Source organism: Monodelphis domestica, chromosome 1, assembly GCF_027887165.1.
Source record: "Monodelphis domestica isolate mMonDom1 chromosome 1, mMonDom1.pri, whole genome shotgun sequence".
NCBI classification, from domain to species: Eukaryota; Metazoa; Chordata; class Mammalia; order Didelphimorphia; family Didelphidae; genus Monodelphis; species Monodelphis domestica.
Window position 1 is genome coordinate 584,451,442 of NC_077227.1, and position 1,153,433 is coordinate 585,604,874.

The following is a 1,153,433-nucleotide window of genomic DNA, read 5'->3' on the forward strand; positions in this document are numbered from 1 at the left end:
ACTTGTTTTCTTATACATTTGACTCATTTTTCTAGGTATGTGAGAAATTAAGTCTTTATTAAAGAAACTTGGAATTTTTTTCACAGTTATAATATTTTGGTATTTCTCTCCATCCTTTTTATTCCTGTCTCTTTATCCAAATCCTTCTCTTCCTTCACCCTGTCTATCCTCAAAAGTGTTTTGCTTCTAACCATCCTTTTAGCCCCTTTCATTAGTTTAATCTTATTGAACCCCTTGAGTTTTGTCCTTCCTCTTTACCTTTTTATTCTTCTCTTGAGTTTGTATTTGAGATTTTATTTTCTATAGAGCTCTGATGTTTCCATTAGTAATGCTTAAAAGTCCTCTATTTCATTGAATATCCATTTCTTCCCTGAAGGGTTATACTCAGTTTTGCCCGATAGGTGATTCTCTATTGTAATATAGTTCCTTTTACATTCAGAATATCCTATTTCATGCCCTCTGATACTTTAATGTAGATACTGCTAAATCTTGTGGTATCCTGACTGTGACTCCATGAAATAGGAATTTTCCCCCCTGACTCATTATAGTATTTTCTCCTTGGCCTAGGAACTCAGGAATTTGGCTATATTATTCCTTGGAGTTTTTGTATGGAGATCTCTTTCTTTAGGTGATTGGAGGATTCTTTCAATTTCTATTTAACCTCTGGTTCTAGAATATCAGGGCAGTTTTCCTTGATAATTTCTTGAAAGGTGTTGTCTACACTCTTTTTTTTTTCATGACTTTTAGGTAATCCAATAATTTTCATATTCTCTTTCCTAAATCTATTTTCCAGTTCAGTTGTTTTTCCACTGAAATATTTTACATTTTCTTCTATTTTTTCATACTTTTGATTTTGTTTAATTATTTCTTGATGTCTCATGGACTCATTAGCTTTCCCCTCCACAATTTTAGTTTTTAAAGCATTATTTTTTTGAGTGAGTTGTTGAAACTCCTTTTGCATTTGGCCAATTCAATTCTGTTTTTTTATTTAAATTTCTCTGCAGTGGATTTTTGTCCTTCTTTTACCATTTAATCTATTTTGTTTTTGTAAGATATTTTTTTTAGTTTATTTTTGTGTCTTCTTTAATAAGCTGCAAACTTTTTAATGATATTTCGGCATTCCTCTAATTCCCCCCCCAAAAAAATTTTTTTTCCTCTACTCTCTTATATGATTTTAAAAATTCCAGTTGAGCTCTTTCAGAGATTTGTTTTTTTGGTCCTGAGACCAAATCATATTTTCTTTGGGGCTTTGGATTTTGCAGCTTTGACTTTGTTATATTCTTTTGAGATTGTGTTTTGTCCCCTAATAACTTTCTATGATGTTTCTTTTTTGTTCATTTCCCTAGTCCTTTTCTTGATTTTAATTTAAAAAAAAACTATTAAAGTTGGACTTTGTTCCTATAGCGGAGAGAACAGTGTACCAAGTTTCAGGGTTTTTATGCAGCTGCTTTTGAAACTAATTCTGGAGATCTATAAATTTTTGGTTCTTCCTTGATGGTATGATCTATGGAGAAGTATGATTACTACTCTCCTGTCATGTGCTCTGATCTGTGAGTGAGAACAAGCTCTATTTTCTACACTAGAATTTTAACCAGGAATGCAAACACATGTATGGTAACATTCCTCCTCATCCTAGGGGACTATAACCTAGGACTGAAACCAAGATCTGCTTATGAGAAATGTAACAGAATACTGTGCCAGGAAAGGGACTGTGTAATAATCTTCTGACCAGTTCTCTGACTCCATTAACTTAAGTGAGCTGAGAGCTCTGGAAATCTTACTGCCTATTTAGCTGTCCCCAAGATCTGCTCTGACTTGCCAAGTGAGGGACTTTTCCTGGCACATTGATTTGCACTCCATTTCCAGTTTTTTGTAACAGATCTTTCCACCTGACATTCTAAGTTATCTTGGAATAAAAAATTGTTTCATGACATCTTTTTGGGAGTTTTGCCACTCCAGAATTTGTTTTTCAGCATTATTTTAAAGTTTTTTTGGAGGGGAAATTGGTAGATATCAGATTTTCCCTGACATCTTGACTCCGCTCTTCATCTCCAATTTCTATTTGCAGAGCAGTTGATATTCCCGGTGAACTAGGGGCTATTATTCCCAGAATACATGAAGAACCAAAGGCTGAGAAAGGTAAAGTTAGTGACTTGTTCAGAATCACATAGTTGGGATTTGAACTCTGTTATTCCCGACTTTAAATTCAGCACTCTTTCTACAATTCTCTCTCTCATTAAAAAAAAAATCGGTGTAGTATATCAAATCAGGAATATGCTGGACAGCATGAATTAACTCATGAGAGCCAAGTGTCATATTTTTCAAGTGTGAAACCTTTATACTTAAGAAAAATGGTTATTACTAAAAAGCAGGGATAGATTTATTGTTTTGTCAATTTCAGACCTAAGAAAGTGATGGAGAAAATATTAATAATACAGCTTGAGCTTAGAAGTACATATATAATTCCCTCACCCCACAGAGAGCTGGTTGTTAAACATGTAATAGTGTACAGTTGTGTATCTTTCTTCTCATTCTAAAACTAACCTTTTTATGACTATATCATGAAAGAAAGGCATCCCTGTTTTCTCTATGACTAGGCTGAATAGCAAAGCAGAAACTGTAGGAGACCCCACTAAACTGTAGAGCTTTTGAATATAGAACAGAATGCATTCTTATTGCCCAAGAACTATCTAGTTAGTTAAATTTAGTCTTTCAGAAAAAGGATTGGCCCCCCAAGTAACCAATTTTTCTCCTGAAAGTAAACACAAATGTATAAGATGATCACGTATTAAGTCATGGAGGCATCATAGCTTTGGAATTGGAAAAGACCTTAGAAATAATCTAGTCCAAACATTGCTTCCCTTTATTTTATTTTTAATTAGATCAGTGATTTCATGGACAGCAATGGATAGAGTGTCCAGTCTAGAGTCAGAAAGACTCATCTTTCTGAGTTCAAATCTGGCATCAGACACTTACAGGCTGTATGATCCTGGCCAAGGCACTTAATCCTGTTTGTCTCAATTTCCTCACCTGTTGTGAATCTTGAAATTTCTCAGACTTGTGAATGTTAAAAAATTCCCCATTGGGGAATTCTCCATTGGGGAATTCTCCATTGGGATAACTCCCTATTAGGGACCATTCCCCACCTAAAATGTGAGAACTCTACTTGGATCAGAAATGGGAGGACCTCTACTCCACCTGTACTTAGGACTGCTTTAGGGGAGAGAACTCCTTGCTAAACAATGAAAGTACTTAAACCCATATTTATAATGTGGCAAAAAGTTCTTTAAGCCATGCCTATTTTTAGAATTAATACAATAGGGTGCTAAGTACCTATTAAAGGTCAGGCAACTTGTAAACATGCTAGGACAAAAAGGTCAAAAACTTACTAAAAGGATTAGTCAACTCAGCTGTGTTTTTTCTGGTTCAAACTTACTAAAGTTGACTCAGCTGTGAATTCAGAATGGGCTGTCCTTTGGAAAACGTCTACTGTGATTGGTAGATGGAAGAACTTAGGGGAGGTGACATAGGAGAAAACCCCCTATATAAGAAAAAGAATCTCTTGAGAAGGGGCTCTGGAGAGACAGGCTCTAAGGAGAGGCTCTTGAGAAAGAATCTCTTGGAAGAAATCTCTAAGGAGGTCTCTCAAGGGAGGCTGACTCTGGCTGGAACTCCCTCTGGGGAGACTCTGTCCCTCTGAATCCCTTGCTTGGACAAATCTTATGGTGAGTGACTGGTTTCTCTCTTAAGGCTTAGGCCTGGGTTGGCCAGGGCTGCCCTGGGCCGGCCTATTCTTTTCTCATTTATTTCCTTCTCTCTCTCTCTCTCTCTTTCTTTGATTCCTCATTGTATTATTAATTAAAATCTCTATAAAACCCAGTTGACTTGGGTATATTCATAATTGGGAATATTTCCCTGGCGACCACCTTATATTTGATTTAAAACAAGACACTGTAGTGAAAACATATTTCTGTGGTCACAATTTACTCACCCACTCTTATATCTATCTACAATTTATATCTTCAACTTTTTAAACTCACTACAGTTTATGACCTCAACCATTTTAACTCTTACAGTTTATGGCAGACAACTCTTTTAAATGCCACACTGTAAAATGAACTGGAGAAGGAAATGACACACCATGTAGTAACTTTGCTAAGAAAATCCCAAATGGAGAAATATAGTCAAGCATAACTGAAAAACTATGGAACAACACAGTGATTTCATTGGTAAAGGGAGCTCCTCTTGAGGAATTTTCTCATCCAATTCAAATAAGCATTTGCTTTGTTGTGCAACCAAAAGTCTTGGAGAACTTATAGATAAAAAGCTTACCCAGGGTCACATATCCAGGACATATTAGGAGTCAAGTCTGTGATTCCAAGGCCACATATCTTTTCAGTATGCCAAGTTGCTGCTTTCTCCATCTTTTACAAATAGGGAAACGAAAAGTCAGGGGTAAGGTGACTTGCCTAAGGCCATTTGGGTGGTAAGTAAGGGGGATGATGTTTGAACTGGGCTTATCTGAATTCTTATCCCAATGCTTTTCTCCTTGGACTGGGATTTGCCTTTGCCAAGGAAGTGCTATGCTAATGAAACCAGGGCTCTTTGAAGTAAGTTAGGTCCTTCTTTCAAATGGAACTTCTGTGCCTTTCTTCTTGGTTAATTTGCTAGTTTGATTTGCATAAACCACTTCACCAATTTATAAGCAAAACCTCATCCTCTAAATTATTCTCTTTAAGAGCTGATTTTGCCCCTATTTCTGGCATTCATTCAGTTGGGTCTCTTCTGCCTCTTTGAGCATTTCTCTGCTTTACCTCCTCCCTCTAGCCTAACCCGAATCCCCTTTGTTCTCTCAACTCGGGACCATTTTTTAAAAATCCATTCGAGGAGCTTTTCTGCTAGATTATCCCTTAAAAAATAATGAAGGTCGGAGGACTTCCGGTTAAGATGGCGGCTTAGAGAAAGCTGAAGTTCAGATCTCCGGAAAACCCTTCCCGACTGATCTCAAACTAGAAGCTCCTAAGGCGCCGAAATTCAAAACGATCAACAGCACAGACCCTGGGAACCCTCCTCCTGGACCTGGACCCGGTTCAAAAGGTACGGCTCCCCTTAAAAGCCAGAACCCGAGATCCCTCGGACCTCAGGGGTAGGAGCGCAGAGTCCAAGGCTCCCGGAAACGGCAGCCGCGCCGGGCTCAGAGAGCAGGGTCTGAGGAACAACAACCCTCAGGGTCTTCTACCCAAGTCCCAGTCCGGGTGAAAGTTACTGCCTGGGGCCTCCACTGCAAAGAGCCTTCGGTCCGGGTGAAAGTTACTGCCTGGGGCCTCCGCTGCAGAGAGCTGGTCGAAACAACAGCAACCCTCAGGGCGGGCAAGACAGCCTCACGGGCTGGATCCTGCTATCCAAGTCTCAGTGAAAGTCTGTGCTCTCGGAGCTTGGGGAAGCGGCAGCCCATCCCCCCGCAGGCCGACGAAACAGCCTCACGGCCAGCGATTCTGAAGGCAACTTCCGGAAAGCGAGCCGGGGGGAGAGTGTGGCCTCGTGGTCCGACCCTTCCATTCCAGTTCCAGTGAGGCATATTCAGTTTAACCCAGGGAAAGCCCATAGAACTATCTGCCCAGGACTGCCTCTGAACACCAGAAAGAGACAAGAAAAACTAACCCTCCACATTCAGAGATGACAAACTCCACAGAACCACAGAAGCCCCAAAATACCAAGAAAAATAAGAAGAAAGGGGCGACTTTGGACACATTCTATGGAGCCAAAATACAAAATACAGAGCAGACAGAAGATAATATAAAAGAAAATGCTCCAAAACCTTCCAAAGGAAATGGAAACTCTCCACAAACCTATGAAGAATTTGAATCAGAAATGACCAAAAAGATGGAAGCCTTCTGGGAGGAAAAGTTGGAAATAATGCAAAAGAAATTCACGCATCTACAAAACCAGTTTGACCAAACAGTAAAAGAAAACCAGGCTTTAAAGGCCAGAATCAGGCAGCTGGAAGACAACGATCGTGTAAAAGAGCAAGAATCAATAAAGCAAAGCCAAAATACCAAGAAATTAGAAGAGAACATAAAATATCTCACCGACAAGGTGATAGATCTGGAAAATAGGGGGAGAAGGGATAATTTAAGAATAATTGGACTCCCAGATAAGCCAGAAATAAACACCAAACTGGACATGGTGATACAAGATATAATCAAAGAAAATTGCCCAGAGATTCTAGAACAAGGGGGCAATACATCCACTGACAGAGCTCGCAGAACACCTTCTACACTAAACCCCCAAAAGACAACTCCCAGGAATGTAATTGCCAAATTCCAAAGCTATCAAACAAAAGAAAAAATCCTACAGGAAGCCAGAAAAAGACAATTTAGATATAAAGGAATGCCAATCAGGGTCACCCAAGACCTTGCAAGTTCTACTCTGAATGATCGTAAGGCATGGAACATGATCTTCAGAAAGGCAAGAGAGCTGGGTCTCCAACCAAGAATCAGCTACCCAGCAAAACTGACTATATACTTCCAAGGGAAAGTATGGGCATTCAACAAAATAGAAGACTTCCAACTTTTTGCAAAGAAAAGACCAGAGCTCTGTGGAAAGTTTGATACCGAAAATCAAAGAGCAAGGAACACCTGAAAAGGTAAATATTAAGGAAAGGGGAAAATGTTATCTTCTTCTTTTACTCAAACTCTCTTCTATAAGGACTACATTTATATCAACCTATGTATACTAACATGTGGGGAAAATGTAATGTATAAATAGGGGGTAAAGAAAGACCAAATAGAATAATCATTCTCACACAAAGATTCACATGGGAAGGGGAGGGGAAGAAAACTCCTATAAGAAGGAGAGGAAGAGAGGGGGGGGGGTTACTTAAACCTCAATCTCAGGGAAATCAGCTCTGAGAGGGAAAAACCTCCAGATCCATTGGGATCTTGAATTCTATCTTACCCAACAAGGGTAAGGAGAAGGGAAAACCAAGGGGGGGAGGGGGAGAGGGAGAACAAAAAGGGAGGGTAAGAGAGGGGGGAGGGGGAGGGAACAAAAAGGGAGGGACTAAAAAGGGAAACATCAAGGGAGGGGACAAGGGGGATTGTTTCAAAGTAAATCACTGGACTAAAAGGTAGAGCCGAAGAAGAAAAGGTTAGAATTAGGGAAGGCAATCAAAATGCCAGGGAGTCCACAAATGACAATCATAACTTTGAACGTGAATGGGATGAACTCACCCATAAAACGTAGACGAATAGCTGAATGGATTAGAATCCAAAACCCTACCATATGTTGTCTTCAAGAAACACACATGAGGCGGGTTGACACCCACAAGGTCAGAATTAAAGGATGGAGTAAGACCTTCTGGGCCTCAACTGATAGAAAGAAGGCAGGAGTGGTAATCATGATATCTGATAAAGCCAATGCAAAAATAGACCTGATCAAAAGGGATAGGGAAGGTAATTATATTTTGTTAAAAGGGACTCTAGACAATGAGGAAATATCATTAATCAACATGTATGCACCAAATAATATAGCACCCAAATTTCTAATGGAGAAACTAGGAGAATTGAAGGAAGAAATAGACAATAAAACCATACTAGTGGGAGACTTAAACCAACCATTATCAAATTTAGATAAATCAAATCAAAAAATAAATAAGAAAGAGGTAAAAGAAGTGAATGAAATCTTAGAAAAATTAGAATTAATAGACATATGGAGAAAAGTAAATAGGGATAAAAAGGAATACACCTTCTTCTCAGCACCACATGGCACATTCACAAAAATTGACCATACATTAGGTCACAGAAACATAGCACACAAATGCAAAAAAGCAGAAATAATGAATGCAGCCTTCTCAGATCACAAGGCAATAAAAATAATGATTAGTAATGGTACATGGAAAACCAAATCTAAAACCAATTGGAAATTAAACAATATGATACTCCAAAACCGTTTAGCTAAAGAAGAAATCATAGAAACAATTAATAATTTCATCAAGGAAAATGACAATGGCGAAACATCCTTTCAAACCTTTTGGGATGCAGCCAAAGCGGTAATCAGAGGCAAATTCATATCCCTGAAAGCTCATATTAACAAACAAGGGAGAGCAGAGATCAATCAATTGGAAATGCAATTGAAAAAACTCGAAAGCGATCAAATTAAAAACCCCCAGCAGAAAACCAAATTAGAAATCCTAAAAATTAAGGGAGAAATTAATAAAATCGAAAGTGATAGAACTATTGATTTAATAAATAAGACAAGAAGCTGGTACTTTGAAAAAACAAACAAAATAGACAAAGTACTGGTCAATCTAATTAAAAAAAGGAAGGAAGAAAAGCAAATTCACAGCATTAAAGATGAAAAGGGGGACAGCACCTCCAATGAGGAGGAAATTAAGGCAATCATTAGAAATTACTTTGCCCAATTATATGGCAATAAATACACCAATTTAGGAGAAATGGATGAATATATACAAAAATACAAACTGCCTAGACTAACAGAAGAGGAAATAGAATTCTTAAATAATCCCATATCAGAAATTGAAATCCATCAAGCCATCAAAGAACTTCCTAAGAAAAAATCCCCAGGGCCTGATGGATTCACCTGTGAATTCTATCAAACATTCAGAGAACAGTTAACCCCAATACTATACAAACTATTTGACATAATAAGCAAAGAGGGAGTTCTACCAAACTCCTTTTACGACACAAACATGGTACTGATTCCAAAACCAGGCAGGTCAAAAACAGAGAAAGAAAACTATAGACCAATCTCCCTAATGAATATAGATGCAAAAATTTTAAATAGGATACTAGCAAAAAGACTCCAGCAAGTGATCAGAAGGATCATTCACCATGATCAAGTAGGATTCATACCAGGGATGCAGGGCTGGTTCAACATTAGGAAAACCATCCACATAATTGACCACATCAACAAGCAAACTAGCAAGAACCACATGATTATCTCAATAGATGCAGAAAAAGCCTTTGATAAAATACAACACCCATTCCTATTAAAAACACTAGAAAGCATAGGAATAGAAGGGTCATTCCTAAAAATAATAAACAGTATATATCTAAAACCAACAGCTAATATCATCTGCAATGGGGATAAACTAGATGCATTCCCAATAAGATCAGGAGTGAAACAAGGATGCCCATTATCACCTCTACTATTTGACATTGTACTAGAAACACTAGCAGTAGCAATTAGAGAAGATAAAGAAATTGAAGGCATCAGAATAGGCAAGGAGGAGACCAAGTTATCACTCTTTGCGGATGACATGATGGTCTACTTAAAGAATCCTAGAGATTCAACCAAAAAGCTAATTGAAATAATCAACAACTTTAGCAAAGTTGCAGGATACAAAATAAACCCACATAAGTCATCAGCTTTTCTATATATCTCCAACACAGCTCAGCAGCAAGAACTAGAAAGAGAAATCCCATTCAAAATCACCTTAGACAAAATAAAATACCTAGGAATCTATCTCCCAAGACAAACACAGGAACTATATGAACACAACTACAAAACACTCGCCACACAACTAAAACTAGACTTGAACAATTGGAAAAACATTAACTGCTCATGGATAGGACGAGCCAATATAATAAAAATGACCATCCTACCCAAACTTATTTATCTATTTAGTGCCATACCCATTGAACTACCAAAATACTTCTTCACTGATTTAGAAAAAACCATAACAAAGTTCATTTGGAAGAACAAAAGATCAAGGATATCCAGGGAAATAATGAAAAAAAACACATATGATGGGGGCCTTGCAGTCCCAGACCTCAAACTATATTACAAAGCAGCAGTCATCAAAACAATTTGGTACTGGCTAAGAAACAGAAAGGAAGATCAGTGGAATAGACTGGGGGAAAACGACCTCAGCAAGACAGTATACGATAAACCCAAAGATCCCAGCTTTTGGGACAAAAATCCACTATTCGATAAAAACTGCTGGGAAAATTGGAAGACAGTGTGGGAGAGACTAGGAATAGATCAACACCTCACACCCTACACCAAGATAAATTCAAAATGGGTGAGTGACTTAAACATAAAGAAGGAAACCATAAGTAAATTGGGTAAACACAGAATAGTATACATGTCAGACCTTTGGGAGGGGAAAGGCTTTAAAACCAAGCAAGATATAGAAAGAATCACAAAATGTAAAATAAATAATTTTGACTACATCAAACTAAAAAGCTTTTGTACAAACAAAACCAATATAACTAAAATCAGAAGGGAAACAACAAATTGGGAAAAAATCTTCATAGAAACCTCTGACAAAGGTTTAATTACTCATATTTATAATGAGCTTAATCAACTGTATAAAAAATCAAGCCATTCTCCAATTGATAAATGGGCAAGGGAAATGGATAGGCAGTTCTCAGATAAAGAAATCAAAACTATTAACAAGCACATGAAGAAGTGTTCTACATCTCTTATAATCAGAGAGATGCAAATCAAAACAACTCTGAGGTATCACCTCACACCTAGCAGATTGGCTAACATAACAGCAAAGGAAAGTAATGAATGCTGGAGGGGATGTGGCAAAGTAGGGACATTAATTCATTGCTGGTGGAGTTGTGAACTGATCCAACCATTCTGGAGGGCAATTTGGAACTATGCCCAAAGGGCGACAAAAGAATATCTACCCTTTGACCCAGCCATAGCACTGCTGGGTCTGTACCCCAAAGAGATAATGGACACAAAGACTTGTACAAAAATATTCATAGCTGCGCTCTTTGTGGTGGCCCAAAACTGGAAAACGAGGGGATGCCCATCAATTGGGGAATGGCTGAACAAACTGTGGTATATGTTGGTGATGGAATACTATTGTGCTCAAAGGAATAATAAAGTGGAGAAGTTCCATGGAGACTGGAACAACCTCCAGGAAGTGATGCAGAGCGAGAGGAGCAGAACCAGGAGAACATTGTACACAGAGACTAATACACTGTGGTATAATCGAACGTAATGGACTTCTCCATTAGGGGAGGTGTAATGTCCCTGAACAACTTTCAGGGATCCAGGAGAAAAAAAAAACACCATTCATAAGCAAAGGATAAACTATGGGAGTGGAAACACCGAGAAAAAGCAACTGCCTGAATACAGAGGTTGAGGGGACATGACAGAGGATAGACTTTAAATGAACACTCTAATGCAAATACTATCAACGAAGCAATGGGTTCAAATCAAGAAAACATCTAATGCCCAGTGGACTTACGCGTCGGCTATGGGGGGTGGGGGGGAGGAAAAGAAAATGATCTATGTCTTTAACGAATAATGCTTGGAAATGATCAAATAAAATATATTTAAAAAAAAAAATAATGAAGGTCAGACTTTCTCCTCTACAGAGCACATTCTAAAGCTTCCTGAAAAATTTGACAAAGTGTATTTGTGCTTTTGCTGCTAATTTGAGAAGTGTATGCAAGGAAGTGTCAAGAAAAATTTTCACAAAGATTGTTCTTCATAAATCCAGAGAACATTTTTACAAAATGAGACTGTCTCAGATCTGGACCTCCGCTTTCTCATCTCCCATGATTCCTTTAACTCGAAGGGGGTTGACCAAACCCAGGAATTGTTTTGGGGTCTGTACTACTTATATATCGGCTATGGGATAGGTGGGGGGGGGGAGAAAAATGATCTTTGTCTCCAATGAATAATGCTCGGAAATGACCAAAAAAAATAATGTTATATAAAAAAATAGCTTACCAAGAGGAACAATCAGGGTAAAAACACAAAAAGCTTTATATTGTATTGCATTATGAAAGCACTTTTAAAAATTAATCTTTGTCTTTTTAAATATCCCAGCAATTTTCTTATGCTCCACCCCAATTCTTGCCACTGAACAGAGAAGAAAACAGTTAAGTAAATGAATAAACTTGGGTTGTCAGTTTTTGTGGCATTCTGTACTTGTAACCTCTATCAAGGTAGGTAGGTGACAGAATAGATAATATGCTGGAACTGGAGTCAGGAAGAACTGAGTTCCAAAATGACCTCAGATACCAGCTGTGTGACTGGGGGTAAGTAATTTAACTTCTGTCTGTCTCAGTTTCTTTAGCTCTAAAATGGGAATGATAATAGTAGCTATCTTACAGAGTTATCACAAAGAGAAATTCAAACTGTATTTGTAAAATTCTTAGCAGAATGTATGGCAAGTAGTAAATACTTAGCAAATATTTTGTTTCCTTCCTTCCTTCCTATCAAGAAAAATGGGATGTTTCCTTATCAATTCTCCCATGAGAACAAAAGTGTTTATTACTACCAATAGGACTTTGGTTACCTCTTAAGTGTTGGTTTTGTTTTTAGTACTGAAGTCATATTCTTTTTCATGTTCCAGTGACTTCACTCGGCCTTGATTCTTAAATAAAAGACAGCTTGATGTAATAGATAGGGTGATGGACTTGTAGTCAAGAAGACATGGGTTTGAATCCTGCCCAAAATACTCATTAGTTTGTATCCTTGGGGAAATGACTTAAACAACTCTGTACTTCACTTTCCCAAATTATAAAATGAGGAGAGAGACACACACAGAGAGACAGAGACAGAGAGATTTTTTTTTTAAACTGGCCAAAATGTAGCATCAAAAGAACAACTGGGACTCTGTTAGGGAGAGATTCTCTCTCCATAATGAAGACAGGATAGATAAGTGATCCTCAGCATTTTGATTTTACTCGAATGTATTTACATGCCAAGTCACAGAGGTTTGGGGAGTGATTAGTCCTAAGTGAGATAGCTGTCTGAGATGTCTGGGACAGAGAGCTGTGATAGAATTTAATCTTAGCTTTTAGGCACCGCGTGTGACTTTTCTTAGTGGGCACTAACTATGACTAAAGAGCTGTCAGTTGACTGTTCTCAGGGAGAGCTTCTAGTATACAGGAGCTGAGATGGCAGACTCGGGTCACACAGAGAGGAAGCCTAGAAACCAGGAGCAATTCCCCAGGACAGTCTATTCTCCAAGAAGATCATTTGAGACCAGAAGAAAAGTGCCCAGAGGAAACTGCAAGCCCAATAGTTGCTGTGAGACGATAAGAGTAAAGGAAAGAAATGAGCATTTATAGAACATCTACTATACACCAGGCTCTGTGCTTAGTTAGCACTTTACAAATATTATTTGATCTGACCTTCCCAACCACTGTGAGAGGAACCCATTTTATTGATGAGGAAACTAAGCAGGCTTGCTCCCCCAGCTCGAAAGTATCTGAGACCAGAGGTGAATGCAGGCATTCCTGACTCCTGGCCCCCTGCACTCTCTATTGAATCATAGGTGATCAGCAGAGGAATTTGCCCAGGGTAGATGCTGCACCTAGCAAGGAGGAGGCCCAGGAAAAACAGTATTACGGTAACACAAGATCCCAGAGGTCTTGCAGTGTTAAAGGCATGGATTGACTCTCCCTAAATATGTCCCCTGTGTGTGGACCTCTGATGCATAATGCCTATGTCTGCTCATATTCCCCCCTGAAGGTATGTGTATTTGTGGTAGAAATGTGCCTCTGGTTTGCCACAAGAATATTCTTATTATTGTATTTATTCAATGTTTGTCTTTAAACTAATTTTGTCTTCTGCTGGTTTGAGATTAAAATAAATCCATCCTGAAGGAGAGAAGGAATCAGGATTTTTGATTTGAAGTGGATTTAGTTCTATAGAATATCATGAACCTAGAATCCACTCTTCTAGTGGCCCCAGGTGTAGGTGCTATTTTAATTTCCTATTTTCTCACAATAGGATTCCATTGTCATTGAATACCACATTTAGCATAGTCATTCCCTAACTGATAATAATAGCCAACATTTTATAGAGCACTTACTATGTGCCAGGCACTAGACTACAATGTCTACTATTATAAGTTCCTGCTCTCTTGGGGCTTATTTAATGGGATCTGAGTCTGGGGAGCAGGATCTCATGGCTGTATTTTCTAGGAGATTAGGGATACCTAGAATGGCACCTGATTGTCTTGTCTTTCCATGGGTAATAGAATGACACTGGGGAGTGCGGTTAGCTCTGTAAGATGTAACAGTTAAATTAGTTTCTCTACTAAAAGTATTATATTTTATGAAGCTTATTAATATTATTAGAAATCAAGGAAATAAGAAAAGCACATGCCTAGGACTGAATAGCCCATTCACAGCCACTTACTCCATATCTTGCATGCTAGGTATAGAGATGCATGTGCTTAGAAGCTGAAGAAGGGCCTCTTGGGAGGTAGAGAGCCCTTTAAATAAAAATTGTGTTCTTGCACTCAGGTGAGTACTCAGGTGAGATTATAGGGAATTCTGGGAAGTACCAAGGACTTCTGGGGATTGAAGTCTGGGGTAAAAATCTTCATTTTTACAAGATTAGGAGAGGGAATTAGTGACGAGATGAGAAATGGCCCATTCTGGACTAATTCTCACCCAACAGCTCCAAACCATGCTGCCATCTCTCTCTACCTCCTAATCACCTTTCACTTGGACTGTCTTGTTGCAACCCCTCAGTGCTCTGATAGGTGAGCTTTAATGGGATCTTGCCCTGAAATGAGCTGTCCCCTTACTTCTTGCTTATTAGTTCCATAACCTACCCTCCATCACCTGTAACCTGACCCATTTCCAGATAGCTTTTATTAGACCCATAACATAATTTGGTATAATTAGACCCATTTATAGAACCCATTATAATGTAATCTCTTTGACAGAAGAGACCATCTTGTTTCATTGCATTTGTGAAATGAAGGCAACTATCTCTTAGATATCTCTCTATCTTTTAGAAATGAGCAAATGCTATATACAAGGGACTGAATTATTGTTTTTTTGATTATCTGGACTTAAGAAAGTCATGGAGAAAATTTAATCATGGAGATCAGATTCTGAAGTGTCTTCCATATATTTTCCTGGAGAGATAGCTATGTAATATTTGCACACCTCTGCTAACAATTTATCTTATGATGTTTTATGGTTCCATAAGTACTTTCTTCCAAAGAAACCCAAATGAGGTGTGGAACATCAGCATTATTATCCCCCATTTACAGAGTAGTATTAGGTATGTTCTTTATCCTCAAAGAGCTTATAGTCTTGGGATCTGGGGTGAGAGTTGACAGTCCAAAGCAAGCTGGAAAGGTGTTGACAAGCTGTGACATATAGGAAGGCAGAAGAATCATTTAATCTCTTGAATGTCAGAGGTGGTTCTATTTCTTCTAGGGCATACAACAAGACTAGACAGTACGGTCTTTTGATAGTAAACAGATAAATTGACCCTCCTATACCATCCTCTCCAAAAAGAGGTGATTTTCTTTTCTTATAGAAGCAGTACTTATTGAATTTGACAGATTATGGCTTCAGAAGAGGCCTAATAAAGGGAACCACCTTCAGAAATGGTCCCAACTAATAGAGTTTCTAAGTCTACAATAGCTATGGGTTGGTTCCACAGAGCCAAAAATAGCAGAGTAATAAAGCCTCCCAGTGCTTTTAGTTTCAGGTAGTAGGTTGATTGAATGTTCAACCTAAACCCCAGTAGATAACTTTCTAATCTAAGCACTTGCAGTTCCCAATCCACAGAAGGTTAATAATAAAACACAGAGGAAACAAATGTACCTCTCTACCTAACCTATAAATACAGAGTAAAAAGGGAAAAGAAAACAACATCCCAAACATCTATTCAGGATTTTGCCAGTTTTTAATCAGGAACCTGTCACTGCCCCTGGAAAAGAAGCTGCCCTATGGTCTCCTGTCTCTCTAAACCATCACAAATCTGCCTGCCCATGTCTCCTTTATTTCCCTGATGACCCTGCCTTTCCTAAGCAGAGTATTCACTCATCTGCAATAGGACTGAGTCATCTCTTAAAGCAGGAATCCTAATTGCAAAGGACTTTGGTCCATACTGGTCATACTGTCTGTAGTAAGCAGATTTCCTCCCCTGGAAGGAGTGATTCGTTCTGTCTCTTGACACCAGGACATGACCTTCAGCCAGGTACTCATTCATGACTTTAGTAATATCACACTCATCCTTTTTTGAGTTTACACTCTTGTTTTTTAATGGCCTCTGTGACTTCTTGCTACCTCCATACCAAAAGAATTTCCCTGGTGTCATCTGTTTTTAGTGCTGCTTTATTTCATTGGTTTCCTTAGCCTAATCATTTTTGAGAACTCCTTCCATTTGTGTTTCTATCTCTTTTCATCATCTCCTTTTCCTGATATTTTATTTTTCCAATAAACTTAAGTAATTTAATGGCCCTAATCCCAAGGCTCCTGTTAAAAGCTCAGAGGTAGAGGTTGGTTTAAAAAAATAGGCTCAATTTAAACCTGTCAGTCAAACACAATTTAATCTACTTTTCACTGCATGCTTGAAATAGTTTTATGAGGGACAAAGTCTCCCACTAGCAATTGGGTTAGAGTTTCTTACTTGAAAATAACCAGAAATCTTCTAAACCTTTCATGAATGAACTTTACCTACCAGACACAGACATTACCAGACTCTCTAGATTTTGCTTCTCTGCATTCATAGGACTGTAGGATCTAAACTTGGAAAGAGTCTTCCAGATCATTTCCTCCAACCAATTACTTTTATAGATAAAGAATCAGACTCGGAGAGCTTAAGTGAATTATCTAAGATCATACAGGTTTTATGTAACTGAGCCAGGATTTTAACCAGGATCCTATGAACTTCAAATCCAATGCCATGTCACATTCAAGGAAAGTCAATAAAATTTAAAGTCCCCAAGATGGGCCCAGAGCTATATTCAGCAGTGTGGAGGAGAACTATAGAAGCTAAAAGTTTGGTTATTTTTTGCTTTTAAAAAAATAAATTTGGATGTACATGAAACAACTAGGAAATAACTTATTGTTAGTACTATATGTTCAGCATTTAACTATCTCAGGTCCCTAATTATTGTATCAGTCCATCAATCAATCAGTGACCAGCTGTATATGTATCTGATTTCTTTTAGCAACTGGGCTTTCTCACTTTAGAACTTTCTTCCACTCCTCTGGTACATTTCTTCCTTAGGGGAGTTGCGCCATTTTAGGGAGAAGCCAAAGCTGGCCATGTTTTACTCTTTTCCTGGCTCTTACTCTCTAGACTTTACTTATGAGGTCTCACTGAAGGTACTGCATAATACTTATAAGGCAGGTGCTATTTTACAGCATAGAGGAATTGAGGTTTAGAGGGTAAATTGCTTGCCCAGGGCCACATAGCCAATGGCTGTAGCTACGTTGCAGAGATATTGTAGGTTCAGTTTCAGATCACTTTATTAAAGTGAATATTGCCATAAAGCAAATTACATGATTTTTTTTGGTTTCTAAGTACATATAAACATTATCTTAAAATAGAACTTAAAAATAATTTATAGTGTTTAAGGAGGACTGGCATCTCTGGTGTAAAGGCTTGCTAAGTCCTTTTCAGGGTTTCTCATTCACTTTTGGTGTCCACCTGTCCCCCAACTCTCACCTCTGACTACAAGAAGCTATAGCAAGTATAGCAGGCCCACATTGATGAAATTGTCTAGGCAGATGAGCTAACCAGATTGGGGGGAACCAACAAGCTTCAAACCTCTCATAGAGTTAGGGGATGTCAACTTCAAGGATGTGAAGACTTCCTCAAGCAGAATAGGTGGATGAGAACAATTTGTTCCAATGGCCAAGAAGGTGGCTGAAACAAATAAAGTGGAGCACTTATAGCTTGGTCAGCCATCAAAGACACCAAGGCAATTCAATGCATCCTGGACCATTGCCAGCCATCCTGATTTTTGCCTTGCCACTGGATTTTGAGACTCTAGAGAGAGTAAGACTGATGGCTTTGTGTAAGTCTGCTTTGCAGAATTGAATTCATTCACAAGTTGCAATATCACCTATAATGTAATTGGATCTTTTCAAAAACAGAGGATAAATAAATACATACCATAATAAAAATATTTCATTTCTAAAAGAGTTTTAATCATCATCTGAACCTTCAGCAAGTCATAATCTGTTTTGTTGGTGGAGGGGCTTGTCTGGGTATTAACAGCTGCTAACTGCTCAGGTTGTGATTGTTGTAGGTTGGAGTAGCTGTAGCAATTCATAAAATAAGACAACAATGAAATTTTCTGCATTTATTTATTCTTCCTCTTACTTCAATATTTTAGAGGTTATAAAATTATTAATTTACTTAATTTCAATATTGTTGTGTCTCAGGGAATAGGGAGGCCCATGGAGAGGGAGAGAAATAGGGAACAGCCAATTGATAGAGCAGTTAGAAAAAATGAAACATTTCCTGAGTAAGTTCACCATCTTATATGGGCATGGCTTGTGGCACTCCAAAGCGATAATTATGGTAACAACAAAGATCACTGATCACAGATCATTACAACAGATATAATAATGAAAAAGTTTAGAGTATTGTGAGAATTACCAAGATGTAACAGAGATATATAAACATGTACTGTTGGGGAAAATGGCTCTAAATAGACTTGTTCAATGCAGAGTAGATATCAACTTTCAACTTGTTAAAAAATGCAGTATTTGTAAAGTGCAATAAAATAAAGTGAAATAAAACAAAGATCCAGGTATCAATGTCAGCATTTGAATTCAGGTCATCCTGATTCAAAGGTCAGTACTATCTACTAATCTACCTGGAGGTTTCTGAAACTTATAATCTATGTGACCAAGCAAGTATATCATCTTTCTGATACTCATATTCCTCAGCTATACAGTTGAGACATTATATCTGTGGTACCTGTCTCACTGAGTTGTTATAAAGCTCAAATGGGAAAAAAAATCTGTTTTCAACACTTTGTAAATTCTATGTGCTATATGTGTCAGTGATTATTAGTCATTCACATATGAAAAATTAGGGAAAGAAGATCTACAGTTGGAAGGGGCTTTTAAGCCATCTATGCTTCATTTAATAAATGAGAAATTGAGTCCCTAAATCTTAAGTGGCACATCCAAGGTCACATAGGTAATAAGTGGTAGAATCAGGATTTGAAACTGAGATTTCTAACTCCAGAGTCAGTTTTCATTCCATTGCACCAACCTACCTCTTTTTTTTTTTTGAGAGTCCCTAGAACAATGCTTTGTACATAGATGTTTAATAATTTGCTCATTGGGTTGTAGTAGTGATAGTAGACTTTTTAAATACCTGTTTTTTAAAAATTTTATATTCTCTTTATTCCTTGATTTCTTTTTCTTTTTTTTAAATTTTAAACATTATTTTATTTGGTCATTTCCAAACATTATTCACTGGAAACAAAGATCATTTTCTTTTCCTCCCCTCCCCCCAACCCCCAACCTTTCCCTCTCCCATAGCCGACTCACGATTCCACTGGTTATCACATGTGTTCTTGACTCGAACCCATTTCCCTGTTGTTGGTATTTGCATTAGAGTGTTCATTTAGAGTCTCTCCTCAGTCATATCCCCTCCACCCCTGTAGTCAAGCAGTTGCTTTTCATTGGTGTTTTTGCTCCCACAGTTTATCCTCTGCTTGTGGATAGTATTTTTTAGATCCCTGCAGATTGTTCAGGGACATTGCATTGCCACTAATGGAGAAGTCCATCACCTTCGATTGTACCACAGTGTATCAGTCTCTGTGTACAATGTTTTCCTGGTTCTGTTCCTTTCGCTCTGCATCACTTCCTGGAGGTTATTCCAGTCTCCATGGAATTCCTCTACTTTATTATTCCTTTTAGCACAATAGTATTCCATCACCAACATATACCACAATTTGTTCAGCCATTCCCCAATTGATGGGCATCCCCTCGTTTTCCAATTTTTGGCCACCACAAAGAGTGCATCTATGAATATTCTTGTACAAGTCTTTTTCCTTATTATCTCTTTGGGGTACAAACCCAGCAGTGCTATGGCTGGATCAAAGGGCAGACAGTCTTTTATCACCCTTTGGGCATAGTTTCAAATTGCCCTCCAGAGCGGCTGGATCAATTCACAACTCCACCAGCAATGAATTAGTGTCCCCACTTTGCCACATCCCCTCCAGCATTCATTACTTTCCATAACTATCTTGTTAGCCAATCTGCTAGGTGTGAGGTGATACCTCAGAGTTGTTTTGATTTGCATCTCTCTGATTATAAGAGATGTAGAGCACTTTTTCATGTGCTTATTAATAGTTTTGATTTCTTTGGCTGAGAACTGCCTGTTCATGTCCCTTGCCCATTTGTCAATTGGAGAATGGCTTAATTTTTTGTACAATTGATTTAGTTCTTTGCAAATTTGAGTAATTAAACCTTTGTCAGAGGTTTTTATGAAGATCGTTTCCCAATTTGTTGCTACCCTTGATTTTGGTTACATTGGTTTTGTTTGTACAAAACCTTTTTAATTTGATGTATTCCAGATTATTTATTTTGCATTTTGTAACTCTTTCTAATTCTTGCTTGGTTTTGAAGTCTTTCCCTTCCCACAAAGGTCTGACATGTATACTATTCTGTGTTCTCCTAATTTTCTTATAGTTTCCTTCTTTTTGTTCAAGTCATTCACCCATTTTGAATTTATCATGGTGTAGAGTGTGAGGTATTGATCTAAACCTAATCTTTCCCACACTGTCCTCCAATTTTCCCAGCAGTTTTTTTTCGAAATAGTGGATTTTTGTCCCAAAAGCTGGGATCTTTGGGTTTGTCATATACTGTCTTGCTGAGGTTGCTTGCCCCCAGTCTATTCCACTGATCTTCCTTTCTGTCTCTTAGCCAGTACCAAATTGTTTTGATGACTGCTGCTTTGTAATATAGTCTGAGATCTGGGACTGCAAGACCCCCTTCCTTTGTATTTTTTTTTTCATTATTTCCCTGGATATCCTTGATCCTTTGTTCTTCCAAATGAACTTTGTTATGTTTTTTTCTAAATCAGTAAAAAATTTTTTTGGAAGTTCCATGGGTATGGCACTAAATAGATAGATGAGTTTGGGTAGGATGGTCATTTTTATTATATTGGCTCGTCCTACCCATGAGCAGTTAATGTTCTTCCAATTGTTCAAGTCTAGTTTTAGTTGTGTGGAAAGTGTTTTGTAGTTGTGTTCATCTACCTCTTTCTTAACTGAGAACTTTTATATTGTCTAGTACAGAATATCAGTTGTATAGAAACTGAATAAAGAGAGGAAAAAAATTTTTATGGACTAAGATATTCAGAGATGATTTCATGAATAAGAGTGCTAATTTGTAACTGACTTTATAGAAAACAAGATATATTTAAAGAGCTTATGAGTAAGGGAGGGCATTTTTCATAAGTGTAAGCAGAAGGAGTATTATACATTGAAAAGCATAATAGTTTTGTCATTGGAATCCTTAGTTTGATTCCAAGTCTTGCTAATTATGGCCTTGGCCAACTATTCTGGACTTTAGCTTTCTCAATGAAATAAAGAGCCTGTATATTACAACATCTCAAAGAGATTTAAGTCCCAATGTCCTCTGAAGACAAGAAAGTGAGAAGGATCATGTTACACTCAGGGCTTAAGTGGAAAAGCAATAGTAGCTAATATTAGATAAGTAAGAAGGGGCTGAAGTGTCTGAGAGCTATGAATGTCACGCCATTGATTGATCTTGAAGCAATAAACATCTATTAAAAGTTCTGCATCAAACAAGATAAAGGCAAAAGTATATTTTTGAGACTAATACAGTAACAAGGAATAAAGTGAATTAGAAAAACAGACTGTAGTCAGGAAATTGTAATAATAATCTGGGTATGAGGAGACAAGTTACTGTATTGACTATAGTAGTGGCAGGGGGAATGAACCAGAAGTTTAATTTTTGAGAAATAGCAGGAAGATTTAAAAGAGCTTAATGAGCAGAATAAGAGATTCAAATCAAAGATAACTTCTATCTAGCCTTCAAAAAATTCTGAAGCTGAGATGATGGTAGAGTCAGATGTTTGTGACATATTAAATTTGGAGCAATGTTTCAGAATCTAAATAGAGCTCAATTAATTTAATCAGCCTCAAAAATCATATTTAAACACATAAGGCATTATATTAGACACTATGAATACAAAGACAACAAATAGCAAATCAGTTTCTGCCTTCTGTTATGAATAAACATCAATCCTGGAGACTTTATGCTAAATTCATAAGTATTGATTAGTAAAGAGAAAGAAAGAGAGAAATCAGGTTTCCAAGCCTTTCTACTTTAAAGTAAGATCAGGTCCTGGATTCACTCTTGCCAGAGAGGACTAGAGAGATAAATGGGCACTAGGACGGCTCAGAGCATGGCTGAGAGAGTGAGAGAGTGTTTGAGAGCTTCCCAGGCTGGCTTTTCAAGCCTCCCTCTAAGCCCTTCCTCTGGATCTTTCATTATCCTTTAGTTAGCCCACAGCTTCCATAAGGTTATATTTCCTTGTCCTGAACAGGTCAGACACCTCACCAGTCAGTCACACTGGCAGACCCAGACACATGACTCTGTGACTCCTATAGCTACTCACTAAGGTGAGTCTTCCAGGATTAGACTGGGGTGTAGATATTTAATTCACACACTTCAAGGAGCTTACATTTTCCTAAGGATTCTACTGAGCTCAGATATAAAACAGAGGTGAAGATACAGACTTGGCTGTCCATTGCAAGGACATGGAAGGTGAGGCTACAGTGATTAATAACATTATGAAGGGAGAAACTCTGGAAGGAAGAGGAGGCAAGGGGACTGAAGTCAGGCCCCTGGAAAACATCCATATTAGGAGGTCAGGAGCAAATAGGAACAATTCAGGAAAAAAAAAACTTGTATGAATTGCTACATAGTGAAGGAAGCTGAATCAGGAAAACAATATACAATAAACAAATAATATAAAATGAAACATTGAAAGATAACTGTTTTTGATCCATGCAGTGACCAATAATGACATCAAAAGATTGATGAAAGAGCATTATCACACGGTATCATTAGCAAAGAGTAGACTTAAGTACCAATTCAGTCCTGTGATGTTAGACCAGATCACAGGTTAGCTTGTTTTGCTTAACTATATTTTGTTTCAGGGAAGGACTTTTTGGAGGACAAAAGGAAGTAAAAATGATGTAAAAATCAATAAAATATTTATTTTAAGGCATTAATAAAACATTCACTTTTTTAGAAAAGGTACTGAAGATGATTCAATAAGTGAGATGGAGGAGGAACCATTAGAGATACAGGAAAAGAATTAAAGAGGAATGGTCTCTCTGAAACCAAAGAATAAGTAAACAGTACCTCACTGACATAAGCAGAATGTAGATCAAAAAGGATAATGACTAGAGTTGGGGACGCCATTATATTCTGAATTAATGTGTTCAACTGATGATTTTTTTATAGGGATTTAAGAGAGTGAAGATAATGAAAAGCAACATGGTATAGTGGAGAAAATAGTAACTTTGGAGTTAGAGAAGTAACAGTTTGAAACCCACTTTATGACACACAACAGTGTCTGGCTACTGGCAAGTCTCTGAGCCTCTTAAAGCTTAAGTTTCATCACCTGTAAAATGGGAACAATAGTACTTGTAGTACTTATCCTCTGATACTGTAAGGATCAAATGAAACAGTGTGTGAACTGAAACATGAATTTAAATTTTTATTATTAATCACAGAAGTCAGGTTGACATGAGTTGAGGGGATAGTATACACTGAGGAAGTGGGTAATATCAAATAATATGACTAATTCAAGAAGTTTAGAGGAAGGAAGATGAGAAAGATAAGATTGTAGCTAGATAAAGTAGAATGGTCTAAGGAAGGCTTTTTTTTTTCTTTTTTGATTGCTGTTCAGTTGTTTCAGATGTATCTGACTCTTTGTGACTACATTTGGGGTTTTCTTGGTGGAGATACTGGAGTGTTTTATTATTATTTCCTTCTCCAGACCAATTTTTTAAAAAGACGAGGAATTGAATTCTATAAAACATTTAAAGAACAATTAATCCCAGTAATATATAAATATTTGGCAAAATAAGCAAAGAAAGAGACCTATCAAATTATTTTTAAGCCATAAATATGGTACAGATACCTAAGTCAGAAAGACCAGAAAAAGAAAAAGAAAATTACAGACCAATTTCCTAAATGAATATTGATGGAAAAATCTTAAATAAAACACTAGTAAAGAGACTACAGAATTATATCACAGGTATTATTCACTATAACCAGGTGGTTATAAGAATAAGGCTGTTTAAATATTAGGGAAACTATTAGCATAACTGACTTATCAATAATCAAAGTAACAGAAATCACATTATCTCAATAGATGCAGAAAAAGCCTTTGACAAAATACAACACCCATTCCTATTAAAAACACTAGGAAGCATAGGAATAAATGGGACTCTCCTTAAAATAATAAAGAATATCTATCTAAAATGCATCATCAAGTATCATCTGCAATGGGTACAAATAAGAAACCTTCCCAATAAAATAAAGGGTGAAGCAATGATGCTCATTATCACCACTACTGATTAATATTGTAGTAGAAATGTTAGCTTTAGCAGTAACAGAAGAAAAAGAAATTAAAGAAGTTAAAATAGGCAACGAGGTAACTAAACTATCACTGTTTGAATATGATATGATGGTCTACTTAAAGAATCCTAGAGAATCAACTAAAAAACTAGTTGAAATAATTAATAACTTTAGCAGTTTCAGAATACAATATAAAATCACATAAGTCATCAGTATTTCTATGTATTTCCAACCAAAAAAGTCCATCAGCAAGAGTTAGAAACTTAAAAAAGAGAAACTAAAGTTTTCTAAAATAACTTTAGATAATATAAAATACTTGGGAATTTATTTGACAAGATAAGCCCAGAAATTTTATGAACATGATTATAAAACACTTTTCATACAAATAAAGTTAGATATAAAAAATTGGAAAACATTGATTGCTCATGGGTAGGATGAGCTAATATAATAAAAATGGCAATTCTACCCAAATTAATTTATTTGTTAAGCTCCACACAATCAAAATGCCAAAGAATTATTTTATAGAACTAGAAAAAAATTTAAAAATTCATCTGTAAGAACAAAAGATCAAGAATATCAAGGGAATTAATGAAAAAAATGTGAAAGATGGTGGACTAGCAATATCAGATCTTAAACTGCTATAAAGTGGTGATCATCAAAACAGTTTGCTACTGGCTAAGAAATAGAATGGTAGGTTAATGGAATAGATTAGGAGTAAATGACTTTAGCAATCCAGTAGTGTTTGATAAACTCAAAAATCCCAGCTTTTTGGATAAGAACTCACTTCTTCCAAAACAGAAACTACTGGGAAAACTGGAAAACAGTATGGCAAAAAATAGTATAGACTAATATCTCACACCCTATACTAAGGTAAGGGCAAAATGGGTAGATGATTTAGACATAAAAGGTGATATTATAAGTAAATTAGGGAAACAGAAAATATTTTACTTGTCACATCTATTAAGAAAAGAAGAATTTATGATCAAACAATAAATAGAGAACATTACAAGATGTAAATGAATAATTTTGACTCCATTAAATTAAAAAGCTTTTGTACAAACAAAACCAATATAACAAAGGGAAACAACAAACTAGGGAAAATGTAAAAACAAATTTCTCTGATAAAGATCTAGTTTCTAAAATTTTTAGAGAACTAAGACAAATTTATAAGAATACAAGTCATTCCCCTATTGACAAATGGTCAAAAAAGAGATGAATAAGCAAATTTTACATGAAGAAATCAGTTAGTTATCAGTAATCATATAAAAATGTTCTAAATTGCTCTTGATTAGAAAATGCAAATTAAAACAATTCTTAGGAACTACCTCACACCTATCAGATTGGCCAATATGACAGTAAAGGAAAGTGATCAGTGTTGGAGGGGATGTGGCAAAATTGAGACACTAATACATTGCTGATAGAATTGTGAACTGATCCAATCATTCTAGAGGACAATTTGAAACTATGCCCAAAGGGATCTAAAACAATTCATACCCTTTCATCCAATAATAATACCACTATTACCACACTCCCCCAGTCCCCAAAGGGGAAAAACAGATACAGAAAATACAGATCAAAGCATGTGGTTTTTCACTTAAGTTTATTTGGGATTTTGTTTGGGGGGTTTTGTTTTTAGATGATTATTCTCTTATAAAGATGAACAATATGAAATACGTTTTGCATAATAATACATGTATAACTGAGATTGAATTGCTTGGCAACTCTGGGAGGAGAGAGGAAAGGGAGGAAGGGAGACAATTTGGAACATATAACGTTGGGAAACTTAAGTGGAAATTTATTACATGTAATTGGGTAAAATAAAATATCTTCATAAAAACAAATAAATAAAAGATCACAAGAAATAAATAAAATCTTTTCTATATAAGTATATGATCCATGTAAATTCTATATCGCTATTTGTTGAAAATATTGAAATTACTCAGTGGGAAATTGGGAAAACATTGAAAATTGAATTCATAAACAATTCTATTTTATTACCTATTCTTTGCATTCAGCTTAAATCCATGGTTGTATACAATTCAGTTTAATTTAATTCAAGAAACATTTATTAGAAGTACTCATACAACAGGAAAGTTAAAGATGAAGATCTGAGGCAAACAGAGTTAAATGATTTGCCCAGGGTTACACAGCTAGTAAGTGTCTGAATCTGGATTTGAACTCAGGAAAATGAATCTTCCTGAATCTAAGCCCAGTGCTCTAACCACTGCACTACTGAGCTGCACTATTTAGTTGTCCCTGACTCTCTGGGACTCTGGGGTTTTCTTGGTGAAGATACTGGAATGGTTTGCTATTATTTCCTTTTCCAGGTCACTTTACAGATGAAGAAACTGAAGTAAATAAGGTTAAATGACTTGTCCACAGTTATACAACTAAACGTCTGAGGTCACATTTAAACTTAGATCCTCCTGACTAGGGATGGCACTAGTAAGCTACCTAGATGTCCTTATATTGAGCCTAAATCTGCTCCTGTAGAAAAGTCAGCATTTATTTTTACCTATTTTATCCTTAGGTGCTAAGTAAAACAACTCATTTCTTTTCTATATGGTAGTTAAAATACTTGAAAGTAGCCAGCAGTTCCCCCTGCCCCCCACTAATTTTACCTTCTCTAAACATCCATAAGTGTATTGACTTTTTTTTTTTTTAATTTTTGTTATTCCAGTCCAGTATCAGTCCTTTGGAAATGCGGCAAGTTGTTCATGTTCTCCTAAAATGTGGCACTCGGAACTGAATATAGCATTTGGTTGTCCTTTGATGAGCAGAATAAAGTGATTATATCTTCTGCCTCTTCCTGGATACTATACATACCTCTTTGAATATAGCTTAAGATAAGGCAAACACTTTCTCTCTCTCTCTCTCTCTCTCTCTCTCTCTCTCTCTCTCTCTCTCTCTCTCAAGGGCACAGATGAGGGTTATGTAACATAAATTTGTAATGGGTGAAGTCAGCTCAGTTTCATGATTTTCTCCATCAATGCTCAGCAGCCCTGGAGCAAGGCTAGAGAAATTGGATGTTGAGAATTTCCTAAGGATGATAATTTGAAGGTTTGGGATAATGAAAATGAAGGGCTGGGGGCCAATGGATGCTAGGTGAGTGAGTGAGCATTGAGGAAGGGAAGGTAAAATCTTGGACCTTTGATTTCATCTATGTAAAGAACTCTTGGTGTGGAAGGTGCTTTCAACAATACATGTCAACACGTCTGTAGCTAATTCTTAAAGATTGCCTGTGATAGTGAGGAGTTATTAGACTTTTCCATGGTAACACAGCTATTATGTGGTAGCAACAGACTAAACAGAGGTCTGTTTGACTCTAAGGTCAGCCCACTATCCTCCAGATTAAGCTGTTTAACACAATTCCTTCCTACCTAGGGTAATTTATAGCACATAGTAGGAGTTTAATAAATGATTGAGTGGCAAAACATGTGTTCAAAGCTGGGTATAGATAGGGTCAGTGAAACCAGACCGAAGAGGTTCAAAGGATGAAATATGGAGGATGCATGTGCATATGTGTATTTGTGTGTGTGTGTGTGCATGCGTGTATGTTGGGGAATGGGAAGGAGGGAGAGAGGGGGGGAAGAGATTAGGAGATTGTGCCTAGAGAGTAGAAATTCAAAGTTCTAGCTGAAGAGAGTTATGTAATTTCAGGTGTTGGTGAGCTGGTGAGCACATGACATGATGTGGAGTCATGTTGGAGAGTGCCTGAAATAGGGGGCAAATAGTTTTCCAAGTTGAGTTTAATCATTGAGTAAAATTACTATATATGTCATAAACATGAATATAAACTCTTCAAAAGTAATTTAATGGCAGGAATCTTGAGCCAAATACCTAAATCATTGAGAAAGTGTAGAGATTGACTTGTAGGTCAAGGTTAAACAGGGACTAAGTGACAGACTCTGAATTTGAACTCAAATCCTTTGATCTAGAGTCACTGTAGATCCAGTGTTCGGTCTACTGTAACACGCCTGAAGTAAATTCAAGAAATATTAAAATATGCTAATCATCAGTTATGTGAAGACAAAAATAATCCTTGCTTTTGAAGAACTTATATTTCACTCTTCATTGATTTAACTTTAGCAAAACTTTAAATGTAGTAAAATAAAGAGGGAAACAATTTCTTTCTCAAGGTTGTCTTGTTTAACCTGATAAAGAAGTAGCTATCAATTTTATTTACTTTTAATTACAGGCAATTGGGGAGGGTTTTTCATGAATCAAAAATTTCTGAAAGTAACAAGTAAAAGGATCATAGGATTATAAACCTAGAACTAAAAGTGACTTTGGAGGCCATCTTGTCCAATTTTCTCATTTTACAAATGTGAAAACTAAGACCCAAGAAGGCTATTCATTAGCATGTGCCAGAGGTAGGATTTGTATCTAGGTTCTTTGAGTTCAGAGTCATGACCTTTTCTACGATATTATGCTTCCCCTTTCTAATGTTCACGTGGTATTTTTTATGCTTAATAAATGCTTGTTGAATCTAACTTAATGTTGAAAGAATAGTATACACAGAATGAATAGACCTTAAAGCTGAAAGGTCATAGGATCATAGATTTAGAGCAGGAAGAGATCTTAGAGGCTATTGATAAGTCCAGCTCCTCATTTTGTATATCAGGAAACTGAGGCATACAGGTTAAGTGACTTGTCCAGGGTCATATAGCTTGGTAGTAAGGGTTTGAGGAAAGATTCATACTTATTATTTGAACTCTAAGGCTAGTACTCTATTAATCAGAAGAACCGACTTCCCCTGCCCCCAATTGTGGATAAGAAGGAGAGTAAAAAATGATCAGTGGGAAATAAACGCTGAGCCTGCTACTATCCTTGACACTCTAAATAGGGGTAAGTGGGAAGCATGGCTTCCAGTGGAGATTGTTGCAAGAGATACAGTGCCTTTAGAGGAAAGCCAGATTTTTATTAACAAGAAAATAGAAAGAATATTCATAAAGAACATGTTCAAAGTTATCTTGCATATTTGTTGATCAAACAATGGGGATTCCAGAGAACATAATAGAACATACTAAGACAATGAAAATGATAGACAAACTGGGTAGGATTAGTTTAGAGTTAGAAAAAGGAAGTATCATTAAAGTAGGGATACGTATTCAAAATGAGACAATACTGATGCTTCACTTATGCATAAGGTGAGGGGACTGTATGATAGGAACCAGGGAGACTGTACAAGAGGAAGTAGGTTGGTGTGAAATGTTCCATATAAAGATCTTGACCAATAGAGCCTTTGCAGAATTAGTCTGCTCTAAAATTCACAATTAAATCAGTAAGGTGCTGTGACAGCTAAAAGATAAATTTGGCTAGAAGGTCCAGACTAAATAGGAAGTTATGGATAAGAAATGGCTCAGGTCCAAATAACTTCTCCTTGATTGACCTCCATTGTTATCTTTGAGATACTATTACTAGAATAAAATCGGAAGAAGAAAAGATAGGTCTGGCTAGGTCTCTCTCCTCCTCCAAATGAACCTAAAACAAAGCATAACAAAACAAAACATCTCTAATGAAAAGACACCTAAAATGCTAGCTCATTATGGTTTACCCACAGAAGGGTTGAAGTATACTCCCAAATCATCTCACACTCTACTCAGGTTTTACATATGGGTCACAAAGAGCAATTCAGGAATGAATCAGAAGAAAACAATTTGATTAATACTTTGTAATTTGTATTGATGAATCTCTCTTCTTGGAATGAGGCTGGTGGAGGAAAGTAGCCAGCTTTGAGTGTGTATTTCTATTCCTTACTTAAAATCCTTTCCATTTGCTCTTAAATAGGTTCATTCCCCCCTCTGACAATGTTTCTTGATAGTGAATTAGGAGGACGTTATTGATAGAGATGATAGATAGATTTCTTTGTATTGGAATTCTTCCTAGAAGTAGTAAGATTCATGTTCATGAGATGACAAATATTACAAGATATTAGAGCTTGAAGGGACCTTAAAGCTTGTCTAATATAAACCTCTCATTTTAGAGATGAGGAAACAGAGGTTTGGAAAAGGGAAATGACTTACCCAATTCATGATGTTGGCAATTGGTGATTGGGAGAGTCCCCCTTCAGGGCCACCCCATAATCTTATAGCCTCAGTGTTCTGATAGACAGTATTAGACTAGGAGGACAGGGTTGAGATGAGGTGATTCGTAACTAGATACATCATGGCAATACCTTAGTTCTCCAATCAATTTGCAGAAGACAAAGTAGTTAACTACTTAATACAGTTGCTTTTAGGCTTTTTAATCCACACTTAATAAATCCCTCATGATTATTGATGGGATTGACTCTTACATCAGATAGATATTTCAACAGGCTGATGACTCTTGTATAATTAAGAAAATCTATTCTAGGATACAAAAAGTCAGAAGTAGAAGCAGCAGCAGCCAAATCCTATGTATAAAAACAGATATGGCTATGAATGAACCCTGGTTATCCTTCTCCTTTTTTCCCCTTCTCCTACTGCTTCTAATTTTTAAACCACAGTGGGAGAGGTAGTGAGAGCCACTATAATGTAGCAGATAGAATGTTGGAAGATCTAGGTTCAAGTGGAAACTTTGCTACTTACTGTATGCAGTAGCTATATCAGAACACACAACAACCAGTCCTGGACTAGAGAGCCCCCTCCTACTCCCTACCTACCTAGAACATAAATGTATTCACTATTCAGTTAAGACCTAACCTAACTGGAGATTAGAGGCTGAGTAATAATTGTACCTAGTTTTTATATAACACAAGATTTATTATTTTACTTGATCCTCACCACAACTCTATGAGGTAGCCACACTTATCACCTCCATTTTGTAGATGAAGAAACTGATGTTGAGAGAAGCTAAATGATTTGTCCAGGGTTACCCTGATAGGATGTGTCTGGGATCACATTTGAATTCAATTCTTCCTGCTTCCAATTCAATTCTCTCTCCAAAAATAACTTTAGTTTCTCAACTAATTCCAGTCATGACCATAGGGCAAGACCAGGAATTTGCCATTTGTCATGTTGCCACTGTCAAGAATGTCATGTCAATCCTTGGAAAACTCTGGGCCCTTATCTTGTTCTGGCTAGCAGTTTCTAATCAGTTTTCTACCCTTCAAGGTAAATTCTTAGGGATTCTGCTGAGATCAGTTTCTAAATGTCCCCAAGATTCCTCCATACCTCAGCAATTTCTAATTGTTCCTTTTCCTGGACAGCAGTAATTTCAAGGTGGTTGGTTATTCTGTTTATCCTAAAGGTTATTGCCTTGGGGCCAAGTCAGCAGCCTACCTCTGCTGGCTAGAAAAGGCTTATACCTATCCTGTTTTTTCTAGGAAAGTTCTATCATCTTGTAATGATTAATTTATGATTCCTGGCTTTTCTCTCCTCTCCTCCTGAGGGTATAAAAGCCCTTGCTGTAAGTTTCCTCTTAGATACTCATTTTTATACCATTGTGCAATTTATTATTCCAGACTTATGACCCTTTCAATTTAGATTTAAGATTTTTTAATGAGTTTGATTTATTCCAGGATTGACACCCTTCTCCCCCTATATTTGGTCCATGACTACATATTGTTAAAACATGTTCCATCACCCATAATCTAAGTAACATTGGAAGGAACCCTAGGAGAGGTAATCTGATGGGACCCAGGTAGTGACTAGAGGAAACTCTTCATTCAAGAGCAACTGGCCCATTTAAGATTCATTGTATATACTAAAACCTTTCCCTTCTCTGATTCTGCACACAAACTTTTCTTCCTACCTGGAGTGCATTCCTTTCTATACTTCTGAGATTCCTAGATTTGTTTGAAGCTCAAGATCATGTGCTATATCACACAGAGAGCCTATCTTTATCCTTGCTGTTGCTAGTCTCTTCCCTCCTGAAATTATTCTGTATCTCTTTTGTATAGATTTTAATGCGTTGTATACATATTACCTCTCTCTATTACAATAGAATGTAAGCTCCATGAGGTCAGGGCCTGTTTCATTTTGTTTTGTCTTTGTATCCCTAACTGGGAGCACAGCGACTAGTACTTGGGAGCCTCTTAAGAAATGTTTCCTGAATGCATGAAGTTACTCCATTATGATAACTGACTTCCACTTTTGTCATTGTCTTCCAACAACTACCACAATCCCTAGTACATATTAGGGGCTTAAAATTATTTGTTGATTAAGTCAGACATGTTAAAATGGGGGCATTAGTCTAAAAGATCTCTATTAGTCTATGACTCTGTTAGCATATATAACTTCAAATTATTAGTAGCAATTTCATGAGATGTCAGATTTATAGCTGGAAAGTACTTTAGATGGTATCTTGCCCAACCCCTTCATTTTGCAAATTATGGGCATGAAAGGCCTAGAGAGACTGAGACTTGCCCAGAGTTAAATAGCAAGTAAGGGATAAAGTCATGATTTGAATCCAGGTTTATTGACTCCAGAACCAGTACTCTGTCTATTGTACCACATTTCAAGTCAATTCAGGTAAAATTTAGGTACTGAGGATACAAAGTCCAAAAATAAAAGATCTCTACCCTCAGGGAGCTAATATATTATTGGATTTATTCGGCTTTTCATTTTACTCTAAAATAAGTTATTGCAAAATAAAATAAGGAATACTTTTTTCTCAAGGTTGCATAATCTATTAAAAGCATAGCAATCGACTCCATTTATTTTTAGTTATAGGCAAATAGAGTTTTTCCCCTTCTTCTACGATTCAAAAAGTTCCCAGGTAGCAAAAGTCAAGAAATTGGTTTTCTTTATAGAGAAGCAAAGTGTTCTACATTCATCTACAGCCAGTTAGGCTGAATGCAGGGTAGGACTGTACCTTTATATTACCAAATGATGCATAATGTGTGAAAAATGATAAATATGTGAAATTACTACAAATTTATTATTAAATTATTGTGCCTCCACCTAGAAATAAATGATGTAAGTAATCTGTCACTCATACATAATTAAGCTACTTTTCATAAAAAATTCACATAGAGTTGAATAGAGGGGGGGAAAGACTAGAACATGATCACCATCAGTAATACTGACACTGAGAAAAGAATGTTTAGCATGGATACCAAAGAAACAGAGAGCAAAAGGTCTTGATTCGCAGGAAAGACATTTTGGTAACCTGACTATTTAGTATCCAATTCTCCATACCAACTGCTTTAGTCTTTTCACAACTGAGTGCCCTACATGCATTGTTGCTTCTTATGGATTTATTTATAGATGCATTACAACCTTGCTGTCATCTCAGTTAAGTAGTTTCTATAAAAACTAAGGTTGCTTTGAATTGCTCCAGTAAACCTCAGTTATCTTGGAATGTGAAGAACTTTTGAGCATCATTGGTTGGCCAAATTAGTTGCTTTCATAAAACCACTATTTGAGGATGCCTAATATCCCCAAATGTTCTATCTCCTAAATCATCATCTCTAGGATGGTGAGCTGAGAAAAAAAAATGGATTTAGATTAAGCAGTGATAAATAACAGTTGAAGTTTTATCAGGAAAGCATTTAATTTGAACCAGTATATTTTCATTTCACGGCAAATATCACTAAAAATAGAGTGCATACATTTAAATATTAACTTATGTTTGCTATTTTAATAGTTTGACAGAACTATGTGTTTATCTATGCCCTAAGCCATCGAGCCCTTTCATTATGTCATGTTTCCCCTTTCCCCTGATTTTCAGCTTCTTCTGGCGTATTGCCTTTTGGCATTAAAAGGTAATCTCCTTGAAGTCAGGATTTTACTTATTTTCTTCCTTCCTTTCTACACCTGGGTAGAGCCCAAGAGGCTTATCCATGTAACCACAAAGGTACCACTATTAACTCTCCAACAACTGCATGAATAACAGGCATATTGTCTAAGGGGAAAATAACTTCTAAAATGTCACCTTTGCAAAAATCAAACCCAGCAACATAATATTTCCCCAAAACCGTTTTAATTCACCAAAATTCAACACTACTGATGTAAAAAATCTGCATACCTGCTGCTAGATATGAATCCATTTGAATGGGTGACCAAATACTTAGAAGGTTTCTGGCCTCTGTGTAATACTGTCTCCCCATTTCCAATACTAATATAATAGCTTTCCCTAGCATAGTCTGTGATTCATTTCTATTTGTGTACATGTTTATGTCATAATCTTTTGTGTACATCTCCCCTCCCTGGTTTTAAGCTCTTGGACCTTGAATTATGTCTTTGTCTCCTTTGCATACATAATAATTTCCAACAGAAGGTAAATATTTAATAAATATCTAAGGAATGGGTGAGAAAGAATTTTTAAGAGATAACAACTTAAATTCACCTTATAACACAGAGTCAAATACAGCATGTGCTTGTATAGTGTCGGGGCGGGGAGTGAAGCCAAGAATCCTCAAGATGCAGAAAAGAGTGTCTAACCTTGACCAGGACAAACTATACTTGGTTTAAAGAAACCTTTCTTGGGCCAATGGACATTGCTGCTTCAAAGTAGAAAACACGATATATGTGGAGGGGAGTTATGTAGGAAAATATTTTCTTTCTAAAACTGTTTTAATAGTAGACTAAAAGCAAGGTCACATGAGTAGAAACAGAATGCAATGAATCTCAAATGAACCTCACATTTGACCTATAGAAATGGTCCATTGAATATTTGTTTTTAGAGCTGAAAGAGTATTTTGTTGCTCTTCAGTTGTATCTGACTCTTCATGAACCCATTTGCGATTTTCTTGGCAAAGATACTGGAGAAGTTTGCCATTTCCTTCTCCAGATTATTTTACAGATGAGGAAACTGAGGCAAACAGGGAGAAGTGACTTACCCAGAGTCACACGATTAGTGAGTGTCTGAGGCCAGATTTGAACTCAGATGATGACCTTTCCTTATTCCAAATCCAGTGCCCCATCCACTACACCACCTAGCTGCCTTAAGGGGGAATTAGGCATTATGAATGCTAAACATATTTTTTTTATAGATGAAGAAACTGAGGTCAAGAGGAATGAAGTTACTTGTCTGAGGTCACAACTGATTAATAAGAAGAATTATTATTAATAATATGGCAGGAATCAAAACTTGGGCTTCCTAGCTTAAATCTCCATGCATTTTAAGGTGCTACAATGTCTGTCTATTTTTCCCTTGAGTCAGGATCAATATTAGGGGTGAACAATCAAATGTTACTGCTATACTGAATCTAGAGTGGTACTAAAAATAAACTACCCAACATACTGATTTTGCCTGCTGGAAGAATCAGAGTAAGAAGAACACAGCCTTTTTCATTTGTGACCTTGAGTTATGATTAATTTTAGATAAGTAGTGGATAATCCATTTAAAGGAAATCACCTTTGCTCCACCTTGAAAGAAAAACATAAATTTAACTTGTGTTCCAGTTCCTTGTAAGAACAGTTTTCCCATAAAATGTCTCCTAAATAGCCCCACGTTAGGAAGGATGGCTAATAAAAGCACTTTGTGTGCTTATTAGAGAACAGGGGAATGCCACAGTACTGAACAATTACCTGCAAACAACCTCCCCAGACTGGCTACAAGTCAAAAAGGGCCTCTTCCCCAGGTAGAAATCCATAACAGGGTGGGCAGTTGTAATCCTTTTCACTCATGATGTGCTTATGAGAGTTGTCAGGGAGATCAAAAAAGTAGATATAGCCAGGAGAGCATCCAAAAGCCAAGCAAAGGCTGAAGGCAGCAGGTCAACAGTGGATGAGAACAGTCAATCATTTTAATTCATCATAGTTGTGAAATATGGACAGACCAAGGACCTCTCCTGAGCTCCAGGAATTCACTTTATACTGGTTGATACAACAGCATTAGCTGAATTAAATGTCTCCCTTTTGCACGTTATGCTGTTCAAAGAACTGATATTTCTTGGACATTTTAAGGTCTTCAAAGCTCCTTCCTGAAAACAACCTGGAAGAAAGTAGCATGTCCTAGTCTCCATTTTAAAGAATAAGTTAGTGGAAATTCATTGAAGTCAGATGATTGGACCATGGGCAAACATTTAGTTGGAGACAGATCAAAGCCCTCTCGTCTCCTGACTCCAAATTAATTGCATTATCTACTTTCCAGGTCAGAATTTCAGGACTTGGGGGCTGTAAAGGACCAGAGAAGTCATCTAATTTAACTTTTTTTTTTTTTATATATAGAAGGAAACTGAAGTTCAGAGAGGGCAAATGTCTTGCTCAAATTTACATGGCCAGTAAGGAGAGCTGGGACTCCCATACAGATCCTTGGATTCTTTGACTCCTTTTCCAGGTCATGTTTTTAGTTATCTTGGGCTTGGATTCAGAAAAACCTTGGTTCAAGCCCTTCTTCCAACACTAACCAACCACTTAACAAGTCACTTAACATCCCTTACTCTCAGTTTTCTCATCTGGTTTCTCCCTGTTTGTGTTGTTCTGAGGACCAAATGAGATAATGTTACTAAAACACTTTGTGCAATTAAGAATACCATACAAACGTCACTTATTGTTAATGTTCTTCCTACCCCATCAGTCAATCAATAAATATTCATTAAGCATTTACTATGTTCTAAGCACTGAGAATACAAGGAAAGGCAAAAGACAGTTCTTGCTCTTAAGGAGGTATACAGGAGGAAGCAACATGCAAATAACTACATACAAAAAAGCTAAGAACAGGATAAATTGGACACAGTAAAAGGGAAGGTTAATTAATTAAGGCATTAATGAGGATGAGGAAAGGTTTCCTGTAGAAGGTAGGATATTAAACAGGACTTGAAAGAAGCCAGTAAAGTCAGGACAAGGGATGAGGAGGAAAGGGAGGGAGGAGAGCCAACAAAAATTCCCTGAATTTAGGAGGTAGAATGTCATTTTTCCAGGAAAAGCAAGGAAGACAGCAAGTGCAGATAATGGTGGGGAGGCAGGGAGGTTGAATGTGTAGAAAAACTGGAAATGTAGGGGTGGGGCCAGGTTTGGACAGGCTTTGGGTTTTATCTTAAACTTGGTAGGGAACTACATGTCTATGTCTTGCTGAAATGCCACTTCTTTCATGAAGTCTTTCTTTCTCTCCATCATCTACACTTGATGTGTCTTTAACTGATACCCTTGTACTTTGTGATTGTCTTCTATGCTTAGTATCTGAATCACATCCCTCTGCACTTGGTATTTGTATCCCATTTATCTATGTACATATTCTATCACCTTATTAAGCTCTTAAGATAGCTGACTGAATCTTAGTGATGTCTGAATCTCTACCAGAACCTAGCTCAGGGGCTTATTTGTACTTATTAGATGTTTATTGAACGAATGGACCTGCACCAAAGCAAATACCCTGGTTATTCATAATATCCTCCCACTGTGCCGCCCCCTTTCTCTCTGTAGTCACTCATTTTACCATTTTTCTTTGAACATAGTGAACACTTAACATATTTTTCACTCTTTAATTCCTTCATTCAGTTATTTACTCATTCAAGGAGGGACAGAGAAGCAGATGAAGGGAATTCCTTCCTCTTTAGATGTTAATTGGAGTCAGGATGTAGACCAGAATCAATAATACCAAACCAAAGCACCAAGGGGCCATGGACTTGAGCTGTTCTTGAATTTGAAAGATTTGAGTAAAGTGCTCCAACTATTGCTGTACAGCTAATATGAGATACTCCCAAGAACTAATGTATCAATTTAATCTCTCTCTGTCTCTGTCTCTCCATTTTTCTGTCTTTTCATCTCTTTCTCCTCTTTTCACTTTTAGGTGCTTAATAATTTAACCAAATAAAATTGTATATGGAAAATTAGGAACAAAAATGTCTAGAAGTAGATTGGCAACTGGATATTAACCTGAATCTATTGCCACACTCTTTTAGTCTTATTTTTTTCTTGCTTATTTTCATTCATTCACATTCTGCAGTCACGACAAGTATTTGTATGTATGTATAACACTAACGTATAGAATCAATTTGTTACCCTTTTGGGATTTTTGCCTTGGAAATGAGAATCTCCTTGAAAGAGAAATGCCTCATGTAAAGGCTTGAATCTCTACTGTTTGACTCTCTGGTTGATTAGAGGAAATTGGAATTGAGTGCCAAGGCTAAGGACAAATATACCAGGCAAGAGGTGAAGGAATTATTTTTTCTTTAGGATAAATGCTTTTAAGAAGTGAAAAATCAGTAGTTACCTGTCAGAAGGATTTTACAAACATTTAAGGAAAAAAATGTGTAATGGAAAGACTACTGTAGATGGATGCAGTTGAATCTTGGTCCTCTCATAAAGCTGTATAACCTTAGTCAAGTCAATTAACTTATCTGAGTCTCAGTTGCCCCATCTAAAACTGAAGGTATGAGACATAACATCAGTCCTATAAGTTATTTTTATAAGGATAAAATGAAATAATCTGTATAAGCATTTAGTAGTCACTAGGTACTAAATTAACATTATGAAGTCTATACATAAAAAAATCCAGGTAACTTGTTGAAGACTATAACATACTCTTAGCTAAGAAAATTAAAATAGAAACACATCAAGGGCTGTTTTAAAATTAATAGGATAAGATTCAGAACATATAAATATGTTCTATTATAATGAATGAAATGGGATACTGGTGGCCCTGAAGCTAGGAACTAGGGGTAGGTTTGGTAAGGCAGGCTGAGCCTAAGTCAATTTTAGAACTGAGTGGTTACCATAGAGATCTTTCTAAAGAGATCCAAGGGGAGGTAAGGCAGGTTAGCCAACTGATGACTTCCAGAAATCATTGCTGTTTTAGGTCATATGAACAACAAGATGACAAACTAGACATTTTCTCCAAACCCCATGATCTCCCAGACCTCTCCCCAACAAAAATTATGTGCCCAAAATAAAGCAACTTCAGCTGTTGCCATGGTTCAGGACATTAAGAATACAAAAGAAGGTTAGAACACACACACACACACACACACACACACACACACACACACACACACACCCCAATCCCAAACCCCCAAAACTGATAACTGATGCTCATTGAATCTGTCCTCACTCAGCCCCCACTCTCACTTCCCTTGCAACTGACAGTATAGCTACACCAGCAGACTCAAGGATGAAATATCGATTTTCATCAAACATACCACTACATCCTACTCTTCCCTTCCTCTTTCCAGTTCCATAGAGACTCTGCCTCCAGGCTTCAGAAGTTTTCTTGGTCCTCAACAACCAGTTTGGCCACAGCCCTTTAGGAGCAAATGCATGCTGGGAGCTGCAATTTGGAAGCATCAATGCTACAAAATTCAGAACTGCTGATTCCAGGGAAAGCCAGCTCTTCTGGTGCTAGGAAAAGTGGGCTCTTAACTGCTGATGTGGGGCCAGAGAACAAAATAACCAAGTGGGTAAGACAAGTCACCAGCCCAGGACACTATATATGTGGGGAACAGTGTGGCACTCCACCTCTTCCAGCTCAGGGAAGAGCATGGAATTCATCTGGGGCCAGTTCTGACCACTCAAAAGTCAGCTGGGGTAGAGATCTAGGTGAATGAACTATTAATTACCAATATGGGAGGAGGTTAAGATGCTTTGAGATCTCATCTCAATATTCTCTTCTCAATCTATCTTCTCAATCAATCTCAATCTAATCTTCAAGGAATTTACAACCAGAGTTGGAGGAAGTCAGGAGTATGCTATAAGGAAAATAAGGAGGAGGAAAAGACTGCTGGGTACCAAATATTTTAGGGAAGAAGAAATCTCAAAAACTCTGAACATAAACAGAAATTATCAATAGGAAAAATGTTAGAAAATGATCTAGAGATGAGACAGAAGTTCCTGTGGAATTTGAGGAGAACATGGTAACACAGCACACTGTTGCTGAGTGGTTTAAAAAAACCCACACATAAAAACCAAATGAGAAAATACCTCCAAGAATTTCAAGTCAAGTAAGGAGGAATCGGCAGAAACAGGAGAAAGGGAGGAATTTAAAACAGGTGGCTTGTAAGAATTCTTTACTTGCTTGGTGGGCTGTTTTCAGCATACCTTAGATATGTCTAACTGTGCTTCTGAAAAGCTTGGCTGCTTTGGTAGCAACAGAGCCTGTATGTCCTGCCCCATCTTGGTGAGCCTCTTGATCCTCAATACCAGAGCTTTGGGGATTGTTGCATATGGAAGGCATGGTCCTAATGGGAACCTGTATGTTCCCATTATTGGACCACCATTTTCCCAATCCACAAGATGCTGAAGGTAGCCCCTAGGCATTAGGCAATGTATACTTCACTGAAGGCACATTCCTCTTGATCGTTGATCAGAGTTGGAAGTGGTAATAAGACTAATGAATGGCAGTTTGAATCCATACTGCTATTTTGAAACAATAAACCAGTAGAAAATCACTCAGACTTAAATGGAATCAAGGACTTTTAGCTAGGTTTTTAGAGGTCTCACTATGTGCTAGGTACTTACAAACATCTCATTTGATCTTCACAACAACTCTGTGAGGTAGATGCTATTATTATACCCATTTTACAGTTGAGGAAATTGAGGCAGATAGAGGTTAATTGACTTGCCCATGTTCACACAGCTTAATTGTATCTGAGGCTTGATTTCATCTCAAGTCTTCCTGACTTCAGGCCCAGAACCCTATCCATTATGCCTCCTCACTGCCTTTAAAAAGGTCTAATGGTCTTGTTGTCTTCTAGTCACTGAAACTGGAAGACTGATAGACTTTAGAAGCAATTTCCCAATTCCCAAGAGTGTTCACTTGTTGCATCTATTGGGGTTCCAGGATGAGAGGCATCTTGGCAGTTCAGTAGAGAGTAACAGACTTAGAGATGAGACCTGAGTTAGAATTCTGCTTCAGATGCTTACTAGCTACATTTCAGATACTATATGACCTTGAGAAGTTAAGTCTCTTAAGCTCTCTCAGCTTCAGGTTTGACATATGTTAAATGAAGGATAATAATAACACCTACTCACAGGGCTGTTGTGAGGATCAAATGAAATAACATATGTAAAGTACTTGGCAAACCAGAAAGTGCTATGTAAATTCAAGTTGTTATATTTTGGGCTTTATCACATACCAACACAATTAAACTCACAAAATAATTCCAGTTTTGCTTTAGAAAATAAGGAATAAAGTAATTTCTCAGAATATAGACTATTTTTTTCTGTCTTAGAATTGATATTGGTTTCAAAACTGAAGAGTATTAAGGGCTAGGCAATTGGGGTTAAGTGACTTGTCCAGGGTCACACAGCTAGGAAGTATCTGAGGTCAGATTTGAATACAGGACCACTTCTATCTGTTTACAAATATTTTATTTTTCCAATTACAATTAATAACAATTTTCAGCATGTTTTCAAAATTATAAGATCTTAATTGTCTCCCTTCTTCTCTTCTCTTCCCCCTTCTCAGTGATGGTAACTTACTTGATCTGGTTTATACATGTATATAAAACATACCTCCATGTTATGTTGGTCACTGTTTTAAGAGAATACTCAAGTAAAACCAACCCCCAAATAAAATGTAAATAGACTAATGTGAAAGATAGTATGCTTTGATCTACATTCTGACTCCAACAGCCATGGCCTCCTATGCCTGGCTTTCTAGCCACTGAACCACTTAGCTGCCCTAGAATATAAACTATTTTTTTAAACCCTCACCTTCCATCTTGGAATCAATACTGTGTATTGGCTCCAAGGCAGAAGAGTGGTAAAGGTTAGGCAATGGGGGTTAAGTGACTTGCCCAGGGTCACACAGCTAGGAAGTGTCTGAGGCTGGATTTGAGCCCAGGACCTCCCATCTCTAGGCCTGACTCTCAATCCACTGAGCTACCCAGCTGCCCCCTAGAATATACACTATTAGAAGAATCTTTAGCTCAGTAATGAACATGACCATCTAATTATCAATTGAACTACCCAGGTCATGGTCCATGAACCATCAGGGGAATTTAGTCCAACAACATGCACGTCTTTCCTTCTAGTTCTATATAATAAAACAAGGGCATTAAGGACTATCCTAGAAATATTATATTCAATTATTTCTATAGAAAAAAATTATAGAGGAGACAACAATAGCTTGGGATGGCCTCCCAACACTGGGAAGAAAGGAAGAGAGAGAGAGAAGGAGACTAGGTAAGGAGAAGGACCATAACTGCCCCTCTTACTTAGCTAACCTCCAGTAAGAGGTATTTGGGGCAGCTGGTGGCTCCATGGATGGAGTGCTGAGCTTAGAGTCAGGACGACATCTTTCTGATTCGAAATCTGGCCTCTGTTACTTAGTAGCTTTGAGACTCTGGGAAAGACACTTAACCCTGTTTGCCTTAATATCCTCATCTATAAAATAAGCTGGAGAAGGAAATGGCAAACAAGGGCAGCCAGCATCTTTGCCAAGAAAACTCCAAATAGGGTCACAAAAAGTCAGATATGACAAATAACTGAACAACAACATATTTGGCTCACCTCCAGTAAAAGCAGACCAGACTACCAAAACAGAAAACTAGGCTACAAGGGGGATGAGTGTTTCTGGGCCATGAGAAGAAGGAAAATAAGTAGAAATGAAATTGTCAGGAGCTTGCTCTCTTCACCTCTCCCTCCTACCTCACAAATTGGCGGGTAAGAAAATGACAGGATGGAATGTCAAAGGCTAAGAAGTAAAGAGCCCTATGTCCTTCTTGTCGAACTAGATCATTCCTCTTCTCTCAGTTCTACCTCCTTAGAGGTGATGGACGCAGTGCCTATCCTTGTAGAAATCTTTGTCAGTAGAAGTCATTTTAAAAGAAAATCTGATCCTCATTGAATGAAAAGAATATCATCTCCCTTCTAAGGTCTAAAGCATCAAACCAAGAAGCTAATTTGTAAAATCCCCAATAGGATAGCTGAATGATCTATAGGAGAGGGAATTACTACCTTCTACATATGTCTTTATTAGGAAGTTATCCCTTCTATTTTTGACCCATTGGTTAATATTATACTGTCTGGAATGAGGACAGGGAGAAGCAGATCATTCTATTATCCTCATCCCCACTCAAATAGCCAGAAAATTTCATTTATTAACTTCAAACAACCAGAATGTGTCAGCTATTAATTATGAGATTGAAAGGAAAGCTAACACCACTGCGAACATCAAACCTGTCTTGACCAGAATACTTGCTACTTTGATGGATGGATGATATCCATAATCATGTCCACTATAGTTCCAAAAAGAAGAAAAGCTATGATGATGACAATAAGGTATGAATAATTATAATATTCTCAAGGAAGACACTGCATTCAAAAAGGGTTGACTAGAACAGAGGTTAGAAACATCCAGTCTTTGACCTGAAGGGACATGATGGAAGTAAGTGACCAAATGTACCTCAGCACTTTACAAAATATTTACAGATAATTGCCAAATAATATGAAGCCCTAAATGTGGGATACAAAGCCTACTGATTAGAAATGCAGATGAAGATGCATATTTTTGGATATGGGCAATGTGGGAATTTCTTTTGCTTGACTATGCATATTTGTTACATATTTGTCTCTTTCCCCCCAAGAGGAAGGTGGGAAGTGGAAGAAAAAATAAATGCTTATTAATTTAAAGAAAGAAAAAAATTTAAAGAAGGTCAGCATTCCTTTTCAGTGTGGCAGATTTCAGATTGATGTTTTTGTGAATTTGCTGCTGTTTTCAGTTGAAGCTTTTGCCTACATATGATCTTCAAAATTTTTTTTGAGTTCTAAGATAACATTGATTTGGGAAGTCACAAACCCAGCTTTTACCTGGTAAAGCCATGAGGCTGGAGTTTGAGAACCAGTTGCATCTGAATTCTCCTTTCTACTGCCCCTGAGATCTGGCAACTCCTCTACTCAGCTGGAAACTCTGGCAGGTATATAAAGCTGGTTGGGGGCTAGGAAGCACATCCTAGCCACTGCTGAAGTCAGTGCCTTTCATTTTTCAGTATGATCACCTGGCCCTGCAAGCTAGAAGTCTGAATTTGGAGGCATTCCAGCTGGATAGGGAGAGTGGTACCTGGTGGTAGGGCTACTCTTTCTGCCTACAGCATCATGCTGTGAAGGGAAGGGTAGGAGGGGGGTTGAGTCTTGTCCAGCACTTAGCACAGTCACTGACATGTTTTAGGTGCTTAATAAATGCTTGCTGCCTGATTGCCTTGTACACTGAGCAGAGTTATACGTATTATAGTGAGGAGGACAAACAAGATGTTTTATGCCAGCCCCCATAGGCAGGAAACATAGCTAGAGTTTACAGGATGTGCTGTGGGTTTCAACATGAGCTAAGTGGTTGCCATGGAGATTCATCTAAGGGGAGCAAGGAGGCAACTGGGGGCAGGTTAACAAGGGACATTTTGTCACCAGAGAACTCCAACTGGAGTCAGAGTCATGGAGGACATAGAGACACATGGGGAGAGAAGATGAGGGGTTCTTACCAAGGTAGAAATTCATTCATTGTTTGCTTACTCTCTGGAATGCATGGAGTACATGTAATACAGCTTGTAATTGGGAAAACATCCCAATCTGTGGTAGTTTGAAACACAAAGCATAGACATTCATATTTAAAATACTGCATACCCTAAGCCAGTGAATATCCACCTGAGTGATGCAGAAGTATTTTAAAGGTCACTCGCTCATTCAATTTAAGCTGTATGTCCATTTTTATCCCTGACACTCCCATTCTAAATGGATTGCCATGGCACATTGCTAGATCTCACCAAAATGTTCTCTGCTGCAAAGAAACTTGGCTATAGAGCATAAAGAATAGGTCCAGGTAACTGTTATACATTCTTCTTTCCCAAAACACATTTAGAGATTGCATTTACGGGTATGGGGGCAAAACCACAGTATTTATTTGATATTTGGGCAAGAGCTAGCTAGAATTTTTTTTGAAGGAAAATAAGATCAAAGGACTCTAGGGTTGTAATTGGTCAGTGAACTTAGATTTAGAGTTTGAAGAGATTTTAGACATTATCTAGTCCATTTGTCACCTCTATTACTTTTTCTCAAACTATATTTTATGTGTGTGAAGGTTTTCTAGTATGGAAGATCCCTCTACTGATTCAGATTGGCAACTCCCTTGTATCTTATTGGAACAGATGGAAAGGATTATATATTTAGAGCTGAAGAGGACTCTAAAGACCATTTACGATGTTAGAATACATTTGTCCAACTATTTCATTTTAGAGATGAGAACCCTGAGGCATAGAAAAGTCAAGAGAATTGTCCAAGTTGACACAGGTAGTGACAGAAGCAGGATTTAAATATTCAGATCCTTAGACTCCAAGGCCAATGTTCTTTCCACTGTACACACAGTCCTTAGAGAATTACGTGGGAAATTTAAAGATTAAGTGATTGTCTCAGGGTCACACTGCTAATACATATCAGAGGTAGGACCTGAACTCAGTCTTCCTGAGACAGAGGCCAACTCTTTATATACTACTCCATCTTTCCTCTTTTCACAGCTTTCTTGCAAAAGATCATCAAGGTATTTCATACAAATTGAATATCAAGAATCTACTGATTATTGCAGATTATTGCCTATTATTGAAATTATCTTCTTTCTCCTGCTCAAATCGGTCCCAGTCAGATTATATATGTTGTTGTTGAGTTGTTTCTGTCATGTCCAACTCTTTGTAACTCTTATTTGGGGTTCTCTTGGAACAAGTACTAGGGTGGTTTGCTCTTTTCTTCTCCAGTTCATTTTACAGTTGAAGAAATTGAGGTAAACAAGGTGAAGTGACTTGCTCAGGGTCATATAGCTAGTAAATGTTTTAGGCCAGATTTGAACTCATGAAGATGAATCTTCCTGATTATTCCAAATGCAGAGCTCTATCCACTGAGTCAAGTGGTTCAGTCTCTCTCCCCACCCCAACCCTTCTCTCTCCATACATACACACATACACATATCCATATGTGTGTGTGTGTGTGTGTGTGCATGTCTCTGTGTGTGTATGTCAAAAGCTGGTGGTTAGAATAAAAGCACATTTTAGTTCAAATAGCATGAAAAGAATGTTGAATGTTGAATTTGAATACTTGTTTTTGATTTTTACTTAGTTGTAAGTCTGACCTTGTGTATATATTACTTAATTTTTCCAGGTCTCAGTTTTTTTATTTGTAAAACATGGGGAGGAAGTTGGTATAAATGGTGTCTCAGTTCTCTTTCAACTCTATATCTATGATCCTACAGAAAGAAAGTGCATTTGTAAAAAATGATTCTCCAAGGAGCTTTCCTTGAAGGTCTCCTGGAATTTATGAAATGATTTTGCTGATGATCTTCATTTTCTGCTATTCCCCACAGCAGTCTCCTTGAGGACGAAATGGGAATTCTGTTGATGCTAGAGAAACTGAAGTTCTGCACAGCGGTCAATAGAAAATAATGGATATCAATTACACAGCTGGGAACTGCTGACTTGATCAGATTTTATAACTTTTTACTCTAGGGGTCTTTTTAATAAATCCATGGAGAAAAGTGTCATATGTTTTATAGGAATGTTCTAAAGTGAGCCAAGGCAGAGTCAAGTAATAGAAAAGCAATAGATTTTGGAGTTGGAAAACTTAGTTTCAGGTCTTAGCTATGGCACTAAATGCTCATGTGGACTTTAATTACTTAGCCTCTGAACCTGTCACCTCATCTAAAATGGGGATATTGGATTAGTTGCTCTTTAAGGTCTTTTCTAGTCCTAAAATTATGTCATTTTCAGTCCAAGTAATTTTACTTCATTCCTTTCCAGGCTCTGCTCCTGACTCTCTGAACTACTTTGACCACATTGCTCAATAAGTCTTCTCTCTCCTGTCCCAATGCTCCTTCCTCTGATTGATTAAATCCTCCCAGCACTCCCATTTTAAGGAAGTGTGCCCACCCACATGGGTACCTTCCCCATTGTACCTCCTTACTCCCTAGCCCCCAGCTGCCTTTTAGCTTTTTTGTGTATGTGATATCCTTCCACCAGAATGTAATCTCCTTGGGATAGAGCCAGATAGATGGTGGATAGCAGGAAGAAATAATCATGTTCTATCATGCAACTCTTCCAAAGAGATCTATCCAATGCAACAAACTGAGACCCGATGAAGAAATCCAAGAAAAAAAAATCATAGTTAATTTTTTAGCCCAGGTTGGTAAAGAGATATAGATAAGGAAGTCTGTAGATACTGGAGATAGGATCTAGCTGGAAATAATCACTTTGAATATTCCAGCAAAGAAAAGAAATTGTGGTGTACCAAGACAAGAAGAGAATCCAAATCTGGCCTAAATTTGTCCAAGGTAAAGGAATAGGTCCCAACTGGCATCTCTGTTTTCTTACTACCTAGTTTGAAGTAACAGATCCAGGGATAACTGAGGAAGAAACCTGTATATAAGGGTGATATTTAGGGTGAGGGTTGTATAGATCAAATAACAAGTCCACAGTTTTGTGGCTCTGACCCTAGGATCTGAATGAGATCCCAGTTCCACTTCCAGCCTTGTCTGAATCCTATAGAGCAATATCTAGGCCAGGAATAACAGAACAAAGGGGAGGTAATGATTATATTTCCCTGAATCTTCAATTAATTGTTATTAAGTGAACATAGAAGCAGTCTACTGGACTCCTCCATGGAGCAGGTCCAAGGATTGGGTGGATCAGTCTAAAGCCCAGGTTAGGTATTTGCAGAGTTTATACCAGGATGACTGTAATCAGACGTTGTCCTGGATCATTTTGGAAGCATTGAAAAGTTGCAGGTCCATAGCTTGAATTGTCCTAAGAATATTGGAATAGCACAGTGCTCAATACCCCAAAGGAAGCACTGTAGGAATCTAGGATACACAAAATCAGCTAGACCAGTGATGGCAAATCTTTTAGACACTGAATGCCCAAACTGCACCCTCATGCTATATATGTGCTGGGACTCCAGACAGAGGATGGGTCATATGAGAAATGTCCTCAGGCAAACCTGGAGAGGGGAAGGGGAGCAGCCCCCTCCTGCACATGTGCCAGAGGTTTGCCAACATGGGCCTAGATACTTCCTCCAGAAGTACAGAGTTCAGACCTTATCTAAAATATAAAGCCAAGAGAATGAGCAAATAAAAAAAAATTTTATGGTGACACAAACCTAGAAGAAGAGAATGACTCCAAAATATTTATGAGCAAAGCCTCAAAGAAAAGCATAGGTTCAGCAAAGATCAAATAGAATTTCCGGAAGAGATGAAGCAGGAGTTTAAATTTTTTAAAGATTTTTTTTTTAAATTAATGAAATGAGAGTTTTAGAGGAAAGAACTAGAAAACAAATGAGAATCTTGGAACAAAGAATTGGAAAGGTAATTAGAAATTTGCCACAGAAGTATAAAACTTTGCCTAAGCAACAAATGCCCTGAAATTCAGAATAGACCAAGTAGAAGATGACTCCAGGCAACCATAAACAATATTGAGACAATTAAAAGACTAAGAAAAAGGAAAAATAAAGTAAAGTATCTTAAAGTCAAAACAACTGGTCTGGAAAACAAATTGAGGAGAGATGATTTAAGAATCTCTAGACTACCTGAAAATCATGACCAAAAAAAAAGCCTAGAGATCATATTTCAGGAAAACATGAAAGATCCCTTAGCTATTGTTGTTGAGTACTTGCAGTCATGTCCAACTCTTCATGACTTCATTTGTAATTTTCATGGCATAGAGACTGGAATGATTGCCTATTTCCCTCTCTAGCTCATTTTATAGATAAGGAAACTGAGGCAAACAGAATTCAGTGACTTGTCCAGGGTAACACAGCTAATAAGAGTCTAAAGCTATATTTTAACTCAGGAATGACTTCATGGCCTGACTTCAGGTCTGGTACTCTATTTGCTGCATCACTCAGCTACACTGATCAACACAGTGATCAACCACAAGTCTTAAGGACTCATAATAAAACATTGGTACCCACCTCTAGATAGAAAGGGACATGATCAATGTAAGAATTTATTTTCACTATACATTTTTGGGACAGGGTTTTACTTTTGTTTCTTTCTTAATGGGGTGGGGTGGAAGGGAGGAAGAAAAGTTGAATTTTTGTTGCAAAAAAACCCCAACTATAACAAAATAAGTTCCTTGAGGTAAGGGATTGTCTTTCTTTGGATGAATGAATGGCACTTAATAAACACTTCAGATATGATTACTTACTTGGCTTGACTTACAATCCTCAGGATATAGTATGATATCCTGAACAAAGGCATTGAATTGAGAGTCCCAAAATCTTGAGATCAAATTCTATCCTTGATATTACCTGAATGACTTAGGGGAATAATGATGATGATGATGATGATGATGATGATAAGGGTTTGGAGGAGAAAGAGGAGGATAATGGCTAATATTTAGATAGTACTTTAAGCTTAGCAAAATACTATATAAATATTTTCTTATCTGATTCTTACAATTCAAAGGGATATGTATTATTTTTATTCCCATTTTACAGATGAGAGACAGAAGTAAATTGCTCAGGGTCATACAGATAATAAATGTCTAAAGTTGATTTAAACTCAGGGCTTTCTTTTTTAATTCTTTTACATTTTTAAAGTTTAATTAATTTATAATATTTTTCCATGGTTACATGATTCATGTTCTTTCCCTCCCCTCCTCCCACTCCTCCTCCTATAATCAATGAGCAATTCCACTGGGTTTTACATGTGTCATTGATTCAGACTTATTTTCCTATTATTAATATTTTCACTAGGGTGATTGTTTAGAGTCTACATCCCCAATCATATCCCCATCTAACCATGTGATTGAGCAGTTGTTTTTCTTCTGTGTTTCTGCTCCCACAGTTCTTTCTCTGGATGTGAATAGTATTCTTTCTCATAAGTCCCTCAGAATTGTCCTCAACTTAACATTTTCTGACACCTAATCCAACACTCTATTCACTGTGTTACTTACTAGTTACCCTAATGACTTCCATTCTCCCAGCCTCAGTTTCCTCATATATGGGAGATTAGACTAGATGATCTTTTTTTTCCTACTCCTTCATTTTTTTCTATATGCTGAAGCTTACCTCTGTTCTGTGGGTGGAGGAAGATACTTTTCTTCCCTTGTACTGTGCCTGGGATTGGCTTAGCTTTCTGGGTTTCATACTGATCACTCTGTAGAGGTAGCCTGGTTGGCCTGATATGTGGAGGTTTACAGCTGTTCAGTTCAACTAGGTAGAGCTGGGTTCTGCCTGATCCTGCCAAGGCTCGACCTTATTGGATTGAGTTCCTCCCATTGCTACCTGTGATGATTGTCCAGCCTCTATTCTGGCTAGATTATGCAGAGCCACTTTCCTTCCCCTGCTACGTGTAAGGTATAGCTTTGATTCCTGTTCTCACTTTGCTGAGACTGGCCTGAGCCAGCTATTCTATCTTTTCTTCTGTTTGGACCTTATCTGTTAAGGCTTGCTCTGCACTCCCTCCTCATACATACTCCAGTGAGATGAATTGTCCTTGCTATCTCTTGACATTGTTCTGGGCTGGAACACTGCTTTATCCTTTCTTCCCTTGGTTCTGTCACTCCAATATTCGTTTGGGGGCATTCTTGTTCTTCTGTGGCCATTTGGTTGATGGGTTTTGAGTGTTTCTTACTTTGCCATTTTGTCCTGATCTACTGCTGCCATGGTGACTGTTATGGTGGTTGCTTCTAGTTCACAATATTGCTTCATGTCTTGCAAAACTGCAAAATTGATGGGGAGATAAATAGAACTACTGACTCTTGGATGAGTAGTTGCAGTGGTGTTGTGAAGCTCAAATGAAATAATGGGTAAAAAGTATTTGACAAACCTTTAATCACTGAATAAAAGTATATAATTATTATTATTATTATTATTAACACACAGTTACCATACTTAGAGTCTAGTGATTACTTCATTTTCTAACTCTTCTATGTACTACTGCTGAGCTTAAGCAATAACTGCAGAGTAATATGGGAGTCAGTTAATAATGTTTATCAAGTAGTCTCGGGCAGAGGCTGAACTATATTTACACTTTTAGATTTAATTTACCTTATTAATAAATTATTTGGTCTAAACAATCAACAAAATAATAAATAAATCTCTGACAATGAAACATTTCCAATTGGCTAATAAACTGGTTAGAGCTGGCTCCAGCATATCCCTGTATATTTTTAAAAGAATGTAAGATTTATTTGTTTCATATATTTTAAAAATGAACTTGAAAATATCAAAGCCTCCCCCTTTCTTGTAAATTCCCCGAGGGGATATCTTTGAGCTAAGGGCAAGTCTTAGGCAAATTGCTGTCTTTAACTTGTGCTCTCTTTATGATGGGGATCTCTTTTAAATTAAATTAAACTTAATTTAATCCTGCCTTTGCATTTGGATTTTCTTCCCATTACACTTTGCTGAAAATAAAAAATTTATGTAATTAAATAAACACCCCATTATTTGAGAATCAAGAAATTGCTGATAACTAGGGGGAATCTGAAAAGATTTTCTATAAATGATAGCACATTAACAGAGTATTGAATGAAGATAGGGACTACAAAGAGGAAATCATCAACCCTGCAGAAGAAAGAAGATGAGATATGGAGTACTGAGATTGGTAGAAGCTAGAGCAGGCTTGTTAAGGACTTAAAATAATAAACTGAGAAGTTTATAGGCTATGCATGAAGCAAAAGAGAGCTATTAAGAGTTCTTGAACAGGAGAGTGAAAGTATGAGCAATATTTTAGGAAGGTTTTTTGTCATCTGAGTAGAGGATAGAGTAGAGAAGAGAGAATGGAAATTAGTAATCCAATTAAAAATCTATTACAATAGTTTATGTAAAATTCACATATACAATCATTATCATATTACCTGCTATCTTGGGGAGGCAAGAGGGGCAGGAGGCAGGGAGAGAATATGGTTTACAGCATGTCAGAAAAAGATTATTGAAAATTGTATCGACATGTAATCTAGAAAAAAGAAAAATTTTTATGTTTTTGAAAATCTAGGTAAAATTAATGTCTCTACTGGAGTGGAGGCCATAGGAATGAAGGAATCCAATATCAAGATAAGATTTTTCCTGTTGGGGGAACCCATTCAATCCACAACATGTTTACTTTTTTTTCACAGAATCTCTGAAATTACTGTCATTTGAGAAAACAATTTCATCAAAAGAAAGTATTGTGCACAGCCTACCAAATCCAAAACTATCTGTGATCTCCACAATTAAGTCCAAGCTTTTTAAGGTATTACTTTTTCATAGCATAGTCTATCTATATTATAGAGCTCTATCAAGAACTCTATAATTTATATAATATATAGATAATATTATATATATATATATAATAAATTCATACTAGCAATGTTTGTAAAGAACCCTATTTGATGAGAGGAAATTTATGTCCAGATCATCCATATTCTTTAAAAATTGTCAGGAGGAATCAGCAATTCTTTTTTTCCCCCTTTTTATTTAGAATATTTTTCCATGGTTACATGATTCATGTCCCCCCCTCCCCCTCCTTTCCTCCTCTCTCCATGAGATAACAAGCAGTTCCACTGGGTTATACATATATCATTGTTCAAAACCTATTTCTATGTTATTCATATTTGCAAGAGTGATCTTTTAACACCAAAAACCCTAATCATATCCATATCAAACTATGTGATAGATCATATATTTTTCTTTTGCATTTCTGCTCCCATGGTTCTTTCTCTGGATGTGGATAGCATCTTTCTTATAAGTTCCCCTGGATTGTCCTGAATCATTGCATTGCTTCTAGTAGAGAAGTCCATTACATTCTATTGTACCACAGTGTATCAGTTTCTGTGTACAATGTTCTCCTGGTTCTGCTCCTCTCACTCTGCCTCAATTTCTGGAGGTCATTCTAGTTCACATGAATTCCTCCAGTCCGAAATATGTGTTTTTTACACTCTTAACTGCATGGTGCTGTAGAAGTTTTCAATGAAGACCCATAATTTGGATCTAACTCACTGCTAAAACAACTCTAGAAGACATTCCTGTCTTAGCATCACAGAACTGTCAAAGATTTGAGAATCTATCTATGCTGACTCCTATTTGATAAGGGAATTCTTCAACATTTCTCACCAGAAGTCTTGTGGGCTTTTGAGTTCACCAGTGATGAGGAACTTCTACCCTTCCTTCTAAGGCATTCCCTATCTAGAAATCTAGTCATTTGGAGTTTTCTTGTGTTGGACTGAATCTGCCTCAATAATTTCCAGCCACTTGTTCTAGTTGTTTCCTTAAAAGCCAAATGGAGTAAGTCTAACCCCCCCACGTGACAAATGTCAGAAGACAAATATTCCATTTCCTTAATATCTTTTCTTCATCAAACACATCCTTAGTTAGTTCAAATTGCCATCATGTGGCAGGGTTATAATTCCCTCATCAAGCTCCAACTCATCAACAGCCATAATAATGATGAGGATGACTAATATTTATATAGCTCTTACCATGTAAATGCTGTGCTAAGTGCTTTATAAATATTATTTCATTTGATCTTTACAGTAACCTTGGAAGTTGGATCCTATAAAATTTCCATTTTATAGATGAGTAAATTTGGGCAAAAAGAGGTTAAAATGACACGCCCAGGGGCACATACCTAGTAAGTGTCTCAGTTAGATTTGAATTAAGATCTTTCTGACTCCAGGCCCAGAGCTCTATTCACTATATTACCTGGTAATGATAACAAAAAAACCCCTAATATTCATGTAATACATGAAACAGGTTTACAAAGAACTTTACAAATGTCTAATTGGGTTTTCATAACAATCTTGGGAAGTAGGTTCCATTATTATCCTAGTTTTGCAGATCAAATGAGTTAGACAGAGATCAAATGACTTGCACAGGGTCCCACAACTAATAAATGTCAAATGTCAAATTTGAATTCAGGTCTTCCTAATTCTAGACCCCATGTTCTATCCACTGGACCACCTAGTCTAGTGCACAGAACATGGGTAGGGAATCTTCTGTGTGGGGTCTAACGAGTGGGTTTATTCCACCTCCTGCCTGCTCTGCACCCTATTTCCCCTCTGTTTTTATAAACCTTTTCCTTCTATCTTAGAATCAATACTGTGTATTGGTTCCAAAGCAGAATAGTGGGAAGGACTAGGTAATGGAGGTTAAGTGACTTGCCCAAGGTTACATAGATAGGAAATGTCTGAGGACAAATTTGAACCCAGGACTTCCTATCTCAGGGCCTGGTTCTCAATCCATTGAACCACTTAGTTGCCCCCATGTTCCTTCTTTTTGAAGGAAGTTCTTATCCTTACTTTATTCCAACAAACCAGAAATAGACCCATTTACACTTAGAGTTTCCAGTCTCACAATGTGTCAGAGCACTGGACCTGGAGTTGGGATAAACTTGGTTAAAATCCCTCCTCAGACACATTAAATATATGACCCTGAACAAATCATTTAACTTTTTTGTGTCTTAGTTTCCTCACCTATAAAATGAGTATGGTAATAGCATCTCCCTCTGAGGCTTAATGTCAGTCTCAAACTCGATAAGGTATAGAAAGGGCTTTGCAAACAGAAAGGAGATGTTATGTTATTTCAGGGGACAGCTAAGTGACCCTAGTGGATAGAGCACCCAGACTTTGTGAGTTTATATTTGGCCTTAGGCACAAACTAGGTATTGTGATGCTGGGCCCAGCACTTAACTTTATTTGCCTCAGTTTCCTCATCTGTAAAATGATCTGGGAAAGGAAAAGGCAAACCACTCCAGTGTCTTTGCCAAGAAAACCCCAAAAGGTCCATGAAGAGAAGGACACAACTGAACAACGACCTGCAAATTATAGCTCGGGTACCCATTCTTCCTTGACACAATTCACAACCTGCCTGGCTGCCTGAACAATCGTGTATTCTATCTCTGTCTAAGCCTGAATCCTTTACTTCCCTAGATTTCTGGGCAACTTTCTCAACCTCGCCCCTGACAACAGAGACAAAGCTCCCTTTTATTCCCATTTGACAGACTAGAGGCAATTAAAAAATGATTCTTGGAGGTAAGCTGCCTACTCATAAAATATAAAACAAGGCACATAACCCTCCTCTCCATATGCACAATCAAGTCCCATAAGGACCCATGGCACTTAGACGCTTGCGCTGCAGGAGAACAATGCCATATGTATTTAAACAGTGAGGAGGAAAGGAAGACAAATAACCAGTGGGGCCTCCACAGAGTGTTTGCAGTACTTTATTTTGGGGCATTTTTATTTATTCATGTCATCATCCAGACTTCTAAAAACAGACATGCGGCATCTCCGGCGTGACATCTCCCCCATGGTAAATCTAATTAAATTGCCATTAAAGCGTATGTTAGCACAATTGTGGCAAGGTGACCGCAGCAGCTACTAAATGTTCACAACCCTATCTTTCTTTTCTCAGTGGCAGACATTCAGTGAAGGGCACGCAACTGAAGTTTTTATAGAAACAGCTGGAACACGAGGATGCTTACCCAGAGTCTAGAGTTTGATGGCCACGCCAAATAAATTAGTGCCTATTTCTTTCCAAGAACTCTTCTTCTTACAAGTCTTCCATGGTTCCTATGGTTCCCAAACTCTTTTGTCTGACATTGAAGGCCCCCTGCAATCTTGACCTCATTTTCCTTTTGTGCTATTGTGAACCCTTCATTTCCACCTGTCTAATGTACCATTCCTGCCTCCCCCACCAAATATATCCAGTCCATTCTCTTTTTTTTCTCAGTGCCTTTGCTCATAGTCTCTCTTTTTATCCAGATCCTTCCCTTCCTCCTCGATCAAGTTCAACCAGCATCTCATTGTAGAATGTGATTTCCTGTTGGAAGACATCTTAAAGATCATTTAGTCAATTTTCCTTATTTTTTATATAGGAAAAACAAAGTTTAGAGAAGTTAAAATGATGTTTTCAGGGTCATTCAGGTAGTAAGTAGAAGAGAGAGGATTGAATTTAGGTTCTTTGATACCAACTCTAATGCTCCTTCTGTTGTAGTATTTAAGGAGCATTAATGAACCTCCGATGTGAGGGCTAGCTGAACCCTTTTCAGGGTTGTTCAACCACCTTTGCTGTCCACCTGTCACCCAAGTCTCTCACTTGTGGTTCCAGGAAGCTTTAGTCTGCAGTGATAGCATGCCTCACCTTAGTAAAACCAGCTTTGCAGATGGGCTAAAGCAGTGTGAGGCCTCAAATCCATCCATGAATTAGGGGGATGCCCACCCCAAGCATGTGAAGACTTCCCCCAGTGGAATAGGCAGATGAGAATAATTTGTTCCAATGGCAATGAAAGCAGCGGAAGGAGACATAGTAGAGTGCTTAGAAGCTGGTTAGACATTGAAGATGCCAAGGTCATCAACCTTATCTCTGGCCATCATCAATCATCTTGACTTTTGAATTGCTACTGGACTTTAATGACACTGGAAGAAAGAATGAGGTTGATGACTTTGTGCAACTGCCTCACTTAAATGCAATTCCCATGCAAATCAAGACATCACCCTGTGTGGTTATTGGTCCTCCTTAAAAATGAATGATGAGGGCTCAGTGTATTGAGAGTCAGGCCTAAAGATGGGAAGTCTTGGATTCAAATCTGGCCTCAGAAAATTTTTAGTTGTGTAGACCCGGACAAGTTATTAAAACCACATTGCCTAGTCCTCACCTCTCTTCTGCCTTAGAACCAATGCACGTTATCAACCTCAAGATTGAAGGTAAAGTTTTTAAAAAAATAAAGGATGAAAATCAGCTTCTAGATCTAGTCAATTCAATTCAACAAAGACTTATTAAGTTCATTTTCTGTGCTAGGTTTTTGCTATATCTCCTGAATTTGTTCAACTTGGGTGCATGCTGTAGAGTTAGATGTGTATTGTGGCTCCTAAATGAGTGCTATCCGCAAATGACTTGAGGATAAAACTCTTGATTTGTTCCCAAGGACTGGAGGGTTGTGTCAAAGATGATTGGTAATTGTTAAGAAGGATTGTATTCCTGTGGAGTAACTTCTTTGCTTCTCTTCTTCCTTCTTCCTCACACCATGCACTAACACAATGTCTGACCTATAGAAAGAACATAATAAATGTTTATTGACTGACTCAAGAAGACCTTGGGAAATGATGACTTTGTCACCATTTTTTTTTTGAGTCTTTACCTTTTGGCAATTTTCAGCACATTTTTTTTCCCTGGATTTCCATCAAGGTGAAGAGGGGATTTTTTCTTCATACCCCTCTAGTTTTGATGGTGACCTGTAGGACAAGCACATGGAATAAGGAATGTGTATTTGCCTGGTAACTCCTAAAATAGCTGCCATCTTCCATCTTTCTGTTTCATTATTTTATGTGTAGGTCAACAACTAGTCATTTCTTTGGAGATGTTCCAGTTTCAGTCCCAGAACCATTACAGAAAGGTCCTTCCTCTTCAAGGCCAAATCCTTAACATAAGAACCCTCTAAATAAGGGGCAGCTGGGTAGCACAGTGGGTAAAACACCAGGCCTGAAGTCAGGAGAAACTGTGTTCAAATCTGGTCTCAGATACTTCCTAGATTTGTGACTCTCAGCAACTCACTTAATCCATAATTTTCAAATTCTTACCACTCTTCTGCTTTGGAGCCAATGCTTAGTATTGGGTCTAAGAAAGAAGGCAAGGTTTTTTTTAAAGAACCCTCTTAATACAAGACCTGAAAACATTTATTTCTCAAGGTAACTAGTGGTTGAACCATAAAGACTGTTAGAAGTCTTGTTTTAGACTTACATAGACTAGGACAAGTTTCTGCTCTTGTGGGATTGTGCTGGAAGCCACCATTGGCAATAGAGAAGAGGAAGAGAGTAACTCCTCCCCTCTTACCAGAACTCCAAGAGAGAGAAAGTACTAGCAGAAACCACAAAGAGATAGTGGAACCATTTTCTATAGCTGTGTTCATCTCAACATTCAATCACCAATAGTTTTCAATTCCATCCTGCTATCACTGGGAACTCATCAAGAGTTGCTTTGTCATCTCTTGTTCAGCTATTTTCAATCATACCAGACTCCTTATGACTTCATTTGAGGTTTTCTTGGCAAGGATACTGGAATGGTTTGCCATTTTTTTCCTACAGCTCATTTTACAGATGAGGAGATTGAGGAAAACAGGATAAAGTGACTTGTCCAGAGTCACACAGCTATCTTCTGAGGTCAGATTTGAACTCAAGAAGATTAGTCTTTCACATTCCAGGTCTAGAACCACATCCATTGTACTATCTAGCTCTATATGTTATCTCAGGAAGATATATTTTCCTATATAAGGAGCCAGAGCAGAAGACCGGTTTTATGAGATGTGTTGTTCAGTCATTTCAGTTGTGTCCAATTTGGTGATCCTATTTTGGTTTTCTTAGAAGAGATACTAGAGTATCCTTGTCATTTCCTTCTCCAGCTAATTTTTCAGATAGGGAGATTGAGGCAAATAGGATTAAGTGACTTGTCTAGGGTCAACTAGTTAAGTTTTTGAGGCTAGATTTCAACTCACTAGGATCAATCTTCCTGATTCTAAGCCCAGTGCTCTATATCATCCTTTCTTCTCTAGGAATTAGGGCTGCAAAAATAAAGTAGTATACAGTCCTTCCCTTCAAGGAACTGATAATTTGAAAAACATTTTTCCCTCTCCTGAACTCCTGAAATTTATTATCTATGACATTCATCTGGCATTTAACGTAGGGGCAGGAATATGAGTGGATTGGTGATTTTATTGGTATAGGGAATTCCTAGGTGAAGAAACGCTCTACTAATGCAGTTTGGCAACTTCCCTGGAATTTATTGTCTTAGAGTTTTGCTAAGGACAAAAGATATTTCTTTTGGTCACATATTGCCTTATGCTATGTTGTTAGTTATCTTTTCTTATCTAATTGCCTTCTCCTCTGAGGTTACCTTTTATGTGTTCTCTATGTATCATTTATATGATCATTTATTCACGTCTCCCTATTGGAATGTGTGCCTCTTGAGATAAAGAACAATTTTTGGCCCTTGCCTCAGGACTTAGAAGATTATCTACCATAAATAGCACTTCAAAAATACTTGTTGATTCATTGTTTGGTTTAGGTAAACATTACAGCAAGATTGCAAGCTTCTTGAGGCCATGGGCTCATACCTGATACTTCTTGCCTCTTCTTAGAGCTTTTAGTATAGCATGTTACAGAGTGGGCATTCAGAAGATGCCCGTGAATTTATTTGATGTCCCTTTTTACTAGAAATCCCATTCTCTAATGATGTTCTTATTGAACTAGATCTGGGAGGATGGTAAAGATGTGAATGAAAAGAGCAAATATGAAAAAAAGGAACTAAGAAATTAGGGAAGGTACTGGATGTATTTTGGGGTGGGAAAAATAGACTAGGCAACTTGAAGCTTCTCTCAAAGACTTCATTATCTAGTCAAATCAATAAATATTGACAATCCTTAGACCAAAAATATTTCTGACCAGAGCTTACAATATTATTCTCAATTCGATTTTAAATATAATTAACTGCCTACTAAGTGATGCACTGACTATGGGGAATAACAAGGTGAAAAACAAGACATTCTCTGTCTCTAAAGACTTTGTAGTCAACAAGAAAAATAACAACAACAATAATAGTTTATATAGTATTTTAAGGTTGGCAAAGTGCTTTATTTATAATAACCCAGGACAAATATTATCTCCATTTTGCAGATGAAAAATATTATCCTAACTTTATAGTTGAGAAAGCTGAATAGATTACTTCCCATGGTGTGACATATGCTCTGAACTCTTGCTGCGCAAAAAATTGGGTTTTGAGCAGTTTAGCAACTTGCTTATGATGACACAGGAAGTAAGTTTCACATCTAAGTCTCCTATCTCCAAGGACAACATTCTTTCCACTAAACTATGAACATTGGTAGGTACTATCCAAGGTAGAATATTCTTGGAGCCAAGTGAGAAAAAGGCAAAATATTTTAGGAAGATGTAAAGAATATGATATGGTAGAAAGACCACTAGATTAAAGTCAGAGCACCTGGATCCATACATTCATACTTAGATGCATAAGTAAGTAAATGAATGAATGAATAATTGTTCAAATGTATTTGTTCCAGATTTTAGCTCTAGAACTCACCATCTATATAAACTTGGATGTATTTCTTCCCCAATATGAACCTCAATTTTCTCTTCTGTAAAATGAGGGGCTTAGACAAGATGATGATTAACTTTATAATTCTTTGAAGTTCTTTCTTTTGATTAGTCCATTTGATGAAATGGATCTCACTTGAGCATTTTAAGGAATCAATGCTAGACTGATGTCTATCTCTCTCCTCCTCTTTCCCCACACAGCTCCTCTTCTAACCTCTTCTTTCTCTACACCCTCCTCCTTTTTCTCCTCTTCCTTTTCTTCAGAATTCCAGGTCTTATATAGATTGCATGGATGAATTAGTCCATGAACCTCAGTCCTCAAAATATGCTCCAATATTCTCTTCCTGGATCAATTTCAAGAAACCATTTGTAAACTATGGGAGAGCTTGTTTCAGTTAAGGGTGACCAAAAGGCTAATACTTTGGCATGCTGAATATTTTTCTAATTGAACTGAGGGCACTGGGATCACAAACAAGGACTATACGTGATCATCCTTTTCTTTCTTTTTATGAGTCAGGTAGGAGAGGGATACCTTGAGTATCTCGTCTCCCAACTGGCTATGGAAATTGTTAGACCACAGATGCCTCTATTTCACTGTGTTTATTCTTTTCTGAACTTAGGGGACTGAGTACTCTAAGATAAATAAATGTATCAAGGTGACTTTTTAAGGTTGAAAGAGCCAGGGGTCCCATCAGAAATGCCATCAGGGATGAATGATAGAAGCAATAGCCATAAGAGTGATATTCACTGGCAGCAATGGAAATTGTTCATCAAGAAGAGAAAGATGATAACCTAAGGGAAGATAATTTCAGGGAGCATGACCTTGTATTGGGTAAAAAGGCTGTCTAAGGATTTCTAGAAGCAGAGACCTTCAAAGCCCAGCAAGGCCTCCCACTCACTGGGGAGCTATATCCAAAGCATAATTGGAAGAGGACTCCATGAATGGAGAACAGGACACTCTGTAGCAGGACATCTGTACTTTACATGGATTCTACTTTCCCCAGTACCTGGGCATGTACAATGGGAGTGTGTATGTCTTCTATTTTTCTTGGTGTTGAGGAGTGGGGTTATATTGCTAAATATTCTTGCTATGATTTCTCAGCAAATCCTAACTTGTTTATTGTTAATGGAAAGTATACTAGTAGGAACTCATAAGCAGTATTAGAAACTAAATCCCTCAGGGTTATCCCTAGAACCTTGGAAGTAAATAGTAGTAAATTGCCCTCTAAAGACCCCAACCTATGAGAATTAGTGTCTAGTTGGGATAGTGGCCCCAGAGAGGCTGCTATATTTATAAGCAAAAGGATTTGACCCTATCTCATATAACTTTCGCATCCTCCCCTTCCCAACAGAGTTAAATAGGAAACCTTTTTTTAAATAAGTAGATAATGTCCTCATCAAAGGGTTAATGATAGCAAAATGCTGATGATCATATCACAACTATATTCAGCAACCATTTAGTATGTTTTTAAATCAAACTGCCTTAAGAAGTATTAGACTGTAATTATATGCCAGAAATCTGGCAACCCGTACTATATCAAAGTCAGGAAAATCTTCCTTCTTAGCAAGGAATTTTTGGCCCACACTCTGTTTTTCTCTATTTGATTTCGCAGGTTTCATAAATCATTTGGTAGCTTTAATTCTTGCCAAACTGTTATTATTTCAAATGTAAATATTTACAACCATTGTCTTATTTGCTAAGGAAAGGAATGGCCTTTTTGAGAAAAGCCAATTGGTACCTGGGGAAATTTTGAACTTGGCCAGAGATCAGAAGATGTTATAGAAAGGGAAACCAAAAAGCACTGGTGAGACCTTTATAAAATCGACTTGTGAGCTTACCAGAACTATCCACCTTCTCAGAGTTCAGAGCCAGACCCTCACAATGACTCACTTCTTAGATAAAAATGTGTAGTGTCTTTCAGGGCACAATGTCAGCTAAGCCAGTGGGTCATCGTGCTCAGTTTGGCAACAGGGATTTCTTACCTAGGATAAAGCCAGGTCTAAAGAATTTTGTGCTGAATTGTTTCCAACTCAAAGTGAAAATTCAGCTCTTTTAAAGTCATTTGAGTTTCAAAAGCCCCAAGGACATTTTATTCACTCTTTGCTTTTTTAGAGAGGACATAATTCATCTGCGAAAGATTTTTTTAATAGCAGGGATTTCTCATGTTTGATTCATCTGTCCCATTATCCTCATCATTCTCCCCAAACTAAGGATTGTAAGGTCAGTTATGGAATCAGAAGGGGCCTTAGAGGTCATTTAGTCTAGCCACTTCATTTTTCAGTTTCTTCATGAAGAAATTGGGTCCTGGATTGCATCCCCCATTAACCTATGAACTCCTTAGCATCTGGGACTGTCTCTTACCTTTCTCTGTATCCACAGAACTTATTAGAGTACATGGCACATAGTAAGGGCTTAAGAAATGCTTATTGACTGACTGACTCATACACGAAGCAATAAATAGCAGGGCTAGGATTTGAATCTAGGTCTTTGATGACTAATCTTGAACTCTTTCCACTGTATCATTCAATTTGTCCATGTGTCTAAGAAAATGTTTTTTCATCAACCAGGCACTGAAGAAAGGAATTTTTCCCCCTTAAAGAGAGGGCTATAATACAAAACAATGAAGAAAAAAAAACCCAGAGGATGAACAGTTATATTCAATCAAGACGTATCTCTTACCATCTCTGTAAAGACTGCATCTTCCAATAGGCAGATGCAATAATAGCTTTTTTTTTTACCCTCCTTCAATTTTCTACTTATCAGCTTTGTAGATGAAAAGCTTCCTTACTAAACAAAATTTTGAATAAAAGCCTTAACTTAATATTAACCTGTTTGCTGTGTTTATATACCATGCTTTAATGTTTAGAGATTGACTCAAGGAACCTAAAGAATTGTAATTTACCTAAGCCCCGGAAAAAGTGATGACTTTTCCCTTTCTATTTCCCATATTTGCATGGGATCATAAAATCCTTTTTCCAAACTCCCAAGAAGCAATACCTGTGTAGATAATAACCTTCTGTGGCAGAATATTGTCCCTTAGCTATGATAATGTAAAGATAGGAAAGGATATCTTTTTTCCACAGCCCCAGGTATTGAGTAAAATAGTAATCAATCATTCCAGTTCTGAAGTCAGCATCTTACCTAACTTCTGCCTCAAGATTACTAGTTTGTAGACTTAGAAATATGGGCAGTAAATAGATAACACCTAGACTACCCACCAATTAATATACTGTATGGTCCAAAGTGAACTTGAGAATCTGGAAAAAACTATTTGGAAAATATAGCTATGTTGGGAGATGACATATATTTGATATATAAAGAACTTTCAGAGGTTTCATCTTGGTGCTGCTGCTTTCTTTCACATGCAGAAAACTAAGACTAAGAAGCATATGACTTGCCCAAGGTCACACATTTAGTAAGTGGTAGAACAAAGATTTCCTTTTTAGAATCAGAGAATTTTAGATTTGAAAGGACCTCAATGGCCATCCAGTCCAATTCATACACCTGACAAAGAATCCCCTCTACCATATATGAAACTAGCCTTCAAGTGTACACTTGGAGAAATACCCAGATAGGGCAAGAAGACTCTGAAGCTTAGTGAGGCAGATGACACAGTACAGGAAAGATAACAAAGGAAAACTTGGGGCATTGTAAAAAGCAAACAAAAACAACATATTTGAGCATTTGAGCTTTAATAAGGCATCTCATGGGGATCCAGAATGATGGATTAGAGCAGTGGTTCTCAACCTTTCTAATGCCCTGACTCCGCAATACAGTTCCTCATGTTGCAGTGATCCCAAACCAAAAAAATTATTTTGGTGGCTACTTCAAAACTGTAATTTTGCTACAGTTGTGATTCGGAATGTAAATACCTGATATGCATTATGTGTTCTCATTGCTACAAATTGAGAGGTTGAGAACTGCTGGATCAGAGGAATCATCTCAGCTGAACTCTCACCATTCCTCTCCAAATAACACCTCAAATCAAATTTTGGAGTAGCAGAGCTGACAAAAGATCAGGATGAGACATTTTCTGGTCAATTAAAAAACATAAGAACTATGCCCAAAGCACCATAAAACTACGTGTATCCTTTGACCCAGCAATACCACTATAAGGTTTATATCCCAGAGATCAAAGAAAAAAGAAAAGGTTTTGTATATACAAAGATATTCATATCAGCTCTTTTTGTGGTGACAAAGAATTGAGAATTGAGGGAAGGCTCATTACTTGGGTAATGAATGGATAAGTTGTGGCATATGGTTATGATATGATGTCCTATTGTGTCAAAAGAAATGTTGAGAGGGTGATTTCAGAATGCAGATGCAAAGTAAAGTAAGAAAACTTGGGAAATCATCGTGCATAGTAACAGCAGTGTTGTAATGATGCTTAACTGTGAAAGACTTGGCTACTCTGATCAATATGATGACTCATTATACTTCCACAGGATTCACAATGAAAAATGCTCTCTACCTCTTGAGAGAACTGATGAACTCTGAGTGCATAATGAAGTTTATTTTTCTCATTTTTTTTGCATTTTTTTGTGATATGACTAAATAATATGACAAAATATTGCATGATTTTGCATGTATAATTGATATCATATTGCTTGACCTCACAATAGGTGGGGTAGTGGGTGGGTAGGCAGGAGAAAACTTGAAAATCAAAATTAACTTATTTATTTTTTGACCCTATTTAAATTTTCTTTTCTTTTAACATTTATTTTTTTAGAATATCTTTTCATGTTTACATGATTCATGATTTTTCCCACCCCCTTTGCCTCTCCCCTCCTAGAGCTGATGAGCAATTCCACTGGGTTATACAAAAATCAAAATTGAAAAAGAAAAGAATATTTTAAAAAATTAAGTAAAAATAAACAAAAAACTCAACAAACAACTCACATTTGTGTAGCTCTGAAATTTGCAAAATATCTTTCCTCACATCGGCTATGTGAGGTAATCCTCCATAATCTTAGCTCCTCTACATTATCATATTACAACTACAAAGTACTTTATTGTCCTTCCTTTCAAAGAGTGTGACAATTACACTATGTCATCAGCCTCACTCTCTCTGCCAGAGCCATTGAAATCCAGTGGCAAAACAAGTCAGGAAAAGTCTATGGCCTGGGTTGCATGGGATGACCTTGGCATCTTCATTGTCTGACTAAGCTCTGAGTTCTGCACAGTGCCTACTTTAGCCACCTTCATGGCCACTGGAACAAATTGTTTTCATGCTGCCATTCCATAGGAGGAAGTCTTAAGATGCTTGGGGGCAGACATTCTCCTAATTGATCAGTGGGTCTGAGGCCTGTCAGTTACTCTTTTTTTTAATTATTTTTTTTTCTATCAGAAAAATTTCTTTTTTTCCCTTTCTATTTTCTCTTTTTAATAGATGCAGAAATTGAGGCTTGACCTCTGATCCCCTTCTCTCTCTGATTTTATACAATAAAATTCTACTCATCTTAGTATAATTGTAGAACAAGAATGGAACCTTATGTTATGTCCAATCTCTCTTTTTTTTAAACATTATTTTATTTGGTCATTTCCAAACATTATTCATTGGAAATAAAAATAATTTTCTTTTCCCCTCCCCCACCCACCTCTCCCATAGCTGGCCCATGATTTCACTGGGTATCACATGTGTTCTTGACTCCTACCCATTTCCGTGTTGTTGGTATTTGCTCTAGAGTGTTCATTTAGAGTCTCTCCTCAGTCATATCCCCTCCACCCCTGTAGTCAAGCATCTGCTTTTCTTCGGTGTTTTTACTCCCATAGTTTATCCTGTGCTTGTGGATAGTGTTTTTTAGATCCCTGCAGATTGTTCAGGGAAATTGCATTGCCACTAATGGAGAAGTCCATTACCTTCGATTGTACCACAGTGTATCAGTCTCTGTGTACAATGTTTTCCTGGTTCTGCTCCTTTCGCTCTGCATCACTTCCTGGAGGTTGTTCCAGTCGCCATGGAATTCCTCCACTTTATTATCCCTTTGAGCACAATAGTATTCCATCACCAACATATACCACAATTTGTTCAGTCATTCCCCAATTGAAGGGCATCCCCACATTTTCCAATTTTTGGCCACCACAAAGAGCGCAGCTATGAATATTCCTGTACAAGTATTTTTCCTTATTATCTCTTTGGGGTACAAGCCCAGCAGTGCTATGGCTGGATTAAAGGGCAGACAGTATTTTATTGCCCTTTAGGCATAGTTCCAAATTGCCCTCCAGAATGTTTGGATCAATTCACAACTCCACCAGCAATGCATTAATGTCCCAACTTTGCCACATCCCCTCCAGCATTCATTACTTTCCTTTGCTGTCATATTAGCCAATCTGCTAGGTGTGAGGTGATACCTCAGAGTTGCTTTGATTTGCAACTCTCTGATTATAAGAGATGTAGAGCACTTTTTCATGTGTTTATTAATAGTTTTGATTTCTTTGGCTGAGAACTGCCTGTTCATGTCCCTTGCCCATTTATCAATTGGAGAATGGTTTGATTTTTTGTACAATTGATTTAGTTCTTTGTAAATTTGAGTAATAAAATCTTTGTCAGAGGTTTTTATGAAGATCACTTCCCAATTTGTTGCTTTCATTCTGATTTTAGTTACATTGGTTTTGTTTGTACAAAAACTTTTTAATTCGATGTATTCCAAATTATTTATTTTACATTTTATGACTCTTTCTAAGTCTTGCTTGGTCTTGCTTGGTTTTAAAGTCTTTCCCTTCCCAAAAGTCTGACATGTATATTATTCTGTGTGCACCTAATTTTCTTATAGTTTCCTTCTTTATGTTCACCCATTTTGAATTTATCTTGGTGTAGGGTATGAGGTGTTGATCTAAACCTAATCTTTCCCACACTGTCCTCCAATTTTCTCAGCAGTTTTTATGAAATAGTGTATTTTTATCCTAAAAGCTGGGTTCTCATGGGTTTGTTCTGCTGAGGTCACTTACCCTGAGTCTATTCCACTGATCCTCCTTTCTGTCTCTTAGCCAGTACCAAATTGTTTTGATGACCACTGCTTTATAATATAGTCTGAGATCTGGGACTACAAGGCCCCCTTTTTTTGTATTTTTTTTTCTTTGTTTCCCTGGATATCCTTGATCCTTTGTTCTTCCAAATGAACTTTGTTATGGTTTTTTTCTAAATCAGTAAAAAAATAAATTTGGAAGTTCAGTGGGTATGGCACTAAATAGATAAATGTGTTTGGGTAGGATGGTCATTTTTATTATATTGGCTTGTCCTACCCATGAGCAGTTAATGTTTTTCCAATTGTTCAAGTCTAGTTTTAGTTGTGTGGAGAGTGTTTTGTAGTTGTGTTCATATAGTTCCTGTGTTTGTTTCAGGATTTTGAATGGGATTTCTCTATCTAGTTCTTGCTGCTGAGCTATGTTGGAAATATATAGAAATGCTGATGACTTATGTGGGTTTATTTTGTATCCTGCAACTTTCCTAAAGTTTTTGATTATTTCAATTAGCTTTTTGGTTGAATCTCTAGGATTCTTTAAGTAGACCATCATGTCATCTGCAAAGAGCGATAGCTTGGTCTCCTCCTTGCCTATTTTAATGCCTTCAATTTCTTTTTCTCCTCTAATTGCTACTCCTAGTGTTTCTAGTACAATGTTAAATAATAGAGGTGATAATGGGCATCCTTGTTTCACTCCTGATCTTATTGGGAATGCATCTAGTTTATCCCCATTACAGATGATGTTAGTTGATGGTTTTAGATATATACTGTTTATTATATTTAGGAACGACCCTTCTATTCCTATGCTTTATGGTGTTTTTAATAGGAATGTGTGTTGTATTTTATCAAAGGCTTTTTCTGCATCTATTGAGATAATCATGTGATTTTTGTTGGTTTGCTTGTTGATGGGGTCAATTATGTGTATTGTTTTCCTAATATTGAAGCAGCCCTCCATCCCTGGTATAAATCCTATTTGATCATGGTGAATGACTCTACTGATCACTTGCTGGAGTCTTTTTGCTAGTATCCTATTTAAGATATTTGCATCTATATTCATTAGGGAGATTGGTCTATAATTTTCTTTCTCTGTTTTTGGCCTGCCTGGCTTTGGGATCAGAACCATGTTTGTGTCATAAAAGGAATTTGGTAGAGCTCCCTCTTTGCTTATTATGTCAAACATTTTGTATAGTATTGGGGTTAGCTGTTCTTTGAATGTTTGATAGAATTCACTGGTGAATCCATCAGGCCCTGGGGATTTTTTATTAGGAAGTTCTTTAATGGCCTGTTGGATTTCTTTTTCTGATATGGGATTATTTAAGAAATCTATTTCTTCTTCTGTTAGTCTAGGCAATTTATATTTTTGTAAATATTCATCCATATCACCTAGGTTGGTATATTTCTTGCCATATAGTTGGGCAAAGTAGTTTTTAATGATTGCCTTAATTTCCTCTTCATTGGAGGTGAGATCCCCCTTTTCATCCTTGATGCTGTTAATTTGCCTTTTTTCATTCCTTTTTTAAATTAGATTGACCATTACTTTGTCTATTTTATCTGTTTTTTCAAAGTACCAGCTTCTAGTCTTGTTTATTAGAGCAATAGTTCTATCACTTTTGATTTTTATTAATTCTCCCTTAATTTTTAGGATCTCTAGTCTGGTTTTCTCATGGGGGTTTATAATTTGTTTGTTTTCAAATTTTTTGATTTGCATTTCCAATTCATTGATCTCTGCCCTCCCTAATTTGTTAATATATGCACTCAGGGATATGAATTTTCCTCTAAGTACTGCCTTGGCTGCATCCCATAAGGTTTGAAAGAATGTCTCACCATTGTCATTTTCCTCAATGAAATTATTAATTGTTTCTATGATTTCTTCTCTAACTGTCTGATTTTGGAGTATCATATTATTAATTTCCAATTAATTTTTGATTTGGCTCTCCATGTACCCATACTGATCAATATTTTTATTACTTTATGATCTGAAAAGGTTGCATTTATTATTTCTGCTTTTTTTGCATTTGAGTGCCATATTTCTGTGACCTAGTGTATGATCTATCTTTGTGAATGTGCCATATGGTGCTGAGAAGAAGGTGTATTCCTTTTTGTCCCTATTTATTTTTCTCCATATGTCTATTAACTCTAATTTTTCTAAGATTTCATTCACCTCTTTTACCTCTTTCTTATTTATTTTTTGGTTTGATTTATCTAAATTTGATAGTGGTTGGTTCAAGTTTCCCACTAATATGGTTTTACTGTCTATTTCCTCCTTCAATTAGTTTCTCCATTAGAAATTTGGATGCTATTCCGTTTGGTGCATACATGTTGATTAGTGATATTTCCCCATTGTCTATATTCCCTTTTAACAGAATATATTTACCTTCCCTATCCCTTTTGATCAGGTATATTTTTGCTTTGGCTTTATCAGATATCATGATTGCCAATCCTGCCTTCTTTCTATCAGTTGAGGCCCAAAAGGTTTTACTCCATCCTTTAGTTCTAACCTTGTGAGTATCAACATGCCTCATATGTGTTTCTTGAAGACAACATATGGTAGGGTTTTGGGTTCTAATCCAATCTACTATTTGTCTACATTTTATGGGTGAGTTCATCCCATTCCCGTTCAAAGTTATGATTGTCATTTGTGGATTCCCTGGCATTTTGATATATTCTCCTAGTTCTGACCTTTCTTCCCTACCTATATCCTTTTGAACCAGTGATTTGCTTTAGGTCAGTCCCCCTAGTCCCCTCCCTTGGTATGCCTCCCTTTCTAGCCCTTCCTTTTTTATGCTCCCTTCCCCTCCCCCCTCTCCTTCCCTCCCTTTTTATACCCCCTCCCCTAAGCCCCTTCTTATTTTCCCTTTCTTACCCTGTTGGATAAGATAGAATTCAGGATCCCACTGGATCTAGATGTTCTTCCCTCTCAGAGTTGATTTCACTGAGAGTAAGGTTTAAGTAATACCACTTCACACTCTTCCTCTCTTTCGCATATGAGAGATTTTCCCCTCCCCTTCCCATGTGTATCTTTGTATGGGAAAGGTTATTCTATTTAGTCCCCTCGCCCATTTCTTGAAGTAAGTCTTAGTATTGTTAACGTCCCCCCTTTTCCTTTCTTTGCCCCCCCCCTTTCACCAAATCTTCTTGATGCCCCAATCTTTCCCTATGCATGATTCTTCTAACTACTCTTATGGTGCATATAATTTTTGAGAGTTACACAATACATTTTCCCCACATATTAATATATATAATTTGATGTAAATGTAGTCCTTATAGAAGAGAGTTTGACTTAAAGAAAAAGATAAGATTTATCTCCTTTTCCCATTCTTTCATATTTACCTTTTCATGTTTCTCTTACTTTCTGTGATTGGATATAAAATTTTCCACTAATTTCTGGTCTTTTCTTAGCAAATGCTTGGAAATCTTCTATTTTGTTGAATGCCCATACTTTCCCCTGGAAGTATATAGTCAGTTTTGCTGGGTAGTTGATTCTTGGTTGGAGACCCAGCTCTCTTGCCTTTCTAAATATCGTGTTCCATGCTTTGCGGTCTCTTAGTGGGTTAGCCGCTAAGTCATGTGTGATCCTTATGGGAGCCTCCCTATATCTGAAGCTACTCTTCTTGGCTTCTTGTAGGATTTTCTCCTTTTCTTGGAAGCTCTTGAATTTGGCAATTAGATTCCTGGGGGTTGTCTTTTGGGGATTTAGTATTGAGGGTGTTCTATGAACCCTTTCTATTTCTATTTTGCCCCCTTGCTCCAAAACATGTGGACAATTTTCTTCTATAAACTCCTGTAGTATAGCATTGAGGTTTTTGTTTATCTTTTTTTTTCGGGCAGACCAATAATTCTCACATTGTCTCTTCTTCCTCTGTTTTCCAGGTCTGTGACCTTTTCAGTGAGATATTTTGTGTTTTCTTCTAATTCATTAATTTTTTTGCTTTGCTTTATTGGTTCTTGCTGTTTTGTAAACTCGTTGTCTTCCATTTGCTCAATTCTGGTCGTTAGGTACTGGTTTTGCTTTTCAGCTTTGTCTGCCCTTCTCTTAGATGCTTCCAGTTCTTTCTCCAATTGTGAAGTCTTGTCTATCAGACTGCTAATCTCTTTCTCCCATTTTTCTTTACAAAAGGTTTCCATCTTTTGGGTAAGCTCCAATTTGAGTTCTTCCAGAGCTTGTGGATAATTTCCATTTTGGGAGGCATATTTTGATTTTGTTTGGGTTTCTTCCTCTTTCTCTTCTTTTCCTTGGGTACTCTTTCCATAAAAGTTTTCAATAGTCCTCTTTTTCCCCTTCTTCCTGGAGGCTTGATTTGGGGACAGGTGAGCCATCCCTTTGGTGGTTTTATTCCCCTTTCCTTTTTGGTCTGGGGTCTGGGTGATATGGGCGGGTTTTCTGTGAATTTAGGTTGCCTCAGACTAGTTCTTTCCAGCCTCTGAGGTTTCTTAGAGCTCAGGCCCCTGTGCTCTGCGTGGCCTCCCCTTTGCTCAGCACAGCCTCTCAGCAAGGCTGCCCCTTTGCTCAGCGCAGGATTTTCCCATGAAATCGCCCTGAGAGGTTGTTTCCTGGAAGTCTTTAGATCCCAAGAACCCTGGTGTGCACCCCCAGACAGAGACACTCCTCACTCACTCGCTGTCCCAGTGAGCGCTCTGAAACCTTTCTCTGGTTTGGTGGGGGATTTGGGGGGAGGAAGGGGAGGCTCAGTTCACATTTTTGTGCAGGTTTTTCTTCCTCTTTATAGTGTGGAAATGTTCAAGCCCCACGTACCTTCATTTCTGTGGGGTACTGGAGAGTCCCTCTGTTCTTTCAAAGGTGATTTTTATGCTCTTTTGAGGTAGTCTATTTCGTTCGGTGCTGGGGAGAGGAAGTGATTAGTGTCTAGATTGCAGCCATGTTAACCCGGAAGTCCCCTGTCAGTTACTCTTAACTAACTAGTTATTGTTGATACAGGGAGTCCCAAAAGTCTTAGTGCTATTTTAAGTCACTAAGGCTTAATTAGCTTTTTATCTAGGATGCTTTTGGAACTTGCACTCTTTCAGATAATAATAATAAGCTTTAGTAACTGAAAATTATGCAAGGATTTTTGGGACCCCATATAGTGCTTTAAGGTTTGCAAAGCATTTTAGACAATCCAGCTCATTTTGATCCTCAGAACGACCCTATTAGGGAGGTCCTATTATTGTGCTTGTTTTACGGACAGGAAATCTGAGAGTTAGAAGGGTTAAACAGATTTTCCAGGGTCACCAAGTTACTGAATGTCTGAGCCTCTGATTCAGATCTAGCCCTCTGACTCTAAACTTGGTGTCCTTTCTACTTTCTGTCGGAAATTAGGTGAGAGTAGAAAATGTTAGCCACAGAAGAAAGAACTCATAAATTTTCTTTATTTCATCTACTATTTCTTTGAAAGGCAATTGTACTCTCAATAAGAAAGTACTAAAAATACTTTTGTTTCTTTTTTTTAAATCCGAAGTAACTGGTTAAGGTTGCTGCCTTCGTAATGCTTTTCATAGTCTTTTCCATTTTTCACCAAATGGACTGGTAAATGCAGCCTTAATTGAGAATGCTTTGTGATAACTCATTAGAGGATTACAAAAAAAGAAGCTCTACCCAACAGTCTCACTCTTTGTAACCATAAAAGGTTAAAAAGGCATTTGTCTTAAATTATTATAGAGAGAATTCTTTATTTTGGTAGCAGAGAGGAAGGCCCTTTTAGCCAAATGGACAAAAGAACATGAAGATGTCAGTAAACCCAGCTGAACCTCAGCAATGTCATATTAAAATAAGAACACCCTACGAAATTTTGGGGCAAGTTATTCTCCTGCCTCGATCTAGGTTTCCTGAACTTTAAAAACAGAATAATATCACCATAGAATTTATAGCTAAAAGATACCCTAGAAATAATTTAAACATACCTGGATTTTGAATTCAGAGGACATGATTTCAAATCTCCAGCTCTGCTATTTAAGCATTATGAACTTGGACCAGTGACTTTACTTGTCCAGTCTTTAGCTGCTCCCTCTGTCCAATGATGCCATTTGAATGATCTTTAAATTCTGCTTCCCCCCTAAAGCCTATAGTGCTACGATACAAGTAATAAAGCATTCCATAGCTATAAATTGTTATATATAGCTCAATGGTACCATCATTAATAAAGGAATACTCTGTTTCTTTGTTGACTTAGTTTTTCATTCCAAGCAACAAATAGCCTCTGCCTAGGGTGGGACTTCTGAAGGAAGTACTAAGACCCTTAGATTAAATGTTGCCTGGCAGTGGCAATAAAGGGGATTGTCTTTTGTTACTGTTTCTGTTTTAAAAGAGGAAAAGATTATTTGCATAATGAGGCCAACCATCATCCATGCTGACAGCTTCTGAGACAGGGAAATCAGTTAGAGTGGTGTGAGAACCATGGGAATCATGTTAATGAAAGTGCCAGTTTGGAGACCTTACATTGTTTAACTACAGAGCATATAAATGGAGAGAAAGGAAGCCCTAGGAGATGTCCAGCCTGCTTCCCTGCCTCTATATTGATGGATAGGGTGGGGAAACTTTGCTGTAGGAAAATGAAGGACAATCTACAATGGCCTTATGTGTACTAGTGCTTTCTTGGAATAAGAATGCCATTTCTAAGCATTAAGTGACTTCCTGGCTGGGTTTATTTTTATTACCTTCTTCGCTTCCTCAGGAGGTATGCCACTTTTCATTGATGTTTTATATCATGAGAAACTATTTAAAAACAAGCCAGCTTTTGTTCTATCCAGCCTACCAGTCTCACCTTAGTCTCTTCTCTACGTGATCAGTGTTGCTCTTGTTTCACAGAGACCTTGGACTCTTGGGGAAGGGCTCTTTCCTGTTGGTATGCTCTCTTCTTTTTTTCCCATCCTGTGCTTTTTGTCCCATCCCAGTCCCCAACTTTTCCTTAAGAGATGAACACAGAAATCTATCTATAGGTTGAGCCCCTTATTCCTCATAGTTAAAATTCTTCCTCTCTATGGTACATTTTGGGGCTCTGGACTCCTTTTGCAGTCTGATATAGAGCCCTTCCCAGAATTCTCAGAATCATGTTTGTTAGCTGCCTTCATAATTGAATGAAATGTTAAATTTCAAATAGAAGTTAATGAAAAAAACATTCATATGCAATCTCACCCAAGTTCATAGAGCTATCCCTGTACTTCTTGAGGGTCCAGGGACCACAGGCTATAAACTCTGTCTAGCAGTACCTGCCTCAGGCAGTGCTACCAACACAGAATCACAAAATTAGTAGTTGGAAAGGATTTGGAAAGGTCATTTTGCGTGAGCCATACTGGATAGGAGAATCTGCTTCAACCAGTCTAATAAGCCAAAAGAAAGACGGATTGAAATGTCTATTCGAGTTAAAAAGGCACTGACTTTGTGAAATCTAGTCTTCCCCTCAGACAGAGGCATAACTAGGGTGGGGGGTAATCAGAATTTGGTTTGTTTTTTCAGGGCTCTGAAATTTCTTGGATGTTCACAGAACTTGTTCTCCAACAGTAAAGAAACAATTGCTCTTAACATCTTAGTCAGTGAGGATAACTATTTCAAATAGGAAGCTAGAATAAGGCTATTTCTGTTCCTCAGAGGTTGTATCCCACCTAAGCTTCTCCTTCCCTTGTTTGCAGCAGCTACACAGTTTCCCTTAACTTTGGTCCCCACTCCTACAGGGTAGTGTGCTGATAAATGCTTAACAACTAGCTCTTCAGGAGGGAAGGGAAATAAGCATTTATATAACACCTACTATGGATCAGATATTGTAGTCACAATAACCCTAGAAGGTAGGTGCTATTATTAATCATTTTGCAGTTGAGAAAACTGGAACAATCAGATATTAAGTGATTTGCCCGGGTCACCTAGCAATTAATTTTCTGAGGTCTGATTTTAACTCAGGTCTTCCTTACTTCAGACCTAGTGTTCAATGTACCATACCACTACTCTTTCTGTATCTGCAGATTTTTACAGTTTAAAATACTCACTGGAAATTTGACAATCATCTCTCCTGAGCTAGTACACCTGACTCCAGAAACAACCTTTGGGCATCACCATTAACAGACTGTTGCATCTTTGGTATCCTTTGTCCCAGCACCAAAATGGCTAGTGAGGGCTAACCACCATTCTAACTGTGGGATGGATTGTGCTTCTCCTGGATGCTGAGGAGGCTTCAGGAGCATATTTCCATTTCCTCATCCTTTAGGTGCCTCTCTAGTTTCAGTTTTGGTGCTTGGAAATAGGGCTTAGCCATGTGATGTCAACCCCAACCCATACACCTTTCCTGGGAGGAATGCTGCAGCAGCTGCCTTCTTTCTCATCTACATTCCAGGCATGCCCCAGGGCTCTGGAACCTGCTCTCTTCTCTGCTCCCATTCCTGGTTGGATGGTGTTGGCATATGCACAGCCTCTAAGCACCTTAATGAGGAGAGTGCTTTTGCAGGGCTGCTGTTATTGTGAACATCTGTGAACTGTAGAGTTTAATTGAGCTGCGGCTAATGTTTATTGTGTGTGGAAAGAGTAGGGGATTAATGGTTGTTTGATTGTCATTAGATTGTTTTTGATTATCTTTCCTTTCCAGTTCTCATGCTCCCCAAGAGATAATAAAAAGGACCTCATCAATTCAATTCAATTCATTTCAATCCAATCCAATATAATTCAGTGCAATTCAATTAAAAATAGTTTATTAAAACTCTAGTTTATATTACACCTTTAGCTGTTGACAAGGGATGCAAAGATGACATCCAGTATAAGCTCCCTCAAGGAGCTTCTTGTCTAAGACAGAAAAAAATAGATATGAGTAAACTTTGACATCAGGGAGAGCCAAAATAAAAGATGGCACGAAATAGATGAGTGAAAAAGAAGATGAGCCAGCTCCATGGCATCACTCCATGGTGTGGCTAGTCCATGGATCATCCATATGGCTCACTGGCATCTTTGCCATGTCAAGAGAAAGCAAAGAAGCTTCTCCTGCCCAACTTCTCACCTCACGTGAACCCCCTGTTATGAATTTATGGGAAGACATGAATTAGAATTCACAAAATAGGAAGGCATAGATGGATTGTGAGTTGTGTTGTTTTAATGAATTCTGGAATAGATGAAATTGCCATTTATTCAAATATCTAATTTTGCTAGGTTATAAGGACAAAGAAAAGAACCAGATAAAGTACTAGGAGAAATTTGGAGGGAGAAAGTTTGCATTCACCCCGACAGGAGGAGGTTTTCACAAGTTGTTGGGACCTACATTAGTCCTTGAATGAAGGGAGAAACTGAAATAGATAAAACTGACTTGGGAGATGAAGAGAGGACAGGAGAAATTAAAAAAAAAAGCCCCAATGATATATAGAGCAAAGACCAAAATGGGATATGTATATATGTACCTGTTATATCCTCCAAAGGAATGTAAATTCCTGCAGAAAAGGGACTGAAGAATTGCTTATTTTTCTTATCTCTATCCCTAGCATCTAAGAAGCAGATAGATACACTGGTTAGAGCATTAGGCATGGAATCAGAAATACTTGAATTGAATTCTGACCTCAGTTACTTGTGCGAATCTCTTGAACTCTCTTTGCTTAGGAGGCAGCTGGGTATCTCAATGGATAGAACACTTGGCAGAGTCAGGAAGACCCAAATTTAAATCCAACCTCTGACATTTACTATCTGTGTGACCCTGGACAAGTCACTTAACCTCTTTTGGCTTCATCCACTGAATAAGGAAATGGTAAACCACTTCATTATCTTTACCAAGAAAACTAAATGTACACTATGGTACACACATTCATGAAGAGACAGATACAACTGAACAAAAACAAGTCCCCAGCTCTTAGTACAGTATTTGACACTTACTATATCTTTATTGGTTGGTTGATTGATTGGATGGGATGGCAGAAGGAGATAAGAATGCAAATACCTGTTGGAACTATATTGAATTCCGGGCTCAGAAGAAATAGAATTGAGTAGAGGAAGATGAGAGGTAGCATTGTGTGCAGGATAGAGCCCTGAACCTGGAACCAGAAGTTGTTGCTGCTGCTGTTATTCAGTCATTTCAGTCATGTCCCACTTTTAATAATCCCATTTGGGATTTTCTTGGCAAGAATACTGGAGTGGTTTTCCATCTCCTTCTTCAGCTTTCACAGTTGAGGAAACTAAGGCAAACAGATTAAGTGACTTGCCCAGGGTCACACAGCACTCAGGAAGATGAACCTTTCTGACTCCAGGGTTTATACTAGTCTCTGCACCAACTAGTTACCCCTGGACTCTAATGAGGTCTTAGAAATATACCTTCTATGCAACCTCATGACTTAATTTCTCAGAGAGCATCATAGTATCAAATTTTCAGAATATTGGGAAGAAATATTTACTGCTATTCTAAAAATAAGAATTGTTACTATTGATAGAGCAATATCGATTCCACCAGGCAGGGATATGCATACTGTAGCACATTCTACTTTATTAAAAACCCTTCAGGGGGTAAAGGAGAATGTAAAAGCAGGTGGTACACAGTAGAATTTAACCAGGGAGAAAACATAGACCCATTAATTGAGGTAGAGTCTAGAAGAAATGCATGGTTATTTCCCAAGTAGCAAGACTTTACACTGTCATTTGGAAATTCATTTACCAGAAATAAATGAGCAAGCATTTCAGCAAGGTAAATTCATGCAAGTCAAACCTTCTTTTTGCTGCACTAGTAGGGTTCAGTTCTGGGAGGAAGGAATGTCAGAAAGAGAGTAGATTAAAAGGGAAAAAGTCTATTTCTTATAAACTCTGTTTCCTCTTACTTTGGGGGGGGTGGCCTCTGGCCTAGCTGTTCAGCTGTCTTCTTTGTCAATCCTTTAAAGGCTTAAATCAATAATAGAATTTTTCCCAGTCTTGAACCAGTCTGTTGGCCTATGAAGATAATTTTGATGTTTCTGTTCAGAAAGAGCATTCTATGTGTCCAGAATTATAATTTTATCCATGATACTTTCAAAAGAACTTTGGGGTTTTGATATAAATGAATCTTCAGTTTTAGCATTCCACCTATCAACAGACAGCACAATGTCATGAAAACATTAATGGGAGTGGAGTCTTAGGAATCATAGTGTGTTAGACTGGGAAAGCACCTTCAAGGTCATCACATCAGAAGAACTGATTTTTTCTTCAAGCTGAAATTTGCTGTGGGTCTTTAGGGAAGCCTCTTCAAATCTCTCTGAGGTTCAGTTTCCTAAATATGAAAGAGGAGTAAGGATATTTGCATAACCTACCTCATAGGGATATTATGAACAAAAGTGCTCTGCAAAATACTGTATAAAAATGAGTTGTTATGACTATTTTTGTGTTAGTCCTGAGAGTTATAAGACATATCTATGCATATTGCTTTCAATTACAGAGGAAAAAATCACTCAAAACACTTGCTATTTATTAGACTTTTATTTTTTAAAAATATAAAGAATTTTTGAGGAAGTGGGAGCTAGGTGAAACAGTGGAAACAGCACCTCACTGTCCAGAGTTCAAATGTAGCTTCAAACACATGGTAGTTTTTGACCCTAGGTAAGTCACTTAACTCCTGCTTGCCTCACTTACTTCACTTTTAAAAAATGGAATAATAACGCTTAACTCCCAAGTTGTTACTAAGATCAAATGAGATAATATTTATAAAGTACTTTGTAAATTTTCAAGTATTATATAAATGCCATAATGATGGTGGTGGTGGTGGTGGTGGTGGTGGTGGTGGTGGTGGTGGTGGTGGTGGTGGTAGGGGTCATGATGATAATGATAGTGATGTGTACAAAGATATAGAACACATATTTTTATTTTTTATATGTGAGATCTGTCAGGAAATCTGCCAATGCAAACAGATTTACAGAGGGTACGAACAGTTTAAGTAGCTTCAGTTTCTATCTCTCATCAGTGGTCATGAGTCACATTTCCCCATCCACATGTGACTCACAGCAGCTGGAACAGTTCTTTCAAAGCCATAATTGGAAAGTTCTTCCTCCGCTGTTGCTGAAATAAGTGAATGTATTTGAACAGGCAAGTGTTCTCTATAGAGGGTTATAGGACTATCTCTGTCTTTGCTGTCTCTCTATGCAATCAACAATGCTATGTTTTTAGCCAACATAAATAACTTGAGTTTAAGAAATCTTGTTTGCTCTCATTTCTTTAGAAAATTATATCTGGAAGAGATCATAGAATCATACCATAAAATGTCAGTCTAAACAGGAACCTGGGTCATAGAACAGCAAAGAAGGTTAGAGTTCAAAGAAACCTTAGGACATAAAATGACAGAACAAAGAAATCTAGCATAGAACATCGGAGGTGAAAGAGACTGATTTGAACATTGAATATCAGACCTGGGAACACAGTAGAACAATACCAGTACCTTACAACCTAGAGCATAGTAAATGAAAGTTGGAAGAGGGCTTAAAACTTAGAATGTCAGAACTTGAAGACATTAGGATATAAAATCAAAATTAGACAGGAAAATTGAATCTAAATAGTAAGAACTAGGAGATGTTAGGATATAAAATTTTGAAGATCAGAGCTGTGATGGAACTGAGAAGATAGAATATGATCAATAAAAAAAACCTTACATACAATACACAACATGGACTGTTATTGGTGGAACAGACCTTAGAACACAGACTCAGAATAATAAAGGTCTTAGAACATAGAATCAGTGTACCAGGTCTGAAAGGGACTTTACATGTCATATAGTTCAGCTCTATCATTTTTGATATAAGGGAAATAAGGTCCTCAAGGTTATATAGTGTTAATGGTAGAGTAGGATTAGAACCTGTAAGGATAATTTTAGGATTGTGACTTAAAATCTAAATTAATTGGTCACCAGGGGAAAATCCCAAAAAAAATACCCAAGTCAGTCTGGAAATTCGTGGTAATTTTATTTAATATAGAGGTAAGGATTTAAGGAGAAAGAGGGAAGAGGGTATAGGATTTCTCCCCCCTGGCCTATACCAGGGGGAGTTCAAGATCTCCGCCACTAGGTCTCTGAAGGAGATTAGAGGCTTCTTAGAGGATAAAGTCTGGAAAGTAAAGGAGGCAAAACTCGGCCAGAAATTCACCACTGAACTGGACAATAGCTGTAGCCACTCCAAGATGCTGAAAGGCCCAGCACACTACCACCAGCCACCTCTCCACTGCCAAGGGTCCTGGAGAGAGGAAATGATGGGAAATATATAGACCTTTTATTTTTGTGTCCCTTCCTCTAAATTTTCACATCACAAATCTTCACATCACATCAGAGGCTTTTCTCCAGGACTGTCCATTCTTTAGTTATCATCTTCTTTGATTAGATTATATCCTTTGAGTTACTTAACACTTCTTTGTTAAGTTCACCTTTTGTTAGTTGTGATTAATTTAACCTTTATAGTTACTAAACACCTTTTTGTATTAAGATATTAAAATAGCCTAAGCTTAAAGTTCTAGCTTCACTATAAAGTAAAAACTAAGTACCTTCATTGATCAATCAGGAGATTACAATTTCATCTTCTCCATAAAGTAAGATCTAAGTAGGGTGGAGTAATTTAAAGTTCACAAACCCATGTCTCGAGACTCTCAGTTAATCAATCAAGCATTCTCTGAGTGTCAATTATGTGTTAAACATTGTGCTAGGGATTGCAGTGTCCATGTGAATATGTATAAACATACTCATATACATAAAAGCACACAGGGGTACATACACACACATGCAAAAACACAAGAATATGAAGACACATATAGATCCAACAATATTCAGGAGAGCACCTGGAGACCTTTTAAAAAGTAAATATATATTCGGCAAATCATTGGCTTGTTTCTTGAGACCTCCAGTGAAACTATTCAATATAAAGACTACTAGAAGAGCTACGTACCAATGGCTACCAGAAGCGAAAGACCATAATAGCCTCAGGGTACTCAGCACAGTGTTCTTGGGAAATCCAGTAGGAGAAGTTGTCCAAAATGGCATATGTGACTGAAATTAACCATTACCTTCAGGATGCCACTGGATGTCACATGGGATAATGAATGAAATGAAGTAGAAACCATGGCACGGACTGGAAATGTGCTTTGTGCTTAATGTAATTAATCTCTATTGAATCTAGCTAAGCCTTTTAATTTGTGCTGCTTGAATGACGAAATGAAAGCAGGCACGTATGAATTAACTTTCTAACCAACAGAGAAGATGCAACCCTTCAGGGCTTGAAATTGCCTGGGCCTTGCCTGAGAATTCTCCAGGTCAATGTTTACTCAGCTTGCCCTGCTCTTCTCATTTTCTTTCTATCCAGATTTTTTTATTTTGGAAAATTTTGCTGAGGGGGAATTTTTTTTCCCAATTTAAACATTATTTTATTTGGTTATTTTCAAACAATATTCCTTGGAAACAAAGATCCTTTTCTTATCTCCGCCCCCCTCCCACAAGCCCTCTCCTAGCCAATGCACGATTCCACTGGGTATCACATGTGTCCTTGCTTAGAACCCATTTCCATGTTGTTGGTATTTGTATTAGGGTGTTCATTTAGAGTCTCTCCTCATTTCTGTCCCTTCCACCCCTATAGTCAAGCAGTTGCTTATCTTCCGTGTTTTTACTCCTGCCATTTGTCCTTTGCTTGTGGATAGTGTTTTTTTCCTCCTGGATCCCTGCAGAATGTTCAGGGATGTTGTATTGACACTAATGGAGAAGTCCATTATGTTCTCTTGTACCACAGTGTGTCAGTCTCTGTGTACAATGTTTTCCTGGTTCTGCTCCTCTCACTCTGCATCACTTCCTGGAGGTTGTTCCAGTCTCCATGGAATTCCTCCACTTTATTATTCCTTTTAGAACAAAAGTATTCCATCACCAAAATATACCACAATTTGTTCAATCATCCCTCAATTGAAGGGCATCCCCTCATTTTCCAATTTTTGGCCACCACAAAGAGCACAGCTATGAATATTCTTGTACAAGTCTTTTTCCTTATCTCTTTGGGGTACAAGCCCAGCAGTGCTATGCCTGGATCATAGGGCAGACATTCTTTTATCACCCTTTGGGCTTAGTTCCAAATTGCCCTCCAGAATGGTTGGATCAATTTACAACTCCACCAGCAATGCATTAATGTCCCAACTTTGCCACATCCCCTCCAGCATTCATTACTTTCCTTTGCTGTCATATTAGCCAATCTGCTAGGTGTGAGGTGATACCTCAGAGTTGTTTTGATTTGCATCTCTCTGATTATCAGAGATGTAGAGCACTTTTTCATGTGCTTATTAATAGTATTGATTTCTTTGGCTGAAAACTGCCTATTCATGTCCCTTGCCCATTTATCAATTGGAGAATGGCTTGATTTTTGGTACAATTGATTTAGCTCTTTATAAATTTGACTAATTAGACCTTTGTCAGAGGATTTTGTTATGAAAATCTTTTCCCAATTTGTTGCTTCCCTTCTCAATTTGGTTGCATTGGTTTTGTTAGTACAAAACCTTTTTAATTCGATGTAATCAAAATTGTTTATTTTACATTTTGTGACTTTTTCTATGTCTTGCTTGGTTTTAAAGTCTTTCCCTTCCCACAGGTCTGACATGTACATTATTCTGTGATCACCTAATTTACTTATGGTTTCCTTCTTTATGTTCAAGTCATTCCCCCATTCTGAATTTATCTTGGTGAAGGGTGTGAGGTGTTGATGCAAACCTAATCTCTCCTACACTGTCTTCCAGTTTTCCTAGCAGTTTTTGTCAAATAGTGGGTTTTTGTCCCAGAAGCTGGGCTCTTTGGGTTTGTCATATACTGTCTTACTGGGGTCACCTACCCTAAGTCTATTCCACTGATCCTCCTTTTTGTCTCTTAGCTAGTACCAAATTGTTTTGATGACCACTGCTTTATAATAGAGTTTGAGATCTGGGACTGAAAGGCCCCATTCTTTTTTTTTCATTATTTCCCTGAATTATTTCCCTTTGTTCTTCCAAATGAACTTTGTTATGTTTTTTTTTTCTAAGTCAGTAATTTTGGGGGGGGGGATTTCAATGGGTATAGCACTAAATAGACAAATAAGCTTGGGTAGGATGGTCATTTTTATTACATTGGCTCGTCCTACCCATGAACAGTTAATATTTTACCAATTGTTGAAGTCTATTTCATTTGCATGGAGAGTGTTTTGTAGTTGTGTTCATATAGTTCCTGTGTCTCGGGAGATAGATTCCTAAGTATTTTATTTTGTCTAAGGTGATTTTGAATGGGATTTCTCTTTCTAATTCTTGCCGCTGCTCTGTGTTGGAAATATATAGAAATGCTGATGACTTATGTGGGTTTATTTTGTAACTTGCAACATTGCTAAAGTTGTTGATTATTTTGACTAGATTTTTGGTTGATTCTCTAGGATTCCTTAAGTAGACCATCATATCATCTGCAAAGAGCGATAGCTTGGTCTCCTCCTTGCCTATTTTGATGCCTTCAATTTCTTTTTCTCCTCTAATTGCTACTCCTAGTGTTTCTAGTACAATGTTAAATAATAGAAGTGATAATGGGCATCCTTGTTTCACTCCTGATCTTATTGGGAATGCATCTAGTTTATCCCCATTGCAGATGATGTTAGTTGATGGTTTTGGATATATACTGTTTATTATATTTAGGAATGACCCTTCTATTCCTATGCTTTCTGGTATTTTTAATAGGAAGGGGTGTTGTATTTTATCAAAGGCTTTATTGAGATAATCATGTGATTTTTGTCTGTTTGTTTGTTGATGTTGTCAATTATGTGGATTGTTTTCCTAATATTGAACCAGCCCTTCATTCCTGGTATAAATCCTATTTGATCATAATGAATGATCCTCCTGATCACTTGCTGGAGTCTTTTTGCTAGTATCCTATTTAGCATTTTTACATCTATATTCATTAGGGAGATTGGTCTATAGTTTTCTTTCTCTGTTTTTGACCTGCTTGGCTTTGGAATCAGTACCATGTTTGTGTCATAAAAGGAGTTTGGTAGAACTCCCTCTTTGCTTATTATGTCAAATAGTTGTAAAGTATTGGGATTAGCTCTTTTGTGAAAGTTTGATAGAATTCACTTGTGAATCCATCAGGCTCTGGGGATTTTTTCTTAGGGAGTTCTTTGATGGCCTGTTGGATTTCTTTTTCTGATATGGGATTATTTAAGAAATCTATTTCTTCTTCTGTTAGTCTAGGCAATTTATATTTTTGTAAATATTCATCCATATCACCTAGGTTGGTATATTTATTGCCATATAGTTGGGCAAAGTAGTTTTAATGATTGCTTAATTTCCCCTTCATTGGAGGTGAAGTCTCCCTTTTCATCTTTGATGCTGTTAATTTGCCCTTCTTCTTTCCTTTTTTTAATTAGATTGACCAGTACTTTGTCTATTTTATCTGTTTTTTCAAAGTACCAGCTTCTCGTCTTGTTTATTAGTTTAATAGTTCCATCACTTTTGATTTTATTAATTTCTCCCTTAATTTTTAGGATCTCTAGTCTGGTTTTCTCATGGGGGTTTATAATTTGTTCGTTTTCAAATTTTTTGATTTGTATTTCCAATTCATTGATCTCTGCCCTCCCTAGTTTGTTAATATATGCACTCAGGGATATGAATTTTCCTCTGAGTACTGCTTTGGCTACATCCCATAAGGTTGGAAAGTATGTCTCACCATTGTCATTTTCCTCAATGAAATTATTAATTGTTTCTATGATTTCTTTTCTAACTAACCAATTTTGGAGTATCATATTATTTAATTTCCAATTAATTTTTGAATTGGGTTTCCATGTACCCTTACTGATCATTATTTTTATTGCCTTATGATCTGAAAAGGTTGCATTTATTATTTCTTCTTTTATGCATTTGTATGCCATGTTTCTGTGACCTAGTGTATGATCTATCTTTGTGAATGTGCCATGTGGTGCTGAGAAGGTGTATTCCTTTTTGTCCCTATTTATTTTTCTCCATATGTCTATTAACTCTAATTTTTCTAAGATTTCATTCACAGCTTTTACCTCTTTCTTATTTATTGAGGGGGAATTTTTGATTGATGCCTAATATTGATCTTTGAAATTGTTTCCATTTTTCTGCATGTACATATAGTGAGTATACATGAATTTATACACATAAAATATAAATATGCATACAGAGACACACATACCCAGTACATGGGCATACATAGGGAACTCCTATAATGGAAAGTCTATTGGAACTTGAATTAGATTACCTAGTTTTATACCTTGGCCTTTGTGACCTTGAGCAAATCATCTGACAAATCTGGGTCACAGTTTCCTTATCTGTAAAATGAAAGAGTTTGGACCAAATGGCTTCTAAAATCCCTTCTAGTTCTGAGTCTGTGATCCTATGATAGTCTATCTGTCAATCGATCAATCAATCTATCTATCTATCTATCTATGCAGAGAAACACATCAGTATGCAAACACATGCAAAAATACGGATCCATGCATATATATTTATATATATCCAGCACACAAAGAAGGGCATTTGGAGGCCTTTAAAAAAAACAAACAAGTATTTATGTTGGTAGATCACTTGAGGACTTCTTGGGACCTCCAGTGAAATTATTCAGTGCGATATCTATTAGAATTGTATAAGTTAAGGAATATAATAACCACAGGGTACAAGAAAGAAAGTTACACTAAGTAGAAGAGTCTAGGGTTTCAGTCCCAACTCTATCACCATCTTAAGGAATAAAATTGAGACATTCAATTTAATTCATTTAATTCTAATTCAGTCCAGTTAATCAAATTCAACAAATGCTTGTAAAGAGTCTACTATGTGCCAGGCACCGTGATAGGTGCTAGAGACAGAAAGACTAAAATGAAACTGTGCTTGCTCTCAAACAACTTACATTCGACTGCAAGGTCTTACTAAGAGCATATAAAGTAATAACAATTAACCCATGCAATAAAGAGAAATAACAACTAGGAGTTGGGGAAATGGGGGAAAAATCCATGTAGGAGATAGGACTTAAGCTGTTTTGGAGGGACTAAGGGGTCAAATTTAGATCCTAATGGTGTGGATCTACCAGGTTATATGCCTCTGACTCTCCCTTTTCAATGAGTTCAGAGTGTCTTGCTCACAATCTACCTTCCCAGCCCCAATTCTTCCCATATATTCAGGGACTTCAAAATACAGGTTGATGTTGCCTCAAAGACTCTAGCCTATAGGTTGTTGTGTCTACTCATCTCCCATGACCTATTCCTCCATCTTTGCTACACACTCACTTGATTATATCACTACTCATTGTTGTAATTCCATGATCAAAAACTCCTGAATTGCCTTAGATCATTATCTATCCTGTATCTCCCCATGCCTTACTCCTTCTCAATGTATTTTTGTTCTTCCTATGAATTTCCAGTGTCTCTAACCCTGAGTAGTTTCCAGGGCCATAATCTCTGTTGTAGTTCCAATATCTTGCTTCCCCAATGTCATCCTCTTAGGGAACCAATTCAGCTCTGTACTACATTCTCGAATCACTTCTTCCCTTGCCCTGTTTCCACTCACATTAATAAACTTCAATCCAGTAGAGATTAGAACCATCTGATTCCACAGATCAAATTTATATAATGCTGAATAAGGTTAGCAGAATTTAACAAGCTATGATGACTAGATCCTTTATGCAAATTTGTTATTTATTCTCAAATGGAGTCCCATTACAATAAAGCAATTGTTTTATTCTTTTTAATTTCTTATCCAATTCCTCACAAAGTCTGTTCCAAACATTCTCTTCTTTCCTCACCTCAAACTCTATCTTCTCTCTTCAATTCTTTTATACTTTCTAATCCTGCTGTCAACTGAGGTCTTAGACTCATACCTTTATAAAGGAAAATCAAGACCATTTGCTATGAACTCCATTTTCTCTTCTTTTCTCATAAGTTTTTGCCTTAATCCTCACTATTTCCTCTGTTCCTCTTTCTGAAGAATATTGACCCTTTTCCTTACCAAGGCTAACCGTTCTCCATGTAACCTTAATCCCTCCCCCTCAAATCTTTTCCATCATATTGGCAATATCATGAACTCTATCTTATCTCTAATCTTTAATCTTTCCTTTATCTGCCAGTTAACACTTTGCTATCTATAAATACCCCAAAGTCTTCTCCAATCCCCCGAACTCTCAATATCTATCATCTCCAGCTATAATCTTATATAATTCTTCCATTATTGACAAGACAATTAAAAAGACTATCTATACTCAGTGTCTCTACCACCTCTCTTTTCACTTTTTCTATATTTTCTTTGGTCTAGCATCTAACTCTCAACTTGTAACTGAAACTATTCTTTCCATGGTTACCAATGATCTCTTAATTGCCAGTACCCATAGATTTCCCACCCCCCTGAGTCCTTATTCTTTTTAATTTTTCTGCATAATCTCACATTACTAACTTTCCTCTCTTACTGGATATTGGCCTCAGGTCTAGCACTCTACTGTATAATTTAGCTGCATTCTATTTTAGGCCCTCATCAGATTTTATCTATAGTATTGCTATTGCCTCCTAATTGATATTCCCTTTACAATCTATTCTCTGCCAAGGTATTGTTCATGAGGAAGAGGTCTAACCATATCATTTGCCTCCTCAGTCACCTTCACATGTCACAATTTGTTCAGTCACTCCCCAGTTTAGAGACATTTCTTTAGAATCCAATTCTTTGCCACCACAAAAAAGAGCAGCCATAAGTATTTTTGTACAAACAAGTCCTTTTCCATTTTTTATCTCTTTTTGATGAAGACCTAGAAGTGCCATTACTGAATCAAAAGGTATATATTCTTTTATAGTCATTTGGGCATAATTCCAAATTGCCTTCCAGAATGGTTGGATCAGTTCACAACTCCAATAATAAAATCCCAATTTTGCCACATTCTCTCTAAATTTCACCATTTTCCATTGCTGTCATATTGGTCAATATGATAGGTGTCACGTTGTACCTTAGAGTTGTTTTGATTTGCATTTCTCTAATCAAGGGAGATTTATAACATTTTTTCATATTATTGATAGCTTTGATTTCTTCATCTAAAAACTACCTATTTATATCTTTTGACTATTTATCAATTGGAGAATGACTTGGATTCTTATAAATTTCACTTGGTTCCTTATATATTTGAGACTATTATAAGAGAAATTGGTTATTTTTTCCATTTGTTGCTTCCTTTCTAATATTGGCTACATTGGTTTTGTTTGTACAAACCATTTTAAATTTCATATAATCAAAATTATTCATTTGACATCTTATAATATTCTCCATCTCTTGTTTGGTCATAAATTCTTCCCCTTCCCATACATCTGACAGGTAAGCTAGTCTACGTTCCCCTAAATTACTTATAGCATCACCTATCTCATACCCTAAATCAAGATAAATTCAGAATGGGTAAATGGCTTAAATATAAACAAGTAATCTATAAGTAAATTAAGTGAACATAGAATAGTATACCTGCCAGATCTTTGGGGAAAAAATGGTTTTAAGACCAAACAAGAGGTGGAGATTAATTTGCATTTTGTAAAATGAATAACTTTGATTCCATTAAATAAAAAGTTTCTGTACAAATAAAACCAATGCAACCAAAATTAGAAGGGAAGTAACAAATTGGGAAACATCTTTATAATAAAAACCTCTCACAAAGGTCTAATTACTCAAATTTATAAGGATCTAAATCAATTGAACAAAAAATCAAGCCATTCCCTAATTGATAAATGGGCAAGGGACATGAATAGGCAATTTTCAGATAAAGAATCAAAACTATCAATAAGCACATGAAAAAGTGTTCTAAATCTTTCATAATTAGAGAAATACAAATCAAAATAACTTTGAGATACCACCTCACACCTAGCAGACTGGCCAATATGGCAGCAAGGGAAAGTAATAAATGTTGGAGGGGATGTGGCAAAACTGGGATACTAATGCATTGCTGGTGGAGTTGTGAATTGATCCAACCATTCTAGAAGGCAATTTGGAACTATTCCCAAAGGTCTTTAAAAGATTTCCTGCCCTTTGATTCAGCCATACTACTGCTGGGTTTGAACCTGAAAGACATAATAAGTAAAAAGACTTGTATGAAAATATTTATAGCTGTGCTCTCTATGGTGGCCAAAAAATGGAAAATGAGGGGATGCTCTTAGATTAGGGAATGGCTGAACAAATTGTCATATCTAATAGGAATGGAATACTACTGTCCTGAAAAGAATAATGAACTGGAATGTTCGTGTGAACTGTAACGACCTCCAGCAATTGATGCAGAATGAAAGGAGCAGAATCAGGAGAACTTCATACACAGAAATGGATACACTGTGGCACAATTGAACACAATAGACTTCTCTACTAGAAGCAATGCAATGATCTAGGACATTCCCAAGGGACTTAAGAGAAAGAATACTATCCAAATCCAAAGAAAGAAGTGTGGGAGTAGAAACACAGAAGAAAAACACATGACTGATCACATTGGTTGATGACAATATGATTGGGGATGTTGACTTCAAAACTCTATTTTAAATAGTAATAATATGGAAATAGGTTTTGAACAATGTTACTTGTTACTTGTAGTGATCATTAATAAATCTTATAAAATATAATATTTTAAGTTGTATTTTAATTTTAATTTTTACAAGTATTTAATTGGGGATTTTTGATTCTTTTTCTGTTTTTTTTAGTTGCATGCACAAATTATTGTTCTGTTTTTTCTCAATTTTATTTTCTGAAATTCTTTAAAATTTAGGTCTTCTTAAAATTTTTATTCATTTATTTAGAATATTTTCCATGGTTACATGATTCATGTTCTTTCCTTCATCTAGTCCCTGACCCCTCCTGGAGCTGAAAACAATTCCACTTGGTTATACGTGTATCATTGTTCAAAGCCTATTTGCATATTATTTATGTTTGCAGTGGAATAATGTTTTCATGCCAGACTCCCAATTTTGTCCCCATCAAACCATGTGATCGATCATATGTTTTTCTTCTTTTGCTCCTATGAGAAAACTCTATTACATTTGACTGTGCCACATTGTTCAGTTCCTGAGTACAATGCTTGCACCCTGAAAGAATGCAGTCAGTTTTGATTAGTAGGTGATTCTTGACTATAAATCTAGTTCCCTTGACTTTCATAATATCATATTCCAAGCCTTCCAGTCCTCCAATATGAAAGATTCAAAATCCCATATAATCCAGAGTGGGGCTTCATGATATTTGAATTGTTTCTTTCTGAATATTTGTAGTATTTTCTTCTTGGCTAGAGAGCTCTTGAACTTAGCTATAACATTCCTGGAAGTTGTTGTTATTTGAGAATTTATGGCAGGAGGTGATCTGTGAATTCTTACAATTTCTATTTTACCCACTTATTTAAAAATATAAGGGATGCATGGGTAGGATGAGCTAATATAATAAAACTGACCATCCTACCCAAACTTATCTATCTATTTAGTGCCATATTCATTGAACTTCCAAAAAATGTTTTTACTGAATTAGAAAAATAATAGCAAAGTTCATTGGGAAGAACAAAGGATCAAGGATATCCAGGGAAATAATGGAAAAACAAACAAACAAAGTAAGGGGGCCTTGCAGTCCCAGATCTCAAACTCTATTATAAAGCAGTGGTCATCAAACAATTTGATACTGACTAATAGACAGAAAGGAGGGTCAGTGGTATAGACTTGGGGTAAGTGACCTTAGCAAGACAGTCCATGACAAACCCAAAGACCCCAGCTTCTGGGACAAAAATCCACTATTTGATAAAACCTGCTGGGAAAATTGGAAGACAGTGTGGGAGAGATTAGGTTTGGATCAACACCTCACACCCTACACCAAGATAAACTCAGAATGGGTGAATGATTTGAACATAAAGAAGGAAACTATAAGCAGATTAGGTGAACACAGAAGAGTATACATGTCAGACCCTTGGGAAGGGAAAGATTTTAAAACCAAGCAAGACTTAGAAAGAGTCACAAAATGTAAAATAAATTATTTTGATTACATCAAATTAAAAAGGTTTTGTACAAACAAAACCAATGTAACCAAAATTAGAAGGGAAGCAACAAATTGGGAAATAATCTTCATAACAAAAACCTTTGACAAAGATCTAATTAGTCAAATTTATAAAGAGCTAAATCAATTGTACAAAAAATCACGCCATTCTCCAATTGATAAATGGGCAAGGGACATGAATAGGCAGTTTTCAGCCAAAGAAATCAATACTATTAATAAGCACATGAAAAAGTGCTCTACATCTCTGATAATCAGAGAGATGCAAATTAAAACAACTCTGAGGTATCACCTCACACCTAGCAGATTGGCTAACATGACAGCAAAGGAAAGTAATGAATGCTGGAGGGGATGTGGCAAAGTTGGGACATTAATGCATTGCTGGTGGAGTTGTGAATTGATCCAACCATTCTGGAGGGCATTTTGGAACTATGCCCAAAGGGTGATAAAAGAATGTCTGCCCTTTGACCCAGCCATAGCACTGCTGGGCTTGTACCCCAAAGAGATAATAAGGAAAAAGACTTGTACAAGAATATCCATAGCTGTGCTCTTTGTGGTGGCCAAAAATTGGAAAATGGGGGGATGCCCTTCAATTGGGGAATGGCTGAACAAATTGTGGTGTATGTTAGTGATGGCATACTATTGTGCTAAAAGGAATAATAAAGTGGAGGAATTCTATGGAGATTGGAACAACCTCCAGGAAGTGATGCAGAGTGAAAGGAGCAGAGCCAGGAGAACATTGTAAATAGAGACTGATACACTGTGGTACAATTGAATGTAATGGACTTTTCCATTAGTGTCAATGCAATGTCCCTGAACAATCTGCAGGGATCTAGGAGAAAAAACACTACCCACAAGCAGAGGATAAATGGTGGGAGTAAAAACACTGAGGAAAGGCAACAGTTTGACTACAGGGGCAGAGGCGATATGATTGAGGAGAGACTCTAAATGATCACCCTAATGCAAATACCAATAACATGGAAATGAGTTTGGATCGAGGTCACATGTGATACCTAGAGGAGTCATGCATTGCCAATGGAAGGGGTGGGGGTGGGGGGAGGAAAAGAAAATGATCTTTGTTTCTAATGAATAATGTTTGAAAATAACCAAATAAAATGTTTAAAAGGGGAAAATATATAAGGGATGTTTTCTTGAATAATTTCTAGTAATATGATGTCTAGGCTTTTTTTTTAATTATCCTTATTCTCAGGTCATCCAATAATCTTTAATTGTCTCTCCTATGTCCATTTTCCAAGTTAGTTTTTTTAAATGAAATATTTTATATTTTATTCTATTTTTTTTCATTCTTTTGATTTTGTTTTATTGTTTCTTGAAGTTTTGTGAAGTCATTAGCTTCTGTTTGCCTAATTATAATTTTTAAAGATTGAATTTCTTCCAGGACATTTTCATCCTCCTTTTCTATTTGGTTCATTCTACTTTTTGTGGTACTTTTTTCCTTATTGGAGTTTTTTGGCCTCTTTTTCCAGTAGGTCAATTCTGTTTTTTTGAAAATTGTTTTCTTCATTGGATTTTTGTGCATCTTTTTCCTATTGACCAATTTTGCTTTTTAAATTGTTATTTTTTTCATTACTTCTGTTTCTTTTCCCCCTTTTTCTTCAATCTGTATTGTTTCATTTTAAAATTACTTTTAGAGCTTTTTCCAGAGCTTGAGACCAGTTTCCATTTTTCTTTGAAGTTTTCCATGTGGTTGCTTGGATCTCATTATCCCCTGTTTGTTCTGTGATTTATTCTTTTTTCCTCATAGGAATTTCTGAGGGTAAAGTGTTTTGTTTTTTTTTTTCTATTTGCTCATTTTCCTGGGTATTTATTTTCTTTTTTGTCTTTGGACTGAGAATTCTGAAAGCTAAGGATTTTGTCTCCTCTACTGCTGGCTTTTGGTGTTCAGTACTATAAGCTATTTTGCCCTGCTTCTAGGTCTTCCCCACAGCATGGCAGGCTTGAAGGGTCCCAGCACTATGGACTTCTAGGCCTCAGTGTAGGTTGGTAAAAGTGCCTGAGACTTCAAAGGGTAGATCTGAGGTGCTCTTTTGTGTGTATAGCAGTATCCCAGGATCCTGAAATTAGCCTATTCCTAGTTGTAGAAGGTGGCACAGCAAGTTGGCCAGTACTCTTCTATGTGCTGTTTTGTTACAGTTCCTCCTTATCCCATGAAAATCAACTCTTGCTGCATACCTTTCAAATTGTGTTCAGTGGGAGAGCTCTTTCACTCCATCTTGCTATTGCTTTTTGACTTCTGTTGTTTTGAGGTACTTTTAAAAATTGGTTTGGAAGGACAGCCAGAGCAGTTTCTGTTTTTGCTTCTAATAAGCTGCCATCTTGGCTCTTCCCCCTCACATCTCATTGTTATGCCCTCATAAAATCTGTTTGCTTTCTGGGCCTCAAGTACTTTTCCCTTCTCAGCTCTGCCTCTTAGAAACCTGGATTCCTTGAAGGCTTAAGTCAGGTTTTACATTCTGCATTCAGCTTTTCCTAGATCTCCTTGATCCTAGTACCTGCCTGTCCCTATCCTACTTTGCTCTCCTGCCAATTGTGCTCTTGGCAGGAACTCACTCAGGCTGCTTCTCTCATATTCCATGTTTAATATCATCATGAAATGAGATACTCATAAGTTTATTCAACAGTTGACTAAATGATTTTTTATTTAGCTATTGCAGTGAAAGGATATTATAAGGATATGAAACAAGGACACCATCAAGTGATTCAGCTGAACAAAATTTCCTTTCCTTTAAGTTGCCCATGACCATCTTTCAGCCACATATCCAAATGTGCCTGAAACTCCTATATGCAGGTGACTAGGAAGTGATGCTTATAACCTGAGCCTTTAATCTAGTGAGCCAATCAAATGTCAATGACAGGTTCAATATGTCTTAAGATAAATAAAAACTAGCCTAATTTGGAAGGTATGGTGCAGAAATTATATAATGTTGCTCTTGCCACTACTTGTATGTACTTGGCATGTGTTTTGTGTATTTCTAGTCAACTCTCTAAGAATATCTATTACAGAGAGACTTCCAATCTACACTGGGAGAGGGAAAGTAATTATTCAGGAGTTCTCTGTTCCAATAAAATCACCTATTCTGCTCTCATCCCTATTTGATGTATATATCTTATCTTCCCTCCAACTTCCTTAGACTGTAAGCTTCTGGAAAAAAAATACTTTTGTCTTTCCATCCTGAGTACCCAACACAGTGCCTAATATATATATATATATATATATATATATATATATATATATATGAGGCTTAATAAATGCTGATTTATTGATCTGAGAAGGTAAATAGAGAAGACATTCAATATATGTGTGGGGAGGGGGCTCTTTTATAAAGAAATGGAGGCAGGAAATAGGATGTCACATGCAGAAAACAGTTAAATTACTTCATTTCATTCATCATGAAATCCTGGATCTTGAGCTGGAAGCTACCTTTGATGGAATCTAGTACAACTTTCTCATGTTATAGAAAATAAAATGGGGACTAGGGAAAGTTAAGGCATGTATCAAAAATCAGAGAAATAGTAAGAGGCAGAGCTAGAATTTGAACCTAACTTCCTTGACTCCAAATCCAGCATCTTTTCTACTTTCCTACCAGTTTACATTTCAGTAAAATGTTGGGACTTTACCAGATAATTCCTGAACTTGGATTATAGTATTCTAATTAAGGTAGAGTGCTTATTGTCTCTTTCAGGGTAAAGAAGTTAGCTTTGTAAAGGAAATACCATGTCCCTTACTATTTGGCTTCCATCTATGTACTCTGTCTTTCCTGATCTTCCTCTTCTCATAGGATTTCCTTCATTTTTCAGTCCTATCTGCCCAGATCACATTAATAGGACATTCTTTTTTATAATATCCTATTGGATAAAGAGATATGGGGTACAAAAAATAAGGGCAGAGGCAAAAGACAAAGAAAGAGATAGAGAGAGGAGAGAGAAAAAAGAAAGGAAGGAAGGAAGGAAGGAAGGAAGGAAGGAAGGAAGGAAGGAAGGAAGGAAGGAAGGAAGGAAGGAAGGAAGGAAGGAAGGAAGGAAGAAGGGAAATGTAATATTTATTGGGAAAGGAAATAGGATTGGAAAAATGGGGATTTGGGAGGTTTGTAGCAGGGGTATGGAGGAGGTGAGGGAGAGAGGGTATATTGCTTGGTGAGGCAAGGGAGGGAGAGATGTCGCCTGCTGAGAGGAAGCAGCAGGGGTCCAATAAGGTCTGTTTTGTCTTGAATAACTGAACTGAAGTTCAGCTCCCTTTTTAACCAAAAAGATAGTCCACTTATCTGACTGTGAATTCAAATGATATAAAGTTTATTAACCAGTTGGGATTGGAGTTTTTCTCAGTTTCAGAGCTGAGGCCAGGCCCAGTGACTGGCAGAGGGTTCTCCCACTCCCGTCTACTCTATATCAGCCCAGTTTTGTATAATTCAGAATCTTAGCAATAAACTGAAAGCAAACAAGAATAGTTCTAATCTTCAGAAGAGATTGGGCTTGAATCTTCAGGCTGAACCAAGAAGCGGAACACCACACCAGACTGGGCTGAACAAGCTCCTCTCTCCTCTAACATCAGGAAGCAAGTCCCACAGGGCAGGAAGGAAGTGCTAGTCACAAGACCCAACTGCCACTCCCAGTTGCCCCTTCTCCCACAAACTGTCAGTCTTGTTTCCTTTCCACGATCATCCCCTTTTTTGTTGTGACCTTCCCAATCTACTCTAAGGAAATCTTGGCAGGAAAGTTTGGGCAAGGGTAGTTTTGGGGTTTTACAATAAATTCAGTACAATAAATGTTTAAACAAAACTATTACAAGAAATTTTAATCTTAGGGCTACTACTACTTACTCTACATTAACTAAAACTAACATATTATATATAGAAATTATTTACATATAATACAACAATATACATTGTTCAACATCATGATGTCAAATAGAAATATCTATTGATCTTTCTATTTGCCTAAGACCTAATGGAACTAACTATATACATATCTACATTTTGCTTAAATACAATTTCAGAAACTTGTTTATATAAACAACGTCTCTCAATATGTCAGTTTGTGATTTTGTGTTTTGTGTCTAATAATGTTGTGTTGAATTAATACTTATCAAGTTTCTTCAGATTTCCACTTCTCATGTTGACTGATGGATCTCTTCTTTCTTCCATGTTATGGAGTGATGCATTCTATTTTCCTAATATGTGAAATTACTTTTGTTTTATTATTTCAACAAACTCAGTCTTACACGTCTCATTTTTGATCTGTCCTCTTCTTATATAAACAAATTTACAAAGTTCAAAGTCTTATCTGTCCATTTCAGCTTTTTCTCTTAGTTTCTTGTCTTTAGCATCTTTTCTTGATGCTTTTCCTCTGGGCTGGTTTAAAATCTTTTCCTCTGGGTTGCTTTTCCTCTGGGTTGCTTTTCCTCTGGGCTGGAAAATTGTCTTGAACATTATGTTTCACTATTATTTCTTTGTGGTGTACTTTTTATGTTAATCAGTTTTTGTTTCCATTTCTCAGCACTATCTATTGTCTTATTATCTTCGATGTCTGCTACAGTGATGCTGAACTTTTTCTGGTTTCACATGGGAACAGTGAAACCATGAGTCTTTCCCTGCAACTTTTATAGCTGTTGGGGTAGTACGCAATACTTAATGTGGTCCAGTCCATTTTATGTCTGTAGCCAATTTTCTATTGAAATTCTTTAAGTATACTATGTCTCCTGGTTTGATGTTGTGCAAATTGTAATCCAGGGGTACTGTTTGTTGTATCAAGCCCATTTCATGCAATTCTGCTATTCTTGTTTGTAAAGCTTGTATGCATTTTGTTAATTGACAGTCTCCACCTATCATGGCAATGTAAGCTGGTTTACAAGTCCATCCTTGCCAAATTGTGTGTCCATATAGCATCTCAAATGGAGAGATGTGCAAATCTCCACTGGGTCGTGTTCTAAGATGGAACAGAACTAATGGCAGAATGTTTGTCCATTTTTGGTGTGTTTCTGCACAAAATTTTCCTATCAATGTTTTAATGTATTTATTTAATCTTTCCACTTGCCCTGAACTTTGAGGATGATATGGTGTGTGGTATGTTGCTTGTATTCCTAGATTTTTATAAATTTCATTTAATATTGACTGAGTAAAGTGACTTCCACAGTCTGAGTTCAATTTTGAGGGAATCCCAAATCTAGATATGATTTCTTTTAATAGGATTTTGACCACAAATGCCACATTGTTCTTTCTGGCAGGAAAAACTTCTGGCCATCTAGTCAGTCTGTCTATGATGACAAGACAATACTTAAACCCTTTGTCTTTTGGCATATTGATAAAATCTATCTGTATGCATTCAAATGGAGTATATGCTAAGGGACGACCTCCTAACCCTTTGGTCTTATAAACTCCCTGATTGAATTGCATACAAATTTTACATTTTTGACAAACTCTTATGGCATATGAGGATATTCCTGGTGCAGTCCAAAATCATCTCACTGAATCAATCACAGCTTGGGTTCCACAGTGTCCTTGTGCATGTATTGCATTTTACACGTGATGAAATAAATTTTTAGGCAGGATGGACTTGCCTAGTTGCAAAAACCATATTCCTTTTATTTGTTTTTCTCCTAAGTTCTTTATCCATGATTTAATTTCCTGCTCATTATAGGCATCAGTTAGATTGTCCTGTTCAACTATTGAGAAATTCAATACATGAAAAGGTCCTTCTCTAGCTCCAAATTTTGCTGTAATGTTAGCTCTATGGTTTCCTAAAGACACATGATCATTAGCCCCTGTGTGTGATCTACAGTGGATTATTGCCACTTCCTTGGGAATTTGTACAGCCTCAAGAAGTTGCATTATTACTTTGGCATATGTGATCTCTTTACCTGCACTTGTCAAAAATCCTCTATGTTTCCAAATTTCTGCAGTGTCATGAATTAATGAAAATGCATACTGGGAATCTGTGTAATTTCTTGTGGGTTTGTATGATTGCAGAGTGGCTAAATTTTTATTTATTCAATTCTTTATATTTACTTGAGCTATTTGCCTCCTTGAGCTTGGCTTTAAGGTCTTTTATTATTTCATCCTTTTCCTCTAGCATTTCTTTATGACCTGAAAATATGTAAGTTGCAATTTTTCTTAAATCTTCCAGACTTAATGTCTCCCAATCTGGGCATTGAAGTTTAAAATATGATCTAATAGGTGTGTTACTGCCTTTCACAAATTGTCTCCTTATGTGTTGGAGATTTTGTTCAGTTAAATTTTCAAATCCAAGCACATCCTCTGCTACTTCAATCACTCTATCGAGAAACTTTGATGGATATTCCCCACTTTCCTGTCTCAATTTCTCAAATTTTCCTCAAGTATCTGGTCCTTTTGAAAAATTTTTCATTGCCTCTAATAAGTCTTCTCTGGCCTTTCTTAGGTAACATAGATTTTCATTATTCGATAACTCTAAGTCTGTTCCTTCCTCTGGCCATGATGTTAAATTTGGATTGTTCCTTGTTTCATCAATGAATTGTTGTTTTTCCCTTTTTGAAAATTATTCTGAGAGAAGAATTTCAGTGTCCTGGAAATCTGGATCATAAAGCCTAATTGCTCTTTTAAATTCTTTTAAACATCTCATCGGTTCTGAAAACCAGGAAGGCATTTGTTTTTTTCAGACTTTCAAGGTCAGCTATTTTAAATGGTTTATATGTTTTAATATGAATTATGCTGCTATCTGGTTGTAGGCTTGTTTGATCTCTTAGTGGCAATATTGGTATTCTCCCTTCAGCCCCATCTGTATTTTCTTGCTGAACTACATTGTTATTTTTAGGTATGTCTTGTTGTGTGTTAATACTTTTGCCACATTGTTTCTCTTCAGTCAGTTGCTTCATCATTTCCTTTATTTGCATTATTTCTTCCTTCATGGCTAAAATCGTCACAGCCATTTCATTATCTTTTGCTTTTTTTCCAAAAATTAGATGCACACCTTTTTTTAAGGGCATATTATAATTTGGTTACGAAGAATAATGCTCCAGCATATGTGGGAATGAATGAAATCAAGCGATACATACTTATATTCAGCTATTGCAACCTTTCATAGATGCTAAGCAGAAAATAAATATAATCTGGAATCGTGACAAAAAATAAGTTGTAAAACATATACAAGAAATATGCAATCCAGGCTAGATAACCCATGGCAAGTAACAGTTTTTTTGCCGTCTTGTATCTTGAAAAGCTTTTTGCAACAGAAAAAAATGTTTTTAAGTCTGGCCCTTTAAGAGTCGCCTCCTCCCTTCAGGAGGAGTGGTTTCTTTTGGGTGTGGTATCACTAGGCAGATTAGTTGCACTCATCACTGCTCTCAAAATGGTTACTTTTCACAGTCACACAGGCTTTTGAAATATATGCAGGCCTGATTTTTTCAAATTCTTGACAAAATAGGTTGGAAAACATGGCTGGCTTTGCCAAAAACTGTAATATTTTATTGGGAAAGGAAATGGGTATTGGTAAAATGGGTATTTGGGAGGTTTGTAGCAGGGGTATGGAGGAGGTGAGGGAGAGAGGGTATATTACTTGGTGTAAATCTTGAAATTTCTTAGACTTGTGAATGTTAAAAATTTCCACATTGAGGAATCCTCCATTGGAACAAATTCCCAACTGGAAACATTCCCCATTTTGACGTGAGAACTCGCCAGGATCAGAAATGGGAGGACCTCTACTTCACCCGTACTTAAGACTGCTTTAGGGGAGAAAACTCCTTGCTAAACAATGAAAGTACTTGGACCCATGCTTATAATAAGGCAAGGAGTTCTTTGAGCCATGCCTGTTTTTTAGAATTGATACAATGGGATGCTAGGTACCTAAAAGGGTCGGGCAAGTTTTCTCTTAATGAAATTAGTCAACTCAGCTGTGTTTTCTCTGGTTCAGACTTACTGAGGGAATTAGTTGACACAGCAGCATTTTCTCTGGTTCAGACTTCCTGAGGAGGTTAGTTGACTTAGCAGGAATTCAGATGGACTGTCTTTTAGAAAACATCTATGGTGATTGGTAGATGGAAGAACTTAGGGGAGGTGACATAGGAAAAAAACCTCCTATATAAGAAAAGGAATCTCTTGAGCAAGGGATCCTTGGAGGCTTGGAGAGGCTTGGAGATCCTTGGATCCTTGGACATAGATCCTTGGAGATAGATCCTTTTGGAGGAGGCCCTTTGAAGATCTCTTGAGAAGAAGTCCCTTGGGAGGCTGACCCTGGCTGGACCTCCCTCTGGGGAGATTCTGTTCCCCAGACATCCTTGCTTAAGACAAATCTTATGGTGAGTGATAACTGACTGGTTTCTCTCTTAAGGCTTAGGCCTGGGTTGGCCAGGCCTGCCCTGGCCAACCTATTTTTTCTCAGTAATTCCTTTTCTCTCTCCTTCTCCTTTTCTTTAATTCCTCATTGTATTATTAATTAAATTCTCTAAAAAACCCAGTTGACTTGGGCATATTCATAATTTGGGAATATATTCCCTGGCGACCACCTTATATTTGATTTAAAAACCAAGATACTGTCGTGAAACATATTTTCTGCAGTCAAATTTACTCACCTTCTCTTATATCTATCACAATTTATATCTTCCACCATTTTAACTCACTACAGTTTTCAACTTCAACCATTTTAATTATAACATTGGTGAGGCAAGGGAGGGAGAGATGTCCCCTGCTGAGAGGAAGCAGCAGGGGTCCAATAAGGTCTGTTTTGTCTTGAATGACTGAACTGAAGTTCAGCTCCCTTTATAACCAGAAAAGATAGTCCACTTGTGAATTCAAATAATATAAAGTTTATTAACCAGTTGGGATTGGAGTTTTTCTCAGTTTCAGAGCTGAGGCCAGGCCCAGAGGCTGGCAGAGGGTTCTCCCACTCCCGTCTACTCTATATCAGTCCAGTTTTGTATAATTCAGAATCTTAGCAGTAAACTGAAAGCAAATAAGAATAGTTCTAATCTTCAGAAGAGATTGGGCTTGAATCTTCAGGCTGAACCAAGAAGAGGAATACCACACCAGACTGAGCTGAACAAGCTCCTCTCTCCTCCAACATCAGGAAGCAAGTCCCACAGGGCAGGAAGGAAGTGCTAGTCACAAGACCCAACTGCCACTCCCAGTTGCCCCTTCCCCCACAAACTGTCAGTCTTATTTCCTTTCCACAGAAGATAGGAAGGAAGGAAAGAAATAAAAGGCTGGACCAGGAGAGGGGTGGAGGTAGGGACTTTATCAATCCACATAAATGTTCTATCAATTAAAGTTTAACCGTAGGGACCCCTGAGCTGGATTTATGAAATTGGGGGGGAAATAGCTTTGAAATTTTAGGTAGTCACCATCAGAATCAGGAATGTGCACTTAAGTTGAGCAATGCATTCAGGCTAATGGATGAAAATATGGTTTATTTGAATATAGCAGTCTCTCTAATTGTCACAGAAGCTTTGTAAAGATCTTGCCCTCCTTTCTTTCACCTGAATTCCATATAACATTCTCAAGGACAAAGACTCAAGATTTCATTAGCCCTTTAATGTGTTTAAAAAACCAAAACCAAAACCAAAATCTGTTGCTCACAATATCCTTAGGGCTAACAATATCCATCATGGCTAACCTGAAGTCAAATTGTGAAACAGTACTGAAAACCCTTTTACCAACTCTTTCAGCTTCTTTCAATATCATTCATGTGCCTACTACTCTACTGCCTGAGGCCCAACTACTGTATAGGACTGTCTAGTGCTCCACATGATAGTTTGTTACCAAAGTGCCATTCACTTTCTTAGTTCTATTCTCAAATCTCATCTGGTTGTTAGGTTGGAAAGGATACAAATAAACTCAATTGATAATAGTGAATGACTAATTCATTTATAAAATAACTGTGTTCAAAGGTCCTGTGCTAGGCAGTTATTAGAGGAGAAACACAATTTAGATAAGAAATACCCTCACAGAATGGGTTGGGGATAAGACATTAACAAATAATTTTAACAGACAATATTAACATAATGATTGTAGAAAAGAGATGAAAAAAGTGCTAAATAAAGTCTGAGGTTGAGAATTGTAGTCAATTAGGGACAAGGAAAAGGTACCAGTAAGAAGAGACATTTTAGTAGAACTTTAAAGGAGTAGTAGGGAATTCATCAGGTTTTTACACCATGCTTACTAAATCATTTTAATGCTCATCTTTGAGATTAATGGATTTTATGTAGCAATTTAAATGCTAATGCATCTTGTATAAAATTATCCTACTGAAAACAGACCCAAGACAAAGCAGAGTATTCCAATTCAGTTAGAAGTCAGAGCTAGATCTATATATGTGAAAAATCTGCATTGGAACAATAGTTGAAGACCTGGGATTCAATGAGATTTCTAAGGAAGAGATTTTAGAGAGGGAAGAAAAGAAAGATAAGAAGTATCTCAAGGATCACATCTTTAAGTGCTGTTAATAGTACCAATGAAAGCCAATGAAAGAGAGTGAAAAAAGAGACCCCAAACCAAGAGAATGGGCAGTCTATAACACAAATAAAAGAAAGAGTATTTAATATGATAGAATACCAAAATGTGTCCAAAACAGTGGAGAAATCCAAGAGGAGAAGAACTAAAAAAAATGCGTGCAGCAATATGAGGTCATTGACACTGGGGAGAGTTAAATATACTATGAAGTTTTTTTGAGGAAAAGATCCGAGGGAAGACATGTTAGATGGTCTCAGTTTTCTCTTTGAAGTAGGAGACCAAATTGCCTTCTTTAAATTGGATGCTGGAGGAACATCTCAAGGTTTGAAGATATCATAGTTTAGCTTAATTGCTGTCACATCAAGATTGTTGAATAGTTATAAAGGCTCATGAATTTGCACTGAATGAAATCATCTCAATTTCATCAATTTCTTCAGGGGAGTTTAGGAATCTGGAGCCATAATCTGGGAAATGGGACTATAGGGGTTACCTAGGTGTAGGTATTAGCTATGTTCAAGAATGGCAATAATCTTGGATCAATAGAGGAGGGTGGCAAGTGATTTGAATGGGTAATTCAAATGAAATATCAAAGTGATAGTTCATACTTTTAAGGTTAGGTATAGAGGCAATTGAAACTAGAATGGGGAAAAGAGCCAGAGAAAATTGGCATAAGCCAAAGAATTAGAAGTCATATTAAGGATGAAGAGTATAATTATTGTCAGCAGGAGAGTGGCAGTGTTTAGGGAGGGGACATTGGGTTCAGAGAAGACTATTTCTGTGTCATAATTATAAGAATTGATGAGGTTCAAGATGTGAAAATACTGGTGTGTGGTTGAAGCAGAACTGAGAAGGATATTACTGAACCTGAGGTATACGAGGAAACAAAAACTCAATATCTCACTCAACATTAATTAAGTGCCTACTTTACATAAGGTTTTATGGTTGGATTCCATGGTCAGACTGTTTGGTATGATCAGCATGGATTTATGTAGATATTTGCAGTATCATTTAGGCTTAAGATAGAAAGAAAGATGATGATCCAGACATTGAAATAATTAAGAAAGTTAGGAGAGTGAACTGGAGATCAGTCTGTGACAATGTTAAGAATTGGAAGAGAGTGGTATATTTAGGTTGTACATACTTCAGAAGAAGAAAGATCTTTGAAGGATGATGGGAAAGGAATCGAATGGAAATGACAGTGGAAACAAATAGTATGCCACTCCTTTCCTTCCAGTCCCTGCTACATGGAGGTAACTGAAAGAGGGCCAGTAGTGGAAAGGAATATCATGGATTAGCTGTCCTAGAAGAATAGACAGATTTTGCCAAAGAATCAATTCCAAAACCTGTCCTTCCATCTCTCTCAATGCCACATTCACCTTAAACCTATTCTACATCTGTATAGCATCTTTTGTTCCTTTGTTCCCTTTTTGTTCTCTCAATATATTATGACTACCTTGTTTGAATCTCTTCATTTTTCAGAATCTTTACCATAGAGTTAATCCATTCAGGAAAACATTGTCCTCTCCCCTAAAATCCTTTGCTTCTTGTCTTCCATTTTCATAATGTTAATCCTTAATCCTGGGTAACTGCTATCATCTTCCTTTTTCATCTTTATTACTAATGAACACTTTTCAAGGTAGTCATGAAGTTACTACCTGAGTCCACTACAAAATCATATTATCTAACATTATAGACAACTTTGCTGTTGAAAGGATGATCAGTCTGAAATTAGGGATCCTGAGTTCTACTCACAGCTCTGACACTTTCTACTTATGGGATATTAGTCAAAACATTTAACCTCTCAGTCTCAGTTTTTTCATATATTAAATGAGAAGGTTGGATTACATAACATCTAATCTCCCTTCACATTCTAAATCTTTGATTCTTCTATGAAGTACCATTGCTTCACAGTTGTCCTTTTTAAAAAAATTTATATATTTATTTTTTTTAAAGATATATTTTCATGTTTCATTTTCTTTCCCTCCCCTCTTCCGTCCCCCCTTCCAGAGTTGACAAGCAATTCTTCTGGATTGTACAAATGTTGTCACTTGATATTCCTTTTTCCTTATTATTCCTTTTTGCTATAAAGCTATTTTTAAGGCCTAACCCCTAAATCACATACCCATACATACATGTGATAAGTTATGCTATATGTTTTGCTTTTGCATTTCTATTCCCATAATTCTTTCTCTCGTTGTGGATAGCATTCTTTTACATAAGTTCTTTAGGAGTGTCCTGGCTTGTTGCATTGCTGCTAGTAGCAAAGTCCATTACATTAGATTGTTCCACAATGTTTTACTTTCTGTGTACAATGTTCTTTTGGTTCTCCTCATTTCACTCTGTATCAGTTTATTGAGATTCTTCCAGTTCATATGGAAAGCCTCCAGATCATTAATTCTTACAGCACAATAGTATTCCATCACCATCATTTACCACAATTTGTTCAGTCATTACCCAATCAAGGGACACCGCCTCATTTTCCAATTTTTTTTTTTTTTTTGCCACCACAAGGAGTATGGCTATGAATATTTTTGTACAATATTTTTCCTTATTATCTCTTTGGGGTACAAACCTATCAGTGGCATGGCTGAATCAAAGGGTATGCATTCTTTTAAATCCCTTTGCACATAATTCCAAATTGCTCTCCAGAATGACTGGATTAATTTACAACTCTACCAGCAATGCATTAGTGTCCCAATTTTACCACATCCCCTCCAACATGGATTATTTGCCTTTACTGTTATATTGGCTAGTCTGCTCGGTGTGAGGTGGTACCTCAGCATTGTTTTGATTTGCATTTTTCTAATTATGAGAGATTTAGAAAACTTTTCATGTGCTTATTGATAGTTTTGATTTCTTTATCTGAAAACTATCTATTCATGTCCCTTGACCATTTGTCAACTGGAGAATGGCTTGATTTTTTTGTACAATTGATTTAGCTCTTTATAAATTTGACTAATTAGACCTTTGTCAGAGGTTTTTGTTATGAAGGTTTTCCCCCAATTTGTTGCTTTCCTTCTAATTTTGGTTGTGTTGGGTTTGTCTGCACATAAACTTTTTAATTTAATATAAGAAAAATTATTCATTTTATATTTTGTAGTGTTCTCTACCTCCTGCTTGGTCTTAAATTCCTTTCTTGTCCATAGAAGTCATTTACCCACTCTGAGTTAATCTTGGAATAGGGTGTAAGATGTCCATCTAAGCTCAATTTGTCCCATACTGTTTTCCAATTTTCCCAGCAGTTTTTGTTAAATAGTGGGGTTCTTGTTCCAAAACCTGGGATCTTTGGGTTTATCAAATGCCATCTTGCTACTGTCATTTAATCCAAGTCTATTCCATTGATCTACCCTTCTATCTCTAAGCCAGTACTGTAGAGTTTTAATGATCATTGCTTTATAGTATAGTTTGAGATTTAGTAAAGTTAGGTCTCCATCCTTCACATTTTTTCATTATTTCCTTTGATATTCTTGATTTTTTGTTATTTCAGATGAACTTTGTAATAATTTTTTCTAATTCTATAAAAAGTGTTTGGTAATTTGATAGGTATGGTGCTGAAAAAAGTAAATTAATTTAGGTAGGAATGTCATTTTTATTATATTAGCTTATCCTACCCATGAGCAATTGATGTTTTTTCAGTTGTTTAGATCTAGTTTTATTTGTATGAAGAGTGTTTTGTAGTTATGTTCATATCATTTCTGAATTTGTCTTGGCAAATAGATTCCCAGATATTTTATCTTGTCTAGAGTAATATTAAATGGAATTCCTCTTCTCTTTCTAACTCTTGCTGCTGGCTTTTGTTGGAAACATAGAGGAATGTTGATGATTTATGTGAGTTTGTTTGGTACCCTGCAACTTTGCTAAATTTCTTACTTGTTTCTATTAGTTTTTTAGTTGATTTTCTTGGATTCTCTATATATACCATCATGTTATTTGCAAAGAGTGATAATTTAGTTTTCTCATTGCCTACTCTGATCCCTTCAATTTCTTTTTCTTCTCTAATTGCTACAGCTAGCATTTCTAGTACAATATTAAGTAATGGTGGTGATAATGGACACCCTAGCTTCTCTCCTGATCTTATTGTGAAGGCTTCTAACTTATCCACATTGCAGATGATACTTGTTAGTGGTTTTAAATAAATACTGTTTATTATTTTGAGAAATGACCCTTCTATTCCTATACTTTCTAGTGTTTTCAATAGGAATGGTTGGTGTATTCTGTCAAAGGTTTTTTTCTGCATCTATTGAGATAATTGTGTGATTTCTATTAGTTTAGTTATTGTTAGGGTCAATTATGTGGATGGTTTCCCTAATATAAAACCATCCTTGTATTCCTGTTATAAATCCCACCTGGTCATAGTGAATAACCCTTATGATAACTTGTAGTCTTTTAGCTAGTATTCTATTTAATATTTTTTCATCTATGTTCATTAAGGATATTGTTTTATAGTTTTCCTTCTCTGTTTTTGGTCTTCCTTGCTTGGGAATCAGTACCATATCTCAGTTGTCCTTTTAAAATTTTATTTCTTTTTTATTATTGAAAGATTTTCTATAACATTTCCCATAATGACTCTTCAAAACTTCCAACTCAAACCCTCAGTGCCTCCTTCAACCCTTCCCAATTACCTACTTTTAAAAACCTGTCATTTTTTTTTTACTTTTTCTTCTACATTACTTCCCATAGTCCTCAAGCCTTGTTAATTAATTTCTACATCCTTGGAATCTTTCACATCTATTTCCTTCTCTCCACTCACACTTTTACCACCTTAATTTAAATCTTTGTTAACCTCTCACCTCAAACTTTGCATTGGTCTTGTAACTGGACTCCCTTCTTTGATTTTTGTGTTCTTTTACTCTCTCTTCTTTAAATTCTGTTTGCTTCAGTTTCTGTGACTGTAAGATGAGGATATTCATAGCATCTACCATACAGGGATGTAAGAATCAAACAAGATAATATTTGAGGAATGCTTCATATAGTGCCTGCCACATAGTAAGTACTGTATAAATGCTTATTCCTACCTCTCCCCTTTCTTCCTTTCATAATATCACATTGATTTGCATAAATTATCACATCACTTTCAGCTAATTATGAATATCTTGAGTATAAAGAAGCTGTCATTTAATTTTTTTATATTACCAGCACATTACTTAATGTCTTATATATAATAGGCACATAATAATTAGCTGTTGAATTAATGAATGAATGTTGGTTGAAATAGTCAAAGATGTAATGGAATTCATTGTTATCCATGCAAGGATACCAAAGGGCACAAGGGCATGTAGGTAGTAGGAGATGGGCAAATTGGCTTGAAAGGAACCTTGGAGGATTAGGGTAGTTAAACTATGAATACAGATTTAGGAGAACTAATATGAACATGGAACTATTATCTAATATGATGAACCTGGTTGACTGGAAAAGGAAACTCAATATAATAGGAAGGAGATTGGTACAGGATGCTCTGTAAGAATTTTAAAAAGAAAGAATTTTTAAGAGTTTGCCTATCTTAAGGCTCAAGATTTAATTTGGAATTCTGCTTTTTGATATGAACCTGCTTGAAATTCTATCTTAAGAGGTTATCTGATCTTTGATAAGGTGTCATTCTTCCCAGAAGTAGATTCCTGGGATAAAATGCTTAAGTCAGGACTTGAGAAAATGGAAATAGAATTGACCTTAAAGTCAAAAGACTTGGGAAATTCAGTTCTTCTTCTTCTTCTCATAAGCTGAGGAAATTAAAAGAGCGAGTGGTAGTTGGAATTGAGTGAACCACACTGACTACCTTGTGACTCATCCATCACAGCCCTGTGATCGTGAGCATGTCATTTAACATATCTGTTTTTCCGTTTTCATTTCAATAAAGCGGGATTCATAATAATGACTAAAATTCCTAAGTAACCAGTACTTCCCAGGGTTGTTGTAAGGATCAAGTAATTTGATGCATATAAAGTCCTTTGTCAGCTTTACAATACTGATTACAAGTGATTCCAAATGATCCCATTTTGGTCAAATTTAAGACCCTTAGACTATCTAGTAGAAAAGATGCTTTTGGGGGCAGCCGGGTAGCTCAGTGGATTGAGAGTCAGGCCTAGAGACAGGAGGTCCTAGGTTCAAATCTGACCTCAGACACTTCCCAGCTGTGTGACCCTGGGCAAGTCATTTGACTCCCATTGCCTAGCCCTTACCATTCTTCTGCCTTGGAGCCAGTATAGAGTATTGACTCCAAGAAGGAAGAGAACGTTTTTTTTTTTTTTAAAGAAAAGGTACTTAAAATTTTTTTATTTTCAAATGATAATATTCCTTTTATTTTTACATCATCACTTTCTAACATGTTCCCCCCCCCAATGTAGACTTTAAAGCACAACAAATATAATTTTAGTAACTGCATCTAACAGTGTATGAAACATATACCCATATCCTCCCCATCCCATCAAAGAAATCCTGAGGAAGTTAAAAATCTCTAGAGAGAAAATCAATCCTTCAGAGTAAGACTTGCAATAATGGCCCAATTCCCTCTGGAGAGTTTGAATATCAATTAACCATCAACTTCCTTTCATTCTCCTGGAGTTCTGTTGCTTACTTTCTCGACTTCTAACTTTGCCTTCCCTATAATTTCATCCTGTCATTTACCTTAGTACCTGGGTTTGCCTCCGGGGAGCATCCAACTATCCCTGCAGCCTTCTCATCCAGGAATATCCGCTTCACAGGACCAGATCCCTCTCCCATTTGTGAGCTGCTCCTAATACTTCTATTATTTTAAAGGGGCTGGTAAGCCGTCCTTTATTTCCCTCACAGGTTTATGTCTGACTTTCCATACTTCAAAACCATGCCTGAAGTTTGGGTACATTCAAACCCTGTCAAGGGCATCACTTGAAAGTCAGTATTCTCTCACTTCAGGTTTCATGTTAGAGCAAAATGAGTTCCTTGCCCATTGCTGAATAATAAACAAATGAGGAAGTTTACTTTGCCCCATCACAGCAAGAATTTATAATAAATATGCAGTACACACAGCCCCCATTGTTTCTCTCTCTAAACTGTGTCTGGTCTGGTTAGTAAGTCTGGTCACTTTCATGGTCTTAAGCACCCACCAAGTCTGAGAGGTTGCATCACAGAAACTGGAGACAATGAAATTGTACATGGAGAGGAAGTTATTTCAGGGAAGCCAAGGAAGCTTCATCAAGGACCCCCTGCTACTGCTGCTACCTCTGTATTCCCCTCAAGCTTCCCACTTCCTTTTATATGTTTTCTTTGCCTATTAGAAAGTAAGCTTCTTGAAGGCAGGGACTATCTTTCTTTTTGCTTTTATTTTGATTCATAGTGTTTATCAGAGTCCTTAACATAGAGTAAGTGCTTTTTAGATGTTTCTTGCCTTGTCTTGTCTGGCCTTGGTGTGTCTCTGACACCAAGAAACTAAGATTGGTATTGACTTGCATTCACTCTGGATATTTGTCCTACCTGTCCCAACTCAGTTTGTTTTCCTGGTTTGTGAATCTGCTCTAATTACTGCCATGATCTCCACCATTTCCCATGAGATACTATTATTGCACATATACTTTCGTACTCTGTTCTATATCATTCTTTCTTTAGAACATTGGCTGATTTTACTGTTTCCTTCTTTGGAAAATGACACGTATCACTCAGCGACCCATCATATTGTTCTTCAGTTTTTTTCACTTGTGTCTTACTCTTTGTTTGTGACCCTTTCTGTTTTGTTTTTTTTTTAAAGATACTAGAATGGGGGGCAGCTGGGTAGCTCAGTGGATTGAGGGCCAGGCCTAGAGATGGGAGGTCCTAGGTTCAAATCTGGCCTCAGACACTTCCCAGCTGTGTGACCCTGGGCAAGTCACTTGACCCTCATTGCCTAGCCCTTACCACTCTTCTGCCTTGGAGCCAAGACGGAAGGTAAGGGTTTAAAAAAAAAAGATACTAGAATGAGTTGTCATTTCTTTCTTGAGCTTAATTTATGGGTGAGAATAATGAGGCAAATAGGATTAAGTGATTTTTCAAGGGTCACAGTTCATAACTGTCTGAGGGCACATTTCAACTCAGAAAGAAGAGTCTTCCTGATTCTAGACTCCACATTCCATCCTACCTCCAGTATGCTGACTTTTTGCGATGACCTGTAGCTCCTCATTGAGAAAAAGAAAATTATGAAATCAGTTCCTATATCAGCTTTCCCTCCTACTCTTCTTAAGTTCTTTAAACATATGCATTTGGATTTTAAATTTTCATTCATGAATATAAGCACTTAAACATATAGATGAATCATTATGGGATTGGAAAAGTCAGTTTCTATGATTTAATTAGTCTAGAGCAGGTTTGTTTTTTTTTTTTTCTGATGATAGAGATGATCCCTGATTCTGGCTATTGATCTAACCCCTTTGGACAAATAATTGAATACAATTATAGCTCTGGAGATTCTTCAGGCCTCTCATCCTTGTTAGCCCCTGTTTCGACTGAGGATAGCAAAAAGATACTATCTTAGTATCTTAGACTAGAAAAGGACTTTAGAGGTTATCTGATGTAGCCTCTCACATTTTGGAGATGAGAAAATGGAGTATCAGAGTGGCCATGCAAGTTATAATTGGAAACGCTGATGAACCCAGTTCTTTTGATTCTAAACCACTGCTTTTTCACTAAAATGCACATTTTAAGACGTCCTTATTCGAAGTCCTAGATGAGATCCCCATGGGTATGAATCTGTCAAAGACAGACTTCTTGCTCTTTATTTAAAATATCTTTTATGGGGGCATCTGAATGGCTCAGTAGATTGAGAGCCAGGCACAGAGATGTGTGTAGATAGAATTTGCTCTCCAGGACTCTCTTACCCAGCATCCCATTTGCGTACTCACGCTGAGTGCAAACACTGCGTGTGTATGTACAGAGGATAAACTTTTGGTGTGACCCTGCCTCTCTCTCTCTCTCTCTCTCTTTCCCTGAATGTGGCTGCTGAAGCTGGCTTTCAGTCAGGCAGGAGAATTTACACATGTGGTCATACTTTAGTTAGAAATTAGGCTTTGCCCTTCTATTTTTTTTCTTTTTATTATTTCTTCTACTTCAAGAGATTGTTAATAAACTTTATAATATTAATACTTGGAGCTATTGATATTAATTTAAATCTTACAGAAGGATGGTCCTAGGTTTCAATCTGGCCTCAGATACTTCCCATCTGTGTGACCCTGGGCAAGTCACTTAACCCCCATTGACTAACCCTTACTGCTCTTCTGCCTTGGAACCAATAACAGTATTGATTCTAAAATGGAAGATAAGGGTTTAAAAAAATAAAACAACTTTCACTTTACATTCTTTTTGTGCTTCTAAATGGAAATTGACTTAGATTCTCAGTAAACTGTAAAGAAAATTTCTGACTTAAATGCAAAGTAGTGACTGCTGTAGGTAGTCTAATGTAACTGTCTCCCTGTTGTTTACTGTTTAGGAACAATTTGAAGGGAAAAATAAACCCTATGGCTCATCAACGCAAGCTGAGCAAGAATTCCATGCCTTTTTGGAGGGGGGGTAGGATGATAATTCATAGAGATCACTTAATAATGCTTTGTTTAAGTGAAGAAATCAACCAACAATGAAATTACAGCGATTTTGTAGTACTGCTATAAGAAACAATAGATCAAAATAGAAATGGGTATCTCTCTGTTTATATGGAGATAGCTCTTTCTGTGAAATAAACACTATTTCTGTATGTTAAAAAAAAAGGTCAATATGGATTGTAAATTTTTTGACTGTCATTTTGTCTGTATCCTCAGAACTTCACACAATGCCTGACACATAGTAGACACTTATTAAATACTTTCTGAAATGAATTGAATAATGGATAAAAACTTGTGCTTGGAGCCAGGAAGACCTAGGTTCAAATCTTCCCTGTGCTATCTAATAAATTATGTGACTAAAGACAAATCACTTACCTTTGTCTGAGCCTCTGTTATCTTATTTTATTTGAGGATAATTAAATCCCACATGGTTGTGGTGAGGCATGTGACATTTTATATATATATGTGTGTGTGTGTGTGTGCATATATACACATACACACATATATATTTAATGAGTGCTATTGACATACCATTTGAAAGCTTACAAAATACTTTTATATGTATACACATGTGCATATGTATGCATGTACATATGTGTATATATAAAATATTAAAGTATTTTGTAAGCTTTCAAATGGTATGTCAACAACACTCATTAAATATTACTATTATAATGAAAGATAGAAATGGAAGGGGAGAGGGCAAAGGCCTGAGGACAGAAACAGACTTGTTTCTTTTTTGAATTCACCCTGAGTATTTTCAAGGTTAGCTTCCACATTATGGGATGCTGCTCCTGTTGTGCTAATGGGACTCATTCATAACCCGATAATCACTTTTGTTGCCAATGGCATAAAGAGGCCTTTAAATTCATATAAAGGCTGGGTGCGAGTTATTATTTATTGTGTCATTATCAGTCATGGGATACTCTACCCTTACTAGAAATTTAATTATGACTACATTGCTCCTGCAGGTGATTAGAGACCATACTATTAGTCTTACATTGAGGACAATATGCATTCCATGTTCTGTCGTCTTTATTTTAACTGTTTGGAAAGAATAAATTAAATTTACAATAGGATCCTTATCAAGATATTCACTGGCTGTGACAAGCCAGGACAAAATTCAATGAAGAACAGAGGAGGGAGATTTAGAGTTCACAGGTTTGTTAGACTAGACTTTGCAGGGTGTTTAATTCAGCCCTTTCCCTTTACTGAAGAGAAGCCTGGAGCTTAGAACACGGTAGGACTACCAAAGATCCCCTGGCCAGTGAGTGCTGATGCTGGCCATAGGACCATCCTGCCTCCTACTGTGCTGATTCTGCATTCACCTGTAGTGCCTCAAAAATGAAAAGAAAAAATATGAAAGCAGTTTCTCTCAGCTTTTCCTCCTACTCTCCTTAATTTCTTTAAATAAAGGCAGGTGTAATTTTAATTTTCATTCTTGAATACAGTCATTGAAATAAACAAATGAACATTTATAGGGTTAGAAAAGTCAATTACTATTATTTAACTGGTCTAGAGTAGGGGTTCTTTGTCTTTTTTTTATGACTTGGGCTCCTTAGGAAGTCTGATGAGTCCTATGAACCTCTTCTTAAAATAATAGCTTTTTTTGTTAACTTGATTACCATGTCCTTGTTTAATGCATAAAATAAAATACATGATTACCAAGGAAACCAAATGCATTTCATTGAAATAATTATCAATATTTTTTTCCCAAATTCACAGATGCTATGCTAATTTCCCTTAGAAACTGCTGGTATGAAAAGTCTCTCCATTTGTGCCTTGTCTGTGGATATTGTTAGTATGTGGTAGGAATAGGACTTGAGCTCAGGTTTTGAGATCATTAGAAAGGAGAACATCTGAAAAGTGAATAATATAGACAAACAAAATGATAACAAAAATTATCTAAATGATTATACAAATACTTTTAGAGAATCCTATCTACTTATGGCTATCAGATGCTTGTAGTTCAGTCATTTAAGACATGCCTGACTCTGTGTGATCCCATTTGGGGTTTTCTTGACAAAGATAGTGGAGTGGTTTGCCATGTCTTCTCCATCTTAATTTATAGATGAGGAAACTGAGGCAATCAGGGTAAAATGACTTGCCCAGGGCCACACAACTAGTAAATGTCTGAGATTAAATTTGAATTCAGGTCCTCTTGCCTCCAGTCCCAGGGCTCTATCTACTGCCCACATATTACTAACTCCAACTCAGTAGATAGGTATATTGGCTTTAATGTAGGGGTAGTCATATCATTACCTTTCTTCTTTTTTATTTCTAACTGTCTTTACTGTGCTCCAGTCTAGATTAGATTGTTATTGTCTTTAAAAAGGTAAATCTAGGGAGTGGGTATAATGAATGCCCTTTGGGTTCTGCTTTTTATGCTCTTCTCCATTACTTCATAAAATTTTCATTTTTTCCTACCTGCTATTTCTTATTATAAAATAATATATTATTACAGTATATCAATGTGCCATAAGTTATTCAGTCACTCCTCAATTGTTACATTATTCAGTTTTTTTCTTTGCTTTTTTCTATTGTAAATTGGGCTACTAAGAGTATTTTTATTTTGATAGGGTTTTTTTTCTCCTGTCAATAATGTCTTTGGAGTATAGAAGCAATAGTGGACTACTGAGTCAAAGTACATGCACATTTTGGGGATTCATTATATGATGCTATATTGCAGTCAGAAAATGTGCATCAATTTCAGTGCATCCTAGTAAGAGTGTAACAAATAATAGGTTGACTTCAAATAAGACTTTGAGATTTGCAAATACTTTGCATCTATTATCTCATTTCATTCTCACAACACTACTGGAAAATAGGAACTATTATTATCCACACTTTAAAGATGGGAAAAATTGAGACTGAGGGAAGTTATGTAACTTGCCCAGGAACACGCACCTATTACGTATCTGAGGTAGGACTTAAAGTCAGGACTTTCTGACTCCAAATCCAGCACTGCCTCCACTCCATCTAAAAGAGCTACCTGCAACAGCTCTAAATTGTGTTGTCTTTTATGATTTTGGACAATATGATGGTTTTCTGTTGGAATAACAGAGTCATTTGAATGTATTTTTCTTTGATTACTAGAATTAATTCATCTCTGTGTATGTGGCCGTTGATAACGTGTTTCTTCTTTAATGAACCATCTGCTCAAATGCTTTAATTAATTATTTATTAGAACATTACTCAAATTTTTCTGTCAATTATGTATGTAGATTCTGTATGTCAGACTTTTATCAAAAATATTTTGACACAAAATTATAAGGAACAAACATGGCTCTAGAGAAGAGATTTGAGAGTCACCCCCAGTCAGCTGTTGGCAGAGCTCGGGGATCCATGAGTTTTGTATATTGCCATCTTATTAGGATTTTTCAATGCATTAAACAGTTATGCTTATTTTCCCTATCTTTGTCTTTATTGTCTGTAAAAATATTAATTGTTAAATAAGATAGTTCTCTGAGAGAATGGAGATGAATATAGAGGGAAATTATAGTGATGTAAAAAAGACATCCATAAGAGTTTGTCAAAAATATCAATTTTTTGATAAAAATTTATTAAAAGTATTTTATTTGTTATTAGTTTACTATAATAATAATTTATTGATATTTAATAGTCATTAAATATTTATCAAAATATAAAAAATTGATAAAAGTTTACAAAAATACATATTTGATATAATTGGTCCAACAATGGTTGAAATGCAAATTTTGAACTATTTTTTAAAAATAACCAAAATTTCCAAAATAACCAAAATAACCAGAGATTCATCCAATTGTTAGAATTATATCACAAGGAAGTCAGAGACATAAAGTTCCCTTATACACCAAAATATTTGTGATAGCATTTTTGATTGGCAGAGGTATATTCAGAAATTAACATAATATTAAAACAAAAGGAATAAATAATGCAAAATAATAAAGAAAAATTTTGATATGAAGATATTCCATTTCTTTCCTTTTTTTCTTCTTCTTGGTATGTTGTTTTTTGTTGAAGAAATTTTAATGGTGTTGTTAAATATTTAATTTTTTTAAACTTTCAAGCAATAAGAACTAATTATCCTTCAATAAACAATTCAAAAAGCATATTCATAGATCTGAGGAATATTTAATTTCCTCATTTTTAAAAGGCTAAGCCTGATGTACTTGAAATTTATTGTGGGTATAGTGTGGCTGAGGGCCAGAGCAGTGCTTATTCCAATACAACATGCTGTCTTTGTGTTAAGTTTTTGGTGAGCACCCTAGTTTTGATATACAGCAGACATCTGTGGAGGTCAAGCTGTTTCTTCCTCAATTGGGCAACCCACTCACCTGAATGTGCCCTGGCAGATATAACAGTAGGGAGAGAAGCCAATGCTCAGGAGCATCTGTCAAACCAGCTGTTTGGGGATCATGAACAACATGGGTGAAGACCTCATCAGACTGAGCTTCACAGGCATCACCATTAGATGCCTTTGCTGTTCAACAAGACTATTATATGTTGTTCTGCTCTACTTAACAGTTGCTTCAATTTCTCCTAACCAGCTGCTATGTGGTTTGGTAGTAGGTAAGTGTTGCTGAGTGAATGGCTGGGCAGCCTTCTGGCGGAGTTAGAGAGCTCAGAGCCTGACAATGTCCTCAGCTGGACAGCTCTCCTCAGAGAGCTGTACTCCAGGGATCAGCCATTTTCTTCCCCCTCAGAACTATGGGACAGAGCCTTGGGATGCCAGTGGGTAGGATAAAGGGAAAAGACAAAGAATAAAAAGGGACGGAGGGGGAAAAGGAGGAGAAAGGAAATGTAGAGAAAGGAAAAAAAGAGGTATGTGTAATGGAGGGAGAGAAAAAATGGAGTCCTCTAACACTGAATTCAAGATTGGAGTGTAGTAGAGATGGAATGGAACCAAAGGGTGGAGAGAGAGAATAGATTGTTTTCCCTCTCTCTTTCCCTGGTAAACTCCACACTGGCTGCGTTCAGAATCACAGATTACTGTTCCCTCAGAGACTTGGTTGAAATAAAGTACAGGATAGATAGCTTCTCCCTCTCTGAGGAGATAAGTATAACTTTCCAACCCCCCCACCCCCTCCACTCCAAGTCTCCCTTTTTGGATACTATGAAGCAGGGACTTGATCTAGTAAACAACTATTTATTCTAAAGGAACACATGAAAGGTAGGGCAAGTGAATTTGTGGGATAAGGTAGTGGGAAGGTGGGAAACAGGAAGTCCCTAAAGATAACAATTGAACCCCTTCTCCCCAAGTCCTACAGTGTCAGGCTTTGCCTGCCTGACCCTTTGGGGTCAATTGTGAGAGTTGTCTTGATTCCTATCTGTCCTAGCTATGATATTGAGTTTAAGGACTATTTAGAGGGATAAAGAGGAAATCTTCCTGTGGTGGATAACTTTCTGGCAAAGTCCTATCCACTCTTGTTTTTCTTCCACTGGATACTGGGGTCTGGCTTCACAGGAGGATGCTCCAGGCTCAGAGGTTATCTCAAATCAACCTCCCTGGTGGGCTTCCCAAAGAGAAGTGAGTTCAACTGTTTGGATCTTCTTAGTTCCTCTGTTCCTTCTCCAGAATTCTCTCTCCTTCCTATCCTTCCCCTGCTCAAGTTGGTCTTCCAGCATGATGAGTCTACTTTCCTCTCATGATGAGTCTGATTTCCTCTCTTACATATGGATATGGTGGGTAAAGCATCTGTACATTTTGATGGTATTAGATAATAATAATGTTTCATCTCTTTATAGCTCCTTAACTTTTTTTATTTCTTCTTTTTTAAAATTAAGTTTATTTATTTAATTAATGAATATAGAATATTTTTCCCTGGTAACATGATTCATGTTCTTTCCCTCCCCTCCTCCTCCACCCCTGTAGCCAATAAGCAATTACACTAGGTTTTACATGAGTCATTGATCAAGACCTATTTCCATATTATTAATATTTGCACTAGGGTGATCGCTTAGAGTCTACATCCTCAATCATATCCACATCAAGCCATGTCATCAAACAGTTGATTTACTTCTGTGTTTCTACTCCCACAGTTCTTTCTCTGTGTATGGATAGCATTCTTTCTCATAAGTTCCTCAGAATTGTCCTGGATTGTTGCATTGCTGCTAGTAGAGAAGTCCAATATATTCCTTTGTGCCATAGTGTATCCATCTCTGTGTACAATGTTCTCCTGGTTCTTCCCCCTTTCAGTTCCTTTCAGTTCCTGGAGGTTGTTCCAGTTCACATGAAATTTCTCCAGTTCATTATTCCTTTTAGCACAATAGTATTCCATTATCAACTGATACCACAATTTAGAGTTTGTTCAGTCATTCCCCAATTGAAGGGCATTCCCTCATTTTCCAATTTTTTTGCCATCACAGAGTGTAGCTATAATAACAATTGTATGGCTGGATCAAAGGGCAGGCAGTCTTTTAAAGCCCTTTGAACATAATTCCAAATTGCCTTCCAGAATGTTTGGATCAATTCACACCTCCACCTGCAAAGCATTGGTGTCCCAATTTTGCCACATCCCTTCCAACATTTATCTGTCAGGTGTGAGGTTGCACCTCAGAGTTGTATTGATTTGCATTTCTCTGATTATAAGAGATTTAGAACACTTTTTCATGCTGATTGATAGTTTTGATTTCTTTTTCTGAAAATTGCCTATTCATGTCCCTTGCCCAGTTTTCAATTGGGGAATGGCCTGCTTTTTTGTACAGTTGATTTAGCTCCTTATGAATGTGAGTAATTAGACCTTTGTCAGAGGTTTTGTTATAAAGATTTTTTTTCCAAAATGTGTTGCTTCCCTTCTAATTTTGGTTGCATTGTTTTTGTTTGTACAAAACCTTTTTAATCTAATGTAATCAAAATTATTCATTTTGCATTTTGTAATATTTTCTATCTCTTACTTGGTCTGAAAATCTTTCCTTTCCCATAGATCTGACAGGTAAACTATTCTATGTTCATCTAATTTACTTATAGTTTCCTTCTTTATGTTTAAGTCATTCACCCATTCTGAATTTATCTTGGTGTAGAGTGTAAGATGTTGATCTTAACCTGATCTCTCCCATATTGTTTTCCAATTTTCCTGGAAGTTTTTGTCAAATAATGGATTTTTATCCCCCAAATTGGGATCAGCTCCTTAACTTTTACATAATCTTTTCTTCTCAATAACCCTGAGAAGTGGATAGTGGGAAAACTATTATCCATTTTATAGAGTTACATCCCTTAAATGGAGAGATTTGAGTTAAATTCACATTCATATCTCATTGTTTGGACCTCACCTTTGATACTTTCTAATGATGTGATCTTGGACAAGTTATTAAAACACTTTGAACCTCAGTTTTCTCATCTATAAAATAGGCACTCTAAAACTTAAAAGAGTTCTGGAGAGGAGTACATTAATGTGCTTTAAAAATAAAACTTAGTACCTGCAAAGCCCTGGGCAAGTCATATACCATCTCTAAGCCTCAGTATTTAAATCTGTATATAGGGGGGGTGATTTGGGAGTTTTTCCTCTGTTTTTTAGGATCAGCATATCCTTTACTCTGTGAATATTAAAATTAAGTCCCCCCTAATTGTGAAGATTGAAATTGTAACCCCTGCCTATTTTTAGATTTTAATCACAAAAAGTGTAAACACCCTACTTAAAAGTTGAGTATGGAGATCTGCCCTTTTTTAGATCTAGTCACCATAAGTATAAACATCCCACTTAATCATTGAGTGAGAGGTCTATGACTCATGTGTGCCATAGTGGGTGAAGAATCAAAATTGACTGACTGTCTTCTGGGCAGTCCTAGAGTAGAGCATCAGCTGTGATTGGTAGATGTAAAATTAGGGAAAGACACAGGAAGTGATGTAAGATAAAATGTCTTTAAAAGTGAGTGACACCTTCCTGAAGGAGTTAAATTCTTCACACTTTTGAGTTGAGACTATTGAAGAGGGGCAGAAGGATCTGCTGCCTGGACCTGAGACCCTGTTCCTTTAGACTGACACATGGTTAGTGAAAAGCTGATTCTTAACTGCTGGATATTCAGAAGAGACTAAACTCAGGAGAGACCTATCCTTTTGAGAGAGATTCCCTGCATCCCCAGGGCCTTAACTACAAGGGCGGAGGCCCCTCTGGTTAAGAATTAACTCTCCCAGTCCTGGGGCCAGGAGTACATTACTTAGTATTTTAGGCTAGATAGCTTACCTTATCCTCTCTCTGATTTCTTACTTCACTCTTTCTACATTTTGTAAATAAATTGTAAATAAAATCTCTTTGGAATTATTTAAATTCCTATTGACCACACTCTTAAATAATCAAGTCCAACCCTTTTAAAATTAACCCCATTTCCCCCCTCACACTTCCTATAGAATAGTGACAACTCTTCCCCTTTTAGATGTGAGCATGTCTAGTAGCACCTTGTTAAAAGGTGTGTTTGTTTGTGTGTGTATGCTATTTTTCAGTTACTAGGATAGTTAGATGACATTCAGGAGTATTGCATCTTGTTCGGGGTGAAGGAATTTGCTCTTTTTGAAGACATCTAAAGAGATAGATTGAGGTCACTTTTTGCCCCTTTCATCTTTCTAATGTGTATCTTGAGTCTATCTTCTTGAGTCCTAGGGCAGGGGTAGGATGGTTCTTCCTCCATCCCACCTGAGAGCAATTGATGGTGTCTTAAAGCTGAATAAAATTGAAGAGATGTATAAGAGTTTATACATATTGCCTGAGAGGAAAAGTCCTGGGTTTGAAGTTTCCCAGTCAATGAAATGTCAGGTGCCAGTGCTCTGAAAGTTGTTTTTTTTTTTTTTTAAGAAGCATATGCATGTTCCTTCAAAAACATGACAGGAGCAGACAGGGACTTGCTTTCATGAGCAAGGGGCTCAAGAGTAAAACTTCAAAAGTGTTCTTAACTCTCATTTCCTGTGTTGTAGAAGCAGAAATGTACATTGTCTAGGCATCATGATCCCATAAATCAACTTTCTATCCAGAAAAGGGAGATTTCCTGGGCAGTACTGGTCATGGGGTTGACTCATAGATAATCTCAAGTTTGAGAGTGCTGGGATTCAACATTCTAGTATAAAAAGGAGATCAATTTCCTATCTCTTAGCCAAAGACAGGGATTGTCCCTCTACCTCTTTCAATTGCAGAACAAAGCCATGGTGAGGAAGAGATTAGAACCTTCCCACTTCCTGAATTATTACTAGGGGAAATGTTATTTTTGTTCAGACATTTTTTCAAGCATGCTGAGTGTGTGACTCCATTTGAGGTTTTCTTGGCAAAGACACTGGAGTGGTTTATTATTTACTTCTCAAGCTCATTCTATAGATGAGGAAACTGAGGCACACAGTAGGTATCTGGGGTTAGATTTTAACTTAGGTCCTCCTGACTCCAGGCCCTCTTTCACTGGGTATTTATGTACTAGAGGAAATATGAACAAAAGGAGGAAAATGGAGAGTCAGTTAAGTGCTTACTTGGTTCTGTTTTCTCCCTTTGATCATTTTCTCACAATTTAGAAACTGATTGATGATATTACATATCATGCCCAGAATCAACCCAATCATAAAATATGACAAGGGCAGAGAAAAGGATAATCTTACCTACCTCATTCTGGACATGATAAACATGTTACACAATGGGAAAAGCACCATATTTAGGAGATCTTGGTTTGGATCTCAGCTTTGACTCTTTCTAGCTACATCATCTTAGACACATCACTAAACAATTCTGAGCCTCAGTTTCTGTTTCTACAAAATAGATATTATAATACTTCACAAATTCCTTGAAAGGAATTTCATAAGGGACTTATAAAACTTAATCTGCTATAGAAATGTGACAAATACCTATGTGACCTTGGACAAGTCATTTCACTTGTCTGGGTGTCTGTTGGCTCATTTATAATAGAAGGAGTTAGATTAAATTAACTCCAAATTCTCTTCCGTGGCTAGCTCATTTTGCACACTCTGGACTTTGTCCAGTCTATCACCCAAATCTACAAGGTATTTATTTCATTTGTGACTATTGTAATCCTTTTCCTTCAATGTTCAGTTTTTTTTTTTTTAACCTTACCTTCTGTCTTGGAGCCAATACATAGTATTGGCTCCAAGACAGAACAGCACTAAGGGCTAGGCAATGGGGGTCAAGTGACTTGCCCAGGGTCACATAGCTGGGAAGTGTTTGAGGTCAGATTTGAACCTAGGATCTCCCAACTCTAGGCCTGACTCTCAATCCACTGAATTACCCAGCTGCCCCCCAAGTTCAGTTTTGATGTCAGCTCTTCCATGTAACCTTTGATCAGGTTTTAATTTTTTAATTGGGGTTAAGTGACTTATAGAACTATAAGTCTATGATACTGTGATAAGGAACTTGAGAATATATGGAATTCTCATTGTGCTGTCTGTGCATCTGCCTTGACTCTTCTTCCTGCTGCCAGTCTGGGGGAGGCACATCTTGATTGGCAGCAGGTGGATTCATAATTGAATTAGTCAGTGTGGTGTCACTGTGCAAATGTAAAATACTGACAATAACAACTATGGCACACCAAAACCGGAAGGATATGAACACTTTTTGAAAGACAGTCTTCTTTATCTTACCAGTTTGACATTTGACAAGGAAAATGAACAAGGAAAATTAGGGTACAGCTCTGGAGAGATGTGAAGAGTTCATATGGCCGAGGTCCATGGATTGGAAAACATTCAAATGGAGGAATAGTTAATATGTGAATGGTAAAATTCCTTCTTTTGAAAGATTGCCACAGGCTGAAAACATGAGTTGACACTATTATGGTTAAATATAAGAAGGATAAATGTCAATGTCTGTACTTGGGTCCCCAAATCAGTTGCCTTAGTATAGAATGGGGGAGATATACTGTCTATCCATATAAAAATAAACACCCAAATACTTGAGTGTCTACAGGTTCCATAGAAGTGAGTAGAGTGATAGAGCTCTCCCCAAAATCTAATGTATTCTTATTCTGAATTGATCAAAGTATCATACATGGTATAAGATTGGCAAGATTGTTCTCTGCCCTTGTCATAATACAGTTGTAGGATTGAGATTTTAGGAAGCATAATAATGATTTGGCATAAACTCAGGAGATGACAACTAAGAAGATGATAGGAATTGAAAGCAATTCAACTCAAGAACATATTGTTTTTTACTTACAAATTTCTTTAGGGGCAGAAATAAGAGAGCCAATGTGGACCCTCTTAGACACATTATCTAATAGAAGCAGATATGATATACACTGATGATGTCAAACTCAAATAGAAAAGAGGTTCACTAAATCATACACAAGCATTTTTGCAGATGCATATACACTTAGAAAAGCACATATTAACATTATTTGTGTTCTGTTGTATTTTATTTACTTTATTAAATATTTTCCAGTTACATTTTAATCTTGTTTGTCCAAGGGGGTGTTTGGCGCTGTGTGGCCTACTGGCTACGTGTTTGACATCTCTATCTAACAAACAGACAGCATTTAAAAAGGACTTTGATCAGAAAAAGGAATGATTCAGTTAAAAATGTTTTAGGAAAATATGAAAAAGTAAAGATGAATTTTAATATTAAGGGAATGATGGAAAGCTAGGTGCTTCATGAATAGAGAGTCATGCTTGAAGACAGAAAGCCTTGGTTTCAAATCTGACCTCAAAACACTTCCTAGGAAAGTCACTTAGACTCAAATACCTAGCCCATACTGTCTATTCTAACATGGAAGGTAATGTTTAAAATAATTAAGAGAGAGAGCAAAGATCACATGGAAAGGGTGACATCAAAGTTTAAGCATTATCTGTCACCACGCTCATCCTCCCCTCCCCATAATAATTTTTCGTGCCTCTTTATATTATATAATTTACTCCATTCTTTCTCTCCTTTCCCCTTCCAGTGCAATCATCTTTTTTGCCCCTTGATTTTTTTACATATCATATCATCTTAATCAACTTACTTCCCCACCCTCTTTCTAAGTATATTCCTTCTATCTACTCTACTACTAAGAATAACATTTAAGAATTGTAGATATCCTCTTTCCATGTAGAAATACAACATTTTACCTTAAATTTTCTTTTTATTTGCCTTTTTAGGCTTCTTTTGTGTCTCATGTTTAGATGTCAATTTTTTTTTTTAGTTAAGTCTGGCTCATTCCCCAGGAATGCTTGGAAATTTTTTATCTTAATGAAAGTCCATTTGCCCCCTGAAAGAATAAAATCAATTTTGCTGGATACGTGACTCTGGGTTGCAAACCTAGGTCTTTCCCCTTCCTGAATATCATATCCCATGTCTTCTGATCCTTTACTGTGGGAGCCACTAAGTCCTGCATGATCCTGATTATAGCTCCATGGTATTTGAATTGTTACTTTCTGACTACATGCAGTATTTTCTTTTTGGTTTGGGGGCTCTTGAATTTAGCTATTTTATTACTGGAAGTTGTCATTTAAGGATTTCTTTCTGGAGGTGATCTGTGAATTCTTTCAGTTTTTTTTTCTTTTTCAAGAATATCTAGGCAGTTTGATAAAATACAACACTCATTCCCATTGAAAACACTAGAAAGCATAGGAATAGAAGAGTAATTTCCTAAAAAATAATAAACAGTATATATCTAAAACCATCAGCAAGCATCATGTGGAATGAGAATAAGTTAGAAGCCTTCCCAATAAGATCAGGAATGAAACAAGGATGCCCACTATCACCTCTATTATTTAACATTGTACTAGAAACACTAGCTGGAGTGATTAGAGAAGAAAAAAAATTGAAGGTATTAAAATTGGCAATGAGGAGACCAAGCTATCCCTCTTTGCAGATGTTATGATGATCTACTTGAAGAATCCCAGAGAATCAACCAAAAAGCTAGTAGAAATAATCAACAACTTTAGAAAAGTTGCAGGATACAAAATAAACCCACATAAGTCATCAGCATTTCTATATATCTGCCACAGATCTCAGCAGCAAGAATTAGAAAGAGAAATTTCATTCAAAATCACCCTAGACCATATAAAATACTTAGGAATCTATTGACCGAGACACACAGGAACTATATGAACACAACTACAAAACACTCTCCACACAATTAAAACTAGATCTAAACAATTGGAAAAACATCAACTGCTCATGGGTAGGATGAGCTAACAATAAAGATGACAATCCTATCCAAACTAATTTACTTATTTAGAGCCATATCCATCAAACTACCAAGAAACTTGTTTTACTGAATTAGAAAAAAAAGCATAACAAAGTTCATTTGAAAGAACAAAATATCAAGGGAAATAATAAAAAAATGTGAAGGAAGGTTACCTAGCAGTACCAGATATTAAACTGTACTATAAAACAATGTTCATCAAAATAATATAGTACTGGCTAAGAGACAGGAGGGAGAATCAGTGGAATAGACTTGGGGTAAGTGACCTCAGCAAGACAGTCTATGATAAATCCAAAGATTCCAGCTTTGGGGACAAAAATCCACTATTTGACAAAAACTGCTGGGAAAATTGGAAAATAGTATGGTAGAAATTAGGTTTAGATCAACATGTCGCATCCTACACCAAGATGAACTCAGAATCGGTGAATGACTTGAATATAAAGAAGAAAACTAAAAGTAAATTAGGTGAGCACAGAATAGTATACTTGTCAGATCTTTGGTAAAGGAAAGATTTTAAGATCAAGCAAGAGTTAGAAAAATTTAAAAATGTAAATTTTCTTTTTTCATTCTTTGCATTTTGTTTTATTGTTTCTTGATTTCTTGTGAAATCATTAGTTTCTATTTGCTAAATTCTAATTTTTAAGGCCTGATTTTCCTGTGTCAACTTTTGGGTCTCCTTTTTCACTTCTTGCATTGCTTTAATTTCTCTTCCACACTTTCCCCCTGTCTCTCTTAACTGGTTTTTAAATTCCTTTTTGAGCTCTTCCCGAACTTGTATTCAATCCCCATGTGTTTGCTTTGCTTTCACTGTCCCCTTTGGTGTCAGTACCTTGCTCTTTGTCTCTATAAAAATTCTTTATAGTTTGGGTTTTTTTTCATTGTTGTTGTAGTTGTTCCCTGTTCATTTTTCCTACCTTTTCATAGTTAGTCTCTGTTCTCTGTGAAGTTAGAGTACTGTCTTAATCTTCAGTCCTTCCTTGATGCTACCCTTAGTTTCATTTCTGGGTTTCTGCTAGTTTCAGTACTTCCAAGATGGGCTGATGGCCTGAGGTGGGGAGCTTTGAGGGCCACCTCCCACTGCTAATTCAATTAACTCTTCAGATGCTGATAGCTGAAATTCTTGCCTCAGACTTGGGTATAAGCTTTTGGTCTCACTCTGCTTGATCAGGTCAGTGATTACTCAAATTCTAACCTCAGGATTAGGTGTAAGCATTTGATCTCTCTGTGGGATTGATCTTGTTGGGCACACTGTAGATTGCAGTGTCCTAGGGCTCCACCTTGAGCTTTTGGCAAGAGGATCAGGAACCCCCCTGCCCCACTTTGGGTCTACCAACTATCCCAATCTGGGGTCTATGTCCTTCCCATAGGCCCAAACTGGGACTCTTGGTCTCACTCTGGGCCCACAGTGCTTTAGCATTGCCTGAGCTGGAATTCTGGACTTCACTGCAGGTTTGGAATTTCAAGGGGAATGGGTTGGTTGGGTCTCTATTTGCCCATGCAGATCCTCAGGCTCTGAATGTTGACTTAAGCTTAGTCTCCTGAACCTAGGACAGCAGATGTCAGGTGGGGTTGTATGGCTTGCTCTTTACTGCTTGCTGTAAGCCTCCTGCTGTCGGTGTTCCCTAGTGCTCTGAATTTTCTCTGTCTACCTTTTAGGTATTTTTTTTACCTCTGGCTCCTTGTTCTTTCTCCCAGTTCTTTCATTCCTGTATTCATTTTGTGGTGTTATTCTAAGATTGATTGGAGAGGATACTCATGGTGACTTTGAGCTTCTCTGTTTCTACTCAAAGTTGAACTTTGATTTGATAAATCAAATAGACACAGATGAAGAAGTACCTTCTAGATGGGATATAAACTCAATATTGTCCAATGAGCAAAATGAGCTAGATAAACAGATAAGTCTGAATGAATTAAAACATTGCAATGGGAATATGGAATGGGATTACTCTGAGATAAGGCTGTGAATAAAAGTAGGTTGAAGCCAATTAGGATTGGACCTTAAAGGCCAGCATAAAGAGAATCCAAGAGGTCATAGGGAGAAATTGGCAATCTTTTGAACAAAGTAATGTAAAAATCAAACCTGTATAGTAGGAAACCTATTTTGGAAATGGTCTAGGTGACAGATTAAAAAGAGGAAAGACTGGTGATGGGGAAAGTGGTTAGGAGGCTACTGCAATAATTCACACAAGAGATGGTGAGGGCCTCAACCATGGTCATGGCTGTTGAGAGTGGAGAGAAGGTGAAAATTATAAAAGAGTATAAAAGAGGTATGGAGATAGAATTGGTAATCTGTTGTATAGGGGAAGGGTAGGCTTAGGGACCCAGAAGTGTAAAAAACTCAAAGCAAATGCCATATATGATAGTGGCACTATTGTTATGTTATAATGATAGCCATTTTATGTGATATATGAATAACAAGGAAGGTAGTTGAGGGATTTTTAGATTCATTTGGATAAAAGAGTCATCAAGACACAGTACAATAGAGTTATAATGAATCTTGGATCTGTTCTAATGCAACATTCTCATTAATACCTAAGGAAACAAGGGCTCAGAGAAAAGTACTTGCCCTGTATCACATAACAAGTGGTCAAGAGGGGTTGAGAATTCCCAGCTGAGTGTTCATTTGATGACACTAATTGTATTATTCCCACATTTTCAGAATATTCAGGAAGGTGCCTCTATAGCACATGACTCTAGATCATTAGCCCTAGTATTTACTGAATTTTGATACTATCTTAAATGTGTGAGACTAGTAGCATGCACTTATTTCATTTGGGAATTTCTGACCTCAAAATCTTCTGGTTAAAACAATAATGACCCCCCCCCACCAAATCCCACTAAAACAACAGGATATTGAGAAGATCAAAATGGCACGTTCAGCTACTATTATCTCAAAGTTCTCCTGTGTATTATTTTCATTAATGATTTTAAGCAGCCAACCATCTCTTGAAGTCTATTTGAGAAAAAATGTAAGAGGCCCTATGAGTTATTTTAGATGGAAAGCCATTTCATGTGTATAGGAAAATGGATGTTTTAATATACTGACTGGTGATAAGCAAACTGGCAGAGTGAGAGGGAGCACTTTAAGTCAGGATATAAAGGTAAAAGGAGGTAAAACTAAGAGAAGTTAACCACGTCAGGATCAATGAAGTCATCAACAAGCATTTATTGAGCACTTGCCATAAACCAAGAATTGTGCTAATTATTGGAGATACAAAGAAAGAACAGAGTACAGAGACATTTCAACTTTATTGCACTGTGTCTCGATATACATATACATTCATATAGATATAGATAAAAACAAATATATACTAGTTACATACAGAGTAGAGGGACAATAGTAACCTTAGAGGTAAAGGCTCAAGAAGCTAGATTATGAATGCAACCAGGGTTGGCTTCCTGCAGCATTTGAATTCAGTTTTCAATGAAGCCACAGATTCTAAGAAGCAGAGACTAGAAAGGGTATTATTCCCAGCAAAGGTACAAGCTGAAGCAAAGGCACAAGAGATGTGAGAGGAGCAGGAGATGGTCAGTTTACCTGTACCAGAGAATGTATGGAGGGGAGAATGATTGCTATAAGAAGAATGAAAAGGAAGAAAGAGACCAAGTTGTAAGAAACTTTAAGTGACAGAGGAGTTTACATTTGACAATGAAATAAAAAAGGACTTCTGGAATTTACTAAATAGGGGCATTAGATGTTCAAAGTTGTTTTTGGTGGCAGTCATCATTTTGGCAGATTTATAGAGGATGGATTGTAGTAAAGGAGAGATCTGAGGCAGAGAGATGAATTAGGAGACCATTGAGATCATTCATATGAAGAGGACTCGAACTCAGGTGGTAGCTATATAACTTGAGAGAAGAGCATGTATACAAGAGATATTGGGGAAATAGAAAGGACATGATTTGTTACTTGACAGAAGACTTGAGGTAAGAGTATAGAATTGAGGATGACACTTAAGTTGCAAATCTGATTGACTGGAAGAATGATAGTGTCCCCGAAGATAAAAGGGGAGTTTTGAAGAGGGCTACATTTGGCAGAGCAATCCAATCGTAATGGCATACTGGACATATTGTGTTAGAGATACTTAGAGCATATACAATTTGAAATGACTACCAGGCAAATTTTAGTGACATGGAACTGGAATGTAGGAGGCAGACCAATGCTGAACATATAGATCTGAGAATCATCAACATAAATATGACAATTAAATCCATGGGAACTGATGTGATTCCCCAAGTGAAGAAATAGAGAGAGAAAAAAGAGTGTTCAAGACTCAGCTTTGAGGGACACTCAGGGTTAGTAGATATATATGAAGCTTCAATAAAAGAGACAAAAGAGAGGTCAGATTAGTAAGTAGGAAAAGAATCATGAGAGAACAGTGTCAGAAATATACAGAAGGTGACGATGAACAGTGTCAAAGTGTCAAGAGTTGCAGAAAGGTAAAAAAAAATGAATATTGAGATGAGGCCATTAGAATTAACTATTAAGAGAACAATGGTAAACTTGTAGAAAGAATAGTCAGGTGAATGATGATTCAAAAGCCAGATTGCAGAGAGTGTAGAAGAAAGGAAGTTAGAGTAGGCACTAAAGATAAATTTTTTATTTTCAAGATTAGCTGAGAAAGGGAAGAGAAATATAAAGTGATTACTAGCAGTGATGATAGATTCTATTGTTGATGGGACTTTTTTGTTAGGAGGGAAGATCTGAAGATTTTTTAAGAGAATGGGGAAGTAACCAGTGTGTGTATGAAAGTGAGAGAGAGAGAGAGAGACAGAGAGACAGAGAGAGACAGAGAGAGACAGAGACAGAGAGAGAAAGACAGACAGAGACAGAGAGACAGAGAGAAAGACAGACAGAGAGAGAGAGAAAGAGAGAGAGAGAGAGAGAGAGAGAGAGAGAGAGAGAGAGAGAGAGAGAGAGAGAGAGAGAGAGAGAATGAGAGAGAGAATGAGAGAGAGAGAGAGGGAGAGTTGGGGAGGAATGGGACTTAGTGGTTCAAGTAGTAGGGATGGTCATGGCAAGTATATCAACCTATTTATCAGAAACTGAAGTGAAACAGGAGATAACTGGGGAATTGAGACAGAGGAATTTGAAATGAAGGGAAGAGGAGTGGGGGAGAGCTCTAAGCAATCATTACTTTATTTGGAGGTGGAAGTTTTTGGTTCAAATTCTAACCTTAATTTTCTGCATTGACATACAAAGCAAAATCTTCAGCTTAGAAGAAGAAGAAAGGGAATAATGGGGAAGGACTACAAAGAAAAAAAAAAGTTTGAAATAGAATCTCATAGTATTTAGAACAAGAAGGGAGCAGAGATCACCTAATCCAAAATGCTCATTTTGCAGATGAAGAACCCTACTACAAAGCAGTCACATAAGTCCCAGACATGAAACAGGATTTAGACACAGAATTTCTGACACCAAACATAGTGTTCTTTCCCTACCCCTTTGGTTTCCAAACTATTGGAGTTTGAAACCCCTTGTAATATCAAATTAATTCGGAGTTTTTATCCCAGATGATTGTAATTGTGCCATTACCATATAATTGAAAAAGCATATTATAAAAAGCTGCTATGCATGTATTAACACTTTTAAATGAATTTTTTATTCATCACAATATTACCTACATATATTTGAAAAATAGCTCTTTCTATATGTTTGCAATACACTTTAAATTTAGTCTATATAAGATACATTTGCTTATTTATATTAGTAAGCATATTTTGTTGTAGCTAAATAAAGATAGAAAATGATGTTAGGTCCACATATGGATGGATTCATAGGCCCCTGCTTTAACTATGTGCCCCACCCAGGGGCCATATTTTTTTTTCAGCCAATGCATTTGGAACCACTGCACCAAATCATGCTAGAAGGGTCCAGAAGATTCCACAGGCTAGTCAGCAGGCAAAAGGACAGGTCCAGAGATGTCATCCAAAACAGGAAAGGGCAGGCAAATACCATAGCTCTGGCAGGCAAGGTTGAGAATCTAGGAGATCAGAGATAGTGATAATAGTGAAGAAGATAATAACAACACAAGCTTTGATCTTAGAGCAAACACTTTTTGATCTCTTCCTGTTTGATACTCCCACAGGGGCTTAGGTCCTAGTTTAAGGGTTAACCTTCCTCTGAATGGGGAAAAGCCAGAAATAACAAGAAAAAGCACAGTGCCTCAAATTTTAGAAGAAATACAGTTCACTTTCCTTTCAAGGAGAGAATTTCCTATTGTTCAGGATAAACTTTTAGAGGCCTATAGGATTAGGTAATGTCAATACCCTGGAGTTTGTATCTGAAAATTCCATAGGCTTTAAGACTGAAATTATAGAAAGACAAAAGGAACAAATCAAACTTCTCAATCCATGGAGAGTCAGGCAATCAAAAAAGAAATTGTTTATTAGTCTTTCAACATATTTTAGCCCATTAGGTTTTCTGGACTATAACTTTTTTACTTACTTCAAGCACCATAATTTCTTCAATGTAGGTCATCCCTCCAGTAATATCGACTGTATCCTCTCCATGACTTATGTAGTCTTCCACTAAATTTAATAAAATGGAAAATAAACAATAATGCTCTTAATCATCAATCTCTTTTCACAGTGTAATTCACCTGGCAATTAATACTAACAGTGAACTGAAAAATAAACTTTTGCCTTTTGATTTTAGACTTTGATAAGAAAATTAAATTCTTTTTCCTCCTGGTATGGAAGAGATTTTGGAAATAAACAAAGTGCCCCATAGATATCCAAGTATGAATGAAGCTTTCCAGTCAATAAGGTATTCATGTATTTCTAATACAAGTTAATAAAATTTGGAGTAAGGAAGGCAATTGATTTTTTTTGGAGTCAATTCAATTAACAAGAATCCATCAGCACCAGAATTATGTAAGCACCTGTCTGGGCACATCTTTTTATTTAATCCTGTTAGGGACAGGTTCATCAATTATTGTTTGTCAAAGAACGCTCTTCTTTAGACACACTCAGTCATCCTGTTTAGTTTGAAGGAGGGTATACTAGAGCCCATTCTAAAAGGCTTGAGAGAATCCACTGTTAAATTTTCAGTGTACAAATCAGGACTTGATCTATTGTTTTGTTTAATATCTAGATTTAAGAAAGTGTTAATAATGCAGATTAAATTTAAAAGTACATGCATATATTTGTTTTCTTGTATAACTTTGCTTATTAAACATTTACTTTATAAACATAATTTTGGAAGCAGCTAAGTGGCTCAGTAAATAGAAAGCCAAAGCTAGAGAAGGGAGGTCCTAGGTTCAAATTTGACCTCAGACATTTCCTAGCTGGGACACAGGGAAAGTCACTTAATTCCAGATATTGTAATAGGTGCTCCTCACTAGGATATTTAAGGTAGCAGAGAAGTGCTGGAGCAATGACACCAGGAAATAGGTTAGAGGGAAAGATAGGATTCTCACTCCTTCCCCCCACCCCACTTCCTGTCTCTCTCAGTTGGTCCTAACAGCTCTTCTCAATGTGGTGAGTTATCAGGAATTTCAGACTACTCTCACACTATGGCTCTTTCTGAAAGGGGTTTATTCTTAAAGAAGGGAAGATAGGGTGATGGGAGATGGAAAGAGGGAAGTTAGGCTCTCCCTATTCTTCTATGAGATTCAATAAGGGAAGTAAAGTTAATTTGTCTCTGAGAGGATATTGTTGATAACTGAAAAGGTTCTTCAGAGCTATACTCCAATCCTTTTGATGTTAAGTCACTAGCCAGGAATCCAGAGCAGTTTGTCTGCTGGCTCCTTTTCCAGAGTCCAAGAGAAGAAGTGGCCAGTTTCAGATGCTGACTTTTCTTAACTGTCTCCCTGACCAGGCTCTTCTTGATTGACAGTCCTTCAAGCTTCCATTTCCTTGCCTTTGTTTGCCAATCTCACTGGTGTTATAATCTCTTCCTCCTAGTATGTGCCCCTCACTATTCTTCTGCCTTGAAACCAATACACGGTATTGATTCTAAGACAGAAGGTAAAGGTTATAAAATTTTAAAATACAACATAATTTGGGCTTAGCAGAAGTACAGTAGAAGGCTCAGGGGATAAAGCCACCACCAGACTGGAGGCCTGGTAGCTGTAGGTTAATAATAATAATAAGTGGTTAATACCATTATAGGCTAATAATAAAAATAGCTGTGATAATAAAGAGTTTTAAAATGTGCAAAGTGCTTTACATCCATCATTTCATGTGAGCTTTATAATATCCCAGATCTGAGCAAAACTCCTTTATTCCAATGTTAATTCCATTCTATCCCAAGCAATTCAACATCATCGCCTTCCACTAAATTCAACAAGCATTATTAAGCCACTTTTGTACTAGGCATTGGGGATGACAAAATTTAGATAGTGTCCTGTCACCCTTGTGGGATTAAATGCATATGACATGTCTACAGTTAACTTTAGCATATAATACTTAATAATACATTACATGAAAAGTGCACCAAGTTACAAACGAGATACTTTGTGAGGGTTATTTTTATATATAGTGCAGATCAGAGAAGTGGATGACGTTTGAGTTGGACTGGGCATTTGCTCATGGCATTCACCCTCACTAGAAAGTTCTTTACCATCCTCTTTGTCTAACTAACTCCCATCCTTCATTCAGGGCTGAGGAAAAGCATCATTCCTTCCCATGAATTCTTCTTTCGAATAGTATAAACTGCAAGGATCTGATCTTTCCCTTCTCTCATCTCCTACACTACTTTTTATTTACACGATTTGCTTGGGTTTTATGATACTGATGTGGGAATGTCATGTTATTAAAGCGTTCATTCAATAAGGTTGCTACCTGACTGGGTGGATAGAATTCTATATTTGGGATGTGGAATAGCGGGTTTCAAAAACTGCCTTTAAGATGCTAGCTCTGTGATTCAGGTCAGTCATTTAATCTCCATGTTCTTCAGGCAATTGTCTGAGCCCTCTCTGGCTGGTCATATACTTAGAATTCCCTACCCTGACCAAATAAAAAAATTATTCTATATTCTTGCATTGTAATTTTAGTTTTATATTGATATTTAAAGGATTTTGCTGTCAAAGTTATATATTTTACTTACCTAGCTCCTGGGACTGGGTTCTGTACACATTAGGCAGTTTTAATCTCATCCAAAAGGAATTTATTAATAGCTTATTGTATGCAAGGCACTATGCTAGGTTCCAGGGATACACAGATGAAATGGAAAATTGTCCTTGCCCTCAAAAAAACCTAGAATCTACTGAAAACACAATATATTTATGAATATATCCATTTCTGTCACCCTCTGTCTAACGATGATGAACTCTTTTATGACTTTGGTAAAGGAGATATAATTTAACTCTTCTATATATAACTTGACGTCAGGGATGCCCACTCACTGTAGCAAATTAAGTTGCTCAAATGCTTTAAACACCTTCACTGTATATACTATACTGTAGAGAATGGATTCGGTGTAGGAGGGAATGCTGGAGAAGAAAGAAAATGACTCAAGAAACTCCCATTTATGTAGGATTTTATGGTTGACAAAGCACATATCGTATCTTATCTCATTTGATTCTCTCAACAACCATGTGGTAGACAGTACAATAATACTATCCCCAATCTATGAGCAAAGAAATTGTTGCTCAGAAAGATGATTTGGTTTGCCTAAGCGATAAATAGAGATATATGACTTGAATTCAAACTTTCTGAATTTAAGTTCAGGGGAAAGGTCATAAATTCCAAAATTTATCTTTAGAAAATCTCCAAATCCTTCCTTAGTTACTCATTTATAGTCAGCCATATCACCCCACTCCCCTTTAAATTCAAAGATGATATTGCCTTATGTGGTCAAATGAGATAATATTTTTAAATTACTTATTTAGCATAGTGTCTGATACATAGTAGGTGCATTTGCCTGTCCCCTTCTGTTCTCAAAAATATTCTATTTTTCATCCCTTTAATCTATTAGTCCCTAACACTGGTTAATTTTAACTTATTCCCTAGGTAATGACTAGTGTATGGCTCTAATTAGGGTTTGGTTCAAAGAAGCCTAACCATGGTATATATCCTATAGAGAGAGTAGCTAAAGCTCATTCCCACTTGGTTCCATGTTCTAGCCACTGGTAACTACCTGTTAATCATCCCCAAAAATGTATGATATCCAAAAAAAAAAAGACAAAATACTGTCGTACTTTTGTAGGTAGCATTCTTTCAATTCTAGAGACAGTGTTCAGAGAATTTATTCAAGTCAGAAATTTAGGATATGAACATATGTTATGGGAAATTTTTTCTTATCTTGCATCTTTTGAGCAAATTAAAAAATAGAGATATCTGTAGAAGAATGAACCCCTAAACTCTTGAATTCTGGGAAATGAGCAAATCAAGTTTTTCAGTACTCAGCAAAGAAACCAAGCCTGACAAAATTTCAGTCAGCCATGAGGTGAGTCCAACTCTTTCCTTTTCTCCTTCCTTCACTCTTCAGTCAAATATAATATTCAAAAATGCCAATGTCTAGGCTCTTGTCAATATGTAAAAAGCCATCCCTGAATTCTTTTTATAAAGTTCTATACCATCAAGCTGGAAACATTAACAGACAATACCCTGAAGTTCCTATCAATCTCTTCTTTAGACTGTGGAAATTAAGGTACATTTAAGAAATACCTTTGACAATATGTCAGAGATAAAAATCTGTCATGTAAGAAAGGGAAAAGTAGATCGCCATTTTTGGTGTTTCCAAGCCCATCAACTTGATTTTGTTGAGACATATGCTTCCTAGATACTTATTGGAGACACAACTCCAGAATGATACTGAATGCTCTCTTTTTCTGTCAGTCAATACTTTCTTTGACTACGGAAAAAATAAACCCCAATAAGATGTCTAGGTTCTGTGAATGAGTTATATTTTCCCTCTCTGTGATGGTTGCTGGCTTACTACAATAAAACTCATTAGAGAATATTTCCTGATAAATGGTAGAGATCATGAGAGTCTGATTAGTATTCAATTTCATTTAAAAGCCTACAGGACCAAGAGATAAGTGAAAACAATAACAATAATGAATTCAGCATAGTGAGACCTACTCTCCAAACCCTGTACAAAATAGGGCCAATACAACCAGGGACTGCTAAGTTCAGTTTCCCAACCTTGTTCCCTACCAGTGTTCACTAGTCACGTTTTTATAGGCTTGATGACTTTTAGGGTACCGATACTTGTCTCCCTCCCATGTGTCTTTGTTTTACCTTACTTGTCTCAACCTCATACTTTTCTTGCCCACAGCTCTGGTGCTATATTCTTTTTCATGTCTTGGCCTTTTCTTGGCAGTTTCTTTTCTTTCCAATCCACCAGTTTATAAGCAAAACTTAACTAAATAGTGACAAAATCCTTTAAGGAAAATTACTGTTTGCCATTTTATGGGACATGGAAAGGCATCCCTGAATTCTTGTTATAAAATTCTATACTGTCAGGCTGGGAATGACTTTTAAATGTCTTTGCCATAAGGGATCTTACAACACATAATTGGAAGGATAGAAGGGAGCTTTCGTGATTTAAATGTATGAAGGATCTTGCAGCATGGGTATGTAGTAGGCACCTTGGATCCTATCTCGAAAGCCAGTTATTAAATTTTCAGTAGGAACATTTATACCTTCAAAATCAGTAAATACTATAAGGCAGAACTTGATTTATTGTTTTGTGGATTGTAGAGATTTAAGAAAGTGATGGGAAATGTTAGTGATGCAGATTAAATTTAAAAATGCATTTTGCACACTTTTTCCTTTGAGAGGCAGTCAGTAAACTTTTCCATCACAACTTTACCTTAGAGGTCATATATTATGATTTTCTCATTTTAGAGAAGAGGAAATTGAGTTCTAGAAAAGCTAAATGATGTGGCCAAGTTCACAAAGTATATGAACACTATATTTTGGCAGGAGAGGAAACAGGGTTTGAATTTCAGCCTTCTGATTTTGAGCACAGTGATCTTTCTGTTGCACCACACTGACTCCTCTATTCCAATGTGTAGAATGGAAGAGCATAAAGTCTCTTAAAAAAAGTTACCCTCTTTATTTCAAAGAAGAAATCACCTCCTCCCAACCCTCAATTCTCTAATTTTAAGGACACTGAGAATCCAAAGGTTGAAGGATAGAAGACTATTTCTTTGGTCATAAATTATTTCCTTCTCAAGATCTGATAGATTAACTACTTTATTCTCCCCTATTTTTTTTATGCTATCACCTTTTATTTCTAATGCATGTACCCATTTTGACATTATGTTGACATATAGTATGACATGTTGACATAATTATTTTCTGTCAAAGTGCTTTCCAGTTTTCCCAAAAATATTTTGTCAAAATTTTCTTCCAAATATTGGATCTTTGTGTTTATCAAACCCTAAATTATTATGGTCATTAACTACAATGTTTTGTGTACCTAATCTATTCCACTGATCTATCCCTCTATTTCTCAGCCAGTACCAGATTGTTTTGATGATTACCAATTTTATAATACAGTTTGATATCTGGTACTGCTAGATTATCTTCATTCACATTTTTCCATATTGGTTCCCTTGATATTCTTGACCTTTTGTTATTCCAGATAAAAATTGTTATTTGGGGTGGGGGGAGAATTAGCTGTATAAAATAAGTTTTGGTATTTTGATTAATATGTACTTGAGTAATTAAATTAATTTAGATAGACTTACAATTTTTATTATATTGACTGAGCCTACCCATTGTAATGTTGTGGAAGAGAGGAAATGGGAAAAGTCTGCAACAGAGATGCAATAGCTGAGACTGCTGAGCTGTCACTCATGGAGAATGTTCTAATTGGAATGGTGACCAGATAAGATTGTTGAGAAGGATCTGACAAACTGAAAATCTGGACGTTTTTGCTTTGGAGACAGAAAGGAGAAGGGGTGTCTTGGTTTGGGGACAGAAAGGAAGAAGGGCAAAAGTCCTGAGCTCCCTGATTTCCTCTGCTATACTACAGTGACTGAATTTCAAGACCTGTTAACCAATTTTCCCAACCCTCTTTCCCTCCATTTTCTTATCTTTTCCTTTTTCCAATAAACCCCTTACTTAATCTTAAAGAAGAGAGAGAAATGATTTATTTCATACAATGTAATAATCACTCTGAGTTGATTTAGAAAGACCAACAGAAGAAGTAACTGGAAGGGGAGGAAGGAAGGGAGGATGAGGAACAAACAGGGAGGGTAAAGGGAGGTAGGAGTGAGAAAGGGAGGAGATTGGCAGCTCTGGTCTTTAGTTATCATTTATCACTCAAATAATCCCTGTTATACCATGAACAATTAATATTTCTCCAGTTATTTAGATCTAACTATATGAAAGTGTTTTGTAATTGTGTTCATATAGTTCTGGGTTTTTCCTCTTGGAAGGTAGATTCCCAAATATTTTATATTGTTGGAAGTTATATTAAATGGATTTTTTTCATCTCTTAATATTGAGTTTTTTGTAAATGCTAATAAATTACATAGGTTTATTTTATATTCTACATCTTTGCTGAAGTTGTTAATTATTTCAACTAGTTATTTAGTTGATTCTATATAGGATTCTCCAAGAATACCACTATATCTCTTGTAAAGACTGACAATTTTGTTTTCTCATTGCTTATTCCAATACCTTCATTTTTCTGTTTCTATTGAGATAGTCATATGAATTTAGTTATTTTTGTTATTAATATGCTTAATTATGCTGATAATTTTCCTAATATTGAACCATATGGAAGTATGTTCCTGGTACAAATCTCATGGGGTCATAGTATATGTATGTATATAGTATATATTCATGAAATATTGTCATAATCTTCTTGCTAGCATTGTATTAAATTTTTTTCTATCAATATTCACAATAAAAATTAATCTATAGTTTTCATTCTCTGTTTTTGCTCTTCTGATTTTAGATATCAATGCCATATTTGTAATGTAAAATGAATTTGGTATGACACATTTGCCTATTTTTCCAAATAGCTCATATAGTGTTGAAATTAGTTATTCCTTAAAGATTTTGTAGAATTTCTTTGTGAAGACATCTGGTCCTATTGATTTTTTTCTTAAAGAGCTCATTAATGGCTTTTTTTTAAAGATAGAGTTAAATGTTCTATTTCTTTTTCTTCCAATCTAGGAATTTTACTATGTACCTCCTCAAAAGTTTCTTTTGCTTCTGACCACTGTCTATCTTAATTCATCCTCCTTTTATCAGTCTTACTCCATTTTCTCATATTTTCCCACCCCACTTTCCTGTATCTCTTACCCAGAGAAATTCTATACCCAACTGGGTATGTATGTTATTCCTTCTTTTGGCCAATTCTTATGAGCCTAAGGTTCAATTGTTGCCCACCATCCTCCATTTTTTGCTTTTCTTTAAACTTCAAATTTCTTCTATGTAAGATAATTTTCCTCTTTCTTCTACTTCCTTCCATTTTCTACCACTTCATCCCTCTTTATCACCCTTTGATTTTCTTTTTTGAAGTCATACCATCATAAATTAACATGCCCTCTGTTTATGTATACTCCTTCTAACTGACCCAATGATAATAAAGTTCTTAGGAATTACAAACACCATCTTATAAGAATATAAACAATTAAATTCTTTTGAGTCCCATGTGACTTCTCTTTCATGGTTACCTTTTTATGATTCCTTTGAGTCTATTATTTGAAAGACAAATTTTCTATTCAGTTCTGACCTTTTATTCAGGAAAGCCTAAAAGTCTTCTATTTCATCATACATCCATTTTTTCTCTTCAAGGATTATGCTCACTTTTCTAGGTAAGTTATTGTTGGTTTTATTCTACCTCCTTTACCTTCTAGAATATCATATTCCAAACCTGCCAATCCTTTAAAATAGAAATTTCTAGATCTTGTGTTGTTCTGACTATAGCTCCATAATATGCAATTTCTTTTCCTTTCTGAATACTTATAATACTTTTGATCTGGCACTTCTGAAATTTGCCTAAAGTATTCTTTGGAGTTTGCATCATTTAATCTCTTTCAGGAAGTGATTGATGGATTATTGTAATTTCTATTTTACTTTCTGGTTCTCAAATACCAGGGCAATTTTTTTTGATAATTTCTTAAAATATGATGTCTAGATTGTTTTCTTTTCTTCTTTTCTTTATTTCCCACCTTTTTTTTGGATCATTGCTTTCAGGTAGTTCAATGCTTCTTAAATTATTTTTTCTTAATCTATTTTCCAGATCAGTTGTTTTTCCCTTGATATATTTCACATTTTATTCTATTATTTCATTCTTTTTTATTTTGTCTTTATTGTTTCTTGATGTTTCATGGAGTCATTTGATTCCACTTGCCCAATTCTAATTTTTAATGGATTATTTCTATCAGTAGGTTTTTTTTTTTGCCACTTTTTCTTTTGGGCCAATTCTGCTTTTTAAGAAGTTCTTCACTTCAATGGATTTTTGTGCCTTTTTTACCAAGCTATTGACTCTTTTTTTCATTTTTTTTCTTGAATCACTTTTATTTCTTTTCTAAATTTCTCCTCTATGCTCTCTTATTAGATTAAACTAAACCCCTTCTTGAGCTCTTCCAGAAATTCTTTTTGGGTCTGAGACCAATTCACAATTTAATTCTCTTTAGAGAATTCTTCCTGATTGACCTTCTATCCTTAAATTTCTCCTCTCTCCTCTCCAAATTCCACATAGCTACAAAAGTAACTTTCTTAAAGTACTGTTTTGAACATAACACTTGCCTACCCAATAAACTTCAGTACTTTACTTTAGCCTCAAGGATCAAATACAAACTCCCTTATTTGGCATTTGAAGCCCTGTACAGTCTAGTTCAAATTTATCATTGAACCTAGGACCTTCTGTCTCTAGGCCTGGCTCTCAATCCACTGAGCAACCAGCTGTCCCTTAAGATTAAAGGGAAGAAAAAGAAAAACTTCTGATTTCAATTTAACTTAAGGAGAAAAGAGAAGAGAGAAAAAGTTTTTTATACTCATGTGTTCTAGTAGCTGTGTCTTTAAGCCAAGTTTGCTTTTCAAAGGGACTAAGTGGTGAGAAGGGAGAGTTAAAAGGCAAGGAAATTCAGAAGTTTATTGAGAGAATTCTTTAGACTCCCGTGTGGTCAGCCACACTGTGATATGGAAATCACTTTAAAAGACTGATATATATTAATTTAAGGTCGCCAAGGAATTCAGCTATGTAATTCCTAAATGAAAACTCAAGTCAGTAGTCAACCTTTTATGGAGTTTTTAATTACAAACAGGAGGAAGAAAGGTATTAGAGAGAGAGAGAGAGAGAGAGAGAGAGAGAGAGAGAGAGAGAGAGAGAGAGGGAGAGAGAGAGAGAGAGAGAGAGAGAGAGAGAGAGAGAGAGAGAGAGAGAGAGAGAGAGAGAGAGAGAGAGAGAGAGAGAGAGAGAGAGAGAGAGAGAGAGAAAGTTTGAGAGAAGGGAATAGGGCTTAAATACCCCCTCTGCTTAGGCTGGGCCAAAGGCCCAAGCCCTTAGATAGCTGAGACAAAGAAAAATCACTCACATGACCAAAATGGAGAAACAGTCTCAGGGGCCTCTACCTCCAGCCTCCTTCAGAGCAAGCCTTCCTCTCAGATCTCTCCAGGAGCTCTCCCTCCAGGACCTGTCTCCTCTCAGACTCCTTCAGAGCAAAACCTCTCAGAGCAAAACCTCCTCCCCCTGTCCTCAGACCCCACTATCTTTAAGCAAACCATCTAAGTCCCCTCCCCTCAGTTCTCACATCTACCAATCACTGTCGATGTCTCCCCTGTGCCAATGGTGGCTCTAGCTTGACCCAGGACTGCCCAGAGGTCTGTTTCCTTTGCACATGTCTGTTGAAGGTCATATTCTCAAATAATTAAATCTTGATCTTTGCTGCAGCCCTTCCTAAATCATGTTACTCTGAGTAGGTGGAGATTGTAAGTTCCAAGACCTGGTTCTGTCATTCCACGTATCTCTATTGTATCGATTCTAAAATCAATCATGACTCAAAGAACTTCCTGTTCTATGCTTAAGCATAGCTCAAAGCCCTTTCCATTGTTTAGCAAAAGGTTTCTGTCCTAAAGTAGTCTTAAGTAGGGAGGAAAGGATATTCCCATGCCAAGGAGTTTCACATTCCAATAGAGTTCTTACTATCAGTAGAAAATTTTTTCAAGTATGAAATTTCCCAATGGGGAATTTTCCAACATTCATAAGTCTAAGAAATTTTAAGGTTTACACTAATAAGCATCTAATAAAATCTGAGTGTTCTTATTTATTTGTTTAATAATAAGAAAAAGCTTATAAGTAGAATAAAATAGCAAATAAAAATTATAGATGCCTGAAAGGTAGAAAGGTTTGGATCTTCTTAAATCAAGTCTTCTTAAGAAGAAATACTCTTGTACAATTCAAATGATCCTCACATGGCATGGACTAAATGTTTTTCTTTTTCTTTTTTTGTTCCATCAAAAAAAATTTATGTTTTTTTTTCCCCTTGTGCACATTTGGTTTATTCTTTGATTTAATTGATTAACTTAATGCAGAGTCTAGGTCAGCTTCACTTATACATAAATGAGGAAACTGAGGCTTTCTTTTTACCCCCAAAGGACACAGTGGCATTCTAGCCTAGAGTTTAGGTCATTTGGCATTCATTCAGTATTAGATTAGGCCACCCAGCAAAAATCTTTCCTGAGCCAGGAAGAGTTAGATGTTGATGTCAATGTTGATGACCTCGATGAGGTTGTTGATGTGTTATTGATGAAGATGTTGCTGATGTTGTCACTGAGGTTGTTGATGTTGATATTGTGGTTGATGATGTTGATGTTGATGTTGATGTTGTTGATAATGATGTTGATGATGTTGATGTTGATGATGATTGAATTTGGAGTTGGATATTTTCCTTCCATTTCAACCTTTCTGACCATTCCCACTGTAATGATTACAATTTTCTTGAATATGAAATAAAAAATTACCCCATTTTATTTCTTTTCCCATTTCATTTAGTATCATCCTCTTTTTTATCCCTAGTTATATATATATATATATATATATATATATATACACACACACATATATGACATTTCATCCTATACAGTTTGTCACTGCTCCCTCTAAAATATATTTCTTCTAGCTATCCTGATGAAAATAACAATTTCTAAGAGTTACCAATATCACTTTTTTTTTTCTTATAGGAATACAAGTAATTTGAATTTAGTGGGTCCCTTAAAAGTTTTTTTAGGGGGTCAAGATGGCCACTTAGAATCAGGAAAAGTCCAGACATTTTTGAAAACCCTTCCACATTAATCAAAAACAGAGTGCTTTGAAGAGACAGAAAACCAAATCTAACTACAGGACAGAGCTGGGGGATACTCCTGCTGTATTAAACTGAAAAGGTATACATAAAAGTTTAATGTTCCTGTTTATGGAAAAGAAAGGAAGGTCCCAGGGCCCCTCCCCCACCTAGTATGCTGAGTCTCTGGAGGTCCCTAGAATCTTGGGACCTGGAGGGAGTGCCTTATCAGCATAGCTGTGCCAGGCTCAGGGTGCTGACCAAAATCAGCAAGGAGGGAACTGGGGGAGAAGGGCATAGAGGGCAGACTAGTTATAGCCAGACTCTCCATCTTGACCCTCCCCCCTAGGATTTGGCCTCAGGGCATATCCAACTCCACAAATAAGCTCTGCCCTGGTTTAATCTTATCAGTAGGGCAGATAAAAAGCCTTCAGAGGGCAGGGAAGATCAATCTCCAACACCCACCTCCCAATGACTGTGCTAGGAACCTTGCTGAGTAAGTTCCCAAAGAGGAGTCAGCAACTAATACAGAATACCTTGTAAAAGGGCCAGGAAGCACAGCTCCCTTCAGCCTCCACAATTCAGCTTCTGCTGCCAACTGGAAAAGATCTAATATCAGGGCTCATTGATACTCCAACAGCCTAATCTAGTCAATCAGCAGAGTAGGGAAGAAGCCCCTAGAAGACAAAATAGCCCAAACCCACAGATCCAACAAATAAATAGAGGAATGATATTACAGCCAATGATGGGGGAAAGAAGGAAAAATATGTGTAAACAACAGAAAAAAAGGAAATTACAATAGACAACCTCTATCCAGGTAACAAATAGCAAAAGGAACAGAGAAGGACCAATGAACACCAAGCAAAAATGCAGAAATTCCAGCAAGTTGGACACAGGTTTTGGAAGAACTCAAAACAATTCAAAAAAACAATTAAGAGAGGCTGAAGATAGATGTGAAAAGAACTTAAAAGCAAAATAAGCCATCTGGAAAAAGAGGCACATGAACTATAACAAGAAAATACTGTCTTGAAAGCCAAAATTGACCAGCTTGAAAACAAGGCAAAGAAAGTGAAAGATGGCCTACAATGAAAAGCAGACCAGAAGGTAAAAGGACAACCAAAAAGTCAGGGATGAAATTCAGTCTTTAAAAATTAAAATCCAACAACTAGAAGCAAATTACTTCACAAGGCAGCAAGAGTCTATAAAACAAAATCAAAAGAATGAAAAAATTGAAGAAAATATGAAGCACCTCATTGATTAAACAACAAACTTGGGAAGTAGATCCAGAAGAGACAATTTAAGAATTATTGTACTACTGGAAGAACATGACCAAAGAAAAAATCTGGACATTATATTATAGGAAATTATCCAAGAACACTGCCCCATCAGTCTTTAAGAAGAGGCAAAACTGGAGATTGAAAGAATCCACAGATCACCTGCTCCATTTAATTCCCAATTGACAATGGCCATGAATGTTATAGAGAAATTCAAGAATGGCCAAATAAAAGAAAAGATACTATAAGCTGAGATGAAGAAGCCATTCAGATATCATGGAACCACAGTTAGGATAACATGGGACCTGGCTGCATCCACACTGAAGGACCAGAAGTCATAGAATATCATGTTCTGGAAAGCAAGGGAACTGGGTCTACAACCAAACTGTGAATCTTGAAATTTCTCAGATTCTACCTTAGAATATTTGGTTAAGACAATTCCCCATTTTAAACAGTGAAGCTACTTAGATCTAAAATGTGAGAACACTACTTAGATCAGAAATGGGAAGACTTCTACTCCACCCATACTTAAGACTGCTTTAGGGGAGAAAACTCCTTGCTAAACAATGAAAGTACTTAAACCCATACTTATAATGAGGCAAAAAGTTCTTTAAGCCATGCCTATTTTTAGAATTAATACAATGGGGTGCTAAGTACCTATTAAAGGTCAGGCAACTTGTAAACTTGTCAGGACAAAAAGATGAAAAACTTACTAAAAGGATTAGTCAACTCAGCTGTGTTTTTTCTGGTTCAAACTTACTAAAGGGATTAGTCGACTCAGCTGTGAATTCAGAATGGGCTGTCCTTTGGAAAATGTCTACTGTGATTGATAGATGGAAGAACTTAGGGGAGGTGACATAGGAGAAAACCCCCTATATAAGAAAAAGGAATCTCTTGAGAAGGAGCTCTTGAGAGACAGGCTCTAAGGAGATCTCTTGAGAAAAGCTCTTGAGAGACAGTCAGAAGAATCTCTCTCTGGAGAAGGATGGCTGGATAAACTGGTGTCTATATTCTTGCTTGGACAGATCTTGTGGTGAGTGATTAAGGTCTGACTGATTTTTCTCTTAGGGCTTAGGCCTGGGTTGGCCAGGACTGGCCAGGGCCGGCTTATCCCTTTCTCATTATTCCCCTTTTTCTCTCTTTCTCTCTTTCTTTAATTCCTCATTGTATTATTAATTAAAATCTCTATAAAACCCAGTTGACTTGGGTATATTCATAATTGGGAATATTTCCCTGGCGACCACCTTATATATTGATTTAAAACAAGACATTGTAGTGGAAACATATTTTCTGTGGTCACAATTTACTCACCCACTCTTATATCTATCACAATTTATATCTTCCACTATTTTACTCACTATAGTTTATACCCTCAACCATTTTAACTCTTACAAAACTGCTTGATCACATGTGTCAATGGGGATATAATTGGGGTTATAAACCCTAAATGATCACCCTAGTGCAAATATCAATAATATGGAAACAAGCCTTGACCAAAGACACATGAAAAACCCAGTGGAATTGTGTGTCGGATATGGGAGGGGGTTGGGAGGAGGGGAAGAAAAGAACATGACTTTTGTAATGTTGGAAAAATGCACTAAATTAATCAATAAAATAAAATAAAAAATATTTGCAATAGAGTGATCATTTAGAGTCTACATCCCCAATCATATACCCATCAAATCATGTGATCAAGCAGTTGCTTTTATTCTGTTTCTACTCCAACAATTCTTTCACTGGATATGGATAGTGTTTTTTCTCAGAATTGTCCTGGATTATTGCATTGCTGCTAGTAGAGAAATCCATTTTATTGGATTGTGCCACAGTGTATCAGCCTCTGTGTATAATGTTCTCCTGGCTCTTCTCCTTTCACTCTGCATCAATTCCTGGAGGTTGTTTTAGTTCACATGGAATTCCTCCAGTTCATTATTTCTTTAAGCACAATAGTATTCCATCACCAACATATACCACAATTTGTTCAGCCATTCCCCAATTGAAGGACATACACTCATTTGCCAATTTTTTGTCTCCACAAAGAGCATGACTATAAATATTTTTGTACAAGTCTTTTTCCTTATGATCTCTTTGGGGCATAAACCCAGCAGTAGTACAACTGGATCAAAGGGCAGGCAGTGTTTTAAAGCCCTTTAGGCATAATTCCAAATTGCATTCCACAATGGTTGGATCAATTCACAACTCCACCAGCAATACATTAGTGCCGCAATTTTGCCACATCCTCTTCAACATTTATTACTTTCCTTTGTTGTTATATTAGCCAATCTTCTAGGTGTGAGGTGGTACCTCAGAATTATTTTGCTTTGCTTTTTTTTAATTATAAAATATTTAGAACATTTTTAGTGTGCTTATTGATAATTTTGATTTCTTTCTCTGAAAGTTGCCTATTCATGTCCCTTGCCCAGTTATCTACTGAGTAATGGCTTGATTTTTTTTTGTACAATTGATTTAGCTCCTTATAAATTTTAGTAATTAGACCTTTGTTAGAGGTTTTTATTATAAAGCTTTTTTTCCCCAATTTGTTACTTCCTTTCTAATTTTGGTTGCTTTGGTTATGTTTGTTCAAAAAAACTTTTTATTTAATGTAATCAAAGTTATTCATTTTGCATTTTGTAATATTCTCTACCTCTTGCTTGCTCTTAAAAATCTTTTTTTTCCCCCAAAGATCTGACAGGTATACTATTCTATGTTCACTTAATTTACTTATGGTTTCCTTGTTTATATTTAAGTTGTTTAACCTTTCTGAATTTATCTTGGTGTAGGGTATGAGATATTGATCTGAATCTGATCTCTCCCATACTGTTTTCCAATTTTCCCAGAAGTTTTTGTCAAATAGTGGGCTTTTTCCCCTCCAAAACTGAGATCTTTGGGTTTATTGTATACTATTTTGCTGATGCCAGTTAACCCAAGTCTATTCCATTGATCCTCCCTTCTGTCTCTTAGCTAGTACCATATTGTTTTGATGACCAATGCTTTATAGTACAGTTTAAGATCTGGTACTGCTAGGCCTCCCTCCATTTTTTCATTATTTCCCTTGATATTCTTTGTCTTTTCTTCTTCTAAACGAACTTTGTTGGAATTGTTTCTAATTCCATAAAAAAGTTTTGGTAGTTTGATAGGTATGACACTGAATAAGTAAATTAATTGTGTAGGATTGCCTTTTTTATTATATTCGCTCATCCTACCCATGAGTAATTAATGTTTTTTCCCCAATTATTTAGATCTAATTTAAATTGTGTGGAAAGTGTTTTATAGTTGTGTTCATATAATTCTTGTGTTTGTCTTGGTAAATAGATGAATAAATATTTTATATTATCTAGGGTGATTTAAGTGGAATTTCTCTTTCTGCTGAATTGTTTTGGAAATATATAAAAGTGCTGATGTTTATGTGGGTTTATTTTGTATTCTGCAACTTTGCTAAACTTGTTATTTCCCTTAGCTTTTTAGTTAATTCTCTAGGATTCTTTAAGTAGACCATCATATCATCTGCAAAGAATGATAGTTTAGTCTCATTGCCTATCTTAATCCCTTGAATTCCTTTTTCTTCTCTAATTGCTACTGTTATTGTTTCTAGTACAATATTAAATAATGGAGGTGATAATGGGCATCCTTGTTTCACTCCTGATCTTATTAGGAAGACTTCTAATTTATCCCCATTGCAGGTGACACTTGCTGATGGTTTTAAATATATAATGTTTATTATTTTTAGGAAAGGCCTTTCTATTCCTATACTTTCTAGTATTTTCAATAGGAATTAATGTATTTTTCCAGAGGCTTTTTTTGCATCTGTTGAGATCATCGTGATTTCTGTTGGTTTGGTTATTGATATGGTCATTTATGTGCATAGTTTTATTAATAGTAAACCATCCTTGCATTCCTGGTATAAATCCCACCTGATCATAATGAATAATCCTCATGATCACTTGCTGGAATCTTTTTATTAGCATTCTATTTAAAATTTTTGCATCTATTTTCATTAAGGAGATTGGTCTTTGGTTTTCTTTCTCCATTTTTGGTCTGCCTGGCTTTGGAATCAGTATCATATTTGTGTCATAAAAGGAATATCTATGGGATGCAGTCAAAGAAGTACTCATATAATTGAGCAAAATAGTTCTTAATAATTACTTTGATTTCCTCTTCATTACAAGTGAGGTTGCCTTTTTCATCTTTGATACTATTAATTTGGTTTTCTCCTTTCTTTTTTTATTAGATTAAACAGTACTTTATTCTATTTATTTTTTCAAAGTACTAGCTTCTAGTTTTATTAGTTGAATAGTTCTTTTGCTTTCAATGTTATTAATTTCTCCTTTGAAATTTTTATGATTTCCAACTAAAGTGTTTGTTTGGGGATTTTTAATTTGTTCTCTTTCTAGGAATTTGCATGCCCAATTCATTGACCTCTTCCCCCTCTAATTTGTTGATATACTGTGGAAAGGAAATTAGACTGATAGTTTGTGGGGGAAGGGGCCAACTGGGAGTGACAGTTGGGTCTTGTGACTAGCACTTCCTTCCTTCCGGGTGTGGCAGTTGGGTCTTGTGACTAGCACTTCCTTCCTGCCAGGTGGGACTTGCTGCCTGGTGTTGGAGGAGAGAGGAGCTTGTTCAGCCTGTCTGGAGAGGCCTGCTCTTCTTGGTTCAGCCCGAAGATTCAGGCCCATTCATCTCTGAAGGTCAGACCTTGTTGCTTTCTGTGTACTGCTAAGATTCTGAATTAGAACAACGAGAGTAGAAGGGAGTGGGACAAACCCTCCGCCAGCCTCTGGGGCCTGGCCTCAGGTCTGAAGCTGAGAAAAAACTCCAATTCCAACTGCTTATTAAACTTGATATTATTTGAATTCACAGTCAGATAAGTGGACTATCATTTCTGGTCATAGAGGGAGCTGAACTTTAGTTCAGTCATCAAGGCAAAACAGACCTTATCAAACCCCTGCTGTTTCCTCTCAGCAAGGGGCATCTCCCTCCCTTGCCTCACCAAGCAATATACCCTCTCTCCCCAATCTCCTCCCTACCCCATACACACTTCCCTTTATCCCCCTTTTTTCCAATCCTATTTCCTTTCCCAATAAATATTACAATACTCAGGGATATAAATTTTGAGTAATTTCAATGCATGTAACAATTAAGTATTATGTATCGCCAACCTCTTTCACCTTTCCATTGTATTGGTCTTATCCCTCTCCCCCATATGGTTCTTTATGAAATATAAATTTATCCCATTTCTCTCAGAATTATCCTCTTTTTAAATCCTAGTTATACATATATATTTATAAATTTATTTGACTTTTTATCCTCTATAATTTGTCACTGTTCCCTCTAAGTATACTTCTTCTAGTATTAAAGGGAGTTTCTTAATCTCTCCCTCTGTCTCTTTAAGAAGCAGAAGAGAAGCAGGGTCAGAATCATTTCTAAGTAAAAGCAGTAGAGAGCTGAAGATTATGTCACCTAGGAGACAAGGAAAGTATATAAATTAAGGGTTTCTTTATCACTGGATTCTCAGAGAGCAGGAGGTCAGTCTGTTTTTGTCTCAGTCAGATTGGCAGATTAAACCTATTGATGGTTAGAATATAGGAAACCAGATTTAAGGAGGTAGTAGGAGATTAATGTTTATTAATTAGCTGAGGTATTTAGTTAGTGAATAAAATTTTAGGTAGACAGGGTAGTTAAGTTAGGCCTGACCTGGCTCAGGCAGAAGACTGTCCTTGAAGACAGTTAGATTTAGGTAATTTTTAGAAATTTTAGTTAGGATTGGGATTTTAGGTATAGCTATAAAATATTAGAGTAATATTCATACTTTCTTCCTTCCTGTTTACTATCTGAACTTCTTCCCAAATAAACTAAGTGTTTTGTGTTTTACCAAACTGTTCTCCTATCATTTGTCAAACTCCTACCCAAAATTTAACCCCTCACACTAGCTACCTTGATGATAATAACAATTTTTAAGCGTTATCAATATCATCTTTTCTTAAAGGAAAACAAATCATTTGAACTTATTGGATCCCTTAAACAAAAGTGGGTTTCCCTCCCCCTTTCTTAATTACCTTTTAATGAATCTCTTGAGTTCTGTGTTAGGGGTTCAAATTTAGTGTTTAAGTCAGGTCTTTTCTTTAGGAATTCTTGGAAGTCTTCTATTTTGTTAAATGACCATACCTTCCCCTGTAAGAATATGGTCAGTTTTGCTGGGTAGTTGATTCTTGGTTGTAGATCCAGTTCTTTTGCTTTCCAGAACATGAATTCCATGTCTTATGGTCCTTCAGTGTGGATGCAGCCAGGTCCTGTGTTATCCTAACTGTGGTTCCATGATATCTGAATAGCTTCTTCTTCTTCTCAACTTATATTATCTTTTCCTTGATCTGGTCATTCTTGAACTTGGCTATAACATTCATGGCCATTGTCAATTGGGAATTAAATGCAGCAGGTGATCTATGGATTCTTTCAATCTCCAGTTTTACCTTCTGGTCTGCTTTTCTTTGTAGGTCATCTTTCACTTTCTTGGCCTTGTTTTCAAGCTGGTCAATTTTGGTTTTCAAGACACTATTTTCTTGTTTTAGTTCATGTGCCTCTTTTTCCAGATGACTTACTTTGCTTTTTAAGTTCTTTTCCCATCTGTCTTCAGTCTCTCTTAATTGTTTTTTGAATTGTGTTTTGAGTTCTTCCAAAGCCTGTGTCAACTCACTATTTTCTTGATTTAGTTCATGTGCCTCTGTTTCAGTAGCTGAATATGAAGATAAAAGTGTCAAGGCTGAAGGGAATTGGGCTTCCTGCCCTTTTATAAAGGTATTCTGTCTCAGTTGCAGCCTTTGCCCTGGAATCTAAGTCAGCTGGATTCTTAGTGAGGCTCTCAGTGCAATATGTAGAGGAAATGTGTTGGAGATTGAACTTCCCTGTCCTCTGAAGGCTTCTTTCCTGCCCAATTGATAGACTAGATTGAGCTGGGGAGTAGCTGATCTGCAGAGCTAGATGTGCCCTGAGGTCAAAACTTTGAGAACTGGAAGCCAAGATGGAGAGTAGTGGCTCTGACTAGGTTGCCCTCCCCTCTGCTCCTCTCCCACAACTACCTCCCTGTCAGTTGTAGTTGAGCTTGCCGCAGGTGTCCCGGCAAGGTGCTCCATCCACACTGGAGTTTTTGCCCCAAGATTCCAGTGACCTCTGGAGGATCAGCACAGTAAATGATGCCTGCAGGGATCCTGTAACCTTTATTTTTCCTTTTCCTTAAACTAAGAATTCAGCCTTCTCTGCATCCCTTTTAAGTTGAATTCAGCAAGAGGGTCTCCAGGCTCTGTCCTGTTGTTAGATTTGTTTTTCTGTCCCTTCAAAGCACTTTGTTTTTGATTGATGTGGAAGGGTTTTCAAAGTGGTCTTGACTTTTGCTGCTTCTAAGTGGTTATCTTGACTCCATCCCCCTATAAGGTTTTTGAAGGATGAAATTGCTTCATTTTTGTTTTTACATTCCCAATAAGTAGCAGGATACCTAGTATAAGAGCAGGAGGTTTGGAATGTTGAGACAGTTTCAACTGACAGAAGTGGATCGTAGGAGTTGGGAGCAAAAGAGCCTGGGAAAGAACCAATGGGGCCTGGGGGAGATCCCCAGAAGAAGAGTGGCTTTTGGACCTGAGATCTCCGGGTGGCAATAGATATTGTTACCTTGCTTGAGATCATTCAAAAGTCAGTTCAGAGATTAGCCCAGAGGACCAGCTGTGGAGCTTCTCAGCAAAAGATTCATTGTTTCTTGACATCTTCACCAATTTCAGAAGAGAGTTTCAGGTCCTATTGGACCTGAGGGAGCAGTACTCAAAGGCCTTTGATCAGGTACCCCTCAAAAACCTTCACCACCTACCTTATTCCTGTCCTGATTTCCTTAATACCCTAATTTAGGTTAAGTTAGCTTGGGAAGGGAAGGAGAATTCATGGTTTGACCTTTGTGGTCTACCAGAAAGAAGGACCTTGAGATTAGGAAATTAGGGATACCTCTCATCCTCTACTAACCCCAGCCTTTGAAGCCTTGAATTATTAAAGTCTTACTTTCAAATCTCAGTCAGATAATAGGGAAAGACTTTGTTCTGGGGAACACTGAGGAAGTAGATATCTAGTGGCAGATGATCAACCATTCCCTGTGCCCTTCAGCCCCTCTGCTGTATGGTGAAGCAAAGGGGGAGGCCTGTGTCTTCCGGTGATCTGTGCTCTCCTACCCCAAATTATCCTTGACATCAACCAATAGAGAAGACCACCCTTCAGTATACCAGCATTGGCCCATCACCCAGGAACACCATCTTCCCAATCTCAGCCCTAGTGTGGTGAGATAGGGAGAGCTCTTGGCAGTCACAGACACAGGTCTGCCAGCCATTCCATCTTGACTCTTCCCCTTTACTCACTAGGGCAGGATTGTTAGTTGATCATAATAGCTTCCTCAGAACCAACTATTGCATTCACCTAGTACATAGTAGGTATTTTATAAATGCTTGCTTCGTAATTTATTAAAATATATTTCTTTTTCAATTGCTTCTTGTAGAAATATTGGTTTCCTTTAAAACTCAACTCAATCCCTGGTTCCATAAAATCCCACATGACTGTAGTGTCTCATCTAATTACTTTGGATTTGTTTTGTACATATTTTATATTTCTCCCTTCTTCCTTCTCTCCCTCCACTCCACCTCTCTCTCTCTCTCTCTCTCTCTCTCTCTCTCTCTCTCTCTCTCTCTCTCTCTCTCTCTCTCTCTCTCTCTCTCTCTCTCTCTCTCTCTCTTTCTGTCTCTCTGTCTCTCTCTGTCTCTCTGTCTCTCTCTTCTAACTCATTGAATGCTCTCATATTAAATTAATTTACTTTCATAATACTATTCTCTCTCTCCATACTAATCCTCTCCAATTGCATCAACTCACAAACTATGAAGCCTATAATAGAATTAATGTCCATCCATGCTATTTCCTTCAGTAAAATCAAAGTCAGTTTCAGATCTCCAAAATGTCCCATACCAGCCCTGAGACCACTTCCTGGCAACCTTATAAGTCCTAATTATTACTGGCAGTTGTGTTCTCCTATGCCAGTGATGGTGAATGTTTTAGAGGGGTAAGTGATATGAAAAATGTTCTCAGGCATGCGTGGAGAGGAGTAGGGGAGCAGCCTGGACCCCGTTGTTCTGGCTTTCTAGTGACAAACTCTGTCGAACTCTGTGCTAGGGTGACAGCATACATACCCACAGAGAGAGCTCTGAGTGCCCTCTGGCACATGTGCCATAGGTTCACCACCTTGGTCCTCTACTCTCAGGCTCACATCTACTCCTTTGTTCCCAAATGGCCACATAACATTTTGCTCCTCTTACACTATGATTCCCTGCTGAAGTTCCTATCTCCCACTTCTTGAGGACTGAACTCCTAATAAACTCTGAGAATCTATAAGGTTATTGTGCAAAGAAGCCTATGTGATAGGGACAGCTAGCTGTCCATAGAAGTATCCCCACCTAGGAAGTGGAAGAGGACCTAGTTGAAAGTATAGCAAATATTTCATTCAAATCCTATAACACCAACCCAACTGGACAAATATTCATTAAGCACCCAGTATGTTTGGACACTGTTGAATATTATAAACACACAGATGAAAAGTAACATAGTTCTTATCCTTGAGGAGCTTACTGTTATTAGTAGGGGCAAGAGAGGAAGTCTTTAAAGAAAAAAAATATTTAAAGCACTATCATAAAGTTTACATTATCACAAAATACAGAAAACAAGTAAAAACAACCTTAATTCTTGGAGAAAAGCATCACAAAAGTTGGTGAAACAAACCAATGAGTGGTTCATAGAAGAAATGGCAAATACCAACAACAACAAAACAATACCTAGCATTTATATAGGACCTACTTTGTGATAGGAACTATGCTAAGCACTTTTCAAGTAGTATCACAATTGATCTTTATAGCAACCGTGGGAAATAGACAATATTATTATTCTCATTTTTTAGATGAGAAATATCTGAACCTCAAAGCAAAAGAATTTCTTTTTTTAATATGTCAATACATTTAAAAATATTTGTTTTCTGATATTTTGCAATATGTTCTTCCTCTGCCTTTCCATCCTCCCCTTCACCCTTAGAAGGCAGGTAATATTATATAGGTTGTTAATATATTTTCATATAATACATATTTCTATGTTTATCTTATTATGAAAGACATATTACTTACACCAGAGAAAATTAATGGAGGAAATAAAGAATTATATATTTTAAATTGCACGTAGACAGTATCTCTTCCTTTATAGTCATGGATATCCTTCTCTTGTCATGAGTCATTTGGAGTTGTCCTAGATCCTTGCCTTTTTAACAATAGTAAAATTATTCACAGTAGATCATTATGCGTTATTAATATTACTTCTTAAAATGTCCTTGTTTTACTCACTTCACTTTGCATCACTTCATATAAGTCTTTTCAAATTTTTTTAGTGATTATCTTAATTGTCATTTCTTATGACATTTCTTACAAACATATACCATAAGGTATTTAGCTATTCTCCAATTGATGGATATACCTTCTGTTTCCAGTTCCTTGCCACCACAAAAGGAACCGCTAAAATATTTTTGTACATATAGTTTCTTTTCCCCATCTTTAATTAATACATACCTAATAGTGGTTTAGCTTCATGAAAGAGGGTATACACAGTTTGATAGCCCTTTTGACATAGTTCCATATTACTCTCCAGAATGATTATATAAGTTTATAGCTCCATTAGCAGCATACCAGTATCTGAATTTTTCTATATCCCCCTATAATATTCTGTTATATTAGCCAGTCATATGGGTGTAAAGTCATACCTCAAAATTGTTTTAATTTGCATTTCTCTAATCAATAATGATTTGGAGCATCTATTTTTTTTATATATGACCAGAGATAGTTTTAATTTCTTCATCTGAGAATTGCCTATTTACATCCTTTGACCACATGTCAATTGGGAAATGGTTTCTATTCTTTTAAATTTGACTGATCTTTCTCTCCTGATCTTATTGGGAAGGCTGCTAGTTAATGTCTATTGATGGTTTTAAATAGAATCTGTCTATAATTTTGAGGAATGTTCCATTTATCTCAATGATCTCTAGTGTTTCTTAATTAGAATGGGTTTTGTGGCAGAGTCAAGATGGCTGAATAGAAGGAGCAGAAGTTCAGACCTCTGAAAACCCTTCCTTATTGATCACAAACTGAATGCTCTTAGAGGACTGAAAATCAAACCCAACAACAAGACAGAGCCAAGGAATCCTCCTGCTGGACTCAATTCAAAAGGTACACCCCCGAAAAGCTGGAATCCAAGAACACTTGGGTTTAAGGGGAAGGCAGAAGGAAGGTTCCAGGATCCATCCACCCCTCACCTAGAGCACTGGGCCTCCAGTGGCAGCAGGAACCTCTGGGCAGGCAAAGGTGCTTGTCTGGAGGGTGTAACTTGTGGACAGGGCAGTACCAAGCTCAGAGAGTCAAGCATAGACAGCAGGGAAGGAGCTGGAGAAGGAGATGGCAGCCTGGTCAGAGCCTCGGAGATCTTCCATACTGCTCCAGCCTTCCAGGAGGTTTTTGGTCTCAGAGCATACCTAGCCCAATCCAGCTGAACTTAATCCCATCAAAAGTCTTCAGAACTCAGGGAACCCTAGGATGCAACACTGACTGCTGGTCTTTAATCCAATCAAAAACCTTCAGAGGACAGGGAATGGCAAACTCCAACACTCCTCCCTAAGAGACTGTACTGAGAGATCTGACGAAGCTCCAAGAGGGGAGACTGACAGAAATCCCCAAAACCAAAAATATGAGAGGATCAAGAGCACAAACAAATATGGGGAGCAAAGAAAGGGTAAATATGAGCAAACAGCAGAAAAAGAAGAAAGAAATTAAAATTGACAACTTCTGCACAGGCAATGAATCAAGAACACACAATACACAAGAGGATGAAAGTAATGAAACAGAAATTCCAGCAAATTGGACACAGGCTTTGGAAGAATTTAAAATGCAATTCAAAACACAATTAAGAGAGGCTGAAGACACTTGGGACAAGAATTTAAAAACTAAGGTAAGGGGGGCAGCTGGGTAGCTCAGTGGATTGAGAGCCAGGCTTAGAGATGGGAGGTCCTAGGTTAAAATATGGCCTCAGACACTTCCCAGATGTGTGACCCTGGGCAAGTCACTTAACCCCCATTGCCTAGCCCTTACCACTCTTCTGCCTTGGAGCTGTGAGATTTAAAATGGTTTAGGTCTTAAACTGTAGTGATTAAAATAATGGAAAATATAAATTGTGATAGATATAAAAGAGAGTGAGTAAATTTGACTGCAGAAATATGTTTCACTACAGTGTCTTGGGTTTTAAAATCAAATATAAGGTGGTCGCCAGGGAAATATTCCCAATTATTCAAATACCCAAGTCAATTTGGTTTTATAGAGATTTTAATTAAAAATACAATGAGTAATCAAAGAAAGAGAGAGAGAGTAAGAAAGGAATAAGTATGAAGGGCCTCAAGCCAATATGGCCTAGACCTGAGTCTTAAAAGAGAAATCAGTCAGTTTTTTAACACTCACCACAAGGTCTGACTAAACAAGGATACTAGTGACACCAGGCCAGCATCCTTCCTCAAAGAGTCTTCCAGCCAGAGATTGTTTCAAAGGGCCTTTCTCAAGAGCCTCCAGAGCTCCTACCCGAGAGGGACAGAGCCCCTCAGAGGAGCTCCTCAAGGAGCTCTCCTTCAGAATGAGATCCTCCAGAATGAGAATCAGAAATCGAGATCCCTGAGTGAGATCCAAGCTCTTATTTTTAAGGGAAAAATCTCCTCTGTCACCTCCCCTAAGTCCTTACATCTACCAATCACCATAGATGTTTCTAAAGGACCGCCCATTTTGAATTCACAGCTGAGTAGTTTTAATCTCTTTAGTAATTCAGGAAAAAATGCTGCTGTGTCGACAAATTTCATTAGAAAAAACCTCTATGCCCAAAGGGCGATAAAAGAATGTCTGCCCTTTGATCCAGCCATAGCACTGCTGGGTCTGTATCCCAAAGAGATAATGGACAAAAAGACTTGTACAAAAATATTCATAGCTGCGTTCTTTGTGGTGGCCAAAAATTGGAAAATGAGGGGATGCCTTTCAATTGGAGAATGGCTGAACAAATTGTGGTATATGTTGGTGATAGAATACTATTGTGCCAAAAGGAATAATAAAGTGGAGGAATTCCATGGAGACTGGAACAACCTCCAGGAAGTGATGCAGAGTGAAAGGAGCAGAACCAGGAAAACATTGTACACAGAGACTGATACATTGTGGTACAATCGAAGGTGATGGACGTCTCCATTAGTATCAATGCAATGTCCCTGAACAATCTGCAGGGATCTAAAAAATACTACCCACAAGCAGAGGATAAACTGTGGGAGTAAAAACACCGATGAAAATCAAATGCTTGACTACAGGGTTGGAGGAGATAAGACTGAGGAGAGATTCTAAATGAACACTATAATGCAAATTCCAACAACAAGGGAATGGGTTCGAGTGAAGAACACATGTGATAACCAGTGGAATCATGCGTTGGCTATGGGAGAGGGAAAGGCGGGGGGGGGGGAGGGGAGGAAAAGAAAATGATCTTTGTTTCCAGTGAATAATGTATGAAAACGACCAAATAAAATAATGTTTAAAAAGAAAAAAAAAGAAAAAAAGAAAAAACCTCTAAATAAGTTATCACCCTTTTAGGTTTAAGTAGTTTACAAGTTTCCCCACCTTTATAGGCACTTAGCATCCCATTGTATCAATTCTAAAACATTCATGACTCAAAGAACTTCCTGTCCCTTCCATAAGCATGGATTAAAGTACTTTCATTGTTTAGCAAGCCATTTTCTGTCCTAAAGCAGTCTTAAGTAGGGTGGAGCAGGGACACTCCCATAGCTAGGAGCCCCCACACTCAAGTAGAGTTCTAACCATCTGCTAGGGAATTTTTTTAAGTAGAAGATTCCCCAATGGGGGAAACCCCCAACATTCATAAATCTGAGAAATTTTGAGGTTTACAGAGCCAATACACAGTATTGACTCCAAGATGAAAGGTAAGGGTTTTAATAAAAAAAGCTAAGGTAAGTCATCTGGAAACAGAAAATAGTGTTTTGAAAGCCAAAATCAACCAGCTGGAAAATGAGCCAAAGGAGATGAATGATGAGTCAAAGTAGCTGAAAGATGAGGCAAAGAAGATGAAAGATGAGGCAAAGGAGATGATAGATGAGGTAAAGAGAATGAAAGATGACCTCCAAAAAAAATCAGACCAGAACCAAAAAGCCAGGGATGAAATTCAGTCTTTAAAAATCAGAATACAACAACTAGAATCAAGTGACCTCACAAGGCAGCAGGATACTATAAAACAAAATCAAAAGAATTTTTAAAATGAGGAAAATATGAAGCAACTTATTCACAAAACAGATGATTTAGAAAGTTGTTCAAGGAGAGAAAATTTAAGAAGCATTGGTCTACCAGAAGACCATGACAAAAGAAAAAGTCTCGACATAATATTACAGGAAATTATTCAGGGAAACTGCCTTGATATTCTGGACCAAGAGGGAAAAGTGGAGATTGATAGAATCCACAGATCACCTCCTGTTCTTAATCCCCAACTGACAGCACCCAGAAATGTTATAGCCAAACTCAAGAACTATCAGACCAAAGAAAAGATATTACAAGCTGCCAAGAAGAAGTCATTCAGATACCATGGAACCACAGTGAGGATAACACAGGATCTGCCTGCATCCACACTGAAGGACCAAAAGGCATAGAATATGATATTCTGGAAAGCAAGGGAACTAGGTCTACAACCAAGAATCAACTACCCAGTAAAACTAAATATATTCTTACAGGGGAAAGTATGGCCATTCAACAAAATAGAAGAATTCCAAGAATTTGTAAAGAAAAGGCCAGACCTGAATAGAAATTTCCATGCCCAAGAACAGAACTCAAGAGAATCATCAAAAGGTTATTAAAAAAGAGGGGGAAAAGAAAAACAAAACAAAACAAACAAAAAACACCCTTTTTAAAAAGAGATTCAATAATTTAAAATGATATGTATCCCTATAAGAAAAGAGGTCATTGGTAACTCTTAAAAACTGTTGTTAGCACCTAGGCAGCTAGAAGAATTACACTTAGAGGGAACAGTGACAAACTGTATAGGATGAAAGGACAAGACATAAATATATATATAGATATATGCATGCATAAATACATACATACATACATATATATAAACAACTAGAGCTAAAATAAAAAGGTTAATACTAAAAGAAATGGGAAATGAAACAAATGGGGTAAATTTATATGTCATAAAGAAGCTCATGGCAGGAGGGGGGAGAACATAAATACATTGGAAGTGTAAAGAGGTTGGAAATAGGAAATGATCAACTCTTACATGCTTTGAAATTGACCCAAAGAAGGAAGAACAATCCAATCCATTGGGGAAGAGAATAGATTTGTGCCTTATAGGGGAGTAGAAGCATAACAAACAGACTGGTGGGGAGAGAAGCAGTATAAAGGAGGGAGAGGGTGGGGGAGTAGTTTTAGAAAGACTACAGGGAAAATAAGGGGAGAAAAAGGAGGGGTGTTGAAAGGGAAGTGAAATAAGGGTGGGAACTTGGGGGACTGATTAAGAACAAACATTGGTGTAGAAGGATATAGTGAAAGAAGAAAAGGCAGGACCAGGAGTAGAAATCAAAATGCTGGGTAATACACAGCTAATAATCATAACTCTGAATGTGAATGGAATGAACTCACCCATAAAATGCAAGCGAATAGCAGAGTGGATTAGAATCCAAAACCCTACCATATGCTGTCTACAAGAAACACACATGAGGAAGGTAGATATGCATAGGGTGAAAGAAAGAGGGTGGAACCAAATATATTGTGCATCAACTCATAAAAAGAAGGCAGGAGTCGCAATCATGATATCTGACCAAGCCAAAGTAAAAATAAATCTAGTTAAAAGAGATAGGGAAGGTAATTACATCCCGATAAAAGGCAGTATAGACAATGACAAAATATTAGTACTCAACATGTATGCACCAAATGGCATAGCATCCAAATTTCTAAAGGAGAAACTAGTGGAGCTCAAGGATGAAATAGATAGAAAAATGATACTAGTGGGAGACCTGAACCTTCCTCTAAATGAAAACAAAAAATAAATAAGAAAGAGGTAATAGAAGTAAATGAAATCTTAGAAAAATTAAAGTTAGTAGACACATGGAGAAAAATAGTGACCAAAAGGAATACACCTTTTCAGTGGCACATGGTACATTCACAAAAATTGACCATGTATTAAAGCATAATAACATTGCAAACAAGTGCAAAAGAGCAGAAATAATAAATGTAACCTCCTCAGATCACAATGCAATAAAAATAATAATTAGTAAGGGTACATGGAGAGATAAATAAAAAATTAATTGGAAATTAAACAATATGATTCTCCAAAACTAGTTAAAGAACAAATTGTAGAAACAATAACTTCATTGAAGAAAGTGACAATGATGAGACATCCTTTCAAAACCTATGGGGTGCAGCCAAAGCAGTACTCAAGGGGAAATTTATATCCTTGAGTTCATATATTAACAAATTATGAAGGTCAGAGGTCAATGAATTGGGCATGCAAATTAAAAAACTATAAAGTATAAAGGGTGAATATTATGGTTGAGACTGAAAAAATCTAAATGTAAATGGTCGCCAAGGGAAATCTCAAATAATATAATACCCAAATCAGCTGCCAAATTTTTATGGTGATTTAATTACAACATGAGGAAGAAAATATTAGAGGGAGAGAAAGAGAGGGAGAGAAGGAAAGAGGGAGAGAAGGAAAGGTGTTTAACTCAGAATCACTCTGACTCAGGCTGAGCCAAAGTGGGTGTTAAGGCATTGGAAAGCTAAGGCAAAGAAAAGGGTCAGTCCTTATCACTCACGTGACAGGTCTGAAAGAAAGCTGTCTGTGTGACTCCTCCAAACTCAAGCTCCAGGATCGAACTGAACTCTAGCCCTCTCTACAGGAAGTCACGAGAATTGCAGAGGCTGTTCTCTACCTCTATTCCTGCATCTCACATATGCCAATGGTGGCTCAAGCTTGACTTAAGACCACCCAAACGTATTTCCTTTTTTTTGCACATGTCTGTTGAAGGCCATCTCATCAGATAATTAAATCTTGAGTTTGATGCAGACCTTCCTAATCTTGTTAAACTAAGAAGGGAGGGGAAATGTAGTTTCCAAGACCTGATTCTGTTATTCGAAGTATCTCTATTGTTATTGATCAGGAAATAGCTAAATCAGATCTTCTAAAGAATGGTATGATTAGGGTGGAATAGTTTTGAAATTCACAATCCCCCTGAGGAAGACTAGTCTCTTCAATGGGTCTTGTAAACACAAAAGTTATGAAATTACAATAGTTAAAGATAAGGAGAAAATAGGAGAGATATAGAGAGAGACAACAAAACCAATGTTTTGCTGGGCACATTGACAAAAGCCAATTGGGGGCAGTTCCCTTTGGCAGAAGAGTGTACATTCAAAATAAATTCAATCAACCTTCAATTCAATCAACCATACCCCAAAGTTCATTCTTGATCTTGATGTAATGTAGGTTTTCTGGCACTTTTCTGCAACAGTTCATTCTCTGGATTTAGGAGTTAGCAAGCTTATTCCTTGAGGATCTTTCTTGAACAAAAAAAAATTCAAAATCTTGGATTTTTATTAAATTACAATCCCCCCCCTTCCTGAGGTGAGTGTTAAAAAAAAACATCCAATTCAGCTCAGGATGCATTGTTGAGTTATGGGGGTGTATGAGTTAGTTATTAAAAGATTTCAAAAACAATAAAAACAAAACAAACAAAAAACAAAACAAAAACTGTATAAAGGGAAAAATATGGAAGAAAGTTAAACTTTTGAGAGAAAGAAAAAATAAAATTCAAAATCAGAATCAAAATACCAAAATCTACTTATATAAAATGTTGAGTAATCAGGAATAAATTCATAATGGGCCCTTGTACAGGTCCAATTTAAAGTAATTTCTATCCCACAAGTCTATAGGACAGAATGCAGCAATATTTCACTTACCCATTTGCAGCCAAGACTACATCTTTCAATATGAAGTGCAGGTGTATTTTTTGATTCTCTCTCATGGATCTGTTTCCAGGTCAATTGTTTTTCTGGTGATAGATTTCACATTTTCTTCTATTTTCTCATTCTTTTGAATTTGTTCTATTGTTTCCTGTTGTCTCACAAAATTTTTAGCTTACTTTTGTCCAATTTTAATTTTTAGGGAGACATTCAGGCTTTATATTTCCATTGTAATTTCCTGTTGAGATATTGTATTTCTATTTTTAGGAAACTGTTTTCAGTAAGTTTTTGTTCTATGCAGTTTATTTTTCTATCATTTTCTTTTCCAATTTTTATGCTAAATTTCTCATTTGTTTTTCTATTCCTTTTTGGAGCTCTTTCATAGGTTTATTTTGGATTTGACATAATTTCACATTTTCCTTTGAGGCTTCCTTTATTTTCATTTTTTGTATTGCTCTCATCTCCTGAGCTTGTATTTTGGTAATCTCTTTTGTTGAAATATTTTTCTAGCTTCAGACTTATTCTCTGACTTTTTCTCATGTTCAGGTTATTTTCCCCTGGATTTTTCCTATTTGCTGAAACTTAGTTTCATTCTTGGAGTGGAAGGAATATTGTTCTGCCCTTGTACTGTGCTTGGGATTGGCATAGTTGTCTTGTTCTCAGATTGAACAATCTGTAGAAGTAGTTTGGTTAGCCTGCTGTGTTGAGATTTCCTATATAGGTCAGCTAATTTGAGTGGCATACTGCCTAATATTGCTGAAGCTAGACTATATTTGACTGAGTTTCTCCCACTAACACTGGTACTGGGTTGCACCCAGATTCTTATTAGGGTTGGAATATACAGGATTGCTTTCTTCCCATTTCTTCTTTTTCTGCATTGTGTTTATTTCCACTCTTTCCCTGCTGAATCTCAGCTGAGATGGCTGTTCTCTTTCCTCTGCTTCTTTCCTGTTTTTCATTGAGTTCTGTGGAGGCTCATTCAGCAATCTCTCATAGTATCCCACTGAGATGAATCCTTCTTGCCATCTCTCCATGTTGTTCTAGGCCAGAGCATGGATTCACCTTGTCTTTGTTTTGTTTTTCCTCTCAAGTGTTCATTTGGAGGTATTTTTGTTCTCCTCTGTTTGTCTAGGGGTAGTTTGTGGGTTTTGAGCATTTATCTTGCCATCTTGGCCTGATCTCTTCAGTATTTCCCTACTCTTTCAATGGGCTCTGAAGCTGTTACTGCTGCCACCTCCACCACTACCTCTACTACATCATGAATTACATAAATTTTTTTCAGTCCTTATTCAGACCTTGACCTACCTGCCACCTTTAATGTTATAGACCTTTACCTCTTTCTGTGTGCCTCTCCTCTCTTGTCCTTATCTTGAACAGTAATGGTTCTTTATGACTTTTTTGTGTATCTTTTGGAGGGTTCTCACTTTATTCATACCCCTTACAAAGGTGTATTTCTAATATTCTGTCCTTGACTCTCAGTTGGTGATATCATTTATTTTAGTTATTATGCTATAGGTTGGGTTTTTTCCTCAGATATCTCCATCTAGGTGGTCAACATAAACCCGTCAAACTTATACAGTCATCCCTTGCTATATGACAATTCACTTATCAGGTCTTCACTGTATCCTGGGTTTTTTTTTCTAAAAATATATATCTAATTCTGTATCTTGGCATTACACTTATTGCAGCACACTATTGGCTGATGGAATGAAAGGTGACCAACCACAGTGCTGTGTTCTGTATCCTGGACACTGATTGGATCAGTGACTGTAGTTTAATATAAGAGTGTGGCAAAGGTTTATAAAGCCTTAAAATACATAAAATAATAAAATAAGTATAATGCTGCTACTTTGCCAATTTTCAACTCTCTCGGTGATTTCTGGAATGTAACTCCCACAATAGGTGAGGGATCACTGTATTTGAAATTGAATTAATCATCTTTTCTACAAAGCTTTACCTTTTCAATTTGTAACTCTGACCACTCAGTCACTAAACTTGCACATCATTTGACTCAATGATACTATTACTAGATCTATACACCAAAGAAATCAAAGAAAGAGAGGAAGGACTCATATATAATATAATATTAATGGCAATACTTTTTGTTATAGCAACAAACTGGAAAGAAGTGCAGAATGTCTTTCAATTGGTCAATGAGTAGACAAATTATGGTATATAAATTCATTGGAATATTATGAAACTTTAAAAACCAATAAAATGGACATTTTCACAGAAGCCTAGAAAGACTTGTTTGAATTGATGTGGAATTAAGGGAGGGTCAGGAGAACAATTTACATAGTAATAGCAACAGTATTAAGAAAAAAAAATCTACTTTGAAAGATGACTGATTCAATGACTGACCATGACTAAAGGATTAATGATGAAACACATAGTATCCAAATTCTGAAAGAGAAATGATTGATTTAAGGTACATCATGAGAGATGGATTTTTACATATGTCTAAAGTATGGATTTGGTTTGCTTGACCATTTATCAAAAATAATTTTTTTTAAATTTGTGTCAAGGACAATTTTTTAAATTAATTTTTATTTTGAGAGTATTTGTTGGAGGCAAGGAGATAAGGAAGCTAGTAATAGAGTTGTCCAAAAAGGGGGAAAAAAAGAAAAAAAGAGGGTTATTAAAAATTTTAATGCATAAAAGAGAATAGAAAGGTCAGAGACAAAATGACAGACAAAAACCAGTTTGTTACCTATTATATTTATCAAATATCAAAAAAGGAGAGCAAGATATAAACAATAGAGGTTTTTAGTTTCATGTACAGTCTTCTTTTTATGTTCTATTATAGACAAAAGATCATTTTATTTGGTATTCATTTCATTCCAAATAAAGCAGTTAGGTGGCTTAGTAGATTGAGAAGATGAGAGGACTTTTGGTTCAACTCTGGTCTTAGATATTTACTAGCTTTGTGACCCTGGGCAAGTCAATTAACTCTCATTTCCTGGTCCTTACCTTCTCTTCTACCTTGGAACCAATAGACAATTTTGATTCTAAGCTAGAAGGTAAGGGTACTTTTAAAATTTAAAAAGTAATGAATATGACCCTATAAAAAACTTGACCTTCCTTTCATTTTTCTATATCTGTTAATGATATTAACATACTCTTCAGGGGGCAACTAGATGTTTCAGTGGATATTGAGCTAGGCCTGAAATGAGAGGTCATGGATTCAAATCTAGCCTCAGATACTTCCTAGCTATGTGATGCTTGGCAAGTCATTTAATCTCCATTGTCTAGCTTTTACCATTCTCCTACCTTAGAACCAACACTTAAGGTTAATTCTAAGACAGAAGGTAAAGTTAAAAAAAGTCCTGCTCTTCATCATCTACATTCATAACTTTGGAGATACTGACTGATTCTTCCCCTTATCTTATCTATAATTCAACTAGCTGGCATATTCTTTTGATTCCATTTCAAGTGTATTTCTCATTTCTATTTACTCCTTTCATTTCCTACTTAAACAATTCTAGGTCAGGCACTAATCCATTAACACTTAGGTTATTGTATAATAGCCTACATAATAATAATCTGATAATCTAATGAAAAAAAAATCCCAGCATTCAAGGCCCCTCACAATCTGGACACAATTTATCTTTTGAGCCATATTTCTTCAGCCTCACTTTACTTACTCCATATTCTGGATAACTAGGGTCACTCTCTATACTTTGTACTATTCTTTCCTCTATGCCCAACTTAACACTAGTACCAGTTCCTGAAATTAACTTCCTCCTGAACAGGTGTCTATGCCTGTTGATGACTCCCTTCAATCAGGTGAAAACTAGCTCTTATCTTCTCCATGATACCTTCTCTGAACATCCTTTTTCTAAAGGAAAGAAATTTCCTAACTCAACTCTCCTTGCACACATTACAAGCCTCTCCCTACATCAATCTCTCCTCTACTCCTCCACTAAAGTGATTTTCCTTCTTTCACCTTATAGCCTCCCCTCACCCTAAATCCTCTCCTATCTAGTCACACTGGCCTCATGAACAAGATATTCTACTCTCTCCCATTATTTCACTGGATTTCTTTCTTGTCCCTCATTTTCAGAATGCTCTCCCTCTTTATCTTGACATTTTGCCTTCCCTGATTTCTTTCAAGTTCTAGTTAATTTTTTTCTTCTACAGAAAGCTTTTAATTCTAATGACATTTCTCTGTTGGTTATTTGCTATTTATCATTTTATAGCTTGTCTGTACATAGTTTTTCGAGCATCTTTCCCCCCTTAAAGTGTGAATTCCTAGAGGGCAGGACCTTTCATTGTATCCTCAATGCTTTTACTTTAGTATATTCCTAATAAATGTTTATTGACTGGCTGACATTATTAAACCTTTCAGAAGAAGTAGTAGTAGTAGTACTGTAGACTAAATTTCTATAGGGAAGTGAGTTTGAGAGGGACAGAAATCTGCAGAAAAGAAATTTATGACAGAGGAAAAACAATCAGAGGAGGAGGAGGAGGGAAAGAGAATTATCTGAAAAGATTGATGGAGATGCTTAAGAAAACTTAACAAAAAGTTTTTTGAAGGGCAGAGATAGAAGTCAGGGTATATAAGAGAGAATAAATATAAAAGCATTGTGAGGTACCATAATAATTGTGTCAGAAATACAACATTTCAGAGCAAATTGAGATTGGCAAGCAAAACTTTCCAAAGGAAATGATTTTTTTATACCCTTACCTTCCATTTTAGAATCAATACTGGTTATTGGTTCTAAGGCAGAAGAGTGGTAAGGGCTAGGCAATGGAGGTTAAGTGACTTGCCTAGGGTCACATAGCTAGGAAGTGTCTGAGTCCAGATTTGAACTTAGGATCTCCTACCTCTGGGTCTGACTCTAAATCCACTGAGTCACCCAGCTGCACCCCCACCCCCAAAGGAAATTATTAAAAAATATTTTGGGTAAAGAGGAGGAAAAAAGGATAAGATTGTTGTTCAGGGTGGATGGGATTGCTGACCCTAAGGAGAAGGTAGAGCTGACCACTTTTTACTTAGCTTTTGCTTTCCTGCCAACGAGAAAAATGTTTGTAGTTTTATAAATAAAGTGGTGAGAAAATAAAGTCTACAAACTATTGGACAATGAACGTAATTTTAATTGATGGTATATTTCTAGTCTATTTTATTAAAGAAGTGAATGACTCAAAGAGGAAGCAGGGATCACAAAACATAAGCATGGCTTTATTAAAGAAAGGTCATGTCAAACTAATTTCCTTCTTTAACAAAGTTCCTATGCTAGTACATCATGGAAATACAAAGATCTTATCCAAAATTCGATATAGTCACTCAAGCTTTTTTGTTAAGAAAAAATAGAGAGTAGAAAGGCAATAGGTTAGCAATGTAGAATGAGAAAGATATTTTCAGATACATCAGTATGTGATTTTTTTCCCATTTGGACTGACTTTATTTGTTATAAGGGAGAACTATCTGATGGAGAAAAAAGCTTATTGGCAGAGTGTGGATGGGTAGTGAAAGTAATACAAAAATAGAAGAAAAGAGTATTAATAAAATATTTTTCAAATACATAACACCATTTAGGTAAACAAGTTGAATAGTTAAGCTAAAAAAGAAAGTATTAGTGGTTGTATATTAAAAATGTAATTTTCTAGTGCAGTAGCCCAAAAATCTATGCTAGACACTTTACTATTGATCATTCTTATGTGATAGATGGAATGCTTTTCAGTTTTCTGATGACAAAAATCTATAGATTTGGCTCATATACTGGATGACAGAATTAGAACTTTAAAAAAAATCATGATAGGCTAAATCATGGAGATGAATCTCAGAAGACACACTAGGTCAAAGTTGTCTCCAGGACCTCTCTTCTAGGTCACCTAGGACTATAAAATTTCCCAGCCACAAGGAATCTGTGCCTCTCTAACTTGGGAGGTGTCAAAGACCACACAATCTGCCAAACCCTGATAACTGACATAATGACCACATAGATGGAGATGAGGAAGTCCACATTCAAAGAAGCTAAGTGGCACTATATATTTGTTTTATGTTCTTGCTGTGTTAAGGCAAAAGTAAAACCTACTTTGTTAAATGTTCAATGATTTGTAAGGGCTTCTTTTCACCTTATATTAAACCAGAACTAAAATAATACTGGCATTAGAGCTTTGCCAACAACAAGGGAAGAACATTTGGGTTCAAAAAATTAATTTCCAAAGTATGACGTAGAGAGGTGTGGCTAAATAATATTTCACCTGCAAAAAAAGATATAAGGGTATTAATGGACTAAAAGATCAATAGTGTAATATAGTGGCAAAAAAAGTTAATATAATTTTACATAAAGAGAACCTGAGCATCCAGGAAAGAGGTGATAATTTTTCTGAACTTTATCATGGTTGAAACATATATGGATTTTTATGTTCATTTCTGGGCACCACATTTTAGGATGGACTTTGATAAATCAGATAAGGTTCAGAGGAAGGAGGCTAAGAAAGGAAGGGGCTTCGGACCATGTTGTGAGGAGTAATTAAAATAAATAGGAATGTTTACTTTGGTAAAAAGGCTTTATAAGAATGGGAGTACCAAAGCATGATAGCTGTTCTCAAGTAATTGGAAAGCTATTATATCGATTAGACAGTGGACTTGAGATATTTGTTTATTTTATTTTGGTTTCTTTCTTTCTTTTTTCCATTTCCTGCCAGGCTGTACTCCTCCAGACTTCTCCATCATGTTTCAGATATTTCTTTTTTCTAGAAGATCAATTCAATCCTAGTACTGTAAGTGCCCTCTATCTACACCAGAAGGTCTTTTTTCTGAGAGGAGAGAGCAATTCTCAGAATCTTCATTTAAGAAGGGGGCAGGTAGGTGAATTTAGAGTCAGGCCTAGAGAGGGGGGTGCTAAGTTCAAATATGGCCTCAGATACTTCCTAGCTGTGTGACCCTGGGCAAGTCACTTGACCCCCATTGCCTAGCCCTTACTGCTCTTCTGTTTTAGAACCAATACCTTCTCTTCCTCTACTCCCATCCTTTCAGCTTCTTTTTTATGTTTTGACTTCCCCATTAAAATATAATGTCCTTTGTCCCCCCCCCCCTTGTATATGTATTCCCTGCAATTAGCACAGTGCCTGGAACATCATTAATTCTTGTTGACTGTTTTCCTGCTTTTTGTTTGCTTGTTTTTAATCTTGACAGTAGAACTAAAAGCAAGGAACAAAAGATATACAGAGGCAAATTTGTTCTTGATCAAGGAAACATTCTAATAATTAAGGCTATCTAAATGTAGAAGGGTATTCCTTAGATGATGGTAGTTTAACTTTAATAATAGAAAGCCATTAAGTGAAGACTGGGTGACCATTGTTGGGCATATGGAGTACTTTCTAAAGTATGGATTGCTATATGAAGTGATGTCAAGTAAAGAGAGGAGAACCAGTAGAGAACTGTATACATTTAACAGTAATTAAGAATGATGATCAATTATGCAAGGATTTAGGACAATGCCAAGGGGCTCAAGATGAAAAAGGCTATCCACTGCTACAGAAGGAACTGACAGAGCTTGAATGTAGACTGAAATATACCATTCTTCACTTTATTTCCTCCATAAATTTTTCTATGGTGTAAGTGATATGTGTCTTCTTTCACAATATGACAAACATAGAAATATGTATTATATAATAACTCATGTAAGACCTCTATCATACTACCTGTCATATAGGGGGATGGAAGGGATGGTAGGGAGAAAACATGGACTGCAAAATGTTGGAAACTGAGTATTAAAAATTGTATCAACATGTAATTCAGAAAAAAATCTTTAAAAATATAAATATGAATTGTATACAATATTTCTGTATTAGAAAAGATGCTCATGTAAGATCCCCCCTCCCAATTCCATGATGTTGGGATTTTCCATTGTGTCATAATTAAGGCTGAATGTCACAGTGGACAGGTCACTGGAACTGCAGTAAAGATATGAGTTCAAATTTGGCTTTAGACACTTACTAGTTGGGGAGCCTTGAGCAAATCACTTAGCCTCTGTTTGCCTCAGTTTCCTTATCTGCAAAATGAGCCCAATAGTAGCACCTACATTTCAGGGTTATTGTGAGAAAATATTTGTAAAGTGCTTTGCCTATCTTAAAGTGCTTCTTAAATGCTATTTATTATTGTTATTATGAATAATAACATGAAAATATTGCTTTCCTGTAAGCTATTTTACCTCAGAACTTATGCTTTATCTTTTTTTGTTCATCTGATATAGCAGAGCACAGCGTAGTAAGTGCTTATTAAATGTGGCATTTAATTAAAGAATAAATGATGTGGAAGGTATCCCTGGATGTGCATATGCACAGAGGTATAGTGTACAAATTCATAGAGGCAATAAAAAGAATAGTCAAGCTATAGTATAGAGTGAATAAAAGAAAGTACTGTGAAAAATAGATTGTAGATTAGACCAAAGACAATTTAGAGAGCCTTGAATGTCCAAAAAAAAGAGGTAATGAGGAGGTGACTAGGTGATTCAATGAATTGAGAGCCACGTCTAGTGATAGGAGGTCCTGGGTTCAAATGTGACCTCAGACACTTCCTAGCTGTGTTTCTCTGGGCAAGTTGCTTCACCCCCATTGCTTAGCCTTTTCCATTCTTCTGCTTTGGAACCAGTAAATAATAGTGATTCTAAGAGGATGGTAAAGATTTAAACAAACAAACAAAAAGAGTTAATGAAACATTTTGAGTAGAGCAATAGTGTGATCAGAGCTCTAATATAACTAACTGAAATTACAGGGGCAGTGGTGGGAAGAATGAATTTAAGTAGGAAAAGACACTTAGCAGCTTATTAAAGTAGCCTGGGTAAAAGGGAATGAGAGTCATGGCACAGGGATTTGGGAGGAAGTACAGTCAGCAACACTTGAGAGCAGTGAACACCCTCTTCTGCTACACATACAATCACAGGTATATTTCATGCACAACACTGGGTCAGAGCTATGCAGGTATTTAGGAATTAAGGAAATATAAGAGTTTATAATGTATCTGGCAGGAAAATCCAACACAGAAGGAAGAAAGAGAAAAGTAGGGCAAATTACAGATAGCAAAGAGCAGATAGGTGGTGCAGTGGATTGAGTACCAGACCTGGCCTCAAGAAGACCTAAATTAAAACCAGCCTTATGCCTTTAGTGGCTGTGTGATCCTGAGCAAGTCACTTAACTCTGATTGCCTCAGTTTCCTCATATACAAAAATGAGCTGGAGAAGAAAATGACAAAACACTCCGGTATATTTGCCAGAAAAAATCCCAAATGGCGTCATGAAAAGTAAGACCCCACTGAAAAATAACTGAACAACAACAGAGTAAGTAAGTAGTCTAAATGAGTAGTCTAGAAAAAATAATATAGTTCCTTTCTCCCTTAAGATATTCCTAGCTCTTAGGCACCATTTCTGTGCAGGCCTTTTGGAAATCTTTTTAGCCAAATCAAATTCTAGTTAGCTTCCTTTGAAGCTCCTCCCCTAAACTGAAAATGTTCTCTTCAAAAAGGAAGAAGAAAGTTAAGTATACTGGTCTGAATAGAGAGGACTCTGCAAGTGGCTTGTCTGAATCTAGGTCATTTGGCTTCCCATTAGGTCACATCTATTCATTATTCAGACCCTCAGGTATTACTTGAAGTGCTCCATTTACCTCTCAATACAAAATACAATATTTTCCCCCTTAAAACCCTTATCTTTTGTTTTAGAATTGAAACTAAATATGGTTCCTAAGGCAGAAGAGCAGTAAGGGTTAATCAATTGAGATTCATACAGCTAGGAAGTGTCTGAGATCAAATTTGAATCCAGGATTTATATAATCTCCAGGTCTAGCATTCTATCCACTGAGCCACCAGTCTATCCCCAGTATAATTTTCTCAGTTTTATAATCTCTGATTTCTCTGTAGGCTTAGATTTGCAAGCCCTTTAAGGTCTACTCTGTGAAATCCAAAATCCCTCTGCCTGGCTTTCTTTCAAGCTTCCCTCCTGAGAATCCTGTAATATTGTCCCACACTCTTTATTTTATCTTAATCTATTGTCAGACACCTTTGTGACTTTCAAAAAGTCACTTCAGATATCTGGATCTTCTGTTCTTTGTCCCTGAAATGGGCTACATAATTTTAAGGACCCATTTCTTATTTTTAGTACCATTTTAAAATATATAGCAATATAATATGTAGCACAGCAATAATGTAACAGTACATATGATTTGTTATAAATGTGTAATAAGGTACAATAAATATATATGCTTTCAGAGAGAAACAAATTCTCACATTAGCTATATCTAAAAATTTTTGCCTCTTTCTTTTTTTTTCCTTCCTTTCTACTCCTCTCTCCTCCCCAGGAAGGCAGATAATATGATACAGGTTGTACACATATTGTCATATAAATTCATATTTCTCTGTTCATCGTGTTGCAAAACAAGACACATATTCCTTACACTAGAAATAAATTCATGGAGGAACTAAAGTGAAGAACAGTATGATTTATTCTAAATTTGGGCTCCTTTCTATGGTGGTAGATATCCTTTTTCATCATGAATTCCTTTGAGTTGTCTTAGATCCTTGCCTTGTTGATAACAGTTAAATAATTCACAATTCGTTATCATCAATTATTGCTTTTACTGTGTCCAATGTTCTCTTAGTTTTGCTCAGTTCACTTTGTTTTATATGAGTCTTTGTAGGTTTTCTGTGATCATCTTATTTATCATTTCTTATGGCATAATAATATTCCATTACAATCATATGCCACAACTTCTTTAGCCATTTTCCAATTGATGGACAGCCCTTTAGTTTCCAGTTCTTTGTCACCACAAAAAAGCATGTATAATATATTTTTGTTATGCATATTTTAGAATATTTAAATATTTTAGAATATATTGTTTCTTCTCCTTTTTGCTTGATCATTTTAGGAAATAATCCTAATAATGATATTACTGGGTCACAAGTTTTATAACTCTTTGAGTAGAATTCCAGATTGCTCTCCAGAATGGTGGGATCAGTACACAGTTCCATCAACAGTATATTAGTGTACTAAAGGCCAGTTCCCATGCTTTCTTAGGAATCCTTTTGTAAAATAAGAAACCACACTCCATGCTATCTTCTGTCAAAATGATGCTTTTTTCTTAAAGGGAAATCTCATTAGTTTATTTTTATTTTTTCAATGATAGAGAACAAACAGAATTTCATGCTGTAAATAAGATATTTTTTTAAGTATACATTTTGTGACTGGAGATCTCCCACCTTCTCAATCCCCTCTCATTTTCTCTCTTCTTTTTCTTTCCTCCTTCTCCCTTTGACTTGCTGTTTCTCCCCTCTTTAATCCCCTCCCCCTGTCCTTTCTTTCTTTACAATCCATGGGAAGGAAATATTTCAGCTAGAAGGAAAAAGGAGTTAAAATAACCTCTTGTCAACATCTGGATGAGTCACAAGAAAGCTTCTAGATGCTGGCAAGTGGAAACCGCTTCTTACCATTCAGCACAGTACAGAAGTCAACAAGCAATTACAAAGCTGAACAAGACAGGGGCAGTCTAAGGTAGAAGAAGGTAGTTGAGAATTCAAACCCAGGTTCCTGGAGGCTTATCCTTATTCAAAATAGTAATTACTTTCCATCTAAATGAATTTGGAGATTTGGCCTCCAGGATCCTGTGGAGCATTTTTGTCTTTGGTCTTCCAGAAGAGAAATGCTTCCCAAGCTCATAGAAATGTTTTCCTCAGTTTATACTCCAAATGATCCACCATTTCATCACATTTTGAGATCTTTCCTCTCTCCTCCTCCATTTTCAAGATTGCACAAAATAGGAGGCTACCCCTCTTGCCATAGATAGCAACTTCATTTATGCATTTCCTTTCTTAAATCCTCCTGTAATTTGAGTATTTTTTCATTTCTATTCTTTTCTTATACTTTTAATCTCAGCCTAATGATATCTCACCATGCTTAGATCTATCTGAGCCCTCAAAAACACCATCCCTCAAACTCTAAATTTATCATTCCTTAAATATTCTTTCTTTTTCTGCTAAATTTCTTAAAATACACTTTTATATTGACTCCCACCTCTTCACCACACATTCACATCTCAATTCTCTGTAATACCATTTAATTTAATTCAATTCCAGATAAAAAGTATTGTCATTTGGCTCCTAGGGAGAAGTGTGATAAAGACCTTCAGGTTGAGCAGTCTCTCCGAACCTTGTCTTTTTCTTCCTTAAAACTTTTGCCTTCTATCCTAGAAGCAACACTATATTGGTTCCAAAGCAGAAGAGTTGTAAGGACCAGGAAGTGGGGATTAAGCATCTTGCCCAGGGTCACACAGCTAGGAAGTATCTGAGGCCAAATTTGGCTATCAATCCACTGAGCCACCTAGCTGCTTCCCTCTCTGGCCTTTTACATTTGTACCCCCAAGTTGATATGTATTAATCCAGGGACTGATGACCTGGAACAAATATCCTGCCATTGTTCTACCAAGTTCCTTCAGAGTTTTCTTTTCTTTAAATTCAAAGATGTCTTACTTTCCCAATTACATATAATAATACATGTAATTCTTTTCAAAATCATAAGATCCATATTCATAGCTTCAGTGTTTGTGGTGGCAAAAAATTGGAAAATGAGGCGATGCCCTCTGATTGGGGAATGACTGAACAAATTGTGGTATATGCTGGTGATGGAATACTATTGTGCTCAAAGGAATAATGAACTGGAGGAGTTCTATGGGAACTGGAACAAACTCCAGGAATTGATGTAGAGTGAAAGGAGCAGAACCAGGAGAACGTTATACACAGAGACTGATACACTGTGGCACAGTCGAATGTAAAGGACTTTTCTACTAGCAGCAATGCAATGATCCAGGACAATCCTGAGGGACTTATGAGAATGAACACTATCCACATCCAGAGAAAAAACTTTGGGAAAAGAAAATCAGAAAAAAAACTGCCTGATCACATGGGTCGATGGGGATATGCCTGGGTATGTAGACTCTAAAAGATCACCCTAGTGCAAATATTAATACTATGGAAATAGGTTTTGATCAATGACATATGTTAAACCCAGTGGAATTGCACGTCAGATAGCGGAGGAGGGTAGGGGGAGAGGAGGGAAAGAATATGAGTCTTGTAACCATGGGAAAATATTCTAAATCATCTAATTAAATAAAATTTAAAAAATCATAAGATCTAAGCCATCTCCCTCTCTCTTTTTCCTCCCCCCACTTGGAGATGGTAAGCAATTTGATCTGGGTCTTACATGTATTATCATGCAGAATACATTTCCATATTGGTCATTGCTGTAAGAGCACACTCATGAAAAACCAAAACACCAAAATAAAACTGGAAATAAACTAATGTGAAAGATAGTATGCTTTGATCTGATCCAACTCCAACACTTTTTTTCTCTCGGGAGGTAGATAGCATTTCTTTTATAAGTCCTTCAGAATTGTCCCAAATCATTACATTGCTGAGAGTAGCCAAGTTTTCACAACTGATTATCATAATATGACTGTTTCTATGTATAATGTTCTTCTGGTTCTGCTTATATCTCTCCTCATCAGTTCATGTTGATCTTGACATGTTTTTCTGAAATTATCCTGCTTATCATTTCTTAAAACTGTAGTTTTCTGAAACAAAATCCTTCATATGATTTGAGGATAACCATCTTTGTACCCAGAGAAAAGATATATTTAAAAATAATGTTTCATTGTTTAGATTAGAGTTTAGACTGAAAGTCCAAGTTGCCCAAGGACAGGAGGATTTAAAAATGTAAATGCCAAAAGAATTCTCTGGGAAACTAGTTGCTTATACAGGATGGAGTCTACCCCACAATAGAGTTAAAGTAGACACTTTGTCTATAATCTAAAAGAGTGTATAGATCTCTAGTATCATGGGACAAGAAACAATTATAGCCAAGGGTTAGCATATGGCAACAATGGAGGGCTCAGGAGAGGCCCTCATCTCAGTGGAGAGAACAGTTTATTGGAGAATCCTAGCTTAGAGAAGAGTAATTTCAGTGTGTAAGCAGAGACATCTAAAACTCTGTTAGGAACAGGCCGCAACATCAGAGGCAGAGACAGTATGGATATGACTTTGGGGACATGAGATCTTTCCTCTGGCCATAAGTATTCCCTGGACTTGTATGTTCCCTACTATTTGCCCTTTGATACTTGTTCCTTGTACATATACACAAATTCTCAGGATTATTCCTAGTATTCACTTGTGGCACAGTAATCTGGGATAAAGTATATGCCTGAATGTATGGCATGTAGGAGATGTCATTTATTTTGCTAAACATTTTAATGAAATGATTTTCCTTTTAACTAATGTACCCAAGGTTTGACTGGGAAAAGAAATAAATCAGTGGGAGCTCATGAAGTAAAATTTTGAGGTACTGACCCACAATGTGCCCAAAATGTAGAATAACATTCTGGATACCTAATTTTAGGCTAGGCTAGGATGTTACCTCAATGAATATTTATTAATCTCCTACTACATGCAAAGTTATATTCTAGGTGCCAGTGATACACAAAGAATCCCAGAACATTAGAATCAGAAGGGTCCTCAGAACCCTTGAAATCCAAGCCATATTCAGAAAGATATCCTGTCTGTATTCCACTAAAAATGTCACAAAGTCTTTGCAGGAAAAAAAAAAAAGCCTTTTGTGGAGCTACTTTATACCCCCTCAATTGATACACTATCTCACTTACTACAGTGGATTTTTCTCAAACTTTTCATCCCTTAATCTCAGATCACCTCCTTGATCCTCCTCAAACCCTTTTTTTTATATTTCAATGAAAAAAATTGAGGTCATTTTCAGAATTCTCCCTCTTTTGTCTTCCTTTTCATCTCCTATTACTGATACCTTCTATTAATATTTCCTACTTTTCTCAACTCACATAAAGAAGTAAACCCCTATTTCTGCCAAGACAAACTACTCCATGTACAAAAAATATTTCATTTTATATAATATTTTCCAGAATATTGTTCTCTGTGTCATGCCTACTCTCATTATTCTTCAATTACTCCCTGCTTGCTTCCTTATTGCCTACAAACATGCCCATATCTCTGCCATCTTTAAAAATGTTATCATCCTATATCTTTACTTAATTTTGCAGCTAAAAACTTGAGAAGGCCATCTACAATAGGTGTTTCCATTTCCTTTCATCGCACTTCCTTTTTTAACTCTTTATTTTCCTAAAGCTCAAGTCCAACCATGTTACCCTATTACTTTAAAAAGTCTAATAGTTTCCCATCACCTCCAGGATAAAAGAAACACTCATCTACTTAGTATAAAACCAAAATCCTAAAATCTTCCCATTTACAGGAAGTATTTCCTAATGCCTTTTAATTTTTGAGTGCCTTTCCCCTGTTATTTTATATTTTTCTTGTATATAACTTATTTGTACATATTTGTCTGATTTCTGTCTCCTTTCAAGGGAGTGTGAGCCTCTTGAGGGCAGGGTCTATTTTTGGACTGTTTGTATCTCCAGGACTCAGCACAGTGCCTGGCACATAGTAGACACAATAAATATTTATTGATAGCTACAGTCTAGTTCACAACTTCATCATTTAATTGAAACTATTCTCACCAATTGCTAATGATATTTTAATAGACACAATTAATGCTTTCCCCCATTATTTATCCTTCTTGACATATCTGCTGCTTTTAAAACTGTCCATCAGATTTTTCTTCTCAATCCAATCTCTTTTAGGTTTTCATAATACTGCTGTCTTCTGTTTTTCCTCCTGTCTGTTTGAATTCACATCTTCTAGCTCCTTTGCTAGCTTTTCATAAGCCTGCTAACTACTGGGGATTCCTCAAAGCTTTTTTCTAGACTTTCTTCTCTTCTAACTTATGCTATTCCACTTTATGATCTCATCAGTGCCCATGATTTCAATGGTCCTATCTATGCAAATAACTCTCTATTCTTCTTGTCAAGCCCTAATCTCTCTCCTAACCTTTTTTTTTTAATTATATCTCTCTAATAGACTATCAGATATCTCAAGCTAGAAGTATTGTTCACATCTTAAATTCATAATGTCCAAAACTTCTTCCTAACTTCCTGATTATTGTTCATGGTACTACCAGCCACCTAATCACCCAAACTTACAACATAACTAGGTATCATTCTTAACACCGCATTCTCTTCTCCCCACCCCAAATCAAATCAGTGATTAAATTTTGTCACTTCTACCTTTGTAGCATCTCAGATAGGTCCTATTCTCCCCTCTGCCATTGTATCTACTCTGGTGTAGGCCTTCATCACCATATACCTGGTATCTGGACTATTTTAATAGCCTGTTGGTTAGCCTCTCTTACTCAGACCTCCCTAAATATTGTGCCTTCCATCTGAGACTACCAACAATTTATACTGTATATACATACATATATATATATATATATAATCTATCTATCTTACATAATTGTTAGTATTCTTCTTTCCCATCAGACTTTAAGCTCCTTGAAAATAGAGAATATGTTTTGTAGTTTGTTTGCTTTTTTTGTCATTCTTTGTATCCCCAGACCTTAGCACAGTGCCTGGTACATAGCAGGCACTTAATAAAAACTAGTTGACTGCCTGCAGACTCGCATGAGATAGAACCTAGTGCCTCCCTAGGTATATAATTCCTCTCTGGTTAGCTCTAATTATTAGTACATTTTTCTTCCTGAATTAAACATAAATTTACTTCTTTACAACATTAATGAATTGCCCTCTATAGAGCAAGTTTAATCCATCTTTCATATTATGACCTTTCAAATACTTGAGAATGACCATCACATTCCCCATCCTCATTCCCATTAGTCTTGTCTTTTCTAAGCTAAATTTTCCCAGTTCTGTCAGGTGATTCCTATATGCTTTGACCTTGAGTCCTTTCACCATCCTGGCTGCTCTCTTTTGGATCTCTTCCATCTTATCAATATTCTTCCTAATATATGACATCCAGATACGTCTCCACTGAACTCTAGTAAAACATTTCTAAATGACCACTAGGAATTTCCATTTATATTCCCTTTAGAACTTTAAACTTAACTTATCTAATACTGAATACATCATCTTCCTCCAACAAACCTTATCCTCTTTCCAACTTTCCTATTTCTTTTCATGACCTTACCATTCTTCCTTGAAGCTTGAACTCACAAGGTCATTTTTAATTCTTCCTTCTCCCTCATCTCTCAAATCAAATTAGTTGCTAGGGTCTATCAGTTGTACTACTCAAGATATCTCTTTTGACCATATTCTCCTTATTATTTCCCTAAATAATTCAAAGCCTTGCCACCTCTCACCTGAAAGATTATACTCCTTTTTCCATTAAGATACTTTATTACTCCAGTTATATATTAAATTTTGACCTTTGTTTTTTTTTAAATTTTGAGCTAGAAATTCTCTTCCTTTCTCCCTTCTTTCCTCCTCACTTGTTAAGAAGGCATTAAGTTTGATATAGGTTTTACATGTGTAGTCAGTCATGCCAAACATGTTTCCACACTGGTTACATGAAAGGAAACAGACCAAAAATTTTGAAGAAAAATAAGTTTTAAAAAGTTTGTTTTAATCTGCATTCAGAACCACAATTCCTTTCTCTGGAGTTAGACCTGAGATTTTTAATAACCTTGTAGATGACCTTAGAAATGTTATTAGAAAATTTTGTGTCTGGGACAAAAACCAGAAACCATACTTAGGCCAAGTGGTATGAAGTGATCCTTCAACTTTGAGGGAAGAATACTGACTTCTCATAGTGGTTAGAGACAAAGACCACTGCATGACTGGAAAGGTAATAGGGCTAGGAATGGAAAAACAGTACAAGGTAGCATAGGAGCTCATGTTGGCACCCTCACTCATACTTGGCACATGTATTTTTGGACATGGCCAATAGTTCCCGATTGTATCAAATATTATTTATAATCGTATGGTATGCTTTATTTTTTTTTATTTGCTGAACACTCTCTAATTTCAGAACCCTTTTAATTTATTTTACTGAAGAAAATCCAAGTTAAGATACCTGGAAAACTGGTATAGCTCTAACTTGAATTCTTGTTTCCTGCCCATTTATTCCAAGTCTAATCTATACTTTATATATACACCAAATTTAATGGAAACTTTATCTACTTGATCACAAACTTTTCCTGAAAGTTTCAAAAATCTTCAGTGGCTCTGTATTACTTAAAGGCAAAACACAAACTTCCAAGGGTTTTATATGATATAATCTATAATTAAATGCCAGCATTTCTTTCTAGGCTTATTTCACTCTACTCTTCTTCATATGGTAGATGTCACTCAAATTGGATTACTGAGTCTTTCCTAATTTCATGTTGCCTCCTTCCAGACACTTGTAAATGCTGTCTCCCATGAGACCATACACGAGGTCCAGAGACCACACTCTCATTACTTCTCTACTTGCTGATAACTCATCTCAGGTGCTACATATTCCATAAAGTCTCCATGATACTTTCTAGTTAAAAGTTATCATCATTCTCACCTCAAGTATTTTTGTATTCTACTTTTTCTTCTCTATTCTTTCTTTTGTTGATATCACATTCCCCTTGTATCACAATTATTGATGCATATGTCATATAACCCTTTTGGATTATAAGCTCCATGAAGGAAGGAATAGTGACTTTTTTTCTCTTGGTATCCTTAATATATAGCATAATAGAGGAGATATGTACTAATATGCAAAATGTAACACATATTTATGGAAATGGCCAATATAGTAATTGATTCTGCTTGATGATCTATATTTATTACAAGATTTTTGCTTCTTTCAGGGTGATAGGAGGGAATGAAAAACTTAATATTTGAAAAAATAAAAGCAATTAAAATACATAAGAGAATGCCTTTCAAATATATGGGTGCAAAAAAAAACGTTTGTTGAATTAAATTGAAATGATTTGTCTGGAATTTTTTTTGCCATTTCCATGTTTTAATTTACCATAAAAACAGCCATTTTCTTTTGTCAAATAATTGGTGATGAGACTTTGTGAACTCATCTTGGCTTGTCTCTGGAGAAGAGAAACATGGCTCTTACTGGAAGTCTTTCAATGTGGAGATTCCCTGTTTAAATTTGTGTTCTCCTGGTAGGGTCTTTGAGAAGTTAAGCATCAGATGAAAACTTTTATATGGTGTTCTTTGTATGGAACATCTAAAACCTTTGGGATATTATAGGATATCTATAAGAATCAAAAAGCTGGTTGGAGAAATGGTGAGAAAATACACCTCCCTCCCTTCTTTTGCCAAGGGGGCTATGAATGTAGAATATTGCATAAACTGTCAGATTTGGCTGATACATTAGTTTGGCTTAATTGCTTTTCCCCTCTCTCCTTTAAATTCTTTATTACAAAGGATTATTGGCATGGTAGAAGGAGAAAGATATATTTAGAAATGAAAGTGATGTAAAACCAAAATACATCAATATGTTTAAAACATTAAAGAACTAGAATGAAGCTCAAAAGTCACTTAGTCTTGGATAAGTTGGGTAGAATAGACATATACAGTGAGTTTTCACACATAAACTTTCAAGCATAGCCAGGGTATTCTTAGCAGTTCACAAATATGCAGAACTTCAGAGCAGAGAATTATCTTATTGGTCACTTAGAACTGTAGATATTTCATCCAGAATTTCCTCTTCATCACTGAGGGCAGGTTATCATCTGCTTTTTTTTTTATGTGAAGGCCTATAATAAAGGGGAACCTACTACTTTCTGAAGCAACTGATTCTATTTTAGAAAGTGCTGATTATTAGGAAGTATGTAAGTCAAAATCTGCCTCTTTGCTACTAATTCAAACCTCTGAGGTTTAACTATATAGGTTTGTTTATTCTTTCTGTGTATACTTCAAGTACTTGAAAACAGCTATCATGTTTACCTACCAATTTTCTAGTCTAAATAGTACTGATACCTTTAAATGATCCTGTTATATTATGGAATGGAAGACCTTCACCATTTTTGTTTTCCTCCCCTAAACATTCTCCACTTTATTATTTAATTTCCTAACATGAAGGTTCAATCTCAATATGGTGTAGTAGATGTGATCTGATCAGGGAAAAGGACAGTGATATCATTCCTTCCCTAAAAGCCTATGATTTCATTAGCTCAGATTTTTTTTTCACATCAACTTTTATATCGTTATACTTGTCATCCTTATCTTTGTCATCATTATTTCCATCATCATGATTGCCTGGTAGGCCAGTCAAAATAATTATGTGCCAATGTGAACAAATAATTGCAACTCTCTACTTTTATAGACATTAGTTGGCAAATTCTTCAATGGCAAAACATTACCCTGTTCTGGCAGAAGTGGTATGGATGATATAATTTCAGGGGAGAGTTCAAGTATGATGCCAGGTTTGCTATCAGAGCTTCATCTGTCACACAAACCAAGGTTCAACAGAAAAACCCTGAATGCCTCAATTTAGAAAGTCTAGATGATCAAAACCACAGCTGTACATTTAATTAAATTAGAAAAATGGATCATTTGTCGATTTATTCACTTTCTAAGTACTTGGGCAATCATGCTGGGAAATGTAATTAATGCAAATAAGTAGGATTAAATAAAATATTTTTGATATAAAGAATTGCAATGTCATTAAAGTCTCTTAAATAAAACTTTTAGCAGAACTCTTTTTTTTTTTTTGAGAAGATAGAAATCACTATTTAGGTCATAAAACTTAGTTCATCCCATTACAACTCCTGAGAATTTGAGTCTCGAATGGCTTATCCAGTTCATTGAAGAATAGATTTCAAATTGGGAGAGTCCATTATTCATCATCTAGTCTAACTTGTTAATTATTAATAAATAACATTGGGAGTTGGTTTAAAAAATTAAACCCTTACATTCCATTTTAGAATCAAAATTGTTTATTGGATCCAAGGCAGAAGAGTGGCTAGGACTAGGCAATAGGAGTTAAGTGATTTGCCTAGGATCACATAGGTAAGAAGTGTCTGAGGACAAATTTGAACCCAGGACCTTCTTTCTCTAGATGTGTAGGAGTTGGTTTTATGAAAAAATAATGAAAATAGATAGGGCATTGTTTAATTTGATTCTAAAAAGGAAGAAGAAAATAAAATTACCAGTATCAAAAATGAAAAGGATGGATTTGTCCCAATGAAGAGGAATTAAAGCAATCTTTAGGAGCTTTTTTTGTCCAATTATATGCCAATAAATATGATAATCTAAGTGAAATGGATGAATATTTACAAAAATATAAATTGCCCAGATTAATAAAGGATCCAATAGAATGCTTAAATAATCCTATCTCAGAAACAGAAATGGATATTCATTTTCATACCAAATAATCTTACCAAAAAACTATTTTATAGAACTAGAAGAATATTAACAAAATTCATTTGGAAGAACAAGAGATCAAGAATATTAAGGGAATTGGAAAAAATGTGAAAGATGGTGGTATAGCAATAACAGATCTTAAATTATACTATAAAGTAGTAATCATTAAAACAATCTTGTACTGGCTAAGAAATGGATTGGTGAATCAATGGAATAGATTAAGCATAAATGACTTTAGCAATCTAACATTTGATAAACTCAAAGATCCAGGTTTTTGGAATAAGAATTCATTATTTGACAAATACCTTTTTTTGACAGTTTTTTTGTCATTTGACATTATTTGACAAAAACTGCTGAGAACATTGGAAAACAGTATGACAAAAATTAGGTGTAGATCAATATCTCACATCCTATGCCAACGTAATTTTGGAGGACTCTCACTCCTTATATGGAGAAATGAGGGTTGAAGGCATTGAGGAAAAGATTGATAAAAATGGCTTCCATCACTATTCCCTACCAGAGTCCCTGGATTACTTAAGGGAGACAAAATGGAGATCTCCCCTTAGTGAAGACTTGCCCCTTGGTGGCTGTGCTGTCCCTCAAGGGCAGTGGGGAAGTCTTCTCTACAAGGAGAGGAATGTGGGAGCTCAATATGGATATATCTGCTTTGGGGTGCTCATGAAACTCCCCCTCATGTCTTCTTAAAACTGGCAACAGAATGTTGTCTGCTAATGGACTTACTCTCTAGTTGTAAACAAACATGATTGAATTTGCTGACTGCTTATTTGACTTAATTGTTGATTGGGGCAAAGGGTAGAGGTTAGAGGGGTTGTGGGTTACCCTAAATTTCTTTCTAAATAAAATTAATTACCGAAGTGCCATCTTTTCTTATGAGCAGGGGAGAGGTGGAAAATGGGAAGAGAGCACTGCTCACTTTTTTTAAGTCCCGTATCTCAATAGTTCATGAAATGAAAGTCTTTGAGGAAATTAGGTTTCTTGACATGAACCAGCAATGCTTTAAACAGGAACCCACAAAGTTAAGATTTTTGTCCGTGTCAGAAATCCCCAAAGGTGTCTTGAATGGCCCCAAGAAATAGCGTCTCCTTCCACTCCCTTCTGTGTCTCAGCACCCAAGACACCCTCCTCAGGAGAATTTCCCAGAAGTCCTTGTTCAGTTTCCAACTGCCATTCTTGCTTTATGCAACTGTTGAGCTCTCAACATTCCATTTCAACCCAATGGTTCTTTTTTCATACTCTCCATCACTACACCAAGATAAAGTCAAAATGGATATGCCATTTAGACATAAAGAGTGATATTATAAGTAAATTCGGAGAACAAAGAATAGTTTTCTTGTCAGATCTATGGAGAAGGGAAGAATTTATGATTAAACAAGAGGCAGAGATCAAGATGTAAAATATATAACCTTGACTATATACAATTAAAAAGTTATTGCACAAATAAAACCAACAAAGCCAAGATTAGAAGGGAAACAAAAAACAAGAAAAAATGTTTTTAATAAATTTCTCTATTAAAAGTCTCATTTCTCGAATGTATAAAGAACTAAGTCAAATTTATAAGAATTCAAGTCATTCCCCAATTCATAAATGATCAAAGGATAAGAATTGGCAGTTTTCTGATGATAAAATTAGAGCTATCAATAATCATATAAAACATGTTAAAATTCCTCTTAATTAGAGAAATGCAAAATAAAACAATTCCAAGGTACCACTTTATATCCATCAGATTGGCCAATATGGCAGTAAAGAAAAATGATAAATTTTGGAGGACATGTGGAAAAATTAGGACACTAATGTGTTGGTGGAGTTGTGAACTAATCCAACCATTGTGGTTTAGAATCAGAAAGATCTTTACTTGATTCGGAATTCCCACCAATCATAGGGAAGAGTGAGGGACGTGTGCACCAGCTAGAAACTAGAATTCTACCTCTAGCTAAAATAATTACAGACCTCCATAGCCATCCCAGTTTGTTTCTATGTTGCTCATTTGTAAGCTTGATTACAGAGGAACTTGTTCATCCCTCTGTTTATGTCAGGTCATATTTTCTTGGAACAAATGTGTACTTAAATGACCACTCTCTAATGTTCCCCTACTCTAGGGGAAACTGTGCCCATATTGGTTATCATCTGTTCCATTTCTCTTAGTATTTTTAATGTTTAGATACAACTTCATCACAAAGTGGATTGCATGCTGGGAGTGAAATCCAAAACACCTAAGTTCAAACCTGGCTTCAGACACTTGCTAGCTGTCTCACCCAGACCAAATCTATTAACATCTGACTGCCTCAGTTTCCTCAACTGTAAAATGGGGATAATTATAGCACCTACCGCTCAGGATTGCTGTGAGGATAAAAGCGAGATAATATTTATAATAAGCTTATCACAATGTCTGGCATATAGTAGGTGTTTAATAAATGTATGTCCTTTTCCTTCCTCTTCAAAAACACATCTAGTCACACCCCTGTATCTGCTTGAATGAATTGTTGAGAAATTGTTTTCAGTATTTCTATTCTTTGACTTCAATCATTTGGGATCTATATCAATAGGCAAAACAATCAAGTCTTCAGGAACAAGTCTCCAACATTTCCACTGATGTAGCATAATATCACATTAGTATCTTTGGCCTTTATGTTAAAATTTTTAAGTTGTATTGGGTTTATAGTTCACTAAAATTTCTGTTTAAATTACTATTTAATGGCCACTCTCTCCTCAAATATTGGTCCAAGTTTAAAATGATTTTGGGGGGCTCTAAACTACAATTTCTTTTCACTTCACACATATATGATGAGATGAATATATGCATGTATCTCTGTTCACACAAAATATAAATGTGTTATATATGTGTATGTGTGTATGTAGATATGTATTTATATTTCAACATTTAATGGTGGAAAGAGAGCCAGTCTCAGAGACCAAGGTTCAGTTTCTGCCTCTGCTACATATTGTCTAGTGCTGGGACTGAAATCCACTTTTTCAGGCATATCTCTAAAACAGTGTTTTCAGAGAAGTTACTGACCTACATTGGTAATGCCAACTTGTTTCCCTGGGAATTCTTTAAAACAATCAAATCATGGGCGTTAGTCCCTTACTAAAATCTAACTACATACATATGTGCATGCCTAAGCACATATATGTATATATACTGTACATGTATGTACATGTATTTGTGCCTATATAGATACATATAATTCAAACACATATATACATGTATGTATATACACACAGTCTCATCTTATATAATAATATTGAATATATCATGTGTATATATAAATATATATTATTTATAATTTGTATTTAATTATTTATATGTATTATATAATATTTTCTCTATATATATTTCCGGTGCTCTTTTATGATCTTCCAGCCTTTCCTCAAACTTTTTAAGCTTTATGTATCCTCCCTTTTTCAAGGTGGGAAAGGAGAGAGTTTAACACTGAGAGATAGTCCCCCGGCTTACGATAGAAAGTGTTAAAGTGATAGTAGAACCAAGATGGGGGTGGCCTAGACGACTGTCATGTCTCTTCCTTTAAGTATTTTCAATAGAAGAAGAAAACTGTTGTTTCTTTCTTAGCAGTGATTTCATATACACAAAAATCAGTGTCATTTTCTTTCTCCTGTAAAAATTGTGAAATTCAATCTTGGAAGGAAAACCCAGGGGAGAAACAGTCAAACCAATCGCATAATCAATCCTGCTGCATTCCTCTTCATTGACTGACTGAAATATGGATTGCAAGGGCCTATCTGAGAAACTCAGAGGGGGTTGGGGGAGACAGCATGATTTGTCTAAATTAAATTCTCTTTTCTAGGAGAGATTCAATTTCTCTGCACTGTGCATATAGCTATAAACACACACAACTTTCTGTCCAACAATCTCACTGTGCCAGTTTCTTCTGACCTAAGTGCTTGATGAGGTTAACCATTATTGTGTAATGGAAAGAATATTTGTATTCTTAGTAGGAGATCTAGATTTCACCCCCAGAACTGATAGTCTTAACCTGGACTAGGAAAGATGAGTCACCTATCCTCTTCAAGTGTCTCTTTCCTCACCCCCATCATTTTTGGTTCAGACTAGTTATTTTATTTTTATTTTTAATTGTTTAAATCTTGTATTTTTTCTAATTACATGTAAATTTTTAACAATCATTAACATTTTTGATTCATAAATTTTCTTTCTCCCTAAATTCCCTCCCCACTTCTTGAAAAGGCAATTTGATATAGGTTATATATGTGCAATCATGAAAAATATATTTCCACATTAATCATATTGTGAAAGAAAACATATAGTAAAAATACAAGAAAGACAGAGAAATGAAGTTAAAAAATATGCTTCAATATGATTCAATATGATGAGGTGGATAGCATTTTTCATCATGAGTCCTTAGGAATTGTCTTAGATCATTGAATTGATGAGAATAGCTAAGTCATTCACTGTTGATTACTGTATAATATATATAATATATAATATATTAATACATAGATAATATATATTATATATAATATATAATAGTGTGTATAATGTACTCTTGTTCTGATAATTTTCATTTGTGTCAGTTCATGTAAGTCTTCTCAGGTTTTTCTGAAAACATCCTGCTCTTTCTGAAATCTTTCTAATAGTACAATAGTATTCAATCTCAATTACACACAACTTGTTCAGCCATTCCCCAGTTGATGGGCATCTCCTTATTTTCCAGTTCTTTGCCAACACAAAAAGAAAAACTATAAATATTTTTTACACATAGACACTTTTCCTTTTTATGTCTTTGGGATACAGACCTAGTAGTGATATTGCTGGGTCAAAGGGTATACACAGTTTTATAGTCTTTGGGGCATAGTTTTAAATTGTTCTTCAAAATGGTAGAATCAGTTCACAACTCCACAAATAGTGTATTCATTTCCTAACTTTGCATATTCCCTCCAACATTTGTGATTTAATTTTTCTTTCATATTAGACAATCTGATAAGTGTGAGGTAGTATCTTGGGGTTGTTTTAATTTGAATTTCTCTAATCAATAGTTATTTAGAACTTTTTTTTTCAGATAACTATAGATAGCTTTATTTTCTTCATCTGAAAACTGCCTATTCATATCCTTTGAACACTTATCAATTGGGAAATGACTTCTATTCTGATTAATTTGACTTAGTTCTCCAAATATTTGAGAAATGATGCCTTTGTCATAGTATATGATTATTATAATATATTTATATAATTTGTTTGCTAGTATTTTTAATGCATCAATATTCATTAGGGAAATTGGTCTATAGTTTTGTTGGTTTCTGCTCTTCCTGATTTAAGTATCAGTATCATATTTGTGTCATAAAAGGGATTTAGTAGGACTCCTTTACCTATTCTTCCAAATAGTTTATATACTAATACAATTAATTTCTCTTTTAACATTTGGTAGAATTTACTTTTGAATCTTAGACCTGTGATTTTGTTATTATTATTATTAATTCCAATTGAAGAAACTCCTTTTACCCAGGAAGAATGGCACTAGCTCTGCATCATATAGCCTTGGAAAGTTGCCTGGAGCACTGGAAGGTTGCACAACTTGCCCAGGACCATACAATCCATACATATACAAAGTGAAATTTTAGCTGGGATCTACCTGATTTTGAGGTAATCTAACCATCCTCTTCATATAACAATTCCATTTGTATTATTACAGAGATAATAATACTTTCATAAAGCAGCAGAGCAGAAGGGATGCAGTGCTGATCTTAGAGTTCCAAACATATAAATTCAAATGACTTTTCTGACACATACAAAACAATGTGAAGGAGTAATTTCAATTCTCAATGCCCAGGATAATTCTCTTCAAAAATACTTGAGATAAATTGGATGGGGGCAGCTGGGTGCCTCAGTGCATTGAAAGCCAGACTAGAAGTGGGAGGTCCTGGGTTCAAATCTGGTCTCAGACACTTCCCAGCTGTGTAACCCTGGGCAAGTCACTTAACCCCCATTGCCTAGCCCTTACCACTTCTCTGCCTTGGAACCAGTATGCAGTATTGATTCTAAGATGTAAGGTAAGGGTTTAAAAAAAATTGGAGGTCCTCATTGATGAGAAAAGGTTCTTAAACTGGAAGTTTCCATTTCCTGATAAAGTCAGAGGTCCTGCATCTATTCACATAATAATACCTGAATGATTGACCTCATAGAGTTTTTTGAGGAAATTATTTTTTGAAACTCAAGGCACTACAGAATACTGTTATTTTTATTAATTCAATACTTCATCCTTAAATATTTATTCAATATTTGTTTTTGTTCCTTGATATAGATTAAATCCTCATCAAACATTTAGCAATGAGTTCTTTAGGTCTTATTGCTAGAACTGAAAAAAAAATTGTCCTCTAGTGACTAATGTCCATGTCATGTGTCTTGGTGGACTTTTCTAGACAGGCCTTATGGGCCATCCCATCTCTGAGAGGGTTCGATGTTCAGTCAGCTTGTGGCATGTCTCCAGGCTTTGGGAAATTATGGACCTCCTCTTTGCCATTCTGAACCTTTTGAGGATGGCTTCTGTCGAGGCTGCTTTAAAAAAAAACAATATAATTATTTTAAAGTTTCAGTGATTCTTTTTCCTGCTTATGACATAGGGAAGGAGAGGGAAGGCTATCTTGAAGATTCCTCCTCCAGGGAACCTATAGAGATCAGAGGAGGCAAAGATACTGGAATTATTTGAAATTTCCTTCTCCAGCTCATTTTATAGAAGAGGGTGAAGGGACTCAACCAGGATCATGTAGACAAAGTAGGTGTCCAAAGTCTGATCTGACCTCAGGTCTTCCTGACTCAAGGCCAGGCATTCTATCCACTGAACTACCTAGCTGCCCCTTCATAGACATGGACATAGATAAAAACATAGACATGCATGTATACACACATATACACACATTTAGGCAAAATTACAAGTTCCAGAGATTAGGGCTCTCCATTTTAGAATAAGTACCTTCTTAAAAACCAATTCCTGTCTTCTCCTGCTCTTCCACCCATGCATATGTTCTCTGGACACTAAATAAACTTGCTTCCACCTGTACAAAAATGTAAATAAATTTTTGATGCACTGCCTTTTAGAATAGGCAATGCTCACTTTGGCCCAGGCAGGACACATGTCTTTGAGGATGGAATTTTCCCTAGATTTGGGTCTTGCTGCACTGTTGAAAACATTAAAAAAATATTTTCGTTGTCATTTTTTGGTAACTTTAAGTTTAAAATGCAGTTTTAAATTAAGTTTGGACTTGTCTGTAAAAAAGAAAGGAACTGTGGCAAAATGAGAGAAGATTGAGCATTGGGTATGGATTAAATTCATATCTTATAGCTCCTAGTACAATACAGATCAATGCAAGTCACTTAATTTTTCTGAACCTCAATTGTAATACCTGTAAGATGGGAATAAAAATACTTTAAAGTGGTATCTACCTCGCAGGGTCCCCGTGCCTTGAGGCTCAATGAGTCTAAAACACACAAGGTATGTAAACAAAGTACTATATTAATCCTGGCAATTACGATCACCTGAAATAGCAAAGAGAATTAGCCCACTTGGAACGCACATGTTCATACTTGCCAATAGTGGTTCATAATTGTTTTAACACTTTAAATTTTACAAATACTCTAATACCCGTCAGCAGAGCAACTCAGTTTGAAGTAAGAAATAAAGTAGTACAATCTCTTTTTTTAGAGATGAAAAAGATGAGGCTCATGTGAGGTTACATGGTTCACCAGTGATCACTGCGCTGAGCAGTAGAACTCCAATTTTACTCCAGATCCAATGACTTCACATGAAAAATTCTTTTCCATTATACTACATGTTTGGACATGGTCACAAACTTAGGAGTGTATGTGAATGTTTCTCTAGTTCTCTATGTCTATTCACATAAATGTAAAAGTTTTCATTATATATACACCTAGGACCTACTTTTCCATTCTGAGTCAGATAAATGGTGCAATGAATAGAATATCAGGCCTGGAGTCAGGAAGATTTTGGCATTTACCTCTGGAATTTACTAGCTGTGTGACTCTGGTCAAGTCATTTCACCTTTTCTTATCTCAGTTTCCTTCTCTGTAAAATGGGGATAATAATAGCAACTACCTCCTGAGGTCATTGTGGGGATCACATGAGGTAACATTTATAAAGCACTTAGAACAGTGCTTGGCACATAGTAAGAACTACATACATGTTATCTATTTATATTATTGTACTCACATGTATTCATATACCCAGCATAAGTTATGATGGCTGCAAAAAATGCTTCCTCACAGAATATGGGTGTCAGAATAGAAAGTAGGACCTACCTAACAATTGGGAGGCAGAATTTTGCCTTGCCACTTTGCCACTAATGTGGGATCGATAGGCAAGTCATTTCTCCTTTGGGTGCCTCAGTTTCCTCAAGTGTACCAAAAGTCATCAGGCTAGATGATATCTAGATAAAGTTCTTTTGTACTTTTAACTTTTTTTTTTATTTTAAGAGGAAGATAGTGGAAGCCTGATTGGCAGTATCTATAGAACAGACTCAGCATCTCCTTTTAGGGGGTTATGAAAAGGCGAGAAGTGATTTCTGTTATCTATGAATCAGCTTTCCAGAATTTGGTATTTATTCAGTGACATAACATCAGTAGATTTGATGTCTTAGTAGATATACAAAGACAGATAGAAACAAGTCCCTCTTTCCTTAGCTATTCTCCATCATTATCATCTCCATACTACTTGGTGAACAGTATATGTTCCCCATTCTCTCTCTCTCTCTCTCTCTCTCTCTCTCTCTCTCTCTCTCTCTCTCTCTCTCTCTCTCTCTCTCTCTCTCTCTCTCTCTCTCTCTTTCTCTCTCTCTCTCTCTCTCTCTCCTACCCTTCCTCCCTCCCTTCCCCCCCTCTCCTCTCTTTCTGTGTGTCTCTCTGTTTCTGTCTTTCTGTCTCTGTATCTGATGGTCTCCCTTGCTTTTGCTCTCTTGCTCTCTCTCCACTCTCTCTCCATGCAAGTATGCATTTGCATTGTGGCATATTTCAGAATGGAGATGGTGAGAACTTTGAACTATAGACTAATGAAATTACTATCAATTCCTAGAAAAATCTTCAGAGTCATAATTATGAATTCTTATGCTTTTGGGGAATTAATTTAGTTGAGTAGTTATGGGTAGCATGCAAAGGAAGGTGATAGAGGTAGAAATATATAGGATTGTCTAACCATGAATTCAATTGTAGAGAGAAAAGGTGGCAGCCCCCCCACCCCACCCCACCCGCTCCAGAAAGTCCTCATTATTCCCTCTCAGTAAAAGAATGGGGAACGCAGGACTTGGGGATGGGAATTCAAGATGACAAAACCCTGGTGATGACCCAGAGTCCGGCTTTGCCACTGAACAGCATGAAACATTAAAAGACATGAGAATACTAGGTATTAAGGGAAGGAAGCACACTCTTCCAGGCAGAAATGATATGCTATTGGCTAGGAAGTAAGATTATCCTGTAAAATGTCAGCACCTGGGGCAAAGTCTCTAGTATGCTGTGCTAGATACAATCCAGTGAATTCTAGAAAAGTTTATTAAAAGAACATAAACATATAGATAGAGATGATAAGAATACTAAGAAGTTACATGAGTTTATTACCAACAAATCATGGCAGGTTAACCACTTTTCATTTGGTGGCAAGATAAATAGATGAGGAAATATTTAAAAAGTTGTTTAACTGATTTTCAGCAAAATATCAAATTCTCTCAGTATCTCTACTTTATTTCCTATCACTCTGCATCCCTTTGCTTCCAAATTCACCTAAAATTGCTTTCCTCAAGTTCAGTGACCTTTTCCTCACCCTTTCATTCTTGAATTTTCTGTGACATTTCATATTTTTGACCACTCTAACACCCCCCCAACTTTCTCTTCTCTGTATATTTATGACACTCTTCTCCTTAGGTCATTCTTCTCCCTGTTGATTCCTTAATTGATTACTTTCCTTGATCATCATCTATATCCTACCTACTAAATGTGTTTGTACCTCAAGATTGTGCCTTGAGCACTATATTCTCTAGATAACCCCTCTCTTTCTAAACACATTGATTCCCATGGATTTAGTTATCATCTCTAGACAGTTTCTTCTCATATATATGTATTCAAACATCCCAAGGCTCTTCTAGGCTCTTACTACTATTATCCCTTTAGACATTTTGACCTATATGGCCCATTGTCAACTCAAACTCAACAAACTCCTCCACCAAACTTCCGTTTTTCTTTCCCTCTTAAAAACATTCAGCCACTCATGATTGACATCTTGGTTCCTCAGTCTCCCTCAGCCTACATATGCAAGCAGAATCCAAATTATGTTTCTATCTCCACAACATAATTTATATCCATTCCCTTTTAAAAATCCTTACCTTAAGTCTTAGAATCAGTATTAAATAATAGTTCCAAGGAAGAAGACTGATAAGTGTTAGCAACTGGCATTGTGATTTGACCAGAGTCATATAGTCAGGAAATGTCTGATGTCAGATTTGAACCCAGGGTCTCTCATCTCTGAGCCTGGCTCGCTATCCACTTAGCCACCTAGCTACCCTTTACATCTATTCTTTTTCTCTATAATCACACATTGACTCCTGTAGATCAAGTTCTCATCATTTCTTTACAGGACTACTGTAATTATTCTGTCCTCTTCAATGTCTACTCACATAACTGCCAAAGCGACTTTCCTAAATCAAAAATCTGATCTTGTCACCTTCACCCCTTAATAAACTCTACTGATTCAACCACAGCATATGAGATGATAAAAGAAGCAACTGAGAAGCAAATCACCTAGGATACTGCAGAAGGTCTGCTACTAGCACAAACAATACCATTGTAGTAGTCAAGAAGAGAAGACAGCTGGATTTGGGGAGGTGAATGTGTGAGTACAGAGAACAAGAATATATGTAAGCACACAGGAAAACTGGGGATTTGATGGACTAGAAGATCAACATCAATATGGCAGCCAAAAGAGTCGATGTGATCTTAGTTTGCTTCCATAGAATTGTAGCATCCAAGATAAAGGAGACTCCATTAAAGTCTTCTGCAGTTAGATCATGTTTGAAATTTTATGTTTAGCTCTCAGAATCACATTTTGAAGAGGGATATTAACATTTCTGGTGAAACTTGTTTGCAAATAGCCTGTAGAAACCAGAACAATGGAGAAATTTGACATGAGATCATATTTGTAGTCCCAGTGGGGCAGCTAGGGGGTGTAATGAATAGAGTATACAAGGTAGTAAGTAGAATCAGGAAGACTTCCTCAAGAATTCAAATCTGGCCTCAGACACTTACTAGCTCTGTGACCCTGGATAAATTGTTTAATTCTGTTTGCTGTAAACGAGTTAAAAAAGGAATTGGTAACCCACTCCAGTTCTTTGCTAAGAAAACCCCAAGTTGGATCATAAATAGCCAGACAAGACACAAGTGAATAAACAACAAAATGATTTTGGAATAGGAATGTGTCTTAGGGGCTATTGAATTCACTCTCCCTCATGGTACAGATGAAAAATCTGAGGCTAGGAGATGGTAAGTTATTTGCCCAGGGTCACACAGCTAATAAGTGTCTGAAGCAGCATTTGAATTCAGTGTTTCCTGATTCCAAGTTCAGCACTCTATCCACTGCAACCCCTGGCTGCATCATATTGGACATAAGTAGACCACAAGTAGACCACAATCTACTTCCAACAAGGATATATGTACAAGTGCTATAATTAGAATCATTGAGGAAATGCATTATCAGAAAAGAAGATGGGCAATCATGTAGTGAGAATGAGTAGTAACAGATGAGTATATCTCTGATACGCACAAAATAAAGAAAGATCTAAAGACTGGTCTTGAGCATATTGGGTCGATCCTTTGTAGAAGATCTATGTGCAAATGTGGACAAATTCTCATAGGATCAGGTGGCATGGACAGGTCACACCCTGTTTTGATGATATCATAGATTGATTAAGTCTGAAAGTATAACCTATGCTGGGAGTAGATATAGATTTACCAACATGGTGGATATACAAGTGCTTTGAGGAATGAAATAAATGTTAGACAAATAGAATTTATTATTCCTTATACCTTCTTCAAAGCCTACATTGAATGTCTATTTAAATTCATCTCTATTTTTCTACCCACATCCGTCTCCCTGTATCCTTCTCCATATGATTCTGTGACTCTGTGTGTGTGTGTGTGTGTGTGTGTGTGTGTGTGTGTCTAAATGGGGATACAGACTGATACAGGGATGTGGATGTGACTATAGATAGAAATTTATTTTTTAGCTCAGCTTTTTCCCTTTGGAAATGGTTGTTTGTACTGTTGCAAATGTTGGCAATTCTGAAAAGAGGTCTGGATTGAATCATCCAACTCTTCTGTAAGGTATAATTATATGTTCATATATCCCATCCTCAAAGAGCTGAGTGTTGAGAGGGACTTTTTGACTGAAAATGAGAACTATTAACATTGTACCTTGGAATCAAGACCAATGATCTCTAATATTTTTGGAAAACAGCTCAAAATTTCACATCTGAGATCCTTATAACAATCCTGTTAGATTAAATTGGCATGAACAATTAAAGTTTTGGAGGAAAACAGAGGAAATTGAAGGAAGGAAGGAAGGAAGGAAGGAAGGAAGGAAGGAAGGAAGGAAGGAAGGAAGGAAGGAAGGAAGGAAGGAAGGAAGGAAGGAAGGAAGGAAGGAAGGGAGGGAGGGAGGGAGGGAGGGAGGGAGGGAGGAAGGGAGGGAGAAGGAGGGAGGGAGGGAAAGTATTTATTGTATATGCTAGGACCTTTGGTAAATGGTACCTAAAGCATAAACCCTCTTGCTTATCCTAAAGAACAAGGAAGGTTTTTAAATGGAATGGACTGAGAACAGGTACCACACCTACTAGGTTAGTTTGAAAGCATATTTTTATGGCATATGATTAGTTCCTGTCAGCCAACAGGTACCTTTATAGCCATTGCCCTAAGCACATTTGAGTAATGTCTCCTTCTTCTAGTATGATGGGGTGCAGAATAGCAACTTCATTCTTTGCATTTTTATTGTTCTGTAGACATTTTTTTTTATGGCAGTGTATGGATCTCAATAAAAGACATAGAACACATGAATTTCCAAGCTGCTCCACCAGAGGGAACAATGTCCTAAAACAATACCTGTTTTGGAAACTGAGAATCAGGCAGGACTAATGTCTGAGGTAGCCATTGATAATGCCTAATAATACCAGGTTAGGTAAAATTGTGATCTTCAAGTATATCTTGAGCACTTTTTCATCTATCTATTCATTTAACAAACACCTAAGAAGTACTCACTTTATTTTAGGTGTTGGGAAAGATATTAACACAGATAACTATATTGTACAATAATTCATGAGGAATGCATTAGAGAGAAGTAAAACAAAATGCTTTTTGAGATCCAAAAGGGAAGATTGCTACTAAGTAGTAGAATCCGAGAAAGCTTTCTAATTATACCCTATTCTAATGTTGTGTAAAAGTCTTGTGTCATGGACTAGCTTATTCCATCTTACAATGATCATCCAGTAGAATTTTCAAAAAGCAAGTTGAAAATGATCCCTCCTCACAACAACTACCATTCATCATCATAAGGATATCCTAGGAAGGAAAAATGAATTTCTGAAAGATCTCAGGAAAAGAGGCATCCATTTAGCAATGGGTTCATCATTTACATAAAGCTTTTCCCCTCCCTCCCTCCTTCCTTCCTTCCTTCCCTCCCTCCCTCCTTCCTTCCTTCCTTCCTTCCTTCCTTCCTTCCTTCCTTCCTTCCTTCCTTCCTTCCTTCCTTCCTTCCTTCCTTCCTTTCCTTATTTTCTTTCCTTTCCTTCCTTGCCTCTTTCCTTCCATCTTTCTTATATTTCACAAACATTCGAATAAAAGGTGATCCTGTTTTCTTGAAGCCTGTGGCCTAATATGAAGATAAAACATCAACACATTTGACTACAATATATAATAACAATTGAGGATGCATTTGAGAGGCTCAGAAATAAAATCTTTTGTGAGGATCAAGGGGGAAGCTTTTTATTAACTCAGAAAATAATGGAAAGCTTTATTAAAGACATGGCATTTGTACTTAAGAGGAATAGGATGGTTACTTTATTTGTTCTAGATCAGCGGTATCAAATTTAGATAGAAATGGTGGCCACCAAACCATATATAAAGATCGCTACTTATTGTGTATTAACTTTTAAAGTCATCCATTAACATTTTTCTACTCTACTGTATTTGTATTTATGTGTAGGGCTTCAATACATGAAGAGAAAAAGGAACAACATTTTACTAAAATTAAAGTATCATAGATATAGATATAGATGAGGCCTTAGAGCTCATCTAGTCCAATGTGTTCCTTTCAAAGATGAGTAAACTGAAGACCCCAGAAGTTAAATATTATCCATTTATTATTATCTGTTCCCCATTTGCCATTCTATCTGCTTTTCCTAGTCATAGAGACAAAAGCTGACTAAGGAAAGCTGAACCCTTTAAGTTACTGGAAAGAAGAAAAGAAAGCTACAGAATTAAATTCTCTTCCAGGAGGAAATACACAGTTTAGCGGAGTTTCCAGTTTTTATAACTTCTTTTGAATATATGACCTTGTTACTTGAACAAAAAAGTAAATATATTTGATCATCAACAAGCACCAAATGTCTACCTCCTTTTTTTAATAGCTAATGCTAGGCTATTGATAAACTACAAAGAGAAGTGATCAGATTTCCTGTAGATTTGGAACTAGAGGTACCAGATGCTAGACAAATTGCTTCTGTTCTGAAATGCCTATTTTGGACTATGAGAGGATGTGTATAGAGGGAGGGGACAAGATTGAATAAATTTAAGCACTTTTAAATTAAAAAAAAAACTTTAAAAAATATGTATGTAGTACACATATGCACCACACAAGTAAGTTGTGTTAATATCATCGTTTTGAAGGGATGGAGGAGGATCTGGCCTTAGATTCAGTCTCTCGCTCAGCTATTTCACCAAGAATCCTATTATAAGAGACATACAGGACCAAGCTAGGGTGGTCTAATGAGACTTGAGAGGGATGGGTGGTGACAAAAACAATTTTCCAAAGAGGAATCAACTGGACTTGTAGCATCAGTGATATTGAAGAGTTAATGCTATGTTGTAGAGCCGGAATGATACTAGCTCTACCCTTATAAGCAGCTAGAATAGGCAATTAATTATACCCTATTCTAATGATATGAAAGCTTTGTATTATGAACCAACTTATTCCTAAGACAATTTATAATGATCACACAGCAGATTTTTCAAAATGCTATGTCAGAAATGACCCTTTCTGAGAACAGCTACCATTCATCATAATACGGGTATTGGGGCTTGTGGTGGTGATGCTTGTTGTTCGGTCATTTTTCAGTCATGTCCTACTCTTTGTGATCTCATTCAGGATATTCTTGGCAAAGACACTCAGATTGTTTGCCATTTTCTTCTCTAATTTATTTTGAAGATGAGGAAACTGAAGCAAATAGCGTTCAGTGACTTATCCAGGATTACACAACTAGTATCTGAGGCAAGATTTGAACTCAGAAAAATAAAACTTTTAGACTCCAGGATTGGCACTCAATCCACTGTACCACCTAACTGCCAGTGGTAATGGGGCAAACAGATATTTTGAAGATCTCCAGGATTGGGGTATTCATAATGTTAGCCCAGGTCAGTTATCTAGAAGGACTAGAATTTGAGAAAACCTTGAAAGACCAAGCTGCATCAACTGATTCAAGGACATTTTTTTTAAATCAAAAAGGAAAAGAAAATAGATAAGGTGAAATTTTCTATTTTAAAATAAAATTATATATTTTTGCATCAATTGACATCTCATTCTAATGCTACTCTACTGTTGGACAATTCTAATTCAGAGGCATAATTTATTAATCCCTCTTTCCAATGACAATCCTTCACATATTTAAAGACTATGTGTTCCCTAAGTCTTCTCTTCTTCAAATAAAACATTCCTGGACCTTTCAAGTGACTCTAACATGGTTGGATTTCAAACCCTTACCCATAATCCTGTGTAGCAGACTCTAATATGTAATATCTTTTATCAAATAGGCAGCCCTAGTAGAACACGGTTCCAGATATAATCTGACTAGGAAGGGAATAACAGGATTCTTATTTTATTTGTTCTAGATCAGTGGTATCAAATTCACATAGAAAATAGGGCCATTAGTCCACATATAAGAATCCTGGCCCACTCTATATTGACTTAGAAAATCACATATTGACATTATCTCTTCTTCATCATATTTGTATTTATTTTGTTAAATATTTCCCAATTACATTTTAATCTGGCTTAGTGCACTGTGAGTATTGTTCCCAAGTACATGTGTTTGATATCATGTGTTTGATCTCTCTGTTCTATGGAATTTCTATTGCCACGGTTTAAGATGATTTTCTTTGTTGCTATGGGATTATCGATATTTAACTTTCAGTAAACTCAAAAGTAGGTTGTACATGATCAGATATGGAAACTTTGGATCATAGAAATGAAGGAATTTAAAGGATCATAAGATTTAGAAGGGAACATTAGAAATCATCTCATCCAGGAGCATTACATATCTGTGTGTGAGTGTGAGTGTGTGTGTGTGTGAGTGTGTGTGTGTGTGTGTGTGTGTGTGTGTGATGGACCCATTTAGCAGTCTTGTGGAGTTTATGGACTTCCTCCTCAGAATAAGGTTTCTAAATTAATAACATAAAATACATGTGATTACAAAGAACACCAATTATATTATTGATTTGCCTTGTCTCTGTCTCTCTTCAGGGGCCCCAGTCTAAGAATCTCTCATTATACACATCCAGCAAGTGGTAGAACTGGGAGTAGAATGTAGGTATTTTCCCCCCCTCATATTAAATCCTATCATTGAATAGCCTTTCTGGCCAATGACAATAGGGAGTCAAGTCAAGATTGGCATCTCTCCATTGGATCTGACTTTTACTGCTTCCTCTAGTTATTGTGTGCAGGGGTTCTGAAAGAGAAGAAGTCACAACTTTAGATTCACTGAGACCCTCTTGAATGGTCTCAATTACCAACATGGTTGCACCAAATCCAGATGTGCCCTTAAGCATCACTTTCTAACATCACCAGGTCCTTCTCCTGCATTCATTTTCACCATGTGTTCTTTCTTGCCACTCTGTGTGGACATGCTTAATAGGATATCCTAAACCTCTTTCTAAAATATCCTTCAATAAATACTTAGCCATAAGTGCCCATGAAACTGGATGTCCATCAACTGTACATGGCAATCACTTGGTCAATACGCATATAGTGAACTCCTACTATGAGCCAGACAATGTGCTTAGCTGAATAAGTGAACATTCTTGGAGATGCTCTCTTGCAGTCCTTGCACTAAACTATTGCCGAGGGTCTTTTGTAGCTCCAAGTACACCAGTGTCCTAGTTTCCCCAGGCTGCTGATGTTCACAATCCAATACACTTTTTAATCAACCCTTTTCTCATGTCTGAGCCATGGATGATCACCTGAAATGCCCTTCCTGAGTCCACTAAGTGGTGCAGTTGGTAGAGTTCTGGGTCTGGAGTCATGAAAACTCAAATCCAAATCAGGACTTACTGACTTTGTGACTAGACAAGTCATTTATCTTCCATCTGCCTCAGTTTTTTTCATCTGTGAAATGGAGGTAACAATAGCACCTTGGCATTATTGTGGTTTTGTGTTATTATGAGGATGAAATAATAGCACCTTCCTCCTAGGAGTGTTATGGGGAATTAAAAGAGATATTCTTATTTAGTTTAGCACAGTTCTTGGCACATGTTGTCCCAGTCGTTGTGGTCATGCCCAACTCTTCATGGCCCCATTTGGTGTTTTCCTGGTAGAGATGCTGGCCTGGTTTGTCATTTCCTTCTCTAGCTCATTTTGCAGCATCTGGTAAGTAGGCGCTTAATAAATGCTTGTTTCTTTCCTGAGAGAGGACAAAGGAGGGAGAGGAAAGGAGAAAGCCCTATGCCTTTGGAACAAATCCTGCTTGAAAATCAATTAAAGCTGTACAAGAAGTGAGAAGGGATGGGAGCCCTGGCTTCCTGCTTCAATGCCTACAATTATCCAGACAATTTATAAACAATTTCATGCATTTCACCTCGTAGTTCAGATCAATGTCTGTTTTCTATGGCTTTCCCAGTGGTTGTAAATTTACCCATCAGCTCCCTGCAGACTTGGGGGTCCCTTTGGTTTGGTGTTATTGATTCCATGACACTCAGAGTCTCCGATGAGATGTGGGATAGTTCCCTTCACGCCTCCTGGGGCTGAAGCTAGAGGTAGCCCTGGACAGAGGATGCAGCTAGGAGTCTTCTCTACTCTGGATTGTGATGTTGGCAGGATGATCGGGCCTGGATGGCATGGCTCACCATGGCAGTCTCTTAGTTGATGCAGAGATTGGAGCAAGAGGTTGGAAGAAAACAGCAGAGCTATGAATGATAGCTCCCGTTTATGAAGCACTCTGAGGACTGTGCCACAGTGGACATAAACTTGGGCCTGGAACCATGGAAGACCCAAGTTCAAATATGGCCTCAGCCACTTACTAACTATATGACCTTGGGCAACTCACTTAACCTTGTTTGCCTCAATTTCCTCACCTGTAAAATGAACTGGAGAAGGAAATGGCAAACCACTCTAGGACTTTAAGGTTTGCAGAATGCCTTACAACAATCCCATGAGGTAGCTGCTAAAATCATTCTCATTACATAGGGGTAAAAAAAATACAAGACAAAACAAAGAATTCTGAGACTCAGGGAGATTAAATGATTTGTCCAGGGTCAGACAGCTAGTCAATATCTTAGACAAAGTTGTCATTCAGACAGAACTTGAACTCAGGTCTTCTTGACCCCAAGTCCAAGTCTGCCTATTGGCAGCCATGATGCTTCTCTGACTAGTACATGAGCTCAAGCAAATTATGGTTAAGTTGGTGATTTGACTGGTGGTTCACTAAGGATCGAGAAGAACTGGATGGCATTTCAATGGTCAGTAAGAGGAGGCAATTGAAAGATGTGGTCTAAAATCAGGCAAATGTCCAAAAACCAAATGTTTATACAGAGAATCCATGAGCAATTTTAATCAGTAACTTCTCAATGTCTTTTTGGACTTTGTCTGAAGTCTTAATCCCATTCAGCCTCACCTGTGAACACTTCCTACCTGCCCTTTCCCATATAGGAACCAACAGGGTTTGAATGGTGACAAGTATAGCAAAGATATCTTTTTCACTTGTAGCTTTTCAGTTTAATCAAACCTGTTGTTATATTTAGATCCGAAAATGTCAAGGATGTCTTAAACACCAATGAGTTTCTAGAAACATTAATATAATAACAATTGTAAAATATATTTATATAACTTTTACATTTAAAGATGGCATTATGTGCCTAATATAACTTGATTGTTGTAACATATATAAAATAAAATCCAAGTAGAAAGACAAGAAATTAGTGTTAAAAGGATGATGTTCAAGTAAATTCAGGCAGAATTTCCATTTAGACGATGATTTGTCAGAGGCAGGGGCAGTTATCTAGTACAGTTGGTGGAATACCAGGCCTGCAGTTAGGAAAATTCTTCTTACTGAGCTTAAATATGCCTTTAGACACTAACTGTATATCCCTGTGCAAGGCACTTCACACTGTTTGCCTCTGTTTCTTCAACTATAAAAAGAGCTGGAGAAGGAAAAGGCAAACTCCACTCCAATATTTTTACAAAAGAAATCCTAAATGAGGGCACAAAGGGTTGAACACAGTTTCATCTAAAAATGACAGGCATTGATGGCACTGAACCTAATTATTATATCCTCATTAACTAAATCAACATGTGACTTTCTAAGGTGAAGAAAAAAAAATCATCATTTTCTCTTCCACAGGGTAAAACCTGAATTCTTTGTTGCTGTGTAAAATCGTAGCAAATACAATTCTTGCTGTACAATTCTCTTTATATACTTTGAGAGTTCAGATGCGTGGGAAGAGAGTTTCTAGAAAGATGCATATTACTGGGTTGGCTAATTATCATCTGCCATCCAGAACCATCTCTTTCTTTACTCTGGCAACAACTATATAAGATCCAGGAACAAACTAATGTTAAAGCTTTTTGCAGTATCTACAAGTGGTGAATCCATTGTCATTGGAAATACATAGAAGCTTATAAAACAAAAATGTCCTGTATTTCTGAAACCACTTATTACAAAGTCCAATATACTCAAACATAGGTTCAAACATAGGGTTCTTGACCCTGAAGTTTTCCTTTCCTGAGATTTTTAACAATTAAAAAAATTTAATTGATTAATAGACACAAATTAAGAGACAAGTAGGGCCTATTAACTTGAAATTTCTAGCTATATCTTCCATGAAAATGGATCCATAAAATGGCAACTAAGAACTACATCCAGGATTTAAATCTAGAGTCATATATGTCCTAACTCAATAAACCACAGAGTTCTTTGAGAATAGTTCAGCCTGTTCAATTGTAGACTTCCAGATGACTCAGTCAGAGTCAATAGCTATTTAGACAAGGCCTTTAACTATGCATTTTTGTACAAAATAACACTGATTAAATAGTTTTTCAGTCTCTATTATTATGGGGAAAAATCCATATTTTTTAACAGTTAGCAGGGAATAGTTCCCCATTCTTATCAACAAAAATTAATGCAACACACAAACATATGTATTTCTGATCATGTGGCCCATTGTTCATAAAAATGGCTAATTTATATTATTCTATTTAGACCATAGCACTGAATATACAATTCTCTTTAAAGACCATTCTGCCTTTCTCTCTTCCTTCCTTCCTTCCTTCCTCCCCCTCTTTCTTTCTTTCTTTCTTTCTTTCTTTCTTTCTTTCTTTCTTTCTTTCTTTCTTTCTTTCTTTCTTTCTTTCTTTCTTTCTTTCTTCCTTCCTTCCTTTCATCCTTCCTTCCTTCCTTCCTTCCTTCCTTCCTTCCTTCCTTCCTTCCTTCCTTCCTTCCTTCCTTCCTTCCTTCCTTCCTTCCTTCCTTCCTTCCTTCCTTCCTTCCTTCCTTCCTTCCTTCTTTCCTTCTTTTCTTCCATTTAGGGACTGTGAAGCTTTACTTCATACATCTCATGTTATATGTCATGAGAATCCTTTATCTGAATCTCTGTGAGTCATATCAAGCCAAGGGAATAGCCTTATGCCTGCAGATCGATATCTTTTATCAGATGGGATAAGTCTAAATTGAATGTTGTGGTTAGTGGTGCATGAAAACAAGATGCCTCCGATGGCTTAGCAGCCCTAGGAAGCCTAGGGAATCATTCATATCATCCATCCCCACTCTTGGAGCTGTCAGGAGATCAGTCTGCAACAGGACAGGTATAGAAGAACAAGTGTGGGAATGCCATGTATAACACTAAGTAAGCTTTTTTCATCATTTTCTCTGTTGGGAGAGCAGTTGATGGGGGAATAGGTGAATGAAATGGCATGTATGCCAGGGCTCTTAAGCATAGTAGCAGTAAAAAAAAGAAGCTGACATGAGTATTTGGTAGAGGACAGTAGTTGCTGAATATTAGAGATGGTGTTAGAGGGGGAAAATTAGAGTTTTGGACACATGGGGCAGCGATAATCCTGGTATTTGACTTTGGATCTTCTCTCTTTGGATTTACAATGCAGTGTGTGTGTGTGTATGTGTGTGTGTGTGTGTGTGTGTGTGTGTGTGTGTGTGTGTGTGAGTTTAGTGACACCTTCACAACTATTTTGTTTTATGATTTATTCTATTCCAGCTGATATCTATCAAATTCAGTTTGATATGGACCATCTGAAGTCCATCAGTTGAACTTGTTACTAGTTTTCTTCACAGAAGACAGAAAATTGGGAGACACTGGACTTATGTAGTTAACTAAGTGATGATCAAACTGACAATAAACATCAGACCTCATCATCTAGGCAATAATTTGAGGATGTTTTCAACTAGTTGGAACAGAGAACAGAGACTCAAGGGGAAATGGCATAATTTAGTGATAGTATTGTCTAAGTACATGTATTATTTAGTGATAGTATCAGCTTAAATGCAGAATATTTTTGAATGCATTTCATATTCTTAGAAGTTAAATCTTTTTGAATAAAAATGTATAGTTACATCCTAAAAAATAAACAAAATTGCCATAAAATATTTAGTGACAGGAGAAAAGAAATTATTTTATACTTTTTTCTTACATTCTTTTTAATTCAAGTGGATATCACAAAACCACGAACTCTCATAGTTTCAAGACCATTAAAAAGCCATCCAGTTCATATAGGAACAAAAATCTCTACAATATGTCTGACAAGTAATCATTCAGCTTGTTCTTGAAGACCTTCAGGGAGGAGGAAAATACTACAAACCAAGGTAACTTATTCCACTTTTAGATAATTCATTGTTAGGAAGTTTATCCTTGCATTATCCTTAAATATAGTGCCGTGAAGAACAAAATATCTTATCCCTCTGAAATCAGAAGACTTGTGTTCAAAATTCACTTCTGACACTTACTACCTATGTGACCTTGGGCAAGTCTCTTAGCGTTTTGGGGAGAGACAGATAGGTAGCACAATGGATAGAATCCCAGGTTTTAAGACAGGAACACCTGAGTTCAAATCTGACCTCAGACACTTCCTAGCTTTGCGATCCTTGGCAAGTCACTTAACCACAATTGCTTGGTCTTTGCCACTCTCCTACCTTAAAAATGATACTAAGATAGAAGGAAAGAATATAAAAATAAATAAAACAATTTTTTCCATCTCAGTTTTCTAATCTGCAAAATGAGGGGTTTGGATTGAATAGACTCTGAGGTAGGTCACTTCTAGCTTTAATATCCCCCTAAATATTTGAAAATAGTTGTCTTTCCTAAATCTTTCTCTTCTCTAGACCTGTATTTTTTGTCTGTTTTTGTCTTTTCTCAATTGATTTTATATGGTATAGATAGATTTAAAATCTTTTGCCATCCCAGTTGCTCTTCTCTGATCACTCTCCAGCTTATCAATATCCTCTCTAAAATGTGACACCTAGAACTGGTCACAATAAGCAGTGATGACAAAAAATAAATAATAATCAGAATGCAGTTATAAAATATCTTTGATGTATTCTATCAACAGACTTGGCAAGGGAAATGAGAGTTTTTTGGACTTAGCTGGTAGCTACAAAACCCAAGCATGATTAAAAACATATTGGCAATGTCATGCTGAGTTTAAATGAATGAAGCATTATTAACTATAATGTAATTTATAATCCAAGATAGAAAGCTCTCAATATAGGGGCATTTGAGTAACCATTCTTTTTGGCCTGAAGCTAATCCATTTCGGGCATATATGGTCTAAATTTTTCAAGACATCCCTGATGTTAAGAACAGAAAGTCTTTTTTAATAAGACTTTGTAAAATTAATGTTTTATCAGACCATGGGTCCTGATTTGGGATTCAGAAAGTATAATCAGTATCAGGATGTAAAATGTAAAGGACATTAAGCTATGGTCCACTTAAGGCAAAAATGAGAAAGGAATAAGAAGCCAAGACTTGTGGGAATGAATCTCAGCTCTGTCACTAACTAGCTGCATGACAGGCACTATTTCCCTTCCCTGAGTTTTGTTTTTTCATCTGTGAAATAAAGCTTCTAACTTTCTACGAATTTTGCCTTTGGTAATACTTCATTCTTTCCCTCAACCTGTAGGTACCCATGATTCCCTACTTAAATGGGTAGGAGACTAGCAAATCATGTCTGGGTCTGGAGTCAAGAAGAACAGAGATCAAATACAATTAGCTTTGTGACCCTGGTCAATCATTTAACCTCTCCCTGCCTCAGTCATAAAATGCAGATGATAATAGCATCTAATTCCTAGAGTGGTGGTGAAGATCAAATGAGATGAATTTGTAAAATGATTCCCACAGTGTCTGGCACATGGTAAATACCATATAAATTCTAGTTATTATTATTATTTATATTATTATCATCACCTGTGTCCTTCATGAAGTTTGTTGGCCTCCAAAATTATGGACCCACTTACTCCTGGTCTCATATCCCAGGTTTTCCTGACTGTTCCAGTAAAATGGGCCTGTTCTACCCGTTAGGTGACTGAATCCAAATAAGTTAAACTCATCTGTGAGAATATGTTAATGGATCCTAATGGCTTAATGTTTCCTCTTTAGTATTTTCCTCTTCTCAGTTATCTCTCATCAATATCATGCAATATTTTCAATGTCTTAGCCCAAAGGAATGATAACCAGTGGAATTTCTGGTCCTGGTGTAAATCCAGAGTATATTTGTAGGTTAGAGTGTGGGATCTGCCCATCCCACTTATGCTTTCTTATTTATTTTTTGGTTTGATTTATCTAGTTCGGCTAGAAGAAGGTTCAGGTCTCCCACTAGTATAGTTTTTCTATATATTTTATCCGTGAGCTCCACTAGTTTCTCATTTAAAAATGTGGATGCTATGCCATTTGGTGCATACATGTTGAGTACTGATATTTCCTCATTGTCTATACTGCCTTTTATCAGGATGTAATTACTTTACCTATCTCTTTTAACTAGATTTATTTTTACTTTGGCTTTGTCAGATATCATGATTGCGACTCCTGTCTTCTTTTTATCAGTTGATGCACAATAGATTTGGCTCCATCCTCTTACTTTGACCCTATGTGTATCTACCTTCCTCATGTGCGTTTCTTGTAGACAGCATATGGTAGGGTTTTGGATTCTAATTCTAATCCACCCTGCTATTTGCTTGCATTTTATGGGTGAGTTCATTCCATTCACATTCAGAGTTATGATTACCAGCTGTGTACTTCCCAGAATTTTGATTTCTACTCCTGGTCCTACCTTTCCTTCTTTCACTATTTCCTTCTATACCAATGTTTGTTTTTAATCAGTCCCCCTAGTTCCCACCCTTATTTTACTTCCCTTTCTACCCCCTCCCTTCTTATCTCCCCCCTTTATTTTCCCTGCAGTCTTTTTAAAACTACCCCACCCTCTCCCTCCCTTGTACTGCTTTCCTCCCCACCAGTCCATTTTTTACCCTTCTACTCCCCTATAGGGCACAAATCTATTCTCTGACCCAATGGATTTCATTGTTCTTCCCTCTTTGGGTCAATTTCAATGCATGTAAGAGTTGAGTATTTCCTATCTCCAAACTCTTTACCCTTCCAGGGTATCAATTTTCTCCCCCCTCCCACCATGCGCTTCATTGTGACATATAAATTTACCCCTTTTTTCCCCATTTCTTTTAGTAGTAACCTCTTTTTTAGCTTTTGTTGTATATATATATATATATATATATATTTATATATATATATATACACATACATGTATATGTATTTATGCACACATATATCTATATACATATTTATGTCTTGTCATTTCATCCTATATAGTTGGTCACTGTTCCCTCTAAGTATAATTCACTGTTCCCTCTAAGTATAATTCTTCTAATAACAATTTTTAAGAGTTACCAATGACCTCTTTTCTCATATGGATACATATCATTTTAACTTATTGGGTCTCTTATAAAAAAGGGTTTTGTTTTGTTTTGTTTTGTTTTGTTTTGTTTTGTTTTGTTTTGTTTTTTCTTTTTTCCCTCTTTTTAATTACCTTTTGATGATTCTCTTGAGTTCTGTGCTTGGACATCAAATTTTCTGTTCAGGTCTTATCTTTTCTTTATGAATGCTTGGGATTCTTCTATTGTGTTGAATGACCATACTTCCTCTGTAAGAATATAGTCAGTTTTGATGGGTAGTTGATTCTTGTTTGTAGACCTAGTTCCCTTGCTTTCCAGAATGTCATATTACATATCTTTCAGTCCTTCAGAGTAGATGCAACCAGATCCTGTATTATCCTCACTGTGGTTCCATGGTATCTGAATGACTTCTTCTTGGCAGCTTGTAACATTTTTTCCTTGATCTGATAGTTCTTGAATTTGGCTATAATATTATTGGGTGTTGTCAGTTGGGGATTGAGTACAGTAGGCGATCTGTGGATTCTTTCAATCTCCAATTTTCCCTCTTGTTCTAGAATATCAGGACAGTTTTCTTGGATAATTTCCTGTAGTATGATGTCCAGGCTTTTTCTTTTGTTATGGTCTTCTGGTAGACCAAAGATTCTTAAGTTGTCCCTCCTGGAATGATTTTCTAAAATTTCTTTTTTGTGAATGAGATGCTTTATATTTTTCTCAATTTTTTCATTTTTTTAAATTTTGTTTTATAGTTTCCTGCTGCCTTGTGAGGTCACTTGATTCTAGTTGTATTCTGGTTCCTAAAGACTGGATTTCATCCCTGGCTTTTTGGTCATCCTTTTCCTTCTGCTCTGATTTTCTTTGGAGGTCATCTTTCATCTGCTTTGCCTCATCTTTCATCTCCTTTGCCTCATCTAGTTTTCTTTGTCTCATATTTCATATCCTTTGCCTCATTTTCAAGCTGGTTGATTTTGGCTTTTAAGACACTATTTTCTGTTTCCAGATAACTTATCTTAGTTTTTAAAGTTCTTTTCCCAATTGTCTTCAACCTCCATTAATTGTGTTTTGAATTGTAGTTTGAATTCTTCCAAATCCTCTATCCAATTTGCTGGGATTTCTGTTTTATTGTTTGATGTTCCTTGATCCTCCTCTGTTCATTGCCTGTATAGAAGCTGTAAATTATAATTTCTTTTTTTCTTTTTCTATTGTTTGCTCATATTTACCCCTTCTTTGCTCCCTATAGTTGTCTGTGCTCTTGCTCCTCTCATTTTTTTTTTTGGTTTTGGGGTTTTCTGTCAGTCTCCCCTCTTGGAGCTTTGTCAGGAAATCTCCCAGTGCAGTCTGTGGGGGAGGAGTGGAGCTTGAGCTTCCCTGTCCTCTGGAGGCTCTGATTGGATTAAAGTCCAGCAATCTATGAGGGAGGGGTGTTGGAGCTTGATCTTCCCTGACCTCTGAAGACTTTTGATGGGATTAAGTTCAGCTGGGTTGGGCTGGATGTGCCCTGAGGCTAAAACCTCCTGGAAAGCTGGAGCAATATGGAGAGTCTCTGCCCCTGTGACCAGGCTGCATGCTCAGGGCTCCCTCTCCAGCTCCTTCCCCACCACCTGTGTTTGACACTCTGAGCATGGAACAGCCCTATTCACAAGGTACTCCCTCCAGACCAGTGCCTTTGGTCACCCAGAGGTTTCCTCTGCCCCTGGAGGGGTCCTTGGACCTTCCTTCCTTCCCCTTCAACCCGAGTGTTCTTGAATTCTGGCTTGGGGGTGGTGGGTGTGCCTTTTGAATTGAGTCCATTAGGAGGGTTCCTTGGCTCTGTCTTGTTGTTAGGTTTGATTTTCAGTCCCCTAGGAGCATTTAGTTTGTAATTGGTAAGGAAGGATTTTCAGAGGTCTGAACTTTTGCTGCCTCTAAGCCTCCATCTTGGCTCTGGCCCTATTCTTTTCATTTAACTTTCTGTAATCAATGTGTATATTGTTTTGTAGGTGTCTCACTAGAGACTGATCAAGGTGGAGGAACATAAAGAGTAAAAAGCTGAATTAAAGCAATGTCCTTGAGATACCTGAATGGGAGCCATGATACCTGGAAAAATAGCTGAGAACTGGGTCAAACAGAACCACAAAAGATAAACTAAAACTGGAAAAACAAGAGATTTGAGTCCAGCTCCAACAAAGAATGAATGGTGGGCAGGGATAATTTTCATATTGCCATAGTATGCCTAGAAATTGAAAATAGTAGGTGCTTAATAAATTCTCATTGAATTAGATTAAGGTCAGAGTGAACAATAATTGCTAGCGTGCACTTTTATCATGTTTGAAGATTTACAAAGTACTTATAATATATGATCTCGTGTTCTTCACTTTGCCTGTTCTATCCACCATAAAATGGAGATGATAATAGCCCTTGCCTCATAGTGTTGTCAGAAAGATCAGCTGAGATAACATCTGTATATCACTTAGCACAATGTCTGTACTTGGTAGACACTTAAGAAATACTCATTCCCTTATTGGATTCTCAAAACAACCCTGTCAGGGAAGCCTATTCATACTATTTTCATTTTACAATTGGAGAAACTGAGAGAGATTCATTAATTTGCCTAGGACAACACATTAAATATATAAGCCTCAAGTCTTCCTCCCTCCAAGTTCAGCATTTTATCCACTGTACCATGTAGGTGCCTAATTTTCCTGGGATAATTTGCTCCTATAATGCCAAACCAGAGGCAGCTGGTATCACAGTGCTAGGCCTGTAATCAGAAAGATTTGAGTTCAAATCCAACTTCAGACATTCATTAGCTTTTTGTGGCCATGGGCAACTTATCTAAACTCTGTCTACCTCAGTTTCCTCAACTATAAGATTGGGATAAAAATAGCACCTACTTTGCAAGGTTATGATGAGGATCAAAATGAGATAATATTTGGGGAGAAACAGAGTTAGCATTGTGCCTAGAGTAGGTGTTAGTACAGAAATGTTTATTCCTTTCACTTTCCTTCCCCACGGGGCCTCTGTGAATGCCTAATCCTTTTGACCAAATATGAAAGATCTATCCACTTTCAGTTCCTTAAACAACAACAACAATAACAGCATCTGAAGGTCTTGGGTGCTGGAGTGAGGAGTAGCTAAGGAGACTTTATTCTGGAGGTTGCAGGGAGCCACTTTAGGTGGCTTCTGTTTATCCTTCTCCTAAAGTTGCCATTTCCTGCCCTTCCCACTTAGGTGCAAGTATGGAGAATGATTTATCCTGATGTACAATGTCCATCATAGCCTCTCCTTTTTCATTCCAAGGGCACTAAGGTGTGCAATCCCAAGCAGAGAGAGAAAGAGTCATAATGAAAAGGGCTCCACCTCTGAGGAAGGCTCTGGGGCAAGGCATTGCTATCGATTCCCACATGATGAGAAAATGAAGAAGGATGTAGCACATTTCACTCTATTGATCCAACCTATTAGCAACAGTGGCAGGTCACTTCATCCTCCCCAAATAATTCCCAAGAGCTACAGGAAGAACGTGAAGATGCCTCTGAATAGGAGTCAGGTGGAGAGGGAGTGAGATGCAAAAAAAAGGGATATAAATGGAGAGATACTCACATACAAGGAACAGGGCACTCCTTTCTTGGCTGTTTGTTTGCTGGAGTGTTCTCTCTCCTGTGATGCATGTTGAGCTGACCTACATATGTAGGGTTCTTCTTCTTTTTAAACACTTTACCTTCCATATTAGAATTAATATTATGTATTAGTTCCAGGGCAGAAGAGCAACAAGGGCTAGGTAATGGGGGTTAAGTGACTAGGCCAGGGTCACCCAGCCAAGAAGTGTCTGAGGCCAGATTTGAACCTAGGACCCCCTGTTTGTAGGAGGAAAGGCTATTCTTACTATGCTAGGCTCTTTTTGGTTGATCAACCCAAGGAAATAGTGAAAAGAGATAGAATTGAGAGATAGAAACTTCCTTAAATTCTATGGAAAATAAAGTTCTTTGGTTTTCCCCCAAAAGCTGGTTATGTGATATTTGGGATTAAAGGAATTCACATGCCTCCCCTACTCCTCCCTCCCCAAATTGTTAAGAATTATGGAGCCTTTGTTTAATATGAAAAAATAAAAATGTCCAGTTTCAGAGTCTGTCTTCTGTGGGTCAAGTTGGAAAACCCGTCTCCTGGGAAAGGAGGTAAATGTCATTTGTTGCAGAAGCAAATAGCTAAAGACACGTGAATGATGCATGCCCTCTGCTGGAAGAGAGCTCAACTACTGAGAGCCCTGAAGTAGATGCAGAATTAAATGGGAGGCAGCTGAAGCCCTTAAGGATAGAACTGAAGGTGATGAAAACCTGGGGCTGCAAAACTGTTGTTGACAGTGCTTGCTGAAAGCAGGAGAGAGAACCTGCTTGTGGCAAGCAATGAGGCAATGGAATCTGGAAAATTTGCCTATTTCTAACTGTACCCCTAACCCGGATAGTACTGTAAATCATAGTATAGGTCTTTGGGGAAGAATGACTCACTATGGAGTTTTATTATAATTTTTTTTTAGCAGGGAATCATTTCAGATGAGAAACCTCATCTTTTTCTCATTAACGTTTTCTTTTAAACCTTTACCTTTCATTTTAGAATCAATAATGTATATTGGTTGTAAGGCAGGAAAGCAATAAGAGCTAGGTATTGGGGGATAAGTGACTTACCCAGGATCACACAGGTATTAAGTGATTGGTGTCATATTTGAACTCAGAACCTCCCAACTCTAGACCTGGCTCTCAATCCACTGAACTATCTAGCTTCCCATCTCATTTGCTTTTTATTTTTTTTATATAACAAGAATTATTTTTATTTTTTTTACATTTACTTATACATATTTATTTTTATGTTCTTTCTTTTTATATAATAATTTTTATTTGATAATTTCCAAGCATTATTCGAGACAAAAATCATTTTCTTCCCCCCCCCCCAATAGCCGATACTTGATTCCAATGGGTTTCGCATGTGTTCTTGATTCGAACCCATTTCCATGTTATTGGTATTTGCACTAGAGGGTTCATTTAGAGTCTATCCTCAGTCATTTCCCCTCAGCCCTTGTAGTCAAGCAGTTGCTTTTCCTCTGTGTTTTTACTCCCACAGTTTATCCTCTGCTTGTGGATAGTGTTTTTTAAAACCCTGCAAGTTGTTCTGGGACATTGCATTGACCCTAATGGAGAAGTCCATTACCTTTGATTGTACCACAGTGTATTAGTCTCTGTGTACAATGTTCTCCTGGTTCTCCTCCTCTCACTTTGCATCACTTCCTGGAGGTCGTTCCAGTCTCCATGGAATTCCTCCACTTTATTATTCCTTTTAGCACAATAATATTCCATCAACAACATATACCACAATTTGTTCAGCCATTCCCCAATTGAAGGGCATCCCCTCATTTTCCAATTTTTGGCCACCACAAAGAGTGCAGCTATGAATATTCTTGTACAAGTCTTTTCCCCTATTATTTCTTTGGGGTACAAACCCAGCAGTGCTATGGCTGGATCAAAGGGAAGACAGTCTTTTATCGCCCTTTGGGCATAGTTCCAAATTGCCCTCCAGAATGGTTGGATCAATTCACAACTCCACCAGAAATGAATTAGTGTCCCTACTTGTCCGCATCCCCTCCAGCATTCATTACTTTCCATAGCTGTCATGTTAGCCAATCTATTAGGTGTGAGGTGATACCTCAGAGTTGTTTTGATTTGCATCTCGCTTTGATTTGCATCTCTCTAATTATAAGAGATGTAGAGCACTTTTTCATGTGCTTATTAATAGTTTTGATTTCTTTGGCTGAAAAATGCCTGTTCATGTTCCTTGCCCATTTATCAATTGGAGAATGGCTTGATTTTTTGTACAATTGATTTAATTCTTTGTAAATTTGGGTAATTAAACCTTTGTCAGAGGTTTTTATGAAGATTGCTTCCCAATTTGTTGCTTTCCTTCTGATTTTAGTTACATTGCCTTTGTACAAAAGCTTTTTAATTTGATGTAGTCAAAATTATTTATTTTATATTTTGTGACTCTTTCTAAGTCTTGCTTGGTTTTAACGTCTTTTCCTTCCCAGAGGTCTGACAAGTATACTAGTCTGTGTTTGCCTAATTTACTTTTAGTTTCCTTCTTTATGTTCAAGTCATTCACCCATTTTGAATTTATCTTGGTGTAGGGTGTGAGGTGTTGATCCTTCAAACCTAATCTCTCCCACACTGTCTTCCAATTTTCCCAGCAGTTTTTATAGAATAGTGGATTTTTGTCCCAAAAGCTGGGATCTTTGGGTTTGTCATATATTGTCTTGCTGAGGTCACTTGCCCCAAGTCTATTCCACTGATCCTCCTTTCTGTTTCTGAGCAAGTACCAAATTGTTTTGATGACTGCTTCTTTGTAATATAGTTTGAGATCTGGGACTGCAAGGCCCCCTTCCTTTGTATTTTTTTTTCATTATTTCCCGGGATATCCTTGATCCTTTGTTCTTCCAAATGAACTTTGTTATGTTTTTTTCTAAATCAGAAAAGAAATTTTTTGGAAGTTCCATGGGTATGGGACTAAATAGATAGATAAGTTTGGGTAGCCTGTTCATTTTTACTATATTGGCTCATCCTACCCATGAGCAGTTAGTGTTTTTCCAATTGTTCATGTCTAGTTTTAGTTGTGTGGAGACAGTTTTGTAGTTGTGTTCATATAGTTCTTTTGCTTGTCTCAGGAGATAGATTCCTAGGTATTTTATTTTGTCTAAGGTGATTTTGAATGAGATTTCTCTTTCTAGTTTTTGCTGCTGAGCTGTGTTGGAGATGTATAGAAATGCTGATGACTTATGAGGGTTTATTTTGTATCCTGCAACTTTGCTAAAGTTGTTGATTATTTCAATTAGCTTTTTGGTTGAATCTCTAGTATTCTTTAAGTAGACCATCATGTCATCTGCAAAGAGTGATAACTTGGTCTCCTCCTTGGCTATTTTGATGCCTTCAATTTCTTTTTCTTCTCTAATTGTGACTGCTAGTGTCTCTAGTACAATGTCAAATAATAGAGGTGATAATGGGCATCCTTGTTTCATTCCTGATCTTATTGGGAATGCATCTAGTTTATCCCCATTGCAGATGATATTAGCTGATGGTTTTAGATATATACCGTTTATTATTTTTTGGAAAGATCCTCCTATTCCTATGGTTTCTAATGTTTTTAATAGGAATGGATTTGTTGTATTTTATCAAAGGCTTTTCCTGCATCTATTGAAATAATCATGTGATTTTTGTTGGTTTGCTTGTTGATATGGTCGATTATGTGGATGGTTTTCCTAATATTGAACCAGCCCTGCATCCCTGGTATAAATCCTACTTGATCATGGTGGATGACCCTTCTGATCACTTGCTGGAGTCTTTTTGCTAGTATCCTATTTAAGATCTTTGCATCTATATTCATTAGGGAGATTGGTCTATAGTTTTCTTTCTCTGTTTTTGACCTGCCTGGTTTTGGAATCAATACCATGTTTGTGTCATAAAAGGAGTTTGGTAGAACTCCCTCTTTGCTTATTATGTCAAATAGTTTGTATAGTATTGGGATTAACTGTTCTCTGAATGTTTGATAGAATTCACTTGTGAGTCCATCGGGCCCTGGGGATTTTTTCTTTGTGAGTTCTTTGATGGCCTGTTGGATTTCATTTTCTGATATGGGATTATTTAAGAATTCTATTTCTTCCTCTGTTAGTCTAGGCAGTTTGTATTTTTGTATGTATTCATCCATGTCACCTTGATTGGTGTATTTATTGCCATATAATTGGACAAAGTAATTTTTAATGATTGCCTTAATTTCCTCCTCATTGGAGGTGATGTCCCCCTTTTCGTCTTTGATGCTATTAATTTGCTTTTCTTCTTTCCTTTTTTTAATTAGATTGACCAGTACTTTGTCTATTTTATCTGTTTTTTCAAAGTACCAGCTTCTAGTCTTATTTGTTAAATCAATAGTTCTATCACTTTTGATTTTATTAATTTCTCCCTTAATTTTTAAGATTTCTAGTTTGGTTTTCTTCTGGGGGTTTTTAATTTGGTCACTTTTGAGTTTTTTATTTGCATTTCTAATTCATTGATCTCTGCTCTCCCTAATTTGTTAATATATGCACTCAGGGATATGAATTTACCTCTGATTACTGCTTTGGCTGCATCCCAAAAGGTTTGAAAGGATGTCTCGCCATTGTCATTTTCCTCGATGAAATTATTAATTGTTTCTATGATTTCTTCTCTAACTAAACGATTTTGGAGTATCATATTGTTTAATTTCCAATTAATTTTTGATTTGGTTTTCCAAGTACCATTACTGATCATTATTTTTATTGCCTTGTGATCTGAAAAGGTTGCATTTATTATTTCTGCTTTTCTCCATTTGTATGCCATATTTCTGTGACCTAGAGTATGGTCAATCTTTGTGAATGTGCCATGTGGTGCTGAGAAGAAGGTGTATTCCTTTATGTCCCTATTTATTTTTCTCCATATGTCTATTAATTCTAATTTTTCTAAGATTTCATTCACTTCTTTTACCTCTTTATTATTTTTTTTATTTATCTAAATTTGATAATGGTTGGTTCAAGTCTCCCACTAATATAGTTTTACTGTCTATTTCTTCCTTCAATTATCCTAGTTTCTCCATTAGAAATTTGGGCGCTATATTATTTGGTGCATACATGTTGATTAGTGATATTTCCTCATTATCTAAAGTCCCTTTTAACAAAATATAATTACCTTCCCTTTCCCTTTTAATCAGGTCTATTTTTGCTTTGGCTTTATCAGATACCATGATTGCCACTCCTACCTTCTTTCTGTCAGTTGAGGCCCAGAAGGTCTTACTCCATCCTTTAATTCTGACCTTGTGGGTGTCTATCCACCTCATGTGTGTTTCTTGAAGACAACATATGGTAGGGTTTTGGATTCTAATCCATTCCGTTATTCGTCTACGTTTTATGGGTGAGTGCATCCCATTCACATTCAAAATTATGATTGTCACTTGTGGACTCCCTGGCATTTTGATATCCTTCCCTAATTCTAAACTTTCTTCTTCAGCTCTACCTTTTAATCCAGTGATTTACTTAAAATCAGTCCCCCTTTTCCCCTCCCTTCATATGTTTCCCTTTCTAGCCCCTCCCTTTTTGTTCCCTCCCCCTCCCGCCTCTTCTTCCCTCCCTTTTTTGTGTTCCCTCCCCTTTACCCCCTTTGGTTTTCCCTTCTCCCTACTCTTGTTGGGTAAGATAGAATTCAAGATCCCAATGGATCTGGATGTTCTTCTCTCTCAGAGTTGATTTCCCTGAGAGTAAGGTTTAAGTGAAAACTCTCTTCCTCTCCTTCTTATAGGAGTTTTCTTCCTCTCCCCTTCCCATGTGAATCTTTGTATGAGAAATATTATTCTATTTGTTTTTTCTTTTCCCCCTATTTACACATTACGTTTTCCCCACATGTTAATATACATAGATTGATATAAATGTAGTCCTTGTAGAAGAGAGTTTGAATAAAAGAAAAAGATATCATTTTTCTCCTTTTCCCTTTCCTTCATATTTACCTTTTCAGGTATTCGATGCTCTTTGTTTTTTGATATCGAACTTTCCACAGAGCTCTGGTCTTTTCTTTGCAAAAACTTGGAAATATTCTATTTTGTTGAATGCCCATACTTTCCCTTTGAAGTATATAGTCAATTTTGATGGATAGCTGATTCTTGGTTGAAGGTCCAGCTCTCTTGCCTTTCTGAAAATCATGTTGCATGCCTTACGATCATTCAGAGTGGAACTTGCAAGGTCTTGTGTGACCCTGATTGGCATTCCTTTATATCTAAATTGTATTTTTCTTGCTTCTTGTAAGATTTTTTCTTTTGCTTGAAAGCTTTGGAATTTGGCAATTACATTCCTGGGAGTTGTCTTTTGGGGATTTAGTGTAGAGGGTGTTCTGTGAACTCTTTCAGTGCCTGTATTTCCCCCTTGTTCTAGGATCTCTGGGCAATTTTCTTTGATTATATCTTATATTATGATGTCGAGTTTGCGGTTTATTTCTGGCTTTTCTGGCAGTACAATTATTCTTAAATTGTCTCTTCTCCCTTTATTTTCCAAGTCTATGACCTTGTCTGTGAGATATTTTATGTTCTCTTCTAATTTCTTGGTCTTTTGGCTTTGATTTATTAATTCTTGCTCTTTTACATGCTCATTGTCTTTCAGTTGCCTGATTCTGACCTTTAAAGCCTGGTTTTTCTTTTCAGTTTGGTCAAACCGGTTTTGTAGATGCATGAATTTCTTTTGCATTATTTCCCAATTTTCCTCCCAGAAGGCTTCCATATTTTTGATCATTTCTGATTCAAATTCTTCATGGGTTTGTAGAGAGTTTCCATTTCCTTTGGAAGGTTTCAGAGCATTTGCTTGTGTTTCCTCTTCTATCTCCTTTGCATTTTGTATTTTTGCTCCATAAAATGTGTCCAATGTTGCCCCCTTCTTCTTGTTTTTCTTGGTGTTTTTAGGCTTTTCTGTGCTGTTTTCTATCTCTATCTGAGTGGGGAAGACTAGCTTTTCTTATCTCTGTCTGGTGTTTAGAAGCTTTAGCCCTAGGCAAATTGTCCATTCTATGCAGTTGTTCTGTCTTCCCGGGGAAGCCAGGAATTGCTGGTGCTTCGGTGTTACTGCCCTCCTCAGTTCCCTCCTGATGCTTCTCCATTGCCTTACTTCCATGCTCTGAGCTTGGCTTGGCACTCTCTGCAAGGTATCTCAGTGCCTTTGCTGTCCAGAAGCGGGCCAGAAGAGCCTGCACTCTGAGGGGGGAGGGGCTGCGGCTTCCTGGAGCTCCAAATGCTCCTGATAGGATTAACTTCAGCTGGGTTGAGCTGAGTATGCCCTGAAGCAGGGACCTTCCATGAGACTCAGATGGAAGTATACAGCCAGGGGGATACAAGCTCCCCTCTGTCTCTCTCTGTTTCCCTGCTGTCTGGGTGCCCCCGTGACTGGGTCAGGTTGTTTTCAGGATGCAGCCTTCAGTACAGCTGGCCCTGAGGTCATTTTGCCAGCCCTGAGGGTTACTGTTGTTTCAGAAGAGCCTGCACTCTGAGGGGGGAGGGGCCATGGCTTCCCAGAGCTCTGAGGGCTCCTGATAGTATTAACCTCAGCTGGGTTGGATTGAGTATGCCCTGAAGCAGGGACCTTCCATGAGACTCATATGGAAGGATCCAGCCAGGGGGCTACAGGCTCCCCCCATCTCTGTTTCCCTGCTGTCTGTGTTGGGTGCCCTCATGACTGAGTCAGGTTCTTTTCAGGATGCAACCTTCAGAATAGCCGGCCCTGAGGTCCTTTTGCAGGCTCTGAGGTTCCCACTGCTGGCTCAGACTCAGCACTCTGGGTTGGGGGGGATGAGTCCTGAGAACTTCCTTCTGCCTACCCCTTAGGTCCGAGTGATCTTGGGTTCTGGCTTTTGGGGGAATGTACCTTTTGATCCAGGTCCAGGAGGAGTGTTCCCAGGGTCTATGCTGTTGTTCGTTTTGAATTTCGGTGCCCTAGGAGCATATAGTTTGAGATCAGTAAGGAAGGATTTCCTGAGATCTGAACTTTAGCTTTCTCTAAACCGCCATCTTGACTGGAAGTCCCTCAAGAATTATCTTTATTATCTTTATTTTATTCCAGCAACACATTTACATATAAGTTTTCCAAGGTTACATGATTCGTGTTATCTCCCTACCCTCTTTCTTTCCCCCTCCCAGAACTGACAATCAGTTCCACTGGGTTATACTTGTATTATCTCTTAAAATATATTTCCATATCATTCACTTCTGTAAGAGAGTAATCTCATAAAACCCAACCCCCAAATCATATACCCATATAAAGGATAAAACAACCTATAGCTTTAACTTTGTGTGCTCATAGGGAGAGTAAATGAAATTCTTGACGAGTTTCCATTGCTAAAGTTCTAAAATCCCTTGTGTGGGAATAAAGAATCAGAGAAAAAATGGGTCCCTAAAACGTATCTAAGTCCCTTGGATTAGCAGGAAGTCCTTTATATAAGACTTATAAATTGGTGGGTTGGTTGTTGTCCTTTTTACTTGAACACCAAATGACATTGCTGTGTTGGGGTCAATGTACAATGTGTTGGACTGTGACTGATCAGACCTCAAAAACCTCTTTTTACAAAGCAAATATATATATGTATATACATAATTTTTGGAACACATAACCTGCTATATAAGAATAAGCTACAATGATTACTCCTCTATTCACACTATTCTCTGTTGTCTCATCATGGCATGAAGGCGATCTCGAGAATGTGAAGTCTCTGCCTATAGAACTCAAATTCCAAACCAGCTGGAAAGGATTGGAATGGGTCCAATGATAGGCTCCACATTTACTATCCCAGAACATCCATCCTAGCTAATTTTGAAGAGACTTTTATAGTGTTGATGTACAGGATTTGGCCACAATTGCTCCCTAAAACTATCTACTATCTATGAAGTTATAGTGGGATTACAGTCTGCAGCGATGGAAGGGGTATACATATCATAGAATTATGACTCCTTGCTGGACTGAAATACTATAGGATAGACAGAGATTTCACTGGTGTTGAGAACTCCTGGCTTAGGAAATTCCTTCTACCTACTGCTGGCCAGGACCTTCTCTGAAACTCTAATGTTAGAAAGTTGCCAAAGATGCTAAGAAGATCTGTGATTTGCCCAGGCTCACATAGTATGTGTGAACATACTAATAGGACTTTTCAGGCTTCTTGGCTCCACAGACATCTCTTTCTCCACTTTTTTCTTATGTTTTGTTGTTTGTTGTTGTTGTTTATTTGTGTCTGACTCTTTGGGACCCCATTTGGGGTTTTCTTTGCAAAGCTACTGAAGTGGTTTGCCATTTTCTTCTCCAGCTCATTTTACAGATGAGGAAACTGAGGCAAGGAGGGTTAAGTCATTTGCCTAGTGTCACAGAGCTAGTTAGTATCTGAGACCAGATTCAAACTCAGGAAGATGAGTCTTCCTGACTCCAGACCTAATGCTATCTCACTATCCCTTCCTCTGATATAGCTGATGTATCTACTGGTCTAAATGGAAATTCTGCTTGAAGTTACTAGAAGGATCATCTTTTTAACACACTAATTTCTTATTTTCCCTACTTGGATTCTTTACATTAGGAATAAAACTGGACAAATGAAAACACAGTTATTGGACTGGAGCAGAGGGAGTCCCCATCAGTTGGCAAGCCCACACAGAAGCCCCCATCTTAATCAATAATTAAATACTTAATTGATAGAATTAATAGAAAGAAAAGAGCTTTGATCCAAAGAAAGGATTTTATATGACTTTTTAAGACCTAATAGGAATTCTTAACCTTATTTTGAAAACAAACCTTCTTGAAAGGTCTGAGAAATGAGTTTATAGTGATAAAAAGGAGACTTAGGCAGCTTTAGCCTCAGGCCATTGAGTGTTCCCTGAATGAGCCAATATTTATGAAATATTACTAATACCCATGGATCTAGACACTGGTTAAATGAATTGTGGTAAATTCCCTGCTGATGAGCTTTGAAGTTCAGAAGAGTCTCTTCTTCTTAGAGGGAGGACATTCCCTGTTTTGTTCTAGGGCATTTGAGACATGTAAGACTCCATAGCAGAGCTTCTCCTTATGGGAATCACCTGAATACTAAAACAGCACCTTTCGTCTAGAAAAGAATACTTCTCAGAGACTTATTGCTTATGGGTTTAGAAATGACCTCCAGCAAAAAGAGTCAAGTAGCAAGATGCATTAGGGAAGACAGAAGACTCCTTTTACCCTCAGGCTTCCTCACCCACTGAGCCATTAAAGGTGCCATTCTTTCTACAATTGGATTGCTGAGATGTTTGTACAGAAAGCCACAATCAGTAAAGCCTGTACTCTGCCACCCCACCCCCCTTTTCTTACCCTGTGATATTTTGCATTTATGATTTTAATTTATATATCCCTTTCATGTGTGCAAAATGCTTTACAAACATTAGCATCATAGAATCATAGATTTAGAGCTCAAATGGAACTTAAAAGGCCTTCTGGTCATATCCTCTTCTTTCCTCAGCTGTATATATATAATAGCAGTCTTGTCAGGAAGGTACTATAGAGTATCAATCCTATATTTTGTAGATGAGGAAACTGAGGCTTAGAGACAAGGCAGCATGCTCAAAAAAATGCATTAGATTTAGAATGAGTGGACCTGGGTTTCAATCGCATCTTTGCTGTTATTTCTTGATATTTAGAACAACTATCACCTATTCTAGGTCACAATTTCTTCTGTAAAACTAAGGAGTTAAATAAATGGCTTCTAAGATCCTTTCAACTTTATATTCTATGGACATATACCTTATATGACTTCTACTACTATCACCCTCTTCACCCCTGTCTTCCATGATAAGGTAGATTACTCTTTACCAAGGCTAACCCCCTTCCCATTCAAGCAATCTCATTCCATCTTATCTCCTCCAACTGGTTGACCATTCTGCCATTCCTACTTGATCTCTTATTTTAAATCTATAGCTAGTTCCTTATTCCCTACTGCCTATAAAGATAACTATGTTTCTTCCATCCTGAAAAAAAAAAAAAAACAACAAACTCCTCATTTGATCCTTCCATCACTTCTCTAGCTACCCAGGTGACAATAACAATTTTAGGAGTTATTAATATCCTCTTTCCTTGTAGGGATACATATCATTTTAACTTATTGGGTCCCTTAAGAAAAGTTTGTTTTTGTTTTTCCCCCCTTTCTTAATTACCTTTTGATGATTCTTTTGAGTTCTGTGTTTGGGCTTCAAATTTTCTGTTCAGGTTTGGTCTTTAAAAATGCTTAGAATTCTTCTATTTTATTAAATGACCATACTTTCCCCTATAAGAATATAGTCAGTTTTGCTGGGTAGTTGATTTGTGGTTGTAGACCTAGTTCCCTTGCTTTCCAGAATATCATATTCCATGCCTTTAGGTCCTTCAGTGTAGATGCAGCCAGATCCTATATTTCCTCACTGTGGTTCCATGGTATCTGAATGACTTCTTCTTAGCAGCTTGTAATATTTTTTCCTTGGTCTGGTAGTTCTTTAATTTGGCTATAACATTCACGAGTATTGTCAATTGGGAATTAAATGCAGCAGGTGATCTGTGGATTATTTCAATCTCCACTTTTCCCTCTTGTTCTAGAATGTCGGGGCAGTTTTTTTGGATAATTTCCTGTAGGGTGATGTCCAGGCTTTTTCTTTTGTCATGGTCTTCTGGTAGACCAATGATTCTTAAGTTGTCCCTCCTGGAATGATTTTCTAAATCTTCTGTTTTGTGAATAAGATATTTCACATTTTCCTCATTATTTTTGTTCTTTTGATTTTGTTTTATAGTTTCCTGCTGCCTTGTGAAGTTGCTTGGTTCTAATTATTTTATTCTGATTTTTAAGACTGAATTTCATCCCTGGATTTTTGGTCATCCTTCTCCTTCTGGTCTGATTTTCTTTGGAGTTCATCTTTCATCTTCTTTGCCTCATCTTTCATCTTTTCCTCATTTTCAAGCTGATTAATTTTGGCTTTCAAGATACTATTTTCTCATTTTAGTTCAAGTGCCTCTGTTTCCAGGTGACATCTTGCTTTTTAAGTTCTTTTTTCAGTTGTCTTCAGCCTCTCTTACTTGTTTTTTGAATTGTTTTGAGTTCTTCCAAAGCTTGTGTCCAATTTGCTGGTGTTCCTGTGTTTTTGCTTGGTGTTCCTCGATTCTCCTCTGTTACATTTGCTCTTTATTGCCTGAATAGAAGCTGTCAATTGTAATTTCTTTTTTCTTTTTCTGTTGATTGCTAATATGTGCCCCTTCTTTTCCCCCTGTAGTTGCCTGCACTCTTGATCCTCTCACTATCTGCTGGATCTGTGGATTTGGGCTTTTCTGTCAGCCTTCACCCTTGGTGCTTAGCAAGGCACTTAGAGCAGTCTATGTGGGTGTTGGAGTTTGAGCTTCCCTGCCTTCTGAAAGCTTGCTGAGATTAAGCCTGACTGAGTTGAACTTGCAGTGCTGGATGTGCCCTGAGGTCAAAACCTCAGAAAAGGTGGGGGAAATATGGAGTATTTCTGCTGCTGTGCCTAGGTTGCCTCCTCTCTGCTTCTCCAATAGCTGACTCCCAGCCACCTGTATTCTGAGCCCTGAGCTTGGCATAGCTTTGCCCACAAGATACTCCCTTCAGACTAGCACCCTTGCCTGTCCACAGATTCAAGCCACTGCTGGAGGCTCCGTACTGTGAGTGGGGGAGGGGTTCTGGGAACTTCCTTCTTCCTTCCCTTTAAACATGAGTGTTCTCAAATTCAGGTTTTTTTGGGGAGGGGTGTACCTTTTAAATTGAGTCCAGAAGGAGGGTTCCTTAGCTCTGTCCTGTTCTTTTCAGCACCCTAGGAGCATTTGATTTTTAATTGGTGAGGAAGGATTTTCAGAGGTCTGAAATTTCACTGCCTCTATGCCCCCATCTTGACTCTGCCCTCTCCTTCCATCACTCCTAATTATTTCCCATATCAATTCTACCCTTTGATGCTAAACTCCTTGAAAAAAATAATTTACAATAGCTGCCTCTACTTTCTCTCCTCCCATTCTCTTCCTACCCTTATAATTTGACTTCCAACCTTATCATTCCACTGGAACTGCTCTCTCTAAAGATAGAAATGATCACTCAGTTGCCAAAACTAACAGCCCCTTCTCAAACTTGGTGATCACATCAGCAACCATGATCTACCTATCTTAACCCAAACACACCAGTGACTTTTAATTTCATTGAACATCTGAAATTGAATGCCCATTAAGCATTTTAACGCAAAATGTTCAAAACTAAACTCATAGAAGATGGCAGCCTAGAAGGAGCAAAAGTTCAGACCTCTGAATACCCTTCCTAACCGATCACAAACTGAATGCTCCCAGGGGACTGAAAATCAAACTTAACAACAAGACAGAGCCAAGGAACCCTTCTGCTGGACTTAATTCAAAAGGTACGCCCCCAAAAAATCCAGAATCTGAGAACATTCAGGTTTAAGGGGAAGACAGAAGGAAGGTGCCAGGATCCATCCCCCCTCCCACCTAAAGAGCTGAGATTCCAGCAGCAGTGGAAACTTCTGGGTGGGCAAAGGTGCTGGTCTAAAGGGCATGCCTTGCAAGCAGGGCTGTGCCAAGTTCAGAGCATCCAACACAGATGGCAGGGAAGTAGCTAGAGAGGGAGCATAGACCTGGAAGCCTGGCCAGAGCTGTGGAAATCCTCCATATTTGCTCCAACCTTCCAGGAAGTTTTGGACTCAGAGCACACCCAGCCCAAATAAGCTGATCTTAATCCCATCAAAAGTCTCCAGAACTCAGGGAAGCCCAGGCTCTACACCCATCCTCATTGAGTGCTGGACTTTAATCCAATCAACAACCTCCAGAGAACAGGGAAGCTCAAACCCCAACAACCCCCCATCAGAGACTACACTTGGAGGTCTCCTGTTAAAGCTCCAAAAGGGGAGACTGACAGAAGCCCCCAAACCAAAAAAATGAGAGGAGCAAGAGCACAGACAAATACAGGGAGTAAAGAAGGGGTGAATTTGAGCAAAAAACAGAAAAAGAAGAAAGAAACTACAATAGACAGCTACTACACAGCAAACGGATCAGAGGGGGAGAGATCAGCAAATGACAAATCAAAAATCTCAGCGAAATGGATGCAGGCTGTGGAAGAACTCAAAACATAATTTAGAAAGGCTGAAGACAATTGGGAAAAGAACTTAAAAACTTAGATAAGTCATCTGGAAACAGAGGCACTTGAACTAAAACAAGAAAATAATATCTTGAAAGCCAAAATCAACCAGCTGGAAAATGAGGCAAAGGAGATGAAAGATGAGGCAAAGCAGATGAAAGATGAGGCAAAGGAAATGAAAGACCTAGGTAAAGAGGATGAAAGATAAACTTCAAGAAAAATCAGACCAAAAATAAAATAATGACCAAAAAGCAAGGGATGAAATCTAGTCTTTAAGAACCAGAATACAATAATTGGAATTAAGTGACCTCACAAGGCAGCAGGACACTATAAAACAAAACCAAAAGAATGAAAAAATTGAGGAAAATATGAAGCATCTCATTCACAAAACAGATGATTTGGAAAATTGTTTGAGAAGAGACAATTTAAGAATCATTGGTCTACCAGAAGACCATGACAAAAGAAAAAGCCTGGACATCATACTACAGGAAATTATTCAGGAAAACTGTCCAGAACAAGAGGGGAAAGTGGAGATTGAAAGAATCCACAGATCACCTCCTGTATTTAATCCCCAACTGACAACACCCAGGAATGTTATAGCCAAATTTAAAAACTATCAGACCACAGAAAAGATATAACAAGCTACCAAGAAGAAGCCATTCTGATACCATGGAAACACAGTGAGGATAACACAGGATCTGGCTGCATCCACACTGAAAGACTGAAAGTCATGGAATATGATATACTGGAAAGCAAGGAGGGAACTAGGTCTATAACCAAGAATCAACTACCCATCAAAACTGACTATATTCTTACAGGGGAAAGTATGGTCATTCAACACAATAGAAGAATTCCAAGCATTCATAAAAAAAGACCAGACCTGAACAGACAATTTGATGTCCAAGCACAGAACTCAAGAGAATCATCAAATGATAATTTTAAAAGAGGGTAAAAAGAAAAACAACAAAAAAACATTTTAAGAGACTCAATAAGTTAAAATGATATGTATCCCTATAAGAAAAGAGGTCATTGGTAACTCTTAAAAACTGTTGTTATCACCTGGGCAGCTAGAAGAATTACACTTAGAGGGAACAGTGACAAACTGTATAGGATGAAAGGACAAGACATAAATATGTATATAGATATATGCATGGATAAATATATATACATCTGTGTGTGTGTATATATATTTATATATATATACAACAACCAGAGCTAAAAAATGATGTTAATACTAAAAGAAATGGAAAAGAAACAAATGGGGATAAATTTATATGTCACAAAGAAGCTCATGGCGGGAGGGGGGAGAACATCGATACACTGGAAGGGAAAAGAGGTTGGAGATAGGAAATACTCAACTCTTACCTGCTTTGAAACTGACCCAAAGAGGGAAGAACAATGAAATCCACTGGGGCAGAGAATAGATTTGTGCCCTATAGGGGAGTAGAAGGGTAAAAAATGGACTGGTGGGGAGGGAAGAAGTACAAGGGAGGGAGAGGGTAGGGGGCAATTTTAAAAAGATTACAGGGGAAAATAAGGGGGGAATAAGAAGGGAGGTGGGTAGAAAGGGAAGTGAAATAAGGGTGGGAAATAGGGGGACTGATTAAAAACAAACATTGATATAGAAGGAAATAGTGAAGAAAAGGCAGCACCAGGAGTAGAAATCAAAATGCTGAGAAATACACAGCTAGTAATCATAACTCTGAATGTGAATGGAATGAACTCACCCATAAAATGCAAGTGAATAGCAGTGGATTAGAATCCCAAACCCTACCATATGCTGTCTACAAGAAACACACATGAGGAAGATAGATACTCATAGGGTGAAAGTAAGAGAATGGAGCCAAATCTATTGGGCATCAACTGATAAAAGAAGGCAGGAGTCGCAATCCTGATATCTGACCAAGCCAAAGTAAAAAATAAACCTAGTTAAAAGAGATAGGGAAGGTAATTACATCCTGATAAAAGGCAATATCTGTACTCAACATGTATGCACCAAATGGCATAGCATCCAAATTTCTAAAGGAGAAACTAGATAAGTTCAAGTATGAAATAGATAGAACAATTATACTAGTGGGAGATTTGAACCTTCCTCTATCTGAACTAGATAAACCAAAAAATAAATAAGAAAGAGGTGAGAGAAGCAAATGAAATCTTAGAAAAATTAAAGTTAGTAGATATGTGGAAAAAAAACAAATAGGGACAAAAAGGAATATACCTTCTTTTCAGCAGCACATGGTACATTCACAAAAACTGACCATGTATTAGGGCACAAAAACATTGCAAACAAGTGCAAAAGAGCAGAAATAATAAATGCAACCTCCTCAGATCACAACACAATGAAAATAATAATTAGTAAGGGTACATGGAGAGGTAAGTCAAAAATTTATTTGAAATTGAACAATACGATTCCCCAAAACCAGTTAGTTAAAGAACAAATCGTAGAAACAATTAATAATTTCATGGAAGAAAATGACAATGATGAGCCATCCTTTCAAAACCTATGGGATGCAGCCAAAACAGTACTCGGGAGGAAATTTATATCCTTGAGTTCATATATTAACAAATTAAGAAGGACAGTGGCCAATGAATTGGTCATGCAAATTAAAAAACTCAAAAGTGAATAAATTAAATGTTCTAAATCTTCAGATGAAGACTAAATTACATATCCTAAAAATCAAAGGAGAAATGAATAAAATTGAAAGTTAAAGAACTGTTGATTTCATAAAGAAGACTAGAAGCTGGTAATTTGAAAAAAACTTTTAAAATAGACAAAGTACTAGACAGTCTAATTAAAAAAAGGAAAGAAAAACACCAAATTGACAGTATCCAATATGAAAATGGAGACCTCACCTCTAATGAAGAAGAAATTAAGGCAATCATTAAAAACTACTATGCCCAATTATATGGCAACAAATATGGCAATCTAGGTGATATAGATGAATACTTACAAAAATATAAATTGCTTAGACTAAAAGAAGCAGACTAAGCAGCAAGAATTAGAAAGAGAAATTTCATTTAAAGTCACTCAAGACAATATAAAATACTTAGAAATCTATCTGCCAAGACAAACACAGGAACTATATGAACACAACTACAAAACACTTTCCACACAGCTAAAACTAGATCTAAACAATTGGAAAAACATTGATTGCTCATGGGTGGGATGAGCTAACATAATAAAAATGATCATCCTACCCAAACTTATCTATCTATTTAGTGCTATACCCATTGAACTTCCAAAAAACTTTTTTACTGAATTAGAGAAAAGCATAACATTGTTCATTTGGAAGAACAAAAGATCAAGGATATCCAGGGAAATCATGAAAAAAAAAATACAAATGAAGGTGGCCTTGCAGTCCCAGATCTCAAACTATCTTACAAAGCAGAGGTCATCAAAACAATTTGTTACTGGCTAAGAGACAGAAAGGAGGATCAGTGGAATAAACTTGGCGTAAATGATCTCAGCAAGACAGTTTATGACAAACCCAAAGACCCCAGCTTTTGGGACAAAAATCCATTATTTGATAAAAACTGCTGGGAAAATTGGAAGACAGTGTGGGAGAGATTAGGTTTGGACCAACACCTCACACCCCACACCAAGATAAATTCAGAATGAGTGAATGACTTGAACATAAAGAAGGAAACCATAAGTAAATTAGGTGAACACAGAATAGTATACATGTCAGACCTTTGGGAAGGGAAAGACTTCAAAACCAAGCAAGACTTGGAAAGAGTCACAAAATGTAAAATAAATAATTTTGACTACATCAAATTAAAAGTTGTTGTACAAACAAAGCCAATGTAACTAAAGTCAGAAGGGTAGCAACAAATTGGGAAACAATCTCCATAACAAAAACCTCTGACAAAGGTCTAATTACTCAAATTTATAAAGAGCTAAACCAGTTGTACAAAAAAATCAAGCCATTCTCCAATTGAAAAATAGGCAAGGGACATGAATAGGCAATATTCAGTTAAAGAAATCAAAACTATTAAAAAGCACATGAAAAAGTGTTCTAAATTTTTTATAATTAGAGAGATGCAAATCAAAACAACTCTGAGGTATCACCTCACACCTAGCAGATTGCCAACATGACATCAAAGGAAAGTAATAAATGCTGGAGGGGATATGGCAAAGTTGGGACATTAATTCATTGCTGGTGAAGTTGTGAACTGATCCAACCATTCTGGAGGGCAATTTGGAACTATGCTCAAAGGGTGATAAAAGACTGTCTGCCCTTTGATCCAGCTAAAGCACTGCTGGGTTTCTACCCCAAAGAGATAATAAGGGAAAAGACTTGTACAAGAATATTCATAGCTGCACTCTTTGTGGTGTCCAAAAATTGGAAAATGAGGGGATGCCCTTCAATTGGGGAATGGCTGAACAAATTGTGGTATATGTTGTTGATGGAATACTATTGTCCTAAACGGAATTATAAAGTGGAGGATTTCCATAGGAACTGAAACAACCTCCAGGAAGTGATACAGAGTGAAAGGAGCAGAACCAGGAGAACCCTGTACACGGAGACTGATACACTGTGGTACAATGGAATGTAAAGGACTTCTCTGTTAATGGCAATGCAATGTGCCTGAACAATCTGCAGGGATCTATGATGAAAAACACTATCCTTAAGCAGAGGACAAACTGTGGGAGTAAAAACACTGAGGAAAAGCAACTGCTTGACTACAGGGGTTGAGGGGATATCTTTGAGGAGAGATGCTAAATGAGTACCCTAATTAAAATACCAACAACAAGGAAATGTGTTGGAAGTAAGGACACATGTGATACCCAGTGGAATCAGGTGTGGCTAGAGGAGGGGTGGTGGGAGGGTTGGGGGAGGAAAAGAAAATAATCTCTGTTTCCAATGAATAATGTATGAAAATGTCCAAATTAAATAATGTTTAAAAACTAAAACAAACAAACAAACAAACAAAAAGTAAACATAATCTTTTTCCCTAAATCCTCCCCATCTCTTTACTTGAGGGCAACATCATCCTCTTAGTCCCCTAGGTTTATAATTGTAGGTATCTTCTTTGATTCCTGTATCTCACCACTTCCAATCCATATCTCATCTACTGCCCAGACCTCTTGATTTCACCTTTGCAAAATTTCTTGAATGAATACTTTCACTTCTGTGCTCTGACACTGTTACCACTCTGGTACTCTCATCACTTCCTATGTGGACTATTGTAATAGCCTAGACTCTGATTTATATCCTTCATTCAACCACCAGAGAGATTTTCCTAAAGCATAGGAATAATCCTGTTATCCTACCCCAATCCCTACTCATTAAATTCCAGTGGCTCCCTATCACCTCCTGGATCAAATGTGAAATCCTTTAGTATTCAAAGCCCTTTATAACCCATTCTCCTCCTCCCTTTCCAGGTTTCTTAAACCTTACTTATTACCATCTACTCATACTCTTTGATCCAGTAACACTGGCCTACTGGCTTTTCTACAAAGAAAGTACCCCATCTCTCTATTCTGAGAATTTTCTCTGCCTGCTCCCATTCCTGGAATGCTCTTCCTCCTTATCTTTGCCTACTGGCTTCCCCAGCTTCCTTTAAGGATCATCTAAAATCTCATCTTCAGGAAGCCTTTCTCAACCCCTCTTAATTCAATGCCTTCCTTCTTTTAATTATTTCTCATTTATTCTGGATATATATATATATATATATATATATATATTTGTGTGTGTGTGTGTGTGTGTATGTGTGTGTGTATACACACACAGACACAGAGTCTTTGTGAGGAGGCAGCTCCAAATATGGCTGGTTGGAAAGAGAAAAGATGCGGAATAAAATCTATAATCCATTTAGTAGAAAGCATGGAAAGGATGCATCAAAAGTGATAAGGTTCTGATGCATTTACCCTACTTCCATGGTCATTAGAGTACAATGAACTCTGAATGGACAGTCTAGCACCTCAGTGGGTCCATGTTAGTCATCTGAATGTGAGTCACAAAATACAAAGGTAGTATATTATATGAGGGAAAGACCACTGTACCAGCCACCATGAATTATAAGTTCTAGCCAGTTAATCAGTCAGTCCATAAACATTTTTAAGCCCTATCTATTTGTTAAGTACGAGGGAATACAAATATTAGGGGGGGGGGGAGTCCTTACTTTAAGAAAGGCCTGATGAAACCACCAAGTTCCTTAGTGCCCTTGGGCAATGATAATATTTGACACATCCAGCAATTTATGTACATCACTTCATTGGATACCAGTAACCATATGAGTTATGTGGAAGAGAGAAATTGGGAAGCATGTAAAAGAGAGAAGCAGTGGAGGCTGAGTGGTGACTTGTCAGTCAAACAAAGGCTCTTATTTGGAATATTGCCAGGAAAACAGTTGGAGGCAAAACCAACTGCTGACTGAACTCTGTTGACCTTGTTGTCTTGTATCAAGGAAGACAGAGAGGAGGTGGTTTTGTGACTGAAGGCAGAAGAAAGGAGGACAAAAGTCCAGATATTTCTCTTACTTGCTCTGTTGATGATAGTGACTGAACCTCCAGACTTATCAGACATTTCTCTCAATTTGAATTCTATTCCAATATACTCCAACATAAGGCTCACTATAATGGTAGGAAAATCCTGAACCCTCTTACCTCCATCCTCTATCTTTTCCTGTCTTCCCCAATAAATCCCAAACTTAATATAAAGAAAAGAAAGAGTATTTCATTTGAAACATCATAAACACTCCTTGAGTGATTTAGAAAGAAGAAGAAGAAAGGGGGAGGGAAGCTGAAGAGACTGAAGAGAGGGAGGAAGGGAGGGTAGACAAAAGAAAGAAGATAACTGCCTAATCTTTACTTATCAATTACTAGTCAACTATAGTCCCTTATTATTATTTACTACAGGTAGGTAATTCATCTATTTTTCCTACCATTTTATAAATGGGGAAACTTCATATTATCAAGCAAATGACCCAAAGGAAGGGGAAGAGTTGGGATTTGAATTTAGGCTTTTTGGGTTCAAATACATATATATGTAAAAAAGAGGGAGAGATTTTATACACACACACACACACACAGCTACTTCTCTAAGTGTACAGTAATTTTTTAAAGGTAAATAACTCCCTTTCCATGAGCCTCAGTTTCCTCATTTGTTAAATGAGGGAAATGAACTTCTTTGGGTCCATATATGTATATATAAACATTCAGAACCAAAGAATGTAGAATAGAAAGAACCTTAAATGGGTCATGAGACTCAACTTCCTTATTATTATTATTTTGAAAAACCCTTACCCTCCTTCTTAGAATCAATATTATGTATTGGTTCCAAGGCATAAGATTAGTTAGGGCTAGGCAATGGGGGTTAAGTGATTTGCCCAGGGTCACACAGCTAGGAAGTGTCTGAGGCCACATTTGAACCCAGGACCACTTCTCTCTGGGCTTGGCTCTCAATCCACTGAGCCACCTAGATGCCCCTTTCCTTATTTTTTTAAAATTTTGATAGCATTTATTTTTTTGCCATCTCTGCTTCCCAGTATATCCTCTATGAGAAAGCAAACTCTTCTAACAAAAAAGGAAAAAGAAAAATAACAATGTAGTATAGCAAAACTAGTAAAAAATTTAAGGAAATTCAGAAAAAAATGTCTATATATACATAATAGGCACTGCTCCATACACGTAGTCTCTCATTGCTGGCAAGAAGTAAGGATATTGAATTCTTATATCTCTTCTTGAAGCCAGAATTAGCCATTATAATTTCATAGCATTCAGTTTTGATTGTTTCAGTTTTATTTTTCTTTCTGCTTACATTGCCATAGTCAGTGTGTGTATTATTTTCTTAATTCCCTTTTTTTCACTTTACATCAGTTCATACATCTTCCTGTGTTTTTCTATCCTCATCTTATTCATTACTTTGAAGTGGTATTACATTATATTTATGTACCTGATTTGAGGAGAACCTATAAATATTTTAATAAATAAACAAAGAAAGAAAACATTTATCAGAGCTGGGCATAGAGTATTAATCAGGAGGTTCAGCACACTTTGAGGTGAAAGAAAAGTAGAAATGCTCCCTCAGAGGGTGCTGGTGAACTCAGTTCATGCTTATATAGTCCTATGCTAAGATAGGTGTTAAAAAACACAATAAAACTCTTTTGGACTTCCATTTTGAAGCAGAGGTGTCTCTTCCATGATCTTAAGGGAGTCAAGATGGCAGCTTAGCAAGCAGCAAACGTTCAGACCTTGTGGAAGACCCTTCCTTACCGATACAGACTGAATGCTCCTAGGGCACCGAAATTCAATCTGAACAACAGGACAGAAGCGGGGAACCCTCCTTCTGGACTCAAATCAAAAGGTACGCCACCCAAAAGCCGGAATCCGAGAATACTCAGGGCTAAGGGGAAGGCAGAGGGTAGATCCCAGGACCCCTCCCCCACAACCCAGAGGGCTGAGCCCCCAGCAGCAGGGGGAACCTCTGAGCGGGCAAAGGTGCTGGTTTGCAGGGTCTACCTTGTGAGCAGCGGGGCTCTGGGCACCGAGCATCCAGAGTGGACAGCGGGGAGGAAGCCAGGGAGAAAAGGGCTTTGGCTGGGTCCCTCCACTGGGCTCCAGTCTCATCCTTGCCTCGGGCACATCCAGACCAATCCAGTTAAATCTAATCCCATCAGAACTCCTCAGAGTTTAGGGAGGTGGGCAAAGGCACTTGCAGACAATGGAGAAGGAGCTGGAGAGAACTGGAGAGAGCCTGGGCTGCCCAGCCTTCCAGGAGTCTTCAGAGCCTCAGTGCTTCATACCACAGACAGCCCAATCCAATTGAACTCAATCCAATCAAAAGCCTCCAGAGGACAGGGAAGCTAACATTCCTCCCTTAGAGACTGTACCAAGAGATCTGACAAAGCTCCAAGAGGGGAGACTGACAGCCCCAAAACCAAAGCAAAATGAGAGGAGAAAGAGCACAGCCAAATATGGGGAGCAAAGAAAGGAAACAACAGAAAAAGAAGAAAGAAATTACAATAGACAACTTCTGCACAGGTAATGAGCAAAGAGTGAATGAAACGGGGGCTGGGGGGGACCCAGCAAAGGAAAAATCAGAAATCCCAGCGAATTGGATACAGGCTTTGGAAGAACTCAAATGCAATTTAAAACACAATTAAGAGAGGCGGAAGACAATTGGGAAAAGAACTTAAAAACTAAGATAAGTCATCTGGAAACAGAAAATAGTGTCTTGAAAGCCAAAATCAGCCAGCTGGAAAATGAGGCAAAGGAGATGAAAGATGAGGCAAAGCAGATGAAAGATGAAGTGAAGACGATGAAAGATGACCTCCAAAGAAAATCCGACCAAAAGGAAAAGGACGACCAAATAACTAAGGATGAAATCCAATCTTTAAGAACCAGAATATAACAACTTGAATCGAGCGACCTCACAAGGCAGCAAGACACTATAAAACAAAACCAAAAGAATGAAAAAAATTGAGGAAAATATGAAGCATCTCATTCACAAAACAGAGGATTTAGAAAATCATTCAAGGAGAGACAATTTAAGAATTATTGGCCTACCAGAAGACCATGACAAAAGAAAAAGCCTGGACATTATATTACAGGAAATTATTAAAGAAAACTGCCCCGAAATCCTTGAACAAGAGGGAAAAGTGGAGATTGATAGAATCCACAGATCACCTCCTGTACTTAATCCCCAACTGACAACACCCAGGAATGTTATAGCCAAATTCAAGAACTATCAGACCAAAGAAAAGATATTACAAACTGCCAAGAAGAAGTCATTCAGATACCAAGGAACCACAGTGATGATAACTCACGATCTGGCTGCATCCACACTGAAAAAAAGAAAGGCATGGAATACGATATTCCGGAAAGCAAGGGAACTAGGTCTACAACCAAGAATCAACTACCCAGCAAAACTGACTATATTCTTATAGGGGAAAGTATGGTCATTCAACAAAATAGAAGAATTTCAAGAATTCGTAAAGGAAAGACCAGACCTGAACAGAAAATTTGATGTCCAAGCACAGAACTCAAGAGAATCATCAAAAAGTAATTAAAAAAGAGGGGAAAAAAGAAAAACAAAAAGAAATTTTTTAAAGAGACTCAAAAAGTTAAAATGATATGTATCCCTATAAGAAAAGAGGTCATTGGTAACCCTTAAAAACTGTTGTTATTAGCTGGGCAGCTAGAAGAATTACACTTAGAGGGAACAGCAACAAACTGTATAGGATGAAAGGACAAGACATAAATAGGTATATAGATATATGCATGCAAAAATACATACCCATGAGTATGCATATATATATGTATATATATATAACTAGACCTTAAAGTAGGTTAATATTAAAAGAAATGGGGAAAGAAACAAATGGGGGTAAATTTATGTCATAAAGAAGGTCATGGTGGGAGGGGGGAGAACATCAATGCACTGGAAGAGTAAAGAGGTCAGAGACAGGAAATACATACTTTTACATGCTTTGAAAGTGACTCAAAAGAGGGAAAAACAATCCAATCCATTGGGGGCAGAGAATAGATTTGCACCCTATAGGGGAGTAGAAGGGTAACAAATGGTCTGGTGGGGAGGGAAGCAGTACAAGAGAGGGAGGGAGAGAGGGGTTAATTTTAGAAAGACTACAGGGAAAATAAGGGGGGGGATAAATATGGAGGGGGGGTAGAAAGGGAAGTAAAATAAGGGTGGGAACAAGGGGGACTGTTCAAAAGCAAACATAGGTGTAGAAGGAAATAGTGAAAGAAGAAAAGGCAGGTAAAGGAGCAGAAAGAAAAATGCTGGGAAATACACAGCTAGTAATCATAACTCTGAATGTGAATGGAATGAACTCACCCATAAAATGCAAGCGAATAGCAGAGTGGATTAGAGTCCAAAACCCTACCATATTCTGTCTACAAGAAACACATATGAGAAAGGTAGATACACATAGGGTGAAAGTAAGAGGATGGAGCCAAATCTATTGGGCATCAACTGACAAAGAGAAGGCAGGAGTCCCAATCATGATATCTGACCAAGCCAAAGTAAAAATAAATCTAGTTAAAAGAGATAGGGAAGGTAATTACATCCTGATAAAAGGCAGTATAGACAGTGAGGAAATATCTGTACTCAACATGTATGCACCAAATGGCATAGCATCCAACTTTCTAAAGGAGAAACTAGAGGAACTCAAGGACAAAATAGATAGAAAAACTCTACTAGTGGGAGATCTGAACCTTCCTCTATCCGAAATAGATAAATTAAACCAAAAAATAAATAAGTAAGAGGTAAGAGAAGTGAATGAAACCTTAGAAAAATTAGAGTTAGTAGACATGTGGAGAAAAAGAAATAGGGACAAAAAGGAATATACCTTCTTTTCTGCAGCACATGGTACATTTACAAAAATTGACTATGTATTAGGGCATAAAAACATTGCAAACAAGTGCAAAAGAGCAGAAATAATAAATGCAACGTTCTCAGATCACAATGCAATGAAAATAATAATTAGTAAGGGAACATGGAGAGGTAAATCAAACATTAATTGGAAATTAAACAATATGATTCTCCAAAACTAGTTAGTTAAAGAACAAATCATAGAAACAATTAATAACTTCCTTGAAGAAAATGACAATGATGAGACATCCTTTCAAAACCTATGGGATGCAGCCAAAGCAATACTCATGGGGAAATTTATATCCTTGAGCTCATATATTAACAAATTAAGAAGGGCAGAGGTCAATGAATTGGGCATGCAAATTAAAAAATTAGAAAGTGAACAAATTAAAAATCCTCAGATGAAAACTAAATTAGAGATCCTAAAACTCATAGGAGAAATTAATAAAATTGAAAGTCAAAGAACTATTGATTTAATAAATAAGACTAGAAGCTGCTTTGAAAAAACAAATGAAATAGCAAAGTACTAGTCAGTCTAATTAAAAAAGGAAAGAAATAAATCAAATTGACAGTATCCAAGATGAAAAAGGAGACCTCACCTCTAATGAAGAGGAAATTAAGGCAATCATTAAAAACTACTATGCCCAATTATATGGCAACAAATATGGCAATATAGGTGATATGGATGAATACTTACAAAAATATAAATTTCCTAGACTAAAAGAGGAAGAAATAAATTATCTTAACAACCCCATTTCAGAAAAAGAAATTGAACAAGCCATCAAAGAACTCCCTAAGAAAAAATCCCCAGGTCCAGATGGATTCACAAATGAATTCTATCAAACATTCAAAGAACAACTAATCCCAATATTAAACCAACTATTTGACAGAATAGGCCAAGAAGGAGTTCTACCAAATTCATTTTACAACACAAACATGGTACTGATCCCAAAGCCAGGCAGGTCAAAAACAGAGAAAGAAAACTATAGACCAATCTCCCTAATGAATATAGACACAAAAATCCTAAATAGGACACTAGCAAAAAGACTCCAGCAAGTCATCACAAGGGTCATCCATTATGACCAGGCAGGATTCATACCAGGAATGCAAGGATGGTTCAATATTAGTAAAACCATCCACATAATTGACCATATTGACAAGCAAACCAACAAAAATCACATGATTATCTCAATAGATGCAGAAAAAGCCTTTGATAAAATATAACACCCATTCCTATTGAAAACACTAGAAAGTATAGGAATAGAAGGGCCTTTCCTAAAAATAATAAACAGTATATATCTAAAACCATCAGCAAGCATCATGTGGAATGAGAATAAGTTAGAAGCCTTCCCAATAAGATCAGTAGTGAAACAAGGATGCCCACTATCACCTCTATTATTTAACATTGTACTAGAAACACTAGCTGTAGCAATTAGAGAAGAAAAAGAAATTGAAGGTATTAAAATTGGCAATAAGGAGACCAAGTTATCACTCTTTGCAGATGATATGATGGTTTACTTAAGGAATCCTAGAGAATCAACCAAAAAGTTACTCGAAATAATCAACAACTTTAGCAAAGTTGCAGGATATAAAATAAACCCGCATAAGTCATCAGCATTTCTATATATCTCCAACCCATTTCAGCAGCAAGAATTAGAAAGCGAAATACCATTCAAAATCACCCTAGACAATATAAAATACTTAGGAATCTATCTGCCGAGACAAACACAGGAACTATATGAACACAACTACAAAACAGTTTCCACACAGCTAAAACTAGATGTAAACAATTGGAAAAACATTGATTGCTCATGGGTGGGATGAGCTAACATAATAAAAATTACAATCCTACACAAATTAATTTACTTATTTAGTGCCATACCCATTGAACTACCAAATAACTTCTTTACTGAATTAGAAAAAAACCATAACTAAGTTCATTTGAAAGAACAAAAGATCAAGGATATCCAGGGAAATCATGAAAAAAATGCAAAGGAAGGAGGACTTGCAGTCCCAGATCTCAAACTCTACTATAAAGCAGTGGTTATCAAAACAATTTGGTACTGGCTAAGAGACAGAAAGGAGGATTAGTGGAATAAACTTGGCGTAAATGATCTCAGCAAGACAGTTTATGACAAACCCAAAGACCCCAGCTTTTGGGACAAAAATCCATTATTTGATAAAAACTGCTGGGAAAATTGGAAGACAGTGTGGGAGAGATTAGGTTTGGACCAACATCTCACACCCCACACCAAGATAAATTCAGAATGAGTGAATGACTTGAACATAAAGAAGTAAACTATAAGTAAATTAGGTGAACACAGAATAGTATACATGTCAGACCTTTGGGAAGGGAAAGATTTTAAAACTAAGCAAGACTTGGAAAGAGTCACAAAATGTAAAATAAATAATTTTGACTACATCAAATTAAAAGTTGTTGTACAAACAAAACCAATGTAACTAAAATCAGAATGGTAGCAACAAATTGGGAAACAATCTTCATAAAAACCTCTGACAAAGGTTTAATCACTCAAATTTACAAAGAGGTAAACCAGTTGTACAAAAAATCAAGCCATTCTCCAATTGAAAAATAGGCAAGGGACATGAATAGGCAATATTCAGTTAAATAAATCAAAACTATTAAAAAGCACATGAAAAAGTGTTCTAAATTTCTTATAATCAGAGAGATGCAAATAAAAACAACTCTGAGGTATCACCTCACACCTAGCAGATTGGCTAACATAACAGCTATGGAAAGTAATGAATTCTGGAGGGGATTTGGCAAAGTAGGGACACTAACTCATTGCTGGTTGAGTTGTGAGTTAATCCAACTATTCTGGAGGGCAATTTGGAACTATGCTCAAAGGGTGATTAAAGACTGTCTGCCCTTTGATCCAGCCATAGCACTTCTGGGCTTGTACCCCAAAGAGATAATAAGGAAAAAGACTTGTACAAGAATATTCATAGCTGCACTCTTTGTGGTGGCCAAAAATTTGAAAATGAGGGGATGCCCTTCAATTGGGGAATGGCTGAACAAATTGTGGTATATGTTGGTGATGGAATACTATTGTGCTAAAAGGAATAATAAAGTAGAGGAATTCCATGGAGACTGGAACAACCTCCAGGAAATGATGCAGAGTGAAAGGAGCAGAACCAGGAAAACATTGTACACTGAGACTGATACATTATGGTACAATCAAAGGTAATGGACTTCTCCATTAGTGGCATGCAGTGTCCCTGAACAATCTGCAGGGATCTAACTAAAAAACACTATCCACAAGCAGAAGAGTGTGGGAGTAAAAATACCGATGAAAAGTAACTGCTTGACTACAGGGGTGGAGGGGATATGACTGAGGAGAGACTCTAAATGAACACTCTAATGCAAATACCAACAACATGGAAATGGGTTTGAATCAAGAACACATGTGATATGCAGTGGAATTGCGTGTCGGCTGTGGAAGAGGTGGTGGGAGGGAGGGAGGAGGGAAGAAAAGAAAATGATCTTTGTTTCCAATGAATAATGTTTGGAAATGACGAAATAAAAATTAAAATTAAAAAAACACACAATAAAGAAGATAAAAATAAAATAACTTGGGTAAAATCATAGCTTTTCAAATACTGGCAGTGGGATCATCTAGTGAGAGGACATTGTACTCTGGCAGAACCACAGACATAAAGCTGGAAGAGTCCTTAGTGGCCATTTTATCCAATCCCATCATTTCACATAGAAAAAACATGTTGATAGGCCTCAACATTTTTTTGTTCTTTCCTTGTACATGCTTACATTTTGAGAGCAGGAATTTATAATGATGATAGAAATCAAATTTAAAATCAAGTAATTGGTCAACTGTGTTGTAAAATTACTTTTTTGTATTGCATTACAGTTCATGCACCACAATTTAATTGCATTTGCCCTGAAGCCTTCCAATTACAATAGTGCAGAAATAAGCATTTTTGAAGTAGACACAGCACTGATACCAAATTCACACACAAAGGCAGAATTTGATAGCATTTTTCTAGCCAGAGTATTTATGGCTCCAGAGAAGACATTTTTTTTTATTATTGGATTTAAGACAGTCTGGTGCCCATGTTCTACCCACAAGAGCTACCTAATTCTAGAAAAGTCTCCCTGAGGAATACAAGCAACTCAGCTGAGAAATGATCATGTTTCAGTCTGCAGATGAAAACTATTGCCAGTGTGTTGTGATCACATGGAACCAAGACCCTGAACAGACAATCTCTTTTTTAGACTTGTTGGAATTACCTAGGTATTCAGCTTTACTATCCTTATTTAATCCTGTATTGTGGTGTGGAGGTACTTGTAGGTTCTTGAAAACAATGCTGGGAGAACACAGGCTCCATTAGCTCCTACCAATATGGAAAATGGGCCCCAGAGTTTTGAGTATAAGTATTATCCAATGACCAACCTCATTTAAATTATTTTGGAAAAAGTGTTTCCAATCCTCAGAACTGCTTTACCTGGTGGCTCTGCCCAGTGGCTTGAAATCTTTGAAACTTTCCTAACCTGGATTAAGATTGTCCAATACAGGGAAGTCAGGTGGTACAATGGAAAAATGCCAGGTGTGGAGTTAGGAAGACCTGAGTTCAAATTTGACCTAAATCACTTACTGGCTTGATGACCCTGGACAAGTCACTTAATGATATTTGGCTCCATTTCCTTGTCTGCAAAATAAACTGGAAAAGGAAATAGCAAGCCAATCTAGTATCTTTGCCAAGAAAACTCCAAATGGGGTCATGAAAATTGGACATGACTGAAATAACCAAATATGAATAATGGATTGAGAGCTAGGCACAGGGATGAGAGGTCCTGAGTTCAAATGTGACTTTAGACATTTCCTACCTGTGTGAACATAGGTAAGTAAATTAAATTGCCTACCCCTTGCTTCTCTTGTGCCTTGGAACTAATACTTAGTAATTATTTCAAGATGAAAGGTAAAGATTTTTAGAATAAAAGAAAGATCGTCTAACCCAGGCTGGTCTTATTCATGACTCATTCAAAGTCTAATATTAGAGTTTGAGTTTCTTAGGATCACAGTTTTAGAATTGAAAGTTGATTTTAGAGGCCATTTTAGAAGAGAAGGAACCAAACTCTGAAGAAGGTAAATACCTGGCCCAAATCACACAAATATTTAGGCTAAAACTCAGATTCGTATCAATGTAATTTATTGCCAGAACAGTGGGGTCTTAGTGGTAGATGTTTAAAAATAGGAAAGTACATAAAATCTAATGTGAATTATTAACATTTTCTCCATCACTTTAAGTCTACACAATCAATAAAATAAGGAACTAAGCCTGCTTTGTAATGTTGGCTGATTACTGAAGTGTAAATGCTGATACTGAAAATTTAACAAATGACTGTCCTCAGACAGTATAATCTGGCTCCAGCACAGGCTTTCTCTAAAGAATAGCTCTCTTTCTTTGGTACCAGAATATTGCTGGAATTCACAATGAATGAAAATACATGAACACTGCTCTAAAATCTGCTAGCTGGGGCTAGTCACTTGACAGAGATATAAAAGTATAAGCAAAAGCGTAAATGATAGGTACATACTTCATTGTAAATGTATGTCATTTATAGTTATTTGTTCTAATCCTCTCCTATTCTATCCTATCCCTACTGACCTCTGGCTATAACCCTGGGCAAATTTTTAATGATTTTTAAAATTTTTTCAATAAAATCAGAATAAGTTGCTGGCCACTAGAGGTATTCAGTGGAGGCTAGTTGACCAAAAGAGTAGAATCTCTGTTTTTGATGAAACCTAAGTGGTCAAGGATTATAAACCATATCTGAGAAAGAATCCACAGCCTTGACAAGTGCTTCAAGCTATCCAGTGAAGGTGGGATAGCTCAAGTTGATAGATAAGATTTCCTAGTTTCCAAATTTCCATTCATTCCTGCTTCTATAATTTTCTTGACAACTATTTTCACCCGGTTCTCTTTCTGTCTGACCACTCTTTCTTACACTTCCTTGCTATATATTTATCAATATCGTTCATGTCCAATAATTAAGGGTGTCCCTCAAAGCTCTGTTTTGGATTCTTTTCTTTTCTACATGGCCTTATTAACTCCCATGAATTCAATTATCATTATTATGCAGATAACTCCCATACATATATACATACACATCTATATCTATGTCCCTAATCTCTAGTCTCTCTAGCTCAGCTCTTTTTTAGACATTTTCAACTATATGTTCTATAGACATCTCAAACTCAAAATATCCAAAACAGAATTCATATTTCCACGAAAACAATTTCGTCTTCCAAATTTTCCTTATCTCAGAGACACTCTCATTCTCCCAGTCACTCAGTTTCAGATTTTTAGCATCCTTCTATAATTCTTACACTCCCTTACCAATCTTTTGCCAAGTCTTGTTTATATTTTAATATCTTAATATACATATTACATTGTCTCTATCTATGTATCTATGTATATATCTATGTATCTATGTATGTATCTGTCTATCTGTCTGTCTGTCTGTCTGTCTGTCTACCTATCTATCCATTCATTCATCTATCCACTCACATAACCCATTCCAGTTCAGGGCCTCAACACTTCTTGCCTAGACTATTAAAGTACCCTTCTAATATTGCTCCAAGCCCCAGATCTCTTCCCAATCTGATATACACTCCACTTAGTGACCAAAACAATTTTCCTAAAGCATAGATCTGACCATTTTGCATCCTATTCAAAAAATTCCACTGGTTATTATCTCTAGAGAAGGTATTCAATCATCTGTTTAGTATTTAAAGAACTTCATGACAATTCTCCTTATTTTTCAAATATATTACCTTACATCTCTATTGATTCTTTAATCAAGATATCTAGTCTACTTGCTGCTAGATCTGTTCTCTGCTTTTATACTTGTTATTCCTTGTACCTGGAGTGCTCTTCCTCCTCAGTTCTACCTCTTTAAGTTTACAGGACTTCCATCAAAAACTCTATTCAAGTTCACCGTTCTACAAGTGGGTCACTCCTGATCTACTCAATTGCTTTTACCTTCCCTTCATAGATTTCTTTCCAACTATCCTGTATATAGTTATTTGCACATTGTCTCTCCATTAGAATGTGAAGTCTTTGAGGATAGACTGTTTTTCTTTTATGTTGGATTGCTACCTTAATAGTATTTAATAAATGTTTGTTAATTGACTGTTTCTACTTCTTTTTTTGAGTCTAAGTGAAAGAAGACAGTCTGCTTTCACATGATCTAATTAAATATTTGAAGACAGCTATTACTATCTAACAATTTCCTTCTCCAAACAAAATAACCCTTATAAAATAATCTTCTCATCTCTGGTTCCTTCCAGTTGTTGGTATTTATCATGGTTTCTAGTCTCTTTCTGTTTGTATTGATTTTCCTCCTTTGGTCTTAACTCCTTTTTCTCATAAGAGCCTATCTTATATCCTCAATGGTCTTTAATGCTTGGATAGTAGAAGTTTGGGTTGGTTCCTTGGGCTATTTCAGCTGCATTGGTCATAGCCCATCTTTTGCCTCTCTGTTTGGCTTAACACTACCTAGGGCTTTGTGAGTCTGCTTCTTTGAATTATGAAAGGATTGGCCTGGGGCAAACAAGGGATCAGAAATGCTTTCCACAGCTTGAAAGGCTTGCTTCTTCCAGGACACAGCTGAGAGGAAGTTATGGGTTTTTTTTTTATCCTTCTTTATTCTTGTATCATGTGTTTTAAAATTTCCAATATGAAAGTAATTTTAGTTAGATGTTTATAGTTGACAAGTACCTTTGCATTTTAAACAAAACAGAACAAAAACCAAACAAAAAAAAAACCCTCAAATCTGTTGGACTAAGCCAAATTGGACATATTTGTGAATGTCTCCATCTGGAAGTCCCTTAGGCAACTCAAATTTAATATGTCTAAGATATATTTTCCCCTAAATCCCTCTATCTTTTTAACTTTGCTAATTTTTTGAGGGAAGCAACATACCCAGTCTCTCAGGGTCATAACCTAAGAGACATGTTGTACCCTTCAAACTTAATAGCTCATATCCTATCAATTATCAAAGTTTTAAGCATCTCCTATATTTATTTCCTCTTTGCTTAGACCCAAAACATCCTAGTTTCGGTTCTCATTGCCATTCACCTAGAGTCTAGACTGTGAAAGTAACTTCTTGATTGTTCTCCCTTTGTCTAATTTCTCCCTTGTCCAATTCATCTTCCAAACAGTTACCAAATGGATCGAAATTCCTAAAGCACATGTCTGACCATGTTACTTTTCTGCTCAAAAAGCTTTAGTATCTTTCTATTGTCTCTAGAATAAAATACAACTCTTCTGTTTTGAATTTAAAGCCCTTTGCCATCTGCTTTCAGTCTGTCTTTTCAGTCAAATTATGCATGACTCCTCTGCACATTGTCTACGTTATACTGATCTACACAACATTCCATCTCCTAAGTTTGGGCATAGGTTGTCCTCCATGATCTGAATGATGTCTTGTCTAATCTCTGCCCCTTGGAATCAACTTCTTTCAAGGCTCAGATCAAGTGTCCCTTCTTGTGGGAAATGATTTTGACCTCCACCCCAATTCCAATCAGTCTTATTCAGTCTGATGTGATCTATACATATTGCTGTAAGTAGGTTCAAAAGATTATTTCTTATATCAGACTTTTTAGGCTATAAAACACAGGCTTAAGACTGTATGCTAAGATCAATGAGTACACTTAAATAACCACAAGAATGTCCTAGGTAGAGGAGCTTCATCCATGTGGCCTGAGGAGTAAGTGGCAGCATGAGGAAGGGGATCATCTTGACCTCTGGACCCCCACTCTCTAATATTTTACCCTTAACCACCTCAGGGAGCTAATCATTGTCTTGCCCATCTCATGACCCCCTTAGTCAGTGATGAGTATACATCTTATACACCCTCTTAGCAGATATGACTCTTATCTTGCCCTTCCTGTGACCACTCATAGAAAGACCCCTGGTTATTTTAGGAACTCCATTGATCCTGTGTCATTTCCCTCTACTTCCCAACTTTAGGGTGAGATTCTGCTCTCTCTACGTTTGACCAACTTCTATGGGTTGCAAGGGCTTCGATAGAGATCTATCTGCTTGTTGCCTCAAGACCACCAATGTGACTATATAACCATCAATATAATTGTGTATCTTGTTCTGTGCCACCTCTGGAATTTGGTTTATAAGAATCTGTGCTGTGGAGTTAGAGGTGCCTTCAACTTGTCAACAAATGCCTGGATCGTATTTGTCGTAGGGGACCAGTTCCCTTTAATAAATAGCTATTGGCTCAGAGCTCAGTCTCAGTTGTTTTCTTGCAGATTGAACAAATTTCTGGCTTTATACTTCTTTTTGATTTCCCCAAGTTTCCCCACTTACTCTGTATATATCTTGGGAATCACATTCTGTCTCCCTAATAGATAACAGTCTTTTTGAGGGCAGAGATTATCCCCTTTTTCCAATCATCTGATATGTAGTAATTATTTAATAATGCTTATTGATTGATAGGATTTTAGAGGTATAAAGGACCTAAAATATCACCTCACACATTTTACAGATAAGTAAAATGAAGCTAGAATATGAAATTATTTCTCCAAGATTACAAAGAAAGAATGAGAGCTAGAACTTTGGATCTGAATCTAAATACAGTGTCCTTTCTACTACATTATGTTTTCTTGACAGTTTCAAAGACCTGTAATTGTTTCCAAGGGATAGTCTTCCACCAATGTAGATCACAATCCCTCCTCTCTAAGAATTGCTATGATGGGGGCAGCTAGATAGCTCCATAGTTAGAGTACCAAGCCTGGAGTCAGGAGGACCTGGGTTCAAATCTGACCTCAGACACTTCCTAGCTTTGTGACCCTAGGTAAGTCATTTAACTCCAATTGCTTAGTCCTTCCTGTTCTCTTGACTTAGAATTGACTTAGTATCAATGTTAAGACTTGAGGTAAAGGTTGAACAATAAATTTCCAGGGGTGAAGAAGCTGTAGACCTATATCTATACCATCTACGAGATCTCCCAGGTTAGCTAAAATGGTCCTTGAACCACAGATCCATCCCTGGGCCAGCTCTTAAAGTCTTTCCATCTTGGTAGCATGTGTTAGGCTTTGATGTTGTTGGTATTAACTTTCAAGAATCCAGAGATCACAACCATGTCGTAATGAGGCTATGATGTGCAACGTTAATGGAGAAGATGAGGGTGGTGATGATGCTGAATTACCATATTCAGTTGTACAAAGTACAACTTTGTTACTCGTAATCCTCCAGTAGAAAGCAGCAAATATTTTTATTCTTATTATTTGCCCAAGACCTGTGATTCAAAGGTGTTTCTAGTGGAGAAGTCGATTTGCTCTTCTAAGGCAGACTGACAATTTCTTAGCAACTTAAAAAAGTCTGATAAATTTGCTTGGGGAATTGTAAGTTTAGATGACTTATGGGAGGATTGCATGGTCAAGGCTGGGATATTAGACGTGAACCCCTGCTATTTCTGACTCACAGGCCTGCCTGTTATCTAATAGGTCAGGTTTCTTCCCATGTCTAAGTTATAAAAGAAAGTAGTATTAAAAGAAAAGTAGACAAAGGAAAAAAAGGGATGGGACAGGTAGGTGGCCCAGTGGATTAAGTGCCAGACGTGGAGTCCAGAAGAACAAAGCTGAAATCTGGCTGCAGACACTGTCTAGCTGTGTGCCTTTGGGTAAATCACTTAACCTCGTTTGTCCAGCCCTTGCCTTTCTCTCTTAGAGTTATTACTAAGACAGAGACAGAAATTAAAGGTTTAACAAAAACAACAACAACTATGGATGGAGTTCAGGAGCAAAGGTGTCAAACTTTGACCTGGCCATCTGGAACCAGATTAAAATATTTAAAAGAAAGATGAGAAAAGGTATCCAGTTACTCAGCAGGGCCAGGATCCAAACCTCAGTTTCAATAGTTTTTTTTTTTTTTAAGTCTTGTACTTGTTACTGCACCACACCATCTTCTGCGCTATGAGACTACATCTGTTGAAAGAACTCTGACTCCAAATTGGCCTCCCCAGTACTGTTTTCTAGCTCTTCAGGGTGCCAGACACCAGACCCACTATGGGACCTGCCCCTGTAATGCATGTACTGTCTGGGCTCTGGACCTTTGAGAAAGGGGTTCTGTTAGAAAGATGATCCCAAAAGACAGAACTTGCTCTCAGCTTATGTGGCACTGTAGGAGAAGTGCCATTCCTCAAGGATGGGGCCATTGGAAAGACTCCAACCCTCATTTTGTGGTAGGGATCCCATCAAAAGGGCTATGACCCAAGGATGCCACATGGACGCAAGCCTCTCCTCCTCAGAACCTGGAAAGGGACTGCCAGGCTTGCTGATGTCCTGTCTGAAAGGGGACCCATTATCAGTGACACTGTAGGTGTGAGTCCTGCTTATGTATGGATGGACTAGTGGTCACTGGGGCTCTTTACAGATCTAAGATGCCCTGATAAAGCTATTTAATTTTCTTCACATCTTTTGAGGACACTCTGCTTTTTTAAATAGTCAAGCAATTCTGAGTTTTAGCTCTTCATGTTGATTCACCAATAAGTGGAAGTAGTTAGGGAAAGAAGAAAGGACACTGGGCAGGAAGCCGGGAGACTGGGGTTCAAATTGAGTTGATGGCTAGAATGCTGGTTTGTTATCTGAGACCTCTCCATCCTCCCTCTAAATGATTGAGTTTTTAGCATTTTTTCTTTTGTAAAATGGGAAGGGCATACCAGATAATGTCTTTGTCTCTTTCAACTTGGCAAATATCTGAAGTTAAATTTTTTTATGTGAATTCCAGTTGTCCTATTTTATGGGCAAAGTTGGGGTGGGACTGGGGGTTGGCTTACAATACTGTGCAGTGAATTATGATGCCTAAGGAGCTATATTTTGCAGCATAGTCCATCAGAAGACTAAAGAAAAACATGGTCTTTTCTAGTACAACCAGGAGGGAAGCTTTATTTGGGTCAGAAACCTTTAGGAGGGATATCAGAGGACAACCAGTCCAAGTCACTCATTTTACATATGAAAAAACTGAGGTCTAGAGAGGTTAGATAATTCGTCCAAGGTCATACAGGTAATAAATATCAGAGATAGAATTTGACCCCAGGTTTTCTTTTTTTGTTGTTTTGTTTGTTTTTTAAAACATTTTTAAAAATTTTATTTAACTGATTAATTTAGAGTATTTTTCCAGGATCACAAAAATCATGTTCTTTCTCTCCCTTCCCCCCAACCCCCTCCCATAGCCGATGCACAATTCCACTGGGTTTTACGTGTGTCATTTGACTCCAGGTTTTCTGACTCCAAAATTACTTTTTTCCTTTCATTTGTTCCATGCTGCCTCCTGTATCAGATGGCTCTCCATTGTCTGAAGTGATTGAGTAAGTTTGCCAAGCAACTGTTGCTATGGTTTGATAATTTTATATGATTATGGTAAAGAGTCATTTAATCAGTCATGAAGCCTTTTGTAGCCTTGGGTAAGTCGCTTCAAATCTGTGACACACCTAGCAAAGGGACTAGACTACACCAGTTCTAATAAATGCTTCTTCATTGATTTCCTCATCTGGGAAAGCTGTATGATAATCCTTTCCCTCTTTGGATCATAGACTTGTTGTGAGGAATTGAATGTGAAAACATGTTGTAATTATAAAAGCATATAAATTTTAGAAATTATTTATGTGCTTAAAGGCGGGATGATGGGCAGTTAGGTGCCATAGTGGTTAGGGTTGGCCTTGGAGTCAGGAAGACCTGAGTTCAAATCTGAATTCAGTTACCTCCCAGCTATGTAATCTTGGGCAAATCACTTAACTTCTCTTTGCCTCAGTTTCCTCAACTGTAAAGTGTGGATAGTAATAGCACTTACCTCTGAGTTGTGAGAATCAAATGAGATAATATCTGTAAAGTGCTTAGTACAGTGTCTATATCACATAGTAGGTACTATAAAAATATTAGCTATTATCATGGCAGCTCTCTCATCAATAAACAGCCTCGATAAGCTTTTTTCTCTTTTTTGTATCTTAGCATAAAGGAAAGTCAACTTGATTTGGGGCTAGAAATACCATGTTCTAACACTGGCTCTATCCTTTACTAGCTAGATTACCAGTAATGAATAATTCCACCTTCCTTTAACTTCAGTTTTTTCTATCACTGCAGGATCATTATATCACACAGAACTAAAATAAAGGTGAAATAAAACAATGGTTGGAAACACTTTTGAATATTAAAGTGCTAAACAAATATAAATTATTGGGGGCAGCTGGGTGGCTCAGTGGATTAAGAGCCTGGCCTAGAGATGGAAGATCCTGGGTTCAAATCTGGCCTTAGACACTTGCTAGCTGTGTGACCCTGATCAAGTCACTTAACCCCCATTGCCTAGCTCTTACCGCTTTTTTGCCTTAGAACCAATACCCAGTATTGATTCTAAGACAGAAGGTAAGGGTTTAAATTAATATATATATATATAAATTATTATTGTTACTTTGAAACCACTGTAGTATAATAATATATAATATATAATATAATATATTATATTATATAGATAATATATAATATAATAATAATAACAATAACAATAATTTGGCTTTTATTCCCCAATATTGAAAAAGTTTGCAAGGCTCATAACGTATAGTATCTCATATGATCCTTATGACAACTCTGAAGAAAAAAGCTCTATTATTTTTTTATTTTACAGATACAGAAAAAGCCTCACACATTTACGATGGAGAAGAGAGTGAGAAGAATTGAACATCCCCCAAACTGCAGCCATGCACCTGGCCATGAGACTAGACACAGATGCTAAAGCAGACAGACAGTGGCTCTATCAATACCTTTCTTCAACACAATCCTCTCAGCTTTCCCCAAGAATCTGTCCTTCCCCAGCACCTCTAGATAAGGACAGATTATTTGGCCACGAGCCCTTTATGAGTCAGGCTTCCACAGTGATTATTAATCAATTACTGTCAACGTCAGGACCTGTTTCTGTCAACAGAACCAGGCTCCTTCTGTACTTGCTACTTCCTTATCCCTTTAATCAAGGAGCTATTGTGAACTAAATATCAGGCCTTGAGTGGAAACTTCAGTGGGAAAGAAAGAAAATAGAGCCTAATTCTGGTTTTAATTTGATTGACTTTTGTAGTCAGAAGGAAACTTAAAGAAAATTCGACTATGTAAGTAAACTGAGATTCAAAAAGATTGGTGACTCACTAAGGGCAGGGTCAGCCAAAATTTTTTTCCTTCTCTTTTGTTACCCATCAATAAACTTGAAATATTTAGATGTTTACCTCTTGTCTCTTCCCCTTAAACATCCCACAATAACAGCCAGGAAGGCAGAAGTCCATAAAAGTACAGAAATGTCATCAGGTTCCACAATTTATTGGAGATAATATTCATTATGGATAAGGAAGATGGTAATAGGGAAGGGTGACCTGAGGCACAGGGAAGGGCTGAGGGACATGTAACTTTACCTGAGCATGAAAAATGGGTCATCTAAAGATGGCCAAAAGATTTCCTAAAGGTTTTGAAAGGCTATATTTCAACTTGGGTCTTCTGGACTCTCTCCACTGGCCCTCCTACCTGTCCCATCCCTATCCCTTATGATGATTATCTAGATGTAACTCACCACACGATGGATGAATCCATGGATTACTGAAGGTGAGTTCAGTGGGAAAAATGCCACGGCAGACCCCAGAAAAGGGAAGAGGGCTACAAGCAGGGAATTGGCAAAGAGCTATCTTTCAGGAACTATGAATTCATTGGACAAAAGACAGATCTCCAAATAATGACTAACAAAGAAATAAAAAAAAATGGATCAGTGAGCCATTTCTTGAAATATGTAGAAGAGAGCAGAAAGATTTTCTGAATAGGATCCAGCCAAAAAGAGTGATATGGATACTAGTAGGTTAATTTAATATCTATTTAAGAAAATATACCTTGGGGCAGCTAAGTAGCTCAGTGGACTGAGAGCTACAGCTCGATATGGAAGGTCTTGGGTTCAAATGTGACTTTAGTCACTTCCTAGCAATGTGACCTGGGGCAAGTTAGTAAACCTCCAATCCTTACCCCTTACCACTTTTCTTCCTTAGAACCAATACCTCCTATTATTTCTAAGACAGAAGGTAGATATTTTTAAAAGAAAAACGTACTTATCAGAGAAATTTAGTTGCATATATAATCCTTCCCCCCCCTTGTATGTAGAAATGTTCACATTTGTAAAGTTAAATAAAAAAATTTAAAACTTTTCCTTTTGGAAACAAAGGTTTTCCTCTGGAGACTCATAACAGGATAATCTCAAAATCTCCTTCAGGAGTCTTCAGCTCTTCCATCAGAGACTCCTGCTACTGCTTCTGAGAAATGTCAGAACCATGTGAGGTCAATCTTTCATCAATGCATTTCCCTGTGGCTCTAACCCAATAAAATTAAGTGTACTTCTAGGCAGCAGCGACACATCAGGAGAATTCTTCTGAACTCCCAGATTGACACATTTCATAATGAATGTATCATCAGTAAGCCTTGAACACAACCAAACAGCATCATGTGCTTCTTCCTCTTATCCCAAGTCAAGCTTGCACAAAACCTGACAGAAATCTGTACTCAAGCATTTAAGAGGATGATGAAAACAAAATGAGGAAGAGGAAGATGTCTATGGTGATATAAATGAATAAAGAATCTTTAATAGAATTGAAAGTCAAGTGAAAAACCGTTTAGTAATTTATTTGGGGTGGTAATCACATATAATTCTTTTCAATGACTACATCTATTTTTCCCATCAAAAAAATAAGCAAATCTCACCTAGAATGTATTTACTCTACCTCCACCTACCTTGTATTACTCCCTATGAGAGGCCTTCATATCTCTTCTCCCATTAATTTCCCATCTCCCTTAATCTTCTCTCCCTCTTGAAATTAGTTTATATTATATTCTGTATGCCTTGTGTTTGCTTATTTGTGCGGTATGTGTTTCCATAGTGGAAGGCAAGTTCTCTGAGTGAAGGTGTTGTTTTCCTTCTGTATTTTGTATTCCCATCCCTTGGTAAACAGATAATAAATATTGAATGGAATTGTAACTTATTTTGGGGATGAAGTCTACATTTGGGCATAGTCTATATTGAGACTCAAACAGTTTGTTCTCAGCCCCATAAAGAAGACTCATTACTAGACCTGAGGTGATTAGAGATTAACCCTGAATATTAACCTCCATTCAATAACATCTCTTGTCAATGGGTCTTACCTTTTTTAAACAAATTATGTTATAACCTCTGACTGAATTATATGACCTCTTCTGTGAGTGCTGAGATTAACTGTGGTTTAAAAATATAATTGCTGGAAATTTTTAAATCCATGCAAAAATAGCTTGAATTCACAAACTTAGACCTTGCCAGGAAGGAAATAATATGGAGCTTGTATTCAACTAAATAAACAGCTATAAAATGTCTGAGATATAAATATATATGTAGATATATTTATACACACAAAGCATTGTGCTCACTACTGGAAAGATAATGATGAAAAACAACACACCTCCTGCCTTCAAGATGCTTACAATCTAACATCACACAGGATGGGATGATACTAGTACAGGGAAGAAGACAATATTCTTCAACTTTTACTTTATTTCTCTTTTCTGGGCTAATCTCATAATCTCATTAAGAAAATCATCATTAATTAATTAAAAAATAAGAAATAAAACTATCAAATGGTGGGACAATTATTATATTAAGTAAGAAAACATTTTCTAATAGCCATTTAATCATGTGAATGACCAGGTCCAGGTAAGCATTCCAGGAAACTGAAAAAGCTGGCAGATGTGACAGCTAAGTCATCGTCAATGGGTTTTTAGACTGTGAGGAGTAAAAGAGGTCTCAGAGATATTTGTTCAGACATTTTCAGTCATACTCTTGGTGACTCCATTTGAAATTTCTTGGCAAAGGTATTGGAATGGTCTAGCATTTCCTTCTTAGCTTATTTTAGAGATGAGGAAACTGAGACAAATAGTATTAAGTGCCTTGACAAGGGTCACTTAAAGGAACAGAAAGGGGCAAAAGTTATCCTGGTTCTAAAAATGGATAGAAAAGGAAGTCTAGAAGCTATGGACCAAATGAACTTAACTTGTTTCCTGACGAAATTCTGGAATGCATCAGTAAGAAGATAGTGAACCTTCTTGTTGGCCACTTTACTTCAAGTGTCTTCTCATTTTACTCTATTCTCCACTAAGCAGTCAATATAGTTTCCCTAAAGTGTAGGGCTCATCATGTCACCACCCTTCTCAGCAGAGGTTCTACAAGATCAAACAAATTTCCTTGGCACTTAAAATCCCCTCACAACCAAGACCTTCCTACAGTCTTCTTTCCATCCTTCTTACACTTTATTCTCCTCTACATACTCTATGACCCAATGACACTGGCCTTCTTATTATTACTCCAACCTGACACTGTTATCTCCTGACTTTGTATCTTTCCACTGGCTGTCCCCCATGGCTGGAACACCTTTCCTCACCACATCTACCTTCTTCCTTCTCTGGTTCTTTCCAAGACTCATATCAAATTTTATCTTTCACATGAGTTGTTGCCTTCCCCCACCCCAGCATCTTGCTGGGATTACCTCACATTTACACAGTATATTTCTTATTTGGAATTAATTGTTTGCATGTTGTCTCCCCCATAGAATGTGAGTTCCTTGAGGTTAGGGATCATTTTTTTATTCTTTGCTTTTGGCTTTTCTTAGTAACTCTAGAATTTAGGACAGTTCCTAAAACACAGGAAAGGCTTTAAAAAATGCTTGTTGACTTGGTCTGACTTGTTGACATCAAGATGAGCAATAAATGATCCCAAAGAACAAGAATGACTTCACTGAAAACAAATAATTTTTTTTTCTTAAGACAGTGATCTGAACTCTTTAAATCACTGCAATAATCTTCCTGGGTTTTTGTGGGGATCAAGTGAAATTTTATACACACACACACACATGTAATTTGCATACTCATACACAAGATTTATGGTAACAGAAGAGTTCCTGCTGGTATTATTAGTAGTTCTAATAATGGTATTACTATAACTAAAGCTATTTCTTTTAGCTAATGTCCTTAGTAGGGTATCAAAAATGGTTAAAGGCAATCAGAGCTTCCCTTAAAAGTAATGCCTAGAAATTGAGGGTAGTTAGCTGAGAAAAGAGTGTGGGGTAGGGGTCATGAGTAAGGCATTCTAGTAGTTTTAAATATATCTACTTGAAGGACTGTCATGCAGAAGAGAAATTAAACTCATCCTATTTGGCTCTAGAGAGCAGGTCTAAGAACACTGACTGTCAGCTGCAAAGAAACAAATTTGGCAAGATATAAGGGAAAATGTCCTAACAATTAGAGCTTTCCAAAAATAGGAAGGAGAGGTTGCCTTGGGCAATACTGAGTTTAAACAATGGAAGGAGGAAACAAACATTTAATAAGGGTCTACTATGCCAACTACCATGCTAAGAGCTTTACAAATATTATCTCATTTGATCTTCCCAAGAATCCTGGGAGACAGGTACCATTAATATCCCCATTTTACAGTTAAAGAAACTGTGGCAGACAGAGATTAAATGACTTGCCCAAGGTCACATAACTAATGAGTTTCTAAGACTGAGATCTTTCTGACTCTTAGCCCAGTGCTCTATCCACTTCATTATCTAGATCACCACTGCATTACAGCTGTCAAAGGGACTGACCTTAAAGGCTTAGTCCAACCCCAAAGCCCTTTTTACTGTACCACCTTCTCCTGTTATTGTTTTATTTTTTTGCCTATTTGAAAGATAAGAAGGTTGAACCAAATGTCCTCTAGAGTCACTTATGACTCTATGCCTAGAATGCCATAATTCTCCAAAGGAGAAAAGCGCAAAGGTTGATGCTTCTTTATTGGAATTGGGGGGATGGAATAATGGAGGAGAAGAAAAACCGAAGTCAGTAAGAAATTTCTTTCTGCCCCTGGTTCATAGCTAATATTTTTCTTCATTCTGACTCCATCAGAGAAAGCAAAATACTACAATGAAAATAACACTAGATTTGGAGTCAGATGCTGCAGTGGAAATAATGAATTTGGCTTCAATTTAATGCAGTTCCCCAGCTCTATGACCCTGGACTGGTTACCTAACCTCTCTAGGCAGGGGTTTGCTGGAGTCAGCTCTCACTGGCTCTGAGCTTGATTGCTAAATTTTCAGTGTGAGCACTTACACCTTGGAAATCTGTAAATGCTACATATCGGGTTTGATTTATTTTTTCAAATTGTCTAGACTTAATAAAGTGCTAATAATGCAAATTAAACTTAAAAGTGTACCATGACTACATCTCTCCCCACTTCTAATAGTTGTTAAAATTTATCATTACACCCCTGCCTCTGGGCTTCAGTTTCCTTCTCTGTCTAATGAGGGGGTTAGACCACATAATCTCAGAGTTCTCTTTCAACCTTAAGCCATCTACAATTTTAAAATTTCTTATGGTTTTCTTACTCTTAACATCTTCCTCTAAAATTGATGTTAAACATATATCTTCTCAGGCTTTTAGGCACTGCCCTAAGTTTGACATTATTCTAGCTGTCTTTCAATCCTCTGAGATATGTTTAGCACCTTTTCTCAGAATCAGGTTGAATATTTGGATCCTTTTCTCCTTGTGTCTATTTTAAGAGTTTCCTGGGGAGTCGAATTTGATCTGTCTCCCTTTCTTTTTTTAACACATCGTTCAAAAGCACACCTCTCCAGTTTGTCTAAAAAAAAAAAGTCAATATGGAAGACTGTCACTATTGGACAGGAAGTCCCATGGATTAAAATATCATTTACCACCTCCATTTCTTCCTTATTACTTTCTTCTCACTTCATAGCTACTGTGCACTTTCCCTGTTAGTCTGAGGGGAAAACATTTTCTCTCTCATTTTCCTTCTGTGAAGCAGCAAGGTATAAGCTGTCACTTCATTCCACTTTCTACAATTGAGGCCCTGGAACAATAACAGCAAAAGTACTTCTATCTCTTCAGCTCTCATTCTAGCCAAGGGCTTCTATCTCTTTAACTGCCATGTCAACCAAGGCCTCATTTTCCTTCCCATATCCAAACAAAGAAGGTTTCATAAAAAAGGGATCCCTTGAAGTCCTTCCATATGTACTTTCTCTTTTTGGTTTATTTATTTCGTACTGTTCCCCTACTCCATCCCCCAAAACACACATGCATACATACACACATAAACATGCATGCATACAAATACTCTGCACACATATTTTCCCACATTATATTATGCAGGCTACTTTAGATTTTCAATGTCCATGTCCTAATAGTGCAAGTCCTCTCAAGTCCAACAATTTTAGTATAATGGGAGTCTGGTGTCTATGCAGTCCCTCTCAGACTGTTGAGTTTGTATTTTCTATGTGGTAGATGTTAGAGAGCTGCCACCAGGAAAATTATGATGACTGGGGCATGGGGTAGAACTCATACACCTGATTCCTATTGGTCTCTCAAGGGGTTGGAAGCAATTCCATCTGGATTGTAAAAGAACAAATGAAATGGCAAAGGATCCAGGAGGGTTTCTTGAAGGTGGGCATATGGCCTGAGGGAATGGGGAGAGGGCAACATCCTACCTTACTAAGTTCAATCACTACCCATGAATGAAGGAGTCATCTTGATCTCCCAAATGAGAATGCAGAAAAATATTGCTGGAGCTGACTCAGGTCCTTTTGAAGACATTGACTATTCTGGCTACTCAGCCAATGGGAAAAGGTTTGCAGGTATCAGTTAAAGGATGTCTGCATATATTTCAGTCCTAATGATTCACCTGGAAGCAGCTTCTGTTAGATTAAAATTACTGTCTCTAAGTTCTTATTTTCCATGAATTTTATTAATAATCACCTGAAATACAGAAAGCAGATAAGCATAGATTTAACGTCTGACCATGTGTAGCTCATCCTGCAAGATTCTCAGTCCACACTCTCCTGAGGTGCTAAGGGAAGTAGAGACAGGTGGGCTCCACCCAACCCTTTTATTTTCATTCATGGACACAGCTCTGGCATGCTAAAATTGGGATTAACCAGTTTGGCAGTCCATGGGGGGGAGGCGGGGAATGAAACTCCTACACACTTCCTAATATTCTTTGTATGCATAATTCCTTTTTAGCAAATTGATGAGGTCTACACATTCAGCAGATGTCCATGACAATTGAAAGACATTTCTCTCTACTGACCAGATTCTCTAAATATGGTGAGGCTCTTCCCCAGACTTTGGCCACTGGGTGATAAATCTTTGACCATAGAAACTCAAAGCACAAAACACAATATACCTCAGTATCACACAGCCTTCTTTCATATCAGTAGTGATGGTGTTGGGATGGTGGCGAAATGAACAGTGTTAAGACTAAGAATGCATTTAGAACCATTTACAAACATTAACTGTTGTTACTCTATAATGTGAGACTTGGGGCCAATGACTAATGCCTGGAACTACTAAAGGAACTCAACTATATCAATATTAATATTTTAGCTGTAGCTTAAATCTGAAGACATAAAGAAATTACAACCAAATGGAAATAGTCTCCTGGAGTTCATTTCACTATGCCAAAACATAAAACAAAGTCATTTTCTTGATGTACTTAATCATCTTGTCACTGACTGGTTACCACTATTTCTTAGAAGAGGTTAACAACTAATAATACATAATTGCCACAACAAGAAGACCAAAACAATTCAGAAACTACCTCAGACCAAAAACACTTATTCTTGACAAGCAGTGAGACATGATATCCAAGAGTAAAACTAATGCAAGATCATTGTTAAATCGTTACAGAAGTGGAGGGGTATAATAGAGGAGAGAATGATCTAGTAGAATGTTTTGCATGAAACTCAACTAAGTCACAACATTTCTAGAGATTTTGTAAAAGAAACCTGAGTATGCAATAAAAAAATGCAAAACTGAATAGATTTACCAGTGTTTATAAGCCTAGAACATCATTGATGACAGTGAAAACTAGTCCTGTATCACCAGCTGCCTGTTAGGCATCTCCACTTGAATATCTCACGAGTAGCTCAAATTCAACCTGTTCCCCAAGAAAACTCATTATTTTATTCCTTAAACCTTCCACATACATACTAGAAGTTCCTTGTTTCTGTCCAGGGTATCAACATCTTTTCAGTAACCCATATCAACAATATTGCAGGGAGTCATCAACTTTTTCTTCCTTTTTCATCCTATATATACAGTCAATTGCCATGTTTTGTTTAGTCTACCAATTAATCTCTTTCTTTTCTCTTTTCCCTCTCTATTCACATGGCTACTATAATAGTTTCAGACTTTGTTCACTTTTCTTTTGGACTACCAAAATAGGTTCTTATTTGCTTTTCCTTTTTCCAATCTTTTCTTTTCTTTTTCTAAACTCTTACCTTCCATCTTAGAATAGATATTATATATTGGTTCCAAAGCAGAAGGTAGTAAGAGGTAGACAGTGAGGGTTAAGTGATTTGCCTAGGATCACATAACTAGGAAGTGTATGAGGTCAGATTTGTACCCATGTTTTCCAGTTTCTAAGCCTGGTTTTCCTTTTTTTCTTCTTTTTTTCCATTTGAATAAGTTTATTTAGTCAATTGAGAACATTATTCCATCTCTGGAAAATGCAGATGACAATAATCTTAACACCTCTCCAGTCTTCAATACAACCCACAGTTATTAGTCATTAATAATTAGTTATTAATAAGTTGTCTTTACTTGCATCAAGATAAATATAGTATCTTATGTTTTTTTATCCACATCCATAACTTAAATTAGCCACAGAAACCTAGGATATTAAATTTTAGTAGTTTCCAAGTTATCTAAAACAAAGAATTTTGGATCATTAAAATTATCTTATAGGAATTGTCACCTTTATCATTAGATCAGGCAGTGAATAGTCTTATGTGGAAATTTGTGATAGGCTGTGGTGGTTGACAAGACTGACAAACTAGCATAGTGTTTTAGCAGCTCCAGGCAAGGTTGAAAAAGACAACTGGGTCTTCTGGCCATTGGGTAAGTGGGATGCAGGGAAGAGAGAAATTAATGAAGGCTAAGTGAATTAGTCAGCAAAGTTGGACCAAATCCAAACCTTTTGTGAAGGAGAAAAGCAAAACAGAAAAAGTTGATTGCTCACTAAAAATCTACTTCTTTCAAACAACAAGATATTAGAGCCAGCCCCTTTGCCAGTTTAGAGTTTCCCCTACTATATACCACGGGTTTTAATGCATTTGGAGAATTCATAGAAATGGGACAGTTGAAAGACTATTACCACATGGAATTTGTGAGTAATGATAAAGAAAGGGTGATGTAGGCCCTTGTATTCAGCCTAGTGCAGGAAGTTCCTGGTTGAAGAAGTACTCCAACATCTTAAGAGGTCTGATTGAAACAAAATTTCCTGATAGATAATGTTAATGTTTCATCTAGCAGCAGATCCAAAAGAGACCGGAGGTCTAATAAAATGAAAGGAAAAGAAATTTATTAGTGCTCTAATGAACTGCCAACTGATAGTAGTGCTCAGGGAGGGGTAGTATCTCTGGTATGGAGGGCTTGCTGTGCCCTTTTAGGGCATCTCTCCAGCCTCTGACCCTCACCTGACACCCAGCTCTCACTTGTGGCTCTCAGTAGCTGCTAGCATGCAGCAGCAGCCACACCCCGGGCAATGGCTTTGACAGGCTGGCTAAACCTTGTGAGGGTAGCCATCAGGTCGTTGACCCCTGGTGAACCAGGGCTTTGCTCACCCAGCATGTGAAGACTGAACAGACGGAAGAAACCAATAAGAAGGTTCAACGGCTGAGATGGCGACACAGCAAAGCACTCTGGAGTGCTTAGGGCGTGTTGGAGCACAAAAGACAACACAGCCATCCAATGCAGCTGAGGAAGTCTCCAGGTGTAACGACTTTTCATACCACTGGACCCAGGCTTCCAACACCGAGAGAGTGGGACTGTCTCTGTGTATCGACTTTTCCACTTAAATCTCCTTCACGCACAAGTGTCTTTGTGCACACTCATCTATACATCATAGATGAAAAGCACAAAGACAATCGTCATCCTCGGTTACCGAGAGACTACTACCACCACCACAATAATCACATTATTTCCCTACCTCCCCTCCACCCACTCTTCCCGCAGCCAACATGCAATTTCTTTGGGTATTACATGTGTCGTTGATCAGAACCCATTTCCATGTTGTTGTTTACACTAGGATGTTCATTTAGAATCTACATCCCCACAATATCCTGACTCATGTATTCAAGCAATTGTTTTTCTTCAGTGTTTTTACTACTGCAGTGTTTCCTCTGGATGTGGATAGTGGTTTTTCTTGTAGATTCTTCCAAGTTGTTCAGGATCATTGCATTGCCACTAATGGAGAGGTCCATTACATTCGATTGTAGTATAAGTCTCTGTGTACAATGTTTTCCTGGTTCTGCTCCTCTCACTCTGCATCAATTCCGAGAGGTTGTTCCAGTCCTCATGTAATTCCTCCACTTTATTATTCCTTTGAGCACAATAGTATTCCATCACCAACATATACCACAATTTCTTTAGCCATTCCCCAATTGAAGGGCATCCCTTCATTTTCCAATTTTTGGCCACCACAAAGAATGCAGCTATGAATATTTTTGTACATGTCTTTTTCCTTATTATCTCTTTGGGAGACAGTCTTTTATCGCCCTTTGGGCATAGTTCCAAATTGCCCTCCAGAATGGTTGGATCAATTCACAGCTCCACCAGCAATGAATTAATGTACCAACTTTGCCACATCCCCTCCAGCATTCATTACATTCCTTTGCTGTCATGTTAGCCAATCTGTTAGGTGTGAAGTGATACCTCAGAGTTGCTTTGATTTGCATTTCTCTGATTATAAGAGATTTTTCATGTGCTTAATAATAGTCTTGATTTCTTTAACTGAAAATTGCCTATTCATGTCCCTTGCCCATTTATCAATTGGAGAATGGCTTGATTTTTTGTACAACTGGCTTAGCTCTTTATAAATTTGAGTAATTAGACCTTTGTCAGGGGTTTTTGTAATGAAGATTGTTTCCCAATTTGTTGCTTCCCTTCTAATTTTGGATGCATTAGTTTTGTTTGTACAAAAACTTTTTAATTTGATGTAATTAAAATTATTTATTTTACATTTTGTGATTTTTTTTCCCTAGCTCTTGCTTGGTTTTAGAGCCTTTCCTTTCCCAAAGATCTGACAAGTATACTATTCTCTGTTCACCTAATTTGCTTATAGTTTCCTTCTTTATATTTAGGTCATTCACTCATTCTGAATTTATCTTGGTGTAGGGTGTGAGATGTTGATCCAAACCTAATCTCTCCCATACTGTCTTCCAATTTTCCCAGCAGTTTTTATCAAAAAGTGGATTTTGGTCCCCAAAACTGGGATCTTTGGGTTTATCATAGACTGTCCTGCTGAAGTCATTTATCCCAAGATTATTCCACTGATCCTCCTTTCTGTCTCTTAGCCAGTACCAAATTGTTTTGATAACCACTGCTTTATAATATAGTTTGAGATCTGGGACTGCAAGTCCTACATACTTTGCATCTTTTTCATGATTTCCCTGGATATCCTTGATCTTTTCTTCTTCCAAATGAACTTTGTGATGTTTTTTTTTTTCCAATTCTGTAAAGAAGGTTTTGGTAGTTCAATGGGTATGGCACTAAATAAGTAAATTAATTTGGGTAGGATTGTCATTTTTATTGCACTATTCAGCTCTAGGGGAGAAATCTAGAGCTAAAAGAATTAACTCCCTCTGGAGGAATGAGAGTGGTCTATAGGATTGAGATATGAAGGATTCTCTTTTGGAGGGAGCGAGCTTGGTGGAGGAAGAGGCAGGGCAGAATTCAAGGTCTCAAGGCTGAAGGGGTCAGTGGGATTTGAAGCAAAGTCTATCAATGAAATACACAAAACAAGCAGATAAGATGAAATGTGGAAAAATAACTTGACTGCACAGAAGAAGCAAGGTAGCAGTTTTAACAACACTGAATAATTAGTTTTATGAGGTATCTTAAAGAAGGGATAATACAAAAAATATAGAAATAATCTGTGATATTACTACCCCAATAGGGGGCCCAATAAGACTTCAACAATGACTGATTCAGATACCTCCTTTCTCATCTTTATAAAATCTTTATGAGAACAGTCTATACGGGTATCAAGGGAAAACCTCAAAGAAAGGAGGAGGATGAAACAGACAAGATATTTTTCCACAAATCACATCTTCACAGTGATATGATTGACTGAAAGGTGTAAAGAATGAAAAATCCAGCTGTGTTTATTATTTTTGATTACCATAAAAAAGGATATTTGACTCATTAAATCAGAATGCTTCCTTAAAGTCTCTTCTCTGACAAGGTATCTCTTTTGAATATGTTAAGATCATAGAGCCCTTCTTAATGAATTCAATCACTTGGATAATTTTGTTCAATGAGCCTCTATCACTCTCAAGTGAGGCATAATAATGGGAGACCTCTGCTCACCAAACATCTTTGGCACCATCATGCATTATGTCCTTAGCAGAGTCTGAATAGAAGAAGGATTGCTTAGAGATGGTGTGGTACTCCAGCTGCTCCTCTTTGTAGATGCCATTTGGTTTATTTCATCAACTTCTAGAATGCTATAAGGAAATTCAATGAGATTCATGGTTACTCAAAAGAAATTGGCCCATCAATCCACATTGGGGGAAAAAATAAGTGGATGAAGAATGCCTTATACATATTAGGTACTTAATAACTGGTTGTCAAATCAAATTGAATTGAATGCATACTATCCAAATTATGACATGCATTTATCTAGGCAGTGTATTGTGGTTCATCTTTCTTATATAAATATTACAGATTAGACAAACAAGTATAGCTCAAAGTGAATAAGAGAACAAGAGAAGGCCAGAATGCATTTAAGAAGTTATAAATTGCTTTCAATGATCCCAAATTGCCTGCTCCGTGACACATAAACTCATTTAAAATACTACCAACACCAATATTCTTGTGATCATGATGTAAGAATTAAATTTATGGGTAATTCTAAAGGAAATGGAGAGGCACATTGGGTGGGGGGAGTGTTTAGTATGATGGTTTATACATGAGAAGTGGCATCATTCATTCAATCTCACCTCAACTACTTTCTAGGTTTGTAACCCTGCATGAGCCACTTAACCGCTTCCTGACTCGGTTTCCTCATTTGTAAAATAGAGATCATATCGTAAAACTACCTCTCTCCCAGGGTTGTTGTGAAGATAAAATAAGATAATACTTATAAAGTGCTTGCAAACTTTAAGGTACTATATAAATATTCTAGTCATAGTAAGGAGCTTGTGAGTATTATCAGTGGGGAAAACAATATGTATATTCACAAGTCTATTTAGTATAATTATGAAGTGAATCAATACAAGTAAATGCAAAGGAGTTAACTACACATTAGTTTAGGAGAAAAGATATAAAAATGAATTAAAATACATAGTCAGAAAAGGAGTGGGGTCAGTCACCAAGGGAACACAAAAGATAACAAATTGATATGTCAACCAAGACCTACACTAATATCCATCAAATGTTAAAAGACTCAGAGGAAGGCATCAGGCACAGTGGGCAGATAGATTCTATAGGAAGGATTCATGGGATGAAAGGGCCAAGAATTATAGAAGGTGGAAATGTGTGGATGGAATTGGTGTCATTGGTAGGAGTACTTATAATGATGTTAGCACAGATCCTTAAAAGTAATGAAATACATGCCAATGGGACACATGTTCTAACAGCACACACTACCAAGTGGCAAAGACTTTCAGACTTCTCCATTCAATCAATGCTCAGTATAAAACTGGATTTCTCTCTTACCCAAATAAAAATAATAATAACTAATATTTACAAAGTGTTTTAAGATTTGCAAACCACTTTACAAGTATTATCTTATTTTATCTTTACAACAACTTTGGGTGATACGTGCTATTATCCTCATTTTACAAATGAGGAAAATGAAGCTGAGAGGGCTTAAATAATTTGCCTAACACACTGTTAATAAGTGTCCGAGTCCAGATTTGAACTTGGGTTTTCTTGAGTCTGGATCCAGCATTCTGTCCACTTAAAAACTCCAACCCTCAAAACCAAACTTTACCCTTACACTTCAGAGCTTTTCCTCAAAAATTTCCCTCTAATCCTGGAATAAGCTACCCTTCTCTCTTTACCTTTAAATTCCAACCCAACCTTTAAAGTCTCAATGTGTAATCAGGAAGTCTTTCCCAATTCCCTGTTAGTTCTCAACTAGTTATTAATTTTTTTACCCTTTCTAATGAAATTAACTCACAATTTCATTAGCATCATAATTGGTCTGTCTGTCTCAAGTATTTGTCCTTTCTAATCCATCCTCCACACAGCTGCCAAAGAGATTTCCTAAGAATATTGCTTGACCATGTTATTCCTCTGCCCAAGAAACTTTTGTGTCTTCCTATTATCTCTAGGATCAATAAACCAATTAGCATTTAAGTACTTACTTTATGCCAGCTAGGAGAGAGAAACAACAAATTTTGGCAATTAATTAGATATATGTGGGGTAAATGAAAGAGAGGAGTAAGGGATGAGGCTAAAGTTGCAAACTTTAATGACTAGAAAGACGATGGTAAACAATAATAAAATAATAAGTTCTGTTTTGGACATGCTAAGTTTGAGATTCCTTTAGGATATCAAGTTTGAAATTTCCAATATATAATTGATGATAAGAAACTAGAGCTCAGAAGAAATATTAGGAATGGATATAGAGACCTGAGAATTATCTGAAATTGAAATAATAATTAAGACTAAGTGGGCTGATGGGGTTCCAAAGAGAGAGAGTACAGAGACAAAAGTGAAGACAGATCAGGGCAGAGTCTTGAAAGAAATTAATGATTGGTGAGTGAAACATTTGTGATGAATCAGCAAAGGAAAAATCAGAATGATAGGAAGAAAACCAGAAGAATAGATTAGTGAAGAGTGAGACACAGGGAGGTGTAGAATGATGGGAGACTGCATTCTAATCACAGAAACAGTGCTCTCGTGGCTATGACCACCACTCTGGAAGATGAAATAGAAACTTCTCTGTTTGACCTTTAAAACCTCCCCAATATTTCCAGCCTTATTAAATATTTTTTTCTTTTATGCTCTATAGTTTATTCAAAGCATCTTTCTTGCTGTTCTTTACATAGGGAAGTCCACCTCCTATCTCAGTTCATGCTCTGACTTTCTCTCATACCTGGAATATATTCTTTCTTACTTCTGTATCTTAAATTCATTAGTCCCATCAAAACTCTGCTTAAGGGTCACATACTCTATGAAACCATTGCTAATTCTCATAGTGTCTGATATCACATACACACACCCCACAGAGAGCTATCTATTCTATTAGAGGAGATGGCATCTAGACATAACGGTTTATTTTTTTATATTTATACATTATGTCTATACACACACACACACACACACACACACATATATATAAATATATATATATATATATATATAATTACATTTCCATCTCCTCATAAAATGTAAGCTCCCTGATGGAAGAGTTTTTCATTTGTGACTGTATCAAAGCACATAGCAAAGTGTCTATAATATATTAGCATTTAATTAATGTTTGCTGGTGGATTGATTAATTATAATTGTTTGTATATGTTTTATTACATAGAAGTATGGTAACTGAGGGCAAGAGTTTTGTCTTATTTTTACATCTTTTGTTTTTATAACACCCACATTTTCGACAGCATGCCTCCCTCTCCCAGAAACATCCCCTGTAACAAAGAATAAAAAAAAATAATAAAAATACAGCACAGCTAACCAACACATTAAAGAAGTCTGATAGTATCTTCAATGTCCTACATCAACGTCCTCCATGTCTTTAAAAACCAATGAGAAAATGTCAGAGGATTATCATTTATTTAGAGCAGCAAGGATCATGAAAACTATGGGTCCAGTGCCTTCATTTCAGACAGCCTGTAACTAGAGGATGTCTGAAGCAGGAATTGAACCCATGTCATGTTGACTCCACATCCACGGCTGTAGCCAATATTCCAAGCCACCTTTCATACGTCTTCTTTTGACCCAAGCCTGATCATTATAATTCAATAGAGATTAATTTTGATTTATTATTGTATGAGGTACTCGAAAGTTTTGGAACTTGTTGAATTTGGTATTCAAAGCATTTTGACAAGAAAAAATTGTCGCAGTTTTCGATATTTGCTTGGCTTTCAGTGCACTTGCTAGAACTTGGCATCCAGATATGTGGAAACATATGCCTGGTTCAGCCAAAACGAAGGATCACTAGTAAGTGCAGGAGCAAAGAGCCCAACGCTGAGGAGCTGCAGGAATTTCAAAAGGAGTGGTAACAGCTAGTGGTGGGGGACTTTTCTTAAGGTAAGGAGGATGTTCCAACTTAATTATTCAAGGAAATATGTGCAAAATGGGTGGATGTGCAAACTTTGCTGAAAAAGTTCATCCTGATAAAGCTTTAACAAGCAGAACTATAATTTTTTAAATGATCAGACCATTTCCCACTTTAGTGGACTGTTGAAACAGACAAAACAAACATCTTTGGATCATTTTCTTGTGAAGTTTATACATGATCAGTCTCAAGCAGGGTTCAGTGGCAATAAGGGACAAAAAAAGAGAAAGAGAAAGAACTCTAGTATGGCAATTGCCCTCAGATATTATGGAAGGGAACTCAACGCCTATTCCAGAAATATCATTTCTCTTCCTCCCCATTCCCTTAGGCCATGAACTCCTCTCAATATGGGTAAAGTTAAATTAAAATTATTTTATTTAATCTACTTATTATTTTTATTTATGCATATGTATTATTCATTTTCATTTATCAAAATAAAACTCAAATAATGTATATGATGCCTTATAAAAATCTGGGTTTTCAGTTGTCAAAACAGATTAATTCAATTTGCATTATTCCTTATGGGAAAAATTCATTTGGTACTCAACCTTTATGGTACTCAACCTGCATTCTGGAAAGAATGAATGATGATAATCAAGGACAAGGCTTATATTGTTTTGATTCTGTTTATCCCACTGTCCAAAGACATACATATGTCTGCATACTTCTTTGTATTTAGTCACATTATTCATTTTTATAGAACACTAATAATATTCCATTACATGAATGTGCCACAATTTATTTAGCTATCCCTCAATTGTTTAGCTTTTTTTTTTTTGGTTTCTTTGTTACCATAAAAAGTGCTGCTCTAAATACTTTGGTTTATATGGATTTTTCTTTTTGTCATTTATCTCATTAGTGTGTATAGATATATAAATATATATTTATAAAACATATATATGGCTAACCTTGGAATCTCTGGGTGACTTTTTATAACATAACAAATTTCTTTATAGGATGGTTGGATCAATGTTGATTATTCCTATCTTTTGTCATATTATCCCTACCTCCCCACCTTAACATGGCTAGATCCAGTCATTATCCTATATCTTTTAGCCTTTGGGAAAAAGGCATGTTGGAAATAAGATGTGAGAGCAAAACCTCCCCAGGGTGGAAAGAATACAAATATGGATCCCTGGAATACTCAGGTGAAGTTTGCACATCACTTCGAGGAATGTGGGGGATAATGAGGGAGGCATGATCAGGGAGTACTTTAATGATTAGCTTTCTCTGATGTTAATTCATACCTGACCCAGGTTCTCTATTTTGTCCTGTATACTCAACTCTAACTTTGGCACATAATTCTTCTTTTGGATTTTTTGTTGAAAATCAGTGAGGACTGCGGCAAATGTCCATTACCATTTTGTTGGTCCTATAGGGTCTGCCTTATCAAAACTTTGCATCTTCTTCATCTAGAAAAGTGTTCTGCTCCTAGTCAGTGGCTAATAAATGCATACAAATTATGAATTATGTTCCCCAGGGGTCTGAGGGAGCATGGTCTCCCAAAGGACAGAAACTCTAGTGATACAAAATCTGTTAGGTGATGTATAGGTCTGTTGTCCTCCTGAGATTCAAATTTCCTGTTTGCCACCTGGGGAATTGGATTGACTAGTAGTTACTGGTGAAGCCAGACTTGCTGTTTGCTTTTCCTCTCAGGCTTCTGAGCTTCCTTGAGCTAGAAAAGAGCAACTGAGATAGCCTGAGACTCGACAGTCCTAAAGTTCCTACGGCTATAGTCTGACCAGTCAGTGGAGGTGACTCGTGATCCTGGAGCAAATAGATGAAAGACAAGGATAAATAGAGCCTTGAGCCCTCAGATTCAAAGTTGTCCAGTATGTTGTCAGTTGGTGAATGAGACTGTGTTTTTCCACATTTCTCTCTCTGCTTCCTTTTGCTACTCTCAGTGGTCTGGGTCTGGATTGTGAGTCTTTTCCCTCCTTCTTTTCCCACAATTGGGAATTCAGGAATGTTATCCCTGAACATCTGGAAGGCAATTGGCAGTTTGGGGGAGATGGTTGGAGGTAGATGGCTCCATTTATGAATTCTTAAATGTTTCTCCTTCCAATTTTTGATATATCTAAGGAACTACATGGTCATAGTACTCTGAATATCTGAATGAAGATGATATTATCCTAATTGTGTAGACAAAGAAACAGGCATAGCACAATCCAACTCTATCTACTACCCCACCTAGCTGCCTCTGTAGCCCCAGGATTCTGATTTCTGTAATGGTCCATAGTCTCTTCCAAAGCAGAGGTTCCAGATATTTTTTGTCAAATGAAATGCAGAATTGACCTAGATTATCTCTAAAACCTCTACCAAATTTCCACCCCCAAATGAGCTACAAAACTTACATCTACCATGCATCCTCCTACCAGCTCTGGAACAAAGGTTTCAAGAATGACTATGTCTTTAATTTCCCTCGTTCTAATAATACATCCTCTGCTCCAGACTCAGTGGGTTTGTCACCTGCACTCTAATTAAATCTGCCACAGGTCCCAACAGGGTGGTGATGTAACTGATGGCTGTGCTCTCATCTTGTTCCACTGAAAGTTTGGCTACCTATCAACATGCGGCTGCCCACTTCCTTTTCTTTCGGATTCCTTTCTTCTGCTCCTTGCTATCCTTTCTCTCTATTTGGCTTCCAGGACCTGAACTCCTATTGTTGAATTCTGCTTTATTCACAACCCTCGCTTTTTCCATTGTCTCCTTTCCTTTCTGATTGTTCCTTTGTCAACTGCTCCTCTCTGCCTTCTCCCTCCAGGGCTGGAGGTTTTGTTATTTTATATTCTATAGGCTAGGTCCCAGCATTTGGAGCAGAAGAAAATTGCTTTCATAAGGTTCTTTGTGAGTTCATTGTGGTGCTTTGGAAGGAGGGAGGTGTCTCTGCAACTTACTGTGCTTATAAATCCCTGACATGTACTCTTCAGCCTCTCAGGCTTGTGTGTGGTAGGGTTTGTAGGTTCAACGCTAATGTGCTCTTTCTTCTTGCTACCCCATGTGGCAAATTCACCCCCTGCTACATTTGCAAACTGGACTGCAGCATCTTCAGCAAGCAGCAGACAGATGGATAGTCCTTTTCAACGCTATCGGAGTGGTGCAGCTAGCAGATGAAATGCCTTCCCACATGTTTGGGGAGAGAGAAGAAATACAGGGCAGTGCTCTGCACAGAGTAGAGGATAAATACATGTTTATCGATGAACTAAATGGATCTAGGAATGAGACTTGAACTTATCGTTCAGGAGGTCTGAGGTCGAAAGGTCTAAATTTATGATGGCATAGTTGTGGGATATTAAGCAAATCACATACTCTCTAATACTTGGCTTTATCATCTGTAAAATGAAGAAATTTATCAAGTCAGTGCTTTCCAATACCTGGAAGACCTTGGAGTTATTGTCTGGGCTTTGCAAATTCAAGCATTTTCATTTTATCATTGAGTATTTTTTTCAATCAATGAGTACTGAGAGTGTTTGAAAATAAAAATAGATGGAAGCCACTGGACTGAATGATCCCTAAGGTGTTCCCAGCTCTAATATTCTGTGCTCTACATTCCAAAGTCCTTTTCAGTTCTAACATTCAGTTTTTTAATATCACATACATCTTTAATATTCAATATTCTGACTTTCAAGGTCCCACCTAGATCTGAGAGTCTCACAGAAGCGGATTGATGAAGTAGGAAGCTGTATTTTTTCTATAACCTTCACAAGAACATGAGTTTCAAACTAATACCATGAAGTAGGGCCACCAAAGGTTGAGGAAAGCTATGAAAAGCCCCTAAGGACCAACATCTATCTATCTGGTGCCATATAATGTCACATAGTTCATTGTCAAAAAATATCAATAAGCAATTAATTACTGAATTCCTATGTTTAAGGGCAGATGGCACAGTGGATAGAGTGTCAGGCTAGGAGTCAGTAAGTCTTATCTTCCTGAGTTTAAATTTGGTCTCAAATACTTATTAGCTGTGTAACCCTGGACAAGCCATTTAACCCCATTTGCCTCCGTTTCCTCATCCATAAAATGAACTAGAAAAGGAAATGGTAAGCCCCTCCAATATTTTTACCAAGAAAACCCCAAATGGGGTCATGAAGAGTCAGACATGATTGAAATGACTAAACAACTATAAAAACACCAGATATAGTAGAGCATAAAAGAAAAGCTTAAGACACAACCCATGGCCTCAAGTTGGAACACAAGATTTCAACATATTAACAAACAGAACACAAAGCAGTATAATCAGGTGCTAAAATGTGGAGTTAATTTTATGTGCTCTTAGAGTTCAGAAAAGTTTCTAGAGGTACAAAGGCCATTAGGAAGTACCAACCAATCTGTCTCACAGTGGAAGTTAATTATAGATAACGAAATATGGTAGAATGGAAAGAAACAGGAAATCTTATCCCAGATTATAATGCTGGATCTGCCACTAACATACTCATGGCCATCTGTGTGACCTAAAGCAAAACACTCAACCTCTAGGCTTTGCTTTTCTTCATTTGTACAAGAGAGCATTGAATTATGAATTAGGGAATGTATGGATATATGGTAAGGTCCTCTCCCCTGATTTCAAATCTCTAACTGTTAGAAAATATAAAGGGAATTCTGTGAGTTTCAGCAAAACACATTAAAGCTAAAAACTTATTTCTTCCTTGTATTTTAATTTAAAATCCAAGATGTTTTATTTTGTTTGAGATTGTATTTTAATTTAAAATCGAAGAGTTTGATTTTTTTCGTGGAAAGATCTTCAGGGAAGAAGCTTGCTAACTCCTAAATCTAGAGAATGAATTGTTGCAGAAAGATGCTGGAAAACCTACACTACATCAAGAAGATCAAGAATGAACTTTTGATATGTTTGATTGAACTGAAGTGTGATTGAACATTTATTGTAAATATACACATTTATGCCAAAAGGGACTGCCCCTAATTTGGCTTTCTGTCAATGTATCTAGCAAAAAAATGGTTTTGCTTTCTTTCTTTCTTTTCTATTCCTCCCTCACTACTCTAGTTTCTTCTTTGAAAACTGAATATTGTATATATCTATAGTTAGAAGTGTGTATAGGACTACAAGATGATTATGTTAAATGATCAATGGGGAGACTAGTCTCCCAATGATCACCAGGAGGATTGTGAATCTTAAAACAGCTCAAACTCTACCTTAAAGCATTTGGTTAAGGTTATTCCCATTTAAACAATGGAGGTACTTGATCAGGAATGTATTAAGAACTTAACCTTACTCCACCCATATTTAGGCATACCTTAAGGGGAAGAGAAAGTTGTAAAACTCCTTACTGAACAATGAAAAAGTCCCCAACTCATACTTATAATGAGGCAAAAACCTTAAGCTAGGTCTATTTTTAGATCTAATACAAAAGGGTGTTAAGTAGTTCAAATTAATCACTAAAAGGTCAGACAACTTGCAAGGGGCAGTTTAGCAAAGAAGTGTGAAGTTTTAGTCTACTCAGGTGTGAATTAAGAATGGTCAGTCCTGTGGAAAGTTTCTACTGTGATTGGTAGATGTGAAAATTTAGGGGAGGTGACATAGGCAAAAATTCTCTTTAAAAGGAAGTCAGGAGCTGAGAGAGGGGGTCTCTCTTGAGCTCTCTGGGTCTCTTGGGGCTCTCTCAGTGTCTCTCGGTGGCTGAACTTAGTTGAGCTCAGGAACTGAACTGGAGAGTCTCTCTGAACACTAGAGTTTTGCCTGGGACAATCTTATAGTTAGTGATTAAAGACTGACTTAGTTTTCTCTCTTAAAAGAAAGGCCTAGGCCATTGGCCTAGGCCCTAGCCTTCCTATTATTTCCTCTTACTCTCTCTCTCTCCCTTTCTTTAATTCCTTCATTTGTATTAATTAAAATCTCGATTAAACCCAGCTGACTTGGGTATTTCATATTTGGGAGTTTTTCCCATGGTGACCACTTATTTTTTATTTAAATCAAGACACTAAAAATTATCTTTATGCTTTTGGCAGTTCAAAGTCTTGAACCCATATTTTCTCTGTCAAAGTTTATGGCAACCACTCTTTTGTCTGTAACATCCTCTACAACTGAAAAGAGACTGGGAGGGTTGGGGGAAGATTCCCATTAAATGTTCTGCGGTGAGAAAGTAGTGGACTTGAGAGTCAGAAATCCTGAGTTCTCACTCTGGTTCTGATTGTGTGATTTGGGAGCACAATTTTACTTTCTTGGCCTCAGTTTCTTCATCTGTAAAAGAGTAGATTTTGCTAACAGTGCCTAAAGTTTCTTCCACTTTGAAAAGCTGAGTTAAGGAAAGCAGCCAGCCTTCCTCTTTTAGTAGATGAGATTTCTTAGACACATTTTCTTGAACTCCATCAATGTGTACTTAAACCCTGGGGAAGTTTTCCAGACAAACTGACTGGCTTTCTCTGGGTGACACAAAACATTACTTAAGTGCACACATTTCCCTTACCCCCAGTTTGCTGCTCAGCAGGGGCAGCTGCACTATTAGCAGCCCAGATGGCATTAGTTTCAGACCACTTATCTGTAAAAGATGCACCAGACCCGATAAGAGTCTGACAAAAGGTACCATCTTTCCTCTCAGTGGGATCAACCCATTTGGAAGCCAAAGTAGGGGATCAGAATCCTTAGTGTTAATGGGATCCAGGCAAGCTTCACCCAACCTCAACTGCATAAACAATGAATGTGGGGTGCCCATAAAAGCTTTCTGGTATCTCCTTGTCTAACGTTGGTGCCTGAGAACCTCTAACCAGATTCTTTGTAATCTCCCTTCAAGCAGAATCACATAACCAACATCCTTTGTCGTCTGCCAGGAAAGCATCAGGGCATTTGTCAGCAAATTCAGTCAATCGGTCAACAAAGATTTATTAAGTTCCAGCATCTGATAGTGATAGCAAAGAAATACAAAAACACGGTAAGTTTTTGAGTGCAGGGCCTCTGTCTTTTACCTCTTTTTGTATCTCTAGGACTTAGCAAAGTACCTGGCACTTAATACATTTTGACCCTTTAGCTGCTTGGCCTTGCCTTCAAGAAGCTCAACTCCTATTGTGAGAAAAAGAGATAAAGAAATATGTACATGCAAGATAACATAGATAATAGATGGAAGGTGGTCTCAGAGACCAAGTGTATGTATCAGGGAAGAAAAGCGAGAAAAGGGGGGAGTGTCCAGGAAAGCTCTTCTGCAGAAGTTGGGATTTCATAGGAGTGCCAAAAGGAGCCAAAGAAGCTAAAATTTAGCTGTTAGGAGGAAGAGCATTGCCATTCCACATTCTAAGTATGACCACTTACTAACCACTTACTATCATTTATCCATTAAATATGTTATTTACCAGTAAGGTAGTTATGTGGCTCACTAGATAGAGAGCCAGATCTAGTGATGGGAGGTCCTGGGTTCAAATTTGACCCCCCTCATACACTTGCTAGCTGGGCAACCATGGACAAGTCATTTAATCCCAATTGCCTAACTCTTCTGCCTTGACACTGACAATTCTAAGACAGAAGGTAAGGATTTAAAAAACAATAAGTTACTAATCACTTATTAGAAGTGATGAGGGGGAGCTTTTCACATTTTAGGAATGACCACTTAATAAATGCTGGCTTTTTTCAGAGAACTATGAGTCAAGGGCAGATACAACACTTAGCTAAAACATAGGTCTTTTCTTCAATCTGTTAACTCACAGTCTAGTAGGGGGATATAGTACAGACACTTCTATACATATATTTCACACACCATTGTATCTGTATTACATATAACTCACATGACAAGAGCACAAGAAAGTGACAAATAAATTAAGGATGGAGTCCATATCTCTAGAGCTGGGCAGGACCTCAAAGATCATGTAGACTAAGTTCCTCAGTTTACGGGAGAGGAAAATGAATATAAGAGACTAATGGCTGTCACCAGGATCACAGAAATCCTGGGAATGAGAGGTAGTGTTTTTATCTAGGTCTTCTGATTCCTGAGTCAGGTATAGTGCTCTTCTCCCTACATCATTAAACTTCCTAAATGGGGTGGTATAGGAATGACTCTAAAAAAGATGGCCAGAAACACAACAAATGGGAACAAGAGAGCAATGGCAGAGTTTGAGAAGCATCAGCAAGTGTCCTAAAGACTCAAGGTCTAATAGATCCTGTTTGACAAGAAGAGTAAATGGGATGGAAATATATAATTTATGATGGAAAACACAGCTATGATTAAGATGAGACAGCAAGGTGGCATATCAGATAGAGTGGCAGGTATAGAGTAAGGAATATGAATTTTCCTGAGTTCAAATCCAGCCTCAGACACTTATGTGACCCTGGCCAAGTCACTTAAGCCTGTTTGCTTCAGTTCCTCATCTATAAAACAAGCAGAAGAAGGAAATGGCAAAATACTACAGTATCTTTGCCAAGAAAACCCCAAATGGAGTCATGAAATATCTGAAATGATTGAACACCAACAATGAAAAACTATAGATTTTTTCCCTCAGGGTACCGAATTTTAAATGTGTTGAATTTTAAGAACTCATGGCATAGTCTCTCACTGGGAAAGAAACAAAAGAAGTACATAGCCAGTAAGATTAATTAGTAAAAATAGAAAGGAGCTAGAAAGAAGACTGTGGTGAGGTTTTCCCCCAGCTTAAGTAGTTCTCCTCTCAATATAGTCCTGGGGTCTCTGTCTCAGCCCCCTTCTTAACTGAGTATATTTGCCTCAAGTACAATTTATGGTACTTGCCCTGAGCAAAAATTTTGATAAAAAAGGAAAAGAAAAATCTTAGTTTGACTGACTACAAAGCCAACATGGCTGAGAGAGTTCTAGCTAAAGAAAAGAAGTTTTCCTGATACTTTGGAGTTGCTATTGAAAAATATAGCACACACATTCATCAAGGCACCCACTCCCCAAAACCCTTGTGGTTGCTAAAATTTATTTAATATACTTTTCATATACTTAGTCTTCAGAAAGACAAAAGGATGAAATTTTCAACATTTTGGAAAAGAACCAAAACTAAATAAAAACCAAACAAATTCAGTTAAAACCAAAATGGTAATGCTCCCATGTGGCCAAGAGTATCAGTCATTGATATTCTAAAGCAGGGGCCTTGGCAAACAATGTGGTTTTAGAGGCTACAATGTGAAGGGGTAGAGAAAATACTAGAAATATTCAAGTAAAAGTCCTTTGGTTCAACAAAGATTCAGTCAGAAAGAGGGATCAAGGCAAGAAGCAGATTGCTGGCAAAAACTGGAAATCAAGAAACAGAATATTGTCTATCTTTGTATGCTTAATCCATGGCTCCTTCTACACTTGTTGCTCAATCCTTTCAGTTGTCTCCAACTCTTCATGACCCCATTTAAGGTTTTCTTAGCAAAGATGTTGCAGAGGTTTGCTATTTCCTTCTCCAGCTCATTTTTCAGATGAGGAAATTAAAGCAAATGGTGACTTTCTAAGATCACAGGGCTACTTAATATTTGAGGCTGGATATGAACTCGTGAAGTGAATATTCCTGAATCTGAACCCAGTGCTCTTATTCATTGTGCCACCTAGCTGCCATTCAAAGCAAGTAATTCAGAAAGTTTGTTAAACTGAATTGAGTCAATTTTCTATACTAGCAGAGAAGAATAAAAGGCTGGAAGATTGGGGGCAATCTCATGAACATAATATAGGGCATTCTCCAGCTGGTGGAGTCAACTCACTCTACTCACAATTTTATTTTAATCAGCTGGGCTATCATTCTGCACAATGATAATAAAGTATATTATGGATCTCAGGATTAAGCTAGACTTAAAATTTTATTTGTAAATTTTCTCTGTAAATGTACTTTCCAATCACTACCACATTCCACCCTTTGTTCCTTCCCTCCTCCACATTCCCAAACACAGTTTCTCCTCCTCCACCTGCCCATCAGAAAGCTGCTGGTGGAAATACGACAACCACAAGTTATTCCAAAAGCATTTGTGTTGGCAGATAACTGGATAAATATGGCAAAGGCAACATTTCTCAGTTTGCTCCAAACCACATGCAGAAGACAATCCATATTGGGGAGAGGGTTGGAGAGATATTAGGAAGAGGGGAAAGTGGGGCAGCTTGTCATAAGGGTCTCCTTTTCCAAAAAAGGGAAAATGAAAAGGTGGGGAAGGCAGGATGAGAGGGAAGAAGAGGGTTTGGTAGAGAGGGGGGCTATTTTTCATTCCTGCTCCATCCCTACATAATGGAAATAAAACTAGAATTTTAACTTTGTCTCTGGCAATATTTTCACCTGATTATGGTCCTGGGCTCTGCTGTGACTATTTCATGGCCTGTAAACAACCTAAATAATTTGTGAAATATTCATACTGATGCCACTGTACCAACAGTAGCCTGTTGTTGGAAAATTAATCTATTGGTTGGTCTGTAAGGAGTTTTAATCTTCTCCCCCTCCTCCTCCAGAGGAGACATACAGAGAACTGCTAAGCACAGAGTGGGAAAAAAAAGGGCAGAATTCATTGCCAGAAAAGATGGCTCTGCCATTTATTATTTTCAGGATTTGGGACAAGCTGCTTCCCCTTTCTGGGCCCCACTTTCCCACCTTTAAAATGAGGACATTGTACTTGATAGGATGCCTAACCTGATGCTCATGAACTTTAAAATGTATTTCGTGGTGACCATATTTCAGTATGATGTTTTCCTTGGTCATTCTATAGTTTATACACTTAATAAAAACATTATTTTGATAAGGGGTCTATAGGCTTTACCAGACTCCCAAAGGAGTACTTAACAAACAAAGGTTAATCCCCAGAATAAATGTTTTCTTAGGAATGTGACCTAGAATGGTAGAAAACATGTTGGATGGTCAGTCAGGAGACGCTGGTGCAAATCTGCCTGTACCACTTCTTAGCTGTGTGGGACTAGCCTCGTTGCATCATCTGACTGAGCCTCAGTATTCTCATCTGTAAAAAAGGTGGAATAATACTTTATAGTACTTATAGGATAGATATGAAGTTCAAATTAGATACTGTATATACAGCTCCTTAAAAATCTTAAAACGTAAAAATATCAGCTATTATTCTTATGAAGTTCCTGTCAGTGCTTCTATTTTGTGATTCCAGGATATGTGGGGCCTTATCAAACCACTTAATTTTCTTTGTGTCTCAGTTTCTTTAATTTTACAACTAAAGAGACTGTTGACTGCCTGGGCCTGGAGTCACAAAGACCTGAGTTCAAATTTGTCTGCATATTCTTACTAGCTCTTTTTTTTAAAGCCCTAATATTCTGTCTGGGAATCAACACTGTGCATTGGTTACAAGGAAGAGTGGAAAGGGCTAGGCAATGGAGATTAAGTGACTTACCCAAGGTTGCCCAGCTAGGAAGTGTCTGAGGTCAGATTTTAACCCAGGAGCTCCTGTTTCTAAGCCTGGTTCTCTATCTGCTGAGCCATTTAGCTGTCCCCTCTTACTAGCTCTTAATTGGCCTTTCTATCCCTCAGTTTCCTTAACTGTAAAATTGGGGATAATAATAGCACCTACCTCACAGTGTCCTTGTGAGGAGAGTGGAGAGATAACATTTGTAAAAATGCTTAGTGCAGTACTGGTACATAGTTGGTGCTGTATAAATGTTTATTCTTTTCCCTTTCAGATAGGGGACTTCTAGGGCCCTTCTTAATCCTACAGCTATGATCTTATTGATGCTGGATTCTGCCTCAGTTTGTGGCTGGCTTAGTGGTTAGAGGGTTGGACTTAGAGTCAGGAAGACTTGAGTTCAAATCTAGTTTCAGGTACTTACTTAACTTCTTTCTGCTTTGGTCTTTTCAACTATAAAATGGGAATAAATGGAGAGTTAACAGAGAGCCTAGAGGTGTATCCTACATCTATAAGTGTGAAAAAAAAATTGCTGATTTCACTCTTCCTTGCTCTGTCCACAAGGAGAAGTCTATTATAAAGAACATGGGGCCAGAGGGTATAAGTTTGGCATCTTATTGGGAATTGGAATGTCATTCAAGAAATATTTACTTCCTATTTTCCAGGCACTGTGCTAAGTTCTGGGGATAGAATTAGAACCCCCCCCCAAAAAAGCTTATCCCTGAATAAGGGAGCTTATATTCTAATGGGGGACAATAACATGTACAAGGAAACTAAAAACATGAAGGGAGATTTAATGATAAAGTCTGAAGAGTTAGACGGTGAACTGAGAAAGGAACAAAAGATGGCTGGCCTAGAACCCTTTGTTAAAATAGAACTTTCAGGAGGTTGGATGGATGTTCTAGAGTGAGAGAGCTTTAGGCACTGAAGAATCTTCCAGGATGGGAAGGCAGCTTAAGTGTCTTACATATAAAGAACTGGGTCTTTAGAACTTTTCTGGATCCTTAGGCCAATGAATTCTTAAAAAAAACATATTATTGACCCCAAAGGATATTTCACCTGTGCAGAGTAGGAGGGAAATCAGACTGAAGCAAGAAAGCCAAGCTTCCTCACTACAAAAGGGAGCAAGTCAACCATTCATTCCCTTCCATCTTGCCATCTGGCAAAGTCACCAAAAAAAACATTAATTTTGGAGTCAGAAGATCAGAATTTAAATCCTGCCTACCTTACTTACTTAAATCTCTTCTCAGGGTTTCCATAAAATAGGTGGGTTGAACTTGATGACCTTTAATGTTTCTTCCAATCCTAAGATCCAATGATTGTCTCCATTTTGTTTCTTTCTGTTTCTTCCTCCTGGCTCCCGTTATTTTCCTCCATTGATCTCCTTATACACACACCTTGACCTTGACTTTTAGAACACCTCCCTTCATATCCTTCAAAGCTCAGAGTTTAGGTTCTGGTCTGATCTGACTAAGGAGGAATGGAATTGGTTAATTGGATGTATCAGTGGATTGAAAAATCAGACCCAAAGACAGGAGGTCCTGGGTTCAGACACTTCCTAGTTGTGTGATCCTGGGCAAGTCACTTAACCCCCATTACCTGTCCCTTACCACTCTTCTGCCTTGGAACCAATACACAATATTGATTCCAAGATGGAAGATAGGAGTTATTGTGTGTTTCTTAAAAGGATGAATCATATCATTTTCATATCCAAATGGTATTGGAGGCTCAATTACGAGTGTATTTAAATTGCATTACCCAGAATCGGCCCTGAGAACTTCTAGTTAGAAACTGTAGAGATGATCATTACCAAAATAGAAATGAACTTCCTCTTACTAAGAATCAGAGTCACTGAATATTAGAGGTAGAATGTGTTGCAAGACATTGAGGTATAAGGGATATTAGGACTCACCTAATCAAACACATTTTGCAGTTGATGAAAATGAGAGGCAAAGGTTACCAAGGTTACTTATTTAGTGAGGGATATCTCTGGGATTGTATTCCATGTCTTTTCCCTTCAAATACAAGACCCTTTTTACTCTACCATTTTGTTTTTCAGTCATTTCAGGCATATTCTACTTTTCATGACCTCATTTGAAGTTTTCTTGGCAAAGACACTAGAGTGATTTTCCATGTCCTTCTTTAGCTCAATTTACAGATGAAAAAAACTAAGGCAAACTAGTTTAAGTGACTTGCTCAGGGTCACACAGCTAGTAAGTGCCCTAATGTGAACTTAGGTCTTTCTGACTCCAGTCCTGCCCTTCCATCTGGTGCCCAATTTAGTTATCTTTACTATACCATAGCTGACCCCAATGTTTCACCCTCCAGTTCATGACTTTATGTGACTGTAAAGAAGCCAATCCTTATCAAGGATGTTGTGCTGGAATGAAGACTCCTGATATCTTTCAATTTATGTAGATCCTAGAATTTCAGGATGTCATAACTAAAATCTAAAACTCCTTAAAAGTACTGTAAGGGCTCCCTTATCCAGTCCTGTTCCCCTTCTTGCCCATTTATTTGGTAAATAACAATCAATCATAATCAATCACATACATACATATACATATATCACTTCAGACTTACAAAATGGTTTTAAAATAGTATCTCATTTGATTTTTATTGGTTCTTATTATTTTTACAGAAGAGGAAACTGAGACTGAGAAAAGTAACTTGCCCAGTTACACAGATAAGTATATGAGGCAGAATTTGAATTTGGTACTTTCTGATTCTAGGTCCAGAACTCTATCCCCTAGACCCCCCAGATGCCTCTGAGACAGAATAATATTCCCGTAAATGCTTAGGACTCACCCTAGGTAAAACTGTGAAGGATACCAAGATTTTCAGCATCTCCTGCTTCTTTCTGCATTATTATCTCCCTCTTTTTGGCATTGTCCTGAGTAACTGGGGACCAGTCATGATAGGGAAAGAAATCCCCCTGATTAACTAATCCACATTTAATAGTCCATGGTTTAATGAAAAGTATAAAGTACTCTCCAAAAGCAAGCAAAGGAGTTGTATAATCATTAATAACCACTGGCATTTATAGAAGCCTTAAGGTTTGCAAAGCCCTTTATAAGCAGTAGTGTCTCTGAGCCTCACAATATTGAGAAATAATGAGTGCAGGCATTTTCCTTTACTTTAACAAATGAAAAAAGGGGAGGGCAAGGAAAAATGGCATTGTACTTTTGAAGACTATTTCTGTGGAGCCAAACTCTCTGAGTAAGGAAGATCTGGGAGCACCAGAGAAATCTCTCTAGTTCTCAGCTTTTCCCAAAACTCCCCATTTACCCACTCTTCCATCCCTTTGGTACCTGTCATAGGAGCATGAGATTTAGAGCACAGAGAGACCCCAAAATGAAACTATTCAAATTGCATCATTTTCAAAGGAAGAATTGGAACTGAGACCCAAAGAGAGAAAATGACTTGCCCAGAGCTTTTGCCCCCAAATCCAATGTCCTTTCTTCTACTCTGTTCTGTCTTTCCTCATGCTGAATTTCGGAAAAGCATATGGGAACTGTAGCTATTGCCAGGTTAGTGCAATGAAGAAACACAGCAAGAGAATAATAATAAGCATAATATCAATATATTATAATATTATATCATTATTAACTAGATGGCATAGTGGATAGAGAACCAGGATTGGAGTCAGGAAGACCCGAGCTCAAATCCAACCTCAGACACTTACTAGCTGGGTGACCCTGGGAAAGTCACTTAACCCTGTTTGTCTCAGTTTCCTCATCTATAAAATGTGCTGGCGAAGGACAGGGCAAACCACTCTAGAACCTTTGCCAGGAAAACCCTGAATAATGTCTAATAAAGAGCTGGTTAAGACCAAAATGTCTGAACACAATTATTATGAAAGTAAAAGGACTGAGAATGCATTCAGGAGGATCAAAATATAATTAGCGTTTTTATAAAGGAGATCAGTAGAGAACTGAATTCCAATGTAAGAAGATGCTTTAAACCCCATGACTTCACCCAATCAAAGGAATATTGCCAAGTTCAAGCTCAGAGAGAACTTTTCCTCTGATATCCCTATTGCTATCACTTAAGACCTTGGTTTAATCTGTTTTCCCCTCTTCCTCTAATTTATATGACTATGACTATTTTGGCAGCATACCAATGAGCAGAGATGATTCAACAATTCAATTCAGTTGTTGTTTAGTCATTTTTCAGTCGTGTCTGACTCCTTATGACCCCATTTGGGGTTTTCTTGGCAATGATACTGGAGTGGAATGCCATTTCCTCCTCCAGCTCATTTTAAAGGGGGGAAACCAAAACAAATAGGGTTAAGTGACTTGGACAAAGTCTCTGAGGATGGCTTTGAACTCATGCAGATGGTTCTTTGTGAATTCAAGCTCAGTACTCAATCCACCAAGCTCTCTTGCTTCCCTTTCAACTCAGTAAGTCTACTTATTAAGTGCCTAATATATGCTAAGTTCTGATGATATAAAGCACAGAAATAACTAGTCCCTTACCGCAAAGACCTTTTATACTCACACATACATATAGACATATGTCTATATTTATATGCATACATGTGCATAATTCTATGTTTCTATATATGCCTATATTATATATTAAAAGCATTTTTAGAGGGCTAGTATCAGTAAAGACCTGGACAGGATTGGCTTTAGTTTGCAAAGCTCAGTTTGAATTCTGCCTCTAACATCATAAGTTATGTGACCCTGGAAAAGTAATTTACTATCTTTGGATCTCAGTTATATTTTCTGAATAAAACAAGGGAGGCAAAGTAGGTAATCTCTAACACTCTTTCTAGCTCTAAGCCTGGGAGATATTTTTGGGTAAAGGAAGGAATGCCTCAGAAGAGGGGAAGTTATTCTATGTAGCTAGGTAATCATTTTTACAAAGCAGTGTGGGACAGTGGAAAAGGTCTTGGACTCTGGGATCAGTTTTGATTCTACCTCTGATTCTGAACATGAATAATATTGCACTTATTTTCACTTGGGCCTCACTTTACTCTTTTGTAAAATGAGGGAGTGGCATAATATGCTTTTTGGAATTTCCTATAATACAATCATGCAGACTGGAAAAAGCATGTACATAGACTACTAAATTAAATTCAGTGGAAAGAGTCCTGGCTCTAGAGTCAGAGGACCTGAATCAAAATCCCATCCTTGTTTCTTAGTCCTGTGACCATTGGCAAGTCATTTAATTTCCTGGGTCTTAATTTCTACATCTATAAAATGAGAACTAATGAAAAAGGGATAGAACTAGATGACCTCTGATGCCCCTTCTAATTCTACAACTATGATTCTATGAGTCAGGAGACCTGAGTTTGAATCCTGATTCTCACACTTTATGGCTTTATCACCCTAAGTCAAATTTATTTAGCTTTTGGGAGCATAAGTCATAACACTCACATTATTGTTTTTCAGATTTCTTGTGAGGAAAGTATTTTGGAAACCTAGAAGCCCCAATTCTTATAGAAATGTGAATTATCATTACTTAACTCATAGCATTATTAGGAGAAAAGCACTTTGTAAGCTATAAAATGTGACAGAAAGACAAATTATTCTTGCTCCATATCAGGCTAACTCTGCAGACGGAACCAGGCTTCTCTGAATTTAGGAACAATCTGAATGTTCTGTGTTTCCCAGTGCTGCAGAAATCAACTCTCCTTTCACTCTTATAACCATCTAAATCATCCCATAATGCTTTCTTTGTAGCAGGATTTCCAAAAGGAATATTTTTTTTGGCTTTGATAGAAGTCTGGGCTATGTCAGGAGATTGAGGGATAGATAGATGTATAAATGTAGAGATATAGGTAAATGTAGACATATAGATGTAGCTATAGAGATGGCTCTGTATCTATATCTAGTTAAATCTATCTATCTATCTATCTATCTATCTATCTATCTATCTATCTATCTATCCATCTATTGATCTATCTATCCACCCAACCTCACATGGAAGGAAAGAGGATTCTACCAATGAATTTGGGTCCCTAAATCTAAGAAGTATAAGAGGTCGTTTCAGTTTTTCCATTTTTATGTTTATATTGCTAAGGAAGGCTTCCCCTATGTACTTTATTACACATTATCCTTTTGAAATCCTGGACTACTATTCACTTCATAGAAAAGGAGTGATAAAGAGGGTTTTTTGAAAGTCCTGGGACTTTGTTAATCACTGATATCTTTAAACTCTCCCAGGACTTTTGGAGTACCTTTCATAATTGGTGAATTGTGAAAATCACATGACTCACCTTTGAGATTGACTGAAGGTGATTTCTAGGAATCACTTAGTTAAAAGGAATTTGGGGGTTCCTTAGTCAGTTGGTCAAAAAGAATTTATGAAAGTGCTTCCTATGTGAAGAACTGGGGATACAAAGAATTATAAAACACAGTCCTTGCCCTCAAAGAATATATATCCTATTAAGAGGGACAACAACCAAACAACTTTGTTCATGCAGGACATATACTGAGTTGGGAACATTTTTCAAATGATTTGTTAAAATATAGATATCTGTCATTTACATTCTCCTGATATCTCAGGCTAATAATCCTATTTTAAGAGGAAATTAATTTGCTCTCACATAGCCTGTTCTTAATGAAACCACATTCCCTCTTTGTGTTCTTTTCTTCTTTATCTAGATTCCAACCATTGAAATGCCACACATCTATCAAACATGTATTCTGTGCAATGTATTGTGTTGGAGATGTAGCAAGAGAATGAGTTGCAAAAGACTTACAAAGACAAAAGGAGGCCCAGGAGTTAACAAGGACCCACTGGAGCTTATAGAAGAGGGTTTGCAAATGAAAAAGGCAGAACTGAGCATTCCCAAGATTACATTGGCAGTCATATGAAGAATGGACTGGAGTAGTGGGAGGATTGAGGCAGGGAGCCAAAGGAGAAAGTTTACTCTAACAGTCTAGCCATGAGTTGATGAGGGACAGGGTAGGGTAGTATCAGATGAGAAAGGTAGGATGCATAGGAGGAATTTTGCAAAGGTGGAAATAAGAATTAGCAACAAATTGGATGGGACTAGAGAGGTGAGTGAGAGTGAGGAGTCAAGAATGCCCCTAGTTTGTGAACCTGAGGGATTGGGAAGATGGTGATTCTCTCATCATTAATAGAGACATTCAGAAGAGGAGTGAGATAGAGATTGAAGGGTATTATGGGGGAATAATGAGTCCAAATATATAATGGGCAATAGGAGACCTGAGACTCACAGTAAAGGGAGAGTTAGGGTAAGTGACGTGCCCAGGGTCATACAAATGACCTGAATTCAATACTTCTTTACTCCAAAACTCCATCTGTAGGCCCTATTTCACTCTGACCTACGTGCTAATGATTGGGGGTGGAGTAATAGATGAGGTATACAGAAGCAGTCAAAGGAGTTTATGAAAAAGTTCTTTTTTCTTTTAGTGATATTTTATTTTTCCCAATCACACATAGAAACAATTTTTAACATTTGTTTTCTGATATTATGAGTTACAAACTCTCCAACTCCCTTCCTTCCTCCATCCCTTCTCTCCTATCTGAGATAGGAAGCAATGTGATATGTTATACATGTGCTATCATACAATCCCTGTTTCCATATCCATCATGTTGTGGGAAAAGATATAGTGGTAGTCTCTCAGAAGCCGAGAATGACTATTGTCTTTGTGCATTATCATCTATTGATGTACCCTCATGTGGCTTTGGAGTCCAAAGGCTGAGGCGCAGAGTTTGTGGCACACGGGGCCTGGGACGCCAGTTGTTACGGGAGGTGCGGCTGTGGCCTGGTGTCGGCGTTCACGTGCAGCGGCAAGACGTCGACGTTGCTCATCTTCAAAGGTGATGGCAGCATGGTTAATGTGGGTTCTCCAGCTGCTTCTGTCAGAGGCAGCGAGTTCTAGTTGCTTTGGTGTGATGCCAGCCCACTTCAAGTTGGACTTTAGCTGATCCTTGAATCGTTTCTTTGGTCGGCCTTGTTTCCTGAGTCCAGCTGACAGTTCACCATAGAATACCTGTCTTGGTATTTGCTGTGGGTCCATGCGGATGACGTGTCCAGACCATCGTAGCTGGGTTTTGAGGACCAGGACTTCGATGCTGGTGGAGTTGGCTCTGTCGAGGACTTCCTGGTTGGTGATTCGGTCCTGCCATCGGATCCTCATGATTGACCAGAGGGAGCATTGGTGGAATTGCTCCAGCTGTTTCATGTGCTTCCGGCACAGTGTCCATGTCTCACAACCATACAGGAGCGAGCTGAGGACCACTGCGTTGTACACTTTGAGCTTCGTCACAGTGCTTATACCGCTGTGTTGGAGGACTTTGGAGTGCAGCCGCCCGAGTGCCTGGCTGGCCTTTTGGATCTTAGCATTGATCTTGTGGTCTAGGGACCCGTCGTTGGTGATGGTGCTGCCCAGGTACTTCAAAGCTGCGTGCCGTCGATTGTAATGCACGGCTGGTTCGTTGGCCTCCCTGGTGCAGGTTGGAACAGCACCTCTGTTTTGCTGAGGCTGATAGTCAGGCCAAACAGTTTTGTTGCGGTAGAGAACCTGTCCACAATGGTTTGAAGATGATTTTCTTGGTGGGCCATGAGAGCACAGTCATCTGCAAAGAGAGCTTCCAGGATGAGTCTCTCTGTTGTCTTTGTTTTTGCGGTCAGGCGGCGAAGGTCGAATAGTGAGCCATCCAGTCAGTATTTGATGTAGATGCCCAGGTCTAGATCCATCACAGCATGTCGTAATACTTGAGTGAAGTATAGGTTGAATAGTACCAGAGTGAGGACACAGCCTTGTTTCATGCCATTGGAGATGTTGAAGCGATCAGAAGTCTCTCCACCAGATAGGACTTCCCCTGTCATGTCGACATGAAAGAGATGGATCAGTTTGACGAATTTTGCTGGGCAACCGAGCTTGCTGAGGATCACCCACAATGCGTCAGGTCTATGAAGACAATGTAGAGACTCAGGTTTTGCTCAAGGGAAAAGATACATACCATTAAAAAAATTCTTCAAGAAAATAAAGTGAAAATGATATGTTTCCATTTGTATTCAGATTTCATCAGGTCTTTCTCTGTGATAGAATTTTTTATTATTAGTCATATGAAGTTGTCTTGATTCATTGTATTTTTGATAATAGTTAAGTCAGTCATAGTTTTTCATCATAAAATATTGCTGTTCCTGTGTACAATGCTCTGGTTCTCTTCACCTCACTTTGCATCAGTTCATGTAAGGTCTTCCTGGTTTTTCTGAAGGAATTCTGTTCATCATTTCTTCTAGCACAATAGTATTCTATTACAGTCATATCCCTCAATTTGTTCTGCTGTTCCTTAGTTGATGGATATCCTCTTAATTTCCAATTCTTTGCCACCACAAAAAGAGTTGCAAGAAACATTCTTGTATAAATAGTTCCTTTTCGGTTTTGAAAAATCTCTTTGTGATACACATCTAGTAGTGTTGTTACTGGATCAAAGGGTATGTCCAATTTTATAGCTCTTTCAGCATGGTTTCATCTTGCTCTCTAGAATAGTTTTATCAGTTCACAGTTCCACCAACAGTGTATTAGTGTTCCAGTGTTCTCACATTCCCTCCAATATTTATCATTTTCCTTTTGACCATGTTAGCCAATCTGGGAAATATGAAGTGGTATTTCAGAGTTGTTCTAATGTGCATTTCTCTAACCAATAGTAATTTGGAGCATTTTTTCATAGGACAACAGATAGTTTATTTTTCTTATGAGAACTGCCTCTTTATAGCCTTTGATCATTTTTCAATAGGGTAATGTTTTATATACTTATACATTTGACTCAATTTTCTATGTATTTGAAAAATGATGGCTTTGTTATATATACTTGCTATAATATTTTTCCAAATTTTTTTGTTTCCTTTCTAATCTTGGTTGCATTGGTTTTGTTTGTACAAAACTTGTTTAATTTAATGTATTTTTGTTATGTTCTCTATGTCTTGTTTGGTCACAAGCTTTTCTTTTAAGTCTTAACAGGTAAACTTTTCTATTGTTCCCATAATTTGTTTATGTTGTCACCCTTTATTTCTAGATCAAGTATTCATTTTGACTTTAATTTGGGGTATAGTGTGAGGTGTTTTTCTATTCCTAGTTTCTGCCATATCATTTTCCAGTTATCCCAGCAGCTTATGTCAAATAGTGAGTTTCTTCCCCCAAAGCTTGGATATTTGGATTTATCAAACACTAATTTACTATGAATATTAACCATTATGTATTGAGTACTTAACCCATTTCATTGATGCATTACTCAATTTCTTAGGCAATATCTGGTTGTTTTTATGATTAACCCTTTATGGCATAGTATAAAATATGATATGGCTAGGCCTCCCTCCTTAGTATTTCTTTTGCACTGATTTCCTTGATATTTTTGACTTTTGTTCTTTCAGATGAATTTTGTTATTATTTTCTTAGGTCTCTGAAATATTTTTGGAAAATTTGATTTCAAGTGCCAGATTTTTTTTTGATGATTGCCATTTTAAAATAAATTTTGTTATTAGATCCAACTGGACTACCTTCCTTCACATTTTGTTTTCATTAATTCTGAAAAAAATAGTTATTTCTGAAACAATAACAAGAGTATTGTTACTTGTTATGTTTTCCCTTTATCTTCTTAATCGGTGTTTTTTGGTTTGTTTGTTTAATCACATTTCCCTTCAAATATATCTTACTTCTTCCCTTAAGTTATCCCTTAAAACAAAAAAATGAAGAAAAAAGAAAAAAGATGTCAAGCTTGCAAAACTAAGTAAAATATATGACTGTATCTGCACTGATTCACTCCTAGTTGATCCTCTCCTTGTGTAAAGAGAGGGCCCTCCCTTCTAGTCATGGGAAGAAGGCATATTTTTTCCTTCAAGGTCAAGCTTGTTCATACAATGACCCAGAGGTATTGTCCACAGTGGTCACTACCCTATTCTGGTCAGGGAAGCTAAGCAGAGACCAACTCTCCCCAGTTTCAGTTTCTTGTCATTTATTTTATATCTGGCATTTATGGAACACTAAGGTTTGCAAGAGACTTTTACTTATTATTTTATCATTACAACAACTCTGAAAGACATCCTATTGTTTAACCCTCATTTTACAATAGAGAAAACTTAAACAAACTGTGGTTAAAGGACTTGCCTCAAGTCATACACAGCTATTAAGTGTTGAAGGCAAGATTCAAATTCAGGTCTTCCTGCCTCCTAGACCAACTTTATCCCCTGCATCAGTTAGATGCCTTTAAATTGTCTTGTCAGAGATAACAGGAGCCATGAAAAATTGCCTTAGCTGCATGTTTCCATGGCCAGAAGAACAGGTTTCGCTTCCAAAAAAACTTTGGCAGCACACAGGAAACTTATTATGCCTGAATCCTTCAGTATGGGCAGGAAGATATGGGATCCCTTCTGCTGGCTGCACCCAAAGTAGCCTAGAGATTAGGAGACAAATTATAACAATAATGACAAGAATAATAACCATAGCTAGTATTTATATAAAGCTTTGACATAGCACTTAAGGTTTAGAAAACATTTTACAAATTTAATTTCATGTTATCTTCACAACTACACTGAGAGGCAGGCACTATTACTGTCTTCATTTTACAGATAAAGAAACTGAGATTTAACTAACTGAGATTAAGTGATTGGCCCAGAGTCATCCAGCTAGTAGGTACCTGAATCTGGATTTGAATCCAAGTCTTTCTGACTCCCAACTCATTATTTAATGACACAGAGAGGCAAATAAACCCTAGACTCTTGCTAGAACCATGGACCACAAATTCATGGATTCCACCCCTTCCTAAGGGAAATAATGGTCTAAGCAGAAGTATTTCCATTAGGATATTTCCCATACCTGTGCCACCCAAACTGGGCTATAATTTTATCCTCTCTTGTATTGTTTGCTAATGCTTCACTCCTGTATTCACTATGACTCCTTGACCAGACTGGGAGCTCTGTAAAGATCAAGGACCATATCTAATACTTCTGGGCATCCCTCACATCATCTTGAATACAGGTTTTTGCTTTATGGAACCTTCTGCCTAGAAGGTTGACCAGATAATTCATGCTCTCTGAATGTGTATGCTGCATTTGTCTTGCCTTTTCCTACAGAAATCTTACATGTTTTCTTTAGTGAATGGCAGCGAAGGTAGAGGGAAATCTTTTTTCTAACCTTTGAGAAGGCAGTCCATGAGACTAGAGCACACCCAGTCATAAGCCCAAGACACTGGAAGCCATGGAAGAAATTTGATTAGAGTCTCCCTCTAACATTTTCCCCTGGCCATTCTGAAACTCATTTCCTCTCCAGTTCACTCAGGCCTAGAAGCATCTGCCTCCTTCCTATTTTACCGGTTCAAGGCAGGACAGAAACAAAACTGTCAGGGAATGATTGGCATTAGACAGAGCTCATTATGGCTGTTCCCCTTCGTCCTTGTTATCACATTCACATCAAAAATGTGCTCTAATGAATGCCACAGGAAAAACTTGGCACCTCATGCAATTGCTCTGTGAACTCTTGAAGGATGGCTTGGTCTTAGCTGCCAGTCATGCCATGCTGATGTCTCCATTATCCCATCTTGGCCCGTCTTGTGGTTTGGGGGCTGGAGAGGGGGAGCTTAATGTCTCATCCCACAGAGGCTGTGTCTGATTAGACAGCCTAGGGTTTCATAGGAAACCTCAGTAATGTTGCTTGGACGAAGAAACAAAATTCAAAGCCAGCTGAATTCCTTCCCCACATCATTTCTCCTAGTTCCATGCTCACTGCACTGTGGGACAAATGCCCCTATGACAGGTTTTCAGGATTCTTGGAGGCCTTCCTTGCATAATAGCTTGTGTTTATTTAAAGTGTAGAAAGAAACATAGGATTGCTGAGGAAAAAGTAAGGACATTTTGCTAAGTATTAATCATTTAAAATTCTTATTATTAGATTGCAAGTACAATGAGGGCAGAAATTCCATCTTTCTTGTCTTTGGAGGGCTCCTAGTACCTAGGTTCAGTGATCTACACAAAGTAGGCAGTCAATAAATGTTTGCTGAATAAATTGAATATTGACTACATATGCCCATCTTAGTGCTATGGACGTAGAGGTATAATAAGTGATTCACCCCAGAAAGATTGTAAACTTGAAGGCAGGGGCGCTCTTTAATGGATCTAGGATCTCACTTATAAAAGCATCCCCTCCAGATCACAAGTCAAATATACCTTTATATCCTGTGTGGCTCCTTTCTATGCCACCTCATCAGTTCTCCATGGCTCCAAGATATTGTGTGCCTTCTTCTAGATATCCTGATGTTATGTGGAGACCAATCTAGAAGTTGTCTGTCCATCCAGTTTCTCCTTGCTCTCACTACCTTGATTAAGCACCTAATAAACGCCAACTAGAGTGGAGTAGACAAATGATAGGTGCTGGAGATATAAAGACAATAGAAAAATAGTCCTTGCCTTGAGGAGCTTACATTCTAAGTTGGGGAGATGTACATATATAAGAATATACAAAATATATGTTAAAAATATAAGTTTTTTAGAGGAGAGAATCACAGCTGTGGGGGATCCAAAAAGATTTTTGCATAGAAAATGGTACTTAAGCTGGGCTTAAAAGGAATTAGAGAATCTCAGAGGTGAAAGTGAGGAAGGAATTACATGCAGGCCTGAGAGATGTTCAATGCAAAGGCACAGGGATGAGAGGTGGAGAGTAATATATTAGGAATGGTAGATTGTAGTGCACATTAGTGAGTGTTGTATACAATAAGAATAGAAAGAATGGGAGTAGATGACAAAGAACTTTATTTTTTTCCAGTACTTTTTTTTTCATTTTTTCATTTGTTATTTAATTAATTAATTTAGAATATTTTGCCATGGCTACATGATTCATGTTCTTTAACTCCCCTCCTCCCTCCTGGAGTCAATGAGCAATTCCACTGGGTTTTATATGTGTCATTGATCAAGACCTATTTCCATATTATTAATATTTGCACTAGGGTGATCACATAGAGTCTACATCCCCAATCATATTCCCATCAACCCATGTGATCGATGATATGTTTTTTCTTGTTTCTACTTCCAAAATTCTTTCTCTAGATGTGGATAGTATTCTTTCTCATAAGTCCCTCAGATATATGACAAAGGTCTTTAGAAGCAAAACAGTTGAGTTTATATTTGATCCCTGTGTAATTGAAAATCTTGTTCCTTTGAATTACATTTCCCAGGAGCCCATTGACTTCCTGTAGTTAAATGCTGATGTAGGCAGGGGATAAATAGGGTAGTGTCCCATGTTTAGCTCTCTTTCCTTCCTGGGTCAGGGCATGGTGGAGTGGGCTGTTTGAACAGGTAGATTAGTATTCATGTGGTGTCACCCTGGCCCATGCCAGTTACTTACCTTCTACATCTATTCTAATCTATGTATGTTACTTTTTCAGTTTGATCTCTATTATATCATATTGAATTCAGTATCACTGTCCCCTAAGTCATATTTCTTACAAAATTATTCATAACTATTGACTCTTGCAATATTCAGTATTTCCTCTACTGAAAAAGAGTTTCCTACATTTTCAATTGCTTCATCAGAATCAGAATCAGAAAAGTTTGTTTGTTTTGAATTCAGGTGTTCACTATGCCAATTTGTGTCCTCCTCATCTAAATGTTTGTGAACTTTATCATAAAGCTTAATGTACTCATAGGGTTCCTGTTCTTCATCACTGTTTTGTTCAACTATTATTGTACCATTTGGTACTGTATCATCTGGGTCTGAGTCTGACTCTTGGTCATTGATTTCTGGACCCTTCAAGTCTTTAATTAGCTTTTGTTCAGTGACCTGTTGTAATTCTGTATCAGGTGTTGTTAATCCAGGTTTTGTGTCTTGGTCTGACACTATTTCGGTGATTTCTATTTTTCCCAATTCTTTTTCTAGCTGTTGCCCAGTAATATGCTCTAATTCTGTGTTCTGTGGTGAAAATTTTGATTCTTGTGGGTATACTGCTTCCTGTGGATCTGCTATTATGTTACTGGAGTGCACAGATTCTACTATATCTTTTGGATCAGGTTCTTGTTTATCTACTCCCTCTTGTGAATCTGTTGACATAGAAACCATTCCCTCTATTGTGGTTTCTTCTGGGAATGACTTTAATACAGATCCACTCTCCCCTGTATCACTGAGAAGTTTGTACTTTTGCCCTCCTACTTCTGTCCCAAGATATTGTTCAGGAGCCTCTTGTAAATTAGCTATTGTGGTATTTACATACACAGATTTCTTATTATTGTCTTTATTTTCTTGCCCCAGGGTTTGTAATGCACTTGTATAACTAGTAGGTGTTTCAGGATTTGTAGATGTTATAGTGTAATCTACTACCCCCTCTTTCGTTATTCCATTCCCACTCAATGCATTATTATTAACTAGCTCTGTATCACTTTGGACCACTGCTGTCTGTGAGCTAGCAGCTTGCTCGGAGGGAGGAAAGGTTTGTGTTTGTGTTAATTTCAGTTTGAGAACTGCTTGAATGATGTTTTATCAAAGACTTTTCTGTTCCCTCCCCCTTAGATTGTTTTGCAGTCTCTGATTCAGGGAATAGACAGTCACTGGAATTTTTGTATTGATCCTTGCTAAACCCATCCCCAGAACTGGTGTCTTTGAGTGTTATAGAATTTTGTGGGTAAAAGTCTTTAGCTTTTGGATTTCAGTTAGCTCTCCTATCATTTCTCTTTCTTTCCCCCCTTAAATGTTTAAATGTATCAGCTTCAAAGTCTTGCAACAATGTCTCATTTGGCTATCTTGTCAGAATGGTGTGGATACATAATTTGCTGTTTTAAAAATTTGCTAGCCCCATTTGATTTTCCACTCCTTAGACCCATTCTGCAAGCTAAGAAATTTTCCAAAAAGGTTTTAATTTGTTCCTTGCCTTTCTCCATGGAGCTTTGTGTGCCCATGTACTGTAAACCATAAATGTCATGTTTCATGTCTGCTATTATGTGTGTAATTTCTCTCTCCCTCTCAATGATAGTTTTCTGTTTTGTACTTAAGTTGTTTCCCTCGGCATCTTGCCCAACTATCTGTTTCTCCACCACCAAAATTTTCAAGTTTTCTTTTTCCTTTTTGCCATCTCCCTTTTTGCCCTTTATGGTTATGCTCTCATGTTTCCTCCCAAATTTGTCTCTTTTTTACAAGATAATGCTAGAGCCTGGCATCAAGAAGTATAATAATTATTTCTTGCTACAACTTCTAAATAATGGGGTTTTGCTTCAGAATCTATTGCTGTTTCCATGAATTTCAGGTCTGGGGTCTCCTGTTCTCTCAATCTGCAGTGAGAGCAACACTGCTTGCTATTATAGGCCTGTCTCCCATAGTTTTTGTTATCATATACTATTCCCTGATAATATGCATTTTGAACTTTCCCATCTCTCTTATTTTGGCCCAGTTCATAGTGATGTTTCATTGAACAGTTTCTTACTATGTGTCCTTGACGAGAACACAAAAAACAAGTCCTGGTATCTCTTTGCAGCCTCTGCTGTCTTTGAGGTGTCTGTCTATACTGTGAGGTTTGTCTGTTAAATGTTTTAATTGTAGCAAGGTTCTTAAACTCCTCTAATTCTTTCTGCCTTAATATTTCAAAAGTCTCTTGGAGCTTTTTCTTTAGAGCATCCTTTTCTTTATCTACTTTGTTATCATGAAGACAGGTGAAAGTGTTTCTAAGTTCATTAAGTGAGATGCGTCAAATTTAGGGCAATAGTTCCTGAAGAAATCCCTCAAGTGCTTATCAAAGCCCTTGAGAAATAGTCTCTTCACACATGCTTTTGCTTCTTTTGAATCAGGGTTAAAACCTAACAGTCCCTCAGATTTTTTGATAAGGTGATCAATAAATGTGCTTGGGTGTTTGGTTTTCTTTTGGGGGGGGAATAATCTGTCAAATTTTCCCAATGAATTGGGTCTTTCTGACAATTCCTTCATTCCCTGAAATAAATCCTCATGGCATTTTCTTAGATGAGCCATTGATCTTGGATTAGAAAAATCTCGATCTTCAAAAACTTCTGGCCAGCTTGTGAGTGAAGAATCTTTTCTAGTTTGCTCAATAAAGTTTTTATGTTCCTGGAGTGTAAAAAGTTCAGATAAAAGAATTTCTACATCCTCAAAATCAGGTTCATAGAAGCAAAATGCTCTCTTTAGTTCTTTAATTGTGAAATGAGCCTCTAATAAAAATTTAGGCATGCGTTTACATAAAGACTCTAAGTCATGGGTGGTGAATGACTTATGAACCTTTGCATGTAAACTGCCAGAGTTATCAGTGACCTTAGCTACATCATGCAAAGTCATAATTTTTTGAGCCTTTGATGCATCTGCAAAATTGTTAGCAGATGCATTCTTTGGTGTCTTGCTGTTTTGTGCCCATTTGTTATTGGCAAGGTCATTTCCCCCTATTGCCTCTAATGGTGTCCCAGTATTAGTATTAGTAACTACATCATCCTTATTAGTCTGTCTTGTCACGTCCCCAGTTTCCACGCCGGTTCCCTTCCCCATGCCTTGTTTTCTCTGCATGTAATCCTGGCACATCTCAGTTATAATAGGGATCTCACCAAACAATGTCTCTGATCTATTATCAATGACTAGAGCATGTACAGTTTTCTTTTGGAAGATCAGGTTGGCACCAGCTTTGATATTCTTTTAGATGTTAGTCACTTCCACAAACACAACATAGACTTGGGGTATGATTTGCCAGAGGTAATTCACATCTAGATAATTCATTGTTAACTGTGTCCATCTCATAGTCATGTTGGTTCATGTCCCAGAACATTGACTATCATCCCTGCCATTGTATTATAAATGATACAGTAGCTCTAATAAAATGGCAATTATTCCTAGCCCAGCAGACCACAGTATTAGTTGTAGCATGTTTCCCATTAGATCTTTTCTAGGATCTAACTGCCAGGAGTTAACAGTTAGAAAATGGTTATTATCCCCACACACTTTGCTTCTAGCTAGATAGGATCCAAGATGGCTAGATCCTATCGCTAATAGCCCTACTATAGCTTCCCTTTTACAATAGCCTCTCTTCCTCAGTTTTGTAACTGACCAGAGTGGCAGTTGGTAACTGACTTTTACTCCCCCCACACCAGGAATCAAGATCTTTTTGATCTTGTGTGGAAACTGCTAGGCAGAGTCAGTGACAAAGGCTGCTCACCTCAGGAGTAGTAATTGACAGCAACTTCACAACTGACAGTTGATGACAATCGGTGACAGTCACTAAAGCTTTTTTTTTTATAAATGGGGTTCTTTTAAATGCAGGGTGCCATCTGTATTTTAAAAGGGGGGTTAATTTGTAACTGAGGGGATTAAGACTTTCAGTACTGAGAGGGGGGAAAGAGGAGAACCTACCTTCTCAAAGTGGGGTTCAGAGGAGGCAGCAGATGTAATGGGTTGGCTCAGAGAGAGGAGAAGGGGTTTGACGATTTCCCCCCTTCTGCCTTCCCTCCTTAGCTAAAGCTGATCTCCCCAATTCATTCTTGTCCCTCTTGTTCCCCCTCCACTACTAGAGACCAAAAGGTCTCCCCTTGATCTGTTCAGTCACCCTCAGCTTGGGGAACAGAAAACTTTTAATGTCAACTCAATCAGGTAATACAAAAGGAATAATGGGCAGAGAAGAATGGGAAAGGGATGTGGGGAAAAGGGGTACCTTTCTCTATCTAAAATCCTTTTCCTTCCTCCTTGAGTTTGCAGGGAATTCAGGCCTAGGCAGACTGATCCCCCTGAGAGAAAGTCAGATTTACTCACCCCTGGGCAACAGGAGCTGAGGTAAATCCTGCTCAAGTTTCTCTTCAGAAAGTCTCTTCAATTGGGAAGTGTTGAGGGGAAAGATTTTCCAATCACCAGTAGGAAAAGTAGGTAACCCCCAGGAGAAAGTCTTTATCCACCTCTCCCAAATGAGAGCCTCACTGCTCACTCCCCAGCCCATCTTCTCCTCCTCAAGATTCAAAACTCCTCAGGCCCCTCCCTCATTGAGGTAATAAATTTCACACACTCTTCAGCCCAGCAATTTTCTTTAGTGCCCGCCTCTGTCACATTAGACATGGGCACGTGGTTTTATTTTGTTACTTCTATTGATTATTAATAAATCTTATGAAATATAATATTTGAAATAATTGTATATTAATTTAAATTTTTACATCCTACATGTGACAGAGAACTGCCAAAGTTCACTGAGAAAGAAGGGAAACATGGTAGAAGTCAGATCCATGCTTTAAAAAGTTTCTTTAGCATCTATGTAGAGGATAAATTAGAAACAAGGTAGAAATCTGAGGTGGGCAGACCATCAAGGAGGCTATTATAATAGACTAGACAGAATAGAAGTGATGATAACTTGAACTAAGGCTATTAAAATAATACTACAGAAAAGGAGATAAATGTAAGAGATATTTGGGAATTGTTTTTTCTAGTTATGTATATCTCTGATTGCATCACTTAAGTTCTTTCAAGTTCATAATTCTTTGCTGGTAACATGTTTCAGTCTGCTCTATCTACCATTCTTTTCTCCATTGTCCTTTAGGCACCTCATGCATTTAATTTTTTAGCAATTTCTAGGATTCACAGCAACACATCAATGGAAGAATGATGACTTAAATCGAGCCCTTTGTTTTAGGCAGCAGATCAACATCTTTAAAATCTTAAAACATTTTCCCAAAGAAAATCCAATCTACCTTCCACTTCTACTTAAGTTTTGTCCTCATTTCATTATCTTGTCCAAATGAACAAGTGCATTTTCCATTCAATTTTATATCATAGCCAAGAAGATAATAGGCATTCTCCAACCATTGTTTTTCTTATGTTGCTAGACAGATCTCTTTTTAAAGACTCAATAACATTTGGGGACTTGAGATAAACAAAATATCACATGAAAACAGGAGCATCCAGATAACTTCATCATGTATGGTGAATATCTCTTCTATTTGAATTCATGATGGTAGAAAACACTTGTGGAAAGAATACATTTTCCTGTTTTTACCCCCATTAATATTGATAATCATTAAGGCATTGAACAAATATATTTCTGTTGTTGTATCTTACAATGGATCTTGTTTGATTTTGACATGTACATGGGAGACACTTATTGTAAGAGCACTTTCAATTAATTCATTTCAAATAAATTGTAGTATTAAATAAATAATATGTACACCAGATACTTGAATGCTTTGCATCTGTGTGACTCTTTAAGTATGGTTTACCCTTAAATATCATTAGTAAATCCTACATATTCCCTTCTCAAATCAAGTATGCTCTCAGTGTCTAATTATGATTATTTTCATGGATATTTTGTAGAGATGGGAAAGTAAGCAGCATGCAGGTTAATAATTTCATATTTTCTTTTTAAAAAATAAAGTCCTTATTTCTCTTCCTAAAATTTTATTGCCTTCTTCTCTTTTAGATATCTTGAGATCTGTCAGTGCTTTCAAAATCATGTCATCTTCACCTCTATGACTACCTCTGCATTTTTACTAGTTAAACTTTTCTTTCCATCTTTGTTTTCTTTAGTCAGTCAGCAACTATTTAAGTGCCTACTATGTGCTAGGTCATCTGTTCTATTCTATTTCATCATGCTCTCTTACTCATCTGGGGCCTTAAAGTTACCATCTAAATGTGGTAGCCCCAGTGTCATTGATGAGGAAAGAAGTTTATTACAGACATCTCAACAGAACTTTTCTACCTCTGTCTGCTTATTGTCCTCTTTTCAGCTCCATTCTTAATTGCTCTAAATATTATATGACTTAGTTGGATCTTTCACAAAGATTTCTGTAATTTAAGGTTTCATAGCTTTAGATCTTTAAGGGTTATTAGTGATTAATTAGTCAAACTCACTCATATTGTATATGAGAAAACAGGTGCTTAGAAAGGTTGAGAGACTTATCCAAGGTCACATAGGTAAAACGTAACAAATCTAGCATCTGATCCTAGTCCTTTTGAATCCAAATTTAGCTCTGTTTATAATGTATATTGCTTTCTCTTTCTTGTTTTTTTTTCTTTATCTGTTATCTTTTTTATATATAAGATAACACAATCACAATTTTCTGTCATTGCCCTCTGTAAAACTTTACAACTAAATTTCTTTTCTAAAATGTTGTTGGCTTTGACTGTCATGTTTCCTTTCCTGGCAAGGGAAACTATATACAGAATGAATTTATCTAGCTGTTTTGGGCCTCTTCATTGTTATTATTAACATTTTAAAGAAAATTTTGATATTTTTGTCAATGTCTGCTTACTAATTTCCCTTTTTTCTTCATAGTATCAATATATTATTTGCATATATCAGATTGTAGTTAGAGCATTTGGGTGCCATTTCTTCTTATTTAATTCTTCTAATAGGATACAATTTTGATCTTTAATGACCAGTGCTCTCATTACACAGAGAACAAATCATGAAAATAAGTAATTTTATTTTTAAAAAATAATAAATTCATTTTTACAATGTTACTTGATGATCATTATGTCTAGTCCATCTCAACTATCTTCTTCTTTTTTTTAAACCCTTAACTTCTGGATTGGAATCAATACTGTGTATTGGCTCCAAGGCAGAAGAGTGGTAAGGGCTAGGCAATGGGGGTTAAGTGACTTGCCCAGGGCCACACAGCTAGGAAGTGTCTTGAGGTCAGATTTGAACCCAGGACCTCCCGTCTCTAGGCCTGGATCTCAATCCATTGAGCTACCCAGATGCCCTCAATTAAATGATATATTGATTTAGGGTATGACTCTTATCCAAATATGACTTGATACAGGTAACAAATACAAAATAAAGGTAGAAATTTTAAACAAAGAATTGAGATAACAAGTGGTATTTGAAATGGCCACACCTTTTTTTTTTCCCCTCTGCACCTTTCCCTCCATTATCTGTGTATGGGAGATTACAAAAGGTGATGGGGTTAAGAAAATTGGTGATCCTCAGACTAGAATAGCAAGTTTAATGGAAAGAGAGCTGCTAAAATGGTTTTGAATTTGTGCCATATGGCAATGGGTCTTTAAGTGGGAATTATAAAGAGTTTCTAAAACTAAGTGGACAGAAGCTTTGAGCAGAGAGACTACCCTTGATGAACAGGAAGTTGAGATTAAAAATAGACTTACTGCACATTTTTCTGGATAGATGAATGGTGTTCAAAAAAGGCATAGCCTAAGGGAAAAAAAAGATCACTTTACAAAGGGATAAAGTCTATTACAAACATGGTTCTAAGAACTAATTGATCTTTTCAGGAAGAAAAAGCAGCTAAGGATTTCTTTTTCTGAAGGTATGATAATCTAGATATAGGCTCTCTTTTTCTTTTTTTTTTTTAGTTTAATTTTCTTTATTTTATTCCAGTCACAAATCTACATGTAAGTTTTCTAAGCTTACATGATTCATGTTGTCTTCCTTCCCTCTTCACTCCCCTCTCCCATAGTTGACAAGCAATTCTACTGGGTTTTACATGCATTATCACTCAAAACCTATTTTCATAGTGTCCATTTCTATAATAATCTTTAAAAATAAAACCCCCCAAATCATACATCTAAATAAACAAGTGATAAATGATGTTTTCTTCTACATTTCTACTCCAATAGTTCTTTCTCTAGATGTGGATAGCATTTTTTTTTCATAAGATCCTCAAAATTGTCCTAGATGATTGTATTGTTGTTAGTAGCAAAGTCTATCACATTTGACCATCCCAAAATATTTCAGCTACTGTGTGTAATGTTCTCCTGGTTCTGTTCATTTCACTCTGCAAGAGTTCACATAGTTCCTTCCAGTTCTTATAGACATCAACTGTTTCCTCATTTCTTATAGCACAATAGTATTCCATCACCATCATATATCACAATTTGTTCATCCATTCCCCAATCGAAGGACATCCCCTCAGTTTCCAATTTTTTGCCACCACAAAAAGTGCAGCTATAAATATTTTTATACAAACTAGTACTTTCCCATTTTTTTTCATTTCTTTGCAATACAGTTCTAGTATTGGTATTGATGACTCAAAAGGCATGCATTCTTTTTAAACCTTTTGGACACAATTTCAAATTAGCCTCTCATTTTTGAAAGAGCTTAAACTTAAATTTCTGAGGTTTAAGGTAAAAAAGACTTGGAAGATTCCACTCTTCCTTTCATAGGTAAGAGTTCGCATTTCAGTTGAACCTAGAAGCAGGGAGCAAAAAGAAGTTGTACAATCTTTCTCCAAGTAAAGGCACTATTTATTATGACCATCAAAGACAACAGAATAACTGGGTCATAATCAAACAGCAGCTACATCAGACTCTAGGAACAATTTCAGTTAATGACTACCACATCCACAATTTTGAGAAGACTAGATGTCATTAAAGACCAGCAATGAGCATGATCTATAAAAGCAGCTCAAATGAACAATGGCTCTGAAACATTAGAGATACACAGCATCTGTGTTTTACGGTCAGAGATTGGCAGAGTATGTGCCCTTGATGTTTCTACCTTTCTGGGAGAAGAGTGGACAAGTGATGTCTGAAAGGTGTGCAAAAGTGTTTATGAGGAAAGTAACATCTTTTTACTTATCTTCTGTGATTTCATTGTATACCTTAGCTTTGAATTAATTTTGTCCTTGAATTTGCTAATTTAAACAAATATGTCAGTAGGGCTTCATAATCTATGTTTCTATGAGTGGATATAGGTCCATAGAAAACCTTGAATCTGAGGTAGCTTGTGGGAAGACCCATGTGAAAGTTGGGTTGTCACTCCAGGAGCTACATTAATTTAATTTGGAGTTCACTGAGCTGTCTGTAGAAACACTCTCGCTTCTCATTTTCTTTCACAATTGTTGGATATAGATTTCAGTTATTTTCCTAGGAATCTTTTTGAAAATGATAATTTTGATAATTTGAAAATGGTACCAGAAAACCTAGCCTCAGAGTAGCTTTGCCCTCCCCTTACTCTTTCTGCAGTCTCTTTAAAGGGAGTGTTCTCCTTCATATTGGCCATTTCAATTTGTTCCCTAAACTGTTCAAGAAAAGCTATGAAATCATCTTCCTTTCTTTTGCCTTTCAAACTAGAATCACAGAAGGCAAAATTATTTAGGAGTTTTGAGTATTCTAAGAGCTTGGTACAGAGAGGTATACTTTCAATGACATCTGTGCAGTTGCTGCTGTGTGCTCAATGTCTCTAGCCCCTATTAATAGGTATTCAATGAACACCCAGAGCAGAAAAGGAGAAGTTGGGAGCATGCACAATTACAGGTATTCCAGAAGTGGGAAGAAGAATGGTGGAGAGTATTGGACAAAACTCTTCATGGTGGTATGATTGTATGGGAAACTTATATAAGAAGTCTGTAGGGGAAGATGAAGTGCAACCAATGAAGTCATCCTCCAATCAGTTTGATGATATCTCTTATTGTCTGACCCTCCATTAGTTTAGGGAACAAATTGAAATGGCCAATATGAAGGAGAACACTCCCTTTAAAGAGACTGCAGAAAGAGTAAGGGGAGGGCAAAGCTACTCTGAAGCTAGGTTTTCTGGTACCATTTTCAGTCACTCTAGAAAAGGAAAGAGAACCTGGGGCCAAATTTTTTTTAGCTTCTTCACTTCTGCTGTTGGCCATGAGTGGTATATTAGTGGCAGAATTAGTGGAAACTAAAACCCTTTGATTTCTAGTGGGCAGAGAATGAGCAAATGGGCACAGATGAGGTGGATATAGAATAGTGTCATCCACTGGAGTTCCCCTTCCAATGACACATATTCTCGGAGCAGCCAGAACAAAGAAGGATTGCATGACATGGACAGTACAGAATTAGAAGAAAGAGACGTTGTGATGAAGGTCTTGAAGCCTTTTTCTTTGGGAACTTCCCTAAGTTCTAGGACCCCCATTACTTTTGTCTCTTTAACTGGAATTCCCATGGATGTTGTACCCCATTCCCAGTTCCTTCTTGGAACTTCCTTCAACTCCTAAATCTAAGAAGCTCTTATACTCTATGAACCAGATCAAAGTCTATCCTCAGGATGGGGCAGCAGCTTATAAACTCAATGAGAATATAGGAGGGTGTCTCCCAGAGCATCTCTGTGGGGTGACTGCTCATACAGATAAAGAATCATATATTTCTGGATAACTTGTATTCAGCTAGTGCTACTATGGCCATCTCTGGAGACCACTGAGTTAGCTGTTCATGCCCTCTACTTCTAGTACACTTACTTGAGCTGTTGCAACTAATGTCATTAACCTTTGCCTCATCCTCTGAATCCTAGATTCTGGCTCCTCTCAAGTATGCTAAGCTGAATTTGGCTCTGAAAAGAGGCAAGTGCTAAGGGGGCAGGACCCAAATTTGCTAGTGAGGCAGAGTCTCTTTTTAGAGATAAGATTCATTTTAGGGGAATAAATGGGAGAGAGGTTGTTTGGTTTGATCATTTTTGCATTTTGAAGGTTTCTTAAGGGTTGTGAATTTTTAGTGTGGGGTTCTTTGTTAGGGGAGTTCATGGGGATGTCTCAAGGGTGATCTGGACCTTATGCAATGTTTCACCTAAATAATTTTGCCTTCTGTGATTCTAGTTTGAAAGGCAAAAGAAAGGAAGATGATTTCATAGCTTTTCTTGAACAGAACTTTGCATATTACTTCCCAATCCAAGAAACTTCTGAATGGCTCAAAGAAAAAATATTTACAGTACTTCGTAATCTGACTCCAAGTCTTCTTTCTGGATATATGCCACATTTTTCTTCTTCAGGGACTTTTCCTTCGATCATAAGTTATCTGTTTGCTGTCTCCCCCGAATAAATGACATGCTGTCTCTTTCCTCTGCCTTCTGCCAGGGTTTTGCCACATCCCTGGAATATTCTTCTTTCACCTCTTTAAGTTCCTAATTCGAATAAGATGACTCTGTTGTCATCTTCTACATAAGACATTTCCTAATCCCCCCTAGTTTTTAGACCTTTCCCTCATCTGACTACAGACACATACACACATATACATATTTAGACACACACACACACACACACACACATATATATGCACATATATACCCATTGATAATATATTTAAATATGTTGATTATTCATAGAATATAAATTCCTTGAGGGAAGAAGATTTTTTTTCTGTCCCCTACCCCCACTTTATAATCATTGTATTGTCAGTGCTTGGTACACTGTTTGACATCTAATAGGTACTTAAGTGCTTATTAATAAAAATAATTTGAGGATGTAGTCAAAGATCTGTCTTGGGAGGTGGTATCTGAGCTGAGCTTTGAAAGAAGTCAGGAATTTCAGGATGTGGAGGTAAAAAGGAAGGGCTTTTCAAGCATAGGAGACACCCTGTAAAGAGGTACAGAGAAGGAAAATGTGGAAATGCCTCTTATTAGACCAAATTAACTAGACTAAGGGATCCATGATAGGGAAATTGTTCAGATAGGAAGATGGGTACCAGATTAGCCTCAAATGCCAAGCAGGGGAATTTTTACTTTATTGAAGATTTTTGAGTAGGAAAATATATAGTTAGACCCAGGGGTGTCTTGGAACCAGCTGTAACTGTCTCTGATGGTTAAATTTTCAGTGTGAGCATTTATACCTCAGAAATCAGCACATGCTCCCCATTAGATCTTGATTTATTGTTTTTTGAATGTCTAGATTTAAAGGTAGAGTAAATATTAATATTGAAGAATAAACATAAAATTATGTTTGCATAAAATGTTTTCCTCCAGAGAGTCAGTCATTAAGCATTTATTAGTGCACCCCCTAGTTAGACCTATTTCTTTGAGAATATTAATTTGGCAGCCATATGAAAAGATCTAGCCTAAAGTCAGGAAGACCTAAATTGACATTCTACATCATCCATGTGACTCTCAGCAAGTCACAAAATTTCCCAATGCTCTAGGAAATTCTCTAAGACTAGGTTTCAGAAAAGATACTGACTTAACATTGACATGTAACATTTCTTTATCCATAAGTTCCTCATTTTAGTGAAGTCACAGGACTGTGTTCTGTCCCCTAAAAATGATAGATTAGAACTGCAAGAAAGAAGAGCAATAAAAAGACTGTTATAAACATCCTGGCACTGAACAAGGGTTATTAAAATATCAATATATTGTATATATCAGAATGAATGTATATAAGAGGTAAGATTCGAGAGATGTTGCAGACATAGAATTAAGACTTTGAAAGTGATAAGAACTTGGTTTAGGCCCTGGAAAGAGCCAGAGATGACTCCAAAATTGTGAACCTAAAAAACTTGAATAAGTGAGAAATTTTAAATAAGTAGAGGTCTCTGTGTGCGAGTTGGGCCATGAGTTGGACTCTGAGAGATCCAAGGAATTGTAAAAAATGTGTATATGATTACACGCACACAGGCCTGCAAGCAGAAGGAAAATCTTTTTCTGGGCTACAAGAAATTGATTGTACTTTTTTACTTTCAGAAAATTACATTCATATTGATATCAACTATCGTAACCTGCTTGCAGAAAAGAAAAACCCTTTCAGGGAGTTATCTTGCATTAATGTTAGCTTTTCCAAAGAGGGTTTTTTTAAAAGAAGAAAAACAGGAAAACACATATCTTACAAGCAGAACAATTCCCTGAACATGCAGTGTTTTTCAAAGATAAATCATGAACACAAATTTATCCCAAGTATCTAGTATTGGAGGAGAAAAACCACACTGTTCACTGTCTATTTCCCCAGCATTTATTACTTACCCAACATGAAAGGATAATACCCTAGTGATGAGAAAATGGTGCCCAAGGCCATTGAGCATCTTTGAATTAAGCATTATAAATATCCCCAAATACATGTTTAATTAACTAGGATACTTGGTTTATATTAAATCTACATCAACTAATATTAAAAACATACATATTGAGGCTAAACAGCTTAAGAAGTCCTCAGTATCTGATTGTGGAATTGTTCATTTTCAATGCACAGGTTCATTGAATCTTTCCAAATTGAGCTTTGGGGACTAGAGCATTACAGTTGTTTTGGAAAGAAAACTGGGGCAAATTATATTCTTATGCTTCGTTATAAACCCTGCCATTGTTTTAAACCCTGCCATTGTAAACATAAACATCTCACCATAAGAGTAAACTAACAAGACATAGAAAGAAAGAAAAAGAGAAGAAAGAAAAGGAAAGGAGAATAGAAGAATGTGGAAGGAGAGCCAAGGAGAAGAGAAGGAGAGGAAGGAGAGAAAAGAAAGCAAAGGAAAGGGAAGGAGAGGGCCTAAATTATGGATCAATCAGTAAATATTTATCAACCATCTATAAGAGACAGAGGGTTGAAGAAGGGGAACTCCCAGAATTGAGCTGGAATGAATCAGTGGCCTAGAGGCTATCAGCAAAAGGAAAAAGAGAAAGTGGGGTTGAGATGAAGCAGAGAAAGGAGAGATCACAGAGTGTCATTATCCCTGTGGTTATCTCTGAGTAGAACACTTGAGATAAAGCTCCAGGACTGAGGAACTACCAAACAAAAGGCTGCTCTTCCTTCAGTTTCCCCTGTAGGGGAGTGTCCATTAATGATTATTGTAATAGGGGAGTTAGTTGGCTCATGGTTTAGGGGATAGAAAGTCAGGCCTGGAGACTGGAGGTCTCAGGTTCAAATCTGACCTCAGAAACTTCCTAGTTGTGTAACTCTGGATAAGTCACTTAACCCCAACTGTCTAACCTTTACTGTCCTTTTGCCTTGGAACCAATCCTAAGTATTGATTCTAAGAGAGAAGGTAAGTGCTTATTTTTTAAAACAATTGCTCTAAAATTATACTCATTTTTTACCACCATCTATGTATGCAGTAATCTGAATTTTTGCCTGAACAATAAAAAGGTAAGGTTTTTCCTTAGAGATGAACATAAATTCAAATTAGGACAGAAAGTCAAACCTTGTCTAAATGGTAGGAATTTTGCAAAATGGGGTCTCTGAGCCATTGTGATTTTACTCCCAATTTTCTACTAAGGACATTAGGCAATAAAACACATAGAATGTTATACCTGAGGGCCGGAAGACAAGAGTTCAAATCCAGCTTCAGACCCCTACTAGCTATATGACCCTGGACAAGCCACTTAACCTCTGTTTGCTTCAGTTTCATCAACTGTAAAAATGGAGATAACAACATTAGTCTCTCAGAGTTTTTGTGAGAATAAAAGGAGATATAATATTTGTAAGGCATTTAGCACAATGCCTGGCATATAGTAATTCCTGTTGCTTTTGAGTTGTTTTCAGTCATATTGAACTCTATTCAACCCCATTTGGAGTTTTCTTGGCAAAGGTTCTGGAATGGTTTGCCATTTCCTTCTCCAGCTTATTTTACAGATGAGGGAATGGAGGCAAACAAGGTTAAATGACTTGCCCATAATCACACAGCTATGAAGTATCTGAGGCCAAATTTCAACTCAGGAAAATGAGTCTTCAGTGCCTGGTACTCTCTTCTCCATGCCATTTAGTTGCCCATAATAGGTACTTTATATGTATTTATTCTCTTCTTCCCCTCTGCCTACATTCCTCTCCATCCTATTTAAAAGAGCATGGGAAGGACCAGTGGACATGAGGGGTCATCATCTTGCTTCAAGACTAAAAGAAACAGAAAGCTAATTGTTTCATGGTGTAGAGATTAAAATCATAGAGATAAAGGAAGAAAAGAGAAGAGAATATACTGAGATGGCCACTTTACCTAGCATAGAAATGCCCACAATCGCTAGTGTTATTTTTATAAGAGAGCAGCAAAATGGCAAAGTGTACCAGCCTTGGAATCAGGAAAGCTCATCTAGCTGAATTGGAGTCTAGCCTCAGATACTTACTAGCTGTATGACTTTGTGCAAGTCACTTATTCCTATTTGACTCAGTTTCCCGATTTGTAAAATGAGCTGGGGAAGGAAATGGAAAGCTACTCCACTATTTGTGCAAGACAACTCCAAACTGGATCACAAAAAGTCCAGCACAACTGAAAATAATCAAAGAACAACAAAAATTGTGGAAATAATCATAAATTTATACTGTAAATTAGGTTTCAAGTCTTACTCTAACACTTATCAGTTGTGTGACCTTATGAGCCCCTCAACTCTTTGAACTTCAGCTTTTTAATCTTTTAATTGAGAATAATGATACTTTCACTATCTACCTCAAAGGATTATGAGGAAAATGTTTTATAAATCATAAAACATTATGGCAATGTAATCTGTTATATGCAGGGTTATCCTGAGGATCAAATGGGATAATTAATGCAAAGTCCCTTGTGGGCCATATAAATGTGGCATTGATGTCATGTCATCCAGTATAGTTCAAGTTTCTAAGAGGAAAGGTGATCCGTAGTAGAAAAGTATTTGTTTTCTTGAAGCTGAATGGGATTCTGGTAGAGAAGGAACCCCAAAATTTGGTTCAAAGAGCTACAGTCCAAAAAGAATTTGTTAAAGGTAACTAACTCCCAATGGCTATAGTTAGATAAATTTCTGGTAGTCAGAGATCAATCAATTTATTCATGACCTACCATATGCTAAGTACTGTGCTAAGTGCTAGAAGTGCTACAGAAAAAGACAAAAACAGGCCCTTCACTCAAGGAATTTACAGTCTAATGTGGGAGACAATGAGCAAATATACAGGATATCTATGGGCTATATATAAGCAGGATAAAATATAATATACATTTAATAAAATATATACAGAATAATAAGGGGGAAATTAACAGAGGGAATGGGAAAGGCTTCCTTTATGAGGGGGTGGTGGTTATTTGGGACTTAAAGAAGGCAGAGAGGTCAATAATTTCATGAACAAAATCCCCCTCCCAGATTAAACTCGTCCCCACTAATCTTCTCATCCCTCTGTTGCTAACTCAAACCTTGACTGACACACTTTCTTCAACATTCCTCTCCTCCCTGTTGGAAGGGCAGGAGGGTAGAATACTAAATCTCTCTCTTCATTGAAGGCAGAAACTGGAGTTTTGTGCACTCCACTATGCACCTGCTGCTCTCCCTGGTTTCAGCTCCAAGAAACAAGATATCCACTGGTACACTTACCCCTTGGCTGCCTCCTTTTATATGTTGTTTCTCCCCACTTTCCCAGTTTCACTATGAGCTCCTTGAGGGCAAAAACTCTTTTTTCCTTTATTAATTGTATCCCCACTGCATAACACAGTGCCTGGCATGATGTAATAGGTACCAATGTTGGAACTACCAAGTTAAACTTGAAATGTATATGTTTTAAAAACTGTATGTAATGGAGATTCACAGTCTCATATATGGTGCTTCTTTTCCTATTCTTTGAATGTGAACATGTTCATTAATGATTATCAAGATCATAATTATAAAAGGACATTTAAAAAATAGATTCACTGAATTTGAAAAAAAGTAGTTAGTCATAGGGGAGAAAGAAGAGCTTTACATACATAGGTAATGGTCAAAGAGAATACCTGGAGCCAAGAGACAGTGTTTTGTTTGTAGAACCACCAAGAGGCCAGTGTCAATTAAGGAAGAGCAGTGGTGGGGAGTAAGGTATAAGAAGACTAGAAATGTAGTGCCAAACAGAGCATTTTGTATTTGCTCCTGGAGGTGGTAGGGAGCCATGAGAGTTTATTGAGGAGGGATAAGGAGTGACATGGTCAGATTCGTGTTTTATGAAAATTACCTTAGTGGATGAATGGAGGGTGGATTGGAGTGGGGAAAAGACTGGAGGCAAGCAGACCCCTCAGCTTATTCAGTTGTTTCAGTTATGTGTGACTCTGTGATTCCATTTGGGCTTTTGGGCAAGGATAGGTGGTTTGTTATTTATTTCTCCAGCTCATTTTACAGATGAGGAAACTGAAGCCAACTGAGTTAAATGACTTGCCTATGGTCACATAGCTAGTAAGTATCTGAAGTCAAATTTCCCCTTAGGTCTTCTTGACTCCAAGCCCCCTGTTTTTTCCACTGTACCAGCTAGCTGCCCCAGACCCCTGGCAGGCCCTTACAATAATACCCAGGAGATCAGGTGCCTAGTCAAGCAAGGAGTCTAGAAATAATCTACAGTTAAGGGATAAAGGACCAGAAGCATGGGCTACAGCAAGAAGGCAGATACCCTAAAATTTGTTCAGGAAAAGTGCATCCTTATGGCATTATTCAAAAACAATCTGCTATTAGTTAATTCAGGTATGAACTCTCTGACAGGCAGAACCCCTTCACAGGGTCAGGATTGCCTCTGCAAAAAATGGAAAGAGGGTCAAGTTTATCTTTACTATTTTATTCTCTTTTTTGTCCTCTTACCATTTCTTTAAAGCATGCAGTATAAATTAGTTTTGTCAGCTGGCTTTCCAGAGACCTGGAAGGATGAAAGGAATAAGTATGTAGTGACTAAATACTTTGTCTTTCCAAAAAGATTTTATGTTTGAAAAGCAGATTGTGTGGAGAGGATGATGATTAACATTAAGAATGAAGTGCCAATAGCAGAAAGTCAGGCATAAATGGAAAATAATTTAGGACACGGAAGTCTTTAATCCTGAAATACCTTGAAATTCTCCTACATGATGACTGTCCTGACCATTTGAAGTAGCAAGGGGGTGACCACTGGCATTTCCTGATGAGCTTGCTGGGAGGTGAGCCTTTGTTTGGGGCTATTGAAAACTTCCCCAATGGAGGTTATAGGTGGCTGTGCCTATGGGCTCCTCCTTAAGAGGTCTAATAACATCTTGTTAAGTGTCAGAAACAGCAACCAAGATGGATGACTCCTCTAAGTGAGAGCCTACATTCTAGAATCAAAGCATCCCAGGCAATCTTTACCCAGGAAGCTGGGGTTCAAGAACACTCACCATTTGGCCCCATGCCTCCCTTCTCTCAGGCTAAGGTGAGTCTACTCCCTCATGAGGCTGAAGCCAACAACTTAGGGTCCAAGAACTCTCCCCTTAATCTGAGAGTATCTTAGTGCTTGTTGGCTTTGCTACTGATATGTGCCTTAAGACCACCATCATTAAATTGCTTCTTTGGTAACAGGATTACTAGGACCCAGGTACATTCTTTCTTTTTTTTTTAATAATCTCTTACCTTCTATCTTTGAAGCAATATTATGTATCAGTTCTAAGGTACAATAGGGATGAGGGGAAAGCATTGGGGTTTGAGTGACTTGCCGAGGGTCACACAGCGAGGAAATATCTTAGGATCAACCCAGGAATTCCCATTTCTGGGCTTATCTATTTAATCACTGAGTGATCTAGTTGCTCCTAACCCAGGTTCATTCTTAATTCTTCTTCTTTTTCGTAATCTCTCCTGAATACAAGAAAAAATCAAAAAGCACAAAACATCCTCCAGATCTTTTTATAGGCCAGTGTAAAGGAGTAGCTCTTTTCATATAGTCTATCCCACATAAATGAGAGTTATTCAATCAATTCATCTCAAGGGAAGTCCCGATTACTGAGAATTAATCAGGAGATTATCATCAATGAAGTGCCAACAAGTCTGTCCATAACCTTCTTAGGGAAATGCTGTCAAAAGTACCAAATAAAAGCTCATCTTCCCGTAACATCTATTAGTTGATCAAAGAATACCCTTGACCAACCCTAGAATATATAATTAGAAGAAACTGGAACAATTATATAGTGGGCACCATTATTCTTATAGCTATTTAGGTTTACAACTTCTAACTTATCCTTGATTTAGCAATCTCCCTTACACTCTACACAGACAGGTTGTCAAGTTTTGTTGATCCTATTTCCTTAATAACTCTCACATCACTCTTCTCTCCAATCACATGACTTCCACCCTAGTTCACGACCCTTCTCACTTCAATCTCTGATTATTACAAGTCTCATAACTGAATCCCTCCCCCTATTTCTTGTTTTTTTTTTCCTATTCAATCCATCCCACAGGCAACTGATATATTAGTATTACCAAAACACAAATTTCTACCATGTTACTCTTCTGTGCCAAAAAAATTCAATAGCTCCCTGTTGCTTTAAATTAAAAAAAAAAACCCGGCAGCTTATAATTTAAGATTCTCTACAATTTTCCTTTTACATTTACTGGCTTTATCCACATTACTTCTATTCTACTCTTTTGTTCCTAACAAACTCATCTTGCTATTCCATAAACTCAATATTCTATTTTATACCTGCTTCTCTGTCACATCAGACATGCTTTCCCACCTAAACTCTGACTCTTAGCATCCCTAGATTTATTTTTTTGTTAAGGATCAGATTCAGTAGCTTAGTTTCTAATTGTCTCAATGGTTACTGACCACTCCCTCCTCAAATTTTCTTTTTTTTCCCTTTTTTTTCTTTTCAGAATATTTTTCCATAGTTACATGATTCATGTTCTCTCCCTCCCCTTTTCTCTACCCTCTCCCAGTGTTGCGAAGCAATTCCACTGCTTTATACATGTCTTATTACTCAAATCTATTTTGTATTATTCATATTTGTAATAGAATAATCTTTTAAAAACCACAACCCCAAATCATATACCCATATAACAAAGTGATGAATCATATATTTTTCTTTTGTCTTTCTACTCCCACAGGTCTTCCTCTAGATGTGGATAGCATTCTTTTAAATAAGTTCCATGGGATTGTTCTTTATCATTGCATTGCTATTAGTAGCAAAGTCAATTATATTTGATTGTACCACAGTGTTTCACTTTCTGTGTACAATGTTCTTTTGGTCCCACTCATTTCACTCCGCATCAGTTCACAGAAGTCTTATAGGTTCATATAGAAATCAAGCAGTTCATCATTCCTTACAGCAAAATAGTATTCCATCACCATCATATGTCATAATTTGTTCATCCATTCCCCAATTGAGTGACATCCCATTATTTTCCAATTTTTTGCCACCACAAAAAGCACAGCTATAAATATTTTTGAACAAAATTTTTTTATCTCTTTTGGGTACAAATCTCAAAGGGCAGGCAGTATTTTAAAGCTCTTTGGGCATAATTCCAAAGTCTTCCAGAATGGTTGGATCAATTCATAATTCTACCAGAAATGCATAAGTGTTCCAATTTTGCCACATCTCTAACATTTATTATTTTATATTGGTCAATCTGAAAGGTGTGAGGTGGTACCTCAGAGTTATTTTGATTTGCATTTCTCTAATTACTTCCTCAAATTTCTTGTATTTATTGATCTTTATATATCTTGTAGCCCTTATTAAATTGTAAGCTCCTTTAGGACAGGAGCAGATTCATTCTTTGTCCTTATAGCTCTAGACTGTAGGATACTGACATGCACCAGGAAAGTATTTAATAAATGCTAGAAGAGGGGTGGGGCAGGAAAAATAGATAGAAAATCCCTTGGGTGAGGAACCATTGATAAAAATCAGCATCTTTTCTATAAGTGATAGTTTTAGACACTGGCCTAAGTCAATTAAAGAGTAAGTGACTTCTATTGGGTCACACAGTAAATATTAGTCAGAATCAGGAGCTGAATCCCTATATTCCTGGCTCTTAAGTCAGTTCATTTTCCATTATACAATATTATCAATAAATGATTAACAAATGTAAAAATTATTTTTAAAATAGGTGCCTCCTACATAGGATTTCAAGCTCGTGTCCCTTCAAACATACTTTGATTTTAAAATTAAGAATGGCATCAAGAAGTTGATGACTAAAGTGCTCTTCCTAGTTAAGGAAGCAAACAGTCAAAATCACACATGTTTTCAAAGTCTTCAGTCCTACATTAATTCTGGTCTTCTGCATTCTCAACTTTATCATCCTTAATGCCAGAAGACATCTTTTAAGTGTCTGTAAGGTGCTAACTCTGTGGTCAGCACAGAGAGCAGATACATGCCAAAAAGATATATTTCCTACCCCTGTGGAGCTTATATTTTGGTGGAGACATGACACATGTGCAGATTACCTATAATACAAACTGTTATATTCTAAGAACATAACAGTGAGATGTATTATTTAGGGTCCAAGGAAAAAAGGTCTAATCAACTTGGGGAGGTCAGAGGCCATTTAGAAAATAGAGAAGAAATGGAATTTAATCAGGGCATGAAAAGATAAGTCAGACTTTAAAAGGCAGAGGCTGAAGAAGGGAGGGAATTACAGACCTAGAGAATGGCATGACTGAGGAAATGGGAAAGGGTCAACACTGGGAATGTAGAAAGTAATTGTTCTTGTTTGGCTATAGCATAACTTTACATACAATAATGATAATAGCTAACACTTGTATCATGCTGGTAGGTTTACAAAGCACTTTATATACTGAATCTCACTTGATAATAATAGCTAACATTTCAATAATGTTTTAAGGTTTGCAAAAGATTTTACATATATTATCTCCTTCAACCTTCATAGCTTGAGAGGGAGATGGTTTTATTATCTCCATCTTACAGACAAAGAGCAGGAAGCTGCAGAGCTTAGGTGACTTTCCAGAATCACAAAGCTAGTCTGAGGCAAGGAGTTCCTGACTTCAAAACTAGCACTATACCAAGCTCCCCTATAACATAACAATGGAGGGTCATAAAAGATAGGCAAAGAAATTTAAACTAATTTCTTGGGGAGGTATTAGAATATGAGTAGATGATCTTGAAGGTTTCTTTCCCTCTAAATCTAATAATACTATGAATTGAGCTTAAAAATATCAACTATCAACTTGAGGGGGATAGATTTTAGTTCAGAAAGAGTTATTCATTTTTCATTTTCAAAGAGGACCAATGATATCATGGGGTAATATATTGACTTACTAATGCATTGGATTTAAGTGAGGAGGAGTTACACAAAGTTGTCAGCCTCAGTATCTCTTCCAGCCATCAAAGTGGCAAGACAAAAGTCAAGATGATGGGTGATTTCCAGGGATTCAGTGGATGGCTTTGGGGTTGCAAAGAATAGTCATAGAGTCATCAACTCAACAATCCTTTGGCAGCAGCTATGCCCTCAGTCTGTGCCTGGAAGAGTTTCAGGGCCCTTGGCAGAGAATTGAACTTAAATACTAATGGTGAGACCTAGTCCCCTTTCCCTGAATGCAGGAGAAAAACCCCCCATGTATTATTGATTCTCTGCTCAGAGGGGACCCTGAGTCTACCCATTGCTTTTTTGAATTGTATGCATTTTTTACATTTTGAAAAGAGGAACCAGGTAGTCACCATCATTAAGGTTTCTTGAGCTGGGATGTAGACTTGGTAGATATTGTTACTTGAAGTAAATTTCAGTTAAAAAGTTAAGTTCTCAATGTTTGTCCAGTAAAGCCTGATTGTTTTTTTTTCATTGCTCTGGGGCTATGTTGCTTAGTATAACCCAAGGCAGTGCTTGAAGGGAACATGTGACCAAAAAAAAAGGAAAAAAAAAAAGAAAAATGAGTACTGGAAGTCAGGAGCTGGGGTTACCTCCAGGATTTTGAAGAAAAGGTAAGTAGGCCAAGTGCTGGCTCTCTCTTCTTTTGAGCCTCCATCTCAAACTGATGGGAATAGACATTTCCTTTGGGATTGGTCAATGGTCAGAAAATGAAATCTCTCCAGGGCAGCATGTTCTGCTCATATAGGCAAGGTTTGTTGCTGAAGGAGCAGACACTTACCAATTGGTTCCCAGATGATAATCAAATTGCTGAGGACCCTGGCAGAGCACTTCTCCCAGATATGAGGAGGGGAAGTAGGGGTCATGGACAGTCCCTAAAATGGAGTCAGTGGAATGCAGTTATAAATGTCATTGAATGCAACCTGCTTGGAATGGGAAGAAAGGAGATAATCTTAAAAATCCAAAAAGGATAGAATCCAAAAGGTAGTGGTTAAATTCTGGATAGTCCTAGGTCTTTTTAGCAGGGGAGGGAAGAGATGGTGATAACAAAAGAAAATGGGGAGAATGGGCTCTAAGAATTGCTATTTAATGATATTGATTCTGGATTCCCAGATTGCTAGAATCAGAAGCAGATTCTCAGTTATTTTTCCTTTTTAACACTTTGTTGGAATATTTATTAAAGAAATGTGTCTTCCTTTCATTGTCAGCATAATGTATAACTCACTAACAGTACAGTGTAGTGGAACTGGGAACACTCTAGAATTTGAGAAGTGAAGTGAGTTTGAACCCTAGCTGTCATATACTAATGGAATCTTGGGCAAGTTACCTGATCATGGGAGTAGGGGGTTGTCTTCAGTTTTTCATCTCTTATAGAGGTGGGGTTAGACTGGCTGATCTCTGAAATCTCTTAAATCCTTTGAGGTCTAAATCTATAATCTGATGATCAGACAAGATTGCATGGGAAAATGCTTTGCAAACCTTAAAGGGATCTCTGTAAGTGCTATGAAATTATATTATTGTTGCTGTGGTTACTGTTATTCTATGATCTTAGAGACTATTAGTGCAAGATGAACCTGAACATGAATCTCTTTTTCACCATACCTGTCTATTGTTCATCCACTTGCAGATGTCCAGTGAGGGGGAACACACTACCACCTAAAGCAATCCATCCCACTATGAGATTCAATTTAATTCAACAAATATTCATAGGAAGACCCAGAAAGGAAAGTTCTTGCTTCCAAAGTTCTTGAAATTGCCAAATGATTCAACATCAGAAACTGGTATGATTTCTTCAGTGATGGTGATGACATTAAAGAGATATTACATCTGCTTTTACTTTGCACCCTAATGACCATGTGATTTACAGCTGAAACTTTCCATGTGTTGTCTCTCTGTTGAATGGGATTCTTTGAGGACAGTGTCTACCTTATTTTTCTATTTGTATCTATAGTGACTAGCATATTACTTTGCACTTAGTAAGTGCATAATAAATGCTTTAAAAAAATTCATTCATTATAAAGCTTATACTATGTGGAAGTCATAGGTCCAAAGGATAGAGATAAAAACTAAAATTATTCCTGCCTTCAAGGAACTTCCTTTCTATGCAAGAGGTATAACATGTATACTAGTAATGAAATATAAAACACATAGGAAATAATGCAAAATGTTTTCTAGAAGGAAAGAGCATTGATATCAGTGGGGATCCAGAAAGACTGAAGGTAGTACCTGAGCTATGTTTTAAAGAAAGCTACAGATTCCTTCTGCAAATGGTGAGTGAGTATATTCTAGGAAGAGGTGTCATGGCTTAACAACCTGTTCTCTAAAAGTGCTGGACAGATTTTAAATGTAATCTGCGTTAGTAACATTTTCTCTATCATTTGATTAAACCTAGACCAATGGTATCCAGGTCAGACAGAAATGGAGGTCATTAAACTTTGAGTCTCATATTGACTTAGAAAACCACACATTGATATTATTTATGTTCTATTGTATTTTATTTTGTTAAGTATTTTCTAATTTCATTTTAATACAGTTCAGGGCCCATTCAGGAGTGTTTCTGCATTCATTGATGCCCTAAAGGCCGAGCATATGACACTTATGGTTTGGAAAATAAACAAAATAGTAAAACAAACCTCAATTTGTAGCATTTGCTCATTTCTATAAATGCCACACTAAAAATTTAGCAAGAGTTTCTAGAGCTGGTTTGAATTGTCTCTAAGTACACCCCTAATTCCAGGCATAAGGGACCATTCAGGGAATGATATAGGGGAAGGAGAGATAATAATGTCTTATACTACCAATGGCTAGCAGATACATATTTGAAATGGAGAATATGAGAAGGGGAAGAATATGAAATAAACTTGGAAAGGAAGGTGGGAACCAGATTGTGGAGAAATTTAAATATCTGGCTAAGGATTTTGTAATTTATCTCAGGAAGTTTTCCCTTACTTCCTTAAGATTATTTTTTTGCAAATAATACTCAGGGCTCCTAATTTTAAGTATGAATCTCTCTTACAAATGACAGTTGTTCACAGACTTGAAGCTAACTCTTATGTCTTCCCTGAGTCTTCTCTCTCAGGATGATTCTTTTACAGGCACAGAAGCCAGCCATGTATTCTAAGTCACTCTAGAGAATAGAGAGGTGAAGCTGCAAATGTGTTCCTAATGCTCAACAATATTCAGAATGATTTGTACCTCAACTTCCAGGGAAAAGAGATTTATTACTTTAAAAGGACAGTCAAAAAAGGATCGCTAAAGCCCAATAAGAATAAAATAATAACAGGCAAAGCTTACTTTCTTTTTTGAAGGATTAGTATACTTATAGAACCAGGCATGGATATGTATATACCCCAGTTGTGGAACACTCAAATAGAAATTGGGGCCTCTAAATTGCACATAAGAATCCTATGATGACTTGGAAAACTATATGACATCATCATTGTTCTATTTTGTAGGATAGCTAGGTGGAAGAGTGGATAGAATGCTGGAGTCAGGAGGAATCTTCTTCTTGTGTTCAAATCTGGCCTTGGAGACTTACTCTCTGTGTGATTGGGAAAATCTTTTAACCCCATTTGCCTTGATTTCTTCATCTGTAATGAGAAGGAATGGAGAAGCAAATGGCTATTCTAGTATCTTTGCTATGAAAACCAAAAATAGGTCACCAAAAGTCAGACATGATTGAAATGACTTGACAACAAAAATATTCTTTCGTGTTTTTATTCATTTTGTTAAACATTTTAAAATTGCATTTAATCTGGTTCCCTTCACTCTTGGGAGCATTGTGGCCACTGAGGTATTCCAATAGCTTCAATTTCTTCTGTAAAATATATGATATCTAAATTTTGGCTCCATGAATAAGATGGAAAGGGTTGTCTGGATGATATCAACTAGACCAAGTCAGATCCAGTCAAATAGTTAGACAAAGATTATAAGATTCAGAGATGTAAAGGATCTTAGACATCATCTATTGTCCCTTCCTTATTTTACAAATGAAGACTTCGAAGTCTAAAGAGTTTAAGTGACTCAGAAGGGAAATGAAATGGCATATCTGGAAAGGACCCTAGAAAACATAAAAGACAGAAGAAATAGCTTTCCTGATAGCAAGAACACTATATTTGGGATCAGAAAAAACTGGGTTAGAATCCTTGCTTTGAAACTTATGACCTTACATAAAGATGTGTAGGTCTTTCTCTGTCCTCCACTTCCAATGGCTTCATATCACCTCTGGAAACAAAAGGAATTCCTTTCTTTGTCATTTCAGAAGCCCTTCACAATTTTGTCCCAATCCACCTTATCTGTTTTATTATAGATGATTCTCCTTCAAGCATTCTGTTATCCAGTCGCACTGGCTTTTTTGTTGGACCTTTCCACATAGTACTCCATCTCCAGTCTTTATGCCTTTGTTCTTAACTAGCCACCATCCTTGGAATGCTCTTGCCACCCTTCCCTTCCGTGGAATCCCTGGTTTTCATTAAGACCCAGTTGAAGCACTTGTTTTGCATGCAGCCTTTAATAACATTTCCTTCCTGGTTATCTTTTATCTGCCCTTTTTGTGTTTTGTATGACCATATGCAAGTTGTCTCTCCCACTCAGATATGCCTTTACTATATTCTTTGTCCAGTGCTCTAACCTCTATATCCCCCAGCTATTTTAGCCAGTGGATAGAGTGCTGAAAGTCAAGACAAGAAGACCTAAATTTAAATCTTACCTCAGCCACATAATAGTTTTGTAACCTTGGATAAGTCATTTAACTTCCTAACCTCACTCAGTCTCTTCATGTCTAATATGGAGATAATAATAGCATCTAATTTATTGTTTTATTATGAGAAGCAAATGAATTACTAAACCAGCTATGGACTCCATGCCCTTTCTGGGCACCTTCCATATTGATTCATAGCCTTGACACTGAATGTAATCAGAAATGTAGAAATCTCTCTATAATGCTTTGATCTTCTGGAAAATATCTCTTGGGTTCTACCTGAGGCTTTATCCTTCCCTTGGGAGGGTAGCGTCCTCTTCTACTAAAAAGGAGGCCTTTCTACATCTGGCAAAGCAGTATGTACCTTATGCCACTTGTGTTTTCAAACCACATGGTTCCAACAAATTAACAATGAGATTAAGGTGTGTGGAGAATGGTTAGCTTTCCTCTTTTCTGACAGTATGACCTGAACCCTTTGTCTGGATCAAGCATCTCATAGATATGTTCTGTTGGTCAGCAGAGAATCAACATAAAACTCCCAGGAAAAATCCAAATGTGGTTGTCCTGATGGCAGGTCAGGGGGTATCCACTTTGGATCAGAAGCCGGCCTGTTACGGCTATCTCTGCTGCTCATGCTAACATTTTCCACAAATTTGGATGGGCCTCATCTTGGCAGCTTCCGGTCAGAAATAACATCTGGCAGTTATGCCTGGAAGCAGATAGGAAGCTGCAATAGCTATGGCCACAGTGGAGCTGGCTGCTATAAGCACAGCTTGTTTCTACTCCTGCTCCAGGGAGACCAGGAGGGGAATGGGAACAGGGTCCCAGCTGCAAGTTTAATAGCCCTGGGTCAATTCATTCCCTCTTAATCTGTATAGAATTTTGGATCTTTCTGGGACTGCCCCCAAATGGGCTTTGTGCAGAGCTGCATATTAAAAGACAGATAAAGTAATGATGGGAAAACAGAATCCACTAGAAAGAAGAATACCTGAGTTTGAGATGCAGTTTCAATGCCTACTAGTTGAGTGACCAAAGACAAATAATTTCAACTGCCTAAGCTTCTAAATTGTAATATGGAGGACATAGTATTTTCTCTCACTATTTCATACTTTGTGTACCTTAAAGGATAATAGGGCTGGGAGATAATAAAGAATAAGCTGAGAAAATGGATTGTTTTTTTCCTGAAGTCAAACAGTTTGTATATTCTAAATTATTTGTGGAAGGGAAAGAAAAGAAAGCTGTATGGCTTTGGGTTAGGGATAAATGGTATCATAGATTTAGAAATGGAAGGAACCTAAGAGAAAGAAACTGAAGCCCAAATTCACACAAATAGTAAAGGACTGAGTTGGTATTTGAATTCAGGTGAACTGACCCCAAGCTAACCAATTTTCCCTGAATGATGCTTCCTTACTGTATGGCTTTCTTATTATATTTCAGATCTTGGATTACTCCTGGTAGGAAAATGTTGGGTAGTCTTGTTAGCAGCCAGTTAGCAAGCATTTATTGGGTTCTTATTATGTGCCAGTCCTTGTGCTAAGATCTGAGAATATAAAGAAAAGGGACAGAAGGGAAGCTCCTGAGGAAAGGAGGATGCAGGTGTAAAACATCTTGTTAGTGAGCTAGAAGGGAACTGGCTCCAAACAGTGTTCTAAGCATTCTAACTGGCCAAACTCCATTCTGCTGGAGTTCCTGGGGATAAATTCCAAAAAACGTTGAACAGAGTCAGCTAGAAAGGGTTGAAACTCTTACCTTCTTGATGTACTGATGTGATTGGTCTCCTTTCCTTTGCTCTCAGAGTATAGAATTATTTTCCCATATAGCCTTTTCTTTACACATATTAAAGGGTGAGGATCAAAGGTGAAAGGCTAGAGTAATTTCTTTAGTGGAAAGGAATAGACGGTGGGGAAGGGGGATGATAATGGCAGTTAACTCATCTTGGAAACCACTTCTGTGTAGTGTAGCAGATTTAATTAAATGTAGCCAATATTTGTTTATCAGCTCCTATGCATGAGCTGGGCACTCTGCTAGACATTGGGGATGCAAGATAAAAAGTGACACCATCACTAAACTCAAAGGCATTGAAGTCCTACAAAAGTGGAGAGAAGAGGAATGAAGATATAAGCACTAATATTGATGTTTAAAGTTCAAATGGGTAAGGATATGGAAGGTAGTCTAAAGGCTATGAGAAATTTGGAGAAAGGAGAGAGAGATTTGAACTGGGAAGTACAGAGGTAGCAATCAAGAAAAGCTTGTAAGAGCTGCACTGGAGCTAGAACTTCAAATAAGAAAAGAAAGCCAACAGATGGATATATTGAGGGAGGACAAGAGTAAAGCAATACAAGAAACCTTAAGTGCCTTCTCCAGGTACAAGATACTATACTAAGAAAGAGTGATATAAAATTTTATAGTCTCTCCCTTCAAGAAGCTTACATTCTGCTAGATGTAAGACGAAGGTAGGGGAACTCATAAGGTTTACAAATAAATAAATGCAAAGGATTTCAAGAAGGGAGATAGTATAAACAATTGTGAGGGATCAGGAAATGCTTCACAAAGGTGATAACTAAATTGGTTAATGATGAAGATAGATATTCTGAAAAGTAGAGATGAAGAGAAATTAAACTATAGGCATGAGGAAGGGGTTGCATACAGGATTGCCATGCATTGATCAGGGAAGAGCCATGAAATAGTTTGAGAATCAGCTGCTATTCTAGTTTTATCTGGAATGAACAATGGATTAAAGGGATATGGAATCAGACTTAAAAAGCAAATTTAACCAAAATTGTGGAAAATTCAATTGCCAAGCTAAGAAGTGTATTTTATTTTATAGGCAGCAGGGAGCTCCTGAAGGTTTACTGAGCTGGGAAGTGAATTGGTTAGACATATATCATGAGAAAAAAAATGGACCCACAAAAGGACAATTAATTTGGCACACATAGAAAGGATAGATTGGGAAGGGGAGAGACTTGACATGGGGAGACCTTTAAGAAGCATCTACCAATAGTTCAGGTAAGAGGAAAGGAGGAACTGAACTGTGGTGATTGTATTTTTTAATGAAGAAAAAAAAAGGGAGTCTCAAGAAATAACATGGAGGTAGAAATATCAATATTTGACAACTAAGGGACAAAGAAATCAAAGATGATTATAATGCTTCTAATTCAGCTAATTGGGAGATTGCCAGTGTCTTCAACAGAAATAAAAAAGTTAAGAGCTTGAGAGAAGGGGCATATTCAAAAGGAGAATGACATATAGCTGAGCTTCTATTGAGAATCCATCCCTTCTATCCACCACATGTTCATGCATTATGAAAGGAACATATCTATTGGAAGAGCAATTGAACTACTCTGTTTGAAGGCTATTGAAATAATCTACCTAAAAGTGTCTCTCCCCTTCTTCCATCTTGGAATTAGTGCATTGTAGCTGTAGAAAAACTTAGGGGAAAGGTAAATTATTCAAGCTTTGTGAGACTTTTAGAGGTTATCAGGCATTAAATTTTTAGCTTATAATGATTATTTGGCATATTTTGGTCTAGCCTCCTAGTACATAGGAAGTGTTTAATAAATATTTTTTCATTCATTCATTCATTCATTCATTCACTTAGTAAATCCTTGAGTACATAAAGGAAAAGGAGTAGGAATCAAGAAAAGGAAAGATCTAGAACTTGAGAATTACCAGCATGAAAAACTACAATAGGAAAATCATGAAGCATATAGAAGGAAAGAAGGAAAAGATTAAGGGTATACCAGGAAAAGAGGAAAACCACAAAGACAAATTGAGTTCAATGTAAAACTTTTTTCCCCTTGGGTTATGCCTACATCATCATTTATTTGCCTGGAAATCACTTGTAGGTATTGTCAGGTTTAGCCTTTCCACTAGAAAATGTTGTTTGTTTGTTTTTCTATCAGCCAAGACAATCACTTCCAGACAGAAAATAATAACATAGAGGGGATGATTTTTTTTAATTTAAAGAATTCTATTGGCCTAGGATAATTATACTGACAATACATTCTGAGAAAATCTCAAGATGGTCTTAAAATCAAAATCGACTGGGTAAAATGATCTCATTCACTAACATGAAGAGGGAAGAGAGCTATTTTCATTTATAAGATGAAATTGATATTAAAAAACATGATATTAAACTCAAAAATATTTCCTCCCAAGATTTTGCTATTGTGTGACTAACTTTCTAACTGGGTTACAAACTCTTTGGGGGTAGGAACCAAGCTTCATTTTTATTTTCTCTTCTTAGTCTCTTCCATTGTCTAGCAAAGTTGTCTTACAAGTGGTGGGTGTATGATATGTGTTTATGGTATTGAATTTCACAGACAGAATGACATAGTAAAAGTCTTCTGGACTTGGCATGAGAAACCTGAGTTGGAAATCTGCCTCTGCTGTCTTCTAGTTGCCTGACCTTTGAGAAGTCTTTTTCTGTCTTTGGGCCTGAGTTTCCTTAACTTTCAACTGAGTGGATTTCATCAGATGCCCTGTAAGGTGCCTTCCACCTAAAAATCCTTTGAAATGATGGGATCCCAATTTTGAGTGGGCATTGTGGCCACCTGGGCATTTCTAATTCTGGTGTCACTTCCCCCTCTCTGCCTCTTGGGGATGAGGGTGAAGACTGCTCATGTGGAAACATGAAGTGGGATTGATTTGCCTTCCCTCCCTCTTAGTGGTAGTCTGCATGTTCCTGATGGGTTGGGAGGTACAGTAACAGGAACCAAGCTGTATTACCAAGAAGGAGGTTGATCCTGCACATTGGCAGGGAAACAGAAGGGCTCTAGTCTGCCAAATTCTGAGTGTTATTGAAAGGTGTAAAACACTCCATGACTTTGATGATGTGAAGAAATTGCTTGTTGGAAACTCACACTGCCAGCCAAGCAGAGGGAGGGAGAGTGGGAGAGGTAGTTCCATTAGGCATTCTCAGTTTCCAGACATGTGGGTTCTGGTTGGTCCCCCGTGGCTTATCCTCATTTCAGCCCAAAGTGCTAATTTGCAGTCTGTGAAGGGCTTTGTGAACTTTGATAAATGCAACTCAACTTATTTTTTTTTCTCCAAATGCCCTGCTCCCTGATGATTTAAGTTTTATTTTTTATTAAATATGACAAATATGGTACATTTTCTAAGAGCTCTGCAGTCATTTCCTCTAGCTACTCCTACAGCAAGATGGCATAGAAAGAAACAGTATTAGATTTGGAAACAGGACTGGGATTAAATCCTGGATTTGCTGCTTACTAGGTATGTGGCCCACAGTAAATCCTTTCTCTTCTTTGATACTCAGTTTCATCATCTCTAAAATGAGGTGATTAGACTGAATGAATTTCTCAGGGCTCTTAAGTGGTGCAGTAGACAGAGTATTCTGAGCCTGAAATGAAGAAGACTTGAGTTCAAATTTAACCTGTGACTCTGAGAAAGTCAATTGATCTGTTTTCCCTCAGTTTCCTCTCCTATATAATTGGGATAATAAAAGCACCTATTATTCAGGAGTTGTGAAGATCAAATGAGATAATAATTGTAAAGCAGTTAGAATAGTGCTTGGCATAGAGTAAGTGCTATACATATATTTATTGTTATTATCTACCCCTGATGCTATCATCATAACAACATTCAAAAGGTACCAATGGAACTGTGGTATGACATGCAGGAATGGATTATTTTAGAATAGACATTTCTAGGAAGTCCAAGAATACAACTTAAGGTATTTTGAGAAGCTGTGAACATTTTATTACTAGAGTTGATCCAAGAAGAGGTTGAATGTCATAATATCCCTAAGATTCTATGGCTCTACCTTAAGGGTGATTAGTCAACATTTAGATGGGTAACCTAGAAGTGTATTGAAATTTTTGTTGAGCCCATTTTTTTTTTTAGAAAAGGACACTTTGACAATACTTTGATAGATCCTTGGTCCTATTAATGTGGCGGTATTCTATGCCCTGAGGGCATACTTTCCAAATTGCCCTGCGGTATATTTGGATCATTTCATAACTCCATGGTGTCACAAGTTCGCCAAACTTTATCACTTCGATTTACTGTCATATTGACCAATCTGGTAGGTATGTGGTGGTACCTCAGAGTTGTTATGATTTGCATTTCTCTCATCAAGAGGGATTTAAAACATTTTCATATGATTATTTTCATATGATTATTTCATATGATTCATAGCTTTGATTTTTTCATCTGAAAAAAAGCCTATTCATATCCCTTGACCATTTATTAATTGGGAAATGACTTAGATTCTTATTAATTTGACTTATTTCTTTATATATTTGAGAAATGAGACTTTTATCACAAAAATTTGTTGTAAACATTTTTTCCATTTGCTGTTTCCCTTCTAATCTTGGTTACATTGGTTTTGTTTCTTCAACCCCTTTTTAATTTAATATAATCAACATCTTTCATTTTATATCTTGTAATGTTCTCTATTTCTTATTTGGTTATAAATTCTGCCCTTTTCCATAGATCTGATAGGTAAACTATTCTATGTTCCCCTAATTTACTTAAAATATCACTTTTTATGTTTAAGTCATATACTCCTTATGACCTTATTTTGGTATAGGGCATGAGATACTGATCTAAACCTAATTTTTCCCATACTGTTTTCCAGTTTTCCCAGCAATTTTTGTCAAATACTGAGTTTTTATCCCTATAACAAGGAACTTTGGATTTATCAGATACTAGATTGCTGAGGTAATTTACCCCTAATCTATTCCATTTATCCTCCCTTCTATTTCTTACTTAGAACCAGATTGTTTTGATGATTACTACTTTACAAGTGTAGTTTAAGATCTGATACTGCTGGGGCACAATCCTCCACATTTTTTTTTATTAGTTCCCTTGATATTCCTGACCTTTTGCTCTTCCAGGTGAATTTTTTATTATTATTTTTAGTTCTACAAATAGTTTTTTGATAGTTTGATACATATGGTTCTGAATACGTAAATTAATTTAGGTAGGATTGTCATTTCTATAATATTAGCTCTGCCTATCCATTAGCATTTAATGTTTTTTACATTTGTTTGGATCCAATTCTACTTGTGTGAAAAGTGTTTTGTAATTGTGTCCATATAATTCCTGTGTTTGTCCTGGCAAATAGATTCCCAAATATTTTATATTGTCTAGTGATTTTATTTTTTAATTTTTATTTATTTAATCAATTAATTTAGAATATTTTTCCATGGCTACATGATTCATGATTTTTCACTCCTGAGGTCAACAAACAATTCCACTGGGTTTTATCTAGAGTGATTTTAAATGGAATTTCTCTTTCTAATTCTTGTTGCTGAGTTTTCTTTAGTCAGTATATTCTTGATCAATACTGGAAAATATTGTAGGTTTCTTTATCCCATGCCAGGCTGAACTCATAAAAAATTCCATAAGGATAGGAGAAAATAATTGAAAATAGAAAGTATAATAATAGTTATAATAGTAATTGCTAGTTTCCCATTTATTATGTAGTATATATTTAAGACAAATAAAAGGAAGGGTAATCCATTAAATTAACACATTAGTTTACATATGTTGTAAAGGTATTACTAACAGACAATATGACATCTAAAACTGAATAGAAGGATGAGATAAGTTTGGATTTCATTCAGCAAATTGAGAGATTACAAATATCCCACGTCACACATGGACAAAAAAGGGGGTGTATCCCTCCTTTATACTTCCAATTTCTGTTGCTAGCACAGCTATCCTTAGAGCTACCCAGAGCCACAATCTGAGAGTCTTCCAGGGTTTTTCCCATGCCCACAATCCTTATATATAGGCATTTTCCAGTTCCTATAATTTCTTCTTCCTGATATCTCTTATTTCTATCCCATTTTCTCCACCCTCTACTTTAGTTCAGAACCTCTAATTTTTAACCCGCTAATTTGCAACATGTAAAGGTTTTTTGAGCTTCGATAAAAGCTTAACTTTTTTTAATTGTCCCACTTCCTTATGTATTATATTTTTTATTAAGAATAACAAATATGATACATTTTCTAAGAGCTCTGCAGTCACTTCCTCTAGCTACTCCTATGGTAACAAGACTTAATGAGAAACAGTTTTAGATTTGCAATCAGCATAGCTGGGAATGAATCCTGGATCTGCTCTTTTCTAGCTCTGTGACCCCTTACAAAAATATTTTAGCAGTTTCTTTTGAGATGGTAAAAATAAATAAATAAATAACTGGAAACTGAAAGGATATGAAACAATTGAGGAATTGCTGAATAAGTTATGGTATATGATTGTGAATATTATTATTATCTAAGAAGTGAGCAAATAGATGATTTCAAGGAGACACAAAGACAGATAAACTGATGCTAAGTGAAATGAGGCCATAACAATTAATAGCAAAGACAAAGAACTTTGAAATATCTAAGACTTAGAATCAATATAATTATTATCCACAGTTCCAGAGAACTGATGATGAAACAAATCTGCCTCTCTGTTTCTGTCCTTCTCTCCCCCTTTCCCTCCCTCCATCTATCTATCTGTCCATCTATCTATAAAACCATCTGTTTATATATATTTTACATATAGAAAAAGACAGAATTTGTTTTGCTTGCATATCTATATTTGTTACAAGGAATTTTTTTCCAGTGGGATAAGAGATAGGAGGGAGAAAGTATAGATTTCTGTTCATTAAAAAACAATTAAAAAGAGAAAGGCAGGGGATATAGATGAGGAATATTGCAAGCTATTTTGCATGAAGTCATTAAATTATTATTTTTACTTGTTTTGTTTCAGGAAACCTCTCATAGTGTGGGAGTAATGCATAAAAATGAAACATATTAATAAAATTTTAAATTAAAAATCACCACCAAAAAGAAGTAAACAAAAATAATCTTACCACTTCTTGTCTGGATTAGTACAATTGTCTCATAATTAGTCTCCTTGTCTTAATTCTCTTTCCTATAAAATACTTATTCCACACATTTGCCAAATTTATATCTCTATATAAGAACATACATCTGACCATGTCACTACCCATCTTCTCTCTATAAAAGTCTATGTTTTGTTTCTAGAACAAGATAAACTAAAAAATCTCAACCTCTGGCTCCAACCTAAATTAATATTTTTCTCATTTATGCATTCTCTCTGTCCAAAGGCACATCTCATCTATTCACTCTAGCAAAAGTTGTTACCTACATCTAGAATGTTCTTCCTCCGTATTTTAGAAACCTAGTTTTCTTCAGCATAAATCTATGCTACCACCTCCTCCCCTATAAGACCTTTCATGATTCCCCCACATTATTGGTATTCTCTCCTTCTTCAAATGACTTTGTGTATACATACTCCCCATCCTGTAGATATAAGTCCCTGTTGGTCAGTGTTTAATTGATTTTCATAGTCATATCCTCAGCATTGATCCTTGTGGGTAAGAGGTTCTTTATATGTGATTAACCACATCTATTTAAAATTCTAATTTTTTTACCAGATTACATCTCAAGTACAATTTTTATTAATCACTTTCTTAAATTTTACAATTCATACTCTCTCCCTTCCTCCTGACCAAGATAGCAATAATATGTTATAGATTGTGCACATGTTATCATAAACTATATATGTCCATGTTTATCATATGGTGAAAGATGATACATGTCATTTACACCAGAGAAAATTCATGGAGAAAATAAAGTGGGAAATGGTATTTAATTTGCAGTCAGATTCTTTCAGCTCCTTCAATGATGGTAGATAGTCTTTTTTTGTGTGTCCTAATTCATTAAATTTTAATACTAATTTCCTCTCATTCTTTTATTAAGTAGAGACTGGACTTGTGATTTCATTCATATAGATAACTTCCTAGTGAGAAAACTTCCTTTTACCAATATAGGTAATATACTTCCTTCAATTTCTTTTCAATTTAGGAAGGAAGTATTGATTGAGCCACTATTAGGTGCCATGCTCTTTGCTTATAAAACTGATGTCATCTTATCTTCACAAACAACCCTTTAAAGGAAGTGCTATTCATATCATCCTATTACAGTCGAGTAAACTGAGACAGACAGAGGTTAAGTGACTTTTCCAGAGTCATACAGCTGGTATGTTTCTGAACCTGGATTTGAAATCAGATCTTCCTGATTTCAGACCCAGCTCTCTACCCACTGTGCCCTTAGTAGCCTCAGCTTAGAGAGTTTTCCAGGCATTGAAAGATTAAATGTCAATGTGTATCAGAGGCAGGATTTTGATCAGGTCACTATATCCTCAAAGTTGGCTCTCTAGCCAATACACCATGTTGCCTCTATTTCTAAATGGCTCTGAGTCTTGGGACATGATGAGATCTGAAAAATGATTGCAGTTGGTGACTGAAAGGATAGTGGAAAAATGCATTGTCTCTTTCTTTACTATTTTCCTTTTTTAGTCATTTTCAGTTGTGTCTGACACTTGTAGATCCTATTTGGGGTTTTCTTGGCAAAGATACTAGAGTGGTTTGTCATTTCCTTTTCCAGTTATTTTACAGACAAGGAAACTGAGGCAAACAGAAATAAGTATCTTGACCAACACCACATGGCTAGTAGTCTGAGACTGGATGTTCTTGTTCTATCCACTATGCCACCCAGCTACTGTCATTTGCCTGCCACACGTCCCCAGTGCAGTCCTGCCTTTGAGATGTGTTGACAATGACATATATGACCATAGATACAGAGCACATTAATCTTTTGAGGTTGACACCATAGAAGATAACCTTTGCCACCACCATCACCCAGAAATCTTTCATGGAAGTGAATATGGCTTTGGATGGAGTATGAATGCTCATGGGGCCCTTTTTTTTTTTAATATTCTGAAGCTAAAAATGGAAGAAAAACCCATTTCAAAATGTTCACAGAAGTTGGAATTATTGTGCCCACCTTAGAATTCATGAACCTACTTGGGTACAAAGGCTCCTTTCCCCCTTCTGATAATGAACAATTTCTTCCACATCCCATTGTTTTTGGATTTCACACCTTGCCTGCATCTCTGCGGAGTTTTTTACTGCTCTGCTAGACTTTATCCCTTGCTATGGCTAGTTTGATTATGATCTTGTTGACTCATTTTTTGGGTATTTTATCCTTAGTATCACATACCTCGGATTTCTAGAGATAAACTGCTTTTCTTCTTGGCTCTTAGAAGCCAAATAGGGTATTGAAAAGCAACCAGCAAAGGAACTACTTTTAAAGGATTTCATCCAAAAGTAAGCATGGGATTACTTGACCAGCACCCAAGCCAAGAATGAATTTGTCTTATCCATCGGGATGGGGGCTCAGATTCGTTTCTATGGGTGTCACCTCTCTCTCTCTCTCTCTCTCTCTCTCTCTCTCTCTCTCTCTCTCTCTCTCAGTTATTTCCTGAACTTCTTTCCTGCCTCTGTTCCCTAGAGTGTCATGCACTCTACCAGGAAAGTGACAGCCATTTACTCATGCATATTCACTTCTCTGGGCTCTTGAACTGTGCATGGCAACCACAGGTCAAATTTCAATCCCTTCCTCGCCTGTTTTGATGAGATAGAGGGAAGGAGCAAAGGAAAATAGAAAAAGAGAAAGTATATTGACCTGAGAAGTAGGGTAAAGCTATGGGGAAATGATGTGGGAACTAGAAAGTCTTTCAATAGTCTAGCCTCCATTTTTTTTTTTGCCTAGAGGGAAAGAAAGAGAAAACAACTGCAAATAACTCCTTCACTCTTTTTGGTCCCATTTCTTACTCCAAGCAGAGTAAAGATGATAATGTCCCATGTTTCTTTCTTTTCTTTTTTTTTAAACCCTCACATTTGTCTTGGAATCAATACTATGTATTGGTTGCAGGGAAGTAGAGTAGAAAGTGCCGGGAAATGGGAGCCAAATGACTTGCCCAGGGTCACACAGCTGGGAAGCTTCTGAGATCATATTTGAACCCAGGACCTCCTGTCTCTAGGCCTGGCTTTCAATTCACTGAGCCACCCAGCTGCTCCCAATGTCTCAGGTTTCTAAATATTTGTATATTAAATAAAAATAATAACTTTTGGCTTCCATCTTAGAATCAATATTCTGAATTGTTTCCAAGGCAGAAGAGCAGTGAGGGTTAGGCAATGGAGTTTGAGTGACTTGCCCAGGATCACACAACTAGGAAGTGTCTGAGGCCAGATCTGAACCATGGACCTCCCATCTCAGGGTCTGACTCACCATCCACTGAGCAACCTTGTTTCTTTTTTTTAATAATATTTTATTTGATCATTTCCAAGCATTATTCATTAAAGATAAAGATCATTTTCTTTTCCTCCCTCCCACCCCCCATAGCCGGCGCGTGATTCCACTGGGTGTCACATGTGTTCTTGATTTGAACCCATTTCCATGTGTAAACCTTAAAATTTCTTAGACTTATAAATGTTGGAAATTTCACCATTGGGAAATTTCATACTTGAAAAATTTCCTATTGAGAGTGGGAACTCTATTGGAATGTGAACCCCATTGGCATGGGAGGTTCCTCCTCCTCCCTTCTTAAGATTACTTTAGGACAGAAACCTTTTGCTGAACAATGGAAAGGGCTTTGACCTATGCTTAAGCATAGAACAGGAATTTCTTTGAGTCATGATTGATTTTAGAATTGATACAATGGAGACACTTGGAATGACAGAACCAGGACTTGGAAATTGCAATCTCCACCCTACTCAGTCCTAACAGGATTTAGGAAGGGCTGCAGCATAGATCAAAATTTAATTATTCCAATCTCTACCCTACTCAGGGTAACAGGATTTGGGAAGGGCTGTAGCAAAGGATCAGGATTTAATTGTTTGAGAATATGACCTTCAACAGACATGTGCAAGGCTGCAGACCTCTGGGCGGTCTTGGGTTAAGCTGGAGCCACCATTGGCACAGGGAAAATGATGGACAGTGATTGGTAGATGTGAGGGCTGAGGGGAGGGAACTTGGATGGTTTCCTTGAGGATAGAGGGGTCTGAGGACTGAGGGGGGTGGTTGGAGAGTTTTGGCTCTGGATGGTTGGAGAGTTTTGGCTCGGTGTGGTTGGAGAGGTGCTCTGAGAAGCTTGCTCTGAAAGAAGCTGGAGGGGAGGCCCTTGAGACTGTTTCTCCATTTTGGTCACGTGAGTAATAGGGACTGATCTCCTTTCTTTGCCCCAGCTATCTAAGGGCGTGGGCCTTTTGGCCCAGCCTAAACAGAAGGGGTATTTAAGCCCTATTCCCTTCTGTCCCCTTTCTCTCTCCCTCTCTCTCTCTATCTCTAATTCCTTTCTTCCTCCTGTTTGTAATTAAACTCTATAAAAGGTTGACGGCTGACTTGAGTTTTCATTTAGGAATTACATAGCTGAATTCCTTGGCGACCTTAAATTAATATATATCAGTCTTTTAAAGTGATTTCCTTGTCACACTTGCAAGGTTTTGTGTGACCCTGATTGGCATTCCTTTATATCTAAATTGTCTTTTTCTGGCTTCTTGTAGGATTTTTTATTTTGTTTGAGAGTTTTGGAATTTGGCAATTACATTCCTGGGAGTTGTCTTTTGGGGGTTTAGTGTAGAAGGTGTTCTGTGAGCTCTGTCAGTGGCTGTTTTGCTCCCTTGTTCTAGAATCTCTGGGCAATTTTCTTTAATTTTCTCTTGTATTACAATGTCGAGTTTAGTGTTTATTTCTGGCTTTTCTGGAAGTCAAATTATTCTTAAATTATCTCTTCTCCCTCTATTTTCTAAATCTGTCACTTTGTCAGTGACATATTTTATGTTCTCTTCTAAATTCTTGGTCTTTTGGCTTTGCTTTATTAGTTCTTGCTTTAAAGCCTGGTTTTCTTTAACAGTTTGGTCAAACTGGTTTTGTAGATGCGTGAATTTCTTTTGCATTATTTTCCACTTTTCCTCCCAGAAGGCTTCCATCTTTTTGCTCATTTCAGATTCAAATTCTTCATGGGTTTGTGGAGAGTTTCCATTTCCTTTGGAAGGTATCAGAGCATTTGCTTGTGTTTCCTCTTCTATCTCCTCTGTGTTTTGTATTTTTGCTCCATAAAATGTATCCAAAGTCACCCCCTTCTTCTTGTTTCTTTTGGAATTTTGGGGCTTTTGTGCTTCTGAGTAGTTTGCCATCTCTATCTGAGTGGGGAGGATTAGCTTTTCTTATCTCTGTCTGGCGTTCAGTGGTTTCAGCCCTAGGTAGATTGTCTGTTCTATGTAGTTGTTGTTCTGTCTTCCCAGGGAGCCAGGAATTGCTGGTGTGTCCCTGTTACTGCCCTCCTCTCCTCGGCACCCTCCTGATGCTTCTCCATTGCCTTACTTCCACGCTCTGAGCCTAGCTTGGCCCTTGTTCCTGTGCCTTAGCCGGTTAGTGGCAGCACTCTGAGGGGGGAGGGGCCGCGGCTTCCTGGAGGTCTGAGGGCTCCTAGTGAGATTAGCTTTCCCTGGGTTGAATTTAGTAAGCCTTGAGGCAGGGACTTTTTTCGTGAGACTCCAATGGAAGGATCCAGCCAGGGGGTTACAAGCTCCCCCAGTCTCTCTGTTTCCCTGCTGTCTGGGTGCCCCCTCGACTGGGTTAGGTTGTTTTCAGGATGTGGCCTTCAGAATAGCCGGCTCCGGAGGCCCTTTTGCCAGCCATGAGGGTTGCTGTTGTTCCAGATGACCCTGCTCTATGAGGGGGAGGGGCTGCAGCTTCCCGGAGCTCCAAGGGCTCCTCCCAGGGGGTTACAAGCTCCCCCATCTCTCTCTGTTTCCCTGCTGTCTGGGTGCCCCCTCGACTGGGTCAGATTGTTTTCAGGAAGCAGCCTTCAGAATAGCAGACCTTGGGGCTCTGAGGTTGCCTCTGCTTCCTCGGACTCGGACTCGGCACTCTGGGTTGAGGGGGGGATAGATCCTAGGACCTTCCTTCTGCCTACCCCTTAGGTCCGAGTGGTCTTGGGTTCTGGCTTTTAGGGGGGGGGCGTACCTTTTGATACAGGTCCAGGTTCAGGAGGAGGACTCCCGGGGTCTATGCTGTTGATCGTTTTGAACTTCGGTGCCCTAGGAGCATTCGGTTTGAGATCGGTAAGGAAGGGTTTCAGGAGATCTGGACTTTAGCTTTCTCTAAGCCGCCATCTTGACCGGAAGTTGAGCCACCTTGTTTCTAAAGGATGCTATTATTTATTTTTTTCTAAAAGATTTTAAATGCTTCTAAGTACTTCACATATATTTATACCCTTGATCTTCAAAGCTATCCTATTGCATAACAAAGAATTACTGAATCAAAGAACTTTACATTGTAAGTTTATAAAGCCAGGGATTATAATAATTATAAAACTGCAATAGCTAATGTTTAAACAGTGCTTAAAGATTTGTAAAGCTCTTTACAAGTAATATCTCACTTTATACATCTTATTTACATTTGTATCTGCCCCTGGTACCTAGCTCTGTTCTCTCTAACCAGTAGGTATTTAATAAATTTTTGTTGAATTGAATTGGATGGGGCCTTAGAGTCATTTAGTCCAACCCCCTACCTGATAGATGAATTCCCTCTACAATATCTTGTTATGAGTCTGCCTGCTCAGCCATCCTTGGCGATATTGTAGTTAACAACTGACAACAAATTACCTTCTAGCAGTTTGGAATGAAAGAAGGACAGGATAATATGCCACCCCAGCTCCCATCCCCCTTTCATGGAGTTCCTCTTTGGAGAGTGGCTCTTAGGACTCCTGTGTCCAGGGGACCATGGACTGACCATTTGGAGTGGTTTTCTGTTTATTAGTATGGCAGGACCCCCTTGATTCAAAACTGTGGTCCCCAGTCAGTTGGTCAGTACAGATAGGAGAGACGTCTTTCTGTTTGTTGTTGGGGATGGGTTTTTGGATTCAAAACCGACTCCTTCCTTGGAAAATGTATGCCAGCCTTAACTGACTTCCAGGGATGGCAGAGCTGAGAATGTCTAAAGTATTGCCTCACATTCAGGGGAGGAGCTGAGAATCTAGTCTGGATCCTAGCAAGAGGAAACATGAACAGCAGTATGCAGACTAATGAGAGTGAGAGCAGTAGATAGAGCTTTGGCTCTTAGCTTTGCCCCCTTTCCCTTCTTCCAGCTGAGCCTGAAAGCAGTTTGACTTTGACTTTGGCGGTCTCTGTCTTGAATGGGTTTCTTCCTTTCTATCTCCCTCTTTCTCTTCCGCCCTCCCTTCAGGAAGAACTCAATTAGGCTAGTCACTTAACCTCTGTTTGCCTCAGTTCCCCCATTGTAAAATGAGGACAATAACAGTGCCAACTTAAAAAGGTTGTTGTAAAGATCAAATGAAATATTTGTAAAATTGCTTAACCCAGTACCTGGTGTATAAAGGCTTACTCTCTGTCTGTCTCTTTATCTCTATCTCTCTCTGTCTCTGTATCTTTCTTTGTCTCTGTCTGTCTCTCTTCTCTCTCTCTTTGTCTCTGTATATCTCTCTGTATCTTTCTCTGTGTCTCTCTCTCATCTCTCTCTTTTTGTCTGTCTGTCTCTTTCTATCTGTCCATCTATCTCTCTGTATCTCTTTCTGTCTCTCAGTCTCTTTCTGTGTCTCTGTATCTCTCTGACTCTGTTCTCTGTATCTTTGTCTCTCAGACACTATCTGTCTCTGTCCATCTCTATCTCCATCTCTCTGTATCTCTTTCTGCCTCTCAGTCTCTGTCTCTATCTCTGTATCTCTCTGTCTCTGACTCTCTGTATCTCTCTCTGCCTCAGTCTCTCTGTCTCTGTCTTGGTCTCTCCGTATCTTTCTCTGTCTGTCTCTGTCTCTTTTTGTCTCTGTCTCTCTCTCTTCCCTCTTCTTCTTTTCCCTCTTCCCTCCCCTCCCTCCTCTCTCCTTTTCTCTTTTCCTAGAGAGGCATGTAGCATCCCTTGTTTTCTCCATTCTTCTCAGGTGACTGCCTGCCATGTCCTGCTAGGCATAACACCAGTATCGGTTGGTGATGCATTGTCATCCTCTTTTCAAGAATAATCATGTGTCTTATATTTGAGGATTAATGTTAAGAATTCTGTTTTCATTATACAGGAGTCATTTTTGATAGATTTCTCTGTTTGTTCTGAGTGGGGGATTTCCCCTGATAGTCCATGTGATGGATAAGTCTCAATTGCTGCTGGATCTGTACGCTCATTGTTAGAGCAAGAATTTCTATGTTCTTTTTGCCTGAAAAATGACACCAGATATATCTCTCTGTGTCTGGAGAAAAGTGAGAACTTTAATTAGTGGGATAAGTTTTCAGGTACTTTGGTGACCATCCCTAGAGTACTGACCTCATCAGGTTTGGATTGCTGTAGACTTGACAGGAAATAGCATTCAATATAGGCATAGAGTTTATGAAACATAAACTCTCTATAAATATAAATATATCCCTCTTCTGTGGATCACAATTTCAGACAAATTTCTACCCTGCCTTTGTGGGAAGACCTGCAGTGGCAAGGAGTTCTTTCCCTTTTGGGGTTTCATTTTCAGACAGCTCTGATTCAGGGAAATTTTGTAGAGCCAGTGAAAAACCCTATCCCCCTGCAACTTAAATTGAATTGTTCTAGTTCTGTCCTCTGAGAACAAGTCTAATCCCTCTTCTACAGGTCACACAGTCTGTTCCAATATTTGAATATAGATAGATTTCCTGCTCTTCTGACATAGCTTCTTCCCTCAGGCTAAATATACACAGTTACTTCAAACATCTCTCATAGCACATGTTGGACCAAACAAGGTCAAAGGCAGTACCCTGAATCACATATCTAGATTGCTATGGGATGTATTTCATTAATCAACAATCTCTGGGTGAGACCTCTTGCTAGTTAAGAATACATACACAGATAGATAGATAGATAGATAGATAGATAGATAGATAGATAGATAGATGGATGGATAGATGATAGATAGATAGATAGATAGATAGATGATAGATAGATAGACAGATAGATAGATAGATAGATAGATAGATAGATAGATAGATAGATAGACACAGATACAGATGGACAGACAGATAGATAGATAGATAGATAGATAGATAGATAGATAGATAGATAGATAGATAGATAGAGAATCATATTGTACATGAGGGCATACTTCTTGATCTTATCCATGTGGTTAGTGGGGATATAGGAGGCCAAATACCTTGCTAATTTTCCTGGTATGCTCTGTCTATAGTCTATAGCATTCCTCTGATCTACCAGCCTCCTTGTAATCACTCTTGAAAATGAAATGTAGTTAATCTAGAATGATTTATTCTTAGTGCATCCATGTTGGCTTATAGTTACACTCATATCTATGTACTCATCAACTATTCTTATAATAATCCATTAAAATATGGGTGATAATTATTATTATTGTAATAATTAATAAAAAATAATAATGAATATGTATGTAGCTCTTCAAAGACTGAAAAATGTTTTATATATTATTTCATTTTGCCCTCAGAACTATCCTGTGAATTGGAGTTATTTATTATCCCCCTTTTGCAGACAAATTACCTGAAGTTCAATGAAGTTAAATGACTTGTTCAGGGTAACATGGCTAATAAGCATCCCAGACAAGATTCAAAATCACAGCTTTCTGGCTCCAAATCCAGCACTATGTACACTATGCCACTACACCACCTCTAATCTTCAGGTCTAAATCTAAATGGCGTGTTTAAGTAACTCAGTCCAAGGATATCACAAATCTATGTTTGTCATCTAGCTACACAATACTTTCATGTGTCACCCTTAACCTGAATAAAAGAGGGAACACAGAAACAGAGATTTTGACTGGAAAGGAAAAAAAGGAGGTATCTAACCCCAATTTTCTTAATTTATAGATGTTAAGACTGAAACTCAGGCAGGTAAGTGCTTGTTCAATTGTTTATTGTATGTCTGTTCTACTTCACTGATCTACTTGTATATTTTTTAGCCAGTAACAGATTTTGATCATTATTGTTTTATAATATACTTCAAAATCTGGTACAATTAGATCATCATCCTTTATATTTTTTCATTAATTCTTTTGATATTCTTGATATTATTTTTGAAATGAATTTATTATTATATTTTCTAATTCATTAAAATACTTTTGGTAATTTAATTGGGCTGATATTGAATAAGTAGATTAGGTAGGATTGTTATTTGAATTCTTTTAGCTTTGCCCACCCATGCACAATTCATGTTTCTCCAATTATTTAGATCTTTATTTGCATAAAATGTTCCATAAGTATGCTCACATAGTTTGGGGGTTTATATTGTACATATAATTCCAATATTAATTATTAATAATTGATTAATACATTCTGATATTAAAGAAACTATTTAGAACAATTGGTAAAGAAGTCCTGCCAAACTCCTTTTATGAAACAAATATCATGTTGTTACCTAAACCAGGAAGAGCAAAAGCATAAGAATATTTTAGACCAAATTATTTAATGAATATAGATTCAAAAATCCAAAATAAAATATTATCAAGGAGGATACAACAATATATCATGATGATTACATATTATGACCAAATAGAATTCATACCAGGAATGCAGGGATGGTTTAGTATGAGAAAAGGCATTAACATAATTGATTACATCCACAAAAAGTAATAAGAATCATATAATTATATCTATAAATGCAGAAAAAGCTCTTGACAAAATACACCATTCTTTCCTATTAAAAACACTTGAAACCATAGGTATAAAAGGATTTTTCTCTTATAATAAGAAGTATATCCTTAAAACCAGCCACAAACACATACATAGGAAGTATAAAACTTACTTATAAAATACTTTTCATGCAAATATAGGTCTAAATTACTGAAAGTGTTTTAGTTGCTCATGAGTAGGCCAACCCAACATAATAAAAATAACATTATTACCTAAATTAATTAACTTTTTTATTGGCATCAAACTACCAAAGAATTATGTTATAGAACTAGAAAGAATAAAAGCAAAATTAATCTGAAAGAACAAAAGGTCAAGAATATGAAGGCAATTAATGGGGGAAAGAACAAAGGATGGCTGACTAGCAGTATTAGATCTCAAACTAACTACACAGAGGTTATTTTCAGAACAATTTATTACTGATAAGAAATAGAGTGGTTGATCAATAGAATAGATTAAGTATACATTATATAGAAGCAAACTAGCATAGTAACTTAGTGTTTGATGAATCCAAAGATCTCAGCTATTAGGAAAAGCAGTCACAAGTTGACAAAAACTGGAAAAATTGAGAAAATTTTAAAGTAGTCTGATAGAAACTAGGCATTAACCAATATCTCACACCTTATACCATAATAAGCTCAAGATAGGTATATGATTTTGACATAACGGTTGATAGCATAAGTAATAGGGAAAGAATTTTTGACCAAAAAAATACAAAGAAGGTCACTCATGGAAAAGTGCATGATTTTATTTACATTAAATTAAGAAGATTTTGAAAAAACAAAAAAGTACAATCAAAATTAGAAGGAAAGCATGAAACTGAGTTGGGGGAATATTTTACAGCAATTTTTTTCTGATATAGGCTTCATTTCTTAAATATATAGGAAACTGAGCCAAATCAGTTCAAAATGAGAACCATTCTCTAATTAACAAATGGTCAAAGGATATTAACACAGCTTTCAAAAGAAATCAAAGATATCAATAGCCATAAGGAAAATGTTCTAATTAGAGAAATCAAAATTAAATAAACTCTGAGGGTACCACCTCATATCCTTCAGATAGGCTAATGTGACAAAAAAAGAGAAGTGACAAATGTTGAAGGGAATGTGGGAAAAAAGAAACATTAATGCATTATTGGTGGGCCTATGAATAGTTTAACTATTCTGGAGAACAATTTGGTATTATGCTCAAAGGTTTATAAAATTAGGACTACCTGTGACATAACAATACTCCTACTAGGTCTATACTCACAAAGAGTTTAGAGAAAAAGAAAAAAAATACCTTTATGTATAAAAATATTTATAGCACGTGTATTGGAGTGCAAAGAATCAGAAATTGAAGAAATGCCCATCAATTGGATAATGAATGAACTATGATATATTATTTTGATGGAATAGCAATTACTATAAGAAATGATGAAAGGTATGATTTCTGAAAAACCAGGGAAGACTTACATGAACTGATACAAAGTAAAATAAGCAGAATCAGGAGAACAAAGTACACAGTAAAAGCAAACTATTAATTTTTTTCCTTCTGTCTTAGAATCAATATTAAGTATCAGTTCCAAAGCTTAAAGACTATGCATTTCAGTTTAAGTAACTTGCCTAGGGTCACATAGCTAGAAATATCTGAGGTTAGATTTGAACCCAAGCTCTCCCATCTCCAGATCTTCTACTCTATTCACTGACTATTAGCTGCCCCTATTGCAAACAATTTTTAACAACTATCAACTGTGAAAGGCTTAACTACTATAATCAATAAAATGATACAACTCAATCTAAAGAATTCACGAAGAAAATTGCCATCTGCTTTCAGAGAGAAAACTAATGGACTCTGAGTGCAGATTGAAGATATTATTTTCTCTATTATTTTTCTTATTTTTATTGTGATATGGGTAATGTAGAAATATGTTTTGCATGGCTTCATATGTATAATGGATATCAAATTTCTTGATTTCTCAATGAGTCAGTAGGGATAATGGAAGAGGGAAAGTTTGTAACATAATAAAAATTCAAAAATCAATTTAAAACATTAATAAATGCTTATTGAATAATTTTAAAAATAACAAGAAGCATGAAGTAGTAGAAAGACCCCTGGACTTGGAGCCAAGAGCCTTGACTCTGCCAACTTTATTTATTGTGCCCTTTACTCTGCTCTTTACTTATTATAAGACCTTGGGGAAGTCACTTCATTTGTAGACTAAAATGTAATCAAGCATTGGTGAGAGATTGGTAATGAAAGCTCAATCCATCATCACAGACAACAACCTAATATATGTCTTCAAGAATTGCCTGGATGATCAAAGACATTATGTGACTATTCATGATCCAATCATCAATTAATGTCCAAGGCAGAATTTGAATGAAGCTCCAAATCCAACACTTGGTTGCTCCATACAGTTTTATCTGTAAAGCAGAGATAATTGTATTTGTACTAACTACCTCACCTGGTTATTTCTAGAAAATTCTTTGGAAAAAGTTGAAGTGCTATCGAAATTACTTTTATTATTATTATTATTATTATTATTATTATTATCTCATTTCAGGTACTAGCAGCAAAAGGTAGAGAGGTTAGATATTCATTCAAGAACATTACTGAACATCTACTATGTAAAGGTCACTTTCATAGGTGCTATCAGGAATGGAAAGAAAAATAGGACTTGGTCACCATCTTTACGATTACTGACTGACTTCAGTTTCCTCTTCTGTAAGATGATTGTCTATTTGATAAACTCTCTGATGATCATTTAACAATTTTGTAGAGGGAAGCTGCTTCAAGTTCTAGTTCAAAATTGCTCCCAAAATGTGTGTTTGCTGTGATGGTTATATGATTCCACTTACTACCTCCCAATCATCATGCATCTTAGGCATATCAGATATGAAGAAATAACTGATCTTAGTTATTAATTAAAATGAGAAGCAATTAGATCTTCCTCCTGGAAATATCTTCCTTCCATAGCAGTAACTTCCTATTTTCTCATGTCTCTAATGATAACTGACAATACTCACATCTTCATAAACACACACACACACAATAATAATTGCTCTGAGCACCATTCAGGTACAAACATCCATAATTAAAGCCCTGAGCCTGATTGGGAGAATGGCATAAAGGAAGAACTATTAAAAAGGATGGAAGAGGAGCAATTGGATTGGTTGGAGAACTAGGAGAGAGCAGAACCCTGAAAATCTAGATAAGGGAGAATATCCCATAGGAAAAGGTAATTGTTAGTGGCAAGACTACAGAGAGGCATGAGAAAAACACATAATATTTGGCATTTAAGGAACAATTAGAAACATTGGAGAGAACATTTTAAATTGAATGATAAGGTCAGGAGCCTACTTACCGAGTGAAAATAGAGGAAGTGAAGACAATTAGAAAGTGTTTTTTCACATTTAGGTGAGAAGGGAAGGATGAATTTTGGATAATTATTAATGAGGATGGTAAATCATTTGAAAAAAATTTAAGGATAAAAGTCATAGATATGTATACAGGTAGAAGGGAAAGAACTAGTAGATAGGAAGACAGTGAAATTAAGGGACTTGGGTTATCATTGAAGTTGTAAATCTCTGCCCCTGTAGCCTCCTTCTGCCCACATTCCTCTTGGGAACTTTTACTTTAGTGTAAAGATCTGCTTCAGTCTCCAGACTTTGCCACTGTTCTTCATCTGCTTTCTCCATAAATATGGTCCTCTTTTCCTACAGGTGAGTTCTTCTTTGAAACTATACTTTGAGGGAGAGTCCAGACCAGTCCTTCTTTATTCTCTAGACTTGGTGGCCATTCTACCTTACCTCTGAATGGATACCTCTCCCTACTTCCCACAACTATTCATGCGTTTCAACTTTCTCTCATGAGTTCTTTTATTAGGATTGCTCTTCAGGGGCAGGAATTATCTTTCTTTTTGCATACATCTCTACTATCACAGTACTTTCACTGTGCTTAATAATTGCTTAAATAACCTAACTTAGAAAGGTGATGATAGTAAGGTTAATATACTATATAAAGACTTGAAGAAATGGTGTTATTGTGGTACAAGTTAAGGACATGATTTTGGGTAAGCTTATCTCTTCATCTGAGACCAGAGTGAAAGAGAAAATAGTAGGGGAAGATGTCTGTCTGCATTGTAAGAAAAGAAGATGAGGGATAGAGAGGGGATTCTTATCAGATGGTCACAATTTTTCTGGTGAAGTAGGAGGTGAAATCCATAGGAAAAAAGGTAACATTTGGGGAGAGATAAGATAGTTTAGAAAAGTCATTATGGAAACTGGGAAAAAATTAGTTTCAGGGATATTAGAATGGTTGGCTTCCTGCAGTGAGTGCCCCACTAATATTAGATGACATAAATTTGTACTGGGTGAAGGCAAGTCTTCAAAGAAGACAGAAAATGAATAGTCATAATAATAATGACATTTTGCAGACACCAACAGGTGGATTTCAAGAAGAAAGTGATTGTCAACATAATCAATTGTCAGAGAAGACAACAATATGGAAAAATATTGACCATTGATTGGATTTGCTAATAAGGAAGTTACTGATGACTTCTGGGCTGTCATTTAAGTTTGAGCAGGGCTGATCTAGGACTGAGCAGGACTTTAGGGCTTGTCTATAGATTAGAAAAAAGAATTTGGAATATATCTTTCAGCCTCTGATTAGAATCTTTTTAGCTTTTAAATGAAGTAAAGTGGTAGAAAAGGAATTCCCTTTTCCCCAGTCTGTTCTGCAAAGGACCACAGTGCCAAGAAAAGGAAGAGCTCAAGTGGGCAGGGGAAATAGACCATAGTTACAGATTAAAAAATAAGGCTTCAGCTGTTCTTGCATATTAATGCACAAGTAGTGCATTTGATAGAGAAGACTATCTAGAATTACAATGAAATTCAAGGACATAATTGAGTGAAGTAAGAAGACTGATTGACTGAAGTAAGAATGGCATCCATTCCTAAGACCATCAATATTTGGTTTTTCTGTCTTCAAAGAACCTTATTTTATAAGGCAAAAGCAGAGAGTGAGGAAACCACATAATTTAATATCTAATATAAATATATCAGAGTCAAGAACCAACAAGTATTCTGTGCCTGGCCTGTTTTTAAATTCCCCTCACCCCATCCCTAAACCTCTAAATTTAACCAGCTGGAATTCTTTTTAAGGTTCCATCCTATTCAACCTTTGAGATGAAAGATTTGCCTTTTAATGAGAAAGCTGCTTTTTTAACATAACCATGGAACAGCATGTCCTTAGCTCTGTTATTTTTTCAGAGAAGCTGGTTCCTTTCTGATACCACAAAATGCTCCCCAAAGAATTAAAATGACACAAAACACAAAGTGTGATAGACCGACACACCTGGTGAGCATAAAAAGGTCAAAGCAAGTTACCAATGAGGATCTGAGAACAAGGAGTGAGAAAGTCATTATTAAGAATGTAATGACCAGAAAGGGAGGGAGGTCAGTCACATAATGAACATGTGAGACAAAAATTTTTCACCTGTCTGGTTCATCCTTCACTCAAATGAAAAAGATAATCTTTCTAGAGTACAGGTTTGGCCACGTCATTTCTTTGCTCAAAAGCCTTCAGAGGCTCTTCATTGCCTCTAGCATGAAGCATAGGGTATGTTCACTCTGTGTAAACACCACAAGCTCACCTTTAAGGCCCTTCTCTGTCTGGTACCTACCTAACTTTCTGGTTTATATCTTATTCTGTCCTTCTCATTTTTATATCCAACCAACCTACCAGCTATTCTCCCAGTGTCAGCATGTTATATTACTTTTTCATTCATTGATAATAAAGGCTTTCCCCCATACCTTGAAGTTATTCTCTTTTCATCTTCACTACTCATACTTTAGGGTTCAGGTTCTCCAGGTAGCCTTCTCTGAGCTCTCTCAGCTAAAGGTATTTTCTTGTTCCTCTAGTTTTCCAAGAGCACCTTGGCTCTGTCCTTTGCTTCTATCACACCCTATATTTAGTATAATTATTTGTGTTGATATTGTATTATCTCCCCAAAAATGAGAAAGTGGGACTAGATCAATTAATCTTCTTCCTTCCTTCGTCTTCGTTCTCCGGAAGATGAGGAGGGAAGGAAGGCCTTCCTTCCTTCCTTCTCTTCCTCCTTCCTTCCTTCCTTCTCCTTCCTTCCTTCCTTCCTTCCTTCCTTCTCTCCCTCCCTCCCTTGTTTGTCTTCTTCTTCTTCTTCTTCTTTCTTCTTCTTTTCTGTTGTTCTTTCTCTCGTCTTCCTATCTCCCCTAATGTGCCTCTCTGCCTCTCCTCTCGCCTCGCCCACTCCCTCTCCCTCCCTCTCCCCCTCTCCTCGTCTCTCCCTCCTCCTCTCTCTCTCTCTCATCTCTCTTCCTCTCTCCTCTCTCTCTCTCTCTTCTCTTCTCTCTCGTCTCTCTCTCTTCCCAAAGCTAGAATTAGAAAGGGCACTGATAGTTCTAATCACAATATTGATTAGCACAGAAGCTTTGAATTTCTTTATTTCTCCTTTCCTTGAGTAATTTGGAGGGTCTTTTCTCCCAGGGGATTATCACATCGATTCCAAATTAGTACTACCCCCATTCAACTTAATCCCACTACAGTGCCGAACTCCAGAGCTCAAGAGATCCACATATGCCACCAAACCTGACTTAGTTAATCTTTCTCTTGCTGGCATCCAAGAACAGTAACATAAAACACTCATAATAAATGTCTTTTAAATCAAACTAAAAAATGGAAAGTACAAGTTGTATATTTGGGACCCTAGAGATACTGAGGGAACAAGCAAGTGTATCAGTAGACTTTCTACACAGGATTATGGGGGAAACATGGACAAGAAATTATATGAGGATGAAAGATCGGCTTGAATGGTTGTGATTTACCTCTGTGATATGATGAGTAGCCACAATAATGAAATTGTGTCTCTACCAAAGGCTGAACAAGACCATAAGGAATATGATTATCATAACTTCTGCTCCCAAGGTACTGAACACCATTCAAAGAAGACTCATTAGGGATGACATCAGGAACAGCCTGCTTTACAACTAGTTTCAATGTAGCTTTCCAAAAATAACACAATTCAAGAGCAAAGAACAGTCTTAGAAAAAGCTCTTTGCAGTAATCAAAGGCCCAGCTGTCCAGGAGCAAAAAAAAATGTAATAGAAACCCTTAGCAATACAGCTGTGACCTGGGGTTGTAAAGGGTCTTTCTGATATAGGATGAGTTAGAATAATTGAGCTCTGAAGTTCTTTCTAACTCTGGTATTCCAGGCTCCTATCAGAGAGAGAACTAGTACAGAGGTGTTGGGGCTATGGCAGATGCCAATAACATGGGGTGGATCTAAGCCTCCCAGGGGTGCACTTTTCACCCCCACTCTCAATTGACTCTCTGTCCTGAAGCCTACCTCAGGGCCCCAAGAGGTTCCTACCTGAGGCAGCTCTGTCACTAGGATGGATAAGACTGCCCTCCCACTCTACTCTCCACTGCTTTACTGCTTGATCTGGGCACTATTGATATACAGGACATCTAGCACAATATTGGCTCATGGCTGGTGTACAGGGAGTGGCAGCCCTCCATATGGAAGGTTATGAGCTCTGGACATGCCAGCTAATGCTCCTATCACATTCCCTACATCGTACTCAACACTCCCTTCATACTTCTTATTCATCTCTGACCTCCATTTCCACTGTACACATTGAATGTGCCTTTTTATGTGGTATAGGAGAAAAATGACTGGATTTAAAGACAAAGGACTTGAGTTTGGATTACATCAAAGCTCTTTTATTTTCCATTTGTTTGATTTTAGATGAGCCATTCACCTCTCTGTGTCTCAATTTCCTCATCTAGAAAGTAAATGAGTATCACTGTACCTCCCTTTCCCTTCTTGACCCTGGCCTTCACTTTTAACCAGTTCCTTCCTTCTACCCCAGAGAAACTTTAGACTTCTTCTCTGGGATCCTGGTGTCCTAATCAATGATTTTCCCTCCTCAGCCACTATTTGTGAAATTTTAGCTGCATTTAATTTTGATCTTAACTCTCTGCCCTTTTTCTTCCTTGTCAACTAATTTCCCCCATCATCTCCTGATCATTACCCTTTCCTGACAGCTCTACTTCTGGAACGATGGATCTTATCAAATCAACTCTCTCATTCTTCCTTTTTTTAAACTATTTGAATTTTATTTTTAAAATATTTTCCCATGTTTCCATGATTCATTTTCTTTCCTTCCCCCTCCCAGAGCCAACAAGCAATTCCACAAGGTTATACAATTGTTATTACTTGATACCCATTTCCATATTCTTCATTTTTTGCAATAGAGCAATCTTTTAAAACCCAAACCCCACATCCTAGACCCATATAAACAAGTGATAAGTCATATGTTTTTCTTCTGCATTTCTGCTCCCACAGTTCTTCCTCTGAATGTGAATAGCATTCTTTCTCATAAGTCCCACAGAATTGTCCTGGATCATTGCATTGCTGCTAGTAGAGAAGTCCATTACATTGGATCATTTCACAATGTCTTGCATTCTATGTACAATGTTCTCTTGGTTATGCTCATTTCACTCTGCATCAGTTTATGGAGGTTCTTCCAGTTCATATAGATCTCTCATTCTTTCTGAATGGATTATGACAAACTTGGAGCAGGAACTTTCTTGACTGAAGAGCCCCAACTTGGTCCCCAAACTCCTTGGAGCATTGTCTCCTCCATTAGAATGTAGGTTCACTGAAGACAGGGACTATCATTGCTTTTTATAATTGAAATCCCAAAGACTAGCATAGTCCTGAGCACTTAGTAAAAATTTCTTTAAAATATTTTTCTATAATAATCTCATTCTAAATGTGTTCTCCATTTGGCTCAAAATCTCGATCCAAATTCTTGGCACTTTCAAATACCCTATACTCTAATTTCTTAACCTCCTTAAGTATAGTTAATATTTATTTATAAGGTACTCTTAAGGATTGCAGTGTACTTTACCTGTGTTAGGCATTTAGGTGGCCCAGGGGATATAGTACTGGACCTTGAGGGGAAAAAAAGAACTGAGTTGAAATTCATCGTTAGTTACTAGTTGTGTGACCTTGGTCAAGTCATATAATTCATCATCTATAAAATAAAGGTTAAAAGTAACATCTAACTTCCAGGATTGTTGTAAAGATCAAATGAGACAATATTTGTGAAACACTTTGAAAACTTTCAAGTTCTATACTATTGAAAGTTATTACCTCATTTAATTTTAAAACAATTCTGGGAGGTAGGTGACATTACTGTTCCCATTTTAAAGATAAGGAAACTGAGGCCAATGGAGGTTAAGTGATTTGACCAATATCACACAGCTAAGGCAAGGTTCAAACTCAAGTCTTCCTGACTCCAAGTGTATCATTCTAACCACTTCAGTAATATCTTCCAGTAACTCTTTAACTCTGTTCTTCCCCAAAATTGAATTTTTCCCATGTGCCAGAATGCCTAGTCATTACATAGTATTTGGTACTAGGCAGAATGAAGTGATGCTGCTATTACCCAAACAACCTCTTCAATGTTAGAGGGACAATGAAAAGATGTCAAATCAGGGTCACCAATAATGAAGGGAGAGAGAGGAAGAGAGAGTCCTAGAAGAAGATGGGCTCAACCAACTCTCATTGCTAAAACAACAGGGATTTCCATTATTGACTTTATTGTCAGGTTAATTAAGAACTCAGGTAGTAGAGATGCTAAGAAAGCTGGCACGTTTTTAATTCACATTGACATTACTCAGGATACAGGCATAACTGATATTTGCTCAATAACTCTAAAGCACTTCCCCAAATCAGAGATAAAAACCCCAAACAGCTGATCTCTAAGAAACAAAAAAGTTAAGTTCTGGGAAGAAGCTCAATTAAGCTTAAATAATTTTTTTTTGGAAAAACATCTAGGATGCTCAACTGATACTGGAACATCCAAAGTAAAAGGACAGCTCAACAGCATTGTACCCTTTCTACAGAACAATCAAATGCAAGTTTTAATTCTAGCTATCTTATCAATATTTAGGGGGCTGCTCTGCCTGAATCAACCATACATATCAAAATCAAGCCAAAATTCTCTTTGCAAAATCTTGATGAAACCATCAAAACAAGGCTCATTGACAGAGGCTTCTTTATTGGCATTTAGGGCAATAGATTTCCATTCTCTCATCTCCTTTTTTCTTTTAATTTAATTATTTTCAATGAACAAACATCTATGCCCTCACCCTTTCACCCCATACCTATTGAAACACACAAGAAAGAAAAAGAAAATTCTCATAATAAGTATGTATAGTCAAACAAAAAAAATTTCAGTATTGCCCCACATATGTTTTTGAAATAAAAAAAAAAATCCAAAAGATTCTGAGGAGGATAGTATGGGTCATTTTGACCTCATAGCCACTAGTAAGACCAGGTTTTAATGCCAAATTCTATCTTACTTAATATTTTAATAGATAAATTGAGTGAATCCAAGTTCAGAACTTTATATATTCATAACTATTAATTTGCTTATCAGATATGATGCATAATTCCAGGTTCTGTAACCCATGCTGTTAGCAATCTCTCCCAACTATCACCTCCGGATTTCATGAGACTCATAAAAAATGTTAATAAAATGTTGAAAACCACAGATGGAGCCCTTTGATACTTCACCGGAGATCTCCTTTCAGGTTGACATGGATCATTAATTAACCCTGGGCAATCTGCTTTATTGTGGCTAGGGATGGAAGGTAAGGGCTTGAAAGGAAAAAATGGGGGTTCTCTTTAGGTAAAGTGAAGGGCTTTCTGGGCAATATTAATAAGAGCATATATAGAGCACTTCCTCTTATCTCATTTGATTTTTATGATAATCCCATGATACAGGTGCTATTTGATTATCTTTGCCTTAGAGTTAAAGAAATTGAAATAAATAGATATTAACTGATTTGTCTAAGGTCTCCTTGTCGTTTAGTCATTTTCAGTTATGTCTGGCTCTTTGGAATTCCTGGGATTTTTTTGGCAAAGATAGTGGAGTGGTTTGCCATGTCCTTCTCCAGCTCTTATTACAGAGAAGGAAACTGAGGCATATAGGTTTAAGTGACTTGCTTAGAGTCATACAACTAGCAAATGTCTGAGGCTAGATTTGAACCCAGGTCTTCCTGACCTCTAATTTTAAATTAAAACCAAAACAGTCAAGCTTTTGTATGTACAAAGTCATTTTATATTTTAAACAGGAATTTCAATAAACAAATAACTCTAATAACATGTGTGACCTCCTCTCTGTGCTCTATGTCTGCCCAGTCATTTCAGACTTATTTGCTTTTATTATCATAGTTTTTTAGATCTATAGATATTTTGGTTTTCTTTTCTTGGCTTGTGCAATTCCATAGGAATGCTGCACACTGCCTTCTATTCCTTATATTTGTCATTCCCCAATGAAAGAATAAAGGCAATTGTATTTAGAAGTTTCTTACGTGTTAAGCACTGTATTCAGCATTGTTTTGCATTGGTATATGGCAAGGTAGAAAGAACACTGATCTAAGAATGAGGAGATGTAGGTTCAAGTCCAAATTCTGCCACTATCTAAATGTGTGACCCAAACCAAATGATTTCATCTCAGAGGGTTGTGGTTTCCTCATTGTCTGACTTGATAATCAATCTCTAAGGCTCTTTTCTACTCCAGTACATGTTCTGTAGCCTCAGGTCTCTTCTAGCTCTGAGAGCCATTGTTAGAGGCACTATGGATAAAACAAAACAGTTCGAAAGTACTTCGTAAGCTTTAAAGTGTTCTATAAATACTACATCATCATCATCATCATCATCATCACCATCATCATCAATCAATATGTTCTAGGGGAAAGTACACTGAAATTGGAGTCAGAGGACCTGGGATCAAATCTTGACTCTGCCCCTAACTTTTGGTATGATGCTAGATAAGTCATTATACCTCTAGACCTCAATTGCCTTATAAATATAATGAGAAGGTTAGATTAGATGATCTGTAAGGCTTTGGTCCAGATTGGACATTTATGTTCCATTTTATAGGGTTTCTTCTAGTCCTGATATTCTATACTATAAACAAATTCCATATATTTAAATATACACATACATATATATACATATTCATATATATAATAGAGCATATACATATATACATATTACAATATATAAACATATGTAGAGCAACCATAGTTATATGTAAATATATACACACACACACTTGATATTCTGCGGTTTCTCTTACCTCTAGATTTCTTGATTCTATACAGATTGATGAAAAAGAATGACTTTACCTAGAAGACAGGATCTCTGCAGAAGTAAGTGCCTCTTTTCTCTGATTCTTATTAAGTAGAGTCTAATTTGGCTGAGGAAGCTATTCAAGACTCATTAAATCACATTACACTCTGAAAGTTTTGCTAGTTTGTCCCCACTCATTTATCATGGGCGTTCCCTGCATGGTGGACATGATCGATTTCTTTTTTAAAAAGATCCCAAACCAACCTTGGCTGTAACTAAGCAACCCTCTTCCTACTTTGGAACCCTTACTAGAACCACCTCCACCCCTTACTTAAAAGGAACTTAACCTTATCCATTCTCTTTTGTGCTACCAAATTTATTGAACTACCCTATTTAACAGGTGCACACTCAACTGGGGAAAGTTCGGCATGCTCTCAGGTAGGACAGATATTGACTTTTGCCTGCTGGATCAGAACTTTGGGCCAAAGGCAAAAGAGGGAATGTGTATTATAATTAGAGACAAACATGAAGGTTTCTAGATACAAGAGTTGAATTGGAACAATCTTGTCCTATGGTGATAGATTGTTTTCGTAACTAAACTGGCCTCAGAAAATTACTCAGATGTAGAGAGATGCATGGTGTGAAGGTAATTTGGATGACTGGCAGGATGTTGTTGGTCCCAGTGTCAAAAAGGGGTCTCTAAAAGCTTCTTGCACAAATATTCTGTGAAGTGTTTAGAATGTTTCCCTCTTATTCCTACATTATAGCAGCACAGTTACCATACACTTCCACAATTATGGAGTCACATGTCAACTGTGTGATTAGTAAAGGTGCTTCAATTTACATAATGGGATCTCTAAGCTTATAATGGTCACAAACCTTAATCCACTGATTCCCTTTGGCTATGAATAAGTATAAAATCTGCTAACTTTCCACCCAACTCAATGCCATTTCTATCTGCTCCAGTGCCACATTTAGCTGATGATTCTTGCTTTATATAACACTACTCAGTGCAGAGAGAAGTCAGAGCCAATCAAGGTGAAGTGATTTGCCCAAGAGCATACAGGAGATAATCATCAGGTACAAATTTTGAAAACAGATCCTGTGGCTTTCAAAGCCATGCTCTTGGAGATAAATTCCTTCTTCCCCATTCTTCAATTAGGGAATAGATAACATTTTGTAGGCAATGATAGAATAACAATTCTTGCTTAGGTAAGCAGAAGATAATCAACATGACCCTTGAAGCCCCTTCCAGTTTCAAGATTCTATGTCCTATGCAAGTTGGTGCAATGGAGTGAGTGCTAGATTTGGAGAGAGGAAGATATGAGTTTGATCCCTGCCTCAAACATATTTTAGCTATATGTGATTGGCTGAATTAGACATACATATGGATCTATATATAAATAAGCAAGCCAGTTTCCAATGACTTGGTACAGCAATTAAGCCATCTGGTGATGGAGGAGCACTAGCCAAGCCATGAAAAGGGATAATTTCTGTGGGAAGAGAAAAAAAAATCTCTATTTCTTTCTCCCCTCCCCACCACTGACAACTCTTTAAATTCAAGAGAGGAGATCCTGAGGTCCTATAAAATGTCTCACCAGTGTCCAGAGTAGATAGCAAGGCCAACCAGAATCAGTGGCTCCTGTAGTGACTGTTGAGAGAAGAAAGCACCTGGAGAGGGAGGTCAAAAGTCATTTGCCCCAAAATTGTGGCAACTGAAGAAAATGTACCCACTCATAAGAGAGAAAAGTACCAGTTATGGATTCTGCAGAAACAATGACTGTCAAAGCTTCATTCATGAGGACTCTACAAAGCCAAAGAAAATGATTTTTAATAATCAGAAGCAGTGAGTTGTTCCTTTTCTGTGTGTTCCCTACATTTGTGCCTCATTATCATTTTTATTACAAGTGTGAATTCTCTATTGACTTTGTAGGGGAGGAGTATGCCCTTGTTTGAGGGGAGTGCCTTTTGCCAAATATTCTTACCTTACTTTCTGCCATATACTACGTTATAATTGAGGCTACTGGATGATTAATCAAGGTATACTGGTGGGAACTCATTACAGGTAGTACTAAAGTTACCAGACTTTCAGATTGATCCTGAGTAGGAGTACCAATTGCCCTCTTGTAGGATCCACTAATGTAAATGATAATTAGGGAAGTAGCCTCATAGGGTGATACTTCATTATGATGATCAGTAAAGAAAAAAAAAAAGATCCCATGATTCAAGCAGTTTCCACTCTAGTGGCAGGAAGAATGGTGAAGAAGTGCTCCCTACAGTGAATATAATATGAGTGAGAATATGATTAATTACCCATGAGAGTTCATAGTTATCAGAGGGATAAGGGGAGGGAAGGACACCTTTAGATAGGAAAATCAGGAAAGAATTTGTGGAAGAGATGGTACCTGAACTCGCCTTGAAGAAAATGAAGTTAAATGAAGATATAGAGCATGTGTACTGGGGCATGGTATGTAGCATGAACAAATATCAAGAGATTGGAGAAGGCCAGGTAAGATTTGGGAATGGTGATTACTGTGGTTTTCCTGGAACAGAGAGGGAGTGAAGGGGAACATAGTAATGTCAAGTTGGTAAGGCAGATTGTAAAGGGCACCAAAAGTGCTTCACTTCGCTTCCTTCAGGGTTCAGTGAAAGAAGAAACAAACAAACAACAACAACAACAAACTGTACTCCCTTTATTTTTAAATTTTTTTTTATCACATACAGGGGACTCAAGTTGGCCTGTGTTTCCATTGACCAAGAATCAGGAAGCTTCTCACAGCTCAGCCATCAAACGTGCAGTCACTGAAGGTTAGCTCTAATGTGGATCTCCCTCCCTCAGCCTGAGAGAACAGAATGCAGCTCTGTTATTTCCTCTGGAACATTCATGCCTTCAGATAAGCCAGTGCCATCATGAGCAGTTTGCCAAAGTTGTCATTTTGGAGAAAAATTGGCTCAAGTAATCACCTAAAACATCATTTCCCAATGTTTTTATCTTTTTGCTTTTATTTTGGGGGAGGAAGTGTTTTCTTTCTTTTCCTTCCTTCCTTCCTTCCTTCCTTCCTTCCTTCCTTCCTTCCTTCCTTCCTTCCTTCCTTCCTTCCTTCCTTCCTTCCTTCCTTCCTTCCTTCCTTCCTTCCTTCCTTCCTTCTTTCTAGATTACTAGATTAATAGATCTATTATTTCCAGCTATAAGGAAGAGAGAAAATACTTTCCCAACACTTGATTCAGGGGATTATTGGAAGTGTTTTCCCATCTCCTGACAAAAGAAAGCCCCCCACCCTTCCCCCTGTCTTTTTTTTTGTTCAAAAATTCAAGGCACGCTTTCCAGGTTTCAGTGTTGTCAAATATTCAATTTAAACTCTCTCTGTTATTTACATTCCCAATCGGAACAGCTATTATTATATAAATGCATTTTACTCTTGGAGTGAGACATTCATCCTCTGTGGGGCTCTGTGTTCCTCCCTTCCTGCTCAATCTTGATGCAGTGCTCATAGCCTTGCTTTTCCATTGTCTCCTTTGTCCTGTACAGGAGTGCGGGGGCGTTTTCCAGAACAGCACACTGTGATTTCATATAGTCAATCGTCAGTCAGAGTCGAATAGGATTGATTCAATGGAATGAAAAGCTATAATCTGCTGGGGGTTCTGGGCTCATGGAGTTGCGATGTCACCCTTCTTTCCCTATTAATTGTTGCTTTTGCTATTTACACATATACAAAACCAATGTGATGCCCAGCTGCTTTGGGTTGCTGCTTTCTTCTTCTCTCTCTCTCTCTCTCTCTCTCTCTCTCTCTCTCTCTCTCTCTCTCTCTCTCTCTCTCTCTCTCTCTCTCTCTCTTCTGAGCATCATTTCCCCCAGGGTAAAGAACACTGCTCTGTGTCTTTTAAAGTGATGCTTGGTGTGTACTGTTTATAATGCCTTTGGAGATGGGGTGGAATGTGAAGTGGGAACTCACTGATTTGTTTGGGCTGCAAATACAGTAGTTTGGCATCATGGAGTGTGCCATGGAGATGACTGATATCCTCTCTCATACTGTGTGCTTTTTGGCTGTGGTCTATACGTGAGCTAAGAACTGGGGTAAACGTGGCCCTGGGAGATTTATGAGCTCATAGAGTTAGGAAGTTTTTGTTCCACATGGGCTTTATCTGCTGGCTAATTTGAACCTGGATTAATTGCATGTTCAAAATTGTGTCACCCTTGTTGGAAGCATTTGGGTTAGAGAATGAAAATCTTTCCTCTCCCCTTACTTTATCCATCGGCATCAAAGATGCTACCTCCTGGTGTTTGAAACCTTGAGTTTACTCCTAATTCTGCCCTTTCATTCACTTCTCATATTCAATTAGTTACAAACCAATTCCTGTGGAGTCTATGTAGTTTACCACTGTAGCATGGAACAGCCCCTTTCCACCCCACTCCCCTCCAATGTGTCTTTGTCATCCTTTCAATTACTATTTCATCCATTCATTTATTTAGCATTTATTAAGTGTATACTAAATGAAAGGTCCTAAGCTAGGGGCTGGGGATACAGAGGGGAAAAAACCAGCTCATCTTAAGGGAGCTTACACTACATTACACTGGGTATCTTCACTGGCTTCCCCATGCCTGGAATGCTTTGCTTCCTCACCTTCCCCTCCTGGAAGCTTCCCTAGCTTCCTTCAGATCTCAGCCAAAGTTCCACCCACAGTCCTCTTTAGTCTTAGTCCTTTTTCTCCAAATCAACTCCAATTTATCTTGTATATATCTTGTTTAGACACAGTTGTTAGAATGTTGTTTCCCCCCATTAGAATGGGAGCACATTGAGGGCTGGGACTCGTTTTTGTTTCTCTTTTGCCTTTCTCTGTATCCTCAATGCTTTGCCCAAATCTTGGATCACTGTAGACACTTAAATAAATGCTTGTTGACTTGAGATTCTATTAAAATATGACAACATCTCATGGATAGTTATGTCAGAAATGATTTCAGGAGAGAGACAACACTATGGATGAAGATAATCAGAAAAACCATTTGGTAGAAAGTAAGTCAAATCTCTCTACTTTGAAGGAAGCCAAGACTCTTGGTAGGGGAGGGAAGGAGAGAAGGTGATCTATGTGGGGAAGCCTATACAAAGACCCCGAGGTGGAAGATTGAACGTGAATTTCAGTGAATAGTCAGTCTAATAGTTTTGTCTGGAATGTAGAGTGGGTGAAGGGAAATTATGTGAAATGTCTGGTAAAGTAAAACTACAATCAAATTATTAATGATTTAAATTCCAAAGTGAGGGTTTTGTCTTCTATCCAAGAGGCTACAGGAAACCCAACAAAGAACTGCTGGGTAGTGGCATAGTCAGAACTTTGCTGTAGGGAGATGGTTTTGTCAGTCTGTGGAGAATGGATTAGAGAAGGGAGAAACAGGAAACAGAGTGAACAATTTAGAGGCTATTGCAATTGTATGTGTAAGAAGTGATGGTAGCTATGTGCAGAGAATGTGATGAGGCAAAAGAAACTGAGGAGGTAGAATTTTCAAGAAGTGGCAATTAATTGAATATATGTGGTGAGGAGTGGAGTTGAGGATAATCTGTGGCTGTGAACCTTTATGATTAGAAGGATGGAGGTGTCTCCACAGAAGTAGGGAAATTAGGAAGAGGGGTGACTTGGGCTGAACAGAAAATGAGTTCTTTATGAGATATTTTAAGTCTGAAAGGTAAGACATCCAGGGCTATGGACATTTTGAACATTTCCCTTTAAAGCTATGATGGAAAATGAGTACAGATTCTACCACCACAATAATACTAAGACCCTCATTTTTGTTGATGTTCAGTTATTTCAGTCATGTCTGAGTCTTTGTGACCACATTTGGGGTTTTCTTGGCAAAGATTTTACAGCTGTTTATTATTTCCTTCTCCAGCTCATTTTGCAGATGAGAAAACAGAGGCAGAGTTAGGTGACTTGGCCAGGGTCACATAGCTAATAAAGTCTGAGTTGTGATTTCAACTCAGGTCTTCCAGAGTTCTATTCATTGTACCACTTAGCTGCCCCAAAATTACATATTATAAACTGCCTCTGCAGTACAGAGGTTACCTCCTAAAGGACCCTACTCCAGTCCCTGCCTTCTCTATTCAAGAAGCAATTGAAAACTACTAAAGATTTTTCCACAGTTAAAACTCCTATCACTAATATATGAGACTTCTTCCTCCCCCCAGTATGACCTCATTCTACCTTTCTAACCCTAACATATTATTCTTCTCCATTTCCACTAAATTGCAGCTATACTAGCCTCCTTCCTTTCCCCTGAAAATGCTCTATATTTTTCTGTCATTTTTACTGTTTGCTAAGACTGGGATGACCTTCATCTTTCCCTCTTTTAACTTGATGAACTCATGCCCAAATTTGAAAACTTAAGTTAAATTCCACCTTTACAATGAAGCTTTTCCTGATCCCCAAGTCCATAATGACCTTCCAGCCTAGACTTAACATGGCATTTTGCAATTAGCGTGTATCTCCATAGTGTGTCAGTCTGGGTTAGTGTTTTTAAACAACTGCCAGGCCTAAAGCTCCATGAAGTCAGAGACTGGGTGTGCATAGAGTCCAGTACAGAATATGCCTATAAAATGTAAATATCTTAATCCAAGTCCTCTGCCCTACTCTCCAGGCTTATTTTCCTTTAAATAAATAAATATGTATAGAAAATGCATTTATTTATCAAGTGCTAACTATGTGCAAACTCCAGGTGCTACACATAGAAAAGTCAGTTAGTTCTTGCTCTGGAAGAGCTCCCTTTCCAGTAGAGAGACAGGTTAGAAGAGAAACCTCAGCTTCAAGTCAGATGGAAAGACCCATTGTCCCTTAGGGCACAAGAGGGAGTCAGGTGGGAATATATTTTCTTCAATAGAATTTCATTCCTGACTATACTTTGCACTCTCTGGACTTCTCCAACTCCTTGCTAGTAGCCTTCCTACCTTGGTGCTACCTCCTCTGGCCTTCTTTTCTAATCATTGAATCTGTGGTCCAGACCACCAATTCATGAGGTGTCTAGAATATACTCTCTCTATACCCCCTCTCTGCTCACTACTTACACTATTCCACTTCTTCCCCAGGAACATTGTCCCCCTCCAGAGCTCTCCTTCTCTCTCTCTCTCTCTCTCTCTCTCTCTCTCTCTCTCTCTCTCTCTCTCTCTCTCTCTCTCTCTCTCTCTCTCTCTCTCTCTCTCTCTCTTTCTTCCCCCCTCTCTCTTCAGCTCTCTCTCTCTCCTCTCTCTTTAGCTCTCTCTCTCTTTCTTTCTCTCTCTCTCTCACTTTACCTTATGTCTTAGAATCAAGACTAAGTATCAGTACTAAGACAGAAGAGAAAATGAGGATTGGCAGTTGCAGTTAAGTGACTTACCCAGGATCACATAGCTAGGAAGTATGTCAGACTACATTTGAACCCAGGACCTTCTGACTCCTACCTTGCTTTCTCTCCATTGAGCCACCTAGCTGCCCCACTAAAACTAAATACATACTCTAGTTTCTATCCAAAAATGAAATCCTATTTTAATTTGTTTGCTTGTTTTTGTTTTATAAACCTTTACTTTCTACCTTTGTATCAATTTATCAATTCTATATTTTAGCATCAATTCTAAGACAGAAGAGCAGCAAGGCCTTACAAATCAATTGGAATTAAGTGACTTGCCAAGGGTCCTATATATAGGAAATGTCTGAGGTCAGATTTGAACCCAGTCCTTCTCAACTCCAGGCCTGGCACTTTATCTACTCTCTAGCTGCCCCCAAAGCTGTTTCTGATGTTAAATCATTTGATTATTACAGTGAATTTGGTTGTGAGAGCTTTTGCTTCCAGGTCTTTAGTAATTGTGGCTATAGAATGCCTATAGTGGCGATTGCTATTTTAACATCATGGCTTTCTCTTCCTTGAACTTCCCTCTCTGGAGCCTTCTTGCCCCAAGGACTCCCCTTTACTATGTTGGTCTCTTCCTTCCATTAGCAAGTCATTTCCAGGACCTCCATTTTGGGCAATTGGCCTCTAATCTTTCATTACCTTCCTAGCTCTACCTCTGATTCTCCAAACTTTGCCCCAGCACCTCAGCCACGCTTGCCCCCTTTCAGCTCCATTTTGTTGTCGTCTTTCTCCATTAGAATGTAAATGTAGATAATAAAATAAAAAATAAATAAATAAATAAATAAAATAAAATAAAATAATGTAGAATGTTGAGGGTAGATGCCGTCATTACTTCTGCCTGTATATGTATGTCTAGCACATAACACAGTACATGGCACTTAACATATGCTCTTTGGCTTTCCATGCCTTACCAAGTTGCATCTTTGAAAGAATTGCTTCCCTGTAGGATGGGTTCAGTGTAGACCCTGGAAGCAAGACTGGTGGTCTGATGGTGGTGACCCTTCATGGACTCCATTCCTCTAGTTACACCAGGTTCCTCTTTCATCCAATATGACACGTTAGTCTCCCATGTGTTTTTTTTGCTTATTTTATTCCTTGCCAATAGAATAGCCTTCTCCTTCCTTCACCTCTATCTGCTGAATTCCTGAAAGATAGTTCAAATTCTTCATCCAGCAAGAAACCTGTCCTTATTCTAAAATAGTTGTTTCTTTCTTTTTTAGACTATGTGGAATTGTGTCCATTTTTCTTCACATTTTCTTATCTTAGTAAACCTAGAGATGGTTTCAGAGGCTTTTTAGTCCAACATTTTCATTTAAAAGTAAATGACTGTGATCCTGGGCAAGTCACTTAACTCCCTTTGCCTAGCCCTTACTTCTCTTCTGCCTTAGAACCAATATATAGTATTGATTCTAAGACAGAAGGTATGAGTTTTAAAATTTTAAATAAAATTAATTTTTTCCCTCACATCTCATTTCCAAGTATATTTACCCCTGCCTATCGAGCTATTCCTTCTTGCAAAGATAAAAATCAAAAAAGGAAAAAAAAACAGTTCAGCAAAACTAATTTGTCAGCTGAGTATGACAATAGATGCAATGTTACTTATAAACTGTTTGCCACCTCAATAAAAAGGAGAGGGAGGGAGGTACATTTTTTCACCTTTTCTTTAGGGATATACCTGCCCTGGCATCCAATGAAGGTTAAATGACTTGCCTAAGGTCACAAAGAAAATAAATGTCAGAGATGAGATTTGAATCCAAGACTCTGACTCTGGAGTGTAAGGAGGAAAAATTATGATTGGACTGAATATTTTAGAGTTTTGTCATCAGAGATTTAATTACTAAATCCCAATGAATTACTCAAGTCAGAATGACTTTTATGGTAGTTTAGTTACAAATAGAGAAAGGAAATTAAGGAAATGAGAGAGGGGAGAGAGAGAGAAAGAGAGAGAGAGAGAGAGAGAGAGAGAGAGAGAGAGAGAGAGAGAGAGAGAGAGAGAGAGAGAGAGAGAGAGAGAGAGAGAGAGAGAGAGAGAGAGAGAGAGAGAGAGAGAGAGAGAGAGAGAGAGAGAGAATGGTATCCACAAGAAAAAAAATAGTACACTGACCTGGTCAGGCCACAGAACATTTGTGGGAGTTCTATGGGTCACACATTCACACATTTTAGGAAGAATATTGACAAACTGGAAAGCGTCCAGAAGAAGGCATTAAAGACAATAGGAAGCCTTGTTGGTTGAAGGGAGCAAAGAGCCTCTTTGTGGGGGTGGGATGAGAACGGGAAGGAATCAGGGAGAGGGAGAATAAGGATTATTTTCAAATATTTGAAAGATGATCCCATAGAGGTAAAATTAAACTGTATCTATTCTCCATGGACCCCAAAGAGCAGATGCTGAATCAAGAGTGGCAGATTTAGATTTGCTTTAAGGAAAACCTTCTCAATATTGCTATCTATTCTCAGCAACAACTTCCCCTATCAATGTAAATCTTTAGTTGGAAGCAGGACAACCAATTATCAGAGATCAGAGATCTATTGCTGGAGTAGCCCCTTCAGAGATAACTCAGGGTGGAGCTGAGGTGATCCATTGGAAGTTGGTGCTAGATGAGATGACATCAGATATTCTTTTCAGCTCTAAGTTCCTAATTGTGTGATTCTAGCACAGCACATCTCCTTGCACATAATAAAAGCTCAGTAAATGTTTGTTGATTGGATTGAATTCAGAAAGTTAAATGAGACCAGATCATGAGACCATCAGCTCTCAGATATTAAATATATGATACCAGTGGTATTGCTAGTGCTCTTTCCTTTTATAGTACTCAGTGGTTTTAGCTCAGTCAAGAGCATCTGGATATCTCTATGTTTATTACATGCTTCTGCATCTGTGTGTGTCTGTGTGTGTGTATACATGTGCATGCTAAAAGTACATGTACTTTTTACTCTCTATTTTAATGATATTTGGCATCAAGCATATTATCTCAGGCTTATTTGCTCTTCTCAGTGGCTTGTCTTTGCACTCCCATAACACAAAATGGAGCTAAAAGTAGGCAATAGGATCTTTGATGCTTTTATGTAAATAAAATATAAGAAGAAAAATCCATTTATAACTTCTTGTATATTCCATATTTTCTCATTTCATAATTGATGATTTTAAAACTAGGAGGGACTTTTGGGTTCACCTTTGGGGCAACACAGTATGGATAGAAGAGCACTGGACTTAGAATTGGGCAGTTGGGTGGTGATGTGGACAGAGAACTGGTCCTAACATCAAATCTGGCCTCAGACACTTGGTAGCTGTTGTGACCCTAGGTAAGTCATGTAACTCTATTTGACTTAGTTTCCTCATCTGTAAAATGAATTGGAGAATGAAGAGGCAGATTATTCCAACATCTTTGCCAAGAAAGAATCAGACACTACTGAAACAACTTGACAACACAGGACCTGGAATCTCTGAATTCTTGCCCATCCACTTCATAGGGGTATGAGCTTTATCAGATCACCAATAGCTCTCTCAGCCTCAGTTTCCTCCTCTATAAAAGAGAGGTGAACACTCTTATTCTAAACTTCCTCCATGACTAATGCATGTTCAAAAAGAGGCCCTCGATATAATTCCTTGCAGTTACTGTTCTAAATCTTTTCCTTTCTCAAACTCCAACCATACTCTCAGCTGCCACATTAATATAAAATAAGTCAGCCTCTGGTATTATTGAGAAAACTGGAGTTATCCAACTTGAGTTCCTTCAGAGTCCCTGAAAGGCATCATTGGATGATGGATAGGGCACTGGACTTGAAGTCAGGGGAGCTTGAATTCACATCATGCCTCAAATACTGGCTAACTATGTGACCTTGACTTCTATGACTCTAAATCTGTGATCTCATCATCTTATGATCCATAGCCACAAAGTTCTATTTATCATTTCTCACCCTCTCCTCTATTCATCTGGTCACAAAAGAAAAGCTCTCTCTTAGTCATGGGCTAAGTCTTGTTTCTCATATCCCATTCTTTCCCGTCTCATTCTGGATTACTCTAAGGCAGCCATCTCATCTCTCTCATTCATTTTCAATATTCTGACACCTCTCACATCCCATTCTGTCTACAAGCTTGCTCAATTTGGCTCAATCTTTAACAATAGTAACCACAATATCTTATAGCATTTAACCCTTCCAGTATCTTTATATCAATTTCTTCATTTCATAGGAAAAAAAAATGATACCATTGAGCACCTTTGCTTCCTTACTATCCATTCTCCCCTTGATCCCATGTAATCTGGCTTCTGCTCCATCACTCTACTGAAGTCACTCTCCCTAAGTTTGTCATGGATGTTTAGTCATTTCCAGTCATGTCCAACTCTCTGTGACCTCTTTCAGGGAGTGTTCTTGGAAAAGATATTGAAGTGGTTTGCCATTTCTTTCTCAAGCTCTTTTTTTTTTTCCAGATAAAGAAACTGAAGCAAACGGGGTTACGTGACTTGCCCAGGATCACATAGCTAGTAAGAGTATGAGTGGGTCTTCGTGACTCTAAACTTGGTACTTAATCCACTTTTCTAAGTACAAATGTATAAAATGAGGGGATTGAGAAAATTTTTTCTAAGGCTCTTTCTGTCTTTGATAGTCTCTGTTTCAGCAAACATTCAGGCTCTAAAGGATGAAGTCAGGGTTCATTGCATGGATGTTAAACTAATCAATAAACATACCAAATTTAGTGAAAAGGAGAGCGCGGCAGCAATAGTGTTGCAGGGGTATGAGCACTCAGTTTTGAATCAGGACATCAGGGTTTGAGTCACAACTCTACCATTTACTTGGTGGCCTTTGGTGCACTATAGTTTTTTCAGCCTTACCTTTATCATCTGTAAAATGGGTTTTTTTTAACAGAATGTTTTCAAAGCTCCTTGTAGATTTAGATTTAGGAATCTTTCATTCTACTTTTTTGTAGGCACTTGGCGCATAGACTCCATGCCTGGAGTCGGGAAGATTTATCATCATAAGTTCAAATCTGGACTGATACACTCACTAGCTATGTGATCCTAGGCAAGTCACTTAGTCCTAATTGCCTTAGTTTCCTCTTCTATAAAATGAGCTGGAGAAGGAAATAGCAAAACTCTGTAGTATGTTGGCCAAGGAAACTCCAAATGGGATCACAGAGTCATAAAGTACTGAAATGAGTAAACAACACAGAAACTCAGGCCAGGAATCACTACAGTTCTTACTGTATAAATACTAACCTTTTTATTCTCCTGATTTTGCAGAAGAGAAAACTAAAACTCAGATGAATTAAATGATTAATTACCCCCTACATGATTGGGGATGGAGACTCAAAGAGATCACCCTAATGTAAATGTTAATAATATGGAAATAGGTCTTGATCAAGGACACATGTAAAACCCAGTGGAACTGCTCTTTGGATGGTTGGGAGGGAAAGAACATGAATCATATAACCATGGAAAAATATTCTAAATCAATTAATTAAATAAAAATTTTCAGTTCTAAAAAAATAACTAATTACTCCTGTTTTATAGCACACAGTAAGAAAACAAAGATAAGTTGCCTGAAATGGAAGGGGAACTATAGAAAAGTATATCATAGGGAATTTGAGTATCTTTTGTAAAATGGAATGAATATTGAACTGGGAGGCTGGAGACCCAAAATCTAGATGCAGCTCTTTTCCTATGTGACCTTGGGCAAAGTAATTTTTTTTCCTTCTTTGGGCATTCGGATCCCAATCAACAGGATGAGATGCGAAAAAATGATTAAATCATTTGGCCATTGATGCCCTTCCCATCTCTACCATCCTTTAATTCTTCAGGTTGTTATTTTTAACTCTTTCTCATTTGGAAATAGTTTTTTGGTCTGGTTATATTTGTTGGTTTGTTTGGGTTATTTTTTAACTGGGGAATTTTTCAACTTCAGAAAAGCATTTGCCAAAGAAAATAATACCCTTTTATTCCATGTACACAAATATTTTGATCTCCATTGGCATTGGCATTAAATGAGCAAACGTCAAATCCTTACTAAAACCAGGTGAAGGACCTATTATCAACATTTACTGGGCTCTGCATGATACAAGAAAGTCTTAAAAGATGTCAACTAATTTACTACTGCATATAAAATAAACCAAATTAAAATATGATGAAGTAGGCAAAGTATCATGTTGACATAGACCAGGCACTGGCCTTAGCATCAGAACTTCTTTCTTAAAGACATTAGAGAGTGAACTCACTTAATTTAACCCATTCCATTTTTGATAATTTTAGTGGTTAGAAAAATTATTTTTTCTCCCTAACATTAAGCCTAATGTTACTTCCATGTAACTCCCATCCATTCCTCCAAGTTCTCCTCTTTGGAGACAAGCATGCGACAGGATCATGGGATCATCAAGCCTAATCATTTTCCCATATAACCATCCTTTCAAAAATCATGGAGATATATAATGCCTCTCTCCTTCCCAAGTATTTTCTTTCTAGCACAAATATCTATAAAACTCAATCTTTTGACCCGTCTTGAAACAATATCATCACAATAAATATGACTGTCTCATTCACTTAACTTTGGAGTCTAATAGAGTCCTTCCTAAAATGTGCCATCTAGGACTAAATACAGCCTTTCCTAAAATGTGTTAACCAGAACTGAACATGGCCATTCCTAGATTTTTTTCATCTCGAACTGAAGACAGTTCTTCCTAAAATGTGTCATCTAAAACTGAATATAATACTACAAATATGGAATCATTGGCATAGAGGTTCCAGAAGCCAATAATACTCTTTACAGTGAAGTGAAACATCTAAATCATGGAAAAAAGGATGAGTGACCTAGAGTTGGAAGATACCTCAGAAACCATCTAGTTCAACTCCATTGTTTTATAGATGAGAAAATGTCAAAAGTAGAATCTGAACCCTCATAAACAGACATCTTTAGAATATTCCAGAGCCAAAGAACTTTCAGGAATATGAAAGATATGCCTTCAGGGTCCTTATAGAATAACATAGGACCCAAGGGAGGCTGCTTTAGGAAGCATAGGGACTAGGAAGTTAAGAAGTATAGTCTTTAAACTAGAAAGATAAGACCCTCATGGGCATTATTACTATATTTAAAAAAATTGAGTCATCTTGTGGAAGAGAGATTATGTTTGTTCTCCTTTGCTCCAGAGAGTAGAATTAAGAGTAATGGGTGGAATTTGCAAAATGGCCAATGTTAGCTCAGCATAAAGAATGATTTACTAACAAATAGAGCTGTCCAGAAGTGAAATGGGATACTTCAGGGGATAATGAGTTTCTCATCACTGTAGAGCTCCAAGCAAAGGTTTTATGACCAGATGTCAAGAACTTCATAGAAGACATTCATGCTCAAATACAAATTGAACAGGGTGACCCCAGAGGTATCTTCCAACTCTCCTATTCTATGAAACAGGGAAACAATGTGGCACTATAGAAAGATGAATGGATTAAGAACCTTGAGACCTAAGTTTTAATCTGTGCTTTTCTACTAACTTGTATGATTCTCAATCTCTTGGTTTTCTTATATGTAAAATGAGGTAGTTGGACTAAACAATAATTATTATTGTTATTATTATTATATAGCTGAATCCCGCACAGCTAAAGATCACTGATTGTCTGTATAGGTATATATGTGAGACTCTGAGGTCAAGACCAACAACAGGGTTTTGGAATACATATAATCCTTCATGCCCATCAGAAAGAAATAGTCAGGTACCTTCCCTCTGAGATTACCTACAGATTATCCTGTATATATTTTGCATTATATAGTTGTTTACATGCTGTCTCATCCATTAGAATGTGAACTCCTTGAGAGCAAGGATCGACTTTTATCTTTCTTTGAATTGTCGGTTTTTACTTAACACAGTGCCTGGCACAGAATAAACACTAAATAAATTAATTAATGATTTTTCTTGACTTGGATTAATCAGGAAGGTGATCTAGCTTCATAAGAGACCATTGTTTCCTTAAAACAAATACATTTTAAAATGTTTTTAGAGAACGCTACATGGATGGCTTCTGTCTTTATATCAATCTTTTATAGATATGTTCTCTCCTACTCACTCCCAGGCCAGTTAGGTGATGAGTAGAAAGAGGGCTGGGTATGGAATCAGGGAGATTCCACTTCCTTAGTTCAAATCTTGCCCAGACACTCACTGGGTGTGTGAACCTTGCCTCTGTTTGCCTCAGTTTCTTTATCTGTAAAATGAGTTGGAGAAGGAAATGGCAAACCATTCCAGTATCTTTGCCAAGAAAACCTCAAAGGCGGGGGGGGGGGGCAATCTGGGTAGCTCAGTGGATTGAGAGCTAGACCTAGAGATGGGAGGTCCTCGGTTCAAGTCTGGCCTCAGACACTTCCCAGCTGTGTGACCCTGGGTAAGTCACTTAACCCCTATTGCCTAGCCCTTACCACTCTTCTGACTTGAAACCAATACACAATATTGATTCCAAAACAGAAGGTAAGGGTTTAAAAAAAAAAAAGAAAACCTCAAAAGGGGTGACAAAGAGACAGACATGACTGAACAATGATGACAACAACAACAGGAACAACAACAAGCAAACACCCACACATATATACATTCACACAGACATATACACAAAGATAGTGTGTATATGTGGTTTCTCTACATATGCGTTTATATCTATCTATATGTGTATTATATCTCAATCCTTCTATTATCTATCCATCTGATAGTGACCAAGTCTGACAGTGTCTGCAGCGTTCCATCCTCTCCTCTCTAAGGAAAAGCTAGTAGGTCGATCTAGGATGACAGTTCTTTGGCCCACTTTTAACATTTTCCAGTCATTTGTTGTCTAAGTCATTGTCAACATCAAAGCCATTAACACTGAAGCCACACAGCCCCTGATGACCGCCTTTCTGTCTCATATACAATTTCAAGAAGCTGGAGACACAGGACTTACAATATGCATCTTGTAAATTAAAAGCAAAATCTCTGCCTAATGGGACAATTAAAGCAAAGTAAAAGTGAGCTAGGTCAGCCTAGATAACTTAGTGTTCAAGACATCACCTCATCTGAAGGGTGAAAATAATAGGAGAGGACGGGTTCAGAAGTCTTGAGTTAGTACAGATGTGTGGTAGAGTGGAGATTGTCCTAGTTTGGGCATTAAAGCATCCCACTTCACATCCCAGTTTTGTTAAGTCATATCTGTACAATACTGGGTAAGTCACTATAGCTCTATGGGCATTGTTTTATTATCTATACAATGAGAAAGAGGGGAATAGTATTAGAAATTTCCAAAATCTCTTTAGTTTTTAAATGAATAATTCTGAGTTCTTAAAATTTATGTCAATTCCTCTTGAGCTGGAAGGACTTTGGGACATGCAACCGTCCGCTGATGGCTATTTTGACCTCTATTAACCTAGGAAGTCATTTTCTAAGACACGAATGGGCTAAGATTTATATGAAAGAATAACAGATCTTCTGAAATATTTAAGTACAATGAAAAAGAAGGCAATGTTTACCAACAAATTAAGATATTTGGGGTGTTACCTTATCTCTCCACAAATAGCAAAGGCCTTGCTAGAGATGGTGACCTCCTGTTTAGTGCCATTAATAATTGGAGGGGAGGTCTGAATTGGCACAGGAAATCTGTTTAGGTAAAATCCTCGGAAACAATGAAAACTGCCTGCTGTCGCCAGAAGGAAGGGCAAAATTAGATTTTTTCCCCCTCACCTAATGTGAAGATTATAGAAATAAGAATTGCTAATTAAGCAAAGGCAATATGAAATCAGCAAATAAAAGTGCTATGCAGAGGAGTGACTAAAGAGCAATTAATCATCGGAAGGAATGGCAGCAAAGGAGAGCTAAAAGTAAAATGCCTTTTAATCCAGTTGCCATAGAGCCTCTTGTCTTAGCAGTGAGAGGCCAATTGTTAGAAACATTTTTTTTGTTTACTTTGTGTTATAAACTTGAAAATTATTGCTGAAAAACAGAGAAGCACCATAACCCAGAAGAAAGATTTGATGTAAGAGAACCTGGGAATCTGAGCACCTAGATTTAAAATTAAGCTCAACTCTCTTCCCTTTTCTGGGACTTAGTTTCTTCATCTGTAAAATGAGAGCTTTAGACTAGGTAACCTCTAAATTTGAGGCTTTATCCTCTCAAATCACAGTTCATAAGATCAAGGGGAAGGCCGGATTACTAGGGATCAACTAATCCAATATCATCATTTTACACATATGGCAAAAGAGAGCAAATTACTTGCACAATGTCACGCAATTAATAAGATGGAGAGTTAGAATTTGGATCCATTTATTCTGGGTTCTAAATCTAGATCTTTCAATGGCACTATGCTGCTTCCAAAGAAGTTCCTTGATCAAGAGCATTTAATTTCCTATTAAAAGTTAGTTGATTGCATTATAACATCTGCCCTTCTGTAATACATCCCTACATCTTTTGAAAGTCCTTATTGTTCAGTCCTATCTGACTCTTTGTGACCCCTTTTGGAGTTTTCCTGACAAATATACTGAAATGGTTTGTCATAGTCCTCTCCAGCTCATTTTACAGATGAGGAAACTGAGGCAAATAGAGTTAAGTGACTTGCCCAGGGTCACATGGCTAGTAAATGTCTGAGGCTGTATTTGAACTCAGGTAGATGAAGTTGGCACTCTATCCACTGCACCACCTAGCCGCCCTTGAGGGTCCCATCATTCTTCTATTCACCCAGGTTCTTAAGCTTGGAATCCTCATTCTAGTTCAGGTAGTCACCTTTTCATCTGTCCCTATTTGAAGAGTTTCCTATAAGTTCTCTGCTGTTTCCCCTCACCAATCCATCCTGATTTGAGACCCTTGTAAGATTACTCCAATCCATCTTTACAGTCTCATTTCACATTTCCTCTTCATTGTCAATGTCCCTTCTACACTAAATAACTAATTATATGTGGAACAGAACATGTGATTCCTTCTTCAGTCAGTCTTCCTTGCATTCATATAAGTTACCTGACATGCCTGTAGCATGCTCTACTCATTTGTCCTCATCAAAATCAATGTTTTCCTTCAAGGCTCACCTTAGGTGGCACCTTCTGTATAAAGCCTTCCTTAATCCTACTAGTTAATTTTCTTTTTTCAAATTACTGTATATTTGCTTCTTTGGACATCCTCCCTCCCCCAATAGCATATAGCTTCTCTGAAGGCAAAGGCAGCTTTATTTGGGTCTTTTTATCCCCAGGATCTGGCATAGGACCTTGTATATAAATGTTTATGGAATTGTAAGTTATGATTAGGATTATGACAAAGTCATATAGAGATCATTGATTTATCTTGTAATTCTATTCGAGAAAAGGAGGTTCAGGGAGTATTCCTATGAAGCTGTATATTTTCAAAGCATTTGGCTTTTATTAATTAGCTTACCCATAGCACCTTCCTGTGAAGGGGCTCTGTATGACCAGAAGGAACAACTAAGAAAGACCAAGAAGAAATGGCTTTTTTCAATTATGTACCAACACCAAAGCTACAAATACATGGCCAACCTCCATTCCCCCATCAATGTGACCACTAAAGATCAAACATAAAGGTAGACATTTTTTTTAATGGTGAAGGACATACCAGATGCTTAATTTGGCTGAAATCTAGGAACCTATGGTTATATGATTGCTATATAATTTAATAGTACTCTACTTATGTCTTCCTCTGATGCTCCATTCCAACATGAAGGCAGGGATGTGTTGGTAAATGTTCAACAAGAAGCTCTCCAAAAAAGCAGGACATATTTTACCTTTAATCTGTATTATTAACATTTTCTCCAACACTTTTTTATATCTAGACTAGTGGTATCAAATTCTATAAGCCATATATCCCCACAGCTACATATTGACTTAGAAAACTACATGTTGACATTATAAATGTTCAATTGTATTTTTAATTATTTTATTAAATATTTCCTAATATATTTTAATCTGGTTAGAGCTGCAGGTCGTATTCCATGACTGACCTTGCTGGCGAAGACAATTAACAAAACAATAAATCAAACTCTGATTTGTTTGCTAATGAGATGTTAAAGCCTAATCCTGAAAATGTAACATTGACTGATTTCTGTATAAATGTTAATAACATTGAAAATTTAAAGTAACTCACACAGCATAAATGGGTTCCAGCACATCTCTGCATGAAGGTGACCCTGAGTTCTTCGAGCCTGCACTAGCAGTGCACAAGTTGAGGCTTCATGTAAGGGCCAGGTGTTGGGATATACGCCATCTATAATATTTCACATTTATTTAGTGTTTAAAGTTTATGATCTCATTTGAGCTTTGAAGCAACCCGGTGAATACTACCGATGCCCTAAAACCAAGGCTCAGAAATTTTAAGTGACCTGTCAATTGTTAGACAACTAGTAAATAGCAGAGGTGACATTTAGACCTTCATCTTCCTGATCGTAATTCATCCTGCTGCCTCAACTTGGCCATATGACCTCTCCAGCAATGAGTGTGACTATAGACCTTATTCTTTGCTGATTAATTGATGACTATGCTTGTTAGTGAGCTGAGTATCTAAGGCAGTACATAGTAAAACATCATTCATTTATTGGGCATTTGCTGTTATTGGACAGGGCCATTTTGGATTTACCAGACAGGACTTCAGATGACCTAAAACAATCCTCTTATTTCAGAAATCAGCAAATCTCAGCTTAGAGAGATTAAGTGATTTGCCTAAGGTCAAACACATAATAAATACTTGAGTCCAGGGCTTCAGACTCCAAATCCAGGGTTCTTTCCACTCTATAACTATCAAAGAAAAGTGATCTGCGAAGGGAATACATGCTGTTTAGAAGATTATAGGAAGTTATTTACCCACTTAAGATAAGAAGCTTTTTTTTTTTTTGGGTAACTACTTTAGAGGCACCCATTTGCATACAGAGTGAGTATAATGTAGCTAGAAGCCACCATTGCTTAGAACAGTTTGGATAAATTGATTGCAAATCATTCTTATATAATCACTAAGGATGCAGTGTTTTCCTCACCAATTGTGACTGGCCCATGTCTTCTGCCATTCATGACTTCTCCTTCCTTGGGCTCAGTGGTGGCTCTCAGGAGTTCAGTGGGTCAGAACCAGAATCAGTGGGTATAGGAGAGAGCTTGCCTAGATTTTGAGAGTAGGGTATATAGAGAAGGCAAGGAAAAGGAGGAGTTATTGGAATTAAGGTAAGTACACTGCTTTGCTGCAGGCCCTCATCACCTCTTCCCTCAACTATTTTGATTGTTCTTCCTTTTTCAGTATCTCCATATTCCAGGCTATACACCATTCAGCTGACAAATTGAGTTTCTTAAAGTGCACATAACACTATGTTACCATTCATTCAAAAATTCCCATTGGTTCCCTCTTGCCTCCAGGATCAAATATAAAATCTTTCATTTGGCTGTTAACATATAACCTGGTTCTCTCCTACCTTTCTAGTATTTATACATTACTGCACCCAATATGCTCTGCAGCTAGATGTTGGCATCTGCTTTTTCTTATACAAGATACTCCATTTCCTGACTTTATGTCTGCTTGTATCCCATGCCTAGATTTTTCCTCTTTCTTCAGATTTATTTCCTGGTTTACCTGCCTGCAGCTTTGGAATATTAGCTAAAAGCCTACTTTCTGTAAGAAGCCATTCCCCAATGTTTTAAAACTAGTCTCCCCTCCTTTGATTGGCTATGTATGTTTATATATATGTGTGTGTGTGTGTGTGTGTGTACTTTGTACATATCTTCTTTGTACATAAACTTCTTCATTATTAGTCTTTCATTCTTTTATTATCTAAACTATGTATAATATCTGTATACATATTCTATGTACATAATTATTTGCATTTTGTTTCCCCTATTAGATTGCAAATTACTTGAAGGTAGAGCTGTGTTTTGAGTTTTAGTTTGTGTTTTTTTTTGCATTTCTTTTTATCCCTGGAGCTTAGAATAATTTCTGGCACATAGTAAACACTTATTGTATACTTCTTGACTTCATTTGGCTTTTAAAAATATGTTTTAATAAGAGAGGTAAAGGCCTTTGATAACTCAAGTTTTACATACCAAGTAAAATTTTACTGTGGGCTCATGGTTGGGAAACAACATTTCTTCTGTGTAATATTCCACTGACCTGGTTATAGTTGCTGTGTGAATTTGAAAGTAATTAAGTTTCTTTAAATGTTACAGAATTCATATTTTTTGTTTGCTCCTTAAGATATGATCTTTCCCCAATTAGGCCAGAGTAAATGTGATTTTCCTCTAAATGCTTTTTTTCCACTCGTTCTCTCTTGTCCATTGTTCTCTTTTGGAATTAAATGGTGCTGAACAAAAATTGCTTCTGATTTCTTTCTTTTTTTTTTAAAAAAAAAAACCCTTACCTTCTGTCTTAGAATAGATTTTGTGTATCAGCTCCATGGAAGAAGAACAGTAAGGTCTAGACAACAGGGGTTAAGTGACTTGCCCAGGGTCCCACAGCTAGGAATTGTCTGAGGCCAGATTTAAACCCAGGACTTCCAATCTCTAGGTCAGGTTCTCTATTCACTGAGCCTGCTTCACCTGCCTCTGCTTTTTAAGGCAAATGTGTCAAATTCCCACAGCAAAGCTTCTGAGCACAGCTGATCCAGATTAAATTATAATTGGGAAATATTCAACAAAATAAATAAAAATACAACATAATGTAAATTTGTGTATGTTTCTAATCAATATTTTGTCTCTGGAATCTGTTTCTATTTGAATTTGACATTATTACTGTATGTTATTATGTAGAAAATGGTAAATGAGTATCTCCCCAACTTGGTTCTCTCCTGTAGTAAGATTCCTAATTCATCCTGTAGATTAACAGGAATCCTTTTTGTTTTAACATCTCCAGTGCCTAGCATAGCATTTGCATGTTTTAATTTAATTTTATTTCTTTCTTTTCTGGTGGGGAGGAAGGGAGAAAAATCCAAATCTGTGATTTCATCTGTATATAGGATTACCAGTGTACAGACTTTCTTTATCAATGAAGATCTATAATTTAATATCTTATGGTTTACCTGAGAGCACAGAGGGGTTAATCAGTGGCTCAGGGTCACATAGACAGTATTTGAGAGGTTTAATAAATACTTGTTGGATTGGACTGATTTATAGATTATCAAACAAAAATAGTAAGTTTTTGTTTCCTTTTTGTCAAATATGTTCTGGCTATAACTTTGAAGTAAACACCCCTTGGTAACAAAATGGATGTTGAAGGGCTTAAATGGTACTGGGATGCAAGCTAATGGGGAATACAAGTAGTAGAGGGCAAAACAAAGCCAGTGAAGGTTCAAGTCTTGGCCTAGAGAAGAGATTCCTTCAATCTCTGAGGATATCCTGGATTCCACTCTGAAGGAGTGAATCAGAATGTGCTTATTACAGAGGTAAATATTAAAAAGCACACAACACCATGTGTTGTTATTGTTCATACTTTTCAGACTCTTCTTGCCCTGATTTGGGGTTTTCTTAGCACAGATACCATATTGGTTTGCCATTTCTTTCTCTAGTTCATTTTACAATTGAGGGAATTGAGGTAAATAGGATTAAATTACTTATCTAGGGCCTCATAGCTAGTAAGTATCTGAGGTCACATTTGAACTCAGGATAGAACCTTCCTGACTCCAGCCTGGCGCTCTATCCACTATGCCACCAACATTCCATTCAGCATCATCCCTCTCCTACATTCAAACACCCAGATGGTGTGCCTTGATTCCCCCCATGAAATGATAACCTGAATGGGAGTGGGGAGGGAAAGGACAACCCCCCACACCCATGGCCTTGACATATTTTTCCGGAGACCCCTGGAAAATAAACTGAAACTGATTAGTTCTTCCTTAGGCAAAGCTGAGTATTTCATCCCATATGCAGGTGTCTGTGAATGTTAAAGCCCACCTCCCACCATGACCCAATCATTGATGAAAAAACTACTCCTTAATTTGATAGTTGGACAGATGAGATATGGTGATATGCCTGGTCAAGAGCATTCTGAAATAAATATGCCAAGGTACTAATTGGGAGACTTATCAGCAAAATGCTTAATACAGTCTTAACATGAAACAGGAGAATTTCATATTGAGAATTAATAAAATCATATGTTATAATAGCTTCTTTAAAAAAATAAAATCCTTCAGGGTTATAGCTCACCCACTGCACACATAAAGAACAAACACTATTTTATATATGTGTATATATATATATATATATATATATATACACATACATATACGAACTTTGCTTATTTTATGGCAAAATTGACAAAGAAAGTATATTTTACACAACCAAAGAGAACCACCTTTGGTGGGATGAGAGGCTCTTGGGGGTTCTGAAGCATTTACAACAGCCTTTTTATAGCTGGAACATGGTTCTCTCTGTTCACATTGGACAGTTCTTGCTTGGCTTTTGCTGTTTCTAAGCTTTGTGTCCCCTTTGGCTTTCCTTGGTCAGTCGGTGGACAGCGGTGGCTTCTCTTCAAAAGAAAGATATCATGTCTGAGTCAGAAATGGTGTTATTAAAGTGATTGTTATCCTTCTTTTGAAATATATTTCCTCTTTCTCACCGAGTTTCAGGCACCTTCATTCTCTATAAAAATAGCAATCATGATCCAGAAAATCCAGATTCTCTTTGGAAGTAGGAAAAAGGACTCCCTGCTTTCACCATGTCCTTTGTGAACTCTACTAGAGCACCAGCTGTAGCATGATGCATAATTAATACTAGTTAAGTGTTCGTGTTGTGGGAGCCTTCAGGAAACCCAGGACTGTGACATTAGAAAGAAATAATGAATCATACAGAAAGATCTCCACACCAGTTCTATGGCCAAACTGAAATTCCTTATCTTACTTTTCATTTAAATTCGCTTTTATTGGTATAACCAGATCCACCCCCTCAAATTGAAAGGTCATAAGTCAAGTTTATTTCACAGGAAACACCCGTTTACTTCCAATAAATTTAAAGGACTTTTTCCTTTATATGGTGCCTTGGGGAAAGAAAATAAATCAGAGCCAACTGTTACTGGGGGGATCCTCACATGAGTATGCTTTCCCCCTCTTGGTTTAGAGTTAATATTCTTTTGGTCTCTTAAGGGAAAACCCTTACTTCAACCTGGAGAAGCTGTATTTGAAAGACAGAAAACATAGTTGGTGATTTCACTCTTTATCTCCAAGCTCTCCTTGTTCAGTTGGCATAGTCCATTCACATTTCTAAAGGCAGCATGAGGAGGCATAGGGTTCATCCATTATACATCTCCTATTGATTGAGCTTCAGTCTGGTTCTCTGCCCGTTGACACCAATCATGCTGAACATGGTGGAGGAATAATGTTTGTTTCTGGTGGAAGATGGTTTTACATCACAATCATCAATAATTTAACAGAATAATTATACTCTGAAGAAATCTAGAATAAATACCCCAAAAGTTGTGTTTTTGAGGGGTTTCTTTTGTTCTTAATTTCTGCTGTCTTTGAGGCTGAATGATATTCCTCCTCAGCCATTTGCTACAGTATTATACTTGAGAATGTGTGTGGAATCTGTTTTCTGAGAATTTTTTAATCCATCCAATATTTTAACTTACCACAATTTTTTGAAACAAAGAAAATCCAGTTGCTGTCCCACAATAAAATTACTAAATTAATCTGTGAATCCACTTAAGAAATGTTCATTGTCCAAGAAAGATTCCTCCTCCACTGGTTGGGTTGGTAAGTGATTCTCCTTGGCAGAAGCAATTCTGATTTTTGTCCTCATCCCAGATGTTTTCTCATCCCAGATGTTTTCACTATTGATTCTTCAGGCTGTAATATAGAAGGGGGAAAAAAAGGCTTACCCTCCTCACCAAAGTTATCTATTCCAACATCTCTCTTGACATTCAACTATGATAAAGAATTTTTCAACTACTGTGAAAAGAAACCTAAACCGGGTACCATAGGACCTTACTTTAATTTTTAACTCTACTGTGTATTCCCTTATAGCCAAAAACACTGCACCTAGATTGGAAATACCTTAGTTTGGATCCTGCCTCTGATATTAACTGGCTGTCTGACCTTAGGCAAATCATTTTTTACCTCTGAGCTTCAGCAGTCAGTTGTAAAAAGAGGAGGCTGGCCTGGATGTTCTCTAAAATCCTAACTTCTATCTTCCTATTTCAAACAACCCATGTTTTCCAGGTGAAGAATTAGGGAAAAGAACTATAGGACACCAAAGTGGAATAATGCCAACTCGATCCATGTATTATAGAGAATTTCAGTTTGCTAAGCTATGAATCTGAGCACTAAATTAATTTAAGTGTCCTTAGAAGAAAACAAGAATAAATGAAATTGAATTTCTTTTGTCAGGGATGTAAAGTTAATAGCAAGCCAGTGACACTGCTCAGAGAAATGAGCATATATGGTGTAAATACCCATCTTCTAAGAGGTAACCTTGATGACATACAATGAACATACCCTGTTGTTAGGGTACGAATGATGTTAGAAGATTCAGGCTACAGTTAATAATAAATCTTACAATCCATGCAACCAGATTTTTCTAAGCTAGTCATAAGGGAAGAATTGTTTTCAGTTTACCTTTCACAGGGCATTAGTTTATGTCAAACAGGGACCTAGAAAAAATACCTACTTGGTTAAAACAATGGCCCTTCTCAAGCTACCATTTGTTCTGATCTTTGAGGGTAGTGGGGGTAGACTATGGCTGCCTCATTGGAAGCCTCTCATTTAATTTCAGAATGAGAAGCAAAACTCAGGGAGAGTTTCTAATAGGAAGATGATGAATACTTTGGCTGTCTTGATTCCTCAGTGCTGAGCCTACTTATCAAGACTGGTGATAATTCATCACTTGGCAATCAGAATCACCAGTCTCCTGAGCAAGCATACATCTTCTTTCTAGGTGATACCTGTAACTTGATCAAAAATGATTACCTCCCTACAATTAGGAACTACTTTCAGGTAGCTTGAGGATTTGATTTGAGAAATAGCTGAAATTAAGAAAGTTATCTTTTACTCAAGTGAAAAAGACTCTTTGAACCTTGCAATACTTGGGTAATTTTACCTAGAATCCACTTTGTATTAATGACATGAAAGAAAAAAAGAGAGAGATGCACTTGTTCTGGTAGATAGAATTGGGAAGGCTTCAAAACTAACTCTTTTATATATTATATGACCATGGGAAAAGTGGCTTAAGTCTCCCTCACCCCCCACCCCACCACCCAGGCAATACTCTAATAAATTGCAGAGAGGTTACTAAACTGCATTAGGGAAGGGAATTTCCACATTGGGAGTTGCTTACACTGATGGAATCACACTAAAAGAAAGGAAGTAAATAAAAAATGATATTTTAAAACTTTTTTTGCTTAAAAAGAGGTCTTAATATGACTATTTAATTACCTATAGTCAAGTACTTTGAGCTGTTCTTTTAAATAGTGGAATGCCATTAGAGAAGATGAATGGGGATAGAGAAGATGGGATGGGGATTGGGAAAGGGAATATGTAATGTTATGAAAATAGCATTAGATTTGGAATCAAGAGACTTGGGATTGAGTACCAGATTTGCCACCATATTTCCTCGATCAGGTAGGTGGATAGAGTACCAAGCCTAGATTTAAGAAGATTCCTCTTTTTGAGTTCTAATTTGAACCTTAGACACGTAATGCCTATGCGACCCCAGGCATGTCATATAAGCATGTTTGCCTCAGTTTCCTTATCTATAAAATGAAATGGAGAAGGAAATGACAAACCACTCCAATATCTTTGACAAGAAAATCCCAAATGGGGTGATGAAGAGTTGGACACAATTGAAAAGAAAAACAATAACATCCTTGGGTAAGTCACTGATTCTGTGGACTTCAGTTTCTTCTTCTTGGTGGATTTTGGTTCAATGAAAAACTTGGATTAGATACTTATCATCTCTCCAAACTGAAACACAACAAAGCCCCAAGGGCTTCAGGAGGAGCTATGAAAAGAACAGGCTTTATGATGCTGTCCCCCAGCTCAGAGACTTTCTGTAACTCAATCTATGTGGAATAGTCAGTGTCTCTTAGAATGATGGATCTGTTGCCCTTTTTCAAAATTTCTCTATAGGAAGGGAGACACTTAAATGTTTGAATTACAAAGATTTCTCTCTGTAGAATGAAGAGAAAGAGGTCAGAGGCCAACAAATTGCCAATTCCACCAATTATAGGAGAAACACCAAGGAGAGGACAAGCCCAGGCTTCTTCACTATGACCTGAGGAAGCTGAGGAGAATCTGCTGAACTTTGAAGATGAAGACCCTGTCCAAGGTCAGCATGAAAACCCAAAGAAGCAACCACTGCAGATCAGAAAGAAAACGGACTTCTGGGGCAGTCAGAATGTCAGTCACTATCACTATCACAAATATTTAATAAGACCTGCTATGTGCCAGACACTGTGCTAAGCACAGGGGACAAAAAGAAAGAAAAATGTTAAAAATGTGTCCTTGGTCACAAGGAGCTCAAAGTTTAATGGGGGACATAAAAACTCATATTACAATAATCAAGCAAGATGCAGATGGGATAAATGGGAGATAAAATCAATGGAAGAAAGGCACTAAGGGGCCTGCAAAGGGCTTTGGGAGGTTGGACTTAAGTTGAGCCCTGTAGCATGCCAGGAAAGTCTGGAGATACAGAGGAGGAGAGAATTCAGGTCTGGAGAACAGCAAGTAAAAATGCTCCGAGGAGCTGGAGCATTACATGGGAAAAACAACAAGGGGGACATCATAACGGGGTCACAGGGTATGTGAAAATTATTTTTGTTATTGTGTATTTATTCATTTTATTATTTTATTTATGATACTTATTGTATTATTTTCATTATTTTATTTTGCTTTTATTAAATGAATTAACCTATATAAAGCCCTTTGAAATGCTTAAAGTGCTATACAAATGTTAGCTATTACTACTACTATTTCTACTTCTATTACCATCACTACTACCACTATTATCACTACTACTACCACTGCCACCACCACCACCACCACCACCACCACCACCACCACCACCACCACCACCACCACTACTACTACTACTACTACTACTATTCTACTACTGCCACTACCACTATTACTACTACTACCACTACCACTACTACCATTACTACCACTACCACTACTTCTACTATTATTACTACTACCACTACTACCATTACTACTACTGCTACCACTTCTTCCATTATTATTACTACTACCACTATCATTACTATCATTACCACTACCACTACTACCATTACTACTATTACTACTAGCCATCATCAAGCCCAGGAGTTAGGGAGGAACCTAATGTAACTATTAAATTCCCATTCATTCCAATTCCCATCCCTAATTCAAATATGTAGCTGTCAGCAAGGACATGAGGATGATAACGTGTGCTTCTCACCCAAGAACTACCCAGCCTCTCCCCTAAACATACCTAGCTTTCTCCTAGAATTTAGTCTTCTAAAAACAACTGTTGGGAAATATTCTCAACAAACATGCAGACCATATGTATGTAGTCATTGCAGTATGGACAAGAAGGGAATAGAGAATAAATTCATGAAATATATTTTGTTGGAGAAGAGAGCTTTGGAATCTTGCCTCTGTGTGCCCCCTGGGTTCCCCTAGTCTCATTTTTAACAGTTATTATCATAAAGGCTCATTTTAAAAAAATTCTCAACATCCTTCTCTGTTCAATCTTTGACTTAAGGACAATCTTAGAATAGTTCCTGGCTTTGCAAATTAATGCAGCATAAAGGTTGAGAGTTCTCAAAAAAACAAACAAATAAAATCCCATCTGTATAAACTGCTGAGACACACTAACGAATGTTCACTTTCTCCAATTCAAACAAGCTTGCAATGCAGCATTCTCCATGTAAGTGGGAAGACCGAATGTCAGCAGCTGAACAGTTTTCAAGGCATGATTACATCATTAGAGGAAGCCAGAGATATCTTTATTTTAACTTAGAGTAAAAGGGGTGCCTTGAGAATTTAATCTCATAATGAGGGAAAATATCACACACTCCCTTTTTTTAGAGTCAGCGTAATTATCCAGAGCCATTGAAAACATAGAGAAGTAATGACAAATTAAAATGCCTTTCAATTCCATCTCACTTTTATAATTATTCATCTGCTGCTGTTATTATTGCCATAAAAGCATCTTCATACTTTAGTCAGCCTCCCCTTTGATACAAAAGCACATGGAAAATTTTACTGTTATTAATAAGCATTCAGCCTCTCGATCTATAAAAAGAATTCTTTTTATCTGAGATGGATAAGTCACATAATTCATATATTTTAAGAACTTTCCCTAAATAGAAAATGGAAGAGAGGGAGCAATAATCACATTTTCTCAGTAGAAAGAACAGTATGTGGTATGGAGCAGACAGTGCCCTCAGAAAGGCTTTAAGATATTGTGTATGTGTGTGTGTGTGTGTGTGTATGTGTGTAGAAAGGGGTACATTCATCTACATTTTACAAAAAGCACAGACTCACACAGAGAATTTTCTGCCATAATTTTTAGCACATCAAGTAAAGATCAGAAAAAAATTGTGAAAAGCACCAGAATCTTTTTATGACCTTATCTGAATTGATAAAAATATGTGATTGCAATAACAGGTCTGTTTGACCTGCTTGGCAAGGTGAAGTTGACTGGAAAAAAAGAAGAAAAAGAAATCAGATGTGAGCACAAAAATATGCAGATATATAACCAGATGTGTGGAGAGGGAGAAGTTGGGGGTTTGGCCCAGCTCAAACTTGATCATCAAATGAATCAAGGCTATAACACAGGTTTGATACAGACTTTTTGTATACAGTTGTGCTATCTGGCATACATTTCTGAAATCAATATTAGAAATAATTTTCTAGTTCCCTATAAAACTCTTCAACCTCATCAAACACATAGCAAATAAAACCACAAAGAGATATATGAGATCCCAAAACAAGAAAAAAACAGCCTCAACAACAAAGAAAAGTGGATGGTCTTGCTAGTGTCTTAATGATCAAGGTGGATCAATTTTAGAAAATACAAACGCTCCCAAATGTTCTACGTGTCAAAGGGGGTGTTTGTGTGTCATGGGAGTGCTGAGACATTTGATCTCTAAGCTCAATGGGCACAGAAGAAAAGGCACTCAGTTGTATTGATAGTTGGACAGCTCAGATTTGTATTCTGGATATGCTCCATTATATGTGCTTTACCTTGTGTGAGTCATTTAACATCTCTGGGCATCAGTTTCCTATCCATTAAATGAGGGATGTATATTTGATTGTCTTTAAGGATTCTTCTAGCACTAAATTTATAATCTGAGATTCTGTAATTCTTTGGGATCAGTGGTCCATCTCATTGAAATCAATGATTCATCAGTACTGTCCCCTGTCCCTGGGCAGTGAGTGATATTGGGGAATCTTCATAGAATTACAAAGGTAGAGGGAATTTTGGAGCACCTGGTTCAACACCCTCATTTTAAAAGCAAGGGAACAGAGAACTTTTGAGTAGCTTCCTCAATACTTTTGTTGATCAGTTCTTTCAGTCATGTCTGACTCTTTGTCACTCCATTTGGGGATTTTTTGACAATAACATGGGAGAGGTTTGCCATTTTCATCTTTAATTCAATTTACAGATAAGCAAACTGAGGCAAACAGGATAGAGTGACCTGTCCAGTATCACACAGCTGGTAAGGCTATGAGGCTTGATTTGAACTCATGAAGATGAGTCTATCTGACTCCAGGCCTGGTATTCTATTCATTGTGCCACCTAGCTGCCCCAATGGCTCAGTATTACAGAGGACCAATCATGGATATAGTTGGATATAGGACATAAAAGTTGTTCTTTGGGATATTATACTCAGAGATTAGGAGTACATACCAAATGTCCAGATGGTTGGGAAGCCCTCAAAAGCAGACAAGAGCTTGCATACCAATGTTGAATTTGGTTAAACTATCCATAATTGTCCGGACAATAAATATTTGTGGTGATGTTGATATGATTATGATAATATACTTACATTTCTGAAGAATTTGTAACATAATATTAATTGGTCATTTATCTAAATCTGTCTTGAGGTAACAAGTCCTATTATATAAATTTACAGCAAAATTGAATTGAGAATAACAAAAAAAGAATCTCTTCCATAATGTTTGTCAATAAATGGTCGTCTAAATTTTGTGTGAATATCTCTCAAGGCAGCCCATTCCTCATTTGGACATCTCTATCTAAGAGGTATGTTTGTTGTGTTCTTTTATTGTGCTATTTACCTCTCTCCAAAGTCCCCTTGATACAATTTCTGCTTTTAGTACCACACAAAAACACGTCTAGTCTTTCTCCCATGCAATATCCCTTCAGACACAAAAGCTGTTTTGTTATCCTCAAGTCTTCCCCTTCTCCATGGAAGAAAATCCCACTCATTTAAACTGATCTATCTAGGACAAAGTGTTGTCTCCTCTTTATCCTGGTTGCCATCCTCTGACCAGGTCTCACCTATGGTTTGGAAAAGCCCAGTAGAACCAGCACTAAGAAGTCCTGAAGGTGAGATAGGGGGATTACTCTCCAGATAGGTCAAGCAACTTTCACCAAAAGTAAGGAGGTTAGGTCCTAGAGTCTCAAAGCCCTAAGAAGAGCTGTTCTTTGCCCTCCCACTCCTACCACCAACCCTACATCCAGTACAGCCCCAGGAGCCATAAGGAGAAGAGTATTTCTTATAGAACAAGAGTTTACCATCTAAACTGGTACCAATACTGACTGGCAACCAACTGAAGACTAGAAAGAAGGCAAGACAACCTAGCTGAAGCATCAAGGGGTCCTGAGGGTGAGAGAGGAGGCAATGTGGTCAGTAGATTCAAATCACTGTCGCTGCTTTGACCATCACTTCTCAGATCCCAGATGAGACAGCTGATGATTCAGAGTCCACAAATCTCCCAGGAAAGCTTTCAAACGAACACCCTATCAGTCCAGACTCAGAATACAACATCTGGGGTGGGGGGCACTTCTTAGGGAGAAGCAGCCTGGAAATGGCCCCAGCATGGATTGATGCTGGTTTTGTCCCTCTCCCTCTTCCACCCTTCCACTCCCATTCTTAGTAGCCATAATCACTAAAGGTCTGGAATAGAAAAAGTTCACCATAAAAGTCCCTGGCATCGTCAAATAGTTCAACATCCAAAATAACAGTTTCTTCAATGGAAATGACATTAATGAAGAGGCATTGCCATCTACTTGGCCACTACAACCTAATGATCACTAGGGTTTTCCATCTGGCTTGCAAACTTCCCCTGTGTGAGCTCCACAAGAGGAGCGACTATCGCACTTTTCCCCTTGTATTCTCAGCACTGAGTTCAGCTTCTTATATATAAAAAACACTTTCCAAATGCTTTTTTTTTTCATTCATTCATGTCACTTTGCATATTCTCTTTCTTTCTGGTAATCTTAGATCATAGTAGCTTCTCAGTGGCCATGTTATACTGAAGTCATTTTGAGCCTGAAGTCCAGAACACTTAAGAGGGGTGTGTGGGGGGGGGACTCAGGAATTGGGGGGGATTCTCATTCTCTTGCTCCCTGGGTCTCTCCAGTTGGATAACTCTAATCAACCATGAGAAGCCAACCTTCGCGCCACCCCCCCAAAAAATATAATCCTTGCCCTTAAGGGCAAGAAGTGTTTTTCATCTTATTTTTCTCTGCCCTGTGCCTAACACAGTACCTCACACAGAGTAGGTGCTTAATAAATCCTTGTTCTGTTCATTGTGAAAGTTGACTGAAATGCGCAAGGACTTTTAATAAAACCTGTTGTCTAGTCACATCTCTCCCAGCCTGCTTTTGTGCAACTGATTTTTTTAAACTTAAATGCAGGATTTTGCATTGGAGTATTTTAACAAAATTATCATGGAATAAAAAAGGTAAATGAGGTCCTTAAAACATCAGTGACAATGACCATAGCAATAAACTGAGGAATATATATATATATATGAACATATATATATGCACACATGTAAATGTAAATATATAGATATGGAAGATATTTTCCCCATAATTTCCAATTCAGATCCCAAAACACATGTATAAGTAATAAAACAGTAAACAAACACACACACTATAATTGTGTCTGAAAATATCAAGGTATAGTATATGTGTGTATAATAATATATATTGTAGAAATAATAAAATGCTATGTACTTTATAATATGAGTGATATATAAATAATATATTCCACCTATATGGGTAACTAAGTAGCACAGTGGATAGAGTACCAGCTCTAGTCATGAAGACTCATTTTCATGAATTCAAATCTGACTTTGGATCCTTCCTAATGGTGTAACCATGGGCAACTCCCTTAAACCTTTTTGCCTTAGTTTCCTTATGTGTAAAATGGGATGAAGAAGGAAATATCTTTGCCTGGAAAACCCCAAATAAGGTCACAAAGAGTCAGACTAGGTAACAGGGATTCACACAGATATATACATATACACACATAGACACATTCTGTATAGACTGTGAAGAAGGAAATATGCTACACTTTGGTCTTTTTAGACATTATATGCACACACATATCCATCCATACATTATATTTACAAATAGCAATATATTTAATATTTTATTATTTATTCATGTTCTATGACCTGAATTGTAAAATATAGGAAGCAAATATCTTCTACTTATTCATCTCTATCTAGGTAATCACTGCCAATCTGTTCTTCACATCTCTAGTTTCTTTTCTCTTTAAACCTTTCTTCTCATTGCTGCCAGATGACTCTTCTGCTACATAGATCTGGGTATGTCATTCTACTGCTCAAAATTCTTATTCCCTCTTGCCTAGCGAATAAAGTTCAAAGTCCTTTGTCTGCCATAAGTCTCTTCATCTCTCTTCCTCATTTCTCAAAACTTCTCTAATTCTTGTACCTTAGCTTATCCTGGACCCCAATCCTTCATTCTTCTGCCAGGATAAGATAATGTTCTCTACATTAAATCCTTCTCTGGCTCCTTCCTGTCTGCCTACAAATATGTTCTGTTCTCCCAACTTCTAAGTAACTCTTCTCTTGAACCATCTATTCTATCCAGATAATATTGTCCCATCTTTCTTCTCCCTTTCATTACAATTATTTTTGGGGAAATACTCTACAGTAAAGAAGACTTGTTCTTATTATAAGTAGTTGATATTTATAAAGTACCTCACGGTTTGCAAAAATGCTTTATAAAAATAATCTCATTTGAACTTCACAACAAGGCTGTGAGGTAGGCGCTATTATTGGCCCTGCTGTACAGATTTAGTCATATTCACTTAAAATAAGTGTAGAATTGGGACAGTATTGTTTTCAAAAAGATTTCTGGCTTTGATTTTGCCAATTGCAAGACTAAGAAAGACAATTGCCTTCTTCCCCTTCTTCATTTGTGAACTTGCCCAGATCTGGCAAAAGAGCTTCATAATATCTCTACTTCCTCATTATCCACTCTCCTCCTGACTTTTTGAAATGTGGTTCACTCCTCTACCATTCTACTTAAATTCTTATTTCCAAGAGCACACATAACTTTTATTTTTTTTCTTCATTCAGTGATGAATTTACAGGTTACAGAATTCATGTTGTCTCCCTCCCCTTTTCCCTCCCTGCTCCTGGAGTTGACAAGCAATTCTAGTGGGTTATACATTTATTATCACTCAAAACCTGTTTCCATATTATTAATTTTTGTAAGAGAATAATCTACAAATGCCTTTCTAATCACCAAATTTCATGCCATTTTATAATTCTTCTTCAGTTCTGCTACTTTTGACAATGTTAACTGCTTCCAACTAATACCTTCTTTCTTTTCCCTTAGCTTCAGAGATATCACTCACTGCTGTAATGTCTTAAATCTCTGACTGCTCCTACTCTATCTCCTTTACTAGCTACTAATCTCTTCCTGAGTCCGTAAGGGAGTACTCAAAGTTCATCTTTTCCTTGGTCGTCTCTTCTCTACATATTCTCCTCTCTAGCAATATTAACTACCTGTTTATCAAACTTCCAAACTGTATCTTCTGTCCTGGCCTCTTGAGAGATCTACTACATAGAGAATATCTCTGCCTATAAGTCCCACCAGCACCCTCAGATTCAGGAGCATATACAAAACAAAGCTTGATTTCACTCCCTTTAGCTATGATATAATCATTAACCCAAATTTCCATGTTTGCAACACTTGGTTTATAATAGACCCTACAGATAACCTGGTATTAACTCTTTCAGAAGAAATCATTAGAAGAAAATTCTACATATTTCTTTTCCTTTAAAATGAAAGTATAAAATGATTTTATGTTCCATAAAAGGGAACACAGTAATAGCAACTCATTCATCTATTGCTTTAAGATTTGCAAAACACTTGACATATATTACTTATTCTTCATAAAACTCTGTAAATTAGATGTTTATTATTTCCATTCTATGGATGAGGAAACTGAGGTTCATTAACATTAAATTACTTTTCCTGGGTCAAATATCTATTAAGTATCAAAAGAGAGATTCCAAACCTCATTTTCCCTGAAGTCGTCTAACACTCTTTCCCCTCTCCTTCTGATAAGTCTGAATTTTGCCTTCAAAGCTCAAATCAAATCCCATAGAGTCAACACACTATGAAGATAGGAATTAGGAGTGGAAACAAGAAGGCTTGGATCTGAATTTTATCTCTACCAATTACTAACTGTGTACCCTGAGAGTCATTTAACTTTTCTCTGTCTAAGCTTACTCATCTTTAAAATGGATGGAATAATATTAGATTATTAGATTCTTGTGAGGATGTCATGAATAGGAAGTACTTGACAAAGCTTAAGACATCATATGACTGTCAGCTACTGTTATTTGTAAATCCTTGTCCCACCAATTTAATGCATAATGATCACTTCCTTCTCAAAGTATGCCCCTAAAATGTTTATCTAGCATGTATTTTTGATATGTCAAACTTCCCCAACTGCATTGTAGACCCCTTTAAAGAGTTTTAAATACACACTGTTTGTATTACTTCTATTTTTCCTGAAATATTTTATCTTGCTTCTTCCTTTGCCTTTATAATATTCTACTTTGCATCATACATTTTTATGTATACAAGTATATTAAATTGTAAGTTCTATGCAGGAAGAGATAGTATCATTTTTCATATTTTATCCCTAGAACAGAACATAATACTTTTCATAAAGTCATGGTTTTATACAATTTTTTGAAATTAATCTGTTTATATCATAGTTTCTCGAACACATTTGATTGACAGGTTTGACAACTGGGAAATTGAAAGAATTTCAGTAATTCATAGAGAGAGGGTAGAGGAAATGTTAAATAATTTACAATGTGTTCTGGGCCTCATCAACCTTCTGGAGTGCCCTACTATTCCAATCACCTCCCAGCAGGGATCTGGTTGAGAAACAAAGTTCTATATAAGACTATATGTGCATGTATTTAGGTTCATGACCCATTTATTTTTCTAGAAGAAGAAGAAGAGACATTTTAAGAGTCATTCAGATAACACATGCTACTTAAATTGTGTTTTTTAAAAAAACATAACACAAAATTGTTCTTCAGAGAGAAAGGAGTACAGAGTTAAGAGACCATATGGCTATATATTTATAGCTGAAAGGGTCTTCAATGTCTAACTCATACAACTTTCTTATTTTGGGAAATGAGGAAACCACATCTTTAAAAGATTACTCATGACTTGTCCAAGGTCACAAAGATGGCAAGTGTCAGAGCTCCTTTTTAAATCTCTGCTCCACTGTACCAGGGTAAACTGAGTTTGTGCTGGTACTTATAAATATGTGTTCCTGAAAGCCATTTAGAAAATTAATTTTTGCAAATCAAATACTATTTTAAAGAAGCCCAGAGGAGAATCTTTTTATAAAGTAAGCAACTATTTTCTTACCCCAACCCATCGTAATTCATCTATACCTCAATTTATCTTTATTTTTTAAGTTTGAATTTTTACATAGTAAGTTTCTTAAAGTAAAGCACAATTATACTTATGCCTGGGGGTAGGGGGGGAATCCTGAGAATAACTCAAAATATCTTTTCTAGCCCCTGAAGGGAACTGAGAAGGTATAGGGTCAAGTCCTCAGAAACCCAAGATATTTGCTTTCTATTCATGGAGAAAAAGATTGATCCTGGGATTCAGGGTGGAAAACCGACTTGGTGATTGAAACCCAAGCCTACCAGCATCCTTGGCAAGTTCTGGTGCTATAATCCTTTTTTTGCTGACTTGGATAATACTGTAGAAAATTGAGTGAATGCATGACTTGGATTCCAGGGCTCCTCTGAGGAAAACATTTGATTCCTGCCAATCCATAATGACCCACTCCCAACCACTCACCTTTCCTACTTGGTAGCTGACCCAGAAGAAAGAGGGGCAAGGAGAGAATGACCTCCACTGCTCTGTATTCATAGCAAATGCCAAGGAATTGCCCAACTCTCAGTTTCACTCCGTAGCAATGTAGGTTATTTGTGACATAAAAATGCTCCATGAATTATTGCCTAGCTTTGCTGTGGCGGGACCTCCTGAGCACACACTCAGAGAGATACATTTTTTACCAGGAACTCATCAGTGGACTATAATTCTTTAATAGTTTGTTTTTTATTGCTTAAAAGGAAACTAACATTGAAAGAACATAAACATGAAATCTTGGCAAAAAGCAATATTAATCAAGGTATGTTATTTGCAGAATTTTTATTAACTCTCATTTCTCGATAATTCAAATAAAATCATTGCTAGCACCAGACTGATTAACCAGCCAAGTTCATAATTTAAATAAAATCCTTAGTTCTTCTGTATGTGTTATACATTCTCCAGCCCTCTCTGAAGTAACACCGTATGGAGATGTATGCTCATTTTCGTGAGCACCTGGGGCTTTAAACATATAATGAAGGACTCCTGCAATCCATGATTTTCTGGCTTGCACATAAGATATCAGGTCCTATTAAGCACATAAAGGTAAGTCTTCACTGGTTTACAGAATAAATTTGGTTTGTGTTGGTGGCCACTGTTTGATTCCCCTCCAGACCAGACTCCTGGAGAACTATGACTGGGAAGAACAAAGTTAGGGACAAACGTTAAATGAGAAACCTATTTTTCTAAAAATCCTTACCTTCTGTCCTATCAGTTCTAAGATGGAAAAGTGGCAAGGGCTAGACAATTGAGGATAAATGACTACCCAAAGGTCACAAGCTAGGAAGAGTCTGAGGCTAGATTTAAACCCTGTTCCTGACGGCCTGGTGTTCTATTCACTGTACTACCAAGTGTTTGTCATTTTTTAATCAAATATATAAGGATGGAGGTGATGGAAGTAATATAACAGTTTACATAACACTGTGAATTCCTTGTGAGTGGATATTTATTTTTTTAATATCACCAGTGCTTGGCACAATGCCTGGCACATAGTAGGTGCTATGTGCCAATGCTTCACTGAAAAGATCTGAAAGTTTTACTGTGGCACTACTAATTTGGACCTGTATTTTACTTTTTTAATATCACCAGTGCTTGGCACAATGCCTGGCACATAGTAGGTGCTATGTGCCAATGCTTCACTGAAAAGATCTGAAAGTTTTACTGTGGCACTACTAATTTGGACCTGTATTTTACTTTTTTAATATCACCAGTGCTTGGCACAATGCCTGGCACATAGTAGGTGCTATGTGCCAATGCTTCACTGAAAAGATCTGAAAATTTTACTGTGGCACTACTAATTTGGACCGGTATTTTCATTGGTAGAAGGAATTCAAAGTGAGGAAACTATATCAGTGGAAGTCAGTAGCTGTGTTCTAACTTGTAGTTGAAAAGAGGGGCAGTGAGAGGTTGAGTTACTTACTCTCATTCACATGGTCAGTGTATGCCATAGGCAGGGCAAGAGGGAAACTTTTCTTTTCCTGACTATGAGACTGGCTCTCTAGCTACTGCGGTATGTTGTCTGGGCTGTTCTAGATAAAAGTCTAACCTACAAAATAGTATAAAAATTAACATGATGACAGGCACTCTAAATATGAGATCCTGGTCTAGCAACACAACGATGATAAAGATGATGATGAAAGTGACTTGCATTTAGTATCACTTGAAGAGTTCTAAATTTTAATGTATTTTTACCCTGTGAAGTAAATTCTATCAGTATTATTGCCCCCATTTTCTAAAGCAAGAACCTTAGTATCAGAGAGGTTAATGACATGTCCTGAACCATACAGCTAGTCAGTGTCAGTGGTGGGATTTGACCCCAAATTTCATCTGACTCCCAGTTCAGCATTCCTTCTGCCATACTTACACTACCTATTCTTACATGAGAGGACATATTACTAAAGATAAGAGACAGTACCAACATCAGTATTCTCAATATATATGAAACAAGAAGACATAAAGAAGGATCTCAACTAAATGAGTTCATGGGTTTTCCTTGGAGAGGTAAAAAGTGATTTTGGTAGAGTTGATGTCATTATACTCACAAAGGCATACAATCAAATATTTCTTGGGTTTCTCAGGCATTTCACCTTACGTGATAAACATAATAAAAATACTATCTTGAAAATAATTCTACACTAATGTGCCAAGATCTCTTGCCAAGAACAAAGAAGTAGATATATTTCTATGAAGAGCTTGTCAATGTCCTCTGAATAATATGGACTTCTTAATGCTCTGTGACTTTAATACAATGGTGGACAGAAGGAAGGAAAACAAAAAAAATACACTGGAAAACAAAATTTATATTAAGAAATGAAAGTGGCCAAATTTATAGACTATGCTAAAACCACATTGCTGTATAGCCTGATTTTCTTTTTTGAAAAAAAAAAAAGGAGGTGGAAGAAAACATTAAAAGATAACATGAAATTTGAAATCAACCCAATCTTGAAAAAAAGAAAAATCACTCAATACCATTATAGGAGTCATTTCTAAATCAGTTCTCTATACATAGTCAAACAATTAACTAAATTAGAATAAAAGTCAAAGTAAATACCAAGTTAAAAAAAAAAAGGATAGAGGGTTTACTATAGGACGATTCTATTCTAATACATGTATTGAATTTGAAAATTGATAACAAGCAATCACATTAATTCTGAATATCATTAGTTTTAGAGCAACTTCTCTCATATAAAACAATTGCCACAACAAGTAAACCAAAGAGCCCAGAAGTCACCTTGACTAGCAAATACTCATCTTCTTGACATGCAGAGAGACATAGAAGTCAAATGGAATGCTAATTCAAGAGTATGAGCTCATATATAAAATATTACAAAGTAGGGTAGGGATGGGTTATATGTGACAACATTCAACAAAACAAAATAAAAAGGAACAGCAAAAGGAACAGAAATTTATTAAGTACCTAATACGTGTTGGGCATTGTGCTGAATAATTTACAAATACCTCATTTGGAAAAAAAAAGGGGGGAAAAATTAAAAGGCTACCAAAAGACCAGTATACAATATGAATAAGCCAAATCATCCTGATAGTTAATTTATAAATCAAACTGGAAACAGGTTTACTAATGCACACTAAATGTAATGGATTTGCTGGCTTTTTCAGAGATCTAATCTTCTCACCAATGATGCTGAATATCCAACATTTAGAATCTAAGATATTGGGAAAGTAGGTGGCACAGGGGATAGAGTGCTGGGCTTGAAGTCAGGAAGACTGATCTGTTAGATGAAATCTGACTCAGACATTTACTTGCTTTGTGACTGTGGGCAAGTCACTTAACCCTGTTTGTCTCAGTTTCCTCATTTTTAAATGAGCTGGAGAAAGAAATGGTAAGCCATTCCAGTATCTGTGAGAAAACCCCAAATGGGATCATGAATAATCTGACATGAGTTAAACTACTGAACAACAATAATACTTTAGTATCTGAAGAGCTATATAAGGAACCACTAATATACTTACAGAGGTGATGGGGGGAGAATGACTAGGCCAATATATTTGAAGGTGGCATTATTTTGAAAGCACTTGAAGATCAATTTGCAAGTTAATTCAAAGAAGGGAAGATTCTAAGGGATTAGAAAAGATGGACAGAAATTGAGGAGAAGGCATTGGTGGGCTACAATTTATACTAGTGGGTGAAGTATCCCCAAGGGTCTGAGATCTGTTGAAGTAGCTAAATAAATATTTCTAGATCATCATAATAATGTTCTACTGCATTTGAATTGCCTGAGGTGGATTCACAACTCAGAATTTTGAAACATGAAATCCTCTTTTGCAAATACTTCTACTTTACACACTGACTACCATCTGCCCCCATTCCCACTGTGTTTATACACACCTCACCCACCCTCCCAGCACTGTCACTAAATAGATCTGCTCCATCTCATATGTTTGACTGAATCAGCCAGAGAAATTTTCCCCCATATTTTTTCCTGTTCTCTTCTGTCATTCATTCTAATACTTGTTGGAATGCAGTTTTTCAGAGGTCATGAACATTCATTCTGACTTCTAGGCTGGCCTTGGGCAAAATTTTGGAAAACAAAAGCAGTTTGTCTTCATTATTCCAAATTTCTTTTTTCTTTCTTTTTTTTCTTTTTTTTGGGGTGGCTCTCCTCTCTTCCTCTATACTTAATGAACCAAACCTCTTTACTTTATAAGTCATTTTACTCACTCCCTCTCTTTCTCCTATCAGAAAGAATTCATTGTAATAATTGCAAACACCAGTAGTTCACAGTCAGACATGAACTACAACTCTCAGATAAGGCATAGCAGGTTACTTCATGTCACAATTTTAATTTTAATAAAAACAATGTCACATCCTAGTTGAAGTAGAGTCAATACATGTGGAAATTAAACAGAAAGGGAGAGGAAGCAGGAATTGAGATTTGAGTTGGGAGAAAGGCGTAATAAACCAAAAGACTGATTCAAATGGCTAGTAGGGTGTCTAGAGAGCACTAAAATCCATAAGCAGGATTATGGGAGCAAAGATTCAGTCACAGAGATCTCTAAAAGGTTAGGGAGAGAAGGGAGAAGGGAATAAACATTTATATAACACCTAATATGTCAGGCATTGTGCTCAGTGTTTTACAAATACTATTGTATTTGATCCTCACAAAAACCCAGAAAGGTAGGTGTTATCACTATCCCCATTATATAAATGAGGAAACTGAGGCAGACAGATATTAAGTGACCTTCCTAGTGTCATATAGCTAGGGAGTGTCTGAGGCCAGATTTGAAATCAGGTCTTCATGAAGCAAACTACAAAGAATGTCAGGGCATTGAACTCATGTGACCTTTCTCTCATGATCCTTGTATTTTTTTAAAAAATAGTTTTGATATTACACTCCACAAATCCCTGTGTGTATATGTAGGCATCTACAGGGATAAGGTTCATGAATCTTATTCCTAATTTAGTCATGTGTCATACAGTCAACTGGTGAAGTCAAAGGACTGAATCTTTAATGGTGGAATATGAGGCATTGATGAGCTGGGCATATAATTTTGGGAACGGAGGGTCTTCCTAGTAAATCAGCAGTCCTACCATGTTGGCATCCATCCACCTTCCTCTGCCTAACTCCATCTTGCAGAGTTCAACGGCAAATTTTACATAAAAGCAAGGCTTGAACTTTGTATTGACAAGTATCATAGTTTCAGAGCAGGGTGATCAAATCTACTAAAGATGACTGGCATTCCATCATTATGGTGTATGTGACTCTGGGTTTTTAGGGGTTTAGCAAATGAATATCAGCTCTGAAATGTCTGATAAAGTTTCAGTGATGTTTGCCACATAAGGAAGAATAACTGTTCAAAATACTGTACAAAAACAAATTCCAAGCAACAGAGAAAAAGTTTTACCACCTGTATTGATAAAGGAAGGACTTTACTTATATTACCAGGAATCTTATGAGTGAGGTGAAGGAGAATCATGGCTCAATTCTTTTCACAATATAGAATTCAATCATTCTGCTTTTTCTTCCCAAATTATTCTTGTTTAGCATCTCCATAAATCCTCAAACTTGGTCCATTCCACATTTTAGGAATTTCTTTTTTATTATGTTAACATATTCATGTGATACTTTTATAGCATTTTGGTTGTCTTTTATTTTTAATATTTGCAATGATGGCTCTAACTCCTTTGGCATCCAGATATATTCTTTCTTTTAAAATATATTTTTTCAGGAAAGCAACAAACTGTGCAAAAAAAATTATAACAGAACTCTCTGACAAAGGTTTAATTTCCCAAATATATAAGGAACTAAGTAAAATTTATTTAAAAAAATCAAGCCATTCACCAATCAATAAATGGTCAAGGGATATGAATAGGCAGTTTTCAGATGAAGAAATCAAAATTACCAATAAATATAACATGAAAAAGTGTTCTAATACCTCCTGATTAGAGAAATGCATATCAAAACAACTTTGAGGTACCACCTCACTCCTAGCAGATTGGCCAATATGGCAGCAAAAGAAAGTGATCAATGTTGGAGGGGATGTGGCAAAACTGGGACACAAATACACTGTTGGTGGAGTTGTGAATTGGTCCAACTATTCTGGAGGGCAATTTGGAACTATGCCCAAAGGGCTTTAAAAGAATGCTTTCCCTTTGACCCAGCCTTACTACTGCTGGGTTTGTACCCCAAAGAGATAATAAGAAAAAAGACTTGTACAAAAATACTTATATCTGCACTCTTTGTGGTTGCAAAAAATTGGAAAATGAGGGGATGCCCTTCAGTTGGGGAATGGCTGAACAAATTGTGGTATCTGTTGGTGATGGAATACTATTGTGCTCAAAGGAATACTAAAGTGGAGGAATTCAATGGGAACTGTAAAGACATCCTGGAATTGATGCAGAGTAAAAGGAGCAGAACCAGGAGAACATTGTACACAGAGACTGATACATTATGGCACAATTGAAAGTAATAGACTTCTCTACTTGCAGCAATGAAATGACCCAGGACAATCCAGGGGAACTTATGAGAAAGAATGCTATCCACACCCAGAGAAAGAACTATGGAAGCAGAAACACAGAAGAAAACCATATGATTGATCACATAGTTTGGTATAGATATGATTGGGGATTTGGGCATTAAAAGATCACTCTACTGCAAATATGAATAACATGGAAAAAGGATTTAAACAATGATACATGTATAACCCAGTGGAATTGCTTGTCAACTCTCCAGAGAGGGGAAAGAAAGGAGAGGGGGAATCATGAATCGTGCAACCATGGAAAATTCTAAATATATAAACATTTTTAAAAAATATTTCTTCAGTTATATATAGAAATAGACTTTAAAAATTGTTTTCTGAAATTTTAGGATTCAGATTTTTCTCCATCCCTCTCTTTACTCCTGATCCCCATGGTAGTAAATAGTCTGAAACTGGTTGTACCAGTGCTTTAATGTAATACATAAATGCATGTTTTTAATCTTAATTTTTTATTTCACATGTATAAATTATTATTGGTAATATGTCACTTTCTGTCTTAGAATCAATATTGTGTATTAGTTTTGAGGCAGAAAAGTGATTAAGGACTAGGCAATGGGGGTTAAGTGACTTGCCCAGGGTCACACAGCTGGATAGTGTCTAAGACCAAATTTGAACATAGGACCTCCCATCTCTAAGTCTGGTTCTCAATCTATTAAGCCCCTTAGCTGCCCCACCTACCCCAAAAAGCTTTTATATTGACTTTTGGATCATCCAAAATTGGTTGTTATGGAATGATGTGCATTGATTATTTTGCATTGTTCAATCTTGCAGTGTTATCCAATTCTTCATGTTTCCATTTGAAGTTTTCTTGGCAAAGATACTGGAGTAATTTGCCATTTCCTTTCCCAGCTCATTTTACATATGAGAAACTGGGGCAAAGAGGTTAAGCAACTTGTGTGTAGGGTCACACAGCTAGTGAGAATTTAAGGGCAGTTTTGAACTTAGGATTCCTGACTCCAGCCCCAGTACTATAGTCCACATAGCTTCCCTGATCCATTACATATGTGTATAGAGATAATTGGTTTGGAGAGGAGGGGAAAATCGGTTGTTAGTGTAATATATGACTAGAAGGAGGTCACACACACACACACACACACACACACACACACTGGGGAACTGTTATACATTGCTATGTGGCTGATAAATCAGCAACATTTTATTTGACTAACCTTAGTCTATCTACACTTTCAGGGATATCACATGAAAGCCCTTGTCTTGAGGTCTATAAATACCTCCTATCCTTTTACCTTCTGTCTCTGGTGTACAATAAACTCTTAACTAAGGGTAATCCTTTCTATAAAAAGGATCATCTGGGTTGGATTATATTTAGGCTTACTTATGTCATCCATTCATTTTCCTACTATTTCATGGATTAATTTTTTAGTTTAAATGAGGAATATGAAATACCTTCATGGGAGGGGCAACCTGGTGAATATAAATAGTTCAAATAAAGACAACTGATGTTTTGTTTTGTTTTTTTTCCACTTGGGTTGCTATATAAAGGCTCAGTAATAAAGCAAAAGGAAGTCCTTTCTATTGTTTGGCTCCCATATGAATGCCCTAGGCTTTAGACCAGCAGTTCTCAACCTGTGAATCATGACCCCAGCGGGGATTGAATGACCAAAACACAGGGGTCGCCTAAAGCCATCGGAAAATACATATTTCCGATGGCTTTAGCAGCTGAGAAATCAAGCTACTTTACAGCAAGATCTCAGAAAGAATGGGGACCCTGCTGCCTGCACATTGTACTACTATTAGTTACCTATAAGCAGCCCTCCCCCTATAAGGGGCAATGGATTTACCCTGTTACCTGGAGACTGGACTCAAACAGAGACCCAGAGAGAGCACTCGGGTGCTGGCTCCAGAGGGGTTAAGAACGAGTCCTGAAATGGATAACTCCTGGAGCGGATAATGGAGCTGAGTAACCCCAGCAAAGTGAAGCCTCAGCTCGAGCTGGAGGGAGATGAAAGGAAGAAGAAGGCAGAGTCTGTGGACCTTCTCCCCAGGCAGGACTTACCTCGCACCCCAGCGCTCAGGCTGCCTCCTACTGGGTTAATATTTCTCAACATATAATTAAATATTGTTTTTTGTGATTAATCACTATGTTTAAATTATGTTTGATTTGTAGCAATGAGGATATATAACGTATATCAGGTATTTACATTCTGAATCATAACTATAGCAAAATTACAGTTTTGAAGTAGCCATCAAAATAATTTTTTGGTTTGGGGTCACCGCAACATGAGGAACTGTATTGCGGGGTCATGATATTAGAAAGGTTGAGAACCACTGCTTTAGACCTTCTTGTGCTCAACTTGCAGGAGTCCATTTAACCCCACTAGAGGCAATGATAGATAGTTCTACCCCCTAAAAATACTAATTTACATTTAAGGCAGTTTGGACAAAGAAGACTTTTTTTTTTTTTTACTGGCTAGTTGCTAAGAGTAAAGAAGAGAGAGAGAGAGACAGAGAGAGAGACAGAGAGAGAGAGACAGAGACAGAGACAGAGACAGAGATAGAGACAGAGACAGACACAGAGAGATTATGTAGAGTGACCATCAGTATGCCAATTCTATTCTAAGCAGTGAGGAAATAATTATAAGCAATCAAGACAGTGCTTTCCAGAAGGACCGTATGTCCTAAAGGGGGAAGGCAAGATAAAAGAGGGAAAGAGAGTAGGAGATCACGGAAGGGTACCTTTGTGGGAGCAATGTACAGTAGGCAAAGAAAAGGTGGAGAAGCCTGGAGAGAGAGGCCAGATATAAGTGAGGGAAACGACTGGATTCCTTCCTAAAACAGTGGTTCTGGGAGGGAGTCGCTCAGTCAGGATAGAAGGGTCTTTAGGCAACAAGTTCCTTAGCATGGGAGAGAGAGGAGATCTGGAGTTCTACCTTATAGATGAAGCCTGACTCTCTTACACAAGATTAAACAAATGATCTTTAGGTCCAGAAAATAATTTGCCATGAAATCTACTATTAGTGCAGCTCCCCTCCAGCCACCCTTCTATCCACGATGGTCCTTAAAAGATTGAACTCCCACTCTGGTTCAAAGATTTTTTGTCTTTGTTGAACATCCTACAAAGTTCCCATTTATTTCCTAGGGAAGGGGTGCATTTAGTTCTCAGTTTGAAGACAGAATGAATGATTGAGATTCAAGTAACTTACTCCATATACATGACAGCTCATATGATGATGCTTCATCCCTTAGACATCTTCCTTCTTCTTCCTCTTCTCATTCATTCCCAACCCCAGAGAATGTTTTGATGAATATACCATTTATTATAGACTAGTGCTTTACACATATGGAAATAATAATAGACACTTCCCACCACTGAGAAGAGTAGGGTCATTTTCTATCCTGCCCACAACTAAAATCACAGCTCCTAACAACTTAATATAATAATGGGATATAATATTTCATTATAAAAGTGGAAAAAAATTCCAGGCCCAAGGATCATTCAGGTGAAGCTATTTTGGAAGGTAGTCCTGTTTAAAGAAGGGACATAGTTGAGTCAATAGTTTCTACTGAAGCTTGGTTCCCACAATCTTAAATGAAGCAGAAGAATCAGTTTACCAACAATTAGAAGTACTACAAGAAGTAATCAGCCAATAAGAAGAGTGGTCACAGTGAAATTTAATTGTAGATTTTCTTTGGGGGTGAGGGGGAACTGAACCTAAACCTTCCCATAAAGTTTTGCTCAGAAAACCCCAAATGGGGTCACAAAGACTTGGACATGGCTAAAATGAATGAACAACAGTACTATGTGTCAGGCATTTGTGCTAAATACTTTATAAATAGTATTTGATTTAATATCACAACAACCAAGGAAGTGTTATTCTCCCATTTTTACAAGTATGGAAACTGCTGAAGACAGGGTAAAATTACTTGGCCAGGGTCACACTGCTGGTAGGTGTCCAAGGTAAAATTTGAACTCAGATAAGAATCCTTATATTAACCTGTCTTTTGATTTAATAAATCCAATTATCCATGATATCATATTATCCATTCACCATTAAATTTGCTTTCAAAGGTTTCTCCTACTGTCTAGTACTTCCTGGCATTATTTTTTCAGAATGAAAATCAAGTACACATTGGCTATACTTGGGATTATTTCTAACAAGATATCTAGAGTGGAAGGCATTATTAGGTTATCTGTCTTTTAAATAGAGTACCCTAAATATCAGGTGATAATCAATAATTCCAGAGACTCTTAAATAATAATACCTTATATACCCACAATCTACCCATATGAGGTTTTGCATATTCATTAGGAGATTCTAGAGTATATGGGCTTTCCTCCTCTTTTTCCTTATTCAATCTTCAAACTTCTTGAATGTGTTTTTCAGTCTAGTTTTCTCTTGGGCACTGGAATGTTGGGAGTCTTATTCCATCAGTAATGTCTGCCACAATGACACCAGTACTTATCATGGCTAATCCTCTTGCTCCTTATTGCAATTTTCTTTTAAATCTTAGGGTAATAATAATATAACAATTAATAGTAATATAGCACTATGTACAAAGTTTAGTGATAGGTGCTTTATAATTACAATCTCATTTTATCCTTTGACCAATCCATCAAAGTTGGTGCTATTATTATTCCCATTTTACAGGTGAGAAAACTGAGGTCAGTAGAGGTTATAGATGACTATGTCATTCCTCTGCTCAAAAATTTTCATTGGCTTCCTATAGCCTCTAGAATAAAATGCAAACACTTCATTTTGACATTTAACATTCTCCACATCTGTCTCCAACTTCTCTTTCCAGACATACTTTATTTTGCTCCTCTTCATTCTCCAGTTTCTAGCCTAACTGGACTACCTGATTTTTCCCCTTGAACTGGACATTCCTTTATACATCTCTATAATTTTCTCTCCCTTCCCCCATGACCTTGAAATCTGCTTTTTCCTCACTTCTACTTCTACAAATCTGTAGCTTCCTCCAAAGTTTAGCTTAAGCACTATTACTTGTCTGAAACTTTCCGTTGTTCTTGGGTGGTTAGTGCTTTGACTCTTCTTGAATAATCTTGCATTCTAAATGTTGTATCTCCCCTTCCCAGGAGACAACAGAAGCACTTTGAGGACAGGAGCTGTTACATCTTTGTCTTTCTTTCCTTAAAACACTTAGCAAAGAGATAATTCTACATGTACATCGAATTGAATCTTTTTTCTGCTTATGACTCAGCCCTTCAGAATGACATCTTCAATAACCATCTTACTATTCAATTATTATAATATAATTATGTATAACAAAATATAATTAATATTTTAAATAATACCATCTTATTCAGGCATGGAATATAAAACATCCTTTGAATAGGAGGGACTATTGATCTCTTTGATACTTCAGATAGTCTGGACTAACAGTAACCCACTTGCCTCCAGGAAAAGGACCAGGAGTACTGTGCTGAATCTCAGGCCACATGGGTTAGATCTGTTGATCCCTGGTATGAAATAATAGAGCAGCTTAAAGAGACAGGGGGCCCTGATCCCCCAGTGATGATTAGGCATATTTATTTTTTCTTTTGTTCCTAAGAGTGTTTTGAGAAAAAAATTTCCAGTGTCTATTAACCTTTCTCTCAGGCATTACAACCTATTTAGAAGAATTTCCTTTTATTCACACTAATTCAAATACTTGCCAACTAGGCAAATATTGATTAGGCACATACTAAATGAAGGTTGTTAGATAGGAAATATAGTGGATAAAGTGATGGGCCAGGGAGATCTGCGTTCAAATCCAGATGAAGACACTAGCTGTGTGACCCTGGACAGATCACTCAACCCTATTTTGTCTCAGTTTTCTCATCTTTAATATAAGTGGGACAGAAAAGTGGCAAAGCACTACAGTATCTTTGCAAAGAAACCCCCAAGTGGGATCTCAAAGTCAGACATAACTGAAATAACTGGACAACCAATATGAAGACACTGGGATCCATATTGATGTTTAAAAAAGGGTGAAAAGCAACACAATCTCTGTCTTCAAGGAATTTATAATCTAATGGTAGGAAAAGAATATGGCATAGGAAAAAAACCCAAGAAAATTACTGGAAGATAGTAGAATACTATCTCTGAATCCTTCTTTGCCCAAAGAAAATTTAGAAAACAATTTATCTATATCCAAAATTTAACAATAATAATTCAAGTAAATAATAAACATTTCTACAGTATTTTAAGTTTTATAAAGAGTTTTTGTTATTAGATTTTTACAGGGGTTAATGAAAATGATAATGTTTTGCTGATTGTGAGTTATTGATAGTGCTCTCTTAATTATTATTATTATTATTAAAATAAGATTCTTCTCATATTTTTAGAGTTCAGAGGAAAATGATCCTGGAACAAGTTACTATCTGTTTTTATTATCTTATACTTAATACAGTATGGAGAGGTGAATAAAATAACTACTTTGCAATTGAATTAAAATTCTAGCTTGTAAACCCATCTCATTACTTTCACTGTATCCTATTCAATTTCTAGCATACTGTCATCTAGCCAAATTGCACTTGTTTTTGTTCCTTGTTCTCCAAGCCCCATCTCTATGTATTTGTACTTGCATTGCCCCCTGCTTGGAGTACCCTCCTTCCCTCCTCATCTCTGCCTCATAGAATCTCTCTTTTCTTTAAGGGAAGCATTCAGGCACTATCTTTTATGTGAAACCTTTTTCGATCCTTCCAATTGTTAGCAACCCTTCATCCTAGGCTTGGCTTGGTATCTACAGTCTCACCAGGGATGATTCATTTCTTTGGTCAAGCGGTCTCTTTCTAAGCACTCTTCTTTGCATGCAAATTATTCAGGCAGGGTTAAGACATTTGCAAAACGTTTACATCAGGGAATAACACATCATTTCCCACTGGGTCAGAAAGGATGCTAGAGAGGCCACTGAATCAAAGAGAGAAGTAATGCTAAAAGGTGATGGTGATGGGGAAGGTGAAGGTGAAAAAAGGTTGGTTTGCAAACAAACTTAGCCTGACTCATTCTTTGATTAAAGACTATTCCTGGGTAGTAACAAAGCCATGATGGTTTGGCCACCACTACTGAACCCACATCTTTATCTCTAATGCATTAAAGACTTTGATAAGAAAGCAGTTACCTAGGTTCTTGATGACATGAATCAAGTCCAGGTGGCTGGATGTCAAAGGGCAAGGACTAGCAGTTGTACCTGGGTCCTGGGAGGGCAGGGCAAGAGGGAGAGGGAGAAACCACGTTTGATGGCCATGAGTACACACAGACATGCACTTGGTATAGCTCAGCCTACTTGCTCTTCCTTGTATATAACACTTTTGTCTTCATCTTTGCACCAACTGAACTACAGCTGAATGTAGAATTCAGAACTCTATGCTGGGAACACTGTCCAACTGCACCCCCCCCCCCAATCCTCCCAGCCTGGCCCTTTGCCTCAGAGTTTCCTCTGGCTTCCTCTAGCAGACTGTTTGTAATTCACTCCAGTTGCAAGTGTGTGTGTGTGTGTGTGTGTGTGTGTGTGTATTTAATTTTAATTCAATTTTAACTTAATATTAATATATTGTATTTATAAATGTATATATTTTTAAAACATATATTTATTTATATATAATATAGAAATATATTTATAAATATAGAAACATACATGTGTGTATTTGGTGTGTATGAATATACACACATATATATGTATGTATATGTATATCTTCTAAGTATTTAATTATTTACATGTTGTCTCCCCATAAGAATATAATCTTTTTGAATACAGAGTATATTTTTACTTTTCTTGGTGTTCCCAGCACTTTACATTGCCTGGCACGTACTGAACACATAATCAATGATTGTTCCCTGAATTACTGTTCCTTTACCAACTGCTGCATGGAAATCTTGCAGTGTGATTGTGAGGAGCTCCTTGAAGGTTTAAAGGGCTCTAAAGTCTCACCCTCAGAGCTCTTCTCTCACGCTCTATCTCTGTTAACATAGAACTGAAAAGGGGCCACGTGTGAGGGCAGTAAGCATTGGTGGGAGATTCCAAGATTCTGGGCTCACTTAATGATCCCATCCCTCTCGAAGGGAATTCAAATGAAGTCACTCAAGACTTACTAATTTCAACTCTCTTAAAAAAAACCCCAATAAACTCTGTAATAGATTCGATCTGCCCAGTCATTACCATCAGCAATGAATGTTTGTTTCTTTGTTTTCTTTTAATGTTTGGTATGCCCATAATACAAGGTTGTGAACTTCAACGGAAGGCCAACAGCTGTAGAGCTCAAAAGGTCACCATGGTTTGTAATTTCTCCCCAGTTACAAGATTATCATGAAGTTCTAGAAATTAATGTCAGAGCATTTTTGGCAGAGTCATGTGAGATCCAATACTGGAGGACAAAGTCTCTGGATATTGTATAAGTAAAGTAAAAACAGAAGGTATGGATAGAATATAGTATGATTAATATACTGACAACTTGGAAAGAGTACTTTGGAGTAAGGATATGGGAAGAAGAGTTAGTTCTTAGAGCTAATCTTAAGTGGAGTATAAGGTCAGGCTAGCAACAATATTAACAAGAGCTAGTTTTTATGTACTTGTTTAAGATTCACAACATGCTTCACAAATATTATCTCATTTTATCCTCATGGTGCCTCTGTGAGATTGGTGCTATTTTTAGTCCCATTTTACAGTAGAGTAAACTGAGGCAGTAAGACATTAAGGTGACTTTCCCAGCACCACACAGCTAGTAAAATCTCTGAGGTCATATTTGAACTCAGATCTCCCTGATACCAAGTCTAGAGCGCTATCCATCTATGCTACTTAGATGCAAAGGCAGGTACACCATGGCCATAGAGACATAGTAGGACCAGGTTTTCAGGGGCAATTCCATGGATTGGCATCAGCATTTTGGAAGCTGTTACTGAACCCTGGAAGTTTCTGAACAACAAATCATATCTAAATGGGAAAAAGTCCTTAGGGAGCAACTATCAGAGTTTAGTCTAGATATGGACCTAATTACCAATAAGGGCAAGTACTTGTGATAATATGTGGGAATAGATCAATCTATGTCATGTGATATTCCTTCTACACAAAGAAACATAAATGAATAAATCATTATTGGTGCCTAGACAGGTCGTCTCAATTGAATTTACTGCCTTGTGACAATTTATACTTTGGATAGATCTATCTATCCACAAACATCTCACTCATCACTTAAATATAAAACTACCTCAGAGTAAACCTCCTGCCAACAGAATTCCCTGATTCTGTTCTCAGTGGGGGATGATTCTATTAAACTATTCTTACTAACTTTCTACAGACAGTCTCTACTCTGGATGGCCTCAAAGCATAATCCGCAGTACCTTCAAAAAGGGATGCCTTCCATCTCTCCTCAAAAGAAAGACAACAGTTTTCTGCATGTCCTGTCAAGTCCACATCAGGTTTTCTTTGGGGTTTTTTTCCCCCTTACGCTTTTTATTTTTTATTTTTTTTGCCACCAACTTCAGAATGGTCTGTGCGAGGAACAAGCAAGTTTAAGGCACTGTTTTTCCAAAACTGAGCACTGTTAGACCCTGTTTTATCTCATTGACAAAATGGTTAAGAACAATTTAAGTCTTTTCCAGGTATTTATTGATCTTTCAAGAAGCTTTTGACTCCACAGAAAAGTTCCAAATTGAATAGGTTCAAGGTCGATCCTGCGACTGGTGACTTTTTCAAAGCCTGCCTCATAATTCTTGCTTTTAATACTTCAAAGATAGAGAACATTAGGATTTACAAAGTGATTTACAAGTAAATATGTCCTCCTTTGGTTCTCGTGAAGCACTGAGAGGTAGATACTATTATTATCCCATTTCAGAAAAGAAGAAACTGAGGCATCTGGCAGGTTAGTGATTTGCCCAGGGTCACTCAGCTAAGAGACTGGACTTGAACTAGGTTCTTCCCAAATCCAGGTCCATGGTCCCTCCATGTCACATCGCTGCCTCCAGATTTTGTGATTTTCATTAGTGAAGATATGACACACACTGATACAGATCATAGTCCTTCTATACTTTAGCAGAAGGACTTGGCAAATTTCTATGATCGAGGAAAAAACATAATAAAAATAAATTAAATTAAATTAAAATAATAAAATAAAATAAAAATAAACAAAATCAACTGGGATCTTAAAGGCTATGCCAAAACAACACAAGGTCCGAACCAAGCTAGAAAGGGTGATCATCAAACATGCCCTCACCTTCCTTATGTCTTTCCCTTTACTCTAAGATCTGCCCGTAGTTGCTTGCTCTTGACCATTGACTTCCTACTTCTCAAAAGCGATGCAGGACATGAAAAATGGATACTGCTCCCTTTCTGTCTTAGTACTGGTCAGAATGGTTCCCAAAAATAAAAGGGGGAAAGAAAAGAAAAGGATTACCTGGCATCAATGGTGCCATGACAAGAGGACACATGAGGAACATTCACAGTAATGGAATACATTTCCCAAAGCATGCTCCCTAGGCTCTTAAGGAAATCTGCAAACTTATAATAAATTAAATGGGAACTGCAAGTGTACACATTGGTACAAGACTTACTAAAGCTGCCTGGGTCAAAGGAATAAAGAATGCCCTCTGTATTTGCCAAGGAAATGGTGAAGATGAAAAGATAACAAAAAACTGTATGCGGTGATTACTTATGTAGCTATCCCTACATTCAAAAGTTTATAAACAGTAAATGTTATTGTTTATACAGTTACATTATAGTTAACTTCTTTTCAGTGTTATGAAGTGGATGTTAAAAAGGAATACCTGTAGTTATTGCTTTCTGATCAAAGCCTTTAACACACTAGAACCAAAGATGCTATATGTTCATGGGAGAGTGACATAACATAGTAGATAGAATTCTAGGCCCAGAGTAGAGAGGACCTGGGTTCAAATTTGACCTCAGACACTTTCTAACTATTGATCCAATGCAAATCTCTTCATCCCAGTTTCACAGGTAAAGGTTTTAAAAAAAGAAATATATTTGGGTCAACTTACATAGCTCAGTGGATAAAGAGCCAGGACAAGAGACAGGAGGTCCTGTACTGACTTCAGGCACTTCCTAGCTGTGTGACCCTGGAAATCATTTAACCCCAATTGCCTAGCTTTTGCCACTTTTCTGTCTTAGAACTGATACTAAGACAAAATAAGGGTTAAAAAATAATATATTTGGGGCAACTAGTTAGCTCGTTAGAGAGAGAGCCAGGGCAAGAGACAGGAAGTCTAGGATTCAAATCTTGCCTTACACACTTCCTAGCTGTGTGACCCTTGTGGGCAAGTCTTTTAATCCTAATTGCCAAACTGTGTGACTTTGGGCAAGTTACTTTACCTTAATTGCCTAGCCCTTACCATTCTTCCTTGGAAATGATATTTAGTATCAATTCTAAGACAGAAGAAAAGAGCTTTATTTTTTTTTAAATGCTGTATGCTCAGCGGTGGTAGCTAAACTTTTAAGGTTCTCAAATTTCTTTGATGTCATCACTACTACCTAGCAGTAGATTTTTGTAAAATTGAGAGGTTGGCAAAATATGTTTGCAAAGCTCTCTTTCTTTAACTTAACCTCTTTGCACTATCATCACCTTTCAACACTACTCCCTTCTTTCTTTGATTCACTGTTCTCTGTGGAGTTCTTCCAGAGCCATTGGAAAGATGATTTTACATACTCATTAATATAAAAGCTTCATGATATTCTTAGAATACCAAAAAAATTTATATTTGAAAGACAGTGCTTAGAAAAGACTATTTAACTCAAAGGAATCAGTCTCTAATGGAGAAATTAAAGATACCCTAACTCCTGATTGGGCTGGATATTTTAGGGCAGAGGACTTTTCCAGCCACAGTCTAATCACTTCAGATTTTTGACACCTTTTTCAAAGAATAAAACCAGATTACTTTCTTGAAAAAAAATTTAAAGTGGGAAATATGTGTTGAAAATTGAACATTATTTTTATTTTAGACTTTTGCAATACACTCTGCAAAGCAAATTGAAATGTCATAAAATCCTAGCTGTAAATCTCTGTTACATTGCTCTGGTGGGCCAGATGTCTGGACATTGCTCATTTCAGCAATCATAGAGTCCGTGCTCTGAGCGACTGATCAACTATGGAATTGTTAGTGCTATTGAGCCAGTGAGATGGCCATCTGTGTTCCCATGGCACTTTTTAAAAATTGCTCTTATGCGCTTATCATACTTTATTTTAGTTTGTTGCATTTTGATATGGAAGGGGATTCTGAGAGTCTAATCTCATCATTTTATAATCAAGGAAACTGAGGCTGAGAGAGGGGAAGTGATATGCAAAATTATATGATTAAAAAGTGACTGAGTCAGGATGGGAACCCAGGCCTCTGACTTTATACTCAGTGGTTTCTCTTTGTTTTGTTTAGTGTTTGTTCATTACCATAGCACACTGCCTCTAATTTGGACACACCAATCTTTTTGACTAGAATGTTTGACTAGAAATTACCTGAAGATCATGAGATTTTTTTCAATGTAACCCCCCAAATCTCCATTCAGAATCTACCTCTTGGGCCTCTATGATTTTCATTGGTATGGGTGTTTCATGCATTGACAAATCACAGCCCCTTTGAACCTTAAAGAAGGTCTTCATGAATTGTTGTGACCAAGAAAAAATTTAAAATAACTAGGAACTCAAAGTTATACTCATAGAAGTCAAGGTCTAAGAGGGCCTCCCAATTTGGAGAGGATAAGCAGATGGTCCTGGAGACTAATGGCATGTCTTCATGTGCTTGTGACTATCAAGCATGGCCTCAACCTCTTTAATGCCCACTTTTCACCCCAGGAACTATCTTCAGTTGCTCAATCTTGACAATTGGATTCCAACTATCTAGAAATGATGCAGGATATATTAAAAAAAAACAACTCATTCCTTATGGACTGATTCCTTTATAGAATGGAAATTATTTTGGTTCATGAAGGCAATGCAAGTTGGAGCTCAACCTCAAGCTGGAGAAGCTTTGACTATGGACCCTGTGATAGACTATAAATATTCTATCTGAGAACTGGACTAGGTGGTTAGAGAATTCATTGGGTTGGAGAGTCTCACCATCACATTGACTGCGAGATGATGAAAGTTTGGCTCACAACAATTCATCAAGAACATACATTGAGACATCAAAGGGTAGCAATGTGCATCAATAAAAGGACTGACAGACAGAAATTCCAGATATTGAAAGTGTTACAATAAGTCACCTCAGTGACTCAGTGACTAAGGCACCACCTTCAGTAGAATAAGCACCTAGACTATTGGAAGACGGTAACAGTAATGATGATAGCTAGCACTTATACAAGGCTTTAAGACTTATGAGAGTGCTTTATGAATATTAATTCATTTTACTCTCATATCAACCTTGATACATAGGTGCTATTATGATTCCCATTTTGCAGATGAGGAAACTGAGGTAAACAGGTTAAGTAATTTGCAAAGGTTCATACAGCTAGCAAATGTCTGAAGCTGGATTTATATTCAGTTTTCCTGTCTCTGGGTCTAGCCTTGGGCCACATAGCTAGCTGCCCTTGAATGACTGAATGATCAGTTCTTCAGCACTCTGATAACCATCCCCACCCAAAATGACCAGTAAGTGTGGAATATACTGAAGCCATTAATTCAGCAACTTTAGGGGCATTGACTCTATCTTTATTAAACGTAGTCTCAAAATTTTATTGGAAAAACAGCTGAAGGAACTTGCATACTTCTGAGAATATTATTCTAATAAAAGGAAACCTATGAATGGTTAACAGTTATGATGAAATTACATTAAAATGTGGTTAAATTTCAATTAACTGTAAAGATTCTTTTTTTAAGATCTTGCCATGTAAAAGGAACCATGCTAGAAACTATTGAGAACAAAGATGGATAAGGCATTGTCTCTGCCCTTAAGGATATTACATTCTATTTTACTTGGACATTTTGAAAAAAGCTAGATGTAAATAAAATCCCTTTTTATTTAACCGTGTCATAAAGTGGAAAAAAAAGAAAGCAGGAGACTGAAAATACAGTCCTTCAGCAGAACAGAAAAATGAAATTAGCACTAATCTAATATTAGCAATTATCCAAATAGGAAGCCATTAGTTGACATACTTCCATTTCTGGTGGTCATGCCATAGGTGCCATCCCTAATAGTTTGTGATCCATCTCCTATTCAAGTCTCATAAGCCTCCTCAAGAGAATTTGAGAAAGCATTTCCTGTTACTTGCTCTAGGAGAGTTGTATACAACTTGCCCCAGGTCCTAAATTTGCTAGCTATGTCCCTGGCTGCATGTCTATAATTTCTTTAATTTAATTACAAACCCAGATCATAACTCTTTATGAGTTGCTTTCCTTTGCTAGCTTTCTGGGAAAGAAGTAGCCTCTCTCTTATCTCAGTTTGTCTTGGGATAACAGACATAGCTGATGTCTGTGTTTATTCTTAAAGTCTTCCCAACTTGGTTGAACCTACCAAGATTTTTATTCCAAAGGGCATGGCCTTTAAGCAGCCAGGGTCATCTCTACAATGTTATGAAGCTCCAGAGGAGGACTTTAATGGAGGAATTTTCTATTTTGCTTTCTAAAAATAAAATTGAGTCAGCATAGGGACATGAGCTATCTCCTGAATCCATGCAATGGGCTATGCACCTGCTGGGCCTAATTTTGGAAATTAATGTATTAACACAGCATAAAAATACAGCACCCAACAGAGAAAAATAATTGCTGGTTGATGTCCATTCAGGCTTATCCCATCTTCTACACCATTGCCAGGTTCTGGGAACAAGAGATTGCTACATTACTTATTTACATCTATACTTTTAATCATTTAATGTTTTATTTGTCATCCTTCCCCTCTCCCAGGGTTATTGCCATGGAGGTTTGGGATGGGAATGCTAATATGCAGGAACTTCCCAGAGTTCCTTAAATTCCAAGTTCTTTTGACCTTGAGGAAAGTTATTTTCACCATAAAGTCATGCTGAAAAAAGGAATAGAAGGAAGACTACAAGCCTCAGTTATTCCCCACACTTCTTCCTGCCAAGCCAACAAGGAAGAGTAAAGCACCTAGGTGCTTCTCCCATTATGGAAAGTAGGGAAAACAAGTGGAACTAGGGCTTTGAGGTAGTGAGGTAGAGAGTAGAGATCAAGTTGATCTAAACAAAGAGTGATTGGTGAGATGATTGAAAATCAGCCTTTAACTCCTTCCTTATCCTAGTCTCTGCTTCCCTAGAAGCTATTCTGGTGATTTCCCCCAATCTTTTTGAACACTTCATTCAATTTTTCTAACCAGTGGGGAAGGACACTGGTGGAGAGAGGGAAGAATGACAATTCTCATGCCCACTGCCATGTAGGCTTCAACTGGTCTTATTACATGTTCATGTTTGTTTCTATGCTATTTTGAAACTGATTCTAAAGTATATATAGCTATTTATAATTATTTCAGTCCAAGTAAATAGGTACTCATTATTTGAAGTCAAGATTATTAGGTTGGAAATAAAGAAGCTTGGATTCAAGTTCTGGCTCCACCTTAAAATTTCATGTGAATTTTCGTAAGTCCCCTTTTCTCTATAGGTCCAAATTTTGTTGTTGTCTTGTAGGGTTGTTATGTTTGACTCTCTGAGAACCCTCTTTGGGTTTTTCTTGGCAAATATACTAGACTGATTTGCCATTTCTACAGCTGATTTTTCAGATGAGGAAACTTAAGCAAGCTGGACTAAGTGATTTGCCCAGGGTCACACAGCTAACAAGTCTGAGGTCAGATTTGAACTTAGGAAGAGGAGTCTTCTTGACTCTAGTCCCAGTGCTCTCTCCACTGTGCTGTGGAGCTGCCCTTCCAAGTTTGTTCATTTGTAAAATAAGAGGGTGAGACTACAATGTCTGCAAGGTCCCTTCTACTTCTGGCAGTAGACATTTTTACCTTAAAATTCATTTGATTATACAGATGAAATCATGGATTCTAAAGATGACTAAAACTTAGAATTCCTTACATATGCCCTGGGTATATGTCTTTCATAGAGAAGTTATTGTTTTTTTATCATACTTAATATGGCAACTGAACACATCTCTATCTATGAGCAATATGTTCAAGGTGAAAGAAATATCCTTGTATGTACATAAGGTAAAGAGGTTGGGAGAGTCATTCACTAATGGAATTCCTTTTTTGTTGATGAAGTTAAAAAAAATCTCATGCCATAATGCATTTGGATCTATTTAAAAGATGAACTTTTTGGAATGTGAGCTAACTTGGTGGAAGGGGGTGACACTGAATCAACACCATGGCTAGAGCTCTCACCAATTCAGTTATAGACTGTTAACTGTGCCAGTTAAAAATAAATAAATAATAAATAAAATAATGAATCCTGGATTAATTAAATTAGTATAGTAACAATAACTTTTCAAAGTAGTACATATATATTTATCTCAGTTGATCTTCACAATGATCCTAAGAAGTAGCTGCCATTACTTCTCATAGATTTTACAGAGAAAAACACTAAGGTTCAGTGACTTCCCCAGGGACACACAGTTAATAAAATCTGAGATAATATTTGAACTCAAGTCTTCCTGAGTCTAGCACTGTTACCTTCTGAGTCACCACTCTTCAAGATTAAAGCTAGAAGGAAGCTGAGAAATAATGTAGTTCAATCTTCTGATTTTACAGGTGAGATAATTAAGAGGAAACAATTTCCCTAAAATATTTTGGCCCTTTCTACCTTCAATTAAGTTTAAGTCAATATGTGACTTCTCTTTGGGGTATTTATATTTTAACCTCTCTCTGTGGAATTTCAATTAGCTGAAAGGGAGCTCTTACTCTTAAGCCCTTGAGAACACTCTTTACCACTTTTTGTCAATTCAGCCTTAATATAATCCTGGCCTTGATTCATACCAGATCAAGCCCCTTATGGCTATGGAGAAATTTAAATATAGTTAACACTGCAGAGAGAAGAAGGTAGTTCTAGTTTGACTGGTGTTAATAAACTAAACCCTATTCCCCTCAAAACTGGCATCAACACATATTGTCTGCTGCGCTGCTTCTAAGGAACTGTGAAGTACACAATGAACAGAACACATTATTTCCCTAATTTTACAAAGGATATTAAGGGAGTTTTTTGGTGTTTCTACCTCCACAAAATCCCATATGTATCCTCTTCTCTCCAATCCAATAGCCAACACTGGAGTTCAGTCTTTATTACTCAGACATGGACTCCTGCAATCCTAATTTGTTTCTCTGTGTCAGATCTCTCTCCCCTATTCTAATTCATCTTCCACATGCCTATCAAAATGATTTTCCTAAATCACAGGCCTGAACATGTCTCCCTCCACTCTCAATAAACCACAGTGGCCCCTTCTGATATCTAGTTTGAAATATATACCCTTCTATTTGGCATTGAAAAATCTTCAGAGCCTTCCCAATGCATCTTTGCATCTCTTGTTTCTGTGCATTTTCATTTGCTTTCTTCTGTACCTGGGATGTACAATTTCTTCAGTTCAGCCTCTTGGAATCCCTCATTTCCTTCAAGATTCAACTGAGGTACCACTTGCTACACCTTTCTTGATTCCGCCTAGTCCTGGGGACAATCATGTATACATCTATCCAAATATGCACTGTTTCTCCTTTCTAGATTGTAAGCTCCTTGAGGGCAAGGAACTTTTTTTACCTTTGTCTTTGCATTTCTAGACTAACACAGTGTGCACATAAGACATAGTAGGTACTTTAAAATTCTTGCAGATTGATCAGTGAGGTTCCTGTGGCTTGATGCAAATCGCAAAGCTCATACATGGATGAGACAGGGTTCTAACTAAAATCTGATCTTAAACCCAATACATTTCCCTCCATTGCAATAAACCTAAAAGGAAGAATATTGAATTTGGAATCAGAAGGCTTGGTGACCACTGCTTCTTTGTGGAATTTCCATGGAACTTCAAGCATGTTATATAGGATCATGGGAGAACAGATTTGGAGCTCGAAGGGACCTTTCAGATCATGTAGGTCATCCACATCAGAGGAAATCAAAGCCCAGAGGGGCGAAGTTGCTTGCCCTAGACCAAAAAAAGAGTTAATAGCAGAGGTAAGACTTGGTCCTAGGTTCTCTGATTCTCAAGGTGGAATTTTTTTCCACTGAACTGTAATAACTCTTGTCTCTTTGTCTCTGTCTCTGTCTGTCTGTTTCTCTGCACCACCCCTCTTTTCCTCACTTTCCTTATATGTAAGATGAAGGTAATAACACTTTACTATGTACCCTATGGGATGGTGGGAGGAGAATCACATGAATGTAAAACATACTGTAAACATTAATGATGAATATAAATGGGAATTATTATTAGAATGTCAGGCAAGAAAAAAGCTATCCATTGCTGCATATCCATTGTGTACATGGGCAAGATATTTTAATCAAGAGATTAATGCTCTTTCAAGGGTACAATAAAAGTATTCACAAGGAAAATTGAAAGAGCTCTCCAGAACAATTAAGATGTTCATTTTGCAACAATCTGACCTGTTCATCTTATTCTCTTTTGTCTATGAGATTTTCTGTAGGAGTTAATAATTCTTTATCAATCCTCTGAATCACTGACTGAATGAAGGGCTCCAAGAAGAAATGGAGGAAGTAGAAAAACTAAAGTACTTTCTCACAGAAGTCAGTCAGAGACAGGTCATCACTCTTTTATAATACCTGTACAAACTCTGAGGCTCATTTTCATATTACATTTCAGCCTCTAGTTAATGTGTGTGCATAATATCAATATATTATAACTATAAGTATATATGGAATCATATGTAGTTAATTTATACATATATTATCTTTTCTTCATGTATTATGATATATCAAAATTTAAATGAACAAGAATAACTAATGATGAGGCTTACATTTAGAAAACAGCAGAGAAACCATTGTCTTACAGAGACTTCTAAGAGCAGACATCCTTTATTTAAAGCCAATGTAGTCCAGGGAGTCTCGAAGTGCCAGGGTCCTGCAACCACTGGTGATCAGAAGCCCACAACCTCTAACATAAGCGTGACCCAGAAAATAAGGAAGACAGCAGACAGAGCTGTTAAGAGTACGTGTGTTGCTGACTTTGCAAAACAGAGTCACAACTTCCATTTATCTTTATTTGTATTGTGTGTCTTAGGAAACTTGAAACAAAAGACCTTTCCTAAGGACACATGACAGAGGAACTCACCCACAGATAGTTTGGGGAACAGCTTAGACCATGAGTGGCTGCTTGAGAAACCCTATTTTCCATGGTTACACCAAATGAACAACAATGTATCCCTTAACTCTTCTTGCTCACCCTTTTGACATAATCAACTTCATAGCCCTGATATAAGGGCAAGTGTTAAGAGAAAACTATCAATCATCAACAAGCTTAACCGTTTCAATATGCTGAAAGCAACATATAACTAGTTAGCAAGTATGCAGGACATGTGGTATAAGGGATATAGTAAGAGAAATGTTTAACTTGAACAAAATGAGCCTCTGCCTAACCAGTGGAAGGAATAACTTATGAACTGTATGTGTGTCCTCTTGGTATAAACACAATGTGGAATTGTGTGTGTGTGTGTGTGTGTGTGTGTGAGTGTGTGTGAGTGTCTGTGTGTACCTAATTTGGAGTCAGGCTTTGATCTATTGCTTAATTTTTTCTTTAAATTAGAAACATGTTCATCAGCAAATACAAACATTTCAACATATTAGGAAAACAATATTGAATATCGAGTATGAAATTGAACTTCTGACCTGACAAGTTTGTGCATATCCAGGATGAGTGCATAAAAGTCAGATTCTCTGGTCTGGTACAGATGAGAAGCTCATGGTTTCATATATGATCCTGAAATGTTTGCTTTTGATGAATGAGTTTTTAATTTAATTTAACATTTTTAAAATCTTAAAAATTTAATTAAAAAATTTAAAATTTTTAATTAAAAAAATTTAAAAAATAATTTAAAAAATTTTAAATTTAAATTTTAATTTTAAAAATTTAATTTAAAATTTTTAAACATTTAATTTAAAATTTTTTTAATTTTAAAATTTAAATTTAAAATTTTTAAAAATTTAATTTTAAAAATAAAGCAAGAGGTTTAAATTTGACTCCAAATTAGACACACACACACACACACACACACAATCCCTTCCCCCTTACTCTCTGGATATTGTGTTTATACCAAGAAAATACACATACTGTTCATAAGTTATTTCTTCTTCTTGTTATGGACTGGATCATTTTGTTCTATTTAAATATTTCTCTGATTATATTCCTTATACCACATATCCTGCACAATTACCAGTTAGTTATAGGGTACAACTTACTCATATCCACCACATGGCTCTTTCCATTTCTTTGGGGGATTTATAACTTCTCTTTGTTGTTCTCTCTAATGCTGTCTATCTGTCTGTACACATATACACATACATATGTAGATATATACAGAGATAGAAATACACACAGATATAAACATATGTGTGTATATAGACACATGATCCTAGACTCTATCTACTTTTCTACTCTATCCACAAGTAACCCTTGATTGGAGAGAGTCAGAAACCCTAATTAGGACTACTATCAGCAGCTCATCTTCCTCCTCCATGTCTTCATTTTCCACATCTCCTACATTGTGGTAATTCAAGTACATGTGGTACTTGAATTGTTCAGTGAGTCATTCTATGCTGTCTCAAACACTAGTATTCATACTAAGTGATTTTTGAAATATATAAGCAGTGGTGAAAGTGGTGAAAGGAGGGAGGAGATTCATTAGGCACAGCTCTAAGAGGTGAGGGGAGAAGGGTGGTAAAATCAATGCCTTCCACTCCTGCCTTATGTCTTGACTTCTAAAACTGAACCCCACCTCCAACACCTACCATAGAAAAAAAAACAAGCAGACACCACGGTATCATCTGCAGCAGTATTATTTTTTGTATCTGAGATTCTGGAAGATAAATTGGGAAGTTCAAGAGTTCCTTAAGAAATCATCAAGCAAGAAGTTTACTGATATTTCAAATAGATTTTCTAAAACCACTTATTTGACAAATATGTTACATAAACTTAATCTGTCCTTTCCAGCTGTGATGCTTGACGATTACAAGGTTACCATTTGTTAGTAGTTTACAAATGGAAATCATAGACCAATTACACTCTTCATTTTAGCAAAGAGAGGGTAAACAGAGGTTGATTGCATTTATTGTATTCTATATTTGTACATAATTTTATTTACATTCATTGTCCTATTTCATCCTGATTGATTTCATCACTCATGCCCTGTGAGAAAGGTAATTAATGAAAATATTCTTATCTCCATTTTAAAGAGAAAAAAAAAGAAGGTTCACGGAGTGAATAGACTTATCCAAGCTCACACAGCTAAGAGCAAAGTTAGTATTGGCATTTGAATCTTCTAATTGTAATTGAGTGTGTTTTCTTTTCTCCTACTCTCTGTGACTTGAGTATTCTGAACCGAAGGGGAAAAAAATCGAAGAAACTAGGAACTTGAATATCTTCTATTTCTAACAATAATAAAAAATTCTTTTATTAGAATAGAAATAGACAGATTTAGAAATCCACTTACAAGAAATAGAACATGTGATTCTGCTGGTTGTTTTTGCAATGAACAGTATTTAAAGAAGAGAAAGATGGATATATATCCCTAGAGAGTAAGTATACTAGCAGTAGGTGCTACCAAAGGGACTTTGAGCTAATTTGGTCTCTGAGTTTAAAATATCACCAACATTTATGTAAGATGACTTTCTAGATTTAGATTTGTACTTGACCACTCAGCAAGAAAAGGACTGAACTTTTTTGAACCCATAAGCCCTAGAAAATGTTAGATTTCTTCTCCTTCTGGGAAGACTTATTTAGGGCAATTGATATATTTTTGTGTTCACTATTCATTCTACAAAGTATGTTCTAGCCAAAGAGAATTTCAGATGATTTTCTGACTCTTCTTAACATTAGGTCTGGATAAGTTTTAGTCTGGGGGATCATGAATAGTGGGAAAAGCACAGAACATGGAGTCAGGAGATCTGGGTTCAAAGACTGGCTTCAACACCTTGTTTTCACAGGTAAATATCAGTAAATATCAGTTTCCTTATTTGTAATACGGGGATAATAATACTTCATGTAGCTACCTCACAGAGAGGTTGTGAGGAAATCATTTCATATGTATTAAAGTATAGTATAAATGAGTTATTGTTGATCTCTGAAAAGAAAAATGATTGTGAAATTATCCTTCAATTATTATTGTAAAAGAACAGTAATTATTAACTTTGCAGGCACTGACTGTAGGAAAGGTACTTCTAGCCCCATTACTGAGCAAATGCTCTCTTTACTTTGTAAAGTCTAAGATTAGTTAGTCCTTTCAAGCTTAATGTTATATTTAGTCAGCTGGCAGTGAAATTATGAATTCTAGACTTCAGAAGTAACAGGAGATTTATGGGTTAAATGCCTGGGAAAATTCATAAAATAAAAAGAAGAAAATATAAATAAGCACCATATAATCAGACTGCAACAAAAACTCTCCTTTGCTCATAGAATGCAATGTTAGGCGAAATAATTTAGAAAACTGAACTGGAGATGCTGTAGAATTTATCTTTCCAGGACACTTTTTTTTTTCCATTCAGAGGACATGGTGCTACCTGCAGATGATTGACAAAATGCAATCATTCATCTCGAAGCTGAGGAAAGTGGGCATCCTAGGAGGTGAGCTGAAGACGTGAGGGTCATATATAATTGTGAGCATTTAGAATCTCCCCTTTGTGATGCTGCAGAGATTACAAGCTCCTTTCTTCAGGTTCCCCCTATGTACTGCCCAATTTGTTTCAAATTACATCCATGAGGCTGTTCCAGAGAGAAAATGATTTTCTTCTGCTATTAAAAAATAAATTAAGGGAAAAAATTAAGCCTACTGAAAATAGAATTATATTCCCCTTTCTTCAGCATTCTGGAATGGAATGAACCTGCCAATTCTTTGGAAATTCTCAAAGTTGACTTCCTGGGGACCCTTAACCATATTTTTCTCATTAGAGTTTTCAACAGAATGCACAAATTGGCAGAGGAATGGGTCCAGAGCACTGTTTCAGGGAATACATTCTTTCACCAAGGGCAAAGAGGAGGAACCAGCCTCATTCAAGGAGTCAGGGCAGTCATTATTAGTCCTCCCTCTTTCCTGAGCATTTGTGAAGCCCCAATTTAATTCTCACCTCATCCCTGAGACTCATGGGGACCCTAACTCAGAATATTTTTTTCTCTTTTCTAATTTCTTGGGCCTGCATGGGTTAGTAAGCTGCATAATCAAGAACTGGCCATATATTATAAGAAAGTAGTGCATTGGTGTGGAAGAAATAACATAGGGGTCAGGAGTCTTGGATTTCAGTCTCATCTGTCATTGGTACCTAGCTATGCAACCATCAGTAATTCACTCCATTCTGAGCATCAGAGGGTCATAGAGGTAAAATTTAAAAGGGTTCTAGAAGCCCTCTATCCAAACCCTACATTTTACAGTTGAGGAAAATGAAGCTCAGGGAATCTAAGTGACTTGCTCAAGGTCACACAGTTAGTAATGAATAGAATGGGATTTGAACACAATTATTCTGGTTCTAGAACCACTGCTCTTTTCTCTTTTCCTCATCTATGAAAGAAATGTGATAAATGAAATTGTCTGTCATCATGTAACATATTCAGAATTGCTATGGAACACATTGGGAGCTGTAGTCAGTGTGGTAGCTGTCCTGCTGAAGGGAGGGAAGGAAGGGATGAGCATTTCTAAAGCCAGGCACTATGCTAAATGCTTTATAAATGCTATCTCTTTTGATCCTCAACAACCTTGCAAGGTAGGTACTGCTTTGTCCTAATTTTATAGTGGAGGAAACCAAAGGAAACAGGTTGAGTGATTTGCCCAGAGTCACAAAGCTAGCAGGTATCTGAAGTTAGATTTGAACTGAGGTTTTCCTGATTCCAGGTCTAACATTCTATGCACTGTGCTATGCAGCATAATGCAAACTGAAAGGTGGACTCCAAGAACGCATGTCCTCAAAATGGCAGCAGGTTGGAATTCTCTGTGGTTAGTCTAGTCTAATGAGCAATTGCTCACCTGGATATGCATTACGGCTTACCAAGCTCTTTCGCTACAACTCAAGGAGGTGGCCTACTATGTTCAAGGCCTTGTGATAGCAGCTGGGTAAATGCATTAAAAAAATTACAACCACTTCTCCCAGTGAGGTAATAGTCTATTGGGAGAATATATCACGCATACAAATAAAATACAATGTGAGGTAGAAGGTGACAATATAGCTAAAGTTACAAAGGCTCATCAATGGAACATTGGATAATAGACTGATTTTTTTCCCGTTTGATAGCAATTTTAATTGTTAATAAGGCCTAAAAAGGTTGAGCTTTAAGTTGAAAGATATTTGAAGAAATATTTAAAGGTGCAAAGATGAATTGTATTTCAAGTAAGGCTGGCTGCAACTCTTCAGCCTTTCAGAAACATTGGTTTAGCACTAAAAAGAGGGAATGAGCCAAGAACGTCTTTGGCGTGTGGGAAAGGGCACAGCTGCTATTATGTGGATGCCCTTTCCTTCTGCAGGTGAGCTTGGTGATCTGTCAGACCTGCTAGGTCTTCCCTGGGCTCTACCCTTGATGGTGATATTAGGAAGTGTGGTGAGAGAAATGACTAGACCCTGGGAGTGTGGAATTGAAGGAATGAATCTCTGAACAGGAGAGTAAGAGAGAGAAAATGATTTAGTAGAACTACTATATCTGAGAAAGCTCCCAAACCTTTGAACTTCTATGCTATATGTGTGGATATATGAGGCAGGAGGAGAGAAACTGTGTTTTAAAACTTAAAGAATCAGAAGACCTTAGAAGAAGTCCTTAGAGGAGAAATGAGACTTTCCCCAGTACATACTGCAGGGGCTATAAAATGCCTGGGTCTTTGTGCCTCTCCCCATGATCCTGGGTACTATCACTGTTGGGCAGCCATGGAGGCAGGTAAGTGATTCAGTGGATTGAGAGTCAGGCCTAGAGATGGGAGGTCCTGGGCTCAAATCTGGCCTCAGACACTTCCCAGCTGTGTGACCCTGGGCAAGTCACTTGACCCCCATTGCTGCTTTGGACCCACTACAGAGCATTGATTCTAAGGTGAAAGGTAAGGGTTTAAAACAAATAAAGCAAACAAAGGAAAACTATTAGGTTGCCTCAGTGAAAACCCTTATCAGATTCTCTTTCATATAACAAATCTGAAGAAAGAAAATTTCTGAGCTCCCTGTAGTTTCAAAAAATTCAGCTCCATGAAAGTATATTAAGTGCCCACTAAATTCAAGACCCTGTGCCAGGAGACAGGGACACAAAGTCCAGCAACTTTTTTTTCTTTTGACTTTAAGGAGCTCACATTATATTAGGGAGTTAGAACACAAACAGTTAAGCAATCAGTCAGCATGGATTTATGTGTCAGGTACTGGGCTAGATACTGGAAATATAAAGGAAAAAAATCAAATGATTCTTGATTTGAAAGACCTCCCAGTGGCTTAGCAGAGGCAGGGTATACGTACATAAGTATATACCAAAAAAAAAAAAAAACACATAAGAAGAATAAATAAAAGGTGGGTAGTGAAGGATGGCAGTAGCAATTACAGGTTTCAAGAGAAACATCATCAGAAAGGTTATTCTTAAAGAAAGGAAGGGATTCTATGAGGCAACAGTGAGAAGAGAGTTTATTTGTGGTCTGAGGAATGGTCACTGCAAAGATTCAGAGAAAGAAGGAAGTTAGTGGCATGTATGTGAAACAGACAAAAACCAGTTTGACTGGAGCATTGAGTGTGTTTGGGAAAGAGAGTAATGCATTTTGAAGCTGGAAAGATAGGGTGGGTAAGTTACAGAGAGCTTTAAAAGTCAAACAGAGAAGTTTTTATTTTATCAAAGAAGTAATAAGGTGTCTTTGTTTAGTGAAGAAAGGTCAGATCTGCATTTAAGAAAAGAGAAATTCTCTTTGGCAGCAATATGGAGACTGGATTAGAGTAGGGTGAGACTTGAGACAGGGGAACGAATTAGAGGTGACTGTAATTGTACAAGTGAGAGGTATTGAGGGTCAAAGTAATATATACACAACAAAAATTTGTGAAAGATTATAGAAACCTTGTGTTGGACAAAAAGAAAAGATTCAAGTTTTTTGGAATAAGTATTCAACATTTGATAATAAAATTGTTAGGAAAACTTGAAAGAAGTATGGCAGAGACTAGCTATAGACCAATATCTTTTACCAAGATAAGATAAAAAAAGATACATGACCTAACCATAAAGGGAGATATAAACAAAATAGATGACCAATGAATATATTACCTATCAGATTTATGAACAAGAAAAGAATTTATGAATAAGCAAGAGAGAGAAAACCTTGTGAGAAAAAATGGTTAGTTTTGAATACATTAAATTGAAAAGATTTTATACAAATAAAACTAATATAGCAAAGATTAGAGGGAAAGCAGTAAGTTGGGGGAAAATGTACATTTAGTTTCTCAGATAGTTTAGTTTCTCTATTTAAATATAGTGAGAATTTCATCAAATTTATGAGTATGAGCCTTTCCCCAAATGATAAATGGTTAAAAGATACAAATAGACAATTTTTGGAAGAAGAAATCAGAGCTACATATATGAAAAAAATGTTCTAAATCATTACTTATTAGAGAAATACAAATCAAAACAATATGTTATCTCACAACTATCAGACTAACTAAAATGATAGAAGGGTAAAAAGACAAATGTTAGAGGGGATATGGAAAAATGGAGGTACTAATAAACTGTTGGTAGTATAGTGAACTGATCTGACCATTTTGTAAAGCAATCTGGAATTATATTTAGTGCTTTAAACTCTGTATCTTTTGACCTGGCAATACTACTATTTGATTAATTTCTGAAGGTGATCAGGGAAAAGGAAAAGAACCTATGTGAGCCAAAATATTTATAGCATCTCTCTTCCTAGCGACAACGAAGTGGAAATTGAATGAATACCCACCAATTAGGCAATGGCAAAGCAAGTTGCATCATATGATTGTGATGGAATAATACTACCCTGTAAGAATTGATAGGTTAATTTTGGGAAAAGAAATGGAAAGATGTACATGAAATTAAGAAAAGTGAAATGAGCAGAACAAAGTGAACATTATAGACAGCAACAATTTTTTTTTTGAAAAATGACTTGTGTTTGTCAATCTCCAGAGAAAGAAATGATAAATAGAAATAAGTGATATTTGGTGTTATACATACTTATATTTTTGCGTGTCAAATGATGCCTTCCCTAGTGAGGTGTGAAGAATTGATTACTACTACAGAAAGACTTGCAAGCAGATGCAAGGGATGGAAGCTTGAAGATCTGTCCATCAAGAAGATTCCAAAGAAAAATGTGGCCAGGAAGAAGGCAGTTTGAATAAACTAATAGTGGGAAACTGATTTCTCACTTCTCCCTTGGTGAACTCTGAGGAAGGAGCTGGCTGAGAGACTTGCTCTGAATTTCTGGCTTTTGATTTCACTTTGAAATACTGAGGCATAGCTCTGAAGATCTTTTCAAGTTATTAACAATATCCCCTTAAAGACAATCCAACCTTACTTCTTTATATTGAACTTTATAGTAGATTAGGGAAACCGTAAATTCTCTCTACCCTTTCAAACTTTAAAAAAAAAAATAAATACAGTTTTCAGTATTTTAAAGTGAAATTAGTCTGTTAAAAGCTGCTGTTAAAAGCAACTTACCAACCCAAGGCTGAATAACTGTTAAGACCAATAGAGGTACAGGAAGTGAATGGGGGGAGAAAGAGTAAGAATTCAGTCTCTCCTCTAACCTTATTTCTTGGTGTCATGGTTCCAACACTTCCCTTTACCTTAAATAGCCTAGTTAAAGTAGCATCTAATACAGAGGGAAGGAGAAGAGAGGGGGTTAACTGGGTATTTTAATGTAACAAACACACAAACAAATGAATGATTAAAAAAGTTATTATATAAAAGATAATATAACATAGGAGAAAGAAAACGAGAGGCTGTATCATCACTTGCCAGAGATGTTGAGAAGGAATTTCTGTCATGGGATAAGAGGTTAGATTAGGTGACTTTTGAAGTGTCTTTCAATCCTAAAATTCTATTTATATGCGCATGAGGTCAGATCAGCAGAGTCAGCCCAGGGCAAAATGAAGAGGTATAGGGCACTAGATGCTGAGGCACCAGTCTGAAGTTGTAAGCAGATCTGTGAGATTCAGCCTTCTCTTAAAGAGATTCAAGAGGATAGAAACTGCTCATCTGCTTACAGAAATATGCCTATTTAATTATAAGTTGATTATAAATACTTTTCTACATGAGTTTCCCTACATATTTCTACACTGAGCAAAATAGAACAAAATAGGGGGGGAAAGGTACAGAATTAGAGTTTCTGTGATGTTTTTATTTCCTAGCATTCCTAAAGAATTGTCTAAATAGGTATTTATTGTTTTTATTCAGCCTAGGGGCATCTGGGTGGAGCAATGGATAGAGCACTGGGCCTGGACTTAGGAAGACTTGAGTTCAAATCTAACCTTAGAAAAAAACTTAGGAGTTGTGGAACTCTGGACAAGTCACCTGATCACTGTTTGTTTTATATTCCTCATCTATAAAATAGGAGTAATAGATAGCACTTACCTCCCAAGTGTGAATACTGTAAATATTGTGAATACTTGTAAAGTGCCTGGCACATAGTGTTTGATAGATGCTTTCCCCTCACTTTTATTCAGATGGGATAATATTTGCTAATATTTATATTTCATTTTAAGATTTACAAGATATACATATATAACTTATCCCCATAAACATCCAGGGAGCTAAATGCTATTATCTCATTTTATAAATGAGGATCCTGAAAATAGCAGAGGTTATGACTTGCTAAGAGTAGCAGAGCTAATGTCTGAGGTACGATTCCAATTCAGGTCCTCCTGACTCCAAAACCAGTAGTCAATGATATTTCCTAGGTGCCTGCAAGAAACTCCTGATAGAAGATTATATTCCCTACCATTTTCCCCCTTCTGTATAAAACCTTGTAATTTGATTTTATTTCTAGTCCTCAAACCACATGGGCCCATCCAATCAAATCCTTGGGATACTTTGCAAACTTTCCCAGAAGCCCAATGACATCTGTATCCAAATACACCACTCTTCTAATTCCATTGGTCTACCACTTGGGAGTGGTAGGGAAAGAGTTATTTTCACAGAGGCCAACTTAAGGATAGCCAGAGATAAGTTCCTGCACGCCCGAGGAATGCAGACACATAGTTTTTTCCTTTACAATTATGTGTCACGCTCCACATCATTGTCCAGTCCCAGGCAAAAGATGCTGCATTTGTAGAATCTAAGATGGTGATTCAGATATGACTGCTCAAGGACAAAGCTAGTAGTCTCCAAAAGGAAGGAGAATATTCCTAGAGGAAAGACATGAAGAGGATCTAGAAAGTATAATATACATAGGAGCATCATGCTTTTGAAAGAGAAATCTTTCACAGTGACACTATTCTCTACATCTAGGTTTGTATTAGGTTTGACTTTAAGAGCAGATGCTCCTAACCCAGATATTTGCTATGGATTATTGAGGCTGGTAAGTATCTTATGGAAGCTATAACAGGAATTCCAAACACTTAATGCTAAACTCTTACAGCCATAAAACTTCCCAGGTGTAGTCATACTGCCTGGTCATCATTTAATGTAACATTAAAAAGATCAGTCATCATTTCCCAACATATATTCCCAGGGATTAGCCTGCATTTAAAGAGGTCTCACCGATCTTTTATCACGCAGTCCTGTTTCTTTGCAACTGAATAAGATTGGGTAACTATGTCAGAAGCAACTTTGGGTATGTACCAATGGGTTGGATGATACCTTTAATGGGAAAGAAGAGACAAAGGTTGGAAAATTATCAGTGCTTTGAGGTGGAATTTCAGAAAATGGTTTGAAACACTCATTAGATTTAGGGAATGACAATATCATTATTGCACATCATGAAGTATTTGAGGAGCTTACTGGAGTACCAGAAGTTTAATAATTCTAGAACAATTATCTCCTAGGAGCTTTTGTGCTAAATGAATTTCAAGTCTATATTGAAGTGTACCTTTCTCCCTGTGCCCCTCCCTGGTCTGATGAAGGTCTTTTTCCAGCTCTTTGATGGACCAAAATACCAAAGGATGGGGCAAACACATAGTCCAAGGGAGTGGTTTTGGGAGGGACAAAGGACAGGCAACTAAATTCAGAGCCTGTGAAGCTGTCAGTCAAATCTCTGTGCTAGAAATATAGGGCAAGACACAGCTTGTACTTTAAGGCTAAAGCTCCTCATTACTGTTATTTCAGAAATTGTTCTCTAAATGTGAAAAGGAAGACTCTCAAAAGCATTTCAAGGAATTAGACACTTAAAGTCAAATGGAAGCTTCTTGTGGATGTTCTGGGCCTGAGTTTTCATTATGGGACCCTAGGTTCCTTATGCCATTGTGAAAGAAGGAAATATCTCTGCCTCAGTGGGAAATCTTGGCAATGTTGCTCTATAAGACCACACTTTAAGAGTTAGATCCATTAACGAATAATGCTTGGAAATGATCAAATAAAATATATTTAAAAAAAAAAAAAGAGTTAGATCCAAGTTGAATCTTCTATAATGACATGAGCTTGAGTCCAAAATTTTCGCAAGAGGTTATTAGTGACCAATACAAGGTTCTGGAATAAGAAAGATTAAATTATCATCCTTCTACTTCCTTGAGGTAGAGCACAGGTGATGGACAAATTCCCAATCTGGTGGACAGGATCTTTGTATTCAAGCCACTACTTTAAAATAACTAACCAAATGAAGAAAGGATAATAATAATAAAAATAATAACTACCACCACAACAATAATAGCTAACATTTATATACCATTTTCAAAGTGCCAGATATTATTTGAAGTGCTTTATGAATATTATTGCATTTGATCCTAACACAACTGTGAGAGGAAGATGTTATTTATTACCCAGTTTTACAGATGAGCAACCTGAAGCAAACAGAAGTTAAGTGGCTTGCCCAGGTTCAAGTAGTTATTGAGTTCCTGAAGCCAAATTTAAACTCATATTTTCCAGACTTTAGGCTTAGAGCTCTAGCTACTTCTAGCAAGGATTGAGCTATTCCCCAACAGTAAACTTGAGGAAAGAGTAATGTAATATGATACCTTTGTGTTATAATAAATGATAAATGCATCATTTTCAGAAAAACCTGCGAAGACTTATAAGGTAGTTAGGTGGCACAATAGATAGAGCTCCAGGTTTGGAGTTAGAAAAACCTTGAGTTCAAATTTCACTTCAGAAGTGAAGTGAAGTGGAGTGACCTTGGGAAAGTCATATGGCCTCTTTTTGCTTCATTTTTCTCACCTGTTAAATGGGGAAAATACTAGCATGTACCTCACAGGGTGTTTGTGAAAATCAAATAAAATATTCTTTATAAATAACTTAGCAAAGTTTCTGGTATATAGTTGGTAATAAATAAATTTTAGCTATTATTATTAACTATTATTACAAGAAAACATATGTATAGTAGAAGTGAGCAGTACCAGGAGAATGATTTATATAATAACTATAAAACTGTATGATCAAACAGCTAAGTAAGATAAATACTATTTTTGATTCCAGAAAAAATGATTATGCATGCTAACATATCCCGACAAAGAAGTGATGGATTCAAGTTACAAAATATGACATGCATTTTTGGACATGGCCACTAAGGAGAATTTGTTTGCTTGGTTATGCATAATTGCTACAAAATGTTTGTTTTTCTCATTTCTTATTTATAAAGGAGAGAAGTAGAGGGGAGAAAATGTCAGTTCCTTTTAATTAAAAAAAGTAAAAGAAAATAAAAATGAAAGAAAGATTTGAAGGGAGGAATGAAGATAAAGGGAAAAGAGGGGAAATGAGGACAGGAAAGAAGTAAAAGGAAAAAAGAGAGAGAAAGAAGAGAGAAGGAAGTAGGAAGGAAAGGAGGAAGGAAGGAAGGGAGGGAGGGAGGAAGGAAGGAAGGAAGGAAGGAAGGAAGGAAGGAAGGAAGGAAGGAAGGAAGGAAGGCAGGGAGGAAGGGAGGAAGGGAGGGAGGGAGGGAAGAAAGAAAGAAAATGACAGCTCATAAAAACAAGAAGATTCTAGGGCAAAGTGAAATCTGAATGTCGATGGAGATAGCCAAAATTTGTATATAGCATTTTGACAATAATAACAATAGATTCAAGTATGGATCTCCTATGGTAAAAATGAAGTAGACCATGAATTTGAAATGGGGAAATTGTGTTGATTAGGGTTTAGGAAATGACCTGGAAGGGAATATATGTGAATGAAGAAGAAAATAAAAGAGGAATCTATGGTAGAAAATATAGATGGAAATAGGTGAGAACACAAGGGAAGAGTGGGTATCTATCACTTTGGGAAAAAGAGAAGGCCTCTGAATATACTAAATGTGGGAAAACTTTTACTGAGAAAAAAATGCTATTTAGACATCATAAAACTCACTAAGGAAAACTCTGTGAATAGTTGGATGGTCAGTGGGTAAAGTTCTCTCTCTCTAAGGGTCTTGTGGAAGATTCACACATACTTATTTCCCACTCAGGAGAAATGGATAAAGAGGAAACTTAGGGTAGAGAATTTTCTTACTGTCAAATCATAACGCTGGCAAAAAGGGATATATCTGTCTGATTCAGTTCATTCTGGCACAAAGGTATTAGCGGATGCCTTTAATGGCTTATAAGGCATAAAGGTACATCCTTGATGCTATAGAAAATACACATTTTCCATGTTTTAGGGATGAATCAGAGTGTGGATAAAGAAGAATGAAACTAAGTGAATTGAAATGAGAAATTGTGTCTTAAAAAGTGTAGGGAACTTGATGTCCCAGTGGGAAGAGTGTGTATATTTCTAGAATAAGAAAAGAGAGTGTTTTTGTTAATGCTAAAAGAACCAGTGTGTATGTTAAGGATGGAGGTTGCTACCCTATGTAAGTATGCATGACTGGAGATTTGGGGCAAGAGTTTTATTGTCTCCTAGTACAGCTGTCAGTACTTAAGAGCCATGATAAGATAGCTGATCTATTTCACTTTCATTCAGAATATCTGAATGAAGAAGAGTGTGAACAACATTCCTGGGGAAGGAGGGAGATTCAAAGGGGATCTAAAACATAGGACCCTATTGAAAGCAGCATGGTTGCATGTGAGGTGTCCCCATCTTGCCTCTGCCACAGCATGCCCTTGATTCTTAATTTCATTAAAGATAGCACTATTGTCCTTTCAGTTACTAAGACTCAGAGTCATCTTTGACTCTTCCATCTCACTCACTCCTTGAATATAATCAATTACCATGGATTATCAATTCTATCTCTGCAAGCTCACAGAGCCATCCTCTGATTTCCATTCACCCTTTCAGCTTCATATCTCCTTACATCCTTATTACCTCTCCACTGGATTACTGGAACAGCCTTCCAACTGGTTTCCCTTTCTCCAAATTGTTCACATAATGCCAGAGCAATCTTCTCACTGCCTGGGTCACATCACACAAAAACCTTCATTTCTTCTCTGTTGCCTACTGAAGGAAGTTCACATTTCTTTACATGAGATTGAAGACTCTCAACAAGCTGGCTCTAACCTCCTTTGCCAGTCTTTCAAATGATGTTCTCTTTCACATATACTACAATCTATATAAATAAGCTCTCTGAGTACATCCTATGCTTTCTCCTAAAAGGCCATCATCTCCAGCCATTGCCTCTATATGGCATTTCCTTTCTGCCTTGTCTGCCTTCAAAAACATTACCAGTTCAAGTGTCAGTACAAATCTCACTGGCTCCATGATGATGCCTTCCATGATTAGCTTATCCTTCAACCAAAAATGATCCTCTCTTTCCACTGCCCACACTATTTGGTTTGACCTACTATGCCCACACATTCTAACTTGTGTCACTGTTCTCTGAGTACATGCCAGAAGTTTCTTACTGAGTTATAAGCCTCTTAGGCAACAAGCATTTATTTAAGCATTTATAGGCCAGGCATCGTGCTCAGGGCTAAGGACACAAATAGGAGCAAGAACTATACCTATTTAATTTTTATGTCTTAACTGCTAGCATGGTGCCTAGAAACTTGAAAAAGCTCAACTAATGTTTGCTGAATTATTGAAATGAATGAAGCTTACAATTTTTAAATAAAGGATTTATGAAGGTCATGCAGGAATCGAATGGAAAAAAAAAAAAACAGGTCAAAGCATGCAAGAGAACCCTTACTAGTTTCTTCTTCACAAAGTTTTGCTTTCTGTACTTGCAAAAAGGGATAGTGTATTAATTCCGAGTCCTCCCCCTCTTTTTCATATACCCTCATTTCCTAAGTGGAAACCTATTCAAAATAGAATATTCTGAGAGGCCCTTTGACTCTTGGTTTCTGGAACAGGGCAATTTGGCAATAGAATCCTGAAATGGCTTCATTTGCCTGATGGCTTCTTCAAGATTCATATCTCTTGGAAAGTGATTTTTTGTTTGCAATTATGATTGTGCAAGTATTAGAAAACAAAAGAAGAGAGCTGAGAAAAACATAGTGGAGCCCAGAAATCTCCCCTGAGGATGCATGTAGTATTTATAGCAATAATTCTGAGCTAATGGGCATATGCTCTGGAGCATTTCATTTTCTCCCTATTTCAGAGCTGGGTTGAAATGATAGATTCAAGGCCAATGAAACTTTTGATTCCAGGCATCAGAATAACTGAGACCTAGGAAGTGAGGCCCTGCTTACCTGTTCAACCATGTAGTTAGAATCAGAAGAGGCATTGTGGTTTTTATACTAGTTTTCAAACTAGTCATAAGCTAACCATGGGTATGCAGTTTCAGTTTTCCTGGGAACAAGAATGTTTATGAGCAAATGATGATTTCTACTGTCTTCTGACTCCAAACCTTTGGGGAGAGAGCAGATAGGGTTGGGGTTTATGAACACAAACTTGAGATTTGAGTTTGGAGATTAGAGAGGAGATTGAAGCAATGTCTCAATTCCTTCCATGTATGGCTAATGTTTTTACATTAATTTGCTTATGTTTCTTTTATCATTTTTGTTAAATTCCTTCATAAATTAACTAATAGCTAGTAGATTAAGACTCAAGGTAGAGCTCTGATTGATGGATGTATATCTATGTATACACATAGCCACATACCCATATCTAAGCCCCTCTTATCATAGATTTCAAACTCATTACAATAACATCAGGAATGGAGCAAAGGAATTACTGGCACCCAGTTGCTCTAAAATCCTATGGATAGAAATATGCAATTTGACATGGCTAATATATACTGTTCTTTTTAGCGTTAGGTAGTAGTTATTCTGAGAACTTCCACTCTGGGCTGTGAAGTTGTACTTAACTTGAAAATGGTTGTTCTACTTTCAAAATATCTAGCAGCAAATTTGTAAGAATGACTTATTACTTTTCCTCAGGTTATATAGTTAGCCATTTACTTTAGGGAAAGGCAATGGGCAGATCAAAGACTGCTGGGCTACTCTGAATAGTATATATCACATTAGAATGAGTCTCAGAGACTTAGCTCTGCCTTTGACTAGCTTCATGATCTTGAGCAAGTCAGTCCCTTTCCTGGACTTTGGTCTTATCCTTTGTAAAACAAGAATATCAATTTTGAATATCCTCATCCTTTTCTCTGAGTTCCTGTGACACTCTTCAGTTTTATCTAACTACTCCTTGTTGGTTTTTTATCTAGACCATGGCCAGTGAAGATAGATATCCTTCAGGGTTCTTTATTGGGCCTTATTCTCTTCCCTCTCTAGCATTTCACTTGGTGATATTATTAACCACCATAGTTTCAGTTATTTCTATGCTGATGATTCTCCTACTTACTTAGTCTTAACTGCTTGCCTAATATCTAGACTCACAGCTCTAACTAAAAGTCAAAACATGGAATAAGATCTAAAGAGAGAAGTTCCATAAACATCTTAAACCTCAGATGGACAAAACTGATCTCATTATCTGTCCTCTAACCCTTCCCCTTACTGAACTTTACTGTTACTGGTGAGGGTACCATCATCCGCCCAGTCAGCTGGGCTAACGAACTAGGTGTCTCCTTGGAATCCTCACTCTTTCTTACCCTATGTGTAATCTGATGGCACGTACTGTCAATTCTACCTTGGTAATATCTCTCACACAACCCCCTTCCCTCTTTTGACACACAACCTCTCTGTTACAAGCCCTCATCACCTCACACTTGGTGAGACTGCTGGTTAATCTGCCTCAAGTCTCTCCCACCTCCAATCTGCCTCCCACTCAGATGTCAAATTAACCTCTCTAAAGAGCAGATGTGACCAAGTGATCTTCCCCTTTGTCCACCCCACATTCAGTGAGCTGCAGTGGCTCTCTGCCGGATCAAACCTAAAATGCTGTTTGGAATGCAAAGCCTTCACAGTCTGGCTCCCTCCTTTCTTTCCAGTCTTCCACCTTATTTCCTCCCACATGTTTTGGCACCCTGTGATACTGATCACCTTGCTGTTCTTAGCACTAGAAACTGTGCACATTTTTGCTGTTTTTCACAGCTGGAATACTCTCGTTCCCCATTCCCACCCTCCCCAGCTTCCTTTAAGTCCCAACTAAAACTCCTCTTCTATGAGAAATCTTTCCACATTCACCTTAATGCTAGTGCCTTCCCTCTATCGATTAGCTCCAATTTATCCTGTCTATACCTTGTTTGTACACAATTGTCTCCCCTGTTTGACTGTGAATTCTTTGAGAATAGGGCCTGCTATTTGCCTTTCCTTATACCATCAGCACTTAACATAATGCCTGGCATATAGTAGGCACTTAAGAAATGTGTACTAACTTGCTGACTTAATAAAGTGCCTGGTACCGAGAAGGCTTTAATAAATGCTTATAGGACAACTGATAAGGAAGATAATTTCCTCAATTATCAATAAAACCTTCAAGTCATATCATTTCAAATCTGAAAGAGACTTTAAAGATCATGTCTGCTAACTCCCTCATATAGAGAAAAGGAAAAAGAGACAGGAGGAGAGAAGGGACAGAATCTAGACAACAGTGAGTAAGTGGCAAAACTAAAACTAGACGCAGCGTCTTTTCAACCCAGTCACACAGGGTGCCATACTCAAAAAAGAAAGCAAGAGCATCTCAAGAGTATTCACAATTAAATATAACTTATCAGACTTGGAATTGCTTTGGAGACAGAGTAAAATTCTCCCAGAAATTTCAAATGAGGATATGTAATGATTATGGGCTCAAACCTCCCCCTTACAGAGAAAGAAGAAAAGAAGAAAAGAGAAATTACAAAAAGAAAAAGAAAAAAGGCATTAAAGAACACTGTCATCATTAACTCTAGAACTAATAAAGAAAGAAAGGAGATACTCTCAATTTAGATCTTCTCAGAAGCACAAAGGATCTAATATGTTTACATGCAGTAATTACAATGTCTCCTTAAGTGCCCCATGTAAAATATAATACAGTGGTGAGAAGCATGAAAAAGTCTACAACACTCCTGTGTCTCTCTCCCCCCTCCCCCATTCTGCCTTAGTGAAACAGAACAAAACAAAATATAAAATCTCAGAGTAGTATCGGCTCACATAACATCCATGCCTGACCAGGAATCTTCTCTATTCTAAAAAATGATTTATCCCAACAGAGCTAGCAGGACACCTGTGAATGGTAAGGACACCTCCCTGCATGGGCCTTTGAATCTTTGGAAAATCTTAATTACTGGAAAGCATTTCCTATATTAAGCCAGAAACTGTCCCATTTTCAACTTCAACCCACTGTTGCTCCTGGTTCTGCCTTCTAGAACCAATCAGAACAAGACTAATCTCTTTTCTTCATCTTATATTTGGTCAAGTGATTATTTGAAGCCAAGCATAAAACATTTTTTTGTGTTTTTTTCCCAACTTTAATTTCATCTTCTGTCCTTCCCACCAGTTGAGATCTTTTTTGAACCCAATTTTATAATCCTACATGTCCGTCCTTTGACTTTGCAGTTTTGCAATTTCCTCCTGACAAATAAAATCATGCGAATTATGCTTTATATTATTAAAATAGTATTACATAAATTTATATATGTCCCCAAATATAATTTAAGTCAGTCATCTAATATGCATTTATCAAGGGCTTATCATGTTCTAGGCATTATGCTAAGAGCTAAGGATAAAAAGAAAAGTAGCAGATAGCCCCTTCCCCCAAGGAGTTTATAATCTAATGGAATTACAAAATCTCTGGGCAAGTCCTGCATCCTCTACTTATTGTAGGCTGGGTGACCTTAAGTAACTCATTTAACCTCTGAAGAACTCTGTTCCTCATCATATTTAAATATTATATCATAATAATTATACTAGGTCAAGCTGTGAAGGTTGTTGGGAGGAGCAAATAAAATCACTCACGAGATAAATGCACATTATCAGTATTCTTTTTATTTTTAATGTTCTCATCCTTTGAATGGAGTTCAAAGAGAAACGCTAAATGGACAAATTGATATCCCATCACTCATCTTTTATATTTAATGTGCTGTGGACTATTGTAAAGGTGAATAAAATAACTGCTTTTTGTAGTTGAATAAAAGTATAAGGATATACGTTCTCTTTTTGCAGGCTCATTAAAATTGCTCTTAGTACAACTACAGTGGCATGTAGGATGACAGGATATATACCTCTTTCTATTCCCACATGGTTTGAATCCTTTCTGCTAGGCATTTTGAAAGCATTTTTATTCCAGGAAGCCTGGAGATTATGAGTGTTTGGAATGGTGAAGTTTATTGAAAACATTGTTTTTAAGTTTGAATAGACCAATGTTATACCTGGTAATTGTGTGACCAGCCTTTTAGTCTGTTATCATGGTACAGTTTATTTCCTGAATTCTCAAAAACATTTTGAGGGTTGTATATAAAGTATAAAAAACTTGCCTGTCAGTCCATAAAAGATAATGAATTTATGATGTATAATAATTCTAGCCACCAGATAAAAGTCATTATAGGTATTCATTAGGCACTATATTTTTATAGGTTTGGCCCATTCTGTTGCATTAAACAAATCTAAAGGTATATACCTGTTATGAACCTTTACTATTGTTTGATGAAGTGATATCTCCTTGTTCTAAAAGTATTTTATAGGTTTTTTACCTGTTACTCTTGTGCTCTGAGAATGTTTATCAAATCTTCTTCATTTCTAGCAAAGAAATTCAATCTATTTCATTTTAGTATAAAGGGTTCTATGTCCTATTGCATTGAAGTAGAAAGACTACTTTCTAAATTGGTTAGCATTCCATTTTGCAATTCCAGAGTTTTGCATTAAGATGGGTAGTATATGAACGTTAATTATATCAAATGTGCCCTCATTCAGTTTTGATTTTAGGCTGCCAGTAGTTCTCATTATGTAAGTTAATCACAGTCATCTCTTTAATATCTTTGCTCTTGATGTGTTTTGCCTAGAGATTGTGAAGGTATTCATAGTATTTCCTTCATTTACTGGGTTAATGTAACCTCCACATTTAAACTCAGTCTTCCATCTTTATCTTTCCTTGACTTATTTTTAAAAATTTACTCTTATTAAGTATTTATTATACCCTGATATCATTGAAGAAAGACTCCATGAAATGAATGGTTTCATTTGGGTTTTGGTGGAGTCATAGAGCTTTATGACATTTACTAACTCAAATTTACATATATGGTTTCTTTCAAATCCACTCCCTGCTTCACTTCCTTCTTTCCTATTATGTTGAGATTCATTGCAAAATTGTAATGTATCTCTAAGGAGCCTGAAACCAATCAAGTGGTTAATAAGTTGCTTTAGTTGACTCTTTAATTTATAATTAATACTTAATACTATTCAAGACAGAGAATAATGGATTTTAAGACTAAGAAAAAACTTAATGGTCTTCAATTATCTTACTGAAAAAAAAGTTTTATATGGAAAATTTTTATAAGTATTGTGTTGATGGCATGTTTTACCCAGTTTTCTTTTAAAATATTATTTATCTATTTTACCATTAATTTTTAAAAATTAAATTAGAAATCCTTTTCCTCCCACTTATCCCATCACCCATTAGAAGGCAAATTATGCAATATCAATTATACATTGATATAAAACATTTCCATATTGGTCATACTGGAAATAACAAGAAAAAGAAACATAAAAAGAAAAAATAAAAATGTTCAATCTGTATTTAGACTTCTCTTCTTTGAAGTGAACAACATTTTTTCATCATGGGTCCTTTGGAATTCTCTGAGATTGTTTTCTTGACCCCAGTAATTCTTTTATACGTGATCATTGTTACATTATTGCTGTTACTGTGTACATAGTGTTTTACTGTTTCTGCTCACTTCACTTTGCATCAGTTTATATATGTCTTCCCAAGTTTTTCTAAAACTATCTTACTCATAACTTTTTATAGCACAATAGTATTATATCATCAAAATATACTACAATTTATTCAGCCATTCTCCAATCAATGTCTAATTCTTGGCCACCACAAAAGAGCTGCGATAGATCTTTCCCCTTTTGTTTGATCTCTTTTGGATAAAGAAATAATAGTGGTGTTGTGGAGTCAAAGGTATGCACAGTCTTATAGCCCTTTGGGTATAGTGTTGAATTGAATTGAATTGAAAAAATTGAATTGAATTGAAAAAATTGAAAAAAAAAGTGTTCTCCAGAATAGTTGAGTCAGTTCACAACCCTACCAACAATGCAGACCTATACACCTTTTTCCACATCCCCTCCAGCATTCATCATTTACTTTTTCTATCATGTTAGCCAATTTGATAGATGTTTTAATTTGTATTTTTCTAATTTATAATGACTTAGAACTTTAAAAAATGTTGACTATCAATAGCTTCTTCTTCAAATTACCTGGAGAACAGTTTTCCATGTGAAAATGAAATATATTTGATCTGTTTTTTGTATTATATGAATAAATCATTAATACAAAACTGAGTTAGTTATGATAACACAAGATGGCATCTAAAATATCTTGTTCAATAATTATTCAATTGATAATAAAGCACTTTTTATATTCTGGGGATTTTTTGGCATACCATTTTTGCTTTTCAGCTATTACATTGTTAAAGTTTTTGTTTTAACATAGGCTCCAAATGTTTTGCATAAAATACACAAACATATAATTGATGTATACTAGGAACTCTCTCTAGTCTTCTATTTATCCTTTTAATTTTTTAAGAATTGGGAGGAGGGGTTAGGTTTACATCTGGGATGGAGCTGGTAAAGTACCTTAATAATAATTCAAGGGCCACTGTTAAGTGTTTGAGCAAACAATTTTAACTTATCACTTAGCTGTGTAACCCTGGATAAGTCATCTATTTGCCGTTTGTTTCAATTTCCTTAATTGTAATTTGGGCATCATAAGAGCACCAGCATCCCAGGGTTGCTGTGAGGATCCAATGAGATATTTGTAAAGCTCTTAGCACAATACCAAACACACAAAAGACACTGTTAGTGAATGCTTGTTTCTTCCCTGTTTCTCCACACTTAAGAGGCATTCCTTGATGAATTTTTCACTTTCACTGAGAGGCTAGAATTTCATCGTTTGACATAACTCTGTTCAGTTAGGCAGCTCAGGGATATAGTGGTTAGAACGTGTGAGCTGGAGTCAAAGCTGACCACGAACTCTTACTAGTTGTATAGCACTGGGCAAAGCAAATAACCTCTGTCTGTCTCGGGTTCCTCATCTGTAAAATGGAATTGAAAATAGTTACTATTTCCCAAGGTTGTTATAATGATTAAATAAGAATATTTCAAAGTACTTTGCAAGTCTTAAAAGTGCTGCATACATGCTAGCAAGTATTACTCTGCTATTAATTGTATCAATAGTTAAAAGACTTTCTATTTCTTATTTCACCCAATTTGTGGTTATAGGGTGTTGGATTTCTTGAAGCCATAAAAATAACCAGAAATTTTTGACATCTTCCTTTCAGCAAGGATTCTTTCTCTCCTGCTATTTCCTTACTTATATCTTTGTAGTAAAACAATTAATGTTGCCACTTTATTTTATTATTTATACAGCTCTGGATACCTTATATCCCGGTAATCTTTTGACTTTTTGGTATCTTTATTTGGTAAATGTGACTTTGAGTTTCTGTGGTTTCTTTCAGCTACAGAATGGTAAAATCTTCAGTTGTTTTTACTGCAGAACATCAAAAGCTTTCTTTTTTTATAAAACCCTTACTTTTTGTCTTAGAATTAATACTATGTATTGGTTCCAAGGTAGAAGAGCAGTAAGGGCTAGGCAATAGGGGTAATGTGATTTGCCCAGGATCACATAGCTAGGAAGTATCTAAGGTCAAATTTGAACCCAGGACCTCCCATCTCTAGGTCTGGCTCTCAATTCACTGAGCCATCCAGCTGCCCCACATCAATAGCTTTTTAAAGTTGTTTTCTTTCTCCTGCTATGATGAGATTTATTCCTTTCCTAGGAAATTAACTGGTACAAATGATAAAGTACTTGATTTGGAGTCAGGAATATCTGAGTTCAAATCCTGTCTCAAACACCTATTAACTTTGAGAGCTGGGAGAAGTATTTATTCTTTGTTTTAGTTTCGTCAAATTTAACATAGGGCAAGCAATAGCACCTAACCTCTTAGGATTGTTGTGAGGATCAAATTAGATATTTGTAAATCTTTTAGCTTTCAATGCCAGATACATAAAAGGTGATATTAATAAATGATTGTTCCTTCCCTCCCTCCTACTCCCTAGAAATATTTCTTGATGATTCTACCTTTCCTTCTATAATTCTTATCATAACAATGGCCACCATAGTTTCTGCTATGTACAGGTCCCAAGTTATTTTTTATACTTTATGACAAGTACTGTGAGAATTACATTAATTGATTATAGTTATAGCAGTTATTGGTTTTTCTTAGTTATTCTGTTTTTGCATAATTGTCCTGCTATTTGGATTCATGCCAGCAAATTCAAAAAGAGCTTTTCAGTATTCCATTCTAAGTGTGCCCATCTCTCTTTCAATTTTATGAGACTTTGGTACAGTTTTTGTCATCTGTCTCATTGGCTATAATTTATGGAGATTGAATTAACGAAAATGTTCATGGATCTGAGGTTTTTCCTTTTCATTCTTCAGATTTTAATGGCTTCTTGATTTCACATATTATTTTGTCTAGTCAAGGCTAACACATAATCATAATTAACCACTGTCTTGCACTAGCAATAAATATATTGTTGAAAGATCAAAAAATGAGGGTACTATTGACAAAGAACACTTTGAAATCCTTTTTTATACCTAGAGGGAACTGTTTCCATGAATTGCAAAAAGTATTATCTTCATTATTTTTATTGATTCCTGCTTTGTCTAAAATAAAACTAATCTCTGAACCAGTCTTTCACTTTGCAGTTTTTCATTGTTTTATTCAGAAACTCCATCAAAGGAGTTAATCCCTCCATGTGGTGCCTACAATCCTTCTTCAGAAACCAGCATATATCCATAGCCTCTCTCCAAAAATTTATTAATAGCCTGATCCTGAAATCAAAATGGCAGAGACATCCCTCTGCACTGTATTGATATAACTGGACCTCAGCAAAAAACTAATGGGATCAAACAAAATCTGAACTTGAATTCTGCATTATCATATTGCCCCCATTAGGAAGTAAGCTCTTTTGGACAGCTAGTAGACTCAGTGAACTGAGAGTCTATAGATAGGAGGACCTGGATTCAAATCTAACCTCATAGTTATGTGACCTGGTGTAAGTCATTTAACTTTACTGTTCTTGTACCTTAGAACCAATTCACAATACTGATTCTAAGATAGAAGGTAAGGGTTTTTCTTTAAAAAAAGAAAGAATGCAAGTTCTTTGAGGGGAAGAGCTGTTTTTGCCTTTCTTCATACCCTCCTAGATAGCATAGAACAAATCATATAAGTACATAAATTCCTGTTAAATTGAGTGCCCACCATTTCTGATATCTTCTCTTCCCTGGCCAAAGCACATCCTTTGATATCTTGAAAAAATGTTGTCAGAGGTTTAGGATGCCCTGGCCCTGCTCTTATTAGGAACACCCTATTGCAGCTGTCCTGGCCTTCAGTCCATTGGGCTAAACAGGTAGAATGCAAGTCCAAAAACTCAGGGACACATCATGACCCCTTTGATACCTTTCCAAAAGGAAAGGCACGCAGGCAATTAAATGATAAACATTTTAAAGTATTGACCACAGTTGCCAGGCACTGTGCTAAGTACTAGAGTTACAAAAAAGGCGGGGGGGGGGGGGGGGACATTCCTTGTTCTCAAGAAACTCTCACTCTAACGAAGAAGACGACCTGCAAACAAATACATACCCCCTTGTTTATTCATGTATACACGGCCATCCAATGCAACTGAGGAAGTCTCCAGGTGTAACGACTTTTCATGCCACTGGACCCAGGCTTCCAACGCCGAGAGAGTGGGACTGTCTCTGTGCATCGACTTTTCCACTTAAATCTCCTTCATGCACAAGTGTCTTTGTGCACACTCATCTATACACCATAGATGAAAGCGCACAAAGACAATCGTCATCCTCGGTTACCAAGAGACTACTACTACTACTATACATATGTATGTATATATATATATACACATATATATATACACATATATATAAGAATAGAGAGAAAACAGAATTAAGAGATTTGGGAAAGCCACATGAAGTATGACACATAAGAGAAATAATGAGGAAGGTCTTCCAGCTTCTAGATCCCTGATGTCCACATGCTCATGAACCTCACCGACCTCCTGACCCACCCATTTGCAGAAACCATGGCCACTTGCCCACACTAACACCACCAGCTTTCATTCTTATTGCTTATGCCCTGGGTAACTGCAACAACAAAGTGCAGATGCAGTCAGTCCATTCCTTGCTTCATTTGGTGGAATCTACAGCAAAAAGTATCTGAATGTCCACACACGTTATCCTCTTTGTTGTATTTCCTTCTCTCTCACTATGCTGACATACATTACAAATTAATGTTTGACTTCCCCAAGGAACTAACAGTCTAAGAGGATCACAAAATCACATACTTAGAGCTGAAAGAGGGCTTGGGGATTTTGTACTAGATTAACTCACTGATTTCACAGAGGATGAAACTGAGTCCTAAAACACAAAATGTTCAGTATTGGCTCCCTGAGCCTGCAGCACTCTGTTTCCTCACCTCCACTTCTTACCTTGCTGGACATCTTCAAGAGCCAACTAAAATTCTACTTTCTACAAGAAGTTTTCCCCAGGCCTCCTTACTATTAAGCCTTCTCTCTCTTGATTACCTCCAATTTAACCTATATGTATCTTGCTTGTACATAGTTAGCTGTGTGTTGTCTCTCCCATTAGACTGAATTTCTTGACAATAAGGACTGTCATTTGTCTCCCTTTATATTCCCAGCACTTAGCATAGTGACTAGAACTCAGTAGGCACTTATATCCACATTAGGCACTGGTATCCCTTTTTTTGAGTGGTAAGCTTTATACTTCCAAGTGATCAGCTTAGAATGATCCACTAAAAATGGATTCTTTCTGGATTCAAAAAAGAACACATAGAGAAACAAACACACATATCAGAGGAAAAGAGAACAAAAGCCACAAACGTCTCCGGTTGTTAATATTCTTTTGGAACTAAAGAGTATCATGGGGTAGCGGAAAGAATATTCAGCTTGGAATGAGAGGACCTAACTGTGTGACCCTAAACTTCCCCTTGCTAGAATGGGACTCTGGGGAAGAATTGTAATTGATGGCCTTGAAAGCCTCTTCTAGTCCCATCATTCTACAATTGAGGCATTCAGCTCATCTGGATCTCTGATTACTCATCTGTAGAATGGAAAGGGAAAAAATATACCTGATCTGCCAACCTCACAATGGTTATGAGGATTAAATGAGATAAAAGATGTGTAACATGCATTGTAAACTACAAAGCATTATATAAATGCAAAGAGTTATTATTAAGTTGAAAGTTCAAAAGGAGAGATTTATCTCCTTCAGCCTTCAGAGCAGAATTTATCTTCTTTTGAGATAGTATAATTTCTTGTGCCTCCCTAAGTTGCCTTTGCCAGCCAAGAATCAGGGAGGCTCTTTTTCTCTCTGACTTATTGGCATGCCTTGTGAAAGTGCCTTATTTAAGATTTTTCATCCCTTAGATAATTCACAGCTATCTCCAAAGCCTGCATTGTGTTCCAAAGTATCTGGCACGCATTGAGATGAAGCCTAAAACTCATTCTATCTGTGCAGCCATTCAAGTACATAAGAAATAAATGAACACATTTAATGTGAGAATGAATAATATGAGACCTTTTCTGGAGGCTCAGGAAAACGATAGAAAAAAATTAAAAAATAAAAATGGATTCATTTAAGTTTTCAACTCAGGGGCAGAAGCAAATTTGGAAATGACTGCTGGTGGGGTTGTCAGCTTGATTTATCCTCCTGGACACTTGTGAGTCATTTTCAACCACCTGAAGTATCAAAGTAACTAATGACAGCTTTTATACCCACTCTTTCTAGATAATATAAAATACTTAGGCCTAGAAGGATTCCCAAAGCTCAAATTTAAGTATATTAGGGGAGATTCATCCATTAATATATGGGATGGATTCATGTCCCTTTAAATTTCATTTTAATCATTTGTACTAATTGACAGAGTAGATGGCCTGGAAGCCCTGGAAAATGTGCTAATAGGTAATTGCTTTCCATAGCAGTGTGAACATCCAGCAGTGTGAACATTTGCATTTGTAAACTTTTAATGTCATTAGATCTTTAATGTTTCTTCAGTGGGTTAATGCTAGAGAGAAGCTCGGGTGCCATTATGCTGTTGATGACATCTGCTAAAGGACTTAGAGGCAGCCAAAGTCTGTCGGATTCCTGGCATGGCAATAGAGGAGACAAACAAACAAACAAAATACTTGCCACAAGGCCAGAGACTTGAAGCCTAATCTGAATTCTGCCACTGGGCAAGGCAGGTATGGTGTGTGTATATGACCTTGGGTGAGTCTTGTGCCTGGACCTCTTTGGTACAGTAGGAGTCATGCTCTTCAGAAGTAAAAGCCTTTGAAGGTCATCTCTTCTAGTCCCCTCATTTGGAGGACACTAAGGTCCAGGGTGGTATTGGCCAAGGGCCACTGATCCCTTAGTTCTGATCCTGGCACACACGGAGAAAGTCTTCTCCACAGGTGGAGTAGGATCTAGTTTTGATATTATGATCTGAGCGGTGGGTATCCAAGTACTGCTTGCCCCTTCCTCACTCATTCACTGGCTTTCCCAATTTTACAGTACTGCATGGATGTTGAGAGAGGGAACACTGCATCTCGAATTTCACTTTCAGTTCTGAGAAATACATCTCAGGAAGGACCTTGCTAAACCAGAGAGCGTCCAGAGAAGGGAGATCAGCAGAGGTCTGTGTACACCAAATGAGAACAAATGGAAGGCAACAGGGACTTTTAGGTTACAGCAGAAAAGACCTCGGTGCAAAGGGAGGGAATAGAAATATGCCTATCTTCAAGCACGTGTAGGACTGTCACCCAGAAGAGGGATTTGCCTTGTTATTTTCAGCCCTGGATTTTGAAACTAGAGCAATGGGCAAAAAGTAGCCAAGGGGGAGAAAAAGAGAAGGCAAAAGGGAAGACACATGTATGAAGTACGCAGGGTTCCAGGCAATTGTGCTAAGAGCTTTACAAGCATTTTATCAGCTGATCAGGTTAAGAAAAAGGCTTAACCTTTGAGGCAGTTTGGTGGCATGGAAACTAAAAGGCTAGGTCCAGAGACAAGAAGAACATAATTCAAATATAGCTTCAGACACTTACAAACTGTGTGACCTCCAAATGAGTCACTTAAATTCCATATGCCTTACTTTTCCCATCTGTAAAATGGGAATGACAATAGCACCTACTTGGCAGGGTTGTTATGATGATGAAATGAGATAAGATTTGTAAAACATTTGATATAATCCCTGAGACATAGTAAGTGCCATAAAATGCTAGCTATCATCATCATCATCATTAAGTTTGTTTTAATAATTAGACTTATCAAAAATAAAAATGGGCTACTTTAAAAGGTATTATTTTTCTTCACTGGAGCACTTCAAGCAAAAGCTGAATGAACCCTTGCCAAATATAATATCAAATGTACTTTAAAGGTATGGATTTCACTAAATGGTCACTGAGATCCCTGTCTGTGATTCACGGAATCAGTTTTAGAGTTGGGAAAAGATATCCATAACATCTAAAACAGGAACAAAAGCAAGACAGTTTCTGACCATGAGAAACGTATATTCTACAAAAGAGAGAATATGTTTACAGATAAGAAAATGCACTCAAGTTACGAAACGAATACACAGTGTTTGAGGGGAGAAGGTAGAATTTTAAAATGAGACAATATACTAAGGGGGTGGAGCTTGAGTGTCCTTAAAGAAGGAAGGGATTGGGGGCAGTTATGTAGCTCAGTGGAGAAAAGCAGTCCTCGAGACTGGAGTTGTTGGGTTCAAATCTGGCCTTTGGCTTTGTGACTTTGGGCAAGTCATTAAACTCCAACTGCATAGCACTTACTTCTCTTCTTCCTTGGAAATTATACTTAGTATCAATTCTAAGGCAGAAAGTAAAGGGGTTTTTTTAAGTCAGTGATTCTAAAAGGCAGAACAGAAGTCCATCAACAGAAATTTATTAAGCTATGTTACATATCAGACACTGAGATATGTGCTAGGAATTAAAAGGAAGGCAAACTTTGGTTCTTGCCCTTGGGAAGCTCATCTTTTAATGAAAAAGAAGAAAATTCAAGACATAGGGAGCAGAATATGCAAAGTTGCAGAATCAGATAACAAAACTTTGGGAAACATCACGGAAGAGTATTTGGCTAAAGTGCAGGATATGAGAGAATATTGTATGCTCAGCCTATACAGATAGACTGGAGCCAGATAGTAACAGATTGGAAATTCCAAAAAGAAAAGTCATGTCTGCATTTTAGTAATATTACTTTCACAGCTGTAAATAATCGTTCAGAGAGGCAACAGATTAGGTTTAGTGAGGTAGATTAGGAGGTCACTGGACTAGTCTGGGTCAGAGGAGACAAAGACCTGAACTGGAATGAGTTCAGAGAATGGGATAGATCTAAGAGATGGCTAGATAAAAGCAACAATATTTGACAACTGATTGGATATGGAGGCTGAGTGCAATGTTGATCAGTTCTTAGGTTGGGAACCTGGGTGAAAAGATGAATGAATGGTTATGACCTTGAGAGAAATAGTCACTAGGAAGAACCATTGTTTTAGATGTAAGATAATGATTTTTCTTTCAGACACATTGACTTTGAGGTTCCAATGGCACACCAAGCTAAAGATATCCAACAGAAAGATGGAGGATGAGAGAGAGAGAGAGAGAGAGAGAAGGGTTGACTGAATAAATTTGAGAATCATCCACTCAGACTACAGTTAAATCTATGGGAGCTGATAAGGTTATTCGAGTACAGAGAGAATAGAGTTGAGAACAGAACCCAGGGTTAATGCACACATAATATAGGGGTAAGAGGTAAGGGGGAAAATGATTGCATCAGGATATGGAAGTGATCTCAGAACTCATATATTAATCTCATACCTGATTACCCAATTACCAATGAAGAGACCTCTAGTGTGAAAGAGCTCACCACTTCTCAAGATGTGCAGTTGGACTTTTGTGACAAAATTGTAAGTTTTCTCTTAAGTCAATCCAGAATCTAGTTATTTGCTGCTTCCATCTATTGCTCTTAATGATACTTTCTGGAACTAAGTAGCTATTGTGATCCCTCTTCCACATGACAGCCTCTTCAATTCTTATAACTGATAACCATGTCACCTCCAGTTCTTCTTTTCTCTAAGCAAAATAGTCTCAGGTATTTCAATAGGTCTTCAGAGGGCATGAGGTATGGGTGCCTCCCTATCCTTCCCTCCCTTGGACATGCTACATTTTTTCAATGTCCTTCCTATCATCTGTATTCTCAGAATTCAATCCAACCTTCTCTGTCACTCGACCTAGATAGAGGATAGCAAGACAATCACTTTCCCCTTTCCAGATATAAGCTTCCTTTACTACAACTTAAACTCACACTAACTTTTCTTAACTGCAATGCCTTACTACTAATAGATATTGAACTAGCAGACCAATAAGACCCCAGGATCTTTTTCAAAGGAATACTTGTCTTGCCATCCTTCCCTGTTCTCTAGTTCTGAACAAATAACATACTTTCTTAGGTTGTTTTCTCTACTTTGTCTTTATGAGTGCCATAGTGTTCTGCTTAAGACCCTTCATGTTTTCCCTAAGATCTTATCAACTCCTTTATTCAAGGAACCTTAGCTTTTCAATTCAGAACTGTTGGGACATTAATGTATTGTTTAGCTTAGGCCTCTTCTGCATTCTTCACTGGGTTTTTCTTCCCTAGTACTAAGAGTCACCTCTGTCATCTTTCCCCTAAATCTCCTCCCCCCCCTTTTTTTTGTTATCAGCACTATCACTGTCCTGGTCATCCAGGTAAAAACCTCAGTGATATATTTGACTCATCCTTTCACCATTCTCCCATATCCATTTGGCTTCCATGTCCTGTTCTTCTTCTGAAACTCACAATTCTGCCACACTTATTCAAGTTTCCATTACCTCGTCTGGGCAATTGCAATAGACTTCTGACTTATCTTCTCTATTCAGTCCCTTTTGAACAGGCTGTGGTTCCTGTGCACAAGTTTAACCATCACATTAATTAATCAAAAACAATTTATTAAGCACCAACCATAGATGAGACACAATGCTAGGAGGTGGGACTCAAAAGTGAAAGCTTCAGTCCAAAATCTTCAAATGACTTTTCATTGACTAAGACATTAGACTCAAGACTCTTAGCCAGTCATTCAAGGGATGCCAAAATCTTCCTTCTAACTTTTCAACCTATTTCACAATAAATATTAACATGTATTCAATGCTCAAGTCATAGTGGACTAATCACTTACTGAAGTTGTCAGTAGTTTTCTATATTTGCTTATGTTACCCCCACATGTTTCCTTGTTAAAATCATATTTGAATTTAAAGACCCATTTCTAAGATTTCCTACTCCATAAAGACTTATTTTTTCCCTTCTGGTGGGAGAGTCCTCCCTTAAATTCTCAAAGCAACATCAATTACTTGAATTTGTTATTTATTTTCTAATCTTCCTCTTCCAGATTTTTGGGCATCTTACATTCTCATATTCATCTGAGCATCCATCTTCCCACCAAGTACGAATCAGAATGTCTCCCACTCTTGCATGGAGGTGCTTATTTAATTACTATTTGTTGAAAACTGAATTTCAATACTGGTAAATGTCCACCAAAACCACATAAAGAGATGCTGTGTTAAATTGCACTCTTTTGGAAAGTTTGATCCATTCAATCATTTTCATAGATGTATATCACTTCAATAGTTAAAGGATCACTGAATTCATTGATGTGGATGCTCTCTTCAACAACACAGACCTGGACTCCTCCACACTTTTAGAAGACAATTTCATTAGTTGTGGGTAAAGAAAAGCTCACCTACTATCCAACCTTACTGTGAAGGACTTTACTCTCAGATAGCCTAGTACTTAGATGAGATGCATATTCAGACACTGGGCTTGATCTCCAAGCCTACCCAAAATTATATATATATATATATATATATATATATATACATATTTACAGAGAGAGAGAGAGAGAGAGTGTGTCCATTAAGAATTCCAGACCATCTCCATATTATGATGAGGATTTGGGTATAGCATTCCAGGCAGGGCTTTATTTTGATGAATAATAAAGGCCTAGAAAACATTATGTCTAAGCATAGGAAAGTCTCATCTCTTAGATCTGGGGCATTTTTTTTCCAATACATGGACATTGTAAAAGTGGCTTCAGTGACTATTTTATAACAATGACATTAAGTAAGTATCCTTCCCTGCCCCATTCTACACAAAGACCCACATTTTAGTGGAGATTAATATTTTTATTTCAAGATGTAACCTTCCTCTGTTAAAGGGATTCTAGTCAAATGAGATATAAACTCTATTTATCTCTGTATAGACATCCAAATAAATGACAAATCACAAAGAAACTTAAGAGGGGAAAGTACATACTTGGTCTGGTGTTTCGAGCCTTTTAGGTGGGCGTGATACTGTTCTATTGAGTTGAGGGTAACATGACAGATGCTACACGTATAACTGCGCCTCAGACCTGTGAAGACAAAACCAAACTGGTTAGGGGATCATTGTCCCAGCCACTTATCCCCCAGTCATTTTTTTGTTTACAGCTCAGAGAGGTGAGTGTTTAGTTAAAGGGTTCCAAGTAAGTTTAGCAAGGTAGCAATTTCCCACAAGATCTATTCAAGGGATAATAGGAAGCTTCCCAATCTGCTACTCCTCTGCCAAAATCCTTCCCTTCCCGAATAGTATAAGATTTGGAATGTCTTTAATATTATCATATTGATCATATCAAATTAAAATCTATTATTCAATTATTATGCCAATATTACATAATGATAATTCACATTTACATAGCACTTGACACCAGATAAAATGTTTTCCCCACAACAAACTTGTAAGATAGGCTGTCAAGGAGTAACTTCTGTAAGAGCTCTTTCCTGCTATTCCCAGCCACAAGAGATTGCCCTTGAATAATATCTTCCTTCTGACTCTGTATATATCTGACTCTGTATGTACATCCTATATGGATCAATTTATCTCTATGTTGTATCCTTGAGGGCAGAGAATTTTTTTTCTTGTTATGTCCAAAGGTTAGCTGAAGGACTGAAAGAAAACTATCTGACTCTGGTCTTTCAAAAACTTTATTTTAAAGAGAAAAATCAGAGTTTCCCTAGCCTGAAATTGACTAACCCTCCACCTCCCAATATTGAATCTTGTCAGATTCAAAGGTCCCTCCCTAGTACGGGATTGGTCCATTCAAGACCAATTCCACTCCAGGAAGTAGGGGGGAGGGACCTTGGGGCATGCTGGGGGATGCAGTTTCCTCCTGTCACAATATTTTAAAACTCACATTAGCAAAATTCAAGGCACACAGTAATGCTTAATAAATGTTTGCTAATTGACTGGTTAATTGAAATGTCATTATTCCCATTTGATAGTGGAATGAATTTAAGGAGATCAAGAGAGAGAAATGACTTACCCAAGGTCACACCAATAGTAGATCAGAAACACAAACCCATGTTACCTAACTCCAAATCCAGGCTCTTCCCATTACATTATAGTGCCTCAGTCTAGGGCTATTAAATGTCAGTTTGAGCTGAAACCCTTTCACATGGCTTACCATAGGCCATGACACAAGATGCAATATCTTCTCCCTGATGCTTTCAGAGTGGTTTCACAATCCTGAATGTCAGAAACATTTTTTTTTTGTAGTGAACTACAATATTTTAAGAATTAATAATCTTTTTTTAATTTTTTTCTGAAGATCAATCTATATTGCAGGAGAAACACAAAAGAGACCAAAATATGGGGCAAATAAATGGCTTTCTCTTCATTTCAGTGGACCTTGACAACCTCTGTCCAAATGTCAAAGTGAATTGTCTACTTTGATGCCTGAAATACTCATTTCTTTGTTTTCCTTCCCTTCAGATTATTAAAAAGTCTCCCAACTGATCTCCTGGGCTCAAGTTCATGATAACTCTAATACCTAACACCTATATGCCCACATTGTGAAAGAAATATTGACTCTGCCTGGGACTCAAATCTCAGCAGCACCTCCAGTCTCTCTGATTGGACTCTCTTTTGGGGGGGCAAGGCGACAGGCTCCAGGGACTCTACTTAAAGTGGGAGCTCAGTACTGTTTTCTTCTACTTTTCCCAACAGCTATACTGCTTTGGGGGCAGCTAGTTGATACAGTGGATTGTGTTCCAGGCATGGAGTTAAGAAAACTCATCTTTCTGAGTTCAAATATTACCTAAGATGCTTTCTAACTGTATAATCCTGGGCAAGTCACTTAACCCTGTTTGCCTCATTTTTCTCATCTCTAAAATGAGCTGGAGAAATGGAATGGCCAATCACTCTAGTATCTTTGTCAAGAAAACATCAAATGGGGTGCTGAAGAGTCAGACAGGAATGAACAACAACAATAATGCTTTTGGACTTCTTTGGAAATCGCCATCTCACCTTTATATAAGGTACCTTCTTTCCCTTTCCCTTTCCACCAGCTTTTCAGCTTCCCTTTTGTGTGTTGTTTCCCCTTATGGACTGTGTGCTACTTGAGGGTAGGTATTGTCTTCATTTTTATTTTTATTTTAATCTCCAGAACTTAGCATAGTGCCTGGAGCATAGAAGGGACTAATAAATGCTTATTGACTGACTGACTGACATCTATGCACTCCCTGTTGGTGAATCATTCTCCCTAAAGCACAATTCTTATCATTCATCTTGTTGATTCCTTCAACAGACCCCGATTTAATACCTTCTATGTGTAAGACATTGCAAAAGATTAAAGTTACAAAAGAAACACTTTTATTAAAAATCTTTAGTAGCTCCCTCTGCATTACCTACCAGATAAAACACAAACTCTTCCACTTGTCATTCAAGGCCTGCCATTATTTGATCTCAACCTTATCTCAAGCTCTCTCACTTTAACCACCCTAAACTCTAGACACACTGAACAATTTGTTGAACATTCCTCAAAATTTCTGGGCTTATGGATTTTACTCTTGCTGTTATCGATACCAAGGTGTTTGTTCCCAAACTGCCACATCCCCAAGATCTACCTCATTATTTTCTCTACCATTTATTCAAGTTCAGATCAAATGTCAGCTTCTCTATAAGCCTTTCTTGATGCCTCCAGTAAGAAGTAAATTCCTCTTCCTTGAATCAAATAGCACCTTGTACCTTGTTTATTACTTTTTCATCCTTTAACTTGTATTCTATTTATTTGTACAATATCTCAGCTTCCCTGTTTAGACCATAACCCCCATGAGGACATTATTCATCTTTGTTCCTCTCTTAGTACAATTTATTATACAAGATACAGACTAAAAAGTATTTATTGAATTGAATGAGTAAGCATCAGTGTGGTGACTAGAACAATGAAGAGTTAATTAGTCTGTTGGTGAAACTCATGGTAGCCACAGCACTCCTGCTGTAGTGGTATTGTGTAAGATTCCCATTCTTGGGGCAGCTGGGTGGCTCAGTAGATAGAACACTAGGCTTAGAGATTGGATATCCTGGGTTCAGATCTGGCCTTAGACACTTCCTAGCTGGGTGACCCTAGACAAGTCACTTAACCCCCCATTGCCTAGCCCTTACCACTCTGCTGCCTTGGAACCAAAACACATTATTGATCCTAAGAGGGAAGGTAGCGATTTTTTTTTTAAAGAAAGAAATACATGGTGGCTCTCAAACAACTGGATCACACTTACTGTTATGATTTGAGGCATCATAATTTGTTCTTATTGAATAGTTTCATTCTTACTTGGTTCTTTTTAACCCCATTTGGGGTTTTCTTTGTTAAGATTAAATTAGAGTTGTTTGCCATCTCCTTCTTCAGCTTATTGCATATGAGTAAACAGAGACAAACAGGATCAAGTGATATGCCAGGGTCACACAGCTTGTAAGTATGTGAAGCCTGATTTGAACTCAGGACTTTCTGATTACAGACCTGCCACTATATTCACTGTTACCTCTTTAATGAAATTAACTTTTCACTGATTTTTTTGATGACTCTGTTCAACCAAGATGCAGTTTAATCATTGTTCCAACTGGCCCAGTCAGTCAGAGGCCATGTGTTCTGTACCATCTTTATTAGTAATTATTAACATTAATTAATATTAATAATTATTGCTAAAATAAATCCTCCAGATGGTCCTGTTTGACGGCAACATTGTGTTAGTTGCATCAAATCCTGAAATGTCATGGTACTTTTTCTGTTCAATTTATATTCATTCAAAAGATATTTGGCCTACTCATCCTTCTTAGGGAAAAAGGAGAATGAATTTTCATTGCCTAGACTGTGTTAGGGAGTTGGAAGATCAGCTAAGCATCCAACTCTCTAAACATATCTATCTATCTATCTATCTATCTATCTATCTATCTATCTATCTATCTATCTATCTATCTATCTAATCTTGGTCAGGCATTTCGTATGGCTAAAAATCTAGGTCAGAGTACAATAGGAGGCATAGACTGGACCAAATATTATGTAGGAATTTTTTCCATCATACTATATTTCTCCAAATCATAAAACCCCACTGTCTCAAAAGAAGTAAAATTAAAGGTGACCTAAAAGGCAATAAATAAATTTAGTGGGGCTAAGTGGTTGGTAGGATGTTTACAATGATAACTTTCACATGTGAAGGTCTGGAGAAAAACAACATCAATTACATGAATAACTAAAAAAAAAATAAGTAGAAGTACAGCAAAGAAGAGCAAAGGGACTCAAGGACTAAAAAGGATATCCACCATCATAGGACAGACAAGAGTCCCAGTGCAGCTTGAAACATATTGGGTTTCAATTTATTTCCTCCATGAAATTTGTCTAGTGTAAGCAATAATGTATCTTGTTTCATAACATGACAGATAGGAAAATGTGCATTACATGATAATATATGTATAATTTATATAATATTGCTTACCTTCTTGGGGAGATGGAAGGGATGAAAAAGGGTGGGCAGAATGAGACCGATTTGGGGATATAGCTAATGTGAGAATTTGTTTCTCTTGTATAAATATATTTATTATAATTTGTATTATATATTTAAAATCAATTGTATTATATTATTCTGCATATTATGTTATATGTAGAAATAAAAATAAATGTCAATAAATATAAAAAGTATAGTCTAAAGAATAGTAAAAAGTATAACAAATAATATAGCAAAGGGACAACTAGTAGATAGAGCTTTGGGTCAAGAGTCAGGAAAACTTAAATTCAAACCCAGCCTCAGACATTCACCAGCTTTGTGACCCTGGTAATCATTTAACCTTGTTTGCCTCAGTTTCCTCATCTCTAAAAATGAGTTGGAGATGGAAATGGCAAAGCACTCCAATATCTTTTCTAGGAAAATTCCAAATGGGGCCACAAAGAGTAGGACATGACTAAAACAGTTCAACAATAACAAATAGCAAAGAATGAGCCATGAGAGATCAGAAGTCCAAGTATTATATGAATCCATGAAACAATTAAAATGAAACACGTTTGGAAAGGTCTTCAGTATTTTGGCTATATCCTCAGTGGAAAGGCACAAACAAGAATATAGAATGAAAAGTTGAGAATGCATCGTGTTCTGCAAGATTAGAAATAACAACTAAATTGATGAAACCTCAATTTAAAAAACAGAAGTAATTATTTATAATAGTAATGAGGACAATAATTAACAATAAAAACAATAGTGCATCTGACATTTACATAGCACTTTTACCTTTACAAAGTACTTTACATACTTCATGTCATTTTGATGACACAACAAGCAGACAGGAGAGATGCTGCAGATATAATTAACTCCATTTTGCAGATGAAAAAATGAAAGCTCATAAATGTGACACAAGTATCCCTAAAGTCTTAGTGAAGTTTTAAGCTTTAATAGCTTAAACAGCTTTAGGTTTTAACTGCACTAAGACTTTTGGGGTAGCTTGCATAATTTAATCAGAGAACTCCAGTAACTGTCACTGTCAGGATTCATTCAAAACCAGGTGCTTCTCAGTCTTCATCCAGCTTCTATTGTTTACACCATGCCACTTCTCTTTAGTGATTTACAGCTAAAGACACATTTCTTACCTCTTGCAGATGAAGAAACAATTGCAGAGGGATTGAAATGAGTTGTCCAAGACTGTGTAAGTTTTAGAGATGCAAGTTCAAGGCAATAAGCATTTACTAATCACATATAGGTGCAAAGCACTGTGGGGACTCAGACAAAAGGAAAAACAGTATCTACTCTCAAGTAACTCACATTCTACTGAAATGGGATTTGATTCACCCAACCTTATAGAATATCAGATGTAGAAAGTATCTCAAAGGGCATCCAATCCATTCCATCCCCCTGCAACATACCCGACAGAGATTTTCTTGTTCAGATTTTCCTTGAACATTATCTATATCTATATCTATATCTATATCTATATCTATATCTATATCTATCTATCTATCTATCTATCTATCTATCTATCTATCTATCTATCTATCTATCTAATCTTTATTTAAAGCTCTCTAATGAGAAGAATCCCCCAACTTCTAAATCCACCCATTTTTCCTTTGTACATTTTGCAATGTTAGGAAACATTTTTCTCATTTCAAACCTAAGCATATTCTCTTTACAATGTCTATCCAGTGTAAACTTTAAATTACTCCACCCTACTTAAATCTAACTTTGGGGGAAGATAAAGTTGTAATCTCCTGATTGAACAATGAAGGTTCTTAGTTCTCACCTTATAGTGAAGCTAGAACTTTAAGCTAAGTTTATTTTCAGTATCCTAATACAAAAAAGTGTTAAGTAACTATGAAGGTTAAATTAATCACAAAAAGGTCAAGTAACTAACAGAAGGTGAACTTAACAAAGAAGTGTGAAGTAACTCTAAAGATATAATCTAATCAAAAGAAGATGAGAACTAGGAATGGGAATTTAGAGGAGACACAAGGGTGAAAGGTCTATATATTTGGCTCCCTTGCTGTCTCCAGGTGGATCTTGATTGGAAACACTCTCTTTCCCTTATTGGTGGTGGAGAGTTAGCTGAGAGATGTGTGTTGAGCCTTTCAGCATCTTAGCGTGGCTATAATCTATTGTCCAGTTTGGAGGTGAGTTTCTGGCTGAGTTTTCCTCCTTTACTTTCCAACTTTATCTAGGTTCAAATATGACCTCTGCCACTTCTTAGTTTTGATACCCCTGACAAGCCATTTAACCCTTGGAAACAATACACAATATTAATCCTAAAACAGAAGGGAAGAGTTAAAAAAATTCTTATTTAGCGTTCTTGATAATTTCTGTTGGGCTCAAGCAGAACGAGCCTAATAAAATTTCCACATGACAGCCTTTCAAATATTTCAAGACAGCAAAGCCTTCTTTTCTTCAGGGTAGACATCTTTAGAGCCTCCCCTGAAAACTCAAACAATATGAACTCAGGTCCATCACCATCCTTGTTGCCCTCCTTTGGAGACACCCCAGACTGATCTGTGTCCTTCTTAAAATGTGGTACCTAGAAGTAAACATAACAATCTAGGTTTCCACTAGCTATGGTTTAGGACAAGAGTGTTATTACTTCCCAAGCCCCAGACACTACTTCTCTTATTTCAGATTAAGACTGAATTATTTTTTTTTTGGCTGCTATATTACACTGTTAACATATGTTGAGCTTCAATCCTTGAAAACTCTGAGTTCTTTTTAAAGTAAACTGCTATCTAAGCCAAGATTCCCTGTTTTATATGTGTGAGGTTGAAATCAAGGATAAGACTTTAGATTTATCCTTATTAAATCTTGTCCAATTAGATTCAGTCTCACCCTCTAACTCAGGGGTTCTTAATCCTTTGAGTGTCATGGACTCCTTTGGCCATTGGTCCAGCTAAACCTATGGACCCATTCTCAGAATAATGTTCTTAAGCCACATGAAATAAAATATATAGGATTACAAAGGAAATTAATAAAATTGAAATAGCTAGCAAATATTTGAAAAAAAAACCCAAAAGTACATGAAACTCACATTAAAAACTCCCGTCTAGCTTGAAATCAAGTCTTTTGTCTACACGTCTCCATTCTTTGTATTATTTCACAAGCTTCCCCAGATCAGGGTGGTTTTTAATTCTGGTTTATCCCAAAATAATAGTCTATGTCAACTCTGGTTTATAATAGTAGAAATAAATTCTTGTTTATCTCTCTAAAGTTATCCAAATAAATGGAAATTCACAAAGACCCTGAGGAGGGGAAGTATATTCTTGGTCTGCTGTTTGGAGCCTTTTGGGCAGGTATGATATTTATTGAGTTGAAGGTGACATCTTGTAGTCTTTTGACTGCAAATCTAATTTTTTATCATAACATGAGTCCCCCAAAATAATAGTGGATAACACTGCTGAGAAATGCTATTCCATAAGAAAGAACCATGCTTCCATCTTCCTTACTCTTTGAAATATGCATGGTTCAAAATGATTGGGGAGATCAAGCATAGGTGCCATAAGAAATCACAGCCACCATAGCTGGGGTTCTTATGGAATTTTCATGCACAGAATCAGCTTACAACCAAAGTAGCTGTGGGCTCTTCTCTCTGTGAATTCCCAATGGTCTTACAATAATAAATGTCATCTGATAAGGACAGAGCCTCCCTGGTCTGACTACAGACTAAGCAAGGGCCTCTGCATAACCAATGACAGCTGGGCAGGGCAAAAGGCATAAATAGCTGTACTTAAAATGGGCACTTTAAAGAATAGCAACAAATCTAATAGTTTGTTGGCATTGCTACTTTCCATTATATAACTCTTGCTTTGGAAGCCAGAAAGAGGGCAAAGCAATAAATATTAGGCATTTTATTGTGGAGCTATACACCATAAATGGGAAGTACTATACTGTGCACCTGAGAAGCTACTGAAGGGATCAGTAGCTGACCAGCCAAGTAGATAACATGCATTCTCCTCCATGGGGCCAGCTTTGCTTGAGATCTGGCTTCAACATTTATCTGTATGGCTGTGGACAACTCTCTTCACTTGTCAAAATTTCAACTTTCTCATGTATAAAAGGTGATGTTAAATGTCACTGATCTATATTATGGGGTTATTGTAAGGATGATGCTTTGGAAGCCATAAAATATTAAGGGAATGGCAGCTGTTATGATTAATGTCATAATTCTTACACTGAAGTGTAAGTCCTCTGGTGCGTCCCCAATGTCTTGATGGTAACACTGGGATCTCAGAATGGTCAGTTAAGTGGTGGGCCTGGAGTTAGGGAGACATGAGTTCAAATCTAGCCTCAGAAACATGCTCCTTGTGTGACCCTGGGCAGGTCACTTAAGCTCTGTCTTCTAATTATTGTATCTAGTCCACATATTTGTTGCAAAGATGATGAGATAATATTAATAAAGCACTTAGCACAGTGCCTAGCACATAGTAGTGTTTAATAAGTTGATTCCTTCCCTCAAAAGCTATCTCAGCAGATCACAATACCTGGAATGTCTTACCCAAATGAAAAAGCCCTGAGTTCAGACCCAGAAACCATTTGGATCTAATATCTAGAGATCAAACTAGCTAAGTGAGGAGATAGTTGTCAACTTTTTAATGCCCATTCCTGAACACCCATGTATAGAATGATAATGATTTATGTTTGTATAGAGAGTATCAATGGGACAATTAATCTATCGTAAAATTACACTGGGGTTTTCAATACCAATGTAATGATATCCATTTCCTACCCCTATTCTATTGTCAGAAATATAATTTGCACTGGAAAAACATCACTATTAAAATTCTTCTGCAGACTCTATATGGCTGCAAATCTTAGAACACCACAGTTTGCAAAGAACTGAAGTTTAGAATCACACAAAGGTCAAGGGAGAGATAGGTGGTGGGTGGGAACACAGTGAAATCCATTACAAATAAGGATTTATCTAACAGAAACTGCATAAATGATGTTACCAGGGAAATATGTAACTGAGGGAAAAATAAACTTCTCACTTATCAAGAGATGGATGGTCCATGCACTCCATGGTATCCACACAATATCAAGAGAATGGGAAGAAGAACCTCAGCACTTTAACAATTTCATTCTCTAACAGTGGACATATGGGAAATGGAAATGAGGAACAGAATGGCAGGCATGGATCAGTTGCAATTTGCACTGATGAAGAGAATACCCAGGTCCAAAAGTACCAATGTTACAGATATGGCAAAGTATGGGAGAAGTATAATTATGATTTGCGGTGATCAGTACAACTAATTGCCTTGGATTTGAACAGTCCACTTCTTCCTAGACGCTCAAGAACATTTTTATGGTCAGAATACTAAAGGAAAAATTACTTACTTGGTTTCATGCAAGTCCCATTCTCTAATAGAGATCTTAACGTCAAGCCAGGACAGTGAGTTATTTCTGACAAAAGAGTTGTCCATGATACCTCAGAGAACCTTTCAAAGAAAAGTTTCAACCTGTTCCACAAATCCTGAGCAGAATTTTGAAGCAGATTTCTCAGTTTGCTTATATTTCTATTGCCAAAACTTCATTTATCTCATAGGTATTCCCTTCCTTTGAGATACAGGTTCACTTCTAAAATAAGGAAGCAATTTATTTCAAGAAATATTTTTACAACATTAGTGAAAAAGAAAGATTTTCTGTCTGCTTGACCTCCTGTAGAGCTGAAAATTACCACTCCGCTCATCATTCATTTCTCAAGCAAGGTAGTTAACCCAGGGTGCATTGTAAACAGATTTGGGTGAAAAGTCTGCTGTCCTGGTGTTGCTAAAGAATTAGTCTATATTGTCCAGGCCTTACAGGGAAGGAAATGAGTCCCCTCCCCTATCTCAATCTAATGTGTGAAAATTCCATTAGTCTCCTTGCCTACTGTGCCTTAATGAATGGCTCAGCAACTAAAATGAAGACATTCATTATTTTGTGGGCCACATCTCCCCAGAGTAACCAATGAGCTGTAGAGGAAGTTTGGGATGCTCTGAGTTCCCATTCCACAACTCTGCCTCCAAGCACTGACCAGTGGGTACTCAATAGTCAATTAAACACAAGCACATGGGTTTTCTAAAATTGCTCTTTTAACAACTTTTTAAAATGAAAAAAAAAACACAAAAAGGAAGAAAATAGGAAGAAAACAAAATCACTGCATCATCAGAAGATGTTGCCAACCCAACCAGCAAACCCTGAAGCAGAAGAAGAAATGTGCTCTGTTGTTAAACTGCTTTTTAGATGCATTGGATGCCTGACCTGACAAATGAGAAAGAGATAGTCTATACAAGAAAGTTATAGTTTTCTTCTTTTTTAATTACAAAATTGGAATGGGACCTTAGAGATCATCAAATCCAAGAACCCTTTTTAGAAAGGAGAAAACTGAAGCTCTGAGAATAATGACAACAGAAAGAACATGAATAATGATAATAAAAGTAGCAACATGCTGCAAATGGCAAAAGGGTCAGCCTTCAAGTTCAACGACTGGGTAGAAATTAAGCTTCTCATACCTACTGGCTGTGTGAATATGTACAAGTCACTTAACCTCTCTATGCCTCATGCAATTAAGAGTGTAAGTCACAAAAGAGCTGATGATCTGAATTGGGGGAAGGTTTTTCTCATAGCAGGAATTTCACATATAGATGGAATCACCCATTTTAACCAGGAAATAAGAATTGACAGTTAGAGGATAATTTCATCTTTGCAAAGTGCTCTCCTCACAGAAATCCTGTGAGTTTTATTACTAGCATTTTACAGATGGGGAAATTGAGGGTCAGAGCAGTGATGTGTCTGACCGAAAGTGTCAGATGTGATATTAGAATCCAGGTTTCTCCTGAAACGTCAAGTGTACAACATTCTGTACCTTTCTTCCCTTTATTATTCATATCAAAAATTAATTTTAAGTGCTTAGTATGTTTAAAGCAGAGTGCTAAGATGCAAAAGACAAAAAAATCTCTTTTTTCTTTGTTGCAGAGACAACTTTGTTGCTGGACTTTGATTTGAATTATGGCTCTCATATCTGCTGTTGTTTATCCTTTGTTTTCAAAGACAACCAATGACATCATCAGGGGTAATGTATTGACTTGCAGGTGAGTTGGATTTTAGTGAGGCAGAGTTGTGCAAAGTCATTGGCTCTATTCTCTCCCCTTCCAGAGTCACCAAAGCCCAGTGGCAAGACAAAAGTGAGGACAGGATGCTGTGGATGCCCTTGATGTCTTCAATGTCCATCTAATCTCTAGTGACTTCACAGTTCCTTCTCAGGCTACCTTCATGGCCTTTGGGCCTCATTGTTCTTATCTGCTGATTTCATTGGGGGAAGTCTTCACGGGCTTGGGCTATGTCAGCTGTATGACTTTGAGCAAAAATCTTGCCTCTCTGGGCCTTAAATAGATAAGTGGAGCTGAGGGGTAGGGGCATAGGGTACTTTATTTCTGAGATTCTTTCTAGTTCCATATCCTATTATGCTAAATGTAAAAACTGCCAGCAAATCACTCTGAACATTTTCTTTTTCTTTGTATCACACACAAACATGTCAGTTCAGCAGGACCTAGCGAAAATAATAGATCACATTTACATATTGCTTTCAGTTTTATAAAGCACTTTCCTACGAGAAGAATTTTTTCCCTTCCTCCAACACACCCCTCTTCCATGCTTTCCTATTTCTTTCAGGGACGCCATCCTTCTAAGTTTGCAAGACTAGAGCCATCATCCTAGTGCTCCACATATCAAATCAATTGCCAAGTCTTGGGCATTCTGCCTCCTCATCCCATTCTCCCCTTTCCTACAGTAACCACTATAGTTAAGCCCTCCTTCAACTCTCACTGTCACAATGGCTTCCTAACTGACTCCCCTGGATTCATCTCTTCCCACTCTACTCTACCCTCCATGCACTCCGATGTAATTTTTCTAAAGCACAAACTTTAGGGGTTCACGATTACCTGGAGGATCCTATACAAACTCCCTTGATTAGTATTTAAAGTCTTTCAGAGTCTGGCTTCAAGTTACTTTTAAACCTTATTAAAAATTCTGATGCAATGTAGCAAAATTAGTGGTAATGCTTTCCCTCATATGTGTGACATATCCCATCTCTGTGCATTTGTACTGGCTGTCCCCCATGCCACATATTTACCTTTAAAAATCTCTAATTTCCTTCAGTTTCTCAGATCAAGCACCACTTCCTCCATGAAATGTTTCTTTATCTTCTAGTTGCTGATTTCTAGCACTAAAACAGAGCTAGCATTTATAGTGTAGTTATCATGCATCTAATTAACATGAATATATTATTTCCTCCAATAGAAAGCTGCTTCTCAAGAATGGAGACTATTTCTTTTTTGTCTTTAGATCTTCAGGACTAAGCACAGTGCCTAACACATGGAAAATTCCTAACATAACCCCAGTCTCAAAGCTCATTAGCATGGAACTTTCTTCTCAAAGGTTCAGATAAGTGCCATCACCCTGCACGAAGTACAGTATTAGTTGGTGAGAACAAGAGAGATTCGGTCTCTCCAGCTTTCTTTGGATTTTCTTTAGAGCTGAGAGTTTCTTTGGGCTCCATAGTCACTTTAAGTGCTCAGTCTTCCAGCTACAAGAGTATTTGTAGCCCTTGCTATATTGATAAATGCTTATTGATTAAATGCTTAACTGATTGAAAAGCCATTTGAGATGGGCAATACAAGATTATTATACTCATTTAACAAATGGAAAAACTGAGGTCCTGAGATTTACCCAGGTTTAATGATTTATCCAGCATCATACAGCAAACAGATGGCAATATCCAAAATTCAAATGTAATTCTTCTGCCTCTAAGTTTGCTGCCTTATGTTATTTTTCTCAGAATGACAGGAACTGAGTAAAAACTGCTTTGGTTGGTATCTTCCACTTCCCTATAAGCTTTCTACCCCTTCCTTCTGTATCTAAAATATATCTCTGCCCTGGACTTTACCTTACTAGCAGATCCCCATCAAATATTTTTGTGTTATCTGATAAAGACTTAATTTGTTACATTTTCTTAGTGTGTTTGCGTTTTAATACAGAATTCCAGAAGATCAAAAAGCCTTCTGGGACCAAAAGAATAAAAATTCTTATGGTTGTACTTAGATGCTTTGCCAGGCCAGCAGGAGAGATATTTCAGTCAAGGGAGTCTTCATAGTGCCCCTGAAATCACATTGTCTGGGTGGCTGCCTATTCTAGCCCCTCGGGGAGCACTGGTATACACGCATTACCACTATCGCATAACAAGTCTCCATTGCTACTCCTCTATGAACACATTTCTACTCCAGGGGGCACTTTCCTGCATTGCAGTCCTCACATTAAGTAAGGTATTGCTGTATGGTACAGTAATAATAATGGCATTAGCTTTTACAGGAACCAGCCCAGTCTTGTTTGATCAATAATGTGACCAAGGTTAATAGAATTCAATATTTTACAGAGAAAAAGTCTAACTTTCAACATTTTGAAAGTAAATACATTATGTGAAGTCTAGAAAATCATAGTCATTTAGTAATTTCTAGATAAATTAAGTATGAGGGAAAGAAACATAGGCATTGAGAAACTACCATTTTGAGAGGATAAAAGAAGATTGTTTGAAACTTGATATAGATTTGAACAAGAGCTCAGAGATCACCAAGTTATATTTGAATCAACTCAATGAGAGTCTTGAAAAATTGTTGCTAGTTTTGTTTTCTATTGCCAAGTGTGATAATTAAAATAGTGGAAGACATAAATTGTGGCAGATAATCGAGTTGGAGCCTTAAATTGTGACCGCAAAGATATGTTTTTTATATTAAAAATAAAATGGTCGCCAGGGAAATTTTCCCAAATATGAAATTATACCCAAGTCAGCTGGATTTTATAGAGATTTTAATTAATACAAAATTAAGGAATAAATGAGAGAGAGAGAGAGAGAGAGAGAGAGAGAGAGAGAGAGAGAGAGAGAGAGAGAGAGAGAGGGAGAGAGAGAGAGAGAGAGAGGGAGAGAGAGAGAGAGAGAGAGAGAGAGAGAGAGAGAGAGAGAGAGAGAGAGAGAGAGAGAGAGAGAGAGAGAGAGAGAGAGAAGAAGAATAAGAAAAGGATAGGCCGGCCCAGGCCAGCCCTGGCCAACCCAGGCCCAAGCCCTAAGAGAAAGATCAGTCAGTCCTTTATCCACTCACGACAAGATTTGTCCAAGCAAGGATTCTAGTGTTCAGAGACACCAGGCCAGCTCCATCTCAGCTGACTCCACCAGCTCAATGAATCCCCCTCTCTCTCCTGAGGCCTCCTTTTAAAGGGAATTTTCTCCTATGTCACCTCCCCTAAGTTCTCACATCTACCAATCACAGTAGATGTTTTTCAAAGGACAGATCATTCTTAGTTCCACCTAGAAGGCTTAAATTTTTTATTAAGTTTACACCAGAAAACCTCTGAGTTAGTTTCTCACCTCTTTGCTCCTTGTAAATTCACAAGTTGCCTGACCTTTATAGGTAATTAGCACCCTTTTGTATTAGATCTAAAAATAGGTATAGCTTAAGAACTTTTGCCTTACTATAAGTATGGGTTTAAGTACTTTTCATTGTTTAGCAAGGAGTTTACAACTTTATCTTCCCCTAGGGCATGCTCAAGTAGGGGTGGAGTAGAGTTCTCACATTCCTGGTCAAGTACCTTCACTGCCCAATTGGGGGATGGTCTTAAGCAAACCTTATGAAGTAGGGTCTGAGAATTTTTAAGGTTCACACAAGCCCAATCTCTCTTTTAAATGACAATCTTTCAAATAGCAAGAAGGTACTGATTATATGTTGCCTGTAACTTTTTCTCCATCCTAAATGTGCCCCGGTTCTTCAACAAATCTTTCCATAACCTCATTTTAAGCATCTTTCCCATTCTGGATTTTCTCTGGGTGAATTCAAGGTTGTCAATTTCTTTTCTGTAGCGTGGCACCCAGAATTAAATTATAAGACTTCAAATAAGGCCTGACCAAGACAGAGGAAAGTAAGACCCTCGTTTCCCTCATTCTGTATGTTTTTTTTTTACTTAAAAAAAAAAAGATGGTGTTCCAGAGTGACTAGAGAGATTTGATGGCTTCATCTCTCTCTCTCTCTCTCTCTCTCTCTCTCTCTCTCTCTCTCTCTCTCTCTCTCTCTCTCTCTCTCTCTCTCTCTCTCTCTCTCTCTCTCTTCTCTCTCTCTCTCTCTCTCTTCCTCTTTCTTCATGTGTGAATATGTGTATATACACATTATATATATATATATATATATAAGAAATACCCCAGTGAAAGGTTTTTGAATTGATTTGGAAAGATACTTGGATAATAATTCCCCAGTGGAATTTTTTAAAGAAACACAAAACTATGTCCCCTGAACACAAGGATAAGAAAATTTAGAGTAATGTTCATGACATTTTAAACTATTTATCCTACATTTATATATTAAGATGCAAAATATTCTTTAAATACCTGAGATGTTCAAAGAGGATATAATGCTTTCATTTCAAGAGCCCTCTGAGGAAATAAATAGCAAACTCCTATCGGAAGCCATGTGTATTAAAGGAGTGAAAACTTTCTAGCTGGAAGAAACCTTGTTCAGATGTACAACCAAAATGATTATGAGCTTGTCACTCAAGAAACTGTCAACTAAGCAATTGGACTATCATTCAGTGATTTCTGTCACCTTGATAACAAGATTACGTCCACTCTATGCTGATCCCCAAGTGATATATTTCCTTTAGTAAATGGGTCTTAAAGTACAATACATTTTTGGTGATGAATAAACTGAAATCCAAAGAAACTAAGTGATCTTCCTGATGTCCTTAAGGGACAAAGGTAAATTTCAAACCCAAGTTCTCAGACTCCAAATCAACTTTCCATTCATTGTATCACTATGCCTACTTTATGATGTTAGGATAGGGGGAAGAGCGACTGAGAAATTAACAATTAGATCAGAAAGAGCTAACAAGATTACTTGATGTTTCTCAGCCTTGATACTACAACTATGTATATCACAGCTACTCCAACACCTTAGCAAACTCTCTTCCTAAGGTGGTATAGACAAAATTTAAAAATCTATCACCCAATTGCTAACTATAGTGATGATTCTGTCAGCCCTTCATTAAACAGTTTTTGGTTGGTAGAAATACAATCATTTGGGAGGAAGGAAGAAACTGGGGAAAATAACCTTCAATTTACAATTCAAAGACTTTCAGATAAGCTACCAACTTCCCCTTATTTCTCTCCCAGCTGCTCTGTGGAGTTCCTCTATCATACCCTAATTCTTTTTCCTAAAGCCTAACATCAAGTCTAAATTTGAGGTAACTGTGCAGTAGTGTTAATTGCACACTGAACTGGACTTGGAAGCAGAAAGACCCGTGTCCAAATCCTGCTTTAGACATTCACTAGATGCATGATTAAGGGTCAGTTAATTAACTTCTCTTAAATTGTTTCTTCATTTGTAAAATGTATATAATAATAGTAGGTTGTTCTGAAAAACAAATATGATAATATATATAAAATGTGTTGTTAACTCTAATGCTTTATATGTGTGGGCTATTATAAATATTATCATTTTATTATTATTTATATTATTAACCTTTGTTTAATGCAGTTACCACCTGTTGTTCCTATTTCTGCTTTCTGAGATCAAACAGAACATTTATAATCATCTTATTAGAACAATTCCTCAAATAGCTGAAGATAGTTGTCTTTCATTTAGTCTTTGTAATTAATTCTGAGTCTTCTTCACTCTAGATTAAGCATTTATAGATTCTTCAATTGATTCTCTTATGGCAGGAACTTGAAGCCTTTTGCCATCCATTTTGGCTTCCTCTTGATGGTATTTCATTGATTTATTTTATTCCTAAAAGATGGTGCCTACGGTTGAACATAGGAGGTCTGCCAATGCAGGCTGCAACAGGACTCTTTCCTCTTCTTGCAGTCAGTCCTGTTTGGCAACAACCAAAGATTAAGAACTTGTGTTCCAGGCCCTATATTAAGTACTGGGGATGCAAAAACAAAGGAAAAAATACAGGCCCTCACTGGAATTCACATACTCATTCAGATAAAGAAGTAACTAAGTGGATATATTGGGAAAGGTCTCCTGCACAAGAATTCATTCTGAGTCTTAAAGGAAGTCAAGACAGAGTTGAAAGGGAGGACATTGTGAGTAGCCAGTTCCAAGGCTTTGGGAATGGAGATGTGTCCTGTGGAAGGGACAGTAGTCAATTGTCCAGTATTGCTAGATCATAGATTTCAGAGTATAAAATTAAGTATAAGAGAAGTAGAAAAGAATAGTGAATTCAGGGCTGAAAATGCCAAATACAGAAGTTTATATCTGATACTGGAAGAAAGGTAGAGGCACTGAAGTTCAATGGGGGTGTGCGTTAGGAAAACTTCTTTGGCAACTGAGTAGAGGATGGATTAGCTTGAGGAAAAACATGCTGCAGAAAGACAAATTAGAAGGTTAATGCAATAGTCCAAGTGGGAAATAAACTGAGTGAAGCTGAGGGAGTTAAAAGAAGAGGATACATCTAACAATGGGTTATTTGGAAATATATATGGGCTATTTGGGAAGAGGGAGGGTGAGAATATGAGAATACTAGTGAGGTTCCCAGTTTGGATGACTGGGTACACAGCAGTATCATGTAGAGTAATAAGGATTACTGCTGCTACATTTTTCAATAGAACTTTTCTTTTGCTTCTAAATCACACTATTGACTAATATTCAGTTTCCATTCCCTCAAACGCACCAGCCTTTTTTCAGAAAAAAATACATTTATTTTATCATAATTCTCTTAAGCTTTAAAAAATTTTAATTGTAATATTTTATATTTCCTTTTTAAATTTTACTTAATTCCTTTTCAGTAATGCTCTATCTTGGCAAGACCTTTTTAGATAAAATCTAGTAAGTTAACTATCCCTCCCAACTTTGGGTCATCTGCAAATTTTATAAACATGTCATTTATGCCTCTATCAGAGTCACTGATAAGCATATTAAACAGGTCCCTGGAAAACTCTACTAGCAATCTCCTGCAAAAGTGGCCTTAAATCATTAATGATTACTTGCTTGGTCTAGCCTTCAGAACTATTCTGATTATATCTACAATTAGGTCAAGAATAGTGCAAATAATAATTCCCCCTAACTCCTACCCTCCTACCTCCCCATCTCCATTTGAATTCAAACTGCATATTTCCATTGTGCTGGAACAAATTACCATAATTTATATAATTACAACTTCAAATAGTACAAATTCAATACGTGTAATCACTTTGGTAGAGTTCATTATTTGCACTAGTCAGGACCTAGCTGAAATGTGGATTTTGTCTTCCCCATAGATCAACTATTCCACAAACATGAGGCTTTATTAAATGTTTTACTTAGGTTTAGGTAGACTACATATCCAATAACCCCCCCTCAAGGATATACTAGGCACCTAATAAATGCTTTTAATTAATTATCCTGTCATAAGAGAAAAGAAAACTGGTCTGCCATGAGCTATTTTTGATGATACCTGGTTGGCTTTTTTTATTTACCACTTCCTTTTCTAGATTCTTATGAACTATCCCTTTAAAAACTAGATTCCCTCCAAATATAAATTGAAGTTAAGATCACTAATCTATATAATCTAAAGTTTTAAAATCAGGACTACTTTTTTTTATTCTAGTCATGCTATTTGCCACAACCTCCAAATATCACACACAGTGGTTCAATAATAATATCAATAGTTATTTCAGTACCTGAGGTGAGAAGGTTGAGTTTATCAGGTGATTTAAACTCATCAAGATCAATTCAGTTCTTACTTCAACTCACTTATCTTGGGTATCAATTACATATTGGCTATTTGTTCTGTTCTTTCAAATTATTTCCTTTTAATTTAAATTTATTTATATATTTGTTTATTACATTAAAATACCCAAGTAACTCCTTCCTTACCTCCCCTCCTCCATCAAAGAAGGCATAATTTGGCAAAAAGATTTATCTATAGATAAAACTCTATCTTGGTTATTTCTACTTATCAGTTCTTTCTCTGGAAATGGACATAAACAGTTAATTTTCAAAATATTTCTGTTGCTACATGTAATATTGTCTTAGTTCTGCTTATTTCACTCTTTATAATTTTAGGTGGATCTTTCTATGCTATTTAAAAAACAATTAGCAACTATATGAACACAACTACAAAGCACTCTCCACACAATTAAAACTAGATCTAAACAATTGGAAAAACATTAACTGCTCATGACTAGGACAAGCTAAGATAATAAAAATGACCATCCTACCCAAACTTATTTACTTATTTAGTGCTATATCCATCGAACTACCAAAAAACTTTTTCACTGGATTAGGAAAAAAACATAATAAAGTTCATTTGGAAGAACAAAAGATCAAGGATATCCAGGGAAATAATGAAAAAAAATGTTAAGGAAGGTGGCCTTGAAGTACCATATCTCAAACTATACTATAAAGCTGTGGTCATCAAAACAATATGGTACTGGCTAAAAGACATAAGGAGGATCAGTGGAATAGACTTGGGGTAAGCAACCTCAGCAAGACAGTCTATGATAAGCCCAAAGATCCCAGCTTTTGGAACCAAAATCCACTATTTGATAAAAACTGCTGGGAAATTTGGAAGACGAGTGTGGGAGAGATTATGTCTGGATCAACATCTCATATCCTATACCAAGATAAACTCAGAATGAGTGAATGACTTAAACATAAAGAAGGAAACTCTAAGTAAATTAGGTGAACACAGAACAGTATACAAGTCAGACCTTTGGGAAAGGAAAGATTTTAAAACCAAGCAAGACTTAGAAAGAGTCACAAAATGTAAAATAAATAATTTTGATTACATCAAATTAAAAAGGTTTTGTACAAACAAAACCAATGTAACCAAAATTAGAAGGAAAGTAACAAATTGAGAAACAATCTTTATAACAAAAACTTCTGACAAATGTCTAATTACTCAGGTTTACAAAGAGCTATATCAATTGTACAAAAAAATCAAACCATTCTCCAATTGATAAATGGACAATGGACATGAATAGGCAATTTTCAGCTAAAGAAATCAAAACTATTAATAAGCACATGAAAAAGTGTTCTAAATCTCTTATAATCAAAACAAAACAAATGCAAATCAAAACAACTCTGAGGTATCACCTCACACCTAGCAGATTGGCTAACATGACAGCAATGGAAAGTAATGAATGCTGGTGGGGATGTGGCAAAGTCAGGACATTAATGCATTGCTGGTGGAGTTGTGAATTGATCCAACCATTCTGGAAGGCAATTTGGAACTATGTCCAAAGGGCACTAAAAAACTGTCTGCTCTGTGATCCAGCCATCGCACTGTTGGGTTTGTACCCCAAAGAGATAATAAGGAAAAAGACTTGTACAAGAATATTCATAGTTGTGCTCTTTGTGGTGGCCAAAAACTGGAAAACGAGGGGATGCCCTTCAATTGGGGAATGGCTGAACAAATTGTGGTATATGTTGGTGATGGAATACTATTGTGCTCAAAGGAATAATAAAGTGGAGGAATTCCATGGAGACTGGAAGAACCTCCAGGAAGTGATGCAGAGCAAAAGGAGCAGAACCAGGAAAACATTGTACACAGAGACTGATACACTGTGGTACAATCGAGTGTAATGGACTTCTCCATTGGTGGCAATGCTGTGATCCTGAACAACTCTGAGGGATCTATGAGAAACAACACAATGTTTTTTCTTTCATTCACAAATTCTTCTCCCATCTATAAATCTGATAGGTAATATATTGCATATTCTTCTAATTAACCTTTGATATTTTCCTTTATACCTATGTCATGTATTCATTTTTATCTTATCTTGGAAAATGGTATAAAATATTGATCTATATGTAGTTTCTACCATACTTCTTTAGAGTTATCACAAACTTTTTTACCAAGTAGTAAATTCTTATCCCAAAACCTTGGATCTTTTTTTTTTTTAACTCTTACCTTCTTCCTTAGAATCAATACTAAATATTAATTCCAAAGAATAGTTAGACAGTTGGGGTTAAGGGATTTGGCCAGGGTCATGCAGATTGATAATGTATGAGGTCAAATTTGAACCTAGGATCTCCTCTCTTTAGGCCTGTTTTTTAATCCACATAGCTGTACCATTTGGATCCTTACTTTTGAAAAACATGACTTTACTATAATCTTTTCCAAATGTTCGATATATATTCAAAGTTCATATTCTGTTAGAGGAAATCTCAAAAAAATAACTTAACAGGTCTGTTAATAATCATCCTTGTTTTTTTACTCCCAGATAGCAAACCTATCCTTTATTTGATGCTCCTTTCCCACACCTCTCTCCAATATAGTTAAAACATTTATTTTGTTGTCTCTAACATTCTTTTTTGGCCTTGGCCCTTACTGAGCTTTAGGCAGTGAATTGCTTTTACTCTTAAGAGTACCAAAAAAATTATATATATATATATATATGTATATATATGTTTTTTCTAAAAAAAAGTCTGATTTGATGGCTGTGCATTCACATTGCTTTCCTCAGATAAATCTCCTTTTTCCTATTCATTAGAATTCTTTGTCTTTGGAATTTCAAAATTAATAATCTCCCATACCTTAATCAGAATCTTACTATTAAATTTCTGTAATTGAGAATATCTTCTAACCCATAATCTGGTTCCATGACATTGAATTTTATTTAGATTGTGTTCAATTTGGAATTATCTCAAGTCAAAGTCTGGTTTGTATTGTCCCCATGCAGAATTGACCCCAGGCATATCTTAGATTATGGTTAGAATATGGTTGCATTAAGCCCTACACACATGGAGGTTCTCTGGACCCCATACAAGGATTCAAGGTAATAATGCATATTGGGTAGAGGACAGCCTTGAGTCCATTCTAAAGAACTCTTTCCTCTAGCATGAAGAGGATGTTTTCCAGTAGTGAAAGATAAACTGAGTCTTGAAGGAAGACAGAAGAAAAGGATCCCGAGAGATGAAGAAGAAAAAGTACATTTTAGATACCTGATATGGCTTTGTACAAATACACAGAGATTGAAGATAGGATGGTGATTTGGAGAGAATACTAAGGACCAAGTTTGGCCAGAATATTAAGTACATAAAAGTGAATGATGTTAAATAAGGATAGAAAGGTGAGTCGGATCCACTTTATGGGCACCTTAAATCCTTGGCTAAGGAATTTGTATTTTCCTGGATCCTTTTTTGCTGGGAGCCATCAAAGACCACGATGTTTGACACAGTACACGTGGAAACCAAGGACTGCAAAGCAGCAGACAGTCAGAATGGAAACACCCACTGAAACCCCCCTAAGTGACTTTCCTTATTAACATCCCCTTATTATTGGAATTGCTCTGATTATTATTCTTACTTAGCCCCAGGAAAAATAGATGAGAGCAACATGCTTGCAGGGTTAATACAGATGTCCCACTGTGTCCCCCTAGGATATTACCAGGAGAGCCCACTTACAAAATTAAACCTAAGGATTCTTATATGCCCATTTAGATAGGACCCTCTTTTCTAGGCATAAAAACTTCTGGCAAATCTGTGCTCTGAGTTCCCTAATGTATATCTGGGCCATGTTAATTCTACCCTCTGATCCTGCATTTAGCAACAATGTTTCATTGACTATCTCCCTAGGCTTCCTGTCTTTTGTTAGGGTATATGGAAACATGTATGTTGAGAATGAAACTGTGTGCCAAGTAGATATGAGATCATGAGAGTATAAAATAAAGCCAGGCCTCAGCCAAGGTGGAGCAATTTATCCTGTGAAACCTGTACTGCAGGTTGAACGCGAAAGCTGTGTTCCATCCATCATTCCACTGACTCCATCCCACTTCCAAGACCCCATCTCCTGTGGGAGGCTGGCCCACCCCACAGCACTTTTTCCAATGGGTTTTTGTGACTTTGTTCTATCTTGAATCTTCTTCCTCATGTCTCATTTCCTTTTCTCAGTTTCCTTTATAGGTTTATAATCGATATTATACCCACCAACTGTTGCTATACCTACAAGGTCTATACTGGGTCATCTCTTTTCTCTCTAAACTGGAAGATCTTTATGTTTTCTGCATCATGAACTCAGAAAACTGATGAAATCTATGAATCTATTTTCAGAATAATATTAAGCAATTGAAGGGAATGTTCATTTTCCATTTGATGTTAGTGAAAACAAGATGTAATTACTTTCCCATCCTAGTTCAAGGACTAACAGAAAATGAACCATATACTTCCTGGATATCAGTGGATCTAGGGCTAAGAATTCCTATTCTGGATTCTCTAACTTCATCAGCCTCCATGGGTTCAATGATCAGTTCTATGCAAATGACTCCGAGATTGAAATATTCAACTATAGATCCTCTCTTAAACTCCAAATCTATATTACCAATTGACTATTGGATATTTCAACCAGGATACCCCTCTGGCATATTAAATTCAACATGCCCAAAACAGAATTTATGATCTCTTCAATATCTGTTGAACTTTTCTATTCCTTTTAAAGGTACTGTTTTTCTTTGAGAACTCAGTATCCCAATCTTGGTTTCTTGACTCTGAGATTCTTGACTCCTCATTCTAACTCACCTTACATATCCAATCATTTATCAAATCTTGTTATTCTTATCTCTACTTCTCTTACTTATGCTTCCTTCTCTCTACTCTCATAGCCACTATCTTGGTTCAAAAGTCATTTTGTCTGCAAATTCTTAAACTACCTTGATCTAGGACCTATTGCTATAGCAACTCTTAATCTCTCTGACTTGTGTTTCCCCACTCTAATTTATTTTCTACAATGCCAACAAAATGATTTTTCTTGACTTCAGTTATGTCTATGTTATCCCTTCTCCCACGCAATAAGCTCTAGTTCTGAAACACTTTCCTTCCTTGGCATCTCTTCCCCTTTCCACATTGGTGACTATCTCACATGGCCTATACTATTCAAACCAGCTTCCGTTATCCTCATATTTACACTCTGATCATTTTTTGACACTTCTCTTACTTCAAGTCATATTTTCTATCTTTCAGCACTCACACAATAACTTTTCCACTTCCCTCTTCAGTAATCACAATCTAGTAAATACTCCCATTGCTCAGGACAAGATGTGTCAGTCTACTTCCTTCTGACTTTGCTGATCATCCATAAAACTTTCCATTTCAAAATAGCCTGTCTTGGACCATTATACCTAGATGTTATCCCTCCATTAATGTGAAATCTTTTGATTTGCTTTGTTTTTATTTTGTTTGATATTATTTGATATAGATTAATGTTTCTAAAAGAAACAAGGGTCCCATTTTTCCAATCCCCCCATTTCCTTTCAATATAAGTATTACAGTTTTTGGCGAGCCAGCCAGGGGATTTTGTTCAGTTAAATTTTCAAATCCAAGCACATCCTCTGCTACTTCAATCACTCTATCGAGGAACTTTGATGGATGTTCCCCATTTTCCTGTCTCAATTTCTCAAATTTTCCCCAAGTATCTGGTCTTTTTGAAAAACTTTTTATTGCCTCTAATAAGTCTTCTCTGGCCTTTCTTAGGTAACGTAGATTTTCATTATTAGATAACGCTAAGTCTGTTCCTTCCTCTGGCCATGATGTTAAATTTAGATTGTTTCTTGTTTCACCAATGAATTGTTGTTTTTCCCTTTTTGAAAATAATTCTGAGAGAAGAATTTCAGTGTCCTGGAAATCTGGATCATAAAGCCTAATTGCTCTTTTAAATTCTTTTAAACATCTCATCGGTTCTGAAAACTAGGAAGGCATCTGTTTTTTCAGACTTTCAAGGTCAGCTGTTGCAAATGGCTTATGTGTTTTAATATGAATTATGCTGCTATCTGGTTGTAGGCTTGTTTGATCTCTTACTGGCAATATTCGTATTCCACTTTCAGCCCCATCTGTATTTTCTCCCTTAACTACATTGTTATTTTTAGGTATGTCATGTTGTGTGTTGATACCTTTGCAACATTGTTTCTCCTCAGTCAGTTGCTCAATCATTTGCTTTAGTTGCATTATCTCCTCCTTCATGGCTAAAATCATCACAGCCATTTCATTATCTTTTGCTTTTTTTTCCATAAATTAGATGCACACCTTTTGTTAGGGCACAGTATAATTGGGTTAAGAAGAACAATGCTCCAGCTTATGTGGGAATGAATGAAATCAAGTGATATATAATCATATTCAGCCATTGCAAAGTTTCATAGATGCTAAGCAGAAAATAAATATAATCCAGAATCATGACAAAAAATAAGTTGTAAAACATATAAAAGAAATATCCAATCCAGGCTAGATAACCCATGGCAAGTAATAGTTTCTTTGCCGTCTTGTATATTGAAAGGTCTTTTGCAACAGAAAAAAATGTTTTTAAGTCTGGCCCTTTAAGAGTCGCCTCCTCACTTCAGGAGGAGTGGTTTCTTTTGGGTGTGGTATCACTAGGCAGATTAGTTGCACTCAACACTGCTCTCAAAATGGTTACTTTTCACAGTCACACAGGCTTTTGAAATGTATGCAGGCCTGATTTTTTCAAATTCTTGACAAAATAGGTTGGAAAACCTAGCTGGCTCAGCCAAAAACTGTAATATTTATTGGGAAAGGAAATGGGGGAAATTGGAAAAAACCAGGGGATAATGGGAGGTTTGTATGGGGTCTGGAGGAGTTGAGGGGAGAGAGTGAATATTGCTTGGTGAGGCAAAGGAGAGAGATGCCCCCTTCTGAGAGGATGCAGCAAGGATCCAATAAGGTCTGTTTGTCTTTGAATGGCTGAACTGATGCTCAGCTCCCTCTATGCCCAGAAAAGATAGTCCACTTATCTGACTGTGAATTCAAATAATATCAAGTTCATTAACCAGTTGGGATTGGAGTTTTTTCTCAGCTTCAGAGCTGAGGCCAGGCCCCAGAGGCTGGCAGAAGGTTTCTCCCACTCCCGTCTACTCTATATCGGTCCTCTCTTTGTCTAATTCGGAATCTTAGCAGTAGACAGAAAGCAAACAAGAACAGGTCTGACCTTCAGAAGTGATTGGGTCTGAATCTTTGGGCTGAACCAAGAAGAGGCACACAACTCCAGACTGGACTGAATGAGCTCCACCCTCCTCCAACACCAGAGAGGAAGTAAAACCCAGCAGCAAGGAAGTGCTAGTCACAAGACCAAATTGCCACTCCCAGTTGCCCCTTCCCCCACCAACTGTTAGTTTAGTTTCCTTTCCACACTATCTTTCAGCCACTCCCAAAATACCCTTTCCACTTCCCTCTTCAGTAATCACAATCAAGTAAATACTCCCATTGCTCAGGAAAAGATGTGTCAGTCTACTTCCTTCTGACTTTGCTGATCATCCATATAACTTTCCATTTCAAAATAGCCTGTCTTGGACCATTATACCTAGATGTTATCCCTCCATTAATGTGAAATCTTTTGATTTGTTTTGTTTTTATTTTGTTTGATATTATTTAATATAGATTAATGTTTCTAAAGGAAACAAGGGCTCCTGATGAACCTGATCCCACTGTTGATCAGACAGAAGCTTTGAGGTATTCTGTTTCTGATGCACTCCAGTTTTGCCCTTTCTTATGTTTCACGGTAGCCCCCGAAATCTAGGAATTCAATCTATTGGATGGACCCCAGTTAAGTTTTAGGTTCACTGCAGCTCAGAATTCCTAAACTTGTGACCCACCAGCTTCAATACCTTGATACAGCGCCCCTCAAATAAAATTGAAGTTCCTCATGGCACAAAAATTCTTTCATTTCCATGCCTTTGTCAGTTTGTCTCCCATATCCCCAAGAAGCTCTCCTTCCTCACTTCTAACTCTTGGAATCCCAGGTTACCCTCAAGATTTGGCTCAAGTGCTACTTTCTTTAAAGTCCATACTACTTTTCCTCACTGCTAGTGTTCTATCTCCCAAGACAACCTTATTCATTCTGAATAGAGTCTAGATATCATAGTTGTTCAGTCATTCAGTCATATCTAACTCTTCGTGACCCCATGGACATACTGTGCACTGGATTTTCTTGGCAAAGACATTGTATGTTTTACCATTCTCTTTTCCAGTGGATTAAGTAAAAAAAAAAAATCAAATGACATGCCCAGGGTCACACAGCTAATAACGTCTAAGGCTGCATTTGAATTCAGGTCTTCCTGAATCCAGTCCTGGAGATATATCCATTGCACCACCTAACTGCTTCCATTCCATCTATATGTACATATATGTATGTGTGTGTGTGTGCGTGTGCATGTGTATGTGTGGGAGAACTTGAGATAAAACCCTGGCCTGGGAAAGATGCCCCTTCAAGGATGACAGGCTTCAATAATTATCTTTAAAAATAGAGAAATTTATTAGCTTGAATGCAAGTTGAATGGTCAGAGGCATGTGCAGGCAAAGAAACTGCCTCCTCAAGGAGACGGGGCTTAGGATTCTTCCATTCTTTTAACAAAAGGGACTACATGAGCAGAGATGGGGTGATTGACGAGGTGATATGCGTCTCACAGCCAAAGCAGATGAACTGTGCCGTTCAGGAGATACAAAGAAATCTGATATACAAGGGGTGCAATTTGGGAGGTGCATATCTGTGCTTATCAAAAAGCTAAAGGGAGAGGCCAAAGGGGGTGTCTCAGAAACCCTTTCTTATCATAGATTTTATGTTGTTCAAAGTTACCTTCCTTCAGCCCATACTGCAAGAATGCAAGAAAAGGAATTTCTTGCCTACCATGACCTGGGATACCTCTGGGGTTTTGGGGTGTCCAGGGGAAACCCTGAATCCCAGGCTGTATACACACACACATAACATACATGTTGCCTCCCCCATTAAACGGTAAATACCTTGAGAGAAGAGAAAGCTTCCCAAATCCCTTTGTATCCCAGAAGTTAAAATAGTAGTTGCTTAGTCAATAAGCATTTATAAAGCTCTGCTTTGTCTTGGAACCAAAATTTAGTATCAGTTCTAAGACAGAAGATGAGAGGCCAGTTATTATTGTTGTTATAAATATGTAATAAATTATAATAAAAATTCTTATCCTAGAGAAACAAAATTTCACATTAGATATGTACAAAAATCTGTCTCCTTCTTCCTTCTCCTTCTCTCTCACTCCCATTCCCAAAAAGGAAGGCAATATTATATAGGTGATTAATATATTATCACATAATAAATATTTCCTTATTTGTCATGTTGTAAAACATGATACATATGTCTTACACAAGAGAAAAATTAATGGAGGAAATAATCTGAAGAATTGGATGTTTTAATATGCATTTGGACACTGTCAGTTCCTTCTATGGTGATGGATATCTTTTTTTATCACGAATCCCTTGAAGTTGTCCTGCAGCTTTGCCTTGTGGAAAATAGTTGTCATTCCTAGTAGATCATCCTTCTTTATTATTGTTACTGTGTACAATGGCCTCCTGGTTCTGCTCACTTTACTTTGCATCACTTCATATAAGTCTTTAAGGGTTTTTTAAAAGATTATCTTATTTTTCATTTCTTATGGCACAATCAAATTCCATCAAAATCATATACCACAACTTGTTCAGGGTTAAAAAAAAAGGATGAAAGAAGAGCTAATTCTGAGAGATTGGGAAAATATCAGTTTCAGTGTTATTTTCATATAAATAAGAAAGCTTAGAGTAGAGAAAAGTTTTAGGGAGGAAGAGAGTTCAGTTTTGGACTGGAATAATGAAGCCACTAGGAGGAAACTGGGCATGTTGGACTGAAGTACAGGGAGGAAATTAAAGCTTTATAGATTTGAGAATCATCAGCATAGAAATGGTAATTATGTAGTTAAAAGTTTATATTTTGTATCCCTCTCTAGAATGTAGTATCATAGAATGACAATTAGAGTTGGAAAAGGCCTGAGAAATCAGCTAAACACACACACACACACACACACACACACACACACATACACCCTTTTGCACATAAAAGGAACATAAAGCATAAGCTTAGTTTAAGGTAAACAAACAAATAAATAAATAAAACATCTCACTTATCAATATAAATTCCCCCAAACCAAAGGAAAAAATTCAATTAAAAACTGCAATGTCCACTAGCTATTTAATTTTTAATTTTACCATTTCTTTGCTAACTCCAAGAAAATTAGGTATTTTTACCAAAGGCAAAAATGAATTAGAGTAAGATTTTTTTTTAAGACTAATATGGGATAGTGAAAAATGTATTGAACAGAGTCAGAAGGATAAGGATTTTAGTTCCATTTTATTACTTACTCTGTGTTCCTGGGCAATCCACTTTCATTTTCTTAATTTCCTTCTCCCTAAAATAAAGTAGCCGAACTAAATTATTTCAGCAGTTCCTTCCAATCCTCACAGTGTCTGAGTTTATTGCTAAATTTCACCATCCTTACAGATAAAACACCCTAAGAATATCTGATGTCTGTCTTAATTCTAAGTTTTCTCATACCATCATGCTTCAAAGAGATAAAAAAGTTATAAAACACAAATGATTTGCATTATTTAGTCAAGTTGTACTTAAATCTCCTGAGTAAGACATTCAAAAATCCCCTAATCAACTGAAGGATCAACAGAAAAAATTATAAATTGCTATTTACATAGTGTTTTAAATATTGAAAAGCACATTTTACATGCATTATCTCATTAGCACCTCAAAACAACCTGGTAAGGCAAGTACTTCAGGAGTTATTATCCCACCCATTTAATAGATAAATGAAGGCACAGAAAAGGTAAATGATTACTCAAGCAGTAAATGTCTGAGGTGAGATTGGAATTCAGGTCTCTCGTTTCCTAAGCCTGCAATCTACTCAGTGCATCTCACGCATACGCACACAGATATACACACAGAGAGGCCCACATACACACGTATACACACTCACTCAGTAATGTCTGTCTGGGATGTTTGATTGCAATTGATCCACTTAAGAGAAAATGTGTTGTCTGCCTCTTTTGGATGAAAGGAGAAACAGCTTCTCTCATAAATGGCATGAATACACTTTAATTTGGTTATCCTTTCTGACTGGGAAATGTGCCTAGATTTATATAGAAATCAAAGTAGTTGCTTTTACATTACCCATGTTTTTCTTGAGACTGTAAATAGGGACTACACTGTGTCTTGAGTACTCATCTACCTTCAGGTGCCCTTGGAAGAAATTTGTCTTCTAAAAGCTTCATTCTGATTTGTAGACATTAAGAATCACAGTAGGAAAGGATTGTCTCTTTCTTAGTAACTCTTACTCTCTATTAGAAACAAGTTGAAGGGATAGCTGGGTGGCTCAGTGGATTGAGAGCCAGGTCCAGAGATGGGAGGTCCTGGGTTCAAATCTGGCCTCAAACACTTCCTAGCTATGTGATCCTGGGCAAGTCACTTAACCCCAATTGCCTAGCCCTTACCGTTCTTCTGCCTTAGAACAAACACACAGTATTGATTCCAAGAAGGAAGGTAAGGGTTTTTAAAAAATGAAGAAACAAGTAGAATATGTGACCTGTAGAGAAGCTGGGCATACTTATGGGACTGAGTCTATGATACAAAGTGGAATGAATCTAAGACCTGAAAGGAAGAATTGCAAGCTGGGGATACTGATGATCAACTGCTACCAGGGTGTCTTTTTGAAAATTTGTCATATTTTCTTGCTAAAAGAATTGGACACAAAAGGTAAGAATCTTGGGTCCAGCAAAGATTGAGTGCAAGAAAAATTTAGCAATGACCTTCTGAGATTGCTTTATATTCATCTTTCTGTCATGACCAAGTAACTTCTACAGATACTCAAAATACAGGTCATGATCCTTTATTAAAGAGGAATAAAGGAGACTTTTGGTATGAATTGTTCTTGGAAGAAAATAGAAACATTTCTAAGTAAAAAAAAAACAGAAGCAAATGCATCTGTAGAGAGAGGAGAATATTAACCTGCATTAGAAGATTGGAGGATAGAAGAAAATGATGCAGTCCAGTGAGCACTAAGAATTAGCAAAAAGAGAAATGCCTTCCCCTGGGGATCTCCTAAAAAGGAAATAACTCTTTATTGCCTGTTCTCAGAGGAATGAGAATGAAAGATTATTCTGTAAGGGTCAGAGAAGAAGAGGTGAATAGAAGCACTTTATAGCTACTGCTACCCCTTGTGTTTGAGCATAATATTAAAGATTGACTTATTTGTCAATCTGACATCAACAAAAGACATTCTTTGTCCAGGACATGGATTTGGGACATGATGGAGATCCTCTTTAGACATGTCAAATGGAATGAACTTTGCTCATCTGATGAGTCATGTAAGCACAGATTATATTGGCATAAAAAACCCAGACACCATTCCTAAAGATTTTGAAGTCTAGGAAAGAATGTTTTTCATACCTGCTGTCCATTGAAGACAAGGTGAGAGCAGGACTTCAGTAGAGAAAAACAGGTTTTGGAAGTGAACAAGTGGTTCAGAAGATAGTATTTGATAAAAGGAATTAACTTTCTGTAGCATGCTAAGATATGTAGCAATGGTGACATTCTCACCAGAGTTGGAACACATATAATAAGGTGAATAGGAATATATTTAACTGAAGTCTTACAAATCAAAAGAGCTATAAACTGAAAAAGGAGGTTTATGGAACTAATTATTAGTCTACCAAACTATCAGCTTAGATAACAGAAATTAGTTAACATGTTGGAAGAATAGAAGTAAAGACAGTAATTCACAAGAGGCAATAATTTAGAAAAGAAAGCAAAAAGAAAGTGATGACCTCAGATATCTAAGTATGAATATATGAAATATGGTTTGTGAGCATAGCAAGTTAGACTTCATAATACTGGAGGCAAACTGGACCTCAAAGGTATGGAACCTCAAAGGTATGATCTATATATCCAAATACTTCTCTGAAAGTGCATACTTATTGAAAAGGGAATGGAGAGAGAGAGAGAGAGAGAGAGAGAGAGAGAGAGAGAGAGAGAGAGAGAGAGAGAGAGAGAGAGAGAGAGAGAGAGAGAAGGGGGGATTATTCAGGTCATTTGACAGAAGCAGAAAATAGATGAAGTATTTGGGAAATATTACTAGCCTGGCATAGTGATATGATATATTAATGACAGATTACAATCACTTTGACAGCTGCTGGATTCTCTCCTGCCAAAAGCAAATTATCTAGTAATTTCTTGACTTGCACAAATATCAATTACATGATTCAAAAGTAGAAGAAATGGTTGAAACTTTTAATCTAGACCTGGTTCTGACCAACCAGGAGAAACTGGTTCCTCAGATAGAAATGAAGAGAATCATGAGAATGGGTTTTGGTTAGTATGAATGGAGATCTTTAATGGAATGCCAGAGAGATCTGCCTTTGGTCCTGGGCCATTTAGCACTTTTTATCCATTATTTGGATAAAGGCAGAGATGGTATTCTTATTAAATTTGCAGATGACACAAAATTGGAGGATGAAGGATGGGGAAGAGACTATTATGTTAGACAAGAGAGTCGGAATTCAGAAAGAACTAAGCAGGTTAGAATAGCTGATAAGATCTGGTTGATGAGAGAAGAGCTTGAAACTTATATAAGTTGGCCATGCTACTAGTAGAGAGGGGTGGTGGCCAAGGATAAGCACTGCTATTAAAAGTCCACAACTAGACTGGCTTTTGAAAGGGTAATAATGAGAGTAATAATAGAAGCTCAGAGATGGTCCTCAAAAGTCACCTAGTTTAACTTGTATCTGAACATGAGTCCCATCTATAGCATCCTCAACAAATGGTCATCTAGCCTTTGCTAAAATATATCCATTGTAGTGGAACTTATTACTTCTGAGGCCAGGTTCTGTAGCTTTTGGATAGCTCTGGTAGGAGAGATTTTTTTCCCTGATTGGATTTGAAATCTTCCTCTTTCCAAATTTTTCTCCTTATCACTAGTTCTGCCTTCAAGTGCAAAGAGGGAAAAGTAAAATTATTTTTCCACATAGCCCTTCAACTCTACAAAGACAACTATTTTGTATCCTGTAAGTCTTCTTTTCTCCAGGGTAAGCACTTTCAGTTTCTTCAACTGATAATATGATCTCAAAGCCCCTCAACATGCTGGTCATCTTCTTCTGGATATCTCCTACCCCATCAAGATCCTCAAAAGTTATGTTACTCTAGCAATCCAAAGATCCATATCTCCTAAGGTCTAAGATGCCAACACAGAGAGAAACATACTCACACAAAGAGACAGTGTGTAACCAAGCCTTAAATAACACACTATAGGACAAGATGTTCTCAGAATACTATCCAATTTGTGTGCTTTCATAGAAAGGTTATTGGACGTGGGTTCAGGAAAGCCTTCAGGTGAAGTTTCAATATTGCCTGTCACTGCCTTAGTTGTTTTTTTTTTCCTTCTGTAAAATGTGGAATTTGGAACAGAAGACCTCTTAGTCCTGTCCATCTCTAAAAATATGATACTGCCCAAGTTCCTTACTCTATATACAAAGCCACTGCTTTCCAATAACTCCTTTAGGAATTTGAAAGTAAGAGCTGTTCAGAATTATTAGCCCAAATAAATCCCCAATATGGTTTAGATAGCATTAGCCATCCTGCTTTGGATGAGAGGTAACAGCTGATCAAAAAAAGCTGCTAATGGGGTGGGAGAAGAGATTCTTTTCAGCCTGCCATAGCTATGACTCAGAAGCTGAGGGTCTCTGTGGTACAGAGCTGAGGGAAACAGCTATATCTAAAATGCACTCAAGTAATTTATTGACCACATATTCCTATATTTCTAAATTTTCATGAAAAACTCACCCCCTCAATTTCCCCAGAATTATAAATGATTTGTGTTGGCATTGGTCCACCTGACAACCTGCCACTGTGATAATCCCTATTATTCTCCTTATGACACACACACAATTATCATCTTCAAGAAGCCTCCACAGCAACAGCTGCCTTTTTCTCAGAGGTCGGAAACAAGCAGCCTGTGCTTAATTGACAAGCTTCTTCTAGAAATGCTAGAGCTGTGAAATCCTTTGCTACAGAGAGTCACTTAAAAGTTGTTTTAATGGACCATGTAATAGCTTATTTGACTGTGCTGTTTCATTTTAGCATAAATGCAAAATATTCCATCCAAATGTTGAAAATCTATTTGAAACAAAATGATAGGCACAGCATGTCAGTCACAGTAGAACTCGGGTTACCTGGCTCTCTGACCACAGAGTTGTGGTACACACATTTCGACTGCATTAATATGTTTCCATTAATTATCTCTGTCTGGAGCATGGTACCTGCCAACGAGTTACACCTCTGGATTTATACTGTACTAGGTTATCAATTTATGTAAAAATCTGCTCGAACATATACCTAAATAGATAACTTTATCCTAAGTAATAATGTTATAAAAGCTAATATTTATCCAAAACCTTAAAGCATTTTAATACATTACTTGATCCTGGTAGTAAATCTGTGAGGGAGATTAGACAGGTATTACTGTCTTGATTTTACAAATGAGGAAACTAAGGGTCAAAGACAGAGATATCCAAGGTTCCACAGAAAGTAAAGTGGCAAAATTAAGTCTTGAAATAATTTCTTCTGGCTCCATCCCCAGAATATTTTTCACTACACTATAGCATGTATATTCATAGAATGCTCATTGTTCTGAGCAATATCAAATTAGTTTTGTGTTTTACAAATCAGAGTAGCATTGATGGAAAGTAAATTGTTTCTGATGTTAAATGGGGCCGTGCCTTTTTTCTGATAGAATCTGAGTATTAGAACTGAAAGAGCAATGCCTGCTCAGGCTATGAATATTTGAAGACAGTGATCATGTCTTAGCCTAATTAGTTGTCTCTTTTCCAAATTCCAAAATCCCCAAAAAGAGAACATCCAATCTGTGCCTTCAGTTGATTATATTATATTATGTTTCATTATATTATTATATTATTATTATATATTATATATAATTATATACATAATATATATATATATATAATATATATTATATTATGTTTCAATGAAACAATTATATTATGAGGCAAGCCCTTTCAGTTTTTGGTAGTACTTAGGGTTAAAAAAGGTTTCCTTCTATTTTTGTTGCTACTAAATGAATTAAATTGAGGTAAATTTTACCTTCCTATAATTTTATCACATTTTCCCTCCCTCTGCCTTCTAGGATCAAGGATAAGTCTAAGCTTTTTACCATATGACATTAAATATTTGAAGGCATTGATCATATTATTTCCATAGCATTCGCTTTGGGACAATAGGTTAAACATCCCTTGTTCCTTCAAATTAAAACTATTCTGAAGTACTACCTCATACCCATAAGACTGGCTAATGTTACAGGAAAGAAAAATAATAAATGTTTGAGGGGTAAGGGACAATTGGGACACTAATACATAGTTGCTAGAGTTGTAGGTCGATCCATCATACGGCAGAGCAATTTGGAACTATACCCAAAGATCTTTCAAACTGTGTCTTTGATCCAGCAATAATACTTCAAAGTATATATCCCAAAGAAATAAAATGAAAAAGAACCTATTTGTATACAAATATTCACAGCAGTTATTTTACTTGTTGCAAAGAATTGAAAATTGAGGGAATGAGTCCATCAATTGAGGAATTGCTATAAAAATTGTGGCATAGGACTGTACTGGAAAATTATCATGCTATAAGAAATAATGAGGATGACTTCAGAAAAACCTGGGAAGATCTATATGAACTGACACAGCATGAAGTGATGAAAAGCAGGAGGATATTGTACACAGTAACAGCAATATTATATGATAAATAATTGTGAATGACTTGGCTATTTTTAATAATATGGTGATACAAGGCAACCCCCAAAGACTCATGATGAAAAATGCCAGCTGCCTCCAAAGAAAGAAACAATAGAGTCTGGCTATAGAATGAAACATACTATATTTCACTCTCAATTTTTTTTCATATTTTCTTCCACAAAATGACTATATAGAAAAATGTTTTATGTTATTATACATGTAAAATAAAATGTATATCATATTGCTTGCTATCCCAAGGACAAGGGAAGGGATAAGAGGAAAGGATGTATAGATAGCATTTAACTCAATTAAAAAAATGTTTAAATTGTTTTTATGGTGCACCGTGATTGCTTAAAAATAAGTAGAACAGGTAGATTTTGGAAACCAGAGATTAGCAAGCTTAATGTCAATCCCCTCAAGATTCTAGGGTAAATTCTAAGACGGAGTCTGTGCTAATAATTTTGCCAAAAAATAGTTATGCCAAACCTTATTTTTTAAAATAGATTGTCTGGCAGATGAGGGGAATACTACAGATATGCATCACAACTTCAGAGCGGCACTTGATAGTCTCTTAAGAAATCTTTGTGTATAAGATAAAGAAATGTGAATTGTATAATAACAAAATAACAAACAATGTGCATTACATATACATATCACTGCAGGCTTCAAAAATTTAGTACCTAACAAAGTATGACCTGGTGGCTAGATTTAACATTAGACGCTCATTATTTTTCAAGAATTGACGGACAATAAATACCCATATTACAAATACAGACCTCAAAATACTTTTGAGAACTCAATTAATAAATGGTAAAGGAATTGGAGCATAATACCACTCAGACATTGAATGAACCCATAACAACCCAAGAACATTCTTTTTTTTAAAGATGTCACCAAATGCTCATAATCTCCAATGCCTGGGAAATGAATAGGAACAAAAGAATCACTTATTCCAGGACTGTTTCAAACAAGATGAAAAGAATACTTTTTATGTGATAATTACAGCACACATAGTAATAATAACAAGCATGAATAATAACAGGCAGGCTGAGCATACTATGATGGATATAGACTATGCTTCAGAGATAAGGAGAATAAGCTTCAAGTCCGACATGTGACATGTATTAGTTCTGTGATCTTCAGCAAATAGTCTAATCTCTTCATGGCCCAGGAAAATCTCTAAGATTACCAGTTGTAGAGAACGAGCTGTTTTGGATTGGTGTAAAGTTGTCACCTAGATCTGCCTACACTGCTGAGCTTATAGGTCCAGGGAAAGAAATAACAAGAATAGCTGTATACTACCAACACCAATGTCAAAAACAACTGATACATTGTAAAATGTAGCATTTCTCATGGGGATGGTTTAACTCTGTTATGATTTGGGCTACTCCTATCCATCATGATCTCTTATCAATTGAACCTGATACGGCTTTCAATTCAAAAGTGAGTCACATTGACCTACTATGTTAATCAATTGATATACATACATGACATTGAGCCAGATGGCTCCACCTCTCATGGAAATTGTCTTCAGTGATAGCAAAATGTCATTTGAACTTGATAAATACAGAGTGCTTAATGTATGCCAGAAACAAAGGTTTTGAGCCAAAATGTCAAAGTTAACTTGAACCAGCAGACAAAGATCATATTTATAAATTCATGGTTCTTCTCCACACAAGACACATCAAACATAAGGTTATGAAAGAGAAAGCGACGATGATGCTTGCCAAAACTCTTCTGGTATCCTAAGTCTTCCAGAAGAGACAGAGGGCATTTCTAGAGAGAAATCCATGCCTCAAGGGAGGAATGAGTCTCAGGAAAACTCATCAAAAAAAAAAAAAGGTGACAGAGGGTAAAGTGTCTGAAAACTCAGCCTCCTGTTTACCACCCTAGCAATCACTAGAACATTTTGTATCTTCTACAAATTTGGTAATCACGTCTAGCATATCTTTGTTCAAGTCACTAATTAAGACAAAGCCAAGGACCACGATCTTGCATACAACTAAGGAACTTTACTACAATTTGTTCATTAATCAATAATCTTTCAAAATATTTGAGTCATCTAAGAATGTATCTTGAATTCTGCCTTGTACATATACCAAGGGCAAATCATTTATGCTCTTTCAACCATAGTTTCCTCCATTATAAAATGGAGAAAATTATAAGATTCAAAGAATTTTTATGGAGACAAAGAGCAAAGTACAGAAATAGAAGGGGACAGTGAAAGCAAACACATGCAAAGTCCAAAAGAAAAATATGGGTTTGACACAGATTCTGGAAGAACACAAAAAAGACTCCAAAAACCAATTAATGGAGGCAGAGGAAAAGTGGGAAAGAAATTAAAGTGATGTAAGAAGAAAAAGGTCAAGGAGAAGTAAAAACTGATAGAGGAAAATCAGACCTTAAAAATCAAAACTGACCATCTAGAAACTAATGACTCTGAGAAATCAAGAAACAATAAAGCCAAATCAAAGGAATGAAAAAAAAATGGAAAACAGGATAATGCTGAGGTTATGAACCTGGTACACTGAAAATACAGTGGTGTTTTCAAGTAAAAATAGGGAAGTTTGGGAGAGGGGCATATTAGAGAGAGAAAATGGTATAGTGGCTACTATATTGATTACCTTCTCAATGGGTAGGGAAGGGGTAGAGTAAGGGACAGAATTTGGAACTCAAAATTTATTTTTTATGTTATATTTGTATTTATCTTGTTAAATATTTCTCATTATATTTTATTCTAGTTTCCTCTAACCTCTCACCCTGAAAAAGTTGAATCTGATATCTTTGCTGAAGGCAGTTTTCTAAGTAATTTGCATAGGACTTGTTGAACTGTATTAGCACAGAGAGTTTCTTCCCTTCAGAGTTCTTGTGCTAAAGAAACTACAGGTCTAGTTCCCTACCTTCCCTTCCCTTCCATATTCCCTACCACCCCTCCCCTTACCCTGAGATAAGTAATTCGATACAGATTTTACATGTGCAATCATGTAAAACATTTTCCATAGACATTTTGTGGAAGAGATCAAAAAGGAAAAAAAAATGAGGACAGTAAAATATATAGTATGTTTTGATATACATTCAGACTCCATCAGTTCTTTCTCTTAAGGAAGATGACATTTTTTATCACAAATCTCTAGGATTGTCATGGATCATTGTATTGCTGAGAATAATTAGGTCATTACAAATGTTTGTTAAAAAATAAAATTGTTTTTACATGTAATTGAGTAAAAATATTTGAAAATACATAAGGTTATAAATGCATGGTGTTAAATTGAAGTCAGCAATAAAAATATTTTTAAAATCATGAATACAAGACTAAAGAAGCTACTCTGAAGTGATAGAACAGTGCTAAGAATAAAGAAGGTGATAATCCCATTGAATTTTACCACATTTTGGAAGTAAAATATATAATTCTATGTGCTTTGTTTTTGGAAGGCTAATGCTAAACTAAAATGTGTCCAGAGGAAAGTAGCCAGAATGATGAGGTCCTTGCTATATAGATAATGGCTGAAGAAATGTTTAGCCTGGAGAAGAAAGACTCAAGGGAAAAATGATGGCTGTTTTCAAATAATTGAAGGGTTGTCATGAGGAAGAAGGATTTAACTTCTTCTTGGTCCCAGAGGACAAAGTAATTGGAGTTATAGAAAGAAAAAAAATTGACTTGATGTGAGGCAAAAATAAAAAAAAACCAAAACCATCCTAAAGATGGGAACTATGCAAAGTGGAATTGGTTTCCTTGGTATATAGCAGGCTCCCCTCACGAAAGATCTTACAATAGAAGCTGGATGCCAAATTATCATGGATGCTTTAATGGAGATTCTTGTTCACATACATATTCCAACAAATGACCTCTGAAATACATTATTGGCTTGAGACTTGATTTTTGGGAAATACAACAGACACTGGTCTTGACATCAATGGAAATGGTTTCAAAGGATGACTCCAAAACCTACTAGTTGTATAAACATAGGTAAATAAAATATCCTCTCTGAACTTTTTTCCTCATCTGTAAAATGAAGATGTTTATGTTAGCACTGTCTGTTATAGAATTGTGGAAACAATGTTTGAGAAACTTTGGAGTACTTTAGGAACATAAACTATTTGTCTGTTTTGTTGCTGTTTAATCAAATAGGAAAGCAGATGCCCCTGCTGGATTGCTCTATATAAAAGATAAATCAATTAATTTTGGAACTGCCTCAATAATTTTTTGAAATCAGAGGAAGAAAAGCTATAAAATATGAGAAAATATTTTTGCAGGCTATAGTAGTCAGGAAGACACACTGGAGTTTTTTGAAAAATCTATAATGAACATTCAATGATAAGTCATTGGTACTGATACTGAAAGTAAAAACACATTTCCTAAATCATGAATCAGATTCTCCAAATTTTAAGGGAAAAAATCAAGTCCTTAGAACTTAATTCTATTTTTCTTATAAAGGAATCAGGAATTTGGCCCAAAGTAGCTGAGCCCAACATTTTAATCAATCCTGAAGACTCATCTGATTTTTGCAACTTAATTTTTTACTTCAACCATCATGACCAATAGTGAGGGAAATGCTGCTGTCTCCCAAGGAAATTCATTCCATTTTGAATCATGAGAGTTTTCCCTCTCATATTAAGCAAAACTTTTTCACCCTCCAACTTTGTCAGATAATGAATGTCCTGCAAAGTCAATATGATGTGTGGAACCTCAGCACAGATGCAAGATAGCACAATGAATACTAAGTATTTATTTGTTTGATTGATACTAAGTATTAGTTCTAAGTATCTGATATGTAAGTATGGGAATTTGTATTTTGTTTGGGAAATGATGGAGATTTATAGAACTATTTGAGTAGTGGAATAACAATTACTATATTAGGAAGATTTTATCTGGCAGTAGTAGATTGCTTAGCCTGGATTCCAGGAGACCTGAGTCTAAATCCACTCTCAGATACTTAATAGTTGTGTGACCTTGGGAAAGTCACTTCACTTCTGTTTACCTCATCTTCCTTAACTATAAAATGGTGATAAGAATAGTACCTTTTTTCCAGTGTCCTTAGGATCAAATGGGATTATACTTGGGAAGTGCTTAGCACAGTGAAGATGTCTTGTGAGTTATCTCAGAGTAGGTATTGAATAAATACTAGCTATTTTTAATTTAGTAGATGAAATGGATTTGAGGGGAAGAGATGGGGCTAAAAACTAGTAAACCAGTTAGAAAACTATTAATTTCTTTTTAAAAATTATTTTATTTAGGAAGTATCTTTGAAATCCATTGAGTTCACTTGAGCAAACACGCTTCTGTTCTAAATATGATCATATGTCTATGCTTTTGTGGAAACTTCCATTGCCCCCAGGCTTCATCTTTTTGTTTCCAGGTCCCTCTAGGTTTCCTTTGCCAATATCTAGTATCTCTTGATTTGTGCAGTAGAGGTAGGAAATCAATGAATTGCCCCTGAAAATCTACTTCCCTTCTTATATAACCCATGAACTTTACTGCCTGGGGAATAGCAAGAGCCCGCACAACTATCAAGTGATGATGTGAAAGCTTGACAAAACTGGAAATGTGAAGTTGGAAGGTAGTCACTCTGAAGTATTGCTGATCACTGCTACCTCCCCAACATTCCTCCAAATTGGATCTGAAAAGCATTTCATTCAATGGGTGACTTGACTCTTCCAGTAGCTGAGGCTCCATGGCATACTATCTCATATCTTCTTTCCTTGCCAATGCCCAAAGATGTTTTATTTTAGGGCTTGAGTCCTTCCTTATGTGAGGTTTGTTTTTGTTACTTTTAATATGACATAATAAAGTTCTTAATATTTTACGCAACTGTCTCTATGGCTCAAAACAGCTCTCAAGGATAGGAATGAATTTTTTTTTGTTTGTATATATCTTTTCTCCCCAGTAAGACTGTAAGATTCTAAGGAAAAGAGAGCTATGTCTCATTTGTCTTCATAGCTACAAAGCAATTAGTTTTTGCTCAATTCATTTCAACCAAATTAATTTATTAAATGCCTCCTAAATGTAAGGTATTATGCTAGGTATTGAGAATACAATGACAAAAACAAAACATACCCTGCCCTCAAGAAACTAATAATGTACTAAAGGTGGTGGTAGTCATTCTTCATTCTTTATTTTTGAAGCAGACCAAAAAATGAGTGGTCTTGATTTTCTCATGATTTAAATGAGACAGAGTTGTGTAAAATATTTTATTTATTATCCTCTCTTTCAGAGTCATCAAAATTCAGTGGCAAGACAAAAATCAAGATGATCTGGGATGCAGTGGATGACCATAGAGTCTTTGATTCCTAACCAAGCTCTCACCACTTCACAAGACTTACTTCAGCTGCCTTTATGGCCATCACCAGGAGGTCATTACATAATTGGTGTAGACATTCCTCTAGGTTACAAGCAGGTTTAGAGCCTGTCAGCTACTCTCAACCTGTTTTATCCCATAAACCAAGATGATTTTGCTACAGTGTGGCCTTTGCACATGTTATAAATTCTTGGAGTCACTGGAGAGAGTTAACGGGGATGGATAAGCAGATCTGAAAAGGGCTCAGAAACCCCTCCTCCATAGGGGCTAGTCTCTCAGGAACACACATACACTTGTGGGATACTTGCAAGTTGAATGTTCTTCTCATGGCCAGTGTTTTAGGTGGTTGTTGTTTTTTTTTTTCTTCAGGGATACCTCAAATGTCTCCTTTCCTTAAAGTCTATCCTTTATAATTGATGATTAAGCTCAGCTTCATGGCAATAGTGTAGTGTGAATTAACCAAATTAGTGTTCTTTCAAAGCTTAATTTTTTTCCTCGTTTGCAAAATTTATTGCTCAGAATTGAATTTTTAAAATTTAAATTTAACAAGACATGGAGTTTCAAGTACAGGGTACAGGCAACAATGTGTGATCAAGTTGGGCTCTAGGGGACAGGAAATACATAGAGTAGGGAAGTTGCTAACTTTGTGGCATTTACAACCTAGTCAGAGAGACAAAGCATACTTAACCTAAAACTACATGACAGTATAAGTAAGCCCGATGCAAGATAAAGTATGACAAACTCTCTACTTTGATATGGAATAATGTATTTAATGTATCACAAACAAGTGTTTCAAAGAGAGACATATTTTTAAAAGTCCTTGATAAGGGAAAATTATTTTATTGGTTACCCTGGGAAAAATTACAAATAGATCAAATGATTTGATTTCTTAAAAATCTCTTTCCTATTCTGACTTCAAAAGTTTGGTTTTTCAGAGAATTGAATGCTGGAATTAAGATCTGCCATTAACTTTCCTTCTCTCTTTCTGGTAAACATCCACTCTGCATAATTTGTACCAATGTTTTCCAGACATATCTAAAGAGAATTTAATTACCAGACAAGATATTTTAGAAATATTTTAAAATACCAATTGGATTGTAGTAGGGAAAAAAGGAAAGATTTAAGTAAAAATTATTTTAAGATGCAACCCTTTCCTTCCCTAATGGCTATCCTCATCGCCACCCCCCACCCTCCATCCATCTTCATGTGCCATCTGTGTCTGGAACAAAAGAAAAAATGAGGCGTTGATCTGCATCTGTAGCAGAGCACTCCCCTAGGAGCTTTTAGTATCTATCTTCCACATCCATGCTAGAAGAGGCTAAATATCCACAAACAATTCTGTCCCAGGGACTGCCTGAGAACAAGCAAGATGAAATACTTTGCCTTGACACCTAATATATCTCCCCATGTCTTCCCAATATTCCAAGAGTAAAAGATGAAGCTGGGTTTTAAATATCTCTCCAAAGTACTCTGGTTTGTTTTGACAGAATATCCACTCATACTTCATAAAAGGTTTCAATGATCTTTTGTTATTTTAAAATCTGGGTGCCCACCTCATTTGGATAATGTGAAATTTGAAACTGAATTGGAGAGCTTAAGTCCACTGAGGCTTTTTTTGTTTGTTTTTAGAGAAATGCCTGTTTTAGTGGCCATGTGAGATTGTCAATTGTCTCAATGGTCTGGGTCCTTCAGAACAATTATGATTTTGACTGAAAAGAAAAAGCACATTTTCTTTCTCTCCTTTCTTTCTTTCCTTCCTTTTTCCTTCCTTCCTTCCTTCCTTCCTTCCTTCCTTCCTTCCTTCCTTCCTTCCTTCCTTCCTTCCTTCCTTCTTCTTCTTTCTTTCTTTCTTTCTTTCTTTCTTTCTTTCTTTCTTTCTTTCTTTCTTTCTTTCTTTCTTTCTTTCTTTCTTTCTTTCTTTCTTTCTTTCTTTCTTTCTTTCTTTCTTTCTTTCTTTCTTTCTTTCTTTCTTTCTTTCTTTCATTCTTTCTTTCTTTCTTTCCCTTTCTTTCTTTCCTTCCTTCCTTCCTTCCTTCCTTCCTTCCTTCCTTCCTTCCTTCCTTCCTTCCTTCCTTCCTTCCTTCCTTCCTTCCTTCCTTCCTTCCTTCCCTCATATCCACTATGTATATAGCCCTGTGCTAAATGCTATAAAAGAAAACAAATGTACTTATCATATGCTTCCTGCCTTCCTGGAACTTATTCATTAGAATATATTCCTAGTGTAGTCTTGAAACAATATATTCATACAAAATGTGTATTTTTTCCCTTACTCAGTTTCATTCAAGGATATGAAGAAAATTAAAGTTAGACAGTCAACATCAGTCATAGTAGTCTTAGATTTGGAGGACTCAAAGGACTTGATTTCATATCCTGATCCTGTCAATGATGTTTTATGGATCTCTGTTTATCTATAAATTGAGTAATTTAGAGCAGATGATCACTATCAATAACAAGGATTTATTAAGTATCTACTGTGTGTCAAGCACTGAAACTATGCACTGGAAATATGAAGATAAAAACTAAACAATCTTAGTTCTCAAGACTTTTGTAGATAGACATGTATAAATAGGTGTGTGTGTTTGCATATAGAATAGAGTGGACCCCACCTACGTAAAGAGGTCCACATGTGGCAAGGACCATCCTTGAGTGGCTCAAAGGGAGGCAGAATAGGAATCTTTAGGCTCTTCGTCATCACCTTTCTCCAATGGAAACTTTCATTCCTTCCACAAGAAGAGGTAAGATTTGGGTTCAGAGGCCATCACTTCATTCTTCTCAGGGGAAGGGGATACTGGGATAGAATTATATGTCTTTTCCTTACATTGTGTTCATTCAGGGAATATGATTGGGTTCCATTTAAATTTTGATCACTTTTTCATTTTGCAGGGCAAAAGGATCCCAAGTTCTATATCCAAGGCTTGATTGCCTTACCCACCCAATACAATTTGCATAGTAAACACACAGAGAATAGCAAAGAAACCCATCTGTCTAAATCATAGCATAACAGAAATCAGAGAAACTATAAATGGGGGAACATATACCAGACACTACAAAGTGAAGATTCCCCCATTAAGAACTAGAGAGCTCAGTTCAGAAGGCAGCATCCTGGGTCTCACCCAAGGGGAAACTCTCCAGTCTCTGGAGTAGAAAGCTGAGAATATGGACATGGGGAAGATGGCCACTCCCAGAGTCCTTTCCTTGAAGAACCTGAAGTAGGAAGACTCTTGCTTGAAGAATCTTGATGAGGGCTCAAAGGCATTTCCCAGAATGTCCCAAAAGAGGACAGATGGAGAACTCAAGCTCTCACTTCTTGCAAACTCTTCCTTGCCTCTCATGCAGGGTAGGCCCTTCATCTCCACTAGTAAGGAGAGGGTCTCACATCAATGATTTATTGCTTGAGTCTGTGGGAATGATGACCTACTGCTCCAAGTCACATGGTAGCACAGGGATAAAAAGATTTGTGATTAGAACTTAACGGGTCCTTTTGTTCTGCCTCTGACCTGTGACAACAGAAAGGACAGGGTGTTGCATTTGACAAAGACAATTTTGGTTGATAAGCTTCTTTGGCTGCAGTTTCCAGGGTGACAAGATATGGGTTCAGCAAGAGGTGGAATATAACACTCTCTGTACCTTAATATAATAGCCACAGGGGCTCCTCACATGGTAAGGACTTGACTGGATGAATTTTTGAGGGGATTTGGGCTTTCCTTTGCCTCATTTCTGAGTTGCCTTCCTTGAGTATGAATCTTATGAGTATCAACCGGTCCTTAAATGCCTTCACACTAACGAAAACACAGCAGTTTAGATGGGAGTGATTGTGATTGCAGGAACTAGATGGATAAGGTGCCTCTTCTGTATGCATATTCAGCTCAGGGTTGATGTCTTTTGAGTCACTGGTTCTTCCATCTCTGTAGCCAATTAAAAAACTCAACTATGGATGGAAATTTTCTCCTCAAAGTTTTCACATGACTTGATTCAAAGCACACACTATTACACATGCTCTAAGGATTGGTCTTCATGGACCACTCACACCCCTTCACCCCACCATTATATCTGCTTGTACTTAATCATAAAAGGCATTTTCAAAACTAGTAATAGTTTCAGCACCATCATTTTAGGACTTAACATAGTCTGGTAAAGTCAAGATTAAATAATGAAAGAAAAATCTTTCCATTTGTTTTGTTTTTTTCAAATAATTGATGGAACAGTACCAGAATAGGTATTTGTTCGACTGTTGTATATTTATTTTTGTCTATCTATTTATATATTCATTTATCTACCTATTCATTTATTTGTTCACTTCATTCATTGATTAATACATGTAGCTGCTACTCCTTTGATTTTGGAAGGGGAAGTCTTTCTTGACCCCTCCAACTGATATTGCTATCTCCCTCCTCAAAGAATCATGTATCTTCTCACCTGTTTCCATGTTGTATCCCCCATGAAAATCTAGGTTCTCTGAGAGCAGGGCCCATTTGTCATGTTGTGTTTATATCCCTGGGACTTAAAATAGGAGTATTTCTCACAGAATTGGTGTACATAGTGCCTAAAAGAATATTTGTTGATTTGAGTGGAATTGAATTTAATTCCCCAATATGAGAATGGCATGATGCCAGGGAATTGGATCTGGACTCAGAAAGAACCATTCATTCCTAAGTCCCATCTCATACATTTGCCATTTTTAAAACCCTTACCTTCCATCTTGGAATTAATATTCTGTATAGAGTGTATAGAGTGGTAAGGGCCAGGCAATAAGGGGTAAGTGACTTACTCAGGGTCACACAGCTAGGAAGTGTATGAGGCCAGATTTGAACCCAAGTCCTTCTGTCTTCAGACCTGACTCTCAATCCACTGAGCTACCCAATTGCCCCCATACATTTTCCATTTGTGTAACCTTGGGTAAGTCATAATCTCTCTTAGGCTTAGTTCCCTGCTTCAGGGAATCCCATGATTCTTTTCAGCTAAAAATCTAGAGTTCCATGATCATCTCCTCTAATCAGAAGGGTACAGAAGACCACTTTATCTACTGGGAACTGAAGAGATAAGAAAAGAAGATAAAGGCTGTTCATTTTAAAGGGGTTCAGGTACTTTATTTTCTTAAGACAGAAAGATAAGAGAACAAGAGGAAAAACATTTGAAGGGCAAGTGGAGAGTTATTGTTCATAGCCCCATCATATTACCTCACCTCAACACACTATGCCCTCAGCTGTGGCTCACCTTGAATCCAGCATCACAAAGAAATTAGTCTAAATCTTGGGAAAACTGGTCTCTTCAAAATAAGTATCTTTTAGATATTTACACTGGATTACTTTTATTCTTTAAGTCTAACCTTTGGGTAAAGAAAGGCTTTTGCTTGCAAAGGGCAGTTCTTGTTGAGATTCCAAGTTCTCAATGTACAATCCAGCTTTGGCTACCAGAATTCATAAATGATTCCACTACTAGTAACTTCTGCATCTCCATCATTTGTCTTAATGAGCTTTTTATTAAGTTTAGATCTGGTCACTTGATTTTCCCAGAGTGGATCCTGGAGTGAGAAGGGACCTCAAAAATGATCAGCTTGAATCTAGGCCAAAGTACTTTATTAGTGTTTGTTGGATAACTAACTGATTAACAAACTGGTGGTCTGACAGGATAAACTGAGGGCCCAGTGAGATGAGCTAACTGATTAGTGGCTAAATAGAGACTGAAACAAGACAATGTGGCATAATGCAATGAACACTGGCTTTGGAGTTAGAGTTACTTAATAGCTTTATGATCCTGGACAAGTAACAACTTTTCTGAGCCTCATTTTTTTTCTCTGTAAAATAAGGAGGGTTGAACAAAAGGTCTTTTCACCCCTAAGATCCTATGATTCTGTTTTTCCCTTAGCTAGCCCTTAGTCACTGGCCCAAGTACAAGGGAATTCTAGGATTATAAAATCGAATATAGCCCTAATGAATAAAAATATGCCAACCATTAATACAGCAAAGTGCCAAGTACCTCCATTACAGCAGTCTCATGAAGTAGGTGGTACAAGTATTATTATCCCTATCTAACAAATAAGGACAATGAGTACCAAGACTCGGAGAACTGGTAGCTTGTTCAAATTCACACAATTTATAAGTGGCAGAACAGTAGCTCAGATGCCAGGGGTCTTCCTCCACATTCAATGTTCTTCCAACTACATTGTCTTCTCACTGCACCAAGCATTTTCTCAGCTTGGCTTTTTTGCTTGTTATTTGATGCTCAAGCTTCTTTGCTGCCCTGATTATCCACTTATTTTTCCTGCTGAAAAATCTCAGGACATGACCCCTGCTTCTCAGTCATTTCCAATGTATCTCACACCACATTGAGAAATGGTAAGACTTGCCTGGATTTGTACCAAAATCTTCAACAGTATTCTATTCTCCGAGGCTTAGATCTGTTTTATTTTAAGAAGGGAAGCTGTGATTTTTGTTAGTTTTCTCTTGGGTTATATGAGGACCCAGTGAGATAAAAGTTGCCTGGTATATTGAAAAGTGCCCAGGTTTTATTCCAGTATTGTGACTTAGTGCCCTTGGGCAGATTATAGAGACAGAGTTTAGCAAAGGTAAGATTAGCCAGAGTGAAGAAAGTAGGGTCAGGGAATCTAGGAAGACATATAGCATTAGGTAAAATCTAATATTTTCTAGCTATGGGATTTGGACAAGTCACTTATCACAATGAGAATTTCTTTATTTATAAAATGAGAATAATAATGTTTATATTAGCTATCTCATAGGATTATTGGGAGGAACTTCTTTGCAAATCTTTAAAAACTGTGCTAATATGAATGAGTGAACACTGATAACAATATAATGATAATAAGGAAGATAATAAAGGTTCTGTCATTTCTCTTTGTCTCCCTAATACCTCCTGGGTACATTTAAAAGACTTGAGTTGGCATTCAAGGCTTTGCACACATTGGCAACATCCTACCTTTTTGGTCTTGTCTCATATTGCTCCCCTATACATACTCTATGCTTCAGCCAAACTAGATTGCACTACTACCTAACACATACTGACCACCTTCCCCAGCAGTGTCCCTTTGGTCAAACTGTTCCTTATGGATAGACTGTGTTTATTCCTATTGTTCACTTGAAAAATCCCTAACTACTCTTGGAATTGCCTTCAGGAAGATCTTCCTGAGTTTCTATGTTGATAATTATCTCGACCTCCTTGGCTCTCACTGCGTTTAGTAGCTTTATAACAAAGTATCATGTTGTATCCGTCAATCAATCATCAGACAGTGATTAAGCACTCATTACATGTCTGGCATGATTTGAAGTGCTGGGAAGACAAAACTAAAAACCAAATGGTCCCTGCTATCATGGAGTTGATGTTCTAGTGGGTGATATACCATCACACATGAGCCATTGACTATAATAGCTATTCCAGACCTTTTTTCTCCTTCCTCAGCCCCCTCTCTACAACCATGACTTCTCCATTTACATCCACTCAGCAGAGGACCTTGCCTTATTTTACACCCTCCCCTCCAAAAAAATAAAAATAAAAAAGGGGCTGTAAGTTTGATTGCATAAGAATTAGAGATAAATGAAAAGAGAACATCAGAAGTACTTCTTGTCAAGCTTTGTCAAGAAGTATGACAGAGAGAAAAAGGATATTGGACACTAACTAGCAGGAAGGGTTGTATTAAGTGAGTTTTAAAAATATTTTAGGGGTGGAATTATTAGCATATTTCTAGGCAAGCAGGTAAGGAGCAAGTAAATAGGGATAGATTGAAGATTAAAGAAATAAAGTGGGGACAGAGTGGGGACAATCTACTAGAGATGATGAGACAGAATAAAATCAGGAATGTAAGAGGCACTTAGGTGGTACAGTGGATAAGGACTAGGGTTCAAATTTGGCCTCAGACACTTGCTAGCTGTGTGACTAGGCAAGTCATTTAAACTCATTTGCCTAGTTCTTACAACACTTTTGTCTTGGAACAGGTACCTAGTTTAGCTTCTAAAACAGACAGGTAAGGGTTTAAAAAAGAATGAATGTAGAAGACCATGCTTTAGCAAGTAGAAAGTCTACTTCTTCATAAGAGACAAGACTGAAGGAGGAGCTAGTGGGAAAAATGGCTAATGCTATAAGAAGAAGAATGAAGAGAAAAGAGAGTTCTTGGCAGACAGTCTCTTTTTCTAGTAAAGTATTATGTGAGGTCCTTAGGTGACATTATAGGGTTATGGGATATTGTGAGAGAACTGAAGAAAGAAGAGATCATTTGAAGTTGTCTTTGTGGAGAAAGGGATGAAGAATCAATTATAGAGGAATAAAAAGTTTGTCTTTATAGTGAGAGTCCAGTTGAAATTAGGTAACATAAAATTGTATTGACAGTAGCCAGTGTGGTTATGGGACTTTCCTCATATCTTTTCAGTATTGTATTGAATTATAGAAGACAGAAGGTAGAAAATCCATTGTGAAGGTTTGGCAAGGTATAGTATTGATATAATGCAGGAGCAAGGAATTTGGGATTAGAGAAGAATGAAAAAGTGAAGATGAACAAGGGATTCAGGAGAAAGAGAGGATATAAAGAGATCAAACTAGAAGATTGTGACCAGAAAAAGAACTTCCAAGTTGTTGGTTTTTTTTAATCATGGAAATGGAATATTTGTGAGTCGTGGAAAGATCATCTGTGTGTGTGGCTGAGGAAAAGTGAGAAGGCTATGATGAACTGGGAGGTGAGGCTATCTATGGGAACATATTCATTTTGTTGAAGTCTGCTAGATGAGGGCAAGGGTTGGATTGGCAAAGGACATTGAGAACCAGGCCAAGAATTCAATGAAAAAGAGAGAATACCCTGGACATTAGCAGGCAACAGTCACCAGGATCTGACCTAGGTGATAAATTTGGAAAGAGAAAATATCAAAGGAGGAAAAATTGCTGAGTAATGGTGAAAGAATTGAGTCTAGAAGTGGCAATGGGTGCCAAAGCAGTATTCAGATTTTTTTATCCTTAGTATGTATATGTCTTCTCCCTCTACTGTACTATAAAGTCCATGAGGGCAGTGACTGTGCCATTTTAACTAAAGTTTGCACTTCTCCAAATGTCTAGCACAGTAGATGCTTAATAAACATTTGTTGGCTAGTTAAATGAATCAATGAATGACTGCCCTCATTCACTGAGACTATAACAAATAAACTACTTTATAGATTTTGGATAATGGCCACATTGACATAATAACTTGCATTGTGTTTTAGAAAGGAGATATCCCTTACCCTCACGTTCACTCCTCTTAAAGAAATCTGGAATAGGAATTAGCATAATAATAATAATAACTGGCATTTAGTATGTTAAGGTTAAAAAAGTTTTAGATATTATCTTATTTGATCTGGATAAAAACCTTATAAGGTAGGTACTATATCTATTGTTTTCATTTTACAAATGAAGAAATTAAATCTTAAGAGAGTTTTCAATAGCATATCCATGTCTTAAATTATATACCATGTGTATGTCAGAAATTTAATTTGAAACCAAATGCCTCCTGATTTCAAGGTCAGGTTTCTTTCTATGACATTGTATTGAAAGAGATTCCCATAATCATAAAGATAGAAGTGATCACAAATTAAACTAGGTCATTTTAAAGAGGAGAAAGCTGAGGGCAAGAGATCATAGGTAACTTGTGCCCAGAATGCTGTGTGGACAGCACCTGGTTTTGAATCAAGGTCTCTTGACAAGGCAGCCCTCTGACTTGCTTTCCAGCCTTATACAATGAAAGTAGTTTATAATTTTAAAATTGCAGAAGAGAAAGAAGATGCTGCTAGAATGTTTGAGGGTGTTTGGAATTGACAAATGGTCTAGCAGTTCCTTTTCAATGAGCAATTACAATGATTTGTGATTCAGCATGAAGAATTTTTTTTTAAAAAAGCTTAATCTAGAAGTACAGGGGTTAAGCACTTTCTGTGTATATGCCGAATGAACACAGTTTCTAAGACTAAGCTTGCAAAGTGGTAGAATATTTGTATGGGATGATGGAAGGCATGCACAGAAGGACTACTGCTGAAAATATCTCTCCTATCAAAGTCAACAACCCCTGGAAACTTGAGGTTCAGCACTGGGCAATCTCTTCAATCTTCTGAAACTGTAAATACCCCTGAGATAGCAAATGCATGAAATCACTAAAACAAAGTATCCTACATCATGATGCAATGGCAAGACCATTGAACCTAGATCTATCAGGCTGCTATTCCAAAACTGGCTCAGCTGTATGACCCTGGGGAAGTTATTTTATGTCTTTGAAGCTCAGTTTCCACATTTGTAGAATAGGGAAAATGGATTAGAGAATATCTAAGATTCCTTATAGGTCTAAATTGATGATCTTTTGACTCTACCCTAATCCTGGTTTTCTTCTAAGTCTCACTTCCTAATCAAACCATATTCTTTGATACATACTTTACTTTCCTCCCTTAGCACTTTCTTTTATTAAAATGTATTCATTTTTTCATTTGCTACATGAAAATATCCAGTTAATTCCCTCCTGTCCTCCATTAGAGAAGGCATCATTTTACAAAAAGATACATATACAAACATATATTCAGAATTTTATTTCATTTCTTTTTATCAGTTCTTTCTCTAGAGGTGGGCATATGCAAGCCATTCTTCAGGCAATATTTCTGTTGCTGTGTATAATATTCTATTGGTTCTACTAATTTCACTCTTCATAATTTCATATAGATCTTTCCATGCTTTCCCAAAATTAACCTGCACATCATTTCTTACAGCACAGTAGATTCCATCATAATCATATCCCATGACTTGTTTAGCCATTCCAAACTGATGAGCATCCCTTCAACTTCCAGTTCTTTACAACCACAATGAAAAGTGCTATAAATATTTTAGAACATGTGGATTCATTTCTTTTTTCCCTGATAACTATGGAAATAAAGTTAATAATGGTATTGCTGGGTCAAAATATATACCTTAGCAGATTTAAAGACTAGTCTTTCTGCCTACCATACCCCTAGCACTGCAAAGCAAGACTCTGCCTATCCTCCACAGATTGTTTCAAATATCCCTTCTTCTAGAAAGACTTTTTTGATGACCACAAATGGAATAATGACGAAGAGGATGGTGGTGGTGATAAATTCATATAATTCTTGAAAGGCCCCATGGCATAGTATTCAATAATAATAGTAGCTAGATGTAGTGCTTTAAGATTTCTCACAACTCTGAGAGGTAGAAATTATTATTATCCCCATTTATAGAGGAGGAAACTAAAAAACAAGGTCCCATTCTGTGATGTATCATAATATATTTATTTGGGTCTTACCTCCACACTCTACCACATGCAGAAAGAATGTAAGCTCCTTGAAGGCAAGAGACCAATTCATACTTAAGTTCACATCCCCTCTAGTGCCTAGCATTATTCTTTGTACATAATGTGAGGTTTAGTACAATATGCATATGTATATACATATATGTGCACGTAAATTCACATATATAACATGTAGATTATATATGTGTGTTATGTGTAATTATATACATATATATGTTTTCTCCCTTATTAAAATATAAGTTCTTTGAGGTCTAGTGAAGATTTATCTAAGTAAAATGTAAGGAAGGGGCCTATAGAAATGGAGAAGCTGAAATTTCAAGGTGGGGGAAGGATGATAGTAGAGATAAACTTCTGGAGAAAATAGGAGGGGGATTAGAGAGGATCAAGGGTACGTGCAGGAACACTTGGCCAGAGAAGGGCCACCACCTTATTACCAGAAAATGGGGGCAAGGAAGAGAATGACATTCAGTTCTGATACCCTATTTTAAGCAGGATATAAACTACCACGTATCTGGAAGAGGGAAAAGAAGATCATGAAATTGGTTGATGGATCACATTACAATTCACAAAGGGTTTTCATATGGTGAACTTTGTTTTTAATTCTCACAAGAGCTTCATGAGGCAGGTAGGGCAGGGATTCCATATACATCTTTTACAGTTGGGGAAACTGAAAGATGATAAAATGATTTGCCGAGCATCACATGGTTCATAGGTGGTAAAGGTCAGATATTCTGATATTCCACATCCAGGGCTCTTTGGTCAAACTCCTTCTGGAAGAGGAAGGGCCCTTTTTTGCATCTCTAGCCATGACTATGCGGCACGAAGTAGATATGATAACAGAGGACTTCCATCTACTATTGCCCAAGTTAAAAGGGAAAAAAAAATTACTATATAGCATTATTATCCCTAACATTTAAGAGTGTTACAATTCAAATGATAACAAAATGCTTTTCTGCCATCCTGGAATATTTCTATTGCTTCTAAGTAGGGGAAAAATTTTACACCTGTGAATTTTAAGTGCTTTCCAAGTTGTTATTTTATGCCTGAATTGTTTTGACTTCCTTATTCACTTTAAGCACCTGGAAAGAAGACAGGGGATGGTGGGTAATATTTTTTCTTATATAGTAATAAGTGTACTTTTGAGGTTCAACATATAATAAATTATGATAGTAAGACAGGCTAATTTTTTATAGCTGCTACAGAAGAATTTTTCTCCTCCTAAATGAAGAATCTAATTGAATCTGATGAACAAAAAAACAAGAGGAAGAAATAAGTTTATGGAGATTTGCAGAAAATATCTCATATGAAGAGTTTGGAGAATTGCCTTCTTACATTTTTGTGGGGTATGGGATGGCTGAACTAAATGAGTAAGAAATATTGTATTATATCATCAGGCACAGTCAATACTTTTGGCTTTTCTGAACAGCTTGTACTCCACTTTTCCTTTATAAAACATTTGTTATAAGACAAGTCTAACTGAATAAAGAAGCAGAAATATATATATATATATATACATACACATATATATATATAACCAGAATGTAATGTAAAAATTAATAAAAGTGAGAAAGAAAAAAAGAAAGCAGAGTTTAGAGCTGAAAGTAACCACAGGGATCAGCCACTTCATTCTCCTCACTTTACTGATGAAGATCCTGAGATCTCGATGCATGAAGTCATACAAACAAATTCACTCAGCTGTTTTATAACACAGAGAGCACTCAACTCCAGGGCTTCTAACTCCATGGTAGATGACTTCACTTTCTTAATGATTAGGTTCCAGGGTTCCATCCTTAGTTCTTTTTCGGGTGTTTCAGTGATCAGCTGAGCAGGCAGGGTCAGTCATTCTGATTTTCCTTCAGCTTCTCATGAATGTGACTTTCTCGCTAGCTTAGACCATCCATATACTTCCCTTTTGTCATTTTCTCTTGCTGTTTCTCATATGATGCCCCAACCACTGACCTTCCTGGCTTTCTTTATGTCTTAACTAATCTTTCTTAATTCTAGTGCCTTCTCCCTGTTAATTATTTCCTATTTATTTTGTATATAGCTTGCTTTGCATTTATTTGTTTGTTGTTTCCCCTAACCAGATTGTAAGTTCCTTGAAGGCTGGGACTATCTTATGTCTCTATTTGGATATTTAGTACTTAGCCTAGTACCTGGTCCATAGTAGGCACTTAAATGTTTTTTGATTGATAACCATTCCCTTCACTTCTGCTATAGAGAAGTGGATTTCCTTTATCTTTTTTTTAAGTAGGCCTCAATATTAGCTCTTCGAATTCCTAGTCATGACCATTGCTGATTCTTGCCTAGAAAAGTTCTGCAATATGCATCCTTTCACTAAGTCCTCCACCAGAAATTATGCTCTAGGGAAAAATAAAGTCATTTAATATCTATTTCTCTCCCCTCCCTGAAATTCAGATTCACAACTCTCAAGTCTGTATTCAACAGCAACACATGCAGTTTCCATGCAGGTGGTTAAGAATGTTGTCACAATTTCTGGTTTAATCTCATAAATATTAAGTGTAAATGGGAAAACAAACTTAAAAAAGAAAAAGAAAGAAGCCTTCCTGTGTCTCTGAATTGCACACTCAAAACATGGACTGTTCTCCCATTGGAGAAAGAGGAGGAAAATGGAAAATCATTGCTTTCTGTCCATAGTCTGCAATGGATTTCTGTAACAGAAGATTTACTTCGATGGTTCAAAGGTACTGGCTCTCTTGGGTACTCCCATATGCTGTCCTTCAGGTATAGAGGGTTTTCTTTCTTGGCTCTTCCCATGTGACTTCTAGCCCAGGGCTCACTTGCTTCCAAAGACCAATAGACAATAGAATTCCTTTGACCAAGTGACCATTTTCATTGATGTTTTGAAATCAGTGCCCTCCCTACTCTTCTGAACATAAAACACACATACTTATTTCCAGGATTACTGATATAAACTGGAGCAATGCAGATAGCAATCCTTAAATGCCTTTAGAGATATTTTCATGAGCTATTCTAGGGAAAAATTCATTATGTGATGCCAAATCTTCTGGTAATGAGTTTGAACTCAGCTAGACTGGTGTTTAAAAATACTCTATTTGTCACTTAACAATCCATCATGAGCAGGTATTTTCTACCTTTTCACAGACTAATGTCAATCAGCTGAAAATGCTATATCCTTAATTTGATTCCATGAAAGTACATTCTATAATCTAGCTATAACCAGGCTATAACCAGCCAGTCAGCAAGCATTTATAAAGCCCTTGCAGGCCCTTGCTTTCATGGATCCCATATTCTAATTAGCTAGATAACATGTAAATAACTATAACTATAACTATATATATATATATGTAAGCTAGAAAAAGAACTCTATATGTATGCACATGTATATGTACACATAAACACACAAATATGCATACACACATATATACATACATATAGAGTGATGAAGGTAATTTCAGAGGCATGGAACATGCTGTGGGAGAGCAGCTAGAAAGAAGATCTCTGGCAGAAGGTGGGAATCTGGTTGAATCTTGAAGGAATCCTGCTTAGCCAGAAAGCAGAAATGGAAAAGAATTTCAAGTAAAAGGGAAGCCAGGACAAAGACAAGGAAATGAGAGATGAAATATCTCTTTCAAAGAACAACAAGTAAACCAGGGTAGCTGGATTGTAGAATATACATTCAAGAAATCAAATTAAGAAAATTGTATTTTCAGTTGATTGATTTTAGTCAAGGTAGAAAAGATCTACTTGTGACAAATGAGTATTTCATATTTGATTCTGGATGGGACAAATTCTTCTGTTTAATTTTTAATGCCCTTTATAACTTGGCCCCAATCTCTTTCCAAATTAATTGGAATTTTTTCCCACTGCCACACTCTGCAGTCTAGCCAAGCTCTCAATAAACAGTCAATAAACATTTATTAAGCACCTACTATGTGCCAGGCACTGTGCCCAGCCTGGACTTTTATATTTATGCCTCATACATGATAGCTATACTCCATCTCTCATTTCTGCATCTGGCAATCCCTCATGCCTGAAATGCATTGTAATCTCACCTCAATTCAACCTCTCTTCTCTAAGAATTGTACATGAAAAAAGTCCTACTCCCACAACTGCTGGTGCCCTCCCTCCCTAACTAACTAACTAAGAATATATGTGTATGTGTGTACATCTTTGTGTATGTACATATGTGTATTAACAGATATAAATATGTATATATTAGCACTATTCTATATATAGTCACTGCACGTGTGTGTGTGTGTGTGTATATATATATATATATATATACACGTGTCTTTGTAGCCAATATATAGATCCTCTCAATAGTCCATAATATACACATGTATATAGATATATATTTTATAGCACATACATACACACATGTGCATGTATACACACATACATACACATGCATGTGCAGCTAGTTGGCAGGTTCAGTATCCTGGAGTTGGGAAGCTTCATCTTCTTGAGTTCAAATGTGCCTTCAGACATTTATTAGTTGTGTGTCCCTGGGCAAGTCAGTTAACCCTGTTTGCCTCAGTTTCCTCAAGTGTAAAGTGAGCCAAAGCAGGAAATGAAAAACCAGTTCAGTATCTTTGCCAAGAGTCAGAGTCAGACATGACTGAAAAATGACTAAACTGAATGTCTGTCTAGTCTCTCCCGTTAGAATATAAATTCTTAGTGAGTACATGTTGTTTCACTTATTGTATTTGTATTGAGTCACCTGACACATAATAGGAACTTACAAAATCTTGTAGTTTATTTGATTGGTTGGTTCTCAGACAGTAGAAACATTCTTCCCAGCCAGGTATCTACTAGAACATCTTTCAGCAAAGGAGAACTGGCCAGGGTTCGCATTCCACTCTCCTTGACTTTGAGGGCTTAAGATCCCTTTGATGATATGCTGAAGTATCAGAGTAGAGCTTGAATGGAGAACTGGACATATACTCTGTAGAATTTCTGAAGGTCTGCTCAGACATGGCTTTAGGCCACTAGAATTCAGGCAATAAAGGGTACCATGGAAAATAATATTTAATGATACTTGAACCATTACTATCACCAAGGTCCTCTGCAAAACTGAAAAAGGGTATCTTTCATGAGATTCTTGCCTTCTAGTTAGCATTTCTTTTATTACCTCTGAGCAGTCAATTTCCTCCCTCCCCTACATTCCCAGGGCTATAACACTACTAAGCTTCTAAAGCTCGCCTTCCTTTCAAATTCCCCCTTCCCCCATGATCAATCAAACCTACTCCTCCTTCAATAGAGTAACCTCTCTTTAAATGCTTCTTTGAGGTGATAATTGAGTAACTACCTGATTGAACATTAACATTAATTTCTAAAATCTGGTAGTTACTCAATTATCACCTCAAAGAAGCCTTTTCCTGCTTTTTGCCCATTTCTCCCCCTCTTTTTATCTCCCATATGCCAGAACTGGAATTCAAAACTTGTCTAAAAGGTACAAACTTTTTTTCCTTAGCTTATTTTCCTATTCCAGGGAAAAGATGTAGAATTCATAACAAGACTAAATCAGGAGATCTGGGTCACTGACTTGCTGTGGTATCTTCAACAACTCTCTAAATCCATCTATGTCCCAATTTCTCCGACTAGACAATAAAGGGTTTATATTGATATTATTCTAGGGGAACTTTCTGCTACAACAATAATAACTGCTTATACTTGTATAGTACTTTGAAGTTTACAGAATGTTTTGATCACCTTCGCCCTGTAAGATAGGTCTTTGGGATAGTATCATTTCCATTTAATTGCTGTGTATACTGAACTGACCTCAGGCAGCCAAGTGGTAAAATGGAGAGAGTACCAATCTGCAGTCAGGAAGATTCATGTTCCTGAGTTCAAATTTGACCTCAGACACTTACTTGCTATGTGACTCTGGGTAAGTCATTTCACTCTGTTTGTTTCTGTAAAATAATCTAGAGAAGGGAATGGCAAACCACTCCATTATCTTTTCCATGAAAACCCCAAATCGGGTCACAAAGAATTGGGCATGACTGAATATGACTGAACACAAAACTGCTCCACAGAAAATAGTGCCCCGGACCTTGGCAAGGTCAGAATTAAAACCCAGGCTTCCTACCTCCAGATCCTCTAGATCTCTTCCTGCCATACATCCTCCCACTTTCAGTACTTGTCAGTCAATAGCAAACTATTTCATGTTTACTACATGTCAGTTACAGTGCTAAGTCCCAGGCTACAAAAAAGGTGAAAACAAGGTCTCTTATCTTAATTTCTAGTTGGTGCAATGGCTTTTAGCATAGTTGTACATCAATGAAGTCTTGTCATGTGGAATTCCTACTGGCCCCCAGCATGTCGCAGACATCTGCTTGACACATACATAGGTGAGAAAGCTTGCTGTCCAATTATTAGGGATCTCACAAAGAAACTCAACCCTGGTAAGGATTCAAAAGAATCTCAAGGCACATTTGAAGGACATGGAAAGCATGTTTCAGAAAAATAGAAATACCTTTTCCCCCATTTTTCTAACTTCTGAGAAAGAGGCTTGCAATGCAGTGTGTGGTTATGGTAGAGAAAAGCATTCCATGACACAGAGGAAATTACAGTGTACAAGAATGTGAGGTCTGCTAAAAACCCAATGTCTCTGATTTTAATGTCAAACCCATGCCTCCTAAGTACACATAACTCATGCCTTATGCTTGTGTTCAATTGGCCCTAACAAACGCAATCAGAAAGGCTGCATAATTGGTCTTTGGGGCAAATAGCAGGTCAGTCTTCATTGCCTTCCCATTTCTTCAGCTGACTCACATTACTCTGTGGGGGCAATAAACCCCCCAAACTTGGAAGACAGTCACAATGTTTCCAAAAGCTTTAAAACCAATGGAAAAAGGGGAAAAAAGAGAAATCACCCAGAGAAGTCTGTAGTTAAATGGGATGAACCCACAAAAAGAGTTACCAGCTATTTCCTGATGAATCAACAAGATATTCAGATGTTAAGTGTCTCAGGCAATCAAGTCTGTATTAACATGGGCATTTGGGATTTGGGGCTTGAGGAAGCATTCAGAAGGGACTGGCACATTTGGATCAATTTTAATTTCACCGAGTTCATAAATGTCTCTTGCCAGGTGTTTTGTTCAGTTGTTTTAATGGAAATCTTTTATCTTTTCAAAAATACATCCCTTCAGAGGGAGACTTATACCTCTTTGATTTCAATGCTTTTGGATGATGACCTTTTGAGCTCTGAAAAAGGACTCAGTGAGTGTGATTTTGAGAAAGCAAACCACTGACCACTTTGGAAAATATTTTAAAATGATGCTGAGAAAATGACTAAAATGCCTATTCCTTTTGACCAAGAGATTCCCTTATGGCTAGACACATGCCCTAAGAAGGTCAATGATAGGAAGAGCCTAACTGGACAAAAATATTTATAGCAACATGTTTTATGAGACCAAAGAAACATAAATGAAGCAGATGTCCCTTTCTTGGGGAATGCGTGAGTTTCCGTGTATGATATTATTGTGCCATAAGAAAAAATGAATATGATTAATAAAAAGAAGCTTGGGAAGACTTATATAAACTGGTGCAAAGTCAAGTGAGCAGAACCAGTAAAACAGCCCCAGAAATATTAATGGAATGAATAGCAATAAAGCAAACAAAACTGAATACTGTGAAATTGCAATGAATTAGCTTGTTCCCAAAGGAGAGATAGGAGTACCTATCTCCTTTACTCTCTAGAGGGAAAACACGGCAGCTGATGATGTAGTGAAGAGAACAATGCTGGTCCCAGAGCTGTGTCAGTCTGATCCAGTCACTTAATCTCAATTTCCTCAAGTATAAAATGAAGATAATTGTATCACCGAAATACTGAGATTTCTGCAAGGATCAAATGAGTTAATATTTGTAAAGTGATCAACATAGTCTCTGGCACATTGAAGTAATTAATAAATGCTTGTTCTTTTTCCTTTTACAGAAATGGAGAATTATAATTGTGATGCCCTGCATATACTTTTGGATTTCATTCTTAGTTTTGCTGAACTTTTTCTGAATCATTTTTTCTGTATTATTATACTTACTGTCTTTCTGGGTAGAAGAGGAGGGAGAGATCTTTTGGGAAATGAAGGTATTGAAAAAGCAAAAAAAAAGTCTATAAAAAATTTTAAAGACATATCAAGCAGAAAAACTTTGCAGCTCTTTTCAACATAGAGAGAACTTGAGATATATAGAACCTACATTTCTTTCACTCTTGTTTTGAGGTCACATTTGGCTGCCAAAATCTTAAGTATGAGTGTGTTTGAGAGGGGGAAAGAAGAAGGGAACAGGAGAGGGTGGGGTTGGGGGACACTACAGTAATATGACAAAGAGAAATAAAATTAGCTTCAGGTAATTTTCAAAATGGAACCAATTTTAAACAGACAATAAAGGGCAAGAGTCCTCATGGGAAATGCAGTCTACAGGATCAAAGATAATGACATTCTGGCTGACTCAGACTTCCAAAGACTGCCAACCCTGCTAAATGGGCGATTTCATAAAATACAGGCCTTCTAATCTAGCTGAGGTCTGGACAAAGTGACTCAGAACAAAGCATTAACGTGTAATGCTTTATTACCATGCCAAAAGAAAAAACAAAACTTTACATCCATCAGAAGAGTATTGAGAAAAGCATAAACTGCCCCAGGGCTTCATGTAAAGAATACAAATGCCCCCTAGCTTATTGAAGCATCAAAGGGGAAAACCCAAACCATAGCTGACCCATCTTATCTTAATAACTTTGACTTTAGTACCTTCCCATCCTTTCAAGGACTGCTGTGAATGCTTCATTGTCACTTGAAAGGTGGGTAGGAAGTTTTTCCTAGTTTTCAAAAGAGCTCTTTTGCTATCTGATTGGTCAGTCCCTGAGGAGGTTGTGACTTAAAATGGCTACATTTTGAGAATCCCAGGAAAGTTCTTCTGCCCAGAGAATACTCACCAAACAAACCTAAAGGCAGACATACCATATTCCCTGATGCCTGAAATTGTATATATAGCAGGGAGTTAAAATCTTTCGGTCCACAATTATTAGAGATGAAATGTTGAATACAAGTCCTTCTGAGAAGGTTGTCACATTATTTCGATTCATAACAGGATGGTAAATGATTCTGTAGAAATGCCGAAGGCAGACACAGACATTGGGAAAAGTACAATGGTGCCAAGAAGAAACTAGAGTGGTGGGAAAAGTAAACCTCACAGAAGCTAGACGAGGGAGCAAAAGGAGGAAGATGGAGACATCAAGCCCAAACTTCCCATTTTTCAATTTGCCAAGGACAGACTGGAGAAAACTTCAAAAATGCTAAGCTCTTAAAAAAATGTCATTGATGCACATGGGAAAATATAATATTAACAAGTGACCTAGCAATTTTTCTGTTTCATAGAGTTTCCACTAAGCATGGAGCTTTTGATTCAATGCACAATGTTGTGTTAGGAGGAATACATATGGGAAATGGTTTTCAGCAGAATATAAGCTTCTGATTTAGAGTGATAATGTCTTCATGTTTGTCTTTGCTTCCTTAGCACCTAGTATAGTACCTGGCAATTAGGGAAAAAATATAAAAAGTATTTGTTGATTGAAATTCATTTTTATAACTCTTTAAATATTAGCTTAAATGCATATCACACTACTGTAAAATATGTATTCTAAGTGCTAATCTCTAAGAACAATAATTGCTTTTAATTGCTAAATTGTTAAGTAAAGTTGTACTTGAAAAACTGGCAGCACAGCACATCTCTGATCTATGGTGAATAAAAGATGTCATTAGCATCTAGGGTAATATACAAATCAAAGAATATTTACAGACACAAGGCAAAACTCTGACCTCTCCAATGCCACTTTTATGCAGGTGCCAAAATAATCTTACTAGGTCACAGCTCTGATTATATTAATCCTCTGTTCAATTACCTTCAAAGCTCCCTATTGCCTCTAGGATCAAATACAAACTCCTAACTCTACTTTCCATTCTTTTTCCATATTATCTGTCTTCTACTATTACTACCTGACTACTATTCAGTCTGACTACTACATTTCTTTCCATTATTACTTTATATTACCTACTTTCATGAATCTGATGTTTCAGTCAAACATGCAAATTCATGATTTTCTCTTCTATCACTATTCTATCTCATCTACAACACCACCACCTTACTTTCTATCTTAGAATCAATACTATGTAGTGGTTGCAAGGCAGAAGAGTGGTAAGGGCTAAGTAAAGGGGGGGGGGGGTTAAGGACTTGTCCAGGGTCACAAAGCTGGGAAATATCTGAGGCCAGATTTGAACACAGGATCACTCATCTCTAGACCTGGCTCTTAATCCACTGAACCACTTAGCTGCCCCTGCATATTGTCTACTTTCACACAAACCTTTTCCCATATCAGGAATGTCATTCTTTTTCAGCTCTGCCTCTCAGAAAACAGTACTGGTCTCCCAAGGTTCAGCTCAGATGTGCCCACTTTTATATCCTGAGAGATTAGCACAGTGTTTTCTATATTATAGTCCTTAACAAATGTTAATTGGCTAATTGGTTAATTATAGAAAGCCTTTTCTGATCCTAACAGTTGATTGAGCTCTCTCCCTCCTTAATAAATCGTTTTATAAAAATTATTCTGTATCTACAGAGTAGAGTATGAATTCCTTAAAGGTAGGGACTATTGGACAGCTAGGTGGTACAATGGATCAAATGTGGGACATGAAGTAATATCAAGTTTCTTTCCCAAGAAAACCCTAAGTGGAGGCACAAAGAATCAGACATGACTCATAACAAGGTGCTATTACTGTTTTTGTTGATTTCCCATACCTAGCATAGTTTCGTGCATGTATAGGCAATTAATGTTTGTTCAATTGAAAGCTTAGCTCATCATCATTTTTTCATTATTTTTAATAACTAATCTTAACCTCTTCTTTCTGCTTTGTTATTAGGTTTGGGTCTTCCATTTTTCCACTTGTAAGCTATAATTAATTTATATATCATAATAGTTGGATAAAATCATGCATCCAAAGTAGTGAGACTCTAACTCTAGCAAAGGTCTCTATATACTTAGGATAACTAAGAACTTTTGTTTAAGTTTGATAAAGGTACAGGTAAGATGAGTCAAATGCCCCTGAGCTAGCCTAACTTTGTTCTCCTTGAATTCCATTCTGTTATGGGTCTGGCCTTACTGTCTAGGTGTAAAGATTAGAAAGACTGGGAAGAGCCAGCAGTAGGTATTATACACATAAACAGAAAGCAGGGAATACTAGTAGCAATCATGAAAGGACTAAAACATTATGGATTAACACTGAATTGGGTGAATTCTTGGCATTTTTATTATTATTTCTACTACTACTCCTCTAGCTTGGAATTCCCAGAAAAAAATGTCTGCTCTGGAAGCAGGCTCTTCCTCTCATTTTAGCCTCCTAGATTTCACTATTCCATATGTTTCTGGGGTGCCAACTAGTACCAACCTGACCTAGCTTTGTGATTTATGTATATTCTATCTTCCCAACTTAACATCCTGCTTCTTTGCCCAAGGTAGGAAGCACCCTTTGTAAAGTTTCACCCACAAATGTTAGTTAGCTTCTATTTGATTTCACCACATCAGGACAACGCCAAGCATTATTAATTCCCTTAGGTATACCAAACAGAGATGGGGAAAAGACCTTCCTAAAAGTTTTACTCATCTGAAAATTAGATTATATAGAAGGAACATTTGGAGGAAGTATTTTTCTGATTAACTGGACAAATTCTATGAATCAAAACCAATATCCTTTTCCAAGCAAGATTTCTTAAACATTAGTAAAACTGAACACCTGACAAAATAGTCTAAAGAAAAAGAAATTAAGAAAACACATACAAGCAAAATAATAATGAAAACCTATGAGAAACTGATAAGTTTATATAGAAAGCACATATTTTTGTTCAAAGAATCACAGACACTTAATCTCTTCTCACTTGGGAAAGATCAATTAATTAATTAACCCTACTCTCACCACTTAAAGATCATACTCTGTATTTTAAATAGAAGTATTTTCTGAAGCAAGTTAAAAAGTGAATTTTAAAAACCTAAATAATATATTTCATCTTGACAGTAAAATGCTTGAGGAGACACTGAAAGACATTGGAAGTGAAAAGCTGTTATATGGTCTAGCGATAAAGGAAAATTCATCTATGTTTCTCTGATCCCTTTTCATTTTTATTGTGTGTAAATAATTGTAGTAAAAAAAACTCAAAAGAATTGTCAGTAGAATAAGCTATTGTGAATCTTAAAAACTACTTGGACTCTACTTTAGAAGATTTGATTTAGCTATTTCCTTATTGTAACAATGGAGATACTTGTTCTAACAAGAATCAGGAATGTCTTGGGAACTTTACATTACTCCACTCATACTTAGACATACTTTAGGGGAAGATAAAGTTGTAAACTCCTGATCGAACAATGAAGGTACTTAACTCATACCTTATAGTGAAGCTAGAACTTAAACTAAGTCTATTTTTAGATCTAATACAAAAAGGTGTTAAGTATCTGTAAAGGTTAAATTAATCACAAAAAGGTCAAGTAACTCACAAAGGGCAAGCTTAACAAAGAAGTGTGAAGTAACTCAGAAGATATAATCTAACCAGAGAAGGTGAGAACTAAGAATGGGCAGTCCTGGAAGAAAAAGTGTCTACTGTGATTGGTAGATATAAAAATTTAGGGGAAGTGACAAAAGAGAAAATTCTCTTTAAAAGGAGGCTAAAAGTCAGTTTGTGTTTATTCTTAACTCAGTTCAGGAGATTGAGTTCAGTGGAGGACTGGAACCCAGCTTGGAGGTCTCGTGGTGAGTGATAAGACTGACTGCCTTACCCTTAGGCTCAGGGAGGCCACTTTGGCCAAGCCTTTAACTATTACCTGGCTCAGCCTGAGCCAGAGTAGTTTAAATTAATTCTCTCTCTCTCTCTCTCTCTCTCTCTCTCTCTCTCTCTCTCTCTCTCTCTCTCTCTCTCTCTCTCTCTCTTTCTTCCTTAATTTCTTCTCTTTATAGAAATTAAAATCTCCATAATTCCCAGCTGACTTGGGTATTTTATTATTTGGGAATCATCCCTGGTGACCATTAAAATTTAGATTTAAGTCAAAACACTAAATTTATCTTACACTATGATACATATTATCTGACTTGGGCAAGTCATATTTCCTTTCTGGACCTCAGTTTACTCACCTACAAAATGAATTGGCTTAGATTATCTTCAAAGTATTTTTCAGTTCTACCATTTAGTGATGTCATCCTACTAAATCTCTTCTCCCTCCCCCCTCAATGTATTTGGATAGTTTTATGGAGAATTGAAGGGCAGAATCATGCTATGATATCTAATCAGACTACCAAGGGTACAGAATAGGAGCCAAAGAGGGTTACAATGAATTCCTAATATTTGCCTCTAATTTAATTTCATAGTAAATCACCTTTTCTGGTTCTTTTCCTTCAGTCGGATACTCCCTTATCACAATAGGACAAGGGGGAAAACCAAAGCCCTGGTAGTAAGATAATAACAAAAGGCCACTCACTTTTTTGTTAATTTTCTCTCTTAGAAAACATACTATGTCATCTAAACTTTGTGTGTGATTTTAGGTCACGTTATCTTAAGTTACATTAGCTAATTTTCTATGTAGATGACTCATCTTCTAGGTAGTTTAGTGGTATAATGGATAGCCTGCTAGATCTAGAGTGAGGAAGATCCTTAGATACTTATTTAGCTGTGTTGCCTTGAGCAAGTCACTGGACCTCTGTATGCTTTACTTTCTAAATCTAAACTAGAGATAACTGTAGTATTTACCTATTAGAGTTGTTCAGAGGATACTATGAGCATTAGCTCATTGTAAAGTGATTTGCAAAGCTTAACGCATGATATAAGGAATGCTTATATTATTATTATCATTATTATTACAAAGAAGTTCAGGGAAGCTTTGGGTGTAATATTCGCAATAACACAATGATTAAGGTGATAGTCCCTCAGCAAACTGTCCTAGGCAGACAATGTCCACAATGTTGTGTTTAACTCTTGATGCCATGTTTTAGGATAGAAATTGACAAGCTGGAGAATGTCCAGAGGATTCTGACCAGAATAATGAGTAATCTTATGGCAATGCCTTGTGATAGTCAGTTGGGATTGTCTACCCTTTAGGGTAGAAGTGTTGGTAGTTATGCTAGCTGTCTTTCTTTGTTTTTCTTGTGATACTTTCAGTGCCTTTATTCCATTTTTCCTAACTTCACAAAGTTGTGGTATCCAGAACTAACATTTTAGAAATGTTACCCAGCAAGAGATAGAGAGAACATTTCAAAATGTAAAATGAATGCCTTTGATTTTATCAAATAAAAAAGGTTTTGTACAAACAATCAAAATTAGAAGGAAAGCAACGAACTGAGACAATATTTTTATAACAAAACTCTCTGACAAAGATTTAATTTCTCAATTATATAAGGAACTAAGTCAAATTCACAAAACAATCAAGCCATTCCCCAATTAATAAATGGTCAAGGGATGTGAATAACCAGTTTTACATAATGAAATCAAAATTATCAATTAACACATGAAAAAGTGTTCTAAATGTCTCCTGATTAGAGAAATGCAATTTAAAACATCTCTGAGGTTCCACCTCATACCTAGCAGACTGGTCAATATGGCAGCAAAGGAAAGTGATAAATGTTGGCGGGGATGTAGCAAAATTGGAACACTTATACATTGCTGGTAGAGTTGTGAATTGGTCCAATTATTCTGGAGGGTAATTTGGGGCTATGCACAAAGGACTTTAAAAGACTGCCTACCCTTTGACCTAGCCATACCACTGCTGGGTCTATACCCCAAAGAGATATAAGGAAAAAGCTTTGTACAAAAATATTGCACTCTTTGTGGTGGAAAAAAATTGGAAAATGAGGGGGTATCCGTAGATTGGGAAAAGACTGAAAAAATTATGGTATATGATGGTGATGGAATACTATTGTGCTGTAAGGAGTGATGAATTGAAAAAATTCCATGTGTACTAGAAAGACCTCAATGAATTGATGCAGAGTGAAAGGAACAGAACCAGGAGAACCTTATACATAGAAACTGATACATTATGGTACAATCAAATGTAATCGACTTCTCTACTAGTAGCAATGCAATGATCCAGACAATTCTGAGGGTCTTATGAGAAAGAATGCTATCAAAATACAGAGAAAGAACTGTGGAAGCAGAAACACAGAAGAAAACCATATGATCAATCATGTCATTTGATATGGATATGATTGGGGGATTTTGGCGTTAAAAGATCATTCTACTGCAAATATGAATAACATGGAAACAGGCTTTGAACAATGATCCATGTATAACCCAATGGAATTGCTTCTCAGCTGCAGGAGTGAAGAGGAGAAGTGGGATCATGAATCATGGAAAAATATTCTAAATAAAAAGTAAAAAAAAAAGAAATATTAGAAGCTAGATAATATTCTAGGTATATGTTGGATATGAATTTCTCCTTTCATAAGTTTTTATTCATTAGCTGGGATTTTTAAATATTTGAAAGTTAATAGATTTTCGAATGTAATTACAATTCAATTCAATTTAATGAAAAGGGTGGGTATTAAATGGGTTCAAGACTATGCAGTAGGCAATTGGGATCCAAAGAAAAATACAAAACATTGATTATTCTAAACAAATTGTGATGTGTGATTATGATGGAATATAACTGTGCCCAAAGAAATGATGAACAAACAGCAATTTTTTAAAAACCTGGAAAGAACTATAGAGATAATGACTAGTGAAATGAGTAGAACCAGGAGAACATTATACACAGTCACAGAACTAATAATGGAAGAATAAATTGAGAATGTTACCTCCAGAAAAGTGAACAGAAAGATAAAACATGAAAGACAATTTATATGAACATGTTGGCCTTCATGATGATATCCTATATGATATAGGGAAGGTGGGAAGAGCTGGGGACAGTGTGAAAAGGAAGACTAAAGCAAGTTTTTGACTTTCTGCCAATCAGGTGGAACAAATAGCAGCTGGAATGTAAGAGAGAAGATATTGACAAGAATGACAGTTGGGGGGAGGGGCAACTGGGAGTGGCAATTGGTCTTATGACTCATTCACTTCCTGGCCCTCAAACTGGAAGGATCATCTCGCCTTGTCTCTGGATAGAAGTGCCTCTATTTCTGAATTTCACAACTGTGTGATCTACCTGGATTCCTGTGATCCTGTCATCAGACAAAAGGACTTAAGGGAAGCAGTTTGAAGTGTAAGGCTGGTCGTTAGGGGCATCAGCCCGAAGATACAGGCCCAACCATCTCTGAAGATCAGAACTTTCTTCCTCTTGCTGTCTACTGCTAAGACTTTGAACTTAAGAAAACTAGCAGAGATTAGCATACACAGGAATAGGAGAAACCCTCCACCAGCCTGTGAGGCCTGGTCTCAGCTCAAAAGCTGAGAGAGACTCAAACCTCATCTAGGGAAATCTCTCTTCCTTCTTCCGGAATACCTTCCCAATCCAAACTTGTTATTAAAATTTATCTTTATTTAAATAACCTCAGTCAGATAAGAGGACTATGATTTCAGGGGACATAGAGGGAGCTAAACCTCAGGACAACCATTCAACTATAAATGGTCCTTATTGGACCCCTGTTGTGACCTTGGTCTGGGTGGAGGCTTATCCCTCAGGAAGGCCCATGCTTACCTGCTCTGGGGTATCTTCAACATCAATCCCTAGAGGAGACACCCCCTCAGGCTATCATAAGTGACCCATTTCTTGGAAACCCCATTTTTCAAAAATAGCTTGTCAGCAGGTCGTATCTCTCTCCTTTTACCTCACCGGCAGCCATATTCCCACTCTCCCTTCAACTCCTCCATTCCCTGTTACAAAACCTTAAGTATCCCCTATTTTTCAATCCCAAACACATTTCCCTAAAGATATTACATAAGGGATGGGATCTATTATGTAGATAAGAAGAAAAGTAAATTAAACATTTGGAGAACTGTGATTCCAATTATGTAATATCTCCTTTTTCTTTATACATGGAAATGCCTGTTCTGTTTGGATTTGTAAACATATGAAATAAAAAAAAATAAAAAAATTAAAATTGCCCTAGTTAATAAAAAGAAACTGATTATAAAAGAAGTTGTGAGAACTAGGTATAAATGAATAAATTATTAATTCAAGAAATCAACAAACATCTATTAATTGTCTACTATGAAACAGGCACTGTGTTAAGCACTGGGGAACCAAAGACAATAGTCAAAGTTCTTGCCTTCAAGGAACTGACATGTAAGTACTTACAAAATATATACTTTTTAAAAAATTAGAAAATACTTAAGGCCCTAACTAATACCCGATTCTTGAAGAAAACCAAGAGTTAGAGCTCAGGAGGAAGAGCTTCTAGGTAGAAGGAAAGCACAGAGACAGGAGATAGGTCATCAGCAGGTAGGACAGTATACCTGGACTACAGAATGCACAGAAGGAAGAGATGTGTAAGGAGATTAGTTCTAAATTGTGATACATCAATGCACTGGAGTACTATCATGCTATAAGAAGTGAAAATATATGTATATTCAATGCATCATGGAAAGACTTGTGTGAAATGAGTCATGAGCAGGATCAGGGTGAAGTAAAGATCAGAAGAACAATTTATGCTCTACTATCAGTATTATTAAAAAACTTCTATAATTAATGAAGAATTCAAAGAGTAGAAATAGGAGAATGTATACAATAACAAAAAACTTTGAAAGCCGTAAGAATTCTGAAAATGATGATGAAGCAACCATGTTACCTGCCCCCTGAAAGAGAAGTAATGGATTCAAGGTGCAAAAGGGGACATATTTTTAACATGCTAAATGAGGGTATTTATCTGACTTGACTATGTATAGAAGTCATCCTATTTTTAATATCCTATTTACCTCAGTTTTCTCATCTGCAAAATGAGCTATAGAAAGAAATGGCAAAACACACTAGTATCTTTGCCAAGAAAACTCCAAAAGAGATCACAAAGAATCAGACACAACTGAAAATAACTAAAAACAACAAAAGATTATTTAAGGATTATTTTTTCTTTAAGTAGATGAGAGATGGAAGGGAAATAAATAGATTTTTATTCTCTAAAATGTAATTAAAAAAAAAGAAGACTAGAAAGTTAGGGAGAAAGCAAGTGATGAAGAACTTTACCTGAAAAACAGAAGTTTAAATATGATCAGAAAGATAAAGGGGAGTCTGACCCAAACTCCACATACTCTTCAAGTGAATAGGAAAGGCTAATGGTAATGTAAGCTTGGAAACCATTTGAATACACAGTCCATACTCTTCAGCCACATATGTGTGAAAGTCCATCAAAGTAGAACAAAACAGACAGATATTCATCCCATATGATATGCCACAGTCCATCTTTATATCTGTACAGTTTAGTAGAAGCCTAAAAGACTCACTTACACAGTTATAGCTTCATTAGAGGAACTAGAAAAGCCAAATGTTGGGGACTTTCAGCAATGCTTTTTTTATTTTTATTATAATAATGAGGTCATAGATTCAAGAATCATCTGGACCACACAGTTTGTTTTGTCCCAGTGTATAGATTGTACCCCCAAACTTGGCCAGCAATGTCACAGGTGTATTGCCATTACCATGGGGCCTGGGAACAGAATGTGTGGATAGATTAGGACCTACTATTAGCATCAGTGCTAAATCAATCCAATCTCTTATAGGTGGAAAATTGGCATTTTGTCACCTAGGCTATATAGTTCACCTAGTTCACCTAGGCTATATAGACTAAGCCTTAAACTGAGTAGGATGTTACTGGTGGGTCAAATAACGCCCACTGTACAATAAGACTCACATTGACATTTCCTTTAAGAATTCAAATGAGTACATGCTCAAGAAGAATACCTAATACTGCAAGTCTGAGCTTTAGTTTCCCCATCTATAAAATGACTAAGAGCCCTTGCCTTGGCTACTACATATCACTGCTGTTGACTCTATATGTGGTTGTTATTGGATTTGGATTTTCCAGAAAAAGATGAGTTTATATGCATAAATTACAACTCTATGTCACAACACATGAGAAATGAATAATTTTCTCTATGAAATATGATTATTTAAGCTTCACAGTTTGTCACTAGGTAGAAGGTACTGTCAGAAGGCAGGTGGCTTTTAATTTGAGCCAATGAATGAATGAATGAATGCCTGAGTTTGACTTTTCCAAAATGACTGTCTGGGTTAGATGAAGAGTGAGTTTTAGAAGCTGCAGAGCCCTTCCTGAATTACTTATGTCATAATATTGAACTCTAATCCAGAAGATGCAGGTGTGCATTTCAATGGAGTTTTAGAATGACTTTCCTTTTCCACAAGGCAGATGCTCTAAGCTGTTTAACCAGGTATATACATAAATATACACACATCCTACAAAAATGGGACACTAATGCGCTGCTGGTGGAGTTGTGAATTAGTCCAACCATTCTGGAGGGCAATTTGGAACTATGCTCAAAGATCTTTAAAAGACTGTCTATCCTTTGATCCACCATAACACTGCTGGATTTATACCCCAAAAGATAATAAGGAAAAAGACATGTACAAGAATATTCATAGCTGTGCTCTTTGTGGTGGCCAAAAACTGGAAAATGAGGGGATGCCCTTCAATTGGGGAATGGCTGAACAAAGTGTGGTATATGTTGGTGATGGAATATTATTGTGTTCAAAGGAATAATGAACTGGAGGAATCCATGGGGACTGGAATGACCTCCAGGAAGTGATGCAGAGTGAGAGGAGCAGAACCAGGAAAACATTGTACACAGAGACTGATACACTGTAGCACAATCAAATGTAATGGATTTCTCTACTAGCTGCAATGCAATGACTCAGGACAATCCAGAGGAATTTATGGGAAAGGATGCTATCCACATCCAGAAAAAGAACTATGAGAGCAGAAATAGAGAAGAAAAACAGATGATCAATCATGTGGCTTGATGTGGATATGGATATTGAAAATGATACATGTATAACCCAAAAGAATTTCTTGTCAGCTCCGGGAGAGAGGAAGGAAGGGGTGGGATCATGAATTATGTAACCATGGAAAAATAATCTAAATAAAAAATATTAAAAAATAAATATACACGCATCCAAATTAGATACAGAGTACAGATAATATCTTCTCTCATGTTTTCATTCTAGAATAAAATAGTGATCATCTTTTTGTAGGTACAAAACTTAAAACTAGGCAGGTAATATATATATTTCTATGTAGGGTTTCTTTTCCTAGAGTAGGCACCAATAACTAACTACACATGAGACATGCATGTCAGTCTTTCTCAGTTCAGTTTAATTTTACGGGGGGGGGGGAGCAGAAAAACATTTTTTACCATAACTTTAATCAGACAGACATGGTAGTTTGTGTATTGGTCAGGAAGGCAACAAATTGTACATGTAGTACACAGGAAAAAAGATTGTCATTTGACTTCCTTTGTATCTTCAGCACTTACACAGTGTAGGACACATTGTACACAATTAGTAAAGGCTTTCTACTGGGGAAGCTAAGTGGCACAGTGGATAAAAGGCTTAGCCTGGAGTCAGGAAGACTTTTTCTGAGTTCAAATTTTGCCTCAAACACTCACTAGCTGTGTGATCCTAAACAATTCACTTAATCCTGTTTCTCTCTGTTTCCTCAATTGTAAAATGAGCTGAAGAAGGAAACATGATTGTTTAAGCTGCATAGCAAACCACTCCAGTATTTTTGCCAAGAAAACCTCAAATCGGGTCACAAATTGTTGAGCACAACCAAAGCAATTGAACAACACCAACAACAAATTGACTTACTACTATATTAAAGATATTGGGGATACCAGGTTAGAGATAATTGTTAAGTGACACATTAAAATAATGGAAACCAGAAATTCTGGGTTGGTTTTATTATAGACTAGTGATGGTGAACCTTTTGGAGACAGTGCCAGGCCTGCCCCCAGCCCACCCCCAACCCCAGACTGAGTGCCATGCCAGCCCCACCAGAGTTCATGTGCTGGATGTGCCCCATCCCTTTACCCCACACGGGAGGGGGAGAAAGAGCTCCCATTGGGCTGCTGGGTGGAGGTGCAGGTGATGCGATAAAATGTCAGGCATGGTAGAGAAGGGGAGGGGAGTCCCTCTATCTTTCTAATAATTAACTTTGAGGGAGGGGGGAGGGCAGCCACATGCCCACAGAGAACACTCTGCATGCCATCTTTTGCACCCATTCCATAGGTTTGCCATTGCTGTTATAAATTGGCCCATTATAGTAATATTAAAGAGTTCTTTCCAAAGGGACAGTGAGTGAGCAAGTGAGTGAGCAAGAAGAAAGAGAGATAGAGAGACAGAGAGTATGTCAGGTAAGACCAATGTGTAGTAGAGCAGTACATTCAGGGAATCTGGTGTTTCTGGGTGGTTTTTCATTAATCTGTTTCTGTGTCCCACTGCTTACCTTACTAAGGAGACTAATCTAGATGTTAGCTTGTCAAATATGGACATGAATGAATATAGATGAGTATAAGTATAGTCACACACCTAGAATCTACTCAGGCCACAAAGGAAAGTATGGGTCACCTGTGTGTCAGTTTACAGGTCCCCACATTCCCAAGGAGCACTGCTTGATAAATATTGTGTTATCATGAAAAAGAAAAAGTGACCATCTTGTATGACATAGGGACCAATTCATCAACCCACACCTTCTTCTCAATCCTTAGAGATATTTAACCTCTTTTTCCCTTAGGAATATAAGTAGGTATATATCTAGGTTAGTTTTTTTTACAAAGGCAAATCCTATATATGATATCAAATGGATTGACCTGAATATCTACAGATTATTCTGGGGCCAGGGGTGTATGGGGTGCTCAGGGAGGGGTAATATCTCTGGTATGGAGGGCTTGTCGTGCTCTTCTAGGGCAGCTCTCCAGCCACTGACCCTCACCTGACACCCAGACCTCACTTGTGGCTCCTAGTAGCTGCTAGCATGCGGCAGCCCCCACTCTCCAGGCAATACCTTCGACAGGCTGGCTAAACCTTGTGAGGGTAGCCATCGGGTCGTCAAACCCTGGTGAACCAGGGCTTTGCTCACCCAGCATGTGAAGGAAGACTGCTTCGGCGGAACAGGCGGAAGAAACCAACAAGAAGGTTCAACGGTTGAGATGGCGATGCAGCAAGGCACTGTGGAGTGCTTAGGGCGTGATGGAGCACAAAAGACAACACGGCCATCCAATGCAGCTGAGGAAGTCTCCAGGTGTAATGACTTTTCGTGCCAATGGACCCAGGCTTCCAATGCCGAGAGAGTGGGACTGTCTCTGTGCATCGACTTTTCCACTTAAATCTTCATGCACAGGTGTCTTTGTGCACAAAAACGCACAAAGACAAATTTCATCCTCAGTTCGAGAGACAACCAACAACAACATTCTGGGGCCATGAGATCATTAGATCTTTCTTTAAATTTTTGCCAGAAATGGACTCTTTTGTAAATAAAAGTATGACATTGTAAGAAAGCGAGCAAAGGGTTAGGGAAGGAATTCATGGGGCTTGGAATATAAGAAAGCTAGCTGGCCCACATAGGAATTAAGCCTGTGATCTCTGACAATTACCTTCCCTACATAACTACAAATGGAGTAAGAATAAGTCTTTTGCTCCTAAAATATTAAAGTGAGATGATTTAATTAAAAGCATCTAACACATTGGCAGCTGGCATCCCTGAAATCCTTTTGCCACTGAATCATCCATTCTTGCCTACCTGAGCCTAACAATTAGTGCTCCTCAGCCTCTGTAAAAAACACTTGCCAAACTCAAATTTTTCATTTTTTCCTTCTTAATTCAGGTTCAAATTACACCTATAAATTTCCAAAATGAGATGCTATTTTCATAAATAAATTTTAGATAAGGAGAAACTGTGCCAGTCCAAAGATGTTTGGAGATCTGTTCCTACACATTTTCCAATTGAAGTATTTCTTTCAAGGACTGTTTGGCAAGCCTTGAGTTTGGGCATAGTTAGAACAGAAGCTTGAGCTGACTGTGGTAGAGTTTTGTGAGCAATAGATTTGGTGGCAGAGGTTCAACCTTCAAGTCCCAGCTCTGTTCCCTAGTATTGCCACAATCAGAATGATGGGACAGTTGAACTGTAATACTGGAAGGCAATCGCTGACAAAGACAGCAGCCTATCCCCAGGTGTGAGGTCATTCTTAAGTCAGTCTCTGGGTAGAGATAGTCTAGGCTTCTGGGCCTAATGGTAGAGAGGGGAACATATATATAAAATGGAGAGAATGAAAACCAGTTGGGTGCTTCTAAGGAGGATCTTATTCCTCTAGAGTCTCTCCCACCACAGATTCGTGTTCCCTTGTGTTGTTTGTCTCCATATTTTGAAAGTCTCTCATGCAGTGAGGTGTACTAAAATTTTAGAAGTCTCAATACTCAGCATACACACAAAGATAATCTGCCTTTTCCAAAAAATATTCTGAACCCTTCCTGATTTTCTTGATTATGTATGTCTATAGCAAAGGTTATTGGATCCGGATACTACCTAGTATTGAGTAACTCATTTAATCTTTCCAGTCTCCAATAAGCCCCCTCTCCCACCATAAAATATGGACTAGAAGCTGTTTATAGCCTGGCCCCAAAAACATCACACAGGCGAGTAAATTCTGTGGAGGAAAGATAAGCCATCTCCATTCTTTCCAACATCAATGGAAGGAACAGAGAAACTAGCATAGGTGAAGTAGAAGAGAATCTCAAGGAAGAGATAGGAATTGGTATGTAAGCGGAATCAAACCATTGTCACTGTCCCCTCTCCAGCCATGGCGGAGATAACCTAGAATGCAAAGTACTGGGAATAGCCTCAGGAAGAGTAGTGCCTTTTAGGTCACTTAGTCTATTTCCAGTGCAGCTCCTGAAACTTTTATGGAAGGAAGGGTACAACACTGTGGAAATGCCACCTAACGACTGGCTTCTAAAGGGCTGTAACCCCTGCCTCCTAAGTAGCCACAATATCTAAAAACCCAAAAAAGAATGTTTTCACCATTGGTGCCAAAGTCTTGTGGATTGATCTCAGATATGGATCCAGTTGTAGCAATAGTTTTATGAATTTAAATAACATCAAGGAAGACTATTACTATCTGTTTCATCACTATACCTCAAAGTGTCCTCTCCCTTTCCCTCTGAAACAGCTTTTAGTGTTTTTCCTTTGGGTGGTATTCCCTGCCCTGTCCCCTTTCATTTGTCTCCTCCCTATGAGCTCCTTTAAAGTTGGTGTAGCTTCAGCAGTTAGCAGAGTGTTTTATATATTTGTTGCTGTTCAGTCATTTTTTCTATGATGTCTGACTCTACGTGATACCTTTTGGGGCTTTCTTAGCAAAGATAGTGGAGTGGTTTGCCACTTCCTTCCCAAGATCATTTTACAGATGGGGAAACTGAGGCAAGCAGGGTTAAATTATTTGCCCAAGATCATGAAGCTAGCAAGTGTCAAAGCCACATTTTAACTCAAGAAGATGAGTCTCCAGGCCCAGTGCTCTAGCTATTGTACCACCTAGCTGCCCCTCCCTATAGTTAGCCATTAAATGCTTTAAAAAAAGTCATTTCTTCATTAAAAATGATGAGACTAGAAGAGCAATGATTTCCAAGGTTTCTTCTAATTCTACATCCAATGAGTCCATGAAATTCAAAGTTAGACCCTACTCTAACTGGTCATAAACTAGTGAGAAGTCTGCCGGCTGCTAGGTTAGGCTTCATAGGGGCATAGTAAAACAATATGGCCATAAACATTTTGATTCATATCTCCTGTTCCAACACCACACCACTTAAAGGATTTTTTTTCTACTTGTGAATTACTTTTGAAAGTTTAATTGCTACATAGTAGAAAACAATTTTTTAAGATCTAGGAGCAGCAGAGATGCTCCAAATGCTTTGAAAATATTTTCCTTGCACAAATATGTGCAGTTAGATACTCATGTTTACACCTTCCCACAAAACTTCACATGCCAGGACAGACCAAACTGTAAAAACCTGCCGGATGCTGGCTCTGGATTCAGAGAATGTGGGTTCCAATGAGGCATCTGATGCTTACTGTCTGTGTTCTGGGACGAATCACAACTTCACTGGGCCTCAGTTTCCTCGTCTTCATCATCAGGGGTTGGCAAAATGATTCAAAGTTTCCCTTTGATTCTATATGCAAATTTTGCATGAACATCCTGATTATGAAACAGCTTCATTCTAGAAGTTTTTCATGAGAAGATTCATCTCTGTCAGAAACAACATTTTGCTATAAGTATAGTACATTACAGAGGAGTTTGGTTCCTCGGCCAACCCCCTAAAACAAGGGTGGGAAAACTGTGGCCCAAAGACCTAATTAGCAGACTTGCAGTTTTTGTACAGATGGGAGGTAAGAATTATTTGTATATTTTTAAGACAAAGCTTTAATGCATTTAAAATAAAATTTAAAATGTAGAAAATAAGTTCTTAGTTCACAGGCTGTGCATGATAGGTGGCAGTAAAGCCATAGGTACTACTATCTTTTACATAAGCCCTTCAAGTCGCCACTACTCTAGTTCAAATATTTGTGACCTTTCCTCCAAACTTTTACAATAATTTCCTAACTGGTTGCCCTCAAATTTCTCCCCACTCCAAGCCATCTTTCATATAACTGCCAAAGAAATTTTCCTAAAGCACAAGATTAACCACATCACTCCATTTTTCAGCAAACTTCCGTGGCTCTCTATTATCTCTAGGATAAAATATAAACTCCTCTGTTTTATATTTGAAGCCCTTCCCAACCTTGTCCTCCTTCTGGCCTCATTGTACGATACTTCCTTTTATTTACTCTTCGGTACAGATAAACTGGCCTCCTTAATGTTCCTTATATAAGCTGGCTTCATCTCTTTGAACTGGCTGACAACCACACCTGGAAAACTCTCCCTCTTCACCACTGCCATTTAGAATCTCCAATTCAAAAGTCAATTCTAGGTGAACATTTTCTTGTTCTTCCTCCAAAAAGTACTCTGGATATAAGTGCACAAGTAAGTGTTATCGTCCCCCAATAAAAAGCTTGACCCTTGAATACAGGGGATATTTCATTTTCATTTTTTATTCTGTGGTGCTTAGCACAGTGCCTGGAGTTATAATTGTTTAACAAATGCTTATTGAGATATTCAAAACATATAATGATAATAATTCTCATTTCTGTAATGTATTAAGGATTGAAAGCTATTTCATGGACCCAGATGTGGTGTGTGTGTGTCTTTTATCCATTTATAAGCCTATCTAAGTATGAAAAAAATTCATTACCCGAAAGGCCAACTACAGAAGAACACTTAAAAAAAAAAAGAAAGAAACCATAGAACCTTAGAAAGACTACCTCCTAAATCACTAAAGGATTGAATTTGGCTCAGGCAAAGGCATACTCCCACTGATGGAATCACCAATACTTGAATTATTGAAGTAACTGACATGCAGTTCAAATACAATTATAGAACTTTAGCACTATTTATAACAATGTTTCTATGGAGAATTGCATTTAGAGTTCTAGCCTGAGAAACCAGGTGTGGTGAAAAGGGTACAGTGAGTCTGGCTTGGACTCCAGGATGTGATGCTTGCTAGCTGTGTGACCCTGGATACGTTGTTAAAATCTCTCTGGAGCTGGGGTTCATACTTGATAGAATCGGGTAATAATAGTTGTCCTGTTTACCTTACAGGGCTATTTGAAGGAAGATGCTTTATAATTCTTAATGAAGTATAGAAAGAAATTATTATTGTTATTAGATTATTTTGTCAGTGAGAGTACGCAGTACAGAACACTATAGATAGCAAGCCCTTCTGACTCAGTGGACAGTCTTTAGGAGGCTGAAAATTTCATTACTTTGAAGTCAACCTACTGAAGAACTCTCCATAGCCAGGATGGTACTCAGTTGATCATCACCAGTCTCACAAGTCAAACCTTCCCAACATTTATAAATATGGATTTATTTTTATGTCATGATGAGGCATTAGGGTAAGGTTACAAAGAAGATTATTATGATTTTCCTCCCACTTCAATGAGGTCCTAGTAGTTGGAATATCATGATTCTTTCTCCCATCACTTGGGCAGAGGAAATCCCATCTTTCAAAGCTATTGACACCAGATTTTAGTCAGGAGAGGAAAGTCAATTTTGGCTAAACAGAGGGAGAAAAAAGTGCTGAGATGAAAAGTAAGAAAGAAAACTTGGACTGAAAAAAAATATGGGCTCACCAGTGCCAAGTCAAGAAGCTAGAGATAGGGAGCATGGGTAAAGAGCTGAATCTGGGAGAATAGGTCATTGAAAAGGGGAAGGGAGGAAACCTTGGGACAATAATAAATAGCAAAAAGAACCAAGAGCATGTGCCTCCTTTCTAGGCTCCTAGAAGAGATAGTGTAGAAAACCAGCTGAGGTTAAGTCTAGTCACCCTGAATCATGTCTTTGATCTCCTAGTTTTAAGACATGTCTATAGACTGATTAAAGACTAAATCTGAGGGAAACTATAAGTATGAAGCCCATATAGCCCATAATCATTTAAATATATTTCTGATTTTGTTCCCTTTGTTGGTTCTATACCTAAGGTGATCACCAGAATCCATCTGATCAATTATCTAGCTAATCTGTTTACTTGTATATTTGAGGGTTTAAATAGGATAATATTATTAAGATCTTTCATTGAGATGGAACAAATTAAGGTAGTAAATAAAGCAGGATTTTCTTTCTTGAGGTAGGCGCTCAGAACTATTCTGATTAGGCAGACCCACATTTACCTTTAGATTAATGAGACAAATATTATCACTTAGAGAGAAATAGATGTGGGGACAGAAAAACGAACCAAATGGGAATCACATAGAAGTCAGCATTTTCCCTAAGCTCCCTCTTGTGGTAGGTGAGTTTGAGACTTTCTAATTCCTAGTTCTTTTGCTAAATAAGATGAAGTTACTAGCTAGGAGTGTCAAGGTGGTTAAATTTAAAAAAAAAAGGAAACTGAGACTAAAGTAAGAGGAAAATAATGCCCTTGTTCATAGTTTCAGAGTCAGATTAGAACCTAGTTGTTTTGTTTGGGAAATCCAATGTTCTTGTCACTATACTACTTCTAAAGTACTAGACATAGTCTGTTATTGGCTCCCTTCTATTTTCTCCCCTGGCATGTCACCAAAAGAATATGGCTCTGAAAGAGCAAAAGAGTGAATTGAAGGGGAGGACTGGTGAAACAACAGAGCTTTAGAAGAACAAAAACTTTAAAGGTTCTAGGAAAAGTAAAGAATAAGTAAAAGGAAAGAAAAATGAAAAAGACAAGTAGAAACAAACCTTTCTGTGTACTCAGTAAGTGACTCTGATCAATTTATCAACCAATCAAGGTGGATACAAAAGGGCTATATAAAATGAACTATTATCATTGTGCATGAAATTATTTTGATTGAGTAGCTATGCTTAATATTCAGCTATCAAGTTGCTATATTTGATTCTTAAGCTTAGTGAAAAAATGGGGGTGTTTTTGAAATTCAGATGGTTGGAAAAAAACATAGGCCATAATCCTTAATTATGGCCTTTATTTTTGAATGTTTCCTCTTACAGAAACCCCCCTGAGACCACTCAATCTATTCTTAAAGAGGTTAGCATCTAATGCTGGATTTCCATGCTGATCCCCATAGAATCATTCTAGCAACTGGGGAAGTGATGACAAGTGCAGACTGAGGTTATAAACGAGGACATCCTTTTTAAGCCCCTCATAGTCTCTGCATGGGAAAACACAATAATTGGACTCAGAGACAAATCATCAAATTGAGTGGGTCCAGGTCAATGAGGACCTTATCACAGTCAATTTAGAAAACTCATGGTTTTTTTTTTCCATTTTTGTGTTCCAATCCACAAGTATAGACCTTTGACAACAGCAGGAACTTAATAAAATGTTGACTGTATTAAATTAAATCTATGAAACAGGTAAATTAGTGAGTGACTAACAGCTGTATAAAAGAATTAGGTACAGAGTTCCTTCCTTAGTGTTATCTCCTTGTTCATTTAAATGTTATTTAATTTTCAAAAATGTAATTCACTGCCAATATTTCAGAATCACATCTACCTATAAAGTGATTTTTTTAAAAAACCCTTATCTTCTGTCATAGAGTCAATACTAATTTTATTTCCAAAGCAGAAGAGTGGTAAGAGCTAGGTAATTGGAATTAAGTGACTTGCCCAGGGTCACACAGCTAGGAAGTACTTGAGGCCAAATTTGAACTCAGGATCTCCCATCTCCAGTCCTGGTTCTCTGTCCACTGTGCCACCTAGTTGCCCCCCTGTAAAGTGATTTCTGAACTATAGATACATGAAAACAAACAAAAAAGTCCCATGACTATATGTATACTGTAAGGGGAGGTTATAGTTTTTTTGGAGGAATAAAAGTCTTCCATCCATGAAAGGGCAAGTTTCTCTTGATTTGATAAATATCATCTATCAAATTCTCTCTCTCCCTCCCTAACTCTCTCTCTCTCTCTCTCTCTCTCTCTCTCTCTCTCTCTCTCTCTCTCTCTCTCTCTCAATCTCTCTCTCTCTCTCTCTCTCTCTCTCTCTCTCTCTCTCTCTCTCTCTCTCTCTCTCTCTCTCTCTCTCTCTCTCAATCTCTCTCTCTCCATCCATATTTTCAGAAGACTACATCAAATTGTAGATTGGATATAGGGTATTAGGAGAAAATACCATTTAGAAGCAGCAGAACTGAAGTAGAGTACTATAGAACTTTGTGATAAACAGTACTCTGCATTAAGGAAAAATGATTCAGGTGCTTCTGTTGAAATTGAATAATAGGGGCCTTCAATCAATATGAACAATGAATCTCAGGGCTTAGAGGATAGAAATGAATTGTTCAGTAACTTCCTATGACTTTGATTTCTTTCTTGCAAACAAAAAGTGGTGATCCACAAAGGAGAAAGGGAATGGGGGTGGGGAGAAGAGAGTTTTGCTCTTTATTGATGCCAGCATAACTAAGATAGGCATTGTGGTACAGAGAAAAAAATGCAAGGTGAGGATTCAGTATGCCTGGGTTCTAGTTGTGGTTCTATCATTTAATTCAATTACTAGAGACATAAAATACATCACATTATGTGATAAGGACAAGAAGGTGAGAGGATGAGGCTTAAATAAAAAGCCTCTGACTTCAAGCAGCTCAAGCACTCTTTCAACCTTTCATGAAACCTTTCCTGATCCCCTCAATTATAAGTATACCTCGCATACTCAGTTGTTTTTATTATGTCTACATTTATATGAAAACCATCCTATGCCCTCAGACATAATATAACCTCTTTGAAGGAAGATATTGTTTCATTTTTGTCTTTGTATCCCCTGTACCTAGTATAGTTCCTGGCACAAAGTAGGTGCCATAATAAATGTTTATTGATCAACTATAGTCTAATAGGGCAAGCTGAAAAGAGTAATATATTTAGATTCAGATAATCCTGGCTTTGATTCTCTTTACTTGTGAGACCCTAAGCAAAGTGTTTTCTCTCTTTAGGCCTATATTTCTCAATTCGTAAGATTATCACATTGTTTATATCACATATATTATATGTTTATATCACATTGTTTATAAGTTACCTTCTAGCTTGAACTCCAACTCTCCTATGAATACTACACACAGAAAAGCACAATAATATAAGTATACATAAAGGACAGGTAGATGGCATAGTGGAGAGAGTTCCACTATGTCCCAGAGTTCCAGTCTGACCTGAGACATGTACTAGCTGTGTGACCTTAAACAAGTCACTTGGTCATGTTTGCCTCAGTTTCCTGATCTGTAAAAAAAAAGTCAGAGAAGGAAATGACAAACAACTTTAGGATTAGATCTAGAATCTAGAATTTTGCAAAGGAAACCCCAAATGCGGTCACAAAGAGGAGGGCATACCTGAAAAGAATGAATGATAACAGAAGAGCACACCTAAGAAGTGTGCATATTATTGAGCAATGTTTAAGTCCAGGACAATGGTTATTACCAATGACAGAACCAAGGACAATTTCCTGGTTTTGAATGTGACAGTTTGTAATCCAATGAACATAGTACTGAATCTGGATTGCGAAGGTTTAGATTTAAATTCTGCCACTTATAACTATGACATATATCACCTTAGGTAAGTGGTTTAGATTCCCTCAGTTTAAATTCCTGTAAAATGGACTTCCTACTCTGTGGTGGACAGAAATTCATCAATTAGGGAGCAGAGGGGAAGGAAGTCCAGCCAGGGAGACAATATAAACAAAGCAGAATGAAAGAAATATATGGGGCACATATGATTATTAGTCCTATTTAGCTTAAGTAAGGAAGGCATAGAAAGGAGTAAGAATTAAAAACAAAAAGTGGTGTCAGGCTGAAAAGACTTGAATATCAGGTTAAATAATTTAATTTTTCTCTAGAAAACAATAGGCCACTAAATCATTGGCATTGGACAAATTCTTTCTCTTCTCTGAGTCTAATGTGAAAAACTGAAGTTGTTAATTTCTCAGGTGCTTTCTAGAAGCATTTAGGTGACTCAGTGGATATAGCACTGGAACTGGAGTCAAGAAGACCTGAGTTGTTCAAATCTAGTCTCAGATAATAGCTGCATGACTCTGGGCAAGTCACTTAACCTCTACTTGCCTTAATCTACTGGAGAAGGAAATGGTTAATCATTTCCGTACAAGAGGGTCACAGAGTTGGACACAACCTAACAACAACAAAGTACCTTCTAGCTTTGAAAACCTATTGTAACTATACTACTGGTTCCTTATGAATGTTTGGAGCATGTCAGGCACATTAACCAACTTTGGAAGCTGAAATACAAGACAAAACTTGCTTTGAATCATGATTTCCTTTGTAATCCCCAAATGTAGATTTGTAGGGAAAACCAACTTAATGGGAATTTAAAAATAGTCAAACTCCTTCAGGCAACTCTATATATCTTAATTTTATTCATAGTAGTAAAGAAAAATATATTTTAGAGAAAAAAATTTCTATAGGAGACCCTTCAAAATTTATTAGATTTTATTTTAGATGTAAGACCAAAGATTAATGGGGAAAATCAATGGATTTATCACATCTGGATTTGATTTTCAACTCCACCTACAGCTGGCTCACTTTGCAACCAGAGGAGAATCACTCTAAGTCTCAACTTTCCTTCTCCAGAAATGGGAAGATATTATTAAGACAGGTATTCCTGCCCTACGGTTTTGAGGATTAAAAGAGGTAATATAGGGTTCAAAAACATTTTGTAAACTTTAAAGCCCTGTCTTAAGGAGTCATTATTATGAATTATAATTGCACTACCTGTATTTACTTAGAAATTCACATTTTTCATTAGTGTTTTCATGGCCCATTTAAAGAATTATTGGATGTTGGAGTACAATCTTATTTCTTTAAATGGAATTTTTTTTTGGTAAAGTACTATTCCTGGATGCTTTTACAAGGCCATTTGGTCTGACCCACTGGGTACAGACAAACAAAGATGGCACATGTTGAAGTGAAGTTAAAATAATGATGGGGCAGAAATTTTGTTTTGCCTTTCTGTTAGTCTACCTATTTCCCCTGAGTGACTATCTTTGAAAATAAAATATATGTGAACAATTATTGTGTGTGCATCATCTCTTCATATGTGCTAGGCCACCATCTCTCCCTCCCCTTCCCACCCCACCACCTGCATCAGATGTGCCAGCCACATAAGTCACTTAAGCAATTTAATTATGCTACCCCAAATATAGGATATAAAGATCAGAGTGAGAATACATGCACCAGCTGAGGTGTCAAAACACACTAAAAATAATAATATAAAAATAACCAGGTGTAAGCTAAATGGAATATTTGCTTCTGTCACCTCTTTCCCTACTATTCAATTTAGAATTTATGTGCTATAATTACCATATCTCTTTAAAGGGCCTATTTTCTGCTGAATCTCAACTATAGAAAGCACATACAGTATATCATTGCAAATCTTTGGCATGGGGGAATGAGCACTGCAATGGAGATTTGAAGACCTGAGTTCAAATACTGGATTTGGCATTCAGTATCTGTGAGGTCTCAGGCAAGACAGTTAAGCTTAAGCCTCAGTTTCCTCATTTAGAAATTAGTTACTACATCTCAGAATATTGTTGCAAAAAGTGAGGTCTAGAAAACTTCAAGTACAATAGAAACATTACCTATTTTTATTATGCAGGGATGGAAATATGCTAATAAATTAGGCATTATGGGCTGTTAGGTAGTGTATAGAGTACTAGATCTGGGGTAAGGAGGACTTGGGTTCAAATCTGGCCTCAGACATTAGCTGTCAGACACTGGGCAAGTCACTTAACCCTCATCACCTAGCCCTTGCCACTCTTCTGTTTTAAAACTCATATTAAGAAGGTATGGGTTTCAATAAATAAATAAGGCATTCATTTAAATTCTTTCATTAATATTTTTGCATTTTAACTGATCAGTAATTTTAGATCTTTAGAATTTGAAAACCACTGATCTATATTCAATCAGGTCAGCATAATGATTGGAAAGAGCCCAGGCTCCGAGAGTCAGGAAAATGTGGGAGGAGAGCGATACTCTGCAGACTTGGATAAGTTGACCATTTTGTCCATTAGACTATAAGCTCCTTGAGAGCTGGAACTGGTTGGCTGGTTAGTTATTATTGTTATTTGGTTCTCTTTGTATCCCCAGTGTTTAGCACAGTTCTGGCACATAGTAGACATTTAATAAATGCTTATCAAATGACTATTAAGTAGAGTGGGGAGGCAGAGTTGGTAACCACTAAGTTAAAGGTTAAAGACAAACTCTTTTTCTAATTTTAAATACTATAATCCTGATGCTTAGGCTATTAGAATTTTTGCCCAGTTAGAAGTGGTCAATGTCAGCTTTCCCTGTGTTCCTAGACCCTAATAGAAGTAGCTGTAGAAGCAGCAGCAGCCTGTAGCAGTAGCAGCAGTAGTGGTGGTGATGATGGTTGTATAGTCATGGTGGTGGTGGTAGTGATAGTGATAGGTGTGGTGGAGGTAATAGCAGCAACATTTATACAATACCTACTATGTGCCAGGCAACATGCTAAACATTTTATAAATATTTCATTTGATCCTCACAAAAATCCTGAAAGCAAATAAGGTACTATTATTATCCCATATTACACTTGAATAAACCTAGGTAAATAGAGTTTAAGTGATCACACAGCTGATGCTCAAGGCTGGATTTGAACTCAGATCTTCCCGAATCCAGTGCATGCAGTGAAAAACAACATTCAGAGATAGGATCCATAGGCTTCACCCAAATTTGGCAAAAGGGTCCACAACACACAGTAATGGTTAAAAACTATCTAGATCCTCTTCTTGTTGAATAAAATTAGGGAGGTAGAGATTTGATTTGTGGAATAGAAAGGGGCAAAAAGCCAAGTGCATTATGCAAATAATCAAAATTTGCTGCCAATAACAAAAGAGAGCACCTGCTCTCCTACCCTTTAATGGTACCAATATCCAGCCTACAACTTCCACTTGAAGAAGGATCCAGACTTTGGACTTAGCCTTCATGCCTCAGCTGCCTTCTCTTTCCATCCATGTAGCCCCTTTCTTCCATGGGTATATTCCTTGAAGGACTTTCCTCAGAGAAAGACCCCAGTGATGGGCTGTTCCATAAGATGCTGGATATGCTAAGAAATAGCAAATGGGAAAGAACTTAATGGTGAACCTGTGTCCCAAAGGTCACTGACCTTTGCTTTAGTGTCCTTGACTTTTGCCCCCTTCTTTCTGCTCTTAGAGACGTCTGTTGTGAAGACTGGAAGTTGGAGGTCTTGTGAACCTGAAACCCTTTTCACTTCTGGAGTGGTGTATGGAAAGGGTGTTGAGAACCTGTAGCAACAGGCTTTGAGCAATGGCAATCCTATGTTTGGTTCAAAAATCCCACCACCCCCACTTTCTGTTAATGAATCTAATCATTCTGAAGACACAATTTCTGTGAAATAGTTTATCTGTACATTTTTGCAGGTAATCAGTCTCCTCATGAATGAAATGCATATGCTTCTCACCCCCGTCTCTTTAGAATCTTTTCTGCCATCAGGGGCTATCTCACTTGCAGTGTCATATACAATGTCTTCTCAAAAATCCCAAATAGAGTTCTTTATATTTTCAGTTTACTTTGCATTATACTAATCTGAGCAAATAGTGTTTCCTTCTCTATTCTTAAAAGAATGCAAGGTCTTTGAGGGCAAGGATTTTCTTGAAAAAAAATTACTAGTGCCTGTTATCTGCCAGAAGAATTTTTTTTTTGCTATTCAGTTGTTTTAGTCATGTCTGACTCTTCATGACCCGATTTGGGGTCTTCGTGGTAAAGATGTTTGCCATTTCCTACTTCAGTTCATTTACAGATGAGGAAATGGAGGCAAATAAAGTTAAATGACTTGCCCATGGCCATATGTGTCTGAGACTGGATTTGAACTCACAAAGATGATTCTGACAGCTATGGGTAACAGTGAGTAGCTGCCACACCATATAGATTAATAGATGTTAAATCACTATTTGTTGAGTAAAATGAAAAAGAATTTTATCAGATAGATCTATGAAGAAAATGACTGTCTTCTGAAATACACCTGCCATTAGAGTGTGAGCTCCTTGAAAGCAGGGATTATTTTATTTTTTTGCTTTTCTTTGTATCTCCAACACGTACTTGGCACGGTAGGTGTTTAATAAATTCTAGTTAATGGCTATATGGCAAAGAACTTCATGGCGAAACTGTGTCCCAAGGTTACAGACAGTCTGTAGGGGCCTTGACTTTTCCCCCTTCTTTCTGCTCTTAGAGATGTCTGTGGTCAGAACTCTAGAAGTTGGAAGTCATGCAAAGCTGTTACGCTTTGGACTTCTAGAGTAGTGGATGTTGAGTGTTGAGAGTCCATAGCAAAAGGTCAAGATTCAGGTTCAAGTTCTGTTCCCTATTAAAGGAGGGATGAATAAGGACATTATTTAAATATTGCACAATACTTTTTTGTCCTCATAGAATTGCTGACTACATTTCAGACAGAAATGCACAAGCCTGGAGTTAGGAGACCCTGGGTTCAAATCTCACCTCCGATACTTCCTAGCCATGTAACCCTGAACAAGTCACTTAACCCCCATTGCCTAGCCCTTGCCACTCTTTTGCCTTGGAACCCGTACTTAGTATTGATACTAGGACAGAACAAAAGGGTTAAAAAAAAGACACAAATATAAGCAATCAGCTCACAAGCTCTGAATCTAATAGAAATTCTGAAAGGTCTATGGAAAATCAGCCTTTGGTGTGGAAGAAATGCAACCTACAGCATTTCCATTGTATTCACCATTAGATTGGTTTTCCTTGGAATCTGCCCAAATAGCTCTGTCAAATTTAAGTCTGAAGAGTGAGTCCTTGACTTTATCCTAATTTGAGGAAAGCAACACCTGTATTACAAGTATGTTTGTTTACCTCAAGAAAAACAGATGTTGTAAATAGGCTTGGTCATGACACATAATTCAGTAATTCAAAACTGTTCAGTGTGTGTGTATCACCCTCAAAAAAGCTATGATATCTTCAGTGTGGGCAGCTCCTCTGTGCTGCAAATTGAAACCTTTTCCTAAATACAGGACATTTCCTTCTTGAGTTGCTGTCCCCAGTAATATAGATGGTAAATATATATATATATATATATATATGGATATATATATATGCATAAGTACTTGCCTAGAGTCCACTATTTTGTGAGGAACATCTTTTACACCACAGAGAAGAGGAAGAGGAAAAGAAGAGGAGGGAAGGGGAGAGGAGAGGGAGGAATAGAGGGATAGGGAGATGAGGAAGGACTCCTTCCTCTCTCTCCTTTCCTCTCTATCTCCTCTCCTCCTTCCTTTTCTCTTCAGCTCCCTTCCCCTCTCTCCCTCCCTTCTCTTACCCCTTTTCCTTCCTCTCTTCTCTCCATCCCCCCAAACCTCTTTCCTCCTTCTCATTAAAAAATGAAGTAAAGGACCGAAGTCTGTCACCAGATCCACATTTGAACTAGCTTGGTGGCCTGAATACTCTTCCAGAATGTCCGTATCATGGACTTTGCTAGAAGTATACATAGCAGGTTCTAAATCTCTAGGAGCTACAACTCTCCCTATTATTAGGCATGCTAACTAAAATGATAGAGTGGGATAAGTGGAACAAAGCCACCTCATAGCCTTGACTTAACAAGAAGCAGTAAAAAAATGGACATGGATATGGACAATGCCACAGCACTTTGTTCTCTGATCATTAAGCACTATTGATTAAATTACTGCTTCTTTTTAATGGTAAAAATAAAAAAACCAACTGTATATAGCCTCTTTGCTTCCAGGAAGGCCAACCCTACTATGCCAGGGTCTTTCGAAATACATGTTTGAAATGAAGTAGACTTAACCAAAATGTAAAGGTTCAGACCCAAGTCTAAATTGGTAGATTTGAAAATCTATGCAAGAACATACAAGTACAGCATTGCCCCATAACCAAGAGGGAATAAGCATTTCTATAGCACCTACTACGTGCGAGGTGCTGTACTGAGCACTTTATCAATATCATATCAGTTGAGCATTCAGATCATCTCATTGAACAAGACTGAACTAAGGGATCGATGGCAATTATAGAAAGCATAGCACCAATTCAGTACTTTGGCCTTTGTGGGGCACATTCTCAGTGCCAAGGTTTATGAGGTTCTCCCTATTGCCATGTGGTAGCTAAAATTAGAAGCCTAAGTACAGCACGGAAACCACTAACCAGCCCTTACATTGGGTTCTCTTCCCAGCTCTGCCATTAACAAATTAATATTCCCTAACTCATTTCATTTTATCTAGAGCTGAGGGCTGGCTCAGTCTCTACCATGAAATAAAGAGATCAGTACCTTCCAATTTTGACATTTGATGGTTCTAGGATTCATTCTCTTTCTAAAAGATGTGCCGTTTTCTTTCACACAAAGAACTAAGAGTTCAAGCAGCTAATTCCAATTTTATTTGAAACAAAGTTTATTCAAAGTTTAAGGAGCAGAATGTTTTCCCAAAGGGGCTCTAGCATGTGTCAAATTAACCCTCTGTCTCCCCCTTGCTGGATTCTCCTAAGTTACACTTCAGTTTTTACTTCCAATGTTTCTAAATGAGGAACTGCATTCTCTCTGGGTTTTATGTAGCAGGATAAATTTAAGCTTGGGGAGATGACCTCCAACGTACTTTCTGGCCAAGGGAATTTTATGATTCCATTATTCAGTGACTTTCCGTATGTGTGTGTGTGTGTGTGTGTGTGTGTGTGATATTTCACATATTTTCTTATACTCCTTTTGGAATTAGTTCTGAGAGGAAGAAGGAATAATGAAGATGTTGTTTTCCATAATCAGTTCCCACTGCAAACTCCAATACAATTCAAGAGGTACCCCACTACGAATATGCATAGATATTTCAGTGAACATCATTTAGAATGTCAATGATGTTTTAGTTCAAAAACTTCTAATTTTCTCTAATATCAATTTCTACTACAAAGGTCTTTTTTAGTTCCATCAAGTCATTAACTCTCCTTCTTGAAATAAGTTATTATTATTATTATTATTATTATTATTATTATTATCAGCACTTTAAGATTTACAAAGCACTGTGAATGTGTAATCTCATTTAATCCTCATAATGACCCAATGCTATTTCTATCCCTATCTCACAGATGAGGGAACTGAGGCTGAGGGAGATTAAGTGCTTTTCCCAGGGTCACACAGATCATAAATTCTGAGGCAAGATTTAAATTAAGGTCTTCCAGATTCCAGCACTCATCCATGATGGCGCCACTTAGCTGTTCCTATTAGCTTGTATTATTATACATATGTCTACATGTTATATCACTTCTCTTCATAACCCCCAACAGTCATAAGCAAGTGTATCCCCACATGTAACAATGGGCTAGGTAACTGGTAGCTGTTTGATAAATGTTTATTGGATTAAACTGAGTTTTCCAGGATGATTTACAAACCTTCAAGCACAATAAAAATGTGACCTATTTTTATAATGCTGAGATGGAAATATGATAATAAATGAGGCATTGGGGGCAGCTAAGTAGCACAGTGGATAGCATAGTAAGCTTGAACTCAGGAGGACCCTCCTTCAAATCTGGTTTCAGACCCTTCCTAGCTATGTGTCCCTAGGTAAATCACTTAATTCCTGTAATCTAACGTTTACTACTCTTCTGCCTTGGAGTGAATTCACAGAAAGTCTCAAATTGAAATAGAAAATGAAAATAGTCAACCAATAAGCATTTATTAAGCACTTACTATATACTAGGCACTGAAGATCTATCTGAAAATAGAAACATCCGCTGACATCAAGAAGTTTATAATCTAAGGGGGCAAGATAAAACCCAAAAAGAAGCTGAGAGAAAGTAGAAAGATGGAGGTGTACCAGACAAAAGGAAATGATGAAGATGATAGAGAAGTCCCAAAGTAGTTCAAATAGTTCATTGAGATTTGGCATTCAGAGCCTGACCCTCCAATCAGAACAGCAGAGGGAATTAATGAGGTGGGGTAACAAGACTGATAAGATAGATCTTGAAGAATGAGGTTGTTCCAATAACGAGTGTTCCATGGCATGGGGCAGATACTGAAATATGGACTTGTATCATTCCATTTATCACAAAATTTTATGAAAATTCATAAAACTGCTAACCTGACTCAGTTCCCCCATGATTTTCCCACCTCTTTCTCAGCACTCCTTCATACTGATAAAGACACCACTAAATAAGCTCCTATTCTCTTTGGTGAGTTCCTTCCCAACCCCCCATTGGAGAAGTGTCCATTACAAAATGTTTGCTTCTAACTTACTTCTAGCCTATTTTCCTCCCTATTCTCCCCCACTACTTTACAGTATGTTTCCATCATGTCCCTGTTGTCTTACCTTAGGAGAATTTAACCTTCTTGAGGGAAGGGATTGTTGTTCTTTCTGATTATATTCTCAGTGGTTTTCACATTGCTTGGGATGGAAGAAGGGCTTAATAAATATTTTATCTAGTCTGATCTATAAAGGATGTAGATAAACTTACTTCAGTGACTTGAGAACACTCATAATTTAAACCCCTTGAAAATTTATGGACTTTGCTCATGGCTAGATTTTTAACAATAGGCTGTTAATGTCCATGTATGTTTCCATAAAGAAGAATTAAGGAATCTGTATCAAAATCTTTTGAATTCAGCATGTAAAAATGATTGCAACAAAAGGGGGGGGTATGGCATTTTTAAAATGTTAAAAGGTAAAAAACTTTTAAGGTTCATTGTATGCCAATAAATATAATTATTTTTCTTGGTTTCAGGTAAACTGAACTTTATTAAAGCATTTGACTTCTCAAGGCCTCAGTTTGTGTGTATAAAATGAGAGGATTGGACTAAATCATGTTTAAATTCTTCCTGCCTTTGTAAAAACTCTGACCATGATCTCATGACGGAATTTTCTTGTTCACACTCTTATGTTACCATCTCAGGTTAGTTAGTGACTTAATGATTTGTAATTGACTCAATGCCTCTGTATTTAGTACCTAGCTAGGACCTCTGTTTTATTCCCCAAAGGCTGTCTTTTGCAAAGGCCTTGGCAGATAGACCTTTAGCATTTATATAAATATTTGAATATATCTAGGGTTGGTACTTTTGAGGTTTAAAAAAGATAATTAATTGATAAAAGTTTGTGGGTATTTTTTTTTTATAAGCATACTCTTTGGCCTCAAGAAACACACTTCCTTTTCTCATAAAGAGGTAGCTAGGACCAGAGTAGATAGAGCTCTGGACTTAGAGTCAGGAAGATCCAAATTCAAATTCAACCTTAGTTACGTAAATATTTCATTGGACTTTAAATTAGATTTAAATTAAATTAAATTAGATAGGATTCTTAGGTCATTGAAACAAATTTATCTACATCTTTTGTAGATTTGACTAGATAAAGCATTTATTAATCTGTTACCATGTGCCAGGCACTGTGCAAAGCACTGAGAACTCAAATAAAAAGATATGTTTGTTAGAATATACCTATATTTATCAGAGTCCATTCTTATTTTAATAAGGATGAGTTTCAGGCCAATTGGAAAAAATTCCCCAAATATCTTTTTGAATGGTATTTTAAAGACTGATGAAGATGTCCAGATGTCAGACTTCAATGAATGATTTGGGCATAATCTTGAATGAAAATGTAGGATTCGTTAGTAAAATTTCCTATTTTGTAATTCTGTATTTGTGTTGTCTTGCTGATGGGAAACCTTTCTTTTCCTTCATATCAGAGACTAGTAGCAATTTGGATTTGGTTGTCTTTATTGCCCTTTCCATAGGTTTTCCAACTTTGTAAAATTTCTGCCTCAATGTAGATGTATCATTGGCAATCCTCCAACTGCCAGGTCCCTCTGAATGCTTTTGGTTCTTTTCTGAGGAGTAATTGGGCTTTATGCAGCAATAATCTATCCATTCATGGAATTATTTTCCATTTTAGGCCACATTTTCTTTTGTTCTTTAGTGCTCCTGATCTTGTTTCATTATGGATATGAATGATCTTTGACATGGTTGATTTCCTCTAAACAGCATCCACTTTAATATCTCTAGGAGTCAATGAAAAATGTTTTTAAAAAGTTATACCTTGGCATAATGTCCATTCTTCAAAGCTACCAAATTAAAAACACAACAAATGAGCAATGAAACATATGTATATGGCTAGAAATGTATCACTCAAATAACAGAGAGCTAATTAAAGCTGGAGAAACCAACTGAGTCTAGTTTCATATGGTTAAGGCCATTTGATCTGAATCATCTTGGAGTGGGTAGACAGATGTGAATGACTACTGTTGCCTCAAAATTAAATCGAAATTGTTAATTGTCTCAAGTACTTGTAACACTATTTATACAAATACATGTGTATATGTGTGTGTGTATATATATATATATATATATATATATTCACATACATCCCAGGTATGCAATTTTTATCTGTATGACCTAAGTAATAGAGGATGCCATGGATATAATCTCTCACTATATTATTTAGGACAAATAAAGAAATAAGGACTGACTGGCAGTCCAATTTGAGAAGCAGGAATGATAGAAGGAATGGTAATGCTCCCTCTCACCTACTTATTCATCATCTCACTACAATATGATTTCTAGATCCATTCTTTGGAAATTGGATGATGTCTTTATTGTCAAATTCAATGGACATTTCTCAGATAACTATATCAGGGGTCATCCATTCCTTTTGTTATGATCTTCTTTATCCCTAGGGCTTCTGCTCCATATTCTGGTTAATTTTCCATCTGTCTAACATGCTTCCTTTTAAGACTTATATTTTCCCTAAGATATTTTTATCCTTTCTCTCTTTTTCTCTCCCTTCACCCTCTCCATTGGAGATCTTTTTTATACCCATGGCTTCAGTTATCATATCTACATAGATGCCTCCCAGATTCTCCTCTCCTCTCTCCCTTGAACTTCATTCCAACATTTTTAGCTGCCTACTGAACATTCCAATCCAGATGTCCCAGCAGCACATCAAACTCTGCATGTCGAAAACTGAAATTCTCATCTTCACTCAGACCCTGCCATAAATCTCTTCTTTCTATTGATGGCAGCAGCATCTCCCTAGACACATGCAAGTTTCATAATCAATAAAAACACAGAATTCAGAAACCAAATATATAAAGAGAGTGAGACAGAGAGAGAGAGAGAGAGAGAGAGATCATATACAAGGCTTCCCCAAAGCCAGTGTAATTTTAAGCTTTGATAGTTTGAAACTGAACTAACATATTAGGGGTACTCTGTGTGTATACATTCACACACATGTGTACATATATGTATGTAGATGCATATGCACCTGTATGTATGCATACTATATATTGATATAAATGTATACATACAGTACTTTCACATTTATACAAACATATTCACAGAAATATGCAGATTGAGTGCTCTAAAATATATATATACACATAATCATATACACATATATTTGAGAGGGGAGAATATTTTAGCACTTCAAGGGATCCATGAATCATCAGATGACAGAGTGGGATAGGAGAGCAGTAGCTAAGGTGTGACTTGCAGATTTTTCTCCCCTTATTTAGTCCCCAGCTTTCCCCTGCCAGGTATAGACTTGATATTGAATCCCAAATAAATAAACTTTCAGACTTCTTTATCCTTACTCATCCCAGGCAAATTCATTACCCACAAAAGTGAGATAATCAGTTGATAAGCATTTCTTAAATGCTGACAATATTGATTGTTTTTCAATCATTTTTTCAGTCTTGTCTAACTCATCATGACCTGATTTGGGATTTTCTTGGTAAAGATCGTGGAGTGGTTTGCAGATGAGGAAACTAAGACAAACAGGGTTAAGTGACTTGCTCAGGGACACACAACTGGTAAGTGTCTGAGGCTGGATTTGAATTCAGGTCTCCCTGATTCCAGACTGGCACTCTATCCACTGTGGCATCTAGCCTACTGTATGATGGTGCAAAATACTGAAGCAAAGAACAGCAAAAGACAGTTTCTGCCCTCAAGGAGCTTAGACTCCTCATGACAGCTTCCTAACAATGAAGTACAAACAAACTCTATACAGGGTAATTTTGAAATAATCAATACAGAAAAGCACCAGCTCTAAGGGTGATCAAAACTAAGACACCCCAGTTATAGTATTCTTTTGGTAACTTTCAACTCCTTTCCAGCCTATCATGAATCCTTTGGAGATTTCCCAGCAATCAGGACATAATCAGTATCTTTAAAGTAGCTAGACTACCCAAGTGCTCAGCTCTCAGGGTTTGGCAGTGTACTATGATAAACTTTTAAGGATGTGTATATAGCAGGTATTATCAAGATGTTTCATATGGCTGGCAAAAGGCTTAGTTTCAAGGACAGTTTGTTCGATGCTAATCACATTCCACGTGTGACTGAGTCAGAGTCACATTGAGTTATCAAGTCAAGGTGGATCCTTTTTGTCTTTTATATAAAAGACTGGCTGCTTAAATGCTAAAGAATTCAGATGCCCAAGTCATTAAGATATGTGTCTGTACATAAAAGATGCAGCACCAATCATTTAGAACAGGGAAGGAGAATTTCCTCGAGGAATAACTCTTCTTCAAGTCATAATATCTGGCAGAAAACATAAATAAAACCCTCTTTTTCTCCTTCAGTGCCCTGCCATGATGGAATCCCCTAACAAACTGTGCTCATTCCTAGGAAGAGGGTGATACAGCTTGGCCTTCAGCTATGAGAGACTCTTGTACCATTCTAGACAAGCCCTATGGTAAGGGCAGTCCCCCAAGAAAAAGCAGTAATAAGATTTTCCCAAGGCATTTGCAGAGGAATCATTTATTGTTCTAAAATAGTAAACTTTGTGTTTTCCTCTAGCTAAGAGAGATATATAATGATAAAGTATCTAAAGGTTGTTTTTTTTATTATTATTACAAGATATGTTGAAGAAATGGCCTGTAAGAAATCACCAAGTTGGGTGAAATGGCTTGGATAGAGTAATAATATAGAACAAGGAATCACCTCATCTAAACTGCTCATTTATAGACGAGGAAGGAACCTGTAGTCCTGAAAAAGTTAGCATCTCGGCTAAGGACATTCAGTGACAGACAGCATCAGGAGACTCGATCAGTGCTCCAAAAGGAACTCTCTTCACAATACCACCACACCTCCCTAGGAAAATGGACCAGAGCAGTAATTTTTAAGCAGAGACAAGAGAAAAAAAAGTTGCTAGTACTTATTTTATGTTGTTTTTCTTTATATAATTCAGTATTTCTCTAGAGTATGGATTCCTATGGTGGACCCTTTTGGCAGTCTGCTGAAGCCTATAGATTCTCTCTTAGAAAAATGTTTCTAAACACAAACTAAAATATGTAATACTAAAAAAGGAGAATCTGTGTGTAGATATATAAACAACTAATATTTAATAATACTATAAAAATATATTATAAAGAATATATATTAACACTTATAATTACTACATATATAAATGTACTGAAATGGTTATGTGTATGTGTATATATGTATACATACATAGTTATTATATACATACATATATATATATATATTTGGAATAGAGGAAAATACATCTTTAATTTTACTAACCTCTAACTGAAATTTAGCTTTTCCTTTAATAAGGAATTCCTTTAAATATTCCAAAACGGGTTCCATAGGCTTCACCAGACTGCTCAAAGAGTTCTTAACATAATAATAACTCCTGATGTAGTCCAAGCCCCTCATTTTACAAAAGAAGAAACCCTAATCCAGGGACATTAAGTCTCTTAACTAAGGTCACATACTAACAGTGAACACTCAAACCTAGAACCTGTGACTATATTTCTTTGCTCTTTCCTCTTTATTAGGCACCTATATGAGGCTGTGAATAGAGGGCTGGACCTGAATTCAAGAAGACCCAATTTCAGACACTTATCAGCTGTGTGATCCTTAGCAAGTCATTTAATCCATGTGCCTCAGGGTCCTCAACTTGTATGTGATGCACATGCATTCATGAATGCACATATATACATACATGCATGCACATATATGTATAGTTTGTTATGGGTATGTGCCTATATGTATTGTGCATTTGTGTATGTGTGTACATGAACCTACTTATTTACACATATGTGCATTTATAAGCATATACATATTTTGATTTTTGGTCTATCTATCTATCTATCTATCTATATGCATATATAAATGTATGCTGGCACAGCTAGTGATTCAATAAATAGAGTTTAGGGCCTGAAGTCAGAAAAATTAAAGTAAAATGAAGCCTTAGATACTAGCTGTGAAACCCAAGGCAAGTCATTTAACATCTAATTGCCTTAATTTCCTCTGTAAAATGGGAATACTAGCAGCACCTACCTTACAGTGTTGTGAGGAAGGATTTGATGAGATAATATTTATTATAAAAAGGACTTCGAACAATGCCTGGCACATAGCCAAGTGCTATATAAATGTTGTTATTATTATTACTTGACATATATCATGAATAGCTTTCTAATGTTAAAAATACTTTTCATACATTGAAAAAGGAAAGCTATCGGTCCAGGTTTAGAACTTCTGGCATAAAGGTGTACTGAAGGGATAGAGCCCTGAACTTGGATTCAGGAATTCTTGAGTTCAAATCTAGCCTATGACACTAGTCACTATGGCCAATGGTAAGCCACTGAACCTCTAAGAACCTTATTTACTTCACCTGAAAAACAGGGACCATAATAGCTGCAGTAACTACCACACAGGGTTGTTGTGAGGATGAAACAAGAGAGGCATGTCAGTGATCATTCTTGCCCAAACAGACGTATCAGCTGTGATCCTAGTTTTTTGCACAGAGTGTAAGGATGGAGAAGACCAGGAATGGGAACCATTAGGACTAGAGAGTCTTTATTGTCTTGCTGGCACTTTTTGCTCTTAAGTAATTCTTCCCCCTTACCTCTCAACTCCCCCAGATCCAGCGTCTTCCCTAGTTGTTCTAACAAGTCCACCCTGGCGGCATTCTTTTTGTGTTTTTTGCCTTCATAATGCTGCTGGGCCATCAGAGGGTTATTGAACCAGGCTGCACAGAGCTGACAGTATCTGTCTGAATCTCTTCGACGATGGGGTGAAGACACGGGCACTCCTGGGGCACTGGCTGAGTGGGGAGGCTTAAGTGGACTCAGAGGGGTTTCTGTAAGAGGAAACATTCAAAAATAAAGGCTTTAATTCAGCTATTATTGCCTACATTTTCTTCTCAACACCTGAAGATGAAAGATACTCCCACATTAGTCACCAAGCTCAAGAATCAAATATAGCAACTTGAGAGCTGAATATTAAGCATTGTTACTTAATTAAAATAATCTCATGCACAATAATAATAGCTCATATTTATATAGCCCTTCACAGTCACTAGGCACTTCTGTACATGATCCTACTTGATCTCCAGTAAACTCAATGAAGTAGAGAGTAAATGAATTCATATCCCTAATTTATAGCTAAGAAGTCAAGGATCAGATTGCTTCAGAGACTTGCCCAGGAGCACATAATACAATGCAGAACTAAAAGGAGTCTTATGACAGTTCTGAGGGCTAGAAGGTACCACAGAGATCCTTTAGTCCAGAGGACCATAACTTGGAGTCCACAGACCATGTGCCACACACACCCTATCCTGTAGAGTTGGTTAGTAGATTTCAAGAGGGGGGGTCCATGAACTTGGAAAAGGAGGGAATTACATCTTTACTTGCACTAACCTCTAGCTAAAATTTAGCCTTTCCTTTAATAAAATAAAAAAATAATCTACAAAAGTGGTCCATAGACCTCACCAAGCTGCTCAAGGAGTTCTTAAGGCAAAAAAAAAAAGGATAAAAATTACTGAACTACAAAAGAAAAAAACTCTGTCCCAGAAAGATTAAATTCCTCTACTAAAGTCAAAACTAAGACTGAACAAAGGTAGAACTTTTGACTATATTTCCATGCTCTTTCCATTCTATTAGGTGGCTAGGTGACTAGTGTGCTGGACTTGGATTCAGGAAGACCTGAGTTCAAATCCAGCTTCAGATACTTACTAGCTATGTGATCCTGGGCAAGTCCCTCTACTCTTTGCCCCAGGTGCCTCAACTTGTGAAATGGGGACAATAACAGTCCCTACCTCTGAAGGTTATTATGAGGATCAAATGAGATAATATTTATAAAATACCTGGTAAAGAGAAGGCATTGCTAAGTGCTTGCATCCTTCATCCTTCCTCTATAAGAATCCTATTCAGTAGAAGTTGTTAACAACCTAAGACTCACTTTCATACCTAACAAAATAATACAAGCTCATGAATACAAACGATTCATGTAAAAGGTGGAGTGGTCTAATGGCTAGTAACTAGTTACATTTATATCAAAGGAGACAAGGGACCATCTAGAGAGCACTTTCATTATAAGTCCTTAGAACTAAGCCAAACCCCCTAAATGAAGTTGAGCAGCTCCCAAGGTTTCATTATTTATTGATAAGTGAATTTTCATAGTTATGTAAAAACCTAAAAATCAAAAGATCAACCAAGGAGAGAAGAAGCAATGTCCTTTGCAAAACTCTGAAAAAAAGATTTATTTTAAAATCAAGATTAAAGTGAAAATTCATTCGTATTTGAAATATACAGAACAAGTAAGTGAACCACTATGAGCAAATGAGCTCTGCTCTCTCACTTCAGACATCACTAGCGAATGTAACTTGAATATAGAAAAGGTAAAGCTGAAACTTCAATTAATCCTTTAAAAATTGTGACAGATATCTCAGTAGTTCTATGACCTTGGGACAACTTGCTTCCCCAAACAGGGCCTCAGTTTCCTTTTCTGTAACATGGATATGAAATAGGAGATCTAGCAGGTCCATTTCTCTTTAGTGGACTCTTGCGTATTCTAAGTCCCTTCTAGTTCTCAGATTCTTTGTTTTACATCTGTAAGATCTTGTCTAGTACTTGTACTAAGTCCTAGACATCCAAGGACCTATCCAGTTTAATAATATTACAACAGTAATATTATTTATGTATCTAGTGCTCTAAAGTTGGCAAAGTGCTTTATAAATAGTATCTCATTTTGTGTTCAAAACAACCCTAGAGGCAGGTTATCTTATTTTATGGAGGAAGAAACTAAAGCAAATAAAGGTTAAGAGATTTGCCTAAGGTCACACAGCTAGTAAGTGTCTGAGGCAAGATGCAAACTCAGATCTCCCAAGATCACTGCTCCATCCTCCTAACTCAATGATAATATTAATAATGATGATGAAAATATATTGTCAGGTAAAATTATAAAGTCAGCACCATTCACACATATCTTAAAGATCAGCAAGTAATTTATACATATAATGTAGTATGATCCTTATAAACATGCTGGGATGTAGATAGGTATGACCAGGAGAACTACAGCCAACCACTTCCAGGGAGCACTGAGACAAGCAAGCACCTGGGAGCTGTTACAAGAATGACAGAAGAACCCCTCCTCCCTCTGAAATTTAGACTAGACTATGACAAATGTATGCAAATTATATTATGGAAAAGAAAAACAACTACAAAGAAGCAACTTGTTGACTGATATTTGAGTGACATTTGGGGAGAAAGGAAGGAAGAATGAAGCTTAATATGATCACAGACTTGAGCAATGATACATGTAAAACCCAGTGGAATTGCACGTCAACTACGGAAGGGTGGGGGGACATGAATCATGTAACCATCGAAAAATATTCTAAATGAATTAATTAATGAAAAAAATTTAATTACAAGGGATTTAAATAAAAATAGCAAAATACTGAAGAAAATATGATCACAGAGATGGGAGTGATGGGTCTCTTGCTGAATTCAAAGAACTGACTTATTAGGAAAAGGCAAGATACATTTAAATATATATAGATATATATCACAAGATTCATTTTCATAGAATTAACTTGAACTATGTGTGCCCAATCAAGTACTTAGATAATTCAGGTTTTCTCTATGCTACTTTCAACCCTGATAAGCTATGCTAGAAAGGCTTTTATAAAACAATGGGTATGAGGCATGTGTAAGAAAATAACCATGATATATTGATTTATCTCCATTTTTTTTAAATGGGACATTGAAGTTTAGAGAGAGAAAGTGACTTGCTCCATGGTCAGCCACCTTCAGAGGATCTGAATCCAGGCTCCCTAACTGCATGTATTCTATTTTTTCTTCTAATTCATTTTGTTTTGTGTCCTATATTTCCTTTCAACTATGAGCTTTACTAACTATATATAATTGATAAATCGAATTGATTTGATTTCTATGTTCTATGAAAGATGGTAGGACATTATGGATACAGAGCTGGCTTTGGAGCCATAGTGACCTCAGATCAAGTTCCACCTTTGAGACATACTGGCTTTGTGAACTTAGACAAATTATTAACACCTCAGTGCTTGAAGCAACTCTAAAACTATCAATTGCAAGTGATGCTGCAGACTTGCTTTGAAAAAGGAAGTTTCCTTACCTGTGAGTTCCCTATATCAACACACCAACACACACACACACACACACACACACACACACACACACACACACACATTTCATATCTGTATTTATATTCAAAGCAGAGGTTCCTATTCTTTTTTGAGTCATGGTCCCTTTTGGCAGTCTGGTAAAAGTTATGGATCCTTCTTAAAATAATGCTTTAAATTACATACAAAAACCCACATAGGATTGCAAAGGAAACTACATCACAATTTTAAAATATGTACATATATTTTTTTCTCATTCAAATTCATAGAGCCCCTGAAATAAGGATGCACAGGCCCCAAGTTAAGAACCCTTGGTCTAAAGTCATTTCAAGCTGTTGGTGTATGTTCTAGTTTCTGAGATTCCTTCTAGGTATAACATTCTATGTTCTATAATCTAGAGTTCTTTCTAATCCTAGCATTCTATTCTGTTTAATACTCTAAAATCCTTTTTCATCTCTAACATTCTGTGGTTCAGTGATTCTAAGTCAGAGAAAAGAAGTTATGTTGATTTTATTCAGTGTGTGTGTGTGTGAGAGAGAGAGAGAGAGAGAGAAAGAGAGAGAGAGAGAGAGACAGAAAGAGAGAGAGAGAGAGAGAGAGAGAGAGAGAGAGAGAGAGAAGGGAGGAGAGGAAGAGAGGGAGGGAAGAGAAAAAATGAGAGAAGAGACAGTGACAGAGATTGACTGCTTCTTAAATGTCATTTCTAGTTGATACTTTAAGCAAAATATGTGTGGGTTTTTTGGGGGCTGGGCAGAAGAGGGAGGAGGTTTGCAAGGGATGCCAGAGTGAGTAGGGGTGGATGTTTCTTTTCTAAATTGAAAGGGAATTCATCACAAATTACAGCATTTTAAGATATGGACAGTTTCTGTTATTGATCTAACATATTCTCAGTCTGTGTGCTTACAATCTGGACTAGGATCCAGAAATATGAATTTGAAGGGAAAGTAAAGAACAAATATGTTAGCTGCTCATCAAGGCCATTTCTTATGGGTTTTTTTTAAATCAGCAAATTATCAGCAGAATATTTGAGCAAGAAGAAACCTTTGAGGTCATATTTAGCAGCTGATAGATTTCCTAGGATCAAATCAGAGGAGGAGCTGGAAGTTGAACCCAGGGCTCCTGAGTCATAATTTAGTGCTTTTTTTCCCAACATTAGACTGCCTCTCCAAAGGCTTTGGAATAATAGTGGTCACACCAACAGGACCTTTTCTTTTTCTCCACTATCCTGAATTCCCTCATATTCTGAGCAGCACTTGATTTTTTTCTTTGGAAAAAAAATTAATAATTCAAGTCCAAAATGTCTTGAGGACAAAAAGCAAATTTTCACATACTGCAACATAGCTGCTGCTTCTTTCTGTGTGTTTCTGCAGTGAGGAATGCAGTTGCCAAAACAACAAAACTTGAGTTTGCTTTAAGGAGGGGCTGAGAACTGGGGTAATACTGTAATAATCCAGAGTACAATTAAAACTTAATCAGCATGCCTAGCTTACAAATTACTTTTAATTAGGTTTTTCTCTTTTAGATAAAATGCTTGACATAAGTAATTTTTAGTAATTGATATTTATTTTCTTAAAAGACATTTCTTGATATGATGGGAAAAAACAATTTTTTTTTGCATTTTTTCAGTGATTTCCTTTGATCAGAAAATTTGGGTCCAAAACAATAATTTTGCAGAGTCCCCAAGGAAACAACTTCAGTGACTGATTTTTGCTTATAGGCTAGTTAGCAAAGTAATCATCTTGGAATGCAGAAAACTACTATTGGAATATCACAGCTCAGAAGAGTTAATATTAATAATAATATTGATCTAAAGTTTTCTGTAATGTTTTATGTTGTTCTGGTAGGTCCTAGAGGACTATACTACTAGGTTCTTGAAGGCTATCCTAGCAGGATGCAACCTACCATTCATTTGTTCATTGATTCATTCAACAAATACTTATTAAATTCTTGTTGTGTTGAATAATTTATCTACTTTATCCTCATAAAATTTATACAATTCCCTACCCTCAGAGAGGAAACATTGTCTAGGGCAATGATTCTCAAACCTTTTCATTGCAGTAGTCTTTTACAATCTTAAAATTCTTGAAGAACTCTTCAAGAACTTTTATTTATGAGAAGTTTTACTTATCAATATTTATACTATCAGATATGAAAACACTTTGTATTATTAGGAAAATGCTTTTGTCCTCATGGTCCTGCTGAAAGAGTCTCAAAGACCACCAGGGGTCCCTGGGTCATTCCATGAGAAATTCTGGTCCAGCAAGTTGTAGTCAGGAGACAGATCCCTGGCTTCAAATCCTGAATACGTCACTTACTAGCTATGCAATCATGGGTGAGTCACTTAATTTTTATCTCAATTGCCTCATTTGTAAAATGATGGCAAGAATATCTAAAATCTGTATTTTACAAAGCAATCATAGATTTTAAATGGAAAAAAAGTTTATAATTTACTGTGTGAACCTGAAAGTTCTATACACATGTGGGCTTATTATTACAAAGCTTACTGTCTCAATAGATGTAAAAAAAATGTACAGATACCAATAGGTATAATGCAATAATTCATAGAAGATATGTTGCAGAAATTTTTTAAAAGTGCTTTGATGGGAAAAATAGAGTTATTAATTGGAGGGAATGGAGAAGTTTTCATAGAGAGGGTTGCATTCAAGTATAGGACCAGCAATCAGTTGTGGATCACAAAAGGAACAATTTAACTAAATGTAATAAGATTCAGATTAGAGATAGTTTGGCAATTTTAAGTAATAAATCTTTTTAAGGGAGAGGCATATAGGAAGGAGGGAAGAGACATAGTAATTCTGCCAAGGGATAGAGATATTTATATCTGTTTTGGTTAAAGAATATAACCACATGGGAAACTTAAAGATATTTGAAATATAGAATAGTCAGTGAGCATTTATCATTTAAGCACTACATTCCAGGCACTGCGCTAAATTCTAAGGATACAAAGAAAGGGGAAAAAAATGGCATGATGCTTAAGGAGCTTACATTCTAATGGGGGAAACAACATGTACATAAACAGGCATAAACAAGATACATATAGAGTAAATAGAAGAAAGCCCTAGAGGAAAACATAACTAGTAACTGTACGGATTAGAAAAGACCTCTAATAGAAATTAATGCTTGAAAGAAGTCAGGGCTTGTAAGAAGAGATTAGAAGGAAAGGATTCCAAGCATTGGATCAGCCAATGCGAAGGCTGAGATGACATCATCATGGGTGAAGAACAGAAAGCTGGACAGTTTGACTACACCATAAAGTATGTAGAGGAAAGGAACATGTAACAAATCTGGGATGATAGGAAGGAGCCAAATGTGAGCAGCATTAAATGCCAGAGAAGTTTATATTTGATCCTTGAAGTAGCAGAGAGGCATTAGTATTTATAAAGTGAAGGAGAGAGAGGGAGGTGACTTGGTCAGACCAATCGTGATAATAACAGCAACAATGAATTGCATTAGAATAAGAAAGCACTTTATAATTTAAAAAGCACAGCCTCATTTGATCTTCACATTCATCTTGTGACTTAGCAGGGTAGAAATTATAATTTCCATTTTATAAATGAAAAAACTGAGGCCCAGATAAGGACTTAGTAAAGATTACCCAATTTATTGAAAGTAGAAGCTTAACTAATAATTAATCTCATTTCAAGTCCTTTGTTCTTTCAAAAGAGACATGCTGCAATTCACTCAAATTCATGGACCTATTTTAATTTTTCTCATGACAACTCAATATATCATTATTTACCCATTGTCATATATATATATATATATATATATATATATATATATATATATATATATATATCTTCAAATCCAACAACAACCAACACTGATGAAGTACTGTTTATCTTTCTATCTCTCTATCTATCTCACTATACTAGGTCCTGGTGATAACAAAATAAATGTAAACAATACTTGCTCTTAAGTTGTTTACATTCAACCAGAGTAGCATACAGTCTTCTGTTGTTGGTGGTAATGGAAAATAGACCCAAAGTTCGCAATCTAAAAAACTAATAGTTTTGAAATATAAATTTACTTTTCCCTAGGCAAAGCATGGTAGAAACACACACATACACACACACACACACACACACACTTCCCAATAGGAGATATTAGAATTTAGAGATAAGGTAAGAAGGTATTACATTCCAAAATTGAAGTTAATAAGAAACAACATAAAGAGAGATTAGGCAGCTATAACAGGAGGTTATTCTAAGAGATGGTATCCCTAGATTAGAGATAGGAAATCCATCAGGTTTCAATAGCTTGATTAAAAAAATCATAAAAAATAACATATTTTGCTTTGGGACTTTAATCATCAACCAATATTCTTTTTTTTTTAATAATTTGGTTTCTTGAGTGGACCTACTGTCTAGGAAAGAGCAGTCCCATGCAAGGCTTGAGAAACTTCTAATGTAAAACAAATAAATTGGTAATCTCTTTTACAATTCAATCTCTTCTGAGTTTTGGTAAGATGGATTTGTATTGCTGTGCTTGGGATAAGTCTCAGTGAATAAAAGGGATGATATTTCTGAGTCTTATGAGCTCAGGATCAGCCCTTTGATCTGAAATGAACCCTCCAATGTATTGTCAAACTATGGGTCACAGGATGACCACAGGTTAAACCTCACCTCCCCCACCTACAACCATTTCTTTAACATTATCTTTTAGATGTAACAAGTTGATTTTATCAATTAATATCTTCTATAACATATCTTATAAAGAATGATATAAATTTTAATATTATCAAAAGAGATGATGGTATCTAATTCATTAAAAATAAAATATGCTTTGACATTATGTATAATAACAGAGGCAAGAAACAGCTCTTTATTTCAATTCAGAGGATCTCCCTTTACTTAACTTCTATCACCTGCCAATTGTGTGATTTTGAGCAAATTGTTTAATTTTATTTGACCTCAGTTTTCTCACCTATCAAGTCAGGATAAAAATATTTTCTTAATCTAAATCTCATAGCTGTCATGGAAAAAGTCCTTATTAAGTTAAAAACACTCTGTCATTGCCATAGCATTCGTTGCTTGACTCTTAAAAAATTCTACTCAACATTTCATTTTTCTTCATGAGTATTTTGTGACTATTTCCTCTATCCCACCAAAACCCAGGTGAAGATTTCCTTACTGCATATGCTTACATGTGGAACCCATTATATGTTAATCAGAGATTGAGAAGGGGGAAGAAAAAGATATCATGGCATGATTAAAAAGAGAATTTGACAATGTAAAAAGATCAGGGTTACGTGTAATTAGGATCTGCTCCCCAGAACTTTTCAAATCCCAGCGTCCTACTTTCATTCTCATATGTCATCCTTACGTTTTGAAGTTTGTGTGTGACCCTGCCTCTCACTCGTCTCCAGGGATGCACCTGGGAAAACTCTTCTTCACTCATGGTTTTACTTTTGCTCTTTTATTTCTTCTACTTCAAGTGATTATTAATAAATCTTAAAAATATAATACTTGGAGTAAATCTTACAGTTGTGAGGGTCAGATAAGTTCAATACAACATAAACATTCATTCCTTTATATATCATTCCATCCATCCATGCATCTATCCATTTGTTCATTCACTGGATTTGGAACCAGAAAACATTGTACAAGATAGTTCTTTGCTCATAAAGCTCCAGTAGCTCCCTCTTTTTTGCCTCTAGGATAACTAATACATCTCTCTGCTAAACCTTTTAAAGCTCTTCATAACCTAACGTTAGCCAATACTTTGAGAATTACTCCATATCACTCTCCTTTATCCATCATCCCAGAAAAACTTGCCTCAGCCCTGTTCCCCTTCCATGACATTCCATGGCCTTCACCATCTGTACCCAACACCTGGAATGCATCACCTCTACCTTGTCCCTAGTTTTCTTCAAAGCTTGAAATAAATGTCACTTCCTAAGCAAGACCAGCCTTGACTCCCCTTCCCCCCAGTTACTTGTCTCTTTATTACCGCAAATTCATAATGTTTATTTACTTTTCTGTGTACATGCTGTCTCTTCCTGCTACTCCTATCCTATCTTCCAATAGAATAAAAAACTCTCGAGGGCAAAGAATATATTGTTTTATCTTTGTGTAATTAGTGTCTATCATACTACCTATTATTTAATGAATGCTTATTGAATTAATGAATGAACACATATACAGGATGAGATGAAAAGTTACTGTCTGCTAGAACACTTGAATCCTGTTTGAGTAGTTTAGTTCCATAATTAAAAATCACTCATTGGATGTTTCCAATTTTCACTGTCTTTGTATTAAGTGAAATGTACAAATATACAGTAATTTTCATTCACCTTGAATGCATATAAAAATCTAAATATTATTGTTTTGGTTATTTTCCTGAAAACTCTCTTCTAGATAGTCAAGAATATATATTCTAATGGTGAATTGATTGGAACACTGTGGCCCATTGTGTTTTTTCCTAGGAAATCTTCTGCCAAATCTTTAAATGAAAATAAAATATTTTTATGATGACGAACTATCCTTAATGTTCTATGGACAGCTTTTAAACACAAAGTCTTGTATGAGAAGTATACAAGACTAAGAGCGAGGTGACCTAAATTTAATTCTCATTCCCACAACTAGCTGTCTGAAATTGGGTAGATCTCTTCTTTCAGAGGCTCATTGCCTCAGCTATAAAAGGGAGTTGACTACAAGATTATAGGTTTTAGACTGGAAAAGGCATTTAGAGTCATCTAATACAGTCCTCTCATTTTATAGATAAGAAATTGACATCAAATTGGTTAAAAGACTTGCACAAGGTTACACAGATAGGAAGAGACTACCTGTATTGGAACCTAGGTCCTTTGACTTCAAATCCAAACCTCTTTCCATATGACCTTTTCATGTCCTTCTTTCCAGCTCCAGCATTTTCTGATGAGTGTATCATAAGATTATTGCTCTTGAATTTAAAAAAAAATAAAAAGACCTGGGTTTAACTTTTAGCTCTGGAGGCAGCTAGTTAGCTAGCTCAGGGGATTGAGAATCAGGTCTGGAGATAAGAAGTCTTGGATTCAAATCTGGTCTTAGATACTTCTTACCTAAGTGACTATAGACATCACAGCCCCAACTGCTCAACCCTTACCTCTCTTCTGCCTTAGAACAAATAGTTAGCATTGATTCTAAGATAGAAGATAAGATTTTTTAAAAATTGAGTATTGATATTTACTAGCTGTGTAATCTTGGCATGTCATTTCAACTCTATAAGAATTGATTTCCTCATCTGTAAAATAGTGATAGTTGCTGGCATATTGTCCCCCTCATTAGACTTTGAGACTCTTTTAACCTTCTTTTGTATTGCCCAGTGTTTGGTACAGTTCCTGGCACAAAGTATTTACTAAATACTTGTCCACATGACTAGATTTACTGCTTTGAATTATCTGTGACTTGGAGCTACAGTCAGGAAGATCTGAGTTCAAATCTGGAATATAATACTTCTTTATTGTGTGTCCCTTGGGCAAGTCAATGAATCTCTTTGGACCATTTTCATTATCTATGAAATTAGTTTAAAAATAATACCAATTTCAGTGGGTTTTTTGTGAAGATAATATGAGATATTATTTGTAAAAGGTGTTACAAACCTTTAAGTTCTACATACATCCTATTATTATTATTATCAATAGTGGCAGTAACAGTAGGGAAGCTCTTAGGAAACCTTAAAGCTAAAGAAATGGATTACCAATTTTTTTCTGTTATTTAGAATTAGAGATAAAATCTTGGACTTGACACAGCAAGGCTTAGTAAATTCAAGCTCAACCCCTGAGATTTACTAGTTATATATGACACTGACCAACGACATGGGATTTTTGTGCCTGGTTCCCACGACTCAATACATGCATTAGATGGAAAATGACAAAGTAACAAGGTGTTTGTAGCTGACACCAACCCAAGCTTACCTCTGTCATGGTACCTCTGGCTGACTCAGTAAGTGACTCACCAGTGACTAGCTCTGCTGGCACATTCCTGCCCATGATTCATGAGACTAAATCTAAGCACAGTATCTTGAAAATACCAAGAAATCTGGTTTCTTTCAGAGATACCCTGAAGTATCAGGACAGTTGTCATTTCTGTCCCAGCTAAAATCCCACCTTCTACAGGAAGCCCTTCTGAGTCTTCCTAATTCTAAACTTCCTTATGTGATTGCTTCCTTTGGATATGTTGGTACATAGTTGTTTGTCTTCTCTCCCCCATTAGATTGTTAGATCTTTGAAGGTAGGGATTGTCTTTTGAATTTCTTTGTATCACTTATGTTTAGCACAGTGGCTGCACATAGTAGGTACTTAATAAATGCTTAGTGACTGACTGTCCTGGGAATTGAGGGAGTCAGTTAATGGCTATGTGTCTGGATGAACTGACTTATCTGCTAACAGGTTTGTGGCACTGCCCTCCTTCCTTTCTACCAGTAGGAAATTAGCTACATGAGGGCAAAATGTCCATTGCTTTATCAAGCAAGAGGAAAGGGTACCACTAGCCATCAATTTGGGAATCATTGCCATAGAATCTATAGTGAGGATTGCCAAGCAGTAAGGAAGCATCCACTGGTAGTTACTTAAGCCTTACCCCGTAATTCTTCAAGTTGGGTGGCCTCATTGTGCTCCACTCTCTGCTCTTTGCCAGCATTTCCTGTGAAGAGATGAAAAAAATTACCAGGAATATCCTTCATTCCCTAGAGTATGCTTACAGACTGGAATCAGTGTGGTACACTATAAAATTGGTAAATTTGTAGTAAAAAGACCTCAGTTCAAATTTTGACTCTATCAGTTCCAACCTTTGTGATCTCAATAAAGAAACTTCATCTTAGTTTCCTTATCTGTGACTTGGAGAAGATTACCTGAGACCTCTTCCAGCTCTGGGTCTTTTAACTACTCAAATCTCTACAGTGTTTTCCTCCTACCATTTTTACCTGAAAACAGCTCAATGCAGATGCCACTTCCTTTCGGAAGTCTTTAGTCATACCCTCTTAGCTTAATAAAGCCTTATTGAATAGAACTGAGTCCTGTAAGTAACCTCAGATGGCTTTAAGTCCATTTTTTACTTAAGGAAGAATCCTATCAAAACTATGCTTAAAAACATATGTTTGCTGTTCAGTTATTTTAGTGGTTTCCCACTTTTTGTGACCCCATTTGAAGTTTTCTTGCCAAAGGGGAAAAGAAGAAAGAGAAATAAGCTCCAATAGCTACTCATTTCACTTTTTGGACAGCTCTAATATTCAAGGAGCCTTTCCTTATTTTGAACAGAACTATACCTCCATTCAATTTCAAACAATTATTCCTTGTTTTGTTCTCTGAGAACAAATTACATGTTTCCAATGCTTTTTCTCCCCTTTCCTCATATTATTTATCCATGGTTACTTGTCCATGTTTATGTTCCCCTCCCCTATAAAAATCATAAAATTCTTGGGGGCAAAAATTATTTTTGGTTTGATTTTTTATTGCCATCCCTGTTAGAGTGCCTTGAATAAATTGCAGGTGCATAATAACACCTGGATCAATTGAATTGAATTGGTATGGTAGAAAGAACAGTGGATTTGGAGCCAAAGGGGAAGTAGGCTTGAATCCCAGCTTTCTAATTACTACCTACATGTCCGCTGGCTTCAAGTCATTTAACCTCTTTGGCCCTCATTTTTCTCCTCTGTAAAATGAGTTTGACTGAGTGATCTCTAAGATTCCTTTCACTTCTAAATCCTACAATCTGCTTCCTATTTTTAAAAAAAGATGACATTTCACAACAATAAAAATGAGAAGGAAAACAACAAATTCCATTTATAAGAGCAACATCATGTATTTGATATTTTAAAATATGTGACATTGAATACAAGACAAGAGTAAACAGAGGGTGAGATCATCATGGCATCGTTCCCATTCCATTTCTGTACCAACATTCTAAGTATAATCAGCCTATTAATGGAAAATTTCCTTTTCACCTATGCTATATACATAAGTTATCAGTCTTACTAAAGTAGAATCCAGAAAGCATTGCTTTTCATTTATAGAGAATCATCATCCCTTGTTTCAATGACTGATTAGTGTCTAAATGTCTGAAATATGTCTAGCATCCACAGAAACAAAATCTTTGAAGATCAGTTATTGAATAAAACCTTCCAAAAGAGAGAAAAATGAGAGATACCCCTTTTCAAGTTTCCAGTGTCACATGGAAACAGAATAAGAAGGGAAGAGAATTCTCTGACTTCTAAGACCTGAAGATATAAAGAAGTTGAGATCTGAATTCTCATGGCACTCATGTGTGGAAAAAAAAACAACTATGGCTTGGCTTTCTTCTGTCTTACTTGCCTCAATGAATTCACAAATGATCAACTTTGGGGAGAAGGTTGAATTATTATATTACAATATATATCCACAAGAATAATCATCATCAAAATAATACCTCTTGAGTTTAGACAACCTACTCATTTACTTAGCAGTTAGCAGAAATTTCACTGTATCCTCAGAGAGAAAGAAGAAAGGAAAGGGAAAAAAATAATTTATTACTTACCTACAATGTGCCAGGTATTGTGCTACCCACTTACAAATATTATCTCATTTCATCCTCAAAACCCCATGAGGTAGATCCTTATTCCCATTTTACAGTTTAGGAAAATGAGGCCGAAATTAAATAACTTGCCCAGATTCTCACAGCTGGTAAATATCTGAAGGTAGATATGAATTCATGCTTCCCTAACTGCAGGCCGAGCACTCTATCCACTGTATCTAGCTGTCAACTTAACAGTACCCCATCTTATCTTCAGTTTATGCTGTATATATCTCATTTGCATATAGATGATTTTAAAGTGTCATACCTGTTAGACTATAAGCTCTTTGAGAACAGGTATTGTCTCTAGCCTTTCTTCATATCTCTAATTCTTAGCATAGTGCCTGGCACATAGTAGACCCTTAATAAATATTTGCTGATTGACTTTGATACATAGGGCAAGTGTTTATTATAGTCCCCATTCTATAGGTAAGGAAATCAAGACCTCAAAAGATTAAATTATTTGCCAAAGAGTTAGGAAGTAATAAAGTCAAAATTTGAACACAGTTCCTCTGGCTATAAAATAAGTGAAAAATTCCTACAAGCATTTTGCTTGACCACACATCTGTGCATCTCATAGCATAATTTTTGTTGTTGTTATTCATTTGTAGAAGCAGGATGATATAGTACAGAAAGTAATGATTTTAGAGTCTGCAGAAGTGGATCCAAATATCACCTCTGTCATTTATTACCTATGGGACATTAGGCAAAGTTACTTAATATCTTTAGACCAGTTTCCTTTTTTTCTTTTATTTAAAAAAAAATACATCTTGATGTGATTTCTAGTAATTGTTTGCTAACATTGTATGATCCATGTTCTCTCCTTCCCTCCCATCCCAAACTTTCCTCAAGATGGCAGATAATATAATATAGATTGTACACGTATTATCGTACAATATATATTTCCAAATTCATCATGTTATGAAAGAAGACGTCACCTAAAATAGAGAAAAAATTATGGAATAAATGAAGTAAAGAATGGTATATTTCAATTTGCATTCAGACTCCATATGTTCCTTCTGTGTGAATGGATAGTCTTCTTCATCATAAGTCCTTTGGAGTTGTGCTGGATCCTTACATTGCTTGTAATAGTTAAATCATTCACAGTTGAACATCTTACTTTATTGCTGTTACCATATACATCATTTCCTGCTTCTGCTTACTTCACTTTGTATTAGTTGACAAGTCTTTCCAGGTTTTTTTGTGATCATCTTGTTCATCATTTCTTATGATGCAATAGCATTCCATTATAATCATATACCACAAATTGTTCAGATATTCCCTAAATGATGGACATTCCTTCAGTCTTTCCTTCTTTGCCATCACAAGAGCTGCTATAAATGTTTTTATATAAGTAAGTTCTTTTCTCCCATCTTTGATCTCTTTGGATTCAGGAATGATGTTGCTGGGTCAAAAGGTATGGTTCTTTGGGCATGACTCCAGATTGTCCTTCAGAATGGCTGTTTTACAGCTTTTTTTGTCATCCAATGTGATTGGTATGAGGTATGATACCTCAGAGTAGTTTTAATTGCCACTTCTTTAGTTAATAGTGATTGGGAGCATTTTTTTTCATGGAATTAAAGATAATTTTAATTTCTTCTTCTGAGAATGTCTCTTCATATCCTTTGACCATTTTTCAATTAGGAAATGCTTTGTATCCTCATAAATTCATCTTAGTTCTCTCTATATAGTTCCTATTTTCTTCATCTATAAAATGTGGAAGTCAGACTAGATGGTCACTAAGTTCTCACCCACTTCTAAATCTTTGATCTTAGAATAGTGATGCTATTAGCTTGCATGCTTTTTAATGTAAATGTCATAGTGAAGGTGCATGTGTTTAATGTGTGTTTGCTCCAATAATTCTGTATCCTGCCCTCAACATCTCATCAAAAAGTAGTATTCCATTACATGGAACACTGATTACAAGGGGATCTGGCATTCTCAAAAGACATATGGAATCCTTCTCCCTTAAAACTGGATCTTGAATCACAAATCTAGTAGACTGTACATTTGTTCAGGAAAGCTTTCCTTTTCTTTATATTTTTGTGGTTTCAGCCTCTACCTAGCAAAGTAGGTGTTTAATAAATGCTTGTTCAACAAAATTGATTTGAATGATGAAAGTTATCTTGTAATAATTCATATCCAACTCTTACTTCAACATAAATCCCTTGCATAATGTCCTATCCAGATTATATTTGAATACTTCCCAGGGTTGCTTAATTCACTTTTATCAATTCTCATTATTCTAAAGTATTTTCTTATTTTGAGTTGAAATATATCTTGGTAGAGCTTCTACCTATTACCATTAGTTTTAGCTTCTGTAGCCAAGTAAAACATGACAAGACACTCTTTGAGTCCCTTCCAATACTTAAGGTAGTATTCATGGTACCAGACCTTCCAAATTATGCAATTTTAAGAACCGTCAGAAGATATCTAATCCAATCTTTACCTGAACCAAAATCTGTAACCCTTCCCTGAAAATGATCATATAGAATTTCCTTGAAGACTTTAGTGAACTCCTCATCCACCACCACTAACCAAAACAAACTTGTTGCAGTTTTGCACAGCTTTCATTATTAGGAAATCATTTCTCCTCTCCAACTTCCAGGTAAGCCTGTTTAAATCTTTGCAACTTTCAGCCACTATCACCATTTCTTCTGCCTTCTATAACCAAAAAGAACTATTTAATCTCTCTTCCATATGCTAGACCTTCAAATAATTAAAATTTTCTCTTCTGCAGGCTAGAAATTCACAGTTATTTCAACTAATCCTAAGATGGCATGACCTAAAATGATCCTGCTTGGCCTCATTTGGATTTTCTCCAGTTTATTACTGCCCTTTCTAAAATGAAGTACCTAGAACTTAACATAATACTCAACATGCAGTCTGACTAAACTAATATACAGAGAATATTTCTTTTCTGGTCCTAGAAGTGATCCTTTTCTTAATAAAGTCTAAGATTGAACAGTTCTCTTGGTTGGCACATGACGGTGCTAACTTATATTTAGCTTGAAGTCCACACAATCCCTCAGATCATTTCTACAAAAGATCACATCTAACCATACACCTCCCATCTTAGAACTTTACATATCCCCCCATTAAATTTCATCTTATTTGATTCAAGCCAATATCGTATCTTGTCAAGAGTTTGAGCAACTTGGTTTTCTCAATTCATAAGTCAACTCTCCCTTCCAGTATCATGTCATCTGAAAATTTGATAAGCATGCTCTTTCTGCCTTTGTCCAAGTCATTAATAAAAATTCAAAAAGAATAAAGCAAAAGATAGAGCCTAGAGACACTCTACTAAAGACCTCCCTCCAGGCCAACATCAATCTTTTTTATCATTCTCTTTGAGTATAACTATTAAAACTTCTCTGAATTCATTGAACTATACTATTTCCAGGCCATATATTTTCATCTCATTCTGCTGGGACACTGTGAGAGAGTTTGTCATGTGCCTTTTGGAAATTCAGGTATGCTATGTCTACGACAGCTCTCTATGAGCTGAGGAAACCTATGCAGAGATGGCGGAGTGGGGGGAAGAAAATGAGATTAATCTGGCATGAAAGAAGCAGTGTGTTGTAAAGTATATAGTGCTGAATTTAAGAGACAGGGACACCTAAGACTGAATATTGCCGTTGATACTTAGTGTACAAGGGCAAGTTATTTAATCTTTCTAAGCCTTAGTTTGCTCATCTGCAAAATGAGGTTGATAATTCTTGTCAACATTTATCTATAGGGTTGTTGTGAGATGAAAATTAGATAATCCATATGAAGTCTTCAGCAAAATCTAAGAAGGCCTACATGGATTTATCATTCTGACCGCTTGAGGAGACCATGATCATATGAGGTTATTATGGAGAGATTGACTCCACAAAGACACATGAATTTGAAGCTGAGATAAAACTTTCAAATAAATATGGGAAAATGATAAGAAAAATTCTGGCCCTTGAAAATCTAAACTGGTGTATGAATTATTCAGAATTATCTACGGCGGTCAAATTGGTCAGACAAAGGGTCAAATCATTGCACACCTATTTCTTTGCTGTGAAATAACAGCTTAAAGGGAGATGCATAAGGCAAATCATAGAATTACCCTTTGGGGAGAGGCTTCAAGATATGACAGAGATTCACCTACTCTAACTGGTAAAGTCTGCAAGGAGAAAATAGAGCAAATTAGGTGAGCAACCTCAATTGCACCCTCTTCTTAGCAATAAGTTCCTAAGCAACTAGGTATCCTGTTTTTCTAGGACTCCTTTGAACTTCTTTCAAAGCATTATTTTCAGAGTGCTGCCTGATTGACTAGGAGATCCGTGATCCATGCAAGAGCACGTCAAGTCAATCCAACCTTTTCTGAGAAATGTTTGTAGGCATTCCACATAACATTTTTAAAATCTGTTTTTTTTTTTTAGAAATTCTGGTAAGCATTATATTCACAGATAAGGCAATTACTTGGAACTATTATTAATCTGGGCACAAACTATGTTAGATACCTATGAAGGCTCGAGGTAACAGACAGCATCATTTTATCATTTTCCAATGGCCAATGGCTACCCAAGTTGTGGCATATGATCGTGATGGAATACTACTATACTCTAAAAAATAACAAACAGGTAAACTTTAAAAGAACAAGACAGACTTGTACACTTTGTGTTAGTAATTTTCATTTAGCTGTAGCAACTCAATACCTTTCCAAAGTTACTTATCTGTTTCTAGGTTATTCTGTGAAACAATTGAGAGGGTGAAGAGGACTATTGTGGAGACGGTTAAATAAATTTAAAAAAAGGTTCTGAGTAAAGGTTAAAGGATTTGGAATTATGTAGTCAAGAGATATGAAACAAAAAATGAAACTTCATAACACCTTGAGTACATGGAGGATTATGGTATTAGGATGATGGCCAGTTGGGTTGCTCTTTCTATCTACAGGAGACAAAATAAGAGGACCTAAGACTAGAAAAAGAGGCATTAAACTAGATAAAGAACTATTTACATATATATCTATATATATATATATGCCCCATTTTTTTTGGCATGGTGTGGGGAGGAGACCTACAGGTTCAGCAGTGAGGGGAGTCACCTCTTCCAATACAAATCAGCTTAGAGCATTGCCTGTGATGCTTCAAGGTTAAATATGTGAGCTTGTGTTTATGTATGTATATGTGTAAGTATGCATTCACATGATACAAATGTGTTTGGTCATTTCAGTCATGTCCAGCTCTTTTTGACCTCAGATGAGATTTTCTTGGCAAAGGTACTGGAATGGTTTCCTATTTCCTTCTCCAGTCATTTTACATATGAGGAAATGGAGGCAAACAGGGTTAAGTGATTTGCTCAGGGTCACACAGCTAGGAAGTGTCTGAGGCCAGATTTGCACCTAACCTCTAGATTTAGCATTCTATCTACTGCACAACTCCGTGTGTATATATGAATAAATAAAGAGAAATGTATAGATATAAGCAACTAGGTGGCAGGGTGGGCCTAGATTCAGGAAAATCCAAGTTCAAATATGGCCTCAGACATTGACTAGATGAATGATCCTGGGTAAGGCACTGAGCCCTGTTTGCCTCAGTTTCCTCATGTGTAAAAAGAGATGGAGTAGAAAATGGCAGTATCTTTGTCAAGAAAACCCTCCATGGAGTCCCCAGGAGTCAGACATGACTGAAATGACTAAATCACAAAATTAATAGACTGTGAGGGGATGGAGGTGGCCTGCTCAGGCTTATACTTTAGTGTCTATGGGGACATAGATTGGAGTGAGTAGAATTTTAGGCAGGAGAGACCACTTAGAAGGCTTTTAGAGCCCAAAGAGGGGAGAAGAGCCCCAAAGGCCCAGACCGGGAGCCGAGGGTCCCTTAGGTAGAAGCGAGAGATAAAGACCAGAGAGATGAGAATCCTTTGATGTCAGAAGGGCTCCACAGCTGATAGCTAATGGCAGAAAAGTTTATTGAATAGGGGAAGGGTTCATATAGGAAAAAACCACAGGAATGAGCGAGTGGGGGGAGTGTGAGTACAGGTGGGGTTCAGCAAGTTCATGGTTCAATGGGTACAAAAACATATTCTTTCTCAAGATTGTTTTTCCAGCCATCTGTGCCGCTTCCTAAGATACTTAGTCTACTGGGATAGGGGAGATATTCACATTGCAAACTTTGTCCTGAGACCTGGAATATTATTTCCAAAGTCTGGACCTTTGCCTAATTTCTTAGGCCCTGAACATGGTTTGTCTCTGTCAGAAGGCTACTTGAGTAGTTCAGGTAATAGGCAATACAGACGTTAATGATGATGGTTATAAACAGAGGAAAAATTTTATATGTTTATACATTCACAAACATACATATACAATTACATGTATATATATATGTGTGTATATATATATATATATATTCACACCTATGTATATAAGAGTGTGTGTATACTCCTAGTGGGAGAAGAGAATATATATTAGGGAGGAAAAGTTGGAAGGGATAGAGGGGAGAAGATATACACATCAGAGGGTGTTTGGAGATGATGATACCAGAGAGAGAGACAGACAGAGACAGAGATGGAGACAGAGACAGGCAGATAGAAAGAGAGACAGAGAGACGGAGAGACAGAGGGAAAAAGAGAGAGACAAACAGACAGACAGACAGACAGAGACAGAGAGAAATCTGCCTTCATGTCATATATATATATATATATATATATATATATATACACATGTATATATATATATATACACATGTATATATATATATATACATGTGTATATATATATATTGTATATCAGAAATTTTGAGAAGGTAGAAATTAAAAGTCATGGCAATAGATTAGATAGAATCTAATAGATTCAAGTAAAAAGCAGAACCTGAAGGTAAAGTTACAATCCTGAATCACTGGGGAAATGGTGGCACTGCCAATAGTAATAAGAAGATTAAGAAGAGAGAAAGAAAGGAGAAGAAAGAAAACAAACTCTGTTTTGTATTTGTTATGTTCAAAATGTTCATAAGTCATACAATCTGAGAAGGCTAAAAGTTAGTTGGTGATGTGAGATTGTAATTCAAGAGAGAGACATACATACATACATGTGCATGTGTATCTGTAAATCATCTATAGAGAGATAATCCTTAAATCTAAGAGAGTGTGAAACATCACCAAATATTTAGAAAGAAATGAGATGGGGGCCTAGAACAGAATTTGGGAGAGAAACAAGGTTAATGAGTATTCCCTGAATGAAGAACCAGCAATGACAGTGATGAAGAATTGTAAAGACAGAGAGGAGGAGAAGCAATAAAAAATAATGTCACAAAAACTTAGGAAAGCAAATAGAGAAAGAGGTGATCAATAGTGTAAGTACTGTGCAGACACAAAAAAATGATGAGGCCTGAAAAAAGACCATTGCATTTGTCAATTAAGAAGTCATCACTAACTTCGGGGAGTAAAAAGTTTAGTTACATGAAAAGGTTAGAAGCCAGATTGTCAAGGGATTAAAAGAAAGGAAAATGCAAGGAAATGGAGACATTGAGTATAGACAGCTTTCTCAAGGAGTTTATCTGAGGAGACAGGAGCTAGATTACAATAGGTAGTGGAGAAGATACAATAAATGAGGAGTTTTTAAGGATATGGGAGACATGGGCATATTTGTAGCATTCAGTAAAGGTACCAATAGGAAAGAATTGAAGAATAGAGTGTTTCTGGCCCTGGGAGTGATTTTATTCCAAAGATAAGAAGGAATCCAATCAAGGGTATGTGTAGGGGTTTAGTCATGGTGAGAAGGGTCATTTTTTTTTTTCATCTAAAATGAAAGGAGAAGATAGTGAATTAAGATCATTGAGTAAAGTAAATTACCTGAATTAATCGCTAGCTTTTAGTGAATGGTATCTTCTTTCGATAAAGTATGAGGTTAGTTCCTCAGTTTAGAAAGAGTGCTGTGGTATGCTTGAGGAGAAAAAGGAAAGTTTGGAATAGCCACTTGATGATTAAGAGAGAAAATTAATTAAGAAGGAATAGAATAAATGTCTTACTGAAATGAGAGCACAATTAGCTTGGATAACATATTTGCATAGACCTAATCACTGTTGTTTTGTGACTTTCTTTAGCTTTGTTTAGCAGTATCTGAATAGCAGTGAAGTAAGCAGTGTTGATATTTGACAAGGTGTGATAGGTTATAGGGTAAAGGGGCAAATAAAGGGTAGGGTACAATAAAGTTGGATGATGAAAGGACCCTTAATAGGAAGGGAAGGGAAAAGAATATAATATAGCCAGTGAAGTAATAAAGATCGGGATGAGGAATTAAAAGTCAAGGTGAAGTTGAAGAACAGGGTTCTGGGTCATATAGCATAAGAAAAGATGGAATGAAATATTTATGATCAGATGAAAGAATTTTAGCATCCATTCTTTGTAATATTTGAGGGTTATGGGAAGATCAAGGAGATGTTCATCTCTATACATAGCTGAAAATGATGGAAGGAATAGATAATGAAAATTCAATAGATTGAAAAACTGGGAAGGGAAGGTTTTTGAGAAAAGATCAATAGGTATGTTGCATTTCCCTAGTATGAAGGTCAGAATTGGGGTGAGAACCAAGCACTGAACTCAATTAGGAGTTCAGTGAGTCAATAGATTGACACCACTAGGATCTAGATTAGGTGACAAATCTGAATAGTGTGAAACCTAAGGAGGATAAATTATGGTAGTAGAAAAATAATTTGGAAGTAGCAATATGGAAAAGGAACTTTGTATGATTTTCCCATAGAAACCAGTGATACCAATGGAATGAGAAAATATATACCAGGTGTTGGAAAGGTTGATGAGAGATGCATTGTTATATAGGAGCCAAGTTTCAATGAGTTCCAGAAGATAGGAGTGAAAAAGAAAGAAGTCTAACATAGAAATAAGTACATTAATTAATGAACAGTTATTCCAGAGGCTACAGTAGAAGGGGTAGGGTAGACATGTAGTGAAAACTGAGAGGGCAAAGTTGAAACTAATAGGACTAAGGCAATAGGAAGTTGGGAATGGGGTTGGGAATGGGGTTGGGAATAGGGGGAGGAATCTTTGGAATGGGAAAAACATAAGAAGGTAGAAGTATAATAACCTTCAAAGAGTGAATCCAGGCAAAGCATCATCTCTTAGGGAGGGAACTATTGAATGACATGATTATATTAGCCAAAATTCTTCCTTGAGGTCCAACCTTATGGCAGATGGTGATATTGTATCCTGTGAACCCCTAGGAGGCTCAATTCATAGCAAGCAGTATGATATCCCATGTGGGAAACTTCTGAATTTAGAAAGGCTAGCTACAAATGAGGCAAGAGATTAGATGTATAACATATGAGGAATAACCCACCTTAGAAAAAAATTTAAAAGCTTGTCACTGAAAAATTAACCATCAGGTGACTGATTTTGTTTGCCACAACTCATGAATCATCTACTTACTAAAGATGGAATTGAATTGTGATGTATGTTGTTAGAATGCATATAACAATAAAATCACAACTTTGGAAATAAAAATATATCAATCAACCAAAAGACTTACATTTATTAATCTCTTATCCTATGACAACTTAATCAAAGTTTGGAAGTTCAAATAAAAAAAATAAGTTTGTCTCTTACCCCAAGAAACTTATATTCATTAAGGGTAGCTAATTTTTAGAGGGGAGATACAAGAAGCTGAGGGATATTTCAATAGGTTATATTTGAGCAGAGGTTTTAAAGGAAGGCAGAGAATCTATAAAGCAAAGGTGATGGGAAGTACACTCCAGACATGGGATAAAATCTGGGAAAAGGCATGAAGATGAGAGATGGAATGTCATATGTGAGGGAAAATGAAAAAAAACAACTTGGTTTGAAGATGGAATCAAATATGGACTGTGAAGGAGGTTGGATATAGTAACAAATGAAAGCTTAAGGTCAGGTTAAAGAGAGTTTTAAATATTTAACAGAGAAGTCTATATTTGATCCGAAAGGTAATAGGGAAACACCAGAACGTTCTAAGTAAGAGAGTGACAAAGAAGACCTGCTCTTTAGGTATATCATATCAGCGACTGTGTTGAGGATAAGCTGGAGGGAGGAGCAATGGGAGACATGATGACTAATTATAAGGCTATTGCAATAGTCCAGGCAAGAGGTGATAAAGAGAGCTTAGATTTATATCATGCTTTAAGGTGGGAAAATGTTTTAAAATTTGGATCTTATTTTATACTCACAACAATCTATCTATACATTTTCTATAGTGCCTGGGACAAAATATACATTTAATAAATATTTATTGACTATCTATCTACCCATTCCTCCATAATGTTATAGTTTAAATAACTCTTATAATAATCCTGTGAGCTAGGCACTATCATTATCATTATTTTTATTTTCTAGTTAAGAAGACTGAGGCTCCAAATGTCTAAGTGTAAGAGGCAGTCAGAGTGAGAATATGACCTATGACTCCATAGAGAATGTAAACTAACTTGAATAAATGAGAACATCAAAAGAAGCTCCAACTCTCCCATGGGAAAACATGCACATGACTTGGGCCCATTATGACTTCTTTGTTCTGCTCTTATACAATATCTGACCTGGCTTGGGGTTGGTGCACGGATCGATCACTATTCAGTCCCACTGCTACCAAGGAGGGCTAATCTCATGAGCAAACTCCCTTAAACAACATAATTAACCCAATAAACACTATCAGATCTACATATATTACTCCTACACTGGCACTGACAACCTTATTTTTTTCAGTATCTCAGTATTCTCTCAGAAAGTCTGCCACCCTTCAGTTGGCATAATCAAGATCTGTACTCTAAGTGACTTACCCATAAGCACGTAGTTAAAAAAAAATGACAATGCTAGCTATTGAAACCAGTACTACTGATTCTGGCTCTGGCACTATTTCCCTACACCACTGCTTCTCTGAGGTTTCTAGTTCTTCAATGGGGTTCTGAGACAGATATATAGGATGTAAAGGTTATTAACAAAGTAGGGTGCACTTAAAATGGATTTTCTTCTGTCTGGAATGGCTTAAGGATAATGCTTCCTGGAGACAGAGAGATGAAAAAAGATGACTAAATACTACTCATCTATTCTTAGATAGTTTCCCCTTTGGACAGCACAACATTTTTGCTTTGCTGTGTCCTCTTCTGTCATTGAAAAGATTAAACATTCTTAAATGCTAGAGGAGCAATGCCATTCAAATTTAAAAGGTTTCATGTGTGTGTTTTTCCCCTTGCCTGTGAATCAGTCCATTTTACTAAAAAGGAACCTGGAAAAGACACCACATCTCACACACACACACACACACACACACACACACACACACACACACACACACACACACACACACCTTTCAAACATACATTCATATTCTATTCTCCTCTCTCTCTCTCTCTCTCTCTCTCTCTCTCTCTCTCTCTCTCTCTCTCTCTCCTCTATTCTCTCTCTCTCTCTCACTCTTTCCCTCCTTCCCTTGTAATTTTCATTCGTTCATATTCTTTGAATTACAAAGCTGAAAACTAATTAATTACTGGTATTCCTAATCAATGAGCTCTGCATTTCTGATCCAAAAAAGTTCCAGGTCTTTTGGGTTCTGTATCCCTTTTGACTGAGACTCAAAGTAAGAATGTCAGTAACTATTAGTTCATATCAATCAAGACATAATTAACATGGAGAATTCATGAGTGGACCTTTCACCCTAGTCCTGTCTTTTTGGTTAAATGATCTCAGCAGTTGGCAGTAAAATAGCAATCATTTCTTCAAGCCTTTAAGTACCCTCTTCTGTGAAGATCTCCCCAGGCCTGAGAGCTACACTTAGAAGTCCTTACCCATTTGCCAGTGACACTAGTGATATTTGCTGTAGCTTAACGCAAAAGCATAAAATGTTTTCCTGGAAGGAGGAAGTCCTTTGGAATATTGTATCTTCATTGATGGCTAATTCCCCAGAGCTGATTTATACATTGCAGTATCCTTGCAAACTGGACATCTAGCCTTTCCAGACATCAAACTGCCTTCTCCCACTTAACCCAGTTTGGCCAGACTCAGTCTCAACTCAACAGGATTCCCCCTTTTTCTAGATCTCTCATTCCTCTCTAAAGTTTCCTCCAAACATAACCACATTCAAATTTGTAAAATATTTCTTTGTGGCTGAAAACTCATTGAAAAAAAGCATAATATAGATGAGAGTGACAGACTTAGAATTAAGCAGTGTTAAAATCTTGCTTTATATTTCACTACATGTGACCTTAGTCAATTCACTCAACTTTTCTAGGATTTAGTAGTCTCATTGGGAAAATAAGAAGGTCAGGTTACATCATAACTTCTAAGATCCCTTCCATCTATAAATCTATACTTCTAGGATCCAATGATCATCAGATGGAGAAAGATGGAGACAGAAAAACAGAAACAAAGAGACATATAGAGGCAGAGAAGGAGAGAGAGAGAAAGAGGAGAGAGAGAGAGAGAGAGAGAGAGAGAGAGAGAGAGAGAGAGAGAGAGAGAGAGAGAGAGAGAGAGAGAGAGAGAGAGAGAGAGAGAGAGAGAGAGAGGAAACACTGAGGAATCAAGAGAAAAGAGACATACAGGGACAGAAACAAGAAGGAATAGAGACATTGTCAGAAACAGAGAGGTGGGGAAAACTGAGAGAAAGAGAAAAATGAGAGAGACAGAATGAGAGACAGAGAGAGAGAGACAGAGACAAAGAGAGAGAGAAAGAGATGTTTCTAATTTGTAATTAGGATAGGAAACATTTAGAGTAGTCTCCACAAATATATGTTAACAACTCCTTTTCAGCTTATTGTTCTATAGAATTATCTGAGGTCTCTGAAGAGATGAGTGACTTACCAGATTTCCCAGCATATGTCATAAGCATAACTTGAATCCAGATCTTACTGACCTTTAGCTGAGTCCTCTCCTCACTGACCTCTATCCTATGTCCTACATATAATGGACATTAAAATGTTTATTCAATCAACCTGCCACTATGCACCACAAACTGATTTGTTCTTAATTGGCATGCAGCAAAGTTAATGCCTGGCCTCCCTAATCAATGTTCTCAGTATTTCTTCTAAACTGAAAGAGAAAGATCGTAAAAGTATGGCTTCGGCTCCTCTTCTAAAAGGAAAGGAAAATGAAGATGCCAGTGATTAGCAGGTCACACTAATCTCAACATAATTAACCAGGAGAAATATAGCAAGAAGTCTTGTTGAATAGAAAAAATAAATGCAGACTGACTTCACTTAAGCCTTGTGTTTCCTAAAGATTAGTACTGAAGGCTCTGGGGACCAGTAAGCATTTTCTACTGATCAGTGCAAAAATCCTTACTCCTGAAAACCCTTCACTTTGAAAAATTGACTGCTCTTCCCTCAACTCTCGCTTATTTTCTCTGACTCTTGGTTCTTTTCCCTAGAGCCACAGATAGCACCATGAGTTTAATCTAACAAGTTCACAAGGGTCTAAGGATGAAATTCTAGATGTTTTATTGATCTGCAATCTAGTTTGGGCTAGGTGGTACAGTGGATAGAGTGCTGGGACTGGAGTAGGGAAGATTCATCTTCTAGAGGTCCTATCTGACCTCAGACATTTACTGGCTATGGGATCTTGGGCTAGACACATCACCCTGTTTGCCTCAGGTACCTTGTCCATAAAATGCTCTGGACAAGGAAATGGCAAACCACTCCATTATCTCTGCCAAGAAAACCCTAAATGGTATCACAAAGAGTTGAACATAACTGAAAAATGACTGATTCCAATTCAAAAAGTAATTCTTATATAAACATACATAGGCATTTTATGACCTCTCTTAGGTTTATCAGAGATACCAGAATCATTACTTGACTACTCTGGTACTTTGGGGTCATTATTAACAACAATATAGCTAAATAACTAAATCAAAACCAACAACAAATAGTACTCACCATAGTACATGGCACAGAGAAGGCACTAAGTTAAGAATTGTTGAATGTATTTATCCAGGAATGAAAGATAGCGAGCTATAAAGGATGTGGCTTGCTGGATTTGCAATAAGAATGAAGAGTTCAAATCTGACTTCTATCTATAAGTAGTGCTGTGGCCATGGACATGTTGCTTAATTTCTATTTCCCTTAGGTAAGTGTTTCCATTTATCTACTAATCATTCAACCAATTAACCAATCAACAAGCATTTATTAAGCATTAACTAGTATACTATGTGCCAGAAATAGAGAATACAGATTTAAAAACAAAATTGATCTGCCCTAATGAGATTAATATTCAATAGAAAAAATAATATACCACTACTTATAATAATCATAATCACATTAAGTAGCACCTTAAGGATCATAAAGCACTTTACTTATGTTATCTCATTTGATCCTTTAAGTATACAGTAGGACGTCATTTTTTGCAAACTCAGCACATAGAAATTCAGGTATACATGATTAGCAATTAAAAATATAAAGACAGAAAATTAAAATGTTAATTTTCTGCTAAACCTATGCCATTTTCCCAAGCAGTGTAGTCTTTCAGCCATTTGCCCAATCATATTCATTCTTATTCTGAGAATCATTAGTGAGTCATTACACTGTTTTGTGCTAAACCTCAACTCCCTCTTGAGTCTTTTTCAATAGTTCTCATTTGTCATGTCCCTATCAGTGCAGTGCTTCCCTTTGTTTCATTAACACCTATTTGGTTATTAATAATGCCTCTAAAGTATAAGAGTAGTGAAATAATGATACTGGTACCTCTGTTAATCCCAAGAAAATTCATAAAATGTTTAGGTATATTTATATAAGAAATACTTATTAAATGATGAGTTTTGCAATTATGTGTGACTGTCAGTTTACATGAAGGGTCTTAGAATAGACTGGTTGCATAAAATGAAGTCCTTATGCATACAGTAAATAAGCAATTTAAAAGAGTGATATTAATTGAATTGGGGATTAGGAAAAGTCTCATGTAGGAGGGAGCACTTGAGATCTGAAAGAAAGTAGATAATTTTACTAGGTGATGGTGTGTCCTGAGTGCTAACCTAATCAAAGGTATGGAGATAAGAGATGAATGTGAGCCTTAGTGAGCCTTAGGTTGGAGGATATTAGGATATGGTTCAAATTGAGAGAAATGTCTGATAGGTCTGGAGGTTCAGTCACTATCATCAACAGAGCAAGTCAGAGAGATATCTGGACTTTTGTCCTTCTTTCTTCTGCCTTCAAAGTCACCAGAGACCACCTCCTGTCTGTCTTCCAGGTTCAAAGACATAACCCTTCAGTTGGTCTGTTCCTTTCCTTTCAACTGCTCTTCCCGGTAACATTCCAAATAGAACCTTCGTTTGACTGACAGGTCATCAGCCTCTGCTTCTGCCTTTTTGCGTGCTTCCCAATTTCTCTCTTCCACAGTATGTAAGGAATAGCAAGAAGGCCAATTTAGCTGAATCAAAGAGGGCATGAAGTGATTGTGATAAATCTTTAAAAGCAGAATAAAGCCTGACAGACCCCCTAGAGGCAATGGGAAGGTACTAAATATTTTTGAGTAAGAGAGAGATGTGTTTATACCTGTGAATGAAGACAATCCCTTTGGGGTCATGGATTAGAGAGGGTCGAGATTTGAGGAAGGAAAAACCAGTTAGACAATTGTCTGGATGTGAAGTGAGAAAGACTTGACTTAGGGTTATTGTGATGTCAGGTGGAAAGGATGCATGAGATGCGGTGTAAATAAAATAATTAAGATTTGGTAGTTAGCTATAGGGGAGTGGGGTAGGATAAGAGCGAGTAAAGAGTTGAGAATAAATCTCAGACTATGAACCTGGATACTGGAAGGATAAAATGGTACCCTCATCAAAATCAGTTTAATCAGTCAATTAAAAGTATTCCATTATGTCCCAAACTTGTGCTTACAGAAACAAGAATGAGATAGCTGGATTATGGGAAGGGAGCAAAGTAAATGATACATTTTAGATATATTTAATTTGAGAGATCTACAGGATACCTGCTTAGAAATGTCCAATAAGCAACTGATGATGTAGGTCTGAAGCACAAAACAGGGATTAGAGTTGTTTATGAAGATATGGGTATAATCTGCATAGAAATGATAATGGAATCTATGAGAGTTCATGAAATCACCAAGGGAATTGTAAATTATTCCTGTATCAGTATCAAGTAAGACTTTTAAATTTGAAATGCCTGAAAGCATTTAACCCCAAAATCATATTTGAATAAGTGGGTCTCTTATTTGGCAAACATCTCAAGTTTAGCATTGGACAAAATATTATCTGCGAGAGAAATTGGTGGTATGTCGTAATAAATGAAGTAATTTTGTTTATTAGACATATTTCACACAAATAGTGTACAAGGAATTCACAGCCTAAAGATTGAATGCAGTACAATTTCATTAATAGGCATTTATTGAATGACTGAACAGTTGAATTATGCCATGTTTTGTTTACAGAGACATAAAAACTCTTTTACACTGAGAACTGAGGGAGTCATAGTAACCAAAGGAAACTGATTATATTCTATCACTACAACTGTCCCCACCAAAAATATGGTAAAGAGAAATTTCTGGATTTGAACCATAACTACATTATCAGATCAACAGCTTTTTTAATATAATTCAATCACCAAAAAAATTAAGATAAGCTTATGGTCTTTGAAAAGATTGTTAAATTTTTTTATGCCAGTTGTCTCATTGATAAAATCTTTTCCATCATCCCATCACTGGGCTGTTGTTTACCTTAAATTTAAAAGGAAAACACATTTGGAGGAAAATCTGTGGGAGTAGAAATATAGAAGAAAAACAAGTGCTTGATCACATGTGTCAATGGGGTTATGATTGGAGTTATAAACCTTAAATGATCACCCTAGTGCAAATATCAATAATATGGAAATAGGTCTTGACCAAAGACATATGTAAAAGCCAGTGGAATTGTGCATGGGATATGGGAGGGGTTTGGGGAAAGGGGGGGGGGGGAGAACCTGATTTTTGTAATCCTGAAAAAATGCTCTAAATTAATCAATTAAATATGTATAGAAAGGAAAATATAGTTGCCTTGGTCTAATTTTCTGGCTAGGCATCAAACAATTCAAAAGATTGGAAGGCCTAAGAGATTCCATTTACCTATAACTTCTCAGTCATTTGAACAGGTCCAGTGAATCATATGTAAAATAGATTACACTGTAATACTTTTAAATGCAAGTGATTGCATTGGTGGGAGTTCTTCCCCCACTACTGTGAACTGAAAACTCTCTATGCCTTAGTTCTGATGAGACTAAAATTCTTGAGCTGATGACCCCTCCTTCTGGTTATGAGACCCTCCAAAATTGGGTAGATTTTATCCTAATAGGACAAAGAATCTTATTCATTAGATTCTGAGTTTCTTGAGGGAAGAATCTGTCTTTTGCCTAACGTTACATCCCAGTGTTAAGCACAATGGTGGGCACAGAGTTGGTACTCAATAAATGTTTTTGTCTCGTGGAATGATGAAGCATCAGAAGACTTGCGTAGAGAGATCAAATATTATTTTGAAGAATTTATTTATAAAAATTAAATCAGTTGAGATGAGATATTAACCAATCAGGCAATCTGAGTATTCCTTTATCACAAACATTTATCAGGCATGTAATTTGTACAGAGCATTGTGCTTTACTAGTAGTGGTTAGAGAGTCTGATTGCCTCTCTCATGGAGGTTACTCTAGTAAAGACATGAGGCACAAATTGATTAATTATCCAGAGCTAACAAGTAGCTTTACTCATCCTCTATCCAATCCTTGACCCATCATCATGCACCATGTTTAGAATCATTATTTCTCATTCCCAAAGATCTCATTAAGTTTTGGGTGGTAGACTTCCAGCTATATTGGATTAATCCCTGAGGGCTATTATATTGTACAAAGATGAGGAGTCCCTCTATTGTCTGTGAAGCCAGAAGAATTGATGGCTTGCTAATGATACAAAAGGGAAGTTCCTGCCCCCTCACCTCTCGAAGGTATGATTCTCTCCTGTGTGGCTGTCGTGAAATTTTTGTTTTAACTCTTTATGGGTGAGAGATGACTCAGCAGAGCTCTTTCCCCTATCCCTCACACTACCCCAACATGGATCATGAACACAGCTTAGTTAACTGGAATCATATTAGTTATTTGCACTTTTCCTGTGAATTCAAGAGGTTATGAGTCCAAAAGGTGGAGTAACAGAAACAGACTTGGAAGCAGGGGAAAATTCTATATAAGCTAAGAAAAGCAGGGCAAGAGGATTGGCCCAAACCTGGCCATTTTGCCCAGACATTAACAGGAAGATTTAGACCATGTAGTGCCAAGGTGAAATGTAAAATCCCTAAACCATCAGTCTTTGAACCATTTTATGTTCTAATGAGGTTTAATCATCAACCTTCCTGTAGACTGAAATGGTACTCCTAAGTTATTGAATCCTATTTTGTTGCTGCACAATTGTGAATTTTCTATGCTTTTCATTTCTTCTGTAGGAATAAATTAGCTGTCTCCAACCGGATTACTTTTGTACATTGAGTATCTTGCTACTCTCACCTTTTGAGAGAAGACTTACATATGAGCCATAATTAAAATAATTCCCTGGAGCACCAGAGTAGGGATTTAATCAATCAGCAAGTACATATTAAATGCCACTGTGTAGCAGGTTGGGCAGCTAGGTTGCATGATGAATAGAGCACTGGACCTGAAGTCAGGAAGATTCATCAAATCTGACCTCAGATACTAGTTGTGTGACCCTGAGCCAGTCAGCAAATCACATTTTATTTGCCCCCTTTTCTTCATCTATTTAAAAAACTGAGAAGAATATAGCAAGTCAATCCAGTATCTTTGCCAAGAAAACCCCAAATGGGGTCACATCAAATGTCATTGAAAATAAAAATGACTGAACCCAACAAATTTGGCAGACAGAATGCATGATATTAGGCTAGTAATAGAAACCCCAAAATGTGAGAAAAAGGAACCCTTTCTTCTTATAGACCAATCATTTAACTCCAAACTGAATTGGTGGTTTTACAGAAAAGGTACCTCCTGATTGGAGCAGGAGCACTCTATTAATCAGTCTCTTTGGCCCAGCTGAACAGTCTTTTTAAAGTGAGTTATATAGACCAATGGTTAAAGCAATAAACCTGGCGTCAGAAAGACTGGAGTTCAAACTTGACCTCAGACACTTACTAGCTGTGTGACCCTGGGAAAATCCCTTTTTTTTTTTTTTGCTTCTGTTTCCTCCTCTGTAAAATGGGGATAATAATAGTACCTCTTTCCCACAGTTGTTGTAAGAATAAGATAATATTCATGAAGCACTTTGTAAAACAAAATGTGCTATATAGATGCTAGCTAGCTAATAGTAGGAATATTAATAGTAGTAGAAGAGGTAAGTATAAAGCATTTTCTGTTTTAACGTATAAGGTAGAAAATCTTTATCAATCAGGTGATTCAAGAACAGCTTCATAGAGAAGGTACCATTAGGGTTCTCTTTAAAGGATGAGTAAGAGAAAGGGAAGGCATTCCAATAAAGGAAACATCATGATCAAAGACACAGAATCAGGTAGGTCCATGCCCACTCAGGGGACAGAGAGGACACTAGTTTGGTGGAGGATAATGATATGACTTGTGGCTAGAAATGCAAGATTGAATGAAATTATGGAAGGGACTGGTGAGTTCACTGTCCAGATAAGCAATAAGGATCACCAAAGGTTTCTTTTATTTTTTATGTGTTTTGTTTGCTAGCAGAATGATATGGCTAGAACTAAGCCTAAGAAAGAATGTTCTTGCTGTTGTATAAATGATACAATGGACACAATAGCTCCTAGAAGTGGGAAGAACACTTAGAAGGCTTTTGTCCAGGTGATTAGTAGTAAACAGTCCCTACAAGGGTAATGGCAAAGGAAATTAGAGAGGAGAAGACAGAAGAAGTATTGTGCAGGTCAAATTGATAGGGTATTATTAATGAATGGCTAGGAGAAGTAAGGGCCAAGAGTCAAAGATAACCACAAGGCTTTGAGCATGAAACTTTTGGTGAACCTGGGTAAATTATAGGACCAAGATGGAAAGAAGGAAGTCTGAAAGAGCAATGACAATGATCTCAGAGTGTGTAGGGCTGCTCCATGCCAGAAACACCTGGCACTTTAACTATTAGAAAACTCAAGAGATATCATCATAAAGGTGTGGTTTGTGTGTATATGGGAATATTTCAGGATGTATCTGTTCTCACGAAAAATCTTATTACTATGGAGATGTGGCTGTTTGACAAACAGACCATTATTTACACTCATCAGGACAAGGATCTAGAGAGATTATCCTAGGAGAACCCAAATAACTCTCATCTGGTGATTGAACTGCTGTGGCACATAATGCCTTATATGCAAATGGGCATCACTGTTTGAACTCTGAGTGCAGGCATTATGCAAAATTTGGATTTATGTAACTTTCAAACAGATCCAGAATACCCTGATCTTTATTAATTCAATATAGAACTCAAATAAGCAATTCTGTGCCTAGCATGAAAATTTATGGAGAAGCTCTAAAGCTCCCTCTGCCTCTGTCGGCTCTGTCAGGAAAAGAGAAGGGAAATAAGTTGAAGTCTGACAGGATTCCAGGAGAAGAGGAATGCACATTAAACACATTTACACAGAAGATAAGCAGTGAAAGACTCCATCTTTCCTTACATGGGCATTCTCTCTCATTATTCACTGCTCCTACCAATCTCTAAATATTGGTTTCACATTTATAAATTCCTGATAAGATCAAGCCATGTCAAATATTGTCCCTAGGCATCTTAATAACAACCATACCTTTTAAAGTGATTTGCTCCCCAAGCAAGCCATTGCTCTTTTGATAATCCAGCTTTGACATATGAACAGATACAGGACAACCCCAATCAAGTCAAACAATTCTGCAATCCCCAGGAATCTCCAGGGTGCTTTGAAATTCTAAAAAGAGCTCCCCAAGTGGAATCAATTTAAATTCATCCATAATTAATTAATTGTGATTCATACCAATAAAGTCCTCACCGTTGCTCCTGTAATCACAGATGTAAATATAGAAAACACTTTAGAAGTCATCTAGTTTAACTCCTACATTTTACAGATGAAGAAACTGAGGCCCAGGGAAGTCAAGTGACTTGGCCAAGGTTACATAGGTGGGGCTATTTTTCTGCTGAGCCATGCTACCTTCCAATGATCCTAGGTTCTTAAAGGATCGAGAGAGACTCAGAAGCTGGAAACACTTTTAGTAGGGACCTCATGATGCAATGTATGTCAACCATCTGAAAGCCATTCCAGCTAAAGCCAGAGAGGCTCACTACTGGAAGGACTGACTACAGAATATCCTGAAGATCCTCAAGTACAATGTTAAATATTTTCCATTATCTCTTTGTATCCCTAGCAAACCTAGCACAAAATCCTGTACAGGCAGTACCTCATATATACATATTTGGTAGGATTAGAGGGGCTAATATTTATAGAAGTATAGGAAGTACCCATACCAATGGACTCAACAAGAACATTGAAACATGGAAATAAGAACAAAGTTTTTCAAGTAGAGCAATGACATATTAAGGTAATAGAGAATATGGAAGTGGGAGGGGGAGTGTAAAGTGCTGGGAAAGGTAGAAAGGGTTAGGTTGTGAAGAACTTTAAATGTCAAACTCAGTGGCTTATATTTGATTGTGGACATAATAGGAAGTCACTGGAGTTTGTGGAGTAGAGGTAGTTAATTAGCAAAGCAGAAGCACTATGCTTGACGTCAGAAAGACCTGATTTCATACCCTGCCTAAGATGAAAGGGTTGTTATGAAGATCAAATGAGATGATAGATGTAAGACAATATGTAATCTTTAACAAGCTATAGGCTAGCTATTTTAATTAAAGGTTAGATAAACAAATTTTAGCAAATATTAACAATATAACATTTACAGAATTGGTCCTATTATAGATTCACCCAAGATATGTCATAGAATACTTTTTAAAATTATTGAAGTGGTAGAGAAAGTTGTTTAATAAAACAGAAGGTCAGGTGTCGCCAGGCTTCCAAAGTGAAGTATCCTTACTGCCTTTTCCTATAAGCAAAAATTAAATAAACAATGAAGAAACTTGACAGGGAAATAAAGCTATAAATATTTAAATACTTTTTCCATTCCTAAGCCATCTACCATGCATGCATACAATGTATTAGTCATTTTTCAGTCCCCTGGTGTTCATAAGCCATAGTGACTATACAAAGAGGAATTTGAGCATGATTACCCATCAAACTTGAGATCTGACTAGGCAGAAAACAGTAGATATTTGGCAGGTGGTTAGGGCTGTTCAAGGCTATTAACACACTACTCTTTGGCTTATGATAATGTATCTATTTAAAGGCGTTCATATATGACTCAGAATAAATTGAAGAAGGATGGTCTTGCTAATCCTAAAAATAATGCCTAACCAGTCTGAGTATGTCTAATCTTAAAAGGTTATTAATAATTAATGAGTAAGAAGTGGAGAATACCCACTGCTTCTCTGTGGCTGCAGTTTTTTACCTTAAATAATTCACAAACACATCTGCACCAAGAAATATTCTAATATATTATTTTGAAAGATTCCCTATCTTTGATGTTCTCATGATAGCTTATATTGCTCTGCAGGGTTTTGAATGAGACTTCAGTCTCATTCTTATTCCTATTATCTTATTTGTAGGGGTTCGCTAGATACAAAGGGGAGAAAAAAATCACCAGTCTAATGGCAGGATATTTTGTTTTGTGACCTTTGTCAAGTCTCATCAGGTAAACAAGACTGAGTTTGGATCTTAACTCTCAAAGGAAGAATTAAAAAATAAGAAAGAAAAACAAAACAGAACCTTAAGGCACAAGCTTAAATTCAGTGAATCATAAATAACCACTAAGAGGATTTCAACAGAATTTAGTTACCCTTTTCATTCCCTTTTCATAGACTCATTTTCTAAGGAAAGAATTTAATGATCCTGGAGTTTGAGATAAATTCTTTTACTGCTCTAGGCCTCAGTTTCCTTCTTGGCAAAAATGAATAAGCTCCATTTTAGCTCTGAACTTCTGATTTTATGTTTTTACCTAAATCAATCAGCTTATCTCACAAATGAGAAAACTGATGTCCAGACATGATTAAGTGGTTTGTGCCAAATCACACAGCTCATTAGTGCAAGGCTTGGGATTAGAATCCAAGTCAGCTGATTCCTAATGCCTAGATTACTGCTCTGTTACAATGACACCATAATGCCCCACATTTTTATCATTATTAATATTCAAGAAGAGCTGGTGCCCATTAGCTTCATAAGAAACATGGATATTAGACACTAACTCTCTGAAACAGAGGCAAGGAGCTAAGAGCAAATCAGAGACCCTATCATTAGAGTAACCATTGAAAGACCATTGAAAGAACACTGGAACACTGGGACACTGGGATGGGGAAGAGGGGATGAGGTGATAGGGAAGCCATCCATCCATACATCAATCAACACAGCACATTAAAATTTTGATTTAATCTACTAATTTTACCCAGAGGAGGAATTAGGAACAATGAGTAAAAATTACAGGGAGAATTTCGTGGTTGTGTGTGTGTGTGTGTGTGTGTGTGTGTGTTTAGGAATGTGATTTTATTAGGGTAGCAGTCACCCCTTCCCTATTAAGGATGAAAGAAAGATAGAGGTTCATTCATGGCTAATAATGAATCAGGATGAAGTATCTGGACAGAGCCACCATGAGGATTGTGGAGCCAGCCATGGGGAATGATCACATAGACAAACTAGGAAATGAAGAGAAATCCCAAGGCAAAACTAGGAGCTTCAGGACCTTCAATAACTGAAGACCTCTTGCAACATGCTGTGAAAACTGTAGGACTGGAGAGAGATGCATACTAAAAGAAGATGCAGGAATAACAATGGGTATGGTGACACTGAACATTTATAAAATTAGTTGTTGAAAGAAAATGGCAAGCCACTCTAGTATCTTTACCAAGGAAACCCCAAATGGAGTCATGAAGAATCATGCCTGAAACAACTGGAGAATGAAGTAATGACTGAAACAACTGGACAACATTGACATTGGCATAAGGAAATGTGAAGAGCATTAAGATACTAAGACAAGTTAGGAAATGAAAATCTTGCCCCTTTATCAAGGGTCTTAATTCCACTGAATGTGGCTGAAAATGACATCCAGTATCTTGTGGGGAATTAAGTGCTAGACTGAGTTTTTGTGAGGGCTGTGTTTGAATTTCTGAGGGGAAGAACATAAAGATCACAAAAGTGAGAGATCTAACTCTAGTATTGTTAAAGGAAGCTCAACTATAAATCTTATCTCACTGTATTTGCTAACCCTATTCTATATGTAATTTGTATTAGCCTTAAAGAATCAGCCACCTTCTCTCCCAGAAATCTGCTCAGTACCTAGGACCATCTCTCTCTAAAACATCTTTCAACTAACCTTGCTCCCTTCTCCCATTGAAGAGTTCCTTCCAGAAGGCTCCATCTGGGAAAAGATTCAATCAGTTCATGATTAATTCCCCTCTGAGCTTCACTTTGGACTCTATTGGACCTCACTACCAAGCCTTCCTGTGATTCTTTCTAAACCTCTACTCCATTCAGTCACTTTTTATATATTGTCTTTCATCCAAAGAAGCTCCTCGAAGGCAGAGGCTGTGCTTTTATCTGAATCTCAAGTGATTAGCACAAACTAAGCATTTAACAAATGTCAACTGTTTGCTGGAGGGACCTTTAAGAGACATGATCCAGATTCTTATGTGCCCAGGAAAAACCCTGGGCATATGCATAATGAACTACAAAGATTAATGAGAGGTTCCTAGGGAAGATTAAATCCAGCCTGCCTTTCAGAGAACAGGGTCTGATGTTTGATTTACATCCAGTATCAGAGAATTATAGAATCTTGAATTTTTATGGGATTTCAGGGATCATCAGACACACAAAGCTTTGGTTTTGTTCCATGAGATGTGCCAAACCTTTCTGAAGACCTAGTAGCAACTCATCAATCTGAAGGAGAAAAACACAATAGAAAAAATACAGCAAGACTGTCTTTTTAATCAAATGCAGTTTCACTGTGAGAGGAAAGAAGCTAATTCATATCTTCCAATTGTTTGCACTCATCAGATAGAGTAGCTCAAAAAAGCTGTGGTCTTTGTACAAACTGTGCATACCCAATGATTTCTTCAGTGATGGGCCTGTTTTCTACAGAGAGGTAGCATGAGTAGTGCAACTAAGAGAGAAGCATATACCTGTCTCTTCTTTCCTTCCTTCCTTCCTTCCTTCCTTCCTTCCTTCCTTCCTTCCTTCCTTCCTTCCTTCCTTCCTTCCTTCCTTCCTTCCTTCCTTCCTTCCTTCCTTCCTTCCTTCTTTCCTTCCTTCCTTCCTTCCTTCCTTCCTTCCTTCCTTCCTTCCTTCCTTCCTTCCTTCCTTCCTTCCTTCCTTTTTTTCTTCCTTCCTTTCTTTCTTCCCTTTTTTCTTTGATTTCCTTTTCTTTCTTTCTTTCTTTTCTCTTTTCCCCCACCTCCTCCTCTTCTTTGCTGTTGTTCTTCTCTTTCTTCTTTTAATACCAGAAATAATGAGCAATGATTACATAAAACAGTAATTCACCTAACTGATTTAATTCCCAAGGTCACCCTGATACACACCTATAGAAGACTTTGTAGAAGGCTTTTTCTTGCCATCTTTAGAATCCCTGTAGCCACTCAGAGGGCTGTTACAGTACCTCACTGAAGGGTGAAATCTTTCAGGAGAGAAATGCCATAGAGACATTTTTTATATTAAAAAGGCTTCACATGGACAGAGACAGATCCACTCTTTGGATCTTTGGCACTTGCATGGAACCTATCTAACTTGTTCACATTAAATACTGAGTGGGTATTAATCCATTAGAAAATAAGTGATCAGGACAGACCAAGAAGGGAAAGGTGCATAAAAATGATCATTTTATGGGCCTCTTCAACCCTAACTTTATATAGAGTTAAAATTGATTAAATTGATATCAAGAGCAACTACGACATAGAAAATAAGGGGGAAAGATGTCAGTGGGAAAAAGGCCTCATAAACCTCAAAAACATGTATATGGAAGGGAGAAAGCATACAATCTGTCCCAGTCCTTCCATTCTCACTAGCTAAACAGTGTATGCCAGGTGAATGTCTTTTCAATTCTATAAATATTTATTGATTATTTAATAGTGTTCTGTCCATTCACACAACCACCATTTTTTTCTTTTGCAGGCCCTCATGTCTGGTGTATAGCAATCACTTTCTAATTGGTCTGCTTCAAATCTCTCTCCTCTGTAATTCATCCTCCACTTAGTGGCTGAGGTGATTTCTTAAAGTTCAGATATAACTATATAACTTTTCTGCTCAGTAAGCTCCAGGGACCCTCTATTACCTCTAGGATCAAATATCTTTGGTTTGTTCTTTAAAACCCCTTTTAGCCAGCCCTGTCCTCACCCTTCTGGTCTTTGTAGCCTTTACTTAGTTGCACACATTCTACCACCAGCTACACTTTTCTTCTAGACTGAGAATTTAATGTCAGTCTTTTTTTTTTGGCAAGAGACTCTTTTACAAGAGACCTCAGCCCTGATGTCTCTGATTCTTTTTATTTACACGTCTTCTCCCCCATTAGGAAATCAGTTTCTTGAGAGCAGGGATTGTTTTTGCCTTTCTTTCTAACATTTAGCACAGTGCCTAATATATAGTAATTAATACATATATATTGATTGACCAATCATATATAAGATACCATAGAGAACAGAAAATAAGAGGTCTTACCCTCAAAATTTTTATAATTTAATAAAGTAAGTTGAGACAAGTATTCAATTGATAATAAGTCAGAAAATAGCAAATGCAATTTAGCAAATATAAAGGAAGCTTCCCAGAGTCATACTAGATCATATGTAGTCAAGAAAGATTTTATAGGGAAATTGAATATCGGAATATGATTAGATTTTCAATATTTAGTAGAGGAAGGAGAGAAGAATTTCCAGACAGAGCAGCAGCTAAAGTGTCAGCTCCATGAAGGCAGAGATTGTCCCTTAGTTCAGTTTCTGTCTCCCTTGGTACCAAATACGGTGCTTTTCACAGCAGCAAACTTTTAATAAATGCTTATTAAAGGAATGGATTAATATTAGTAAGGACGCAGGGGGTAGAAAAGTGTGAAACACATTCTGTGACTATGACCAAGTTAAATGTTACAGAGATAAAGTTGTCAAGTTAGAGACAGCTTTTGCAAGTCTGAATGCCAGGTAAAAGTGATCTAGTCTTAATTCAGCAAGCAACAAGAACTCTCCCGCTACTTTTTTTTTCTATAGGAGAGTAACAGTATCAGTGTTATTCCCTGGAAGAAGCAATATATTAATAATATCTAAGATAGAGACGAAAAGGGCAGATTTGGAACCTGGGAGACCAGGGTAGAGAATATCTTGCAATAAGTCAGACAATAAAAATGAGAGCTGAAACAGAGCAGTGGCAATGGGAAGAAGTTTTTTTTTTTTTTTCTGAATCAGCTTGGAGCATCATGTATTCATCACCTATCCAGGTTCCACTCCCCACCCCCAACTTGTCTCAATGCAGCAGTAGCTATCTGGGTCTGGTAGCTTTTCAGAACTTCACTTTTCCTCAATACACAGGATGTAAAGAGTCCTAAGACTTCTGACTGCTATGATTCCATGGCCTTTGCCCAAAAGAACATGACAAGACTCAGAAGATGTCAAGCCCACAGTTCTTTTTACTGTCCTTTTGGAATTACATCAATACAGTCTAATTCTTTGGTTTATATTATGCCTTAAAATTTTCAGCAGTTTGCAATATGCTCCACAATTCAATGCAGAGGCTTTTTCCCTGGGATATACATGAGACCTGAATACATAGGCAAACACTGAAGGCCATCGGCTAGCTTTTATTCTCCCTCGCTATAGTATTATGGCAGGTTTGGGGACAACTTTCCTCAGGTCATGTCTATCTGTGACTTTAAAGGCTGGCTATAAGAAGTCTCAGAGGGTGAAAGAGGCTCGTACTTCATCTGGGTTACTGGCAGAGCTGTAGCTATTCTGTTCCTCCCCCCAAATTGAGTCAATCCTCCTTTCAGATTTTATGGAGGGATGACAAGAAGATAATTCATCTTCTTGACATCCCTCCATAAAATCCAGTATTTCCTTATTACCTTCAGGATCAAGAACAAAATTCCCTCTTAAGCATTCAAAATCCTTCATAATCTACCACCACCACCTTTTCAGTCTTCTTACACCTAATATTCCCAAATACTTTTTGATGTGATGGCACTGACATCCTTCTCATTCTTTAAACAATACTCACTCTCTTCCAATTTGGAACATTTTCAATGGATCAACTGGAGATTCATATCTTTAATTCCAGATTTCTTTGAAGTCCCTGCTAAAATTCTATCTACAATGGGAAGTCTTTCTAGATCCCCCTCAATGCTAATGCCTTCCCTTTGTGGATGAACTCTAATTTATTTTGTTTATAGCTTGTTTGTATATAGTTTTCATGTTGTCTCCCCTAATAGACTGTGAACTCTTTGAGATTGGACCTTTGCCTATTTTTGTATAACCAGTGCTTATTTAAATGGTGTGACCTAAGGAATATTTGTTTACTAATCAAATGCTATCCTGATTATGTTAATAGAGAAATAGGACAACCCCCTAAATTTGTCAAAATCTATGGACAGCTCTACAGATGTGTTGGCCAAGGCAATAGGGAGAGTGATCCAACCATTTCTGTGATGATGAATATGTGTGGGCACTGTGAGCTTCAGCTACATTCAAAGAAGATTTAGTTTATTGACAGCAACTCCCACATTGCCCTAGGAACATTTTCTAGCTCTGAGGGTGTTTGGATTCATGAAAACAAACTGGTATTTTGTTGTGTTGAAGTTGTATTTAAATTCACAGAAAACTATTTTTATCATGAAGTGAAATAAAAAAAATAACTTTACCACTTGCTAATGGAGACTATAAACAAAGATATTGTTCTCTCATTCCCTCACTACTTCCAAAATCTAAGCTTAGCTTAAATGTTGAGTTTAGACATGGAAAACAGAAGGGCTGGTTAAACATAAAAGGGAAATGCTTAAAGTGACAAATGTTTTCAAATGTCTATTTTAGAGATTTTCTTTGGTGGATGTTAATAAACCTTTTGGAGAAACAAGATGTACCTTTTCTTGAATAGATACAGGTTCATCATAGCAGGTCATTTAAATTTTCTAAACACTGGTTTCCTCATCTGTAAAATGGGAATACTAACACTTACACTAACTATCTCATAGAGTTATGAAGAAAGTATTTTGTAAACTTAGCAATGTAAGCTATGGATATCTTATGCTTATGTACAGAATATGCCTATAAAACAACAATATTTCCATTTATAAATTTCACATACACAGTACAATAGAAGTCTATATTATATCAACTTTTTAAAAAATCAGTTTTCATACTAGTTCAGGGATTTGTCACCTCTCACCTGTAGCAATAACCTCCTAATTGGTCTCCTCTGACTCAGTCTTTCCCCATTTCTAATTAGCCCTTCTCCCAGATGCCAAAGTAGTTTTCCCTAAAAGGGTAGGCCAAATTAGGTCAATCTCTAATTAATAATCTGATCAATAAGGGAAGTGGCTCCCTATTACCTGCAGTATAAAATATAGAGTCCTTCATTTGGCATTCAAAACGTTCCATAGACTAAATTCTTTCTACCTTTTCAATCCCCTTACAATCTATTCACTTTCAGAAACTCAATATAATTTAGTTATAATGACTTGTTTGCTGTTGCTTGTGCAAGATCCTCCATCTCCCATCTCAGGGCCTTTGTACTTGCTATTTCCCATACCGGAAATATTCTCCCGATCTGATTCGTGGAAATTCAGACTTTTATTTAAGGTTTAATTCAAGCACCACTTCTAGGAGACTTCCTAAGCTTCCAGTTTCCTTCCTTCTGATGCTACTTTCCACTTACTCTGTACTCATCTCATATGTTCTGATTTATATGCTATCTCCCATTAGAATGAAAGATCCTTCAAGGCAGGAATTGCTTTTTCTTTCTTTCTTTTTTTTGTATCCCCAAAGCTAATAGAGAGCCCCATAGAGATACACAGTTGGTGCTCTGTTAACTGATTGGATAATGGAAATAGTGAATAAAAGCATAAGTGGATGGGTGGATGAATGAATGAACAGAAACATGAATGAATTAATGAATGAACACCGAAATAAAACACAAGTTTCAGGCAACATCAGAGAACAACTATTTGTCTCATTTGGCTTTAGCCAAGAGTATAAAAGGAATATAAGGATCTCTTAGACTTTCTAAAACTCATGCCCTTTTTTTTTCTTTTAAAGGACCATTTAATTATACTGATGATTTATGCACAACTCATTAGACAGTGAGGTAGAATGCAAAGCTAAACTTTAATTCCAGTATAAAGGTAACTAACCTGACAGTAGTAATAATTATGAAAGATTCCCCACCTCTTTAAAGGATTACAAAACAATTCTACTTTGTTCAAATTTCCTATATTCTGATTTTCCTGCAACAGAAGCACTATTTCACACAATCATGGAGTTGGATAAGAGTTTGCCTAGGAATTTAGAATTTAGAACTAGAAAAAAACTACAGATATCATTTAGACCAACCTTTCACTTTAGAAACAGGAATAGCAAGGTCCATGGATGGATAGGAAATAACTTTCCCAAGATCATTCAGGTAATAAGAGACAGAGTATGAACCTGAAGCCAGATTGTCTGATTCTGTATCTATTACACTCTGCTAACAATTAGACACTTCTTATAGTTAGACAAATGGAAAATTTGTAAATGATTCCCGATATTCTATGATTGTAGAACTTTTAGTATGAGAACTCCCTTCATATGACATAGTAAACTCCTTGAGGGCAGAGACAGGTCTTTGTATCCTCAGAATCCAATATGATAAATAGCTCACAGTAGATGATAAATAAGTTCTTGACAGTTTGACCAAAGCATATCATGTGTTACAATGAATAATTCTATGATTTAGTAGAAAAGTCCTAGGCAGTTTTCTTGAGGCATTTAGAAGTTAATTGACTTACACAGATCCCATTAGATTGTGAACTTGTTGAAGGCAGAAAATGTATTTTGTCTCCTTTTGCCTCTTTAGCACAATGCCTAGTCAGGGTGCTTGAAAATGTTTATGAGAAGGCAGTTGGGTGACTCAATGGATTGAGAGCCAGGCCTAGAGGTGAGAAGTCCTGGGTTCAAAACTGGCCTCAGACAAGTCCTAGCTGTGTGACCCTGGGCAAGTCACTTCAACAACACTGTCCAGCCCTTACTATTTTTCTGCCTTGGAACCAATACAAAGTATTGATTCTAAAGTGGAAGGTGAGGATTTAAAAAGAAAACAACAAAAAGTTTATTGATTGGCTGATTGATGGTTTCTTTTAATGATAGGATTTGAGCTGATTTCTGGTTTCCTTTTGAGACTCTCTATGAGACTTTTATGAGGAACCTTCCTCAATGCCCTTAGTTTCTAATGCTTGCCCCTTCCTCAAATGATTATGTATCTTCCTGTCTGTTTACCTGTGGAATCTCCTCAAGTAGAAGATGAGCTTTTTGAGACCAGAAGCCATTTCCCCCTTTTTCCTTTTCATCCCCATTACCCAGCAACATCTTAAAAATTAAATAAATTTTTGATAAAGGCTCATTTTTTGCCCATTATTTTAATGCTAAATAAGTTTTCAATAATATTTGAATTTTAAAATATGAAAATAATCATATTAGGATTGTGGCAAAATTTCAAACACAGACAGATGGTTAATGAATTAACATTCTTTGAAGAAATATAGTAACCCTCAAATTCAAAATAAAATACACCCCTTTGTAAACCACAAACAGGAATTTCATATTAATTCTAAACTAAGATATATATGCCATCATGTATGTATATTCACAGATATATATCCATCAAAGAACATCTAAAAATTAAAGATTCATATTCATGCTTAAAAAATCATAGATTTGTAGCTGAAAGAAATCTGAGAAACTCATCTTCATTTTAGAAATGAGGAAAATGAGTTCCACAGATGTGTAATGACTTGTTCCAGGTAAGTCACTGAGCCAGGATTCAAACCTAGCTCTTCTGACTCCAAATCCATGGTTCATTCCAAAGCCCAAGTTCTTCTAGGATATAAGCCATTTCCCAGGATGTTAATTAAAGGAAAGCTAATCTAGACTGCTAACCTATAAATCAAAACAAACCAAATTGATATAATGAGCTTCTTCAATTTTGTGAAGGTTGTTATGACAGCAAGAAAAAGGCATTGTGGTACTTCCTTGACTTGGTTACTTATCCAGTTATTTATTATTATTTTTAATAAGGTTCAAGATTAAGCTGCTGCTCCAACCAATTCTACTTCAGAATAGTAAGCATAATTAGTGAGATATACAGTGTTCTATTTCCAACATCTCCTCATGGTTATTGTTCCTAACCTACCTGCAGCCTTTACCGGGGGTTGTTCTCCTAGCAACAGTTTTAACCTTTTGGCATGGATTTTCCCTTGATAATGTGAGTCAGCCACGACTGCTGATGTAAAAGACATGTTACAGAGTGTACAGCATTTGTTCTTATCCACCATGTCATCATCGCTTCCCTGAAAGGAAAGAAGAAAAGAAAGGGAATGTTAGAAAAAAAAACCATACAAACAAAAAACAAAGAAGGCTCTGGGACCAAAAGGATGCAGAAGAAATCACTTAACTAAAATCTATGAGCAAAACTAAGCCTTTACCCTTCCTACTCCCCCTCCTACCCTTCCACTGAATCTGGGATTTATTATGAGACTGGTTTAGTGAAAGCTTAACAACTCTTCGACTTCTTTTATGCTATCTTTTTGAAAGACAGTGTGCTATGGAGGCAGCTAGGGGGTTCAGTGGATAGAGAGCCAGGTCTGGAGATAGGAGGTCCTGGGTTCAAATCTGCTCTCAAATATTTCCTAGAAGTGTGACCCAAGTCACTTAAATCTCATTGCCTAACTCTACTCTTCTGCATTGGAATTAATACTTAGTGTTGATTCTAAAATGGAAGGTAAGGGTTTTTTGTTTTTCTTGTTTGTTGTTTGTTTTGTTTTGTTTTGTTGTAAAAGAAAGACAATGTGCTATAGGAGGCAGAGTACAAGATTCCTAGGTTAAGAAGATCTAGACTTTTAATCCTAGACCAGTATTTACTAGCATTATGCAAGCAAGCTGCTTAACCCCTCTGATGCTCAGCTTCCTAATGTGCCAAATGGAGATTATAGCACCTTCTCTTCTATTTCCTATGAGGCTAAAATAAGATGATATAGGTGAAGTGCTTTGTAGTGCCATATCATAATCAGGTATTATTTTTACCAATCGCTACTTCCTTGTCTGAAAGCACATTCCAAGGATCAGGTGCTATAAAGGACCTTGGGAATGATCTAGTTAAATCCCCTTGTTTTATATATGAGGAAACAAAGGGCTAGAAAAAGCCAGTAACTTACCCAAAGTCACTCAGGTAAGGAAATGGCTTTGACATGAATCCTTAGACTCACAATCTAACATTTAAGAAAAAAAGTAACCCTTACTTACCTTCTCTCTTAGAATTAAGAATCTGTATTAGTTAGTTCTAAAGCAAAAGAGCAATAAGGGAAAGGCAATTTCCCTTATTGGGTTAAATGACTTGCCCAGGGTCACATAGCTGGGAAGTGTCTGATTTCAGATTTAAACCCAGATCCTTCTGTCTCTAGGTCTGATTCTCCATCCACTGGGCCATTTAGATACATGCTTGTTTTATTATGATAGTGCTCACATGTGTGAAGAAAAATGGAATAAGCACTTACTCAGAAAAATGCATAGTGTTAAAAACACCAACACAGTATATGCAATTTTAGATTTTTACTATGGCCTGAGTTCTTGGGCAAGATCTACAAACTGGTGCATATTCAGTATTTAACTCCATCACTAATACAAACCAATCTTGGTTACCAGAGTACTTCCTGGGACAATTCTACTTAGCTTGACTTGTTTGATCTATTATTTCAGTATTCCAAAGTATCTTAGAGCCCATTGGCTTGGATGTTTCATCCAAAAATGCAGCTCAAAGCCTTTACATCCTGTGATGACTTTACATCTTGTGAAAGTCCCATCCATGTTGTCTTACCCAATATTCTAGGAAGATCTCCCTCACATTCACCTGATGTTGGTGGCTTCTTGGTTATCTTATACTCATTTTCACTATGTGAGCATACATTTCATTGATGACAACCTTTTACATTATTTCCTTAGTGTAATTATTTAGTTGTAAAGTTCTATAGATCATTCATGCCCACTCTGAGCCTTTCCATTGCCCTTTCTTTGTCTGATCTTCAATTCCATTTTTTCCCAACATGTTAGCATTCTATTACTGACAGCTGTACAATATTACCAGAAGAATGATGATGTTAAATAGATGTGTTTTGGATATAAGGAGAACATCGGGGTCATTAAAAGAACTTTATGCTTTTCCAAAGTCAAACCAACCCATTTTTCTCTTCCCATTAAATCGTAGGGCCATTTCATGGTTGGTTTGTAGTGTCAATTTAAGATATGTAAACATCAACTTTATAGGTTGCCCATCTACTAAGTGTTTATCATGGATTAAAAAATAAAAACTCTTCATCCATTTATTTTTTCCTTTGCAGATAAGTCAAATTCTTTTGAGAGATTAAAGACATAACTTAGGAATCTTTTCATAACTTTTGGAGCATGATACAAAAACATTATTGACAAATGGTAATGTCTGGAGGATATCACCACAAATAGTAGGGATTCTTAACCTTTTTGTGTCATGAATCCCTTTGATAATCTGGTACAGCTTGCCAAACTTTACCAAACCAATTGGAACTTCTCTCCAAATAACATTTTCAAATATGTGAAATAAAATGCTTAGTATTACATTACATATTTTTATATATCAATTCTGTAGAAAGAAATTTAAAAGGTGAAAGATTCTGTGAAATCTATCCATAGGCCCCTTTAATGGTTCATCATCTTCAGACTGAGAACCCTGAATTTGAAGGGAATCACTAATGAAATTTTACTTGAACATTTGAAAGTTATCAATTATTAATACTCATTTCACTACTTAAGTCTTCTGTCCACTCTTATAGATCATAAATCACTCCTCCTTTCATTTGTGACTGTTTACTGTGTTAGCATGACCACTACTTCATTACCTTTTGGTCAACCTTCTTATGATAAGTCCCTAGGTTTTCTTACCTACATGAAGGAACACAGAACTTTCAGTTGCTGGAAAGAAAAAAAGAGGACGAAGAAAAAAGGGTGCTGACCCTTTGCAGCCTATTGAAACAACTCAGTCTCTTTGATGTGTAACAAACACAAAAGGTATTCTAACTGAAAATAGTATGCTTATCATGGTTTCTTTTTAAAAAAAATATTTTGCCATAGTTACATGATGCATTTTCTCTCCCCTCCTGGAGCTGATAAGCAATTTCACTGGGTTATACAAATGTTATCATTTAATACCTATTATTCATATTATTCATTCATATTATTCATTTTTGCAATAGAGCAATATTTTAAAACCTAAGCCCCAAATCATGTACCCATTAAAAAACATATAAACATGATAAATCAAATGTTTTTCTTCTACATTTCTGCTCCCACTGTTCAGTCTCTCAATTTGGATAGCATTCTTTCTCATAAGTCCCTCGTGATTGTCCTGGATCATTGCCTTGCTACTAGTAGCAAAGTCCATTGCATTTGATCATTCTACAATGTTTCATTTTCTGCGTAAAATATTCTCTTGGGTCTGCTCATTTCACTCTGCATCAGTTCATGGAGGTTTTTCCCTTTCATATATAAGTCCTCCAGTCCATCATTCCTTATAACACATCATATACCACATTTTTTTTAATTTTCCAAGTTTTTTGCCAACACAAAGAGTATGGCTATGACTATTTTTGTACCTCCTTTTTTATTCTAACCATAATTCAGAGAATAATTAAACAGACATTTTAAAATGTGAGATGAGTTAGTTGAAAATACTGATTTTAAACTAAGAATTTCTTCAACTGTCTTCATAAATGGATCCAGTTGGGTGTCTGCATCTTAAAAAAGCTAACAATGACCTTTGGAGACATCAACTTTAAAAGAGTTCTATCTAATCAAATTAAACTACAAACTCCTTGAAAGGAAGTATCATCTTTTATTTTGCTTGTATATGAATACCCAGTTCTTAACACACATTGAATATTGCAAATACTTAATAAATGCTTGTTGACTGACTTATTGATGTCATTCATTGAGGCAAATAGTATCTGCGAGAAATAGTAGAACCAATGGTAGATGTGGGGGGACCTAGCAGAAAGTAGAAGAAAGAATAGACATCTAAGAGAGATATACTCAGCTAGGTAATGTAAAGAGAGTCCCTGGGTTCAAATATGAAACCTTTCCATCTTGGTAAGAGTAGGTAAAAATGAATTATTTATTCTTTAATTTAACAGGGGAACTAAAGGTCCTCTTACCATAGAGACAGGAAGAAGAAACCATAGAGACAGGGAACTAAGGAAGGGAAAAGGTTATAAAAGAGGCCAGCATGACTTGGTCAGGCTGTCAGTTGTTGACAGTTCAGGGGTTGGGGTTTAGTTGCTAATAGTTAGGGCTGGGAGTTGCAGGGAAGTTGGCTTTTGGGAATGTGTGAAGTTTAGTTACTGGAATATAAAGGCAGGTCTGAGCTTACTAAGAGGACTTTTTGGCTTTAGCCTTTAGAGGGACTTTTGGGCTTTTTGAACTTTTTGGGAGGTGGCTGGACTTTGTTGACAGACCTAATTGGAGTTGGATTAAACACTGGACTGGTTTTGATTGGGCTATTTTGGGGTGGAACTTTGTGGGGTAGTTGCTATTAGCAGTAGTTATAGGCAGTTATAGGTAAACATAGGCAGTTTTAGATAGTAACTATAGGCAGTTATAGATTGTTATAGGATAACTAGTATAGACATAAGGAAAATTTATTTCTCTACCTCTTTCCTATATTTCCCTTCTGTTCTATATTCTTTTACTATATTTTAATTAAACTAATTTGTTAAATTGTTAAAAGCTGCTAGTTTTCTTTTCTCTGGCTTAAAGGGATAATATTAATTTACAATTCTACTATATTCTCAGTAAAACTTAAATTATTAAAAGTTGCTCTCTAATTTTGTCAAAACCCCTTTTTGACCCTTAAAACTGACAAAACATAAGGTTAAAGAGTCTTACAATGTACAAGTTGGAAAGGACTTTAAAGGAAATCTGGTATAGCCATATGAGAACTGAAGGCCAGAGATGGAAAATGACTTTTTTAGAGTTATACAACAAGTAAATACCAGTGAGAATTTTCCTGTATGAACCCAAAGGCAATTCAGGTAACTTGTACATCTTGAGAACTTATGATATAATATGGTATAATTAACATAAATTTAAATTTTCTATAGCTAATTTCTCCTCATTCTTATATATGAATATATGGATATGTGTTTATATATACATTCATATATAAATATACATGTAAATATAATATATAGGTAAATATTTCTTTCTCTAGTTATTCACAAGTTAAGACCAATGTACATTTTGTTAACATGACATATAATGTCCAAGGTAAGAGTTTGGACAAAAGGAGAAAAAAAATTTTTAAAGGCTTTAGTGAAGACATTAAGTACTGCTCCCTTTCTACTTACTGACCATCTCTATCCCACACTATATCCATTTAGAGGACAAATAAGGAGTCCAGTGCTATAAGTGAGAGAACATTACCACCTGAGGAAGAAAATGCCCTAGTCAGAGAATAGGGCAGCACTCACAAATCAAACCATAGATTATCCTACCTGAAGTGATCCTTTCTCTAATAAACTAACAACCCAAATGGGTCAAAGATGGCAGCTTCTCTTTCTTTGTCACTGCCATAAAGCTCTAGAATCTAGAGCCTACATGGTTGAGCTTTCTAACCCCTATGCCACCACTAGGGGATATTTAGTCTGGAGAAGAGAAGACTTAAAAAATTTTCCCTCTCTCAAGCCAAAATTTGTCTCTTTGTCTTTATCTCTTACACCTTTTTATCTTTGCTTTGTCCTTTGTTCTACTCTTTGGGCCTAAGAAAACAAGTTTAATCCCTCCATTACAAGATAAACATTTAAATATATGAAGATGGCAAATATGCAACCACAATAAAAAACAATTAAACATGACCCAAAGTGGAATGGCCTATCCCATGAGATAATGAACATTGTCCATATAGAAGAAACCTTTGATTGGAAGTTGAAATAACCACTTGTCATAGAGACCTGTTGTGGTTTTAGTATCAGATGGAGACTTGCCCTTAGAGTCAGGAATACATAAGTTCAAGTCCTGACTTTGATACTGTGAGAAGAGAATTTGAATTTTGATTTGATCAATCAGAGGATTAGACTTCCCTTCCATTTGTTTTGAATTTGGGTCAATCAGCAACCAGGGAATTGATCCCAGAGGCATTGCTAATTGAGGAATTAGTTCCTGAGGGGGTGATGTAGGAGAGCTAGTGGGTGAAGGGTATGGCATATTAGGTGAGACCCAGCAGGAAGCAGGGGTTAAGGTTGGGGGTAGTGTTTCTGAGGCTGAGATTCAAAATCAGACTCTGTGCTGTTAGGCTTTAGGTTGATAGACTAGGTAATTATTTATCTCCTTTCTATATTTCCCTCTCTTATTATATTTATCTTACTATAATGAAGCTATTAGAGTTATTAACAGTCTTGTGGCTTAAGGGTTAATTTCTATAAATGGCGACCACAATTTTTTTACTCTTATAATTTAGTCAAATCCATTCTAAATATTACTATTCATACTAAATGAGTGAACCTTAATAATTCATTTGAACATTTCAGTACTTCCAAGCAACTCTCCAAGATTCTAAGTTGAAGGGAAGATACTGATCCACATTGATTAAAAAATTCCTTACTGGAAGCTCCTTTCCCTAATAAATATGGATGGAAATTTTTCAAATAAAATATTATCATGGGGATTATAGCAATATATCATGAAGATCATCAAATATGACCAAGTGAGATTTATACAAGGAATTCAGTTCAATTCCATTTAGGAAAATTATCAGCATAATTGAACATATCAATAATAAAACCAACAGAAATCATATGATTTTAGTACACTGTTGGTGAAACTATGAACTGAGCCATTCTAGATAACAATGGAACCATGGCCAAAGGGCCATGAGACTATGCATACTTTTGAACCTAGCAATAACATTACTGTGTCTATATCCCCTATCAGAAATGAGGAAAAAGGACATACTTCTACAAAAATATTTTACCATCTCCTTTTGTAATGGCAAAGAATTGGAAGCTGAGGAGATCATCATTTGGTAATGTATGAATAAGTTGTGATAAGTGGTTGTAAAGAAATACTCTCTCACAAAAAGAAATGTTGAACAAGATGAGTTCAGAAAAACCTGGAAAAACTTATATGAACGGATACAAAAGGAAGTGAGAAGAACAAAGAAAATGCTGTATACAGTAACAGAAGTATTATATGATCATCAATGGTGAAGAATTAAACTATTATCAGTAAAGAAAATTTCCAAGATATCTAAATGCTGTCCAAAGTCAAAGAAAGAACTGTTGGAGTTTGACCTGACATATCAAAGCATGTCATCATGCACTTTATTTTTTTCATGAGTTTTTTATTGTATGTGTGATATGTGTCTTCTCTCACAGCATAAGTAATATGGAAATATGCATTGCACAAAAGTACTTGTATAACCTATATCAAACTATTTACTGTTTGTGGAGGGGAGAAGAGGGAGAGAGAATTTGAATCATAAAATATCAGAAAACAATAGTTAAAATTGTTTCTACATGTAATTTTAAAAGAAAAAAGAAATCATATGATTTTATTAATAGATGAAGAAAAATCTTTTGACAAAATGAAATATTCATTGTTATTAAAAATACTACAAAGCATAGAAATACAAGTGTCTTTCTTAAAATAAGTAGTATCTATCTAAAACCATCCCCAAACATTATCTGTAATGAGTATAAAATAGATGCCTTCGCAATAAGATAAGGAGTGAAGTACGGATGTTCATTATCACTACTCTTATTCTCTAATATTCTAGAAGTGTGAACTACAACAATAAAAGATGAAAAGTAAATTGAAGAAATTAGAATACATAATGAGGAAAAAGAACCACCACTCTTCACAGATGATATAATTGTATATTTAGAGAATCCTAGAGAATCAACTAAAAAAACTAGTTGAATGATTTAAAAACTTTAACAAGGTGACAGGATACAATATAACTCCACATAAATCATTAGTATTTCTATACTTGGCTAAAAAAAGATAAGAGCATGAGTTAAAGAAATTTCATTTAAAATTACTGTTGTCAATATACACTATCTGTGAGTCTACCTGACATGACAACGCAGAAACTATATGAATACAATTATAAAACATATTTACACAAATATGTCAGATCTAAACAATTGAAGAAAAAATAATAGCTAATGGGTAGACATAACATAATGGAAATGACAGTTCTACCTAAATTAGTTTATATATTCCCCACAATATCAATGAAATTATCTAAACACATTATAGAGCTAGAAAAATGATAATAAAACTCATTTGGAAGAATAAAAAGTTAAGAGTATTAAAAGAAAAAATGAAAAAAATGGAAATGAAGGTGACTTAGCAGTACCAAATGTCCAATTTTATTACAAATTAATAACCATCAAAATAATACTGGTTTAGAAACAGAGTAGTGGATCAATGGAATAGATTACGTATATAATACATAGTAGCAAATTTATGGACAAGAAATCACTATCTGATAAGAATTGCTGGAAAAACTGGAAAGCAGTTTGGCTATACTGAAAAGCACACTATATCCTGTGATAAGGTCAGAATGGGTAGATGGTTTAGGTATAAAGAGGAAAATCATAAGCAAACTAAGGAAGTATGGAATATTTATCTGTCAGCTTTATAGATTAGGGTAGAATTTGTGATCAACAAGAAATGGAGACAATTACAGCCTATAAAATGGATAATTCTGATTACATCAAATTAAAAAGTTTTGTACAAACAAAATCAATACAGCCAAGATTAGAAAAAAAGATGGGAAACGGATAGGGGGTGGAAATTATGGTAAGTTTCTCTGATGGAAACATCATTTCTCAAATATATAAGTTATTTCACAATTGATAAATGGTCAAAGGTATGAATAGGCAGTTTTCAGAAGAAAAAAAATCAAAGCTATCTATTGTCATGTGAAAAAATGCTCTAAATTACTATTTTTAGAGAAATGCAAATTAAAATAACTCAGGTAGATCCCTCACTTATCAGATAGGTTAGTATGACAGAAAAGGAAAATGACTAATATTGGATATGTAAAACTAGAGACATTAAGGCTCTATTGGTAAAGTTGTGATCTAATCCAACCATTTTGAAGAACAATTTGGAGCTATGTTCAATGGGCTATTGCATATATAGCCTTTGACTCAGCAATGCCATTAATGGCTATATCTCACAAAGAGATAAAAGAAAAAGACAAAGGATCTATGTATAGAAAAATATTTATAGGAGCTCTTTTAGCGATGGCAAAGAATTGGAAATTGAAGAAATGCTTATAATTGAGAAATGCCTGGACAAGCTGTGGTGTATGATTATGATGGAATATTACTGTGTTATCACAAATGGATATGAAGGATGCTTTCATAAAAATTTAGAAAAAAATTTTACATGAACTGATGCAAAATGAAGTGATTAGACTCAAGGGAATATAGTATATAGTAACAGCAATAGTATGACTTGTGAATAGTTTAGGTATTCTTAGCAATACAATGATCCAAGGCAATTCCAATAGACTTATTATGAAAAATGCTACCCACCTCCAGAGAAGTTAAAGAAGTGATAGATCTAAATATAGAACAAAGTATCCTTATTTTTGAATTTTATTTGCCTTGCTTTGTTTTTTTTGGTCTGTGTTTTCTTTTGATGTTCAACTAATATGGAAATGTTTTGCATGACTGCATATGAATAATTCATTTCAAATTGCTCACTATCTCAAGAATAGGGTGAGAGGAGGGAAAGATAATTTGGAACTCAAACCTTTAAATAATGAAGGTTCAATTTTTCTGTTTACATTTAACTTAAAAAATAAAATTAAAGTTAAATGTAAAATGTTTAATCTGCAGGAATAATACTTTCTTAAGTTTACACAATCAACAAAACAGTAAATCAAGCTCTGATTTGTAACATTTGATAATTTCTGAGATGTAAATATTCACAATGAAAACTTAATAGATGGTTCTCAAGAGTCCACTCAAGATTGCTCCAACACACACCTAGCTCCATACCTTACTCTGTCTTTGAATAGCCTTCAAAATGCAGATTAGTTGGATAACAAGCCTTCCTTCTTGATATCAAGTAATCCTGGACTCTGCCAGGAGTTGCTCACCAAGCACACCTGAAGGCAAGAGCAATCTGGGACCACCAGCTGAGGACAGAAATAACAACATCTACAGAGCAAGGACAGCTGAAGAAGAACTGCCCAATAAATGTGCTAATTCCAGCTTTGTGGTGTTATTGCTTATTTCAACTAGAATACAGTAATTGCTCTTTCATCACCAGAAAAACCTGCAACCAGGTGTAGTAATAAAGTTTACTTCTTCACTTCTGCATTTTGGTTTGTTTGAGTTTTTGCTAGAAGGGATGTGAGGTGGGAGGGTTGAGTTAAGGAGAAGAGTTGGGGGGGGGGGGCAGAGTCTGCACCTGTGATTTCATCAACGGTGGGAGTCTCCCAATATAGAAATTCTTTTCAACAGTGCAGATCTACCACTTATCTATAATTTATATTGCTAGTTACCCGGGGTGAAGAGCAGTTAAATATCTTGCCCTGAGTCACACAGCCTATATCTGTCAAAGAAAAAATTTGGGTCCATAACTTCTTGAGTCAGAGGCCAGCAGGTGGGTCCTCTATCCACTATGGCATAATTCTTCTCTTTTTTATTGTGGGATTCTTAAGACCTTTCAGAAATCATTCTTCTGAATTCAATACACTAAATACTTATTAAAGTCTTGCTACATAATAATGCTTACACAGTTTATAAAGCACTCGTTTTGCTTTCATCAACATGTGAGGCTGATTGTTTTCCTCCTCAAAAATGGTGGAAAGAATAAAGTGACTTACCTATAGTCACATGAAGAGTAATTGACAATGTCAGAATTAGAACCCAGATCTTATCTTCAAGATTTTTTTTCTTTGTGATGCTGCCCATAGTGTTTGACTGAAGGAACTAATATCCAGTGTTACAATCTAGTCCTCTCTTCCCTGGGACCTCTTGTGACAGCTTCTCTTGGCTGTATTCTACAAACTCCAAGTTCCTCATCCTTATTCCTTCATAGTTTTAGTTTTTAGCCATCTGAAATGTCCTCATTCCTCTGCCACCCCTGTCTACACCTTTTTCCATATACTTTTGAATTAGTTTTCTAAAGCTATTCTAGTTTACTGTTACTTTATCAAATCCCTTCTATCATTTCCTGCCTAGATCAATACATTTTGTTTGGCAATTATCTGCAGTTGTGTTTCATCATTATTTCATATGGGTTGGTCTTCTTTCCACAGCAAAGCCAAGGACAGTATCATGTGATGTTTTTGTATCCTGAGCATTGCCTGCTCAAGGGTTGAACAATAGCAGAAGTGCACTAATCAGAGGAGCATTTAAATTTTCATTTAGTGGAAACAAACAAAAGACCTTGGTGTAAGTATTCATTTTCACATTCTTTTATTATTTTGGGAAAGTGTCTTAGTGTCTCTGAGCCTCAGTTCTCTCATGTATAAAAGGGAGATGCTTATATTTCTACTATCTATTTCATAGGTTCGTACTGAGGGAAGAACTTTAAAATCTTATAATTCTATGTAAAGAATTGATAGTCTACCTATAAACATGTCACATGACAGAGAACCCTTCTTTCAGATTTTTTTTTGTTTGTCATGAATTCCTTGGGTGAATCCCAAGCAGCCCTTTCTTAGAATAATTATTTCAATGTACAAAATGCAATATATAAGATCTTTTTAAAAAGCAAACCTTACCTTCCATATTAAAATCAATACTGTCAATTGGTTCCAAGGCAGAAAAGCAGTAAAGGTGAAATCATGGAGGTTAAACACATTGCCCAGGGTCATATAGGTAGGAAGTATCTGAGGTCAAATTTGAACCCAGGACCTCCTGTTGCTAGACATAGGGTTCTTAATCCACTGTCACCTAGCTGCCCCCATATGGAATATTTTAAAGGAAACCAATTATATTAAAATGCTTAATAATAATATTTATTGCTTTAAGGTTTTTAAAATGTTTTACAAATATAATTTAATTTTATCCTTACAACAACCCTATTAGGTAGATCCTAGCACCACCATTTTATAAATGAGGAAATTAAGATGAACAAAGGTTAAATAATTTGTCTAGGGTCACTTAGCTAGCATGGGTCTGAGTCTAGATTTAAACTCAGATCTTCTTGATACTAGGTCCAAACCCATTCCTTTAATTTCCTCTTTCCTTTATAAAGAAACTCTAAATTGGGAACTTTTGTTGAGAGTATGCATGTACACTGTGACCTGGCAGAGAGTATAAATCCATTCTGCTGAATAAGTCCCAGTAACTATCTTTCTCCCAATAGTAATATGGTCTCTCCTCAAAAAAAAGTACATTTTGAGATCCCATTAAACTATGAGCTCCTTCAAAGCAGGACTGGAGTTGATTATTGGGACATTTATGTGTATCTGCAGGGATCATCACAGTATTTGGCACATAGTAATCACTTAATAAATACTTCTTGACTAACTGAAAGTCACTTATTAAGTGGGGAAGATAAATTTTTATAAGCGTTATGTCTTTATATAATGAGGATATTATTTCTATTATCTACTTCAGAGGGTTGTGAGATCAAATAAGGCAATGTATATTAAGTATTTTCTGAAGAATTTTATGAATACCAACTTATTATTGAAAGAGTCAAAGTATATGTGGAGGTGTCTAATAAAGATCATCATCATAGTTCCCATTCATGTAACTGTAATCCAAGTGCCCCAAACTCTGAGCTTATACAGAGCAGGTTTCGTCTCATGGCTTGCCATCAAAGATCACTTTCTCTCTCATTCAAAGATTGCTTTGGGATATATCAGAAACAGTTTAAATACTCTTCACATCTACATTTCTAAAAATGATGATAACAAGGATCAAGGTTCCCATTCAATTAGTCATGCATATTGTTCATAGGACACTGTTTTATTTCATCCCATGGAAAATGCAAAGGACATTTATGAATTCAAATAAATATGGAAAATGCATCAAAGACAATGGTCCGCCAGTAGGCAATATAGTACTCATCTCTTTCTGGTATGAATCAATATTCCACAGCATCCAACATAGCCTACCCCTTGGCCTTACCTCTGATTTATAGTGTCACTTCATATGGAAACACAATAGGATTTGCTATACAGGTCACAACCAAACCCTGTGATGAGTCCTTATCAAACTTTCCAGGCATGGAATCTCAGATTGGAAGGATAATATTTATTGAGGTTCACACATCCACCTTGGTGTACACTGTCCACATAAATCAGAGTAATAACTGAGAGGAAAATTTGAATCTTTTACTCACCCATTTTGTAACTTTAGTCTCTTGGTATATCTTAAGTTGTATGACAATAAAAGACATGGGAATCCTAATCTCTCTCCAAGGGGCATGCTATGCAGAAAATTTTCTTGTTATGGATAGAGGTTAGATCCTTAAACTCTGAAGCATGAAAGCGTTCCTTGCCAGTCACCCACTGAAACTATTGCTACCAAATAAACCCCCCTTCTATGGGTAGAAGGACAGATTCTAGGACTCTAAAATATCAAGTTATTCAAAATACCACCTTAAAAACCTTCATTGTTCATGAACTTCAGGCAAGGCCCTTATGGACAAATATAGGCAATATATATCATGTTTTTCCACTGAAATATGAATATTAGCAGGTCCTAATTAGGATTGAGAGATATAGGGAGAATCTCAGCAACTCCTTAGAAGACAGAATGGAAAAAAAGTTGAGAAATCAACCTCTTTTGGAACCAATGCAAATGGGATGATGCCTATAAAAAGACTCTGTCCTCCCCAAAATCCAAGCCAACAAATTTGTTACACACTCAACAAACATTTATTAAGTACCTACTACCTGTGCTAAGCACTGAGCACACACACACGCGCACACACACACACACACACACACCCTCTCCCTACTCTCAAGTAGCTCACAGTCTAATGAGAGATCAACAACTATGTACAAATAATACATACAAAATAAATTGGGAGTTTTGTCATAGAGTAAAGAAGTAAGGTTAAAGAGAACTAGGAAGGGCTTTTTGCAGAAGGTGAGACTTTGACTAGAGTTGAAGGAAGCCAGAGGATCCCAGTAAAGATGAAATGAGAGAGAGAGCATTCCAGGCATACAGAACAGACACTGAAAATGATCAAAACTGAGAAATGGAGTGCTGTGTACAAGGACTAGAAAAAAAAAAGTTATTGTCAGAGGACCACAGAGTATATGGAAGGAAGGAAGATAAAAGAAAACTGGAAGAGTTAACTGTGCTTTAAAAGCCAAACAGGATCCTATACTTGCTCTTGGAAGTTATAAGGATTCACTGGAGTTTGTTTTTTTTTTATTTTTATTTTTTTAATAAGGGGATGGCATGGTCAGTAAACAGGAGTTGATTGGTTCTAGGGGGGCAGGGTGAGAGAGAATAAGAAGTTGAAGATAACAATTAGATTTTGAGTCTGGTGACTAGGATAGTCCTACTTCCATCAGTAATGGTAAAGTTAGAAAAGGAGAAAGGTTTTTTAGAAAAGATATTGAGTTAAGGTTTTGTTGAGTTGAAGATGTTGATGGGACATCCAGTTTAAAAGTCTAGTAGGCTACTCAATATGTGAGACTAGAGCTCAATACAAAGGATAGGGCTAGACAAGTTGATCTGAAAATATTTTGCATAGAGATGATAATTGAATTAATGAACTGAAGAGATCACCAAGTGAAATTGTTGAGAGAGAGAGAGAAAAAAAGAGAGAGTCCTGAAAGATCTCTATAATTAGTGGAAGTGACCTGGATGAAGGTCTAGAAAAAGGTCTGCAAGGGAGGTTTAAAAAGGTAGGACAATCAAGAAGAAACAATAACAAGAAAAAATTAGAGAGAAGATATTGTCAAGAAGAGATGGTAGGTAAGTACCAAAGGTGTAGAGAGATTATGAAGAATAAGGGTTGAGAAAAGGCAAGGCAAGTACTTTCTCTATTACCTCCTATCGATTCTGTTCTGTTTGATTCCTTTTGTAACTGTTATGACAGCATTTTATCTCTCTTGTTTTGAGAAAACAGGGAACTCACATGAGTTCAGTAGAGCTCATAGAAATGGATATAGATGCAATGACAAGTTACAGTGTGTTTGTTCATTTACAGTGTGTTTGCTCGGTAGGGTGTAATCATCCTTTATTCATTTACAAAGGGCATACCCTGGCAGCTAGAAGGATGTATAGTGTTCAGATATCCCATTGAGAAGCTGCCTGGTAAAATTCACCAATCTGAAGTTAATGTTTCTGTGCTGCTGAGTCATATGCCTATCATTGGGACAGGGCTCAACTACCCAGTGTGTGAGAATTCTAGGTCTGCCAAGCACTAACAAAGAAAGGTCACTTTTTCCTGGAATGGGAACAGAGAGGACCTGTTACCATTCAGGAGAAATGAAGAGATTATTTATACATTTCTTAAACTGAGAAATGTTGGGGGATTTTAGTGGTGGATTAAGAATTATTTAGTTTGATAGTCATAAAACCCTGAGGGGGGAAAAAACAAGAACCCATAAGACTGGACACACACATAAATTTGAGGATTTCTACTAAATAAAAATGTTGAATAAATGGGCTATACAAGAAAAAATGTATATATGTGATGACTCAAAAATGGAAGTGAGGTAGAAGTAAGGTAGGGGAAATAAGGCTTTTGTAAAGTTTCCAGAATATTCTCCAAAAATGTTTGGCTTCCTGTTAAAAATCATGAAACCACAAAATTTGAGAATTTAAAGGGATTTTTAGAGGCTCTCTAATCCTATGCATACCTTGACCAGAAATTATCCAAACAGCATCCTCAGTCACTGGCAATCTAATAGTCTTTGGAAAACCTCCAGCATCATATTCCACTTTTGGAGAACTCAAATTTTAGGAAAGTTTATTGCTTACATTGATCCAAAGATGTGCTTATCATTTTTCCACATATACTGTCTTTGTTCTCTCTTGGGTCAGATAGAAGAAACAAGCTTAATCACTCTTGCATATGACAATCTTAGTACTTGAAAGCTGGGACCGTGTCCTCTCCAGTCTTCATTAATTCAGATGAAACTAACCAAATCCCTTTAACCAATCCTCATACAGATTTTATCATTCTTGCTTTCTTCTTCTCAATACTCTTCTCAATACTCTTCACCTTGTCCATGTCCTTTTAAAAAGGTGATGATGTGTTATGACAAGTATTGTTAATTATTGCAAAGTATGGGAGGATAATTCTTTGATATTCCCTGATATCCCCAAAACTTTCTATTTGACTACTCCCTTGTTATTCCCTCAACTGAAAATATTCCAAACCATTATTAAGCATTTTCTCTTACAAGCAACCCTGAAATAATTTTTAGCTATAAATCACTATTATCCAATGAGGAATTTCAAACAATTTCATTTGTCTAAGAGAGTAGTTTGTCTCTGTTTTATAATGCAATCTTCCTTTGTCCCAGTCATGTCATTTCTCCTCAGTAGGGTGTAATCACCCTTTGGCTGTTAAACCTTGTATGCTCAGCAGGGCCCTTCAGGTATTTTTTGGTGGCACCAGATGGAAAATCTGCTTAGATTCCTTTGAAAATGCATTGTTATTCACAGGTGCAAATTGTACAGTTGGTAATAAAACAAGTCTTCACTCTTTTTCTGTTCTAGGTCAAATTTCTATACAAAAGACCCACCTGTTAATGTGACCTATGAAAAACAAGGAATCTACAAGGTCAACTGAGTGCGAATTCTATAAAAATGTACATTGATACAAAACTCTGCAGCTATTGTCCCTTTTTTCTTTCTCTCTAATAGGAAAAATAAAATCTAGCCTTAGTTAGCTCTAGGTATTTCATATAATCTACAAAAATCCTTCAAAGTAGGATATTCTAATTTATGAAAGTCTACCATATCTGACCCAACTCATGTCTGCTCTCAGGCTATCTTCACACCATGTCTACAGCTGTATATACTCTTATTCCCCACCTACACATTATATTTTTAGCTGAGAAAACTGGAATAATAAATGATAATTCTTGGAAGTGACATATCAATCAATTACCCAAGACTGCACACAATCATCCCTGTTTTATATCTGACCAAAATAGCATTTCTTGGTCAACATTTTCCTATATATTTTGTATTCCCCATTAGAATCTAAGCTTCCTGAGAGTAGGGTCTGTCTTGTTTTGTTTTTTTTTTCCTTCCCTAGCACTCAAGAAAATAAGTGATATATAATTTACATTTTAAAATGCTTTTTATTATTCGTTTACTGAGTCCTCTTTTTCTCTTCCCTCAATTATGTAAGACATAGCAGGCAATTAGTAAGTACTTTCTGATTCATGAATCATATCTCCAAATAATAATTATAGTACCAATTCACACTTTATACCACTTTACAATGTATCTTCCTCATAAAAGTTCTGACTTTGATATTCAAAATATTATTATTCAGTCATTAAATTATTAATTAACCACCTATATATACAGAGAAGTGTTATAGACACTCGGTAAAAAGATGTGGCTATATTAGAGTCAATTCTATCATAAGGTTCTTATTCTAATTGGAAGGTATAGAAAGAGCTCAGTTATACAAAATTAAATGAGTTACAAAGTTGAAAATAAAATCTATACAAAGTCTAAGAAGGAATAGTGATATAAACAAAAAGATAGGTAATATGCCCTTTGAGTAGAGTTTTTAATAAGAGAATAGTAATTTTATAAGTAATGAGAAAGTAAAGGAATTTTGACCATATGTGCAAAGATAAAATGAAGATACAGAATGTGTTTGAGAGTAAAAGAACAGTGTGACTAGAATAGGGGGGACATGGAAGATTGAATCTAAAAATTAGGCTAGTAATTGGCTGTTTAGGGAGATTTTAGAGGCCAGATTACTAGGTGAACACTGGATATTTTTTAAAATTAAAAAGTGTCTTTCCTTTGTCACAGAGAAAAACAATGAAGCAAAATACATTAAAATGATTGCAATTGACAATACACACAGCATTCAACCCCTACAACCACCTATATCTCTACAGAGAAAGGAATTGTATTTAATTGCTATTTAACTAAAACTAATATTAGTCATCTTATTTAATTTCAATTCTGATGCCATACACATATATATATATGTGTATTGTTTTTTTTTAATTCTACTTTTTTCATGCTAGTTCATTTAATCATCTCACATTTCTTTGAAACTTTCATTGTCATTGTTTCTTTTGGAACAATAATGCCCCATTACATAGATCACAGGAATTCAGAGCTGGAAAGGACCTTTGAAGTCATGAACTCCAACACCTATAATGAAATGGAGTAAGTGAAAAGTAGGAATGTCATTTGTTTTTGTATGTGAAAAAATAGGGGAGAAAGGGGATTATCTAGGGAAATTTTGAGAGGCAAAAGAATACACATAGGAAATTTTATATTGGATCATTTTAAGTTTTTAGGTGAAAGCTAAATCAACTGATCTAAATGTGGGATCAGGGTACAAGATAAAGAAAGGAAAAAGACCTGGAAAAGTTATCACTAGGAATGACAAAGGGGGAGTTAATAGGTGTAGAATAGGATTGTCAAATAACATTGAGGACCCAGCTAAGATTATAGACCTCAAACTTGTTCCAGGTGAAATGAGCTCTGGTTCCTTTCTCCTGGGTTACTCAGTAGTCCATAAATATCATTGAAGCAATCAGATGGTAGGCTTTGCCTAAGAATTAGGAAGATTACATGAAGAATGGTAGAAGACATTGGTTAAAAGGGATTATAACCCCATGATTCTTGAAGCAGGAAGCTGACAATTAACAGGGTCAACACTAGAGTTGAAGGAAAATGAAGAGTGATGGAATGAACAGGGAAAACAAGAATGGCCTAGGGTCTGGAGATCACAACGTGTTCAATGTAAAGAGTTATTGTGATGGGGTTGGGGGATTATATCTAAGTCATACAGCTCCTCAATCTCCCAGGCAATGTTCTAAAGTTATAAATAATAGATCCAATTCCAAGAATGAATGAAAAGGCATTTATAAATACTGACATTGTTCTAAGAGCTGAGAATGAAAATAAAAGCAAGTAATATATTCTTCACACCCAATATTCTTATATTCTAATAAGGAAGATAATAATTAAATCTAGATTTGGAAATATACGTGTGGTGGTACCAGTGGTAGAAGTCTGAGTTCCCAGCAAAGAAGGTTAGAGTTGCAGGTGGCATTTTATGAATATGACTAAAAAGTGTCATGCTGGGCCTAAGACAATGAATAGATATGTGAAAGCATATCAATAAGATCCCAAAGTTTAAAGGGTAGAAGTGGAAGTTCTAGGCAGAAGAAGAAAAAGCTAAAGCTACTAGTACTGTTATTTTCCTTGGTAGAATTCCAATTTCTAATTAAATCATGGGTCTAGGCACAAGGTGAGAGGAGGAAAGGGAGAATTTTATTCTGTTTCCCTCAAAGAGGGGCTGTGAGAAAAATATTTTGTAAATTTTAGTGCTCCAAAATTTAAGCTATGATTATTAACAAAGCTCTTATCCACTGAGAGCAGAGTAAGAGTGTACAGATGGAGAAACACAAATAGAGCAACTAGGGAAAGAGCATCAAATTGAGAAAGCTATTTTTAAGTCTTAAGGTTATATTGTCAGAACAGGTTTCCTGCATCACAGAGCTCTGCCATACTGCCAAGCCATGAAGCTACCTGTTAAAACCATTAGTTAGAGGTATCATGGAGAGCAGAGAATTTGTTTCTAGTACTAGATAAATGTATGAATCGATCACAGGCATCTCCTTCACTTTTTTCTTTTGTCAGCAAATAGGTTAAGTGAGATTTGTTGACAACATCTTCAACATTCCTTTTATAAAGAGCAACATTTGTGTTCATTTTCAAGTGTCATCAATAGTGATGAATGCATATTCAAGCTATTAAAGAAGAAAATGATAATGTTCTCTACTTTTGTTTTCATCCTACAAAGAGAAAAACATAAAAAATTGTACCCAATGATGCACAAAGAGGGAAGGAGGGAAGGAACAGAAAACTGACCAACTTTTGTTCTATCATTATTTCAAGTAGAATTTTTTTAAGAGACTCTACTAAGCTGAATTAAGCTGCCATTATGTGGTATAGTAGTAATTGGTGAAAGAGTTCACAAACTGAACAAAGGTAGAAAATCACATACACAAATATACATGTATTACTATAAGGTATACCAATGTAGTGGATAGAGGTCTCAATGTTGTCTTCTAAAAAGTGACAAAGGGGCAGAGGAGGAGCCAAGATGGTGGCTCAAAAAAAGCTGAAACGATTCTGAGAATCTTCCAAGCAAACCTTAAAAGAGCACCTCAAAATGATAGAAGTCAAGAAGCAACAAGATGGAGTCAGGGGGGTTCTTCTATGAAAAACAACATTAAAGGTAGACAGAGAGTCAATTTCCATGGGATAAAGGGGAACAGGAAATAAAACTGCACACAGAAGAATGTGGGTCAACCACCCCGCACCTAGTGTCCAGGTCCTGAGCCTAGGCATAGGTAAATTTTGAATTCTGAGACTCTGCCTAAGTCAATAGCAGAATACCCAACATACACCCATTGAAGTCCCAGGCCCTGGCACAAATTGATTATTTCAATCCTGGGCTTTGGTAAAGCCCCCAGCCCAAAGGCAAAATAGCTCAGAGTATTGAGTCCTGCAAGCCATCAGCAAAGGAGGTAGATTCTTCAGTTTCCAGAACTCCCAATTCACAGGGGGGGGGAAGTCTGGGAAATTGAGCAAACAGAAAAAAATTCCCAATCCGTAGGGGGAAAAGTCTGGGAAATAGAGGAAACAAACAGCAAAAACAAAAACCTAATCAGAGAAAAATTCTATGGAGACAAAGGGGAGGGCAAAGAGTCAGTAGAAGATGGTGAGACCCAAGTAACCAAATGCAAAACTTCAAAGAAAAATGAAAATTGATCTCAAATGCTGGAAGAACTCAAAAATGAATTCAAAAATTAAATAAGAAAAATGGAAGTAAAGGGGGAAAAGGAATTAAAGTAATACAAAAAAGAAAATAAGAGTATAAAAAGCAAAATTGGGCGACTGGAAAAAGGGGAATAAAAAATCCAATAAAGAGAAGAGTTTCTAAAATACAGAATTGACATACTGGAAAAAGAGGTGAAAAAAATGAGTAAAGAAAAGAGTTTCATGAAAAGCAAAATGGACTAAATAGAAAAGGAGGATCAAAAGGGTGGAGGAAATTTATTCATTAAAAACTAGAATTGGGCTATTGACTTCATAAGACAACAACAAACAATATAACAAAATCAAATGAATGAAAAAAATTAGGCAATATGAAATATCTCATTGAAAAAAATAACACCTGAAAATAGATCCAGAGAGACAATTTAAGAATTATTAGACTACCTGAAATTCAGATAAAAAAAATCTAGACATCGTATTAGAAGAAATTATCAAATAAAACTGCCGTGATATTCTTGAACAAAAGGGTAAAATAGAAATTGAAAAAATCCATAGATCATCTCCAAAATAAATCTCCAAATGACAATTTTCAGGAATGTTAGAGCCAAATTTAAGAGCTCCCAGGCTAAGAAGAAAATACTATAAGCAACCAAAATAAATGATTCAGATATCATGGAGCCCCAGTTGGGATTATAGAGGATCTGGCAGCTTCCACATTGAAGAACTGGAAGTTCTGGAATATGATATTCCAGAAGACAAGGGAACTAGGTTTACAACCAAGAATTGCTTACCCATAAAAACTGACTATATTCTTTCAGTGGAAAATATGGTCATTTAATAAAATAGAAGATTTCCAGACATTCCTGAGAAAGAACATACTTAAACAGAAAACTTGATGTCCAAATACAAAATTCAAGAGAAGCCTAAAAAGGTAAGTAAGAAAGAGAAAATATTTAAGGGCCTCAATAAGATTGAATTATTTATATTCCTATATGGAAAGATGATATTTGTAATTCGTAAAATGTTATCATTATCATAGTAGTTAGAAGTGTATATAGAGGGGGCAGCTGGGTGACTCAGTGGATTTGGAGCCAGGCCCAGAGATAGGATGTCCTGGGTTCAAATTTGGTCTCAGACACTTCCTAGCTGTGTGACCCCAGGCAAGTCACTTGACCCCCATTGCCTAGCCTTACCACTTTTGTACCTTAGAACCAATAGACAGTATTGATTCTAAGATGGAAGGTAAGGGTTTAAAAATGAAAGAAGGATACATAGAGAGAGGGTGTGGTAGTAAGCTGTTTAGGAAGATATAAAAAAAAATCAAGTGTTGGAAAAGAGGATTGCACTGAAAGGAATAGGAAAAGAGAAGTAAAATGGGGTAAATTATGTCACATAAAGTGGCACATGGGAAAAATATTACACTGGGGGGGGGGTATGAGAGTGGTGAAGGGTAATACTTAAACCTTAGTCTCATTGGAATTGGCTAAAAGAGGGAATAATAGCCAGATTTATTGGGGTACAGAATTCTAAAATAACATACAGAAGAGTAGAAGAAGAGTTTAAGAGGGAAATATACTGTAAAGGTATACTAGTGGGAGACCTCAAACTTTCCCATCAGAACTAGATAAATCTAACCAAAAAAACAAATAAGAAAGTAAAGGAAGTGAATGATTTTTTTCAGAAAAGTTAGATTTAATAGATAACCAGAGAAAAATGAATACAGATAAAAAGGAATATATCTTCTTTTCAGCAGCACATGGTATAAACACAAAAATTGACCATGTACTAGGGCATAAAAGCATTAACACCCAATGCAGAAAAGCAGAAATAATAAATGCAACTTTTTTTGGATAATAGTGCTAAAACTTATAAGGGTTCATGGAAAGGCAAATTAAAATCAATTGGAAACTAAATATCCTAATTCATTGAAATGAATGGGTCAAAAAAAATCAGAGAATCAATCATGGACTTCATTAAAAAGAATGACAATGAGTAGAAAACATGTTAAAATTTATGGGATAAAGCCAGAGAAGTACTTTGGGGAAATTTTATATCCCTGAATGCTTATATAAATAAAATTGAGAAAAGTAGATTAATAAATTGGGCATGCAACTAAAAAAAACTAGAAAAAGGACAAATTAAAAATCCTCAATTAAAGGCTAAATTGGAAATCCTAAAATTCAAAGAAATTAGCAAAATTGAAAGTAAAAGAAGTATTGAACTAATAAATAAGACTAGGAATTGATTCTATGAAAAAAAATAGATGGAAGGAAGAAGGAAAGAATAGAATCAAATTACCAGTACCAAAAATGAAAAGGGTGAGTTCACCATTAATGAAGAGGAATCTAAAACAATTATTAAGAGCTATTTTGTCCAATTATATTAAAATAAATCTGACAATATAAGTGAAATGGATGAATATTTAAAAAAAATATAAATTGCCTAGATTAACAAAAGAGGAAGTAGGATACTTAAATGATCCCATCAAGAAAAAGAAATTGGACAAGTCATTAAAGAACTCCTTTAAAAAAATTGCCAGGGCCAGATGGATTCATGAGTGAATTCTATCAAATATTTAAAGAACAATGAATTCCAATAGTATATAAACTGTTTGGCAAAATAAGCAAAGATGGAATTCCACCAAATTCTTTTTATGACACAAAAATGGTGCTGATATCTAAGCCAACAAGATCAATAAGAGAAAGAAAATTATAGATTGATGCAAAAATCGCAAATAAATTACTAGCAAAGAGATTACAGCTATATGTCATAAGAATTATTTATTTACTATAACCAGATGGGATTCATACCAGGAATGCAAGGCTGGTTTAATATTAGGAAAATTATTAACATAATTGATAATTTCAAAAACCAAATTAATAGATTATCTCAATAATAGATGTAGAAAAAGTCTGACAAAATACAATACCTATTCCTATTAAAAACATTAGAAAGCATAAGAATAAAAAGGTATTTCCTTAAGATAATAAGTAGTAACTATCTAAATTATCAGTAAGTATCATCTGCAATGAGAATAAGTTAAAGGCCTTCCCAATAAGATCAGGAGTGAAGCAAGGATGCCCATTATCACCACAGTTATTTGAAATGCCAGCTTCAACAATTAGAGAAGGAAAAGAAGTTCAAAGAGTTAAATTAGGCAATAAAGAAACTATCATCATTCTTTGTGTATTATATGATGATATACTTAAAGAACCTTAGAGAATCAACTAATGTGAAGGATGGTAGCCTAGCAGTAACAGATCATAAATTGTATTACGAAGTAGTAATCATCAAAACAATCTAGTACTGTCTAGGAAATAGAAGAGTGGATCAATGGAATAGATAAGGGATAAATCACCTTAGCAATTGAGTTTTTGATGAAGCAAAGATCCCAGCTTTGGGGTTAAGAACTATCTATTTGACAAAAACTGCTGGGATAATTGCAAAACAAGCATGGCAATAATTAGGTTTAGATCACTATCTCACATTTTATACCAAGATAAAGTCAAAATAAGTACATGATTTATATGTAAAAAAATTATTTTGTTTTTTAATTTTTTTATTTTAAAAATGTTTTCCAATTTTACATATTTCATTTTCTTTCCCTCACCTCATCCCTCCCTGCTCCCAAATCTGATAAGCATTTCCACTGAGTTATACAAATGTTATCACTTATACCTATTTCATATTATTCATTTTTGCAACCGAGCAATCATTTAAAACCAAAACCTCAAATTATATGTCCATATAAACAAATAAGTCATTTGCTTTTCTTTTGTGTTTATACTCCCACAGTTATTTCTCTCAATGTAGATAGCATTCTTTCTTATAAGTCCCTTGGGATTCTCTTTTATTATCAAAGTCCATTGTAAAAACAATTCTAAGTAAATTAAGGGAACATAGAAGGGTTTAACTGTCAGATCTATGGAGAAGGGAAGAATTTATGACTAAATAAGAGATAAAGAACATTACAATATGTAAAATGAATGATTTTGATTACATTAAATTAAAATGTTTTTGTAAAAATAAAACCAACCCAACCAAGAATAGAAGAGAAAAAAAGCAAACTGGGGAAAAAATTTATAGCAGATTTCTCTGATAAAAGTCTCATTTCTCATATACATAAAGAACTACATAAAATTAATAAAAATACAAGTTGTTCTCCAATTGATTGATGTGTCAATAGGCAGTTTTCAGATGAAATGAAAGCTATCCATAATCATATGAAAAATGTTCTAAATCTTTCTTATTTAGAAAAATGCAAATTAAAATTCTTACATACCACCTCACACCTATCAGATTGGCCAATGTTAGAAAGGGAAAATGATAAATGTTGGAGGGGATGTGGCAAATTGGGAGACTAAAGCATTTCTGGTGGAGTTGTGAACTGATCAAATTATACTAGAGGGAAAGTTGGAATTATGTCTGAAAGGTCTATAAAACAATGCATACCCTTTGATCATATACAGTCATTACTAGGTCTATAGCTCAAAAAGATGAAAAAAATGGGAAAGGTCCTGCTTGTACAAAAAATATTCATAGATTTTCTTTTTATGGGAGCAAAGAATTGGAAATTGATGGGAGAACCATAAATTTCAGAATGGTTGAAAAAATTGTGATATATGATGTTAATAGAATACTATTTTGCTGTAGTGATGAACAGGATGATTTCAAAAAGAGATGAAAAGACCTACATGAACTGATGCAGAGTGAAATAAGTAGAACAAAAAAAATATTATACACAATAACAGCAATAATGTGGGACAATCAAATGTGATAGATTTAGATAATATCTTCACTAAATTGATCCAGGAGAATTCTGAGAGACTTTATGAAAAAGAATGCTATCTACCTCCAGAGAAAGAACTGTTGCAGTAGGAATACAAATGAAAGCATGTGCTTTTTCACTTGTTTATTTGGTTATAAGTTTGGGGGGGGTTGATTTTATAAGATAATTCACTTACAAAAAGTAATATGTAAGTATAAGTAATTTCCATAAGTAACATGGAAATATATTTTGTGTGATTATACATATATAACCCAGATTGTATTGCTTTCCAGCTCTGTGAGGGAAGAGAAATAGAAGGAGTGAGACAATTTGGATCAAATAACTTCAAAAAACTTATGTGGAAATTTGTTATTATATGTAATTGGCAAGGAAAAAAGTTACAGAAAAAAGTAAAGCAGAAAAAGAAACTTAGAGAGATGCATCTCAGTAAGAAGGCAAATGAAATTCAGTCTTATTCTGATAGTAACAACCCAAAAGGTGTCCCTCATGCCCTGAAGGCTATTTATGGGCCAAAGATTCATGGTGCATCTCAGCTACTCAGTACTGATGGAGATACATTGATCAGTAATAGGATATAATCCTGAAGAAACAGGCCAAACATTTTCATTGTATTCTCACTCAATGCTGAAGGCACTGAACACATACCTCAGTTTGAAGTCAATCTCTCTCTAGCCAAATGTCCAGCTGAAGAAGAGATTTTGAAAAGTGCCTGGTCCTGATTCCATTCCAGAAGAGATTTACAAAGCAAGAAGTTCATTGTTCATACCAAAATTGATTTTAATCTTCTAGACTAAATGGCAAGAAGAGATCAAGGATGCTTCTATAAGAGAAAAGGAAATAGATTGTCTTCTGACAATCACAGAGGGGTATCTCTCTTAGCCATTGTTGGCAGAATTTTTGCCAGAGTCCTTAAAAGGCTAATCCTTCACTTGAAAGATGATCATCTATCTGAGAGCCAATGTGGCTTCAGAAAGGGCCATGGAATGATCAATAGGGTGTTTGCTGCCTGAAAACTCCAGGAGAATTTCCCAAGAGTAGAACAGAGGTCTGTACACAACTTTCATTGATTTGACCAAGGTCTTTGATTCTGTCAGTTGTGAGGGCTTGAGGAAGATCATGGAAAAATTTACTTGCCTAGAGAAATTCATCAGTACTATGTGCCAGCTACACTATGGCATGCTTGCACAGGTTCTGGATAATGAATTATGTTATTGAGCTTTTGCATTCACCAGTGGAGTGAAGCAGGATCATGGGATTACTCCCATGCTTTTAAACATGATTTTCAGCAATGTTATTTAGTGCTTTCAATAAGGATGAATACAGCATCAAGGACAGCCACCATACTGACAGAAAATTATTTAATTTTAAAAGGCTACAAGGTAAGATTAAAGTGAAGAGAGCTGGTGCACAAATTGCTGTTCACAGATGATTGTATACTAAATGAAGTCTTTGAGAATTAGATGAAACAGTTTGCACTGATTCTCTGCCATTTGTGCTAATTTTGCCTAGCAATTAACACCATGTAAAACAGAGTTAAGGAGATAAGTAGAATTTTAGAGAGGTTAGCTATGATAAACCTCTGGAAAATAAGGGACAGGAATAGAAACAAATATACCTTTTTCTCAAAGGTATACACTTACAGTAAAATTAACCCTGCATTGCACACAAAAACCTCATAATCAAATGCAAAAGGGCAGAAATATTACATGCATTTTTTCATATCATAACACAATTAAAATTACATTCAGTAAAGGACCATGAGTGGTCCTGAACAATGAGTGGGTCACAGAACAAATCATAGGGGAAAAATCCATAATTTTATTAAGGAGAAAGACAACAATGAGCCAATATACTAGAATTTATAGGTTGTAGCCAAAGCAGTATTTAGGGGGCAATTTCTATCCTTCAATACTTATATCCATGAAATAAAGAACAGAACAATAAAATGGGCATGAAAGTTGAAAAAGGAAAAAGAAAAATCAAATTAAAAATCTCCATTTAAACACCAAATTGGAAATCCTGAAAATCAAAGGAGAGAGTAAGAAAACGGAAAGTAAGAAAACCATCAAACTATTAAAAAAAATACTAGGAGATGGTTTTATGAAAAAAAAAACAACAACAATAAAATAGGTAAACTATTGGTAATTTGCCTTTCAAAATGAAAGAAGGAAAGCAAATTACCAGTATTGAAAGTAAAAACAGTGAATTCACCACTGATATTGATGAAATTAAATTAATTACTTGGAACTGTATTAGTGAGTAATAAATCTAACAATAATAAATATAATAATAACAAAAAATCTAAGAAACTAAGTAAAATGGATGAACACACAAAAATATAAATTGCCCAGATTAATGAAAGGGGAAATAGAATACTTGACTAACTGTTCTAGGACAATAAGTTGAATTAGCCATCAATGAGTTACATAAAGTCTACCAAGTACCTAAAGAACAATTAATTTCAAAACTATAGAAAATATGTAAAAAAAAACAGGCAAAGGAATCTTACCAAATTCCACTTATGATACAATTATTGTTTTAATATCTAAATCAATAAGAGCAAAAACAGAAAGAAAACTATGGACTAATTTCCTAATGAATATTAGCAAGGAGATTATAGTAATGTATCACAAAGATCATACAGTATGACAAGGTGGGGTTTATACCAGAAATGCTGTAGTTTTTCAACATTAGGATAAGTAATGACAAAGAGTTTGCAAAAATACAACACTCATTACTATTAAAAACAGTAAGAAGCATACAAATAGATGGTGTTTTTTCTTAAAATGATATTATCTGTCTAAAACAATCAGAAAGTATTATCTGTAAAGATAATAAACTAGATGTCTTCTCAATAAAATTAGGAGTGGAGCAAGGATGTTCATGAGAAGAAAAAGGAGTCAAAGGAATTAAAATAGACAATGAAGAAAGAAAACTATCACTTTTTCCAGATGACATATAGTGTACTTAGATAATTTTAAATATTCAACAACAATAAAAAATAAATAATTGAAATAATTAACATTAGCAAAGTTGCAGTATATAATGAATCTTCAACATTTCTATACATTACTAACACCCATCAACAAGAGATAGAAAGAGAAATCCATACAAAAACCTACAGAAAATATAAAATACTTGGGAGCCTATTTGCCAAGACAACCTAGGAATTATTTGAATATAAGTACAAAACACTTCACCTAAATTCATATCGAAACAATTAGAAAATTTTAATTGGTGGATTTCCTGAAGCAGCACAACAAAAATGACAATTCTACTTAAATCAATTCATTTATTCAGTGCCATATAAAACTACCAAATTTATTTAATGGATTTAGAAAACTTAACAAACTTCATCTTGAAGAAAAAAGGACAAGAATATCAAGAGAATCAATAAACAAAATGTGAAGTAAAATGGCTTAGCTATAACAAATCTCAAAATGTATTATAAAATGGTAATCATCAAAACAATCAGGTATTATCTAAAAAATAGAGTGGTGGATCAAAGGAATAGATTAGATCCACAATATACAGTATTAAATGATTATAGTAATCTAATGTTTGATAATCCCAGAGATGCAAGCTTTTAGGGAAGGAACATTCAACAAAATCTTCTAGGAATACTGGAAAACATTTTGGCAGAAATCAGTATGGACCAACATTTCATACTGTGTAGCAAGATAAAGTCAAAATATGTACATGATTTAGACACAAATGCTGATGTTCAGTGATTTCAATCAGATCTTATTCTTCATGATCCCATGGAGTTTTCTTGGCAAAGATGCTGGAGTGGTTTGCCATCTCCTTCTGCAGCTCATTTTATAGATGAGGAAACTGAGACAAATAGAGTTATATGACTTGTCCAGGGTCACACAACTAGTAAATGTCTGAGGCCAGATATGACCTCAAGAAGATGAGTACTTCTGACTCAAGGCCTGGCATTCTATTTACTATGCCACCTACCTTTTCATAAAGGGTGGTGCCAATAAACAAATTAAGGGAGAATGGAATAGTTTACCTCTCAGTTATGATTAAGGGAAGAATTTATAAGCAAACAATGAAGAGAGGGTATGACAGGATATGAAGTGGATAATTTTTATTATATTAAAATAAAATGGTTTTGAACAAACAAAACCTATGTAGTCAAGATTAGGAGGAAAGTAGAAACCTGGGGTGGGGGAGGGTCTTTACAAGTTTTTTTTTTTAATCTAAAAAAGGCCTTCTTTCTCAAACATAATTGGGAGATAAGTTTATAACTGGGAGATAATTTATAAGAATATTATCCTTCCTCAATTGATAAATGGTCAAAAGATATGAACAGGCAGTTTTCAGAAACAGAAATCATAGCTATCTCTAGTCATATTTTAAAAAATACTCTAAATCACTAATGATTTGAGAACTGCAAAATAAAACAAGTGACATACCACCTCCCACCTCTCAGATTCACAAAATTGAAAAAAAAAGACAAATATTGGAGGGAATATGGGAAAATTGAGACACTAATACAGTATTGGTTGAGTTATGAATTAATCCAACCATTCTGAGAACAATTTGGAACTATGCCCAAAAGTCTATAAACTTTGACCCAGCAACAGCACTAGTAGGAATATATCCCAAAGAGAATTTTTTTAAAAGGTGACAGGCATATATATATGTATATATGCCTGTCCCCTTTAATATATATATATTTGTGTGTGTATTTGTATGTATGTATATTTCTAGCAGTTCTTTTTCTGATAGCAAAGAACTGGAAATTGATAAATTGTCCATCAATTGGGAGAATGCCAGAACAAGTTATGGTATATTTTATTATGATGCAATACCATTATACTATAAGAAATCATGAACAGGATGCCTTCAGAAAAATCCAGAAAGACTTACATGAACTGATGCAGAACCAAGAGAACATTATACACAGTAAGAGCAATATTCTATGATGATAAACTGTGAATGAGAACTATTCTCAGAAATATAATTATCCAAGACAATTCTAAGAGACTTGTAATGATAAAAGATTATCCACCTCTAAAGAAAGAACTGATAGAGTTTAAGAGAATTCTTTTATTTTTTACTTTCCTTATTTTTCTTGGGTGTTTTTGTCTGTTTTTTCTTTCACAACTCACTAATAAGGAAATATGTTTTCCATAAATGCATATGTATAATCTGTATCAAAATTGCTTGACTTCTCAATGAAGGAAGGAGAGGGAGGAATGGAAACAATTTGGAAAACAAAATGTGCAAAAAGAATGCCAACATTTTTTGCATGTAGTTGTAAAATAAATAATATGAATTGAAAAAGAAAGAGTTAACAGGGACAGATAGGTGGTACAGTGGTTAGTGTCAGTCCTGGAGTCAGGAGACCTTCCCTATGTCACTGCCTATTGATCATGATGTTGACTTTTGTCCTCTGTAAGAGTTAAAATGATTGACCTGTCATAAAATGTGGCAGTTAAAATAGTGGAAGACTTAAATTGTAATAGATATAAGAGTGGATCAGTAAATTGTGACTGCAGAACATATGTTTTCACTACAGTGTTTTGTTTTTAAATCAATATATAAGGTGGTCACCAGGGAAATATTCCCAATTATGAATATACCCAAGTCAACTGGGTTTTATAGAGATCTTAATTAATTAATACAATGAGGAATTAAAGAAAGAGGGAAAGAGTAAGAAAGGAATAAGTATGAAGGGCCTTAAGCCAACATGGCCTAGACCTGAGTCTTAAGAGAAAGATCAGTCAGTCCTTAATCATCCTTAATCACTCACCATAAGATCTGTTCAAGCAAGGATTCAGACACCAGTTCAGCCAGCCATCAGACTCTCTTCAGAGCCTCCTTAGAGACTCTTCTTCTCAACAGCCTCCTTAGAGACTGTTTTTTTAAGAGCCTATCATCTTCTTATATAGGGAATTTTCTCCTATGTCACCTCCCCTAAGTTCTTCCATCTACCAATGACAGTAGACGTTTTTCAAAGGACAGACCATTCTTAATCCACACCTAAGAAGGTGTAAATTTTTGAGTAATTCACACCAGGTAAGCTCTGAGTAAGTTTCTCAACCATTTGTTCCTTGTAAATTCACAAGTTGTTTGACCTTTATAGATACTTATCTTAAGAACTTTTTGCCTTATTATAAGTATGGGTTTAAGTACTTTTCATTGTTCAGAAAAGAGTTTACAACTTTATCTTCCCCTAGGGAAGACTTAAGTAGGTGAAGTAGAGTTCTCACATTCCTGATCTAAGTAGAGTTCACTGCCCAAATGGGGAATGGTGTTAATCCAATCTTATGAAGTAGGGTCTGGGAATTTTTAAGGTTCACACCTAAGGACACAAGCTGGCTATTGTCAATGAACTGAATCAATTAAGTTGTTTCCATACCACTACATGACCAGAATCCTTCAAGGCTCTGCATCTAGGTCCATTGAGTTAATAATTCACTATGTAGAGGAGGGTAAAGCTAGAAAAAGACTACAGGTCCTTGGAAATAAACACATTTGGGTCTACTGGGTCTCCTGTATTGTAGCACTTCCATGTGCAGGAACAGCAAGGAGGCCAGGGTCACTAGATTGGTTGTAGGATATACAAAGGCCACTGAGGTATATGAAAACTGAAAGGGGGAACAGCTAGCTCAGTGGATTGAAAGTCAACCCACAGATGCAAAAGTGGAAGGTCTTGTATTCTAATCGGGCCTCAGATCCTGGGTCACTTACTCCTCATTGCCTAACCAGTACCATTCTTCTTCCTTGGAACCAATACTTTTTATTGAACCTGAGATGGAAGGTAAGGATTTAAAAAAGAAAACTCCAAATATTTTTTTCCTTTTTCAAGAGGTCTCAAACCTGAGATAATACTGAAGGAGGTAGATACCTAGTAGAGATCATAAGAGAATTGTTGTTATTATTTATTGGCTCAGATGGGTGTTCCTTTCATTTTCTTTGGAATAGAATGAAGCCCATTTTGTATTTGATGTATTGTTATCCCTGGTACTTACGTGGGAGCTTAGGGTCATTTTTCCTTCTTTATGGAGAGATAGCCACTAATGAGTCCTGTCTGGAGTATAATATAAACTGTATAATTATTGAGAAGAATTGAGACTGAACCTGAGACTAAGTTTTGGGGCCATGTCTGAAAAAGTACATACAACTTCTACAGATATTACAGATGGATAATGTGTAGGTCCAGCATCAACAAAGAGGACCAGAATAGGCTGTATTCTGTTTGGGAAATGTGCAAGACTTCCATTTCTATCCCAAACTGTCATCTGATCAAAAAAACACTTTCTTTAACCCTGATATCCTTCTAGGTATAATTTATGGCCACAAATCATTGAACACTATAATCTTTGAGGAATTCAAATTGTAGGTGACTTAATAAGCAAAGGATTGACAAATGGTGAGTGGAGGTAGGTCGCAGCATGTTATCAGCTCCTTCCATGCAAGATGTAGTGGCAAATACATCACCCAGGGAATATAAAACTGGGGAGGGGAGGGGAAGAGCTATTACAGTCCTGTAGTAAGATCAAGGGAAGACAGAGAGCTTTTCTGCTGCACTGACACTCAGAGAATGTCAAAGACAAAGCAGCCAACCCTCCATGAATTGATCCCAAGTGTACCATTTATGACAGGATTTGGACAAGAGTCTCGTGTGAGGAGAATACATGCATGCATTGTGATTTGCAACACTGGAGTACATGCATTAAGAAGACCAGGAATTCCTTAGAGCAATGGTATTAAACTCAAATAGAAATGGGAGCCATTAATCTAAGTTAAAGATCCCTGAAGTCCGTATTTTGGCTTGTTTTTTTTTATGCAATATCTCTATTGTTGTATTTTTATTTATTTTGTTACATATTTCTAAATTACATTTTAATATAGTTTAGGCCATACTCTGCAGTGTTGTGACCTGATAGGGTATGGGATTATTTAAAATCGATGTGATTCTGAGTGCTCTCTGTCCTTTTTACACCACAATTAGAAAAGTAGCAGAAAAGGGCTACCCTAACTAGGGTCAGAATGCCCCTTAGTACTATGTTTATCTTCCTCATGAAAGATAGCATAGGCTATAATGGACAGAAAGCTGGTCTTAGAGTCAAGAAGAACTGGTCTCAAGTAAGGTCTCTGACAGGTGCTTGGCTGTGTGTTGGGCAATTCTCAGTGTCCCAAGTAACTCTCTAAGACTATAAGTGACAGAAAAGGTACCAGTCTTTATTGGCAAAGGAAATTAATCATTAGAGGCACCCTATATCAATGAAACCAAAGTTCCAGTCTCTTCCAGCCACTTACAAAAATTCATCTCCCTGTGTCCAACCTTCCTGTAACAATCTTTTCTTCACTACATTAGACTGATCTTGAGACACAAGATGCACAATCAACCACTGGTATGATATCTTCTAGCTTGGCAGGACATGTCAGAGCTTTCATTTTCCTGGCATAGTTGAAAAGAAGCAATTGAGGGGGGACTTTTGTGGAGAAAACAACAGTGATTAAACATGAACATGCTGTGTGACCATGGGCAAGTCACTTAACATATGCAGACTTCAGTTTCCTCATCTATAAAATGATGCTACTATTATAACCTTCCTTCCAGAGTTGTGGAAATCAAGTGAGATAACATTGATAAAAAGCTCTTTAAGAGAGTTCTCAAAATCATCACAACCTGAACAATTTAGAGAACCATAGTATACAATCTGTACAAGTATAATTGAGTACATTCTCCTGGAAGCACATTCAACAGTTATATCCTTACCAATTTTCACAATAAAGTGAGGCAGCATGGTGGGAGAGGCACCATAATGCTAGTAGAATAAAATGTTGGGGAAATAGGTAGGAAGACCTGGTTTTATATTCTACCTCTGACTTTTACTCTTTGTTTGGCCAGGGGCAAGTCATTTCTTTTTGGTAAAATGGAAATTGTATTAGTAGCTCACCTTCCTATAACACATTAAAGTTTGCAACGTGGTTTACTCATATGAGTCTCAAGTTCAACACAAATAAAGCAGGACCTATTTTCTTTACTCCACAACTTTGCTTCTCCCCAACTCCCCTATCATTATTGAGAGCACCATAAACTTCCCAGGGACAACCTCAGGGACATTTTTGATTTCTCACTCTCATTCACTCCACATATTTAATTTGTTGCCAAATTTCACCTTTACCTTTTCAGGATCTCTTAGACACATATCTTCTCCTCTCAGACAGCCTTCCTCCTGGTTCAGGTTCTTATCACATTCTTGCCTGCACTATTCCAATAGCCTTCTAATTGGTCTTCTTGTCTCAAGTCTTTGCATTCCAATCCATCTTCCAATTAGCTGCCAAAATGATCATCCTCAGCCAATCTCCAGACATACAAGACACTCAACAAACATTAATGGATTCTGTATTATCTGCAGGATCAAATATAAAACCTTTTGTTTGGTATTTCCAACTCTTTAATCCCTGGCCCTTTCTTATCTTTCTGGACCTCATATTTTTTACTCACCTCCACATATTTTACACCTTTATTGCCTCCTAGGAGTCCCTCTCATTCACAGGCCATTTCCTGGCTCAACTGTTGCATTGGCTATCCCCCATAGCTGGAATGCTGTCCTCCTAACTTTTGCCTTTTAGTTTCCCTAGATTTCTTCAAAACTCAGTTCAAATTCCATCTTCTGCCTTTCACAGTCCCTCAAGCTGTTGGTGACTTTCCTCTGAGATTATATTTGAGGATGTGGGTTTAGTTATTTTCTTGTTTTTCATTAGAATGTGAACAATTTGAGGTTGGAGATTGTTTTTGAACTTGTTTTCACATCCACAGGGAATGGTACTGTGTCTAATACACTGTAAATCGTTCTTTTCTAACATTAAATTATTTCATCCTCACATCACCTCTATGACATAGAAGTTATAATTATCCCCTTTTTATAGATTCAGAAAGTGAAATGTAAAGAAATTAAGTGAATTGCTTAGGGTGACATAGTAAGTGTATGAAGCAGGATTCAATCACAGGTCTTCTTGAGTTCATGTTGAACACACTTTCTACTATACTATGCTTCCTAAAAGAAGATAGTGAATAAGATTAAGCACTAGAAATGTTAATAGACTATAAACATGTCTATTTTTGTTGTTATTATTGTTGCTTATCCTCCCCTATTCCATGAAACCCCCATGCACTCAGAGAGATATCACTTATAAGAAAGAACTTTCTTTAAAATAAAAAAGGGAAAATATTATATAAAAACAATAGGCACGTTGAATAAACCTGACAACTTATTCAAGATTCCATATCTGTGTACTCCTATCCTTCTCATCGCTCATCTACTTTCCATCTATTTGTTTATCTATTATCATCTTTTTCATAGGGTTTATTCAAAGTTAGAACTAATTTATTCTTTCCATTTACATTGTTGTAATCATTATGTATAAAGTTTACTTGGCTCTGCCTTCTCTATTTTCCATCATTTTAAGGTAAGTCTTTTCATGATTTTGTATAGTCAAGCTACATTCGTACAACAAAATCTTTTAAACTGTCCCCCAGTCAATAAACCACTACTTGGTTTTCAGATCTTACTCCACAAAAAGTAAATTTGTAAATAGAATGATGTATATAGGGACTTTTGTAAAAAAAAAAAAAATCAGTTAAGTCCTTGTATATATGCCCAGCAGTGGAATATCTGGGTCAAAGGTCTTATCATTCCAATGACTTCATTTGCATAATTTCAAACTATTTCTGGAATGATTTTACTCCACAACTACACCAATAATGTATTAGCATGACTATCTTTCCACAATCCCTCCAACATTAACCATTCCCATTTTTTTCTTTGCTAATTTGCAAGATATAAGACAAAAGCTCTAGAGTGTTTTTTCTCTTTTTCTTTTTATTGGTAATTTGAAGTATTATTTCCCATGTCTCTTAATAGCTATGATTCTTTTGAGAAGTGATTATTAATATGACTGACTACTTATCTTTTAGGGAATAGAATTTGGTCTGGCATATTTATGTTAACTTTCTACATATCTTGGATACAAAACTCTTATCCAATAAACCTAATGCAAAGATATGTTCCCGGTCAACTGAATCCATTCTTACCCTTGATGTATTAATTTCGTTTATGCAAAAGTTCTTCAATTTCATGCAACAAAATTAGCTATTTCATTTTTGTAATAATCTTTATTCCTTTTTTGGTCATTTCTTTCTCATATCTGTGAACAGTATATATACCTTTTAATTTTTTATAATATGAGAAGAATATATAACCTCATATATGAATATAGTATGAAATAAAATAATATTTCAGTAGTGTATCTACTTTGAATTTATTATAAAAATGCCATAAAATATTGGGCTAAACATAATTCCTGATAGACTGGTTTCCAGTTTTCCTAGTAGTTCTTGCCAAATATGGAGTTCTTTCCCAAGTAATGTGAGTTATTAGATTTATCAAGCACTGTATAATGTATATTTATTATTTCTCACTCTCATATAGCCTACTGAACCAATAAACTGTATCATTTTAAATCAATGACAATTAACACTAGTGAAAACCTATACTTTGAAGTAATGTATGTGCATTAAGTGATTAGTACAACTTTCTGGTACAAAAGTGGCAGGTGACTGAAACTACTGCCTAGGAAAGTGCCATACTGAATATCAATTTTTTTCATATCATTGTGCTAAGGAGACATTTTAAAGGGAACCTGTTTTCAATGCTGACAAAAAATACTCTAGCATTCTCACTATTGTTAAGAATAAAAATCTCTGGAGACTATATCTTAATTTATAATTATTTGTTTAATAATTTAAAAATAGGCCAGAGAAAGAGAAGACAAGAGCCACATGTGATCTGCCACTTTCTTAGCCTTCCCATCAGCCATGAGTTCAGAACCGAGTCAAGGAGTAATGAAAATCAAAAACATAGTATAATGTTATGGTACTTTTGAGTGACTATGTGATGCTCATGAACTAAATTAGAAGTCTTTATGTTCCAAGGATTTTTAGCACACCCTCTATGCTTCTAAGAAAATACTCTGCCTTCTAATTTGTTTAGATATTTGAGCAATAAAAGCTGTAAAATGCATTTTATGTGGTGCATAAACACATAATTGACCTTCATTAGTAAGGGTCACTGATGCATTCATCAGTTGGTCATAAATAAGTATTGCCTTCTGTTCAGAAAGCTGAGATCATGCTTTGAACAGAGAGGAAGCTGAGAAGTTGTTTCACTAGTAATGCATGTGACACTATAAAATGTTTTGTCCAATAATTATGAGTCTTATCCATACCTGCCACCTACCAGTATTGCAGACAATCTAGAGTTTCCAAAGACATAGTTCAAACTTCTGTTCTTCATCATCTGAAGAGTACACAAACATTTCTCTTGAAGCAATCTGAGTTTTCAATGCGGTGGATTTCTTTTGACCTTATAGATGACTAGAAATTTTCCATATCCTCTTACAGTTCTGTCTCCCCAAATTTCTCTGCTTCTCACATTTCTTTACTATCATTTTTTATCTATAAGAAATTGTTTATTTTGTTCTCTGCACTGATTTGACTTGTTATATAGTCTTAATATTTTTAGTTACCCTTCACTTTTTTAATAAGGATATCAAGAATTTCTGATAAACATGTTTTTATTATGCAGGTTTCTTTATGACTCATTGTCAGTAACATGCTGAAGTTTTCTGCTGAACATATGAACTAGATATTAATGGCAAAAGCTTCACAAAAATCAAAAAAGATCATGGGTGTGTCATGATGCTTTAGACAGTTGACTTGTATAAGAATTAGCAAATAAATAATAAGTTTTTCTTTATATTTCTGAGCACACCCTTTTAGTTTCTCAGAAAATATATTTTTCTTATAAATGTTCATAGATTTTTTTGAGCAATAAAAGTTGTGATTATTTTCATTACCAGCCTTAAGTCATGTGTATCTTGCAGCATTTTGCATCTGTCCCTTGGAATATTTTTAAGTCATTCCACTTTTATTTTCCTATGATTCTTTTTTTGTTTAAACCTTTACTTTCTGTCTTATTAACAATCTAAGACAGAAGGATGAGGGCAAGCCAAATGGGGTTAAGTGACTTGCCCAGAGTCACAAACAGTTAGGAGTTTCAGAGGTCAAATTTGAATCTAGGTCCTACCAATTCCATGCCTGACACTCTATCTACTTTGCTAAATACATGTCTCCTCCTATGATTCTTAATGTATCAAATATTACCAGCTACCATTTCCAAATCTTGGTGCTTTGGCTATAATTATCACTCTGTTCATCTCTTTCTTACTAGAACTTTGGAAATCTACACCTAGAAATTCCCTGGACTCTGACTGATGTATTTTCACTTTGTCTTGTTTGAAACCAAGCCTCACTTTACTTCTTAATCACCATTTCAAAATAATGCCACATCTGCTTTCCAGTTCTTTTTCATGTGCCATCTGCCTATCATTAGAATGTGAGCTCCTTAATGGTAAGACAATCTTTCTTGTATTTGTTTCCTAGGATTTATCATAATTCCTACATACTATAAACATTCATATGTTTTATCATTCATCTATCAATCCATTCATTCATTGCATGAAAGTCTTAAAATGATTTCATGCTCTCTCTTTTAACTATTGCAGGACAACACATTAATGCACTGTGACTATAGCTGATATTAGCATTTTAATTATTTTTATACTTTTAATCTATTGATTAAATTGATGATATTAAACTTAAAATCTCTTCAAAATTCCAATCTAAGGATGTCCATCTTGCCAAAATCTTTAGAATCTTTAGGAATATTACTAATATCCTGGACATTTGATTTATTATTTGGTAATGTTTTAAGTTTATGTAAAACATAGATTCTCAGTTCCTTCTGGTTCTTCAGCTTTTTGTTCATTAGATTTAAATAACTCCTCAATTTCTGTTTTTTTCATCTATTTTAGGTGTAGTATTACAGTCATTTCTGATAACTGACCTACATGGATTAGCAGAATATTGTTCAGTTTGAGGCTGAAGAAATTCTCATTAAAAAAAAAAGCAGTATGGAGATCTCATCTTTTTGTTTCCAATTTTGATGTAGTTTAATATGAGCAAATAATAAATGTACGGTTGATATATCAGACTTTTAGAGGACTATTACTAATGTCTTTCTTCTCATTTTTTCAATGCACTCCAAATAGAAACAACCCTGAGTCAAGTCAATAACCTACTATTATTCTTTTTTATTTAATGTTCTAGAGACCATCACATAGGTGTATAAAACAACTGATTGTTTTACCATTGAATAAGTTATTAGGATGTAACTTCATGCTATATTGGATCACTAAATACATTCTCATTATAACTCCCGAAGCAGACAGGACAAGAGTAATAATGTGTGTCTCATCTTATTTCTACATGATTTTGACTTCCTCTGATAGTCTTTACATTTTGAAAACCTTTAACTCCATGTAGTTTGGAAGGCATATTGAATATGTGTATAAGGACACAAATTAAAATATGGTTTTTACATGTGGATGGTTGGGTCTCAGTTTTTATACACTAATGAATGACTTCTCTTTCTAATTTATTTGTTTTTAGAATGTTTTTATTTAGAATATTTTCCCATGGTTATGTGATTCGTGATTTTTCCCAGCCCCTCTTCCCTCACCACTCCTGGATCTGACAAGCAATTCCACTGGATTATATATGTAAATGGATGAATTCTCAAGGATATTTTGGGGGTTTTGTTGCTAATACAGTGACTTTTACTATGTTAATCTATGAAATATGGCTTATGATATATAACTTTAGCTACTAAGAAATGTTTTGCTGAACATTCAGTAGGTGCTCAATTTTTATATCACATTCAATATCACAAATTCCTATCACATTACAAATTGGTAAATAAATAATATATCCCCCACCATATAAACTACAAAAAACTATGAATATTTAAAAGTGATTATCATAACCATCTATATTGGAAAAATGAAAAGATTGAAAACTACCATTGTCTGGACTACATCACAGTTAGGTAGCAAGTACATGAAATAAATACATCAATACACATGGCAAGAGAAAAAGACAATGCACTGGGCTCCAGATTGAATAAAAGGAATAAAGCAGGTCGGATACATTTGAGAAACTGCACAATAATTGTAATGATATCAAACTGTCCCTCAAAAAGCACACAAAAGCATCATTTTAAAGTCAATACTCTCTCAGTAGTGTGATATAGTTGAAAATCTCAAGCCAACACAATTTCTGAATTATCAGAGATGGCAGTGACCAAAAAGGAGATGAATAGACAGGCATGTAGCTGAACATGAGTAGGTTTCAACATATGCCCAACAATGACCTACAAATAAGAAATAGAATAAGGGAGACTTTGTAAGGGATCTAATGGACAGCCTGAATATAAAATGTACCAAGACCTAGAAGGAGGCTTCAAATGGCTTGGGGAGATCCTCTGAGGTTGAACTGTGACAGAATGTAGAGAAGTATCACCCAAGATGAAGATTGCAGTCTGTACTAATAAAAGAAATAGCCCAAATTGATGAGATCATGAACTCACTAAAGTACATATACAAGTGCAATAATAACATGATCTCTGAATGGTTTATTACAGTTAATACCTTCATTGATTTTCTTGCATGAATTTCAGAATATTTCTGAGATAGATAGTACAACTAAATTATCCCCATTTTCCAGACAAGGGAATTGAGGCTCAGGGAATTTTAAGCAACTTTCTAAAGGTCATACACTAAATCAATGGGAAGGCACGGGTTAGAACTCCAGTCCTCTGACTCTAATCCAGGGCCACTCTCACTCTACAATGTATGTTGATATGTACAAGTGTAGTGGAAGGAGGAGGAAGAGATGAGAAAGAGACAGAAATATGAAAATATGGAGACAGAAATAGTGGTAAAAATAAAGATAAAGACAAAGACAGTGATGAAGACAGGCAGAGAAACAGGAAGAGGGAGTTGGAAATGGAAAAGAGGGGGTATGGAGGGTGAAGAACAATGGGAGGTGTGAATCAGGCTCTTAGGGAATTCTCAAAAATTGTGCATATGAATGGGAATTACAGTCTTTGGGAATTACAGTCTTTTGTTACATTCACAATACTTGGGACTAGAGGTTCCAATTAGAGATTAGCATCTCTAATCCAAACAGATATAGGAGTTGTGATTTTTCTCCTCTGTACATGCAAAACAAAAATAAAAAGGTATAGAGTTATTATAAATACTAAATTAATCAGTAATGTTCTTTTGCCTCCCCCAATTCCCAAGCAGACCTTACTCATTATTTTCATTGCCACTGATAAGGCAGATGTGACCCTGGACAATAGTGGAATATGGAATAAATATACTATAGAACTAAATTTCATAGACTTATAAAAACCCAGAATTCAAAGGGACCTCAGAAGCCATTTACTATCTGAACAGAAACTCCCTCTACAATAAACCCTACAAAGGGGCAAATTATCTTAGCTTGAAATCTTCTACTAAACATATGGAGAGAATGCACTGCCTCCAGATTCAGACCATTCTACTTATATAAATCACTAATTGATAAAAGCTAGGGTATTTCTCCTTCATATTTAACATTAATCTGTCTTTCTTATAATGTTTGCCCATTGTTTCTGGTTCTGCCATCTGGGACCAAATATAATAAGTGAATTCCCCCAATCACATGACAAGTATTCAACTATGTGAAAATATGTGACATATCCTTCCCAATTAAATCTCTTTTCTAGGTTTACTTATGCCCATTTCTTCTATTAGTATGAAATATGAATGACATTATTATTGATGAGTGTAGTATACATCAGTGACCTCATTATTGATGATTAATTTCTGCTGTATATTGGTTCATAGCATGGAAGAAACTGCTCAGAGTTTGAGGTACCACCAATGGCAGGACCAAAACTTGCAGATAATTTAAAATGTTGAGGAATTTCAGGGTTTTTTGAGATTCAATTTACCTGATAGTTTGGTACCAAAAATGAGCAGCTAAGTGGTATACTGGAAAAAGGACTGGACCTGGATTTAAGAATTTCAAATCTGACCTCAGACACTAGCTTTGTGACTTTGGGCAAGTCATTTAATCCTTTTTTCCTTAGTTACCTCATCTATGAAATGAGCTGGAGGAAAAAAAAAAACCATCTCAATCTCTTTGCCAAAAAAAAAAAATAAATAGGGTCCCAAAGGTCTGACATGCCTAAAATGACTGAACAACATTGGTATCAAGACGGTAGAGAAGCAGTATGAGAGAGTAGTAAAAATCTTGGAGTCAAGAGGTTGGGCTTTTAACTAGAATCTGCAAAATTTATTATGTGGCATTAACTAAATATATTTCTTTCCCTCAAACTCAGTTTGCTCCTTTGTGAAACAGCAAGAGTAATATCTATGGATGACTACCTCATAGGGTTGTTGGTAGACAGTGTTCTATAAATGCTATCACATTAAAGACATCTGAGTTATTGTTACCATACTCTGTCTATCAGCCTCTCAGTGAACTTGCATTGATTCTTTTCTCTACTTCTTTGTCAATCAGCGCATTATTATAAAGCACTGAATAACACCTGAAGGTCCCTTCCAATCCCATTAGTTACTGACTCCTCCTTAGTTACTGAAAAGATTCTCAATTCTTTCTGACCTTCTGTGAAATAACTTTGACACATGCAAGCATTAAGATTCAAAGATGGTTCTCTTTCTTGATCAAAAATTTTCACTGATGAAACTGAAATAATTACTCTTCCCTCTAGCTGCACCACACTTTATGAAGGGAATTCTTTTGTGTGTAGGGATTTTAACCCACAAGGAGGACAATGGTTATAAAAAGGTTAAGGTTAAGAAACAACAGGCTCTATTTCCTGAGAGAGTTATATATGTGGTTTAGTCCTGCTAAGTCATCAAGTGTCAAATTAAAAGCACAGTATTTTCAAATTATTCCAAAGGGGCTAACAGAAGCAGTGGAAACAGAGACCCCCGGGTTGGTAAAATTCACAGCTCATCCAACAGCTAGGTTCATTACCATCCAGCATCCTAGCAATTCAAAATTATATCAAAAATAGCATGTTTCCTGATCTGGATGCTACAGTTTGCCAGGGAGAGATTTATGGGATGATGAAGAGGGTGCTTAGGGAGAAAGAATACAAAAGTAGTCTTTTGTGTTTGTTTTCATCTAAATCAACCAAGACTCTGAGGACCCCAGAATTTGCAAATGTGTTTATCAGCAGAAGTATGTCACACATCCATTAAATTTGATCCTTTCAAGAGGAATTTCAAAGAGCATTCACTTGAAAGGCAAGTTCAGAGTCAAAGATGCCTGTATCTCACTGATCATCAATGGTTGCAGTAGATGGAGAAATCTCAAGAGAGACCTTGCTTTACAAAAACTGCTAGGAAGTTGGGGGAACTAGAACCTTCATGTACTAATCTACTACTTCAATAATATGACTTTGTTTTATTTTACTTTCATGGCTAGAGTTATATCAGGGGCTAGGGAATCTTTTCAAATTAGTTCACATACACTTAATTTCTTTTGGTGCCTTAGTATGCTTTGATAACTAGCAATGCAGCATTTATTTCATGTAATTAAAATTAGTGGAACTCAAAATTTTGCTTCTTTTTGTGTTTTCTTATGTCCTTGAGAATTGGTTGGTTTATTTTTTTTTTATGAAATTGATAAATTGTCTATGAATGATGCAGGGGATTCACTGTTTTCAGTCATCAGTGTCCTGCCTGTCTATTTTCTTACTTTGGACATTGTAGCTTCTACATGCCTTTCTTAAAATAGCTTTCCCATTTTACAGAATTTCACTCAGGATAAAACTGAGAAGACTAGTACATTCTTACTGGAGATCCCTAGGAAGGACATATGGAAAAGCATAGACAAGGATAGCATAAGATGAGAAAGCATGAGAAAGTGTTCATATAAAAGGAAGACTTGAACTGATGAAATCACGAATCCATCTAGCTATCTTCCCTAATTTATCAAATTCACATCTGTAACATTACACTGGCAATATTTCTTCCCTTATTTGTTCAATTAAAACAAATTCCCTACACAAAAGGGTCCAGATGCTCCATCTGAAGCTAACAATGATGGGTAATTATGGTTCTTTTTGCTTGGTCAGAGATATTTTATGTGTAAACAGATGGAGTTGCAGGGTACCTGCTCTAGGTTCTTGTTCTCAAACATGCAGTAGCATTGAATTGCTAGAACTTTCTAGTTAGATTGTTTTGTCCTTTAAAAAAAACATGACCTAAACCACAAGATATGCTGCTTGAATGTAATAGTATATTACCACAATATAAAAACCTACAACATCAAGAAGCCTAAGAAAATTTACATCAACTAATACAAAGTACAGTAAGCAAAACTACACACACAATGATTATGCCAAGGTAAACTGAAAGAACAATAGAACAATTGAAACTAAATGTTGTGAAATTATAATGGCCAAACTTCGCTCCCCAAAAAAAGATATGTAACGGAAGTTCCTCCCCTTTTTGTAGAGATGAAGAACTATGGATATAGATGAATATAGATAACAAGATTACTTTTTTTTAAATTTTGGTAAGTTTGGCTGAACTGTTGCTTTCTCTTTCTCTTTTTTTTAAAGGATGGCTCTCTGAAAAAGGGAAGGATACGTTGGGAAATATATGGAATATAAAAACAAAATATCTATGGAAATTTATTTTGAGCAAATAAAATACAACCAGTGATCAATCACCCATAGGCTACTGCATATGGCTTCTAAAGATCCTTCATTCCCTTACTTAATGATTGACTTCGGGTTTGCTGATACTTTTCTTGCTGACAACTGAATTCTCAGGGGTGTGGCAGTAAATAAAAGAAGAGAGAAAATGTGAATCTGTTAAATTAGTTACAAGAGCATAGTCCAAGGAAGATGCAGGCATTCTCACAGTACTTTGAATATATTGGGTATGAAATTGTTGTTTTCTTTCTCAGTTTCAAAGAAGACCAGTGACATCAAGGATGATGTCTCAACTTATGCATTAATTGTATTTAAATGAGGCAGGGTTACACAAAGTCATCAGCCTCACTTGGGCTTCCACAGTCATCAAAGTACAATAGAGAGACAAAAGACAAGATGATGGGTGATGGCCCCAAATCTAGTGGATGACCTTGGCATCTTCACTATCTGACCAAGCTCTAAGCACTCCATAGCACTTGCTTCAGTGGACTTGTTGGAAAAATTTTTCTCATATGTCAATTCCACCAAGGGATGTCTTATGGCCCATCAGTTACCTTCAATATGATTTAGCCCATCTGCCAAGATGATTCTGGGGTGTGGCTGCTGTGTATACTGTAGTTTCTTGGAGCTACATCTAGGAGTTCAGTGCTGGATGGACACCAAAGGCAGATGAATAGCCCCAAAAATGGCTCAGTAAGCCCTCATGCAAAAGATGTTAGTCCTTTTTGAACACCCATACTGGATAAATGATTACTAAAGGAATGGATGAATTTATCCAAGATAGATTCAATAAAAACTAGTAATGTGGAGTTAATAATGCATATAAAAAGTTCAGCTTCCCACTACATTCTTCCCTCAAATAGTAGATCAGGTAAAGTTTTAGAACCTGGAATATAGATTAGAGGTAAAAAAGAAAAAAAAAGCCCTAAGCCCTAAGGTACTCTACCATTAACATCAGACTGGTAATAACTTTACCAGGAAAGAAAGATGTTTCAAATATCCTTAGCCTTCCAAACATGAATAGATAAGCATGGCTTTGCAGGGAAAACTTATTCTCTTGAAAACAGAATAAATAAATAAATGGATGAATGAATGAATGAATGAATGCCTATATAAATAAATATAGATGAATGAATGAATGAATAAATAAATAAATGAATGAGTAAATGAATGGATGGATGGATATTCAGTATTATGAATAAATAAATAAAGGTGCACAAGGGACTAGACAGGATGAAATATACATTCATAATACTGAATAAAGAAAAGCTGGCCACCAGACAATGTGAGGTCAGATTTCCTTCAAAAAACAGGTCCATCAAAAGCTCAATCACACAATATTCATCTAGAGCCAAGATTTTGATTGCATCCTCAGCAAGGATGTATTCAAGAGGTTGTTTATTTGTATTAGAGGGGTTAAGACTTGCAGATGACTGTGCTCTCGTGGCCCACCAAGAAAATCATCTTCAAACCATTGTGGACAGGTTCTCCACTGCAACAAAACTGTTTGGCCTGACTATCAGCCTCAGCAAAACAGAGGTGCTGTTCCAACCTGCACCAGGGAGGCCAACTAACCAGCATCGAAGTGTTGGTCCTCCAAACCCAGCTACCATGGTCTGGACACGTCATCCGCATGGACCCACAGTGAATACCAAGACAGGTATTCTATGGTGAACTGTCAGCTGGACTCAGGAAACAAGGCCGACCAAAGAAAAGATTCAAGGATCAGCTAAAGTCCAACTTGAAGTGGGCTGGCATGACACCAAAGCAACTAGAACTCGCTGCCTCTGACAGAAGCAGCTGGAGAACCCACATTCACCATGCCGCCACCACCTTTGAAGATGAGCGACATCAACGTCTTGCCGCTGCGCATGAACACGGACACCAGGCCACAACGGCACCTCCCGTAACAACTGGCGTCCCATGCCCCATGTGCCACAAACTGTGCGCCTCAGCCTTTGGACTCCAAAGCCACATGAGGGTACATCAATAGATGGATAATGCACAAAGACAGTTGTCATTCTCAGTCACTAAGAGACTACCACTATAGAGAGGGGGAAAGAGAGGAGAACCACCCTTCTCAAAGCAGGGTTCAGAGGAGACAGCAGATGTAATGGGTTGACTCAGAGAGAGGAGAGGGGGTTTGAAGGTCCCCCCACCCTTCTGCCTTCCCTCCTTAGCTAAATCTCCCAGATTTGCTCTCGTCCCCCTTGTCCCCCCTCCACTACTCGAGACCAAAGGGTCTACCCTTGATCTGGTCACTCACACTCAGCTTGGGGAAAAGATAACTATTTTAATGTCAACTCAATCAGGTTAATACAAAGGAATAACTAGCAGGGGAAGAATGGGAGATGAAAGGCCTTGGCAGTCTGAGCCCCCTGAGAGAAAGTCAGGTTGACTCACCCTGGGTTTGGCCCCTTGGCCACAGTTCAGACTCAGGGCAACAGATGCTGAAGTGAAGTCCTACAGAGATTTAAAATGTCTTTCTCAGGTTTCCTCTTTAATAATATTTTCAATTCGGAAATGTTGGCGGGGTAGGGGGGAGATTTCCAGGCACAAGCAAGGAAAAGTGAGTAACCCTAAGGAGAAATTCTTTTTACACCTTCTCTCTTCAGCTTCTTCCAACTAAGCTACCAACTCCTCTACCAGTTAGTCTTCTCCTCCTCCAGATTCCAAAGTTTGGGGCCCTTCCCCCATTGAAGTGATCAGTTTCACACACTCTTTAGCCTGGAACTTTTTCTTTAGTGCTAGGGTCTGTCACAAATCCTCCATTTCCTGCTGTTCCCATGGTGCCACCCTGGTAATTTACTTACCTTCTCTGTCTCTTCTAATCTATGTTACTGATTGTTCCTATCTAACCTCCCCCCCCCCAAAAAAATAATAAATTTTATCCTAATCTATTTGCTAATCTAAGTTCCTATTTTATGATAAGATTGAGTTGTGGGTAGATGGTTAGGATTATATGCCAACAAAGTTTTATAATATAACAATTTCTTAATACAAAGGGCATTCCTATTGCAATCAATATAAAATTTAACCCTTGAGTAAAATTGAACTATCCTATGCCTTATGTAATACTAATTCCAATGTAACAATTCATAACAATAATTTGTATATTTATATATTAACTTGTATCTCAATGAAATCTGATTTATTCTGTCCCTATGTTACCTCTCTAGTTACAATATTCCTTTTTCCACCCTAAACTATTCTGTCCCTGTCTATTAATGGTTAGTATGTTAATTCTTTCTTTTTTATCTATATTCATTGATCAAATCATTAGTATGCTACATATGTATATGTCTGAGTTATCTACACATTTACATATGTTACATGGTATTTATATACACATATATCTATATACACATCCTCTGGGACTACAAATCTGTTTACAGATATACAATTTATGGGCTACCTTATTTATGGCACAGCCTGTAATGTCAGTGTGAAATTCTTTCTTGTTCTAGATATGTCTTGTTGGATACATATTTATTCCAATGTGCATGTGAATATACTTCCCTAAATGTGAAGTCAATGTGATCAGATATTTAATCTTACCTGGTATATTTTTATGAAATTCATTCACCATAATATCTTTGATTCAAAGTTTTTTCCAGTTGTCCGTGTGTCTTCCATCCTTTGGTATTGCTTGAAGTTTGTCACCAGTCTGGATGTTTTCATATGTGCAAGATACATACTTGCCTGTCATCTCACCTTGAAAGACGATCTCAGGTATCAGGAACTACAGGATCATGCATGTGTATAAGATTAACATGTGTGTGCATGTAAGAGTGAATATGTTGATGCATGGGAGTGAAACTTTATACAGGGTGCTTGTTCCATCTTCATGTGCAAAAGTGAGAATTTTTTATGTAATGAATATAAATACCTTTTTTAATGTGTGATTGTAAGGCAATTATTATATTCTCCTGTCACTGGGGTCTTTGGACTTATCTTAGTTTGGGCAGTCAGGGTTTGTCATTACGGGCTTATGGTTTTTCTGATTTGATTAAGGTTTGTTTGTTCATGGATCATGTGTCAGATCTTATGCCTAGTACCAGTCTGGGTTCGTAGAAAGTTTCGTGTTGTTTGCTACCCTATAGAAATAAAACCAGTCCTGGTACCAAGTCTTCTCAATAAATGGCATCAATTGTGTTATCGGATGCTCAAGGTTGGATAAAGCAGATGTGATAATAGCATTTCATTGCCTAGCTCGTCTTCAATTTGTTCTCTATCATATTATATCCAATTTAGTGTTACTGTACCCTAAGTCAAAATTCTTACAAATTCTTCATAATTATTGACTCCTGTAATATATAGTATTTTCTCTATTGATGAAGAGTTCTCTATATTTTCAAATGATCTTCAAAATTGGAATCAGAAAAGATTGTTTGTTCTGAATTCAGGTGTTCACTGTGCCAATTTATGTCCCACACATCTAAATCTTTGTGAACATTATCATAGAGCTTGAAGTACTGATAGGGTTCTTGTTTTTCATCACTATTTTGGTTAAATATCATTGTACCATTTGGCACTATATCATCTGGGTCTGAGTCACTGATTTCTGTACTTTCCATATCTTTCACTAGCTTTTGTTCAGTGACATGTTATAATTTTGTGTCAGGTTGTTAAATCAGGTTTTGTGTCTTGGCCTGACCCTATTTCAGTGATTTCTATGTTTCCCAATTCTTTTTCTAGCTGTTGCCCAGTAATATGCTCTACTTCTGTGTTAGTGGTGACAAATTTGATTCTTGTGGGTTTACTGCTTCCTGCAGATCTGCTGTTATGTTACTGAAGTGCACAGATTCTACCATATCTTTTGGATCAGGTTCTTGTTTATCTATTCCCTCTTGTGAATCTGTTGACATAGAAACCGTTCCCTCTCTGATGGTATCTTCTGGGAATGACTTCAATACAGATCCACTTTCCCCTGTATCACTGAGATCTTTGTAATTCTGTTCTCCCACTTCTGTCCCAACATATGGCTCTGGAATCACTTGTAAATTAGCTATTATGGTGTTTGTATGCACAGGTTTCCTATTATCATCTTTACTTTCTTGCCCCATAGTTTGTAATGCACATGTATAAATGGTATATGTTTTAGGCTTTGTAGATGTTATAGTGCAATCTACCATCCCTTCTTCAGTTATTCCATACCCATTTGATACACTATTATTAAGTAGCTCTGTATCACTTTGGACCACTGCTGTCTGTGAGCTAGCAGCTTGCTTGGAGGGAAGAAAGGTTTGTGTTTGTGTTAATTTCAGTTTGAGAACTGCTTGGATGATGTTTCACTATCAAAGACTCTTCTGTTCCCACTTTTTTTTTCTTTAGTGCCAGTCTCTGTCACAGGGTAAGAAATAGTAACATATTAATAATACTAATAACTACAATAACAGTTTATGTGTGATAACCCTTCAAAGTCTACAAAATGTATTAGTGAGAGAAATTGTGGGTGAGATCTTGAGAAAGCACACAAGCACACAAAAGGTCATAAGTCATCTGTTTATCACTCACAAACTAGTATGTGGCTCCCCAACGTCTGAGTACACACACAAATAAGCCTGGCTGCTGGTGGTGCATCTGTACAATGGGATATGTATTCCAACAAAGAGCACAGAACTCTGGGTTTCTACCTTCATATTTTCTTGTTGGTTGCAAACATATTCAAAGGAACTAATTGGCTGGGAGATCTTTGTGACAATAAATCACTGGGTGTCCCCAGTGGGTAGAGAGATTTCAGGCATCTCCTCTTATTAATCCCAGTCACGTTGTCATTAGGAAAGCTTGCTAACACAGACACAGAGGTCACTCACTACATATTATGTAATACACAGCATTGATAGCACATATTGAATTAGAAAAAATGAATTATTAATATCATCTGTTTATTGTATTTTTATTTCCTTTACAAAGTATTTCACAATTACATTTCAATCTGGTTCAGGCCAGAATTGAGAGTGTTATGGATCAAATGTGGCTCAGAGGTTATGTATTTGATGCTATCTCAATAATTGCACAGTACTATAGAAATATTTCATTTCTCCTTCACAATAACCCTATGAGGTGAGTTCTGTGGGTATCCCCATATTAAAAATGAAGAAAATAACTATGTAGTGAGGTTGAATGACTTGACCGGATTGGTACAGCAAATAAACATTAGAGTCCAGAATTATGCCATATTTTCTTGGCTTCAAGTACAATAGTCTATTAACTATGCCACACTGCCTCAGAAAACCAGCAAAGAATTCTTGATAGATTTTATGAGTGCAGCTGTGCTCTGGGGCCTCTCCCCACATAGTTAAGCAGATAACTCTGCAGAAGTGGGCAGTGTGCAAATATTTTGTTTATTGATTCCACATCTGTAACCAAGGACCAAGCCATCTAATAGCCCCTAATGCTATGGACAGGTTCAGAACCATGGATAGGTGCAGGACTGTAGTTTCTCTTGCCATCAGGCACATTTTTTAAATGTATTGGCCAGCTATTTCAGAGGATGAAAAAGGGCTTATTGCTGGGCAAATCACATGAAGGCAAATTTCAGTTCAATATAGAATTCTTCCCCACATATACATACCTCATAATCACAACCATTAAAAAGTAAAATGGACTGTTTCAGTAGGGAATGATTTTTTTAAGTTCATCCAGCACTAGATGTCCTTTATGTGGAAGCTATATGAACAATTATGAAGGGTATTGGAGAGAGAGTTTCTGTGCAAGTCTAATTTGACCTAGGTGACACAAAAGGTCTCTTCTAACTCTGAAATTTTGTGAAATTATATTCAAAGTGATTTAAGCCATGTATTAGTAAAATAACTCAAAACATTCTGTGAATAAGTTGAATGATAGCATCTCTCCAGCCATGGAACACAAAACCCGTATTAAACATGTGAGTCTTCACAGAAACATCTGAAAATAATGCTTTCCACACCGCCAGTCTAGGGTTTCCTTGCTATTAACTTCATGTGCCAGGGAAAAGAGGAAACTGTTTAGGAATGGTTTTCTCCTTTACATTCATATGTCCAAGTTGTGAAATGTGACCTAAAATGATTAACCAATGAAGGTGGCAGAGGTGGAGAGGAATAGAAACATGTAACCATGGAAAAATATCCTAAATCAATTAATTAATATTTTTAATTCTAAAAAATAAAAATGATAAAAAATAAAATGATTAGCTGGGTAAATATTTGTCATTTGATAAGCGGAAATTTAATTTTTAAAAACTAATACTTTAGTTATGTATCTATATTATATCACTAAAGATAAAGCAACAAGCTGATGGCCAAAGAAAGAGAGACAGTTATTTAAATGTACAAATTCCTACTCTATTTATACTTAGGATCATAAGATTTAGAACTGGAAAAGATATTATAAGTGAAGAGGCTGAGACCCAAAGCTAGTGTGGTAGAGTAGAGAAAACAAGGGTCCTGGAGTCATAGAACTTGAGCTCAAATTCCACCTCTCATACTTACTACTTTGGTGACATTGGGCAAGCCCCATAAAATCTCAGTTTCCTAATTTAAAAAATGATAGAGTTGAACCAAACAGCTTCTGAAAAACATTACAACTCTATATTTATGATTCTGTGACTTGTCACAATACTTAGACAATAGATTAAAAAATATATCAAGACTAGAATTTAAAATATTTATCCTTTATCAAAGCAATTAAATACAAAAGGTTTGAATATTCATAAGTATGTTTGAATTCAACACCTTTATATAGGCTCCATCAAAATGCTCTTGTGTACATAGCACCAAGTCTTACTTGAATTACCAAATTATTATCCATCTAGTAGAAATATAAACAGAAATCAGATGTCAACGTATTAGCATATTCATGAATGCATATGCAGTAAAATCTTGTCCTGACCAAATGGACTGGGACCAGGACCAAGTCATAAAAATGGATTTTCTGGCAAAACAGGGCATTGGCAATTTATTCTGAAACATTTATTGGAAAAAGATGCTATACTCTTCCTTTTGAATAATGATTAAAGATCACAAAAACAAGCGATCTTCCTTTTTCTTCTTTTAATGTATTAGCATACAAAAAATATCTCAATAAAATGAATAAAAGATTATAAGCATCATTTAAATCTTTTATAAAATGGAACTGATTTATGAAATAGATTTCTATTAAAACAGTATTATTGAATAGGTCCAAATATAAGTTGTACAATTCATACACACACTTGACCCCACCATTCATTTATACCCCCTACATCTAAACTAGCTAAAGGGATAACTGCAAAAGTGTGCAGTGTGCAAATATATTGTCAGTGGATTCTAAATCTGAACTCATGGACATATTAAACCATTCCAGTGTTGTCTAATAGCAGCATGGCTGTATAGGTAGGTGCATAACCATTGACAGGTTCAGGACCAGCTTGCATATAAGCTGGGTCCAGTAAAAAAATTACTGATCAGTAAAATGTCACATATACACATGCACACACACTTTTCCTTTCAGAGAGAACCCATTTTGGAAATACTTCATTTTTTGATCCATATACTCACAAGAAATGTGGTATAGTTATATCTGATTGAATAGTCAATCAATAATCATCTATTACAAGGCAATTAGGTCACATAGTGGATTGTGCTGGAGAGTCAAGAAGAACTGAGTTCAAATCCAGACTCTGACACTTAATAGTTGTATGACTCTGGGCAAGTCATGATTTCCTTTTGCCTAATTTTATAAAATGGGTGAAAGAATAGTACTTATTTCTGAGAGTTGTTGTGAGAATCAATATATAAAGCACTTAGCACAATGCCTGACATATAGTAAATGCTATATAAATATTAGCTATTATTATTGTTACAACTATGTGCTAGGTACTTTGCTAAAAACTTGCAATAAGGGGAGAGAATGTCAGAAGAAAGTGATACCTGTGAAAAAGTTCCCCATTTAAAGAGGAGCTCATAGTGTAATATAAATACTTATAGACTGAGAATCAGACATCTAGAACTAAATATCGATGCAGACAATTTATTAGCTATGGGTTCATGGGTCTGAGCTTCATCTCTGTGTCTCAGTTTACAATCCCATCTTTAAAATGGGGAAGATAGTACTTGTACTACTAACTCTACAAAACTGATGAGAACTTTTCAAATGTTAGCATTCTTTTCAAATGTTATTAATGTAGGATGTAAAATAGCATTTATGTACATACTGTATGTCTGAGTTGATATTTATTAGAATAAATATATAGGTATTAATTGAGAAAGAAAAGACAGCAGTTGTAATGTACCCTAGAAATGTACTCCTTGTGATCAATAACACAGAATATTGTTAGGAAGAATGGCTATATAACTGAAGCCTTGGGAGCATAATATTAATAATAATGATAAAAAACAATAACTATAATAAACAATAAGTGATTTCTTTCTGATCAGTAATTGGAGTATCCCTTGGAGACAGAGGAGGGGAAAAGACTCTAGATATGTCTGTTCTTGCCCTCTCTTCAACAACATTGAGAGAGCAACACTATAGAGAATAAAATTACTTGCCCATGGTCACACTACTAGTATCTGTCATAATTATAGTTCTAACTAAAATCATTTTGACCTAAATTTAGAATTCTTTCCACTCTATCACTTAAATTATCCCCCTTCAAAGACCTTCTATAACTTATCCTTAACTATTAAATAAAACTGTTATCATGATATGCAAGGTCTTCCAATCTGTCTCTAATCTATCTTTCCAGCCTTATTTCACACTACTTATTTTCACTTATTCTTTATGCCAGTAATTCACTTAATTAACATTAAGTGACTACTATGTGCCAAGCACTCTTCAATGGGGATACAAATATTAATGAGGTATGCAACATTTCAATGGGAAGGAAAATATCACCAAAAGAAGCTGAAAAGTTCAAAGTAGTACAATAATACTGTAAATGAAGAAATGGCTTCTGTGGGAGTCCTCTTTAAATAGAACCTTTGGAATGAGTTCTTTGTTCCTCTCTCTAGCCCTCCAATAAAAAGAAGTAGAGGATATTAAGGGTACTGATAAAGGTATGAGTACCAATAATGATGCAATCTGGGTGGATGACTTTGGATAATGAGATCTGTTCAGTGAAAAATATGAGATGATGGGATTCCTAGGGGTGTGATATAATAAAGTGCAAAGGAAAGTAGCCAAATGGGCCCATACACTATTACCAAAGCTTATGTTCATTCCCCCTTTCCTTTTTCATTTGTATAATCCTTTCCACTTTCTAGAACAGATTCTGCCTATGGAAATTCTTTCCTTTTTTACAAGATTCACTTCAGAGTATCTCCTACATTAATGAATCCCCAATTCCAGCAAATAAATTAATATACCCTCAGATCATCTGGGCCACTTCTTTGGCCTTTCAAATTAATTTAATTCTATTTTGTTTTCTTTATGATTTATTTATATCCATATGTAACCTCTTTTCTTAGACTATAAACACCTTGATGATATCACCTGGATCATATTTCATCATTATATCCCCAGCACTCAGAAGTGCCTTGAATATAGTAAGTAATTACTTGATCTTTTCTTAATTGAACTGAAACAAGCTTTTTAAAAAAATCACCTATGTTAATAGCTGATGTGAGCTTATGGAAAAGATCTTTCCTGATCTAAGAGCCCCAACTGCAATTCTCTCAATGAGAATATCAATGCCAGGGGGCTTGTTGGCTGGGCTCCATCCATTTTCTGTCCTCTTAGAAGACTGTCTGTGTCTTTGAATAAATTAAAAGTCTGATATATTTCATCTCTGACTCTAAATGGCTTGAAATTCCATTATGTTGCACTTAAAAGAAAAAGAACCCTTCTCCAGAATGAGGGTAACTGCCTCTAATCTGCTATGCATGCTTGGTCATAATGTCAATTTGCAGGACTTGTGTTAATAATATTACAAACTTCAAAGCAAATCCTGTATATCCAACAGAATTGACTTCAGTGGCTCTGCAAGCCTGTTAACAAGGTACTAAGATGCAGGAAACTTTTAAAATGCTGGACAATCACAGACTACACACACTATTACGACAACTATCTGATCCTATGGACAATCTGGAGCTATAAGTGATGGGGTGGAGAAGAGATGTTTAGGAAAAGTAAAAGGGAATGTAGTCAATAAAGCCCTGGGCTCTGCTTTGAGATTTCATTATGACTAATTTCTATGCTGAATATTTGAAGTGGACAACAGGTAAACCCTGTGTTAAGAAATTGAAGAGATTAAAAATCCCAAATTACAGCCAGGGTTAAGAGGAAGTTCTTTTCCTCACCAAAGGGTTCTCTACATTACCAAAGCATCGACCTAAAGATTCTTTCAAGCAATAGTTTTCTTTTTACATATAATTCTTGGATGTTCCTTTACAAAATTTTAAAGCAGATGACATTTATTTTCACACATGATGAAAGAAGGGACATCAGGGATGCTACAAAGAGGAGAGGGGAAAAAAACAATTTGTTCTTGGTTATCAATTAATTCCCCGAGAAAAATGTTAATGTCTGATAATGGCTTAAAGCATTAGCCCTTCAAGAGAGATTTACATTTTAATAGTATAGCATTTTAGGAAGCTCACTGTCAAACTGGAGCCTATCCAAAACAGGACTATCAGAACTGTGAGAACTGGAAATTAGGCTGGTCTAAACTTGGGAGTTGATTTCTGATCAACAAATATAGGGGTTCACCAGATGGCTGAACTTAAAAGCCAATGAGTTATTAGTTATGAGTTATTGTTAGTGCCAGCCAAGGCTCACCAATCCTTCCAACTGAAGTACTTTTGAAAAACCGATTGTTCCCAGCAGTGCTTAAAAACACAATACATTATTCAGTTGTCAGCATATATCATTGACTTTTATCTTGTCCACTCTGAATTTCTCCTATTTTCATTTGGCTAACTGGTATGTTTCCCCAGTCTGTTTCTTTTTTAGCACTTCATACTATAGTTCTTCTCCCTTGTCCTATAGAATAATTCTCTGTGAAAAAGATTGGCTTGAACTTGGAGCATTTCCTATTCTGATCTTCCCTCAGTACCTTTCATCTGCAATTTTGGATGTTCTTAGGTTATTAACTCTCTGCATCTACTAGTCAATAGTAGCGGTAGGATATGAAGGACAAAATGAGGATGGCAAATGCTCAGTGTAATTTACTCACAGAAATGGAAGTAAAGAATTTTGGTAATTACAATACAAGTAAATGGAGAACTATGATGCTAGTTACAAAGATTCATTTAATATATGTATTTTTCAAACATACTGAAATTACATACATATATAATTGCATTTATTATGGAATGAAAACTTTAAAATTAAAATCTAATACTTAGAAAAAATTAATGGAAATAAATTGAATTCAACAATTCAGTATTCAATAAATGAGTGCATAATATTACTTAGGGAAGAACTCTTTATATAACAAGAACTACTGAGAAAATAGGAAAGTTATTTAGCAGAAATTATGTTTAGACAAACATCTACTAAATACCATATTAAGTCCAAATGAATATGTGATGTGAATAGTAAAGGTGACAACATGAAAAAGTGGTAAAGAACCAGAGGCAGGAGCTTTCATAGATATGATTAGAGAAAGAAAGTTTGTTTGAACAAAAGGAAAAGGTGATTATAAAAGATAAAATAATCTGAAATTAAAACATTTTCATTTATAATGACTTATTAGAATAGAAATGGATAAATTGAAAAATGCTTCAAATTATCTGTGATATAGATCTGGGCTCCAAGATTTATGGGAAAGAAAGTATATAACACCAAAAGAGCCTTCTCAGATGGATAGGTAAAGAATATGAATAGTCTCAAAAGAACTACAAATTGCTAAAAGCCATATCCTAATTACTAGTAATAATATAAATTCAAATAAAAAATTAATTTTTCATATGTCACACACAGGAAATTCACAAAGCTGATAAGTTAAGAGTAACAAATGTTTCATATATAGTAAAAACTCATAAATGTTCTCTTTGGAGAACTACTAATTGGCTCCATTCAGGAAAGCAATTTTAAATTATCCTAAGAAAGTGAGGAAAATGTGTATACCTTTTAACTTACAGAAGATAAGCCAAGGACAGAAAAGTTCAGTTTTTATAAAAAAATATAACACCATTTTTGTTAAAAAGTAATTGAAACAAAGTAGATAGCCATTGATTATGGAATAGCTAAACAAATTATGATATAAGAACTTGATATAATATTCTGAATGGTAAAGTGACAAATACACAGAATACAGGAAGGCAAAGGAAGATGTAAATGACTATGAAATAAAATAAACAGAAGTAGGAAGATAATGATATCAATTAAAAACCAACCCCCCTCCAAAAACAAAAACAACACTCCAAAGCTATACAGTTATGACCAAGCTAAAGCTTAGATAAGAAATAATGCGTATTCTTTCCTTATTTGCAGAGATGGGAGTTTATAGATGTGGAATATTATTTCTATTATCAACCTTGAATAAGCTGCCAATTAGTCTTAATGATTTTTTCATCTTCTTTATATTTGTTAGAAATGAGGGTTCTCTGGGTAGGTGAGGAGAGAGATATGTTGGGGAATAATTGAATAAAATAAATTAATGAAGTTAATTATAAAATAAACTCCTCTGCAATGTAAAATTCAGTGTTTTCATTTTCTCTTCTTTGATCAACATTTTTATGACTGAAAAACTATCCCTTGTGTGATAATAATCATTTTAATTTTTAGTTACAATGTGGGGTATACCCTAGAATAATTCATTTTCAAGGTATACCATTAATTCATTCTAAGTCAGTGACTATAATTTTTTTTAAATACCATTGTATTTAATCTTAATGAACAACATTCTGTTTCATAGAGTTGTTAAATTTTCCTTATTCTAAAAGTAGTGATTTGCACATCTTTTTGGTGCCAGCTGATACTCATTTGATGCTCTCTTTTGTTGTCCTGTAAGTAGAATCATTACTAGAAATTCTTGTGCCTGTGGGAAATTTTGTTGGTGGTTAGAAGACAATTTATTTGCATCAAATATAACTCCCCAAAAATAAAAGATGGCTTAAATCACATGAACCCTGACCCCCTCAATCCTTTAAGGATATCACCACTCTATGGAGAATAATCATGCAGCCATTTGGTGGACAAAAAATTATAGGAGGTCAAGAATGGTCATCATCTTCACTGTCTTGGAAGATAAACAGCAATTTCTTAATACCAGAATCACTATGATAACTGTACAATCCTATAATATCTACATGCTCATAGAAAGTGTCATGAGATTTGCTAGAAAGGAAATCTAAGTATTATCTAATCTGAGCAGGATTCATAATTTGCAACTAGTGCAAATTTGACATTAAGAGTTGAGTCCAATAACTATATATCTCAATGAGAAGACTTCATAGTATTCTAGGGGTTAATTAATTACTACTACTACTACTACTACTACTACTACTACTACTACTACTACTACTACTACAGCAGCTATTATGGCTACTATGGCTACTGCTGCTGGGAGAAGCATACAGTAGTAGTAGTACTACTACTATAGTACTATAGTAGCAGCAGCATAAAGATAAAAATTTTCATAGTATTGCAGATTTGAAAAACTTTTATTTCAATGATTTTCTTTTGAATTTCAAAACAATGCTGTGAATAAGGTGCTATTATTCCTCATCTTTTGCTCACATATGACAAAACTGAGGCTGAGAAATAGCTAGCAAGAATGTGAGGCAAGACAAAAAGAATCTGACAAAAAGGCTCATTCTTTCCATTGCATGTGTATATCATCTGCAAAATAAGAGCATTTGGAGAGCCTCACCTTTGATGGGAAGTCTTTTGTTTGAACTTTGCACAGAAAAGACTCCTTGACAATTAAAAAAAAATTAATTGAGCTTATCGTCCTGTTTAATGCCTTCCTTAATGTCTCATCCCATTTTTTAAAAAATCATCTCCATTGTTGTTCAGTTAGAATATTAGGATTTTCTTGGCTTGCTTGAAATTGTTTGCCATTTCCTTTTCCAGTTCATTTTACTAATAAAGACACTGAGGCAAACAGAGTTAAATGATTTGCCTTAGGTCACACAGCTAGTGAATGTCTGTGGCTGGAGCTGAACTCCCATTTTCCTGACCTAGGTGCCCTGTAATATCCATAGTCACATCATTAAAGGCTCTGTCATAATAACTTCATTGGTGATACATTATTTAAGGAGTTTTTTAAGTGATTTTATATTCTACTACGACAGATACTATTTTTGAGGTTACTAATTTAAAAATCTGCCATAGACAATAAACAATATACTGTACTCTATACCTCTCAAGTCAGTCATGTATCTAAGTATGTGGTGTGAGAGAGAATCATCAGAAAAAGCCTGCCTATTCTGATGTTTTCATCGAGGACACCTTTGGTGTATACATATATTCTACTTCTATTTTATGACAATAAGTTGTTTATGGATCAGTAATTACTAATAACTTCTAGGTTGGTCCTGTTCCTTTGCTCTTTTTTTGAAAAAATCCCTTTCTGACTATTGAAAAGATATTTGTTTAACCATCTCATGAATAAACAAGTGGATCTGTGATTTCAGTGATGCATATTCTCCTTCTAATGATGCAGACAGCTCATAGGTATCTGACAATCCATTATGGTTCTTGTCCATGCAATTCTATAAGTTCATTATTGGTGGATGGGAGAGGCAAGAATGATCCATCTAATATGCCAGTGGAAGAGGAGGATTTCTTGCTTTTTGAATGTCACAGGAACGTCAGTGGAACACAGATGTAAGAATTGAAAACCAATTTGTACCCATTTTCCCAGTACCTTAAGATGAGTCTTGGGGTGTCTTCTTTAGTGAATTGGATTTCCATTCAAACCCCATCCTTTCACTGGATTAAACACAAGGCCTGAGGGTCATCTTGGATCGGGGGGACATATCCATAGTATAAGAGGACACCAGAAGACTTCTGGTACCTGGTGTCCTGAAAGATGCTTGCCTCTTACTTCTGGTGACTTGGAAGCCCTTTGTCTATTATCCGAAGTGACTGTCTTCCAACCCAGACTGAGGTCAAGTCTGTCTAATCAAGGTGGGCCAGAATAAGTTGATGTGGTGGTGGTGGGTAATAAGTTATGATTTGAGGAAGCTCAAGGCACTCTTTTTTCCTGGCTAAGCAGCAGTTGGTCCTAGCCAATTAGTGAGAGCAAACAGGGATGTGAAGTGAGCAGCAAGCTTGGGTTAATTAGGAGATTGGTCATGTGATTGGTCTGCTTTTCACTATTTAATAATTATAAATTATTATACAGTCTCCAGAGAATTTTAGTCTTAACACGGACTATCTATTAGTTCTTATTGCTCACTTTTGCCATATTATACTAGCTTACCATTTCCCCCAATTATATATTGGTTGATGATATCCATTATTTTGTTCCTTCTTGCCAGTTATTTATTATTTGTTATAGCCTACTCAATCCTAACCTAGCCCTCTCCATTAGCCTCTGTGTGATAATTCATTTTAACCCTTTGGGGACTATAGAACTCCATGATTTACAAATATGCAACAATACTGGTAGAATATCTATATGAAAAAGGTAGTTCCTTGTTTCTGGAACATCTTTTCTGTCACAATTGCATCATAATTTCCTGAAAATGATGAAAATTGTTCTCCTCCTATTTAACGGTGAAAAGTATGCTGCCCCAAGAATCATCAGAACTGAATTTCAAAGTGAATGCTGGGTTTTTACTAGGTATCTGATGATACACAAGTCACTTAATTTCTCTGAGTCTCAGTTTCTTCATGTAGAAAACAGAGTTAACATTACTTGCATAATCTGACTTATAGGACCATTATTAAGGAAATGCTTTGTAAACCTTCAAAATATGGAAAAGTAAGTTATTATTATTTCTCTTCATTATAGTTTTTGCCTTGAACACAATGACAGAAAGCCACCATCTTGGGCTTTGATTTTATGATAACCAATGAATGTTCATAAAAAAGGTGCAGAAGAAGAAAAAGAAGACACCTGAAAGTATTTTTCCTTGACAAATGAGAGAATATTCTACATATCCTTAGTTCCCTCTTGAATCTCTTTATCCTCAATTATAGCCCTTTATTTACTAGATAATGAGGGATCAAACAAACTAATTTGTCCATGATACAATTTGACACAAGGGCTGTTAATTTCTGGAGGTTGTGAATACAGCCAGTGACCTTTTCGGCACATGTTCCACTGAAATGTTAAGAGTAAATTTAAAAGAAAAAGGTCAACAATCACTCAATGTACCAAGGAAACAAGATTTTTTTCTTCCTACAATAAAATATTAAAAACGTATTTTCCAAAACCATGCTACGTGCTTGGCATTTGAACCTCATGCTTTTATAAGAAAGGCATTATGCTTGTTTAAGAGACAACTCCTGCTTAAATTAGCATTGGATCCCAGCAAATATTATGCTCCAGCCTATCTAAAGGTCAGGTGGGGAAAATGGTATTGGGAAGATAGCAAGATAAATATTGTTCTATATCAAGAATATATAATAAATTATAGTCCCCCCTACAGAGTTTCTTCCCTTTAGTATACCAAAAATGGCCAAAAGACAAAGCACTGAGCTAATAGAGAAACTATGAATGATTACATCAGGATGTTGTTATGCTATAATATATGATATTATATATCAGGAAAATTGGTGACTTTTCCAAATAGGCAAAGTCTATGTTAGCTGCTTTAACTTTTTTAGGAAACATCCAAGGGCTTCTACAAATGTTTCACTGAAGCAATGGTATTTTAAATAGCTATTAAAATGACCACACTATGAATAAAATAATGTCCCTGGCACATGGAATGAGTGGGAGGATGTCACTGTCCCCTATACAATGGAATATTGCTTTCATGCTGTCACTAGAAACTAATTTCCATCTTTCACCTCTCCCTTGTCTAGAAATAAATGGTATGGCTGGATTTGATCCAAAGAATGACAGGGAGCACAAACCCCAGATGCCTAATTGCCAGCACAACATTTTCCTAGTTTTCATTTTGTTTGTTCAGTTAAACACAAATTGCATCGTACAATTGTAACATTTTTCTCTATTCCCCTTATTCCTCAGAAAATCCATGGAGGGTTCATCAGAATATCTATATTGCTATGTTTGTAAAAAAGAAGCATGGTACATACATAGAGAACCAAGGTTGAAATTTCCCCCTATGAAGAAGACTATGCCCTGGAAAGAGTACTTTGGAAGAACTGTGAAACATATATATTCATTGGTTGATCCTGATCCCAGGAGGTTGGGATAGGGGGATCCTTTTTCAATTAGCTATATGTCTGGAAATGAGATCATAAATTCTCCTTAGGCTCTTTTGGCCATTCTCTATTGAGCTGAGCTCTGGCTTTGTGATGTGTCTCATGGCCTTTTTGTGACAGATAATTCTACAAAGAGAGAAAATTTTGAAGCACATGGACTCAAAAGAGGTCCTGAGTTCTTGGTCTTTGAATTTGTTCTTTTCTGTTGTAGGTAAACAGAGTAAAAGCTCTTATCTTATGAGTTTCAAAAGATCAGGAGGGTAAGTCCTCAGAATCTGGGAGTAAGAGCCCAGACAAAATTCTGTAGCAAGCCCAGCATCAATGCCTAGAAGGGCAAGGCTTGATCTTTAGGAATGACCTTGGGGCATGAAGCCAGAGGAAACTAATTGAGGACTCATCCAGCAGTCAGATCACATCTGGACATGAACTTGGTGAGACCAATCTTATCTATTAACCAAACTAAATGTATATCCCTGAGGTACTGAGGGGAAATTTGTTTTTGTTCTGTCTTTGAAATAAATATCCCTTTGATGTTAAGTGCTTAAATAGAACTGAAGTGCTAGTCATTAGTGTCTAATAATGGAAGGAGGAAGGAAACACAGCATGCTGTGTCTTGAGGCAATTGTAGTAGAGAAAAGATCCCTCCCCCCTAAAAAAACTTCTAAGGTACCCTAGAATACAGAGAAATGAATGTATCTTGACAAGCTCTGAAAGAGCCAGAAAAAAATATCTTGCTAATTTTGTAAAGGGAAACAACCATATGACATGGCAGAAAGAGAAAAAGTCACAGAGTCAGAGAATGTGGGATCAAATTTTAATTCTGACACTAACAATATATACAGTTATGGGTAAATCACTTAATTTCCCTAGACTTTGTCCTCATCTGTGAAGTAAAGAGGTTGTACTCTATGGCTTCTAAGGCCCCTAAGGGTAGAAAATCAAATTTGGTTTTGTCTGATTTTTTCTCTCTAGGATCCTAGGCATTACATATCAATTTAGAATGAATTATAAACTCTCATCTTGAATCGTTCACTGTTTATGATCTGAGAAGCACCTTGTTAGAGGGTAGCCGGCACTATAAAAGGAATCAGGAGATCTGAATTCTTATCCTGATTTTGACATTTACTGGGTGTGCTATTCCTGGCAAACTTCATGCCCTCTTCAGGTTTCAGGTTTCTTCATCTCGTTATAACAAGAGATTAAACAAGATTTCCAATGTCCTCACCAGTTCTATATATTTTTAAAATTCATTATTAAGCTGGGAACTACATTACAAATCCACCTACAAAAGGAATTGTAAATCAAAGTTGCTTAACTTAAAATATCTTTCAATTCAGTCAGATTGCATGTTTTTGTTTTTGTTTTTTAACATGGCACCTTTCAAGTAACACTTAATGATGATAAATGGGCAGCTAAGTGGTGCAGTGGAAAGTGTTGGATCTGGAAACAGGAAGACCCATTTCCCTGGGTTTAAATCTGACCTCAGACACTGACTAGTTATATGACCCTGGGCAAGTAACTGAACCCTCTTTGCCTCAGCTTCTTCATTTGTAAAATGAGCTTGAGAAGGAAATGGTAGACTACTCTATTATCTTTTCAAAGAAAATCCTAAATGGAGTCATAAGGAGTTGAATAAGATGAAAAACAACTGAACAACAACTAACTTTGATAAAGACATAGAAATCATGTTTATTACTTAGAGGACAACACAAAGATAGCAGAGAGGAACTGGGACCTTAAAAGATATCAATAGGTTGAAATGTAGGGATGAAATCCACAATATGAATGCAGAACAAACCGAGAATAACAAAGAGAACAATTTTTCAGTAACAATAACATTTTAAAAATGAATAATTATAAAAGGCTTAGGAACTCTGATGAGTGCAATGGCCAATCATGATTCTGCAGGACTGATGATAGAAGAATGCTATCCACCTCCTGGAAGAAAGCTGGTGAACTAAATATGAAGATAATTTTTAGACATGACGAATGTGGGACTTTGTTTTGTTTGACAATGCATACTTATTACCACAATTTTGTTTTCATTTTTTAATTGGGGGGTATAGGAGTGGTAGGGGAAAATAAATATTTGTAAACTTTAAAAACAAATTTAAACATGTCAAATATCACGAGATATATTTTTTATTTTTTTATTTTATTCCAGTAACAAATTTACACATAAGTTTTCTAAGGTTACATGATCCATGTTGTCTCCCTCCTCCCTTCCTCACCTCTCCCATAGTTGACAAGCAATTCCACTGGGTTATTATCACTCAAAACCCATTTCCATATTATTCATTTTTGTAAAAGTAATATTTTAAAACTAAAACCCTAAATTATATACCCAAATAAACAATTGACAAAACATATGTTTTCTTCTGCATTTCTACTCCAACAGTTCTTTCTCTAGATGTGAATAGTAGTCTTTTCATATGTTCCTTAGAATTGTGGATCATGTGTTAGTAGCAAAGTCTATTACATTTGATCATTCCACAATGTTTTGGTTAAATGTTCTCATGGTTCTACTTATTTCACACCACATCAGTTCATGTAGGTCCTTCCAGTTCTTATAGACAGCAACCATTTCATCATTTTTATAGCACAATAGTATTTTATCACCATCACAATTTGTTCAGCCATTCCCCAACTGAGGGACATCCCGTCCGTTTCCAATTTTTTGCTACCATGCAAAGCAAAGCTATAAACATTTTTTTTACAGTCCAGCTCCATTTTTTAAAATCTCTTTGGGATATAGACCTAATAGTGGTATTGCTGGATCAAAAGGCATGCATTCTTTTAAAAACCCTTTGGGCATAATTCCAAATTGCCTTCAAAAATGGTTAAATCAATTCATAACTTTACAAATAATGCATTAGTGTCCCAATTTGGCTACATCCCCTCCAACATTTATTATTTTCCTTTTAGAGCTAAATATTAAGTCCTAAATTTCTATTAATTTAGTATCCATATGCTTTTGAATTATTTACTTCTTTCTTCATAGTGAATTTGAGAATCCTCATCTCTAAAATGAGACTAAACAATATGATCCTGAAAGTCCTTTCTAATGCCTGATGTAAGTTTCTTTAATTCAAAAAGATTGATCTCCAATTGGAGTAGATGAAATAATGAATCCCAAGTCCCCAGGGTACCAGCATTAAAATATTGAGATAGATATGATAGTATTACATGTTAAGGAATCAGAGGGCCTGGGCACTGAAAGTTTAATCAGAGGACAAATTATCTCCATTCTTATAATTCTAGTTGTACCTACTCTTCCCAGTTTCACCTGGGCTTTGATTATAGCCACTTGGTTTCCCAGAGTCTGTTCTTACTCATCTAGCTTGGCTAGGTTCTCTGTCTGCTTCCTAATATCCTGTATTATTATTTATTATTTAAGTTGCACATCTTGGTCAGACTCTATTCCCAAGAGACAAGTGTGGGTGAACTCTTACTCAATCTTCCCTGATACCAACATTCCCTAAGTATCAGTAGTCACTAAGTAAACCCCAAATTAATCCAGCCTGACACAGATTTTGTTGGTCTCTGTTAAAACCCTAAAATTATACAGATGTGAAGGCAACTCAAATTTAATTACATAAATCACACTTAAGGGCACAGTAAGAAATGCAAAAGAATATAGGATTATAAAATGTTAGTGACATAAAGGTAATCTGAGACATTCTGGTCAGACTTCTTCCTGACATATAGTAGGTGATATATAATAGATACTTGATACATACTTATTAATTGATTATGTTCTATTTCTTCTTTTTCATTTCGAGAAGCCAGTTGATGAGTCAATAAGAGCAGATGCTGAGCACCAAACTGAATTCAGTTAAGTACCACAAGTATTTAAATACCAACTGAGGACAAGATTTATTCTAGGTACTAGGGATTCGAAAATAATTCCTCCACCCCAAATAGAAAGAACACGTAATTATACAATTATTGGGAAAATAGCACATAATTAGGTAATTAAATACAAAATTATTTGAACAAGGAATAATCACTGATGAAGAATTGGGGAGGAGGAAGTGTTAAGAAAGTGTCTTACTATAGGATCACATGAACTGAGCCCTGAAAGAAATTAAAGATTCTAAGAAAGAAGTAAGATGACAACATAATCCAGGCATATAGGCAAAGATAGAAGGCCATCAAAAGCTCAGAGATGAATAAAATAAACCTATTTGGTTGGAGTACAGAGTTAATGAAGGAGAATATTACAAAATCAGTCAGGTAAGGCGAGCTAGATTCAGATTGTGATTGACTTTATTTATCTTTATTTTTTATTCCAATAACAAATTTATACAAAGTTTTCCAAAGTTACATGATTCATGTTGTCTCCCTGCCTTCTTTCCTCCCACCTCCTGATACTGACAAGCAATTTCACTGAGTTATACATGCATTATGAAATGGACTTTAAAGGAATTTTACCTAGAGCTATAACTAGGGTGGGATCATCAGATTTTCTCAATGCATCAAAATTTAGAATCATTGAAAACTTAGCCTATCTTATTAGTATAAAAACAAGTGACTTGAGTATTTAATTAGGATGAATGAATAACTGATTAAAATATAAAGCTTCTTGTAGACCCTTGGCTGGCACATTTGGATTAATCTCCATCCCTGCCTCAATTCTACATTATAATCCCTCCTCCCACAAAATACACACATACATACATGTAGACACACACACATAAACACACACGGTTCATCTCATCTCCATGAACTCTATGCATACTTATCTTAAAATGTTGAATTAATGGTGAGTATCATGCTATTGCCACCCCTGGCATGGAAAATCCAAGTGGCCACTTGCAATTTTACTAATTCTGTCAGCACTCATATATATCTTCTTATATATCTCATCTAACTTCTTCAGGATGAGTGCATTCAAAGGCGATTGACAACTGTTTACCTTACAGTGTTCATATGTGAAGGGTTTTTCCTCCCTTTGTCCCCCTGAGTATAAAAGTGGTCAAACGCCTAAATTGATAAGCTGTTCAGGTCAGTCTTCTATCTCATAAAAGCTAACTGGATCCTCCATGCTGTGACATGGCGCAGAACATTACAAAACATTTCCGAGGCCCCACCACAGGTTGTCATATATTTTCACCATGCCCTTTCATTTAACGTCAATAAATAATATCTAAAATAAGCTGCTGCAAGTAGAAGCTGTTTCTCTTCTGTAGGCCCAGAAAATCATATCATTTCCCTCATTTTTCAAAGAAGGAAACTGAGGCATTGCTAATGAAGTAACTGTTTTAGGTTCATGAAGCAAATAACAAATGGGTCTTGTTCCAAGAATTCTGAAAAAAGACCGCACACTAAGAGTTCCCATTACATTTTGCCATTCAGCATAAAAATAAATTAGTAGCAAGAAATAACCTGGTCTTTCCTATTTAAAAATATAAATTAAAAAAAAAAAACATTTCTCCAAAGACTTTTAGTGTTTATCTAAGAATCAGCCATCCTCAACATAACTTTGCCAGAGTCCTATCCAGGTCTATTAATGTATGATTGTGTTTTCCATTAGAATTCAGATATTGCACTACCTCCTGCTGGTATAGAAGCCAAAAAAAAATTCTGAAAAGAAAGCTGGAAGAAAATGTGACACCAAAACAAAAAATAAAGAAAAGAAAACACTGTAACAGAGGACATGCCAATCTGAGAGTGTGGTGCCAACTATATCTTATTCTGTTTCTGAAGAGTTAAACCTGAAGCATAAAGGATGCCCAGTAGTTACTAAGGAGAAAACAGGATGACCAGGCAGATGCCATCAAATGGGAAAATAACATATAGTGTGTATTCCCCAGCATACAAGAGGTAAGGCTCCCTGTAAACCCTGCATTTTTTATTTGTACCTTCGGAGCTTAACATAGTGCTTGGCACATAGTAGCACTTAGTAAACATTTTTGGATCAATTTTTTGGTGAAGGACAAAGGAAGGAAGCACAGAAGAGTGGGAAAGAGTGCTATATTTGCAGCCAAAGCATCCCCATCTGAATGACCAAAAACAAGACACTGAGCCTCTCTCACGCCCATTTCTTCATTTGTAAAATGGTCAGGCAGGACTAGATGACCTTGGAGGTCACTTCCTGTTCCAAATCTATGAAGTTATAAACTATGAGACACAGCTGGAACAAAAGGAAAACAGACCATGACCCAGTAACAGGGATAATGAAATCCTCTTGCCTGGCAATCTATCCCTCCACGAATCTGGAACTACAACTCTTCCTGCAAGCTTTATCTCATGATGTTGTAATTCAGTCATTTTTCAGTCATGTCCATCTTTTTGTGTTCCCATTTGGGGTTTTCTTGGCAGAGATACCGGAGTAGTTTGGCTTTTCCTTCTCCAGTTCAATTTGACAGATGAAGAAACTAAGATAAAGAGGGTTGAATGACTTGCTCAGAGTTATTCATTTTAGTAAGTGCCTAAGGCCACATTAGAACTCAGGAAGAAGAGTTTTCAGGGTCTAGGTCCAGGACTCTCTTCCCCTGTGCACCTATCTGCCCTCCATATACTCAATGCTCCAGCAAACAAAACTATTCTATATCTTGAACACTCTCTGACCTTTCTCTCAGTGTCTCTTAGGATATTTGTTCACTATTCTCAGAATATCCTCTTTTAACTTTCTGCCTAATGACTTGCTACCTGAAATCAGGTGGCACAGTATACAGAATTCTGGTCCTAGAGTCAGGAATATCTGAATTCAAATCCAGCCTCTAACACATACTTGCTATGTGACCCTGGGCAAGTCACTCAACCTCTGTTTGCCTCAGTTTCCTCATCTATAAAATGGGGATAATAATAGCATCAGTCTCACAGGGTTGTTGTAGGGATCAAATGAGATAATAATTGGAAAGTGCTTAACATAATGCCTGGCACATATTGGGTAGTATAATTTTAGCTGTCATTATTAACCATGAAGTCTTCCCTGTCACAAAGCCTTCTGTAAATCTCTTGCTCCCGTTGCTATTGATGTCAAAGTGCTCAGTACTGCATGAGATTTTGTTTCAAAATTTTGTGACTTGGTATTATTACTATTGATACTTGGTATCTATTACTTATGTAATATTGTTATGGTTATCTATATAGGAGACATCATTAAATAGTAACTTACAGTAAGGTGTAAAACTTTCTATCACAGTAGATGCTACAAAATATTTTGAAAAATATGAGAACTTCACCGTCATCTTTGAGTTCTTTGGTATTTATGACTAAAGGTAGAAACTCTGGGTTCCTGGGGATTTTGTTTCATTGTAAACATAATTATGCACTGCATACCAAACTTGTTGGAATAATTTATAACTCTGTGGTCAGTGTATTATTTGTACTTATTTTCTTTCATCTCCACTGATATTATTTCCACATTTCATAAACTTCATCAATTTCTTAGGAATAAGGTAAAACATTAGAGTTACTTTGATTTGCATTTCTCTTATTTCATTTTGGACCAATCTTTATCATGGTTATTAATAATAGATAATTCTTCTTTTAAAGACATTTATTCATTAGGAAATAGTCTTTGTTTATATATATATATATATATATATATTAATTCCCTAGTTATCTAGTCATCAAAGACTTCATAGAGATACTTGAAAAATTTTTCCCTCCAATCAACAGTTCTCACCTTTATTATTGCTGCATTGATTTTGTTGATGTAAAAATATCTCAATTTCATTTAATTTATATGCCTTATCACTGGTGATATTTTGTCCTTAGTTAGGAAATTTTACTCTAGGAATGGACAGTCAAATTATGATATATGAATAAAGTGGGATATTAGAATTAGAAATGATGAAAGATTTAGAGCCAGAGAAACTGAATGAAGTTGATGCAGATTAAACGAAGAAATGGTGTGGTGGAATAGAGTGCCAGGCCTCCAGTCAGGAAGACTCATCTTCATGGGTTCAAATCTGGCCTTAGACACTTACTAATTGTGTGACCCTGGAGAAATCACAACCCTTTTTTGCCTCACGTCCTCACCTGGAAAATGATCTGGAGAAGGAAATGGTAAATATTCCAATCTCTTTGCCAAGAAAACTGCAAATGGAGTCACAAAGAGTCAGGAAAAAAATGGAAAATCACTGAACAATAATAAAATAAAGAACTGAGAAAAATGTACGTAATAAGTGCAACAAATGTAAAAGAAAAAAATCAAAGAAAGACATAAAAACTCTGATGAATGCTACAATTGACTAGGATTCCAGAAGATGCATCATACTTTCTACTTCCTGGCAAAGAGGTGATAGTCTAGAGATAAAGAATAAAGCATATCTTTTCTAACATGGCCAAGTTGTGGATCTTTCTTTTTCTGCTCTACTTTTTTTGTGACAAGAAAGAATATTTAGTATTTGTTTTGTTTATGGGTGGGAAGAGTTTTGAAGGTGAGAAGAGATATTGATAATGATGCCCCCCAAAGAGATAAAAGAACATTAATGAAACATTTGTAAAATACACAGAAGAGGGTAGAGGAAAGTTCAGAGCCACAGATAAACAGGACAATCCTGGAATTACAGTGTTAAATTTATTATGTACATAAAATTCAAGCTGCACAGACTTGTAATTTATGGTTTCATATATAATTCCCTTTTCTATTCTTCTTTGTACATTTTTGTTATTCAGTCATTTTAATCTTGCCTAACTCTTTCTGAGCTTATCAAGTGTTTTGTTGGCAAAGATACTGGATTGGTTTGTAATTTCCTTCTCCAGATCATTTAACTACTGAGGAAACTGAGGCAAAGGGAGTTAAGTGATTTGCCCATAGTCACAAAGGTAGTAAGTTTGTGAGGCCAAATTTGAATTTAGGAAGTTAAGCCTTCCTTACTCCAAGTCCAGTACTTTAGCCACTGTCCTACCTAGCTGCCCTCATTGTATTTTTGATGTCTAGTTTCATAATTGTGTTTAGAAAAATAATCATTTCCCCCATAACCATGATCATAGAAAGAATTTTATTTTTTGGTTTGACCAAGGGAGGAAACTCCTACCTATTCAGACTAACAACCATTCTATAATTTAAGAGTATTTCAGAGTTTTGGGGTAAAAATAATACATTCATAATTTGTCTGAAGCAGGATTTGAAATCAGTTCTTCCTTTACTGATGCCCTGGTTTCTGGTGTCTTTCTCCCTAATAAACCATGTGGAATTTATTTTGCAAATAGCCTGTACTTACTCGTCATATGCCCACATTGTGTCCTCTTCTGCCCTATATGATATAAGCACTTTGAGGACAGGGATAATTTCAGTTTTGTCTTTACACCACAATACCAAGTAAAACAACTAATGCCTAATAAATTCATTTTTTTTTATTCCTGACTCCTATTCCTACTCTCTCTACACTGCTCTTGCCTATTTATTTTATGACATGTTACATATCTCTTGTGGATCTTCAATCTGGTTTCCTCCATTTTCCCTTTTTTTTGATGTTACCATTTATAGTTACTTCAAGGAATATATTGTAGTATATGGGTAATGTGCAAGGCTAAAAATAGATTTGTTAAACAGATTTCTTAGCAATCTTGTTACATAAAGAGTCCTTCCCCAAGTATTTGATGTTCTCATTTTCATTGAACTCATTTATTGAGTTTGGTTATTTCTAATCCTTGCATAACTAGATTCTTCCATTGATCCACTTTACTATTTTTAAAAGAAATACCAATTTTGATGATGGTCACTCTAGAATTCAATGTCAAGAAATATTATTTCCCCTTCACTCCCACTTGCCTTTCCATCATATCCCTTGAAATTCTAAAGCTTTTATTCCCCCAAACAGTTTTGACATAGTGCTGTGAAATAACCAAATTCTTGATCATTTAACTTGAATAAAATCATTTTAATTGTTTAGCAAGGATCAGCCCTGAGCAATATCTTTCCATTATTTAATTCATTTGTTCTTTCCTTAAATAATATTTTGCATTTGTATTGATATAATTATAAGTGTGGCTTGGTAGATTAACTCCAAAATATCATAAGCTTTTTTTTAGTTATCTTAATAGGGTTTTCCTTTTTAATATTTCCTCTTGTATTTGGTTTTTATAAGCATGTAAATGCTGATGAGTTTTAATAGATTTAAATTTATTCTTTTATTTTAATGAAGCTTTTATCTCAATTTATTTATTTCCTGAAACTCTGAGTCTTTAAAAACAAACTATCATGTTATATGCAAATTGAGATACTTTTGTCTGTTCTTTGTCTATGTTCATATTTTTTATTTCCAAATATGGACATCAATATTGCAGCTCTAAAATATATCACATAATAGTTGGAAATGAAGCATCTTTGCTTTACTCTTGTATTTATTGGTAAAAATTCCAATGTATCCCCAATTCAAATAATACTGAGAATTACTTATATGCATACTTTATCATATTAAAAATATCCTTCTATGTCTATGCTTGTAGGGAATTTAACATAATTAAGCACTGTCTATATTAAAAATTTTGCATCTTTTCATATAATTATGCTATTTCCAGTGTTTTTTTTAATATATATAATTCATTATATTAATTGTTTTCCTAATGTTGAACCATCTTTCATTAATTAATACATAGATCCAACTAGGTCACAGTGAATGCTTTTAGAGGGAAAAATATTGCTGTGATATTTTTGCTAGGATTTTATTTTTAATTTCTCCATGTTCACTAGAAGAACTAATCTATACTATTACTTTCATTTACTTTTATCACTTCCTGGTTTATGTATCAGGATCAATGGCTTTCATAAAAGGAGTACAGTAGAATACAAAATAATTTTCAAAAATTAATTTTCATAACATGGGTCAATGATGGCAAACGTTTTAGAGTTCTCATGCCATGCCCTATCCGCCAACCCTGAGACAAAGTGCTCTGTGCAGCACCCCTCCAAATCACAGGGGAGGGGTGAAAGAAAGGGGAGTGGCTAAGCACTCCACTCAGGGGAAGGTTCTTCCATTGGGCTCCCGGGCAGAGAGGCAGGAAGGCATGGAGGAGAGGGGAAAGGGAGCAGTTCCACCCTAGTCCCTCTACCTTTCTGGTAACTAACTATGGCAGGGGATGTCCATAGAGAGGTATCTACATGCCATCTTTGGCATATGTGCCATAGGTTCACCATCAAGGGCATAGGTATTAACTATTTTTTATGCTAGTTGAGAAATAAATTATAAATTAACTTAGATAAGACTTCTCTATCCTTTCATAACTCTTTCAAAATTTGTTCATTTTTTATTTTCCAGCACTGGGCTACTTAAGTACCATACTACGTATTCTTTTAATTACACATTTTGCATTGTTGTAAATAATTGATTTTTAAAAAATTCTTGATTTTGCTCATATGCAATTATATATATATATGTATATATATATATATACATATATATATAATTCTAATTATTTTATTTAATTTTCTTTCGGTTCTTTTGAATTCATCTTGTTCAGATTTCGTTTTGGCAATTTGATTTCGTTCTCTTTTTTAATCAGGTTACCTCAAGGCACATAGATTTTACTAGGTTTTTTAAAGAAACATATTTCGGTTTTGCTGATTCTTTTGGTTTTTAATTTCATCTTTATTTCTTCCATTTTTCAAGACTTCTTCTTTTATACTTATTATTTTCTAATTTTTCTAAATTGCATACTCAGTTCATTAATTCTCTGGTTTCCTACTTGGTTAATTAATGTTTTCAGAGAGGTAATTTTCACTCTGAAACATGATTTAACTACAACTTCAAAACTTTGTCAGGCTGGATCACTATTTGCTCTTTCAAATAGTCATTAATTTTTCTATTATTTTTTCTTTGACCTATTCATTATTCAATATGTCATTATTAAATCTTCATTTACTTCTTTATGTTTTGATTGTGTTCTCTCCATTAATAATTATTTTAATTCTGTTATGATCTATAAAGAATGGATTTAGTATTTCTGCTTTTTTTTTACATTTATAATTGCTCAGTCACAGCACATGCTCTATTTTGGTAAGAGATCATATACTGCTAAGAAATATGTAAATTATTTGCAGCAGCTTGATACAGTAGTCAGAGATCCTCAGAGACCCCCAGCATGAATCCTGGTTCAGTCACTTATAATCTTGCACGTGTCATTTTTCTCTGTCTTAGTATGATCATCTCTAAAATGAAGGAGTTTTACTGAATAAAAATTCCTTATAGTCTAAATATATACTCATTAATGTTGCCTTTCAGAATACATCATCTTTGTACTCTAACTTTTCCAGCAAAGGTTGTTTAGTTCCATATTTTTCTTTTTATCTTTATGTTAGGTTTATTCAACACTAAGAGAAGAGCATTAAAGTCTCATATTACTATAGTGTTACTATCTATGTCTTTTTGCAATTCAGTTAAGTTTTCTTTTAGAAATTTATATGCTGACTTCCGGGAAGACATGGCTGCAATCTAGATGCGAATCGCTTCCTCTCCCTAGCACCAAATGAAATGGATTACATCAAAGGAGCACAAAAATCATCTTTGGAAGAACAGAGGGAATCTCCAGTACCCCACAGAAATGACGATACGTGTGACTTGAACATTGCCACACTATAAGAAGGAGGAAAAGCTTGCACAAAAAAGTGAACTGAGCCGCCGATCCACCCTCCCCCGCCCCCCAGGCATCCAGAGTAGGGAATCAGAGCGCTCACCAGGACAGCAAATGAGTGAGGAACATCTCTGTCTGGGGGGGACATACCAGGGTCCTTTGGATCTAAAGACTGCTAGGGAATGACCTCTCAGGGTGGATTCACAGTAGAACCCTGTGCACTGCAGAGTGCGCAGACAGTGGGGTCCCAGAAAACTGCGAACAGGGTAGAGTATCGAGAATCTGTAAAAACTGCCTAAGGCTGAAGCATCGCCCCTCTCGATATGGAGGGGTGGGGCAAGCCAGGCTCCCTTGAAACTAACAGGGAATACCAGAGATCCACCCCTCAGAGTGGTTTTACAGGAGATTCCTGCACACTGGTGAGAAGAGACAACAGAGCACGGGGGCCAGCATGCTGAGCACGGGGTCAGGCACACAAACAAACCATGGAGGGTGGTAAGAACTAGTCTGAGGCAACCTAAATCCACAGAAATCCCACCCATATCACCCAGACCTCGGACCAAACTGGAAAAGGGGGGGAAAAAACCACCCAAGGGATGGCTCACACAGCCCAAAATCAATCCTCCAAGAAGAAAGGGAAAAAAGTGACTATTGAAAACTGTTATGGTGGCAAGACCCAAGGAAAAGAAGAAAAAGAAGATGAAATTCAAACAAAATCAAAACATGCCCCCAAAATGGAAATTATCCACAAGCTCTGGAAGAACTCAAATTGGAGCTTATCCAAAAGATGGAAACCTTCTGGCAAGAAAAATGGGAAAAAACCCAAAAGAGGTCAGCAGCCTGACAGACAAGACGTCCCAAACATTTAATAGAAGGGCAGACCAAGCTGAAAAGTAAAACCAGTCCCTAATGACCAGAATTAAGCAACTGGAAGACAGTGAGCTTGAAAAACAGCAAGAATTAATAAAGCAAAGCCAAAAAGTTAATGAATTAGAAGAAAACATAAAATATCTCACTGACAAGTTGACAAACCAGGAAAACAGAGGAAGGAGAGACAACTTGAGAATAATTGGTCTGCCAGAAAAACCAGAGATGAACAAAAACCTCCATACCATACTACAGGAAATTATAGAAGAGAATTGCCCCAATGTTCTCGAGCAAAGGGGCAAAATAGAAATAAAAAGGGTTCATATAATACCCTCTATACTAAATCCCCAAAAGACAATCCGCAGGAATGTAATCACCAAATTCAAGAGCTACCAAGCTAAGGAGAAAATCTCACAAGAGGCCAAGAAGAGGAGCTTCAGATATAAAGGGGCCCCTATAAGGATCACATGTGACTTAACAACAAACACGCTAAGAGACCACAAAGAATGTAACACGATATTTAGAAAGGCAAGAGAGCGGGGTCTCCAACTAAGAATCAACTACGCATCAAAACTGACTATATACTTCCAGGGGAAAGAATGGGCATTCAACAAAATAGAAGATTTCCAAGTACTTGCTAAGAAAAGACCAGAACTTAGTGGAAAATTCGACACTAAATAGCAGAGAGAAAGAGAAACATGAAAAAGTAAATATGAAAGAAAGGGAAAAAGGAGAAAAATCTTATCTTTTTCTTTAAGTCAAATTCTATTCTATAAGGACTACATTTATATCAAATTATATACATATATATATGTGTGTGTATATAAATATATATGTATATATATATATTAATATGTGGGGCAAATGTAATGTGTAAATCTCAAAAATTGTATGCATCATGAGAGTACTTGGAAGAATCATGCATAGGGAAAGATGGGGACATCGAGACGATTTGGTGAAAGGGGGGAAAAGAAAGAAAAAGGGAGGGAGGGAATCATTGAGGATTCTAAGATTTACTTCAAGAAATAGAGGTGGGGAAAACTAAATAGAATAATCTTTCCCACACAAACCTACACATGGGAAGGGGAGGGGAAGATTTCTCAAATGAGAAGGAGAGGAAGAGAGGGCGAAGTAGTATTACTTAAACCTTACTCTCAGTGAAATCAACTCTGAGAGGGAAGAACATCTAGATCCATTGGGATCCTGAATTCTATCTTATCCAACAGGGCAAGAGAGATGGGGAAATTAAGGAGGGGGAAGGGCAAGGGAGTATAAAAAGAGAGGGAAAGTGAGGGGGGAGGGGAAGGGAACAAAAAAAGCATGGGACAGAAAGGGAAGTATATCAAGGGAGGGGACTGCGGGGATTGATCTAAAGGAAATCAATGGTTTAAAAGGTTAGCTAAAGAAGAAAGGTCAGAATTAGGGGAGGATATCAAAATACCAGGGAATCCACAAGTGACAATCATAAGGTTGAACTTGAATGGGATGAATTCACCCATAAAATGTAGACAAATAGCAGATTGGATTAGAACCCATATCCCTAGCATATGTTGTCTTCAAGAAACACATATGAGGTGGGTTGATACTCATAAGGTTAGAATTAAAAGATGGTGTAAGACCTTTTTGGCCTCAACTGATAGAAAGAAGGCAGGAGTTGCAATCATGATATCTGACAAAGCCAAAGCACAAACAAACCTGATCAAAAGGGATAGGGAAGGTAAATATATTCTGTTAAAAGGGAATATAGACTAATGAGGGAATATCACTAATCAACATGTATGCATATCTAAAACCATATGCTAACATCATCTGCAATGGGGATAAAATAGATGCATTCCCAATAAGATCAGGAGTGAAACAAGGATGCCCATTATCACCTCTATTATTTGACATTGTACTAGAAACACTAGCAATAGCAATTAGAGAAGAAAAAGAAATTGAAGGTATTAAAATAGGCAAGGAGGAGACCAAGTTATCACTCTTTTCAGATGACATGATGGTCTACTTAAAGAATTCTAGAGATTCAACCAAAAAGCTAATCAAAAAAATCAACAACTTTAGCAAAGTTGCTGGATACAAAATAAAGCTGCATAAGTCATCAGCATTCCTATATATTTCCAACACAGCTCAGCAGCAAGAACTAGAAAGAGAAATCCAATTCAAAATCACCTTAGACAAAATAAAATACTTAGGAATCTATATCCCAAGACAAACACAGGAACTATATGAACACAACTACAGAACACTCTCCACACAACTAAAACTAGACTTGAGCAATTGGAAAATCATTAACTGCTCATGGGTAGGATGAGCCAATATAATAAAAATGGACATCCTACCCAAACTTATTTATCTATTTAGTGCCATACCCATTGAACTTCCAAAAAAAATTTTTACTGATTTAGAAAAAACCATATCAAAGTTCAATTTGAAGAACAAAGGATCAAGAATATCCAGGGAAATAATGAATAAAAAAATATAAAGGAAGGGGGCTTTGCAGTCCCAGATCTCAAACTATATTATAAAGCAGCAGTCATCAAAACAATTTGGTACTGGCTAAGAGACAGAAAGGAGGATCAAAAATGGAATAGATTCAGGGTAAGTGACCTCAGCAAGACACTATATGATAAACCCAAAGATCCCAGCTTATGGGACAAAAATCCACTATTCGATAAAAACTGCTGGAAAAATTGGAAGGCAGTGTGGGAGAGATTAGGTTGAGATCAACACCTCATACTCTACACCAAGATAAATTCAAAATGGGTGAATGACTTGAACATAAAGAAGGAAACTATAAGTAAATTAGGCGAATACAGAATAGTATAAAGGTCAGACCTTTTGGAAGGGAAAGATTGCAAAACCAAACTAGACTTAGAAAGAGTCACAAAATATAAAATAAATAATTTTGATGACATCAATTTAAAAAGTTTTTGTACAAACAAAACCAATGTAACCAAAATCAGAAGGGAAGCAACAAATTGGGGAAAATCTTCATAAAAACTTCTGACAATGGTTTAATTACTTAAAATTACAGAGAGCTAAATCAATTGTACAAAAAATCAAGTAATTCTCCAATTGATAAATGGGCAAGGGACATGAATAGGCAGTTTTCAGATAAACAAATCAAAACTATTAATAGGTACATGAGAAAGTGTTCTAAATCTCCTATAATATGCTTGACTACATAGGTTGAGGGGACATGTCTGAGGAGAGACTCTAAATGAACACTCTAATGCAAATACCCACAACATCGAAATGGGTTCGAATCAAGAACAAATGTGATACCCAGTGGAATCACGCGTTGGCTATGGGATAGGTGGGGGTGGGGGTGGGGAGAAAATAAAATGATCTTTGTCTCCAATGAATAATGCTCGGAAATGACCGAATAAAATAATGTTTAAAAAAAAAAGAAGAAGAAATTATATGCTATGCCATTTGGTTCATACATGTGTTGAGCACTGATCTTGTTTCATTGTCAATATCAACTTTAAGCATAATGCTTAAATCTCTTTTTTCTCTTGATGTCTTTTTGTTTTTGTTTTACATAATGATTTAATTGTGATTCCTGCTTTTTTTTTTAATTACTTGAAGCACAGTAAATTTTGGTCCTGTCCCTCACTTTCATTCTCTACATATCTTTGTTTTATAAAATTTTTGTTGGGTCAAAAGAGAGGCAAATAAATATTTTAAAACCCAAAAAAGTTGTTTGTTTGTTTTATTATGTCATTTCTTTGTTTAATTTCTAGACTGCTTAATTCAGACATATACTAATGCTTGATCTAGGTTAAGGTGGATATAGATAATAAATAAAAAATGATAATGTTAACTTGTGATTTTATAAATCAATATATAATCCACAGGGATCTATAATTATTTAATTTTGACACTATCATTTTAATCTATTTATATATAATATATATATATATTATATATATAATTATTATTCATGTTTTCCCATATTTACTTCTTTTGTTTTGATTTTTGTATCCTTGCTTTCTTAGGTCAGTATTTTGTCCATAAGATTAGTTTTGCATCCATTATTTTTAAGGTTGTCTATTCCCTTTTTGTCTGCTTTATTCCAAGTTCATCAAATTAATTTAAATTATAATTTATCTTAGTTTCTTTATAGGGCAGGTAGATGGTAGAGTGGATGGAATGCTGGGCCTGGATGTAGTCAGGAAGAATCATCTTCCAGAATTCAAATCTGACCTCAGACATTTACTAGCTGGGGAAGTCACTTAACCTACTTTGCCTCAGTTTCCTCATCTATAAAATGAGCTAGAAAAGAAAATGGCACACCATTCCAATGTCTTGTCTAAAAAAAAAAAAAAGCCTTAAATAGAGTCGTGAAGAGTTGGACACAACTGAACAACAGAATTTCTTTATCTGTTTCTCCTACACTTCTGACTTATTTTGCCCCACTGCACCACTATCTCTAGCTACTTGCATGTGCATGCATCAAAATCACCCCTTCACTAAACTAAATTAAACTAACCTTAATGGTTAACTTTATTTTGAGGTATCCTTATTCTAAGAAATTTTCCTTAACTTTCCTTCTATAATTTGTCTCTTCTTTCTATTGAAATTTTTTTTTGGGGGGGGGGGTGTTTTGTTTTTTTAAAGCCTTACCTTTCCCTCTTGGAGTCAATACTGTGAATTGGCTCCAAGGAAGAAGAGTGGTAAGGGCTAGGCAATGGGGGTTAAATGACTTGCCTAGGGTCACACAGCTGGTAAGTGTCTGAGGCCAGATTTGAACCTAGGATTTCCTGACTCTATCTCTCAATCCACTGAGCTAACCAGCTGCCCCCCTTTTCTATTGAGTTTTGAATCACATCCTGCAAGTCTTATGTTAAAACTTTACTTCTTTGTTATCTCTATCTTTCCCATAAAAGTGGATTTTATAGACTTCAAATCTGAACTCCTTTTTTCATGCTATCATATCTGGAGATCTTAAACATTTTTCCCTGTTCATATTGTACCTTACTCTTAGAAATATTGATATATGGAAGAAGCAATAGAGAATTGTGTGTCCAATCACACAATTATGTGAGTCCTACTGGCTCTTATCAAGATCACTGACCAAAATGACCAAAGGATTAAGTCTTTTGTTCTGTTTTCTCCCTAAAACTATGAATACTAGCTATCCTTGGAAACTGATATTACCTCTCAACTGAAGTGGGATGCTATCCTAGAGCATAATCATTTTTCAGTGCCGGTGGTTACTTACTGTGCAATTTATTCCCAGACAAAATGATTATAAGGACTCCATCTGTTATCAGAGGGCAGTTATCACAGTGGGTAGAGTACTGGGCTTAGGAACAGGAAGATTCATCTTTATGAGTTTAAGTCTCGCTTCAGACACTTACTGGTTGGGTGACCCTGAGCAAGTCACTTAACTCTGTTTACTTCTGTTTCTCATCTATAAATTGAGCTGGAGAAAAAATTATATATATCTATGTATATATAAATATATATAACTGCCTACAACTAGAAATGTATCATTCTTTCTTTTCCCATTCATAGGTAAGACCCATCCTATACTCTTCCCATCCAATTCTTCCTATATGCTGCTTTAGTCCTATCCTCCCATAATCCCTATTTTGTTGAAAAAATTAATTATTATTATATTATTCTGTTTACCTATAGACTGGATGCCTCCAACTCCCCTCTTCTCTCTGTGTTATCTCTCAAAAAAATAGGGAAGTAAGAAGTTCATTCTGTAAGTTATAATTAATCTAACTCTCTTTCCTTTCACTTGACTTTTAAATATTCTTTAAATAATGTTCTCTTTGATTATCTTTTCTTCTTTCCTTAATCCTTCAGTTAAATTTTTTTAAAGTATATAATGGGAAGATTGACTTCATTACTTAAGGTTTTCTTCATAATTGTACTTATTTGCTTTTCTCATGTTTCTCTCATTTGGAGTGCTGACAAATGTCTCCCTTAAAAATATCTCCTTTATTTTATTGAAGGACTAAATTTTTTTCTTGCTGATCAGGCTTAGCCATGCAGGACATGTTATTTTGGTTTGTAATATAAAATTCCTTTACTCCTTTTATTCCTAGAGGATTATTCCTTAAATTTTCTGTGACTGTGGAATTATCATAGGTTATTTGAATTCATGTTACTTCATAGTTCGCTATTTAGTCAATCCACAAGTATTTTAAAATACTTACTATATGTTAGCACCATGGTATGCCAAGACAGATACTACACAATTTCTAACCCTGGCAGAAAGACTTCTGATAGTTTTTCATATTTGTTACCCAAACTGAGAAATCTACTATTTTCATTCATTTTCTGAATGTCTGACTCTTCATGATCTCATTTAGGGATTTTTGGTAAAGATATTGCAGTGGTTTGCCATTTTCTTTTATAGTTCACTTAATGGATGACAAAACTGATGCAAAGAGGTTTAAGTAACTTGCCCAGGATCACAGTCAGATAGCTAGCTGCCCAGATTGTAACTCAGGAAAATGAATGTTCCAAACTTTACTACATTTTTTTCTCTGACTTCATTTTCTTTCTGGATACTATCAGCTCCATGTTGGGATAAACAAGTCTTTGTTGGATATTCTGGGAATTTCATCACTATGTCTACCAGTCAACTTACATATTAACTTTGGGAATACAACTTTTTATTACATAGTGAGGAAGGCAACAAAGTAGAAACAGGAAGGGAGCTGATTTAGCCATTTGTGCCAGAACATGACATGGACCCCATATTTCTACCCAAGCTGGGCCATATGCAGATAGTACAGTTCAGCAGAATAAGTAATATGCAGAAGAAGCAATGTAAACAGCTGCTGGTGGTGAATAAAATAAGGAAGCAGGTGGGATCTTAGTGGGAGAGAAACAGCAAGGTGGGGATGAGAGGCCTCAGGGATACTTTTTCCTGACTGAAATTTTGTGTCCTGCTGGGAATTCTCCACTATGGAAAAGGAAATCAAAATATCTTGTTCCATCTGTGTCCCTTCAGTTCCCCAGATATGTCTGCAGTTATATTTGTAGTTATTAATGAGTATGGTGCACATTACAGGCATAGAGAAATGGCCAGTGATAAGCTAATTCCTGCAGCCTCAGCCTTGTTGACTGACTGATACAACACAATTGGGAGTATTTCCCCTCCCTCAGGAAGCCTTAAAGGATAGGGGACCTACAATCCAAGATGTGGTAGATAATTGACAACAATCCAAGATATGGTAGAAAGGAAAAGAGAGACAAAACAAATTTTAAAGTCTTTGAATTCCACTGCTGCATTCTTTGGCTTTCCTAACATGGTTCCCCACTCCAACTTCTCAGGTCCTCTTCACTAGAAAATCTCATCATGTGTAAGATCTAATCAGTCTTGTCACTCACAAGGGTCATCAAACCCCTCTGTTCTCCTGAATGTATGGTTAAAGCCATCAATTCACCTGTTTAAGGAGGGGACCAGTACTGGCATCCCCTGAAATACTTCCTCATTCCTTACCTAACAGAGCTAATTTTAGACTTTACTTCAGGGTCTTCAGCTGTAATACAGGGCTAATAACAACACCACTTCCTAGGGTGGTTAAGAGATAAAGTACTTAGCACAGTGCCTAGCACATCGTAAATTACTACATAATTAATTGCCTATTCCATTCCTTTCCCTTCCAAATCCAGGCTCTTCCCCTTATTCATTGTGTGACTATGGCCAAATCACTTCTCTTTTCTGGTCATTAGCTGCATTATTAATTCCTCTCCAAAGAACTCTTTCTGCAATTTCCTTTTTCTTCCTTTCCCATTTCAAATTCATTTTATATGTTATCTTCTTCCATTAGACTATAAACCTTTTGGGGGCAAGTACTATCTTTGATTGTATATGTATTTGTATCTGTAGCATATAGAAGTAGTCCCTCGGTAACCAAGGATGAAAATTGTCTTTGTGCGCTTTCATCTGTGATGTAGATGAGTATGCACAAAAACACTTGTGTGTGAATGAGATTTAAGTGGAAAAGTCGATGTACGGAGACAGTCCCACTCTCTCGGCGTTGGAAGCCTGGGTCCAGTGCCATGAAAACTTGTTATGCCTGGAGACTTCCTCAGCTGCATTGGATGGCCATGTTGTCTTTTGTGCCCCAACACACCCTCAGCATTCCACAGTGCTTTCTCTCAGTGCCTCTCAGCCATTGAACCTTCTTATTGGTTTCTTCCATCTGTTTGGCCTAAGCAGTCTTCACATGCTGGGTGAGCAAAGCTCTAAAAAATAACTCACATGCATATGTAGATAGCACCTTAATTGTAATTATGACTTCCCCAGTTTTAAATAAAAGGAAGCCAAAGCTCAGAAATGACACAGCTCTTAAGTTTCAGAGGCAGGTCTTGAACTAATTTCTTTCCATCACACCACTCTCTCTGTCTCCTTCCTTTCTGTTCTATGAAAGCTGCTTCAGGAAGGAGGGGTCTCTTTCATCTCTAAACATGGAACTTTATACTTCTGTATTGGTCTGCATATCCCATCTTATGTTGTGGCTACTTGTATAAATGTTTTTCTCCCCAGCTCTATGCAGGACAGTGACTATTTTATTTTTTGTTTCCCACACAATATTTAGAATTGTCCTTGTAAAGCCAATAAATAACAACTAGAATTTGTAGGGTGCTTTTAAAGTTTGCAAAGCCCTATAATACATAATTATTTCATTTGATCCTCACAACCAACCACACAGCTCGTGGGGTAGAAATAATTAATAGCTGATATTTTATAGCTAAGAAAACTGAAACTCAGAGAGGACTTCAGGGTTGAACAGTAAAGCCTAAGGAAGGAATGGAATCCAACTTAATTTGTTGAATTAATAAAAACTACATGACTTTTTTCATCATTACATTGTTCTGTCTTTCAAAGTAGACAGGGGACTCATTAAATGTAGAAAAGTCTCCTATTTAGCACCTCATTTGGAACACCAATTGCAGAATGCTGTAAGAGAAAGAGTACTATATTAAGCCACCTACCTCTGACACTCAGCAGTTTTGTGGCCTCAGGCAAGGAAGCTCATGGTTCTAAGCCTCAGTTTCCTTTAATAAAATGGAGCTAATATTTTCACTATACAGGTTTTCCATAAGCAAAGCACTTCAAGATTTTAAAGTGCTATAGAAATGTGAGCAACTATTATTACTACTTCTACAAAAAGTCTTAAGGAATGCTCTGAAAAAATTCAAAAGAGCTCAGCACATATGACCATGACACTTACTGAATCCATGACTGCTCCCCTTTTATGAGTCTAGAGAAGAGTCAAAGCCTAAGCAGATCCCTATTACACTGGTCCCCAATTTCCTTATCTATAAAATGGGGATGAGATGAACCACAATACCAAAACTAAAAATGCTATGTAAGCTTTATAAAATACTTTATCAAATATACATAGTACATAATCCAGAATGTAGTAAGCATATAATGATATTGTGACTGACTGTTCTCTAAAAAAAGGGAGTATCGCTGTCCCTGAGAAACTAGGCTACATTATATAAAATCTAGAGCAAAATTTACCCTAGGAATAAGGTGATAGGAGTAGGAGTGGGTTAAAAGGTAAGAACTTGGTCATTATTGTTCTTATTGTTCATTTCTTCATTTTCAAGGTAAGGACCAATGAAATCAGCGAGTAATTTCTTGACTTGTGCATGAGTTGGATTTAAGGGAGGCAGAATTGCAAAGAGTCATCAGTCTTATTCTCTAAAATCCATCAACAAAGCAAAAGTCAAGACAATTGGTTTCAGGCCTCTGAGTTTTCTCAACCTAGTTTAGCCTGTCTGCTGAAATGGTTTTTAAAAGTATGTGGCCTCTATGTAGCTATAGCTTCTTGGAGCCACAGGTGATAATTCAGTAAAAGGTAAACAGGAGAAATGGATGATCAGCCTGCAAACCCTCAGAAAGCCAAAATTGCACCAATATCAAAGTAGATCATGTGCATCCCTAGAGCTAAGACTCTAAGGGACAATATATCGTTCTTTCTCAAGGGTCGAGAATGAGTGAAGGATCCTAGATCATAACTCTCCCCTGTTATGACTCCAGAATTCATAGCTAGGGTTACACTAAAGAATTACAGTTTGAAAATTGTAAGAATCTCAGAAACCATCTAGTCTAACTCATATGTAAACAAGAACACTTTTTATAACATACTCAAGAGCTGGTCATCTAAATGTGGCTAGGAGACTGCTACTTAAAGAAATCCTACTTCCTCTAGGTGCCATCTATTCTGCATTTATAAAGTGTTGTTAAGTTTGCCTTTTATATCAAATCTAAATTTGAACATAATCCAATTTCTGTCTTTCACCTTTAGCACTCCCCATTTGAGGCCAACCAGAATTAATTTAATTCCTCTTCCATGCCACAAAACGTCAGATCCCTTGAATGTGTTTTCATGCCCAAGTCTTTTGCACATAATAGACTTAATAGATGCTAGTTGCCTATTGATATATTATCATGTTGAATAAGATAAGATATAGACTCTGTCTCATAGCCCATTGGTATGGGACTTTCTACTTATTGGTGAAGATGAATGTCCTGCCCTATATCAGTGTCAGGGCAAGAGGTTCAGTTCTCAATTAGTCCTACTTGGGGATACATCATTTGGGTACTCCTGGCTTCAAGCTTTGAGAGAAAATAGGTAAGAAGCTCATCCCAATTCAACCTGCTGTAGGAAAATCTCTGTGAAGACATGGAAGGAATGGGTAGTCCCCATCATGTCTCTATTCAAGAAATTTCCCCTTGGATCATGAATGCCCTTCCTCAATTGAGATGAGTTAATTGGGGTGAAACATAAGAGTATCTCCATTCTGTATTATCTGATATACATTCTTCTTTGTTAATCTTCTTTGATGTTTTTAATGCAATTTGAATAAACAGGTTACTTTGCTATTCTCTAGGTGTGTTCATTGACAGCAGAGATTGGACAGAGAGCTTGTGATCCTCCTTCTCTTGAAAGGGACAAAGTGTTCAAAAGTTGGATGGAACCCAAACATATCCCCCAGATGAACAATATTTAAGGGAGAAGATATAATCTATTCCAGGAATTCTTATCTCTGAAGAGAGAAGTATTGTGGCCTCTACGCAATTTCCTGCTTCTCCTTCTGGCAGGAATGAAAGACTCCCTTGAGGAAGGGTGGAGAGAGAAGAGGCTAGACATTTCTATTCTACCTCATTTTGAACAACACTGATGAGAACAGACTCTTTCCATACATGTCTCTATATACAGGTAAGGCCCACACTTACAATGTAGATCTGATAAGTTACTATATTGGAAAAATAGAAAGGATTAATCAATCAATTCTGACATATGATTGGGGGAAACCCATGATTGGAAAATTACTTTCAGTAGCAACTCATCTGTAATTAAAGTTTTAGTCATATTTGGTATTGAGATGTTAAAATATTTGCTAAAGGTCCCAAACTACTATTTTTCAGAAAGAGATTTGAACTCAGATTTTCCTGTCTCTAAAGAAAACCTTCTATCCAGTGTTTTATGCAGTTTTTCTACATTGTCAATATATTATATAATAATTAATATTCATGTCGCAAACTCTATTATCTACTGCCAAATTCCCCTGACACTCTGCCCACTGGCTGGGACCTCTGCCTGTTGTCTATTGCCACAATTCCTTGTTGCCAACTACCCACTGCCTGGACATTTTTCTATTGCCTATTGCTGGCACATCTCCTGATCACCTGCCTTGTCCCTGTGGAACTAACTGTCTGGCCTCCCAATCCAGGTCATTACCAGTCTGACCTGCCCACGAGCCAACTAAGCCCCAATTGTGATAATGATTATGTTTTGGGCAAGACTTGTTATCTCCCAAGATAGTTTTGTCTATAAAAAATGGCAATCTAGGATGGCATAGGAAACTTTTGAATTTATGTAAGTACAAAATGAAGACAGAGTCATGCAGAATTCAATAATGCCATAGAGAGCACTTTGAACATTGGCTAATTAGAAAAGAAATACTAAAATAGATTATAAGGATTCAACAGGATGAAATAAAGAAGAATGAAATGAAGAAGATGAAATCAAGGAATTTAAGTGACTCAACATAATTCAGAATTGAAGTGAAAAGCCTCCTGGGTAATCAAAATTTATGAATGCCTCCATCACCTCAGAACTTCCCAGATGAATTTATCAAGTCTAGTTTGTCAAGTCATTTCCCTACTTCAGGCCTCAGTTTCCCCATATTCAGAACAAGCGAATAAAGTCCTTTTAAATTTGGACATTTTGTAACTTGGATTAATCATGTCCCTCCATTTTTTGATAATCTCTTCTGATTCTCTATTGCCTACCTCATTAAATTCAAAATCCTTGCCCCTGCCTAATCTTTTATACGGGATTATTTCTTTCTATTAATGTTCATTGTGTGATCATTAGTTCATATACACCAATATAAATATCTGTGAAATACCATGTTTAAATTTGTATCCAAAACTTTGTTCATGCTGCTTCCCCAGGTTGAAATTATCTCCTTTCTTTCTTCTCTCCCCTTTTCCAAGTTCTTCCTCACTCCTTCCCTACCTCATCTTCCTCAGAAAACCTGATGGAGTGGGAAAAAAGCACTAGATTTTAATTAAAAATACACTTGTTTGAATTTCAATTCTATTTTTTTTACTTCTGTGGCATTACATATGACTCTTCTGTTCTTTGGATGTCAGTTTCTTAATCAGTAAAATGAAAAGGAGGATCGGACCAAAAGATATCTAAGGAGTTCCAGGGGTGGAGCCAAGATGGTAGAGTAATCCTCAGTAGCTCTGTGCCACCATGAGAATCCTCTCCAATCAAGTTTAAAATAACACCACAAAACAAATACAGGAGTGAAAGAACCAACAAGGAGTCAGAGTGAAACAACATTCAAGAAAAGAAAAACTCAAAAGGTAGGCAACAAATATCTGGAGCACTGAGGTGAGAAGAGAGAAGACCCAGCAAGAAGCTGTAGCAAGGAGAGAAGAAAAAATCAAGAGCACCAGCTCTCCCCAAGACACATCCCACATCTGCTATCCGAGGCTTGGGAAGCTATGCCTGAACCAACATCCAGACCCTGAAATCCTGACTGAGCAAATAAAGGTACAAGCCAAACCATACCCCTTGAAATTTCAAACTTGTGGAGAAGTTCTGGGCCCCAGTCCAGGGAATTCTAGTCTGAACTTGAGACAAGGACTTAATTTACACCTTGGAGTAGATGAGAGTACTAAGCACTCCATATTAATCTTTTTGATTTAATCTCAGGGAGGAGCTCCAAGACAGGACAATCAAAGGTGTGCCTGATTGGATCAAGTACACAGTGAAGCCAAAAACTTGAGACTAAGTCTGAGGCTAGAATTTGATCAACCCCTGAGCTGATTAAAGATGAGACTAAATCAAAAGCTTGCACCTAAGTCTGAGGCATGTCTTTAAGCTATCATCATCTCAAGGATCAACTGAATCAGCAAGGGCTTGAAGAGGACTCTCAGAACTCTGAGCCATCAGACCATTATATCATCCCCTCCATGCCTACCTATAATTAAAAGGAAAAATGAGGGGGGGGGGGATCACCTAACAATAAAGAATTTTTTATGAAGACAAAGAGCAAGATGCAGACACAGAAAGGGATAGTGAAAGCATAGGAAACATATCCAAAATCCAAAAGAAAAATATGGATTGGACACAGACTCTGGAAGAACTCAAAAAGGACTTCAAGAGCCATAAAGAGAGACAAAGAAAAAGTGGGAAAGAAAATAAAAGTGATGCATGGAGAAAGGAAAAGTGATGCAAGAATAATTGAAAGTAATGCAAGAAGAAATGAACCAATTGAAAAAGGAGAATCAAAAGCTGACAGAGGAAAATCAGGCTTCAAAAGATATCTAAGGTCCCTTCTAATTTTGTTTGAATAATTCCTATCTTGACTAGCTCAGAGGGAGCTGTCCCTTCTTTCAAATCCTTCTCAATTTCTTGTCAATAACAATTGTCCTGTGTCCACTAGTGTTCTCTCCCCAGATATATTATTATACCCTAAGGAGAAGAGCTAACCCTACTTCAGTAGTATGATGAAGCATCTGATCCAGTGCTGGGTTTATGCTAAGTGCCAAATAAATGAGTATATTGAATAGTTACATTGAGAGAAAGAGATCAGTAGAGTAACACTATAGAATTGAAATTGATTGCTTTCCTTTAAAAAAAAAAAAACCTTATCTTCCATTTTAGAATTAATACTATGTATTGATTCCAAGGCAGAAAAGAGTAAGAGCTAGGCAATGGGGGTTAAATTACTTGACTAGGTTCACAAAGCTCGGAAGTGTCTGAGGCCACACTTGAACCCAGGACTTCTTGTATCTAGCCACTTTGCTGATGCTGAGATTAATTACTTTTCAATGAAGCACCAGACTCCAGAGTAACAGTTTATGCTGACATCCACAAAGTATTATATCACATTGCATTACCAACTGACTTAAGCAACTGAAAACAAAAGGCATTAAGAAGTGAACCATACCTTAGTTTTGATGATACTAAAGAGAACTGAGAAATACCGGAGGTCAAAATTTCAATGCAGTATATAAGTAAAATAAATAACTGACAGACAAAGAAAGAAGGCCTTTTTCTTGGTTCCTTGAGTAATAGCAATAGATCCTCCCTCTTTATTTCAAGGGTACTTTTGGATATATTAAAAAACAAAGTAAATTTTTCAGGAACTTTGTAAAGTCTACTAATGGGCAATGTCAACTTGGCCAATTTATTTAAATACTTGGATTTTCCAGTTTACTTATCAAACTTTTACCATTATTGTAGGTTGGTTAGATGTTTGAACCAGAACAAAAGGGAAAAGGTTTAGAGGTTGGTGACATAAATACACCTGTCTTATAAGTAAAATGATATGGGTGTGTGGGTATTACTAAAAGACCCTTAAGATATCTCCCAGCTCTGAAAATGTCTTCTTCTATGTTTATAATCATCTCTTGAGAACTAACATTCCTGTTTGGCAATGGAATATAAAATATTTATACCCTTTTTAGTTTTCCCTTATGGTCTGAGAATTGCGAAGATAGGATTAACTCTCCCCTTTGCTTATTTTTAAATTAATCAACAAAAACTAAAAACACCCATACTTTAACACTAAGTAGGGGCAGTCTGCATGCCACTTACTAAAGTGGGTGGCAACTCCAGAAGTGACTGACCACTGTGATATAGAAATCACTTTAAAAGACTGATATATATTAATTTAAGGTCGCCAAGGAATTCAGCTATGTAATTCCTAAATGAAAACTCAAGTCAGAAGTCAACCTTTTATGGAGTTTTAATTACAAACAGGAGGAAGAAAAGTATTAGAGGGAAAGAGGGGGGGGGAGGGAGAGAAGGGAATAGGGCTTAAATACCAACTCTGCTTAGGCTGGGCCAAAGGCCCAAAGCCCTGGATAGCATAGGCAAAGAAAAAAGATCAGTCCCTATCACTCACATGACCAAAATGGAGAAATAGGCTGAGGGCCTCCACTCCAAGCACCAGGCTCCAACAACCTCCTCTCCTCCACACAGGAAGTCCCCAGATTCCTCAGCTGTCCTCTACCTCACTTCCTGTGTCTCCCCTGTGCCAATGGTGGCTCTAGCTTAACCCAGGACCGCCCAGAGGTCTGTCCCCTTTGCACATGTCTGTTGAAGGTCATATTCTCAAATAATTAAATCTTGAGCTTTGCTGCAGCCCTTCCTAAATCCTGTTACCCTGAGTAGGGTGGAGATTGTAGTTTCCAAGACCTGATTCTGTCATTCCAATTATCTCTATTATTATTGATCAGGAAATAGCCAAATCCCATCCTCTAAAGAATGGTTTGAACAGGGTTGAGTAGTTTTGAAATTCACACCACCCTCTAAGAAGTGCTAAACAATTTTAAAGACTGCAATTGCCTCCTATAAAGTGGATGATGGGATAGGAAGTGATGTGGGAAAAGGACTATAAAAGTCCTGAATTTCCTGACTCATAGGTCTTTGGCCTGAATCTGAGGTTTAGAGGATCTTGGACTGAGATTGCAGCTTGGAGCTATGACTTGAGACTTCGACGTGGGACTCTGGTTCTTAGACTGCATCTGATGAAAATGCTCCTGAGTCTTATCCATTGGAGCTTTGCTTGGGTGAGTGAGAAGTTGACTCTCCTTTCCTTGCTTCTGAAGAGATTAGCTCCATAGAGGCCTTCCCCTCTTGGAGGTTGCCACATGGGTGGAACCCCTGTTTAATATTCACTACTGGATCCTCTAGCTGAGAATTAAGAAGCCCTCCAGAACTGACCCTGGGACTGGAGCAATATTTAGGGTGATAGGCTAGATTTCTTGCTCTACCCTCTTTTACATTTCTCTACTTTCACCCTTTTCTACCTCTTTGTAAATGAAGTTACTGAAAGTCAATTTGATTTGAGCTATAATATTATTTTTAAACCAGCGACTACAGTATTATCTTAGAATTCTCAAATATTTAGTCTAATCCTTATTTTAATTCCTTATGGAATAAATTGAGTCAACTAGAAATGCAGTGAAGAAAGTCTTTGAAGGAAAACACAAAAGATAGTCATAAAGTATTCAGAAAATGGTGAGAAATGTGGCAAAAGGGAACAAGAGCCAGAAGTGTAAAATAGCAATCAAGAGTGGAGGTCAGGAAAGGAGAAAAACAGAAAGAAAAGATGACAGAAAAATAAGCAAAAGGGCAGAGATAAAGATAGAAAAAAGAGAGGAAGAAATAGAAAGTAATAAAGCAAAAGTGAAGAACCACTTTACCAACAATATCCCTTCAGCATAGCTGATGGCATTGGAATGCCTGGGGTCCTATGTGTAACAGATGTTTGATAAGAAATAAACCCACAAAAAATTAATGCAGGAAAATATTTCCATCAAATACTTCTGGAAAGATTTTGAGATGTGAAATAGAGATACCTAATAGATAGTTACCAATAGAGAAATATCTTTATTGTCTATATCTATATCTATATCTATATCTATATCTATGTCTATATGTCTATATCGTAAAACCATTCCTCATTAGAAAAGTGATAAATGATATGAAAAGAGCTATGAAGATTTACCAACTAGTAAAAATCATATTAAAGATTACTCCAAATCTCCAATAATGAGAATTTTGAAATCAAAACAACTCTGAAGTTTCACTACACATTCAGGAAATTGGCAAGGATGACCAATACCAATGAAAAGATAGGCATAAAAATAGATTGTTTGTGGAACTAAGAACTGGTAAATTCTCACCACCATTCTTGAAAGTAATGTTGAATTATGCAAAAAAAAAGTAATTAAAGTGACATGCACTTTGACTGAAAGATTCCACTAGTAGATATACATCCCAAGGAGGTCATTGTCAAAAAGAAAGATTCTATGTAAACCAAAATATTTATAGCAGGACTTTTTTCATGGTAGCAAAGAACAGGAAGCATAGTAGATGCCAATAAAATGGGAAATGGCTAAAAAAACATGGTGGTATGTGAAGATAATGTAATACTTACCATGCTCTAGGAAATGATGAACATGAAAAGAAGCATTAAAAGACTCACATCAATTGACACAAAGTGAAGTAAACATCACCAGGAAAAAACAAAATACATAGTGATTAAAACAAGGTAAATGGAAAGAATAATAGAACATGAAACAATCAAAATTGAATATCTAAAAGTATAATGAATAAGACTGGTCTTAAACATGAAATAAATATTTCCCTGCCCCTCTTCCTGATTCTATTCATAATTTTCTCTGAACTTCAGAACTTGGGCTACTTGTTAGGCATCTTCTTGTCTTCATTCTTCCCTCCCCTCTTTCCCCCAAGCTCGTTTTTTGTGGATTGTTTTACCCCTCCCCCCATTAGAATATAAGCTCTTTGACAGCAAGGACTGCCTTTCTTTTTGCTTATTATTTGGGATCCATGTGCTTAATACATTGCATATCAAAAGGGAAGCATCTAATGGATTTTTCCTTTCTTCCTTCCTTCCCTCTTCCCTTCCTTCCTTTCTTCTTTTCTCCCCATCCCCCCTCCTCTTCTAGGTTCTATGAATGTGAAATATTATCTATAATTTCAGACTTTTTCAATGCATTCATTGATTTCATAGATTTTTTCTTTTTCCTCTTACTTTTAAAAAATCATTTTTGTTATAAGAAATAATTCTCTGGGTTTATGGAATGAGAGAGATATAGTGGAAATCAAAGTGATATGAAAATAAAAGATATTAAGAAATACCTAGGACTATGTTTTTGTTTTTTTGCCAGAAAACTAGATAGGATGAATGAGACAGGTAGTATTCATACCATATAAAATTATAGACAGGCAGCATCACACCTTGGACATTTTAATTGCTAGGAATTTTTTTTTTCTTTTGTCATATTTAAGTGGTTCTTTGCAACTTCTATCTATTAGACTTGTTATTGTTCTATGGACATAAGTAGAACACTTCTAGACCTTTTTTCATGAGAAAACACTTCAAATAGTTAAAGAGAGCTAAAAGTTTGTATTCTCTAAACAATTGAAATTTCTTTAAATGTCTCTCTTATTAAAAGGTTTTCTTTCCTCTCACCAGCCTTGGCCTTTGTCCTTCCTGTGAAACTTTTAATCTTCACATCTAGTCCTAGATTTAAAATCCAAGAGCAATTTCCATGATATTAAGTCAATTACTGTTAAAAAAAATCTATTTTCAAAAGGCCACTTGCTGAAAGGCCACAAACCCTTTTATTTTTGACTTTCCAAATGATAAAACACTCTAAAGGATTCTCAAAGGAGGTTGTACAGTTTAAACCTCCTAGAGATCTCCATAAAGAGATATGGCAACTATTAAATAACTAACTCACAATTATATAGCTTTAAGGATTATACAGCATTTTTTTCATGATGACTCTTGTGAGATTAGGTAACCCAAGTATTGCATTGTATACCCTATCTACTAATAAGCATTTAATAAGTGCCTACTATATTCCAGGATTGGGAGTACAAAGACAAAAGGGAAATGATTCCCACTCTGAAGGATATTACATTCTAATAGGGAAGACAATCAGCACATATATAAGTACATACAGAATAAACATAAAGTATTTAAACATAAAGAAGTTTGGGAGAGGTGGTGTTTATAGTTGGAAGGTATCAGGAAACTTTCATGCAAAAATGGTATTTGAGCTGCATATTGGTGGAAGGGATATTCTACAAGATTAAGGCAAGGAGGAAATACATTCTGCATCTCAGGAATGACCAAAACAAAGGAATGGTGGTAAGAAATGGAACATGGAGTATAATGTGTGAGGAACAAAAGGAAGAAAAGTTTGGATAGATCAAATGAGGATGGAAATTCTTGTTGGACTCACATTTTTAAAAGCTAAACAAAACAACTTTTCTTTTATTGTAGAAATAATTGGGAGGGACACCAGTTTCTTGAGGCAGAGAGCTGCATGATCAAGATCTGCATCTAAGAAAAATCACTTTGGCAACTCTGTGGAACATGAATTACAAAGAGGAGGTATTTGAGTCAGGGAGATCAATTAAGATTCTTTTGTATTAAACTAGGTGAGTTACACCTGGAGTCTGAACTAAGGAGGTATTAAAGTGACTAGAAAGAGGGGTTATAGATTTAGTAACTAATAGAATATTTGGAATGAAGGAGAAAGAAGAGCTGATAACAACAAGGTTACAAATATGATCAACCCAAAAAATGGCTGTGCCTTAGAAAAAAGCATTAAAAAAAAGAAGTCTAGAAGAGAGGAGGTTAGGGAAGAAAGATGAGTTTTCTTTTCAACATGCTAATTTTAAAATACCTATGGGACATTTAGTTTGAAATGTCTAATGAGGGAGATCAGAGAGAATATTACAGAATATCAAGAAGTATAGCTGGACTCTCCAACACAATTCCTCAAGAAAGATCTAGATAATGCACCAATCATAATTGGAAAATCATATTTCCAACAACAGACATGGGGAAACTGAGCAGGCTATAAACACACTGTGGGGATAAGAACTAGCCAGCAGTGTGACACATGGAGCATTTCAGTGCTCAGAAACTGATGAAATACTGAGATTGTGCATAGATTTCAGAAAAAACAATAATTGAACAAGCCATAAACAAATGCCCAAAGAAAAAAGTTCATTATCAAATCAATTTATAAACAAATTCTGTTTAACATTTAAAAAATAATTTCAATATTACAAAACCTCCTTGGGAAAAAAGGAAATTAAAAGGTTTCAACAAATTCCTTCCATGATACAAATATGAACTTAATACCTAAACCATAGAGGATCAAATAGAGAAAACTATGACCCATTTCCCTTAGGAATATTGATTTAAAAATGAATCAAAATATTATCAAGTACTCTAGGATTATTTCAATATTTGTTAAACTATAGACAAAATTAACATTATTATTAACAAGAACAACATATCATTATATCAATGAATATCCAAAAAAATTTTTGACAAGATATAACATGCATTATTGTTTTTTAAAAAGCTAGAAAGCATAAGATCTTTTCTTAATTTGATAAGTAGTATATATCTAAATCCAACACTCAACATTATCTGTAAAATGATGAGTATCTAGAGGCCATTCTAATAGGAACAGCTATAAAGCAAAGATGTCCATTATTGATTGCCATTGCTATTTTATACAGTACTATGAATGCTAATTTTAGTAATAAGACAAGAAAAGGAAATAGAGGGAATGAGCATAGTCAAAGAAGAAACAAAATTATCTCTCATTTTTAGACAATGTGATGACTTAGAGAGCTCTAGAGAGCCAACTAAAAATCTAATTGAAATGATATCAGCTAACACTTATAGTGTTATTTAAGCTTTGCAAAACATTTTACAATTATCTCAATGAAATAATTTAAAACTTTAGTGAAGTTGCAGAATATAAAATAAACACACATAAATCACTAGTACTTCTGCATATTACCAACAAAATCCAGGGAGAAGGCTAGAAAGAGAAATTCAATTTAAAATAACTATGGAAAATAGAAAATACTTGGGAGTCTATATATGCCTAGCTGCAAACAAAACAATTTGGAACTGTTTAAGAAACAGAAATTCTGATAGATAAGGCATGTAGATATTCAACCTACAGATGCAAATGAACTTAGCAACTGAATTATAAAACCAAAGATCCCACCTACTGAGGCAAGAACTCACTATTCAACAAAAACTGTTGGGGAAACTTGGAAGCCATCTGGCAGAAAGTAGGTATAGTTTAACATCTCACACCATAAGCCATATACACTCTACCAAGATAATTTCCAAATGGTTACTTGGTTTAGACACAAAGGATACCATCATAAACAAATTAGAGAAGCAAGGAAGAAGTTTCACGTAAGATCTATGGATAAGAGGGAAAGCTCATGCTCAAATGAAAGATAAAAGTGGGCATAGTAGATAAAATAAACAATTTTGATTACATAAAAATATAAAGATTTTGTAGAAATAAAAGCTATGCAGCTAAAATTAAATGAAAGCCAGTTAAATAAGAAAAATAATCTTTATAACGAGTTTCTCTAGCAGTCTCATTTCTGATGATAGAGAATTGATTCAAATTTATATCAATTCCCAATTATAATCCATTCCCCATTAGATAAATGGTGAAAGTATATTAAGATGCAGTTTTCAGAGGAAGAAATCCAAGCTAATAGCTAAATAAAAAAACTGTTCTAAATCACTAAAATGGAGAAATACAAATTAAAACAATTCTGAGGAACTATCTCACACCCTTAAGATGACAAAGTTGACAAAAAAAAAAGAAAATAATAAGTACCAGTGGGACTATGAAAACATATAGTGACCAATATTTCGGTGGAGTTGTGAGCTAGTCCAGCCATAATGGAAAGCATTTTAATATTGCCTAAAAAAGCAATTGACATTTACATATTCTTTGATCCACTGGGACTACTTATAAGCTTATACTCTAAAGTGTATATAGCAGTTTTTTGTGGTGGCAAAGAATTGGAAATTGAAGAATTGGAAATTGAAGAGGTGCTTATCAACCAAGGAATGGGTGAACAAGTTATGGCTTGTGAATGTGATACAATTACCATTATGCTGTAAGAAATGATGAGATGGAGATTGTTTCAGAGAAACCTGTGAAGACTTGTATGAACTGATATAAAGTATAGGGTTGCAGAACCAAGAGAACAATTTATAAAGTAATATTTTAAAGACACAATTTTGAAAGACGTAGAAATACTGAGGAGCTTTTTAGTTTTCCCCTACTTATCTTTTCCTTTGTATCTTGACTGTATTTTAACCCATTCTGAGTTTCCAACCTTCTCTAGGCTCATGATCGCTTCCTGGCCACACTATCTTTTCTCTCCAGTGCTTCCAGGGTCAATTCATCACAAAGTCTCAGTTGTTCCTGTTTATTAGTATGTAAGCCCTACAAGAGCAAGGACTCTATTTTAGCTAAATTCTACCCATCTCTCCAAACCCAGAATGTGCTTTGGCAGGAAAAAATGACAAGAAAAAAAATCTACATACATGTGAAATGTTCTCTATTATGGTAACTGAAAAGTATTCCTACTTACTTTAACATTTTGACTAATCTTTTCATGGCCTTCAGTTAAGATGATGATTTAAAACATTACTGGCACTAAAATGACTTCGAGAATGTTATGGTAAATCAGCAAAGGTAACCTTATGGGTGCATTATATACTCACGTTTTCTGATCTCAGCTTTTTGGCTGGACACCCACCATCTACAGGGTGGAGCATGTAATAAAGTCGGACTTTGCTTGCATGTTTTCGACTCTGAAAGAAAATTGAAAGCATACAATGGGTAAAAAGAGGTTTTGTAACATGACAAGATGAGAACAAAAATACTAGTGAAATGTAAAGAGTACAGGATTTGGAGTCAGAGAATATAAATACATGCCCTGAGTCTACTATTAGCTACTTCTGTGCCCTTGAAAAAACAAACAAACACTGAATCACTTTTGGCCTCAGTGTCTTTATCTAGAAAATCAAGGGGTTGAACTAGATGTCTTCTAAAATCCACTATAATTTCGCATCACAGATCATTTTTATTTCTTATGAAGTACTTTTCCCCTCCATAGACTGTCTCAACCTGAGTGACACAGCAGACCTGGACCTAGAATGAGACTCAATTTTCTTATTTGTAAAATGGGCATATTAACAGCACATACCTTCTAAGACTATTGTGGGGATAAAATGAAATGGTATTTGTAAAGCACTTAGCAAATGTTAAGGTGCTATATAAATGCCAGTTATTATTATTATTAGTGAATAGCAGAATGCTTGGCACAAATAAAGGCATTTAATAACTATTTATTAAAGTTATTATTAAAATGTTATATTAATAATATGATGAGGTGGGTAGTATTGAGAGTATATTAAGAAAAAATAATGAAGCTGTGAGAGGTTAAATGACTTAGAATCACACAAATAAGATAACTTGATTCAGAAAACAGAAAATTTGGCAATTTAAGAGCAACTGGGATTTTTCCCCCTGGAGAAGAAAAGCCTGGAAATAGGGGGAGGAGATCAATAATTAATCTGCTTTGAATCATATAATGAATTACTAAATGCTAAAAAAAATGACCAACTCTGGCAAAATTCTGTCCCCCAAATTATGGTGGCTCTTTCAACTTGGGAGCTGTCTTTTAGGGGTCACCTTCTTATGTAAGATACTCCTCCCTCTGAGCTCTTATGGTAGAAAGAACACTGGACATGAAATCAAGAGATTGGTGTTTGAAATCCAATTTTAACATCAGTTCCATGTTCTTGGGCAAGTCACTGCTCTTCTAAGCATCTCATCTAGTATTAAAAAATAACATTTCTTGCACTAAGAAACCTATATATTTGTTGGAAGGAAAATGTTTTCTAAATATTAAAGCCCTACAAAAGAAGTAACTTATTTTTATTTTTATTTGTCTTCAGTAGCAAGGCATTGAGATTCAATATGATGCAATGAGAGAATGCAACTTTTGATAGGTAGACAAGATGCAGTCAAGGAGGCGTGTGACCCTAGATTACTTATTACCTCTGTACAACCTCTTTAGCTCAAGCCTGTCTCTCTCTAATAATAATCATTAAAATTTATATACTGCTTTCTACTTTGTGAAGATACATACATTATCTTACCTGAGCTTACTAAAAACCACAGTAACTAATTATTAGGTGAGCTAAATGAGGCTCAAAGAAGTTATATGGTTTAATAGTGTCAGAGATGGGAGTCAAACCTAGGTCTACTGATTCCAAGTCTAGCACTCTGTCCATTTAGGAGGGAACATCCTACAGAATTTGACTTGAGAAAGCACTACAGCCACTTTCTCTAAGAGCCAGCCATAAGGCCAGCATAGTCCCAGTTGCCACACTGATCTGCATCTTTTTCCTCTGAGGAGAAACAATGAAAAAATGCTGTTTTTACAAGGTTATACCCAGGAAAAAAATATAATTTAATCTATCCATGGAAACAAACCCAAGAAAGTTTGACATAAATACCCAAAAACAAAAAAACAAACCCCAAACCACTGGTTTTAAAGTCAGAGGAACAAGGTTTGATTCCTGCCACTATCATGTACTATCTGTGCGATGATGAAAAGTAATTTTACTTCTCAGGGTCTCAGATTACTCATTACAAAATGAGGGTGACTGAACTTAATGGCACCAGGATCCCTTCAACTCTCAATCTGTGATCTTATGATCAAGACTCCCAACTGTTAAAGGATAAAACTCATAAAGGATGGGTTTCATCAGAATTTCATTTGTGTAAACTGAGACTTCAGTAACTACAGGAATTTTCTAGAATTGAAATCTTGGAAGAGACCATAGAGACTATCTACTTCACCACTTTCATTTCACACTAAGGCCCAGAGATTTGCTCAAGCTCACAGAGCTAGTCAGCCATAGAACTAAGACTTCAGTCCAGGTCACCTTTTCAATCTAGTACTCTTCACCCTACACTAAAACAGTATGTAAAATGAGTCACAAGTCCTGAGCTATTTTCTGTCCTTCTGGCTCACATTAAAGGAAACTTATGCTTTTTATAAGGAAATTATATTGGCGACCATTTTGGCTGTGTGTGGAGACCTCTCTAGCAGGTGCTGATACAACCCCCATTCCTTAAAGGAACCATTCAGGAGAGGAGATGCTATGTAAGAAGGGATGCTCACTCAAATTTTAAAAACCAGGGTCTTTTAAAACTATGTCCTGAAAATACTCAAAGATTTCCACTTCATGACTCTGCATATATGTATATAGAAAGGGTTTCAAAATTCAGTGATTCCAACTTACAGTAGCCAGAATTCCCTTTTCAAGAAACCCAATGTTTGAAATGCTAGATTTTCATTTTTTTTTATTTTTTATTTTTTTAATTTTAAACATTATTTTATTTGGTCATTTCCAAACATTATTCACTGGAAACAAAGATCATTTTCTTTTCCTCCCCTCCCCCCCCTCCCACCACCTTTCTCTGTCCCATAGCCAATGCACCATTCCACTGGTTATCACGTGTTCTTGACTCGAACCCATTTCCCTGTTGTTGGTATTTGCATTAAGACTGTTCATTTAGAGTCTCTCCTCAGTCATATCCCCTCAACCCCTGTAGTCAAGCAGTTGCTTTTCATTGGTTTTATCCTCTGCTTGTGGATAGTATTTTTTAAATCCCTGCAGATTGTTCAGGGACATTGCATTGCCACTAATGGAGAAGTCCATCACCTTCGATTGTACCACAATGAATCAGTCTCTGTGTACAATGTTTTCCTGGTTCTGCTCCTTTCGCTCTGCTTCACTTCCTGGAGGTTGTTCCAGTCTCCATGGAATTCCTCTACTTTATTATTCCTTTTAGCACAATAGTATTCCATCACCAACATATACCACAATTTGTTCAGCCATTCCTCAATTGAAGGGCATCCCCTCGTTTTCCAATTTTTGGCCACCACAAAGAGTGCAGCTATGAATATTCTTGTACAAGTCTTTTTCCTTATTATCTCTTTGGGGTACAAACCCAGCAGTGCTATGGCTGGATCAAAGGGCAGACAGTCTTTTATCACCATTTGGGCATAGTTCCAAATTGCCCTCCAGAATGGCTGGATCAATTCACAACTCCACCAGCAATGAATTAGTGTCTCCACTTTGCCACATCCCCTCCAGCATTCATTACTTTCCATAGCTGTCATGTTAGCCAATCTGCTAGGTGTGAGGTGATACCTCAGAGTTGTTTTGATTTGCATTTCTCTGATTATAAGAGACGTAGAGCACTTTTTCATGTGCTTATTAATAGTTTTGATTTCTTTGGCTGAGAACTGCCTGTTCATGTCCCTTGCCCATTTGTTAATTGGAGAATGGCTTGATTTTTTTGTACAATTGATTTAGTTCTTTGGAAATTTGAGTAATTAAACCTTTGTCAGAGGTTTTTATGAAGATTGTTTCCCAATTTGTTGCTACCCTTCTGATTTTGGTTACATTGGTTTTATTTGTACAAAACCTTTTTAATTTGATGTATTCCAAATTATTTATTTTGCATTTTGTAACTCTTTCTAATTCTTGCTTGGTTTTGAAGTCTTTCCCTTCCCAAAGGTCTGACATGTATACTATTCTGTGTTTGCCTAATTTTCTTATAGTTTCCTTCTTTATGTTCAAGTCATTCACCCATTTTGAATTTATCTTGGTGTAGGGTGTGAGGTGTTGATCTAAACCTAATCTTTCCCACACTGTCCTCCAATTTTCCCAACAGTTTTTATGAAATAGTGAATTTTTGTCCCAAAAGCTGGGATCTTTGGGTTTGTCATATACTGTCTTGCTGAGGTCGCTTGCCGCCAGTCTATTCCACTGATCCTCCTTTCTTTCTCTAAGCCAGTACCAAATTGTTTTGATGACCGCTGCTTTATAATATAGTCTGAGATCTGGGACTGCAAGACCCCCTTCCTTTGTATTTTTTTTATTATTTCTCTGGATATCCTTGATCTTTTGTTCTTCCAAATGAACTTTGTTATGGTTTTTTTCTAAATCAGTAAAAAAAAAAATTTTGGAAGTTCCATGGGTATGGCACTAAATAGATAGATGAGTTTGGGTAGGATGGTCATTTTTATTATATTGGCTCATCCTACCCATGAGCAGTTAATGTTCTTGCAATTGTTCAAGTCTAGTTTTAGTTGTGTGGAAAGTGTTTTGTAGTTGTGTTCATATAGATCCTGTGTTTGTCTCGGTAGATAGATTCCTAAGTATTTTATTTTGTCTAAGGTAATTTTGAATGGGATTTCTCTTTCTAGTTCTTGCTGCTGAGCTGTGTTGGAATTATATAGACATGCTGCTGACTTATGTGTGTTTATTTTGTATCCTGCAACTTTGCTAAAGTTGTTGATTATTTTGATTAGCTTTTTGGTTGAATCTCTAGGATTCTTTAAGTAGACCATCATGTCATCTGCAAAGAGCGATAATTTGGTCTCCTCCTTGCCTATTTTAATGCCTTCAATTTCTTTTTCTTCTCTAATTGCTACTGCTAGTGTTTCTAATACAATGTCAAATAATAGAGGTGATAATGGGCATCCTTGTTTCACTCCTGATCTTAATGGGAATGGATTTAGTTTATCCCCATTGCAGATGATATTAGTTGATGGTTTTAGATATATACTGTTTATTATTTTTAGGAACTACCCTTCTATTCCAATGCTTTAAGTGTTTTTAGTAGGAATGGATATTTTATTTTATCAAAGGCTTTTTCTGCATCTATTGAGATAATCATGTGGTTCTTGTTGGTTTGCTTGTTGATGTGGTCAATTATGTGGATAGTTTTCCTAATATTGAACCAGCCCTGCATCCCTGGTATAAATTCTACTTGATCATGGTGGATGACCCTTCTAAATCACTTGCTGGAGTCTTTTTGCTAGTATCCTATTTAAGATTTTTGCATCTATATTCATTAGGGAGATTGGTCTATAATTTTCTTTCTCTGTTTTTGGCCTGCCTGGCTTTGGAATTAGTACCATGTTTGTGTCATAAAAGGAGTTTGGTAGAACTCCCTCTTTGCTTATTATGTCAAATAGTTTGTATAGTATTTGAGTTAGCTTTTCTTTGAATGTTTGATAGAATTCACTGCTGAATCCGTCAGGCCCTGGGGATTTTTTCTTAGGAAGTTCTTTGATGGCCTGTTGGATTTCTTTTTCTGATATGGGATTATTTAAGAAATCTATTTCTTCTTCTGTTAGTCTAGGCAATTTATATTTTTGTAAATATTCATCCATATCACCTGATTTTCATTTTTATATTTTATTTTTATGTCACTCAGATTTCTTCTTGGCTTTTTCTACTCTCCTGTCTCAAAAGACTATCCATGATAATGAAGAATTTTTTGAAAAATGAATATTTTAAGCAGGAAGTAAAAAAATTATTGAGACTAATCGATACCTAGGAAATATCTGATACAGTATCTCTGATAAGTATGCATCCAGTTTTCACTTGAATACTTCCAAAGATGGGAAATTTGCTATTTACTAAGGGAATTAATTTCACTAAAGAGTGCTATAATCAACTAAAAATCTAGTTGAAACAATTAACAACTTCAGCAAAGTTTCTGGATATAAACTAAATCTTCATAAATCAATTCTATATACTATCATCAAAGTCCAAAAACAAGAGATAGAAAGAAAAATTCCATTTAAAATAGCTGCAGACAATATAAAATATTTCTTCCTCCCAAGACAAAACCAGGGATTATATGAATACAACTACAAAATACTTTCAGGCTCATAAAGAAAGATCGACACAATTGGAAAAATATTTATTGCTCACGGGTGGGCTGAATCAGTATAATAAAAATGAAAATTTTACCTAAGATAATGTATTTATTCAATGCCATACTAATTAAAGTAGCATAGAATTATTTTATAGAGCTAGAAAAAATTGTAGCAATTCATCTGGGAGAACAAAAGGTAAAAAATATCAAAGAAATCAATTTTAAAAAGTTAAAGAAGGTAGTGTAGCATTTCCATATTCCAAACTATATATAATGTGGCATTGATTAAGAAATAGAGTTAGTGAATCAGTGGAATAGATTAGACATACAATACATTTTAGTAAGTAATTATAACATTCTAATGTTTGATAAATCCAAAGATCCAAGCTTTGGGAGTAAGAATTCAGCACTTGACAAAAATTACTAGGAAAACTTGAAAGCGGTGTCAAAGGAACTAGGCTTAAACCAACATCTTTTACCATAAACAATGATAAGGTCTAAATGATTAAATGATTTAGACATAAAGGGTGATCTCATAAGTAAATTAGAGGAGCATGAAAAAAAAATACCTGTCAGGTCTATAGATAAGGGTAGAGTTTACGACCAAACATGAGATATGAAGGATCATGAGAAGTAAAATGGATTATTTCAGTCACATGAAATTAAAAAGCATTTGAAGAAACAAAACTAGTAATGCCAAAATTAGAAGGAAGGTCAGAAGACAGGGAGAATTTTGCAACAAGTTTCTCTGACAAATGTCTTATTTCTCAAGTATTTAGAGAAATGAATCAAATTTGTAAAAATAAAACCCATTCTCCAGGTAATAAATGGTCAAAGGATTTATGAACAGACAGTTGTCAGAACAAGAATTCAAAGTTATTGAAAGTCACATGAAAAATGCTCTAAACCACTACTTATTAGAGAAATACAAATTAAAATAGCTCTGAGATGCTGCCACACCCCTACCAGACTGGCTAACATGCCAAATAAGGAAAATGAAAAGTGCTACAGGATATGTGGAAAAATTGGGATGCTGATGCACTGTTGATTGATTATTAATTAATCCAATTATTCTGAAGAACAATTTAAAACCATACCCAAAGAGATATAAAACTATGTATTCCCTTTAATCCAGCAATACCACTACTAGCCTAGTATCCCAAAAAGACTTAAACACACACACACACACACACACACACACACACACACACACACACACACGCACACATGCACACAAGAAATAAAGTGACTTATTTGTGCAAAAATGTTTATAGGAGTTCATTTTGTGGAGGCGAAGAATTGGAAATCTAGGTGAAGTCCATCAATTGAGAAATGGGGTTGTAGTACATAATTGTATTGGAATACTGTTGTGCTATAAGACTTGGGAAGACTTATATGATCTCATGCAAAGCAAAGTGAGCACATCCAAAATATTGTACACAGTAACAGTAATATTTTAAAGGTTATCAACTGTGAAAGACTTTACTACAATCCAAGACTATTCCAAAAGTGGTTTAGAGCACATACTGAAAAGCATTGTGCATTTCCAGAGGGAGAAGTGATGGACACTAAATGCAGAATGAAGTATATAATTTTTTATTCTTTCTTTTTTTATTTTTTGTTTGGTTGTTTTATTCTTTTATAATATGGCTAATATGAAAACGTGGTTTTCATGACCTCACATGCACAACTGAAATCAAAGTGCTTGCCTTTTTAAAGAGGTGGAGAGAAGGAAAGAATTTTCAACTGAAAGGTTTAAAAAAAGATTGTTAAATTTTTTACATGGAATTGGGAAAGAATTTGATAAAATGAATAAAAAGAATTTTTAAACAATTCTCTAATTCATTAGAAATTATTTTTCCTAATGGTTAAACACTGTCCTTAGTTGTAACCCATGACAACAAGCAAAAAAGTCTAATTCTTTTCTTGCTCATGACACTTAAAGACTTGATCCCTCCCCCTAAGTCCTTTCTTACCCCAGGCTAAATGTTGCAATTTCCTTTCCCATATTCCTATGCAACTTGCTCTACAGTCCCTTCACCATCTAAATCATTCTTCCTTTGAATTAATTCCAACTTGTCAGTATCCCTCCTAAAATATAATGCAAAGACATGAATATCATACCCAACATGTGGCCTGGTGAGTGCAGAGCACAGCAGGACTATGACCCATTTCATTATGGATAACACTTTGCCTCTATTAATGAAGCTTAAAGTTGAATTAACTCCTTTGGCTATTATGCCACAATGATGATTGATGTTACTTAGCCATGGGCAGGATGGCCCCTCACAGAGGTGTTGGTACCCATCCTCATTTAATTTCATTCGGATAAAAGGAATCAAAAACCTTGAGTCCAGGAAAAAAAGAGTCTTCTCACCTCCTAATACCAAAGTGTATTTAAATCTCCAGAAGTCTATGTTTCCTCATCTAAAAAATGGAGTAAATGATCTCTAAAGGCTTCTTACTATACTAAACCTTTTGATCTTATGATTGACTGCCCATAATTACTTGGAACCCAAATTTAGAAAAGGAAGGGTTTCCCACAAATTCTCCCACTAGACTCAGTGAAGTTCACCTCTACCTAAAGATGCTGGGGGCTAAACAGAGTTAGAAAGGACCTGGATTTGATTCCCACAAGGGACACTTATTAACTACATGGCACTGGATGAGCAAGACATTTCAAGTCTCTGACATGCCATTCTCTTCATTGTAAAATAGAGATGAAAATTTACCATAAGAGGTACCTCACAGGGTTCCTCTTACAAATTTGAAAGTGCAATAGAATTTTCTACTATTATTATTCATATGCATATTCAGATTTTAAAAACCTCTATTTGAATAGTGGCAGAGACCTCTGGATCTCAAAGGCAAGGACCATGGTCAATGTCATCTGTTTAAAGTTTTATGGCATTTACTATGCACTTTTGGATGACCCTCCTTTATGGAAATCTCTTCCTTATATCAAATTTTCCACTTTCAGGGAAATTTTTTGAAAGAAGGATCATTCGTAATTTTTTGGGAAATTTTGAAAGAATGATCATTTGAAAGAATGATTATTATAACTGATAACATTAATTCAGTGCTTACTATGTGCCAGGACCTGTGCTAAATTCTTTGCAATTATAAACTCATTTGGTCTTCATAACAACCTTGAGAAACAGTTGCTATTATCATCCCCATTTTACAGATGAAGAAACCAAGACATAGAGAAGTTAAATGACTTGCTCATATCATATAGCTAATAACTGTCTGAGGATGGATTTGAATTTAGCTGTTCCTGACTCCAGAAGCAGTGCAACATCCACTGTGTTGAAATAATATAACTGATGAATATCAGTTGAAGTATTTTAAACAAAATTTGTCTTTTTGCCACATGGGCCCAATTTCCCTAATTTTCCCTCAGAGACCAAACAGAAGAATTCGAATCTCTCTTCCAAAGAATATCCCTTAACATATCTGAAGAGATAGTTATTATATCCCTCCATTGTGAAGTTTTCTTTTTCTTCCCTAGGCTAATTATCCTCAGGTCCTTAACTGAGTAGATGTTCCTCATTCAACTGATTCCACCTTTCTGGACATTCTTCAATTCATCAGTGACCATAAAATGTGATTCTTAGCCCTCAACACAATGCTCCAGATGTAGTCTGGCCACAGCATGATCATTCATTCACATATACACCCACAACACACACACACACACACAACACAGGTGTGTTGGTCACTAATGGATTCAAAGCACAATTTAATCATTTTTCCCTCTGATTTTCAGTTAATTAATACTGGTTTTAAGTCAAATAGTGAATAAAGTCACTAGGCAGGCTTTGCCTTTGTTTGAGAGCACCCTTTTAGCAAAGAATATAATTTGGTAAAAAGAAAAAAAATACAAAGACAAGACCCAAGTTTTGCAGAGACATTATGTGATTTCCATACAACCACAGTTCTGTTCATTGTGGAAGCAAATGGGTGGCATAAAGGGCCATGGCATGGCTTCCAATTTGGATTGGATCACAAAACTTAGGGTAGCCTTTATTTTATTGTCCTGTCTTTGCAATGCACACTTCCTCCTGACCATCATAAACTACCCACGAGTGTCCTCCTGACCTGTGACTACCTTACAAGAGATCCAACAGGTTTTGTCTGTACATTTTTAAATTTTAAATGATTGGTTTTGGTGACATTTAATACAATCACAAAATCTATAAAGCTTTATACTTTACCAAGAGCCTTCTTCATGAGCACCTTGGGATATAGATAACTCACATGATTATCTAATTTTACAGAGGTGGAAAGAAGGTGACAAAGGTGCAATGATTTGCCCATAAACTAGTAAGTAATAGAGCAAGAATTTGAAGCCAGATCTTTTGACTTCAAGCTTAGTGCAACTCCCAATGCACCCAAGTATCTTTCTAAGAATCTATATTTAATTAAATCAATCCATGGAAATTAAAATACATACAAAGAGTTAAACTAGTCATTTTGTGCATGGGGAAAGTGCCACTGCATTCTCTCTAGGACAACCAGGATCAAACGTACTCTGTTGGGGATAGGCAGGATATGACCCTGTTGAGGGGGTAAGAGGAATGGAATAGGAATAGATAGATACTCTGGAACTTCATTATAATTACAGACATTACAAATCCCAAGATGTCACAGTTCAGGTGGGGGGCATCTAAGACCACTCCAGTCTGCCATTTGGTAGCTTTCTGTTTTAGCTCATTGTTCTTGCTAACTAGTTTCTTCACTTTGTTGTGTCTATGCTGATGGAGACTATAAGTTATCATATTCTTCCTCTAAATTTGGGGCTCAGAAACAAAGCTCTAGTTACTCTGTACTAGTTATAGTAAGGTATATAGATACTCCAGGAACTGATGTATCAATTTGCTCTGAAATGAATGAACCTAACACATTATTGGAAACTGTTTGCAAAAGATACAGAGGTGGAGGAACACAATGGACATCATACACCGGAGATGAAGGTAATGATACATTTTCTCATGTTATGCTCAAAACAAACCTTGTGAAATTAGGACTCCTGATAGTATTATTCCTGTTTTACACATATAAATTTAAGTCCAGGGAAATTAAGTCACCTGTTTATCTTTCCATAGCTACAAAGGTCATTGGTGAGATTAGACTATATATTTCTTGACTACAAATCTAGTGCTTTGGCTGCCTCTTCAACCATTGCTTGCGCTATAGACAAATATTACTTGGAGGTTAGGGGCAATGTTGCAGAACCGTAATGGTACTGGGGCATCAAACCACCCTAATGTTTGGGATAGTAACCATGAAGTATATGGGAGGAGAGTGTCAGATGAGACTCAAAAGAGGATTTCAGGGGCTTAGATACAAGAACTGGTATTTGACATTCGCCTTTTTGTTCTGTTTGGCCTGGGCTCCTGACTCAGGCAGAAAAAAGGTAGGCTCTGATTCAGTGCTTCTGTCTTCCTCAGGGAGTCTATTGGTGAGTCCTTTTTACTTCTGTAAAGCCTGGGCACATAAAACATCAACAAAAAGATTTGAGGAATAAGGATGGAAGTGCTACAAATTCAATTGAGAACGGCCTATTTAAACTTGAATAGCTGAGTTCAGTCCTGATTCCCTTGGCAGCAGGCACAAGAATGTCGAAAAATGTAGCTTGGGGAAGGAAATGTTAAAAATATTCACTATTATTTTATTTTACTGTTATTGCTTACAATCTTAATTTTTTTCATTTGCATATACAAACTATTTTTTACAATTTTTCCATTTTAAAATTCAGATTTTCTCCCTATCAACCCTCCCCAGACTTTAAGGCAATGAATAATCTGAAATAGGTTATAGCCATAGATATTTCCATATTGCTGTCATGATAGAAAACACACATTACAGAGTTCCATCCAGTGGCCTCTCTGAGGACCCAGGGTCTCAAAAGAAAGCGCATGAAGGAGATTCGGGAGATAGAATGATTTGATATACATCCAGACACCAACTGTTCTGTTTTTGGCTATGGAGAACATTTCCATCACGAGTCCTCCATGATCATCTTGGAGACATCCTATGCTGATAATAGTTTAGTCCTTCAAAGCTGATCATAAGTATAATATTTCTGTTACCATATACATTGTTCTCCTGGTTCTGCTCACTTAACTTTGTACCAATTAAGATTTTTTCATGTTTTTCTGAACTCATTCTGTTCATCATTCCTTATGACAAATTAATATTCCATTACAAACATCTACCAAAACTAGTTCATCCATTCCCCAAGTAGTGATCACTTTATTTTCTATGTTTTTCTAAGAACCCCACACACAAAGTGATAAACACATGTACACATTTGTAAACTGCCTATAAATTCCAAACAACCCTAGGCAAATAAACACCCATATGACCTACCTAAATTTAGTAGATAATATTAATAGGGCAATAGATTTTTTAAATTCTTGATTTATTTTGGTCTAAGTTCATACTAAATCCATTTTTCTCCTACCCAATATTTAGAAACGTGGTTTCTGAGATTGTGCCCCACCTCTTCACTGATTTTGGAGCCTCAAGAGTCACCTAGTCCAGAAGTCAGATCCAGTGATATCTATTTAGCAGCCATCAGCTTCCCTAGAAGTAGATAATTTCTGAGATAATTTCTGTTCCTGCTACATTTGGGAGGTGTGCAGTTTATGATAAGCCTATAACTGTGAGTGGTTTGGTCTATAGATTGGACAATCCTGGAAACTCATATCTTCTTAGCTAAGAGATCTCAGGAGTGCTCCCCAGCTCCTAACCATGACCACAAACACCCATTTCCTGCTGTTTTCAATTAGAACCATGCTTCTGGTCTAAAAGTCAAAGCCTGAAAACATAAAGTATGGGGAAACCTTCAAAATCTGCCAGCTGAAACTAGTTGAATCAGAAAATAGTAGGCACCAATTTGCTTTGTGGTCATTTTTTCTAATTTACCTTTTCTCCTCTGTGTCCTCTTCCCTCCCCTACCATGCACCTGTATTTTTCATTAATGAAGTATCACAAATAAGTTACTACAATTAGAGTGTAAGTTAAGATCCTATGACCACTAGCCACATTGTTCTCTTCTCGCACCAGTCTCTGCACCTGGGGAAACGAGGATTCTAAGATGTAGAGAACAGCTCAGTACCAGAAAATGTCCCTTTCCCCTGGGTACCACTGAAACAAACAGTCTGTCCATCCATTATCCTCTCTCTTTGCATGACCACCTGACCTCCTTATCTAGTCATATATCTATTTATAGATAAATTTTAGCCATATAATGTGTGCCATTTATCAATGTTAAAATCCTGCAACCTATTTAAACCCACTATATATCCCTTCACCACCCATTTGGTGACCTGCAGATTTGATCCCTTGGAGATTCTACCACTGCATGAGTTATACCCATAGAAAATCACTAGACCAATAATGGTGTTTTTAAAATGATTTTTTTTTTGTTTTAGGAAAGAACAAGGGATTGAAAGTGCTCTTTGAGTTTTCAAAAAGAAGGCTATAAATTCAATATGAGTTGACAGAGTGATGAGGGAGCCAAATGAAAGAAAGAAAGAGAGAAGGAGAAATAGGGAAAAATAAGAAAGAAAGAAAGAAAGAAAGAAAGAAAGAAAGAAAGAAAGAAAGAAAGAAAGAAAGAAAGAAAGAAAGAAAGAAAGAAAGAAAGAAAGAAAGAAAGAAAGAAAGAAAGAAAGAAAGAAAGAAAGAAAGAAAGAAAGAAAAGCTAATGTGATAGTGGGCTGCATTAAGAATGGCACAGCTTCCAGGAAAAAGGAGGAGATAGTCTCATTGTGCTCTAATCTGGTTAGATCCCATGTAGAGAGAAAGAAAGAAAGAAAGAAAGAAAGAAAGAAAGAAAGAAAGAAAGAAAGAAAGAAAGAAAGAAAGAAAGAAAGAAAGAAAGAAAGAAAGAAAGAAAGAAAGAAAGAAAGAAAGAAAGAAAGAAAGAAAGAAAGAAAGAAAGAAAGAAAGAAAGAAAGAAAGAAAGAAAGAAAGAAAGAAAGAAAGAAAGAAAAGCTAAAGTGATAGTGGGCTGCATTAAGAATGGCACAGCTTCCAGGAAAAAGGAGGAGATAGTCTCATTGTGCTCTAATCTGGTTAGATCCCATGTAGAGTATTGCATTCAATTCAGGGAACCACATCTTAGGAAGGATATATATGCTGGAGCAGGTCAGGACAAGAGCATCAGAGATGGTGGTGTTAGGACTGAAGCTCACGTCATACAAAGATCCACTGAGGATTTGGGGACATTTAGGGACAAAATTTGATTTGCTTCTGTAAAAACAAACCAAAAACCAACCAACTTTCCCATCTGTCTTGCACCAATTCTAAGACAAAAGAGTAGCAAGTGCTGGGCCTTTAGGATTACTTACAAAGCTAGGAAGTGTCTAAAGCCAAATTTAAATCCAGATCCTTCTTACTCCAGGTCTGGCTATCTATCCACTGTGCTACCTAGCTGCCTTTTATTTTCTCCTTAGCTATATTCATGTTCTAAATGTTCAAGGTATCCAAAAATATGTACTGATGTACTCTCTCTGAAGATTGTCCTTAAAATCACACATCATAAACTGAATAATAATTCTTTACTTGGATAATTTTTATCATATGAATTATGAATTTGAAAATAATAGTTGTGGATTTCATGAAAGAAGGAGGAAACTAGGTGGTGTAGTGAATAGAGTTCTGAACCTAGAGTAAGAAAGACTGGCATTCAAATCTAGACGCAAATATTTTTTAACTGCATGACCTAGGGCAAGTCACTTAAATGCTGTCTGCCTCAGTTTCTTAAGTTGTAAAATGGGGATAACATGTTACCTGACCAAATTGAGATATTTGTAAAGCATTTAGCACAGTGCTTGGCATATAGTAGGTACTACATAAATGTTAACTATTCACATTATTATGTTTCTTCAGTGTTTTGGGGCTTGATAAAATTATCAAAATGTCATCCAAAAATAGACACATCTAGAAGGACCTCCCCTCTATATATAAAATCTTTCTTCTATTGAAGCCATATGTGGACATCTGCCCTGACAATGGCAAACTTGAGCAGAGGTCATCCTGGTTTATGTCTCATCTGTTATGAATAATCAGAGTAAAAAAAAGTTATTGCTATTTAATCTTTCATAGACTCCTGTATTGACTTATGCATGGGAGAAACCTTGTTAGGGAAAGTTTATAGGACTGCATTCTATTCTAGTAAAGTAAATATGCCTTTTTTGGAATAGTCAACAATCAAGTGAAGTGAGGTGTTGTGTTCTCTGCATTTTTCAATTAGACAATGAAGATGTGATTGAATATCACAGGTGAAAGACTGGCTAGTTTCTTCTGACGTTTTCATAGAGGAAAACTTGTTGGAAAATATGTTGAAATGATTCTCATAAAGATTTTGAAGGTTGATAAAGTAAGCTTATGAGTGGGTAGTTACTAATATTCTCTTTATCACTATTTTCTGGACCTGAAAAACACTAAAAAGAATGGAATTTATGCATATCACAAAGCTCCAAATAATTTTTTTGAGTCAAATGATGTACCTTTTCCTTTCAGTTAATAACTTTTATTACTAATCAGAAATTATTGTGTATCATTACTTCTTCCAGATATCCGCAGAAGTGATCAACAGCCTCAAAACTGTTATGAAATCCAGTATGAACTTCGCCATCACTTGGAGCAAGTACTCTTCTTGTCTTTGCCCCCTTTAATACCATTTCTACTTCCTCATGCAGTGGCCCATCAAGGTTTGGGATGATAAAGTGTCAACGTGAATGGGAAAACAAAGTTTATTATAGAAATGTTAACTCTAAAAACATAAAAAAGAACTATATGAAGAAATTAAAAAGAGAATAAAAGGAATAAAGATAATATATAATATGATTACATTAAAAATTAGTAACAGACACAAAATCAAGAGAAAAAGCATCAAACAACTCCAAAGGGAACACAGAAGTAGAGGATATTTATATTAGCACACATACCTAATTTACATATTTTAAACGAATTGCAAACAATGTGGAGTTTGTGGCTTTGCACAAAAATTTTTGATGAATTTGATTATTTAAAATTTTAGTGGTGGTAGTTATTAAGTATATAATAAAAAAGAAAAAAGAAAGATGAAGAAATTAAAAAAAAGAAAGAAATATTAACTAGTCCTTTCTATTTTTGTTTTTTGTTGGATGGTCTAGTTTAACTGAATCTTCAGTAGATAAGGAATGGAATTGGGCTATGTGAAAAAATGTGGCAAATAACCAATATGCCAATTGCCACAAGGCAATGGGGAGTTGCCTCTATGTGGATGATTTGGGTTCAGGAATGGATTCTGATATGGTAAAACAGCTGGAGGAGAGGAACCTCTCCAAGGATAATATAGGAACTGCCTCTCTGCCCCTCAAGATCCAAAAAATAATGGATGGATGATTATTAGCTGGAATTATTGAAAAGGAAGGGAATGGTGTAGATATTTGTAGTAAAAGTAAACATCTCAAAACTATGGCTCTTAATGTTCCATTTACATCATCTCATAAAAGAACTCAGACTGAGATAGATGTAAAATATGGTAATTGGTTCCAGCCTGATGGAAATATGTGGTGCAAATTCAAATAAGTCCACCTCTTCACAGGATTCATTATTGTCAGTAATCAGGATAGAGCTGTAAATGTCTATCGAGAATTAGTATAGTTCTTGATAATGTCTATTTCTTTACCCATGTCCTATTTTAAACCTAACAGCATGTTTAAGAGGATCGTGTTAGGGCTATTTCAATTAAATAAATTATTCATACCATACCATCATCTTTATGCTTATTTTTAAGTTGTTGATTTTTACTTACATTTGTCCCCTCAAAATGATATTCTGATTCTACACAGAAAGCTGATTTTGAATAATTTGTACAAAGAAAGGTAAGAGTTATTTTGTCTTGCCAACACTTTCCACATATTACATTCTCATGTATGTTTGTTAAGTTGAATTGCAGTTCCAAAAGTCAATGTGATCATCAGGCTGCTGTATTAACATTGCTCATGGTATCCAGAACAAGAGAAGTTTAGTCTAGCCCTTGTTAAACCATATCTGATTATTGTGATTCAGTCTGGGTATATATCGACAAGCTCAACTACCTACAGACAAGGAAGATCAGGATGGCCAAAAGACTGGAACCAATGACATAAGTGAATTGTTTGAAGGGAATAAAGATAATTTACTGCCACAAGGATGGATGAGACTTGTTCTGCTTGGCCTGAAGGGACACAAGTAGTATTCATTTGTAGAAGTTGCATATAATAGATTTGATCTTAATATACTTTTTAAAAATCCTAACAAATTAGACCTGTACAAAAGTGAAATGGGTCTCCTTAAAACATAGTGAGTTATTCATCATTCAGAGTCTTTTGAGGCCAATGGCTACATTTGAGGGATGCTAAACAGGGCATTCTTGCTCAGATAGAGTTAACATAAAAAAGCTTTTGAGATTCCTTTTAGGACTGGAGTTTATAATCCTGTAGCAACTGTACTAAGCACTCCTAGGAGTAAAAGGACAAATTTCAGTAACATGATAATACTTGACTTTAATAAATATGGACAGCAACATTCCAAATACTAAGATAAATTCAAAATGGATACATAATTTAGAAATAATGGAAAATGCCAAAAATAAATAAAATAAAATGTTATCCTCCTATCAGAATTAAACCTCTCTAAGAAACTTTCTGTATTTATATTACCAGAGCTTTGCACAGTGCTTAATTTTGTTTTTCTTTTTTCTTTCTCTTTTTTTCCTTTCCTTTCTTCATCTTCCTCCCCTTCTTTTTTCTCCTGACTTTTCTTTTTGTTCTTCTCTCTTCCTCTATTTATTTTTTTAAAAACCTTTGCCTAGGGGCAGCTGGGTAGCTCAGTGGATTGAGAGCCAGATCTAGAGACGGGACAGTTCCTCATGTTGCTGTGACCCCAAACCAAAAAATTATTTTGGTAGCTACTTCAAAACTGTAATTTTGCTACAGTTATGATTTGGAATGTAAATACCTCATATGCGTTTATGTATTCTCATTGCTACAAATCAAACATAATTTAAACATAGTGATTAATAACGAAAACAATAAAAACAATAATTAATTATATGTTGAGAAATATTAATCCAGCAGGAGGCAGCCTGAGCGCTGGGATGGGAGGTTAGTCCTGCCCGGGGAGGGGGTCCGCAACCTCTGCCTTCTTCTTCCTGTCAACTCCCTCCAGCTCCAGCTGAGGCTTCACTTGGTTCAGGTTACTCGGCTCCATTATCCGCTCCAGGAGTTATCCTCTCCAGGACTCATTCTTAACTCCTCAGGAGCCAGTGCTGAGTACTCTCTGGGTCACTGTTTGAGTCCAGTCTCCAGGCAACAGGGTAAATTCATTGCCCTTCATAGGGGGAGGGCTGCTGATAAGTAACTAATATTAGTACAATGTGCGGGAAGCAGGGTCCCCATTCTTTCTGAGATCTTGCTGTAAAGTAGCGATTTCTCAGCAGCTAAAGCCATCGTAAATATGTATTTTCTGATGTCTTTAGGCGACCCCTGTGTTTTGGTCATCCGACCCCCACCATGGGCGTCCAACAGGTTGAGAACCGCTGCTCCAGTTAGTAAAATAGCCCTAAAACTCAAAATCCTTGACTGATCCTGCCACTCTTTGCATTCATTAAAGAAGATAATTATTGTCTAAATGCTCACCACCAGTCATATTTGAGCTCCTGATGGCTAAATCTGAGAACTAGGATTTGGGATGGTGATTAATTTGATTTAAGGAGCATTTATTAATTATTATTTTTTTATTTTTTATTATTTATTTTTTTAATTATTATTAATTATTAAGTTTCTACTGTATATAGTGCACTGTGACAGATGCTAGTGATACAAAACACAAGAATAAGGTATTCCTGTCCTCAAGAGATTACCTTATACTGGAGGTAGATGAAATGACTACAACATATACATAAATAAGTTATCATAAATCATTTAAATAAAATGCAGAAATGACTCATAACTCTTATTAGTATAATGTATTAGAGTTTATAAAGTGTTTTTGATTGACCTTGACAAATAGTACAAATATATGAATTTTACACATGAGTAAACAGGCCCAGATAGTTTTAGTGACTTGTTCATAGTCACAACACCAAATTGGAACCATAACTCAGGACTTCCGACTTTTAGTTTACTGTTCATTTTGCTACAGACTACTCTCAAAAATCATTTTAAAGTAATGACCGCAATGAGCCTAGACCAAAAAAGCCTAATAACTTACTCAACCAATGAGGATAACCTTGCCAATCAAAGACATATAGTAGTGGATATATATACCACTGTGTTATATGCCTCATCAAAGCAAATCACACACTTTTGTTCTCCTAATATAGGGCACTCCATTTCCCATATCCACATTTTTGTAATTACTGTGCCTCGTGTCTGGAATAAATCCCTACTGCCACTCTCTAGAACAAGATTTCTTAATGTTACTTTTTGTTGATATTGTAAACCCTTTTGACAATACATCTATAGACAGTTTTTCAGAAAAATAAAATAAACAATAAAGTAAATAAATAATATAAAAAGACATTCATAGATAGAAAATTATATAGATGGCACACATATGGAGAGATATATACTTAGATAGATACTTAAAAAGCAAGTTTATAGACCACAGGTTAAGAAAATTTTCTTGAGAATTCCTTGTTTCCTTCATAATCTTGTATGAGACATCTTTTATTTGATACATTTGCAATGGGAGCAAGCTACAAGACATTTATTTGAAATGATAACTGATCAGCGGATTAAGAGGGAGGTCTAGACATCAGAGGTCCTGGTTTCAAATCTGGCCTAAGACATTTCTTAACTATATTACTCTGGGCAAGTCATTTAACCCCCATTTCCTAGCCCTTAGCACTCTTTTGTCTTGGAACCAATACACAATATTTACTCTAAGACAGAAAATAAGGGTTTAAGAAAAAAGAAATGATAACTAAATGGCCAAACTGTTCCTGGAGGTAGTCAGAAATATAAGCTTTCTGCAGATATATTGGCAGCAAAGAAGATTTTGCTGCTTTGTAGGCTGGAGAGTTGAATATATTTCTTTTATTGGGACAGCAAGATGTTATAGTTGAGAGAGCATTGAACATAAACCTGCAGCTTGACATGACTTCCTACCCTTCAAAATTACCTTGTACTTATTCTATATAGATTTGGATATACTTATTTATAAACATTTCATCTCCCATATTAAATGGAAGTTTCTTGAGGACAGTCTGGTTCATTTTTGTCTCTGTATCCCCAGTGTCTGACATACAGTGGGTGACCAATAATTGCTCCTTGATTGAATATCTTTCCCAGAGCTTAATACAATGTTCTGCATTCAATAGGCATTTAAGAAATATTTTATTGAATGAAAAAACACACTGTCTCAGCCCCAGATAAGTACTCTTCCAATGACCATGGAAAGAGCTCCGTGGTGATCCAAAGGGATTTCCAAGGATGCTTGAATCCCTTGTTGGAGTCTTTAGAATTTAGAGCTAGAAAGACCTTAATTATCATAGAACCATAGTTGCAGAGCTAGAAAAGGCCACAGAGGCCATTTAGTCCACTCCATTTTACAAATGAGAAAACTGAATAGGTTGTTACAAGCCCAAGCTCACATGGGTCACAAAATTAGAATTCAGATCTACGTCTTTCAACATATGATTCAGTGACCTTTCTACAATGTCACTAGCCTGGGCCAACATCACTCAACCTGTGATCAAGCAATTCTATTGCTTTTTTTAAATGGCAGGAATTTCAAATCCTTCAAATTGCCTGAGACACATTGAAAATAAAATCTTTCTAAGGTAGTATTTGAAATTAATAACTCTTATTTTCAAATGGCAATAGGAAAAACAAGCCTGAAATATTTGTTGGAGCAGACAAAAGGCTAGGCACAGAATTAGAAGACATAGGTTCAAATCCTGCCTCTCCCATACATTAACTCACAATCTTAGATAAGTGAAAGTCCTGTAAAAAACTGGATGAAGTTCCTTCCAGTTCTAAATCTTTACTTTCTTTTGCATATGGCAATAATAACAATTTTAATAAATAACTAACATTTATATGGCACTTACTATGCACTAGGCACTTTAGTAAGGGCTTTAAAATTAATAATTATCTTCATAGCATTGCTGTGAAGTAGGTGCTATTATTATCTCCATTTTACAAAATAAGAAAATGAGGCAAACAAAGGTTAAGTGATTTGCCCAGGGTCATATAGGTAGTAAATAACTGAGGTCAATTTTAAACTCAGGTGTTCCTCATTCCAGGTCTAGTCCTCTGTCCACCATAACAGCTAGCTGCCCCAATAAAAGAAACATATGCAACCCTCCAGCCCATCGGGGAGCAAAATCTTCATTGCTGCCAACATATCTGCAGCAAACTTACATTTCTAATGACATACATGAACAGCCAGGCCATTCAATTATCCTTTCAAATGTGAGCCTTGTAGCTTACTCCCTTTCCATGTTACTCTCAAAGCGTGATGTCCCATTCTTGGTTGCGGCAGGTACAGGAAACTAAATATACCTGCTTGTGTCTATGCCTTGGGAGAAAGGTCATATGAGGCCACGGCACTGAGAATGATGAATGATGTCAAATACCATTCCAAGCTGGTCTTTTGCATTGCTTAGGGAAAATGTGCTATCTCCTAGCAGCCTGTTCAGATCTGTTTAAAGCAGATCAAGTCAGAGCCAGTCAGCCCTAACCCCATAAAGCCAGTGTCAACAGTGATTAGAAGAGAGGGGGATGATAAGGAGATTTTAAAATGATATTACATTTCAAATCCCTCTGAAATATGACAACTCGGGCTACAGGAGTTAATGCTTAGCTATAATTTCCTAGGGGTCTCTGGGTTCTGTCTAGAAAATCCATAGCTTTGTTAAGGAAATTTCTTTCAGTACTTAAAAAAAAACTTGTCACTGTCCCTTTCATGATTAAAAGCCATCACTCACAGCAAAAATCTATTCAAATGAACATGTATTTATTAAGTACCGACTATATACTACACAATAGGGAAACAATGACAAAAATGAAACGGCCCCTATTCTTGAAAACCTTACATTATTTGTGTGTGTTTGGGGGAACAGCAGAATAAGCAGTATATCAAACCACTTCTATAAAGTAAATACTGTAAGATTTAAATTAAGACTTAGGTTCTCATTTTTCATAAAGTTCATTAGTATTTACTTGGATAAGAAAAAGCAGAGAGAGAGAGAGAGAGAGAGAGAGAGAGAGAGAGAGAGAGAGAGAGAGAGAGAGAGAGAGAAACCTATTCTAGCTAGCCACATGGGTGTTCTCAACATGGCTTCCTCAGACACCTTTGTCTTGGCCAGTCAGTGCAGCAAGAGAGAGGCTACTTCCTAGATTGTTGCTTTTATTCCTTCTTTTACATCTGGATCAAGTTCAGAATCATACCTGGGATCAAGTTCTGTGACCCATGCTAAGTGACTTATGCTGACTCACATAGATCACACAGGTGCATGCCAACTGTGTTAGCCAGAAGGGTGAGAAAGGGAGAACTTTCCTCACACAATCCCCCCTTTTATTCTTTGAGAGACTAGCATGTTAAAATCTCCTCACTTGGGGTTTCTGGGAGATTAACATGCCAGGTCTCCCCAGGGAATTATTCCAATTATGTAGCTTATACCTCTATGTTCATTAAATATTATACCTTAAGTAGAGGACATTACAAACATTTGGAGAATAAAAGAAAAATGAGAAAGAAAACAAAAAAATGATTTGATTTATAGATGCATTGACAAAAAGTCAATTAGGGGGCATTCCCCTTAGACAGAAGAGTTTACATTCAGAATAAATGATAGATTCAACCCCCTTCATTTAAATTCATTATATCCCATAGTTCATTCTGGATTGCTTCATGTAGTGTGTGGTTTCTGTGGACATCCTTATGCTCCTTCTCCAAAAGATCCAGTTTCTTGATTTTTGGCGATTTTCATTTCTTAAAATTGCTTTCAAAGATCTTAAGCCTTGGATTTTAGAATAATTATACAATCCCCCCTTTATGAGGTATTGACCAATACTAGAATCACTCTGGGAATACATGACTGATTTATGAAGTATATGAATCAATACTCATAAGAAAACCCAAAAACCAAATAGAAGAGAAAAAATTTAATCTGGATAAAGATATATATATATATAAATTCTATGTGTATAAAATTACAAGTAAAAAAGAAAACCATAACAGTTCTTTGAATCACCTGCAAGGTCCAATGAAAGTGGCTTATGTCCTGCAAGCATGCAGGACAATTGTAGCAGTATTGCATTCACCCATTAGCAGCCAAGACTAAAAAGTTGCCATACTATAATTAGAAAGGGACAAGAGTCTGAGGTAAAAGGGAAGTATGATACTTTAGTTTGATTTTACCTTCAATATCAGGGAATGGGGAGTCAAAAGGATAGCCAAACAGAGGTAATTTATAAGAACCTGTCACAGGGAAGTCCAACATCTGAATTTGTCAAACAACCACTTCCTCGAACCCCAAAACAAGTCCTATGTCTTGATGTAGATTCTCATCAATCCACACGAATTGTTGGTCTCCTTGACCTTGTGTTTCTTTGTATTGTGCAGTGGCTCTTTTGTGATCCCTTCTTCTGAAATCAGATACAATTATTAGTAAAAGTCCCCAAATATTTAACAATCAATGGAAGGTTTCCATAATCTAAGCTTTTGGGTATGCATCGGTATAAGGGCTAATAGATATTGTAAACATCCTTCAAGATCAGAAACATTGATACTGAGTCCATGTATTCAAGTACAAAAAGCAAGAAGAAAGGAAGAAAATCAAATATCCTATTAAAAGTATAAAGAAAAACAATAATAAATCATAAATTCATATTGCACGTCCCATTTGAGAATGAGTCAGCCAAACGGAGACATCACACAAAGGTTTCTCACTCAAAAGCAAGTTCTATTTCTTCTCTAATATGACCATGATCCATGGTGTGAGTGTACATAATTTTTTCACCATGTAAAAGCTTGTTATAAAGAGTAGTACATGCAGCTAATAACCAAAACTTACTAATTGTAGGAAAGTTTTATTTTTATTTTTGGATATTGGGTCTCCCCATCTTGCTTAGACAAGAAAGTAATGTCTACTTTAAGGACTGATTCATTGATGCTTGTCATGGAAGCTTTGACCAGTTCCTTTCCCCCCAGCTTACAGGTAGCCTGGTGCCCTACCTCCCTCCAAGGGTCCCACTTTATTGGGACCAGATTTAATAGAGGCACCTTATCAGCTTTAGCTCTATGGCAGCTCAGAACTCATCAGCTCAAGTGATCAACCTATCTATCTCAGCCTCCCTTGTAGCAGCAGTGACAGATATGTGGGGACACATTTGGCTAAAAAGTAGTTTTAAAATGGAGAGGGAAAAAAATAACTTTGATGATCAGGAAAGGCCTAATGTTGGAGACAGTATATAAAATATGCTGTGAAGGAAGTCAGAGATCACATAGTACCTATGTGTGAGACACTGTTCTAAGTCCTGTAGGAAACACTAATAGGGACAAAATATGGCCCTGAGGTTTGAAGGTCCATCAATAATTTTCCTGGCAAGTAAGAAAGAAAGAGATATTATCAAAGAGAATGCTGTTAAACACCATCATCTTTCTCAGACCACAGAGAAGGGGCAAGGAGAAATGATAATAGGGTAGGGGACCTTCCCTATGAGATGGCAGAAGAAGACACCGAAAAGAACAATGTAGAATCAGAATCATAAAATACCAGAGCTAAGAATGACCTCTGATATAATATAACACAAACAATATATATACCCATAAGTCCCCTCTACGAGATCCTAAAGAGGCAGCTTGATACACTGGAAAAGAAATTGTATTTGGAGTCAGAGGTCCTGAATTCAAATGTCTATTCTTCCACTTATTGTCTGTGTGCCCCTGGACAAGTCCCTTAACCACACTGGGGCTCAGTCTCTTCTGAAAAATGACCTCTAAAATCCATTTCAGTATATGCTTAAATGCCTTCAGAAATGGTGAACTCACAACCTCTCAAGGCAACTGATGCTATCACAGGATAGGTCTGATTGTTTCTACTTAGCTAAAATCTGCATCTTTACAGTCTCGACCTTCTGTTAGTAGTTATATTTTGTAGGACAAAACAAATCAACTCCTTCTGTATGACAGCATTTTGATATACTTAAAAACAGTTATTCTGGCTCCATTAAGTCTTCTCTTTGACAGGTTAAACATCCAAATTCCTTCTACTGATTTTTCTGTGGAACAGTTTTGATTTCTCTCAGCATCCTTCTTTGGGTATATTCCAGTTTGTCAGAATAATTTCTAAATGTTAGTGACAGCATGATACAGTGTAAAGAATACAGGATGTAGAAACAGAGTGTTTGAATTCAAATCTTAACTGACTTCCTATCTGACTTTAGGCAAATCACTTCCCCTATTTGGACCTTGGTTTTCATTTGTAAAATAAGAGTAGGAAGACTAGATGATTTCTGAGGTCCCAGTTCTAAATCTATGATCTGATAATACTATGGGATCCTCAGAATGGAAAATAATATTTCAAGAGTAGTCTTATGAAAGTGCATTACAAAGAAACTATCATCACCCTTGTTTAAAGCCTTTTGTCCTTTTATTTACATTTTATATTATATAATCATAGTATATATTATATACATACTATATATAACATTTTACATATATTAGTATATGTTATATCTATTTATTTATACTTATTTATATATTATTTATATGTCTATATTTTAAATATACACTAAGATCACAAAGGAGATGTAGATAGTATCCTGGAATAAGGAAAACAATTATTACTATATTTAGTATGTACTGTTTATGTAACTGTGGACAAATCATTAAACCTCTCAATGCCCCAGGAAACTATAAGAAAGAAAGTTACCAGAGTTATTAATATACTGGAAGTCCTCAAAAATGGGTTAAATTACATTACAGGAAAAAATATATTCCCTTTTTTTTAATTGCCACATTACACCACTGACTCATATTGAAATTGGAGTTCACTTAAGATCAGTAAGGTCATTTTTAAAAATATTCAATGTTATCTAACCAAATTTCTCTCCTCATTTTTACATCTTTTATTGATTTTTTAATCTAAAGTATATGATACTGTGACACTTTCAGGACATGTTGGGAGGATCGAGTGAAGTATTAGGGAAAGTGTAATATCTATTGTTCAAATATTCTTTAAACACTATAGCAGCACCTAGATTCTCTATGTCACTCAGCAGCTTCTAGTCCTTTTGAAGTTCACATTCCACATTTTTCATGTAATACAGATTATGTTGTTGTTTATGTTGAGTAATTTTAGACTCTTTGTGACTCCATTTGAGGGTTTTTTTTTTTTTTGGAAAAAATGTTTTTTTTTTTTTTTTGAGTGGTTTGCCATTTTCTTCTCCAGCTCATTTCACAAATAAGAAAATGAGCAAACAGGTTTAAATGGATTGCCCAGGGTCACACAGCTAGTAAATGTTTGAGGCTGGATTTGAACCCAAGAAGATGAGTTTTCCAGATTCCAAGCCTGGTGCTCAAACTCCCGTGCCACAAATCTGCCCCATTGCAGATCCAAATGGCTATTATCTATTGATGTCTGGGATAGTTCCCTTTCCTCGATGAACTGAATTCTTGGTTCACATTATCTTTGCAACCCAACTCCACCTCTCATACAAGAGGAATTCAATACATTGATGTTCTCTCAAATAACTTCCCAGTTCTTCAAGTCTACTTAGTTTATATGATCTATTCTTTCATTCAACCTCAGTCACACACAGGAATAGTTATAACCTTGACTTGCCATCCCATACAAGTGTCCCAATTCTATATTCATGAACTCTAAAATTCTTTTATCTGAATATAACCTTTTATTAGTCTATCTTTCCATATACTGCATGACTCCTAACCCTGTTCTTCATTGTCACTGTGATCTCTATACCTTCTATTATATCCCATTTCTTTCTCAGGCTTTCATCCCTATACTGACTATACTCTTCACCCATCACAGTCTCAACCTTTTGATGAACTAGTCAATCAACAAGGATTTAGTAAGTACCTATTATGTACCAGGCACTGTGATAAGTTCTGAGGATACATAAGAGACAAAAGATATTCCCTGTCCTTAAGGAGGTCATAATCTCAACTCCATACTTCTCTCCTTAATCTCTTGCCCCTTTTCCTGTAACCAATCACACCTTTCTAAACCCCAATCCAAGATAATCACAATCAATCTCTTATGCTGTTATTACTTAAGAGAACTGAAAGAAATTTTGAAAACCCACTAAATAGATCTGCCATAAATTTGTGCTACAACTCAAATAATTGGTTCACTGTCCCATTCACTACATTAGCTGTTCTAAGACTTTTATCCTACCCTCAAGCTTTCCTTGCCCACAACCTCTCAGATGAGACCTTAACCTCAAAATTTGCTGAAAAAAAAACAAAACAAAACATGCTATTCAGTGAAAATTGCTTCTCCTCCTCATATTTTATCACTCAGAAATCTTCCACTACAACCTGATCCATCACTCTGGTCTTAGAGGAAGAAATGACCCTTATTACCAAGACTCTACATTTAACCTTAATCCCATTCTTTCCAATATATCATCCCTACTCATTAGCTAACTTCATATGGCTTTCACTCCCTTCCCTCTTAAACTATGAAAAAGTGATCAATGTCCTAGACATCCATTTCTTAATCCTCCACTCTCTTCTAAATTTGTTATATCTGTTTTCTGAAGGAATCATTCAATGAAATTTCTGTAAAATATCTCTTAATGGAAAAATCTAATGATCTTTTCTCAATCAATGCTGGGAGCCATCAGGCCATGATGTTTAGGAGACATTGTGGCCTGATGGCTCCCAACAAATCAACACCTTTCTACATCTCAGCAACATGGAACACTGTCAATTGCCACTGAAATCATTTCACATCATGACTCTTCTTTTATAGCTGGCATTTTTAAGACATAGAACTAGTTGACTACTAAGATCACAGACCAATCTATGATTCAATGACTATTGTGATGACCAGCTTCAGTGACTTCTGAGGGATAGAGTATGACCAAGAAGCCCCCCCAAAAAAATACTGGAAATGTGTGAATGCTCACCTGGTTTTCAAAATAGGGAAGATACAAAGAAAATAAAAGGCAATAATTATTTATTAAATGTCTGTTATATGCCAGGCTGTGCTAACCACATTATAAATATTATTTCCCAACAACCCTGTGAGATATGTTCTATTATTATCCCCATTTACATTTGAAGAAACACAGGAAAACAGAGTTGAAGTGACTTGCCCTGTGTCTGAAGTCAGATATGAACTCAAGTCTTCCTGATTCCAGGCCCATCAAGTTTTTGGTCAGGATTTAAGACTCCCTCACCTCTTTCTCTGAAAACAAATGATATTTCATTTATGAAGAAGCCTTTGGGATTGCTACGAATGATTATATTGCTAAAAATAGCTAGGTTATTCAAAGCTGTATCATACAATTTTGATGACACTGTGCATAATGTTCTCCTGGTTCTGCTGACTTCATTCTGCATCCATTCATGTAAGTCTTTCCAAATTTTTCTGAATTTCTCCTGCCCATTATTTCTTATAGCACAATAATTTTCCATCACCATCATATATTACAACTTAATCAGCCATTCCCCAATTCATGGGTATCCCCTCACATTCTAATTCTTTGCTACCACAAAGGGATCTAAACATTTTTGTACATATAGATAATTTCCCTTTTTATAGTCTCTTTTGGGATACAAACATATTAATGATATTTCTGGGTCAAAGTGTATGTACTATTTCATAGTTCTTTGGGAAAAGATCCAAATTACTCTCCAGAATGGCTGAAACAGTTAATAACTCCTCCAACAGTTAATTAGTATCTCAATTTTACCATATTCCCTATAAGTGTTGCCATTTAGCTTTTCCATCATAATAGCCAATCTGAATGGTATGGGGTAATACTTCCAAGTTATTTCAATTTGCATTTCTCTAATTAACAATGTTTTAGAGCATTTTTCAAATGACTATAAATATCTTTAATTGCTTTGTCTGAGAAGTGCCTGTTCATATCTTTTGACCATTTTCAATTGGGGCATGATCTTATACATTTGGCTCATTTCTCCATGTAGTTGGGAAATGAGGACTTTATAAAAGTTACTTTGAAAAAAATTTTCAATATTATGATTACTTTTTGAGCTGCTCCACTAATTCTTTTTGGACTTGAGACCAAAATGTATTTTTCTTGTAGGTTTTGAATACATCAATATTAACTTTTTTATCTTCTTATATGAGTTTGTGTTTTGGTCTTCCCTGAAAACAAAATAATTTTTTTGTTAAGTTTTTTTGTTGTTGTTGTCAGCTCATTTTTCAACCTTTATTCTTGTCTTTTAATTTTTAAAAAAATGTTAAAGTTGAGCTCTATACTTGTGGTGAAGGAAACATTTTTCTAAGCCTCAAGTTCATTCTGTTGTTTCCTACAGAAATAACTCTGGGGATCTATAAGTTTTCAGTACTTTCAAGGTGGTATGATCTAAAGAGAGATGTATTTAATTCTTGCCAGGCTAGGGCTCTGGTCTATAATCAGTCACAAATACCCTTTTCTTCCTTGAAACTGTGACCAGAAACCAGAACTGCTCCACATAGGCCACAGGAATTGGTGTGTACTTCTTCCTCCCTTTGGGACTGCAAGCTGGGATTATGACCTGAATCAATGTGTGGGCAATGCAACTTTGTTCAACACTGAGAATTATAAAAGGGACTCCAATAATTTCCTTCTGACTAGTTGTCTAACGCACTTAACATCCATGGCTAAGATCTCCAGAAACTGTTGCTTCTGAATCAACTTGTCTTGACAGTCTTGACAATCTGGTGGGGGTTCCACTCCCACCCTGATCTTGAGGCTTTTCATGACTACATTACACATTATCTTGGGCTGAAATTTTGATTCACCACATTGTTTTATGGGTTTTACTACTCCAGAATTTGTTTTGAGGAATTATATTAAAATTTTTTGTAGGGTAGGTAATTTGGAAGAGATCAGGAAGGTCCTGTACCTTCTCTGCCATCTGGGTTCTGCTTCTTCCAATTTCTCTTTTGATAGTTTTCAGATTAAGCAAGTCTGGAGAGCGAAATATGTAGTTATAGTATCTCTGAATTTGAACAAGAAAATTTAACAAAGTCTCTATTGATATCAAGATAGAAAAGAAGAAGATTTTTGATTAGATAATAACCAAGTAGTTCCAGGAACTAGTTGAGCAATTATTTCTGAAGAACTATGATCAATGGCAACCTGGAAGACTGTGGAAGGACTAAAGGACTCTGGTTAAATATGATTCATTTGACTTAGGTGAAGGAACAGATGGTATATTAATCAAAGTAGAAGATGACATAAATCTATGAAAGAAGTAATACTGAATGTGACAAAACAGAAGTCTTTTTTCATAAAAGTCTGAATAGAAATTTATATAATAGAAACATAGGTAGAATCTACATTTATTTCTATCAAATTTCATTTTATTGTAGTCTACTCTGGCACAATTAAGGACATTTTTAGGCCCTCCATTTTTGCTGCAAAAATAAAAATCTTATACTCATTTTTGAAAATATATCTGGCAATATACTATAAGACTTAAAAAATAATCATAAGGGCAGAGGCAATATGGCAGCTTAGCAGCAGGGAAATTTGAAACTGCTCTGAGAATTCTTCCAAATAAATCCTTAAAAAAAACCTTCAAAATGACAAAAGTAAAAAACCAATTGAAAGGTAAGAGTGAAGAAGCTCTCCTGCAGAAAACAACATGAAAGTGAGGCAGAGAGAACATAACTACACCAAAAAGAGAGCATTCCACACCCACCCCTTGAAGTATCAAGTCTTGGCACTAACCCACAGTGAGGCAGAAAAGTCTTTGTAGTGAAGATCCACTCCAGGGCAAAAATATCTCAGACAGCTGAGTCCTATAAACCTTCAGGAGAGGAGACAAAACCAGAAACTCTCAGAACTCCTATTCCAGAGACAAAAAAAAAAAAGGTTGGGACAATAAGCAAAAAAAAAAACACCTAACCATAGAAAATTCCTATGTAGACAAAGATCAATGCGCAGAATCAAGAGAGAATGGTGAGATCTAAGAATCTACATGCAAAACTTCAAAGAAAAATGAGAATTGATCTAAGGTGCTTAAAGATGTCTTAAAAGAATTAGAACATCAAATAAGAGAGATGAAAGAAACAGTTTAAAAAGCAAAATTAGTCAACTAGAAAAAATAAGGGGGAAAATCCAATGGAAAAAAAGAGTACAATGAAAACTAGAATGGTCTAAATGGAAAAGGAGGATGAAATGGTCATACAATAAATACAGTCTTTAAAAATTAGAACTGGACACGTAGAAGCAAATTACTTCATGAGACTATAAGGAACAATTAAACAAAATCAAAAGAATGAAATATAGAAGGGAAGTAGTGGGAAGGGGAGTAATATAAGGAAAGAAGAAGTTGGGAGTGATTAAAAGCAAAACACTCACTTGGATGAACAGAGTGAAAAGAGAAAGGCCAGTATTAAAAGAAGAAAAGAAGACAGAGGGAAAAAAATATATGGTAATCATTACTGTGAATACAAATGGGATGAACTCACTAACAAAATGGAAGAAGGTTGCAGAATAGATTAAAAACTAGAATCCTAACATATAGTATTTATAAGAAACACATTTGACACAGGTAGACACAGAGTAAAGGTAAAAAGCTTGAGCAGAATCTATTAGGTATCAATTAAAATTTGAAAAAGTAGTAGTAGTAGTCATAATCTCAGATGAAGTTAAAGTAAAAATAGATTTGAAAAAAAGAGATGAGGTAGTACAGACAATGGAGAAATAACAGTACTTAAACTATAAGTACCAAATGGTATAGCCTATAGATTTTAAAGGAAAAAATAAATGAGATTAAGGAGGAAATAGACAGTGAATTTAATCAGTGGGGTATCTCAAACTTTCCCTATCAGGAATAGGTGAATCTAACCAAAAATAAATAAGAAAGAAGTGAAGGAAGTGAGTAAAATTTTAGAAAAATTATATTTAATAAATAGTTGGAGAAAATTGAATAGGGATGAAAATATATGTACCATCTTCTCAGTAGCACAGTTCACAACCAAATGTAAAAAAGCAGAAATAATGAATGCAACTTTTTCAGATCATAATGAAATGAAAATTATAATCAATAAGGATTCATGGAAGGCAAATTAAAAATTAATTATAAACCCAATAATCTATTTCTTCAAAATGGGTAAGTTAAAGAACAAATCATAGAAACAATCATTGATTTCATTTAAGAAAATGACAATGAGGAGATGGTATATCAAAATTTATGGGATACAGGCAAAGCAAATTATCCCTAAATGATTCTCTCAATGAAATAGAGAAAAAGCAGATTAATTAATTGGGCATGCACCTAAAAAGAATTGAAAAAGAACTAATTAAAAATCCCCTATTAAAGACTAATTTGAAAATCTAAAAAATCAAAGAAGAAATTAACAAAATTAAAAGTAAAAGAGCTATTGAACTAATAAATAAAATTAGGAGCTGGTTTTATGAAGAAAAAAATTGATAGAGTGTAGATTAATTTAATTTTAAAAAAAGGAAAGAAAATTAAATTACCAGTATAAAAAATGAAAAGGGCGATTTCACATCCAATGAAGAGGAAATTAAAGCAATAATTAAGAGCTATTTTGCCCAACTACTTGGCACTAAATCTGATAATCTAGGTGAAATGAATGAATATTTATGAAACTGTAAATTGCCTTTATTAACAGAGGAAATAAAATACTTAAATAATCCCATTTTAGGAAAAGAAATTGAACAAGCCACAATGAACTCCCCAAGAAAAAATCCCAAGTCAGATGGATTTACAAGTGAATTCTATCAAACATTTAAAGAATAATTAATTACAATTCTATACAAACTACTTAGAAATGTAAGCAAAGAAGGAGTACTACCAAATTATTTTTATGACACAAATATGGTGCTAATACCTAAGCAAGGAAGACCAAAAACAAAGAAAGAAATTTACAGACCAATTTCCTTAATGAATATTAAATAAAATACTATCAGAGACTATTGCAATATATCACAGTAATTGAAGGTTAGTTTAATATCAGGACAACCATCAGCATAATTGACCATATTAATAATCAAACTAAAATAAATCACATGATTATCTCAATAGGCACAAAAAAAGTCTTTGACAAAAATACAACAATTATTCCTAAATAAAACACTAGAAAGCATGGGAATAAAAGGTTCTTTCCTTAAAAATAGTAGTATTTATTATTTATTTAAAACCATTAACAAGTATCATCTGCAATGGAGATAAGTTAGACTCCTTCCCAATTAGATGAGGAGTGAAATGGGTGGGGGGGAAGGGGGAGCATTATGGCCAGTATTGATTACTAGTTTACTAGAAATGAAAACTTTAGCAATTAGAGAAGAAAAAGAAATATAATGAATTATTAAAGTAAGCAATGAGGAAACTAAACTATCACTCTTTGTGAATAATATGGTGGTATACATAGAGAATCATTGAAAATCAATTAAAAACTTGTTGAAATAACTAATAACTTCAGCAATGTTGAAGGATACAAAAATGCACATAAATCTTCAGCATTTCTATATATTTTCAACAAAGCCCAGCAGCAAGAGTTAGAAAGAAAAACTCCATTTAAAATTGCTCTGAACAATATAAAATACTTAGGAATTTATAAGCCAGGACAAATGCAGGAATTATATGAACACAATTACAAAACACTTTTCACACAACTCATGTTAGATTTAAACCATTGGAAAAATAAGAATTGCTCTGGGTTAGGCTAAGCTAACATAATAAAAATGAGTATTATACCTAAATTAATTTGCTTATTCAGTGTCATACCAATCAAACTCCCAAAAAGCTATTTTATAGAAGTAGAAAAAAATTAACAAAATTCATCTAGAAGAACAAAAGAGCAAGAATATCAAAGAAACTAATGGAAAAAAAATTTGAAAGATGATCACATAGTGGAACCAGTTTTTCAACTGCACTATAAAGCAGTAATCATCAAAACAATTTAGTACTGACTAAGAAATAGAAGGATGAATAAGTGAATTAGAGTAGGGTTTAATGACCTCAGCAATCTAGTGTTTGATGAACCCAAAGATCCAAGATTTAGGATAAGAACTCAGAATTTGACAAAAACTGAAGGAAAAAATTGGAAAACAGTATGGCAAAAATTCAGTGTACAATATTTCATGCCCTATGCCCCCCCTCAAAAAGGTCAAAATAGATATATGACTTAAACATAAAAGGGGGATGTAGAATAGTTTAAAATCTATGGAGAAGGGAAGAATTCATGATCAAACAAGAGATCGAGAATATTAGAAGAAGTAAAAGGAATAATTTCTATTATATTAAATTTAAAAATTTTGTACAAAACCAATACAATCAAGATTAGAATGGAAAAAAGAAACAGGGAATATTTTATAACAAATTTCGCCTATAAAGGTCTCATTTATCAAATATATTAAGGACTAAATCAAATTTGTAAGAATCCAAGTAATTTCCCCCTTGACAAATGGTCAAAGGACCATGGGAAATTGAAGGAATATTCTGGGAAATAGCTGAACAAATTGTGATATATGATGTTGATAGAACGCTATAATAGGTAGTTTTCATATATTTTTTAAATTTATTTTTATTCTTTTAGTCAATTTAGAACATTATTCCTTGATTACAAGAATCATATCTTTCCCTCCCTCCCCTTCCCCACCGTTTCCATAGCTGATGAGCAATTCCATTGGGTATAAAATGTATCCTTGATCAGAACCTATTTCCATGTTGCTCATGTTTGCACTATGATATCCATTTAGAATCTATTTTCCCAATCATATCCCCATCGACCCATGTGATCAGGCAAATGTTTTTCTTCTGCATTTCTACTCCCACAGTTCTTATCCTGGATGTGGATAGTGTTCTTTTTCATAAGTCTCTCAGAATTATTCTGGATCACTGCATTGGTGGTAGTAGAGAAGTCCATTACATTTGATTGTACCACAGTTTATCAGTCTCCGTGTACAATGTTCTCCTGGTTCTGCTCCTTTCACTCTGCATCAATTTCTATAGGTCATTCCAGTTCACATGGAATTCCTCCAGTTTATTATTCCATTGAGCACAATGGTATTCCATCACCGCATATGCCATAATTAGTTCAGTCATTACCCAATTAAAGGGTATCTCCTCATTTTCCAATTTTTTTGCCAACACAAAGAACACAGATATGAATATTCTTGTACATAACTTTTTCCTTATTATCTCTTTGGGGTACAAACCCAGCAGTGCTATGGCTGGATCAAAGGGCAGACAGTCTTTTATCGCCCTTTGGGCATAGTTCCAAATTGCCCTCCAGAATGGTTGGATCAGTTCACAACCCCACCAGCAGTGAATTAATATCCCTACTTTGCTACATCCCCTCCAGCATTCATAACTTTCCTTTGCTGTCATGTTAGCCAATCTGCTAGGTGTGAGGTGATACCTCAGAGTTGTTTTGATTTGAATTTCTCTGATTTTAAGAGAATTAGAGCACTTTTTCATGTGCTTAATAATATTTTTGATTTCTTTAACTGAAAATGGCCTATTCATGTTCCTTGCCCATTTTTCAACTGGAGAATGGCTTAATTTTATGTATAATTTTATTTCTTCAAAAAATTGAGTAAATAGACCTTTATCAGAGATATTTGTAGGGAAGATTTGTTTCCCAAATTGTTGCTTCCCTTCTAATTTTGGTTGTATCGGTTTTGTTTGTACAAAAACTTTTTAATTTAATGTAATGAAAGTTTTTTCTTTAATATTTTGTGATTGTTTCTAACTCTTACTTGGTTTTAAAATCTTTCCTTTCCCAAAGATCTGACATGTATACTATACTGTATTCACCTAATTTACTTATAACTTCTTTTTTTATATTCAAGTCATTCACCTATTCTGAGTTTATTTTGATTTGGGTGTGAGGTGTTAATCCAAATCTAATCTCTCCCACACTGTCTTCCAATTCTCCCAGAAATTTTTATCAAATAGTGGATTTTGGTCCCCAAAGCTGAGATCCATGGATTTATCATAGACTGTCTTCCTGACGTCACTTGCCTCAAGTCTATTCAACTGATCCTTCTTTCTGTCTCTTAGCAAGTACCATATTGTTTTGATGACTATTGCTTTATAATATAGTTTGAGATCTGGGACTGCAAGGCCACCTTCCTTCACATTTTTTTTTCATTATTTCCCTGGATATCCTTGAACTTTTGTTCTTCCACATGAACTTTGTTATGTTTTTTTTCCTAATTCAATAAAAATACTTTTTGGTGGTTCAATGGGTATGGCACTAAATAAATGAATTAATTTGGGTAGGATGGTCATTTTTATTATCCTACCCATGAACAATCAATGCTTTTTCCAATTGTTTAGATCTAGTTTTAATTGAGTGGAGAGTGTTTTGTAGTTGTGTTCATAATAGTTCCTGTGTTTGTCTCAGCAGATAGATTCGTAAGTATATTATATTGTCTAGGGCAATTTTAAATGGAATTTCTCTTTCTAATTCTTGCTGCTGAGATGGATTGGACATATATAGAAATGCTGGTGACTTAAATGAGTTTATTTTTTATCCTGCAATTTTACTAAAGTTGTCGATTATTTCAACTAGCTTTTTAGTTGATTCTCTAGGAGTCTCTAAATAGACCATCATATCATTTGCAAAAAGTGATAGGGTGGTCTCCTCATTGCCTATTTTAATACCTTCAATTTCTTTTTCCTTCTCTAATTGCTACTGAAAGTGTTTCCAACACAATGTTACATAATAGAGGTAATAATGGACATCCTTGTTAAACTCCTGATCTTCTTAGGAAGGCTTCTAGTTTATCCCCATTTCAGATGATGTTTGCTGATGGTTTTAGATATATACTGTTTATTATTTTAAGGAAAGTCCATTCTATTTCTATGCTTTCTAGTGTTTTCAATAGGAATTAATGTAATATTTTGTCAAAAGCTTTTTCTGCATCTATTGAGATAATCATATAATTTTTGTCAGTTTGCTTGTTAATATGGTCAATTATGTGGATAGTTTTCCTAATATTGAACCATTCCTGGTATAAATCCTACCTGGTCATAATGAATAGCCCTCATGATCACTTGCTTGAGTCTTTTTGCTATTATCCTATTTAAGATTTCTGCATCTATGTTCATTAAAGAGATTGGTCTGTAGTTTTCTTTCTCAACTTTTTGACCTGTCTTGGCTTTGGAATCAGTACCATATTTGTGTTGTAAAAGGAATTTGGTAGAACTTCTTCTTTGATTATTCTGTCAAATAGTTTGTATAATATTGGGATTAGTTGTTCTTTGAATGTTTGATATAATTCATTTTTTAATACATCTGGACCTGGGGATTTTTTCTTAGGGAGTTCTTTGATGGCTTGTTCAATTTCTTTTTCTGTTATGGAGTTGTTTAGGTAGTCTATTTCTTCCTCTATTAGTCTAGGAAATTTATATTTTTGTAAATATTCATCCATATTACCTATATTGCCATATTTATTGCCATATAATTAGGCATAATAGTTTTAATGATTGCCTAAATTTCCTTTTCACTAGAGATGAGGTCTCCCTTTTCGTCTTGGATATTGTCAATTTGGTTTTCTTCTTTCCTTTTTTAAATTAGATTGACCAGTACTTTGTCTATTTTATTTGTTTTTTCAAAGTACCAGCTTTTAATCTTATTTATTAAATCAATAGTTCTTTGACTTTCAATTTTATTAATTTCTCCTTTGGTTTTTAGGATTTCTAATTTAGTCTTCATCAGAGGATTTTTAATTTGTTCCCTTTCTAGTTTTTTCTTTTAAATTTGCATGCCCAATTCATTGAACTCTGCCCTACCTAATTTTTTAATATATGAACTCGAGGATATAAATTTCCCCCTAAGTACTGCTTTGGCTTTGAAAAGATGTCTCATCATTGTCATTTTCTTCAATTAAATTATTGTTTCTATAATTTGTTCTTTAAGTAACTGATTTTGGAGAATCATAGTGTTGAATTTCCAATTAATTTTTGATTTGCCTCTCCATGTACCCTTAATAATTATTATTTTCATTGCATTGGTGTCTGAAATAGAGATACCATTTCATTAATTTCTGCCTCGTTTTCTTTAATCTGCCTCTGCCTTTCACTTGCTTTATTTCAAGGGCTATCATTCACAAAATCACTTTCTTGCACCAATTTAACACTATTTCCGAAGTTTTTTCTACTATTTTTATCTGCAGCCCCATTATTACTATTACTTCTACTTCCAAATGCCTGGCTTCATAATTCCCTTATAACTGTTTCTGAATATTTAGGCTTAGCTCCAGTTTCCATTGACTTTTGCATTTCCCTCAAATCAGGAGCTTGTTGTGAGGACTTCAACTTGCAGTGTGAACAGCAAGTTGACTTCTTGTACCTAGTTCCTACAATATGTTTTTTCTCTGTTAGTACTTTCTTGTTTCTTCTTCAAGAAATGGTTTTCTAATTAAGTGCCCTTTCCAGAAACACTCCCTAGCTTCTTTTTGCACTAATCTTGCCTCGTAACTAGGTTTCTGGGAAACATGTCTTGAAAGTGCTATCCGTGTTCAAAATTTTTATTTCTTCAATTTCCTTCTGTGTCAAATCCTTTTCAGTACTCTCTAACTTTTCTTTCTGGTCTTGAACTTCCTTACTCTGATCTGAACTATTTTCAAATAGGTAACCTGCAGCCTCTCTCAATTCTATTAGGGAAACTGAGTCATATCTAGGGAAATAATTCTTAAAAAATGTTCTCAAATTGGGTGTGCATCCCCTAAGAAATTACCTACATATATGGCCAGCTGTCTCGTCATTATCTGCTTCTAAAGCTAAGATTGCCTCTGCAATTTCTAACAGACGGTCTATGTATATGGCAGTATGTTCCCCTTTTTCCTGCCTAACCTTATCAAATTTGGACCATGGACTAGGTTTGGAACAGCATTGCTTAATTGCTTAAGGAAATCTTCTCTGTACCATTTAAGGTATGACATGAAGGTTGGATTGGTGAAATCAAAATCCTCTCTTTTATCCAGAGTAGGCCAGCTGGTCAAACTGGTCTCAGACCTAGTTATTTTCCACAAATTGCCTTTTTTCATGGGATCTGAAAAGTTCTGATAAAAGAAATTAAATATCTTCGAAGTCTGGATCAAAGACCCAAAATGCTCTCTTCAGCTCCTTCTGATCTTTAAAAGGATTGTCCACAAATTTTGGAAAATGGTATTTAATGGACTCAAGTTCTTGAGGAATGAATTGTCTATGGGCCTTAGTGAAAATAACACCAGCATTAGTTGTTAGCTTGGTGTCTTCCTTCAGTGAACATATTTCCTCAGGGGAACTAGCACCCTGGTTTTCATTTTCACTGCTACCTTCAGTTTCCTAAGGTGCATTCTCTGATTGCCCATTGTCCTTGCCCATAACTAGATCTAGACCCTTTTCCTTAATGAGTTGATCAAATACTGCCTTAATCGTTTTGTCTAAGTTGTTGTCAATGGCCATAACCTTCTCTGCCTTAAGGGGAACCATGAATCTGAATACTTTTTCTTGACTTGGATTAATCTGTAACACAGCCATGAAGAGTACATATACTTGTGCCAGGATTTGCCAGAGTACCAAGTCATGTTGGAATGGTATTTGTAACACAGACATTGTCAAGTTTCCTACATAATCCACACTTTCCACTACCATTTGAGTCAGTTAAGTCAGTTACCAGTAAAGAATATGGTAAATCCAAAAGTAAGCAATGGCTGCCAAAACCACCACACCAAAAACTACTTATTTGAACATATTTACTATCTTTCCTGCATGCGGGATTGTTTGGTACACTCAGACTAAGGGTGCCACTTTAAATAGAAGAAATAAACTGAGAGGAAACTATTACTTGGTGAAATAGTGAGGTAAACTGAGGGGAACTGTTTCTTCTTACAATCACTGTAGTTCTCTGGCTTTAACTAGAGAGGGCTTATATAAGAAACCTGAGGTTGCTTATTTGTAATGGAGGTAGAAATGAGAAATGCTGAGGGATACAACACAGGGATGCTGATTCAAAGGGGACATTGCTCTGGGGTTTACTCTGGGGTTTACCTACCGATCCCTACTGATGGCTGATGGATCATTCTATTTCCTAACCTCCTTCCTCCCTCACTCCCTCCCTTAACCAACCCCCTCCACGCAGTTCTTCTTGAAGCCTTTGGCTCCTTCCCTCCCCACTTGACTAAACTATAAAGATGTTCTTTTCCTTTCCTTTTTTAAGTCAAGGGGTTTATTGGGATAACAGGATGGGAAACTGAGATAAGATGGATGAGGATTTTCCTAAACTACAGAGATAATTTTAGGAAGGTTTGAGGAAGTATTCCAGTCACAAACTGTGACTTTAAGACAGTTAGGGAGATGGAGTACAGCAGCCTTTTCAAAATCTTCTTTCTTCTTCTTCACAAAAAATCAGTAAGGTCTCTTAGCTTAAGCCCAGAAAGAAACATAGTTCAAAGTCTCTAAGTTTCTCCTGTCCAGCTCAGCTCTCAAATAGACCAACAATTCAAAAGCCAAGTTTCTTTTTCTTATCATCTCCAACTACCCAGAGTCAGAGAGTCAGAGACCAAGTCCAAAAGCCAAGTTTCTCTTCTCAGTGTGGCCAGCAAACCCCCAACTGGCACTCCTGGGAACATTCCATTGGAATCTTCTCTTGATTAACAGCTAGAGCTAGGTCTCCAGCCTTGGTTCTTGCAAGTTCTCTCTCTCTCTCCCCATGCCTATACTACAAATCTGAGAAGGTTGCATTTATTATTTCTGCTCTTTTGCACTTGTTTGTCATGTTTTTATGCCCTAGTACTTGGTCAATCTTTGTAAATGTACCATGTGCTGCTGAAAAGAAGGTTTATTCTTCTTGTCACTATTTATTTTTCTCCACATATCTAATATAATTATTCTAAAATTTCATGCACTTCTCTTACCTCTTTCTTTTTTAGTTTGATTTATCTAGTTCTGATAGAGGAAGGTTCAGGTCTCCCACTAGTATAGTTTTTCTATCTATTTCATCCTTGAGCTCCACTAGTTTCTTCTTTAGAAATGTGGATGCTATGCCATTTGGTGCATACATGTTGAGTATTGATATTTCCTCATTATCTATACTGCCTTTTATCAGGATGTAAATACCTTCCCTATCTCTTTTGATGAGATCTATTTTTACTTTGGCTTTGTCAGATATTATAATTGTGACTCCTGTCTTCTTTTTATACATTGATGCTGAATATATTTGGTTCAATTCTCTTACTTTTACCCTATGTGTGTCTACCTTCCTCATATATGTTTTTTGTAGACAGCATACAGTAGGGTTTTAGTTTCTAATTCATTCTGCTATTTGCTTGCATTTTATGGGTGAGTTCATTCCATTCTCATTCAGAGTTATAATTACCAGCTGTGTATTTTCCAGCATTTTGATTTCTACTCCTCGTCTGGCCCTTTCTTATTTCAATATTTCCTTCTACACCAGTGTTTTGTTTTTAATCAGTCCCCCTAATTCCCACCCTTATTTTACTTCCCTTTCTACCCCCCTTCTTATTCCCCTCTTATTTTCTTTACAGTCTTTTTAAACTATCCCCTTCCCTAACCCTCCCTTGCATTATTTCCCTCCCCACAAATCTATTTGTTACCCTTCTACTTCCCTATAGGGCACAAATCGATTCTCTGCTCCAATGTATTTGATCTTCCCTCTTTGAGTCAATTTCAATACACAAAAGAATTGAGTATTTCCTATCCCTAATCTCTTTACCCTTTCAGTGTATTGATATCCCCCCCCCTGCCATGTGCTTCTTTCTGACATATAAATTTACCCCATTTTGTTTCTTTTCCCATTTCTCTTATTATTAAGCTCTTTTTAAAACTCTAGTTGTGTATATATATGTAAATATATATATATATATATGTGTGTGTGTGTGTGTGTGTGTGTGTGTGTGTGTGTGTGTGTACACATATATATGTCTTGGCATTTCATCCTATAGTTTGTCACTGTTCCCTCTAATTATAATTCTTCTAGCTACCCAGGTGATAATAACAATTTTAGGAGTTACCAATGTTCTCTTTTCTTATAGGGATACATATGATTTTAATTTATTGTGTCTTTTTAAAAAGGTTATTTTTTTGTTTTATTTTTTTTTCTTTCTTAATTACCTTTTGATGATTCTCTTGAGTTCTGTGTTTGGGCATCAAATTTTCTTTTCAGGTCTGGTCTTTTCTTTACAAATGCTTGGAATTCTTCTATTTCATTAAATGACCATACTTTTCCCTGTAAGAATATAGTCAGTTTTGCTGGGGAGTTGATTCTTGGTTGTAGACCTAGTTCCCTTGCTTTCTGGAATATCATATTCCATGCCTTTTGGTCCTGCAGTATAGATGCAGCCAGATTCTGTGTTATCCTGACTGGGGTTCCATGGTATCTGAATGACTTCTTCTTAGCATCTTGTAATATTTTTTCGCTTGGTCTGATAGTTCTTGAATTTGGCTATAACATTCCTGGGTGTTATCAGTTGGGGATTAAGTACAGGAGGTGATCTGTGCATTATTTCAATCTCTACTTTTCCCTCTTGTTCTAAAATATCAGGGCAGTTGTCTTGGATAATTTCTTATAGTATAATGTCCAGGCTTTTTCTTTTATCATGGTCTTACAGTAGACCAATGATTCTTAAGTTGTCTTTCCTGGAACAATTTTTTCTAAATCTTCTGTTTTGTGAATGAGGTGCTTCATTTTTTCCTCAATTTTATTAATTCTTTTAATTTTGTTTTATAGTGTCCTGCTGTTTTATGAAGTCACTTGCTTCTAATTGTTGTATTCTGGTTTTCAAAGACTGGATTTCATCCCTGGACTTTTGGTCATCCTTCTCCTTCTGGTTTGATTTTCTTTGGAGGTCATCTTCCATCTTCTTTGCCTCATATTTCATTTTCTTTGCCTCATCTTTCATCTCCTTTGCCTCATTTTCAAGCTGATTAAATTTGGCTCTTAAGACACTATTTTCTGTTTCCAGATGACTTGTCTTGCTTTTTAAGTTCTTTTCCCAGTTCTCTTCAGTCTCTTTTAATTGTATTTTGAATTGTATTTTGAGTTCCTCCAAAGCCTATGAACAATTCACTGGAGTTTCTGTGTTTTTTGCTGAGTGTTCCTTGATCTTCCTCTGTTACATTTGCTCTTTGTTCATTGCCTAGTTAGAAGCTGTCAATTGTAATTTCTTTTTTCTTTTTCTGTTGTTTGCTCATATTTTCCCCTTCTTTTCCCTCTTGTAGTTGTCTGCACTCTTGCTCCTCTCATTATGTGTTGGATCTGTGGGTTTGGGATTTTCTGTAAACCTTCACCCTTGGACCTTAACAAAGCTCTCAGAGCAGTTTGTGGGGCAGGGGTACTGGAGCTTGAGCTTCCCTCCCCTCTGAAGGCTTGATAAGATTAAGACCAGCTGAGTTGAACTTGCAGAGCTGGATGGGCCCTAAGGCCAAAACATCAGAAAGGGGGAGGGGAAATATGAAGTGTCTTGGCTGCAACTAGATTGCCTGCTCTGTGCTTCTTCTGCAACTGCTTCCCCACCACCTGAGTTCAAAGCCCTGAGCCTGGCACAGCTTTGCCTGCAAGGTACTACCTCCAGACTTGCACCCTTACTCGTCCAGAGGTTCCAGTCACTGCTGGAGAATCATCTCTCTAGGTGGGGGAGGGGTCCTCGAAACTTCCTTCTTCCTTCCCCTTGAACCCAAGTGTTTTCAAATTCAGGCTTTTGGGGGATGTACCTTTTAAATTAAGTCTAGCATGAGGGTTCCTTGGCTCTGTCCTGTTGTTAGGTTTGATTTTCAGGCCCTTAGGAGCATTTGGTTTTTAATTGGTATGGTAGGGTTTTCAGAGGTCTGAACTTTCGCTGCCTCTATGCCACCATTTTGACTCCACCTCCCCCAGGTAATTTTCATATTAATATGTATATTAAAAATATATATATTTAACATAACTTTTGATTAGATAAGTGCAAATTAAAACAACCAAGGTAACACCTCTCACCTATGAGATTGGCCAACACGTCAGTAACTGAAAATGATAAATTTTGGACTGGATGTGGCATATTGGGACACTAATGCATTGTGGAATTGTGAACTGATCCAATCATACTGGAGGGCAATTTGGAATTATGCTCAAAGGGCTATAAAACAATCATACCCTATGATCCTATACTACTACTACTTGGTCAGTATACCAAAGAGATAAAATATTAGGAACGATTCTGCTCATACAAAAGTATTTATAGATTCTCTGTTTGTGGTGGCAAAGAATTAAAAACTGAAGGCATGTCCAACGGAATGACTCAACAAATTGTGGAATATGATGGTGATAGAATACTATTGTGCCATAAAGCATGATGAACAAAATGATTTCAGAAAGAGCTGGAAAGACCTACATGAACTGATGCAGAGTGAAATAAGCAGAACGAGGAGAGCATTGTAATAAGTAACAGCAATACTGTAGAATAATCAAATGTGATAGACTTTACTACTAATAACAATACAATGATCCAGAATAACCCTGAAGGACTTATAAAAAAGAATATTATCTACCTCCAGAGAAAGAACTGTTGGAGTAAGAATGGAAATGGAAGCATAAAATTTATCACCTGTTTGTTTATAAGTTTTGGGATTTTGTTTTTATAAGATTATTTGCCTATAAAAATGAATAATATGGAAATAACTTTTGCAGTATAAAACATGTATAACCTAGACTTAATTGCTTTCCAGCTCCTGGATGGGGGAGGGAAGAAGGGAAGGAGAAATTTAGATCATGTAACTATGGAAAACTTATATGTAAATGTATTAAAACTTTTTTAAATAATAAAAGAAAAAATTTTTAAAAAGAAAATAATCATACCTCCTAATAATTTCTTTTCTGGGAATACACCCTAAGAACCTCATCAAATTTTAAAAAATAGTTCTCTGTCCAGAAAGAGTATATATTTATAACAGCATTACGCATAATTATCAAAGATTGGAAACAATCAACTGTCCAACAGTTGGGAAATTGCTAAGCAAATGAGTATGTCAATGTAATGTAATAGGATAATACAATCAACAATTACACATAGGAGGAATACGAATAAAGGTACATACAGATAATGAAAAATGATAAAAACAGAATCAAGTAATCACTATCTACAAAAGCAGGAATAAAGTGATTGTTAATGGCAGAAAGGCAAACAAGAAAGAAGTGGCTAACAAGTATTTAGGGATATTTACATATTGATCATGTTAAAAACTGTAATGAAGCCATTACAACTTTGCCATTGGAACAGGGCTGAGAGCAGTGGACACCAGGTTTGGCCTTCCCCCTGCCCTCTGTTAATTTGCATAGTCTGGCTCTAATCAGAGAGGGGTGGAAAAAAGATGGGATTTGGAAAGTGAATGGAAAGAATATAGAAATAAACATTTGTGTGAGGCTTCTATGCATCATTTACAAGACTTGAACTTTTAAATAAAATTTAGCCCTAAAATGATTGCTTTCTAAAAATGACATATATGTGTATGTTAAAAATGTATACACATAGGTAGGAGATCCATAGATGTGGCATATTGCAAGTATTGGGACTTTTTCAAAGTATTGATCAGTTCTATTGACTTTTTTCCCTTTCCTTCAAGATGCTATTAGTTATAGAGGATAGCTCTCTGGAAGGGAAGAGGAAGGGGGAAGGGATATCTGTAAGATGATTATGCAAGAAACAGAAAACATTCATGAACATTTAATTAGAATTTAATAAGAATAATATGTATGTGTATTTACTGTGAACTTTTTTCTATGCATCTTTCAAGTAAAATAAGAATGCTTTATTTACTTTATGATTCCTATCCTCTTTGTCACTTTCAATGTTGATCTTTAATTAAGTTTACTGAAAATGGCTGAAAACCATTCTCCATTGTTTTTAACAAGTCAAATGTGTTCAGGGTGAGGAAATAAGTAATTTTGTTTGGTTTTGTTCATCTATGTGGTACTCGATAATTGGTTATTGTAATAATTGGTTATCTTGAAAAATAGTTCATGATTCTCCTTATCTCTGGACTGAGTTTAAAGCAAGGCAGATTGAAGTGTTGGAAAGAAAGCTTTTCACAAAGGTAATGCTTCTCATTTGTAACCTTCCTTAGCAATTCAGTCCTAATTCATATTTCCTTCAAAATAGCCCATTTATTAGAGCCATTGAATACAGAAAAAAACTGAATTCATAACCTGGGCTTTTGCCCAGATGTCCTGATACTCTGCATCAGAAATATCATTCCCACCCAGAATAAAGAAGGATATAGTGAAGTGGGAAGGAGGACCTTTTTGAGTACCTATATTTCTAGGAACATAACCCTCTTTCTAGCTGTTTTGGAATGTAGTTTAATGATGATATTTCTATGCCTTATTTTCACATCTGATGTTTGACTTACTGATGCATGAGAAATTACTATGAATTTGAAAGTAACAAAGTGAAAATAGTTATTATTCTTATTAAATTTTTATGAATATTTTCTGTTTCTTACATAATCATCTTACAGGTATTCCTTCCCCCTTCCTCTTCCCTTCCAGAGAACTATCCTCTATAACTAATAGCATCTTGAAGGAAAGGGAAAAAAGTCAATAGAACTGATTAATACTTTGAAAAAAGTCCCAAAACTTGCAATATACCACATCTATGAACCTCCTTCCTCCAAAGAAGGGTAGAGTAAGGCTGTCTTCTCATAACTCTTCATTTGAGTTCTATTTGATCTTTATAATTTTGTTACATTTATTCTTGATTTTTGTGTCTGTATATGTGTCACTTTCCATTTACCATGTTTGTTGTTTTCTTGTCTCTGCTTATTTTATTTTGTATCAGTTCTTATAGTACTTTCTATTTTTCAGTGTATTCATCACACATCATTTCATATAGCATTCAAATCCTCTACTATATTCATATATACATTTTGTGTAGTCATTCTCCAATTTTTAGCTAACACAAAAAAGTCTAGTCCAAATAATTTGGAGTAGGTATATGGTGATTAATTTTTTGTCAGTGGCTTCCTTGCATCATAAGCTCAGTAATATAGTCCCTAGTTCAATGGATAGAGACATTCTAGACACTTTGCATAACTCCAAATTGCTTTATAAATTGGTGATACTATTTCATAGCTCTACCAGTAATATATTAGTGTGTCTGATTTTCTACAACTCCTCTAATGTTGACTGTTGACATTTTTTACCATTTTTCAAATTTATTTATTTGTATTTGTTAAAATTAAAATTCTTTTTAATTTATAACTACTTATTAAGCAATTTAAAAAGGCAAATCAGAGAGAAAAGGCCTCTGAACACATGTGGCTAGCAAATCCCTTACCAAGACTCTTCCAAGCCCAGGAGCCAGACCTCACACCCTTGTCTTTCTCAATTCCAAGCAAAAAGAATTTTCCTTTTTATTTTCCTTTCTCACTTCCCTTTTATACTCATCATGATTTCAATGCCCCTCTGATTGGAGGCTCTGGCCTTACCCAGGTCAAGAGGTGGGTCTCCTGAACTCTAGGGAGTCAGGAGGGACAAGAGACAAATATCTTCTGTCTTCTATATGCCAGAAGTGCTCTAGCATGACCTTTAAGATGGAAGCAAAGTCTGTGTTATCACACTACTATAAGTAATTTGTTGACAGATAAGCAATAGGCTTTGTTTGTTCTTAATTCAATCAAAGGGTGGAGTGAATTGCAACTTAATTTAACAAAGAAGTGGAGTTTTTCAAACAGGATCAAAACTTTCATTTTTTAAAAGTTCAACTTTGGATACCAAGAAAAAAAAAATTATGGTCTACGATTCATTTTTCACACATTCCTCTTGTTATTAGTCATCTGGAGATTTTTTTTTTCATGTGACTATGAATACTTTGAGGTTCTTCTTTTGAGATTGGTTATTCATATCCTCTTAATATGTATCTATTAGGGAATGGCTAATAGTAAATATATACAATTATCCTTTTCTCATTGCAATTTTCCCTATTAAAGTTTCCATATATCATGATCAGAATAAGAAATTAAATGGGAATTTCATGGGAGTTTTGTAGAAGCCACAGGTGGCACATGAAGGCCAGAAGACAAAAGAAAAAGTTTAGAAACACAAAAATGTATGCTTAACCCAAATTTATAATTTATATATAATATATATTTATATATATAATATATATATTTATTATATATATTATATATATATAATATTAATTTATAATAATAGGTCCTGTAAAAACCCCTTAAAAGAAAAAGAAAAAAGTGCAGATTTCTTGTCTGGTACAAAGGGAAGGCCAAAAATCTATAAGCAGATTTTCTAAATGGCAGGAGTACTGAGCTCCTAACACCAGTGATGTGAAAAAAGATAACTGTATATAAGTTTGCGTGTATGTGTGTATGTATTTATATGTGTGTCTATAAAACTATATATGTTGGTGTGGGTTCATGTATATATATATATATACATGTGTATGTTTATTTATATACATGCATGTGTACATGTATTGCCATTCCTTATTTTCACATCTGATGTTTGATTTACATAAACATTTACATAAATGTGTAAATCTATTTCATTTATTAAGTTGCTTATATATTTTTGATACGTATTTGGATACCTATCTATCTATATCTATATCTATATCTATACATATATATATATGATAATCTAGTGCAATTGCTAATATATTTTGGATACCAGACGCTTATCAGAGAAATTTGATAGAAATATTTTTCCCCATTTGGCCACTTCTTATTCTAGATGCACTAATGTGATTTGTACAGAAGCTTTTCAGTTTCAAGTCCTTCTGGTATAAAAAGTTTTACATTCTTTCAGACCTTTTACTTTGATCTTTTTTTAAGGAAGTTCTGTTTCCATTGACTTCTTTCCCTCTTCTCTTCTTATTGTTTAATACCACCTATCTTTCCTTTATAGTTTTGTTCATCTGGGATATCTATGATATGTAGGCAGTCTTTGTTAATCATGTACTTAAGTTCAGCACCTTTTACTTGCATAGCAAGTATATTTTCTTTTTACTCTTGCTGGTTTTTGCTTTGTTTTTTCTAGGTTATCCTTTATTTCTGTGTATTCGTTTTCCCAATCTATTTGTTCTCTCATTTGTTTCTTTGGTAAAATTCAAGTTTTTCCTTATTGTCTTCTGCTTTTATCTGGTTATATATTTCTTACCCTCCTTTATCACTCTTAGTCAAATAATTTAGTCTTTTTTTCTTCCCCTTCAGCTAATACAATCCCTTCTGAAATTTCATTTCTGTGCCCCTTTCCAAAAAGAATTTTTCTCTCTCTATTATCTCTTTTCTCTTTCTGTTTACTCTAGACCCTTGTACTCTGATTCGTGACTTCTATTAATTTTATAGCCTATCTTTTTCTCTGTATTCTTCATGTGCCAATCTCCCAATGTATCCATTCTAGAGATTCTCTTCTAAGTTGTTTTACACCACTGCTTTGTAGACCTTGCCCCATGGATTCCACTTTCCCATTGTGCCTCACTTCCAGAATAATGTCAATTTTTGAAGTTGTCAGAAAGGGCACTGCCCTATAATAGGGCTCTTCCTTGTCCCCACTTCTCTAATTATCCTGCCCACCACTGATCTATACTCTCAATGTAATGACCTATTTTCCCCACCATTTGTCTTGAAATCTCTTTGTGTCTGTGGTCTTTTGCTCCTTCAGGTAACAGTTACCACCAGAAGTTTCAACTCCTCTTCTCCCAGGTGGGACAAATAGATTTTTCAAGCACCAAATTTCCCAGGCCTCATCTAGTACAAGGCCCTCATCACCTTTCACCAAACATTACTTTTAATCCATAGGAGCATTCATTACTGGAACCCTCTCCCACATCCAAAGTAAGGCATTCTTCCTTTCTCCCCTTTTTAACATTTTACTTCTCCTTCTTTAGCCACTCCCTGGTAGGCTTTTCTCTTTCTGAGACTACAAAGATTACCTCATTGCTAGCTCTTGATTTGATCTCAGTGCCTCACTCACTTTTTTCTATCCCTTTCTCCCCATTCCCACTTTCATGTATACTCTTATGTTGTAATGTTGTCCCACAAAAGATGCATTAACCTTTATGCATGTTGTTGCTGGGTTCTGTCCTTAATACCCACTATGAACACCTTCACTCTCATCACTAGTAGATTTCTGCTTTCATTTTGTCCCCTTGTGTATATTTGGGGAAAAGCCTCTTACTCTTTGTTGACACTGTTGCCTTTACTATCCTTGCCTGCTGGATTTATTCACGCCTGCATTTCTGTTGCTTGGTGTGTTGGAGAGACAAATATTGTCTTCAGCTCTGGTATTCTCTCTAAAAATGTTTGAAATTCTTTTTTTTTTATTATTAGAGCTCAGAACTGTAACCTTGAATTGCATCTTGAACTCCATTGCTCTTGGAAAACATGATTTCATTCCCTCCTCCTTTTTCTAGTGGGTGCAGAATAGTCTTGGGTTATTCAAATGTCCTTTCTTTTTTCTGAAGGTTTTTCTCCTAATGGCTTGCTGAACTTGTTTCTGAATTGAAGTGTTAAATTTAACCACTATATCTCTTAGTTTGCAGACTTATTTTTGTTTGTTTGGAGTTTTTGGAAATGATGCATGAGTACCTTTAAATGTCACTTTATTTAAATAGAAGTTCTGATGATTTTCTTCTATTTCCTGCATTTTGTCCTTTCACATTTTACTGGGAGATCTTTGAAATTTAGGTTGTCTCTGTTCATCCTGTCTTTGAATGCAGTATGTTTTGCTTGCAAAATGAGTATATTTTCTTTTACTGCTTTTTCTTCTCTTTTTCGAGATTATATTTCACTTCTATTTATTGTATTTATAATCTATTGTTCTCTCTTTTGTTTCTTTGGTGAGGCTTGCCACTGCAGATCCAAGTTTTTCTATTCTTCCAGTTTCATTACCTTTGCAGTAAAAATCATAAATTCTGCTCTTAAAATACTTATTTCTCTTTTAAATCATTCAGAAAAAGTATGTTGTGATGTCATGTTCTCAAATTCCATAGAGTTCTTGATCTTATCAAGTGTTGGATGATTTTCCTGTTTTGTAGTATTTATCACCAAATGCCTAAGTGTATTTATTAGATCTAGAGGCCATATTTCCTAGTGTTCTTATTGTTTTTCCTATTGATTTAAGTTCAAGAATTTTGAGATTTCTTCTTTCTGAAATCTTTGGTACTTTCAGTCACCACAATCCTGCATATTTACCTGATCGGTGTATGGGGTGCTCAGGGAGGGGTAATATCTCTGGTATGGAGGGCTTGTCAGGCCTTTCTAGGGCAGCTCTCCAGCCTCTGACCCCCACCTGACACCCAGCTCTCACTTGTGGCTCCCAGTAGCTGCTAGCATGTGGCAGCAGCCACACCCCAGGCAACGGCTTTGACAGGCCGGCAAAACCTTGTGAGGGTAGCCATCGGGTTGACGTCGACCCCTGGTGAACCAGGGCTTTGCTCACCCAGCATGTGAAGACTGCTTTGGCGGAACAGGCGGAAGAAACCAACAAGAAGGTTCAACGGCTGAGATGGCGATGCAGCAAGGCACTGTGGAGTGCTTAGGGCGTGATGGGAGTATAAAAGACAACATGGCCATCCAATGCAGCTGAGGAAGTCTCCAGGTGTAATGACTTTTCGTGACAATGGACCCAGGCTTCCAACGCCGAGAGAGTGGGACTGTCTCTGCATCGACTTTTCCACTTAAATCTTCATGCACAGGTGTGTTTGTGCACAAAAACACACAAAGACAATCATCATCCTCGGTTCGAGAGACAACCAACATTCCTGATTCCTGTAAATCTTGAAATCTCTCAGACTTGTGAATGTTAAAAATTTCCCCATCAGGGAATTCTTAATTGGAACAAATTCCCTATTGAGAAACATTCCCCATTTTGATGTGAGAACTCGCCAGGATCAGAAATGGGAGGACCTCTACTCCACCGTACTTAAGACTGCTTTAGGGCAGAAAACTCCTTGCTAAACAAAAGAAAGTACTTGGATCCATGCTTATGGTGGGGTAAGGAGTTCTTTGAGCCAGGCCTGTTTTTAGAATTGATACAATAGGATGCTAGGTACCTAAAAGGGTTGGGCAAGTTTTCTCTTGATGAGATTAGTTGACTCAGCTGTGTTTTCTCTCTTTCAGTCTTACTGAGGATCTTGGTCGACACAGCAGCATTTTTTCTGATTCAGACTGAGGAGATTGGTCAACTTAGCAGGAACTCAGATGGGCAGTCCTTTGGAAAGCGTCTACAGTGATTGGTAGATGTAGGGACTTAGGGACGGTGACATGGGAGAAAAACCCCTATATAAGAAAACGCAGAATCTCTTGAGGATATATCCTTTTGGAGAAATCCTTTTGGAATATCTCTGATGAGGATTGCTTGGGAAGAATCTCTTGAGAGATTCTTGAGAAGAGAAGCTCTTGGAGGACAATCTCTAAGGAGGTCTCACTGGAGCTCTTCTAAGGGGACTCTGTCCCTCTGGAGGCTCTGGAGAGAGGCCCTTTGGAACAGTCTCTGGCTGGAAGGCTCTCTGGTGAAGTCAGCTGAGATGGAGCTGGCTTGGTGTCACTAGAATCCTTGTTTAGGCAGACCTTGTGATGAGTGTTAAAAAACGGACTGACTGATTCTCTTAAGATTCAGGTCTAGGCCATATTGGCTTGAGGCCCTTCATAATTATTCCTTTCCTACTCTTTCTCTAATTCCTCATTATATTATTAATTAAAAATCTCTATAAAACCCAGTTGACTTGGGTATTTGAATAATTTGGAATATTTCCCTGGCGACCACCTTATATTTGATTTAAAACCAAGACACTGTAGTGAAACATATTTTCTGTGGTCAAATTTACTCACCCTCTCTTATATCTATCACAATTTATATCTTCCACCATTTTAACTCACTACAGTTTAAGACCTCAACCATTTTAATTATAACATTCCCTCCCCTCTGACTGTTCTTCCTATGGAGGCTAAAGCTGAAAATGTCTCAGCTTCCTTCTACAGCAGGCAATTCACTATTCATCAGCCCAAGTCTCTGTTCCAGTTTACATTTGGTTGGTCAGAACTGACCCCAGCTAGATTCCAGGTTTTTTCCTACAGGCTTCTTGGAATGCTACATAATTCCCCACATGAACAGTGTCTTGTCCTGGTGATCTACCCCACTCTCTTTGTTCCTTAGTTCTCTGACTTGAGCACTCATCTTTTAGAGCCTATTTTCTCTGCAAAAAATGGTTCAGATTCTGCTTTCCCCTGAACCAGCATTTCAGAGCTTTAAAAGAGCTTGGTGCTTCCAGGTTGCAACCCCTGGCATCCTTTTGCTCCTGAACGACTAACTATAGCCAATCTGACTGACAAGGCCCAGCATATGATGTGAATCCAAGGACTCTGTAGTATTTTTAAAGGAGAGGGGAATAGCATGCAAGGGTGAGTTTTGATGTAAACTTCTGTTGAGTTGCTGTTGTAGCCTTACTTCTAGTTGCATGGGAAGTAGGAGAGAGAGTTAAGCATCGATGAGGCTCAGTTCCTGGTTTTTATTTAACCTTATTTTGGATTCTGAGTGTCCTAGATCATGGAATCAGCTGAAGTTGCTTCATCATAGGTGCATAACTTCTGTTTTAGAATTGTTTGAGAAATCCTGGGGAGTGGAGAAAATGTCTAGCTTGCCATCTTATTGCTCATGTGACCTGAAGTCTCCTGATGATTATTATTTTAAAAGAAAAAAAAACTTAGCTTTTCCTCTCCTCAACACTCCATTGTCATTTATCTTGACTTACAGGAAGAAAGATAGTAGTCTTCCCATTCTTCATGGAATTAGGAATACAACAAGATTTAGTAATATTGGAGACTTTGCTTGGAGACTTCCAGTAAAGGGACACCCATCCTCTCTATTACTCCTTTAGATCTAATCTACACATATAATCCAATTCTGCTTTTGACTAGATCTCATATTAAGAAACTTTCTTATGGCCTAAATCAACTCCTTTTCCAATTGGCCCAATGCACCTAGTTCTGTCCTATGGAATCAAGGAGAAATAGTGTAGTCCCTCTTCTACCTAACAACCTTCCAAGTTCTAGAATATAGCTAATATGTTTCCCCTGAGTTTTCTGTCAGGGCTAAATATCCCTATTCCCTTCAACTTATCCTTAAATAATAGGATCATTAGACTTGTCTCATCATTGTAACAACATTGTGTTGTCTTGGATTCAATGCTGTCACAGTCACAACTACTTAGAAGTACTTCTGTGCTCTCCACTGCAAAAGATAAAGCTGAAAAACATAGAAGCATAGGATTTGAGAGTTGGACGGAACCTCAGTAGCCATCCAATCCACCCCATATAATAAAAGAAATCCCCACTATACCAGACCTAACAAGTAGTTATCAACCTTCCCCCTGAAGGACTCCAAGAAGAGAAACAAACTTGATAACTCTTAAGGCAGCTTATTCTACTTATGGAAGCCCTAGTTGTTAGGAGGTTTCTTTGGGGGCGTAAATCCCAATTTGGGCTCTTTATAACTTTTTCTCCTTGTTCCTACTGCTTTCTGCTAGGGCCAAATAAAGTAAGTCTGATCCCTTCTCCACTTGACAGTCCATCAAATACTTGAAGCCAAGGATCAAGTTTCACTTAGTCTTTTTTCCTCCACACTAAGCATGTTCTAATCCCTCAACCAAATCTTATGTGAGATGGACTCAAAACCTTTTGATATTCTGCTTATTCTTAATGGATATTTCCTAGTCTTCTTATCGATAGCCTTCTTAAGCTCAGAACTGAACACAATAAACCAGAGGTCTTACAAGGACAGAGTATCATGGTACTATTACCTCTCAATTCCATGAAGTTTTCCCTCTCTTAATGCAACCCAAAATAACATTACCTTTTTTTGGCTACCACATCACACTACCAATTCATACTGAGCTTGCATCTTTTTTTTTCTCAGAATAATTAAAATTTAACCATGCTTCCCTCATCTTTATTTTCAAAAAAAAATTTCTGTACTCAAGTATAATACTACATTTATGCCTATATTAGATTTGACCCAAAGCATTCCAGTCAAGATATTCTTGGATCCTTACTCTGACATTTCGGGTATTATCTAACCTCCCCAATTTTCTGTAATATGCAAATTTTATGAGCATGTCATCTATGATGTTATCTAAATCATTGATAAAAATTGTTAATCAGTAGAAGGCTGATTAACATAAATTCTTGAAGCACCCCCACTAGAAACCCCTAGCAATGACAACACTAAACTATTCACATCTACCCTTTGAGTCTAGCCATCTAGTCAGTTCTGAATCAAATCGTGTTCTAGCCTTATCTATATCTCTAAATCTCCTCTACTTCATCAAAAGTTTAAAATTGGTGTTATGTAAATGTATATATGTGTGTATATATTCCTTCATCTACTAGTTTAATAATCCTGAAATGAATTTGACCTAAAACCAGTCAGGATAAAAACCATGATGAGATTTTTTTTTGCTTTCTGGATTTCCCAGTCACTTCAATTTAATAATTCTTTCTGGAATTTTCCAAAGAATCATCAAGTTTATTAACTGATAACTTGCATTCTATATTATTTTCCTTTTTTTGAAAATTGGGATACATTTATTCTTTTCCAATCTTGGGAGGTTTCTGTTTTTATGATTCAGTCAGTCCCTGTGACTTGAATGAATCAAGGGATTAATATCTTAGGTAGCAACTCCCTGTTAGTAGATATTGTTTTATAATTTCAAAAGAAAATTCATTCTCCATGGCAAGAGAAAACAAGAACAAGCTAAGAATTGAGAAGCTCTAACTTCTCTCTGTTGACAGTTAACATTATTCCACCAACCCTAAACAAATGTTTTATTCTTTCTTTGATCTTGGTTTTTCTCCTATATAAACTAAACTAAACTAAACTTTTAAAATTCCTTTTTTCATTGACCAGAATGTATCTTGATAATTTCAATTTATTCTTTGTTTTTACATTCCTCACATGATTTCCAAAAAAACTATGACATTTTCTTAAGAAGTAGTAGGAGATAATGGAGAGAGAGTGTGGCCTTAAAATCTGAAAGATAGGCATTCAAGTCTTCCTTCTGATACATGACAACTGAAAGACCATGGACAAGTCATATTAACCTGTTGGAAATCTTCATAACTCTCTAAATGTCAAGATACAGAGGAATGATGGTCTAATTTGGTAAAAGGTATTTCTTTACATTTGAGTTACCCTTAGCAAAGAAATTGTGGGTCCATTAGCTGTCTTTATGATCTTTATGCCATGCTTTACTATTTATCTTCTGTTTCATGGGCCTGTTTCTGTCTTTAATGTCTGCCCTTCCTAAATATAGGATGTGTCAAATAATTCCTAGATTTTTTCCCTTCTTCTTTGTTCTAAACTCTAGTGAAGATTAATCACTTTCCCCTAAGGATCCTATCATTTATTCTCTGGCAATTAGCTTCTTCTTGATTCTGAGAATCAGATGAAGACTAGAATTTCCTTTTGTTGGTTCCTTTACCTCTAAAAGGATGAAATTATCACTAGAAAAAGTTAAGATCTTGCCATGCTCTTGGCAGAAAGAGATTTCTGGTCAATGTGAAAAATTGAAATGTCCATTAGTGTTATATGAGAACTTAGCACAGGGTCTGACACATAGTGGGTGGCTAAACATTGTTTATTAAGTGAATAACTTATTCCAGAGCTGTAGCCTGTTCTCCACAGTTTGTTTTTTAATATATTTCTTCTTTCTGTCCAGGTGGTCTATAATATACTGGAATGACAAAATCACTTTTGCATCCTAATGATCTTAACTCCAAATACTCTAATGCTTTCCCTTCCTGGTCTGGATATCTTCACATGAAAAATACCTTCTGAATATTTAGTATTCTTGTGCCCTCATTCCTTTTACCTATCTTGTGAATTTTCCAGCAGGTATGCCCATCTAGAACAAGGGTACAGTTATGGTTTTCATCCCAGCAGATCTCAGTGATACTCAAGTCAAATCTGCCACCTTACAATAGAAGCTCTACTTTCTCTTTTCTGTAGCCTAAATTTTTCACATGTACATGTAGACATTTGAAGCCAAGTGTTTACTTCCTCTTATCTTGATTTGTCTACTATAAAGAGAGATGGTGTCTCTGTTGCTGTTCATCTTCCTTCTTTGTAGCTGCCTGCTAAGATATCTAACTTGGAAACAGACAGTGGTAGCAATCTTCCTATCCTACCTTTTTAGTTTGAAGCCCTTTTGATTAGATTTCCAAAAAATCTGCCAAATATACTCCTAAAAACTTATGTTATCCTCCATCTCTAATCAGATATCCATCATCTCTAGAGTTGAAGGATATGATCAAGAAATTCCATATCCATGTTTCACACATGTTCTTGGCCAAGTGTTTTCTTTCCAAATTAATTTTTCCCTTTGTATCCCTTCCTTTCATTGAGAAACAATAAAGAAAGCATAACCTGTGACCTTATAGCCTTCAGTTTCTTGTTCAAGACTCTCCAGTTGTTGGCAATAATTTTCTAAGGTCTATCTGAATATGTCATTTGTAACCACATAAATCACTGGAAAAAAAGTATTTTGTCATCCAGTTTGAAAAGTCTTTGGAGGTTCTCAATTATATCTTGAACAAATAAATGCCCCAGAAAGACAAAAAAATCTCCATTTTTACCAGGTCAACAAATAACTTTCCTTCTTTCTTATTTGTAATATAATTTATATGCTTACCTTAAAGATGCTATATAATTTATAATAAAAAATTTATATTCAAATATGTGAGTGATAGAAATGCTAACTCATATTTTTAGAATGTTTTAAAAGTTGTGCACAAAAGTCCAATCAATAAAGTATGGCAAGCATTATAATCCCTGTCAGATTAGAACAGTGAGACTTGGAATTAATAAAATCCATGGCGAGATATGCTCCAGATGTCCCAATTCCCAGTCCTGAGCTATAGTCAGTGTAAAATATTTCCATAATCACAGAATTTTAAGATTAAAAGAGACTTCAGCAGCCAATTAGCCTAAATTGTAACCACACCTGTAAGGATTCCTTTCTATAATGTATGCTGACAAATGGTTGTCTAATCTGTGCTTGATAACCTTCAATGAGGAGAAATTGTAGCCAATTTCACTTTTGTTAGTCAGTGAGTGAACTATTATTGATTAAACACCTATTAAATATCTGACACTATGCTGAATTATGGAGATACAAAGGAAAGCAAAAGATAGGACTTACTCCCAAGGAGCTCACAGTCCAAAGGGGAAACAAAGTGCCAATATACAAGCAACTTTGTACAAAGATATGTATAGGTTGATGATAGTCTCAGAGGAAAGAATTAAGAATAAGAATCAGAAAAGGGCTCTTGAAGAAGAAAAAAAGACTGCTAAAATTTAAAGTAAGCCAAGAAAACTGGAAAGTAAAGTCAAAGAAGGAGAGCATCACATGCTTAGAAGACAGACAACAAAAAGGCTCAGATCTGAGGAATGGAGTAGCACATGCAAGGAACAGCAAAGAGGTAAGTGTCACTGGAACAGAGTACATGCAGGGGTATAAGATGTAAGGAGACCAGAAGGCAGGAAGGGATGGTTTCATGAAGGGCTTTGAAAACCAAACTGAGCATTTCATATTTGATCCTGGAGGTAAGAGAGAGCCACTGGGGTTTAAGTGGGAGGAGATCCAGGAAAGTACACTGTGAGGGGAGGAGGGAAACCAAGAGAGGAGAAATCACCAAGGAGAAAAGGGAAATTGATAATGTCAAAGGCTGCAGAGATGTCAAAAAGGATGATGACTGAGAAAAAGCCATTAGATTTGATAATTAAGAGATCATTGGAATTGCTCCTTGGCTACAGGAGGTGGGGTGGGAAGAGAGGAGGGAAAGAACATGAATCATGTAACCATGGGAAAATATTCTAAATTAATTAATTAAATAAATAAACTTAATTTAAAAAATTAAAAAGAGATCATTAATGGCTTTTAAGAAAACAGTTTTTGTTGAATTATAAGATCAGATCAGAAGCCATATTATAGTGCAATAAAAAGAGAATGATAAGAAAGGAAGTGTAGGTACCTCTTATAGAAAGTCTTTTCAAAGAGGCTTTTTTATTGTTGTTCAGCCATTTCAACTATGTCTGATACTTTGGGGCACCATTTGTTATTTTCTTGGCCAAGACCCTAATGTGGTTTGCCATTTCTTTCCCCAGCTCATTTATAGTTGAAGAAACTGAGACAAATAGGATTACATGACCTACCGAAGGTCACACAGCTCATAAGTGTCTAAGGTCAGATTTGAACTTACAAAGATGAGTCTTCCTGTCTCCAGGCCCAGCACTCTATCCACTGTGCCATTTAAATGTCCTGTAAGGTATTTAGTCACAAAAAAGGAGAGAGGTAAGATTATAGCTAGTGAGAATAGATTAATATAATGAGGTCATTGTCATTTTCAGAATAAGGAAGACATGGGCATGCTTGTAGGCAGGAGGGAGGCATCTAAGACACAGGGAGACATTAAAGACCAGTGAAGAATAGGGATGATAGAGGAGGCAATCTGCTAGAGACATCAGGATGTAATGGGATAACTTGTCCATGCTGGGGAATTTACCATAAAAAATTACTATCTCTTTATTTGAAACAGTAGAGAAGGAAAAGAAAATACAGAGAGGTAAGGTGAGGAACAGGGGAACGAGGGAGCTTTCTATGAACAGGTTCAATTTTTAAAGTGAAAAAGAGGCAAAGTCCTCAGCTCAGAAGGTCAGGAGAGAAGGAGCTGTGGGCGATTTGAGGAGCAATAAAATGATTTGGAAAAGTCACTGTGATAAATGGAATAGTGAGTTAAATAGGGAATTATAAAAGAGTTGCCTTGTAGCACAAAAGGACCTGTTGAAATTATGGAACATAATATTGTACTAGACCTAGTCAGTATAATGTCTTTAGGATAGCTCGTTTGTTTTTTTTTTTTTCCCTTTCCTGACCAGAAGCCTAAATTTGCCTTTTCTATACCTTTTTCTCATTGTTCCCTGAGGGGCCAAACAGAACAAGACTAATCCCTTTCCACATGATAGCTCTTCAAATACTTGAATAGAACTATCATGTCCCCCTGAGCCTTCTCTTCTCTAATAGCGGAATTAACTTAGATAAATGTAAGACATTAATATTATAGATGTACAGTACCTAAAATGATAAAATATAAATTCACCTATGAGTGGAAAACTTCATAATATGTACCAGTTATGGCAAAGAAACCAAAAAAAAATTTTAGAGTGTTTATTATCAAAACTCCCTCCCTCCACTTTTGGGTAAGCATGGCGATAGTCTAAACAAGGCACGCTTCCTCTCCCCAGCACAAACAGATATAGACTATCTCAAAAGACAAAAAAAAAATTCTTCACAAGAATGAAGGGACTCTACAGTAGGGCACAGCATGGAAGGTATGTGAGATTTGGGCATTTCCACACTATAAGACGGTGAAAAAGCTCCCACCCAAATATGAGCTGATCTAACCTCCCCCACCCCACCTACAGAGCCAGAGTCAGAGCCAATGCACCAGAACCAGAGTGAGAAAGGGGCACTCTAGAGAGAGCAAGAGACACCTCTAGGACTTTGGGAGGTGACTGAGACCACCAAAGACATACCCCTGAGAGAAACTATACCTGAAACCCTGGTGGGCAGGGGAGCACAGGCCATGAGCATTCCTGGGAAGGTAGAGCAGAGAAGAGCCATGGACAGTGGAGGCTGCGGAGATTCCAGAGCTTGCCTCAAGAAAAATCCTTGATCCTAAACTCCATACACAGAGAACCTGCCCATCTCACTCATATTTCTGACTAAAAAGTGAAGGGAAAACCTCCACAGTGATGGCAAATGGTGCACAGGACCAACAAACACCCACCAAGAAAAAAAAAAAGGCAGTGAACCTCGAAAATTTTTAATGAGGAAAACCCAGGCTACAGAGGAAATACAGAAAGAAATTCAAACAAAGAAAAAACCTTCTAAAAATGGAAATTATCCACAGGCTTTGGAAAAATTTAAATTTGAGCTTATCAAAAAATGAAAGCCTTCTAGCAAAAAAAAAGTTCAAATGGTTCAAAGAGAAAATCAAAAAATTAAAGCAGAAAACCAGGACTTAAGGACCAGAAATAGACAACTGGAAACCAATGATCTTGCAAAACAGCAAGAATTAATAAAGCAAAGTCAAAAGATTGACAAAATAGAAGAAAACATAAAAAATCTCACTGATGAGGTGACAGATCAGGAAAACAGAGGAAGGAGAGACAATTTGAGAATCATTGGTCTACCTGAAAAGCCAGAAATAAAAAGAAATCTTGACATCATACAAGAAACCATCCAAGAAAATTGCCCTGATATTCTTAAACAAAAGGGCAAAATAGACATTAAAAGAGTTCATAGAACACCCTCTACAATAAATCCCCAAAAGACAATTCCCAGGAATGTAATTGCCAAATTCCAGAGCTTTCAAACTAAGGAGAAAATTCTACAAGAAGCCAATAAGAGACAATTCAGGTACTAATGAGCACCAATCAGGATCACACAAGACCTGGCAGCTTCTAAAGGGCCTCAAGGCCTGGAACATGATATTCAGAAAGGCAATAGAACTGAGTCTGCAACCAAGAATCACCTATCCATCAAAACTGACTACATACTTCCAGGGAAAAGTATGGGCATTCAACAAAATAGAAGATTTGCATGTATTTGTAAAGAAAATAACATAACTAAGTGGAAAGTTTGATATCCAAACACAAAAATCAAGAGACACATGAAAAGGTAAATAAGAAAGAGAGGGAAAAGGGGGAAAATGTTTTTTTTTTCATTCAAACTTTCTTCTTTAAGAGCTACAATTAGATCAAATTAAATATGTATATGTACATATATATATATATTAATATATGGGGAAAATATTATTTGCAACTCTCAAAAATTGTATTCATTATTATAGTAATTAGAAGAATCACTCAAAGGAAAAGATTGGAGTATTAAGGGCTATAAGATGATATGCAAAAAAAGAAAAAGGGCGGGGGAGGGGAATCAAAGATGGTACCAAGAGATAATTGAAGAAATAAAATAAATAGGATAATCTTTATCACACAAAGATACATATGGGAAGGGGAGGGGAAGAATACTCATATAAGAAAGAGAGAAAGAGAGTGCTAATAGGTAATACATAAAACTTACTCTCAGTGAAATCAATTCTGAGAGGGAAGAGCATCTTAGATCCATTGAGATCTTGAATTCTATCTTATCCCACAGGGTAAGTGAGAAGGGAAAACTAAGGGGGGTAAGGAGGAAGTAGTACAAAAAAGGGAGGGAAGGAGAAGGGGGAGGGAAATTAGCAAACCCTAAAAAAAAGAAGGAAACAAAAAGGGAGGGATGAGAAAGGGAAGCATATTAAGGAAGGGGATTAGAGAGATTGATTAAAAGTAAACCACTGGTTTAAAATGATATACCAAAAGAAGAAAGGACAGAACTAGGAGAGGATATCAAAATGCTAAGGAATTCACAAGTAACACTCAAAACTTTCAACATGAATGGGATGAACTCACCCATAAAATGAAAACGAATAGGAGAGAGGATTAGAATAAAAAAATCCTACCATATGTTGTCTACAAAAACACACCTGAGGTGGGTAGATACTCACAAAGTAAGAATTAAAGGTTGGAGTAAGACCTATTGGGCCTCAACTAATAGAAAGAAGGCAGGAGTTGCAATCATGATATCTGACAAAGCCAAAGTAAAAATAAACCTGATTAAAAGGGTTAGGGAAGTTAAATATATCCTGATAAACGGGAGTATAGACAATGAAAAAATATGAGTGATCAACATGTATTCAGCAAAGTGTATAGCATCCAAAAGTCTAAAGGAGAAACTAGTAGAATTGAAGGAGGAATAGATAGTAAAACTATACTAGTGGGAGACCTGAACCTACCATTATCAAATTTGGATAAATCAAATAAATAAATAAGAAAGAGATAAAAGATGTGACTGAAAAATTAGAGTTAATAAATATATGGAGAAAAATAAATAGTGACAAAAAAGAATACATCTTTTTTTTAGCACCACATGGTGCATTCACAAAGATTGACCATATACTAGGTCATAATAACACAGCAAACACAAATGCAGAAAAGCAGAAATAATAAATGCAGCCTTTTCAAATTATAAGGCAATAAAAATAATGATCAGTAAGGGCTCATGGAGAGCCAAATCAAAACTTAATTGGAAATTAAATAATGTGATTCTCCAAAATTGGTTAGTTAGAGAACAAATCATAGAAACAATTAATAATTTCATCGAAGGAAAGGATGATGATGAGACATCCTTTCAAACTCTATGGGAATCAGCCAAAACAGTACTCAGGGGAAAATTTATATCCTTGAGTTCATATATTAACAAATTAGGGAGGGCAGAGGTCAATGAATTGGACATGCAAATCAAAAAACTTGAAAGTGATCAAATTAAAACCCCCAGAAGAAAACTAAATTAGAGATCCTCAAAATTAAGGAAAAAATTAATAAAATCAAAAGTGATAGAACTATTGTATTAATAAATAAGACTCAAACATGGTATTATTAAAAAACAAACAAAATAGGCAATGTACCGGTCAACCTAATAAAAGAAAAGGAAAGAAGAAAACCAAATTAACAGAATCATAGATGAAAAGGGAGAGCTCATCTCCAATGAAGAGGAAATTAAGGCAATCATTAAAAACTATTATGCCCAATTATATGGCAATAAATATGCCAATCTAGGTGATGTGGATGAATATTTACAAAAATATAAATTGTCTAGACTAACAGAAGAAGAAATAGTATTCTTAAATAATCCCATATCAGAAAAAAAAATCAAACAGGCCATCAAAGAACTCCCTAAGAAAAAATCCCCAGGGCCTGATGGATTCACAAGTGAATTCTATCAAACAATCAAAGAACAGCTAATCCCAATACTATATAAACTATTTGACAGAATAAGCAAAGAGGGAGTTCTACCAAATTCCTTTTATGACATAAATATGGTACTGATTCCAAAGCCAGGCAATTCAAAAATGGAGAAAAAAAACTACAGACCAAACTCTTTAATGAACATAGATGCAAAGATCAGGAGGGTTATTCATTATTTTGAGGTAGGATTTATACCAGGAATGCAAGGATGGTTCAATATCAGGAAAACCATCCACATAATTGACCATATCAACAAGCAAACCAACAAAAATCACATGATGATCTCAATAGATACAGAAAAAGCCTTTGACAAAATACAACACTCATTCTTATTGAAAACACTAGAAAGTATAGGAATAGAAGGGTCTTTCCTAAAAATAACACACAGTATATATCTAAAACCATCAGCTAACATCATCTGCAATGTGCATAAACTAGATGCATTCACAATAAGATCAGGAGTGAAACAAGGATGCCCATTATCACCTTTATTATTTATAACATTATACTAGAAACACTAGCAGTAGCAATTAGAGAAGAAAAAGAAATTGAAGGTATTAAAATTGACAATGAAGAGACCAAACTATCACTCTTTGTGGATGATATGATAGTTTACTTAAAAAATTCTAGAGAATCAACTAAAACACTAGTCAAAATAATCAACAACTTTATCAAAGTTGCAGGATAGAAAATAAACTCACATAAGTCATCAGCATTTCTATATACTTCGAACACATCTCAGGACACAACAGGAATTAGAAAGAGAAATTCCATTCAAAATCACCATAGACAATATAAAATACTTAGGAATATATCTGCCTAGACAAACACAGGAACTATATGAACACAACTACAAAACACATTCCATACAAATAAAACCAGATCTGAGCAATTGAAAAAACATTAACTACTCATGGATAGGATGAGCTAACATAATAAAAATGACCATCCTACCCAAACTTACCTATTTATTTAGTGCCATACACATCGATCTGCCAAAAAAATTTTATTGAATTAGAAAAAGACATAACAAAGTTCATTTGGAAGAAAAAAAGATCAAGGATATCCAGGGAATTAATGGAAAAAATGCAAAGGAAGGTGGCCTTGCAGTCTGGGATATCAAACTATACTATAAAGCAGTGGTCATTAAAAGAATTTGGTACTGGCTAAGAGACAGAAAAGAGGATCAGGATCAGTGGAAAAGACTTGAGGTAAGTGACCTCAGCAAGACAGTCTATGACAAGCCCAAAGATCCCAGCCTTGGGGACAAAAATCCACTATCTGATAAAAATGGCTGTGAAAATTGGAATACAATGTGGGAGAGATTAAGCTTGGATCAACACCTCACACCCTACACCAAGATAAACTCAGAATGGGTGAATGACTTGAACATAAAGAAGGAAACTATAAGTAAATTATGTGAACACAAAATAGTATACATGTCAGACCTTTGGGAAAGGAAAGAATTTAAAATCAAGAAAGACTTAGAAAGAGTCACAAAATGTAAAATCAATAATTTTGATTACATAAAATTAAAATGTTTTTGTGCAAACAAAACCAATGTAACCAAATTAGAAGGGAAATAACAAACTGGGAAGCAATCTTCATAACAAAAACCTCTGACAAAGGTCTTATTACTCAAATTTACAGAGAGCTAAATCAATTGTACAAAAAATCAAGCCATTCTCCAATTGATAAATGTTCAACGGACATGAATAGGCAATTTTCAGTTAAAGAAACCAAAACCATTAATAAGCACATGAAAAAAGTGCTCTAAATCTCTTATAATCAGAGAGATGAAAATCAAAACAACTGAGGTATCACCTCACACTGAGCAGATTGGCTAACATGAGAGCAATGGAAAGTAATGAATGCTGGAGTGGATGTGGCAAAGTCAGGACATTAATTCATTGCTGGTGGAGTTGTGAATTGATCCAACCATTCTGGAGGGCAATTTGGAACTATGCCCAAAGGTCACTTCAAGACTATCTGCCTTTGGACCCAGTCATAGCACTGCTGGGTTTGTACCCCAAAGAGATAATAAGGAAAAAGACTTTTACAAGAATATTCATAGCTGTGCTCTTTGTGGTGGCAACAAAATTGGAAAATGGCTGAACAAATTGTGGTATATGTTGGTGATGGAATACTATTGTGCTCAAAGGAATAATAAAGTGGAGGAATTCCATGGGAACTGGAACAACATTCAGGAAGTGATGCCAAGCGAAAGGAGCAGAACCAGGAAAACACTGTACTCAGAGACTGATACACTGTGGTACAATTGAATGTAATGGACTTCTCCAATAGGAGCAATGCAGTGTTTCTGAACAACCTGGAGGGATCTATGAGAAAGAACACTATCCACATTCAGAGGAAAAACTGTGGGAGTAGAAACACCTAAGAATAACAACTGCTTGATCACATGGGTTGAGGGGGATATGATTGGGGATGTAGACTAAATGAACATCCTAGTGCAAACACCAACAACATGGAAATGGGTTTTGATCAAGGACATATGTAATACCCAGTGGAATTGCACATCACCTATGGAAGAGGTTGGGGGAGGGGAGGGAGGTATAGAAATTGATTTTTGTAAGCAAGGAATAATGTCTGAAATTGACCAAATTTAAAAAAATGTTAAAAAATAAATAAATAAAGGAAAGAATCCAGAAGAAAAAAAACAAGTCACTCCCTCCTACCCTAAAAAGTCACCAATAGTTAAGATTTCTGCAAGTCAGAGGTTGGATATGGTGGTCTTTGCCTATCTATCAATTCCATTCACTCATTCATTCCCTTACCAACTTTTACATTCATAAACTGGCCACTCCCTGTCTCTTCTCCATGCTTCATGTGTTCATAAATTGTAAATGACTGACATTTCATTTCCCTCAGCCTTCCAATGGCACCTTTCTTTTAAATAGTTTCAAGGCATACTTATAGATATATGAGAGTGAGAACTCTTTGGTAGGTTTACAACATCAATTGTTTTCATCAAAGACAGTTTCAAGGCAAACAGCATATATATATATATATGCATATACATATATATATATATTTCTTATTTTAACTTTTCTCTTCCATACTTTATTGTTACAACTACCTTGATCTAGAACTTGATCACCTCACACCTAGACTATTAATTAAAATAGTCAGCTATTTGGTCTTCCTGTTTTGTATCTCCCTTCTTCAATCCAACCTGTAAACAACTACCAAGTAGATCTCCCTAAATCACAGATCTGAGCCCGTCAACTCAATATTGAATAAATTCTTCAATAAGCAATTCAATATATTAATATTGATGAATTCAATACATTTCAGGAGTTCCCTATTACCCCCAGGACAAAATAAAAAGTTTTCTTTGGGGCTTTCAAAGCCCTTCATGAATAGGCCTTCATATCTCTACTCTTTTTACAACTTACTCATCTCCTTATATTCTGTGATGCTATTAGCCTCCTTGCTGTTCCTCAAACATGACACTCCATTTTTCAACACACTGGTTCTCTCATGCCTTGAATGCTCTCCCTCCTCATCTCCATGTCCTAGCTTTCCTGGCTTCCTTTAAGCCTCAGCTAAAGTCTTACTCCTTCGATAAGAAGCCTTCCCCAGTTCTCTTTAATCTTAGCTTCTTTTTGAGACCATTCCAATTAACCTGTGTATGTATATATGTATATATATATATATGTATATGTATATCTTCTGTGTGCATAGTTGTTTGTATCTTGTTCCCACATACGCATCATTAGATTGTGACATCTTTGATAGCAGGGACTGTTTTTTATCTTTCTATCTCCTATTCTTAAGGTAATGCCTGGCAAAAAGTAGATGCTTAATAAATGCTAGTTGACAGACTAATAAGTATAACCTTTGAAGTAAAAGACCAGACCATGACAAAGTCAAGGTGGGATTTTGAGAGAGCATAAGGGGGGGGGGGGGGGGGGAGAGAGAGAGAGAGAGAGAAAGAGAGAGAGAGAGAGAGAGAGAGAGAGAGTCATTTCCAAAATGGCTTTAAAATAAGTCATTGAGTCAACATGACTATGCCATGAAAATTTTTTAACCCTTACCTTCTATCTTAGAATCAATATCAAGTATTGGTTTCAAGGCAGAAGACTGTTAAGGGTTAGGCAATGGTGGTTAAATGACCTGCCCAGGGTCACAAAGCTAGGAAACATCTGAGATCATATTTGAATGCAAGACCTCCAGATCTTGTTCTTTATTCACAAAGCCACCTAGTTGCCCCATATGCCATGCCATTTTAGTGATAGAATTAAGATCATTTTAGCACTGGTTTTTCTTTAAATTTTAAATTATTTATACAGATATTTTATTCTGACATGTTAAATGGAATAATAAATTTCCACATAAATTTTCTGAAGCTATGATCCAAATTGTCTCCTTTCCTCTTTTCCCTCCCTCCTCCTGGAGTTAGCAAGCAATTGATCTGGGTTTTACATGTATTATCATGTAAAACATTTCAATGTTGCTCATTTTTGTAAGAGAATAATCATATGAAACCAAAACTCCAAAACAAAAACTCGAACAAACTTAGGTGAAAAAATAGCAATTGGCTCTGACTTTTAAAGTCACTAGTTTGAATGGAGAATTGCAAAAATTTATATACCTCTAAGTATGAAATGATACTGTGTTATTTTTCTAAGTACTTCCTCTTCTCTAACCCAAAAAACATCTGGCAAAATGCCAAATGCAAAAGGGAGACAAAAATACAACTATGGACTCACTGAATAAACATCTTTATCTACTTTTGATCATGGCCATAAGGAAATCAATGGCTTATTGAGAAAATGGAAAGATCAATCAGCAAGCCATAAATTAGCAACCATTTATAAAGTACTTACTATATACCAGACACTGTGCTAGGCTCTGAGTTTACAAGTATAAACAAAAACTAAGTTCAAGGAAGTTACATTCCAATTGAGGATCAGATCCAAGAAGTGGTGATTAACTGTGATTATTTCAATTCTCTTACATCTAGAGGCAACTTTGATTACTACTAGTACAGAGAACAACCTTTTGACACTGTGTGAGTCTCTTTCATTTCTCTCTGGATATCATTCACAGAAAATATATCCAAAATGCTGAAGGCCATAACATGATTATTTTTAATATCTCACGGGTACTAACACAGCAAAAGGTAGTGTAATATAATAGAAAGCTAGCTTATGAGTCACGAAGATCTGGAATCAAATTGTGCCTCCAATATACCCTTGCCAAGTCATAGAATCATAGGATCCTAACTATGGAACTGGAAGGGTCCTTAGAGTCAATCTAGACCAAAACCTTCATTTTACATATGAGGAAACTTGTACAAGATCTTTCAGATAGTAAGAGAATCTGGATTTGAACTCAGATTCTCTTTCTCATTAAAAAAAGCAATCATTGCACTTAGACTGTCCATCCATCCATTCTCATTCTCAATACATAACAGATACATCTCTTTTCTATATTATATAATCATGGCCAAAGGTTTCAAACATCTGGCCTGTAATACTCTTGAGTATAGCCCTAACCAGATTAAAATGTAATTGGGGTAAAAGGTTAGCAGGTAGTTGACTCAGTGGATAGAAAGTTAAATCTGAGGATAAGAGGTCCTGGGTTCAAATCTGGCCTGAGAAACTTCCTTGCTGTGTGACTCTGTGCAAGTCATTTAATCCCCATTGTCTAGCCCTAACTGTTCTGCTTTGGAACCAAAAGTTAGTATTAATTCTAAGACAAGATAAGGGTATTTTAAAATATAATTGAGAAATATTTAACAAAATAAATAAAAATAGACTAAGATATAGATAACATTACATTTTAAAACTAATTCAATATTCATCCCACAGAGACCCATCCTCATGAATAGTTTAGTGGATCTGTTTATATTTGAATTTGACACCACTGATCTTGACAAGGTTTTTGGAATGCAAGTCCTCACCGGTAACATGCTGCATCCTTAGATTACCCTTTTAGGTCATTCACAATTTTTATTCCTTGGAGACCATGTTATTCTGTGAGCCATGAGCATGGACTATCCAGGAAATATCCAGGAAAGTGAGACCTGTGAAATATATTTTCCTATGCCACTTGCAAAAATGTGTTCCTAGACTATGTTGTTAGTCAATGTGTCCTGCTTACTATATGTACATTTATTCATTCAAGGAAAGCCTCACCAGAAAACAGAGGATCATATGAATTTAGGGCATCCAAGGTCCTGAGAGCATGGAATATAGGAGAGATCCCTTGTTTTTCCTGCAAGTCGAAGAATTGAAGGGGGAATTGAGATCTTATATGGAGTCAGCGTTTGAACTTGGATAGACCACTGGAGTGAGAGGGCCAAGGCAGCCCAGAACAGTGTGAAGGCATGAGACACTAGGAATGTAAAGATAAAAATTAGGGTTGTTGACTGAATATATTATACTAGTGGTCACCAGAGACTAAAATTCAATCCCAATAAAATACTCAAGTCAGTTTGGGGATTTTTATGGTGGTTTAATTATAGTAGAGGGAAGAAATTAAGAGGAGAGAAAAGGGAATTGGACTGCTCTGGCAAGCCAGATAGGAGTTGGAGATCAAGGAAAGGAGGAAAGGAGGAATCAGTCACCTCACCAAGGTCACTCAGGAAAGATGCCTCACCTAACCTACGCTACCAAGCTTCCCCCAGTCACCTTGCTGGCAAGCTGTAAACGCCAAGACCCAACAAGAGCTGCAAGTATGCCAAAATGCCACCCAGTGCTCCCCATGCTGCCAAGCGAGCCCAACATCTCCAAGCAAGAGAGCAAGAGTGAGAGAGGAAGTCACGCAAAATATATAGACCGTTCTTTACATCACTTTCTGCATCTCACATGTACCAATGGTAGCTTAAGCTTGACTTATGACAGCCCAGGGGGTCTGTCAGTTGTTTTTGATTTGTCATTTGCTAGCACATAGTTGGTCATAGGCCATCCTCCTCAACACTTAATGCTTAAGTAGGGGTGTATACATTCCTGGTTGCTAGAATTCTAGAAGCAAGGTGGAGTAAATCTAAAATTCACAGGAAGGAGAGAAGAACTAGCTGGGTCCATGAAAATGGCCAGAGATGAACTTCAGAATTCTGACTAGAGATTAATTTTTGGTTTCACGTGTATGGAGCATGACAGAAGTCCCAGATCTGCTAATGAATGGAGGACAAAGTTTCCATCTGGGGACCATTCAAAAATCCTGATGATTTTTAACTCCATCTCCCAAATGGTCTGAATCCTGCAAATATTTTAGAGTAAAATCAGTAGCAGTGGCCCTAGAGGCTCTGAGCCCATTGGACTGTGAGCAGTGAAGAGAATCATTTGTATCTGTGTCACTTTCCTTAGAAAGGTATTTCACAAGGGTGAGGGTCCCCCCCTTCACCCATTCCTGAGATGTGACATCTTTAATTACAATCTACCCACTTATTATTCTAGTCCTCTTCTTTAGGGAATACAATGGCATGCTTGCCCTCTCCTTTGCCATCTGGGGCAGCCTCTAGATTTCCATATATTTTCTGCCCCAGATTCATGCCCTAATGAGGCCTGAAAATTTTAAACATCCCTAAATGAAGCATGTTTACTTTTCCCTATTCCCCCTGGCTCTCTAATTTGTGGAAAATGAAATTTCCCATTTTGAGTGAAAAGTTTTATTTGAAATCAGGGTTCTCTGCAGAATGATTTAGGAGCAGATTAAGTATAAAAAAGCAACATAGCAAGGTGGAAGGGGCAAGATCCTCTCACCTTATGAAGAGAAGTATCCTACTTATATGTAGAGAATACTTTAGCTTTAAAGGCAAGAAGATGTCGGTTCAAGCCCTATCTCTAACAAATATTGGCTGTGTGATCCTTTGGCAAGTTAGCTAGCTCATACAGTGGACAAAGAGCACTGGACCTTGATGAGGAAAATCTGAGTTTATATCCAAACTCTGATATATGACCTTATGTGACACTTTACTAGTGTGTGCCTCAGTTTCCTCATCTCCAAATGGAGGATGGAAGATTTTTCCCTAAAATAAATATAATAAATTAAATAATAAATAATAAATAAAGATAATGGCACCTATCTCTTAGTGTAGGGGCAGCTAGGTGGCATAGTAGATTGAGTTCCAAGCCTGGAGTCAAAAAACTCATCTTCCTGAGTTTAAATCTGGCTTCAAACATTTACTAGTTATGTGACTCTGGGCAAGTCACTTAACTATATTTGCCCCAGCTTCATCATCTGTAAAATGGGCTACAGAAGGAAATGGCAAACCATTTTGGTATCTTTGCCAAGAAAAATCTGAAATAGGATCACAGAGAGTTGAACAGAACTGAAACATGACTGAACAAAAACAATAATCTCAGGGTGTAGTGAAAATAAAATGAGCTCATATTTGGAAGGCACTTTGAAAACCTGAAAGTAATATATAAATCCTAGTTACTGTTGCTATTAATATTATTATCTTCTCCATGTTAAAGGAAATTGTCTGAGACTATTAGCTGTGGAAAAGGAAACTTTCTGCATTAATAAAGGGAGTTCCCTCACCTGAGAGGTCTGTATTACAATGAAATCCCAAGTCCAGTCCCTATTTCCATTTAAAAGAGTACTCTAAAAAGATAAATTAAAGAAACTTGCCCTGGGTCACACTGACAGTGAATGGCTGAGCTGGAACTGGAACATGGGTCTCCCGACTCCAAATCCCATATGGAAAGAGATCCACTGTACCAGCCTATATATCTTAATTTAAATAGAAGCTCTGCTCATTATGGCCAGCATGGTTGGGCAAATAATTTTCTATCTCTCTGGCCCTAAGTTTTCATATTTATAAAATGAAGGTGGTTGGGGTTTTTCAGCTCCCTCTATATAATCTCTGATCTGATGTGTCCCACCCCAGTAAAATTTCTTTTGCAACAAGAGAAATGCTATTAGCAAAGTCCTTCAGTGCAGGTGCAAAATTCCCCATAATGATAATGAGATGATAATGCTAGTGAGGTTCATTAACAAGAGGTCTGAATATATCAATGAAGGAACAGCCCCAATTATTATAGATAGAAAAAGCACATCGAGTCCAGTAGTATGGAGAGATTCCATTAGTGTTAATGGAACACCGGGTACATCGTGATGGAGACAATTTAGTACCTACCTAATAGTGGAATTTACACACCTGTATAATAAAGGGAGTCGCTACCATTAATGTTAGCTCAAGCCTGGTGACAGCCAAGGAAGGGAACAGACATTATTGTGTTTTATTATATGTTTCTATTCTCCAAATAATCTAAGGCACATTTTTTTCCATTGGTCAAAGAACAATGTTCTTTCTGCAGAAAGAAACTGGATTCAGAATCAGGAAACCTGAGTTCTCATTTCACAATTTCAACTTATTTGCTGTGTGATCATTTCCTCTCTGTACCTTAATTTCCCTTAGCTATAAAATGAAGGGGTATATGGACACCTTGCTAAGCCCTTTGCAGGGCTGCTCATCCATCTTTAGGGTCACCCAATTCTCATCTGTGGCTTTAAGAAGCTGCTTCATATGAGATAGTGATACCTGGTAAAACTGCCTATTGCAGATGAGCTGAGCCACGTTGAGAGTAACCAAGAGGCTTCTAACCTGCTGATTAGTTAAAGGAAGGTGCACCCTCAAGCATGGGAAGATTACCCCTGGCAAAATAGGCAGGTGAAAACAATTTGTTCCAAAAGACATGAAGGCAGCTTAATCAGGCTTTGTGGAGTGCTTAGAGCTTGGACAGACATAGGAGGTGCCAAAGGCATCCAGTGCATGCCAGATCATCGCCAAGCATCCTGACTTTTGTCCTGCCACTGAACTTGGAGGACTCTGGAAGAGAGAGTGAGGCTGATGACTTTGGGTAACTCTGCCTCACTTCAATGCAATTCACATGAAAGTCAAGACATCATCCCATGATGACCCAGCATTGGTCTCTTTTGAAACAACAGACAAGCAATAGCCCCATAACTTCACCTGATTTGCTGGGCAGCCTCATGCAGGTCACTTTCTCTCTCTGAGTCTCATTTTTTGCCACAAAATGAATGAGGTAGTCCCAAAGAGGGAGGCACTGTGTTATAGTGGATAAGGAGCTGGTCTTAGAGAAAGGAAGATCTAGGTTAAAATCCCACCTCTGACATGGTTCTAGCTGTGGAACCTTAGGCAACTTCTGAGTGTCCCCAGGTGACTCTCTAAGACTCAGGAAGATATTTAAATACATTGGTAGAAGTTTCTCACCATTAACCCCCAATACTCATGAAATGATAGTCCTTTAAAAGGAGAAGAAGGAGAAAGAGGAGAAGAAGAAGGAAGAGGAGGAGGAAAAGGAGGAGGAGTACCAGATGATCTCTATGGTCCATTCAGTGTCACAGATTCCACACCACTAGCTCCACTATGGAAGGAGCCTGGTAACTGGAGTCCATTCCTAAGCCTATCCTACTCCAGCCACCCTCCCCTGAGCTGTCAAATTGATCTTCCTAAAGCAGAGATCTGCCTATGCCATCCCCTATTCAGTAATTCCAGTGGGTTTCCTAATAAATACCTCTAGGATCAAATGTAAAACCCTCTATTTGGCACAAAAAGCTTTTTGTAGCCTGCCCTATTCTTATCAGTCATCTTGTCCCTTTCTCCCCTCCACAGACTCTTGTAATCTAGTGGCACTGGCCCCATGGCTATTCCATCTCTAGACTGGGCATTTTCACTGCCTGTTCCTCACACCTAGAATATTCTCCTTCCTTATCTCCACCTCCTGGCCTCACTGGTTTCCTTCAGCTAAAATTCCATTTTCTACAAGAAATCTCACCTGATCCTCTTTAATGCCGGTGTCTTCGCTCTGTTGATTATCTTCCATTTATTCTGCATATATCTTCTTGGCACATCATCTCTCCCATTAGCCTGTAAGCTCTTTGAGATCAGGGACTGCCTTTTACCTTTCCTTGTATCCCTAGCATTAACTCTGTGCCTGGCACATAGTGGGCTCTTAATAATATATATTAATTAATAAATACATGTATATAATAATAATAGTTATTTTTATAACTATTGTTATAATATTATATATAAACTATTATAGCTAATATATTATATATATATCATATATAACTAATAATAAAATAAAGAAATATTTATTGCCTGACTGCCTGATTTGAGTACCAGATTTTAGAGCTCGAGAACCTGGGTTCCAAATCCAGCTTTGCTCTTTACTACTTATGTGACACTGGGCAAGGTATTTAATCTCTCTGGGCCTTCATTTCCTCATCTGTATAATAGGGTGAGTAGACTGAATAACCGTTGATATCCCTTCCAGATCTAAATCTATTATTCTATTACTGGTCAATTCTATAACCACAAGAGGGCCTTTGAAGGAATCACAGTAAAGCAAAGAAAAATGAATCCCAAGTTGGAATCTCAGCTCTACCATTTCCTTTTGATTAGATTGAGATTAAATGATTTATACAAGATCACACAACTAGTGAGTGTCTCAGGTCATATTTGAACTCAGGTCTTCCTGACTCCAGGGCCACTATCAATCACATAGCTGTCACTCAAATGGTCTCTAAGGCCCCTTCTACTATGAAATTCTCTGAAGTCTATGAAACCTAGGAATCATCATTGAAAATGGCCCTTGTTTCTGACCAGGAGAGGAAACACCTTGGGCCACTGGAAAGTTGTCCCCATAATGTTCTTATTCCTTCCCCAGTTTTTGCTGCAGAGTACAGTGATCCTCACAATGACCCTGAGAAGAATATGAGTTGGGAAAGGAAAGGCAGTGAAGGAGAATTATCAAAAAATGTCCAACCCATCTGACCCCCTAAAAAGTCACAGAAATGGAAACTGGACTATCAGGACTTGGAAACGAATGAAGCATATCTAGAGTATGAGTGATTACTTTGGACTTGGCATTTCTCAACCAAGGTAAAATCCTCAGCATTAGCGATGGAAGAGATAGCAGGATAGAGCCCAATGAAGAGATGTTAAAAAAAAACAACACACAGCATTTTTCTCTACCTATTTTAGTTCCTTCCTCTGAAAATGAAAAGAGTTGGGCTAAATAACCTTTAAAGCCCCTTCTAGATCTGACATTATCCAAGTTTATGATTCTAATTACCACTTTAAAGAATGGAGAACCATACTCCTCGATATACCCTTCTTCCCAATTCTCACCCTAACATCTATTCTTGTTCCTGAGCCTCTTTCCCCCCATCTTCTCCCTATCATCATCTCCTTACTTTCCTTAGATGCAGCCTCCACCCACATATATTCCAAATGCCCATTATACAAAATGATTATTTTTTTTCTTTCCCACAGGTAGGGGGAAGTCACCCAACTTCTCAGGGTCCCAACCAACTCTCTCAGACTATACAGTGTGATTGAACAATTGCTAATTCATACTATTAGAGGGGATTTCCTCATCTGGGATATCCTATGCCAGTGGTATCAACCTCAAATAGAAGCTGTGGGCTATCTGTTGACTTAGAAAACCACAAATTAACATTATCTATGTTGTCATAGATCATTTATTTTGTTTCAATATTTATTTACTTAAAATTTATGTAAATATTTTCTAATTATATTTTCATCTAGCTTGGGCCCAAAGTTTTATAGACCCTATGAAACCTATATTCCTTGAGTTTGTCAGCTCTGCCCTGCATTGATGCAAATACAGATCTAATTCAGGGAACCTAGGGCAACTGTGGAAAAGGCTTTCACCAATACAAAACCTTTAGCTGTCTTAAAATTTAATTACCTTTTTGAAACAGACTTTCATGGTTACAAGTCATGTTCACATATTTGATCATCAGAATGGTGATGGGTATTACAGATAAAGAAACTGAGACATAAGGTCACACGTGGCCAGTACCTGACAGAGTCAAGGAGTTCTGACCCACAGCCTGTGTACTTTCCACAATGCCACATGGGTATGCCTCTTTAGTCAACTGGTTGAGTGGAAAGGAAAACTGACAGTCTCAGAAGAATAATTGAGTACAATGACTCCCAAAGCAACCTTGAAAAATATCTTCAGTGGCATAAAAATCGTAAAGGAGACCTGAGCCTGGGTATGCTGAACGCCAAAGCTCATCCATGTTTCTGAGAACTTGTCCTTCCTTTGCCTCAACTCTATTTCTTCAGTCTTGGCAAAGGGCCTCCCAAGATGTAGAGTGTTTGAAGATGTTTTCCATCAGACAGCTAAGCAGTCATAATAAATCCCAGCACACATTTAAAGGGCCTTGGACTGATCCAAGGATGACACAGCTTCTTCCTTCTCCTTCTCTGATAACAATCTTCTATGTATTTTAACTACCATCTCAAGGAATCTCCCTTCTCCCCTCAACCCAAGACTTTACCCCAATGAAGTGAAGCTCAGGATTCAGGACTCTCCCTAGCAGCAGAAGGTCCAGCCACATATGGAGGCTTGTGACTAGGAAGGGTTTGCCTTGCCACTATTCCCCAATCTCTGTGAAGAAACGAGGCAGTCTAACCCTTAAGGATGTCTCCAGTTTAGGTTTGAGAGGAAGAGAGGACCCAACTTTAAGCTGGTTCATTTCCCCCTAGCCCTTAAGCTACCAGAAACAGTCTTGGTAGAGATACTGGATTTTACCCCCATCGGTTCCATGGCATCTGACTATGCCATAGCCATAATCAATTGTGCAGCAGTTCTGCTTTCTGGTCTCAGGTTGGCTGAGTCAACTTTGCAAGCCATACGCAGAAGCCCCAGTGTCCCTAGTTCCTAAAAGTGCAAATTAAAAATCCATCAGTTACCTGTCATGAGACAGTCAAGGGTTGAAGACAGAGCCCTCGAGGAGGAATTTGGAGGAATTCAGCCACCCTGCAACTACTTCTCACTGCAGTGTCTGGCCAAGGTGCTTAATGTTAGAATTTACAGTTATAGGAATCCAATTCTGATCCTTGGCTGTCCTCACAGGCTTCTATGTCAGAGGAAGGATTTAGTGGCACATCTGTTTTCTCCCAGGGGCTCCTTTTATATCTTGAATATCTGCCCTAATATATCAATAGTGCAAAATGTTAGTATCAGTGGAGTAAAGTATTGATTTAAAAGGTCTCCAAGTCTAGGTTTCAGGGCATAAACTTTCTATCCGGATTTATTTTATATAATCTTCTCTGTTAATGTTGCATATAAAATTTTTCCCATACCCTATGATAAATATTTCCTAGTCTGCAAATTGAAAACTGATGGCATTTTCTTGAGTAGAGGACGTGGGTGGCATTTTATAGTCCGATTACTACTGCCATTGCACTGGGAGCACCGAGGAGGAAGGGAATGAGAGAGAAAGGTTTATTGGGTAGAAAGAGAACAGTCTAAACAAGACTTTGCCCCTTCTATTATAGAATGAAAGTGATAAGGGGGGAAGGGGAGAGACAGGGTTTAAAAAGAAAGTCTCTCTTTGGAGCTCATCTTTAATTTCCTTCTCGTTCCTTCCGTTTTGAGTCTTAAATAGCAACTGCAAATTGGAAGGAAACGAAAAGGTTTTTAAAGCTACGTGCCCACCCAGGAAAACCTCATTCCCTCCCCACCCCCAACCCCTTGCAGTCAGAGAGGGGAGCATCTCTAAAGCAAGACGTGTTTTCCTCTCCATATTTAACACAGTCAGGAAACAAGTGTATCAGCAGACACTGCGCATCTGTACTGGTGTTAACATCCAACAGCAGCCTGAAAGTGAGCCAAAGAAGATTGATACATCAGGCTGCACTGTTAGGGAACCCAGAAAAAACCTTCCACAACCCCAAATTGTATCTCCTCCAGTCTTTTACTCCAGGTAAACAGCACTCTGATGATTTACTTGAGTTACTACTAAGGGTGAAAAGGAAAATTGATTTTTTTTTAATCTCAGGATATTTCCTCCTTGCACTTTTTCGCACCGGCAGGGAAGTGGCATCCAAGTGGGTAAGAGTTTGCTAAGAATATGTGCTTAAGTCAGCAATTCTTAAAATTGTTGTCCGCCAACCAGAAGCCTTTTGAGTTGCACTCAGCCCTTTATCATTGTCTCTGTGGCATTTAAAAACCCTTTCAAACCTGCAACCCTGCTGATCCACTTTTAATGCACTAATTAGAATCGTACCTTTCCCCCTGCCTGCAAACCACTCCTCACAGCTGCTTCAATAACCAGAGAAGAGAAATACAATCACATTAGCATGGCTGACACTTTTTCTTCACCCTATTCCCTTTGGTTTCTTCATTAAAAACCATCTGAATCCAATTTGGACTTTCCTTCAGTTTAGGGTCATTGTGTTCTCCCTCCTCTCAGATGTTAGGCAGGGAGGCCATTGTCAACAGTCTTGCCCCAAAGGGGGCAAAAAAAAGCCTTAGAACATCTGGGGAAAGCTGATGAAACATAGGGTGCTTCCACCAACACCACCCCTTTTTTTCCCCCCTCATTCCCTTGCATCCCGTATCCTTGTCATAGTACTCTCCTCCCAAAGTCTCTGGACTGTTGTCTTGAGACTTCCCTACAGGATAAATGGTGCTCCATTTGGCAAAACAGAGAAGAGATACATGATAAGATAATATGACATCCCGGTGGGGCTCTGCAAATTTAGATGCTCCACGAGTGTGTGTTTCTAGGTTACTGTGGAGAGGACTTTGGCTCCCTGCCAGAAGCATTACTAGATAACTCTAATGAACTAGGTTAATGATTGGCTTAGGGAAGCTCACACAGGCTGGAGGCAGATCCTAAAGTCAAGGTCAAAGGCCACTGTTTGGTAAAAAAATAAAAGGTTGAATTTGCCACGGATGCTAAAAAGTCCACTAATGTAGGATGCTAAACATACCACAAATGGAGCCATTATCTGATAGAGATTGGCAACTCTGGTCACTTACAGCAGCTTTGGATTGTCATTTCACCATCATTAGAACCCAGGTTTTCTTTCATAATAATAGCTAGCATTTCCATATCCTTTTAAAGGTTACAAGTCCTTGACTAATATGCTCATTCTAATAACCCTAGGAGGCAGGTGCTCTTACTTATTTCCATTCTTCAAACTAGGAAACTGAGTCTGAGTGAGACTAAGTGATTTGCCCATAGTCACACAACTAGGTAGGATTGGAACTCAGAACTTCCTCATTCCAAGTCCAATAGTCTACTGTGCAACCACATTGCCTCCAACACTGAATAAACTGTATGACTTTGAACAAGTCACCTCTCAGACTGAGCTTGTTTGCCTATAAAACGGGACAATAGCACCTACCTATTTCCTAACCAGACCAGATTTTGACACTTAATAAATGACACAAAACCTCTAAGAAGCTGTCTCGCATCCATAGTTGGCAGACCATTCCCCTGGTCTACTTCTCTTGTATCATCTCGTTGGACTAACAGGGCGATATGAAGACAATGACAATGAGCATCTTTCCTGTTCCCAACTTCAAGATCCTCACAACAACTCTGGGAAGTAGTTGCTATTATTTTCCCCATTTACAGTTGGGGAAACTGAGACAGGCAGAAGTTAGTGACGACCAAGGACACACAGCTAATATGTTTCTGGAGTCTTATTTGAACTCGGGTCTTCCTGACTCCAAGTCCACAGCTCTACACTCTTTAATATCTACCTCTCTCTAAGAGGGTCATAGTTTGAACCACATGACAGAGGCAAGAAGTCGCTAAATAATGGCATGGTGAAAATAAAGTGATTTTCATGAAGTATTGCTAGCTTTTATTTATTAAAAAATAACTTACATTTCAATCATGCTTTGAGTTTTACATCCCTGTGAGCTAAGTAGTCAAAGAATAAGGCATATTATTGTACAGAAATGATATTCAGAGAGTTTACCCAATTTGCCAATATTTGCAGCTAATAATTTTTTTTCTTAAAACCTTTACCCTCTGATTCAGAATTCATCCTAAGTATCAGTTCTAAGGCAGAAGAGCAGTAAGTGCTAGGCAATTGGGATTAACTTACCAAGAGTTACACAGCTAGGAAGTATTTGAATCCAGACTTGAACTCAGAACCTCTCATTTCCAGGCCTGGCTCTCTATCCACTGAGCTACATAGTTTCCCCTAGTTAATAAGTTTCTATGTAAGGATTCAAACCCAGGGCTTTCCTGATTTCATACCAAGTGCTTCTTCACTATTCCAGGCTGCATGCATGTGCATGCACACACACACACACACACACATACACACACACATACACACACACATACACACACACATACACACACACACACACACACACACACACACACACACACACACACACACACACACACACCAGATACTTAAAACTGGAACTTCTCGAAGCTAGTTCTTAAGAAACTTTAACTTTGTTTCTCTATTATCTAAACCCAGTAATGTTAACCTGTCAAATTCAGAGTAATGGTCTACGTATCAGGCAAGTCCAGTCCAGCCTGCTGAACCTCTGACTACAATAAGCACAATAAAATATTTCTGTGGACTAAAGATAGCCTGTTCTTTCTGAATAAGTAGCACATTTCATTAACAGTTTTCCTCTTAAATAATAGGGTTCTTAATCACATTTTCCTCCCAACCAATTCATATCCTAAATTGTTGGGATGATACAGCAGAGCTTCTCAACATTTATTCTCCAACAGTGTAGAAAATTTGTAATCAGGGCTAGGTTATCACAGACATTCCTTTTTGATAGCCTAGCAAGATAATGGATATGCTTCTGTTCAACTGTTCCTGAGAGAGCTCTGTCCCTTCTCCTGTCTCCCATATATGCCCACCTTAGAGGATGCCCACTCTTAGGATGCTAACCCAGACTCCATGGCAGGGCAGGGAATGCTTAAGGCAATAAAGAGGGCAAAGCCACTGCTTTGGAATCCCCATCGTTCCAATCACACAGGTTCAAATCTGAAGTTATCTTTGATTTTTCTGTCCCTCACTTTACAAATCCAAATAATTGCCAAGTCCTGCTGCTTCTTCCTCCACAGTATTTCTAACACCTGTCCCTTCCTCTTTACCCGCATTGACACCACCATATGCTAGCCAGGGCTGGCAAACATTTTCAAGTTTGAGTTTGAAAGTGTCCAAACTGCACTTTCAAGCTGCTTGTGAGCTCCCCAAATTACCGCAGAATGGGGAGGGAGGAAATGCTTGCATTTGGCTGCTGGGCAGAGAGGTGGGGCATGTGAAAAAATGTCCAAGGGCACAGTGGAAAGGGGGAACCAAGCAGACCCCATCATCCACAAGCCTGAGAACCTGTGCCACTGCTTCACCAACATAGGCTAGGCTTTCACTGACTTCCCCTTTTGCAATTTCCAGTTTGTCTCTCTGACTCCAGTTTCCCATATTCTATCCTTATACTTCTGCATCTCTGCAATACTTTAAATGTATACCCTCCTGACTTCTATCTCTTGGAATCCATGATTTTTTTTTCAAATCAAATACCTTCTTCTACATGAAACTTTTCTTGATCCTCCTAACCCTGCATTAGTGGCCTCCCTCCTTCTAACTACCATATATCCATTTTATATCTGTTTTATATATACTTACATTGGCCGCTAGGTTGTAGCATGGATAGAGTGCTCATCGTGGAGTCAGGAATACTCATCTTCCAGAGTTCAAATCTGGCCTCAGACACTTGCCAGCTCTGTGATCCTGGATATGTCATTTAACCATGGTTGCCTTAGTTTCCCCATATGTAAAATAAGCTGGCAAGAAAATAGCAAACTACACTAGTATCCTTGCCAATAAAACCCCAAATAGGGTCACAAAGAGTTGAAAATGACTAAAATGACTTAACAAGGAAAATATACTTGTATATTTTTATAGTCTCTCCCTTATTAGAATGCAATCTTCTTTAGGGCAAGGGTTATTTGACTTTTCTCTTTTATACCCCCAGTACTTAACCCAATGCTTAACATATAATCAATGTTTGTTAACTGATTTCTCATTCTCATAGTTGCAAAAAATTTCTACTGCACAGACATGACTCCTCTGCTCAAAAACCTTTAGTGTCTCCCTATTCATCACTCTAGGATGAGATACAAATGCTTTCTGTTGACCTTTAAGGCATCCACAATCTAGTTCCAACTTTACTTTCCAACCTTATTTTTTTATAAATGCATTTGACAAATTCTACATTCCAGTGACAATGATCTGTTAGCTCTTCAACCACATCATCTTCTTATCCATGTCCTTATATATACAGAGATTGATTCTCCCTGGCTGGACTGCACTCCCTCCTCATCGTTATCTGCAGATAGCCATCTCTTCCTTCAACTGTCAGTTCATTTGCCAGCTTCACTTCCCTCCCAGCTGAAAGTGATTTCCTACTGCTCAAATTTTACTCCAGCACTTTGGTTTTCTCCTTTGCTTCTACCATATTCTATCCTATACTCCAAATACTTGCATACCTGTCATATTCAGTCAGTTAACAAGCACTTAGTAATTAATTACCCAATATGTTGTCAGTCCTTGTGCTAAGTACTGTGGATACAATGAAAGGGGGGAAATTTCCCTGTTCTCAAGGAGCTGGCAATCTAATGGAAGAGAATATACAAAAAACTATCTATTTACAAACAAGTTGCATATAGGATAAATTGGGGATAGTCTTAGGAACAAGGGACTAAGATTAAAGAATTCTGGGACAGGTCCTATTTTGTTTGGTTTTGCTGAAGATATGTTACTCCACTGGAGATTCAAAAAAAGATAAGAAGCAAGGAAGTGAAAATGAGGAGGGAGAGAATTCTAAGCAAGGGGGAGAGCCAGAGTCAGATTCAAGAAACAGCAAGAAGTTTTATGTCCCTGGATGGGAGCATGTGGAGGAGAATAGGGCATACTACAGGAAAGGAAGAGATATACGTGACTTTAAAAGTCAAATAATGAATTATATATTCAATCTTAGAAGTAATAGGGAGCCACTGAAGCTTACTAAAAACAGTGTGTGGAGTCAGGGTGGTGGTGAGGGAGGACACATGTTCTTCCTAGTAGAAAATGAGGCCCCTAGGACTGAGGTTTCTTCCTTTTTTTTTTTTAATCTTTGTGTCTCCAATATGTCCAACAATGCCTTCCTTGTACACAGTAGTTACTAAGTGTTTGCTAGATTTTTCATTGATAAGCATCACCAAGGCAAGATTGTTACTATAGCAGCATCTGTCCATGTCCCCAATGTTGGGAATAGTAAAAACTAGAAGAAAAGCTTCTTTTATTACTGATGTGGCCTCCTCCTATCTATCTGCAACTTCAGCTCATTAATGCTTTTGTATTTTCCCTTGTTATATGACTATTGTGTTCTCTGACCTAAGTCGAGAGCTTCAAATATTGGTTCAACCTGGCTTGTTAATGCTTTTGGAGCAAAAATGCCTTCCATATTGTAAGTCTTAGCAATGTGTTATTGGCCTCTATTTGTTTAGTTAGATTGGATAGAAGGGCCTTTTTAGGAGGTCTCACTAGCCTGTCAAAAATACAGTCCAGAGCAGGGTGACTAGGTGTTCCAGGGCACTGAAGTTACAGGCAGTGGAGAGTGTATGTTCTTTTGTAGCAGCATCTTCATGACAGGAGGATTCATTGAACTAGGACATTGCAAGCTAACCAAGCTTCTTTCTTCTTACAGCTGATTGCCTGTCTCCAGTGCTGAACTTTCCATTGTGAAATCCCAGGGCCCCTCCTCAGGAGCATTCAGAGTCTTAGTTTAAGAAAGTTTATTCGAGGTAGTATTTTATTCCACTTAACCTAAGGCATGATTTTAAAGCTACGCCACTGTTCTGTTCATTAGGGGTAGTCATGAGTGAAAAGACACCACTAGATTCAGAGTCTACGGTGACTCTCGTATGACTCTGAGCAACCTGAGATCCTTCCTTAACTTGGAAAAAGGATGAAAGAAAAACAAAAGAACCACTGGGCAGGAAAGCTTTCCCCTGAGGGAAATTACAAGACCCACTTGAGTTATGGACATTTGAAGGCAAAGGAAAATGGAGTAGGATAGATGGTGATGGGGAAAGGCAGTGATTCTGTAGGTGCTCCATGCTGCTTATGGGATCCTAATTCCCTTTTTTTTCAAGGATTCAAGGAATAGCCTTCTAAACTCTGAGCCCCAGAGCAGCATATTATTTTTATAAAAAAGAACATGTCCATTTCTGCCACATTAATATTTTAGTTACAGGATTGCTTTCCTGGGTAAGCGCATTTTGGACTTTAAGGCACTAATACTGTAAGCAATTCTTAGTATTCCTTTACATAGAAAACAGTTCATAAAAAATTCCATATCCTATAGTGCTCAACTGACAGGAGATTAACTTCAAAACTCCCTTTGACCGTCAACAGAATCAGAATATTGATTAGCTCATAAATACCATTCACTGGAATCATTTAGCTGTAGCATGGCCAAGCAGCCCAAAGGCAGTTCTGAAAGTTCTAATGCCACAGGGCAAGATCTTTCATTAGTTCTCTGAGATTATGCCACATTAGGCTATTAATTACCTTCTTAATTTTAGCCTTATGTGCATTCCCCCACATACTCAATCAGTAACAAAAGAATACTTTAACATTCCCTTTCATAATCAGATATGAAGATCTCAGCCACCTCTGTCCAACGGAAACTTGTTTTCCATAGATTTTTATTATATTAATTTTCATCTACTCTATTGAAGGCATGCTCAATTGGCTTATCATTGGATAGGGGAGATCCTAGGTTCTCTAAGGTTATGCCAGCAAAACATAAGTAAAGCTTCTAGTTCTTCACCATTATGCCAGATTGCTCACAAGGCAAGCTCATTATTCTGGGAAATAAGGAGCCCCAGGCACTAGTTTAAATAATAATTGATTATAGAAAGGTCCTACAAAGATAAAAAGACTTTCCCAAAGAGATCAAAGATAGAGGGAAAGGAACTATTGGTACAAAAATATTTACAGCTTCTCTTTTTGTGGTGGCAAATAACTGGAAACTGAAGAGATATCCATCAATTGGGGAATGATCGAACAATTTGTGTTATATATAATTATAATGGAATAGTATTGTGCCATAAGAAATGAAGAAGAAAATCACAAAAACACCTGAGAAGACTTATATGAAGTGAACAGAACCAGGAGAGCATTGTATACATAGTAACAGCAATAGCATATGATTATCAGCTACAATAACTATTATCAGCAATGCAAAGATCCAGGACAACTCCGAGAGGCTCATGACAAAAAAAACTATCTACTGCTGTATAAGCGACTGACAGAATCTGAATGGAGACAGAAGTATATACTATTCTTCACTTTATGTCTTGATGAATTTTTCTCTGGTGTAAGCAATATGTATTTTCTTTCACAAGATGTTGAACATGGAAATATATTATATGATGATATGCTTACAACCTATATCATATTATATGATGTCTTAAGGAACAGGGCAAGAGGGGAAGGGAAGGAAAAAATATAAGCAAAATGTCAGAAAATGACTATAAAAATTATATCAACATGTAAAAATCAATTTTTAAATTAAAAAAAAGGAAAGAGCTCCATAAGCAAGACCTTTTGTGCCCACTTGCCTATCTTCTAAGGCTCAGTCTCTTTTTAGTGTTTAAAAACTCTCATCACTCATAAACAAATTAGGTGACCATGGGATAATATACCTGTCAGCTCTATGGGAAAAGAAGGAATTTATGACCAAGCAGGAGATAGAGAACACTATACAATAAAAAATGAATAATTTTGACTATGTTAAATATAAAAGTTTCTGTACAAACAACCAAAATTAGAAGGGAAGCAACAAATTGGGGGAAATTTTTATAACAAAAGCCTCTGACAAAGGTCTCATTTCTCACATTTATAAGGAGCTAAGTCAATTATACAAAAAATCAAGCCATTCCCCAATTGACAAATGGTCAAGGGACATAAATAGGTAGTTTTCAGATAAAAAAATCAAAACTATTAAAAAGCACATGAAAACATGTTCTGAATCTCTCATAATTAGAGAAATTCAAATAGAAACAACTCTGAGGTACCACCTCATACCTAACAGATTGGCTAATATGACAGTAAAGGAAAAAAATAAATGTTGGAGGGGTTGTGGCATAATCAGGACACTAATGTATTGTTGGTGAAGTTGTGAACTAATCCAGCCATTCTGGATTTGGAAGACAATTTGGAATTATGTACAAAGGGTTTAAAAGAATGCATACCTTTTGATCCAACAGTACCACTACTAGGTTTGTATCCAAAGGGATAATAAGGAAAAATACTTATACAAAAATATTCATAGCTGTACTCTGTGTGGTGGCAAAAAATTGGAAAACTAAAGATTGTCCCTTGGTTGGGGAATGGCGGGACAAACTGGTATATGATGATGATGGAATAATATTGTGCTATAAGGAATGATGATCTGGAGGATTTCTATATGAACTGTGAGAACCTCAATGAACTGATAAAGAGTGAAATGAGCAGAACAAGGAGAACATTGTACACAGAAAGTAAAACACTGTGAAACAATTCAATGTAATGGACTTTGCTGCTAGTAGCAATGCAACAAGCCAAGACACTCCTGAAGGACATGTGAAAGAATACTATCCACAATGAGAGAAAGAACTATGGGAGTAGAAATGCAAAAGCAAAACATATGACATCACTTATCACATGTATGTATGGGTATATGATTCGGGGCTTAGGCTTTAAAAGATCTCTACAGGAAAAATGAATAATAAGGAAATAAGTATCTAGTAATAACATTTGTACAGCCCAGTGGAATTGCTTGTGGGCTCTGGGGGGAAGGAGAGGGAAAGAAAATGAATCATGTAAGCATTTATCTCCTCTTATTCTCTTCTAATCTCTCAGCAAGTCTTCTGATCTCATCATTTAACTGAAACATCTCTTTCCAAAGTTATCAATGTTATCTTTTTTTTTTTAAACCCTTACCTTCCGACTTGGAGTCAATACTGTGTATTGGCTCCAAGGCAGAAGATGGTAAGGGCTAGGCAATGGGGGTCAAGTGACTTGCCCAGGGTCACACAGCTAGGAAGTGGCTAAGGCCATATTTGAACCTAGGACCTCCCGTCTCTAGGTCTGGTTCTCAATCCACTGAGCAACCCAGCTTCCCCCTATCAATGTTATCTTAATTGCCATAACCAATGGCTTTTTCTCAGTCCTCATTCTTCCTGATTTTTCAGCAGTCTATGATATTGTTGATCACCTTCTTCTCCTTGATATTCTCTCTCATTCCCAGGTTTATGTAACTGCACTATCTTTGTTCTCTCACTCTGTGTCTGACTTCTCTTTCTCAATCTTTTAACTGGATCTTCATTCAAGTCATAACTACTAACCATAGCTCTGTCTTGGGTTCTCTTTTACCTCTAATATCTTTTTTAGTGATTTCATAAACTTCCATAGATTTAATTGCCACTTCTTTGCAGATAAGTCTTATATCTATTTGTCTAATCTATCCTCTTTCACATCTCCAACTTTCTATTGGAAATCTCAAACTATTTTCCTTCTAGTCATCTCAAACGCAACATATGCAAAACTGAATTTATTATCTTTCTCCTTTCAAACCTCCTTTTCCAAACTTCCTCTTTACTATAAAGGCCATCACCATCTTCCTCGTCAGTCTCACAAATTAGGCATCATCCTTAACTACTCACACTCATTCATTCTCCATATTCAGTCTTTCATGAAGTCTTGTCTTATTCTGCTTTTCAGTTTCTCTCATGTATGTTTCTCTATTTCCTCTAACATGATAATTATACTGGTGAGGCCTTCATCTCCTCATCCCTGGACAATTTCAATAGCCTTCTCTAGTTGATCTTCCTGCTTCAAGTCTCTCTTCACCCCTATCCATCCACCACTCCAATACCAAAGTGAATCATCCTAAAGTGTAGGTTTGGTTTTGTCATCACCACATCCTAGATTCAGTAAACAATTACTTACAAGATCAATTACCTCTATTATGCTTTTACCTCCACTTGGCCTTTAAATCTCTTCATAATCATAAAGGAAAGTAGAAAATGTTGGAAGGGTTTGTGGCAAAATTGTGGAGTTATGAACTGATCCAGCCATTCTAAAGGGAAATTTGGAACTATGCTCAAGAATTGGCATAGAATTGGAAATAGAGGAACTGTCCATCAATTGGGGAATGGCTGAACAAATTGTGGTACATGTTGGTAATGGGATTGTTCTACAAAAAAAAGATAAGCAACATGATTTCAGGAAAAATTATAAAAAGCTGCATGAACCGATACAGGGCAAAATAAGAAGAATTTAAAGAACATTATGCACAGCAACTATTATATGATGATCTTTTGTGAAAACTTGGCTACTCTCAGGATCCCATGATCTTGGACAATTCTGAAGGACTTATGATAAAGAATGATATTTACATCCAGAGGAAGAACTGTTGGAGTAGGATGGATAATACTATCTTTTATATCAGTTTATTTATGGTTTTATTTTGGGGGTTTGTTTTTGTATGAGTATGCTCTTACAACAATGACCCATATGTAACTATGTTGTGCATGATAAAAATAAAATTTGAAAAATTCCTTCATAATCTATACTCCTTCCTACCTTCAAAGTTTTTATGCCCTCACCTTGTGTATTAGACTCAATATTAAGTATTGGTTCCAACGTAAAAGAGCAATAAGGGCTAGGCATTTGAGATTAAGTGATTTACCCAGGGTCACACAGTTAGGAAGTATCTGAATCCAGCTTTGAACCTAGGACCTCCCATCTCCAGATCTGGCTCTCTATCCACTGAGCCATCTAGATGCCTCCCAACTATTGAGAATTCTTACAGTTAAGTCCCTTCCACTTATTCTATGATACATCAGCATTGGTCTTCTTGCTATACACCTTGCTATACAGCATTGTTCTTCATATACACCTACATATACATATACTCTAGCTCCTACCCATGCATTTTCCCTGGATGAACCCACTGATTGAAAGGCTCTTCCTCCCTGTCTTTCACTCTTTCTTTGACTTCCCTGACTTCCTTCAAACCTTTACAAGAAGTCTTTTCTATCCCCTTTTACTGCTCATCTCTCCATGCAGAGATAACATCCTATTTATCACATATATATCCACCTTGGTTGTATATGGTTGCTTGCATATTGTCTACTCAATTTGAATGTAAATTCTTTGAGGGTAAGGACTGCTTTTGCCTTTCTTTTATCCCCAAAGCTTATACAATGCCAGACATATCATAAGAATTTAATAAGTGGTTATTGATTTTACTTCACTCTCTACTACAAGTACAGTCACCCACAAATATTTAAAGCAGAAAAAATTATGGATGAATAACCTTAATGACAATAAAAGCAAAAATATTCAATAAAATATTAATTAAAAGACTATACTATATTAAAACAATTATGATCAAGTCAGATTTGTAGCAGGATGATGTTATATTCAATGTAAGGAAAATAATAAGCCTAGAAAACCTTATTAATAACAAAATAATAAATACTGCATGAATATATTAGTAGATAATGAAAACCTTTTGAGAAAAAAAATTCAGTACTTGTTTCTATTAAAAATAAACACCTGAAAAGTATAAAAATAAATGGTCTTTCCTTTAATATAGTTTACCTTATCCATCTAAAGCCAAGAGCCAAAATTTTACATAATGAAGAAAAGATCTAGGTCTGTCTAGTAAAATCAGGACTTGTTATCATCATTATCATTTAACATATATTGACAGAAATAATACAAGTATGTGTATATAATAAGAATATATACATATATTAAACATATCAATAAGGAAAGAAAAAATAGCTAGAATAGTTATAAGAAAAGAGAAAATAGAACTAACATTTTTAAAGATTACATAATGGTATATGTAGAGTATGTATTCTACTTGGTTGTTGTTTTTTATTTTTTTTAATTCTGAATGTCTTTGGCAGTTTACTGAAGCTTATTAATCCTTTCAGGGAAATATATTTTAAATGAATAAAACAAAATTAGTATAACAACAAAGGAAATAAATTATATTGAAAAATAATTATTAAAGTAGTTTTAAAAACAAGTTAATGGACACCAAATTAAGAACTCCTGTTTAAAAAAGTAAGAGGATGAATCTAAAATCTAATTTAAATAATTAATAATTTCAGAAAACATCAGGATATAAAATAAATAAATCCACATGAATCATTTGTATAGTACCAATAAAATCTAACAGGAAAAGAGAGAAAGGGAAAATCCTTTTAAAATAACTACAGAATGTATAAAATATTTGTGAGTCTGTAGGGTCTTTTAAGAAAAAAATGAAGTCAACAACAATACATTCTTTATAAAAAATAAAAACATACAAATAATTAGAAAAATATTAATTACTCAAAGATAGGTCAACTAAATCAAATAAAATTTATAATAACATCTAAATTATTTTATTCAGTGATATGACAATAAAACCTCAAAAGAATAATTTTATAGATGGAATAAAATTCCTTTGATGCAACAAAAGGTCAAGAATCTCAAGGGAAATAAACAAACAAACAAAAAAGATGCAAGCACAGGGGCTCTAACAATTCTTCAGATTACATTACAAAGCAGTAATCATCAAAACCATTTGGTACTGGTTAAAAAATAGAGCAGTCAATCAGCAGAAAAGATTAGGTACATAAGATCAGCCTTGAAGCATTATTTGACAAAAACTGATGCAAAAACTGGAAAGCGGTGGGGCAGAAACTAGGTATGGAACAACACCTCACACCATATGCCAAGATCAGTTCTAAATGTATACAGGGCATAGAGACCAAAGGTAATAATACCATAAACATATTGGAAAAGAAAGGGAGGAAATAACTTTCTCAACACTAGATTACAGAAATATTCATGATCACAGAAGATAAAATATAAAATTTTTTAAAATAAAATTTCCAAAGTTTTTGTACAAATTTAATGTAGTCAAAATTATAAAGGAAACAGCTAACTTTGCAGGGGGGGGGAAATCTTTGCAGTCAGTTTCTATGATAAAGGTTTCCTATTCAAGATACAGAAAAGGGCCAAACCAGGAGGAGTGAGTAGAAATTACAGGAAGAAAGATTTGGACATGTACATTAGTAAAAACTACCCTTCAGAACTAGAGCTTTCCTAAATAGAATGCATCTCCTTGAAGGATAAAGATTTTTCTGTCATTAATTGAATTCAAATTCTGACAGACACTACCTGTGTGGTCCTGGGCAAGTCTATTTCATTTAGCTTAACTATACAATAGGGATATAATAGTGTCTACTTTCCAAGATTATTGTGAAAATCAAATGAGATATTTATAAAATGTCTGACACATGAAAGATAATTAATAAAAGCCTCCTCCCTCTCTCCCTCCCCACCTCCCTCTCTTCCTTCCTCTGTCTTCCTTCTTTCCTTCCTTCATTCTTTCCCCTCTTCCTTCCTTCCTCTCTTCCTTTCTTCCCCCATTCCTCCCTCCCTCCCTCCCTTCCTCCCTTCCTTCCTTCCTTCCTCTGTTCCTTCTTCCCTTTGTTCCTTCTTTCTTACTTTCCTTATTTCCTTCCTATTTATCTTTTTCTCCCCTCCTCTTTCCTTCCTTCCAGATTGCATCTCAAGAATTACATAGGGTAAAGGCTGAGGAGATATCCTAAGGTAAGGCTAGAAGGCTGTGCTGTCACAAAGCAGCCAAATTATAAAGAAGCTTCTTTGTACTACTTTACTCTTATGGCATTTTTTCAGATTTAAGAATTTTAGATAAAGGGGGATATTTTGTAAACACCTAAAACAATAAATCTTTCAGTAAGGAAAGACTTATAACACTTTGCAAAGCAAATGTCATAATGAAAATGCAGCTTAAAGGTAAATTCAAAGAAAAAATAAAGGCCTATTTTGGCTTTTTATTGCAGGGTTCTAAAGAAGCACCTTGGAAATAATCATTAAAATCTTCCTAATGGCAGTGAATGCAGTTGTACAGAACTAGAAACCCACAAAAAAAATTCTCAGAACTGATAGGATCACATAGCCAGTGAGCATATGAACAGGAACTCAGAATCCCATTCTCAGAAAAAAACATGGGTCTCCAAAGTCATCAAGCACTATTCCAACCTATAGTTAAAGAGATGTCTGTTCTAGATCATCACCAATAAGACAAGTTGTCACCTGGCTTCATCTAGAAGACCTGTGGTGATGGAGATGTCACCACCTCCCAAAACAGCTCATTAATGCTACATCTAAAGAATTCTAGATGAATGAATATGACAATATTTGGGAGGGAAGAGAGTTCCTAGTTGAGTTCCCTGTTTCTAGTCTCTCCCTTCAATTTTTCAACTCTGCCATCAAATATATGTTCCATATATATACACACGTATATGTATATATATGCATATATGTCACTTTTTTACTCTAAAGTCTTAAGTGTCTCTAAAGTAAAACAGATTCCATAATGTGCATTATCATTCCTCCCTGCTCTGACTCTAGCTTGCTTTCCAGCCTATCCAGGCTTTCTTTGTTCCAGTCAAAATGGCCTTTGTTAGTCCCCAAACTGAATCATCCATCTCCTGCTTCCAAACCTTTGCATAAGTTAGATCCCATACCAAGAAACAAATCCTCTTCAGCTTTGCCTCTTGACTCCTTAGATTCATCCAAAGCTCAGTTGAGATGCCAAGTCCTATGTGAGGCCTTTGCCATTACCCAATCATGATTACTTTCTTCCTCTTCACAATACTTTGCATTTAACTCCATTAAATACATTTTATATTTCACTAACCCATCTACGCAATAGAATGCAAAGCATTTTGAGAACACAAATAGCTTCATCTTTGTCTTTGAATCATTAATTTAAAAATATTAATTTGTTATGATGATTAAAATAATAATAGCATTTATATTGCTATTTTGTAGTTCAGCCATGTCCAACTCTTCAAGAATGCATGTGGGGGTGGGGTTTTCTTGACAAAGATATTGGAGTGGTTTGCCACTTCCTTTTTCAGCTCATTTTACAGATGTAGAATTGAGGCAAACAGGATTAAATGACTTGCTATGGGTCACATAGCTAGTAAATGTCTGAGGTTAGATTTGAACTCATGATTTTGTTGTCCTGAGTCAAAGGCCAGTGCTCTATCCACTGTACTATCTAGCTTCCCCTACCATTTATAGAGCACTTTAAATTTTTCAAAGCACTTTACAAATTTTATCTCATTCCATCCTCACATTGGAATGTAGTTGCTATTATTATCATGCCCATTTTACTGGTGAGGAAACCAAGGCAAGTAGATTTTAAGGGACTTGCCCACTGTTATATAGTTAAGAAGGTCTGAGGCTGGATCTGAACTCAGATTTTCCTGACTCCCAGCATTCTAGCCAGAGCACCATCTTGCTGTATCCTCAACACTTAGAATCAAGACTTGTACCTAAGGCAACAGGTTTAGAATTATAAGAGACCTCAAAGGACATCTAATCCAACTTTTTATTTAATATATGAGGAAGCTGAAAAAAAAAACAAGGTGACTTCTCTAAGGTTCACATAAGTAGTAAGTGACAGAGTTGTTAAGAGTTGTATCTGGAATGTTCACCTCCAGCAGTCTTTTCCCAAATGACCACCATAGCAATCACTTCATAAATATTTGATTTAAGTTTGAATTTTACTGGTGGACAATTGCTTCTAATGGCCTATCCCTAGATCTTTTCTTGGCCATGGCAAACCTCTAGGCATTTGAGAATACAAAAGTGATTACAGACTCAGAATAATCAATCATATTATTCGAAGTGAACAAAATTGAATCTAACTTTTTGGAAATGGGGGTGATAGAGAGAACACAATAAAAGAATCTAAAGTTTTGAGACCAGGCAACTAGAAGAATGAGTGTGCCATCAACTGAAATAGGAAAGGTAGAGGGGAAGAGTTGGTCTAGAGTGTGAAAAAGAGGGTCAACTTTATTTTACACATGTTTGAATTGGAGTTGCTAGAAGAATATCTAGATGATTTTATCAACAAAGCAGTGGGAAATTCAGACCTAGGGACCAGAAAAGTGGTTAAAAAAAGAGGAGTATATGAATCGGTTCCACAAGTGTGATCACTGAACCTAGGAGGGGACGTGAGATTGCCAAGAGAAGGAGTCTGGAGAGGGAGAGAATAAAACCTGACAATAGAACTTTGAGAACTGCCAGCATTTAAAAAGAAGGAAAATAAAGAACCATAAATGGAGAGAAATGTTCCCTGTTAGGGTGAATTTCCTCCATTAGAAGGATCTCCACATCTATGTCTTTCCATAGAAGTTCCTTCAAGACTGGACAGTTTTCACTTTTTCTATTTGTGGCACCAGGACTTAGTCCATAAAAATACTGATTTAAGGACTGTTGGATTGTATTGTATAAACCGTAGAGAATCAATGCATATGCTAAACTTGGAATGATACATAGAAAATTATTGGGATGGTCATTATGTGACCATCCTTCACATTGGTGAAACATTCAATATCTTCCTGTTCTTTTCACCTTGAATAATCACCTATCTCCTTATCTGTTTCCTTGCTTTATCCTTCTAAGAGAACATAAGCTCCTTGAGGATAAGCACTGTATTTTATTTACTTGTGTCTTTGTTTTTATTTATGAATTCTCAATTCCTAGAACTGTTCCATGAACAAAGTAGAGAATTAATAATGCTGATTAGATTGAATGGAATAGTACTTAGATGTCTAAAATGAAGTCAGCAATAGCCTTACTGTCCCTTATCTTGAGCAGACTATATATGGACTATTGTGTGGAGTACTAAGTGCCACACTTAAAAAAGATAAACTGGAAAATGTCAAGAGGCAGACAACTGGAATGGTGAGGGAACTGAAAACCATATCATGTGTGGATCAGTTGAAAGAACTGTGGATGGAAAAGAGAACACAGGGGGAGATTACTTTCAAGTATTTAAGAATTTGTCATGCACAAGAGGGATTTTACTTATTCTCCTTATCCCTATAGAAAGAATGAAGTGAATCTAGATCTATTATAGTAGATGTAGATGTAATGTAAGAAAGAAAGAAATTTCCAAACAAATAGAATTTTCTCATTGTGAAATTAATATCAATCTTGACCATAGAGAAGAGAAAGAACAATCAGAGGAGGTGTGTGGAATTTTGCATATACTATCAGTTACAGTCAATGAATTGATTAGTTTTACTGAACTGCTTTTTTGTAAAATCTTCCTTTTTTATTTTTATCTTTTGCTTTTTTATAAAGAATGAAGAAATGGTTCTCTGGAGAGGAATGGGGAAAGGGATATATTTGAAGATGAAAAGATGTAAAGGTAAAAAATAGAAAAAAAAAACACAAAGAAACTCCTACTAGGAGCATGGAATATCAGAAGATTACCTGACAGAGAGAATACCCCAAGACCTGAGAGAAGAACAGCTCTAATCGGTAAAGAACTGGCGTGATAGATATAACATCGACATCACAGCCCTAAGCGAAACACGCTTACCAGAAGAGGGATCACTCAGCGAACCCACCACTGGATACACCTTCTTCTGGAAAGGTAGAGCCTCAAATGAAGACAGAATCCACGGTGTTGGCCTGGCTATCAAGACCAATTTGCTCAAACAGCTGGAGACTTGCCTGTGGGCATCAGCAAGAGGATCATGAAGATCCGTTTACCTCTCAGCAAAGACCAGTATGCCACAATTATCAGCGCATATGCCCCAACACTGACCAGCACAGAGGTGACCATTGAACAGTTCTACTCTGACCTGAGTGCCGTCGTGCACTCAGTGCCCACCAATGACAAGCTGATACTACTGGGAGACTTCAACGCCCGCGTTGGCCAGGACCATGAAAGATGGAAAGGAGTGCTCGGCAAACACGGCGTGGACAAAATGAACAACAACGGCCTACTGCTACTCAGCAAATGCTCAGAGTTCGAACTCACCATCACGAACACTGTGTTCAGAATGGCGAACAAATGTAAAACAGCGTGGATGCACCCACAATCAAAACAGTGGCATCTCATTGACTACATCATTGTACGCCGGCGAGACATCCAGGATGTACAGATCACCAGAGCCATGAGAGGAGCTGAATGCTAGACAGACCACCAATTGGTTAGAGCGACTCTTCAAATGTGCATTGCGCCCCACCATCCAAAACGTGCCCAGACAGTTCGCACATTTTACAACGTGAGTCATCTTAGAGATCCATCTTATTTGCAAACATTCCAGTCCTGCCTGGACGATAAGCTGTCTGCCAAGGGAACACTCACTGGAAGCAAACCGAGAAATGGAACCAGTTCAGAGACCCAGTGAAGAAAACATCAAAGGCAGTCCTGGGCCCCAAACAACGCAACTACCAGGACTGGTTCAACGAATACAACACTGCTATTGAAGACCTATTGAGCAAAAAGAACAAAGCCTTTTGGAGTGGCAAAATAACCCAAACTCTGCTCCTAAAAAGGACAGATTCAAGTCTCTCCAAGCCACGGCACAGTGTGAGATCAGGAAGATACAAGACTGATGGTGGGGAAAAAAAGGCAGAAGAAATCCAGCTCTTTGCTGATATGAAAAACTACAAACAATTTTTCAGTACCTTCAAGACTGTCTATGGGCCATTAAAACCCACCACCACTCCTTTGCTATCCTCTGACGGTGACACTCTCATAAAAGATAAAAAAGGCATCAGCAATACGTGGAAAGAACACTTCAGTCAGCTTCTCAACCGACCCTCTTCAGTTGACCAAAGCGCCCTTGACCAGATCCCCCAAAACCGCACCATTGAACAACTTGACGTCCCTCCTTCAATAGAGGAAGTCCAAAAAGCCATTCAACAAATGAGTGCAGGCAAGGCACCCAGTAAAGACGGTATCCCAACCAAGGTGTACAAGGCCTTAAATGGAAAGGCCTCCAGGCATTCCACATAGTGCTGACCAGCATATGGGAAGAGGAAGACATGCCCCCAGAACTCAGAGATGCCTCCATCATAGCCCTATACAAGAATAAAGGCGCACGAGCAGCCTGTGACAACTACAGAGGCATCTCACTACTCTCCACTGCTGGAAAGATCCTCACCCATGTTATACTCAGCAGACTCCTGTCATCTGTTTCAGAGCAGAACCTGCCTGAATCACAATGTGGCTTCCGACCAGATTGCAGCACCATTGGCATGGTCTTCACGGTCTTCACGGCAAATGCAGGAAAAATGCCTTGAGCAGAACCTGAGTCTCTACATTATCTTCATAGACCTGACAAAGGTGTTTGACACAGTGAACAGGGACACATTGTGGGTGATCCTTAGCAAGCTCGGTTGCCCAGCAAAATTCGTCAAACTGATCCAGCTCTTTCATGTCGACATGACAGGGGAAGTCCTATCTGGTGGAGAGACTTACAATCGCTTCAACATCTCCAATGGCGTGAAACAAGGCTGTATCCTCTTTCCGATACTATTCAACCAGTGCTTCACCCAAGTATTACGACATGCTGTAATGGATCTAAATCTGGGCGTCTACATCAAATACCGACTGGATGGCTCACTATTAGACCTTTGCCGCCTGACTGCAAAAACAAAGACAACAGAGAGACTCATCCTGGAAGCTCTCTTCACAGATGACTGTGCTCTCATGACCCACCAAGAAAATCATCTTCAAACCATTGTGGACAGGTTCTCTACCGCAACAAAACTGTTTGGCCTGACTATCAGCCTCAGCAAAACAGAGGTGCTGTTCCAACCTGCACCAGGGAGGCCAACAAACCAGCTGTGCGTTACAATCAACAGCACTCAGCTTTCTAACGTCAACACTTTCAACTACCTGGGCAGCACCATCGCCAACGACGATGAGATCAATGCCAAGATCCAAAAGGCCAGCCAGGCACTCGGGAGGCTGCACTCCAATGTCCTCCAACACAGCGGTGTAAGCACTGCGACGATGCTCAAAGTATATAAAGCAGTGGTCCTCAGCTCTCTCCTGTATGGTTGCGAGACACGGACACTGTACTGGAAGCACATGAAACAGCTGGAGCAATTCCACCAACGCTCTCTCCGGTCACTCATGAGGATCCGATGGCAGGACCGAATCACCAACCAGGAAGTCCTCGACAGAGCCAACTCCACCAGCATCGAAGTTATAGTCCTCAAAACCCAGCTACAATGGTCTGGACACGTCATCTGCATGGACCCACAGCGAATACCAAGACAAATATTCTATGATGAACTGTCAGCTGGACTCAGGAAACAAGGTCGACCAAAGAAAAGATTCAAGGATCAGCTAAAGTCAAACTTGAAGTGGGCTGGCATTACACCAAAGCAACTAGAACTTGCTGCCTCTCTCAGAAGCAGCTGGTGAACTGTAAACCTCAAAATTTCTCAGTCTTATGAATGTTAGGGGTTTCCCCCACTGGGGAATCTTCTACTTAAAAAATTCCCTAGCAGATGGTGAGAACTCTACTTGAGTGTGGGGGCTCCTTGCCTTGGGAATATCCCTACTCCACCCTACTTAGGACTGCTTTAGGACAGAGAACTCCTTGAGAACAATGAAAAATACTTTGATCCATGCTTATGGAAGGGACAGGAGGTTCTTTGAGTCATGACTGTTTTAGAATTGATACAATGGGATACTAAGTACCTATAAAGGTGGGCAACTTGTAAACTACTTAGACCTAAAAGGTGAAAACTTACTCAGAGGTTTTCTCTTAATGAAATTAGTCAACACAGCAGTATTTTTTTTTCTCGCTTACTAAAGAGATTTATCTACTCAGCTGTGAATTCAAAATGGGCTGTCTTTTGGAAAACATCTACAGTGATTGGTAGAGGTAGGGACTTAGGGGAGGTGACATGGGAGAAAAACCGCTATATAAGAAAAAGCAGAATCTCTTGATATAGATATCCTTTTGGAGAAAGCCTTTTGGAGGATCTCTGATGAGGACCGCTGAGATGGAGCTGGCCTGGTGTCACTAAAATCCTTTAGTCAGACCTTGTGGTGAGTGTAAAAAAAACTGACTGATTCCTCTCTTAAGGCTCAGGTATAGGCCATATTGGCTTGAGGCCCTTCATACTTATTCCTTTCTTACTCTCTCTCTCTTTCTTTGATTACTCATTGTATTGTTAATTAAAATCTCTATAAAACCCAATTGACTTGGGTATTTGAATAATTGGGAATATCTCCCTGGTGACCACCTTATATTTGATTTTAAACCCAAGACACTGTAGTGAAACATATTTCTGCAGTCAAATTTACTCACCCTCTCTTATATCTATCACAATTTATATCTTCCACTATTTTAATCACTACAGTTTAAGACCTCAACCATTTTAAATCTCACAGAACCCACATTAACCATGCCGCCACCACCTTTGAAGATGAGCGACGTCAATGTCTTGCCACGGCGCGTGAACGCCGACACCAGGCCAAAACCGCACCTCCCATAACAACTGGCGTCCCATGACCCATGTGCCACAAACTCTGCACCTCAGCCTTTGAACTCCAAAGCCACATGAGGGTACATCAATAGATGATAATGCACAAAAACAATAGTCATTCTCAGTCACCAAGAGACTACCATTAACTAATATACATATATAAAATATTCAAATAATACGATTCAAAAGTAAAATGGGTCATCTCAAGTGGTAGAAGAATCTCTTTCACAGAAGGCTTTTTTCAAGGATGTTGCAATAGAGGATTCCTGTTCATGGACAGGTTGGAATTTATGACCTCTAACATCCTTTACAATTCCTTGATGCTGTGATTCTCTGCTTCAGTAGGAATGGTAAATGTAAAATTAAGTTTGCAGTTTACCATGTAGTTATAATTTCCACCATTCTACATAAAGTACCTTGAAAGGTTGGGGAAATACTATAAATATTCACTGTAGAAAAACCTCTGAACCAAGTATATTCACGGGCACTCATGATACTTCTTAACACTGATTACCAAATGCCAGATTCTCTAGGCCAGACTTGTGATCAGAATGTCTCACTCCATTCTCCCAAAATAAGTGCCTGCTCCCAAATGAACTAAGGAATATGCTTAAAAGGAGAAAGAAAATGTTTTAGGTGGCCTCCAGATTCTGTTTTTAAAACTGTGAATCAGATATAGCATCTTAGGAGAATACGGCCCAAGAACATTCCATATGGAAGAGAAATATAGGACAAAGAATCCAATATTTTGAATTTTTATGCTTGCCAAAGTAGGGAGGTGGAAAGACACTGGGCTAAGAACTCTTGAGTGAAAATTCTCCATGAAACTGATGCACCTAAATTTGATCATTTTAAAATGACCTTTTAATGTACACCTAGACACTTTGAAAAAAATCATCCTTTCTTGCAAAAAGTCACTGATGAAAAGATTCTTCTGCTTAGAACATCTATACGTATATACACATCTTATACAGGCACTAAAGCAAAATGTAGAAATGAGACACGAGTAGGAAAAAGTTCTGAAAGGAGATTGCAATTGGAAAACTATGCAATTCTTTTCAAAGATTTCAAAATCCTCAATGCTAGAAGAGCTAATCTCTTAAAGATAAAGATATGATAGGGACAAAAGCGTGGAGCACCCTAATCTGAAGAGAATAATTAATAACCTAATTATTACAAATTGGTTGTTATTAACACACCAAAGAACAAGAGTCAGATGCATGGTTGGAATAAACCGGTTGTTATCAATTTATCAATGATGACTTCTAGGCAAGAATTGACATTAAAAAAAATGAAAATGAGGTGGGCTAGTCATATGTCATGAATGAGAGACAATAGTTTGGCACCCCAAGGTACAGTGGTGCCTCTGAGATACTAAGGAGAAGGATCCCCAATGAACTAAAAAGAGCTGCTCTAATGGCTAGATAAGAAAACATTGATAGGAAAGCTTGAATGAGAATTAATGTAACTCGAGCATGAGACCCTCCACACCTACAAAAACAACAGCATTCCACCAAAATGTTATTCTGAGCAACAAGCATATATAATATCATTGAAATGCCAGGGATTGTAATAAGAGCAAAAATGGAAAAGAAGTTAACTTTCTGGGATAAATACACTATGTACAATTCACATATGTTTTCCAAAACTTGCCCATGATGTTTTACCAGTCACAGCTTTAAAACTGATGATTTTTCTTTAGCTCCTGAAGCTATGTTTGGATAGTGTTTTCATACTTATCCTCTAATAAATGTTAAAATCTTTTAATTTGGTCTGAATTGTCTGAAATAGCAACATCTGGACTACATCTCTGAAGAATGGATAGCTCATAAGGGGCACAAGCTGAAATCACCTCGGTTTATCCTGGGCATTTTCAAACAATCCCTTCATCAGTCAACAATATCTTTGTCTCTTAGAAAGCAAAACATTTTCAATTCACTGTTAATTCAACAAACCTCTCCTGTGTTTTAGACACTATTATCAGCATTGGGATATACAGAGGCAAAAGAAGGAAACAATCCCTAGATTCAAGGAATCTACATTTCCTGGGCGAAAAGATAAAATAAATGCACAGTTTAATAAATACGAACTCTTTTCAATTTTCATTTTCAATTCATTTTCAATTAATAAATAATAAATATAAATAAATATGAAGGGGAGAGAGCATTACCAACTAGGGAGCTCAGGAAAGGCTTCTAGTAGGATGCTATCTGATGGCCTTGAAGGGAGCTAGGAAATCTAAAAGGCAAGTACATCCCAGGTCCAAGGGTACAGCTTGTGCAAAGACCTGGGAATGGGAAATGAAAAGTCAAGTTTGGGATATATATATATGTGTGTGTGTGTGTGTGTGTGTGTGTGTGTGTGTGTGTGTGTGTGTATAAATACATATATAATATATTACTATAATAATTACATAAAAATAATAAATTAATATAATATAATTATATGTATATATAATAGGATAAAAGAACATTTAAAGAAGCAATTGATGACTTCTAACTTGGGTGATAATGTACTTACATATGGGAACAAAACACAATATGTTCAGAAGGAATACTTAGATGTCAGGAACATGTATGTGTCCATGTATGTTTTGAAGTTAGCCCCAAAAATCCATTACTGAGAGACAGCTTTGCACCCTGAGGCACAGCATTAATTTGATAAGCACTCAATAAGTGCCTACTGTATTCCAGTAACTATGCCAGATGCTGGCCATATGGAAAACTAAGAAAAACAAACCCTATCTTCAAGGAGAGCTATTGTGGAAAACAGGACATACTGATTTATAAGTAAATATTTAAAAATGCAAATAGGAAAGAGATGGGGAGGAAAAATGAATAATCAATATTTAATAAGCACAGATTATAACACAGTCCAATTTGTTCCAGTTCTGGCCAGTTATCAGTATTTTAACATGCCGAGGAAGATATGGCAACAACCCTTTTCATGCCAGTCAAATGGTGCCAATACCCACAAAACCCCATTGGTGGGCAATTTGTCTTCAGAACTTGGTACTTAACCTGCCTGTCTGATTTGAGGTCATACCTTTAATTTGCTAGTTACCCCCTTTTTCTACTCCCAGATCCAGGCTGAGTTTTATGAGACAACTAGGAGGCACAGCAGATAAAACTGGACCTAGAATCAGAAAGACTATAATTTAAATATGACCTCAGACACTCACTAGCTATGAGACTCTGGAGAAGTCATTTAATGTCTGTTTGCCTCAGTTTCCCTATCTGAAAATGCCAATAATAATAGCACCTACCTCACAGAGTTGTTATAACAATATCAAATGAAATACTATTTGTAAAGTGCTTGTCATAGTGCCTGGCACAGAGTAGAAGCTTTAAAAATGTTTGCTTCCAGGGGCAGCTAGGTAGCTCAGTGGATTGAGATCTAGACCTAGAGATGGGAGATCCTAGGTTCAAATGTAGCCTCAGATACCTCCCAGCTGCATGACCCTGGGCAAGTCACTTGACCCCCCATTGCCTAGCCCACACAGTATTGATTCCAAGACAGAAGGTAAGGGTTTAAAAAAATGTTTGCTTCCTTTCTTCTTTCCTATAAAGTCAACTTGACAAAAAGAAAAGTGCTGTCTCTGGTAGAAGGTGAACTAGGTTTAATTCCTACCTCAGAAACTATTCTATGTGTGGCCTTGGACAGGTCAGTTAACCTCCTGTGACCTTAGTTTCCTCATCTGTAAAATAAGAACGATGGACTAAATAACTTCTGAGCTTCCTACAAGCTCTAGATATTGGATCTCTAACCTTTCTGTACCATGAGTCTTTGGCAATCTGAAACTATGACTCCCTTTTCAGAATAATTTTTTAACTAATTGAAGAAATCCTAAATCTTGGACATTAATGAGAATAAAGATTTAATTTTTTCCCATTCAATTTCATCTATCGTGTATCCTTTTGAGGTGTTCAGACCCCAGATTAAGAACCCCTGGCCAAGATCTGTGATCCTATAAACAACCTACTTTGCTATTAACACTCCCAATCACCTGACCCAAGTTCTCAGCTAGTGTCCTTTGGTCCTGACCCTCAGAAATTAGGCATATTAAAAATCCTCTCTTCATTCACACAGTCTGTCCTAATATTATGTTTCTTGTTCAACTACCATCAATCAAGACCTATGTATTTTATTAAATTGATCAACCTAGGATACTCAGCAATTTTCAATGCATCCTAGAGGGAAGACATTTGGCTATACATGCTAAACTGTGACTTTCAGGGGCATAGAAACACAATGCAATAGCCATAGCTCTATTCCATTTATAAAGAATCTCTCGGCTCATACGTTCAGGAAATTGGGGTTGAAAAGGAAAGAAAGCAAGGAAAAGGAAGATTGAAAAAGAAGGGACGAAACAATTTCTCAGGGGATAGACAGAAAAGGGAAAGAACTCAGGAGAGCAAAAAATATAACCAAATGTCAGTCATCAAAGGTTTGGGGACCGATTTTTCCTATTTCTGTGTCTTTCTATTGAAAGCTGAGATTGGGTTCTCCTCACAGCCCAATAAAGGCTAGAATAGAGCCCCTGTCAATTGTTCCTTTATATTAAATAGAAACTACAGAAGGTCAGTATTCCTTTCTAGGCCAGTCAAAATAGCTGAAGCAAGAAAATTAAGTTTTCCAAAGCCTCTCTGGGCACATGTGCCTATCACTAAATGGATGGAGGTATGATGATAGTTTCTACAGTCTCTGGTACTGAGTTGCACATTAATGCAATTTTTCTTTTCCATTCTCATACTGTGACCAGTGAAGCCAGCCTCATGGGTAGCATTGTTACTTCAAAATTGCATTCTCTAAGATCTTCTGCCATGAGAACTTATGTTTCATAGCTATCTGGATAGTTTCCCGACATTGTTAAGGATCTTCCTTATCTAGTACTACAAAAATGTCACCTCTAATTTTAAGGCACTTTCCTAATTGTCTATTATCCTTGAGCTCAAATTTATACTAACAGTATAATACCACCCTTCAGTGCTAACTACCTTTTCATATAGGATTAATATCAAAAACTCAATAAAATAAAATTCAATGTATTCAACACCTAATTGTAAACTTATGCTAGATACTATGGGGAGATAGAAAGACATAAAATAATATTCCTGTCATCAAGAAATTTCAGTTTTAGAAGAAGGAAGGAAAATAATTAAATGTAAATATATATTTACACATGTGTAAATATATAAGAAATACATATTACATATATGAATACAAGAGCAGAAAACTCTGTGTTATAGGAGAATGTTATTATGCCATAAGAAAATGAATATGAGGAATCCAAAGAAATATGGAAAGACTTCCATGAAAGGATACAGAATAAAAAAAGCAGAACCAAGAAAACATTATACCCAATGATATAATAATGGAAATGGAAATAACACTAAAAGACATTCAGACTCAGATTAAACGCAATGACTGAACGAGAACCTGTGAAAAACACATTTGCCTTCTCTCTGTAGAAAGATTGTCAACCACAAGTGTGCAATACTGCACAAGCTGTCAGATGTCATTGAAGTGGTGGCTTGTTTTGCTTAATTGCCTTTCTTTGTTCCTATGGAGAGTTCATAGGGAAGGCATGGTAGTTATTGGGAAGTGACAGTGGTATAAAAAACTAAAAGCTGAAGTAAAAAACTAAAAACTAAAAGGAAGGGAAGGGAAGTTCAGGGAAGGGGAGGGGAGGGAAGGAAAGGGAATGGAAGGCAAGGGAAGGAAAGGGAAGAAGGTGGACATGGGATCAGAAGACATGAGTTCAAATCCAGAAAACATGAGTTCGAATTAGCTTTTATGAATTGTATGAGCACAAGAAAATCACCTAATTTCTCTGGACCTCAGTTTCCTCATCCATAAGACAGTGGTAATGATACTCATACTGACTATGAAGATTTTTGTGGAAATTATTATGCAACCTATGACATGTTATATTAATGTAAATCTTCTCTCCACTCATGCAACCATAAGCAAAGTAGTTCACAACCTTATCACCACTCCAAGATGACTGCAATAGGCTTCTAGTTGATTTCTCTGTTGCAAGTCTCTTCCACTCTGATCCATCTTTCACTCATCTACAGAAGTGAATTTTCTAAAAAATGGGTTTTACTTAATCAACATTTTGTCTGAGAATCAAATATAAACAATTCTGCTTGCCATTTAAAGCTCTTTATGGCCTAGCCCCTTCCTACCTTTCCTGCTTTCTTCCAAGTAATCTTACTCCCCTCTATGCACCCTTACAATCCAGGTACACTGGCTTAAATTTAGTTCCTAACACGTTATTTCATCTCTCATCACTATGCTTTGGAATAGCTCTCATCTCTATTTGGAATATTCTACCACCTCCACCCCCACCCCACACACAACCCTACCTCTAAATTTTCCTATCTTCCTTTAAGAGTCAACTCAAATCTCACCTTCTACATTCCCGACCAGATTCTAGTGAAAATTCTTTTTGCCTTCCATTTATTTTGCATAAACCTAGTCTATTGTCATGTTGTCTCCCCAACTAGAATGTATATTTCTTGAGGGCAGGAATCATTTTTGTGTTCTTTTCCTTTGGTGGGGAAAGTCTTTCTTTACATCTCCAACACTTTCCATGGTGCTTGTTGTACATTGTTGTAGCAGTTTGGTCTTTCAGTCATGTCCAACTCTTCATGACTCTGTGGACCTTACTGTCCATGGAGTTTTCATGGTATATCCTGGAGTTGTTTGTCATTTCCTTTTCTAGTGGATTAAGGAAAAGAGAGGCTAAGTGACTTGCCCAGAGTCACATAGTTACTAAATGCCTGAGGCTGGATTTGAACTCAGGGCTTCCTGACTCCAGGCCCAGGGCTCTATCCACTGAACCACCTAGCTGCCTCCAAATAGTAAGTGCTTAATAAATGTTAAGTAAAAAACTGAATTATAATCATATGATAAATTTTAAAAGAATAGTATGGACAGTATGCTCTAGGTAGAATTTTACTGGGCTAGGAGTCAGCGACAGATCTGGAATAAAACTAAAGCTCTCTAACTAACTTCATCACTTTGGATAAGTTGATCTCTCTGGGACTCAGTTTCCTTATCTCTATGTAAAGGAAGTAAAGTAGATGACTGAAGGATCTTCCAACTCTAATAGTTGAATCTATGACCTACTGTTCATAAGACAAAGTTTTCATTGTGAGTTTATGGAACCAGAGAAGTGAAATAGATAAGAACATTTGGCTGAGTCTTAAAAAATGGACAGCATTTGAATACTTTGGGAAATTACTTGCTTGGATTCAGAGGATATTAGAGCTGGTTGGACTAATAAAAGTCAACCAGTCCATCACTTTCATTTTACAGATGAAGAAACTGTTGACCATCAGAGAGATGCTGTGACTTGACCAACTAGATATTCATAGGGCTAGGATTAGTATACAAAACCTTCAAACTTTTTTCTAGTTCAATCTTATCCATATTTATTCTAGTAGCTTATTTTAACTTCTATATTTTTGTTATCATTAGATTATAAGCTCCTCCATTAGACTGTAAGTTTCTTGATGGCAGGAACTATCTTTTGTATCCTCCACACTTAGCACAGTGCCTGACATAATAGTCACTAAAAAACTGCTTATTGAGTGATTGGTTGTTCATGCTATTATCCTTCCTGGAATACTCTGCCCTCTCTTCCATGGTTATTCCAAATGTTTATCCTTTAAACTCCTACACAGCTTTATATCCAATGAGAAACCATCCTTGACAATTTCAATTTTCAACTATTGTCCTTTCTCAGAATCTTTTAAGATATACATTCTATAGAATTTATTAAATTTAATTATATGCAACTCCATTTTGCTATGTAGTTATTTCAAGTCCGCCGGTATTGCCTTCACACTTAATTTCTGTTTTCTGCATGATGTTGAACACAATCTTGGAAACATTGTAGATACTCGACAAGTCTTTTTGTTCAAGTGAACATTTGAAAAAGAAAATAGTTTTCATCTTTTCTGAAAAGCATTTTAGAACTATGCAAAGAAAATAATATATAGAAATCTCTGTATATATAGATTCTTCTACTAGATGTATACCACAAGAAGGTTTATGATTTTAAAAGGCCACATATGCAACTCAGTCCTAATTAGTGGAAGTAACATATCTTATAAAGTAAACCAATAATTCAAATTAACATTGTACATTTTCATTGTTCTGGAACCAATTATGATATTCTATGTAATTATAATTTTGAATATTACAAATTTAAATATCTGTGACCAATTCATGGAATTCACTATTTGCACTAATCAGGTCCTAGTTTACATCAAAATTATTACATTAGTTCTTTAGGTGGCAGCAAAGAACTGGAAACAAAGTTGACGCCCATCAATTAAGGAATGGATAAACAAATTGTGGCATGTAATGTAAGGGAATATTATTATAATATAAGAAAAAATTAATACTAATAAAGAAGTATGGTATGACTGATATGAAATGGCTCAAGTTAAATAAGTATAAGCAGAAAGGCAATACACAATAAATACAATGATATGAATGGTAAGAATTACAACGCAACAACTGGAAATGAATGTCGGAAAACTGTAATGACCAAGTTTGGTCCCAAAGAAGAAAAAGTATTTTCTCTCCACTTATTTACTGAGGGGATACTATTGTTGTGGAATAACACATCTCCTCCATTAGGTTTGAAGTTCCTAGAAGACAAGACTACATTTTCCCATTTTTCTTTTCCCAGTGCTTAAAAAAGTGCTTACTCATTGTGGACACTCAAATATTGATTGTATTTGATACTAAAATGTATTGATTGACTAGTTGGTGTTCCCCCTCTTTATATGTTTAATTGTCTGGGATGACTTTGGGAGAGTGGTATGGAAAGGAATATATTGGTAATTATAGGTGAGGTAAAAACAAAAAAAGAATGAAAATGTCTACATACTCAAATGTATGCTTATTCTTACCGAGACTGTGATCAGAAACCATGTATACAACAGGGTCTTGAACCCAGTTCCAACAGAGGTTGCCATATAATCTCCTTCAGACTAGTAGATCAATCCCCACTTAATGTGGTCTGAGGACTCTGAAAGCCACTGCTCCTGATTCAGGCACCCCCATGGTCTGTACTGGCTGGCCAAAAAGGGGCCTGCACTGTCATTCTAGCCTATGCTCCACTCCAACTCTAGTGTGACAGATCTTTCCTGTTGACCATCAAGGTGGTCTTGGAATGAAAAATTGTTCATCTCATCTTTTTTGTGGGCTCTTCTACCCCAGAATTCATTTTATTTTATTTTAAGTTATTCACAGGGGAATTTGGTAGGGATCAGGCAGATTCCTGTCTTTTCTCTCTGCCATCTTGAATCCACTCCTCTATGCACTAAAAATGTGTTTTAAAAGGAAAAAAATCATTCTTTTTATAGAAGTTTCCCTATTCTATGTCTATGTCCAGATACTGCTAGAACAAACAAATACTCAAAAATAATCTTTGATTTTTGCCATTTGGAAAACTCCCAGTATGTGAACTAGCTCTAACAATGCAGATAAGAACTTATTTTTTTGACATAGTAAAAAAAAAAAGTGCTAGGATGCTGTCTGGGGCTCATAGACTTTTAAAGACTTGCCCCAGATCATACAACTAATAAAGGTTAGAAAAAATTTTGAATTGAGGTTTTCCTCACCCCAACCCATTTTGGTACCCACAATGTCAGGTCTCTCTGCCTCTATAATGCAAAAATAAAAAAAAATTGAAAAGTTAACCAGTAAACTAGTTTCTGGATCCATACTGTGCCAGGTGCTAAAGAGCCAGTCTGACTGATTTTTCCTCCAACAAATTGAGTGATTGTATGGACGTCATGTAGACACAGCTTACATTCACAGTTCCGTGGGAGAAAAAGTGTTTTTTTTTTGGTCTGGTTGAGTTTTGAGGTGAGACAGAATGTTGCACTGTCTCACCGACAGAGGTATTGAAGCTCTGCCTAGCGCTCCTCCGTGGAATATCATTCAGCTGTTCTCATCTGTGTTTAATGGGAAATTATGTAATGTTTGGGTGATTTGCAGCACTGTTGATTGCAGAGTTTACATGCTTCTAATGATATAACTATTGTCACTGTTTCTGTTTCCTCAACCTCTTCTGTGCTCCAATACATCCAATAAACACTAATACATTTACCATATAATTCTCTCTTCTCAGAAACAGTGAATTGCAATGATTATGACAACTGGAGACTGAGGACAAACCAATCCAATGAGCATTTATTAAGCCCCTAATATAGCAATCAGCCAACAAGATTTTACCTTGTTCTCTGAATGTATGATGATGGGGGTACAAAGAAAAAGAAAACAACTTCTTTTCTCAAGGATCTTATGTCATGTCAGGGGAGACAACACAATTATGTAGAACTCTATCCAGAACATATGCAAAATGAAGACAAGGAGGTGTGGGAGAAGGGATACTCTAGGAGCTAGTTGAAGATGAGGCTGGAAATGTCAGGAAACCAGGAAGACTTCATGAAGAAAGATGGCACTTGAGCTGAGTTCTGAAGGGAAAAAAAGGATTCCAGAAAGTTGAGATGAGGACAAAGTTCATATCGGGCATTGGAGAGACAAAACAAAGACATAGGGATAGTAGATGGAGCATAATGGGTGCAAACAATAAATAGATACAGATGGCGGTACACAGAATCTGACATGGGGAGTAAAGTATAAGACTAATTAGGAAGAATTGGGCCAGGTTGTAAAGAGTTTTACATATCAAATAAAGGGGTTTATATTTAATCATAGAGGTAATGGGGAGTGACATGGTGTGTTTGAGGAGACATAGTCAAATTTTCACTTTAGGAAAATAATTTTGGCAGCTGGATGAATGATGAACTAGAACGGAGAGCCTCAAGAAACTTACAATAAAAGACTCACAATAGGCCAAGGAAGAGGAGATCAGACTCTAAACTGGGATGGTAGCTGAATAAGCGTAATAGAAGGACATATGCAGGAGATATTACAAAAATAAAAATGAAGAGATTTGGCACTTGATTGACTATGTGGGATGAGAGAGAGCAAGGGTTAAGGTCATTGTCAGTCAAAATCAAACCAAATCAAACCAAACCAAAGAACACAGAACTGTTCTCCAGGAGTTTACAACTGACAGCATCTAAAGTCCAAAGATAATCAGTATCATAGGAGCCTGGAAATTCCTAGGAGTTAGGAAGATCAGTTAAAGGAACTAAAGGGTGCTTAGCTTGAAGAAGGATTAGGGAACACATGGTAACTGCCTTCAAGTATTTGAAGGGCTGTCACAAAGAAGAGGGATTGGACTTAATCTCCCTGGCTCCATAGGGTTTAACTAGGGACAATGGGTAGAACTTGCAAAAAGAATATAATGCGAAATCTTCCTGCCAATTGAAGTCATCCAAAATGAGAATGGACTGACTTAGGATGAGATGTGTTCCCCTTCCCAAGAGGTTCTCAAATATATTCTGGATAATCACGTGCCAAAGATGTTGCTGAGGGCATGACTGCTCATCTGTGCATTGGACTAGGTGACTTCTCAGGCCCTTTAAAATGTAAGATTCCGCAATTCTGTAATTGCACATCTAACTAATTGGATTTCTTCAAACTTTTTTTTTCCCCTAGTTGTCTTCAAATCACAGGCGTGACTTGGCAAGTTCACATGGCAACAACAAAAGAAACAGTGGGAAGGGTCACAAGGGCACTGTTTAAATGTGGCATAGGCGAGATAGCACAATACACCCCACAATAAAACACTTCTTAATTTAAACCATGCTGCTCTTCTCCTTTTAGAGCCTGCTTTTTTTGTTTTTGTTTCCTTTTTCTAACACTTGGTTGCCAAGTAACAAAAAAAGTCTTCTGCCATCTCCCCCCACCCCAACAAATGTTCATCTTACAAGAAATTTGTGGAATCATTGTTTGAAGTGTAAATTTTTTTTGCCATCATCAAAAATACTGGCTCTGGCAAGCGATGGCAAAGATTGTCACATCAGGCATTTGTCAGACTTAACAGACAACACAAAAGTTGCTGGCTCATTCTCCAATCAAAAATAACTCTCGAGCTGTTACACTTGGGATCTCATGTTTCCAATGATAGAGATTCTCTGGAAAACAAAAGGGATTCAGTCTGGACCAACCCTCATCAAAATGCAAAGTAAGCCATGTCTTTGTCACAGGAGACCCCATCTCTCAATGTTTAATGTCCTTTCCCCCACCAGTCACCACCTATGACATCTATCATTATTTTTGGTACCACTTTTCCTAAGTCAAGAAATATCTTCAAATTTTCATTTACCAACCCAACACCTTTGTCTGGCACAAATATTCTTTGCATTTTAGCAAACTGCCTCTCTCCTCAGTCTAACTAGAGTTTTACGGGATAACAGAACTCTGTTTTGGATTTTAAGATGGGAAAGGACCAAAGAGGTCATCTAGTTCAATACTCTTCACATGGAGAAATTGAATCCCAAAGGCAAAAAAGGAAGGATTTAAGTGCTTACTATATACCAGGTACTGTGCTAAATGTTTTTTTAACCCTTACCTTCTACCTTGGAATCAATTCTATATATTGATTCTGATGTAGAAGAGTAGTGAGAGCTAGGCAATAGGGGTTCTCTGATTTGCCCAGAGTCACACAGCTAGGAAGTGTCTGAGGACAGATTTGAACACAGGACCTCCCATCTCTAGGCTTGGCTCTCAATCCACTGAGCCACCCACCTGCCCTCTTAAATGCTTTTCAAATATCATCTCATTTGATACTCAAAACAATCCTGGAAGGTAGATACTTTATTATTATCCTCATTTTATAGCTGAGAAAATTTAAGGAAACAGGTTAAGTGATGTGCCCACAGTCACCCACTTAGGAGGTATCTGAGACTGGATTTGAACTTAGGTCTTCCTGACTACTTGGTTTAAAAAAATTATTCTTCAAATTATGATTCCAAAAATTTCTTGTATGTCAAACATCTGCATGAAGGGAAAAACATGGCAGAAGACTTCTTTTTTGGTTACTTGGCAACCAACTGCCCTAGCAGTCTCTCCACTGCCTCAAGAAGTTGAGTTATTATCCATTATCATATAGGTAGTAAACAGAATCTATTTTAATTACCTAGAGAAAGAAGAGAAGGGGAAAAGAAACAAAATATGCTAATTTTCTCCTCACTCCTGACTTTCCATTCTATGTCTTCCTTCTTAAGTGCCTTCTCTTGTTCTTCATCCATATCACATCCACAAATTGTAAATTTCCTCCGAAGCTCTTTCCTAAGCCATTCTCTTTTTCTCTCTACTATCTCATTTGATCATGTAATCAGCACGGATGAATTCAACATCCATCTCTATGCAGAGAAATCCCAGATGTATATATCTAACCCTAATCTTTTTGCTCATGAATCTTTGATCATACATCTACAACTTCTTCTTGGACATCTTAAACTAGATATCCTGCAAGAATTTAAAATTCATTTATCTCCAAAACATTATTTTATTTCTCCCCAATCCCACCCCCATCTCAAACTTCTCTCTTACTGTCAAAGTCTCTAACCTCTCAGTAAAACAAGTTCATGAACTCAGTATTATCCTACATTCCTCATACCTGCCTCACATATTCAATCTATTATTAAATCTTATTACTATTTTCATCACATATTTTGTTTAATTCCCCATATCTTCACTTGCATAGCCACCACCCTCATTTAAGTCCTCATCATCTCACCCTTGAATTATTAAAATAGATTTTTGGTTGGTTTCCTTGTCTTATCTCTACTCATGCCAATCTATCTTCCATTTAGCTGCTAGGGTAATTGTTCTAAAGTATAGGTTTGACTGTCATTTCACTTCTAAATGAGCTCTAGTGATTCCAGGACAAAATATATACTCCTCTGTTTGGCATTTAAAGTCCTTCATCACTTGCCCCCTTCCTACCTTTTCTCTCTTCTAACATTAATTCCCTCACTTCAGCTATGATCCAACTATTCTGCTCTACCCAAAATGTCAATCAAAAATTTCTGGGGGCCATCAGTCCATGACACCATGACAGAGTCATGCGTGGTAGCTGGGGAGACCACAGCGTGGTCCTTGGTGAGATGTGACTGCTCACTCTATCCCCCTTACATGACTTCTTTCATCAATGCCCCTTACCTATGAATTGACATGATTATTATTCCCCCTAGTCTCAAAAGAAATAATGCAAGAGCAAAATGCATGTACCCTAATTCCCTAAAACATCACCAAAAGACCAGACGCTCAAACCCAATCCCAAAAGACTATCATGGGTTAACTTTTATTTAGGTGCATAATTCCCAGTGAAACCGCAGCTTCAGGCCAAGCCCAAAACTTTCTCATGAAGCCAGCACACAAATCAATCATAGAGGCCCATACAATACATACAGGTACAGTACAGGTACACTAAGCTTCAATATGCCTCAGTGACTCAATCACACAAATCAGTAACTCAAACTCCCTAGTAAGCCACCTTGTTCGAAATCATCTTGTGTGCAACCTTTATTCTGTCTGTAATCACAATACAAAAATATAGAATGTTAATCAAGTGATTTGTTAAAAGTTAATGTATCACTTTTCCAATTATCTCTCTTTGATTTTGTGTACCTGCATGCCAAGAATATGGATATAAAATAAATCCCAAGCCTGGGAATGTTGGAGCAGCTCTGAGATGCAAAGCAGTCCCATGACCGTAATGATTAAGCTGTCTTCTGTTTGTTATTTAATTTATATTATTTATTTTGACTGATCGTTCGCCACCAGTCGGGGACCCTGGAGTCGCGAGTGGGACTGGACCCTGAGCATGGCAAAAAATGCCATTCCATCTCACTTATCTCTATGGTTTTCCACTAGCCATCTCCTATTCCTGGAATACTCTGTGTCCTCCCTGATCTTTGCCCCCTGTTTTTCCTACCTTTCCCCAAAACTCAAGTGCCTTCTGTTTCATGAGATCTTTCCAATCCCCAAGCTGCTAATGTCCTAAAATTACCTTCCATCTACTCTGAATACATCCTCTCATATTTCTAGTTACTTATATTTTAATTTCTCCAATAGAATGTGAGGCCATTGAGAACTGGGCCAGTAAATGTCCTGATGATGGGGACACATCTTTTTTTAAGAAGTACTTTAAGAAGCATTTGAACCCAAATTCTACAAACTCCAAGTTCAGCACCCTTTCCACTACTCTATGCCAAGACTAGTAGAAAAGAATCACAGAATCATAGATTTGAAGATAGAAGGAGCTTCAACGTTGACTAGCCCAATCCACTCATTTTAAAGATGAAAATGTTGTTTTTCTAGCAAAGAAGTTGAAGGCAGAGCAGGAGAGATGAGAATAGTGGAAAGGCAAGGAGCCTTTCCTAGGTCTCCAGATAATCTTTGCTCTCACTTTCTAAGTGGACATCCATCATGCATCCTTGAAGTCATGCCCATAGTTCAGAAGGAAGCATTCTAGAGACTCTTGCACTTGCCTAGAGTCAAGGGAAATATCACTCCTTCTTCCAACTTTATCCTGTAGATAGAAAACAAGAACTGACCTCATAATGCGCCACCCGCTGAGATTCAGAAATCAGCTGAGCACTGCACACCTTGCAGTAACTTTCTGTAAACAAATCCGGGTCCAGGTCAGAGGACTTCATCTGGCTAAAATGAGATTTTAAAAAAAACAAACAAAAAAAACAGAAATTTAATATATTGTTCTGTTACTGCTGTAACTCTCAAGTAAAATTTAATAACCTATCAGTCAACAAGCATTCATTTAGTACTACCTCTGTGCCAAGAAAAGTGTTAGATATAGGATATCCAAACACAAAAATGAAATAGTTTTTGACCTCAGAGAGTTTACCTTATATAATGTAACTCATACCTATAGTTCCTTTAGGGGATCATGAAGACTTTTACAGGGAGATTGAATTTACAAATAAGCAGGATCTTTTTCACTGATAATATAAATATGGTCCCTGCATATATGTACTATTTAAAAGACAATAACAACTCCAACAACTATAAGACAGAAGAGAGAGAATAGGCAAATGGGGCTAAGTGAATTGCTCACAGTCAGATAACTAGGAAATATCTGGGGCCAGACTTGAACCCAGGGCCTCTCCTTACCCAGCTCCCCTGAATTGCTATTTTTCAAAAGAATATAGAATATCATAATTAATAAAATATGAAATCACTTAGGGGAGGATATTATACATTATGCCATCTCTCAGTTATTCAATATTGGTCACTTCTGATGTGGGGATTTATAGTTTTTCCTTTTTTACATAAAAAAGAGAACTTATACTAGAAAAGATTAAGGACTACTTCTCTACACCATTATGAAAATATCTTCATAGATTCCCAGATTGAGATAGGGAAAGAACCTCCAAGGCCATCCAGGCATGTCCTCATTTTACAGTAAGAGAAACTGAAGTCCAGAGAGCTTAGGTGAGTGTACCAGGTAACATGGGTGTTAAGTACCAAAGTTGTAATGTGAAATCCTGTATCCTGTTTAAATTGAGAAGTTGGCCGTGATTTTATTCAACCTAACCATTCTTTATGAGGGAGATAGGGAAGGAGAAGGGAATAGGTATTTATCTAGTACTTGTTAAATACCAGATACTATACTAGGTGCTTTACAAAAATATTATATCATGTGTTCCTCAAGACAATCCATGATCCTCTTCTTACAATTGAGGAAACTAGGGGAAACCGAGGTTAAATAACTTTTCCAGAGCCACACAACTAGTAAGTATCTAAGGCTAGATTTGAACTCAGGTCTTCCTAACTCCAAGCTCAGTGCTCCATCATATGCCATTTAGCTGCCTTGTTATGGGTCCAGACTAGGTCATAGAGAAGTTGTTGTTTTCTCACAAAAACTCCTAACTATGTGTTCTGTTCCCATAAGAAACAGGAAGTCTGGATAATAATTCTGCTCAAATAAATTGAACTGAAATCTACTGCCTCTAAGCAAAGAAAAATTAAGTCCCTGAGTTCAGTTGCTATACTGAGAGGTTGAAGTCTGAATTAGATCTGCCATTCTTCTTTAATATCATGTACCATAGTGCGCTGAGCATACAGTATAGTCATATATTAACAATGAACTATCTCAACTCTTCCCTCTCTCTTTTTACTCTCCCCTTCCCCTCTCCTTCTTCTTAACCCCCCACCTTTTCCCTCTCTTCCATCCTCTCTGGCTCTTTCTCTCTCAGTCTCTGTATCTGTCTCTGAGTCTGTCAGCGTATCTGTCTCTCCTTCCCCTCCTGACTTTATCTCATTCCTTCTCTCCTAACTACCACAGCTCAGTTGCAAAAAATCCATGCCAATATAATATCAACTTCGAAAGAAAAATGTTACTGGACTGCAAGCTCACTATAATACAAGAATATGACATGAGAGTCAAATATGCTTATACTGCACTAAAAACAAAGAAGTATCCATATAAATGGAAGTTTTAGCCCCAGTGACCGCTGCCTTGGTCAGAACATAGTCAGAGTTTTGTTTTGTTCTTTTTTGGTTCCAAGTTTTAGAAAGGAAAAAGTAAGCATACATTCAAAGGAATATGAGCAGGAAGTTGTAGGAGTCTCAAAATCCATATCATATTAGGAAACTGGACATGTTTTTCAAGGAGAAAACTTGGAGAGGTTAGGGGAAAACAACAGTAGTCTTAGAGGAGTGATTGGCACATAGTAAGACCTTAATAAATTATTTTCATTCATTCATTTAAATAATTAAAAGACTACAATGTGGAAGAGAGATTAGACTTAATCCGCATGGTCCCAGAGGGCACAAGTAGGAGCAATGACTAGAAGTGACAAAGAGGATAATTTAGGCTTCATGTAGGAAAAATATTTTAACAAGTAGAGCTGCCCTAAGGTGGAATGGGCTGCTGCAGAAGGTATTAGGTTCTCTTCCACCAGAGGTCTTTAAGCAGAGCCTAGGTCTGTGTTGCCAAACCTAAGGCATACATGCCAGAGCATGCAGGAGGGAGCTGATCCCTTCCCTGTCTCCACATGTCCCTCAGGGCATTTCTCACATGACCAGCCCCTCTGCCTAGCAACACAATGGGATCACTTTCTCCCTCCCTTGTTTGGGGCAGCTCACATGTGGCAGAAGGGTGCGGTTTGGGCACTCAATCTCTAAAAGGTTCACCATCACTAGCCTAGGTGAATCATTGTAAGTGATCTTTAGGAGACAATTCCTGATCAGGTGTGAACTGACGGTTAACCTCAAGGATTCAAATCCAGTTTCTGATCCTTACACCTGGGTAACTTTAGGAGAGCTTCAACCTAATTTCCCTGGATTTTGATTTGCTCATCCATATAATGATAGGTTTGGACAAACTGACCTCTAAAGTTTATTCTAGCTCTAAATCTCTGAGATTCTGAGTTACTGATAAATCTATCGAAGATGTTTAATTTTACAAAAGCTACATAGAATTTAGATATAAACAATTACATAAAATCAAATGCATATTATAGATATACTCTATAGCATGTAACCTTTAATTTTCAGAGAAGAGTTTTGGAAAATTGAAAAAGAGAGGGGAAGGGGAGAGTAAAAAGAGAGAGGGAAGAGTTGAGATAGTTCATTGTTAATATATGACTATACAAACCATTGCAATGGTGTTGCATTGGAGGTTGGGGAATTGGAGAGTTGTAGAGCACAAAGTACCTACAATCAAAAAATCTCAGAAAAGAACTTACAGGTCATCTAACCAACCTGCCACTCAATTCCCAGATTGATCCTTCATTGTCCTTCACCAGTTATTATGTCTCTCCTTGAACTCCTACAATAATGAGCAGAGACTGCTTCAGAGGCAGCACATTCCATATCTGGACAGTTCTAAGCTTTGGCAAGTGCTTTCTTACAGACAGGTCGATGGAAGCTTAAAATAACTTACCCTTTATTCTGCCCTCAAGTGTGTCATAGAATATATCCACACCCCCTCTATCCCCATGATAGTGGATCTTGTCAACCATTAAGTCAATTAGTCAACAAGCACTTACTAAGTGATTACTATTTGCCAGGCTCTATGGAATAAAACTGGAAATACAAAAGGACAAAACCTGTCTCTGACCTCAAAGAGCTCACATTCTAATTAAGGACACATGTAAATAACTAGGTACGTGCAGGCATAAATCAAAAAAATTAAAGGTAATCTCAGAGTGGAAAGGTACATACAGCAGTTAGAGGGAATGGAAAAGGGTCCTTGAAAAAAAAAGGTAAGATTTGAGCAGGGTCATTAGGTAAGCCAGGGAAGCTAAGAGGCAAAGGTGAGGAGGAAGAGCATTCCTGGTATAAGACACAGTCCATGAAAAGGCAGGAAGACAGGAGAAGGAGTGTGGTGTGTGAAGAATCAAAAATAGGCAAAATAGCTGGATTTAACAATAGATTTTGATATGTAGATTAGAAACTCAAGAAAGACCAGATGTTAGTCTGGGTGACCAGGAAGGTGCCCTAAATGATAACAGGGAAGAGGGTAAGTTCTGAGGGGAAAGATAATGAACTCTAAGACATGTTGAATTTAAGATGCCCACAAAGACTCCTCCATTCCTAGCAATATTTCAGGTATCATTATAGGAAATAGTTTTGAGATAGATACTCTTACCATCGTGAGCTGCCCTTTTAGGACAAGCTCCAGCTGGTCCATGCCCTTTCTATATGATGCACAGAACTCAACCTGGCAATCTACATGTGTTCTGACTAGAATAAAGTATAGTAGCATTTTAATATGCCTTCTTTTAGACATTATACTTCATTTAATTCAGCTTAAGATAACATTTGCTCTTTTGGCAGTTAATTTGCATTGTTGACTCATAGCATACTTCCAGCCCACTAAAACCCTGAGTATTTTTTCTTGTAAATAACTATCTAGTTACATCTCCCTCCTATGTTTTTTTTTTAAACCCTTACCTTCTGTCTTAGTATTAATCCTAAGACAGAAGAATGGCTAGGGCTAGACAATTGGGGTTAAGGGACTTTCCCAGGGTCACATAACTAGGAAGTGTCTGAGGCCAGATCTGAACCCAGGTCCTCTCAAGTCTATGCACTATGCTACCTAGCTACCTACCTACCTATGTTTTTGTAGATGATTTTTAACCCACCTTTTCATTTATCTCTAGCAATGTCATCTTATTAGATATGGGCTTCTGAAGATGACTTTGAATCTTTTTATGTCAACCAATGAGTTCATTTTCTCTCTGTCTCCAAATTTCATGTGAAACAACAAGACTGATACACATGCCATCTCCAGTAAATACTCTGACCAGACAGTGTTCTTAGTACAGTTTACTATGCCTCCCATTAATCTGTGCTCCTTGTGAATTATCACTGAGCTAAATTTGAATTCATATGTTATCCATAAGGACAGCATGAGAAACTTTGACAAATGCCTACTAAAATCCAATGTATAGTATGTCACCCAGATTCCACTGGTTGGCCCATATAGTGATCCTTTTCTTTCTCTTCCTGTTTCTTTCTTTCTTTTGTTTTCTTTGTTTCTTTCATTTACTTTCTTTCTTCCTTTCTTTTTTTTTAAAGGAAATGGCCTTTCCTAGGACATGTCTTGTTCTGAGTATAAAGATTTTCTGATGCTCACTACAATTCTTTTAAATGTTTCACTAGTCACTGACTTAAGCAGTTATGCTGTGAGATGACAAGTATAATTTCCAAAATCTACCTTCTTTGATAGAAATTCCAAAACTACATTTGTACAACCATTTGTCACCTTTTCCATTCTCCATAAAGATAATTTTCTGGCATTCACCTATCATCATTGGGGTTGTTTGTGTGCCCTGGGGATGGTTTCTAATATACCTCAGCCAGGAGAATTGAACAAATTAGGAAATGCTAGGTATTCTCTTACTATATCCAGTTTCAATTAATCCTTAACTCGGTTTATTCTGTTCTTTCAATTCCAAAGATAGTTCTTGAAAGAAAAGTCAGAAGCAAAAAAGAAATAGTTATTCTTTCCCTAGGACATCTGTTATTATCTTAACTCTCCTCTAAGAAATAGGTCTTTTCTTTCTTTATTCATATTCTTACTCAGATATAATTAGAAAAGTCCTATTTGTTATCCATAGAACTTTCAAAAGTCTGACTTTATTAAGAATGTTGACACTGTTCTTATAGGTCCATGCAACTCTTAAGTTCCTCATTTAAGCTCTTGCTTACATCTTCTGCATGTGTCTATTATAAATTTAAACTCAATACTCTTAAGGAATCTCCCATTTTCCTTTTCATCAGCACTCGTCAATCCATAAATCAATTGATAGTCAACACTTACTTATTGAGAGACATTATGTGCCAGGCACAATGCTGAGTTAGAGGTACAAAGAAGGGCAAAAAGCAGTCTCTGCCTGCTCTCAAGGAGCTTGTGATCTAAATGGAGTTGGGGGGGGGGGATGATGTGCAAGCAAGTAGGCACTATTATATTTACAGTATAAATTCGGGGAGTCTTAGAAGAAAGCTAAGCTCATTGCTAAGTACCTCAGGAGATAGAGAGCCAGAACTAGATACAGGAAGTCCTGGGTTTAAATCTGGCCTCAGACACATCCTAGTTATGAGACCCTGGGCAAGTCACTTCATCCCAATTGCCTAGTCTTTACCATTCTTCTACCTTGGAATGGCACATAGAATTGATTCTGATAGAAGGTAAGGATTCTTTTTTTTTTTTTAAAGAAGTAGTAATAGGAAAGTCTCCTTATAAAAAGTGGTACTTGAGCTAACACTTGAATGAAACTAGGGAAGTTAGGAAGCCAAATGAAGGGGGAAAGCATTCTGGGAATGGGCAACAACTAGTGAAAGCTATCAGAGCTGAGAGATAATTGTCATGTTTGAGGAACAGCAAATATTTATTAAGTGTTTACTACGTACCAAATGCTTTCTAGGAATATACAGAAGGATAAAAACATTTGGTTTTTTCCCCAAAACAGTTCACATGCTCAAGAGGGAGGTACCATGTAAACAGACAAGTGTATTTACAGTGTAAATGGAAGTTAATGGGGGCAGAGGACGGAACCCAGAAAGGTCACCTGTAGAAGTTGAGATTACTCTTTGTTTTTAAACCCTTAGAATCGATATAAAATATTGGTTCCAATTCTCAGAGGGGTAAGGACCAGAAAAATGAGGTTAAGAGGCTTGCCCAGGGTTAAACAGCTAGAAAGCATCTGAGGCTAGATTTGAACCCAGGAACTCCTATCACTAGGTCTGTTCTCTATCCACTTAACTATCCCTTTGAGCTTACTCTAGAGGGAAGCCAAGAACTAAGAGACAGAGATGAGGAGGGAGAATATTACAGGCCTGGAGGATAGTCAGTACAGCAGAAAAGTTGGAAGATGGTGTTAAATGGGCAAGGAATAACAAGTAGGTCATTGTAGCTTTTTGTAGAGTATATAGAGGGAAGAAAAAAGACAGAAGTCTGAAAAGGTAGGAAAGGGCCAGGTTCTGAAAAGGTCTTCCTATCTCAATTCTTAGAGATCCCATCACCACCAACTAAAATTCCTTTGAGCTTACTCTTTATATTTTGGATATTTACTTAAATGCTCACATGTTGTTTATCCCCCACAGAATATAAGTTCTTTAACAGCAGGATATGATATGTAGTCAATTTAAAGTAGTATTTCTTTTTTTTAGCACCTCCAATCTCTCCCAAGCTCTCTTTCTTTTTAGTATCTGCAACAATGAAATCAGATCTATATTTTGTCTTAAAATTTTTTAATGCACGTACTTAAAGTCTAAGTCCAACCTTATCTCTTCTAGTCCCTTCCAGCAATTATGAACTCTAATATGATATGGTCACTCTCTCCCAAAGCTCCTTTAACTTCCAATTCCCCAGACTCTTGTTCCAAATTCAAAAGTAGATCAAGCAATGAGGGTCTGCCACTCTGGGCCTAAGAGATTAAACTGTCAGCGAGGTAAATTAAGAATTTTTTAGATGTTCTTTAGCAGGATGTGACTTTATAAGATGTCTGGGCAAAGGAAGTCCTTCACAGGCTTAGAAAATGGTAACAATTGAAAAGGTTATTGGAGATTATCTTGTCTAGATGCCTCATTTTGGAAAGAAAGGAAACTGAGACCAGGAAAGGTAAAGTGACTTACCTCTTTCTACTATTGTTTTTTTTTTCAAGTTTTGTTGTTAATTAGTCATTTTCAGTCATTTGGGTTTTTGTGACCCAATTTAGGGTTTCCTTGGCAAAGATACTAGAGTGGTTTGCCATTTCTATCATATTACATATAATCAAATTGAGGCAAACAGGATGAGGTTAAATGATTTGCCCATGGTCACACAGCTAGTTTCTAAGGTTATATTTGAACTCAGATCTTCTTGACTCCAGACCTGAAACCCTATCCACTCTTCCCCCACCGCCAGATGTCTTCTTCTACTAGTTTTGTGATCTATATAAGCAATTAATTACAATTTTTCTTCTATAAGACCAGGTATTCTAACCTCTCCCTTTTTTTCACTTTTATTTATAAACAAGGAAATTGGAGACAAAAAGATTATGAAAATTATCTGATCAATTACTGGAAGAGACTAGGCAAGAATCAAGTTCTAGTACTTAGATTGTATCTTAGACTTTATACCAAACAAGTTTTGGTCTAGAATCCAAATGAAAAGACAAGTTTGGTTAAGCTTTCATGTCCAATGACTTCTAAAATAACTCAATTATGAAGCCAACTTATTTCTATCCACCTGAACAAGTCTGACTAGCAGTCTTAATGGTTCCAAGTTCACCTTTCATTTCTCATTTGGGCCATAGTGGACTATCCCAGGACATTTTCCTGTTCATAACCTAAATTATCCAAATTAAACATGTCTACATTTCTAAAAAGTTTCAAGGAATCAGTAAATATATCTATAATTACATCTACTCCAAAATGCAATCCAATACGCTTAACTCTTCAACCTGACATGACAAGAAGAACACAGGATTTGAATTCATGGCACCTCCATCTGAATCCCTTCTTGAATACTCCCTAGTTAAGTTGTCATTGGTAAATTACTTCTCTATGCATTTGTATACTTGCAAACAAAATAGAAAGCACACTTTCACTACCTACCTCACTCAGCCATTTGCAAAGGAAGAACTTTGTAAACCTAGGAGCTTTATGTCACTGTGAGTTGTTGTTGTTTCTAATATTGTAATTACTAAAAATTCTCCAATCTCAACCTCCAAAGCTCCTACAACATCTTAACAGATCAGATTGGACATCTGATTTCTAGCCACATCTGCATGAATACCTTCAGTGGCAATTCATTCCATGGTTAGACAGCTCTAATAGAGAAGTTCTCTTATTTGTATTCAGCCAAAATCTACCATCCTTTAATTTTGTTTTTGCTCTCTGGCACAAACCATCCCCCCCCCAAATAAATTGTCTAATATTCCTACCATATGGTAGTCTTCAAATAAATGAAGAGAAAAAAATGTTTCCCTCTAGTCTCCTCTACATGAAGAATCTTTAGCTTCTTCTACTATTCATTGTATGACATGGCTTCCAAGATTTCTCCCCATCTTAAATGTCCTCTTCTTAACACACCCCAGCTTGTCAAAGTCCCTCCTAAACGTGATGCATAGAATTAAACACAGCACTCTAAATGTGGTTTGACCACTTCTTTGCAATAAAATGCAGCTTTTAAAATCAGTTTTCATCTTTGATGGCTTTTACTGAAACCCTGGAATGGAAATGGAGTCAAGGTGCTTGGAAGTTGGCAAAAATGTAGTACAACATTTTCAAATATCAAGTGAAAAGATAACTTGCCAATATTTTTTCCTTTTCTTTTCTTTTGCCAAACTCTCGTGTTTAAATATTATTGTGTTCCCTGCTATTTATAATAAGAAACTCACAAAAATAGATTCATGGATGACCTGGTTAATAGGAATCTCCAAATCTACTGCACAATCCTTCCTCATTATAAAACTGACTGCAGAAATCAAACCTTGTGAAAGGATAACCAAGGTAGATGTCGGGACAAGCAGGGCCTGTAGGAAGGAGTCTGAGCCTTCTTGGAAAAGCAGCTGTGCAGCAGAAATAGCTTTAAAGACAGAATATAAAATGTGTATACTTAAAAAAAAATAATACAGGGAAGAACAGAACATCCTGGCTTTTTCCACTATCTGCCTCATCCAGGATTATTGATCTAGGCAAGTGTACATGACTAAAAGGCAATGAAGACCCCCTGGAATCATCAAGAAAAGAAGGCTGCATCTGAATAAGTTAAATCCAGTGGGAGGTAATTACTGGACAAGTGTCTGCCTGGTTTGCACATGAGGCCTTTCAAGGAAAGGGTAGCTGAAATGCAAGATACATTTTTCAGTATTGGTCATGCAGAGAACTTGGGGGTGGGGGAGTCCAATTTAAACTGCAAAGACTGGAAAAACCTCCAGAAAAAAGGCTCTCACCCAGTTTTCTACTATCATACACACACAGCCTATATAGTCAGAGTTACAAAGGCAAAGGAATTCATGAGTCTGGGAAAGCCATAAAAGGAGAGTTTAAAAAGGAGGGAGGTAACACTCAGATCCTTCCTCATAGTCTATGAATAAGGGTCCATCTACCTCCAGTTGATGACTAGCAGGGGAAAAAAGGCAGAGAATTCACTGTGTTTATCACTTCATCCTTGTTGAGGGGAGAGGAAAGGGAAGAAAAGAAGGGCAAGAATTCATTACATTTTTCAGTCAAAACCCAAAGAACTATTATAACCAGAACTCATGTGAGGCCTTTTTTCCACTCTGAAAATATCCCATCAGATACTGAATTTATCCAAGATGGGAGAGAAAATGATTATCCTTCCCCTTCTGAGGAAGTAATGGAGCCTGATGGGAAACATAGAAGATACCTCCCCCAAAGCAAAGACAGACAGGTATCCTCAAAGAGAGACTCAACCATCATTTGCACTTTGTCTGATGGAGATGTCAGCAATGTATGAGCACATGGGAAGTCAGAGGTGTTAGACCACTCAAAGGTCATCTCAGCCTGCCTAGAAATCTACTCAATGACATCCCCCCAAGTGGATAGCTAGTCTCCATCTGAAGACGTTCTTCAGTGATGGAAAGCTTATCACTTGTTTCTGAGGACTCCCATTGCAACTTTGGACAGTTCTGTTAATAACTTTTTCCTTCTATCAAGCTGAAATCTGCCTCTCTGTAATGCCCATCCATGCGTTGTTTCCAGTTTTACTTTCCAACAGAACAAATGACATCACAATACAGTGGGAAAATCTCTTGCACTGCAGTTAAAGAAAGAGGGTTTGAATCCTGTCTTTGTCAGTTGCTACTTGTGTGACACTGAACAAGTCACCTAATTTCTCAGGACTTCATTTGTAATTCTCATTCTCATTCTCTGTCATTCTCAGTTTACTCATTTGTAAAATAAGGGAGTTGGGTGAGATATCTACTTAGGACTCTCAGATCTAGATCTAGAATCTGAATGTTATAAGCCTCTCTACCTCCTTCAGAGCCTATGAAGGTATCCTCTTTCTGCTATAGGCTAAGTATGATGAATCACCAAATTAAGTCAACTCAATTCAATGAGTCAAAAGAGGTGATAATATGAGATGCTATATTTGGCAGGGAAAAAAGAGGCAGATTCTGTCTGTGGGGTCTCTTGGAAGCCAGTTTTTAGAAGATATCATATGATTCTTAGATTCTAAGACCATTACTATTTCTATAATTAGCTACTCTGTAAGTAGCAACTGTCCCCAAAATAGCCACATTACAAAATCAGGATACTAATGCATTGCTGGTGGACTCGTGAATTGATCCAGCCATTCTGGAGGGCAATTTGGAACTATGCCTAAAGGGTGCTAAAAGACTACCTTCCCTTTAATCCAGCCATATTACTGCTGGATTTATACGCCAAAGAGATCATAGGGGAAAAGACTTGTACAACAATATCCATAGCTGCGCTCTTTGAGGTGGCAAAAACTTGGAAAATGCGGGGATGCTCTTCAATTGGGGAATGGCTGAACAAACTGTGGTATCTGATGGTGATGGAATACTATTGTGCTCAAAGGAATAATAAAGTGGAGGAATTCCATGTGAACTGGAACAACCTCCAGGAAATGATGCAGAGTGAAAGGAGCAGAACCAGGAGAACACTGTACACAGAGATGGATACACTGTGGTACAATCAAATGTAATGGACTTCTCTACTAGCAGCAATGCAATGATCTAGGACAATTCTGAGGGACTTATGAGAAAGAACACTATCCACATCCAGAGGAAGAACTGTGGGAGTAAAAACACAAAAGAAAAACATTTGCCTGATCACATGGTTTGATGGGGGATATGATTGGGGATGTAGACTCTAAACAATCACCCTAGTGCAGATATCAATAATATGGAAAAGGTCTTGATCAATGACACATGTAAAACCCAGTGGAATTTCATATTGGCTATAGGAGGGGATTGGGGAGAGGGGAGGGAAAGAACATGAATCTTATAACCATGGGAAAATATTCTAAATTAACTAATTAAATAAAATTTTCCAAAAATAAAAAGGAAGCCACATTGGGGAGTGAAGGGTGAAGAGTCAATGCTAGGTGGCACAGAAGATAGAATGCTGGCCTAAAGCCAGGAAGATTCAACTTTATGAGTTCAAATCCATTCTTAGAAACTTACTAGCTATGTGACCCACTTTGCCTCAGTTCTTCATCTGTAAAATGAGCTAGACAAAGAAATGGCAAACCACTATAATCCCTTTGCCAGGAAAACCCAAAATTCACAAAGAATCCAACATGACTGAAAAGGTTCAACAACAACTTCTTCTACTTAGAAATCAGGTTATTTCAGAATAATGAATCCAGACAATCATGATGGTTGGTGAAGGATAGGGATTAGTGCAAGTTGCTAGACTCTAGAACCTCAGCTGAGCAGTGTCTAACAAACTAACCATTATGCTAGTCACTGATCTATGATCCAACATATTAATACATGACAGGCTTTCAAATATTTGAATATAGCTATTTAACTCTGCCCTGCCACAAATCTTTTCTTTTCTGGGCTCAGCATATTCACTTCCCTCTTTAGGTCCTAATATGGTTTGATTTCCAGGCCCTCACCATCCTGGGTCATCCTTCTTTGGACCGACTCCAGTCATCATTGTCCTTTTTAAAAGTGGGCCCCAGAACTGACCACAATTCTTCGTATGTACGTCTGCCCTGACCAGGCCAAAGAAGGACCACAACTTCCTTCATTTTTTGCATTATTATTCTATTTATATAGCCAAAAATACATTAGCTTTTTTCCCCATTTTGGCTGCCATGCCACTGATGATTCATTTTAATCTTGCGGTCTGCTCAGATTCCCAGGTTTCATTTTTGTTCTCAAGATTTTACACAATTTGCACCTATGAGAGTGCCAGCTCTGGAATCATTAGCACAACTGGGATAATTATCAAGGTAACCACACTGGAAAGTAGTCTGTGCTTTCATTCATTTAACAATTATTTATTGATTACCTACTATGTGAGAGATAGTTAATAAATTAGCTTTGGGAAGGGAGGAAACATATTTTAGGCATCTCTGCTGCTCTAGTGACTGGTATTAAACACTATCAGTAGCCCTGGAAGTTATAGGCTCCTCTGCTAATAATTGAGGGATAAGAAATATCCCAGCAGGGGCTCAGAGAACTATAGCCCTCTATACCCCCTGCAGCAGGGAAGGTTGGATGTGTAAGAAGCTGAGCAGGCACTGAAGATGTTCATTACTAGTCTAAGGGCAGCTACTGCTGATTGCTTTATCTGAGGTGAATACTAGGGGTCAGTCAATGCTGGTGAATGTCAATATTGAGGTATAACAGTAGAAGGACCTGTTCTAGTATTCACAGAACGAGTTCTGGGACTGGGACCTTGTTTATGCCCAAAATGTGTTGGGATCTGTTTCCTGAGAGATTTTTCTTGGGATTTTATTGAATTATATATTTAGAACTGGAAGGAAGAGAATTTAAGCATCATGTATTTCAAGGGTTCTTCATCTGGAACCCAATGGATGTCCAAGGGCTTCCTGGGTAAATTTTAGTAGGTCCATAGACTGGGAGAGGGAATAGTGAGGAGAATCACATCTTTATTTTCACTCACCTCTACCTGAAATTTTCCATTTCTTTCAATTATGGATGTAAGTGACAAACATTATTCTGAAAAGAGGTTCATAGGTTTCTGCCAAAAAAGGATTCATAACAAAAAATATTAAAAACCCCTGATCTAATTCAACCACTTTATTTTAAAGATGAGAAACCTAAGTTCGAAAAAGGAAAATGACTTGCTCAAAATCATACCATTCATGGGATTCATAAATCTAGAGTCAAAAAGGACCCCAGAAACCATCTGGTCCAATCCATTCAGTTTACATATGAAGAAAATGAGGTCCAGGCAATTTAAGTGACTTTCCCAAAACTATAGAGATAGCAAATGCCAGAAGCAAGATTTGAACATGGATCCTCTAACCCCAATGCCAGTGTTTTGCCACTGGATTGTTTCAAATACAGGTCCTCTGCTACGATTTCCATTATACTCTATTTGAATTCTTCTCTAGACAGAGAATTGGTGTCACAGGGAGCTAATATGATCTGTATGCCTACTTGAACTAACACCTATCTTGTCTGTGGGTTGTGGTAAGGGGCTGGATAAGAGTACTGGGTCAACTTCAGTCCCTCTAGAAACAGCAACCTAGGACGCCAAACTAAGTTTTGGTATGAGCACACATCCATGAGAAAGTTTGGGCTGTTTCTTTTCCATTGTATCATGGGATGTTGGGCCTTATTGTCTTGGTCCACATTATAAAATTGTGCCACAAAGTAGCAGCATAAACAAAGTGTAACAGGATGAATTTTGTTTCTATTTTTCCATTTTTTATTTGTTTGCTATGTTAAAGTGTCTAAATATCTCCTTCATTCCTTCCACACTAAAGAAGGTATCATTTGACAAAAAATAAAGTATGTATATAAAACTATGTCTTGCATGTTTCTGTTTATCTGTTCTTTCTCTGAAGGAGTTATTCATCAAACAACATTTCTGTTACTGTATATAGTATTATCTTGATTCTGTTGGTTTTACTTGTCATAATTTCATGTTGGTGTTTCCATGCTTTTTTTTTTTTTAAATTAACCTGCTTGTCATTTCTTATCATACAGGGAACAGGGTTTAATAGACGAACAAGCTCACTCCTACCATGAGTAAACAAGGAAGGCTTCACAGGGGAGGCAGAATATTTGTAGGATTTTGAGAGGTGAGAATATTCCCTATTCCAAACCATAGTCTTCACATTTACCTCAGGGGGGAAAAAAAGTCTAACTAAAAAAAAGGTCAAGGTCAAGAAAAGTGTGAAAGTACATAGGGTTTTGATGGCAATTTGAAATTTCAACTATGGGATTTCAAAATGGAAAGAGGTGGCAAATGAGGAAGTTAGGTCATATTTATCAGAGTCTGACTTTTCCTGGGGGAATCATCAGGACATAAATTTACGGAATATTTCTTTAGTCACAAAAACTGCCTGAGTTAGAAGTTATAACTGTAAGATGAACAATCTGACATCAGTCCTAGATGAATTTATGAACTCATTGTATGTTGTTGTCCTGAAGGGGGATGTTTTTCCCTTATAAGTTCTTCCAGTATTAAATGGCCTCTCAAGCACCTCTGTTTGTACATCACTAATCCTTATACATACTTTCAGTGAGAGAAACAGATGGAAACATGTTTAGAGATGAGGGGCAATAACCCACTTGAGACTCTTATAGAAGCATCAAAAGCCATGATTTGTGATGGTACATCAGGTGTTCTCTTTACTGCTGACAGCAGCATATGCAGACGTGACTTTGCCACTGATGTTCTGTTGGGTACTCGGTTCTCTTGGTCAGGAGCTATATGACTGGGGACCTGAGATGATACCATATTTCACAAAACCTTTATTAGCAGCCACACCAGCAATCCTGCCTGAAATACAACGCTTTATCCAGAGATGGAAAAATCTAAACAGGCCTTTGTGTCTACCTGGCATCCAGTGTGATTGCTCTCTCTCTCTGTCTCTCTGTCTCTGTCTCTCTGTCTGTCTGTCTGTCTCTGTCTCTGTCTCTCTGTCTCTGTCTGTCTGTCTGTCTGTCTGTCTCTCTCTCTTTCTCTCATCAGCTGGCAAGATCAGATACCAGACACCAAGGTCCTTTTTCAAGTCAAACTGCCAAGCATTCAAACTCTACTGAAGGGAACACAACTCTGCACAATGACCTGGCTGTGTTGTTTGAATGCCAAAGGTATATTTGGTGAAAAGATGGTTTTATGGAGAACTCAGACAAGTCAAGTGCTCACATAGCAGTCAGAAGAAGTGATAAACAAGAATATTCTAAATGTCTCCATGAAGAATGTAGGTACTGATTTAGAGATATAAGAGATACTAGCATAGGGCCATCTAATGTGGTTTGCTCACATCAAAGAAGGCACTATGCTCTATGAACAAAGCAGAAATGTGAGGTGAACAAATTTAGAGACATCTCCATTCCAAATGTTTGTAGGGAATATTTGTACCCAACCTGTGGTAGAGCCTTACTTGCTCATAACTGGTATGATCGGCCAGAGTCAGACACATCGTACATTTATTCCCAACATAATTATATCATTTTGCTCCTCTTTGAGTGTGAAGAACAATAACCAACCATCTGCAAGGCATACACATTTAAAAAGAAAGGCAGTCTCTGCCCTCGAGGAGTTTACAGTCTCACAGGGGAATATACCAAACAAAATGAAGCTAGCAGGAGGCATGGGTAAGAACAGGGAAGTATCTGGCATAGGGACCCAATACAAAAGTCCAAAGGAGCGTAGTTGGGTGGGAAGTGATAAGATGGCTGTCCTGGGCTGCCTCCCAGGCAAATGGAGGTTTGGGGAAGAGCTTATCACTCCAAACTTCAATCAAAAGGACACACTGATAAGGTGTGAGTACCAAAGCTGATGCAATCTTCCAATGTGATCATGGAGAATAGTTACTTAAGCATAGTGGAGAAATCCAGAGGAGAAAAGAAAAATGAGAAATCAGTTAGGGTTTGCCCTCCTCAATCATCTCTTCGTACAGAGATAGGTAAGGTAGAAGGTGCTACTGTGGTAGAAAAGCACATTACTTTTTCTGGAGAGTATGAAATGGGGAAAGAGGGGAGTAGAATGAGCTCCATCTATAAACACAAACAAAAGTCCTCTGTGAAGTCATACAAGAAGTCAGGTGAAATAGATCTTCCCAGTGATATACATAGATAGACAATATGCTATGCCAAGAACTGAAATGGAGAAAAATGGACTGCATTTTGTGACCGCGAAAATATGGTTTCAAGACTTGAGTTGCCAAAACTGTAAAGATAATTTTTAGTGTCTTGAGTTAAATCAAAAATAAGTGGTCGCCATGGGAAAAATTCCCAAATATGAAATACCCAAGTCAGCTGGGTTTTATGGAGATTTTAATTAATAGAAATGAAGGAATTAAGGAAAGGGAGAAAAACGGAGTAAGAGGAAATAGTAGGAAAAGGCTAGGGCCTAGACCAATGGCCTAGGCCTTTCTCTTTAAGAGAGAAACTAAGTCAGTCTTTAATCACTCACCACAAGATCTTTCCAAGCAAAACTCTAGTGTTCAGAGACCCAGTAGCCTCTTCTGACTCCTGACCTCCAATTCAGCTACTGAAGCTGAACTAAATCAAACTACTTTGAACTGCTTCAGACAGCTCCTTTTAAAGAGAAATTTCTCTTGTGTCACCTCCCCTAAATTTTCAAGTCTACCAATCACAGTAGACGCTTTTCCTAGGACAGCCCATTCTTAGTTTTTAGATCTCACCTTCTCTGGGTAGATTATATCTTCTGAGTACTTCACACCTCTTTGTTAAGCTTGCCCCTTGCAAGTTGCCTGACCTTTTAGTGATTAATTTGAACTTCATAGGTACTTAGTACTTAATTACTTAATACCTTTTGTATTAGATCTAAAAATAGACCTAACTTAAGGTTTTGGCCTCACTATAAGTATGAGTTAAGTACCTTCATTGTTCAGTAAGGAGTTTTACAACTTTATCTTCCCTAAAGTATGCCTAAGTATGGGTGGAGTAATTTTTAAAGTTTCCAATACATTCCTGATCAAGTACCTCCATTGTTTAAATGGGGAATAACCTTAACCATAACCTTAAGATAATGTTCCAAGGTGGAATCTGAGAAATTTTAAGATTCACAATTTCTGTGGGAAACTTCAGATACTCCTTTTCGAATCTTAAGCTTCCACTGAAAGCAAGGCAAGACAGAGCAACTTCAAAAATGCTAGATATTATTATTAACACTTATTTAGCACTGAAAGGTTTGCAAAGCATTTTACAAATATCTTATTTGATGTTCACACTGACCTTAGAAAGTAGGTTTTATTATCCCCCTCAAATGCTAGCTATTATTATTAGCACTTTTCTAGCACTTGACGGTTTGCAAAACACTTTATAAATATTATCTCATATAATACCCTTAGTGACCCTGGGAGGTAGGTTCCATAATTACCTCCACTTTACAGATGAGAACACAGAGGCCAACAGAGGTTAATTGACTTGCCCAGGGTCAGCCAGCTAATAAGTATCTGAGGTTGGATTTGAATTGAAGTCTAGAGTACTATCTGCTATCCCTTCTAGATGCCTTTTTCTGTTCTATTCTGGATGTGGAAATGGCAGCTTTATTTGGTGATGAAGTTTAAACCAATATTTTTTGGGGTGAGGTGTTTTTTCATATAATTAGGAGGTAGGGGAAAAGAGTACCAGATTTAGGATCAGAAAGTCTGGTTCACATCTGGCATTGATCTCTTACTCCTTGTATGATCTTGGGTAAATCACTTTTTTTCTAAGGACTTCTGATTTCTCCTCTAAAATTAAAGGATTTGGAAAAGATGGCACTTATGCTCTCTTCCAGCTATAGATCTGTGGCCTAGTGATCCTCTATGTTGTATGTGAGAAGAGAGTAAAACAGAGCTCACTCATGGACTTCTATTTTCTTTCATGTGTTTCAGGAGAGGAGAAACCTTCCAGTATGGTGGTCCATCTTCTGGATGGCACTCAAATGAGAGAGGAGGGCAGTCCCTTCCTGTGTTTTCCTCTTTGTGGCCTGCCCCAGCAGGTCGTTGATGATCTGACAGCTCAGAGTAGGTTCCAGCTTTCTTTCCAGCTTGAGATTTGTACTAAAAACAATAATAATAATCCACCATTCCCACATCACTCCCCCTTCATGCTCAGCTCAGCAGTACGAGGAACTGCAGGGCTGACTCACACCACTTGAATAATTGCCTTTTAATGACACCACTTTCCTCACTTGTAAAACAAGGCTGTATGATTTCTGACTCAGAAGCATCTGCCATTGTAGGGCACACAGCCCCTCACCCTTATCCCTAGAAACCCTGTCAGTAATCGTCATCTATAGACCTTCTCCTCAATCTATTCTTTGATGACTAGCCTTTCCTTCTTCTTTCTACATTCCTTAGATGTGTTCCTGAGGTGGGAAAAGACTCCTGTAGCTGATTGAATACCTGTACACAATTTGCCTCCACTCCATTGGAGAAGGGAGAGACAGAGACAGAGACAAAGAGAAGAGAGAGAGAGAGAGAGAGAGAGAGAGAGAGAGAGAGAGAGAGAGAGAGAGAGACAGACAGACAGACGGACAGAGACAGAGAGAAGGGAGAGGGAGAGAGAGAGAGAGAGAGAGAGAGAGAGAGAGAGAGAGAGAGAGAGAGAGAGAAAGAGAGAGAGAGAGAGTTCTCCTTAGAGTATCATTCCTCATGCAGTCATAGAGCCCAAGAAAGTGGGCACTCATCATCCTTGCTAATGACCAGAGTCACCTTTCTGCCTCTAGCCAGATTTGTCATGCCCTCTATTCTAGCTTAAAAACATCATTATTGTTTGTCAGTTGTTTTCAGTCATGTCTATCTCTTTTGGCCATTTGGCTTTTGGGATTTTTCTTGGCAAGGATATTGAAGTGATTTATCATTCCTTCTGCAGTCCATTTTACAGATGATAAAGTTGAAGTAAATAGGGTTAACTTGGCCAGGGCCACATAGCTAGTAATTGTCTGGTCAGGTTTGAACTAAAAAAGATGAATCTTCCTGACTCCAGAACAAGCATTCTATCCCCTGTGCCAACTACCAGCCCCTTGGAAAAAACAGAGCTCTATTAAGTGTGCCCTTTGCCCATTACAGGCTTCAGAGACCAAAGGTAGTTTGCCTGCTCGGTTGTATCTAAAGTAATCTTACAAAGGAGTTCAAATTCCTTCTGTAGTACTTCTCACATTCTGGAACCAGCATATACCAACATCTAGATTCCCCACTCTACAGATACTCCACAGTTACTCCTCTATATATGTAGTGCATTTCCCCCAGCATTCTCCTTGAGAGAAGACAAGTTGATTGAAAGCCAGACTAGTTTTATTTAGTCTTTGCTTCTTTAGCACCATGCCCTCCATATACAATTTTTTAAAATTGACTTGGGCTAAAAGCCTAGAATCAGCCAGGGAAAAGGACTAGGTGGGAGTTTGGGATATGCAAGCAGTGAAAGTCTTTTTTTTTTCCCCAAAATTAAAATATTCTGAATTCCATTCTCATTTTTCAGAAGCAACCCAGTGAACTCTCCGAGGGCAAGAACTGTTCCTTTTTTGTCTTCTGCATCCTTTAGCACCCAGCCCTGAGTGCAGCATATTTTGACATTGTTCAGTTGTTTCAATCCTATCTGACTCTTCTTGACTCTATTTGGGATTTTTCTGGCAAAGATACTGAAGTGGTTTGCCATTTCCTTCTTCAGCTCATTTTACAAATGAGGAAACAGGGTTAAGTAATTTGCCCAGGATTCTACAGCTAATAAATGTCTGAGGCCAAATTTGAACTCAGTCCTTCTTGACTCTGGGCCCGACACTCTATCTACTGTGCCACCTAGCTGTCTCTATGAGCCTGGCACATAGCAGGGCCTTAATAAATATTGAATTGAATAGCAGAAGGCTTAAGCCATTAGTTACTGGGGCAAGAAAGGCCAAGGAGTGTCTTAGGAAACATGGAATCTACTCTGTCTGGATTCTGAAAGGTCCATCCTCCAGGCTGTTTTGAAAGGCCACAATGTCTCTGGGCAATTATGAGCAGCAGAGAAAGCTTTTTCATTCTTCTGATGAGTAAAGGGTGCTGAGTGATGGAGCACTCCTGTCAAGGAAAGCACTGTTTACTTCTGTATGACACTAATGGATAAACTCCAGCACCTGAGCAGATCACAGGGGCCCCGGAGGGTTTGCTTTCACTTTTGGTGCTCTCAGAGGCAAGGGTGGAGATGGAGATGGGTGGGATTGGGGGAACATGGCGAGTTTGACTTCCCAATTACGTTATTGTCTCATAACAAGACTGGAAAAATAAGATGGCAATCACAAGAGGAGAGCCAGAGATGAAACAAGAAAAAGGATCAATACATCCCTCCCCAAACAGGGGAGGCTAGGAAGAAAGACAAGGGAGTATAATATACTCTTTATTTTTTAGTTCATCCAAAGAAAGGCCTATATCCTTATATCTAAGGGTAATGTAAAAAAGAAAGCATCCCTTCTCTCCCACCCACTGCATTCCTCAGCAGTAGTGGACAATCATTATCTTGCATTTATTAAATACCAACTCCAAATAGTTTTTACCCCTTCCACCCCCTCCCCAGTACAATAAATTCTCTCAACAAGCAGAAATTTAGCACAGCCTTTTTTTAATGGTAGAAGCAAGTCTCCTAAAATATGGTTTATAAATAAGAATTCCATTACTGTAACTTGTTTACATAATTCATCTTCACAAGACTACCACTCCTGAACCCGACAGATTGAGGACAGATTTAAATTCAGATATCCCATCCAAGACCCAGAGAGACATAGTTCTGTACCTCCAAACAGCACTGCAGAGGAGGTCACAGACGAGTTACATAGACTGAGCTGCAGAAATACTATCACTTTTATTTTAATCCTTACTCTAAGACTGCTGCAGGAGCTGTCATTTAGCCAGTAGTCTCTTTCAGGGAAGTCCTGCAGCATAGTATGGCTCAAATGTAAATTGGCTTCTCCTTGGCACCAGTCAGGGCTTGAATGCCTGCTCTCTTCTATCTTATCCTTACTTGTATTGATGAAGATTCTTGGCAGTTTGGGTACCCCTCTGACCACCGATGACCATTTCCCATCCACATCTTTTCCTTCTCTGAGATGTATGTTCATGTTTTCCATTGTTTTATCTCTAGGGGGGCAAGAGAAGTATCAATGGAGGGATAGAACCCTCTAGTTTGGGGTGGGTGGGAGAAGAATAACAAACAAAAGAGGGAAGATTGAACTGTTCGATTCAGTCTGGTTTTTTTTTTTAACTCTTCCAAGGAAAATAACCTTGGATTGAGAAGGACAGGGGTTAGGAGGAGGGGGGGGCAGAGGGGAGAGGAAGGATAGCAGGCTATAGTAAGCCAAGATAGACTGTAAGGGTAATATGAGAGAATGATGTGATATGACAACCAAGAAAGTGAATATGATTTTAGTCTGATTTAAGAGAGTTACAGCTTCCAGAAATAAGGAGGTGATAGTCCTGCTGTACCCAGTCCCTGTCAGACTATATAAAGAACAAAATGTTCATTTCTGAATGATAGATCTTAGGAAGGGCATTGAGAATCTGGAAAGTATCTAGGAAAAGGTAATCAAGATGATAACAGTCCTCAAATTCATGCCCTATAAAGCCTACAGAAAAAGGTTCCAGAAGGATACAGTAGTCACCATATATTTGGATATAAGTCATGTGGAAGAAGGATTTTACTTGCTCTTTTGAGAGGGGAAAAAAAACCACCAAACTGGGTATAAAATCATATTTACTTTCTTGGTTGTCAGATCATATTGTTCATTCATATTGACCTTATGGTCCCTCTTGGCTTCCTATAGCCTGCTCTCCTACCCTCCCCCTATCCCCACCCAGCCCTATCAATCTCAATCCAATGGTCATTTTCCCTGGAAGAGGCAAGTTCAAATCCAGATCTGCCACTTACAATATCTGTGACTTTGAGTAAGTTACTTAAACGTCTTTTGGTCTCAGTTTTCTCATCACTAAAGTAGAATGGCTGGTCAACATGCCCTCCAATGTCTCTTTCAGCTCTGTATTTACGATTTATGATCAAGAAGGAAAAATTAGGAGCACCTGGTAATCATGGAGAGGGTCCAGGGAGAAAATTTTAGGCTGGATGCCAGGAAAAAAAACTTCCTTAATAATGTGTTATCCCAAAAGGGAATGGAGTACCTTAGAAGGTAGTGAGTTCCATGTAAAGGAGCCTTTAAGCAAAAACTTGAGGATACTTCTAGAATTAGTGCAGAAGAAATTCTTTTATGGACATGTGCTGGACTAAATCATTTGTGAATAGTTATAAAGGGAAGTGGAGATCACTAGAAGTTAGAGTGTCATTATTGAAGACATATTATACCACAGTGGTCTCATATCCTTTTTTGACAGTGTAACTGGACAGGTAGATTAAGGGAATACTGTAAGCATAGTCAACTTAGATTTCAACAAAAGATAGGAAAAGGTCTCTCATACTGTGCTATGTATAGGTATGGGTTAGATGATAGTGACTGGATCTAAACTGAATATGTGAACAACTAATGGCATACTAACTATATGACTGAGTAAACTTTTTGATTTCTCTAAGTCTCAGTTTCTTCTTCAGTAAAATGGGAAGAATAACATATTACCTACTTCTCAGGGTTTTGTGAAGGAAGCACATTACAATCTGTGAAGCATCATCATTATCTGAATTGACAACAGTGAAAACGAAAACAACTGAATGAGGAAGTTAAAAGGTAATGAAAGGTGATGCAGAGAAGGGGAAAAGGGGTAGGAAAAAGAAAATTTCATACTGAAAACAATGAACTAATCTAGACACAAAACTGGCAGAAGTCCCTATTGAATTCTGTTCCTATAGTTAAAAAACTTCCTTTTGGCTGTTCCTTTCAGAATTGGAATATAATTCATAATCTTATGGGATTGGATACTCATATGAGATGTCCTCTTTAAGAATGCACTGAATATAATGTAATATATATATATATATATTTCAAATATATAAGAATATAATGAAAATATAATGGAAATTGTGATAACCAAGGGAATTTAGGAAATTCTGTTACTAATTTGAGTCAAATGAATATTTGGAAATGACATTTTTTTAGATTTAAATAAGAATTATCCTTGAATGTTAATGACTTGGAGGTAACCCTGGGTTCAAAAATACTTTGACTACTGGAGGACAAGTAAGACATCATAAGACTGGCCAGGCTTTATATATTCTTCCCCAAACTGTGGGCATTTCCCAATGTTCTATCCTTAGTACTCTTCTCTGTCTACACTCTTTCTTGGTGACCTTGACAACTCTCACTGGTTTAATTATTATTTCTACCTAGATGACTCTGGGTTCTAAAAATTTAACCTATTCTGTGTGTGTGTGTGTGTGTCTTTCTCTCTAGTCCTGCATCATCAAATTCTAATCAGACATTTTCATATGGATGTCCTATGGGCATCTCAAACTCAACATGTCCAAAATACAATTAACTCCTCATCTTTCCCCTAAAACCCAACAGTCTTCCAAACATTTTTATTTCTTTTGCCAATATTTGGACAATATCTTGTAGTCACCCATGTTCACAATCCCACAGTCATCACTTATTTCTCACTCTCCCTCACCCCAAATATTCAATCAGTTGAATTCAATTATGTCTCACAATTTCTACTTCTAGAACCTCCTTTATATCTGCCCCCATCTCCCTATTCTTATGGTCACTTCTCTATAACTTTAGCCCTTCTTGACTTGATTATTGAATGTTTTCCTAATGAATCTCCCTGCATCCAGTCATTTACCTGTCTAATCTATGTACTTATCACCAAATTGGCAAAATGAAATCCCTTAATCATGAATTTTACCATATCAATCTCCTGCTTAATTTCCTCTAATAGTTACCTCTAGAATAAAATAGAAATTCCTCTTTTTTGGCATTTAAAGTCCTTTTGCCACCTGGCTCAAATTGACCTTTGGCTTATTAAACATTACTCTCTTTCATATACACTATAATCTAGTCAAACTGACCTTGCTATACATCAATTGCATGTGAAAATCCATATTTTGCCTTTATACAAGCTGCCCTCCAAAGTCTAGAATGCACTCTTTCCCTATTATTTTTGCCTTTTAGAATCCCTAGTTTAATTCAAGATGCAACTCAAATCAAAATCTTTTACATGAGGTCATTCCTAATCCCAACAACTATTTGTATCTTATCACTAAAAAAATAACTTTTCATTTTGTGCATGTCATATATGTCCTTACATGCATGTATGTTATTTTCCACTATAATATGTAAGCTTCTCAAAGGTGCTCCATTTTTGTCTGAATTCCCATCGCTCAGCACAATATCTGGCGCATAGTATCTACTTGACAAATGATTATTTCTTGATTGATTGAAAAATAGAAGCCTAACAATGTGATTAATGTCTATAGTCTAAAAAATGGCCTTGCTTAGGAAGGAACACCTTACAACCAGAAGTTTGACATGAGTTTAATGACCTATTGGTGACTCTTCAGTCCCCACATTTCATAAAACAAAGAAAAAAATGAAAAAGTAGAATGACATTGCGTTCTACATTGGTGGGAATAGTGCCCACTCCAACTCCAAATCATGGATCCTTAGGGTACCATTCTTAATGGAGCCTAATTTCATTAAATATGTATTACGTTCCTACAACTCAAAAATCTTGGGGCTGAAAGACAGAGAAATAACGCATTATTCCTGACTCAAAGGAGTTCAATACCTCATAAATACTAAGTTCAGTGCATACTTTTTGGAGATGAAGTCTTGTTCATTAACTCCTCAGAGTGATTAGAGAAGCTGTGCTTTACACAGGAACAGAATCATAACAGATCTCCACTTCCTACCCTCATTAGGAGAGCAGATCCTTAAAGTTGTTTTAACCAGAAATGGCAAAGGATTTGAAGACTGAAGAAGACAAAGACAATGAGGGATCATTAGGGCACTTTGCTAGAGCTCTACCTCTAATGAGGGGTTGGGGCTAGGGTTAGGGTTTCTTACTTAAATTATCTACCTATTATTGGAACAAATCCACGCCCCTGAAATGCTAAATTATTAGGCAAAAAAAAAAAAGACAATTAAGAATTGATGCACCAAGTGCTCATTGGTCAGAAGAAGTCTAGTCAGCATGGCTAATCTGTTCCTCTCTACCCCTGAAAGGGGAAAAAAATTAAGAACAGCAAAACTTTTCAATTCGGTCTCTTGTCGCAACACTTATGACTAGGGGTACATATCTCTGTGGTAGCTAGGATGCTGCCTGTGGCTATTTGATCTCTATCCTTGACATATTTAGACCCTCGTGCTCCAACCAACTAAGCTAACAACTCACAATAAAAAGATTAATTTTGGAAGGCTGGAGAAGAAGCTATTTGAATGGAGACAACTGACACCATTCCAAAACAAACAGCTCTCTGAGGCGAGGGAAAAAATCCCTCGACTGGTATGCTGGAGAAGAGGTCTCTGGACCATTTTTAGTTACAAGCAGAGCCTTAAAGGTGAATTCCCTTTGCTATTTTTTTCAGTAGATTCATCCTCCTCACCCCCTATCATGTTGTTCTCTTGTGAAATATTGGCCATCATGCAATGGGGCTCACTGAGCAGATGGTCAAGATTGTTGGAATGCCAGGGAATGAGCATGTGCCTTACATCTGAGGGTCATGGTCTTGATTTCTCTCCAGAAAGGACAGCTTGGATGTCTGGCAACAGCCCTGATGTTTCGAAAGATATATATAGATCATGAATGTTCTACTTCTTAAGACAGGTCCACTTTCAAAATGTTCACATCCAATCATTCTTTCTTAGCACAATATGACACCCAAGTGAACCAGAAGTGGATTGTTTTCAGGGAACAGAAAACAAAGTTGCTTGTACAGACTCATAACTAGGTCATGACATTTCCTACAGGTAGTATTGACAGAGATAAGAAGAAAGAAATAGGCTGTGTTGAACATAAGATCACAGACATGGGTCTGGGTTATATAGTCATGATGATTGTATTCCAGCCCTACCTACCTACCATCAGTTCAAAACTAGTCTCTAGTTCTGAAATTCTATGTTCTCTCCCAATTCTTTTCCTAGCAACTGTCCTAATCTGCCTGGCAACTGACACAAAGACCAGAATTGAATGAAAACTTTTTGGATTACAGAATTAGGATACAAAAAAGGTTGACAGAGTAGAATAATGTGTCAAATTTAATTAGGACAACAAGGAAACACATACTTGGGTTCAAAGAAATCAACTCAATTGTGTCAAATTGAAGGATATATATATATATATATATATATATATATATATATATGTATATATGTATGTATGTATGTATGTATGTATGTATGTAATGGGAAACCAAGATAGATTTATGAAAGAATAGTCTCCAGAGGGAAAAAAGAGGCAGTGACATTCTTTAAAAAAAAAAATCCTTCCCTTCTGTCTTAGAATCAATACTGTATATTGATTCCAAAACAAAAAGAGCAGTAGGGGCCAGGCAATGGAGGATAAGTAACTCCCCCAGGGTCACATAGCTAGGAAGCATCTGAGACCCAATTTGAACCCAGGACCTCTTATCTCTAGGCCTGGCTCCCAATCCACTAAACCATGTAGCTGCTCCAAAAAGTGGTGATATTCTGACCAATTCAGAACAAAAATGCAGTATTTTGCACCATTCTAGGTTCCATATTTTCATATGATTAGTGGACAAGAACTGAGGTTCTGGACTTGCACTAGGTCAGTTTTGGAGCTGTCTTACCTCTTTGACTCGTTTTCCTTCAGGAAACATCTGAATATAGATCAATCTAGATCTCTATAGCAATGGGGTCAAATTCAACTAAAAGCAAATTCTTGCAAGGAATTTATTGACTCAGAAAACCACAAATTAGGGGGCAGCTAGGTGGCTCAGTGAATTGAGATCCAGGCCTGGATATGGGAGGTCCTGGGTTCATCTCTGGTCTCAGACACTTTCTATCTCTATTAACTAAGAAAAGTCACTTAACTACCCTCGCCAAGCCATAGCCCTTTTTTTTTTTTGGTCTGGGAACCAATACATTATATTGATTAATTCTAAGACCTAAAGTAAGGGTAAAAGGTTAAAAAGGGGGGGAATAGAGGGGAGGGGAGGGGAGGGGGAGGGGAGGGGAGGGGAGGGGAGGGGAGGGAAGGGGAGGGGAGGGGAGGGGAGGGAAGGGAAGGGGAGGGGAGGGAAGGGAAGGGAAGGGAAGGGAAGGGAAGGGAAGGGAAGGGAAGGGAAGGGAAGGGAAGGGAAGGGAAGGGAAGGGAAGGGAAGGGAAGGGAAGGGAAGGGAAGGGAAGGGAAGGGAAGGGAAGGGAAGGGAAGGGAAGGGAAGGGAAGGGAAGGGAAGGGAAGGGAAGGGAAGGGAAGGGAAGGGAAGGGAAGGGAAGGGAAGGGAAGGGAAGGGAAGGGAAGGGAAGGGAAGGGAAGGGAAGGGAAGGGAAGGGAAGGGGAGGGAAATCACGATTTAACATTTTCTATATGGTATTGTATTTTATTGATTGTGTTAAACTTCTCCCAATTAAGTTTTATTTTAGTTCTGGCAGCATTTGGCTTCTTGCTTTCACTAGCTGAGTTGACACTTCTATTCTGCAAGAGCTCTACAGAAAAGGCAAAAGGGCCCTAGGCTCCTATGCAAGCACTCATGCTAAAAACACATAGAATACAGAAAATAATTTATTTAGCCCAACAGCAAATGGAAAATACAAAGCACTTATAACCAACCTGCAAGCATTCAAGGCAACTTTTCTCTCTAGTGATCCCAACATTCCCACAGGGACCTATAGAGCCTTCCAAACTAATGGTGTTCCACAAGGGCCGAGTTCTTTTAGAGGATAAAGTAGTTGAGACTGAAAGTTGACCCTTTTCCCTCTAATAAACTTCCATTCTCCACTGGGACATATACAGTCAAACATACTTATGGTATTACTCTGTGGCTGAGATTCCTGCAAAACAGGAAAACAAAAAACAACACAAATGGGTGAAACTGCTTTCCTTCTGAATTGTTTAGTCCACTTAATTTATACTATTAATGGAAGGCAAAGTTTGGGATTGCTTCTCTACATCATGGTTCTATATTTGGTCCTGAAACATGGGATCATCAAGATTTTTCCCTCCAGGTACAAAAGCTTCAGTCTAGGAATTCCCCCATTTGTTTGTCCAGGAACTCCCTGTTGTCTCTGGTAACTGTCATCTCTGCTTATGTGGGTCCTTCACTACTGGGGCTACATGATCTACTGGTGGCTGAATGGAAGATGTCCTACCTGTATCTCTCAGCTCTGGTCACTACCTTCTAAATTTATCTTCTCCACATTTTTAAAGACCAACTCTAAAAGTATGGTTTAAGTGTAGGACTCAACCAATGATCTTGAAGCAAAATTCAATCAACCTCAAGGTGAGCAGGTGGACCAGAACAAGGCTATTCATTCACACAACATCAAGAAGACTGTTATCAGAGTCTCAAATGTTGTATATATGAAACTTTTTGCCACTAATTTCATCTGCTTCTCAGACATTTTGAAGAAATAGACATATTCAAAATTGGACTTATTTTTCCTTCAAAAAACTATCCCTCTTCAAAATTTCATGTTATAACTCAGGGCACCCTCACTCTTCACTCAGCACAAGCCTGATGATGATGAACCTAGGTGTCATCTTCAATTCCTCATTTTTTTTCTCACCACCCATATCTGAGCCTGTCAGTTCTAATCTCATAACCTCTCTGGTTCAGTTCTTGTTACCTTAGGGTTGGACTACCATAGAAGCTTTCTGATTTCCCTGCCTCATCTCTCCTCATTCCAGGTTATCCTCTGCTAAGCTACCAATGTGATCTCACTAAAGTTCAGGTCTGATCCTATCCCCTTCCCCCCACTGAATAAAATCCAATGACTCTATCTTACCACTGCCTCTTAGAATCTCAAGTTCAAATATAAAATCTATTTGGATTTTTTTTATTCCTTCCTAACCTAAATCGTTCCCAGCTTTCTAGTTTTTTTCACATTTTATTCCTCTCCATCAAGAGGCACTCCTTGTTGTTCTTCACACAAGACACTCCATGTCCCAAACTGCACATTTTCATGGTCTGTCTCTCCTACTTACAACATCTCCTTTCTCATTTCTTTGTCATGGCTTCCCTGGCTTCCTTCTTCTATCTTCTGCAAGAAATCTTTCCTGGCCCTCCTTATACTTTCCACCTACTCTGTATATATCTCTTCTATACTTATTTTCATGTTTCCTTCCCCATTAAATTGTGTGCTCCTTGAGGCTAGTGACCTTTTTTCTTTGAATTCCCAGCATTTAGCACAGTGGATGGCATATAAAACCATATAAATGCTTGTTGACTGACTTGACTATACAAGGATATCTTTAGCACCAGGATAAGTCTAACTCTTTAACTTTGTTATCCTTCCCAAGATCCCTCCTGGCTACACCCTCCAAATCAAAAAGACACTGGCACTGTAGCAGATCCAAAAAAGAACAACCCAGATGGAAAAGACTTTTAAAAAAATGGGAAGGGAAGGGAAGGGAAGGTGGACTTGGGATCAGAAGACATGAGTTCAAATCCAGAAAAAACTGACTGTAATAACTTTACATTCTAATGGAAAAGATAATATATAATATATAAAAAGGGAATTGAAAAGAGACAAGTGGGAGGGAAATATCACATGTGGTCATGATGGCAAAGTCTGAAAAATGAAGGGTGACTTGTCTGGGCCCTTTATCAAAATAAAAGTTCTCAACAGAACTTACCAATTAGTGAAGAGGACCTCAGGGAGTCCAAGGGGGGAAGGCAACTGTATTATAATGGTGAAATCTAGGGAAAGAAAGATGGCTTTTTCTATTACCCAATGTTCTGTAGCTTTCAGTAGTAGCTGGAATGCATTCATTCCATTTCTAGGAATAACTGCTTCAGGAGATGAGAGGATAAGGCACAGACAGAAGCCAAAACAGACATTCTTGACTCTAGGAAAAAGCAAGAATCTAGTCCTTTGGTTTCCTCAAAGCCGTGGTCTACAGAAATCCCAAAGAGCAACATTGTTGGTCAATTGGGTTAAATCTTAGGTGAGCCTGGAAGGAATGGGAAGCAGCAGCAGACAGCTATTTAATACAGGATGCTAATGAAGCCAGTCCCTGTGACTATGTTTCCAAACCTTTCAGGAAAACAGACTGTCTGAGGTAATAAAACAGGGACCTGCAACACAATAAGATGTAAGGGTCAGCTCAAGCAGTAAATTTAAGGATTGTTTCTACCTAAATCAGGGTACAAGCAATGCCTCTGTAGCAACTGTTTTTTCCCCTTCTAACTAAAAATAAGAAACCAACCTCAAGGGTTGATGGACTGTGACTTATTTCCTGACTGAGTAGTCTGGATAGACATTAAAGCAAATCCTTTATTTTTTGTCTCATTTGCCTTCTTGTAAAGCAAGTCTATTGGCCCCCTAAAATACCTTGCCTCATTAAAAGGAGGTGGGAAAGAGAGTGAAGGGTATTTACTAGAAAGAAGTGGAAACATTCAGAGATGTTTCTTTCCCAACTCCAAGTCAGAGAGACATTTCAAGAAAAATGGCTATCAAAGAAAGATCCAGTGTAATTCCATGGACGATCTGAAGGAAGAAAGAGATCAAGAGATCCCCACTGAATTGCAATCCCCATTCTTCGGATTTACTGCTTTCCATGTGGCTACAGGGAAGATGTCGCTGCCTACCTCAAACCAATGAGTCTAGGACCCAGAATGTCAACTAAGTCATATTTCACTCACACTTCCTACCCATTGCTAAAAATAAGTAATCCTCCCACACGACTCTGCCTGATGAGATATTTCAAGCCACCTGGCACCTGGGAGAGTTCCCCAACTGGTTTTCTGAGGAACTCCTGAAGCTGAAAACCACTTTTACATCAGCACAGCAATGTTTAGTAGTCAGATCAGAGCGATTTTATTAGAGTCAGCCCGTGGTCAGAAAGCATTTCTTGAGCACTTAATTATATGCCAGGAACTGCACTAAGCACAGGAGATATACAAAGAGTGGGGAAAGGCAAAAACATTCCATTGGCCTCGAGGAGTTAAAAAATTAATTGGGGGGAGAAATAGTATGTAAATGATGAGATAAATAAGATAAAGATAGAGTAGGCAGAAGGAATCTGAAAGCAGATGGCTTTAGTAGCTAGACGGGACTAGGAAAGCAATTACAGTAAAAGAAATAGCGCACATCTATGATACATAGGGTTGCATCCACAGACCATCTGAATATTTGACCATGCATCAAGGGGAATGTGGGCAAGGTGCTTTCTAACTGGAGTTACCCACAGAAGAGGAAGTAGCCAAAACCATATGGTTTTCCTCAGGAGTTTCAGCTCATTTTAGAGATCATCTTCCTCAACTGTCTCAATTGATTGGAAGAAACGGCCCAGACTCCGAAAGGAATTTGTTCAAAGTTTCACAGAGACACGGCATGGTATAATGCTTAGAAATCTGCCCTCTGAGCCAGGAAGACTTGCGTTCAAGGCTTGCTGCTCATCCATACTAGCTACATGACTTGAGACAAGTCACTTAACTTCTCAATATTCTACACAATTCTCTAAGGAAGTTGTTTTCAAACTCTTCCTCAGCTGCTTTAAAAACAAAAACCTTTAAAGAAACTCTTGTAGTAAAAGCCTTTATAACAATTACTTTAATGCATAATGTAAACAGACAAAATAAGGTTCATTTTTTCAGTGGGGGAACTTTGAGCACCTCTTATGGCACAGACTGAGAAACTGCTCTTGGATTAGAAACTGCAGAGAAGGGGCCAAAAAGAACTGGTAGAGTGCATTCTCTCACCTGAGAGTTCTCTATACCAGAGAACTCACAGGTCCAGGCCCCCACATCCCTATCCCTTATACACAGAATAAGGGACATAGTCAGGATTCAGTTTTCTAACTCCAAGTCCAATGGTCCTTCTGTTATACCGGTTTTGTTTATCTGTGCCCAATTCCTTGTCTGGTATCCCATTTCCCACTGGTCTCTACTAGCCATCCAGGAAGCCATATTCCTATCCCCTGACTCCTGGTCTCCCCACTGCTATCTGATGAAGGGCCACTGTGTAAGCACTGAGAGAGAGGTTAAGTGACTTTCCCAGGGTCACATAGTCAGTAAGTGTCTAATGGTGGATTTGGTCAGATCTTCCTGACTCTAGGCACTCTCTATCCAGTATGCCTCCTAGGTCACTGGCTATAAGCTTGAAAAATGGTGGCATTAATGGCAGCAAGAAAGGGGAGGACAGGCTAATATGTGGTAGAGAAAGGGAAATCCACTGCATCCCTTTCTAATACTTTTCCAGGAAGGGCTCCCTGGCACCCTCAGTATAGCCCTAAATTAGGCCTCAAGTATAGCTGTCTATTCAAGCTATGGGAGTTGAGGGGAAAAAAGGCCATTAAATCTATAGTAAAAAATATGTAAGTTAATAAAGTCAACAAAAAAATCAATATTTAAGGGTCTTTGAAGGCAGTGCAGGAGGAAGATAGTATAATATATCTGAAAAGCATTTTATTAAAATCAAATTAAAATCCACACTCTGCTCCCATTACTCTTGCAATCTCAGTTTCTCCATCCATAAAATATGAAGGAAATATTCAATTCTAACTCTATAATTGTATGGATGGTCCTCACTCTGGCGTGCCACAGAGGCTGGGATTCTATGTTGAGCAGAGTCTTCCGATTGAGTTCCTCTCCTCCCACTTTCCAAAAGGAGGGAAAAATCACTGGGAGCTCTGACCCAATTCTAGATTCAATAGTCAAAAAAGAAAGAGCGAGTCCCAGCTGTCGCATGCCGGGCGCTGTCACAGATTCCGCCTGGGCGGCTGCACTCCATTGAGGGGTCAGGCGCAAGCGGTAATTTACAAGCTGCCTCCACCTGCAAGTGTCATAAAGGGAGCCCATAAGCAATTAGACTCTTCTAATCACTTAATTCCACTTTAAATCTCTGCAAGAAGAACGTAATAATTATGTAGCCCTGAACTGGCTGGTCCTTGGCTCCTCTTCAGCCAAGTAGAATCCTACAGGATTTTATAAAATGAATTTTAAAAAGATTCCCTCAATGTCTCTGATGCACTGTAATTCAGGCCCAGCAGGGTCCTGGCAGATAGGTGAGGACAGGAAACAATTTGGACTTCCTTCTTCCCCCTCCCCTATGCTCGAAACCCAACAGTCTCAAAGGCCCCACTTGCCAGGATTTTGATATTAAAATGGAAATGAGATCTTGAACCGCCTATCACTTATACACAAAGGGCCCAGAGCTATCATCTGCAAGCCCCTGGATCTGAGACCCAGTACCATTCCCCAGTGCTTTAAGTCCAGCTCGCCTCAAAGCAACACTAAAACATTTTAAACTATGACAGAAGTGTGAGACAAATGAAGGAGAAGATTAGTGCAATCTCTATGTTGGGATTGGCTTTCCCATGAAGAGTAAAAGGGGAGAGGATTGCTCGGACGGACAGGTACTACTCCCTCTGTCCGATGGTCTTGGGGTCTGCAGACTCTGATGACTAGGGTATGGGGACTTCTTACATATACAATACCTGGGAGATGAGGGGAAGGCTAAAATGTCCTACTCAAAAAAGCAGATTTTCCTGAAATTAGCAAAATTCTGGGCCTTTTGGGTTTTCAGGTAGTTCACAGTATGGCTCAATGCACAAGACTTCTCCAGAGTTGCAAAACATACAAGAAAACATAAACATGTCATGCACAGAGATTCACTCAGAATCGGGGTCCTCTCCTTCTCCTCCTTTATCTATATTAAGCCACTATTGGCACCTAAGTCTCTTTCTCTTTCCCCAAAGAACAGCTCTACAGCAATGCCTTACTGAGTCAGCAAATAAATATCAGCAAAGAAACCCCCATCCAACCAGTCCTTCACCATTCTGGCTAGAGGCATCCCTAGCATTAGAGAGAAGGACCACCCTCCTCCCAGTCACTGATAGCAGCTACTTCCATTCCTCCCCCCACAGCTCTGCTCCTCTGCCTTCCTGTTGGCAGTAACAGACTGAAAGCTTTCCATTGAACTTCCCAAAGTAGTTGTTCAATTGTTTTAGTCACATATGACTCTTTGGGACCTCATTTGGGGTTTACTTGGCAAAGATACTGGAGTGGTTGGCCATTTTCTTCTCCAGATCACTTTACAGATGAAGAAACTGAGGCAAACAGGGTTAAGTGACTTGCACAGGTTCACACAACTAATAAGTGTCTGAGGTCAGATTTGAACTTAGAAACATGAGTCTTCCTCACTTCAGTCTCAGCATTCCATCCCCCTGTCCCACCTAGTGGCCCAAAGAGTATTACTCTAAATATTTTACATTTCTTAGATCTTCACCATTAACAAAGATTATTTTACCTTCTATTGATTCATGATTTTTTATGATTGATTCAATAATTCCTGTTTTGGACAAACAAATACCATAACCTAAATTTATATACTATGTGGTCTCAATGGGTGTCAGTTTTCTCATGTGTAAAAATGAAGAAGCAAGACTAAATGATTACTATGTCATCAATTTTGAGCTGGAAGGAGACACAGAAAGGATATAGTTCAATTCCATCATTTTACAAATAATGCAATTAAGATATAGAGGTTAAGGGACTTGCCCAGTGAAACAGGACTAATGGATCTTCTAGTTTCAACATTCTATAATGCTATTTCCTTCTATGAGTCAGCTAGACATTAAGGAATTCTATGTGTCCTGTGATCATGTCATCTCAAGAACCTCAAGAACTAGGATAGCTAAATGAAAGTCAATAAAATAGATTTAATTCCAATTTTTGGTATCTGTTAAAGAAAGAACTCTATCAAGACATTCTCTGAATTTCAGGACCTTCCTCAGGTTTTTGTGGGGGTTTTTAAACCTGCAGTGCACATAGTGGAAACACATACAAACACAAATCTTACAGCTAGAAGCTACCATAGAGATCAGCTAGCCTAAGTCTCTCCTTTTACAAAGGAAGGCATGAAGTCTTAGAGAGGAGTAGTGACTTGCCTGGGGCCCACAACTAGTAAGTTTAAAAGGTAATATTTAAACTCCGAGATTCCTGAATCTCAGTTTATCCTTTTCATCCATGATACTGCCCCTCTAGAGTACTGAGAAAATTTGAAAACACACAAAATTGGAGCAATTTCAGAATTCAAAAGAAAACAGATGAGAGACAACTTTGATAAGCTCTAAGTGCTTCCTAGATATTGAACAAAGCACAAGAATGTCACTGACAGACACAGGAAATAAAAAAAAAAAAGCAGAGAAATTGAGAAATGGGGGAGGTGGGCAATAAGAGCAGGGAACAAAGGAAAGAAGAAAGTAACAATGCTCACCTTTAACTTACTGAGAGTTTTTTTTTCTTTTTAAATTACATGTACATTAACTCATTTGCTTTTTAGAAGAGATAAAATATATGAAACAGGTTATATTGCCCCTGTTTTATAGGTGAGGAAACTAGGACCCAAAAAGTTGAAATGTCTTGAATGAAGTCACAGGCTATTTAGTAAATTGGCTGGGATGAAAATGGGGCAATGTAGTATAGTAGATTAAACACCACTATGCTATAAAAATTAGGCTTGAGTCTGGCAATAACTAGTCAGATGATTAAGAGTTAAGTCAACATCTCCCTGGTATAATTTCCTCATTTATAAAATGGGGATAATAATTCTTACATTACCTTCCTCACAAAATGGTGCTTTATAAGCATAAGCTTTTATTGTTCGGTTATTTCCACCATTTCTGATTCTTTCTGATCTTATCTGAGCTTTTTTCTTGGCCAAAGATACTAGAGTGGTTTGCCATTTCCTTCTCTAGCTCATTTTACAGATGAGGAAACTTAGACAAAAAGTTAAGTGATTTGCCCAGGGTCAAACAGTCACTAAGTGTATAAGGCCATACTTAAGTCTTCCTGATTTCAAGCCAAATACTCTACACATTGTCACCTCCCTATCCCAAGTATAAAGTACCATTTTGTTATTCTGCCACTAAAGGATCGTAAAAGACTATGCCAACAGAACATGCCATCATATCAAAGATATGCAGGTTCTAGCTAGTAAAAAGTTTTAAATTAGAGCCCAGTAACTGATTATATCTAGATTGATCCTCAGGTGACACACAACTCCAAAAAAATCATTCATAGATGCCCAAAGTGGTATATAGCCTTATATAATTTAATAAATTCTTATTGATTGATTGACTGATCCCATCATGTCCCATCTCTTACAAAAGATTGCCCTCTAAATCATTTCCTTGTCTCTTATCTATCTTTAATCTCTCCCTGTGAATTCTACCACCTAAAAGTATGGCCATGCCTTCTGCATCATAAAAAAAAATCACATCAGTTCCTATCAACTATTGTCCCATATTTCTTTTGCCTTCTGAGTCTAATTCTTTGAGAAGACTCTCTGCAATAGATTCCTCTACTTCTTCTCCTCTCACTTTCTTCTTCACTTTCACAATAGCCTGACTGTCAGCCTCATTGTTCAATCAAAACTATTATCAAAAACAAAATACAATGACCTTTTCTCAGTCTTAATTCTTCTCAACCTCTTTGCAGTCTTTGACACTGTCTTCTTTTTGATACTCTCTTTCTCCTAGATTTTTGAAATAGTACTCACTCCTGGTTCTCCTCCTACTTATCTGACTACTCCTTTTCAGTATTCTTTGCCAGATATTCATCCAGGTCACATCTGCAAACCATGAGTGTTCTATAGAGCTCCATCCTGGGCTCCTCTTTCTCCTTCTATACAACTTCATTCAATGATCTCATCAGCTTCCAATTATTGCCATAGGAGAAACACATAGAGTCTGAATGCAGATTGAGACATACCATTCTACACATTATTTTCTCCATGAACATTTCTCTTGAGTAATCAATATGTGTCTTATTTCACAATGTGATGAACAGGGAAATATGTGTTATATATCATATATATAATCTATATCATATTACCTGTCTTCTTGGGGAAGGGAAAGAGAGGAGGGGAAAAAGAGAATGGACTTCTGAACATAACTAATGTGAGAATTTCTCTTGGGATAGGCATATTTTATTTGTTTATTATAATTTATGATTTTAATATATTTATCTATATTATATATTGTATAATATATTTATACATGTTAAATATATTACTATATAGTATATATAAATATATTTATTATAATTTATCACATTTCAAATAAATCATGTATTATATTATTATATTACACATCAAAAATAAAAGGAAATGGAAAATCATCTGTATGCTGATGATTCTGAAATCTATTTCTCTAGTGCTAACCTCTCCCTATTCTCCCATCTTCAACCACCTATTGGACATCTCAAACAAAATGTACTGTAGACTATAGAAAGGTACATAGTCTATGGACTGCATGAAGCATGCAACACTCCAAAGTACAGCCTGAACATATCAAAATGTAACTGGGAAATATTTAACAAAATAAATAAAAATGCAATGAAACAGATAATACTACATTTTACCACTAAGTCAATATGTGACCCACAGGGATCCTTAAGTACAGAGTAATGGCTCCATTTCTATTTGAGTTTGACAGTACTGCTTTAAACATTTAGATCTCAACGTGGCTAAAACTGAATTTGTTAGCTTTTCACCCAAACCCTCCTTCCTCTGACCTTACCAATGATTGTCGAGGGCACTAACATCCTCCCAGGCCAACTGGCTCCCAACTCAGATGCCATAACTTCTTTACCTCTCTTATCCTCCCTTCCTTCTCCCACATCCAATCTGTCACCAAAGCCCATCAACTTTACCTTTGTAACATCTCTCAAACATGCCTTCTTCTCTTCTCTGACACCACCTTTGAACAATCCCTCACTTTCTTATACCTAGCTTGCTGGTTACCTGGTTTGCCATAAGAACCCTCCCCCCCCAAAGAATCCCTCATTTGGCCACCAAAACGGTTTTGTTAAAGCACAGGTCTGACTGTCATCTCTCTACTCAGTAATGATTCTCTGTCACCTCTAGGATCAAATATGAAAATCCTTTGGCATTCAAAGCACATCATAAACTAGCAACCTATCCCCTACCTTTGTTCTGTTCACCTTCCATATACTCTTTGATCCAATGACACTAGCCTCTTTGATATTTCTTGAACATGACATTCTATCTCCTTACTCAGGACAGTTTCCCTGTCGCTTTTTCCCTCATACATGAAATGCTTTTCCTCCTTATCTTTAAATGTCTCAGTACTTCCTTGACTTCCTTCAATCTCAAGCTAAAATTCCCTCTTCTATAGGAAATTCTTCCAAATCCCTCTAGCGCCCTCCATTTGTTGATTATTTCCTATTTTTCTGATATATATATATATATATATATATATATATATATATATCTTGCCTGTCTGTAGTTGTTTTCATGTTGTCTCTCTCATTAAACTACAAGCTCCCTGAAGGAAGTAGCTATCTTTTGCCTTTCTTTGTATCCCTTGTGTTTAGCACATAACCTGGAACTTAGAAGGTACTTAATAAATGTTTATTTACTGACTGACTGATCAGGTAAGTGTCTCTCACAGCAGAGAGTAGCTCACACTAAGTTTACATACCCCAACTCCTCCCCAATTTAAGTGATAGATCACAGTTTCTTCCTACCCTCCTCTAGGACATTTTTTTTGTCCACACAACTCTTGAAGGCCAAATACTCCAAAATACAATCTGAATCTGTGGAGGAAGTTCATATTCCATTGACGCCACAAGTCTTTTGATGTATGACTAATTACCATTATCGTTACTCTATTATTATTTTTATCACTCTCATTATGAAAGTCTCCCATGGCGAAGGGTGGCTGGGCACTGCCAGAAGCTGCTTATCAGCCACTTAAGTGGCATAAGAATGCCAGAGTCAAAAGGTACCTTAGAGACCATCTAGTACAACTCCCTTATTTTACAGGATGGCGGAGAGTGTTGCTAATACCAGAGATAGTCTTTTTCTTATCTCCTCAGGCAGTATCCTGGAAGGCACCTATTGCTGGAAACCAGAAACTACTAGACTGTTTTCAATTCAGTCTTGGTTAATGTGATTGCAGGTGCTGAGTGCTTTTCTGAGCAGAATATCAATCACCAATAAATATCTCATCTGCAGCGTCACCTTTCAATTAGCTCCATTCCCCATTTCCCTGTGACTTGGACTGTCTCCTGAAAGAACAGTGTGCGTGTGGAGCGCCCCTGGCCAGGCTCCCAGATCAATAATTCCAAGGAGTTCCAAAAAGAATTTTCAAGGCATCTTCATTGTTATTTTCAAAACCTTTGTTTCTCCAGAGAAAGTGGTTTTGTTTTCAAGACTTGACACTACTGACTGCCAGCACATGACAAAGAAAAGCAAGACATTATTCGTGGATACCCTCAGGGAAATTAAAATGCATTGCCCTGGGATTGCTAAGACTCTCATGGACCAAGGAATGCCAATTTCCAATTCTTCTATTTTGAAAAGATAGAGCATTTCACCAACTGCAGCAAACACAATGCTGTCAGATGGGCTGTTTTGTCCTCTGATGTTTGAGGGCAGGCAAATGGGTTGTCCGTGATCAAGTGATATCATCCCGATATGGTGAACAACACCAAGGAAACTCCAGAATAATATTGTGAAAACCTGTGTTTAATGCCCCAAACCAACAAAAGCCTATTGGGACCTGCTTTAGCCTTACCAATTCAATGTCTTAGTTACCCTACAAAGTTGTAGAAGGGGAAAGAGGTAGGAACTGAGATGTGCAAAGATCTTCAGCCTAGATAGGGGTGCAGGAAGTAGGGAGAAGGGACCAGTTGAATACCAAATGGGCTCAGCTCAGTGAAGAACATGTCCTTTGATTTTATTCAGCAATGAGTTTGAAGGTTTGGGATTATAGTCTCTTATAAACAACAAACCTACCTGGGCCAGTGGGAATGGTAACAGCAGCCTCAGTCAGCATTTCACCATATTTTCTGTGGGAGAGTTGGCTGGGGTTGACACTCTGATAGAAATGAACCATTTTGAAACTATGGGAGTGGAAACACCGAGGAAAAGCAACTGCCTGAATACAGAGGTTGAGGGGACATGACAGAGGAGAGACTCTAAATGAACACTCTAATGCAAATACTATCAACAAAGCAATGGGTTCAAATAAAGAAAACATCTAATGCCCAGTGGACTTACGCGTCAATTATGGGGGGTGGGGGGAAGGAAAAGAAAATGATCTATGTCTTTAACGAATAATGCTTGGAAATGATCAAATAAAATATATTTAAAAAAAAAAAGAAATGAACCATTTTGGAGATACTGTACCTCAGAAGCAGTTTCTGAAGAAATGAGTCATTTTGAAGGCATCTTACATGATTTCATCAGTGAGGGTCCTTTCCCTCCAACAATGAAGATGACATCCCCTCATCAAATGATCTTGTGTGATTAAAAATTTTTTATTTTATTTTATTTTATTTTGAAATTTTTTAATGTGGTTTTAAAAAAAGATTACTACCATGGTATACTACCCACCATTTATGAACTCCTGTAAAACTCAGCTATGCTGGGGGCAGCTAGGTGGCCCAGTGGATACAAAGTCACTTCAAAGTTCAAATCTGACCTAAGTCATTTTCTAGTTTTGTGACTTGGACAAGTCATAGAATCCTAATTGCCTAATCATTACAGCTCTTCTGCCTTGGAACTAATATTTAGTATTAATTCTGAGATGGAAGGTCAGGGTTTAAAAAATTACTCTGCGTTCCAGGTAAACATGGCAGCAATCTAGACGTGAATTGCTTCCTCTCCCCCATAACGAACGAAATAGACTACTTCAAAGGAGCATAAAAATCATCTTTGGAAGATAGGAGGGACTCTCCAGCAGCCCACAGCAAGAAGGTACGTGGGGTTTGAACACTTCCACAGTATAAGAGGGAGAGAAAGCTCACTGCCAAGCATGAGCTGAGCTAAGCTGCCCTCCCCCATCTCAGCACACTCACCGGAGACAGTGAGTGAGTGAGGAATGTCTCTGAGGTGAGTGGGGAGCACTCCAGGTTCCTTGGAATCTAAGGAGGACTCCCAGGGAATTACCACTCAGAACAGTTTCACTGGAGAGCGCTCAGACCATGGGAGCTCCTGCAAACTGCAAACCATGGAGGCTCTAGAAACGGCCTGAGTCAAAATCTCCTCCACTCCTCATTGTAGTGGGGAGGCATGCCAGTATCCATGGGAATGGACAAAGACTACCAGGGAACTACCCAGCAGAGCGGTTTTACAGAGGAAACCTGCACACACAGGAGAGAAGAGAACACAGACTGTGGGCGGAGCGCTAACAAAATTCAGAGGCTGGGAAGAATCAGCCTAAGGTAAAAACATCAAAATCTGCCCATTTCACTCAGATTTCTTACTGAAAAGGAAAGGGAAAACCACCAAAGGGATGGCTCAGAGTGCCCAAGATCAACCCTCCAAGAAGAAAGGGGAAAAAGTGACTATTAAAAACATTTATGGAGGGAAAACACAGGCAAAGGACAAAAAAGAGGATGAAATGCAAACAAAATCAAAACGCGCCCAAAAAATGGAAATTATCCACAAGCTCTGGAAGAACTCAAAATGGAGCTTATCCAAAAAATGGAAGCCTTCTGACTAGAAAAATAGGAACAAATAAAGAAAGAGGTCTTCAGCCAGACAGAAAAAAATCCCACAATTGGAGAAATAGCTGGAAACCTCTAAGAGAAGGGTAGACAAAACTGAAAAGCAAAACAAGTCCTTAAAGATCAGAATTAAGCAACTGGAAGACAATGATCTTGCAAAACAGCAAGAATTAATAAAGCTAAGTCAAAAAATTAATGAATTAGAAGAAAACATAAAATATCTCTCTGACAAGGTGACAGACCAGGAAAACAGAGAAAGGAAAGACAATTTGAGAATCATTGGTCTACCTGAAAAACCAGAGATTAACAAAAACCTCAATGCCATAGTACAAGAAATCATTGAAGAGAATTGCCCTGATGTTCTCAAACAAGGGGGCAAAATAGAAATCGAAAGAGTTCATAGAACACCCTCTACACTAAATCCCCAAAAGACAACCCCCAGGAATGTAATCACCAATTTCAAGAGCTTCCAAACTAAGGAGAAAATATTACAAGAAGCTAGGAAGAGAAACTTCAGATAGAGAGGCGTATCAATAAGGATCACACATGACCTAGCAGTGAACATGCTAAGAGACCATAAACCCTTGAACATGATATTCAGAAAGGCAAGAGAACTGGGTCTTCAACCAAGAATCAGCTACCCATCAAAACTGACTATATTCTTGAAGGGGAAAGTATGGGCATTTGAGAAAATTGAAGATTTCCAAATACTCATAAAGAAAAGACAAGATCTAGTGGAAAGTTGACATCCAAACACAAAGAGCAAGAGAAACATGAAAAGATAAATATGAAAGAAAGGGAAAAGAAGAAAAGTGCTTTTTTCTCCCTTTTATTCAAACTCTCTTCTATAAGGGCCACAATTAGATCAAATTATATATACTAACATATGGGTGAAATGTTATGTGTGACTTTCAAAAAATGTATGCATTTATACATCAATCTGAAGAATCACTCAGAGGGAAAGATTGGGGCATTAACATGATTTGGATGGGAGGGAGAAAAAAAGAAAGAAAAAGGAAGGTGGGAATCAATGATGGTACTAAGATATACTTGAATAAATAGAAATAAATTGAGTAAAACAATCTTTGTCACACAAAGATACACATGGAAAGGGGAGGGGAAGAATTCTCTTATAAGAAGGAGAGGAAAAGAGTGCTAATTGGTAATACTTAAACCTTACTCTCAGTGAAACCAACTCTGAGAGGGAAGAGCATCTAGATCCATTGGGATCTTGAATTCTATCTTATCCAACAGGGAAAGGGAGAAAGGAAAACCAAGAGAGGTGGAGGGAGTGAAAAAAAAAAAGGAGGAAAGGAGACGGAGGAGGGGAAGGAAACAAAAAGGGAGGGGCTGGAAAGGGAAGCATAACAAGGGAGGGGACTAGGGGGACTGATTTAAAATAAACCACAAGTTTGAAAGGTAATGGCAAAAAAATAAAGGTCAGAATTAGCAGAAGATATCAAAATGCTGGGGAACTCACAAATGACAATCATAACATTGAACGTGAATGGGATGAACTCACCCATAAAATGTAGACAAATAGAATGGATTAGAATCCAAAACCCTACCATATGTTGTCTTCATGAAACACACATGAGGTGGGAAGAGACTCATAAGGTCAGAATTAAAGGTTGGAGTAAGACCTATTGGGTCTCAACTGACAGAAAGAAGGCAGGAGTAGCAATCATGATATCTGTCAAAGCCAAAGTAAAAATAGACCTTATTAAAAGGGATAGGGAAGGTAAATACATCCTGACAAAAGGGAATATAGACAACGAGGAAATATCACTAATCAAGATGTATGCACTAAATGGTATAGCACCCAAATTTCTAATGGAGAAACTAGGAGAATTGAAGAAGGAAATAAATAATAAAACTATACTAGTGGGAGATCTGAACCAACCACTATCAAATTTAAATAAATCAAATCAAAAAATAAATAAGAAAGAGGTAAAAGAGGTGAATGAAATCTTAGAAAAATTAGAGTTGATAAGATATATGGAGAAAAATAAATAGGGACAAAAAGGAATACACCTTTTCAGCAGCACATGGCACATTCACAAAGATTGACCATACACTAGGTGATAAAAACATGGCATACAAATGTAGAAAAGCAGAAATAATTAATGCAAACTTTTCAGATCATAAGGAAATAAAAATAATGATCAGTAAAAGGGTAGGTGGAGAGCAAAATCAAATATCAATTGGAAATTAAATAATATGATGCTCCAAAATCAGTTAGAGAAAAAAATCATAGAAACAATTAATAATTTCATTAAAGAAAATTACAATGGTGAGACATCCTTTCAAACCTTATGGGATGTAGCCAAAGCAATACTCAGAGGAAAATTCATATCCCTGAGTGCATATATTAACAAACTAGGGAGGGCAGAGAACAATGAATTGGAAATGCAAATCAAAAATAAAAACAAAAAACATGAAAGCGAACAAATTAAAAAGCCCCAGAAGAAAACCAAAGTAGAAATCCTAAAAATTAAGGGAGAAACTAATAAAATTGAAAGTGATAGAACTATTGAACTAATAAATAAGACAAGAAGCTGGTACATTAAAAAAACAAACAAAATAGAGAAGGTACTGGTCAACCTAATTTAAAAAAAGAGAGAAGAAAAGCAATTTAACACTATCATAGATAAAAAGGGGGACCTTACCTCCAATGAAGAGGAAATTAAGGCAATCATTAAAAACTTACTTGTCCAATTATATGGCAATAAATATGCCAATCTAGGTGATATGGATGAATATTTACAAAAATATGAATTGCCTAGACTAACAGCAGAAGAAATAGAATTCTTAAATAATCCCATATCAGAAAAAGAAATAAAACAGGCCATCAAAGAACTCCCTAAGAAAAAATCCGCAGGGCCTGATGGATTCACTAGTGAATTCTATCAAGCATTCAAAGAACAGCTAACCCCAATACTATACAAACTATTTGACATAATAAGCAAAGAGGGAGTGCTACCAAACTCCTTTTATGACACAAATACGGTACTGATTCCAAAGCCAGGGAGATAAAAAAAATGGAGAAAGAAAGCTACAGACCAATCTCCTTAATGAACATAGATGCAAAAACCTTAAAAAGGATACTAGCAAAAAGACTTCAGCAAGTGATCAGGAGGGTCATTCACTATGATCTAGTAGGATTCATACCAGGAATGCAGGACTGGTTCAATATTAGAAAAACCATCCACATAATTGACCATATCAACAAACAAACCAACAAAAACAACGTGATTATTTCAACAGACGCAGAAAAAGTATTTTATAAAATACAACACCCATTCCTATTAAAAACACTAGAAAGTATAGGAATAAAAGGGTCATTCCTAAAAATAATAAACAGTATATATCTAAAACCATCAGCTAACATCATCTGCAATGGGGATAAACTAGATGCATTCCCAATAAGATCAGGACTGAAACAAGAATGCCCATTATCACCTCTATTATTTAACATTGTACTAGAAACACTAGCAGTAGCAATTAGAGAAGAAAAAGAAATTGAAGGCATTAAAATAGGCAATAAGGAGACCAAGTTATCACTCTTTGTGGATGATATGATCGTCTACTTAAAGAATCCTAGAGAATCAACCAAAAAGCTAATTGAAATAATCAACAACTTTAGAAAAGTTGCAGGATACAAAATAAACCCACATAAATCATCAGCATTCCTATATATTTCCAACACATCTCAGCAGCAAGAATTAGAAAGAAAAATTCCGTTCAAAATCACCTTACACAAAATAAAATACTTAGGAATCTATCTGCCGAGACAAACACAGGAACTATATGAACACAACTACAAAACACTTTCCACACAATTAAAACTAGACTTGAGCAATTGGAAAAATGTTAACTGCTCATGGGTAGGACGAGCCAATATAATAAAAATGAACATCCTATCCAAACTTATCTATCTATTTAGTGCCATGCCCATTGAACTTCCAAAAATTTTTTTTTACTGAATTAGAAAAAACCATAACAAAGTTCATTTGGAAGGACAAAGGATCAAGGATATCCAGGGAAATAATGGAAAAAAATACAAAGGAAGGTGGCTTTGCAGTCCCAGATCTCAAACTATACCATAAAGCAGTAGTCATCAAAACAATTTGGTACTGGCTAAGAGACAGAAAGGAGGATCAGTCGAACAGACTTGGGGTAAGCGACCTCAGCAAGACAGTCTATGAAGAACCCAAAGACCCCAGATTTTGGGACAAAAATCCACTCTTTTGACAAAAACTGCTGGGAAAACTGGAAGACAGTGTGGGAGAGATTAGGTTTGGATCAACACCTCACACCATACACCAAAAATCAGAATGGGTGAATGACCTGAACATAAAGAAGGAAACTATAAGTAAATTCGATGAACACAGAATAGTTTACATGTCAGACCTTTGGGAAGGGAAAGACTTTAAAACCAAGCAAGACATAGAAAGAGTCACAAAATATAAAATAAATAATTTTGATTACATCAAATTAAAAAGGTTTTGTACAAACAAAACCAATGAAACCAAAATTAGAAGGGAAGCAATAAATTGGGAAACAATCTTCATAACAAAAACCTCTGACAAAGGTCTAATCACTCAAATTTATAAAGAGCTAAAGCAATTGCACAAAAAAATCAAGCCATTCTCCAATTGATAAATGGGCAAGGGACATGAATAGGCAATTTTCATCCAAAGAAATCAAAACTATAACAAGCACATGAAAAAATGTTCTAAATCTCTGATAATCAGAGAGATGCAAATCAAAACAACTCTGAGGTATCACCTCACACCTAGCAGATTGGCTAACATGACAGTGAAGGAAAGTAATGAATGTTGGAGGGGATGTGGCAAAGTAGGGACACTAATTCATTGCTGGTGGAGTTGTGAATTGATCCAATCATTCTGGAGGGTAATTTGGAACTATGCCCAAAGGGTGAGAAAAGAATGTCTGCCCTTTGATCCAGCCATAGCACTGCTGGGTTTGTACCCCCAAAGAGATAATAAGGAAAAAGACTTGTACAAGAAGATTCATAGCTGCGCTCTTTGTGGTGGCAAAAAAACTGGAAAATGAGGGGATGACCTTCAATTAGGGAATGGCTGAACAAATTGTGGTATATGTTGGTGATGGAATACTATTGTGCTAAAAAGAATAATAAAGTGGAAGAATTCCATGGAGACTGGAACAACCTCTAGGACATGATGCAGAGTTAGAGGACCAGAGCCAGGAGAACATTTTACCCAGAGACTGATACACTGTGGTACAATCGAAAGTAATGGATTTCTCCATTAATCTCAATGCAATATCCCTGAACAACCTGCAAGGATCAAGGAGAAAAAAAAACACTACCCATAAGCAGAGGACAAATGGTAGGAGTAATAACACCGAGGAAGGACAACAGCTTGACCACAGGGGTGGAGGGGATATGATCGAGGAGAGACTCTGAATAAACATCCAACTACGGAAACCAATAGCATGGAAATGGGCTCGGGTTGAGGACGCATATGATACCCAGAGGAATCACGCATTGTCAATGGGAGGGGTGAGGGAGAGGGGAGGAAAAAAAAAGGTGATCTTTGTTCCTAATGAATAACATTTGAAAATGACCAAATAACCTAATGTTAAAAATAAATAAATAAATAAATAAATAAATAAATTACTCTGCTGGGCTTATTATTAAATGTCATTGTACTTAACCTAATCAGGATTTATGATAACTTGCTTGCTTTTGGCAACTCAGGGTCACTTCTAATAAAAGCGTACCTGGAGATAAGGAGGGCACTCTATATGGGGCAGCAGTGGGAAGTGAAGGAGTTTGCGATTTGAACACAAGTGAATTGAAGTTAAATTCTGGTTCTAGTATATATTGGTTGAGTGAGATTTTTTCCTTTATAAAATCCTTACCTTCCATCTTGGAATCAGTACCAAGTATTGATTCCAAGGATGAAGAGCAATAAAGGTTAGACAATTGAGATTAAACAACTTGCTTAGAGTCACACAGCTAGGAGGTATATGGAATCATATTTGAACTTAGGACTTCCAGACTCCAGGTCTAGCTCTATCCACTAAGCCACCTTTTAGTCCCCAGATGAGTCATTTTCATCTTTCTAAGATGCTACTTTGTGAAGCTTAAAATTAACTCTCCCTTGATTGTGAAGATTAAATTGTAACCCTTGCCTATTTTTAGATTTTAATCACCAAAAGTGTAAACACCCTAATTAAAAGTTGAGTATGGAGATTTGCCCATTTTTAGATCTAATCACCAAAAGTGCAAACACCCAACTTAATCACTAAGTGGGAGGTCTGTGACCCACATGTGCAATAGTGGATGATGAATCAGAATTAAACTAACTGCCCTTGGGCAGTCTTAAAGCAAAACTTCAACTGTGATTGGTAGACATAAAATTAGGGGAAGACACAGGAAGTGATGCAAAAGAAACATCCTTAAAAGGAGCTGTCACTTCCTGTGAGGGACAGGTCTTCATTCTTTGGAAGTGGAGACTGGAGACAATTGTTCATTTTTTGGAGTGGAGGCTGGACCTGAGACTCTGTTCCTGGTGAGGCTGTTCTAAAATCTCTTCCTTTGAACTGACACATGGTAAGTGAAAAAGCTGACTCTTAACAGCTGGATTTTTCTGAAGAGACTTCCCCAGGTCCTCGGCTTTGCCAAGGCCTAAAGGACTAACTCTCCCTGCCCTGGAGTAAATTACTTAGTGTTTAAGCTAGATATCTTACCCTATCCTCTCTCTGATTTTTCTTACTAAACACTTTCTACATTTTATAAATAAATTTCTTTAGAATTAATATAAATTCCTGGCAACCACTCACATAAATAATCCAGTCCAACCCTTTTAAAATTAACCCCTTTTCCCATTTACATTTTATTTGGCTGATCATGATGGTTGTTACAAAATACCCTCAATCTTTCTACTTTTCTTAACTTTTCCTTTACTTTTGTCACTATCCCTAAGTCAGCTTTTAATAGCTTATTATGAGTCTACACAAATCAGCTGCGGAGTTAAGTTCAATTATTTTGTCTTTTTCCCCCTTAAAAATAAATATAGCACAGCTATTTTTTTTTTTATTTTAGTGACTGGACCCTGAGGCATCACCTGGGAAAACTGTTCCCAAACCCCCCCCCCTTGCAAAACAACCCAATTAGCAAACCCTCAGGCTTTTCACTTGGGGAGGATTTCTATCTTTCAGCTACTTTACTGGCAGCAAATAGGCTATTTCTTAATTAGTTGTGAGGGCAAAAACCTGGGGAAAAGCTTTCACTCCCTCTCAAGATAGAAAGTAATCCTGCTCTGCCCCCCAAACAGAATTTCATCTCTCAGCCTAAAATCTCTGAGAAAACAAAACTAAAGAAAATAAAACTGCAGTTGATTTTTTACTAGAGAGAGTGATTAAGTGAAAATTAACAAAGTTTTAGCCTTTTTTACTCCTAAAAATCTTTTTTTTCCAAACCCCACTGTCTCTAGGATTAACTTAAGTGAGAAATAAAACCTTAGTCCTTAGTATTTGCCAAAATTCCCCATAATCTCTCCTGTGCCTCCACATTGGCCTGGTCACATTATTGGTATTTAAGTGGATTAGGCTCCTCCCATGCTCTCTTTGACCTGCGATCAGGCTGAATTCAGGCAGTTATTTTGATTTTAGTTATTATTAATGAAATTTTATAAAATATAATATTTAGTTATTATATATTAATTCCAATCATTACATTTTTTTGCTGACCACAAAGAGAAAGAATTCTCAAATATTTTTAAGATAGAATAGATATATTTTTCAAGTCTGTGCTCCTGCCCACCTGCCTGTTTTATTGTCATTGCAGCCACTACACTCCAACTGCTCCTGATTCAGTCTAAGCTGTACCCGCCCAATCTCCAGCCCTTTGACAGTCTGCAACCAGACCCACCTTCCTCTCTGAGCCACATGTTTTGTTTTGTTTTTTCCACAGAGGGTAACATATAAAAATCTTTCCTCCACAATCCCTTTTGTAAAATTGAGATTTGAACTCTGGACTCCATTCCCCAGGAGTCCTTGCTAGTTCCCAGAATGCCCTCTAATCTCACTGAATTCTCACCTGAGATAAGAACAAAATTTTATTTAAAGAGTCTTCCCCGTAGGCGGGGTCTCTCTCTTTTTGGACTTCTGTTTTGGAGCAGACGTGTCTCTTCCATGATGTGAGGTTGTCTTGTCTAGGGGCCTAGACACATGTTTTTTCTTATTCTGTATTTTCTTAAATTCTCAACCTTTAAGAAACCTCTAAAAAATATAATACTCCTTGCAGAGAGAAACTAATTTCTACCTGCCTCTGTCTCCCCTAAATTTTAATTTTTACACTTTCCACAATCCACGAGTGTGTTTCTAGCCTGCCATAGTCATTTTTCAGCATGGAAAAAAGAATTCCACACCTTCTAATTTTCAAGCAGATTTTTTAAACTGATCCTGGACTCCTAGTTTAGAAGGGTGTTACTAAGGTTTTTAACAGTTAGTTCCAAATCATTGGATTTAAGTCAGTTTTGGGAAATAAGCCTTTTTTCCCCTTCTTTCTCTTGACCTAAAACACCAAAGAGCAGTACTTTTTCTATCTTATGCAAATATGCTATTGTTTTCCCTCAAGTTTTACCGCTAGGGAGAAGGTAAAAGAGTGATACTTTTCCAAGTCTCCTAATTAATTCCTTTCCATTCTGCCTTTTTTAAAAAAAAATGCTATTCCAAACCATTCTTCAAACTCTCAAAGAACAGTTTGAATTGCTTGAGCTAGCAAACACATATTGGCTCTGCCTGAATCTCTTACTAGCAGCTTGTACTTTCATTGGCTACTTTCCCTCAAGAATATGCAGTGAACTATGGTACTTAAACTACAAATCAAATTGAAATATTTAGACAAAGTTCTAAAAGTCTTAAATACTCTTAACATGCAGAGTGTAAATTCTGCCCAGTGCTTCTATCAGAAACTTCAGAGCTCTGACAAAAGAGATGCAAATGGCTGATAAATACTGGGGGAGGGGAAGGAAACTTTAAAAGAGATATGGAAGTTTATTGCTAACTATTTTGAGTTTATTCTCTTCCTATAACATAGAACAAGTCTTGGTATTGGTCAAAAAGGATTTTGATTGCACTGCCTGCCTGCACCTTCTCATTTGTTTATATTATTGTATTTACTGATTGCTTTAAGGTTTAAAATTTTTTTTAAGTTTCTCTGTATTAACCTAGTCAATACCTTTCTGTAATACTGAATCATTTTAAGCTACTATGTTTTGCCTATATTGATCTTAATTTGTACCTTTACCTCTGCTGAAGAACAAAATGTCACTGTATAAGCCCATGAACATCTTGCCCAAAACCCTTGTCACTGGATCCATCAAAGATCACATGTCGCCTTTGTTAATTGTCACATAGATGATGATGGATGGATTTCAACAAAACTGGTTAAATTGTGTGCAAACTTTGGAGAATTTAATGAACTAAGAATTTAAATGGTAATTCTAAGGGGTCTTCAAAAATAATTTTAGTAACTAGTAGTTTCTGAATGGATGATTTTTTAAAATATATATGTATATATTATAAAGAATGTTATAATAAAGGTAGAGAAACAAAGAAATGTTCCTACCATGATGTTTCTATGAATCAGGAAGCCAAAAACAGCTCTGGCAAAACACTTCAGTTTAATTTACTTCCACCAGAACAATATAGATTTCTTAGTAATGTTCTAGACCCAAATAAATTTTACTTTGCTTAAAAATATACTTGCCAAGGTTGAAAGATTTGGTACATCTGTAAAAATTGTGACAAATATCCATCAGTTCATAGGGGTTATTTTTAATGTCATGCAGCAACTTATATGAAATATGATAGTGGCTTTGTTTGCTTTGTAATTAACTGGGCTACTGTGAATTTTGAGGACTTTGGTACTTCTTTGAATATGCATTATTTACTGTTACTGGTTTATTCTGAAAGTCATTTTTACTCACACATGGCTGACACAGTGTGTTACTGATTTTAAGCTACATATTTTTTATTTTATTTTTAAAACTTTTTTATTATTGTTTTTACTTTCATGTGCAATATAGTATCTGAGTTTTATTTTTTCTCCTTTTTGTATTTGAAGCACATATCAACAGTATTGAGAAGATCTTTATTTTTTTTATTTTGCATTAATATAAGTTTAAAATACATTTGTTGTAATATTAATGTAATCTAAAAAGCTTTAGACTATAAAAATTATGCCATTGGTTGTTTAAAAGAATTATGGGACTTTGCTTCATGATTCTGCCTGATTCCAGAAGAAAGGAATATACAAAAGAGCCACTGTACAGTGCTAAAGAAGCACAGAGCACCTGCATAATGTCTATGAAGTACAAGGTCAAAGAGACCAGATTCCACTTAGATTGATGTAATTTTGAGCCAAGACAAGAGGACTTGAACTTGTTTGGGGTTTGAGGTTGCAGCTGTTAAACATGTGTTAAATTCAAGACTTCCTTGAGGCACAGTCTATCAAGCACCTCCTTTTCGCTGCCATCTAGGCTCCCATTTGCTGCTGAAATCTAGTCCCTTTTCTGTCTTTCATTGTGTGGCAAACTTTCTATAGTCCTGGCTACTGATTGGGTAAATGTGCAATTGTGTAAATCATTTTAATTGGACCTGACTCAAGGACCTGTTATAGAGTTGTTTTTCCTTTACTTAGATATTTTTAGACATAAGACTTTTACATTTTGTATTTCATCCACAAGTTATTTTTCTCTTTCATTTGGATTTTTTCATGCTTTTTATTTTCTTTTGCAAATTGATTCATATATCTCATATGACTGCATCCCTGAGTGATCCAAATGTTTGTTATTATTCACCTCAGGGGGGACCAAGTTATTGTTGTGAACTTTGATTTAAATTTGAGAAATTTTAGGATAAGAAACTTGCTACCTCCCAGAATCCAGAATGCACCATGAAGATAGATGCCTGCAGAGAACAAATGCTGTACCAGAAGATGCAGAGTGAACTTTGGGATGTGAATTGAACTATGGGGGAGGGGGGTTGAAATGCCTTTGTTTTGAATGTATACTCTTATGCCAAAAGATACTGCCACCAAATTGGCTTTTTGTCAACTTAGTAATCATTGGTTTTGTTCTTTTTTTCCTTTCCTCAACAAATTATTACAATTTTTAAGTTGATTATGTTTCCATGATCCTTTTGGAGAAACTTGTTTCTCCAAATGTATAAACGAAGATTTTGAACCTTTGACTTCATTCCTCATAAGTCCTTAGTATTTCCCAAAATTGCCTATAATCTCTCCTGTGTCTCCACATTGGCATGATCATGTTATTGGTATTTAAGTGGATATAGGTTCCTCCCGTGCTCTCTTTGACCTGCAACCAGGCTGAATTCAGGCAATTATTTTCCTTTAATTATTATTAATAAAACCTTATAAAATATAATATTTAGTTATTATATATTACACATTATATATTACACAATATATATATCATTACACTCCCCAAGCTGACTCACCATTACCTACTTCAAAGATATTCCTTTTCCTCTTAAGGGAAGTGCCCAAAATTGGATGTAATGGGGATATGGTGATCCTAAGACCCCATCTATCTTTTACTCCCCAAGACATAAATGAATTGACACAAAATGTACCCACATATGAAGAAGATCCCTTTGTAGTAACAAAAAAATGGCTGACATATTTTTTCCATATAATCCATCTTACAAAGACATTGAAAATCTACTCCAGGCATTCCTAACGGAATGTGAGAAAAATAAAATAATTTCTCATGGTAATAAAGTCCAGGAGTGCAATGCAGTACACTAGTCATCACAGGATCCCAGATGGAACTATAACAAATTTGAAGATCATTTACAATTATATTATTGTCAGGGGGCCATTCTAACTGCAATGAGAGAGTGCTCTGAAAACACAGATAAATGGACAGAATTTGAAAAACTTAAGCAAAAAGATGATGAAACACTGTCCAGATTCATGGATAGGCTCATTGAGTTTGTGGGTTGGTACCTAGATTTTGATCTTTCTAAAGAAAATTACAAAAGACAAAATTACAACTTCCTCATTGGCAAAATAGGAAACAGGACACTTACACTTACCTACCTCCTAGGGCTGTTATATACTTCTCAATATTATCACTGTCTCCCTTAAAAAACTCCTATTACTTCTTTATTGATAGGTATATCCTCCCCTTCCCCCATTTCTACCCTTTCATGTCTTCCTACTCATCAATTCAAGGGAAAAAAATGTTTCGGTCTCCAAAGTATCTTCTAGTCTTCTTTCACATGGTTCCTTATCTCATGTCAGAAAAACTGGACTACCAGCTATCCTCTCCAAACTGAACATTCTCTCTTTACCCTCTGTTCACTCTCATGTCTGAAATACTTTCATTCTTATTTCTAAATCCTTAGATTTGTCAGAAGTTCAACCTAAACACCATCTCTTCCAGGAAAGGTTCCTTGATCCCTTCCCTAGGAACCTCCAACTAAAAGTATTCTCTCTATCCTCAAATTTAAACAAGAACACTTTATCTGGATCTTTCCTTCCCCCTCCCCAACACATTCTACCTTGAATTATAATTGTGCATATGTGTGTGTGTATGTGTATAATTCCTTCATCTTTGTAGCCCTAGAATAAAATTGTGTATTTAAAATCTCTTAAGTAAACATTGTCCAAATTGAACTGAATTGATCTTTAAATAGCTTCAAACAACAGTAATGAGCCAAACAAATTCTAGGTCAGCAGGCCACTGGACAATGGAATCCCTCTCAGTAGAGGGTTTGGGGATGGAGGGGGGGGGGAAAGGGGGAATCAATGCTGCTCTTACTGAACTGCCTGAAAGCCAAGCAGTACAAATTTAGCTGCCATAATTAAAGTCACTGTGCTTTTGATCACATCCTCAATGCAGAGTAATTAAAGTTACTACATTGTTTGTTTTACATTTCTTTTGATAAATGGTGAAAAGCCCCCACTAACAAACTAAGGCATTAATATTTCACCAAGGAAAACCCCAGGCTGCCTCTCACCAATTCATTTCTTCTATGTTTTTTCCTCTCAGAGAGGCAGTGGCCAGATCAGGGGTCCAGGAGAAAGGATGAGAATCTGGCAAGAATCTATCTGGGAAGAAAAAGAAACTGGAGTAGAGGAATGGGGGATAGGAAACAGGCTGCCATATATTTCAGAATGAATCCCAGAGAGATCCTGATAGTGATAAATAGGGTTTAGTGTTCCTTTGTTTCATCAGAAGAACTAAGAGTGGAAGATTGCATCTTCTCTGCATAGACCAATTTCCCAGGTACTTAGAATGAATAGATCATAGAACCTATATGGTAAGAGACTGAAACATAGCTGAAAGCAACCTGGACTTGGGATCTGGAGGCCTAGGTTCAAGTCTCAGCTCCATCACATGGTAGATAGATAACCTCATCTCAGGAAATTGATTTTCATTATTTCTACCTGTGGTCTCAAAGTGAGATGCATTGGTTCATGAGTTAGACACAATGATCCATGGGGATAGCCCCCCAAAAAAATCTAGGATGGAAAAAGCACCATAAAAACAAACAAAAAAAACTATAAATGTTTAAGAAGGCAGTTAGGTGGCTCAGTAGATAGAGTATCATACCAGGACTGGAGTCAGGACTTGGGTTCAAATCTGCCTTCAGACATTTCCTAGTTTTGTGACCCTGGACAAGTCACTTAAGCCCATTTGTCTAGCCCTTGCCTTTCTGTCTTACAATTGTTACTAGAATAGAAAATGAATTTCATAAAAAAGAAAACACATATAGGCACTGCCTATTTCTACTGTTCTCCTTCTCCCTTTCCAGTGTAGAAATAAGTTCAGAAGGACTGGTTAGACTGAGAAGAGAATATTGCCTGAGAATGTCAGTAGTCACTACTACCCAAAGGTAAGAGGTAGTAGTGGCTGAGTCTACTGGTAAGCTTGAGGCTCAAATAGCTAAACACAGACCTTTTTGAGATCTGTACACTGCTCTAAAGAACCTACACAAACACCTTGACCCATCAGACAATTTGGAAGAAAATAAAGATCATCTCCTAGCAGGAAACCAGTACTCAGGCAGGTATATTACCATATGCCTTGCTTCTGCCCTTTTTCCTCCATCTCGAACAGCCAAGTTCTAGACCAGGGAATTGATCTTTAGAGACCATGCCCAACCTCCCCATTAGGGGAGATGGTAATTAACTAATTTCATTCTAACAAATTTTTTTGCCCAACTAAGAGTTTGAAAAATGTATATTATTATAGTAAGTAAAGCCAAAAATATGCTTATTGTATTTGATATATATATAGCCTTTTTCAGTTATAACACCTATTAAAACCAAGTGTCAAAATAGACCAAGCATAGGATCAGACCTTCAAATTGCTACATTCTAAAGAGTTAAAAAAAGATTCTAAAAAACAATAAGCAAATCCAATTGCACTACTAGCTTCTAAAATATCATAATTTTTAATGAGAGCAAAGGGGTGTTTTGTGCCATCGATAAACTAAGAAAAATAAATAGTATTTTAAACATATTTATTTCCCTTTATCTTATCCTTTTTATCATTTTCATTTTTGTACATATTTTATAAGGTATACGAGATGTTAGCACATTTATACAGGCATATAATTATACATAGCAGAATATAAATACTTGGGGAAGGATCTCAGAATATTTTTTTACTGATAGGAGACCATGATCAAAACAATTTTATGACCATTTACATAATGGAAATAATAACACTTGAAAAGAGCACTGATTATGGAGTCAGAAGACCTGAATTCAAATCTCACATGTGATATTCACTCTTTGTGTGAACTTGGGTAGGTCATTAAATCTCTCTTATTCTTAGTTTCCTCGTCTGTAAAATAAGATAGCCTATGTTGCCACAGAGATATTTTCTAATTCTAAAATTGCAATCCCATGATTTCACAAAACTGTTGTAAGGAAAATACCTTCTAAATATCATAGAAATGTAAGCTGTCCTTAGCTACCACAAAAGCCTACAATACATCTTCCAGCAATCAGTAGACTGAGAAGAAATACAATAATGGTGGGAAAAGGGGCAATAGAAGAAGGGAAGGGAATAAGTGTTTACTGATCACATAATATGTATCAGGCATTGTGCTAAGTGCTTTACAAATATCTTATTTTGATCCTTACAATCATCCTGCAAGGTAGGTGCTAGTATTATTTCCATTTTCCAGTTAAGGAAACTGAGGCATACAGAAATTAAGTGACTTGCCCAAGGTCACATAGCTAGTAATTATCTGAGGCCATCTCTGAACTCAGTAGGTCCATAACCTCACTGATCCTTCCCACAGGACAGGATCAAAGTCTCTCCAAGATTCTTGTCTTTGTCCTAAGATCTGATAAAGTATTGCTTTTGAGGTATAAAAGAATTGAATACCAATTCCTCCTCTAACAGGTATGGGTGACCATGAGCAAGTCCTTTAAGTTCTCCAAGTCTCAGTTTCCTCATCTGTAAAATAAGGATGGTCAAGATCCCTTTGAACTAAAAATCTCTGGTGTTCCCATATTTCTTTCACAAATACGGTCAAGACCTTTCTGATGTTATGTTTAACATCCCAAGGTTACCAACATAGCATTCTTCCTTTGTCAATGTCACTTCTTGCTTTCAGGTTTTTTCCTTTCTCAATACATTTTTGGCATAATTTGTTGCTTTTTCTACTCCCAACAATTCATCTTGGGTAGCAGTCCTTGGATCTATCTGCCTACTTTACAAAGGAATTTTACTTGTCTAACAACACTAGTAAATATTACTTTACCTAATAACAGCATAGTTTCTATAACTGCTTTGCAGTATTGCTAAAGAAGTCTTCTTGGTGTAATCAGCTATATATATCTATTGAGGGCATATCTAACATGCTTAAACCAGGTCCAGGTCTCAGAATACAGGCTCTCAGTCTACAATAGACTCCCGTTCCCCCAGAGAATGATAACCTACATGAAGAATATAGGAACTTCTTTTCTCCAGCAGGCTTAGACCTTTAAATTTTAAATTGCAGACCTTCTGCTTCAGGTTTTTCTAGAACCCATCTGCTGGTATCTTTTGACAAAGGAGAGGGGTTTCTTTCCCAGAACCCTTTATCATTCTTCCCTTCAAGTCACAGGCTCTTCAAGAGCCACAGAGGAAATGACAAGCTCTTAACTATAGACATGAGAAAATTAATTTCTATTAATTGAGAAATTAGAAAGAAGGACTCTAAATGACAGACATGATTGCTTAAGAGATGTCTCTTCTCCTAATAGAGGGAGGTGGGAAAAGCAGTCAAAACATCCTTCTCTACAATATGATATTCTCACTTTTCCCCATTTGATTTCAATTTCAAAATACTAATGCCATGATGGTTCACATATTTTTTCAGTTCGGGGACAATCAGCTCAATAAAAAATTTTCATAACATTCCAAGTTTTGCAAAGTATTTCCTCATATTTACACACTAGTACAATTATTCTCATTATACAGATAGGAAAATAAGGCTTATAAAGGTTAAGTGACTTGCCCAAGGTCACATAGCTAGTAAAATCTCACACGTGGTAAATATTAGATATGGAATTTGTATCCAGGTTTCTTCTAAAGTCTTTCTAGACTCCACAACCATCATTCCTTTAATTGAACCAAATAGCCAAGAACCCAAAGAAATGCTTGGATCATAATCTTTCCACACTGAGAGAAAAGGAATCTCGTGTAGAAAATAGGTATACCAGTGAACTGTTGGTAGAGTATTAAACTAATTCAACTATTCTGGAGAACAATTTGGAACTAGGTTCAAAGGGCTATAAAACTGTGTTCATCCTTTGAATCAGCAATACCATTACTAGTTTTGTATCCCAAAGAGGTCATAGAAAAAGGAAAAGGATACATATGTACCAAAATATTCATAGCATCTTTTTGTGGTGGCAAAGAACTGAAAATCAAGAGGATGATTATCAATTGGGCAACGGCTAACTAAGTTGTGGCATATGATTGTGATGAAGCACTATTAAGCTCTGAGAAATGGCAAGAACCATGGTTTTAGAAAAACGTGAAAAGACCTAGATGAATTAATGCAAAACAAAGTGAGAAGAACCAAAAGATCAGTATTGTAATGATGATCAGCTATAAAAGACTTGGCTACTCTAATCAATACAATGATGCAAGACAAATTCCAAAGGACTCAAGCTGAAAAATGCTGTATACCATAAGAAATAGAACTGATGAACTCAGAATGCAAACTAAAGTCTAACTTTCTCCTTTCTGTGTTTTTTTCTTGATTTTTTTGAAATATTACTAATGAGGAAATGTGTTTTGTATGATTCATACATATAATTGATATCATATTGCTTGCTTCTCAGTAGATGGTAGAGAGGATAAGACGGAAGGAGAGAATTTGGAACTCGAAGTTTAAAAAGGAAGGAATGTTAAAAATAAATAATACATTTAAGAATATTTTTTTAAAAATAAAAATAACAGCTTGAAGAACAAACAAAAAAAATAAACCCTCTCATTGCTGGGGAAATTACTCCTAGGTCTTTTAATAATCCTTAGGCAGCTGATGCTTTTGAGATAGTCAGGAGGATTGAAGGATTAGGGGCTTCTTCATGCCCCTATCCTATGTTATACTCACAATATTCCCCAGTTCAAAGATTCTTGCCCACCCTTATGTCCTTTCTCTAAACAACTCTACATTATGTTTGCCTAGAATCACTCAGTTCTTTATTGTTATCCCCAGAGAATCCCCTTTGGAAAGTATTTCAGCCTTACCACTTACTGGAAATTGGAGTCCAACAGGTCACACGCTTCATGTCTGACAGATGGCAAAACTGCCAGCAGGCTCAGGTGCTGCCAAGCTTACAGAGAGTCCTAAATGTTGGCATCACACATCACTGGCTTTGGGTAGTACAGCTGCCTGGCTATTCAAAACCTCATCCCTAGACCCAGACCCAGATATACAGCCAACCCAAGTCAACAAAAATTTATTTATTAAGCACATACTATGTGCAAGAGAGCAAACACAATGCTGGAAAGGAAAGTGGGCAAAAAACCTTTTACCAGATAATCACCCTATGGGCCTCCAATAGATAATAACATTGTTCACATTTTCATAGGGATCTTCCCCTTTCTCCCAATGAAAGTCAGTAGTTCAAGTTTTAGGATTATCAGATTTTAGAGATAGAAAGGTTCACAGAGGTGATCTAGTCCAAAACCTTCATTTTCTTGACAATGAAATAGGGTGTAAGCTCACAGCGCTGGTTCATAGCAAAGCCATGACTCATTCCAACACTTCCAACTCTAAATGCAGTGCATGAAGAAGTGGCTAGGGATTTGGAATAGGCATAAGGAAGACATAGGGTCAAATCCTTCATACTTATTTACTTGGTGGTCATGGGGAGGGCATTCAATGTCTCTCATGAATAGGCATAATAATGCCTATAAGATCTATATTTACAGAGGTCCAAATGAATGAGAAAAAAATGCTCTGGTAACCTTAAAGGACTCCATAACTATGGGGTATTATTATGATAATTTTTATTATGCTACACTTTTGGTATTTACTCTACTACTTAAAAAGTCAAGAAGAAAATAAAAGCTTAGATAGAGGAATCAACTTGTCTGTAGTTAAAAGACTTATAAATGTTAACCCCAGTGTTCTGTCTCAAAGCCTAACTTTCTCCTTTCCCATGACCCTTACTGCAGCTCTTGATATGCATTTTGTTTTGAATCAGGCTTCACAACAAATACAAATGGGCAACAAAAGTAAAGTAGCCAGCCCTGGAGAATCGACTAAACAGTAGTCCTTCCTTCTGATTTTTTGGAAACTACCATTATTTACCAATAACATATTTATAAAGAATGACATTTCTCCACCCACCTATCTCCCACTGTGGTGGTGAAGATGAGGTAGATAAAATACTCTGTGCTCCTTAGGAAAAATAAATACAGGATGTTACATTTCCTAACTAGAGTGCTCACAAGGCTTTGGGTATTGAGAAAGATAACAAATGTCTTCATTTATAAATTGCTTCTCCATCTCCACTCCACCCCCAACATTTTTAGTGATTTCCTACTTGCCTCATCCAGTCTCATAACATTCTAGAGACTTAGAGAGGATGGAGGAACAACTCTCCTTGTTATACAGGCAATGAAACTAAGGCACAGGGAGGTAAATTGATTGGCTCAAGGAAACATAAATATGTGTCTTCGACATAGTACCAAAATCCAAGGCTGGCTCCTGGGATCAGATTTTTCACCACCATCCCTTCCACTGGGTAAGATCCTTGCTTCTTCTGAGATTTATTTATAGATCACTTTTTTTTTTCTGGTAGGAGCTAAAACCACTTCAAAGCCATTATCTCAATCTCCATTCCTCTTACCTATGCTGTGAGTTTGGCAGTTTGCAAATGCCAATCTGCTTCTTTAACAGAATGGATCAATGACTTGCCCAGAGGCTAAAAAACATGTGGATAGAAGTATAGGAAAAGGTATACTTGACTCCAGTAGGTACTTGAAGGTGGAGAGGAGAAGTATATTGAGATGAAAAGGAATGAAAGATACATTCCTTCCTGTATCTTCCATGGATTATCTTATTGACCTTGGGTAGGTTACTTTCTCTCTCTGGTTCTCAGTTTACTCATCTATAAAATGAGTGGGTTGAACCTATATCAAAGGATTTCCATCTAGAAGAGACTTTAGCAATGATCTCTACCTAGTTCAGCTTCATCATTTTATAAATGAGAAATGGGCCCAGAAAGGGAAATTGCTTAGTCTGAGGTCACAAAAGCCGAAAATAGCAGAGCCAGAATTCAAATTCAAATCCTCTGCTTCCAAATCCAACACTTGAATCATTACGCCATGCTGTGTAGTGGCATACTTCCAAGGTCCCTTCCAGCCTTAAGCCTTATGATTGCTAACAGAGCCTGTGATAAAGTAGGGAAAGCTTTGTGTACACACAAAGATCAGAAAGCAACATCTGCAAACATGAAGTAACACAATATCTGGCATTCTACTATCTATACAGAAAACTTTATGCCAGATGGTCATGGGAGTCTGCAGAAGGAAGAGTTTGGGGAGGTATATGGGCAGGTGAGAGAGAGAGAGAGAGAGAGAGAGAGAGAGAGAGAGAGAGAGAGAGAGAGAGAGAGAGAGAGAGAGTAAATGTGTGTGTATGTGTGTGTGTGTGAAAAACAAACAGACCCAGATACAGAGACAAAATGACAGAAAGAGACAGAGGCAGGAGCAGGGAGAATAACAGAGACAAAGGAAAAAAAGTAGGAGAATGCAAAATGGGACAGAGCACAAAAAGGGAGTTGAAGAGACAAATATTTAGAAAAGGCAAGGGAGAAAAACTCTGAAAGCACGAGTATGGACAAATTTGGGGGTTTTGTTGGCTGGATCTTAGAATGTTAGAAATGGAAGGGATCTTAAGTTTTATATAATTCTTATATATAAGCATATAGCACTTATTGGAAAAAAATGAGGAAACTGAGATGAAGAGAGATGTAATGACTTGTCCAAGGTCACACAAGTACTAAGAAACAAGAGTTTGAATTTACATCCAGGTCATCTGTTTCTTAGATAATGCTCTCTTAGCTTCACAACAGCTGCCTCTTTGATATGTTGCTCTGTTTTGAAGATTAACATGAATTTAATTGTAAGGCAGGTAAGAGCCCAAGGGCATGAAGGGCATTGCCAGGGTGCAGTTTGTATATTGCAGAGGAATACTGTACCCAGTGTTTCTAACTTCCGTTGCTAATTTGATCACTGTGATATTCACGGCTATTATTTGCCCCCTGCTGTTTGTGTTTGTTTTCAAATGACACTAGATTTCAAGCATTGGCCACCTGCCCACTTAACTTAGACTCTTTGACAAAGGTCTGTCAGGACCCAAGAGCTGTGTGTGCCTGAATTATTTTTCTGACAAGCTGTGTTGTTTTTCCCCCCAGAGCTGGAATGTTCCAAATCCTCATGGAGCTCATTGGAGCAGAATGGAGGCGTTTACTGGTTTTTCCACTGGATTGCTTTGATGACCCTCAAAACTCACAGGCAAATGACTCAAAGCCCTATGGACTCTCCAGTGGCTGTGCCTGAATGATTGCAAACAGGAGAAATTGTGGTGCCTTTACCAGAAAGAATTGTTCTTACCACAAAGAACAGATAACACACTAGGAAAAGATGCTGCTTATACCCTTCTGCATTTCCATTGAGGATTAGACTAATTCCCACTGAAGCAGGAGAAAACTATAGCTCGTCTTCCAAATAGTTCCAGCTTTTGACAAAACGACCAAAAAAAAAAGATAAGAATGTCTTCCTTCTTTCAGAATCAGCTTCCATTATATTGAGGGAGACCAGGAGCTGTCCAAACCTGAACTTACTCAGCAGAACAGCATAGGGTGGAGGGGAAATATTTGTTCTAAACTCTAGGCCAAAAAGGATGATGGTATGAAGATGAATGATTCATTGATCCAAATTGTAAATCTAACTTTGTAAGAGCTCCATATTGCTTGGACATTCCATTTCTTGAACTCTTGTTTGACTTTACACCACATTATCCTTCTTTGTCTCTTATATCCCACACATAGCATTGCTAACTTGTGTGTCAAAAGTCCTCACATACTAATTATCTCCTATTACCTTCCATGACAGAAACAACGTATGTTAACTCAAAGCATCGTATCCCTTTTTAACAGCCCCTCTCTCTGTAATCCACCCGTCAACACACACAAGCTATTGCCATAGTGTGCTCTTAGAAGAAGCCCCTGACAAGACTCTGTAGTTGGGGCTAAAGGTAGCTTAGCAACTCTGGAGTTCAATGCCTTCACAAAATCACAAGTGCCTAGTACTCTTTAATGTGTCAGAAATCTCACAGCAGCACATCTTATTTTCAACAACTGAACAATATTCAGTGAGTATCTACTAGGTATTTTAGGTAGGGGAGCAACAAAGTATAAAATATTGTTCATGTAACATGAAATTTAGAATCTAGTTGAGAAATATATGCACACATAAGAAATAGCTATCTAAGTATCAAATAACTGGGATAGATAATTAGTTATGAAGTTCAGATGAAGGAAATATCACTTGAAAATCAGTGTATCATTGTAGAGTGCTTAATGATTTTTAGAACAAGGAAGACCTGGATTCAAATCTTTCCTATGATACTTATTATCAAAAGTCAAGTCTGATCCTCAGTTCCTTCAAATGTAAGATGGAGAGAACAATACCTCCAGTATATACCATATCTTAAATGAAATCACATTTCTAAAACAATCCCAAAATGCAAAATCCTAAATTCATGCCGATTATTGTTGTTATTGTCAGAGAAGCCTCTGTAAAATAGCTAGAACTTGAGAACTGCCTTGAAAGATGGCAAGGGTGGGAAGGATTCATGAGTTAAATGGCAGAGGAGGATGGATGGAATGCACAAAGGTATAGATCCAAAAATGAATCAGACATTCTTGAGGAGGTCAATTTGAGTCAATGGGGAGCAGTATAGAAGAAAAACCAAGATAAAGTTTTGTTTTTTTAAAGGGAGGTTGGAGCCAGAAGGTTGATGAGACTTGAAGGCTAAAGAATTGAGATATGATTCTATTGGCAATTTAAAGTTATAGAAGGACTAGGAAGAGAACAGAGATATGACATCATATTTTAGGAAGTTTAATTCCATGGTGTCATGTAAAATAGATGAGATCAGGAAGAGAAGAGAGATGAAATTAATTATGAGCCTGTGATGAAACTCTACTGTGAATCCCCTCTACTATATTCTGAACATGTGGTCACTTAGCTTCTTCTCAAAGGGTTCCAGAGAGGGGGGAAATGCCTTCTTCCCAACAAATTCCTTTATACTTTTAAATAGTTCATTGTTTAAGCCAATTCAAGTCAACAAGCACGTATTAAGTGTCTATTATGTGCCAGATGCTGTGGTAAGCACTAGGGAGTCAAAGAAAAGCAAAATGCAGTCTACTGGAAGGGAAAACATGCAGAGAACTATGTACCAACTACATATGCACACATACCACACACACACACAGACACTCATACACACACACATATATATGATAAAATGGAGATATTCAACTGAGGAAAGTTTTGGACTAGCATTAAGGGGAGTTAAATAAAGTTTCTTATAAAGGGTAGGATTTTAGCTGGGATTTGAAGGAAATCAGAGAAGCCAGGAAATGTCAGAAGGAGAAAAATTTCAGACTTGCTTGAACATCTAGTGTATCAAGCCTAAATCTATGAAACTTCCATGTAGTCTTAGTCTAAACTTGAACCAAACAAAGAAGCCTAATATTTCTTCCATGTGAAAGTCTTTCACCTACTTAAGGATAACTATTATTTCCTCACACACACACAAACACCTATCCCAAGGATTTCATAGGATTTTATCATTATAAGATCTTAACGGCTGAAAGAAACCTAAGGTCACCTATTCCAACCTCTCTTATTTTACAGATAAGAACACAAGCCTAGAGAGGTTAAATGACTTGCTCAGTATCACTCAGACAGGAATAGTGACCTCTAAACTCTAGAGCCAAAGATCTCCACAGTGCCATACTACCTCTTCTTTTTCTTAGGCCAAAGGTCTCAAGTTCCTGCAACCATTTCCTGAATGACATGCTGTTTTAGATCTCTCACCATCCTGCTTGCCTTCTTCTGAATATGCTGCAATTTTGTCTTTCTAAAATATCATTCCCAGAACTGAATATAAGATTCCAGATTTCATCAGAGCTGAAGATAATGATTTCCCTCTTCTGCTTGCCATTCCTTCAGACTCTTGATTTCTGATGCTAGTTTATCAAATAGACTAAGACAAGCTAAAGATTTAATAGGCTAATCTGGCACCCTGGTAATATATTTACATTTGAGCATGTAGCCTATCTGTGCCTCAGTGGGATGACACCAGTGAGGGGAATTTAAGACACCAGAATAGGTTATTGGGATCAGACTAAGATTTTAATGTTATTTCAGTAATGTTATAATAGGGACATAAATTTTGTTTAGTATAAAGGTCAGTCCTATTTCCAAAGCACCTGCAATAGATTAGCACCCCAGGTGCATTAAAATATATTTACTCCTTAGTTCACCCTCATGGAGTCCCTCTCTTCAGTTAAGATACAACTCAGGCACCATATTTTTCATGAAGACTTTTCTGATCCCCACCACCAAACTACTATACATTGCCCTTCCTTTCAAACTTGCTTGTATTTAACTACTTTGTGTTTATTATCTTTATGTCATATCTGTTTATTTCATGTAGGGGAATGAGAAAGGAAGGAAGGAAGGAAGGAAGGAAGGAAGGAAGGAAGGAAGGAAGGAAGGAAGGAAGGAAGGAAGGAAGGAAGGAAGGAAGGAAGGAAGGAAGGAAGGAAGGAAGGAAGGAAGGAAGGAAGGAAGGAAGGAAGGAAGGAAGGGAGGGAGGGAGGGAGGGAGGGAGGGAGGGAGGGAGGGAGGAAGGAAGGAAGGAAGGAAGGAAGGAAGGAAGGAAGGAAGGAAGGAAGGAAGGAAGGAAGGAAGGAAGGAAGGAAGGAAGGAAGGAAGGAAGGAAGGAAGGAAGGAAGGAAGGAAGGAAGGAAGGAAGGGAGGAAGGGAGGGAGGGAGGGAGGGAGGGAGGAAGGGAGGGAAGGAGGGAAAGAGGGAGGGGAGACAGTGACAGAGAGAATTTGTTTTCTCCCCATTAGGATGTAAGCTCCTTGCAAGCAGGAATTGTTTCATTCTTTGAATCTTATCTCCAATGACTAGTACATAGCAGGCACTTAATACTTTTTGACTGAGTGATTGGAAATTGGAAATTCTTTCTTCCATTTGCCTCTTTCTCATCCATATTATGTCTTTTCCTCCTTTCCTTTCAAAACTATGTGATTAAAGGTTTGAAAATGGCTCAGATCACCCTTAGATTGGATTTTTACCATTTCTTAACCCAGCTCAAGGAACATGTAGCATATCAAAGAAATCACTGAGAGAGCAGAAGAACCAAGGGGTTAGGAATATCATCACCACTAAAAAGCATCATTTTATTGCCACACCTAAATAAATGGGGAAAACTTTTAAAGCCCAAAGAGTCTTTGTAATTGTCCTTGAAGAGAGAATAAACACTATGTAAATGCTATTTCCTCCCCAGCTGGGCCAGGACTGCCTATGCCTGCCTCACTGTGCCTGACCTCAGCAACTTCAGAAGGATTCTGTTTTCCCGGGGAAATTAGATTTATGCAAAATAGCTAGTGAAGTCATATGCCTGCCTTCAAGGCCTCCCTCCCATCTCAGATTCTGAGCTGTTAAAATAGTCAACTCAAGCAACTCAAAGGCTTTCATGGGAAAAGGTAGAGGTGCCTTGGTTTCAATTCCTCAAAGGAAAGATCCCAGCTGCCACAATTTCCTAACTTGCCCTGGATGATTCTCCTCCCTCCTGAGGAAAACAGAGTTAATCAGAGGACCCAGAGTCTGCAGAAAATGGAACTCTATGCCCTTTTCTTCACCATGCAATACCATTCCAAAAGAAAAAAATTAAAACTTTAGAAGGAAAGTCAAAGTGTCTTCATCTTGTCCCCATAGTAACCTTCTTTCATTGTCACTGTCAAAAATAATAATGAAAAAAATCATTTCCTTAAGATGAATTATATGTCCAACAAAGTTACTGTCTTAAGGGAGCCACAGTTTGATACGTTCCACACTAATGGGGCCATATTGTGAATATACAGAAGTATGAAAGCAGAGGGTCAATGTGGACCCAAGAGAAAAGTAACAATGTAGTTGGGAGGTGAAACAAAGGAAGATCAGAAGTTTTATCATTCACAATTTAGAAATGAGGAAATTGAAGCATAGAGAGGTGAAGTGACTTGCCCAATGACCCAACTAACAAATGGCAGAGGTAGATTTGAACTCTTTTTTTGTTTTGCCTTCATTTCTTTACACTGCACCATGCTGCCTCCTAATATCAATGAGATGGTAGTAATAGGTTCCCATATTTTAAATCATTAAAAGAAACTGTATCTCAAAGATACAAAATTACCAGGTAGAAGTAATATATATTTTCCATTCATTCACCACACCAGTTCTGAAGACAGATTGTGCAACAACTTGAAATACAAACAAGAGATTTTGAGTTTAAGCTAAATGAAGAATTTTCTGATTCAAAATGTTTCATATCCAGAGTTCTGTGTTCTGCGAAGCTTCTTCCCTTGAGATCTTCAGTAATAAAATAGAAAATAATTATTCACTCTCATCTAGGAACCAGCTTATTATGAGGTAGATGGATGAATTAGAGAAAAGGGATGGGGATAGAGTTGTATCCTCACCATGGAAAGGAGACAATTCACTAGTGACATTGACAAAGGGTCATAATAACTTTTTCTTCAAAACGTTAATACTTAATTCATTTGTTATATGGAATAGATCCAATATGTGCTTGCATTATTTATGTGACTCTACAATGTAATTTGATTTTCGGTCTTTTAAAGGACATAGGATTTCTTGTCACCATTATAATTTATAATCACAATCTTTTTTTGGTTTGTGTCGTACTTGCTTCAAGGGCCATCCAGGAAGTTTTCAAGAGTCATCCAAGGACTCTAGGTTGGCCATCCCTTGTCTTGGTCAGTGATTCTTAAGCATTTCAATCTGAGAATGGCTTTAGTGAGAGCTGAGCTACCCTCTTCTATCCACTCCCACTTTTCATTAAAATAAAATTCCCCCAAATCAATATTTCAAACTGAAATTAATCAAAATGGTCCTGCTCTTGATGAGAGACAAATGTGGAACATGAGTATAAGCATTGTCATGTTAACAGCTTAGATTCTATAGAACACCAGTTTGTGAACAACCTAGAAGGTAGCAGATAGAGGTGAAGTGATTCACACAAACCTGGAGTCACAGAATCACAAAGTGAAAGAGGACATTAGAAGTCACCTGGACCAACCAATACCTACCTGAACAATAGTCTCCTCTGCAACATGCTTGACAAATGGTGAGGCAGCCAAATGCAGCCCACTCCAATTTGGAATGGTGCTAATTGTGTTCACTATAGCCAGAATAAATGTCTTTCTGTGATTTCCACATGTCACTCCTAGCTCTGACCTTTGGCACCAAGGCAACAAGTCTAGTCTATCTTTTCCACAAAAATCCTTCAAATACCTGAATGTACCAATTCTCGTTCTACTTGCGTTTTCTTCTCTAAGCTAAACATCCTCAATTCTTTCAATTGATCCTCATATGCAGTACTCTCCTAGACTTTTACCACCATAGCTGTCCTTCTGCCAAACTTATCAATGACATTTTTTCAATTCAGTGCCAAGATCTGAAGAAAGTGCTCCAGCCATACTTTGACCAGGATAGAGTTCAAAGAGAATATTACCTCTCAAATTCTGGAAACTACATTTTTCAATGCAGATTAAGATTATATTACCTTTCTTTGACACCATGTTATACTACTGACTCTCACTGAGCTTGCTATCCCTTAAAAATACCATATCTTTTTCATGCAAACCGCATGTAGTAATGCCTATTGTACATTGCATTTGTGAAGCAAATTATTTGAACTCACATAATTTTTAATACAGATAGTTTGGATAAAGAGGAATTGATTTAAAGGGATAGGGAACTCATCAACTAAGATTTTTTAAAAGACTTACCTGAAAGACAAGGGACAAGGAATAAAGAAGTAATACAAAATAATGCCACAATTCCATGACACTACACCTTTTAAGAAGCTGAATCCAGTAATAAATGCTAAGGATAACCAAAGAAAAAATTTTAAGTTGTATTGTGAATTAAAGAAATGGAAGGACCATTGCTGAGGTGTCTGGGTAGAGTGGAATTAAGTATGCTAATTTAGTATGACCAACACTGTTCTGTTTTAAGCCTACATTGTGTGATTAAGAAGTTATTATATAAATTGTTTCTCTGTTACATGAAAAAGTACTTGGGTACAATTTGAAAATGATATGTATATAACCCCCAAATCTGGTAAACAACTACTAATGACATATCTGTGCTCCCAAAATCTGGCAGACAACTGATGAAACAGCTGCTAATGTTATGTATATGTCCCCTTAATCTGGTAAACAACTGATAAACATTTGCTAATAGCATTAACTTTGACTGGTAGCTTCCTTTTATTATAATTTTATAAAACTTTCCTCCTGCCAATCCTAGAAAGCATTTCCTCCTCACTTCTACCACTCTGAATCCCTGGTTCAAGACTCAGTTTAAGCATCACTTGTGTATTAGTCTTTTGCTTACCTCCCTCACTTTCTAGTATCTTTCCTCCTGCCTTTACTTTTGAGAGTTCTGTAATGTTTAATGAGTACCTACATATATGTACATGCTGTCTCCCCCTTTTTAATATGAAATTCTTGAGGGCACATTGCCAATCATAGCATAATGCTTAACACATAGTACTTAATAAATGCTTGTTGTAAGTTCCCTGCCTCAAGAACTCTTTAAGCCTTGAGCCATTGGCTTGAGAATGGAAGAGGAGATCCCTGCTCAGGTTTCAGTGGGACTAGATGATCCCTGAAATCCCTTTCAATTTTGAGATTCAATGATCCACTAACTATAGTTTATAGATTTCACAAGCCTCTGGATTAGATTGTCTTTCAAGATTCCTACCTATTTCTGAGATTAATTTATCCCTTTCAGCTCTTTTTTTTTAAGTACCCTCTGAGTAGCAAGGCAATTGATTTCTACTCCAATTGAAATAACCTTAATTCACTAAATTTAGGCCATTCCATTCCTGGGAAATCTGACCAAATTCTTTCAGGCATTGAGAAAAAGGCATTTGGCCTAGGAGTACAAATATCAGTGCCCTAAGTTTCCAGCTGTCCTGGAAACTTGGCATTGGGCAAAATTATAATATTGGTAGTTTTTACTCAAAATATCTCATCTCATTCCTGCATTTTTCCCACCTTTCAGCCATTACTGCCATGAAATTCCTAGTATTCCTCCTGATGTCAGAAAAATCACAAACAACCCATAATGAGTGTTGTTAATGGGTTACCCATCTCAGGAGCATTCACACTATCAAATTAAGAGTAAGGTAAGAAACAAAAAAGAAATATCTAGAGGCATTTCTGGTAGTGTGGTACATCCACCATGGTTTCCCATATGTGGTAGAGGCCAAAATAGGCTCACTTTCTACCTTGTCCTTTATGATCTGAGGAATCTTCAAAGCTTTTGGCAGTAATCCCCTGATAAGATCTCTTGAACTCTAATGCAGGTCTGTGAACAAGGACATATTGTTCTCTTTGAAGTCCAAATACAGAGCAATGATGACTTGCCCAAATGACTGCTTTTCTGATCCACAGTGACAGTGTTATTTGAATTTTGTAGAAAATATAGAGATCGCCTGTAGCATATTAGGTGATGATTGGCAAAGTCTACCAATTTCTCTCTCTCAAAAGTTGAACTACATGTCACAACACATCAAGAATTGAAGAGTGTCAAGCTGATTTGGACAACATGAAACTCCAATATTTATGAAATACCATCATTATAAAAATAAAGATCTCAAATGTCTTTTATCAAAAATTATTTAAATTCTCACTTTTAGAAATTTAGTCCTGTTAAGGGGTAACAAAAACATTTCACATGGTGCAGCAATTTACTGGATAAAAATTAAATAATACAGTGAAATTGTATGCCAGACTGTTTTTGGGGGAAAATGACATTTTTAATGTGGATATCTAGCCGCCACATCAGGGACTGACAGAATCAGCCCTTTCCTGAAGTCCCAGGACAGTAGCCACTGGTAACAAGAGTAGCAAATGCTATTTTCCTCCCACTTTCAAGTTTTATACAATGTTTTGCTTTGCACAGGCTGAAGGGAGCCGAGTTCCTGAATACAGAGCCAAATGTGCCAGGACCAACCAAGACCAGCATTTCTCAGAAACCCTCTCTTTAAAAGGAAAAGGTACCCTGTGTCACGTTGCCAAAAACTACCATGAAAAGATAGGGAAAGTCATATACATTTGCAGGAGAGATGGAGTTGGAATTACTAGCAGCACATATACCTTGCAGGCAGAATGCTAATGGAGTCTAAATTCTCATGTGCTTATAAACCGGTTAGATGTTCCCAATTCCTGAACTTGGTGCTTATGGCAGCAGCACAGCTCACTTTGGGGGCTCTCTTCACAATCCTATATCCCTTCTCTTAAAAAAGATATTATTCCATATTGATAATACTTGATCCCTTTGTCCAGTGCTTTATGAAGTTCTTCCTATCCCTTATATCTGGAGATCCTCCCCAAAACTCTGTGAGCACATAGCATCCTTCCCTTGATAGACAAAGAATCTCAGATTAGGAAAAGGTAGACAATGTGTCCAGGCATGGAGTCGGCAAATGACAGAGCCAAGACTTGAATGAAATTGCATACTTGGGAGGCAGCTTGGTGGAAGCAAAAGAGTAAGTAGACTCAAGTCAGGCAAACATGAGTTCAAGTCCTGTTTCAGATACTAGCTGTGTGATCTTTGCAAGTCACTTAACTTCACTTTGCCTCAGGTTTCCCATTTGTGAAATGAAGATCATAATATTGCCTAACTTGTAAGTAGAATAGATATCAGCATCACATGAAGAACCATGTAGAAAGCACTTAACAAACCTTCAAATATTATATAAAATTTTGCCATTATTCTTATTATTCCAAGCACCATTCTTTCCACATAGCAATCTGATAAATTGGTATCTTAAGAAGATTCTCCCTCTGATTACCACTCCCAGAGATTGAACCAAAATCAGAAATTGATTCACAGGACTCAACCACAGTTTTCTCATCCACAACTTAGTAATAATAGTTGCCATACCTACTTCACTGAGATGTTGGGAGGAAATTAAACCATAAATAGTGAAGAGGAGGGAGAGAGGGGCAGAAGCATTGTGTAATGCCTACTAGGTGCCATGCACTGTGCTAAGCACTTTTTACAACTATTAATACATTTGATTCTCAGATCATACCCTGGGAGATAAGTGCTATTATTAGTCCCATTTTATAGCTGAGGAAACTGAGGTAACCAGTGATGAAGAAATATGGCCAGGATCACAGAGCAAGGAAGTGTGTGAAACCAAATTTGAATTCAGGTCTTCCTGACGCTAGGCCTGGTACTCTAGCCACCATGCCAGAAGCTAAAGCATTACGTGACATGAACTATTCTTATTCAGTGCCTATATTTTTATTCTGAGTCACTACTTTCTACCAATGGTAGTATGGGGAGTGGAGGGGGGCAGGGTGCTAATACTGCTGCTGCCACTACAGCTTTCCCTATTCTAGCTCTCTACCTTTGGTTTCTATGGGATAAGTTTGCCCATGAGCCATGGGATCAAGACCCAGGGGTCCCAAGTACCTGCGTCTCCAAGAGCTGGGAAGTCCCAAACGCCCCCTCCCAGGCAGCTCCATTTCTGTTAGCAGTCGTTAGATGCACATTCCTCGCTCAGTGGTACCCCAGGCACATTTCCAGCAAACGATGTGGCACACACAGGAATTCATCCGAGCCCTGCAAAAATCACTTAGCTTAATAACGCTGCCCTGATTTAATTTTAACTTTTCATAAAGCACAAGAGACTGGGAGGGTGCGCTTAGTGTTTGGTGTATTGCTGATGAGCCGGCGTTCACATCTGGCTCTTTCTCTTTTTAATACAAGTTAGAAAAAAGGAAGGGAGGGGTGGACAAGGAAAATAAAGTTGGCATGGGATCAAGAGAAGGGCACACCTGCAAACTGCGAAGCTTAGCATGCTCTCTGCCTGGCAAGAGAGGATTTGGCTATTGGGTGAAGGATGTGTTTGTGTGTGTGTGTGTGTGTGTGAGGAGAGACAGAGAGATAAGGGGAGAGAAAGAGAGAGAGAGGAAGAGGGGGAGAGAGAGAACAAGAGAGGCAGAGAAAGGAGAGGGAGGAAGAGAGAGAGTGAGAGTGGGGGAAGAAGGGAGAGAGAGAATAATAGAGAGAGGCAGAGAGAGGAGAGGAAGAGAGAGAGAAAAAAGAGAGAGAGCTAATGAAAGTGAGAGAGACAGAGAAATTGAGGGAGCTTAAATGTGTGCTTAACAGGCAAGAACCAATGGAGACATGACCTTCAATAATAAGGTCTAAGTTGTAAATATAAAAGTTGATCAGGAAACAACAAACCAAGAAACAAATAGTACAGAATAGAGAAAGAGAACAAGTCAGGGGAGTATTCATTTTTTCTTTTCTACATTCACATAGCTTATATGTGAATACAGAACATTTCAGCTATATATAACCAAAGCTAATGAGCAGCTCCTTCCACAGGCCCATACCCCCTATATGTCCAATGACAATGCTTATAAGTGCCACTGTTTTCCAATAGGAATAAAGTTAACCTCAAGGCAAATGGTACTGCCATTTCTTGCACCTCTTGAGCTATCTGAGAGCATGGTTCTTCCCATTATCTAAGGCAAAAAACTCCTTTCCATTGGACTCTGGATCAAGAATGTCATTTCTCCCACTCTAAACTGACTGCTCTTAAAGAGAGCCAGTGCTGTCGGTCAAGCCAAGACTGCATGAGAAGAGCAGGTTTAGGTTAGAATATTAGAGCCACTACTTCATTACAGCCATGTCTCTAGCCAAGGACAACTTCAAAAGATCTTACTAAGAACCTCTTCTCTCCCTAAAGACCACCAGAGAAATGGATTTCACAGTCTCCTTCAGGAACTCCTCCTTTGATTAACAACCTTCTCAGGAAATTACTCTCTTCAGTTCTGGTGAAAGGGGCCTGGGTGTTTTAGTGGATGACAAGTTCAATATGAGTCAATGGTGTGACCTGGCAGCCAAAAAAGCTAATCTGATTCTAGACTTCATTAACAGGAACACTGAGTCCTGAGCAAGAAAGGAGACATTCCTACTGGCCTCGGTCCCAATCAGACCCCATCTAGAGGATTAGTGTTCAGTGCTAGGCATCATAGTTTAGAAAGGTCATAGATGAACTAATTATATTTACATAGTGCCTTAAGATTTAGGGCAGATAGATGGTGCAGTGGATACAACGTCAGGTCTGGAGTTAGGAAAACTCATCTTTCCAAGTTCACATTCAACCTTATCCATTTACTAGCTGTGTGACCCTACGCAAGTCACTCATCCCTGTTGGTCTTAGTTTCCTCTGATGATCTGGGGAAGGAAACAGAAAACAATTCTAGTTATCTTTTCCAAGAAAATCTCAAATGGGAGTCACTAAGGGTTGGCCATGACTGAATAACAAATTAAGATTTTCAAAGCATTTTGCCTAAATTATCTCATTTGATCCTTACAATAATCCTGTGAGGTGGTTGCTCTCATTATCCCTATTTTGCAGATGAGGAAGCTGAGAGAAGTTAAATGTCTTACCCAGGGTCGCATAGCTAATAAGTGTATGAGGCTGGATTTGATTCAGGTCTAACTCTAAATCTAAAGTTCTATCCATTAAACCACCTTGCTGTCAAAAGATCTAAAGACCAAGATGATTGGATGAGTTGGTTGAAGAAACTAGCTTAGAGAGGGGGCAACAGTGTTCAAGTATCTGAAGGGCTGTCATATATGGGGAAAAGAAAAGGGAATAAGTATTATTACACCTTCTATGTACCAGGTACTGTGCTAAATGCTTTTCAAATATTATCTCTTTGGATCTTCACAACAACTCTCTGAGTAGTTTCTGTTATTATCTCCATTTTACAGTACAAGAAACTGAGACAGAAGGAGTTCAACTAATTCACCTAGGGCCACACAGTGTCCAAGGCTGGATTTGAACTCCAGTCTTCCTGACTACAGGACCACAGACTATATCTTCTGTATTGCCTACCTATCTACGATGTCTATGTAGAAGAGAGTTTAGATTTGTTGTTCCTAGCTCCACAAAACAGAAATGGGGAAAATAGGAAAAGATGTCAAAAGGCGTGTCTTATGTTTGAAAAAAACAATGTCCTTACCCTGAGGACTATCCTTAGAGCATAGTCAGTTTCCCAGTGCTTGAGGTCTTCAAGCACAAAAGATGAAAATTTGTCAGGGATAATGTCAATGAGATTCTTATTCATATTTTGGTTGGATCAGGTGATCTCTGAAATTCTGGCCCAATTCAATTCTGATTCCAAATTTCTTTTCCTCCAACTACCACCACCCTCATCTTAACTTCCAATATCCTTAACTATAAACATCCAGTTTCTGTCTGTTAACACCTGGTTCTTCACCTTTCATTCCATTTAGTATACCACTGTTTGGGTCATATCCCTAAAATGCTGCATCATTATATCATGTCCCTGTTCAAACATCAGCAGTGGCTCTATTCCCCCCAAAACCACTATAATATATATATATATATACATATATATATAAAATATATATAAAATTTAAACACGAGCTTTTAAGGTTGTTCAGAGTTTATTGTAACCCTACCTATCCAACCTTCTCACCCACTATTCTCCAAATATATTCTGCATGATAGCCACACTGTCTTCTTACTATTCACAATATGTGGAATACTCACTGTTTGTGCTTGACAGTTCTCAACCTTCACCTTTTTTCTGTTCTCTACAGTAAAACTATCAAATACTAAATTTGGGGCCAATAGCCACATGCAGCCCACAACACTCCCAAGTGTAGCCAGAACCAGATTAAACTGTAACTGAGAAATATTGAACAAAATAAAAACACCACAAAACATAGATAGTCCTACATCTGAAAATCAAGCCAATATGAAGCTTGCAGGGCTCCTTAAAAATATTTTAGTGGCCCCCATTTTCATCCAAGTTAGACATCACTGCCCTAGATACATACACCTTCAATCCATGATTCCTTTCTATTGGCTTGACTTCTTCACCTTTTAATTACCCAGATTGGTCTCCACCGACTCTTCCTTGTGCTCTCCAACTAGTTTTCCACATTACACTTCAATTAAGAAGCCAAAAAAAGTTGTGCACTATCACCTAAGAGTCCAATTTATGTTCAAAGGGAAGATTAGCTTGCCTTTGGTAAGGTTTACCCTAAAAGTTAAGGGCAGAGCCAGAAGCATGTTGGGTACTGAAGTCTTGCAAATAAACACCAAAGGTCTAATAGCCTACAATTATAAGGAATTAGATGCCAATGGAACATATACTGTCACTTAAGGCAATAGCCTGGTCCTGGAGGCACCAGAAATTGACTCAGGTCTTAAAGTGTAGGTCAGACTGTCAGCCTCCAAGGAAATAAATTCCAGCGGCTATCTATTACTAGAAGAATCATGTACAAACTCTTCTATTTGGTATCTAAAGATCTTCATAACCTGACTACTTTCTGCCTTTCAATATTCTTCCACATTATTCTCCCCCTGAATTCTCTGTATGGCTATAGTGGCCGACTGGCTATTTCTCATGCGCTATATGCCATCTTCCATCTCTGCCTCTTTGCTGAGCTCAGTGTTACGAATGCACTCCCCTTCTCACCTACGCCTCTTAGAATCCCTGGCTTCCTACAAGACTCAGCTCAAATGCTACCATTGGCAGCTTTTTCATTCTCCCCCAGCTGTCAGTGCTTTCCTTCTAAGGCTACTCATTGTCTATTCTGTAAGTATCCTGACTATACACACTATCTCCTCTATCAGAATACAAACTCCTTGAGGGCAGGTATTGTTTTCACTTTCTCTCTATATCCCTTGCACATAGCACAGTGCTTTACCCATGGTAAGCCTTGAATTAATATTTATTGATTAACTAACTGAAAATCCAAGGAAGTTGTCCTTCATAACCCTGCCCTTCCTATTTCTCCAGTCTTCTTATACTTCCCCCCATCCCCTCCCCACATGTACTCTACAATCCAGTGATACCAGCATTCTTGCTGTTCCTCCATTATTCCTGGGGGCAGCTAGGTAGCTCAGTGGATTGAGAGTCAGGCCTAGAGACAGGAGGTCCTGGGTTCAAATGTGCCTTCAGATACTTCTTAGCTGTGTGAGCCTGGGCAAGTCACAACCCCCATTGCTGAGCCCTTACTGCTCTTCTGTCTTAGAATCAATACATAGTACTGATTCTAGGATGGAAGGTAAGGGTTTAAAAAACAAAATTCCTAACTGAGAAAAATGTTCACTGACCATCTCTCATGCCTAGAATTTTCTCCCCCTTCATCTCCATCTCAACTTCTCTGGTTTCCTTCCAGTTTCAGCTGAAATCCCACCCACAAGAAGTTTTCCTATCCTTTATTCTGTTGCTTTCCTTCTGTAGATTATCAACAATTTATCCTGTATGTAATGTTATATATAGTTATTTGCATGACAGTGAGCTCCTTAAGAACATTTTTTTTGCTTTTGTATACTCAGAGCTTAGCACAGTTCTGACACCTAATAAATAGGTGCTTAACAATTGTTTCTCAATTGACTATAAAGATGAGGAAAGTGACATGATAGGAAAGGCATAGTAAGTCAAGTAAACCAGGCTAGTTTTGACTATGGGGCAATACAAGACTTAATTAGCAGGGAGAGCTAGGTAGCACAGTGGATAAAGTGCCAGGCCTTAAATCAGGATGGCCTGGGTTCAAATCTAGTCTCAGATATTTCCTAACTCTGTGACCCTCAGCAAGTCACTTACCTCCAATTGCCTAACCCTTACTCTTCTTCTGCCTTAGAATCAATCACAGATGAAGGTAAGGGATCAAAAAAAAAGGCTTATTCAGCAGAGATATCTAATGTTTATTAAACTATTTATATAGTTTATTGATCTTCTAAAACTTAAAAAACCCAGTCCCAGAGGTATCTTAGTCATTCAGACTTGCCAGGTATCCCCTGCCTCTTTAGTCTACACATTCTTTTGACCTGCTAGGAGAATCTCCCAGAGGTGTTAGTACCAGAGACAAGAGGAGATGTCCAGATGAACCAATATATAACTTTGCTGGTATCCTTTTCCAGAATATAGCAAAGTAAGTTTCTTTTTCATTAGATGATTTTAAACATCTCATTGCATTCTGATCCCCAGCTCAAACCATGGAACTGACTTGAATCTTGTCTGGTACAGAACATAAAACTACATATGAATAACTAAGGATAAGGAGATTTGAAGGGAAAACTAGCCTGGCCTAGGTGGCTTAGTGGATACTATAACTACCAAAATTTAAGGGAGTAGGAAGGAAGACCTCAGAAGCAGAGCTAGTCCTATGCAGAAACGGTTAATTGGTAAAACTGCCCTTTTGTAGACTGCCATATCTCTTTAAAACACCTCTTATCCTTTCTCAAGGGCCTTGCCCATGCTTCAAATCCAGTGATTACTCCCATAGTAATATCTGGTTTCAAGAAAAGTTTTGATAAACTCATCAACACTAAAGTGCAAATGAAATTACCTATAGCCTAAAATATTACCCTCTGAGGGTTCTTACAATGTAACAGATAACAAAACTTTAAGCCAAAGGAATACATTTCTCACACTGTAATTTCAACTATCAGTAATAGTGAATGTTGAAGCTGTCCCTCAAATCACACCAATAAATCAATCTATAAATACCTATTAAACAATGTATGTAGACACCATCCTAAGCTGGGGATACAAAAAGAGACAAAAGATAGTCTCTGTCCTCAAGTAGCTATCAGGCTAATGGGGGAGACAACTGGTCAATAAATACCCATAAAATGGGATAAATAGAAAATAGTTAAAAGAAAGGAAGCACTGAAATTAAGAGGAGTTGGGAAAGTTTTCCTGTTGAAGGTGAAATTTTAGTAGGAACTTAAAGGAAGTCACAGAGTTCAATATTTGGAACTGAGGAGAAAAAGCATTCCCAGGAGGGAAGACAGTTGGAGAAAATGCCCTGAGATGATGTCTAGTTCTTAGAACAGCCAAGAAGTGAGTTATCATTTGACTGAAGAGTAATCCTTGGGGAGTAAGATGTAAGAGGATTGAAAAGGTAGAAGGGGATTAGGTTATGAAGGGCTTTGAATGCTGGACAGAGCATTTTGTATTTGCTCCTGGAAGCAATAGTTAACCACTAGAATTTATTGAGTTGGGATGGGATGTGGGTGATGTATATAATATGATTAGAGCATCTCCTTTCGCAAAGGTTCATTCTGCTCAGATTGGAACTTCTATTTTGTTTTGTTTGAAACTCTTACTTTCTATCTTAGAATTGATGTTAAGTATTGGCACCAAGGCAGAAGAGAGGTGTTAAAAGGAAAGGGTGAGTGAACCCCTGAGATGATGTTTAGAGGTAGGTCAGACTGTGTTGCTGATCTAACCCCCTAAAGGTATTCACTCCCAGTCAGGACAGAGAGCTGATGGCTGCCCTTTGTCCCTTTCTAATAAGATGAAGACACAAGTAAAGCAGAGGGCTTTACCAAAATTGGCACACCACAGGAAATGGAGAATGGCAAGTGACTAGGAAGTTTTGCGAAACCTAGTCTTCCTGGGAGTTCCTCTGTAAATAAACTCTTGCTGGAGGAAGATCAATAATGTCCAAATCAGGGCTTTGCGTTACCTGATTCTAATAAAGATCTCCTTCCTGGACCAAACCTCCATCCACCAACCTTCTTTCTTCTCTTAAAAGATCTGACTGCTATAGAATAAACAAACAGTATTTATTGGGGATAGGAAAACTATGATGGGGTTAGGGAAGAGGTCAAATAGGAGTTCCCTATGCTAAATGTCCAGACTGAAGGTAGGTCCTTCAGCTTTGGCCAACAGCTGGGACTGGTCTGGAAAACTTGTCAATCTTCTTATTCTCCTATGCTGGCTATCCTGAACTAATGTTAAAGTAACAACAAAAGTCTTTAACATATATCTAATACAGAGGAAGATGTTTCTATCTTCAGGACTGACTCAGCCTGCCCTCCAGGGAGAACCCTCTCCGGCAAAGCTGAATGTCCAGTCAGTGCACACAGATCTTCAGATAGCAGAGATCAAGATCAAATCACAGACAATGTGGGCATTGAGTTCAATTGGGAAATCCTCAGGAAAATGGTGGGATTCAAATCCTGAGATCAGGAAAGGAGCTGCTTCTAGTCCAAGACTCAGAAACAAACCTCCTGTGCATTGGTTTCCCCTTTCACCAACATTCCAACTGCCCTGTCTGTTAGTCTTGCTTCTCCATCATTCCATTTCAACTCTGTAAAATCCTTTCAGAGGTAAGGGCTAGGCAACTGGGCTTAAGTGACTTGCCCAGGATCATAGAGCTAAGTAGTGTCTGAGACCAAATTTGAACCCTGGTCCTCTCATCACCAGGCCTGACCCTGTATCCATTGAGCCACCTCACTGCTCCCAGAATGGAAACCTCTGTCAAGAACAGGACAGTAATTTCATAAAGCAATCTAGTCATGATCATGAATTCTTCTGGAAAAATTGACTTTCTTGAGAGTCCCAGAGCACACCATCTTGGATAAAACCACTTGGATCTCCCCCTGGTAAACTTAGTGTTGATGCCTTTCCATTCCAGCACAGCACAGGAGCCATGTTATATGATATGACTGTCGTCATGGTAACTGTAATCTTCCCCTACCCCATTGTGCACACACCATCACCAGCCTTGAAGAGCAGAATAAACAGCCTTACTTAAATGCCTCTAGCAAATTCTGAGATTGCTCTTACGGAAAGAGTCCAGTCTCCTACTTTCTCCTAAAAAATAAGAGGTGCTATCCGCACTAGGCTCTCTTCTCTTTGTTCAAATAGTTCCAGGATACTGTGATTTCACACCAGTTTCGAGGCTCCAGACAAGCAGGGTCAGGCTTCTCTGAGGCACGATGATTTACAGAAACTCATTTTAGGAAAGATTTGGGGTAACAATAAATTTTAATTCAGTTGTCAGGGTCCCACACCTTCTGGCTCCCAGCAGGCCTGTTTATTTTGTTAGTTGGTCTAGAATTCAAAATGGGGCTAAAGCATTCCATGCTGTTCCCTAAGAACCCAGAGCACTGTGTGGAACAGTAGGAGGGTCTCTTTGGCAGAGCCATCTACAGACCAGCCTGTGGAATTCTCAGCCTAATCAGGGGTTGTCAGTCCCAATCAGCTTCAGCCCCTGGAGACCTAGGAGGGAAAAATGCAGCCCAAGGTGATAACAAGATTTAGATGAAGTGGCTCTTGGAGGGACAAATGGAAAAGCTGGATGTTTGAAAGGATGCTTTGAAGTCAATCCATCCAATGTTAGGGGAGGGGGCCAAGAAGGGGAGGGGCCTCCTGGGTTATTGGTCTCACAGAGAAGCACAAGACCAGGCTCCCCTGAACATTCAGACACATATGCAACAGAAAGATAATGTTAATGTCTCTCCTTATTTGTTTTTCTGTCTGCAAAAATGCCCACTTATCAGGACATAATGGCTTTTAGAAATAAAGCTATTTTGGAACATTATCCAGGATGCCAATTAGTCACCATAAGCTGCTGCTGTGACCTTTCTCTGTAGCTGGGTAGATGTTGTTTCTAATCAACAAAAGCTTTCCCTGATGGCCTCACTTGGTGTAGGAATTCCCTGACATAGTGTAAGAATGTGGGCAAAAAAATCTGTTATTTAAGAACAAGACATAAAATGTTACAACTAGAAGGGACCTTAGAGATAAACTAGTCCAATGGTCACCAACCTGTGAGCCCTGGAGATTGCAAGAAGCCCAGAAATCCATGAATAAGCAGAGTTAGCAATGGAAGAAGCATCGAGTTTGTAACCAAAGAAACTGAATTCAAATCTTAGCTCTCCTAATTGTAGACTGAGTCAAGTCACAATTTCTCTGAGGAAATAAAATTAGGAAGTGAGACTGCTAGATCCCAGGGCTCTTCACCTTTTTGTGCCATGTACCCCTCTGAAAGGCTAGTGAAGACTATATACCCCTTCACAGAATAATGTTTTAAATGTATAAAATTAAAAAAAAAACATAGAATTGGGAAAGATGCATGGTTCAGTGGATAAAGTGCCAGGCCAGGACTTGTGGGAGGATTTAGGTTCAAATTTGGCCTCAGATGCTTCTTCAGCTGTGTGACTGGGAAAATTACTTAACCCCAATTTACCTAGCCCAGAGATGGTGAACCTTTTAGAAACTGAGTGTCCAAACGGTAACCTTCATGGTGCATGGGAGCCCTCTTACTCCAGACAGGGGAGGGAGGAAGCATTCCCATTGGGCTGCTAGGCAGAGGGGCAGGTGATGGGAGAAATATCCTCAGGTGCATGGAGAGGGGAAGGGGAGCAGCCCCCTCTGCCACTCATGCCATAGGTTTGCCAACACAAGTCTAGCTCTTAACCTTCTTCCTTAGAGTTGTTACTAGGACAGAAATTAAGAGTTTTAAAAATACATAGGATTACTAAGAAAAGCAATTACACCAAAATAGAATTATCAAAACATAGTTTTAAAGTTCACAGACCCAAAGTTTTAAACATCACTTCTATTTAAAAGCCATGGTCCTGTGAGTCTGTGATAACCTTTATAGACTAAATAAATAATATCTCACATAGGTATTATTATTATTATTAAAATATATGTAGATAACTGAATTTAGGGTTTATTTTACTCAAGCTGTTATTTCACTGCTGTAGGCAATTCCCATATAGTGAACAACTTTTTTATAATGTTCTTTTTATTTCAATAACAAATTTCTACATATTTTCTGAAGTTATATGATCCATGTTGTCTCCCTCCTCCTAGAGCTAATAAGCAAATCAATATACATGTATTAACATGCAAAACATATTTCAGTATTATTCATCTTTGTAAGTAAATAATTTTATAAAACCAAAATTCTCAAATTATAAACCCCAATAAACAAGTGATAAAGCATGTTTTCATATGCATTCCTATTCCAAAAATTCTTTCTCTGGAGGTGGATAGCATTCTTTTTCATTAAGTCCCTCAGAATTGTCCTGAATCATTATATTGCTATTAGTAGCAAAGTCTATGACATTTGCTCATTCTGCAATATTGCAGTTACTGTGTACCATGTCCTCCTGGTTCTGCTTATTTCCCTCTGCATCAGTTCATGTTGGTTTTTCTGGCTTTCTGAAATCATTCTGTTCATCATTCCTTACAGCACAATAGTATTCCCTCCCCATCATAAAATAGACCACATTTTGTTCAGCCATTCCCCAATTGAAAGACATCCTTTTAGTTTCCAATTCTTTGCCACCACAAAAAAAGCAGCTTAAAATATTTTTGTACAAACAAGTCATTTCCCATTTTTTTTAATCTATTTGAGATATAGACTTACTAGTGAAATTACTGGATCAAATAATATGCATTCGTGCTCTGAATCTTACAGGCCTAAAGCTCTAAGTGTTTCTCCTTCCAATGAAAAGATGGGGAATGATTTGTTCTCCTTTGGAAGAGAGGCAGGGAAGAGGACATAACATGAAGTGCATGAAAATAGGTGAATCAACAAGAGATCTAAAAATTTCTTGTATGTCGTCTACTTAGTTTCTGTCAAACGATCAAATAGTGAACATCTTTTAAGTACCTATTTTGAGTCAAATACTAGGCTAGGTCAAAGAGAAACAAATGAAGCAATCCCCTCCCCTCATGAAGCTTACAATCCAGTGAGAAAATCTCCCTAGAGATTTGGCCACCATTTGCCAAGTCCAGAGGCAAAAAATTATCTGTGAAGATTAATATTGTAGGGCAGCTAGGTCTCAGTGGATAGTTAGGCTTGGAGACAAGATATTTTGGGTTCAAATTTTACCTCAGACATTTCCTATATGTGTGACATATGTGACCATAGGTGAGTCACCCCAGTTGCCTAGCCCTTACCACTCTCCTGTTTTAGAATTGATATGAATTCTAAAATGGAAGGATACGGGTTTACAAAAAATAGTTTAAGATTATTATGGCCATAAAATACTTTCTCCTTTAGGTTACTTTAAAAACATGGCCTTGAGAGAGGCAGAGTCAAGATGGCAGCTTAGAGAAAGCAACAGCTCAGATCTCTGGCAAACCATTCCTCGCTGATCAAAAACACAATACTTTGAGGGGACTGAAATCCAAATCTAATAACAGGACAGAATTAGGGAACCCTCCTCCTGGACCCAACTTAAAAGTTATGCCCCCTCCCAAAAAAAAAGCCTGAATTCAATAACATGTGGGTTTAAGGGGAAGGAAGAAGGAAGGTCCCAGGAACCTCCCCCACCTATAGTGCTAAGACTCCAGCAGGGGCTGCAATTTCTGGGCAGGCAAGGGAGGTAGTCCCAAGGGAATACCTTGCTGACAAAGCTGTGCTAGACTCAGGGCTTTGAACATAGGTGGTGTAGAGGCAGCTGGAGGAGAAGCACAGAGAAGGCAGTCTAGTCACAGCCAAGATAACCCAACTTTCCCCCCCACTCAAGGTTTTGGCTTCAGGGCACACTGAGCTTTGCAGATCAACTCCACCCTGACTCAATCTCATCAATAGGACAAATAAGAAGCTTTCAGAGGGAAAGGAAGCTCAAGCTCCAACACCCCTCCCCCACAGATTGATCTGACAGCCTTGCTAACTAAGCTCCAAGGGGCAAAGGCAGCAACAAACTACAGGCAAAAACTTTGATAACAGTGGGAAGCCCAGCTCCTTCTCAGCTTCTGCTGTCAGCTGGGGAAGATCTGACTAACCTTATCAATCACTAAAACAGAGAAGAAGCCCCTTGAAGACAGAACAACACAAACCCACAGATCCAGCACATAATTAGAGATGCAAGACTACAGGCAACTACAGGGGAGAAAGAAGGAGAAAATATGAGTAAACAATAGAAAAAGAAAAAAGAAATTGCAATGAACAACTTCTATCCAGGCAATGAACAAAGGAGGATCAATGGAACAGAGGAAGATCAAGGAACACCAAGCAAAAACATAGAAACTCCAGGGAATTGTATATAGACTTTGGAAGAAGTCAAAATGCAATTAAAAAACAATTGAGAGAGGCTGAAGACAACTGGGAAAAGATCTTAAAAAGCATGATTAGTCGTCTGGAAACAGAGGCACTTAAACCAAAATGAGAAAACAGTTTCTTGAAAGACAAAATTAACTAGCTTGAAAATGATGCAAAGAAGATGAAAGATGAGAAGGAGAAGAATGACCAAAAATCCAGGGATACAATTCAGTTTTTAAAACTAGAATCCAACAACTAGAGGTAAATGATTTCACAAGAGAGGAGAAAACTATAAAACAAAATCAAAATAATGGAAAAACTGAGGAAAATATGAAATACCTCATCCACAAAATGGAAGATCAAGAAAACAGGCCCAGAAGAGACAACTTAAGAATCACTGGACTACAAGAAGATCATGACAAAAGAAAAAGCCTGGACATCATTCTACAGAAAATTATCCAAGAAAATTGTCTCAACACTCTAGAGCAAGAGGGAAAAGTGGAGATTGACAGAATCCACAGATCACCTCCTATACTTAATCTTCAATTGACAACACCCAGGAATGTTATAGCCAAATTCAAGAACTACCAGACAAAGGAAAAAATACTACAAGCTGCTAAGAAGAAGTCATTCAGATACCATGGAACCACAGTTAAGATAGCACAGGATCTAACAGCATCTACACTGAAGGACCAAAAGGCATGGAATATGATATCCCGGGAAGCATGGAAACTAGGTCTACAACCAAGAATCAAATACCCAGAAAAACTGACTACATTCTTACAGGGGAAAGTATGGTCATTCAACAAAATAGAAGAATTCCAAGAATTTGTAAAGAAAAGACCAGACCTGAATGGACAATTTGATGTCCAATCACAGAACTCAAGAGAACTATCAAAAGGTAATAAAAAAGGGGGGGGGGAGAAAAACAAAACAAAACAAAAAATACTTTTTTAAAGAGACTCAATAAGTTAAAATGATATGTAGCCCTATAAGAAAACAGGTCAGTGGTAACTCTGAAAAATTGTTATTTTCAACTGGGCAGCTAGAAGAATTACACTAAAGGGAACAGTGACAAACTATATAGTATGAAATAACAAAACATAAATAGGTATGTATATATATGTATGCATAAATATATATGTATGCATATATATACATACAACTAGAGATTTTTTAAAGGGGTTAATGCTAAAAGAAATGGGAAAAAAACAAAATGGGGTAATGTATATGTCACAAAGGGGGGGTAGAAAGGAAAGTAAAATAAGGGTGGGAATTAGGGGGACTGCTTAAAAACAAAATATTGGTGTAGAAGGAAATAGTGAAAGAAGAAAGGCAGGACTAGGAATGGAAATCAAAATGCTGGGAAATACACAGCTGGTAATCATAACTCAGAATGTGAATGGAATGAACTCACCCATAAAACAGAAGCAAATAGCAGCATAGATTCAAAACCAAAATCCTACCATATGTTGTCTACAAGAAACACACATGAGGAAGGTAGATGCACATAGATCAGAAGTAAGTGGATGTAGCAAAATCTATAGGGCATCAACTGAGAAAAAGTAGGCAGGAGTCACAATCATGATCTCTGACAAAATCAAAGTAAAAATAGATATACTTAAAAGAGATAGGGAAGGTAATTACATCCTGATAAAAGGCAGTATAGACAATGAGGAAATATCAGTACTCGACATGTATGCACCAAATGGCATAGTATCCAAATTTCTAAAGGAAAAACTAGTGGAGTTCAAGGATGAAACAGATAGAAAACCTATACTACTGGGAGATTTGAACCTTCCTTTATCAGAACTAGATAAATCAAACCAAAAATAAATAAGGAAGAGGTAAGAGAAGTGAATGAAATCCTAGAAAAATTAGAGTTAATAGATATGTGGAGAAAAATAAATAGGGACAAAAAAGAATACACCTTTTCAGCAACACATGATACATTCACAAAAATTGATCATGTACTAGGGAATAAAAGCATTGCAAAAAAGTGCAAAAGAGCAGAAATAATAAATGCAAACTTTTCATATCACAATGCAATAAAAATGATAATTAGCAAGGGTACGTGGAGAGGCAAATCAAAAATTAATTGGAAATTAAATAATACGATCCTCCAAAATCAGTTAAAGAACAAATCATAGAAATAATTAATAATTTCATTTAAGAAAATGACAATGATGAGATATCCTCTGAAAATCTATGGGATGCAGCCAAAGCAGTACTTAGAGGAAAATTTGTGTCCTTTAGTTCATATATTAACAAATTAGGGAGGGCAGTGGTCAATGAATTGGGCATGCAAATTAAAAAACTAGAAAGTGAACAAAATAAAAATCCTCAGGTGAAAACTAAATTAGAGATCCTAAAAATTAAAGGAGAAATAAATAAAACTGAAAGTAAAAGAACTATTGATTTAATAAATAAGACCAGAAGCAGGTATTTTGAAAAAATAAAACAAATAAAATAGATATAAGTACTGGTTAATATAATTTAAAAAAAGGAAGGAAGAAAACCAAACTAATGGTATCAAAGATGAAAAGGGAGACCTCACATGTAATGAAGGAGAAATTGATGAAATCATTAAAAATTATTTTGCCCTATTATATGGCAATAAATATGGCCATCTAGGTGATATATAGATGAATATTTACAAAAATATAAATTGCCTAGATTAACAGAAGAAAAATAAAATATTTTAATAACCCCATATCAGAAAAAGAAATTGAAGAAGCCATAAAATAACTCCCTAAGAAAAAATCCCCAGGACCTTCTGGATTCACAAATGAATTCTATCAAACATTCAAACAACTAATCCCAGTATTATACAAACTATTTGACATAATAAGCAAAGGAGTTCTGCCAAATTCCTTTTTTTTGACACAAATATGGTACTGATTCCAATGCCAGGCAGGTCAAAAACAGAGAAAGAAAACTATAGACCAATCTCCTTAATGAACATAGTTGCAAAAGTCTTAAATAGAAAACTAGCAAAGAGATGCCAGAAAGTGATCACGAGGGTTACTCATTATTTCCAGGTGGAATTTATACAAAGAATGCAAGGATGGTTCAATATTAGGAAAGCCATCCTCATAATTGACCATATCAACAAATAAACCAACAAAAATCACATGATTATCTCAATAGATGCAAAAAAGCCTTTGACAAAATACAATACTCACTCCTACTGAAAACACTAGAAAGTATAGGAATAGAAGGGTCTTTCCTAAAAATAATAAACAGTATATATCTAAATCCATCAGCAAACATCATCTGCAATGGAGATAAACTAGAAGACTTCCCAATAAGATCAGGAGTGAAACAATAATGCCCATTATCACCTCTATTATTTAACATTGTACTAGAAACACTAGCAGTATCAATTAGAGAAGAAAAAGAAATTGAAGGCATTAAAATAGGTAATGAGGAGACCAAACTATCACTTTGTAAATGATATGATGGTCTACTTAAAGACTCCTAGAGAATCAACTAAAAAGTTAGTAGAAATAATCAACAACTTCAGCAAAGTTGTAGGATACAAAATAAACCCACATAAGTCATCAGCATTTCTATATATCTCCAACACATCTCAGCAGCAAGAATTGGAAAGAGAAATCCCATTTAAAATCACCCTAGAGAATATAAAATACTTAGGAATTTATCTGCCAAGTTAAACACAAGAACTATATGAGCACAACTACAAAACATTGTCCTCACAATTAAAACTAGATCTAAATAATTGGAAAAACATTAATTACTCATGGGTAGGATGAGCTAATAATAAAAATGACAATCCTACCCAAATGTATTAACTTATTTAGTGCTATACCCATTGAACTACCAAAATACTTTTTACTGAATTAGAAAAATGTGTAACAAAGTTCATTTGGAAGAACAAAAGATCAAGGATATCCAGGGAAATCATGAAAAGAAATGTGAAGGAAGGGGGCTTAGCAGTACCAGATCTCAAACTATATTATAAAACAGTGATCATCAAAACAATATGGTACTGGCTAAGAGACAGAAAGGAGGATCAGTGGAATAGTCTTGGGCTAAGTTACCTCAGCAAAACAGTCTATGACAAGGCAAAAGATTCCAGCTTTTGGGACAAAAATCCACTATTTGATTAAAAAAACTGCTGGGAAAATTGGAAGATATGGGAGAGATTGGGTTTGGATCAGTATCTCACACCCTACACCAAGATTAACTCAGAATGGGTCAATGATATGAATATAAAGAAGGAAACTATAAGTATATTAGGTGAACACAGAATAGTATACTTGTCAGATCTTTGGGAAAGGAAAGATTTTAAGACCAAGCAAGAGTTAGAAAAGATTAAAAAATATAAAAGAAATACTTTTGATTACATTAAGTTAAAAAGGTTTTGTACAAACAAAACCAATGCAACCAAAACTAGAAGGGAAGCAACAAATTGGGGGAAAATCTTCATAACAAAAACCTCTGACAAAAATCTTATTACTCAAATTTATAAAGAGTGTGAAAATTGGATTTCGCTATCTCCTGATTGAAGGTACTTAGCTCTTTCTTGACAGTGAAGATAAATTTGTAATCCCAGGTCTATTTTTTTATTTTAATCCCCAACATGTTAACTCAGTATTTAAACTTTTTTCTACCCATTTTAACTACAAAAATGTTTTAACTAACTACAAAAAGGTGTTAACTAACCAAAAAGTTGTTAACTAACCATAAAAAGGTGTAAACTAACTACAAAAAGTGCAATACCCATTTCATACATTGAGTGGGCAGTCCTGGAGAGGAGAATCTGCTATGATTGGTAGAGGTAAAAATTTAGGGGAGGTGACACAAGAGAAAAAGGTCTTTAAGAAGAGGAAATAGAGGCCCACAATGGTCAATCAAGAATGAAGAAAAGTCACTCAGAGGAAAGACTGGAAGAAAGATACTTGAAGAGAAACTGGAAGACAGACACTCAGACTTGGAGTGAAGACACTTGGCTGTGGAACTGGGCCCCTGGAGGACCTCGTGCAGGACACCTCAGATTGCTTTCCTTTTAGACGGTCACCATGGTGAGTGGAAAGGCTGACTTAGTTTCCTTGCAATTTCTGGAGGTGTAAACCTCAAAGAAAGGCCCATCATCTTGAGACTCCTTTCCTCTGGCTGGGGCTAAGAATTTTTACCTGGCTCAGAGGAAGCTGGAGCTCTGCTTCTCTCTCTTTCCCTTTTTCTCTCTTCCTTAAAATCTTCCCTCTATTGTAAAAATAAACTACCATAATTCCATTTACTTTAATAATTCATTTTGGGATTTAGAAATTAAATCCCTGGTGACCATATATTTAAATATATTTGGTCCAACCATTTAAAAAAATTAACAAGAGCTAAATCAATTATACAAAAATCAAGCCATTACTCTAATTGATAAATGGGCAAGGGACATGAATAGGCAGTTTTCAGTTAAAGAAATCAAAACTATTAATAAGCACAGGAAAAAGTGCTCTAAATCTCTTATAATTAGAGAGATGCAAATCAAAACAACTCTGAGGTATCACCTCACACCTAGCAGATTGGCTAACATGACAGCAAAGGAAAGTATGAATGCTGGAGGGGATATGGCAAAGTTGGGACATTAATGCATTGCTGGTGGAGTTGTGAACTAATCCAACCATTCTGAAGGGCAATTTGCAACTATGCCCAAAGAGCACTAAAAGACTATCTGCTCTTTGATCTAGCTATAGCACTGCTGGGTTTGTACCCCAAAGAAATAATAAGGAAAAAGACTTGTACAAGAGTATTTATAGCTGTACTCTTTGTGGTGACAAAAAATTGGAAAACGAGGGGATGCCCATCAATTGGGGAATGGCTGAACAAATTGTGGTATATGTTGGTGATGGAATATTATTGTGTTCAAAGGAATAATGATTTGGAGGAATTCCATGTGAACTAGAATGACCTCCAGGAATTGATGCTGAGTGAGAGGAGCAGAACTAGGAGAACATTATATACAGAGACTGATACACTGTGGTACAATCGAATGTAATAGACTTCTCTATTAGTAGCAATGCAATGATCCAGATCAACTTAAAGGGATTTACAAGAAAGAACACTATACACATTCAGAGAAAAAACTGTGGGAGTAGAAACACAGAAGAAAAACAATTACTTGATTACATGGGTCGATGGGGATATGATTGGGGATATATACTCTGATCACTCTAGTGCAAACATCAACAACATGGAAATGGATTTTGATCAGGGACACATAAAACCCAGTGGAATTGTGGGTTGACTACAGGAAGGGGTGGGGGAAGGGAAAGTAAAGAATATGATTCTGGTAACCAAGAAAAAATATTCTGAATTGACTAATTAAATAAAATTTTCAAAAAATAAAAAATAAAATAAATTAAAATTTGACCTTGAATAGAAATTAGTCAGACATTTCATAGACTCAAGGCATTTTTGGTAGAGTAGAAGTCACCTGAAATGAACTACCTAACTACCTGATACTTTCGACCTTGGAAATATACAATGAATGTTAATATAGGATCCTAACTAAGGAGATTTTTCACCCTTCTCTGCCCGAGAAGAGCCCCTTTCTACAGTGATTGTTTTATGTCGTTCAGTTATTGCGATCATGTTCAACAATTTGTGACCCCCATTTGGGGTTTTCTTAGCAGAGATATTAGAGAGTGGTTTGCCATTTCCTTCTCCAGCTCATTTTATAGCTGAGGAACCTGAGGTAAACAGGATTATGTGACTTGCCCAGGGTCACACAGCTAGTGTCAGACTGGATTTGAACTTAGGAAGATGAATTTTCATACTTAAGGCCAACATTCTCTCCATGGGACCACCTAGTGGCCCTATGGTGATTGTACTACTAAAGATTCTCTGTAAGAAAACTAGTACTCTCCTGTTAGTGTTGAACTGCCTCAAGGACCTATGCCAAGAAAAATGGCCCTGACAAACTTCAGTGTTTAAAGTCAAACCTTTAATAAACAAATTCGAGGGTCTTGACCCTGACACAGTCCAGATGTGTGAGGTTGTGTGCTTATCTTGTGTAAAGATAACCATACACATTTTGTTCCTTAAGGACATCTATCAGCAACATGAGGGAGAATTACATTTTTGGCAGTACCTTCACCCTGTTGGTGTATGGTCTAATTAACAACAATTAATCATCTTGATTAGGTGTGATACAGATCCAGAGAGAAGCCAAGAATATGTATTCTTCCCAGATCAGGCTCTTGGCAACTTGTGAGATTAACCAGAACATTAAACTATCCTGGGGCAGCTGCAACTAAAGAGAGGCAATCAGAGTTTTGTCCCACGGTGCCTAAATTTAGAAGGAACTCCCAACACTCCCTCCAGCATTACATAAACAAAGGGAATTTAACACCTAGTTAATAGGAATAATTCATGAAAATATAAATCAATAAGATGGAAGCTAAAGATAGTCCCTTCTTTCTCCTACTACTCTTCCCCAGGTCTAATGCTAGCATTCTAGGATATCTATCTCTTCCCCCACCATGGTATCCCACCCCAACTGAAAACACACTTAATTCCACTTATTACGATTATCAAAAAGTCATACTTATTCAGCAACCTGGTTGTTGTGGGGACTTGTCACTGGACCAAAATGCCTACCTGAGAGGCAGCTAAGGGAGGAAGGCACCTAATCCTATCAAGCACCAAAAATTAATGCTATCTCCTATTGGCGAGTGCAGTTTATATCATAAAAGGTCTTAAAGGGGAAAGAACCCAAGCAGGGATGTTGAGGTAACTATCTTCAGAGATAGAATGATTGAGTGCCTTCTTTCAAGTCCCAGCTAAAAATCCCACCATCTACAGGAAGTCTTTCCCAATTCCTTTTATTCTAGTGCTTTCCCTCTATTGATTACTTCCTATATGTCCTTATATAGCCTTTTTCTCACATAAGTTGCTCAAAATTTACCTCCCCCCCTTAGATTGTGGATAAGACAGAGATTGTATTTGGTACTTATTTTTCAACTCCAGTATTTTGTATTCTGTAACACAGCACCTGTATGGGTGTTCAGAGAAGATTAGTACCTCTGGGGTCAGGGCTTGCCCACCCTTTTCCCACACACCACCCCAGCTCTTGCCTGTGGCTCCAAGAAGCTATATAGCATGTGCAATGACCACAGCCTGGTAAACCTGTCTCAGTATACAGGGTAAACCAGGTTGAGGGTTACTGGCCAGTGAGTTATCGGGCTGTCTGCCTCAGGCACGGAAAGACTTCTTGGCAGACGGAGTGGATGAGAACAAATTATTCCAGTGGCCATATCAGAAGCAGACACTATGGAGCTCTTAAGTTTTGGTTAGATACTGAAGAAGCCAAGGTCATCCACTACACCCTAAGCCATCACTAGTCATCTTGACTTTTGCCCTGCCGTTGGACTTTGAAGGCTCTGGAAGGCAGTTTTGTTCAATTCTGCCCCATTTAAATCCAATTTATACATGAGTCAAAGGACAACATCCAGTGATTTTACTCCTCTTCAATATGAAGGACAACAACCAATCTGGCACATAAGAAGTGCTCAATAAACATTTAGTAACTGAAAGAAATGCTGAACTTGGCATAAAAAGACCAGAGTTCCAACTCCTCCTGAGAAATTTATCATCTATAGGACAATCAGCAAGTCACTTATTTCTCAAAGCCTCAGTTTACTCAACTATAAAATAGGAATAATTTCCTCATAGGGTTATTGTGAAGAAAGTTTTTGGCAACTCTTAAAACTCTACAGCTAAGTTGTAACAAGGGCAAATAATGAATTCTGTGAAGTGATCACAATTTTCAAATTTACGCCACATTTTGGTTTGTAGGAAATTGCTTTGTATTGAATTCTGCAAAATACTTAGGTATGAATTTGTGGCCTTTTTTGAAGGATATTGTTTATAACATGTTCCATTTGTACTTAGGTCATTCCATCTTTCACTCAGGATAAAAGCAAAAAATGACTGTTCACAGACCTCAGTGATATGAGTGTGAATTGATGCTCAGGTTGTAGCTAAAATCAGAAGACACTAGAACTGATATTAAGTGTTTAGGATCCTTTTGCAATAAAACTTGCATAAATAAATGACTTGAGGGGAAAAAAAAACAATGATCATATTCATAGAGGAACTAGGTTAGTCTCTTCACTATCTTTTACCAAGATCATTCTTAACCTTAGGTCAGAATTTTGCCCATACTACCTCTCTCACCCAGAATTCTACCACCACCACAATCTCCCTTAAATTGTACTCATCCTTCAAAGCTCTTTTATCTTTGAAGTTTTCTCTATGTGTCTAACAGTGACTCTCCTTTCTCTAAACCCTGACATCTAAAGTTCATAGAATATTCTCATTCAAGTCAGTTCTACAAACATTATTATCGTGACAAACCGGTTTCATTGGTTCATGAACATTAGTCTCTTCCAACAAAAGAGTGCTAGAGCCAGTGTAGACAGACTCAGGACCTACCTGTTAAATTTTCAATTGGCAGGCTGCAATTCAGGGTTTAATTTGTTGTTTCCTTCATTTCTAGACTTAAGAAAGTCACATAATATAGATTATAGATTATGTGGATATGGATTATGTAGATGTAATGCAGACATAAAGAAAGATAATAATGCAGATTAAACTTTAAAATTGTTTTGGTCAATATATTTTTTCAGATAGCCAGTTGTTAAACATTTAACAGCAAACCCCTGAGAATATGAGTCTATGAATGATTATTGCTGGGTCACATCATCATGCTGTTCTATCAGCCCAATATTCTGTTCCAAAGGATGCATGAGGGCAGGCAATATCTTTATATAATCTATGTTTACATATAATTTGTCATATATAGTTTATTAAATAATATTCACAAATAATTTGTAATGTATTTAACAAATAAATAATATACTTATAAATAATACGTAATGGATTAAGTAATGTCTAATTTGGAGAGAGAAGGTTCAGCCAGCTTCCATTCATTCCACATTTCCATAGAAAGCCTTGCATTTTGTAGCTCTTGCATGTACAAGAAGTAGTAATAAGAGCAAGCTGGTGCTTTTTACAGATATTAATTATTTCATTTGATCCTGACAACACCCTTGTGAGGTGAGTGCTATTATTATCCCCATTTTATAGTTGAAGAAATGGAAGCAAAGAAAAGTTGCATGACTTGCCCAAGGGGCAGCTAGGTGACTCAGTGGATGGAGAGTCAGGCTTTGAGACAGAAGGTTCTGGGTTCAAATGTGATCTCAGATACTTCCTAGCCATATAATACTGAGCAAGTCACTTCGCCCCCATTTCCTAACCCTTACTGCTGAACCAGAGTCACAAAGCCAGTAAATGAAAATGGCCAAATCTGAACTCAAGTATTCCTGGCTCCAGCTGCCTCTAATAATGATGGTTTCCCTCTGACAGGTACTCTCCATCTTCTTCTCTTTCCCTTACTTCTCGTATCCCCAAATGCTATCTATTGAATCCAGAGCCCAGGCAACTTTCCACTATTTATTCTTGTGCATTTTTCTTAAGTAAGTGAAACATACCAAGTTAAAATCTGAGTGAAAACATGATTCCACCATTTAGAAGCTTTGTGACATCAAATAAATCATTTCTTTCTGTGAGCCCCAATTTCCCCATTTATAAAATGAGGAGTTGGAGTAGATGATGTCCAAGGTCCCTTCCCCACTATGAGAATATGAGTATCGTTTCACCATCACTTTCCCTGCTCTGATAAAATTTTCCTTGACACTGTACCACTGAATCATCAGGGTGTGAGATGACCAGGTACATAGAGTGCTGAGGGTAGAGTCAGGAAGATCGGAGTCCTAATCAAGCCTCCGATACTAATTGTGTTACCCTAGGCAAATCATTTCACTTCTGTCTTCCTCAATTTCTTTATCTGTAAAGTAAGGATAATAACAGCACCTATCTCCCAAAGTTATTTTGAGGATCAAATAAAATAACATCAGTAAAAAGTCACTTTGAAAACCTTAAAACACTGTATAAATTCTACTTATCATTACCATTATTACATCTTACCTGAGAAGAGAGACAATTCACACTAAACACAAAATCCCTAAAGTAGGGATTCTTAACCTTTTTCTTTTTTTTTAATTTTTGGTAGCATGGACTCCTTTTGCAGCTTAGTGAAGTCTATGAAGCCCTTCTGAGAATAATACTTTGAACTATATGAAATAAAATACAAAAAAAAATATGTATATATTTTTAAACTCCTACCTTCCATCTTTAATCAGTACTTCGTATTGGTTCCAAGGCAGAAGAGCAGCAAGAGCTAGGCAATGGAGGTAAAGTGACTTACAAAGCTAGGAAGTGTCTGAGACAAGATTTGAATCCACCTCTAGGCCTAGCTCTCAATCCACTGAACCACCTAGCTGCCCCCCAAATACAAAGTATTACAGAAAACACCGGGTATATCAGTTTTTAAAAGGTAATAGACCTCCAAAAATAAAAACGTTTCCCCTTGATTAGCTTCAGTTGCACTGCAGCCTCCCCATTCCCATGTGTCTTTTTTATCTTCATTTTTTTTATATTTTTATCTTCATTTCTATTAAATTTCACCTGAAATCTTGGCCTCGTGCTCTTTTCCATAAAGATCTTTTTGGATCCTGACTCCATCTTCCATTGTATTAGCAATCCCCAGGTTTACATCATCTGCAAACTTGATTGTTATGTCATTTTCACTTTTACTGTAGTCTCTAACAAGCATGGGACCCAGCTTAGTTCCTTGGGGCCCTCCACTAGCAACTTCCTTCTAAGTCAACACTGTCCTTCAACAACTTTTCTTTGAGTTTGTGCATTAGACAAGTTTTGAATTCAACTAATTCTATTATTTTCTAGCTGTCATATTTTCAAAAACTTTGTCATATAAGAGACTTCGTCAAAATTTTTCTAACGTCTGCTGATCTTATTATATTTGTATTTCCAGAGGCACCTAGAAATCTCTCTTGCACATATGAGGGACTTAATTAACTTCTGTTGAAATTGAACTGATAGATTCTATTAATTTAAGAGCAGGAAAGGATCTTAGAGGTCATCTAGTTCAACTCCCACCCAAAGCATTAATGCTGAAGAGACAATTCTTGCTTCAGGTAAGGGCTAGACTCCAGTGACCTCTTCAGTCCTTCTTTGTGTGTCTGCATTTCTATAACTCTTTGAAGCAGTATATTGTTCCTGGAATTGAACCTGGCTAGGTGCTGAAATGCTAATATGCTATTTCTTCTCAAGCTTTCTTCTTTGCTTTTCTTAGCATCTGAGCCACCTAAGTGCCTCATAGGGAAAGCAGCTTGGAGGCAAAAAAAAGTTGTAATGCATCTATACTCCTAAGGGCCCCTCTAATGGAGAAATGACCTCAGCCAAGAAGCTTCTCTGAGATGCTCAGTGATGAAGGTTGCCTAGAGAGTAGGCAAGGAGGAGCAGGGAAAACGAAACTGCAGGGTGTAGAAGAAAGTAAGGAAAGTTAATTGGATATAAAAATCTAGCAGCTATCTCTAGGGGCATGAAGGCTTATTTGACAAAGGGTCGTGACTAGCTGTTCTTGGTTTTCTCTAATAGAGGGAGAAATGGGTTTACATTGAAGTAAGGGAAATTTTAGTTAGAAGAATTTCCTTCCAATGAAGATGGTTAAGCACTTAAGTGGGCAACTGAGGATTCATAGAGAATAGGATCATGGATTTAAATGTAGAAGAGACCGTAGAGGGCATCGAATCCACTTCCCCTCCCATTTTGCAGATGAGAAACAGACGACCTTAATTTCCTCACCTGTAAAAGTGAACAAACAATACTTTTATTGCCTTTCTCAGAAGCTGTTTATAAAGAAGGCATTTTGCAAATTTTATAGCCATGGAATATTATGTGTTATTTATTGCTAGTTATTATTGAAACTCTTAGAGACATTTTTAAAATAGGGGACATCTACTGGAGACTATAGGATGCTATAGGATGCTTTCTGCAAGGTGTTTGAATCCCTAAGTCTATATTAAAAGAACTTTCTGCATTAGATCACTACAGAATTTCTGTTTAAGCTCTTTCCCCTCAGTTCCAACAATAATATCAAACAATTGCAGTTTCTGGATATGTTCAAGATTAACACTGGTGTGCATAACAAGAGTTACCATTTCTATAGCACTTGAAAGTTTGCTAAACACTTTGCCAATATTATCTCATTTTATCTTCACAAAAACCCTAGGAGGTAGGTATTATTACCCCTATTTTACAGTTGATGAAACTGAGACAGACAAAAGGCAAAGTGAATCTCCCAAAGGCACAGAGCTAACGTCTGCACCAGAGTTTGAACTCAGGTCTTCCTGAATCCAGGCCCAGGGCTCTATCCACTGTAGCCCCTCGCTACTATATATGTTGATAGGCAGTACAGCAAAGAGAGATAGAGAAATGTAATTGATATCCATATGCCACCTCTCTGCCTATAGTCAGATCACTGACTCATCAGAATTAAGAGAAAGAGGAAAAGGAAGATGAAGAGAGAAGAAGCAGAAGGGAAAAGAAGGAGAAGAAGAGGAGGAGGAAGAAGCAGAAGAAGCAGAAGCAGCAGCAGAAGCAGCAGAAGCAAAAGCAGCAGCAGCAGCAGCAGCAGAAGCAGAAGAAGAAGAAGAAGAAGAAGAAGAAGAAGAAGAAGAAGAAGAAGAAGAAGAAGAAGAAGAAGAAGAAGAAGAAGAAGAAGAAGAAGAAGAAGAAAGAAGAAGAAGAAAGAAGAAGAAGAAGCAGAAGAAGAAGAAGAAGAAGAAAGAAGAAGAAGAAAGAAGAAGAAGGAAGAAAGAAAGAAAGAAAGAAAGAAAGAAAGAAAGAAAGAAAGAAAGAAAGAAAGAAAGAAAGAAAGAAAGAAAGAAAGAAAGAAAGAAAGAAAGAAAGAAAGAAAGAAAGAAAGAAAGAAAGAAAGAAAGAAAGAAAGAAAGAAAGAAAGAAAGAAAGAAAGAAAGAAAGAAAGAAAGAAAGAAAGAAAGAAAGAAAGAAAGAAAGAAAGAAAGAAAGAAAGAAAGAAAGAAAGAGAAGCCCTCAACGTTAGGTTCAGCCTCTGACTACAAGTTCATATGGTACAATGGAAAGGGCAATGGTTCTAGAGTCAGAGAACATGGATTTGAATTCCAGCTCTGGCATTTACTATGTGACCCTGGGAAAAGTACAAAACCCCTCTGACATTTATTTTTCTTATTTGTAAAATAAGGAAGGGATGCTTGAAGTCTATAATCTCTGTGCCCTCCCCCTACATTTATGATCCTATGACATACTGATTGTGTGTCCCTAGGAACTTTCCAATGCCCAGATTGATCTGTAAGACTATAAATTACAAATATAGAATAGGAGAGTTTCTTCACTAGAAGTTGCCAACATAAATGGCAGACCCCTGCATACGCTTACAAGGATCTGTAAACTAAAACACATTTATAAATGTAATACATATGCACGTACATATATACACAGTACCTATATATACATACATACACAGTATAAGTACATATACGAACTTATATGGCAATATATGCATGCATGCATACATAGTATATATACTATGCTCTACACAGATAATTTGTGATATATTGTACATGCAAATATATGCAGATAGATACAAGAAAATCTATGATGAGGAAAGCCTTGCAAGAAGCACAGAATAACATTTTCTTATTTTATTATGTTCAAGAGTTACACATCCAATATATACATGGCAGAGAAGATCCAATCAATCCCACAAATATTTATTAAACACCTGCTATGTGTCAGGCACTGTGCTAAGTGCTAGTGATACAATTTTTAAAAGACAGTCTCTGTGGGCAGCTAGGTGATTCAGATGAAGAGCCAGGCCTAGAGACAGGAGATCCGGGGTTCAAATTTGGCCTCAGTCACTTCCTAATTGTGTGGCCCTGGAAAAGTCACTTAACCCCCATTGTGTAGCCCTTACTGTTCTTATGCCTTGGAACAATAAATAGTACTGCTACTAAAATAGAAGTTAAGGGTTTTTTAAAAAGACAATCACTGACCTCAAGGAGTTTATAATCCAAAGGAAGACAACAACATATAAAAGGAGGAAGGAATGAGGGTGGACAAGGCATGAGGGGATACTGTGTATGGAGGTGAAACTAGACAAAGCAGAGAGACAAAGTGAAGTGGGCTAAGAGTTCAGTTTCTGCCATCTATAAAGGAAGGCATTGGAAAGAGTTTGGTACACTATAGTCTAGCCCTCTATCAGAGGGGAGAAGAAGGTGAGGGAGATATTGTCAATTAAGGCTTGAGGTGTCAGTGAAAAGAAGTGATGAACATATCCTGGGAGGGGCAGTTTGTTCTGGCAAGGCTTCCTCTAATATCAATTCTCTATCTCCTATGCCATTTTGCTTCTCAGAAAAGTAAAGAATCAAACACTAAGCATTTATTGCCTAATATGTGCCAGGTGAAGACAGCTAGGTAGCAAAAAGGATAGAGATGTTGGGCCTGGAATCAAATAGACTCATTTTCCTGAACTTAAATGCCCTCTGGTACTAGCTATGTGACCTTGGGCAGGTCACTTAACCCTATTAGCCTCAGTTTCCTGATGACCCATAAAAGGGAATAACAAACTACTACAGTATCTTTGCCAAGAAAAACCCCAAATGTGATCACAAAGAATCAGACTCAACTTAAAAAAAAACTGATCAATAACAATATGCCAGGCAATATGCTTTACAAATATTACATTTTATATGTGTGTGCGCCTGTGTATGTGTATATATACACACAATTGTATATGCTACATATACATATATACATGTGTTGTATGTTAAATATGTTATAAATGTGGGTTTTTCCCAAGACCTTTGGATAGAGATGAAAAAAATAATATCATGACAATATTATTGCTGATGTTTAATGCTATTTATAGTACTGGCCATGGCCATGTCAAACCTTTAAGAAAAACAAAACATCTGGGAACATTCCAAAGCACAGAGAGAAATAACCCAAGTCACAGCATATTGTACAGGGGGGAGGCAGCAACATTTACAAATGTTATATTTATACTTGCATATAGGCATATACTAGGCATAACTCCATGCCTAGGAATCTGGTGCTGACTATAATAAGAAGGAAACAAAGTCAAGGTGGGAGTAGAAGGGAATCGAAGAAAAATATCATTGGAAAATTTGAAAGAATAAAAAGATGTAAATGGATGATGGCAGAGACACTTGGCATGTCTTAAATAAAGGGGCTGTCCACACTTTCTTAGGTAAATCTAAAGTCACCAGTCAATCGCAATATCTAATCTGATGGATTATGGATCAAATGCTGCCATCTCACCTCTCTACTCATGGTTTATGGGTACAAAAAGCTCCTTTGTACTCCTTCCTTTCCAAATAGAAGTCTGATTCTAGTCCCCATTCATCAATGTCACCTCTTTCTCCCAATCTGGGGATCTCAGAAGTTCAGGAAAATTTAAAATTACTTTTAGAACTTTCCCACACAATAATTTGGCATCCCTATTCTAAGTGGTTGAAGTCTGATGCTTTGGAGTTCTTAAGGGGAAGGATTATGAGCCCATGAGACATCAGGAATAACAACAGAGAGAAAGAAAAAAAACTGAAGAATAATTCATTGTTCCAGTGTATCCATGAGCACAAATATTAAGATTCTATCCCACCAGTACCTTCCTACTCTCACCTCATTATCTTCTTCATTTTCTCCCATAGCCTATATTCTACTATGTGGCAGGTGAAGACAGCTAGAGAATGTCTATATTATGATGTTCTCTTTTATTTCCTTCCTTAGTGTATATTATCCCATAGGTTCTTCCAGGAAACAGAAAACAAATTAGTTTGAAAGTCATGAAACCTGTGTGCAAATCCTGACTGCCATTTATTAGGTATGACATCTTGGTCATAACACTTAACCCTCCTGCATCTTAGTTTCTCCTTCAGTAAAATGAAATTGAACTAAATAATCTGTGAGATCCCCTATGACTCTGACAGTCTCTCAAATTTTTTTTTCTTCTCCCTTCAATACAGAGGAAACAAGTTCTCCTGAAAACTGTTTGAAAGTTGCTACATGGAACTGGAACAACCTCCAAGAATTGACACAGAGCAAAAAGAGCAAAACCAGAAAACCATTACACATAGAGACAAACACATTGTAGCACAATCAAATGCAATGGATTTCTCTACTAGCAGCAATGCAATGATCTACGAAAATTCTAAGGGACTTGTGAGAAAGAACACTATCCACATCCAGAGAAAGAACTGTGGGAGCAGAAACACAGAAGTAAAACAACTGCTTGATCACATGGGTCGAGGGGGATATGATTGGGGATGTAGACTCTAAATGATCACCCTAGTGCACACATCAATAATATGGAAATGGGTCTTGATCAATGACACATATAAAAACCAGTGAAGTTGCTCATTAGCTATGAGAGGGGGTGGGAGGAGGGGAGGGAAAAACATGAATCATGGAACCATGGAAAAATATTCTAAATTAATTAATTAAATAAAATTTTTCAAATAAAAAATAGAAAGTTGCTACATGATGATATTGGTAGTCTCTGACTGTATGAATACAAACCATCCTAGATGCTAGTCCTAGTCTCTCTAATTAAGTGGAATAATTATCAGTAATAACAATGGGAGTAAGCACAATACCTGCAGTTTACATGTGTGTATCACTCTGAGGTTTGCTAAGCACTTTCCATATGTTTTCTGAGACCAAGGCACTATTTTTCCACTTGAATGTATGAGTCAGCATCCAAGCATAAGTCTATCTTCCTCTAAATCTCGTTTTCTATCCCCTATATCCTGTTCTAGAAAAGTTTCACAAATTATATTGATTGGAAGCCATCAGGTTACAACATAAAATGGAAACTATGATATTTTCCTATCACTGACCTCAAAAAGAGATGTAAAATGAGTTAGTCCACAAGGAGGACCATTTGGAACAAAGAGAGGAAAGTCACCAACTTCCATCTGGCTACTATGAAAGTCTTTCAAGCCTGGTAATACATGTGGAAACATCTTTCTTCTCTTAATCTCAATGTCTCAATCTGTAAAATGGGAAAGTGATACTAGCCTAGGACTGACCTCACAAAAAGATATAAGAGAAATTCAACTAAAGCACTTTTAAGCACATATATATACATGTGCATGTACCCATGTGCATATGTATATGTACATAAATGTATATGAGCATGTTTATATATACATGTGTGTTTGCATTCACAGTATTTTAGAATCCAGACCTAGAAAAATCACTACTGTTGTCACTATATTCTAGAAATTAAAGATATTATACACTGTGATGTGACTTGAAAATACTCAAAATATGATTCTATAGGCATCATTCTCCTTTTTAGAACATAAACTCCCTGAGGATGGAGATTATCTCATTTTGGGATTATGTCCCTACTATTTAGCACAGGGTTTCAGATCTCCTAAGTGTGTAATATTCTTTTCATTCATTCATTGATAAATAAAACTGAGGAATTAAGAGTGTAGTTATTTGCCTTATCAAAGGATTTATATTAGTAAATCCACTAGATGACAGAATCATCAATGCAAAAAAATTTCAACGGGATAAAACGTTCTGAATATAATGAAACTTAATAAAACTAAATATCAAGTGCTATACTTGGTTCAAAAAGCAAATTTCATAAATACAAGATAGTGGAGGTGTGGCAAGACAACAGTTCTGAAAAGGATATAGGAAGTGTAGCTAAGTGGTGCAGTAGAGAGAGCACTGAGCTTGGAATCAAGAAGACATTTTTGTGGATTCAAAAACAGTCCCAGACACTTAATAGCTGCGTGACCCTGGGAAAGTATCTTAACTCTGGTTTGCCTCTGTTCTTCATTTGTAAAATCAGCTGGAAAATCCAGTAGCTTTAAAAAGAAAACCCAAATTGATTCATGAAGAGTCAGACAGGACTGTAAAACAAAGTCTTTCTTATCCAATAAAATTTCTCTTTTAAAAAAAGGATAGGGTAGTTGTACTAGGCTGAAAACTTAATATGGCCAATAATTTTATATAGATGCTAAACAACAACAACAAAAAAAAAACAACCTAGCATAATACTTTGACTCCATTCAGGGAACCTTAGTATACAGAATAAGGAAACTAATAGCTCTTTGGTTCTTTTTCCTGGTCAGACTATACCTGAAGTACGGCATTCTGTTCTGGGTCTCTCATTTTATAAAGGATATTGATAAGATGAAGAGTGACCAGAGAAGTGTTTCTAGGATGGTGAAGGGCTGCAGGAATCCTTCTCTAAACAGTGGAACACTGGAAAATATTTAGTTGGCTCTTCAAAAACCATTAAATACTTTTAAATTTTAATTTGTATTATTAATAGTTACTCCATCACTTTCTTGAGTCTACAATAAACAGAACAATAAATTAAGCCCTGATTTATAGAATTTTCTAATCTCCAAGGTATAAATATTCACAGCCTCTTGAATCAGTTGGCTCCACCACCCTCCTTGAAGAGGATCCAATGAAAAAGCTGGAGATGTTTAGCCTGGAGAAAAGATTTAATTTGGAATAATAGCTGTCTCCAAAACTAGTTATATGGCGTTTATGTGGAAAAAAGATTAGACTTGCTTTATTTAGGGTGAAGTTGTAGATTTAGTTTTGATGTAAGGAGAAGCAAGTATGGTTTAATAATGGACACCACAGAATTGTTGTTGGTCACCCTTCATTTTTGAAGAGGATTAGTGACATCAGTAGGTAATGTCATGATTTGCATATGAGTTGGATTTAAGTGAGGCAGAGTTGCACAAAGGCATTGACCTTACCATCTCTTCCAGAATCATTAAAGTCTAATGTCAAGACAAAAATCAGGACTGGTGATGGCCCAGGTTGAGTGGATGATCTCCTCATCTTTGATGTCTGACCAAGCTCTAAGCACTCCACCATACCTGTTTTAGCTGTATTCATGGCATTTGGATCAAATTGTTCTTATCTGTCCTTTCTGCTGGGGGAAGTTGTCATATGCTTTAAGTAGATATCTCCTCTCCCAACTCATCAATGGATTTGAGGTCAGTTAGTTACTCTCAACCTAGTTTAGCCTGTCTGCTGAGATTGTTTTACTAGGGCATAGCTGGTATATAATATATATGGTATAGCTTCTTGGAGTCCCAGGTAAAAATTTGATTATAGGTGAACACCAAAGATGGATGAGCAGCCCTGAAAAGGATTTGGCAACCACTCAAACCAGAGGTGATAGTACTCCTGAAACACCCACACTTGCAGAGTAAAGGGACATTCACTATCTCCTGACCTGAATTCTTCAAGCTAAGGCTAAATGACGATTTGTTAGGAATGGCAGTGAGGATTTTCTGTCAAGACCAAGTTGGACTAAATTATATCCATTGTCCCTCTGAGGATGGCATGGGACTCTGGGTTTCCCTTGCACATCCCAAATTATAGAAGTGCTTCAGGTCAAACCCTTTGCTTCCTTGCATTTCTTATTAATGCTGAGATGTCAGAATCGTGATAAGACCCTGGATTTCAAAGACCCATGATAAGGAAGAATGCTGAGAGAAATATTCCCCTTGGATTTTCCCTAGATTTCGTGATGGACACAGCTATACATATTCTCGTTATGCCCCGATATCATCAGGTTGTAATCTAGGATATCAACTTGTCCCCTAAACTATGCTAAGCCAAACCCTATGTCTTCAGGACATAAAACACCACTCTAACACCTAACACCACACACCCCCAACTTCTGCCTGAATTCATACCCTTCTCTGGTCACATAGAACCTGTTGTCAATAGAGTATAGAAAGACCCAAAATCCATTCCCTTCTGGAGGCAGTGTCAAATCCCTGCATGCTCTCCTCCCAGCCAAATTCAACATGACTTCTAAATTAATAAATTTCTCTTTTTATTCTTAAACTAAGTTTTGAAGTCTTGTATTCTTGCAAAGGGTACCCATGCTAAACCCCAGGGGCTCACCTATAGCCTCCCACAACAAGGAGATGATAACACTTAGCAATTTTCAATGAGTTCTGGTTAATAAGACTAGTTGAATCTTAGAATTCTAAAACAATTTAGAGATGGGGTTTCTGTATCACTCTCAGTGGTCTTTGAATGATCACGAAGAATATGAAAAGTACTATTGGATGTAGGGGAGAAAAATCCTAATTTTTAAGGAAAGAGGTATTGCCTGAAAATTATAATTAAATTTGATTCTTGGCAAAAATTCAGAGTATATTATTAAACAGATGTCTTGTAGGCATTCATAATTGGGAGTGGTCATTAAGGGACAGCATGAAAAGGTAGTAAAGAGTATGTTTGATCAGATACCGTTTGAATTACATGACTTTGGAGGTTTCTTTAAAATCTGAGCTGTTTAATTTTGTGGAGAGTGGTACAACTGTAACCTGTCCCATGGCAGTAAATAAGGTTTTCCTAGGAGACTCCTTTGTTCCACTCACGCCGTTAGTGTTTCCTGTTCTTAGTCTCTACTAGCAGTTTGTTGGCATAGCTATTTTTTTTTTAAATTTAATGATCCCTTATCTCACTTTTCCAATAAAATTCTGGGGAAAAAAATAGCAATGTTCCAATGGCCTGAATTTCCCCATCTCCAATTATAACTTTTCACCTTTTCTACCACCAGCAAATTCCTTCTTTGCTTTAATTAGAACCTTCAGTCCTCCACTCTTCTCTATCCTCCCAGTCTGGCAGGCCCTTCTCTATTAGATCTGCTTGCCTCTATGCATAACCTGAACCAAATGTAAGATGACTGAACATATTGTATAGGTATAAGAAATAAACAATAGACCCCAAGTCCATGGAGACCTATTTTACACTGTGCAATACAGCTAACATCCAAATCCTTGGGCCTCCTATGGCACCCACCTCATGCCCTCAACCTGGTTAAATTCAGGGGTATAATGGAGCCAGCCACTTTCTCCATTGCTAAAATTTCAGCATGCAAATTTATTCCTCAGAATAGGCAAACATTGCAAATCAAAGCTTGGTTTATCATTTTGTTGACTGTCTAGACTGAAGAAAGTGATGGAGAAAATGTTAATGATGAAAAACTTGAAAGTGTCCTGTGTACCTGTTTGTTTGTTTTTTACAGAACCAGTTCTTAACATTTACTAGGACATCTCTGAGTCAACCATATCATACTTTCTCTATTCCTGCCCCCAAATTGCCATTGATTATTAGAGAAAAGTAGATAACTTGGAATCAGGAAAAATAGACTTAAAGTATAAACCTTGAATACTTTTTAGCTATGTGACCTTGTACAAGTCACTTAACTTCTTTTTTTAAAAAACCCTTATCTTCTTTATTAGAATTCATGCTGAGTGAGGGTTCCAAGAAAGAAAAGAACCAGGCAATTAAAGTTAAATGACTTGCCCAAGGTCACATACCTAGGAATTGTCTGAGGCCAAATTTGAACCCAGGACCTCCTATTACCAAGCCTATCTCTCTATCTACTAAAGTATATCACTGTCCCTTTAACTGTTCTTGACTTCAGTTAACTGTAAAATGAGAACCAGAGGAGGATGGGCATGGTGACCTCTACTGTAATTTCCAAGTCTAAATCTGTGATCCTATTGGCTCTTCCCATTACAGACTTATGCTGGATCCTTAACCCTAATATGAGCAAGACATTGCCCTTCAGCTGAATCCTCTTGTATATATGATCTCCTGCTACTGGAATATTAATTCCTTGAAAATAAGGACTATCTTGCTTTTCTTTCTTTATTCCCAGTGCTTAACCCATTGGCTGATACAAAGGAAATTTTTAATAATTTTTAATTCATCCATTCATTGCAGAATATTCTCCCTAGAGCACAGCTCTGGTCACATTATTTTTTTAAGATACATAGAGTCACTCAAAGTTTTTGAGCAGGGAAGTAAAGTACCAACCCCTTGGCCTAACTCTCCATGTTGTTTTTGCTGTTAAATCATTTTTCAGTCATGTCTGTGTCTTCATTATCCCATTTGGGATTTTCTTGGCAAAGACCCTGGAATGGTTTGCCATTTCCTTCTCCAGCTCATTTTACAGACAAGGAAACTGAAGCAAACAGGGCTAAGTGACTGGCTCTGAGTCCCACAGCTAGAATTAGTGTGATATGGTCCATGGGGTCATGAAGAGTTGGACACAACTGAAAAACTCAACAACAACAACAATTTCATTTTGAAAGCTCATGATGATGGAGCTATAAGAAACAATCCTCAGAGATTTCCTCTTGTTTCACCCAAGGGAAAATTGAGAACCAGAAGTTAAATGATTTACTCAACGTAATAGTTAGCTAATGGCAAAGTTAGGATATGAGCCCACATTCTGATTCTAAATCTGGCACTTCTTTCATTTTGGCAAGCTACTGAGGTAGCAAGCTGGCATAGTGGGTAAAGTATGAAACCTGGAGTCAGAACACATGAGTTCAAATCTGATCTCAGACACTGGCCAAATCACATAAACTTCTATTTGCCTCCATTTCCTCATCAGTAAGAGATGAACAATAATAGAACCTACCTGCGAGGGCTTTTGTAAGGATCAAACAAGATAATAGGTGTTAAGCACTTTGAAAACCTTTAATAATTACATAAATGCTTGCTATTATTATTATCCTTTAGAGATAATTGGAGATGGCCTGGACTATAGTAAAAATCAGCATTGTGAATCACCAGTGTAGAGTGAGCTAAGCAACACTTAGGAGATTTAACTGTATGAGGTTAAATACGATCTACTGAAAATTCAGCCGATGGTTATAACCATTATTTTTCTTGTGGGAGGATAGAGAAAGTAACACTGATGGGGGAACTGTCTAATGGGTGAGGATTTCCTAGAACAGCATTTCCCAAATTGTGTTCTACAAAGCCCTGATGTTCTATACAAACTAATGGGAGATTCCAAAAGCAAATTTTGATGTTAATGATATTCACCCCCCCCCTAAAATGTCAATATAGAATTCTATATTGCCAAAAGTATTTACATATAGTAAGTTTTAGCATCAAATCTGGCTAATTTCCTCTGTTTTGCTTCTAACATCTATCTACTGTGAATGAGAAAGTTGGAGAAAACCTGCAACAGAGCCAAAAAAGTAAGATTTGCAGAAGCTGTCAATCAAGAAGCATTCTGAAATGGAATGGTGACTGGGGTGGGGGGGAGACTAATATTGATAACTAGAACCCCCTGGAAACAAATATGGGTTCTTCCAACATACACATCTCCAAACATTCTGTGCTATTATTTTTTTAGGAAATAATATCATAATCTAACTAACCAGTTAAAACTAAGCTTTAACTAGTGAATTCAGTCTTCCAACATTACTTTAGACATCATGGCACTACTAGAGGAGACAACTCTGAGGAAGAAAAAGTGCACAAAATTCCAAGTACAATGTACAATGATCAACTGTGAATGAATTAGCTATCATCTGTAATGCAAGGATCCAAGACAACTTCAAGGGATTTGTGATGAAAGAGGCCATTCACTGTCATAAAAGGAACTGATGGAGTCTGATTTCAGATTGAAGCATTCCATTTGTGCCTTTATATGGATCTTCTTCCACAGCATTATAATTATGGAAATATGTATTGTTATGATAACATGTATACAACCTATATCATATTGCCTGCTGTCTTGGGGAAGGGGAGAAGTGGGAGGAAGGGATAGAACATGGAATGCAAAATGTCAGGAATTGTTTATTTTAAATTGTATTGATGAGTTGAGGAATGGCTGAACAAATTGTGGTATATGCTTGTGATGGAATACTATTGTACTATAAGAAATGATAAGCAGGATAATTTCAGAAAAAGCTGGAAAGATCTACATGGACTGATGCAGAGTGAAATAAGCAGAACTGGGAGTTCACTGTAACAGGAATATTGTACAATGATCAACTGTGAAAGACTTAGTAATTCTAAGCAATATAAGATCAGGGACAATTCTAAAGGACTTCAGATGGGGAATGCTATCTATAAGCAGAGAAAACTGTTGAAGTCTGATGCAGATCAAAGCATACCATCTGTCACATCAGTTTATTTATGGTTTTATTTGGGGGGTTTGGTTTTGTAAGAATATGCTTTTAAAGCAATGACCATCGTGGAAGTATGTTTTGCATGATAATGAATGGATGGCCCAGAACAAATTGCTTACCATCCCCAAGTTTTGGTAAGGAAGAAAAGGAAGGAGAGAGATGGTTTGGATCTTATAATTTCAGAAAATGTATATTGGAAATTATTATTATGTGTAATCAGAAAAAATAAAATATTTTTGAGGTTTAAAAATAAATAAATTTAATATAATTTTTAAAATTGCATTGATGTATAAAAAATTTCCAAGCACAAATAGATCATAGATTTGGAGTCAGAAAAGACCATAAAGGTCACTGATTCCAACACCCACATTTATAGACAAGGAAAAGGAAGCATAAGAGGTTATGTGACTTACCTATAGTGACTCTTTTTAGAAGTGCTTAGGGTAGAATTATTGCTCACATCTTCCTGACTCCATGTCCATTGCCTTAAATACCACACCATACTGAATCATGCAGCTCCTGGGAGGAACTGGGAGGAACTAAGAAAGTTCTTTTCTGGGAAATTTGGATCTCTAAGTTCTTAATATTTTATAGCTGGAGGGCCCAATACTCTCATTTTATAGAAAGGAAATGAAGAAAGTGAAGTTCATCAGTCAGCAAGTCAGTCAATAAGCATTTATTAAACTCTTATTATATGCAAGACATTTCTAAGTGCTGGAGAGATAAAGGATTCATTTAAGACCTATGGGTAACATGATGAAAAATGGCATCTGCTTCCAGAGAAAAAAACTGATGGAGTCTGAATGCAGACCAAAGCATTCTATATTTCATTTTCTTTCTTCATTTTTTTGTTTATGTTTTCTTCCACCAAATGACTAATACAGAAAAATATTTTACATGATTGAACATGTAAAATCTATATTAGATCATTTACCATCTCAGAAAGTAGGGAGGGAAAAGAGGGAGAGAGTTTTTGACCCAAATTTTTTAAAAGAATGTTAAAAATTATTTTTACATGTAATTGAGAGAGGAAAGAAAATTTAACAAAAAGAAAAAAATCTGTAAAAAATAGCAGAGCAAGGAAGTGAAAAGAATTTTTTTATTTCTTTTTATTCCAAATGCCATACTCAAGGCCACACAGTAGGGCAGAATATTCATAGATTTGGAATCATAGGACCTAGGTTCAAATCGTACCTCTTCCTTCCTCTTATTGGCTGTGTTACCTTACCAAACTCACTTAAATCGCTCTGGACCTCAGTTTCCTCATCTCTAAGGTAAGAGAGTTTGACTAAATGACCTTTAAATTCCCTTCCAGCTCAAAATAAAAGATCCCATGATCTTTCTACTCTACCAGACTGGGATTCCCAGAAACTATAAGAAGAGATAGGGGAGAGGGCATCACTCTCTTTGTCATTAGGTTGTCTGCTTTCTGTGAGATCCATGCCGCAGAAAAGTTCTGCAGGATCATAAAACAGCTTTGTGCCTACCTACCTCTCTGCTCATTTTGCCACATGCAGCAGTTACTTGCTCCATTCACCTCAGTTTCAGGGAGATGGATGAGATTTCCCTACAAAGCACTCTATTTGTAAGAAAGATCTTTGTCTGTGCTAGTCTGAGTTCTTTGGGTTTTATTTTTTATTGTAATTTCCTTTTAACTTTTCTCAACTTTTTTGGTAGTTACTTCTACCCACTCACCCCAGTTCTCTCCTTCGAGGTCATTTATCTTCTTTTTAAAGTGCCATACCATATCATGCTATAACCCTCAGCTGTACCTCTCAATCACCTGTCTTCCAAAGAATTCAGTGTCTACAACTATTATTCAATGAAGCTTAAGGCTAGAGTCAGGGTACATGGAAGAGCAAACCCCTCCCCAGTGGTCTTCTCTTGATAGCTTTAATTCAGCTCCCTCACTTTTGAATTGTATCAAACTGCTCTGGAACAAGCTTCCATTCGTCCTCTCCTTTCTGTTCCTTTCCTTTCTTCTCTTACCCTCTTTTGCCCATTTTCCCCCTGCTTTCTAAAAGCCAAAGTGTTTCATTTATAGTTGAGTTAGAAGCAGGACTGGAGTTATTTCCTTTATGTCAGCCTAGTTCAAATCATAAGAGTCAAGAAAGAAGGATGGAGAGAAGAAGAGAAGAAGAAATTCTCTCATTCTATGGGTAGAGAAATTGAGATACAGGGCTCATCATTCCAGAGCTACCAAAGACCTTTTGAGGTGATCTAGTCTCATCCGCTCATTCTATAAATAAGAAAACTAAGGCATGGAAAGCTCTTGGCTCCTCTCTACTCCAATGATTCTCTATTATGATCTTCAGAGCCACTTGGAATCCATGGTCCTATACTCTTCTCACTCTACCAGACTCACATGGTTCCAGATAAAAAATTTAGTCTTTGCCTGAACATGATTCCTCTTTCTCATCACAAAGTGTTCCTTGGCCTTGGAGCATACAGGAAGGCTCAGTCTTTTACAACTAGTTCAAAGTTCAAAGATTCATAACCTGAAGAAAATAATCCCTTAGATCTATTAGGTCAAGACACTGCTCAGCACTGGGACCAGTTGCCCACAAACAAGACTTATACATTTATCACCATCACTATCATTGCTATCAACAACAAATCACTGAATCAGCAGTGTATTCAAAACCCTTCACCCCAGTACGGTGGTTTCTTCTCCTGGAAAAGTTTACAGACAACAATTTATCACTCTATGATGTTTGACAACACATTCTGGATGAAACTACTTTCTTTCTTCAAAAGGTTTATGATTCCCTAATCATGGGCACACCCTCCACACAAGCAGATTACAACTTTTCCATGACTTGGGAAATTGTTTCTAGAATGGATAAAGGTAAAAAAAAATTTTTTTCATTCATTGGCTCACCCTCCAATGGTGAGTTAGTTAATAGAGTCCTCAAAGGACAGTCATATCATCTCTTGTAAATATATAATTAAAGTCCCTCTAATACCTAACAGATCTTCTGCCCGATTGGCATAGGCTTTGGGAAGCAAGAATCTTCTTCACAACAGGATATAAGATCCAAAAGATGACATTAGTGGAGACTTGGTCAGTTAGTGAATAGCAAGTAGTCTCAACTGGGCCAGGACAAAGTCTATTTCAGTCATGCTGACATTCCATTTGCAGAAACCATTAGAGGATCACCCTTTCTGAAGAGCCCTCTGACAACACTTTACAACCTCACTCTCTTAGTTTTCATTGATCAGAACCATTAGCCAAAATGCACAAAGCAACCTTTTGGAAGAACAAGTTCTATGAGATGAATCCAAATAGAAATTGCCTTACATTTAATTTGTTGTGTTGAGAGAATAAAATCACCCACTCTTCTATCTCTGTTTTGATGGGTATCTCTTTTGTGCAACCTACCTCTTCTCCTCTCTACTTTTTTCCCAAGTTTACTTCTTTGTTCTATATTGATTTGAGATCAGTTAAGGTGGATCTGGGTTTCTTCCAGGGATGTGACAGTTTTCTCCTAACTCAGATTCCACAGGGTACATTTGTATACCTCACAGACAAGTCCATACCTCCTAGGGAGATGGAACTCCTGACTGAAAAGAAAAGCTAGAAGCGTTCTTTTTCTCAGCTCAAGGATTTCTTTTGTACTTCCAGGATCTGGAACTTTTGGTTAGTATAGGTACCTCAATAATGAAGGCACATTGAGAAAGACATAAGAGACAATATGGCAATATGATATATAGTAAACTGGCCTCCAAGGCAAACAAATTCTAGGATCAAGTCCTACCTCTTGGAAGTCCTGATTATACGGGACTAGTAAAGGAGTTAACTTCTCAGTATCTTGGATAGCTCAGGGAGACTGTAAATAACAGATTAAAGGCCAATTTGCGCTGGCAGAAGGAAACCCTCATTGGGAACTCCCTATGCCAATAAAATCATAGGTCTGATTAAAAAGAGAAAAGCATTTTGTTCATAATATAATCTAATCACTTGCCAGATCCACCTCCATTGCACCATTTGGATCCATCCTTTCACCCCACTCTCCCAACTAACATCTGAATTCAAGTCAATCATCTGCTGATGAATATTCAACAGTATGTATGCATACACACATATGTATACACACATATATGTGATATATACAACACACTTTATAATTATTAATACTTTCTCCATCAACTTCTTAAGTCTAGACAATCCACAAAATAATAGATTAAGAACTGATTTGTAGCATTTACCAGTTTCCAAGGTATAAGTGCTCACACCAAAAATTGGTCCTGGGGAGAGAGTTTGAAATGGCTTCCAGAACATTCTTACTAACACAATCAGTATTGAGGATATTAAGATTGGAGAAAACAAGACAAGTTTTAGGGGGCACATGATAGGTATATATAAGGAGTTGAAGAGCTGCCATGTGGAAAAGAGTTGAGATCTGTTTTGCTTGACCCCATCATGAAGAGATAAGAACAATGGTTAGAAGATGCAGAGAGGAATGTTTCCACTCCATAGCAAGGAAAAATTCCCAAGGATTATAGCAGTGTGAAAATAGGCAGAGTGGGCTGCTTTGGAAGGGAGAAAGTTCCCCATCAGAGGAAGACTTCATATGCTAAAAAAAAAACTTATTTTCAGAGGTGTTTTAAAATTGCTGCTCAGGCACTGGTTGGAATAAATGCCTTCTAAAGCCCCCTCCAGCTCTAAGATCTTCTGAGTCTATCCCCTGGATTCTTCCCTTCACTTAATTTGTATTTTGAAATTGAGCAAGAATCTCTTATCTATACATACTTCAATTTTCTTAACCAAAAAGAGAATGAAGCAATCTTACTCTCTGTCCTTTTCCCTGCTATTTTTCAAAGGGACTTGAAGAAGACAAGCCAGCCTGTGCCTATAAGATATTCTACTCCAGGAGAGGAAAGAAGAGTGCCCACTACTCTCACAGTGTTCTCCCTTTTGCCTCTGGGCTTCTGCCCCAGATGGATAACCTGCAGCCCCAGGCACTGCTTTATAGGAAAAAGCCCAATCCCTAGGGACTTCAGAAATCCTACTCAGCTGACATCAGAGGTGCTGTAGATTTTTCTGACTCCAGGCAAGTTACATGTTATTTTTTTTAAATAAAATCTTACAACTGCCTCCTCTACACCAAAGTGGTGCTAACATGAAATCCAGGTTTACAGGAGGTTTGTGCACCATGCTTTTTTTTTTCTTTAGGAACCTCCATCCACCCCCTCGTCTTAGGGTTATTAACATAGTCATAACTTCAGAATGTACAAGGCTCCTTGTGCTTTGAGAAGCACAAGTGATAGCAGCAAGCAGAAACCTTTTCATTTTGATTTAAAGACTCAAAATCCTCTCTTCCTCTCTCTCACTCTCTCTCAGTATCTCAGTCTTTCTCAGTAACTCAGTTTCTCTCAGTCTGTCTCTGTCTTTCACTCTCTCTGCCTCTCTCTCTCTCTCTGTCTTTCTCTCTCTTTCCCTTTCTTTCTCTCTCTCTCCCTCTCTGTCTTTCTCTTTCCCTTTCTCTCTCTCTCTCTCTCTCTCTCTCTCTCTCTCTCTCTCTCTCTCTCTCTCTCTCTCTCTCTCTCTCTCACTGTCCCATATTCCCTATCCCTCTGAATTATAAGGACCTGGGACCTGGACACCAAGATCATTTTATATTTGCCCATGTTCCATGTCACAGAAATTAGAAGGACCAGGGAAAAGAATCATCTTGACCTTGAATATCCAATCTTGCATGTTGCTTAGATGGCAGAGCCATGCCATCTACATGTACAAATGTGACCTGAGGAACTCTTCATGTATAGCTATGACCTAAGGAATGTAATAAAAAGGACATTTTGAAAAGGCAGTGAATTTTCAAATGGCCTTAATACCCTGGGGCTTCTCTGAATATCTGGCATCCCTTTGAGTGTCACTGAGGGGGCAGAACAAATGAAAAGGTGGCTTCCTGGGACATAAGAGGTAGCTTTCCTCTTTATGCACTTCCACCCTGATTTACTTTCAGTCTTTCCTTGGTTCCTCTGGCTGAGGATGCTGACCTCACATTCAAAAAAGTAGAGGTTGGTTAGACCCCTGTTGAACTCAATAATATGGAGCAAAGGCTAAAGTCTTAAAATCCAGCACCAAAGGTCCAGTTGATGTATGAAAGGGGCAATATGCCTTGGCTCTCACTGGCTTTAATACTGCTATACAATTTCTGAGTGTCCCCCTCCTGCCTTCTATTCCTGTCCTACTTTGTCTTCCCCTTCTCTCCCTTTTCCCCTTCCATATTCCATTTTTCACCCTACTATCTGCTGACAACATAATCTCCCTAACGTATTGGCCTGAGTACTTTATTCCCCACTGTGTACTGAATCAAATATAATTCTTTTGCTTGACATTCAAGGCCATTCATAATTTTCAAGAGCCAAACAGAACTACTTTCCTTTCCCTCATCTCTTCCTACCTTCTTTTGCTCAGATTTGGACCAGATTTCCCCACATCTGTTCACATCACTCCACATCTTACTCAGGGATCAAAAAAATCTAGATTTAAATCCAAGTAGGACCTTAGAAATTATCTAGTCTGACCCCTTCATTTTATAGTTGAGAAAGCTAAGGCCTCTTTTACATGCAATGACTTGCCCAAGGTCAAACAGGTAGGAAGTGATGGAATCAAGATTTGAACCCTGATGGCCAGATCTCCTGCTCTTTCCATTATATCACACTGCTTCCCAAGGCCCCAATCTGCTGCCAAATATTCTGTGATAATTCATTTGATTTCCTCTCACTTTGAATTCCCCAAGCTGCTCTGCTTGGCCTTCATGAACTTAATCACATTTTAGTTTGTGTTGAAGTTTTCTGAGTACACGTATCATCCTTCCATCAGAGTATAAGCTCCTTGAGGGCAAGGTCTGTTTTGTGCCTCTCTTGGGATTCCAGAACCAGCTTGCACATAACAGGTACTTTGTAAATGTTAGTTGAATTGAATTGAATTCCTAAAGCTCAAAGTTTCATGAAGGCAGTTGAGGCTGAGTGGAAAGAAAGTTACTCAAACTCTCTCTCTTTTTTTATTTGTTGTGACAGGACTCAAAAGTTCTCAAAAAGGCAACATAGCACAATGTAGGAACAAAAGTGCTGGGCTTGGAATCAAAAAGATTCAAATTCGAACCCCAATCCCAGAAACTGTGAAACTTGGACAAATCATTTAAATTTCCTTGCCTCAGCTTCCTCATCTGTCAAAGAGAAACAAAATTACCCATAACACCTAACTCGTAGGGTTGCCGTAAGCCTCAGATAAAATAAATAGATGTAGAATATTTTGAAAACGTAATATGTGTGTATTGGTATATATTGATACAAATATATAATGTGTATATGTATGCATGAATATATATGTAGCTAGATAAAAGATAGATAGATAGCTATGAATAGAGAGATGTACTATACATGCATACATGTCATTGCTTTAGAAGAGAAAGTTTAGAAGAAACTATGATTTCTTTAACTTAAAGCACTCCCAGTGATCAGCACCTGCCCTGGCAACTTAAGAGTCTTAGAGAAAATTGTTTGGAGAACTGGGAAGTGATTTGTCCAAGGTCACACAGTCCATATGAGATTAAATTGCAGGACTAATCTTAGTCTTGCTGATTCTGAAGGTAGCTTTCTCTCCATTATGCCACAACACTATGCTGTCTTTCTGATGGGAATTTCCCCTGCCTTCTGCCCCTTACTCCCCAACCTCCTCCTTTTACCATCTCCCATAACTCTTCCCATTTTCTTGAAAAGAAAGATTTTCTAAGACTAGGAAAGAGGAAGGAAAACCCTGAGGCAGGACACTAGAAGTACTCACATGCTGTATTATTATTTCTTCACTCATACAGAGAATGAACACTGACCTGCCCCCACCATTCTCCTTCTCTGACTTTCCACAAGCCTATTCACCTGGCCCAGGTCAGTCAATGAAATATCCAGGCAGAGAATCCTCAAGGCTGCCCACTACCCCACTTGGTGCAGACGCCCCATTGCCTGAGCCTACTATCAACCCACGTCATGAAGCAAGCCAGCTCTAAGGCTCCACATCGAGCCTCGCTGGCTCATGCTACCACTGCCAGATCTTATGCAACCAAAAAAAAAATGCAGAGCAGGGAACAGATGCACTCCAGAAAAGCAGCCACAGAGCAGAGGCACAGTGAGCACAGAGGCATAACCAGGCACAGCCTCTAGGAACCTGTCAGCACCCAAGGTCCCTTCGAAGAAAAAACCTGAGCCCTGTCAGCCAGGCTGTTGTGGCTTAATTAATGAGTAAATTCCTGGGAAGGATATTGGGAGGGGGGAAGGGAGGGCAATGGAAGCATGGGAGACCACTGGACTCCTTCCTCACCGCAATCTGCCAAATCTGTTTGTTCAGTAATAAAAGGGTCCAGAGAAGCAGCCTTCTCTCCCATATACCTTCCAGGTGAGGGAAGTCCTATCAGTGAGAAGTGAGGGACCACGTTCTTGTCCCTCCAGAAGAGCATATACAGACTCCCTCGCTATATAAGGGCAATATTCATAATATCCCAATGAAATCTTTCATGCTGTAGTTTAAGCCCTGGCAGCTGGGTGCCACTGGAAGGGCTAAACACTCTCATGGGTCACCTACTGCAACCTCTACCTAAGAGGGAGTTCGCTTCTACAACATCCCCACCAAGTGGTCATCTAGCATCAGGTTGAACACTCTCAGGGATGAAGAACTCACTACCTCCCTGAGACAGCCCAATCACAAAATGTCTGAGGAGGAAGAGACCTCAGAGATCATCTGGTCCAGTTCATCTACACAAAGCATGCATCCCTTCTATATAAGATATTAGGTTAGGGAGTCATTGGTCCTCTACTTGAATTCAACCAGTGATAATGAGAAGCTCAATAGCTATCTTCCAAAGCAGCCTTTTGAACTTTTGGACAGCTCCAACAAACATCCAGTCAAAATCCCTCTCCCTTTATTTTCTATTTTCCATTCCTCTGTCCTAATTCTGCCCTCTGGAGCCAAACAAAACAATTCCAATTCTTCTTCTACACAACACTCCTTCAAATTCTCAAAAGATAACAATCATGTCTCTACTGTCTTTTCTTCTCCCATCTAAAGGCCTTTAGATTGCAGGGCATATTAAGATTAGTAAGGAAGGAAATAGAACAAAAAAGATGTGACTCTTTCGAGGAGGAAGTACTTGTTCACTTTCCCAAGATATTTTATTTAAACTTGATATTTTCCCCATGGCAACATGCCATATATACTTAATAAATGTCTGCTGAGCAAATGGATTATGAAGGGTCCAAAGCTCATGTGTATGATCTTGTCCAAGAAAGCTGAACATCTTTCCCTTTCGCAAGTCCTTATGACATTGTTTAGAAAAAAAAACAACTGATCAAATGTTAGTATATAACAGTTTCAAAAATCAAGTCCATTCTCCTCACTAATAATTAATCCTAATAATGTTGAACAAGAAAACCATGGGAAGAAACTTCAGGAAAAACAAAAAGCTGTATGAGAAAGCCATGGTCCAAAGCGAAGGAAGCTAAAATGTGGCATGATTTTGAACAATTGATGGAGGGTAAGAAATGATGTTTTCTGAAACAGCAAAACCAAATCTCCATTGGTCAGAGGAATATTTCAGGAACTTCCCTCTCTTGTTTTGAAGAAATATTTATCTGAGGTTCACCAGTTCCTTCAGTTTACTTCAGAATTTATCGTTCTTCTGTTAAATATAAGTAAAATTAAATTTATTTTAATGTGTTAATAGCTTTGTTCTGTTCATGTAACTTAAAGACCAATAAAACTTGTTGCACATACCAAAAAAATAAAAAGGTACTCCATGGTACCTAAACCAAATCAAACAAGAAAATCTGGCCCATAAATAGAATTTAGAACTCTTCAAAAACTAATTAACCTATGATCTCCCATACTATCCTTTACCCATGTCCTTTCCACATGTCCTCCTTGCTGCCCAAATTGAATTTAATCTTTCTCTTCTCCTAATCCTATCCTTCTTTCTGGGCCCAGATAAAGTCTTACTTTCTTTTTTTTTAAATCCTTACCTTTCATCTTAGAATCAATACTGTGTATTGGTTCTAAGGCATAGGAGTGGTAAGGGCTAGGCAATGGGGGTTAAATGACTTACCCAGGTTCACACAGCTAGGAATTGTCTGAAGCCAGATTTGAACATCTTCCTATCTCTGGACCTGGCCCTCAAACCATAGAGCCACCCAGCTGCCCTCTAAACCTTACTTCCTCAAAATGACCATATCTTGTTTCATATAGAACACATACAGTTATTATATTAACCATCATTTTATATGTACATGCCCTGTCTCCCCCAATAGATTCTAATTTCCTTGATATAGGAATCATATCTTATGCATTTTTTTTTATTTTCTGGAGCACCTAGAATAGAAAAGGTTTTCCACAAAGATTTGCTGACTGGTTGTTAAAGACCTAAAAAAATTCTATATCTCCTCACTTGTCCATTGTACTTACTGAGGGCAATATTTCTACAATTTAATTTCATTCCTTCCTACTGTAATTTAAACCAAAGAACCTCAGAACTGGAGGAGCTAGAATCTGTTATAGGCCATTTACTGCAATTCTGACCTGAAATAGTCCCTCTACAATACACACACACACACACACACACACACACACACACACACACACACACACATACAAACACCCCAGTAGTCATCTAGTCTTTGTTAGAATACCTCCAGTGATAAAGAACTCATTATTTCCCAAGAATATCATTCCACTTTAGTGGAACTCACTCTCTTCTAAGGAAGTCCACGCTACTTTTGAACAGCTTCAACCATTAGGAAATGCTTCCCAATGGCAAGCCAAAATCTGCTTCCTTGTAGTTGCTAATCATTAGTCCTTGGCTTGTCCTCTGGGGCTATGCAAAATAGTAATTCTTCTACTGTTTTTACTCATTTTTTAACTCTTAATTTCTTGAAAGATACAGATCATAATTATACTGCCTTCTCTTCTCCAGTCAAAAGGTCTATTGAGATTTGGGCAATCGAAGCCCAAGGTAAGAATTGTAATTATTAGGAAAATTGTCATCATATTCAGTCTTGACATTCTCTGCATTTTCCTGCCTCCTTACATCTGTTCCTAATGTCCTGAGCCCCTGAAATACCTTCCACCAAATGGTCTTACTTCTTCAAGGTCCCATTTAAATCCTTCTCCAAAAGAATGCTATCCACATCCAGAGAAAGAACTGTGGGAGAAGAAACACAGAAGAAAAACAACTACTTGATCACGATGGGCATATGACTGGGGATGTGTACTCTAAACGATCACCCTAGTGCAATTATCAATAATATGGAAATCAATGAAAAACCCAGTGGAATTGCACATTGGCTATGGGGATAGGGGAAGGAGGAGAGGAAAAGAACATGAATCATGTAACCATGGAAAATTTTTCTTAATCAATATAATGAAATGGAAATCAATAAATAAAATAAAATGAAAATAAATGAATGAATCCTGCTCTGCCATGAAGCTTTCTCTGACCATTCCCACTAGCTGAAATGATTTCTCCTTCCTTCTGCTGAATTCCTCTGGTTGCCACCTATACAGTACTTCTCAGAGATTGCCTTTAGGCTTCTCCCCATGTGTGTCTTTCTATCTTGTCTCCCCAACGAGGCCAACATTGCCTTAAGGGTAGGAAATGGGTCTTCTCCATCCCTGTATTCCTCACACATAGGCACAGTGGAAGGGTGTGAATACTTGCTGCTGAACTTATTGCATGCATGAAGATTGAGGGTATGAAAACCCAGAGTGCTCTACAGCAGAAAGATTTAACTTACTCCTGAGACTAAGGCTGACCCGATTCTATCAGACCCTGACTCAGTTTGTCTTCACATCCTTTTCTTTATATATAAACACATGTACATGTGCATGAGCGCATGCGCACACACACACACACACATGTATATACCTTGGATTTTTTTTTAATTTAGCATTTCATGTCCCTATTCCTCCTCAGCTTCCTGTGTGATTGAGATGACCCCCGAGTAGTCCTTTCCTCTGCCTCAAACCAGAGCCCCTACCAGAATTCACTGTCTTGTTCTGACAGAAACCTAGATAACCTTCTCCCCGCTGCACTCTGCTCCCCAAGATGTCCTTTTGGCTCAGTCTTTGTTTTCCATGATGGCCAGTCCTACTCCTTTCCATTCAATTATTCTCTTACCTATCGCCAGGCCAGTCAGGGAGTCATGTTCCACTACCCAGGCCTTCCCTTTATCCTCCCTCACTCCTGTTACACCTATGGTCCATGCATCCTGCAGCTTACTCTACAGGAAACTGTGACTTCACCAAATTCAATCAGAATTGCCTGTACAGGGCCAAGAGATGTCCCTAGAAGGCTTTCAGTATCTCAGCTTGAGGACAAGAGTCTCATAAAGGCAGTGACTGATACCAGGGCATTTTGGCATGACTTTCTTAAAGAACCTGAACCATAGTGGGGGCCCTGGAGGTCAGTTACATCCTAGGCAAAATGAGGAGATTAGATACAAGAATACTAAAGTCTCTCCTAGTTCTGCCATTCTCAGAATTACTCCATTTTCTTCCTCCCATACTCTCATATCTCTTCTCACTTCCCTCTCCCTGCTATCATAGTCCATTCGCCTTCTAATCAGTCAGGCAACAAGCATTTAAGTTCCTTCTCAATGTCAGATACTGCGCTAGACAATGGAGGTATGGTACCAAGGATGAAATGATCTCTACTCACAGAGTTTATGTACTAATCAAGAAGACAAGTACATATAAAATATATACAACATGATTATAAAACCAATAAGTGCAAACATGTACAAAACAGTTCAACTCAAGGTAGATAAGGAGGAAGGATGCCAGTGATTGGTTGGGGAAGGGCAACTAGCAAAGTCTTCATATCCTAAATGGTGCTTGGACTACATCTTAAAAGAAGAGAGAGACTCTGAGGCAGCGGTGACACCATCACTTCTGAACTCCACAGAACCCCAAAAAGGGCAAAACAGCTTGTTCACCTTTGCTCTGGCCCTATAAAGCAAGTTGGAGTTGGGGATATCACAGTAGGCACAAAATAAATGGGTGTTCATTAGAAACTTCTCAATTTCATCTTATCTTTCTCACTAAAGCCCTACTAAGACCCTGATTACATCACAACCTCTTTCTCTGCCTCCAAGTACTCAATATGGAAACTAGGCAAATACACGGTGTAATGGAAAGAGAATTAACTAGAAAGACAAAGAGCTTGGAAGGACTTGGAAAAGAATTCTGACTTTGTAGTCAGATTCAAATCCTGCCTTGGATGATAAAGAGTTGTGTAAGCTTAATTGAATCACTTATCCTTGGGCATCAGTTTCCTCATCTGTAAAATAAAGGGGTTGGATTAGATGGCCTCTAAAAGTCCTGAATATAGATCATTGGTCATGTTCCCTGAGTTTATGAAATTCCAGTCTCTGCTGCTTTTTTGTGACCTTAACTATACAATCAGGAATACCTGAATTCAAATGGCATCTCTAATATTTATAAGCTGTGTTTCCCCAAAAAAGCAATGTAGCATCTCTGGGCCTGGGGTTCCTCATCTGAAAAATGGATATAAAAAGAATTGCCTCACTGGGTAGTTGTGAGGCTCAAATGGGATGGCATTTTTAAAGCAATTTCTAAATCTCTATATAAATGTTGGAGATGATAAATGATAATGATGGGTGATGGTGGTTTTGGTGGGAATGATGATCTAATTTGTTTAATGTTTCTGATCCTGAGTTTCCCACTTGTAAAATAAGGTTAGATTAGATAACCTCTAATGTTTAGAGAACTTAGTTATTAGTCAACTTACTACTGAGTCATGTTGTCATAATGGAAGTGGTCTAGTTTCAGCTTATCTGTTTGTTGGCCAGATATGTAGCTTTGTGGTAGCCTACAATTTCCTCATTGATAAGGGGAAGAGGTAAACCTAGATCCTAGAAGTAGATGATGGGCACTTGCTACTGCTAACTGAATATTCCTTTCTTCCCTCAGTGTTCCCATCAGGGAAATAAGGATAGCAGTGACTCACTCACTCCGTTCAATACTCTCCCCTCATCCCTTTAGTCCTCTTATGATTTAGGGGGAAGGTACCTCCTGCTCAGAAAGATTCTGAAACCCTATTTTGGGTAATCACTAATGTCCCTCCCAGCCCTAAAATTCTAAAATTATGAATTCCACTTCTCCCTGATTCTTGCTGCAGTCATTTAATCCACCCTTCTTTGTAGCAACAAATATACCTAATGCATTAAAGAAAATGCCTCAGTTGCCTCCTCTATAAAATGACCTGGAGAAGGAAATAGCAAGCCACTACAGGATCTTTGCCAAGAAAATTCCAAATGAGGGCACAAAGAGTCAGACATGACTGAAAGAACTGAACAGTATTAGAGAAAAATATCTTTCTCTTGTTCTTAAAGATCTTTTTGGAGACTACACAACTTTTTTCAGTAATCATATTCAGTTCTTAACAACTCTTGCTGTTGGGGAAAAAAATTTCTTATACCTAATCTAAGTCCATCTGTTGCAATTTCTGTCTATTTTCTCTTTTGCTGTCCTTAGTGGAGATGGAGAACATCTGGCCATCATTCTCCATACAGCATCCCTTCATAAACCTGGACCACTTATTACATCATCTTTCAGCCTGCTCTTCTCTCAGGGTTAGATAAGCATTGTTCCTTTTTATCTCTTGTCCTAGATTCCATTTTCCAACCCTTTAATCATGTTTGTGGAGTTCTTCCAGGCTCAAGTCAAATCCTATGAATCCCCTTATTGTGAGGCCCACAATTGAATAGCATGCTCCTATGGCAAATTAAAGGCTAATGGGAATTTGAGAGATGATCTTCAATCCAACCCCCTAATCTTAGGAATGAGGAAACTGAAATTCAAAAAGGGATAAGCTCTTTAAGAATATAAATAATTTCTTATTTAATTAAATTAATTTATTTATTTAATAATTTCTTGGATCTCCTTCAGTGCACACAGTCAGGAAAATAATAGAAAATAAATGTTTGTTGAATTGAAATAAGTAGCTTGTTCTGATAAAATCTGGGCATTTCTATCTCAAATGGTAGATTCCAAAGTGTTGCTGCCACCACTACTCTGAATGGCCTCTGCATTCCCAAAAGTGAACAGAAACAAGTTAGTAGTATATAGAATCTAAAGTTTTGTGATCTCTGAGATATAAAAAAAAAAATTCTGCCATCCACCAAAATAATGACTAAAATTCTACTTGGGGTTTCTTTGATCCTCTCAAAAAATATAGATTCTTCTGCAAGGAATAACATTTTCATAAGTATCAGATACACATACATTATTATGAATGAATTACTTTCCTAAGATTTAATAAATAGCTAGAGATCAACAAACATTTATTAAGTAGGAGGAAGTATGAAGCTTCCAGCATCCAAGAGAAGGGAAGAGGAGGGCAAGGGCATAAACATTTCTATAGTGCCTACTATGAACTAATACTTTAAATATATATAATTATTTATATACATTATATATGCATATATGTATAGAGAATTATGAAGGAAATTAATTATGCAGAGCTACCTTTATCAAATATTTTTAAAGCTCATTTATCCCAGGTTAAGAACCCCTGGAATAGAGCCACTCATAGAGAAAATGGTCCTCCTGGTGTCTCATGGGACATAAAGAATGGTGGTCACATAAAGAATCAGTAGCAATATGGGATCACTATGTCCCCAACTAGGGCAGTTGTATTGAGGTCTGATCCTCAATACAACTGTACTCATTGCCCCAGGTTAGTTATACCACTCCACTTGCTCCAGTAAGGATCTATCTGAGCAAGGCTGAGCATAATGACAGTGTGCGCCTATATATGTATCCCAAGAGAATTTCTGGCTTCCGTCACACAACTTAGCAAGTTGAGAAGTGAAGAAAACAAGGTGTCTAAAATTAAGTTGTAATCCCTAAGGTGCCCTGCCATGGGAGAGGAGGAACCAGAAGGGAAAGAGGAAGGAGATACAGGCAAATTCCACAGTCTCGGGGGTACCTTGCCTATCTTCCATTTGAGTTTAGGGGATTTAGGGGGAAAAGAGAAAAGAAGAAATTAGAGAGGCAAAGATGTAACCCTACTGTGAGCAAAACAAAAATGTGTTAGCTACACTGATATTCCCTAACAATTTTGACAATTAAGATTTTCTAAGTGAAGAATGAGGAAAATGACCTCTAGCACTGAACTAACTAACTACAGAGCCTGGCGGAAGCTACCTAGAAATCCAGCTTTATCTCTCTGGTGTCAAAAGTGAACTGGAAGTACCTTTTCTCCTCTCCCAATAGGTCTTTCAAGAGAATCATCAGGCCAGTTCACGTTGTCAAATGGCACCATCCCCTGGGATAACTTGGGAGTTAAGCATTTCGGTAAGTCAGAGAAGGGGAAGAAAGTGGAAGAGGCATTTAAGGAAGGAAAAAAACCCAGCTGTTACAGTAACACAGTGTGTCCCATAGATGTGCTGATTTTATTTGCTCCAAAGTGCAAAACTAAGTGCAAAGTGAAAGACCATGAGGCTCTTATCTGATGAGAATTTTTTTTCAACCCCAACATTTATCATCTTCCAGACCAGACAGCATAGTTTTCTTTAATAGCTGAACCAGCACAGAATGACAAGTTCACACAACAGGGCACCAAAGAGATTAGTGTGTTGGAGGTGGAAGGGTTTGGCAGGAATGGAAAGACAGGAGGGGAAAGGACACACATTGTGCCAGGTAACTGAGTTGCAGGAGAAAGGAAGGACAAAAATGTTAATGTCACAATGGCTAAATGAGAGAAATCTCTATGAGTTAATCAGAGTGAAGGTTTTGGGGAGGAGAAGCCAGCTCTAAGGGGTGACACTAATTCTATGGTCTGGCTAGTGCAATTCGCTGCCATGTTAGGTGGAATTACTAGTAACAAATTTAATTTCCTGCATATCAATCAGCTCCTTCATATGACAACAAGCAAGGGGCTAATCAGCAAAGGATGTGTGATTAAAGCCTCCAACAGGATCATGCATGATGGGATGAATCTTATGTTTCCTGTCTAATCAAGACGATCCAGCTTTGTTTCATGGGAAAGGATCTGGATTTGGAGTCAGGAGACCTGGGTTTTAATCCCAGATGTGCTCCTTACCATCTATGTGACCTTGGAAAGTCCCTTCATTTCTCTGGGGTTCAATTTGCTCTGTTATAAAATGAGGGGGTTGGACCCAATCATCTTTAAGGTCCCTACCAGCTTGAAATCCTATGATTATGGTGCTATGCACCTCTCGAATTGTTCCTCACTTTCTGTTATTCTTTTTTTAGTTTAAAGTTGTTATTTTAGATAATCTGTTCCAATTGAGGAAAAACTGAAAAGAGGTAGGGCTAAGGGAGGAGGGAGAGAGGAACAGAAAAAGGAGAGAAAGAAGTGGGGAGAGAAAGAGAGGGGGAATGAATGAAGGAGAAAGATAATGTGTGTGTGAGGAAGAGAGAGAGAGAGAGAGAGAGAGAGAGAGAGAGAGAGAGAGAGAGAGAGAGAGAGAGAGAGAGAGAGATGGAGTATGTCCCACTTGTACTTTCCAAAGCTCCTTTCTTTTTCCTTCCTCCTCATCTATCTCCTTCACAATAATGAGTCACCATTTGGGAAATGGCTTTTAAAAATCTTTCTTTTGAATGTTCTCCATCAATCTATCAATTGAGAAATCAATGAAACTAGGGTCAATTCAATCCCTGCCCCACCCCCAAATTCTACTCTCAGTTTCCCATTCCTCTCTTGGGTACTGCTGAAAGTATTGCTTTATCTTCTGATTTTGTTCCAGTTTTTTTTCCCCAATGCCTTCATGAAAATCAAAATTATCTGTCAAAATATCCAGATCTGCTCCCTCCAGACCTGTTTCTCCTTTTTGTCCTTTTAGTCTCAAGTGCCAGGTGCAGGTATGCAGTGAATAAAATGTGGTAGGAAAGAGATAGAAGAGATGATGATGCCCCATCCATTGACCAGCTCTTCAAGCTCACTGCAGTCTCCATTTACACAAATGTTTGAATTTAAGAACTGGCAGGTTTTGTTTTGTTTACAAAATTTTGTTTACAGACAGATAACACGTGCAGAAGAGAAAACTGGTTGCATCCAGCAGAAGAATCAGGCAGCTGCCTTTTTTAAAACCAGAACACTTAAGAGCTCCATTAGGAATTATTCATGCCCCACACAGCTTATCTAGAGAAAAATGGGGAAAGACCTGTTGTTTGAACTGAAGAAAACAAGGAGCATAGAGCTAGGTAACATTTGACAGCAGAGGGAAAGAATGTTATCAAAACCTCTGCAGGTTTAGTGCCTTCTGGAGCAGGTGGCCACAAGCTAAAATTTTCCATTTTTAGATTCAAAGAAGAAATTAGGAGTGAAGAATATTTATCTGTACCCTCTCAAGCCTCAGGGTTAGCTTTAGGAAGAGAGGTCAGGGTATCCCAATGAGATGATAGTTCACTTGTTACAGTGCTATGTTAGCATGAAGGAAGGAAAAGAAGGAAGGAAAAAAAAAACTCCTCATTCCTACTGAAAAGTTTGGCCAGAGGGGATCTAGCTTCCTGGGAAGCAAACCTAGCATTTTCATGCAGGGAGAAAAACCACTAAGTTTTTCTTAGGGCAAAAGGTAAGTCTCAGACCAGGTCGGGATCTAAGCAGTCCATACAATTCAGAATGCCTGATTACATTGTTTCAAAGAATTGAAATCTCTAGAGTTTGAGTTGTTTTTTGTTTGTTTGTTTGTTTGTTTGTTTGTTTTCACCTGAGGGACAATCTGAGACTGGCTGGCTGGTTCAATGTGACATGATTTCTTTGACTATATATACCTGAATAGAGCAACCCAAGAAGCCTTTCTCAGACACCAGTCTTGTTTTTCAAGAGAGGTAAGGTTCTTTGAACCAGGCAAATCTCTTTCTGAGACATATCATTCTTATTATTTAATCTTTAATGGCAATAATATTAGCATGTATATGATAGCTCTTAAAGGTTTGCAAAACACTTTACATATTTTATCTCATTTGATCCTCACTATACATCTATGAGTAGGTGCTATGATTATCTCCATTTTGCATGATAGAATTGAGGCTGAGAGAGGTTAGATGACTAGTAATAAAAGTCTAAAGCAACATTTGAACTCAGGTCTTCCTGACTCTAAAGTCAGTGCTAAAACATTGAAAGAATATATTTTGCTCTCCCTTAGAGCAAGTCCAGAAAAGATTCCAAAACTTGTCAGGAAAAAAATCAATTAAGCAATTTCTTTTCTCTCCAAGGATTTTTTGATTTTGTTGGTTTCCAGTGAAGCTGAGTATCTCCCCAAGGTTCTAACGTCCATCAGGTCATACAGGACAGTCAAACACCGGCTTTTCTCTGGATAAGCCTCCCCAGAGTTAGAAAGCCTTTTATCTCCACTGACTACAATACACTGAGAAAATCTGACAGTAGGGTGCAAGAGAAGAGACAGAAGTTTGAGAGGTCTGACACAAGTTGAAGGTCACGACAGTACCGGGAAGTTGAGCCACCTGGCAGGTGGAGAGACAGATCGAGACAGAGAGAGATAGAGAAAAGGCACATAATGGAGAATTCAGCCAGATGGTTCAGAACCCGAGGTCTCACTGGTAATGTACAAAAGAAAGGATCACTTACAAAAGTCCTCCCCACCTCCCTCTTCCACCCCTTACCCAATTAACCTGAATCTACAATCCAATAACAACCAAAAGCATTCCAGCAAATCTCAAGGAACGCTCATTTGGAAAGGTGTAAACAAAGGGGATCACAGAAGTTTACCAGATCCTCACCTCGCTTTCTTCCCAACAAAAGGCTCGGGTTTCAAGCCTAGATCACCTTTCTTCTCATAAACTTTTCTCTTCTTCCTGCATTTCCCTTGGGAGATTTGAACTAAAAACCACTGAGATGCAAAAGCCACAAGTAAAACCCCGTGGTGGGGCAGGTTAGGTACCTTTTCCGTGGAGCTGAAGGGGCTGGTGCCTAGAGGTTCGGCGAGCAGCGGTGAAGGATGCTGTCAGGATGGAAGCACGCCGATGATTACGGCTTTTCCTCTCCCTGCGACCAGATCTTTCAGCAGCTCAGACCAACTGTGCTAGAAATTCACTTAGCAATTATCTGCTGGCATTCAAGCCCCGCCCCCCACTCTTCTCATTGGCTCTCTGGTTCCGGGCAGGTCCGCATTGGCTTTAGCCGGTCTCACTCACTGCTTTGGCTCCTACTATTATCTAAGCCATCAAAGGATATAATTCCATGTTCCATTGACAACCTGTAAGGCTCTCCTCCTGACTGGGGAGGAGCAGGACTGGGAAGCTGAGGGGAGAGATATGGAGCTATCAGCTAATCAGACTCTTGCCCCCCAGCATTTTAACTTCCCAAAAAAGAGAGTCCGCGACAACAATCCTCTGGCCTTGTCAGTTGTCCCCCCCCCCCGCCCCCCATTGGTAAATATTTCTCTGAGCAGTGTGAGCCCTCAGACTATGGGGAACCTGGAGAGGGTAGACAGAAGTAGAGAAGGTCTGGACGCAGGAATCTAGAGATTTCCTTTCCGAATCCACACCCTGTTGTATGAAGGTCATTTAAATGGCTGTAGGGACATTTTGAGCATTTTAATTGGGGTGTGGGCTCAGCATTTTGCTTGCCCAACCCCCACAATACTGCACCAGATAGTCTGCTTAGTGTAGGAAAGAGTAATAGTTCTAGAGTCTAGAAATATCCAAGTTCAAACCCTAGCTCTAACAATTACTAGCTGCATGACAATAAACAAACCACTTCATCTCAAGCCTCAGTTTCCTGATCGTTAAGACGAGAGTAGTAATACTTGCACCAACTTACAGAGGCTTTAGGAAAGGGCTTTGTAAGTCTTAAAGTGTTACATAAATACAGAATGCCCCCAAAAAGTCTTAGGACAGTTTTAAACTCTAATAACTTAAAATGGCCCTAAGACTTTTAGAACACTCCATATATGAATTGCAGCTCCTTCCTGGAGTCAGGCTGGTTATAAGATAAAAGGGTATCTTCCTGATGATCTTTTTACAAGAAGGATACATAAGAATTGTTCCTGCTCCCTTGTCCTCTTCAGGGTCCTAATTTTTTTTTTTACTAGTCTCAGCTGACTATAATATGAAATATAGGCCCTGTCCTCTTAGTAGGAAAAAGAGAAAGAGAGAAACAAATCAGAATACCAAGTCAGAGGGATTGGTGAAAAACGCTGGCCTGGGCATCAAAAGAGCTGAAATCCTTCATCTAACACTTACTTCTAAACCTGTTTGACCTTGGACAAGGTGCTTTTGGAGTCTCAAATCCTTCTTTTATCAAAATGAAAAGGTTGTACTAGAATTGTGATCATGAAGGTCCTTTTCAGATCTTTGTGTTCTGTGGTCACATGCTTTCTTCTGTCTTTCCAAAGTTTGAGGGTTTTATAAAACCACAAATATGTTTGGTACCAATCGTTTACCCATGCTATACTTCAGTTCATGTTGAAAGAATATTCATTTTTTAACTTCTGACTTTAAAAGATTTCCTTCTTGGATCATAGGATTTTTTGGGGGGAGAGAGGACAAATTTTTAAATCCCCTGTATGCGTATTAATTTATTGATTTAGCAGCATTATAAAGTATCTGATTTATAATATGCCTTGTTTGGACAGAAACATTCCCTTTTTGTAATGGTCTTTGCATTCCTCTTTGTACAGCTGAATCCAAACTCTTCTTCATGATGCAGCTCAAGCCTCATATCCTGTCCACTCCTGACAACCCCCAATACCCCTGTCCATCCCTCTCTAGCCTCTGCTCTCAACTCCTTTAACACTAACTTGTGTGTACTTCTCATTTTGCACTTGGGATCTCCTTTTATGTTATGATCTCCTATCTTATATGTATGTTTGTCTCCTTCAAAATTCTACTTTAATGCCCCATATTAGTATGGTAGCAAGCTAGAGAAGAAGATGGCAAACCACTCTATCGTCTTTGCAAAGAAAACCCTAAATGAAGACAAGAAGAATTGGACATGACTAAATTAACTGAACAACAAAAGTGTGGTAGTAATGCTGATTCTGAATGGCAATGCCAGGCTTCAGTAGCTCCTACCAAGTAGTAAAACCTTCAAGTACAAGATAACATAGGAATATTTATCATCCATGGGTCAGCCCAGCTAATAGTAATAGCTGACATTTATAAAGTGCTCTACACTTTTTATAAAGTGCTTCCCATACATTGTCTATTTTATCTTCATAATAGAAGTGGCAAGGTCACATATTATCACCATTTTCCTGATGAAGAGACTAAGAGTCAGAGATGTCAAATGTCTTGCCTAAGATTGCAGTTGTTCAATCATTTCAGTTGTTTCTGACTCTTTATGATCCCATTTGGGGTTTTCCTGGCAAAAATCCTAGAATGGCTTGCCATTTTCTTCATCAGCTCAGTTTACAAATGAGGAAGCTGAGGCAAACAGGATTAAGTGGCTTAACCAGAGTGCACAACTAGTAAGTTCCTAAAGCAGGATTTGAACTAGTAAAAATTAGTCTTCCTGACTCCAAGCCCAGCACTTCATCTATGGTGCCACCTAGATGCCCTATTGCCTAAGATTATACAGTTAATAAATAATAGTGCTGAGAGTCCAGTTCTGCTGATTACAGTGGCAGAGTTCTTCTCATTATCAAGAAGGCTCATCACTGCCCTATTGGCTACTAAGTAATGATTTTATTCAAATTTATTTTTGCCACAACAACTCGATACATTATCTATTAATTTGTGCAGAGGTTTTGACCTGTGTTAGTAGAAGAATTCACATGTTGAGAAAACAATATCTCTTGAAATGATTGATATGTTTCTTATTTTCCCAACTAGACTAAAATTCTTGGGAATAGGAGTTACATCTCATACTTCTCTGGTTCCTTTGAAAAACTCAAAAAAATAGCAACAGTATTAACAGGAAGAGGAGAAAGAGAAGGTAAAGTTTATACCCCAATATGTTTTTTTAATTAAAAAATCAGCAATTGTATCCACTTATATAACAGACAACAGAACATTGAATATAGAGGAATAATAGTGACTTGCCCCAAGACTATTTTAATCTTAGGTCAATAAAAAGATAAGAAATACAAAATAATAATATGAGTAGTAAGATTAACAATCATAATCTTGAAAGAAAGATTAACTATAAAGAAAAGTTATCCTTAAGGATGCCAGACTTGTTAATTGATGCAGATTAAGTAATAAAGGGATAGAAATTCAACAACATAATCACTGCAAGACAAGAAAAATTATCATCTTTTAAAGAACTAGAAAGACATAATTATGCAGTTAGAATTATATACCAGAACTTAACTATCCTTTGCAAACTGACAAATGACAATCCTAAAGATGCTTCCTAAATAAAATATTGAGAATTTGGCTAGTGTTTAAACTATATTAGAAAAGTTCATTACAGACAGAACTGCTGCCCAGGATTGCCAAGACCACAGATATGGCCATACTTATTATTTATAATCTCCAAACTACATGGCACAAAAGGTTGTCAAGATATAGAGATTTAATAGAAGAAATTACAACCAAATAAGAATAGGATAAAGTATACATCATTCCATATTCTTTTTTTTAATGGAGCTAAATCAAGGATGCTTTCTTTGAGCCCATGCAAGATGAGTTTATATAACAATGTTCCTTTTCAGTTATAAAAAACAGTGGTAGTTGCCAGTACAATAATACACAACATTAAATATACAAGAATAATAACCAATTAGTCGATCAAGCTCTAAGAGTATAGGTTGCTATAAGTGGATGTCAGTGTATATTAGTGGATAAGTTTTCTTCACTGGAAGCTCCCTACACCAATAAAGTTACAAATATAAACTAAAAAAGAAAAACAACTTATATTGGGATTATTTCTAACTAAAACCCATTAAAATGATGATGATGATTATGATAATTATCAATTCATTCCAGTTATAAGGAATTCCAAGGTAGGAAATTCTTTGGAGAGTTTTCTGAGGAAAAGAAAACTTAAGTGACTTACCCTGAATCTCACAGCCAGTAACTATGAGAAGAGGTTCTTGAGCCAAATTCTTTTTTTTTAATTTAGAATATTTTTCTATGGTTACATGATTCATGATTTTTCCCACCCCTCTTCTCTCCCCACTCCCAGAGCTGACAAACAATTCCACTGAGTTATACATGTATCATTGTTCAAAACTTATTTTCATGTTATTCAAATTTACAATAGAGTGATCTTTTAAAGTCAAAATCCTTAATCATATACCCATCGAACCACATGATCAATCATATATGCTTTCCTTATGCATTTCGGCTCCCATAGTTCTTTCTCTAGATGTGGATAGCATTCTTTCTCATAACATCCTCTGGACTGTCCTGAGTCATTGCATTGCTGTTAGTAGAAAAGTCCATTACATTCAACTGTGCCATAATGTATCAGTCTCTGTGTACAGTATTCTCCTGGTTCTGCTCCTTTTGCTCTGTATCATTTCCTGGAGGTCTTTCCAGTTCACAAGGAATTCCTCAAGTTCATCATTCCTCTCGGGACAATAGTATTCCATCACCATCAGATACAACAATTTGTTCAGCCATTTGCCAATCAGTGGACACCCCCTTGTTTTCTAATTTTTGCCACTACAAAGAGCCCAGCTATAAATATTTTTGTACAAGTATTTTCCCCTATTATTTCTTTGTGATACAAACTCAGCAGTGGTATGATTGGGTCAAAGGACTGACAGTCCTTTAAAGCCCTTTGGGTATAATTCCAAATTGTTCACCAGAATAGTTGGACCAATTAGCAACTACACCAGCAGGATACTAGTGTCCCTATTTTGCCACATCCTCTCCAACATTTATCACTTTCTTTTACTGACATATTGGTCAGTTTTCTAGGTGTAAGTTGGTGCCTTAGAATTGTTTTTATTTGAATTTCTCTAATCAGGAGGGGTTTAGAACACTTTTTCATATGTTTATTGATAGTTTTGATTTCTTCATGTGAAAACTGCCTATTCATGTCCCCAGACCATTTGTTGATTGGGGAATGGATTGAATTTTTTGTAAATTTGACTTAGTTCCATATATATTTGGGAAATTAAACCTTGGTTAGTGAGTTTTGTTATAAAATTGTTCTCCCAGTTTGTTGCTTTCATTCTAATTTTGGTTGCATTGATTTTGTTTTTACAAAAACTTTTTTAGTTTGAGATAATCAAAGTCATTCAATTTGCATATTGTAATGTTCTCTATCTCTTGATTGGTCTTAAACTCCTTCCTTTCCCAAAATCTGACAGGTATTCTATTCTATGTTCAACTAATTTATATATGATTTCATATATTTAAGTCATTTACCTATTTTGAATTTATTTTGGTATAGAGTGTAAGATTTTAATCTAAACTTAATTTTTCCCATACTGTTTTCTAATTTTCCCAGAAGTTTTTGTCAAATAGTGAGTTCTTGTCCTGGATTTATCAAATACTAGCTTGCTGAGAACATTTACCCCTAGTCTATTCCATTGATCCACCATTATGTCTCTTAGCCAGTACCATATTGTTTTGATGACCACTGCTTTATAGTATAGTTTAAAATCTGGTACTACTAGGTCCTCATCTTTCACATTTTTTTCATTATTTTCCTTTATATTCTAGATTTTTAATTCTGCCAGATGAACTGTGTTAGAATTTTTTCTAATTCTAGAAAAAAAAATTTTGGTATTTGATAGGTATGGTACTGAATAAGTAGATTCATTTGGGTAAGATTGTAATTTTTATGTAAGCTCATCCTACAAATGAACAATTAATGTTTTTTTTTGAATTATTTAGATCTAGTTTTAATTGTGTGAAAAGTGTTTTGTACTTTTGTTCATATAATTCCTATATTTGTCTTAGTAGATAGATTCCTAAATATTTTATATTGTCTAGAGTAATTTTAAATGGAGTTTCTCTTTCTAACTCCTGCTGTTGAATTTTGTTGGAAATATATAGAAATGGTGATGATTTATGTGGGTTTATCTTGTACCCTGCAACTTCACTAAAGTTGTCAATTATTTCCACTAGCCTTTTAGTTTATTTTCTAGGATTCTTTAAGTATACCCATCATATCATCTGCAATAAGTAATATTTTAATTTCCTAATTGCCTACTTTAATCGTCAATTTCTTTTTCTTCTCTAATTGTTACTCTAGCATTTCTAGTAAAATATTAACTAATAGAGGTGATAATGGGCATCCTTGATTCACTCCTGATCTTATTGGGAGGGCTTCTAACTTGTCCCCATTGCATATGATATTTGCTGATTCTTTTAAATATAAACTTTTTATATACATAAACTTATATATGAATATATAAACTTGTTTATTATTTTGAGGAATGGCCCTTCTATTCCTATACTTTCTAATGTTTTCAATAGGAATGGGTGTTGCATTTTGTCAAAGGCTTTTTTTGCATCTATTGAGATAATCATGTGATTTCTATTACTTTGATTATTGAGATGGTCAGTTATATGAATGGTTTTCCTAATATTAAACCATCCTTGCATTCCTGGTATAAATCCCACCTGATCATAGTGAATAATCCTTGTAATCACTTGCTGGAGCCTTTTTGATAGTACTCTATTTAAGATTTTTGAATCTATATTCATTAAGGAGATTGATCTGTAGTTTTCTTTGTTTTTGGTCTGCCTGGCTTTGGAATCAGTACCATATTTGTGTCATAAAAGGAATTTGGTAAAACTCTCTCTTTACTTATTTTGTCAAATTTGTATAGTATTGGGATTAGTTGTTCTTCAAATGTTTGATAGAATTCACTTGTGAATCCATCTGGTTCTGGGTATTTTTTCTTAGGAGGTTCCTTGATGGCTTGTTCAATTTATTTTTCTGAGAGGGGATTATTTAAGTATTCCATTTCCTCTTTTGTTTATCTAGGTAATTAATAATTTGTAAATATTCACCCATTTCACCTAGATTATCATATTTTGGTCATATAATTGAGCAAAATAGTTCTTAATAATTACCTTAATTTGCTCTTCTAGAGGTGAGATCACCCTTTTCATCTTTGATACTGTTCATTTGCTTCTCTTCTTTCTTTCTTTCTTTTTATTAGGTTAACCAGTACTTTATCTATTTTATTTGTTTTTTTTCAAAGTACCAACTCCTAGTCCTATTTATTAGTTGATTAGTTCTTTTACTTTCAATTTTATTAATTTCTCCTTTATTTTTTACCATTTCCAATTTAGTTTTTATCTGGGCATTTCTAATTTGTTCTTTTTCTAATTTTTAAGTTGCAAGTCTAATTTATTGATCTCCTCCCTCTCAATTTTGTTGCTATAGGCACTAAGAGATATAAATTTTCCTGAGTACTGCTTTGCCTGCATCCCATAGGTTTTGATATTTTGTCTACCCATTGTCAGTCTCTGTAATGAAGTCAGTAATTGTTTCTATGGTTTCTTTTTTTGACCCAACAGTTTTGAAGAATTAGATCATTTAGTTTTCAATTAATTTTAAATTTGCCTTTCCATGAACCCTTTTAAATATAATTTTTATTACATTATGATCTGAAAAAGTTGCATTTATTATTTCTGTTTTTCTGCATTTGTTTGAAATATTTCTATGCCCTAGTACATAATCTATTTTTGTATATGTACCATGTACTGCTGAGAAGAAGGCATATTCCTTTTTATCCCTGTTCAGTTTTCTCCAGATATCTATTAACTCTAATTTTTCTAGCATTTCATTTAATTCCTTACTTTTTTCTTGTTTATTTTTATTTTGATTCATCTAGTTCTGAACGGGGAAGTTTGAGATCCCCCACTAGTACAATCATACAATCTATTTCCTCCTTGAGCTCCTTTAATTGTTCCTTTAGAAATCTAGATGCTATATCATTTGGTACATAAATGTTTAGTAATGCTATTACTTCATTGTTTAAAGTATCCTTTAGCAAAATGTAATTTACTTCCTTATCCTTGAGCTCAATTCTTCCTGCCTCTATGGACAACCTTCTGTCTGCTGCCTCTATTAATAATTGGCATTTATCTACCACTTTAACATGTGCAAAATGTATTATATACATTATGTCATTTGGATCTTACAATAATTCTCAGGAAGATTCCATAGATATTTATTTTTGCCATCATGATTAGGCAACTGAAGTTTAGAGGGTTTAAGTGATTTGCACATGGCCATAATATAGCTGCTTAATGTCAGAGGACAAATTCTACCCCAGATTTTCTTCTTTCTACATCTCTCACTAGGCTGCACTACAAATTGTAATAGAAAACGTGACTTTGAGACGAATAGAAATATCACTCATGTACCCCAAAAGATCAAGCAAAGAAGGAAAGGAACTACTTGTACAAAGATATTTGTAGCAGCTCTTTTTGTGGTACCAAATAACTAGAAAATTAAGGGATGTCCATCAGTTGGGGAATAACTAAACAACTTGTGGCATATGATTGTAATGGAATACTATTGTGTCAAAAGAAATAACAAACAAGACAATCAACAAAAAATCCTGGAAAGACGTATGAAGTGATACAAAGTGATGTAAGAAGAACCAAGAAAACATTGTACACGGTATCAGCAAGACTGTATTATAATCAACTGTGAATGACTGAACTATTATTAGCAATGCAAGGATCCAAGACAGCTTCAATGGAATCATGATGAAAAAACTATCTACCACCATACTGATGGAGTCTGAATACAGATTGAAACATAAAATGTATTTTTCACTTTATCTCCTTCATGAGTTTTTTTCTAATATAAGCTACATTATATTATATTAATTATAGATTATATTATATGTGTCTTCTTTCACAACATGATGAACAGGGAAATATGTACTGCACGATAGCACAAGTATAATCTACGTCATATTATTCACATCATGGGGAGAGGGAAAGAGAAGGCATCCATTGCAAAATGTCAGAAAATGTTTATTAAAGATTATATAGACATGTAAAAAACAAAAAGAACCAGCATTCAACTGGGGATCCTCAGGGGACTTTTTGGTACACTGGAAAGAAAGCCAGTCTAAGAATTGGGGCTGGGGCATTATGAAATTCTGAAAGCCAGAAAAAAATCCTTCATTGCCTCTGTGGCCATTGTTTCCCTTATGGAAAATGAAAAGTCTTGCCATTTAATGGCTGTCATTCCCTTACAATACCAAGAAGAAAGACTAGAATATGGACTGTTAATTCTTTTCAAGTATATATTGGACAAACACACCATACCTAACAAAGTAGCCCTATAGATGATTGCAAGGCTACCTCTTCGACTTCCCCTCCAAGGGAAAACAAGTTTCTTAATATTCAGTCTTCAACTCCCTCCATCCCCCCAAAAGACAAGAGAAAACATCTATGTCCTCTATCTCTCCGCATCCTCCAAAAAGAAAGGAGAAAATAAAGTTAGCCTGAACTACTATGAAAGAAACAATTGTTTCCAAAAGAAAGGATGTACTTTTCTAAATGAGTCAATCTTTGGATTGGTTTTTTGTCTTCTGAGATTAGAAAAGGAGAGAGAGAGAGCTGCAAATAGTTGTTTATGCCAGTGCCTTGTAAATTGCCTGGTCATAAAGTATTCTCTTTGAGAGAAGGATCATCCTTTTGTGTCCCATAGATCAATTGCTTAATTCTGAGAGTTAGAGAATGCATATTAAGTACCCAGGTTCCACTGGCACTTGCATTTGTATTAAATATCAGCTCCATACAATTTAAATTCATTGGGGTATGAAATGCATTTCACCAAATTCCATTCTGTGGGCATTGCTCTGGTAAAGAAGTTCATTTTGATTAAATGGTTTTTGCTACATTCTTCATCTAAGGAGCTTTTGGGGGGCAGGAAGAGGAGAAGAGGGTCGTATTCTGAGTAATGAAGGAAAAGATGTGTTTCCTTATTAAAACACAAATTGAATATCAGCAGTATAAACCGTTGCTTTCTGCTCAGGTAACCTCTTGTTCCCTATAGTAGATCATGCTGACATGTGGCAAGGAGGTGCAGAAGGCCAGACTGTCTGGCTTGTAACACTTTCTCAGCCATCACTGGCTCATGCCAAATTCTGTCTCTAAAATAGAGGAGAGGAGAAAACCTCGAGGAAATAACAAGAAAGAAGGAATTGTGAAAATGCTTAGTGGATTAGGATGATGATCAGAAGATGCGATGAGGTAGGGAAATAAAAGGATGATTTTTCAGCACCACAATTGTACACTCCCCATAATAGCTCCTGGAAAGAGATGGTATCAGCAAAATTCCTGGGAAGGAGTGTTGGATGACCAAAGGATATTTTTAGAAAAATCCCACCAAATTGTGGCTTCTTACAGTGATTTGTTCTGGTTTTGGAAATTTAAGGAATTGGAACCCTTCTAGTTCTCAACCAAACTCCTGAAAAGATGCTTTTAAATCTGTGGTTGCTTACATCTATATACTTTGGCCAGAACAGCTGGCGATCCTGGGCACAGGCATGTTTGCCAGTCACAGTGGGTCTTCATTAATTATTACATGGATTATTTATGGGGCCTTCAGAGTAGAGTTGTATTATTAAAATAGACATGGCTACATGAGGCAGAGACAGTCGAGATGCATGGTGTTGTTTCATAGCATAGCATAGACTTTTAGAGCTGGGAGAGGAACCGTGGAAATCATTTTTGACTCCAATGCCCCCTCATTTTATAAATGAAGATAATGTGGTCCAGAAAAGAATGCAACTTATCTAAAGACACTCAGCTCATTAGTGGCAGAGACTAGCCTAAAACCTCTTATCTCTTGATTTCTAGTCTGGTGTCCTATCAATGACACCATAGTCACTACTAGGCAAAGACAAAACATTTAATATCACTGTACATCTACTGTATACATCTACTGTAGTGGAAAGGCAAAGTAGATAACTGGAAAGGCATTCCTTTCCAGCTTACACTCCTCAATTATGTTTTACTGAGGTTAAGCTTTTTATTATAAATATAAAGCTGTAAGCCTTCACTAGATTTGGCTCCTTGAGCAGCATAATGTCCAATGATGTACTGATTAACAGGGAGATAATAAATAGAATCAGGAAGACTAATATGCCTTTGTTGACGCTGGCAGACAGACTGTGGCATCAAACTCCAGAACAAAAATAAATAGGTAGGAAAAGGCCAAACCTGCCATAATCCCTCCCAGCTTTCAGACTGGTACTGCTATTATATCATATGAGCTGATTTTTATCTCCCCTAAATAGACTGCAAACTCCTTGAGGGTATGACTTGTGCCTTCTTCTCTATCTCCCTGTAGCTCCTCAAAAGATTTGCAGCTCACACTTCTATAGCTCTTTAGAGTTTACAAGGTATTTTTCTCACAATGAACCCATTAGACAGCTCATGCATGTAAATATTATTATTCTTCTGAGGAGCTGCTTAAATTTACTGAATTCCCGCAGAGCTTTGGAATCAGGGACACTCTGAGGAGGAAATAATAAATGAGAAGTGTAGGGATATGCCTTGGAATGGATGGATAGCTGGATAGACAGAGCATTCATTAAGTGCTTACTGTATGCTAGACACTATGCTTAACTCTGGCAATACAAATGGAAGCAGGTCTCTCCCCTCAGAGAGGTTATACTCTAATGGAGAAATGACATGTAATGGGAGCTTAGTGGGAAAGGATATATTTCAGGGGTCTTATGGAGGTCTAAAAGCAAGCAAGGAGGATCAGCTAAGTAGTTTTGTGGATAGAGAGCCAGGTCTGGAGTCAGGAGGTCCTGGGTTCAAATCTACTCTCAGTTATTTCTTAGTTGTTTGATCCTGGACAAGTCACTTCACCCCAGTTGCCTAAGCCCTTACCACTCTTCTGCCTTGGGACTAATTTTTAGTATCAATTCTAAGACAGAAGGTAAGGGTTATAAAAAAAAAAACAAGCAAGATAGAGCCAAGACTGGTTTCTCAAAGCCCAAAGTCATCCTATGTTGATTCTTAGGCACTAGGCAGCAAGGTGGAATAGAGGATTGAGTTTAGAGTCAGGAAGACCTGATTTCAAATATAATCTCAGACACTTACCAGCTGTTTGTCCTTGGACAAATCACTTAAGTTCTTTATGCCTCAATTTTCTCAACTGTAAAATAGGGATAATAATCGCACCTATTTCCCAGGGTTAAGGATCAAATGAAATAATATTGATTAAAGCACTTAATATAGCAACTAGCATATATTCAATGCTTAAATACTTATTCCTTTCTCTTCTCTTCCACCTTCCATGATCTCAGTACAATTTTCTAATGCTGAAAGAGAGGGGCAAATTTTTAAAAGCAGCAACGGGGATGATGGCAGGAGAGACGATAAATGACTGGGATTGATACCTTGCCTTCCATCAAACTTGTTTTAGACAAGGAATACTAATAAAACTCCAGGAGGCTCCATCATGCTTATTGAGGCCTAGCTTGGAACTCAATGCAGATTTACTTGGCCAGGCCCTGGAAACTGTATTCATTCCTGTTTGGAGCAACAGAAGCCAATTCCTGAACTCTCATCAATCCCTGAAATGAATTACAAAGTGACCCAAATATCAAGACATAATATCTTTCATGTCACCCAATGGGCAAGTTACTGTATCCTCATCCCTTGGACCCCTGAAGCCTAAAGGGCTAAAGGGAATGGGCTACACTCACAAATTTCTATCCCTTTTGAGAAGGGCAGGGAGTAGTTCTGTGGTTTGGTCTGGGTCACAGGCATTCTTAAGTGTTTGCTATTAATGCGTTTTACTGAATTTTCCTTGCTATTTTTGTAATTACTCATTTTTAGCACTGTCATGACATGTATAGTAAAACAGTTTAATCTCTTGGAAAAGAAGTTCATAGGAATTCGGCATTTGTGAGCATTAATTTGGGTAGATTTAACCAGAATCTGGTTCTAGAGATATGGATCCCATTTTATAGATATGGAAACTGGGGCACAGAAAATATAATGACTTGTCGAAGGTCACACATCTAACTAAAAGAATTCCAACTTAGATCTTCTAATTCCCAATCTAAGGTTTTCCTTCCCCCTCCCTGGTCCCCATATCTCACATAATACCAACTATCTAGTAGGTGCTTGGAAATCCTAGTTTTTTACTTAAACAACAGCCAGGAAGAAACTGCTGGCAGATCACCTTGGCACAAAGTAGTAAGGAATAGAACTTTAAAAAAATAAACCTTTAATGTAGCATCTCTGATAGCAACAGGCAGTTTTGATAATGGCTGTATGTACTAAGCAAATGGTAATCTTCATGTGTACACAGTATGGAAAATTCTGTTGGTCCCACAAATTGACCTTTTCAGCTACTCCCACACATGCAGATCATAACCACCATCAAAAGCATCATTTCTGGAAAACAAAGGACAACTGTAATCTGTGTATGTGAAAAGGAGTGAGCATTCCCTGAACACCCACCCAGTGACAACAGAGAAATAGTATGATGTGCTAGAATGAACCCTGGACTGGAGACTGGTAGGGAGGAAGAGGGAGGCAAGCCAGGGAGACAAGGGTTCTAATGCTGGCTTTACCAGTCCTTGAGTGAGTCACTTTCCCTGCTAAGAACCTCTGTTTCTTCCTCTGATCTCTGCTGTATTCTGTGATCCTATGACAAAGCCCAGCTCCACTAGGTGGCATACATACCTGCCTCATGGGATAAGTTGCATCATGAAAAAAAAAATAGGTATATCATTTGCATTCAGATGAATGCCATTAGAGATTCCCAAAAGAATTAGATGAAAAAGTTATGAAATACTGTGGCCCTTTCTTGCCTCTGGGATAAAAAAAGAACTCCTCCATATTTGATATTTAGAGCCTCTAATAATCTGACTCCACCTGCTGACTACATATTATTCCCCCTCCCCCATATGCTTTTTGCTTCACCTACTCAATGTTCCTTTTAAAAATCTTTCCATCCCCATGCTTTTGCACAGGATGTACCCCGTGCCTGGAATATTCTCCCTTCTCACTTTGGCCCCTTGGAACTCTTGGCTCTATACCATCTCTTGCATAAGATCTTTCCTAATTTCCTCCAGTTGTTCAATATCTTCCCAAATTACTCTATGCTTATTTTTCATATATTTCCTATTTCCTCACAAATTTGTGCATATATTATTCCCTCCCAGTAGAATCTGAGGGCAGGAACTATTTAAGTTTTGTTTCTGTGTCTCAAGTGGTTTAGCACATAGTGCCTGGAACATCATTGGAGCTTAATGAATGCTTTTTAAATTGAGCTAGATTTCTCTCCATTTACACCATCCTTCTGGACAGCTAGATAATACAGTGGATAGAGTGCCAGGCCTGGAGTCAAGAGGACCTGGGTTCAAATTTGGCCTCAGATTCTTCCTAGATTGGCAACAACCCTATGCAAGTTACTTAACCTCTATTGCCTAGCCCTTGCCACTCTTCTGCCTTAGAATTGATATTGAGAAAGAAGGTAAGGTTTTTTGTTTGTTTTTTAATTATCTCTGGGGCAGGTAGGGAGCACAGTGGATAGAGTGCCAAACCTGGAGTTGGGAGGACCTTTGTACGAATATAGCCTTAAACATTTCCTAGCTGTGTGACCCTGGGCAAGTCACTTACCCCCAATTGCCTAGCCCTTGCCACTCTTCTGTCTTGGAATTGATACTAGACAGAAGGGAAGGGTTAAAAAAAAGACCATCCTTCATCTGCCCTATACCTCTGAGTCCCTATATGTTCCCTCTGTGCCATTTACACCACTGCTATAAACATCTCTTCTTAAGATGAAAGCCCATAAAACCCCTGTGTGGAGCTCACTTCAAGTTCCATCATTTAGATGCAATGCCCCTACCTCCCCATGTGTTATACTACTATTATATAACCCAGTTTAAGAAAGGCACTTCTCTTCTGAAAAGATTATAAACATTGAGTAAAGCAAAATGAGTTCCAAAAGGGGTTCTAGAGTTCTCATCACAATATTTTAAAAGATGACTCTCCCTACTGAGGATGAAAGTGTTCTAAATCTCTTATAATAAAAGAGATGTGCAAATTGAAACAACTCTGAGTATCACCTCACACCTAGAAGATTGGCTAACATGACAGTGAAGGAAACTAATGAATGCTGGAGGGGATGTGGCAAAGTGGGACATTAATGCATGCTGGTGGAGTTGTGAATTGATCCAACCATTCTGGAGGGCAATTTGGAACTATGCCCAAAGGGTGATAAAAGGCTGTTTGCCCTTTGATCCAGCCATAGCACTGCTGGGTTTGTACTCCAACCAGATAATAAGGAAAAATACCTGTACAAGAATATTCATAGGCACGTTGTCTGTGGTGGCAAAAATTAGAAAATGAGGGGATGCCCTTCAATTGGGGAATGGCTAAACAAATTGTGGTATATGTTGGTGATGGAATACTATTGTGCTAAAAGGAATATGAACTGGAGGAATTCCATGTGAACCGGAACAACCTCCAGGAATTGATGCAAAGTGAGAAGAGCAGAACCAAGAAAACATTATACACAGAGACTGATACACTGTGGTACATTCGAATGTAATGGACTTCTCCATTAGTGGCAATGCAATGTCCCTAAACAACTTGGAGGGATCTATGAGAAAGAACACTATCCACATTCAGAGAAAAACTGTGGGAGTAGAAACACCAAGAAAAACAACTGCTTGATTACATGGTTTGCTGGGGATATGATTGGGGATGTAGACTCTAAATGATCACCATAATGCAAATATCAACAACATGGAAATTAGTTATAATCAAGGACACATGTAAAACCCAGTGGAATTGCGCATCAGCTATGGGAAGGGGTGAGGGGAGGGGAGGGAAGGAAAATATATGATTCTTGTAACCAAGGAATAATGTTCTAAATTGACTAAATGAAATTTTCTAAAAAAAAAAAAAGAATGTCCTGCCAGTGATACTGATGGCAATTAACAGTGACTTCCCCTTTGTTGTAGATCTTTGTATACATTACAGATTCTCTCATCTTGCTGGCTTAAGTACAATTCTATTTAAAGGCAAAGGAACAAACTTGGTCCAATGGACTCCAAATTCATTTCACTATGTCTTAAATTTATATCATCAATCTATTTGTTCTATTTAATTCTAATTTTCTAATTCTTTTCATAAGAATTTGCTCATCTGCCTACATATAAATATGGAGAAAAGAATTGAGAAAAGGCTGCACAAAATGAATTGTGAATCACAAGTGAGAACCCTAGAGATTTTTACTTCTACAGGTCTCTGTAACCCTCAAATTATAATTCCTTACTCTCAACTTCCCTCCTTCTCCCTTCCTCCTTCCTTTCACCTAGTGCTTACCCTCTACCCACTGACTTTCATTTTATATTTCTTGGTACTAACTCTCCTCACTGATGTTCTTTTTTCTCACTAATTTTCAATTGTAAGATATTTAAAAGTATTTATTATAAAAAACCTTTTCTCTTATGCCAAAGGCAACATACATTGAGCAAGGAAGTAGGGATAAAAGTATTCAAGAAAATACTATGGGAAAAACCAAACCAATTGAAAAAATAGATAAAATTCTGAAGGAAAGAGAAAGAAGAAAGAAAGAAAGAAAGAAAGAAAGAAAGAAAGAAAGAAAGAAAGAAAGAAAGAAAGAAAGAAAGAAAGAAAGAAAGAAAGAAAGAAAGAAAGAAGAAAGAAAGAAAGAAAGAAGAAAGAAAGAAAGAAAGAAAGAAAGAAAGAAAGAAAGAAAGAAAGAAAGAAAGAAAGAAAGGAAGGAAGGAAGGAAGAAAGGAAGGAAGAAAGGGAAGGAAGGAAGAAAGGAAGGAAGAAAGAAAGAAAGGAAGAAAAGAAAGAAAGAAAGAAAGAAAGAAAGAAAGAAAGAAAGAAAGAAAGAAAGAAAGAAAAGAAAGAAAGAAAGAAGAAAGAAAAAGAAAGAAAGAAAGAAAGAAAGAAAGAAAGAAAGAAAGAAAGAAAGAAAGAAAGAAAGAAAGAAAGAAAGAAAGAAAGAAAGAAAGAAAGAAAGAAAGGAAGAAAGGAAGGAAGAAGAAAGGAAGGAAGAAAGGAAGGAAGAAAGAAAGAAGAAGGAAGGAAGGAAGGAAGGAAGGAAGGAAGGAAGGAAGGAAGGAAGGAAGGAAGGAAGGAAGGAAGGAAGGAAGGAAGGAAGGAAGGAAGGAAGGAAGGAAGGAAGGGAGGGAGGGAGGAAGGAAGGGAGGGAGGGAGGAAGGAGGAAGGGAGGGAGGAAGGAAAGGAGGGAGGGAGGAAGGGAGGAAGGGAGGAAGGGAGGAAGGAGGAAGGGAAGGGAGAAAGAGAAGAGATCAGTAAACATTTATTTTCAAAAGGTTTTGAGCTCAGGCTATGAAAGGTGTTATATAAGGGCAGAGTTGCACAAGGCCACGGATAATAGCTCGATCAAGCATTTTTATTGATTTCCCTCTGCTGGGGGTGGTGTTCTCAGGTACACCTCAGCAAATATGATTTCTCAGGGTTTAAATTACATTTAGAGCCAGTTCTACAACTTTGAATAAACAGTGTATAAGTCCAGAAAAGGGTAACTGGGGCAGAACTTTGGCTCTACCTACTTAATATCAGAAACTCTTAAAGAGTATCTGAGCTCTGGAGCCATCCAGGCTTTTAGCTGCTAAAGAACTATTAAGAAGGGTTTAAGCTACCGGAGGTAAGCTTTGAACCTATCACAACTCCTTAAGGCAACCTCTGATGCTTAAGACACAAAAAATGCTGGAAAGGGATAGATTCGGTCTAAAGTATCCATAATGTTGCCACGGCTGTCTTACAGGATTTGATGGGAGGTGGGCTTTCACCTTTTTCCAACTTTCAGGACACTGCTGAAGCTGCCATGTTTATAGCTTCTCTGCTGACTGCCTCCTCACAGGATTCTTTTCCTCTTGACTCTCTTAATGTCTTGTTCATACAAAGAGATACTGTCATTCTACCCCTACAATGTATGCATCTGAAGAGAATAATCTCCAGACTAGCTTACACTAGAAGGCCCTCAAGCCCTGACTTCCATAATGGTACCTAGAAAACTGCCCTCATAGAGAGTCTGTCCCCACCTTGGTGGGTAGAATATCTATTTCTCTCCACTGCTGATGGAAACAAGCCAAGCCACCCTGACAGCAGGCATATGTTTGCTGTTCTGCTGTAGCCAGGCATCGACTGAAAGCTTTCTCTCACAGAGATGATACCTTTTCAAAGGATTCAGATGATGGGCAGTGCCCCCAAAAGGGTGTGTGCCCATTGACCAGCATGGGCATCTGTTGGTGCCAGCCATGCCCCATTAACAATCCCAAAACTGACACCACCACCCTCTGCCTCTGTCTCCCCAGAAGCAGCAAAACCTGAACCTTCTCCATGTGCTGGGAAGCCAAAAGTGGGAGGGGAGTCTCAGGCTTCACCTGTTGGTATCAGACCTGCTATTTTGACACAGCAGCTGGAAAATGATATGGCACAGAAATAAAACTTTTTCAGATCTGGAGGTGGTACATGCTAGGCAGCATGTGATACTTGCTGTCAGTGCTTTGTACATATCAGTTCAACGACGGCTCTCTTAGGTACTTTACCCACAATGAATAGTGCTATCAAGGGTTAGGGCTTGCCTGGGCTATAGCTTTGGAATTCAAACAGCCCAGCTTCCCATAGGCATATTTAGCTGAAGGGGGATTAGCATAAGTTCAGTTCAATTATATCTTTTTTATAAATATAGTATTTTTTTATTTAAAATAGCTAAGCATGCATAAGTATTATAATATGAAACACTCCTAAAGAGCAAATTACTAAGGGAAATATACCGGTATGACTTGCTACCATTCTCACTAATTTATAACTCTTACCAATCAGGGTTTGATCCAAAACAGGATCATCTTTCTCAACTAAAATATTTGAAAAGTGTTTTGTAAGCCTTAAGTGATCATATAAATTCTATTATTATATTATTATGTATTCTGTTAAAATATTATTGTTATTGCTCTATTGTATATTGATATCTTAGTAAATATATTATGAACTCATGTTATATTTTATTACTAGATTACCACATAATAGTATTTTGATGTTATATTTGTTATTATATTCATTATTATATTTGTTTATTCTTATCTTTACTTATTTTTGTTGTTATAAATGCTTGCTGATTGATTAATTTTACTCTTCAGGTGTGACTATAATGCCCCTTTTCCCTATAGCCTCAATCTTTTACTTAGAGTCAAAAGGCCTTCCTAGAAATATTCATGACTTTAATTCTTCAAAGATTTAGGCCATCTCAGAATCTCAAAGTTGGAAAGGACCTCAAAGGCCAAAGAATCCAACACATCCAACATATACTTTAACCCTTCCCCAAACACAAACCTGATGAGTGGTCTCCCATTCTCTACTTTAAGGACTTCTAGAAAGGGGGGAACTTATGGGCAGCCCATTTAACTTTTAAATAGTTCTAAATGTTAGAGAATTTTTCCTTTACCAAGTCTGTATTTGACACCTTCTTACTTCTACACATTGCTCCTCCTCCTTCTATCCTCTAGGTCCAATCAGAATAAATTTTTTCTTACCTTCCACATGACAGACCTTTAAATAGTTGAAGACAGCTAGCATTCCTCATATAAGTCAATTTCTCTTCTCCAGGTTAAACATACATCATTTCTTCAATAGAGTTTCATATAGTAAAATCCCCAAATTCTATATTCTTCCATTCTTGCCCTCCTCTGGAAGCTCTCAGGCTTATCAATGTCCTTCCTGAAGTATGATACCCCAAAGCCCTTGCTTATATTATTTTCTTTAGCAAGAAATTAATCTTCTCACAACTAATCAAATCACAAATGTTTGCATAATTTAGGAAAAGCAAATTAATATGAGGAAAAAATTCCAAAGGAGCTTTTATCCTTGAAGCTCTATCCCATGAAGCTATGCAAAGAGACGACTTCAGTAATAGTAAGAAAACAGGTCTCATTTTTTAGGAAAGATAATAAGTTTGCTTCCAGAGGAGGGCAACCAGAATTGTGGAGGACCATGAGACAACTCCAGGTGAGGAGAAACTAGGGATGTTTTAGAAAAGCTGTAGGTGGAGTAGCTAGCTGTCTTGAAATATATCATATTTTTCAAACTTGAGAGAATTTCTCTGTTATAAACTACTAACTCTCTTCAAGCTTCTTCATCCTAAAAGGATTATGACCTGCTGGGCACTGCTTGAAATTGCATATTAATTTAAATGAAATGGTTTCCTTAGCAAACATTCTTTTACAACTTGGTTCCTAATACAGACTGTTTTCTTTTATAGACTTGTTACTTACAAAAATATCAGCTTAGACTAGAAACAATTCTAAATGAAATATGGCCTCACCTTTTTAAAGTAGCTATTCAAAAAGAAACACACGATTTTGAAACAAAGATATAAAATGGTTTCACCACACAGGGCTATGAGTGGTAAAAATATAGTTGGGAAAATATAATCCACAAACAATTTTCTGCTTCACTCCTACCTCAAATTTCTTCAAGGTAACTCCTCCCAGCCTCACATTTAAAGAAATGTGTTTTGAGTGCAAATCGAGCCTTGTCACCCCCAAACCTTCCTCAGACAATTGCAATTGCTCCCTCTCGCCTAGAGGATGAAATATAAAATCCTATCTTTGGCGCTAAAAGCCCTTTATAACCTGCCCCTTGTCCCTATCGTTCTAGCCTTCTTATGCCTTGCATCTCAGCAATCCAGTTACACTAACCTCTTTGCTAAACCTGGAATAATACATTCCCTCTTCCAACTCCTGGCATTTTCATTGTTTGTCCCCCATGCCTAGAATACTCTTCCTCTTCAGGTCTGCCTTCTGGCTTCCCTGAATCCCTTTAAGTCCAAATTTCGATTCCTCCTTTTATAGGAAGCTTTTCCAGATCCCTCTTAATTTTAGTGTGTTCCTCTTATTGATTATTTCCTATTTATCCTGAAAACAGATCATTTATATACATAGGTATTTGCATGTCACCCTATTGATTAAATTGTGAGCTTCTGTGGGGCGGGAACATTCTTTAATATTTCTTTGTATTCCCAGCACTTTAGCACAGTTTCTGGAACATAGTAGACCTTTTGTGACTAATTGACTGTTGTGTTGAAAGCATTATGAGGTCCTGGACATACAAAAAAAAAAACTGGGGAAGCAAATAAAACAAGGAAACAGAGGTGCAGATGTACAGGGGGAAACTCCCAAGAAAAAAATACCCATATGACTACTTAGCTCTGCCATGAAGAAATCTTATCTGAGTCTCTTCAAACACAAGATAATGAGCCAACCTAACCCATCAGCTCAGAATTCATTGTTTTTCCTACTTTTATAAGGTAGATCAGAGGATGAGAAAATCTGGTGTTCTCATTAGGATTACAGAAAGTTCTTGCTTCCTTCCTTCCCCTTCATCTCAATAGCTCCTTCCTTCTCAGTAACAATAACAAACTTTAGGGAGTCCATGGGTTAGCTTTAGGGAGGAGGGGAAGGGTTGCCTGAGAAGATGGAAAGATCTAAGGCATTCCCAAAGCCTTTCTTCTAGTTGTCACTAGCAAGGAGAGTAGTATTTTCCTTCATCTCTTAGGACCAGAGAGTTGGCAGGGAGGGAAGGGAAAGAGAAAAAAAAAGAGGAACAGAGATGGGGAGGAAGAAAGAAAGAAGAAGGGGATGAAAAGGGGAGAAAGAGAGAGACATAGACAGAAAAAAAGAGAAAGCAATTGAAACAGTCAGCCAATGCTATAAAAGCAGTTTAATTATTAGGGGTGCTTCATTTTTTACAAATTCTTCGACTTCAGAAACAAACTCACAAAAGTCACCTGTTATTTTGACATCATATAATCATAAGTTCCTAAGCTTTGCCTCTCCATAGTACAAGGTATCAAATATGGTATCACAGAACACTTACTGAGATAGAATTCTAATTATGACCTTTGCCACTTAGTGTAAACTCACTCCAGTCACTATTCCTCTGTGAGCCTCAATTCCTTCATCTATAAAATTTCCTTCTCTTATCTTCTTATGTTTGAATCCCTGTCTTGTTTCCCTGACCCAAATGGTCTAGAACTATATTTCTCCCTGCAATTCTCCTATGGCTGTCTCTCCTAGACCGTCTATTGCTTGCTGCCAGATTTCAGTACTGCAAGACATCCATTTGTTGTCTCATGTTGTACTTCAATAATTCTAGATACTCCATTTATGGAGTCTTTCCCCTGAAGACTGCTTGTAGGTCTGACTTTCCCTGCTTCACCCAACTAGTTTCTAGTGTCTATATGCTGGTCTTCCTGGATCTGCCCCATTCTGTCAACAATGGAACCTGGAACCTGAGAATGGGACAGGGAAACAAGACTTTCATAGCAGGTCTCCCTCCTGGCTCCCAAGAAAAGGAATCCTTTTCTATCTCGTGGACAATCTCCCCTGAGCCTCCAAGTACACAAAGCCCTTTCAGGAAAACCATAAAATATAGATTGTCTCTCCAAATCATCTGAAACAAGTGGATAAATCAAGCTCAGGATACTTATGCAAGAGTCACTGAAGCCTTGTGGCTGTGACAATAGCAGATTCAAACGACTTTTGACACTATTGATTCCTCAACAGTATAGATCTTTTTGTTTAAAATAAAAGTGTGTGTGTGTGTGTGTGTGTGTGCGCGCGCGCGTGCGTGCAGAGATAAATATGCCCATGTAGATGAAAAGGACATTGAGTAAATGCAGGGAGACAGGAGAGGATGAATTTGTAAGTATACAACTCTAATCCAGAATCAAAAGTTCTTAATGGTCTTAAAGTTTAGGAGGGGAAAGGGAAGATGATTTTCAACTCAATTTGCATTTAAATAGTCTCCATGTTCAGTTTCTTGTGGATGGGACTCAGAGTTAATATATGGAGTGCTAAAAGCAAGGGTAACCAACAGGGTTTGAAATGTCAGTGTTCTTCACTAGCACACCTTCTCCTGCCTGGGGCCCAACAGTCTTGGTATTTTATAGCATTTCAGAAGTGGTAGAAAGACCAGTGTCCTGATCCTTAACCTTTCCCCCCTCATTCATCAAGGGAGGGAGCAGTGTCCCTTCCTTGTCTTCCCAATGGAACATTAGCTGGTTTCCCACCCAAAGGCCCATAGAAAATAATCCTATTCCTGTTGGAGGATGCATGTGTGTCTGTGTGTATACATACACATAGATATGTATGCACATGTGTAAACATATATATGTGTATATATCTATATATGGAAACATGTATGTATGTGTGTAGATATGGGTTCCAGAGAATCCACATCAGTATCATTTGGGCTCTGGAACAGGAAAGAGAGCCCCTTCTACTTGCCTTAACTTTCTTTCATCCTGGACTTTGTTCAGACTCTTAAGACAACAAATAAGGTCTTTATTAGGCATATAGTCATCCTAATAGATAAGTTTTCTTCTTCCTCCATTGAGATTATGAAATACAGAATTGTATTCTAAGGACAACCAGAAAAATATAATATCTTTATTTAGCACTATTAACTTTTTAAAGTCATTGTATAAATTTGATCTTATTATAAATGTCTTCTTTTTTTCCTTCAACTTGGAATTCCTCTGCTGAGACCTCAGGAATTGGTCTAAGTAGCTTAATGAAAGAAGAGAAGTTTGGGGGTAGTGAGAGATGAGGGTTGGTGGGAGAATGTAGTCAATAAAGAAGATTAAAAATTTAAGGGAGAGGTTGGATCCAGGCAGTCTCTTATCAAACCAAAGAGTTTCCCTTTTATTGGGTGTAAACCATTGTTTGAAGTCTTCCACCAACAAATCAGTTACAATTTCTTTGCTCCAATATTCCTTACTCTTTACACTAGGCTGGACTGGGAATTGCTCCTCCCTCAAAGATATAATACAGACATAGCAAAAACTTGCATATTACATAAGTGGGGAGCTCAAAGACCTTGAATCCTAACATCCTGCATAAAAGGATGAAGAATTCTGAATTCTCAGGGTGCATTGGTACCATTATCCAGTTTTCTAGCCTGAGAAGGGAGATGTCCTGAGCAATATTAGTTTCAGAAGTTTCCTTCTGAGTAAACCCAAATTCAAGTGGGCACCAAAACTTCTGGAAAGATATAGCATGCATCTGAGAGAAAGCAGAAAGCAATCAGTCTAAATCATTCCTGTGTAGCGTCTGACTCAAAGCACAAAGACAGTGAGTTACTGGAATAGTATGGATCCAAGAAGAAAATTCAACAAGTTCCAATGTGTATTGAACTTCTTGGGCAAGTCTAGACCACCAGTTGTGCCCTAAGCCTTAAAATTATATATAGGACTATATGGGAAAATATAGACTCACAAGAATGATAGAGAACTGCCAAAGAACCACCTCAAATTCATTTCCATTCCAGGGAAAATTGATGAACAAATTTGAGGGTTTTACACTTCTGTATTTCTTCATAAGTTCCTATGAGTTCTCAGCATCTTTTGCATTCTCTGTAGGATGAAAGAAAGGTTTTCCCATAACCTCTACTATATTGTACACTTAGTGCCTAGAAGAGAATTAGAAATTAGGGAAAATTAGACCAGAGATATTGCTGTTGTTTGGACATTTTCAGTTGTGGTCAATTCTTCATGATCCCATTTGGGGTTTTCTTGGCAAAGATACTGGCATGGTTTGCCATTTCCTTCCCCAGCTCATTTTACAGATGAGGAAACTGAGGAAAACAAGATTAAGTGGCTTGCCCAGGATCACACAGCTAGTAAGTCTGAGACTGGATTTGAATTCAAGAAGTGTAGCTATACCTCTATTTTCCTATATGTAAATTATTATTATTATGACCATTTAACAATCTACTTTATTAGATTAAATATTCCAACTAATAGATTAACTACTAAATAAAAATTAACTATTTAAATGAGAATTGTTATCAGGCAAGCTTTTATAAATTAGATTCTACAGCAGTCTATATATCTTTAGAGTCACAATTGACTTGTAGATCCAGGGATTATAAAATTTCCTTATGATTCTTGTTTGTTGACTAGAACATCTGACTCAGTATGATAGAAGGTTCTTTTGAAGGTTCTCCTCCAACAAGTGTACGTAATAATCTTTGAAAGATGCAACAACACATTTCCTAGTTTTGTGACCCTGGGCAAATCACTTAGCTCTGACTCCCTAGCCCTGACCGCTCTCCTGCTTTGGAACAACAATAACAACAACAAAATAACCAAGACGCAACAACATAAAGAGTTTTGTTCAACATCACTCTGATTATTAATGTCAAATAAGGCATAAAACAAATTAATAGATTCACCATGGGTCTTTGCCATTGACATGAAGTATATTCAGTTGAGTCCAAGTTCAAAACATATTCTCTGTGAATGGTGAGGTTCCATAGATGATTCTCTTTGTATATGCTGATTTCATAGACTCCCAGAACATTGCAAAGCCTCTAATCATCCACATAGAAAACACCAAGTGAATAGAGTGCCTATAATCCAGATGATCACCTACAGATGGGTAGACTACCCATAGAACTATTATATAGATGTATGTACATATATATCAGATACATATGTTTATAGATATTGATATGTCATGTAGTAGGGACAAGAGATGGCCATTTAGAAGCCTATATATTGCATGATGTCAGGAGGTCTGGAAGAGGAGTCCTAGCATTAAAAGGAAACTATCCTTCTGTCCCCTACCCTCCATGGAGATCATGCACAAGAGCTGCATAAATAATTTAATGAATTAAATAATTAGAAAAGAAATAAATTCCAGAATAAAAAGGCAGAAAGATTGTAATCTGTTCTATAAAAGAAGTGTACTCACTTCCATCAGATCACAGATCTGGAGTTGTAACTAGAGAATGTTGTACTAGAAAGATCCTGAATTCATGAAGTCCAAGGATTGGGTCCAAACCTGGATTCTATTCTTTGTTATTATTAGGACATTGAACAAGTCCCTTCATTTCTCTGAGGCTCCATGTCTACATCCAAAAGGAAGGGGTGATAGTAGATGAACTTTTCCAATTCTAAATCTAAATTATTTGGTGATAGTGACAATCCCCAGTCAGAGGTGTTGGCCAAAGTATAGTGGCAGCTTTTCTTGAAGCTGATCTGTGCTATTTCAGAGCTCTCGTTATGCCCAGATCTTTCGAGATTTAGGTTCTTAGCACTCAGTTAAACATTGGAGTTATGCAGAGGGCATAGCTGCAATCTGTGAAGGATAGAATGTTCAGATGCCTGCCTCCTGATACCTTTCAGAGTAGAGAGAACAGCAGCTGCTACCCCTGCACCAGCAGTCTGGACTGACTCAGCCGATGGGTCTGAGCATGACATTGGGTCAAGTTCACAGGAAAGTAAAATACTGCAGAGTTTTTTAGAGCTAGCATTTTAGTCTCCAAATCCTGAAACTTCCTAAGCTTCTTAGTGTCAGTTCAGTGCCATGTAAATGTTAGACATTTCCTCTGCTCTCACCCCACCAATCATCATGACGGCAATAATAATTGATGGAGTTTCTACTGAACTTTACAAAGTGCTTCCCTCACCACAATCCTGTGAATTGCATAATACAAATATTATCCCCATTTTTCCTAAGAAGAAACTAAGCCTTAGAGAAGTGTCATGATTTGCCTAAGATCACAATAGGCTGAGCTAGGACTGAGGGCCACAGTAGAGAGAATACTGGGTCTGGAGTCAGGAAGATACAAGTTCAGATGTAGCCTCAGAAACAATTAGCTATTTGACTTAACTATTGCTTGCCTCAGTTTCCTTATATGTAAAATGGGAATAGCAACAATCTCTTAGAATTGTTGTAAGGATCAAATTATGTGCTTTGCAAACCTTAAAAAGTTATAAAAATATTCATTATTATTAGTACTATTGTTATTATTCTGACCCTTCCCCCCTCCTTCTCTTTCTCCCCCCCCCAATAATCCATATTTACATAGTACAGTAGAATTTACTAGGCAATTCTTGAAAATATTGGGTAGTAGGTGGTACAAGTTTTGTTTATCCCCATTTTATAGGCAAGGAAATTGAGAATCTGAGAATCGGCAATATTTGCCCAAGGGCACTCATCTAGAAAGGGGCAGAGCCACAAATGAAGCACAGGTGTCCTGATTCCAATTCCAATGATTTTTCCACCATGCCAAAATACTCTTGAACCCTGAACTACTACCATTTTGCATTAGAACAGACTTTCAGCTTCTTCAGTAGCGAAATCCAATCCAACCTGACAAACTAACACCTGCTATATGGAAAAATACTGTTCCAAGTGCTGAGTAGTTGGGTGGGTAAAAAACATTTAAGAGGCACAATGTCCTAGACATTGTGCTAAGCATTGGGGATGCAAATATGAGCAAAAAGAAAGATAATCCAAACCCTCAAGGAGTTTACATTTGAATCTCATCCCTGCCCTAGGGATATAAGAATGGAATGAATAATAGTTACTGCCCTCAAAGACTATACATTCCATTAGGGGGTATAACACTGAAGTCAATAAACACACACATGGCAAATTGAGGAGCAAAAAGCAAGCACTAACAACTCAGTGGATATGAAAAGACTTCTAAGAGGAGATTGCTAATGAACTTAGTTCTGAGGAAAGCTAAAGATTTTTAGAGCCAGAAATAGAGGATGCACAATCAAGACATGGGGGACAGCCTGTGCAGATGCCTTGAGCCAGGAAATGTGCCAAATTTGTGGAACAGCAAGAAAGAGAACTTGAATGTCACACACACAGAGTGAGTGAAGGGTCTTAATATACAATGAACCTAAAAAGGTAGACTGCAGTCAAACTGTGAAAGGTATTATTTGTTCTACAAGCAACAGGGAGTTACTGAAATTTCTTGAGTAGAAGAGTGACTTGTTCAGAATTCAATTTTAGTGTTGATTTTGTCAACTGTGTGGATGTTGTATTGGAAAGGAAAGAGACAAGAAAATGGAAGTCCATGCAAGAGGTAATGAAAAAGTGAAAAGGGCTGGTGAATGTATGAACAGAAAAGGAGACAAAAGCATGAAATGTGTTTGAGGAAAAGCTGGTAAGACTAGGCATTGGGTTAGAGATAAAAGGGGTAGGAGGAAGGAAACGTTAGAATAAGCAATCCCTTCTTCCCTGGAACTGTACTGTCATAGTAACCCACTGGCTTTGCACTCCAAGAAGGATGCTATTCAGGAACCAGGTAGATGATACTTTCTTTTCCCTAGGAGCACATGGCATCAGGAAATCAATCAATTTATGGATTTAACTCTTCTGGGGCTCAACGGCTCACATTTGCTTCTACAGGAAATGACTCAGTATCTTGGCTGCTATTAGTTCAGATTGGGAAAGTCCATTCCCAAGATCTATCTCAAGCCAGATCCAGGAACCTACAATATTGGTGTATTTCTGCCCCATGACAGCCACTTCCTGTCACTGGAAAGTAAAACCTGAACATGAGTGCAACAGTCTCCTTGTCTCAATCTCAGAATACAGACCAACTTGGCTACTTAACTTGCAGGTTTATCTTCTGAACAGGATAAAACGAAAATAACATTGGATTCTAACAGCTCATTTTTACAGACCATGGGGAGAGACAGTCCTCTGACAAGCATCTGTCTTGAGTGTCAGTCAGCTGATCATCAGGCATTCCCTGAGTCTTCTGGCCAAGGCATCTATGCACCTGCCCCACACTCTCAAAAGGAATTGTCCTTCGGATGCCTCCAAACAATGGCTTGCCTCAACTTAATCTCATTATTTTTGGTGGAGGAACTCATCAAATTGATTAGGGATTCCCCTATTTAACCTCCCCACTTAATACAGAGATTCTTAATCCTTCTTTTTTATGCCATAGATCCCTGGGAAAATCTATGGACCCTTTCTCAGAATAATGTCTTAAATAATTGAAGAAAAACTTCAGTTCAAGGAAAGTGAAAATAAAGAGACAGTTTTCTTCTCATTTAAATTCATGAACTCCCTGAAATTTATCCACAGTCCCCTTGAGAACCCCAGACTAAGAACCCCTGCACTAATATAACAATATTGCAGGAAGGTATGCAGGCTATTCCCTTCCCCTATCCCCTATACACATACAGGAAAACCTGTGTGTGTGTGTGTGTGTGTGTGTGTGTGTGTGTGTGTGTGTGTTTTTAAATTTTCAACAAACATAAAACTTCCATAAAGAAAGAAGATCCAAGAAGCCTACCTGTTCCAGGTTGTAACATGGGTTAGATGGAAAGTTTTGCATTGTATTGTCTGGGTAGAGAAAGGGCAGCCAAAGTAATGCTATGTGACAGCTGGCCTCAAAGGACCTTCAGGGTAATGAGATGTCTGTCTCTGCAGCCTATAGCTATAGACAGCAATACTTCACACGGAGAGAAAAATAAGATGTGTGATTGTGTGTGTGTGTGTGTGTGCATATGTATGATGATAACCTGGTCCAGAGCCCAAATCACCCTAAATTCAAGGAAGCTCCCCAGCTGGAAGGAATATATGCTTCCCACCTCTGCCTTGAACCAAAACCCAGGCTGAATTAGATGCAGACATTATGAAGAAAAACAAGCTAAACTTGTGCCTATTATAGAACCATTATTTTTGTTGTTGTTCATCCTTCATTTTATTCCTTTTTTGAAACTCTCATCTTCTATCTTAGAAAGGATATGAAATATTCGTTTCTAGGTAGAAGAGTGTCAAGTCTAGGCAAATGAGATTAAGTGACTTGTCAAGGATCACACAGCTAGGAAGCATCTGAGGTCAGATTTTGAACCCAGAGTCATACATCTCCAGACCTGGCACTCTATCCACTGAGACATCTAGCTGCCCATCATTCTTCATTTTCAAAGAAGACAAAATGGCATCACAATGTTGGGGTTAGGGTATTGTGTGTTCAGTTGTGGTTGATCAGCCTGATATAATAGAATTTCGGAGAAGGAAGAATCCAGAGGTCATCTTATCTAACCCTTTCCTGAAGAAGAATCACTTCTGCAACATCTCCAATAAGTGATTAACTTCTATTTAAAGATCTTGAGTGAGAGGGAGCTTTTAACTTCCATGGGATGGAAGGAAGGAAGGAAGGAAGGAAGGAAGGAAGGAAGGAAGGAAGGAAGGAAGGAAGGAAGGAAGGAAGGAAGAAAATATAAGAAAAAATAAATATACATGCACATTATATATATATATGTATATATATATATATATATTCTATTCTGTTTTCTACAAAATAGTCCTTCACATAGTTTATGGCTGCTCTTATAGCCTTCATCCCTATTTTCTCCAAATGGACCATCACATGGTCAATAATCAGGGACAGGCTAGCTAAATCTTTAACAACAAATTCTCTCCACCAAAAAGTATATTAAGCTACACTTTTAAGTTTAATATGCATTGTTAACATTTTCTCTATCACTTTCTTAAGTCTAGACCATAGGCTCTTTTGGGTCAAATCTGGTTTTTGTATGGCTGGTGAGTCTGGAATATTTTTGCATTTTAAAATACAGTGAATCTTTATTTAAAATGTAAAAACCACCCTTAGTTCATGAGACATACAAAAAACAGATGCAAGTTAGACTTGGTCCCCTGAGCATAGTTTGCTGACTCTCTGGTCTAGACAATCATCAAAGCCATAGATCAAGCTGAGTTTAGGAGCATTTACTGAATTCCACTGCATAAATGCTTATATTGAAATTTTAACAATCAGCTTCCCAGAGTCAGTTCAAGCTGGCTCCAGATCACCCCTGAAATCTTCTGGACATTCTGGTTACCCTCCCCTGAACACTCCCCAGTTTATCAATGTTTCCTTTAAAATGTGATCTCCCCAATTAAGCACAGTACTCCACTGATAATTAGAACAAGATAAGTTGGGGAATCAACCTCTCTAGTCCTGGAAACCATGCTTCTCTTAATGAAATCGCCCCTGATTTTCCCCTATTTAAGTCACATAGTTAACTTAGAGTGAATTTGCACTTACCATCTCAAGGAATATCCCAGAGCATTGGAATCTTTCCCTATCAAAGTAGTGGAAGGGGCAATTCTGGGTCCTTGAAGCTCCTAGACAGGAATGCCTAGCACCTCCCTGACTGTCAGGCATTGGTTATTCTTTCTTTCTTACGTACCCAAGTTAGGTAGTTTGCTCAGGGCTCCCTGTTCCTTCGGTCGAGACCCCCAGGAGCTCCTGACCTATTGAATAATTGAATTTCCCATCCAAAAGTAGGTTAGTTCTGCTCTTACAAAGGCATTAGTGCTTTTAAATATTTCAGGTTCCTTCTGCCTTTATGAGGTCACGCCAGTTTGCCCTTCAGATGATATATCATTACTGCTTGACCCAAGCTGGCCCTGGGAAAAATTGGAAAGTGGGTAGGAACGTGGCTTTGGTGCCCTTTCACCTCCCCTGTTGGGCTCCTTTTCTTCCTACATCATAGTAATTTATTCAATCAACAAACATCACACTTCTATTGTCAGTGCCAGGCCCTGTTCTAGGTGGTAAGGATTTTTTTAAAAGAACCAAAAAAGATACTTTAGTCTTTCTACATTCCAAGTACAGGGGATAATGTGGGCAAATGTGCAGAGGTGGGAGAAGGCAGGCACTGTGGAGGAATTAAAGATAAATGGGACATAGTTCCTGTATTCTCTCCCATCACCTACCACCACCTCTACTCATGTTTCCATCTTGCTTTTGACAAATTTAATGAATCCTTGCCAAGTTACCAGTCCTCTCAACTATGAGCCCAACACACTCTCCAGTAGGAGATGATACTTCCATATAACATTAGCTTCAATAGAGCTTTGAGCTTAACAAGATGCTTTGCAGGTGTAAGCAGGAATTGTGGGGCATGTGGCCCACGTACAAAGTTCCAGAACTGAGGTGATGAAGAAAAAAGCCACAGTGAGTCTTGAAAATGGGGTTCCAAACTGAATGTGAGGGGAAGAAATCCAAGTTCAGGCAGTTACCTCGGAATGCCTATTTCTTTCCTCTGGAACCTGGAACAAGACTGAGACCTAGGGTCCCTCCCCCACATACTCTAGCTAACGTGAAGAAGGACACTGGAATCCTCAGTTTGGACTGAGTGAAAGGAAGTAGAGAATGAATACAAATAGAGCCCACACATGGAAGAAGAAATGGAGACAGGATGATCTAGATGAGACAGCAGCACCAATCCAATTGACCTAGTGCTATCTTTCCAACTCTGGCAGTATTGCCAAGACAAGAGACAGATACTAGCCAGGCTATCCCAAGTCAAAAACCTGTATGGACCAGTGAAAATGATACTGACCATGCAGTGGATAGACTGCCTGACATAGAATCAAAAAGATCTGGGTTCAAATACAGCCTTAGATACGTACTAGATGAATGACCCTGGGCAAGTCATTTCACCCTGTTTGTCTCAGTTTCCCCATCTGTAAAAGTAATGGAGAAAGAGTTGGCAAATTACTCCAGTATCTTTGCCAAGAAAATTCTAAATGGGGTCACAACTGAAATATCTCAACAACAAGAGAGCATGTTATTTATATCTCTTTTCATTCTTTCAAATGAGCAAATAATAAACAAAACTGTCCCAGCAGAGTAGACTCTCCCACTGGCTCTCATCACTACCCTAAAAACCCTGTGCATGCTTTCTGACTTCTCTTATTGCTAGAACATCTCCCCTCTCCCAGTCTATACTTGCCACCGGTTTTCACTTCTGCAACAGCACTGACCAGTTAGTCATCCTGCCTCTACTTGGAAACTTCTGGAGATAAAGAATAAACAACAGTTCATTCCATTTTGGACCGCTCTAACTTCTGGGTAGTTTTTTCCTTACTTCAAGACTCAGTGTACTTCTTCTATAGTTTTCACCAGAGCTCCTCATTCTGCCCTCTATAGCTAATTATCCTTCTTATAATAAGCCTTCACATATTTAAAGACCTCTATGAGGCCCTTCTATCTTCTCTTCTCCAGGCTAAACAGTCCCAGTTTCTTCAACTGATCTTAATATGGCATAGTTTCCATCCCCCTCACTCACTATCCCGATGACCTTCTCCCAGTCTTATGCTCTGAAATTTCCTCTTCTTAGGTTATGACTATCATTCCAGTCTATGGAGCTTTTTCAAGATTTTTTTAACTCTTATTCTACATGCTAGCTCTCTTTCCAAGTTGGATTTATAGACAAACTTTATAAGCATGTCGTCTACACCTTTATCCAAATTACCAATAAAACTCTTAATAAGAAGTCAAGGGCAGACATCGGAGCACTCCACTAGAGATCTCCTCCAAAATGCAACCTCTCCACTTTGTCTTTTGACTTTCAACCTGTTTGAATTAGACCTAAAAGTATGCTATTCTCTGATCAAGTGCTGCATCATTAAAGGGCTGGCTTTTGAATTAGGTGGATCTGCCTTCACATCCTGCCGCCAATGAACTAGAACAAGTCATTGGACCCCTCTTAATCAGGAAACTAAGAGGGTTGGACAATGTGGCCTTTAAGATCTCTTGTATTTAAATCTGTAAACCCGCGATCTCTCTCTTGTCCACAAGGATATCATGAATGATTTTGTCAATATTTTGATGAAATCCAAATCTACCAAACCTATGGCTTTTAAAATCCTTTATAAAGGGCAGCTAAGTGGCTCAGTGAATAGAGAACCAGGTCTGGAGATAGGACATCCTGGGTTCAAATCAAGCCTCAAATCCTTCCTGGTTGTGTGACCCTGGACAAGTTACTTAAGCCCAATTATGTAGCCCTTACCACTCTTCTGCCTGGGAACCAATGGATACTTATCATGCATCCTAAGAAAGAAGGTAAGGGTATTCTCAAAAGTCCTTTATTACTTAGCCCCTTCTTACTTTTCCAGTCTTCTTATACCTTCCTCCCTGGCCCCATAACCACCTTCACCACAACCATGTATTTTAAAATCCAGGGACACTGACTTCCTTGATGTTCCTCAAAGAAGACACTTCATCTCCTGACTGAACATTTTTGTTGACTGTCTTACATGTCTGTAATGCCCTCCCTTTGTCTCTGCCTCCTGGCTCCCCTATCTTCCCTCAACTCTCAGCTAATGTATCATCTTCTGGAAAAAAAAAATCTTTCCTGTTCCTCCTTAACATTAGGTCGTCCTTCTGAGATCATCTCCAACTTATCCTATTTAAATTTCATTTATCCATAATTGTTTGCATGTTGTCTCCCCAAATAGGATGCAAGCTCCTTTAGGGCAGGCACCATTTTGTGCCTTTCTTTCAATCTCCAGTGCTTAGCCCAGTTCCTAGAACATAGTAAGAACTTAATAATGTGTGTTGACTCGATTATCACATTCCTCTAATCTATAAATTCAGTACAACTCCTCTGATATTTAATAGCTGTGTGACCATGGATCTCCTTGATCCTCAGTTTCCTTATTTGTAAAGTAGGGATACTGTTAGCTGCAGTACCTGTCTCACAGTGGCATTGTGAGGTTCAATGGAGATAATGTAATAAAGTACTTCAAAAACTTCAAAGACGATATTTTCTTGTTGTTTAGTTATTTCTGTCACGTCCAATTCACTGAGACCCCATTTGGGGTTTTCTTGGCAAAGATACTATAATGGTGTGCCATTTCTTTTGCCAATTCATTTTATAGATTAGGAAAATAAGACTAAGAGAGTTAAGAGTCTTGCCCAGGATCACATAGCTAGTAAGTGTATAAAACAGGATTTGAACTCAGTTCTTCCTGACTCTAGATTCAGCACTCTAGCCACTGTGCCACCTTGCTACACTAAAGTATTATATAAATGTCATTTTTTAAAGAAAATGGGATTAGTCTGCTATGATTTTTTTTTCACTAAACCATACTGACTGTTTTTATTGCTTCCTTCCTTAAATGCTCAGAATATTTAACATATTTTCTTGAATTTGCTAGGTATTGAAATCAAATTGAAGTGTCCATAGTTTGTAGTCTTTTTCTTGTAAATCCTACGTCTGTTTTCTCTCTTTAATCTATTATAATCATAATAACCATTATGAGTGATCCTAGACTTTCTTTGATCTCCTCCTCAACAAAACCCCCTCTTTTGTTCTTTGTATTCATTGACAGGATTTGCTCATTTTTGAAATGTATTGTTCCTGATATTCTTTTTAAAGGCACATGTTGTCCTTGTGTTCATTCTCCTTTTACCTTGTCTTGGGTCTGTCTTTGTAGGCTTTTTTCAAATCTAAATAACTAGAAAATCCTTGATCCATCTACATCCATCTCTTTAAACAATTGCCCTGTTTTATTCTGCTTGGGATTTCTGTGTGTGTGTGTGTGTGTGTGTGTGTGTGTGTGTGTGTGTGTGTGTGTGTGTGTTCTATGTCTTTCATCCCTCTGGGTGTATACATATCCCTGCAGTGCCACTGTCTTCTACAGAATTTTAGGTCACAGGATACTATTATTCCTTTTCTGAACTCTTTGAAATATCCTGCCCTAAAATCTATGTAGCATAATAAACTTCCTAATTTAATTCTCTTGCATGAATTCCAATATAGAGTGATCACTTCATCTCATGTTTCCCATCATTTCTATTTGAATAACCATTCCATTTTGTTGGACAAAATTAGGTTCAGAATGGTGTTTTCTTTTGTTGCTTTCTTTACATTTTGATGAATTAAATGATCATTATAACATATAATGAAAGTATCAATTGATCTTCTTTTGATAGAGTTTCAGCATATTTCTTAATTGGTAAAGTTCCCAATATACTGCACCAAGCACCTCCAAATTAGCTTTTTATCTTTCCTAAACTTCTGGTTTATTGCCTTCTGTTCATTTAGCCTATGGTATACTCCCACAATACTACTCCTACTTCTCCCTCTGTTGATTTTCTTTAAAAAAAAAAAAAACCTTACCTTCCATCTTATACTAGGCCTCTGGTAGCAAACCTATGGCACACATGCCAGAGAAGTCACTCAGAGCCCTCTCTGAGGGCACTCCCACCATGGCCCCAACACAGAGTTTGCCATAGTTCATTACTAGAAAGCCAGAAGGATGAGGGGCAGGACTGCTCCCCTTCCCTTCTTCATGAGCACCTGAGGACATCACCTGCCTCTCTAAAAGGTTTGCCATCACTGAGCTAGGCAATGAGGGCTAAGTAACTTGCCCAGGGACAACTAGGAAGTGTCTGATGACAAATTTGAACTCAAGACCTCCTGTTTCTAGGTGTATTATAAATGGGAGGTTAATTTGTAACCAAGGGGTTAAGACTTTCAGTATTGAGGGAAGGAAAGAGTGGACACTCCTCCTTAACGCAGGGTTCAGGGGAGACAGCTGTTGTTTACGGTTGGCTCAGAGAGAGGAGAGGGGGTTTTAAGATTTTCTCCCTTCTTCCTTCCCTCCTTAGCTAAAGCTGCTCTCCCCATTTTGCTCTTGTCCCTCTTGTCCCCCCTCCACTACTTGAGACCAAAGGGTCTCCCCTTGATCTGTTCACTCACACTCAAATAACTTTGAACATCACCTCAGTCAGGTAATACAAAAGGAATAATGGACAGGGAAGAATGGGAAAGGGAAGTGGGGAAAAGGGGTCCCTGTCTCTATCTAAACCCTTTCCCCTCCCTCCTCGAGTTTGGGGGGGATTCAGGCCTTGGCAGCCTGAGTCCCCTGAGAGAAAGTCAGGTTGACTCACCTCTGGGCAACAGGAGCTAGATAAAATCTGCTCAGGTTTCTCTTCAGAAAGACCCTTCAATTGGGAAATGTTGGGGGGAAGGTTTTCCAGTCACCAGCAGGAAAAGTGGGTAACCCTCAGGAGAAAGTCTTTTCCCACCTTCTGTTTTCAGTTTTTCAAGACCGAGCACAACTCTTCTACCGGCCAGAGTCTTCTCCTCCTCCAGATTCCAATCCCTTGGGACCCCTCTCCTGTCGAGGTGATCAGTTTCACACACTCTTCAGTCTGGCACATTTTCTTTAGTGCCAGCCTCTGTCACAAGGTCTGGCTCTCAATCCACTAAGCCACCTAAATGCCTCCTACTGATATTCTTCAAAATGCTCTCTACTATGCTTCCTTCTTCAGGTTCATGGATTTTTTATTAGAAGAATTTAATTATCTTTTTTTTCTATAAATATTTAGATTTTTCCCCCAATTACATGTAAAAACAATTTTTAATATTTGATTTTTTTATTTTGAGTTTCAAATTCTCTCCCTCCTTCCTCTTTCCTAATTCTATTCCACTCCCACCCACTGAGATGGTAAACAACCTACTGTATATTTCACATGTGCAGTTATATAAAACTTTTTTATAGTAATCCTTTTGTGGAAGGAAACTTGAAAATTTTAAAGAAAGAAATAGAAAAAAGTTTGCTTTGTTATAGTTCAGACTATCAGTTCTTTCTCTGGATGAAGATGGCATTTCTTCCATGAGTATTTTGTGATTGTTTTGACTTGTATTGCTGAGAATAACTAAAGTATTCACAGTTGTTTATTATATAGTATTACTGATGCCATGTATAATGTTCTCCTGGTTTTACTTACTTCATTCTGCATCAGTTCATGTAAGTCTTTCCAAGTTTCTCTGTGCTCCTTCCATTACAATTATATACTATAACAATACTCAGCCATTTCCCAGATGATGGGTATCTCCTCACCTTTCCATTTCCAATTCTTTGCTACCACAAAAAGAGCTGCTGTAAATAGGTTTGTACCTATAGGTCCTTTTTCTTTTTCCTTTTTTATATCTTTGGGATATAAACTTAGAATTAGTATTATTATGTCAAAGGGCATGTATCATTATATAGTCCTTTGGGCATAGATTCAAATTGTTCTCTAGAATGGTTGAATCAGTTCACAACTCCCACAAAAGTACATATTAGAATCTACATTTTCTCACATCCCCTTCAAATTTTGTCATTTTCCTTTTCTATCATAAAAGTCAATCTGATAGGTATGAGGTGGTACTTCAGAGTTGTTTTAATTTGTATTTCTCTAGTTAAGAGTGATTTAGAGATTTTTTTTGACATAACTATAGATAACTTTAATTACTTTGAGAACTGCCTGTTCATATCCTTTCACCATCTATGAATTGGAGAATGACATATTCTTATACATTTGGCTCATTTCTCTGTATATATGTGTTCATATGTACATTTGAGAAATGAAACCTTTATTAGAGAGACTTGTAAATTTTTTTTCATCATTGTGATTACTATATATTTTTCTCCATCCCCCACATTTAGCTTTCTCTTTCCTTTCATTCTGTCCATCCTGAAAAATGTTTAGCTTATGATAACTGCATCCCCCAATTTTCCTTCTATCCTATCACTCCTCCCTTTTCTTATCTCCTTCCCCTCCTACTTTCCTGTAGAGTGAGAGAGACTTTTATACCCAATTGACTATGTATGTTCTCCCCTCTTTGAGCCAATACCAATGAGAGTAAGGTTCAAGGATTCCCCTCCCCCAATTCCCCTATCTCCCCCTGCACTGTAAAAACTCTTTCATGCCTCTTTTATGTGAGATAATTTGCCCCATTCTATTTCTCATTTCCAACTTCTTCCAATTCACTACTCTTCTTTCTCAACTCTATTTTTTTAGATATTATCCCATCATGTTCAACTCATGCTCTTGCCCTATGTCTATGTATACTACTTCTAACTATTTTACTAATAATAAATAGTTGCAAGAATCATCTTCCCATGTAGGGATATAAGCAGTTTAAAATTACTGAAAGCCTTTTGATTTCTCTTTCTAGTTTACATTTTTATTCTTCTCTTCAGTCATATTTAAGTCACATTTTCCATTCACCTCTGGTATTTTCATCAGGAATTTTGGCAAGTTCTCTGTTTTATTGAATGCCCATTTTTCCCCCTGATGCTCAGTTTTGTTAGGAAAGTGATTCTTCGTTGAAGTCCTAGTTCCTTTGCCCTCTGGAATATCATATTCCAGACCTTCTGATCCTTTAATGTAGAAGCTACTAAATCTTGTGTTATCCTGACTGTGACTCCAGGATATTTGCATTATTTCTTTTTGGATACTTACAATATTATCACCTTAACCTAGAAGTTCTGGAATTTGGAATATTCCTGGGAATTTTCATTTGGGGATCTCTTTCAGAAGTGATCAGTGTATTCATTCAATTTCTATTTTATCCTTTGATTCTAGAATATCAAGGCACTTTTCCTTGATCATTTATTGAAAGACGATTGCTAAATTTGTTTTATTTTATTTTTTTTAATCATGGCTTTCAGGAAATCTACACATTCTTAGATTATCTCTTTAGGATCCATTTTCTAGGTCAGTTGTTTTTCCAATAAGAAATTACATAACTTTCTATTTTTTCATTCTTTTGACTTTGCTTGATTGTATCTTGATGTGTACATGGAGTCTTTGGCTTTCACTTGTCCAATTACAATTTTTAAGGAAACATCTTAGGTGATTTTTTATCTCCTTTTCCATTTGGCCAATTCTGCTTTTGAAGTTCTCTTCAGTGGATTTTTGTACCTCTTTTGTCAATTCTTTAGTAATTTTTGTGACTTTTACCAAACTGTTGACTCTTTTTTCATTATTTTTCTGTGTCACTTATTTCTTTTCCTAATGATTCTTCTACCTCCTATTTGATATTTAAAATGCTTCTTGAGCAATTCAAATTTTTCTTAGAAGCTTTGAATGCAGCATTATTAGTTTTGTTGTCTTCTTCTGAGTATATGTTTGTAATTACCAAAAATATTTTTTTGGTTAAATTCCTTTTCATGCAACTTGCACATTTTCCAGCTTTCTTCGTGTATTTTAACTTTAAAAAACTTAAAATTGGTAAACTCTACACTATTCCAATTTCAGGTTCTTTGTTCAGCTGCCTTTAGAGCTAGCTCTAGGGATCTATAAGTTTTCAGTTCTTTCAAGGTGGTATGATCTATGAAGAAGTGTGTTTAATAGTCTCTTAGCCTGTGCTCTGGTCTGTGAGTGACCACAAATATTCTTTTTCATCTTGGAACCGTGACCAAGGTCATCTCCTCCCCAGGAGCCACAAGAAGTGATATGTACTAGAGCTCCTTCTTCCCCTGGAACTTCAATCTGAGTTTGCAATTTACATCTGTGTGAGGCAATGCAACACAGTCCTGAACTCAGAGCCATTAAAGGGACCCCTATAATTTCCTTCTGAAAGTTGTCTGACCACCTTAACATCTGGGGCTAAGAACTACAGGAGCCATTGCTTGTGCAGGCTTGTGGAGGTGGGACCTGTCTTAGCAGCTTGTCTGTGCTCCATTCACACCTTGGTGTGGTAGGCATTTCAAGTCAACCTTTTAGATTATCTTGGACTGAAAAATTGTTCTACCCCATACTTTTGTGGGTTCTGCCATTCCAGAATTCATTTTGAGGCATTATATCAAAATTGTTTGGAGGTTAATTTGTTAGAGATCAGGTGGTCCATATATAACTTTTCTGCCATCTTGGTTCTACCCTCCATGGATTTTGGATTTAAGAGTTTTTCTTGCTAGTTGTAGCTCAGGATCTAATAGAGAAATTATTTGTTGGGTTTATGTATATAAGTCTCAATTCTCTTTCAATATCATAAAAATAAAATTCTGCCATTGCCCCTGAAAACTATCCCTATTTAAGATTAGTATCACAGAGCTAAAGTAATATAGATTTTAAGAGCTGAAAGTGAAGAAGAAGGAAGGGGGGAGGGGGGCACTGTCCTAAGTATATACTAAGGCATATGCTGGGACTACAAATAAAAAGAAGCAAAATAGTCCCTGCCTTCAAGGAGCTTACATTCAAATAGAGAAAGCAATGTGTAGATGTAGGTAAAGAGTCAGGGAGCAAAGGTGTTAAACTCCTGGTCAACTGGTCAATCAATCAACAGATTGCCTGCAAAACTCCATAGTGCAATTCAAACCAGATAAAAATGCAATTGGGAAATGCTTAACAAAATAAATAAAAATATAATTCAACATAATGAGAATTTGTGGTTTTTCAAGCCCACAAGAATTCATTTCTATTTCAATCTGAAACCACTGGAGGAGAGCCATAACTAGAGATATCTAGGAAGTTCAGATGGTGGCCTGGAACCAAGAAAAATAAGGCCACACACTAAACGGATTAGTTATTTTGTTGATTTCCAAAAGGTAATTCTTCAGGTCCCCCACCTGATTAAATATGTTAAAATTTGGAGTAGAATATATTTCCAGCCTAGAAGAATTGATATCAGAGGCCTGCCCAATGACTTTCTGAGCCATTGATACACAAGCATTATCATGGGATGTTGATAAAAATTAGCCTTATAAGTAGGTAGGGTAAGATACTAAACAAATGTGCCTGTGAGAAATGTGTCCCTCCTTTACCTTCAAAATGCCTGAAATTCCATCATCAGGAAATGCTTCCTTTAAGTCTTGAGGGCTTCTCACAGAATCTCAGAATTGCAAGCAAACTCATACTATTGAATCTAACCCATATTCCAAATAGAAAGCCTTTCTACAACATTCTGGTTTGTTTGTTTTGTTGTTCTTTTCCCACAAACTCCTGTGGGAGTTTCCCTGCCTCCTTGTCCCTCCACTTGTGCAGCTGAGTTCTCAAATCAAGTAAAGGACAATGACTTCATTCCCATTAAACTCCACACACATCAGTTTCAGCTCATCTTTCCAGACCATTGCTATCTTAAAAAAATCTTCATTCTATCATCTGAGTTTCATGACATTTTCAGATTTTATAAGCTTTCATCCAAATAATCAATGAAAATGCTGACTAAAATGGGAAGAAAGCAATAATCCCTAATTGAGGACAAGAAAGATATCTGAGGTAAGGGCACACAGAAGGTTCCAGAAAGAGGCAGTATGGAGTAGACAAAGGAACATTGAATTTATTGTCAGGAGGCCTGGGATGAGATCTAAGATCTGAAACTTACATAGGTGAGTCACTTCACTTCTCTGAGGAAAAGTGGGAGAACACCCAAATCAGGGAACAGAGAAAGAGTACTCACTATTTGATTAAAACCTGAAGTATATGTAGGGGTTCATAGAAACATGGAAATATGGGTAGAGGTCCTTGAATGCCAGGCTAAGTAGTCTGGACTTATGTATACTAGACAATGGAGAGTCATTGAGAGTTTCACTTTAAAGTAACAGAAATATTTTAGGTCATCCAAGCCTTTACCCACACAAAAGAAAATGATGGCCCCAATATAAAAGCCAAAATATATCCTACCCCACCATATTATCTCCCTAGCCCTATAATAACTATTCATTTCCAGAAAGGCTCAGGAATGTCTCTTGTAAATCAGAAATCAAAGCAACATTTATAGAACATATGAGTACTGTGCTAAGTGCATAGGGTGATATGAAATAAACATAATAAAAATAAACATTCCTCCCCTCATGGAACTTCCAATCTAATAGATGACAAAGACTGCAATATCGGCTGTAAACTGGTTAAGTAAATTGCTAGCTGCTGAGACCACACATGGAGTATATGATTGATGGAAGGAAAGCCATCATCCCTTTTAAAAAGTTTTTAAAACCCTAAACCACCGATTATATTAAAGTCAGCAGAGGGAATTAAATTGTAAATTATGTGACTCCAAGCACACAGCCCTATGATTTTAAGCAAGACATGAATCAAATGTCTCTTCCCTTTTTTAATGTTTACTTGCTGAAGTCGGTTGATGGGAATCGTTGATTAATGGCTTAGAACCACAGAATGAATGCAAGAGCTGGGTGGACTCTTGAAACTATCCAAACCAAGCTCCCTCATTTAAGAAATTGTGACGCCCAAAGAGGCAAAGTGACTCCCCAAAGGTCACTTGAAAAGCTGAAAAGGAATTCAGTGTATACAGCTAACTAGCAGCAGAGCTTGGATGGGAAACCGTGTCTCCTACTCTTACAGATTTTCTTAAAAGTCTCCTTTTAAGCTGGAAGGAAGATGAGGAGGGATTTAATGCCTTGCTAGGTCAGACAAAATTATAAATCTAGAGCTGGAAAGGACATCAGAGCCCATTTAGTCCAATTCAGTCATTTTACAGATAAGGAAACTGAGACTGAGGAAAGCCAACCTACTTTTCCAAGGTCACAGAGATACTAAACGTCAGAGGTGGGGCTTTGAACTGAAATCGCCAGATAACAGAGCTGCTATTCTTCCCTTGGAGGGGGAGGAAGGGAGTTAAAGTATTTTTCCAAATCCCAAGACCCACCCTCTCCCTCCAATATTTTGGGGAGCAAACGTCTGAGCAAAAGCCTCAATGAGCCATTGGAAGATGCGAGCAGGTGCAGGGTGGGGGAGGAAGAAGGCTTTAGTTATCTGGGCTTTTGTTTGCACAACTGCAACGTGCCCAGGCTGCCTCATAATTACTCTGCCTGTCATGCCTGCAGCCGAGCCCCCGATTCCATGGCAAGCTTGAGAGAAAAACAGGGGAGTCCTTGGCACTCCAATTATGCCCCCTGCCTGTGGGGGTCCTGGGTTCGATGCCCCCTGGGGCTGGCTTCCTGGGAGCTCAAGCTGATGCATTTTTTTGGAGCGGATGGAGGCAGAATTCCTTTCCCTTTTTCTCTCCTCCACCTGCTTCCTAATGACATCACAGGGCAATTTTGCGGATTTGCATCTGCAGCAGGACCCCCTCTGTCGTAGCACTAAGACCCTAGGGTTGTCTTCCCGGAAGTCCCGCTCCAAATCAGGGCCAGCAGCGCATAGTGGGCAAAAGTGGGATGGGGTGGAATCCGAATTCCCTGTCCAAATTCGCGAGAGTTTTGCTCTGGGTGAGGGTTGCCCAGGCAGGAGGCAGGCCAGTATCTTTATAGAGCCTGGATATCCACCCTTCTTGCTTCCCTCCATCTCTTCCTCCCTCAGAGCTGAGGGAAAGGCCCTGGCTGGAGGGGTCTGGAGCAGAGTCGCCAGCTCAAAGAAGAACAAGCAGCAAGCCAGCGGGACTCCCCATGGACCAACCGCGGTATTTTCCCGAGTTCTCCCCGCCACAGCAGCGCCGCTGCCGACATGCTCTGCATACTCAGAAGCAGGTAGCCGCAGCGACCCAGAGCGCAAACTGCTCCCAGCCTGCTCCCCCTGCCAGGTCCTTCCCGATGCCACCGGGATCAACCTAGCACTCTGCGTTCCAACAACCTTTCTGAACCTATCACCAAGTCCTGGGCAAGGACTGGAGGCCGCCATGACCTCCTGCTCCCCGAGGCGATGGCATCCCCAGGGGGCCCTCCTGTTTCCTTGACTCTTCTGACCTGAGACGTGCCCTGCCTCTGAGTACCTCCAGGAAGGGACTGAGTTTTGGTGGTTTTTTCTTTTTCTTTTTTCAATTAGTCTTACTGATCAAGGGGTGCTTTGTAATGGAAAGCAAGTCATGGACTTGACAGAAAACCTCGCTTTTAGTCCTGAGTCTGTTTGTTATTTTAAAAGTCTCTTCCAACCGCTGAGGCCTCAGGTACCTTATCTGTAAAATAAGAGGGTGGGGCTAGCTGATATCTAAAGCCCCTTCCACCTTTAAATTTTGTGATCGTAATTAATTTCTCTGACTCTTCCATTGTGGAATCAGAGGACTGGAATAGATGATTTCTTAGCAAACTTCCATCTCTAATAAAAACTAATATTTATATAGTCCATTAAATGTTTCCAAAGTGTTGTACAGTGTCACCTATGAGACTTACATCTCTGAGAGGCAAGGGCTACCTGTGCTCTTATTTCCCAATTTTACAGATGAAGAAATTGACTGAGAAAGGCTTACTGATTGTCCATGGTCACAAGGCTGGTGACCAGTGTCTGTGGCAGGATTTGAACACTGGGCTTCCTTCCTCCAACTTCACATTATTGACTACACCATACTTTAATATTTTTTGGTTCTCTGAGAGATTGTTAGAGGTAAGGTAAGAATGGAAAGGGTTACAGAAGGATAAGAGGTAAGGAGGAAAAGAAAAGAGAAAGGAGGCAAGAACAAAGTCTTTATGTCTTAGGAAGTCAGAGATTCAAAATGTTAGAGCTGGAAGTGACCTTGAAGGTCACCCATGGCCAACCCCTTCATTGTACAGAAGGAGTTGGGGCACTGGGGGGTTCTAGGACTTACCAGAGTTCTGTGGCAGTCAGAGGGATACCGGCTCTTCTTTGTTTTCACACATTTCATGAATCCAGAGTTTGCAGCCAGGTTAGCAGTCTGCTTCCCTGATACCACTGCTGTTGTTGTCATAGTGTTTCCTCTGTTTTCACATGCAGTCTCCATCCCTCCCACCTCCCCTCTAGCCCAGCCACCCACAGACTCTCCACAACTGCTTTACACTCACCACTGGGGCTGACTGAACCTGTAGGCAGCACAGGGGCTGCCCACGCTGTAAAAATTGGGAAGAACTGAGAGCCCACTTACAGAGGCAGGGAATCCAGCTCTTTACCAGGGTTGCTCACTGCCCCTTGCTCCTATAAGTTGTGATTGGACTGAGGAGTACAGAAGTGGGTGATTTGGGGGTGGGCATCTGGACAGGAAATGTGAGCACCATGGGACAAGTGAGATAGAGGGAAAGCATCCTGATAGGCCTTCGCCTGTAACAAGATTGTATCCTCACCACATTAAAGTTTGGCAAAGGCTAGCCTGTTGAAGAGAATGAGAGACAGGCACAGGGAGCTATTGCTTTAATATTTATATGTATTCTGCATGAATAACAACACAGAGCCTAGTGAGAGCTGGGGCATTGGCCCTTTCCTTCTCAGGGACCCCTAGTTCTGAACCTGTGCTCTGGTCCCTAAAGATATAGAGGGAAGGTTCTTTTTTACAACCTCTCTGACCCTTTGTACATACACCCCACAGCCTCAAGAAAGAATCTTAAAGCTTAGGTTTGGCTCCAGTCTAGAGTTTCTTCAAAAGGGAGTTAGAAAGGTACTCAATGTACAGTGTATGCTGGGTAAGTACAAAGGAGTGCTTAAAAAAGCACAAAAGACTCACAAGTGCACATTGACAAAAACTCAAAACACATAAGCTGTAACTTAGAACTGCTATCATACTCTTCTAAGAAGTGCAAACATCAGACACAATGGAATTACTGATTAGGCATTTTATTTGCCCTTTGGTCTTCCTTGTCCCAGCAGTTACCTCAAAATTGATGTCTTTTGCCAAGCCAGATCAGGGATTGTACCCAACTTTATGTTGGTACTTGTCTTCTCCAATAATGATGATGATATAGCAATAATATTAGTCACCATTTCAATAGCCCAGTAAGGTTTGCAGAGCACTTTACAAATAATGTCTTACTTTAGCCTCACATCTACTCAGGGAGGCAGATACTATTATTATCCTCATTTTACACATGAAGAAATTGGGGCAGGTAATTTAAATGGTTTGCCTATGCTCATACTGCTAATAAATATCGAGGGTCAAATCTGAATTCAGGTCTTCTTGATTCCAGGTCTAGTTCTCTCTATAACTCCTGGCTGTCTTTAGAAATACTACAATAATTAGTTGAGGAGATCTCTCCACTAGTGGAATCATCATCAACTGATGGACCCAGGACATCCTGACCACTTAAATTTACAAGGTTGCCTCCAGGGTTGGAAACATCAATTTCATGGGAGCTGTTTGGTCACCTATGTTCAAACGAAGAAAAGCAAAGCAGAAGAGGCAACCAGAGCCTTGAGATCTTGACTGGGGCTCACCTGGATATGCCCCTGCTCGAGACAGAGACAGAGGCAGAGAAAATAGGCTTTCCCTTTTAAACTTACAGAGCACTATTTTGTGCCATCCCCAAACTCCAAGTCCTTCAGTTCTGCTCCAGAACACATTCCATGGGCCACTGGAAATAGCCCAGGGCTCTGCTGAGTGCAGAGAGAAGAAAGGAGGAAGTAAAAAGTTAGCTCCATCTTAGAATCAATTGTATTGATGTATTGTATTATGTATTGGTTCTTAAGGCAGAAAAGAGGTAAGAGTTAGGTAATGTGACAGAGGCTGGCACTAAAGAAAAAATGCCAGACTGAAGAGTGTATGAAACTGATAACCTCAATGAGGGAGGGGCCCCAAGGGAATCTTGAGGAGGCAGAGACTCTGGCTGGTAGAGGAGTTGGTCCCTCTCAGTCTTGAGAAGCCAAAGACAGAAAGTGGGAAAAGACTTTTCTCCTGAGAGTTACTCACTTTTCCTGCTGATGACTGGAAATCCTTTCCCCCAACACTTCCCAATTGAAGGGACTTTCTTTTTTTTTTTTTTTAACCCTTACCTTCCATCTTGGAATCATTACTGTGTATTGGCTCCAAGGCAGAAGAGCAATAAGGGCTAGGCAATGGGGGTCAAGTGACTTGCCCAGGGTCACATAGCTGGGAAGTGTCTGAAACCAGATTTGAACCTAGGACCTCCCATCTCTAGGCTTGGCTCTCAATCCACTGAATCACCCAGTTGCCCCCTGAAGGGACTTTCTGAAGAGAAACCTGAGCAGACTTTACCTCAGCTCCTGTTACCCAGGGGTGAGTCAATCTGACTTTCTCTCATGGGACTTAGGCTGCCAAGTCCTGAATTCCCCCCAAACTCGAGGAGAGAGGAAAAGGGTTTTAGATAGAGACAGGGACCCCTTTTCCCCACTTCCCTTTCCCATTCTTCCCTGTCCATTATTCCTTTTGTATTACCTGACTGAGTTGATAATAAAAGTTATCTGTTCCCCAAACTGACTATGAGTGAACAGATCAAGGGGAGACCCTTTGGTCTCGAGTAGTGGAGGGGGGGACAAGAGGGACAAGAGTGAATTGGGGAGCACAGCTTTAGCTATGGAGGGAAGGCAGAAGGGGTAAAATCTTAAAACCCCCTCTCCTCTCTCTGAGCCAACCTTAAATATCAGCTGTCTCCCCTGAACCCCACTTTTGAGAAGGGGGGTTCCACTCTCTTTCCCCCTCTCAATACTGAAATTCTTAACCCCTCTAGTGCAAATAAACAATCCCTTTATAATATATTAATGAGAATTGAGTAACTTGCTCAGGGTCAAACAGCTAGGAAGTGTCTGGGGTTAGATTTGAACCCAGGTCCTCCCATCTCCAGGTCTGGTTCTCTGTCCACTGAACCACCTCACTGTCCCCTACATTGTCTTTTTTCTTCATAACAATCCTAAAAGGTAAATATTATAGGCAGAATTCTCTCTTCTTTCTAGAGAAGAAGTTGAGGACCAGAGAGGCTTAATGATTTACTGAAGGTAATGAAAACAGTAAGTGGCAGATGCTGGATTCAGACTAGGATTTTCTCTCACTCCAGCTCCAGTACTCTTTTCCACTAATCTCCAAAGTAGATGGTCCAAGAACCATCTACCAGTTTATAAAGGGCAGGACAGGGGGAAGTTATTCTTTTCCTTCCATAAGAGAAACATACCTGGTAATTGGACAATCTGGACAATATCAAAAGGTTAGATATCCCTTGTTTGAGCATTTAGCAAAATCCAGCCTCAGACATTTATTATCTGTGTGACCTTGGGCAAGTCACTTAACCCTGTTACTTCAGTTCCTCACCTGTGAAATGAGCTGGAGAAGGAAATGACCAACCACTTCAATATCTTTGCCAAGAAAACCTCAAGATGCGGTCACAAAAATTTGGGCACAACTGAAGCTACTCAACAACAACTCCTCATCTATAAAATGAGGTTGGATTAGATGACCTCTAAGAAAAGTCTTTTTCATTAGTAGATCTTATGATGCTATGGAATTAAAATAGTCAAAGAATATAGCTTAAAAATGAATTTATCAGAATTTGTGTACCACTGAGCCACAAGGCACCAAGACTGCCCTCTCATGGTTTGGCCCTCAAAGGTAAGGATATACTTCTATCTTACACAAGAAATTTGAGGGGAAATGAAATAGCACTTAATAACTCTTTGAGTTTCCCTTGCCATTCTCTATGTGTTGGTGCTTATTTCTAAAAGTTCCCTCACCCTGGGAAAATGTGTGAATTAAGTTTACCTTCAAGTTCCCCATTCTATATTACTTCCTGATTTTATTACCTTGCCCTATTGAAATATTTCTCACTGGGGTATAAATGACTGATTATACCTGTAAGTGTTACTCTTTCCAAGGCACTCACTGGAAAAACTTTTGAGTAAGCTGGCTACTAAATAACAAAACCTTTACTTTTGGTAACTGAGAATCCTGCCATTTACTGAGTTGAGTGCCTTCTCTCTGCTAGTATTGGAAAGTGATGCGAGTTTGAAATCAGGGTAATTTGCTCCTTGTTTTTGAAATGCTTAGAGTATTATCTAGTGACAAGGTTCACACATTAACAATATACTATATAATAAATGATAAAATAAATTGTACAGATACTAAATATTGTTTCAGTCATCTCCAACTCTTTGTGACCTCATTTGGGATTTTCTTGAAAATGATACTAGAGTGCTTTGCCATTTCCTTTTCCAGCTCATTTTACAGACGTGGAAACTGAGGCAAACAGGACCATGAAGTTAGTAAGTGTCCAACTCCAGACCTGGTATTCTATTTATTTGCCACCTTCCTACTTAAGGATCCTGGAAAGGGGAATGATTAATATGAACTGAAGTAGACTTCATGAAGAAACCGGAAATAGAATCAAACCTTAAAGAATGAGTAGAACTGAACTAATGAAGAGATCAGGGGAGATGCCCCCAGGCTTGGGAAGAGCATGAATAAAGGCACAGAGACAGGAAATAGGAGACAAGATATGTTACATGAAATGGGACCAAATGATTGTGGGTCAACATAAAAAGTTTTAGCTTATGAAGAATTCCTGGTGGAATTAAATACTGTAGTAGCTGTGGCCTGATGAAGACCTGTTAGCTAGACTTGGTTTAGGGGAGAAGTTTGTGCTTAAAGTAACCTCACTAGCAGCCTCTAAACCTTAGGGTCTCTACCTAGTACTTTTGAATCATTGAAATGTATGTGGTTTACTTTGCTGAGGGAAGTGGGCATTCTCAATCCTATTGGTTGAATAGAAATTCAAAATTAGGGTCATTTGCTGTATTACCAATCCTTCAACTGACTACTCAATAATCACTTATTAAATACCTACTATGTCCCAGGCATTGTGCTCTCATTCCCCTTCAGAGGAGGCAAGAGGAAGGCTAAGTCACACCCCTCTTTGGAAGTCACTATAGTATTGTTTGGTACAATATACTATGTGACTCCTTGGTTTTATGGGGTTGGAGGCTGAACCAGCTCAGCCCTCTGCATAGGAGTCCTCTATCTGACTTCTTTATGAAGACATAGTAGGAATTGCCATGGTACCTGATCATAATGAAATGATTTTATACTCTTTTCCTGTTAGGTTCTGTATTACTCTTCCAGGCACTGACCTTTCTGATGCAGTTTATCCATTTTTTTTCCCATCAGACATGTTACATTTTCCCATGTTGGACAGCAGATGCACTAGCTCTCCTTTGTGATTTCACAGGCATTGCCCATACCTTTCCTGCTACTCAGCAAAGTGGAAATTAAAGCTGACAGGAGCAATTTTTCCATAGTAGACCGAAAAAAGGCAGTTGAAAGTGTGACACAATTCCACATTTAGATATCTGGGCATCCCTGCATCTCTAGCCCCTGAATTTAATCACTCAGAAGGGCAGGAATCAGAGCCCCACCAGAAACTTCTCTTATCTTCTTCTGGTTTTTTATTGGCACAGGAAGTTCCTTTAGTGGTGGGTGTTATAGTTAAGGGTGGTTCTAGATGAGCTTCAGGCTGTTATCCTGATTGCCTCAGGATAACACTCAATGGGACTCCAGAATGAGGACTACTACTAGGTCCATGAACTATATGAATAGGCCAGCAAATAACAGGACTATAAGTGTACTGCTCCAATATTCCAATAGATTTATGTTCTCATGAATGAAGGGAAGGTATTCTCTCCAAGGACTCTGATATCACTTTTTCCATGGCTAGCTACACTTGCCTGTATCTTAAACAAATTCACTACGATGGGTCCATCCTATGTCCTGGGGGTTATCCTCAAATTCTTTTAACATAATGAAGATACCACTGAAGGGAGCAGGATATACCTTAGTTATCTATCAATCAATCCTCTTATTTCTGTCATACATTCATATTATACCTTCCAAGACATAGCAATCTCAAAATGCTCAGTAGTGGGTGTTTGGGGAAAACTCCAGAGGCTGTGCACACAGGTACATGACTAGAATTCATTCATGGAGAAACTAGATAATTCTGGAAAGAAGGGGAAGGAGGAGAGATACAGAAAGACAAATAGAGACAAGAGACAGAGATGAGAAAGAGAGGAAGAGAATGAGAAAGAGAATAGAAAGGGAGAGGAGAAAATAAGAAGAGAGAGAAGGGAGAGAAGAAAGAAAATGAAAAGAAAGGGCAGGAGAAAGAGGAGAGAGGGAAAGAAAGAGAGTGGGAGGAAGAGAAGAGAAGAGAAGAGAAGAGAAGAGAAGAGAAGAGAAGAGAAGAGAAGAGAAGAGAAGAGAAGAGAAGAGAAGAGAAGAGAAGAGAACGAGAAGAGAAGAGAAGAGAGAGACGAAGAGAAGAGAAGAGAAGAAGAGAGAGGAGAGAGAGAGGAGAGGAGAGGAGAGGAGAGGAGAGGAGAGGAGAGGAGAGGAGAGGAGAGGAGAGGAGAGGAGAGGAGAGGAGAGGAGAGGAGAGGAGAGGAGGAGAGGAGAGGAGAGGAGAGGAGAGAAAAAGGGAAGGGAATAGGAGTTTGAGAGTATTCAGCTTGAGAGAGAAACATATAAAGCAACTTATTTCCTCTCTAGCATCTCAATCCAGAGAGAGAACAAGATAACTGGTAACTGCACTGTGGATGTGTATTGTGAATATTCTATTGAGTAAGACAACTCCTTCCAGACACTATTCAATTTTAGCCTGGTGGCTACACAAAGTGTGTAAGATATGACCAGAAGGAGGTCACACACACACACTGGGGAATAGGAGGGAGAGGAGTGAGAACTGAAGAAATAGAGAAAGGGAAGAGATTGATCCTCCCTTGTAACATACCAGGCATATTAGCATCTAGGAAGTATGATTGATGTATTAATATTGTACTACCAGACACATGGTCAGAACTCTTGATGTTAAAGGGACAGTCCTAGGCACTAGCAAAGGACGGGCAAATTCAGGGCTGGCGTGGAGACAGCCATGCTGCCTCTGCTCAGAGCAAGGTCATTAACATAGCACATTTGCTTGCTAGCTGGGACTTCATTTACAAAAGTGCAGGATGGATTAAACTCCACCTCTTTGATCTTGTCATTGTCAATTCAACCAATGTAAAAAACCTATGTCATGATACGTATATACATTCCTAAGACCCTTAATAAATACCAGAGGACAAGCGCAGACTCCTCCCTTCGGCCTTCACTGCCTCTCTCTCCTCTCTTCCTTATCCACCTCTCCTCTTACCAGTCTTGCATTCTCCTAAGAACTCCTTTCAAACTCCTCCCTTTCAAACCCCTCTCTTACCCTTACTAACCTCTCTCTTACCCTTACTAATGCTCTTACTAGCTCTCTCTGACTAGTTCTCTCGCCCTTCAGTTCCTCTCTCCCTCTGTTCCCTCCTTGCCACTTACTCTCTTGCTTCACTATATCTCTTTCATAACGACATGGTCACCCCTGTACCTGCTATTGCCATAGAGGTACCAGGAGCCGAGGCTCCACTCTTTCCCCCAGTGCCTCCTATTGCGATAGGAGGTACCAGGAGTAAGACTCCACTTTTCCTAGTGATGTTGTAGCCCCCAAAGCAGACTCTCTTGTCTAAGAGTATCAAGAGGTTGATACCCTCCACCTGTCCTCTTGTTCCTCCTATCTCCTCGGAGTTCCTGTTACTCCCCATGTGTTTCTACTTCTGTCTTTGAGTCATTATTATTTTCCCATTTCCTTAGCCTCCTTTTTCCACCTCAGGTTATTCCCACAAATAGATGTTATAGGACTCACGTGGGGGGTTGCTGTACCTCCCATCTGGGGTCTCTATATCCCCTCTCTTCTCCATGGAGAAGATAGCACAATTTGTCTTCCTGAGGGAAAGAATGTCTCCTCAGAGATTGGGTTTTTTTGAGAGGTGGAGGTTAAGGACTGGAGGAGAAAGTCTTACAGAAATGGATCACTGCCTCCCTTCTTGATCTTAGCTGTTGCTGAGAGGCAGGTAAATTTCCTGCCTCTGGATCCTCCCAATATCCTAAATGACACTTTTCCCTTTGAGACCTAGTTTACTCCTTAGCCCTGGTCTTGAACTATTCTCCCTTTTGGGAAATTGTATGATTCCCCCCAAATTTTCAGTCTCTTTCTTTGATATCAGAAAGCAGGCAGACCTGATCTAAAGGGTAACACTTTTTTTCTTGAGGACACACAGGGAAGGGAGGATGAGGGTGTTTGGTTGAGGAAAGTGGAGATAGGAATCCCTATGGATTAGCAACTGACCTTCCCCCCAAATCCTGAGGGGTTCAGGCTGTCTGCCTGACCCTGCCTTTGGTCAGTTGTTGGGTTTGTCCTTCCTTCTAAGCTAATCTGGCTATGAGTTGAAGTTCAGGGCAATTTGGGGAAAGAGAAATCTCATCAGAACACTTTCTATAAAGTCCCAATCTACTTTAGCTTTCAGTTGTAACCAGAGAGATTTAGGGGTTCATTGGAAGGTAGTCAATGTCCAGAGGGATCCTCCATCTCAGAGGTCCTTCTCTCAGACCCTCCATTCCAGGAAAGAGCTGATTGGAAGTGAACTGACAGTTATGAATCCTTTCAGCTCCTCTGTTAGTTCTGGAATCTTGAGTCTTCCTTGCTCTTCCCTGCTTGGGCTGTTCCTTTGCATTGATTTGAATTTTTCTCTCCTTTGCAACTTCTCTCTTACAAGTGAAAGATATCAATTAACTGCCCTCTCTCCAGTATCCCAAGCAAGAAATAGTTCTGTTTCCTACAGTCAAAAGAATTTTTGAATTTTTTAAATGAATCAGTTCCTAACCTCCCATTGAGTGTTCTGTTTGATCTCCCCTCTTTTATGTTCTAATTTATATTCCATGTTGTAGAGAAAACTATTTTTAGCATGCTAGCCCTGGCTATATGGTCATTTGGGGAACACAAAAGGTGGGGAGGGGTTTAGAATAAGCACAGTGTCTTCCGCAGCCAATTGGAAAGCCCCATATAATTAACCTGTAGAAAACAGTCCCAGAATACCTTTGCATGCTCAGACTTAGGGAACAGTGATCTTTAATATCCCACATCACACATTTCTAGCAGATTTCTATGGATATGCAGCAGGGAGAATATAGTACACTAATTCCTAAGGGCTATGCCCTTATTGGCCAGTGGCATCCAAAACTCCTCTTAATCATTTCTTTGTTGACATCCTTCACACAGCACTCCCTGCTTATTTCCATGTTACTAATATATTACCCCCACCTCACACCCACCTTCCACAAGTCACTGATTCCTTTTGGATGATCCTTGACCTCAATTCCTAATTTTCCATGACTTACAGTCATACATCACCTAAAGAATAACAGCATTAAAGCCTTTGATTCAGAGAGAAGCTCCAGGTCCTTAAAAACAAGTTAACAATCCAGCCTACTTTCTTCTACTAATATTTCTGAACCTAGCTCATTTTCTATTTTCAATATTTGTCAAGTATATCTAACATGTATATATACATATGTGCATATATATAATATATAGATCTCATATGTCAGCAAACATATGCTGATATATTTATACAACATATACATGCTTTATTTATTTATATCAGCAGATATCTGCCAATATACAAAATATACATGTTATATATATGTATATCAGCTGATATATGTATATGGTATACTGCTGATATGTGTATGTGTATATGCTATACATATATCAGCAGGTATATGTTGACATATTGATATATTATATTAGAATATATTTCATATTAGCAACTATCATATATATATAATCAATATTTTCTATTTTATATGTATTTGCTGATATATGAGGTTTTCTACCCAGTCATATATTAGAATGTTTAGGTTCTCTTCATCCACTTTTTTTTTCCTGTGTGGATAGTTAGGCCAAATTCTGTAAAGTAATTAAGTAATTAGAGGACTCTGTAATGTAATGATCTAATAACATAAGGTGTGCTTTCAGAGAAAATACAAATGACATTAAAGAAAACAATAATGAGGAAAAAAGGACTGTGGCTGTAGCATGTATATATGCTGAGAAACAGACCTTGATGGAGGTGATGGTGGCGAGGAATCAATGTACAAAGTAACTGAAGGAGCAACTTTATGGGTTGTTATATTGACTGCACATCATGCTTTGGATAACACATTCTTTAACACTTGTTTCTCCCCATGAGAATAGTGAGAACAAATTCTTTTAAGTGATCATAGTTCCCATTAAGGAAAATCAGCAATGTTCAAGGGCTTGATGCGATTGAGTTATCTTCAGGAACATCTGGAGGATCTCATCATCCAAAACAATAGGAAACCCTTTTAGTGAACTTACATCTCCCTCTTTCATGCCTCAGTGGATATTAACAACCAGAGAGTTGTTCAGCAAAGTTATATATCTCATTGTATCTTTCCAGGACCTTTTTATATGTCTAACATATACTTGGGAGACACCTTGTGGAAGAGTATCTGTCCTCTTGCTCTATTGAATAAAATAACTTTTATGACCTAGAAATTTTTTTTTGTGCTCTCTGCACCTGAAAAACAATTACATAGAATCCCTAAAAAAATTCTATTTTAGAACTTAGATAGTTTTAAAGTTTGATGGTCCTATGACTTAGCTCACCCTGGATAGAGAATAAGAAGGAACTCCCTAGTCCTGCAAGTGCAGCCCTATGTAGATATCATTAAGAAATTCACAGACCAACCTTAAAATAAAGGAAAACAAAGAAGTGTCCAAATGTGCCATTTGAAAATAAGGTGGGGAAAAAAGGTGAATCAGCCTGATTATAAACACTGATTTAAAGAAGAGTGCTGTACTTGGAGTCAAGAAGCCCTGAGCTCAAATCCTGTCTCGGGTATTTATTAGCCATGTAACTCTGGGCAAATCATTTAACTTTTCTAGGTCCCAGTTTTCTCCCCTGTAAAATGAGGGGGGAGGTAAACTTATTGACTTCTCAAGTGCCCTCCAGTGATAGGCTACACAAGTTTTACACAAGTCAGATTTCTCTGAGGGGAAAGAAGGGTCTCTTCTCTTTAGATCAATAAGGTTGAAGAAACTAGAGGCACCCTCTTTTGCAGGTCCAAGGTATTTGGTGGTCCACATCCATTCCAAACTCTCCACCATTTTTTCTTGTTTGCATATTAATCAGAGGACCAAATTAGTTCACAGCAAAAGCATTTACTAAAATAGCATAATCTAAAAAACAGAACATCACCCCCCCACACACAGTACAATATACTTTCCCACAAATACAAGAATCAATGGGAATAGAAAGCACATGTGAAGGGCACACACACTGATAGTGTTTATATATTCTATTCTTTCTATATATACTTGTTCTAGATAATGCAGAGTTATCTCTGTTTTTGAGAGCAAGACACTGACAATCAGAAAATTTAAATAATATGTGAGAGAACTCAGATTGATTCTTCTGGTGATGCCATCCTTCTTTTCAGCCTGGATTTTCTTTCCTCTGGTCACTAATCTATCTAGATGTGGCACCTCTATCTAGATGGTACACCATCACTCTGCTGCTCTCTACCCTATGCTGCTCTGCTACCAGATGAGTCTCAGCTGGAGACCTCATCTGAAAAGTTACCTCTTCCTGTAAGAGGTGAGCTCTGCTATCTCTCTTTTAGCTTAGAGCCCAGCAGTTAAACTTTTGCTCTTTTAGAAAAGATGGCAGGCTGTTTGTAACAACACAATCATCAAAGTAGAGGAGAATGGCTTTTCCTTCTGCAAGGAGAAAAATCTGTCAATTTCCATAATCTTAGCTTTCAACAGCAAAGCTCTTTCAGAAACCAAACAACCTGTCAGCTAATCAAAGCCCTCAGGCATTTAGTATGTCTTTTGAACTCCCTGCCAGGGGCTGAACCACACTCCCTTCTCCCATAGGTGTCTCCCAGACACCTGACTTAAGTTTAGAAATTCTTTGTAATTCTGCTTATCTACTTGCCTGGACTCTATGCCCTCAAATCATGCCTTTGGGGCAGAAACAGGGTAGGAATCTGTCAAAGAAATTCTACTCAGAAGAGTTGTATAAGTCTAGGCCATAATAGATTTTCTTGAACCCTAAAGATTTTCAGGGTGTCTCATGCAAATGAATATGTATAAAAAAGCAAGCATATAAAAAGTTATATAGGTTTTCTCTTCAACAACTAACTCTTTAAGGTAGATAGCACAGTTGTTATTCCCATTTCAAAGATCAGTATATTGATAGTTAAAGAATTTAAACACCTCCACTGAGGTTATATAGCTAGTAAGTGACAAAGACAGAACCTATATCCAGTTCTTCTGACTCTGAGCTTAGAGTTCTTTCCACTACATTACATTGAACATACAAAGAATTGTCTCTAGTTAATAGCCTAGATGGGGTGCCATTAGCGCATACAATTTGGAGGGGGAGGAGGCATGCATTCTAATTTTAGGAAAGAAGCTGTATTTGTGGGAGGAAGGATATCCATTGTCCCATTAGTGCTAAAGCATTTTAATACCAATTCTTAAGAACTTATGAAAAAAGAATGATATCCACCTCCAGAAGAAGAACTGTTGGAGTAAGAACACAGATGGAAGCATGTAATTTATCATTTGTTTATTTGGATATATTAAAACATATAAATATATATATAAACATTGGGTTTTGGTTTTAGAAGATTATTTGCTTAAAAATGAGTAATATAAAAAATGAGTAATATAGAAACATGTATTGCATGATAATACATACATAACCCAGACTAAATCATTTGCCAGCATTGGAAGGGGAAAGAGAAGAAGGAATGGAGACAATTTTGATAATATAACTTCAGAAAACTCATGTGGAAATTCATTATTAATATTTTTAATTTTAAAATTTAAACAATTAAATTAATTAATTACATTTAAAAAATTAAAAAATAAAACCAATCTTTAATGTTGGAGTTATGGAGAGGCAAACAGGTAATACTCCAACACCAACCCCAAAAGTTCCACCTTCCCATCTATGAAAGGATCTATCCTTTGGAGGGACAAGGTCCATTTTTTTTCCATTTTAGAGGTTATTTTATTTGGTCAATTTCAAACATTATTCATTGAATACACAGATCATTTTCTTTTCCTCCCTCCCCTCCCACAACCCTCCCATAGCCGACACGCGATTTCACTGGACATCACATGTGTCCTTGATCTGAACCCATTTCCATGTTGTTGGTATTTGTGCTAGGATGTTCATTTAGAGTCTATATCCCCAATCACATCCCTGTAGTCAAGCAGTTGCATTTCTTCGGTGTTTTTGTTCCCACCCTTTGTCCTCTGCTTGTTGATAGTGTTTTTTCTCATAGATCCCTGCAGGTTGTTCATGGACATTGTATTGACACTAATGGAGACAGCCATTACGTTTGATTGTACCACAGTGTATCAGTCTCTGTGTACATTGTTTTCCTGGTTCTGTCCTTTCACTCTGCATCACTTCCTATAGGTTGTTCCAGTCCCCATGGAATTCCTCCACTTTATTATTCCTTTGAGCACAATAATATTCCATCACCAACATATACCATAATATTTGTTTAGCCATTCCCCAATTGAAGGGCATCCCCCCATTTTCCAGTTTTTTGACACCACAAGGAGCACTGTTATGAATATTCTTTTTCCTTATTATCTCTTTAGGGTACAACCCCAGAAGTGATATGGCTGGATCAAAAGGTAAGCAATCTTGTATAGTCCTTTGGGCATAGTTCCAAACTGCCCTCCAGATTGGTTGAATCAATTCACAACTCCACCAGCAGTGCATTAATGTCCCACCTTTGCCCCATCCCCTCCAGCATTCATTACTTTCCATAGCTGTCATGTTTGCCAATTTGCTAGGTGTGAGGTGGTACCTCAGAGTTGTTTTGATTTGAATCTCTCTGATTATCAGAGATTTAGAACACTTTTTCATGTGCTTATTAATAGTTTTGATTTCTTTAACTGAAAACTGCCTATTCATGTCCCTTGCCCACTTATCAATTAGAGAATGGCTTGATTTTTTTGTACAATTGATTTAGCTCTTTGTAAATTTAAGTAATTAAACCATTGTCAGAGGTTTTTATTATGAAGATTGTTTCCCAATTTGTTGCTTCCCTTCTGATTTTAGTTACATTAGTTTTGTTTGTACAGAAACTTTTTAATTTAAAGTAGTCAAAATTGTTTATTTTACATTTTGTGGCTCTTTCTAAGTCATGCTTGGTTTTAAAATCTTTCCCTTCCCAAAGTTCTGACATGTTTACTATTCTGTGTTCACATAATTTACTTATTGTTTCCTTCTGTACGTTCAAGTCATTCACCCATTCTGAGTTTATCTTGGTGTAAGGTGGGAGGTGTTGATCCAAACCTAATCTCTCCCACACTGTCTTCCAATTTTCCCAGCAGTTTTTACCAAATAGTGGATTTTTGTCCCAAAAGCTGTGGTCTTTGGGTTTATCATAGACTGTCTTACTGTCTTCTTTTTCTTCTCTAATAGCTACTGCTAGTGTTTCTAGTACAATATTGAATAATAAAGGTGATAAGGGGCATCCTTGTTTCACTCCTGATCTTCTTGGGAATGAACCTAGTCTATTCCACTGATCCTCCTTTCTGTCTCTTAGCCAGTACCAAATTGTTTTGATGACCACTGCTTTATAATATAATTTGAGATCTGGGACTACAAGGCCACCTTCCTTTGTATTTTTTTTTCATTATTTCCCTGGATATCCTTGATTCTTTGTTCTTCCAAATGAACTTTGTTATGTTTTTTTTCTAGTTCAGTAAAAAAGTTTTTTGGAAGTTCGATGGGTATGGCACTAAATAGATAGATAAGTTTGGGTAGGATGGTCATTTTTATTATATTAGCTCGTCCTACCCATAAGCAGTTGATGTTTTTCCAATTGCTCAAATCTAGTTTTAGTTGGGTGGAAAGTGTTTTGTAGTTGTGTTCATATAATTCCTGTATTTGTCTAGGCAGATAGATTCCTAAGTATTTTATATTGTTTAAGGTGATTTTGAATGAAATTTATCTTTCTAATTCCTGCTGAGATGTATTGGAGATATATAGAAATGCTGATGACTTATGTGGGTTTATTTTGTATCATGCTACTTTGCTAAAGTTGTTGATTATTTCCACTAGCTTTTTTGTTGATTCTTTAGGATTCATTAAAGGGACCATTATGTCATCTGCAAAGAGTGATAGCTTGGTCTCCTCATTGCCAATTTTAATACCCTCAATTTCTTTTTCTTCTATAATAGCTACTGCTAGTGTTTCTAGGAGAATATTGAAAAATAAAAGTGATAATGTGCATCCTTGTTTCACTCCTGATCTTATTGGGAATGCATCTAGTTTATCCATATTGCAGATGATGTTGACTGATGGTTTTAGATAGATACTGTTTATTATTTTTAGGAAAGACCCTTCTATTCCTTTGCTTTCTAGTGTTTTCGATAGGAATGGGTGTTGTATTTTATTCAAAGGCTTTTTCTGCATCTATTGAGATAATCATGTGATTTTTGTTGGTTTGCTTGTTGATATGGTCAATTATATGGATGGTTTTCCTGATATTGAACAATCCTTGCATTCCTGGTATGAATCCCACCTGATCAAAGTGAATAACCCTCCTGATCACTTGCTGGAGTCTTTTTGCTATTATCCTATTTAAGATTTTTGCATCTGTGAACCTTAAAAATTCTCAGACCCTACTTCAAAAGGTTTGGTTAAGACCATTCCCCATTTAAACAATGAAGGGACTTAGATCAGGAATGGTGAGATCTATACTCCACCCCTACTTAAGCATGCTTTAGGGAAGAAACTCCTTGCTGAACAATGAAAAATACTTAAACCCATACTTACAGTAAGGCAAAAGTTCTTAAGCTGTGTCTATTTTTAGATCTAATACAAAAGGGTGCTAAGTACCTATAAAGGTCAGGCAACTTGTGAATTTACAAGGAGCAAAGAGGTGAGAACTTACTCAGAGGTTTTCTGGTGTGAACTTAATCAAAAATTTAAGCCTTCTTAGGTGTGAATTAAGAATGGTCTGTCCTTTGGAAAAAAGTCTACTATGATTGGTAGATGTGAGAACTTAAGGGAGGTGACATAGAAGAAAATTCCCTTTAAAAGGAGAAGCTCAAGACAGTCTCAGGACGGTCAGAAGAATCTCTCTCTGGAGATGGAGCTGACTGAACTGGTGTCGCTCTGAACACTAGAATCTTGCTTGGGACAAATCTTGTGGTGAGTGGATAAAAAAACTGACTGATCTCTCTCTTAAGGTTGGCCTAAGGTGGTCTAGTGCTTTTCCTATTATTCTCTCTCTCTCTCTCTCTTTCTCTCTCTCTCTCTCTCTCTCTCTCTCTCTCTCTCTCTCTCTCTCTCTCTCTCTCTCTCTCTCTCTCTTTCACTTATTCCTTAATTTTGTATTAATTAAATCTCTATAAAACCCAGCTGACTTGGGTATATTTTAATAATTGGGAATTTTTCCCTGGCGACCACCTTATATTTGATTTAAAACAAGACACTGTCTTGAAACCATATATTCTGCGGTCATAATTTAAGGCTCCAACTCTTTTATCTACAACAATTTGTGTCTTCCACTATTTTAATCACTACACATCTATGTTCATTAAGGAGAATGGTCCATAGTTTTCTTTCTCCATTTTTAGCCTGCCTGGCTTTGGGATCAGTACCATATTTATGTCATAAAATGAATTTGGTAGAATTCCCTCTTTGCTTATTATGTCAAATAGTTTGTATAGTATTGGGATTAGCTGTTCTTTGAATGTTTGATAGAATTCACTTGTGAATCCATCAGGCCCTGGGGATTTTTTCTTTGGGAGTTCTTTGATGGCCTGTTCAATTTCTTTTTTTGATATGGGATTGTTTAAGAATTATATTTCTTCTTCTGTTAATCTAGGCAATTTATATTTTTGTAAATATTCATCCATATCACCTAAATTGGCATATTTATTGCCATATAATTGGGCAAAATAGTTTTTAATTATTGCCTTAATTTCTTCTTCATTGGAGGTGAGTTCTCCCTTTTCATCCCTAATACTGTTAATTAGATTTTCTCCTTTCCTCTTTTTTATTAGATTGACCAATGTTTTGTTATTTTGCTTGTTTTTTCAAAGTACCAGTTTCTAGTCTTATTTATTAATTCAATAGTTCTATCACTTTCAATTTTATTAATTTCTCCCTTAGTTTTTAGGATCTCCAATTTGGTTTTCTTCTCGGGGTTTTTAATTTGTTTGCTTTCAAGTTTTCTGATTTGCATGTCCAATTCATTGATCTCTACCCTTCCTAATTTGTTAATATATAAATTCAAGGATATGAATTTTCCCCTGAGAACTGCTTTGGCTACATCCCATAGAGTTTGAAAGGATGTCTCATCATTGTCATTTTCTTCAATGAAGTTATTAATTGTTTCTATGATTTGTTCTCTGACTAGTCGATTTTGGAGAATCATATTATTTAATTTCCAACTAATTTTTGATTTAGCTATCCATGTACTTACTGATCATTATTTTTATTGCCTTATGATCTGAAAAGGCTGCATTTATTATTTCTGCTTTTCTGCAGTTGTATGCCATGTTTTTATGACTTAGTATATGGTCAACCTTTGTGAATGTGCCATGTTCTGCTGAAAAGAAGGTGTATTCCTTTTTGTCCCTATTTATTTTTCTCCATATATCAACTAACTCTAATTTTTCTAAGATTTCATTCACCTCTTTTACCTCTTTATTTATTTTTTATTTAATTTATCTAAATTCAATAGTGGTAGGTTCAGGTCTCCCACTAGTATAGTTTTACTATCTATTTCCTCCTTCAATTCTACTAGTTTCTCCATTAGAAATTTGGGTGCTATACCATTTCATGCATACATGTTGATTAGTGATATTTCCTCATTATCTATACTCACTTTTATCAGGATGTATTTACCTTCCCTATCCCTTTAAATCAGGTATATTTTTACTTTGGCTTTGTCAGATATCATGATTGCAACTCCTGCCTTCTTTCTGTCAGTTGAGGCCCAATAGGTCTTTCTCTACCCTTTAATTCTGACCTTGCAAGTATCTACTCACCTCATGTGTGTTTCTTGTAAGACAACATAAGGTAGAATTCTGGATTCTAATCCACTCCTCTATTCATCTATGGGTGAGTTCATCCCTATCACGTTCAAAGTTATGATTGTCACTTTTGAATTCCCTAGCACTTTGATATCCTCTCCTAGTTCTGATCTTCCTTCTTTGGCTATATCCTTTTGAACCAGTGGTTTGCTTTTAGTCAATTCTCCTATTCCCCTCCCTTGATATGTTTCCCTTTCTGGCCCCTCCCTTTTTGTTCCCTTCTTTTTTTTTCCTTAGGGTCTGTTAAATTCCCTCCTCCCTCTCCTTACCTCCCTTTTTTTTTTTTGAGCTCCATCTCCCCTACCCCCTTAATTTTCCCTTCTTCCTTACTATGTAGGATAAGATAGACTTCAAGATCCCAATGGATCTAGATGCTCTTCCCTCTCAGAGATGATTTCACTGAGAGTAATATTTGAGTATTACCTATTAGCACTCTCTTCCTCTCATTGTTCTAAGAGTATTCTTCCCCTCCACATTCCAGGTATATCTTTGTGTGACAAAAATTATTCTATTTATTTTATTTCTTCAGGTATCTCTTAATACCATCATTGATTCCCCCTCACCCTTTTTTTCATATCATTTTATATACTTTAATGCCCCAATCTTTTCCTATGAATGATTGTTCTATTTACTATAATAATGAAAACATTTTTGAGAGTTACCAATAACATTTTCCCCATATATTAATATATATGATTTGACCTAATTGTAACCCTTAAAGAAGAGAGCTTGAATAAAAAAAAGAAAAAAATTTTGTCACCTTTTCCCTCTCTTTCATATTTACCTTTCCATGTTTCTCTTGGTCTTTGTGTTTGGATATCAAACTTTCCACTTAGTTCTGGTCTTTTACTTACAAATACTTGGAAATCTTCTATTTTGTTGAATGCCCATACTTTCCCCTGAAAGTATATGTTCAGTTTTGATGGATAAGTGATTCTTGGTTGCAGACCCAGTTCTCTTGCCTTTCTGAATATTGTGTTCCAGGCCTTGTGGTCTTTTAGTGTTGAAGTTGCCAGGTCTTGTTTTGTCAGATTTTTTTTTTTTGCCAGATCCTGATTGGTGCTCCTTTGTATCTGAATTGTTTCTTTTTGGCTTCTTGTAGGATTTTTTCCCTTAGTTCAAAAGATCTGGAATTTGGAAATTATGTTTCTGGAAGTTTTTTTTTTGGGGGGGGGGGTTAGTGTAGAGGGTGTTCTATGAATTCTTTCAATGTGTATTTTGCCCCCTTGTTACAGAACTTCAGGACAGTTTTCTAGGATGATCTCTTGTAGTATGGTGTCAAGGTTTCTGTTTATTTCTGACTTTTCAGGTAGCTCAATGATTCTCAAATTGTCTCTCCTTCCTCTGTTTTCCTAATTTGTCACCTTGTCAGTGAGGTATTTTATGCTTTCTTCTATTTTATCTATCTTTTGGCTTTGCTTTAATTCTTGCTGTTTTGAAAGATCGTTGGTTTCCAGTTGCTCAATTCTGGTCCTTAAGGCTTGGTTTTCTGTTATAATCTTTTGGTTTTCTGCTTTAACCTTTTGGTATTCAGCTATTATTTCTTCATTTTTTAAACCATTTCCCACTTCTCTTTCCAGAAGGCTTCCATCTTTTTGATGATAAGTTCCATTTGAGACTCTTTCAGGGCTTGTGGACAATTTCCAGGTTTTTTTTTCGGTTTTGCCTTTGTTTGAGTGTCATCCAGTATTTCCTCTGTAGCCTGGGTTTTTCCTCCATAAAAGGTCTCGAGTGTCACGGCTTTCTTTTTATATTTTTTGGAGGAATTTTGAGCCTTCTGTGCATGTTTAGCCATTTTTCTGAATGTTTTCTCTTCCCTCTTTAGTCAGAAATCTGAGTCTGCTAGGCAGCTTCTCTGTGTATGGAGTTAGGGAGCAAGGATTTTGGCTGGGGCAGGCTTTCAATTCTCCACAATCCTTTGCAGCTCTTCTCGGTGCCTCCCAGGGCCGCTCAGGTTCTGTGCTTTCCTGCCTGTTTGGATTTCTGGTCTAGCAGCTTTCAGGGGTAAGTCCCTGGGGGTCCTAGTCAGCTCCCAAGGACCCAGAAGTGTCCCTTGTTTGCTCCAGGGGAACTCCTCACTCACTCCCTGGCTCCAGTGTGCGCACTGGCTCTGGGCACCTAAGGTCTACTCCCTCTCACACGCTGGGATTTTCTACCTAGCTGCCTTCAGGAGTGGGTCCCCTGCTATCCTAGTCAGCTTACAAGGACCTGGAGGTGCCCCTTACTCACTTCAGTGGGCCCCCCCCTTGCTCGTTCATCTTGGCATGTGCTGGCTCTGGCTCTGTAGGTGGGGGTGGGGGAGGTGGATCGACTCACGCTTGGGTGGAAGCCCTTTCACCCTCTTATAGACTCGAAAAGCCCCAATCCCATGCACCTTCAATGCTGCGCCCCACTTTGCAGCTCCTCCACTCCTCTGAAAATGATTCTGAAGGTCTTTTGGGGTAGTCCTTGTCGGTGTGTTGGGGAGAGTAAGTAAGCCATGTTTAGCTTGCTGCCATGCTTACCCAGAAGTCCCTAGAGACCAACAAGGTCCATTTTTAAACAAAGTCCAGGACAGAAAGTCTCATCACTAAGTTGTCCTAAAACAGGGTGTCCCATCCTAAACTATGAAATAGGATGGATTAGCTATCTCAACTATCAACCAAAAATTACTCTATCTCATATACTAATGAAGTACTAATTACACCATTCTGAGGGTGGAGACTAGAAGAGGGAAAGGATAAAACTTGAGACTGGAAAAGCAGAATAAAGAAAGGGAATGAAGGGACAAAAGAGTCAATTTTTGTTGGAGGATACTTTTGTTTATAGGTATTAAAAAGTAAGAGAGGTGACAGCTAGATGGTTCATTGGATAGACCATCACCCTTGGAAATAGTCTTGGGTTCAAATATGACCTCAGACACTTCCTAGCTGTGAAAGAGTAAATTGAAGAAAACCTGCAAACAGAGAAAGATGGAGGTTTTCAGAGCTGTCAATCAAGGAGCATTTCAAAGGAGAATGTGACTGGGAGGAGGCAGTTAAAAAAAAACATCCCAACTGCTGAAAACTTTTTCTCTTTCTTCTGGCACTTGAAGGAGGAAGAAGGACTGAGAAGATCCTTTCCTTGTTGGACTGATTTTCTCTCTACCTTATCAAGAAGTGATTCAAAGATGCTCAAACCTGTTAGCCACATCCCTCATCCAAGACTCTACAATTTTACTTCTCAATTTAGGATTATTTAAGATCATGGAAATCCTAAACCCTCTCTCCTATCCATTTTCCTTTTCCTTCCCCTTCCTTAAATAAACCCCTTGTTCCAACATCTTAAAGAGTGAGTTATCTATCAGGTATATCAGGCAACTTACTCAGAACTGAATCCCCATTTGTCACCAAATGAAGAGATTAACTGAAGTGGGAGAGAGAAGGGATAAAGGAGAAAAAAAAGGAGGAGGGAGGCAGATCTGATTCCTCATTACCTCATTGGTCTGTAGGTTTCCCCAGCAATCTTACATTACCATAATCCATAAAGTTTCAAATATGATCTAAGACACTTCCTAGCTGTGACTCCACTTAACCCCAGGTGCCTAGTCCTTACCACTCTTCTGCCTTAGAACTGATACTTAGTATAGATTCTGAAATAGAAAGTAGACTTCCAGGCTAAGATGGCCATAGAGTAGTAGCAAGGGTCTCTTTCTCCTCACCACCAACTGATGTAAAAAGACAAGGAGCAGAATCTAAGGGGCTCTACTATAGGGTGCTGACTCAATAGAAGAAACTTGGCAAGAAATATGGGAAATAGTTAAAAAAGAAAATAATTGTTTAAAAGACAGAATCTTTCACTTGGAAATAGAATTCCAGAAATCAAATGAAATTATAAGCAAATTGAAGACCAGAAATGACCTGCTGGAAGCCATGAAAAGCAGGATATACCAAACTGAAAGGGAAAATCAAAAGATTATAGCAGAAAACCAGTCCTTAAAAACTAGAAGAGGATAAGAAGAAGCTAATACTCTTACAAGACAGCACTAATTAATAAAGCAAACTAAAAAAAAACTGACAAAATAGTAGCAAACATGAAATATCTCGTTGAGAAAGTGAATGATTTACAAAAAAAGATCAAGAAGAGACAACTTGAGAATCATAGGTCTACCTGAAAACCCACAAATAAACAGAAACATTGACATCATACTACAAGAAATTATCCAAGAAAACTGCCCTGATATTCTGGAACAAGAGGGCAAAATAGGCATTGAAAGAGCCCATAGATCACCCTCTACATTAAATCCTCAAGAGACAACACCCAGGAATGTAATAGCCAAATTCAAGAGCTTCCAAACTAAGGAGAAAATATTGCAAGAAGCCAGAAAGAGACACTTAAGATATCAAGGTACACCAATCAGGATTACACAGGATCTGGTGGTCTCTACACTAAAGGCCTACAAGGCTTGGAATATGATATTCAGAAAAGACAAGGGAATTCGGGTCTACAACCAAGGATCACCTACACATCAAAACAGACTACATACTTCCAGGGGAAAATATGGGCATTTAACAAAATAGTAGAGTTCCAAGTATTTGTAAGGAAACAACCAGAACTAAATGGAAATTTTGATGTCCCAAATACAAAACTCAAGAGAAACATGAAAAGATAAACAAGAAAGAGGGAGGAAATTTTTAAGGACTTCAGTAAGGTCAAATTATTTATATTTCTATGTGGAAATAATATTTGTAATTCTCAAAAACTGTATTCACTGTCATAGCAGTTAGAAGAATTATCCATAGGTAAAGGTTGGGCGTACTAAGTGATTTAAGATGATATGTTAAAAAATTAAATGGGGGAAATAGAAGATGACACCAAGAGAAAATAAAAGGAATAAGAAAAATATGATCATTTATACCATATAAAGGGCACATGGGAGGTGGAAGGGAAGAATATAATTATAAAAAGGAGAGGAAGAAAGTGCTAATAGGTAATACTTAAATCTTACTCTCAGTGGAATCAGTTCTGAGAGGAAAGAGCACCTAGATGGATTGGGGTATGAATTCTATCTTACCCTACAGGGAAGCTGAAAGGGAAAAACCAAGGGGGTGAGTGGTATGGGGAGTACCAAAAGGGAAGCTAAGGGGGGGGAGGGATTTAATAGACCATAAAGGAAAATAGAGGGTAATAAGATGGGAGGAGGAGGGAAAGGAAGTAAAGTAAGAGTGGGATTTGGGGGACTGATTAAAAGCATAACACTGCTATAGAAGGAAAAAGTGAAAGAAGGAAGGGTAGGACTAGGAAGAGGAAATCAAAATGATAAGGAATACACGGGTGGCAATTACAACTCTAAATGTGAGTGGGATGAACTCACCCATAAAACAGAAGTAAAAAGCATAGTGGATCAGAAACAAAAATACTACCATATAGCAAGAAACACACATGAGACAGGTAGACACAGTATAGACAATGAGGAAATATCAGTACTCAACATGTGTGCACCAAATTGTATAGCATTCAAATTTTTAAAGTGTATAGCATTCAAATTTTTAAAGGAGAAACTATTAGATCTTAAAGAGAAATAGATAATAAAACTATACTAATTGGAGACCTAAACTTACCTTTATCAGATCTAGATGAATCAAACCAAAAAATAAACAAGAAAGAGGTAAGAGATGTGAATGAAATCTTAGAAAAATTGGAGTCAATAGATATATGGAGAAAAATAAATAGGGAAAAAAGGAATATACTTTCTTCTCAGCAGCACATGGTACATTCACAAACTATTTGACATAATAAGCAAAGAAATTCTACCAGATTCCTTTTATGACACAAATATGGTACTGATTCCAAAGCCAGGCAGGTCAAAAACAGAGAAAGAAAGCTACAGACCAATCTCCTTAATGAACATAGATGCAAAAATTTTAAATAGAATACTAACAAAAAGACTCCAACAAGTGATCACAAGGGTTATTCATTATGATAAGGTGGGATATATATCAGGAATGCAAGGATGGTTCAATATTAGGAAAACCATCCACATAATTGACCATATCAACACACAAACCAACAAAAATCACAATTATCTCAATAGATACAGAAGCCTTTGACAAAATAGAAAACTCATTCCTATTGAAAATACTAGAAAGTATAGGAATAGATGGACCTTTCCTAAACATAATAAACAGTATATTTTTAAAACCATCAGCAAGCATCATCTGCAATGGAAATAAATTAGAAGTTTTCCCAATAAGATCAGGAGTGATACAAGGATGTCCATTATCACTTCTATTACTTAACATTGTACTAGAAACACTAGCAATAGCAATTAGAGAAGAAAAAGAAATTGAAGTTGGAAAATGGAGGAATGCCCTTCAATTGGAGAATGGCTGAATAAATTGTGGTATCTGTTGGTTATGGGATACTATTGTGCTGAAAGGAATAATGAACTGGAGGTATTCCATGTGAATTGGAATGACCTCTAGGAATTGATGCAGAGTGAAAGGAGAAAAACCAGGAGAACCTTATAAAAAGTGACTGATACACTTTGGCACAATCAAATGTAATGGACTTCTCTACTAGCAGCAATGCAATGATCTAAAACATTTCTGAGGGATTTATGAGAAAGAACACTATCCACATTCAAATGAAGAACTGTGGAAGTAGAAACACAGAAGAAAAACAACTGCTTGATCACATGGTTCGACAGGGATATGTTTGGGGATGTAGACTCTAAATGATCACCCTAGTGCAAATATCAGTAATATAGAAATAGGTCTTGATCAATGACACAAATAAAACCCAGTGGAATTTCACATAGGCTATGGTAAGGGAATGGGGGGAGGGGAGGGAAAGAACATGAATCTTGTAACAATGGAAAAATATTCTAAATTAATTAAGTAAAATTTTTCAAATAAAAAATAGAAAGTAAGGGTTTTTAGGGAGAAGAAAGAATAAGGAGAAGGAGGAGGAGAAGGAGAAGGAGGAGGAGAAGGAGAAGGAGAAGGAGAAGGAGAAGGAGAAGGAGAAGGAGAAGGAGGAGGAGGAGGAGGAGAAGGAGAAGGAGAAGGAGAAGGAGAAGGAGAAGGAGAAGGAGAAGGAGAAGAAGGAGAAGGAGAAGAAGGAGGAGAAGGAGAAGGAGAAGAAGGAGAAGAAGAAGAAGAAGAAGAAGAAGAAGAAGAAGAAGAAGAAGAAGAAGAAGAAGAAGAAGAAGAAGAAGAAGAAGAAGAAGAAGAAGAAGAAGAAGAAGAAGAAGAAGAAGAAGAAGAAGAAGAAGAAGAAGAAGAAGAAGAAGAAGAAGAAGAAGAAGAAGAAGAAGAAGAAGAAGAAGAAGAAGAAGAAGAAGAAGAAGAAGAAGAAGAAGAAGAAGAAGAAGAAGAAGAAGAAGAAGAAGAAGAAGAAGAAGAAGAAGAAGAAGAAGAAGAAGAAGAAGAAGACGATGACAAAAAGAGGAGGACGAGGAGGAGATTATTACTTTAATAGTAGGGAAAAGTTTCTAATGATTTAAAGTGCTCCAAAATAGAAATGAGCTGCTTCAGGGAAATAGTTCTTCCTCATAAGAGGCCTTTAAGCAAAGACTTAATAACCTTTTGTCAGGAAGCAACAGAGGGTATTCTTGTTCAGAGACTGACTCTATAAGAAGGTCTCTGAGGTTCCTTTCCAACTCTGAGATTCTATGATTCCATAATAAACATTTTTTTCAGATTGGTTAAAATCCCAAGGTTGGGAAATATGATACTAAAGGTATATGAAAAGTGATCCATTCCCATAGATTCATTAACACAGGTGGCTGATTTAGCTGACATCTCTGGGAACAGAATTGATCATTTCATTGAAGCCAAAGCTACAATTCCATTTTCAGGGCTCAATAAAATCTTGGTGATGTGGCAGACCTGAAGCATAGTTGGAAACTGAGCAATGCTGATCTTGAGCTGTGTGGTCAATTTTAATCTTGTCACATCTTTCCTCAGCAATCTTATTTTGAAGGAGTCTGGAATCACCAAATGTTTCAAGTTACAGAGTAACTACTGATCAGGGCTGTTCTGTTTCTCCCTCAGTTCCTGTTGCTTTTCTCCCACAACATTTGGTTCTGCTCAGACTTCATCCTTTTTTATCCTTAAATGCATTTGGTAGATTTTTTCTTACAATATGGATGATCCACATCCATTTTTTATTCTTCTCATCACTGTAATTCTTGGGCTACATTTGAAACTGCTCCTTCTCTTTCCCAATTTTGGACTCTAATTTTCATTAATGTGGGCTAATGTAGGACAGAAAGGGTATATCTTCTGTGTGGCTTTCTTCAGGTGACTCTCACTCAAAAACCCATAATGACTTACTGCTGCGTACTTTATATCAAGTAAAGTCAGCAAGCATTTGTCAGGCATTTTCCTATGTGCCAGGAACTGTGATAAATGCTAGGAATAAAAATACAAGCAAAAAGAAAGACATTTCTTGCTCTCAAGGAGCTTACCTTCTAATGGCTAAAGAAAATGAAAAAGAGCTAACTGGGTTCTTTTTTATGTGTGCTTACACACACACACACACAAACAACAAACACACACACATCAGAGCTGTAGTGTTCTAGCTTATATACTTTGAGAAATATAAGAAACCTTCAGGGAACCTCATGGTTCCTGTGGCAGATAGATAGTACAATGGATAGAACATGCAGCCTATAGTCAGGAACATTTGATTTCAAATCATAATTGATACCAAAATAGAGGGGAAGAGGTTTATACACACACATGTGCATATACATATATGTATATATCTACATGTATACATGCATGTGTGTCCATATACATACACCCATATGTATATATATATATATATGTATGTGTATATGTATATGTTGTTCAGATACTTCTAGTAAGTCATCAAGGAGTTTGTCATTTGCAAAACAAAATATATCCATTATACTTCTTAACTTTAATACCACTCGAGCCCTCCACTCACACTGAGAGTAAGGAATCGAGGGTAACACTGAATTAACAAACCTGGATGACTGGAATAATGGTAATTCCCATGAAAGAAATATGGAAATTTAAAAACAAGGTTAGATTTTCAAGGAAAGGTGTTTTCTGTGTTTTGACCAGTTGTGTTGTACTTGGCATACCTCCAGCATATCCATTTGAAAAAGCTCAGGAGTAAGTTATCAATATGGGACTGAAGCTTGGGAGAGAAGATGGGGCAGGAAATGGACTCTTGGGAGACATCAGCAGAGAAATGATAATTGATTAAGTCAGTAGGAGCTGATAAGATCGAGAGAGCCTTGCAATAGGCCCCCAGTTATGGGGTAGGACATGGATGATGATCTAGCAAAAGGGAATGAGAGAGAGCCATCATAAGGTACAAGGGAAACCAAGAGAGAATAGTATCCCACAGGAGAGGGTATCAAGATGAAGAGGATAGTCAACATATTATACTTTTGTTCCCTACCTAGTTTTTGTTAGGAAGGTACTTAGTAAACTTTATATTGAAGTCATTGATAAAAATGTTAAGTGGCATAGAGATAAAGTTGAAGTCTCTTTCAACAGAGGCTTTCACTAAGAACTAGACTGGCTACTGGAGAAACAGAATTTAAAAAAAAAATAGATCTAGCTAGGCCTAGAAAGGGGTGGTACTAGATCTGGCCTCAGCCACTTCCTAGCTGTGTGACCCTGGACAAGTCACTTAAACCCCATCACCTAACCCTTACCACTCTTCTGCCTTGGAATCAATAAACAGTATTGATTCTAAGATGAGGGTTTATTTTTTTTTAATTGAGAAGGGAAACAGATGCTTTCAGAAGTATGTATCATAAAAAGCTTCATGGAATGGGTGGCATCTTGTCTGAGACATGTTGGAAGACAAAGAATTAAATAGGTAGAAATGAAAAAAAGAGTATTTTCCAGGCATGAGGAATATTCTCTAGATGGATAGATAGGTAGCTAGATATAGATAACAGGTGAAACACACAGACATACAAATGTGTGTTTGTGTCTGTCTGTCTGTCTTTGCCAAAATACTTTCATAGACAGCATTGGTGTGATATGGTCCACAGTGTCACAGAGTTGAACAAGACTGAACAACGGAACAACAGCAGCATATATAAATATAGTAGATTCCCATCTTGCACAAGGGTTAGGTAAGACACAGGGACTAGCTAGTGTGTAAAATGAAAATGACTGCTTTTAACTTCCTTTCCATCAGAAGTCTGTCCTTCTTTGGCCAGTAGTAGTCATCACACACATAAAGTTAATGTCCTTTTAGCTATGTTTAGTACCTTTCTGGTCTTTACTAATGTCTTTACCATTTTTAATTAACTAGAAAACATTGCCTTCTTATTTGTATAACATAGATCACCCTAACCTTCACCATCTAAAGAGCACATGTTACATTCCACTCCTCTCAGTGTTCTCTATTATTCCTGAAAGAGAGAAATCAGATCCAGCATGGAAAAAGAGCAACCCAAGCAGGGGAAGGATAAGGAAGATGGAGAATTCCAGGAAGGAACACAGAAGAGCTGAGGAGAAAACTGCCAGATCACCTCACTTCTCTTTGGGAGCTCTCCTGGAGTGGTTGGTCTGAGAGAAACCTCTGAGACAGAAGGCCTTTCTGAGCATTGATCACCTCTCAATGAACCCCAAACCCCTTGAATCCAGCTGAAGATAAAGGAGTGGATGGGACTTTGTTAGGAAGCCATTCACCCAAAGAACTCTCTCCATTCCCTGAAATTTGTCCTTTGAACTTCATGCTACAATTAGGCTAGATAGAAGTCATGACAGATCTTACAACTGATCAAGGAATGTCATCAGATAGCTTGAGCCCTCAGTATTTGGGGAGGGGATCAGTTATTAGTTCACAGGGTTTGTCCATTTCCCACTTTCCTCCCTACTCTCCCTGTCTTGTGTGTCTCTTTAGAATAAAAGAGTTATTCCTCCAAGGTTGCCTGCCTCATATCATCAAGGAAGGAAATTGAATGTTGGGGGAGGAAAGCCACACTTTCTCCTCAAGGGGAGAAAATCAGCTTCAGTCCTTAACCTCCATACTCAACCTAGTCTGAAGGGACATATTCTGTCCCTCTAAAAGACAATTTGTGCTGTCTCCCCTAGGGGAAGAGATCGATCTATCCTATCACTCCATCTTCTGGCTCTTTCACAGCTCTCTCACTCTCTAGTCCCCAAAGTGAAAAATAGGTGACCCCATTCGGGTCATCTATTAAACTCCTTAAGGAGAATTTGGGGGTGTCTTGGCTCTCTGCAAATGACTCCAACCCCCACCAATATTGTTCCCTTAATTGTAGGAAGAAGTCCCTTGTACTCCACTTCCATTTATATACTAATAGTAAGATTAGCTTTTACACAGAAATATTTCCTTCAAAAAGTATGATCACAAATATACAAACATACACTAAAACATAGGAGATATAATCTGCCCCCCCACTTTAGTATTAGGAGATGAAATCAGGTTCATAACTTAGCTCAGTTCCCATAGAGCAGATTTATCAAACTCCTGGCCATTGAGATGCAACCAGCAAAACTCCAAGTACAGTCAGAATCTGCATAAAATATAACTATAAACATGTTTAACAAATTAAATAAAATACAGTAAGACACAGATGATGTTAATTTGTGGTTTTCTCTGTCAATATGCAACCTGTCCTTTCTTTTTAAGTTTGATACCACTGCTATAAAGTAGTCTCAGTTTCAAGTCCCAACCCTCTCTTAGACTTCTTAGTGCTTCCATAAAGGCTGACTACATCCACTCCAGGTGTAATTTTAGCTCTCAGTTCATCACTATGGCTTGAAATCTGGCATCCCAGAGGGACTATTGCCAATATCCGAAACGGAGGAGGACCAAAGATGGCACAGAAACAAACACCATCAGAACCATCTCTAGGAACCAGTGTGAAAAGTAGAAACAAGGGAAAGAATTCTTTCCCCTCTCACAAGTTCAATTCATGGCCTTAGAACTACAGATGAATGGAGATCTTTAGTCTCTGGATGAGCACAGGAAAGAATTCCAGCCAGTAAGTTCAGCAGATAGAGAGAGATTGGATCAGTCTTGCCAGTTTTAAAGATGCTACTTGTTCTGTTCATGCAGCCAATCAAAAGAGGCTACTCCAACCCACCCACTTTGGTAGAGGGCAGAAAGTTTTTCTATCTTAATGAGATCTGGGCATGCCAGAAAAGTCTAGTCTATATTTGTTTTGAGTCTTACTTAAGGGAGAAATCTTTCCTCTAAATGTCACCTTGTAAAAGATAAAGATCTGAGAACAATACTATGATCACACATGATTCCACATGATGGGCAGAGAGATGACAGGCCACATGTGCAGAGTGAGACACACATTTTTAGATCAAAGTCAAAATGGGAATTTCTTTTGCTTGACTATATATTTGTTAAGAGTTTTCTTTCTCTGTGATAGTGGGGGGGGGGCAGTTGGGGAGGGAGAGGAAAGCGGGAAAAGGGAGTAAGTTCTTATACAGAGACTATCTTTATCTATATATCTATAGAGAGACAATGCCAGGTACTATGCTAAGTACTTTACAAATATTAGCTCTTTTTCTCCTCACAATAACCCTGAGAGGTAAATGTATTATCTTCATTTTATTGTTCAGGAACCTGAGGTAAACAAAAGTTAAGTGCTTTGCCCAAGGCCACCAGCTAATATGTCTGAGGCTGAACTTGAATACTGGTCTTCCTGACTCCAGCCTAGTTCACTATACACGGTGTCACCTAGCTGACAGAAAAATAAACTATAATGTTAGAAGAATTGAGGAAAGGGTTAAACTATCATTCCAACACACGCAGACCTCTCTCCCCTTTATGTTGGTGTTCTGTTCATACTTGAAAGAAGTAAGCAACTGTTGTACCCCAAAGAGATAATAAGGAAAAAGACTTGTACAAGAATATCCATAGCTGCACTTTTTGTGGTGACCAAAAGTTGGAAAATGAGGGGATGACCTTCAATTGGGGAATGGCTGAACAAATTGTGGTATATGTTGGTGATGGAATACTATTGTGTTCAAAGGAACAATAAACTGGAGGAATTCCATGTGAACTGGAATGACCTCCAGGAATTGATGCAGAGAGAAAGGAGAACCAGAAGAACATGTACACAGAGACTGATACACTGTGGTACAATCCAATGTAATGGACTTCTCTACTAGCAGCAATGCAATGATCCAAGACAATCCAGAGGAAGTTGTAAGAAAGAATGCTATCTGCATTCAGAGGAAGAACTGTAGAAATGGAAATTCATTAGAAAAACATGATTGATCATGTAATGAGATAGGGATATGATTGGGGTTTTGATGTTAAAGGATCACGCTACTGTAGATATGAATAACATGGAAATAGGTTTTGAAAAATGATACATGTGTAACCCAGGGGAACTTCTTGTTGGATTCTGGAGGGGGGAGGGAAGAGCAGAGGGGAAGGGAATCATGAATCATGTAACCATGGAAAAATATTCTAAATTTAAAAAAGGGAAGAAAAAAAAAAAGAAGCAACTGTCCAGATCCCTTCTAGTGAGGAGGACCTAGTTTTCCGGAGATTAGGCTGGGCATTTTGTCCCCACTCCACAACTCAATCCAAAGGCTCTAGCTAAGACTATAGGAACTGGAAACATCTGTATTGTCCTTATTTCTATAAGGTGCCCCAGAAAGCCATTCCTCAAGCATGGGCCAGAGTACAAGCATATTCAGAAATCAGACCTTTGGGAGAATGTTGTTAAGAAAAAGAAAGAGGTTGATAAACCAGAAGCCTATAGTTTCTACATTTTGCATGGAAGAGCTGGATTCCAATCCAATCCAATCCAACAAACATTTATTAAGCACTTACTGTGTGCCAGGCACTGCTCTAAGCACTGAGGATACAATTAATAAAAAAGAGAGGCAAGAGTGGCTGGGTAGTTCAGAGAATAGAAAGCCAAGTCTGGAAATAGGAGGTCCTGGGTTCATGCTTGTCTTCAGAGACTTCTTAACTGTGTGACCATGGTCAAGTCACTTATCCCCAATTGCCTAGTCCTTGTCACTCTTCTACCTTAGAACAGATACTTAGCATCATTATAAAACAGAAGTTAAAGGTTCAAAAAAATAAAAAGAGACAGTCCCTGACCTCAAGAAGCTTATATTCTAAAGGGAAGACACAACACATAAAAGGAAGCAGGAGAAAAGAGTGAGAGGAGGCAACTGGGAGGTTCCCAATATGGGATCTTCTTCTTCTAAGGAGTTTTAACCAGGCAGAGCAACAAATAAAAAGTGGAGTGAGCTTCAAGGCTGGTTTCTGCTCTCAAGAAAGAAAGGTATTGGGAGGAGTTTGGAACTCTGGCCTCTAAGCCTCCAATCAAAGAGGAGAGGAGGCTAAAGGAAGTGTGTCAATTAAGACTTGAGTTAGCAGCATGGTGGTGAGACTGGAAATGATGAACTTATCCTAGGAGGGGCATCTTGTTCCATGGAGCAGAAGCCAAGCAGAACAGTGAATGCAAAGCAAAGTTCTAGGATGCAAATTGGTTTGGCTGGCTCCATTCAGTTATGCCACAGGCTGAAATTGGAGGAAGAAGTGGAAGAGGGGAGCGGTGCCCTTTGTGTTGGCAGGTAAGGGGAACTGTCATTCTAAATGGGTATTATATTTGAACCTAAGTTAAATGAATGAGGAAATAACATTATAGAAGTGAGACATTAGGCCGTGTTGATGGGAATAGCTAGCAATCTAATCTGGTTGGAATGAAGATGGTTAAAGTGAGTAATATGATGTAAAGCAGAAAAGGAAGATTTGGGGGGCAGCTGGGTAGCTCAGTGGATTGAGAGCCAGCCCTAGAGACGGGAGGTCCTAGGTTCAAATCTGGCCTCAGACACTTCCCAGCTGTGTGACCCTGGGCAAGTCACTTGACTCCCATTGCCTAGCCCTTACCACTCTTCTGCCTTGGAGCCAATACACAGTATTGACTCCAAGACGGAAGGTGAGGGTTTAAAAAAAAAAAAAAGAAAAGGAAGATTTGATCCATATTGTGGAGCCTTAGATACCAGGCAAAGGAATTTACATTTTATTTGTAGACAATTGGGAGCTTTTGAGGGTTCATGAGCAAGGGAGTCATATGATCTCTCCTTTGTGTCAGAAAAGTCATTTTGCCATCTGTGTGAAGGATGGATTATTAAGAGAGAAACTGGAGGTGAGGAAGCCAGTTAAGAGGCTATTATTAACCCAAGTGATAGTGATAGGTGATAAGTGCCTAGTCTTGGATGGTGGCAGTAGAAAATTGATGTCAAGATGTTCTGAGATAGAATGCACAGGACTTGCCAACTGATTACACATGTAGTTTCAGGGAGAGGGAAGAATAAAAAAATGAATCTGATGTTTTCAGTTTGGGCAACCAGGAGACTAGTAGTACCATCAGAAAAAAGGACAGTTAGGAGGAAAGGTGGATTTGAAGAAAAGATGATCAGTCATTAAAAATGCATGTTGCATTTGAGCTTCCAGAAAGGTATTTAGACAGAAACATCTATCAAGTCAGTTAGAGATACAAAAAGGGAGTTCAAGAGAAATTGGGACCAAATAGATAGATATGGGAATCATTTGCAAAGAAATGATATTTGAACCTTCAGAAGAGATGAAATAAACAGGGCATAACAGAAGTGAGGAGGGCCAAGGACAGAACATAAGAGGAGACTTAGCCCTAGGGAGGAAGAGAAGAATGAATGGACCAGCAAAGGAGACCAAGAAGAAATGATCAGGAATGGTTTTCCAAAGAGGAGCCACCAAAGGGGAAACATTATCATGAAATCCAAGGGAAGAGAATAGCCAAAAGGTGAGACAATCAATGAGTTCCCCATGCATCCATATCAGTCTCTTTGGATAGCTCTCCATTGTCTTTTCAGAAACATTTGTATTTATGGCATAGTATAGTAGAGTATAGTATGCTATTATAATATTATTTCTATATAATTTTATTCTTGAAACTATCCTGTCTCCCTCTGGGTTGACTTTTCCTACAAAAATGTAAGCAATGGGATTACACTTTCTTGGAACTCTCAAATTTGTCCTCCCAAAATCTACTGAATAAGTCAACATCCACAAACTCTAATCTGAGATGGTTACTTCCTGCCAATGTTCCCATCATTTCTATCTTAACCACTATTTCTCTACTACAGCTCAGAATCAAGTACAACCCAGAAGCTCTTGGTTCAAGTCCTGACATAACAGCTGGGCAAATTGCTTAGCCTTTCAGGACCCTCAGATAATTTTCAAAAATTAAAAATTACAGAGTATGTCCTTATCTGCTTTACAAATAAAAAAGGAGTTTCCTTATTGAAGGTGCCTATACCAATAAAATCGCAGGTCTCTGTAAAAAAAAAAAGAAAGAAAGGATCACTTCCAAAATAGATGTTTATAAAATGGGGCAGATGTGAGCTCAGTAAATAGAGTGCTGGCCTTGGAGTCAAAGACCTGAGTTCAGATCTAGCCTCAGATTTCTAGATGTGTTACTTTCTAGATATGTTACCCTTGGTCAAGACACCTAAACCAACTTGTGTCATTTTCTTCATGTGTAAAATGATCTGGAGAAGGAAATAGCAAATCATTCCAGGCTCATTTCCAAGCAGACCCCAAATGAGATGGTAAAGAGGCTGACATTACTAATTCACTAAACAACAACAGTAAAAATGGGAAAGCAAAGAATAGTGTTTTCCCCTGAACCTTAGCACCTAAACCATCTAGGATTCACCTTGACCACATTCATTATCTTTGCACTGAGCCCCAGTTCTTTCTTTAAACTACCAGTTGAGGAGCCCAAGGGGCTGATCTATATTGCTGGCTATTACTGAATGTAACCATTAGCTTCCTTCAGTTCCATGAAAAATGAGTCCCCAGGCACAGGGTAAAATTGAGAAGGCAGTTCCCACTATAAAATTGAGGAGGGCATCCTCCAGGATGGTGATGCACTATAGAGCTAAGTACTTCTTACTTCCAAAGATGAGGATTTGATACAGAATAAGAGGGTAGTAGAATGCCTTGATGCAATTCAACTCAATAAACATTTTTTCAGTTCCTATTATGCACAAGGCTCTAGAAACAAAAGGGGGGAATTCTTCTCATCTCAGAATGTTTATCCTCATCAGCTGTGAAATGCATACATAAATAAGTATAATATAAAGCAGCATGACTGGACAAAGGAGAGGCACAGTGTCCTGCACTCTTTGAGGAGGGAGAGAGCAAGACTTCAGACCTGAAAGAGACTTTGAAGGAAAAAGCATTTTGGAAAGCAGAAGTGAGGAAAGAGTGTATTAATGCCAAGCATGGCAGGAAACTTGTGTGGATTATGGAGTCATGAAATGGAATACAGAGTTATAGAAACAATTGGGAATCTAGACTGACAAGAACATAGAGGCCTATAAGGAGAGGAATGGTGTTAAGTAAAGCTAGAAGAATATGCTAGAGGTAAAAAATTGTAGAGACCCTGGGCAAGTCACTTGACCCCCATTGCCTAGCCCTTACCACTCTTCTGCCTTGGAGCCAATACACAGTATTGACTCCAAGACGGAAGGTATGGGTTTAAAAAAAAATTGTAGAGAAAAATTGTGGAGAGCCTTAAATGCCAAGATGAGGAATCTGCATTTTATTCTAGAAACAACAGGGAGCCATTGAAAGGGTTTTTGTGGTGGGAGACTGGGTAAAGGGAAGATGAATAATGTGGTCTGATCTGAGTCTTATTTTGGTAACTATGCAATGGAAGCTAGGAAAACAGTCAAGAATCTTTTATAAGTGGTCAGCTAGGGACAGGTCAGTGGTGAAGTGGATAGAATACTGGACCTTGAGTCAGGAAGATCTGAGTTCAAATTTAACCTCAGATATTGACTAGCTAGATGACCCTGAGCAAATCACTTAACCCTGTTTGCCTCTTTAAATAAATAAATAAATTTGGGAACAGCTGGGTGGCTCAGTAAATAGAGAGCCAAACCTAGAGACAAGAGGTCCTCAGTTCAAATCTGGTCTCAGACACTTCCCAGCTGTCACTTAACTCCCATTGCCTAGCCCTTATCAATTCTTTTGCCTTGGATCCAATACTTAGTATTGGTTCTAAGCTGGAAGGTAAGGGTCTAAAAAAGGGATCAAAGGATATAAACAAATTTATTCTTTTCAGAAGAATAAATACAAACTATTAACAATCACCTGAGAAAACATTCGAAATCACCAGTAGTCATAGAAATGAAAAAAACTGAAACAACCCTGAGGTATCCTCTCATATTCACCCAGATGGTAACAGATGGAAAAACTCTATTGCAGGGACTGTGGGGAGACAGACATTATAATTTACTGCCAGTGGGACTTTGAATTAATTCTCCTTCCTAGAAAAGAATTTAGAATAATACAAGAAATGTTACTAAATTGTTCATATTCTTTGACCCAGATATTGTTATAGTGGCACTATATCCCAAGAAGGTTATTGACAACAAGAAAATACCTGAATATACAAGAATTTTTTGTGATTGAAAAAAACAAATTTTAATTTTTAAAAAAAGATTCTATTAGCCTAGTAGAAGGAAATATGGTATAATGACATTAAATGAGATATTATCTGTAAATCTGTAAAGCACTTTGCAAACCTTAAAAAACTCTTAAATACCAGCTGGTATTTATTAATGAAAGAAGCACCAGGCATCGGGAAGCTCAAATTCTAGTCCTGACAAACACCAACTAGCTTTGTGTGTTACTTCCTCTTTTATTCTCTGGGTCTCGGTTCCCTCCTCTGTAAAATAAGCGAGTTAGACAAGACAACCTTACACAATCTTTCCACATCCAACTTTCCATGACACCCAATACCCAAAGGATCTGTGCTTTTGACCTTGTGTTAAAATCCTCAGTGCAGAATACAATCCATTTATGAATTAGGAAACTCATAGGGAGTTTCTTGACATAAATAGAGTTCAAAGAGCTTCGGCTCGGTTGCACAGCTAGTAAAACAACAGCTTGTGGAGAAACTCCTCTGGCTCTCTCTCTCTCTCTTTTCCCCATACTTCCATAGAAGAGTATTCATTCATTCAACATGTATTTCCTGATCAGTAAGTCAATAAATAATAATTAAACGCCTACTGTATGCCAGAGGTGTGCAGGGTATTCAGAAAGGACTAATTCCTCAGGGCCACTCATCTATCTTTAGTATCTTCCTTTCACCCAACTCTCTGTGGCTCCAAATCTGTAGCAAGTCAAAGCATCATCTTGTAACGTCATAGGTCTGTTTCAAAAATGAAAGCCAGCCTGTCCCAGGAATTGTGCTGAATGATAAGGGTACCACAGACAGTCCCCTGCTTTCAAGGAGCTCACAATCTAATGGAGGAGACAACATGCAAATAAATAGGTAAGGAAATGCTATATACAGAATAAATTAGAGATAATTAACAGAAGGAAAGCATTTGTATTAAGGGGGATGGGGAAAGGCATCTACAAAAATGGAGATAAAATAATAGAACAAGAAACACCAGTCACTAGAGAGAATGGGGAGTTAGCAGGAAATCAAGAAAACCCTTGGACAAGAGGTGGGCACTAGAGTTCATAAGAAGCAGAGGTGAAAAAGGAAAGCATTCCAGGAGGGGGGCATTCTGTGCAAAAAGGCATGTAATATTTTGTACAGCCAATCCTGAGTAGGCTAATTTTGCTGAAGTGGTAGTTCTCAAACTGTTTGGTCTCAGGACCCCTTTATGCTCTTAAAAATTATTGAGGACCCCCCAAGGGGCATTTCTTTAGGTAGGATATATCCAGGAATTTGCTAGCAAATGTTAAACAACAGGCTCTCTGAAGATGCAGAATATAATTTACGTTTAATCAGCAGTATTAACACTTTCTCCTTCTCTTTAAGTCTAGACAATCAACAAAGTTTAAAAAAAAATCTATAGTATTTGTTTATTTCAGCGGTATATGAGCTCAAATTTAACAACTGATTTTTATGCATCAGTGAAAGTAGGCTTTAGGGGGAAGCTGGGTGGCTCAGTGGATTGAGAACCAGGCTTAGAGACAGGAGGTCCTAGGTTCAAATCTGGTCTCAGACACTTCCCAGCTGTGTGACCCTGGGCAAGTCACTTGACCCCCATTGCCTAGCCCTTACCACTCTTCTGCCTTGGAGCCAATGCACAGTATTGACTCCAAGACGGAAAGTAAGGGTTTAAAAAAAAAAAGAAAGTAAGCTTTAGAACCACCCAGGTATCTATCAATATTTACTGTATTAGAAATTAGAACTGATAAATTTCATGCTATTTACTTATTAATTCATTTTAAAATAACAATAATAAATTAATTACATGTTAACAAATTATATATTTTTTAAATTTTAATTATATTTTCTTTTTTTTTTTAAACCCTTACCTTCCATTTTAGAATCAATACTATATATTGGTTCTAAGGCAGAACAGTAATAAGGGCTAGGCAATGAGAGTTAAGTGACTTACCTAGGATCACACAGCTAGGAAGTGTCTGAGAGCAGATTTGAACCTTGGACCTCCTATCTCTAGGTCTGGCTCTCAAAGCACTGAGCCACCTAGCTGCTTCCAAAAAACTATATTTTTCAAAAATAAAAAATTAATAAGAAGAATGGAATTATTTTATATACAAATAACATTTATGTACAAATTTATATATAAACAACAGGAATTATGTTGAGATTACAAAAGAAGCCAAAAGATAGTTCCGTGCTCTCAAGGAGCTCACAGTCTAATGAAGAAGACCACATGCAAATAAATATGTATGGAAATGCTATATACAGGTAAAATTGGAGAAAATTACAGAAGGAAGATGCCAACATTAGGGGAAATTGGGAAAGTCTCCCACTAAATGGATATAAAGCAATAGAAAGGGAACCATCAACCACTGGACAGGTTGAGGAGGTGAAGTGGAAATCTGGAAAGGCCTTGGGCAAGGGACAAGTGCTAGAGATTATAAGAAGCAGAAGTCAAGAACGAATTCATGAAAGACTGCTGAATTCTCATACCTCCTTCTGTATTCAATTTGTTGTAAAATGTTATTTTGGTTGAAGTAAATGAAGATGATCTAGCCTCACATGGATTTACAGTAGAAAAGGGGAAGAAAATTATAATGAACAAATAATATATTAAGTGGTATTATGAAAACAGTTTTGACTTCCCAGCCCCTTGGAAATGGTCTCAGGAATCCTAGGGGCGCTGTACCACACTTGAGTAAGCACTGGGCTAGAGCCTAGAGTGGGTGAAATGAAGCACTATGCAATAAACCCAGAAAGGGAATGGGACACTTTGTGGAGGATTTTTTAAAATACCAAACAACAGAGCTTATATTTGATCTTAGAAATAATAGGAAGCTACTGAATCTTTTGGTACATGGAAGAAATTTGGGCAACCAAAAAGATAGTGGTACCCTCCATAGAAACAGAGAAATTGGGAAGACCAGTGATTTTCTGGGAAGGCTAAAGAGTTTTATTTTTATTCAGACATTGAAGATGACAAGGTCATCCAGTGATCACAGACTATGCTGGCCATGCCGAGTTTCAGATGCCTATGGGCTATCCATTCAGAAATGCCCCAAGAGGCATTTGGATGAAGAGGGACTGGAACTCAAGACATAAAGTAGACCTATGAAAGCCATCTGCAGAGAAATAATAATGGAGCTCCCTGAGAACTGATGAGATCAATAAAATAGCAGGTAGAACTAGAGAAAACATGAACATATTGGACAGATTTTTGGAAGATACCCAGGGTGAGAGGGAAGGGCATAAGTGATCATCCAGAAAGGGGTATGAGTCATCAGGCATATGCCCCTGACACTCATTTGTTTCAAGAAGAAAGCTACTTTACCTAGGATTTTTAATAATGGTAGTGGTAGTATTTTTATTAGTGCTTTAATATTTACAATGTGCTTTACAAATGTTATCTCTTTCTAACCTTACAACCTACCTGGAGGACAGGTGCTAAGGAAGCTAAGTCTGAGAGAAGCTGTTTGCCCAAGGTCACACAAGTACATATCTGAGGCTGGTTTTGAACTCAGGTCTCCCTGACTCTAGGTCCAGCATTTTATCCATTGCACTATTGTATAGAGGCCAACAAATTATAAATATGATTTATGATTGCCCTCACCAGACTAATTCAGATGAAGAGACAGGTCTTGGGGATGTCTCATAATCTGTATTCTCCTTGTTCAGACCCATGAAATAAATCCTTTCCAGATTAGGTCTTTCTCTTACTTTACTTCCCAAGCAATCTTGTTTCTTTTCCCAGTTACAATTCTTCTACTCTTTTGTCAGATTTGAGCTATATACTGGGTTTTTCCCCCTCCGTCTCTGACTCTCCTTCTATCTTTCTGTCTGTCTATCCTGCTTTGTCTACCTCTTTCTTTCCTTCTTTTGGGGAAAATGCTGAATTGTATTAATTTTAGTAACTAGAAACAATCTGGTTGGGATCTTTTGTCTTTTGTTAAGATTTTAAAAGGATTAAAACCAAAGATGAACTTTGACCCATTTTGAAGAGTAAATTGTGCCAGCTACATGGCAGGAAGGAAAGAATGTCTTCCTTATATGCAAAAAAGTTAGCCTCCCCTGTGATGAAGTAATGAAGAAAGAAGTGAAGTCTCTAAGTCCACCTCTTTGAAATATACACCACTGGGGACTGTCAATGGAGGTCCAAACGTCAAACTGTAGGTCAGTCAGAATGAGGACACAGCTTCCTATTTTCACAAAAGGAGGCTAGTGTAAAGGATATGTTCTTTTTTAATGGGAATGGCATAGTTCCATTATTAAGCAATATTATTGGAGAAATCACTTCATATTCCTTTTTGGTTAAAATCCTAACACTACACCTTCCTCTGTCTTTCTCCTTTCTTCCCTCTCCCTCTTTTCCCTTCTTATTTCTAGAGTAACCAGGCACATCAGTTTTGACTGTTATTGACATGACCATAGGATTTTAAACTAGATGATATAATCTGGTCCAACCTCCTCTTTCTTTTCTTTTCTTTTTTAAATTCAAACATTGAAGTTGCCAATGTCATCTACTGCATCTCTACTTCTTATGAGCTGTTCTGACTTTTGTCTTGCCACTAGACTTTGATGCTCTGGAAGAGAGAGTAAAGTTAATGACTGTACAACTCTGTCTTACTTAAGTCCAATTTAAGCACAAGTCAAGACATCACTTTATGATGTCATTGGTCCTCTTTGAAAAGAAGGAGGAACAACAATAACCCTCTTGTTCTAAAAATAGGGAAACTACGGCCCAGAGAAGATACACAAACAGCCTGAAGCCACACAGATAAAGAAGCAATTCCAGTCCTTTGATTCCAAATCCAATGCACCTCACACAGTACTATCCTCTTCTTCCAGTTACCTGAGTGGTTCTTTCTCTAGCCATAATTCTTCCAAGACTCTGATTCCAACAACTCTATTGATTTCCTGTTCTCCAATCAATTTTCCTTCCAAGAGTCTACTAAGTCCTCACCCACTCCAACTCCCAGCTGGCCCCTCCAGTTTTCCTTGCTTCTTGATTCATCCCACCAACCACACACCTGGCATCAACTTTCCCTCTTATTCATTGTGTTCTCCTACTTAATCTCTCATCTACTTATAAACATAGAATCATAGAGTTCTATGGGATCTCAGAGATCACTTTGTTCAACTAGTACCTGTAGCAAGAATCCTTTCTACAATATTGAGAACAAAATCAGGAAACTACCTTGACTTTAGGATGTCCAGGGATGGGGAGCTCATTCCCTACCTAAACTTTTACTTTGCATTAACATTGGTTATACATAATTTTGCTGGCTGCAATAAATGTGATATGTGGATCCTAATGAGTAGGGTGTACTCATCATAATTACATGCAAGATAAAGAGGAGATTATCTTCACAACTAAAACAAAGTGGGGAGAAGCCACATTGCATGTCATCCTGATGTTATCTGAGTGTTTAAGGGACTTGTGTAGATTTCTTCTATCTCAGAAGCCTTCTGCCACTGTGTGGCTGTTTTTCTATATGTTTGGGATAAGGAAGTCAGCTTTACAGCATCATAAAATCCCAAGGCTGAAATAGACCCAAAGGAGTCATTCTTGTACCTTACCCTGCCTCTAGACAGAAATTCCAAAGAGCCAGAGATTCCACCATTTCCCTTGGTTGCCTTGACCCAGTTTCTTGTATATTCTAAGTCTTAACAACCAGAATCCCCTCTTGTATCACTGACAGCAATGAGGCTATTCCTGCCTGGATGCACCCAATAAAAATAATTAACAACAACCAAATCCAGACTGGTCCGAGTCACTTTCTTATCAATTGTGTTCTGCCATCTAGGGCCATTGTGTCTGTCTGACAGCAGCAAGAATTCTACAGCCTCAAATTAAATTAAATTTATAGTAATGTTGATCGAGGATTAATGGCTTTGCTAATTGGGGTGCTATCTCTTGGAGTCAAATCGCCACACTGGTGGGCCCTGCCGGAGTCTTAGCACCAGCCAGATTGCTGATTGTTGGGTATATTAACAGGAGCTCCCCTGGCAAGTCCAAGGATCTTTAAAACTGCAAGTAGATTAAGACAAAAATGTTTCTATCAGCACGTCACAGTGACACTTCCTGGAGTTCCATTTTATTTTACTTAAAAGAAATCCAAGAGACACCCTCTTAAGTCTAGCCAATGCCTGTGGGAGTCCTACTTCAAATTAAACCCCAGCCATGACTGATACTAACTCATGTTGGATCAGTGTTCAGCTGGAAAGACCAAAAGAGCTTTCCCTATTATCTTAGATATAATAAATTAGTTCTCTGGGAGACCCATCAGCCTTCATGGATTGCTTTTCAAGAGTAGAAAGAAGCTGAAAGGCCTGCTAGTCAAACTCTCATTTTGTAGTAGAATGTAAATGCTTTGAAGTCAGGGACTATGTCTCTCTTAAAAAGGAAAAAATAACAACACCAACAACAATAATATCTAAAAAATTCCTTATATATCCAGAACCTGGCACAATGCCTTTGGGTTTTTTTTTTTAAACCCTTACCTTCTGTCTTTAAATTGGTTCGAAGGCAGAAGACGGTAAGGGCTAGTCAATGGGGGCTAAGTGACTTGCCCAGGGTCACACAGCTAGGAAATATTTGAGATTACATTTGAATCCAAGCCCTTCCATCTCCAGGCTTGGTTGTCAATCCACTGAGCTAACCCTTCCTTGGAGGTTTTAATAATTACTTTTTGAAATTGATTCAGTTTTCAGAGGAGGAAACTGATGCCTGGAGAGAGAAAATAACTTGCTGAGGATCTTAAAGGTACTATCTGTGGCAGAGGTGAAATTAGGTACAGTCTAGATCATATAACCTAGGAACCTATTTCCTGACTTCTACTCCTGAGCTGAAGCCAACAATTTCCACTTACCACGTCTTTCAATTTGAGTTTATTTGCTGTGCATGGAGACTGATCTATGCATGATTCCCTGCCCCCTACCCCACCACTTGCCTAGCTTCCATCAGCTTGCTGGGATCCTTCCACTCACATGAGTTGTAAAAATCTAATTGTTCTTCATCAAACATCTATATTACTTTTCCATATGACTTGTTAATAGCGCACAGAAGAATTTCAGCAGTGCGACTCTAATTTTAAAAATGCTATTAGCAGGGATGTAACATTGACAACACTTGCTGCTGATAACTCTCTGGCTGCCTTTCGCATTTTAAGCTTTGCTATTTCTGAGGGCATCGATAAGTTGCTGCTTCAGAGGGGAGTCAAGTACAGTTCTCCGATGCCAGGATCATTCTCTGTCCCCTGAATGGCCCATGGCTATGATGGTAAATGTTTTGTATCGAGAAGATTATGGCAACTGCAGAATTTGCCAGAGAAACTCTGCTGCGAAATTTAATACAATGGAGAAGGGATATTTTGAGCTCAATGATATTGAGTCATTGGCAAAGGCTAAAGCCTAAAGCTCAGGCAGGTGCCATTCAAGATAGATGTGCCCTCAAGATGCCCACTTTATGATAGAGGCAGATGAACAAGTGCAGTCCTAAGAACCAATAGAATTCTCTTTATATGGATTGTTTTAATAAGGCTTCACATCAAAAGTGGAATGAGAAGCATTTGGACTGTGGGGTAAGAGTAGAATTACTTGGACTTGGATTATCTTCAAACAACCAATCAGTCAATATTCAGTAGGTGTCTGCTATGTTCCAAGTCTGCCATATGCTAGATGCTGGGAGCTACAAAAAGAAAAGAGACACCCCTGCCCTCAAAGAGCTTAAATTCTAGCACAGACAGACAGGCAGATGAAGAGATATAAAGATAAGGATGTAGATGTTGGTTCAGACATAGACATAGATAAAGCTATGATATAGAGATAGAGATAGAGATAGATATAGATATAAATAAAAATAATCTCAGAAGTCTTTCTGCAGTTTTAAGCTTATCAAAACTTAAACCCTACATATGGGAGTTATGACATGCATGTAAAAAGTAAAAATACAAGGTAGGTTATGATGGGGACAAGGAGAAATCCAGACAATATACTCCAGGAAAATCCAAGAAGGGAAAGAACATATTAAGTTAGGATGGATCCCTTCATGGAGGAAGTAGAATTTGGACTACAGTCAAGTAACAGAAACAGATTTCATATCGACACAAGGAATAATGTCTTCCCAGACAGAAAGGAATAAAAAGTAAATCAGATTCCCTCAATAGGTGGTGAGTTCCAAATCACTGAAGGTGTTTAAGGGTTAGCTGGATGATCCCATGTCAAGGAAATTCCAAATGTATGTTCAAGAGAGGATTTAAACTAAGTACTCTCTGAGATCCCTTCCAACTCTGAAATTCTATAAACTCTTTGTCCTAAGAGACATTCGACACACACAGTGCCCCAACATTCTTATTTGGGTTTTAAGTTTTAATAGCGTTCATATGTGCACTAAGACTTTTGGGACGCATACTTGGTACACATACCAGACACATATCCCTACATAAAGAATGTGTGGGGTATTGAAAGAGAACTAGAGCCTCTGGTGGGAAGGCTTGCTGAGTCCTTTTCATGGCTCCTCATCTGCCTTTGGTGTTCACCTTTCAACCAACTCTCAGCTGTAACTACAAGAAGTGTGGCATGGGCAATGACCAGTACCTCAGTGAAACCATCTCAGAACACAGGCTGGGACACAGGACACAAACTAGACTGAGACTGTCAGGCCTGAAAGTTGTCAGTGACTTTGGGAGACGTCCACCACCAGCTCGTGAAGTCTTCTCCCGGTGGAACGGGCAGATGAGAACAATTTGTTCCAAAGGCTATGAAGGTGGCTGAAGCAGATGCTGTGAAGCACTTAGAGCAAGGTCAGATACTAAAGAGACCAAGGTCACCCACTGCATCCTGGGACATCTTCAGTTGTCCTCACTTGTCTTGCCATTGGATTTTGACGATTCTGGAAGAGAAAATGAATCTGGTGACTTGGTGCAACTTTGCCTCACTTCAGTGGAACCTATATGCAAATCAAGACATCAAGTCATGAAAACAAAGAATGAATACACATACACCAGAGACCAGAGACGTGGCAAGTATAGTGGAAAGCACTCTGGCATTGGCATCAGAGGACCTGGGTTTGAATCCCAGAACTATAAAATGTAACTTGTATAGAATCAAAGAATCCCAAAGATAGGGATTTCTCTTGTTTGTATGATCAGGATATTACTATGACCTTTTGAATGTCTTCCCTTTGGACCTCAAGTGTTTCCTCTTCATTATTCAGGGTTCCTTCACCTTTTTTGTTTCATAGCACACTCTGGTAGAGAATGGAGGCTCTGGTGGAGCCTATGGTCCCTTCCCAGTATAATGTTTTTAACTGCATAGAATAAAATGTATAACATTCCAAAGGATATCATTTATGTTGAAATACAATTATCAAAAGAATAAATTTAAAAATCAGGTTCACAGATCCCAAATTAAGAACCCCTCTAAATGAAAGGTGAAGACCAGATGTTCCTTAATCTCCCCTTTAGTTATAATATGTTTCAACTCAGGAGTGAATAAATGAAGAAAAGCTCTCAAGGGAACATAACTAAGAGTCAGGTCTTCTGTTAGAGTACCTCAGTTATTATCCAAATTACTCAGGTCCAGAGGGGGATTTTCTGGATTTATGTTAACCCCACATATACCCTTTGCTCTCGCTCTCTCTCACTCACACACACACACACCAAATCCTGGAAGGGCTTAGTGGTCAAAGGAAATTCATTAGCTTTCTAAGATCACACCATCCCCTCCACAATGAGGACTGGAGAAGCAGAGACTGCTAATTTAAACCACCATTAAACCCTGCTGCAGGGCCCTAAAGTAACAATGAATATGAGTGTGATAACCTGTTCTTCACAAAGGGAGGAATTAAGAACTCATTTATATCAGTGACAGGTTCTAAAGAAAACAGCAACCCTACCTCAGCCAGATAATAGAGATACCAGCCCAACCAGAGATCTTGTGTTATAGAGTCTTAATTAGATCTCCTCAATCCTGTCATTTTTTAGGTCATGTATAGCAGAAAGTAGGGAGGGCCAGGGAAGGAGAAGACTCACATCAAGTCTGGTAAGCATGTTTCATGACAGAAAAGACAGATTGCTGAGGTTCTATGTGTCCTATTTGGTCACAAGGAGTTGGAGGTGCTCAATTCATTTAGGAAAGAGATGAGTATAAGAAAGATTGTGTCATGCCTGAGGTGTAAGTCACAGAAATAAAGTGACTTAAACCACTAACTGGGTGACTATGGGTCAATTGCTTAATTTCTCTGGCTCCACCAGATTTCCAGAGTGTACTATGATACAAAAAATGCTAAGGATCTCTGAATAATGAAGATGAAACAATTGAGGTCTGGAAGGAAGACATGAACAAGGTCATAGTTACACATTTCCTCAATGGTCAAATGAGGGGGTTAAGTAAGATGACCTCTGAGGTTCCTATTATCTAGGATCCTATACTGATGGTCTGAAATATGATTGAGCCATACAAGAAGATTGCTGTTTTCATTAAAACTGCATTGAGCTGTAGAAAGAACTTTGGACTTTAAACCAGCAATAATTGATATTCAAATCTCATATCTGACATTTGTCAGCTATCATTCTACTTCTCAAAAGACCCTTGATAAGTCACTTAACCTCTTATCAGACCCAAAGTCAGTGATGGCAAACCTTTTAGAGACTGTGTGTCATGTCATGCGCCCCCTCACCAACTGCCAGGTGTATCATGTCCCCCCACCCCTTGCCCCACTCAGGAGAGGGAGAAAGTGTTGGGCTGTTAGGCAGAGGGGCAAGTGAAATGAAAAAATGATGTCAGTCACAGTGAATAGGGGAAAGGGGGCAACTTTGCCCAAGCACCTCTGCTTTTCTAGTAATAAACTCCTGGGGGTGGGGATAGGGGTAGAAGGGCAGCCCATGTGACCACAGAGAACTCTATGTGCCATCTTTCACACATGTGCCATAGATTTACCATCACTGCCCTAGTTATATTCGTTAAACACTTAGAAGACTCTAAATATGTTGCAGCTTCTCAAAAGAGTTTGAGTTTGTCACTTGAAATAATAATCATAGTATTGCAAACCTCAAAATTTCTCAGACTTATGAATGTTAGGGGTTTCCCCCATTGGGGAATCTTCTACTTAAAAAAATTCCCTAGCAGATGGTGAGAACTCTACTTGAGTGTGGGGGCTCCTAGAATATGGGAGTGTCCCTGCTCCACCCTACTTAAAACTGCTTGATAAACAATGATCCATGCTTATGGAAGGGACAGGAAGTTCTTTGAGTCATGACTGTTTTAGAATTTATACAATGGGATACTAAGTACCTATAAAGGTGGGGCAACTTGTAAACTACTTAAACCTAAAAGGGTGATAACTTATTCAGAGGTTTTTTCTTAATGAAATTTGTCAACACAGCAGCATTTTTTCTTGACTTACTAAAGAGATTAAAACTACTCAACTGTGAATTCAAAATGGGTGGTCCTTTAGAAACATCTACAGTGATTGGTAGATGTAAGGACTTAGGGGAGGTGACAGAGGAAATTTTGCCCTTAAAAATAAGACCTTGGATCTCATTCAGATCTCTCGATTTCTGACTCTCATTCTGAAGGAGAGATCCTTGAGGAGCTCCTCTGAGGGGCTCTGTCCCTCTGGGGTAGGAGCTCTGGCTGGAAGACTCTTTGAGGAAGGATGCTGGCCTGGTGTCACTAGTATCCTTGTTTAGTCAGACCTTGTGGTGAGTGTTAAAAAACTGACTGATTTCTCTTTTAAGACTCAGGTCTAGGCCATATTGGCTTGAGGCCCTTCATACTTATTCCTTTCTTACTCTCTCTCTCTTCCTTTGATTACTCATTGTATTATTAATTAAAACCTCTATAAAACCCAAATTGACTTGGGTATTTGAATAATTGGGAATATTTCCCTGGCGACCACCTTATATTTGATTTAAAAACCCAAGACACTGTAGTGAAACATTTCTGCGGTCAAATTTACTCACCCTCTCTTATATCTATCACAATTTATATCTTCCACTATTTTAATCACGACAGTTTAAGACCTCAACCATTTTAAATCTCACAGTATAATAACATGTAATAAAGTGCTTTAAGCTTGCAATATCTTTTATAAATATTATCTATTTTGATCTTTATAACAACTTTGAGAGGTCCGTGAAATAAGCCAAATCAGAAGAACATTATTCACAGTAACTGAAATATTGTGGGATGATCAAATGTGATTGACTTTGCTACTAACTGCAATATAGTGATGTAGGACAATTCTATGGGACTTATGAAAAAGAATGCTATCCACTTCCAGAGAAAGAGCTGTTGGAGTAGAAATGCGAATGAAAATATATGATTAATCATTTTTTAATTTGGGAAAAGTTTTGGGGTTTTGGTTTTATAAGATTCTCTTACAATAACAAACAATATCAAAATGTGTCTTGAGTGATATAATATATGTATAACCCAATTGAATTGCTTGTCAACTCCAAGAGGGGGGGAAAGAAAGAGGGGAGGGAGACAACATGAATCATGAAACTTTGAAAAACTTATGTGTAGATTTGTTATTGGAATAAAATAGACAATTATTTTAAAATAAATTATTAAAAAGTTAATAATTGGGATTGGGAAGGATGGGATAGCTAAGTGACTCAGTGCATTGAGAACTAAAGCTAGAGATGGGAGGTCCTAGATTCAAATCTAACCTCAGATACTTCCTAACTGTGTGACTCTGGGCAAGTCATTTAACCCCTATTGCTTAGCCTTTCTGCTTTGGAACTAATATACAATATTGATTCTAAAATAGAAGGTAAGGATGGTATTATTCAGTTCTAATCAGGTGGGAGGAAGTGATTAATATAAGGGTCTTACTTGGTGAGAGTTAAATACAGAGTCACAGATACAAAGGAAGAATAGCATGACATCAAAATGAAAGTGACAGGTAGAAGGACATTAGATCCTACAGACACAAGTTATAGAGAACTTCTAGCTATCTCTGCCTTTATTGAGAATTAACATCCCTTTTTAGAATATTCCAAAAGAGGAAAGGAATATTAAGTGACACAATGAAAACATTGCTTGAAAAAGAATATTACATTTTAATGTTACTGAAAGAGAAGAATTAATGATGTGGAAAGGAAGAAGACAGGGAAGGTTAGATGCTAAAACTTTTGGGAAGGAAAAAGAGAAAGACAAAAAAAAGACAAAGCATTATGATGAGGATATCTAATAGTAATGTAGCACCTTAAGATTTGCAAACCACTTTACATATATATCTTGTTTGAGCCTTAAAACAATTCTGAGAGAGAAAATTCTGTTATTATCTCTATTTTACAGATGTGGAAATTGAGGTGGGAAAAGATTAAGTGGAAGAGATTCAGGAAGAGATTAAGATTAAGATCACCTCAGGAGACACTCAGGAGAATCTCTAAAGCAGAATTTGATCTGAGGTCTTCCTAATTCCAAACCCAGTGCTCTATCCCTTATACCTCATAATAACAAGACATATCAACTCAAAGAATTTGGGGATTCGTCAAGGTAAGGAGAAGGGAGAGGGCTGAGATCCAATTAAGTATAAACAAAACAAATTTCAGACAGCAAATTCTGACTTTAAAGAGGAGGAAGCAGAAATAAGGAATAGAGAATAGATTGGAATTTCACTGGTTTAGGAGACTTCTAAGAGGAGAAACTCCTTCTAATTCTGAAATACCTCACACTATCTATGCAACTTTTAGTGATAAGAGTTGTCTAGAGGATGAGAGGTTAAATGAGATGCCCAGGATCACATATCTATTATGGGTTAGAAGCAGGACTTAAATCCAGATCACCATGATTGATGGACGGTGATACATATCTATATTGTACCAATAAAGGTGACTTTCTTGGATCAGTACAAGAAAGAAAGACTGAAATATTATTTTCGTTAACCAAGAAAAACAATCAAGGACTTGAAAGTAATCATATATATACACTTCCCCACACACTTGTATTTAATGAAAGAAAAAACAAATTTAATAATTATGACTCTAAATGAGAATGGGTTAAATTTCCTAATAAAAAACAATAAGGAGTTTGGGAGGAACTAATTGCAAACTTGGAAATCGCCTTATTTTATGATCAAAGCATGTACCTTTCAGATATATGAGCTTCATTATTTATAATAGGTATATATGAGCAGCATTATTTATAATAATAAAACATTAGAAGTTTTCCTGATACTTACGGGGTAGAACAAGGATATCCTTTCTCTCCACTATTATTTGATGCAGATTTAGACATATACTGCTATAGCAATGACAGGAGAATAAAATTAAATGTATAAACATCAAGAAAGATTAGAAAAAATTATACCTACTTGCACATGACATTATTGTGTTCTTGAAAAACCCAGAGAATCAATACAGAAAGTGAGGGAATTAATAAATTTGGTAAAGTATAAAAAATAAAATCCATAGCAATCATCAGTATTTAAATATAGGGTAAATTACCAGGAAGAAAAAATAATAAGCAAATTTCTCATCAAAATAAATGCAAAGTGACCAAAATATTTGTTAACCTATTAGGATATATGAAGGATTTATATAAATATTACTACAAAGCACTGTTTACAAAAACGAAGCAAGAGAAATAATTGGAAAACTATTTATTGCACATTAGTGAACTGTATTGATATAATAAAAAAGGATGATGCTATCCAAATTAATTTACATATATCATATTTGCAATATCAAATGAATTGCCAAGTGGATACTTCAAAAAAACAGACAAAATAATAAGAAAATTCATTTCGCAAAAGAAAAAGTTGAATATCTCAAAGGAAATAATAAGGGAAAATCCAAATTAATGATACCTATCATTACCAGGCCTCAAAACTACATCATTGTAAAATATTAGTTATCAGAATTATTTACTACACATTTTTAACCAGAGAAAAGTAGAACAATGAAACAAACTACAAGAAATAGAAGCAGGCAAAACAATTAGCATACCATTAATTATTAGAATTTTTGACAAAACTACTAGAAAACACAAAAATCAGAGTTAAATCAACTTCTCACACACACCAAAAAAGATGAAATGATTATATAGCCTGAATGTAAAAGATTATATTGTAAAAATACTAAGAGAGACTAAAAAGAGATAATTTTCACTATTCCTAGGGAAAGAATGTTTAACCAAACAAAGGATAGTGCTCACAAAAGACAAAAGAGATATTTTCCATTACAAAAAATTTAATTAGGTTTTGTACACATAAAATCAATGAAGAGAATACATCAAGGAGGAAAATTATTTCCACAAAACACCCCTATTTGATATCCAAGATTTAAAAGGCATTTGCACAATTACATAACACGAAAAAAGTATCGCTCAGTAAATAAGTGATCAAAGGCTATAATCAGATTTCAGAGGAATTGCACACTATAAAAGCTGATTTGGAAACATTCTCTAAATCATTACTAGTAAGATAAACTCAAATTCAAGTGGCAAGATTTTGCCTAATATACTGAAAATTGGCCAATATGGACCCAAAAAGGGAATGGTCAGTGTAGGAGAGGTTAAGCACCTGGTACATAATAAATGCTTAATAAATCCTTTTTAAATTAACTGATATTGTGGCAAGTAAGGCATACTAATACATTGTTGATGAAGCTAAGAATTGGTCAAAATATTCTAGATATATATTTGGAATTATGCAAGAAAAATTACTAAATTGTCCATGGCCTTTGATCTAGCCATTTTACTTCTGGGATCAAATGAAGTCAAAGAAAGAGCCCCCCCCAAAATAATCTTTATATATATATATATATATATATATATATATATATATATATCTTTATTATCATTTTATCACCTTATAATAAAGAAATGGAAACAAAGAGACTCTACACCAATTAGGCCTTCTTCCCAACATTCTCATGATTTCTACTTTGGCCCGCAGTTTCCCCTCACTACTCAGCTCCAGGATTGACTACATGTCAATCCAACACTTTATGTTTTCTTCAGATCACTGTTTTAGATGTAAAAGAGATCTTAGAAGTCAACACCGTGTCATTTCATGCTTTCTCAGTGTCAAATTAATGTCTACATGCAAATCCAGAACCCCTGACTCCAGATCTAACATTATTTTAATTTAGCTACATATTGCAACCTCTCAATTCCTTGCATTAGAAAGGACAGAGGGAGAGAACTAGAGAAAGGCGGAAAGGAAAGGGGAAGAGGAGAGAGAGAGAGGGAGAGAGAGAGAGAGAGAGAGAGAGAGAGAGAGAGAGAGAGAGAGAGAGAGAGAGAGAGAGAGAGAGAGAGAGAGAGAGAGAGAGAGGAGAGTGATTTCTGGATCATTAAAATCCTTCACTACTCTATTACACCCCTATACCTTTGGGGGATTTGTTCCCTATCCTTTCTTCTTTTTAATCGGGGTGAGAGAGTTACAGATTGTCTCCCAAATGATTTTGTGTTCTTGTTCACTCACTGCTCTGAATCTCACCCCAATAAAAGTTCCATGTACTTTCACACTCTGAGTCATGGATTTTCTCATGATTATATCTTCTTGATATAAAATGACAGTTTATCACCTCTTTCATCTAATCTGTTCCTTTCAAATTAGGTAAGCACTTTCATAGTCATAGAATCATAGAATAAATTCTGTTTTATATAGTTTTGACTGACATTTTAGCATATTAAGATTTTTTTTTTTATCCTGGCTTGTCATCCAATGTATTTGCTAAGCCCCCTATTATTGTGCCATCTGTAAATTTTATAAGCATGCCATCCATGACTTTATCTAGATCATTGATAACCCAATTTAATAAGATGAATTTAAATATAGAAAAATATAAAAGCTTATTCTTGAATTAAAAAAATAAAACTTTATAAGTATAATTTTGTGAATATAGAAGTAGGATGTAATGGTTAGACAGAAGTTTGCCTGAGAATAATCTAGTTGTTAACCATTGGTTCATGCGATAGTACAGTCAAGAAAAGCTTGGGTTTTATTCAAGGATACTTAGCTTCTAGAATAAGTAATTGATAGCTCCACTATGGTCAGACTACATCCAAAGTAGTATGTTCAGTCCTAGCTTCACATTGAAAAGTGGCAAAGCAACCAATATTGTGAAGAAATTCAAGTTCATACCACGTGAAGATCATTTGAAGAAACTAGTTTATAGAAGAAAAAGCTTGGGTGGGATGTGTTCGTTTTCTTTAAATCAAGCCCACAAGTTAACAAGCACTGATTAAGTTCTTACTATGTGCCAGTAACAGTGCTAAGCACTGGGAATACAAAGACAAACATGAGGGAAGATAGCACATAAAAGGAAACTGAAAATCTAGGGGTGGTAGAATAAAAAATAAAGGTACCAATTAAGGTGGAGAAAGTTGGAAGCGTCATTAGTACAGCCTGAAGAAGAATGAAGATGTGTCTGGTTGGTCCAGGCATCTTCCTTAAAATGTAGCCAAGCAGAGGAAGACAGTCCAAGGACAGAGGGTTTTTCCAATATAAGAAGTTCAGTGATAAAGTATAAGGTGAAGAGGTTTCTGGAGCATGGTAGAGAAAAATGCATTCAGGAATGCAGCCTGGAAAAAAAGAAAAAGAAATTTCTTTAAGGATTTGAAAGATTGTGACATGGAAAAAGGATTGGACTTTGCTCCAGAGGGCAGAATCCAGAACTATAGGCAGAAGTTTGCAAGAAAAAAAATGCTGATTTGGTCTATGGGAAAATGTCCATAATGTTTGTTGGCTTAGTGACTTGACTTGAAGATATACAAGAAGAGGTCACTTCAAGTGAAACTCAATGAGTTTCAACATCACTGGAGAGCTTTAAAAAAGACATAATAATCACTTGGTGCTTATTTCCCCCCCCCCCCTCTTTTCTCAAGGAGTTCAATCTTCCTTTCTTTCCAAATCCTAGACCTCATTTTTGAGAATTCCAATATAGCCTACCCCTCGGTATACCACTGTCCTAGCAAATATCTTACCCTTCTGTTTCATCATCTCTCCATTAAACTTCTCCATTCACATCTCCCAGATTTATAGGTCCAGCCCTAATCTCTGTCCTCTCTGTCTAGTGAACATCTGAAGTAGAAAAAAAAAGAAAGAAAACCATCAGTAGCAATCCAAGCTAGCGGTAACCAAGTAATTCTTTTTAAAGCCCTTATTTATTTTAAATGTGCTATTTATTTTGTTGTTTTCTTAATAGTTATTGCTGTCATGAAGCATACCTTCCTTTAAAATCTTTTCCCATTACCTAATTCTGGTATGGAGAGGAGGAAACCTTGGAATCTGCCAAGTTGAACCACATTGGAAAAATCTTCAAGGACAGACCTGAGAATGAACCATTGTTACACAGTTCATCTCTGAGAAGCTCATTGTTAAGTTGGCCAATGGAGTAACGAAATTCTCAGTCACAGAAGTCTACTAAGATACAGAAAGTTTGTGAGCTGCATTAGTATACAGAATGAAGTCACATGATAATAATGGTATTCATGTAGTTCTTTGCAGTTTGAAAAATATTCTCTTTACAACTATGTGAAGTATTCTCTATAAATGTTATTATCATCCCCATTTATAGCTGAGGAAAACCAGGCTGTGAGAGGTTATATGACTTGCCCAAGGTTTATAATTAATAAGAAACAAAGTCAAAATTCAAAATTCAAAGCCATGTCTTTCCTCGGCATAAATCTAGGGTCCCCCCCCCCATATACCAAGCTACTTCTCAAGACCTTTTAGGAAGTGAAATTTAAGTTTATAGCTACAAGTGTTTGTAAAGATCAATTTTATATTTCTAAGACCAAAACTTGGGGCACCTTTGAACTGATCTCACATTTATAATATTGTTCCTACAGAACTGAGTGTCCTCTGGAACATTTCACTGAATATTGTGCTTTTGCAGAACCAATTAATTAAATTATTATTACAGTAGCTGACATTTGTGTGGTGCTGCAAGGTTTGCAAAATGCTTGGCATACATTACCTCCTCAGAGCCTCCCAATAGCCTTGTCAGATTAGTAATGCATCTACTATGATTTCCATTTTACAAATGAGGAAACTGAGTCTCAGAGAATGATTAGCCTTGCCTTGTTTCATATTTCTAAAAAATGCTAGAGACAAGACTTGAATTCTTGTCTCTCTAAGATTTAAAGTCCAACATTCTTAACATTCTCCACCTTACTGACATCCAGTGAGTTATACCTTGGAAGGAGAAAATGTTATTCTGTGCTTGGAAAGAGATTCCAACTTCCCTTCCTCCTTTTCTTTCAGTATTCCATCTGTTTCTCAATGCTTTCCAGTGGACTTGCTCCACTCTTAAGGGCAAAGGAGAATGCAAGAATATGTTGATATTGTTGTATGTCCCATTTTTTTAGGGGTAAGGTGGTTTGTATATGAGAATCTGCCAAAAGGTGGAGGGATAATAGTAGAGGCCAAGCCTGAGTTATGGATCAGAAAACTAAAGTCATTGCAACTAGGAGCTATGAGCAGAAAAGGTGTCCAGTATTATTGGTGCTACAGTGTGACTATTGGCTCAGTCTGGTCAATGAGAGAAGAGCCATCAGAGGCAGGCCATGAGGGGCCAAAGACTTCATTCAGAACTAGAACAGAAGTGTGATAAAGGATGAGTCCTTCTTGGAATCATGTATATAAAAACATTTGGTAGATTATAATATAATACATAAATGTCATTACAATTGTAAATAATTAATGATGTTAATTAAACTACTTCATTTTACACATGTGAAAACTGAGGCACACAGAAGGAAAGTGATTTGCCCAAGATCACAGATATTTGCTGTCAGATCCATGACTAGAACAAGGTCTCCCAATCCTCATTTTGGTGCTTTCCCCATTCATGTGCCTTTATTTATGGATGTAATTAGCTTGGGCATCCAAATCTCATTTCTACCTCAGGACTCTGGTCAAAGCTAATCTTGGTGATGTTACTAAACAGATACCCAGAGGCTGAAACAGATGGCAGCAGTAGCAGTTGCTGCTTGCATGTTTAAGCAGAGCCAGCTCATACAAATGAGTCCTACATGTCCTGAAATGCAATCATTTAACAATGACGCTATTGAAGTCCCTCCAAGAGTTTCTCAACTACAGAATCACAGAATCTTAGAGCTGGAAGGGACCTCAGTAGCCATATAATGTAATTCATAGTGAAAAACAATCTTCATTATAAACCAATATCAATCAATCATCAACAAACCTTAAATGCCTTCTATAATGCCAGGTACCCTACAAAACATTAGCAATACAAAGAAAGACACAAACAAACAAAACTTATTCCCTTCTGTCATAGAGATCATCAAATAAATGGAGGGATTTCAGGAAAACAACTATATGCAAACAAGAGGTGTACAGGATAAATTAGAGATAATCTCAGAGATAATGTAGTGGAAGGAATATTGGTCCTCATCAGAGTGTTCAAACCATGCCTCTATGTATCCATGAAAAAGTCACTTTAACTCACTGCACCTCAGTTTCTTCATCTGTAAAATATGGTTAGACTACCAATGGTCCTAAGTAATCATCTAGCTTTTGCTTGAAAAATTCCAATGATGGGGCACCCATTCTCTCCGGAGGCAGTCCATTCTACATTGGGATACTTCTGATTGGAAGTTTTTCCTTCTGTGAAGCCTAGATTTGCTTCTATTTCACTTCCACTCATTGCTTCTAATTTTGCCCACTGGGGTCAAACAAAAAAAGTCTATGCTTTTTTACTATATCATAGCCTTTCAATTACTTGTCAGATTTCATGCTCTATCTGTTCTCTCTTCTACATACAAAACATCTCTAGAACCTTTTGCCAATATTCATATGAAGTAGACTTGAGACATTTCACCATTTTAGAAGTAGATGATCCATATAATCTCTAAGGTCCATCCCCATGCTATCACCCTATGAGATACCCATTTTATTAAGGTTTACTTGGGAGAGAGAGGAGGAGAAAACGTCACATGTACAAGTAGAGCTCTGCTATATGACTTATTGCCTTATTATTAACCTTAGTTTCTAAGATACTCTAGGAGTATATTTTGATATTTCTTTGTAAATTAGTAGAAAAGTACAATATGTCATGAATTTATCAGTTATCTCTAAGTTATCACCTCTCCTCTGTTCATTAGATTTAAATAAACCATCAGAGCCTTTTTTTTTCAGATAATTTTTGCTCATATCTTTCTCTCTATATGGAGAAAAATATTAACATTTACTTGTATATTTACATATATATCACTATCAACTAACTCCCTGTTCTCATAGGTTTCAATAAACATAATTGTTACTACCAAATTATCAACAATGAAATAAAATAAGGATGTTTAAAATTTTTAACAATGTTATCAATCAGTGTGAGAAAGATCATAGCCAAAGTCACCTATCACTGTCACTTTGCTGATTTCTTTACAGAACCAACAATTCAGTTCCCTTAGAATAGCCAATAAGTTCTTTTTTTCAAGAATTGCTATATGAATTTTCTTCATAATTTTATATTAATAAGATATAACTCGGGCTCTCAGGAAAGAAGTTCCTTTAGTCATTCTTTTCCTTGCTTAAACAGTTGTTCTTCTTTTGCAATAATTAACAATTCTTCCATAATGACAGTGAAATTACTGGTCTCTAAAGATTTCATTCCAACTTAAAGTAACAATATCTATAACCTGTGTAGAAGAAGCTATGTATGCTAATGCTTCATTATTAAAACCCTAGAAGTCCACCACTGCCTATAAGAGAAGTTACAACTCATCAAGATGAATGTGATCTCAAGAACCATATGATCCAATCCAGACTGAAAAAGTCTTCACTATAATGGCCAATATCAGTCAATGGTCAACAAATATTTACTAAAAACCTATGTGACAGGAGAGGCATGGCCACTGCCAGACTCAGCAACTCAGAAAGTCAATTTAGGTAACAAGGTCTACCAATAAGTAGTTGAATGGAGACTAGATACTGAATCAAAAAATATTGATTTGAATTCTTACTCTTCTGTATACTACCTTTATGATTTTGAATAAGAAAATCCTGTTTTCAAGCCATAGTTTCTTCCTTTGTAAAGTGGGATGTCTAAGGTTCTTTTTATGCTCTCAATTTTATAGGTAGAGATCAAAGACAATATAGATTCATTAATCAAGATTTTTATGTTATTGTTTACATATCTTCCTGTTGCAGACCTGTGACTTTATAGCTGGACTAGGTTTTAGTTTAATTCTTCTTTGGGTAGAGTAAGAGACATACTCACTTAACGGTTTTCTTAAAGAATGAATTAATTAGTGCATTAATTCTTCTTTTACCAGATTTATCCTATGGCTGCCTATTGGAAAATTTTGGGTGTTCATAGGCCAGAACTGCCAACAAACTCCTGTTTTTCATCATGAGGTAACCCTTACCATAGTAGCTGGCAAGATTTACCGCCTGATTAGCCCAGCCTTTAGAGAATACTCAAATTATATACATTAATAGTGGGACTCAAAAAAAAAATAGTGGGACTCCATGGCTCCCCCAAATTAATGTCATCATAATTTGTCAAGTATAAGTAAAGTTGATGTACATGATGAGATTTGTTTTGTTTTTTTTAACCCTGACCCTCCATCTTAGAATCAGTGTTATATATTTCTTCCCAGGTAGAAGAGTGGCAAGAGCTAAGCAATGGGAGTTAAGTGACTTTCCCAGGGTCACACAGCTAGAAAGTATCTGAGGCCATATTTGAACCCAGGACTTCCTGTCTCTAGGTCTGACTCTCGAGCCACTGAGTTGCCTCCATTATGAAGTTTTAAGTATGTGATCAAGATTGTTTGTGAGCTGTGATATCATGAGATTTAAACTCTTCTTTAATTGCGTCAAGAAGGGAATAGTGTGATTGGCTAATCAAATAAGTTAACCACACCCTTAGAGACTTTAGAGAGTGAAGAATTTCAGCAGCTGACTTGGTCCAATAAAAGAGCAGCAAAATATGGAGAATTGCCATAATAATAGCAGCAAATTGGGAAGGGGTTGTTTATGAACCCAGAAAGGATAGTACAATGCCCCTCCCCACTGACCATTTTTTTTTTTTATATAAACCCTTACCTTCCGTGTTGGAGTCAATACTGTGTATTGGCTCCAAGGCAGAAGAGTGGTAAGGGCTAGGCAATGGGGGTCAAGTGACTTGCCTAGGGTCACACAGCTGGGAAGTGTCTGAGGCCAGATTTGAACCTAGGACCTCCCATCTCTAGGCCTAGCTCTCAATCCACTCAGCTACCCAGCTGCCCCCTCCCCACTGACCATTTTTGAGAGAGTGGAGCTTGAGGCATGTGGAAGATAAATATTGCCAGACAAGGACACGGATACAGAAGAATGGCTACCTGAAGAGATGAGACAGCTTTTAGTATTATCCCTTATAAAAATTCCAGTTCAAGACCTAAGAAAGGATTTCCAATAACCAGAGTTATGAGTTTACCCTGTGATTCCAGATATTTGCTACATGAGGATCCCATCACCATTATAGATTATGTTTCTGTCCACTCCTTCCCTAGAACCTGTATATAATTGTAGAAGAGCTTGACCCAGGATTTGGAAAGGGTGGATGATTTGCATTAACTCTTCTTACTATACCACCTTAATAAATACTTTTGCTAAAAAGCTAAATGAGACTACTGCTGATAATCAAAGGAAAACATTAATGGGGGCTCATGAGCAACAGTATTAAACACTCAGTCCAATCAATTTGAGTGGAAGTTGGGAAATTATCCCTGGAGGGGGTGTTAAAATAGGATAAATAAACTCTGATGGAGAAAGAGGTGTCAAGAAAGTGTTGGAGTATATGGTACAACCCTGGGAGGGCTAATTGTTATGGTTCAGCACCACAGAGAGCTCTGGTTATCCAGAGGCAGAATATAGTTTTACTATTAATGTCTTCAGCCTACTAGTCTTCTCTGGAAAGTATCTTTATGGACCTGCAATAAGTGGGGAGAGATGGAGAGAAAAAAAACTCTCTTTTCTAAAACAGACGCATATAAAAATAGAATAACATGACCTAAGGTGGACACTAATAGCCTGGAACCTTCTTAGTCTGTGAGGTGGTTTTCTTTTTCGGTAATTTAATTAGCCTCCAGTACTTCATCCTGGACTAAAGATGACCCCAGATTTTTGAAGTCTGTGCCAACATAGACCATGTTCCATAGGTTTTACAGGGCTGTCAGCTGAGACCTAGTCCAATTAAATTTGGAAAGACTCATCACCAGGATATCTGAATGGTGATGAATTTCAGTCATGAAATCTAATGAAGTCATAGGATCATAGATTTGGAGCTGAAAGGTCATGTAGGCCAACTTAACGATTTTACAGATGACCGTAAAGCTTAGATGACTTGCAGAGACCCCTAGGTGATGCAGTAGATAAAGTGCTGGGCTTGAAGTCAGGAAGACCTGAGTTCAAATCATCCTCAGACATGTACTAATTGTGTGACTCTAAACAAGTCACTTAATCTCTCTTTACTTCAATCTCCTCATCTGTAAAATGGAGATAACAATAGCACCTACTTCCCAAGACTGTGGTGAGGATCAAATGAGAAATATTTATAAAGTACCTGACACATAGTAAATACAAAATAAATATTAGCTATGGTAATTATTAGTATTACCCAGAATCACACAGGCAGTAAGTGAAGGAGCTGGGATTAGAACCCAAGACTTCTACCACCAGGCTCAGTTCTTTTCCCATTAAAGAGAGTCTTTTCATTGTATTGATAGAGTACTAACCTTGATGAAATAAGAGACCCTTTGAGGCATTTAAGTATTCTTATAACAATCAGATAATTAATGATTTTTTTTATTCTTGTGAAGGATGCTGGTTTTTTAAATTTCATCTAAAGAATAAAGAGAAATTTTCTGACTGAAAAGATAGGATGGACTATAATTTCCTTAGAGACCTGTAAAAGGGGAAAATGGCCTGTTTGACAAGAATGATCTGGATAAAATACCGCCTTGAGGCAGCAGATTGGGCAAAAGGAATTCTAGAAGTCTTTTCCAGCCTAAAACTCTCTGAGTTTCCTAAACAAATAGTGTGTGAACTAATCTATAGACTGAGAGGCACTGAGGCAAGGCAATTGGGAGTCCTAGGTCTTAGCTCCCAATCCACTCTGACTCTGCCTGGTTAACTTAGCTAATAACTGGGATGACAGAAATGGAATCCAAAGAGATCTTGACAAGCTGGAAGGGGCTCGTTGAACTAATAAGACAAAACTTCATATGGATAGACATCAGGCCTGCACTTAGATTCCAAAAATCAATCATGCAATCAAAAACGACTATGTAGAGGAAGCCTGGGTGAGACTCGGTTTATTTGGAGAAGGCCTCGACTGTCGCAGGCAGTTTTTTAAAGTCAATTTTTGGTACATCACTTGCAATTCCCTTTATATTCCACCCTCTCCACCAACAAATAGGGGTTTAATGGAATGTAAGCTCAATAGAAATTGAAACTACAGGAATATAAACATAGAGTCTAAAGAAAGGGAAGTGATAGCTCCCTGCTTCTCGGCTGTGCTCAGACCTCATCTAAAGTACTATGTTCAGTGCTAGATACCCCATTTTAGGGAGCACTTTGACAAGTTGGACTATATCCAGAGGAATGTGACCAGGATCATAAAGAGACTTGTGAACCACATTTTAATTAGAACTAACTTTTTCCTAGGGCAGCATAGTGTCTAGAGCACTGGGCCTGGAAGCAGGAAAACTCATCTTCATGAGTTCAAATTCATCTTCAGACACTTATGTGTGACCCTATTTGCCTCTGTTTCCTAATCAATAAAATGGGTTGGAGAAGAAAATGGCACACCACTCCAGTATCTTTGCCAAGAAAACCCCAAATGGAGTCATGAAGGGTTGGAAACAACTGAACAACATTTACATCATCATCATCATAATAGCTAAAATTTATACAATGATGAGTATTATTATTATATTCTTCTTTAAGTTTTGCAAAGCACTTTACACATATTTTCTGATTTAGTCCTCCTAGCAACCCTAGAGTGTAGGTACTATTATTATCCTGACTGTACAGATGAGGAAATTGAGGCTGAGAAATTAAGTGGTCTTTGCCCAGAATCATGCAATTAAGAAGTATATGAATTAAGATTCAGATTCAGATCTTGCTACAAGTCCATCTTTCTATCTGCTAGGCCACCTAGCTGCTATAAGGACCTAAGGTTTCTCTCACTTGCTGTTCACAATGACCCAGAAGTAAAAATATGAGCTCCAGAGAACTAGTATGTTGCCTATATAACTAGTAAGCTTCAGAAATGAGTTTTGAATGCAGGTCTGCTCCCGATATCAAACCCAGCACTCTTTCCCCTATTCCATGTCAACATACCATGATGGCTGAAGAAAATGTGTCTGTTTAGCCTTGAAAAGAGCACCCTGGGAATTAGCCCACCTACCCTAGAGATGAGACTCCCCACCCTCTTAGGATCATCCAATGAGCTAAACCCAAGTAGCCCACCTTGACCAATAGAGGCAATCCAGGTTACCTCATCCCTGACAACTACCCTATAAGAGGCTAAACCCATCTCCACTCGTGGAGATTCAACAGCCATCTTTGCTGGTGCTGATCTCCCTCTGCCATTCCCCTCTGCCACTCCTCACCGCTAACCCCTGGAGACTTGGAAGCCATCTTTGCTGGCGCTAATCTCCCCCCTAACACTCCCTTGCCTCTCTTTCCACTCCCTCACCCAGAACCCCACCCCCACAGCCACCTCTATGGGCACCAAGACCCCTCCTTATCTCCAATAAAGCTTCACTATACCATCTCACTGTAACCTCATTTGTCTCAGGGTTGGACCCATCAGTTGGACTGACAGTGGGGATACAATAGCAGCTATCTTTGAGTAGCAAGGGATTTTTTTATGAGAGAAGGAATTCATTCCATTTGGTCCAAAAGGGCAAACCTAGGATCAGTGGATGGAAATTCCATTGAGGCTTCTGAGAAGTTTCAAAGCACTTCACTCCCCAAATCCTGAGAGACAGACATTATAATTGCTATTCTCCTCTTTTAGGAAGCTGAGGCTCAAAACAACCCAGGAGGTAGGTGTTACAAGTGCTCATTATGGCCCCTGTCACCTACTTCACTTCACTTGTAAGCACTGGGACCAGGATTTTACCCAACAACTCTTTTATAGCTCAGTTTCTTAGCAATGACATCCATATTATGGAAATGAGTCTTGATCAATGACACCTGTAAAACCCAGTGGAATTGCACATCAGCTGTGGGAGGGGTTGGGGGGAGGGGAGGAAAAGAACATGAATCATGTAACCATGGAAAAATATTCTAAATCAACTAATTAAATAAAATAAAAAAAAAAAACATCCATATTAAGCTGCTCAGGGCCACCTCATACACCCTCCTATCTACGCTGCCCATTCAGGGCCTAAAAAGCATCCCATCTTTCCCACTCATCCATCTTCAGACTTTGATACTTCTCTTCCTTTTTCCTCATGAGGATAAAGACTAAGGAAGCCAGCCATGGTGGCACATGTCTATGATCCCTAGTTTGAGGAGGCTGAAGATGGGGGATTGCTTGAGCTAGGAAGTTCTGAGCTCTATTAGATATAGATCTATTAGATATAGATCTATTAGATCTATTAGATAAAAGATCTATCTTTTGGATTCACACTAAATTTCCACGAATCTGTCTAAGAGCTAATGACCCTAGAATAGCTACAGAGGTATGAATTAGCCCAGGTTAGAAGTCAATCAAATTAAAGCTTCTGTGATGACCAGTAATGAGGCCAGACCCAGGACTATACTTCCCATCACTTCTAGCCACTGTACTTCCAGCCTCGAGCAAGATAGGGAGACTCCATCAAAAAAAAAAAAAGGCTAAAGGCTTATTGAGATATTGCTGACAAAAACAAATGATTATCTAAGGAACAGTCACACCTTGTCCCTGCTAACACATTCTATTTAAAGGGTCCTGACCTTACAGTTGATTAAATTAAAGCAGTCACTTCTGATCTTTCAACAGTTCAGGACATCTCACATTATGATAAAAAAGAAATATTATGTATTCATGAGTTTCTATTTGTCTCCTAGATTCCTTTGGCCATTTGGTGAATCCTATGGACTCCTCAGAATAATGCTTTTAAATGCATAAAACAAAATATATAAGAATACAAAAGAAATAAATTTTATTGAAATAGTTATCTGAATATATGTTTCATGGATTTCAGGTTAAGATATTCTGGTGTACTAGACAGAGGGTCAGCCTTGGAGACGGGAAGACCTTGTGACCAGCCACAAGTCACTTAACAATCTGTGCCTAATCTAGTCCCTCTTTGGAACTAAAAATTGCAGATCTTCATCAGTGGAAGGCACTTCCACACTGGAACAATGTAGAAATCCCACATTGCTGAAACAATAGGTGCACAACAAAAATATGTAAATAATAGTTCATAATTCTTTATCATTTTTAAGGTTACCTGGCACAATTCTCATAACAACCTTGTGAGGCAGGAAGTATACCAGTTATTACCTCAATTTTGTAAGAAAAATGTTCAAAGAGATTGTGATTTTCCTAAGGTCACCCAAAGAGTATCAGAGCCTGGATTCAAACACAAGTCTTTTCCTTTTTAATCCTTACCTTCTGTCCTGGAATCAATACTGTATATTGGTTCTAAGGCAGAAGAGCAGTAAGGGCTAGGCAATAAGGGTCAAGTGACTTGCCCAGGGTCACACAGCTAGGAAGTACCTGAGACCAGATTTGAACAGAGGACCTCCCATCTCTAAAGCTGGCTCTCAATTCACTGAGCCATCTGGCTGCCCTCTCGGGCTTTTAACTAGTTCAATGTTTTAGTATTATATATTTTACCCATTATCCCATGTAAATTGGTGCTGGGGTTATGTACCAGGGACTAGAAAACTCCACAGAGGGCAAAATTTTTTATTAATAGTAATAATAATAATAATTCATATTTATATATCATTTGGAGTTTCCAAAGCATTTTACATATATTAACCCATCTGAAAGCTTGAGGGAGATGGAGTTTTCTCTTCTCCTAAAGGGAGGCTCTAACATTTCTTCAAGGTCAAACATTCTATGTTCTACATTACATCAATACATGGTTGCAATAATGACTGAATTTATAGAATACTTTCATATTCACAAAGCATTCTATACACCTCTTCCTAGTTAAGCTTCACAGTAACCCAATGAGACAGGTACTATGGCTATCATTCACTCCATTTTATTGAGAAACTAAGGTTCAGAGCAGTTGTAATTTGTTTGTAGTCACACAGCTAGTGCCAGAAATAGAACTGAAATGAAGAAGTTTCTAACTTCAAGACCAATACCACCAAATTAATCTCTATATAACCAAGATGGATCCCAGAAACTGAATACCTACATCTTAAGGATGATCACTTGACTGGCAAGCAAAACACACGGGTAAGTGCAAAGAAAAAAGCCTCATTTTGATCCAAGTGTCCACAAACCCTGAGTTGCTCCAAGGTCCACAAAATCTCCCCAAAACCTCCATGTACTTTATTCAGTATAGAAGTGATAGCATTGTGTTGGGGATAGGTATGTCTATGCACACCAAGGAAAGATAAAAAAAGGTTATCACTTTTGTAGGAGGAGCTTCTCAGGGTGCATCTAATACTTAGGACAGAGGATGCTGGACTGTAAGCTTGTGACAGAGAGTAGCCTAGAAGAAGCAACACAGGGACGATGTGCAGAGGAACATTTGGGAAAGAGGAGAGGTTGCATTGTATAAGGCTAATATAGGGTCGTGGCCTAATCTAAATTTAATTTTTGGTCACCAGGGGATATCCCAAATAAAATACCCAAGTCAGTTTGGAAATATATGGTGGTTTAATCAATATATAGGGAAGAAATCAAGGAGAAAAGAAAGAGAGAGGGTGTAGGATTTCTCCTACCTTGCCTGTGCCAGGGGAAATTCAAAATCCTCTGCCACAAGGGTTCTGAAGAAGATTAGAGGCTTCTAAGTGGATAGTATTTGGAAGGTAAAAAAGAAAGAATCAGCCTAAACTCCAAGAGATCTCAGAGAAGATGCCTCACCAAACTAGGTTACTAGGCTTCCTCCAGTATGGGTATCAAGGAAAACTCACCACTAAAACCGGACAATAGCAGCCACCACGCCAAGATGCCGACACACTCAGCCAGCTGCCACCAGCCACCTCTTCTCTGTTAAAGAAACTGGAGAGAGGAAGTAACCCAAAATATATAGATGGTTTCATATCATTTTCCTGCATCTCGCATGTACCAATGGTATCTTAGGCTTGACTTAGGACAGCCCAGGGATCTGTCAGTTGTTTCTGATTTGTCATTTGCTAGCACATGTCTGTCATAGGCCATCGTCCTAAATACTTAATCCTTAAGTATGGGTGTAGACATTCCTGATTTTGTTAAACTAAGTAGGGTGGAGTAATCTAAAGTTCACAATTTCCTGATTTTTGTTAGACTAAGTAGGGTGGAATAATCTAAAGTTCACAATTGAGAGGTTTCCCTGAAGGTTCCCCTTCTGTGAGACTGTTACCTAGATATCTCCCAAGATGCCAACCACCAGGAAGGTGGCCTTAGGACTCATGTCAGTGTTCCCTCCAGCCTAACTTCGTGAGTGTTATGGTTTATCTCTTCTGCAGAGCCTTGCCATCTTGTCCTATCATTACATCACCCATTTAAGACTGGAAGAACCTTGGAGTTCAAAAACTCAACCCCTCACTTTACAAATAAGGAAACTAAGGTTCACAGAAGCTAAATGACTTGCCCAAAGTCATAATAGGTGATAGATCTGAGACTTGAATCTTGGTCCTCTGAGTCCAAATCTAACAATCTTCCCACTTAGGCTAGATGACTTGAGAAAGCAGCCTCTGGAGTTTGAAGAAGAGGGTGGATGCCCTGAGAGACTTAAGAATTCCTCCACCTCCCATGAGACCGTTATAGTGGATATCCCCCAGGATGCCAACCACTTGGAAAGATGGCCTCAAGGACCCAATGTTTCCACCCATCTACTTCCAGCCTAGCCTCTTGCATGCCACAGAAACACTTGATACTGCCCTATGGGCTGGGATCTGTCTTTCGGTATGGGACAATGATTATATGATCATGAAGCCTTTCTGATGTAGCCAAGAGCCATGTCTCTAATAGAGCATTCTTCTGCAAACCTAATCTACCAAGAGGATTTGAGAGGCTGGAATGAAACAAGTCAAATAGATGGCACCATTCTTTGCAAGATAAGCAGACACCAGCCCTGATGAAGGGGATGGGGGTGGGAAGAAGCAGGGATGAACTGAGAATAATCTCAGCAGAGATTCACATCTTGGTTTTATCTATTCTACTTGTAGGTACAACCCACATATGTGGGTCCATCTGTAATCCCTCTGGCCCTACCATAAATCCTAGGAAAGATAAGGACATATGGTGAAATTCACACTCCTACCATAAAGCCCATGGGCTAATGGAAACTGACATAGCATTGGTACATGCTGTACATATTTTGCAGGTTTCTGGGAGATCAGAATGTCATTCATGTAGCCAACAAGTTTCTGATCCAGTGATTCTGCCAAGATCTTATTAACAAAATGTTGGAAAGTGGCAGAATATTGAACTTTAAATGGCCATCATACCAGATGTAGAACATAGTTTTCCATTTGTCATTTTGAGGAATCCATGGAGGATTATAATAATCCCAGCTCCTTACCCTCCCCAAAATAGCTCTAGTTTTGTAAAAGTTTAAGCATCATGTATAATTCCCAGAATGTCATTGATAAAGCACCAAGGTTACCCATTCCAGAGTATAATTTCTTTAAGCCCCTATGATCAATGAGGACCTTTAGTCCCCATTCTTCTTATAAACATACAAAAATGAAAGATAGTCATCATGCTTTTTTTAGGGTATTATGGAAGAACTGTGATGAATAATAGATTTAGAGCTAAATGGGATTTTGGAGCTCATCAAGCCCAACTTCTCTCCACTTTAAACAGAGGAAACTGAGCCCCAAAGAAATTGTTACTCGTCCAAGTTCACCAGGGTTGTTACTATAAGTGCTATAGCTGGAATTTCAACATGGATCTCTGGATTCCATGTCTAGAACTCTTTCTATGGTCACCCATGGTCAGATGGTGGAGGTCTTCTCTTTTCTATGGGGCCCCACTTCTTGAATTAAGTGCATCATGTTTTGGTTCTGGGGGAACCTAACCTCTAAAAGAGCAGGCTAGACTTGTTCTCGCAAACTTGACTCACTATGCCTCCACTCCAGCTCCCAGGGAAAATCTGATCTGAAGAGTTTAGGCATGGTTCTTATATAAGGTATAATCCAACAGGATTCCATATAGAAAAGCATAACATACAAAATATGTATCAGGTACAGACAGCTAGTTTCTTTACCAAAAAAGGATTAAAACATAATATTTGTGCTTTACATGTAATATAAAACATAGTTATATCTAACGTGAAACTATAACAAATATTCTAAACATAGAGCACCATATAAGACTCCTAAGGGGGTATTTAACTTTTAACTCTGACCTACATTACCTTTGAACCTCACAAATCCAGATCTGCTAATCCAGGACAGAGTTTGTGCTGAAGCTCTTTGACTCCAGAATCCTCCTGGTGGTAGTGTTCTTCTCTTCCAGTTAGCACTGCAGTTGGCAAGAACTCTCTTCTGATGGCAGACAACACCTGGAACTCATGAACTCTAGAGCTCACGAGGTAGCTTCTAAAATTAAAACATTCATTTCAAGAGCACTATTTGGCCAAGAGAAGAAACAAAAAGTAGAAGAGATGGCCAGAAGTTCGAGGTCCTTACTCAGGCTCACTTAGGCTAAGCATATGAATCTGAGGAGCAGCTACATGGAACAGTGGATAGAATACCTGACCTGAAGTCAGGAAGACTTTTCTTCCTTAGATCAAATCTAGCCTCAGAAACTTCCTAGATATGTAACTGAATCCTGGACAAATCTCTTAATCTTGTTTGCCTCCATTTCCTCATGTGTAAAATGATGGAGAAGGAAATGGCAGACAACTCCAGTATCATTGCCAAGGATACTTCAAATGGGGTCACAAAGTGTCTGTCACAACTGAAAACAACTCAGTGACAAGAAAAAATAAATGAATTGAACACTGTCATATGTTGATAGTTGCTATAGAAGTTACTGGGTAAGTAGAAGGATGAGAAATCCTCTTTTCTCCTCTCTTGGAACTCTCCAGATTTCCAAGCAATGCTTTCAGAAGAAAGGGAGATAGATAATGGAAGACTTTGTCCTATCCTTTTAAAAAATCCTCACCTTCTGTCTTAGAATCAATACTGTGTTCTAAGGTTCTAAGGCAGAAGAGTGGTAAGGGCTAGGCAGTGGAGGTTAAGTGACTTGCCCAGAGTCACATAGCTAGAAAGTGTCTGAATCCAGATTTGAACCCAGGACCTCCTGTCTCTGAGCCTGGCTCTCAATCCACTGAGCCACCCAGCTGCCCCCTGTCCAGTCTTTTTAAAGATCTTCTTGCTCAGTAATAAGGAAACCAAGCAGGGGCCACCAATCAACTGTGTCCTTTAGAGAGGAGCCAGAGCCCATATGACCCCTAAAAATACCCAGGGCTCTTTCCCCATACTTGTTCCACAGGATCGTCTCCACTGCAACAAGATACCGTGTTGCCTGTTATCTCTCATTCCTTGTTATATACTTAAGAGGTGGCACACTGGATTGAGCACAAGGCTTGGATTCAGGAAGACTCATCTTCATGAGTTCAAATTTGGCCTCAAATACTTATTAGCTGTGTGACCCTGAGCAAGTCACTTCACCCTGTTTGCCTCATTTCCTCATCTATAAAATGAGGTGGAGAAAGAAATGGCAAACTACTCCAGTATCTTTGCCAAGAAAATCCCAAATGGAGTCAAGAAGAGTCAGACACCACTAAAAATAACTAAATGACAATAATACTGAAGGGACCACTGTTTCCAAAAGCAAACCCACAGAGCACTAATATTGCTGATTTGAAAATGGTCAATGAGACCTTTCTTCTACACATACTTTGGTGGGTAGAGAGACAGACTATTAGTTTCATTTCTCCTTCTTGTGTCTCTACTTCCTACATTCCCTCTACATTTTCACCTTGCTCCAGGGCACCTACTCAGAAACCGTGTAATTTCAAACATCCCTGAATAGAAGCAATAGATTGGGTTTCTTGGTGGATGTTGGAATTGAACACCGGCTTGGCTTTCGTGTTGGAGGACCTGGCTTCAAGTTCCAGCTTGGTTAAGTCTGACACCTGTGTGACCTTGAGAAAGTTACCTTCCCTCTTTCTCTCGTGGAATCAATGTTCTCTTCTACAAAGTGAGGGGAGGAAGAGAGATGGATTAGCTGACCTCTCAGGTTCCTTCCATCTCAGATTCCTATGATGCTTACTCTACATGATGCCCTACTAACCACTTCATAAAGGACTTTTCCTCCTGCCCAAGGGTAGAACATAACATGATCTCTTTCACTGTCTCACTGACTATGAGGATACTTGAACATGATCTTAAACTCTGCCTTAAAAACCTAGTAGGACAGAAGCAACATGTTTTGTTCTTCCATTGGAAGAGCTATCTAATTCAATGCTGGCGCCCTCAAGGAAAGCATACTCTTTCACCATTCATCATGAATATCAGAGGTTGTGGGCCAAAAGCCATCTCTTTTCCTAATTTTTTGAAGAAAATACCTAGGAGAATAATTTTCTCAGGAACAAACTGTCTCTGCTAGGCCTGAATTTCCCAACACATGGTTCCCAAACTTATAAAACTTGAAATCCAGGAAGGAGCATATAATATAGTGATATATAACAATAATTCAAAATGGGGCAGAACAAATGCATAAGAATGATATAGATGAGTGCAACAGGAGAAAGAAACTATTTTTTTCTGTTTTGGAAATCAAGGAAGGCTTCCTGCATGAAACAATATTTGAGCTAATGGTGTACAGTAGAGGTCAAACACATGGCCCCAGTACATTTCCCAGTGCAGCTTGAATCAGGCTTAAATGTAAGTAGGGAATAGAAAAAGAAATGAAAATACAATTAAATATAAAGGATATTAATATGTGAGTTTTCTAAGTTGATATGCTTCAGACAGAGAACCCTATTATGGTTTTATTGTTGTTCAGTCATTGCAGTTGTGTCAAACTCTTTGTAAGCCCCATTTGAAGTTGTCTTGACAAAGATAATAGAGTGGTTTGCCATTTCCTCCTCCAGCTCATTTTACAGATGACGAAATGAGGCAAACAGGGAAAAGTGACTTGCTCAGAGTTACACAACTAGTGTCTGAGGCTGGATTTGAACTCAGGTCCTCCTGAAATCCAGACCTGGCATTCTAGCCACTGCACCCCCTCACTGCTCTTATTATAGTGTCATGGCCCCATTTCTAATTGAAATTGACCCCACTGGTCTAAGAAAATGAGCAATGAAGAGGTAGGAAACCCAAGTTAAAATCCTAATTGAAACTCACTAGCTCAGTATTCTTGGGAAAGTCCTTTCCCATTACTGAGCTTCAGTTTTTTGGGGTGTGTGTGTGTGTGTGTGTGTGTGTGTGTGTGTGTGTTTGTAAGAAAAGGTGGTGGGATTGAGGCTATAAAAAAAGCAATTTCTGATCTACAATGACTCCAAAGGACAGAGGATGAAGCATGCTAGCCTCCTCTTGACAAAGAAGTGATGGGCTCAGGTGCAGAACGAGACATGTTTTGGGGGACATGGCCAACTGCAGAATTTATTTGGCTTTTCTGTGTATATATATCTGCTACAACAATTTTGCTTTTCTTTTTTGTTTCCAACATAGGGGAAAACGGGAGGGAGAGAAAATAGATTTTCGTTCATTGAAAATAAATTAAATTAAAGAAGAAAAAGAAGAAAAGGCAAAAGAAAAAAGGAGCTCTCCTAGAGCTCCAAAGACCCTGATCCAGCCATCATATCTCAACATGACTCTGACAAGGCAGTTCAGCCTTGGGCTTCCTGCAGGCTAAGTTCTGGTGAGTTTGGGTTAACAGAAATAATAACTAGTGGCGGATTGGCCCCAGTGGGCGGGCTCTGCCTCTTCATGAATGAGCTGGGGCCCTTTCTAGCACCTGCTGATAGGCGAAGCAGTCTGGGGAGATAGGGGCAGCCCAGTCAGCAGGTATGCCCACACCTGTCAGCACAAATCCAAGGCTGAGCACCAGCAGATGCTAGTAGTGGGCAATGGGCCAGCTCAAAGCAGCTGGCCAATCAGTGGTACCCCAAGGGCAGATGTGAGGTCACTACCCCATAGGTATGGTCCACCTCCTGCTAAGCCAGCACCTGGAGCATTGAATATCTGTGACCTTACACCAATAAGTCGCCTTGCCAGAAATCTGAGGCTCTGAAACTGTTGTTGTCCACTTGTTTTTCAGTCATGTCAAATTCTTTGTGATTCCATTTGGGGTTTTCTTGGCAAAGATACCTGAGTAGTTTGCCATTTCCTTCTGAAGCTCATTTTACAGATGAGGAAACTGAGGCAAACAAGGTTAAATGACTTGCCCAGGGTTACAAAACTAGGAAGAATCTGAGACCAAATTTGACTTCAGGTAGAGAAAAGTCTTCCTCATTCTGGGCATAGTATTCTATCCACCTAGCTGCCTTTCTGAAATTATAGGATATGATGAATAGGGAAGAGAATGAGAGAGTAAAGGGCTAGAAAGGAATAAGTGAGGAAGCAGATGAATAGACAGAAGGAAGGATGGAGCAAGAAAGCATTAAGTAGGCCTGAAATAGTTAAATAGGCAGTGGGTCAAGTTTTAGACTTGGAATCAGGAAGACATCAGTCCTGAGATATTTGTTATATGTGTGACCTTGGATAAGTCTCAAATTTTCTGCACCTCATTGTCATTATCTATAAAATGACTGCATAATTGCACCTGCCTAACTTGGTTGTTATGTGGATCAAATGAAATAATATATTTAAAGAACAATGTAAATGCTAGCTTTATTATTAGATTGAAGCTTTGCTATTCCCAGGGAAAATAGAAACCACAGGCGAAAATTTCAGAGACAATTTCAGCTGGATACAAGAAAAACTTCCTTGTAACAAGAACTTCCAAAATGAAAGCATTTCTAGAGAAGGTAGTAAGTTCTTGGGTCCCTCTCCTTCTGATGCTGTGTCTACAAGGAGAAACCCCTGAGGAAAGGGGAAGAACCAGGATACAGAATGTAGGAGATGGCAGAGAATTCTATGAGAAAGATGGAGGCTTGGAGGTAGGACATTCCAGGCATGGGAGACAACCAGTGCAAAGGTAAAGAAATGGGTGAAAGAGTTGTGAGTGAGGAATAGCAAGTGGGTCAGTATGGTTGGACCTTAGAGTAAGTAGAAGGGAGTCATATGTTCAAAAGTCTTGAAAGATTGTAAGGGAGCCAATTTTGAAGAGCTTTAAATGGCAAACAGAGTTAATATTTGATATTAGAGATAATAGAGAGTCACAGAAGTTTATTGAGTTGGAGTGAATTGGAAGGAAGAATTGATATGGTTAGACTTGTGCTCAAGAAAAATCTTTGGCAGTTTGTTGAGGATAGAGTGGAATGGAGAGACTTAAAAACAGAGAATCCAATTATAAAGCTGTTGTAATAGCTGAGGTGAGAGGCAATGAGCCCCTAAACTAGGGTAGTGATTCTGTGAGTGGAGAGAGGAGTGATAGAGAAAGAAATTTCAAGACATAGCAGGGATATGTGGAGCAAATGAGAAAGGAGCCAAGGATGACAGTAAGGTTGTAAATCTATTTGACTGGAAAGATCCCAGTATCCTCAGCAGTAATTAGGGAGTTTGGAAAAGGGGTAGCTTTAGGAGAAAAGATAATGAGCTCAGTTTTGGAAATGTTGATCTATGGAGTATCCAACTGGAAATGTCCTATAGGGAGGGCAGTTTGTATTGCAGGGCTAGAGCTCAGGGAATTGACTAGGACTGCATCAATTTATCTGCGAGTTATTTGCATAGAAATGATGATCTCGGAGTTCCTTTCTGTCTCAAAAGCCTATGATCCTAAAGATTTGAAATCCAGGAAATTCAAACCTGGAATAAATGGAATGGAGAGGAGGACAGAGGCTGCATTCTAATATTTTTCTGATAAAATGTGATACTTTCTTAAGGATTTCTCTTAAAATATTTTTAAAATATAAAAGGAGGGGACAGCTAGTTAACTCTGTGAATTGAGAGCCAGACCTTGAGATGTGAGGTACTAGGATCAAATACCTGAGACACTTCTTAGCTGTATAACCCTGGACAAGTCATTTATCCACAACTACCTAGTCCTTACCACTTTTCTACCTTGGAACCAATATACACCATTCATTCGTAAATCAATCCCAGTCCCCTGGCATAGATAGATCCAGTTAGGAGTCCCAATCACCAGCAAATCTGAACTCTGAATTTTCTATTGCTACCCCCAAGAACTTTCTATATGAACAATTTCCACCTCAAACCTACTTCCTTCTTTCTTTGTGTAATTGCCCCTCAGTTGCTTAGCTGATGCCTTCTTCCCATTCTTAAAAGAATCCTGAGTCTCTACCCTTCCAAAAATCACTTCTGCTGTGATTTCTGATTAAATAGAAGGGTACTATGAGGCCCTTCAAGTGTTCTGCCAATGATTTTATTTATTTTCTATCATGAAAAACTCTGGCTGCACTTTGCTGTGAGATTTCAGACCAGAATGAAGGTTGAGGGAGGGGGAAGGAGAAATGAAGTGCCTTCATTAAATATATTATTAACCCAAAACCTGGAAATGAGTCTCATTTAGTAGTTATTCCTGATTGGCTAGCTTCTCTTAACTGTCAGGAAATCAGAAATTGGAGAGATGATGAGATAAGGAGCAAGGGGAAGATGGTTCTCTCTCTCTCTCTCTCTCTCTCTCTCTCTCTCTCTCTCTCTCTCTCTCTCTCTCTCTCTCTCTCTCTCTTTCTCTCTCTCTCTCTCTCTGTTTTTACAGAATATGATACCTTACCCTTTTGTGTTTTTTTTTTAATCTTTTCCCAAACAGAATCAATCCTCAAATATTCAAAGCACACTTTCTAGAACAGTGAATAAAGATGTAACTCTCCGGCTGTCTGGACCTTGGTTCCCTTATCTGAAGGGGAGGGAACTAGAGGTAATGGGTGTTTAGTATTCTACAACCTCTGAAATCCCTTCCAGCTTTAAATTTTTGAAAGAAGAAAACCAATCCTGCACCTCAAATGAGTGACACCATGAAGAGCTGGCACTGGGGCAAGAGTGAAAAAGGAAGCTTGTAATTAGCATCTTTGAATGTTGTTAGGGAAGAAGTGTCAGGAAGGCCAAGCTAATGCCAGAACTAGCAGTGTGCCATAGTTTAGCCAAGCAGGAAGCACTCTATGTCCTGCTTACTGTCCCAGCAGAAAGAAACCCCAAACCCAGCTTACTTCTTCACTTTAAACAGCATTAAACAGCAAACAAGGCATATTTGACAAAAGAAACAATTGAGTAAAAATCTCTCAGCTTGATAGCCATTTGTATTCATTCTCGAAGCATCAGTTTCCATTTCTCCTCGAGGGCACCCCTTCCCTGACCAATCCCTCCCTCCCTTTCACCCTTGGACTAACCTCAATTTTGCCAGACCCTTCATGATTGTGACCCACAGATAGGGTAATAGCCTTGTTTGTTTGTTTTCTGTCTAGAAAAAGCAATAAAGATCTTCAAGAATGAAGCCAGTTCAAATGTTTTCTCTGATGCATTAACAAAAGCAATCAATATAAATTACATTTGTCAAGGAACATTATTTTGTGAAAACAACCCCACTGAGCTAGCAAAAGGCCAATGACAAGTTGAAAATTCTTTTCCAGGCAAAACCTGCCACCTCGTGGGAGTCTATGAAATTGTAGCTGTGTTTACAGAAGGATAAAGGGGTAAAAAAGGAGAGTGGGTGTGGGCCTGTCTGCCTGTCTGTCTGCCCATGTTTTGAAAATATAAAAGGAGGGTGCAGCTGGGTAGCTCAGAGAATTGAGAGCCAGGCCTAGACATGTGAGGTCCTGGGTTCAAATTCGACCTCAGATACTTCTTAGGCCTGTGGTCCTGGGCAAGTCACTTAATCCCTATTACCTAGATCTTACCACTCTTCTGCCTGGGAACCAATACACATAACTGATTCTAAGATGAGAGGGAAGAGGAGGAGGGGAGATAAAAGAACCATGCATTTAAAATTGAATAGACATCTCTGTGGTATCAAGTGCAGCCCCTTTATTTTATATATGAGGAAACTAAACCCAAAGAGCTTTGTAGTATCATAGATGTAGATCTTAGATATCTTAGAATCCATCTAGTCCAGCCTCCTCCTTTTACAGGTGAGGAAATTGAGACCTAGCTGATGCTAAGTGACTTGCCCAAGGTTTTAGAGGAAGTTAATGTCAGAGACAGGATTTAAACCCATGTTCTCTCCAGAGCAAACATTTTCCACTCTACCACAAGATCATAGACAATAATGGAAAAACTGTGATAATCTAGCTTCCTAGCTGTGTCACTCTGGGAAAGGCATTTTGACCCCATTGCCTAACCTTTACTGTTCTTCTGCCTTGGAATCAATATACAGTGTTGATTCTAAGATAGAAGGTAAAGATTTTTTTTTTTTAAATCACTTCCCAGCACCTCCATTCCATATTGACTACTCTTCAGCCTCCAGCTTTGACCCAAACTGGTTCCCATATCTGTGGTCCTATCCTTGAGCAATTGCTTTATCTTGGTCAATTTCATGTTCATTGCTTTTATTGGCTATCTCCATGCCATCTCACTGCTCATCCCATCCCACCCCTCTCTAACTCTTAACTCTGAGAAAAGCAATCTAATCAACACTACCATTCTCAGAAAGGACATTTCAATTCTCTCTCTCTCTCTCTCTCTCTATATATATATATATATAGATATAGATATAGATATAGATATAGATATATAATATACATATATATGTATATTATATGTGTATATATTGTTATAGCACCATAAAGTCCTAGGAAGTAGTATCATAGCAAATCTTTAAGTTTTATAATGTTGCATTTAGTTTTTTAAGATAAATATTTTGTAATAAAATGATGTACATTAAAAATATAAATATACATTTGTATATATAATTATAGAGAGATAGATAGATAGATAGATAGATAGATAGATAGATAGATAGATAGATAGATATGTACGCCTTATGGCTCTGATCACAATTGCCTCTGACATCCCAAACTAAAACATCCTTCTCTGACCACCTCTTTTCTCTCTCTATTGTCTCCCTCTATTAAAATGTAAATATGAAGGCAAAATCGTTTTTTACTAGCTTTCATTTGTATTTTCAGGATTAAACAGTTCCTGGCATACAGTTAGTGCCAAATAAATGTTCATTTATTAATTCATCTGTTTAATGACTTCTACTTTTCATTACAACACTCCACTTTAATGCTGAGATACAGAAAAGAATGATCTCAACCAATAAAAGGAATAGAGAAAGCAAATAAGACCATCATCATCCTCTTCTTCCCTGAGGTCATTTCTTTAACAGTATTGGAAGGCAGCAAACCATAGGCTAAAGAAGGTTGGTCTGGTGGTCACTAGAATTCAATTGAAGTAATGATTTGGGTTCTTTGAGCAAGTAACTGTCCATTTCAGAGCTTCCATTTCTTCGTCTGAAAAATGAGGGGCACAGGCTAGAATATCTCTGATGTTTATTCTATCTCTAAAATCACATGAGCCTATAAATGGTGCCTAGTTGCCATCTTTAACAGGATTTCTTAAGTAGCATAGCTTTTATCTCTAGAAAGTCACTGTCATGTCGGTCATGAATATAAAAAGATTCTCCAGTCTTCCTCCCTTTATCAGATGCCTCAATAAGTAGTGAGTTTCCCATCACTTCAGGTTTTCCAGTAGAGGTTGAATGAGCACTTGTCAGTGATATTATAGAGCAAATACCTTCCCTTATAGGGACTGGACAAGAAGATCTTTGAAGGCCCTTTTATCTCTGATATTTTAATCTGCTAGTCTTGGAAGACCCAGAATTTCATAGGGTACAACATTGAACCCTGGGAAATGTAGACTTCAACAAAGGAAATTCAGTGGATACAGTGTCTCCACAGAGTGAGAAGGTAGGTCAGATAAGAACTGAGAATCTTAGTGCCAAGTCAGACAAGGTTTGGGACAAAGCACCAAGACACGGTACTAGAGTGAACAGGTCTACAGAGTCTGTACCCAAAAGAAGCTCCCAGGCTGAAGCTAGAAATAGGGTAAGGAGGAGGCAGAAGAAGAGGATCACTGAAGGTAGCTCTAATGGCACATTTGACTTGCTTTCAATTTTTTTAGAGCCCCAAACTAGACCTTATCATCTTAAGGTCCCACTTATAACCCCGACATCTATTTCTTCCTCTACAAGCTGGTTTTTTTAACCCACACATCCACCTTTCCTCTAAATATTTCTATCTTTGACCCAATGGGCATTTGGGTACACTTTCACATTAAATGGTCTCTACATAAAGATAAAGGGAAGTAAGACATGGGAGCGAAAGAGATGGTCTCGAGGAGATGATATTTTAAAACCCCCCAAAAAAGTGAGTGACAGTGATCCTATAAACCCTCCACTTGGTGAGAGATTCTCAGAGTAGGAAAGAACCTTAAGAGGCATCAAGCTCTGCACCACTTGAAAAGTTATTTTCTATAACATTGCTAATAGAGTTATCTCTCCTCTGCCTGAAGACCTCTACTAATGAGAAATTTGTTCCCTGCCAAAAGAGCCCATTCCACTTTGAAAGTGTTCTAATTTCTAGAGATTCCTCTTCTCCGAGTCCAAATTTGAGTTGTTACATCTTCCAACTATTGCACTCAGTTCTGCCTTCTTTGACCAAGCAGAAAACGTCTAGACCCTCTTCCACATACTGAATAGCCCTTTGAATGTTTAAAGAGAGCTCTACTGATCTCCCCACCACTATCCCAAGCCTTCACTTCTCCAAGGTAAGCAAGCATCTCTAAATTTTTCTACCAACCCTCTGAGGTCATGTTTTTGAGTCTGTTTACCATCTTAGTTATCCTCCCTGGACGTGCAACAGTTTATCAATTTCTTTCCTGAATTGTGGTACTCAGAATGAATAAAGTTCTCTGGTTGAGTGGGCTGATCAAGGAAGAGGACAGTGGGAACATCATTTCTCCTGTATCAGACACCATGTTTTGATTAATGCAGCTAAATTTTGAATTAGGTTTTATTTTGGCTGTCACCACTACACAGTTGACTCATAATAAGCTTTAAGACCATTAAAATTCAATAAACAAAATTTAATTCAGTGTTTGCTAAATTTCTACTATGTACAAGAGGCTGTGCTAGACTGTTGGGGATGCAAAGATTAAAAACAATCTAAAAACAACAACAAAAATCCTGCCCTTAACAACCAAACTTTTAATATGTACCGACTTAGTGAGGGAAACAGAGGTTAGAGGGGGAGGGCTGAAGATACAAACACAAAAATGAAAATCTCTGTCCTCAAGGAGTTTCTGTTCTATTATTCTTCTGAGGCAACAAGGTAGAACATTGAATAGAGTGCTAAACCTAGAGAGAAGAAATTCAAATCTACCCTCAGACATTTAGTAGCTTTGTGACCCCAGGAAAATCATTTAGCTTTTGCCTGCCTCCATTTCATCATCTGTAAAATGGGGATAATATTAATAGTACCTACCTTCCAGAGTCCTGTGAGAATCAAATGAGATAATATTTGTAAAGCATTTAGCACAGTGCCAACACATAGAAGGTGTTTAATAAATACTTGTCCTCTCCATTCCCCTTTTGTTGAGAGGAAAGGATAAAATATGTACACACTGTAATTATTATACAAGATAGAGTTTGACAAGACAAAGAAGAGGTCTAGGCAAGTTGCTCTAGGAAAATCTGAGAAGGGGAAGAAAACTCTTTTAACTATAATTGATCAGGGAAAGGAAAAGACATCCAAGCTGAGCCTGAAAGGAAAGACAAAAAGAGAGTGCATAGATTCCTCAGGCTTCCCATTTGTGGCTTCTTTTCCTTCTCAAGGCTGCCTGTGGGATCTATTTTAACCTCATTTCACTTAAGTGAAAATGTTGTATGTGAAAAGGATTAGATAGATACAGATAGTAGTTTGCCCCTAGGCCCCTCATGGCCCAGAATTGGCCCTCTGTGTATAAGTAGTGTATTAATTCTCAGATTTTTTTCCTGTTCCCAACTGCTTCAGCAAGGTCAAAAGATTCCCTAGGGCCCTTGCATGCCTACTTTCCTAGCCTCATCAAGATCTAAGAAACAGTAGAAGAAGAAAAAGAGATTTCCTCACTAGGATACCTTACATGCCTCCTTTTCATCACACAAAAGGCATCATGGTACCAGATTTGCCACTATCTGTATGACCTGGAGCAGATCAATTAAATTTGGTTAGCCTCAGTTTCTCCACATGTTAAATTAGGGTTTGAACTAAAGTAGCCTTTAAATTCCCTTCCAATACTTCTCTTTGTACTCATTGCTACCCTCTGGAATCAAAGATAACAGACCTAATTCCTCTTCTATGTGACATCTCTTCAAATATTTGAAGCCAGCTGTCATGTTACTCCTAAGTCCTCTCTTCTCCTGGCTAAAAATCTCCCAGTTCTTCCAACTAATCTGTAATTTGTATGGTAATGTAATTCAAACTACATGAAGCAAATGCTATACTCAGTCTCTAGTAATTCAGTGTTTCAAGGGATTTTTCATCTCACCAATGTCGTTACTCACAGAATAAGAGTCTCAGAGCTGAAAGAACCTCATAGGCTATAGAGTTCAACCCATCACTGTAAAAGAATCTTCTCCACATGTCAGATAGCCACATGTTATAGACTTTCCTTGAACATCTCAACTAAAAAAGAACTGTCTGCTTGCCAAAGCTGCCCATTCTGCTCCTCAATAGCTCTAGTTGTTAAGAAGTCTTTCCTCTGATTAAATTAAGCTTCAATTTGTCTCTTTTCAGGTTCTATCCATAATTCCTAGTTCTTCTTTCTGGGGCAAAACAGAACAGACTTAATTCTTTGCCTGTGTGATATTCCTTCAAGTACTGAAGAAAACTCTCATGAAAAAAGCTCTCTTCTCCAAACTAAACATCCCACTATTTCAGTTGATCTTCAAATAGCAGGATAATAAGGAGCTTCACCATTCCAGTCATCTTCCTCTGAATGTTTTCCAATAATGTGTAACCTAGACTCAGCTCAATATTCCAGATATAGTTTGACCAGGACAGAGTGCTGTGAGAGTATGACTGTCCCAGTCTTAATCACTATGCCTCAAGTAGCTTAACATTGCATTTCCCAAGTGACAATTGGTCAAAGGATACAAACAAGCAATTCTAAAATGAAGAAATTAAAACTATTTTAGTCACATGAAAAAATACTCTAAAATCACTATTGATTAAAGAACTGTGAATTAAAATAACTCTGAAGTATACCACCTCAAATGTAAAAAAACTGAGACTAAAAACTGTGAATTGATTCACCCATTCTGGAGAGCAATCTAGAACCCAGCCTAAAGGGCCATCAAACTGTGTACCCTTTGACCTCTACTAGGTTTGTGTCCTAAAGAGATTAAAGGAAAAGGGAAAGAATCTCCCTGTACAGAAATATTGCTGGCAGCTCTTTTTATAGTGGCAAAGAACTGGAAACTAAGGGATGGCCACCAATTGAATGGCTAAACAAGTTGTGGGATAAGCTACTAATGGAATAATATTGTGCCATAAGAAATGACAGACAAGATGATCACAAAAAAACCTGGAAAGACTTATATGAAATGATGCAAATTGAGCAGAAGGAGACTGTTATACATAGTAACAATAATAATGTATGAGGATCAACTAAGAATGATTTCACTATTATCAACAAGATTCAGATTCAAAACAACTCTAAGAGACTCATGACAAGGCTATCTACTACCATAGAAGGAACAGATGGAATCTAAATGTAAATCGAAACATACTATTATTCACTTTATTTCATCCATGAATTTTTCTCTGGTGAAAGCAATATGTCTTTTTTTTACAACATGACAAACATGGGAAATATGCATTATATGATGATAATATATTAGATCATATTACCTGCCTTCTTGAGGAAGGGAGATGAATTGAAAAATATCAGAAAACGAATATTGGAAAAATTATATTGACATGGAAAAAATGAACATGTATTACAATAAATACTAAAAATATTGCATTAATACTCTAAAATACCGTAGTAATCACACTGTTGACATACAATGAGCTAGCACTTTACCAAAAGCAGTTAGGTGCTGAACTTGGAGTTAGGAAGACCTGAGCTCAACTTTGGTCTCGGAAACTTACTAGATAGGTGACCCTGGATAAGTCACTTGACCTTTCTAGGCCTCAGTTTCCTCATCTGTAAGATGGAGATAATAACAGCACCTATCTCCCAAGGTTGTTGTGAGGATAAAATGAGATAATATTTTTAAAGAGCTTTACAAACATTAAAGAACTATTTAAATGAAAGCTATTGTGTATGTGTTGTTCTTTTTCAGATGAACAGATGTTTTTCTCTATGTTCATCATCTTGTATGGGTGGAATTGATTTTTAAGCCAAGTTTAAGACTATATTCACTCTTATTAGGTTCTATCTTCTTAGATTTAGCTCAGTGTTCTAACTTGTCACCATCTTTCTGGATCCTGATAAACACTTATTGACTTCATTCTGTCATAGTATTAACAATACCTCTCTACCACATATTTGATAAGCAAGAAATCAGTGTTTTTATAGTTGATTTAAAAAGGGTCGACATTACAGGATAAAACACAAAATCTTATACTACTCTACTAGAAACTTCTTTGCAAGGTGATATTGAACCATTAATGATGACACTTTAGGTCTGACCATTCATTTAAATCAGAAGTTACCTAATTGTACTATTTGTTAGTTTATTTGTTCCATATTTTCCAGAAAAAAAATATTATGAGAAACTTTGAAAAAATTCTTTGCTAAAATTTAGGTGGATAATATCAGTGGCACTCCCTAATCTACCAATCTTTTTAACTCTAACATAAAAAAGAAACTGTTTGTTACAAACATGTTGATTCTCTGTGATCATTTTTTCATTCTAAAGGTTCAATAAAAATTCCTTTAATAATGTTATTGAATTTTACCAAGAATAGAGGTCAAGTTCACGGGACTATAATCTTCAGATTCTTTTCTATTTCTTTGGACACTTGCCTTTCTGCAATTCTGATACCTCTCTTGTTCCCTAAAATCTTCAAGAGCTCGCTGATAGAGCCTCAGCAATCACATCTGCCAATTCTTTAAGTCATGACCCTGGGAAGTCATTTATCTAGACATGAACTCCTAGACTTGAACTCCCTAAGATGATCACTTGCTATCTCCCTACTGCTCTTAAGTTTCAGCTCCATATTAACCTTTTTTATTCTCTTCCTTCCATTTCAAAGATCATGACGTCCTCGGTTAGGAAGGGACGAGTGAGTTTTAGGAGTTGGAAGGAGGATAGTGGATAGATTCAATTCATTGAAATCAGAAAAAGAAGTGTCCCATTCCCCCATAAGCTTCTGTATTCAGTCAAAAGAACAAAGAAACCGAAAGTGATTAACTAGTTTGAGGCCATTTTTCAGATAAGATACATGGATTGCTTGAGATGTATAATTATAAGAAAGCTCCTTGCATCAGTCTTCAGATTTGACTTGGTTTCTGGTCAGTATAACCTAGGTCTTAGCTAAGGGTTTCCAAGTAACAGATGGAGGTAGCCCAGCTTTCCAGACATATAGGGCTAAGTTCAAACAATGAAATAAAGTTTTCTTAGAATTTCCATAATTTAATAATCATAATTGAATAAAATTTTCTCACAAGATAGAAATTGGACTACAACCATTATTGTATAGAAAAAGAACTGATCTAGGTCTAGAATTGAGTCATAAGATGGAATCTGTGTGGTTTACTCAATTCTCTCAATTTCCCACCTTTGATTACTGGAGGAGAGGGAGGAGCCTCCTCTCCCATAAATCATTTATTGCTAAGGTTTTTTGTATATTCACAATTCAAATTATGTAAGCCAGACTACAGATCAAACTATTAAAAGGGCTCATAATGGCCTCATTTTAAAAGGGGACATTTATATGTGACCAAGGTAACCAAGAAAATTAAATGAACATAAACACCATGAAACAAAAGATCAAAGCAATACAATAATGCTCATCAATACTAAATAAAGTCAACTCTCCTTCTATCCTAGAACCCAATCCCAGTATCCATTTAATCATCACATCTTGTCTTGAGTCCTGAATGTCCTATGAAAGTTGTCTGGTTCTTGGAAATATCATTTTTGGAGATATAATAATAGACCTCATTCTTTTTTTTTTTTAATCCTTACCTTCTGTCTTGGAGTCAATACTGTGTATTGGCTCCAAGGCAGAAGAGTGGTAAGGGCTAGGCAATGGGGGTCAAGTGACTTGCCCAGGGTCACACAGCTGGGAAGTGTCTGAGGCCAGATTTGGACCTAGGACCTCCAGTCTCTAGGCCTGACTCTCAATCCACTGTGCTTCCCAGCTGCCCCCTAGACCTCATTCTTAAGAAACCCCAAATAGGGCTTTTCTTCTCTGTTAGTAACAAGACAATAAATTTAATATAATCTCTTAAATTAGGTTTTCTAATAACTAGTTCATGTGGTTAAACCTTGCAGAGCTAATCTTACTAATAATAAAGTTATAAGAAGAAAATCAAATTAGGAACCCATAATTCACCTGAGACTTTAGAGAATTTCAGTTTTTATCTATCATTTGTTGTTTCTTACTTTATCTAAAACCTATACCTGGTATCAGAATCTGAAAAAAAAAATCATGAGGGTCTAAAAACTTGTAAAATGAACCTCTTATAAAATTAACAGACAGACACTTTAAAATAGGAAAATAATTTCATTTTCTTTATAATTATCAACACATTTTACATGTAAAAATTTCTCATCTAATTTTGAGAAGTTATTATTAAAATATAATCAAAGCCTGAATTTCCATATGAGATACATTTAGAAGTCAATTATATATACAAGTATTTATTTCTTAGAGAAAAGTATACTCCTGTTGCTTTCTCAAAAATTACTATTCAATTTAATTAGAATACTTTTACATCTTTGTCTTACTACTGTGTCTAATTCCTTCACTTAGGAGCATATCATCTTTATATTATAACATGAACACAAATGTAGATTAAAGTTATAAGATTTCATACTAACGTCCAATGATAGTAACTTAGAGATGTTCTAGTATTAATCTCTTCTTTAATAGATTTAGTATTGTACTTACAGGAATTCTACTGTTCTTCTGAGCTGAATATAGAAATTTTCTATCAAAGGAAAAGGAAAAACATAATTATAATACTGTCAAGGCTCCTCCCCTCAAGGGCACAGGGCATTTGATATTTACCATAACAGGGGAAAACGTTCTCAGCTCTGTTTAATTCCAGGCACAAGTCATATCTGACAGCTAATCAAGAAGTCACAGAGCATCAAAAGCCAGGTTTAGGAATAAACAAATGAGGAAATTTCCTGTTCAGAAAGGAAAAATGACAATGGGGAAACTGAATTAGGAGGATCCTCCCTTAGGTCATGCCAAAGTCATCCCTTCAACTTTTTCCAAGGACAGACATCTACTTGTAGCAATTCTCAAACTATTGAGTGCCATTTTCTATTATTCACTTCATGATCATTCAGGTAACCATCCCTGCAATTAGAACTCAAAACAATATAAAATTATAGACCTAAGAGTTTTCACTCAAAAAGCAAAATTTCATTAATAATATCCATAAGCTTGAATATTATTAATTTTCTAATTTCTCTAATAGTTATATTTCTTTTATCCTTCACTTATAAATTGAAATTAGCCACATTCTGGGACTTCAGACCTACATTGAATACCTGATAGTTAAATTAATATATTGAAGTTACATTTTTAAACCACACTATACATTTTACTAAACTTATTCTTCAACATGCAGTCAGTAAGGCTGATAAGATCTTATGACCCTAATTGAATATAAAGTCTCAAAGGACCTCATAGATAAGGACATTTTAAAAAGGCTATGCAAATTTTCCCTCAAACAGCAAATTATTAATATTGTTATAATTATCTATTTTAAAAACAAAATGCATATGTACAACTACCAAATATTAAGTAGTTTTCAAATATCTATCTCATCACATTTTTAATAGATTGATTCATAATCTAACAACATCCAGATGAAAGCAGGTTGTTTTTCTAATAGGATTTCTTTTTAATTTTTTTTAACCCTTACCTTCCATCTTAGAATCAATACTAGGCATTCGTTCCAAGGCAGAAGAGAAGTAAGGGCTAGGCAATATGGATTAAGTGATGTTTCCAGGGTCACATAGCTAGGAAATGTTGGAAGCCAGATTTGAATCCAAGACTCTCTAGGCCTGACTCTCAATCCACTGAGCTGCCTATCTGTCCCCTGGCATTTCTAATACACTGATTTCTCATAGCATTTCTGACACAATCTCATGTATTTAAAACATGAAAGAAAACATATTACTAGTCAGAAGACTTCAGTTCAGCTGAATGCATTTCCAAATTATCTCATATCGAAAATAATTTATTTTGGCATTTTATACTAATTACATCTAAAACATGGCATGCAATTACATTCAATTAAAGAAATAGTAACATTAGTCAACATTTACAGAGTGTTTATCATATGCCAGGCACTGTGTTAAGCATTTCGTAATCATTATATCGCTTGATCCTCAAAAAACAACCCTGCGAGGTGGGTATCATAATTATTTTCCTTCCTACAAATCAGGAATCAGATAAATAAAGATAAGCTAGCTTGTTTAAGATCACATAGCTAACACATTTCTGAAGCTGGAATGTAATCCAGGTTTCCCTGCATTTTTCCAGCATTTTTAAAATATTAAATGCCACAATTAACAGAATGCATTTCATCAAGCCATAATTCAGCTACAGGACAAATCTCAACTCAATCTGAACTTACAACCTCAAAATCAAAATCTTAGAATTTGTGGCATCACTTTTGCCCTTCCACAAATTATTTATTGTCTTTTAAAAATCACTCAAAGAGCCAAATCAATTATTTTTGAACAATTTTGTGTTCATTACCCAACTCTACTCTCCCTTTCCTTCAGGCTTTTCAGTTTTACCTCAGGGAAAAGATGGGGGAGATTCTGAGTAACAGTCTTGCATTCCCATTAAAAGCCAAAAACTATGATTCTAGAATGGTCTTTCAAGGGAGAATACTAAGGACATTCCTAGTTCCTGGTCACCTCTCCATTTCCTCCTCATTCCCATCTTTGTGAATATCTGTCTCCATTGTTCACAAGAGTCTAGGTTCCAGCAGTAGCAGGGGCAAGTTCCCTTCTCATGGACTCCATTTCAATTGAAACCACTCATGCCATGCTTTCATTAATTTTTACTCATTTTTACATTGCGCTCTCTTTTAGGTCATCTTTTTTTTTCTTTTCCTAGTCAAGAATGGGTTAGCAAGAGGCAGCTATTTAAGTTTCAGATCAATTTTAAAATACAAACTCATTTTTTCGCCTCACTCTGGTGTTACTTTCAAACTAGCTGCCTTCCTTCATTACATTAAAAAGAATACCTCTATCAATCTTCAAGGAAAAAGGTATCCAAGTTCTTTTATTCCCTAACATTTTCATAGACTTTATTTTCCTTAAACAAATTCTACAGAGTTGTACCCCAAACTCAGTAATACATTTCAGCATATGTTAAGCTCCTTTTAAGTGTCTTATTGGGTAAGACAAAGAGGAGGGGGTGACTTCCTGCAATTTATCAAAGTTCCAGGAGTTCTTCCCTAGAATCTTAAAATGATTCATCTCCAATATCCTTATTCTCTAAGTCTTCAAAATCTACTCAGATGTTTTTAGCAATTCAACAAACCATGAAAAAGTTTTCCTTCCTTTAGTTATCTGACTTATCTTTCTAATCCAAACATGGCCAAAGCTGAAATGACAAAGAGAAAGTATTTTGCAGGGTTGTTGTTTTTTTTTTCTTTTTAATCTAATCTCTTACTAAAAGTCTAAAGTAAGAGTTAGTCCTGCTTAGTAGGAGAGAGAGTTTTGCATCTGGAAGAACTGCTTCAAGTAGGAAATTTCATTAATCTTCTCCAAAATTCTAAATTCTTTGGCTGCAGCATTTTAGCAGTCTTTCTGACTAAATGTATTTTCCTATTAGGAAACTTTCAAGTTAGCAACATCTACAAATACTAAATGTGTCTCAAAACAAAAATTTTACAAATAAACAGAGACAAAATAATATGGCAAACACATATTTGCTAGCCTCCTTATCACCTACTGAAAGCCTAATCTCAAGTATTTAATTTGCCCCCATATATAGGACCCATTTGATTTTTATATATTTTAGCATTATTTGAGAGTTCTCTCTTTAAAGTCAATCCTTTCTCTTCTATTTGAAATATTCTAGGCCAACAATAATTTCCCTAAGGGGATGTCAACTGAACAATTTACCCTTCTCCAGATCTCAGTACAAAAGAGAGTTCTTCAGTATTTTACTATTATGGGAACTCATCATTCCCTTAAAGGGAATAATCCTCCCCCAACCGTCAAGGTGAACCATTCCCAGCAGTGTGAAGGTAAACCTTACTTCAGCTCAGAAAAGGGGAGTCTGACCTCTGGGGACAGTCCTCCATGAAGAATTTCTCTCCATGAAAGATAAACCTCTAGGAAATTTTTCTGAAAGATTATGGTTCTGAGAGTCACAGTCCTGACTCAACTTAACTTGAGTCACCAAAACTGTGGCATGTGGAATCTGGAATAACTGAGGGAACAAAGATCCAAACTCCTAAGCATGTTGATTTATTAAGCAGTGCATGCCAATTGCATAAACAAATCAGGACAAGGCCTCTTCAGCTTGGCACTATACTCTGAACACAGAGGGAGACAGATTTTTATGCATTAAAAACAATTAATCAAATAGGACCATTAAGTAAAAGGAAATAATTAACATAAAACAATTAAATTAAACCAATTAATTAAAAGGAAATGATTAACAGTACAAACAAAATTAGGTAATCTGATTTCTAATTGGAGGAAAGATTAGGGGCTTTCCAGATTGGGAGGGGGGTGAGTGAGTTTCAAGAGTTGGAAGAAAGGGAGTAAACTGTTACAATTCTCTGAAATCAGAAAAAGAAGTTTCCCAGTCCCCCAGGTGTCTGTATTCAATAAAAGGAACAAAGAAACCATAACTGATTGGCCAGAATGTGGCCAGTTTTCAGAAAAGACATATGGGTTGTTTGAGATGTTTAATTGTGAGAAAGCTCCTTGCATCAGTCTTCAGCAAAATCTAGGTCGGTAGTGAGGGATTTCCAAGCAACAGGTTAAGCTTCCTAGACACACAGGGCTAGGTTCAAACAATACAATGAACTTTTCTTATAGTTCCCAAAGTAAAATAAAGTTTTCTCAAAAGATAGAAATTAGAGTAAACTCATAAATAAATAAATAGAAAAGGAATTAAGCTGTATCCAGAATTGAGTCACAAGAGAGACCCAATGTGGTTTACTCAGTTCCCCACAATTCTTTCACTTATCATGATGACTGCAACAAGAAGTGGCCAAGTATCTCATGAAATGATGTTTTTTGGATGTGCAATATAAGCCATCTCTACCAACTCACTTTTTGGTCTCCACAAGGAGAACTATCTATTGGCTTCCATTAACTTTTGTCTTCTAATTTCATTGATATCCAAAATGTCATGATTTATATGATTTATTTCCTCCAATAATATATCCACTCATTAGTTGCTAGGCCATCTCATACTGAGAAGAGCAACAGATAAGTTAATGTTTATGGACAGAATAAAAAAAAACTCTTCATACACTGGGGAAAGTTGTAATAAAAATCATTGGTTAAAGCTATCTTTTCTTTTTTGAATAAATGATGTCAGTTTCAAATAAAGGATGGCTTTGTCTTTGGCATTTTGTGTTATCTTTTAACTAATGAGGAAGAAACAAAAAAAGATGGCAGCCCATTCTTGTTATCATAAACACATAAGCAGGTTTATTGATCTGTGGGGCAAAGAAACAGAGCCCAATTGCCAACAATCCTAAGGGCACTAGCCTCTCTCCCTTTGTATAAAATGCCTGTAACCAGGCAATATAAAAACAGGACTTGCCCAAGTTCCTGGGCTGATGTTCCTAAACTGACTCTTACATTCAAGAAATTACTGTTAATGAGGAAGAGAGCTAAGGATAATCTTTGTCATGAAACAGCAGCTCTGAAGAGCCTGGTTAAGTGGGTTGTTTCCCCTGTGAATTCTTTCATGCTGTGTGTGATTCTGAGGATGGTCTTCTGCAGTGACCTGGACTATGAGCTGCTAGATTATTGGCAGAAGACTGCAAGATCTTAAGGCATGTTCATTCATTCATTCATTCATTCATTCATTCATCAGTGAGTGAGGTAATGATGATGCTGGGGCACAAGATCAGAGAAGAACTAGGAGCCATGGATAGAAATTATAGTGAGAGATATATATATGATAAATCTTTCTAATGGTCAGAGCTGTACAAAAATGGAAAGAGCTTCCTCAGAAAGTATCACATTCCCTATCTCCTGAGATCTTAAAGTGGAGACCAGATGATTATTCCAGGGATTTCATAAAGGGAATTCCTCTCCAGGAACAATTGGACCAGATGGATTCTGAGGTCCCTTGTAGCTATGAGGTTTTATGATTTTTTGATCATTAACCTTCAAGAAACATACACTATAGATGGGGAGAAAAAACGAAGGTACATTAAACATCAAGTACTACAAGACAGCACCTAAATAAGTGTGAAACTAAGATTCAAACCATTCATGCTATAAGCATCTAAGAATGAAAAAGATAAGGTCTGAAGTGATCAGGGAAATTTTCATGGATTGAGTAAGGATGCAAGGTAGACATTGAAAAATAGAACAGGAGAGGTCATTCCAGGAGAAAAGACAAGCATCATCTAAGATTTGGAGAAGAAGGAAAAGAAGAAATTAGAGGAAATGGGGAGACTATACATTGTATACAGTGCAGATAATGAGGGGACTAGCCTAGCTAAGTCAAAGAATACCTGTAAAAACACTGGGAGGCAAGAAGTTTGTAGCAGCATGAGGCTAGATAAATTATAAGAAGCCAAGCAAGAGAAAACTCAAAGACAGACGTGATCTGACCAGCCATTTATTTTGTTTTCATCTTAAATTTAATTGTTTATTTAAGAGGCATCATGCTAAGTATTTCCAAAGAGTTTCTGGCCCCAAGAAAAACCCAGTTCCTATGAAGATCACTTAGAATTGCCTTCAGTTCTGAGAGTGACAGCAGGTTTCCTATTTTATCTCTAACCTTCTTAACAAAAAGTGTATGTGGAAGGTGTTAACAGCCAAGAGTTATGTATGGAAAGAAAACTCAGAATCCTAAGCAGTTTTCTTATATGCCTGGCTGTCAAATTACATCTGAACCATTAAGAGCTAGTGGCAGACCTTCCTACCCCCTCACCTCCTAACTCTCTCCAGTTTCCTGGTCCCAAAAATATTCCTCCTTTGAAACAGAAGTTGTTTTGGAAAAAGCATATAAGAAAGATGTTTGGGATCTGTTGAAGTCATGCCTTAGGAGATCTCAAGCCTTCCCCCTCTGTGAGGCCACACATTACCCCAACTCACACACCCTAGACATGAGGACCTTCTGGTCTCACATTCCAGTGTCTTATTCTTCCTGCCTCTTCACTGGTGCTGCCCCTGCTCTGACCACTGAGGATGCTGAATAGAGGGTGGATCAGAGAAAAGGAGAAGAAACAATGAGATGGAACATGGCCTTTTCCTTAGGACCCAGGACCATACTTGGAGAAGCTCCTTTAAACTTGAAGTCAGATCCTCTGCCTCAACCAACTTCTATGAAGTACCTACAATGCAAGGTAGTAGGACACAAGGAAGCTGAAAACAAAGGAGCTGAAAACCTAATAACCAGAAAGGGCATGGCTTCATAGAAGAAATGGTGTTAAAGCTGGACCTTGAAAAGGCCTGAAGAGCCTCTAATAGCTGAAGATCATACACAGGATGTCACCAATAGAAACACAGAGGTAAGATAGGACTGAATACGAATGGATCCCAGAGTGTTGTTCAATTTGGCAAAAAGGTAAGAGAACATGAAGGCTAGGACTTTCCCATCTGATGACCTGACACCTAATATATATATATATATACATATGTATATATATATATGTGTGTGTGTGTGTGTATGCATGTATGTAGAATTCTATATTCATAAAGATATATTATATACACATAAATATGTAATATATTATTATATAACATATTAACTATACATATAAGGACATAACATATTTTATGTATATATATGTATCTAATAATGTATGTGACTTAATGTACAAATATTAGGTGATATATTTATTATATATTATAATTATTATCTTTATATGTATCTTTAATATATGTATCTTTAATATAGTATATAATAACTTATGTGTATAATAATATAATTACAAAAAGAGTTGTAGATATAGATATGGGTGATTTAGATCTAGATATACTTATATTAGCTCATTATGTTGCTTTTCATTAGAACATAAGCTCCTTGAAGGCAGGAACTAAGGTGGTGGGGTTTTTCTTTTTATCCTTAATAGTTAACAGTTTCTAGCACATAGTAAGTAGTAGTAGTCTCTCGGTAACCGAGGATGACGATTGTCTTTGTGCGTTTTTGTGCACAAAGACACTTGTGCATGAAGATTTAAGTGGAAAAGTCGGTGCACAGAGACAGTCCCACTCTCTCAGCGTTGGAAGCCTGGGTCCCTTGGCACGAAAAGTCGTTACACCTGGAGACTTCCTCAGCTGCACTGGATGGCCGTGTTGTCTTTTGTGCTCCAACACGCCCTGAGCACTCCTCAGTGCCTTGCTGCATCGCCATCTCAGCCGTTGAACCTTCTTGTTGGTTTCTTCCGCCTGTTCCGCCGAAGCAGTCTTCACATGCTGGGTGAGCAAAGCCCTGGTTCACCAGGGGTCGATGACCCGATGGCTACCCTCACAAGGTTTGGCCGGCTGTCGAAGCCGTTGCCCGGGGTGTGGCCGCTACCGCATGCTAGCAGCTACTAGGAGCCACAAGTGAGAGCTGGGTGTCAGGTGGGGGTCAGAGGCTGGAGAGCTGCCCTAGGAGGGCACGACAAGCCCTCCACACCAGAGATACTACCCCTCCCTGAGCACCCCATACACCCCACATAGTAAGTACTTAATGTTTATTGACTGCCTGACTAGATAGCTATAGGTAGACAGATAGTACAGGAACTTGCAGGCTAAGATCACCCATCTATATCATATAGGCAACAGATCTAGCTCAGAGGCAAGATTTAAACTCGGGTCTTTCTGACTCTGGGCTCAGTACTATATCCACTGAACACCCAGAGGGCTCTAGCCAGCCATCACATAGAAAGTGATGTTTGGATTGTGCCTGAAGGAGGAGAGGCACTATGAGTGGAGGTGAGCAAGGTGCACATTCCAGTCTAGAAGACGGACAATGAAAAGGTACAGAGATGGGAGATGGAGCTTCATAGGTAAGAAACAGAGAGAGCCAGCTTGGCTGGACCACAGAGTACAAAAAAATGGAGAAAAGTATAATGAGCACTGGGTCAGCTTGATGACACAGTGAATAGAGTGCCCTGCCTGGAGTCAGGAAGATCTGAGTTCAAATCTGATCTCAGATACTTACTAGGTGTGTGACCCTGGACAAGTCACTTAACCCTATTTGCCTGAGTTTCCCTCATCTGTAAAATGAGTTGGAGAAGCAAATTGCAAAAACATTCAAGTATCTTAGCCAAGAAAGCCATAAATGGAGTCACAGAGAACCAGGAACGAATGAAACAAATGAATGATAATAACATAATGAGCACTGAACTTGGTGTCAAAAGATCTGGGTTCTAATACTGGCTCAGCCATTTACTGACCTGGTCACTATGAACAAGTCACTTCCCCTACAGGAAGTACTTCCTTAATCACAGAACAAGTAGCTAGGGCTAGATGATATCTAAGGATTCTTCTGGAACCTGAGATTCTGTGGTTCTAATTTATGAACACCAATACTTCTTAGCTCTTTCTTTCCTCCATTAACACTGGTACTCTTCCTGTATCTTCATTAGTATGTGTGCCTTGTGGTGAAGGGTACATATGGACTGGCTAACTCAGGAGAAAGTTGGGTCTTATGAAACTGATCATTTCCCTCCAATATAGCAGCTTGCACATGGCATAGATTCTTTTCCAAGGCAGCTGTGTCTATTCACAAAGAAAAGGAAAGGATAGATAAAAAAATTAGTCTTGGGTCACATCCCGGAGTTTAAAAAAAGAATACAATTTTAAGCAATCCTGGAATAGGTAGAACTTACAAGGAGTCCAAGTTTGGCCCAAAGTGAATAAGAACTTTCTAACAACTAGAAATGATGGCTGCTGCTCCAGACAAACTGGATAACCAATTTCACCTGACCTCCCTGCCTTCCTCCATTCCCAACAGCTTTCCCTCAATTCTCTCATTTTTAAAGTATCCTCCAAGACTGCAATAGACTCTATCCACATCTCTGTCTATTGAAATTATCTTCCTTCAAGGCTGTCCTCCATGAAGTCTTCCCCATTTTCTGCCACTAGAAGTGGCCACCCCCTATCTACTCTTTAATTTCTTTAATGTGTCCTTCAAAGCCACCACTGAAAGGAGAAACTCCTGTGAAACATTCCTGTAACCTCCTCCTATGGGATATAGACCCAAGTAAATATTAGTGTCCCCTCCATCACCAATCTTGCTACAATCTTGTCCACCAACAGCCACCATCTAAATGCATCATCCTTGTGGAAAAGTAAACAGAAAACTGTTTCTGTAACTGAGGCAGCCAGATGACATAATGGATAGAGCCCTGGCCCTGAAGTCTGAAAGATGAGTCGTTCAGAACTCAAATATTTTATTTTTTCATTCAACATATTTACTTATCATTTTCCTTTTTATTTTTTAAAATTATCAAAGCTTTTGATGAAGTAACTCATACTATTCCTGTGAAGAAAGCAAAGAAATATGGGTTAGATGATAAGAAAAAAAATTCAAAAATGATTAGGTGGCCAGATCAAAATATGGTTGTTAATGATTCCCCGTCAGCATGGGAAATGATGGAGTATCCCAGGGACCTCTTCTGGTTAACATTTTTGACAGTGACTTTGATAAAGGCATCAAATTTGCAGATGATAAAACTAGAAGAATAGCTGGGGGGGTTTAGTAAAGTGAAAATCCAGTATGAATCAGCAGTGTAAATTAGTACCCAAAAATCTAATGCACTTGTGTCCAATTAAGAAGTATATAGCTTCTGGGGATAGAGAGTTGATAGCCCCATTGTACACTGTTATCATCAGGATTCATCTGGAATATTCTGTCTGGGTACCATAATTTAAGAAAGATACCAATAAATAAGCTTGAGAGTGTCCAAAGGAATTCAGTCAAGATTGTGAATGGTCTTGAATCATATGAGAGTGAACCTCTGAAAGAGAACACTCAAGAACAGAACAATTGTCTTCAAGTATTTGGAGAACTGTTGTGATGAGGTAGACTTTGGTGCATAACCAATATCAATGGATGGAAGTGGAAAAGAGCCAAATTTTTCTTGATATCAAGAAAAACTCCCTAACAATTCCAGGTGTCTAAAAATCTCATGAGCTACCTTCAGAGGGAAGAGATCACTCTTGTCTGAGGTCTTCAAAGAACACTCTTCATAACCATAGGCTCAGTTCACTATGAAGTCTTCAGGCACCTCCATTTCATGGATAGGCATCTAATAAGTCATGAAATCCTTCCAGAAAGTAAAAGTGACATGGAAGAAATACCAGGCAGGAACTCAGGAGATCTGTGCTCTATCCCTGGCTTTGGCTTTCTGACTGTCATCTCTTTGGGCTTCTGATTACATATCTGTAAAATGGGAATACTATTATGATGAAGGGTCAATATGACACTGCCAGGAATGTGTAAAAAGTATTGAGTAAACCTTAAAATACCATATAAATGACAGTTGTCATTATTATGAGAAAATCATCTTTCAGAGAAGTTGATTGACATTCCTAGGAATGTGGCTAATGAAGGAGAGTTGGGGCTAGGACTCAAACCACATCATTCTGAATCCATGTCTGGTGCTATTTTTATTATAGCACACTATTCATGATATAAGATAGGGTCCAGTAATTCCTAGTCACTCTGGAGGAAGAAAAATAGTGCCCACTAGAAGTCAGGTTTTAACAAGTTTTATGGGTGATACAGAATTTAATGCTTAATGAATAAACTTAAAGAATTGTATTTAGATTGAGAGCACTAATCGGATAGAAGTTTTGTGTTTCCATACTAACTACATACAAACTAATTGACAGGCAAACTATAAATTGGAAAAAGACAAATATAGCCTTTATGCAAACTGGCAGCAAGAGGAAGAAAGATGCAAGAGAATTCTCAACTAATTGGGAGAGTTAAGAATGGAATTTAACACCTTTTATATGATTAAGTTGGAAGAAGTCAAGGTTTTCTCTCAACATAGAGAAGATTAAAGGCTAACCTGTAAGTAGAAACTAAGGAAAGAGTCTGATTCAAAGACTCACAACTTTGAAACCCTAGGCACTGGAGTCATGTTTGTGTTGAAACAGTACTTCTAGTGACTAATGAAAGGTTTAGGGAAAATCAGTTGTTCCAATGGAGTCAGAAGGAATACCAGAGAGAAGTAGGGAGAGCAGGAAGAAAGAAGAAAATTTGAAACTCCAAATTTTAAAGAAAATGAATGTCAAAAAAATGTACATATAATTGGAGAAAATAAAGTATTATTTAAAGAAAAGTAAGAATGTCAGGATTAGATTAAAGACCATTTAAGAACCCTTATCCATTTTTTCCAAAAACAGTTATTTAATTGTAATAAGAGACATAAATTTCACAAAATCTCAGAATTGAAAGTGGCTGCCCAGCCTTGAATTGATGATGTCAAGGAAAAGGGAGCCCAAAACCTCTTGATGATGTCCATTTGACCTTTTGTAACCTTATTATTTTAAGGATATGGGACTCTTAGTACCTTGGTTTAGACTGGCTGAGATAGCTAGCTAATAAGAGTGCAACATCTGCACAAGCCACCAGATGGTGATCCAAGCTTAAGCTGCAGCACCTCAATACTGCTGAATAGGAATGGGCTGAACCTGGAAACTCCAGATCCCCTTTTTCATTCTTTTGCATATGTATCAATAGGACCTGCCTTTTCCCTTTCAGTTCCTTAGCCCAGATTTCTCACTAGACTAAGAGTATGATTTAATCCCATAGGAATCCATAATTTGCTTGGAACACTTTCCAGTTTCCACATAATTTCAATCTCTTTCCCAACTTTAAATGTCCTATCTCAGTTTATGAAAAGATGGAAAAAAATATTTATAATGCAAATTAAAATTTAAAATGTGTCCTGTGCTGTCTGCCCTTTGATCTAGCCATATCACTTCTGGGTTTATGCCCCAAAGAGATCATAAGGAAAAAGACTTGCACAAAAATATTTATAGCCACATTCTTTGTGGTGGCAAAAAATTGGAAAATGAGGGGATGCCCTTCGATTGGGGAATAACTGAACAAATTGTGGTATCTGTTGCTGATGGAATACTATTGTGCTCAACAGAATAATAAACTGGAGGAATTCCATGTGAACTGGAACGACCTCCAGGAATTGATGCAGAGTGAAAGAAGAGCCAGGAGAACAATGTACACAGAGACTGATACACTGTGGTACAATTCAATGTAATGGACTTCTCTACTAGCAGCAATGCAATGATCCAGGATAATTCTGAGGGACTTCTGAGAAAGAACACTATCCACATTCAGAGGAAAATCTGTGGGAGTAGAAACACAGAAGAAAAACAACTGCTTGATCACATGGGTTGATGGGGATATGATTGGGGATGTAGACTCTACATAATCACCCTAATACAATTATCAATAATATGGAAATAGGTCTTTATCAATGATATATATATAAAACTCAGGGAATTAGACATCAGATGGGGGGGGAGGAAGCGGGAAGAATATGAATCATGTAACCATGGAAAAATATTCTAAATTAATTAATTAAATAAACCTTTTCAATTAAAAAATAAAATAAAATGTGACCTGCATATTTTAGGGGCATGGAGTGCCAATTATTATCACATGCTGAAATGTATGTCTACTGAATAAAATCAAAACTGAAAAGTATAGCTTTAAAAACTCACTGTGACTTTAGTAAGTCATAGTCACTGACCAAACTTTCCAACTCCTAGCATTTTTAATTTATCCTCTGCCTCTTAATATTATCATCAATATAAGAGCATTCCAAAGGCTTTTCTACCAATTGTGTTTGGTCCTAGAGTCACAGGTGTAGGGATTTAGGGAAGAAAAAGAGGTCATGACATGGTCTTACCATTATTCTATTCAATCCATCTCACTGGGTGTCAAAAAATGATGATCTACCCTAGCCCCTAAGGAATTACAAAAGGGTAAGTCTATAAAGGATGTCATTAGAGAAATGTGGGACTGAAAAAGAAGATGGTTGGGTCATATGGTAAGGGTAAGGGACAACCAGTAGTTAGTGATATAGTCCATCAATAACCTCATAATATCAAAACTCAAGGAAGGTCGCTAGAATATTTTGTTCCAATTAAATGGGATCTTCTTGGCATCCCAATGATTCAAGTGGTCAAGAACCTTTTGGACCCTAGTTATCAAAGTTACAGATGACACAATACTGGGAAACATAACTAACTTGATGGATTACAAATGATTATCCAAATCATCAATCAAAATGCTAAATAGTCCAAAACCAACCCCAGATATTTGGGTCATTTCTCTGAAAATTTCTTTTCAAGCTAAAATGAAATTATTAATGACTTTGGTTTATTTTAACCATTTAACCATTCATCCATTTCCAAACACATTTCATTTACTATTATCCAATCCACATCTACATTATTTTTCACAATAGCTGGAATGAAAGACTTTTTGAAATATTTGCTAAAATATAGATAAAGAGTATATGTGGTTTCTTTTGCCCATGTGAGGTCTGTCTAGATGTGTCCAGAAGGTAGGCTTGAATCTCTAGTTTGCCTCACCCACCCTTCTTCAAGGGAGACTGATTCTTGCCAGGAGACAGAGGATTCTAGCCACATGCTGGACATTCTGCTCTTCTCAGAGAAAGGATACCAGACTAGAATTATATATATTAACATGACTAAATATTGTTAGTCTAGGTAAAATAACTTAGGTTTAAGCTGAGCTCTTTATCACTTCATTTTAATGGAAGAGTGCCTCAAACTATATATCCAAGACTCAACTCCCCACCAAATGCCAGTTCCACAATATAGAGGAAAAGCAAATAAACTCATTTGTTCAAATTGGTAATATGCAGAAACAAAAAGAAAATACATATATGATGATATATACTAGATAATATTCAGAGTGAATGAACTCTCTCATTGGAAATGAAAAATTTCAGCTCAACCAAGAAAAAGAAAGCACCCCAGGTCTTAAGTCTCTAATATAATAAGCTAGGGATAGGGGCATGATGGAGTATCAGTTCCTCTACATGTTGGCTTCTTCTCAAAGTTTTTCTCTCCCATCAGATACCTGAAGAGAGTTTTATATCTTCTATCTTGAAGCTGGAAGTCAAAAACACAGTTTGCTCTCTATCCCAATCTTTCATCAATTCCAACCCTCCCATAGGCATGGATCGTTGAATTTAGGAGAACCTCATATAAATAGGCTTTGACATTTGGGTTACATCAGCAAAGTATATTTGCATTTAATACTCAAATGATGTGATATCATCAGTGTGGATAATCCTACCATTCATTGAAATAGAAACGTTTCCATGTTTTCCCATTCACTGTGACTATGATTCATATCCTCCCATAAGTCTACAACATGAATATCACTGTTAGGGACCTTCCTTCATTACTGATATAATAAGCATACCAATGGAGCATATCTATCAATTAACTATTGTTTTGCTATCCTTTTCTGGCACATTATTTAATGACTTTCTTTCCAACTCTTTTATTTAACAATTCCTTTTTCGTAACATATTGCAGGCCACTCATACCCACTCTGTGACTCTATTGCCCTCTGGTTGATCCTCAATTTTAATTCTTTGTAGTGTTTTATAATTCTTAGACATATGATTCCCAGCCAAATGATGGGGTTATCAAATTAGAAATTCCATCATTAAAAAAGAAATTAGAATAATCTCTTCTTAATGAAGTCTTACTTACTCTCTAAAATCACCTCTTAGTAAAACATTCTTGGGTTTGGCAAGAATTGAATTTAAGATTATTGACCTAAACTTTGAAATGTTCATTTGGCTCCTTTTTTTAAAATAACTCAATATGGGCCCCTCTTTAGTCCTATAGTGTCTGTCCCCCTGACTTTTCAAATATCACTTATATTGCTTATCAATCCCATATGCCAGTTCTTTGAGTTCTCTGGAATGTTATTGATTGATTCATTCATTGAATAAGCATTAATTATGTACCTAAAATGTACCAAGTACTATGTTAGTTGTAGGAGATTCCCCTCTTGTCCCCCTACAAAATTCCATGCTGTCAAGGAATTTACATTTTACTGGGAAGGGTGAAATAATGTGTACACAGAAAATTAAGTGAAAAAATACAAAATAGATGCAGAATAATTCATGGAGAGAAGAAACTAGTGATAGGTTGGGAGTTGGGAGGTGAAGTGGATTAGAATAGGTTTCCTATAGGAGTCATGCTTGAGGGGTGAGTTTTGAAGAAAGTAAGGGTTTGAATAAATGGTGATGAGGAGGAAATACTTCCCAGACATGGAACTATATATAGCCTGCTCAAGGGCATGAAGATGGTTAAATGGAATATCATGCTCAAGTGAGAGCAAGAACACGTTTGGCTGATCTGGATTTAGTGTCTTCAACTCATTAAGACCAGCTAGATACTTACTTACTCTCTTTCAGCTAATCTTGAATAAACTCAGCACTTGTCATTCTTAGTCTTGCCTTTCTTTACATGTTGCTGTAAGTATGTTATTTTTAAAAAATAATAAACCCTTACTGTCTGCCTTATAATCAATCCTGTGTATTCATTCCAAAGCAGAATGGTAAGGGTCAGGCAATGACAGTTAAGTGACTTTCCCAGGATCACACAGCTAGGGGGTGTCTGGAATCAGATTTGAAACCAGAACCTCCTGTCTCTAGACCTGGCCCTCAATCCACTGAACCACCTAAGCTGTTCTCTAAGCATATTATTTTTTTAATATAATAATGAATAAATGTGTGCTTTTACTATTTGAAGACATTTTCATAGAGAAAAGTATAACCAAACAGAAAAGTATTCTATGATCTTTGCTTTAATTAACTAAAGCTATTGAAAGCCTAGTAATGTGGACCACAAAAGCATAGCCTAAAAATCAGTAAGACACAGATGCTGAATTGCAGTGAAACCACCTGAGGGGAAAAGTAAAAATAAAGAGATCTCTGAAGAATTACTCTTTGTAAATCCAAACCTAGAAAAGAATGGTAAATAAAACCAAATTGGTAATCGACTATTATGCATTGCATTAATTTATGGACATGAGATTTCATGCTTCTCCAACTGTCTTTCTGGCTTTTTCTTCTCCATCTTTTCTTAGCCCCTCACCATCTTTCCACGCTTTAACGTGGATGTAACTGAAGATTCCATTGTTGAACAAGTTGCCAAGACCTGTCTATCTTTGAAGCATCTTTTGTATACAGAAAAAGAGGCAAAGAAAAGTTATGGAAGGAAAGTCAACAGTACTTGGCAACTGATTGAATAGAGCAGAAGAGTTAGAACAAGTATTCCCTTTGCCACTGGACCTGCAGGATTCAAAGTGATTCATTGGCTTTCCTCTACAAACAGGATGCTCTTAAGGAATCAGGTGGATTATCTTCTTTCTCCATGGAACAAACTGCATAAGTGATCCCCTTCTTGGGGCAACTAGGTGGTTCAGTGGATAGAGTGCCAGGCCAGGAGTCCAGAGGGCCTAAGTTCAAATCTAGCCTTAGACACTTCCTAGTTGTTTGACTCTGGGCAAGTTATTTAAATCAATTGCCTAGCCTTTACTTCTCTTCTCCCTTGAAACAGATATTTGTATCAATTCTAATTCAGAAGGTAGGGATATATATATATATTGCATATATATATATCCCTACCTTCTGAAAATATATATATTTATATATATTTATATATATATATATATATATATATATATATATATATATATATATAAATCCTCTTCTCTTTATAGAACATTGAATCCCTAAACCCTTGGATTTGAGGACTCTGGTCCCTATGTTCACCTACAAGTCAGTCTCTAGGACTGGGATTCCCCTCTCAGGCTGAGCTCTCTATCTTCCCAATCACCCAGGCTCACAACATAGATGTCATCCTCAACTCCTTACTCTTTCTCATCCTCACCCATGTTGACTCAATGTAAGAATTGGAAATAATATTTCTATCCAGATATATATTTTATAAAGTTTATTGGAAAGGGTAGACAAATATTACTCTAAGTAACCTGACTAGGTGGTACCTAGCCTACATGTCTCTTCTTTCCTTCCCCCTCTGTTCCCTGCTCTGTTCCCTTCTCAGTTCTCCCAATTCTTCCACGGTTCTCCCCCGAGCAGACCCCAACCTTGACTTTTATTGATGTACAGAATGTACACAGACACAACCCTGGCACAGCTCTGCTATGTCGGGAATGTTTGATAGACAGGTAAAGATATTCAAGAGGAGGAAGGAATGAGCTTCATTGACACAATTCCCTCTGTGATCCTTTGGGAGACCCATCTCCCCAATGGATCATTTAAATATAACTATCTTATAACTCTAAATACCTTCTAGCTAAAAGTACATACAATATTGCATTTTTAAAAGGGAGTTATGATAGTTAGATATGAGAGTAAAATTAAAAAACTACTTGATAAACATTTGGCAAAATGCCAATTGGGGGCAGTCCCCATTGGCATAAGAGTTTACATTCAGAATAAGTATGTTCAGTCCTGTGAATTTTAAATTCTTTCATTATATCCCAAAGTTCATTCTGGATCTTTTGATGCAGTGTGTAGCTTCTTCAGGCATCTTTATAGCACCTTCTCCAAAAGGATCCACTTTCTTGATTTTGGGGTGTTGGCAAATTTCTTTTCCTGAAATTTCTCCAAAAAATTTTAAACCTTGAATTTTAGGATAATTACACAATCCCCCCTGAGGACAGTGTTGACCAACACCAAAATCACACTGGGATACATGACTGAGTTATGAGGTATATGAAATAATTGTCAAAACAAAACCAAAAACAAACCATCCAAAAAAATCCCAAATAAAGTCTTTATAGCTTCTTGGCAGCATTATCATTATAAGCACTCTTTTCTTTTAATGTATTACTATGATTATACCATTACTCTGTGGAAAAACCTTTAGGAGTTCCACATTATCTTCTAAGTGGATGACAAATGCCTAGTTCTGACATTCAAAGCTCTCCACAATCTGATTCAAGCCTACCTATATAGCTTCATCTCATACTGCTACCTTTCAACTAACTTAAACAGTTGTGTTCACTCATACCATCTTGTCCTCTCCCATCTCCTTGCTTTGTTCAAATTGAGTCTCATGCTAGGCATGGATGCTAACTCCCTACTTCACCTGCCTTCTCTGTTGATGTCTTTCCCTTCCTTGAAGGCTAACTGAGCTGCCACCTCCTCCAAGAAGTCTTTCTTAACTCTCCCCTCTCAAGTGAAAATGATCTGTCTCTCTTAAAATTCTTTATGGAACACTTTTGCTTTTCCTAATAGCACTTTCTCCTATTATAAGTGCCAGTATTCTTGTCCTTCCTCCCATTAAATTACTAACTCCTTAAAAGCAGAGTAGATGTCATACCTACCTATATTATCTATGACATAACATTTTGAAGTACTTTGTAAACTTTAAAGCACTATATAAATGCCATCATCATTATTATTACATCCAGGATATAGCACAAAACCTTGCATAGTCAGTCAACAATTCTTTATTAAGTTCCGGTTATGTTATAATGTTATATTAGTATATGTAATATATAACATATGTTAAGTCATGTCATGTCATGGTATGGTATGGTATGTTGGCATCCAAGGTATAAAGTCAGTCAACAAGCATTTATTAGGTACCTATAGCTGGGGATACAAAGAAAGACAAAAACATGGTCTCTGCTCTTAAGGAGCTCATGAACTAGTTGGAGAGCACTCAACAAATCTTTGTCAGATGAAATAAGTAGACACTTAGATATTCTCAAGACACCATAATATCAATGCTTATACAAACATTCCTAAGAATGAAAATCCTTTCCATGGCCATTTTACCTCCTTTCTAACTCATCCTTGGATGGGAGGGAAAGCAAGAGGAGATCATATAACAGTTCTGAGCCTGAGGGGTGAGAGTGGCAGGGCTTGGAAAAGGAGGAAATTGTCTTTTGGATTTCAAGTTGGAAGAGTCCTTAGTGACCACCTAGTCTAACCTCCTTCATTTTACATAGAAAAAAGGAAGCCCAAAGGGCAGAAATTATTGCCCCCCAACTTCACAAAGAGTCAAGCTAGGATTTGACTCCAGGTTCTCTGACTCCAAATCCAGTACACACACTGTAGCATCATACTATAAGTAGTTAAAGAACCTTGGATCTCCCTACAGTTTGAACTCCTCACATCTGATTTTGTATTGCCACATTTTATCTCTCCAACAGCCCTATGAGATGGACAGAATGGAGTTTTGTTTCCTTTTTCTTTTTGGCAGATGTGGAAACAGAAGCAAAAGAGATTAAACTGGCTTCTTTAGATTATATTGATACCAAATGGCAGATCTGGATCTAAGTTCTAAATTTCCTTCTCAGTTCTGTCTCTTTAACCAGTGATTTTTTTAAAGTATAGTCCTTGGACTCCTGGGATTCCTGAGACCTTTTCAGGGGATCCACAGTCACAGCTATTACAACAATATATATACATAATATATAACAATGCTAAGACATTATGTTCCTAATGCTCTTCTCCCCCATCCCATGCATACATACACACAGACATATATAATATATGTATGTTTCTTTGTGAAGTCAGAATTTCTTCATATACTTCAACCAAAAAAGCATATCACAATAAATTGCACATAAATGCAGATATGAGAACTCAGCTGTTTTCTATTAAGCCAGATATGTAAAGAAATTTGCAAAAATATATGAGGTAAGACTATTCTTCTCACTAAATTTTTGTTTGAATAAAATACTTTTCAAAAAAGGTTGTTTATGGTAACATAAAATAGGTTTTTTGTGGTTATATTTAAACAATTTAGTAAATAGGTATTTTGAATTTTTTTTATTTCATTTTTAACAGCATAAATGCCAGATGGATGTAACCCACATAAGTAAAAGCTCATGGAGGGCCTCAATAATTTTTAAGAATAGAAAGGGGTTCTGAGACCCAAAAAACTCAGAACTACTGTCCCATACTACTTTACCCATTATGGTGGTAGGCATTGTATCAGCAGAGTCCCTCAGCTGAGTTTCTGAGCATACATTAATTTATCTACTTGATTCCCAAGATTGTATCACTTTATAAATCTAGTGATTAAAAAATCTAGTGATACCTCCTAAAGGTAAGGATGATATTGCTAAGTAGTGCGATAGAAGGCAATTATCAACAGCTATACCAATATTACATCAAAATATCTCATTCACTTAAAGAAGAAAACCAAAAGTCGCATAACCTCATTGTTGGACATGACCAATATGGAAATATTTTTTGCATGCTATCACATTTATAACCTATATTAGATTGCTTATCATCTCAGAAAGGGGAAAATTGAGGGAGGGAAAGAGAGAATTTGGAACTCAACATTTTAGAAAATTAATATTGAAAATGGTTTCTTCGAGGTCCCTTCTAGCTCTAGATCTATGATCCTCTGATGTATTGTGAATCATGTATCACCCTGTGAGGTAGATAATAATTTAGAGCATTTATCCTACAAGGACAGTATTTAAAGACAACAGAAGTCAGATAGAAGAAAAACAACAGCCAATACTAGCTCCAGATAGCTCTTAGAATACCCTCTCTTCCTTTATGTTATAAATGTTATAATATGGCAGACTGGAAGAACAGAATATTACATGCTTTATCAATTCCACTTGCCATTTTTGACAGTTCTACATATCTGTTTAGGTATTGGGAGTTTGGAGCAGGAGAGTATTATCATAAGCTTGTTCAGTAAAGAGCTTATTCATTGCCAGGTACCATTAAAATGCTTATTATTGGGATAATTCTTGAATTAAGTTATAGGAAGAATTTATTTGTCTATGATTATAAATAAAAAATAGAATCCATCAAATTGCATAAGTCCAATAAGCGTTAGTGCAGTATAGAAAAAGCAAATGGAAATTAAGATGGAATTGCTGTTGTTATTCAATTGTTTCAGTCATGTCCAACTCTTCATGACCCCATTTGGAGTTTTCTTTGCAAAGATCTTGGAATGGCTTGCCATTTCCTTCTCCAGTTCATTTTACATATTAGGAACTGAGGCAAACAGGGTTAAGTGGCTTGGCTAGAGTCACTCAGCTAGTGTCTGATGCTAGATTTGAATTCAGAAAATTCCTGATTCTAGTTCCAGAACTCTATCATTGTGCCATCTAGATACCCTGAGCTAGAATAACTGGTCTCAGTTCCTATTATTTACCAACTGCTGCTTTAAGCATTCATAATCTCGGGGCTGTTTCCTCATTTATATATTTTCAAGTTCTTCTCAGCTCTTAGATTCTTTGTTTCTGTAGTCTAGTGTGGCCCCTAGGTATCCCTGTAGACCTCAAATATCTGTGTCCTCATCACTATTGCTCTTCCCACCCAGAATCGCAATAGAACAAAGACTACCCTGTCTCTTCCTCTTGAAACTGTGCTAGCAGAACTTTCTCTCCTCCAGGGTTTCCTTTCCTCTTTTTTCTTCTCTTCTCCTCTTCTCATCCTTTATCCCCCCCCCCCACCACCACTTCTAGCTCTAGATCTCTCTGTGTTTCTGTCCTCTTTTTCTGTTTCTGTCTGTCTGTCTCTCTATGTTTCTATCTCTCTCTCTCTATCTGACTATCTCTTTGTCTCTCCATCATCCCCCATCCTTTACAATGGACTCCATCTCTTCCAGAGAGCCAAACCAAGGTGATTACACCAATAAAAATGAAAGATAGGATAGTGGTTTGAGGGGAAGAAAGAAAAAGAAATTCCAAGTTCTGACTCAGTTCTACCCTAGGGAGTTTAGCCATGAAATATATATGTGATAAATGTCTCATAAAACATGTCTCTAAGTAGTCCTCTTCACTATTAAAGCAGGAATTGGGTCCTATCCTATATGCTCTGTGAAATATGAAAACTTCCTCAGAACTGCCCCACCAAAAGAAACTCATATGGGATTTACAATCATACTCATCAAAACAATGAAAAATGAACTCTACCTAAATCAAGCTTAGTGAAAAAGACCATTGTACAATGAAAGAGCTTCATAAAGGTTATAGGAAACCAGAGCAGGGAAATCTCCATCTTGGCAGATGGTGGGGAGGCAAAAAAGTAATCAAGGCAATATCCTCAGTCGTTTGCCTTCATAACTAATGGAGAACAAGTCCTCTACTACCTATGCTTCCTTCTAGATGCCATCCTGGTTTCTAGTACCCTACTTGCATTTTAGGAATTATCTATTTCCTTCTCTGTCTCTCATTGTAAAGGTGCAAAATCTCATACTCTTGTCTGAAAGTCCATTACTGTCTCAATGAACTACTAGCTTATTACTCCCATCTGATTAGTGAAAGGGGCTACATTACTAGCTGGAATGGGGGGGGGGGATATTTAGATGAAGAACACAGTATTACTGCTCATTCAATCAACAAAATCCTAAGCTTAAATTTTCAAACAGCAATAGGAAAATAGGAGGTCTTAGAATAAGAATAAAATTCTCCAAAATTAGGGAAAGGAGGTTCAATAATCAGTATTGCTTTCTTTAAAAGTTTAAGTGCTCCAATTTGAATTTGGTTTTAGTCCACCTACATCCAATGAAACTAGCATGGAAGAGAGAATGAGAAGGGGGGGAGGGGGAATTAAACACACCAAAGAAAAAGTTGTTGGTTGTTTTCTCCTGAATTGCCTGTGGCTAGTGAAAACTTAAATTCTATAAAGGCTATAACACACTAAATATTGCTGACATTCCCTGTCCTATCATGAGTAGCTGGAGTGGAGAAGCACTTCCTTCCAAACAGTAAACTCTTCAACAAATTGAAAGCTTGGAGCCCAGCAAGAAAAAGCAACAGAGACAAAGGCCAGTCCCCCAGCAAGCTTTGCTGCCAGCCCAAAGATCCTAACACTAAGAGGTCTGGAGAATAGGAATGGTTTGGGGGTTAAGGGGAAGGGGTATGAAGAGAGGTTGAACTTGGGCAGAATCCAAAGTGGTCTTTGGCTGCTGAAAACTTAGGAAAACATCACTGTCCCTAAAATCTACACATGAATTTTTCAGGCATTTCCCGAAATTCAATGAAAGAAAATAAAGTTTGGGCAGATTCTTCCTAAGAAAAATAACACATGTCTTGTAATCAACCCAGATCCCCCTCAAGCACCACAGAGACCAGCTGTCCATTCCATCAGAAAGAAAAGATTCATTTTCTGTTTCCCAGTAAGATGCCAAAATGTATGTCGAAACTTTAGAAGTTCTTTCAATAGTAGGAATTAATTTCAAAACATGTGCAGTTAAACTTCATCAATCCAAAATGGTTGGAGGAAAGAGAGATAGAACAACAGAGACAGAGAGACAAAGAGAGAAGTAATGAAAAGCAGCAAGTTATTTTTCAATCAATTTTACATAGTGGGGCAATCAGGGGAATTAAAAGATGGTGGCAAGAACTTTCTTTTGCGGGTCATCAGTTGCTATAACTATAGAGCCTGTAGGAACAGATGTCAGGCTGGATCTCAAAAAGGATTGGTTCCCTGAATGACTACTGAGGGTTCTGGGCTAGAAAATCATTATTCCCAAGGTTCTTGGGTTCTGGGTCCTAAACCATCTCCATCAGAATCTTAGAAGAGATAATAGTTAAACTTCTGGGAGCAGTTCAACCTACCTGCTCTCTCTCTCTCTTTCTCCTTCACCCTCCCCCTTTCTCCCTCTCTCTCTCTCCCTCCTCCACATTCCTCCTCTCCCTGCTTCACCTAGATTAGTCTGCCTACCTCCCATGTGGTAGTTAGTTGGCAATTGATGGCTATATCTGGCTCCTTTTCTATATGCCCAGATGATGGCTACTAGGTGGCTAAGTGGACAGAGCTGGGACAGAGGCTAGGAAAATCTGAGTTCAAATCTAGGCTCACATTGTGTGAAACCGGACAAATCAGTTAACCTCTATTTGCATCAATTTCCTCATCTGTAAAATGGGAATAGCAACTACTTCACAAGATTGTTTATGAGGATCAAATGAGATTAGTAATTATAAAGCACTTACCTATAAAAGTTAGTTGTGAATGATGATGATGGTGGTGATGGTAATAGTGGTTATGAGGGCTGCCCTGGGAGGGCAGGTGGTCTGGGAGACTTGCCAGTAATAGTTAGTTGGTCAGCAATTGTCATTGATGGTGATAAAGAAAGTGGGCTTCTACTGTCACAAGATTTCTCCCCTCAATGACGGCCATGGGGCCTGGGCTTGGCATTTCATTTCTGTTTTTTCCTAAGCCTAAATCAATTTCCATCTCTCGTTCTTGATTGCACAATAAAGTCACCTAGGAGGTCTACTCCCTTTCTACACAACAACCTTTCAAGTACTTGAATATGACTATTATGTTAACTCTCCCCAACTAGGTTGCTCTTCTCTAGGCTAAATGGCAGAGTGGATAGAGCACTGGACCCAGAGGCAGAAAGACTTAAGTTCAGATTTGACCTCAGACATTTACTTGCTCTGTTACCCTGGGCAAGTCATATGACCATTAGCTGCTTCAGTTTTCTTATCTATAAAATGGAGATAATAGAATCTAACTAACTCTTAGGGTGGTTGTGAGGATAAAATGAGATGTTTATAAGATGCTTTAAAAAGTGGTGCAAACCCATAAAGTGCTATATAAATGCAAACAATTATATGTCATGGACTCAAATCCCTTCATCATTCTCATTTCCCTCCACTGGATATTTTCCAGTTTATCAATGTCCATCCTTAACTTCTATGCTCATTGCTAAACACAATCAATACTTCAGATGTGGTTACACCAGAATAAAATACAGGACTATCTTTTCTCTGATCCTTGAAGCTTTGTCTTTCATAATGTAGTCCAAAATCATATTAGCTTTTTTTAGTTTTATTGAGAATTTGGAAGTTGATTCATATTTGGAAATAAGCAAAGCATTTAACAAATTCTTTCATGTTCCTTGTAGACAAGATGAAGAGATGTAGGAGGCTAGACACAATTAGGTAGATTCATTCCAGTTGAATGACTGGACCCAAAGAATAATCATTATTGGTTCATATCAGTTCATGAAGTGTGCAGTGAAAATACTCCAGGAGGAGGGTTCATTTCTGAACTATTTTAACATTTTTGTCAATGACTTGGATAAATGCACAAAGCCTATGTTTATCAAATTTTCAGTTAATACAGAGCTGGGAGGTCTAAATAGCTATAGAATTACATGTTATGAGACCAAAAAAAAAAAAGGTTTTAAGAATCTAGAACATTAGATTGAATCTAAGAAAATGAAATTTAAAAGGAATAAATGTCAAGTATTGAACTTGGATTCAAAAAATCAACATCAGTATAAAATGAAGGAGTCATGAATAGACAATGGTTCATCTTAAAAAAAGAAGATGTGAGGGGTTTTAATGGATCTTAAACTTGATCCAGGTTGGCAGGGAAATGTGACATCTTTTTTAAAAGCTAGTATGATCTTAGACTGCATTAAGAGTAAAGGAGGATCTAAAATAAAGGTATTGAAAGTCCTACTATCCTCTGTCCCAGATAGACTATATCTATATGTATCATTTACTTCTGGGTTCCAGATATTAAGAACATTCTTTTTTAACTTTCTTTTTTTAATTACGTGTAGAAATAATTTCTTATGATTGTTTTCTGATATTTTGTTATTCTAATTCTCTATCTCCCTTCCCCCACTATAGGAAGTAAATGGTCTGTTATAGATTATACCAGTTCTCTTATGCAATACATATTTCCATATTCCCCATGATATGACAGAAGACATATGACATGCATAATAAAAAATTCATGAAAGAAATAAAGTGAAAGATGCCATGCTTTGATCTGCAATCAAATGCTAATCATTCTTCCTTTGGCTTTTGATAGCATTTTTTATCATGATTCCCTTGGGGTTATCTTGGGGCACTGTTTGCTGATAATAGTTTAGTCCTTCACAGTCAAGGGTCATACAAGATTTCTGTTACTGTATATACAGGTCTTCTGGTTCTGTTCATTTCAATTTGCATCAGTTCATATAAGTCTTTCCAGGTTTTTCTGAATTCATCCTGTTCATCATTTCTTATGGTGCAATAGTATTCCACCATAACCGTATGCTACAACTTGTTTATCCATTCCTTAATTGATGCCTACCACCCCCTCCCAGTTTCTAGTTCTTTCCCACTACACAGAGAACTGCTAAAAATATTTCTTTGCAAGTAGGACCTTTTCCCCATCTCTAAATCTTTTTGAAATACAGACCCAGTAGTGGTAATGCTGGATCAAAGAATATGCAGTTTTATGGCCTTTTGAGCATGGTTCCAAATTACTCTTTGGAATGGTTGTATTGATTCAGAGTTCCACAAACAGTTCAGTAGAGTCCCAATTTTCCCCATCCCCTCTAGCATTTGTCATTTTCCTTTTTCGTTATGTTAGCCAATCTGATAAATATGAGGTGGTATCTCAAAGTTGTCTAATTTGCATTTCTATAATCAACAGTGATTTGGAACTTTTTTTATATATAACTATAGATAGTTTTGATTTCTTCTACTGAGAACTGCCTAAGGAACAGCATTCTTCTTCAAAAGGAAAATATCCACTGGAAGCAACCAGAATGGTGAATGACTATGAGGATATTAAAATGGGGAAGATCCTATCATCTGAGGATTAATTGAAGAAATTAGAGTATTCCAATTGGAATCCACTTTTTAAGAGAATAGACTTATGGGGACATGATTGTTGCCTTCAAATTTTAAGTGTTACCACACAATAAAAAGAGATTCTCCTTGCCTTGAAGAGTATAAAAAGTGGTCACAGTAACAAAGAGGCAAATTTAGACTTAATATATAAGGAATAATTTCCTGACAATGATGGTCATCTCCAAGTTTGATGTACTGCCTTGGTTGGGAGCCAGTTTCCACTCACTGGAAATCTTCTAATCAAGACCAGATGATCACTTGTCTGGTAAACTAGACTGGAGATTAAATTAGATGGACCCTTGGGTCCTTAACAGCTTTAAAAAAGAGAAAGGGGGAGCAGCTGGGTAGCTCAGTGGATTGAGAGCCAGGCCTAGAGATGGGAGGTCCTAGGTTCAAATCTGGCCTCAGACACTTCCCAGCTGTGTGACCCTGGGCAAGTCACTTGGCCCCCATTGCCTAGCCCTTACACAGTATTGACTCCAAGATGGAAGGTAAGGGTTAAAAAAAAAGAGAGAGAAAGGGAAGACACACACACACATACAGAAAGTCAGAAAGACAGAGATACAGATAAAGACAGAGAGGAAAAGAAAAAGGTGAAGCCTCTTTAAGGAAGGACATGCCAACCACACTACAATCTTATTAAAACAAAAGCCAGTATTCTTGACTCTAAGGGAACAATTATATATTATTTGAACACACTTGTATAGTATTTTGCTCATTCAGTTCTATAGCCCTAGGTCTCAAAATGTAAATTTAATTGATTTAAACAACAACTATATTCAAACTGAATAGTCTGGGCATGAGACAGGAAGGAAAATGCATAACAGATTTTCAAAAAATCTATGTCACTGAGTCAGTTTAGGGATTACAGAGTGGTGACTAAGCAACACTAAATATGGAGCAGAGGAGGAAAAGGGAGAGAAAAAGGAATAAGGCAAAGATGCTAGGGAAAGAAGTAGGTTTGGGTAGCTTTAGACATGGAGCGCTTCATTTTAGTCTTTGCTCAATGAATTTATAAGTCCCAGTTTGGTATGAATCTCTCTAAAGAAATAATTCTCTTCTACATATTTCATTTTCCACCCCTTTAAATTAAAATCATTTGGGTTTGGGGGATCTCCCTGATCTTTTCTATGAGTCTAATCATTCCTTCTTTCTAGTTCATCTCCTCAAATTCTATCAGTTATTCTTACTGCAACAGATTAACATGGGTCCAGTAAAAACTGTCCTGTTGGGAAGGGTCAATATTTACCCTTTACATTTGTACTAATAAGAATGGGCAATACAATGAAAGGACCTTCCACGAGAAGACAAGAGAGAAACTACTGAAATGGGCTGATCCACTAAAGCAATCTGAAGTAAATTCTGTGGGTTATGATCATAGAATATCAGACCTAGAAGATATTTTAGGAGTTATCTAGTCTAGAACTCCCTACTTTCAAAGCTAAAACCATAGAGAAAGCCTAGAAAGAGGGACCTACTCAATATTGAATATCAAATGAATAGGAAAGTCAGGACTTGAATCTGCAACTTCATTTTTTTTCCACTGTGCTATAATAGCTATTCAAAATATGTGATTCATAATTAATTTTAGCTTGATAACTGTCTCAATGTCTCCCATATTATTCAGCTCAGTACTACATGAAATATACTAAGAGGTAAATAAATGCTAGTTGTCCACTAATTACATGTCAATATCATGTTCTGGTAAAATCATACTTCAGATCAAGGTTCGTAGAGGCAGAATGTAAGTAATTTCCTTAAGAAGAATTATTTTTCATCCTTTTTTTTTAAAACACTTAACTTCCATCTTGGAATCAATACTGTATTGGTTCCAAGGCAGAAGAGTGGTAAGGTCTAAGCAATGGGGGTTAAGTGACTTGCCCAGGGTCACACAGCTAGAAAATGTCTGAGGCCAGATTTGAACCTAGCACCTCCCTGTCTCTCACTCCACTGAGCTACCCAGCTGCCTCCCATCCTTCATTTTTGAAGAGAATCAATGGCATCATATGGTGAAGTCTTGACTTGCTAGTGAATTAAGTTTAAGTGAAGTAGAGTTACACAGCCTTCTTCTCTCTTCCAAAGTCAAGTCCAGTGGCAAAACAAAAGTAAGGATGAATGATAATGGTCTGGGTTGCAGTGGATGACCTTGGCATCTTTGATGTCTGATCAGGTTCTAAGCACTTCAATGTCTGTCATAGTTGCCTTCATGGTCATTAGAACAAATTGTTTTTGTCCATCCATCCTATCAGAGGAAGTCTTCAGAAGCTCCTGGAACATATCCCAAGTCACCAATGAATTTGAGGTATAACTGTTACCCTCAACCTTGTTTAGTCTGTTTGCTGAGACTGTTTTACCAGAATGTAGCTGATGCATATGCTATCATTTCTTGGACCTACAGGTGAGAGTTGGGTGAAATGTAGATACCAAAGAAGGAAATCAGCCCTAAAAAGGGCTTGTTGAGTCCTTACACCAGAGGTTCTAGTCCTCCCTGAATACCAATTATGTTCTAATAGAACACTAAATCCTGACCTTCCCAATCTGCTCATCTACCCCAAACCCACCTTAATTCTGATTCATGCATAGGACATATTAACTCAAGTCAACTAGAAGATGTGAAATGAATTGCATTAATAAGATAATCGATTGCAAGGTTAAAATGGTCATTTAGTTCACTCCATTCAAATTTTTCTAGATAAGGAAACTGAGGCTTAATGTTTTAGGAATTAAAAATGAATGGTTTGAGTAAAATATGTGAAAATTATAAATAATAACTGGGGTCACCAATTCATAGTATTATTGCTCAAAGTTGAAGTGATCTTTAATAGCTTTTATTTACAAAAGAGGTAGAAAGAGTGAAAGTAGAGAATTACAAAAGGGTAGAAAAGACATTAACCTATCTAACTAAATATTCCTCTGCTGCTTGACTCAATTAGGACTTGTTAACCTTCAACCAGAATTAAACTCTCTCCAGAGGTCAGTAAAAGAGAGCCAGCTATTCTCCCACCTAAGTTCTCTCCAAGAGGCAGATCAAGACAATGACTGGAGCTGAAGGTGACTCCTGAGGCCAACTTTCATCCTTAAGCCAACCTTCTTTCTTGAGCTGACTTCCTTCTTCAAGTCCAACTTCTCCTTGAAGCTGAATTCCTCTACACCTCTTCAGAGCCTTTTATAGTGGCTTCTGATCTCCTCCCCTCTTCACAGGGACCAATCACAGCTTCCAAATTGTCTAGCACTGCCCATGGGGCAGTGTCTGAGAGATTCACACCTCTCATCCTCTGAAGGTGTCAACTCCTATCAAAGGCCTCTGAAGGTCAATTTTTCATCAAAAGACTCACAGCTAAGGGTGTGAACTCTCCAAATCCCAACCTCTGGAGAGGTGAATACCCATCAAAAGAGTCCACAGACTCCTGGCTGGCTGAGGTGTGAACTCTCCAAGTGGTTTGTGAGCTCCTCTACCAAGCCCAAGCTGGGATACTTTAAGTTATTGCCAACCAAAGTGTTAACTCCAACTTGGCAAAGAGAATAAAGGATCCCTTTTTACAAGTATAAATTCAGAATGGGCAAAGAGGACCAAGAATCTCCTTTCACAATCCCCCTGTGATTCTTTGGGAGGCTAGATTCCCCAATAAATAATTTTACATAACAATCTTGTATCTCTAAAGATCTTCTAGCTAAAGGTATATACAATATTCCATAGTTAGAGAGAAGGAAATAAAAGAGATTGAGCAAACCAATGTTTGCTAGTCGCATTGACAATAAGCCAATTATGGGGGCAATCCCCTGTGGCACACAAGTTTACATTCAAAATATTTATGTTCAACCCCCCAAAGTTCAATCTGTTACACTCTAAAGTTTATGCTGGATCTTCTGATTATGTAGAGATTTTCTTCCGGGCATCTTCATGGTGCCTTCTTCAAACAATTCATTTTCTAGATTCAAAGAGTTATAGAGCTCTCTTTCCTGAAATGTTTTTTTCTCAAAAGATTTTTTTTTACCTTTATGGCAATTGTACAATCCCTATTGGCAATTATACAATCCTCCCTGAGGAGGGTGTTGTAATCCCTATGATAATTATACAATCCCCCTGAGAAGGGTATTGACCAACATTTGGAACAACTTGGGATACATTAAAATTTTCATTAAAAAAATAGCTTTATATGAAACTTTTGTAGCAAGAACTTGTTTTGTTCTCTACTTTTAATTTGACATTCCTTTTAATATATATTAAAAAAAACATTCAGAAGCTACTAGGTTTCTTGTGAAATGTTCCCTCTTATTGGTCATTTAGGGGTACCATGCCCCTTAAGAAAACTTTTCCCACCTCCTATATAAGACTACCCATCAAAGGGTAATCAAATCCCTTGGGTTTGCTCCCTCCTTTGGCATGAGACTGTAACGGCTCTAAAAGGCATGTCTTTTATATGTTCCATCCATTTGAATGTGGAGGTGAGGACTACAATAGTAAAAATCGCTTCAGATTTTTCATTCATTATATTTTATAAATGCAGGGGTGGGTAATATTATGGACACTTCACTTCAGAAGGCCCTTTAAAATCAATTAAATTTTTAAATTATTAAATTTTCTTGTACTTTATAATGGTATTTTATTGTACCTCCCCAGTCATAAGGGGAGGTACAAACAACAAAAATGCAACAGAACATATAAAACAAGCAATCAACAAATACAATATATATGACAGGATACAGGGATTGAATTAAAGAGTCCCTTTTCTTTTTGATGGCTTCTTTACAGAGACTTCTTCATTATTTGGAGGGGAACAAACTGAAACAGTTGATTCCTTAGGTAATGTTAGTATCATGGTGCCATTTTGAAGGAATGTTATTGTGGCTCTAAGTTTATATAAAAGGTCTCTCCCTAGCAAATTTAGAGGGGAACCAGGCATTAAAAGAAAGGAATGTTCTACTGATACATGTCCAATAGATACCATTAGAGGGGAAAGTTCTGAGGCCTTTTGAGGAATTCCTAATACACCTAGTACATTTTCAGAGCCAATCAAATCACATTCAGCATCTGGTTTACTTATTAAAACTGATCTGGAAGCTCCAGTATCTAAGAGAAAATTATAACATGTGTTGCCAACCTTTACAGTTACATAAGGTTTTTTACTATGTGGGGGACAATAGATTGGGATAACTGAGGAAGGATGGGAGATAGAGGGGGAGCAGTTTGATAAATATTTCTTCTTACTCTGGGTTTTTTTAAAGCTTTTCTCAATGTTTTTGATATATGTTTTGAGCTCCCCCAAACTCTCCTCAAGTTTTTTTATGAGAATTATACAATCTCTCTCAAGGTGAGATGAATTTCTTCTTTGGATCCCAAGGTTACGCAGGTTATATGTCAATCTTCTCTTAAGGAGAGATAGATGAACTACACAATATTTTGTTATTATAAGTATCCCCAGGAACAGTGCTAGATATATCCACTGTGATGTGTTTTCTAATATCACAAGTTGTTTTAGATCTACAAGAAGTAGCATATTTTCAATTTGGGTTGTGTTGCTCAGTATCATGTTTAGATGCCTATTTAATTTTAAAGTTGAGGACTTACTTTTCTTCAGCTGAGGAATTAGTTACTAATAGCTGTCTGAGAGATAGTTTAGAGATTTGTTGTCCTTTTGTGGTCTCCAAAATATGTAGGAATTAAAAATTAATGGTTTTGAGTAAAGTCAGTAAAGGAGAGCCAGCTAGTCTCTCACCTAAGTTCTCTACAAGAGGCAGATCAAGACAATGACTGGAGCTGAAGGTGACTCCTGTGGTCAACTTTCTTCCTTGAGCCAACCTTCTTTCTTGAGCTGACTTCTTTCTTCAATAGTCTTCCTCTTTGCCTCTTCAGAGGCTCTTCAGAGCCTTTTATAGTGGCTTCTGATCTCCTCCCCTCTTCACAGGGACCAACCACAGCTTCCAAATTGTCTAGCACTGCCCATGGGGCAGTGTCTGAGAGATTCACACCTCTCATCCTCTGAAAGTGTCAACTCCTATCAAAGGCCTCTGAAGGTCAATTTTTCATCAAAAGACTCACAGCTAAGGGTGTGAACTCTCCAAATCCCAACCTCTGGAGAGGTGAGTACCCATCAAAAGAATCCACAGACTCCTGGCTGACTGAGGTGTGAACTCTCCAAGTGGTTTGTGAGCTCCTCTACCAAGCCCAAGCTGGGATACTTTAAGTTATTGCCAAACAAAGTGTTAACTCCAACTTGGCAAAGAGAATAAAGGATTCCCTTTAAAGGGAAAAATCTGAAAAATCTGAAGCGATTTTTACTATTGTAGTCCTCACCTCCACATTCAAATGGATGGAACATATAAAAGACATGCCTTTTAGAGCTGTTACAGTCTCATGCCAAAGGAGGGAGCAAACCCAAGGGATTTGATTACCCCTTGATGGGTAGTCTTATATAGGAGGTGGGAAAAGTTTTCTTAAGGGGCATGGTATCCCTAAATGACCAATAAGAGGGAACATTTCACAAGAAACCTAGTAGCTTCTGAATGTTTTTTTTAATATATTAAAAGGAATGTCAAATTAAAAGTAGAGAACAAAACAAGTTCTTGCTACAAAAGTTTTATATAAAGCTATTTTTTTAATGAAAATTGTAATGTATCCCAAGTTGTTCCAAATGTTGGTCAACATACACTTTTAAAGTGTAAATTCAGAACGGGCAAAGAGGTACAAGAATCTCCTTTCACAATGTGGAATTGAGATATTTGGCATGTCTTATTCTATTTCTAGAGAGCTTGACTTTTTAGTCAGTCAGTTGCTCAACTATTTATTTATAAGTATATATAAGTAACTACTGTGTACCTGGCATGGGCTAAACACTAGAGAAACAAAGGCAAAAAAAGAGTTCCTGCTTTCACAGATTAATGGGGAAGACAACAGTCAAGTTAGCACATACACACAGAACTTGCTAAGTTTCAGTACTTTCTGTCTTTGAACATATCCATTAATTTTATGAGTTCAATAGATTCATTAATTTTCCAAACTTTTATGTTCTTTTCTCCCTGTATACAGTACCTCCCATAGTTGATTCCATACCTTTCATCTAGTTATTCTGTTTCTCTAACATACTAAAAACAATTCTTCTTTTGCTAATGAGATATTTTTAATATGCTAACCATATTGGGAGTTTGCACTGGGTCTCTCGTGGAGCTAGGTATAACCAATGAAGAAAATATGCCTTGGCCATGCGGTTAGCAGAACATTGGTGGGGTACTTCAACTTCACCGGAAAAAAGTTAACTTTCCAGGTCATACAAATAAGGAGTAGAATAGCTGGGATTTAGTCCCAAGGTCTATGACTCCATATCCACTCTTCTTTCCCCTTTCCCAGACAGTAAAATGCTAATCACCCATTGCCTTCCTCTGTCACAATTTGTTTAGCTAATCCTTAGTTGTTGAACATATGGATCACTTCCACTTTCTGTAATTAGATATAATGATGTGATGAATGATTTTATCTTTTTTCCCCTTCAATTCAGGAATCATTTATTTCTTAATCACATAATATTACATCCTCTTCTGAAGACTGGTGACCTTGAGCTCTTAAAGGCTATGCCAGTAGAGGGAAAGGTCTAGAATATTCTGACAAGCTACAGAGGCTTTAGTATGGATCTAGTAAACTGACTAAAAAAACCTGCTTCTAGAGGACCAGCCTATTGAAGAGCAGAAAGATTCCTAACCTAAAGGTCAGCCAATAGGGATGCAGAATTGTTAGGGAAAAGTCATTTAAAAAAATACCTACTAAAATATGGAGAGGTCTTGAACTTGGTTGGGGAGGGGAACAACCACGACCACAATGAGGAAATACTTAGGGATAAGACATGATTCCAAATAAGGATGGTACAAAGTAATGTATAATATAATATCAAATGCAAATGAGTTTCAGGGAGAATTATGAGAAACTTAATCAAGGAGAGATTGCAACTAGCTGTGGGGAGTTAAGAAGCAAGATGAGATTAAGTTATAATTAGCTAGTCCAGGTAAACTGGAAAGGGGAGTATATATGAAAGGGAAGTAAAACCCAGGTAAAGTAAGATGATACTAATCCAAAGGGTTTCCTTTGCCCATGCCACCTTTCATTCAGTTAGGACTTCAACTTGCCAAATTTCAGTGGGAACTAAAATGAACACTGGCATGATGTCACTCCTCTTGAAACCAAAGAACAGAGTTGGAACCAGGACAAAGGCAACAAGGGCTTTTACCCAGGGGGATGAAATTTAGAAAACCACCAGAATTACTTGTGCTTCCTCAGTAGGTAGAAACAAATGAGTACAGCATCTGATTTGGAAGGAAAAGAGTTAAAATAAGAAGCTTTGGGATATGAGCTTGTACCCCCTACCAGTAATCTCCCAGGCAAACTCTTCTCCAGCAAAGTCCACTCTCCTTCATGTGAATCATTTGTGTTATATTTGATATGCCTTTGATATATAAAAATAAACTACCTGTGCTATCTCTAATTTATGTTGCATATTGTATTGTTTTACTCTCCCTTTGGGGGAAGGTCTAGATATGAGCCATAAACTAAACTATAAATAAAATCATAACTGAGCCACCAGGTATAGTACACATAAGTTTTAGCACTTTAAAAATATAACAGGATTGCTTGTCAATTTAGCATAACTGAATCCATTTTGTTTTAAGCCTCCATTTTGTGATTGACTTGTTTTGCATGAATTGGTTTTCTACAAATTGTTTTTCAGTAAGAAGATGAGCCCCTATATGGTATGATATAACAATGTGTATGTTCTTAAGTGATACAAGTGAAAAGTATTATAAACAATTTTATCAGTAATTCATGTAATAGCAACCAAGTACTATGATAAGTAACATAGAAGAACTCAGTTAAAAGTTGGAAAAACTCACCTGAGGCCCTAAGGTCAACCCCCCAAGTCATTAGTCCAGGCCAGTGGAAGGACTGGCTCCTTCATATTCTACACTTGAGACTCAAGAAACTGATTAAGGACAGTGCTGGTGGGCTAAGACTGGCCGGATGATCATTGCAGAGGAAAAAGCTTGGCTTCCCCCGAGGCAGAGAAAGAACCTTATCTGGAGTCCAGTATTGGCATGGGACTCCAGGTTTCCTTTGGACACCCCAAATTCCAAGATATCCAGGTCAAAAGGAAAGCAGGGAAATTCTTTTCCTTCCTTGCATTCTTGTAGTGCTAAGGAAAAGGTGACCCTGAGCATCAGATATCCAAGATAAGGAAAGACCCCGGGACAAATATTCTCCTTGGATTCTCCCCTAGATTTTGGGATGGGCAGAGATATGCACCTCCCAGTTATGCTGTGATAGCATCTGGCTGTATCTAGGACATTGTGATAAGGAAATAGGTCTCCAAGGAATTATATGTAATTCCTAAATGAAAACTCAAGTCAGCAGTCAACCTTTTATGGAGTTTTAATTACAAACAGGAAGAGAGAGAGAGAGAAGGGAATAGGGCTTAAATAACCCCTCTGTTTAGGCTGGGCCAAAGGCCCAAGCCCTTAGATAGCTGAGCTGGTCACTCACGTGACCAAAATGGAGAAACAGTCTCAGGGGCCTCCACCTCCAGCCTCCTTCAGAGCAAAACTTCTCAGAGCACAACCTCTCAGAGCAAAACCTCTCAGAGCAAAACCTCTCAGAGCAAAACCTCTCCAACCCCTCCAGTCCTCAGACCTTGCTATCCTTAAGGAAACCATCTAAGTTCCCCTCAGTTCTCATATCTACCAATCACTGTCCATGTCTTCCCTGTGCCAATGGTGGCTCTAGCTTAACCCAGGACCGCCCAGAGGTCTATGGCCTTTGCACATGTCTGTTGAAGGTCATATTCTCAAATAATTAAATCTTGATCTGTGCTGCAGCCCTTCCTAAATCTTGTTACCCTGAGCAGGGTGGAGATTGTATTTTCCAAGACCTGGTTCTGTCATTCCAAGTATCTCTATTGTATCAATTCTAAAATCAATCATGACTCAAAGAACTTCCTGTTCTATGCTTAAGCATAGGTCAAAGCCCTTTCCATTGTTCAGCAAAAGGTTTCTGTCCTAAAGTAGTCTTAGGTAGGGAGGAGAAGGACCCTCCCATGCCTAGGGTTTCACATTCCAATAGAGTTTCTTACTATCAGTAGGAAATTTTTTCCAGTATGAAATTTCCCAATGGGGAAATTTCCAACACTCATAAGTCTAAGAAATTTTAAGGTTTACAATCCCCCCTGATGATCATTGGGAGACTAGTCTACCAATGATTTAAATGATTTAACATAATCATTTTGTAGTTCTAAATGCACTTCTAACTATATACACAATATTCAATTTTCTAAGAGAAATTAGAATAGTGAGAGAGGAAATAGAAAAGAAAGCAAAACCAATGTTTTGCTAGGCGTATTGACAAAAAGCCAAATTAGGGGCAGTCCCTTTTGGCATAAATGTGTACAATTACAATAAATCATCAAAAGTTCAGTCCAATCAATCATATCCAAAGTTCATTCTTGATCTTCTTGATGAAGTGTAGGTTTTTGGCATCTTTCTGCAACAGTTCATTCTCTGGATATAAAAGTTTCAAGCTTCTTTCTTAAAGATCTTTTCTCGTACAAAATCAAAATCTTTTTATAAATCTTTTTATAACAATACAATTCAAAATTCTTGGATTTTTATAAATCTCAAACAAACAAAAATTCAAAAATAAAAAAAATTCTTAGATTTTAAATTAAAATACAATCCCCCCCCTGAAGTAAGTATTAAAAAAAATATCATGTTTAGCTCAGAATACAATGTTCAGTTATGGGGGTGTATGTGTCAATTATCAAAAGAATAGAAAACATAAGAAAAATTTCAAAATAGGCCTTGTATAGGTCCAGTTTAAAGTAATTTCTATCCCACATGTATGTAGGACAGAATGCAGTAATATTTCACTTAGCCATTTGTAGCCAAGACTACAGGAAGTTGCCATAATATAAGAAGAAAAGAATTAGAATTCTATTTTGATGGGGAAATGTCATTCCCTCGTCTGATTTTTTTTTCCTTCAGGGATATAGGGAGCCAGCATGATAGTCAAGCTCTGTACTTCTTTGAGTACTTGTAAATAGTGTAGATACAAGGAAGTCCTACGACTTAAACATAAGTTAAGCGTCGCAACCTCGAGTCTCACTTTAATATTCCTTGTGTGCTCTATTGGCACTATTCAGGTTTAGTCTGTGCTCCTTGTTTTTATCCTTTTTCCTGGAATCAGACAAACATTAATCACAGTCCTATAATATTTTATCAATAAATGGCAGGTTCCCATAGTTTAAAGCTTTTAGGCATATATTGATATTATAGCAAGAGTACATATATTAACTTGTATTACTGCAGGAAAAAATATTAATATTAATTATGTGTACCTTCAGTACAAAAATGAGAAAAAAATCAAATATTCTGATCGAAAAAGAAAAGAAGAAAAGGAAAAAGCAGTAATTCAATATATTCTTGAAAAATACAGCATCCATTTGTCTATGGATTATTATCTCCAATTCATATGATAAGATAGAGTCACAATTCACATGATAGGATAGAGTCAGTCTCAGCAGAAGATGCTTTCTTCACATGTGAGCAGTGAATCCAAGAGTCCCTTTCTCCAATCTTTATAGATGTTGGAGTAGTTAATAATATTTGGAATGGTCCTTCCCATGAAGGTTGAGTTGCTCCAGTTCGCTTGAAATTCTTGATATAAACTTTATCTCCTGGGTTCAGGTCATGCAGAGAAAAGTCTTAAATGGTCTAGCTTGTACTGCAGCTCCGGATTCATGAAGTTCACGTAGTTTGTGCTGTAACTCCTGTATATAGGAAGCAATAGTAATATCTCCCCCTAATAGTGATGTATAAGCCGGGGAGAAAGGCTTAGCCTGTACAGGCGGATGTCCAAAAAGCATCTCAAATGGTGAAATATGTAAGTCTCCTCTAGGCCTGCTTCTAAGATAAAATAGGGCCAGAGGGAGAATTTCAGGACATTTTAAATGGGTCTCAGTGCATAATTTGCCAATCATAGTCTTAAGTTCTTTATTCATCTGCTCCACTTGGCCTGAGCTCTGGGGGTGATATGGAACATGGAATTTTGGAGTTATCCCCAAGCAAGTATATTTGGTTTAAGACAGAATCAGTAAAATGACTCCCTCTATCGGAGTCAATACGTGCTGGCAGGCCAAAATGAGGAATAATTTCCTTTAAAAATATCTTTGCAACAAAATCTGCTGTGGCTCGGGTCATAGGAAATGCTTCTGGCCATCTGGTTAGTTGATCTATGACCAGACAAAATTTATAGCATCCAGCCTTTGGCATCGTTATGAAATCTATCTGTAGATGTTCAAAAGGTGTGTCCGCCAGAGGACGTCCCCCAAAGGCTTTTCCACGATATGCATGTTGGTTATATGCCTGGCAGATAGAGCAGGCTGAACATACTTTAGAGGCTATAGTAGTTATACCAGGGTCTATCCATACTCTCTTGACAGAGTCCACAATGCCCTGGGTGCCAAAATGACCATTTTTATGAATAGATTGGCAAATTTGGTTATAGAAACTTCTAGGGAGCAGGGGTTTTCCTTCAGATGACACCCATACTCCATTAATCTGTTTTGCTTTAAATCATTGTTTCCATTTTTCCACTTCCTTTTCATTATAGGAAAGTGATAAATTTAAATTATCAGTGGTTGTTAATGTTAAAATTAATCCAGGTCCTTCTATGGCTGCTAGCTTTGCAGCTGCATCTGCTCGATCATTTCCTCTAGAGACAGGGTCAGAGCCACCTGTATGGGCAGAGCAATGAACTACAGCTAGGGCTTTAGGCAGTTTGAGAGCAGAAAGAACTTCATTAATAATTTCTGCATTAACTATGGATTTTCCAGCTGAGGTCAAAAATCCTCTCTGGAGCCATAGCATCCAGACTGAGTGACAAATGCCAAAAGCATATCTAGGATGCCTCCTTTGAGAGGGGATACTGAGGGATAGAAGGAGGTGGGCTAGATTTAGTTTTTATCTGCACAGGAACAGCAGACTACAAACCTACATCGGAAGAATATGTGGCCCAAAGAGACTCTGGTATATCTTTAGGTATTGCAAAGACGGGATGCTCTTTTTTCTCCTGACTCTGAATTACAGGGAATAAATTTCCTCTGGTACTTCTAATGATAATGAACCATCTGGGGAGCAGGTTATTGTGGCTCTGAGTTTGCATAGAAGGTCCCTCCCCAGCAAATTTAAAGGGGAGTCAGGCATCAAAAGGAAGGAGTGTTGTACCTCTAGGGGTCCTACAGACACCATTCTAGGAGTCTTTTAACTCTTTGGGTTATTCCTGATACTCCCATTACATTCTCTGAGCCAACAGAATAACATTGTAAATCAGGTGTTCTCTTTAATACAGACCAGGAAGCCCCGGTGTCTAATTGACAATCATAATAGGTGTTACCCACCTTTAAGGTAACATGGGGTTCATTAGTATGGGGAGGGCAGTGGATAGGGACAACGGGTAGTAGGAAATCAGGGCCCGGGAAATCAAAGGTTGTATCCTCTGATTCCTGTGCCCCACCCCCCACCCCCGACACCATCATTGTGTTTGGGATATTCCTTGGGCACCCCCCTGAAGGGCACCTCTGAGGGTCATTAGTACCTCGAGTAATTTTTTGGACGAGCGCCATTTCTCATATATTGTTGTTGTTCATTATTATAATTTTCTTCAATTTGAGCATTATCATTAATTTCCCAATTCCTATTTCTATAATTCTGGTTTCTAAAGTTCTTATTTCTATATTCATTATAGTTATTTCCATAGTCATTATTATAATTTCTAGAATTCTGGTTTCTATAACCATTATCATAATTTCTATAGTTATTATTTCTAAAACCATTATTAAACTGTGTATTCCTTCCAAACATCTTAAGAAAGGTTCTACATTCCATCATTTTGTGGCCCTTCTTCTCACAGAAGTGGCAAGTAATGGATTGATAATTGGATTTCTGGAGAGGGGCAATTGTCGTTGGTTCATTATCATGCCCACTTTCTAATTTAGTTATCCTATCTATTAAATATCTTATTTTTTTCTTCATTTCTTCTATGTCATTATTTTCTTCCTCCTTTTCCTTGTTTCCCTTTAAAACATATATAGCAGTTTTTCGCAATTCTTCAAGGTCCATATCTAACCATCTTGGGCATTGTGTTCTAAAATAATTCTTAATTGCTTTGCAAGAGTTATTTACAAAGATCCTTCTAACTTCTCTTAAGCTACTCTCTTTAGTTAGGTCCCAATCTAAGTATCTGTACCCAAACTCGATTATTCTATCCATGAATCTGGAGGGTGTTTCTTCCTCCTTTTGCTTAATAATTTCAAGTTCCATCCACTTATCTGTAGTGTCTGCACATTCCTTCATTGCCGTGAGGATGGCCTCTCTACAACGGTATAGTTGTAGATAATCCTCAGGATTGTTATAGTCCCATTTGGGATCCTGAGATGGCCAATGTGCTGCATTACGCCCCCGGGTTTTGTTGACATGAGCAATTATTTTATTTTTTTCATGTTCACTTAAAAAAGCCCGTAGTAAGTTCTCAACGTCCTTGTAAGACGGATTATACTGAAAAAATATGTCTCCCATCTTTTTTGCTACTAGAAAAGGATCTTGTTCATATGTGGGGATATTTCGTGTAAATTCATTTATTTCTTGGGGACTAAATTCTGTCAAGATTTGCACTACATGAGAGAAGCAGTTTGTTAACTGGGCTTTAGGGAAGGTGTTTTCCATCTCTATTTCAGGGAAGGAAATTTCCTCATTCAAAGGTTCAGAAACGGGTCTGTTTCTGGTAGAGTGGGTGTTTGCCAATTGATCCTGTAAGAAACATTTTAGATCTTCTAATTGGGCTTGCATTTTATCCTCAATATTTTCTATTTTATCCTCAATATTTTCTATTTTATCCCCAATATTTTCTATTTTATCCCCAATATTTTCTATTTTATCCCCAATATTTTCTATTTTATCCCCAATATTTTCTATTTTATCCCCAATATTTTCTATTTTATCCCCAATATTTTCTATTTTATCCCCAATATTTTCTATTTTATCCCCAATATTTTCTATTTTATCCCCAATATTTTCTATTTTATCCCCAATATTTTCTATTTTATCCCCAATATTTTCTATTTTATCCCCAATATTTTCTATTTTATCCCCAATATTTTCTATTTTATCCCCAATATTTTCTATTTTATCCTCAATATTTTCTATTTTATCCTCAATATTTTCTATTTTAGCATCTCCAAATATAGTATTGAGGAGTACAAAAATGACAGTACCTATTAATATAAAAATTTGGAGGTATCCTGCATTCCTCAATGCCCCTAATTCTTCAGCTGCCATATAAATGTCAAAGAATGTAGTACTCATTTATATATATATATATATATATATATATATATATATATATATATATATTGTAATTATTTCTCTAACAGTCTTCACAAAACACGTGGGGAGCAGGGCAAAGCAAACTTTCCACAGGGTTTTATTTTTTTTTTCTAAACTAGGAAGTTGTTCCTTAAGGGAAAGGATATTTAGAAACAGCTCTTCCAGCCAGGACTTTAGGGTCCTGTTGCTGAGATTTAAAACAGCTTAATTTAAGGAGAAAAAAGTTTTTTACTCACCCGTTCTTGCAGCTGTAAACTTGAAGTCAAGTTAAAAAAAAAAAAAAACTGACTGAAAAAAAAAGCAAAAAAAGATTTTCACAGAAATATTTTGAGGGTTTTCTCACCAAATGCGTGGTCAGCCATAAACTGTGATAATTAAAATGTTTGGGAGAGAGGGAAATATATATATATCAATTATGACCACTGAAATGTTTTCTACTGTGTCTTGGTTTTATATAAATATAAGATGGTTGTCAGGGAATATATTTCCAATTTATGAATATGCCCAAGCCAACTGGGTTTTATAGAGAAATTTAATTTATAATACACTGATTAATCAATAGAAAAAGAGAGAAAGTAAGAAAGGAATAAGAATGAATAAATCAGTCAGTTGATTTTATCACTCACCCAAGATCTCTCTAGGTAAGGCTTCTCATGCCAACCTCAGGTTCCACCTTCAAGAGAGCCTCCTTTCAAGAAATGTTTCCAGAGAATTCTCCTCCTTCAGAGCCAGGCTTCTCTCCTGATCCTCCCACAGAGCAACCTCTTCAGTCCTCCTTCAGAGCCACCTCACTCAGAGCAAAACCTCCTCCTTATCTCCTCAGACCCTGCTATATTTAAGGAAACCATCTAAGTCCCCTCCCCTCAGTTCTCACATCTACCAATCACTGTCGATGTCTCCCCTGTGCCAATAGTGGCTCTAGCTTAACCCAGGACCGCCCAGAGGTCTATGGCCTTTGCACATGTCTGTTGAAGGTCATATTCTCAAATAATTAAATCTTGATCTGTGCTGTAGCCCTTCCTAAATCTTGTTACCCTGAGCAGGGTGGAGATTGTATTTTCCAAGACCTGGTTCTGTCATTCCAAGTATCTCTATTGTATCAATTCTAAAATCAATCATGACTCAAAGAACTTCCTGTTCTATGCTTAAGCATAGGTCAAAGCCCTTTCCATTGTTCAGCAAAAGGTTTCTGTCCTAAAGTAGTCTTGAGTAGGGAGGAGAAGGACCCTCCCATGCCAAGGGGGTTCACATTCCAATTGAGTTCTTACTATGAGTAGGAAATTTTTTCCAGTATGAAATTTCCCAATGGGGAAATTTCCAACATTCATAAGTGTAAGAAATTTTAAGGTTAACAACATCTATCTATCCCCTAAGCTATTCCAGGTCAACCCCCCCCCCCCCCATGTCTTCGGGACACAAAACATCACTCCATCCCTGGTCAGGGTACAAACATTCCCACTTCTGCCTAACCTCATCCCACCTCTTCATGCTTGGTCACAAAACCCCTGTATAAGAAGCCCAGAACCCATCTCCTCTGGGACACGGTGTCCACTCTTGTACCTGTCCCCCGACCTTTCAACTTGGCTTCCAAATTAATAAATTTCTCTTTTTATTTTCAAGCTAGTTATTGGAGTCTGTCATTCTTGACAAGGCAGATTGAATCTGTACAGATTCATGGTTTTACCTTAAAGCTCTCCCACAACAGTATGAAAGATTTCAGACCCTCTAATATACAGGTTGCTGTTTTCAAATATAAGTCTAATGGCCAGAGAACAGCTCAGTTGCTCAGTGGATAGAGAGCCAAGCCTGGAGGTCCTGGGTTCAAATTTGGCCTCAGCCACTTCCTAGACCCTGAGCAAGTCACTTGACCCCCATTGTCCAGCCCTTACCACTCTTCTGCCTTGGAACCAATACACAGTATTGATTCTAAGATGAAAAGTGAGGGTTTAAAATAATTACATAAGCCTAATGACTAGTTCTGACCACTAGTTAGCCTAGGTAGCAGGTAAATTGGCATATTTTATACCAAGGTTGGGGCTTAATGAATGAAAAAGCTTGACCATAGAGAGTCAAACTGACTTTGGTGGGGCCAGCCTGCCCCAAGACTGAACCCAGCCCAATCCACATGCCTGGAGTACAGGACAGGGAAGTGGCCCAGTAACCGCATCCTTCAAGGCCCAGTAGTATGCCTATACGTTTAGAACATAGCAATGCTTGAGATCCTCTCCATCCTCAACAGCAGGGTTTGGCATAAAGGGCCCTGAACTTAGAAAGGAGAGATCTGGAGCCTAGGGAAAGAGAATTGTAGAAAGGAGAGTCTGTGCTAAAAGAGAACAAGTTTTGTCAATTTCCCAATGTTGCTCCAGGCCAGTCCCACTTGGTGCCAACCCGTCCCCATGCTTACTTTTCCATTCTGCCCCTCCAAACTCCATTCTATCCATCATAAAAAGAGGCACAGAGAGCAACGACTGGCTGTGGAAAAACCCCACGTAAATGAAGCTGCACTTACTAATTGGTGGTCTATTTTTCAAACGTCATAACTGCTGGAGGAACCAGACACGTTTGCAAAAGAAATACATGCACCTAATGATTATGGCACTTTTAATTGTGAGGACTTGGATGCTCACACAGAATTTAAAAGGAACACAATGGGTAAGCAAATAGAATAGACTCCAGGCGCCTAGGGCCTGGGAACAGTATTCTAACACATTTCATAAGCTCCTCTCCTCCATCTTCCCCTTCAACACCCAGTGCATAAAACACCACACACTTTCCACAAATGTAGAACAAAGTACTGTCCAGTGACCAAGGCCAGGTGGAAAACCAGCAGATTTCAACACTCCAGGACTGGGTTTAAGAAGATATTCAAGTGCAAATTCATTCTTCCCAGGCTGGGAGCCAGGTATTCATGTGCTAATAGAAAATCACCAAAGACAATAGAGTTCATCAGTAGTTCAAATTAGTACAAATTGCTAATGGCCAGGAACTTAAATAAAAATAAAAGGGAACTTTCTTCCTAAGAAACCAAGGCCTCTTCTGGAGGACTGCAGCAAAGGGGAATTGCAAATTCTCTTCTCCAGCCCATTATTTTTAAATACTATACATTAGCCTATCAAAGGACTGGGGCATATGGCAAATGTGTCTGTTTGCTTCTTTCTGGGCACAACTTCTGGCCTCCATTATCCTCTGGTGCCATCTTGTGCTGCAGACAGGGTCTCCACTCACAAAACAGACAAGTTTTCCCAAATGAAAGCCTAGAATTGAAGGATGAATTTAAAACTGCCCATAACTTTAGCATTCTAGGAATTAGGCAGCTTGAATAATAAGGAATATATATATGTATATATTGAGATTTGTTCTAGTTAATCTGTATGAACTCCAAAAAATTGATTTAAATCCTTGAAAAATTTAAACACTGTGGCCCAAGAACATGATCAGGAAAGCTACGGGTACCATGTTCACATTTAGAGATCACATTTACATACAAGGAAATAAGAGAGCAATTCCACTAATATTTCTTAAATACTTACTATGTGCAAAACATGTGCAATAGATCTAAATTCACAAAGGCAAAAAACAACAATAAATTGCACCTTCTGATTTTAGAAACAAAAGGCTTAAATTCTTTTGAGGCAAGCCATGTGTATATAAATAAAAATATGCAGAGAAATTTAAAAGTTTGTCATTGATCCTGTCAGCATGGAAATCTAGAGATCCCCAGTTTATTTAGTTTGAGTGTAAAAACCCCAAGTTTTGACCTTGTCACTGGGAGAGGTTTCCCCCTGAGGGAAGGTCCCTCTTCACCAGACAATGAACATCCACTTCAGCTTTGGCTCAGTAAGGTAGCAGTCACTATTGCAAGCTGAAGGTCCCGAGTTCGATCCTCTGGTAAGGAGGGTGTGATATGCTGGGAGAAGCTTTTGGAGACAGAAGAGCTACTTGACTCTGGATGGGATTTACCTCCCCACCTGAAGTGGATGTCTATTGTCTGATGGGAGGGACCTTCCCTCAGGGGGAAACCTCTTCCAGTGACAAGGTCAAAACCTGGGGTTTCCACAGTCAAACTAAATAAACTGGGGATCTCTAGATTTCCATGTTGACAATCCTTTTTTCCCAGTCACCTTAATTCTAAATGAATCCTCTCCTCCTTCTCCTCCTCCTCCCACCCTCCCCAAGTTATCCCTTAGAACAATAATGGGGAGGAAGAAAGAATCTTAGCTGCCTCCCCATCTGCTGTCTCCTCTTTCCCCTCCTTTCTGGTTAGAACATACCCCACAAAATGCTGAAACTGTTGTTTTGCCCCTTCTGGAGAAATGTGTGGCTCAATAAGGAAGGACTTGTTGATTTGGGATGTCAACATGGAATCTAGAAACCTACAAAGATTTAATGATCCCTAATTTACTTAGCTTAAAGGTCAGACCTTGTCAGGTGAGAGTTACTCCCTGAGAGAAAGTACTCCTTCACAGGTCTCAGACTAACAATAGACTAAAGTAGTTTGGGTGGGAATAGCTAATCCCATCAGGTGTTAAGTATCTCTTTTGTCCCAATGGTTTCTCCCCTTGGGCCAAAGCCCTTTATTTAGGTGGCCCAGCCCTTGGCTGGGTTTTTCCCTTTTGTGTCCATTGTAAAGCATCAACCCCTCACTGTTATTCCTGTCTGGGACTCCTCATTTTTCTTTCTTATCTTTGTAAAGTCAATCAACTATCCCTCTCATCCTCAGCCCCCATGTTTCACCTAGAAAGGTATTTAAGCTCCCCAACTTTAATGGTTCCTAAGAGTTGTCAATCTAGTGAGGTTGGCTTTCCAAGGGGTCAGTGTCCAGAGCATCCAGAGTTCAATCCTGGGACTCTGTGTAGTTATTAGCATAGGGCTCTGTGTAGAGGCCTGCTATAGCACCGAACCCCCTTTCCTTGATTAAAAAGTGATTTTCTGACTATTTAATAGTTCATTTTTTTCAAAGTCAACAAGGATAATGATACAATACTGGGGAGTGAGGGGGCAAAAGTGCATTAGATAGGTCTGGGCATTAAGGTATGAGTACCTCACTCAAAGGAATTTTCTGGGGCTCTTTCTTGCCTGTGTCAACTAGGAAAAAACACAGAACTATTATAAATAGTCAAAAATCTCTCTTTAATCAAGGGAAAAGGGGTTAGCTGCTTCACAAGACTGTACAGTCAAGACACCCTAGTCACTAGTGCCTGGGAGTGCCACTGACTCAGGATGGACTCCAAGGAACAAAAGAATTTGGGGAACCTATATACCACTCTAAGGTGACCTGGGGGCTTTAGGATTAGAGGAACAGTTGATTGACTTTACAATGGTAAGAAAGGAAAAGGAGGAGTTCCAGACTGGAATAATAGTGAGGGGCTAATGCTCTACAATAGACACAAAAGGGAAAGACCAAGCCCAAGGCTGGGCCACCTTAGTCAAGGACCTTAGCCTAGGGGGAGAAACCATTGGGACAAAAGGGATGCTTAATATTGGATAGGATTAGCTGTTCCCACCCAAACTACCAGGAAGTTCCCTGTCTGGTGAAGAGGGACCTTCCCTCAGGGGGAAACCTCTCCTGTGACAAAGTCAAAACTTGGGGTTTCCACACTCAAACTAAATAAACTGGGGATCTCTAGATTTCCATGTTGACACCTGCCATCTGTTAAATATGTCAGAACTCTTTGAAATTCTCTGTCACCTCCTCAGCATAGCAGCTGCAAACACATGAGCTAGATTAGGCAAATCTGAGAAATCTCCAAGATCTAATGGTCCCTTCTCTTTTGATATCTTTTCCTAAGTACAAGTGAATAAGAAATAATCCTGAGGTGGCTGTTTCCAGACTTGGACACAATCTTGTGAGTTCAAGACCTTGGGGCCTGTTACCATTCTAGAAGGGTCCCTGGCTACATCCAGTTGTTGTTGTTGTTTGTCCTTCCCCAAGAGGACCAGTGGTACCATGGGGTGTTAGATGAGTATTATCAAGGGAATAACAACAATCTCTGGCTTGCCATAAGACATGGGCTTGTTTGCACAGTGCAGAGTCAAGGTAAAAGTGAAAGGCCAGTTTAGTATTCCCACAAATGCTTCCAATTTTTGAAAGTTTATAATCAATCAATCTCTCAAGAGGGTAAAACAATAATCCCAAGTGACTGATTGCCCTCATTTATTAGTCTTTGTTAATTTGTCAGTCCTTAGGGTCTAGCGTTTACTTTGTAAGAAGGGGAATAGTTGTCCTATACCTGATTTACACTGCAGATTAAGTAACTTTCTCTGCCCCTCTGCCCTTTGGGGGGAGAACCTAGTGTCAACATGGAAATCTAGAGATCCCCAGTTTATTTAGTTTGAGTGTAGAAACCCCAGGTTTTGACCTTGTCACAGGAGAGTTTTCCCCTTGAGGGTAGGTCCCACTTCACCAGACCATGGACATCCTGGTAGTTTGGGTGGGAGCAGCTAATCCCTTTTGTCCCAATGGTTTCTCCCCCTAGGCTAAGGTCCATGACCAGGGTAGCCCAGCCCTGGGCTGAGTCTTTCCCTTTTGTGCCCATTGTGGGGCATCAGCCCCTCACTGTTATTCCTGTCTGGAACTCCTCCTTTTCCTTTCTTACCATTGTAAAGTCAATCAACTGTCCCTCTCACCCTCACAGCCCCAAGGTCATCTAGAGTGGTATATAGGCTCCCCAAATTCTTTTGTTCCTCTGAGTTGTCATCTAGCATTGTGGCACTCCCTAGGGATAACATCCCCAGAGTCCAGGGTTTATACCCTGAAATGGTTGTGGCGCCAAACTCTGAGTAAAGGGCCAAATTGGACTTATCCCTATTCTCATTAAAGACTTGGTTTTTCTGACAATAGTTCTGTGTTATTTCCAAGTTAACACTAGATATGAACCAATACTACACTTGAAGTAATTTTCCTTGGGGTCCAGGATATTAAGTATATATGTAAACATATACTTATATATAAAGAACCAGAGGGTCCTAGAAAGAGACTGACTGATCTTTAGAGGCCAAACTTCCCCAGAACTCAATTCAGTCTATCTATGTGGTTCTTGAGCTGAAAGGAACTCAATGAAAGCAAGGGCAAGCACCCAAGGTCAAAGAATCCAGCGACATTTTTTATAACTACGTCCCCATTAGTGAGAATGATTAGTTCCCTGAAGAGGACACATGTATTTGAATTTGCACTATTCAAAGTTATAATTATGTAAAATAGTCATTGGTTCCAGCCCAATAGAAATATGCATTGTGAATTCAAATACTTCAACTACTTGAGGGAAATTAATCATTCAAGCTCCTGCCCAGGAGCTCTCGGTATTATTATACTTGGTGACCTTGTAATGGGTAGGAGGAGCTGATTTGAGCTTAAACTCTCTAGCAGAGTATTTGAGGGTCAGCTCGGTTTGTCTTTTCTTTTTGAGACAAGTTTCCTTTTCCTAATATTCAGTTCAGACTTCAATTTGGTGTAACCCATATATTGCCAATGCTGACTTGGAAACAACACAAAACTATTAAGTAGTCAAAAAAACCACTGTTAAATCAAGGAAAAGAGGTTCAGTGTGACACACAGCTGCGAGCTACACGCCTTTGCAGAGTCCGAGGATCGAACTCCGGCCGCTCTGGACACTGACTGCTGGGAAAGTCAATCATGCTTTTTCGAGGAGCCACTAAAGTTGGGGAGCTGAAACATGGGGGCTGAGGATGAGAAGGATAGTTGATTGACTTTACAATGGTAAGAAAGGAAAATGAGGAGTCCCAGACAGGAGTAACAGTAAAGGGCTGATGCTTTACAATGGACAGAAAAGGGAAAGATCCAGCCCAGGGCTGGGCCACCTTGGTAAAGGACCTTAGCCTAGAGGGAGAAACCATTGGGACAAAAGAGATACTTAACACCTGATGGGATTAGCTATTCCCACCCAAACTACCTTAAAGTCTATTGTTGCCTGAGACCTGTGAAGTAGGATTCTGCTCAGGGAGGAAGTCTCAAGTGACAAGGTCAAACCTGAGGCTTTCACCTTTAAGCTAAGTAGACCGGAGATCATTAACTCTTCCTAGGCTCCAAGTTTGGGGCTTCTAGATTCCACGTGGACACCAGAAAACTGGAGAAATGTTAACAGACCTCTATCTGGATGGTGCTACATGTACACAGGTGTCGAATGTCATCACAAGCCTCGCCATTACTGTTTAGCTTTCTTGTTGGATCCTTTTCTGTACCTGGAGAAATGTTGAGTGTCACGCATAGTAAAGGAATCCAAAGAAGATTCTACCCAAGACAGTTTAGCTTTTCACTTGAAGACTTCCCAGGTCCCTAATTCCAGTGAGGAGAGATCTACATTTTCTAGGACAGTGATGGCAAACCTCCAGCATGGGTGCTAAAGATGGCACACAGAGCTCTCTGTGGGCATATGCAGAGCCCTTCCCCTATTCCCACCCGGCAGAGTTCATTACTAGAAAGGCAGAGGGACTTGGTGGAGCTTCTCCCTTTCCCCTCTCCACTACACCTGAACATTTTTTCACAGCACACACTCCTCAGCTCAGCAGCCTAATGGGAGTGCTTTCTCCCTTCCCTGTGTGGGGCAGAGTGCATCTAGCCCTCCTTGGGGGATGGGTACTGTATTTGCTTGGGGGGAGGGGGGCAGCACTCCATTTCTACAAAGTTCGCCATCATTATTCTAAGAGGTCATATGTGTTATGGGCATGGAAGGATACTCTTTTGGGGTTCGGGAAGGATACCTTTTGCAAGCATGCAATGACTCCAAACTTAGTTTTAAAAACAAAAAGATTTATTAATTTAGAAAGTAATGTTGAGAATGGCCAGGAGGATAGCAAGGTGGAACAGCAAGATGGGGAGCAGTTCCCTGGGAGGACAGCATGAAAGGAAAGGCTGTTCCTCCATGGGGACAGCATGGATGGAGAGGCTGTCCCCCAGATGACATCAGTTCTGGGGTTTATATATTCTTTAGGTGCTATGTCCTGGTGTGGACATGACCAGAATGTTAGTCCCTCAGGCATTTGGTGGGGTGAGGTGGTCATCTGACTGGGGTCTGCCTGGAGGCATAAAGATTCATTTCTTTGTCTACCTTAAATCTAGAGGACAAAGGAGGGTAAACATCTCAGGACCCTGGGTGGGGTCATTGGGTGTTTCTAGGTTAAGAGTCACAAGGATGCAAGGGCAAAGGAGTTTCCCTGATAATAGTTGGCCTGGGTTTCTGGGGGTACAGTGCCCATGTCAATATGGACCTATAGTTTCCTTCTGAGAGTGGAAACATTTTTCTTTTATTTTTTCCTTATTTTTTACATTTGTTAGTTTAAAAAATTTTTTTCTAGTTACTTGACTTTGGATGAGGTGATTCGGTGGTATGGTAGACAGAGTGACATGGACACTGGACCCCAGAAACTCAAGAGAACTTTTATCAGGGAAACTCCTTCGATCCCCCCTAGGGTCCTGAGATGACTTTCTACTTTTGTGTCCTCTAGACTTAATAGTTGTGATTTATAACATCTTTAAGTTACTGAATCAATAAGAAACTATTTTTTAAATTAACATCACAAAAATAACTTCAATGACTATTCTGTTCCCAAATAGTAACTTTTAGGTATAATCCTACAGTAGAAGATAATTTCTAGAACTTTTCATGAGGATGATTTTTCCCTATATGTCTCTAAATGCTTCTCTTTTCCTAAATGTTTACTTTTCTTTCTTTCTTTCTTTGTTCTTTTTAGAGACTTAAGGAATTTCCCTTGGGTGAGATTTGGGCTTTTTCTCTCTTGGTTGAGTGGAGATTTCTTACTCCCCATTAGGAGAGTCTATTCACTCTCTGTATTGTCTGATACAAGTTGTCATATGAATACTTTCTCTGATTTGTGTCTTTTGTGTTTAGATAAACTAATTTACTTGCTGTATACATTCATTGTGAAAGGCATTTGGTAGGGAGTCAAGCCTGGAATACATGTAGCCTAGGGCATTATTTCTCCATTAATGGATAGTGAATAGGAGCTCAGTTTGAGCCTAAAAACTATTTCTCTTAGATTAGCAATATTTAAATGGGAAGGATATAATTCCAGCTCAGTACTTTCTTTCTCTGAGGATATTGGAAAGTCCAGCCTCTGCCCCATCCTCCTACTCCTATCCTGGCATTAAAGGCTCCTTTGGAGAAAGTTTGGCAAAGGAGCCTCAAAAAAGTATTCATGCCTCCCTTTGAATCACATTTAGATGGGCCTATGTCAACAAATATAACCTACATAGGGAGCGCAATATGCCATTTCAATCAAAAGATACAAATCATTTACTTTCTAATACAATAAGATATTTTTTTTATATTTAGCAAAAGATATCAGAAAACCCTTTTTTTCAATCACATCTTTCAATTAGACTTTAATATTTTAAGAGTACATTAGGTGAAATAAAAATAAGCAATTCTGAGGTACCACTCAAACCTATCAGATTGGCAATATCACAGTAAAGGAAAGTGATAAATGTTGGAAGGGATTTGGCAAAATTGGGACACTAATGCATTTTTGGTGGAGTTGTTAATTGATCCAAACATTCTGGAAAGCTATGTGGAACAATACCTAAAGGACTTTAAAACTGTACATACTGGGGACAGTAGCTCAGTGGATTGAGGCAGGAGTTCCTATGCTCAAATCTGGCCTCAGACACTTCCCAGCTGTGTGACCCTGGGCAAGTCATTTGACCCCCATTGCCTAGCCCTTACCATTCTTCGGCCTTGGAACCAATACACGGTATTGATTCCAAAAAGGAAGGTAAGGGTTTAATAATAAAATCTGTACATGCTCTTTGATCTAGTAATACCACTACTAGGTCTTGTCAACGTGGAATCTAGAAATCTCCAGTTTATTTAGTTGGGAGGTAGAAAACCCAGGTTTTGACCTTGTCACAGGAGAGTTTTCCCCCAGAGGGAAGGTCCCACTTCACCAGACAATAGACATCCACTTCAGCTTTGGCGCAGTAGGTAGCTCACTAGTCTCACAAGCTGAAGGTCCTGAGTTCCATCCTTGGAGGGAGGGTGTGATATACTAGGAAAGGCTTCTGGAGACAAAAGAGCTACTTGACTTCCCATGGGGTCTACCTCCCACCTGAAGTGGATGTCTATTGTCTGGTGAGGTGGGACCTTCCCTCAGGGGAAGCCTCTCCTGTGACAAGGTCAAAACCTGGGGTTTCTACCTCCAAACTAAATAAACTGGGGATCTCTAGATTTCCACTATTTGTACAAAAATTTTGATAGCAACTTTTTGTGGTGGCAAAGACCTGGAAAATAAAGGGATGCCCCTCAATTGGGGAATGGCTGAACAAATTGTGGTATATGCTTGTAAAGGAATATTATTGTGCTACAAGAAATGATGAACAAGATGATTTAAGAAACACTTGGAAAGACCTATATGAACTGATGCAGAATGAAATAAGCAGAACCAGGGGAACATTGTACATGATAACAGCAATATTGTACAATGATCAACTATGAAAGATTCAACTATTCCCATCAATACAACAATTGTCAACTAGAAAAAACACAGAACTATTAAATAGTCAAAAATCACTCTTTAAACAAGGGAAATGGGGTTAGCACTACTAATAGGACAACAGAGCTGCTTTCCAAGACTGCACAGTCAAGACGCCCTGGTCACCAGCCCCTGGGAGTGCCACCAACTCAGGATGGACTCTGAGGAACAAAAGAACTTGGGGAACCTATATACCACTCTAGATGACCTGGGGGCTTTAGGATTAGAGGGACAGTTGATTGACTTTACAATGGTAAGAAAGGAAAATGAAGAGTTCCAGACAGGAATAATAGTGAGGGGCTGGGGCCCTACAATGGACACAAAAGGGAAAGACTCAGCCCAGGGCTGGGTCACCTTGGTCATGGACCTTAGTTTAGGGGGAGAAAACATTGGGACAAAAGGGATGCTTAATATTGGATGGGATTAGCTGCTCCCACCCAAACTACCAGGAAATCCATTGTCTGGTGAAGAGGGACCTTCCCTCAGGGGGAAACCTCTCCTGTGACAAGGTCAAAACCTGGGGTTTCTACACTCAAACTAAATAAACTGGGGATCTCTAGATTTCCATGTTGACACAATCCAAGATAATTCTGAAAGACTTATGACTAAGAATATTATCTATCTCCAGAGTCACCTGATAGCATCAGAATACAGATCAAAACATACTATTTTCTACTTTATTTTATTTGTGTTTTTATTTTGGAGTTTTGGCTTCATGAGTATTCTCTCACATAACCAATATGGAAATATATTTTTCATGATCATATGTGCATAACCAAGATAATATCAGGGACGGAGGGAGAATGTGGGGGAGACAATTTGGATGTTATAATTAGAGAAAATTAATGATAAAAATTGTTACTACATGTAATTGAGAAAATAATTTCCTTAGGAGTACATTAAGCCTTTTGGAACACCATTTATAGTAGAGCCACTGAAGCTACAAGATATCCATTAAGGGTAAAGGGAAGAAGAGAAGATTAGTAGTTATTGATTATTACTTACTTGCTCAGGGTTTAGTCAGTTATATGTAGGCCTAACTACTGTCAACTAGAAAAAACGCAGAACTATTAAATAGTCCAAAATCACTCTTTAATCAAGGGAAAAGGGGTTAGCACTACTAATAGGACAACAGAGCTGCTTTCCAAGACTGCACAGAGTCAAGACGCCCTGGTCACCAGCCCCTGGGAGTGCCACCGACTCAGGATGGACTCTGAAGAACAAAAGAATTTGGGGAACCTATATACCACTCTAGGTGACCTGGGGGCTTTAGGATTAGAGGGACAGTTGATTGACTTTACAATGGTAAGAAAGGAAAATGAAGAGTTCCAGACAGGAATAATAGTGAGGAGCTGGGGCCCTACTATGTACACAAAAGGGAAAGACTCAGCCTAGGGCTGGGTCACCTTGGTCATGGACCTTAGCCTAGGGGGAGAAACCATTGGGACAAAAAGGATGTTCAATATTGGATGGGATTAGCTGTTCCCACCCAAACTACCAGGAAGTCACTTTCTGGTGAAGAGGGACCTTCACTCAGGGGAACCTCTCCTGTGACAAGGTCAAAACTTGGGGTTTCTACATCTCTATATTTTCATGTTGACACTACAATAGAGACATTTTTGTTTTCCCTAGAGTGTTTGTCCAAGGAATAACAAAGATCTTCCAAAGCCTTATCAAAACAGGGGACAGGGGACAGCTGGGTAGCTCAGTGGATTGAGAGCCAGGCCTAGAGATGGGAGGTCCTAGGTTCAAATCTGGCCTCAGACACTTCCCAGCTGTGTGACCCTGGGCACTTGACCCCCATTGCCTAGCCCTTACCACTCTTCTGCCTTGGAGCCAATACACAGTAGAGACTCCAAGATGGAAGGTGAGGGTTAAAAAAAAAAAAAAACAGGGGACAACTACCCACATCTTGTGATTCATAGAAGGACAAATTCCAGAATAGAAAGGAACAAAAAAAACATTGCCAAGGATTAAGATTCAGGCAAGATATTGAAGAAGGGCACAGATTGCTCTTGTCCCACTGGTGTCCTTTGAAAGAGAAAGAAGGTGGTACCTGAGAATGAAATTTGGATTCCATATTTGGATTCCACAAATGGAGTTGGTCTGAAGAGACAGGTATGGATACACAGGGAACTCACTAATCAACTTATATTTCAAACAAAAATGTGTAGAAGACAGAAGTAACACTAATGAATATGGGCAGGGTGAGGGAAAGGGTTCTTTGAAAATAGTATAAGAAATACTAAAGCTCAAAATGACCTGGGAATGGTGAAAGGAGATAATAGCAATAAGACAATAGAAAATAGTATTTATGTTTGCAAATTATTTTACAAATAACATCTCATTTTATTCTCACAGCAACCTTGGTAAATGGATATTATTATTATTATTCACTTTTTACAGATAAGAAAACTGAGAAGGAGGTTAAATGACTTGCTTGTGTTAAGCTGGTAAACAGCTGAGGCTGGATTTGAACCTATGTCTTCCTGACCATAGGTCCATTTTTTAAAAAATCTACTACACCACCTAGATGCCATATCATTAGGAATAAATATCAAGTCATTAAAAAATCAGCTTCATTAGGATAATATGGAGGAGGAATAATTAGTAATCATTCTAAAAAATATCTGGAAGTTTTAGTGGATTGAGAGTTCAAAATGTGTCAACAGTGTGACATGAATCCAAAGGAGCTACAGCAATCTTGCCTTTAAGGCTAAAGCTAAGACTAAGAAGGTCATAGCTTCTAGGAATAAAGAGGTAATACTGTCATTGAAATTTGCCTTCATCAGAACTCATTGGAAGACTTGTTCAGTTCTGGCCACAACCATTTAAGAAGGATATTATAAGTTGTAGAGTGTTCCAATGATGGGCAAAAGTTGTAAAGAGACACATTTAGGCTGGATGTCAGGAGGAACTTCCTAATAATTAGAGCTGTCTACAAGTGGAAAAGACTTATTCTGAATTTTGTATGTTCCTCTTAGGAATTTTTTTAATTTAAATTAATTTATTTAGTAAATTTAGAACATTATTCCTTGGTTACAAGAATCATATTATTTCCCTCCCTTCCCTCCCCCCACACAATTTCACTGGGTATTACATGTGTCCTTGATCAAAACCTATTTCTATGTTGTTGGTGTTTGCGTTAGGATGTTCATTTAGAGTCTACATCCCCAACCATATCCCCCTCCACCCATATAATCAAGCAGTTGTTTTGTCTTTGGTGTTTTTATTCCCACAGTTTTTCCTCTGAATGTGGATAATGTTCATTCTCATAGATCCCTCCTAGTTGTTCAGGATCACTGCATTGCCACTAATGGAGAAGTCCATTACATTCAATTGTACCACGGTGTATCAGTCTCTGTGTACAATGTTCTCTTGGTTCTGCTCCTTTCACTCTGCATCAATTCCTGGAGGTCATTCCAGTCTCCATGGAATTCCTCCACTTTATTATTCCTTTTAGCACAATAGTATTCCATCACCAACATATACCACAATTTGTTCAGTCATTCCCCAATTGAAGGGCATCCCCTCATTTTCCAATTTTTTGCCAACACAAAGAGTGCAGCTATGAATATTCTTGTACAAGTCTTTTTCCTTATTATCTCTTTGGGGTACAAACCCAGCAGTGCTATGGCTGGATCAAAGGGCAAACAGTCTTTTAGTGCCCTTTGGGCATAGTTCCAAATTGTCCTCCAGAATGGTTGGATCAATTCACAACTCCACCAGCAATGAATTAGTGTCCCTACTTTGACACATCCCCTCCAGCATTCATTACTTTCCTCTGCTGTCATGTTAGCCAATCTGCTAGGTGTGAGGTGATACCTCAGAGTTGTCTTGATTTGCATCTCTCTGGTTATAAGAGATTTAGAACACTTTTTCATGTGCTTATTAATAGTTTTGATTTCTTTAACTGAAAATTGCCTCTTCATGTCCCTTGCCCATTTATCATTTGGAGAATGGCTTGATTTTTTTGTACAACTGGTTTAGCTCTTTATAAATTTGAGTAATTTGACTTTTGTCAGAGGTTTCTATTATAAAGATTGTTTCCCAATTTGTTGCTTCCCTTCTAATTTTGGTTATAATGGTTTTATTTGTACAAAACCTTTTTAATTTGATGTAATCAAAATTATTAATTTTACATTTTGTGATTTTTTTCTATCTCTTCCTCTTAGGAATTTTTAAAGCAGAGGCTGAACAATAAGAACAGGAATTTTGTTCATGTGTGGGTTCAAACAGATGGCCACTGAGATTACTTTCAAATCTTAATTTCTATGATTCTAGGATCAATAAATATGATGGCTAGTGACTCAGTTTATTTTCTTTAACATATCCTACTTGCATTGATTTTTGTTGGTTCAAATTCTTTATAATTTCATATAACTGAAATGATCCTTTGGTTAATCATAACTTTACATAGTACCCGATCTGGTTCTCTTCTAGTTGTTTTTTTTTTGTTTTTTTTTAATGGTGTGGTCTTTAATACTCATGTCATGTATCTATTTTGAGCTTAATGTGGTGTTATAATATAACATGTTGGTCTAAATCTAATTTCTGCCAAATTGCTTTCCAGTTTTTTCCATGAGTTCCTGTCAATAAGGTGTTCTTCTTCAAGTAATTTATGTTCTCAGGTTTAATAAAAAGTGGGTTACTGAATTCAAGTGTGCTTATTCTTCAAAAGGTAGAGAGTATTAACTACTGCAGGGAGAAGGAAAGTCTTTATGAATAAAAGGATTTATGGGCAATGCTTTCAAGGAAGCTAGGAATTTTAATAGGTGGAAGTGAAATGAGAGTTCAGACATGAGGGCACAGTCTTTGAAAAGGTACAGAAGTGGGAAAGGAACCAGTATTCATGGGAAACAGCTAGCCATTTTAAGGCCAGGTTGACTAGCATTGAGAATGTCTGAAGAATAGTAATATAAAATAAATTAAAAAAAAGATGGGATTGAGGTGAAGGGTTTTTTAAATTGAAGATATTGTGTTGTTTATCTAAGAGGAAATAGGAAATCATTAGGTAGTTTTGAATAGGGAAATGGCATTGTCAGACTTTGTTTTTATAATATCAATTTGGAGTGGAAAATAGATTAGAGAATAGAGAGAATAGATTGGGAACAGGGACACCAATTAGGAGGTTGTTTTAATAATCCAAGAATCTGGTTAGGATTTGATCTAGGTTCATTCCTGCATGAATAGAGGGAAGGGAACATATGCAATAGATGTCATAGGATTACACTTAACAAGATTTGGCAATTCATTGGGTGGTAAGGGAGAGGGAATAATTTATTTATTTGAAGTTTATTTTATTTTATTTTTTAATTTTTTCCCCATGGTTACATGATTCTGTTGTCTCCCTCCTCTCCTCCATCCCCCTCCCAGAGTTAACAAGCAATTTCACTGGGTTATACATTTATCATCACTCAAAACCTATTTCCATATTATTCATTTTTGTAATAGAGTAATCCTTTAAAACCAAAACTCTAAATCCTATGCCCATATAAACAAGTGAAAAATCATGTGTTTTCTTCTGCATTTCTACTCCCACAGTTCTTTCTCTTGATGTGGATAGCATTCTTTCTCATAAGTCCCTCAGGATTGTCCTGAATCATTGCATTGCTTTTAGTAACAAAGTCAATCACATTTGATCATCCCACAAAGTTTCAGTTACTGTGTATAATGTTCTCCTGGTTCTGTGTGTTTCACTAAGAGGGAATCATTTAAAAGGACTCTGAGTTTCTAAAATTTAATGATTGGAAAGATGAAGGAGCCACCAACAGAAATGGAGATGTTTGGAATAGACTGATAGATAAGCTTTTGGGGGAATATAATGAGTTCTGTTTTGAACATGGTGAAGCGGAGACATATATGGGAGAGAATAAGTGAAAATGTCCAGTAGGAAATTGGTAATACAGGACTGACATTCATTCCAGAGAAAAAGGGTCTTGGTATAGATTTGGGAATCATTTACATAGAAATGATCATTTAACCCAAGATAGCTAATAAATTCATTGGCACAGAACATTTAGAAAGAAAAAAGAGCATGTAAAGAAGCCTTAGGATACATTCATACTAAATGTGTTGGGAAGGGATGATGATCCAGTAAAGGGATTAAAGGAGATGTAGAATGCATAGGCAGATAGAGGAGGAAAATCAAGAGGGATGGTTCCATGAAAGCCAAGTGAAAATGATGTCCAAGAGGAAGGGGTAGTCAAGAGTGTCAAAAGCTGCAAACGGGTCCAGTAGAATGAGTTCAAGAAAGGCCATTTAATTAAGAGATCATTATCAATCTATATAGTTTTGGTGTTCACAAAGCATGGCCATACAACATTCTAAACTACGGTAAAAACAATCATTGAATAGCTATTAAGTATTAGAGCTAGAATTTGAAATAGGAATCATGTATTTATTGTCTCTACATCCATTCTTTATTTAGTGGACATGATATCTACCTCTAGAATAAGATTTTAGCACCTCGTTGTTAGTAGAAGTGACTCTGGATTCCCTAAGTCAATGACATTGGAGTAAAAATTTTGAAAGACTCTTCTAAATTAAAAAAAAAAAGTCTTTTTTCTATAGTTCAGATAAAAGACTATGTATCTGTTACTCAAGGATCAACCAAGTTAGGTTTAGAGTCTCATCCTAGTTGGCTTTCCATGAGAGTATAACTACTTTTGGTCATAGAATTTAATCAACAAACATTTATTAAGTGCCTACTATATGCCAGGCACTGGGCTAAGGGAAGCTGAAGATATAAATATAAAGCATGGGGGAAAACCCTAACATCCAGGGACTGATATTCTAACTTTTGAAAACAACCCACACAAGTAATCAGCTAAAGTCATCAGTTTTTAAAACTTGCTTTCTGGAAAAGATTTTCCCTCTAGCGGAAAGAAGAGAAATGTAAGTGGTAAGTCAAAGAATCAGAAGGAAATACAGCTGGCTATCAGAGATATGAGCATAAGAACATTGATTTAGAGCTAGAGTGAGGCTTAGAGATCACGCAGTCTAGTTTTTTTCATTTAACAGGTATAGAAAAGTTAAATGACTTGGCAAATTTGAGGTCTTGTTCTAATATTTCCTAGCTATCTGACTTGAATCAAATCACCTGGGCATGCTGAGTTTATTTCCCCATCTTACAGACAGGATAATGATATGTAAGCCATCTATTTTGTAGCATTGTTATGAATGAAATCATTCAAAAATATTAAAGAACTGTAAACAAACAATGTTGATAATCATGGTGATATGTGAGAGTTAAGGGACTGATGAGTCAGATTTCTAGAAAAGGGGAAGAAATCAACTTTAGGGGCTCAGATTGAGAAATTCCTTCTTCTTGTTAAGAATTCCATTCATAGTGTTGAGTGGCAAACAGATTTTACACTAATAATTATTGATATTGATTTAATACTTCAGGGTTACATGCTAGTTCTGAAATCAAGAGGAGATAGTTTAAAATCCTACCTTAAATAGTAGCTATTTGAGCATGGGCAAGTCACTTAAAAATCTAAAAACTGAGGGCACCAAGATGGCTCAATGAATTGAGAGTCTGGCCAATAGGTCCTGAGTGCAAATCTGGCCTCAGATGCTTCTGATACTTCCTTAGCTGTCTAACCCTGAGCAAGTCACTTAACCCCCATTGCCTAACCTTTGGTGCTCTTCTGCCTTGGAACCAATATACAGTATTGACTCTAAGATGGAAGATAAAGATCTTTTTTAAATCTGTAAATCTCAATTTCCTCATCTGTGGAGCTAAGAAATGTATATAAACACTTTGTGAACTTTAAAATTACATCTAACTACCAGTTATTTCTATAATAACTTTTTTAAATGCTTTTATATACATTCTCACTTGAGCTCAGTAAGGTGGATTGTAGATATATATTAACTCCGAATCAAGTTAAGGTATTCGCTTGTGTAGCCCAAGCTGTCCTCTAACAAAGGTGCTTATTAAATACAAGATCTTGTTTGATCTTCACAATTATCCTATAAATTAGGCCAGTATTTTCACCATTAAATATCAAAACTTGAGGGGAAACAAAGGACTCATATACCCAAAGTCTCTTGACTCAACCAAAGTAACAGAGTATAGAAGATTGGTCTCAAACTCAGGTCTTCTAACTTTCAAGTACAATGTGAGAACATACATTGTTCTTTCTTACAACACAAAATGTAGCACATTCCCCTGCAGAAACTAAGTGTACCTCAGTTAGGAACTAGATAGGATTAGAGAAATCTGATTACAGAGGGGAAACAAACAAAGCAAAACAAACAAACAAAAAAAATGGTGCTCAGCCCATAGAGGGGAACTAAGAGGTTTCTAAGCAAGTATTTCCCAAACTAATTTGACTTTCGACCAAGTGAGCCTCAAATGACATTGATGAAATCTGTAAATTCTAGTCCAAGAGCTGGAATACCTCTGAGATGAAGGGGAGAAGGAAAATCTTGAAGCAAATTATTTTTCATACCAAAAAAATTGCCTCATATAATAACTTTTTGGATATATCCATATATCATAAATATCACTAACTTAAAAATTATCTTACAAAATCTGTCCATGTATACTCAACACCACATAGTTTATAGGAATTAGTGCTGAAAGCTCTGATGGATACTAAGATCCACATGCATTCCAGTATAACACTGGTGCTAGCCATCTGTTACAACTTGCTATCATCACAAATCCTACCCACCTTTTTTCTCAGCATACATTTCTTTGTTGTACTTCTTGTATCCAAGCTATCACTGGGACTCAACATTGTGCTCTGGATAGAGTCCATAGTTTGGAGTCAGGAATACCAGAGTTCAAATTCTGGCTCAGATGCTTAGTAGCTCTGTGACTCTGAGTAACATCTAACTTGTCTTGAGTCTCTGTTTCCCCATCTGTAAAATGATCAACTTTGTTTTATATAATCTCTTAATATTCCTCCTAGCTCTGATGACCTATAACTAAAATGGGGAAATAAATTGTTGAAAGAATAAAAGCTGACTTCTTTATAGCACTTTAAAGTTGGCAGAGCACTTTGAATATATTTTATAAGTAGATTCTCAAAAAAATCCTGAGGTAAGTGCTATTATTATCCCCATTTTGTACATGAGAAAACTGAGGCATACAAAGGGGCTAATTTATTTGACTAGAGATATATGGTGAGTAAGTATGTTGAGGATTTTTTAAAAACTATTAGCTTCTGTCTTAGAATCAATACCGTGTATTGGTTCCAAGGCATAAGAGTGGTAAGGGCTAGGCAATGAGGTTCAAGTGACTTGCCCAGGGTCACACAGCTGGGAAGTATCTGAGGTCAGATTGAACCTAGGACCTCTTGTCTCTAGGCCTGTCTCTCAATACACTGAGCCACCCAGATGCCCCCTCAAAACAATATTTTTAAAATAGAAGTAATTATTAATATTCTACAGTTGACATAACTCTCCCCATTATCTCTCTATGTTGTCCTTGGGGTCACGATTTTGAGACTTTAGAGATCCAGGCGACTATAGAGATTTGTAGATGTGGTTTTGTGATTATACAATGTGTATTATTCAAAGAATAACAACATTTCGCATAATAAGCTCTAAGCCTTAAAACTGAGTAATATTTAAAAATAAAACCAACTGATGGAAAAAGGAAAAAGCATTGAATCTAAGGTTGAACCCTAGCTCTTCTTTTTTGGAGTTGTGTGATATAAAGCAAATCATTTCACCTCTCTAGGCCTCAGTTTCCCCATCTGCAAAATGGGGTTAATATATATGCATCTCAACACCCCAAACCCATTTCCTACTTCAGAGGGTTGTAAAACAGATCTGATGTGACAATCCATGTCCAGCACTTTGTAACCCCTAAGTGTCTATTTTAACCATCTGCTATTATGCAACCCCAGGGTTCTTTGGAAGTTCTGGAAACGCTGGTCTTGGCTGATTTCCCTCCTTTCATTTGCGTGAAAGACCCAGGAAAGCTCTAGAGACTTCTCTTCAATCTGCAACTTTTCCCTTTGTTTGTTATTTGAAACCCCTGTGTGTTTCCTGTAGTTACTATCACTTTTTAAAAAATGTAAGAACTCCAAAGGAGAATGGTATCTTACAGCAAGGAGGGAAGGGGAGTTCAGTGGAAACCTGAAGTCTTTTCTATAAAAACAACAACAACAAACCAACCCGGTAGCCCTTTCTGTACTTCAGACCTGGGTACATGGAACCTAGGACTAGGGATTGGAAGGTAACAGCAAAAATCCCATTAGGGGGAGCCAGCAGGCCAAGTTCTTGGGTTCTCTGGAGATCTGAAGTGTGAGTCACACAGATCCCTCACTAAAAGGGGAGAATGGGGCCCCTAAAACACACTAGGTATTCAGCCTCTGCCGTTCAGATTGATAACCAGAGTTTCTGTCTCAAGTCAAATTATTAAATTTGCACTTTCTCCATTTATCATCTCACTCCCAAATTGCCCCAGGCTACAACCCCACCAAACCCAATTTTCCCCAGGACCTGGGACTCTTTTCCAAGGCATCTCCATCATGGAGAGGCAGAAGAATTGCAGAACGCCCCTCTGCAACCCCATCTGCAGATAAATACACTTCAGAGATTCATTAAACACAGTTTCTTTGTCTGGTTTCGAGTATAAACTATCACAACTTCTCCGTGGTGGGGCCCATGTAATCTTCCTTGGCTTTATCCAAGGCAGATGCTCAGTTACACAGTGGAATTAAGTGTCTCAGAGGTTAATAACTCTTTCTATCATTTTTCACTAGAGTGCTTAGAGTGGGCAGTTCCTGGAGGAATAATTCCTTGGACTTTGGCGGATCCCCGTTGCTTCCCCCAGTGGGCCAACCTTGAGATTCCACACGCCAAGGCTTCTATCACTTGACAGGTTTTTGTTCGAGTTTTACCTCACACCTTGGGACAACTGAAACTTCTTAGATAAATCACATGACCGGGAAGAGGGTTCCCAGGTCTAGTGCAGGAACATGAAATTCTGTTCCGTATACATGTGGGTGGGTCCAGCTTTACCAGATGGAGAGCAGGAAGGCTAAGGGCTGGGGGTGGGGAGGAGTAGGGAAGTAAGGGGTTTGTGTGCTTTATGAAAGGGGCAAACCTGGATTTGCTCCAGGTTCAGAGAAAGTCCAGCAAAGCTATTGTTGTGGTGAATTCCAGGCTCTGCTGACATGATCCATGTCCTAAATTCAGCTCAGCTCCAAACCTTCAAACCTGAGGGACTCATCTTTCCCATCAGCCCAGTTGGTATGGCTGGTCCAAAGCTAAAGGTTGAAGTCAAAAGCATTAAAGCACAGAAGGCCAGTGGGGAAGAGGGGCTGGTTGGAGTGTGCAAGGTTAAGAGAAATAGATGGGGAGAAAAGCTTTCCCTTCAAGAGTATCCACAGAACCACAGAGCTCCAAGGAACTTTAGAAACTATCTAATCTAACTCTGCCACTTAACAGATGAGGAAACGGAAGCTTAAGGAAGGGAAACAATTTTCCCAATATCACATAGCTAGGCTTAACCACAGAGCCAGGACTAGAACCTAAATCTTCTGATTCCCAAACTATTATTCTTCCTGATATACTAAACTAGACCTCCAAGGTGAATTGTATAATGGAAAGTCATGCTTTTAAGCCAGGAGAATTTGTATACAGTTGTTCCTCTCTATATTGAAGTTCACTTATTGCAGGTTTAAAAAAAAAAAATATATATATATATATAATTTTGTTTTGTGGAATTTTCATTATAGCATGGGGTTTTGAGGATGAATACCATGCTGTACACAATGGAAATGCAGTAGGCCACTACAGCTTGTGCCAATGTGAGATTATATACATCACACTATTGGCTGATGGAATGAAAGGTGACCAACCACAGCACTGTGTTCTATATCTTGGATGCTGATTGGCTCAGTGACTATAGCATTGGTCTGTTGGCTCTCCAGGATCTCTCCTTGTCCACTTCACATCAACATCTGATCACTGAGTGCAGTGTTACTCTGTGGTGTTGTATTTTTGTGAAGTTTTCGTAAAAGTTTGAATTGATTTCAAGCCCTATGCCACACAAACATTCTGTGCTTCTTGAGGTTTCTAGCAATGAATGCCACCTATTACAGGGGTCTCTGGAATGTAGCTCCCTAGATAGGTGAGGGATTACTATACTCTAAATGAGGACTTGCTAGCTATGTGACCCTGGCCCAGCTACTTGGTTTCTTAGTGCCTCAGTTTCCTCATCTGTCAAATGAGGATAATAATAATATCTACCTCCCAAAATGGTTGTGAGGACAAAAGGCATTTGTAAAATGCTTTACTCACCTTGAAATGCACTATAAATACTAACTATTAGTATTTTCAGGGCAGCTAGATAGTATGATGAATAAAGCACCAAGTCTAGACTCAGGAAGACATCTTACTCAGTTCAAATGGAGCCTCAAAGTGTGACCCTGAACAAGTCAATTAACCCTGTTTGCCTTAGTTTTCTTATCTGTAAAATGAGCAGGAGAAGGAAATGGCAAACCACTCCAGTATCTTTGCCAAGAAAACTCCAAAATGGTATCATGAAGAGTCAGGCATGACTGAAATGATAGTACAACAACAATTATTATCATTGTTGAAAGATAACAGGATAATAGATTTCAAAACTTTAGAGGGACCCTAATCTTCTCATTACAGACGAGGTAACTGAGACATAGAGAGAATAAGTGGTTTGCCAAGAAGCATAAAACTAGCAAGTAACTGAGGGAGGATTTGAAATCATATGCTTCTGATTCAAACTCCAGTCCCTATCCATTCTACCACACTGCCTCATGGCAAAAGATCTGGTATCAAATCCTAGCTCTGACACACACTAGTTATATGATCTTCAGTGAAAATTTTGACCTAGATGCTCCTCAATTCCATCATTTATAAAAAGGAGACAATAATGCATATCAAACTTCTATTACATAGTTGTGAAAAAAGGGCTTTAGAAATGTGAGCGGTCATTGGGTTAAATCATGCCTCCTGAAGCCTGCCTATGAAGTCAATAGCAATCCCATCCTTCCAACATTGGTGATTAAAATGGAAAATAGCTGGCTATTTCTATTTAGCTAGCTCTCACCTCTCCCTTGAGCTTGAATCAGACATCACCAAATGCCTTCTGGACCTCTCCACCTAAATTTCTCATTGATATCTCAAATTCAATATGTGTAAGACAGAACTCATTACCATCAGGGAAATTATCATCATTTCACAGTGACCCAGGTTTACCACCTAATATTATCCTAAACTCTTCATCCTCCCTTACCTTTTATATCTAAGTTAATGAAAACCCTCATCAATTATGCTCCCACAATTCTCTTACATCTGTCCCTTTCTCCCCATATAGTCACCATCCTCTTAGGGGATTCAATTAGGCAACTCATTGGATAGAATACTGGACCTAGAATTAGGAAGATTCGTCTTCTGTAGATCAAATCCGGCTTCAGACTTACTAGCTATGTGACCTAGGATAAGTCCCTTAGCCCTGTTTGCCTCAGTTTTCTCATCTGTAAAATGGACTGAAGAAGGAAATGGCACACCATTCCAGTATCTTTGCCAAGAAGACCCCAAATGGGGACATAAAGAATCAGATACAGCTAAAAAATTATTATTCTCTGTTTTATTGTAATATCCTTCTAACTGTTCTCCCTGGCTCCATCCAGGCTTTTCCTTTCCCAGACACAATTGCTACATAGCTGCCAAATGAATATCCCTAAAATGCTCTTCTCAAGAAGCTTTGGTGCTTCCCTGTTGCATCTAGGATCAGATGTGAACTCCCCTGCTTGGCACTTCAAATCCTATACAGACTCAATGCAATTTAACTTTCCCAACTGTTGTCCCATTGTTTCTCATCACACTCTGCATTACTGCCAAATTACTTCACCTGCTTGCTTTCCCTTGTATAATATATCCCATTTCTTCTCTATGTCTTTGAAAAAGTCAGCCACCACACCTGAAACACTCCACTGTTTAGATTCTGCCTCCAGGAAGACTATGTCCCTTAGGCTTGGGAAGTCTTTCTGGTTTCTTCTGATAATTAGTGCCCCTACACACACCACCACTAAAATATATTTTTATTTACAAATTTTTAAATTTAATTACATATCTGAATATTGTTCTTTCTAATCCTGATAGGTTGTAAACTCCTTAAAGAGGCAAAGTGGTCCAGTGGATAGCATACCAGTTCTGAAGTCAGGAAGACTCATCTTCCTGAGTTCAAATCTGGCCTCAGACACTTACTAGTTGTGTGATACCAGGCAAGTCACTTAACCCTGTTTGCCTCAGTTTCCTCATTTGAAAAATGAGCTGGGGAAGGAAATGACAAACCACTCCAGTATCTTTGCCAAAAAATTCCAAATGGGTCACAAAGGATTGGCCACAACTGAACAAGTTCCTTTGAGGGAAAAACTGTTATTTTTTTCTTTGTTTCCAGTGCTTTGAACACAATGCTTTGAATACAAACTTGATAAAGCTTGAATAAATGGATAAATTAATGAATGAATGAATGAGGTGGTGGTGGTGATGTTGGTGGTGGCAGTGGTTGGCAGTACATTTTGGTACAAAGAGCATTAAATTTGGAGTTGCTTTCAGACCTCAGTTTAAATTTGGCTTCTGTGGATTACCTATTCCACTTTAGCCAAATCACCCAATTCTTTTAGGACTCAGTATCTGAAAGGGTTGGCAAAGATGGCCTTTCCAAGGTAGCTTTCAGCTCTAAATTTTATGAATCCATGATCTATGTCCTTTTGTGGATGCCTTTAGATAATTTGGCTCTTACTATTGGTCAAATTGGCCACATTTTCTCTAGGATTAGGCAGCCATCTTTCCCCCAATTTTAAAAGAGAACAAACTGGGGTCATGGGAGCTAAGAGGCTTTTCAGTGGTCACAGAATATTAGAGACAGACCTGAAAGCTCAAACGTGCTCACTCTTCTCAGAGTTTCTCCTCTTGCCCTGACTCCACCCCTATTCAAACTCAAAATCTCCCAGAAATTTTACTGTGTCATCCCTCAAAGCAGCTGCACATGAAGAAAAAAAAATAACTCTACTGAGCTTTCAGTTTGATAAATGACATTTCCCAAAATCTCATATGTATATCTAGTAACTAATAGTATGTACTTAAACAGAATAATCCCCAGAGTTTCTGGTTTTTATGGTCAGTCATGTTGGCAAAAGATCTCCTCTGTTAATCTATCTCCACTAATCCATTCTTCAATAAAAATAAAACCCTTATTCCATTAGCTAGAGAGTGTTTCTCTCTCTCTCTCTCTCTCTCTCTCTCTCTCTCTCTCTCTCTCTCTCTCTCTCTCTCTTTCTCTCTCTCTCTCTCTCTCTCTCTCTCTCTCTCTCTCTCTCTCTCTCTCTCTCTCTCTCTCTCTCTCTCTCTCTCTCTCTCTCTCTCTCTCTTTCTCTCTCTCTCTTTTATTCAGTTGCCACACTCTGCTGCCTCTGGGAGGTGAGGTTAAGGGGAGGGTCCCAGGGCAGACAGAAGAGTGGCCTGACTGCTCCAAGCCCAAACACACTTCAATTGATTCCAACAATCCACCAAGCCAAGTTAAAGAAAATTGCAACCAGGTCATAGGGTCAGGCCCAAAAGAGGACTGGATTCAGCTTTGTCAACAATTGGTCCAGACAAGGGAAAGGCAGGAGGTTTTAGACCTAAGGGATTATTGTTATTCAAAACTGGTCTAGGTTTAGGATTACCTAGTGTCCTAATTCAGAGGCTAGAAACCAGATCAAAGGTATCAGGAAAGATGGTAGATTTTCTAAAGAAGACTTGCATAGAACCACCTCCTTATGATCCTTGGTGAAAACTTTGTTGACTTTGTTTACTTGGTATGTTCCAGATTAGAGATAAACAACCTTTTAATATATTTATTTTATAAAATAAATTATTATGCACTTTTAACAATGAAACTAAACACACACACACACACACACACACACTTACGGCTATTCAGACTTAAAAGTGGATTTTTTGTGTAAGGGGGACTTCATCCTCCATGATTCCAAGTGACCTGAAGTAAATGATGACATTCTCCAAGGTGTAATCTGATTAAATGGAAGTATTAGGGAGCATCTCATGGAAAGTTCAGACATAGTTTGGGAAGAAAGGGAACACAGGAAGATTAGAGCAAAAGAAGAGAAGGAGAAGAAATGGCTGAAAAATAAAAGAAGTTGCCTCTGAGTTGTATCTTCTATCAGGGCTGGAATCCCTTCCTTCTACCACCCCTCCTCATTCATATTGATACTCTAGGGCAGTGATGGCAAACCTTTTAGAGATGGAGTGCCAGGTCCTGCCCCCAACCACCCTGCCCCCCAAACCAAGTGCAGTGGCCTGTCTCCATCCAGAGTCCATGTGCTGTGCTTCTCCCTGCCCCTGAGTGCTGAGTATACTCCACTCCCCTAATTCCCCACCTCTTAATCCAGTCAGGGGAAGGAGGAAGTCCCATTGGGCTGCTAGGTGGAGAAGCAGGTAATGTGAAAAAATGTCCTCAGGCATGATGGAGAGGGGGAATAGAGCAGCTTCACTGGAATCCCTCTGCCTTCCTAGTAATGAACACTGAGAGAGAGGGAGGAGGGTCACTGAGTGCCCTCAGAGAGTGATTTGCATGCCATCTTTGGCACCCATGCATCATTGCTCTAGGTCAAGCTCTGAGGCATTTCCAACCACCTCTAATTATGTCAGGAAGCAGGAGCTGTAGAACCTTGAGGATACATCACTTCTAAGGGTATGTTGAAACCTCGATTTTTAATTGTGAAATTTCCAGTGTAAAAATTTACACCTCAGGGAATCAATAAATGCTACAAATCAGGGCTTGATTTATTGTTAAACTAGTATTCTGGACTTAAGAAAGAGATGGAGAAAATTTTAATAATGCAGATCAAACTTAAAAGTTAAGTCCTGAATACCTTTTCTCCCTAGAGGGATGGTTGTAAAATATTTACCAATGAATTTCAGGGTAAGAGACAGTGGGGTCCTGGACTTTGCAAGTTTATCTAATAAGCAAATTACTAACTCACCTTCTACTAGTCTCCAGGATTAGCCACTTTGTTGAATCACCAGCTGGAGCAAGCTGATCTCACTATTATTTTGTTCCTGGAGATTGGGAGAAAGATAGGGGAGAAGAGGGTAATCAGAGAAGGTTATAAGAGGAGAATGCTTGTTTTTCATTATAATTTTCTTGTGAACTGTTTTGCACTTCTATTTTAAGTAAAAAGATAGGGGTTGATATAATCACAGGTGTCAAACTCAAGGCCTTTAGGAATCGGAAAATTACTGAAGGGGAACCAAATTAAAATGTAATTGGCAAGAGCAGCTAGGTGGTTCAGAGGCTTAGATACAGGAGGGCCTGGGTTCAAATATGACCTCAGAATTTTTCTAACTGTGTGACTCTGGGAAAGTAACTTAACCCCAATTGCCTCTTCTGCCTTGGAACTGATTGATTTTGGGACAAAAAGTAAGAGTTTGTTTTTTTTTTACTGTAGTAGAGAAATGTTCAATGAAATAAACACAAATACAATACAATGAATAATGCTAATTTGTTGTTTTTCAAGACAATATGCAGCCCACAGGGAGCCCTTTCTATTATTGATGCCCCACAATGTCAAATCAATAAAATAACCTGAACCACCAACAAAAAATGATAAAAATTCTTATTTCATACTTTAACTAGGGAAGAATAATCTATATATCATAGTCTTTAGACTAAATTTTTCTTTTAGTCCTTAATCAACTAGAATGATATTGCATAAGAAAAAGTGCTTAGATAATTTGAGGAAATTTGTTAATGCCCCAATGGAACTGATTTTTTTTAATGGTACCAGTAGAACTAGGGTAGAACCCAAGAGATTTGTAGTACCTAGCAAAAAGGAGGGAGCATTCTAGTTAAGCTCATGAGAAGTCAATTGAGAGAGAGGACCAAAATCCCTTGCCTCTACTTTGGTTTTAGTTTTTACCATGTCCTTGGAGAGAAAGATCTCATGAACTTCAGAGGTCTAGTAGGTTTCTTATCCTTTCATCACCATCTTAGCAGCATCCCCAGATCCATTGATGGCAATGTCTATAACAAGAGCTAAGGACAGGGGTCAGCGGGGTGGCTCAGTAGATTGAGAGCCAGGCCTAGAGATAAGAGGTACTAGGTTAAAATCTGCCCTCAGATACTTCCTAACTGTGTGACCCTAGGCAAGTCAATTTAACCCCCATTGCTTAGCCCTTACTGCTCTTCTGCCTTAGATGGAAGGTAAGGGTTTTAAAAAAAGAAGGAGCCAAGGACAGACATTCTGCTAGAAGAAAAACTATACTATACCTAAGGTGAATATTTTGACTCCAACAAAAGTATTTCTAAGAGTTCTAAGTTAACTTTTTGCTACATGTACTCTCTAAGATTGAACCAACTTTCCCTTGAAAATTCTGTTTTCAATGACGAAGGAGAGTATGTAACAGCTTTTGGTAGGGAGAGGAGGGGAAAATGTTATCTACCAACTTTTCTTACTGTACTACCTGAATAAATACCCCTTTCTAAAAGTTAATTAAGTCTAGTTGACTAATTGATACTGATCAACATTCATGGCATGAAGCACACCAGTGGGGGCTCATAAGCTATAGCAATAGGGAAAAACTTCACTCCCCTTCAAAGAGATCTTTAGACTATGGGACAAGTAAAAACCTACTCAGAATATCTAGTCTGCCATGGAATTGGAATTAGGAGACTAGCTCCAAAATAGGTGATCCATAAATTGTTTTTATATTACTATGTGTATATATGTATATGTGATTATGTATGTGTGTGAAAACTCTATCTGATCAATAATCTGAAGAATGAATAGAATTTATTCTGGGTTTGGAGCCAGAATGACCAGTGTTCAAATCCTGCCATATATACTGATTAGCTGGGTGATGATGAGCAAGTTACTTAATCATTGTTGACTTTTATTTCCTCAAATATAAAATGAGGATAATAATAGCATCTAACTCCCAGGGTTATTGTGAGGACTGAATGAATGAGATAATATTTGTAAAGTGCTTATCCCAGTGCCTGGTATTTGGTAGATGCTTAATAAATTCTTGTTCTCTTCTCATATCCTATAATATGCATAACATGTATTAAGAACTTCAGAAAAAAATTACTACATTTATAGGAATTCATACTAAAATATATATTTTTGACATTTTTGGATTACTTTTTTGATGTGTAACACCCCCACCACAGGCGTATTTCACAGATCCCTGTAGTACTGAATACTGTACAATATACATGTAAGAGATAGGTCTGATTTTCTAAGAAGATTTCTGAGACTATAGCACTGTGTGTGGTGTAAATGAAGGAGATGTGACTCCTGATTCATGAAGAGATGTCAGAGAGAGGAATAATCAGAGGAATAGAATTTGAGAGAGAGGTGGTAAGAGAAAAGATATGAATGGTTAACAGGTGTGAAGACTGGATTTGGCTCTCCCCTGATTGTAACAATAAAAGTACTTAGCTCTTCCCTGATTGTGAAGATCTAAATTATAACTCATTTCTATTTTTAGATTTTAATCCCCATAAGTATAAACACCCTACTTAAAAGTTAAGTATGGAGACCTGCTTATTTTTAGATTCAATCACAAAAAGTACTAATATGGTACTTAAAAGTTAAGCATGAAGATCTGTCCATTTAGATCTAATCACCAAAAGTGCAAATATCCCACTTAATCATGAAATGGGAGGTCTGGATAGTGGGTAATGAATCAGAATCAACTAACTGCCTTCTGGGCAGTCCTAGAACAGAGCTGTGCTTGATAGATGTGGAATTAGGGAAAGTTCCACAAGAAAAATGGTCTTTAAAAGAAAGAGACAAGGGCCTGAACTGAGTTCTTCTGGGAGTTCCACAGGAGACATGGAGTGGAACTTCCTGTGAGAGAGGAGTTCTTCATTTTTGGAAGTGGAGATGGGAGGAATTCTTCATGCTTTTGAGTTGATGCTGGTGGAGAGGGATTGAGGGATCTGCTGACTGGACTGGCACGTGGTGAGTAAAAAGGTTGACTCCTTTTCCCTTGGCCTTTCTGGAGGCACCAGCCTCCTGAAAGGCCCACCATCTTGAGACTTCTTTCCCTTGGCAAGGACCTCTGAACTCCTGCCTGGCTCAAGAGGATCTCTCTCTTTTTCCTCTTTTTCTCTCTTCCTTAGTATCTTCCCTCATTATTGTAAAATAAACTACCATAAGATCCATTCTGACTTTATAATTCATTTGGGATTTAGTAATTGAATCCCTGGTGACCAAAGTCTTAAATAATCAAGTCCAACCCTTTAAAAATTAACCACTTCCCCCCCTTTACACAGGAATTCTCAGAACTACAAACAAATGTAGAAATCTGGCCACTTTAACATATCCTTTGTTTTCCAGTGTCTATACCTCTAGAGAATGTTGAGTGAACTTCTCTAGTTAGATTGTATTCTCTTTGACTGAGCATGTGTTTTATCTCCTTCTCAAGTCAAAGAATTTATTCTTGTGTATAAAATACAATCTACCTTAATCAGTATAACTTCTTTGATTTCTGCTTCATAGTTTGCTTGAATAAATATATTTATTTGCTATCTGAGATGGACTTTTGGGTAGTAAGAACCTGGTGGGAAGGAAGTTAATATTTTCAACAGCAAGCCAATCTTTTATTCTTCTGATCTGGGGCAGGGTCACCTCCTTCTTGAAAGATCTAGGTAAGTAGATTTTATTCTGAACCACAAGATAGCATTATACCCCTAGACTGAAAATATCTGACATGATATGTATAATTCTAACCAAATATCTCCCTTGAAGATAGAAAAGTGAAAGATAAATTTTAGTTATAGCCACTTTACTTTCCACAAAGATGCAAATCACAATCATCCTTAGAGATGTAGAAGATGATATTCCATATCTTGTCTGTCTAAATATATCCCTACAACACAGGCTACTTCAGATATTACTGTAGTCCCCAGGAAAACTATCCAATAAAATCTAGGTTATTGTTTTGTTTGATGGCTCAAATTTAGAATATTTCTTCTTTCAATATGAGTATTTTAATGTATACATATACATGTATATCCATCCACATGGAAATACATGTTTAATATATATTTCAAGGCTATAACCAATAGGCAAAAGGTTTATTTCCAATAAAACTCTGGGCCAGAAGATTTATTTAATTATAAAATACTTTTCTGTGTTAAAGCAAATAGAAAATTTCTAAATTGATGTTATTGTTGTTAATTTAATTTTTTTTAATTTAATTTTTTCTTTTATTTATTTATTTTTTTTAACCCTTACCTTCCATCTTGGAGTCAATACTGCGTATTAGCTCCAAGGCAGAAGAGTGGTAAGGGCTAGGCAATGGGGGTCAAGTGACTTGCCCAGGGTCACACAGCTAGGAAGTGGCTGAGATCAGATTTGAACCTAGGACCTCCCGTCTCTAGGCCTGACTCTCAATCCACTGAGCTACCCAGCTGCCCCCCCTTTTTTAAATTTATTAACAGAATTTATTTTCAAAATATCTCAGTCCCTCCTTTACCCCCCTACACCACAGAGGCTTCATCTAGTAAGCAGATATGTATATAAAGATTATTTTTTGGGGGGGTTTCCATTTTCCAGTTCATTCTTTGGAGGCGAACATTTACCAGCTATTCTTCAAATATTTAAATCTGTAGCCATATATAATATTCTCTTGTTTCTACTTGGAAGGGCCACTTTTGAATAAACATTGTTTCTTATATATTTGAATTACTGTGGCTGTTCAGTAAAAGAACTTTGGCTTCATTGAGGACTATTGGATTTCCAAGTATTGTTGTTTATGGTGATAATGATATCATCAAGACTCTATATACTATATAGGTGAAAGAATAAATGGCAATTCTATTTTTTTTAGTAATTGTATTATTTAAACTGTCTAAAAGGGTGGAATGTTCTATTTTGGAGTGTCCCTTTAACATTTTTATAATTTTGTGATTTGAAAAAGACAAAGACAAAAACAAATCTGAGACATATATTTGATACATGAGTTAAGCAAGCAGCCTTCAAGAGAGGGCACTTACTCATGAGAAAGATGGCAGCAATATCCTGTTTCTCAGCATCTATTCTGAATATAACTAACATGAGGATTTTGGAATTAATGTTTTGAAAATCCTGAATCTCAGAACCATTTTGGGATTGTTGAACGAATGTAATATTGCTTGTTTATGGCTTAGGCAGCAGAAATAAGAATGTAGTTATTCATCATGGATCAGAAGTCACATCTCTCACTGAAGAGGCCCAATTATGGATAACTCTAAGAAGATAGCTCAGAATCTGGTAGAAAAAATAAAAGACTTTACCATTTTTTGAACCACTACTTGTTGCCTAGGGTAGCTGAATGAATGCTAAAGGAAGATCTATATCTCTCTCTGTCTCTTTGTCTGTCACTCTGTCTTCTGTCTCTGTCTCTGTTCTGTCTGTCTGTCTTTCTTGCCACTGATAACTCCTATCTGGGATGGGAAAATTGTAAACACCAAAACTGTAAGGATAATTTTAGTGTTTTGATTTAAATCTAAATGATTTGGTCACCAGGGATGATTACCAAAATAATAAAATACTCAAGTCAGCTGGGAATTATGGAGATTTTAATTAATAGAAAGAGAAGGAATTAAGGAGAGAGAGAGAGAGAGAGAGAGAGAGAGAGAGAGAGAGAGAGAGAGAGAGAGAGAGAGAGAAAGACAGAGACAGAGAGAATTAATTTAAACTGCTCTGGCTCAGGTTAAGCCAGGCAGTAGTTAAAGGCCTTGGCCAAAGTGGCCTCCCTGAGCCTAAGGGTAAGGGAGTCAGTCTTTTCACTCACCATGAGACCATCTCCAAGCTGGGTTCCAGTCTTCCACTGAACTCAATATCCTGAACTGAGTTCAGACTAATCTCTTGAACTGACTTTTAGCCTTCTTTTTTTTTTTTACATTTATAAACATTTGGAATTTTATTAAAAAAATAAAAAAACATCACAACCATTAACATCGTTACAGTTAGTTCTCCTGGGTCTCCACACAATGATATTTGAGCATGCTCACAACAATGGTTTCTCATTGGTTTAATTGGTTTAGTCTTTGTTAAGTAACCATCTTAAAAGAAGGAAAAGAAACTCAGGGCACTACCATTTAACTTATTACAGACAAGGAATAATCATAATGTTGTGACCAACATTATAAATATGGAATTGTAAATTTAAAACATTTTTCTGTTTTAAAAAATAAATCTGGTAGTAAATGCAGCTCTGCGGGGTTTCTGCACCTAGTAGGGCCGGTCTCTGCGCTCCTGGCGACGCTCACCTTTTCCAGGCCTGCCATGCCCTCCTCTTCTGCCACCCATTTGCTCCATGAGAGGTCTGGGAGGACCCCCAGGGCCTCTTCTTCTTCCTCCACCAAAGTCCCCTTGGTCCATGCCTCGACCTCCCCGAAAGTCGCCTCTGTCTCCACCTCGGCCTCCTCGGAACATACCGCCAGGCCCACCATGGTCCATGAGCCCACCTCTGCCACTCCTCATGCCACCGGGGCCACCTCTGCCCTCTGTCTTAGGGGCCTTGCATTGATTACACTCTGTTCTCCAGGCAAAATTCTGGTTTCCGCAGCCTGGATTAGGGCACTGCCAATCCCCTGCTCTGTGCTGGACATTTTCTCCTCCTGAGGGGTTTCCACGGGAACCCCTGGGTCCTCTTGGTGGAAAACCTTCCCTGTCTCCTCCTCTGCCTCCCATTCGACCCATGGGACCTCCTGGCCCCCCTGGTCCTTCAGGACCTCCTCGGAGAGAGGGAGGCACCCCTCTGCCTTCAGGGGGTGGCATACCACCTCGCATGCTGTTCATTGGAGGTTTCTTCTGAGCAAGAGACACTTTGAGTTTGCTCCCTTGGAAATCTTTCCCATCAAACCATTCTACTGCAGCCTTTGCAGTAGGTGGGTCATCATAGGACACGGTGGCATCTCCTTTGGGTTTCCCGGTTTCCTTGTCTAAGTAAATGTTAATCACCGGCTGCCCAGTCCTTTTGTTCATCTTGACAACCCCACACTGTTTGAAAAAGTCTGCCAGCTCATCAGCAGTCACGCTTTCGTTCAGGCCCTGTACATAAATTGCACTGTTTTCAGGGTCTTCATCTGGATCTACAGGTGGGCCCAAGTCAAGGTCTGGTGCTTCTTCCATAGGTCCACCAGGCTTACTGAAGCCACCTCGCTCTCCAGCGCTGCCCATTCCACCGTGTCCTCCTCCCCCTCCTCCCCGCCCACCTCTGCTCATGCCTCCACAATCAAATCCCCCTCTTCCCCTGCCCGGGTCATCAGGGCCACTCATGCTCTGGTTTTCTCCAGATCCGGAAAAGCCTCCAGACTCCTGCCCATATACACCCATGCTACTGGGATGGTCCTGCTGGAAGGCACTCTGCTGCCCGTAGCTGCTGCTCTGTTGGCTAGATTGACTTGGAGCCTGGCTGTAGGATCCAGTTTGGGGGGGCCCACTCGTGGGGGGCTGTTGACCATAGCCACTCTGCTGTCCATAAATGCTCTGCTGCCCATAGGTATTCTGCTGGGAGTAACTGCTCTCATCGTAACTAGTCGGCTGGGTAGAGGAATAGCTGGTTGGAGGATAGGAAGGAGGTGCAGTGACTGGCTGCCTGGGGTCGCTGCCGGGCCCCTGTGGGTAACTGTAGTTGCTCTGCCCGTATCCTAGGCTGGGTTGGCTGTAGCCTGCTGTACTAGATTGAGGCTGACTAGTCTCAGCGGGCTTGCTACCATCCTGGGGTCTTGCTGGCTGCTGCCCATAGGTTGGGTAAGCAGGCTGGGTGCCATATGCAGATTGGGCTGCATAGGATGCTTGGGTGGTCGTAACTGTAGCAGTGGTGGTATCGTAGGCCCCCGGGCCATATTCTTGGACAGGCTGACTGTAAGCCTGAGGTGAGGTTGGTGTAGTATAACCTGTTGGAGGCTGTCCATAAGAGGTTGCATACGCAGTCTGCCCATACATCGCAGTTGTTTGAGCCTGTGTATAGCTGACATCAGTAGGCTGCTCATAGTCTCCATAACTTTGTTGCCCACATGCCTGGGTGGTCTGTGCATATCCTTGAGCTGGCTGGGCTGCATAAGCACTGTAGTCCTGCTGGGCTGCAGCTTGACTGTAGGTACTATAGTCCGTGGACGCCATTTTCTCTCCTTCCTCCTCCTTGTTCTCTCAATGTCCCTCTCTCTCTCCCTGGGTTGCTTGCCCTCTTCTTAGCCTTCTTTTAAAGAGAATGTTCTCTTATGTCACCTCCCCTAAATTTTCACATCTACCAATCACAGTAGATGATTTTTTCCAGGACTGCCCATTCTTAGTTCTCACCACTCTTTAGTCCTCACTTTCTCTGATTAGATGATATCTTCTTGAGGTACTTTACACTTCTTTGTTAAGCTTGCTTTTTGTGAGTTACTTGACCTTTTTGTGATTAATTTAACCTTTACAGGTACTTAACACCGTTTTGTATTAGATCTAAAAATAGACAGCTTAAGGTTCTAGCTTTACTATAAGTATGAGTTAAGTACCTTCATTGTTCAATCAGGAGTTTACAACTTTATATTCCCCTAAAGTATGCCTAAGTATGGGTGGAATAATGTAAAGTTCCCAAGACATTCCTGATTCTTGTTAGACCAAGTATCTCCATTGTTACAATAAGGAAATATCTAAATCAAATCTTCTAAAATACAGTCTGAGTAGTTTTTAAGATTCACAAAATCCTTCAGAGCCCAAACAAAGGAACAGAATGAGGTAAATGCTACAAATCCCAAGCTAAGAGTCTTTGTTCTTTCTGAAAGAGTCTATGATGCAGCACTACCTTGGAAGCAAGAGGAGAACTTAGCCCATCAGGGTAGAGTAGCCCAGTCTATCAGAATAGCAGTTCAATTTACTGGTTGAAGAGTTTAGTCATAAAACAACCAGCTTTGGAGCTGAATCATTGGTCTAATGCCAATCAGGGAAACTTTGTGTGGACTATTCTCTGTTTTGAAAATTTTATTTATTTAATTAATTTAGAATATATTTCCATGGTTACAAGATTCATGTTCTTTCCCTCCTCTCCTCCCACCTCCCTCCTGTAGACAACGAGCAATTCTATTAGGTTTTACATGTATTATTGATCCAGACCTATTTCCATATTATTGATATTTGCACTAGGGTGATCATTTAGAGTCTATATCCCCAATCAAATCCCCATCAACCCATGTGATCAAGCAGTTGTTTTTCTTCTGTGTTTCTATTCTGTGTGGACTATTCTCAATAAAAATAAATGAATAAATAGAAGGATGTGAAAACCCTTACAGAATTATAAGGGTGTACTGGATCCACATTCCCACCCATATACATCACTCCCATGGTACTTTGTGCCCATTCTCCCTTAAAGACACTGTGTGCATTGGCAGAAGAGTGTGTTTTAGGTCTGTGAGTGGAATTTCATCTTCTAATTATCCTTGCTTTGCTTTTTGTTTAGAAAATGTTTAATTTAGAGTTCATGTATTTGGGTGACTGAGTGCTAGAACTATAGCTCCTCATCAGGATGAGTCCTACAAGCCTGAAAGAATTTGTTGTAGTGCTTGACCATCCCTCTGGAAAACCCTTAACTTTATCTGCCAGCATGAGTGCAAGTTGGAGGAGGAGGAAGAGAGAGAAAGACAGAAAGACCAAAACAAAAAGACAGAGATAGAAACAGAGATCCTTTTGAAAGGGGTAGGGAAATCTGCTACACCACTCTTTCCAAAGAAATACCTTGATAAGGTTGTGTGAAAACAGGGTATTAGACATTAATCATGGAGTAAAGAAGGTGAGGAATTTAAATTCAGCTCTGATGAGAAGACCAAAGGTAAGAGCTTGCTAGCTCATGCCCATTAGACAAGATGACTTTCTTCAACAGCTTAAGATGCAATGATATCATCTTCTACAGTTTAGGATGTTGGATTGACTGTTAGTGACAAAGTATGACAGGTCAGTCAATCTGAGAAAATGGAAAGTTTTGGTTCCTTTCTATGAAAGTCACCTGTCTCCTGAACTAGATGTGTCAAACACACAAACCTAAGATTTTATGTTGCCCACAAACATGTTCATCTGTCACCTGATCCAGATTAAAATGTAATTGGAAATGTTTAAATAAATAAATTATAATAAAATGTAAAGGCTAGAAAATATGAAGGGTTTTTATAAAAGATTGGACTG

At 37.1% G+C, this 1,153,433-nt stretch overlaps 2 protein-coding genes and 3 long non-coding RNA genes across 8 annotated transcripts; 2 read left to right on the forward strand and 3 right to left on the reverse strand.

The window, feature by feature from the left end:
* Positions 1–959: 959 nt before the first annotated feature.
* LOC130456537 (uncharacterized) lies at positions 960–63,026 on the forward strand. The gene is made up of 3 exons (XR_008915555.1): positions 960–2,139; positions 52,243–52,358; positions 62,773–63,026. It is a non-coding gene; the product is annotated as an uncharacterized LOC130456537 (long non-coding RNA).
* A 67,102-nt stretch (positions 63,027–130,128) lies between these two features.
* On the reverse strand, positions 130,129–152,697 carry LOC107651666 (uncharacterized). Its single transcript, XR_001628444.2, has 3 exons — positions 150,666–152,697; positions 131,590–131,672; positions 130,129–131,125 (listed from the first exon to the last, which is right to left on the reverse strand). It is a non-coding gene; the product is annotated as an uncharacterized LOC107651666 (long non-coding RNA).
* A 149,569-nt stretch (positions 152,698–302,266) lies between these two features.
* LOC130456538 (uncharacterized) lies at positions 302,267–318,478 on the forward strand. The gene is made up of 3 exons (XR_008915556.1): positions 302,267–303,428; positions 317,057–317,172; positions 318,186–318,478. It is a non-coding gene; the product is annotated as an uncharacterized LOC130456538 (long non-coding RNA).
* A 58,600-nt stretch (positions 318,479–377,078) lies between these two features.
* ZMAT4 (zinc finger matrin-type 4) lies at positions 377,079–941,932 on the reverse strand. Of its 4 annotated transcripts, none has more exons than XM_056813567.1 (9): positions 941,793–941,932; positions 884,506–884,655; positions 811,016–811,121; positions 695,181–695,270; positions 595,607–595,763; positions 561,238–561,300; positions 549,125–549,358; positions 449,110–449,206; positions 377,079–378,049 (listed from the first exon to the last, which is right to left on the reverse strand). In XM_056813567.1, the coding sequence occupies exons 2-9, from the start codon at positions 884,556–884,558 to the stop codon at positions 378,034–378,036; spliced, it is 816 nt and encodes a 271-aa protein (XP_056669545.1). In that variant the 5' UTR covers positions 884,559–884,655; positions 941,793–941,932; the 3' UTR covers positions 377,079–378,033. The 4 variants fall into 4 exon arrangements, 3 of the variants coding, with proteins under 3 accessions (XP_056669545.1, XP_056669546.1, XP_056669547.1); XM_056813568.1 differs by lacking the exon at positions 941,793–941,932 and adding an exon at positions 887,076–889,234; XR_008915557.1 differs by lacking the exons at positions 377,079–378,049; positions 449,110–449,206; positions 941,793–941,932 and adding exons at positions 544,168–544,274; positions 547,213–547,362; positions 887,076–889,236.
* A 207,542-nt stretch (positions 941,933–1,149,474) lies between these two features.
* LOC100030020 (RNA-binding protein EWS-like) lies at positions 1,149,475–1,151,456 on the reverse strand. Its single transcript, XM_056813570.1, has one exon. It carries the CDS (start codon positions 1,151,394–1,151,396, stop codon positions 1,149,501–1,149,503), a length of 1,896 nt encoding a protein of 631 aa, XP_056669548.1. The 5' UTR covers positions 1,151,397–1,151,456; the 3' UTR covers positions 1,149,475–1,149,500.
* Positions 1,151,457–1,153,433: the final 1,977 nt, after the last annotated feature.

Coding starts and splice junctions, on each gene's coding strand:
- ZMAT4 (XM_056813567.1), bottom strand. CDS start 884,558: ATGGAGCTGCCTGGGAGGGGGCGTTTGGGACTTCCCAGCTCTTGGAGA. Junction 811,122..884,505: donor CCCAGCTCTTGGAGACGCAG/GTACTTGGGACC, acceptor ATCTCATTTTAG/CCAGATGAAGTCCTCTGACC. Junction 549,359..561,237: donor CCAACTTGAAGAATTACGGG/GTAAGGCTTAAG, acceptor TTCCTCTTACAG/AAACCCCTCTGAGTCCACTT.
- LOC100030020 (XM_056813570.1), bottom strand. CDS start 1,151,396: ATGGCGTCCACGGACTATAGTACCTACAGTCAAGCTGCAGCCCAGCAG.